Here is an 848,713-nt window from a genome sequence, read left to right as displayed (position 1 = left end):
ATATGGATGGTATAGCCAATACATTACTTGGTCGGGTTATATTTTACTCGGCGCAGAGAGAAGTTAATTAACAATGACTGTCAATCTCTATATGAAACCTAATTTCTGTAAATAAAGCTACACAATTCTACATATTGCCTGTTTTGTGGAAAGCAATAAAAAAATAGTACTTATATTTATTTTAGTCACGCTGGCTCCACATTTTACTTGAGATAGTTGATAGCGCCAGACAAGTTGCCTAAGAATTTGTTACCAATTTTAATAGTTCCTAGATATTAACCAGTGTGTTAATTTTGTGGGCTTAAATGAAGTGGAATAAAAAAATGTTCAGAAGAAGCAGAGCTTTAAGAACTAAATACTGCCGTTTCGTACATATTGTTGGATTATCATATTATTGACAATGAAATACATTATATAACAAAAGAATAACGTACTATAAGTATATATAAGTCGTTACGTAGCCGCCTGTTGTCTGCCTCTACATTTAATCAATTGTTTGTTTTGTCTTTTCTTTTGTATCTTTTTACTGAGGTGTTCCAATAAAGAGTATTCTATCTATACATCTATCTATCTATCTACGCAAGGTTTATTACAAGCGACTTAGTTAAGTATTTATTTGACCTATATATATTTCCCGAACAACGCGGTATCCGTGAAGATTCAGTCTTTATTATTTACTTTTCCATGTTAGGTGTTACTACATGAAAGTCGCAACGGTCGCAACACGGGCGACTTGGATATATACGTCAAAATTATATAAGTTGCATAATGTCTTGATTTATTTTGTGAAATACGGAGGTGTTGCGGAAATGTAATTAAGTCGGATTATATTAAATGAGATATCTAGTAATGTTACTGCTTGTAAAAATTATTCCTTAATGAGCATGTAGGTTATATTTAATATAAATATACTATTTTTTTCTCATATTCCCACGTATTACTTTTCATTTCGTACGAAGTTATATATAATGAAATATCTCGTTAATAAATTTGTAGATTACGGGAAACCATTTCTTTTACTTAATTTAGAGTCCAACTGATCTTCTGTAAATCTGCCTGCAGAGAGTACGAACATCATATTTCAGTGCAGTTATTGAATTACTCATAAAGGTGCCTATATTTCATTTGCAATTTGTCGTTGGCGATATTATTGCTAACTGCTCGCGTACGATACATTCTCCTGAAATAGATAGGCCATACATTTTTTCAGGCTGTAGAGAGCAGCACTAGCATGTATTATAAACCTGAGAGTAACTTATGCATACTATGCCTTAAACAGTTTTTTGACAAGTTTTCACTATGGAAAGCCTGGATGCATCAAGGCGTTTTGGTTACAGATGGTCTAACGCGAAACGCGAAAATCGAAATTTCGTTACCTATCTGCCTCTCTGTCTATCGAATATGCAAGAATGATGGAGGCAGAAACCACAATTTAGATTTTTCCATTTCGCGGTAGGCCCCGTGTGTGTTAGTAACGCCCTCTACGCAGAGTTTTGCGTAATATTCCCTATTTTAAGCCTGTTATTACTGTAACTACTGAAATAATACAATAATACTCTTCGTATGTTTTATTGTTCTTAAATTAATGATTAAGACGTGGAACGCATAATTTCGTCAGGGCGAATAGATGAACTAATGAAGTGTATTGTAGTATCGTAAGTGTCAGGATGTCAGGACGATGATAGCTATTTATAAGTTTTATAACGATATAAATAGCTATCATGGTCCTGACATCCTGACGCTTACTCCAAGTTTTAGTACCTTTTTTGTACTATTTGGTACATGATATCAAAAAAAAATTACCTCGCTAAAAATCGAGAAAATATATTGAAAATAATGTGGTCAGCTATTCTGACGTCAGGTCACAGGGCCAAGTCCAGCGGCGGCATCATGGTTCCATTTTTATCACTTGTCATTATGCCCGTCACTTTCGCACTTACATCCTTGTTAGAACGGGACAGGTATGGTGACAAATGATAAAGAGCCGACCATGTTCTACTTAACAGTTATTTTTTTTACTTTGAGAGCGCACCACCGACATTCTTAGTGGTGTACGCGTATTTCTCTGTAGCTGAATGTTTGTAGATGATTATCTTATATCGATGCTTTAAAATGTTGTGGTATTCCTACAGCCATTTTAAATATCTTCTCTTTTAAACTTAAGTTTTTCATGCATTCCTGAAACGGAACAAGTCTATGATAGGATTGATGGGAGAAAATAATGCAAAAACGCGGCATTAAGCAAAATGATCATTTGTGATTCAGGGTTAATATCTATCGGGTATCACTGAACCCCAACGGATATATTTTTGCAATACAACACAAATGCACACCTCAATAGAAGAAAATAATACTGAAAAACAATAGGCCTGTCTACTCGCTAAGAAGCACTTAGGGCAGCTTGTGATGAGTCAATCTCTAAGTAATCTGCCTAGTTACCTACCTCAAAACGAGACCGCTTTTCCATACAAACGTAGTCCCTATTACGGAAAATATTTTTACAGTACATATGTTGCTACTTTACCGCACTAGTGCGAAAATTAGCATATTACGTTACTGTGTCGAACATTTAAAGAGCCATGTACTGTAAAACGTTGTACGATACATGTGCGAATAAGTAATTCGCAACTCGTGTCGATTTAAAACACTCCCTTCGGCCGTGTTTTAATTTATCGCCACTTGTTTCGAATTTCCTATTTTTCGCGCTTGTATCGTAATGTACTATTACAAAATTGGATGTAGAACGAAGGGAATATCAATATCCAGAGAGGAAAATGGGGACTATATTTGTATGGAGAACCGGTCATCCCCTTTCCTTTTAATAGTTTAATATGCTTCGGCACATGATTATTTGAGACAATATACACGCATTGTATTTCCATTACCTTAAGCAGAGAACACGGTGGCTTCGAAAGAGTCTCGGGTCATGTGGAAATAAAGCTCTTCACATAATGTTGTGTAATTCTCCTTTTTCCGAAAGTGTCCGCGAAACGTCCAAATGCACAATTGCCCAGAGTATGCAGTATTTTCTTCATCAGCTATTATGGCAGCCAGGGCCAATATTTTGATTTTATTATTTATTTCTATATCGACTTGCTTCCCATCGAACCAATTTTTTCAATATGATTGACATTTGTGACATTTGTCATGAACAGTCCGTTGCTTGGACGGCTCGGTGAGCTCGGACAGCCCGGCCCGGCCTGTCTCGCGCTCGGAGACTCAACGATAGTGTCAACGCATAGAGATACTATAATATAGAGATGATGGTCCGGTCGCCCCGGCCCTGGAACGGTCCGGCGACGGTGGCGCTCCTGAAAGTCCGTGTGACGGCTCGCTCCGGTCCGCCCCGGCCCGGTCCTGGCACTGTGTAGCGTGAGTCATCCTTAACTCCGAGTTAGTGGCTAACCCAGGACTGGTACAAGTGGCCCTAAGTCTATTAGTTAATAGTTACCTGATTTCTTTGTGTATACTGGAAATGGTACTGGCAGCACGAGAATAGGAAGATTGGAACTATCGTGGCCACCTGGAAACGATTGCACATAGTCTTTGAAGACGATACTTAAGTATAAAATATTAAATCAATATCGATACTTGTCGATTTTGCACCGGGCCAGAGAAAAATATTGAAAGATTATTGAATTCCAAACAAGTGTTTCTCATCCCTTTAAACCAGTATACACTGTACTTTACCAAGTTTAATCGGTAGCTCAACAGGCAGCACATGTGGTTTGTAGCTGTCCTCGCGATCCGATTTACCTGTAACAGCAAAGTGGTATTAAAATTGTTTATTTGTAATATATATGTGAAAGAAGGCCTGTAGAGGTTGTATTGTTCTAGTGTTGGTTAAGACTCAAGTCCTTTGAGTCTTCTGCTTTAAGACTAAACTCAATTTTTTGACGCTAGGTAGTCATTAAGTTGAAACTTGAGTCCTTATCGAGACCTAAGTCTTTTGTAACGACTTGAGCCCTTTAATGAGAAGCCTTTTAAAAGGCATTGTCTCCTCATTAAATTCATGGGTTATGTACAAAATTACAAATCATTAATCCTGTTTATGTATTTTATATAATTTTACTATGTTATAACTGAAATAAAATTATCTTGATCGATAACTTAGTTGAACATTGGCGTGTTGATTAACATTAACGTACGTGGCGCTTTTACCAGACTACGCCAAAGACTAGTAAATTATTAAAAAGTAGCAATTTTTTTTTGTACGCGTAGATAAAACCTATACAATTTTTGACAAAGTCTTTATACAAAGACTTGAGCCCTTTAAGTTGCACTTACAAAACTCATTAAAGGACTCACGACTCAGGACTTTAAACACTTGGAAGTTTTTCAATCGCAGAGTCGCGTAATAACCACTGGAGTTCTTCAAATTTGACTCGTGTTCTTACCAACTCTAGTCTGGTCCACATTTCTATACCTACTTCTCGCGTCGAACGATGGTCGGCATGACAGTTCCTTCAGAGCCCCTAGTGTAAATTTATTCGATAGCGTAACGTGACGTACTCGTTTGCGTTGTCTCATTTAATATGAGATTTAGAAACAGCGCGCCAAGCGGAACGTTTTGGAAACTCAAAATCCCACACAAAATGAGACTTAACGCAAACGCGTACGTCACGTTAAGCCATCGAATAAATTTACACTAGGGGTACTGGTCTCAACAATTGAAGATATAGGTTTTTACCGTATGTTTATTATTTAGATGTGACCTTTCTAAATAAATTATTTTGCTGAAATAAAAAAAATGTATCTTAATATTTTACGTGTCAGCTACTCAATATAAAATTGGATGTAATATATTCTGTAACACATTTTGTAATATATTCGATAATGAAATCTGATTAAACGCCAATAATAAATGATGTAGTGTCAGTCCTCTTCAGGGCTTCGGCCTTCAAACCACGCTCGTCGATTTGGTGACAATTTACAGTAAGAATAATTTCTGAAGCCCTCCATTTGCTTTCTGTAGTTGCGCTCTACCCACTTTACATCGACATTTAAAAAGTAAATACCTGTAATTATGTCAAAGTATGTGTCTCTCCTGTCCCTGTTTCTAGTTATCACTCTGTCTGTCGGTGTTCCAACGGCTCCTGTGGATAAAGAACATAATCTAAACATAACATCAATACACAAAACACACACATAACATAACCTAATCATAACCTGAGGCCCTACCGCGAATAACGAAAATTGTCGCTATTTGCCACTTTATCGCTCGAACAGGCAAGAGCGATGGAGATACAGATAAAGAAATTTCGATTTTCGATTAACCTTGTATTAACGATACCTAGACATTTTTAGATTTGACAAATGGCAAATAAAAGGTTAATAATGCCAAGGCCAGCGACCGCTACACGCAACGACAACGCACACTATTATATCTAGGAAGATGATTAATTGCATACATTATATTATAATTCTAATTTGCCTTGGTGGCATATGGCATTTTTAGGGTACCACCGTGAAAAAAAAGGTAAATAGGAAACTCTAAATATCTCGGCAACTACTTACGCTATCGATTGGAATAGTTATGAACAAGGCTATGTTTTTAATTAATAATAAATAATAATAATAATAAAATGTTTTTATTTTACCTCACAAAGGATAATTTTACAAAATAAACTTAATTTTTATTTTTACCTTTGTGAGGGACTGGAGTCTGAACTAGGTCTAAACCTGTATTACAAATCTCCAGGCCCTCACCCCGGAAATACTAGTTGAAATAATATAGTTACAGTAAAAAAGTGACTGACAATGGTAATTTATGAGGTACATAAGAGTAAAAAAGAAATAACCGGCCAAGAGCATGTCGGGCCACGCTCAGTGTAGGGTTCCGTAGTTACTCTTCCGTCACAATAAGCTAAACTGGAGCTTAAAGTATAGTAAATTGTTAACCAAGGGATGACACGGTACCTTTCACCCGAGTTAAACAAATAGGCAAATTTGCATAATCAGTACTTAATTAAAGTAAGTCTTTTTACTATGAAGGGAAAACTTTTTGCGATAACTCAAAAACAGCTAAACTGATCATGTCCGCTATAGTTTTCATTTAATGTCTTTCTTAAGCTCTACTTCCACGATTTTTTTCATATTTTTTGGACCTATGGTTCAAAAGTTAGAGGGGGGGAGGACACATTTTTTTTTTCTTTCGGAGCGATTATCTCCGAATATATTCACTTTATCAAAAAATGTTTCTTGAAAACCCCTATTACTTTTGAAAGACCTTTCCAACGATACCCCACACTCTAGGGTTTAAGCGAAAAAAAAATTCACCCCCACTTTACGTGTAGGGGAGGTACCCTAAAAAAAATGAAATTTTTAGATTTTATTGTACGACTTTGTCGGCTTTATTGATTTATATATCCATGCCAAATTTCAGCTTTCTAGCACTAATGACCACGGAGCAAAGCCTCGGACAGACAGACAGACAGACAGACAGACGGACATGGCGAAACTATAAGGGTTCCGTTTTATGCCATTTGGCTACGGAACCCTAAAAATATGAAAATAGGGTAGTGTGCATGCCTAATTTAGTTTTCAAGCCAAAGCAATTCTAAATTCAAGCCAAATTTCAAACTTTAGTTACTAAGGTCAAGTGAGGTATCATATTATGATAGGGCTTAAGTTGCACATTCTAAATTATATTTTTTCCACTCGTCGACTGTAATGGTTGAATTAAGATTTCGTATACCAAACTGTAATTGCGTACTTTTCATGTATGAACTCCCTACTCAACTATAATATTCATAAGCAAACACTGTAGTCAACTATAATGAATTTGATCAATCATATGGCGCCGCGGTCCAATGACAAAGACACCACTGCGCTACTATTTCATGAGTAATATTTATATATTATGCACTCGTCAATGTTTTTTATACTACTGAGATACTTAGTTTGCCTAATTTTCTTTAATTATAAAGGTTTTATAGTAGATAAAATATTATTATAGATCACTCAAAGAAAAAGTATTGTATACAATAGTGATATTATAGTACCGTTGCTGAGTGGCCTAATGAAGGTAAGAGCTCTCTATTATATCACGATTGTATAAAATACTATTTGAAGTGTGCCGTGTGTTTAAAGTTAAATTAAATAGTTGAAAATTTGTCGGGAGCCCTCGGTGCGTGAGTTAAATGAACTCGCACTTGACTGGTTTTTCTATATAGGTACCGCGTGGGCCCTGTAACACGAGAAAATTATGAAAACATATTGTACTCCTCAAACGGTAAAACTTAAAAAAAACCCTACTCATGAATGACCTGACCTACTTATGACCCGACTAAAAGTACAGTGACTACAAAAACTGTGACAAAAACATACCGTCAAGTGGGGTAACTGGTGGGAAAATATTAGACAAAGGAGAAAATTCCCAATTATATGAACATAAGCTGAAGCAGTGTACTTTTTACAATATTTGAATCAGGATTTACCAGTCTAAGGGCCTGTTTCACAATGTCCGAGTATTGGAATAACAAATAAATTAACTGCCAGATAAAACTTACTGTAAAACTTAGCACTTTATCTACCAGTTAAAAGAATTAATCACGAGACGTGACTATCAAGATGGAGCTTGAACTGGAAGTCAGAAAACTATCTAAAGTTGACATCAACATCTAGCCGCGCGAGCTTTTCGAACTACCCTTACTTGGTCTTGTTTATCAACTTGAACGTTTTACATACTAGAGATGTCACTAGGTCGACACTCAGCCCTAACGATAACGTAATTAAAATGTGGAAAAATCGTGAAAGTTTAAATCAGTGTTTAAAATTTGTAAGATTTTAGATTACATACCTATAGCACATAGCGCCAACAAAGCACACGATATCATGGCGCCGTCCACTGTCACTGTCAACTGTGCGCGTGCGTCGGATCAAAGAGTATAATATCATCCGAACTCGCCTACGAAATGTCTTCCAACTCGTCGACCACGTCCCACAGATGCCGCATTGTGAAGCGGTTACAGCCAGAGTCTAAGGACTGGACTTACCTTAAGAATGGTGCTAGTTGGTTGCACTCACGAACGAGAGCCAGTGCAGTTTAACTCATCAACCAATCGCATTGTGGCGTGAGACTGCACGATTGGCTCGAATTCGTGTGCGTGAAACTGCTGTACTGGCCCCAATTCTTATTGCCCGTAAGGCCTGACCTTAGATATATATATCAATGGTTACACCAGACAAACCTTTTCAACCAATTATAACTTTTTACTATCTAATGTTTGAATTTGTAAGATTTTAGACTTACCTATAGCGCATAGAGCCAACACAACACACGCTATCATGGCTCCTTCCACTGTCACTGTTAACAGTGCGTCCGACAGATCAAAGAGTATTATATCGTCCAAACCTGCTTACAACCGGCTATGGTCCTCACAATGTCTTCCAACACGTTGGCCACGTCCTATGGACGCTGCATTACAGTCGACTTTAGGCAAAAGAAGCTTGCCCGGGGGGCAGATATTAGAGATTGCCTCCATCTTTAATAACGTTAACTATATTACTAGTGTCTCTGAACTATATCCCACTGGTTAAAAAGTTAGATTTAAAAACTAAATTGTTTTTTATTTATTGAAGAGTGTTAACGTGTATTAACAATATTAACATAATAAAAAGCATATTAATAAAAGTATAATTTTAAAGTATTTTCATATATTTTTTGAACTAATAGAGGGACAAACATTATTTCGGCCTTTAGAAAGAGTTTTTTTTTTTCAAAAGTATTCACTTTACCCATAAATGTATTTAGAAACATTCAAGATATTTTTAAAGACCCGCCATTTAATGATGTGCAACTCGTTGGTGGTTTCTGATTATTAATTGTGGCCCTCTTAAAAATATATTTCTTACAATTTTGAGTACCTAATCCAGTAGCGGCTTACAAAATACACTCTATTTCAAATTTATATGCCCCATATTCAGCACTCTAAATAGTTTATACCCACCAATTTGGGTATAAACGAGTAAATACGGTTATGTTGAGTAAATATTTGTCGTGAGTATTTACTCACTACCCATCTCTATACATGCTCAGCCTATTAGGCAAGATCTGTGGATACAAACACAATTAAAATTCTAGACGACCTTTTTCCCCAAACAAATCAGCCAGACCAGTGACCTATTCTGTTCTGATCGGGTAATGCATAATTTTCTAAGCGCGAATAGACAAAGTAGGTTCATGGTCGTGACTAAGTTTTAATGTTACGAACTTAATAAGCTTTTTTCTACTCGTCGACTGCAATGGTTGAATTAAAATTTCGTATACCAAACTATATAATTGCTTACTTTTCATGTATGGGCTCCCACTCAACTATAAGATTCATTACGATACGCTGTAGTCAACTGTAAAAACAAAACCGGTCATGTGCGAGTTCGTTTATCTCGCGCACCGAGGGTTCCGTACAAACTTTCAATTTTCTCATGTAACTATATATAACCACAAAAGACTTTTGACCAGAAGTATACTATTAGCATATATGTGTATAGCGCCATCTATGGGCAAATTGGCTAACTAATTTGCGCGATCTATATGTATGTATGTTAGTTTTTCAGGGATAATTCTTTATCATGTGAATCGATTTCAATAATTTTTGTTTTATTTAAAAGGAAGTATCTTTAGTGTAATCTCATATCAATTTCAACTATAATAAACACCCACAAATGGGATGAAATTGCAAATTAAATTTAAAATGTTTTTTGTTATTAAAAAAAAAGTTATCAAGATAGAGGTCTGATTTTATTTTTCCTGTAATCTTTATGATAATTTAAGTAATAAAAATTGTAAAATGTAAAATTTTCATAATTTTTGATTCGTAAACTTCGGGTAATTTTTTCACATTTTCCTTCATTCAGTCAATTTTTTTTCACTATGAAAAAAAAATGTTTTGTAATGTTCAATTTGAGCCCTTTCAAATCATACCCCACTTGACCTAGTAACTAGACTTTGAAATTTTCCCCCTCTTTATATTGGGCATTTTCCATAATTAATATAAATAAAATAAAAAAATTACACTTCCAATATGTCTGGGTTAGCGTTGCTCATTACTATTCCAAATTTCAAATCGATATCTAAGTACTGCTCGAGATATTTAGCGGTGTGACAGACGGACGGACGGACGGACTGTCGCACCATAAAGGAACCCTTTTGTACCTTTTTGGTACGGAACCCTAAAAATGACCAATCACGTGCCGCTGCGTTCCCATAGAAAAGACTAAACGGGCGCGGGGCGTGGGGCGGGAGTCGCGCATTTATGTCTACTGATATAGTGGGATAAAACATTTTATTTCCGTTGACTCCTAGAAGAAGTATTGTATACAATAGTGATATAATCAAGCTTTTCAATCTTGTACCTTACTTAGGCAACTCCGCAAGCTTTGTTGCCCAAACACGGTACTCGACTGAAAAGCTCTCTATTATATCACGATTGTATAAAATATTATAGTAGTTTATATGACTGCTACATAATGAAAGGCATTACAATACAAGTGTGGGTTTATGAAACGAGCTGAATGCGAGTGCCGAATTATGTAGAGTTACATGCACTGCTTTATCTACACACATATTAAAAGCTCTCTATGATATTACGACCGCCATTTATTTATTATTTGCGGCATTAGATCACACACTTCCTATATACTTACTTTACTCTTTGTCATCATCACAGGCCTTTGCGTCTATTGCAGAAGATTTAAGCATTGCTGTTTAGACAACGGGTTTGGTGACTGTGGAGGCCGTTGTCACACACTCAATAAAACGTCATCTCGACTGATACTAGAAATGAGGCCAAATCAAATTCCTTTCCTTTGTTTTTCAGACATGTTCGAAATTTAAAAGTCATTATTAAATCTACGCAATAATAACATGTTCACAGATAATAAACTTGTTGCGGCAAAACAGTTTAGCTTTATGTTGTCCGCTATTTGCGGGTTTTAAACGAATCATAGACGGTTTGTGATGTGTGTACATAAACATTTTAATAGTGCATTTTCTTGATACCAAAGAGAATTTGAAATACAGGCGCATACTCCTATCTTTCGACACATGATTAAAACTTTTAGAACACTGTCTGACTTTGATCCTTATTCTTTCACTAATATGTGTTAAATTTGTTAAATATCAAAAAGTGGCGCATAAAGTAACAAATTTGACACATATCAACGAAATAATAAGGATCTATGTCAAATAGCGTTCTAAAAGTTATAATAATGTGTCGAAAGATGGGAGTAAATTTACTGTGGCTACAAAGTTTACTTTTACAATCCACCTCTATTTCAAATTATCTTTGCTTGATACCGACTCGGAAATTAAATTCAACTTGACAATAATTTATTTACTTGTCTGAAGTCTAAATGGTAAAAAGCGCCGCCATTTCAAATTCATTTATATTTGGTCAGATCGTACTGACACGAGGGCTAATCCGAAAGTTGTTAGTTGCTCCGGCTCTACTCATGCGATTAAAATTTTATTTATACTATTGTGAGGGATTTTTCAGTGCTTATTAAAATGGTGTAAATACATTTTTAGAAAACGCTTATTTTTGTTTTTATTTTATTTTTACTTCGACGCGTCGAAGCCTAACCATCAGTCATGAAAATCAGTAATAGGGTTGTTTCCAATTTTTTGAAACGCTTGTATTACGTTCTATATTAACTAAAAGTTGCCCTAAATTTCAACTTTTATGCTAAAAACGGCATTAAATATGTTAAATTAACAAAATATATTTTGACAGATGCTTTCGCGCCCAAAACGCTCTTTGAAAATTGTGTGACGTCACAGTTTACGGTTTGACACATAACTACATACACACGTAGAAGATACGAACTGTCAACTGACATTTGTCATTTGTTGTTTATCGCCTAACTGTCAACAGTGTCAATCCGAGAGTAGTGACGTCATCAGAATCTTCAATGACGTTTCGAGTTTGGTCACGTGACGTGTGCCAAAAGATATTTTAAATTTAATATTTACAAAAATATGGGCATTACAGGTCCCCTAAAAGTAGTAACATGTTCTTATAATCCAAAAGAATTAATTGGGATACAATTCTGCCCTAAGATTTGTAGATGGAAACAACCCTATTGAGACTCCATATGTGCTGTCATTCTATAGACAGTTTTTGTAAAAAAAAAACATTTTTTTTTAGTTGCTACTAATGACGAATCTCGGCCGTTCTTTTACGTATAAATCGTTTTGATTGAGTAAATATTATTAAGATTTAATAGTTGTCAACAATGAGTCCTTTCATTAAAAGTAAAAAATTCTGATATTTAAAACAATATATATATGCATATAAGAATATTTATAGATTTATACATTGGAAATAGCAGAAAGAAGATAATAATTAGACCCGGGTAAATTTAAGTTCGAATTTCAAAGATTTCAATACGAAATTCAATTAATTGTGCCCAAAATTGCCGTTTTTTCTAAGCAATCCGTAACTCCATACAAAAGAGCTTTCAGTTAAAAATATATAATAAAAAAAACTATACCATTAATTAAAAAAAATTGATGGCCATAAGTAGCATTGAAATATCCCTCACAATAGTATAAATATTATTTTTATCGCATGAGTACAGCCGGAGCAACTAACAACTTTTGGATCAGCCCTCGTATAACCGCCCTCATCTTAAGCCCATTCGGTTCCTTATAATTATTTCATTTGTTTCACTACCGACAGGATATCAAATTGGGAGTTAAGAAAAATACAAAATTAAAGTAATAATTTTAATCATCGTGATGACAATAGCAGTATAACTAATAGATATTAGTTACTGCTCTATATCTTATACGGCATAAATACCTTTAGCTTATCATTATCATCAAATATGGCCGTTTTATCTTATATCATATAAATAATGAAAACAAGCAATGATTGCTTACATTAGTTGATATTGACATTAAACTAATTTTACGGTTTACACTCACGTGTTTGTAGTCACTCGCGCGACATGTTGAGTTCGTGCTGGATGTCGCTACATGTTTTAGATGTCCCAAACCCACCAATATGCCCGCCTCCAATAACAGCGCAAGACCTCCCCCAACTTGTTCTCTCAGCGCGCGCGCAGCGTGCGACGCGGCGCGCGGCAGTACGCGAAACGCGGCCGTCGTGAACGCTGCTCGCACTGTTAGTGCTTGAGAAAGGAGACCTAGGCTCTCCGAAACATGTCGCGCGAGTGACTAAAACACGTGACTGTAAACCGTAAAATTAGTTTATTGTTAGTATATCTCACGACAGTTTAAATTCGCATATTGAGATTATCGCATAGATAACTAAGAAAAAGTTACAAAATATCTTTTCTTCAGTATATATGTCCATTCAAGAATATACAGGCATAACTCGTCACTAAAGTTAGAACGGTAAACACGAAGAATTTCGTACGGTCGAGGAAATTGATTCTTTAGCAATTTGCGGTTCAAGTAAATTTGGTTGTACGTACTTATGCTTAGAGTTGTTCAATGTAAAGTGAACCGTAAACTGCTAAAGAATCAATTTCCTCGACCGTACATTAAGACGCTATTTCCTTTCTCTAGTGCAGGCGCATAATTTTATATTACTGGCAGTGAATGACTTTTATTCTGCACAGTGGCATTGACTGCCTTCATAAGTTAGTTTTAAGAATATTGCTATACCCTTACAGGGTTCATGTGGAACTGTATTAAATAGTTTTAAAGAATTGTACACTAACATGAGTGCAATAAACAATTCTGATTCTGATTCTGCCGGCATTATGGGCGGGACACACGGGGGGGCAGTAATATAATTACGCGCGTGCGATAGAAAGAAGAGCGTGCTTTCTTTATCCAAGAGATCCTTTACAGACAACTCCTCACTTACAGGAAATTATCTAGAGAATATTAACAACGCGATGTAAATCTTTAAACAGCGCCACCTCTTGGTTACTTGAGACACTTAAACCACTAAAGACACTATAAAACATTTATTTAAACAATTAAATAGCCTCCTGCGTCCCATAAACCCTGAAAATGACAAATTCAACATCCATTTTTTAACTGTATGAAACCAAATAAGGTTCCAAATTCAATATTTTTTAAGTTAAAAATGACATTTTTAATACAAGCTTTTAAAGCTGACTAAACTTTTTATCACAGAGTTTCTATGGCCATCTGAGCCATGTCCTGCGACCATCATTAGATCAGCTCGATGGTACTATAATATTGCGTGACGAGCTAAGCCAGACCACCCGTGGGCTCACATATAATTACGTCGGAGGGGTGCTGGGGGCCTACCGCGAAAACCGAAACTCGCCAATTACGGGGATCTTTCTGTTTTACTCTCACTAAGTGACAGAGAAAAATGCCCGCAATTGACGAACTTCGATTTTCGCGGCTCCCTGACCTGCAACGAGTGTTCGCACATTCGCTGCTAAGTCTAAGTAGGTATACTACGTCAGTCACCTTAGAGCGCACCAACGACGCTCTCAGCGGTAGAATGCAGTCGCTGTGGCCAAAAATGAATAGGATACAATGATGAATATAGCATTATTACCCAACTTACATATGCATGCAAATTTTCAGTTTTTTTTGTATACTACGTTGGCAAACAAGCATACGGCCCGCCTGATGGTAAGCACTCTCCGTTGCCTATGTACGCCTGCAACTCCAGAGGTGTTACATGCGCCATGCGCGTTGCCAACCCTAAATCCCCCCCCCCCCCCCCCCCTACACCTCGTTGAGCTCTGGCAACTTTACTCACCGACAGGAACACAACACTATGAGTAGGGTCTAGTGTTATTTGGTTGCTGTTCGGAATCGGAAACCGGTCAAATTTTACTTGTAAGATTTGATTACAGACAACGGGACAGATGAAACTAAATAAAAGCTTGTAAAAACAAAACGAAAGTTTCTGGGATTCAGGAGGAGCAACAAAACAGTGGAAATTTAATTAGATTTGGCATCGAAAACTAAGCTTTGAGACTCGCCGCGGCCGCTCTAAGTTCCGCTCTGTCAATGTTTGGTTCCTCGACCAATGAATAAGACGGCCGCTCCAAAATTGCGCACGAGTCGGGAGCAATGCGGATGTAACCGCCCTCCCCCCACTTGTCGCTCCATGTGTTCTTGATGATGAAGTGGGAGCCGTCTTTGGAGCCCCAGCCGACGGCGAGGACGGCGTGGTTGAGGCGAGGCTTGTTTTCGCCGCTGGAAATTTAACAAATTTTAACAGAAAAAACTAAAACAAGCGCTGAAGACCTGATCCCACGTGTACGTAGTTCTAGAGAGAAACCATTCGTTCTTAAGAGTCACATCCTCGCACATCTCTGGTGAACCCTTCATCACTCACCAGCGCTTGTCCTTCAGCACTCCCGACTTGTAATAGATGAAGCTCTGGGCCTTCGCGTCCACTATGACGACGGACGGCGCGTGATTCTTGATCGCCACCTGAAGAAATTATTAAGTTAATAACCCATTTTAAATTGCGAGCACTGGTTTCGATCACTGGAGTGGAATAATGCTACTGGAAAAGATGTGAACTAGACATAATGGAATAAAAGAAGGTTCGAAAGTCAAAACTGCGAAAATGACTCTGGGTCTTTTGAGGTTAGCAGCACCTTGAGGGCCTCCTCGCTGAAGGCAGTAACGTTGACGTGACCGCTGATGTGCGTGACCGGTGGCACGGTTTTGTCCTTGCACTGCAACACCTGCAACATTATACCGGACATAAGTATTGTGAAAAACACATGGACAATAGGATGAAAATACGGCAAAAGACATACGTCCATAGAGACAGGTGTGAATAAATATTTACTAAGCAAAGCAACCATGGTGGATCTCGGACAATGCCCAAAGCTTAAAAATTGTGGGATATAATTTCAATTTTCACCAGAACTCCGTCAGTACCTTTATTACCCCATCAAAGTATCATGCCTAATCCAATTCCAAGCAAGATTTTACTAAGCATACGTCTACGAACGATACTAAAAAAATATATTACAGGAAAATTGGAAAAATTACCGCTTCCAGCGAGACTCGAACACCGGTCCGATCGCTCTTGATCAACTAAGCTACGGAGGCTTATCTAAGCTTCTTCCTATAGGTTGCCACGCTCTAAGATAGTTCAAGGCAGCATCCATGAAGTGCACCTTTGTAATCGATGGCTAACTCTACTACAGCATTTCCCGAACTATGGATCGAGTGGGCTCCGAAAGTACAAGCAACTCTGAGCGTTACCAATAATGTATGCTCCCTTTTTAAGACGTTCAAGCGTTGGACTCCAAAAATGGCAGTTTTTGTTAGGTGGGTCGGAGCCCAGTCAACTTTAAGTACAACTTCTCTACTAGATTGTACTTTTAGTCAGATGAAGGTAAGGACATATCGAGAGTGAACAATTGGACAGGGACATAGCTTGATAGATGTATACCTTAGCCTGGTAGTTGGTGTACTCGTCCCACGCCGGCAGCCCGCGAGCCTGCACGTAATCATACGCAAAACTGGGCCACGTTCCGTTGCAGCCATTCGTGCCGAACCTGTACCCATCATGGATTATTAGATCTTTCTCGCAAGAAGCTAAATAAAAGGAATTAGTTTTTAACTATTAGGTACGCCAAGTTTCTAACCGCACTTTATCACATGTGCTTATTTAAATGACCTTATCAAACGCTAGTGTTCAAAAGCATGACGCAAATATTTATAGTTTATGAGAATGTCAATTAGACAGCTTTTAGGTTAGCATGCTCCATCCTAGACCACATCGGCACTTACCATCGTGAGATTGTTTGTTTATCCAACACAAAAGTTAAAAATTGCATGGCCCAAACTATATAGGACATAAAGATATGAGAGCGTGGTAAAATTAAATGAAGTTCTTATAAAATACTCTCAGATGGAAATTATGCAGAAACAACAGATGACATTAGATATCTTTATTTAACATTTGCAAACCTTCAAAAAACTTGGATACTTACGGTTTGCCACAGTTGACGAGGCACTGAGACAGCTTTGAATGATTCACGGTAAATCTAGAGGCACTGCAGAGAGCCGAGTGGCACCAGCAGGTTGATCTTCTTGAAAAGCGCGCCCTCCATGGAGCCAGCCACGGCGAAGGCCTAGCATGTCTCCTGGACGGCGGGTGTTGACATCTATACTCCAATACTTACGGTTTGCCGCAGTCGACGAGGCACTGAGGGCTGAGCGGCACCAGCTTGTTGGTCTTTTTGAAAAGCGCGCCCTCCGTGGAGCCCGCTACGGCGAAGGCCCAGCACGATGAGCACGTTGTGTCTTGGACTGTGGAAACGTCACCGTTTGCTTTAGATTTGTTCCCACCAAGCCAACACAAGTCTTTATTAGATAAAATTTTCAAAATCAAACTTTTCACGGTTTTTCCAATATCTGATAATGGCTTTTTAAACTTAGAAACTTGAAATTATCAAGAACATTTTTTCATACGTATAAAATACAAGTCGACCGTTATATAATGCAAGTAGAAATGTAGTACTTAAATGGGTTATTATTGAAAATTTCGCTCAAGATTATTATTAATCTGAGACAATAAACTAACAAATTACTGATGAAGAAATTTTTTGTAATTCAGGTTGCTCTTATTATACGTATTTATGTATGATTACTACACCATAGAGAAATAAGTAAGCATATAATGCTCACTCCCATACATCTAGCGTCAAGTAGCAAATTCATCAGTACCGCTACTTGACACTAGATGTCATGAGTGTCGCGACTGCCGAAAAAAGTATTGTTCAACAATTTACAACAAATATTAGAAGCAGGAGTTGAAAATAGAGTTCCGGTAAATCTGGTTATAATATTAGCTAAAAATTGTTGAGCATTAGACTTTTCGTTCGTCGCGACATCTATTGTCAAGTAGCGATACTGATAAATCCGCTACTTGACGATACGACTACGAGAATAATAAGGGTTTTGAATAAAATTTAAAAGTCGAAAAATAACTGAGGTCTTGGTGGCTCAGATGGCAGAGCGCTGGAGTATCAATCCAGGGGCCGTGAGTTCAAGTATCACCCAAGACAGTAATTTCTCCACTTTTAAATTTATTCTAAGCTTAATAGCATCGCTCGCAGACGTTTCTGCTTGTTAAAAATTAATTTAATAAGCGTTTTGTTAAGAAAACTGATGTATGGCTATGGATGGAGTGAGCACACTATGCTTACTTATTTATCTATGATGTGATGACCCCACACACAACAAAAAGATCACTTACAGCGCACAGGAGAGACGGCTCCAAGTGGACGCCAATCAAACTCATCATCCAGCTTGATATTCTTCACTTCATTCTCCGTGTACGGAAACGGCACAAGTCCAGGCTCACTAGCGCCCACCGGCGGCTCCTGAACTCCGAATAGCTGGTTGATCTCATCGTCAAGCCTGTCTGCCAAGAAGTTGGCAGCCATCTTGAATCCGGAAGCGAGACGGTTGCCTGCCTCGATGAAGCGGGAAGACTTGACGAGGAGGTTCTTGCGGACGGCCTCTTCGGCCGGGTCTAGGTATTTGCGTTTGAATTGATTTTTGAAGCTGTAAATATCAGTTAATTGTGTTAATTTGCGAGTTTCCTGACAACTACCAGATTTTAAACATGACAAAGTTTATATAGGTATTTGAGAATAATATCGTGAGCATTAATTTTTCAGCCTCTCAAACATAGGTAATCCGTTGAGATATATCTAATTCTTATTTAAAACAAAATTGTGAGATATACTTACTTAGTCAATATGGAGTCATATCGAACATCCCTTGTCGGTCCAGCGAACTCTCTGATCGGGTCAAACTTAGCGAGTACCCTCGACACGAGGCCAATAGCCCTCTTCTGAAGGCTGTGCTGCTCGAGCTGAACTGGGTACTCCTCGAAGGCGTCGCATTCCCGGGACGTGTCAGGGAGCACTGCGGAAGTCGGCGCGTCGAGCAAGTTGTAGCGGTGGGTGTAGCTGTCGCTTTTGGCGCCGAGTACGGAGCTGTCCGTCACCACTGAGTATCTGAAGATAGGTAAAGGGTAAGCATTGTCGCATTAAGAAAATAGCCATAACTTACTAATATCACAGTTTAAGGAAGGTTTGGCAAGGGCGTCGCCATGGGGTGGCAGAGAAAAGCAGCTGCCGCCTGGTGACGCCCATGCTTAAAGAAAGTCCAAATATGATGAAATACTCTCGCATATAGTGGTGCATTCGCCAGATCCAACCCAACTGCATACATCACAACACGAATAATGCATGTAATGCGGCCGATCGAACAACATCCAAAGGCATATAATTTTAGTTGCATGTACCTACAGATGCGGAAAGTTTCAAAAGTTTCGAAATTTCTGAGACAACAAAGGAAACTTTCATTTTGAAAATGGAAAATTTCGGTTCTCATACAAAGAAGTGAGAAGTCTTCGAAAAATTTCAATGTGGTAATTTTGGTTACTGTCCGATGGTGACACATCAGTAGTTGCAGGTACAGCACAACCTTAGACAGTTGTACATACATGGACAATCCCTTTATTGACATCTTTGAATGTTCGAATAATTATTAGGATGAGAAGCAAACCAAGAGCACATTTAAAAGCCTCCCGAAACCGACTGACCTGAGCGGCACCGCTTGTCCCCTTTCCCTGATGATGAACATCTCGTGCGTGATGGTGAGAGACTCTCCCTCCGCTGCGCCTCCTTCTCCTGGGCCACCCGTGACTACGCGGCGCCAACGCTCCACTAGCGAGCGACCTTCTGCGGTTGTGTAACCTGAAGGAAATATTACAGGCAAAATGTAAAATAAAAATTGTAATTCACATTGCGCTCTCCTAATGGGAGACTGTAGCGCCCTTAATTACTCGTTTCGTGCGCACCTACATATTGGGCTCCGGTGGACCCTTCATTAAAAAAGAACGCGCTTCACTCGCTTCTCGGCTACTGAAAAAAAAGCACACCCTCCACAGCAAAAATTTGGGCAAAGCAAGGGCAAATGATTGGGACATACTTTGCGCGCTCCTATGTAGGTAAGTGGCCTTCTGACGGAAATATCTTATATTCGTATGTTTCTATATCTTTATATGTATAGACGAGAGTTATCTGGTGATATAATCCAATGAATTGAAATGGAGAGATAATCCATTTTATAGACAGCCTCGGTGATCAAGTGATGTTTTCTATAGGAAAAGAAGTGTCGGAGGCCGCGGCCTGGACCCGGATCATTCTAACGTGAGTCATCCTTTATCCCTTATATACTGGAGAGAACGCTGCCGAGGTGACATTTAGGTATCGTCTCTCGCACGTAGCTTTTCGTTAGTCATATTGAGAGGCCTAATTTTAGCTTACCAACGAACTCAAACTGGTCGAATTCTGGTAGTCCTGGGAAGGCGTTATCGGCGGGGGAGGCCTGCATTAACGGCGACAGCGTGCAGCGGCGAACCTCCTGGCCATCCGTAAGCTCTCGTTGTATCTGGAAAAATTTGATTGGTGAATGAGACTGACGATTACAATTTGCCTCATACGGCCATACATCAATGAATTCCCGGATGGCTTGGCTGATGCTTTTGAAGCGTTTTTCTTCTATTGTTATCCTTGCCATTAAAAAATAATAGTCCAAATCAGTTATAATTATAACTAAGTCATGTAGTTCTAAGATAATGATGATAAAACCATGCCTCAATACCTCAAGGAACTGTATGCGTCCGTCAGCGAGCGGTGCGCGGTAGATGACAGTGCTGCCATCCTCGATCACGGTCTTCGCTGTGTTGGACTCCGAGTGCCATCTATAATACACAAGTTTCTGATTAACTCTAACCTGATTTAAAAAGCATTAGGGGCAGCATCGGGAGCGGCTGTATGATCAGTGAGTATTGCACACTGTTGCGGTTGCGGTATGTTTGTGATGGTATAATTAAATCTGGTCGCAGTTAAACCCACCACAGATGTCCCCATGTAAGCCCGGTTGGAATCAGGACGCTGTGATTACAGACGCTCAGGAGGCGTCAATTAATTACGTAAGGGTTTCGGGGGAAGAGGGGAGTCGAGCCCAAAAGTCAAGTTTAAAAAATCCTCAAAAACCCCTTGCGTAAACAATGTACCCCCATTACATAATACACTTGAATTGTAACCGGGAGTTGCTAATCGCGGATAAATTCTGGTAAATACGAGGAAAATTTGGAACATTTGTTGTACTACTTAAATACCGACCTTATTATAAAGTATAATAAGACTTATTAAATGTGGATATGGTAAGATTACCTCGCTATGTAGGTTCTAATAAAGGACGAATTCTTGCAATTCGGTCCAAGAAAATCTGTAGCGCCAGATTGTTATCAATACGTACTGTATATCATAAGCCTCAGTGTAATCGGAGCTCGGTACAGTAAGATCCACACGCAGATGTAGAGAGCGGTTGAAGTCCGGACGAGGTGGCGACGCAGCTGTGATTGAAGGTGCGCCGTAGGAAGACGAGGATGAGGTGACCGGGAGACGAGCAGGGAGATCCAGGTCGGGGATAACTGCAGGTTCTTCTGGAGCCACTGGTGTTTGGCGGAGGAAGCTTTGGATCATTTGTTCCGAGGTCTCTGTGGGAATATGTAAAGATTACTTAATAAGTAAAGACACAAGAGGATAAGAAGATCTTCATTTTGGATAATAATTTATATACGATCGGTTAATGAATCTTCGTCTGATTGTACTGCTTGAATGTGGCCTAGTGTATATACTCGTATCTTTTAGTAAATTCCTAGACTGCAAGGGTCCTATTCCCTCCCACAAATATCAAGTAAACAGCGATGGTATTATTATACAGGGTCATTTCTGGGTCGTGATCCAGAACCACTTTTTCTGAATCTATAAATGATAAAATTTACATTATCATACGGTAGTATTTCATTGAAAGATAATTAGTTTGATCTTTATAATTTTTCAAGTAAAATTAATCTTATACGAAGTAATCATGGTCACCCTATGACTTTTGACATACGCTGTATGGAAAGCGACAAGACGTCACATTGAGTAGGGTGACCAAACTGTATGCAAACATGTTTTTTTCTACTTGTCATCTGAAAAATAATCATATATATTGGTGATAATAAATATAATAATGGGCAACATCATTAGAATCATATTTGAATTCTGTTTGATGTCTTGTTCTCTGGCTCCACGACCCCGAAATCATCCTGTATAAGGTCGTTAAAGGACTAAACCCTGTTTCTCCTTGTTATTTAAGTTATTTAATGACAGTCATAATCCTATATCCAAGAAGAAATTAAAACCTAAACCTGTGATAATTCTAAAATAATTCAACAGAATACAAACTTACCAAAAATTGGTGATCCATCCGAGAAAGGAACTTCCTCCTCTTCTACTGTCGTCTGTTCGTAGTTCACTGGTTCCTGCACCTGAGACTCATCCACCTTAAAAGTAACCCTATCGTTAGATCCAAGATTGAAATTCAAACTCTCTTTATGAGGAACATTTCCTGGAGTAGGTATAACGACTTTTGCAGAAGCATAAGTCTTCACAGGTTGGTAAGAAGGGCTTTGGGGTTCAACGTCTTGAAGTAGCTCGTTGATCTGAATTGCTTCTTGATGGGCGTTGGTGGTTTCATGTTGCTGACTTTGATGCAGTTGTGTGGCTGCTGGATTACTCTGAACGGCTTCGTGATGTGTGTTGGTGTTTTCAGTTTGTTGATTTGGGATGGTTTCTTGAGATTCTGGGACTGTTTGAGGCTGGGTTTGAGCTTGAGAAAATTGCTGACGGATTTGTACGATTGGTATGTTTGGTAGAGCCTGTGCTGGTTGTGCAGCAGTTGACGCATGATTAGCGCTGCAAGAATCTGTTAAAAACATGTTTTGATCAGAAAGACCGTTTAATAAACCGTAAACCATAGAATAAAGGCGTAAACACACGTTTTTAGGTAGAAAATGACAATTTACAGTGTAAAGTGTAGCCATGCCATCATTAAAGTCAAATTAATCTTATTAATTGAAAATATAACGTTTATAGTGGCACTCCTTAACTTTGTCCTACTCAAGTAGCTGTGTGAAGTTAGCTAAAATTTAATTTGAAAAATGTGGGCGCAAACGTAAGATCACCTATACCAATCAGAATTGATTGTAATAGAGAGGTAGTCTAAAAAACGTGCCCCTTAGTTTGACATCCAAAACAGATGGCTCTGTACTGCCAAACATCAACTTTTGACAATCAGAGTTACCGCAAGATATATGGAGCTGTACAGCGCCATCTTGTTTACCCGTCAATTGTAATTTGCGCCTTTTTCTGCTGACACATGGGTTTGCCAGACTATAGATTCCAGCAATACAATACATAAAACCAAATAGATATGTAAAGTCCAAAATACTACTGGACTGGTTGTACTGGATAATAAATCGAACCTGGATTGTTGGTGTAAATTGGCACAGGAAGCACCAGAATTGGTAGAGTCACTCCCCCATGGCCTCCTGCAAGAAATAGAAATAAATGTAGTCCATGACATCTCACAGAGATTATTTATGAATTTTATGATACACAGACAGGCACAACACTTAGGTTGTGCAGCCTAACTTAGGAAAGGCAGCCTAATTTATCTAGCGGTAATTTTCAAATAGAAATTAACTGAGTTTTTGAGACTAAAATTTGTGTATATTACATATAATATGTCGTATAATTAGCGTCTATTACCGCAAAACTCAGACAGTAGAATGAGATGGTATGGCCAACGTATGCGAAGGGGCGAAAACGACACAGTGATGAAGGCTATGAACATCCCAAGCAACCCCATAGGAAGAGGCAGAAGACCAGCAATCTGGTAGTCCTATGTCGAAAAAGAGCTGAGGACACAAAACTGACCCCATGGACCACCCAGGATAGATTGTCCTGGCGCCGACGTACGAGGAGGCCCGACCCCAGCTGAACTGGGAAATGGGCTGGACAAAGAGAAGAAGAATATGTCCTATAATATTTATTTATTTATTACCTAGTTACTTACTAACATAATAATATAAATCGGGTTCATGCAGTGAAGCCTTCAACCAGTCCCTAGCTCAGAATAATAACTTCTTACTGTGTGGTAATCAGGTGTGGTAATCCATCTAAGGTTCAAGCTAATTTAATAAGAGAACGAGCTTCGAGGCGTTGTCCTGAGCTGGGGGCCTAGCGCGAAAACCGATATTCGCAAATTGCGGGGATCTTTCTCTTTTACTCTCACTAAGACGTAATTAGAGTGACTGCAAAAACTGCCCGCAATTGACGAACTTCGATTTTCGCGGTTGTAGCCCTGGAACGAGGCCAAAACGGTTGCTAAAGACAAAAAGGCGTGGAAGGATCTTGTGGAGGCCCTATGCACCTCCGGGGTGGTCCAGGAACAAGAAAAACTACAATACATTTTTCTACAATAAGTTTCAGTTTCATACTTTCTTCCGGATGGGAATGCAGTTTGAGCCAAGTACCTGCACTAATAATAGAAAAGCATAAGAAAACGTTTACCCAGTTGGATTGGCAGCTGCACTGGCAGGAGAGACGATTTGATTTGGTTGTTCTCGCTTGGTCGTTCTGTAAAACAAAAACACCACATTAACACATTGGCTTTTTAGGGTTCCCTAGTCAACTAGAAATTTTTGCCATGTCCGTCTGTCTGTCCGTCCGCGGCTTTGCTCCGTGATCGTAAGTGCGAGAAAGCAATTTGACATGGATATGTACATAAATCAAGCATGGTGACCGGACGGTAAAATAAACACTACAAAAAAAACAATGTTTTTTTTTTACTTTATCCCAATGGTGTGGGATATAGTTGGACAGGTAACATATATTTTCAGAAATAATCGCTATAAAAGAAAAAAAAGTGTCCCTCCCCCCACGAACTCTTGAACCATGGATCCAAAACAAAAGCTTAATAAATAAATACTTATACTTTAAATGAAAACTATAGCGAACATGATCGGTCCAGTCGTTTTTGAGTTATTGCAAAAATACTTCTCTTCTTCGTAAGAAGCGTATCTACAAAGCGCTGCGAAGGTCTTATGCTTATGTTTATGTTACATAAACATAACTAAATTATGTTTATGCTTATGCTTATGGCCTTATGCTTGTAATGTACATGATACTAATAGCCCCCGTTAAGCCTATTCTGACAAAACGGTAACTACGGAACCTTTCTTTTCTTCTTGATCTCCTTTCTCTTCTTGATATATTTGTATGACTTGTCAAAAGTGCTTATTATTAAGCCTACTTGAATAAATTATTTTTGAAGTTTTTTTTTTTTCGGTTTCGGTAAAAAATCAGTTTCGGTCGGACATAGAATAACACACGGAACCCTAATCTAAAAAGGTCAGCGGAACACTTTGTTTCCGGATAATTTAGAAATTTTCACACCTTTCCCCTTTTATCATTAAGTAAATTTGACTACTTATATTGTTCGTCATTATGATATAACACGTGAGATTTACTTTGTTTATAGTAGAGGTCACCATTAGCATAATAGCCGGTTGTAATAATATTATGTAATAACATTATTTGAATGATGACCTTTAGCAATGTACGGCCGAGTTCACAACGTTCCAAAAACATTTTTGCATTACCCTATTGTCCGTGTCTGAGACGTGTAAAGCCTGACCAGTAATATATGATCACGAGCCATATAGCACATTACATTGGAACTAAATTGTTACTGTAATATACATAATTAAACTATAAAACTTAAAACGTAAATCTAAAAATAAATTGTCCATACTAAACTGAACACCGCCCTCTTGACAATGATCATATATTTCTGGTCGAGTTTTATATATCACACTAAAGGGGCCGGACGATATCGGCCTGTCAGTTATTCGCAAAAGCTGACAATCGCGAATAACTGACAGGCCGATATCTTCCGGCAATCTGATAATCAGTGGGCCCCCTTATCGTAAAAGGTGTTATTACACGTAGGCAATGCGTTCCGAAAATCCTAAATTTCTACCTAGGGCTGTACTGTACCTACGTGCGAAATTAGGCAGAAGTTTTTTTTTATAGCCCTTTTTCCACACAAGTGTGATGTAAAACATTGTGTACCACGGGCTGTACATGAATTACGAACTCGTGTTAATTAAGCCCTCGCCATCGGCTTCGGGCTTGTTCACACTTGTTCGTAAATTCTTGTCTACTGCCCTTAATTCACAATGTGTAATGACCTAATGACTTTTAAAGACGTTTGTGAACTCGAGTATACGTCAGCGATGTTATTTGACCCTACGTAAGCCGTATTGTGAAGACTTAAGGTCTATCGATGATCAATTAAGTGCTCTTAGTATCTTAGATTGATAATTGAGCTGCCATGCATCGTTTTTCGCCTTCACCTAATAATGTGAATGTGAACAAGTATTCTGCGGTAGGTATTCTTATTCACTTTTTTATTATTGATAAGTAGAAGAGAGCAGACGAATCACCTGAGGGTAATTACCGTCTCCCATGAACTCTTGAAGGTTTCAAGATCGCATCGGTCCGGAATTACCGGCTACAGTTCAATCTACAATGTAAGGCCGTAACAAAGGGCGTAAGGGACCGCGCCCTTAGTCCGGTCAGCATATCTCTTTCTCACTGTCACTTATAACTGTATCCTTTAACGGCGTACCTATAGAGCGGACCACGATCAAACAGGCCTCGGACCGGACCAGGAGCGCGGTCCTTTACGCACGTCTGTTACAGCTTTTAGCTGCGCGAGGCAGGATGTGTCTGGAGAAACGCACCAAAAACGCACAGTTGAATTGAAGAACCAACCATCTATAGTGTGTCAAGCCATTTGCGTCAGAAAAAAGCGGCAAATTTAAAAAATGTAGGCTTGAAGTTTCACTTCTCATAAAAAAAAATTTTGCGCCTTTGTCTACTGACAGACTGGTTTGATATGACCGGCTGTGTAAGTAGTGAAGATGGTAATGTTGTCGCAAAGTGAAAGATGGTCTGATATATAATAGTATAAGTGTCAAATAAATGAAACCGATTTTAGATATCTATTACCTGCCTATCATAACGATTGATGGGTTAATTAATTTTGCAATTTACTTGTCAAAAGCAGAGCTCAGTTATTAAAACTCAAATAAACCCAATTTAAAGGTTATATTTTTAACTCATTAATTCATTCATTTCCTTTATAGAACATTGATTACTGCTAACTAATTCATTATAATATAAAATAAACAACACTACATAATAATAAATTACAAACAAAAAGACCTACGTTAAAATTATCAAAGAATGAATAAATTAAACATCAATTCGAATTCGCACTAAATTATGTCCAAAAACTGTTTCCGTAAACGAAACCTTAATCTATTTTGAACGTATTTATAGTCTAGCTATTTCGGTTAATGTCTCACCCATATTATCAATTAACGAACATTTCTAAACTTACCGGTTTTATCACTCATGGATCAAAAGATTAACATATATTTCAATAATATGAAATAATTGGTTATCTACGTGTCTCTGTCTATGTACAATATAAAGTATAAACCAGTTTCGATGTTTAATAGATTATTATTTTCGCCCGACACGTTCTGCTACCTTGTTGCTAAGTGGCACTAAGATACGACATAAACATACCAAATTATGCAGGGAAAGGGAAATCCATGACACCGGCCCCCGTCCGCGCGGGCAGCGCCCGGCCCGATATATGTAAAATTGTAAATAATAATATACCTATTGTTTTTTGTTGTACCTACCTGTGAATAGTAGTGTCCGACCGAAAATTCGGCTTCGGTTTCAGCCAGTGTCGGCCAAAATACAATAGGACAAAAATATTAATGTACTGATGCATGTATACAGAAATTAATTGGTATCTTAGAAAACACAATTTCCTTAATGAGAGTGCCACTGGCCGGTCGACGCAGTCTTAGTATAATAACGGTTTTATGACATTTTTTCATCGATTTTAACATGTCTACAAAAGTTTCTGTTTCGGTTTCGGCCAAAACTACTGCCAAAATTTCGCCAAAAAACATGTTTCGTGCGAACTCTAGTGAACGGGTTCCACCAGGCGTTCTACATGGCATTAATTCTCTCCGAAGGGACTCTACGTGTTGTATCTATTTAATCTATTTTCATACTCAAGCCTATAAAAAGACCTGCGGTGGCAACATGGTTCCATTTTATCACTTGTCACTATACCTACCCGTCACTTTCGCGCTTACATACTTGTTAGAACGTGACAGCCATGGTGACAAATGATAAAGAGCCGACGAGTAATGTTGTGACTGTACCTCCAACGATGCTAAGAAACAGCTCTGTCCCCGAAGGGCCCGAAGCCCTCCGGTGCCTGTTGTTCGTCGTGGACTCTGTCTTGTCTGTCCCGCTCACCGCGCCTGTAATAATAAGGACACAAAATTAACATTTCTACTTATTACGTTTATTTAAAGAAACGTGATAAGTACGCTACGATCCGGAAGGTGAGCCGTTTTATCTCCGTTCAATGAGATCGAAGCAGAAAAAATAATTACATTGCTATACAGATGTAGTGCATAATTATTTTCCATCGTATTTTCACGGAAACACACGAACGCGTCTTGCTATTTCAGTCAGTCTCGGTACAATAAGTACTGGGGTTGACTAGCATGACAAAATACGAACGTTTCCTAAAAAATACGATGGAAAACAATTCGGTATGCCTCACCACTAATATTACCAATAAAAATTGAAAATGTTTTTATATTAATTTTACTATCTGCTTCGGGCTCAAAGGAAATTACACCCAATACATTGGTCATACATCAAAACCTTAAATTTTTATAATTCATGTATTAATAAGAACATTATTGCAATTTAGTTTTTTATTTATTTAAATATACAAACATGTCGCATGTTATATTCCCATTTATTTAAACAATAATATATTTCAAAATACGTGAGTGTAATCCATAGAATTATTTTAAAAATATATTTATTAATTTAACAAACTCTAGGTCTCAGCGCGCACAAGTTCTTTGCAGAAATCGCGAATTATCTGGTTGACCGAAGAGCTGGCGGCTTCCTCGCACAACGTGTCAGCATTTTTTTTTTTCTTTATTGGGGAAAAAACAGATACAGGCCAGTAATATACACGGATAAGATACTAAAATAATAAATTTAGCCTACATCCTAACACAATTCCCACTAGGAGTTCAGACAATAATTTTACGACAGCGTTGTAATCGGAACTTAAAACAGACATCCTTACTTATATTAATATTAAACAATTACAATATTTATCACATCCTACTAGTATGTACATAAACACAAAAATAGGATTATCGAGTTCGGCCTAAATCACAGCAATAAACAATACAAAAGAAATTAAGCTGGACCCGGGCACGTCCTTAAACTACGTCCAAAAGAGAGGTATGGGCATTATGAATGTCATCTCGCTTTGTGTGGTAGGGCACAGCCAGTGGATGTCATTCCAGTTCTAGAGCAGAGCCCAACTGGGGAAGTACCTCCACCTTACAGAAAACAGCAGCCAAATAACACTAGACCCTACTCATAGTGTTGTGTTCCTGCCGGTGAGTAAGGTTGCCAGAGCTCAACGAGGGGGGGGGGGGGGGGCGGGTTTAGGGTCGGCAACGTGCATGTAACTCCTCTGGAGTTGCAGGCGTACATAGGCTACGGAGACTGCTTACCATCAGGCGGGCCGTATGCTTGTTTGCCACCGACGTAGTAACAGGTAATTAAAATTATAATTAACATTATAGTAGCAAGCTCACTTTGCGCTTAAAGTTGGATCGCGTATAATTAAATAGGTATGTCAACCGAGATTAGGTTTTTATTGTAATTATGACAAATTCTACAGCATTGCGATACAACGAGGAATGCTGCTAGCATCTTTGGTACAATGCCTCAAGGGCCTATTTTAGATTTAAGCTACTTATTACCTTAGTTTAGTATTTGTACAGTTACTGTAAACTGTAATACCTCTGTATATACCTGACAAAAAAAATACCTACAGTCATATACATAAGTATAAAAAATAATGATGGCTTATTAATTTATGTTGCGTTGGCGCTTTTTACAAAAAAAAAAGTGTAAACGTCATTAATTCATTATACACAGTTTTAAATACATGTGTGTGTAATTTTAACTAGGTAGGTAACTTGCGTAACATATGTAAATCACCATGTGATTAATATGCAAGATGTATATAATTCCAAGTAGGTAAGTTAATGAGTCAATGAATTATTAATAGCTGTAGTTTATTAAAAATATGACGATTTTTTTCATTAAATCATAATTTAATAGATACACGTGCGAATGTGTCATTTTTACTCGTTCCGAATATTGCCACTCGTGAAGAAACGAAATAACACATGCATTGCAACTTTCTGATTTTCATATTTTCTTTTCTTTTTCATCACACTTGCTCATAGAAGGTGTTCTTACACGTAAGCGATGCGGTCTGTAAATCCTAAATTTCGACCTAGGTCTGTAATGTATACTTCTGAAATTAGGTAGAAACTTTATTTTTTCCCCCTTTTCCGTGATGAAAAACATTACGATCTCGTGTCAATTAAAAGCTCGCCTCCGGCTTCGGGCTTCAATTCACACTCTTTCGTTCTTCTTTCTTGTTATACCGCCTTGAGCCTTAATTCACAATGTACTGCTTACATCAGAAATCCGGCATTTCTGAGCCGATTTGGAAATAGTACATTACGATACAAGTGCGAAAAATGGGAAATTCGCAACGAATGGTGATAAATTAGAACACGACCGAAGGGAGTTTTTTAAAACGACACGAGTTGCGAATACCTTTTCGCACGTGTATTGTACAACGTTTTAAGTACATATGGTCTTTTAAATTATCGACAACCGCACGTACGAGTATATTAGTGCTAGTTAGCGCACTAGGGCGGTAAAGTAGCACAATATGTACTGTAATAGTACATTACCATACAAGTGCGAAAAATAGGAAATTCGAAACGAGTGGCGATAAATTAAAACACGGCCGAAGGGAGTGTTTTAAAACGACACGAGTTGCGAATTACCTATTCGCACATGTATCGTACAACGTTTTACAGTACATATGGCCCTTTAAATGTTCGACACAGTAACGTCATATGCTAATTTTCGCATTAGTGTGGTAAAGTAGCACCATATGTACTGTAAAATATTTTTTGTTCGAAAGTATTTACAGTCCTTTATACATATGTACTATATAGTCACGAGTGCTCCAGTCCCTCAAATGTATTTACAATTTATTTGTCTTAAAAAATTATATGTACTATTTAATACATAAACTCTGGTCTTATAGTCAAAAGCAGCCATTATAATGTAGATGTTGCAACCAGCAGCTTTTAGTATTGCCGTGCTTGTGACCTGTAGCCTCTGGGTAATCAGGCTGGACCGTTATCATCCAGGATTATTGCTACTGTAGGTAAGTACTTTTAAGGGCGCTATCACAAATTGCTATTTGTTTTGGCGAAAACCAGCCAGCAAACACTCTGTATACGTTTTTGTTTTTAGAATTTAATTATTTATTTATACTTTACTGCACATAAAATATTAAGTACTTGGTGGACTAAATGCCTAAAGGCATTCTCTACCAGTCAACCACTGGGTCAAAAATAAACGTTTGTAAGGTGCAGGCTTTGTAATTGAGAATAATTAACCGATATCACTACCTACTAGGTATTTACAAATTAAATACTAATTACAAATTATTAGCTACTCGAGTGTATTTTTGATATAACCACAAACTTATATAAGACTAAGGTTTCAGTGGTATGAAATGATTCTGAAAGAAATTTTTAATTGACTCTTAACCAGAACAGCATAATTATTTTTGAGAATTCTCGAACGGCAACGTATTTCGTACATCGTGAATGATCACTTGTGACACTTGTCATGTTGCGTCATTAATGCGACGTTTTGAGTTAAAACAAAGTACTTAATGATATTTCAGCTATGGGATCTAACAAATATGCAACATTTTCCCACTCCATATGAATTAGTCAAGATTTCATTTATAATGAAGCAGGCGGCGTTTGGCCTTGAAACCTTGGGGCCATGAGGGCGCCAGGTGCGCGTCGGATATTTAAAGATTTGTCGGCGCGCCTCATAGAGACCTCGAGCGACCAGAGGGCTGGCCTCTATTTCGCAATGGGACCGTGCGAAGTGCATGGTGGGGGCAAGCAAAGCGATCCCAGCGCATAAGGTGGTAAAAATTTGAACTAACTGCGGATAGCGTCTTTAACATTTCGTACAATTATATGGCTCGAAATGAAACTTTGATTTACGATTACTCCTGAAATATTCATTTAAATTGTATGGTGTAAGGGACCATTGTAATCTGTGTGAAATGCTTAATATAACTAACGTATTCGTTTTTGAATAAATTTACCGCGAACATACAGACGCGGCGTAGCGGAGACTCTGTTGTATAATATGTCTTGATTACAATAAGAAAAGAATTAAATGTCTTATTTTACTAACGTATTTATTTTGATAATTGTTAATAATGTATCCATGCAAATAGCTTTGCAAATGCCACATTACGTGATCTTTTTCTAGAAGTTAAGAATGGATATAGTAAGTTATCCTTAAAAGATAGACATTTAACATCGTAGACTTTTTTGTAGACCTATGAATGAGAAACAACCCCACCATACATTGTGTTGTTATAGCTCAAACGGATTAGGCAGCGTTTTCGATTAAAGCTCCTAGCCAGCGTGATTTTTTCCGACAACATCGTTATATTTCAAACAATTTACACAAAACCTTAACAAGTTATATATTTAATCCTTCCTCAAGAATCACTCTATTGATAGATGAAAGTCGTATGAAAATCCGTTCAGTAGTTTTTAGTTTTGGAGTAGTTTTATAAGATGTAGTGAATGGACGTTTTCCCCTAGACTTGCGGACACTAGGTTGCGTGACAGTCGTGCACGCTCCCAATACAGCGGGGAAATGCGGCCAGCCTTTTGGACACTGGGCACTTTGCCCGTTGACGGCGATTGAGGCTAATTTTTTTACCTTAAGTTTTATTATGTTTTTTTTTTGTTTATTTAGTAAAAAAAAAAATATTATTTTGCTAATCCGCGAAAAGTTAACGTGCTAGTCAATCAGTGCTAACCCGTTATACTTGCGCATTCTTTTTTGTTTATTTAAGCATTTCAATTAATTAAATCCATCGCGCAAGTGAAATGTAAAAGCCCTCTTAAGTTGTTTAATAGAAACCGTAGGTATCTATTTGCGATAGGTCGAGTCAAAATGAATGACCAGGGCCTATTGAGTACGGGTTTGTTACATCATTTGTTTCTCTCCATTTCTCTTCAATAGAAGTGTTCATTATTTATACTATTTGTTAATTTAATTAATGATGGCTTAGCTCAATCACTGTCTCATTCAAAAGCACTTGACCGCGTGCGTTTAGTTTATGGTTTTCGTAATTGTATTTGACTCAAAGTAATCTACGGTTCAAGCTAATTTGTTTGACAATACTAACGCTATGACATCTCCAATGTAAAGTGAACCCTTAATGGCTCAACAATTTAAGTGCGAGTGGGACAGAAATATAATTATGCGCGTGCAATAGAGATAGGAACAGGGTCGATGTACGAAATTATTAGAGCTTAGCGTCCTTACTTTAGAATTATTTGTTGTATAAAAACGCAACAAAGTCTACTAAGGTCCATTGTGATAACTTGGAAAGCGGGATGATTTTGAAAATGACAAATATTTATAGTTCGTGTCATCCACGATGACGCGCAGATTTGTCAAATCTAACCTTTAATAACGTGACTTTACGCGTCACGGCACGCGTCTTCGTGAATGACACGATAATAAACAAATAAATAAATAATAATTTTGGTTAAAATTGCTTATATAGATATTAACCCCGAGATTAAATAAAAATATTTGGTCAATAGAGCTAGGAAACACGTTATAGTTCTGACATAAAAGGTCTATTTTTGACCGAGCGTTATTTAGCAATGGTCTCCGCCGTTTTCGCTTGAGCAAAAAAGCTTTCGTATGTCCGGATGTCCTCAACAGGTCGTAGGTAAATCTCAACCGATTTTCGTTAAATTTTGTGAACAGATTCAATAATTACCTAAACAATGATATTTTATAACTATAGGAGCATAAAAAACATGAGGAGCATAAAAAATACTTCCATGTATATTTCTATACCTACGAAGAAATCTGTTATTTTTGATTAATTTTCACATTCCATTCATCTGGACATTTTTGGACCCGGGTACGTCCTTAAACTACGTCCAAAAGAGAGGTATGGGCAGTGTGAATGTCATCTCGCTTTGTGTGGTAGGGCACAGCACAGCGGATGTTATTCCAAATCTAGAGCAGAGCCCAACTGGGGCAGTACCTCCAACTTACAGAAAACCGCAGCCAAATAACACTAGACCCTACTCATAGTGTTGTGTTCCTGCCGGTGAGTAAGGTTGCCAGAGCTCAACCTGGGGGTGGGGGGGTTAGGGTGGCAACGCGCATGTAGCTCCACTGGAGTGTCAGGCGTACATAGGCTACGGAGACTGCTTACCATCAGGCGGGCCGTATGCTTGTTTGCCACCGATGTAGTATAAAAAAAAAAAAAACTTTGTTATACTTTCTTGTCTCTTTCTCTATCGGTGAGCGGGAGCTCGTTAGGATGTACACATTTCTCGCTTGCCCATATGCGACTAATAGCAACTTGTACAATTTGTCACAAGGTAAGCGCTTCAATTTTGGAACGCGTATAACATATCTTAAGTTATAATGAATCATTGTAATTTAATAGATTTTTTGACGATTCAGTTTTTGGATATTTTTCAAAATGGCAGATTCATACATTTATTCAGTTTTAAGCTATGCTTGCGAGGTCTACAGCTCACAGACCCACTTGTTATAATTTGTAAGTGGCTCATTTGTTAGGCAATTTAGGTATAATCAATCAATAGGATCAGATTATTTAAATTTCTTCAAATAAAACGTCTAGATTACATAATTAATGCTTACACCACACATTTGTATTATTTAATTCTTATTATAACATCATTTTATTTGAAATTTGACAGATCGCCATAACTCTTGGCAATTTTTATTACGAAACAGGGGCCTTATTCGACATGCACAACTGTCAAATTTCGCGTCCACATCAAATCAACACTTGATTCTATCGCATGTTGATTGTATCAAGTGTTGATTCTATCAACTGTGGATATTATCATTTGGAACAATCAAAACTCATTCATAGAAAAAATAATCAAACTAAAATCAACTTTGTTTATTACTACTATACAGTTTGTAATGGCTCTGAACTCGAAGTGGATCGGTTTGATTTGATTGTCACCTGACTGTGGATTGCTAATGTCAAATTTTGACAAGTGTTGATTTTATTGCTAGACTTTTTTGTCCATGGGCTTGGGCACCATCTTGGATTTTTTGACGTACGACAGGGAATACCCTTCCTTTCATACAATATATGGCATAGAGTAAGGCGTCTTTTTTTTTTTAAACATAACTTTACAAGAATCAGCGACATCTTGTATCCGATAGGATAAGTAATGCGCTATGAATAATGCGGCGGCGAGTAGTGAAACTATACCTGACAATGTCAATCAATTAAAAAGTGACCACACAGTTGATGGTCGATAAAGGCGATTATTAATTGAATTTTAACGACAATAAAGCACTATTGACATGCGATCTTTTTGTTGAACCCACACCTACACGTCGAATAATGCTCGCTCCACATATTCTCCTAGAAACGCTCAAAATTCTAAAAAAAATCAAGCAATTTACTCCGCACCCAGTTGCTTCTAAACCACGTTCACGATCCAAGTTGTAAGTATACCTTAACACATCTTTCAGGCATATGATTTAAAGTCCGTTTTTTAAAAATTACGAGATGGTTCATGAATCCTTTATTATTTTTCCAAAAATTACGCTATTACATTATTTATAAAAAAGATATAATATAACTGTTAGTAACTCGGTCACTTGGTCTATCACCAACTATTTGAATGCTCTTTGTATGTATACGCAACCCCATTGTACAGTCGCCATCACCATTAAGACCTACTATATGGTCTATATTACACGTTTGGCGGGTAGTGAAATTTGTTTAGGTATCCTCCTTGTGACTAGTTAGAACAGTTTGACGGGATGACGAATAGGAACAGATTTGCAGTTTGACCAATAGCTACAAAATTACGATGTGTCCTAATAGAACTAAATCTACTTGTGACGGGTTGAAACAAATAATACTGCTTTTGGCGGTGTGACCGGTTAGAACAAAATTTTGGTGTGATGAGTTGATGCCTAAATCGACCTAAGTACTTATTGTTTATATAAACCTACAAAAAGACGATTCCTATGTACAGGAGATTAAATACATATTATGTTATTCAACTACGAATTAAAAAATATATATTTCTGTTTAGACATTTTTTTAACGTTTTTCTTTAATAAAATAAAACATTAAAGTTTTCTGTGACTATATTTCATTTTCTTGAGTGTAGATTATTAGTTTCAGTTTCCAGTTGGTACCAGGAACTACACCTCTTCAAAAACTTTGCTGGTGGTTCGACATCTGTAAGTTTATATATAAAATATCATAAAAACACTTAAGATAAAAACTTATAAATAAATTCTGGTCGGTCGGTGGTGTGTCCAGAAGGCTGCTGCCCCTCTGGATAACAATGCTGATCCGCCGATTGAAATATAGGCCAGGCCTCTGGTCACCAGAAACCTTTAAAAGGCGTTTTGACATTTCCTCATAGACCCACGCTAGGACCCCAGGGTTTCAACTTCAACCCCAAGCGCCACAAATATGTAGCTAAGGTTTTAAATTCTAGACTATGAACATGAAATATTGTTCGCTAGTTAGGGAATTAGAAAAAAATAGTAATAGGAGACGGCCGTGGTCGTGGTAGGTAGGTACATCATGCGTGGGCCAGGCAAGCCCTGAAATTATGCACCAATTTTACTATAACTTTGTTCACCTATTGACTGTTTCCAAGATAATCGTTTTTAATATGTAGTCCGTATAATCGGGCAGTATAATTTGCCTCATATTTTTAACACAAAATAATTATCGGTACATATATATGTACCTATTTTGCAATATTTTCTTGTTTGCATCATTTAGTTACTTGTTTACTCCGATTGACGTGTTTATCATTTTCGTTACTATGACAGCGCAATACTTTAAATATTGTAACGTGAAGGTTGAGTCCGCTGCCAAAATAACTCACACTAATTTAAGACCCACCTTACAGTTTACATAGCGGCATTGTCCTACGATGCTTTAAATGAATACGGTAAACATTTAAATACTACTACTAGGCGTTTATTGCGCGTACTCAGTCGAAAAAGTTTCAAACCGATTTTGACGAAGAGTGCATGCGTATTGCATATTCGAGCGATAGAGAGGCAAATAAAGACAGGATATAGTTGCCTTTTCTCAATACAAATTTGAATACTCAAGCCGTAGCCATTTTGGTGGTTATACTGCTTTGTATATGAGCGTAAAAATGTGTATGTGTGGATTTTTAGGGATGTGGACGGGTCGATTTTGATCATATTATATATCGATAAGTGCTACACAGCGAAACTTCGATATCTTCACAAGAAATAAACATCACAGATGGATAATAAATATTTTATAATATAATAAGATAACTAATTTCTTGCAGAAAACATGTTTTAGTAGTTATTTATGTATCGTAATTAAAATATCCTGGTCCTTATTTTACTTTTTAGCTTCTCTATGTGCAATCGGTATGTCAGGCTTCTGTCCAGTGTAACACCGAGATACTTTGGGGAATAGTTATGTTGTAAGGCTGTACCCCGGAATCTAACTCTTGAGGGTCTTATGTGCCAGCTTATTGGACAGGTGGAAACAGCAAACTTCGGTCTTAGAAGGATTTCGGCACAGGCGCCAACGGGTGAAAAAGTCGGCGGCAGAGGTCATATAGATATAGCTACATGATAAAAGAAATAGAATCCTCCATTATGCGTGGTCGGACGCCTGTTTTTCTGCCAATGCCTATTCATAAATCTGTTAAGACCTTTTTTCTTGATAACACCTAAAATAATAAGTTTATAATTAATCTCAATGTCTCCAGTTTGCTGTTTATTCAAACAGGAAAATCCAAATTTCTCAGTCATTATACGACCGCTGTCTTATATTATACGCCATTAAAAATTCAACATTAATAACAATTAATTAGGCATATCGTCCAATTTATAGTATGGCACAGGTATTAGTTCTTACAAAGTTGACCTTAATTTACAAATTTATAAGGAGTTGATGTAAAAGTGAATTGGAAGAAGTTGATAAGCAGACGCAACCAGCTAGTCGCCGAAGCTCCGCTTCCCTCGGATGAGCCAATTAAGCCTGCACCTAACAGGCTCTGGCTCATAGGGGGCTTTGAGCTTGCTGTTGCGTCAATTTTCATATTAACAAAAAAAGCTAGTCTAACAACACAATTAATGATTATTTTGCCGCATTTTTCACTATCTCTCCCTGTCTCACTGCCATCTGACCTTCTAACCCAGAGGGGAAAATATACCTTATTGGGCCTACTTCTTCCTCGTGATATTATATTTAACCGAAAAGTAATTGGTAAAAGTTAAATGATATTTTGCACACAAGTTACAAGATGTTCATTGTTAAGAGCCGGGGTTAGGACCCACGACCATTGGTTTTAAAATCAAACTTTATATATAATTTGTATTTTTATAATAAATCAGTTTTCTTTTTGACATTTATTAATTGTCAAGATTTTTTTAAATCCTGGACAATTGTCACATGTACGTTTTTATGATAGATCTACATCGACGCAACTGCATGTCATTGTCATGGTTCTTGCGGTTTATTTTTATAACGCCAAGATCGGAATTTGGCAGCTAACTCCATCTTGCGTCGAGTAGAAGAATCAAAATCGTACAGAAAAAACTACTCTCTGCCTTAGGATCCCCTTTCAAATGTCATAAATCCAAACATGGCAGCCATACCCATCGACAAAAAAGTCTACCGTTGATCTAATTTCATTTGACAGTTAACTAATACGTATTCGACACGCTTATATTTGACAACTAGAATCCTGACTAGAGCTGGGACTGCGTACCAAAAGTACGTCTCTGTTACTCGTACCAAAAGTACGTCTAAAATACCACTTTTACGAGTATGACCCCCAATAGGCAGTTTACGTATTTGCCGGTCTTAGGCGTCTTACAAATAAGGATTATTTATGCAAATATCGACTTATTATATTGGTAGGGGTCGGAAATATTATGACGTTTTGAGTGAAGGCTATGAATCCATTGACATATTTTTATTATATATTATTACACTATTTTTAGATACAACAGACGCCCAGATGACCGTCTGTTAACAATATTTTGTTTTGCTTAAAGTAACGGTAAGAATGGAGGTACGAGGTGATGAAAGTTTCATATTTGTTTTATTTCAGAAATCAAAGTTCGTACTTTTAAATACTCGACAAGCTAAAAGTAGTCTATTACAAAAAACCTGTTCCAAAAACTATTCCGGTACAACGCCCCGCCTCTAGTGTGGATATTGTTCACTGACAGGTGTTGATGATAGCAATTCGACAAGTCACAATATTTCCCACATCAAATGGAAATCAACACGAAACGTCACTTTTAGCATGTCGAATAAGGGCCCTGGTCTCAAGGAAATTTCGAGCAGATGTCTAAATGTAGGTAATAAATATCGCGATCATGTTTTTTTATGTAGTTTTCTTCGAATTTTATAGATATTGGCGGCCAAAAGGCCAAGGTCGTCATCACCCGCGGTGACATAAACTGCCTGTCAACTTGTTATTAATAGCTATGGCGAAGGCCTCTTAAGGGGGTCTTAACAGGGACATTCATTAATTTCATCATCGTTGGATCCAATATTTAGATCAATAGGCAGGTCTCTCAATCAATCAATAAGTCATATTGGTTAAATTCTGAATTCCAGAAAAGTTTTGAGTAGGTGATGCTATTTATTTAAGTAACACTTCTGATAAAGCAAAAGGCCTCAGTATATAATGGCCCATCATGATCCACCAGCCATCGCCATTGTGTACAGGGGGCAATGGTACGCAATGGCGGACGATTGGATTGGCCATCGTAGCGTGCAATCGGGAAGTTGTCGGTTTTAAGGGGATACGGGAGCTGAGATTTAAATATTTTAGGTGAATATATCCGTCTCGCTAACGGAAGCAGCTCATAAAACTAGTGCGATAAGCACATCGCCAAGTTAGGAGAAAAATCCTGCGTAAAATCTCAAAAAACTATGTTTCGTACTCGACTGTTTCCTCTTCCAAAACGTAACTAAATGAAACAAAATTTTGTAATCTAAATGGCAATGATAGATATTATGCGTGTCGGACTGTTTTAATTTTTAGGCAGATTGATGTCAGTTTTGAAAACCATGCTCCTCCTTGCGGCCTAGTAAATTAGGCCGTTTTTGCGAATATATGAAGTGCACTAGCGCCTTAAGAAACAAAAAAAAAACAAAACAATCTGACACAGATATTAATAAAAATTACCTGTGTTGAAAAAATCATTGCTCTAGCTTCAAAAACCACGGAGGAAACAGTCGAGTACGTTTGTATGGAGAAATGACCACTCCTGTTGCTGTCTTAATGGCACACTTCAATGGAATCGTGGCGTAGCGTGGCCTGTGGGTTCACACATTCGCCTATTGTTTAATTTGTAACTGACATTTTGTCTTTTGTTGTAGATTGTCAGCATGCACCACCGTCTTTTGCGCTATTTCTTTTCAATAACTTTGTGGATCACACTTTTTACCTCGTTGTGAGCAAATACAAAAAACGCGGCCGTAATTACTTTCACGTCTGTCGCAAATGTTTAACTAGGCAGCAATGAGCTATGCACACTTGTGTGAACACCTACGTGATGATGGTCTACAGTTGCGCATTGCCAAGCATGGCCCATCACTGGCCACTGTGTACTGGGGCCTTAGAAGCAGAAGGTATACAGAAGATAGTTGCCTTTTACGCGTTACGTCCCCAAAAAAGTATATACAGGCCTTTTTGTGCCCCTTCAGTTGTCAATTTTAAGAATTACTGATAGTATGAAAATATTTTGATACAATTTGTTGTATATCGTGCACAGCTATGCCTCTACATTGGTTTTTTTTTCTTCGAAAAGTTTATTTTACATACGAGTTAAGAGCATTTAAAAATTTGTATGAAAACTGTTTTCGCTCCTAATTAAATAAATACTTAAATAATAAATATTATTGACTAAGTCCCACAGTAAGCTCAATAAGGCTTGTGTTGAGGGTACTTAGACAACGATATATACCTATAATATATAAATATTTTACAAATACTTAAATACATAGAAAACACCCATGACTCAGGAACAAATATCCGTGATCATCACACGAATAAATGCCCTTACTAGGATTTGAACCCGGGACCATTGGCTTCATAGGTAGGGTCACTACCCACTAGGCCAAACCGGTCGTCAAATTCAAATTTTCTCATTTTAATTTTAATTCTAATTTTTAGAATAAATAATCAGAAAATCGAAAAAAGGCAAACGAAGGGACATAGCTATTGTTAATATACATCAAATAATGTAAAAATATTTTCCATAATGTCATTATCCAGAGAGGAAAATGGGGACTATGTTTGTATGGAGAAGCAGCCGTCCCCTTTTCTCTTAAGTATGTTTGTTTGCTGTGCGTAGGACACTACTTACAATTCTTAAAATCGAGAACTGAACACATCATTGATCTAAATATTGCGCAACGATAATTAAGTGTCTCTTAAAAGCCCCTAGAGCCTTCACAAAAGACCTCGCAACAAGTTGACGGGCAAATCAAAGAAGATCGACCGGCACTTCGTCACTAATTCATTGGAACTCTTTTTGTGTGGTTGAGTAACAGACATCAAACTTACAAACTTTCACGTTCGTATACATATTATTACGTATGTAAAGCCCGACCAGAAATATATTATCATTGTCAAGAGCGCGCTGTTATTCTCATGTAGGCTAACCGTTCAGTTTGGTATGAAAAATTTATTTTCAATGAAATTCCGCAATATGGCGCGTGGTGTGTGATCATATATTACTGGTCAGGTCCCAGCGCGCACAAGTTCTGACGTCGTCAGGTTGACGTAACTGGTGACCGAAGAGCTGGCGGCTTCCTCATACAACGTATCAGCATTGCGATACAACGAGGCAAAGCCGCCAGCATCCTTGGTACAATGCCTCAAGGGCCTATTTTAGATTTCAGCTAGTTATAGTAATACCTGGTTGCCAGAGCTCAACGAGGGAGAGGGGGGTTTAGGGTCGGCAACGCGCATGTAAGTCCTCTGGAGTTGCAGGCGTACATAGGCTACGGAGACTGCTTACCATCAGGCGGGCCGTATGCTTGTTTGCCACCGACTTAGTATAAAAAAAACCTCTGTATATATCCGTTATGTATATTGTTATGTAATATATATATGATGTAATATATGTAAATTAAATACCATCTGTGTTGCTTTTTGGCTGCGAAACGTGGAGAGTGACTAAGGGCCTAACGAATAAACTTCAAGGTGCGTAGACAAGATGCCAATCATTCACGCTCCGTGGCGTAGCGTAGTTATCTCTCTCTATCACTCTTCCATATTAGTGCGACAGAGACAGTTGCGTTTCGTTCGCTACGGAGCGTTAACCATTTGCTTCTTGTCTACGCAACTCAGGTGTTCGTCAACAAGTCCACTTCGTCAAGAAACCGCCGGACCGAAGCCTAGCCGTGGCTCCGGGCGCCCTGTACACTGTTAGCGACGGTTCGTAAGTGAGCTACGAGCGGGCGGGTGGTTAAACTGGGGCGAGGCCAGAAGGGTCGCTGAAGATAGGAAGGCGTGGCGCGAGCTTGTGAAGGCCCTTTGCATTTGTACCTCGAGGGTGCCTTTAGGACAACAACAACTACAATAACTGGGAATTTAGGTTTGCATGAATTTTCAAACATTCGTAGGAATCTTTAATTACTATAATGTCTACAAGCAACTTACAGGTGATGGTCAACCATATAATAAAGTTATAATCTCGGTCAGCCTTGACTCTGGCTAATGAGAACTGTCTCATAAAAACTAATTCGGTTAACTTATTACCTTTATTAGTCATCGTTAGGTAAATCCTGGGCCGGCCGGTACATTACCAATCGACTCAATCGAACATCTTTTTAGCTAAATGGAGGATTTCCTTCGAAATATGTGGGCACATAAATATTAATTACCAATTCATATTTTACGAGTAAAATTTTATTAGGTATAACCGGCTCTGACTGCCCTAAAGAAATTACCGATTTGTTTTCCATATTTTAGTTATAAAAAAATAATTATATCGTAACTCAATAGAGTTTATTGACGACCACGACTCGTTCTGATCGGTGTTGATGGCGATGAGGTACTTATTAGCATATTAGTTAGCGGAAATTTTGAAAGAGCTAAATTATCTATTATACATTTAATAGATACAATGGTTAATTAATATGTATGGTCATTTAATGTATGGTTAAATAATTCTTAACTACAAAGTAACAAAATAATCAATAATACAAAAGTTCATATCAAATGTCTTTTTTCCGATTTTTTTTTATTTCTTGATGAAAAAAAAACGCTATACATATGTCTATAAAATTTGTTGTGTTTCCTCGATTCTCCATGGATCCCATCACTAGAACTGAATTTTAATAAAAATTTAAAGTCCCCAAACTGAAAATAGATATCTATTGACTTAAAAAAAGAATTATGGATATTTAAGAAATACAACCGAATTGAGAACCTCCTCCATATGAAATATTTGAAGTAGGTTAAAAACAAATAAATACAGTACTGACGGTACTTACTACCTACATATTAAGGACACAATATTTTAATTAATTATAGACTAAAATGTTGTCATAGTTACCTATTAAAATAATAAAATTAACAAACTCAGCGTCTATTTATTAATACAAGCATAATATGTATAAATAAATACATACAAACATAAGGGAGTCCCTTCGCAGCGCTTTGTACGTCTTTTTTTACTAAGAAAAGAAGATTTTTGCAATAACTCAAAAACGACTGAACCGATCATGTTCGCTATAGTTTTCATTTAAAGTATTTACTAAGCTTTTGTTTCACGATTTTTTTATATTTTTTGGACCCATTTTTGGTTCAAAAGTTAGAGGCATATTTTTATTCTTTCAAACCGTTTTAAAAAAAAAAAATATTGACTTCATCAAAAACTTGTTTAGGAGAGCCTTATTCGGTTTGAAAGACCTATCCAACGATACCCCACACTATTACATACAAAAAACATTTTGTATGGGCCTAAAATTTTTTTTTATAGTTTTATTTTATCGTTCTGATTTATGTATCCATACCAAATTGCAGCTTTCTAGCTCTAACAATCACGGAGCAAAGCCGCGGACAGACGGACATGGCGAAAGCGAAGCTATATACCTATAAGGGTTAGGTGACTACGAAACCCTAAAAAAGGGGGGAGAGGTTGTATTTTTATTTTCTTACTATTCCAATCGAATGAAACCTAGTGAAAACACCCTTTCTAAAATAGTAGTCAGGTTTTTTGTTTTTATAATTAATTTACTTGTTTTATTACTATAAATTATCCTTGAATATCGTGTCACATTTTAAATTAAGAAAACCAATCAAACCATTAAAATTAATTTGATGGCGCAACCATAAAATGACTGGACTAAAGATCAATACGATTATTCACAACCATTTAAATGCAATATTTATTATGAAACAAATTTTATACCGGAAAATTTTAGACACAGAAACTAATAAGAGTAAATGTAATAAAAGTTTAACAACCCTACTGATAAAAGCCCCACTCACGTTGCGACAAATCGCATGCGATTTTAGATAATTGCCGGCTTAGAAGTACATAGTGTATATGCAGCGAATAAATTCAACCAATGAAATACGCATTTGATGTGTCTGTGGAGACCTAGTGATCGGACTAGCTTGTCCATCCCCGATAACATTTTCGTTACTTAGATAGATTGATAGGTCTCAAAATAGTCAAAATCAACCTCCAGAAAACAGAATATCTCGAAATGAATAGGTACAAAAACACCACAGCTGATAGAGAAGACCTGGTAGTCGGAGCAACCACCTACAAAGGTGTGGATCATTTTACGTACCTTGGTTGCACAGTAACCAACCGAAGGGAGGAAGACGCTCGGCAGCGCTCCATCGAGTTTTAGTGTCCAAGCTGATCAGTAGACCAACTAAGATTCGTGTCTACAAGTATGTAATTAGGCCAATTTTGATGTATGGGTTAATAGCTTGGACTTTGACTCAGAAAGAAGAGAGCAAGCTCTTAGTGGCCGAGAGGAAAATCTGGCGGAAGATTCTGGGACTTATCAGAGATGAAGAAGGAACTTGGAGGCGTAGGAAGAATAGAGAGCTGGAGGAGCTGGTTGCGATGCCCAATATAATTGGCGAGATCAAAGCCACACGACTCCGCTGGCTCGGTCACCTAGAGAGGATGGGAGAGGATCGTGCCGTGAGAAGAGCGTATGTGGGGCACCCGGGTGGAAAACGTCTGTCTGGGCGTCCCAGATACCGCTGGAGTGACGGAATCCTAAAAGACTTGCTCGCCCTCGGAATACCCAACTGGCGCGAAGTGGCGCAGGTTAGGGCAGAGTGGCAGAGGCCAAGATCCTGTTTGGGTCACTGAGCCAGTGAAGTAGCAGTAGTAGATAGACTGATACAAACACACAGCTTAAAACACATTTAAACACCTGTGCAGATGTAGGTAATTAATACATACTTACGTTTCAAATTATAAGGTCCAAGAAATATTTTTTGAAATATCACCTCTAAGAGGGTGAAAATGGGGTTGAATTTTTTTTTATTGGGAAAAGGGTAAGCATTTGATGGTAAGTGCCGATACAGTTTAGGATTGTTATCTTCATCATGCTTACCTAAAAGATATACTCTCGATTTAAAAAGATCTAAGTTATAGTGGACTGGGAATAGATTGACAGGAAGTGAATTCCACTCCTTAGAACCTTGCACACACCTTAGACTAATGCCTTTAACTACACATAGGTACCTTATAAATCTATGGCACACACATAACTTCGTCCTAACTAAAGGGCTTATTAGATCCACAGGGTCGCCGGGCACTTGGCCCGGCGTCGAGCCCGACATCGGAAGTGTGGATCTAATAACCGTTTAAAGTTAAATTATAAAGGCTAAGTACATACCGAGCGCGCAGAGCGCGAGTACCCCCGCGAACTTCATCGTCCACAAATCAGTAATCACACACTGAGCGGTCACCGGCGTCTGCGCTTCTGCCTTGACAATCTCCCCACTAGCGGAACTTGCGAAGCTTTTGAACTTGATCGCACATTTGATAGATTACCATATCCAGACACCGCATTAGAGCGATAGTCCGATCCGATATTGGATGTCAGACACGAGTAGGTATAGAAAAGAAACCGTTAATGCAAAAAATGCATTGCCTAGCAGCTGTTTTTCTCCAAAGGACACCTGACATCCGATATCGGATCAGTCAAAGTGAAATGAAAACGCTCTTAGACTCATTAAAAGCGTAGTAGTTTATACTTGGCAACGTAGTAGATTATACTTGGCAACGTAGTAGATTATACTTGTCCACGTAGTAGATTATACTTGGCAACGTAGTAGATTACTTTATACTTTCAGCGATAAAGAAATTGTACTTTCAGGGCTAAAAACTGTCTGAATCTGAACATCATCTTTAATTTTAAATGAAAATTTTGACCCAAAACTTACTAAACTTATCTAAATGTAAAATATTATAGTACACGCTAAGCCGCACGATATCTAAACCACTATTTAAGGTGCTAATAAATTAGCTACCATTATTTTTACAGCTGATAGTACTCGGCTTCTGGAGTATATTTAAGTATGAACCATTATAGGTTTTATGATGTTTTTTTGGAGAAAATTGAAAAATCAAATTTACTACGTAAAAACATACTGTTAATAAGATAATTAAATGAGACCTCATTGAACAGATTCTAGAACAACTTTTACTTAACTCTTAACTTAACTGGCCACTTCAAGTTGATAAATCAAATGACACGTTGATTATGACATTTAAGTCCAATAATTGTTGACATGATAAAAAGCGTTAAACATCTTGTCAGTAAAATGCACGTGAAGATTATTTTTAGATAGATAAATAATTTGTTTATTTTGATCGGAAAATGAAAACAAAAATATCATACGTTAAGTTTTCTTAATTTCTATCTAAAGTTAATTGTTTTCAATGTAAAGTACTATTTCTTAAAATATTGGTAACTAGTTTATGAACTCCTTATATATTTGCTATAGATTAGTACTACATCAAAACATACGCTTAATTGTGGTGGTTGCTATTGTATTTTACGTGGAAAAGATGTACACGGCTAAAATGAACTGTAGATATGAGTATTTGAGCGCGAATAATTTAATACGGGTCTATTTATATGTTCTATCTAACGGTGGGTGATCTGTGATACATTTAGTGGTGTATCACATAATTACATAACACGATTAGGAAGGAGGCGGTCCATAAAATAACATACTATCACAAGAAATGGCGGGATAAGGAGCCTTACCACGACTGCCTTACCAGTGCCAAACTGACATTCGCTAACGTCTGCGTAACTTACTTTCAATACATCTCGCTCGCACTAATATGCAAGTACGAGCGAGATGTATAAAAAGTATGTTTACGCACACGCTAGTGAATATGTCATTGTCACACTGGTGGTAGCCGTTAATATGATGCGCGGCCGAATAACGAAATAACGCCAATAACGGTAATTTTTCTATCAAATTCCATTTCGGGAGAAAACGGTTTTCACTTACTAAATCTTAACAAATCACTTTGATTTTGATGGCGATCGCTTCAGCATCAAATATTCTAATTTTATAAGTTTTGCATTTTTGGATATTGTTTTTGTTTTCAAGTTAAAAAAAAAAGGAAAGCCCAATACACCTTGTTTTTAATTATGTCAATAACATACTAAAAAACTTTTGTTTTCAACTCCGCTACAGTGATCAAAATCTAATTTTGCTCATAATTTTCTCGCAGCGAAGCACGTTTATTCAAGCTGCTAATGTGGACAGTATTTAAATGTTATTTGATCCCACCAGCTAGTTAACGGCGAGCCACTCAATATTTATTGCTAAATTACCAGATTCCAAACAAAGTCATAACGTAGAGAGATTTACATATTTGTCACTTGAAATTTATTCAATAACAAGTGCTTCGAGTTCGAATTGAAGGTCAAGGCCATGGTATTTTAATATTTTGTGATTCTTCACGATTTTTGAAATTGGATGGAATAATATCACATCATAGCCTCGGGCAGTGGTGGGGGGAAACTGCAGCGTTCGGGCGACTCAGCATTGCTCAATTATTAGAGTTGACACAATTTGACGTTCCTTAGCATGCACAACCTTACCCTAAATAGCCGAAAGGGATAGTGCCATTATATACTAATACTACCCTTTGGTGCCATTCATTAGAAAGGGAGACAATCGTTATTTAATTTTGCTTATAAAACGAAACCAAAAAATCCAATACCTACCGAAACTCCGTTCGATATTGATCCTCTTCAATTCTGGTATTGCAATGTCGTAAAAATCGTTCCGATATTTCGGGATTCCGGTATTCACGCTCTACACATAAGTAACCATCAATATGAGTACCTACGTACCAACCAAGCTATTTGCCTAGCTATTATAAAGCTATTATACACCGTGTTATTATTGAAATTCGTTAACTTCGGGGTATCGGTAAGAACGTTGAAGGAAACTAAATGGTTAAAGGGGTAACTGGTTAATAAAAAAATATATATTGTTTTTTAATTACTTTCATTTTTATAAAAAGTGAATGTTGCATATAGCGTTATTGTAACACGGACTAATGTCCGTGTAATGTGTGTGTGTAAATGTAATCATTTAACTCAACCAAACAATTCAAAGCTGTCACATATCAATGTCATTTCGAACATCGATCGTCTGAGATAGTAGGTGTAGGTACTTACGTTTAGTAGCAAATGTATAACTCGTACTTAACACTAATCAATATGTAAACAGGCCCGAAGGCAAGTGTACACGCTCGTAAGGGCCTTATAAGATAAAAGATTGATTATCTCCGAAATGGAGTTCGTTAGAATCCCGGTGTCTTAGAGAAAGTTACTTCATTTAAGCTCAGGGATTCACTCTTTAAATTAACGGCAATAAAAAAACACGGTGTATAAATTGCCATACGATAATTAAATTAAATAATTAAGCTATTTCATAATATTTTTTGATCTTTACGTGTTGGATGTTCTCTCATGTTTTTTTGTTACCATGCCGTCATAATACCTAATACTTAGAGGTAAAGTGGATCTTAAGATTGTACACCCATGACACCATTGACCATTTAAGTAAGTGTTATTGAAATTACTAATAGCAATGTTCTATAACGTAGGTACCTTGTTTAGTTTCGCAATTTTTACCCGATTGATTTATACTAACTAGGTATCCAATAATTCTGCCCGGTGGAGCGCACGTAAAAGCCATTGGAAATATTGTGTTTAATTATGTATCGTACTAACGAGCAATAAAGTCCAAATTCGAACTGGAACTTTACTGGCTCTAACGGCGGTTATGCGTGATCAGGATCGGTGAACGATTTTATTATGAAATAAATCAACGCATCACTTTCTCTCAATTAAACACATATAGCATATGCTCGTTAGTTAAAGTTACCCACAGATCTACAATATATTAGTGGGTGAGAGTCAGAATGGCGGGTGTACCTAAATAAAATTAAATGAAAACCATACCATATTTTTGTACCTAATTTGTACTATTTAGTACCTCCTTTAAAAAAAATTGTACCTCACGGTACTTAAAGTTATCACCAAAAAACAGTACACCCGCCATCCTGACAGTCAGAATGGCGGGTGTACTTTATTACGCTGTTCCCGTGGTTATTGATAAATTCTATAAAAGCCAAATTTTTGTACCTTTTTTGTACCTTCATATTCAATTATAATACGAGACATTTTATTTTTGGTTTCCAAGTTTTACTCATTTTATATTTTGCTTGCTATTACAATTTTGCAGGCGTTATAATTTTTCAAATTATCGATTTCATTTTTAAGAAAAAACGCTAAGGTACAATTATTTTTATTACGCCCGGATTTAGTACCTTTAATGTTTAATCTGTTAAGTTCAAATAACTCAGTAAATCATGTCTTAAAAAAGGCTAGGCGCCAATTCAAAGAAATCTTCCTAAGAAAAATCATTTTTAAGACATGATTTTCTGAGCTATTAGAACTTAACAGATTAAACATTAAAGGTACTAAATCCTGGCGTAATAAAAATTGAGGACTGAGTCCCTTACTACGCTCAAGATTCTAAATTAGATTCACTCGCTACGCTCATGAATCTACCATAGAATCTTTCGCTTGCACGGGACTCAAAATAAGCACTCGAAGAAATATCAAATTTCAGCTTTCTAGCACTAATGATCACGGAGCAAAGCCGCGAACGGACAGACAGGCAGACATGGCGAAACTATAAGGGTTCCTAGTTGACTACGGAAGCCTAAAAACTGCTCATTAAGTCTTCTACCTAAACAGATGACGTGATTGTCACAAAAACTGAACAATTGGTAAAAAGTGGGAACCTTATGAATATCTACCATCATGACGTAAGACAGTGGTCATCAATTTAGGAAAGCCCCGTTAGTCATGAGTAGATCGTTATGAGTCTCACTATCACGGAAGAAGTGATGGTACAGTCGCCATCAAATATATCGGAGCGGCCAAGATGCTCACAAATATCTGAACACGCCTCTATTGTCAAGGCGTTTACGGCCTCTTAGCCAAGTCGGTAGGTAAGGTACATACGAGAAGCAAGAGGTCCCGGGTTCAAATCCCGGTAATGACTTTTTTGTAAGTTTATCATGAATATTTGTCGCCGTGTTGGACGTATTGGATAAGTATTAGTTATTAAAAATAAATTTCGTCTCTTCCCTATTGACATTCTTTTTTTTAACCACTCACTTGCTTCATATTTTTCAGTGACTTCTATTATTATAATAAAATAAGGCCGACCGGTCTGGCTTAGTGGGTAGTGACCCTGCCTACGAAGCCGATGGTCCCAGGTTCAAATCCTGGTAAGGGCATTTATTCGTGTGATGAGCATGGATATTTGTTCCTGAGTCATGGGTGTTTTCTATGTATTTAAGTATTTATAAATATTTATATATTATATATATCGTTGTCTAAGTACCCTCAACACAAGCCTTATTGAGCTTACTGTGGGACTTAGTCAATTTGTGTAATAATGTCCTATAATATTTATTTTATTTATTATTTATTTTATAAGGGTGACAGCTGGTAACCACAGTTACCAAAAGCAAGTGAGTGGTAAACCATTTATATATATTAGTTACTCTTTGCTTTGCTTTCTAATCTTAAGTCATTTTGTGTTGTCCTCGTCTATAAACATTAAGCCACTTTCAGGAGTTCCAGAGCGCGAACAACGAAATTTGAAATCTCGCGGTAAACTCTCTCAGAACATGCGCTCCATTGTCAATAAAATTGCAGGTGACTCTACATGAAAGTAACGAATATGGATAAAAAAGAAGTCAGTTTTATTATTATTTACATAGTTTAATTGTATGCCGAATACATAAAATTATGCCAAATCATACAAAGTTATGTAATTTTTTTTTTTTTACTTCCTAGAATGAAATAAGGAACTTGAAATGTAGCTTGTTCTTTCTATTAACATGATTTAATGTCGCTATTATCTATTGGTTGTCTAAACATCTTTGATTAACATTCAGTATTAAGTTACACTATTGCTTTATTAGGTATCTGCAGGCCTACCGCGAAAACGGTAAAAAAATTGCGGGGATTTTTCTCTTTTACTCTCATTAAGACGTAATTAGAATGACAGAGAAAAATGCCCGCATTTGACGAACTTTAAGTATAAACTTTGGTCCCAGGCCAGTCTTGCACAGGGCCGTAGCCAGAGTTGCATTTAAGATAGGGCAGCCGTAATTACAGGTAGGGCGCAATCCTTACCTATATTATTGAAGTCAATGGTATTTCTTAAGGTTAATCTGATTTTAAGGTACGTCATTGCTCCATAATGCCGCCCCCCCCCCCCCCCGCCCCCGCCCCCCCTAGCTACGGCCCTGGCCTTGCATTAAAGGAAGACTCACAAAGTCGCTTCTCCAGCTTGCTATGGTGTCATAACTATTTGAAAAACACCTTTATAATTCAAGCGATACAGACAGTCCCCTATGCTGGTGCATGGGGACAACAGAAGAGAATTAGGTGCTGGAATTCAGCAGAGTGTCTACATACAGGACACAACATCTCAGATCTCTGGGAGATCTCCCTGGTGTTCTATGCAACATCAAAGGTTTTATAAGATTTCTTGAGTTGGGCTTCTTAGACTAGCCCCACCCCATTAATGCAAAAAAGGCAACAGTCATTGAGTTGCGAAAACCTGCCTGTGCTACAATACAGTACAGTCTAGGTATCAAATATAGACATTGACAAAGTGCCAAAAATATGTACACACTACATGAATGCATGGGAAATAAGGTTGTGTATACATATTTTTGGCACTTTGTGTTGATATTTAATACCTTGACTGTACATGGAACTCATTGACAGAAAAACACAGCCACATTGAGTTTGGGTTCATTGAGCATGATTTGAGGAGAAATTGGTTGAATTCAAAAACAGTAAGTACAGTCAAGAATTAAAGTATGTATCAAAAAATTTTTTTTCACTCATTAAATTTACAGTGCAATTATTATAAATTCTGTTTAAAAGTAGTAATATTTGGTGATATGAGCAATTATACATACTTCTCCTAAGTTACTACAACACTATGAGTATAGAAAAGTTAACTTAATATTAAAACCAATTTTTGTTCTAACTACCAACTAACATATACACACCATATTAAATAAAATACAAAAAGCATTATCGCAAAATATTACTATAAATAAAGTCCTGAATATCACTGAAACGCTACCTGCGGTTATTGTTTCTCTGATGTCCCCGTCCTCTAACATAAGTTTTGTGTCCTCCCATTTTGTTGTCCGATTGAAATGGTTTATTATTGCTGTTGTTGTTAACAGCTGGCGGGGTCGCGCGCTGGGCAGGAGCGGCAGCCGGAGGAGTGGTTGACATGGGGGGTGGGGGCGGGCTAGGTTGTGGCTCGCTCATGTTCACTTGTTCATTAAATAACATACAGAATTCGCCTACTTTCTGTATATCTCCTGATTTACCCGCATATAGAGTTAAAGCGCCTCTCCATAAAGCCGCATAGCCTCTCGTGAGCCGCACGATGTCTCCAGGCATAAGTAGGGCGCCCGGCTCATCCCAGACGGAGAGGTTAACTGCGGCACCCGCGTCCGCTACCCTTAGCGTACGGACTTCTCTGGCTTCTTTGGTTAAAGTCGGCCCACCAACTTCCAGCACTATGAAGACTGCGTTGATGTTTTTCATGCCTGGTTTCAGGTCTTTTATTGCCACATAGTCTGTGCTACCCATTGCGAAAGCTTAGTTATCGTTCTAGCGTTCGTAGATGATGTTGGCGACAAATATAGACGGGCGGCTGCAAATAGTGCAAATATTACCTTTAAGAGGCCTTTTTTTCATAAAAACGAAAGATTTGCATCAAAAATAACAATAACAAAGAACGTTTGAATGAATTTTATTTTTGACAGATAAGTGAGATATGACAAATTACTAATGTCATTTTCTATTTATCCCCATCAGGCTATCAATATTATTGCCAGCGCATTTTACATTCGTATGAATCGTAGAAAGGTGAATGGTTCATATTGACAGTGGCACTTTTTTTTTGGTATGTTTAAGCTATATTTTTTAACGCGGATTAATAAAAAATATACACACAAAATAATGAAATTTTGAATTAAATTTCTTTACCTATAAATAAATATTAAAATAAATAAAGATACGGTATTATAGTCTACCAAACAAAACTTGTCGGTAAGTAAGAACAAATAAAAGTTTACTCATCCCTTTCTTTTGGGTGCTAGTACTAGTGTAAGACAAAGACACTTTACTCTTTGGTACAAACAAAGGTCTTAAACGATATTTCCAAAGCCTAAATGTAGTTTTGACATATTAAAAAAAAATCGAGTGGATAATAACATAACCTCAAAAAAAAAACGGTTTGTGACGGATATTTGAACAAAACCTAGGAGAAATCGCTTTACAGGTATTTAAATCGTGTTGTTTTTCTTAAAAAATATATTTAATATAATTTGTAAATTATGCAATCTATTGAATGCACTACAGCTACATGTCAATCATCAACCTGCGACTGTGCCTGCGTTTTTAAATCATCGATTTCTTTTCTTCAGCTTAGTGCAGTAAGATGTTCAACCAAATGACAGCAGCCGGGGGCAACCCCAACAAAGATCTGGAGGTTGCATCGCCGCCCGACGACACCGTCTCGGCCCTCGAGTTTTCCCCGCCTTCGGTGCCACAAACATTCCTTATCGCCGGTTCATGGGACTGTCGGGTACGTAATATTGGTTAGGCTTGTTGCTTTTGAAATATTCCGTTTTAGTGCTCCCTGCAACACAGTCATTATTTTATGAATGTGGTTTACAATAGCATTTTTAGGAAATTTTTATTCTGAAAAACTTCACTTCACATTGGTGATTATATTGTAATATTTGAATATTTTCAATTGCAAATTCCACTGGTTACAACGTTTACACCAACCTTATACTTAATGCCACTCTGCCAATGTATTATTGCTATCTTTATACCCTTAATCATGCAATTTTTTTGATGAAATTTGCTATAAGAGGGTTCTCGGGGGTGAAAAATCGATCTAGCTAGGTCTTATCTCTGGGAAAACGCACATTTTTAAGTTTTTATATGTTTCCCGAGCAAAGCTCAGTCTCCCAGATATCTATATAGTATAGGTATCTTAATATGTAGAATATAGAACTTACACATATTTCACACAATATTAAGAAATCATAATATAAAAAAAAAACTATTATAACTTAAGTCTAGCTTAAGCCTAGTCAATAAGTCCCCCCGAGTTGTGGCCAGCGCAAAGGTACCCATCACATTAGCCGAATTGCTACGTTTAATGGCAATGGACAACCTTTGCACCATGTAATATAGAATAGGGTAATAAGGTTGGCAGAAGGTGGGTGGACGACATCAAAGCCATAGCAGGAAGCACATGGACGAGAGTTGCCAAGGATAGAGAGGAATGGAGAATATTGGAGAAGGCCTTTTGCCAATAAATGGCACACAGACAGGAATAAAATATGCAAGAAATGTAGAAAAATGAAATTTACTTTACTGTCTGAAATAAAGGATTCTTAATTCTTAATAAGGTTGGCAATCTTGATTCAATTATTAGACACCACACAGAGCGAACATACACGCGAGGCAATTTCACTACACAGGCCGGTTTGTGCGCAAGGAGATTGCCTCGCGCGTCTGCTTGCTCTGTGTGAACCCACCTATTATATAATTATTTGGATCTGTGCCTTATCTTACAAATCTTGCAAATTTTAGTGAATTGAAATAGTAGTGAATTGTTGTATTCCTCTTAGGTAAGATGTTGGGAGGTGGAAGCATCTGGGAAGACTGTGCCCAAAGCTGCGCAGGGCATGGATGGCCCCATTCTGGATGTAGCCTGGCATGATGTAAGTAAACCAGCTAAAAACTTATTTCGGGAGACAGTTTTAGGGTTTTGAAACTTATTTTTAATAATATTTTTAGGGTTCTAGACCATAAAGAAGCCTACTAAGCTTTCGCTATAGGTGTGCCCATTTATATGTTAATATGCGGGTCCGCACAGAGCGAGCGAGCGAGCACGTACGCGCGAGGCAATTTCCTCACGCACTAACCAGCTAGTGTAGACACGTCTACACTGGCCTGTTTGTGCGTGAGGAAATTGCCTCGCGCGTATGCTCGCTCTGTGTGGACCCGGCTAATGGACTGTATCCTATCAACCAAACAGGCACTTTAGGCATGATGGATATGATCAGTTTTGTGAAATCAAAGTTATATATTAATACTATGAATTGGCTAAAATAGTAATAGTGACTTGTTAAGGAACCCTAAAAATCAACCAAATTCTAAGCTAAAATATGTTGTTTTTGCAGGATGGATCAAAAGTGTTCATGGCCTCAACAGACAAAAGTGTCAAATGCTGGGATCTAGCAGCCAATCAGACTATTCAGGTAAGGCTTTATTATTTCATATTTATACCTACATATTGCTTTCTATATCAAAATGTACCTTATGCTGTTGCCATAAGGCATACCCTCCTTTTTTTTACATACGTACATATAATCACGCCTATTTCCCGGAGGGGTAGGCAGAGACCACGGATTTCCACTTGCTACGATCCTGACATACCTCTTTCGCTTCCTTCACTTTCATGACATTCATTTCATTTCATTTTTTTTTATTGGGAAAAATTGCTTTTATGCACATGAGTGCAACACAATTTGATGCTAATTTTAAGCTGTTTTGTTCCTTCACTTTTATGTAAAGCACTGATTTTGATAATATTGTATTTGTAATGTTTTATCCGCAAGTTTCTGAAACATCCACTTATTCATACCATAACAACATGAGCATGACATAGAATTGTTCGCATGCAAAGCAAGAGAGGTAGTCAACAACTTAGCGCTTTTCTACAATAAATAACTGTTTACTTATGGATTGAATGTGTTTTCCGTCCTGAGAATGATTTGATCATGTTTACATCATTGCAGGTAGCAGCCCATGACGCGCCAGTGAAGACGTGCCACTGGATCAAGGCTCCCAACTACACCTGCCTCATGACTGCCTCCTGGGACAAGACCTTGAAGGTATGCTTCACGCCAACATGGCGAGTTCACACGGAGCGAGCAGCCTCGCGAGGAAGTTTCCTCGCGCGGCAAACGCCCGGCCTCGCGAGACCGCGTGCTCGTGTAATTTTTTGCCTCGTGCGAGCCAATTCGCGTCAAAAAAAATTATTCTACTTTTCTTAATCAAAACACGATACTGCTGTTTATGCCCTTAAACTGATTCCCACAATTTTTATTGTACATCTTGTATTGTATTGTTAAGAGGGAAGAATAGCTTTGCGATCCTAGCGAAATAACGGTATTTTTTCTATAAAAATTCAATTTCGGGAGAAAACGTTTTCCATTATTTAAATCTTAACAAATCACTTTGATTTTGATGTCGATCGCTTCAGCATAATATATTCTAGGTTTACAGGTTTCGCTTTAAAAACAAATGACTTGTTAATTTTGAAAAAAAAAGGGAAACCGAGTTTTCCTTTAGGCCGAGGCGGCGCGCGCGTTTTCTTCGCCTGAGCGCACGTCTACACTGGCCGTTTTGTGCGTGAGGAAATTGCCTCGCGCGTATGCTCACTATGTGTGGATCCGCCTAATAATATATTAAAAAATCACGGAAAATGGAAAATATTTAGAAGTCGAAACACATTTTCTCTTTTTGTATGGACAATCACGTGGTATATACTTCCCTCTTAAGAGAAGAAAAAAGCTGGAATAGTAATAATAATTTAGTTTTAACTGTTACCGTTAATTTGTAATTTTTTGTCTGTTTCAGTTCTGGGACACTCGCAGCTCTCAGCCAATAATGAGTATGAATCTATCCGAAAGATGCTACTGTGCCGATGTGGTGAGTGATCTAGAGTACTACACGAATACTTTTTAAATGTATGAATGTCAATTTATGCCTGTAAACTTGATATATGAATGGCGCAATGGGTAATTACATTGGTTTTCATGACACTTGCTCGAAAAAAATCTTATTTCATGCAGGTATACTGAAGGACAAATGCATGTATTGTTCCTGCGGGAGTTATGGATTGTGGAGAAAGCTGTAACTCCTTGGAGAGTTATAGCTTTTTTTAAATTGTGTAACTAATTCATACAAACCAAGTAGGTTTAAATGAGTTTTACTTTTTTTAATTTTTACTAAATGTTCTATCGTGGCTGAATAGCGGATACAATACAATACAATATAGCGGACGAATGTTTGAAATGTCACCATAATTAAGAATGAATTCGCATTTTTTTTTTCTTCGCAAGTGGCAACTGTGATGAAAACTTTAATGCACTCCAGCCTGCGGCTGTCGTACATCTAAAGACCTCGTTTGCAAAATTTCACCTACCCCCTCGTTGCACAATGTAATATTATTAGTTATCTCTAGGACTACCCGATGGCGGTGGTGGGCACGGCGGACCGCGGCATCTGCCTGTACACGCTGGAGGGCAAGCCGGCCGAGTTCAAGCGCGTCGAGTCCCCGCTCAAGCACCAGCATCGCTGCATCGCCATCTTTAAGGTTATATTATTTATTAAAAATGTACTTTTTGCAGAGGTGGATTGTCGAAGAAAATTTTGTAGCCACATTAAATTTACTGTCATCTTTCGACACATGATTAGAATATAATCATGTGTCATAAAACTTTTAGAACACCATTTTACTTTGATCCTTATTCTTTCACTGATATGTGTTAAATTTGTTAAATTTCAAATAGTGGCGGCCATGGCAGATTTGATTTGTTCACTCCATCGCATAGGTGGCCTGTTAAGCGGTGTTTTTCCGTTTGTTCTACCCTGCACCACTAGACGCTCTATGGAGTCGTTGATTGGCCTCGAGACGGAAAAAACTGAGTATGCGGGTCTTTACGAGAGTCGAAAGGCGCTGCTTGATACGGAGTTCTTTAAAGATGGAGACATTAGTCCGAAAGTCGGTCCAGGATATCCCAGCACCACATTTCTAGGGCTTCTATCTTCTCCTCAGTCTTTTGGATAGTCCACGTCTCCGCAGCATATAAGAATATGGGAAAAGCTAGGGCCCATACAAGCTGAACCTTCATGGTGTGTGACATTTCGTTTGTTCCAAATTCTCTTAATAATTAACTACATTTTAAAGGAACAATATCGTGTTTTCCTTTAGGATAAGAAGACCAAGCAGCCAGCAGGGTTCGCACTGGGTTCAGTAGAGGGGAGAGTGGCAATACAATATGTCAACCCGACCAACCCGAAGGATAACTTCACATTCAAGTGTCATCGGTCAGCGGGGACCACGGGGGGATATCAGGTAAATATGTTTACTGGTCTAAATTTTACAAAATGTATATTTAAATTTACTTCATAACACATTAGTAACTGCGACTGTCTAAAACTTCAGGCTATTCCAATTTTATTGTATACACTATAGTTCGTATTTTTAGCATTAGAAAAAAGGTAATCTTGATGTCTTTTTTTTTTTATTAAAAAAAATAGTTTATATTACTTATGAAAGCATAAGAATGTAAATAATCGTATATGATTTATAATTGGTACATATATGTGAATAGTATTTTTTTAACAAAAAGACACTTCAAGATAGCTTACCCTCTTTCTAATAGTAAAAAAAACGAACTATAAAGATGCAACGGATAGTTGTTTGGTATCCAACCGCCGGATATTCGGCTGGTGGAACATTTTCAGTTTAGCAGGTGGGCGTCATGCAGTTTTTGACCTGTTTCGTAGTGGACGTTCGCGTGGACTCATTTCTAGGTTGGAAAGGAGATTATTTCATTACGTAGTAACTGTATTTATATTAAAACAAATAATACGTTGGATGTGTTATGCAAATGTTACTTGTAAAAATAAATAACTTCGATTATGGCCGTGATTGTTTTGTGATCCGGTATCCTGCCGGATAGTACGTTACTATCCGGTTGCCGCCCGGATATTAAAATATGAGCCGGATAGGCCGAATAGTAACCGAATATCCGGTACATCACTATTATACACAAATAAGACCGTCTTATTTCATTATTTTGACCGCCAAAGACATTAATCTTCCTTCAACCTTCGTGCATTCCGACAAGGTTCAAGATTCACCCGACACGATAGGCATGCCGTTCAAAGCTATAAAACTCAATAAATGAATGAATAACCATTTTTCCCCAGGATATCTACGCAGTGAACGACATCGCCTTCCACCCCGTGCACGGCACCCTGGCGACAGTGGGCTCCGATGGCTCCTTTTCCTTCTGGGACAAGGTATGCAAATATCCGTATCAAAGTTTTATGAAGGCGATTGCCACTAACCTTCAAACCACCATTGACATTTTTGAGATGATTTTTTGGGCTCAAACCTTTCGTTCGTGTCATCCGCGATGACTTTCTGAGGTGATCTTTTGGGCTCAAGCCTTATATTTCGTGTCGTGACGATGATGCGCAAAATTTGTCAAATCTAACCTTTAGTAACATGACAATATTAGTCAAGTCTCGCGTCTTCGTGAATGACACGATGTATAAACGGTTAAACAAAAGGCATTTTTTGTTATGTGCACCGAGGTAGCTACCGTATTTGTCATCAAGCCCGTTAAAAAGACAATTTAAACATTCTACTTTTATGGTTCAAATTTGCGACTTGCAATCCGGAGGTCGCGGGTTCAAACCCCGGCTCGAACCAATGAGTTTTTCGGAACTTACGAAATATCATTAGATATTTACCAGTCGCTTTTCGGTGAAAAAAAACATCGTGAGGAAACCGGATTAATCCCAAATAAGGCCTAGTTTCCTTCTGGGTTGGATGGTCATATGGCAGTTTCGTAAAAACTAGTGTCTACGCCAATTCTTGGCATCTAGCCAAGCGGACATCTAGCATGAGTCGTGGCAAAATGCCGGGACAACGCGAGGCGAGGAAGATGATGATATGGTTCAAACGTATGTAAGAGCTTAAATCAGGACATATCTATTAATACTTGACGACCGGTTTGGCCTAGTGGGTAGTGACCCTGCCTACGAAGCTGATGGTCCCGGGTTCAAATCCTGGTAAGGGCATTTATTCGTGTGATGAGCATGGATATTTGTTCCTGAGTCATGGGTGTTTTCTATGTATTTAAGTATTAATAAATATTTATATATTATATATATAGACAACGATACCCTCAACACAAGCCTTATTGAGCTTACTGTGGGACTTAGTCAATTTGTGTAATAATGTCCTATAATATTTATTTATATTTAATAATACTCACAAAAAATATTAATATATTTTGTAGGACGCACGCACGAAGCTAAAGTCATCAGAGTTGCTTGAGCAGCCGCTAACGCGCGCCGCATTCAACCACAACGGACAGATATTCGCCTACGCCGTCGGATACGACTGGTCGAAGGTATGTACTTCAAATAGTAACCCTAAGTGTAAGGCCTGAGTGGACGCTCGAGGCGTGCGGCGTACATATTAAACAAATGCAAACGTATAGGAGCGGCCGCACTGCACGCTGCTCACAGCACGCGAGCGCCCACTCCGGCCTTACATTTATGTCACATACGAAGGAAAAACTGACCAAAACCTCCAGTACCCAGGACTGGAATGGAACCAACCTCCTTTGCATTCGCGGCAGATGCCTGGACCGCTCGGCTACCCAGCCACGGCGGCATGGGTCGAAATTACAATAATTATGAATTTTAATTGTATTCAAAATTGGTGAACCATTTATCGACCACTTGTTGGTATCCGATTGTACTGAAATTTGGGCGTTGGAGGGTCTGCCATCTTGTGGCCTGAATCGCAAACATAAACATGTCCAATGACACTTCACGCCAAAGCAAGTACTGCCATCTACCGTTCTCGTAAGTTTTCTTGTGCATTTTAGGTTCTGCCATCTTGCGGGCTATATTGGAAGCATAAACTTCACATTTACGCCTCGCGTTTTTTGTTCTGCCTCCACAGATTATGCACCCTCCCTATAGGGACCGTGCGCGTTGGAGGGTCTGCCATCTTGTGGCCTGAATCGGAACCATAAACATGTACATGTACATGTCACCCGTTTTCTTGTGCATAGTAAGTGCTGCCATCTTGTGGGCTACATCGGAACAATAAACATCACATTTACGCCTCGCGCCAAAAATCTGACGGCTCCTGTGCTGCCTCCTACAGTTCATGCACGCTCCCTATACTGTCAATGCAATGTTATAATGAGCCTGCCAGATGGGTCTTGCGGGAAAATATATGAATGAATGGTTAGAATTAAGCAGTGTCTGTAGGGTAGCTACAACCCTTCCCTTCGAGTTGGCCGTCGGCGACCGTTACATGATTACGTCACAGGTACAATTACTATCGACAAAAAAATATTTTTATGCTTTATTTTATAATTTTTGTGATTGTATTAAATGTAAATCATAAAAAGTAGTTGCAAAACTGTGGTAGCCAAGTGGATAAGGCGTCAGAGGAGTGGAGCGGGGAAGCGGGCCGGGAGGTAACGGCCAACTTGAAGCGAATGGGTATATTGGCTATACTATTTCATTGATCTTTTTCATGTGTTGCAGGGTCACGAGCATTTCAACCCTGCTAAGAAGAACTTCATCTACCTGCGAGCGTGCTACGAGGAGCTCAAACCTCGCACCAATTGATTTACTTCGCTGCCATCTTTCAACGCGTGAACGACGTCGTGAGACGTCAGCGATGTCATTTGACGTCGGTCGCGTTATATACGACGTTAGATCCGCCCGAATGATTTCGCTTTTAACGCGTGAGCGACGTCAATTGACGTTAGTAGCGTTATGCACGACGTGAGATCTGCAGCGAGATAATTCGTTGCTATCTTTCAACGCGTGAGCTACTACGTAAGATGGGCGTCGTGTAACGTTGACGTCATAATGGACGTTAGCCCCGCAGGAAGTGATTCAATCGCTTTCATCTTTCAACGTATTCTCTTCTCTTCTTGCTTATTTGAGCAATAGAAAGGGAATAAGACGAAACTTCCAGATTTGTAGTTATAACCCAGCGACGTCAGTGACGTCATTAATAACGTTATTGGCGTCGACGTTATGGCGTCCGAATATAGAACATTTTGTGTTGATATGGTTATTATTATGTACCGTAAAACAACAGGATAGGGTGCAAAATTTTAAAGTAAGTCACGGTCGTAAACATGTTTACACATTTTTTACTTTTAAACTTTGTTTGCTAAATCCTACATCCTAATTTAATAGTGTGATTGCAACATTTGAATCGTTGTTATAGTATGTGGGATATAAAAACAAATTTTAACAAAAAGTTGAAAAAATACGTGTGTATTTTTTCAACTTGTATTTTGTCCCTTAGCTGTACCCCGTTTTCTTAAGATTAGAATTGTTCTAACCTCAAAAAGCTTTTCTTAAAAATAGACCATTAGCCGGGTCCACACTAAGCGCGTTTTCCTCGCCCGAGCGCGCCGCCGCGTCCTAGGCACGTCTACACTGGCCGTTTTGTGCGTGAGGAAATTGCCTCGCACGTATGCTCGCGCTCGCTCTGTGTGGAGTGGACCCGCCTATTTATATAGTTGGTGGTTTTTGTATGTATGTTTTGAATGTCAATGTTGAATTATTACGATTCTTTGCTTAGTTTTGTGAAAGCCATAGTTCAGCTAGCTGATTTATAATTGTCTTGGTGTATTTAGTATATTTATGAGGAATAAAATGTGACCGCGGCCGGCAAAACGTCCCACTTTGTCGCTTGCCATAAGGACGAGATTTGCTTGTACTTTAAATGAATAACCTGACAAGCCGTCCTTATGGCAAACGACAAAGTGGGACGTTTTGCCGGCCGCCGTCACAAATATGTGTACTATTTGGTACTATGCACTTTTTTAAGTGTTTAAACGTCTTTATCATTAAGTGACTTACCATATCAAAAAGTACCTTATGGCAACTGCATGAAGTACCTTCTGATGTGGAAAGCCTCTTATACATAAGGACAGCATGTAAAATGTAATTTAAATTGTTACAAACTGTTAATAAACAAGTTAACAAGGATATTGTTTATCATTTTTCTGTTTTTACCTTTTAACTCCCAATTTCCTCAAATTCTGGAATAACTTGCCTCAAGATTTTTTTTTTTAATTTCAACCACTACGTACAAGGCACTTGATTTAATTGTTGGCTTTTGAATAAATTTAATTTTGTATGGTTTGGTCATTATTAAATTAAATATCCGTTTATTTCAGGCCGGGGCCCATAAAGAAAAATGTTAGTTACAATTCCTTAAATTATGTTAGCACCTACTCGTGCTGCTATTATTGCAAAGAAACATTGTGGGTGGGACCACAGCTCTCCAATCCTGGTTTCAGATAGCCAAAACTCATAAAAACTACCAAGTACTATTCTGATATCCTTAACCCTTAGAATGCCACGCCTGCGTGTGCGGCGTATTATCGTGAACCTTTTCGCACTTGTCCCTTGGGCACATATGAATTTGGGGCCCTTTTGGAAAGTGAAGAAAGCAAATTAAACTAATATTTTTCTATTATGATCTTCTGTTTATAATGGGTAATCATAAATACTGATACTGTCTATCCTTCGGACCCCCCTGAGGATAGGGGCCCCGTGTGCCCTTATGGTAGAGACGGTACCAGGGGAGCAAAACTGTTCATTTCGGTCATTCTCGGCTACATTCCGCTCAGCATTGCTTCGAGCAATTATTAGGGCACAACTTGACTTCCCTTTGCGATTCTACACTCCATACCTTTGCGTGTACGACCACAGACAAGATAATGACTTGAATTTCTGTTTGTAGGAAGTTTATTTCCTGTAGGTATGGTAGTACTATTACTTATTCTGTGACAGTACTGGCAATACACGAAGGTTAATATTGGGCTATAGCTTAGCCGTCAGTTGACATCTTTGGTGGTGAAACTGGAAGAGTAAAGAGTAAAAATATGATTGAGAAGGATGATAAGGTACCTGGTGGGGTCTAAATAAAAGCAACAATATAAACTATCAATAACTTTATTCACTAACACAGCATTCAATAATTTAATGATGTCCACCCTTTTCCTCATGGCCATGGTCTCCGTGACCGCCTCCGAGCATCTTTTCCGCACTGGCAGTGATCAGCGCCAGGCCCAGGCCGATGGAGAAGCCACGGAAGAACACTTTTCTCGCGCGACCCCATTTGGTGCCAAAACCAGGGTTATATCGCCAGGCCTCGTTTCTGGAAAGTTTGATAATTCACATTAAATGGAATTGTGGAAAAAGTCATCTATACACAGTAACTGTCGAGTGCACAGCCTTCAATACTAAAATATAAAATGATAATAATAATATTTCTACATGACATTAAAGCTCTCCAAGAGGCCTCTACGTGTTGGATCTATATTCCCGATGACATTAAAGCTCTCCAAGAAGCCTCTACATGTTGGATCTATATTCCCGCAAGCCTATCAAAAGACCGGGATTTATAGGCTGAAATCCAAGGAGATATAATAATAATAATAACGACGCATGCCTCCCAAAGGTCCGGGACCCCATGGTCCCGAGATATGGTAAGACAGACAAATAATAATAATAAAGACGCTTATTCAAAAAGTTTAAACATAGGTACATAATAAAAGTACACAATAATGCTTACAAACTAATTGAAAGGGAAAGTGGCTCAGCTAATGTCTGCGCCAAAAGGCCTCGGGGCACAGCGGCCCTAAGGACTTCCAGCAACGGATGCTGTTATTCTGCCACCACCGTATTTGTACATCTAGCTAAGGACAGCAGAAACATTAACACTATTACATTTAGGACAGGATAGCAAAACCAAACAATATGCAGTGAATACAAAAAAAATACTAATTTAACTATATTTAAATATCTATAGAGCAGGTCATTCAACCAAAAGTGTATGTTACTTTCTTTTGGAGGTTCAGTAAATATGCCTTGCAACACAGTTTGCAAACTGCCACAAATTTCTCGCGATTCAACACTAAGACGCATCTTATCATATTAACTAATGAAGACTTAGGCATAGATGGTCAACAAATGAATATGCTCAACAGATTACTAAAGAAAGTCAACAGCAAAATGTGTACCACTTTCTGATAATGGAATAAATCCAACGAAAATGACACATGTCTTCTCCTGTAGGTGGTGAGAAGGATATTCAACTTTTAGACCTATTTTTATCTTAATGAAGTTCAAAAAACCACCATGGGATTTTAAATGCAACAATATTCAGACCTGATCCAAGGGTCCTTTAGTCCCTTCTGAGCCAAAGCCTTCTCCAGCTCCTCGAGCTGCGGGATCCCCTTCACCTGGAAACACTTGTGGTCAGGGACCACGTAAGGTGCGTGACCATGTCCGCCCATCCTTCCTGAAAATTCGACCAAGAAAAATACATAACTAACCTCTATCTATTATATAATTTTGTATTCTAAATTTTTATGAATAAAATAATAGCTCATGTACGGCCTGATATTTTAAAATAAATACAAATGAAACCTACTTTTTATTGAATAATTATATGGCAGAAAGTGGTCGTAATCGCAGTCGAAAATTAGAAAAATGACAATTGGTTTGACAGCTGTGGCAGTGACAGATATTCGAGGCTAAACTATTTGAGACACAAACGTATACGTCTCATTTCATCAATGCAAAAGTAGACTTTTGTATACAGGGACCTTAAATTATTTCCAGTATGTTGGCTAATTGTCACTTCCGTGTTTGTGTTTTTATCTGCAGCTGCACTTGCAACTATATTCAGTCGCATCGTCGGTTCACGGCCGGTTGTTGTTGCGCGCCGAACGCTGCGGCCCGAGCTTTACGATTGAAAAGCTTTTATTCCTAATTCATGAAGTGCGACAAAATTATAAATTAAAACTGTGTCTACACTAAATCAGCTGACACGGTATCTGTTTATATTTGTGCGCGGACGGTTTCGACTCTTCATAGGGATCAATGAAGTGAACTCCCGTGTGTGTAAACAAGAACAAGAGTGGATATTTATAGAGTGCTTGAGTGTAAGCTGGAGTTTGTAACGTTTCTAGATATGTGTATTAATTAGTGCAATGAAGTACATCGTAGCGGTCCTGGCGGTGGCGGCGGGGGTAGCCGCGGTCCTGCCGGGCAAGCATCCGCGCCCGGGTGAGATGATATTTTTTAATTATTCTCGTCTAAAAGGTTTTACCTTAAATAAAATCAGTAGTATTTTATAACTGAACTGGGAACTTTAGGAATGCGGTGAAAAAATCCTTTTAATATATGTCGCGATGTTGCGGATGCGGACTGCACCACGGGAAATTAAATACCGATGTGCATCCCGGAACTTAAGATGTACTCTTTTTGATACGGGATTAACCTGCATCTTTTTATTGTGATTTCTCAATCGGATCTTTGATTTTAGTACAGCAATATTTTAAGTTGTATATAATTCTTTAGTCAAATTATTGTTTTTTTTTCTTTGTTGTACCTAATGAATTAATTATTAATCAATTATAGCCTTTAGGTACCAAAACGAATACAATAATTTAGCACTGATAATGACTTTATGGTACATTGGAAATAATTTTTTTTATTATACATTTTTGCATATAAAAATAATTATTTAATTATGGGGTCACTGGCTAGACTCCACTTTCTTATTAAGATTGAATGAAGCTATGGTGTCTGTCCATGTCATATTGGTTTTATTTGTTTCTTTCTTTTAAATACCTAAAAGAACAGATTATGGCTTTAGAGATAATTAATTAAATAAATAATAATAATAAATAAATATTATAGGACATTCTTGGTCAGATTGACTAAATCACATGGTAAGCTCAAGAAGGCTTGTGTTATGGGTACTCAGACAATGAATATAAATAAAACCATAGAAAACACCCATGATTCAGGAGCAAATATTTGTTCTCCACACACAAATAAATGCCCTTACCGGAATTTAAACCCAGGACCATCAGCTTCATAGGCTAAACTTCAAAGGATCTTTCCTGATTCTAGTCCCAAGACTAACTAAAGCCCCAGTAAAAAAGGAAGAACTAGAATCCATTGTAGTTTATAAATTGTATATACAGATGTCAATCACAATGATAAAAATATCTGTGATCAATACATCGCGACTGTACCGCGACTGTATCGATGCTGTATCGCGACTGTAGCGATATTGTCTCGTAGTAGCGATGCAGAATCGTGTTTATATGCGGTGTGCAAGAGTATAGGTGTGACCTGCGACAGCATCGCGACTGTATCGCGGTCTTTTAGCAATTGCATTCCTACTGAATCGCTGTGAAAAATTCACCGTGTGCGATCTCCTTGCCATTACAATTAGCCAGGTCGTTTGCTTGTTTGTCACCGCCGTAGAATCTATAAATAATAACTATTTATGGTTTATGGTTTAAGACATTTATTCTCATAAGAATATACATTATTCACATAATATGAGAATTTAAATTTAACTTAATGCTATACAATGACGTGGTGTGTATGTTTTTGCATCCCTCGGAAACACAAGTAAATTCGCATAAATACTTATTTGAATAGGAGTAAGGTTGGTAATCGTAGCGCACCCGCGGCCGTGCGATGCAAAAACTGTACAATATTAACTACTTAAGAGTGGGTAGCGTAACAATATTTAATTTAAAAAATATAAAAAAAAAACTCCCTACGCATTATGGGAAAATCATCAATTTTATGTCGAAAATGTCTTACATCACTTTGGAACAAAGCTGGTAGTCTTTAAAGCTTCAGACTGTTGGATCGATTTTTATCAAATATAGGTAAGAACCACCGCAGGGAAATTCGCTTTCACGTAAAAAAAACACATCGCAATCGGTCCATCCGTTTGAGAACTACGATGCCACGGATAGACAGGCTATTGGTAGGTAATGTGTCGCCTCAAAACTCACCGTGTGCCACTGATAATATCTTTTAAAACTAAAATGGTCGCCAGTCTCCAGAGATAAAACAGCTGACGCTCGTTATCTTAACTAGGCCTATTAAAGTGTTTGCGGCAGATCCATTATGCCTGCTGTACGGTAAATAACATCCTTTTTGTGGCAATGTGGAGATCAGTGACTTAAATTCTAGTTGTTAGACTCATCCGTAATTAAACTGCTCCCCACTACTTACTACCTTCCCCTTAGATGACCGAGCGAAAATATCCGTTTCAGCTTGGGCGAAATTCTTTCGGTGTCCGGAGGTCCTCTAAAGATCGCATTTCTCAACCGTTTCTCGTGAAATTTTATAAGCAGGTTCAATAGTTAAGTAGATATTTTATGTCGATACAGTTTGTCCAAATTTTTTCAAAATAACGGTGCCACGGGGGTTGGCAGGGTCTACAGCTCACAGCCACTAGTCAATAGTTAGATATCTGTAGTAAGCAGTGTTCGACTGAAGGTCGCTGCGCGATGTTGACGTGACAGTAGCGGATCCTGGATTTTGCTTCGGGAGGGCCTTGAACCCAATGCGGGTTGGGTCAGGCAGAGACCCTTTCGTTAAGGGACGCAGATGCTTTGTTAGGCTTGAGCCCCTAAATCCGCTCATGGAACGGGACACGGTGCGCCGCATAGGTGAGATAACGTCGATAGCCCAACACTTGTGGAGATATGACCTTTCATAAATAGAGTTAAGAATCATTAAAAGGTGATAAAGACCTTACTGCGATTAGTGAAGCTGTTGTTTATATTTCAATAATAAATACCTACGCATTACGATAGGGACACATTAACAGAAGTGGTGTGACAATTTACATATTATTCCTCATGACATATTACAACTGATCTGTTTTCGGAGTCCTTTTCGACCTCAACGAGAAAGTTGCCAGAGCTCAACGAGGGGAGGGATGTTAGGGACGGCAACGCGCATGTAACTCCTCTGGATTTGCAGGCGTACATAGGCTACGGAGACTGCTTACCATCAGGCGGGCCGTATGCTTGTGTGCCACCGGTGTAGTATAAAAAAAACCTTAGGGCATGATAAAAATAATTAGTAACTTACGCTCATGATTTTTTTTACAGAGGGTTAAGAGGAATTCCTAGTTGTGATTTTTCCATACAAACGCTCTCGACTGTTTCCTCCCTGGTTTTTTAACCTAGAGCAATGATTTTTTCAAATAAGATCAATATCATCAATATCTGTGCCGCTATGTTTTGCTTTTTTGGATTATTTTATTTTGAAGAAAATTACAGCGCCTCGAAAATCGCAAAAACGGCTTAATTGAATTGGCTGTAAAAAAAGGCACAGTATACAAATATGACATCAAATATCCAAAAAATCAAAACATAGCGGCATAGATTATTTCTTCCTCTTGCAATTTCCAAAATTTCATAATGATTGGTTGTGATTTGGAGGAGGAAACAGTCGAGAGCGAAACCTCGATTTTTGAGTTTTTTGCGTGTGAATTTCGGTCCGAGCTGCAGTTGTCCTTATCGCACGAATTGGAGGCGGAGACAGTTTCTAAATATACGTACACAGAAGGAATAGTGATGGGCATAACATCCTTATTAGGGATTGCAGAACCGGTACTGTTTTAAAGAACCGGGATTTCCCGGTACTTTCGGAACTGGTCTAATTATTTCATTATTTTAAATAAAACGACAGTATTTTGCGATTTGACCACCTTTCGTATTATAATTTAATAATCACATTTTCTTTTACTACGTATAATCACAATAAAGAAGTCAATTTTTTTTAGAAATATAGTATTTTACATTGCTCATACTTGTACGTCACAAGTAAAAGATAACTACATTGATGTTTGCCACTAGATAGCAAATTAAATGAAATTACATTGGCAAGGGGATTTATATACATATAAGTATCGCAGTCGTATTGTATAATCCGCCGTATTACATTACGGCTAGCCGATATCAAAATAAGGGCCATTTTGAAATACGGCGGTTCAACGATTAAGGTATGTTGGGTAAATACCGGATGCGGGTGAAGAACGTAGGACATTCATTTCTCCCTAATTTGGCTTTATTTTTTAATGTTGGCAACATTGTGTAAGACGCCATTTCATTGCGCCTCGACTGCCAGTGTTCCCGCGTCGCTCAGGGAGTCGGGCTTGTGCTACGCGCAATCACAGAGAGCAAGGTAAATTTCGCGAATTCTTTCTTCTATCCGATCTTCGACCTGTAATTTATTTTGCGTATTGTGATGAAACTGTGTTTGTTTTTGTAATTGTGTTAACAGACCTAGCACTGCTGTAGACCGCTATCCGATCTTGACCCTTCCAGGTAAAGATCGGAAAGAAACAATCCGATCTTTACCTATTTCAAAAACAGCAGTGATTGTCAAACTTTAAATTTTCTTCAATTTACGTACTGACCTACTTAATTATCCCATTTATTGTTTTCTTGATCACACTTTCGTACCATTATTTTTATCCAGTACCACTACCAGCGCGACGGTAAATCAAAAGGAAGAGATTTTGGCAGTCTATTTTGTATGTTTGTATATTAATAATAATAATAATAAAATTCTTTATTGCACACTACATAAAAAACAGATACAGAAATTGATAACATATACACATTGGTAGGTAACAACAGTATGTGTATGTACACCTACTTACTGACAATGTAATTTTTTTAATTTCCGCAACCCAAAGGTTGCCTGGAAGAGATCGCTTTTTAGCGATAAGACCGCATGTTGTTTACCTGTGCTTATGTTTCTGTTTTCTTTTATTGAGGTGTGCAATAAAGAGTATTTATATTGTATAGGGATGATGATACATGTTGAATTATTGTATAACAAAATCGAGTAAAATAGATAGCAAATGAGCAATTTTTCGCAATAAAGTACCTACACATACGGATGCATATGTAGATGTGCACGCATACATACATAGCTAGTTTAGGATACAAATTAGAGATAGGGCTTCGAAATTAGTTTCCTTAAAATGCTTCAAGAGGGCTCTTTTTTCCTATCTATTTACTTTACTCTTTACATACGATCCTTACATTTTATAAAAAATTGTATATCAACTATATATATATATATATACATAATTGCAAAATTATACCAACAAAATCACAATTTTACTTATTTTCTATACTTCAAGATGGGCTCTCAGTGAGCTCAACGAGGGTGGGAGGGGGTTAGGGTCGGCAACGCGCATGTAACTCCTCTGGAGTTGCAGGCGTACATAGGCTACGGATACTGCTTACCATCAGGCGGGCCGTATGCTTGTTTGCCACCGACGTAGTATAAAAAAAAACCTTGACCTTTTTAAAGAACTACTTAATCTTTTTTGATTTCTAAGTTTGATTCTTATTTTTTTGGCGACCTTCATTAAAAATGACTGGGCACGATTATTTTTTATTTTGATTTTTGTCCCTCCTACTTAAGTACTTAATATCTTCCATTACATTCCTTTTAATAAACAATACATTTACACTTTCACTAAACCTGTACAGTTCACGAGATCATAAATTGTCAAAACTTCGAAACCTATCTATTATTTTAGTGGTTTTTCTTACTTTATTACTTCGGGTAAACCTTACAATAAGAGGTTTCTTAGCACATTGTTTACTTATCAATTGCCTTATGACATAGGTATCAAAGTTTGAGAGCCACAATTTTACCAATTTTTGTATCAGGGTTAAAATCGGATACAAAAATACGAAAAAAAAAACCTTCGTTGACAATTTTTAAGTTTGTAATTATTGGTGGCCGTAATGTAATTTATATACATTGGAGAAGGGCAGACACCGGACCTACGAATACGAACGAATCTACGGTTATTATTTAACGATTCGCTCCGTACTTCAAGAATCTGTCACGTGTTGAGATCTCGAAAAAACATTTTCTCACGAGTTCTCTCAATTGGTCCCAAAATTGTCCGGCATTAACCCAACATACTTTACCCAGATTGTCATTGCGATACGTTCTTCAATAAGGCGCAAAGTTTAGCCCCATCGTAATACACGTTAAATAGATTGTAGTTTAGCCATATATTATTTATACCTACTTACAAAAACGGATAGGTACAGTCAAGTGTAAAAATATGGGTGTACACATCTTACTCAAAAATATGTCCCATAGCATCTTATTCCAGTGTAATAAGAGCGTAGTACCATATTTATGAGACGATTCTTTCGATACATATTTTTGCACTTGACTGTACGACGACGACCGAAGCAGGGACATCATTCTTTTTTGCAGTTTTTACCTATATGGTAATTAATAGATACAGTATAATATAAAAATGAAAAACAATATTATGTGATAACAACAAAAACAACTTGCATCGGGCAGCGCAGGATAAATTCCGTTCGGCTCGCGGGCGATGTCGACGGAACGGCGCGCAATGAGCGGGCACTGGAGTCTCGCATCTGTGTGCGCACACTCACACATAGATAGCTCCCGCTCCCGCCCACCGCAGCGCGACAGAAACATAGCTTCAAAAATTCGAGATTTGAAAAGTTGCTCAGCTAGGAATTGCTCTTAATAGGCTAGTCCTGAGGGTTTCATACCAACCTATAAACAAATTACTGTCAAAAATATTTTTCATCTCCTGCTCGAAAAAAATCTTATTTCATGCAGGTATACTGAAGGGTGACTGAAGGAGAACGGAATGTATTGTTCACGCGGGAGTAATGAATTGTGAAAAAAACCTATACCTCCCGAAGAAGTTCCTGAACCAAGTAGGTATAAATGAGTATTAAAAATTGTTTTTCAATTTGTTTCAGTTGTGTTACTTATTCATACGAACCAAATAGGTATAAATTAGTTTCACAAAACAATATCAAAACTATAGAGTAAAAAAAATTACAAAAAAAATAAGATTTGTACGTAACCCTCGGTGGGCGAGTCCGACTCGCACATGTCCGGTTTATTTAGAACCCCGGCCCTATTAAGTGCGCAATAAAACCAACACATGTACACATGTGGTAAACCACTTTCTTGGCTGACTGTACAGCGTGCATGCACAGCGCAAGCGATTTAAAAATGTGCGCTGCGATTTATTCATTCATTCATTTATTTTGTTAAACATAGGTTACAAGAAAGATGGTAGGTACATTGATGCCTTTCATTAAAAGTAAGAATTTCTGATATTTAAAAATATAATATATATGCATATAAGATTAATCATTGATTTATACATGGGAAATAGCAGAAGGAAGATAATAATTAGTCCCGGGTAAATTTAAGTTCGATTTTCAAAGATTTCAATACGAAATTCATTTAATTGTGCCCAAAATTGCCGTTTTTTCTAAGCAGTTCGTAACTCTATAGTATAGAGACTGAAAGCTGTTTTGTATAGAGTCTGTACAAAACAGCTTTCAGTTAAAAATATATAATATAAAAAACTATTTGCATTAATTAAAAAAAATTGATGGCCATAAGTAGCATTGAAATATCCCTCACAATAGTATAAATATTTTTTTTATCGCATGAATAGAGCCGGAGCAACTAACAACTTTTGGATCAGCCCTCGTATAATTGGTACATATGTGCCGTGACTTATTTTTCAGAAGTGTTATTCAATAAAAAGACACGTCAGAATCGCTTACCTTCTTTATAATGCTAAAAAGTAGGATGATACACCGTGTTTTTACTTAATTCTATTAGTTTCGGGGTATAGGTAAGTACGTTTAAGGAAACTAAATGACATAGTTAATTTAAAAAAAAAGTTTCTTTTTTTAATTATTTTTATAAAAAGTAATTAAATGTTGCATATAGCGTTGTCGTAACACGGCAATTACATTTAATTCAACGAAACAATTAACCACTGTGACAGATGTCATTTCGAACATCGATCGTCCGAGATAGCACTTACGTTTAGTAGCAAATGTATGAACTCGTACTAAACACTAATCAATATGCCGAAGGCAAGTGTACACGCTCGTAAGGGCCTTATAAGATAAAAATGAATGATTGATTATCTCCGAAATTGAGTAATTAACTCCGAATAAGTTACTTAATTTAAGTAAGTCTTTGAGTAAGTTACTTAATTTAAGCTCAGGAATGCACCCTTGAAATTAACGGAACACACACTTGCACACTTTATAGAACAACAACGGCCCACTTTTCAGAGCATTAGAAATTAAAACCTTTTTACTGCATTGGCCTGTACACATATTCTCTACCTTGTTTGCTACCTCTTTAAAATTGTCGGTATTTCGTGCGAGCCGGCCACTGTGACTTTGAATTAGTAAAGAGTAAATAGCTTGGATATTTATAGGACTTTATCGCAGTAACGTATCAACTCTGCGGTAGGTAGAATTTGTCAGTGTTCAAAGCGACAAGGGAGTAACTACTCAATTAAATATTTGTAATGGCGTGTCCTACGTCCACAGTGTTATACTCCATTTCATTTACCATGGCGGGGTTCCACTTGAAACTGAAAGAGAACCATAATGTTGATCTATTGTTTAACAATTTCTTTATGAGCTCTGCTCTTGAAAGCCAGCGTGTGGTCAAATAACACAAAAGGATCAAGACTGAACAGTTACATGTAAGGCACGATGCCGGAAAACAAGTTTGCCGGGTAAGTATCTCTTGTTGTCACTATTGTTTACGCCTAATGACAGTCTTAAGTGGAATCCCGCCCTGGTAAATGAAATGGGGTATAACTGAATACGCAGAAATAAGTTATTACTAAACAAACATATGTTGTCTTTATTTAAAGATATAACGTAATTCCACCTATCGATGTTTCCAAAAGTGCAATCATGATCGTTGCGAGGGTTTCAAAGCATGACGGCCGAATGAAACAGATTTTTTTACCTCACTAACAAGAAAAAATAATTGAAAACAAAAGAACGATATTAAATATTTATCTTTCAAAATCATCATCATCATTTATTTTAAAATTCAAATCGACCGGCCTACAACAACTCACAATTTGCATTAAACATAGTTTATAGTATGTAATTATTACTCCTTGCCATACGTCCCTTATACGGGACGGGACTGTCACAGTATTTAAGTATGGCGTCCCATATTTTTACCCGTCTCGTTTTTGTCCCGTAAAGCAATACCACTGTAGGATACGGTATTTAAATGGTCTCAATCATCTCTGTTTACCACATTGTTCCTATACTTATGTGACTTTAAGCCTGTGAACGTATATTAGACAAGAATTTGATAACTCGAGATACAAATAAGATAAGAAATTTGAACCTTATGTAATTCTATTTTAAGTTCAAATTTCTTCAATTTTAAATCTTGAGTTATTATTATTAACTTACGCAGTCTCTGTTCCGTACACGGCGGGAAGAAGTTGATAACTTGAGATATAATCAAAATAAATTTTAACCTTTTGTTATTCTGTAAGGCTAAGATGGTCGGCTCTTTATCATTTGGCACCATACCTGTCCCGTTCTAACAAGGATGTAAGTGCGAAAGTGACGTGCATAGTGACAAGTGATAAAAATGGAATGATGCCGCCGCTGTTTTAAGTTCAAATTTTATCAATTTTATACCGGGTGTTTATTTAGTTACCAGCAATCATTTACGGGCGGAATATATAGGTCATACTGAGCAACTTTCACTATGGGAGCAAACCAAAAAACGCGAAAAAAAAATTTACTCTCCCATAGATGTCAAGTTCAGACAGCAAAAATGTAAGAAATGGTTGGTTCCATAGTAAAAGTTGCTCAGTATGATATATATATTCACCCCGTAAATTATTTCAGGCGACTAAATAAACACCGTATACCTCGAGGTATCAAGTATCAACCTCTTCCCGCCGTGCACCGAATTTACGCCGTGCGCCAATGCAGTTGCCTCAGCCGCATAGCAATGCCCAAGCCCAGGCGTTAGTTATGACTATGTCTATTCGTGTTGCAGTGCTGAATACATAAGCACTAGGTACCGGAAAACCTAAGGTCAGCTAAGACAGGTGTTGTGCGGAACATCTAAATTATGCCTATTATAAGTATAGTACGTTCGAATTCGTGAGCTTTTTAGCATTTTGGATTTAGTAGGTATAATTTTCATGGTAAAAAAATGATTAGGCGAAGTTGGGGTCGGGTGGCGAAGATAGGTAATTTTAGATTATTTAGTGTTTTACTAATATACTATTTTTACGCGGCTCTAAGTAGGCACTTTTGCCTACCCTGATATTCAACCAATGAGCGGCTTTTTGCCGGCGGATTCCTGTGACTCTTAATGCCGCTGACTATAAATACAGTACAGGGGGACAGGGACCCATTTCTCGAACGGTATTAGTCTAATATTATTAGTGTGTTGCCAATTGCCATGGTAACCTATACGACTTGACAAGGGCCCATTTCTCGAACGGTATTAGTCTAATATTATTAGTGTGTTGCCAATTGCCATGGTAACCTATACGACTTGACAAGGGCCCATTTCTCGAACGGTATTAGTCTAATATTATTAGTGTGTTGCCAATTGCCATGGTAACCTATACGACTTGACAAGGGCCCATTTCTCGAACGGTATTAGTCTAATATTATTTGTATGTTGCCATGATAACCCATATGACTTGACTGTTCGTGGACTAATAATACTAGTCTAATACCGTTCGAGAAATGGGCCCCTGTTCGTGGACTAATAATATATATTAGTCCAATACCGTTCGAGAAATGGGCCCGAGAGTGAACAAATATAAATATATTTACACGACTTTTTGTCGGCTTATCGCTAGATCTACTAAAGGCCACCTGATCCAATTAAGTGCCTTCTTACAGCGCCAGGACGAGTAACGCTATTATATAACCTTCCAGACGCAAATTGTCCGGGAATTGAGTTTGGCAGCTAGGCACCGTTTTTAGCACACTATATTGCCAATACCCATTGAACGCAGTCTAGATTGTCAATAGTCTTTGCACTTATAAAGCTCATTAGCGAACTTCAAAAAAATAACGTCAATTCGTGGGAAATTAACGTTGCGTCGAGCAGCAGCCATAGAGTTGACTAGACACCGACGTTCGGGAGACGCTTTGGGGATGCCCTTACAGCGCCATTTAGCCAGTAACGTCAATATTTTAGTCACTAGAGCACCGTGTACCATAGGTATAGTTAGGTCTTATGCCGCTAGGCACCGTTCTTCGCCTAACTGTTCAAGCACACTACACCCATTGAACAATTTCTAGGTCTCAAACAACAGTTACCAACACGAGCACGAGCAGTCGTGTGCAGTCGAGCGGTTATAAGGTGTGACTTCCAAAAAACAGGTCGTTACGTTCAAAGAATTTAAGTTCTGTGCTATTTCGTTATACATATATTATCATAGTGTCTGAGTTATGGAGAACCATAAAGGCTCAGTGTCATTAGTCGATAACTCGCTCGATATCAAGCGTGCGAGGACTCCCCGCAGGCGGTAAGGTGGTATGACGACGAGTGAAACACATAATGCCATGCGTTTTGGAAATCTTCCGCACCCCGCATACGAGCCCTATGGACCAATGAAAACAGTTCCCCGAATGCGGGCACTATGGCATGCTTTATGGAAATCTCCCGCACCCCGCACGCGGGCCCTACTCGTATCGATCAAAGAAACTGAGCCATAAGGGTTATGAATTTACCATTTTAACGGGGCTTTTAAAAACAATCAGTTGTCACAACGGGCCAACTTTTGTACCTAACACAATAGACAAAAGCCGATAATTCTGTTACAATGTAAGGCGATTTACAGGCCTCATGAGATATATCGGAGCGGCCGAGGTGCTCATAAATATCTGAACACGCACTCTGACGCCTTGACAATAAAGATATGTTCACATATTTGTGAGCACGTTAGCCGCTCTCATATATCTGATAGCGACTGTATTAATATTAACACCTAGACCTTAGGTCTTAGCTGCATAATGAAATCTAACGACATGCTTTGCATCCACAATCACAAACCACAAACAACCAATTACGGTTCTTATAACGTACATATAAGGTTCATTAGTTATTGTTTGTCTTCATGGTTATATACAATAGATATGAGTTATAAATTAATTCACTGAGGACGTAATTAAGCCTTAGAATCGGAGGCCTATAGGTTATGTATGCTAATCAATTTCAAGGACACTGGACCTATTTTAGCCAGAATAGCCTTACGAACAGTGCTCCTTATAGGTACCGAAGTTGCGTCCACCATAAGGAGACCAGATCTGATTTCCGGTTTTACGGGAAAACTGCATTGAAAATACGGGATTCGAGGTTAAAATACAGGACAGGGCGGTTGTTTTTATTAAAAATCAACATTCACTCATATCTTACAAAAATTTGGCATAATCAATTGAGACTTTAGAAAACAATGTTAAGTGTATAAAAAGACTACAATTTTTATATTGTCTGGAAAGGAAAATGTGGAATAATCAACTAAATGACCTATACAATAATAGTTGCTATTTGTTGTGTTGCCAATTGTTTTTGTTTAAGCTGTAGCTATCTTTTACTGAAGTGTGCCAGTAAAATCGAGAATGAAGGGAGTATTCTATCTATATACCTGTACACAATTTGGTTTTCTTAATGAATATTAAAACAATCATAAATCAACAATTTGTAATTACATATTTGGATTTAAAAAAAAACAACTGCTTAACTTTTGACTTCGACTTTCCCAGTGAAATGCCCTTAAAACAATAATACATATTAATAAACACAGTGTTCATCGCTGTGTGCGAGAAAATAAATATTGTTCGAAAAGGTATTTTTATCATTAAATGCCATTGAATCATTAAATTACGGGGCAATGTACTGTCCCGTATTGGTTTCGTCAAATCAGGGGAAAATGAAAAATTCGTGCCTGAAATACGAGACAACCCGTAAAACACTGGACATCTGGTCACCACCGCACTGAATGCTAATGAAGCAACTATGAAACACAAAAAAAAAATTACAAATAAAAAAAATTGAATGAATCACAGCATTTCATTAACAGTGTTAATGAAATGCTATGATTTTAGTAGTCTATGTATTTAGTTATAGATTATGTCATTCACGACGCGTGAGTTGAGTCGTAATGACATGATATTAAAGATTAGATTTGACAAATCTGCGCGTCATCGTGGATGACACGAACTCTACTAGCTTTTGCCCGCTACTTCGCCTGCGTAGGATTTTTTTTAAACTACGTCGGTGGCAAACAGTTATACGGCCCGCCAGATGGTAAGCAGTCTCCGTACCTATGAACGCCTGCAACTCCAGAGGAGTTACATGCACGTTGCCGACCCTAATACTCCGCACCCTCGTTGAGCTCTGATGATGATGATTGATAAAAACTATCCTAATATCTTTCCTGGAAATACCTAGGGACTCCGTGCACACTAAAAGAGGCAGTTAGCAACCTTAAAACATTGCTAGGCTTCGTGAAGGGGGGTGGTTAGTGCTTATTTAGACGGCACGCGATCTCGCATGCGATTTTAGTTACATTGCGTATTGAGGTTACAACCAATTCGGCCGACCGATCAAACACCGCAATGAAATGCGAATTCTCGCACCGTGTAAATGAGCCCTTAGAATAGCGCTACCTCGTTTCACGCACAATGGTTGTTGACTTGCGGAAAATGCCCAGAAGCACTAACTAACTAACTATCCTTCCTCGAGCCTCAAACCAGCTTTTATCTAAATCGGTTTAGCGGTTTAGTCTGAAGCCGTAACAGACAGACTGCATTATTTTCGGATTTATAATACTAGTCGCTCTGCGAGCTCTAGACCTTGCGATAAGCTTAAAAATTGTAAAAATATACTTACGTCGTCATTATCACAGCGAACTTAGAATATAGATCGTGTCATTCACAAAGACGCGTGCCTAGACTCGAATTGTCATGTTATTAAAGGTTAGATTTGACTAATCTGCGAGTCATCGTGTAAAGTAAGTGGGATAGATCTTTATGCCAATTTCCGCCATTTTGATTTTTTTCCAAAACACGGAAACGGAACAAAACGGAACGACAGAAATATTTTATTTAACTACTGAACCTGTTCACAAAATTTCACGAAAATCGGTCGTGAAATGCGACCTGTACACAGTACAAGAGAACATCCGGACGGACATACGAATCCGTTTTTGCGCAAGCTGAAACGTAGATGGAATTATGTCTTGTGTTCGACCGTACTGCAAAATTATTGAGCCAAATTTAATGTAAATTGGACTAATTGATTCGTTTCTATAATGCGGATGACATCAGGCTAAATTTTTAACCTTAAAATATTGAAAGAGGAAAACCTCTTAAGTAAGGTAGGTTATTTTAGTTAAATACCGTAGTTTAAAGTGATTAGGTAGGTAAAACTTATTCAATGAAAGTGCAACATTGACAAGGTTATATCTCGCAAGATTTTCCAAGATCTCGCAAATCTTCGACTTATTTTTTGGTATACGGGTTATTTTGAAACGAACTACTGAGAAAACACAGCATATCTAGCTTATCGCCAGCAGAAGAGGGTCGTTCTGCCTCTATGCTTGTTGGAACCATTGATACGCTGTCTGCAGTTCTTGCTCTTTTCTATTAATCCAATATTGCGAGATCGCGCATAATTTGATGTGCAAGATTAATCTTACAAAAAATTTGCGAGATCTCGTTATTTTGAGATCTCGGAATACCGAGATTGCGCGCCCAAATTTTTTTCAATCCTTAATGCCATCGTAAAGGTCGATTCATACATAGCAGTCCAGTCAGAAGTCAGAACTCCCTTGACGTGTGTAAGAGCTGTGTAACTTGAGAAGAACGCAGCGGACCGTGCGCCGGCGCAGCGGTTACATGAAATGTGTAACGAATACTTAATCAAATCCAAGCAAGTATCGTAGGTTTATATATACCTTTGTATATCTTTATTGCGAATATTCCACATGGTTTATGGTACTTGCCTTGTTAAAAAAAAATATTTTCATGATCTAACTGAATGACTATGTTATCACTTCTCTCAAGCGGTTGGTAAAGAAGCGCGGTGATATTCTAGTAGAAGGTAGCTGATTTATAGGACTCTAAACTAATTTAGGCATATACTATATATTCCTTTTTTTGGGTTCCGTAGTCAACTAGGAACGCTTATAGTTTCGCCATCTTCGTCTGTCTGTCGGTCCGCAGCTTTGCTCCGTGATCATTAGTGCTAGACTGCTAGAAAGCTGCAATTTGTCATGGATACATATAGCATGGCGACAAAATGGTAAAAAAAACAACAGGTTGCACTCCGGGAGTGCCGGCAGAAGTAAAAAACTTGAATATTAACGTTGTGCATTTTTGATATTTTGGAATGGTTAGGGAATAATTTTGCACGAATTGCTTTAATTATCAGTAATAAAAGTAGGTATCTATCTATCATTGATGTGGTAAAATACAATATTCATTTATTGCGCTATCGTACACAAACATGACAATTTATATTACATTAAAAATGTAACACTTCAGAACTATTACAATTATTTAACATTTGTTTTTCGATCAGGTTACGTGTCCGTCTTACGAATTTTCTGTTGAATCTGTCGGTCACGTGACCTGTCGCGAGTTTAACATTTTTTTCCCATCACAAAAAGTTCACAGCGCGGCTAAAGAAGTTTTCACTTCAAAAATTAAAAAAAATGTTGGATACCTCTCATCCCATACAACATGTTTTTTCTGAATTTCATTTTTCACTTTAGTCCAAATGTGTGGGAAGTGTGGGATATTGTTGGATAGGTCTTTCAAAACGAATACGGATCCTGATTATACATTTTTGACAAGGTGAATACTTTCGGAAATAATCGCTCCGAAATAAATAAATATGAAAAAATCGTAAAACAATTAAGCTTTTAATAGATACTTTCAATGAAAACTATAGCGAATATGATAGGTCCAGCCGTTTTTGAGTTATTGCAAAAAGTCTTCTCTTCTTAGTTAATACATAGCAGATTGACATCATATTGACATTGAACGCCCGCTTTCAATTTGCATACTAAAATCGCATGATCCCGGTACGGCAGCTAAGCGTAAGGCTTGACCAGGGGATGAAAGGCACCCATTTCCGTCGAGGTAGCTTGGCGCTCGAACGCAGTGAGAGTGCTAATAGTCTGAGGCTGAAATGGTGCCTTTACTCTATTTTTCATATCGAATGCGAGGGATTAAAAAAAGACAAGGCAAATTTGCAAAATCAGTCCTAATAGTAATAGACCTAGGGCCATGATTTATCCTTAGGACTTACTTGCAATCGAAGACTTTGCATGAAGATAAATAACCCTTAACGAAAAAACATTTAGATTGCAATATTTATTAAAACACACATATACCTACTCTAGTAATTTTAATATTACTTATTTGTTTTAAAGTAAAAAAAATCAAAAGTATACTTTCAGAGTTATTTAGGTAAAACGTTAAAAGCTAATAGGCAATCGCCATATCTTCCGTCGTAAGCTTCGCGCGGCGCGTCGTATATTTTGTTCCTTTCTAATTTCCTGGCTTTACGCCCCTTAAGAGTAGGGTTCCCAACCGTCCTGCGGGTCGTCTCGTTTTTGGAGCCTTAGAGTATGCGTTCCGCAAAGGACCCGCGCGGGACGCCGATTGTCCCGTTTTCATGCTAGACTTACAAACTCTGAAACGAACGTTCAGTTATAAAGCAAAGACCGCGTGATTATAATTTGAATATACTTGCGACATGAGTAACGCTCGAAAACATCACCGTGTGCTCGCTCGCTCGCTTGGCAGTCTTGGCACTACTCTGCCTAAAAAGTTAATTTTTCATGGGTTCATTACGTCGACGGCCAATATACCTTACCCAGTTAGGCCGGGTGAAGGAGTCCCGCATTTTATAGCCAAGTCCCGCAGTTTGATCGCAAATGTACCGCAAATCTGTGTACTAAGGTTGGCAACTCTACTTATGAGTGTTGCTGTTAGTATTTCCAATGCTGTAGTAGCCAAACATGAGTTACATTGCAAAATTATATATTTATAGATGCACATATGCTGTAGTGTTTCCGCATATGTTATAGTAATCTGGGTTGGCGTTGGCGCCAGTGTTGAGTACCTAGTCTATTTATAAATAGTTGTACAAATACATACCTACATACATTCGAAACAAACGTATTGGTATATATTTACAAGTGACAGTGAGAGTTCTGTAAGCTTCCGTGCTGCGTGTGCGGTTTGGTGTGATTTGCCCTTAAGTACAGTTGAAACCAGATCAAACGTGGTGGAATATGTTCGCAAGAAGATCCGTTACGAGTTGAAAGTCTTCCAGCTCGTACGTAGTGCGCGTGCCGCGGCTGCTGCTGGAAACCAGACCAAAAAGGCCGGAGAGTGTGGTTTTTCGGCGGTTCCGTGGGAATCTGCCGAATACTACACCGGAACTGTGTCGCCGAAATACTTTTTAGTTTTTAAGATTTTTATCATTATATGTAATATAGTTGTAAGTTGTTGTTGTATCTATGGGTCTTAGTCGCCTTAAATTATATTTAATTTAAAAACGGGCGTCTACTTACGTCAAAGAATGACATTGGTGTGGAAGCAAAGCAAGTTTACTAACAGCTGGTTTTGTTACTCATATGTTACCACAGGTAGGGCACAGCACAGCGGATGTCATTCCAAATCTAGAGCAGAGCCCAACTGGGAAAGTACCTCTTACAGAAAACCGCAGCCAAATAACACTAGACCCTACTCATAGTGTTGTGTTCCTGCCGGTGAGTAAAGCTGCCAGAGCTCAACGAGGGAGCGGGATGTTAGGGTCGACAACGCGTAGTCCATAGGCTACGGTAAACGCTTACCACCAGGCGGGCTGTATGCATGTCTGCCACCGACGTAGTATAAAAAAAACCACAGGTAACAACTTTCGTTTGCTTAAGTACTTAACAAACTTGACTACGAACTGCAATTTGCAGCACAATAAACACAAATCATTAAGTGGTAATCCATAATATGAATAATTAAATAGCTATTATTATCGTTTGTAGGCTAATACAGACGTTGTCACCTTAGAACCACTAACCATAACTCTCAATACTACATGATTGGCTTATTACGTTATTACGATCAACATCGAATAGGTCTCGATAGGCATTTAATCAGTGGGCTAACCGGCCTGGCCGCAATCTAGCCTAGGTGTTACGGTACAAGATACTTGCATAACTGTCATTTGATACGCATATACGCGTGAGGTACCTACATATTTCAGGTATATAGGGAGTTCAGGTAGGTTTTGACGACCAGTTTCGCCTATGAAGCCATGGTCCTGGGTTCGAATCTTGGTAAGGGCGTTTATTTGTATTTGTGTGATAAGTACAGATATTTATTCCTGAGTCATGGATGTTTTTGCTATGTATTTAAGTATTTTATGTATTATCTATATCGTTGTCTGAGTACCCATGACAAGCCTTCTTGAGCTTACTGTGAGGCTTAAATAGTCAATATGTGTATGAATGTCATATAATATTTATTTCTTTTATTTATTTATTTGTCAGAGATTGGTTTATGTAAAATAGAAACCGTCCGTGATGCCAATAAGTTCAACTTTTTAACTTCATAAACAAGGAAACTAAAAATAAATGCTTAAGGTGTAATAGTGATATGATATATCTATCAAACACTTGTTAATTGATTGTCCGATGTACAGAAAGATTAGCTGTCAACCTGGCCAAATGTTTAAAAAAATTGCTTGATTGACTCAGAATTTACTATAAAATTTCTTAAACTAGTAACTATTATGACTTGATTTGATATAATTCTATATTGACAGTGGTCAGTAGTGGTGAGCGACCCTAAGTGATGGTTAAAAAAAACAAGAAATGTCACCATAAACAATTCACTGCAGTGCCATCTACATGGAGCTTTGGGCGTTTAAGCTCATTGTGCCGTATATGCAATGGCGGAATTTCTAGTTACAGTGGAGTCTCCAAGGAAGGAATCGTTTTAAGCGAATGCGGAGTAAACAGTTCGTTTATGGCTTCCAGTAAAGACCTTGCACGGTGTCTGCCGAGAGCGCTAGAATAGTGATGTGACTATCGTCAATTTTGGTTGCACCCACGATGTTAGACCACACAACACGTTGTTGTTGTATGTCACCCTACAGAGACGCCTACGCCTTTGTGAGACGTCGCTATTCGCTCCTGTCCTGTGCCTCGCGTTCCGCGTCCCTCCAATCCAGTCTGGCAGCCGACACACATCGGAATGAAGAGAAGTTTTTTGACAAAACATCACGATACAAGCTTTTATCGCTGACTGTACTTTTCATTCAACAGGCAACGCGGATATAATTGTAACAAACCCAAACACAATTAGGTTACGTTGTTTTATCACAGAGCTCCCATGGCCACCTCCTGTACCCATCATCATACCAGCTCGATGGTACCATGATATTGAATAATGGGAAGTGGGTCTAATTTAGCTTGCAAGATTTGATCCGAACAAATATATTACAAACAAACATTGCAAGTTAAATAAAAGCTTGTAAAAAAGTTACTTTGCCTATGGCAATATTTTTCGAGAAAGAATATTGTCAACGGCACGTCACTACTGAGTCGTTGAACCATCGTTCGTGTCGTGGGTGAAATTGTCTGTTTACTATATTCCCGAGGAAATATATGAGTAACATTCATAAAAAACCTGTCATTCCTTGTTTGTGTGACCCATCACTATACTATCATCTAGGACTTTGTTCTAGGTACGTAATGTTACGAATGCAACTTTTTATAAGTGTATGTGGGTTTCATTTGACACCCTTCCTTCCTTTCTTTGTGAGAGGTCTCTTTCGCATCCCTGCTCTGGAGACTGTGTCCATTCGCGCCCCACCGTGTGGGGCGGTCATTCGCCGTCGTTTTGGGGACGACTGTGCGATCTGACGCTTGTTATATGTACAAAACTATAATGATTTAACTAAATGCAGCAGCCGGGGTCGGCTAGTATTCGTGTCTCTCCACATGCGCTTTATCGCGGCCAATTAGAAGTATCTATGTCTCAAAAAGTTTGGCACATACTTAAATTCAAAAACACTCTTCAACCTCCATACCCACAAGATTATGTTTCGGCCGCGCCGTAACTATATTTTCGGTAATGTACGACCGAAGTTTAGATGAATTCGATGACGGTATAAAAATTATATTTCGGCTGAACTAGAACAAGCACCTGTTTCGGCTTCGGTCTGACACTACTATTTTTTACGATACCATATATATATCGGTCACTTGTTCGCTAAGGTTTGTTTTCAGTTCAAATTGCAACCAACTAAAGCTGGTTGAGTATGCTCTTCTAGACCGGTTTGTCAGTTTTTTACTCTTGTTTTTAGCGCTAATAGTATCCAGCATGCGCAGTACTACCTGCTTACTAGTTTTTCTAGAGATACGCGAACTGAACATTTTTGAGACATGTGGTTAGTTGGCTTATAAATTCTAATTGCTTATGGGGATCCACGAGTAAAATCAGACAGAATCTACTTCTTCTGAGATTTGATCCTCAATATTTGGTACGAAAACTATATGTGAAATACGAGTACCTTTACCTACCTCTATGATTGAGACAACATTTTAATGTCTTGTGATAGTTCATTTATCTAGGTTTTACTGCGCCTTGCCGGTAATAAGTTAATAGGTACATGATTCTAAGTTAAATCACATTGGCTGTAGAAGTAATGCTCTAAGATCTTATAAATAATTGGGTACTCAGGTAAATGACTGATATCCTGTCCTTATGTAGCGATAGTGGTCTATTAAAATACCTGTCCTTCGGTTAACTGTTTAGAGAAAATGTTGACCATATAGATACCAAGATATTTCATTATATTTTATCAGTAAAATAGAACAAATAAATAAATATTATAGGACATTTTGTCACAGATCTACCCAGTCCCAGAGTAGGTTCAACAAGAACATACTAAATACATCCATAACACTGGAACATGAATTTGTAATAAACATACAGATGCCTTTAACAGGATTCGAATCCGGGACTTTCTGCCAGGGATCGGAACCGGTTTTTTGGAAAAACTTTGAAATAAACATATATTTCGGTTTATTTTATACTCCAAATATAGAACTACGTTGTGTTTTTAGATAACGACTTCGTATTATTAGATTGCCCAATTAGAAATGAAATAATTAACAAAGAACGAAAAAATACCGTTTTCGTTCCTATACAAAAAATACCGGTTTCCGATCCCTGCTTTCTGCTTTGTAAGCACTAAGCAGGATCACTATCCACTAGCAAAGAGAATTTGAAATAGAGTGGGATTGTCGAAGAAAACTTTGTAGCCACAGTAATTTTACTTAGAACGCCATTTGACATGACACTGATATGTGTTAAATTTGTTAAATATCAAAAAGTGACGTATGGCGTATGTCATAGCTGTGGTTGATAAACAACAAATTGTGTCAACGTATTTTCAATAATTTTAATATCCAGAGAGGAAAATGGGGACACGTTTGTATGAAAAGATGATTCCGCTCTTTTTTCGTCTTAAGATGAAATTAGGTACGGAGATGGTTTGAGGCTCTGGAAAGGACATTGGATAATTTTGATCAATCGTGTTCATTCCACTTAGCGAACTTACGGGCACAAGCTAGTACTAAATCAACAAGAATGCGCCTATTAGTAGTAGCCACGAATGCCACATCTAGTAGCAGTAATCTGTTCTGCGCAAACGCATATGAGTCAACGACTCCCCACTTGAGACAGTCTGTTCTGTTTATCTCCGTAGGGTCATGACATATAGATATCCGCGATGAAATGTGTATTAGGCATTGATAATATTATATTATACAATACAAATACTCTTTATTCCACACCTCAAAAAAGAAAACATTACAATGCCATCATAAACATCATACACACGCAAAAGCTACACTTCCTCACATTTAAAGCCTGACCAGTAAAATATGATCACGCGCCATACTGCGGAATTTCATTGGAACTAAATTTTTCATACTAAACTGAACTGTCACCCTATACATGAGAATAACAGCGCCCTCCTGACAATGATCATATATTTCTGGTCGGGCTTTACATTTGGTGTCAAAAAACCGGGTAAGTGCGAGTCGCACCCGCCCACCGAGGGGTCCGTACTTTTTAGTATTTGTTGTTATAGCGGCTGTAGAAATACATCATCTGTGAAAATTTCAACTGTCTAACTATCACGGTTCATGAGATACAGCCTGGTAACAGACGGACAGCCTGGTAACAGACGGACAGCCTGGTAAAAACAGTGCTGAACATCAGCACGCAGCGATCAAGAGGCAGAGGCAGACGGCCCGCCATTTGGTGGTACAGTGTCGAAAGAGACTAAAAACTCAGAATATCCAATTGTTGACAACCCAGGACAGACCGGCCTGGCGCAAACGCACAAGAAGGCCCGACCCCAAATGAAGTTGGGATTAAGGGCAGGAAGAAGAAGATGTCTATTTTGTGTAAACGTGTTTATGTGCAATAAAGTGACATACATACAAACTAAAGTCAGCAACATTATAGTTCATATACATGACAATAAGATCAAGGGACGCGTCTTCGCGAATGACACCATCTATATCTTTTTAAAAAAGCAGAATACAAAAACAACTTTTAATGTATATCTACACATCTACGAATAACAGCATTAAGAGCCACAACAGTGTAGGTAAATGTACAGTCGAGTTCATAAATATGTATACACTTTTTCACCTTATTGCAATGGATAAAGGTGAAGAAATGTATACATATTTATGAACTCGATGGTAATTAATGAAACCCTTTGCCACTTTAGCCTAATTTGGACCTTATTCTCTAACGCTTAAAACCATACATAATGTGTGTCGGTATGCATGAAAGATAATCCTCGATCTAGGTAAACATCTGACCGTCCGTGCAATTCCAATCGATTGCCGAGAACGGGAGTTGTCAGTCGCCATCAGATATATCTGAGAGGCCAAGTTGGTCAAAAATATCTGAACATGCACTTTAGCGTCTAAACTATACAGGCCCTGTTCAGATATACGAAAATAATAAGCGTTTTAGTAAGAAAACTGATGTATGGAGTGAGCACTCTATGCTTTTGCTTATTTATTTCTCTATGGCTCAAACTATATCCACGACGATCTAAATCGCTTCAGCGGTTTAAGTACGTGAAGAGGTAACAGACAGAGTCACCTTCGCATATATAATTGACCAAGCGTTAGGGAAGGTCTCCGTTTCAGCTTGGACAAAAATGCTTTCGTATGGTCCGGATGTTCTCCTCTGCAGTTCATATTTCTCGACCGATTGTCGTAATATTTCGTGATAGGTTCGATAGTTAGAATGTTTCTATTGTTTCCTTTTTTTTAAAGTTCTAAAATGGCGGAAAATGGCATAAAGGGCTTAAGCGCCAGTAGGGTCTATGGCGCTTAAGACTATTGTGAGTTCGCTGTGATAATGCCTCATAGAAGTAAGTATTGGAACGATTCCTTATCGGACGGTTGGCCCCCATCTGCCAACCGTCCGATAAGGAATCGTTGCAATACTTACTTCTATGAGGCATTATCACAGCGAACTCACAATAGGCTAGGCGAAAAAAAGTGTAAGATATTCCCGACCTTCTTTTGTTAAATTTTTTTCTCGAGAATAAGTAGCCTCATTTCACCTACTTACGTATATTCTATAATGGCGCAGTTGGCAAACAGCCGCTCAGAAACAGGTGGTAGCAGCGGCGATCCGGGTTCGATCCCCGGACGTGTATGCAGGTATTATTTATTGAATTCCAACCGAGTGTTCCACGACAAACGCATTTTTTTAAGATTTTGTATGATTAATGCTTATCGCGAGGTTTTCAGCTCACAGAGCCACTAGTACAAAAACATTAGTAGCGATTGATTTAACCCCTAAAGGCTTTGTATAAATAATCCAACTTTAAGTGGTCCCTCTAGACCTTGACTCGCCGCGTTTGTCCAATGACGTGTATCTCAGGTAGGGTACGTGTGACCTCTAGATAACCGCGTCCGGCGACTGCCCCCACAATAGGGGGAGAGAAAACCGGTTTATAAGCTGTGTCTATAAATACAACATGCTAAAATTATAATATAAGCTAATTTACAATCTTGTATTAAAGATCGGTCACACCGCTGCTCAAATTACGGTGACGCTACAGAATCGCAGTGACGTGCCGTAAGCGTCATAATTTTGTCGCATGCCTCTCCACACCGCTGCTCAAAACAGTGCGGAATCGCAGTGTCGTGTCGTAAACGTCACGAATTTACCGCATGCTCTCCACATGTAGAGACTCCACACCTCAAAAAACGCTGACGCATCGTAGTTTCGCATGAGGCAAGTCACGGCGTATACGATGCGTCAGCGTATTTTGAGCAGCGACGTGGCGGATCCTTTAAAATGAAGGAACAGACGGGAAAATTGCGGCAATCGGACTGCCAACTTAATATTTGGGGTATAAAAACGAGGTATAAGTGGTCCAAACTATGCTTATAACAAGGCATTTGATGATACGTGGTTTTGCTTGCGCATTCTATTGCGGCAGGCGGCAGCGAGGCGACCCTGGCGACAACTGGAACAGATGTCAATAGTAGATAAATAATAGAAATAGAAAGCAAAAAGATAAGCAAGGTTATGTTAGCCCGTCCGCTAGCTGGCGCGGGTGATCTTCGCGGGCGCACGCACGCGGGCGTCATTGAACACCTAGCAACCTTCACCAAGGAGGAGTTTTGGCCGAAGAGTCTCAAGTTCCGGACCGCGGCTGGCTCCCTGACGCTGCGGGGTTGCGAACTGCATCGCGCCATAATTGTCTATTTTTAGGTTTTAGATATATTTTATGTTCGAGTATGCTAGTTCAAAAGGTATCTATGGGCCTCTATAGTTGCCTGAAAATAAAGATTTTCATACATTCATTCATTCATTCATTCATTATAGGTAAAATTCGTCGCACGCATCAGCGCTAGTTCGCGTTGCGCATACTATTTTTGATAACCCGCTCACCCGTTCCGTGCAACCGCGCCAGCTAGCGGAGGCCCTTATTAATCTCATTTATCGAAATTAGAGACCATGTTACTATGGTCTGCGAGACCTTGACTCGCTTTTGCTGATTTGAAGAGATGTATCTCAGGTCGGGTACGGGTGACCTCAAGATAACGGCGTCCGGCGACTGCCCTCACAGCAGGGGGAAGAGAGGCGGTCTTTAACTGGTCAAAACCTTGCTCCAGTCCAGACGCAACAATTTCCCGCCCAATTCATTACATTTTTGCGTTTACACCACCTAATTTGACAATTTAATCAGATTGGGCGGAAAATTGTCCCATCTGGACTGGCCTTATAATGCATTAGCTTGCCGATTCCACGATACAATTGTGTACATGTGGACGCTAGATGCGATTGACGCCAATTTTTACTCTGATCAAATGTCAATTTGTTCATCCCGTCTGGACCAGCCTTTAATCAACAGGTAGTCTGTAGATTACGTCTGTGTATTTTTTTTAAAGCTACATTATTAAATCTGACGTACTGACGGAATAAAAATTATTTATTTGGTATGAAAATAAATTACAAAACCCAACATAATATGGTATATCATTAATCGAAGCTATAGGATTTCTAAAATTTCATTAAGTTCGTGCATTAAGTTATTATTGTTCAAAGATTTTGATGTTAAGTTGCCTGTGTAAAACAGCAGCGATAAAAGCTTGTACCGAAAATTAAATTTTTGATACAAACTTTGGTTACACACCTTATTTTTTGGTGATTGTGTTGCCAATGTGCCATACACAGATATCAACTAAACGAATGAGGATTCCATACACGTGTTTGTCTTGTCCCGGTGATAGTCTTACCCCACCTTACCTTATATTAAAAAGCACTACATCTTAGTGACCGGGTTCACCTTATAAGTTATAATATAAATAATGCATACAGATCTGTTGTTTCAATTCCGTTCACATTCAACGAACCTATTAGGACATGATTGGCTCGGATTTTAAGAGGGGACACGAATGCAACGTCATGCCCGCACATGGACTAGTATTTACAGACTCCGCATCATAAGAGCATTTTCATAATGTCCGATCCGATATCTGTTTTTCTGTATATATTTATTTACCCGTGTGGTGTCGGGTTAAGAATTTCACCACGGCTATTCCTCCCGTGGGTGTCGGTAGAAGTCGACTGTGGGATATGGTTTCAAGTATGTTGCGGGCGATGGGCTGGCAACCTGTCAAACTATACAATATCACAATTTCATAATTTTTTTTAAACATCTTAATTGCTAGAAGTGGCACTGAAACTAGCAGTTTCATGTGCTCTGCCTACCCCTTTTGGGAATACAGGCGTGAGATTAATAGTAAAGTATAACGAATCTTTATTTAAAAAAAATGCAAAAAGGCGCACTTGATGCCATAGGGCATTCTTTACTAGAGAGTATCTAAGTGCCTGTTTTTTAGGGTTCCGTACCCAAAGGGTCTAACGGGACCCTATTACTGAGACTTAAGGGGGCTCCCATACAACAAACATATATTTTTTGCCGTTTTTATAAATAATGGTACGGAACCCGAGTGCGACTCGCACTTGGCCGGTTTTTCCATAGGCACCATGTAAACTTCGATATCGGAGAGGCAATTCAGATAATTTCAGCCATATCGGGATTGTAGGGCCCCCGTCAGCTGTTGGACCGACATTATCGGATATAGGATCCTACATTTGATATCGGATCGGGCAATGTGAAAACGCTCTAATGCGTTTACGAAGACCGTGACAGATCGATAAATATAGGCATAATATATGGTTTAGTACAAATAGGACTAGTGTTTGACCGCGATTTGTCTTGTACGAGTATGTTGCGTCTAGTACGCAAGTGATCTGTGAGCCCGCATGAACTCCTGCACAGATGGTTATAGTTTATGTGAATGTGTTCTTCAAATAAACAGTATGGGTATATTATGGTTTAGTGCGAGTAAATCACGGACGCTAAACACGGAGAATTTCGTACATTGACCGTCCTGTTCCTGTCTCTATTGCACGCGTAATCATATGAGAAATAAAAATCTTTAAACCTAATTATCGAGAACAAAATCCCACTGGGAAAAAAGTAAGTCCCAGTAACCGTTAATAGCTGATTGTGTCACATGGCGGCAAATTGACATATTTACGGCGAGGGCGTACATTGAATCCTAAACGAAGCGCAGGATTTTGAATAGAATCCATCTTGGGCGTAATACAATTGTATAAATTACGCCTAAGATGGAAATAATTTTGATACCATGTGACACATACAGCTTTTCACATCACCTATGAGGAAATTATGATGTTTAGTAAAAAATATATAAAATTAGTGTCCTAGAACAGAAAAGTGTTACTTTGATCACTGCTAGCAGGGAAGAAGCCCTTTTCCGAATAGGCGATGTGAAACATATTTTTAATAACCTCCTCCTTTTGAAATGTTGAAGTCGGTTAATAAAATACTAATCAAAAAACTATGTATAAATATGGACTAGATTGAAATTTTGTAAACTGGCTCGTATAAATATAATTTAGGCCGTCCGCTAGCTTGCGCGGGTGCACGGAGCGGACGCACGTACGCGGGTGCCATTGTAGGTAAACACCGTCGCACGCGTCCGCGCCAGTTATCAACGCTCATACTATTTTTCGTTAACTCGCTCACCCGCTCTGTGCAACCGCGCCAGCTAGCGGACGTCCTTTTCAAAAGAGCTTATTTTTGTATTGTTTTCATAAAGATTTTTGAAAAGACACTCCTCATTTATTTCCGTTATAATTATATAAGGCGACTAAGGCGTTATTTACCAAAATTGAGCGAAGATGCGATTTAGTAAACTTGCAGAAATTTTTAAGTAAAAAAAATTAAACGATATTTTATTGATAAGCCATAATCATATACATTCAGGCATTCAGTGTAACATCCTGAAAAAATCCGCATGTGTCTGACCTTACTGATAAGCAAGGACACAATGTAGGATGCATCTAATCTATCGGTACCTATAACGATATTTTATACATCCATACTAATATTTTATCGTTCTCTGCTCTTCCTCTGCGAGTAACTCCAGCAGGCTTCAAGGAACCCTGCTGGGTGAGGTCTAAACCGCCTAAGAACATGGTTGGGGAGCACAAGAGATGATTTTTTGTAGTTACTCGAGCGTGTCAGATTAAGATATGAGTGATATCTTGCTACCCGTGGAGTAGTTGGTAAGCAGTTAATTATAGCGATCGTATATTGTGGATTTGGTTACTTTGTTCACGTTGATACTATAATTGTCCTAATCTCGCAATTATTTGTACGCTTTTTCTTAATTTGACGGCAGTTGAAAGACTAGACGTGGTTGAAGTAGACTCCACGAGTAGCAAGATATCACTTATAACTTAATCCGACGCGCTCGAGTAAGTCTAGTAACTACAAAAATCATCTCTTGGGCTCGCTTACCAACAGGAGTTGGCAACTGCGGCCACCACTGGTACAAATAGGGCTGGATCGCCTCTCCTGGCTGGATCGCCTGTAACTGTGAGCACCCAGACCTTATACATATACTAGATACCATGTGTTGGCCGAACGTTAATTGCAATTGACCATTAACCGTTACAAATTGAACCGTAAACCGTAACGGACGGTTACAGTTTACGGTTCAATTTGTAATGGTTAATGGTCAATTGCATTAACATTTTGGCCAACACTGCTCGATATACATGTAGACGCTAGTATAAGATATACGTAAGCCGGTGAAATTAAGCTACTTATTTTAGAGAAATATTTTAAATAAGACGGGTCGTGATGGGTTTTCGCGACGAAAAGATCTTACACTCATTTTCGCCTAGCCCCCATCTGCCAACCGTCCGCTAAGGGACTTCGTCCGAACACTGAAAGATTTCCTCTGCGATTAATACATTTTAGCTGTAAATACACAACAATACCGAAAAAACACATTACAAACGTCTGACACGTACCCTTGACCTTTGCATACTTTTGTCGTATTTTCAGAACGTCAGTTGTTTTTAGTCGGAGCTGACCTCGCGGCCTTTCAGTATTATAGCTGGCAATATGGAATTGAATTTCTGAATTCATTTGCAACATTATACCTGTGCAAAATTATTCGTTTATTCATTTTTAATCTTGGCTTAGAATTTTACAATTATTAACATAAAAAAGCTGAAATGGGACTGGGTCGGCCATGTCTGCCTCATGCACCCACAGAGGTGGGCCAAAAAACCACGGTATGGGTGCCGTAAGACGGGTGAGGATCGGGCAGGCGCAGACGGAGATAGCGGGACGACCTAGACGTATATCTCAACGACTGGCCGGTATGCTCAAAACCAAGACGAGTGGAAATCGAGGGGAGGAGGCCTTTGCCCAGCAGTGGGACATCGTATAGGCTTATAATATATCATAAAAAACCTAAGCTAAGACTCGGACCACCTCTCCATTCAGACTACAAAATATTTTGGTAAATCTGCTTTTATTTATTTATTATTTATTTATTTAACCTTTATTGCACAATACAAAAAAGTACAAATGGCGGACTTAATGCCTTAAGGCATTCTCTACCAGTCAACCATTATTTCATTAGTACGTAGCTCCTGCCCATTACTTCGTCTGCGTGGACTGATTATAAAAATGTCTGATTGATTGAATGATTGATAAAAACTATTCTATGTCCTTCCTTGGGCCTCAAACTATCTGCATGCCAAACTTCATCTAAATTGGTTCAGCGGTTTAAACGTGACAGACAACTTACTTTCGCATTTATAAAATTTAGTAGGGATTTAATCAAATTTGTGTCAGTAGGAAAATGCATAAGTGTGGTCAATTTAAAATACTAATTTTATGCTATTTTCGCTATTTTGCTGATGTGTAAACTGACAGAGGTTGATGTATTATGTGCACGAAACGTGATGCAAAATATTTCACGAACAATAAATAAGAATTTAGTTTAGAGCCATGAGAACATGTTATACTCATAAAACATTTATTATTTTATTATTATTTATTATAATGATATAAGAATAAATCAAGATTAAAAATTGTTAACGGTTTTGCAACACTAGACATCGTAAAGTGCTTCCGATTAGTTTCACTGTGGTTACACTATATTCCTAGTATTATTCAACACAAATATTCAATCAAAGACTTCATATTTATTAGTCATAAATAATTCCAGGTATACCAGGCGAGGAGTTAACATTCCCCTCGCTCGGCACCGAGGACGGCCTCATATCCTGCGGGCCGGGCCAGTTCCTCTGCCGCGATGGCTCCCGCTGCGTGCCTGCTGCGTGGCGCTGCGACGCGCGCGACCACTGTCCCGACGGCTCAGACGAGATACACTGCGGTAGGTAGCCCCTGCCACACTGCGAAATATGACTAATATTTGCATAGTTTCGCTGTTCTTAGTGTCAGCTTGGATCATCTTGGATCTGTGCCGGTTCTATACATAGTAATAACATTTCAATGCATGAGGACTAATAACACTTATTTCCTTCCAGAGCACTTAAGCCACTCCGATGCCACAAACTCCACGGACACATCGCCCTGCAGCCAGGGCCAGTTCCGCTGCGCCACCGGGCGCTGCATACCGGCCGCGTGGCGATGCGACGGCGACACGGACTGCGGCCAGCGGGACGACTCCGACGAGGACCCCTTCACGTGTAAGCTTATAGTGTCTCAACTAACAGACGCGTCGCCACTTGGACCCCTTCAGGTGTACTTGTAAACGGGAACGTGGTCCAAAATTACCTGAATAAGCTACTACTGACTGTACTTTAAGTAGGTACCGCCTTGCCGATAAACTTTTCGCCGTAGTGGTGAAGAACTTCTGATACCGTTGTATGAAGGGCATATACCTACTTATTGCCTTCATCTGTTTATTGAGCTGTCGATATTGGAACATGGAATCACTTGAGGGCTTAAGGACTTGTGCAGCATTTACATACTGAAAGTGACTGCAATGCAACTAGGGAAAATCGTACGGTGCACATATACATACGTATATTTAATATCCATACGTGAGTAAGGCCAACCGTTTTGTGCGCAGTTTCAAAGCCCCAATGTATCTGGTCTTTTTTAACCGCCTTCAAAAATAAGGAGGTTCTCAGTTTGACCCGTATGTGTGTATGTATGTATGTTTGTCCGCGATTATCTCGCGTTGAGGTTTTCAGAAAAGTGTTTGTTACATTATTACTTCAATTGTCATATTTATTACAGGTCAGAAGGAGTTCAAATGCCCAAACAACACGGCGAGGTGTGCGACACCCCTGGGCGGGGTATTCGAGTGCGTCCCTATACGGTCGTTCTGCGACTCAATACGCGACTGTCTCGACGGTTCAGACGAGTGGGACATCTGTGACAACTGTGAGTACCCTAGTATCTTAGCAAACTGTGTGCGACACCCCTGGGCGGGGTGTTCGAGTGCGTCCCTATACGGTCGTTCTGCGACTCAATACGCGACTGTCTCGACGGTTCAGACGAGTGGGACATCTGTGACAACTGTGAGTACCCTAGTATCTTAGCAAACTGTGTGCGACACCCCTGGGCGGGGTGTTCGAGTGCGTCCCTATACGGTCGTTCTGCGACTCAATACGCGACTGTCTCGACGGTTCAGACGAGTGGGACATCTGTGACAACTGTGAGTACCCTAGTATCTTAGCAAACTGTGTGCGATACCCCTGGGCGGGGTGTTCGAGTGCGTCCCTATACGGTCCTTCTGCAACCTTCTGCTGCCGTGACGGTTCAGACGAGTGGGACATCTGTGACAACTGTGAGTAAACGAATTAACTGTCTACTGTCTACCCTCCTTTTTGTAGCTATTGTACTATAGGTGACGATATAGATAGGTCGACTCACTGTTATTCTCGCTAATCGAATCCTGCAGATGGTGACCAACATCCCTTTCGGATGATAACTCGCAAAATACTACAGGAAGCTTTTACCTTTTGTAGTACGTAAAAGTGTCAAAGAACAGGCTTTTTGCTTCTGGCCTGAGGGTTGCCACACCGAATACGGCGCTATATGTATCGCGCCTGCACGTTTCCGCCACGGCAGAAGATGTCGTGGAATATGACCGCAAGAAGATTTGTTACGAGCTGAAAGTATTCCAGCTGCGATCGCGGCATTGCGTGCACTTCAACTCGTTTGTGGTGCGCGTGCCGCGGCCGCTGCTGGAAACCATCGCGAGCGCGGACTTCTGGCCGAAGGGTGTGATATTTCGACGGTTTCGTGGGAATTTGCCGAATCCCGCACTGGAACAGGTGGCGCAACCGAAAACTGCGTCGTCAAAATGATTTTTACATTTTAAGATTTTTATTATTGTATGTATGTTAGTTTGTCTGAAAATAAATGATATTTAATTAAATTTTAATTTTTACATTACGACCATTCGAACATTGCGCCAAATAATTTGCAGACGCCTCGATAAACTCCAGACCACCGACCGACCATTTCCTGAATCATTTTTAGTTTGAGAGGAATTCCTCAATTCCCATAATATGTGTTTATTTTTGTACATGAAATCTACTAGCATAATTCCAATACAACTATATTTCTGTTTCAGTCACGAAAGCCCAATGCGGCCCGCTCAAGTGCGCTGAGGGTTGCAGACCCACGCACGAAGGACTGGCCTGCTATTGTCAGGATGGATATCAGCACGTCAATGGGAAATGCGAAGGTATGTTGGTTTTTATCCGCTAACTATTAAGACTAGTAATCTGCTACAAACTAACACACGAGTACAATTTTTGACATTAAACTAAAAATGGATTAATTCACCGCACATCTAGCATTACAATTTTCTATCTTAACGGTACCGGTCCCAAGTTTGAGAATTCACCAGTAACAATGTACTAAACTAATTTCTTTAAGCGGATAGGTCTGCGAGCTATACTACACACGCATTACAGTCACGGACTTTAATTGTGGAGCCATTTAGGGTTTACTTTACATTGCACATTTCATACCGTTAGTATTGACAACCAACTCTGCTTGAACCCTAAATAGCTCAACTATTACATTATATTCGCTATGCATCGCATCGCTCGCTATTGCAGTGCGTCCGGCACATTCGCGGCGGCGGGCGTGCCGGGGTTCAACGCAATTTTACGCACCAGAATTTCAGCATCGATGCGAAGGGTGCTGGGTAGCTCCAAAAGCATCTTGAGCTCACTTGCTGAACTGGTAGATTGCCCGATAATGCGATATTGGGATAAGATGCACGCTCCAGTGCGTGAGATATTAGGTCTTAGGTTTAAGTAAATTATGTCACTAACACTAATTGTAAGTAAATTGTAGTGTTGTATTTGTAAGTGTATTGTACTGACAAATTATGGAAGCAGTGTCCGAAATAAACATTTTTTAATTTAATATTCATAAGTTTGAAGGACAAATTTTGCGTTTTGCAGATTTAGACGAGTGTGAGCAAGAAGCGACGTGTCCACAATGGTGCCGCAACACACCCGGCTCTTATACCTGTCTGTGTGCGCCCGGGTACAAACAGTCTGGAGACTCTTGTGTTGCTGTCAACGGTAAATTACACTGTATAAACATTATAAAGATAAACCCCCTTATTCATAAACGTCTACTAAAGTTGACAAGCCGCTAATAATCGTTTGTCCCTTTCCATCATGCTTATACGTCGGAGAGGAACAAAGGATTATTAGCGGCTTGTCAACTTTAGTAGACGTTTATGAATAAGGGAAAAAGAGTTTATTTTCCAAATATGCATATTACAATGCACTTATGAACGTCAATTAAAGCTACGCCGGCTCTAACCCCACACCTCTGACCGGAGAAGATTTAAATCCCTCCTAAATTGTAGGAGGGTATCCCGATAAAGGACGGGCAAGAAACTCGGCGCGACACATCTTCAAAATGTTTCATGTATAACTGAAATGAATTAAATAAATTAATTAATATGGAAAAAAAACATAACATAACATACAGTAGGTACTTTCTTATAGTAATTTGATGCACTAGATTTCTAATGCAGGACGTTATCATTGCCAAACTTATATACTCACAGAAAACCAGTTTTAGTCAGTCACGTCTAGAAAAATAAGCGGATTTCGCCTTCGGCGTAGCCCGTTGCAGAGCGTACCGTGGCAAAAGGCACGTTGGGAGCAAGACAGCTGAAACAATCTGTATTTTTAAATGAATATCGTATTTTACATACATTTCATTGTTCCATCCTTAAAATTATGTATCGTACAGTCGCCATCAGATATATTGGAGCGGCCAAGGTGCTTACAAATATCTCAACACGCCTCTATTATCAAGGCGCTAGAATGCGTGTTCAGATATTTTTGAGCACCTCGGCCGGTCCGATATATCTGATGGCGACTGTACATACTCGTATGTTCATTCCGCAACAAACGCTTAGTGGGCGAGTAAAATTACACAATTACGTCAGGATAATTTAGAAGTCGAAATATCAAATGTACTAACATGTTTCAGAGCCGCCAGACGAGCCAGCGTCTCTGCTGGTGATCACTCAGAAGGGTATATCTCGGGTGTGGCCCGACGGGCACGCTCCGCCAAATAAAGACAACCTCACGCTATCGGCGCTGCAAGTTAAGGCTATGGATTTCGATTATTCTAATAGGTAATGTACGAATGAAATTAGGTTTTCATCACACTTCTAATGAGATGTATATCGTTTTTTTGAAGTGAAAACTTCTTTAGCGGCGCTGTGCACTTATTGTGATGGGGAAAAAATGTTAAACTCGCGACAGGTCACGTGACCGACAGATTCGTCAGATTGAAAATTCGTAAGACGGACACGTGACCTGATCCAAAAACTGTTACAATGTCATTGAAGCCAGTAGACCGCAATTAAATGAATATTGTATTTTACCACATAAATGATACTCGTAGTACTTTTATACTCATAATTAAAGCAACTCTTGCAAAATTATTCCCTAATCATTCCAAAATATAAAAAAATGCACAACGTTAATATTCAAGTTTTCACTTCTGCCGGCACTCCCGTAGTGCAACCCATTGTTTTTTTTTAGTTATATACTCCCTAAATGCAGTCATTTGTCCAGTTTTAAATATGGAGCCTCCCTTTATTCCATTATAGTTCTAAATTTGATTTGATTTATAAAAGGAACTCGGGACTTAGGAGGTTAAAAATTGCCTATAGAATGAAACTTAGTGGTCTAGAGAGAAAGCTTTAGAGTTTTAGACAAATACAAATACAGCTTCTGAAACCGGTTATCGGTATGCTATGGCTGTCATATAGTATTTCTACTTTAAAAATTCATAATAAAATGTCTATAATCACCCCAAAAAACTTGTTACCAAATCACTTATTTCTCTTATTTCCCAGGTCTTTCTGCTACGTTCACCACAACCTCAGCCGCTCCGGCATAATGTGCGTGTCCGTCGATGACTTCTCGAAGAAATGGCAGCGCGAGCCACCCACTCTGTTCCCTTCTGTTGATTGTAAGTACCACTGGAAACTTTTGAACGCCAAGAACCCCTAAAGGCGTCGTAACTAGTCGTGCCCACAACGCCAAGGACAACTATAGGTGTTATGGCGGACGCTGTCAAAGTAACCTTCACACTTTCGAGTAAGGTTTACATTAGCTTGCTTGCGCCCGGGATTTTGGCGTTTGAATGATGATTGTTTATGACATAAAGCGTTTAAAGGGTTAAAGGGCCCTCCACAGTCGTGCGCGAATCACGGCGCGGAGCCGCGATCGCGAGTGTGGCGTCGATTTCGCAGATTGTTCACGCTTTCGCACCTTGTTTCCCGTTCCGCGTTTTCCCTTGCAAAGCGCGAACTTGCAAGATCCCACATTAATATTACTCATTATTTTGGCTTATCTGTGGCAAGATAAATATTAATTATATTATGATTATATTAAGCGGCTATATTTTAAAGTTTTAACGTAAGGCCCACCAGACTGATTCCTATTTTTAATGTGAACCTTCTTGTATATTAAATTGGGATGAATTTCGTTTGTTTGAGAAAGCAGAACAAATGCAACATCCAAAATAATATTTGTTTATCCTCTAGTGACCATTGAAGTCTCAGATCATAGAAAGTACTAGATGGCTGACGGAGGCGTGGCGCGTGTCGCCGCGACATGGCCACATCGTGGCCATACCGGCTCGCCGTAAGACAGTAGCAAATTAGCTGTCATTGAACAATGTGCGCGTCAATTTAATTGAAATGCCGAATTATAGCCTTATTTTGTGTCGAAATAGTAGTGAATCCAAAAACTATACATTACATACCACATGTGAGTACATTTTTTTTCACGTATTAGTCAATAAAACCACACATTTTAACAAATAAATCCAGTGAAATATGATTTTTCTGAGTCAGACCATGTTGTCATACAAACGCGTGGCAATTTGTCTATGCATCCTACATTGACGCTTTGGCATGGAAAACTATTTGTAGTGTCCTTAGCAACGGCGCAATGCATTAAACCGCTAACAATATTCACAGGGGCATTATTGTTTCTTGGTACGACCGCCAACCGCTCCCTTCATTGACGCCGCGAAGTAGAGTGGTGCTCGTGCATATAATTGATCTTTGAGCGTTATCGATAAAAATGTTTGTATATAGTGTGTATGAAAGTAATTATTTTTCAAGTAAAATTTTACAATTATTTTATATGCACCTAATGTTTAATTTAATACTTATTAATTTGGATTGAAAATCGAATAGGTAAGTCAAAAAATAAACTGATTTAATTAAGTACAATTTATTCATAACATTATAGTTTATACCTATAAGTATATATATACATATATATATATATTTATATATATATATTTTATTCAGGCTCTTAGCAACGTTTCGAATAACTGCACTAGGTATAATCAAATATGTTCATGATTGCAATTTTTTTCAGTTTCCCGAAAAATCCCAGTATTAAAGAAAAATGGATAGATGCTACAGGTAGAGGGCCCTAACTGGTTTACGAGCGAGAAAAGTGTTATTTGTTCGGATCATTTTCAAGAAAAATGTTTCCAGTTACACTTCGCCCCGTTTATATAACGATAGAATATAAATATGTTTAAAATAATAGTATATTGTATACTTAGTCGATCCAAAAGTTCTATCAGAAAGATTTTTACTGATAATTATGATTATTATTATTATTTCTATGTCCCTTACAAATTCTCGGGATCATGGGGTCCCGGGCATTTTGAAGGCGTGCGTGGGGCCGAAGCCAACACGTAGAGGCCCCTTGTAATAAGACAAGTTACTCTAAAAGTAATGTGACACCAACCGACGATTATCCCTGTTCACACTATAGCAGTGCACCCAAGGACAAGCCCCGGTTAGTGTAGGACTATTGTAAGAAAAAGGTACAAAAAGAAACCGGGCTATTGGGTTGGGTTGCTAGTGGACTGGTAACCGAGACTATGGAGGTGACTATTGCACCTGCCCTGATCATATGTTATAAAAACACGAAAAAATGGACAGAGGGTGACTCGCCAACTCACATTATGGGTCCTCGAAAACGGCCGCTCGCACAGAGCGACAAGGGGACAACATTGCGTGAGCGGCTCAGGGTGTGGAGAGGTGTGCGCCGCTTTCTACCCAGTGGCTGTCAGCAGCCACTGTGCCAACTCGCGTCTTATGCATATTTCACTTCCACCCTGCGAGCATATAGCTCTGACACCCCACTCTGGACGGCCGGTAAAGGCAAGCCAGAGGTGAGAGTCCTGCGGCCCCTGCTCAGTGTTCACTCCAGCCAGCCAATCAAGGCAAGCCGGAGAGAGGGGCCTGTCCGACTCTCGGGGGCATGGGACCCAAGGGTTATTATTATTATTATTAAAGCTCTTTATTCCAAACGTTTTACAGCATGATTACTCTTTCCTTATTATTCGTACATATGTTTTAAAAGCTTATTTAATGGTGCATTATACTTACAATATAATTTACTATAACTTGCTTTCGCAGTTCTTCATAACTCTATGTAACATGCTGGAATTGCTTTCAATTGGTGACGAAATATGCTATAATAAACTGAAACTATTTTTTTAATGAAGCGCTCGCGTCTAACGACAATCCCAAAGTAAACAATTTAAACAAACATTACATCAAATAATGACTAAAATTTAAACCAATTTGATTAGTTAAGCATAAACAAGCTTTCGCATCATGGTACATAAATTAAAGGACTATAAATTAAATCTATGGCAATTATTACTTAAAACAAAAATGTCAAAACTCTAAGGTCATGTTCAGAACATGTAAAATATCGATAGCTCTATCGAATTGTCCTCACTCTAGTGCCGCCGCTCTAGACTCCTACACCGCGCGGTTTGGCCAATCACAGCGCGTGAGTTGGTTGTCTGGCCACGCCTTTAACGATGTGGTGGGGGACAGTTGGAGACAGCGAGACTCGTTGTAATTATGCTTCGTTATAAATCTCCTTACTTCTTATATCTATGATTGAAGTAAAATTGGCTGTCAAGTTTCAATCAATGGTACTAGAAAATAAATACTTATTTGTGCAACAAGAGAGGAAAGTTTGTTTTTCTTGCGAGTGTTGATTTTGAGTCCGGAGTAAGCGAAAGATTCTATAATTGAAGCAAGTGATTCTAAGATAGAATCTTGAGCGTAGCGAGGGACTCAAAAACGTGAGATGTAAAATAACTTTGCTCTCGTGTGACACATACAACTTTTCACCTCAGTAGTGAGAACATATTAAAGGTTTAAAAAATTCAACATCAAGTAAAGTTAACCACATTTAATTACATTCACGAATGAAAGGCATGATCATTATGACGAAAGCTTCTAGAAATATTCTTGTATTCATGACCTTCATTAAATTAAAAAGCTACATTGTCTCACTACCTGGAGTGACGAAAGTAGGCTTGTTCGAGCTGCTGAGGTGAAAATGTAATTTGTTTTGTTTTAAAAACGAACGGAATAAAACAAAAGCTAGTCTGTTCCATATAATAATGATTTATGGCGTTATTCACAAATGTGCTAAAAGTCTCAATTAGCTAATTATAGTTTGCCTTCATTTTGACTTATGTATTTGTAAGAAATGGATAAAACATAAATGAAGTAATTGAGGCTCGTAAAGTATTGTATTGTGAATGAGGTGGTTGCATTGGTCAAGTATTGTGTTGTGAATGAGATGGTGGTTGAACTCGGTTGCAGCGGTGAACTTCATGGCGTGGGACTGGGTGTCGGGCGCGTGGTACCTGGTGGAGGGCGCGGCGGGCGCCATGTTCGTGTGCTCGCGCGGCCTGGCGCACTGCCGCCTGCTGCAGGACTCCCTCGCCAAGCTGCGCGGCCTGGCCATCGACCCCACCCCGCCCCGGCAGGACGACAACCAACCCCATGGGTCAGTACCAATATACCTGGTGGAGGGCGCGGCGGGCGCCATGTTCGTGTGCTCGCGCGGCCTGGCGCACTGCCGCCTGCTGCAGGACTCCCTCGCCAAGCTGCGCGGCCTGGCCATCGACCCCACCCCGCCCCGGCAGGACGACAACCAACCCCATGGGTCAGTACCAATATACCTGGTGGAGGGCGCGGCGGGCGCCATGTTCGTGTGCTCGCGCGGCCTGGCGCACTGCCGCCTGCTGCAGGACTCCCTCGCCAAGCTGCGCGGCCTGGCCATCGACCCCACCCCGCCCCGGCAGGACGACAACCAACCCCATGGGTCAGTACCAATATACCTGGTGGAGGGCGCGGCGGGCGCCATGTTCGTGTGCTCGCGCGGCCTGGCGCACTGCCGCCTGCTGCAGGACTCCCTCGCCAAGCTGCGCGGCCTGGCCATCGACCCCACCCCGCCCCGGCAGGACGACAACCAACCCCATGGGTCAGTACCAATATACCTGGTGGAGGGCGCGGCGGGCGCCATGTTCGTGTGCTCGCGCGGCCTGGCGCACTGCCGCCTGCTGCAGGACTCCCTCGCCAAGCTGCGCGGCCTGGCCATCGACCCCACCCCGCCCCGGCAGGACGACAACCAACCCCATGGGTCAGTACCAATATACCTGGTGGAGGGCGCGGCGGGCGCCATGTTCGTGTGCTCGCGCGGCCTGGCGCACTGCCGCCTGCTGCAGGACTCCCTCGCCAAGCTGCGCGGCCTGGCCATCGACCCCACCCCGCCCCGGCAGGACGACAACCAACCCCATGGGTCAGTACCAATATATCTGAGTATTAGGCCCATCTAAGGCTTTTGATTTTGTGATCACATTCATTTAAAAAGAAAATCAATTTAGTAGGATATAATAAATAGTACATTTTAACCTTGTGCCATGATATATTAAGGATAAAACACAGCAAGTAGTTATTAATGGAACCCAATCAACTGAGTCATCTATATATGTGTTGGAGTCCCTCAAGGGTCCGTCCTAGGCCCTTTCCTATTTTTGATGTATGTAAATGATGTAAATGTCGTCTACTGCAAGACTCCTTGGTCAAGCTTCAGGGACTAACTCCGAACCCTACGCAAAATAATCAATCTCACGAGTCGGTATTGTGCCTTAAGTCTTATAGCACATTTTGCAAACGAGGTCTTTAGATGCACGACAGCTGCAGGCTGGCTTTGTCCTTCAGTATACCTGCATGAAATAAGTTCTTTTTCGAGTAAGTGTGATGAAAACACATCATATGTGGGGCTCAGAAAATCATTGTCTAAGGAAAAACTTGAAGGATAGTGTTTTCTTATATTCATATCGTCTAAGTTTTCTGTGACCTATTAAAGACTTTCGATTGCGTGATAATGAGAATTTAAAAAGAAAAGGAATTCCGTAGTCGCATAAGTGGTAATAAATGGTGTCCTTAACCTTGTCTCATCGTACCTTATTTTCTTATTTATTATAAAGCATCCATTCCATTTCCATTGCAGCTTCATATTCTGGTCCGTCTGGGGCGGCTCACCGGCGCGCGTGGTGCGCACAGAGCTGTGGGGCGGGGCGCCCACGGACCTGGCGTCCTCCCGCCTGGTGTACCCCACGGCGCTCACACTGGACCTGACCAATAAGTGGCTATACTGGGTCGACGCTTATATGGACAGCGTGGAGAGAAGCGACTACTACGGAGGGAATAGAGTCACTGTGTTCAGAGGTTACGAGGTTAGTATATAAAAGTCTGTACTGTTAACTGAAAACTCATAAACCTTCCTTATAGAAACAACCGCAAAAGCGTTAAAATTAGAAGGAATCCGAATACTTAATATATAGTTAATATCTGAATCTGACTGAATATCTTTTTTATATAATCGAAAACCAATAAATTTATGTAATTATATGTGCCATTTTTCACCAAAAGGTTACTTATTGTCGGTAGTCAATAAAGCGCTATGTTCATATAAATAGCTTCAATTTGAATTTAACCTTGTCGACGACCGACAATGTTGAAATCGTCCTTTTAGTTGAAATCGTCACATATGTTTTCTGTTACGAATGCGAATCACTACTAAACCTTCATTTGTTTCAGTCTGAACGAGTATCCCTAATTTCTAACTTCGAGGCTTCCCTCTACTTACCTCAATGGAATAACCAGAGCGTGCTGATGACGTCACGCTACGCACGCACACACGCACGCACGCCCACGCACACACAGAAAATCATACCGGTGTCCGCGCGAGTGACAGCTGCGTTGGTGTTCCATAGACAGAGGCAGCCAGTCGGTAAGTGATTATTTGCTTTATTATCTACATGTTAAGGTCCACACTCGTTCCGCCGTGTTAGTGTGCTCGTATTGCATAGAAGAAGCCATCAGATGGTAAAAGTTTACCATTAATTACGTGAGGGGTTTTTGAGGATTTATGGAACTCCCCTCCCCCTGGTGAGATATCGTGAGATTTGAAACAACCGAACCGAACAAACAGAATATTTAATATGTCAATACTAAATAAATTTCACATCTATTCATGGATTTTAATATATGTATACAAGAATTGTGCCAGATTTTGGCATATTTTAGGCTAGACACATGTTTTTCTTTGAATCAATCTGGTTCTCTCAAATAAATAATTTTTTTGCCCGAAAAACTTCCAAAAAGCTTGACTTCCTACCCCCTGAAGCCCTCGCGTAATTAAAGAGAAATCGATCCAATCCGTTGTGTAACAATCAGAGCGTGCTGATGATGTCACAATACGCACGCACACAAGTATACACGCCCACGCATACACACCAGACCAGAATATGGATTGTCAATAAACAGAAAAGCAGATTGTTTTAATTGTTTAATTATTTAAAAGATATCTATTATGTCATATATGTGAATGGAAAAACAAACGTATTTTAATGAAAACTATATTAATCATTGTTACTGTGGCTAAGTCACTGCAATAAAATGCAAAATTATGATGTATACATAATAAGTTTTTGACAAAAATTTCATCTTTGGTACAAGCTGACTGTACTTTTCTTACCACAGGCAACTAATACTCATCGAGACTGCGTTGTGTTGTTTCATCACTGAATTCCTATGGCCAACTCCCGTCTCCATCATCAGATCAGCTCGATGGTACCATAATATTGCATTGTCACCCGACTTACATATGTATACAAATTTTCAGCTCAATCGAAAATCGGGAAGTGGGTCAAATTTAGCTTCCGAGATTTGACCCACACTAACTAGTATTAATGACAGCATGACACGTTTGACCATATTTGCACAAATATCGGGGCTGTAGCTGCTATTCTCTCAGCGCAAACTAAACTAGCACAGCAATCAACCACGATAACAATAACAATCCACAGTATTTCGGGTATTAAGCATCAAATCTCAAATGCCCTCTATTTTTATTTTATCCAAATATTCGCTCTGTCGGTAACAAAAGACTGAGACGTAATGTTGTTTATTTTTATAATGTATAAAAAAATACACTTGTAGAACTGACATAATAAAATAGAAAATGTATTTGCTGTATTGCTACTGTGGTTGTATTGTGAGTTTAGAAAACAAATATTATATTTAGTGATTCGGTCTTAATTTTATGAATGACTATATTAATTATAATACTAAATGTATATGTACATATATTTTAAACTTAGCAAAAACGTATTGCATAACCGTTTTGAGTTTTTTTTTTTTAAGTCTAGTGAACGTATTGCATAGTACCATCGCATTAATGATGGCTGAAAGAGTACCGCGACCGACACATGAGAGTTGAACCATACATTAATTTATTAATTTTGTACGATTTCTATTACCTATTTAATAACTTAGTTATTTAAGTAGTAATCTGAGGGGTAATCCTTTAAAGGATAATCTGAGGGTAATCGTCTTGTTGTTTTAATACAATTAAATGAATATATGAATAGGTATTTACCTAGTTACCGATTATTTACAATCATAAACACTCAATATCTGTGAGAGATGCGAACAAAATTTATTAATAAGTGCAACTCGCCAAAATGAAGAGAAAACCGCTTTCTGATTAACTCAGATGGATGGTACTCTAGTGGTGCTTGACACTGTTCTTGCAAATTGTTCTAGTAATTTGTGATGAAAAAACTCGTCTTCCTCTAATTCAATTGAAGTAAGTGTACTTATTATAATTTAATGATTCAATTGAATTAATTATCCAATATAACTTTAAGAAAGAATCTAATTTTCAAACAGATAATAAGTACTTACTGGCATCGCCTATGAGCGACCATGACAAATACTCATTTATTATCAAGTTTTGTTATATCTTATTCTGAGAAATAAAGATTCTTAAAGCTGATATTATAAATAGGTATATTTTTATATAAGTATTCATTTGGTTGACTCTTTTTTTTTTAATGCGATTTAGTATAGGAGTAAACCAAAGTTGTTCAAGTTTTATCGCCCATAACATTATTGACGTACGTAGCCATATTTTTATAGTTCGATTTATGAATGTTTCTGCACATCATAATCATTTAAAAATCGACACCAAAATGTATGCACTCTCAGGGCACCACTATACATATTAACAAGATATTTTATCAAGATTTAAGTTTAGAGATTGCTTTCAAATTCACTACACGTCTTTTATAACATATAAGAGTTTAAATATTGTACGTCAGAAAGAATATACTTTAAATAATACTGTGACGTGATTTAGGTACACGTAGCAATTCCCACTTTTAGAGACAAGTTATACCTACCCAATGTATTAATATTATATTTATGTGGGTAGTGTAGTATAAAAACAATGTACTATTGTGTTAAATACAACATTTGTGAGTCGCTTGTTGATTTACATTCAACCTATGGGCGGGGATTCATACTTCTTTTTTCATTTAATACCGTACTATGGGTTAGGTGTGGCAGGAGAATTTGGATATATTTTAAGTGTTGGGCCATCTAAAACCAAATAAAAAGAAAGCCTCCCTCGGCTCGTTATTTCCATTTTTAAGGCAATAAATTTCCCACAAAATATATGGGTATTATGAAAAATGCACCAATATGAATGTCTAGGCCCTTTGTTTCGTTGTGCGTTGTGCATTATCCGATCTTTTGGTTCACGACCAATCGCCGCGCCGGGCGAAATCGGTGTTCGAAATACGAACAGACTTTCCTTCGTGTTGGTTCACGACCAACCCCCAGGATGATTTTATATGCCTTTATTTCGTTGTGCGTTATCCGATCTTATACCTTCGTGTTGGTTCACGACCAACCCCCGGGCGAAATCGGTGTTCGAAATACGAACAGACTTTCCTTCGTGTTGGTTCACGACCAACCTCCAGGATGATTTTTTCCATCGTGTTAGTTCTCGACTAACCTCCAGGATGTATGTATGTCCTTCAAGTTGAAGGATTGCACAACGATTTTAAAAACAAATATATGTATATTGCACAACGGATTCAATGAAATCTCACAGCTAACACCATAGTAGGCATAGGCAACGAAGATCGTTGTAAAAAATGTGGTCTTGTGCCGAAGTGTTCGGCAACTAGACCGAGGTGTGGACGCTACCACGCACAAATAAAGAATGAAGAGCGCAGCGGTCGCCGCACGCAGGTAACCAGTAACCGGAAGTGGGCGGAAGTTGTTTTTCACAGTTTTAATCAAAATAGTTACTCTTAAATATGTGCGATGCTATCTGTACAATAGGGAAACTACATGGTTAATATAAAATTATATCTGAAAAATGAAGTGACGAAATATAATACTCATCGAGACTGCGTTGTGTTGTTTCATCACTGAATTCCTATGGCCAACTCCCGTCGCCATCATCAGATCAGCTCGATGGTACCATAATATTGCATTGTCACCCGACTTACATATGTATACAAATTTTCAGCTCAATCGAAAATCGGGAAGTGGGTCAAATTTAGCTTCCGAGATTTGACCCACACTAACTATCAAACTTACAGTCGAGTTCATAAATATGTATACATTTTTTCTCCTTACTGCAATCGATTAGGTGAAGATATGTATACATATTTATGAACTCGATTGTATATACTAACAGGGCAAGTTAAATAAAAACTTGCAAAAAGGAATTATCCGATACTCACAGGAATTAAGTTAATACTAGAAAATACGGCGTCCTAGCCCAGTCAGTAGTGACCCTGCCTATGAAGCAAGAGGTCCCGAGTGTGAATCCCGGTAAGGATATTTATTTGTGTGTTTATGACGAATATCTACTGACTTAGGTATTATAATTTTTAGTGGCCCATGAGGGGAAACTATTCTCGCAGTGCCAAACTTATGATGATGTTTTATTAATGGCGGACCATGTTTTTCTACAATATAACTATGTTAACGAAAAGTTTACACTATTACCTTAATAGATTCGAATTGTACCAAGTTGTTTACGGTGGGCATGGTGGCCAATGAGTGGAAACTATTTATTACGCAATGTTAAAGTAAGGGGAAGACCGTCCGCGAAACCTTGCACAAAGTAAGCGCGTGGGTCGGGTCGTGGTCGACGGACGGTGGCGCTACATGGTGACACGCTGGCGATTTGTAGCAGTGCAGCCAATCCGGCGAGCGACTGCATCTCGCCTAGTCGAGAACCTGGAACAGTCGACATTGTATCCAAAAATGTATTAGGTGCACAAGTCTTAACAAGAAAAAATACTAAACTCCTAAATGTCACTTCCACAATAAATTATTATCCCGAACTTTTTTTTATTAATATCTTTTAAGTTAAGACTGCTTTACAAACTTAAAGCCGAATTTATAGCTTATACTGTGTCCAACGTAGTTAGACTGCGAAGTAAAAAAGTAACTAACTTAATAAAAAAGTAATATTACGTACCTATACAACCTCTTTGTCCTTCTCCAAACGGCAGATATACATATTTTCCCATTTTCGCCTCGTTCTCTGGCAAGAATCTTTCCGGATTAAACTCGTCAGGGTTCTCATGGTACTGTTCATCCATTTGCAAAGCTTGCGCCGGTATAAATATCTCCACACCCGGATCTATAGTCACCCCTGTACCAGGAATCGTGTACCGCTTCGTACAGACACGGTACAGAACCCCACCTGCCGGGAACTTTCTCATTGCCTCTTTAAAAGCCCTAGCCAGCTTAGGCATTCGTGACACAGAATCATAGCAGAGTTTACCGTCATATTTCGATAAAACCTCGTCTATTTCTTCCTGAATCTCTTTTTGAAGATGCGGGTAAAATGCTAGCTCGTGTAAAGTATAACTCATAGCTGAAGACGAAGTTTCAAATCCGGCCGCGAAAAATAAAGCTACATTTGCCACGAATAGCTTAAAATTCATCTCCATCTCGACGTCCATCGGCGAATTGTCAGGATTCACTTTCTCAAGAGATTTCCCACGCATTTTCCCATTCTTTTCCAATTCTAGCAGCAAATCTATGTAGTCATTCCGTCCAGAAGGTTTGTTGTTCCTCTGTTCTAAAATAGCAGACACGAGTTTATTCAGTGTGAGAAGAATTTCTCTATCCGATACGTATATGTACCTACGTAGTTCAGGAAAGAGCTCATACATTGCCTGCTTGAGCCGTTCTGTAGCCGTTTTAGTGAATATCAGTTTTCCTAGCTTCTTAAATATGGAATTCTCTGTGTTCATCGACTTTACATCGACACCGAAACCGCAAGCGCCTATGAAATCTATCGTAAATCGAGCCATGAGATCAACGGCGTTAAAACTACCTTTTTTCTGGGCTACATTTTGCACTACCTTCTGTAGGTCCTCCGCGCACTGTATAATCAAAGGATACATAGCTTTTAACTTGGCTAAAGTGTACGCCGACGATGTATGCTGTCGCAGTAACTTCCAAGTATCACCGTCTCCATGAAACACATTTAACATTAGAGATTCTTGCTCAGGATTCCTTCCTGCCCCTCGGTTATAGAACGACCAGAAATCAGAGCACATAATCATTTTAACAATGTCTGGGTCTTTAATAATAAGTGCAGGCGTTCTACCACGATAGTACCCGATTATTCTCTCTTTTGAATATTTTTTGTATAACTCACAAGTTACTTCTGTAACGCTTTTCAATGTTAATATACAGCGTAAATGATTCCCGAATATCGGTATCGGTGTGTCATGTTTGACCCCCCTTTTTGCCCAATAGTCGTGATTTTTGCTGAAGTATATGTATAGTAAAATAAGAATCAACGGCGCGATCAGTAGAAACATCTTGGTAGAACGAGACTAGCAATAATAAATAAAGTTGACAATGTTTTTCAAGCCTTATCTCATCACGACTGAATTTCAGAGCTCCGTATTCACAAAAAAAAGGAAAAGACATGATAATATCCATCAAAAGTCTGGTCACGAAGTTTTTTTACGAGGGATGGATTTATTTTACTTCGTGATTTTAAGGGCTATAAACGTTATAACTACTTAAGTACTTTTTCTAGAAGTTATGTTTTATATTTGACACGTATTCTGTATCAATGTAGCTATTAATGATTATTTTATGTCAAACAAATAAATATTAAATTTAAAAGACTATACGTTCGATTAAATTTTAATGACTATACTAACATAATTGTATAAGTGTTATAAGTTTCCACTTTATTGCAATGCGATGAAACGCCTAGTACCTGCCAATCTAAGCTACCTGTCATACTTACTCCTATCTAAATGAACCCGTAGAGACGATCTAGATTGCCAGGATTATAAAAGGCGTCAATTACTCCAGATATTTGCCTCATGGTACAGCGCCTTATTTTTTTAATCTTTCTGATTTTTAACTTACTTTTCTCCTTACTTCGTTGGCATGAGGTTATTTTATTTTTCATTTGATTCGTGAATTTCCACGTCTGGCAAGCATAGCTGATCGATCGCAATCGGCGGGTATCAATGACTTTTCTCTTTATTTTTATAGGTATCTGGCTTTTGAAAATTTCCTTTAGGCTCCAATACTTTTTACAAGCTTTTTCTTTTACTTGCAATGTACCTATGTATGTATGTAATCCTGCCAGTTAAATTTGACCCACTTCCCGGTTTCCGATGAAGCTGTAAATTTGCATACCTACATATGTAAGTCGGGTGACAATATTATGGAACCATCGAGCTGATCTGATGATGGAGACAGGAGAGTGAGGAGAGCCTGTCGAAAGAAAAGTACAGTCGGCTATAAAAGCGTATACCAAAAGTTAAATTTTTGCCAAAAACTTATTCCATGTCAATTTCCATGTACGTTTTCGATGATTATTGGCTGCTTTGATGAATTTGTCATATTTTTTGTTTTACTGAAATTAAATTATAGGCCTACTTGGCTACTTGTCTACTTGATTTTTGTAGAGTGTCTATCATAGACTCCAGATTTGCACTGTTTTCTGATAGCAAGACTAGGTCGTCAGCAAACCTCAGGTGGCTGACACGTTTCCCGTTAATGTTCAAGCCAGCTCTTTTCCAGTTTAATTTGCTTCTAACCATTTCCAGCACGGCTATGAATATTTTGGGTGAGATAGGGTCCCCTTGTCTCACTCCTCTTTTTATTAGTATAGGTGGGCTGAAGATACCCTAATATAATAGAGACATGAATTCCGCAGTATCACACCCGTGCACAGTCCACAACGGCGGCTGCACACACATATGTGTGACTGCATGGCGCGGGACGACTCCGCGCGCGCACTGCCTGTGTCGTCACGGGTACAAAGCAGTCCACACTCATCCGCACCAGCCGCCCGTCTGTCACAGTAAGTATAACTTATAAAATACATCTCGGAACTCGTACACGTTGACACACTTTGCACATTTGCTATGGAATATACTTTTTCTCAAACTTGTTATGAAATGATGACATGACTTACGTCAAATTAGGTCCGGAAATACTACATATCAGGTGCGATGAGTGAAGATGATATGTAAAGGAATTTCATACTGCCTTACACACCTAGGACTGTAAAGCAACCTTCTTTTGTTTTTTAACGTCAAATTGTGACACAACGTTTTGGCATTCAACCATCAAATAGTAGTAGTTTCGTAATTTGTTTTTAGCTGTGTAAACCTACTAATAAAACAAATTGACTGCATGTTTTTATTTATTATTGCTTTTTATTGCAAGTTTCAGAAAAGCACTATACAAATCTCGGCGAGAAACGGGGTTGCCGGCCGCGTATCCCTATCCGGCCTCACTACGCTTGGCCGTCTTTTATGCAACCTTTTGTTTCCCGGCCTCTATAGTAATGTACAAATTTTCAGGAGTGGACGTGGACCAGTACCTGCTAGTAGCGCGAGGCTCGCCGCCCATAGTGCAAGCCATAGTGACCCAACACCCGCAATGGGAGGCCGCCGCGCCCGCCGCCGCCGCGAGGCCCACGGCAGCCGACGTGCACCTGGCGACAGAGTACATGTACTTCTCCGATGTGCACAGGTATGTGCCATCAACGAATTAGAATAACTCTAGAGGCCTAACAAAAGCTCAAAAATGACTCCATGTACATTAAGTGTGATTGTAAATAATGAATTATTTATTGTTATGTTAATAATGATGAAATTGATAATTCAATGTATAATATATTATATACCGCATTTTCTGACATTTAGATTTTATTCTAGAAAGTTTCAAGACTAGTATTTTTATACAATTTTGGTGTTTGACGATCCTTTTGTGAAATTCTTATTATTAAGTTTACCATATCTATAATAATTCCATGTTTTTTTTTTTCAATAATAACTGCATCAACAAATTGCTCTGATATCTAGATTAAGACGATATTTGTAAAATTTGACGATTTAAAAGTGCTTGTTCCTAGGCCTATTTGAATAAAGAATATATTGACTTTGACTTCGCGTAGTCAAGGAAGCGTACTTGGGGCGACCAACCGGCCGTCGACCGATCGGGCGCCCCAGGTACCGCTGGTGTGATATCGTGGAGGCGGACCTGCGTCGGCTGAATGCCAATTCATGGCAGGAAACCGCGCTGGATCGGGACAGGTGGCGTTCTCTCGTTTCGGAGGCCAAGATTCTTTTTGGATCGCTGAGCCAAAGCAGTTAGTTAGTTAGTTAGTTGACTTTGACTTTGGTCCCGCAAGCAACTCGACTGTACAGCGCACGCTTGACAACGCCAAATACTGTAACTCCACCCAATACGTTTGTTTTATCTTAGCAACTCAAAACATTTATTCATCAATCACAACTCGGTGTAATATCTGGACCGTTTTTAGAAGCCAAGAATGTACTAAGAGCTTAGTAAGTTAGTACATAGGTATATTCCGTTGCTATGCTAGTTAGCATGGTAGTTAGTGGTCATAGTGCAAGCCATAGTGACTCGGGATCCGCAATGGAAGGCCGCCGAGCCCGCCGCCGCCGCCGCTCGATCTTATACTTAACCTTTTGACCGCCAAAAACGTCATATGACGCGCGCGGTCACAGCCCAATATCAACCTTCATGCGTACCGGGTTCACGATTACGCGCCGCGTACGATAGGCATGGCGTTCAAAAGTTTAACTATATTAAGCACTTAATAAACTTATACTTAACTATACATATATACATATAAATAAGAAGTTGTATGGGAAATATGGTGATATGTGTGTGTCTCTGTGGCTGACATGCTGCTGTCAGATTTAGCTATATTTCAGTTTATTTGATATATATTTATATGTATGTTTATTCACTGTAATTGTGTATGTGAAAGTAGTGTAAGGCTTCATAACGTTTTAGCAACATCTACTTTTTCGATTAACTTCTTTGTTTCAAAGGTTGTCTGGAAGAGATCGCTCTTTAGCGATAAGACCGCCTGTTGTCTGCCTCTACATTGAATCAATTGTTTCTTTTCCTGTATCTTTTTACTGAGGTGTGCCAATAAAGAGTATTATATTCCATTCTATGTATTATTAAAAATTTGCTTAAATAGAATTTAATATTATACTTATTGTTCAAGGGTCTGATGGGCTTATAGCGATTATAAATAAGTTTGTGTATGGAGTCTGTGTATGGAGTCAGCTATAAAGCTTACTTATTTTTCTATGAATTTATCAAGTTTTCCCGATTTATAGATACGAAATAGTCCGGCAGAAGCTAGATGGAACCGGCCGAGAAGTTTTCATAGAGGAGGACGTCGACAACTGCGAGGGACTCGCCGTCGATTGGATGGGTAGGTTGCCATACCTATTATTGTTCAATGCGACAGCAGGTATTACATTAAAGAAAAAGACATTTTATTATTCAAGTAGGCATATTACAATGCGCTTTTGACGTCAAACAAAGCTACACCGACTCTAACCCTACACCTCTGACCCGAGAAGATTGAAATCCCCTCTCAATTGGAGGAGGGTATCCCAATATGGACCGGCAAGAAACTCGGCGGGAGACATCTTTTCAAAACATTACATCTTATAATTAACATGCATAATAATACAATTTAGATAAATATAAAAATCATGCAATTACATACAGTAGCTACTTTTCTTATAGAAATTCGTTTAAAATATACATATCGAATTGTTACAAAATGAAAAGAAAAATAAAGTTAATAAAGAAATGAGAGTATACATTATATAATTCGAATTTAAGAAGATAGTCCGCCGGTAACCGTCTGGGGGATATTACACCGAACATACACACTTTTAGATTTATTTTCATGTTAGATAAAGAATATAAAATACATGACAAAGATCGTGATAAAGTTCGTGACAGTCACAAACATGTACGAACATGTACATGCAACAAAAACAGAAAAAGAGAGCATTAAGTGCGCATCACGAAATGGAACCAACTCAGCATTATGTTCACTTTTTACTCTATAGATCTGCTGTTCATGTGTGGTTTGCATGAGCAGTTCTACGACATCAGTTTTCGAATGCAATCGCTTGATCTATTGATATAATAAACAAAACCAATATAATACTCTGAGGAGTTCCCCCAATTCATGTGTAGACAGGGTAGCAATCTAAGCAGGTATGAACGTGGATATTAAATCTACCTATGCACATTCAGCGGAATTTGAATTTGTAATTACTAGAAAAATATTTTCCATTGCAAATTTATGAACGTAAGTATTATCTGTCTCACAGGCAAAAACTTATATTGGACGGACGACGCTCTGGGCCAAATATCCGTGGCGCGACTATCAGACCCGAAGCAACGTAAGGTGCTCATTCGCGAACCACACTACCACCCCAGGAGCATTGCGTTAGACCCACGAAAAGGGTAAGTATTACAAACCATACATGTAGAAAAAAAGTTAGCTCAAAACCCCTTGGTAGCTTTCAGCTAAAGTCTTTCGTGTAGTATAATAGATCCGAACATTCCTCATTCTTATTTACTACTCGAGAATCAAATCAAAATGAATAATGATGGCCGTAACTACGTTTGGATGGAGAACCGAGCTTTCTACGAACTCTTAACTAAAACCAAGAACATGGAATAAATAAGCGCTTAGTGGCGGTAACGAGCTAACGAGTTATTATATAACTGAAGAATACCGGTCTTCCTCGTTTGCATATATTATATTGAGATCTGAAATAAATATACATTGAGCTTGTACTGTCATATTTTTTTTTTCTTAGCGTAATTCTGGCGTCCCACTGTTGGGCAAAGGGCATATACATATATGTAACATACAACCTTTGTCGACAGTGTAATGTATTGGTCCGTATGGGCCAGCTCGTCAACTCCGAAGGGCAGCATAGAGACTGCCGCCATGGACGGTTCAGCGCGGCGCGTTCTAGTCTCAGACGAGCTCCACTGGCCGAATGGACTGGTTGTTCAGTCGGACGAGCAGATGCTTTATTGGTATGTATAATAACGTCAAAGGCGGACACACCATACATGACACAAAACACTGTCATTTTAAACGTTGCGTCATTGCCAATCGAGTTGCGTTTTTTTAATACTACGTTGGTAGCATACAAGCTAACGGCTCGCCTGTTAGTAAGCAGTCTTCATAGCCTATGGACGCCTGCAACTCCAGAGGTGTTACATGCGCGTTGCCGACCCTAAAACACCGCACCTATGTTGAGCTCTGGCAACCTTACTCACCGGCAGGAAGACAACACTATGAGTAGGGTCTAGTGTTATTTGGCTGCGGTTTTCTGAAAGGTGAAGGTACTTCCCCAGTTGGGCTCTGCTCTAGATCTGGAATGACATCCGCTGTGCTGTGCCCTGTGCTCTCTCTATTCAGTCAACATTCAGTCAATCTGCCGTCGCGGCGTGGCTATTCTGTACGAAATACCTACGATTAATCATTTGTAAGGTACTGCTCCGTATGGGTTAGCTCCATAACCCCGATGGGCAGTATAGAGACAGCCGCCATGGATAGATGCGCGCGGCGCGTAATATTCTCAGAACTCCACTGGCCCAACGGGCTCGTCGATTCAGTCAAATAAGCAGATACTCTTTTACGAGTGCGCCCAAGGAAGGTACATGTAGATCTAAATTTAATGTAAGCAGCGAGTCACATGTATTAGATGTTATAGTGTATATATTTATTTATTTCTGAAGCTATAAATTGGACGCTTGGAACGAGCAACTCTTGACACATTCTTTATATTGAACACCTTCATGTGCACAGTTTACACTAAATAAATTGCTTAGGTACTTACTTGGACGTACCCTATTGCTTATAAGCAGCTGCCTGGTGAAGTATAAACTTAAATCGCTATGAAACAATTCATTTGATTCTCAGGTGTGACACGTTCCTGAACAAGATCGAGAGCCTGGACTTGACCACGAACAAGCGGACGACGATTATCGCAGCCCCGAGCGTCGACTTGCAGAAGCCGTATGGACTGGCGTTGATCGACGGTAAGTGTGGGTAGGCACGTTACAGTGACGTCACTGGCAGTTAGCGAGTCAGTCGGTGTCGAACCATGCACGAGTGCGGTTGTCATGTGATGCGATTGGCGAGTCTGGATGGTTATTGATTACTATACCGTCTGATGTACTAGGGAAACTCAATAGCTACAATTAACAGGTTCACGTTTTCTGCTTTCTTAGGGCTCCGTACCTGAAAAGGGAAAAATAAACCCTTAAAGGATAACTTCTTGGTCCGTGTGTCTGTCTTCTTTATTATTTCAATCATAAACAATTGAACTTCTGAATCAAAGCAATCAAAAGACAAGGTAAGTTGTATCGTATATTTTCAATTTTAATTAGATTATCACAAGGGAATCAAAAATTATAAGGAATTTTCTATCATGAGGAAACATATTTTTACCATACAAATGTTCTCAACATTTTCCTCTGAATTTTGGCCTAAATTAATATTTTTTTTATGAGTTCAATATTGCTATTATCAGTGTCTGTACGTTTTGCTTTTTCTGATATTCCGGTTTTTATAAGAACTAGGTTATTTCAAACAGCGCTAAACGACCAAAAAATGCGCCGTAAACAGACGCTAAGCAACAATAAACACAAAAATCAAAACGGACAGACACAGATCATTTCTTCCTTATTCCGTTGCCAATATTTCGTTATGATTGGTTAAGTTATGGAGGAGGAAAATGTCGAGAACAAAACGTCGATTACTGAGATTTTTACGCAGGGTTCGCCTAAGCTGCAGTTGTCCCTATTGCACTAATTTTAAGAGCCGCCCACGTCAGCGCGACAGAGATATTAACCAAAAATTCTGAAAGCTTAGAAGGCGCTTGGCTGGTTTTTACTCTTAACCTAGAAGTTGGTTTTAAAGGAATTTCACATAGCCTTACACACGTAGGCCTGTAAAGCAACCTTCTTTTGTTTTAAACGTCAAATTGTGACAACGTCTTGGCATTCAACCATCAAAAAACCTATAAGCAATATTTTTGGTTCGTTATGACATTCTGACATTACGATTTTTTTGTTTTTTTTGTGTTAGGTTTAGTTTTTTTTGTGGGCATATTAAAAGGGGAATGAAAATTTGATTATTTTTGCGCTACGCGACGCACGGCTTAGGAGGTAGGTACAGCCCTGGTACATTAGGACATATATGGAGTACATTTCGGCGAGAAATGAGTTTGCCGGCCGCGAATCCCTATGTATCCCGGCCTCTATAGTAATGTACTATTTATTAACAGGTGACATAATATGGAGTGAGCACGGCACCGGTAACATCCGGCGCTTGGGCGCCGACGGGCAGCCGAGCCCCAGCGCCAATGGCACCATTTTGCGGCGCCTGCCGCCGCCGTTATATGACATACGACGCGTCGCTGCTGCAGACAGATTAGGTATGTTATACTTTTTACGCTCATTCATCCATCATCACAATTCTAAAGTTCCTACTACTATCAGATATAAGAACTTCAAATGTTAAACACAAATAGTATTTTGCCTATAAAACAAGGAAAAACTAATACATGCAATCCTGTCCCGTACATACGACGTATCGTTGCTGCTGATCGCTTAGGTAATGTTTAATTTTTTTCACTGACTCATTCATCCATTATTAAAAAATAATGATACTACTAATAGCAGACACAAGAGCTTCAAATTTGACCACTAACCTTATTGAAGACCCGTAACGCAGTATTATGAGACTATCGAGTTGATCTGTTGGTGGAGACCGAACATAGTCATATATACTCTATGAAAAACAATGCAAATTCATAGAGTTTGAAAACTGTTAGTATCGTCTCAATAGGTATTTGGTATCGTAATATTGATATGGTTATATTTACAGAAGAGTACAGTCGGCGCTAATATCATTTTGAAAATAAAGTCTTAATAAAAAAAACTTATTTAAATAATAGTTATAGTCCGTTGTTTTGCATTAGAAAGAAGGTGAGCGATTTAAACGTGTCTTTTTATTGAAAACCACTTTTGAAATATAAGTTACGACAAACATGTAACAATTATAAATCATATGCGATCATTTACATTATTACATTATTTACATTAAGAAGCGTTGTTTTAATGAAAAGGCATGTTTAAAAAAAAAACGAATTATACTACACAAACATGACCTCAATTTAAGTGTCTTGAACGACAGGGCGCAACTCATGCTCGGACAAGAACGGCGGTTGCTCCGAGCTGTGCCTGGCCACGCCCACGGGCCACAGCTGCGCGTGCGCCGCGGGCCGCGCGCCCGTAGCGGCGCGCCCCGCCCACTGCGCGCCGGGCTCCGCCCCCGCCCCGCCCTGCGCCGCGGGCAAGTTCCACTGCGGCCGCGGGTATGTCTCACGCACATGTCTTTCGTTTTTGCAACACGCCTTCACCGGCCCCGAAACCTGGCCCCGCTCGAACGATATCACCAGGCTAGGGGTCGGGGGGTTGGGTAACGATCGGTATCGATGGTCAACACCGGCAGCCACATCGTCCACAAAACGACGAAGATTGACCTCCCCATATCGGTGGGGAGCGACCCGCAACAGCCGAAAGGCGGATAGGGCCACTTATAACTCCCTCCAGGGAGGTATCGAAGGACATCCGTCCATAGTTTCTGAAATGAGCCCGTCAAAATAGTACATTGTAGCCGAGGCTGAAAAGTAGCTCCTGGCTGGCTGAGGATTGGCTTTAAACGAACGACCTTGGGAGTTATACATTTATAGTATTTTTTCTACTCCCGTACTTTTATTTGTCATTTAAAGGGTCGTGCACACATCTTTAAAACCCTACCTTATAGTTGTCAAGACCAGTCTTTAATCTATTCCCCAAAAACGCATTTGTGCATACACGCAGTACCGTTTTGGCACTATTCGATACTTCGTGTAATGACTACTTAAAGAATATTATATGAAATATGACATTGTTGCCAACCTAATTTTAAACGTCATCTCTGACAAATAAGTGAACCATAGACAAGTTTTTTTTATTTCATTCATTAATTTTCCCGCCCGTACCCTCGATTCTCGAATGTGGTTATTGTGGTTGTCGAATAAAAACTTAAGTTTTGTGTTAAAAAACAGTGTCTTTCAAGTTAAAATGGATGACGAAAACTTAGTGTCTACGCCTGAAGACATATCTTTGATGGCCTAAGAAATCACTATAAGGTAGGGTTTTAAAGATGTGTGCACGACCCTTTAAATGGCAAATACAAGTACGGGAGTAGAAAAAAGTAATTTAAAAGATCCCACTTTTGTTTTATCTAAAAAGGAAAAGAAATAAAACATTTTACCGAATATTACATGGAATCATGCAAATCTGAGACAACAAATAACGTTAAATTATATTGTAAGTTATTTGGCATTAAATAAGCTTTCAATCCATATATATGAATAATAAAGGTGTACCTATAGCTTTTTATCAGTCAAAACCTTTTTCACAGAAATTATATGCATCACTTATTTATAACAGGCGCTGTATCGACGAGCTATACGTTTGCGACGGCGACGCCGACTGCCCTGATGGCTCTGACGAGGACAGCTCTCCTACTGGACCATGTGGTAATTACAATACTCGTATTATTTTATAATCATCATTTCAACAGCTGAAAGATGGCCACTTTTGCACATTCTCTATCCCCCCTCTCCACAAAAATCGTTAGTGACTTTGGGTTGGGTTCGGCTGGCTTTTTCGACTTGCGATCGCCACTCGTGAACCTTTCTGCCATAGTAACCATTGGTTTTGCAAACAATGTGATCCAATGACTGCCACTTCAGACCGACAACTCTCAGCCGAAAATGATAAATAAAATGTTATTCTTTAGTTACCGTTATTAAAAATAACGATTACGCGGAAAATTTGGTTGTAATTTGTAATATAGACCTTTTGTTTGTGCACTATGGTACTAATTACAACAAAAAAATTGCAGTAATTAGTACGAGTGTGAACTAAGTTCATCATCATCATAACTTAAGAGCTTTGCTCTTATCGGTGGAGTAACCGCCAATCTCTTATTTCTTGTGGCAGTCTCTTAATTTCCCCGTACGACGCTTTATTTTTTATTTGGCTGAGATAATTCTAAGCCTTCCTTCTCTTGTCTCTTCAATTCTGCCTTCCATGTGTTTAGGAAAAAGTTGTCATGCCGTATCACATGTATTAACATCCTAGCCCCAACATCAGAACCTCTTCATTCGTCTTCCTTCCAGTCCAGCTAATCCTTTCCATCCTCCGCCATCACCAAATTTCGAAAGCTTCCAATCTTTTTTTATCTTTTTGTCTCAGTGTCCATGTTTCATTCCCATGCAACGCAACGCTCCAGATAAACACCTTTGTTTGGGTTTTTTTAAAGATGCGTGCCTTAATTATATCTTTTTTGTTATTGAAGGCTCTTTTAGCCATAGTGATTCTCTGGTTATTACGCTTCCTAAAGATAAAGATAGTTTATTTTCCAAGTAGGCATATTACAATGCGCTTATGAACGTCAAATAAAGCTACACCGGCTCTAACCTGACACCTCTGACCCGAGAAGATTTAAATTCCCCCTCAATTGGAGGAGGATTTAAACAACTAGGTTATCGATAGTATATTATAAAACTACTTTTCACGTGATCTTTTTAATTGTTACAGCAAACAGAACATGCACTGATAGTCAGAACTTCAAATGCGACTCCAACCGTTGCATACCGAAGACCTGGATCTGCGATGGACAAAGAGGTAAAACTGTTATCCTATATAAGATCATTATGAGATGAGATGCTTTCTTGAGTTTCGTGTTACTTAGGCCTTAGTGATAGGGTTCAATTTTGCATAATTTCTGCTAATTACACAACACCCTTTTGCCTTATAAAGGGTTAACATAAAGGATTAGGCTGAAATTGCACTTATCAGTATGATTTACGTAAATAGAAACACATTCATTGAAACGAATAACGCTTGTCCATTCTGACAGTAAATTCGTGTCTAAAACCTTATAGGGCATTCGCTCTATTCTAACGTGAATATCTACTTTCCAAAATGACATAGCAAGCATCAGTACGCACATGTAACTATCCTTAGTCTTATATGTTTTCTGTGACATATGCTTTTTGTTGTCTTATATGTTATATCTTTACATATTTTCATCGTACACAATTTCATTGGTTTAGATTGCCTCGACGGCTCAGACGAGTCCGACACCGCGTGCGCCGAGCACGTCTGCGGCCCCGACCAGTTCCTCTGCGCCTCCTCAAAGCGCTGCATAGCGGCCGCCTGGAGATGCGACGGGGCCCCCGACTGTGGCAATAACGACCGCTCGGACGAGGCCGACTGTAAAGCTACAGGTTTGTCTACTTTAGTCAATCACTCATTCATCGATCATCAAAATTCTAAGTTACTTCTAGCAGATACACAAGCTTCAAATTTTAAACATGATTAGCGTTAAGCCTGAAGAGGCAAGAAAAACTAAAACTTACTGTAATTTTAGCATTTTTTTTTTCTACGTATAGAAACTGCTTAAGTAATTTAGTTCTACACGTTGTATATGTATAACCCCTGAATGTGGTAATAATGATCACTCTGATGAGGCCGAGTGCCGCGCTACAGGTTTTTGTCACTGAATCAATCACCGATCATCAAAATTCTAAGCTACTTCTAGCAGACATACTAGCTTAAAATTTTAAACACAATCAGTGTTTAGCCTTAAGATCCAGAAAAAACTAAAAAATATTGCAGTTCTCGACGTATAAAACTGCGTAAGTTACTTTGTTCTACAAGTTGTATACAGCCGCCTAGCGGCGCTACCGTTGCTATCTGTCAAGTGTTACATATTAATTACAATACATGATAAAATATTCTTGAAACCTTGAACAATAAAATTATAAGTTTTGTTCTTTCTTACAGAAAACGCAGAATGTCACCCACTAATGTTCCGCTGTCCAAACGGCGGGTGCGTTCCATGGGAATACTACTGCGACGGGCGCGCCGACTGCGCGGACGGCGGGGACGAGCAGCGCTGCCGCGGCGTCACCCCTACACGGTGACTGACTTACAACTCTAATGCCAAGCATTAAAGTCGACATTTTAATGTATACACTATCGGTCCACGACATCGACTTTGAGCGTTTCGTTTAAAATTCGAGTGAGCGTGATACAACTTTTAGGTTGTTGCTAAGAGAAAACGAGACGGAGAGTGCGGTAACTACGGACGAAATCAACCAATAAACAAGAATGTGAATGTGACGTCTTTGGTTGGTGACTACATTCAGCCGCTTGAGGAATCGGTGAAGAGTTAGCTTGCTTTGATTTTATTTAGATATGGGCGAATTTCATTGATTCAGCTTTATAACGTACCTTTTTTAACAGGGATGACGAAGTTACGAGCAAGAACAGCGTGTGTGAAGAGCACGAGTTTCAGTGTGCGAACAAAGAGTGTATACGTAAGGTAAACATTTCTCTTCATACTTGTACTTATTTTAACGATCAATCTTCCTTTGAAACATGATTGTCTCAAACAATATTTCAAAGTAACAAATACAATTTAATAAAAGACAACACCTTTGTAAACCCATATTCAGCAAATAAATAAATACAAATACAAAGTTGTACTAACAACCATACTTATAATCGGGCATCGGTGAATAATTGTCATAAGGTTTACTAATAGTTTATTTTTAGTTAACAATGTGGGCGATTGTATCATTCAAAATTAGCTTTATAATCACAATATTCCAAACAGTCTCATCTCCTTCTTCCTCGCGTTGTCCCGGCATTTTGCCACGGCTCATGCGAGCCTGGGGTCCGCTTGATAACTAATCCCAAGATTTGGCGTAGCACTAGTTTTTACGAAAGCGACTGCCATCAGACCTTCCAACCCAGAGGGGTAAACTAGGCCTTGTTGGGATTAGTCCGGTTTCCTCACGATGTTTTCCTTCACCGAAAAGCGACTGGTAAATATCAAATGATATTTCGTACATAAGTTCCGGAAAGCTCATTGGTACGAGCCAGGGTTTGAACCCGCGACCTCCGGATTGTAAGTCGCACGCTCTTACCGCTAGGCCACCAGCGCTTCAAACAGTCTCATCTCTATCTACCATTAAACTTCTTCACGTGTTGATATCCACAGGAATTCCGCTGCGATTACCGGCCGGACTGCCTGGACAGCTCCGACGAAGCCAACTGCGAGCAACACCGAGCCACCACCCGCGCCCCCACCACCCCCGCTCCAGATGAGTGCGTCGCGCCTTCGTTGAAGTGTGATAATGGTTCCCGCTGTGTACCGCTACTGCAGCTGTGTGATGGAAGTTATGATTGTGCTGATGGCTCAGACGAAGCTGATCGATGTGGTAAGTAGACCACTTTACAGTTAAGGATATAATATCCTGGTCGGGGCACCAAAATGTAATAATAATCTATCTAAACTGAAACCAACATTGCGCTACAAGATGTACCCCTACGAGTGTATTGATCCGTCGTTGAAGTTCCCACTGCGTACCGCTACTGCAACGGTGTGATGGAAGTTATGGTGATGATAGTGAAAACACGCCAACGATGGGTGGGTTTATTTTTCACTCCTTGTTTCAGTAGCCGTGATTCTAAACTGGTTTATTATGACACAAAGTTTTAACTAACAGTTACAACTTACAATATCAGGGAATATATTTAGGGTCTCATTGTTGTGTCGGTTGCCACCTACAAGAGCTGAAGATCAGCGTTACAGCTAATGATATCATAACTCCAGATAGGTTAAGGCGTTCCAAACTGTAAGCTCTAACTTTTTACACATTGCACAAGTTGCCTTTAGTCGCGCTTAGGCAAGCGAGAAAAGTGCACGTTGTAGCCTTTTCGAGGTTTGTTGGTTGATTTGCTACAATTGGGTAATTTGAAATTGAACAAATAAAATTGAACTGCGCGACGTACACTTTAAATACGATGCTCAAACCGAAAAGGATATACACTGCAGCCACTAACCTGAGAGCTGATGATGGAAGCTGGAATTTTGGAGTCCACGCGGTCAACGCGAACTGCAGCGGCTTCCTTCACGTTTTTTACACAGTTTTGAAAGTTTTGTATGCCGGCCGGCGGGAATAAGCACTATGGAACACTGAGTATCTCAAATTTGGACATTCCATTAGAATATACGTTAAGAGATATGCGATTTTGATGCGAACACGTTGAGATTTCAAAATGGAGTCATCGAGAAGACTAAACTTCCGTGTGAGTTGTCTCGCTCGCGCACTGGATCTTGCATCTCTTTCTAAGCGGCCGCAGACGCAGACGAACTGTCTGCGCTATCGGATCGGAAAGCATCGTGAATGTACTGATGGCGCGAAAGTTTGAAAATACTTATATTTAAAACGTGAACACACGTACTAACGAGCTCCCGCACACCGAAAAAGAAACAGACAAGCTTATGTTATTGGTATGCGAAAATGAATCAACAAGTATTACATACTTTCTTTCTTTAATATGTGTTTGTTTACAGGTGAGCCCATGTGCGTGGCGGCGGCATGCACACACGAGTGCCACCCCACGCCCAGCGGAGCCGTGTGCGCTTGTCCAGCGACACTACATTTGCAGCGCGACGGCGTTACTTGCTCCGAGCGTCACATCTGCCACGACTGGGGCGTCTGCAGCCAGGTGGGTTTTCGATATAAGGCTATGCTGTCTTTTGCTAAACTACGGATTCTTCCGTGAAGAACTTAGCGTACATTAAAGAAAACGTTCTCTTCACAGACATGCCAGCCGCAGAAGAATCGCCACAAATGCACTTGCTATGAGGGTTACAAGCTAGCTGATGACGGCTTCACGTGTAAAAGCACAGGTATGATCATTTAAAAATAACTTTTAACACAAAAAGAGAACATACGACTTTCAAACCTTCAAGAAAAGAGCGTACTCCCATCATAAAGGCCGGCCACACACTTGTAATTTTAATTTTTTGGTAATCATCGACTTTGCTGTGTAAGAGTGTAATCTTAACTTTGCGCATTTTTGTCATCTTACACAAGAACTATCTAGACTTTTCCAACCCCCTTGTGGGTTAAAGATAAATAAGATACGGTCGACCCCCCCCCCCCCTGCCTTCCTAAATCGCCTTACGTAATAAATGAAAGGCCTCAGACCATCTGATCCCACACAATATAAAATACCTGCATATTTTTCCAGAAAAAGCAACACCCCTCCTCGTATTCAGCAACCGCCATGAAGTCCGCGCAGTGGAACTGCCTTCCTTGACTTCTCGAGCGCTCATCTCATCTCTCAAGAACACAGTGGCTCTTGACTGGAAGCGGACAGGAGACCAGGTCACCTTATACTGGACGGATGTGGTCGATGACCATATATACTCCGGCACAGTGCAGGGGATAGGTGAGACAGCACCACTATGTTTAGCACCATCTCACTCACACAGTGCCTCTGAATGAAGAGACCAGGTCACGCTATACTTGATGTGGTCGATGACCATATATTGCCGGGGATAGGTGAGGCAACCCCTCTCCTATTATTAGTTCTATTAATATCCTTTTAGTACGTAGAAAAGATTGTGGAATAAACTCACTGTCGAGGTTTTCTCGAGGGCCTACTCTATGAGGTTCTTCAAATAGGAGTGTTAAGGTTTCTAAAGGATAAACAATGCGCAGGTCACAGTCCTAGGTCACAACCTATAGACGCTTGTAACCTTAGGAGTTACCGTGGTAACCGCTTACAATCAGGCGATCTATATTCTTGTTGACCACCGACGACGTGATATTCGAAATTATTTCAGATTTTTGTAAATATTAACATTTTGCTATAAGACCGCCTCCTCCACCAAATCCCCTCACCAATCACCTCTATCAAATTGTCTTTTCACCACACCAACTGGCAAAGGCCCTCTTGATTGTTCAAAAACCAATGAGAAAGTTACATTTTATCCACATGTGGGGCAAAGTAATCAGATGCAAATTTTGAGTCGTTTCCTTATGTTAGCTGGTAGAATTGACTTTTAAATGATGACTTTGGATGATAAATATTTAATTACGTTCATTTGGATTTGATTTTGTTTGTTTTTCTTGGTATTTCATAGTTATTATTTTCCTCGCGTTGGCGTGGTGAAAAATGTTGCGTTTCACTCGGAGGCAAAGTTTGTTTAACCCTCGTGCCTTGAAACCCTCGCAACGCTCAAGATTCCACTTCTCGAACCACTCGCGACGCTCGTGGTTCAATTTTGGAATCTTTCGCTTGCTATGTGAGGTGTTCAATAAAGAGTATTGTATTGTATTAAAATAAATTTTCCATCAACAGCTCTGAGCGACATCAAGGTGGTGATCGAGCAAGGCGTGTCAACCGCAGAGGGGTTAGCTGTGGACTGGGTGGCCAACAACCTTTACTGGGTCGAAGGCACACTACGTCAGATTGAGGTACGTGACATTTGTGCCCCTTTTGTACATTATTGGTGCTCATAAAACCGAATTTTGAAGGCTTTAAACGTTACTTCAACATACTTTTGCTCAAGTTTGCTATTTTAGGGCCTATTGCACCAAACAGTCTGTCACAGTTAAAGTTATAGACTTGAATCGACCGAGATATGAACCGTGATTACCTTTTATATTGTTTTCGAGCTCCCGATATTCCGACGCAGTTACATGCATCTTGTTCACGGGTAACTCAATAAAAGTAGCTCAATAAAAGGTAATCACGGTTCATATCCCGGCCGATTTAAGTCTAGTGAAACTAACCGTGAATCAAAACTGTTACCATTAAAGTCCTCGCAAAATTGTATTGTATTGAAAGATTGGAAAGCTTCATAGTTCTCTGTTGAGTGACGTTGATTTATCCCCTAATAAAAAAATATATAATAGGACATCTTACACAAATCGACCTCGTCCCACAGTAAGCTCAATAAGGCTTTGTGTTCTGGGCACTAGTCGACGATATACAAAAATAATATATAGATAAATAATAATATAATATATAGATAAATATTAAATAAATATTATAAATATTATAGGACATTATTACACAAATTGACTAAGTCCCACAGTAAGCTCAATAAGGCTTGTATTGAGGGTACTTAGACAACGATATATATAATATTTATAAATACTTAAATACATAGAAAACACCCATGACTCAGGAACAAATATCCATGCTCATCACACGAATAAATGCCCTTACCAGTATTTGAACCCAGGACCATCGGCTTCATAGGCAGGGTCACTACCCACTAGGCCAGACTGGTCGTCAATAGATAAAGATAAATACTTAAATACATAGAAAAAAACAAATAAAAGCTCTTACGAGGATTGGAACCCCAAAATAGATACTAAAAATAACCTTATTACGCACTGTACGCTCTAAAAAACCATACATGTCATCAGGGGTAAAGGTGCTAATTGCAACTTTGGAGGGCCGCCTACAGAGCCAAAAATTATTAGTCAATCTTTGGGCTTTTCAACTGCATTCAAAATAAGCCCAGAGTTTGGTTTGCTTACCTAACCCCAAAATTTATTTTTACGGAAACAACTGCCATCTTTTACCTTTAACCCTTTTTAGGGTTCCGTAGCCAAATGGCAAAAAACGGAACCCTTATAGATTCGTCATGTCCGTCTGTCTGTCCGATTCTGTCACAGCCACTTTTTTCCGAAACTATAAAAGCTATACTGTTCAAACTTGGTAAGTAGATGTATCCTATGAACCGCATTATGATGTTTACACAAAAATAGAAAAAAAACAACAAATTTTGGGGGTTCCCCATACTTAGAACTGAAACTCAAAAAATCTTTTTTCATCAAACCCATACGTGTGGGGTATCTAGGGATAGGTCGTCAAAAATGATATTTAGGTTTCTAATATCATTTTTTTCTAAACTGAATAGTTTGCGCGAGAGACACTTCCAAAGTGAAAAAATGTGTCCCCCCCCCCGTAACTTCTAAAATAACAGAATGAAAAATCTAAAAAAAATATATCATATACATTACCATGCAAACTTCCAACGAAAATTGGTTTGAACAAGATCTAGTAAGTAGTTTTTTTAATAAGTCATAAAATAAAAAAAAATTTTTTTTTTTCATCAAACCCATACGTGTGGGGTATCTACGGATAGGTCTTCAAAAATGATATTGAGGTTTTTAATATAATTTTTTTCTAAACTGAATAGTTTGCGCGAGAGACACTTCCAAAGTGGTAAAATGTTGAGCGAGATCTAGTAAGTAGATTTTTTTTAATACGTCATAAATGGTACGGAACCCTTCATGCGCGAGTCCGACTCGCACTTGGCCGCTTTTTATGTTATCTTATCTTATGGTTTTCGGGGGCCCTTGCGGATACATTTCGACGCACAGGGACGCAATTGGTGCCACCGTCACGTTTTTATCACCGCACCTCCCGCCAAAGAAACAAAGTTCATCCTCACTTTCTCGACACTTGGCAAACCAAGAACAAGCGGGCATCTCGCTCGTTTTTTCCCAGAACGTGCAAGTTGTGGAATGAGCTACCTTCTGAGGTGTTTCCCTTGCGCTATGACATGGGGTTCTTCAAGAAGCAGGTTTTTAGGGTTCTCAAAGGTTGGCAACGCATAAGTGGCTCCTCCGATGTTGCTTATGTCCATGGGCGGCGATGACTGCTTCCCATCAGGCGGCTCGTCTGCTCGTTTGCAGCCTATTACATAAAAAAAAAGAAAAAAAAAAAAAAAGGATCTTTTGTGTAATTACCCCCTTAGGAAAGATCCGTCAACTACTCAAGAACTTTTTCTACCATCTCCATCTGCCGGATAATGGAGCTCTTGCTTTGAATTCCTTTGGTTCCAGATAGCGTGTTCCAAAGTCCTTCATTCTTTATCTGGCGAGGGCGTGACATTCACACATTAGGTGTTTTACTGTCTCTTCCTCTTCGCCATACATTCGACAATCGATGGTCTCGGAGTGTCCCATCTTGGCCAAAACTCCTTTGACTCCGTAATGGCCAGCCCCTGTTATAATTTGGAGTTGTCTTTTGCTAAGTTTCCATAGCTTTTTTCTCCAACCGGAGTTTACTCCTTGCATAAAGAACTTTGCTTAAGTGCTTCTTATAGTTGATAGACGAAGATGATTGGAGAGTAATTTCTCTACTTACCCTTTTTTTGTGTCGTTTTGTCACTAGGTGGCTCGCCTAGACGGGCGATATCGACGCACTCTAGTGTCGGGTGATATGGAGAGCCCGCGCGCTATTGCACTTGATCCTAAACTTGGTGAGTTCCTTTGCGATATGATATCATGCAGAATCATAATATTATAAAGTATTTTTGTATAAGTATAATTTCAATTCGAGTTTCACTGCTTAGTGCAGAATATCGGATGTCGGAGAGAAAGGAAGCTGCTAGAGAGAGCCCTATGGCATAGTCCTTTTATTTATACATTAACGCTTTCTTTTGAACAGTTTGAAACGAATAAATATAAAAAGGCATTTTACACATTATACTCTTTTCTTGTGTGGTTCTATTTGACATCCGAAACCAAGTCGGACAATATGAAAACAGTCTTCGACGGTTACTACCCTGCAGCAAATTTAGTTGTCTTCCCCAGGTTACCTGTTCTGGAGCGACTGGGAGCAGTCGGCGCCCCGCATCGAGCGATGCAGCATGGCGGGCCGCGGCCGCTCCACGGTGGTGCACGTGGACGAGGTGGCGGACGGCGCGTGGCCCAACGGCATCACGCTGGACCACGTGGCCGCCAGGCTCTACTGGATCGACGCCAAGTATGCCGCCCCGCACCTCCACTCCCCCCTCCCGCACCTCCAACACGATAAGAGAGATTGGGGAACGCACCGTCCAAATTAATAACCCCGAATTTAAGTCATAATGTTTTTTTATTTTTTTATACTACGTCGGTGGCAAACAAGCATACGGCCTGCAGGATGGTAAGCAGTCTCCGTAGCCTATGTATTGTTCGTCCGCATTTTCGTTAGTCACAATTTGGTTTTTCTCAGAAACGCGTAACTTCAGGATTGCCATGAAACTAACCTAACCTGACCTATCTACAGGATGACCTAAGGAAATTCCTGGAAAGTTAACGGTTTCAGAATTATGACTAATTATAATCTGACAATCATTATATTATGACTTTCAATAATTATGTCAAACAAAGGGATCCCAGCTTGTGCACTCCTGTTACTTTACACATTGAGTGCCGGGAACCCGCTCGGCGGGTGCTCTGTTCGTAGTCGCTTTCCTCTACAAAGCGGGAAAACGCGTAGAATCGGCTAGGCGTGTAGCGCTACGAAAACGTTCGCAGTGAATGCGTTAACTTTACTAGTTTCAATAATATTTTTACAGTACATATGGTGCTACTTTCCTATTTTTCGCACTTGTATCCTAATGTACTATTATACTACATATGGGTCTACTTTCCTATTTTTTGCACTTGTATCGTAATGTACTATTAAATAAATAAATAATGAAATATTATAGGACATTATTACACAAATTGACTAAGTCCCACAGTAAGCTCAATAAGGTTTGTGTTGTAAGTACCTAAACAATGATATATATAATATATAATTATAAATACTTAAATACATAGAAAACACCCATGACTCAGAAAGAAATATCCTTGTTCATCACACAAATATATGCTCTTACCAGGATTTGAACCCGGGACCATCAGCTTCATAGGCAGGGTCACTACCCACTAGGCCATACCGGTCGTCAAACTACTACTATTATATATATGCTCTTACCAGGATTTGAACCCGGGACCATCAGCTTCATAGGCAGGGTCACTACCCACTAGGCCAGACCGGTCGTCAAACTACTACTATTATATATATGCTCTTACCAGGATTTGAACCCGGGACCATCAGCTTCATAGGCAGGGTCACTACCCACTAGGCCATACCGGTCGTCAAACTACTACTATTATATATATGCTCTTACCAGGATTTGAACCCGGGACCATCAGCTTCATAGGCAGGGTCACTACCCACTAGGCCAGACCGGTCGTCAAACTACTACTATTATAGTACATATGGTGCTACTTTCCTATTTTTCGCACTTGTATCGTACTATTAGCCGCTCATTAATGTAGATACGAATTAACTATTTTGTTTCAGATCGGACTCCATCCACACAACCCTGTACGACGGAACCGGCTACCAGCTCGTCCTGCGCGGGCACGTGATGCTCTCCCACCCCTTCGCTGTCACTCTGTTCGAGTCACATGTTTATTGGACTGATTGGAGAAGCAACAGGTAATTTTAAACTAGTTAGGGACTGAGGGATTAACAGCCCCCGGTAAGCTCGGCCGGAATTCACCTTCCCATACAAACGGAGTTACGTTCTCATTTTAAAACTACCTGTTGGATTTTAATGAAACTTTGCACATACAATGACATGAGGTATATTAAAGCTGAAATAAGTTTATATTGCGCCACCTTATAAAACAAAAGAAATAGAACAAAAACAAGTTATGTATGTAAATATTAAATTAGCTGTATTTTTTAATTAAGGTATGTGAAGCTACATAAACTTATTACAGCCGGACCATCTTACCGGACACAACCTAAAGCTTATGGCGCCATCGCTCGAAACGATGCTGACATACCTTTGATCTATTAGATGGCGCCACTTTTTGATATTTAACAAATTTAACACATATATAGTAAATTGTATTTGTTGTCTTGGATTTGGATACTCGTATAATTGTAATCAAACTTCACAGGTAAGTTCGTTTGATTATTAAATATATATAAACATATATAATACGGGTAGTTGAAAATATTGTCACAAACAATAGCTGATATTGTATACGTATATACTTCATTATGCGAAATGATTATCCAATTTTTAGATTTGTGTACCCAACTAACCTTTGCTGCATTTCTAAAAATAGCGGTGGTTCCCTGATCCCTATAAGACAGGTTTACCTAGTTTAGGGCTCAGGACACTATTCCTAGGCTTTCTAACAATAGAATGCTCCTAAAAATGTAATACTTTTCTACTGTGTGATAAGCTGCAATTTTGATACCTAAATAAATCATTTTTCATTTTCATTTTTTTTTTCATCAGTTAAAGAATAAGGATCAAAGTCAAATGGCATTCTAAAAGTTTTAATCATGTGTCGAAAGATGGCAGTAAATTTAATGTGGCTGCAAAATTTTCTTTGACAATCCACGTCTATTTCAAATTCTCTTTGATATACCTTATCCTATTGTAAGTACAAAGTATCAGAGCAATCTAGCTAGTCGTTTTAATTTAAAATCAGAGCGTAACCACAAAGTAAATAGCGGCGGCGCGCGCCGGAGCAGAGAGTCCGCTCAGTACAAAGTGCCATTTTCGCCGCACGCACACAGACGTTACATTTACAGGCGTTCTCGGGCACTCTCGGGCAGAGCTTAGTCAGGCTGTGCGCGCGTTGCTTACGTGACGTCCCCGCCGCTACGTAGGTACCTACTGTCATGTACGTCAAAATGCAGTCTCTAAGGAATGTAAACATGATAAGTGGGTCGGGCAAGTTTAGGTATGTATTTTCAAGAACGGCGGGAACGGACCTTCTGTTAATTTTTTATTTTGTGGCGTAACTACGTTTGTATGGAGAACCGAGCTTGCTGGGGACCCTTAAGGTGCACAAATTCACATTGTTATCGTTAAAACGTTCGATTAACTTTATTTAATGAAAGTTTCATAGTTTATTGCTGAGTGACGTTGATCAGTCCGTCAATTGTTGTTTTCCAAGGCAGAAGCAAAAAGGCCCGGTTATAAGCTTACCTTCTTTCAAAATTTAATTATTTTATATGTGTATATTGTAGGACGGCGAGCTCCAGTTAAACACTCAAGACACTTTAACAACTTTTATTCAATTTATAACCTTTGAAAAGTACTGGTACACGGATATCAAATAAACTAAACAAGCACTATCTTAGTAACCGAACACCTGTTCACGTCAACGCATGCTGGCCCTGTGAGAACCCCGCCGACCGACGTTGGCGGACGGTGCCGATAACTCTGGCGCCACTGTGACAGTATGCGTTGGCGAGGACTAGAATCGTAACAACAATTCAACTACTTATTTAATTATTATCAATATTATTATATTACCAAATCTATGATAAACTGTAATAAATAAAACAGTAATGTAACGATTAATTTAGTTAATAAATTATCTATAATTCTAACAATTCGGCCATCCGCAACATGTACACGTCCCGTGTACAAGAATAGTAAATTGAGCCATTGATATAGATCACAAAATTATTACAAATAGGCCGTGGCACTCTACAAAACCGTTGCCTTCACATGGCTAAAATAACTTTTATTGAAATCTTATAATAATATACATAATATTCAAATATTATTATATAAACTTACACATGCGGTACAAGTCGCTTCTACCTCGAAACCGCAACAAACTTACTTAACCACGAAATTAGTGGTACAAGTCGCTACTACCTTGAAACCACCTCAATCATGGCGCAGTTCAAGTCGCTTCTACCTTGAGCCTGCCCCTACTGACTCTATATAAACTTATAAATGCGGTACAAGTCGCTTCTACCTTGAAACCGCAACCAACTTAATTAATCATGAAATTAGTGGTACAAGTCGCTACTACTTTGAAACCACCTCAATCAGGGCGCAGTTCAAGTCGCTTCTATCTTGAGCCTGCCACACATCTTACAACTAATGACAGTTCAAGTCGCTTCTACCTTGAGCCTGCCACATACTTTATAACTAGTGATGGTTCAAGTCGCTTCTACCTTGAGCCCACCGCATATGCTACAACGAATAACAGTCCAAGTCGCTTCTACCTTGAGCCTGTCAGCCTTTTAATAGACAATCTTTATATAATCACCTCTTAATGATATAAATCAACACAAAATAAACTACTGGACAATCACTCACGACACAGCCTCTCCTTCGTCACTACTGCTTGGGGAGGAATCGAAATTCGCTCTGTCAAAACTGAGCCATGCCTTCATTTTATCCACAGAAACTACAGCACAATATTTTCGGTTCGACTTCTTTGTTAAAGGCGTATCTTCCACCTGATACCGATCGTTATCGAAGACCGCAGTGACACGATATGGCCCTTGATACTTAGGTACAAGTTTTCTGCTTTGACCAGTTGACGGAATTTCTCTTTTAATGCTTACTAGATCGCCAATTTTGAATTTTAACGGTATACTAGCTTTTTTGTCATACGCTTGTTTTTGTTTCTGCTGATACTCTTTAATATGTTTGTTAATATTTTCTCTTATTTCGTCAACCGTACTGCTACGATCTACGAGTTCATTATCTAAATAGGCTTTGATCCTACCTTCTGAACTACCTGTTAAAGACGTACCAAACAAAGCTTGTGCTGGAGTTGTACCTATTCCTTTGTTTAAGGTGTTATTTAGACCCCACTGTACGTCAGGTACACTTAAATCCCATTTACGCTCGTCCTGGCCTAGACATTTAGCTGTGAGTGCATCAAGTAATGTCCGGTTATATCTCTCAACCTGTCCGTTTGCTCTTGGTGTAGCCACAGCATTGAGAATATGTTTGGTTCCCAACTCGTCAATGTACGCCTGAAACTTACTACTAGTAAAACACGATCCACGATCTGAAATTATCCGCTTTGGTACACCAAAGATACTAAAATATTCGCGTAAGCGATCTATAACGATTGACGCTTTTGTACTCCTAACAGGTCTTAAAACAATAAATTTTGTGTATGCGTCAATTATGACTAAAATATGTGTGTTCCCCTTTGAGCTCTTCACGAAGGGACCGACATGATCAAGATGGATGGTTCCAAACGGAGTGTCTATTTTTGGAATAGGGTGCAATAATGGTCTTTTCCTCCCAGAAGACTTGGAATAAGCACACTCTAGGCAAGAGTTGACATATTTCTTGATAAACCTTTTCATTTTACCGAACCAATAAGTTTCTTTTACTTTAGCATATGTTTTATCAAACGCAAAATGGCCAATATCATCGTGACACTGTTTAAGTATTTGCCATCTCACTCCCCTTGGTACCACCCATCTCTCACCCTCATCTGTTTTCCTGTACAATTTTTTGTTGCGAACTACGTAATTTTCCATCACCTCTACTACTTCCGCTGATTTCGGGTCTGTTAACATGCTAATCTTACTTTGGATTTCCGAATCAGAACTTTGTACTGTGCTTAACCAGTCAGACTCTCCCGATACAATAGTATTTATTAGCCGTATGGGAACGCCACTGGGTGGTGGATTTCTACTGAGAGCATCGACATACGTCATCGACTTTCCCGGTCGGTACTCAATAGTATAATCAAACTCCTGCATGGAGATCCACCACCTAGCGACCCTCGGAATTAAATCGCGTTTGAGGAAGGTCGCCCTAAGAGAGTTGCAATCCGTGAATATCCTAAATGTGATCCCAATGAGATATACCCGAAATCTTTGTAACGACGCTACAACCGCTAACGTTTCGAGCTCGTAAGATGTCATGTGTTGCTCTTCGGGAGTAGTTTGACGGCTAAAATAAGCTACCGGTTTGAGAATCCCATCGTTATTCCTCTGCATCAATAAGCCTGCAATTCCGATTTTACATGCGTCAGTATGAACTTCAGTGACCGCCTTTGGATCATATAGAGACAAAGTGGGTTTTCTAACTAGTTCATTTTTCAGGGTTGTAAATGCGTGCATCTGGGGTTCGCCCCAAACCCACGGCGCATTTTTCTTAAGTAAAACAGTAAGTGGCTTTGCAATAACTGCAAAGTTTCTCACAAAACGTCGAAAAAAACTACATAAGCCTACAAACTGCCTAACTCCGTGTTGGTCCCGAGGCTGAGGAAAATCTTGAACCGCCTGTACTTTACGAGCACCTGGTTTTATTCCCTCCGAACTTAATTCAAACCCAAGATATTCTACACTTCTACTGAAAAAGCAACATTTAGAAAGTTTAAGCGTTAATCCCGCGTTTTCTAACAATTGTAGAACCAATTCTAATTTAGCAATGCCCTCGTCGATAGTTTTGGACGGTATTATAATATCATCCATATAAGCTGATGCTATTTTACTGGTCTTACCTGATGAGTCATTGTCTCTGTCAACGTGATTGTTAGCCGTACCTAGTACCGAATGAACCATACGCATGAACGTCGACGGCGCATTGACAAGACCGAAAGGCATTCTTTTAAATTCAAATTGCCCATCAGGCGTCACGAAGCTTGTTTTAGGCCTATCGCTTTCTTTCACCCCAATCTGATAATACCCAGATGCCAGGTCAAGAGTAGTATAAAAGTTGAATCCTGACAACTCATCGAGCTGATCATCGATCCTAGGTAGTGGGAAATTTTCTTTTATAGTTTTCCTGTTGAGAGCCCTATAGTCCACACAAAGCCTAATATCACCGGTCTTTTTCTTAACGAGGACTATAGGGCTCGCATAGGGGGATGTCGAAGGCTGAACTATATCACAATCGATGAGCTCTTGCACCATATCTCTTACTTTTTCTCTTTCAACAAATGGTAACCTATACGGACGATATACTACAGGCTCATCATCTTTTAACTGAATTGACATTTCGATTAAATCTGTTTTACCTAATTCCTGTAGATTAAATGCCAAAGTCTTACGATATTTATTAAGTAAGCCTAGTAGCTTAATCGTAGTTTCACTGTCCAGCGTGTTAGGCCCTAAATCTTCTGCCACGATAGCCCGCGTTGGTTGAACTACATTAACACGCATAACCTTATTTATCATACTACCAGGCTGAGCTTCTTCCGCGCGCTTACATCTGGCTAACAACGATCCTTTATCAAGGGTAAATGGCCCAGTCGATATCCCTTTTACTAATGCTACCCCAGTACCTTCAGTCACCGTGAACAGTCCCTGTACTATATAGTGCTCACGCCCGGATTGGTAACGCGTACTACCATCGATGTAAACTTCTCCTGTATACTTGGGTTCTGTTGTAAAATCAACAGCCGTCAACCCGTCGATCCTCGTATCAGATGCGCAAATTAGTTTAACCCTACAATCTAAACAGTCATCTGAACTACTTATTTGCAAACATGTACTATCTTTGTACACCACGATATGTGGTAGCTCGGTAAAGGTTTGCCCAACAAGTAAAGGTTTCTCTAAAAAGTTATCCGGTACTATCAAACATTCCACGTATGCCCTTGCTGCGTCTACTTCTAGTTCTAGTTTACATTTACCTAACGGTCTAACAATACCATCGCCGAATCCTCTCAATGGGGCTAACGAGATATCATTTTCCCATATTAAGGATAAATCCCGTGCAAATGTTACCATAATCATCGTTTCCGCACTACCAAAATCAACAAAACACTCGCAAACCACTTTGTTAACTAACGCTTGCTTAAAGTACTTAGCAGACTTTGGATCAGATATTTCTGTTACACGCATAACTGGTTTTGAGGTTTTGGTAGTGCTTTCAATGTCCTTATTGTTATTGGATCGACAATTGTCAGTGGAGTGACCGAATCGCATGCATTTGCCGCATTTCATAAGAGGTTTAGGACACTGGGATTTATAATGGCCGTCTTGTAGGCAATTAAAGCACTTTATAGACCTATCATTACTAACCGTATTCTTATTACCTAATTCGGATTTTGTCTCAACCCTACCTTTGGGTTTCCGATCAACGTATGAACTATTCTTGGCGCTCTTCAAGAAAGGCAAGAGCTGATCTGGGCTATTGAAACGAGCTGCTTCAGCCCCTAAGCGGACACTACGATCATCTATTCCGAATACTAAACAATCAACGGCCCTCTTGTCAGTGATCCCGCAACGGTTTAACAACATTATTTTATCATAGAAATACTCTTCTAATGAATCATTAAACCTAGCGCGTTTGGCAAGCATTGTCGTAAGTAACTGTCCATAATTATCATCGCTAGGAAATGCTAGTTTTAACTTTTCCTGCCACTCTTGCCAGGAAAACATAACGGTCGAGAGGCCAGCGTACCATTTTTGAGCCAGACCCCTAAGTTTTGGTAACGCAAAGTGCACGGTTTGACGATCATTCCAGTTATATATAATTGCGCACTCGTTCACTTTGTGTATCCACATCGCAATTGTTTGTTCCTTAGAAGCTGGATCAAATTCAGGTACTGTATTCTGATTCGACAATTTTTCATTGGAGCCTTTATCGCCAATGGTACGCAGAACCTCTACCAGTTCTGAAATGATAATATTATTACTGGGAACAGACCGAGCATTCGGAGACTCACGTGCAATTCCGCGCTCACGTTGTCCCCCTTGTGGCGAGGTCGACACAGCTGCAGCCCTGCTGTGAGCCCGCCGTCTCTCGCTACGCTGCCGCTGGCCGCGCGAGCGAGACCTGCTTGGACGACCGCGACCCCGGTGGCTGCTACGACTGCGCGTCCGGCGCCTGCTGTAGCTATCGCTGCGAGACCGGCGTCTGCTAGCGCGCTCCCGTGCGCGCTGACGGCGCTGTCTGCTCCGGCTGCGCGGCCACCGTGTGCTGCCACGCCGACTGCGTGACCGGTAGTCACTGGCTCGGTCGCGTCCCCGACGATTGCCCCTACTACGCGAACGACGACCTCCTCGTCGGTCTGCGCGCCTGGTCCTGCTGCGTGACCGATGCTGACCAGAAGGTGGCGTCGTCAGTACACGCGACCTTCTCTGATCGTCCTCCATTTCCTAGAATATAAATTTCTAGCACAAATCTCTCTTCGAAATTAACATAAAGAAATGAGGGTGGAATGAAAACAGCGACCGTTAAAGATATACCACCATAAAACCGAACGTAAAATAACGATATAAAAGCATAAAACATTTTTTTTTTTTTTTTTTTTTTTTTTTTTTCGGGTCAAGATCAGTGAGGTACTAGCACTGTGGTTACCATATATCGGAATTAATAGAGCTAGTAACTTAAAAATACTTAAACATGCATACGATAAACGCAACCAGTATTAAACGTGAATAAACTATCCTTATTTAACAACCTCGCGTTTTGTTTCGTAATTAAACACAAAAATTCAATTGCTGTATTGTAAATTACTTACCGTTAAAAAAAAAACAATAACGCAGCACGTGAAAAGAGTGAGAATAAAACGGTCCGTTTTTGTAAACTCATACTCATGTATACGGTAAACAATATCCAATATCGTATTCAATTTATGTCTTATATTCACCGTAAGCTTAGCTATATTCTACCTATAAGCTGGTAATGAATATAAGCATAATTAAGCGCGCGTAAACACTAATATTCTGTAGTAGCTTATTCTATTTACGTATTGGCACCACTTAGCACACTTTATTAAATCAAGCAACAATCATGAAATCACGTCAATACTCACGTTTTATTATTTATTCGGAACACTGGTTCGACTCAAGGAGTTGATACTTACAATTCCTTTACATCCCTTACTTCTGAATTTGTAGGACGGCGAGCTCCAGTTAAACACTCAAGACACTTTAACAACTTTTATTCAATTTATAACCTTTGAAAAGTACTGGTACACGGATATCAAATAAACTAAACAAGCACTATCTTAGTAACCGAACACCTGTTCACGTCAACGCATGCTGGCCCTGTGAGAACCCCGCCGACCGACGTTGGCGGACGGTGCCGATAACTCTGGCGCCACTGTGACAGTATGCGTTGGCGAGGACTAGAATCGTAACAACAATTCAACTACTTATTTAATTATTATCAATATTATTATATTACCAAATCTATGATAAACTGTAATAAATAAAACAGTAATGTAACGATTAATTTAGTTAATAAATTATCTATAATTCTAACAATATGGGTTCAAATTAGCGTCCTTTTTCGCTAATATAGTCAGGAACTTTAAGTGTCGAGCCATTTAGGGTTCACTTCACATTGGACTTTTCATACCGTTAGTATTGACCGCCAAATTGGCTTGAACCCTAAATGGATCAGCAATTCAAAGTCTGTGACCATACATAATTGGGTACTTGATACATGTTGAATATTATAACAAAATTTAGTTAAATGGATAGAAAATGAGCCATCCATTATAAAAAAGAGGAATTTTTAAAAAAATTATTGAGATTATAAAAAAATACAAGGCTCCGAAGTCTAAAATAAAATTTTTTTTTGTCTTTCAAAAATAGAAAAGACGTCACATCACCTTATCATTTTGTTAGAGGCGTTTCAATCGTCGAGTTTCAGACTTTAACTCTCATTTCTGACCTTTGTATTGCTTAAATGCCATGAGTCCCATATAGACATTTGATCCTCAGGAAAATCAAGATCGTTTGACATTATTTACAAAAAACTGTCAAGTAGCCAGTCCACATTCGAAAAATAATTACGGTAGGCCTTCTTTGGCTCAGGTACTTTATACCTACTACTATTACAGACAGTTTAGCATGACTTGTCGTGTCGCGCTCAAATTGAATTTGCGCCTGACATACAAAAAGATAAAGATAGTTCATTCATCAAGTAGGCATATTACAATACGCTTATGAACGTCAGATAAAGCTACGCCGGCTCTAACCGTACACCTCTGACCCGAGATTTAAATCCCTCCTAAGTTGTAGGAGGGTATCCCAATATGGAACCGACACGAAACTCGGCGGGACACATATCTTTTCAAAACATTACATCTTATAAAACTACGCAGTCGCACGACAACGCAAGTCATGCTGAGCGGTCTGATACCATACAGTGAAGTCAGATTAACCTTGAGCTAACTAACTATTTTGGCTCAGTGATCCAAAAAGAATCTTGGCCTCCGACACCAGTGCCACCTGTTCCGATCCTGCGCAACTTCCTGCCAGTTACTGACTCGAAGCTGAAGCAGATCCGCCGCCACACTGTCTTCCCAGCGATACCTGGGCCGACCCACCGGACGGCGACCAGTCGGTCGTCCCAAGAACGCCCTCTTGACAGCCCGATCCTCTCCCATTCTGAGTAGGTGACCAAACCAGCGTGTGTCGGTTTTCGTTTCGCCGATGATATTGGGCTCGGCCACTGACTCCTCGATCTCGGCATTTTTCCGGATTCTCCAGGTGCCGTCATCTCTCTGTATAGGTTCCAGGGTCTTGCGAAAAACTTTCCTCTCCGCTACTAGAAGCTGACTGTCTTCTTCCCTTCTTCTTCTTTGACTTTGAGCTAAAATATTTTATTGTTTATACAGTGTGATGCGAGCTAATAAATGGAACGGTAGTGACGTGCAAGTTGTGCAGAGGACCATGATGCAGCCTTTTGATATCAAGGTGAGTCTTATAAAACAATTCTAGATTAGCGGGTGGCGTCGCTGGTGTGGCGTGTACGCGGCAGCACCAACAGTCTCGTAACCACAGTCGCGGACAGGGTAGATGGTGCTTTCTGGCAGTACAGGCCGCGTAGTCAACATGCAAATCGTGAACTCTCCGTAGCGTATCGTAGTCATGTTTCTCTATTTCTGTCGTACTGATGTGGAAGAGTGATAGAGATGACAACGATACGCTACGGAGCGTTAACGATTTGTTGGCTACGCGGCCTGGAGTAGCCTACATACTTATAATAAGTCAATACACATAACATACATATATTATAACATTATCATTGATAGGTTAAGTATAATTAATGAGGTACTAATAAAATAAAATAAATAATTTTCTTCTGTAAATTGTATTTCTGAAAATGAATACCGGTATACTGTAAATAAATACATTACAACAGTTACTAATATAATATGGAAATATGAATATTTTATTGAATTCTTGGGAGCTCTACAAACTTGGTCTTACCGGCTCCAGGTATTTGAATTGTAGAACTTATTGCATGAATTTGATTGCAGTTTCTGTTGATATTTAGCAGGGTTCTGCTAGAAAGTTTTTGCTATCAAATTGAACAGCGAATGATCAGCAATTAATATTTAATTACTAGCTAAGTAGGTAGCGATTTTGATAGCACGGATTGCGCAAGTCTTATTTAAACGTCAAAATTTCATAGATGTTTGACGTTTAAAATTATCCTTGCACAATCTGGGCTATCAAAATAGCTGCTAACTCAACTTGGTCTCATTCTAATTTATTCACACAAGATCTACATTTACTTTTTTTTACGTGTATAAATAGTCGACTGCAACTCGCTTCATAATTGCAAGTTAAATACAAAACTTGAAAATATATTTGATAACATAACTTACAGAGATATTCCACTTTAAACCTAGATCTTTTTGGTATCGTCTCTAAAAAATCTTCTACATCCCCAGGTGATCCACCCTAGCCGCCAACCAGCGCTACCTTCCAACCCCTGCGCTGTCAACAACGGCAACTGCACACACCTGTGTCTCATCGACGGACCGAACCTGCGTGTGTGTGCGTGCCCGCACGTCATGCGATTGGCTAAAGATAATGTCACTTGTGAAGGTAAGCCTCAACATTCTAAGATGAACTTTATGCACTTGCAATAAAGTTCAAAGTTTACGATCAATCGTGAAGCAATGACAACTGCACACACCTGTGTCTCATCGACGGACCGAACACACATGTGTGTGCGTGGCAGCACGTTATGCGATTGGCTAAAGATAATGTTACTTGTGAAGGTAAGCCTCAACGTTCTAAGATGAACTTTATGCACTTGCAATAAAGTTTGAAGTTTACGATCAATCGTGAAGCAATGACAACTGCACACACCTGTGTCTCATCGACGGACCGAACACGCGTGTGTGTGCGTGGCAGCACGTTATGCGATTGGCTAAAGATAATGTCACTTGTGAAGGTAAGCCTCAACACTCTAAGATGAACTTTATGCACTTGCAATAAAGTTCAGAGTTTACGATCAGTCATGAAGCAACTGCACACACCTATGTCTCATTGGCGGACCGAAGACGTTTCTGCTTGATACAACATTAATGTGATATCGCATCGCTACTGGTGAATTTCCAATATGACTAGGAACTCCGGTAGCCGTTTAAGAAGTGTAATGGTCTTACGATAGATGTCTCCAGGGTGCTTCCCTATGAGGTCTATATGATGGAAATATAAAGAGCGTACTCCCATGTTAAATGCCGGCAACTCACTTACAAACCCTCAGGTGTTGTAGGTGTCCATGGGCGGCAGTAATCGCTTACCATCTGGTGATTCGTCTGCTCGTTTGCCTCCTGTATCATAAATAAATAAATAAATATATATATATATATATATATATTTGCTGTGTTGGGGAGGTCTTGGTAGCTCAGATAGCAGAGCACTGGGCTACCGATCCAGTGGCCGTGACTTCAAGTCTCACCCAAGACAGTATTTTTTCTACTTTTAATTTATTTCTAAGCTTATGAGTTTTCCTTCCGCAGTGCACGAGAAAGTGGTGGTGGTCGGCAGGGCGGGCTCCATTCGCGGCTTAGACCTCGACGCGCCCTCCCAACCCGTCATCCCGGCCGTGTGGGGCGCACAACTCGCCGCACCACGCGCTTTAGCAACTTTAACATCACAACGCTTGCTATACTGGAGCGATTCTGAGGTAATGTCAACTTTATGCCCGTAGAATACGGTCTACTTTAGAGTGGATCCTAGGTGCTATTTCGACCAGTGATAACCGCTTTATGGGGCGCGCAACTCGCTGCGCTGCGAGCACTAGCCGCGCTGCAGAGCGATGCTGAGCTAACGTGAACTTTATATCGGTGAGATAAGGTCTACTTTAGAGTGGATCTAGATGCCCTCTCAACTAGTAATACCTGCTGTATAAGGCGCACAATTGGCTGCGCCACGACCACTAGCTGCGTTATTTTATAGCCGTAGAATAAGGTCTACTTTCTTAAAATTTAAGGGACTCACTGGGACTTCATCTTATATTTATTGACCGAGGGAGAGTGAGGGTCTCAGTTTCAGCTTGGGTAAAAATGATTTCGTATGTCTGTCCAGCTGTGATTTTCGTGAAATGTGGTGAGCAGGTTCGACAATATAATAAATATAGATATAGATTTGATTATATATAGTTTGCGAGATAGACTCACAGAGTATTGTTAGGTAAAATTCCTTGAACGTGGAACTCCAGCCGTAACTTTCTTACATTTTAGACGAACGAGATAAAACGCACCCGCCTCACCGGCGGCACAGCTGAAACCGTAGTGGAAGCGGCCGGTGTCGGAGGAGCCCTGGCTTTAGACTGGGCCGCTAAAGTGCTGTACTACGTAGCGCAAGGCCAACTGTGGGCCGCTGGGCCGCTCGGCGAGAGGGCTTCTCCGCTCTGTGCTGTAGTTAATGTCACCGCTATTGCCGTGGATGTACAAAGGTACAGTATACAAAAACAATTGCAATGTTTTTTTAAGGTAAGAAACATTGTGTCCACATAAGCAGCTGCTCCCCGCAAAATAAGACTGTAAGTCATTATATAATAAACATAAGCAAAGTAGAACAGTACCGTCGCTAAATTCACTGCATCTTCCCATCTACGCCTTATCTTGGAACTATCTCCGTTAATCATCTTCCACACCATCGGCCATGGGTTACTTTATTTAACATTTGTACTAGCAGCCAGTGTTGGGGGTGCCCTGGCTTGAGCTTGGCTCGCTAAAGTGCTGTAATACGTAGCGGAAACGCGGATGTACAAAGGGTCAGTGAAAAAAAAAACCCTTCACAAGGAAACGTTAAAATCCACATAAAATAAGACCGTAAGTATTTATGCTATTAAAGTAAGCGAAGTAGACCAATCGTCCCGATGATACTTTAGTAAGCTGCTTTACTCCTCTCTAATCCTTACCTTAGCTATATTTAGGAACTATCTCCGTTATGCGTCTCCCATCATTACTTTGGATACTGTAGACCAAAGCAGCCTGTGTAGGTTGCAGAGGTAACACTAGAGCAAGATAGCTGTGCACTGGGCTACTGTACTGTAAGGCCAACTGTGGGCCGCTGGCTCGCTCGGCGATAGGGCTTCTCCGCTGTGCTGTTGCTAATATCATTGCTATTGTTGTGGATGTACAAAGGTACCGTAGGATAGCCGCTATCATTGCTATTGTTGTGGATGTACAAAGGTACCGTAGGATAGCCGTACACTGGGCTACCGTTCTGTATTACGTACATAGGTATCATCAACGGAACCATTTAATTTTGATCCCCACAAAATAATGCCGATTATTCTACTGTATAATGACTTACGGCTTTATTTTGTGGGGATCAAATGCTTCTGTTGATGATACCTTACAATACAATTATACAGTAGAATAATTACCGACTAGAAGGTAAATAACCGTGTGACTGGTACATTGGTACGCTGCCTTATTTCGCTCGAATACGTAGCAGCCTTTATTCCGAAACTAATTCCGTTATGCGTTTCTCCAACTGACTAGATACCGTGGAGGAAATCAGCCTATGTGTGTGTAGATGTGCAGAGGTAATACTAGAGTAGGATAGCTGTACACTAGGCGATAAATATTTTTCTTCGTTTCTCCGTGTAACTAGGCCTATCGTGTTGGCTTGCGTAATACAGGCGATAAAGTTTGATTAGTTGTTTTAATTTTATCGCTTATAGTTTCAATGCAATTGTGAATGGCCATTTTAGGCACTGAATATAATAACAATAACAATTCCAATCTGGAAGAGATCCCTTAAAGGGATAAGTTCGCCTTTGTACGAATGATGTGTGTTCTTTCCCGTTTTATGTTTCTTTTTGTACAATAAAGTGTTTTACTACTACTACTACTACTACAATCCAATTGTAAGTAAATATTTTCCGTGACAGGGGCAAACTTTACTGGGCTGTGTCGAGCACAGGCGACGGCATCGGCGCGAAGATGGAAGCCGTAGCTAGCGACTGTAGCGAACGACGCATTATAATTGACGCTACGAGGGACCCGTTACTGGCTGGAGTTCATAGTAAGTTTGAAAAATAAACTCACTAACAAGTCTGACTTCGGTAGATGAATAATCTTTCGGAACTACTTTTGTGTCTGAATTAACATTTTAGACATAGTCTACTGAAATGTACGAAGGCATGCTGCTCTCATGCGACTGATCTGAAGTTAGTCCAAATGGATTTATGGACTAACTTCAGACTTCATATTTATGTGGAACAAATAAGGTTTGGAGAAAAATGTTGAAGGTGTACATGCCATATATAGCGAGATATTCAACATAAGGTATTTTTCCATATGTCCTTATCTCACGCGTTTTAGCGCTTTCCTGGTTGCTAAATTTCGATTTGGTCACCTAATCCAACCTACTTGTAAACGTGTTAGCTACAGTCCGGATTCCTCACGATGACTTTCTTCGCCGAAGAACAACTGGTGTTAATCTATTTGTATCTCTCATAACGATTTTCCTCTAATTAAAAATTATGTATTTTGTGGTCCACTACGGTTGACCGCTGTTTTTTACATTCATTAAAGGCAAGTAAAAAAATATTTGTTATAGGTCATAGGTATACAAGTATACATGCAAATATTATTTATTTATTACAAAAGATATAAGAATTACAGTCAACAAAAACCAAGGCGCTTATATACTAGAACAATTATATACATTTAGATATTAACAATACACAAAAATAATACTACTGTCATAACTAAAATTAAATTAAGTAAAATGTCACCATATACATTACATTACAAATTCATGCATTCTTTGTAAGTAATTTTTAAATTAAAATAAAAATGTGCGAAAACTACACACAACTATTATTTAAATAAATTAAAAGTTCGACCAAATCCACCAACACTAATTTGGAAATATATACATTGTGTGTGTTTTTATAATTACTTTTTTTGCACAGGTTTAACGGTGGAGCCAAAGACGGGATGGTTGTACTGGGTCAATCTAGCATCTGCTTCGATTCAGTACATACATGTTAAAACTGGAGAATTCTTTACCGTAAGTTATTGTCTTGTAAATCACATTACTAACCAAATCCTACAACTGATGCAAGACACATAAAAAATAAGTATTCTTTAGACAGGACCTTATGTATTGTTACTGTTATACTTTAGGTACCTGTCTAAAAAATACTCTGAAGAAAGTTGATAGCTTATTCGTACGGTAAGTAAAGAGTGTAGTGTAACTCTCATTATTCAGTATAGAGAAAGAAATAAGTACTAAGGGGCATGAAGTAACAGTGCAAAACATTAAATAAATATTATAGGGACATTCTTACACAAATTGACTAATTGTAAGTCCCACGGTAAGCCCAAGAAGGCTTGTGTTGTGTGTACTCAGTCAACGAAATATTTAATATAAAAATACGGGAATACATAGAAAACATCTATGACTTAGGAACAAGTATCTGTGCTCATCACACAAATTCACGCCCTTATTGTATCCGTAAATATGGTGGTGCTGTACAATGACATACTTAAATTTAGTGGTTCACGTGAGCGTTTTGGCATTCTACAAATCTACGGGGCTGCTAGGCGCTATCTATTTCACCTTTTTAAACGGTTACAAAATTTTGCATTACATATTGTGTCTTTGCATTTCTTCTCAAACGAATTGCCTCTCTGCTGAAACGTGTGCGCGGTAGCAACAACAGCATGCTGAGGACGTTGGCCGAGAGACTCGACTGCCCGCTCACTAAATACTGGGTCGGTGTGGTGATTGGGAGGGATAAGTAGGGCAAAGCCTCTTGGTGAGGTGGTAAGGCATGGATTAGTTCGTAGTTGATTAACATAGATAATACCTGGGCGACCGAGCTTTGCTCGGTTATAACTATTTATTGTAATATGGTGTTGTATAGGTGATAATCTTAACTACATTTTTTTACTAAATTAAACTTGTCTAAAACAATAAAAATTAAAAAATTATATATAAACTTGAACATATAAAAAAAAAAAAACAAAAGTTAGTCACCGGGCAAGATTCGAACCCGTAACACTCGTTTAGCAGTCCGCGTCTTAACCCGCTGGACCAGACGGACATTGGTGGGCAACACGAAATTAGCGACCATATTCTGCGTCAAAAAAAAACGCATGAAAACTCGAAAACACGCGTTTTCCCAAATATAAGACTAATCTAGATACATTGTATACCCCCAAAAACCCCCATGTACCAAATTTCAGCGAAATCGTTAGAGCCGTTTCCGAGATCACAGAAATATATATATAAATATATATACAAGAATTGCTCGTTTAAAGGTATAAGATAAGATAACTATTAAGATTTTTTACTAATATCGCTATGGATTTTTTTTTAATGGTCCGAAATAAACAATTTTTAATTTTTTTTTTAATTTCTTTGTCTAGGTCGCTAAGTAACGTTACAGGTATTCAGCTTCCATTTAATCTAATTTCCTACCAGGTGGAACTAGCAACAGGGGCGCGTCCCTTAGCCCTGGACATCCATTTCGAACGGCTACTGTGGGCCGACGGCGACGGCTTGAAAGCCTGCAAGCTGCCCCGCGACCGAAGTCAGGCTACGCAGAACTGCGTGGATTCCGAGGTCCTTAGAGCTAACACTGGTGAGTTCACGATTTTTTATACTACGCCTATATTCCTGTTAAGACTTGAACAATACTTTAGAAATACAGAACTTTCCCGAAAAGTGGTCACATAAAATCACTCGCTACCTACATAATGCTATTTCGCGTATCAATAACTGATACATGGAAATTATCTCGTTATAGTTCATACTCACCTTCTCGGCTTCTCCTATATTCTAGCTTGGTTTAGATATGTTTTATTTTATTGCGTTTTTCTCTCTTATTTTTCTCTCTGGTTGTCCTGAAAACCAGCGCCTTGGCTAAGGATCGTAGTCATCGGCATATGTTGAGTGGCTGGTGTAAGATTGATTGTACACCAAATAAACTATTTATATTTCTATCTTCATTAATTGGTATTGATACACAGCCAGGACAGCTAACACGATATAGTAAATTTGATTAATAATAGAGGCTAATAGGTGGTCTTATCTCCAAAGAGCAATAGCATACGAGTTAATATGTGCAAAGTATTATTTTACGTACAACCGCAATTGAGAAAATGAATCGTGTCTCATTATATCGAAATTTCCAAAAACAGTGATCCATTGTCACTACTATCGTACAGACGATAGTAGTGACTACATTATTATTATTTACTCCCAACAGAGAACGTCCTATCTCTCCGCGTATACGACGCCGCAACTCAGAACGCCACACGGGGCGCGTGCGCGCTGCGAGCGCCCGCGTCAGCGTGCGCGCACCTGTGCCTGCCCGTGTCCGACGCGCGCAGCCGCTGCGTGTGTGCGGCCGGGTATAGGGCTAACGGGACACAGTGCATTCGTAAGTTCTTTGTAAAAATACTTTTAGAAAATTAATTGGTCACGGCACCAATTGTACGGCCTAGATTTTTCATAGAGTATATGAATCCGCAACTCAGAACGGCACACTCGGCGCATGCGCGCTCCGAACGCCTGCGTCAGCGTGCGCGCACCTATGCTCGCATGTGTCGGAGGCTGTGCTACGGGACACAGTGTATTCGTTATTAGAGAAAATAAATTGAAAATCCTGGCCAAGGCACCAAATTGTAATAAGCCTCCAAAAATTCATTAAGTGTACAAGATGTGTGAAATCTAAGAAACCGTGCCCCCGAATTTGGCAGATGAAAAAGATAGCTCTGTGCTATATGTTTTGTGATAACTGAATTGTCAGCTATCATATATGGAGCAGGAATTTGTCTTTAACACTTTTGTAACTTTTTTTTTATACCACGACGGTGGCAAGCAAGCATACGGCCCGCCTGATGGTAAGCAGTCACCGTAGCCTATGGACGCCTGCAACTCCAGAGGTGTTACATGCGCGTTGCCGACCCTTTAAAAATCTGTACACTCCTTTTTTGAAGAACCTCATACTGTAGACCCTCGGGAAAACCTCGGCAGGTATATGTTTAACACGTGCGTAAATCTGATGCAGTTTTGCAACTTATAGGCCGCATAACATCAGGCTGCACGTCTGTTTGCCACCGTTTTGATATACAAAAATACGATCAATGATTTTTTTTATAACAGCGGAAGACGAAATCTTAGTGTACTCGTTGAGTTGGGAGATCCGCGCGCTGTCGCTGACGACGCCCTCGCGGACCGTTCTGCCGCCCATCGCGCAGCCGGCGCTCTGCACCGCACTCGACTATCGTGCAGGTATCATTTTTAATCCAATCTAAAAATATACGCTGCGAAAACAAGCAAATAAATATAAGAAACTACCACCAATACGAAACTTGACACGCGTTTGTTTTCTCTTCGCGATGGGAGGATGGGTCATTATACATACATTAAATGCATGCAAAAAATTCACGTAAGTATAGCGGGTTCGGATTAATTGATTATTTACTAATTCTAATATCTAATTGATTTTTTTAAAGGCTTATTTCTCGAAAGGGTGTAAGTATACATTCGCTTGTCTACAGTTCTTGTCGGCTTCATTATTCTGTTGTTTATTAAGCTAAACTAAGCTTGAACGGTCCAGATAAAAAAAAAACTCGATTCGGGCCTCTTTAAAGTTCTAAAAATTATTCATAAGAAAAAATATAATAAGATGATGTTAAAGGGTAAAAAATTGCCGTATAATAATTATTATTATATGTATTTGATATGTGAATATTAATTTTTGTAGACGGTGACTGGATATACTGGGCGGACTCGGAAAGCGGCGCAGTGGCGCGCGCTCGACGCGATGGTACCGGACGAGCTGCGTTGGTCTCGCAACCTGAACCACTCGATGCGCAGCCTGTGGACTGGCTCTCTGGTAATACATTATGTAACTCCCTGCCTCGCACAGCTAAACTGTGGAATATTTACTGTCGACCGCGGTATCCCCGGACCGATAAGACCTTTAAGGGGCCCACTGATTACCGGTTCGCCGGACGATAGGGGCCTGTCAGTTATTCACGATTGTCAGCTTTTGCGAGTAACTGACACACTGAACCTTCAAACCTTCGAGAAAAGAGCGTACTCTGTATGTAATAATCCCTACTGATGTACAATCAGTCTGAATAAGCGTATAGAAATATTACTTTTATTTGTGAACTTTACTTGTCCTGGTATGTATGTATGTGGAATGTAAGCGCTGGTGGCCTAGCGGTAAGAGCGTGCGACTTGCAATCCGGAGGTCGCGGGTTCAAACCCTGGCTCGTACCAATGAGTTTTTCGGAACTTACGTACAAAATATCATTTTGATATTTACCAGTCGCTTTTCGGTGAAGGAAAACATCGTGAGGAAACCGGACTAATCCCAACAAGGCCTAGTTTACCCCTCTGAGTTGGAAGGTCAGATGGCAGTCGCTTTCGTAAAAACTAGTGCCAACGCCAAATCTTGGGATTAGTTGTCAAGCGGACCCCAGGCTCCCATGAGCCGTGGCAAAATGCCGGGACAACGCGAGGAAGAAGAAGACTTGTCCTGGAATGTGCCATAACGCTCAAAAAACAAACACATTTTAATTAACCTTATCAAAAACAGAACAATGTGGAATTTTCTCTGGTAACTTGGAATTTTGAACGACAAAATTGAATGTTTTTTTTAGTAGTGGGATAGGAGAAGTTATCGTATTATAAAACCCGATTTATGAAGTTATCAAAAGTATAGATTTCTTAGTTCCTTACTACTTTAATAATTACTTTCTCTATTCAGGCCTTGCAGTAGATTGGGTCGCTGGGAACATCTACTGGTCGGACCCCCGCCGTAACCTGGTTGAAGTCGCTCGAGCAGACGGTGATCATCGCTACGTTCTCATCGATACGGATCCGCTAGCCGTTACAAGTATGTATAGGAGTCTATTTATAGCAAGGCTATTTTGTGTTCGAACAGACATTACTGCAGAAGTTTGGAAAGTAGGGATTGCCGATTAAACAGAAGCATGCCGAGGGCAGCGAATATTAATAATATAAAGCTGGCAATCCAATCCAGTACATATAGCGCTTTTGAGTATGGATATTGAGCATTAGTCTATTTTTTTCTGATCCGATTGAGTTAAGAAGAGAGTCGGAGAATAAAAATTGTTTAGTCAGGCAATTCAATTTTGCCAAAAGAAAACGCCAGAAAATTTGAGGTTTGATCTGTTTGAGGATACAGCAGGAGGTTCCGGGTTCGAATAATGGTTGGGGCATTTATTTGTGCTTTTATCACAGAACTTTTTATTCCTGAGCTATGAATGTTTTCTATGCATTTATTTATATATTGAGATATATTCTATATATATATCGTCACCTAGTACCCACAATAGGTTGATTTATGTAAGATTGTCCCAAACATATTTATTTTATTTTGTTTATACTTGTTCCGCAGCCCTAGCAGTTGACGCTGTTCGCGGTTGGCTCTTTCTATCCGGCGGAGGCTGGATCCAACGCTCGCGGCTCGACGGCTCCCAGCGTGAGCTTCTCTACAATGGCACTGCTGTCGCTGACATTGCTGTGGACTCTGAGGTACCTACATATTACTAGCGTTTGATTATCCCATAACTAACCCAGCTTAGTGGAGGTCACAGTTTCAGTGTGAACATAAATGCTTTCCAGATGTTCTCTACAGGTCGCAGTTCTCAACCGAATTTCGTGAAATTTGGTGAGCAGCTTCGATAATTATATATGTCTGGAATCGTGGGCGTATAATACTAGAGACAGCACATCAGAACCTTCAATAGTGGATGACGAGGGCTTTCAATGAAATACGATGTTCAACTCAGTCTTTGTTGAGAGACTGATTACAAAACATAGCATACGTTACGTTTCTTATCTTAAGCAAGTTAGTGGGGTTGACCCTGGAACCGCCACCGACGTCATCTTCTCCCGTTCTCGTCTGGAGATTGATTGACAGCATACCTTCAATTGTTCTCGATTTCAATTGTTTTGACAGCGCACTATGACACCAGAACTTAACACCCTAGCTTAATCTATTTGTCGAATATGGCGTGATGAAACGCTTCTTAAAGGCATTAGATGGCAAGATTCAGTCCTTCTCCGACATATAGATTTTTTGTCCGATTAGATTTTTGGATTTTTTCAAAATGGTGTTGCGAGGTCTACAGCTCACAGAGCCACTAGTAAAATTACTTTATACAGTTTCTTCAGTTGCTACCCGTCGGCAGGGCGTGCATCTTCATTTATGGAACCTAACTGGGGGCACATTGTACGGTTTCAAGGTAAATCTTGTACCGCGAACGCTTCGGTTGTCAAAAGAACTCCCTATCGAGGTTTTTTTCGAAGAACTGTAGCATATGGTTTGTCAAAGATTAGTACTGGTTTGTTGCAATTGCTTCAGACCAAGTTGCTGTAGTCTTCTATTTGTACGTTTTGCTTCTAGAACGAGATGGTGTACTGGGCGGACACGTTCGACGTCTCCCTCTGGCGCATGCGCTACGACGGTCGCTCCCGCGCCTGCGTGGCGCGCGGCGACCCGCTGCGGCACCCCGCCGCCGTGGCCGTGCACGCAGCCCGACTGTACTGGATAGACACGTGGGTATTATTTCCTCCTGAGACCCAGAAGTAGTTGCTTTGTTTTTGAATGTACGAGTACAACCCTTAGGCTTAGCACGCACTGCCATTAATTTCATGCGGTTTCAGTCTTGCAAGTGCGTGCGCGTATGAAGCATGCCGTACGTTATACTATTTGCGGTTCTGAAACCTCAAGTAATTAAGCGCAGTGGTGAGATGTCGAGAGATGTTTTGACCCCCTCCCCCATCCCTAACTCACGTAAGATCTTTCAAAACTTGAGTGTAAATGCGTTGGATTTATTTAAAATAAATACACTATTCGCATTGTTTTTTTTTTAGAGTACGTTATTGGAGGGTTTTTGTGAAATTTCGCCTGACTAAAGTCTAGAAACATTTTATTTTAATTTGATGTACTTATTTCGCATTTTTTTTACCTATTCTTTTGCCAAAAGAGCAATTGTGTGATATTTACTGAGACCCGTGGGGGAAAAGGTTCCCCTACGTGATATTTGGTGATATTGGCCTTGGCCTCCCTCCCCTAAACACCTCACGTAATTAATGACTCCCGAAGTTATTAGGGAAAAATAAAAAATCGTTTTGTTTGCAGCATGTGGAAACGGGGCTGCATTCTCTCCGCACCGCTAACTAACATCAGCGACTACGAAGTCCTGCTGGAGAACGCCGGAGACAGCCTCAAGGATCTATTCGTAAGATTTATTTAATTTCCAAACATACTAACATGACATTACAGTTGCGATCAATGCGTCATGCAACTATGCTTGCTTGATGCTTCATATATCTATAGGGCCCGTGCGCGTTGGCGGGTTTGCCATCTTGTGGCCTGAATCGCAAACATAAACATGTACATTGATATTTCACGCCAAAGCAAGTGCTGCCATCTACCGTTCTCGTAAGTTTTCTTGTGCATTGTAGGTTCTGCCATCTTGTGGACTACATTGGAAGCATAAACTTCACCTTTACACCTCGCGCAAAAAATCTGACGTCTTTTGTCCTGCCCCCTACAGTTTATGCACGCTCCCTATAATTTCAAATACTGAGTTTATCTTCTCAATAACGGCAACACTGAATATTTATCGGATTTTTATGTATTTGCAATATTGATTTTTTTTTCAAAATGGCAATTAACAGTGTAGAGTTAAACCAAGCTAAGTTGGTAGCGTTCATAGTCCAGGCTGTGCAAGTGTTATTTAAACGTCATAAGTTCATAGGAGTTATAAACATTGTGTAACAGTGTTTGCTATCCTAATCACACGGATTACCGAAGTTAACCTCTCAGCGGAGAACGCCATCGTATGCTTCGTTTTTCTTTATTTATAAATATAAGTTCGTTACCAGACTCAACTAAGTAGAAAAGTTCTCATAGCCTAAATTATGCTTGTTACCCCAATTGTTTGCTGTAAGTCCTACTCCCAACTTTCACCATATTTTTATTTACAGATCTGGTCAAAAGCTTCTCAAACGCTGCCGTCACCGTCATCAGGACTAGCTGTGAACCCTTGCAGCGTCAACAACGGAGGTTGTGCTGAACTTTGTCTATGGGATGGTGCCAGCGTGCATTGCGCTTGTCCACATGGGGATGTCGCTGCCGACGGCAAGAATTGTACTCGTGAGTTCATTCTGTATTTGCCATTTACTATATCTGAAGCAATTTAAAAGTGACAATAACCTCTAGCGTCCCGCAGTCCTGTTACCAGTACTTATTACTTACAATTAAATTTAAAATAAGACAAATTCAATTCTAACCATAGATTCCAATTAGACTGCTAATTTTTCTTCGTATTATGGGCCGCTAGAAGATAAGGACCGACGGCCGTCTAGGCCGACCGAGATTCTCAAACAAATATCCTGATCAAGGCACCAAATTGTAATACACCCTGCCAAAGAAGTGCTATGGAACTGCTACTGTTATTACATTTTCTTAGTCGTGTTCAATCGTAAACATGAGTACACATAACCCTAGTATTCGCAATGGGTTAGTCCTGAAAGACTTTCTCATTAATTACCAAGAAAAGTGTACTGCTTAATTGCTATATTACAGTACTAACTTTAGTTATTTATTTCAGCGTACCAATCGTTCCTGATGTATTCGCGAGTGACAAAAATTGACAGTATCCATTTACAAGACGATAAGGACCTGAACTCTCCATATCTGCCGATTCAAAACAAGTAAGTCGACGATAAAGTGGAGGATTATTTTAAAACTGCTTAATGCAAAGTTATTTTTGTTTGAATTTAAGTTTTTTTCCTTCATATAAACATCAGGTGACAAGCAAAACTCACTAATTACTAAAAAATAATTAAACAAAAATTAACCTTAGTTCAGTAGTAATATGGTTCATTATGGCTATCAACTTGTGGTGGTAATTAGTGAGTTTTGCTTGTCACCTGACAATATGTTATTGAGAGCTATAGTAGAAGTTTTTATGGCACATATACACACGGTTTTAAAACTATATATGAAATGTAATGTTTGTTCTTTTATATAGCAAAGATGTGATACATGTATCTGCACGTTCTTTCTCCAGGGATCTAATTAGGATAGCGATCAGCCTAGCTTACTGGTACGACGAAAAGCGACTGTTCTACTCGGACATTCAACGCGGCGCTATCGGATCCGTCCATTTCAACGGCACGGACCACAGGACCCTTCTTACAAGTAAGTAAAATAAAACACCGTTACAGTCTTGCCCCCTTATTCATAAACGTCTACTAAAGTTGACAAGCCGCTAATAATCGTTTGTCCCTTTGCGACGTATTGGCATGATGGAAAGGGACAAACGATTACTAGCGGCTTGTCAACTTTAGTAGAGGTTTATGAATAAGGGGGTTGGTAATTGCCTAACAACACATATTCAAATTGCACTCAACTGTGAAGGGATTGATGATCTCGTAATTAACATAGGTTATCATTTATCGGCTAGAGTCTATAGAAAACGAACGCTAAAATATAGGTTTAAGATACAATGGAGTGGAAAGACTTTACAGACCTCTGGGCTGTTAAAAATGAAAATGTGAGTTTTTTTTAAAGGTTATTTTAGTCAGGTCAATTTAGTTTTTGGTTTCAATTGTCTTCTAAAAATGTGTTTATGCTATGGTTAACTAAGTAGTGACTGTTTAGTCTTTTACTTATACGGCTTCTAAGTTTTTAATTTCGCTTTGTGATAGTCAATGGAAAGGAATATTTATGTTTATAAATAATTGAAGTGATTTGACGTTTCTGTATTTATATTTTTTCAACAGAAATGGGAGCAGTAGAGGGCATGGTGTTCGAGTCCCGCACCAAAACGCTGTACTGGACGTGCAACAGCGCGGCGGTGCGCCGCGTACACATACCCTCGCTGGACGCCCGCGCGGACAACCAATCGTCTCAAGCCTTAGTGCTTACCGTTATACAACTGGCTCCCGGCGACAGACCAAGAGGGATAGATGTTGATTCCTGCGAATCGTAAGTCTAATTATACAATATTTTAACGTTTTCAGTGTCTATTCGGACAAAAACTCTTTATGTTTTAATGCCTACGGAAAATGTCAAGCGCCAGTCACAGCAACAAGTAGTTAAAACTGTTAAAAGTATGCTACTAAACTCTTATGTGCCGTATGTATGTGTCTTTTCTGGGTTATAAACTACATATTATGCCAAGTATCGTTGAAATTTGTTGGACCACTGTAGCTTGATGGAGCAAACAACAATAATATTTTAACATTTAGCAAACATAAACATTAACATTATTTTTATTTCTTATTCTGTGTCTTTATTCAGGCGTTTATACTGGACGAACTGGAACGACACGAACCCGCGCATCCAGCGCGCCTACAGCAGCGGGCACGAACTCGAGACCATCATCTCGAAAGACATCCTCATGCCCAACGGTCTGGCGATTGAGCATTCTACAAGGATGCTGTACTGGGCTGACGCGCGGTTGGATAAGATAGAACGATCGCTGCTCGATGGATCACATAGACATGTAAGTTGCCAAATAATACAGTAGATGGCGCTGTTCTGTCGGCTACTTCCCGGTATTAAGATTTTTCTACAGCCGCTTATAAGGTAAATTAGGTTTCAGGTTTAGGCTTAGGTTTTTACAAAGAGAAAAGAGAACTGAAATAGAGGTGGATTGTCAAATAGTATTTTGTAGTTGTGACTACATGACAGTAAATTTACTGTGGTAAATTTACTGCCATCTTTAGACACATGATTAAAACTTTTGACTTTGATCCTTATTCTTTCACTGATTTGTGTTAAATTTGTTAAGTATCAAAAAGTGGCGCCATCTAATAGATCAAAGGCCAAAGGTATAACCTTTAGCCGATGCCCGGTAAGATGGCACCAATTTTTGATATTTAACAAATTTAACACTAGTAGTGACTGTTAGTGAGACTATCACCTCGAAAGACATCCGTATAATCTACACTTTTGGTGAAACGCGTGACGGACAGATTCTACTTCTTTTTATATTTCAAGATGTAGAATACATCGTCAGGTGACAAGCAAAACTCACTAATTAAGTAATTACCACCAAATTTCATAGCAATAATGAACCATATTACTACTAAATTAAGGTTGATTTTTGTTTAGTATTTTTTAGTAATTAGTAAGTTTTGCTTGTCACCTGACGACATATTTTAGTATAAGCTTACGCTGAAATAGGTAATAAATTACCTTTGTCGTTTAGTCTTACACTATTTCCTGATTCCATATTAATTCGTGCGTTGCAATATGGGGCAATGCCCCCTACCTTAAAACCCCATTGCCCTACTTTGATAATATAGGTAATGCGCCCTACCCGTAATTACGGCTGCCCTATCTTAGTGAACTCTAGCTACGGCTCTGATGCTACATATTTAATTTATGGCGATGCAGGCATAAGCGTCCAGTTAAGAGTCTTGCTGTTAATATAGCGTCACTTTCTATGGAAATGCTTCTATCTTCCCGGGCAATGAGACACTGTAGCCAAGTTAAGGAAGCTTTTCCTCTGAAGCGGAGATGATACGGGAATCAACCAATAGCATTGGCTGTCTTCTCCGCTCTGATGGATCACAACCGATGGTTGATTCCCGCACATCTTCTCTGATTTCCACTTCAGCGGAAAAGCAGCCTAAGGTCGAAGGCTCCGTACGCACTTGCGGTTAGAACTGGCGCAGCGTACCACTATGCCATACTGTTTAGTTAGTTATTATAATAAGTGCGTATTAGACCGCGTGGACATCAGCTGCTGGTCCGTTGGTGGGTTGAGGAATCGTAGCCACCGAAACACGTAAAAAAAATATCAGCCGGGAGGCGATGACTGACGAAATATGCTCCTGGCCCGCGGTCTATATAGGCCCTAACATTTCTTATCATTTCAGATCGTCGTCCGCTCAGGTGCAGAGCACCCGTTCGACGTAGCGGCCTGCGATGGCTACGTATATTGGTCGGACTGGGTCGGACGCGCGATTTTAAGGGCAGACGCGAGGGGTGGAAACACGCGCGCGCTGCGTAAGGACTTACCGCGTCCTATGGGGCTTGTGTGTGTCACTCCCACGCATCAAACTTGTAAGTATTAAAATATAAGGCCATAGAACCTAAAGTATATGAGTCCGAGACTTACTGCGGCCTATGTGGCTTGTGTGTGTGTCCTACTCATCAGACTTGTGAGTATTCCTTGTTCATTATTACATTACCAACGTGCAATTTGTAAATCTTATTGAAAACGCGTAAGTTTCAACGATGGTCAATTAAAGTGTTGCTGTTAGTATAACTCACGTGCATGATATTTTTCAGTAACTTCTATTATTATAATAAAATAAGGGTGACAGCTGGTAACTACAGTTGCCAAAAGTACATGAGTGGTTAAATAATCCTTCGAGCAACACCGGGAAGGGAGACGGCATTTATACTATTTCCCCTCTGCCGAAGCATAGGTACATTTGTACCTATGGCGGTGCATGTTGTGACTCGTCCGTACACAAAAAGAGATCGAGGTGTGCAAGATTTGTCTTTGACGTGTGTCATTTTCTATGTATTTGTGTCGTCATTACAGATTGGGTTTTGTATTTAGTGAGTGAGAAGTGCGACTGTGTGCACGTTTCCCTTCGCAAAAAATGGCAGAATGATTTGTTCGGTAAGATATCGCTTGGGCTCTTCCCTTCCGACGTGTCGGAAGCCGGTGCTGCTCGAAGATATAATCAGATTGGATGTAGCGCGCGATATTATGCACATGTAGTATATACTGCAGGCGGAGAGGCAGTTACGAGGATAGTAGTGCTTTCTGAAAATCTACTGCCTCGAGACTCCAATTCGCGACTCCGGGATATCAGCCTTTCGCTCTAATAACGACGCTAAGTTCGAAGATTTTCGTACGTTGACCCGCCATTTCGTATCTCTGGCGCACGCGCATAATTCTTTTGCTGTCCCGCTCGCACAGTGGCATTGACCGCTGGCATCGAGGCAGTGGCTTTTCGGATGTTTGTAATTCATACAAGATTTTTGAAGTGAAAACTTCTTTAGCGGCGCTGTGCACTTTTTGTGATGGGGAAAAAAATGTTAAACTCGCGACAGGTCACGTGACCGACAGATTCGTCAGATTGAAAATTCGTAAGACGGACACGTGACCTGATCCAAAAACTGTTACAATGTCATTGAAGCCAGTAGTTACATTTTTAATGTAATATAAATTGTCATGTTTGTGTACGATAGCGCAATAAATGAATATTGTATTGTACCTCATAATAGTACTTTTATACTTATAATTAAAGCAATTCGTGCTAAATGATTCCCTAACCATTCCAAAATATCTAAAATGCACAACGTTAATATTCAAGTTTTCACTTCTGCCGGCTCTCCCAGAGTGCAACCCGTTTCTTTTTTTTATATACAAATAATTGCCATGTTTCCCCCTCTCCCCAGGCTCCCCAGACCCCTGCGCCGCCCTCAACGGCGGCTGCGCGGAACTCTGCACCCTCTCCGCCGAGGGCGTCGTCTGCGCCTGCCGCCCCGGCCGGGAATTGAACCCGGACCGTAGTTCCTGCCGTCCCACCGCTACGCATTGTGACGAAGGACAGTTCGCCTGTGCCGAGGGTCTGTGTATTCCCGAGGAGCTGGTGTGTGATGGCGTCAACAATTGTGGATCGAGAGACGCTAGCGATGAAGACCTTTACTACTGCAGTAAGTGGCTATTTTCCCTAAAAAACCTATATTGTGTACCTTAGACTTAAAATACCCCGTTTAGCATCTTTCAAAAGACACTTAACATTTACAATAACTCAATTTTACTTATATAATCTGTGAGAAACAATGACTAGATTCAGGCGTTACTTTGCGGAAAACCATACTAATTAAAATAAAAAAACATTACTTTGATAATCCGCGAAAAGATAACGTGCTAGTCAATCAGTGCTAACCCGTTACACTTACTTGCGAATTTTTACATGCAATTAATGTTCCAACCCTCCCACCGCAAAAATAAAAAAATAAATAAATTTGGTGGTGAATTTTTTGTTTTGATATCTGTGAGAAACCATTAGCGCGTTGTAGCAACGCAAAGCGACATCTAGCGGTAAACATTGGGACTATTTAGTATTAAATTAAATTAAATTATCATTTATTTCGACCATCTGGGATCATACAACAAACATAATACATTACAAAAAATTAAATAAATAAATAAGTTAATGAATAAAATTTAACAATATTCTATTACATTAAAATTAATATTAGGGTGAGAAAAGTGTTCCTGGGCCGAAGTTCTTGCCGTCCCACCGCTCTATGACGAATGATGAATTTCATAATGAAAGACTGACGGACGCCAAATGTTACGAGACAGAACTTATTTTTCGTTTTTTGGCATTTCATTAAAGGTTTTATAATTTAGGTGACCAAGTCTCCCTTACAACTCAGCGGAATTTTAATCCAGTAACTTCATTTCATACATTAGCGTTTGCATTATACTTAATTATTTGAAAATGATATATAACTTGCCCTACTTTCTAAGAGCAGGAGAAAATATAGCATAGATTTGACTTGGAGAGCCGTCACTTTCCCCCTCTTTTTTGGGGGAAGTCACGGTACGGTCTCGTGGCTACCGGGCCAAATCAGCTTTGTTTGACCTAAGGAACAATCGTGCTAACCGGCATCGCCTGAGACAAAATAAGTGCATATTCACTGCACTTACCTACCCTACTAATTCAAGTTCGAAAAAAATATTAACTTAGAAAGCTTTATCTCGCGAAATTTCTATAGATCTAATCTAGTCTTGTGTGATAGCAAATTTAGTCTACCTTAAAAGCATCCCGAGAAGGTACTATCAAAATCTAGTTCATAGGCGTTACAATCGCCCAAATCCAAACAAAAAAAAATCGTGGTTTTTTCGATTTTCAAAAAAGTTGCGTTCATTGGGCCAACATCATAAACAAGTTAGCAAACATCAGAACTACCGGATTTGACGCAAAGGAACCCCGTACTTTCAGACGACAAAGTTACTGGAGTGTATCCTCAACTATCTTATTTCCAAGAATTTAAAATACTTACACTTCTATGCATCTACATCTTGGAAATGTGTAAGTTTGTCCGTAAATACCCTGAATTTTACACCAAACGGGAAAACGCGGTAAAAAATCGTAACATGCGGTACAAAAATAAATTACAATTGCCATCCTCACGGCTTAAGCTGCACTCGGCTGGACCTCTTGTAATGTCCATAAAAAATTATAATTCATTACCAGAAAGTTTGAAAGACGAAAAATCTGAGACTACCTTTATTAGAAAACTAAAAGAGCTACTGATTTCTAAAAATTATTACTCCTTAAATGATTTTTTAAATGATAAGTTTTAAAAATATAGTTAATGTATATAAAATAATATTAGATTACATAGTGCCTTTCTCCATATTTGCTGCGCCCAACAGGGTACATAATGTGAGAACATAGAATTAAGATTACCACCTGTATTTAACCATTATGTGCAATAAATGTATTGAGTATCTAGATTTTCGTACAACATACACTACGCTCGTTGTTGCAGCATCTCGCGTATGTCCGGCCGACATGACACCGTGCGGTGCCGGCGGGCGTTGCGTGCGTACGTCGTCTCTGTGCGACGGCTTCGACGACTGTGACGATGGATCAGATGAACGCTCCTGCGAGTGCCCCGCCGAACAGTACAGGCAAGTTTCTTTACAAAACTCATTCGTCTTTCTACGAGGGTTGCTACTTATATATCCGGAAACAAAAAAACAAACAAACGTACACGGCTGAAAATGGTTTTATTGTTTTTCAAAGTATTCCCCTTGATGATCTATGCACTTTTGCATTCGTGTAAACCAATTTTTGAAGCACTTCTGCCACTCCGCCTGAGGTACCTCCATAACGTGTTGTTTGAATGCGTCGACAGCATCTTCAGCGGTCGAAAATCGTTGACCGCGTAATTTATTTTTTATATTGGGAAATAAATAAAAATCATTGGGAGCCAAGTCAGGGCTGTACGGCGGATGACCCGTTAATTCCACATTTTGACCTTCCAAAAATAGAGTTGTTTCGCGTGACGTATGACAGCTGGCATTGTCATGATGAAGAATCATTCTTCGTCGCTGGTTAGTTTTACGAATTTGTTCAAATACTTCCGGTAAGCAAATGGTCGTGTACCAATCTGAATTAACTGTTTTACGGTTTTCTAGTGGCACTGTAGCTACATGGCCATTAATACCGAAGAAGCAGGCCACCATTTGTTTCAATGTACTTTTTGCACGAGTAACTTTCGTAGGGTTCGGTTTCATTCTGAAACACCCATACCGTTGATTGTTGCTTCGTTTCGGGATCGTATGCATAGATCCAGGATTCGTCACCTGTATAGATGTTATAAACGGCCTTTGAGTCACCACGGTTATATTTTTTTAACATTTTATTGCACCAATCGACGCGAGCATCTTTTTGCTCCTTAGTTAAGTTGTGCGGTATCCAACGCGAACAAATTTTTTTTACAGCTAAATGATCATGTAATATGCTATTAATGCTAGTCATAGAAATACCCAGAATCGCCTCTATCTCGCGGTACGTAACATGTCGGTCGTCCATTATAAGTTTTCGCACAGCCTCAATATTTTGTGGTACAACGACCGATTTCGGGCGACCTGCCTTAACTTCGTCCGTAAGCATACTACGTCCACGATTGAGCTCACTAAACCAGTGATACACAGTAGTTTTAGATGGAGCTTCATCACCAACAGTTGAAGTTAGTTGATCTATGCACTGTTGTTGCGTTAAACCACGCCGAAAATCATAATAAATCATAGCACGAATATTTTCACGAGTGAGTTCCATTCTTGCAGCGAGATGACATTTAAAACCCGTCAAAAACAAAACACTGGCGTTAATAAGAAAGAAAAAATATACCGGCCAGTACTTAAAAAAGTTCAAATTTTACCATGGAGGTCAAATATACTATTTAAGAAGATTGTAATTCCGGTTTCCGTATATATAAATAGCAGCCCTCGTATAAACGACTCTCTGACCTAGTTTTCAAGTAGCTGGCGCTCCTTGCCAGCGTTAAAAGCAGCGAGCATAACAGCAACTGTACTCAGTCCGTTACAGTATGTATGTGCGCCCGTATTCAAATCTTGCTACAATATGTCGAAGGCGGCAGCATAGTGAAAACAGTCCCTACCATCGATAATTGACCGAGAGTTTATTCTAACAGGTGCGACGACGGCATGTGCGTCCCCGTGTCGTCCCGCTGCGACGGCCTCGTGGACTGCGCAGACGGCTCGGACGAGGCGGGCTGCCCGCGCGCCACGTGCGCCGCGCTGGGCCCGGGCGCGGCGCCGTGCGGCGGCGGCGGCTGCTTCCTGCCCGAGTGGCGCTGCGACGGCGCGAGGGACTGCCCCGACGGCACGGACGAGCAGGGCTGCGGTGAGTGAGACACACTATACGAGTATGGTGGACACGGCTTCGATTGGTTGTACAATTCCATTCTATAAATACCCTAGAAAAATACAACTGAAGTTAATACTTAGCCGTGTTTTTTAAACGCACATGTATTTTACTTTCCTCGTACTCGAAATTAAAAGTAGAGTGTTTAACTCGTTTACCTTTTCTAACTACCTCGACAGGGATTAGTGTTTCATCCCTTGGTTAACAATCTACTATTGTCGTTACAGAAATAGACAGCACAACGCGCAGCTCCATCCACTCTTCAGCCCCATGCGATGTGGACCAATTCACTTGTGGAAGTCCTGAACGAGGCGACATCGAGTGTATACCACTAACGTGGAGGTGCGACGGCGTCGTGGACTGCTCAGACGGCTCTGACGAGACTCTCCACTGTGGTAAGACTGTTTGCTCTGACTTCAGTTCACCTGCGGCCCTGAACGTGGCGACATCGAGTGTATACCACTAACGTGGAGGTGCGACGGCGTCGTGGACTGCTCAGACGGCTCTGACGAGACTCTCCACTGTGGTAAGACTGTTTGCTCTGACTTCAGCTCAACTGCGGCCCTGAATGTGGCGACATCGAGTGTATACCACTAACGTGGAGGTGCGACGGCGTCGTGGACTGCTCAGACGGCTCTGACGAGACTCTCCACTGTGGTAAGACTGTTTGCTCTGACTTCAACTCACCTGCGGCCCTGAATGTGGCGACATCGAGTGTATACCACTAACGTGGAGGTGCGACGGCGTCGTGGACTGCTCAGACGGCTCTGACGAGACTCCACTGTGGTAAGACTGTTTGCTCTGACTTCAGCTCACCTGCGGCCCTGAATGTGGCGACATCGAGTGTATACCACTAACGTGGAGGTGCGACGGCGTCGTGGACTGCTCAGACGGCTCTGACGAGACTCTCCACTGTGGTAAGACTGTTTGCTCTGACTTCAGCTCACCTGAGGCCCTGAACGTGGCGACATCGAGTGTATACCACTAACGTAAAGGTGCGACGGCGTCGTGGACTGCTCAGACGGCTCTGACGAGACTCTCCACTGTGGTAAGACTGTTTGCTCTGACTTCAGTTCACCTGCGGCCCTGAACGTGGCGACATCGAGTGTATACCACTAACGTGGAGGTGCGACGGCGTCGTGGACTGCTCAGACGGCTCTGACGAGACTCTCCACTGTGGTAAGACTGTTTGCTCTGACTTCAGTTCACCTGCGGCCCTGAACGTGGCGACATCGAGTGTATACCACTAACGTGGAGGTGCGACGGCGTCGTGGACTGCTCAGACGGCTCTGACGAGACTCTCCACTGTGGTAAGACTGTTTGCTCTGACTTCAGTTCACCTGCGGCCCTGAACGTGGCGACATCGAGTGTATACCACTAACGTGGAGGTGCGACGGCGTCGTGGACTGCTCAGACGGCTCTGACGAGACTCTCCACTGTGGTAAGACTGTTTGCTCTGACTTCATCTCACCTGCGGCCCTGAATGTGGCGACATCGAGTGTATACCACTAACGTGGAGGTGCGACGGCGTCGTGGACTGCTCAGACGGCTCTGACGAGACTCCACTGTGGTAAGACTGTTTGCTCTGACTTCAGCTCACCTGCGGCCCTGAATGTGGCGACATCGAGTGTATACCACTAACGTGGAGGTGCGACGGCGTCGTGGACTGCTCAGACGGCTCTGACGAGACTCTCCACTGTGGTAAGACTGTTTGCTCTGACTTCAGCTCACCTGAGGCCCTGAACGTGGCGACATCGAGTGTATACCACTAACGTAAAGGTGCGACGGCGTCGTGGACTGCTCAGACGGCTCTGACGAGACTCTCCACTGTGGTAAGACTGTTTGCTCTGACTTCAGTTCACCTGCGGCCCTGAACGTGGCGACATCGAGTGTATACCACTAACGTGGAGGTGCGACGGCGTCGTGGACTGCTCAGACGGCTCTGACGAGACTCTCCACTGTGGTAAGACTGTTTGCTCTGACTTCAGTTCACCTGCGGCCCTGAACGTGGCGACATCGAGTGTATACCACTAACGTGGAGGTGCGACGGCGTCGTGGACTGCTCAGACGGCTCTGACGAGACTCTCCACTGTGGTAAGACTGTTTGCTCTGACTTCAGTTCACCTGCGGCCCTGAACGTGGCGACATCGAGTGTATACCACTAACGTGGAGGTGCGACGGCGTCGTGGACCGCTCAGACGGCTCTGACGAGACTCTCCACTGTGGTAAGACTGTTTGCTCTGACTTCAGTTCACCTGCGGCCCTGAACGTGGCGACATCGAGTGTATACTAACGTGCAGGTGAGACGTCGTCGTCGATTGCTGTAATGGCTCCGATGAGACTCCACTATGGCATGTCGTTAAAAATACAATACATTACCAAATACCATAAAATAATATGGCACAAGTAAAAAAAACAGATCAAAAAAACCGGCTTAATCGTTTAAAATAACGTCATTACCTATATCGTTTTCAGCAATTCCATTGCCTTTTGGTATTTTTCAACAGCAAATGCACAAGTAACTATAAATAATACTTAAATCTCGTAAATAGTAGGTTTGATTATAATATTTAAAGATATCCCTCGGTTTTTTTCGTATTCTATCGTCACAGTAAAAAAAAAAGCGGCCAAGTGCGAGTCGGACTCGCGCATGAAGGGTTCCGTACCATTTATAATAATAATAATAATAACTCAGCCTATATACGTCCCACTGCTGGGCACAGGCCTCCTCTCATGCGCGAGAGGGCTGGGGCTATAGTCCCCACGCTAGCCCAATGCGGATTGGGGACTTCACATACACCTTTGAATTTCTTCGCAGATGTATGCAGGTTTCCTCACGATGTTTTCCTTCACCGAAAAGCTAGTGGTAAATATCAAATGATATTTCGTACATAAGTTCCGAAAAACTCATTGGTACGAGCCAGGATTTGAACCCACGACCTCCGGATTGAAAGTCGGACGTCATATCCACTCGGCCACCACAGCTTCTTACCATTTATGACTAGGGATCGGAAACTCGGGAGCTATTATACCTAAACTTCGGGCTCAGTGCCTACGCCGCGTCGATGTTGACTAGTATGGAGGCGGACTCAATTTAATTTTACTAATAAATTTCCCGGGATTTCCCGGAATACCGAAAATTAGAATAACAGCCATACAAATGTATTAAAGTATTTAAATAGACTATTTTAGTTGTTCCTATGATCAAAATTTTATTTAATTCATGTGTTTTTCATTTAACTGACAGTACAGTATTAGTTGACATCAAACTAAAGTTGTATTGTTACTTTTAGTAAAAATAATGGTACAAAGGTATGTATCTTCGTTAAATCAGTAAATCAAAACCAAATGTACATACCTATGCAAAAGTAAACAGGTAATCAACCTACCGCGGCACACGTGGTATATTTGTATTTCCGTCATTGTTTCATGTTTAGCAGGTAAAAAATGACGGCAAGATCGCAATTGCTTGACATCGGCATCTTTTGCTGTAGGTTACGTTTGTAGATAAGAACTTAGGTAGTTTTTAAGGGTTGGGATACAGATAAGAATGTGGCTAAGTTATCTAGGGAAGTTTATAATTCATTCGTTGCTGTATTTTACATGCATTCGGGTGTCAAATGTGCTCTGTTTTCACGTATGTACAACGGTTACGGAACGGCTATTCAACAACGGTTTATGATTTGCTTTATGGATTGGATTCTGTTACTAGTGATATTACATCGAACAACGACTTGTGCTGTTAATTCCTGGACTTTGTTATTGCACGAGATTTATACTGGAATACCTTTTTATGTGAGGTAAGTTGTAGTCGTGTTATTTTATGTTAATACCATATTAGTATTAGTTTATGACTAACCCGAGAAGCTTCAGATCTCCCTTAGTGTAACTTGCCCGACGCCGACGCATCTAGTGTCATATGTTTGTCATAAAGTTCCTAATAGGATGATTATCTAGTACCTACCCAACAGCAGTCCAAATTTTCCAATATTTGTTATTACAAAAAGTGTGTACCACCAACCTTTGTTAATCCCAGTTCACATCGTAGATAATATAAATAAATAAATAAATAAATGAATATTTTATGACCATCTTACACAAATCGACTTAGTCCGATGGTAAGCACATTAAGGCATGTGTTGTGGGTACTAAACGAGGATACATATAATAGATAAAATATTTTATATATAAATACTTATATACATACATAGAAAACATGCATGGCTCTGGAACAAATACTTGTGATGTGATAAGTACACACTTTAAAAGCTTTGAAAGCTAGTTTTTTGTGTGTATCTAAATATCATGAATAGTTTTAGTAGTGAAATGTGTTATTTTGTCTGTATTTCATGTAAAATGCAAAAAAAAACTTTGATTGATCCTGAGCCGGCTGTGATCCTCAACGGAAAGCCGTGCCACTGAGGCACTGTAGGTAAAATACAGATGGATACGTAAAGAAATTATGCCAACATAAAAGGGGTGTTTTCAATACGTTTATCAAGATATGGGTATCGGCCACAGCCATCACAGGTCTCGTAGTTATTTTTCAATAATAAAAAGTACAGTGAATACAAAAAAATAAATAAAGACAAAATGTCGATAATTTCAAATTCAATATTATTGTAATTTTGATTACGAGAAAAGTCCTTAACCGTGCGGGCAAATATAACAATTATTGTGTCGGTTAGTACTTTGCTGTACGATTTAATTCTCGTAAATATATAAAAATAGATTACTCTTTTTTCAGCTTGCACTTATTGGCGATTGAAATGGCGGATTCTACGCAGAGTGAAGACATCGCTCAATCATGGATACGAGATTACCCAGAAATGTTATACGACACGGCAAGTGGAATAATAACATGTACAAAATGTGAAGTCAGTTTGAAGGCTAAGAAGAGCAATTTTACTCGGCATTTAAACTCAAAGACGCATCGAGGTGTTAAAGTTGAGTCACCGGCTGATTTTTACTATGACCTGACTTATTTTTTAATCATGTGCAACATACCATGGATACAGGTCGAGAATCCAGTGTTTAGAACTTTTTTCGAAAAATATATTTGCAGGTGTCACGATAAAAACTGAACACTTCCAAGCGAGAGCACATTAAGAAAGAATTTGGATAAAGTGTTTGAATCCCAACTACGGCCCATTAAAAATGAAGTCAAAGACCAAAAATTATGGATATCATTAGATGAAACCACGGACTTTTTGGGACGATATGTAATACACTTCTTAGTGAAGCCACTGAATGGACAGTTTTCGGGACCTATTTATATGTTAGCGTGCAAAACCCTGGAAAAAGTGAATGGTCGTTCTGTATACGAGTTTGTGATAGATTGCTTAAGAGATTTGTGGGCTGATCAATTTCATGATAAGTTGCATAATGTTTTAATGCTTAGCTCAGATAGTGTAGCATATATGTTACTTGCTGGAAAAATGTTTAAAAAAACTTTGCCAAACATGAAGCACTTTACTTGTATGGCACATGCCTTGCACAGACTGACCGAAACAATAAGATCAAATTATACTGATGTGGATACCTTAATAAATAATGTTAAAAAAGTCTTTTTAAAAGCCCCCAATAGAGTAAACGTTTTAAAGGAGATGTTTCCTGATTTACCTTTGCCTCCACAGCCGGTAATAACAAGGTGGGGAACCTGGCTGAAAGCAGCATTTTACTATGCTGAGCATTTAGAAAAAATCTCAAGTGTTGTAAATACATTAAACAGCAATGAAGCCGAGTCTATCAGACAAGCTAAGAACGTGCTTAAAAACAGAATATAAAATTAGACTTGCAATATATTTACGACAATTTTGAAATAATACAAATTGCTATTACGAGATTGGAAAAACGGGATTTATCCACAATAGAAGCGTTTGAAATTTTTGACGAAGTAAGATTAGTCATAGAATGGACGATGAACAACAAATTCATTCATAAACTAAACCAGCTTATCAATAGAAATCCAGATTTTGATGTACTCAGAGAAATATGCGAAAAGATGAATCAGGAAAGTGACATTTGTAAATATAAATACGCACCACTCACGTCGGTAGATGTAGAAAGATCCTTTTCCATGTTTAAATGGATACTTATAGAATCTAGAAATAGACTTACTATGGCTAATCTTGAAAAAATTATTATAGTTTACTATAATTCGAAACAAACTTCACATATGTCAAATGCATTGAATGTTACAGATTCCTTAAATCTTGAACCTACCCCTGGCCCTAGTAATTAGGTCGCACTTAAAGTGTTTTTCGTTTCTTTACAACTCCTCTGATACTATCGGGATCAAGCAAATTAAAGTCGTAGCTATTATTTCGTGACCTTAACTTAATGTAAAATTTTGCCTTAATGTAAATGTTAGTGCTTAAGTATGTTAAAAATAGGGCTGGTACCGCGACCATCGTAAATTGTAAATAATTAGCATCTGTCATACTTGTATTCGAATGAATACAGTGTATTCGAATGAATACAGATATTCGAAATTTACGATGTTCGCGGTACTGACCCAGTTCTATTTCAATACTTGTTAATGTCATTAAATGAAAGTTGTTTTTTATTGAATATTTTAAGTAAATAAATGTTATTAAAAAAAATGTTTTTATTTTTCCACCACCCACATAACATAACCGATGTATGGAACTTAGCAACAAAGTTCGAGGTATAAATTTACGTAGTATATGTTAATAAAAACCATTTATTAGCATATACTACGGTTACTTTATGCATTAAGCACATACAAAGTGCCTAAAAACTACCTAATGTTTCCTAAGACGGTTTCCCTGTATCTCCTATACTTTAGGATTTCCATATGCTGGTGGAAACCACTCAAAATACCCCGTATAAAAAAAAAACACGTTAAAAAAAGTTTGTCTTGATATTATGTTATCAATATTATCATCCTAACACAATACCTATAATTAATTAAGCCCTTAAACGGACTACCACGTGTCTTTTTGATACATTCTGTACGTCGTTAAAACGGCTTGTATGTTGACGAAATTCGCTAAAAAAGGCATAACCCAACGACAATTGATACGTATTAACCATTTTCTGATGTTCCATACAATCCCAGGATCCCGGGATTTAAATAATAAAAAATATTATTTTTAAGAAGCCGACTCCGTACTTGCTTAGCTTTTTCCGGAATTTTGCTAGTTGTAGGTATAATAGCTCCCGAGTTTCCGATCCCTGTTTATGACGTATTAAAAAAAATCTACTTACTAGATCTCGTTCAACATTTTACCACTTAGGACACACATTTTACCACTTTGACCTATCCATAGATACCCCACACGTATGGGTTTGATGAAAAAAGATTTTTTGAGTTTCAGTTCTAAGTATGGGGAACCCCCAAAATTTATTGTTTTTTTTCTATTTTTGTGTAAACATCATAATGCGGTTCATAGGATACATCTAGTTACCAAGTTTGAACAGTATAGCTTTTATAGTTTTGGAAAAAAGTGGCTGTGACACAATCGGACAGACAGACGGACATGACGAATCTATAAGGGTTCCGTTTTTTGCCATTTGGCTACGGAACCCTAAAAACAGAAACATTCAGTCACAATTTTATGCAGTTTCTCCAAAGTAGCACTTAGCTTGTGATTCTGAGCAGAAGTTACATATAACTTTTAAATAAATAAAAAATTAAACCATTATGTACCAAAAATTTCTTACATCATTTTGGAAAAGAACGGATACTCTTCAAACTGCTGTTGCATTTATCAAACTCGCTTGCGTGCAAGAGCTACCATGCCACAGAGAGACATTGTTGTCAAACTTATAAAACCCACTCTTTTTTGCGTCGGGGGTTAATCACAAACAATAAGTGTCATTTTTAGGGTTCCGTAGTCAAATGGCAAAAAACGGAACCCTTATGGATTCGTCATGTCCGTCTGTCTGTCCGTTTATGTCACAGTCACTTTTTTCCGAAACTATAAGAACTATATACTGTTCAAACTTGGTAAGTAGATGTATTCTATAAACCGCATTAAGATTTTCACACAAAAATAGAAAAAAAAAAACAATAAATTTGGGGGTCCCGTACTTAGAACTGAAACTCAAAATTTTTTTTCATCAAATCCATACGTGTTAGGTATCTATGGATAAGTCTTCAAAAATGATATTGAGGTTTCTAATATCATTTTTTTCTAAACTGAATAGTTTGCGCGAGAGACACTTCCAAAGTGGTAAAATGTATGCCCCCCTCCCTGTAACTTCTAAAATAACAATAATATTCTAAAAAAATATATGATATACATTACCATGCAAACTTCCACCGAAAATTGGTATGAATGAGATCTAGTAAGTAGTTTTTTTTAATACGTCATAAATGTTACGGAACCCTTCATGGGCGAGTCTGACTCGCACTGGGCCGCTTTTTTAAAAGCTTTTATTTAACTTGCAATGTATGTATGTATGTTTGTTCGGGCGGAATCTTGCAACTCAATTTTGAAGCAGATATCTTCAGCCGTATATCATATTTGGATTTCAGCCCACAAAAACGCAACTAAATGCACATCCGACCAGTTCTCATGCGGTTCGCTATGTTTACCGCTGAGCGCGCGCTGCGATGGCTCCGCGGACTGTCCGCGCGGGGAGGACGAGGAGGACTGCTCGTGCGCGCCTACTGCCTTCCGCTGTGCCAGCGACAAGATCTGCCTGCACGAGGTAGGTCTCTAGTATACCACCCGACGAGTGTGACCATGCCTACAGTCGGGGGACACTGTGAGGGAATTAGCATCGAGAGCAAGAGATATTCTTACTATATCTGTGTTTCTCCCACTATATGCGCCTATCGCCTGTGCCGGCGACAAGATCTGTCTGCACTAGTATAGGACTATACAGCTATAGCAGTATGTCAGTTCTCGGTTATGTTTACCGCCGCTGTTACCGCGCTGGAATGGCTCCGCAGACTGCCCGAGCGGTACTGCTTTATATATGTCGGAGAATGACAGAATTATGCCATCTGTCGCCTTTAAGAGGCTATTCATCACGCCATATTTGACAAATAGAGCAAGCTAGTGTGTTACGTTACACCTGAGTGGCGTGTGACGCAGTTCCGCCAAGGCGTCATAGAGTGCGCTGTTAAAACAATTGAAATCGAGAACAAATGAAGTTATGCTGTCAATCATTCTGCAGACGGAAACGAGAGAAGATGACGTCGGTGGCGGTTCCTGGGTCTAACCCACTGGCTTGCTTAAGATAAGGAGTGTAACGTGTGCTACGATTTGTAACCAATCTTGTCCAGTGAAGACTGTGAGTTGAACATCGTATTTCATTGAAAGCCGTCGTCATCCACTATTGAAGGTTCCGATGTGCTGTCGCTAGTATGATTCCCGACATGTGCACGTTTGTCCCCAGGGCCTGTACTGCGACGGCGACGCGGACTGCTCGGACGGGTCGGACGAGCCGCCGGGCTGCAGCCGGCGCGCCGCCGCGCCCGCGCCGTGCCCGGCGCCGCGCGCGCTGGCCTGCGCGGGGCGCTGCGTGCCGCCCGAGCTGCTGTGCGACGGCCGCGACCACTGCCTGGACGGCGGCGGCGGCGGCGCGGGCAGCGACGAGGACCCCTTCATGTGCTGTGAGTCTTCCGCTTTCTCACGACCGACTTGACCCTTCAACTTTCAGGGATTTCAATTTACTCGCCAAATAACGACCGTGTATTTTTTATTCAAATATTAAAACTTTTTTTATTTGCTGACGTTGTATTAAGTTGGTGTGAAGCGAGGGATTTCGTTACCATTGACCTTTTACGAAAAATTTTCATCGAAACGCAAGTGAAATAAACTGTAAGTAAGCTGTACCCAACGGATGTTGACACGCTTCTACGAAAATGTAGCAAAACATAGAATTAAGTAAAATATTATTATATTTTGAGCATATTTGTACCCCAATTTCAATAACAAAACTTCTGTGAGACACAGACATATTATAGTATTTTATGCAACAGTTGTATAAGAAGGATCAAAAAAGACGAGTGGCGTGAGTTACAATGTGAGCCGGAGCCGAAGGCGTAGGCGAACATTGTAAAGGAATACGCCACGAGAATTTTTTGACCTACTTATACAACGTTGCATACAATATTTTTCTTACGAGTCAACAAAAATAAATCTTAATTTAGGTAAACAAATTACAGCAAAAGTATATAGCCAAGACGCGCGAGCATACTTTGTTCCGCGCCCGGCCCGCCCCGGGCCGCGGCCGGCCGGTCGGCGACACCTCCTCGTAACTCATGAGGCCCTGGTACTTGCTACTTGCTAAATTTATTTTTTGGACAGTTTTTTCTCAATTTTGGCCACCGTAGCCTACGGAGACTAACAAGCAACGCTAAGCGGTCTTCGTAGTCAATGGGTGTTGCTATATTACGGGTGTCACATGCGTGTTTCTGACTTATGAAGTAATTATTTTTACTATGCAACCAAATGAATATTTTGTACGTTGGCAGCAATGCACTTAGTTTAAAACTGTATTCGTTTTGGTTTTGTTAGGTTGGTAGCCATTAATCGCAGTAACGTTATAGCTTATAAAAGTACAAGAGCTTTTATGAGGAATAGACAATATAGACTTTTCTTGAAACCTTTTATGTATGTTCTTATATTCGTGTTAATGAATGCATAAATGACAGATAACAGTAGAGGAGTAGGAAAAATATGTTAAAACAGGTCACTCACATATTTAAAGTCGAAAACGCTCGACATGATTCACTCCGTTTCGAGGAGTGTTGTCAGGAGCTTGCGTTGACGATACTCCTCGGAACGGAGTGAAACATACACACACACCCATAAAGTGTAAGTTTGTAAAAGTATTATAGTTAAAGTTGTTGTGTTTTTTGATATCCTTTTTATAACTGTGACCGATTATTACATGTATAATCGGTTCTTTAAATAAATCCCACTTCGATCATTCGCATTTTTTGTCCCAGCATCCTACTCCCGAGCAACAGCCTCTGATGCAGCGTTAGGGGTCGCTTCGAGCTCCCGCTCCGCCTGCGCGGCGGGCGAGTGGCAGTGCGCGAACCACGCCTGCGTGCCGCGCGCCGCGCTCTGCGACGGACAGGACCACTGTGGGGACTTCAGCGATGAGAGGAGATGCAGTGAGTACAGCCTTAGGGGTCGTTTCGACCTCGTATCTGGGTTTGAGTTTGCTTCAACCCCAGTAGCTCTTTTATGGGTAATTCTGACCTAAAATATACTCGAGAGGTAAAATACCCTTGGCATCAAAAGGCTATTAGGGGTCGATTCGACCTCGTAACTGGGGTTGAGTTCGGTTTTGACCCTATTTGTTCTTGGAGTTACTATCTATTAAGAACAAATTCTCGGGTAGAATACCGTCAGCCTCAAAAGTATCAATCGGGGATCGTTTCGGCTTCCCGCTCCGTGAGTCAACGTGATCACACACTGTGATGGACAGAACCACTGTGAAGACTTAAACGATAAGATGGGATGCAGTGAGTAGCTCTAAGTACAGATTTAGGGGTCGTTTTTTATAGCATCGCGCTCCTGGCGTATTTAGCCAAACGAGTAAAACGAGGAAACGGATATGTCGGAACTTTTGAGGATCATGCCAGGATTAGGGAAAGGTAATTAGGGGTCGTTTCGACCTTTTATTTGGACTCGAGTTTAATTATATCCCTGTTATTGCTTTTTTAAAGTTATTTCGACGTAAACGTACGTGTTGGCTTTAAAAATAGCTATTGGAGATCTTTTCAATCTCATAATCGTTATGGAGGTATTTTCGACCTTAAAGCGATAGACTATCGGCCTCAGATGTTCCTTATCATTGAAACACAATACCTACTCCATGGGGCGACATTACATTAAACGAAATTTTGAGGTTACCTAGAGCCAGTGGACTACAAAAGACTGGTTCTTCGTATGGACTGAATACCAATGCCGTATACACATACTGTCAGTAGAAGTACTAAACGGGCTAGGTATTCTTAAACCGATTAATTTGTTATGTGGGGCGTGAAAGGAGAACTATGTGGTGTTAAGTATACGTTTATTCTGTCTTACATGACAAGTTCATGCCGTCCTATGGTAAGCTGTGCACGAATGATGGGTTTAGCTGTTTTAGAGACACTACAAATTGATAAATTACGGGTTACTCTCGGCTTTGTTCGCTGACTTTCGGCTTTCGGTGATCCCCGATTAAACTCGTTTTCATACGTGAAAGAGATAGCAATAATTACTCGTTCAATCTTGTTTTGATATTTTCAATTTAACCGTTTAAAAGACGAACAAATTTGCCTTAAACTGGTATCTCAATAGAACAGTTTATTAACCGGTAACCGCAAACAGAAACGAAATCCTTTTCGCTCCAGGGTGATAAATCGAAAACGGTTTGATAAAAAAAATGGTTTTCGAGCCCTGCGCTCTTATTCTGTTACAATGTGCTCAGATCATTTTGAATTCCACAACCGCCAAGTTACTTCTGCAACTAATCGTACAACTTATTAACAATAAGTTGTATTCGCAGACATAAACGAGTGCTCGATCCGCAACGGCGGCTGCGCGCAGAACTGCACCGACCTGCCCGTCGGCTACGCGTGCTGGTGCCGCGCCGGCTACCGCCGCGCCGGCCCGCAGTGCCGCGACGTGGACGAGTGCGCGGAGCTGGCGTGCGACCACGGCTGCAGGTACATGTAGACAGCAGAACTGCACCGACCTGCCCGTCGGCTACGCGTGCTGGTGCCGCGCCGGCTACCGCCGCGCCGGCCCGCAGTGCCGCGACGTGGACGAGTGCGCGGAGCTGGCGTGCGACCACGGCTGCAGGTACATGTAGACAGCAGAACTGCACCGACCTGCCCGTCGGCTACGCGTGCTGGTGCCGCGCCGGCTACCGCCGCGCCGGCCCGCAGTGCCGCGACGTGGACGAGTGCGCGGAGCTGGCGTGCGACCACGGCTGCAGGTACATGTAGACAGCAGAACTGCACCGACCTGCCCGTCGGCTACGCGTGCTGGTGCCGCGCCGGCTACCGCCGCGCCGGCCCGCAGTGCCGCGACGTGGACGAGTGCGCGGAGCTGGCGTGCGACCACGGCTGCAGGTACATGTAGACAGCAGAACTGCACCGACCTGCCCGTCGGCTACGCGTGCTGGTGCCGCGCCGGCTACCGCCGCGCCGGCCCGCAGTGCCGCGACGTGGACGAGTGCGCGGAGCTGGCGTGCGACCACGGCTGCAGGTACATGTAGACAGCAGAACTGCACCGACCTGCCCGTCGGCTACGCGTGCTGGTGCCGCGCCGGCTACCGCCGCGCCGGCCCGCAGTGCCGCGACGTGGACGAGTGCGCGGAGCTGGCGTGCGACCACGGCTGCAGGTACATGTAGACAGCAGAACTGCACCGACCTGCCCGTCGGCTACGCGTGCTGGTGCCGCGCCGGCTACCGCCGCGCCGGCCCGCAGTGCCGCGACGTGGACGAGTGCGCGGAGCTGGCGTGCGACCACGGCTGCAGGTACATGTAGACAGCAGAACTGCACCGACCTGCCCGTCGGCTACGCGTGCTGGTGCCGCGCCGGCTACCGCCGCGCCGGCCCGCAGTGCCGCGACGTGGACGAGTGCGCGGAGCTGGCGTGCGACCACGGCTGCAGGTACATGTAGACAGCAGAACTGCACCGACCTGCCCGTCGGCTACGCGTGCTGGTGCCGCGCCGGCTACCGCCGCGCCGGCCCGCAGTGCCGCGACGTGGACGAGTGCGCGGAGCTGGCGTGCGACCACGGCTGCAGGTACATGTAGACAGCAGAACTGCACCGACCTGCCCGTCGGCTACGCGTGCTGGTGCCGCGCCGGCTACCGCCGCGCCGGCCCGCAGTGCCGCGACGTGGACGAGTGCGCGGAGCTGGCGTGCGACCACGGCTGCAGGTACATGTAGACAGCAGAACTGCACCGACCTGCCCGTCGGCTACGCGTGCTGGTGCCGCGCCGGCTACCGCCGCGCCGGCCCGCAGTGCCGCGACGTGGACGAGTGCGCGGAGCTGGCGTGCGACCACGGCTGCAGGTACATGTAGACAGCAGAACTGCACCGACCTGAAGCGCTCTTAATCGGTCTCGGTCCTTTAGTTCAGTAGTCGGTATGTCAGCGGGCCTACCACGAACCACGTTCGACGGGTTGCCTCCCTGTCACACTTACGTACGAATTTACAAGTGCGACAGAGAGGCAACACGTCGAACGTGGTTCGCCCTCAGTACCAAGTAACAAATCGGTCGGGAGCGAATGATCGGAATGAGTCAAGGTCAAGAAATTCGCTCTCTCACGCTCTCGCTCTGTTTATTTGCGAGCGAGAGCAAGATATAACCTAGTCATACTCATTCAGATCTCGAGATTTGCTCCTGAACTAAAGGAACTAAAGGACCTAAAAGAGCGAACTAGTTCGTTTGACCGATTGACCGAGATCGGAGCGCTCTTTTTAAAGACCGAGCGGGCACAACTCTACCGACCTGCCCGTCGGCTTTACTGTTGTTTGTATTCCTGATTATCTTCAAAAAGGGCGTTCTTTACAAGTAAAGGAATAACTATTATAACAATCAACCAGTCACAAATAAAGCCAGGCCTACTTCCACTCCCAAACACACCCTTGTACAATCCCAATCGAAACTTCATTAGCGCCATGTGGAAATCGCCGCACCCGGCACAGTGCCATCTGGCGTGATATTTGGTAAATATGTTTGCATGAAATTACTCTACGAAATGTTGCATTCCGGGAGTGCCGGCAGAAGTGAAAACTTGAATATTAACGTTGTGCATTTTTGATATTTTATAATGGTTAGGGAATAATTTTGCACGAATTGCTTTATTTATCAGTATAAAAGTATCATTTCATTTCTATCATTTATGTGGTAAAATACAATATTAATTTATTGCGATAGCGCAAACATGACAATTTATATTACATTAAATTTGAACACTTCAAAACTATTACAATTATTTAACATTAAAAATGCACAACGTTAATATTCACGTCGCGCCGGCGGTCTACTGGCTACAATGACATTGGAACAGTTTTTCGATCAGGTCACGTGTCCGTCTTACTAATTTTCAATCTGATGAATCTGTCGGTCACGTGACCTGTCGCGAGTTTAACATTTTTCCTCGTCACAAAAAGTGCACAGCGCCGCTAAAGAAGTTTTCACTTCAAAAATAAAAAATGTAACACTTGAAGAATACCGTGTTATTAATTTGACAAACATGAAATCCTCAAAAAATAATTGACTCCTCGTGAATTGAACTCATTTTAATACTGAGGCAGCAATCGCTTTACAAATTAGCTACTAGTAAATTCATAGTTAACAAGGTTTTAATTTGTCAATCCTCTTACCTGATATGGCAAAAAAATATAGACTAATTTGGACGTTTTCATTTATTTAGGAACACGATCGGCAGCTTCCATTGCAAATGCGAGAAGGGCTACAGACTTATGGAAGATGGTCTCAGCTGTGCGTCGATCTCCAGTAAGTATTCAACAATCTATAAACTAAAATAGATCATAACGTAAGAAAGTGTCCAAGGCCTCCAGAGCCCAGAGCTGGAATTGAACCAGAGTCCTCTGTTTTCGCGGCAGATGCTTATAACTGCTCGGCCATCCGGGTCACGGCGGCATGGGTCCAATTTTCTCACGTATATGCAGTTAAAGCGCAAAGACATTTCGTCGGTTAAGAGTGTAAACCTGCTAAATCCATGTGCAAATTTCTCTGTTTACAAAAAAATGTATTTGGCAGGTTTACACTCTTAGCCAACGATTTCTGTAAATTTTACTGTATCAGTTAAATACCTACAAGGAACGAACTTTATTACCGTCTGTTGCTACCTTTATTTATATTATAAATCTTGTTTGAGCTTGTTTTGTTTGCGGTGCAATATTCAATTCAATTCAATATATTTAATTCGAATAATACAATCCATGTTAGTGTTAGTACATAGCACAGCAAAACTTATAAATCTATGTTAGTGACGCCTATAACAACAGACAAAAATAAACACTACTTAAAAGCGGCGCGGTGCGGCGAGCGACGGCGCGTGCGTCCGTACCCAGCGCGCAATAACTCTCTCAATAACATATTTACTTATTTACAAATTAATCTCTTAACTGCCATTTTCAATTCGTCAGCCAAAAATCTACCTTGAAGTTAAATTTAGGATCGAATCTTGATTCACTTTGCTGACCCAATATCAAGTGGGCGAGGGTAAACTCTGTTTCTTTTGCTTCAGACGAACCAGCATCCCTTATCTTCACGAACCGCTACTACATCCGACGAGTCACTCTCGACCCCTCACACACCAGCTCGCTCCTCATCCATGACCTCACCAACGCAGTTGCCCTTGATATGGAGTGGGAGAAACGGTGCCTCTACTGGAGCGACGTTGCCAGACTTGGCAGCTCGATCAAGAGGGCATGTAGCGAGCCGGGGCAGAACTTCTCACGATATCAGGTGAGTTTTGCAGCGACGTTGTCAAACGGCGTTTCCCAGACAGCTAACGTTAGTTTGATCCTATGCTAAGCTTCCAAGGAAACCAATGTCTAGGTATTTACTGTGTAATAGATGAGCACTGGACATCTGTCTATACCCTCAGATCCTAAGAGGCTCACATACCAGTTCGCTCCTCATCCATGATCTCACCAACGCAGTAGCCCTTGATATGGAGTGGGAGAAACGGTGTCTCTACTGGAGCGACGTTGCCAGACTTGGCAGCTTGATTAAATGGGACAAAATTCCTCACGCTATCAGGAGAACCTTGCAGCGATCTTACCAGATTGCGTTTAACAGAAAGACAGTATAGCGAGATAAATACAATGGTTTGGTGAAGTCGCTGGGATCAGAACCAATTTGAACCTGGAGGATGATATCTACGTTATAAGAGAGAGCTAAGCTAAGGAAACAATGGTTTACCTCGTAGACGGAGTCAAGAATTCAGAGAAGAATGTTCAAACCATCCATCACAACACAATTTATCGGTTTCAACCAGAATCTTTAAGCTAAAATCCATAAATTGTTTCAGCTCCTCCACGGCGCAACTCTCCAAAACCCCGACGGCTTAGCCGTCGACTGGGTAGCCGGCAACATCTACTGGTGCGATAAAGGCACTGACACACTGGAAGTGTCGCGTACGGACGGCGCCCACAGACGGGTGCTGCTAAGGACTGGGCTGCAGGAACCGAGAGCGTTGGCACTGCATCCTGCTAGGGGGTAAGTGGAACAGTCAGTTTTCACAATTTTTCGGCTTTTTAGTGGGAGGGAATCAGACATCAAACATTTATTCAGCAAATAGGCCACAGGGACACTTACATGTCAGATTTTTACGAACAATAAAAACAACCAAAAAATAAAATTACAAATATGGAATCAATGAAATATTAGATATTTTGTTAGAGATGTATACTGTCTCTAAATGTCGAATTACACAAAAAAAAACTATTATAAAAAGATAGAAACAACAAATAGTAAAAAATTTAAGAGATGTTATTTTTTATACGACGACGGTGGCAAGCAAGCATACGGCCCGCCTGATCATAAGCAGTTGCCGTAACCTATGGACGCCTGCAACTCCAGAGGTGTTACATGCGCGCTGCCGACCCTTTAAAAGCCTGTACACTCATTTTTTGAAGAACCTCGTACTGTAGACCCTCGGGAAAACCTCGGCAGGTAGCTCATTCCACAACCGGAGCGTGCGCGGGAGGAAGTTCCTCCTAAACCGCACAGTGCGTGACCATTTAGGTTCTAGGGTGTAAGGATGAACACCCTGCCGACGGCGGGCGGTGCGGTGAAAGTATGACGTAAAAGTCTCTAAGTATCAGAGATAAAAAAAAACGATCAATAAATTATCCGTAGGCCCTATTGTTACTTATCACTAAAAAAATGTGTACACATCTAATACATTACTTTTATAACGGAAGAGAATTGTGGTATTTTTGGTTTTTAAGTTCGGCGTGATCATAATTTTCTTAAACGTATTTGTTTTCAACAGCACTATCTACTGGTCCGACTGGGGCACCAACGCGCACATCGGCCGCGCCGGCATGGACGGCTCTAGGCCTTCGATCATCATCAGCGCCGGACTGGGCTGGCCCAATGCCCTGGTCATTGCTCATGCATCGAATGAACTGTACTTTGCTGATGCGAGAGAGGACTATATCGCTGTCGCGGATTTGGATGGGAAGCATGTCAAAGTGCTGTTCTCTAGAGGTTAGTACAGCGCCACCTACTGGTCACCTTCAGTCAATAGTGATGGATTAGGCTTGCCTGGATATTTCGACAAGACAAACTTACCTCGTGTATGTGTACATATTTTTATGAAGATATACAAAAATATTTGTCAAAGTGAAGTTATTAAATCCTTTATTTTCAGATCGCATGCCCTGGTTACGCTTACATCACGTATTTGCCTTGACGGTATGGGAAGGTCGCATTTACTGGAGCGACTGGGAGACCCGGGCGATAGAAAGCTGCCGCCGACGACCCAACCCACACTACAAAGTAAGTCGGTATTCACGGTGTGCGAGCGGGACACCGATATATACTTGCATAGCGTTGTCTCGCGCACACAGGAGCCGCGTGCTGAAGTGTGATAACCGTGTAAGTCAAGGTTTTTCGAGTGTGTGTGTGTACTCATCAACATTTTCTTTACACGAAGTTTACGCGCTACACATGAGGGCATAATTTAATTACAGTTTATTTGTCTCATTGATACAGGGTGGGCAAATAAAAGGTACACACTCTGTTTTTAAGTTTTGACTTAAGTACAAAAAATATTAAATATTTTTTCATAAATATATTATTCAGGGTTGGCAATTATATACGGAAGATAATTTCTGCCAAAGGTACCTCTAGCAGCGAGCATTTTTTTCTCAAATGATTGTGTTGTTCAAGACACGTTGTTTGCTCGATTAATTTCAAGAAACAGTGATTGGCACCAAAATTCTCCAAATGTTGCAGCTCCTGACTTATTTCCGTGGGGCTATCTAAAATTACGTGTCTATGCTAACACGCTGATGAAATTTAAACAGTTAAAACCGATCATCCGACCGAAATTTCGATGATTAGGGCTCACATTTGCCTGCTGTTAGTAGTAGACATATGTCAAACATTATGCTGCACAATCCACATATATTAGCCAACCCTATTATTAAAACAATACTTAATAATCTTTGAACATAATAAAGTAAAATTTAAAAACATAATTGATACTTCTTACATTCGGTTTATTTTATGTTTCTTTCCTTTTGTCTGTTACCTTCCGTGATTATTTCGCACTCGGTGGTCTCATCGGAAGATCAGCGCTGGAAGTCGCCAGCAACATGCTGAGATGAGGCCATTTCGTGACACTTTACTCTCACTATGTTTGTTACGTTACTGTTTGTGTGTTTATGAATAAAACAAATTCTATTCTATTCTAAATATTCCAAATCAAAAACATTATAAGTTATACAACAAATGAGTACTTAAAATAAACGAATTTAATAAAATAACAATAAAATATATTTCAGCCGAACGCAACAGAAGACCCTAGTTCGGGCGGCGCCTACGAATGTAAGACGATCGCGCACACCGTGCACAAGCCGATGGATTTGCGTGTTCACCACCCGGCCAGACAACCAGCCTCGCCAGGTAAAACCATCCTACGCTTATGGTGTCACGATCGAATGTGCTATTATACCTTTCTCATTTCAGTTATTATCTGTTGTTGCGATGTTTCAAGAGATTAACACGTGGGTAGCGGTGGTGGCCGAGTGGATATGGCTTCCGACTTTCAATCCGGAGGTCGCGGGTTCAAATCCTGGCTCGTACCAATGAGTTTTTCGGAACTTATGTACGAAATGTCATTTGATATTTACCATTAGCTTTTCGGTGAAGGAAAACATCGTGAGGAAACCTGCATACATCTGCGAAGAAATTCAAAGGTGTATGTGAAGTCCCCAATCCGCATTGGGCTAGCGTGAGCACTATAGCCCGAGCCCTCTCGCACATAAGAGGAGGCCTGTGCCCAGCAGTGGGACGTATATAGGCTGTATTATTATTTTTATTACACGTCATATATTTTTTATTTTATTTATTAAAGATGTGTTTATCACTCGAGCTTCTGAAGTATGTTGATAATAGTTTTTTTTTAACAGAATTGACGGCGCTGTGCGCAAAACTAAACTGCACCGGTCTCTGCCTCCTCACACCCGCCACGAAGGAGCAGCCGGTCGGCGCGCGCTGCGAGTGCCCCGAACACTTCGTACTGCAGGTACATAACATTGTTGTAATATAAACTGTTTTGTGTCAAGATTCTTATTACTTTGGGGGGGGGAGGGGATTATATTTTGTTTTTTAGCGTACCCAAAGGGTAAAACGGGACCCTATTACTAAGACTCCACTCGCCCGTCCGTCCGTCTGTCACCAGGCTGTACCTCATGAACCGTGATAGCTAGACAGTTGAAATTTTCACAGATTATGTATTTCAGTTGCCGCTATAACAACAAATACTAAAAAGTACGGAACCCTCGGTGGGCGAGTCCGAATCGCACTTGTCCGGTTTTTAAATACTATAAACTAGTGACTATGTGAGTAATAGACCTCGCGATAAGCTTAATAAAAATTAAGTTTAATAACTAAAACCACAGCGAACTCATAAAAGTCTTACGCGCCATAGTCCATAGCCAAGTGTACTCAATTTACCACTTTCAGTGTTTAGCAGTGACACTTTGGATCACTGCAACTCAAACGCATATTGCTTGTGTCAGCGCAACCTAACGTCGATATATAGGCGGGTATTTATAGACGCAAACCAAACTGACGACCGAGGTCATATCACTATCTCTCTCATCCTACCTACGACCACGCGAGTGGGAATGAGAAGTTTTACGACCCCGGTCGTCAATTTGGTTTGCGTCTACTATAGAGTATACGTTCTTCTACGATCTCACTGAAGGTGTGCTCGAGACGATATAACAAGTTCACTCTTGTTATTTACAAGTCTTTCGTCCAATTTACGCTGCTTTTAACATTTTTCAAAAGAATTTTTCTAACTATTGAACATGTGTGTGTCTCATAGTGTTGTGTTCCTGCCGGTGAGTAAGGTTGCCAGAGCTCAACGAGGGGTGGGAGAGGGTTAGGGTCGGCAACGCGCATGTAACTCCTCTGGAGTTGGAGGCGTACATAGGCTACGGATACTGCTTACCATCAGGCGGGCCGTATGCTTGTTTGCCACCGACGTAGTATAAAATGTTTACAAAATTTCACGAATATAGGTTAAGAAATGCGATCTGCAGATCATCTGTTTTATTTCTGTTCTACAGCCTGATGGACGCAGCTGTTCGCCGAACTGCACGAGTGCGCACTTCGTCTGTAACACGACGCTTAAGTGCGTCCCGTTCTGGTGGCGCTGCGACACGCAGGTACGAACGGGACAGGAATATATACCACAGCCCGACTGAAGGACGGCTTACGTTAGCATGCACATACCATTTTCTCGCAGTTAGGATATAAAACAAGTCGCGACCACACATAGTTATGTGTACAGACACACACGCACCGCCATACTAATTTAGTATAGGAAATGACCTATTTCAGTAAGTATGATCAAAGAGAATTTGAAATAAAGGTGAATTGTCAAAGGAAATTTTGTAGCCACAGTAAATTTACTGCCATCTTTCGACACATAATTACAATTTTTAGAATGCCATTTGACTTTGATCCTTATTCTTTTAGCCGATGTCCGGTAAGATGGCGCCACTTTTTGATATTTGGGAGAATCAACTTTTTAGCGTCACTCGTTGCCATGGTTACGAATGTTACGATTAGTTGTCCAGGGGACAAAAGTTCATTGAAATACTGATTTTATAGTACTTAATGTATCAAACTTGCGTTTTTGTGGTCGTTATAACCAATGTCCATAATGGGCCCCCTACTAAGCATGTTAATAGAACGGCATACAACGTCTCTTCAAACAAACTGTGCCACTGTTGTCCCTTGGACAACGGGACAGGATAACAAAACAAAAAAAGTTGATTCACCCATTTAACAAATTTAACACATAGCAGTGAAAGAATAAGGATCAAAGTCAAATGGCGTTCTAAAAATTTTAATCATGTGTCGAAAGATGACAGTAAATTTACAGTGGTTACAAAATTTTCTTTGACAATCCACCTCTATTTCAAATTCTATTTGGTATGACTTTGGAACTGGCCTATTGCTAACTACTGGTCGGTAGTGACCCTGCCTCTGAAGCCGATAGTCTTGGGTTCGAATCCCGGCAAGGACATTTATTTGTGTGATGAGCACAGATATTTGTTCCTGTGTCATGATTGTGTTCTATGTATTTAAGCGTTTTTATGTTATATATATCGTTTTCTGAGTACCCACAAGTCTTCTTGAGCTTACTGTGGATTTTAGTTAATTTGTGAAAAAATATTTATTTACCTATCTTTTAACATACTAGATGGCGCTGTTTTTGAAAACTTTGCATTATACGAGCTCAAATCATTAAAAAAATCTTTTAATCTTAGGATGACTGCGGCGACGGATCCGACGAACCGGAATTCTGCCCATCATTCCGGTGTTCCCCGGGACAATTCCAGTGTGGAAATGGCGGCCGATGTCTCCATCCCGCTCTAATATGCGACGCTACACCGCACTGCACTGATGGGAGCGATGAGAAAGACTGTGACACGGTAACTAGTTTGTCAAACTTGCGCTAGATTGTGAAAAAAAGCTAAAAAGCATGTTTTTTCACCTTTACATTTGCTAATCAAACTCGTCTGCGTTGAATCCAGTGATATATATATATATATATATATATATATATATATATATATTTAATTTATTTAGAACACAAACAGTCACATATACAAATGGATTTGAAGTACAATGTTGAGTACTTAACATACTTAAGAATCATAGACCTGGAGGTTCATTATTAAGTACATAATGTTAACATACATAACAGCATAAAGAAAATGAAATCATGAGCCATACTTAAATTCTATTTACTAGTCTTCAGTATGTGTTTGTGTGTAACTACGGGGGTAAGAATATTGCAATCACCCTCGTGTCCAATACTTCACTTACCCCCCTCGTTGCATATGCCCTATTTTGAAATACTTTTCATGACAAAAAAATTGTCGTTCCAGTTCACCTGCCTGTCATCGCAGTTCAAATGCCAAGGCAACGTGACGGCGGGCATATCGGCGCGCTGCGTGGCGGGCGCGGCGCGCTGCGACGGCACGCGCGACTGCCCCGCCGGCGACGACGAGCTGCACTGCCCGCCGCGCTCCTGCAAGCCCGACCACGTCAGTTGTTGTACAGCTTACTAGTTAATACAGGTTCCGCTAGATGGCGCTGTTGCTTTACAAATAGATACTTCATGTAATACTATTTTGGAGGCGACGGCGAGCTCAACTGCCCGTCGCGCTCGTACAAGGCCGATCACGTGAGTAAGGATGGTATTCCACCTGTACAATTTATTGGTCATGTGAAGGTTGAAAGGTTGTGGAGCCATCGCTCGAACGATGCCACATAATATGAGAGTCGCAACTTCATCGTAGCTTTGTTACATTTAAATAACTGCAGAGGATATATATCAATTTTATTAATCAGATGAGCTGAGACTCTATTGGGACCGTGCGAAGTGCATGGTGGGGGTAAGTAAAGCGATCCCAGCGCATAAGGCGGTAAAAATTTGAACTAACTGCGGATAGCGTCTTTAACATTTCGTACAATTATATGGCTCGAAATGAAACTTTGATTTACGATTACTCCTGAAATATTCATTTAAATTGTATGGTGTAAGGAATCATTGTAATCTGTATGAAATGCTTAATATAACTAAACGTATTTATTTTGATAATTGTTAATAATGTATCTATGTAAATAGCTTTGCAAATGCCACATATTACGTGATATTTTTCTAGAAGTTAAGAATGGATATAGTAAGTTATCCTTAAAAGATAGACATTTAACATCGCGGACTTTTTTGTAGACCTATGAATTAGAAACAACCCCACCATACATTGTGTTGTTATAGCTCAAACGGATTAGGCAGCGTTTTCGATTAAAGCTCCTAGCCAGCGTGATTTTTTCCGACAACATCGTTATATTTCAAACAATTTACACAAAACCTTAACAAGTTATATACTTAAGCCTTCCTCAAGAATCACTCTATTGATAGATGAAAGTCGTATGAAAATCCGTTCAGTAGTTTCTAGTTTTGGAGTACTTTTATAAGATGTAGTGAATTGACGTTTTCCCCTAGACTTGCGGACACTAGGTTGCGTGACAGTCGTGCACGCTCCCAATAATACAGTATATTGTTATTATACAATACGGTTCATCATTTATTTAGTATTTAAAAAAGATGAGTGACAAAAAAAAATTGAAAACCACTAATAGCACTAATATCTCAAAGAAGATAATACTCGTATCGAAGTGTCGTGTATTTCGCGGTAGCTCTCTTATACAATGTTACAAATATCTATTACGTTGAGATAACATCGACAAGAGACATCTATCATGTACATTTAATTTGGTGAATATTAATCAATCACTTAAGACACTTAGTTTTTATTTTATATTCTAATTCTTCTGCATGTAAATAAAATTAACAACGATTACGCCTATTGATAGGTCGTCGTTGTTCAAAAAATAGATATTCTTAACGAAATTTTCGTGATGTACACGAGTCGTTTAGACTACTTAAGGAAACTACGTCGACACATCGTTCGCTTGTTATAGAAAATCACCTCGAGGGTACAGCGCCATCTCTCGACAAATTGGGTAAATTTTGGAAATAGGGCGTGGATTCTGACCACGCTAACTTCACAAACTTGGAAGTTAAAATGCATGAATGTTCGAACTTAATAATCAACTCACGCAATCTGTCGCCTGCGGAAGGGTGCCCATAAGGCTGGCTACATTCCCAATAATCCCAATATCCTTGTTTATGAACAGTTCATGTGCGGCGACGGGTCGTGCGTGCCGGGCGTGTGGGTGTGCGACGCGGACGCGGACTGCGCGGACGGCTCGGACGAGGGCCCGCACTGCGCCACGCGCATGTGCCCCCCGAGGCACTTCCGCTGCGCCTCCGGCAGGTGCATCCCGCGCGACTGGCAGTGCGACGCCGAGGTCAGTTTACTGTAGTACTTTATGTAACTGATACATAATGAGAGGCACTCGTATGATCTTATCAGATTTTATAACGGAACTGGCTTCGCTCGTGTTTTAAGGCCTAATTGTGTACAGTTGCTAAAAGTATATTTTTTCTACGACAGCGCAATAGTATCATTTTAACATTTAATTGATGGCAAAATACACGTCACGTCATGTTTTATTAACAAATAAAAAAAACTGTCCCGTAAGGATTTTGAACGCTAATAGAGCACTTCAGACATTGTATCTTAATGTATACCGTTTCAATACATCTGTTAGTCATTAAACTGGAGTAGAAAAGAAAAGTGCAAGCCAAGCGAAGCGATAAGCTTTAGTTCATGCAGTCCAGTTCGAACACACGGCTGGCTAGGGGCACGTCCCGGTGATATATGCGGGACTGTATTGACGGTGTTGCAGGCGGACTGCCCGCTGCGCGAGGACGAGGCGGAGTGCGGCGCGGGCGCGCGGCCGGGCTGCGAGGCCACGTACTTCCGCTGCGCCGACGGCCGCTGCATCCCGGGCCGCTGGCGCTGCGACTTCGAGGACGACTGCGGCGACTTCAGCGACGAGTTGCACTGCGAGCCCAGGAACTGCTCCGAGACTGAGTTCAGGTAAAACAATGGATGAAAGGGACCGCCATTTTAATGTTTTGAGTTTCTGGGAGGATTGTGTTTTAAGTAGATTTCGATTATGACAGCGATGGGCTAAATTGCGAGCCTAGGAACTTCTCCGAGACTGATTTTAGGTAAAACAATGAACGAAAGCGGCCGCCATTTTAATGGTCTGAGTTTCTGGGCTAATTGTGTTTTAAATAGATTTCGACAATTTATTTATTTATCGTATGGCGTTTACACACTGATTTTTACAATAATGATTACATCAAATTAAAATTTACAGTTTTGCAGATATACACTCGCGTCCTTTGTCAGTTCTTTAAAATCTTCGACAAGTCCGTTGTATCTAGTGATGGGGCAATCAAAAACTATATGATGTATGGTCTGTTCCGGATCTCCACAGTCGCACGCCGCCGACTCGCTCCACCCCCATTTGTGCCAGAGGTGCGCACAGTTGCCCACACCGGTTCTCAGACGGTTAAGTCTGCACCATAATTGGCGGCTTTCTTTAAACCCTTTGGGCCGCTCCTGTGACAATGACAGCGATAGACTAAACTACGAGAACTAAACTTGAAACAATGTAATGTACATAACTTGAAATAAATTAAAAATGTAATGAAAATAAGTTACATTTTAATGGTCTGAGTTTCTGGGCTGATTGTGTTTTAAATAGATTCCGACAATGACAGCGATAGACTAAACTACGAGAACTAAACTTGAAACAATGTAATGTACATAACTTGAAATAAATTAAAAATGTAGTAAAAATAAGTTGCATTTCATGAAATAAATTTTAAAAAGCCGGTGCCACTTTATACTAATAAATACTAACTTATTACTTAGATTTTTTAACTATTTTACTAGGTATCGTTAAATGTTACAGATGCACCAACGGTGAATGCATACGTGGCGCCTTACGTTGCTCCGGGGCGGCGGAATGTGCCGACGGTTCCGACGAGACTGGCTGCGCGCCTCTATGTGCTGCTAGAGCCCGGCCCTGTGGAAGACATAAGGATTGTGTGCTACGGTATGTACAACGCCATCTAGTTTAAAGGGGTAGCAACAGAAAATGCAGACGGCTGTGCGGGCGGGTGCTCGCTCTCGAGATACTCTAACCGTCGTTTTCTACCGACTTAGCCCGGTTAACCTCATCGAACTTTTTTCCAATGCCAGCGAATGGTGGTGCGACGGGTCCGTGGACTGCGCGGACGGGTCGGACGAGGAGTCGTGCGCGGCGCCGGGCGCGGCCTCGTGCGGCGCGCGGCTCGCCTGCGCCGGCGCACAGTGCGCGCCCGCCGCCTGGCGCTGCGACGGCCGCCGGGACTGCGTGGCGGGGGGCGACGAGGACGGCTGCGAGAGACACGCCTGCCAGCCGCCCATGTTCAGGTAAAGCTGTCATGTATGTAGCAGTGAGTGCCAGTAAAACTGGATGGCAGCACTGACGTACGCCGCGTGGCACCACGACGTGAGACGGGACTGCGTGGCGGGGGGAGATGAGAAGGAGTGTGAGCGGCATGCCTGTCAACCACCTATGTTCAGATAAAGCCCTATAGCTGTTATACCTGTACTAGTGAGAGATAGTGGAACTAGATGGCAGCACTAATGTACGCCGCGTAGTGCTACGACGGGAGACGGTACTGCATGGCGGGGGAAATAAGGAGGGGTGTGAGTGGCATGCGTGTCAACCGCTTATGGTCAAGTAAAGCCGTATAGCTCTGATATCTGTAGTAGTGGGTGACAATGGAACTAGATGGCAGCACTAATGTACGCCGCGTGGCGCTACGACGGGCGACGGGACTGTATAGCGGGGGCGATGAGGAGGGATGTGAGCGGCATGCGTGTCAACCGCTTGGGTTCAAGTAAACAAAACCCTTTAACTGTGATATCGTTACTAATAAACCCTAATGAATAACATGTAGAACTAGATGGCAGCACTATAGTGCGACGCGAGAAGGGACTGTGTTCAGGTAATAACGAGGTGAAATTCTACGAATTACTTTTATTTTAAAACCAAATGTGCGTGTTCGTGTACAGCTCAAACATTTAAGCGCATTCTGGCCTTTAATGGATTGCTCTGTACTCTCTTTAATCAACTTTGCTTATTGTTAATCTACTTGTATGCTATTCACAGATGTGGCAACGATTCGTGTCTACCTTCTGCCCTGCTTTGCGACGGCTACGTCGACTGCCCCGACGGTTCAGACGAGAACTCCATGATGTGTACGTACAGTCACGTATGAAAATATCGATACGAAGAATGTGCCAAAAATATGTATACACCACCTTAATATATGGGTAATGTGTATACATATTTTTGGCACTTTTTTGTATATAAACTTTGTATTTGTGATAAAACAACGCAACCTAATTGTGTTTGGAGATTTTAGAATTGTCTCGATGAGTATTAGTTGCCTGTGTGAAAAAAAGTACAGTCAGCGATAAAGGCTTGTACCAAACATGAAATTGTTGCCAAAAACTTATTTATCGCTTATAGTTTATGAAATGAACACCAATACCAAGTTTTTCATAACGCTTGATTATCGTCACAAAACTGACAGTGAGTAACTTTTCAAGAACTGACGCTAATTGGGAACACATTTTCTGAAAACTCTCAAATACAAAATTCGAAAAAATAACCGAAAAGCGTGTGATGTGTAAATGTTTAGTTATAGATATAAATGATTAACAGGCAGCAGACGTTCATCGGAGTCGGTGTGCGAGGCGGACGAGCGCATGTGCGGCGACGGCCGCTGCGTGCCCGCGCGCGCCGACTGCGACACCGGTCGGTATATTATATCATATGGCTTCAATATTCCATTCCACTTCATCAGTAGCAGAGCATCAGCCAGCACACACTCGGACACAGCCTCACCAGCACGCCGCACACGCCAGGTGACCTACTTGTCGCCTTCACCGTGGCTCGAAACCTGGCCCCGCTCAAACGGTACCAGGCTAGGGGTCGTGGGGTTGGGTAACGATCGGTGTCGATGGTCAACACCGGTAGCCACATCGTCCACAAAACGACGAAGATTGACCTCCCTATATCGGTGGGGAGCGACCCGCCACAGCCGAAATTCGGAAGCGGCCACTTATACCTCCCTCTAGGGAGGTATCAAATGACATCCATCCATCCATTACATTCCATTCTTTATTCATTTTCATCAGAGGCAACAGGTGTCATTTCTCCATACACACGTACTAGACTGTTTCTTCCGTGGTTTTTGAAGCTAGAGCAATGATTTTTTTCAACACAGATTATTGTTATAAATAGCTATGTCGGACTGTTTTGCTTATTTTGATATTTTTGTTTTTCAAGGCGCTAGTGCACTTCAAATATTCGCATAAACGGCCTAATTTTCCTAGGCCGCAAAGAGAAGCATGGTATTCAAAACTGACATGAACTAGCCTAAAAAGCAAAACAGTCCAACACAGATAATTTCATTACCATTTATATCTCAAAATTTCGTTACATTTTGTTAAATTTTGGAGGAGGACAGTCGAGTACAAAACATCGTTTTTTTTTAATTTGTATGCAGGTATTTTTGCCTTACCTGGCGTTGTCCTTATCACACTAGTTTTAGGAGCCGCTTCCGTTTGCGAGACGGATATATTCGCCTAAAATATTTAAATTCCAGCTCCTCTATCTTCTTAACTTTGGTGTTTACTGCGTGTATGGGTATTACAGCGTTTTCACCATGAAGGATCCCTGTAGGGCTAAGATGGTCGGCTCTTTACCATTTGTCGCCATGCCTGTCACGTTCTAACAAGTATGTAAGCGCGAAAGTGACGGGCATAGTGATAAAAATGGAACCATGCTGCCCACTGCACAAGAGGTTGAGGAGTGGGAGGAAATTACCGAACGGGTTGGTCTTGTGAAACTTTTAGTAGGAGTAAGAGAGCGCTAATATTGTGTCCTTGTCATAGTCTCACTTTTAATCTCTGTCTACTTCTAAAACTATACTTGGCGCAAAACTAAGTGGCGAGTCAGGTCATAATGCCATCTTTTTCACTCTTGGTTGGTTTTAACAAGGGTAAAGGAGATAGCATTATGATCTCAGTGCCCAGTTAGTTTTGCGGCAAGTATAGAAGTATTGTTATTATTTATAACTCACCTGTTCCTGGTAGGTAACAATAAACCCGACTAAATTACGTAGGTTGTTTTTGGTATGTTGTCAGGATCGTTCAGTGTTTTTAATTTCGTCGCATTGCGTGTGTTCCGTCCCTCACGGGTGCATGTTTCATCTCTGTATTATTTATCTGTGATTTTCACACTGTCCAATCCGATGTCGGGATGTCCAATACGACTACTATACTAAGAAGCAAACAAACGAAATAGAGAATTGCTTTAGATTTTTTTATGTATACATTTATAATTTTCCAAAAGAAAGCGTTAATGCAAATATAAAAAGACTTAATGCCATTTTCAAGCAGTTATTTTTCCGCAAATGTCATCCGACACCCGATATCGGATCGGAAAAAGTAAAATTCTCTTACTTTATACATATTATGTCTTTCATTATAGATTTATAGGGAAATATACATGCCAAGGTCTGGACTGTTTTATTGTATTCATACTCAATAACAGTGTTTCTCAAAACTTCGTGATAAGTAAGAAATTAAATCCTTTTCCAGGCCGCATCAATCTACCAGGTTTTCTCAAAAAAAAAACAAAACAACTCAAGCTAGCTTTGACGATTTATTTCGAGACAAATCAAATTTTCCGAAAATGTAACCTAATTTGAACCTTCAATCGATATGTTAAAGTTGACGTATGTGGCCGATAAATAGTACTATGCCTGGAAAAGGGTTAATACAGTTTCACAAACGGATCCCAAATTAAAAACATATTTCAAAAACCCTTTTTTGAATGTTTATTCAAGAAACTCTTACCATTTTATCATAGTTTATTTCATTCTGAAAAGTTTACTAAATTTGTCGCTAGATGTCACTGTCACTAGCGTAAACTAGCGAACGAAGTATCGACGTAACTGATATTAGAATTTGATTCGAACTTCGTCTCAGTTTGTGTTGTCCATAACACTTATTTGTTTTAGGTAATTTTTGATGTCTTATGCGTCATTGAAGACGTGAAAGACACGTAAATATTAATTTTCATATAACAGCACATAAACATAATGTATTTATATGACTGATAAGGTATAGTTCGTGTCACCCACGATGACGCACAGATTTGTCAAATCTAACCTTTGATTAAATGACAATACAAGTCAAGGCACGGGCATACATATATTATTATACTCCTTGGGCGCGCGTCTTCGTGAATGGCACGATCTGTATACGTCCGACTGCTATAGTCACTGTCCCAGTGTATATCATCTTTAAACTTAAGATTGAGTCGACCGTCCAGTGGCGCCCTCATTGCAGGCATTGTGTTTTCTAATAAACCAATTCATTAAGTTAAACATATTTATATTTATAACTTTTAATTATATTTAATTTTATAATTAGACATTATTTTAGTTTTTAGTTAGCTATATTTTAGTTTTGTGCAAAACTGTGTATATATTTGAAAATAAATGTTGTAAATTTAATATACAATGTTCTGTACGCTCTCAACCAACATCTCGGACGTAGAACGGAACATATATTAATATGAAGCACAACGGATTATTTTTTGTACACAGGCGAAGAGGGCCCGTGCACTTGGCGCTCGTGTTCGCAGGTGTGCATACCGAAGCACGCACACAACCACACTTGCAAGTAAGTACCTCGTTACGAACGGTCACTTTTTATTTATAGGGATATTAGTTGATACCCGTGACTTCGTTCGCGTAAAATTATGTCTTGATTTTGTAATTATAGCCCGACAAATCAATATGTTAGTAGAAAAGGACGCGATATTCTAAATTTGTTTGTGGTTTCGACCATTACATTTTTCAATATTGCTGACTTTTACTGATAAAATTAGCTTGCCATACTTGCTGAAATTAGAGTTCTTACTTTTTTACGAATTAAAGAATAATATTGTACCATGCAAGCATTAACATTATCTTTGAAACGTACGCATTGTATATACAAACTGTTTCTATATAGATGCTTGGAAGGCTACAAACATAGACAATTGCCGGACAACACTTGGACTTGCGAAGCGATTGGTAAGAAAATTATAATGTTGTTATGCGAAGTAAAGTTATTACGATACAAGTGCGAAAAATAGGAAATTCGAAACGAGTGGCGATAAATTAAAACACGACCGAAGGGAGTGTTTTAAATCGACACGAGTTGCGAATTACCTATTCGCACATGTATCGTACAACGTTTTACAGTACATAAATGGCTCTTTAAATGTTCGGCACAGTAACGTAATATACTAATTTTCGCACTAGTGCGATAAAGGAGCACCATATGTACTGTAAATTATATTACATGTCTAGGGCAGTAAAGAAAGAAATGTCTCAGATCACGTATGTCAATCAGTCGACAAACATGTCCTCTGAGGTTATATTTCCTGTCCGAGGTGTGTATACTATTTTTCTACTCGACGGAGCCGGAAAGAGGCAACTTGGTTTAGCGCAGCGGGCCGAAAGTTGACGCTTTCCGGCCGGAAACCTAAAAAATGTTTTTTGAATATTTGTTGCTCGGGTTTAATACCATCTATTATTTGTTTATATATAAATACGAGTATGTAAGTAATTTAGTGTGCAATCACGCTCTATCGCAGGGGTTTCCACGGAAGACCAGCGTCGAGGTCCCCAAAAGGTACCACGACACAAGCTGAGTGGGCACCTTTTTAAAGACGCTTGTAATAATGTAATATAATATGTGTTTTTATTTAAGTTTATTATTAAGCGTTTCTAAATAAAGTTTTCTTCTTCTTCTATTATTTTTCACATTTATTTCAGGTGAGAAAGCACAAGTAATAGTAGCTGTTAATGGGTCACTCCGGGCTTGGGAGCTCACGAAGAGAGAAAAGGACTCGCGGGTGCTATATGTCGCGGGTGACGAAAGGTATGGCATTTTCAATCTTACAAGCTTTGTATGTAACTTGCAATGTATGTAATTAATTTTAGATATAAGCTAGTTATAGCAAGCATGTGTATATAGTATCTATATATTTCCATTATGTATATTATTATTGTAAATAAAGGATAAAAAAAAAAAATTATGAATCTATGTTTGTACGGGTCAAATCTTACAAGTTAAATTTGACCCACTTCTCGGTTTCCGATGAAACTGAAAATTTGCATACGTATGTACGTCGGGTGACAATGCAATATTATGGTACCATCGAGCTGATCTGATGATGGAGACAGGAGGTGGCCATAGGAACGCCATGATAAAACATCGCAACCTAATTGTGTTTCGGGTTTTTAGAATCGTCTCGATGATTATTAGTTGCATGTGGAAAGAAAAGTACAGTCAGCGATAAAAGCTTGTACCAAAAATTTATTTTTTGCCAAAAGACAGAGGTTATGTACCATAATTATTTCTCATTGGAATAGCGATTAGCTACTTTTTCGAATATTTACACAGATTTTCAAGTGTTGAAATTCATGTTTGTTTCAGCGCTGAAATAACATCTATCACAACCGCTCTCGTTGGCAACGCATGGCTTGTATGGTGGTCGGACACTTCAGGAAAACTGTCCACTATAGACGCCACACACGCGCTGCAAGCGGACTCCACCACCGTCGTGCGCCCGCCCGTCAGAGTCATAGTGAGTACATTAATATACAACACAACTGCGCGCTACACGCAGATACGACCACCGTCGTACGCCTACCCGGCAGGGTCATAGTGAGTACATTATTATACAACACAACTGCGCGCTACACGCGGATACGACCACCGTCGTACGCCTACCCGGCAGGGTCATAGTGAGTACATTATTATACAACACAACTGCGCGCTACACGCGGATACGACCACCGTCGTACGCCTACCCGTAGGGGTCATGGTGATTACAATATAACATTAATAACGATTGCCCTCATTGGCAATTCCTGGCTCGTGTGGTGGTCGAACACTTCAGGAAAACTGTCGACCATAGACGATCAAAATCCAAGATCGCCACGACATATACATATTCTTTTTATACCACGACGGTGGCAAACAAGCATACGGCCCGCCTGGTGGTAAGCAGTCACCGCAGCCTATGGACGCCTGCAACTCTAGAGGTGTTACATGCGCGTTGCCGACCCTTTAAAAATATGTACACTCCTTTTTTGAAGGACCCCATACTGTAGACCCTCGGGAAAACCTCGGAAGGGAGCTCATTCCACAGCCGGAGCGTTCGTGGGAGGAAATTCCTCTTGAACCGGACAGTACGCGACCATTTAGGTTCTAGGGTGTGAGGATGAACACCCTGCTGACGGCGAGCGGTGCGGTGATACATTTGCAAATACAATGATATTGATGTGTATGATTTACATATATTAATGATAGGTATACAATACAGTTGACACGGGCCTTACCTCACTTAGGGCTGATTTAGACGGCACGCAAACTCCCATGCGATTTTAGTTACATTGCGGACTATTGAGGTTACAACCAATTCGGCGACCGATCAAATACCGCAATGTAATGAAACTCGCGTGCGAGTTCTCGCACCGTCTAAATGGGCCCTTATTTTATGACCGGGCTGGCCTTGTGGGTAATGATCCTGAATTCGAATCCCGGTAATGACGGATGAGCCCAGATATTCGTTTTTGAGTCATGGGTGTTTTTGTATTTATATATTATATATATCGTTGTCTGAGTACCCACAACACAAGCCTTCTTGAGCTTACTGTACTTACTTAATCAATTTGTGTAAGAATGTCGTTTAATATTTATTATTTTTTATTTAGTCGTTATGTTATGTAGTAATTTCATATTTTCAGGTTCAAGACTCGGCTATAATCAGAGGTGTGACCTTCGACTGGGTGTCTGGACGTCTCTACTATACGGCCGTTACTAAAGGTAAGGCAATTTGTTAATTCACATGTATATAAAGAGTATTTTTCCAAGCGGACATTGAATAATAGCCAATATTCGTTCCAAATATATTTCCAACTTTTATTTATGTAGTCGTTTAAGTCGGTCAGTAAGTTCTGTTACTAGGTTTTCCACAGATTAAATATAAAATAAAGCTTAAAATAAAAAAAAGATTAGCCACAGTTTGATAGCTTATTTTGTAATAATCAAAACATGGTATATTAATATAAAATTCAGATGGAGAATTTATGGGAATCCATGGAAAGCTCCAGATTGCCTGAAGACGTAAACACGCGGCCAATTTATGAAAATTATACTTTACAAAAATATGTTCAATGTAATCTTGCCACTTTGCCAGAAGGTTCAATTGCTTGTTTTATAGAGGCCTATTACCGCAATGCACGATTGTGCAGGAGGCAGGCTTGGAAAACTCGTAGACTATGTATTTAATCAAAGAAACCCACGTAAACTATATATATATATATATATTAAATTAAAGATGAATAATCAAGCTATCGATTTTTGCAAGGCTGATACATCCTTAATATGATTACTAATCATATTTAACTATAATCATTGATTAGAAATAAATTGCTTTTAAAAACGACATGAACAGTGAGCGTACTTTTGACGTGATTTTTACGCCATTTTTCCGAGGGCTATACGGAATTCTGCAAACCCAGAACAACAATGTTTATTAGGTTATATTTTTGGCTTATTACTTATAAATAAGCTTTACAACTGTATACATGAATAATTAAAAATAGCTACCTATTTCCTTTTATTGCTTAAAAACTCTGGTAACAGAACTTAGTAACCAACTAGGTAGTTATCAGTCCAATATTTTTGGTAAATTTACGTATACATAAATGTTTAATTTCCACGTCGCACAAACCACTATTACGGTATATTTAAAATTTTATTATTTAATTTAAAGTTTAATTGCACTAAATATAAAAAATAAATGTACGAATAGCGGACTTGAAGGCTAATAATAATTTAATAATATGCTTTTATTTAACTTGCATTGCAAACTATATTTGACTTTCTTCCCGGTTCCCGATGACGCTGACAATTTACATATATATGTAAGTCGGGCGACAATGCAATATTATGGTACCATAGAGCTGATCTGATGATGGAGACAGGAGGTGGCCATAGGAACTCTGTGATAAAACAACGCAACCTAATTGTGTTTGGGCTTTTCAGAATTGTGTCGATGAGTATTAGTTCCCTGTGGAAAAAGAAGTACAGTCAGGGACAAAATATTGACCAAAAATGAAATTTTTGTCAAAACTTATTATTTGTCTTGATGTTTCGAAAAAGGTCTTGGTCGCAGGCAGACCGGCGAGAAATTGTATTACCTGCGTGGATTTTGGAAACTACCCGCACTCTTAATTATTCGCTGGGGTTGCCTACACCGTTTCAAAAAATACGCTCGTGTTTTTATGTAAATTTAAATCAATAATTATATTCCCTGAAATATTATTTTTTCAAGTACGGTTTTGATAGAGAATCACTGTTTTTTCAAGCCAGCATGGTAGACAATGTTGATGGTTTAAAATTTAATTGTTTTAATGTATATGAATTTTGGAAGGTGGAGACGGCGAAGGGTATTCGAGAGGCAGCTACGGTGCTGTCTACGTGTGCGCTCCGGACGGCCGGCGACGGGTGACCCTCATGCGGCGCAAGAACGCAGAACCTGACGATATCCTCATACATAACGCCACCAGGTTCGTACATTGGTTCGGTTTTGGGTTTTGTCAACCAAGCCACTGCCAGAAATTGCTGCACGCACTTGTTTTTCCGAAAGAACATTGTATTAAGGAACAAGAATTTACGAACAAGCTTTTGGCTACGGGCTTAATTAACATGTGTTTGTAATTCTTGTACCGCCCGTGGCACACAATGTTTTTCATCACACTTGTGAGAAAAAAAACTAATTTGTAAGTGAAATATTTCTTAAATACGGTGACACTTTAAACCTTCGTCCTAAAAATTAAAATTAAAAGACAGGGTAAGAAACACTGATATTCGTAAGAGGACAAATATAATGGATGCAGCGGAAATGGCATGCCGCCTTAAGTGGCGATGGGCCGGACACACAGCGAGAGCAAAAGACGACCGATGGAGCAAAAGGGTTCTGCACTGGTACCCACCAGATGGCGGGCGAGGGCAAGGTCATCCGCTCCGCCGCTGGCGAGACGACATAACCGAGCAGGCAGGAATAGCCTGGGCTCCGCGACAGCCGCCGCAGCCGTGAGGCGGTAGCGGCCCCTCATACCCCCCTGACGGGGGGTATCGACAGATTACTCATACAATAGCCTGGGCCAGTCTGGCCGCCGACAGAAAGCTATGCGTCGTTATTTAAACCTTCGTCCGCCATATTTGTCATTGTTGACAGGTTAGACATCGAAGGCACTGATAAATCCGGCATTCAGCCACGATCGAAAACTGTGTACAAATATTATTTCTACGCCCGTACTTTTATTTGTCATTTAAAGGGTCGTGTAATCTTCCTTCTCTTCTTCTTCTTCGATCTTTAAAACCCTACCTTATAGTTGTCATGGAAAGTCTTTAGTCTAAATGCATTTGTGCATACACGCAGTTTATTTTTGGCACTTTTCGCTACTACGTGTAATGACCACTTAAAACATATTGTATGAATACATTGTTGCCGACTTTATTTTAAATGTCATCTCTGACAAATAAGTGTACCATAGACAAGTTTTTTAATTTAATTAATTCATTTATTGTTACTCACGCTACTCGCCTTTTTTGACCTCTCTTAAAAAACGGTTGCATAAAATACTGTTAAACAGCTATAAAAGTTAATCAAATGAAATATTTATAAACACACACAAACAAAATATAAACGTCAGTATTTTAAAAGTAAAACTCATTTATACCTACTTGGTTCATATGAATCATTGACATAATTAAAGCTTTTTTTTCACACTCCATAACTCCTGCGGGATCAATGTACGCCTTCATCCTGCATGATATAAGATATTCTTCAAGCACGTGTGATGAAAAATGTACACCTAATCTTGTAATTTATAACAGCGTAACAACCAATTTAAACCCACCTAAATTAATTTGACAGGCAAATATTCTGGTCGGACCGCGGCGCCAGCCCGGGCGTCATGGCGGCCGGGCTCGACGGCGCCGCGCCGCGCCGGCTCGTCGGGCGCCGCGTGCGCCGCGTCACGGCCCTGGCGCTGTCCTCCGACAGACTGTACTTCGTGGACGCGTACTACGACACGCTGGAGAGCGTGAAGTTCGACGGCAGCGCTAGGGTTGTGCTGGCGACGTTCGCTAAGCGGCCCGCTGGCGCGCCCGCACTGCATCTCCCTAGCGATATAGGTGAGTTTCTACCTACTAGTCACAGACTATGTGGATACCGCACGTCGAGGGATCACCACACATAGGCGTAATGTTACAAGTAACTTAACTACACTGTGGCAACAGCACTGAGGTGCGTGCAGAAATGCCAAGCCACAGACTAAAAAATACCGCATTTACGAACAGTTCTAGTTGTAGTTTCAAAAGTAAGATGCTACTCTGTGGCAACAGTACTGAGTTGCATGTTAGGCCTACAGACTAAAAAGACACCGCATTCACTAAAAGCCCTAGTTGCAGTTTTAAAAATAATTTGGTTCTCTGTAGCAACAGAAGGCGCCTATCTCAAACACCGAACTTTGTAAATTGCGGGCATATTTCTCGTGTAATCCAATTGAGTCCAAGTCTAGACATTACACAGGCAGAGAAAAGACAACGCATTTACGATGAGCAACTATTCTGTGGCAACAATACGGAGTTGTGAGTTCTAACTTATATAATTTCCGCCCATTTTTTGAGAAAAGCACTTTATTGACGTCAAGAGGATCGCAGGTCGCAGGACTCTTTTCCCTGATGTTAAGGGAAAAGAGTCCTGCGATATTCAGCCGTTTATAGCACTTGTTCTGCACTGCAATCTTTAATTTCCCAGCCCTTATAGTAATGTACTATTGTTTCATATGTATTCAAATGGCTAGGGTTCCTCAAACTTCCATCGAAGCCGCAGTTGTTGTTAGCTTAGAGGGTTACTTTTTAGAGTTCAGTACCAAAACGGTACAAAAGGAACGCTTATGGTGCGACTCTGTTCGTCCGTCCATCTGGGCAAAAATTCAGTCTCATAGTCCCATACATTAGGGCGCAAATTTGTTTGCCGATAGATAACACCTGTACTACACAATTTTACACTAATGTTTACTTTTGTGTTTATAGTTACATGAGAGAATTGAAAGCTTGTACAGAACCCACGGCGCTCGAGTAAAACGAACTAACACTTTTGTCCACAGGCAAGTCAACATACCAGCCGTTCGCAGTGGGCACCGCGTCCTGCTCGCGGCTGGCGGCCTGGGAGGACTGGCTGTGGTGCGGCGGGCGCCGCGGCCTGGCGCGCCTGCCGCGCCGCCCCGCCGCCCCCGCCGCGCCCGCCGCGCCCCGCGCCGCGCTGCCCCTCTCCGCGCTGGCCGTCGTGCACCCGCAACTGTGCAGGGCTGCTGGTAAGTAGAAGCCACAGACTACACGGACACCGCGCGATAAACGCCAGATTAATACACATGGGTTCAGTTTTACAAGTAGCTTTAATACTCTGCGGTAACAGCGAAGCCACAGACTAAAACGACACCGCATTTTCGAAGAGCGATAGTTGCAGTTTTAAAAGTCTTGAAATGCTACTCTGTGGCAATAGCAACATTGCGGCCCCAGACGTCGCCCCCAGGGCTCTGGGTGCCTACCGCGAAAACCAAAATTCGCAAATTGCGGGGATCTTGCTCTTTTACTCTCACTAAGACGTAATTAGAGTAACAGAGACAAATGCCCGCAATTGACGATTTTCACGGTTATATATAGCCCTCCTGCCATTATTATATGTTTTTTTCGTGAATGATCTTTTAAATAGGATTAAATCACAATGTCTCGCATATGCAGATGATATAAAAATCTATAAAGTCATTAATACGGAAAATGATTGCCTTATGCTCCAGGAAGATATTGAGTTGATATCTGATTGGTGCAGCACTAACCTCATGTCTTTGAATATCGATAAATGTCAGTCAATTACGTTCACAAAAAAACCAACTGGATTAATCACGAGTATAATATTAATGGCAAACGATTAGTTAGGGTTTCTTCCATTAGAGATCTAGGAGTATTATTGGATAGTGAACTGTCGTTCCGTTGTCACTATGAGCATATGGTGTCAAAATGTAATCGCATGCTTGGTTTTATCAAGCGAACTGCTAAACCTTTCAAAGGGCCAAATAGCCTAATTGTTCTATACTCCTCATTAGTTCGAACTACGCTCGAATACTGCTCGTCGGTTTGGCAACCAATTTATAAGACACACTCTGATAGATTGGAATCAATTCAGGCAAAGTTTTTACGATATCTTTCCACTAAAACTAAAACACGCCGAACGCTTCCTGAGTATTCAGATAGACTTTTAGCATATAATTTACAATCACTATCGTCCCGACGCGATGTCGTTGATATGGTTACACTTCATAAAATTGTGCAAGGTGGTCTCGACAGTAACCTCATGGATTATGTTTCACTTAGAGCCAACAATAAGAGAACACGGAATCTAGAATTGTTTGCCTTGCCTATGGTTTCTAATAACAATGTATCCAATAATGCGCCTGTCTTTAAAATGTGTCGTGTATATAATAATTTAGATATTGATTTAGATATTTTGAACGTGTCTTTACCTAAGTTCAAAAATGTTTTGCTGTCCCAAAATTGTAAGTAAATATCTTATCGTACTAACAGTTTGTTATATTTTACTATATTCTTTACTGCCTTTAATAACAAGATTTTATAGTGAAAAATTGTATTTAGCTTAATAATTGTTCCGTGGTTGTGTTGTGTACAATTGTAATCGTGGTGTGGGTAGTGTATAAGATACTTATATATGGAATATTTTAAAATGTTGTTGCCTGCATTGTGTTATTGTACCTATCAAAATAAAATAAAATAAAATCTCCACACTAGCTGTGGTGCACCCGCAGCTGTGTGGATCTGGACTAATGACTCATGAGATATGAGATTGGTGAGTTCGGAGCTCCAGACTACACGGAAACCGCACGACGAGTGCAAGATCTACACACATAGGCGCAATTTTATTACTCTGTGGCAACAGTACTGACTTGCAAACTCACTACATTGTATACTTCGGGTAGTACAGACTAAAAAGACATCACATTTACAAAAGTACGTTAGTTGCAGTTTTAAAAGGCGTAAAATGCTACTAAATATGTGGCAAAAATGCCACATACTACAAAGACGCTGGTCGACGACCGTGAGACCATCATACATATAAATGCTACTTTACATGTAATTTTATTACTCTGTGGCAACAGTACTGACTTGCAAACTCACTACATTGTATACTTCGGATAGTACTTGACGCGCCACGACCCGTACCTCTGGATAGTTACATACCCTATGAGTCCACCAATTTGAGTTTTTTTCCAAAAATTAAACCGACCAACAAATACCACATAACTATTGAACCTTCGAACCGATATATCATTGTAAAATAGCGTAATTAAAATATTAGTTTTCTAATTTTCATATTCAAAAATTTGTCAACAGCGGATCCGTGCTTGCTGCCAAACGGTACCGGGGCGTGCCATTCTAGCGCGCTGTGTGTACGAAGTGCAACCGCTGACTTCGCCTGTCTGTGCCCCGACGGACTTACCGCCATTAACACCACTTCTGACCCGGTAAGTTGTCTCGCTCTAATTTGTGCAGTGTCATGAGACAGACAGCTGCTCTCATTTACATTTACGCTATCGTTTTAGTTTTAATAATGAGTGAATATTGTATGAGTTTAAATTAATGTGTTTCTTCTTTGTTTCGTACACAGAAAGACCGCGAATGCATTATAACCCCCGCCGCGACCTCCGCCGAAGACTCCTGCCCTCTTGACTGCGGGCCCGGCTCCTGCGTTGTTTCCCCATCGGGGGCCCCTTACTGCCAATGCGGGCCCCTGTACAGCGGGACAAGATGCCAGCACTACAGGTGTGGGGCACATTGCAATAGGAGGGGGAAGTGTGTGGTGGAGAAGGACGGAAGCACGCTGAAGGTAAGCAAGGACGCAGCATATGTGCAATGAAAGGCTTAAAAATAAGAGAGAATTTTAGACTCATACTAGTTAAAACACCGTATTTACCATTGGCATAATAATTGCATGCTCCATCTTGACTTAAACATTTGTATGCCTAATGGCAAAACATGGTGATACCCTACTATAATTATAAGATCTATGTTTACATGATGTACCCGTGTTTACAAATAAACGTATTAATTGATTGATTGATTGTATTTTGTTAGACACTAGTTTCAAAAGTACCAAGCGCTTATAAATCTCTAAGAGTCTTCCGCACTGTTTCTGTAACTTGCCAAGTTAGCTTGGCCTGACTCTAGGTCTAGGCGCTCACATTTTGCAAATTACCAAACTACATTTCTGACCCACAGTGCCAATGCTTCTCCGGTTACACAGGCGACCGTTGTGAAACCGAAGTGATGGCCGCAGTGTCGCCCTGCGCGACGTGGCAATGCGACAACGGCGGGACATGTCGCGAGACGAGAGGGATAGCACGATGCGTCTGTGCTTCTGGCTATACAGGTAATAGGGTCGCCATGTAAGGCTAGTCCGAAACCGAAGTGATGGCTGCAGTGTCGCCCTGCGCGACGTGGCAATGCGACAACGGCGGGACATGTCGCGAGACGAGAGGGATAGCACGATGCGTCTGTGCTTCTGGCTATACAGGTAATAGGGTCGCCATGTAAGGCTAGTCCGAAACCGAAGTGATGCCCGCAGTGTCGCCGTGCGCGACGTGGCAATGCGACAACGGCGGGACATGTCGCGAGACGAGAGGGATAGCACGATGCGTCTGTGCTTCTGGCTATACAGGTAATAGGGTCGCCATGTAAGGCTAGTCCGAAACCGAAGTGATGCCCGCAGTGTCGCCGTGCGCGACGTGGCAATGCGACAACGGCGGGACATGTCACGAGACGAGAGGGATAGCACGATGCGTCTGTGCTTCTGGCTATACAGGTAATAAGGTCGCCATGTAAGGCTAGTCCGAAACCGAAGTGATGCCCGCAGTGTAGCCGTGCGCGACGTGGCAATGCGACAACGGCGGGACATGTCGCGAGACGAGAGGGATAGCACGATGCGTCTGTGCTTCTGGCTATACAGGTAATAGGGTCGCCATGTAAGGCTAGTCCGAAACCGAAGTGATGCCCGCAGTGTCGCCGTGCGCGACGTGGCAATGCGACAACGGCGGGACATGTCGCGAGACGAGAGGGATAGCACGATGCGTCTGTGCTTCTGGCTATACAGGTAATAGGGTCGCCATGTAAGGCTAGTCCGAAACCGAAGTGATGCCCGCAGTGTCGCCGTGCGCGACGTGGCAATGCGACAACGGCGGGACATGTCGCGATACGAGAGGGATAGCACGATGCGTCTTTGCTTTTGGTTACACAGGTAACAGGGTCGCCATGTAAGGCTAGTCCGAAACTTGAGTATACTGGTACCGCTGCGAAACCGAAGTGATGTCCGCAGTGTCGCCCTGCGCGACGTGGCAATGTCACAACGTCGGTACATGTCGAGAGACAAGAGGAATAGCGCGATGGATGTAAGTACTGACTGTAGACCGCGCGAATCCCCATTGCTACGACGTTTTGGAAAAAAAAACTGAATACTGAATCCACAAAAAATATATATAATTAGCAAACATGCACTCCAAATGATGATGTAAAATATTTTCATTAAGAAAACTGTGCGTTAAATTTTGTTTTAAGGTAAATTTCCATTGTTATATACATATAACAATAAAGTATATGTTTATTTCTTAAATAAATAAAAATAAAATTTTACGAGAATCAATCGTGCCCCTAGTATGTGCCCATACTTCGCCATATGTTTTGTATACATATATTTCAAACGTCAATTTTTGGCAAACAGAATTACCCGATTGTGTATGGAGCTGTAGAGAACGATGTAAATCGATATAGAAGTATATCGGGCTTCTATATATGTAGTGGTTAGGGTGACCTATTTGGTGTTGGAATAATAATCACTTTTATATTTAAGTCCGTATATTTAATAATACTAGTTAACTGTACAATGGTTCAGGCGGGACTGGTGTACCGTTGCTACGTAAAGAAAAGCTATAAAGCTTTTGGCTAGTCAGCTCATATCTCGTTACACGCGCACTTAAATATGAGCTGACATAGCTAAACTGTTCCTATATCGAACTGTCAAATTCAAAGATATAATTTTGTTTATACTAGTCGCTTCCTGAATGTATGTTTGTAACAAATGTTTTGTTGTAGGGACCCACTGCGAGCGCTGCGACGGCGACATGAACGGGGTCTGCGCCCCCGGCAGCGTCTGCGAGCTGACTCCGGCCGGCCCTAAGTGCAGCCCCTATTTGTGCCAGGGGCTCTGCCAGAATCAGGTATGTCTTACAATGTTAAAGGGACCCGCTGGCCCTAAATGCAGCCCCTATTTATGCCAGGGGCTCTGCCAGAATCAGGTATGTCTTACAATGGTAAAGGGACCCACTGCGACATGGGGGTCTGTGCCCCCATGTTTCCGAGCTGACCCCCACCGGCCCTAATCGCAGCCCCTATTTGTGCCTTAGGCTCTGCCAGAATCAGGCACGTCTTACAATGTTAAAGAACCCACTGCGTCATGGGGGCCTGTGCCCTTAAAAGGGACTCGATTCGGGACTTAAAAGTCTCGGAAATTTAAGAGTTGAGTCTCGTAAAAACGAGTTAATTTATTCAAAAGACGCAAAAGAATCGAGTTTCCTACCAATATTAGACTCTGCAGAATCTGTTTTTTTTACTAGGGCACCTGCGTAGTATCGTCCTCCGGGCGCGTCTCCTGCGTGTGCGCTTCCGAGTGGTCCGGCGCGCGCTGCGAGCGGCGCGCGTGCGTGGACGCGGCGTGCGCCACGCACGGCGCGCACGGCGCGCACGGCGCGCACGACACGCACGACACGCACGACACGCACGACACGCACGTCGCGCACGGCGCCAACGACGTGCAGGACAGGCTCAAGTTCGGCGACGACGATCACGACTACAAGCCGCACGGAAGTAAGTGGACTTTGCCTTTTAGATGTAAATGTGGATGACACTTTCTGTTACTTATAGCGCCATTCTAAATATAAGTGCCATTTTTCAAGTCTAGATGACGCTGTTTTGTCGCTGGACGGTTGATATTATTACACAGGACAGCTTCTATCGATAAAGGTACAAGTTGGAACTCGGCGACGTGTCGCGACTGCAGACGACGTGTGTCGACTTCTGCCGCGAAGATATGCCATTTTACTTGTGTGGCTTTTCGTATCGTATGAAAGCACGGAACCCTCGTTTATGCGTAGTCCGATATGGCTATTGGCTGGTTTTCTTTTCTATATACAGATTGCTTATTTAGTTACCTGCAATAGTTTACGGAATATATAGGCCATATTGAGCAACTTTTGCTATTAGACCAACACCGAAATCGCGAAAAAAAAATTACTGTCCCGTACAAAATGTCAAGGTCAGACAGCCAAAATATATGAAACAGCCAATTTTTTTTCGCCATTTCGGGATTGGTCCCATAGTAAAAGTTGCTCTGTGCGACCTATATATTCACCCCGTAAATTATTGCAGGTGACTAAATAAACACCCTGTATAAAACACGTTATTATAAGTGTCTTTCAGCTTCTATATATCACTAAAATGTTATCGCCGTTATCGGCATAAAAATGTATGGGTTGTCTGACCCCAGTCTCTTGTAGCGAGCGAAACACTAAGACAAATACTAGAAAGATGATGATGAGTAAATAAATAGGTACATCTGCTATTGTACACGTTAACTAGTGACGACCGGTTTGGCCTAGTGGGTAGTGACCCTACCTACGAAGCTGATGGTCCCGGGTTCAAATCCTGGTAAGGGCATGTATTCGTGTGATGAGCATGGATATTTGTTCCTGAGTCATGGGTGTTTTCTATATATTTATGTATTATATATATCGTTGTCTAAGTACCCTCAACACAAGCCTTATTGAGCTTACTGTGGGTCTTAGTCAATTTGTGTAATAATGTCCTATAATAAAATAAAAAAACTAGTTTAGGTCCGATCATAAAGGTTTTTTTACGACCTTACCTCGTAAAATACCTATATAATTTTATAGTTTTTCAAAGAAAAACTAAGAAAGAAATAGACAATTTACCTTAACTCCTTGCTTCACTGAAGTTACAAGAACTACTTAAACACTCTTCTAGCTTGTTTATCGTCGGTTGTCAAGGCGATTATTGGGTGATTCTACAAACTCATCGTATTGGCGTATTTGCATACACATGCACATACTCTGCGAAGTACTTGGTCAATAAGGTACTTTAGCAAACATTTTGAGTAGTTATCCTTTTGAACGTCATGCACACGCCAGTATCTCTGGCATGAGCTAACAAATATAAGCCGTACTGGAAACGTTGAAGGTTATTTATAAGCTCCTTGGCGCCACGGGCACGTCTTTTTATGGCGCCTTTAAGGGTTCTTGACGTTCAAAGGGATCAATTGACTACAGTGCACGCTGTTACATGATTTTCATTAATTGATATGTTAGACTTACATCGACCAGGATATAAACCGTGATTACTTTTTATATTAAGTCTAGTGAAACTAATCGTGAATCATTCTAAACTCTTACATGACGTGTTATCTGTTTTAATATTAACTGTTGAATTAATATGTTTTAAAAACTTGAAAACGATAGGAAAAGGTGTTTTTTTTTTGTTAATTATGATTTAGTTATCTCATTATTAGTCCAAACAGTTGTAATTAGAGATGCCACAATAGTAGTTTTTTTTCGAAAACTAGGTTCAAAAATTAGACCCCTCTCTCGGCATATTCATATTCGGCATAACATTCGAACATTTTGAGTCTCATTGATTATGAAAACAGTTCGCCAACGAAGCACAACGTTCGCTAAGATTTAATTTTTGTAGCTCAGAACTAGTGAATGTAGTTAGAGTCATTCAAAGCGAACCCACGATAAAAATAAAATTATTTGTAGGTAATCGACCAATTCTACAAAAAGGCTTTTCGTATTTAACAACTTTGAAAGAATACCTTTCATATATTTTTGTTGTGGAATTTTTCTTTTAGGTAGGTAGTCGGCCGAATAGTAGGCAATATTCAGCCGAATACCGAAAATTCGGCAATTGGGGCGGATACGCCGAATACCGTATAGTTGCCGAATATTCATGGCATCTCTAGTTGTAATCTCAGATAACCTCTACTATAGTCCGTTTTTAGGGTTCCGTAGCCAAATGGCAAAAAACGGAACTGTGAGTCATGTGAGTCATGTCCGTCTGTCTGTCCGATTATGTCACAGCCACTTTTTTCCGAAACTATAAGAGCTATACTGTTCAAACTTGGTAAGTAGATGTATTCTATGAACCGCATTAAGATTTCCACACAAAAATAGAAAAAAAACAATAAATTTTGGGGGTTCCCCATACTTAGAACTGACACTCAAAAAATCTTTTTTCATCAAACCCATACGTGTGGGGTATCTATGGATAGGTCTTCAAAAATGATATATGTTTCTAATATATTTTTTTTCTAAACTGAATAGTTTGCGCGAGAGACACTTCCAAAGTGGTAAAAGGGGGCCCCCTGTAACTTCTAAATTAAGAGAATGATAAACCTAAAAAAAATATATGGTGTACATTACCATGCAAACTTCCACCGAAAATTGGTTTGAACGAGATCTAGTAAGTAGTTTTTTTAATACGTCATAAATGGTACGGAACCCTTCATGGGCGAGTCCGACTCGCACTTTTTTTCTATTAGTATCTATAGAGCTCGTAATTTTATGTTGAACTAAAATCAAAAAAAGTGTGCAACTTTACATAAAATGGTCCAACAATGTTAAGAAGATGATAGACAATAAAAGTATGTAGATGTACCCACTCAAAAACACACGGAACTTATTATGTATGTTCAAGGAAAAGGCCAATTGCGTGAAACAAAAAACCAACGGCTTCGGGGATTCCGACGTCGCGTCACGAGTATCACATTACGGATGACAGGTTTATTGACCTTGCTAGTCAATATGTAGTACAGTCGCTATCAGACAGTGTTGGCCATATCGAACCGTAATGGACGGTTTCAGTTTACAGTCCAGTATGTAATGGTTAATTTTCAATATGTTCAATTCTAATTAACGTTCGGATCAGATATATCGGAGCGGCCAAGACGCTCACAAATATCTGAACACGCCTCTATTGTCAAGGCGTTAGAGTGCGTGTTCAGATATTTTTAATCACCTCGGCTATCTATATCTGACGGGGAATGTACTAGCTTCTAGCTTGGACATCGTCTGCGTAGTAAGACGTGACATGACTCAAGACAAAACAAATCATGTAAGGATTGTAAGTTAAGATGGGGTAAGACTGTAAGACGAACATAGTTTATTTTGCTCGGGGCAGGACAAACAGTATGAGGACTCCATACAAGTGTTTGTCTTGCCCCAGTGATAGTCTTACCTCATCTGAACTTAATTTAAACTTGCTTACCAAATATCTCGAGAATCGGTTGAGAAATGCAATCTGTGGAGGAGAACAGCTGGACATACAAAAGCATTTTTCTGCCCTCCGGACGGAAAGCGTCAACTTTGCTCTGGCTTCGCTAAACGAAGTTGCCGCTTTCGCCTCCGTCGAGCAGAAAAATAGTATGTGCACCACGGGAGGAATCGAACTTTTCTTCCCTTGGTACACAAATAAATATTTTCCTACATATGTAGGTATAATTGGTAATGTAAGAAGCATTTGTACATATATACATACAAAATCGTAGACGTTAACCGAACCGAAATTATAAGTACTAAATACAAGTATGCAATTAATTTAAAAACGCTGTTTCATTCCCATTCAAAATTATCATACGTGCCTTAAGACGAAAGTGAAGGATGCACGCGAAAACTCATTTTCATACAATCCTAGTCCTCATTTTCCTCCCTGGAATTTGCTGTATTTTAAACTAAACTATAGTCGGGCTGTTTGTTTTTTTTTCGGTTTTTTGTGTATTAAAAGAGTTAGAGGCAGACCAAGATAAGTTGGCAGCGGTTTTGATATCCCAGACGGTGCAAATGTCTAGTCAACGTCATAATGTCATAGATGTTTGACGTTTAAAATAACACTTGCACCGTCTGGGCTACCAAAATCGCTGCTATATCTTGGATTGACTCTGGGAGCTTTTAATAAAATGAAACCTTATTTTCGCTCCCAACTCTTACTTATATAATAATTAAAAGATCGAAAAAAATCGAGCGGCCCGACCATTTGCTAGCTTACCATTGCTATGATTAAAATACATCAAATTATGTTAAAATATTTTCCGTAATGTCAATATCCAGGGAGGAAAATGAGGACTACATTTGTATGGAGAACCGATCGATCCCTTTCCCCTTAACCGGCCTGAAATTATACTATCCAATTAATTTTAGTTAGTGTGGGTGGGTCAAATCTTAGAAGCTTAATTTAACCCACTTCCCGATTTCCGATTGAGCTGAATTTTTTTATAGATAAGTACATATGCAAATCGGATGACAATGTAATATTATGATGACATGGAGCTGATCTGATGATGGAGACAGGAGATGGCCATGGGAACTCTGTGATAAAACAACGCAAACTAATCGTGTTTGATGTTGAACAGAATTGTATCGATGAATATTAGTTATAAAATTATAGTCAGCGATAAAACTTTCTACTTGTATTTTCCCATAGTAAAAATTGTCCAGAATGACTTACTTCGCTTCATCGTTTAGCATGACTTGCGTTGTCGTCATGTCAAGCGCGACTTCAAGTATGGAGTCGCGCGCGACAACGCAATCTGGTATAAAAACTCTCTATGATTTGCATAAATCTTAGACTCGGACTAGAACAAAACTTGTCCCTTAAGCAACGTTAGCATCTCAGTAACGTAAAACTGGAACAAACGTTAGGAACCGGTCGCGAAGGTTGCGTTCGCGATGATCTGCCCTTGAACCGCACTGCTACCATCGCATGACTTATGTAACTAGAAGATGTCATTCTAACAATGAACATTTTCAACTATAGCCAGAAGTATGTATATGTGTGTGTGTATTTTATTATGTAAAATTATTAATATGTTCTTCCGTACTGTTGAAATTAAAACTGCTGGGATGAGTCAATATTTGACTTTTTTAATTGACTAAATAGAGGGAGGTTTGTACCCAAAAACATTTTTATAGGGTGTTTATGTATGTATTATTTATTCTAATAACCGATAAGAAAGGGTCCTCAGTACAAAAACGTTACAATTCTAGGATTTGGAGCACATTTAATACCCTAAATGTAACGATACATATTTTTGTGGTAAGTATGTAATATCTTCATGGCTATAATTACGTACGCCTATTTACATTATTTAGACCTCGACACAACTAATTAGATTCAGATTTATTAAGATAAGACTACTAATTAGCACCTGGAATTTAATTAGTCTTTGTTCTATTAATTTAATACAATCTCGTTTATGAACGGTATTTTTCTGTTTAATCGTCAAAACAATTACTTTAGAACATTCAAAATAAATTCTTCGAATGTGAGTATAATTACCGAAATATATCTAACACCGATCTCAAAGGGCGCGGTTCGAGCGAGTTGAAAACGAGGCGAGCGCGCAGCGAGTTCGTCGCGAGTGCGCAACGATTTCGCTCCCATCCCAGTATGTCAGAACGCAGCGAAATCTTTGGGCGCTCGCGGCAAACACGCGCAGGCGCGCTCGCCTCGCTTTCAACTCACTCGCAAATCACCCGCGAATTGGAACCCGGCGACGACACGACTGGTTTCTATGTATTTCTATAAAATACAATTCGAGCTCAGCGACACGAAGTCCGCGACGCGTCGCCGAGCGACGTGTCGCTCGACCGCAGATCAGTATTGTTCTCTCGCTCTCACTCGGAACCAACTACATATGGCGCTACCGTTCTGCAGTCGTGTTACGTCGCGGCTACACGTCGCCGGGTTCCAACTTGTACATTTAACAATGTGTGCTGCAAATTAATGTAAATTACCTTTATTTCTTCAACCAAACTTATATATTTTATGAGGATAAACTAAAATAGATCGATCGACATGACAATAGAGACGCTATATTTATATTTCAACCTTTACCAAGTTGAGCAGGTCCGACATTTCAATCAGGTTTCGCAAGTTCGGGCAAAAATGCCCCGTGCAGATGAGGAAAATAATGCTTGATGATTAAAATATTGGACCGAAGGTTTCCCAGCTGGGAAGTCCGAAGGCTTGCTAATTGGCTTGTAAAACAAACAGTAGCTAGAATGGTAAATATTTTATTCGGTTTAACAAGCAGAAACGTCTGCGAACGATGCTATTAAGCTTAGAGTAAATTTAAAAATGGAAAAATTACTACCTTGGGTAGGACTTGAACTACACCACTACTACTACTAATTTCAGCTGGCAGAGCGCTGGAGTATCTATCCAGAGGCCCCGAGTTCAAGTCCCACCCAAGGCAGTAATTCTTACACTTTTAAATTTGTAAATATTTCGTTCAGTGATGCCAGAGTACTAAAAGCAGCTACCTACCTACTATTGTATTTTTCTTTATACACCGCTCAGCTACCTCACACTATACTCAGCTTACTCACGCTTAGGCCTTGGTCGTTCTCACCTGCTGCCCGCGGCGGGCAGCGGCCCGTCGTCCGCGGCGTCTATATGGTGTGTTAGTAAACGTTTGTAAGTGGTCGATCTCGCTCGCCGCGCGCCGTGTGCAACGTCCACCCGCCGCCCGCGACCGCCGCCCGCTATCCCGCCGTCGTGCGTTTATGTCTTTTGTATACTCGCCATCAGATATATCGGAGCGGCCGAGGTGCTAAAAATATCTGAACACGCACCTTAACGCCTTGAATAATAAAGGCACCAATGTTCATTAATTATTTAGGTTTTATAGTAAAAAAGTATGATATTAGATGATAATCAAGTTTTTCAATCTCGTACCTTACTTAGGCAACCCAGCAAATTTAGATGCCTAAACACGGTACTCGACTGAAAAGTTCTATTCTATCACAATTGTATAAAATACTGATTGAAATATAATGTGTGGGACAATGGGACAAAGTTATTTATTAGTATTTTCATACATATTTTAGGATATATCAGCATTAACACGTGTATTTTCGTACATATTCTACATTTAATCAGCCTTAACACGTGGTTATGTTTTTTTGCGTATAAGGAAATCAAGTACATTACCACCGCATAACCTTGTCGCTGCAAAAAATGCACATCGCAACATCACGGCGGCTTTTAAAAGTCACATCCTATCTCGTATCCAAGGAGACATTAGTCTATACTGTTCAAGCGATATTAGTTCTGATTATAGGAGGCATATAAATCGTAGGTTTCTACAAAATATATATATACTTACGATCTTTTATATACTAGATGCTATAACATTTATATGACACTACAATGGTCAGGAGTCCTTGGAAAACAAATGTCATTCTTACCTAATATGAGGTACTTAGACAAAAATACTTTGTTTACCAGTTTTTAGGATTCCTTAGTCAACTAGTAACCGTCTTATAGTTTCGCATGTCCGTCTGTCTTTCCTTTCCGTCCGTCCGTCCGTGACTTTGCTCAGACATCGTTAGTAGGTAATAGAAAGCTGCAATATATATCAATCACGTCGACAAAGTGGTAGAATCATTTTGTTTTCTTCAAACATGTGGTGTGGGGTGTGGGTGTCGTTGGATATACATATACTCTGGCAAACTCACCTAGGGCACCTAATCATTAGAAAAAAAGCGCTAAATTCAGAAATCAGAAATCATAGCATTTATTCGTGATAAACTATGACATACAAAAGTATAACAACATAACAAAAGAAAGAAACGTAGAATAAATAAATAGTTTACCACGAAATGGTCCCGCCTCAGCATTAATGCTAACTCAAAAGTCAGCACTAATCTTCCTTTGAAATTAAAATTTGAATTGGGATGGACTATGGGAGGACAACACTTCGACATTTTTTAAATTAGCCACTCTGACGTCTTCTCTGACGGCAATGTCGTGCCAAACCATAGTAAACACCCCTATAATAAACGTGGTACTATTTATGAGACGTACGAAATTATCGTAAGTGCCAATCCGATAACGGATGCCGGATGGCCCCCTTTGTAAACAGTTGTTATTCATTTCACTTCCATCAGTTCCATCCGATATATAGGGTCGGGCAATGTGAAAATGGTCTAACCCGTTTTTTCCCACAAAAAACCGCACAGTGACCATAACTAAGTATACTTTAATTGACCGGCGCCATTGATATTAGCGAGATAAATGACACAATATGTAAATCCCTGAGCGGCAGTCCGCGTCTTGACTTTTGCCGCGCGCACGCGCAAACACGAATAAAGAAAAATACGCGCGAAAAATTATTAAATTTTTTTTTGCGCACAGTGGTTACAATCGCATCGGCTAGAGTTTGAGCAAATTTGACAATTAAAAAAAATTACTCGGCCAGTGAAATAAAAGTTTACATTAATTGTTAGTTTAGAACATATCGTGTCCCACTATTAAGTAAAAGTCTGCCTATTTTCTCCACTGAGCTGATTCCAGTGCGGTATTTGGCAATTTCTTTAGGAAGTTCATTTTGCCTAGGCAATAGTGTTAAATGTCTAGCTTGCTTTTTTTAATTTTGCCAAGGTGACGAAGAATATTATATTGACCTTTAATTTTTTTAATGTCTGTATATGTAATAAGCGTGTGATAAATGAGAAACAAGGAAAATACTTCAGTGACTTCCATTGTCTGTCAATAAAATCATGCTGTTTACTTAAAATGTTAATGTGAATAGATTCTGTGATAGTGTGAAATAATCTTCAGTGTCGATTGTGTTATAAAGCATGGGTGGACGGAACAGGAGTCGGCGGGAAAATGGTTAGTATATATGAAAAGGAATGAAAACGGCCACTTTGTATGGAAAATTATTGCAATATTTTATACGAGTAAAATGTTTATTGAACAACTACAGTACTCTGCAATATAATTACTATTCTTTTTTTAATACTACGTCGGTAGCAAACAAGCATACGGCCCGCCTGATGGTAAGCAGTCTCCGTAGCCTATGTACGCCTGCAACTCCAGAGGAGTCACATGGCCATTGCCGACCCCAACACTCCGCATCCTCGCCGAGCTCTGGCAACCTTACTCACCGGCAGGAACACAACACTATGAGTAGGGTCAAGTGTTATTTGGCTGCGGTTTTCTGTAAAGTACCTCCCCCAGTTGGGCTCTGCTCTAGATCTGGAATGATATCCGCTGTGCTGTGCCCTACCACACAGAGCGAGATGACATTCACAATGCCCATACCTCTCTTTTGGACGTAGTTTAATTGACTAATGGTCTATCATTCGGACTCTGATGTATATTTTTGACCGACTGCTTGGGTTGTTTGCTTGCTTGAGCTCTGATGATAGTGTCGCCCACGCCCACGACTATCCATACTGTCGATTTATCTTTTTAAAAAAAGAATTCTAGTATAAACAAACCGATTTTTATTTATTTATGGAATAAACAAACAAATTACAGTCTAGAATTATATTAATAACTTATATCTAATAAAAAAAGCATTGTAGGATTCTTAGTATAAGTAGCTTGTGTCGTATTGTGTTATATTGCACACTACTGTTAATGAACATGTTAGGATGAAAACATAATTATTTCCTTACTCCATCATAATAACAACAATATTGCAGTGGATAGCAAGAATCTCAAGGGAAAGGCCGAAAACTTCGTGTTATTGAGGTTTCGTCTTATAGAGGGCATCGACTTTAGAGAGGTTCTTATAAGTTTTGTTCGTCTTAAAGCGGTTTCGAGTTACAGAGGTAAAATATATGAAAAATTCTTATTAAAGAGGTAGTTAATAGAATAGACGTGAAGGAAATCGTTGATTAATTCGTCTTAATGAGGTTATATATTTCGAGTTATGGAGGTTTTGGGCTTTGAACGGAAGGGAATGGCATATTTCGTGGATTTCGCCCTATCGAGGTTCGTGTTATCGAGGTTTCACTGTATTAATTTCATCATAATAAAACAACAATATTATGTATTACGCAACATTTAGCACCTGCATACATTCTTAAAAGGTCAACAATGTTTTATTATTCATTCAATAATATATAGCAAAATTTGTTGCAATAGACCATAAACTAAATATGTTAATACACAAGCATAATTAAGTACCTCAGTCCAAAGTGTTCTAAGTCCACTTATATGCTTGTGCCGTTATAAGTCGTAAGTATATAGAAATAAGATGCATATTTGTTAAACGAAAACTGACTTGTGGCATAGATGTATTGTGTCACACTTTAACATTTGCCCAGGTTATGGCATTTCGTCGTTATAAAATATAAAACGAATTTGGCTATGAAAAAAAGCTTTTGGTACAAATTTTTTTTATCATTTTTATCCACGCTATTTATGACGTAACGAATTAACGATGTGACTTATATAAATAAAATAGATTTTTAATACGTCTCGAGGGCTTGCGTTGGCCCAGTTTGTATATTATATCGCGTTATACATTAGTTTTTTTTTCAAAGGGGGCAAAGCAAATTGATACCCGAGCAAGCGAAAGATTCCAAAATTGGACCACGAGCGTAGCGACAAACGGGTTAAACAAACTTTGCCTCTGAGTGAAACACAACATTTTTCACCACACCAACGCGAGGAAAATACTATGAAATACCAAAAAAATCAGATCAAATCAAATCCACATGAACGTATCTAATTAAAAAAATTATCATTCACAATCATCATTTAAAAGTGAATTCTACCAGCTAAAATAAGGAAACAACTCAAAATTTGCATCTTATTACCCCACATGTGGATAAAATGCAACTTTCTCACTAGTTATCAACAATCAAGCAAGGGATTTACCAGTTCGTGTGACGAAAAATGATTTGTGCTTTTAAATTCAATTTTTAAAAATCGAACGTCACTATTTGATATATTTTTAATTTGGTCCGTTTGTATTGCTACTATGGTTCTCAAGAAACGATTCATTTGGAACTTTCATATATATACGAGTATGTCGGCAGCCAATCGTAATCGTTAATTCTAATGTAAAGGGCCCCGCGGTCGACTCTGGGAACGAGACAATGATTTTCACGATTCCCGATATGCCTACAAATTTCATGATCTGCCTGTTTATACGATCAGCCGCCGACACAATAATATTTAACCTTACAAACTAATTTTTAATCTACTAACAGTATTTATTTCCGGCGCGTCTTCTCTGTTTTGGAAAGGCCAATAAAACATTAAAATCATGCTAATTAACAAATCCTGCTATTTTGCAACTTAATTAATCATCCTTAATTAACCGAAGCGGTAGCGAAGCGAAGGTCTCTGACTTGGGCAAACTGCTTCCGTACGTCCGGATGTTCTCTACAGGTCGCAATTATCGTGAAGTTTTGTGAGCAGGCAGTTAGAGAATTTTTCTGACGTTTCAGGTTTTGGAACATGTTCAAAATAGTGGAAATTGTCATAAAGGACTTAAGTGCCATTAGTGTTTATGGCACTTAGACCATTGTGATAATGATTTAACAAAGTATTTTTTGTTTTTAAATGTTTTAAGCTTATGAATCTACCCTGCGTTAAGATTCATAAGCTTAAAGAGACACCAGCTAGTAGTAGTTTATGTGACTGCTACAGTATTGGTTTATGAAACGAACGAAATGAATTTCATAAAACGATCACTCCGAGGATCATAATGCCTGATTATGCACAGTTACATACACTGCTTCATCATAACTGCGATAGACGAGAAAGTATTTAATATCATCCTCTCATAATTATTTTTCATTTAATATACAACGACTGCCCCATTTACGGGATAACGTTGTTCAAAAATACGTGAATTTCTTCACGATGTTTTCCTGCTGTGACGTAGCGCTCAAATTACTTACGGAATCTACGACGACACATCGTTCGCGTGTTCTAGGATATCGCGACGGCGGTACAGCGCCATCTCTCGGCAAATTGGGTAAACTGCTAGCTCAATAAAGTCGCGGTTCGCTGACCCCAGTATAGAAAAGTAACGGGTAAAGGGATTAAATATTTATGCATTTAAATCTGTTTTGCGCGTCTTATACTCGTCTATACGAAGTGGGAGAACCTTTAAGAAGTAAAACTAAAAATAATTATTTTATAGCGTTTTTAATACTAGTGATGCAATGCAACGAATAGTACTTTAATGAAAATGAATAATACGAATATTCGTATCAGGATTTCACTAATACGAACTTTATGAAACGTAATTAGTCTATTTAAAGATACAGAGTATATTGTACTGATCTATGTCACTGTAAAAATCTACTTACAGATTTTTTTGAAAGGCGTACACAATCTTAAATTCAATTTGTTTTTATGCCAGCTAACGTTTCCCTAAATCGGTATAAAATGACCACGCGTTATTATTAATACACATTTAATGAGTGATATAATGACAAGTTTATTGTCTCTGCGATGGCGTCTGAATGCCGGCGGTTTCCCGGCTTATATCGTAATGATAAACAAAGCATTATTTAATTCGTCGCTATAATGCACTATAATTAGTAGTTTTTGTGACTACTACATAATGAAAGGCATTAAAATACCAGTGTGGGTATATGAAACTAGCTGAAAACGAGTTTCATAAAGACATCACACGAGTGTTTTAATGCCTAATTATGTATAGTTACATTGCTTTATTTACACAATTGTTATTATAAGCGCTCTATGATATGTTCAGGAACTGCATTGCACGACCGCCATTGCGGCATTTGATCAGTGTTTGCAATTGACATTTCATTTCGAATAAAACATCATCTCTACTGATATTAGAATAGAAGTCAAATCAATGTTCTTTGTTGCTCAGAGATGCTCGATATTTGAATGTCATTATTAAATCGATTTTGACATTATTATTACACATTAATAACATTTTCACAGGTAAGAAATTTGTTCTAACATAATAGTATATCTTTATCCTGGCCTTAATTTGCGGTTTTTGAACGCATCATAGAGGGTTTATGATATGTGTGTAGATAAAAGCATAGTCGCGTTAGACACAAAATGTAACGAAAAACATCCCCTTTAACGGTCAATAGAGTAATTGACTAACCTACTACCACCACACTCCATGTTTACACTATATTGAACAATATATATTTATGACAAGTCTGGCTTAGTCGATAAGTCGGTATAGAGTACCCACAACACAAACCTTCTTGAGTTAAATATATTAATTTGTGTAACAATGTCCTATAATATTTATATATTTATCGACAACGCTTGACCATTGTAAACATTACTAACATGTAATTATTTTATTTTTTCAGAACACCCGAACTCCCCATTCTGCAGTCACGGCGACTGCGAGAATGGCGGCCGCTGCATAGCCACGTCGGCGGGCATGCGCTGCGAGTGCAAAGGGACCTACGGCGGGCCATTCTGTGGGCACTATGTGGGCCATGGGCATGCGTGTACTACTGCAAACTGCAGGCCACCGTCGCTCTGCGTGTGGACTCCTGTCGGTGAGTGATTATGTAGCCACGCCACGTCGGAGGGCATGCGTTGCGAGTCCAAAGGGGCCGTCGGTGGGGCCTTCTTAGGCACTATGTGGGTCACGGACATGCGTGTAACACGGCGAACTGCCGGCCACAGTCGCTCTGCGTGTGGACTCCCGTTGGTGAGTTATTATTGTCTAACTTAAACGGTAAGGTGAACTCTTCTGTGGGCACTACGTGGGCCACGGGCATGCGTGTACAGCTGCAAACTGCCTGCCACCGTCGCTCAGCGTGATCCCTGTCAATGATTGGTTTAATGTTTGGGAGTGTAAAGGATCCTTTAGTGGGCCCAACCGTAGGCACTGTGGGCCACGAGGCATGCGTTTACCGCTGCTACCAGCCGATCGCCGTCACTGCGCGTAGACAACATTATATGACGGTTTGTGGTGTGAATGCATACGCTTCGTAGGTACACTACGAGTATTTTTCGGCACATGTGGGCTAGATAACTATTTTCTCGCTTCACAAAATCAATTTCTTTACCTGATTCATGTTTAATCAGACTATATTCTAAGCCTTAACCTTGTTTTACAGACGACCCAATGCTGCCGGGGCAGGCGTTCTGCGCCTGCATAGAGGGCGCCAGCTGCAGCCCGCCGCCGGAGCGCGTGGCGGAGGCCGCGCCCGGCGCGCGCGCCGCGTGGGCCGGCGCCGGCGCCGCGCTGCTGCTGCTGCTGCTCGCCCTGGGCGCCGCCGCCTACGTGCTGCACAGGAGGAGGCAGTGAGTTACATACTGCGCGAGAGAGGGCGCTAGTGGGACTACGCAATGCTGATCGGGCACTCATATCGACAGAAAGTTACCTAAAATTACTTATTTAGAATTAGATAAGTAGATAACCGAATTGAGACAAAGCGCTTATTAGAGATTTCTAAAATACGGCTGAATAAGAGTTAAATTGACGGTCCAAGAAAACAGTATTTTACTCAATTATATTTTACTCCCTATTCAATAAATACCGAATCTTTTACATATATAAATTATTGATTGAAAGTACCTAAATATATCCTCAGAAATGGGTGCTTTTCATCCCTTGGTTAACAATATATTATCAGTAGTAACATGGAAACATATGGTGTAAATACATAATAATAAATATTGTTTTAGCGGTGCGTTCGTGCACGCCCGCCTAGCTGACAACGTGGAGATCAGCAATCCGATGTATTTGGCGGACGATGAACCCCCTAGAAGAGATTTACTACCGCCACCGAGAGAGGTATAGTACAATATTTTTTTCCACCTTGTAGTAGTGTGTGTGTGTGTGTGTGTGTGTGTGTGTGTGTGTGTGTGTGTGTGTGTGTGTGTGTGTGTGTGTGTGTGTGTGTGTGTGTGTGTGTGTGCGCGTGCGTGCGTGCGTGCGTGCGTGCGTGCGTGCGTGCGTGAGTGAGTGCGTGAGTGCGTGAGTGCGTGAGTGTGTGTGTCTGTGTGTGTGTGTCTGTGTGTGTGTCTGTGTCTGTGTCTGTGTGTGTCTGTGTGTGTGTGTGTGTGTGTGTGTGTGTCTGTGTCTGTCTGTGTCTGTCTGTGTCTGTCTGTGTGTGTCTGTGTGTGTGTGTGTGTGTGTGTCTGTGTGTGTGTGTGTGTGTGTGTGTGTGTGTGTGTGTGTGTGTGTGTGTGTGTGTGCGCGTGCGCGTGCGTGTGTGTGTGTGTGTGTGTGTGTGTGTGTGTGTGTGTTGACGATTTTTTATCCTATGAGACCGTTAGGACCTATAGACCTAACTTTCTTAGCTTTTTAAAAAAAATACTACTTTTATTTTACCTTGTAAAAAAGTGGCTGTGACATAATCGGACAGACAGACGGACATGACGAATCTATAAGGGTTCCGTTTTTTGCCATTTGGCTACGGAACCCTAAAAAGCACCTTGTATTCAGCAATAATGTATCACTTTTACTCAAACACTCGCATTTACTGAGGCTACGTCACAAGTCATCACATGGGACATTTCATTATAATAATGCTAGTTTAGATAATTTTGCATGTATAAGCCTTAACATTTTTTCCTCAGTCACCCGTTGACCACGAACGATGGAAAAGGTTCGACGCGTCGGGATGTATTTTAAATAAATTATACGCGATATAATCCGTTTAAATAATAATAATAATAATTCAGCCTATATACGTCCCACTGCTGGGCACAGGCCTCCTCTCATGTGCGAGAGGGCTCGGGCTATAGTCCCCACGCTAGCCCAATGCGGATTGGGGACTTCACATACACCTTTGAATTTCTTCGCAGATGTATGCAGGTTTCCTCACGATGTTTTCCTTCACCGAAAAGCTAGTGGTAAATATCAAATGAACCGACCGATACCGATACCGATACCGTTTAAATAGTTTTATTTTATGTGAAATAAGTTTTTCGCGTCAGGGCTGTTAATCTAACAAAAGAAAGCTCCAGTTGTTGTAGAAAGCTAATTTAAAATATAACCTCTTTGCAGAACGGCGGCAACCACTTCGCCAACCCCGTGTACGAGAGTATGTACGCGCCGAGCGTGCCCCAACCTGAAGAGCAAAACTTGCTGGCAGATGCATCTGACAGCTCGCCCGCTGAACGGGCCGCGCTTTTATAAGCTAGGGGACAGACTGCCAGACAAATATGTCTGGAGAAAAAGACCGATTTTGAAAAATGTAGGCTCGAATGTAAGATTCCTTATAAAATCAATTTTTTTTATTGACAAATCTCTTATATGAGAAACTTGTAGATCAGAATTTATGTATATGTTTAGCTTACAGTCTACCCATGTTATTTTATTCCTAGGCCACTGTACAACCTCGTCGCTATAAGTACACACATACATCAGTCAATAAGCATTCTGTCGTAGAAGATAAACAAATGTATTCATACAAATAATAGAATAGAATATCATTTATTTAAATATAAGTACACAGTTTATATAATACTTACAGAGAAGGAAAAAAATAAAAATAAGACTTGTATACTGTAACTCCACTGAACAAGGAACATTCAGCATAACGCCAGGTCCTACTGGAGTAGTATCTGACGCTGGTCTTCCTCGAACACCTGTAGGGTACCAGCTACAGTAGAGTTACTATAATAATTATAGCAGTTGACATCAAATTATAATACGACTAGCATGGTCTATATATCGAGTTATTGCGGAAAGCTTCTTTTTGCTAAGAGGTGGTGGTAGAATGTTCCAGCATTGTGTTGCGGTGTACTTAAAACTGCCACGATATGCTGCAGTTTTTGGGATATATGAGAAGAGTAGATAATCTTTGGCGCTGCAAAAACTGGAGGTCACAATCCCGAACAGTAGGCAAGCAAAGTGGAGAGAGCGCCTAGATTCCATGTTCATGGTTAGATAGTGGCCTAGGAATGAAATTGATTGACTGTACCTCAACCAGAAGAGTGGAAGTTACGAGATAATTAAAAAAGTATTCAATGTTCCACCTTACCCCATACCTAGCGTCCGCAGAACGGGACGCGCTCTTGTGAGCGAGCTAGTGAATATATTCTATACTCAATACTTCACCTTTTCCAACATTTTCGACACAAACCAAAGTGAGGTGGGTGTAATATGACCAAATAGACAATTTAGGTAAAAGAATGTAGCATTTTCACCCAGTAAAGTATGCACACATACACTTATAAGCAATCTGACACGGATATGCATAAACAATAAGGTAACAGTAGTGGTACCAGGGTTTCACTTAGATTCTCACTGTCGAAAACTACATTGTCCAAATTAAATTAGTTCCTTGAATAATTTTTAATTGTTTAGTATGTAGTGATCGAATTTTTTTGTGAAACTTAAAGGTATCTGGGGGCCTACCGCGAAAACCGAAATTCGCAAATTGCGGGGATCTTTCTCTTTTACTCTCTCTGAGACGTAATTAGAGTGACAGAGAAAAATCCCCGCAATTGACGAACTTCGATTTTCGCGGTTATAGCCCTGGTATTTTATAATAATTGACCACTATAACATTCATATATATTTTGTTTATTTTGGAGTAACGCACATTTTGTGTGAAAACTATGTCTTTATCGCATAATCGGAAAGAAAATCAATTTTGTAGTGTCAAGGTATTAAATATCGATACGGACAAAGTGACAAAAATATGTACACACTACCTTAATATGTAGGCAATAAGATCGTGTATACATGTTTTTGGCACTTTGTTCGTATCGATATTTAATACCTTGACTGTATGTATAATTATGAAAATCCTGGTTAGTGAGGTATTTAAGTTGATGCATAGACAAAGAAATAATGAGACGCTTAACATAGTGCAAATATCAGTGCCATACGTTTTTGTGGTAACTAGGTTGTCAAACGTTAGCAATTGTGACGTTCTACGGGTAAAGGTACCTTATGTCGCGTGGCGCCGCATTAGTATTGTAGCGTCGTCAATAATAGTGTAACCGGCAACCGGCATAAGGTACCTTTACCCTGCCTATGAAGCTGATGGTCCCGGGTTCTAATCCCGGTAAGGCCATTTATTTGTGTGATGAACACAGATATTTGTTCCTGCATCATGGCTGTTTTCTATGTATATGAGTATGTATTTATCTATATATATACACAGACGTATCGTCGCCTAGTACCCATAGTACAAGCTTTGCTTAGTTTGGGGCTAGGTCGATCTGTGTACGATTGTCCCCAAATATTTATTTATTTAATGTGCTAGGCCGTAAAGCACCATAAACTTTAAGATGTGAAAACTGCAGTTAAAATATTTTGTTTGCGAGTCTTAGTATTTCTCTGTCTATGGTTGATGGATGTGATGTAATTTTAGTTGTACATATCCTCTTGCCTCTTTTTTTAGTACAATTGTAGTTATTAAGATGACTTAGCCCTTAGCCTTAAGACGACATTGGAGGATATTTTTCATACAAACTTAGTCCTCATTTTCCACTCTGGATATTAACATTATTGAAATTTTTTTGAAACAGTTTGTTGCATATCAACCATATAGCCATATAGCTATGCACCACGTTTGTTTTTTTTCGAATTTCCAACCTTTATAAGAGTAAGGAGTGTTTCAAAATTTGTTTGAAATCTGTTTTACTCTCCTATTTTTTACAATAATCTAAAAATCGGAAAAAGTTATACGTAGGGGCATAGCTATGGTTAATATACATCAAATTATGCAAAAATATTTTCCATAATTTCAATGCCTAGAGAGGAAAATGGGGACTACGTTTGTATGGAGAAGCGGCCGTCCCGTTTCCTCTTAACACTATACAATATAACAGCGTTGGGCAGGCATAATGTTAACAATTTATTTTATTAATATTATAAAGCAATATCTAGTTAATTTTGATTTATAATAATGGAAACCGGTTTAACAGTTAAGCAAAATCCGGTTATCATAATAAATAACCGGTTTTAATCCTAAGATATATTTTTAGTAAAAACAAATCTCATTATATTACTTTGTAGGTACTGAATATACTCTGGCATCTAATTTCGCTCAGGCAACTAACGCGTTTAATTTCGTCACTAGGGGCGCTAGTGTAGATGGATATCTTTCAAAATGTCTAATGCATAGTATTTTTGGGAGTTTCAGGCAATTGTGGTAAATCTTTTTTCCGTTTTTGATTATTCATGGTAAACATAACATTCAATAAATGATAGTGGTTTTAAAAACGGCAAATTTAGATGTTAAAATATTTTGTGTATATTAGAACGTATTTTTTTTTTAATAAGGATATCAGAATTTTGTGAGCTTTGTTTCTGGACCACCATCTACAGTGGCGCCATCTGGTGAGCACAAAAATGGAAGCCCTCATTTTAAGTAACATGTGTTAAATTTATTTGAATCTTATCACTAAGGTTAGTTTGATGTTCATATTGATTGATAATACTCAAGATATTGTAATTGACAATGAATTGGTACCATTTTTGTTTACTTTTGATATTATTTTATAAAGGATCTCTTCATAAAGAAAAATAATACATGAATCTTATGAATATTATAAATTAATTTGTTTTTTATACTTTTGTATATTTAACGTCATTTTTCATTTTTTTTATCGGACGGGAAAGATCACGTGTATGGCTACTTTACATGCAATCAATAAGGTAGGTATTTACTATTTTCACTTTTACAGAAATTATATGATTATTTTCTTCTATTCTCTTAAGACATTTGCATATATTAAAATTACAAGGAGTTTTTAAAAATCGAACAAGTATATTTTTAAGTATGTAATATTAACGTTAAGTACATCGTGCCATATCAAATGAATATCACGTTCGTTATACACTTATGCTTTATATACACACATATTTTTGACTAATTTTTTTAATATTCTGTATTTTTAGAGGCCAGTACAATTTTAAAATGCAATATTGTTATTATTAAGTTAATGTACTCATAGACTTATAGAAATTTCCAGATTTTCAAATTTAAGTACGACCAGCTGTTTTGCTAGCCTATCCTGATGACAAAATGTACTAAGCTGTCATTTTATATTTACTTGAGACTTCATTTTATTATTACCTGAATTTTTACTTAGTTTATTTAGCATTAGAAAAAGGGTAAACAATCTAGACTCCTTTATGAAGGTAGTGAAAGGGTTAGGCGATTATTTGTGATAAGTAGCAGCTCACAGGTCTTCACGTAATGCGGCGCGCAACTGAGCTTATTGTATGTATGTTAGTTGTATGTCAGAGTAGATATGACTACAGAGACTTGTAATTAAACGAGTCCCACTGCTACGAGATGTGTAACCTTACAGTCGCCATGAGATATATCGGAGCGGCCGAGGTGCTCATAAATATCTGAGCGCGCACTCTAGCGCCTTCACAATAGAGGCGTGTTCAGATATATGTGAGCACCTTGGCCGCTCCGATATAACTGATGGCGACTGTACACGTGTACAGTCATCATCAAATTAATAATTTCGGCCAAAGTGGCTAAATACGTCGTAACGGACCTTTGTTACTTTAGACAATATCTGGGAGACCGAGCTTTGCTCAGAAAACATATAAAAACTCAAAAATGAGCGTTTTCCCACAGATAAGACCTAGCTAGATCGATTTTTATAAGTATAGCAAGTTTCATCGAAATCGTTAGAGCCGTTTCCGATATCCCCGAAATGTATACAAGAATTGCTCGTTTAAAGGTGTAAGATATGGATGTTCCGATATATTAGACCACTTTGGCCGTCACTGTCTATTTGATGCTATGACTGTAAATCATTTATTGGGAAATCTGTCAGGTTAACTTCATTATTTGTTCTAATAAGAAAACGTATATTAGCTAAAGTGTCCATTTTTAATAGGGCCTAATTTTGTAATTCAACTTTTTTGACAAAACATCTATTATTTATATTTTATGAGTAACACAATATTTATTTTATATTAGTGACATATATTTTTCGCTCAAATATGTTTTTGGTGTTACAATGTTTAAATATTTGTGGCTTTCCACAGAAAAGGGTCCTTATGCACGTGAAGCATAAGGGCCCTTTTTTCAGTAGTTGGTGTGACTGAGCCCCATTAGGTTAGTTATAATAAATACTTTAATTCGACTCGACTTGGCCAAAACTTATATAAATAAATAAGTTATCGTAAGCACTTATTATAGGTTTATGGAAGAAATAAAAGATAATTGACAATGAAATGTTTTATTATTTTACAACCGTCTAAATCTGGTACGCGCAGCGAACCATCATCTTATAGTAAATACATATAATAAAATAGGTACCTTATTTTTTTGGAAAAATACAGAAACTCGCGTAATTAAATTATAATTAAGGTCAAAATTCTTTTCGCTGACTTGTTTCTGACCACTGTCACGCTTCTATTTGTCTTTTAATAATAATTAGAGAAAGTTGAGTGCTATTGCATATCTTTCTAGCTGTTGATTATAATTCTCTTGAGAAAAACTAAATTTAACCCCATACAAAAAGCTACACTCCGTCACATTTTTTGGGGACGAAAAACAAGACAACGGAAAGAATTTTGACCCAATTATTCTATAGAAAACTTGGAATGATACTTATCAAAATAATGGAAAGGATAAGTCCAGATTTAAGTATGTACATATTTGCATTCCAATAAACAGGTCCACACAGAGCGAACATACGCGTGAGGCGATTTCCTCATGCACAAAGGCGTCGGGGGAGAAGGAGGGGAGTCACTTTAAATGGCCTATGGCTAAGGCTCTTGGTCACATCTTGGGTCTTTGAGTTCGAGAAAAAGACAAATTACATCCGTCCGATAGAAACCTTAGGAACCACTATAAACTGTAGAGAGCAGATATACTTTACTCTTTGGAGAGCAGTACAGTAGCGCCCTGTGAAAATTTTTAGTGCAGTTTGCAATACACGCCGCTAGATGGCAGCACCTTCCATGCGCAAGAGGCCGTGTGTGAGTGAACTATAGGATGTTGCGTATTGACAAGTGTCAATGTCAAGTAAGTAAAATGTTGGGCAGATCCTCCATTACGCACAGTCCCTATTAGACCACAGTTAGTAAAAATCGTCAAAATTGACAGGTTTGCTTGTAGAATTCTTGACTTGGTCTTGTGAGAGGTACATCTGTGCGATCTGCTGCGCCGACGTCGCCTGCTCCGGGGTCTTGTCGTCGCGTACGCGGATGAATCTGTGGATGGAGAGTATGAAAAAGTTTTGATTTTATAAACTTAGTAATATGGGTTATACTGGGCTTTCTCTGTCATGACTTTAATTTTTTATCTTTCGCACATGGCCCAAGATAAGGTCTTAGATTTTCAGGTAGGTAATATTTTCTCACAGAGTAGCATTTAACATCTTTTAAAACTGCAACTTGCCACAGAGTAGCATTTTACTGATTTCACATCTTTTTTAAAACTGCAAGATGAGCTCTTCGAAAATGCGTTGTCTTTTTAGTCTGTGGCACGGTTGCCAGAAGCAAAATTAGCAGTAAAATTGCGCCTATGTGTGGTGATCATGATCAATAAGCTTATTGCAATGACATTACCTACCACTGGTTAATTATTTGTATTGTTAGAAGTGTTACCTAGGGAAGCGCAGCGACACGCCCCTCTCGGGGTCGACGAGCCCGGCGGCCGCGCGGTGCGCCGGCGACAGCGACAGGTCGGCGCAGCGCACCTCCCACACGCAGGCCGGCGCGAACCACGCATCCGCTGCGTGAGACGTGTCGTATCTGGAAAATATAACGGGTTCCATTTTGTTCAATTAAATTTAAAACTTAATACGCGATTAAGTCCCGTTTGTGTTAGTTAATAATGATAGCAATCGTTTGATAACCGTCGTAAAAATGTATCAGAATGACAAGTAGCACGAAAAGTCATGTGATCATTTCTATACGTTATTGAAGCTTAGATTGGCGCTTCATATTAAACGATAGTCACTTGGTAGGCCTTCAAGTATGCCTCTTGGCGCCGTACATACAGGTTGCCACAGAGTAGCATTATACATATTTTAAATCTACAACTTGAGCTCTTTCAAAATGCGGTGTATTTTTAGTCTGTGGCACTGCTGCCACAGAGTAGCATTTTACGTCTTTTATAACTGCAACTTGAGCTCTTCGTAAATACGGTGTCTTTTTAGTCTGTGGCACTGCTGCCAAAGTAGCAAAATTAGTAGTAAAATTGCATTATGCGTAGTAATCTCGGGCTTGCGCGATGCACTCTAACTATATGCGCAAAGCACATAGAGTGATAGAGATAAAACACACCTATAATAATTCCTCGGCGCCTCAATAACATGTTCCTCCAGCGTCTTCGTGAGCGTCTGCAGATCCTCGTCCGAGAAGCCAGTTCCGATCTTGCACAGCGCCTGGTACTCCTCGCTGCTGCTGTCGTAGCAGGCCAGCAGGAAGCCTCCGTAGACGCCGCGCCGCTTGCCGCGGCCGTGGTAGCCGCCTATTACGACCACGTCGATTGTATCGCCTACACCTTCTAGGTAGTCTTTCTTTAGCTGGAAACAAAAATACATGAACAATAATTTATAAGATATATTGTCGATTTCCGCGATAGTTATTTGATAAATAAAACCCATTAGGAAGTATCGCGTATGATTAATTTAAAATACAAGTTAAAATACAATTTTATCTGAACTACTAGCGAAATCTTTGCCCTTTAGTTTAACTACCCGTTACTAGAGGGCGTTAGGAGTCGATTTTTTTTCTATCTATTACCCGAATTTTTGTACTTTTTTTCAGTCCAAAATTCCCGTTATATTTTTTTGCGATCGCTTCCCATAGGTTAAGCGCCTCTGTAAACCAGTTTTAGAACGCTAGAGGGCGTTAGTGTTATGTTGTTTTCAGTATTAAATACCGTTCATGGTTTCATGGTGTATGATACCACAAATAAAAGAATAGTAAGACGGGTGGAGTATAGTAAAATATTGCAGCTGCAAATTTGACAACTGACGTAGATATAACGTCTTCAGCTTACGCGGCTAATGTCCTGGAACACGGCTATACCCGTCCCAATTCAACACAGTACTAAATTACCTTTAACCAGTTGTGACTTCTGGCGATGTCATATCTGGCGTGTTCTGTCTGTGTCTGGTCTTCATGAGCCCTTCGCAGCTGCCCTTGGCAGCATCATCCGGGAATTGCTGTACTTCGTCTATGGAGCTAAAGTCTTTCGCCGTTGTCTCTAATCGGTTGTCACAGAGTATCATTTTATATCTTTTAAAACCGCAACTTGAGCTCTTCTACAATACGGTGTCTTTTTAGTCTGTGGCACTTTTGCCACAGAGTAGCATTTTACGTCTTTTTTTTGAAACTGCAACTTCAGCTCTTTCAATAATGCGGTGTCTTTTTAGTCTGTGGCACTTTTACCACAGAGTAGCGTTTTACATCTTCTTAACCTACCTTGAGCCAATTGTGGCTTCTCCTGGCGATGTCATATCTGGCGTGTTCCCCCTCCAGGGTCTTTACCATAAGCCCCTCGCAGCTGCCCTTGACAGCATCATCCAAGAACTGCTGTACTTCGTCCATGGAACTGCAGTCATTGGCCGTTGCGAATTGCCATTCACCTGGGATAAATAAATAAATAATTAAAGTCAACGTTTCTTATAACCTCGTAAGGCCCAAGGTCCTACCTATAGGACTTATTTAGTTCGATGGAATTTAAATCATATTTAATCGGAACAGAATTGCATTTGTTTTGTTTCGTTGAATTTTCACACAAAATAAAATCAACTGTATTCCCATCACTATAGGTCCCAATTTCAGTGGCAAATTTTTGAATTTTCATTTGTATGGCTGGGCTTTAGGAGGATATTACTAAAACTCAACGAATACTTTCTAGAAACACATTACTACTAGCGACATCTAGTAGCGAGTAACTGTATAAAAGTCGGACCAAACTAACTCTGCAGACTTGCGGTCAGAGTATAAATGTCAAAATCCTGAAGTGAAGATACACAGTACTACTAGCGACATCTAGTGATGTATGTTTTTTTACACGAACTTATACGGCGGACTGTATAGGGAGTACATGTACATTTTCATGTTTTTTACTAATTATTATATTATTCAAGTTTGTATTGATTTATGATTTGATGTTAGAATGTGCTCCTCTATAATCTATAATCTTTGCATGTCTGCACACAGACTGAATACACTGGAACTTTTGTACCAATATGATCTGCATGTATATACGTGTATTCTGCGCAAATAAATTCTTTGAATCTTTGAAAGTATTACTGCAATGTTCTGCCGCCAGAGTGCAGCACTAGCACCTTTCGTAAACCATGGAGTAACTTATACATACTGTACAGTCAGCGTCAAATACTTTGTAGCAGTCATCGTGTCCAAATAGTTCGGTACACCATACTAAATATATGGTGTACCGAACTATTTGGCTACTTTAGTTGCTACAAAATATTTGACGCTGACTGTACCTTAAACTGTTTGACACGTTTTTACAGATAATAAAATATGACATTGATGCATCAAGGCGGTTTGTTTACAAAGGGCCTACCGGGAAACGCCAATATCGAAATGTAGTTATCCTCCTCTTCATCGCTCGAATAAGCAAGAGTGATAGAGGATCGATAACGAAATTTCGATTTTATTGTTTTGCGGTAGACCCTCAGATTGTGATGGATTGTGGTAGTGGCGCCCCCTACGCAGAGTTTCGCGTAATATTCCCTATTCTATGATCACAATAAGTATAGTCAAGAGAGAAATCAAATAACTTAATTGCATTTCGTTATAAATAGGACATTAACGACTAAATTTGATAAATACTGGGTTGCAGTGAAGGTCCTTGGGAGAGAGAGTGTGAGAGTCAAACACAAACATTTGAACAGTGATGCAGTTTAGTTTTTACCTTCGACTTCATTGAAATTCTCTCTCAGCAATTTCCTCCTCTCTTCAAGCGGCTCCCTGACCAGAGCGCGCCCGTTTAGATAGAGCAGGTCGAACACGAACACACACACTTGCACTTTGATGTCGGTGGCTGAGGCGTCCTTGCGCTTACGGGTGGATAGGATCTGTGAACATTTATTTCATTTGTTAACCGATCTATTATGTTGGACTCTTAGAGCATCTAACCAACCGGAGACGCTCTCGAACGGCTTGGGCACGACTTTTGCTCCCAGTCTCGTTTCGGCCGTCGACAAACATGACGAAATTTTCTATAAAAAAAGCGGCCAAGTGCGAGTCGGACTCGCCCATGAAGGGTTCCGTACCATTTATGACGTATTGAAAAAAACTACTTACTCGATTTCGTTCAAACCAATTTTCGGTGGAAGTTTGCATGGTAATGTATATATATCATATATTTTTTTTAAGATTTTTCGTTCTGTTATTTTGGAAGTTTATGGGGGGGGGGGGGGGCAAATTTTTTTCACTTTGGAAGTGTCTCTCGCGCAAACTATTCAGTGTAGAAAAAAATGATATTACAAACCTAACTATCATTTTTGAAGACCTATCCATAGATACGAGTAGATACCCCACACGTATGGGTTTGACGAAAACAGATTTTTTGAGTTTCAGTTCTAAGTATGGGGAACCCCCAAAATTTATTCTTTTTTTTTTTCTATTTTTGTGTAAAAATCTTAATGCGGTTCATAGAATACATCTACTTACAAAGTTTGAACAGTATAGCTCTTATAGTTTCGGAAAAAAGTGGCTGTGACATAATCGGACAGACAGACGGACATGACGAATCTATAAGGGTTCCGTTTTTTGCCATTTGGCTACGGAACCCTAAAAATGCGCATAGTAGTAATAAAAAAGGATGGCATATATTTCTTTCAGTGAATTGTATTGATATTTTAACAGAACAAATGTGAATTCGTCGTCATTTCATGGTTTTTAATTATTCATTCGCTCGTTAGTCATTTTGTCGTTTATGCAATGATCAACTTACGAAAACTTTATTTAACCGTGCGTTTGCAAATTTGACACTTAAATTATATCTCATTAAGTTTACTTTTGTATAAAATAATTATCTAGACAAAAAATATAAAGAAGCGTTATTAGCATCTACTAGAACGCATTTCCTAATGCTGACCTCCACGGAGGGTACGTCACATAAACCACATAAAGTATGACCATTGGCCGAGGTTGCCGACAGAGAGGTAAGCTCTTAAAGGCGACTCCGGTTGGCTAAATGCTCTAAGGTTGGACTTGTAAAAAGAGTAAAGCTTGTAAAACGGAGGTTTAAATTTGTCGGGATTTTGTTATAAAAAAGCTATATATTATACAACAATACATGAAAATATAATGAAATGTGTAATTAGGACTGCTAGCACCAACCATAATTAACGTAACTGAGCCACGTCACTCAATAGTGAATTATGAAACTTCCCATACAATAGGTACCGTGCGCGTTGGAGGGTCTGCCATCTTGTGGCCTGAATCGGAACCATAAACATGTATATTTACACGTCACGTGTTTTCTTGTGCATAGTAGGTTCTGCCATCTTGTGGGCTACATCGGAACAATAAACATCACATTTACGCCTCGCGCCATAAATCTGACGGCTCCTGTGCTGCTACAGTTCATGCACGCTCCCTATAAAATATATTGAACATATGTTAACTGTCAAACAACTGATGTTAGGGTGTCACATGGCCCATACGTACTTGGAAGGGTAGTATCTGCTTGTTGACCGTGTCGTAGGCGACGGCCTCGCAGTCTAGCACGCAGCTCGTCACCTCCGCTTTTAGGAGTGAAGGTAGCCGCTGAAGGATATCTGGGTATTTCCTGAAAACAATCAGTTGTTACATTACACCAAGGACTTAAAACTAACATTTAAGTCATAAGACTAAGTAATTTTCTTGTAGTTCGAAATATTAGTATTGAGCTTGACTGAAGTGACACTCGCTATGTATATTTTTCTCCAGAAGATCCTCTGAAAAGTAGGTAGTAGGTCAACAGCTGCTGTATAATATTTTCCATGACAGCAGCTCGTAAAGGCTCTATTTACTTTTCAAAAACTGATGAGAATGTTGAATTTTATGCAGAAGAGTAAATAAATAAATAAATATTATAGGACATTATTACACAAATTGACTAAGACCCACAGTAAGCTCAATAACGCTTGTGTTGAGGGTACTTAGACAACGATATATATAATATATAAATACTTAAATACACAGAAAACACCCATGACTCAGGAACAAATTTCCATGCTCATCACACAAATACATGCCCTTACCAGGATTTGAACCCGGGACCATCAGCTTCGTAGGCAGGGTCACTACCCACTAGGCCAAACCGGTCGTCAAACAAACACAAACAAAACAAAACAACAAAACAAAAAGAGTAACAAAATAAGTTCGCTGTTCGCTGGTAGAATTCACTTTCAAGTAACCTCTTGCGCTAATATTGACACTAGAGGAAGCGAAAGATTAAAGGATTGAACCAAAAGTTGAATCTTGCGCGTTGCGAGGGTTTCAAAGAACGAAGATTAAATGAACTGAGCTCCCGGGTGATTGAAATAACTATTACAAACTATTAACATTTTACTCCATTTGAATATCACTGGAATTATTTAAAGAACAAGCAATATATACTAACGTAGTATTATTCTCCTGGTTCCTACTGAAGATAGATGCTTTACTAAGGTCTGCAACCTCTTTCCCTTCAGTTTCAGTCTTCGGCACGTGTATCTGAGCGCGCTCGCCGTCATATTTGTACTCGCAGGTGAACCTCGTGCCCTCGAATCTGAAAAACAAAAATACTTGATTTTATACTAAAAACTACAGGTCGATTCACAATAGCTGGCACGAATGGAATTAATGAGTGAAGTGAAAATATCCACGTGTGTATCACATTAACCACTCCGTTGGACCCGGGTATGTCCTTCAACTACGTCCAAAGATTAGATTAGATTTATTTATTTCTTAAAGAAAAAGACAACAGTATTTTACACAAAAGGATAAAACAAAGGCTTTCACTAAAAGATCGTCAACTTAACATTAAAACAAAAAATATAAAATTAATAAATAAAGAAATGTCACCACAAAAAAGAAAATGTCAAATGTATACATAGCTAGGGACAACCTAGGTATTGTCGAAATGTCAAAAAGAATAAAAAAAACAAACATATTTACAAAAACACTAAGTTATAAATAACTTTATCTGTAAAATAATTTAAATGAAAAATATAATGAAAATATATTATATGTCAACGATCTTAATTGCTAAAAATATTAATACAATGTCAATTCATATTAAATTAAATTAAATGTCACAGTTTTAAAATAGGTTCATAAATAAATTTAAAAGAAATACATAATAAATTATTTTTCGCTATATTCTTTAACGGAATATAGCGACATTTCTATTAAAAGTTCTTTCAGTTCGTGTGCAAACTTGTCATTCGAGGTTTCATTTCTGAGGCTGGCGGGTAGTCGCTCATATAAGGATGGGCCGCTCACTCGCGGAGACTTATCTAACAATGCGAGCCGCCGCCGCACTGGTAGCAATCTCCCCGTCTGGCGGGTTATTCTGCCGGGCATATTTGCACGTTTAATACTCTCTTTTGGACGTAGTTTAAGACCGTACCCGGGACGGGTCCGGGTTGTTAAGAAGGTAGGTTACTTACTGGTTTAGCATCTCATGGGCCTCTTCAGCGATCGATCAAGAGAGCAAGAGAGAAGTTAGAGTTACTGAGAGAGTGAGACAGATTGCTTACCGATTAAGCACCTCATGGACTCCCTTAGTAGGATGTGCGAGCATAGGTTTGAGCGGAATGCCCGGCGTCAACTTGCAGTGTTGTGGGAGTGCCTTCACCCCGTGCTCTAGTAGTACTGGGATGATCATCTCGTAGTTCGGGCACTCGCAGTAGGTGGTTTTGATTATGAGGGCCTGCTCGTCGACAATAGCCTGTAGAAAATAGTTATTTATGTCCCAGGGGAGGAAGAGTAGGAAATTGCGTGCCGCGTGTAAAATTGTCACCTGAGCCGAAGGCGAGGGTGGCAAACACGCGGGATGGAATGTCCTACGTTTCCTCCCGTGGCGCGCATACTATTTTTCTGCTCGACGGAGGCGGAAAGCGGCAACTTCGTTTAGTGCAGCGGGAGCAAAGCTGACGCTTTCCGCCCGGAGGGCAGAAAAAGTATTTTTTTTTTTCTTTAAATTAATTTTTGATAGAAGCTTTGAATATTAACTTTTCTTTTAACAGTCATCTCCTAGTTATTGACCTAGATAGTTGTAATAAATCCAGAATAAATGTGATTGCGTTGTTTTGTCACCTATGTCTCTGTTCCCATCATCAAATCAGCTCGATTTAATCCTAATTAATGTATATCGAATTTGTGCAGCTGCTTGTATAGCGGTTGTGGCTGGCTGAACATTAATGGACGGGATCGAACCTTGAACTCCGCGGCCGACAGTCCCTGGCTCGCGTCGAGAACATCTGATCCAGGTGGAGTCGCGGCAGCTGCTTGTGCGAGCGCTTGTAGTACTGACTGTTCTGCTAGACCAATTCGCAGCTTCCCCTCTAAAGATCTGTGGAGAGTTTAATTTTTCTTTAAAAATTGGCAAAATTGAAGGGATTAATCCTACATGGCTTTTGGAGTTTTTCTGTCTGTCCCCGCTATACATAATTGAGGCGGGGAGAAATATGGGAATAACTTCTTCCCATTTGTACTCGCCGGGGACAGATGAAAACAGTTATTACCGTATGTTGCCGCGGGTACAGATGTATGTTTGATAAATTGGTACATATATCGAAATGTCATATACTAAGAAAATCGACCTTATTTATTAAGAGATGGGACTTGCGCGATCCCAGGCCGGTAACTGGCGGGAGATGGCACAGGATCGAGACAACTGGCGTGGACTCGTGTCGGAGGCCAAGACTCATTTTGGGTCGCTGCGCCATTAAGTAGTAGTATATGATTATGGCACATCACCTTAGTAAACACAAATGGGGGTAGTTGCGTTCCCATCTGTCCCATCTCCAGGTGCCTGCATCTCAAAGTGGGGAGAGATGAGAACACACCGTATAAAATAAACCCGCGACAATGAACACTGGTTTATTTAACTTTTTACTTGTATTGTGCGCAAATAAAAAACATAATTATAATTACCGTATTAGATATCGGGACTCCGAAAAGCGGCAGGCGACGTATAGCGACTGAATTTTGCCTATTTTCTTATTCACTGATGCTTGTCCTGAAAACAGTAGAAATTAATCTAATTTGAGGTAGGTGTGGTCATGGAATCCAGGTCTCCACTTTTGGGACACACTGGGACTGAGGTAATACAGAGTGATTGGGAGTATACCGATACATAGGGCCCGAGTAATTGTGCACCTAGCCCAAAAAGCTCGAGTCTAACCAGTCATTCCAGCAATTTCTTTAACATCATTGAAAACAGCCCTTGCCTTAAGAGGTGGTGGTATAAACATTGTTCTCTGTGTAGATCTGGCTTGTTCAGCCACCTCTTTTCCAGACTACTTATTTTTAAAAAGTCTATCGTGTTAGGCGGGTCCGCACAGAGAGGAAGATACGCGCCCGTTTTCCTCGGTTGAGCGCTACCTTGGCCGAGCCGTTCGGAGTCGGTTTTTCGGCATGCTTAAAGGCGCCTCAGACGTTTGGCGCGCCACTGTAGGTTGGTGGTGATGTTTGTTCATGGTGCACGTGGATATATTGTTCGTACTTTAGTTAAAAGTTGTCAAAACATGACAACGTTGGAAAAAATAATAATAACGAGTGTCGCAAATTGTCGTGTCCTACTTTTCTTCCTAATTTTCTTTTAAATTGCAAAATAAAAGAAACGCAATCCACTGCAGTCATTACGTGCGGTGCCATTTTGAACAGCTGACTGACAATGAGTGACGCCATCTTGCCGAGAAAATTGGCTCAACTCGGCCAGCTAGCTGAGGCAAACGTGCTGAGGCAAGTTACACGAGCACGCGGCCGCGCGAGACCGGGTGTTTGCCTCGCGAGGCTGCTCGCTCTGTGTGGATCCGCCTACTCACGCACTTACAGACGTGTTAGAACGAGACAGTTGATAAAAGCATGACCATCAAACCAATCAAATCAAAAATCAGAAGTCAGAGTTGGACCTAGCTAAATTTACACAAAGTGTGTCAGTAGACGCTTTTAATGACACTTAGTTCTGTCAAAATCACTACAGAGCTATCTTAGGTGGACTCTACATACAGAGTATTTATTTAGTCACCGGAAATAATTTACGGGCTGATAATATAGGTCATATTGAGCGACTTTTACTATAGGACCGATCCCGAAATAAAAAAATAAAAAATTACTCTCCCATAGAAGGTGTCAAGGTCAGACAGCCAAAATGTATGAAACAGCCAATTTTTTTTTCGCGATTTTGAGATTGGTTCCATAGTAAAAGTTGCTCAGTATGACCCATATATTCATCCTGTATAATGGAAAGGTCCAATCTTACCAGTCATTCCAGCAATTTCTTTAAGAGCATTGAAGACAGCCCTTGTCTTAAGAGGTGGCGGTGTAAACATGGTCCTCTGTGTAGATCTGGCCTGTTCAGCCACGGCGCCCAGGTCTCCACTTTTCTGAGCGGCTGCTTTCATCTGGGCCAGCGTACGGCCGGTGCACTGGCCGATGGCTTTCATTAGGTAGGTTTCTGCTATGCCTGGAATAGAATACGTTAAGTAACGAAAATGTTGAGTTAAGGACATGTTTCACAATGTCCAAGTAAAGTGTTGGATAGCTAAATAACAAATAAATTAACTGCCAGATAAAGAGCTCAATGAGGGGGGGGGGCGGGTTTAGGGTTGGCAACGCGCATGTAACTCCTCTGGATTTGCAGGCGTATACAGGCTACGGAGACTGCTTACCATCAGGCGGGCCGTATGCTTGTTTGCCAACTACGTAGTATAAAAAAAAAAAGATTTTACACACAAACATACATACATGCTAACAGGGCCGGTTAAATAAAAGCTTGTAAAAAGGTAAACGAAACAAAATAGATCAAAGATACTGCATAATAATCTTAGTAAGAAAAAAGCCGTGGAACTGACGGAAGGAGCCATGTTATGCATTACCCACGAGCCATGTTATGCATTACCCACGGGCCATGTTATGCATTACCCACGAGCCACGTTATGCATTACCCACGGGCCATGTTATGCATTATCCACGGGGCATGTTATGCATTACCCACGGGCCATGTTATGCATTACCCACGGGCCATGTTATGCATTACCCACGGGCCATGTTATGCATTACCCACGGGCCATGTTATGCATTACCCACGGGCCATGTTATGCATTACCCACGGGCCATGGTATGCATTACCCACGGGCCATGTTATGCATTACCCACGGGCCATGTTATGCATTACCCACGAGCCATGTTATGCATTACCCACGAGCCATGCTATGCATTACCGTTTTTGATCATGTCCCAAAGACTGAAATCCGAGCAATTTTAAGCTCTTGATGTTAAAAGCTTCTCCGAAACCATTTTCTATGAACATATAGGAGGGTTAAATCGGTAGATTTTAGGCTGCGTTCCCACCAGAGATGTGCTAGTATGCGTAGCGAGGGTATGCGTTTGTTAATAACGAATAGAAACACTTCATTTACCCATCCTCGCTCAGCGCAGCTCTATTCGGCAATTTTCTATTGGTTCTTAACAAACATATTCCTCGTTACGCATCCTGGCGCATCTATCTCTTTAATTTGATCCGTATTAAAAGCGACACTGTGTATGTCATATATGAGGTTTTTCATAATTGACTTACCAAGTTCCAAGCTATGATATGCCGGCGCGATCTGATTCAGACAAAGGTACACACTCGGCAGCAAATCTTCTGGAGTCAACACTATCACGGACCTGAAATAGAAAACCCCCATGAGCGAAAAGTATATTTAAATATATAAACTGGGTCACTTACGGAGGTAATCGATGTTCCTAAATATTTTTGGGTATTTTTTTACAAACCAGAAGCATAAGAATATTATTGTAAGATTTTGATCATCAGTGCTTAGAGGACTCTAATTTAGAGCTATCACTTTGATCAAAAATTTGAAAAGCAAATAATACAACCCTTAATGTCCTGTCCTGTGCAATATTGTCCCCAAGTATTTATTTATTTATATTGTTTTTTTTTTTTTTTTTTTTACAAGAGTTTAAATTGTTAGGGGGTTAATATTTTTTTAGCACATATATTTTAGTCTTTTTATATTGTTAGTGACACATTTAATGTTTCAACTAATGTTAGAAGGTACACACAAACTTATTTACTTATTAAACATATTTTGTTTAACAGATTAGGAACTGAACTCGAAAAAATGATCTGAGTAAACTATACATAACCTTCTTGATCCTTTAACCTTCATAATTTAATTTATTTGTTTGACATTTATTAGTGATCTCATGTGTAATATAAGAATTGCTTCATGACTTTCTTAAATAAGTAGATAATTTTGATAATATGATAATATGTTATGAGTTATGAATAATAAGATATTATATGCTGTGCCCTTGCAGGGTCCATGTGAGACATTGTATATCATATTGTATAACATCTATACTGTACAGTCAGCGTCAGATACTTTGTAGCAACCAAAGTAGCCAAATAGTTCGGTACACCATATATTTAGTATGGTGTACCGAACTATTTGGCTACTTTGACTGCTACAAAGTATTTGACGCTGACTGTACCATGGTTGCAATAAAGAATGATTATGATTATGATTATATCTGTGCCTCTTACCTGAAATAATTACTCAGTATCTCTACAATCTTGAGTCGTGCTGATATAGCTTCTATGGCTTCAAGTGTCTTGGCCAGGGCCAAGTATGGAACTGGTTGCTTTGGCGCCCAACAGGCGTCGTTGATTGGGTGATATTTGGACTTTGTGGGGTCGTATTCTGTTTCTGTAATAGAGAAAGTGGGTATTAAGGGTGGATCTATTTTTTGGGTTGTTATTCTATCCAGAGTAGTGTTGGTTAAGACTCGAGTCTTTTGAGTCCACTGCTTTAAGACTCGACTCAGTTTTGCAGACTCTTATAATAAGATGAAACTCGAGTTCTTTTCAACTTATTAGAGACCCGAGTCTTTTATAGAGACTTGAGTTCTTTTCGGAGAACTTGTGATTTTTTTACAAATAACTGCGAAATGCGTTCTCTTTATGTAAAATTCATGGACGTACATAACATAAATCATACAATAACGCCTATTTCCTTTACTGAAGTTTAGGTAAAACCTATAAAATTGTTGACTGAGTTCGGAGTGTTGTTATTCGGAGACTCGAGTCCTTTTGAGTTGCGCTTAAACTATATCAATAAAGGACTCGACTCGGGACTTAGAAGACTCAGAAGTTTTTTAAGCTCCGAGTCTCGTAAAAATGAGTCGAGTTCTTCAATTTAGACTCAAAACACTTGAGTTCCTACCAACACTAATCCAGAGGGCCTAGTAAAGAGGCAATGGTTGATAGAAAACGCCAATCGCAACTTAACCTCCTAAGGACCACGGGCTATTTAGTTCAATGCAATTTAAACTTTTTACAATTGGGACAAAGTTCCATTTATTTTGTTTCATTTTATTTTAAACCAAAAGAAACTCAATCTTATTCCCAACACTATTTCAAATTCAAACAGCAATTCAAGCTCCACCGTAGATCGCATCATCACTTACCATCAAGTGAAATCGTGGTCAAACGGCTGCCTATCTATACATAAAAAAAAATGTATGGTGGGCCGTAGGTGGTTAAATAATGTATGGAAATAGTGACTTTCCGTAGATTGTTGGTTGGCGTTTGTCGACGTACCATTGTCATATTGACTGGGCTCCCTGGTCACAATAGTGGCACAGCTATTTAGAAGAAATGTTGTATCTGATTAAATACGACTTTTTTTTTCAAATCAAGTATTAATTTTATTTGTGCATCAAGTAAATAATTTTATATAATCAATAGAAATCAGTACACAAAAAACTTAAATAAAACACTATTATTACAAAAAAAAAAAAAACAAGCACCACTATATAAACACAAACTTAAAATTATTTAACTAAAGTAAAGCCCGTCCTGTGACATGCCTTGTCCAAAAGTCCCCATCACACTCGCAGCGTTGCCACGCTGTATGGCGATGGAGACCTGTTGGACAAGCCAAGACCCAGAACGGGATATACGACTTTCATATAAAAAAATTACTAAATTGACTTAATTTTATATTATACACATACATTTAAGTGGTTTTCATTGATATTTGACAAGTTTAGAGTTCCGTTACTTTTACTTTTGCACTAGAGATAAAATTATAAGACAAACAGCTATTGGTTCTTCAGCCTTTTATCTCCATTCCTGTCTGCCAGATTTTGAAAGAAATGAATACTTATTTTCTCTTCGTCTAAAAGACATTTGTTTCAATACTCGATAGCTGTGAAGGAAATCTACATATTTGGATTCGTCTTTGACGTCTCTAAAAACTGGTCAGAGATTTTAATTTTAAACTAACTAACACAAAAGTTATAGTCAGAAAACCAGGTTTTTTGCCTAAAATTGTTCAACTTTGATGCCAAAAATCTCGAAGACGGTGAACTTTTAAGTAAATTTGGAATACTCCGAATAGGTATATTGTTAAAAGCTACAAAAACCTTTAGAACACTAAGGGATTCAGATCGAAGGTCATTGGCGCCAGTGAGCCCCTTATTAGATCCTACGCGTGTAACATTGCTATGCCCTTACTGGGTTCATGTGGAACTACCCAGACTTAGTAATATCTATAATACCATGGTTGCAATAAATAAATATGAAATATCACGTTCTACTAATATCCTTTGTAAATGGCGCATTATGGAAATAGATTATAACTACAACAAAAATAAATGTAATTACCATAAAATAGGACATTTTAAGATTAGCCTAGGGCTCGAGCAACGTATCTATGATTTTCGTTTTTATAAGCTTTTATTTAGTTTCACCTGTCCTGTTGTCTGTCTGTAATCAAATCTTGCAAGTTAAATTTGACCCACTTCCCGGTTTCCGATGAAGATGAAAATTTGCATACCATCGAGCTGATCTAATGATGGAGACAGGAGGTGACCATAGGAACTCCGTGATAAAACAACGCAACCTAATTGTGTTTGGGGTTTATAGAAGTGTCTCGATGAGTATTAGTTGCCTGTGGAAAGAAAAGTACAGTCAGCTATAAAAGCGTGTACCAGAAATGATTTTTTTTGTCTAAAACTTTTTTAATCATTCAATCCAGGCATTGGCCAAAGCATGACGTCAGGATCAGAGGTAAATGCGTATTGCATCACATTGCTCAATAATACTGACGTCATTTTGCGCCATACGATAGTTTTATTCGCGGAGTGATGCATGGACTCGTTAGCTCAGTTGGCAGAGCGCCGAATATTCTCTCGATAAACACTTACCATCGGAGGTCGGAGGTTCGAATCCTTCACGAGTCACACTTTTTTAATGTTGATATATCACTGAATTTTAATTATCCATTTATGTTTAAACATTGTCTAAAAAACACGTCTTTCATAACTCGATTGCTGTGAAGGATCTCACATATACGAAATCTACATATTTGGATTCATCTTTGACGTCTCTAAAAACGGGTCAGAGATTTTAATTTTAAACTAATTAACACAAAAGTTATAGCCAGAAAACCAGGTTTTTTGGGCTAAAATTGTTCAACTTTGATGCCAAATATCTCAAAGACTTAAGTAAATATGGAATACTCCGAATACTATATTGTTGTTAATATGATAAGCTACAAAAACCTTTAGAAAAATAAGGGATTCAGATCAAAGGTCATTGGCGCCAGGGAACCCCAGAGAACCCTTATTAGATCCCATATTATTTTGTTAATCAAAACAAAAATATTACTGCTATTCAATCAGTGCTAACTCGTTATACCTACTTGCATACTTTTGCTTGCAACTAATATTCCACCATCCCACCGCAAAAATAAATACAACAAACCACCATCAAAAGTACAAAACTCGACACGTGTTTCGCCTCTCCACGAGGCATCCTCAGGAGATGCTGGCGATGTTGAAGGTCTGACGCCCGGCAACAGAACGCACGTGCGCAGACCCATATGGTGGAAAAATTTGCTGCCTAGGGATGAGGTCTTGGTGGCTCAGATGGCAGATTGCTGGAGTATCGATCCAGTTTCCGTAAGTTCAAGTCTCACCCAAGACAGTAATTTTTCCACTTTTCAATTTATTCTAAGCTTAATAGCATCGCTCGCAGACGTTTCTGCTTGTTAACAATTCATTCAGTATGGGTAGCACATCGTTACTGGTGAATTTCCAATATGACTTGGAACTCCGGTAGCCGTCTCAGAAGTGTAACGTTCTTACGGTAGATGTCGCTAGGGTCCCTTAGACCCATATGGTGGAAAAATTTGCTGCCTAGGGGTCTTGGTGGCTCAGATGGCAGAGCGCTGGAGTAACGATCCAGGCGCCGTGAGTTCAAGCTTTTTCCATTTTTACTATAATATAAAAATTAGATCAGGATTAGCTGCTGTTATACATACCTGGAACCAGTCCACCTTCTTTTTCCTTCTTAACACTAACTTCCTTCTTGACCTCTTTGGTCTTATTCTCTGAAGTTTTGTCCTTTCCATTCTCTTTAAGAGGAGATTTCTCTTTTTTCATGGACTGACTCTTGGGCGACGGCGATTTCTCTTTATTTATTACCTTTTTAGTAATATTTTCTGAAAAAAGAAGCCATATTCAGAACAGTTTAAAAATAATAGTCATTACGATACAAGTGCGAAAAGTAGGAAATAACCTTTTCGCACGTGTGTTATACATATGGCCCTTTAAATTTTCGACATAAAACGGGAGCAAGAAACAATATAAAAGGTAATCACGGTTCATATCGCGGTCGATTTATGTCTAGTGAAACTAATCGTGAATCATTCAAAACTGTTATACTTACGTGTGTATGTCGAAAATTAATCTTCCTAATATCATCACTAAATTGTCTGTTAGTATATTTAAAAATCATGTAAAACGTAAGCTTATCTCTAAAGCCTATTATAGCACACAAGATTATACGAATGATGAAACACCGTGGGATTACCTAAGTGTGATTAAAAATTATTAATATTTATTGTTATGTTAATAATGAAGAAATTAATAACTCAAAGTATATATTAGGTAATCCGTATATTTTACATTTAGATTTTATTTTAGAAAGTTTCAAGACTAGTATTTTTTATTCAATTTTGGTTTTAGACGATTCTTTTGTGAAATTCTTATCAATAAGTTTGACATATCCATAATAATTAAATATTTTTTAACAACAATAATAACTGCATCAATAAATTACTCTGATATTTAGATCAAAATGATATTTGTAAAACTTGACAATCTAAAAGTGCGCTCGGGTGATGAAAACGCACCCGCCGCCTCGGCCGAGGCACATCTACACAGGCCGGTTTGTGCGTGAGGAAATTGCCTCGCACGTGCGTGAGGAAATTGCCGCCTAATAAAGAATATATTGACTTTGACTATAGGAGTGGGCCCACGCACGCGGGTGCCATTGTAGGTAAATCCGTCGCACGCGTCCGCACCCGTTAGCGTTGCTCATACTACTTTTCGTTAACCCGCTCACCCGCTCCGTGCAACTGCGCCAACAAGCGGGCGCCTTAAGAATAAATTTGGTGCCTGTAAAATAGATGTTTAAAGAAACATACCATTTTTGCCCTCCTTCTTCCCTTTAGCCTTTTTACTCTTCGGTGACTGGTAAGTCTTCACATTCTCCGTTTTCTCTATTTTTATCTCCTTCACTGGGGAGTGCACTGGAGAAGCTTCTCTTGACTTCGCTGATGATTTCTCAGGTGAATTTATGGGTTCAGATTCACTTTCTGAGCTTTCTATTCGCTGTCTTTTGACCTTCTTTTTCTAGAAAAAAAATATTTTTTTAAAGTAATGTTTTTGGGAATATATCTGAAGGTTATCCAAACTGCCCAGGACAGGAATCAAATTTTATAAAATTATTTTCCATGATGTCAACATCTAGAGAGGAAAATGGTGACTGTTTGCATGGAAAAGCAAAATGTTGCTGGGAATTAGGGCTGCCATCTCGAATTTCGCCAAACCCGGACAAAGATTCAAAAAAACCCGGTCATTTGGCGTAAGTCGCATTTTTTCCCCGGACGAGTCCGAAAATAATATTTTTAAAAAACAAGACCTTTAATTTTACATGTAGTTTTAATGTGCTTCCTTACATGACACCTCCCCCGGACGGCCCCCGGACGGCCTCCAAACTAGGACATATCCGGGAAAACCCGGACGGATGGCAGCCCTACTGGGAATATATCTCAAAGTTTTGGGTAACCTTCCCAGGACAGGAATCAAATTTTGTAAAATTATTTTCCATGATGTCAACATACAGAGAGGAAAATGAGGACTGTTTGCATGGAAAAACCGCCGTCCACAATCTTAAGGGCAAGCTCAAAGCTGCCGTTAAAGTATGGTCAAAGGAGCCTAGCCTTTAAATGATGCAGGTTGAATATGGTATGTGACAGCTATTTCAGTTTATCCTCGTAACCACAAACCATACAAAATTTATCTGTTTCTAATTTGAACCTTGTTGTATAGTAAATTGGGATCTATTTCGTTTGTTGGAGATGGAAATGAATCAAAAGAAATGCTTCTTTATTTGGTTTCAGAAATTTCTAGAAAAAAAATCTAATAAGATTACAACGAAAATTTACATTGTAATGCACAGTCAGCTGTAGGGAAAGGTACCCCCCTTCCATAGAAATTTGTATGCAAAGGTGCTAAGCGTATAGTATTACTGGCTGTATTGCGAGCAGACCAGATCTGATTTCCGGTTTTACGGGACACCTGAATTGAAAATATGGGATTCGAGGTTTAAATACGGGACAGGCCGTTTATTAATAAAAATCAACATTCATTTTTTTTACAAAAATTTGGCATAATTATGACTATAAAAAACAATATTAAATATAATAAAACAACAATTTTTATATTACCTGGTAAATTAAATACCTAGGTGTTTTTATAATTAACTGCTATTGAATAATATAATTACAGGACAATGTTCTGTCACGTATTGGTTTCGCCAAATTGCGGGACAATGAAAAATTCGTGCCTGAAATATAATTATAATTTATCTCTGACACTTAGAGACTTTTACATCTCTAAATAATTTTACTATTTATGTTTGTATTTTTTATTATTGTTTTTTACCTACCTACCTATTACAGTTTTTATACCTCTAATAAAGTATCTAATATTTCATTGATTCCATATTTGCAATTGTATTTTGTTATTTTTATGAACGTTACAATGTAAATTTTTAAAGTGCCCCTGTGTCTTATTTGCTGAATAAATGTTTGTTTGTTTATAAATACCGTCACAGACGTTGGTGGACTCTCCTTCTTAGGTGACTGGGACTCCCTGCTGCTGTCCAGCCTCTGCCTTTTCGAGGACCGCTTAGCCTTTCCATTTTGGACTGGCGATGGTTCTTTCATTTCTGCATCTTCAAGAGATGTGTCCTGAAAAATTATGAAAAAAGGTAAAACAGTGTTAAATCCGACTGTTGATAAAAATATTATTGTAAGTTACTCCCAGAACTGGGAAGCTGTCTTGAAATTTATTAAACATTTTAAACAGAGTTGGAATTAGGGCAGGAGGTACCTTATATTATATCTTCAAGTGAAGTGACTCATATAATATCGATCGAACTTCACTTCAAGAAGTTTGTTTGATCATCAATTATTTGTGTGACAAGCACCAAGTCATGGGTGTCTTCTATGTGTTTATGTATTTATAAATATTTATATATACTGTTTTTAAGTTCCCACAACACAAGCCTTATTAAGCTTACTGTGGAACTTAGTCAATTTGTGTAACAATGTACTCAAAAAGAAGTTATGGGGCTTCGAAAATCAGATTTTGGGTAATTTAGGACAGACATTTAAAAAATTGTATCTCCATAACCTACTAGGACCCAGATTCCAAGGATGGAAATGACCTACACGGTCATGTGCCAAACACCCTGTATACTAAAGTATATAAATTTATTGTAAGGCCCTCTATAGGCCATGTTTGTCTGTCTTGAAATGTGGTCATCCAGTTTTTACAAGTTGACACATCTTTTCCTTTGCCCTCCTTTGTGTCTTTTTCCAGTGGGACCAGGCCAGTATGTTGTTTGTAGCGTCCATCTGTTATGTGTGTGTCTTATCTGGCTATGCTACCCTTAATTTTATCCATCACATTGCACCTGCCCAATGCACAACTAAACAATGTGTAAAAGAAAACGATTGCTTAACACTTGACGCTTATCATGTAAAAACATGTTAACTAACCACTTCTCACCTGCACTTGCTACTTCGCACAAATGTAAACGAGCCTTATAGCATAGTAAAAAGGAAGACAGCTTATTATTACTCACATTTTCAGCTTGTTCCTTTTTAATTTCGGCGTCTTTCTTCGGTGTGATTTTAAAGAACGACATAATACTCTTCTGAGCCATAGTTCTTACTTGTAAAGTGTCTATACTAGGAAATAAAAGGCTATTATGCTTTGACCACTGAAGCAATCTAACTGATGGACTAACGAATCTATTAGCACCGGTTGCAACTAATCTACACGGTAAAAATAATTTATTAAAGCAATTCATATATTAACATTGCACTATAGTATTGTAATAAATACATTATTCACTTTATTCACGTAAGAAAACGACAAAATCTGTAAAGAATTCTAGCACTTATACGATTATAACCAAACTTTTGATTGTCAAAATGTAAACAAAATTACAGAAATTCAATACGCTAATTAATGTTCTAATTCGTTCAAATAAGAATGAATTTGCTTTAACCATGTAGTGACATCTAACTAACACAAAACAAAGGGCGCGAAATAGAACACACGCCTCCAAATTTACGCGCGATCATAAGGTGGAGTGTAGACAGTCTGTGTACGTTAAGAAGTATAATAAATATTGAAAGCTATGTACTGACCCTTATTATAATAAATAGCATTTTATACAATCGTGATATAATAGAGAGCTTTTCAGTCGAGTAGTGAGGTACGAGATTGAAAAGCTTGATTATATCACTATTGTCTACAATACTTTTTCTACGAGTCAGCAAAAATAATACTTTAATAAAATCTTATAGGTAAACAAATCAAAAGTATACAGCAATATAATATACGCGAGCTACCGCGATACCTTCATACTCGTACGCGCCCCGACCGCCGGGACCCGTTTTTGTATTTTCCGAACAAACACCTAAAATGAACTCAAAAAAAAAAAAAAAAAGTATATAAAGATAAACATAAAACGCATAGAAATTTCCTCAACCCACTGAAGTTATATGCTGTGCATGCAAGCATTTTATACATCTTGTCGGAACTTAAAAAACAATAATAATATCTCTGGTTTTGCAGGCGTCTATAGGCTACGGTGACTGTTTACCGTCAGGCGGGCCGTATGCTTGTTTGCACCGATGTGGCACACCGACGTGGACATTTTGTATGCTTGCAATATTGTTTCTTTACCATTTTTTTATGGCAATACTTTAACATAGGCTGGCAACATATTTGTACGTTTCCTGTCAAATACAATACATAACTTTTAAACGAATAGTCCTTTAAATTAGGCAAAAGTCACGTTACCTCTATATTTTATAATATATATTATTATTTTATTACATTTATCTAGGGTCAACTATATATTCTGGTTATCTTTTCTGTTATAATGAAATGTTATGATTCCAAAAAGGACTATTTTGGTAAGATGGCGCCCTCTAGTAGTTGAGCTGTCAACCTAACGCGTGTCGTCCATGTTCCGAGTGTGGTGTGACTTATTTTTATTTTGTGTTAATTTTCAATGCCTTGTAATAAATGTGAAATGCAACAGCATGTGTCATCCCATATAGTGGAACCTTGCTCCGGCTGAATGGATCCCGCCGTCGCGTGGTATCAGCCCGAGCAGGAAGGACCCGCGAAGCGCCTGTGGCTTCGTATCTGGGAAACTCAAAGTGAAATAGACAAAATGAATTTGAAAAACTTAGAAAACTCTAATCCAAATGTGAATAAAGCGCAAGACTTTATACCAATAAATGATGTGAATGGTGAAAGTAGAAATAATAATTATTTTAATCCCGCGCGGAGGAAAGTGAACGATAACCGCGCATCGACTTTTAACCTGAACAAAAACCACGATGCTCTCATAGGTGAATACGGTGGGTGTCCGTGGCGGATACCTAATTACAAATATAAGCCCGGGATATTGGGGTGAGTAAACGTTTTTTTTTTGGTTATTCATTGATAGTTAAATAAGTGGTTATGATGTATCTCGGCATGCCGTCGCCTTGCTAGCACGTTGCTTATTATGTCCTCCTGAACTCCTGAAGCTTGAGGTTAACCTGCAGACGTTCATTCATTCATATTTATGTCTTTTGATGACAACCCACAAAGTGTTGCTACATGACCTAGTCTGGATATATCACCAGAAAATTCTACGTGTGACCCAGAAACTACATAAATAAATACATAAACATTGTGTAATTTGTTTATGTGCAGTTTATGATGCCATTATGTTTGTTTATCTAATTTGACTTTAATAGCACAATAAAAGTTCATATTCCCTAATTTTATTACATCATGTACAACTAGGAACCTTCAAATGCTAATCCTTAATTGAGTGGCTTAACTTCAAATTCGGATAAATCCTACTGTCAGATTTTGCGATTATGGTATTAAAATAAGTAATAGGGTAGATATTTCCTAATAGGGTCAAATAGGTTTATTTGAGTTTAAAGTCAAGCGACACATTTAGTGATCTTTATTTATTTATTTAGCCTAGTAATACAAAGGTATTACAAAGAATCCTATTGATGAGCAGAGGCCTCCCCGCATTTTATTCCAATTCCATTTGTCAGTAACCTGTCTGTTCCATGTTAATCCCGCAAAAGCAGTCCTCGGTCATTTCTGTGCCCTTGTAATGTTTCTTGGGTACCAGGAAGTGTTTTTTTTGGTCCATCTGTTGTCACTGTATCTTATTATGTGCCCTGCCCACTCTCATTTGAGCTTTTTGGCGGCTTGGAGTAAATCTCTCATGCGGCTGTTACATCTTAATTAGGGATTCTTCAAGCAAGTTATTCCTTAGTATTATTTTTTCAATTTTTATGCTGATTGATTTTTAATTTCTTAGCTAATTCTTTGTTTAAGGCTCAGTTTGTGCCCCATATGTAGTGATCTTTAGTAATAAGGAAGTAATATGTTTCTCATTAACTTTAATCATCTGCTATTATTGTTTCACCACCTATATTAGTCATTAATCAATTATACAGTGTTGTAGATTCTTTGAGGATAATATTGACTGTCTTTTTAGATTTTTTTCTGTAACAGAATTTTTAGTACCATTGCCCATGTTAACTGTCCATTGTTGTTGTCGTCCTAAAGCACCCCAGAGGTGCAAAGGGCCTTCACAAGCTCACACCACGTCCTATCTTCGGCTCGCCTTCTGGCCTAGCTCCAGCTCAACCCGACCGCTCGTAGCTCTCTTAGGACGGACCGTTGCTAAGAGTGTATAGGATGCCCGGAGCCACGGAGCCAACTGTCCATTGGTGGACCTTATTACAAAAGTTATAAGGTCCACCAATGGACAGGTAAAGAGTATTGCTGTTTGTACTATTGAGCTTCAAAGATGCTTGAACTCATGATTATGTGAAAAGTTATCTGCTAATTTAACACTAATGCCAATTGCCCCATTTCCAATGTTCATTTTGATACACCTAGCGGGTTCTTGGCTGTAAAGGTGTTAATATAAAATGGATATAAGCTCCGTTTTTACTAGCTTTTAGTATGTATGGGACAAATCTTGCAAGTTAAATTTGACCCACTGCCCGGTTTCCGATGCAGCTGAAAATTTGCATACATACGTAAGTCTGGTGACAATGCAATATTATGGTACCATCAAGCTGATCTGATGATGGAGACAGGAGTAAGCCATAGGAACTCTATGATAGAACAACGCAACCTAATTGTGTTTGGGGTTTTTAGAATTGTCTCGATGAGTATTAGTTGCCTGTGAAAAAAAAGTACAGTTAGCGATAAAAGCTTGTACCAAAAATAAAGTTTTGCCTAAAACTTATTATATCTCAGATATTAAGGACGCCTTGTCAGGTTATTCATATAATGATACAAGCAAATCTCGTCCTTATGGCAAGCGACAAAGTGGGACGTGTTGCCGGTTGCGGTCATTATGGTTGCCAAAAATTTAAGTAGCTATCTTGAGGATTTGGTCTAGGGACTCTAGAAATTCAAATCCTCATTTTTTGACTTTCACTCTATAGAAAAAGTCACTAACATTAGGTCTAAAACGCACTTTAAAAATTTGTAAAAAATTATGCATAAAAGCTAAAAATAGATAAATAGATAGAATACTCTTTATTGGCATACAGTAAAAAGATACAAGAAAATAAACAATTGATTGAATGTAGAGGCAGACAACAGGCGGTCTTATCGCTAAAGAGCGATCTCTTCCAGACAACCTTTGGGTAGCGGAAATAGAGAAAGTTAATTGAAAAAGTAGGTGTTGCTAAAACGTTATGAAGCCTACATTCACACACAATTACAGTGAATAAACATACACATATAAGGAATACAAATAGACATACATAAACATATATATAAAATTCAAGCAAGCTCAGCAACCGTGTTTGGAGGTCGCATGATTTGAAGTTGTCCACAAAAATTATGGTTTACAAAGCTATCATCATACCCACTCTGCTTTATGCCTCAGGAACGTGGTGCAGCTATAACTCAGATATGAAAAAACTGGACACCTTCCACCTACGTTGTCTGCGCTCAATTCTACGTATAAAGTGGCAAGACAAGGTACCGAACACGGAAGTTTTACGTCGCGTCGGGATGCCTGGTATTGAAGCACTGATCATGAAGCATCAGCTAAGGTGGTGTGGCCATGTCGTGCGTATGGAGAATGAGAGACTGCCCAAAGCAATTTTCTACTCGGAGCTCTCTTGTGGAAAGCGGAAGCAGGGGGGCCAATACCTGCGACATAAAGACGTTCTCAAACGCCACCTCGGCGCTTGCGGGATACCGACTTACTGCTGGGAGGGCATTGCATTGCAAAGATCGGAATGGCGTTCTAGTGTTCACAAGAAAGTAGCTCAATTTGAGCAGCAGCGTCTGGAAAACCTAGATGCTAAGCGTCTACACATACACCCGCAACTCGACTGGACAACTCCATTGCGCATCGTGTGACCGCATCTTCAAAACAAAGTTTGGTTTTGCGAGCCACATAAGGGCATTTCATAATCCGGATAAGAATTGTTGATGGAGTCGCCATTGCCGGATACGGCAAGGAAGGAGTAGTAGTATAAAATTAACCGAAACATAATATGACAGCAGCATGTCAGCCACAGAGTAAAAATAACTATGTACTATATAAACACTAAGGGAGAGATAAATAATGTTCTATGTTATGTTCTAATATGAAAAGTCCTTCTAAAAATGCGCAATTTTATTTTTGAAAGAACTCTGCCATTACTCTTTTATACTAACAACAAATTAAAATTCAAAAACAAGATATCCGCGGTCCCGAGCATGCACATCCATCTTGCACACGCTTATGCTCAAGGAGAGAGCATGAACCTACGGAGCTTAAAACAAAATGCATCCTTAAGTTCTTTCCTATAAAGTCTATTTTCCTATTTCATTTATCATACACTAGTGTATTTTCTTATATATATATATATATAAAAGCAGATCTTTCAGTGAAAGGCGTCCTTGTTAAGGCCGTTCGCTGACACCGACGTTCAAAAGAATAATGCCTTAAGTGTCTACTGCTTACAATACCGAGCCTTGACGACCAGTCTGGCCTAGTAGGTAGTGACCCTGCCTATGAAGCCGATGGTCCTGGGTTCGAATCCCGGTAAGGGCATTTATTCGTGTGATGACCATGGATATTTGTTCCTGAATCATGGGTGTTTTCTATGTTTTTAAGTATTTATATATTATATTTATCGTTGTCTGAGTACCCACAACACAAGCCTTCTTGAGCAGTCGATTTGTGTAAGAATGTCCAATATAAATAAAAGACTACGGGGAAAAGTGGAGTGTTCCATCCCTAAATTTCGAGTGCTTCCTCCTTCAAAATCTATAAAAAAACCGGGCAAGTGCGAGTTGGTCTTGCGCACGAAGGGTTCCGTACCATTATTTAGCAACAGCAAAAAAATTATGTTTGTTGTATGGGAGCCCCCCTTAAATATTTGTTTTATTCTGTTTTTAGTATTTGTTGTTATAGCGGCAACAGAAATACATCATCTGTGAAAATTTCAACTGTCTAGCTATCACGGTTCATGAGATACAGCCTGGTGACAGATGGACGGACGGACAGCGAAGTCTCAGTAATAGGGTCCCGTTTGACCCTTTGGGTACGGAACCCTAAAAACATGTTGTTCACTCCTAACGAATTTGTCTCACCGGCAACGTCCAGCGAGAAGCAAGTCACGACGATAAGATTTTTATTAAATGGGTGTATTAATTATATTCGTTTACGGCCATGGACTTTAATTGTTGAGTCCTTTACTTTACATTGGACATTTCATACAGTTAGTACCGTTTTGAAGAAGGAAACCGTCAAGAGTCAAAAAGTGCCGATTTTCTTGTCGGTCCCATATTGGGATACCCTCCTACAATTTAGGAGGGATTTAAGTCTTCTCGGGTCAGAGGTGTAGGGTTAGAGCCGGCGTAGCTTTATTTGACGTTCATAAGCGCATTGTAATATGTGGCTTTCCATCACAGATGGGTCCTTATGCTTCAAGGGCAATAAGGTTCTTTCAATCGGAAATTCTAACAGAAATTGTAATAAAACAGTCCTTATTGCACATGAAGCATGAAGACCCTTCGCTGATGGAAAGCCACATATGGCTACTTGAACAATAAACTGTCTTTATCTTTAAAGTTGGCATTTACACTTAAGTTCTTCTGAAATTGATGGAGATATAAATTCCAATATATTATATTGACCGGCATTTGAGTTATGAAGGTAAACCTGATTGTGACTGATAAGCAGGCCCGGTCTGATACTAATTATGTTCATACCAGTGCAATATGTTACTGACAATACAGTCGCCATCAGAAATATCGGAGCGGCCGAGGTGCTCACAAATATCTGAACACACTCTAACACCTTCATTTCATTTAGAGGAACACTATTAAACCAGAGATGTGTTTAAAATATGTAGCTCTTACCTTAATTGTTTAGGTTGGGCGTTGACATGATTTTTCATAGGTACACATACATAGTAGCCTTAATATTAGTTTTTTCTTTTTAAATGTGGCAAAATGTCCCGCTTTGTCGCATGCCATAAAGACGAGATTTGCTTGCATCTTTATACGAATAACCTGTCAACGCGTCCCTATGGCAAGCGACAAAGTGGGACGTCTTGCCGGTTTCGGTCACAAATATTCTTATCACAGCCAATTGGGCCACAATAAAACAACCGGAAATGTGTGATGCAGCACGGTCATGAATCCCTGCGTTGCGCAGGAGATGTGACAGCTGTCATATAGTTCCATACATTACAACTTACAACCATGTGCACCTTTATCTACGGAGGCGCTTTCGAGCAGTAATATGCGTCAAGTATAGGCCTTTATCATTTTATATGGATTTAAACAAGTTTTGTATGCGTCGACAGCGACACCTGTTATGTATTTATAATAAGTGTATATTTATTATATTTATGTGCATGGTAAGACTCGCTAAACAACCTTGGTATTCCCTCTTTGTCTAGTGCAAAACGAAAGAGAAAAACGTGCGCTAGACACAAGTTGTATCCCATTGTCACCTATTTTATGGCTCAGTTTCATTGGTCGATAACTCGGTCGATATAAAACATGCGGGGACTCCGCACAGGCGGTATAACGACTAGTGAAGCTCATAAGTCGATAGTTCGTTCGATATACAGCATGCGGATGACTCCCTGCAGGCTGTAAAGTGGTATAACCCTTTACCAGGCTAAGGGATATATATTTCCCACATGCGGCTCTTCAAACATGTGTTCTATTTTCGAAGAGTAAGACTGACATTCGATTGTCATTTTTGAACTGTCAGCCTGGTAAAGGGATAACGACTAGTGAAACTCATAATGGCATGCATTTTGGAAATCTCACGCACCCCGCATACGGCCATATCGACCAATGAAAACAGTTCACCGAATGCAGCCCTAAGGCATGCTTTATGGAAATCTCCCGCACCCCGCACGCTAGCCTTATCGACCAATGAAACTGAGCCATTAACCTCGACGTCCACGTCATATACTGACAACAACAGACGCCGACTCAAAGAAATTTTAGTCAGAAAATCACTGTATTCTGTAAAAGAATATATGAACATGAAACGAGATTAAAATGTAAATATATATGTATATATTTTTTTCCATATTGCTGTTAATTAGGAATTTTATTTTAATTTGACTTTGCTACATTATTGTTAATTCTGACATTATTTTAACTAGGGTGCCCTAGCTACATATATACATCTTGACCGCTTTATACTCTGCATGTGATAATTTTTTGACATTGTTTATATTTTTGACATGGGTAAGTAATTTTTGACACTGTATTTAGTATGATTATTTGATTGTTGTTTTTGTGTTTTATTATTATTATTTTCTTAATATTTAATTATTTTTTAATGAATTATTATTGTCTTATACATTGAGACATTGTTAAATATCATGTAATTTTCAATGAGAAATAAATTAATCTATCTATCTATCAATAGAGGTTATTAATAGATAGTAAATTGTGCCCACGACACAATGCCTATAGTTCTTCAATCTCGGATTGAACGACACATATAGCTTACTATATTTAACGCCCGACCATTACTGTGGTTGCGTATTTTTAGCACCACTCCAACCATGCCATTATCAACCTGTTTGCGATAGTCTTATAGACTAAAATCAGTCACTAAAGCAATTGCATATTTTTAGCTTACCAACATTTAATACACGCTAATACAAACTTTGTTTCAATAGTAATAAAGACTAATAGATTGAATGAAGGATAGTCGATTAGTCGCATGCGCACGCGAGTTGCGTAACGCACGCACCGTAAACAAACTGTATGATAGCGGTGACCTTGAACTTTCAGGAGTTTCCTGAATGGAGATGAAGACAAAAACAGATTTGCATACTTATTTTAACACCTGTTGGCATTTGGGTTTCTTTTCTGCGCAGTAGGCAGCAGTAGTTTGACTGACTGACGTTTAATTGAGATAAAAACACAGGACGCAAATAAGGGAAAGTTCGAGGACAAGTGCCCTGAATCAGGCCAGGGGGTTTCGTTTCGTCTGCATAAAGTGTTTCGTTTTTTTTTTGGCCAATCCTCTTCGCAGCATCATGTATAAGAAAACAAAGCAATGCGCTGTGAATTAGATTGTTCAAAAACTGAAAAAAACGAAACACTATTTATACCTCTCAAGAGCGGTATAGAGGCAAACAGGCTATCGTAAGAAACGGTTGACGGGTAGTCCCCAGAGGAGCCGAAACATTTGTGATACGAGTATTCGATTCAAAGATCTTAATCGTTCTTGCCGTAATAGAATGATAGGTGGATAGGTCAAGATCGATCGCAACAACGATCGGTGTAGAGATCCTTGCAGTCCTTTGTCATAATTGAAAAATATAAACAATTAAAAAACATGATTATGTTTTGAGAATATCTATCACTTATACGATCTAAGACCTAAGGTGGTTATCACTGCTCCGCAATTCGGAGCGGCGTTCGGTGCTGCGGTTTTTAAAATTTTTTTTTTCTTTCGGAGCGATTATCTCCGAATTTATTCACTTTATCAAAAAATGTTTTTTGAAAACCCCTATTAGTTTTGAAAGACCTTTCCAACAATACCCCACACTCTAGGGTTGAAGCGAAAAAAAAAATTCACCCCCACTTTACGTGTAGGGAGGTACCCTAAAATAGTACATTACGATACAAGTGCGAAAAATAGGAAATTCGAGACGAGTGGCGATAAATTAAAACACGACCGAAGGGAGTGTTTTAAATCGACACGAGTTGCGAATTACCTATTCGCACATGTATCGTACAACGTTTTACAGTACATATGGCCCTTTAAATGTTCGACACAGTAACGTAATATGCTACTTCTCGCACTAGTGCTATAAAGTAGCCCCATATGTACTGTAAAAATATTTTTTTAGATTTTATTATACGACTTTGTCGGCTTTATTGATTTATATATCCATGCCAAATTTCAGCTTTCTAACACTAACGACCACGGAGCAAAGCCTCTGACAGACAGACAGACAGACAGACGGACATGGCGAAACTATAAGGGTCTATAGTTGACTACGGAACCCTAAAAAAGTGTTATATTCGCCTAACCCCATTGGATGTGCAATCAATAGGGTATTTGACTACTAGTCAACTCAGTTTCTTTTTTCGAACTGTCGAAACAATTTGCCACTATGGAATTTATATGAAATACTTGCAAATGACGTCACGGTCAACTTACCTACTCTTTATAGTTCTATGCTATTTATAAAATATAAATTGTGTCTAAAAATAACTTATGTCTACGTTTTTCTTGTCAATGTGCTGGTGCTTTATTTCATGCATGGTGTGAAAGAAATTTATTTTAAAAACAGTCAAAATCCCTATACACCGTGTTTTTTTTGATTTGCTTTAATTTCAAGGGTGCATTCCTGAGCTTAAATTAAGTAACTTTCTCAAATACACCGGTATTCTAATTAACTCCATTTCGGAGATAATCAATATTTTATTTTTATCTTATAAAGCCCTTACGAGTGGGTACACTTACCTTAGGGCCCGTTCACATATTGATTAGTGTTTAGTACGGGTTAATACATTTGCTACTAAACGTAAGTACTATGTCGGACGATCGATGTTCGAAATGACATTGACATGTCACAGTTTTCAATTGTTTGATTGAGATAAATGTAATGCCCGTGCAACAACAACGCTATATGCGACATTTAATTACTTTTTATAGCAAAAAAATGTTTAAAAAAATATAAAAAAAAAATTTCTTTTTTGGAAAATTAACTATGTCATGTAGTTTCCCTAAACGTACTTACCAATACCCCGAAGTTAACGGAATTCAATAAAAACACGGTGTATAGGCTAGTAATGCTTCGGATCTAAGCTGTGTTATGCTAGATACAAAAATAACAGACCGATTATTTGTTCATTCACTATACAGGTTTATTTAGTCACCTGCAATAATTTACGGTTTATATATACTGAATTTTTTTTAAAATGGGACCAACCCCAAAATCGCGAAAAAAAAATTGGCTGTTTCATACATTTTGGCTGCCTCACCTTTACATTTTCTATGGAAGAGTACATTTTTTTTCGCGATTTAAGGGTTGGGTCCATAGTAAAAGTTGCTCAATATGACCTATAAGACAGATTACTTCGATAAATGGAGCACAGGGTTCGAAGTGTCATCTGTGTCTAAGAAATAAAAAAACCGGACAAGTGCGAGTTGGATTCGCCCACCGAGAGTTCCCTACTTTTTAGTATTTGTTGTTATAGCGGAAACAGAAATACATCATCTGTGAAAATTTCAACTGTCTAGCTATCACGGTCCATGAGACACAGCTTGGTGACAGACAGACAGACGGACGGACGGACAGCGGAGTCTTAGTAATAGGGTCCCGGTTTACCCTTTGGGTACGGAACCCTAAAAATGAGGTTTATGCGTAGACATGCGTGTGCACACGAATTATGTGTCAGCTGTCATATTATTGGCGTTGCGTGCTATACAAATTATTAAATTAGGGGCACGCAATTGCAAGGACATTGCTGCATGTTTCTTTATTCAAAACCGACAATATGGTGATTTTTGCTTAAGAACAACGCATTTTGTTCCGTACGGAGCGTTACTGTTGAAAATCTTGAGTATTTATAACTGTTTGGCTGAAATATTATTAGCGTAGAGCTAATTTGTCGTGACTTAATAGTTAGGAGTGTTAGGCCAGGTAACGTTAGTAGTAGTAGGTTAATGTGATATATTAGGTAAGGTCGGGTGGGGTTAGAGAGACATAGTATATTTTGCCTAGAGCAAAGTGAATAGAGTCAGGCTGAGCAAACTTTGCAACGACTTAAATAGAACAAAGTGAGGTGGTGTCATTTCTTGTGGTATCATATTTTCATAGAAATTTGACATTGCTACAATTTGTCATTGCAAATGTCACGCAGAGTTAGCTTGGTCCGACTCTATGAATATATAATATTATAGGGACTCTTACACAAATTGATTAAGTTCCACGGTAAGCCAAGAAGGCTTGTGTTGTGGGTACTCAGGCAACGATATTATAAAATACACAAATAAATGCCCTTACCGGGATTCGAACCCAGGTCCATCGGGTTCATGGGCAGGGTAGTGACCCACTAGGCCAGACCGGCCGCCACAAATATTCCATACAATTGGTCCGGTGTTCCTCTTACAACACCCACCGATACCGATAATTTGAGTACAATTCAATTTAACGAATTACGATTACAAACGATTTTGTGCAACCGACCCTTATTGTTGAGTTCGCAGCACAAAATAGGAAATGTTGATAATATTTATCAAACGTACCCAAGATTCATTTCAGTTAAAAATCATAGTTCATTTTATCAAAATAACATCCTTCCAGTAACCTAGTATAATTAGCAGCCAGAAGGTTTATGACACTGAAGTAATGCGTAGTTTCAAAAGGATAATAGTCTCAGAAAATTATTACATCACATGGTATTGTTTTTTTTTTTATGGAGGATACGAAACGCCTGCCGTTTGACCACGATCACACCTGATGGTAAGTGATGATGCGGTCTACGGTGGAGCACGCTTACCTATGAGATACCTATTTACCCTAGCCTTGAAGAGATTCAGATTGTACTCATACGGAAACACAGACTCGGGCAGGGCATAATACTATATATTCAGGTCTAGTGAAAAACCTTACACATTACTGGTCAAATTGAACCTGTAAAACGATGAAATCGGACTATTCTCACTTACAAACTAGTGTGTTGTGTCTTCCCGTCTTCCTTTTTATTACAGTAACCTAAATGCGTTACCATTATAATGTTTCAGTGGCGTAACTAAGCCTATTTAGGCCCATGGACAATCCAACGAATGGGGCATGTGTTCTCTGCCTCTTGGTCAAATTGGGCCCCCTAAAGGGGCCCACTGATTACCAGTTCGCCGGACGATATCGGCCTGTCAGTTATTCGCACAAGCTGACAATCGGGAATAACTGTCAGGCCGATATCGTCCGGCGAACCGGTCATCAGTGGGCCCCGTTGCAGGCCTCTGGTATTTTGGCCGCTTTACCCCCTATAGTTACCCCACTGTAGGTTTTAAAAAGCTATCAACTAATGCAGTCTACTCTCCACAGGCTACACGAAGAAATCGAGCACTTCTACACATACATGTCGCCAACGGAGACCGAACACCTCGTCCGTTCTACGGTCGTGAACAGGATCCGTGGCGCCATCCTGACGCTCTGGCCGCAGGCCAGGGTTGAAGTGTTCGGTTCCTTCCGTACCGGCCTCTATCTGCCCACGAGCGACATTGATCTGGTGGTTATAGGTGAGTGGGAACATACTGCAGTCCATCCACATCCGCTCTACATCAGACTCTACGATGAACAGGATCCGTGGCGCTATCCTGATGCTAATCTGCAAGCCGGGGTTGAAGTGTTCGGCTATATCCGTATCGGCCTCAAAGTCAAAGTAAATATATTTTTTGTTAATAACAAGCACTTTTAAATTGTTAAGTATTACAAATATCATCTTAATATCAATATCAGAGCAATTTATTGATTCAATTATTATTGTTCTTAAAAAAACATTGAATTATTTTAGATATGTCATACTTAATTATAAGAATTTTACAAAAGGATCGATAAACACTAATATTGTATAAAAAATACTAGTCTAGAAACCTCTAGACATTGCCTACCTCTATCTGCCTACGAGTGACATTGTTCTGGACTTCTGGTGGTTACAGGTAAGTGGAAATAGTTATGTCTTATATGTCCAGAGTTGTGAACATCATCCATGACGATGTTCTGACGCTGAGTTAAAAACAACAAACGCAAACGTATTGGAAACCTGCCCCTCAATATGGCGATAAAGATAAGTAATATAGATTTTAGATAACGTAGAAGATCAAATCTGTATAAACCCGATCAATATTTAATCATAACTAAAGATAACCAAAGAGTAACTGTAAATAGAAACAGTTAAAAGATAAAATGGCGCTAGCGGAATATTATTTGCTACGCCCACGAAATACTATGAATGAAACTGAAGAATTAATGCGATAACCAATTCCCACCTACGTTTGTTATTTCAATTACAAATGGGCTTATAATGGCCTCTCCAGTAAATATATTATGCATTTCGTAAACGACTTTGTGTAAGTAGGTAAAGTTTATATACTTAATGCGAGTGACGCATTATGTTGGCTGTCAGTTAACAAATATGAAAATTGGAGCAAACGTAAGTTCACAATTTATTTACTAGCGCGATGCAATTGAAAGAAAACACATGTATTTATTTAACGTGGCATTATGAACAACAGTAAGCCCCTCAGCATCACACGGAGCGTAAGCGTAAGCGTATCGTAAAAACATTACGAGTACGAGACGCGTAGAGTTCTGAGGGCCTACCGCGAACCACGTTCGACGTGTTACCTCCCTATCACGCTAACGTACGAATTTACAAGTGCGACAGAGAGGCAACACGTGGAACGTGGTTCGCGGTAGGCCTCCTGGGCACCAAGCGTCGCGTAAGTTTAATCGCTTTATAAGTGAAATCTCATTAGTTGAAATCATGTAGTCGCTGGCGTCAGATGTCTTCGGCGGATGTATCTATGATCTTACTTTGTCGTCAGATGATTTTTTTATTGTTTGATCATGTCAGAAGTTTTGTTTTTTACGCGTGTATTACGCTACGCCTGTCGTAATGACACTAATGACGACAGCAATCTCATACGCTACGCTACGACGCTTCGTGTGCGGACTTGTTTACAGTTGTACACCCTCGTAGTGCTCTCGGTCTACGCGCGTATTACAATATGCTTACGCGTCTCTCCGTGTGCTGAGGGCTTTAGTGTACTCAAAATAACTCTGCGATACGTCAAATAGGATCCCTACTCAGCAACAGCATGATACCACGGCAAACCTGGTTTTTCGGTCGGTCATTTCGCACATATAGCGTTGATTGTATAAGATGTGTAAAGTCTGCAACTTTGTTGCTGGTACAGTCACGGACTTTAATTGTTGAGCCATTTAGGGTTTAATTTACACTGGACATTAAATACGGTGAGTATATACAACCAAATTAGCTTGAACCCTAGACAATTAATTCCGCGACTGTACAAGTGATTCGGTCAAGTTATCTTCTAATGTACACTGAAATAAATGTTTGCATAACTGTAACAAACATTTTGGTTACTGTTTACACAAAAATTGGGACTTGCGAACTATGTGTTATATGTTACAAAACCGTGTTTGGCTATCAGTGTTCAGGTATTTATTATACACTACAAAATAAGTTTTGTAAATTTATGCAAAGTTTATTTTCTTATAACCGTAGTTTAGTTATTTAGTAAAGTTACAAAACCAGTTCGGCTATTTTTTTTTTTCAGTGTATGGAGAAGACAAACGAATTAATTTCGTTTTATAGTTAAAGTAGTATGATAGCTTTGGGTTTGGTGCTTTACGCACTATAATAAGGATTATTCTTTCATTTACTTACACTATTCCTAAAATGTATACTTTTCCCAAAAATCACAAAAACTGACAACCGGGACACTTATGCTAAAAGGGGCGGGAGAGGGCGGGTAAGTGTTCAGAAAACATCATACCCAAAAGGTATCATACTGCATTAGTTGACCGAATCAAAGCCCTAGTCTCAGTACACGCGCACGTAACTGACTGACTCATGCGCAGCGGAAGCGTTCTCGTAAACCTCACATGAAGCCCAGCTTTACGTAAATGGCCGGCATTCTTGCATGCCAATGGGGAAATGGAATGTTGGCTGAAGGGAGACTGATAAGAAGAACAACAAATCATTATAGACTTTTTAGCGCTTTCCTAAATCCTCTTTTTAAATGTAAGTATTAATTTTTTTTTAATACCACGACGGTGGCAAACAAGCATACGGCCCGCCTGATGATAAGCAGTCACTGTGGCCTATGGACGCCTGCAACTCCAGAGGTGTTACATGCGCGTTGCCGACCCTTTAGAAATAAGAACCTCATACTGTAGACCCTCGGGAAAACCTCAGCAGGTAGATCATTCCACAGCCGGAGCGTCCGCGGGAGGAGAGCGGTGCGGTGATAGAAAGCGGCCGTGGGCATCATGTCTAACAATTCGTCAGAGCACAGCCCATTGTACAAGATATAAAATGACAATTCGTTCAGTGGGCACCATATAAATATTCCGACCTGAATGTCCTCCTAATAACACACGCTAGCGAATGGACTGGATGACCGCTTTGACTTCAAGTCGGGTCTGCCTGGACCTATACACTGCTTGGCTCTCAAAACTAGGCTTAGGGTCTGTTTCACAATGTGACCACCCCACCACTTATCTGAATTCTAAATATATAGTGCTGTTGGTTTTCCATATGCTATAATCAAATAATTTTGCAGCGGTGGCAGCATGGTTGCATGTTTATCACTTGTCACTATTCCTGTCACTTTCGCACTTACCCACTTGTTAGAACGTGAAAGGCATGAGTGATTGGTGATAAAAATGCGTCCGTGCTACAAGCCGCAGGAATTATTATCTGGCAGTTAGTTTATTCGTTAATTAGCTATCTAATTCTTTACTCAGACTTTGTGGAAACAGGCCCTTAATGTCGCTATATTATAGCAGCATATTTGACCTCTCTCGTATACTAGGTATTATATTTAATGGTCGTCAACAGCGTCGTCACGTTAAAAATAGAAATGTTGTTGACTTACCATACAAAGTGAAGTCAGGAACCTATACTCAGGCCTAAATTCGAAAGAGGACGATCGTCTCTCGCTCTATTTTATAATCATTTCAATGATTTGAGTGATTTTGATGATTTGACGACCGGTCTGGCCTAGTAGGTAGTGACCCTGCCTATGAAGCTGATGGTCCCGGGTTCAAATCCTGGTAAGAGCATATATTTGTGTGATGAACACGTATATTTGTTTCTGAGTCATGGGTGTTTATATGTATTTAAGTATTTGTAATTATAATATATTATATATATCGTTGTCTAGGTACCTACAACACAAGCCTTATTGAGCTTACGGTGGGGCTTAGTCAATTTGTGTAATAATGTCCTATAATATTTATTTATTTATTAAACCTAGATACGTCACTGGTCATACCGCGACTCGTATTAACATTTAAATGACGACATTTAGTCGGAGTTTGCATACGTCACACTATTTTAACATTTAAATGACGAAACCTAGTCAGAGTTTGCGTACGTCACTATTTTGGAGCGTGATCATACCGCGACTGCGTCATATTTTGTTTAACTACTGGCGCTTGGCCAATTATTACTGCTATGACGTAGAAAGAACTGTTATCACTTATCCAAGCCAGTAAAAAAATTATAGATGTTTGGCAATGATAACGTCCTGCATTACCAATCTAGTGCATCAAATTTCTATAAGAAATTACCTACTGTATTTTATTACAAGACTTTTTTTCGTTTATTGATTTAAATTGTATTTTTTTATTTAATGCATGTTATATATTAGATGTAATGTTTTGAAAATACGTGTCCCGCCGAGTTTCTTGCCGGTCCCATATTGGGATACCCTCCTACAATTTAGGAGGAATTTAAATCATTTCGGGTCAGAGGTGTAGGGTTAGAGTCGGTGTAGCTTTATTTGACGATTATAAGCGCATTGTAATATGCCTGCTTGGAAAATAAACTATCTGTATAGTTTTAACAAAACTTACGTACTTTTATTTATTAAACCGGGTCACTTAAGTTTTTTAAGTCGAAGATTGCTCAACATGTTTCGCTCCATCCACTGCGCCTTCGCTCCATCCAAGGAGACTGTGTCGGTCCGCCAACGCGTCTCACTCCTGTTGAAGACTCCTCGTTATGGACCATTGACATATATCATTGAATGAGGCCAGTACAGCGGTGTCACGCACACGAACTCGAGCCAATCGTGCAGTCTAACGCCACAACGTGATTGGTTGATGAGTTCGCATCACGCGCGCGATTGGTTACAACTAGCTGCATCAGACTGCACGATTAGCTCGAATTCGTGAGTGACATCTCTGAACTAAGTAAGGCCCGTCCTTAGATATATGTCAATGTTATGGTCCTATTTAACACGTTAAACGCCAGACCAAAATATTCATTTTTTCTTAAAAAAAAACTTGATGTAAATTCAATTATTACTTTGATATGTATATAGATATATATTTTATTTTGTTATTGGAGGTTTAGTTAAAAAGTTATTAAAAAAAAAACTCGCGGTCACCGATGACCCCCGTGGCGCTGTGAAGTTCATATTTCAAAAACCGTTACCATGACGCCACGCCGGTCCCCCCGCCGGCCACGCCGGTCACTGTGCCGGTCATTATACTGTCACATTCGCACCCGCTAAAATATGCTTATAATATAAAATTTAACTGCTTTGGCATTGTGTGACAATAGCTTGGTTTGGCAATTCCTGCTACTGGTTCAAGAAGATACGCTGTTTTTGTTTATTTTTGTTAATTTTGGGTTTTTATGATGTTTTTTTTGTGGAATGCATGTATCAGGTGTGTGTCTGCATTGGGAAATTTATTTTTTCTTATTTTTTGATAATTGTCGTGTATCTCCAGATAATTGAAATTAATTTCTATTAATTATATAATTATTGCAAATACTTAATTATATAAATTATAGAATTAAAGCTGTGATTTGAAAAAAATGCCTTGTTTTTTCATTTTTTCAACAAATCTACTATGTCACTAACTGCACCCACGTCCCAAGCCACCGTTTTACTAACGAGCGCCATGCCGGTCCCTTGCATACAACGCATTGCTTATAACTGCTACACGCGGCGCAGGATAGCGTCTTAAAAACAGGTTTAACACGAGGTCACCGGTGCCCCCCATGGCGTGTTGCAGTTGACTTCGTGAGGTCGCCGGTGCCCCCCATGGCGTTCAACGTGTTAACAAATATACAGTATACTTACTGTGACGTAGCGCTGATAATCATAAAATGTTTACATATTATGGCTCTGCTAAAAGTACACAACTGTAACGTCAAAATGGGAACATAATGTTTCGCTCTGCTTCGCGTTATTGTTAGGGGACTCCCCTACACACTTCACTCAGCCTGTACGATAAGTGGATCCATACGCGGCTTCGTCTTCTATGTGTGAGCGAGATATCGCTATGCACATATATATGTCCCTCTCGCACACCAGACAATATGCGTACCTGAAGTCTGAATCTAAAGTAAAGAGCACCTAACTTCTTTGTCTTCAGCTTACCGTTTTCCCGGAATAGCGCCAGGGTCCGCTTTCCTACTTGTTCAACAATAAAAGTATTACATATTATATATTTCTAACAGCAGAACGAGTTAATGCAGATATAAAACTTCTATTACAACACCAACTCTATTAGATGATTCACCTAACAGAATAGCTCTAGTGAAGAAAACGTTTTGATAACAGAGTTACGTTTTCCGACCGATGATGTCATGCTACGTCGGCTACGTCATGTTTGTTTTGGGTTTTTACGATACGATTTTATCGACTCATCAGGAAGATACGGTTGGGATTAAATTGTTCCATTTTAGAGTTACGTGACTGTGCTTTTAGGCCCGTTACCACGACTTGCGTTGTCGTGCGCGACAAGTCAAACGCGACTTTAAGTATGGAGACGCGCGCCGCTAACAATTGGGCTGGTTTAAATGCATTTTGGCTGATCAGATGTCGATGATTTCTATGATTTTGGGGATGGTCCCATAGTGAAAGTTGCTCAGTATTTTTTTTTTATTCTTACGTTATAGTTAGATTAGGGTTAGGTTGCGAAGACCGCAGCGGGTCATGGCGGTCAGGATGGCGAGGGCATACCGCTTCGTCTCCCACGAGGCAGCGTGCGTGTTGGCCGGGACTCCGCCTTGGGAGTACCTGTGGGCGGCAGGCTCGGGGACGTCTGCCGCCTACACAAGGGTCCCTGCGCGGGCGATGCATGATCAACGCGCCCACTGAGGTGGAGGGGTGATCTATTCTTCACGAGTCGAGTCTAAGCCCGGACGCTGACGCTGGCGAGGTCGCGGAAGAGTACTTCGGACCTCGCCCTATAGCACGGAGGTGGCAATAGAGGGGTTTTAGTGGGTAAGCCATGGGTCTCATCAGCCTACATGGAAGTCCCACATAACCATCCCAGGCCCGTCCCCGCGCCTGGGTGGTATGCGGAACGCATTTCCCCTCTTATTAGGGTTAGGTTGTCAAAGTCGGAATGTGATTTTTTCTTAGGCTTTACAAACACCTCTTTTACAATCAATAACTTGCACGAAGCAAAATAGGTCACAGGTCACATAGGAAGCGAAACTGTGGTAGCCTCGGACATTCCACTTTTGCAGTAACTCCGATTGACGTAATTTAATTAACGTATACAGAATGTAGTGACAAAAATTGAGAAAGGTATGTTGAGATGGTTTGGACACGTGGAAAGAATGAGTGAAAGAAGGTTTACAAAAAGAGTGTATAAGGGAGAAGTAGAAGAGGGAGCTGGAAGGGGTAGACCTCGGCGGACTTTCTCTGATCAAATCGGGGAAATCCTGAAGAAAGGCCAGGTCAAGAGCACCCTAAACCGACGAGCGTGTATGAGGAATGTCATGAAAGTGAAGGAAGCGAAAGAGGTATGTCAGGATCGTAGCAAGTGGAAATCCGTGGTCTCTGCCTACCCCTTCGGGAAATAGGCGTGATTATATGTATGTATGTATGTGTATGTATACAGAATGTAGTAAACCACGTTTAAACAGCATATAGAGTAAGATAAGGGGTTTTATGTCCACGACGTAAGGACGTGTTGTAGGGGTGGTGATTATAATTATTTTAAAATGGTGATTGCTTTATGCAATAATATGTTACTCTTCAAAGGCCGCAAAAATATGTGACACGCTCTTATGGCTCTACAAATAAGATCATGTCAGATATTTTGCGGCCTTCGTTGTGTAACATATTATTGCAGGTGATCGGTGACGTGGATCTTTGGCTACCAGTACCCCTAGTGTAACTTTGATCGACATCATAACGTGACGAACGCGTTTGCGTTAAGTCTCATTTTGTATAGGATTTTGAGTTTCCAAAACGTCCCGCTTGGCGCGCTCTTTCGAAATCCAATACAAAATGAGACTAAACGCAAACGCGTACGTCACGTTTGGAAATCGAATTTATTTACACTAGGGGTACTGACTATAAAAGTTCGCCGAAACTGAAAACGCGCTTACTATATCAATATGGGTTTAGGAAATATACGTTATTATTAGTCTACATCTCTCTCACCCTAATATCACAAGATCGCTAGAGAAAAAATATTCTTTATTGCACATCTCACTAACTTTTACCTGCAAATGTTTATAATGCAATTAATAAAGAAGAAAACAAGCTTTTAATATTAATTTACTTAACCGCTTCTCCATACAAACGTAGTCCTCATTTCCCTCTCTGGATATTGAGATTATGCAAATTATAGATTTAAATTAACCATAGCTATGCCATGCTATTTTTAATTACTTATTGTAAAAATTTGGAGTGAAACACGGATTTCATACAAATTTTTAAATGCTCTTAACTCTTATAATAATTAAAAATTCGAAAAAAAAAATCAAACGTAGTGGCATAGCTGTGGTTGATATACAACTAATTGTGTCAAAATATTTTCAATAATGTTAATATCCAGAGAGGAAAATGAGGACTACGTTTGTATGAAAAGGCGAATGACGCGCGGGGCCTCCACTTTCATCTTTATGCCCCTTAATAAAGTAGTTTAGGAGTAACTATACTCAAAGTTGAATTAAATTTTTTCCAAGACACCAAACCGAAAAACGTTGGACTAAGATCGGACTTCGGACTAATTCCTAATTCGAACTCTAAAGCAAGGAAAATAAGTTGAATTCGTTAAAAAAATCTGGTCTTTTCCATTAAATTTCAACCTTTTCTCACTTTTTTAAACGTTCGTAACACACGACTGACACAACTGGGCGGTTTCTACAATATGGTAAGAAGGGCGGGACGAAATTGCGTCACACATTGTATTGCTAGTGATGTAAAATAACTGCTATGTTGGTCATCATACGATCATACGGTCTTACCCTCCATCCGACCGGATATACCGTAATAACCGGGTATAATATTATTGGGTCATTACCTATGAAGTTGGCGTTTTTGTTCATAAGTATTAGTCATGTCATAGTTTATTTATTTTAATAGTAACTTCGAAGTATTTTTTAATTTCATTAGTGCGCTACATAACTACGATTTTACATAAAATTATTTGCGACTTTTATTGTTTTATGTATTCAGAACACCGTGCACCGCCCTGAAAACAGCTCTTTTCATGTGCTGCCGGCTCGAGTATTTAAATGACTTATATTTTTCTGACGGGACAGATTTAAAAAAAATATGAGATAGAAAATGTGCCTTAAAAATGTCTCAGATTACTGGCAAAAATTTGTTTGGTTTGACAATGCCATCACAAAAAAATCCGCAAAATTAATTGTATGAAAAATCAAATTTCGTTAAAGTTCTCCATGCAAAACGCCAATTTCATAGGTATATGGTCAACCTAATATATGGATGGTGGAGATGCGGAATAACTTACCGAAATAATTATACTGGTTCTGAATTACTCCTTGTTGAGCGTCCACAGAGCGGCGGCACTTGTATATTGATGTGCTTGAATTATATGGATCTCACTTTCTTTTATATATTTATTTGTAGTGCATGCAATATCGTTATTTGTGGATTTTTTTTCTCTTCAGACATTGAAATGTGTCATGTACATATACTTCTTTTTCCGCCTTGCCGTTTATTTGAAAACCCGACAAGGAGGTCAGAATAGATAATAAAAACCGGCCAAGAGCATGTCGGGCCACGCTCAGTGTAGGGTTCCGTAGTTACTCTTCCGTCACAATAAGCTAAACTGGAGCTTAAAGTATAGTAAATTGTTAACCAAGGGATGAAACGGTACCTTTCACCCGAAGTTAAACAAATAGGCAAATTTACATAATCAGTACTTAATTAAAGTAAGTCTTTTTACTATGAAGGGAAAACTTTTTGCGATAACTCAAAAACAGCTAAACTGATCATGTCCGCTATAGTTTTCATTTAATGTCTTTCTTAAGCTCTACTTCCACGATTTTTTTCATATTTTTTGGACCTATGGTTCAAAAGTTAGAGGGGGGGGGACACATTTTTTTTTTCTTTCGGAGCGATTATCTCCGAATATATTCACTTTATCAAAAAATGTTTATTGAAAACCCCTATTAGTTTTGAAAGACCTTTCCAACGATACTCCACACTCTAGGGTTGAAGCGAAAAAAAAATTTCACCTCCACTTTACGTGTAGGGGAGGTACCCTAAAAAAAATTAAATTTTTATATTTTATTGTACGACTTTGTCGGCTTTATTGATTTATATATCCATGCCAAATTTCAGCTTTCTAGCACTGACGACCACGGAGCAAAGCCTCGGACAGACAGACAGACAGACAGACAGACAGACAGACAGACAGACAGACAGACGGACATGGCGAAACTATAAGGGTTCCGTTTTATGCCATTTGGCTACGGAACCCTAAAAAGGTTATATTTATGCGGCGCAAACAGATGGAGTACCGTAGTTACCGGGTATATCGTATATATTTTTTGATATGATGAAAAAACAATAACCCTCATTTATACATAAGGTTACAAATTGCTGTATGAACAATTTGTACCGTTAGACGTAAAAGTGCATGGCGACTTTATCAATGAATTCATTCTTAATTTCTCGATGCAATTTCGCAGCTCACTTGTACACTCATACATGTCGTGCGAAATGAACTTCTGCCGTAAGCGTAGCTGATTTATGTAAGAAAGTCTTTGAATGTTTGCAAAATCGGCGAATTCTCGTAAACCTTCTATGAAACACTCGAAAACTATATAAACAGGGACACTTTATATACAAAATTACACATTCTTTAGCTGTCGCTTAGTGTGAAGTTTAGTTTCGGAACGAAAATATGCTAAAAATGTAATGTCCCAAAGTCTCGGAGGGTCGTAGCCTGAATACTAAGCGGGGAACTCGTAAATAGGGAAATTCCTGCAAATCGCCGACTGAGCATAATAGCGCTAGCCTGTCCAATACTTGACTATGACGTCATTAGACTAGGGTATCTTATCTAGGGTAACACTCTGGTAAATGGCAGGTTTTTTTTAGTCTCGGTTCTAAACGGTCAAATTAATGTAAATAATTTGAATGGAACCTATTTCAGTCTTGTTTTAATCGACTCAATTTTACGCCCCATATAGTCTTATAGGGGATGGGATTTTGTTAAAATTCTTCTATTTTTATTAACCCCCGACACAAAAAAGGGTGTTATGAGTTTGACCGCTGTGTGTGTGTCTGTCCGTCTGAGGCACCATACCTCTTAAACGGATGTACTGATTTGGATGTTTTTTATTTGAAGCAGGTTTTCTAGCGTTGGTTCTAAAACATGTTTTATCAAAATGTGTTCATCCGTTTCATAAGGTTTGGGATTTTCAAATCGATAATTTACTGTTTGTCAAATTGTATTGTTAATATAATCAATTTGTCTAATCCTCCAAGATCGAGCGCGTAGCGTATTCGCTTCAGCTTGGGCCAAAATACTTTCGTATGTCTGTTCGTCTGACCGGCTGTTCTCATCTTCAGGTAGCATTTATTAATCAATTTTGGTGAAATTTTGTGATCAGGTTAGATAATTTTACTAATTCACTAATTGCTTTCTCATAGAGAAATTACTTGTAAAAAAAACAAACACATGACGACCGGTCTGGCCTAGTGGGTAGTGACCCTGCCTATGAAGCCGATGGTCCCGGGTTCAAATCCTGGTAAGGGCATTTATTCGTGTGATGAGCATGGATATTTGTTCCTGAGTCATGGGTGTTTTCTATGTATTTAAGTATTTATTAATATTTATATATTATATATATCGTTGTCTATGTACCCTCAACACAAGCCTTATTGAGCTTACTGTGGGACTTAGTCAATTTGTGTAATAATGTCCTATAATATTTATTTATTTATTTATTTATATTCATTCATTATCCCAAACTTTATTATGTTTTAGTGTGTATTAATGCAGTTATTAAATAACCTTCATTAAATTTTCTGTGGCATTGACCTGCTTTTGGCATTGATATTTCAAATATTAGAAAGATTTTTCTAGTTTTAGTTTTAAAACATACTTCAGGGTTATACTAACATAGAATATTTTATAAAATAAACTTCCGCATAATATCGCTCCGCAACGTGTTATCTTAAAGATAAGATAAATATATCGTGGTACGATTAACATATTAACCACAAAAGTTGAAATACCTATAGGTCGCTATGACAAAACTGATTTCTTAACACGCCGATTTTCACGTGTTTACGCGTGACACGCACACCTTGACGACTCGAGGGCTGAGCGGTGAATGGCTGCCGAGTATGTGTGTGTGCGAAACAAGTTTGTCATTAAGTTGCAGGTTGCAGTGGTCGGAAACCTCGTCGCCGACGTTGGACTAGTCGCTTTAGTTTAGACCCAGCTCTGTCTATCTGTCAACTACGGAATATTAATCGTATCATCGAATATATGTATTAGGGCAGTGGCAACATAAGTCGGAAAAGTTGATATAAAGATATATTTTAACGAAATTTGTAAAAATAAGTATTTATTCCACTACATGCATTCACATCATATTGCATGATAATGTTGATCTACCTATTTAATTGATTTATCAAAAAATTACGTCATTCGAGGATAACAAATACTTATATGTGATGATTTTCCGCTAATGTTTGTATACGAAGACACCCTAGTCATATCCACCAAACGATTAACGGTTTAAATAACCAATTCATAAATAATATAAACATTCAATAATGTTGGTTGGTTACAAAATTAAATCACTGACAACTCATTCTGCCTCCTAAGTTAACAGTAACTCAAAAACAAATGATCTTGAAATTGGAACTTTCAGGTAAAGAATTTACAGTTCATATTTGCATTCTAATTTCATTAGTGATAACGCTTTTTAGCGGGCAGTATTGACATGACACCATTTTATAGTGTCCGACCAAACCCGGATTTTATGTCGAAACCGACCGTTTTATTCTATTTTCAACCGAAAATATGATTTTTATGCCAAACCTGCCGCAAGCAAAACTTCGGCTGGTCTCGATTTTCTATAAAAACTTGTAAGTACATTTAAAGTATCTAAGCGGGCAAGGTGTTCAAAATTACTGACAGATTCCCGTTATCTCTTAGCAATAAAATTGTGCTCAGAACTATTTGGACTCTTCTGTGTAGAAATGTCCAAAAATTCGGTTCAACTGCGTTTGAATTATTTCAATTTCGGGTTTCATTAAATAATGTGTACCTATTCATAACAGTGATCTTAAGACTAGATTGCACTTCCGACCTCTCGTGAGTCAGCTTATCTCTTGTTCTTAGTAATATATGTAACTATAATGTCTAGTTAATCTTTATAGCGTATGCAAAGATTACAACATAATACATTGTTTTAGAGTAAGACATTTTTCAGCTTGAGAAATTTAATTGGACACTTCTGACAGACAAATCAACGACTAATCATAATTCATTAGTTGAGGTACGCGAAGCCGAACGCCGTTAATTAGTTCTCTAATAGTATTTTAGTACAATCGTGATATAATTAGAGGTTTTCAGTCGAGTATCGTGTATAGGCCATGATGCTTGCAGAGTAGCCTAAGTAAGGTACGAGATTGAAAAGATTAATTATATCTCTATTGTATACAAAACTTTTCTACAAGTCAACTAAAATAATGATTTTTCTATTGTACAACCTAAATAATTAAACAATATCAGGTAAGTATTTATTGAAAAAGAGACTCGTTGATGTCTTGCGTCCTTTGGTTTTGACTGCGGCGTGACGCGATTGGTCAAACTCATTATAGTTCACTAATGTGTTTCGTAATGAAGTCATTATAGTTGAGTCGGGTGTCCATAATGACAAATATGCGTTTATAGTTTGATTTACGAAGTCTTCGCCAAAGTTCGCCAATGGCTTACGAAAAATCAATTTTTAATACATACTTTAAATATGTACTTGTTAATTTTACCTTTGGCACAAGCCTAGATAACTAGTAACTAGGGAATGATTAATTTGTAATATGTGCTGTAATAGTAACGATAACATTATCTGCGCTGTAATCTTTCACTTTCTGTTTATGCTGCATTATCTTTCACAACTGCGTAGTTTTCGTTCACTTTCCCGTGTATTGCGTCTTTCGTAATTACATTCATTAGGCGCTCGATAATCCGGCGCTAGTCAATCCGGCAGTTATAGTCTTAGATGGCACGCTCTATAATCCGGCAGTGTGCCGAACGCCGGATTACAGAGCAGTTGCATTGTTCGGTAGTTCCACGTGTTTATGATTCAAATCTACTAATCCAGCAGTTTCAACAATCCGGCAAGGGGGCAAAATTCGGGTGCCGGATTACCGAGCGCCTACTTTGTTCTCATAATCTGTACAAGGTATTAGCCGGGGTGAACTGAAGTGGACCATAAAATGATGGTATTTCAGAGTGTTTAGTGAAGTTCTTTTTATTGCAAGCTTTTATTTAACTTCACGTGTATGTATGTATATTTGTTGCTTGCTTTGTAAGTATGTCCTGAAATCTTGCAAGTTAAATTTGACCCACTTCTCGGTTTCCGATTAAGCTGAAAATTTGCATACATATGTAAGTCGGGTAACAATGCAATATTATGGTACCATCAAACTGATCTGATGGTGGAGTCAGGAGGTAGCCATAGGAACTCTGTGAAAAACAACGCAACCTAATTGTTTTTTGGGGTTTTCAGAATTGTCTCGATGAGTATTATTTGCCTGTGGAAAAAAAAAGTACAGTTAGCGATAAAAGCTTGTACCAAAAATTATTTTTTTGCCAAAAACTTATTAAAATTCCCATCAACGAGGGGAAAAATTGAGAACTGTCCAAAAAGCGAATACACCTAAAGGTTTTGTTTTTTGTTTCGTGTCATTTAGTGCGTCAAAAACCATGGCATTGTTTAAAAGATTGTCTCCCCTGCTTTATAGTTCACCTCAATATTGCTGTACTTAAATATTCTTCTGTGTCAGGAAGACGACGTCTGGCGTGAGCATTACTCATTTACGGACCAGACATGACATACTCGGTAATTGGGTGACTCGATACCTTGAAATTCGCTCTTGTGAATTAGATCTGGAGTTTACTAACACTGGTACATTTTATACGACTAAGACAAAGCCAAAAGGAGATGTTCTGATTTAATTGAGCTATGTAAATAGTAGTAGTAGTTATGTGATATAAGGCAAAAACTACGTGGAGTGTAATTCAATAGAAATGCCAAAAAATTTAAACAAATATAACGGGTTTTCTTAACATTTGACACATAACATAACCTAAAACCTCTTGGTAGGTTGTTTCCACTGAAATATTAAAAATTAACATATATTTTAACTCACAAACAATGTACAAGGTATTTGGACCTTACTGCATTTGTTAGTTACGCGGTATTGCACTATCCCCGACGATATATTTAAATATATATATATATATATATATTCTAAAATTCCTAAATAACAAAATATAAAAAGATAAAATACAAAAAGTCAGGTTCCACCGAGATTTGAACTCGGATCGCTGGATTCAGAGTCCAGAGTGCTAACCATTACACCATGGAACCGGCTGAGCTAATCGACGAATTTACTCATCACAAACTCTTACTACTTTATGTTACCGATTATAATAATCGCTATAGCGTTGAACGTTTAAAGCAACCTTGTTGGAAGTCGCATGAGAAGTTTCACTTCAAATTGTTGAAAATCATGATTTTCCTTAAGCGGGATAACTTCTAACGAAATAACGGTATCTTTTCTATGAAATTCCATTTCGGGAAAAAACTGTTTCCAATAACTAAATTTTAGCAAATCACTTTGATTTTGATGTCGATCGCTTCAGCATAATATATTCTAGGTTTACTTATAGGTTTCGTTTTTATGATAAAAAAAAATTGCAAGTAAAAAAAAAAAAACGAAAACCTTTAAAAACTTAATTTACAGTACATATGGTGGTACTTTAGCGCACTAGTGCGAAAATTATCATATTACGTTACTGTGCCGAACATTAAAAGGGCCATATGTACTGTAAAACGTTGTACGATACATGTGCGAATACTCCCTTCGGTCGTGTTTTAATTTATCGCCACTCGTTTCGAATTTCCTATTTTTCGCACTTGTATCGTAATGTACTATTTCATTGAGTTAATAAAGTCAAAATCATGGAGAATGGAAAATATTTAGAAAAGGAAAAAAGGTTTTCTCTCTTTGTATGGACGATCACGTGGTATATTTCCCTCTTAAAAGTGCGAGATTACGAAGTTATGAAGTTAAAATGGTTTGTTTACATTATTTGCTTTTTCTATTGTACTCAACTTTACAGTATAGCTATAGTACTACAAGACGGTTCCGTTTTGAACCTTCATGTAAACTCCATAAAGTTTAAATTAGTTTAAAGTCATACTGGCGGAGAGGTTTTCCCCAGGGATCTCTTTGTTATTGGACAATACTTGCGCTATGTGGGAACATATTTCATACTCGTATAAATTGTAATACTAATATTACATTGTTAACTTTGTAATCTTGGTGTTAAACTGTTGACAACCTACTAAAGATGAGCTCAGTCTGTAAAGTTTTGTAAATATCAGGTCCTACGCTCATCTATGTACAATCACCGTTCGGAAATGTCTCTGATCGCGTACGTTTATCCCTTAGTCCACTATTTGTGACGTGTTCAACTTAGAGGTACTATTATAGTACTACTATATTGTCAGTTGTCGATAAGGTTGATTTTAAATTGAAGCTTTATGGAAATAGCGCCTTTGCCTAGAACCTGGGATGGGCTCATTCTACAGTTTGGTAAATATCGAGTTCGTACGCTCATCTACAATCAGAATCACTGTTCGCAAATGTCTCTGCTAGCGTACTATTTATATCGGCGCTCGGCCTCGCACTTCTGTAACGATTCGACAGCTTTGTGTGGCGGCTGGTGTTTGATGGGTCGACGACCTTTGGAAATTTGCAGACTGTTATGTTATCGTATGATATTGACTCTTTCTGACGGCCATCGGCTAGGCTTCCGCTACTTTTTCACGGGTCGAATTTGCAGGCTTACGGTCAGTATCCTGCCTGGCTCAGGGCCGTAGTTAAGTTCACTGGTTTAAAGGGTGCTAGGAGCTAAGGCAGAGGTCGGCAGACTTAAGGACAAGAGCCACCCGGAGTAGAAACCACCACTTTTAGGAAACTCAACGAGCGACATATGATGCCAGTGGTCTAAGTACACTTACAAGCAATGTCCCTATAATATTACCTTTGTATGTTTGTTAGCTTATCACCAAATAAATGATTTATAATTATTTACAAGCCAGGAAAAAAACGTTAATTAGAAAGGAACCATAAAACCTTCAAGAAAAACCGTACACCCATTTCAAAGGCCAGCAACGTACTTAAAAACCCCCTGGTGTTACGAGTGCCCATGGGCGACGGTAGTCGCTTACCATCAGGCGATTTGTCTGCTGGTTTGCCTCCTGTATCATAAGAAAAAACAAAACCATGAATGAAACGCCGCGTGATGAAGCTTGCGGCGCGGGGAGGGGGAGGGCTTAGGCATATCGCGCGAAATGAAAGGTTTTATCATTTTACCTCAATTAGTCTAAAAATATACTTCCGTCTCACCCATGTAGATGTAGTGCAGGGACGCCCGGCCGGAAGCAGGCTCGTTGCGTTCACTCAGCCTAATTCCCTGGAGTTGGAGCTGCAGGTTACTGTCCCGGCGGCATTCCCACACTATTCTCCTCAAATCTTCTCGTTTTCCTGCAGAACAGAAGGACATCTTAACAACAATATCCTTTACTTCGCTCTCTTTTAGTGTATCACTACCGAATGTATTATATCGCGGTGCCGCATACATAGTACATTCTGCTAATAAGTGCAAGCTGGTCTCCTCCTTACCACAGTGTGGACAGGACCCATAATTTTACTTAAGTTCAGCTTGACAGAAATGAAGCTGGTTCGAATTCCTGCAGACTGCAACGAAATCCTCCTTTAAAAAAGTATAACATAAATATGAAGATTTTGATGCTCTTACGTCTAGATGTTTCGATGCTTTTTTTATTTCATAAATTTTTTTGTGTGTCAACATCAAGAAGAGTTAGGAGCATTGAAAACTTGTATGAAAACTGTTTTTCGCTCCTGATTTTTACAATAATAAAAAAATCGAAAAAAGTCAAACGTAGCATACCAATTGTTATTATACATCCAATTATTTAAAATTAATGTTGATGAGCTGGGCCACCACGGACTGTCCTGCCAGAGAAGCGCGGGCCGCATCTCGCGCCACGCCTCCCTGAATGATGTCATCCGGAGGGCGCTTGCCTCTGTTAGCGTGCCGGCCATCCTAGAGCCGAACGGTATCGCACGCGACGACGGCAAGCGTCCCGACGGGATGACACTCATTCCTTGGAGGCTTGGGAGGACGCTTGTGTGGGACGCCACCTGCGTTGATACGCTCGCGCCGTCCCACCTACAGGCGACCTTCGTCAAGGCGGGAGCTGCGGCTACAACGGACAACCGCAGAACAGAACAAATGCCGCAAATATGCTGTCCTCGGTGTGCGCTACATATTTGCGCCGTTTAGCGTAGAAACTGGGACCGTGGGGGCCTAGCGCAAAAATAATATTCAAAGAAATTTCCCAGCGTCTAACAGACACCTCAGGTGACCGAAGGGCTGGCAGCTACCTCGGCCAGAGGATAAGCCTGGCCATCCAAAAAGGTAACGCTGCTAGCCTTCTGGGTACCATAATGCATGAAGGTGACCTGGGGAGCATTTTTTATTTATAAGTTTTGTTTGAGTTCTATTGTATTTTAGTTTTAATTTTAATGATTTGTTTATTTATTATTTAAAAATATTTTCCATAATGTCAATATCCAGAGAGAAAAATGGGCACTACGTTTATATGGAGAAGCGGCCGTCCCCTTTCTTCTTAACTGAACTTACGCGTAACATAATGTCTTACGCATGTTATTACATCGCAACTACGATTAGTTCATAAGTCATTACACTATCATAAAACTTTATTACTCTATAATCAAGCAGACTTGCAATAAATAGACCACTTAATGAACTGACTTGAAAACCTGAATCAGATTGGTCCATTAATCCCGTGCATCAATACATTTATGGAAATATTTATGTATCACCCAGCTGCGAAATTGCATGGTCATTTAAAAAAAATAGTTGAGTTCTATTGCATGTATTTCTAGCTGCAGATTTTTTTATACCACGTCGTTGGCAAACAAGCATACGGCCCGCCTGATGGTAAGCAGTCACCGTAGCCTATGAACGCCAGCAACTCCAGAGGTGTTACATGCGCGTTGCCGACCCTTTAAAAACCTGTACACTCCTTTTGAAGAACCCCATACTGTATACCCTCGGGAGCTCATTCCACAGCCGGAGCGTCCGCGGGAAGAAATTCCTCTTAAACCGCACAGTGCGCGACCATTTAGGCTGTAGATTATAATTATCTTGAGAAAAATTAAATCGTACAAAAAGCTCCACTCCGAAATATTTTTTGGGACATAAAACAAGAATTTTGACTCAATTAATAGTCACTATTATTTTCAAAGAGTTTTATTATTTTCAATAAAAAGACACGTGAATGTTGTTTACTCTTTTTCTAAGGGGTCATCCATTAATTACATCACACGAATTTCTAGTTTTTTTGACCCCTCCCAAGGAGGGGCCTTGTCATGCTTGGTCACATTTGGCAAAACCCCTCCCCCCCTGGTATGACGTCACATTTTTCGAATTAGGTATTATTAATATTTTATCAAAATACTTTTGATGAAAGAAATATAAGTCATTTTATAACACAAAACCGATTAGGAAAGAAAATTAAACGAACATGACGAATAATCGGTCCAAAAACTCGTTATTTAACTCTACAACATCTAAAAATAAAATCGATTACTGGTGATGTTAAAGTGACGTCACAAAGTTTGTGACTCTCCCTCCCCCTTGTCACAACATGTCACATTTTCTTGACCCCCTCCCTCCCCCTAAATGTGTGATGTAATCAATGGATGACCCCTAATGCCAAATAAATTAATAGTTTAAAAAATACTAGAAAAACACGCTTATGAAACAATATTCCACCATAGAATGCTAGTGCCTATCTTCTGGCTTCATCATCAGACCTTGAAACCTAATCGTGGTCAAAGTTCATTACAAGACTTTTCTAACAAATCCAAACACAGCATACGATGTTCCATCATGAAGTTCCAGGTCATATCTTCCGGTTCCATCATCAGATCAGTTCGACAGTACCATATTATTGTATTGTCATCAGAACTACATGGAAGATGGTTAAATTAGTTACCTTAGATTCCATTACATAGTTAGTTACATACAGGTCGACCTAATAAAAGCGTGTTAAAAACGAAGTACACAATCCGATGGCAAAATCGACATTTCCCGTCACCTTTCTTCTATAATACATTTCCGTATCAAATTCTTATAACCGGAAAAAGTAATTTTCCACTCTAGTTACCTGATTCTCATAGCCGGTGCTACGAGGGGACCGCGTTTCTGTCTCTTTCCGAAACATAAATAATGAGGGAGATGGGGTTAACTTAATATTTGTGAGTTTTATTCGATTATATAGTTGCTTATTGAACAATATCATATATTGTATTGTCTATCTGATTAGGTTTATACTTAATGTAATTTTTTACAATCAAGTATTAAGTCCAGCGAATTTATGTATCTTAATATTTGTGACGCACTTGTGACACCATGTAGCTGCAAGTTAGCATTGTTTGCGGCGGCCACTTAAGGTCTGTGCACACCGGATGCGTGTGTGTGGACGAGCACGTGGGCGTTGTAATATACAGATGTTTATAAGAGACGGCACACCGCTAGCTTGTCGTGAGCGTGCACGGCTCTGTACGTCGACGCACAGGCAGCCGGTGTGCTCTAGGCATTGTTGGTCATCGTATGGAAAATGTATCTTATTTCTAGCTCGTTTTTAAAGTATTGGACGTTTTTGCAATGGAATTATGGGCTAGTCAAGGTCTAAATCTAAATCAGAACCATATCAGAATGAACAAGAAAAATGTAGTAGTTTTTAACCCCCATTTTTTTTTGTTTCCAGGTCAATGGGAGAAACTGCCGCTATGGACGCTAGAGCGAGAGCTGGTCACACAGGACATAGCAGAGAAGGAGAGCATCAAGGTCCTCGAGAAGGCCACTGTTCCCATCGTGAAGATGACTGACAAATACTCCGACGTTAAGGTAAGATAAGAAGGACAGGACAGACAAGGACAGCATCCAGGTCATTGGGGGAAACTGCCGCTATGGACGATAGAGCGAGAGCTTGTCACACAGGACATAGCAGAGAAGGAGAGCGTCAATGTCCTCGAGAAGGCCACTGTTCTCCAGAGATGGTGGTACAGGACAGACAAGGACAGCATCCAGGTAATTGGAATAAACTGCCGCTATAGACGCCAGAGCGAGAGTCACCCAGGATAAAGCTGAGAAGGAGAGCGTCAAGGTCCTCGCGAAGGCCACTGTTCCCATCGTGAAGATCACTGACTAGAGTTGTGCGGGTTGTGCCGCGAGGCACTTCATACATTTGCAACACTTACGCATCTTATCAAATATCAAATAGTTTATTCGTGATAAACTAACTAAAATTACATACAAAAGTATAACTATGAAGTTTACCACGAAATGGTGTCGGTTCAGCATAATACTGACCCGAAAGTCAGCGCTGATCTTCCGGCGAGGCCACGATCACAGCTATATGACACGGCCCTGTTATAAGCAGAACGCAGCCTTTGCGACGGCGACCAGCGCCATCTTGTCTGCTGTCTATGGTTAGGTTCACATCTTGTTTATTCGGACTGTTGTCACAATAGAACGTGACCCCTTTCGAAGTTATAACAATAGACCTTAATGAAGATGAAAGTCGAATTTTCGACTTCAGGTCAAACTCAAATTTTCCACCCTAGGGGTATATTTAGGGTATGTTATTTTACATATTTTAAATATTGTTATTAAAATTGTAATACAGTAACAACGTATTTTCTTCATCAGGTGGACATATCGTTTAACATGAGCAGCGGCGTGAAGAGTGCAGAGCTTATCAAGCAGTTTAAGGTCAGTAAGGGCAGAGGTCCATTACAATGTAAACAAAAATCTATTCTACACCATTATGTTAAGGTTCAAAATCAAATGATGAGAATCGATGGCGAGGGGCTAACTTGATAGCGGTTTGTTCGGGCGCCATTTGATTGGATATCATAGTAAAATCAAATCAATGATATTGAATTAAGGCTCAAAATCAAATGATAACAAATGATGGCGGGATATTGACTTGAAGCGGCCTTAGATCTGCATTGAAAGTTATACAAATAACAACTTTATTTTCCTTACAACAAGGTTGGAAATATAACTATGACAAGGAAAACGAGAGCATAGCAGTATGTACGATTTCCACCGACCGGGTCGCGTCAGAGAGCATTTCACATTCGCACGGGCGGCTCCTCGCTGACGCGGTCGGCTCCGGGCGGACTCCATCGACTCCGTCAACTCTGTCATACATTTGTGACCGCGGCCGGCAAAACGTCCCACTTTGCCACTTGCCGTAAGGACGAAATTTGCTTGTATCTTTATATGAATAACCTGTCAAGTCGTCCTTATGGCAAGCGACAAAGTGGAACGTTTAGCCGACCGCGGCCACATTTATGTACAGGCACATTGTGAAATGCGCTCCGCCGCGGCCCGACTCCAGCCGAACAGTGGAAATCGTACAGTAGTGTTCTAGTAGACAAAATCTTAATGTGGGCTGACAAAAAAATACTTAATTAAAAAGAATAAATCGGTAGCATGTGGGTCGTGCCAAATAATGAACTACTGACTTGGTACGCTAGTAAATTTACCGAAAGTAGACTTTTACGCCATAATAACAAGAACCAACTTAAACGCACTTGTTAAATAGGATATTGTTGTTAAGATTGTTCTCTGAATAAAGTCGACGTGTGTAGTGTACAGATGTTTTGTGTTTACATCTGTTCACCTTGAAATGGTTTGTTGTTTGTACAAAATCAATTAATGCATTCATAACATTATATTAGATTTTCACGTGCAAGTAACTTATAATTAATTCGCGTTAAGAATGCAGTAAAATGACTACTGTGCTCCGGCCTAGCGATGCTTGTGACCGTAGACCAATGAAATCGTTCCTAATTAGAAAGTATGCTTTCAACTGGTCACTGTAAACTTACTTAGGTCATAAGTTCTGTCACAAAGGTTTTGACTGATAAAATGTAATACAAAGCTTTAAATAAAAAAGTTTGCCATGATTTAAAAGCTTGTTTTATACTCATCAAAACGTAATATAAATAGTTTACGAATATAAATTTAGATCGTGTCTTTATTTACTAATTGTTTATTAACTCTGGGATTGTCGTTAGACGCGAATACGCGGCTGGATTGTGAAAAATTATACTTTACAAAAGGGAGTAAAAATCAGTGTCACATTAATAAAATAGGTACAGTTGTTTATTTTTCTAAATCTACTTTATTCGAACGTTATTTTATCACTAGCGTTTAGTTCTCCGACGAGTCTGTACTTCAGCTATACCCTTCAAACTTAGGGTAAGTATCAGTGACACGCTAAAAATAGGCATCAAAATCACCTTGGAACAGGTCGTGTATTTTTTGCATTTTTTTTATACCAATTTTCTGAATATTACTTAAAATTATGTAAAACTGAAATTATATTTATTGTAAGTTAAATTATATTGTAAGTAATTCAGCATTAAATAAGCTTTCACCAGCTTTTTTATCAGTCAAAACCTTTTTGACAGAACTTATGACCTGACTAAGGGCCAGTTGCACCAAACTGCCTGTCACCGTTAAAGCATTCGCTATATTTTATTGGGAAGTTTCATAGTAAACTGCCGTGGCGCGCTCGGTGATGTTGATCAAAAGTGGCACCAAGTGGGTTGTGTAATATTACACTCGGCGCTGGCTAGCCAGTTCCTTTGCTTGAACTTGGCTTGACACGCTGCCGCGTGTCTAGATCAGTCTGTCACGAAGTATTTTCTAATTAGGAAAGATTTGGTTGGTTACGGGCGATGCTAGGCCGGCGGACAATGATGATGACTTTACTGCATTCTTAACGCGAACGAACTATGGTATAAAACAACATTATAGGGTCCATATACTTAGTTTATAATTTGTCTTTCCTAAACCTAAAAGATTTTGGTCTACAATTTTTATATCGTCCGTCTAAGCTAATTTTTCAGCAACAAAGTCTTGAAATGTCACTGTAAACGTCATATACTCAGAAAATTGACGTTCATGGTCGCGTTTCCACAAAGGACAGATCCTTTGCTAAGTTGGTACAGAGCTACTGAAGTTATATTCGACAGATTCTGAAGACAAATTCGACAGATTCTAAAAAAAAAAAAAAAAGACAGTAACATAACTAAAGCCCAACCACAAATATATGATAATTGTCAAGAGGGCGCTGTTATTCTCATGTATAGGGTGACAGTTGGTTTTAGTATGAATCATTTAGTTCCAATGAAATTCCGCAATATGGCACGTGATCATATATTACTGGTCAGGCTTTAGTGGTGGTTTTGGCCGATATAAGTTACAACCAGAAATTAAACTTTAGTATTCTTTCTCCAGTAATTTTCCGGAAGAGAAGAGGCATTTTTTTCTGTATGTATTGTGGAAGAATACATATAAAATAAGCGTGCCTATTGCAGTTTCTGAGATTTAATATTTTGAGGGTTACAACGACGGTTAAAAATGAATAATGTTTATGTCGCAGCCATCTGGTTAAGTTAGCCAGCTAATTAGTCGCCTAGAACTATATGTAGAAAATCACTTAACGTTTAACAACTTGGCGTTTTGAAAGTCAGCTCTTTGTCTCAATTTAAATGTAACTTAAAAAGCAAAGAAATGAAGTAACATAAAGTAAATAAGATACAAATGAACAATAAAATACTAACCTTACCGAACATCAAATTCATCAATGTTTAAATTAGCTAAATGACTACACGACGTTTAGCCATATGGTTAAACGTTGCGATCAATGACTTAGCTGGGTGGTCTTCACCAACTAATTAGCGGGCTAATTTAACCAGTGGCTGCGACATTTATATCATACTAATATTCACCTTTCTTTTTCCAGGATAAATACCCAGTCCTAACACGCCTCGTAATGGTTCTCAAGCAGTTCCTCCTCCAACGCGACCTGAACGAGGTCTTCACCGGCGGCATATCTTCCTACTCTCTCATACTCATGTGCATCAGCTTCCTGCAGCTCCATCCTCGCCCTGAAAGACTGAGACAGCAACATAATCTAGGCGTGCTCTTAATAGAGTTCTTCGAACTGTACGGAAGAAAGTTTAACTACGTGAAAACGGCTATAAGAGTGAAGAATGGGGGGTCGTATGTGTCGAAGGATGAGATACAGAAGGATATGAATGATGGGCATAGGCCTTCGTTATTATGTATAGAGGATCCTTTGACGCCGGGGAATGATATCGGGAGGTCGAGTTACGGAGCGATACAGGTTAAACAGGTGAGTCATCACTATATTCCACATTATATTGCAGCGAATTTGACGTTTTTGTTGGTACTTCCTCTCTTATTGTGCTTTCCCAGTCTGTGCAGGGATAGCGTAGTGAATAAACACTTAAAATTCCTTGAAAAAGAAGCATTGTGTGTAGACTTCTTTTTAAATGGAATAAGAATGAAATAGAATAAGTTTTTGAGTGTTAAAAACTTAGTTTTTTTATTTTATTTACCCCACCTGACCCTAGGACTCCATTACCTAATAAGAACTTATTAGGTAATGGAGTTCCAGGAAAGAATAATTACCAATTTTAACTTACACAGACTTGACACAGACATAGAATAAATGAAATAAATTAAAAACCCAACCGATTTTGATGAAATGTGTTTTAAGAACTAAAGCTAAAAAACTTGTTTAAAAATAATAATAATAACAATGACATCTAAATCGGTTTACCCGCGTAAGAGCGGTTAAACTTATAACACCTCTCTTTGCGTTAATTATATAAATTATGTCAAAAAATTGTTCACGTTCATAGCTCGATAAATCTTAGGGCGAGCCGTGAGTGCCTGGACCCGAGGCTGACTCAAATGCGAACGCATCTTAACAAATTAATAAAAAAAAACCGAAGCGGGCAGTTTGTAACCAAATGGGAATATACCCGTTAAGTTATTCGCTGACATATATTATTGAGGCATTTCCATCGGGACATGATTCGCCTTTATTTATGATTATAATGTTGTTTTTTTATTTCAGGCCTTCGACTATGGCTACATAATCCTTCAACAAGCCGTGGCCCCACACAACGTGCTCCTAGCGCGACACAGCGCGCTCGGTCGCATAGTACGCGTCACAGACCACGTGCTGCAATACAGACGATGGGTCCGAGATACTTTCGAGCCGTTCTTCTTTCCCCATCGGGCGCCGCCGGCTGCGGTGTCTAGCGAGCCGTCACCTCCGCCGAGCGATAGCGAACCTGTGAGTGTCTATATTTATACTGATAACCTGACAAACTTTGGTGACGTTTAGTCCAATGCAGGAGCTGGATTCGTATTATGTGAGACAAAAGGAGCGGTTTCCTTTTAAATTGTATTTTTTAGTGTAAATTTAGAAAACGTGGTATGTATTCGTATGTTTGAGAAGGGCTTGATAAGTTGGTGGAGGGGGAAATACAAGCGATGCCAATGCACGACGTGGTAATAATATGAACTTGTGAACGGAGCGAATAGTCTGTTTTTATAACTATGAAGTACTATGCCATACATTTTCTATGCAGGAAACCAAAGAGAATTTCAGAAGAGAAATAGAGGTGGGTTGTCAAAGATAACTTTGTAGCCACAGTAAATTTACTGCCATCTTTCGACACATGATTACATAACATTTTTGTTGTTGTTTTTTTTGTCTGTTTTATGTTAACCTGTTTATGTGCAATAAAGTGACATACATACATATATATACATGATTAAAACTTAAAACGCCATTTGACTTCGATTCTTATTTTTTCACTGATATGTATTAAATATGTTCAATATCAAAAAGTGGCGCCATCTAATAGAACATAGGCCAAAGGCGAGCGATGGCGCTCCATACTACTTCCTAAGGGCAGGACTTTTACGTGGCGCGTGATGAGTAGCGCGCGTTTGCGAATTGCGCCAAGATCGATTTAATTTTTGTATATGAAAGTTATTATTGGCTACTTGACAGTTTTTTGTAAATAATGTCAAACGATCTTGATTTTTCTGAGGATCAAATATCTATATAGGACTCATGGCATTTAAGCAACACAAAAGTCAGAAATTAGAGTTAAAGTCTGACGCTCGCATTCGACGATTGAAACGCCTCTAACAAAATGATATTGTAATGTGACGTCAATAATTGCTATTTTAACCCTGAAATATTGCGTTTATGTATATAGTTGTGGTACAATTTATTTTTTTATAAAATGTATAGAATCGAATGGTACCATTTTCTTTCTCTTCTTTCTTTTTGAGACTTTGGAGCCTAGAATTTTTTTAGTATCTTAATATCTCTTTTTAAATTCCACTTTTTTTTATAATAGATGGCCCATTTTCTATCCATTTAGCAAAATTTAGTTATAATATTGAACATATGTCAAGTACCAATTGTGGTGTCCGCAGGAGTGGTCGGACAGCTCGGCGCGCGCGTCGCCGGCGGGCGCGCGCACGTCGCCGCCGCCGCTGTCCGCGCTGCAGTGCTCCTCGCCCACCCCCAGGCGGGTGTCCGCGCACCAGAGCCTCATCATACATCACATCACCAGCAACTCCGACTTCAACAACATACCCTCAGGTAACACGCGCACGTCGCCGCCGCCGCTGTCCGCGCTGCAGTGCTCCTCGCCCACCCCCAGGCGGGTGTCCGCGCACCAGAGCCTCATCATACATCACATCACCAGCAACTCCGACTTCAACAACATACCCTCAGGTAACACGCGCACGTCGCCGCCGCCGCTGTCCGCGCTGCAGTGCTCCTCGCCCACCCCCAGGCGGGTGTCCGCGCACCAGAGCCTCATCATACATCACATCACCAGCAACTCCGACTTCAACAACATACCCTCAGGTAACACGCGCACGTCGCCGCCGCCGCTGTCCGCGCTGCAGTGCTCCTCGCCCACCCCCAGGCGGGTGTCCGCGCACCAGAGCCTCATCATACATCACATCACCAGCAACTCCGACTTCAACAACATACCCTCAGGTAACACGCGCACGTCGCCGCCGCCGCTGTCCGCGCTGCAGTGCTCCTCGCCCACCCCCAGGCGGGTGTCCGCGCACCAGAGCCTCATCATACATCACATCACCAGCAACTCCGACTTCAACAACATACCCTCAGGTAACACGCGCACGTCGCCGCCGCCGCTGTCCGCGCTGCAGTGCTCCTCGCCCACCCCCAGGCGGGTGTCCGCGCACCAGAGCCTCATCATACATCACATCACCAGCAACTCCGACTTCAACAACATACCCTCAGGTAACACGCGCACGTCGCCGCCGCCGCTGTCCGCGCTGCAGTGCTCCTCGCCCACCCCCAGGCGGGTGTCCGCGCACCAGAGCCTCATCATACATCACATCACCAGCAACTCCGACTTCAACAACATACCCTCAGGTAACACGCGCACGTCGCCGCCGCCGCTGTCCGCGCTGCAGTGCTCCTCGCCCACCCCCAGGCGGGTGTCCGCGCACCAGAGCCTCATCATACATCACATCACCAGCAACTCCGACTTCAACAACATACCCTCAGGTAACACGCGCACGTCGCCGCCGCCGCTGTCCGCGCTGCAGTGCTCCTCGCCCACCCCCAGGCGGGTGTCCGCGCACCAGAGCCTCATCATACATCACATCACCAGCAACTCCGACTTCAACAACATACCCTCAGGTAACACGCGCACGTCGCCGCCGCCGCTGTCCGCGCTGCAGTGCTCCTCGCCCACCCCCAGGCGGGTGTCCGCGCACCAGAGCCTCATCATACATCACATCACCAGCAACTCCGACTTCAACAACATACCCTCAGGTAACACGCGCACGTCGCCGCCGCCGCTGTCCGCGCTGCAGTGCTCCTCGCCCACCCCCAGGCGGGTGTCCGCGCACCAGAGCCTCATCATACATCACATCACCAGCAACTCCGACTTCAACAACATACCCTCAGGTAACACGCGCACGTCGCCGCCGCCGCTGTCCGCGCTGCAGTGCTCCTCGCCCACCCCCAGGCGGGTGTCCGCGCACCAGAGCCTCATCATACATCACATCACCAGCAACTCCGACTTCAACAACATACCCTCAGGTAACACGCGCACGTCGCCGCCGCCGCTGTCCGCGCTGCAGTGCTCCTCGCCCACCCCCAGGCGGGTGTCCGCGCACCAGAGCCTCATCATACATCACATCACCAGCAACTCCGACTTCAACAACATACCCTCAGGTAACACGCGCACGTCGCCGCCGCCGCTGTCCGCGCTGCAGTGCTCCTCGCCCACCCCCAGGCGGGTGTCCGCGCACCAGAGCCTCATCATACATCACATCACCAGCAACTCCGACTTCAACAACATACCCTCAGGTAACACGCGCACGTCGCCGCCGCCGCTGTCCGCGCTGCAGTGCTCCTCGCCCACCCCCAGGCGGGTGTCCGCGCACCAGAGCCTCATCATACATCACATCACCAGCAACTCCGACTTCAACAACATACCCTCAGGTAACACGCGCACGTCGCCGCCGCCGCTGTCCGCGCTGCAGTGCTCCTCGCCCACCCCCAGGCGGGTGTCCGCGCACCAGAGCCTCATCATACATCACATCACCAGCAACTCCGACTTCAACAACATACCCTCAGGTAACACGCGCACGTCGCCGCCGCCGCTGTCCGCGCTGCAGTGCTCCTCGCCCACCCCCAGGCGGGTGTCCGCGCACCAGAGCCTCATCATACATCACATCACCAGCAACTCCGACTTCAACAACATACCCTCAGGTAACACGCGCACGTCGCCGCCGCCGCTGTCCGCGCTGCAGTGCTCCTCGCCCACCCCCAGGCGGGTGTCCGCGCACCAGAGCCTCATCATACATCACATCACCAGCAACTCCGACTTCAACAACATACCCTCAGGTAACACATACCCGATATTAGTAGTAATACATGACTCAGACAGTTGTGGGCAGGGACCGGTCCGGTATCCCCTTATTTATATTTAAAGAGAAGGACTGGGTGTCTAGCGCGTTGACAGCCAGGTGTCATAATTTTTTGAATCAGGAAGGGAATACCCTTTTATTTTAGTGGTATCTCTGAAAGGGAAACCCCATTCTAGAGCTAAGTTAAATGAGCGGGTAAGACATTCAAAGGGAAAGCTTGCTACCCCAAATGGGGTAATTCGATGAACGGCTAACCCATTTAAAGGCTTTTTTCTGGGAAAGGGTGGACGGGTCCCTGGTTGTGCGCCACAACAGTAGCGGGCGCACGCTTCCGCCGCCGCTATCAGCGTCACAATGTTCCTCGTAGGCTTCCAGACAAGTGTCTGCTCATCAGAGTTTGATCATACGCCACATTACCAACAACTTTAACATACCCTCACTTCAGGTAACCGATAGGCTACCTAACATTAGAAAATAAATCTACCAAATAATTTACTCCTTTAACCCCTGGAACGCCGAACCATCAAACTTACATGTACCAGTCAGATGCCTATTGCCGGATTCGTCCCATCCCCCTCAAACGCCGGATAGGCTCGCGTGCGAGTATGTGCACCCGTTGACTGCCGCAACATAAACTGCATTAAAATGCAAGTAATATAAAACTCTATTTGTAAGGGTTTAGATCTCAAAATTGTAAAAAATATGATGGAATAAATTTTGTGACTGATAAGGCACAAGACAGTGTGTACAGATCCGGGACTAGGCATTTGACGGGTACAAAAATTGAAGACCCTCCGGCAATTGACAGGACTGGTACGGATCAGGCACTAGGCGTCCCAAGGGTTAAGATTTATGTTATGATTTAGGATTATAATTAATAATAACAAATTTATGTTCGTTGGTAACTATACATTATTTTTTATATTTATTATATTTTAGAAACATACAGTCGTTTACAAACAGTACTTATACAATATTACTTAAGTTTAGACCTAGATTTTCATTTTTTACATAAAATCAGTCTGTTTTTTTTTTTCTTTAAGATTACAATTTTAAATGTTACCCAAAACTAAACATTTGAGAGCGTAAAGAAAAGAAAACATGCATAATTACAATTAATAATAACAAATTTATGTTCGTTGGTAACTATAAATGTTACTAATAGACTGGAACTCGCACCTAAATAATTATTATATTCTGTTTACCTTTGTCTACCCCATTTAGTCATTATAAACAATTTTTTTACATCTGATTTATTTTTGTTTCTTCCAGGAGTAATGCAACAACGCTACTCTAACGACAGCGCGCCAAAGAACCGCAATCGCTCCTTCTCATCCAAACAACGGCGCTACTCCTCCCCGCCCGCCAACCCGCGCCGCACGGGCGGCGGCGGAGGCGGTGGCGGCGGCGGCGGCGGCGGCGGGGGCGGCGACGGGCGCGGCAGCAAGAAGCGCCGCCAGTTCGCGCCGCAGCCGCAGCGATGATATACGGCCGGCGTGTAGGTGATGCGTGTTCACGGACGTGTTCAAAATATTTAAGTGTCATTGTATGTGTACGGTCTTAAGTGACGAGTATTTGGCGGGGCGTGCAGCGTTGCGTCGAACGTCTAAGCGATTTCGACACTAACGTAGACGTTTACGCTGATCACCCCGTCGAATGTGTACTAAATTTGTACACTGACGTCGGTATTGCGCACCGATCACCTTGATATAAGAGTTTATATATAGATATGCTCTTATATAGGGGTGATTGTATTATAATCCTGTTCGCCCCGCCGGCGATGCGAGCCATAGTTGCAGCGTACACAATCAGCGTGTAGGTTATTAACAGATGAATGGTTGAGATGTGTTTGATATGGACGTATCGAAAAAAATTACAAAGCCTAAAGCTTTTTAATGTCACAGTGTGTGTCAGGACGTTAGAAAAACAAACTAACCTTAGGTCTCTTATACTAACCAGGCACGACTTTACGCGGTAGCAGCAAGCTATAGTCACGAGTGGTACCGCCGTAAGCCGAGTCGTGTCTTTTAATTCACGTAGATTGTCAGTCGCCGCTTGCCGCTCTCGCTACCGCTCGATATCGAGGCCAAGCGAGTCTGTAGCGCCGTGAATCGTTCTAAATTGTTACGTATAAGCGTTCCTGAAAAATATTCATGTTTTTTTTAAGTAACGCAATGCGTCTACAAGGTATAACAAAAATAGTCGGGACCCGTTTAAGGGCATACCTAGTATCGTGTTATAATTAAGAAAAAGTAAAAGAATTTTTTTTGAAGTGAAATATTTTTGGCCTTTGTATAGAAGGTGGCCGACTTAGGCGACGGCCCCATAGAAAAAAATAATTTCCCGTCAATTTTTTTTTCTTCTTATCCCTAATAAGAACATCGATTATGCTATTAAACGTATCCCCACTATTTTTGTTGCACCTTGTACATTAGAGAGGCATTTAAGGTTATACTGTTGAATTCTACCTAGTTCCCGTTTAAATCCAAATTCGACTAAATTCGTAGTGGCTATCATCCACTCAAAGGCGGCTTTTATTTAAATGTACAGTGTATATATTAAAATTTTATCTACATACACAGTTATCGTCAATGGATATCAGTTACGCATCTATTAAGATCGAAATATAAATAAAACAAATCGCAAAAAGTATTGTTGTATAACTACTGAATTGAGAAAAACGGTACTATCTAAAAAATAAGATAGAAATACTGTTTTGTTTTTAACTTTTCAGAAAATCTAACGTATCAGCATACTATTATGTATCGAATTTCATTGCAATAAGAACACTTATGGTTTGGCCACGAAACACGCTCCGAGCGTGGACGATCGACGCTGTCACCGACCGCCATACTTTGTTTAACAGTTTGACCGCCGAAGACGTCAACTGACGCGCGTGGCCAGATGTAAAAGAGAATTTGAAATAGAGGTGGATTGTGAGAAAACTTTATAGCCAATTTACTGCCATCATTCGACACATGATTAAAACATTTAGAACGCCATTTGACTTTGATCCTTATTCTTTCACTGATATGTGTTAAATTTGTTAAATATCAAAAAGTGGCGCCATCTTACCGGGCATCGGCTAAAGGTTGTGGCGCCATCGCTCGAAACGGTGCCTTTGGCCTTTGATCTATTAGATGTCGCCACTTTTAGATATTTAACAATTTCAACACATATTAGTGCAAAAAATAAGGCTCAAAGTCAAATGGCGTTCTGAACGATGACAGTAAATTCGTCGAAAGATGGCAGTAAATTTACTGTGTCTACAGAGTTTTCTATGCCGCACACGATAGGCGTAGCGTTCGAAGTGTTAACCCAAATGTATGGCGGACGGCTCCAGCGTCGAGCACGCACGCTCGGAAAATGCGTTTCGTGGCCCTCGGGCTAGTCCGTTAACCCTTAGATGCATGGAGTAGAAATATTGATACTGAAGTGCCAATGAAACTCTCTTGAAATTAAGACTGTTATGTTATGACGATATACATTCTTAATTAAAAGTGAATTTGGTTGTTTTAATATTAGTATTGATATTTTATGCATCTAAGGGATACTATTTAGAGATTGTATACAGTACAGTACAGAATTGATTATATATTTTATTTTGCGTAGCTGATACTGAACTATTGACGCTTATCATTCGCTGTTGGATAGGCAAGCAATAATTTCATTATTACACACCCTGAACATAGAATTATTGTCAGGAGTTGTGTATATCTAAATTAGTGCAACTTTGCACCGAGCAAAATTAACCGTTGCGACTTTGCCCACTAGCAGACTTGCACATAACAAAAATGAAACTAGTATTGAGGCAAGAAAATCCCTTTTTATATAATATAGGGGGTACTTTGGAAGGCTAAATAGTCAACATTCCACTGTTACACGTTTATCAACTATATGATACACCAACATATAGGTGAACTGTGACGTCACTATATATAAATAAATAGTGAAGTCTTGTCTATTTGACCAAAAACTCCGATTTGACGATTTATTAGTGACAAGCGAGTTTGTGGCAAGAGTTTTATTTTATTTTAATTTATTGTATTAGATGTGTAATCTAAGAAAAATCCTGCCCTCGAATTTGACAGCTGCAGAAGATGACGCTGTAAGGCTGTTTTGTGGTAATTCAATTGTCAAATGTCAACTTTTGACAAACAGAGTAACTGGCTTCGTACGGTGTCACCTAAATTAACTGTCAACTTAAAAGCACGAATTTATCTTAGACTTTACACATCTGACACAATGAATGAATCTTTAATAAATAAGCAATAACATAATAGTAGAAACTTAACATACGCCGTATTTTTATTTCAAGTTTGCGTCACAACTTTGCCCAGTTTTTAATAAATAAATAATGATTATAGGACAATTTTACACAGACCACACAGATACACACAGACACAGACAGATAGTCGCACAGTAAGCTCTGTAAGGCTTGTTTTGTGGTTACTGGTTACTAGACGAAGTTATATACATATATAATATATAGTTATATATAAATACTTATATACATAGAAAACATCAATAACTCAGGAACAAATATTTGTGATAACACACACAAATTAACGCCCCTACCAGAATTCTAACCCGGGACCTTCAGCTTCTTAAGCAGGGTCACTACCGACAAGGCTAGGAGGTCTTAATAATTCGATTATTTTCCTCATATGAGTTAAATTGTTAATCATTCGTGATTTTTATTTGTGTTAAATGAACTATATTCGAAATTAAATGGTTTTTACTAGACAGTTTTTTACATTTATGTAATATTAATAAATTACGATATGCTGAATTTTTACGCTTGTATATATTTGTAGAAAACACGACAGTATTTTATGATGTGCCGTTCTTTAAAAAAAAAGAGGCCTCATTGCAAGGCGCCCAGTAAATTAAGATGATAAAAAACCCTTATTTCTCATTTCTATGATGATAAAATAAAAAACAGTATTTTTCACATAAAATTTTTGCGATCTAAGAATCTGGGCAAAGTTAAGACGAAGTTGCAGTTATACATCGTGACGTTTTTTTCTTATTATACGTATAAAAACTCAGCTCTCCAACACCACTATGAAATAACTTATACGCTTCTATAAAAGTGCGATTTTATATTTAAACAAATTTAATATAACGTTATAGTGCTGTGACTATAGTAATAGTTTAGTATATATGTAGATGTATGCCGTGCTGATTTATAAGGACGTATGTGTATTATTAAAAACGTATGGTATACTTTAAGACAGCGAAATAGCTGAAGTAAAATCAATGAGAGCTAATTTATTTTTTATTTCTGATCTGGAAATATAAATGTGACTGTTTTATGCAAAAGGTACCCTGTCGGTTGTCGATGAAGATGATTGAATGTTATGGCAATGACAGACGATAATTAGATACTTGAAATAGACACATTTACCAGTAACATGAAACAGTTAAAAAAATCGTTTTATACCACCTTTACCTGTAAATAAAAACCAATTCTCATTGATCTAACTTTACGCTAAGGCGGTATCTATACTAGATACGGATCCGCACGCTGCTCTGTAGTGCGAGCGGGACATCGCTATACACGTGTAGTTTTGTCTCACTTGCACACCGGCGAGAGGATCTGCAGTGTAATAACCGCTTAAGCTGGCCATCTGCAAAATAATTATTTGCAATATAAAGGTTTCAAACTCCAATTAAAATATAAAAGCAATATCTAACTAGCCACTAGCCTCTTAGGTGCGAAAGAGACGGATGATCGAAAGTCAGTCACGGACCTAATAACCGTTCGACACGACACATAGTAATAGAGTCAGACCAAGACAAGTTAGTTGCGATTTTGATAGCCCAGACGGTGTACGTGTTATTTTAAACGTCAAACTTTTATGAAATTATGACGATTACTTAACACTTGCACCGCCTGGGCTATCAAAATTGCTGCCAACTTATCTTGGTCTGGCTAGTATAATATTCCGTAAAATATTAATTTTGTGACTTTGCCCATTGAAAAACCATAAACATATACTTGAAGTAAAAGAAAAACACGTTTTATCGATATTTACTTAAGCTCTGATTACAATTCGGATTTGAAGGGTATTTTAGTATTTTATGCGTGGGTTTGTCTGGCATGTGGGCAAAGTGGCATAGTTTCACAATAATAGGTAGTGTTTAAATCTGATAAATGTAATCGAAGGCTGTATCCTGATATTTTAGAGAACTTATATATTTTAATCTTCAGGCTTTTTTAGCAATACTTAAACGAACATTTTAGTCAATTGTGGTTTTTACTTATTAGCAATGAAAACGGGTCAGTTTCTATAGAAACATCCATACGAAGCGACCGGTATTCAATGTGGGTATAATTAATATTAAAACATCTTAAATTTATTAATTATTAAAATGAATGTGCGACGGTTATTTGGTTCAACTGACACTTAAGTATAAGCCCGAAACAAATGTAATGCCTTAAGTAATTCCGCGTTTAAGACGTAAGACGATAACAGTTTGATTGCAAAAGGTTCATGCTCATAGTCTATTCTATTAGGACAAAAGAATCATTGATTAACACTGATTTAAACGTTCACGATTATTACACATTAATAAATTATAGAAATGGGAGTTAAGCGAGTTTTAAATTTACCTTCGACGTTTCGAGGACGGCGTTGTCCCCGTGGTTTCGGAGAAGACTGGCTAAAGTTGACATCAACATCTTCGCGAGTTCGAACTAACTTGGTCTTGTTTATCAACTTGAATGTTTTGCGCACTAGGGATGTTACTCTGTCGACACACAACACTAACGATATTCGATTTTTCGACGTTTCCGCTTACATATACTAATGACTGCATTCCATGTACATGAGATCCCCAAACCCTCGTCCCTATTGAAATTGCAATGTTATTTTTTTAGTTCAATGGCTTCCCTCACTTCTCTGCTGTAGGAAAGCGATCCGTGGAAGATAAATTTAAAACTCAATTGGCGATTAAGTTCCGTTTCTATAATTATTAACGTAAAATCATTGTTTGTCTGAGATGTAGTCTAAGATAAAAATCTTTCCCTCAATTTGACAGCTGAAGATGTTTTTTTGATAACCAGAGTCCCCGCATAATATACGCTCCGTACGGCGTCGTCTGAAGACGAGCGTAATTTTTTTGAGTTGTGACTTTCATTTTTTGCATTCGGTTTTATACACGGTTCATTCTCAATTTATATGACTGCGGTCATACTCAACTCCGTCAAATTTTTCATACATTTAGTATGTTCTGACGGAGTTTAGACGCAGGCGCAAGTTTGGAGAATGACCGACGTCTTTTTGGTTCACACAGCGACGCAATGAGTTATCTGCCGACATACCAGTAGAATGTCAAAATTATTCTCGTCTGGCTTTACCAAAAAGTATGAATTCACCTTAGAATTTATCCTCCCGAGTCCCGGCGTCCTTTTAAAAGGACAATATCAAATCAAAATTTGAACAATGTATTAAAATAAGTTTCCAAATTGGGACATATTTATACAATCAATGAATCGCTGTTTAGTAAAAACTAGTGCCTAATTCTTGCGATTAGTTTCCAAACGTACTCCAGGCTCTCATGAGCACACAATAAGCCGGGACAAACCCTAGGAAGGAAAAAAAATCGCTGTTTAGGATCTTAATAGAAGGTAGCAACATAGCCATGTGATTCTGTCGTTTTTTTTGTAATGCTAGTGGAACAGACTGTACTAAAGAAAAATGATTGTTTGTGTGAGATATTTAAGACAGTGAGTGGGTCGGCTCAGGCTTCCTTAACACATTCACTGCCGGGAATCCACCTGGTGGGCGCTCGTGAACTTTGTTCAGATGCCGGACAACCCGCTGGGCGGGTTGTTTTGTATGCAGCTATAGACCACCGGTTTCTGGGGTAGTGCGCCGTTTTTTGTCTGGCAGTGAATGTGTTACAGGCCTATAGATTATTTAATTCTAAAAAAATGTGAACAAAAAAACACGTGACTCGGTCCTACAGTTGCAATGAGAGATATATGAGCGGCCAAAGTACAAATATTTGAATCAGATATCTTTGAGCACCTTGACCGCACCGATATATCTGATGGCGACTGCACTACTAATAATTAGTACAAAGATCCAAAATGTACCTCATATTGATTTACTGAGTCACGTGGTTTTGCATTGACTTAAAATTACAGCCTGAAGTGAAATGACACTGCCTGTATTGTGACGAGCAAGGGGTTCGATTCCCGTGCGAAATAAAAAAAAAATTGGTTGAAAATAACAAAAAAATGCATTTAGTCAATTAAGACTGCTTCATTCGGTATCATATAAAAATACACTAAAATACAAATTAGTACTTAACGGTAAAGTATCGTGTTGTACTAATCTAGGGTATGATTCATTTGTACTCTAATAAATGTAAAAATCCCCTTTTGCATTTATTTAAATTGTATAATAGCTGTCATAATCAAGCTTAAAATGTACTTTGCAACTTTGCTCATTGTTCTTATAGCTTTGCCCATAATTTTTGTGCAAAAATAAATTCGTCGTACAATACATTTGTCTGACCGAAATTGGACGAAGAGAAAATCTGGGCATAAATATCTTCATTATGCTTTTATCGCCTCTGATTAGGCGATAAAAGCATGTCATCATATCTGACTTTAAAATATGTGGGGTACAGGACTGTATTGTTACGTATGAACATGATTGCATGGGACTTTCCCCACCCATTGCAAGTCAATTTTGTATGCTGTTAGAGTCGATTTGTGTGAAAACCGTAAATTTGTTGAAAAATTTACTCCTATGGGCAATAAATTTAAAAATGTCAAAAGGGGCCTAATCTACAATGTATACTCATTGGCCATGAAGTATTAGAATTAGTTAACTTATTTTATGAATTGTTTTTGTTTTTTAATGTGTAGTAACATTCTATGTCTGTTAATGTGATTTGCCAAAGTTTCTTTAAAAGGAAAGCGGCAGAATATTGTGACGCGAGTATAACGTTCAATTTTAATCAATGAATGAGTAATTTTTTGTATTAAGGTATACCGGGATAAGATCGGACTATTTTTCGGCGAGCTGGAAGGACGTCACAAAAAAAATATCTCTTACTTTTACCTCCAAATGTTTAATGCAAACGATAAAAAAGAAAACTTGCTTTTATTATTAATACCCCTTAATAAAATAGTTTAGGAGTAATTTATACATTCAAAATGGTTTTTTTTTAAAGACACTTAACCGAAAAACCTTGGATTAAGATCGCACTAATTGCTAATTCGAACTCTAAAGCAAGGAGAATTAGTTTCATACGTTGAAAAAATCCTGTCTTTTTCATTAAATATAAACTTTTTCACACTTTTGTTAAACGTTCGTAACACACGGATGACACGACTGGCGGTTACTACCATGTGGCAAGAGGGGCGTATGAAATAGCGTCACACATTGTATTGCTCATACGATCTTACTCTTCATCCGATCTAACCCGAGTATAGCTTATGCAATCAATCACTTATTATACAATTTGTATAAGATGTGTAAAATATAAAACAAATTCTTGCTTCGACAGCTGATGTAGGTACATACTCCATAGATGGTGTTGTACATCCATTATGCGATAACTTGTCAAAAAGTAAACGTTTCACATTACAGTGGCTACAAAACATGGCGCCCTACATCAGCTTCCGGCTGTCAAACTTAGGCGCATAATTTTGTCTTAGAGTTTACACATTTTATACAATTAATAAATCTTTGATTATAGTCAAAGTTTTACTGGTATTTTAGAATACTTTAGTTTGTAGGGCAATTTCGAAAATGGACGCTAGTTTGATAGAATTATGGGTGATTTTCGTAACCACTCGACATTTTTAAGTATTCGTTGCGTTGTTCTGTCGCTTGTAGCAAAGGCAAACATTAGTATAAAACCCGTCTTACGCTATGAAGTCGCGCAAGCGTGTAAACTAGGCATAAAAGCCCTTCCACACTATCCTACAGGATATCATATACAGTGTAAAAGTGTTCCTACCTTTATTTTTTATGAGACACGCGAGCTATACTAGCTCTAATAAATTTAAAGGGTATCAAATGTCTATAAATGCAATAAGTCTACACACACTGTTACCAAGTTGCTAAAATTCAAGTCTCGCTACTTTATTCCACACGTTTTAGAGACTTACGGGCCTGATTTAGTTAAATTATTATTTATCCCTTTCTTACAAACACATAAGTCAAAATGATAGATAAAGACACACGATTCATAGCTAATTCAGGCCAGTAACGCGTTTATGAATAACGCCATCAGTAAGCCGTTATTACATCTACACGGTCGCTGAATAAATAATAGTATTACTGTACAGAAATAACACTTCCTACAAATTTGAAGTTTGACAGCGATTCAGGGACGAATCATGCTGTCCCTTTCTAACTTATGGCACACCCTTTCGGCTATTTAGGGTTGTTAAAATTAATTTTATCTGTGGTTGTGCACGCAAAGAGACGTCAAGTTGTGCCAACCCTAATAATTGCTCGGAGCAATGCCGAGCCGAACGGAGCCGTGAATGGCCGAAGGGATCAGTGTCGCCCCATTAGTAGAGCTGTCGCTTGGCCTCCCACGAAAAAGTGCACGGCGACCGTGAGGATGTAATAAGCGCTATAAGTAGGATAATTAGGTAAATGAAGTAATGACCTGTCCTGGAAAAAAGACTTTCAGGCTCCGATATAAGGTCTGATTTTGCTTGCTTATCTTTATTTCCTGGGCTCTTAGTTATTTGTCCTAAAAATTGACTTGAAGGTCTTATGAGGTAACAATACAACCCATTGCGTTTCTATCCACATGATATCCTGATTTGACTGTATTTTTAAGCCTCAATTTATGTCTGAAATCAGTAGTTTTGCGTTGGTTATAACTAGAATTCTAGTTTGATATCAAAGTATGAGTTGATTTAGATCTAAAATATTAGTTGGCATCATTTTGTTATAGTTTTAATGGAAGTGTTCAAAGATTAGAAAATGTTTAGTAAATAAAAAAATAAAACTAAAAAAAAATATGACTTAAGGTCGTTAAAAATGCAGATAGAAGTTTAAGCACCGGGGGGCCTGACATCAAACCGATATTATAATGATATTGGACATTGGAATCATTCGGGCATCTTCTCACTCGCACTGATACAAATACCAACAAGTTAGAGCGAAATGAACGCGCGACTGACAGCTAACTGATATGATTCCAATCATCATCATATCAGCCCTTTTGCTCCATAGACCTCTCTTCTAGTACGCCACTTGTCCCGGTTCTGAGCTAATCTCATCCAGAAGTGACCCGCGATTTTCCGAATTTCTTCCTCCACGGGCCACATTAGGAGCTTTTTTTTTTTTTTTTTTTTTTTTTTTTTTTTTTTTTTTTTTTTTCAATATGAATAAAAAATATCGGTGTGTTGTCAGGTGCACGTCTGAAATCGCCTGTTATTACTTTTTTATCTCATTTTATTATTGTCACACTTTCGCTATAGTCTTGAACAAAGCATTATTTTATCACAATGCCCCTAACTTTCCACAAAGTACCTATTCAGCGATTATACTGATGGTCATTGGCCCAGTTCTCACCTGGATTGTATTCATAAACTTCCATGTTCCAAACTTATTTGACCCCTAACTTCATACTTAATCTAGGTACCAAGGGATTTTAGTTAAAAAAAGACTTGACAACAATAATTTCCCAATACTTTTTGATCCGTAACTCCATATTAAATATAGGCAGCAATGGTCTGTAAGTTATACTGGTTTTTGTATGGTTTTGGCATAGTTTATAACAGTCATTAAGCATGATAAATGGTCTCGCTAAAACGTTTTGTTGAGCGTAATTTTGGGTACAATGGATGAAAACGATGTCGTCCGGGGAAGCGAGTCATGGTAATCGATAGGCGTTTGTTACGCAGTTATAAAGTCTTAAAAGCCTAGCCACCATACAATCAAAGTTACGCTCGCAATTTGCAAGTTAATTGTATGTATATGTGGGTCAAATCTTGGAAGTTAAATTTGACCCACTTCCCGGTTTCCGATTGAGCTGAAAATTTGCATACATATGTAAGTCGGGTGACAATGCAATACTATGGTACCATCAGGCTGATCCGATAATGGAGACGGGCGGCCATTGGAACTCGGTGATGAAACAACGCAACTGTTGGAGTGGTTAGAATTGTCTCGATGAGTATAAGTTCTGTTGCCAGTGGAAAGAAAAGTACATTCAGCGATAAAAGCTTGTATCAAAAATAAAATTTTTGCAAAAAAAACTTCATGGAAATAAGTCACCACTATTATTGTTGAAAGGGCAAATACATATTCACATAGCATTGCTGTTATATCACATAGTACAAACTGGTTACATACAGATGATTGTGACAATTTATGTAGCTATTCTACAGCGGCGGCGGGGACAGCTAAAAATACGGGACGCGATACTTAAATAGGGTGACCCTAATTATTGAAGGCCAGGGGGTTAGACAATTTAACCAGTCGGAGTCGCGTTTAAGAGCTTACCCCTCTGTCGAAAACCTCGGCCAATGGTCATACTTATTATTATAGACTGACGTGTATCTGACATAGCTATTTGTACGTTTAGTACAAATAGCCATTACATTTGACGAGCCCCGCAAAAATAGGCAGACTGTTTTGTACAGAACATTACAGACAAGGCATCTTCAGTTGGCTAAATGCTCTAAGCCAGTGGGCCTAGCTGTAGCCAAGATGACAATCGTGCATCGACAAATGCCAATAGAACAAAAAATTGGGATTACAAATTATACTCACGGGACTATTTCCGTTCATTTTTTAAGTCTCTGTTATCGACGTATGTCGTCTTGGGTACACCCAATGCATTAGTAAAGTTTACTTTACCCTACATCATTAATGCGTACCATTTACCAATACCGACATTAAATGATAAAATACGCCTTATATCTCGACGGGCCTTGACATTTGATCTAAATGCGCCTGTAAAGCGCATCAGTTATAAAAATGCACTTCCCTTTATACGCGCGTAAGCTTGATACGTGACGCCATTTTCTTTTATGCTTCGTTTTATGTCTTTAATACCGCGATTGCGGGAAATAAGACGATGAACCGACATCTAGGGCTGTAGTATCCAGAAGGATATACTAGTAGTCAGACAAAGACAAGTTAGCAGCGAAGTGGTATAATCGATCTTGCAGCATATGCTATATGGGGTAAAAGATCGCATAAATGATTCAGCTTTTATTAAGCTGGGTCCAGACGGCTGTAATGTAAGATTACGTGTATAGCGTCAACGTGTGGACGGCACTGCGAACGCCTTTGCGTTCGAGCTAAAACCGATAGCCGATGGATTTGGCACGAGCGTTATATGTGATGCAAGAAGTGCCGTCCACACGCAGAATTCCTGTTACATTACACGATGGATTACATAACACGTTACACCCGTCTGGACCCGACTTTAGCCCATGTAATATTTTTTTGTCAATGTCGTAAGCGGCAGGACGTATTCGAAAATTTAGGTGGTTGGAAAAAAATCTGTACCCCTAGTGTAAATTTATTCGATAGCGAAACGTGACGTACGCGTTTGCGTTAAGTAAGTCTCATTTGTATGGGATTTTGAGTTTTCAAAACGTCCCACTTGGCGCGCTGTTTCTAAATCCCATACAAAATGAGATTTAACGCGTACGTCACGTCACGCTATCGAATAAATTTACACTAAGGGTTCTGACTATGCTTTTTGAAAAGCGTGATTAGAAATACCTAGTAATTTTAAAAAATCTGACTTGACTACATATACTTAGTAAGTTACTAGCTGTGTACAAAATGATGGTACATTTTTTTCAATATCAAGATGATGCCATTAAAAAAAAAAAACAAAAAATGATTAAACTAACTTATGATATTATAAAGAGTGCAACTAAAAGTTACTTTATAAATAGATATAAGTTACTTTAGGTATGTTTAATAGTTTTTTTGTATATCTATGTACCGAAAGTGGTTAGACGTTGACTTGTATACACGACGGTGTACATAATACAGCTAGAAAACTGTACATACAACACTGTACATATACTGTAAATACACTTGAGATATATATTTAATAATAATATAAATTTGGTTCAAAGAAAAGTTTTAAAAAATAAATTGAGAAAAAAAATACAAAAAAATAAAATAAATACATACAGTGAGTATGAAGTGGAAAAAGCAATCTTGTCTTTTATTTTGTAACCCCTTCCCTTTCTATCGAACCAAGCAAAGTAAAAAAAAATCTTAGATCTAAACCATACACACTGTGGGCCCGTATGACCTGACAGATTTGATAGGTGTATTAACCGCATTTAGAGACTTGTTTTAAAGATAATGACATTCCTGTGAAATTTTCTTTCTGTAATAACTTAGTGAAAATCGCCTTTTTGGCTACGACGCTGCTACTATGCGACTTTGAGACCTACGAGTATACCTATCGACAGACATTCAAGTTTAAAGGAAACTCGCAAAATTTATCTGAAAATAAAAAAAACATTCGTTGCAAAGTTTTTTTTTCGCCAAAATGTGCCCTTATGACCTCAGGAATGCGTGGTTAACCTTTCGTATAGGCCTGTCAAAAAAATTCCATTTAGCAACCATGACATCTTCATGTTTAAGTTGAATTTGGTTGAATATATATGGAGCAGATCTGCTCCTAAGCATACCAAAGGTTAAAATCTGTCGAGATATATGGGCCCACGGTGTAGGTATATAATCAATGTTCTAGAAGAGCGGAAAGGGCCTAGCCAAGATGCCATTAGTTTGCGACGTAACGATCACTTCCATATATATAAGTGCGACAGAGACATTAAGCGTTTCGTTCGCTACGGCGCAAACGAATGGCATCTTGGTTAGAACCCTTGCGCTATAAGCTCTCATATGTGTAGTCAAAAGTCGTTGGTTCAAACCGAGGTTTATAGATTATAATTATGGTGCTACTTTCCCGCACTAGTGCGGGAATGAGCAGTTTCCCTGCCTGTCGAAATTTTAAATGGCCATGTGTACTGTAAAGCGTTGTACGATACACGTGCGAAATTGCGAATAGGCAAATCGTGTCGATTTAAAATTTATCCCACTCGTTGCTAATATCCTACTTTTCGCACTTGTATCATAAATAACTTGTTTTTGAACCATCCGGCTGTTGTGTATGACTTAAGTAGGTACCTAAAATAAATAAAATACAATAAAATTTACACGGTTAATTTTCGTAACACAATTGAAATGATTAACTTAAGACTATGTATGGCTTATAAAATAAATAAGATTAAAAAAAAGACTAAATTACAAGTCCTTAACCTACGTACATTTTTATTTAAAAGTTGGCCGCCAGATGGAGGACTATTGATTCTTCCCCTGTTTGCAGTTCAAAATTATTTACATTTCCAATAGGTACTTACATATTCTTAGAAAAAACGGACCGACCTATATATATTACGAGAATATTTCTCAAGAGAATACCTGCTTCGAATATTCTCACCTCCGCTCCGCAACGCGCCAGGGGACATACTCAAACGCCCAAGTTCGGTAATCTAAGTACAAACTGCTTGAAAACTTGAAACGGGGGCTTATCTGCTCTATATAGTTGGTTGGGCACGGAATATCTTAATTATGCTTGATCCAGGTATAAAGTGTGTATCGTAGAAAGTTTTGGTAAACTAGAATAGTTGAAAACTTCGAAATTGAACTAAATTGATTAATCTAGTAATAGTACCTGTAGTTGACTCTGTTCACCCAGCTCAAATCACCCGGGTCAATTAAGTAAACTAAATTATAAAAGTACACCCTACAGTGTGGGATATCGTTGGAAAGGTCTTTCAAAACGAATAGGGGTCTTCTACAAACATTATTTGAAAAAGTGAATATGTTCGGAGATAATCGCTCCGAAAGAAAAAAATAATGTGTCCCCCCCTCTAACTTTTGAATCAGGTCAAAAAAATATGAAAAAAATCGTGGAAGTAGAGCTTAAGAAAGACATTAAATGAAAACTATAGCGGACATGATCAGTTTAGCTGTTTTTGAGTTATCGCAAAAAGTTTCACCTTCATAGTAAAAACACGTACTATCCACAGTTCATCCCTTGGTTAACACATTCACTGCCAGACAAAAAACGGCGCACTACCCCAGAAACCGGTGGTCTATAGCTGCGTACAAAACAACCTGCCCAGCGGGTTGTCCGGCATCTGAACAAAGTTCACGAGCGCCCACCAGGTGGGTTCCCGGCAGTGAATGTGTTAATAATCTACTATACTTTAAGCTCCAGTTTAGCTTATTGTGACGGAAGAGTAACTTGATTAGATTAGAGTAATTTGATGTCAACTGCTTCATTTCTGCTTCGTTATTTATTGTCGTTATTATTATAATTTATCTTAGTAATTAGGACCTGGCATTATGCTGAGTGACCTTTTGCAGTGTAGTTACAATGTTAGTTATAAGTCTTATTTTAATGTTCTTGTATAACTGTACTTATACGGAAATAACTGATATTCTATTCTATAAAGATACCTATCAAAAATATATGGTAAAATAACTATAATGCTATATTTGAATCTGGCTGTACGTACGTAGAAGACGTTGTTGTGTTGTAACGAGCACATAAGTTGTCTGTTGCGTGCGTTCAAGCTTCCCTTCACACGTGAAGGGCACAAGAAATACGCCATTTAATGTGTAAATAACACTATATGACAATGAGTCATGTTTGTTTGCGGTCTGGAACTAGTGTTGTTAATAATTTGGAGTTTGTGGGTCGACTAAAGTTTTAATTAGTCATTATCAAACCTCGTTAATCATTATAAATGTTTCAATTAATTGAAAATTAGGGCTATAAAAATTGTCTACCGTAGTACCGAAAAAAAGGCCTCAAGATTGCTAATACAATTTAAAGAGCGAATTTAATTTAATTAAAAATAAATGCTGGCTTTGCCTGTACAGTATATCGCACCCTATGTAAGCGAATAATCTCGTAAAACTGAGTAGAATTTGAGTCAAAAGACGCGAGCTCTTCCCAACTCTACCTTAAGTAGATAAAAATTTCAGAGCTTGTAATGTTTACCACTTTTCCTACTCCTCTACTGTTATCTGTCATTTATGCATTCATTAACACGAATATAAGAACATACATAAAAGATTTCAAGAAAAGTCTATATTGTCTATTCCTCATAAAAGCTCTTGTGCTTTTATAAGCTATAACGTTACTGCGATTAATGGCTACCAACCTAACAAAACCAAAACGAATACAGTTTTAAACTAAGTGCATTGCTGTCAACTTACAAAATATTCATTTGGTTGCATAGTAAAAATAATTACTTCATAAGTCAGAAACACGCATGTGACACCCGTAATATAGCAACACTCATAGACTACGAAGACCGCTTAGCGTTGCTTGTTAGTCTCCGTAGGCTACGGTGGCCAAAATTGAGAAAAAAACTGTCCAAAAAATTAATTTAGCAAGTAGCAAGTACCAGGGCCTCATGAGTTACGAGGAGGTGTCGCCGACCGGCCGGCCGCGGCCCGGGGCGGGCCGGGCGCGTAACAAGGTATGCTCGCGCGTCTTGGCTATATACTTTTGCTGTAATTTGTTTACCTAAATTAAGATTTATTTTTGTTGACTCGTAGGAAAAATATTGTATGCAACGTTGTATAAGTAGGTCAAAAAATTCTCGTGGCGTATTCCTTTACAATGTTCGCCTACGCCTTCAGCTCCGGCTCACATTGTAACTCACGCCACTCGCCTTTTTTGACCCTTCTTATACAACTGTTGCATAAAATACTATAGTTTAGTTACTTTACGTTGAATCCAGGTTGTAATCGCGTTATCTTCTTGAAAGCACAACTTGGTCGGTAGGGTTTGTAAAGAGTTGAACGTAATATAACTTAAGAGGAAATACCAGCGGAACCCCATCTCAGATGTGAGGATTTTAGGTAAATATCTCCGTCGCGCTGACGAGAGCGGCTCCTAAAATTAGTGCAATAAAGACAACTGCAACTTCGCGAAAAATCCTGCGTAAAAAATCATAGAAATCGAGGATTCGTTGTCGACATTTTGCTCCGCCATAACTTAACCAATCGCAACGAAATGAGAAAGAAATTATCTGTGTCTGACGGTTTTGATCAAAGAGCATATAATCACTACGTTGTTTTGATTTTTGCGTTTATTGTTGCCGATTCAGTATGCTAGGTTTATGGCGCTTTTATTTGGCTGTTTTTAGCGCTTTATATTTAAAAAACGAAGTTCTTATAAAAACATGAATATCAAAACAAGCAAAACGTACAGATACAGGTACTGGGAATATTGAACTCATATTCAATCATGGAAGTTTTGCATGTAAAAATTCTACTCGCTCGATTTTCTTTGTATTACAATTTTTTTAGTACGAGACATTGATATACTCTGACACACCCACTTTGTCAGTAGAAATAGGCTTGATATTCAAATTTTTGACGGGAGGTCAACCCTTCGCGCCTACATTTTTTTAGCTAGCGAACGCCCTTATGGTCAATTTACTCAATTAGCTTATGGGTCAAGTATTTGATCAAAAGGATTAAAAAGGACCGACCTTCCATCAATTTGAGAGGAAACCCCTTTTAAGTATCGGCCAATCAATTAAAAGTTTTCCAGAGAATGGGGGTTACCATAGAATGGAATGGAATTGTTGAATACTGAGAAGTTTTAAGTGAATTTTGAAGAAGCTATTAGAAATTTTAGGATTTTAAGGAGTTTTATTTATTGACCAAGCGTCTTCGTTTCAGCTTGGACATAATACATATATAATCATGCCTATTTTCCGAAGGGGCAGGCAGAGACCACGGATTTCCACTTGCTACGGTCCTGGCATACCTCTTTCGCTTACTTCACTTTTATAATCTTCCTCATACACGCTCGTCGGTTTAGGGTGCTCTTGGCCTGGCCTTTCTCCGGGATTTCCCCGATTTGATCAGAGAAAGTCTGCCGAGGTCTACCCCTTCCAGCTCCCTCTTCTACTTCTCCCTTATACACTCTCTTTGTTAGCCTTCTTTCACTCATTCTTTCCGTGTCCCAAACCATATCAACATACCTTTTGATATTTTTGTCATTACATCTTCGTTCAGTCCACACTTTACCCTGTTCCTAATTCTATCTTATAATCTCACACCACACACACTTCTTCTATCGCTTTTTGGGCAAAATGCTTTCGTAAATTATGCGGATATTCTCCTCTGCAGGTTCGAATTTCTCAATCGATTCTTGTGAAATGTTCTGAACAGCTTGCGTAGCCAAAATGCCAATCGTTAACGCTCCGTAGCGAACGAAACGCAACTGTCACTGTCGCACTAATATGGAAGTTTGATAACGAGAGATGACTACGCTACGCTACGGAGCGTCAACGATTGGCATGTTTGATACGCTGGCAGGTTTCAATTTCTCTGTCGTCAAAAATAATTAAGAAGACCTCCAACCAACTGTTTTGTTACCAAAACTCACTCCATACAACTGTTTTGTTACCAAAAATACTATTATTTTCGTAGTCTACATCTAGCGTCAAGTAGCGGAACTCTCAGTACTGCTACTCGACCATAGATGTCGCGGCAAACAAAAAGTCCAATCCTCAAAGATTTTCAGCTAGTATTATAACCAGAGTAAGCGTAGGAGTTAAAAATTGAGTTCCGGTCTACAGCTCACAGAGCCACGAGTAATATATATTATGTGGCCTACAAAAGCTTTAGGTAAGGTTATTAGGTATACTAGTGCTCTTTAGATGTATGCGCAAGACCTAGGGTATTCAGTTTATATCTAGGTATTTAGCTACCCAAGGTTATTTCATTCGTTCTGTAACCGTACCATTCTCCGTTCCGCGTCGAGTAAAAATAAAACGGTCGATTAGTAGGTCGGTAGTACGATTGTTCGCAATTAAACTCTGAACAAATTATACACAAGATTACAGATAGTACTTAGGAATATATATGTCGCAGGGAAATGATGAAAACAGAGATTTTAAAAAAATTCTAAGGGATATGATCAAATCACGCAGGATTGTAAAATGGCGAATCCATATCATCATGTCCCTAGAAAAATTCAGTCATTTGACCAAATCACTGACTCTGTTTAGCAAAAAGACAAAATCGGCCAATAAACGCGACATGATTTTTCATTTCATTAGATTTGTTTAGGAATTTGACAAAATCCCTAATCACGGCAGTAAGTTGACGAAACGAACTCAAAAAGTCAACTAGTTTTATATAAGATGGTGATGTGATTAAATCTCTGAACTGGTTTAGTGAAATGACGACAGCAAGTACCGAATAGGTACAACATTTTACTCCACAGTTTAGCAATTTGATCAAATCTCTGTCTTGATTAAGTGAAATGGTAAAATAATATGTCAAAAGTAGGTACCTATCAAAGTTGTTTATCAAGCCAGCTATTTTAATCAAATCCAAGAATAGGTGGTTGTAAACTGAAACATTATTATTTATTATTAAGACGGCTCGTCTCATTAATTATACCATACTTTCTTACCTTCTGATGGTAAAGTTGACAGTTTTGACGGTAATGAAATTTGATCATTGTTGTATTCGGTACTTGCTTTCATTTCACTAAACCAGTTCAGAGATTTAATCAAATCACCATATACATACCATTTTCTAGTTGAAACTTTATCATTTCCCTGCGACATATATAGTGCATGTCGTGTGAGTGAGAGCGTGCGTAATAGAGATGTTAGCCCTTTGTATAGGATTTATTTCGTTTATAAAATAGTATTTTATACAATCCGTACCCAAAGGGTAAAACGGGACTCTATTACTAAGACTCCGCTGTCCGTCCGTCCGTCTGTCTGTCCGTCTGTCACTAGGCTGTATCTCATGAACCGTGATAGTTAGACAGTTGAAATTTTCACAGATGATGTATTTCTGTTGCAGCTATAACTAAAAATACTAAAAAATAGAATAAAATAAATATTTAAGGGGGCTCCCATACAATAAATGTGATTATTTGCCGTTTTTATAGATAATGGGTACGGAACCCTTCGTGCGCGAGTCCTACTGGCACTTGGCCGGTTAATATGGAGGTAGTCCCTATCCCCGGAAAGCTGAAGGAATGTCGTCTGCAGTGGTACGGACATGTCATGCGCAGATATGACGGGTATGTGATTAAAACAGCGGTGTACCTGCCGGAAAAAGGAAGTAGAGGCCGCCATCGACGTGGTCCACCAGCATGATCATGTTAAAGAAAGAGGAGCCTGGGTACCTAGCCAAGATGCCAATGGTTTGCACCGTAGCGAACGAAACGGTTTTTATATATTTATTTATTAATACAAAGCATATACATTCTAAAAATTATGACAGCGAACAAAGACCCCTAATGCTTAACTGCCGCTGTAATCGCTCTTATTTACTCTTAATATTATCTTATAAATAAGTTTATTGTATACATTTTAAAGCTATAGAGTATTCTATTACACGAAGTCGGCAATCATGTTTCTTATTATAAGGTGTTACGAGTCTAGATTCTGCATATACCCCGCCTTCGTATCTCTGTCTATCACTCTTCTATATTAGTGCGACCAAGACATTAGCGTCTCGTTCGCTACGGAGCGTAACCCATTGGCATCTTGGCTAGGCACCCTGATTCGACAACCCTAGACAGCATGTCATGGCGCAGAAAAATTTGGAGAGCTGACAGTAACTAATGTGGGGATCAGCAAAGAAGAAGAAGACTTCTGAGCGAATCTCGTAGCGCTACGGCGTAGTACGTAATGCGCAGCGCAGCGTGAGAAGAACTCGTACCACGAGTTGACACTTGACGTTTACGTTAGGGAATAGGGTTGCCACCCTTTTATATATATATAGTATGGGTGGCAACCATATGCGTAAACCCGATCGCGGTCCATTTCCTCGCACTGATGGATTAGTGGGATAGAGACCGAATGCGATCGAGTTCACGAAGTCGTAAACGTATATCTTAAATGCCACCTCTTGGTCGCCGTACAAATGGACTGAAGATTTGGTTAACAAGACGAAAGTAGACAACTGCGTGCAAATTGCTTTGTCGTCATACAAACTAGCCTACTCCATTTTTGTTTTAAAATACGTTTCATGGGAAATATATACATACTAAAAAATACTCAAAATATGCGACGATAACCACAAGAAAACAATTACCTACTCTACAAATTGTACGCGATGCTTTAGATTCATTATTTGCCTTGAGAAACGTTTTCTTTAACTGTAATACTAAGAAAAAAACATTTAGAGTACCTACATATGTTAAACTTTCATTAAATGATATTTTCGGTAAGTCTTTCATGTGTCTAGAGACATTGGGATACCAAGGGGCCCACCGATTACCAAGTTCGCCGGACGATAACGGCCTGTCAGTTATCCGGAAAAGCTGACAATCGCGAATAACTGACAGGCCGATATCGTCCGGCGAACTAATTAGTGGGCCCCTTTAAGGCTCATTTAGATGACGCGCGAATTCCCATGCAAGTCTTGTAACATTGCGGAATATTGAGGTTACATCCAATTCAGCCGACCGATCAAATACCGCAATGTATAAGTACAAATTTTCTTGAGCGCGTGCCAATAACTGACAGGCCGATATCGTCCGGCGAACTGGTAATTAGGGGGCCCTTTAAGGCTCATTTAGATGACGCACGAATTCCCATGCGAGTTTTGTAACATTGCGGAATATTGAGGTTACATCCAATTCAGCCGACCAATCAAATACCGCAAAGTACAAATTTTATCAAATCGGTTTTACAAAAGCTATTGTGTCTTAAGCGGGTGCCAAAGCAAAAAAGTCGTTAAAATGGTATTTTATACAATAGTAATATAACAGACAGCTTTTCAGTCGAGTACCGTGTTTTGGCAACGAAGCTTGCTGAGTTGCCAAAGTGAGGTTTAACAGATTTGGATCTGAGGCGTAAAAATCGCTTTATAAGATTATAATAATAATTGAGCCTATATACGTCCCACTGCTGGGCACAGGCCTCCTCTCATGCGCGAGAGGGCTCGGGCTATAGTCCCCACGCTAGCCCAATGCGGATTCGGGACTTCACATATACACCTTTGAATTTCCTCGCAGATGTATGCAGGTTTCCTCACGATGTTTTCCTTCACCGAAAAGCTAGTGATAAATATGAAATGATATTTCGTACATAAGTTCCGAAAAAACTCATTGGTACGAGTCAGGATTTGAACCCGCGACCTCCGGATTGAAAGTCGGACGTCATATCCACTCGGTCACCACCGCTTTATAAGATTAATACATATAAAATGAAACTTGTTCTCGCACCGTCTACATTAGCCCTAAAGCGAATACCAAAACTCAAGTTAGGTATACTGTTGAACTCGCTTAATAAGATTATATTTTCGCGTATTTTATTTATTGCTTATCACTACGATTATGTATAAACTATCTTAACGTATCGCATCGCCTCCAGTATGCTCAAGCCTTAAATAGTTATTTTCCTAATATAAACTGAGATTATGGATCCATCAACTATGCTGATATCTGAAGGCCAGCCTTCCAGATGCATAATGTTGTATGCATTGAAGCTTACTTCAAAGCCCTGTTCATCCAATTAAAAGCACATTTTCTCACATCACCAATGAATTTCACGTGAACAAAGAACATATTTATAAACACCGTTTATTTGACGTTAACGTTATTTTTAATAAAGTTCAAATTCGTTTAGCATATTTACTAAAGCAAACTTGGTAAATGAACGTTTAAATCTAAACTGTTTCACTTCACGTCAAATATTCATTAAAAGCTCAACCTTAATACAACAGTTTAAAGTCGAAAATGCATTGCGCATATCAGTCTGAAGGAGCCATTTTGTTTAGAGCGTTGTGATACGGAGGGTAGTTCGCGCAGGCGCGGTGCGGCGTAAACACCGTATTACGGGCAGTAATCGTACGCCAGGCGCCGCGGGCGGTCGTGTCGCGTTGTGTCGGATCGCGTGTGCCGTGTGGTCAAATACATTGTCAAACTGTGGATTTTTCCTGTGATTCTTAAGGTAAGATACAATTATTTATTCAATTTAGGTTGTCAAAGTGTGTGTACATGGAGATTTGTATGGGTAGAAGTGTAAATAATTAATACTATAGGTTGGTATTATATATTGACGGCATGTATTGGTTAGTTCGTTGAGTCATAAGACAATGTGTTCGGTATGGTTGAGTGAAAATAACTGAAAACCGATTATTTACATAACGTTAAAATAACAAACCGTTGTTTATAGATGTGGATTATGTTTTGAACTTCAATGTAATGTATATTATTTATTACTCATGTATAGATGAATAAAGTCTAGCATTTGAAACCTTTTCACAATAAAAAATAATGCATACCTAAAACGAATCAAGATCTAATATTGAAATTTGGGCAACGTACATAGTGCCCCATAATTCAATTGATGTAGGTATCTATCTGTATTTTCTCCGTCCGCACATCAAAACTTGCCAAGACAAACACAATCTTGATTTGTCAATATAAAGATTCATAATCGAAAGGAATGGGAGACCTTTTGACCGGAGCGGCTTGGTGGTATTGGTATAGCAGGTTGCAAAACATTTACGTTAAGTAGATACGTAGACAATGCTACAATATTTAGAGCCGAGTTTAGTATATCTACATATACTTAGCAGTAGTTTTACATATATAAAGCGGTGGTGGCCTAGTGGATATGACGTCCGACTTTCGATCCGGAGGTTACGGGTTCAAATCCTGGCTCGTACCAATGAGTTTTTTGGAACTTATGTACGGAATATCATATGATATTCACCACTAGCTACTTATTCGCTGAAGGAAAAACATCGTGAGGGAACCTGCGTACATCCGCGAAGCAATTCTAAGGTGTATGTAAAGTCCCAAACCCGCATTGGGCCAGCGTCGGGACTATAGCCCAAACCCTCTCGACCATGAGAACCCAGTGCCCAGCACCAGCCCAGCAGCAGCCTGTGCCCAACAGTGGGACGTATATAGACAGAATTATTATTTACATATAACGTTATTTCAGTCTCGGTATATTGCGGCTGCGGACAGATTTTTTTGGTTTAGGAAAACATATGTACTATTGTACTTGTAGGTGCTTAAACTATGTTTTGTTGTTATTTGACCAGGCAGCTAGGTGACAATAGTTTGTTTATGTGCTGTAACACATTTTACAGTACATATGGTGCTACTTTACCGCACGAGTGCGAAAATTAGCATATTACGTTAGATACAGTGCCGAATATTAAAAGGGCTATATGTACTGTAAAACGTTGTACGATACATGTGCGAATAGATAATTCGCAACTAATGTCGATTAAAAACAATCCCTTCGGTCGTGTTTCAATTTATCGCCACTCGTTTCGAATTTCCTATTTTTCGCACAAAATAAATGCCCTTACCAGGATTTGAACCCGGGACCATCGGCTTCATTGGCAGGGTCACTACCCACTAGGCCAGACCGGTCGTCAAAACATTGACATAAATCTAAGGACGAGCCACGGGCACTAAGGATCACAGACATCAAACGCTTCGCTTTAAAGATGGTGCTAGTTCAGCGGTGTCACTCACGAATTCGAGCCAATCGTGCAGTTTGGCTGTGCTGGCTGCGTAGCCAACGTCACAATCGTAAACACTCCGTAGCGTATCGTAGTCATCTCTCTCTATCTCTCTTCCATATTAGTGCGACTGTGACAGTTGTGTTTCGTTCGCTACGGAGCGTGAGCGATATACAAATTGGCTACGCGGGCTGTGCTCCGACGTTATCGTCGGATTATGCCCCAAGATTAAGGTCTTGTTTTATAATACGCGACATAGTTCTAGGGAGAATTTTCATTTCCCTAGCCATGATTTTCTGCCTGCGTAGCGGATTACTCCGAATTCGCTCAGCTACCGCTTTAATCACTAACGGTGTCCTTGTTTGACGTGGTCGACCGCTCCTTGGTCGGTCGTCGACTAAACCCGTGTCGTTGTATCGCTTGATAGTACGATAGATAAATTTCTTCGTTATATTCAAAGGTTTGAGCAGTTTGAAAATGTCATTGACTTGCTTGTTGCACTTGTATAACGCTATCGACACGATTCTCTTTGATGCCCCACTCCATCTTCAGGGAAACGATACCTGGATCTAAATGAACGTTTTCTGACAGCCAAATGTCTATTTAAGCATAACCAAGAAACAAAAGTACATCAAACGTTACATTATTAAATTTAAAATGATGAAAATGTTGGGACAGAATTTATGGCCAGACTACGTTTCCTATCTGTGCCCGCCCCACGTGACCACCGCCATCAGGAGCTCAACTGAGACCCTTTGGACGAAAGTAAGCTCGGTTAAGAACTGAGCAGATTAATCTGAAGTCTTCGAACAAGGTTTGGACTGTCTTAGTTAAACCGCAGCCAAATAACACTAGACCCTAGTCATAGTGTTGTGTTCCTGCCGGTGAGTAAGGCGGAGTGTGGGTCAGGTCATAATGCTATCTCTTTCACTCTTGGTGGGTCTTCACAAGAATAAAGGTATTAGCATTATGAGATTTATGAACTTCGTCTAAATATATGTATGTATTTATTCCGTCGCTTTGTTTATAGAAGGGGAAGCTTATTTACCTATACCTTCGTATTTTCCTTTTTCTCGGTCGCGAAACCGCAGCTTATTACTTAGTTCAGACGTTCTGATTTAAGGGTTGAAGGTATCGCATTAATATACAATATATTCATATTAAGGTTACGTTACGTCAGTATTGCGTGCTTTGGTCCGTACCTGAAGGCCTACCGCGGACCCCTTTCAACGTATTGCCTCCCTGTCACACTTATGTACGAATTTACAAGTGCGACAGAGAGGCAACACGTCGAACGTGGTTCGCGGTAGGCCCTCTGGAAGGTTACAGAACAGTAAACAGCTAGTGCATTTACACAAGTAACTACTTCAAACTTTAGCCTGATTAGAGACGTGTTTTTTCTACAGAACCTTCTTCTTTTTGAAAGTCAGTGAATAGGCACAGTCTGCAATAATATGTTCCTCTTCAAGGCCACAAAAAATGTAACACGTTCTTATGGCTCTACAAATAAGATCAAGAGAGATGGCAGCGCCATCTCTCTCACTAGGTTGGAATTACCTGAGTTGATCCAACCACACTGTTCTACCTTAGAGATGGCCAAGGGGCGACATAAGCCTTCAGTAAGAAATGCATATACTTGGAAAAAATCGATCTATGCCGCCGTGACCCCGGTGGCCGAGTAGCTTAGGCACTTGCGGCGATAGCAGACGACGCTGGTTGGATTCGAGCCTGGGGCACTAGAAACTTTGTACTTACTGTATTTTTAAATTTCTGGTTTAATTGTTACAGCTCAAAACGACATGTATTAATAATTCTGGTGGGCACAGCGATAAATTTGGCATACAATGTATATTCGGAGCAATTTTCTGACTTACCTGAGGATCTGGTCTGATCTGACTGTTGTCGTTGCGCTAGTGATGGTAACGGTGCAAACACGCGGACTTCTCGTCAACTACAAACTGTAATTCAGGGCAAGTATTGTGGTTAAGCCTTACCTATTAAGGGAAATAGTTTTAAGAATAAATTGACTAACTGGCTTCTAGAAAATAGTTTCTATAGCGTAAGAAAATATCTGGATCGGAACCGACATTTTATTTTCCATTTATATTTTTTTACTGACATTAATAATTGAGTAGGTACCTATTGTTAAATTCAAAATTTTTATCTTATATATCCTTAACATTGTTTTATTCATTTTTAATTTATATTGACACTCGATTTTTATAATTTTGTATCACATATTAATATTATTTTATGCTTTTGTAAATATTGCCTGTTTTTTTACAATATTTGCACGCCTGCATGCAGACTGAATGCACGGATTTCTTTTACTTTGTAACACGTTCTCATAACTGTGCGCGGGGTGCCCCGCGCGCACCCGCCGCGCCGCTAACTCACCCACGACTCGGGCGCTCTCTCTCCTTAAGGTTGACTCACGCTACACAGGGGCAGGGCCGGGCCGGAGCTTCCGGCGCTTCGTTTTCTATGGAAAGCATTACGTCATCACCGGAGCTCTGTAGTGGCCCGGTGCGGGCTCGGACCGGAGACTAGCCGGTCATGCTATAAGCAAAAATCGGACTTCCCGGAGCCTCCGGGCCACCCGGTGACTCAATTCTTCCTTTCGGGTGATATTCCACTAGTCTAAGATCTTTGTCCAATGTGCATTGCGTCTCACTCTCTCATTAAGCAAAATGTCAGACGCAAATACACATTGGACCAAGATGAAAAACCAGAATACCACCTTCGCAATGTGCATGCTCGGATGTGTCGGTATATATTTGCCAAAATAAGAAGGTTACAAAACGTCATAAATTTGTTTGTTAAATATGGATGGTATAGCCAATACATTACTTGGTCGGGTTATATTTTACTCGGCGCAGAGAGAAGTTAATTAACAATGACTGCCAATCTCTATATGAAACCAAATTTCTGTAAATAAAGCTACACAATTCTACATATTGCCGGTTTTGTGGAAAGCAATAAAAAAATAGTACTTATATTTATTTTAGTCACGCTGGCTCCACATTTTACTTGAGATAGTTGATAGCGCCAGACAAGTTGCCTAAGAATTTGTTACCAATTTTAATAGTAAATGAAGTGGAATAAAAAATGTTCAGAAGAAGCAGAGCTTTAAGAACTAAATACTGCCGTTTCGTACATATTGTCGGATTATCATATTATTGACAATGAAATAAATTATATAACAAAAGAATAACGTACTATAAGTATATATAAGTCGTTACGTAGCCGCCTGTTGTCTGCCTCTACATTTAATCAATTGTTTGTTTTTTATTTTCTTTTGTATCTTTTTACTGAGGTGTTCCAATAAAGAGTATTCTATTTATACATCTATCTATCTTATCTATCTACGCAAGGTTTATTACAAGCGACTTAGTTAAGTATTTATTTGACCTATATATATTTCCCGAACAACGCGGTATCCGTGAAGATTCAGTCTTTATTATTTACTTTTCCATGTTAGGTGTTACTACATGAAAGTCGCGACGGTCGCAACACGGGCGACTCGGATATATACGTCAAAATTATATAAGTTGCATAATGTCTTGATTTATTTTGTGAAATACGGAGGTGTTGCGGAAATGTAATCGGATTATATTAAATGAGATATCTAGTAATGTTACTGCTTGTAAAAATTATTCATTAATGAGCATGTAGGTTATAAATTAATATAAATATACTAATTTTTTCTCATATTCCCACGTATTACTTTTCATTTCGTACGAAGTTATATATAATGAAATATCTCGTTAATAAATTTGTAGATTACGGGAAACTATTTCTTTTACTTAATTTAGAGTCCAACTGATCTTCTGTAAATCTGCCTGCAGAGAGTACGAACATCATATTTCAGTGCAGTTATTGAATTACTCATAAAGGTGCCTATATTTCATTTGCAATCTGTCGTTGGCGATATTATTGCTAACTGCTCGCGTACGATGCATTCTCCTGAAATAGATAGGCCATACATTTTTTCAGGCTGTAGAGAGCAGCACTAGCATGTATTATAAACCTGAGAGTAACTTATCTATGCCTTAAACAGTTTTTTGACAAGTTTTCACTATGGCATTGATGCATCAAGGCGTTTTGGTTACAGATGGTCTAACGCGAAACGAAATTTCGTTACCTATCTGCCTCTCTGTCTATCGAATATGCAAGAATGATGGAGGCAGAAACCACAATTTAGATTTTCCATTTCGCGGTAGGCCCCGTGTGCGTTAGTAACGCCCTCTACGCAGAGTTTTGCGTAATATTCCCTATTTTATGCCTATTATTACTGTAACTACTGAAATAATACAATAATACTCTTCGTATGTTTTATTGTTCTTAAGGCGCTCTTATAGACAGATTTTAGGTTTTTGAGGGGGTGAAGCAGACGAAGTGGTAAAGCAGGCAGGCGGGCGCCCCGCACGCCGCGCTCGCAGCAAGCCTACGTCCTTATTCTGACGCCATCCGTATTCTGGTTTGTTAGTTCTGGGATCTTTTCCGGAAATTTATATTGATTATGATTTAAACTTAATGAAATTAAAAATTTGATAATTATATATAATACTAGAGTATACCGCGGCAAATTGAGAACCTAGTAAAATGATACCAAATCGTTTTGTGTCGAAATAATATTACTTACTAATTCAGACAAAAGTTACAACTGTCTGCTTTAAATCATATATAGATACCTATTCAAAACTTAGTTGACCTTAAAAATGCAATAGAAGTCAATTTCGGGCAAGTAGTGAAAAAAGGAAGAATACTAGCAAAGCTAAGTAATTTGTGGAAGTGAACGTAAAAAGGTAGCATGTTTTTGCTGGTATTGAGATAACTGAAAACATAAGCATAAGGTATGCACAAGCATATGTGTAGCTCCAAAAAGTAGATAAATTCTGCTATCTTCTCAAAAAAGAACCAAGACTCTAACTGTAACGACTATTTCTATATTATTTTTAGAATTGACGACAATGAAGACGATTATAAATTTTAAATGCAAAAGTCGAGAAAACTGCTATTACTATTTATTATTTAAAGTTTATAATGGCAAAAATGCACTTATACTACTACTACTACTTCGAAGTTATATAGTAATGAATATAATTGACTGACTTTAATTAATGTCTAGTAAAGAATCAGTCTGTTGTCTGTCTACTCTGTCTGTAATCAAATATTACAAGTATATTTGACCCACTGAGGTTTCAGATGAAGTTGAAAATCTGCATACATATGTAAGTAGGGTGACAATGAAATATTATGGTACCATCGAGCTGATCTGATGCATGAAAGAGGAGGTGGCCATAGGAACTCTGTGTCAAAATATCGCAACCAAATTGCGTTTGAGGTTGTTAGAATTGTCTCAATGAGTATTATTTTCCTTTGGAAAGAAGTACAGTTAAGACCTGTTCCGTAAAGTTAATTAACATACAAAACTTTCCGATGAACAAAATTATTTTATCGTCAACTATGTTATTTATCCCTTCAAGTGGTGGCCCACCACTCACGGGTCGATGCGATAGCCAGAAAGCTGTCGGCCAACAGAGGGTGGTTAGTGAGGTGTTGCCATATTTAGTGGCAAAATTAAAGGCTTTGAAGTATATTTACGCTCTTCTAGCGCCCAAAAGCAAGCTAGACAAGGAAAACATACATACACACGCTTGTTAACGCTTGGTTGCTAAGGACCGTTCATCCGGGATCGAACGCCTAGGTCGAGTTCTGTCTTGATTTTTAAAGAGGTTATTTTGTAAATACACGGTACCCTCGAGGAAACGGAAAGATTTTAACAGTATATTCCGGATCGTATTTAGAGGCAAAAATGTCATATAAACTTTTTTAATTCGCCTAGTTTCAGAGTTAATACCAATTAAAAAAAATATTTTTCGTTGTGTTTTAGTGCATAACGCCTTTTTGATGGCTATGTCGCCAGTCGCCACTTTGGGACCTAGTCTAGACTACCTTCTTGACAGATATCAAAGTCACAAGGTACCATTTGAATAGACTAATTTTTACGAAAAAAAATGTACCAATTTATATTAATCCATAAATTTTCCAAGAACATGAACTTAATATGTTTAAAAACATACAAAAAGTAAAAAAAAAAACATGTGGCGAAATGCATAAACATTACAATAATTTAACAACAACAAGGACAACTTCAGCAGAAGGACATGATGTCACGATCCTCAGCATTGAGGGACCAAGAAGAAGAAGACAATAATTTAATTGTTCTATTCGAATAGCGTATTTAGTGCTTATTCTAACGATATATGCTTCAATATATACTTTTATAAATAGATATGCTTAAATAGTTGAATTTGTAATATTCTCTAAATCCGCGCTGAACACCCGACGGGGCCCCGCCACGTGACTACTTTTTACGTTTTGGCTTCTGCCACTTGAAGGGATATACTATAGGCCTTGACTAGTGATTCATTTCAAAATAAACTTTTTTAATATATAAATATTACACATAAGCACCCTAATGCAAAAATGAAGAAAATATATTTTGCGAAACTTTCGATCGATTTTTCCACTTATATTTTGTATTGGCAGGAAAAATAGTAAAAGCATATCACAAAGACATAACAAGGTCCAAGGTTTTAAAGAAGAAGGTAAAATTGGCTGAGACCTGAAATTGACGGCAGAGTGTCATCGAAATTTATACTTGAAAAAAGAAATATAATGTCACCAGAAATAGCATGGTATAAAAGTATTATACCAAACTTTTACAAAGGACTTTATGTTTAACATTATCAAAAATGGAATTTAGTGACATTCTTGAATTTACAGAATAATTAACCAGTGAAATAAAAATATTAGCGAGAGGTATAAATATATACGAACTTCCGAACCGAGTACTTGCAAAATTTAGAATGGAATTTGAAGGGTAAATATCACTCCTGCTCACCTTACAAAACAAAATAGTTGATAAATGTTGTAAATAAAGTCTTAAGTGTATACCATATGAAAGTTAATAAACCAGAAATATCAAAAAAATTCAACACTTATAACATAAACTATTACAGCCATTTGAGCACTTCCACAAAAACGTGAAATGGTACCTTTCACTAAGCACTATTTAAATCCCACATATTTAAATCCAGTATATCTCCTGCATCCTGTATGTGTTAAAAATGAAGCTGTTCCAATATAATGACTTATATAAATTAAACAAGCGGATTAATTTTATTTGTTTACGTTTAAAAATAGGTATTCAATTTGATTATTACTGTAATAGCCATTTAAAATATTATTTTACCTAAATTGATAATTAAAAGTAGGTACCCCTCACGAATTAAGTACTACTGAATTTTATACTTAGCAGTGTTTTTTAAAATGTACATGTATTTTACCTTCCTTCTATTAAAAATGAAAAGTAGAGTGTTTAACTCGGGTGCAAGGCACCATTTATTTCATCATTTGGTTTATCGTGGCTGTATGCCGGACAGGTGCGTGTGTAAAACTTGTCAAAAAAGATAATATGACGGATGGATGTCTGAAATGTCACCGTATTTAAGAATCAATTAGCTTAAAAATTAGTTTTTTCTTCGTAAGAGTGATGAAAACATTGTGTGTATAACATATTTGTGTATTTATAGTGTGATTATCCATTTTATGTAACGTCCGCTAAACTAGCACAGGTCCGACGCTGACAGTTGTCACGGGCGTACTGGCGTACTGACGGTATTGCCGCGCAGGGTAACGTTTAGTAGACAAAATGTTCAATTCATAATTATGAATAAAAAATTTAACGCATCGATAAACTGACAAGCAAAATGTTAGAGTTACTTAAAAGCTATTGAATGAAGTAAATTTCATATTGATATTCATCATAGTACTTCTAAAATATCGAAATAAATACAGTTTTAAGCATATTTTCAAAGCAAAAATCTATCGAGAAAAAGATGAGCCATCGTGTTTCTGACAAGCATACGGCTAGTTCAAAGACTGAAGTTATACATACTAGAAAATAATCGCTGAAATCCTTGTACAAGCCTGTAAATATCGATTTAAAAATAGCGCATTTTACTATACACCGCGCCTTAAATTAATGATTAAGACGTGGAACGCATAATTTCGTCAGGGGGAAGGGGAAGTCTATGTGCCTCTCTTTCGCACAAAGAAAGATCGCGCAGTGATAGAGAGGCGAATAGATGAACTAATGAAGTGGTTCGCGGTTATAGCCCGTTACTGTATTGTAGTATCGTAAGTGTCAGGATGTCAGGACCATGATAGCTATTTATAACGATATAAATAGCTATCATGGTCCTGACATCCTGACGCTTACTCCCAGTTTTAGTACCTTTTTTGTATTATTTGGTACATGATATCAAAAAAAAATTACCTCGCTAAAAATCGAGAAATATTGAAAATAATGTGGTCAAAAAAGTTACAGTTAGAATAAACTTTGTATGTGCACAGTGGTGCAGCCACTCAATGTGAACCGGGCCTTCAATATAGTTCAACAGTTAATATTTTTGGCTAAAACAGTTATGTATTTTAGAGAAGTGGAAATCTTGAGCGTTTCGGGGGTTTGAAGACACGAGGGTTAAACAATTTTTTCGAACGACTGAAACACAACATTTTTTATAGTACATATGGTACTACTTTACCGCACTAGGGCGTTAATTAATTAGCACTTTACGCGCCTATGTCGAAAATTTAAAGTGCCATATGTACTGTAAAACGTTGTATATGTGCGAATAGATAATTGGCAACTCGTTTCGATTTAAAACACTCCTTTCGATCGTGTTTTAATTTACTGCCACTGGTTGTGAATAATTGAACTCGTTTTGAATTAATGTATAATTACCACACCAACGCCAAAAAATATTTAAACTTCAAAATCATCACAAGTCGTCGTCATCGTTAATTTTACATTCCTAGGTGATAAAATATTTCAAAATTTGAATGATTAAATTACTTTGCATTTCTTGTGAATAAAATGTAAGTAACTTTCCCATCCGTTTTTAAAGAATAACGGCAATACATGCGAAAGACCGACTATGACTGTTAACCACCGAATCCCAGCGCTCAAAATGTATTCCACTGATGTCATGCTTAAAACAATTCAACATTTTGAGAATAATATGGTTAGTTATAATTTTTTACCCCTCTCATTTCTTGAAAATATAAGTAATTATGTTGAAACTCAGTAAGAGTTGCTGGAGAGATGCTATCTAGCAACCCTTACTGGACTTGTACTCCCTAACTATAGAGCTATTTTTTAATAAGTAAAAAGAAATGCAAAAAAGCAGTTACTTCTTTTACAGTCAAATATCCATTAACTTTATAACTTTTTAATATTTTGTGTTCTACGTTGTATCGATATATGTGTACCCGAAGTCGATAAATGAGAACTCTCTATGACAGTTCAAGAATGCCACAATAATTCCGGTCTCTGTTAATAATAGTTTGCCACCTTATTGACATGCATTTTTACATATCAAACAAAAAATAAATATAAAATATTGAATGTGGATACATTCATCCTCCTTAGACGTGGCTGCTACAGTCTTCACGATTTTATTTGCCGTGTGATCATCGCTTTCCAGTTGCAGCTTGGTGCCATCGAGGAATGTCCATAGTATATGAAAAAAGAAAAATGTTTATAATACCATTCATTGTATCACAATATCGACTAAGTACTACTAGAGGGCACCTTTAACCTTATTTTGGCAATGTTAAATATCCTTACAATTGTCTATTAATGATAGTTTTCAGTAAGTAGCTCATAATTGGGTAGTTTCTCCCCTACACCCTAAATTTATCCAACGAAATAAAATGTTCCGTAGGGTATACATGGTGGCCTATTTAGATCGTTCAGTATGGGAAAGTTTGAAACTATAACACATACGAAGATCTGTTCCTAGGAATCATGCCATCGATTTTCTATATATAAAGACGGGCCAATAACACCTGCTTTGTATCTACTATTTTATTTTTGAAGATTCTATACCTATGTTATAATTATCACCTACTAAGTTTTTGAAATTAACAAAACTAAAGCTATTTTAGTCTAACAAGCATATTGTTATACTTTCTCTTTCACATATGTAAACTATTGAATGAAAAACAATAGCCCATAGGTAAGCCCATATAATATACCTAAGCCCTAACTCGTAAAATACTTGTCAAGGAGAAATTATATTATAATCTTCATGAACACGTTTCACCAAATAGCACTGTTTAAATGCAAATATAAAAAGATACTATATGTAAAATATTTGAAGAGTTTCATCCATTATTCCTGGGATCCATTATCAGAAATAGATCTTGACTAAAATGAAGCTTAAAAAATAACTTGCAGAACAATCTCAACGAAGAAGATATCGCCAAACGTGAAATACGCGTAGTTGAGGTGTTCCGTCTGGTCTTCATCAGCAGTTCCACTTAACTAAATGTCACTCACTTTTTTAATGTAAATGCTTGATTTGTTGATACAACAACAAATATATACAGGGTGTTTATTTAGTCACCTGCAAATAATTTACGAGGTGAATAATAGGTCATACATTCCTTTGTACATCTCTACAAATCTTATGATACGAGCTCTGTTCATGGGTTCTGCTCGTTTGCCTCCTATATTTAAAAAAAATACTTCTACTTAACATAACGCCATTCCTTTGTACATCTCTATAAATCTTCTGATACGAGCTCTGTTCATGGGCTCTGATCTTATGCCTCCTATATTTAAAAAAATACTTCTACTTAACATAGCGCCATTTCTATGTACATATCTACAAATCTTAAGATACGACCTCTGTTCATGGGCTCTGCTCGTTTGCCTCCTGTATTTAAAAAAATACTTCTACTTAACATAACGCCATTCCTTTGTACATCTCTACAAATCTTATGATATGAGCTCTGTTCATGGGTTCTGCTCGTTTGCCTCCTATATTAAAAAAAATACTTCTACTTAACATAACGCCATTCTTTTGTACATCTCTATAAATCTTCTGATACGAGCTCTGTTCGTGGGCTCTGCTCGTTTGCCTCCTATATTAAAAAAAAAATTCTACTTAACATAGTGCCATTTCTTTGTACATATCTACTTATCCTATGATACAACCTCTGTTCATGGGCTCTGCTCATTTGCCTCCTATATTTAAAAAAAATACTTCTACTTAACATAGCACCATTTCTATGTACATATCTACAAATCTTATGATACAACCTCTGTTCATGGGCTCTGCTCGTTTGCCTCCTGTATTTAAAAAAATACTTCTACTTAACATAACGCCATTCCTTTGTACATCTCTACAAATCTTATGATATGAGCTCTGTTCATGGGTTCTGCTCGTTTGCCTCCTATATTAAAAAAAATACTTCTACTTAACATAACGCCATTCTTTTGTACATCTCTATAAATCTTCTGATACGAGCTCTGTTCGTGGGCTCTGCTCGTTTGCCTCCTATATTAAAAAAAAAATTCTACTTAACATAGTGCCATTTCTTTGTACATATCTACTTATCCTATGATACAACCTCTGTTCATGGGCTCTGCTCATTTGCCTCCTATATTTAAAAAAATACTTCTACTTAACATAGCGCCATTTCTATGTACATATCTACAAATCTTATGATACGACCTCTGTTCATGGGCTCTGCTCGTTTGCCTCCTGTATTTAAAAAATACTTCTACTTAACATAACGCCATTCCTTTGTACATCTCTACAAATCTTATGATATGAGCTCTGTTCATGGGTTCTGCTCGTTTGCCTCCTATATTTAAAAAAATACTTCTACTTAACATAACGCCATTCCTTTGTACATCTCTATAAATCTTCTGATACGAGCTCTGTTCGTGGGCTCTGCTCGTTTGCCTCCTATATTAAAAAAAAAAATCTACTTAACATAGTGCCATTTCTTTGTACATATCTACTTATCCTATGATACAACCTCTGTTCATGGGCTCTGCTCATTTGCCTCCTATATTAAAAAAAATACTTCTACTTAACATAGCGCCATTTCTATGTACATATCTACAAATCTTATGATACGACCTCTGTTCATGGGCTCTGCTCGTTTGCCTCCTGTATTTAAAAAATTACTTCTACTTAACATAACGCCATTCCTTTGTACATCTCTATAAATCTTCTGATACGAGCTCTGTTCGTGGGCACTGGTCGTTTGCCTCATATATTTAAAAAAAAAATCTACTTAACATAGTGCCATTTCTTTGTACATATCTACTTATCCTATGATACAACCTCTGTTCATGGGCTCTGCTCATTTGCCTCCTATATTTAAAAAAATACTTCTACTTAACATAGCGCCATTTCTATGTACATATCTACAAATCTTATGATACGAACTCTGTTCATGAGTTCTGCTCGTTTAGCTCCTACTTAAAAAAAATCAATTCTACTTAACATAGCGCTGTTTCTTTGTACATATCTACCAATTCTATGATAAGAGTATGACCTCTGTTCATGGGCTCTGCTCGTTTGCCTACTATATAAAAAAAAATCTACTTAACATACCGCTGTTTCTTTGTACATATATATCTACTTATCCTATGATAGGTACGACCTCTGTTCATGGGCTTTCCTCATTTGCCTCCTATATTTAAATAATACCAGACAAATGCGAGCCGGACTCGCCCATCTAGGGTACCGTAGTTTTTAGTATTTGTTGTTATTGCGGCAACAGTAATACATCATCTGTGAAAATATCAACTAACTATCACGGTTTACGAGATACAGCCTGGTGACAGACGGATAGACGTACTGACAGCGGAGTCTTAGTAATAGGCTCCCGTTTTACCCTTTGGGTACTGAACCCTAAAAAGGAACATTTACTTATCATAGCGCTCTTTTTGGATATACTGTATAGTAATATGGAATTTACTGCTCTTCTGACCTATTTCGGTACCTTTTATGTACTTAGTACTTACCTACATACATATTAAGGTTATACAACTATTATTTCTAGAATCAAAAAATCAATACAAACAAACCTACGTAATATACACGTATTTTAAAAACATAATCCTCGAAACTCGAAAGCTCCTCTTTTTGTAAATGCAATGCAAATAAAACGCATTAAACTTAATCATGACGTCACGATCAAGTATCATTTAATTAGGGGCGTTTCGTGCGTAGATAACGATTGTCAGATTTGACTCTCATTTCTAACTTTTGTATTGCTTCAATGTTATGGGTCCCATAAAGACATGTTTCTTTTATAAAAACTTATTATCTAGCCTAGCCTTTTGGCAGTATTTTCTCGAGCTTTACGCAGTTGATTGAGGAAGCTGCCATACAAGACAAAAGCATTTTCAAAGCGACTTTCTCTTAGAACACCCCATCTATCCGTCTATCTATCATAATTTATTTCAGGCAACTAGCGGCCCATAGATAAATACCTTAAGATTAGCATACACATTATAAAAATATATTTTAAAACTAAATACTACAAATCACATTATTTTACTGCGGCATGAAACTATTTATCATAAGACATACCCTTTGAGACTGTCTACCCATTGTTTTTGTATATGACAGCTACACATCCTTTCAGCAATGGCTTTTAGGAACTGCAAACTAATAATCTATGGCCCGCTGATTTTACCAGTGCAATCAGTCAACTTCGGGCAGCTTGTGGCATGCAGTTGGGGAGTAACGATCTCTCGTACCCGAGTGTTCCTAGGGAGTTCTGTCATTCGAAGGAGGGTGGGTGGGACAGGATTATCTGCTTCTGGGTTGCCTTGGCCGGCCGGCCAGGGTGGAGTCGTTAGAGCTATAAGTTCCAAGGGTGGAAGTGCAAGACGCGAGTTGGCACAGTGGCTGTTACAGCCACTGGGTTGAAAGCGGTGCACGCCTCTCGATACCCCTGAGCCGCTCACACCAGTGTTACTCTTGAGCCATCCCAGATGTCGCTCTTTGTGTCGTCTGCCGGAAATAAAATTGTATACCGTTTTATTAGGCAGGCGTCTGGTTTTTTATCCCATAGCTCAGTGTTTAGCCCATCGCTTTCACACAATAACCTAGTTTATTTAGATTCCAACAACTCTCAATAGTCCTTACACCCTGTCGGGCCTGCCTCTGCGTGCGTCCTATGACATGGGCAAGGGCAGCATCAGCTCGGTGTACATCTTACATTTCATGAACGTGTCAAAAGGGCCTCTACGTTAGGTTAGGGCTCGGCGCACGCTTCTCAAAGGTCCGGAATACCATTGTTCCGTGATGGGAAAGACATACAAATTAAAATAATAATAATCGTTAATGCAATGCAGTGCTCTATTTATCAAAGAAAATAAAATTGTTTCACACTCACAAAACATTCATTCTTATTTTTGCTTATTTTTTCATACATTAAGTATCTTTCTGTAAATAAGATCACTATTTTCTCTCTTGTCAGATTTATTTTACTATTTGAATAACATGACAGCGTCAAATGTCGTAAAAAGTATACAAGTAAAAAGGTTTAAGAAAAGAGTCCGCAACATATTATTTATTAGACCTATTAGCAAAGAATATCCTATTAGTACGGTCGCGGAAATTGATTCTTTAGCAACTTGCGGTTCAAGTAAATTTGGCTGTACATACTTATGGTAAGAGCTGTCCATTGTAACGTGACACGTTAACTGCTAAAGAATCAATTTCCTCGACTGTACTTACAAGCTAAGCCTAAAGTGCCATGGCAATTAATGCAAGCTTACGAATAAATACAAAAACCGGACAAGGGCGAGTCGGACTCGCCCAACGTGATTCCGTACTTTTTAGTATTTGGTTTTTTATATACTACGTTGGTGGCAAACAAGCATACGGCCCACCTGATGGTAAGCAGTCTCCATAGCCTATGTACGCCTGCAACTCCAGAGGAATTATATGCGCGTTGCCGAGCCTAACAACCCTCCTTCCCCTCGTTGAGCTCTGGCAACCTTACTCACCGGCAGGAACACAATACTATGTTGTTATAGTGGCAACAGAAATACGTCATCTTTGAAAATTTCAACTGTCTATCACGGTTCATGAGATACAGCCTGGTGACAGACGGACGGACGGACGGACGGACAGACAGCGGAGTCTTAGTAATAGGGTCCCGTTTGGGTACGGAACCCTAAAGATGAAAACTGCTGCCATGTTACTATACATTTAAGAAACACAGGAAATCTGGAATTGACATATTGAAAAAATTATATTGTTATCTTCTTCTGCACGACTTTTTAGTATGAGGAAGCTACTTAGGTACGTAAGGCTACCCCCGATTCATTTGTTATGAGGGGGCCCTCGGCCTTAGAGCACGCATAGCACAAGGGCTACGCCCGACTTTCTCAATATGAGGCCGCCGCTGTAGCCCGACGTCAGAGCGTTCATATCATTTCGGGCTAGCATGACGGGCTACGCAAGACTCCTTTGCCATCTCACTTACTTAAAAAAAAATCTTAAATTTAATACTCTTTTACTTGAATAACCTTTTCACTTTTAGTTACATGTATGGCGTGCCTAAAAATTATATTTTTATACATTTGAACTTCTAAACTAAGTAGTAGCTTACCATCAGGCCGGCCACCAACGTAGTATAAAAAATACCTACTTTCCACTTTTCTCTTTTGGTTATCTTATAGTTTTTGAGTAAAATAGCTGTGACCCACGGACAGACAGATAGACAGACAGATAGACATGACGAAACTGTAAGGGTTTTTGCCATTTTGGCTACGGAACCATAAAATGCACACTGTAAATTTCAACTACCTAACCCACTCGTATTATAGATCAAAAATTCCTTTTTCGCAAGAAGTAAGTAAGCCAGTAAGTAGTTTATTTTTTGTACTTGTTAGACAATTCTATCTTAGTGTACCGAACTTAACAGTTATTTTTTTTACTTTGAGAGCGCACCACCGACATTCTTAGTGGTGTACGCGTATTTCTCTGTAGCTGAATGTTTGTAGATGATTATCTTATATCGATACTTTAAAATGTTGTGGTATTCCTAACAGCCATTTTAAATATCTTCTCTTTTAAACTTAAGTTTTTCATGCATTCCTGAAACGGAACAAGTCTATGATAGGATTGATGGGAGAAAATAATGCAAAAACGCGGCATTAAGCAAAATGATCATTTGTGATTCAGGGTTAATATCTATCGGGTATCACTGAACCCCAACGGATATATTTTTGCAATACAACACAAATGCACACCTCAATAGAAGAAAATAATACTGAAAAACAATAGGCCTGTCTACTCGCTAAGAAGCACTTAGGGCAGCTTGTGATGAGTCAATCTCTAAGTAATCTGCCTAGTTACCTACCTCAAAACGAGACCGCTTTTCCATACAAACGTAGTTCCCATTACGGATAATATTTTTACAGTACATATGTTGCTAGTTTACCGCACTAGTGCGAAAATTAGCATATTACGTTACTGTGTCGAACATTTAAAGAGCCATGTACTGTAAAACGTTGTACGATACATGTGCGAATAAGTAATTCGCAACTCGTGTCGATTTAAAACACTCCCTTCGGTCGTGTTTTAATTTATCGCCACTTGTTTCGAATTTCCTATTTTTCGCACTTGTATCGTAATGTACTATTACAAAATTGGATGTAGAACGAAGGGAATATCAATATCCAGAGAGGAAAATGGGGACTATGTTTGTATGGAGAACCGGTCATCCCTTTTCCTTTTAATGGCTTCGAAAGAGTCTCGGGTCATGTGGAAATAAAGCTCTTCACATAATGTTGTGTAATTCTCCTTTTTCCGAAAGTGTCCGCGAAATGTCCAAATGCACAATTGCCCAGAGTATGCAGTATTCTCTTCATCAGCTATTATGGCAGCCAGGGCCAATATTTTGATTTTATTATTTATTTCTATATCGACTTGCTTCCCATCGAACCAATTTTTTCAATATGATTGACATTTGTGACATTTGTCATGAACAGTCCGTTATTTGGACGGCTCGGTGAGCTCGGACAGCCCGGCCCGGCCTGTCTCGCGCTCGGAGACTCGACGATAGTGTCAACGCATAGAGATACTATAATATAGAGATGATGGCCCGGTCGCCCCGGCCCCGGAACGGTCCGGCGACGGTGGCGCTCCTGAAAGTCCGTGTGACGGCTCGCTCCGGTCCGCCCCGGCCCGGTCCTGGCACTGTGTAGCGTGAGTCATCCTTTAATGTCATGTCCATTGTTGCCCCGCAGATTGACATATTCGCGGATAGTGTTGGTGGTTTTGGTAAAAAGCTATCAGAATTCCTTAGCCAATATTTGGCCACAAAAATTGACTTCAATTTTTAATAATTTAATTATAATGATGATGATTTCTATTTCACTAATTTAATTTATTTAATAATCCTATATTTAATATTTCTGCAAATAATGAACTGTGTTTTAATGTACATAATGTAATTTTACTTGGCGCCATAGCTGATGCCAAGAGAAGCGTCGGTCGGCCTATATTACGGCATAAGGACTGCGCCAAGCGAGACATGCACGCCTTCAACATCCCTGTTCATAAATGGGAGGAGCTTGCCGAGGACAGAGATAAGTGGCGCAAACTGGTGTTCGACGGACGTAAAATCCATGATGAGGCTTGGTTTAAAACACTTGCTAGTAAGCGAGCCAAGCGTCATCAGCCCGACACCTGTTCGCCACGGACACACTACACCTGCCTGGCTTGTGGTCGTGTTTGCCGCTCCCGTATTGGCCTACACAGCCATGAAAAGCGCTGCCACCCTACCTGACACTGTTTGAATAGTCTGTAATAGACTCAAAGGCCAATGAATGTAATTTGTATTGTAAATCCTACTGTAATCTAGTTTGTAAGCGATTTGGTGTACCTGTTAGCTTATAAATGTCTAATAAACAAACAAACAAACTGTGTTCTAAGCAAATAAATTCTTTGAATCTTTGATCGAGGCGTTAGTGTATTTGAGCGTTTCATGGAAAGTGAACATTTTGTACTAATCTATACCATATACATTAGGTATATATACATTACTTAGAATTAATTAGCAAGATTGAGGGTAAGTCAGTCGTAGGGCTTAGGATACGCGATACGGAATCGTTTTCTTTTCGAAAGGGCACGAGCGAATAACTTCAGTTTTTTTCCTAGTTGGTTCATACATTTTTTAGCTAACTCGTTCGCGTCTTTACTGTAGACATCGCCAAGTTAATTGAATTGAATTGAATTGAAATATTTATTTCGAACTTGACGTCCATAGGTTAGGTAACAATGACTTATGTATCTAGAGTTAGTATTACAGTTAATTAGACAAAACAAACAAAATAAAACATTACATGTTAATGTTAACGCAAAAGGATACATGTTTTCAGTACTTAAGACAAATAAACAAAAGGGGATACGGGAGCTGAGATTTAAATACTTTAGGTGAATATATCCGTCTCACTAACGGAAGCGGCTCCTAAAACTAGTGCGATAAGGACAACGCCAGGCCGCGAAAATTCTGCGTGAAAATCCCAAAAAAAGATGTTTTGTACTCGACTGTTTTCGCCTCCAAAACTTAACCAAATTTAACGTAATTTTGATATCAATATGGTAATTAAATTACATATCTGTGTTGGACTGATTTGCTTTTTAGGCTAATTGATGTCAGTTTTGTATTCCATGATTCTCTTTGCGGCATAGTAATTAGGCCGTTTTTGCGAATATTTGTGCACTAGCGCCTTAAGAAACATAATCAAAAAAAGCAAATCAGACACTGATATTATTATTAATAATAATAATATGTGTTGAAAAAATCATTGCTCTAGCTTCAAAAAGTTCAAAAACCACGGAGGAAAAAGTCGAATACGCTTGTATGGAGAAATAACCAAACCTGTTGCCTCTTAACTTTGGTTATATTGTCCACAGAAGTGACCTTTTCCTAAAACGTGTTTGACCCAGATATCGAGGTGGGTGAAATGGGTTTACTTAAAACATATTAGGTATGTATTTTGATAGGTACGCCTTTTTAGGGTTCCGTACCCAAAGGGTCAAACGGGACCCTATTACTGAGACTTCGCTGTCCGTCCGTCCGTTCGTTAGCCAGTTGAAATTTCTACAGATTATGTATTTCTGTTGAAGCTATAACAATAAAATACTAAAAACAGAATAAAATAAATATTTAAAGGGGGCTCCCATACAACAAACATATTTTATATATAAAAAGAAAATAGAAATAATCTCAGTATTAGATGTTACTGGTTTTTATAATTTCTTTATTAATAGATAACAAATCCTGAGAATTCAGTTTATAAATAATTAGTAACAATACCATAAGGTTGTTATGGTGCTCTTATGTTTTTATTCTCATAATTTTTCTTTTCTTTTTTGTGTTTTGTTTTTGCACGCACAAATAGCTCTGTTTTACTATGTAGAAACTACTTAATAAGCATGATGTTAAAATATTTTCATTAAGGAAACTGTAAGTCTAGTTTTAAGAAAAGTTCCTGTGTTATATGTAACTATAAAAGACTGTTTGTTTCTTAAATAATAAATTAAATTTAATATTTTTTTTGCCGTTTTTATAAATAACGGTACAGAACCCTTCGTGCGCGAGTCCGACTCGCACTTGGCCGGTTTTTTTGTATAACATCAAACGACATTCGGTTTAAAGCCCCATTTAGATGCTTCAGGAACTCGCATGAAATATTACAAAGAGTACAATGAATTTACTCGATCGACCAAACACCGCAATGTATCTCAATTGCATGCAAGTCTTCAGTTTCAAATTCAAGATGTTTATTTACATTAATGTTGTGCAGTAGGTGTTAAATAACAAACAATTTCGAAAGGATAACAACCAAAAACTCTAAAACCTCATCTTCTCGCTGTCTCAAACGTATAATTCTGCAATAATTTCTCCAGCTCCTCCCAAGATTTTAGCGCAACTAACCGCTCCAAAATTGCCATTTAAAAAAATTGACGCTCTTTTTCAAGACTCCAACAATAAGACATATTTTCATACTTGAGAAGCAAAAAGATTCAAATCTAAGTACGTTTTTACGGAAAAATCTAATACCCTTGTACCTAATTAGAATGTTAATTGCTTGTAAAGAAATAAGACTTGACTCTTTTTGAGTTTCGAAGGTAGATCCGCAATTCCGCAGTAGGCATAAACTAAAATAAATAGCATAAGGTGGTAAATTTGAATAGATTAAAATATTTTTAAGAGAACAATAGTGAAGTTTTATCTTAATTGCTGCCTTAGCTTTGAATCTCTTATTTAAAAGCTTTTAAACAAATCAGATGGAGCTCGAAGATTTGTACGAATAAGAAACATTGTTCATATCTTATTCAGGAATTGTATTGTTAGAATTCCTTTTTGATTTTAATCTTTGACAATAAGTCCAGTTTGGAGACACTTTCTTCGTTTGGCACTGTAGTTAGAAGTGCTCTGAGGGAAGTGCTTCGAGGAACTGTTCGGATTAATCCCTCCCTCTTCTCTCCGCCATAGCCCTATGCGCCAACATTTCCATCTTCACCACTTAGATGATTGGCAGTCCTCAACTGTGCGTTCCTCCAGAAACTTCCTGCTTCGCACAGCCAAATTGTGGAATGAACTGTCGCCTGCGGTATTCCCGGACCGATACGACCTTCAAACCCTGAAGAAAAGCACGTACTTACTCCCAAGTTTTAGGCATCCAGAAACTTTCTACTTCGCACAGTCAAATTGTGGAATGAACTGTCACCTGCGGTATTCCCGGACCGATACGACCTTCAAACCCTGAAGAAAAGCGCGTACTTCCAAGTTTTAGGCAAAAATTACATTTTTGGTACAAGCATTTATTGTCTACTGTACTTTTCTTTCCACAGGCAACTAATACTTCTCGTCGAGACAATTCTAAAAACCCCAAACACAATTAAGTTACGTTGTTTTATCACAGAGTTCCCATGGCCAATTGGCCACCTTCAGTCTCCATCATCAGATCAGCTGTAAAATTTCAGCTCAATCGGACCCGGGAAGTGAGTCAAAAAACGCAAAACTCTCTTGTGCACGGTTGCTTAGAGAAAATAATAATTTGCGTAGTCCAATAAATTTGTCTTAAGTTAAAAACATCATGATTTTTTAAAGGAGAATAAAAATTATTTAGATTTATCTTTACACATTTTTAAAGCGAATGGTATTGATTTGAGTTAAGATTTTAATTATTCGCCGCAATAAAAAAACGTCTAAGCAAGAGATATAGCACGCTCTTAAAAAACGGTTTTATTTTGAGGAATTCTTCCTCAAACCAAAAATATTACCCAATTCAAAAGAAGAAGCACCAAAAGTTTCCCTTGAGACTTTTAAGTTTGTAGGTAAGAGCGATTAATTCTTGGTTAGATGTTTTCAATATACAGTCAAGAGCTAAAGCTATTTTTAAAAAGACGCACCAAAACTTTGGTTTGAGACTTTTAAGTTTTGATACAAGAACCATTAATTCTTGGTTTGATGTTTTCAACCTACAGTCAAGAGCCAAAGCTATTTCAAAGAAGAAGCACCAAAATGTTCCTTTGAGACTTTAAAGTTTTTAGACAAGAGCGATAAATTCTTGGTTTGATGTTTTCAACCTACAGTCAAGAGCCAAAGCTATTTCAAAGAAGAAGCACCAAAATTTTGCTTTGAGACTTAAGTTTTTAGACAAGACAGATACATTCTTGGTTTGATGTTTTCAACCTACAGTCAAGAGCCAAAGCTATTTCAAAGAAGAAGCACCAAAATGTTGCTTTGAGATTTTTAAGTTTTTACGCAAGAGCGATTAATTCTTGGTGTGATGTTTTCGCGCAAAACCTTTTAATTTCGGTATCGCTAGAAAAAACCTTATTTTAAGAGAACAGTTATTTTCAAATTAACTGGTTTAGAGCAATAAAAACCAGTTTCTTCTTAGTCTCTGTTTACGTGGCACACCACCTAGCCGGCCAGTCGTTTCGTCGCTCATCGAAAAAACCGGTTTTTTAGGTTACAATAAAGTTCTAAAAACGTTTGCGTCCTTATAAAAGTTTGGAGGAAAACCGAATTAGACCGGTATTTACCGGTATTTTATAAACCGGTTCCGAGCCTTGCTTGAGGTTGCCTTGCCCACACTGTTAACTCTGCATCGGTGGACCTTATTACAAAAGGCATAAAGTTCACCGACGGACAGTTAAGAGTGTTGCTGTTTGTACGTGAGATGTACGCCAATCAGCGAATGTAATATTTAAAATCGTAACAATTTCAATTTTGTAGAATCAGAATCGGGCGAGCGGCTGGGTTCTCCAGGGAATTCTCGTAATACGACGTGTCACTAGAGTTGGGTCCTTGTAATAGTAATCCCTGCATTATTTCCATAAACACACTAGTTTTTTTTGTATTGTGTGTTATTTTTAACAGACTTCAAGATTTCAAAAGGAGGAGGTTATCAATTCGGTTGGTATGTTTTTTTTTTGTTTCTTAACACAAAAACTTATACATACATTCTCAAAATAATTCCAGCGAACAAAGCCTCCTAGGGCTTAACTGCCGCTGTAATCGCTCTTACACTCTATAATATTATTAGTAGGTTTATTGTTTACATTTTAAAACCATGGAGTGTTTCATATCACGAAGTCGGCAATCTTTTAATGTTTGTTATTTCATAACTCCGTCATTTCTGAACCGATTTTGAAAATTATTTTTTTGATTTTCCGTTTTTGTCAAAACTCAGTTCTGATGATGGGATCCATGAGGAATCGAGGGAACTCTTCAAATGTGAAGAGCATACATATTGCAGTGATTTTTGTATTTTCATCAACAAATCAAGCATTTACATTTAAAAAGTGACATTTGATGAAGTGGAACTGCTGATGATGATCAGAATGGAACTCTTCAACAACACATAGTAAACGTTGGGCGATTTGTCCTCTTCGCTGTGTTTGTGAAGCAAATTAGATTTTTAAGACAAATTTTTGTCAAGTTCGAGTGCTGACGATGGGGTCCATGAGGAATCGAGGGAACTCCTCAAATGTTAAAGGCATATATATAGTGATCTTAATATTTAGGTACAATCGGGGACATTTGCGGTGAACCAGTTCAGAACAAAATTGCCTTGATATTTAAGATCGAGCTAAACTCCGCCTTTATAGAGATAACCAATTACGATTCATTTAGAATTCTTAATCTTAATAATGAAAAGGGTAAAAGACAAACAATAGGTAGTAAGGGCAGTTTACGGGTACGCTCAATGCTGCTAGCACGTACAGGGAAACTACACACAGAACACTGGCTGAACCAGACTGGATGCAGACAGGCAAAAGAAGCCATGCCTGGCATCAACGGAAAGCTCACAAGGGCGCTCCTGCAACTAGGGAAGGTCCGACTGAGTATGGTAACCAGTGTCATAACAGGTCATGGACTATTTAACAAACATCTTTTCAGAACAGGTGTCACAGACAGTCCCGTGTGCCGAGGATGCATGGAGACAGAAGAAACAGCCTCTCACGTGGTGCTGGAATGCAGCGGAGTGATTCCATACAGGGCTAAACATCTCGGATCTCCGAGAGATCTCCCCGAGGTCCTACTCAACATTAAAGGTTTGATAGGATTCCTCGAGGAGCTGGGCTGGCAGGACTAGCCCACCCCCAACATATCACGCAAAATAGGCGCAAGTCGTCGAGTTGCGGAAAATCGTCCGTATACAATACAATACAAGGGCAGTTTATTAGTTGTTTTTGTTTAAGCTAAACTTCGCCTCCCCATAAAGATACCTAACCAATTAGGATGCATATAGGATTCCTTATCTTAGTTTGCAAATGCCGGCCACTACAAAGACAGTGGACCAAGTTTATATATATATATATATATGTATATATACAACATAATTATGTAATATGTGTAACATTGTAAATAATGTTGTCAATGTCTAAAATTGTTAATAGTTATCCAAAATTGCTTATTAAGGTTCCGAAACTAAAGGGTAAAACGGGACCCTATTACTAAGACTCCGCTGTCCGTCTGTCCGTCTGTCACCAGGCTGTATCTCATGAACCGTGATAGTTAGACAGGTGAAATTTTCACTGATGATGTATTTCTGTCGCCGCTATAACAACAAATACAGAATAAAATAAATATTTAAGGGGGCTCCATACAACAAACGTGAATTTTTTGCCGTTTTTATAGATAATGGTACGGAACCCTTCGTGCGCCATTCCGACTCGCACTTGGCCGGTTTTAGTTGTTATGTTTTTTGAATTATTTTTCTCACTGCATCCACATTTGAGAATTTCTGTTTTGTCCTATGATTGACTGGCAGAGAATGCCTTAAGGCATCAAGTTCGCCATTTGTACAAATTTTTATTGTGCAATAAAGTTTAAATAAATAAATAAATATTGGTACCGTAACATGGGGTGAGTAGGGATCGCGGGGAGGGTTGGGTTATGAATGAGGAGAGAAGGGATGACAGGGGGGTGAGATGGGATTTGAAAGCTACTGCTACCTAAATAATGTATTCCAATTTAAAAAGGAGCTACCTATAGTAATATTCATAATAAAAAAAATTGATCCAACAATGTTCCAAAATCACATTTGTATGAAATTACATCTCACCCCAACTACGAGGGACTACGGGATGAGGTGGGAATTCGTGTTTATCGTTAAAGTTATGAAATGGAACTATCCAAACTCATGAAAAATCGGAAATACAAACGTCCGGAACACTTATTATATACACCATTCAGTTTACATATGTAAAAATAAAATGTTATCGAGGTGTGAACTTCGATTTCGTCCCTACTCACCCCATTTTACGGTAGCAGTTATCTTAAACCGTGTAGTGCAAACTTACGTAATGTAACACGCTTGCAGCTGGCGAGTTGCCAAACTCGGACTGCGCTAAAACTAAAACCGACTAAATGCGGTCGTTATCGAGCTTTTTCTGCTAACGATAACTTTGTTATTACAAGTTTTTATGCTAGTGAACAGTACCCATAGTAAATTTATTCGATAGCGAAACGTGACGTTCGCGTTTTCGTTAAGACTCATTTTGTATGGGAAATTGAGTTTCCAAAACGTCCCGCTTGGCGCGCTGTTTCTAAATCCCATACAAAATGAGATTTAACGCAAACGCGTACGTCACGCTATCGTATAAATTTACACTAGGGGCTCTGAGTGAAGTATATAAAACAACAGTGATTATTCTTCCCGCCCGCTGCTGCGCAGTAATCTAGTACTAAAAGACCTTAATACATATTATCCAATTCACAAGTACATTAAATTACAGTGTCAGAACTTTAATATGACTTATCAAAATCGTAGTCCTGTGTAAGACAATTAAAGACTTCACTTAAAGGTGTCGTAACACTCGTAACTAGGCCATAAAATCCAAAAAAAATAACAAGTTTTTATTATACTTGACATGTTCGTATGTAACTATGTTTTTTTTAAGTCTTACAAACCATTTTTCAACTACTTCCTAATATCCGATTGAGCTGAAAATTTTCATACTAATGTAAGTCGGGTGACAAGGCAATAGTATGGTACCATCGAGCTGATCTGATGAAGACAGGGGGCGGCCATAGGGACTCTGTGATGAAACAATGCAACCTATTTGTGTTTGGGGTTGAACTGTCTCTATGAGTATTAGTTGCCCATGGTAAGAAAAGTACAGTCAGCGGCAAAAGCTTGTACCAATAACCGGCCAAGAGCATGTCGGGCCACGCTCAGTGTAGGGTTCCGTAGTTACTCTTCCGTCACAATAAGCTAAACTGGAGCTTAAAGTATAGTAAATTGTTAACCAAGGGATGAAACGGTACCTTTCACCCGAGTTAAACAAATAGGCAAATTTGCATAATCAGTACCTAATTAAAGTAAGTCTTTTTACTATGAAGGGAAAACTTTTTGCGATAACTCAAAAACAGCTAAACTGATCATGTCCGCTATAGTTTTCATTTAATGTCTTTCTTAAGCTCTACTTCCACGATTTAAAAAAATGAAATGATTACTATAAACTTCAATTGTTAACTTCGTAATAGACTGATATAATGGAAATATGGGGATGAAAATTATAGTAGGTTGTAAGAATGTAACGTGGTGTTCAATATATATATATATATGCAAGGTGCCCGCGAGGATAAAATTAACCACGCATTGCTGAGGTCATGGAAGGAAGGAAAACAGTCATATAAACAATTCAACTGCAATACAAATGATGTAAGTACCGCAAAAAAGGAAAATACAACAGAAAGACCTGGAAATTCATAAATTATAAATTATGTTCGCTGGAATAAATATAGTTAATGCAATTTTTTTGTATCACATAGAAAAATATCTGATGTCTGTACTAATATATTTATTGAGATAACAATATACATAATGGATATATACAGATGATTACTATAACTAGTTTATATCTAAAATAGGCCCTTGAGGCATTGTACCAAGGATGCTGGCGGCATTTCCTCGTTGTATCACAATACTGATACGTTGTGCGAGGAAGCCGCCAGCTCTTCGGTCACCATTTACGTCAACCAGACGTTTCGCGATTTCTCCAAAAAACTTATGTACTAAAAAATATATATATAATGGACACAAACATTCAATATAAATTGCAAATAATGTAAACACACCAATTTACCCATTATTAAATTATAGAGCGGGGCTTAATCCCCTATTAAGTTCTAAATTTCAGGGATCGGAACCGGTTTTTTGCAAAAACATCGAAATAACCATATATGTATTTCGGTTTATTTTATACTCAAAATGTAGGACTCAGTTGTGTTTTTAGATAACGACTTCGTATTATTAGATTGCCCGATTAGGAATGAAATAATTCACAAAGAACGAAAAAATACCGTTTTCGTTCCCATACAAAAAATACCGGTTTCCGATCCCCGCTAAATTTACCTCCGACGTTTTAATACTTCTAATAATGTGTAAAAATAGTTCAAGTTTAAATAAGTATAAAACAAATTACTTTCATTTCTTCGTAATCTCTCCTTTTTTAGGGTTCCGTAGTCAACTAGGAACCCTCATAGTTTCGCCATGTCCGTCTGTGTCTGTCTGTCTGTCTGTCCGAGGCTTTGCTCCGTGGTCGTTAGTGCTAGAAAGCTGAAATTCGGCATGGATATATACATCAATAAAGCCGACAAAGTCGTACAATAAAATCTAAAAATTTAGATTTATTTAAAATCTACACGTAAAGTGGGGGTGAATTTTTTTTTTGCTTCAACCCTACAGTGTGGGGTATCGTTGGAAAGGTCTTTCAAAACTAATAGGGGTCTTCAACAAACATTTTTTGATAAAGTGAATATATTCGGAGATAATCGCTCCGAAAGGAAAAAAAAATGTGTCGCCCCCCCCCCTCTAACTTTTGAACCATAGGTCCAAAAAATATGAAAAAAATCGTAGAAGTAGAGCTTAAGAAAGACATTAAATGAAAACTATAGCGGACATGATCAGTTTAGCTGTTTTTGAGTTATCGCAAAAAGTTTCCCCTTCATAGTATAAAGACTTACTTTAATTAGGTACTGATTATGCAAATTTGCCTATTTGTTTAACTCGCGTGAAAGGTACCGTTTCATCCCTTGGTTAACAATTTACTATACTTTAAGCTCCAGTTTAGCTTATTGTGACGGAAGAGTAACTACGGAACCCTACACTGAGCGTGGCCCGACATGCTCTTGGCCGATTTTTATTTTGGATTATCATGATTTCATCAACGGTTAATAGCCTTAAATCTTTTATTCATATCAATTACTAGTTAAAATATATGTTAATTATTAATATGTATTTCAATGAAAGTAACCACCGTTAAACTTTAGGTTACCCATACGTTAAATGCTAACAAAATCTGTCATATTTATTGAAATTAACGGTCCGATTCGAACTTTAAGATACTTCAAATACCTATTAGGTCTAGATACGATATGGATCGAATATGTTAGTGTTCAATTAAAATTGACGTCTCTTTAAACAAATACGTCAATTTTTACATTGACATATCGGATCCATATCGTATCTAGACCTAATATTTGACGTATCTTAAATTTCTCTCCGGACCGTTACGAGTAGCATTTCCCTTTTCTATTGAACTCTATTTTATATTTTACTTTTTTAAGTATTTTTTTCGAATGTGGTGGTCAATATTCGTGGGTGTACAGTCAAGGTATTAAATATGTATACGCACAAAGTGCCAAACATATGTATACACGACCTTAATTGCCTATATATTAAGGTAGTGTGTACATATTTTTGTCCGTATCCATATTTAATACCTTGAAAGATTTTTTCTGGTCTATACAGAACAACGGAGGTATGTTCTGTATAGACCAGAAAAAATCTTTCTCGAAATAAATACAAAATGATGACTAAAAATTTGGTCAGGATCCTTTATTGATACTTTGACAGATTATGTCAATATACACTAAAACATGCCACTTTGTAACCAATATTCCTATACAAACCCTAAAAAATAAACTATAAACACAACTTTCTATGAAACACGGTCAAATTCTGCGATTTTGCACATACCATATATAAAAAGTCATCAGCGCCTGATGAAGTGAATAGCAAAGTTTTATCAAAACAAAAACAAGAGGTTAAAGATCCTATTATTCATGAAATAGGAGCGAAAATAGCGCAAACAATCTTTAATTTAATGTCCTTAGGACATTTAAATCGTCCATCGTCTGGAAACCAGGATCATAAATTAACCCCCTAAGTAGCAAAAGGAGGGTTAAGAATGGAATTAGTTTCTGGAATTACTGTAAAGTTAAGCCGTTCATAAAGAGATTCGTTTTATTTGTTTAAATTAATTAAAAAATAGGTTTACCACTTGCCTCGGTCTGTAAAGAAGTTTCACAGTGATTTTGTAGTTAGTAGAAATTTGCTGAGTTTTAGGATGAAAAATTAAAAATTCGGCCAAGAGCATGTTCGGCCACGCTCAGTCTAGGGTTCCGTAGTTATCATTTTGTCAGAATAGGTTAAACCGGGGCTATTAGTAAGCTATTACAAGCGAAGGTACTCCTTTCGCAGGGCTTGTCTTTTTCTAAGAAAAACCTTTTTGCTATAACTAAATTAACGGCTGGACCGATAATGTTCGCTATAGTTTTCATTGAGAGTATTTTTTATTTATTTTTGAAGCCAAAGTTCTAAAGTTAGAGGGGGGAGGACATTTTTTTTTCTTTCGGGGCGATTATTTCCGAAAAAAGAAATGTTTTTTGGAGAGCCTTATTCATTTTATATATAAAAAAAATCTATTCAACGATACTCTACAAGTATACACCATTGGATTATAGCGAAAAACATTGAAAAAAAAAATGTATGGGAGCTGCCTTTTTTTAAAAGTTTTTTTACCGTTCTGTCGCAAATTGCAGCTCAGGCATTAATGAAACGATCTCGGAGTAAAGCCGCGGACGGACGGAGAGACGGGCATGGGAAAACTATAAGGGTTGCTAGTTGACTACGGAACCCTAAAAATGTTATAAAAAAGCCTGCCCGAAACTGGCCATACGAGTAATAATTTCGTCCAACCTCCTATAGTTCGTTTTTATGCTTTAAAAAGATGGCAAGCGATCTTGACGAGTCGTTTTGATAAATAAGTCACAGCAAATATGTAACAATTATAAAACATATACGATTATTAACATTCTTTTGCTTTAATAAGTAATATAAACTAATAAAAAAAAATCATTTTTCAATAATTTTCAATAAAAAGACACGTCAAGATTGTTTTTTTTTTCTATTCATCGACTGTAATGGTTGAATTAAGATTTAACGTACTTTTCATGTATGGCCCGCGAATTAACTATAATATTCATTTCGATATGCTGTAGTCAACTATAAAAAACATTGACCAATCACGTGCCGCCGCGCTCCCATATAAAATACATAAATGCGCGATTATTTACTATTATATAAATTAGCTTGATTAAGCTTTTCAATCTGGTACCTTACTTAGGCACTTCAGCAAGCTTCTTTGCCTAAACACGGTACTCGACTGAAAAGCTCTATATTATATCACGATTGTATAAAATACTATTTCTAATTCTAAAAAACTAACTATAAGTAGTTTAGTTTATAGTCATATGATACGGCTTCAGGATATGGCTTCCATTTTGAATCGACACTCTGAAGAACTCTGAAGTAACTTGATTTTTGACGTATACATTTAAGTAACATACTATCGGCCCCATTCGAAGAATGATTAACACATGTTTAAGATCTTGGAAAGATCTTTAAAAGATCGATAACTAAACGACATGTCAAAATTGACGTTTATTTCTATTCCGCTGTGATCCCAATAAGATCTGTTTACGATATTTCTAACGTCAAAGTGACATTGGTTGCCCGCATCGAGCTTCTTCTGTCAATTATACGACATACAAACGATATCTAAATGAAAACTTATCTAAATCATAACTTATCGTTATCGTATCGCATTTTTCGAATCGGGCCGTATATGCAGGCTACTAGTTTTCGTTGCAATTGTAATACAAAGAAATTAAAGCGAGTTTCAGTTTTACATAATAAACTTCTACATACTCCATTTTCTTGGAAAGTACAACAGTATCAAGGGAATCTACGATACTAGAAGGTAAAAAAAAACAAAAAACTAATAAAAAAAAACTGTGTTTGTTAGTGTCTCTTAACGGAATATTTTATTACAAGTTCAAGGGTAAATCATTGTCATAAAAATTATGCAACTTTGACACAGATGCCTCCTACAAGAGCCTCTCCCTTCTGACATCTTCTCTGACCACATTTCCCGTTCATCTTCTTAAAGCCATCAGGGCATTCCGGTACCTCAGGCTTATCCTTCAGATTCACATAGTCCAAATACCAATAGTCATAATCCTCTGTCGTGGTAGTCGTTGGTTTTGGTCTCGGTTTCTTCTTCCTCTGATCCGTTTTACCTTCCTCTTCATAAACTAGTCCATCTTCATTGAAATATATGTTTATGTTTACTGTGTATACGTTTTCGGGATCGCTGCTTCTTAAGTCAGATTTTACTTCTTCTTTCAGCTTTAGATTTGGGGCAACAGTGCTTGTAGGTACTGGCCATCCTATGTTAACAGGAGGCAAGCTTATTACGTGTGGAGTAAAATCTTTAGGTCCATCTTGTGACGACATTGTGCTACTTACAACATTGACTTGCTCAAATATTGCTCTAGGTTCATTTTCTTTAGTATTTTCCTCAGTTATTTCGATTTCTTCAGTTTTATCTGCTTCTTTGACAGGTTCAATTTTCTCTTCGATTTTTCTAGGATGATTTCGTCTAAATGTCCGCGCAGGGGACGCGGTTACGGCCATAAGACATAATGACAAGTATAGAATGCGCATTGTGTTGTTCCAGTACGATTATAATGAGTGGATGGTCCACGGGAGTCTATATATACTGGGAACGGGTAGGATGACCTTAAGATCCAGTTGGCAGCAAAAAATTGCTGGACAAGTTTGAATTATTCATATGTGTTTAACATGGCCATTATTATTTATAGGGTTGTTATGAGAAATAAAGAAAGATGGGCACTTATTGAAGTATAAACAACTTGATGAACTAGGCTGCAAAAATGCAATTTTTAGTGCGATAGACTGGGTTATTTTTAGTTTCTCGCTTACTTGTTTGTATTGAACCGTCAAAAATTTTCATATAAAATAAAATGAGTTTTTCGGAACTTATGCACGAAATATCATTTTATATTTACCAGTTACTTTTCTGTGAAGGAAACCGGTCTAATCCCAATAAGGCCTAGTTTACCGTCTGGGTTGGAATGTTAGATGGCAGTCGCTTTCGTAAAAACTAGTGACTACGCCAATTCTTGGGATTAGTTGCCAAGCGGACCCCAGGCTCCCATGAGCCGTGCAAAACGCCGGGAGAACGCGGGGAAGATGATGATGATAAAATCCGTTCCAAATTTCGTGAATCTAGCTTTAGTTACAATCTGTTTTAATAAAATTACAGTCGATAGGAGCTTAATTATGTCAAAAATAAACAACCGCTCCGGCCGGCCTCCGCCACTTGTTCTTTTTGTATATAACATCAATTTCAGCTCATAAACTAAGAAATATTGATTGTAATAAACCTAATCTACAATATACCGGGTGTTTGTAACAGGAGCAATAAAATAAACTGTAGGCTGTACTCCTCAAACTCACCAATAATTGTTCAGCAACTTTTAAAAATAACTTAATATAAGTGTTTTAATTTTTATTACACATTGAACTTAATTCTAAGACGCAATGTGTTGCGAATTTTGTTAGGTACGTTTAAAGCGTGACAAGCAACGTCAAATACACTGATGTCAGCGTACATTAAAATAATATTAAATTTGAATGAAAAAAATAAAATCTAAATTTCATAATTTTTAAAAGTTGTCAATCAAAAGTTATATCGTTTTAAATAGAAGTACAATATATGGTTTCATTATTTACTCGTGTTACAGGAAACACCCGGTATATGGTTCATTAATAAAAATAAACTATCTTATCTATTATATAGAACTAAAATAAAACTAAGAACGAATATTAAATAAAATTAAAATACGTCTACAAAGTTGGACCCCTTTGGCATGGTGCCGAAGATGTTGGCATGAAATTTCTCTGCGTATACTAGCAGTTTCATATTGATATGACTAGAAGGACCATGTACAGTCACCATCAGATATATCGGAGCGGGCTAGGTGCTCAGAAATATCTGAAATGCACTTTGACGCTCTCAAGCAAAAAAAAAAATGTCATTGTAATAGTCTCCGAATAATCGGTACATCAAAAAAGATTCCGACGAATTGAGAATCTCCTCTTGTTTGAAGTAGGTTAAAAACACCGTAGACGGATTAAGTTTTAAAACTATTTAAACATTCTTGCAAACCTTGACAAAGTTATATTTAAACTGAAACATTGGAACCCTTTCACACTAAATAGATTATTTCAACCCAAAGAAAAGTTTGATGAAAAAACTTTTTAAGTTTGGCAATCACGGACCGTGTACGTGACGGTTTTGGTGACGTGTTATCACGTCCGAAACTTGTTTGAACGTGTTTATTTGTATTTGAAAGCTTTATATTGTATAATGACGGTGGCAGACACATGTACCAATCGACTAGTAGCTTTCTAATGGCTCCTCTATACGATGGCCCAGCGCTGGACCAGCCAATGGCCCAGCGCTGGATCAGATCATGCGATGGTTGAGAGCACGCACAATAGAATGGGCCACCTATAGATGCGTACGCACCATCCCTTGCCCACTACCTTTGATGTGCGGATGAATAACTGACACCGTGGCCATCCCATCGCCATCTTGCCGCGCCATAAACCATCCCACACCCCTACCCTCTCTACACGCTGGCCCATCTTAGTAAGCCAGTATGATGGCCCATCGTGTAGAGGAGCTATAATGTATAAGGAGTATTTTTGGATCATTAATCTATCTTCGCATATTTTATTATTCTCAATGTTTAGAAATAAAGATAAAGTGTAAAAAAATCTCACTATCTCGGGCGAGACTCGTACTTGTGAATTCGGGATACCAGCCCACCCCTATGACCTAGCTACCCTTGCCTTAGCTACCTATAATATTTAATTATATAAGATAATATTTATTAATTTAAAACTTATTCTTATTGATTTTAATTATAGAATTTATACTTAATCACTAGTACGCTCACGTGTGAAAATATCGATACGGACAAAGTGCCTAAAATATGTATACACTACCCTAATATATGGGCCATAAGGTCGTGTATACACATTTTTGGCACTTCGATCGTGTTGATGTTTTAAGACGTGACTGTACATTAATAGATTCAACTTAAAAAAAAGTAAAGGTAAAGTTAAAAACTTTAATATCGAACGGATGTGTAATATCCCGAAGGACCCGGGTACGTCCTTAAACTACGTCCAAAAGAGAGGTATGGGCATTGTGAATGTCATCTGGCTTTGTGTGGTAGGACCTTACAGAAAACCGCAGCCAAATAACACTAGACTCTACTCATAGTGTTGTGTTCCTGCCGGTGAGTTGCCAGAGCTCAACGGGGTGCGGAGTGTTAGGGTCGGCAACGCGCGTGTAACTCCTCTGGAGTTGCAGGCGTACATAGGCCACGGAGACTGCTTACCATCAGGCGGGCCGTATGCTTGTTTGCCACCCACGAAGTATTTAAAAAAAGACTAAACATCTTGGCGACTTCGTGCTCAGTAATGTGACGATCATGCCAAGGCAGCGTAGGGATGAACGTATGGCCAATTGGCCATGCGTTGGGCGGACAGCTGAACCTCAGAAACAAAAACCACATTACAGGCTAGCATACACCGGGTCCAAGATAGAGCGGCTTGGAGAGTACTGGAGAAGAGTATCCACAGTCGTCACGTCCCTCAGCCACGAGGATACGACAAGGAAGAAGAATAATGTGACCCATAGTGGTTTCATTTGTTCCTATGATAAAATCGCTTAGGTACCTTTTGCTTCGAAATTTATTTATTATTTATTTATTTCATCTTTCATGAAGGTTCATATTGCGGACTTAAAGCCTTAATGCATTCTCTACCAGTCAACCTGTGGAGATTTAAAATTGCCGCATAAGTGTAGGTACATACTGAAAATTAGTTACTGAATTGATCGCTAGATGTCGCTTTTTAAAATTCAAACTAGATAACGATGTCTTTTCTTAAAACAATGGAGTCAAACAGTTTCCGTGGTCAAGTCAGTAACCAAAAATGAAGTGAAGTAGTAGTTTACTACTTCACTTCATAACTTAATTACTTACTTTACTTTAGTAACAGTGCTTAGTAATAGTAAAGTGAACCTTAAAGTGCAGTGTTTAAGTACGGATTTACAACAGCCAGGTACGAACACAACCAATTGATTAGACCAGAAAGATTAAGAAGGTGCAGTGTCTTTTAAAGTAAATGAATTTGTACCGAATACTATATATGAATATAAACTATATATATAATATATATAACTTGCATCTGTTTGTCCTTTGTATCTCTTTTCTGTTATTATTTTATTTGTTATTTTCTATAAAACAGATAAAATAATAACTATCAAGGTGGCCTCATAGTTGTTTATTACTTGTTCTGTAATCGTCTGCAAAATAACATCCAACGACAATAGTGAAACAAAACTTTTCAACCATACCACCAATGCATATAAATTAAACCCATCTAAGAAATAAAAGTGCTCTGTGTTCATCATCAATTTAATTTACTTTGAAACCTGTCGTAACATTACTAACTTATTTAACTATTTTAGGTCTTATGTCGTTGAACGAAGGCATATGAATTACCAGTTTATTATGTTGGTCCAACTATACGTAAAAGGAGATCATTTTGATACTGGTTTATGTAATAATAGCCAAGGTATGGCAGTAGGCTTCGTTTCGTCTCATCGTTTAATTGCCAACATTTATTTATAACCACGGTCATTGACTGAGCACTCAATATAATAAGCACAGTATAAGTTATCCGCAGTAATTTGCCTTATTTTAACATCATGATGGCGGCAAACGAACACACCATTCTTCTATCTATCTAGCCGTTGGAATAACGATTCCAAAGTGTCACATGCGCGTTCATTGTTAAAAGAATATGTCGACTTTACTCGAAGTTTAAGAGTAAAAATGCATGTTATTAGCCGTAACGCAGCACGTATTACTTTGGAGATCTGTTATCAGATGCAATGTAAACAGCACAGAATTACAATTACATTATGTACCTTCACCAATATGTACCTACAGTAATATCTCTTAGCAGTTGCGAAAATGGGAGCATTAAAGTAAAGCAAACTTATCTGGTTAGAAAATGTTGAAAGTATGTTAATTTCAAATGAAGCCAGATTCTCATTAAATGCAAAAAATAAACAAATTTGGGTACCGGTGATCTTTTTGAGTGTTCTCAGGCAGCCATTTATTAAGACAATTTAAAATGGAGAATAGATTATTAAGGCAGAGAGATTATATCTCCTAATCAACATTTTAGATTCAAGCTAGTTGAAGTAACATCACTGTATATGTCCATGATGTATACTGTTATTGTAAATAAAATTTGTTCACATCAACATTCGAGTTGCAGATCACTAAAACTCACTTCATTGTCTTTTGTTGAATAGAATTTGTAAAAAGTTTAAGAGTACAGTCTTTAATATAATATACATATATGCAAACAAAATATATAGTTTTCATTCAATATGACATTAACAAAATCTGTTTTGATAAATAAATAAATAATTATTATAGGGACATTCTTACACAAATTGACTATTTAAGTCCCACGGTAAGCCAAGAAGGCTTGTGTTGTGGGTACTCAGACAACTATATATATAATATAAAAATACTTAAATACATAGAAAATATCCATGACTCAGGCACAAATATCCGTGTTCATCACACAAATAAATGCCCTTATCGGGATTCCAACCCAGGACCATTGGCTTCATAGGCATGACTTAATATATTGATAATATTGATATGTTGTATCATGTATGCTTTAGCAAGGTAAGATACTGATATTTACCTGTACTGTGTAAAAGTCAATATAAAAGGCTTACTAGGCAGATGTCTCACATATCGCTACCAAGACCCTGGGTACAGCATCACAATGCGTGGTCTAGTCATATTCACTTGCCTCTTTATATACGCAGTAGCGTCACCTACAAATGTTGAAGAGAAAAAAATTGAAAATGTTAAACCTGAAGAAAACACTAATGAGTCTATAGTTCTGGATATAATTGAAGATAACGAAGAAAATGCAGAAGGAAGAGATATGCTTCAAGCTGTCAAAACGGGGAAGGAAGTACGTAAAACAATACATATACATTCACCAAATACTCCAAATATCAATGTAATGCCAACTAAATATCATATTACTGCTAACATGCCTACACCTCCACCATACGCACAAGGGTTTGGACAAGGAATTCGAGGTGACGGATTAAAGAGCGGAAAATCAGAGTCAAAAAGCAAACCAAAGAATCAAGTGAACATCTATGTTTATTTTCCAAATAATACAGAATCAGAGATGGGTAAAACTACCGCTAATGATAAGATGAAGGAACCGGGTAATGAAGCTGTGATGAAAGAGGCAAAAGAACCCGCCAAACAGATTATAAGAGAAGATAAGAAACCTAATACATCAAGTGACACGTCAGCGCCGAAGACGAGCAAAAAGCCGTCGTATGTAATAGCGTGCCCACCAGGACATGTGAAGATATTAGGTGCTTGCGTTGAATATGATCAAGACTGATAATATGCACATACAGATAGAAAACAAATGTATGATATGGTAAACCAATTGGTCAATAGAAAATGGCAGCAAATTTGAGAAATGTGCCCCAAGTTAGGTACCCACATCACCATTACTGTATAGAGAAGTGGATAAGCACTTATGTTTGGGCACCGACTAACGTGCGAAGTGATGATAATAAATTTGATTTCTTTTCTACTGAAAATTTTGGTTGTTAGACTATACTTTTTGCAGTTTCGTTTTCCTACCAAGAAGTCATTGCGTTTACTTAGTCTATAAGTAATTAACTAGTTATGTAAACTTGAAATAAAATCATCTAAAACAATATGTAGTATTTTATTACAAAACAAACTGGTAAAAATATTGTATTTTTTTGATAATGATGGGTTTTGGCTTGTGAGATTTTTACAAATATAATTTTAAGGTAGATAATTTTGAACTTATTTAAGGAAACAGGCGAAGGTTGACCCTTTCCCCATCCTTATCCCCGAAACGAAAAAAGAAAATGTTCCGTTACTTGTGTAGGCGAATAGGGAATCTAATATTGGACGATGATATTGAAATCCGGTATTTTCCCTCAATACCGGAATTTCCGAATCAATGCCGGTATGAAGATAACAATTTAAAAACCTTTTTAAGGTAAACTCAGTTATATTTGAACACTGGATAAAGCAAGATAATAATATGAGATTCATATTCAGCGGTGGCAGCATGGTTGCATTTTTATCACCTGTCACTATGCCTGTCACTTTCGCACTTACATACTTGTTAGAACGTGACAAACATGGTGACAGGCAATAAAAATGCTACCATGCTTAGTCAGCAGATAAATTTATTTATCATTAGCAAAACACAATTTTCATTAATATAACATTTTAAACTAATACATTATTTTACAAATATGTTCCCATAATAGTTTTAAGAATACACACATATAAGTTATGCAGTACAGAGTGAATATGTATTATTAGGATAGGTTTATTAAGCTAACTATTCTCAAAAACCGCGGTTTTATTCAAATTAAAAACAAAACTAAGAAATTCCATTGCCAGAATTCCGATATTTCAATACTGGTTCTTCTATTCTGGTATTGACATATCGTAAAAATCGGACCGATATTCCGGTATTTCGTGATTCCGATATTCCGGTGTTCACGCCCTAGAGGCAACTGATAGTGGCGGATCGTAAAAAATATTCGTAGGCAAGCCGAAGCACAGTTGGCCTACCTTTTGGCGATTTTGGTACGATATTAATGCTCAATTCTCTAAAAATAAGAAAGCTAACGGATATCGAGTTTTATGGACGCTTGGCCATTTCACTAGGCACATTATTGAGCACTTTTCTACTTAGAAAAAAACAAAAACCAATTACAAATTGCATTGTACGAGCATGTAACAGAATTTTCATGAATATTCCAAATTTTAACTAATTCGGACACTATTATGCAGTCTCAAAATGGTTAGCAAAAGCCGTGCTAGAATAAGCTAGGAGATTCTATCCCCACCGAGTTTTGGCTTGTAGTTTTTAAGGATGGTAACTCAACATTCAGGATTGCTCCCCTTGTCGAAAAGGTCAAATAGAAACGATTAAGATGGTCACGTTCTAAGGCGTCCAGAGGACCATAATGGTGAAGCTTGCCCTAAAACTGCCAAACAAATAAACGTAACTCATCAGGCAGACCACCTAACTGGTGGACGACGGTTGAAAAAGACCTAATAGCTCTTCTATACGATGGACCAGCGCTGGACCAGCGAGATGGCCATGCGATGGCTGTGAGCACGCAATATGGCATGAGCCACGTGTAGATGCGTACGCACCATTGATGGCCCACTACCTTTGATGTGCGGACGAAAAACCGACACCACGGCCATTCCATAGCCATCCCGCCGCCCCATAAGCCATCCAACACCACTAATACCTTCTGTACACGCTGGCCCATCTTAATGGGCCAGTATGATGGCCCATCGTGTAAAGAAGTCATAAAAGAAGGTCATTTGAATAAAGACGTAGAGCAAGACCGTCCTTGATGGAAATTGAGGACAAGGAAGGCCGATCCCAAGTAAATGGGAACAGGTCTATCAGGAAGAAGAAGGTGTACCTCTACATTAGTTAGTTTAAAAATGTCTGACTAGTCGCACTTGCTAGTAGTATAGATATTATGTACATGATGTATATTTCAAATGTACCTATTACCATGTGTGATGAACTGATGAATAAATTATTATCTATCTGTCTTATCTATCATTTGTGATAAATAACGCCAAATTTCAGTTACAGTTACAATAAAGTACTACCATAAACAGTTTTACTCTATCTTCAACTGTTTCGGATTTTTAGGGTTCCGTACCTCAAAAGGAAAAAGACGGAACGCTTATGAGATCACTTTGTTGTCCACCTGTCTGTCTGTGTGTCAAGACCCTTTATTTCCGAAACGCGTGGTGGTATCGAGTTGAAATTACTATCATATACAAGGGAATCAAAATTTATAGGGTAGTTACTTTCTGTTGATCTAAATAGAACTCTGAAATTTGGCAAGTAAGTCTTATACTGTAAGTACAGAGATTTTTTTTAAACTATACATCTTTAATCGGCTTTAAGCGGTGGTGGCCGAGTGGATATGACGTCCGACTTTCAATCCGGAGGTCGTGGGTTCAAATCGGCTCGTACCAATGAGTTTTTCGGAACTTATGTACGAAATGTCATTTGATATTTACCACTAGCTTTTCGGTGAAGGAAAACATCGGGAGGAAACCTGCACACATCTGCGAAGAAATTCAAAGGTGTATGTGAAGTCCCCAATCCGCATTGGGCTAGCGTGGGGACTATAGCCGGAGCCCTCTTGCACATGAGAGGAGGCCTGTGCCCAGCAGTGGGACGTATATAGGCTGAATTATTATTATTATTATTATACATCTTTTAATGAAATCTTAAAAAATAAAGATGTACCTATAAATTTGTACGGAACCTTCGGTGGGCGAGACTGACTCGCACTTGTCTGGCTCTTTTCCACCCACTCCACTTCCACTCCACTTTAAAAAACAACCTAGTAGCCAAGTAGTAAGGTCGTGTGACTTTCAATCCTGAGATCACGGGTTCAAACCCCGGCTCGTACCAATGAATTTTTGTCGTACCAGTCGCTTGCCGATAAAGGAAAATATCCTGACGAAACCGGGATAACCCCAAAAAAATTAGTTACCTCTGGGTTTGAAAGGTCAGACGGCAGTCGCATTATTAAAAACTAGTGCTTACACCAATTCTTGGGATTAGTTGCCAAAGCGACCCCAGGCTCCTATTAGACGTGCCAAAAACCTGGGACAACGCTAGGATGACGATGGTTACATACAAAAACGTAAAAGAAATAAGATCGTGTAAATAAAGTCCACAGTTCTTCACATGTGCGTTGGCCTAATAATAAATAGACGATTTACTATTAAACGCTGTACAAGTTTTTTTTAGAAAATAACAAACAAATGCAATTTCATTAATTCCAAGAGGCAAGAGGACCAGTTTTAGTTTACTCATCGTAATTATGTGAGCGCTCCGGCAAAAAACAGGTTTTATATTGTAACTATGGTCTGTGCATCGCCTATTAAATTCAAGCTCCTGCAGTTTTATTTTTAACCGCTCTTAAACAGGCCTTAAGCCGCGAGCTTTATAAAGGACATACTGGACACGCCTTCCACACTTTAACAGCCTAGCGTGACCTAGCTAGCTAAAGATGAAGCTAATAATACTAACTTGTCTCTTAATTTGCGTAGTTGCAACGCCGGTACGAAATGGGAGAGACGCTGATAAAATTAAAAAGGATAATACTGCCCAAGATGCTAAAGAAATATCGACAACTAAACACGAATTAAAACTCGCTAAGGATCATAATGAAGATGTTAAGATAGATAAATCAATTGAAGGAACAAAAAATTCAGGACTCGAAACAAAAACTACAAATCTCCAGGCTAAAAATGAAGGAGAAACGACACTAATTGAAGTTTCTATGGCAGAGGATAAAGAAGCTGAAGGACGAGAAACTATTCATCTTTATCCACCTAAGCCTTATATTAATTATAAGCCAACTAAGTATCAAGTCACAAATGATGGCCGGCCGGTTGAACCTCTCTTAAAACCGAAGCCAATTTACCCTCCAATACCATACGGCATATGGCCTTTTATACCCCAACAAAACCAAGAAGAAAAATATATCTATGAGTATGATGATGATTATGACCCTATGAATGAAGTGGTCGTGCATATATTCATTCCTAGCAACGACGGCACAAACCAGATGATGGTGAATACGTACACTAACTCTTAAACGAGTTCGTGTATTTATAAATCGACCTTGGTCATTGTACTGTACAGGCTTTATAATAAAAGGCATACAGGACGATTCCCGCACTATATTTAGTACCATCGCTTTGGCAGCTGGTTCGAAAATGAAGCGTCTTCTACTGACTTGTTTTTTAATATGTGTGGTCACGTCATCACCAAAAGGAATAGATTTAAATGTACGCATAGGAGACACGGCAAGTTCTAACACAAACGCAAAAGTCGATTCAAGAATTAAAAATCTGAGTAGTCAAGAAAAAACAACGCAGAATACCGAAACCTTATAAGTGAGTAAAGAGAGTTTGGAAGAGTCACTAAATTCTACAAAGGATTCTATAGACGAGACAATTAAAGCTACAAAAGAAGCCGTTAAGACATCAAAAGAAGTTACAGAAGAAATAGCGAATATAAGACAAGAATTACAGGTTGTAGATAGTAGAAAACATGTGAAAATTCCAGATATAATTGACGGACGAAAAAGCAATATTTATGTTCCAAAAGAGCATAAATCTAAAATTAATTTGCCATCGAAAAATCTTGTTAAAAATCAGAAGATGAAGCCTGTTTTGGATGATAGATCTAACATGGAGCAAGAAAAAAATCAAATAAATGATGGAAAACACAGAGATGATGATCGTACTACTGTCGTTGATGTGTACGTGCGTTTCCCTGCCTCGAAACAGGATAATTTAACAGTCGACATGTCAACAAACCAATCTTATGACTAATTTCAAACTTGTACAATAACAATATACATAATGGATAAATACAGATGATTACTTACTTGTATAAATCATATCAATTAGATTCTAATACCAGTGTACTGCGTTACATAGCTTTCTGACATTTACTATACAAATATAAATTTTATTTACAGTACATGTGGTGCTACTTTCCCGCACGCGTGCGGGAATGAGCATTTTTTGTGCATATGTAGAAACTTTAAAGAGCCATATGTACTGTAAACGTTGCACGATACACGTGCGAATAGGTAATTCGCAACTCGTGTCGATTTAAAACACTCCCTTCGGTGGTGTTATACGTCATTGGTTTCTGTTCTGTTGCAGTAGGGCTAAGATGATCGGATCTTTATCATTTGTCACCATGCCTGTCACATTCTAACAAGTATGTAAGCGCGAAAGTGACGGACATAGTGACAAGTGATAAACATGGAACCATGCTGCCACTGCTGATATCACTTTTGCCAAGATATTTATGTTTTAGTTTTAACTGAACCTACTATTTTACCCTTACCTAGATAAATAATAAAAATGTGAAAAGATCGTATAATAAGTATTTTCATTATAATACATAAGCTATATTTGACGACCGGTCTGGCCTAGTAGGTAGTGACCCTGCCTATGAAGCTGATGGTCCCGGGTTCAAATCCTGGTAAGGGCATTTATTCGTGTGATGAGCATGGATATTTGTTCCTGAGTCATGGGTGTTTTCTATGTATTTAAGTATTTATAAATAGTTACATATTATATATATCGTTGTCTAAGTACCTTCAACACAAGCCTTATTGAGCTTAAATACCCACATAAAGAAGTTAGGGGAAGTTATATATATATAATAATAATGACCAACCATTGCGGTTCAACGTAGCAAGCGTGATAGGCACCTTTGCGTCGGGAGCGATGCGGGGTGGGTTGTTCGACTAGTTTTTATAGGTTAGTTTAGGTTTAGTTATTTATAGTTAAGATCATTGATAGTTTATTTTTATAAATAGGTATAAAGTACCTGGGCGACCGAGCTTTGCTCGGTTATAACTATTTATTGTAATATGGTGGTGTATAGATGACAATCTTAAATAATTTTTTTTACTAAATTAAACTTGTCTAAAACAATAAAAATTAAATATATATATATAAACTTGAACATATAAAAAAAAAAGTTAGTCACCGGGCGAGATTCGAACCCGTAACACTCGTTTAGCAGTCCGCGTCTTAACCCGCTGGACCAGACGGACATTGGCCAACGACACGAAATTAGCGACCATATTCTGCGTCGAAATAAAAACGCATGAAAACTCGAAAACAAGCGTTTTCCCAAACATAAGACTAATTTAGATCGATTGTATACCCCCAAAAACCCCCATATACCAAATTTCAGCGAAATCGTTAGAGCCGTTTTCGAGATCACAGAAATATATATATATATACATACAAGAATTGCTCGTTTAAAGGTATAAGATATATAATGAAATACATGAAACACATCCTTAATACGGAACAAATTTGTGCCAAAACACAATAAATAAATGCCCTTACCAGGATTCGAACCGAGGACCTCAGCTTCGTAGGCAGGGTCACTATCAAATAAGCTAGGAGGCCGGCAGATAATAGTACTATTTTCTATAAAGTATTAATAGTATTAACTAGTTGCCGAAAGTTGTTTTCGTGTTCGATGAATGAGTTCACAAAGTCGGCATTGTAACGATATATATAATTAAGGAATAAACAAGATTGTTAGAATAGTTACACTGTTGTATTAGGCTTAGTATCCTGTAAAAATAGTTAATAAAATAAACAAATAAATATAGTTTTTATATTAAATCAATTCTCCAAGGTATACAAAAATAATTTATAGGAAAAAAAACCAGCTTCAATGAGGAAGATCGGTGAAAGAAAGATTATTGTTGATTTTGGATTTCATACAACGAAATTAAAAAAGACAGCATCCTACGCCTAATTATGTAGAAAAGGAGGTAAAATATATTTTTTTGTCACTGCACCCACCTTGACACATTTTAGATTTGCCCTATGGTTGATTGGTATTCGACTGTATTTAAAATAAATTATTTCACACCATGCATGAAATAAAGCACCAGGTAATTATTAGAAAAACATAGATAGCAGTTATTTTTAAACACAAGTTCTATTTAATAAATAGGATAGAAATATAAAAATGTCATGCACTTCTACAAATGTAAATGCTTGATTTGTTGATGAATATACAAAAATCATTATGTGTAGGTATTTCACATACGAAGAGTTCCCTCGATTCCTCATGGATCCCATCATCAGGACTGAGTTTTGACAAAAACGGGACCAATCTGTATATATATATATATATATATGTATATATAATAATAAAAAAAACTAAATCGGTTCAGAAATGACAAATATTACAAAATAAACATACAAATGAATTGAGAGCCTCATTCTTTTGAAATCTTAAAGTCGGTTAATAAACGACTATATGCTACTTTTGAGACAAAAAAACGACAACAAAAATAATATAATCCCTTTTATCCCTAATCCCTTTTACGTATAAGAGTGTTACACATTGTTGCGTTTTGTTGAGATATTATTGCAGACGACTTCAATATTCGAAAAACATTATCCTCCCTTCGTTTTAGTTTGTTAAGTGTTAAAGCACACGTCAAAAGGTTTTAGAAGCCATATTCACTGTGCACAAATTGATTTATGTCATTTTTAGGGTTCCATAGCCAAATGGCAAAAAACGGAACCCTTATAGATTCGTCATGTCCGTCTGGCTGTCCGTTTATGTCACAGCCACTTTTTTTCCGAAACTATAAGAACTATACTGTTTAAACTTGGTAAGTAGATGTATTCTATAAACCGCATTAAGATTTTTACACAAAAATAGAAAAAAAAAAACAATAAATTTTGGGGGTTCCCCATACTTAGAAATGAATCTAAACATTTTTTTTTCATCAAACTCATACGTGTGGGGTATCTATGGATAGGTCTTCAAAAATGATATTGAGGTTTCTAATATCATTTTTTTCTAAACTGAATAGTTTGCGCGAGAGACACTTCCAAAGTGGTAAAATGTGTGTTCCCCCCCCTGTAACTTCTAAAACAAGAGAATGATAAAACTAAAAAATATACATGATAGGTATACATTACCATGAAAACTTCCGCCGAAAATTAGTTTGAACGAGATCTGGTAAGTAGTTTTTTTTATCCGTCATAAAATTAAAAAAAAAATTTTTTCATCAAACCCATACGTGTGGGGTATCTATGGATAGGTCTTCAAAAATGATATTGAGGTTTCAAATATCATTTTTTTCTAAACTGAATAGTTTGCGCGAGAGACACTTCCAAAGTGGTAAAATGTGTCCCACCCCACCCCTGTAACTTCTAAAAAAACAGAATGATAAAACTAAAAAAATATATGATATACATTACCGAGACAAAGGGTGAAGCATTGGCTGTTAGTTTGGATATGGCGAAGGCCTTCGATCGCGTTTGGCATAAAGCACTTCTTTCGAAGCTACCATCTTATGGGCTTCCCGAGAGATTATGTGCGTATGGGTCAGGAGCTTTCTAGCAGACAGAAGCATAAAGGTCGTAGTTGACGGTAAATGCTCAGACTCCATGTCTGTGAATGCTGGTGTCCCCCAAGGCTGTGTGCTATCACCCACCCTATTCCTTCTTCATATCAATGACATGCTGCAAATCAGCGGCATTCATTGTTATGCTGATGATAGTACGGGTGACGCGTCTTACACCGGCCGCACCAATATCTCTCGGGAAAACGTCATAGAGAGCCGGGACAAACTTGTGTCTGAAATTGAGACTTCCCTAAAAGAAGTCTCTGAATGGGGTCGACTTAACTTAGTCCGTTTCAACCCTACCAAGACACAAGTTTGCGCGTTTACCGCAAAAAAGTTAGAGTTTGTCGTATCACCTCGTTTTGAGAGCACTCCCCTGACTGCCACACCCGGTATCGGAATCCTTGGCGTTGACATCTCGAGTGAAGTCCAGTTCCGCGGCCATCTAGAGGGTAAGGCTAAATTAGCCTCAAAAAAGCTCGGTGTGCTCAATAGATCGAGACAGTATTTCACACCGGCCCAACGCCTACAGCTTTATAAGGCGCAGGTGCGCCCGCACATGGAATACTGTTCTCATCTATGGGCAGGGGCACCCCAGTACCAGCTTCTCCCTCTGGACCGCATCCAACGAAGAGCGACTCGAATTGTCGACTGCCAGTGCATTTCGGATCGGCTTGACTCCTTGGCGTTGCGTAGAGATGTGGCCTCGCTCTGCATTTTCTATCGCATGTACAACGGGGAGTGCTCCGAGGAATTGTTCGGATTAATCCCTGCCGCTTCTTTTCGCCATCGCCCTACGCGACAACATTTCCATCCTCACCACTTAGATGGTTGGCAGTCCTCAACTGTGCGTTTTTCCAGGAACTTTCTGCCTCGCACAGCTAAACTGTGGAATGAACTGTCGCCTGCGGTATTTCCGGACCGATACGACCTTCAAACCTTCAAGAAAAGAGCGTACTCCCATCTTAAAGGCCGGCAACGCACTTACAACCCCTCTGGTGTTGCAGGTGTCCATGGGCGGCGGTAATCGCTTACCATCAGGTGATCCGTCTGCTCGTTTGCCTCCTCTACCATAAAGAAAAAAAAAAAAAAATACCATGCGAACTTCCACCGAAAATTGGTTTGAACGAGATCTAGTAAGGAGTTTTTTTTAATACGTCATAAATGGTACGGAACCCTTCATGGGCGAGTACGACTCGCACTTGGCCGCTTTTTTGTGTTCTACCGGCTTTTCATGTAAATAAATTACATTTCAACAGCACGTTGCAAAAACGGTTAAGGTAATAGTGTCGGAGTTTTGCGCTGTGGTTTCCGCGGATCTTCATATCATGCTGATTGAGTCCTATAACTAGTAGTTCGCCCAGAACTGAGAGCTCGCAGTTCGTCAAAAAGATAGGTCAATTCAATGCACCTACTTAGTCGGCAAAGGATAGAAGACCGCGTACGATTTCTTGTAAGGTCGGTGGAGCCTTTAAAAGTCATCATAGAGATTAAAATAAACTGTATCGGTGGCAGAGACATGTCAAACGCTTCGTTTGACAGACAGATGAAGTGTGCGAAAGGGAAGCCATCACGTATATGAACAAGCCATGAGTGCGAAAGAGGCAGACTACACACATGAGATGAGTGGCGATACGATTTTAAGTCGACACGAGTTGCGCAAATGTATCGTACAACGTTTTACAATACATATATTCGACATAATTACGTAATGTGCTAATTATCGCACTAGTGCGGTAAAGTAGCTCCATATGTACTGTAAAATAAGTAACAATATATATATATATAAACATGTGAATATATTTGACCATTTTGATGCTGACTGTAGCGTCTGTAGCCTCGGTTATCACTATCAGTATTGTTATTTACTATGCGTCTGCTGTAAAAAACAATTTAAGGTACTATAGGCGCTAATAGGGCCTAATAGTAGTAATAATACTCATACCTATAACATTTTTTATAAAAAATCGATAGATTATTAATATATTGTAACATGACATCACTATTTTTGTTCGCACATAGACAATTTACGCACACACTTGCATTTAATTTTTGGTCACACTTTTGAAGTTTGACAGTCGTTCTATATATAGTTTCTATTTTTCTCCGTGAGCTTCTACGGATTTTCGTCTTATCTATTGTTTACAAACCGCAAAGGCGCATGCCACTATGAAAAAATGGTCATGCCGCATAGGTAGCGTTTATTGAATTACTACTCTATTGAGCACGGAATAAAATTCATTATGAACTAATACAGAATTCTAACAGAATAGCTGTCTGATCTCTATTGGTGCGTCTAAGGTAGGCGACTAAACGCTCTCAAACCAGCTTAACTTGTGACACTGCGATCCGAAACAAAGATACGTATTCGAAGACCTCGCTTGCACTGGTAATGCGAGCGCACGGCTAGCTAGCGCCAAGGAAGCAATGTTAGGGCTCCTCTACACGATGGCCCAGCGTAGGCCAGTCCAAGGGACGCAGCTATGCGGTGGAATGAGATAGCAATATCACTTGCTCCCTCTAACGCATAAATGCGTCCCTAGGACTGGCCTACGCTGGGCCATCATGTAGAGGAGCCATTATGTTTCTCGAGGAGCAGGTAAAAAACAGGGCCGGACACGTTTTTTGGAGGCGAGAGTGCAGTCTACTTTAATGTATGTCTTGACTGTCGGCTACGTAGTTTACGCATTATAAAACAGATGGCGGTGGGTTGCTTAAAGAGAATGATCGATTGGAATATCTGGAATTGTATGCTTGGACCTGTCTTTACTTTTGAAATCATTGGTGAATTCTAATTAGCATTTTTAGCGATAGCCGGGATTTCTAATTAAATAAATAAACTATTAAGAACAAAACGATCTATTTATTATAATTTCCACAATTATGATCCTTATCATTAGGTAGATATTAATTTAATCACAATAATTAATAATAATAAATGCTCTTTAAAGTACACAGAATGGACAAAATGGTGATACGAAGTGTGACTTCCTTATACAATCCTTACTCCACGAGGTCACGGTCATGATAATACTATTACTTATTCTATGGTCACGATGCAATAAGTTTTTGGCAAAAATTTCATTTTTGGTACAAGCTTTTATTGCTGACTGTACTTTTCTTTCCACAGGCAATTAATACTCATCGAGCAAATTCTAAAAACCCCAAACACAATTAGGTTGCGTTGTTTTATCACAGAGTTCCTATGTCCACCTCTTGTCTCCATCATCAGATCAGCTCGATGGTACCATAATATTGCATTGTCACCCGACTGACATATGTATGCAAATTTTCAGCTCAATCGGAAACCGGGAAGTGGATCAAATTTAACTTGCAAGATTTGATTACAAACAGACAACGGTCAGGTGAAAATAAATAAAAGCTTCAGAATCAGAATCAGAATCAGATTTTTATTTGCTAAAACATGGTACAAAAGGTCATATATATAAAAAAGGAACTACATGTTTCGTCACAAAGACATGCAAATATTTAAGAATATATACAATACAATACTCTTTACTGCACACCTCACATAGCCTACCTACAAGTTTAGAGCAACGAGCACTTTATTACTTGATTCTGGCATCTTGCAGGCGTTCATCGGTGGAAGTCGGAGTAGTAAGCCAGGAAAGTGGTTTTAAAAATGATCGAAAAACACTGTATCATTGACATAATTTTTCTAAGGACGGGCCATACGTGCGATAAGAATGGGGCCAGTACAGCGGTGTCACGCACACGAATTCGAGCCAATCGTGCAGTCTAACGCTATAACGCGATTGGTTGATCAGTTACCATCACGCGCGCGATTGGTCGCAACTAGTTGCGTTAGACTGCACAATTGCCAATGGGTGCCACGGGCACGAGTTCGAGCCAATCGTGCAATCTAACGCCACAACGTGATTGGTTGATGAGTTAGCATCACGCGCGTGATTGGTCGCAACTAGCTGCGTTAGACTGCGCAATTGCCAATGGGTGTCACCGGTCACGCGCACGAGTTCGAGCCAATCGTGCACTCTAACGCTATAACCCGATTGGTTGATAAGTTAGCATCACGCGCGCGATTGATCGCAACTAGATGCGTTAGACTGCACGATTGGCTCGAATTTGTGAGTGACACCACTTTTTTTTTTATACTACGTCGGTGGCAAACAAGCATACGGCCTGCCTGATGGTAAGCAGTATCCGTAGCCTATGTACGCCTGCAAATCCAGAGGAGTTACATGCGCGTTGCCGACCCTAACCCCCTCCCACCCTCGTTGAGCTCTGGCAACCTTACTCACCGGCAGGAACACAACACTATGAGTAGGGTCTAGTGTTATTTGGCTGCGATTTTCTGTAAGGTGGAGGTACTTCCCCAGTTGGGCTCTGTTCTAGATCTGGAATGACATCCGCTGTGCTGTGCCCTACCACACATAGCCAGATGACATTCACAATGCCCATACCTCTCTTGTGGACGTAGTTTAAGGACATAGCCGGGTCCAAAATACAATAACCACTGAACTAGCACCATTCTTTTGCCCGTTGCCCGTAAGGCCCGTTTTTAGATACATGTCAATGGTATACACAATACATTGTATGTGTCGCGAGGTCTCTGTTGAAGAACTACTAGTTACTCTATTCTGTGGAGACAAAATTATCCGTCCAGTGACTCTGAAGCTGTCAGAGTTAGTTTCCCCATTACTCAAAGTGACAACTTACTAAAAGGGATTTCGTCACTGACTGTTCTTAATGAGTTGTCGGGCAGTTATGTTTCCTAACTCTGAACGTAAGTATACAGGGTGATTCATGAGACGTGAGCTGGACTAAGACTACACAATCAGTAATTGTTAATGAATCGTTCACCATCATATTTAAGTAAAACAATCACGCTTTTTATCTGTTATTTAACTTTTTCTTAAGGACAAATTTGATTATCTACAATCATGGACACCCTACAACAATTAATTAACAAAGATAAAACCTCTTTAACCGTTATGACAGCACTTTGATTATGAAGAAAATAAAATGTCACACTTGAGTGAGATACGATTTTATAAAAGTAACCACACTCCGATGACATTCAATTTGTCACTTATTATGGATAAAACAAATATCGTAAATAAAATAAAACTTTTTTTTGAACAGTAAAAAATAAATTAACGTTAATCTCACATATACTGGTACGAAACAGTTGCTGATAATTTACCGAATATGCAGGCTTGATCCTGCTCACGTCTCCTGAATCATCCTGTATAATTATGTAGTCGGCTATATATACCATAGTTTTAACAGGTGCATTGTTACTAAAAAAATATATACCAAGGGATGAAATGGTGCCTTTCACCAGAGTTGAACACTCTACTTTTCATTTCGAATACGAGGGAAGTAAAATACATGTACATTAAAAACCGGCCAAGTGCGAGTCGGACTCGCGCACGAAGGGTTCCGTACCATTTTCTATAAAAACGGCAAAAAAATCACGTTTGTTGTTTGGGAGCCCCCTTAAATTATTATTTTATTCTGTTTTTTAGTATTTGTTGTTATAGCGGTAACAGAAATACATGATCTGTGAATGGAAATTTTCAATTCACACATGATTAATTTTTCTAAGTATCACGATTCATGTCTAACTATTGTTTGGTTCATGAAATACGTATACGCGTATACGCATAATGTGCAGAAATTTCAACTGGCTAAGTACACTGTTCATGAGATACAGCCTGGTGACAGACGGACAGACAGACAGACGGACAGCGGAGTCTTAGTAATAGGGCCCCGTTTTACTCTTTGGGTACGGAACCCTAAAAACACGGCTAAATATAAACTTCAGTAGAATTTCTTGAGGGTACTTTCAATTAACAATTTAGGTAAAAATATAATTATTTATGGAATGGGGGGGTTAATTATCAGAATGGAAATTATACAACAAATGCATTTACAACCAAAATTTCAATTGCTTATCGTAAAAAAAAGCGGTCAAGTGCGAGTCGGACTCGCCCATGAAGGCTTCCGTACCATTTATGACGTATTAAAAAAAAACTGCTTACTAGATCTCGTTCAAACCAATTTTCGGTGGAAGCTTGCATGGTAATGTACATCATATATTTTGTTTTTAGGTTTATCATTCTCTTATTTTAGAAGTTACAGGGGGGGGGGACACATTTTACCACTTTGGAAGTGTCTCTCGCGCAAACTATTCAGTTTAGAAAAAAATGATTTAGAAACCTCAATATCATTTTTGAAGACCTATCCATAGATACCCCACACGTATGGGTTTGATGAAAAAAGATTTTCAGTTCTAAGTATGGGAAACCCCCAAAATTTATTGTTTATTTTTGTATATTTTTGTGTAAAAATCTTAATGCGGTTCATAGAATACATCTACTTACCAAGTTTGAACAGTTTAGCTCTTATAGTTTCGGAAAAAAGTGGCTGTGACATAAACGGACAGACAGACGGACATGACGAATCTATAAGGGTTCAGTTTTTTGCCATTTGGCTATGGAACCCTAAAAAAGAGAAGTATCGTAAGATGTATTAGATATGTCATTGTCAAAAGTGACGTTTCTTCAAACAAAAACGTCACTTTAAACACTGACATATCCACTACACATTGCATCTTTAGGATTTTTTGACGTATATTAAAATTCGAATCGGGCCGTTTATCTACACGCATAACATGAACTCAGCTATGGAAGGTGGAGGTAAGGAAAGAAATCTCCATATACCAAAAAGTATCATCAAAAAAACTTAAATAGGTGGCGCTAGAATACCTAGAGTACTTCAACAAAAAAATCAAATCATAGACAGCGCACTTCACTCCGTCCATAACGCCTAGGTTCTTAGCTACTCTAGCGCTACTCTGGAAAGATTTGGAACTATTATTTATAGCTGACAGCTGGACACTTTTGCAACAGTTCTATCATAAGAGATTTCTCTCCTCTTAATATATAAATCCACACTCCATAAACTGAGCGTTACCATAACGTGTAAAGCCAGTAGAATAGAGATTTAATTTATGCATGTAGATCGTGTCATTCAGCAAGACGCGTAACTCGTAATGACGTTTATGTTAATAAAGGATAGATTTGACTAATCTGCGCGTCATCTTGAATGACACGTACTTCCGTCCGTCGAACACACGATTTTCCAGTTCGTTAATAAAACATGTAGAGGTCAATTTGCTAATACAAATATTTAGGCACCGTATAATTTTGTAAACAAGAAAGTTGTTGTTATAGGCTTTTATTTACCTTACCCGTGGGTTCAGCCGTTTATTTATTCGTGTGAAATCTTGCAAGCTAAATAAGACCCGCTTCTCATTATTCGATTAACATGAAACTTCATATATAATGTAAATTCACTTTTATCGCTCCCGTCCAGGCTGTGAACTGCGTTCGTCCCGCTCACTCAAACTGTCCATTCCTTCTCACCATACTGGTTTTATGTCTAACTCCTTCGCCGTTGAGGCAATCTGTCCCTGGAATTCCCTCCCTCTTTAGATTCGACAAGCCCCAAGCAAACCTGTTTTTAAGCAACTACTCCGCAAGCATCTTCTGTCAGAAGAATTCAAATAATGTTCTCCATCTTGTATGTATAAGCATGTAGTAATATGTATTAGTTTATCTTTTGTATGTAATATAAGTAATAGTATTTGGTCATATTTTTGTAGGTTTATTTTCATTATGTTTTAAAATATGGTATATTTTCGGTTAAATAATTTATGAATATCTTCTGAACCAACATATATGTCTTTGTTTGACCCAATGGTTGACTGGTAGAGAATGCCTTTTGGCATTAAGTCCGCCATTTGTACATTTTTCTTTGTTTGTGCAATAAAGTTTAAATAAAAAATATCTATATATATAATACACGGTGCCCGCGAGGAAACGGAAAGATTTTAACAGTATATTCCGGATTGTGTGTTTGGGTTTGTTAGAATCGTCTCGGTGAAAATTCGTTGCCTGTTGAAAGAAAAGTATAGTCAGCCATAAAAAATGTTCCAAAAATAACTTTTTTGTCAAAAATATTGTTGTTTTTTGAAATAAACAAATCATAGTCACATGGAACTTGAGCGCCCCGCCGTCATAGAATCTAAGTTAAGCTCTCATTTTAAAACGACTTCATGGAATGACATGAAATTTGACATGTCAGTGGGCAAAAAATTTGTCACAAATTTATTTTTCTTTTACCAATTTTATTTCAAAAATCTAAGCCACGTCGTAATATAATTGTAGTAACAAATATTGTAAAATAATGCATTGTTTTTATTTAATTTATATTGTTTTTAATTCATAATATTTTAAATACCTTTTAAGAAAGAAGTATCCACCACGTGATCGTCAATATACAAAGAGAAAACATTTTTCCACTTCTAAATGTTTTCCATTTTCCATGATTTTTATTATGTTATTGACACAACGAAAAACTAGGTTTATAAATAATAAATAAAAATAAAATAAAAATTATTTATTCTCAGACAATTAATACAGTCCATATTTGTTAGTATCAACTTGCAACCTATGTTATGTTACCTTCCGCACAATAATTTACAGAAATTAAATTAGGTAACTTTAGATTGCTGGTTATCTTGGCCGATTTACCGAACTGCACGTTTGTGAACATGCAATTCGATAAATCGTCCCAAAACACCGGAATCTAACCGCTCGGCCATCATTTTCAGGATCCCGTTGGTGCTCCGCGTATACGGTGTACCACTGATGCATTCTTTTTTCGCATAATAGCATAAAAATCATCTACATGTGCGTCCGCAAACATGCCAGAAGCACTACAGTATTATACGTTTACCTTTATTTTTAAAATATGCAAAACAAGAAAAAAAAAAGCGAAACCTATAAACCTAGAATATATGTGTCGTTCTTAAGAAAAAGGTACCACATTGTCGCTTGCCATAAGGACACTCTGACAGGTTATTCGTATAAAGATACGAGCAAATTTCGTGCTTATGGTAAGCGACAATATGGTAACTTTTCCTTGAGAACATTACATATTACGCTGAAGCGATCGACATATAAATCAAAGTGATTTGTTAAGATTTTGTGGACAACGTTTTCTCCCGAAATGGAATTTCATAGAAAAAGTACCGTTATTTCACTAGGATCGCAAAGCTATTCTTCCATCTTAATCTGTAGGATACAAATTTAGTAATGGCTAATTGGGTACAGTCAGCATCAAAAGTAGCGGATCAAATAACGCTACAAAAGTATCTACCATTCTGCAACAGCTTAACAAAAAGTGATATCTTTGATGTAGAATAACTAAGACTGAAAAATATATATTTTTGAACGCGAATTTTAGAAAATTATCTACATTTGGAAAAGTTATACGGAATATCAGATACTTTTGGCGCGTTGATTGATCCGCTACTTTTGATGCTGACTGTACTTGACACATGTTGAATATTATAACAAAATTTAGTTAAATGGATAGAAAATGCGCCATCCATTATAGAAAAAGGGAAATTATAAAATGATATTGAGATTATAAAAAAAATACAAGGCTCGGAAAATCTCAAAAAAAAAAAAAAAAATTATCTTTAAAAAATAGAAAAGTAAATGGTACTATTCGATTCCTTACATTTTATTTAAAAATAAATTGTATGACAACTATACACATAAACAAAAATGGCAATTTCCTTGATCTTCCATACATTTATGACAGACTTATATGATGTCATTACCTTATCATTTTGTTAGAGGCGTTTCAATCGTCGAGTGCGAGCGTCAGACTTTAACTCTCATTTCTGATCTTTGTGTTGCTTAAATACCATGAGTCCTATATAGACATTTGATCCTCAGGAAAATCATCATCGTTTGACATTATTTACAAAAAACAGTCAAGTAGCCAATTGTTACATTTAGCGCAATCTATGATTTCGATTTGAAAATAATAATACGGCCTTCCAGACGGGAGGGCATGTCTATGCCTGGTTCACAATGTCAAAGTAAAGTATTGGATAGCTAATTAATAATTAAACTTAGCATTTTATCTACCAGCTAAGCTTATTAGATCGTAAAACGCCAGCGATGACTATCGGCCCGATTCGAAGAATGATTAAGACACGTTTAAGATCTTGGAAAGATTTTTAAAAGATCGGTAACTAAATGACATGTCAAAATTGACGTTTATTTCGATTCCGCTGTGATCCTAATAAGATCTATCTACGATATTTCTAACGTCAAAGTGATAGTGGTTGCCCGAATCGAGCTGCTTCTGTCAATCATACGACATACAAACGATATCTAGATGAGTACTTATCGTTATCGTATTTCATTCTTCGAATCGGGCCGTTTATTCGTCAGATAAGTGGTAAGTAGCTTATTCAGGACTTTACTTGGACATTGTGAAACAGGCCCTAAGGAAGGTATTCAACCTGTCCAATGTGTATTTTCATCTCACATTTTGCTTAACGAGAGAGTGAGATGCAAAGTACATTGGACATAGAAATTGGACCATCCTAAGCTAACAAAATAACAATCCCTATGGACTCAGCTAGGCCGATGAAACCTTTGCCAAACACTCTTCAAATATTATCTAATATCCCTAGTGTTTTTCGTGAATCAAAGATTCAACGCCTTTCTTTACTTTAAGGATTTATCTCGCTGACTTATGGATGAATAGAAATCTATTTATGTTGCAAAAACAACTCGGGCCAAAAAGCATCTAATGGCCATGCTCAGTGTAGCCATGGACGAATAAAATAAGACAAACAAATGTCTACAAATTGTAACAATAATAGTATATATTTAGGGACAATCATACACTAATTGACCTAGCCCCAAACCAAGCAAAGCCTGTACTATGGGTGCTGACGACGATATATATACGTATATATTGTAGATAAATACATTCTAATATACTTAGAAAACACTCATGACTCAGAAACATATCTGTGTTTATCACACAAATAAATACCTTTACCGCCAGTACGATGGCCCATCGTGTAGAGGATCCATAACGGCATATTCGATATCGTGTACTAATTTGGAAAAAGTTGACGACCGGTCTGGCCTAGTGGATAGTGACCCTGCCTATGAAGAGTATGAAGCCGATGGTCCCGGGCTCAAATCCTGGTAAGGGCATTTATTTGTGCGATGAACACAGTTATTTTTTTCGAATCACGGGTGTTTTCAAGGTATACTTATAAGTATGTATTATATATATTGCCACCTAGTACTCAAAGTACAAGCTTTGCTTAGTTTGGGGCTAGGTCGATCTGTGTAATATTGTCCTCAAATATTTATTTATTTATTTATAATTAAATAAACGTGGCTGACAGCAGTGTACTTTTTAGCTTTTATTTAACTTGCAATGTAAATATGTCTCTTAACCAGACATAGAAGTTTTTGTGGCACAAACGAGTGTTTTAGAAAATGAAATATCGATAAATCTTATCGATAAGTCAGCCATAGATTAATAATTAAAAGATCTAACTTCTACTTGCTTTAAATTACCGAGAAATTTCAAGATTGCAAATCAATTACAAATCAGTACATAGTTTCATTATTACATATATTTAGTATTTAAAAATAAAAACGTAAACTGTAGTAGTCAGTGCCAAAAAGAATAAATAACTACCAATATATCAAAGAAGATATAGAACGTGTTTTGTATTTCGCGGTAGCTATCTTCTTAATACAATGTTAAAAATATCTATAACGTTAAGGTAACATCGACAATAGACATGTCGATATTTTATTTTGTCAATCACTTTATTTTGACACCAAAACTTCTATGTCTGCTCGTTTGTATTACGGTTGACCCGATCTTGAAACATACATTTGACCCACTTCTCGACTTCCAATGCAGCCGAAAATTAGCATACCTATGTAATTAGGGTGACAATGCAATATTATGGTACCATCGAGCTGATCTGATGATGGAAACAGGAGGTGGCCATGGGAACTGTGTGATAAAACAACGCAAACGAATTGTGTTTGGGGTTGTTAGAATTGTCTCAATGAGTATTAGTTGCCTGTGGAAAGAAAAGTACAGTCAGCGATAAAAGCTTGTACCAAAACATTTGGATTCAGATTCAGATTCCGATTTATTTATTTCTCAATAGCAATACACAATTTTCATTAATACAAACAAAAATATGCACACATAATGAGATCGTCAAAGTAGGTACAATAGGTACACATTTTAAACTAACATTTACATTATTTTACAAATTTGAAACATAAAAATATAAAAAATAATAATAATATATATAATACAATCACATTTACACATACAATTTGAATAATAATTCGTCAATTATCCGTAGTCTATTTATACATTAATAATTAATCATTTAAGTATTCTTTACCGCTATAAAGTGTCCTGTCAAGTAGGAGCTGCTTAACTTTGCGACGGAAAGTGTTGATGTTAGTCTCAGTTTTTATTTCTTTTGGCAGCTTGTTATATATTATTATTATTATTATTGTATTATTGTATTATTAAATTTTTTGACTTTTTGACATTACCTAGGTTGTCCTAGCTGTATTTTTTATTTTTATTTTCTTAATAATTTCGACAAATATTTCTATTTATTTGTTTTTATATTTTTTTTATTTTAATTTGTTTACTGTTTTATTTTATTCCGATTCGTAGTTATTATTATTATTGTTGTTATTATGTTGTGACGATCTTTTTGTGAATGCATTTTATTTTGACATGTAAAATATAATGTACATTTCCAATAAGAAATAAATGAATCTAATCTAATCTAATCTAATCTATAATTTCTGCCCTATTATTTTGGGACACTTTTTTGCGATTTGCAATCTACATTTGCTTTGCCTTAAGTTGTCAGGATATCTAGTCGGTCATTTACTTACGTCACCGATACGTTAAAATTCATTTGGATTATTTCTTACATACATTATAACTTCGAGGATATATGTCGATACAGATGTTAATATTTCTAAGTTTTTAAAGTGTTCTCTGCAGCTATCATTGTATTTTGCATTGGCCAGGATTCTAATAGCTCGTTTTTGCATTTTTAAGATACGTTCAAAGTCAGTTGAGTTTCCCCACAGTATAATACCATAGGACAAGATTGAATGTATGTATGAAAAGTAGGCTTCTTTCAGATGATTATTTGAGATGAGGGGTTTCAATTGTTTGAGGATATATATGCCTTTTGCTAGCTTTCCACATACTGAATTTATATGCAATTTGTCACATCACCTACTCGGAAAAGGGCTTTTTCTTTCCTTCTAGAGGAGATCAAAGTGGCACTTTCCTGTTCTAGAACACCATTTGCAGCATGTGTCACATGATGGCAAAAATGTTTACACATTTTAACATTTGAATCCTTCGCTTCGTTCATTTCGGAATTCAGGTACTCCCATATCGTAAATATGTAACTTTGGTCCCTTGTGACACAACCTACTATCGTAATATAGCGTGTCCGCCCTGTGATACTTAAAATATGCATAATAAAAATGCAGCAAAATATGTATTTTGCTTCGAGCGTTCTTAAGCTTGCTACTATTGCAACTTACAACGTAACTAAGTTTCAGTCTCTGTCTGATTATAAAACATAGTTGTGAAAGCTACGGTTTGAGAGTATAAGCGGAGCGACAAGCGGAGCGTTGAGCGTTTTTATACTCTCTGATCCAATATCAGAACCAAGAAGAGAACAGAAGAAGATAGCGTGACGTGGCGTACGCGTTTGCATTAAAACTAGAGATGTGCCGACTACGGTTTTGGCCGACTAGCCGACTAGCCGACTAGTCGGCAGTCAGGTGGCCGACTAGTCGGCCGACTAGTCGGCGTAGCCGACTATGGTCTTCGCCTAAGTTCGGGCGTAATCGGGAACGTTCGGGTCGCCTGATTCGCTGCCGCACGTGGTTGCGTTTTCATGTTTTGACTAGTTTTGTTTACCTTTCCGATTCACTTGTTGCTCCGGTGTGTTATTATTAGAAAAACATACATAACGAATCGTAATTGTTGTTTAAAAGTTTAAATAAACAAGTAGTGATCTTTATAAACATTATGTCTAAAAGAAAATCACGCGTGTGGACATTTTTTGACGATGTTGAAGATGATTCAAGTAAAGTGAAGTGTAATCAATGCCAAGTACTTATTTCGCGAGGTGGACTGGGTAAATCGGCAAACACTTCGAGTATGGTGGTTTTTTATTTTATTTCCTTATTTTTTTGGAAGATCTAGGCAGCCGACTATTCGGCTCATTTTGCCGACTAGTCGCCGACTAGTCGCCGACTATAAATGTGGCCGGATAGTCGGCTTTCCCGACTAGTCGGCGACTAGTCGGCACATCTCTAATTAAAACTCATTTTGTATGGGACTTAGAAACAGTGCGCCAAACGGGATGTTTTGGAAACTCAAAATCTCATACAAAATGAGACTTAACGCAAACGCGTACGTCACGTCACGATATCGAATTAATTTACACTACAGCGGGTACAGATGTTGGATACGACTGCGAAGAAGCAAAAAGTAAAATAGTGCCTTTTTATATTTCTCATACATTTATTGCTTGTTGTTTAAAAGAAAGCATTCATGCAAAAATAAAAGGGCTTGATGCCGTAGGGCAAGCAGCTGCTTTTCAGACATCCGATATCGGATCGGACACTATAAAAACGGTTACGCACACTATAAACAAGTACCTGTGTTCAAACGCACCATTTTTCATTATATGTTATTGTACACTATCGGAGTTAATTTCTATGCCTATTTATAGGTACGTTGATTAAATAAAATGTGATACTCAGGTAGTAAATAACATTTATTAATTGCCTGAAGTTAATGCTCTAAGGGGGTGAAATCGGAGGAGGAAACGACTACGGAAATAATACTAAGAACACCCTTTTACAACATCATTTATGTCGCGGGCGATATTACGGGTAGTTTAATGATTAGAAACAGAGTTTTGCATGTACAGTTTATTTAGTTATCTTAAATAAATAGCGAGAAAAAAATGAAATGTACAACTTTCAGAGGCCGCAGCAAGCTTGGTTCTCCATACAAACGTAGTTACGCTCAAATTTTAAAACGTCTAGCTAGATTGCCTTGAAATTTTGTACTTATAATAAATATAGATATTCTATTCCTATCATTAGTTTATGTAGCTTCAGATACCATAGTTTAAAAAATACAGCAAATTTAATTTATTTTCTTACAAAATTAGTTCTTTTCAATTTGGTTTGTTTTATAAGCTGGTGCTATATAAACGAATTACAAGCACCGAAATACCTCATGTTATTGTAGATGCAAAGTTTCATTACCATTCAGCACGTAGTTTTAAAATGAGAACGAAACTCTGCTTGTATGGGAAGGTGAAATTCGGCCGTGCGTGCTACGAGCCAAAAGGACAGCGTGGTAAAATATTTATTTAGCTTCATAGCTTCTTTTTCTTTTTGTATTCGAACCTAATGTCCTTCTTCCTCTAAACTCGGATTCCTATTCTTCCGCGTCCGCTTGTACTGTAGCCCACCCCTTATCTATCTGGAATTATAACATAGTTGCTAGTAGTAATAAACCCAAGTTCCGAGAACATTGTCGGATTCCATTTACGAGCATACTCTGTGAAATAATACAGTTTGAGAAGAACTGACACTTTATTGTTAGGTACATAAAACTTAGTTCAGTAAGATTGTTAGGAAAACGTTAATTAGCGCAGCGGATGTCATTCGAGATCTAGAGCAGAGCCCAACTGGGGAAGTACCTCCACCTTACAGAAAACCGCAGCCAAACACTAGACCCTACTCATGGTGTTGTGTTCCTGCCGGTGAGTAAGGTTGCCAGAGCTCAACGAGGGGCGGGACGTAGTATTAAATAAAAAAAAATAGTACAAGTGAATAATAATAATTTATTATCTAATTTACACTTTATTGCACATTAAAAAGGTACACATGATGGACTATATGCCTCGCGGCATTCTCTACCAACCAGCCAGCGCATAATCCTTTGGTGTTGCAGGCGTACATAGCCTACGGAGACTGCTTACCATCAGGCGGGCCATATGCCACCGACGTAGTATAAAAAAATCGCTGCATAACTTTTCTAATATTAATAATTAATCTGACATGTTATTTTTAATATTTTTATCTTATTTTATGTTATTTATTTATTTAAACATTATTGCACAAAAAATAAATATTGAATGTACAAAAGGCGAACTTAATGCCATGAGGCATTCTCTACCAGTCAACCTTAGGGCAAAGCAGAATTGTAGGTGTAATAGTGCGACTTTGCTTCAAATTTTGCATGCTACACTAAGCGTCTGGTTGAACTAAAATATGTTATTGTACACCTTTGTATACCCATATTCAGTAAAAAAATAAAATACAAATAGACCATACGGCCAAACAAAAAAATGTCAAGGTGGGTACAGTATGCAGGCACTACCTTGTTTAGAAAATTAAATAGGCAACGCGTTGTGTTCTACTTTTTATGTTAAATAGATTTTGAGTTACGTAGGGGTCAAAAGTGGATCTAAATGGTGTGTAATACACCCGGCCGCTGCGTCACCAGTTCTCTTCTTTTGTACTTGGCTTGACACGCTGCGCGTGCGCGCGTCTAGATACCTATGTTTAATCATTTTATGGCTCCACTACACTATGGGCCATCGTATTGCTACACTAAGATGGGCCAGCGTGTAGAGAGGGTAGTGGCGTAAATATTATCTTATCTTATATTATTAAATATAAGTAGCTAAGTTGGTATAGGGGTGGGCGGGTATCCTGAAGTCAGAAGTAAGAGTCTCACCCGAGACATTGAGCTTTTTTTTACACTTTATCTTTATTTGTAAACATCGAGAATGATAAAATATGCGAAGATAGATTAATGATTCAAAAATACTCCTTATACCTTATGGCTCCTCTACACGATGGGCCATCATACTGGCCTACTAAGATGGGCTAGTGTGTAGAGAGGGCAGTGGTATCGGATATTACTAGTATGGCGATGGGATGGCCGTGGTCTCGGTTTTTTGTCCGCACATCAAAGGAAGCGGGCCAGCAATGGTGCGTTCGCATCTATACGTGGCACATTCCATAGTGCGTGCTCTCAGCCATCGCATGGTCATCTCGCTAGTCCAGCGCTGGGCCATCGTGTAGAGGAGCCATTACTTCTATCCTACATCCGATATCGAATCGGGCTATGTGAAAACGCTCTTAATGTCCTAGACGTTTTTGTTTTAGATACGGAACCTCAAACTGATCGCTTGATTTATTGTATGACGTATAAGAAGACCTCAGACAACTGAGTCCCTGGTAGCCATTAATGTTTTTTACGAACAATAATACTAACATCATCATGACCGTTATTGGTAGACCTTATTAATTGTTAAATAAGGTTTATATTGCCAGTAGACAACATGGACGATGGTACAAAAAATGCCTTAAACCGCAGAAGCGACATGGTATGGTGGCTGAATTAATTATCTCTAATACTAATTTGAATTATTTTATTGATTCTAAGATATATTTAGAATTCTTAAGTGCTAATTCTATCTAAACGAGTTTATAGGGTTCTGTAGCTAAATGGCAAAAAACGGAACCCTTATGGATTCGTCATGTCTGTTTGTCTGTCCGTCTGTATGTCACAGCCACTTTTTTCCGAAACTATAAGAACTATAATGTTGAAACTTGGTAAGTAGATGTATTCTGTGAACCGCATTAAGATTTTCACACATAAATCGAAAAAAAACGATAAATTTTGGGGGTTCTCCATACTTAGAACTGATACTCAAATTTTTTGTTCATCAAACCCATACGTGAGGGATATCTATGGATAGGTCTTCAAAAATGATATTGAGGTTTCTAATATCATTTTTTTTCTAAACTGAATAGTTTGCGCGAGAGACACATCCAAAGTGGTAAACTGTGTGTCCTCCCCCCCCCCCCCCCTGTAACTTCTAAAATAAGAGAATGATAAAACTAACAAAAAAATATGATGTACTTCCATGCAAACTTCCACCGAAAATTGGTTTGAACGAGATCTAGTAAGTAGTTTTTTTTAATAAGTACGTGATATAATGAAAAAAAAAATTCATCAAACCTATACGGATATTTATGGATTGGTCTTCAAAAATGATATTGAGGTTTCTAATATTTTTTTTTTCTAAACTGAATAGTTTCGCGAGAGACACTTCCAAAGTGGTAAAATTTGTGCCCCCCCCCCCCCTGTAACTTCTAAAATAACAGAATGATAAAACTAAAAAAAAATATATGATATACATTACCAATATTACCATACAAACTTCCACCGAAAATTGATTTAAATGAAAAAAAAATGAAAAAATATTTATTTTCTTATGAAGTAAAGGTTAACAATTTGGCATAAGTGGTTGGAGTTTTCTTTTAGGGGAATGAACCTGTATCAGGATGCCCCGCTCCTCCATAACTTACAGTCTTTTTACTTAGTAGTAGGGAAATATTGCATAAGTACATGAAAGTTTTATGGCTACTTTATTATATATATATGCTATTTGATTCGTGTTCTAGCCTAATTAATATATGAATATATGAGTGAATATACGAATGTATATATAAATGAGATCTAGTAAGTAGTTTTTTTTTTAATACGTCATAAATGGTACGGAACCCTTCATGGGCGAGTCCGACTCGCAATTGGCCGCTTTTTTTGTTATGCTATTTGTATGTTATAGTTTATCACGAATAAATGCGATGATTTCTGAAATGCGGTGAATGCGAGTTTTATTGCTAAAATACGTTTTTGAACAATTACTCAAAACTAGTCTTCACTAAGGCACTTTGCAAAACAAGTGTTTTACGACGACAAGGAAAACTAGTTTTGATTAGTGAAAATGCGTTTTTACTAATAAAAAACCGGCCAAGTGCGAGTCGGACTCGCGCGCGAAAGGATTCCGTACCGTTAAGCAAAATACGGTTAAAAATCACGTTTGTTGTATGGGAGCCCCACTTAAATATTTATTTTATTCTGTTTTTAGTATTTGTTGTTATCGCTGCAACAGAAATACATCATCTGTGATAATTTCAACTGTCTAGCTGTGACGGTTCATAAGATGCAGCCTGGTGATAGACAGACTTAGAGTCTTAGTAATAGGGTCTCGTTTTTACCCTTTAAAGATAGTTTATTATTCAAGTAGGCACTGCGCTTATGAACGTCAAATAAAGCTACACCGGCTCTAACCCTAGATATTATTTAAACCCAAGATTTAAATCCCCCCTAAATTGAAGGTATCCCAATATAGGACCGGCAAGAAACTCGACGGAACACATCTTATTAAAACATTACATCTTATAATTAACAAAACATGCATTAAATAAGAAAAAATAGAATTCACATTACTATAGAATTTGGGTACGGAACCCTAAAACGGGGTTTTACCCTAACATTACCACAATACCATTAAGTTTTTATGTAAAAGCAACAAAACACAAGCCGTCACACTTCGTGAAATAAAACCAACTTATGTATACATTCGCCTAACAGCTGTTGTCAACACTACACCGTAATCACTATCAAGGCGCAGTAGATTCAGAAACCGGATTAAAAAAAATCGTAGCGCTATTTTGGATCTCAATATGGCTAACGAATAGAATCAGGCGTTACTTTGCGGAAATCCATATTAATTAAAACAAAAAATATTACTTTGCTAATCCGCGAAAAGATAACGTGCTAGTCAATCAGTGATAACCCGTTATACTTACTTGCGTATTTTTACATGCAATTAATGTTCCCACCCTCCCACCGCAACATAAATACGCAAATAAATATAACAATCTACCACCGAAAGTACAAAACTCGATATACTATATCTTACTTTACTTTTTGGTTTTGATATGAATCATAAACTTAACACATTTTATAGTTAATTAGGTATTTATATACATATTAGATTAGAAAAAATAGAATTCACATTACTATAGAATTTGGGTACGGAACCCTAAAACGGGGTTTTACCCTAACATTACCACAATACCATTAAGTTTTTATGTAAAAGCAACAAAACACAAGCCGTCACACTTCGTGAAATAAAACCAACTTATGTATACATTCGCCTAACAGCTGTTGTCAACACTACACCGTAATCACTATCAAGGCGCAGTAGATTCAGAAACCGGATTAAAAAAAATCGTAGCGCTATTTTGGATCTCAATATGGCTAACGAATAGAATCAGGCGTTACTTTGCGGAAATCCATATTAATTAAAACAAAAAATATTACTTTGCTAATCCGCGAAAAGATAACGTGCTAGTCAATCAGTGATAACCCGTTATACTTACTTGCGTATTTTTACATGCAATTAATGTTCCCACCCTCCCACCGCAACATAAATACGCAAATAAATATAACAATCTACCACCGAAAGTACAAAACTCGATATACTATATCTTACTTTACTTTTTGGTTTTGATATGAATCATAAACTTAACACATTTTATAGTTAATTAGGTATTTATATACATATTAGATATACACAGGGGTTTTACAGTAACTGTACAAATACTATACTAAATTAGTTTTAGTTTTAGTTTACTTATTAACCATAATGTAACATGATTATTACATGGTAAGTCAGTATTTCACAATATTCTACACTATGAATTTACTATACGAAGTAAATACGATTAATAATATTAAAAATCTATTTACAATTTGCTTCAATTAAAATATTTTGTAATGATAAATATTCAGTAATCGAATAGTAGGCATGGTTTTGAAAAAAAGTCTTGACCGTGTTTTTGAATACATTATAAGGCAAATCTGTGACATTTGTGGGCAGTTTATTAAATAGCTTATATTATTTTTTAAGTAGTTTATTAAATAGTTTATCGTAATTAATTACTATACTTGCCGCAAAACTAACTGGCCACTGAGATCATAATGCTATCTCCTTTAGCCTTGTTAAGACCAACCAAGAGTGATAGAGATGGCATTATGAGTCATATTATGACCTGACTCGCCACTTAGTTATGCGCCAAGTATAGCTTAAATCTAAAATAGGCCCTGCATGCTGGCAGCTTTCCTCGTTGTATCGTAATGCTGTACGTTGTGCAAGGAAGCCGTCAGCTCTTCGGTCACCAGTTACGTCAAGCAGACGCTTCGCGATTTCTGCAAAAAACTTTAACTGGAGTTACCTACAATGGCACCCGCTCCGTGCACCCGCACAAGCTAGCGGACGCCCTTAGACTTGCCGGCGGGGCGACAATCCTCCTTTCGGTCATTCTCGGCTCCGTTCGGCTCAGCATAGCTCCGAGCAAGTATTAGGGTCGGCACAACTTGACGTCCCTTTGCGTGCATGACTTCAAGTTGACAACCCTAAATGCCATACATACCATGCATGGTTCGTCCCTTAATCGCTGTCAAACTTCGGTCTTGTAGGAAGTGTGATTTCTGTACATACTGTAGTACTATTATTTATTCTGTGGTCTTGCCACGCTTAAGAGTGTATAATAGAATCTTTGCTTAATTAAGACTCAAAAACAGCACTTACAGGAAAAAAAACAACTTTGGCCTCTAGTTGCACAAACTAATTTTGGGCACGTCAAATCGTCAATATATAATTTTCCTTATTATTTCCTTAACAAAACTAGTTTGTTGCACATCACATGCAATCTTTTAACACCCTTCTATGTATAAATGTACACCGAGGCAAATGACAATTCTGTCTAAACTCAAAGAGCATATTTTATGAACCCTTACTTATATTGTATTATTATTCTCATCAGGTAAGACTACTGAAGAACTTTTACTATTGAGCCAATACCAAAATCGTCAAAAAAATGTACTTAATACACATATTATAATATTGTAATCATTATAAGACATCTGGGGCCTATTTATCGAACGGTATTAGACTAATAATATTAGTCCACGAACTGTCAAGTTACCATACAAACTTCCACCGAAAATTGATTTAAATGAAAAAAAAATGAAAAAATATTTATTTTCTTATGAAGTAAAGGTTAACAATTTGGCATAAGTGGTTGGAGTTTTCTTTTAGGGGAATGAACCTGTATCAGGATGCCCCGCTCCTCCATAACTTACAGTCTTTTTACTTAGTAGTAGGGAAATATTGCATAAGTACATGAAAGTTTTATGGCTACTTTATTATATATATATGCTATTTGATTCGTGTTCTAGCCTAATTAATATATGAATATATGAGTGAATATACGAATGTATATATAAATGAGATCTAGTAAGTAGTTTTTTTTTTAATACGTCATAAATGGTACGGAACCCTTCATGGGCGAGTCCGACTCGCAATTGGCCGCTTTTTTTGTTATGCTATTTGTATGTTATAGTTTATCACGAATAAATGCGATGATTTCTGAAATGCGGTGAATGCGAGTTTTATTGCTAAAATACGTTTTTGAACAATTACTCAAAACTAGTCTTCACTAAGGCACTTTGCAAAACAAGTGTTTTACGACGACAAGGAAAACTAGTTTTGATTAGTGAAAATGCGTTTTTACTAATAAAAAACCGGCCAAGTGCGAGTCGGACTCGCGCGCGAAAGGATTCCGTACCGTTAAGCAAAATACGGTTAAAAATCACGTTTGTTGTATGGGAGCCCCACTTAAATATTTATTTTATTCTGTTTTTAGTATTTGTTGTTATCGCTGCAACAGAAATACATCATCTGTGATAATTTCAACTGTCTAGCTGTGACGGTTCATAAGATGCAGCCTGGTGATAGACAGACTTAGAGTCTTAGTAATAGGGTCTCGTTTTTACCCTTTAAAGATAGTTTATTATTCAAGTAGGCACTGCGCTTATGAACGTCAAATAAAGCTACACCGGCTCTAACCCTAGATATTATTTAAACCCAAGATTTAAATCCCCCCTAAATTGAAGGTATCCCAATATAGGACCGGCAAGAAACTCGACGGAACACATCTTATTAAAACATTACATCTTATAATTAACAAAACATGCATTAAATAAGAAAAAATAGAATTCACATTACTATAGAATTTGGGTACGGAACCCTAAAACGGGGTTTTACCCTAACATTACCACAATACCATTAAGTTTTTATGTAAAAGCAACAAAACACAAGCCGTCACACTTCGTGAAATAAAACCAACTTATGTATACATTCGCCTAACAGCTGTTGTCAACACTACACCGTAATCACTATCAAGGCGCAGTAGATTCAGAAACCGGATTAAAAAAAATCGTAGCGCTATTTTGGATCTCAATATGGCTAACGAATAGAATCAGGCGTTACTTTGCGGAAATCCATATTAATTAAAACAAAAAATATTACTTTGCTAATCCGCGAAAAGATAACGTGCTAGTCAATCAGTGATAACCCGTTATACTTACTTGCGTATTTTTACATGCAATTAATGTTCCCACCCTCCCACCGCAACATAAATACGCAAATAAATATAACAATCTACCACCGAAAGTACAAAACTCGATATACTATATCTTACTTTACTTTTTGGTTTTGATATGAATCATAAACTTAACACATTTTATAGTTAATTAGGTATTTATATACATATTAGATTAGAAAAAATAGAATTCACATTACTATAGAATTTGGGTACGGAACCCTAAAACGGGGTTTTACCCTAACATTACCACAATACCATTAAGTTTTTATGTAAAAGCAACAAAACACAAGCCGTCACACTTCGTGAAATAAAACCAACTTATGTATACATTCGCCTAACAGCTGTTGTCAACACTACACCGTAATCACTATCAAGGCGCAGTAGATTCAGAAACCGGATTAAAAAAAATCGTAGCGCTATTTTGGATCTCAATATGGCTAACGAATAGAATCAGGCGTTACTTTGCGGAAATCCATATTAATTAAAACAAAAAATATTACTTTGCTAATCCGCGAAAAGATAACGTGCTAGTCAATCAGTGATAACCCGTTATACTTACTTGCGTATTTTTACATGCAATTAATGTTCCCACCCTCCCACCGCAACATAAATACGCAAATAAATATAACAATCTACCACCGAAAGTACAAAACTCGATATACTATATCTTACTTTACTTTTTGGTTTTGATATGAATCATAAACTTAACACATTTTATAGTTAATTAGGTATTTATATACATATTAGATATACACAGGGGTTTTACAGTAACTGTACAAATACTATACTAAATTAGTTTTAGTTTTAGTTTACTTATTAACCATAATGTAACATGATTATTACATGGTAAGTCAGTATTTCACAATATTCTACACTATGAATTTACTATACGAAGTAAATACGATTAATAATATTAAAAATCTATTTACAATTTGCTTCAATTAAAATATTTTGTAATGATAAATATTCAGTAATCGAATAGTAGGCATGGTTTTGAAAAAAAGTCTTGACCGTGTTTTTGAATACATTATAAGGCAAATCTGTGACATTTGTGGGCAGTTTATTAAATAGCTTATATTATTTTTTAAGTAGTTTATTAAATAGTTTATCGTAATTAATTACTATACTTGCCGCAAAACTAACTGGCCACTGAGATCATAATGCTATCTCCTTTAGCCTTGTTAAGACCAACCAAGAGTGATAGAGATGGCATTATGAGTCATATTATGACCTGACTCGCCACTTAGTTATGCGCCAAGTATAGCTTAAATCTAAAATAGGCCCTGCATGCTGGCAGCTTTCCTCGTTGTATCGTAATGCTGTACGTTGTGCAAGGAAGCCGTCAGCTCTTCGGTCACCAGTTACGTCAAGCAGACGCTTCGCGATTTCTGCAAAAAACTTTAACTGGAGTTACCTACAATGGCACCCGCTCCGTGCACCCGCACAAGCTAGCGGACGCCCTTAGACTTGCCGGCGGGGCGACAATCCTCCTTTCGGTCATTCTCGGCTCCGTTCGGCTCAGCATAGCTCCGAGCAAGTATTAGGGTCGGCACAACTTGACGTCCCTTTGCGTGCATGACTTCAAGTTGACAACCCTAAATGCCATACATACCATGCATGGTTCGTCCCTTAATCGCTGTCAAACTTCGGTCTTGTAGGAAGTGTGATTTCTGTACATACTGTAGTACTATTATTTATTCTGTGGTCTTGCCACGCTTAAGAGTGTATAATAGAATCTTTGCTTAATTAAGACTCAAAAACAGCACTTACAGGAAAAAAAACAACTTTGGCCTCTAGTTGCACAAACTAATTTTGGGCACGTCAAATCGTCAATATATAATTTTCCTTATTATTTCCTTAACAAAACTAGTTTGTTGCACATCACATGCAATCTTTTAACACCCTTCTATGTATAAATGTACACCGAGGCAAATGACAATTCTGTCTAAACTCAAAGAGCATATTTTATGAACCCTTACTTATATTGTATTATTATTCTCATCAGGTAAGACTACTGAAGAACTTTTACTATTGAGCCAATACCAAAATCGTCAAAAAAATGTACTTAATACACATATTATAATATTGTAATCATTATAAGACATCTGGGGCCTATTTATCGAACGGTATTAGACTAATAATATTAGTCCACGAACTGTCAAGACGTATTGGTTACCATGGCAACACACTAATATTATTAGACTAAAACTGTTCGGAAAATGGGCCCCTGATCGGCTGAAATGTATGATAGAGTTGGACCAAACTTTGCAATGATAATGTGACTAACTTCAAATTTATGTGAAAATATGTCATTTTTGATAACACAGGGAGTGTTATACACTTAGCTCTCTACCCACTTGTACAGACAATCTTTTTTTGTCAATATTGGAATTGGTCTCTCAATGAATTGGTAAAAGTTGATCAGTCTATAGAATTGGGCATAAAGCGGATAGCAATAAATGTAAACAATAGCAGAGTTAAACACTCTACTTTCCGCTGGCCACTATTTCGCTCAGCGTATAAGTATCGCCATACAGCGGGGAAATACGGCCAGCCTTCTAGGCACCTTGCCCATTGACGGCGATTGGGGCCAAATTTTTTATCTTTAGTTTAAGTTGTTAGTAAGTTTTATTTTATTATGTATGTTTATTTCTTTGTTTTTGGATATTAAAATCTCTCTTTCCGCTTATCGTAAAAATTTAAAAAAATCGTAATTAGAAAAACAGTGCTCTAGAGCAGAAACGTATCATTTTCTGCGCCCTGTTTAGAACAACAACGACCCACAATACAATACAATACAATACAATACAAACACTCTTTATTGCACACCTCAATACAGAAACAGTACAAATAATATATCAAATAAGAAGGTAAAAAACAGCATAAGAAAAGAAAAAGATTTATAAATAAATAAATTATAATAAAAATTAAAGGGACATTCTTGAAAAAATTTTAAGTCCCATGGTAAGCCAAGAAGGCTTGTGTTTTGGGTACTTAGACAACGATATATATATAATACAGATACTTAAAACATAGTAAAGATACATAGAAAACATCCATGGCTCAGGAACAAATATCCAATAGGACCATCGGCTTCATAGGCATTACCTTACGAAGGACGATGGCATCGTAAAGTATTTGAGAGTAAAGTCCGGACTCGTCCTGAGGGTGGTGAAGTTGGAATCTCGACACAATGCGAATTTTAATTCGTTTGTGGTGAGCGTTCCGACTGAAGTCTAGCAACCTTCAACTAGGAGGAGTTTTGGCCGAAGGATGTCAATATTTCGGCGGTTCCGAGGCCGGCTCCCTGACACTGCGAGGTTGCGATGCATCGCAACCATAACGTGATTTGTAGTGTTTTAGTTTTAAAATATACTGTTATAATATGTATGTTAGTTTTTAAGCTATTTATTTATTTATGGGCCTTCTTTCTTTCTTTATAGGCAGGGTCACTACCCACTAGGCCAGACTGGTCGTATTGTAAACCTTCAATAACTAGGTACACGCCATTATTACGGAAGAGTTGGTACAATGATCATCTCAGAGGTCATTCGAGACAATTCAACCATAACAACACGCTCGAAGCGGCACGTTTTTACAAATAATTTAATGGAAATATACTAACAGACGGCCCGATTCGAAGAATGATTAAGACACGTTTAAGATCTTGGAAAGATCTTTAAAAGCTCGATAACTTAACTACATGTCAAAATTGACGCTTATTTCAATTCCGCTGTGATCCCAATAAGATCTATCTACGATATTTCTAACGTCAAAGTAACATTGGTTGCCCGAATCGAGCTGCATTTGTCAATTATACGACATACAAACGATATCTAAATGAGAACATCTCTAAACCAGAACTTATCGTTATCGTATCTCATTCTTCGAATCGGGCCGTATGTCTAGTGCAAAAAAAAGACTGACAGCCCTCATAAAAAGCTGCGACAATCCTCAATGTCAATGGACATTGAATATTATTATTCGGTTATTTACATTTTAGTTTTTTTTATCGGCAAACAAGCATACGGTCCGCCTGATGGTAAGCAGTCTCCGTAGCCTATGTACGCCTGCAACTCTTTGGCTGCGGGTTTCTGTAAGGAGGTAGGTACTTCCCCAGTTGGGCACTGCTCTAGATCGGGAATGACGTCCGCTGTGCTGTGCCCTACCACACAAAGCGAGATGACATTTACAATGCCTATACCTTTCTATAGTTATTTGTGTAAAACTGCCACCGTAGGCTGATTATAAAATCAAAACGTAATACGAGTATGAGAGTTGATTGACCGTACCATCCTTTTCTCGACGCAGTTCAGGCCATTTTCGACCCCCCTAGATCTTCATTGTGGATAATACTAGAAGCCTGAATTTTCAGTAACCAAGCAGGCATTGTATAAACACTGCCCAATTCGAAGAATGTAATAGTTCTGGTTTAGATAAGTTCTCATTGAGATATCCTTTGTATGTCGTATAATTGACAGAAGCATCTGGATTCGGGCAAACAACGACAAACGTAACCTATCTGAGCGAACGTAATAATAGTTATGCTGTTGCTTACTTCTAAGCATTAGTGTATGATATTACCCATGTCAATATTATAAGCACTGAGTTGTTAAAAAGTTTATAATGAGCGCCTATAGCCCACTAAACTGTATTAATTTATTGTTATTACTATCTAGGATGAAAATGTACACTAGATTAAGTAATTACATTGTAGTAAATTATGTTAAATAAAGAACTCATTAAAAAAAATGTCACTTTGACGATAGAAATATCGTAGATAGTAGATCACAGCGGAATCGAAATAAACGTCAATTTTGATATGTCGTTTAGTTCTCGATCTTTTAAAGATCTTTCCAAGATCTTAAACGTGTCTTAATCATTCTTCGCATCTGGCCGACAGTATATTTCAAATTTCATTCAATTTGAACCGGTAGTTTAAGAATTACAACTTGTCAAAGTTTCTTAATTTTGTCACTCACTCACTGACTGACCTATCATCAAAACTCTAAGGCACTCCTAGCAGACTTAGAACCTTCAAATTTAGAATACAATTAGTGTTTGGAGTATAAATCAATATTAAAAATCTTGTAGGTTTTAAATAAACAGAATGACTTGTCTATCAAATGAAAACACTTTTTATCTCACAAGTAATACATATTATGTTAAATTAGATTATTTAGTGCGATTGCCAAGTCAATCTATTTACTTAATAAGTACATAAAATATTTTTAATATTGATATGGTCACTATAAGATGTTGTTGGGTTAGCTAATTACGTAATAACTTAACACAGAAGGTCCCTTAAGTAGGGACTGAATAAATTATGATTTACTTGTGCGAAACCAGTACATAACATAGAAAAAATACAGTAAATGTGTACAAAGGCGAACTTATCCCCTTAAGGGATCTCTTCCAGCTAACCTTTAAGTATGTGAGAGAGATACATACGAAATGGTAGTCAAACTAAGATAATAATTATGCACATGACGTCAAGACTTTAAAGAAGTAGTAGTTTTTTATTTTACAAGTTATGTTTTTGATGCCATACCATTTAACTTCTGAAACTGATTTTCATAAACATTTTCCTCGAAGTGAAGACTTAGGAACCTAATCCAGTTCCCCGCGGGATACTTATTCTCTGACGTCACACAAGCGTTACTTGAATTTTAATTATGTCACGCAAAGTCATTATCGTGATATGTGTGGTACTTGGATGAATATTAAGAGGGTCCGTTTTCATTTCTTTTATGTAAGTAATAGTAAGAAAAAAACTGCATAAAACATTAACAATATGTAATTTCAATAAGCATTCGAATAACGATATATTAATATGCTTATAAGATAAGGTCATGACGAATATGTGTGGCTACATTTGTCACTAAACGCAAGTCGACTGAAGATATCCACCGGTCTGGCCTAGTGGGTAGTGACCCTGCCTATAAAGCCAATGGTCCCGGGTTCGAATCCCGGTAAGGGCATTTAATTGTGTGATAAACACGGGTATTTTCTTCCTGAGTCATGGGTGTTTTCTATGTATACAGGTGTTTATTTAGTCACCTGCAATAATTTACGGGGTGAATATATAGGTCATATTGAACAACTTTTACTATGGGTCAGGGATCGGAACCGGTTTTTTGCAAAAACATCGAAATAACCATATATTTCGGTTTATTTTATACTCTAAATGTGGGACTCAGTTGTGTTTTCAGATAACGACTTCGTATTATTAGATTGCCTAATTAGAAATGAAGTAATTAACAAAGAACGAAAAAATACCGTTTTCGTTCCCATACAAAAAATACCGGTTTCCGATCCCTGCTATGGGTCCTATCTCGAAATTGCGGAAAAAAAATGGCTGTTCATATTGGCTGTCTGAACTTGACATTTTCTATGGGAGTTTTTTTCGTGATTTCGTGGTTGGTCCCATAGTAAAAGTTGCTCAGAATGACCTATATATTATTAAATTGTTGCAGGTGACTAAATAAACATGTTTATGTATGTATTTATTTATTTAAGTATGTATAACGTCGCCTAGTACCAATAGAACAAGCTTTGTTTAGTTTGGAGCTAGGAGGATCTGTGTAGGATTTTGCCCAAAACACAAATTTGACAAATGGACAGTCAAGGAAATCGATTCTTTAGCAGTTTACGGTTACTGCTGTACATTGGACAGCTCTAAGCATAAGTATAGTAAACACCCCTATAATGGAACAGGCCCCGGTAATGGGATGGTATAGGCAAATCCAGTAAAATAAGTATTTACCATCAGTTCTGTTTTTAATCGCTGGCAATATTTTACCATAAATAAGAGCTGCTTAAGTTTGATGTTTCATTGATTTGTCTCTGTTTTAAAATGACTGACTGGAGCAAAAAAACATAGTTTACATTCGTCAATAATACTGAAACCAATAGGAGTATCTTTCATTAAATACATTGAAAACGTAAAGGACGATTAGGATAGAAAATATACAGGTGCCGGTTAAATATCAAAATACTCCAAATTTCCTCTTAAATGTCCCATGACTGGTGCTGTTAACATATGTACAAGCAAATTTACTTGAACCGCAAATTGGTAAAGAATCAATTTTCTCAACCGTCCGCACATGCAATTAACCAGGCCGGCGTGGCCGGGTGGTCTAGTGGTCAGGACGTTAAACGCGTAAGCTGAACACGCAGGTTCGATTACCGCCTCGGCTACCGGTGGACTTGGTCACTTTTTCTTTAAAGTATGATATCTATTTCAATTTGAAATAAATAGTAATCAATGTATAAACAGGCCCTTCACATGGGCAGCCACACTTATTCGTATTCAGCTTACATAGAATACATTTCAATAGTATGTATATTTAGTATCATCTTATTGACTTTTTATCGATTTTCTAGTACAGGTGCATGATTTGATTCATTATTCACGTAAACATAGGAACGACATGGATTAGACATACGCAGAAAAACAAAACTTTACTCATCTGTCACAAAAATATGTTGCCTAATACCCTGACAGGTGAATAGTAGCCGAATTATCACGCGAATATCGCCCTCCATCTTAAGGCAGGTGGGCAAAACAAATCTCTATCTAATCTTCAGGTACACACATTCCCTTAAACCTCGCATAGCCAGTCGGACAGTGGTCCCCACTGAAAGCTGCCCTGTCGTCCAAAGTCACTGGGGACATCGTAGTAGTTTCCTCTATACCCCATACCCATTCGTCTTTATCCATAGTCACGTTTCCTTTGTCCTCGCTACCCAAAGGGATCTCTGTTACTTCGTTTTCTATTACCGTTTTCGGTCTTTGATCTATTTGTCTGAATCCTGAATTTCTGTGGTTGTTTCTATTTGTATTCTGGTTTCTGTTTTGATTTGTATTGTTACTTAGATTATTTAGAAACGAAATTAATCCGTTGTCGCTTTGATTGTTAGGACTTCCATGGTTATTTTGTGTTTCTTTGTTATAATTATCCATTGTCATTTCATCTTGTTGCTTGCGGGCATTTAAAACATTTTGATTGTATTTTTCATCTCTGTTACTATTCATACTGTTGTTTCTATTATTAGTGACATCTCTATTAGAGTATTCATTGTTGATATTAAAACTTTGACGTGGTATGTTCAAATTGCTTTGTTCACGTCTATTTAGATTACCCCGTCTATCAAAAGCCATGTTGATATCCATGCTTCCTGTGTTATCATGAGAGCGGGCTTCGCTATTGTATTTTACATTACCATAGCCATTATCACTTAAACCTCTATTATTTTGCGTATTAAATTGTTCACGCTCGTTAAAATTTACATGAGAGTGACCTGAATTTGCATTGACGTTATAACCTCTGCTATTTCTATCATTAGAAATGAAATCTCTGTTATTTGGTTCAAATTGCCCATAAGGTATACCTTGATTTGGATTTTTGTTGCTATTTCTCTCATTTCTGTCATAAGAAAATGTTTCTCTATTATTAGTTTCATGAAATTGCCTTTGGCTATTTAGATTCTCATGATTATGATCTTCATTCGGATTTGCGCTCAATCTCCTGACATTACTGTCACTATGAAGTTGTTCATGTTGGTTTAAGTTCACATGCCCATTTTGTATATTAAAGTTGACACTTTCATGTCTATTCCTAAGATTAGGTTCTGCAAGTGGATTGACAAATGGCCGTTCAAATCTTTCTTGACATGGCTCATTATTAAAATTTTGTGAAATATCTCTTCCACAAACGGACACTAGCACCATTAAAATGACAAAATACATAGTTAATTCTTAAATCACATAGTTCACATAACTGTCATAATAAGTGTTCTAAACGTTTTAATCATTTGTAGTCTCACTGCTAAACATCAAAACTTTGTTGACAACTTTTATATCCACTTGTAAAACTTAGTTTGAGCTCACTTACATTTTAGTTTCTATAAGTTATTTTATATTTATTAATCACTTAAAAGTCTCTTCATGAACATCTTCACATTACTAAAAGTAGTCTGTACACTTTTTGTTCGTCCGCTTTTTCCCACTGCACGTCTTTAAAACTAGTCGTTGTAAAGTATTGCAATAAAACAACTCACGCGCAGGAGCGCAGACCGGTACTGCGCGCGCATACCATGAGTCCATGATCGCTAATGATGTGCGGTGATTAGAGAACGCAGAACTGACACAACTTTGAATACAGAGTTAACTAGTTCCGATAAATATTTGTTATGTTCGTTGCATGTATGGTTACCTCACTCCCCGTAGTTGATTGTATAGCCAAAATCTAAAGATCGTTTTTGGTTTGGAGTTTACTTTAAATAGTTTATTTATTTGCCACAGCGCACTAAGCATAACACAATTATAAAACTTTTCCTATATACTTAATTATAATTATAAAAGTCTAAAATGAAAATTAAGTATGTTATGTTATGTTATGAGTTATGATTGCGGTAAAATAATTTATCGACGCTGAAGGAAAACCACATTGCGGTTTTTAGTGACGCGTTAATATTTCCGATTCATGAGAATTTTGCATAAATTAATATGCTATTAGTATTTGACAGATAATTTATTCGACAAATCAACTAATACAGTGGTTTTTGGAAGCTCGGGGCTATTTTTAACTCGTATACAGATTAATAATAAGTAAACCGATAGTTTCGTGCGGATATTTTATGAGATAAAAACGTTATCATTTTTTTTCTAGTTATTATTATTACATGGTTTTATTTAACATGCATTTTATGAAGTATAACTACGTTTGTACTTCCCAATTTCCGATGAAGATGAAAATTTGCATACATAGGTAAGTCGGGTGACAATGCGATATTATGGTATCATCGAGCTGATCTGATGATGGAGACAGGAGGTAGACATAAAAAAATCTGTGATAAAACACCGCAACCTAATTTTGTTTGGGGTTTTTAGAATTGTCTCGATGAGTATTGGTTGCCTGTAGAAAGAAAAGTACAGTCAGCGATAAAAGCTTGTGCAAAGATGAAATTTTTGCCAAAAACTTATTTCACATAGCTTGTGTACGCTGACGGCTGAAGTCTCCATACAATTTATAATCTTAAAACACAAAATTGTATTGAGATGACACCTGTCAAATTACCCAATCTAACAAGCTATGCGAAAAACATTGACATAAATGTACTACGTACTAGACACGCCATCGAGAACAACTTGCGTCCGCCATTTTCGGCGTTTGACGTCTGTCACTAAGCTTAAGAATAATAACTAGTCAGAGGCGAAACTGTTATGACAACTCTTCATTTTCTGCCTAAATACGTACTGTAAAGAATCTAGATAAATTTTATTTATTTATTAATTTCATTAAAGTGTAATGATTTTTGTTTCTTTTGTGACACTGCTGATATTAAAAGTTATAAAAATACTCTTAAAACCTTTTGTATTTGACTCTCGTACTCGTAGCAATTTTGATCAAATCGCGCTTATAACATAATATATTCTTTAAATATAATATAAACACTTCAAAAAATTACAAGATAACAATTAATTTATCATTTTTGTGTATATATTCTACAAACAATAAGGTAAATTATCATTAGTACCTCCATGTTACATCTGCGAAATGTAATCTACTTATGCGCCAAAGAAAATGGCGTAGCACCGCGAGTGTTTAAAGGGACGTTTCAAAATAATCTGAATTTTTCACATTGGATTGTTATTATATTGCTTTTATTATGTTTCTAGATATTATTAGAATACATTTTCATAGCGCATAAACGCATTTAAATTTTTTATATTTTTTTTATATTTTCGTTACTTGTGCAATGAAGTGCCGGCACTTCAATGAAGTGTGGAATCATTTGGTTGGAGATGCCGACTCTAGTACTATACCGCAATGGCGAAAAATACTATAAACCACTTACTTATGTTATACAATGAAATAATATTTTGAATATCATTGGGAGCTAAAATAGTCTCTAAGAGTCTCATCGCTTCTAGGTATAAATAAATAATTTGTCTTAGACTACTCATCTTTTACATAGTTAATTAATTAATCTTTACTTACTTATTGATTCCGTTGGCTCAGCGACCCAAAATGAGACTTTTCTCGGTCGCCGGTCGTTTCGTAGGACTTCTGTGCGACCTCTCGCCAATTTTATTGTTGACTGTGTTCACGAGGATCAGCCTCCACCACGTCGCTCCAGTGATACCTGAAGGCCTACCGCGAACCACGTTCGACGTGTTGCCTCTCTGTCGCACTTGTAAATTCGTACGTACGCGTGACAGGGAGGCAACACGTCGAACGTGGTTCGCGGTAGGCCCTCTGGGACGTCCGACAGGACCTCCTCTTGCTAGGCGACCCAGGTACGCTCTGTTCACATTCCGATCTTCGCATTCTCTCAATAATAAGTCTTTACAATAAACCTACGATGTTTTGCCTATGATGGGTCTTGTATTAAATTCTAGACTCTAACTTGTTTGTTTCTTCAATAAATTAAAAAAAAAAATATATATATATATATTAATAATAATTTGATTGTATAGTGGTAGATAACCTCTATGAGTCTAACTGCTTTTAGGCATAAACAATACACAGTAAACAATTATTTTAATGATGTAATCAAATTAATGCGGCCTTGATCGGTGACGCATCGCATTTCATTTGTATCGAATTATACTTCCTTGCTACGCCAATACAGACCTTATCATTATCAGCAACAGCATCTAGTATAAATCCGTGATATATTTTTATAAAATATATCCTATACCTAGGTACCTTTAAACGGGTAATTCTTGGATTTTTATATATTTCGGGATCTCGGAAACTGCTCTAGTGGGGTTTTCGGGGGCGAAAAATCGATCTAGCTAGGTCTTATGTCTGGGAAAACAGAGTTTTTATATGTTTTCCGAGAAAAGCTCGGTCTCCCAGAATTCCTCGATATTAATTATTATAGGACATTCGTAACACAAATTGACTAAGTTCCACAATATGCTCAATAAGGTTTGTGTTGTTGGTATGTACTTAAAAACGCTACATATAAATCATATAATATTTATAAATACTTAAATATATAGAAAACACCTATAAAATAAAATAAATAAAAAATCATTTATTTCGGACGACACAATCCATATTTTGTTAGTTACAAATATACTTAAATTACTATGTTAGTACCTAAACTAAGATGTTGGGAGGTCCAGTGCCTAGTTAATGCACTGTCCCATCTCCCTGCCACGACGGCCAGGAGACTGTGGCGGCTGTCACGCACCCTTCGGAGCGTCGCGGCGCAGCGCTTGCGCATCGTCGCGTGGAAACCGTCCACATGCGCGTCGGCGAACATGCCCGACGCACTGCAGTATCGCGGCAGCCGCAACAGTACCCTGAACGCGTCATTGTACTGTACACGCATGGCATTCATAGAACGCTGCGTGTATCTCGTCCACAGGCTGCAGGCGTACAGCGAAGTAAGTAACCTATGACTCGGGACAAATATCTATGTTCATCACACAAATAAATGCCCTTACCAGGATTTGAACCCAGGACCATCGGCTTCATAGGCAGGGTTACTATTACTACCCACTATACTCTGTATCTTTAGGTATTTAAATTTAATTACTTTTTATAAAAATAACAAAAAAAAAAAGGAAATTAACTATGCCATTTAGTTTCCTTAAACGTACTTACCCATACCCCGCAGTTAACGGAATTCAATAAGAACACGGTGTATAAAGAAATACGTATTGTAAAATAAAATAATGAGCACGTAAAACGATACGTGTCATTAAGATAATGATCGTTGTAATTAAATGAATTAGCTTACAATTAACGTAGGTAATTGGAGAGTTCATTAAACAAATGATTCGTGTTACATTATCCAACGTTGATTTACAAACAAAGAAAGGGCATATCGCGTAATCATCAACAGACAAATTTAGTACTAGATTTTAGTGAAATAACGGTATATTTTGCTTGTCAAAAATTCCGGATAAGTCTTTGTTTGTTTTTAATTATTTTAATCATAAATGTTAGGGGATTCTGGCATAGAAAATCATAGCTCATATCAGTTTCCGTGATTAACGAAAAATAGGCCATGTGCGTCGCCTCACGCCAATTTAAAAGTAGAGATTAATGGTAGCCTCGGTAGAGAGTACCATTTTGTACCATTTGGCGTTGAAACTCTAGGTCCATGGGTTCCCAGCGCGCACAAGTTTTTTGGAGAAATCGCGAAACGTCTGGTTGACGTAACTGGTGACCTGGCGCTTCCTCGCACAACGTATCAGTATTGCGATACAATGAGAAAATGCCGCCAGCATCCTTGGTACAATGCCTCAAGGGCCTATTTTAGATATAAGCTAGTTATAGTAATCATCTGTATATATCCATTATGTATATTGTTATCTCAATAAATATATTATATTTATTAACAAGTTTCGACACATTCGACCCTTCGTACGTTAAAAAACTGGCCAAGTCTGACACATAATACGAGGCGATATATTTATGACAAATTTTGAAAATAGGTGAATTTTGGGCAGCTACAAAGCTTCGAAGTTAAAATAGAAAAATACAGAGTATTTATTTAGTCACCTGCAATAATTTACGGGCTGAATATACGAGTATAAGTCATACTGAGTTTTACTATGGTCACATAATCCCGTTTTTTTTTACTCTCCCATAGAAAATGTCAAGGTCAGACAGCCAAATTGTATGAAACATCCAATTTTTTTTCGGGATTATGGTGTTGGTCTCAAAGTGAAAGTTGCTCAGTATGACCTATATATTCATCCCGTAAATTATTACAGGTGACTAAATAACACCCTGTATATATTTTTGAAGGGCTTTGTTGCATTTGAGGCACAGATAACAAACCCTTTTTATTAAACTTTATTTTTGCAATTAAGTACTTGACAAAGTTATCTTTGTCAAAAGAAAGGACAGGAGGAAAGGAGAAATTATAACCCACGTATACAAGATTTAAACCCTATCACTAGCACTGAAGGTTGTTTTTCTATTGGCAGATGAGGGCGCCGTGACCACGGACGGGCTGCTCAGCGCCCTGGCCCGCCTGCGTCGCACCCCTCACCCCCACCCGTCCCCTAACCCCGCACGTACCGTAAGTATTAAAAAAACTTCAATTTTAATTTCAATAAATAGCCATCCTGTCCTCGTGGTACTAGGACTTCGCCTTCGCGACGGCCGGCTACCTCACTCGAACAGGATGGCTTATGTACTCACTGGAGTTTGTAGTAATGTACCTAAGTATTTTTATTTCCTACTGTGTGTTCTTGTGAAAGAAAAAAGAAAGAAACTATCGTATGAAACGTTGATTCATTTGTGTTGTCATTAGAACCTTTTAATAAAAATAGTCTACCTTGATGCCAAATTTCAAGTTTCTAGGTGGAAGTGGTTAGGTTTTTGATAGGTTTTTAATCTACAAGTCAGTCACTCACAAAAATTGTTTTTAAACGTTAATTTATCAACAACTATTTAAGATACGTTTATGAAATTTTGTATTATAGACAAACTATGGGGTTTAAATATATGTGCCAAATTTCATGTGTGTAGGTTAAATAGGTTTCAAGTTCTGAAGGGGTCAAAAGTAGCTCGAAATGGTTCGTGTAACACGATTGTTGCGTCGCCAGTTCCTTTTTCTTTGAACTTGGCTGGACACGCTACCGCGCGTGTCTAGATGTATACGCATTCGAAACATGTGCTAATTGTGACTTCAATGCGCCAAATAAACTGTTTATTTCAGTTTCAGTTTCTTTATTGGTTAAAAAAATGTTTTACAGGTCACACAGGTACATTTGAAATTATGCTAGTTATACATAATTCTAGATAAAAATGAACAGGTGAAAGTTTACGGTTCCTTAATTTTAAAAATAATTGTGCAATAGATATTACAAATAATTTTAAATGATCTCCTTCATAAAATCATCGACAGAATAACATGCTAGGCCTAGCAGTAAACATTTAAGTTTTTTAGCGAATATTGAGTCGCATTCAGTCAATTTAATGCCATTAGGAATTTTGTTGTATATTTTGGGCCCATTAACACTGAGTGACTTTCGGACCTTCGCGAGTCGTTGAATAGGAGCGACTATTTTAAGCGAATAGCTTTGATATTTATATTAACTCACTATAGTTTAAATGTTACTACTCTCAACTAGCTCATGAAGTTTTCGGAATAAACTCAATTACAACTTATTAAATAAAATAAATCATCAGTACAAATACAAACTGCCTGTGATTGCTCAGGTAAAATGACATTTTCCATTTCCATTCAAATTGTCCAGTAACCTTAATAATTAAAATTCTGATAAATAACCGCTGTTCCAGCCGCACATATGTCGTAAACGGAAGTACACATTTATAAGCCTGAAGCAATGCGGAAATTAAAACGCCTGTATAAAATGTCGCGGCAATATCGCTCTTCTCATTTAACCTCTTGCTATTCAGAGAGCTCCAGGCGTTGTTTTAAAGTGGCAATTTCTGTACTTAAACTACTTAAAGGGGTAAGATAAGGATATATTTTTATTTTATTCCTTTATAGTGAAAAAACGTGCATTTAAAGCTTTCTATATAGATTTTCTCACGCCTGTTTCTATCTCTAATTGCACTCGCATAAGTCTATTGCGGCCCCGCCCCGCTGTCGTTGTGCGAGCTTGACAGCAACAAAATGCGCATGCTATGGAAGGTAGAGGCAAGGAACAAAATCTCCATATACCAAAAAGTGTCCGACATAAAACCAGAAATAGGTGGCGCTACAATGCCTAGAATACTTGAGAAAAAAATATAATCATAGACAGCGCACTTTACTCCGTCAATAACGCCTAGGTTCTTAGCTACTCTAGCGCTACTCTGGAGAGATTTGGAACTATTATTTATAGCTGACAGCTGGACACTTTTGCAACAATTCTGCCTCAGGAGTTTCTGTTCCTTGCGTAGCGCGTGCAATAGAAATGTCAACAGACCGGTGAATGTACGAAAATCTATTTGGAAAGCGTCTCTTCTTTAGTACATGATTAACACAACAGTGAAGTTTTATGTGGAGTAAGTCAATTGCAATAATATTTAGCACAATGAAGCGAGCAAAAAGAACTTTAGGACTCAAAAATATTATTATTTTTATATAAATTCTTATTAAACAGTGTTGAAACCGTATATTTTAATATTATGAATTTCTTCAGAACTTATCAGTTTGACTTAATTCGCCAATAGATGGCATAAGTAGTAGCGATTTTAACACTATTGCCACTCGCTGCGCTCGTGAATCTATTATAGAATCTTTCGCTTGCACGGGACTCAAAACAAGCACTCGAAGAAATATCAAACTTTGCTCTCTCGTTGTACAAATAACTATTAAATATGTGCTATTATTGATCGAAACGTTAGAGAAGGTCTCTGTTTCAACTTGAGCATTTTGCTTTCGTATGTCAGGATATTCTCCTCTACAGGTCGCAATTCTTAACCGATTGTCGTGAAATTTTGTGACCAGATTCCATGATTTTTAGAAATTGTATCATTTCATTTTTTGGAGATATTTCAAAATGCGGAAATTGGGATAAAGGACTTAAGCGCCAACAACATCTATGGTGCTTAAGACCATTGTGAGTTCACGGTGATAACGAATCAACGAACAAAGTATTTTTCACTTTAACATTTTCTAAACTTAACGTAAAGTCTACTCAAAGAGCCACTAGTATAAAATACCTTTCAGTATAAAACACTGTTGTTAGGCTGTTTTTGTCTCCAGTACTCTCAATCGGGAAAAACATGTTTTTCTACCACTCGAGACGTCCTGGGATTGACTTTTGTATGTCCAAGTTAAATAATACTTCGTCTACATTCGGCGCAAATAGTATTAATTCAATTCAATTCAATGATAATGATAATAATGCAATTTTAAGAGGGAACACTACGTGATCGTTCAGACAATAAGAGAAAACGATTTTCCACTATAAACATTTTCCATTGTCCATATTTTTAGGTTTATAGGTTTTCTTTTTATTTAAAATTTGCATAATAATAAATATATAAAAAAGCGAAATCTATACTACTACTAACCTAGCAAATATTATGCTGAAGCGATCGACATCGAATGTATAAAGTTGCTACTGTGCCTCAAAATAAAACTAAATTTGCAAAACGGCATTACGTAGCAGTTTCTGCACACTTATATAACTTTTTTAACGAAAAACTTAAGATACATAGTAAACACTATTATGAGTGTAAAAAGATTATACCGGCTTGGCTTATAACTTATAACACAAACATATGAGAAAACCGAAGAATTACTCACTCAACTAACCTATTCAACATAAAATACACACAGCCTTGCATGCTTTGCAAAATTTTTAATGTAGCTTTAAATAAAATATTAATGTGATGTTTGCGTAACATACCTACTTATTATGTAGCACAATATTGTTAACATTTTTTCAGATAAGGAAGAGCGGTACCTCCTGGCACAGGCTATATTAAAGCTTAAAATGAGGTTCCAATCACTAACTGATTATTGTGAAAGAAAAATAAACATTTAGATTTTGATTTGATTTTATTTGATTGCGTTTGGCGCTCTAGGTCACAATCACAAACATGGATTATTCATTGGGCCAACATCATAGACTGCAAAAAATCAGTACCCCTACAACTTATTGTCTAATTTTATTCTATTAAGTCTCATTTTGGATGGGGTTTTGAGTTTCCAAAACGTCCCGCTTGGCACGCTGTTTCTAAATCCCGTCCATGTCCCGTCACGCTATCAAATAAATTTACGCTAGAGGTTCAGAACTACTGGATTTGATGCAAACGCTAATGTATAAAGTTACTGTATAATATGTTTCAATAAAATAGCGCCGCTGAAACGAGACGTATATATCACAAATCCAATCAAATACACAATTTTGCACGATCCGTAACAGAGACTCGAGTTAACAAAACAGACCCAATTGTAAGGTCTTATGTTCTCCAGAACGGTTTTGTAGACAAGTCGATTCAATTCATAGGCTTGGAAGGGATTTGAGTAAATACTCAATGTAAATACTGGGATTTTGATGATTGAGGTATTTTGAGGTTTATTAGGATTCCCTTTAAGTTATTAAAATGAGTTGTATTGAGCTGGAAGCATTGTTAATTATTAATAATTGAGGAAAGACTTTATTGAAACGGACTGGGAACATTAAAAACGATTTTTTACTTCGAAGAACGTTAATTACTTCGCACGTTTAGGAGAAGGGAGGGGATCAAGAAAATGTGACATGTTGTGACAAGGGGCATAAACTTTGTGACGTCATATTAATCTGACCTGAGAGACGCCACGGTCCGAGCAGTCAGCACCGCTGCTTTCTGGGCATCCACTGTTTAGGGGAACCTCTACACGAGAGAAGAAGAATACATACCCGGTTAAACATGCCCCATGCTCCCCTATACGGATTGAACATCGATACTTAATTTATCTATCTATGTAAGAACTTTTCCTGCCATTAAATATCTCCCTAAAATCTGATTATTATTTTATTTGTGGTCATTGTTTATTTTTAATTACTACCGCTGACCTGGTGTTTACATTTTTTATATTTTTCTTCAGCTAATGCACACACACACACACACTCCGTTGGCTCAGCGACCCAAAATGAGACTTGGCCTCCGACACAAGACAGCGCCACTTTTCTCGGCAAACACAAACACAAACATTTTTATTGGTTAAGTTTCTTACTGAAACCGGGTGAAACAATAAATTTAATTAATTTTAATTGGGTATTTGACACAGAGAATGCAGTCGCACAACTTTGACTCTAAGAATTGTTTCTGCCAGACCTGGTAGCATGAGTTGTGTTTTTAGGGTTCCGTACCCAAAGGGTCAAACGGGACCCTATCTGAGACTCCGCTGTCCGTCCGTCGGTCTGTCTGTCACCAGGTTGTATCTCATGAACTGTGATAGTTAGCCAGTTGAAATTTCCACAAATTATGTATTTCTGTTTGTTGCCGCTATAACAACAAATACTAAAAACAGAATAAAATAAATATTTTTTTCCAATCTCATCCAATCACCGAAGTTAAGCAACGTCGGGCGTGGTCAGTACTTGGATGCGTGCCCGTTTTTATAGATAATGGTACGGAATCCTTCCTGTGATGCCGATTTTTTTTACATACATTTACATACCTACATTTTGCGCGACTTCAAGTATCGACTATGAACTCGCGCTAGATTTGAACGAAACTTAGACTTGCTAGACGGTAAGTTTGGACCCGAGTACGTCCTTAAACTACGTCCAAAAGAGAGGTATGGACACTATGAATATCATCTCCCTTCGTGAGGTAGGGCACAGCACAGCACAGCGGATGTCATTCCAGATCTAGAGCAGAGCCCAACTGGGGAAGTACCTCTACATTACAGAAAACCGGGCATGTAACTCATCTGGAGTTGCAGGCGTACATCGGCTACGGAGACTGCTTACCTTCAGGCGGGCCGTATGCTTATTTGCCACCGACGTATTATTAAAAAAAATATTGACGGCGAGGACTGAGTTTGTTTAGAAGCAAAAGGACTTAATTTACCTATTCTCGTTTCTTCGCTTAGTTAGCACAGCTCTAGTGGACAATATTCTATTGGATCTAAACAAAGACCTTCCTCGCTACGCACCCCTGCACATCTCTCGCATAAAGCCCGAAGCCAGTAATATATGATCACGCGCCATCTTGCGGAATTAACTGAACTTTCACCCTATACATGGGAATATCAGCGCCCTCTTGATAATAATCATATATTTCTGGTCGGGCTTTACATACTTACATTTTTTGTTTCAAGTTTGGATTTCGTGTTTATTTTGACCGCTATCGATTTTTATCAAAATCTGACATAAACTTAAAAAAAATGGCCTAAACAATATGATTCTGTAGCATTTAGAGGTTTAATTAAAACAAAGGTTTAGAGGAAACACTTATTATTTTATTAAATGTTAAAAATGTCTTATAGCGTGTTGTTATAGTTAAGTTGGCCTGACAAATTAATTTTTAAAAATACGTTCGGAAACGTTCTATACTGATAAATTTGTTTCGGATACTTTAACCACAGATATTACAGATTCAAATATGATTCTGATGGATGTCATTGTGCGTACTTTCCCTGCAAGTCGAGGCACTGTTATGAAAATTTTTCATGTATTCGATATCGGAAAACTCATTAAATCAAGGTTTTTACTGTCGGGCCCAAAGTTTGTTTTAGAAGCTTTCCATTAAAGGCAACACAAACTTCATGATTACAGGGTGCATAGCCAAGATGCCAATATCGTTCGCTCCGTAGCGAATGATACGCTAATATGTCTCTGTCGCACTAATATATAAGGCTGATAGAGAGATTACCGTTTCGTTCGCTACGGAGCTAACGATTGGCATCTTGGCTAGGCACCCAGATGAAATTAAGCTCAAAGTATAATCTACTGGATTTTTGAGGCGTGAAACATTTTAAAGGATTATTTTCCCGATCGAGGAAAATTAAGTTACTTTGTGTTTTCTCTAATGAAAATTTCCGATGTAAAAGGAAATATATAAATAACTAAAAACACTTAGAATTGTAGTTCTTGTCAACACAAAAATACGCAAGTAAGTATAACGGGTTAGCACGGATTGACTAGCACGTTATCTTTTCGCCGATTAGCAAAGTCTGATTTTTTGTTTTAATTTACTGTTACCAAGCTTGCTTTAAAGCTGTCAAAAAGTAAACATTCAATATTTTTTTGACAGTTTTGTTGTCGAAGCGGTAGCGATTGTCACCTTGGCTAGTCAAGCTGACATATAATTTTGCCCCCTAAAGTCCGATGACTGATCATATCCGCATTGTAGGTACATTAACCAGCTAGATACTTAAAGCCCTATGAGGAGCTTAGAGCTTGATATTGGCACCAAAACTTGGCACAACATTGCACCTTGGCAAACGACACGGGCCGCGTGCCAAATGCAACTTTAAATTCGGCAATGTTTGATTTTTAACCGACTTTTGCAAAGAGGTTCTATCGCAATGATTCCAAAAAATAACTTTTCTCAAACTTGCTATGAAATGATGACATGACTTACGTCAAATTAGGTCCGGAAATACTATCAGGTGCGATGAGTGAAGATGATATGTAAAGGAATTTCATACTGCCTTACACACCTAGGACTGTAAAGCAAGCTTCTTTCGTTTTTTAACGTCAAATTGTGACACAACGTCTTGGCCTTCAACCATCAACAAATACAGGTACGGTACGGTGATTTGTTGTGCATATTCGTTGCTAAGCAACGGCGACGGCGCATCGCGCAGGCGCGCGGACTTACGCGCGTAGGGCACCGCTGGCAGAGTGGCGAGCCGAGTAGTTCGCCACAAAACAAATTGACTACATTTTTGTTTTAATTGCAAGTTTGAGAAAAGCACTATACAAATCTCGGCGAGAAACGGGGTTGCCGGCCGCGTATCTCTATCCGTCTATATCTATTTGGCCTGCAACCCTACGTTTCCCGGCCTCTATAGTAATGTACTATTACGTACGGTCACAGATCTTAATTGTTGATCTATTTCGTGTTCAAGCTATTTTAGGTGTTAATAATAACGGTATGAAATGTTAATTTTTTTTGTTCACGGAGTGGGCGAATGCGTTAACGCACCGTCCCCTCGGCCACGGGAAGGCCATGATGCGGGGGACGTGTCGAATTCGCCACTCCTGTCCCCTCTCTCCTGGCGAGAGGGGAGGGAGAACTTGACCCTACCCACTAACCCCACTCCGGCGTTTCGCCCTTTTTGCCGTTTGCGAAAGCGCCATGGGATCGAGTACACTTCACCATAGCGCCCCCCGGCAGCCCCGGCTTGGCGCCAGGACACCCGCACAATGGAGGGGGGTCGGAAACGCTTGATGCCCCTCGGCGACGTATGAGGAGGCCAAGTGCGAGTCGGATTCGCCCAGAAGGGTTCCGTACTATTTATGACGTATTAAAAAAAAAGTACTTACTAGGTCTCGTTTAAACCAATTTTCGGTGGAAGTTTGCATGGTAATGCAATTAATTTTTTTCATATATTTTTTTTTCAACATTTTAATCATATATTTTTTTTAGATTTTTCATTCTGTTATTTTAGAAGTTACGGGGGGGGGGGGGGGATACATATTTTACCACTTTGGAAGTGTCTCTCGCGCAAACTATTCGGTTTAGAAAAAAATGATATTAGAAAGCTAAATATCATTTTTGAAGACCTATCCATAGATACCCCACACGTATGGGTTTGATAAAAAAAGATTTTTTAAGTTTCAGTTCTAAGTATGGGGAACTTTTTTTTTTTTCTATTTTTGTGTGAAAATCTTAATGCGGTTCATAGAATACATCTACTTACTAAGTTTGAACAGTATAGCTCTTATAGTTTCGGAAAAAAGTGGCTGTGACATAATCGGGATCTATAAGGGTTCCGTTTTTTGCCATTTGGCTGCGGAACCCTAAAAATAGGCCCTTGAGGTATTGTACAAAATATGCTGGCGGCATTTCCTCGTTGTATAGCAATACTGATACGTTCTGCGAGGAAGCCGCCAGCTCTTCGGTCACCAGTTACTTCAATCAGAGGTTTCGCGATTTTTCCAAAAACCTTGTGTGCGCTGGGACCCCATGGACCTAGAGTTTCAACGCCAAATGGTACAAAATGGTACTCTCTACCGAGGCTCTTATATTTATTACGTTTCAAATAATTTAAGAGTCGTTTAAAATATATATATATATATATATATGTATATATATATATATATAATCGTGGCTGAATGCCTTTAATTAATAATTACTAACCTGTGAAAGAATGACAATAAGGCGACGAATGTCTGAAATGTCACCGTATTTAAAATTTTATTTAGTCTTTTACTAACAAGTGTGATGAAAAACATTATGTGTAACTCCGAGGGTAAGACTATTGTAAACGTAGGTAAGTCTTTAATAGTGTCGGTAGGAACTCGAGTCTTTTGAGTCTGAATTTGAAGAACTCGACTCGTTTTTACGAAACTCGGCGCTTAAAAAACTTCCGAGTCTTTTAAGTCCCGAGGTGAGTCATTTATTGAGTCTTATTGTATTATTTGTGTGCTATACTTACTAACTAACTTATTACTTAAGAGGCTGTCAATACCTAAAGCGCGCACACTGTCTATTTGTATCGGAGTAAATGAGATAGCACTGTCGCATGTTACTGGGCCCGGGTAAGGGAATAATAAGAAAAATATTTAAATAAAAAGAAGTGGATTATTAGTGTAATATTTTACTCAACAGCGGTTTAGATATAAATGTTTTGTAATTGTGATTTTAATTGCAGACCCATAAGTCAAAACAATAAAGACATAGAACCGTTTAATTGTGATTTTAAGACCAATCTTTGCAATTATTTTATATCGAGCCGATTTCGTTCAATCATGTATCGAGTACAACCACGGTCTTTGAAATATAATTAATATGAACATATATTTTTCTTACTTTACTTTACTAAAACAAATAGTCTTTCTTAAAAAACTGTTTAAGTAACATCAATTTCAAGGACATTGGGTGTTGACAGCCCCTTAAAGACAAAGCATTTAGAAATTTTGCAAACAAAAAATAGAGAGTTCTCTGAAAAGGACTCAAGTCCCTACAAAAGACTCGAGACTCTAACAAGTTGAAAGGAATCGAGGTTAGATTTAATATGTGAGTCTGAAAAATTGAGTCGAGTTTTAAAGCAGAGGACTCAAAGGACTCGAGTCTTCACCAACACTAGTCTTTAATGCACTCCAGCCTGGGGCTATCGTGCATCTAAAGACTTCGGTTGAAAAATGTACTAATATGTATGGCGATATCACGGGTTATTTAAAAACAATGCGGAATCCCACTTTTAGAAACCTTGAATGCATAACTGATTTTAGCTATACGCTATCTGGTCGGTCAGTAGGCCAACAGCGCAAGGCCATGGGGGCTGTATCACCCCTCCGTCCAACGAACTAGAATAAACTATAGAAGCCTGGCTAACTCAAAAATTACTCCACGTATATTGTGCCGTGAGCGACTCAACTGTATTGCACGTATGTATATTTAATATATTTCCGCAGCACACATACACACATAAACTTTATGTGGGTCTAGGGGATGGTAGGGTCCAATTGGTGTGGCTGCTTAAAAAATGTTTTGTAAATCAAGAGTGAGAATATAAGTAGTAAAGTTACAACATTTTTTTTGACAGATTTAAAGCGGCTGGTAAAAGTTACCGCCAACGGCAAGGGTCTGGCAATGTTGATTATCAATTTTTAACAATATTTTCTAAAACATACATAATAAACAGCCATGAGAATTTAAGAGAAGTTATATTATATGTTATGTGTGTGTTATGTTGGGCCTGTGCCCAGCAGTGGGACGTATCACTTGTGTTGTAAAAATATAACGAGTTGTTAGTTTATAAACAAACGTAGTAATTAGCGTTAAGGTAGTTTTTTTACGCACCGCTGTGCTCCTGTCCCGCGCCCGCGCCACCAGTGTTGAGTCACCAATCCTACGTTATACCTACTTCATAATTGTAATACCTACATAAAAATTGGCCATGCCGGGACGGTAGGACAGTGCAAAATTATGTACCTTTTTATAAGTATAACGAGCGAGCTCATCGCCAACAAACTGTCTCGCAGTTTGGCGAATATTTTGTTTTGTGGTACACATATTTTATATTTTAATGTTGTAATTAAAAAAAAAAAAAGTATATAGGCTGAATTATTATTATTATTATTATATTATAACTAAATTTTTATAATTTATTGTATTTCTATAAGTGAGAACCTGTAATTGGCTCTGTAATTCTATAGGAAGTTCTAGATATATATAGCGCTGTTGGTTTTCCATATACTAAAATAAAATAAAATAAATAAATAAAATAAGTAATATTTTTACCTATCTTTTAGCAGCTTGTACCGGACAAATGGCCGTCGGGCCAATACAGCAAGTATGCAGACGTTAAAAGTACAAACTTACATGAACATAACTAAGTAAAGCTTAATAAAACTTCTAAAAATGAAAAGAAAAATAGTACCATTCTATTCTTTACATTTTATCAAAAAATAAATTGTAAGCAACTAAGTACAGTCACCTACAATAATATATTACTCTTCGAAGGTGGCACAAATATGTGACACGTTCTTATGGCTCTACAAATAAGATCATATCAGATATTTTTGCGGCCTTCGTTGTGTAACATATTATTGCAGGTGTCTGTACAGTCAAAAGATTTAATTTGTTACCCATTTATTTAATCGTATGGCATATTTTTTAAACAGAATACAGACAGCTATAGATGTAGATTTATGGCAGTCAGCCACTTGATGGCCTGGTCGCTAAGGGTGATCAGGTTTTCAGGAGGTCCATTGGCATAACGCGTTATGGGAACATTTTTGAGAAGGAACTCTACTCGGGATCTCGGTTAATGTCCAGAGAGTAGAGTCACGTTGCATAAACGCCAAACATCAGTTAAATAAAGTTTATACAGGATAATATGAATGGTGTCAGTAACTTTTTTTTGTTATTTTTTTGTATTTTTATAAACATTGAAAACAAAACAAAAAACAAAGATAACAAAGTTTTTATACAGTGTAACGAAAAAGTAAACATTTTTCCGAGCACCAATTTCTTCGGTGTACAGGAAATTGAGGAAGGAATTTATTATGTATGAACCCATGTTATTAATCATGTTTAATGGTGTTTGAATTGACACACAGACCGATAGACAAGCGTTTCATCCACCTGGGACTATTCGTTATATTAAAATGTAATGTTGGAATGATATTCGTGTGAATATATGTCTAAGTGAATTAGTTATATTATTATTGTCTAGTGGAAAAGTTCAAAATGGTGAAAATAGAGATATTGCTCCTAAAATACGTGTGGATTCGGAATAATGTATAGAAAATATATATGAAGCGATTATTAGCAAATAAAAGATAGCAAAAGTTATAAAAAATTACATAATAAAATATGGTATTTCGTTTTGGATATATATATATTATAAACTATTAATAATCGTATATATTTGGGCATTTTCAGAAAAAAAGTGTACCCTGTATTTTTTTTTAAACAACAAATTAAAAGTGTCCTACTTTAAATTGTCAGTTTTGTAATGCAATTGTGTATGGAAAATTAAGGTTAATGAAGGCAAAACGGGTACATTTTTTTCTGAAAATTTCCCGTTCACAAATTAAAACCAAACATTCCCAAAGAAGAGGAACTCTAACTCTATTAATTATAGTTTTAATTTAACGCTGAAAAGAGCCCTCCGCGCGTCATTTTCGCGCGCGGCGTGAAAAAGCGTGTCTCACAAACTGACATTCAAAATTTATATGAAAAACTGGGGACAAAAAATCATAATACTTTTTTAATTCCATTCAGAGCGGGGTTTTGGTCATTCCGTATGAGATTACTATTACTATAATGAAACACACCCTATTTGTCAGTAGATAAAGGCGCGAAATTTAAAAAGTTTATCCTCCTGACCAGACGCAGTTGTTTTGCTGTTGAATTTGGAGCCTTTTGTTAGTAAAATAAAGTTTAGAATAGATTATGGAATATGTACAAAAATTTGTACCGGGGGTCTCGGGAGGTTAATAGATGCCTACACTTTTTAGACTTGCCGCCTTTTTCCTACTGACAAGGTCGCTCTGCCAGACCATAGTACTAATTCCGTGGTACCCCTATAATTTAATCTAACCCAACTTTATCTTAACCCTGATCCCATTCCGATTAAGGGCTCATTAAACGAAGGGTTCCGTCGGTTTGTTAGCGTGGACATAAATTGTTGACGTCACTTGTGGTTAGTTACCTTCTTTTAAAATATGGCCTCCATCAAATCTATGATGATTTTGCCAAATGTCAAGTGTCGTTATTCAGTGGTAACTTTTAAGTGTGCTCGTAGAGCATGACGTTGTTCGGAAGTTGCTTTTAGTACAGAGATAGCTGGACTTTACTAAAAGCCAGGGTGAATTGCCGGGTGTTGATTGAAACATGGTTAAACGCGTTTCAAATTAGTTTTTCATTAGCTGCACACTTTCACGATAGTTCACTGCATAATAAGCTCTCAATATTCTCATAGTGTGTTCCTGTCGGTGAGTAGGGTTGCCAGAGCTCAACGAGGGGGGGCGGGGTTACGGTCGGCAACGCGCATGTAACTCCTCTGGAGTTGCAGGCGTACATAGGCTACGGAGACTGCTTACCATCAGGCGGGCCGTATGCTTGTTTGCCACCGATGTAGTATAAAAAAAAAATTACACTTTAAACGATATTAATGAGCAAAACATAAAAAAATATTTTTGAGACGTCTTCGCCATCTTGAATGTCAACAACAACCCCCGGTTAGTTACCTTTATTGCCAAGGGCTTTATTCGATTAAATGTATTTGAAAGTAGGACAGTTAGAGTCCGTGGAGTATTTCATATAAAAAGGTTTACCAAATACCGCGATAGATGGCGCTGTGCTGAGAGCGGTGATTTCTACATCGTGCTTACGATTTTTTTTTGAGATTGTATATAAAGGCGGGGTCTTGGGTTAGGGATATATGTTAATAGTAAATTACGATACAAGTGCGAAAAATAGGATATGCGAAACGAGTGGCGATAACTTAAAACACGACCGAAGGGAGTAAATCGACACGAGTTGCGAATTACCTATTCGCACATGTGTCGTACAACGTTTTACAGTAAATATGGCCCTTTACATGTTCGACACAGTAACGTAATATGCTAATTTTCGTGTAAGTAAAGTAGCACCATATGTACTGTAATAGTACATTACGATACAAGTGCGAAAAATAGGAAATTAGAAACGAGTGGCGATAAATTAAAACACGACCGAAGGGAGTGTTTTAAATCGACACGAGTTGTGAATTATCCATTCGCACATGTATCGTACGTTTTACAGTACATATGGCCCTTTAGATGTTCGACACAGTAACGTAATATGCTTATTTTCGTGTAAGTAAAGTAGCACCATATGTACTGTAAATAATTATATGGCAGTTATTTGTCAACTTTGAGTTAAGCAGTAGCCATAGTGTTGGCTCTAAAACGTCGGGCAAGGATCCTTATTATATATATATATATATATATATATATATATATATATATATATATATATATATATATATATATATATATAAAATCTAGTTACCCAATAGGGTGCGGGGGTTCGAGAAAACGTATAGCATAATAAGGTCTTTAGTTAAATTAGCCCCCACTGTCCCCTGTCAAAACTTATCCTGTTTGTAACGTTGATTGACTGCTACATCCAGGCCGACCTTATTTCATCTAATTCTCTTTGCCAGATTAATAACCGTGACGTAACACTTTATTGACTGGTCAAATTTTGGTGAGTTCCAAGAAATCATCAATGAAGTTTGATACGTCTAAAACTTACTAATTAGAATGAATTAATCACCACAAGTTCATACCCATATTATTACTTCATTGAGAATTATTTTTGTTTAAATTTTATTGAATAATTAGTGAGTTTTGGTTACCTGACGATATATTCATTATAGTATATTGTGCAACGAGGGGGAGTAAGTGAAAAATTAGAAACGAATTTGCATTATTCTTACCCCCGCAGATACACACAATGTTTTTACATCACACTTGCGAAGAAAAAACTATTAAATTTTAAGCGAAATAATGCTTAAATACGGTGACGTTTCAAACATGCGTCCGCCAAATTATCATTCTTTGACAGGTTAGGCATCGAAGACACAGACCTATCCGGCATTCAGCCACGATTGAAAATTCAGTAAAAATATTTTAAACGGCTATTAAATAATTTATCAAATTAAATATTTTTTAATATTATCAATAAAAATAAGTAATCAGTCAGTATTTATGTGTGTCCTTCAGTATACCTGCATGAAATAAGATCTTTTTCGAGCAAGTGTGATGAAAAATAATGAAATTTAACTGCTTTAGACCCACCCATGACATTAAGCCAAGAATCAGGAACTGTGAGACTCGTCCTGATTATTTTCCAATACCTAAGTAATTAACCTCATTGAAGATGGTGCCACCGCCAGTAATCTCTTGAGTGCAATTGATCTGATTCAATGAGGCTGATAAAAGGTATTTGACTGACAAAAGTGCATTATAATGACTAATTACATAAATGGGTCATGGAACGGGGTATTTATGATTAGTACAAGACAGTGTACGGTGATTTCATCAGTACTTGTAAAGCGATAGTTGGACTTTACAAGTAGCACGTGGACTACCGGCCGTTGACTCCAAAATGGTGGTTAAAAGCGTTTCAAGATTAATTCTCCATTCACTGCTCATTAACACATTAGTTTACTGTATAATAAGCTATCGATATTACACTTTAAATAAAATTAATCAGAAAAAAGTAAATGCTTTTATCACGATGCTAACTATCAAGATGGCACACGAACCGGAAGTCCTATTACACAGTAATTAAATCATAAACGCCCCGTTCCGTTCCACGATCTATTAATGTCATTATAATGCACTTTTCTCAGTATAATACCTTTTATCAGCCTTTAGAGATCTGTACCAATTGAATCAGATCAATTGCACTCAAGAGATTACTGGCGGTGGCACCATCTTCAATGAGGTTAATTACTTAGGTATTGGAAAATAATCAGGACGAGTCTCACAGTTCCTGATTCTTGGGTTATTTTTACAGATATTTAATATCATGGGCGGGTCTAAAAGCAGTTACATTTCATTATTTTTCATCATACTTACTCAAAAAAGATCTTAATTCATTCAGGTATACTGAAGGACATACATAAATACTGATTGATTCCTTATTTTTATTGCTAATGTTAAAAAATATTTAATTTGATAAATTTAATAGCCGTTTAAACTATCTTTACAGAATTTTCAATCGTGGCTGAATGTCGGATAGGTCTGTGTCTTCGATGCCAAACCTGTCAAAGAATGACAATATGGTGGACGCATGTTTGAAACGTCACCGTATTTAAGCATTGTTTCGCTTAAAATTTAGTTTTTTCTTCGCAAGTGTGATGAGAAACATTGTGTGTAATGTAACTCCGGGGGTAAGAATATTGCAAACTCGAGTATTTAATGCACTCCAGCCTGCGGCTGTTGTGTATCTAAATACCTCGTTTTACTTTCATTTACCTCCCGCGTTGCACAATGTAATATTTTTCCTTTTATCCTAAGCTTTTATCCGACGTTTCAGCCAGGTTACACTAGCTGTGGTCACGGCAGACTGACGTCCCTGCAAAATGTCTATGGAGACATTGGTAAAAAATACTAAACTACCCGATATTAGTTTATAGAAATGTTCGGGGTACACAAGTAAATATAATCTTTTTATTTACAATACAAATATACATACAGTAGATGCCCCTATAATGGAACAGGAACCGGTAATGGGACATAAAACCACAAATTTTGTAAAATAAGTAACTAAAACTAGTTTATTTATTTAAACTTTATTGCACAGTAAATATGAACAGATGAGTTATCATTTAAGTATCGTTTGTGTGTCCTATAATTGACAGAAGCAGCGCGGGCAACCAATCACTTTGATGTTAGAAATATCGTAGATAGATCTTATTGGGATCACAGCGGAATCTAAATTATCATCAATATTGACATGTCGTTTAGTTATTGATCTTTTACAGATCTTTCCAAGGTTTTAAACGTGTCTCAATCATTCTTCGAATCGGGCCGTAAGTCCAGTAAATCGATGTTTAAGGCTTTGTATCAGACGGTAATTATTTGTAGCAGGTAAACCCTTGAAGAAAATGAAGTAACCCCATTATGCGGATTAGGATTCTATCAGAAAAGTTGGCTTCATACCCAAGCAACACAAATTGCTACTTTATTGTTCACATTTGGTTGCAGCGTGAACTTCAAGCACCAGTAATTAGTTACTAAGGTTCATGCGTAAATAACACTTAAATCTGTATAATGGCATTATAAGAGCAAAAATATTAACCTTTGTAATGCTATTGGTGTAAAAAGAGTGTTCAACGACACCGTTATAATGGTTAATTCTAAATAGCGTCATAAAAGCATTTAAGAGGAGTACAGCTACACTTTATTCCACTTTGATGCCTGCATTCTAAAAGAGATACTGTGAACCTCTATAAAGTTATTTGCTGAATAGTGGTGAACTTATAGAGTGTTATAAGACATAATGTTCTAATGTGAGCAAGGTAAATCCTCTTATTCAGCTTTTCTTTATTGGATCGTATAAGAGAATTACAGTGAACATCCGTTTACGTAAAGAATAGTATAATGCTTTACGTTCACAATGTGGGTAAAGCTCAGCTCTTGTAACGTTAGTTTGAATATCCGATAGTTCCTAACTTTGATGTCCATTAGAAAAACGTAATCCAAATTGTTGTGTATGGTATAGTGGTATAACATAACTGTTAGAGAAAGACAGGAGGATCTAGCCAAGATCAACACAAAGAGTTATTTATAAGTAAACCTATGTCGTAGAATAAGATTAATTTTAAGTAATACCTACATATGGTAGTACCTATTTGACATGTTATTTTATATTACTAATAAATGATGATTATGATTATACCAATGTTTTGCAGATGAATCAAAACGCTGTCATTTCCATACATTATTTACGATTATCTTAGAGCGTTTTGTTTTCTGCAAACGACTGTCATCTTAGCCAGCCCCTCTGATACCCTGTTTGACCATTTGCTAACTCTAGATGAACCCGGATATTGATTAACTTACTTACTTACTTACACCTCTGGCGCAGCGACCCAAAGTGTGTCTTGGCCTCCAACACGACTGCTCGCCACTGATCCCGGTCCTGTACAGTTTCCCGCCAGTCCTCAACCTGGAGCTCGCGCAGATCCGTGTGCACCACATCCGCCCATCGATACCTAGGTCGACTGCCGGGCGGCGTGCTGTCGGTTTTCCCTCAAACGCTCAGATATTATTAGACGATATTGATTAAAGCTCTAATAATTCAATTATTCCGAACTACTGAGCCATGAAACTGGATAAGACACCTGAGTAATTCTTAGTGTGTTTGTGGATCCGGCTTGAAATGCACCTTGTATAGGAAGTACGGGCGTTCCGGTACACTTCACTTAACTATGTATCTTTAGGTAGTTAAATAAATGTAAACAAGGTGCTTTTACATTTTCGGGTACTTGAAACACTTATCAGTGAACGAACCAAATTAGAAAACTGCCTCAGCAGTCGTCGTGCTGGCAGGTGCCTTCGTAAAAACTGGTGCCTACGCCAATTCTAGGGATTAGTTGCCAAGTGGACCCCAGGCTCCCATGAGCCGTGGCAAAAATGCCGAGATAACGCGAGGACGATGATGACAACAACGAACATAGGTTTAAAATGCACTTTAAAAATTTGTAACATCCGGATCTGAACCCCTAGTGTACATTTATTCAATAGCGTGACGTGACGTACCTACGCGTTTGCGTTAAGTCTCATTTTATATGGGATTTAGAAACAGCGCGCCATGCGGGACGTTTTGGAAACTAAAAATCCCATACAAAATGAGACTTAACGCAAACGTGTACGTCACGTCCCGCTATCGATTAAATTTACACTAGGGGTACAGTTTACGTTAGTTTATGTAGCCTCAGATACCATAAAAAATACAGTGAACGTAAAATAATGTTGTTTTTGCGTGATTTAGTTTGTTTTCTAAGGTGGACCAATATAAACTAATTTCAACCCTATACCCTTGAGAGAATGGACGAAGATCGGAACGTAAAAAGAGCGTACCTGGGTCGCCTAGCAGGAGGACGTCCTATCGGACGCCCTAGGTATCGCTGGAGCGACATGGTGGAGGCGGATCTGCGCGAGCTTCGGGTCGACAATTGGGGAGAGGTCGCACAGGACCGAGAAAAGTGGCGCTGTCTTGTGTCGGAGGCCAAGTATCATTTTGGGTCGCTGAGCCAACGGAGTAAGTAAGTAATATTTAAAAATTTTAATTATACCTAATGAGATAATGCTAAAATTATACTTTAATGAGAACGAAACTCCGTTTGTATGGGAAGGTGAAATTCAGCCGAGCTTGCCGGGGATTCTTAAATATGGCGATCCGATCACGATTTTCCTTATAACTGATGGTCCCACAGGGAAAATTGGGAAAATTGAAAATTCCTCCCTATAAGGAAAACATAGAGATTTAATATACAATCTGTTCTGGTGGCTGATTATCTCAAGATTGCTTCATTGTGTTTGTTTTATTATTCATTTACTTACTGATCAAATTTCAGCCTGTTAAATTTAATTAAAATTGATTTCTTGTTTGTATTTCATTTTTCACGTTTTTGGGGTTCCGTACCTTAAAAGGAAATCATACGGTATGAAATGTTTCGGATCACGTGTAGTGAACAGTCTCTGTGATAATAAATAAATATTTTACACAAATTGACTAAGCCCCACAGTAAGCTCAAGAAGGCCTGTGTTGTAGCGGAGCTCCCTGAGCACGCAGTGGTTAAATAACACAACACTATTTAGGCATATTAGAATATATATTGAAGAACGTATATCTCATTGTAATACAGCGAGGAAATGCTGCCAGTATCTACGGCACCATGCCGCAGGGGGATATTTTTTAGTATTTTATTTTAAATAATAAATAAATAAATATTATAGGACATTATTACACAAATTGACTAAGTCCCACAGTAAGCTCAATAAGGCTTGTGTTGAGGGTACTTAGACAACGATATATATAATATATAAATATTTATAAATACTTAGATACATAGAAAACACCCATGACTCAGGAACAAATATCCATGCTCATCACACGAATAAATGCCCTTACCAGGATTTGAACCCGGGACCATCAGCTTCGTAGGCAGGGTCACTACCCACTAGGCCAAACCGGTCGTCAATTTTAAGTTTAGTATTATTTATTTTTAGATTTAGGTTTTAAGTTTTATAGTTTAATTATGTTTTATTTTCAAATTGAAATAAAGTATTTAACAACAAGATCGAGTGACGTCAAGCAGACAAAAATTAGAACATAGGCGAAAATACAAAATTCAAATAATATTATCATAGACATACATCATCGTAAGCCAGTACAAAACTAGTTCATATATAAATAATAAGTATATACACATTACATTGAAAACCAAATCCAACATGTGTTGTGTTGTGTTGTGTTGATAATATTTCTTATAGTGATCAATTTGATAAGTATCATCAAACGAATTTACTTCACGAAGTCCAAGAATAATCGAACCGAAATCTCAAAAACGTAAGTAATTCTAAACGCTTGTGTTCAACAAGCGATTCGACGCAATAGTGTCTAAAATATGTTAAATTTGAGTCAGAATCTAATGATTTCAATTAGAAATACACCGCTAAATTAGTAATTTGATTTAATTATTCTTCTTACTCGCGTTGTCCCGGCATTTTGTCACGGCTAATGGGAGCCTGAGGTCCGCTTGACAACTAATTCCAAGATTTGGCGTAGGCACTAGTTTTTATGAAAGCGACTGCCATCTGACCTTCCAACCCAGAGTGTAAACTAAGCCTTGTTGGGATTAGTCCTGTTTCCACGCGATGTTTTCCTTCACCGAAAAGCGACTGGTAAATATCAAATGATATTTCGTACATAAGTTCCAAAAAACTCTTTGGTACGAGCCGGGGTTTGAACCCGCGATCGCCGGATGGCAAGTCGCACGCTCTTACCACTAGGCCACCAGCGCTTTGCTTTATAATATTTAATGACGATTTTTTATAGGTCCATGTAATAACGTAAAATTAAATAATATATAAACCTACAAATAAATTAAAACTAGTGTCTCTGTGAGGTGTAGAAAAACTATTAAATCATAGAATCTGGTCACAAAATTTCACGAGAATCGGTTAAGAATTGTAGATAAATGTTGAATGGTAATTACCAGGCCAGTATCATGCCAGATTCATGGAATACAAATTGACTATAAGAAACGAGAGCGAAATCACTAAGTCAATCATTTATCACTAATCACCTAATGATGGTTGATAAACGCAGATTTTATAGAGTGCTTAGATTCAGAGTAAAAGGCAAATTTCTTCAATAGGAAACACTATTTCCTAGAGGCTGGTGGTTTTTCTGGGTCTGCAAAGGTCTGAACATGAAAATAGGATTATTATCATACTTACGAAATTTTAGGACTATTCTAGAGATTTTGAACTGTGTCCTAGTTCAGTATAGCTCGCTATAATGTTTGACTCACTCGAGTAAGACATCGGAGTAGTAAGGCAAGTTTAATGAAGCTAATTAGGGCATCGTTAACTATTTAATGTGTAATTAAGAGAAGGCCTTCGGAAACAGGGAACTTGTGGAAAAAAGTTTTTTTTTATAAAGGACGCTTAGCACAAGGAATGGCGTATATTGACCCGCCTGTTAATATATTTCTGCCACGTAATTTACGTGCTGTCCCACTCCCACCTATCGAAGGTAAAGAAGAGTAGAATTTCCAGGTACCAAAAAGTGTCCGTTAAGAACCTTAAATAGGTGGTGGTTAAGATTAGTTCGCGTAGCTACCGTATGGCGCTAGTTGTAATCTGAGGCGTAATGTACGGCTACGATGATTTTGGCCCGATATCACAATACAACTACCATAGTTATAGTTATTGTAATTATTTTTGACCTATTACTATACTTTATTGCACAATAAAAATATGTACAAATGGCGGACTTTATGCTTTAAGGCATTCTCTACCAGTCATTCTTCTTTTGCATGTTTAACCATTGGTATTTTGTATGTATTATATTATTTTAAATAAATAAATAAATATTATAGGACATTATTACACAAATTGACTAAGTCCCACAGTAAACTCAATAAGGCTTGTGTTGAGAGTACTTAGACAACGATGTATATAAGATATAAATATATTAATTTTGTTGATTATTTTTGTTACCTGTCGTTATTGTTTCACCGGATGGTCTCATCGGAAGATCAGCGCTGGAAGTCGCCAGCAACCAAGCGTCACAAGTATGTCAACCTCGGCAGTAGTTACATATTTGTGGCGTTTGAGGTGAAACTTGAAACCCTGGGGCCGTGGGGGCCCAGCGCGCGCCGCCCCTATATGGAGTTTAGCAAAGCGCCTTATAGAGGCTTTGGGTGAGAAGAGCTGGCCTGTATATCCCTCAGCGGATAAGCATTCCTATCCGGAGGGGCAATGCAGCCAGCCTTCAGGGCACCCTACCAAGCGTTCATGACTTGGGTCAATTTTTTTATTTATAAGTCGTTAATTTTTGTGTTTCATTATGTTTCTATCAATGTTACGTTGTAAACTAGGCGTTATTGAGATTATTCCGGTTTCCTCACGATGTTTTCCCTCACCGAAAAGCGACTGGTAAATATCAAATTATATTTCGTACATAAGTTTCGAAAAACTCATTGGTACCAGCTGGGGTTTGAACCCGCGACCTCCGGATTACAAGTCACACGATCTCACCGCTAGGCCACCAGCGCTTCTGTGTTTCGTTGTAGGGCAAACCTTGGCTATTTGGTGATACATAGTTATTCGGTGATAGTCAGTTTTATTGTCTTGTAGCCAAGTTACCTGGTAATTTTATGACTTGGAACCATATTACACCACATTAGCCACATTCGTGCTATTTCTTAGACATCGTTTTAAGCAATAAAATTATAGAGCAACTTGGCTAAAAGACGATAAAACTGACTATCACTAAATAACCAAGTATCACCGAATAGCCCAGGTTTGCCCTACATTCCATAATAGTACCTATATTGTGATACAAGTGTGCTACGTTGGTCATTACACACGAGGCGATATTGTACGTGCGAGCTGCAAGCGAGCAAGCAATAAGAAAGCCGATGTGTGTAATGACCAATGCACACGTGTTTAACGACGTTTTTCAACAAACTCGCGAGGAAAAAGAAGAAACTTTCATAAAATTGTTAAAACAGTTAGTATGCAGTGTTGCATCTGTCATACTGTCTGCCGCCCCTCGCCCCGCCGACGGCGGCCGACGCCCCCCGCCCGCCAGTACGCGTTGTAAAATCTACTCGACCAATTTAAGAAGGCTCCGTTTCCATACATATTATTAGCAATCAGTTACCTTCTTATGTCACTCAGATTCATTCATTACCTAACAAGTGCTATAATATAATGAATAATAAAACCGGCCAAGAGCATGTCGGGCCACGCTCAGTGTAGGGTTCCGTAGTTACTCTTCCGTCACAATAAGCTAAACTGGAGCTTAAAGTATAGTAAATTGTTAACCAAGAGATGAAACGGTACCTTTCACGCGAGTTAAACAAGTAGGCAAATTTGCATAATCAGTACCTAATTAAAGTAAGTCTTTTTACTATGAAGGGGAAACTTTTTGCGATAACTCAAAAACAGCTAAATGATTCTTTCCGCTATAGTTTTCATTTAATGTCTTTCTTAAGCTCTACTTCCACGATTTTGTTCATATTTTTTGGACCTATGGTTCAAAAGTTAGAGGGGGGGGACACATTTTTTTTTCTTTCGGAGCGATTATCTCCGAATATATTCACTTTATCAAAAAAATGTTTGTTGAATACCCCTATTAGTTTTGAAAGACCTTTCCAACGATACCCCACACTGTAGGGTTGAAGCAAAAAAAAAAATTCACCCCCACTTTACGTGTAGGGGAGGTACCCTCAAAAAAATTAAATTTTTAGATTTTATTGTACGACTTTTTTGGCTTTATTGATTTATATATCCATGCCGAATTTCAGCTTTCTAGCACTAACGACCACGGAGCAAAGCCTCGGACAGACAGACAGACAGACAGACAGACAGACAGACAGATAGACAGACAGACGGACATGGCGAAACTATAAGAGTTCCTAGTTGACTACGGAAGCCTAAAAAGCACGCGTGTTTAATATCGAGGATTGTAAGCCTAAAAGCGGTTCAATAACTTCCACGTTACGGGCAAGTGTGTTAAAAATTCCATTTAAGGTTGCCGTTACTTAAACTGTTTGTAGGGTTCCGTAGCCAAATGGCAAAAAACGGAAACCTTATGGATTCGTCATGTCCGTCTGTCTGTCCGTTTATGCCACAGCCGCTTTTTTCCATTTATTCTGATTCAAAACATTCCTCGAGGCCATTATTACGAGTAAGTAAAATTGATGTATGTTCCCCAATTATTATTCAAAGTTTCTTAATTAGTATCGAATAACTACGTTAAACTTTCATGGTTTCACACATTATCGTAATAAGTCATTTGTCACAACTCACAAGTTTTGATGTTCTAATGTTAAGGTGCAGTAGGTTCAGAAAATGGATTAAAAAGCGATGGTGGCCGACTTGACGTTCGACTTTCAATTCGTAGGTCGCGGGTTAAAACCCCGGCTCGTACCAATGACTATTTCGGAACTTATGTACGAAATATCATTTGATGTTTACCAGTCGCTTTTCGTTGAAGCGCCACCAGCGCTTTGTAAGTTACGTAATTCCTTTTAGAATTACCATCACCACGAACTTCCGGTGATCATCTTGTATTTATAAATATTCATAAATAATTAAAGTCCTCCATAGCTGGTCCGGAAAGTTTGATTGTTTCTACTTAAGACACCGGACATCGGAAATCCGGAACTTATTAATTTAAAAAAAAACGATTCTTTTAGAAAGTTTGCTGTTACTTAAACTGTTTTTAGGGTTCCGTAGCCAAATGGCAAAAAACGGAACCCTTATGGATTCGTCATGTCCGTCTGTCTGTCCGTTTATGTCACAGCCACTTTCCACTTTTTTCCGAAACTATAAGAACTATACTGTTCAAACTTGGTAAGTAGATGTATTCTACATATGAACCGCATTAAGATTTTCACACAAAAATAGAAAAAACAATAAATTTTGGGGGTTCCCCATACTTAGAAGTGAAACTCAAATTTTTTTTTCATCAAACCCATACGTGTGGGTTATCTGTGGATAGGCCTATAAAAATGATATTTAGGTTTCTAATATCATTTTATTCTAAACTGAATAGTTTGCGCAAGAGACACTTCCAAAGTGGTAAAATGTGTCCCCCCCCCTGTAACTTCTAAAATAACAGAATGATAGAACTAAAAAAATATATGATATAGATTACCATGCAAACTTTCACCGAAAATTGGTTTGAACGAGATCTAGTAAGTAGTTTTTTTTTAATACGTTATAAATGGTACGGAACCCTTCATGGGTGAGTCCGACTCGCACTTGGCCGCTTTTTTCATTATTTTTTACGGTACGATCACGTTTGAAAATAAAGATATGGACGACAAGGTGCCAAAAATATATACACCTTAATATATGGGCAATATAGTCGGGTATACATATTTTTGGGATTTTGCTCGTATCGATATTTTCAGACGTGGCTGTACTATACTATAAGTAGTTCTTTTTGTTTTATATTATATATATCGTTGTCTGAGTACCCATAAGACAATCCTTCTCGAGCTTACTGTGAGGCTTAGTCAATTTGTGTAAGAATGTCCTGTAATATTTATTTATTATTATTTATTGATTTATTTTGTAGCAGGTCAGCGGCGGGACCTGCATTTGTCCCTGATAAATTTGACTTATGGATTATGTTATAGGACCAATCCCTAATTAGCGAAAATAAATTGGCTATTTCATATATTGAGGCATATCAAATGCTCATTGTACTGGTCCACTAATATTATTTAGTAAAATTAAGAATTATTAAACATTCTTACACAAATTGACTAAGCCCCACAGTAAGCTCAAGAAGGCTTCTTCTTCTTCTTTCCTCGAGGCTCCCCTAAACAGTGGATGCCCAGAAAGCAGCGGTGCTGACATCCGCAGAGACGTGGCTTGTGCTAGCGAAATGCGAAAACAACAGACTGACCCACGCCATCCGCTGCACGGCCATAACCTGCCACCCGTCCGCCTTAAAAGCCGCAAAAGTCTTACCAGGTGTACCAACCCTCTGGTGGGCGAACACTCCGATGCTCGCTGCTCACTTTGGCGGAGGCGGTGCCCACCACCAGACATATATTATGTGCCAGTGTCGGAGCATTTACCATCTGGCCACAAAGAACCATGGCCCATCTGGAAGGCGATGAACAGGCTCAGGTCTCAGGTTGCCCGTTGAAAACAGAGCATGGTCGAATGGGGACTGCTTCGTGGCCACTCTATCCAATGTGCTTGCGACACTGCACCACATTCCAGTGCGCACGAGCTGGATTGCCCCGCGTGCCCCCACTCGTGCTCTGAATCTGACCAGAGAGATGCCACGGTCTGCAAGAAGGCTTGTGGCATGGGTACTCATGACAACGATATATATAATATATAAATACTTAATTATACAGAAAACATCCATGACTCAGGAACAAATATCTGCTCATCACACAAATAAATGTCCTTACTGGGATTCGAACCCAGGACCATCGGTCACACTAAGAAATTATTAGGCACAAAAATTGGGTCACAAGTTTTTTAAAATTTCTAGTCAGCCTTTTCTATACACCCTAAAGCAATAAAGATAGGTTTTTTATATAGAAGTTTCCATACAAACCGTCCCTTTTTATTTGCCTTTCTCCACTGTCGATGTTGGCCTATCATCGGCACAACTATCCTGCGTCCATTGACCCGGAAAACCGCGTTAGCCGCCCGACCGGACACGGGTTCGAGTCCCGGCAAAGAAACCACTTGAACCTCGTATTTTAATAGAATATTGTAGGGTACACTTTATTCTGAGAGTTTCTCTGACCGATCTAAATAGGTAAAAAACTTATCTAAGGATATAGGAATCGGTACAAAGATTGTAGATGAAGCAAATATCACGATTTGTATTAAATCCAAGCGAGCCGACTTTTAACCACCTACTGTGAAATCCAAACCGATTCAAACACACCGATGCCGCTCCTCCGCCCCGCTACAATTCAACTGTCTCGCTCATACTCATAGATTTTATATCTACGGTCTCGCTCTCTCATTCCCCGCTCCCTAAAATCACAAATCGATTCACATGAATTACATCGATTTTCTGACAGACAAATGATAAAGACTGACAGTCGTCGGACTTCGGACCGCCAACATCTCCTGAGGATGCCTCGTAGAGAGGCGAAACACATGTCGAGTTTAATACTCGTACTTTCGGTGGTGGATTGTTATATTTATTTGCGTATTTAGTTTTGCGGTGGGAGGGTGGGAACATTAATTGCATGTAAAAATACGCAAGTATAACGGGTTAGCACTGATTGACTAGCATGTTATCTTTTCGCGGATTAGCAAAGTAACATTTTGTATTTTAATTGATACTGAAAAGCCATATGTACCAATACCTATACGAGGCCTAGACGTTAGTGAGATGACGATAACTCATTGCTGGTGTACTACTTTATTACCTACATATGACACAAGTTTCACATGATTATCCACCTGGTTTCTTGAGCTTAATAGTCGCCACCAACCCTCCCTTTATAGCGACCCCATTCCTCACACTAAGTTTACCTTAAGTCATTAACATATAACTAAGGACGAGCCTTACGGGTACTAAGAATGGTGCTAGTTCAGTGGTGTCACTCACGAATTCGAGCCAATCGTGCAGTCTAACGCATCTAATTGCGACCAATCGCACGCGCGATGCGAACTCATCAACCAATCGTGTTGTGATGTGAGACTGCGCGACTGGCTCGAATTCGTGTGCGTGACACCGCTGTACTGGCCCCATTCTCATTGCCCGTAAGGCCCGTCCTTAGATATATATGTCAGTGCCTTAAGTTCACATTACCCATCAACGATTTCCTCAGGTCACTGTTCACTCTGAATACTGTTATAAGTACGTTGGTCACAATCTACAAGAGACACCTCATTATTCTAATAACACCATAAGAAAAGTCCTTAAATTGATCCAAAAGCAAATATCACAACCTCCTTTTCCTACTGTCGTTCGGAACTACCCTCTTATCTTCGCCCAAAAAATCACAATAACCTAGAAGCGGTTATTTAACTCAAACATGACTGCTAGCGCCATCTATTCCATGATGTGGGCAACTATTAGCCGGTTCGCGATATTCGCGACAGAGAGGCAGATGTCAAAATTTCAATTTTCGTGTTAGCCCTCTGACCTTCGCATCAAGTTTGAAATCGTAATCATGAACCATTTCACTCGGAATCCTTGTTAAATAAAGTTGGTACGTCAAAACGTCACGCACAATGACCAAATCAAGGTAAATTAATTATTATACGGCTAAATACGCTTGTTTGTGTATACAGACGTAATTGCTTTGCGTAAGTACTTGTATAAATTATGCTTGTATTCAGGTACGGAGAAGTAATACGTAGTGGAAATATATAAGTACCTATCAAAATTTTAAGCCAAAATGGTTTTCTTAAATATTCGTTTTATTTTTAAATCACAGTAACGCTTCATCACACTTGCTCGAAAAAGATCTTATTTTAGTCAAGTATACTGAAGGACAAAAATATGAAATTCAAATGCAAAAAATACAAAAAGTAATATTTGCATACAAATCCGGGGATCGAACCCGGATCGTCACTGTTACTATCTGTTGTTTTTCTAAGCGGCTGTTTGTCAACTGCGCCATACGGATATACGTAAGTAAGCGAAATTATGCCACTTATTTTCGTGTAAAGAATTTAAACAAAAGAGGGCCGTGATGGAAAAATCTTACACTTTTTTCGCCCAGCCCCCATCTGATAAGGAACTCCATAAATAGTGGGGATTCGTTTAAGAACACATTCAGTATGGTGTACTAATTAGAAAAAGTAGAAGATTTTTTTTTGAAGCGTAATATAATATGTTTTGTATGGGGCAGGTCGTCTATGTCGGCCAACCCTCCCTGCAAAGGTCAAAAACATTTCGCGTCAAAAAAAAATCTACTACTTTTTCCTACTGGAACACCATACTGAATAGGCAAACAGATCCCCAATTTATTATTACAACATATATAATTCCAACACATTACAGTACATTTTCACCAGACCCGAATGGCCCGAATATGTTTACCTACTTATAAATATTTCTAAATCGTGAACGTCTGATCCAGACGTACGTAAGTAACATGTTATCTAAAATCCAAGACGTTTGGTATTTGTGCAAGGAAATTACGCAAGATTGGGTTCAAATACGATGTATAAGCATTTCCTCTAGAGACAGTAGCTTGATAAGAACAGTATGTCAACGCTTGGTACAGTCAGACCAAGATAAGTTGGCAGCAATTTTAGTAGCTCAGTCAGCGCAAGTTTTATTTTATACGTCCAACTTCTATGAAATTATGACGTTTACTTAACACTTGCACTGGCTGGACTATCAAAATCGCTGCCAACTTATCTTGGTCTTTCTCTATATTCGCTTCCTGCCTACAATACGGCCGCATCTCAAAATAATAGGGAGCGTGCATGAACTGTAGGAGGCAGCACAGGAGCTGTCAGATTTTTGGCGCGAAGCGTAAATGTGATGTTTATTGTTCTGATGTAGCCCACAAGATGGCAGAACCTACTATGCACAATAAAACACTTGACGTGTAAATGTGATGTTTATTGTTCTGATTCAGACCACAAGATGGCAGACCCTCCAACGCGCACGGTCCCTATAGGGATGATTCTATACATTACATTGAATAAACAATATCAAGCTAATTTTTGCGCTATCGAATATTTTAAAATCAACAAAATCTCATATAAAGATTTGACGCCCACACATGGAAGCATAAACATGGACCAACTAGGCAATTCGTTCAATTTTTTTACATGTATCTTTAGTCCAAACAGAAATGGAAATACTTATGACTTATGAAGACCACATGGTTTTTTTTGGATAAAAGTTAGTGTTCTTGCAGGTGCCCCTTACTGGCCGATTTTTAATCCTTTCAAACCATAATTGACAACTTAGTTTACTGGCTGTATTCTCCATACCGCGCCCCACCCCAACGGGTAAATACAGCCATACCCCCCCCCCCATACCCTGATTACGCCTATTTGAGATTCAACGTATTCAGGTTTTAATGTTATTTAGAGTCGGGATCGAAGTTTGAAGCTCTTAAAACGGATTGTTGAGCTGATTGGGTACGAAATACGAAATAAACTTCAGTTGAAGCATGTTAAAGCCGTTACAGACAGGCGTACTAGACCGCGTCCTTGGTCCGATCAAAATATCTCTTTCTCGCACTTATACATAGAGTGTACCAAGATAAGTTGGCAGCGATTTTGGCAGTCCCGATTATACAAGTGTTATTTTTAACGTCAAACTTCGATGAAATTATGAAGTTTACTTAACACTTGCACAGGCTGGGCTATCAAAATCGCTGCCAACTTATCTTGGTCTGACTGCGTCTTTAACGGACGTACGTCGGATCATCTTACACACGATCGAACAGAGGGCCTACCGCAAACCACGTTCGACGTGTTGCCTCCCTGTCACAGTTACGTACGAATTCACAAGTGTGTCGACACGTCGTCAGGCCTCGGACCGGACTAAGGTCGCGGTCCGATACGTCCGTCTATAACGACTTTTATGGGTGCACATCGCGAAAACGAACGCTTACGTTGGCTTTCGAACTTTCTAAGAATTATCAGCGGTTGTTTTGACATACAGACTGCATAGCTATCCATTTTTTCCTCTTTTGTTTTTAATATTGTGTGTGATTGGGTACAAAAAAAATCACAATAAATAAACTTCCATTTGTTTTTAGTTGAATTTAAAATAATTGAAAGCTCAAAAACATTGCCACACTCTTGATTTTCATATTTCCGGAAATTGGATTTGACGACCGCTGCGTAAATTAATTTATCTTCAGGAAGCAAGTTTATTATTATTTCAATGGCGACGCGATGCACGCAGAAATATTTATTACAGCGAAAAGCCATTGCAAATAAAATTAATTAATTAATATGCATTCATTGCTTAATAATGTCATCATTGTTCCAGTTGTCTACAGTCGGCATTAATAGTAACAGTAGTATAAATAGTTCAGAGCATAAAAATAATATCGAATAATAATTCAGTTCTTTAAAAAAAGGCTTTAGCTATAATAACCATCAAATAATACTCTAATATTCTAAGCTCTCTTACCCACAAAATATACTAAATACCTAAAAAATAAAGTTTAAAATTATAGTAGTCTATTTGTCACGACTGCACTTAAAATTGTATACAAAGACCGGATTGTAGTAGTAAATGATCACCAAATCTTAGCGAGCAATTTAATGCGCTATTTGTACCTAAATAAACCACTATAATTTAGGTTTAAGATTCTTTACTCTCACTAAGAATTTGACAATTCACTTATATGAGAACTTAAAACTACACAAATACATTTATTTTGCATGAAATTAGTGAAAGAACTAAAGACATAGAGGGTATTTAAACATACAGTAAAATAAAATCTGCCAATACATTTAAACAAAACAAGGTACAGGTACATACAACAACAATAATCAGCATGACATGTACTTATGCATATCACCAAACAAAGTATGATGATGTATAATGATTAGGTTAGGTTAGAACTGCAACGCTCACAGAACCGCACTGCTACTAGAAAAGTCAGTTAGGTTAGATTAGAACTGCAATCCTTAGGGTGCCTTTCGACCAGAGATGTGCTATACTCGCCGAAAGGCACCCTTACAGAACTGAACTGTTACCAGAAAAGTGGGTTAGGTTAGGTTAGAACTGTGACCCTCACAGAAACGAATTGCTACTAGAAAAGTCGGTTAGGTAAGGTTAGATTTGCTACCTTTAGAGAACCAAACTGCTATCAAAAATGTGGGTTCGGTTAGGTTAGAACTGCGATCCTCGCAGAACCGGACTGATATCAGAAAAGCCAGTTAGGTTAGGTTAGAACTACGATCCTTACAGAACCGAACTGATATGAGAAAAGTGGATTAGGTTAAGTTAGAACTGCTATTCTTATAGAACCGAACTACTACCAGAAAAGTGCGTTAGGTTAGGTTGAAACTGGTACCCTCACAGAACCAAACTGCTACCAGAAAAGTGGGTTAATTATTTAAGAGACGTATAAAGCTCAGACCTATCACCACTATTTCATATTTAACAAATTGAACACATATCATGATATCAGTGAAAGAATAAGGATCAAAGTCAAATGGCGTTCTAAAAGTTTTAATTATGTGTCGAAAGATGGCAGTAAATTTACGTCATTACAAAGTTTTCTTTGACAATACACTTTTATTTCAAATTCTCTTTGGTATATATAATAATGAGATCGCTGTGGTGGAATTAAATTGTACAATATCTGATCTGGGTGCTTAGCCAACGTGCCAATCGTTAACGCTCCGTCGCGTAGCGTAGTCATCTCTCTCTATCACTCGTCAATATTTGTGCGACAGTGGCAATTTCGTTGCGTTCGCTACGGGGCGTTTACGATTGGCACGTTGGCCACGCACCCAGTAATCACACTTCAAAATGTGACATATATTACGTAACGACTATTTATGCTGGTAAGGCGTACATGGTAGGATCAACTAGATGTGCTACACGCGTGCGCCCATAAGGGACAGAACATAACGCAATGCGCAAAATTAAAAATACGTTTTAATATTCCTGACAACATACCAAAAACAACCTACGTAATTTGGTCGGGTTATTTGTTGCCCACCATAAGCCATACTAAAATTTACGGTGGGATTAAAAAAAATTAAACTGCGACAAGGACAAACAACCTTCCTATCTTCAAACCTTCAAGAAAAGAGCGTACTCCCATCTTAAAGGCCGGCAACGCACTTACAACCCCTCTGGTGTTGCAGGTGTCCATGGGCGGCGGTATTCGCGTACCATCAGGTGATCCGTCTGCTCGTTTGCCTCCTCTACCATAAAAAAAAAACAATCATAGCGCTTTCTCTGCTACCCCTACTGAAAGTTCCATAAGATCATCTCGTTCGGTTATCTGCCGGTTCTAACATTTCATCTCTATACTTATTGTACCTCTATGTGGTAAGGTAAATGGAGGTTTAATCTGTAAGGCATGTGATTGGATACGGTTCTGAGAAGTGCCGCGATAAATTGGTTCCGCGGTAAATAGGTTTGCACTAGGTAATTAAAATACATGCTCTTATACTGTGTCAAGAGAAAATAAAACCTGCACTGATAGGATAATAGTTATTTTTAATACAGTTGCTCAAAAAGTGCTACATTACGTAGCTGTTTAGCGTGCGGAAAGTTGTATTTCGCGAACTAGTACTTTTTACTTTTCCACTTGTTCCAATTCATGACTACTTATTGATGAGTGTTAATGTTAGTTTCCTTTAAAATTCGTAATCAACATAAAAACCTACTATTAATGTAAAAATAATAAATATAAGCATATTTCATATTTTATTACTTACCTCTTCATCAATATAATACGTTTATTATTTAATATTCAATATTGAAAAACCGTTCTTAATAAGTTGTCTGAATGTCCGGAATAGCTGCCGAAACGCCTGTCAAAGCAGAGGCGTTTTTTTTAATGCAAGAATGTTTAAGTTTCCAAAGGCATATTTTTTTCATAATGTTTTCATACAATTTAAATATACGATACACACATAATCGTTAATAACGATACTGAGGTAATAATAGTATAATATTTTATATTTACAATTGTTTCTGTCTTATAGAACATGCATAAAAAAGTACTTGTTGTTTTTCTTATTTTTCCGCAACTGTATTAAAAAACGTCGTTCGATACACGTGCAGAAATGTCATTCTTCAAGTAATGACATACTTTCCGCACTAGCATCGAAATGTACTATTGTTTTACAAGGGGGCAAAGTTGTTGTTTAACCGCTTGTGCTAATATTGATATCCGAGCAAGCGAAAGATTCCAAGAAGTGGAACTTACTCGCACGTCTATATCTATCACAAACTTGATACTCGTTAGTTTCCTTAGAACTTCTTTTTTTTTTATACTACGTCGGTGGCAAACAAGGATACGGCCCGCCTGATGGTAAGCAGTCTCCGTGGCCTATGTACGCCTGAAACTCCAGAGGAGTTACATGTGCGTTGCCGACCCTAAACCCGCCCCCCCTCGTTGAGCTCTGGCAACCTTACTCACCGGCAGGAACACAACACTATGAGTAGGGTCTAGTGTTATTTGTCTGCTGTTTTCTGTAAGGTGGAGGCAGGTGGTGGTGGAGGGGTGGGGAGGTGGTCATAGGCAGATACCGGGTGAATTAAAATATGAGATTGTGGAGGATTAAGGGAGACTTCTTCTAAGAGAAGACTTGGTCCACATAATTATACATTAATATTAAATCAAACACACCAATTCTAACTCTGCTACGTTGTCACTTATTGGAAATTCATTATGGTTTTTAGGGTTCCGTACCCAAAGGGTAAAACGGGACCCTATTACTGAGACCCCGCTGTCTGTCTGTCCGTCTGTCCGTCCGTCTGTCACCAGGCTGTATCTCATGAACCGTGATAGCTAGACAATTGAAATTTTCACAGATGATGTATTTCTGTTGCCGCAATAACAACAAATGTATAATATATGTAATATTGTGTAAGTATGTATTTATTAATAAACATGTCCTGGTTTTCTTATAAATCAATTTCAATGTAAACTGCACATTCTGTTGTATTCTGCTTCGGTTCTGTATTTATGTTCTGTGTTGTTTTGTGTTGTTTTACGTGTCAATGGGTACACTGAAAGTCAGCTTCGCAACACTACTGATGTGCTGCGACACATGCTGAGTGTTATCCTTTTCTGGAACCACCCGCGGCACTGTAACTTCTAATTTACCTAGATTTAAGTCTATTTTAATGTTGTTGTGTATGTGTGTTTCGAATAAAAGCATCCATCATTCATTCATTCATTCATTCAAATACTAAAAAGTACGGAACCATCGGTGGGCGAGTCCGACTCGCACTTGTCCGGTTTTTTATAACTTAGGTGACTGAGTTTCACATAGCATCAAGTCTTCCCAGTCGTCCCTAAAGTTTGCTTATTCAGATGTTAAACTAGACTGTTTGTTTCAGGCGGATGGGCGTCACCAATCTCCAAAAATCCAGTCGCCTCGACCCTCCCCTGAACGCGCCGCAGGTAACCACCTTTTTTGATCATCACCACAAAAGTAACGAAAATCGAATCCCAGCCGCTCTGAAGACCCAATAGACCCAAAGCATTTATTGATAATGCTTAAGCTAAGAGCGTTCTCGTCTCCTAGCCGGAACAAGAGTCGGGGCTCTGGCTCCATGTATTGCCATCCCCCAACGCTTGCTACCAGTCTGCGACTGGGAGTTAAAACTAATTAGCCCCACCGCTGTCGCTGTGGGTCCAATGTTGACGAGCTGGGCCACTACGGTTTGTCCTGCCATAGAAGCGCGGACCGCGCCATGGCTCCCTGAACGTTGTCATCCGGAGGGCGCTTGCCTCCGTTAGCGTGCCGGCCATCCTTAAGCCGAACGGTATAGCGCCACGAAGGCAGCTGCATCAAGGCACCTGGGGATGGCAGTCATTCCGTGGAGGCTGGGGAGGCCGCTGTGTGGGACGCCACCAGCGTTGATACGCTCACGCCGTCCCACCTACAGACGACCTCCGTTAAAGCTAGCTGCAGCTACAATCTTATAACAGAACAAACGGTGTATATAAGCTGTCTTCGGAGAGCGGCGCAAAATTGCGCGTGTGACCCATTTTAATATATTATATCTAGGCTTAGGACTTTTGGTAGCATACCTATACCTTGGTTCTAGAATCCATGGATTCACAAAATTTTATTTTTTCAAAGTTAAAGTAAATATTACCTACATGTATATTAATATGTAAAAATTACGTAAATGCTAGTAAACAGAGTAATCGATTCGGTTAGGAGGATCGTTTTTGAACCATAAATTTTGTTTTTGTTTTTTTTTTTTTCCATCGTAAATAATGTATGTATGTATGTCCCTTTATTGCACATAAACATAAGACAGACAAATTAATGTAGGTATTTGAATAAATATGTTTTGTTAGATACAGTTTTTTCTCAGATCTATATTTAATAAGATATTGGGGTTCTTCAGTATATCTCGGCAAATATTGATCGGAGAATAGAAGTGAACATAACATAACACCCTCATTTAAACACATTCTTTACTATGATAAAACAGGATTTTTTTTTTCATTCAAACCCTCTATCCCATACTTTTTATTTAGTTCACCATCATTAACTTAATTTTGACATATACATATACATGTAATATTTACTTTGACTTTGACTTTGAAAAAATGTTTTGCGACTCCATAGATTCTAGAACCACGGTATGCAACATAAAGTCCTAAGCCTAATTATATCTTATCGACCACCTGGTCAAGTTCGTAGAAAACCTAAGTCTAGAAAAGAAATCTATGGATTACATAATTTATTATCAAGTTTTATTTTCACTGACTTCGATAAAACGCATCAGCTTTAAGTCTTTATTATTATCTGTCTCTAGTAACTGATGTAGGTACTCCGAAATCGCATCGACCTATCCGCTCCATCTCCTATATTTTACAATATTATCCCAAAACCCCGCAAAGGGTTACATAATGGGGGATGTCATAATCCAACACGACTGCGAGGAAACGACAAGGGGTACATGACATACGGACACGTATATTACGTGACGTAATACAAGGTCATTTCATAAACATTTTTAGGCTGATTTTTATTTTGTTTTAGTTTTTTAGGGTTTCGTAGTCTGGCCGTCGACGAAGCGAATAAGGGTCTACAAAAATCATTTTTTGGTAAAGTTAATATTTTCGGAAATAATTATCCCGAAAGAAGAAAAAGGGGGGGGGGCGGGCTCTAACTTTTGAACCGTGAGTTCAAGAAATTTGAAAAAATCCTGAAACAAAAGCTTATGATCGGTCAAATCGTTTTTGAGTTATTGCAAAAAATCTGTTGAAACCTCCATCAACTCCCCGAAATTTTAAAAATCGGTTGACGTTTTCCTGCTACTTTTATAACCTTTTACCTTCCTATAATCTAATCTTATTGAACCAACCAACGGCTCAACATAAACGGCTAAAAGTGGTTAGGGTACACTCCACGATGTAATCATTTAAATGAGTGATATAGCAATATATCACTCATCCTGATATAGCAAGATATCACTCATCCTGATATAGCAAGATATCACTCATCCTGATATAGCAAGATATCACTCATCCTAATCTGACGCGGCCAAGTAACTAAACAACCCCTCTTGGGCTCCCGGACTTTGATGTTTTATTCGAAATGAAATGTCAATTCCAAACAGTCTGATCAAATGTCGCAATATTAGTCGTAACATGCTGTTCCTGAATACATAGAGTTTATAATATGTAGATAAAGCAGTGTATAAATATTATAGGACATTATTACACAAATTGACTAAGTCCCACAGTAAGCTCAATAAGGCTTGTGTTGAGGGTACTTAGACAACGATATATATAATGTATGTAACTGTACATAATTATACTTTTCTTAGCAGTCACATAATAGTATTTTATAAAATCGTGATATAATAGAGAGCTTTTTAGTCAAGTGCCGTGTATAGGCAACGAACCTTGCTGAGTTGCCTAAGTAAGGTACGAGATTGAAAAGCATGATTATATCACTATTGTATACAATATTTTTTTTCTACGAGTTGTCTATAATACTCTTTTTACTATAACACCTAAATACCTAATTAATGATAATTAGGAAGTATCTCAGTAGACCAAAATGTAGCACAAAAGACCTAAACGTGACCCGTAGATTTGAAGTTTTGCCCAGGGACGCTGAAGTCAGAGCTCAACCAATTAGGCTGAAGTAACCATTTGTGACGAACAAGACTGGCACGATTTATCAACGCTGATTTTTTCCTGCCCAAGCTATTTGTGAAATTAAATTAGCCCAGGCAATGATCGGAGTGAACCGGCAAATGAAAGACATGATGGAGTCCAATTTGATTAAAAGTTTTCGCCACTCATTCCTTTACGCTGATTTTCTTTGGTGGTTTTATTTGAACGTTGAAAATAGTCGTGATGTCAGATTCCTACTGTTCATAGATCGAACTAAAGTATGCTTCGTTTTTTTTGCATTAGAGAAAAGGTAAATAATCTGACGTGTCTTTTTATTAAAAAACGCTTTTTGAAAATCAGTAAGTATTACATAAGAAAGAAAAATAATGTAAATTATCGTATATGATTTGGTTACATATTTGCCGTGACTTATTTTTTAAAAGTGTTTTTCGATAAAAAGACACGTCAAAATCGCTTACCCTCTTTCTAATGCAAAACAACGGACTATAACTATTATTTAATAGTACATTGTGCAACGAGGGGGGTAAGTGAAATTTTGGATACGAGGGTGGTAATTCCCGACAGACGCAGGCTGGAGGGAATTAAAGCCCGAGTTTGCAATATTCTTACTCCTTCAATATTCTTCTTTCTTCTTTATATTTTCTTTTCTTTTTTTTATGCTGAAAAACGAATTGTATGTAAGGTAGTTAAAGTCTAATTAGACAATGCATTATCAAACCATCTATTTAAACATGCCACGATTTTCACCCTGCGTAAAAATCGAGATAGAAATCGAGGTTTCCTTCTCGAAGTTTTCCTCCTTCAAAACTTAACCAATTGTAACGAAATTTTGGGAACGGATCTAGAAATAAATTGTATGTCTGACTGTTTTGATATTTGCATTTATCGTTGCTGATTTTGTATGCAAGGCGTCTGTCTACGGCGCATTTTTGGACGTTTTTAGCGCTGTTTGAAATAACCTAGTTCTTATAAAAACTAGAATATCATATTAAAAATATTCATCTAGGGACAAATCCAGAAAGGAATATGTCGAGAACGTTTCTATGGATAAATGACGGCTATTGCGTTTGCTCTTAATAGCGGGTTTGCAAATAGCCTATACTTGGTTCTGATTGGGCATAGCCGATATATTTCGACGGTGAAATGAATATGCAAAAGGCCCCGAATGAGCATTTTAAACATAAGATGTTCATGTTACAGTATGCGAGAGATTTTCAGCTTTGCGTATTGATAATGCTTTAGGAGTAATAAACGAGGGAGGATTGAATAAAATGGATCTCTCGAAAGTATCCTTTTTGTCGATAAAATCAGCATTTTTACTTGCTTGTATAGCGTTTCTTCGTCAGCTGTCCATCACCCAATGCCAGAGCCCAACCAAGGTTTCCTCGAGCTCTAACCTATCCCCTCCATTCACCAGCTCGTCAGTATTGCCAGTATTATAATTCAAGTTTCCCAATCCCATTTAATGCGACTTAAATAACGCTAATAAAATGTTGCCGTGTATAAAACATTAATTCATCTAATATTTTTAGGCAACAAGATTGCAAAATCATGACACTTGTTATTAACTTGCTATGTAACTATGTATGTTTGTACGGGTCAAATCTTGTAAGATAAATTTGACTTTCTGATTTCCGGTATGTAAGTCGGGTGACAATGCAATATTATGGTACCATTGAGCTGATCTGATTATGGAGACAGGAGTACCCACAGAAGTGGCCCATAGATAAATACCTTAAGACTAGCATACATTTTATGAAAATATATTTTAAAACTAAATACATTACAAATCACATTAAGTATTTCACTGCGGCATAAACTATAAATAAATAAATAAATATTATAGGACATTATTACACAAATTGACTAAGTCCCACAGTAAGCTCAATAAGGCTTGTGTTGAGGGTACTTAGACAACGATATACAACGTGTCCCAAAACTCAACGATAAGCCGGCACCAGAGGATGGAGCTGCTTATGATTAGTCGAGAAAAAATAAGGAAAAAAATATATCTCAATTATTTTAGAAATTACAGAAAAAAAATGAAATTCATTGAAAATCGACATCCCTAATGGTATTTTTAACGACCATGTCTACAAATATTCAAATATTACTGTTTTTTATTTTGTTTTTGGAAACTTCAGTAGCCCTGCTATCTAACACAGTTCTTAAAAATACCAAAATACATGTAGTTTTTACACAAAAAATAATCAAAATTCATTTTGTCCCTACAATTTTGAAAGATTGTTTCTTACAGTCCACTTTCAATCATCATGGTGTAAAAAAATAGTATCGACACCACTATGGCAATTATTTTCAAAAGTTGACGCAACTAACCAAGATTCCAAAATGGTATAATACTTTGGGAAACCTAGTCACAACAAAAAACAACGAATTTTTAAACAAGAACCGACATTTTTAAATGTTGATATTAATCACTTTTGAAAAGGGTTGTTGTTGCAAGTTTTAAAATTTCAATGGAAAATGTGGCTATTCAAATCTACGGAGCAATGAAAATCCGCACTTGATGAGAGAAGACAAATCTCAGTATCAATTCAAGGTTAACTTATGGACGGGCATCTTAAATGGAAATGTAATTGGACCCTTTGAGTTACAAGGAAACCTTAATGGTGATGGCTATTTGACCTTTTTACAAAACGACTTGCCTGAATTATTAGAAGACGTGCCTTTACGTGATTTACAAAACATGTGGTTTCAAAATGATGGTTGCCCAGCTCACTATGCCCGTGCAGTGCGAGAATACTTAAACCAAGAGTATCCAGGGCGTTGGATCGGGCGACTTAGTCCTATCTTGTGGCCACCCCGTTCGCCCGACCTGAACCCCCTGGACTTCTTCTACTGGGGCTGTCTTAAAGACAAAATCTACTCAAAACCCATAGCAACATTGGACGAGCTTCGCCAAAAAATCACACAAGCTGCGGATCATATCAATGGTAGAAGATATGCACGACGGATAAAACGATCATTTCTAAGGCGATGTCATGTCTGTATTAATGCCGGTGGCAGGCAATTTGAACATTTACTGTAGTATTAATAATGTAGTAAATGAATTTAAAAAAAAGGAAAAAAAATTGTACCATTTCTTTGCATTTATTCAACATTTTTCAACAACAAAAATCCTTTTTTGGGTACAGTAAAAGTGATTACCGCCAACATTAAATAATGTCGATTCTTGTTTAAAAATTCATTGTTTTTTTTTTGTGACTAGGTTTCCTAAAGTATTATACCATTTTGGAATCTTGGTTAGTTGCGTCAACTTTTGAAAATAATTGCCATAGTGGTGTCGATACTATTTTTTTACACCATGTTGATTGAAAGTGGACTGTAAGAAAAAATCTTTCAAAATTGTAGGGACAAAATGAATTTTGATTATTTTTTGTGTAAAAACTACATGTATTATGGTATTTTTAAGAACTGTGTTAGATAGCAGGGCTACTTAAGTTTCCAAAAACAAAAAAAAACAGTAATATTTGAATATTTGTGACATGGTCGTTAAAAATACCATTAAGGATGTCGATTTTCGATGAATTTCATTTTTTTTCTGTAATTTCTAAAATAATTGAGATATATTTTTTTCCTTATTTTTTCTCGACTAATCATAAGCAGCTCCATCCTCTGGTGCCGGCTTATCGTTGAGTTTTGGGACACGTTGTATATAATATATAAATATTAATAAACGCTTAAATACATAGAAAACACCCATGACTCAGGAACAAATATCCATGCTCATCACACGAACAAATGCCCTTACCAGGATTTGAACCACCATCAGCTTCGTAGGCCGGGTCACTACCCACTAGGCCAAACCGATCGGCAAACTATTTGTCATAAGACACACACCCTTTGAGACTGTCTACAAATTGTGTTTGTATGTGACAGTTAGTGAGACTCAATCACCTCTGCATTGACGCGTACGTATTGCGCATTATGGCGTGAAAACAATGGATGCTTACGAACATAATTATAGTCGTTCGATTTGTAGCTGGTTCCGGGCGGCTAATCCTTTGTCTATTTAATTGTTAAGTAAAACCGCACGTGCCACTACCTGCAAAAAAATGTATACTAAATTGTATAATTCTAATTGGCACCTGAGCGCGGGCTAGTCCAACGCTCAAAAAACCAGTGTAGGTGCGCTCTCCGATAATGTGCCTTGGTTTCGTATCTCGAGGACACATTCTAGACTGGTTCTGTAGCGTTCGACTCGCTGGCACTCAGTAACCGTAGAGGAACCACACGAGAAATCGCAAGTTATTTTTCGATTTGTTCATTTTTCATATTATTGCAATATCCATAGTAGATGTAATTCAATAACCGGTTAAAGTGACAGGACCATTTTTTATGCAGGTAGTAGCACGTGCGGTTTTACTTAACAATAGACAATGGATTAGCCGCTCGGGGCCAGCTACAAATGAACGACTACACCTGAGGCGCTGCATCTGCGGGACAGTCTCATCAGCATTCAGAAAGCATTGTTGTAGAGGACGCGCAGAGTGCCATAGGAACTCTGAGATAAAACTTAATTGTGTTTGGTAATACATTTCACTCGGCGTTACCCTAGGAGTCCGTCTTAATATACCTAATAGGTACCTTTAACAATGAGTAATATTGTTTTCCCATTTGTCCCCAGGTGCCGACGAGAGCATGACAGTGGCACGCGGCGATGGCTCCCCGGAGCGTCTTGGAGGCGCGCTACGCCGGCTTCACTATAAAGCCACCCGGCGGGCGCACTCTGTCGGGCGACACCATACAAACACGCCACCTAAGGTCAGTTCATCCTTTTCTAACTACAGATGAGAGAACAAGATAAGAGCGCCCCGCGTCTTAACGTTAGAAGGTACCTAATATGATGGCCGTGAGATGGCGCTATTAAGCGCGGCGGAAATTCTACATCGCGCTAGCGTTTGTTTCCCATGGATCTTATAAGAACCGGAGCATTTTAAGCGAACTACAGGGATATAGAAGAAAGCACGAAAGGTTACCGTCCTAAGCTACAGATTAGGGATAGGGAACAAAACAAAGCGTTTTGGCGGCACAATATTACGGACGGTTTGTTTGCTCAATAACTTATGAGATGGCGCTGTTACACACGGCGTGATTCCTACATCGCACTAGCGTTTGTTTCCCGTAGATTCTACAAGACCCAAAGATATCAGATCAGGCGGGCAGGAGGATGTATTTCAGACTATACATTTACATACCCTCGTGCCGCCCACTATACAAAATTATTGTATTGTGGTCGTATTTTAGGAGACAAAGGAAATGCTACTTTGTTTGTTTTTATGAAAATTGAAATTCGATTGAAACAGAGGCAGTACGAGGATACCTATAGGTAAATTTTCTTAAAGGCATACCTGACGTCATTTTCATTTTGGAACATCACGTTTTTAACTTGCGGTGGTGGCCGAAAGGATCGGACGTCTATTTTTAATCAGAAGGTCGCGGGTTTTGACCCGGTTTCCGATGAAGCTGAAAATTCGCATACATATGTAAGTCGGGTGACAATGCAATATTAATAGTACCATCGAGCTGATCTGATAATGACGACAGGAGGTGGCCATAGGATGCTTTGCCTGTGGTAAAAAAAGTACAGTGAGCGATAAAAGCTTGTATCAAAAATGATGTTTGCCAAAAAAATATTTCAACTTTTTAACTGGTAGCGTAGCTAGGTGCCAATATTGTAAACATTAAGTGTTGCCAAATCCCTAAAAAATGTAATAAAGTTAATTCTAAGCTAAATTTGCTTAAGTTATTCGTATTAATAGAAACAAACTGTTTTCCAGAAAGTAGATCTTATATAATTGCAATAAGGCTTACAGTAGGTCAGTTGAGAGTCCCCGGAAAGCTCGGCCGAAAGTTACGTTCTCATTTCAAAACTACGTATCAGATTGTAATGAAACTTTTCACATACAATGACATGAGGTATATCTAGTCTTGTAATTAGTTTATATAGCTCCAATTTATAAAACAAACGAAATCGATCAAAAACAAGGTTTATATGAAAAACTAAAATTCGCTGTATTTTTAGGGTTCCGTAGTCAACTAGGAACCCTTATAATTTCGCCATGTCCGTCTGTCTGTCTGTCTGTCTGTCTGTCCGAGGCTTATCTCCGTGGTCGTTAGTGCTAGAAAGCTGAAATTCGGCATGGATATATAAATCAATAAAGCCGACAAAGTCGTACAATAAAATCTAAAAATTTAATTTTTTTGAGGGTACCTCCCCTACACGTAAAGTGGGGGTTAATTTTTTTTTGCTTCAACCCTACAGAATGGGGTATCGTTGGAAAGGTCTTTCAAAACTAATAGGGGTCTTCAACAAACATTTTTTGATAAAGTGAATATATTCGGAGATAATCGCTCCGAAAGAAATAAAAATGTGTCCCCCCCCTCTAACTTTTGAACCATAGGTCCAAAAAATATGAAAAATATCGTGGAAGTAGAGCTTAAGAAAGACATTAAATGAAAACTATAGCGGACATGATCAGTTTAGCTGTTTTTGAGTTATCGCAAAAAGTTTCCCCTTCATAGTAAAAAGACTTACTTTAATTAGGTACTGATTATGCAAATTTGCCTATTTGTTTAACTCGGGTGAAATGTACCGTTTCATCCCTTGGTTAACAATTTAATATGCTTTAAGCTCCAGTTTAGCTTATTGTGACGGAAGAGTAACTACGGAACCTTACACTGAGCGTGGCTCGACATGCTCTTGGCCGGTTTTAATTTAATTATCGTATCTGATTCTGAAGCTACATAAACAGGGCCCGTACATTTCATGCCGCTGACGCAAAAATGACGTAATTTAACATACAGGGAGTTTTTGGACAACACTACAAATTTAAATAACTTACCTATTGACGCGTAGAAAAATAAATACTTGTTACGTAAAATACACTGTTAAAAATCTAAATATCTATTATTTAATAAGCTGATAATCTATTATTTAGTTGAGTGACAATAAGATGAAAGTCAGACGTTTCCGTGCTAATTGTCAAGTAGGTATATCAGTTAATTAAAAGAGGTTGACAAAAATAATTAATCATTACGAAAATACTAATTGGAATCATACTCAATGTAGCGTGACGTCATTTTTACGTCAACGGCATGAAATGTACGGGACCTGTACATGAACTAATAACAGGACTAGTACATGTACAGTATGTAATACATGTACAATAGGATATGTTGGTAAGTACAAAGTATCAGAGTAATCTTTATATATATACGAGTATACATATACTACGTCGGTGGCAAACAAAGCGTACGGCCCGCCTGATGGTAAACAGTCTCCGTAGCCTATGTACGCTTGCAACTCCAGAGGAGTTACATGCCGTTGCCGACCCTGACCCCCCCCTCGTTGAGCTCTGGCAACCTTATCTTATCTAACCTTATCTTAGTCGTTATAAAATGAGAGCGTAACAACGTTTGTATGGAGAACCGAGCTTGCTGGGGACCCTTAACTGTGTTACGATAACCCACTCAATTTCGATTACGTCCAACACTCGGCGGGAATTGACCTAAATCTAACTAGTACTCATTAAGAGGGTTATTCTCATCCTGTGCGGTGAAAATTACTTTGCTTGGGAACCAGTTTTGGGAGATCTCCGAGTACACCCTGTTTTTAGGGTTCCGTACCAAAAAGGTACAAAAGGAACCCTTATGGTGCGACTCTGTGCGTCCATCCGTCCGTTTGTCTGGCTGTCTGTCTGTCACATCGTGAAATATCTCGAGATGCACTGAAGCTATTTATTTGAAAGGAATAGTTATGAACAACGCTAACCCGGACATATTAAAAGTACTGCTTTTTTAACTATGAAAATTCCCAACATAAAGAGGAGGTAAAAATTTCAAAGTCTGGTGACTACTCATGTGGGGTATCATTTGAAAGAGCTCAAATTGTACATGCCAAAACATTTTACCCATTTTATATAGTAAAAAATAAAAAGATTTATGAAGGAAAATGTGAAAAAAGTACCAACTCCCCTCTATAATATTTATCATTAATCAAACGATAATACACTTAATTTCAATTACGTACAACACTCTCGCAGCTTCAACGACCGAAATTGACCTAAAAACGTAGATCAACCTCCGGTAGAAACCAGAGAACCAGTAGAAATAACATGTAACAGATGTGTAAAGTCTAAAATTATATTCAGCCATTCAGCTAATGTAGATGATGTATTTCGTGAGCGTTGCAGATTGATTAGGGATAATTGATCGCTGGCCAGGGGAAGCGTGCATATTGAGACGTATCGTATTGTAAAATAACAACTTTCCGCAAGGCATAAGTTTTGCATTAATTTCGGTATATGCGTGTAGTGTAGGTTAACATTTAGATAATGTAATAAAAAAAATGAAATTCACATTCATCATCTTTTTTTTTAAATAAATATGTATTGTTGACTTATGTTTTTGTTTTTTATTAATGAAATTTTGAATTCGGATATCTGCCGATTTATAGTGTCTTCTAAAATAACACAATGAAAAATCTAAAAAAAATATATGATATACATTACCATGCAAACTTCCACCGAAAATTGGTTTGAACGAAACCTAGTTAGTAGTTTTTTTTTAATACGTCATAAATGGTACGGAACCCTTCATGGGCGAGTCCGACTCGCACTTGGCCGCTTTTTTTTTTATAACACGTCATTGAAGAACCCCATACTGTATACCCTCGGAAAAACATCGGCAGGGAGCTCATTCCACAGCCGGAGCGTCCGTGGAGAAAATTCCTCTTAAACCGCACAGTGCGCGACCATTAGGCTCTAGGAAGTCTAGGGTATGAGGGTGAACACCCTGCCGACGGCGAGCGGTGCGGTGATAGAAAGTGGCCCTTGGCATCATGTGAAACAATTCTTCAGAGCACAGCCCCTTCTACAAGCGGTAGAACACACACAAGGAGGCAAAGTTTCTCCTTAGACTTAAAGGTTCAATGCCGCTTGTGAGTTTGGGATCGTCGACAATTCGTACAGGACGCCCTTGGACTGAACTTATTTATTTTATTAATGTATGATCCATCTAACCTAAGCGATCTGTAGCTAAATCTAACCGGCACTCAACTCATTAACAATATCGACGTGTGTGAGCGATCGGCCCGGAGCTGAAGTTTCTACTTAGTAAATACGAGTAGATGCATCAACTTCAATCAATCATACGTGGCACAGAATATAAGTTACTACTGAAATTTGTGTGTAGTGATAAAGTATACTTTTTTATGTTTATTTACCAAGGGTCTAAGTCGAACAGATAGTTGCCGAGCCAAATATCATGGGTGTCACAAAGGCGCAAAGGCTGTCTAGAGCGAATGGGAGGCGATTGAAAAGAGCGTTTGAAGGAAAACCAACAGCACGCCGCCCAGCCGGTCGACCTGGGTATCAATGGTCGGATGTGTTGGACACGGATCTGCGAGAGCTCTAGGTTGAAGGCTGGCGAGAAACTGCACAGGACCGGGATCAGTGGCGAGCAGTCGTGTTGGAGGCCAAGACACACTTTGGGCCGCTGCGCCAGAGTAGTAAGTAAGTTATTGATCAAGCGAGCACAAAGCGTGAGCAAAGTGTTTCCATGTTAGATTTTAGATTTCTTTATTAATTTTATTTTTCTTTTCCTTTTGTAAGAATTTGATATGTTTTCTGAAAGAGTATTTGTAGGATTTGATATTACATAAGTAAGTATATATTTTTTATCAAATTTCTATAAAGAAAAGTAGCTACTGTATGTAATTGCATGTCCATGTTCATTATAAGATATAATGTTTTGAAAAGATGTGTCCCGCCGACGAGTTTCTTGCCGGTCCTTATTGGGATACTCTTCTCCAATTGAGGGCGGATTGAAATCTTCTCCGGTCAGAGGTGTAGGGTTAGAGCCGGTGTAGCTTTGACGTTCATAAGCGCATTGTAATATGCCTACTTGAATATGGACGTATGGATTAGGTACGGTAAGAAAAAAAAATGGATGTGTAAAAAGCACTATTTCGCAAAAAACAACTTTTCGAACGCTAAGCAGCTACATAAAGTAGCACTTTTTCAACAACTCTATTAAAAAAATGCCGGGTGTTCTCCTGTACATGACGTATTTCTCAAGCTCTTGAATTTTTTTGAGCAAAAACGATAAGTAACTATACATATGCAATTATTTTGTCGATATATTTTTTGGAATAATTTTATTCAAATGTGGTTTCACGTAATCTACAGCTTATAAAACCACTAGTATATACCTATATATTAGTATAAAGTATTTTTATATGAATCCACGTAAAACATTATTTTTCCAATACATTAGTATAAGTAAGTAATTAATAAGTAGTAGTAGTAAACTTTTTATTGTACAAAAATAAATATTAAAAACAATTAGTAAGACGTACAAAGTCAAGCTTAACCATTTGAGAGATCTCTTCTAGTTAACGTTTATGTAGATGAGAGGAGAGAGTGGAAATATATAAAAGTTTTAGCCGCAAGAGTGCCACGTTGTCTAGTAATAAGTTTTTTTTGGGACAATCTTTGATTATTGAGAGGCATGATTTCTGACTATTAAGTGACAATTTTGAATAATAAAACGTAGTAACGAATAATAACGTTCATGTGAATTTGATTGGTAAAGTTTTACCGTTCGTATTTTTCTCGTGTTGGTGTTCTGAAAAAAAATATTTACTACACTTACAATTATTTTTACAGGATACTAAGCCTGTATAAGCCTAACAGTGTAACTATTCTAACAATCTTGTTTATTCTTTAATTATATATATCGTTACGCCTATAACATATATTGTACAATGCCGACTTTGTGAACTCATTCATCGAACACGGAAACAAGTCAATATATTCGGCAATTAAATTGAGGGTGCGCATATATGTTAAATAATAGGGAATCCTCCGTTATAGAGACCAATTCGTACTTAATCGGTTTTTCTTATTCATGTTTCTTTACAATATTCACAGTCAAATTGAAAAATAACACAAATACAAATGTCATAAAATGTGAAGTATAAATTTCTCTTCAAAGCCACCGCTAAATCCATTGGACTGAATAAATAAAAGTTCAATTGCTGAGTAAAAATATGGCTCTTTTGAAATTTGTTTCAATTATTTAATCCAAAATAAGTGACTTGCTTTTAAAAATGAATTATTAACGTAAGGTTTAGATGGTTATTAATTTGATCTCTGATATTTTTCACTGTAGCTATATAGCATATGGTGTTATGTAACATTTGCGCTTACTTGTAAAGCATTCTGTGTACATTTGTTTTGGATCTCTTGCTAGGTTTTAAGCTATAATATGCAATTATATGTTTCTCATGATATCGTACGATATCTGTGTAGTGTACTACATATTGCTCACCCGGTATTGTATTGTCCTAGCCCTAAGTATGCGTTGCATGGTAGGTTCAACGAAATTGTCATCATGACTATTAGTTATGTTTAACATTCATATTTAAAGCTGTTACTAACACTTATATGGGTTATGCCTGAGTTAAATGATTATATAAATTAATTTTAAATAATTGTACCGTAATAAAATAAAGCAGGCCCTAAAAGCTTCATCAATTCTACCAGATAATTAATTTGTCTTCTTTCATCCAAACAGTTTCAATTGTTGCCAAAACTTGTCTGACAAAGGTACGCCATCTTGGAAAGTTTTGCAAACTTTGATACTTTCCAAAACATCATATCTATCCTATCTTAATGTTTTAAATGGCACCTTAAGTATTTCAGCCTAAGGCTGATTTTTAAATGAATCTATGGAAAAACATAGGTCTTTATGAAACGTTTTTCACGCTTCTGAACTTAGCGATTACTAGTTAATTGTGTTTTTAATTACGCTTATAAATATATTAAGAAGGAACGGAAATTTGGGAATTGGAAAAGGATATTTTCAAAGTTTTGGGCTTTGAAATAATTTCAATGAACGTTGGCTTTTGATAGCTAGATTTTGAAGGTTTCTTCAGAGAAAAATAATTATAAAATGTTTTATCTTTTTATAAGATCCTCGGCACCCTTTTTTTTGTCTTACAACTTAAATAACAGCTTTTATATTTAGGTATATATTTGTTACAAGCAGAAAGTTTAAATTAAGTACTTATAGTTGTCATATTTTCAGAATTATTATTATTATTTTATTTTATTTTATTAAAAACTGATCGGCGATTGGCTCTAGTCACACCTGATGGAAAGTGAAGACAGGGCCTAAGATGGAGCTCACCGGTCCAGTAGTAGCCTATTCACTCTTGCTTTAAAGAGACCGAGGTCATATTTATCAGGGAATACAGATGGCGGGGTTTGGGTATTTATCTCACTGCACCCACATTCGAGAATTTCTTTTTTGCCCTATTTTGATTGGTAGAGAATGCCATAAGGCATTAAGTCCGTGCAATAAAGTTTAAATAATTAAATAAAGTTTGTACTTATGCTTTGACATCCCTTATTTTTTAGCCAAAATGGATTGCATGCAATTCCTAAGTCGTCACCTTCCTAACTCATCCACATTCCTATTTTGACTACAGCTCCAGATCGTCTACATTCTTATTTTGACCAAAGTGCCAGCTCGTCAACATTACTGTAGGCTCTATGCACTGCCTTCTATAATTAAGGCAATTTTAGCAATTTTCATTTACTTTTGTATTACTTTTTCCGACTGAGTAGTTTTGTTGGTCTGTCATTTTGACCTCCACCAATGCCAGCAATGTACCTAGACCATATAGGAATTTGGACTAGCTAGCACTGTGGACCACATAGGAATGCGGACAAGATAGGAAAGTGACGATATAGGAATGTTCACGATTCAAAACTGTGGAACATATGACAATAATGACGAGTTAAGATGGTGACGAAACAGGATTCGGAGCGGTCCTCAGCCATCAATACTTAAAGTGACAAAACCATAGTTGTGTAGATAATTTAGACACACAGAAAAACTGTACAATCTATTTCATTATCGATAATGGCATCCCGTGCAGACTTCCCTCATTTCCGGCACTGCCTGTTTCCGGTTCCGGGTTTAATGAGGCGTTCGGGTGTTGTATTTATCTTTTGCAATTTTGCTAAGTGCGTGTAGATTTATTTATTTAATATTTATTGCACGAAAGAAAACACACTTAAAAAATCCTAATCCTACTCCTGTAAGGATTACTAATAGTAATGCTTAATAAATAAATAAAAATTGTGGAAAAGGAATTAATTTATTTTTGGATCGTCCCGCGTTTATATTTTTTATGACATGCCACATTAAATGCGTTGCGACGACGCGACGCCACGTAACGCACCAGTGTGGCCTAAATAGGGGCCTACCGCGAAAACCGAAATTCTCAAATTGCGGGGATCTTTCTCTTTTACTCTCAGACGTGATTAGAGCGACAGGGAAAAATGTCCGCAATTGACGAAATTCGATTTTTTCGGTGATAGCCCTAGCCCTAATGATGACGGTAAAAGTGGTTTAGTAATATGTATACCCGTCAGCCTGTCACCATAATCACCCTGTATGAATCATGGCCAATGTCGCCTTGTTCTGACAAGCGAACCGAATTTCCCTCTCTCCGAAACCGGAGATTAAACAGACTCTTATAAGGAATCCGTGTCGCAGACAACACTGTATAAGAAGGTTCAGTTCACTTTGTGTTTATTCTTAAATAATAAATAAATATTATGTAATAAAATGTGATAATAGATCTGCAACGCCGGGCCGTACTCGGCGACATCACCATCCCCCATGACGAGAATCTCGTGAAAGCCGAGAAGGACAAGTCCAGTAAGTACCTAGACTTGGCTCACGAGATAACCGCCATGTGGGATGTCGATTCGACGATCATTGTCCCGATAGTCGTTTCAGCGAACGGTCTCATAGCGAAGAGTCTCGACCAGCACCTTGAGACACTCTCGCTAAGTGGGTGGATAGTAGTGGCATTGCTGGTCTTGGGAATGATGTGCAGAAGTGTGCGATGTTCAATCATTTCAATATATTTGTATAATGACATTGTTATATACGTGGTGGCTTCCTCTTTGCCAGGTGCCCATCATAGCTCAATGATTTCTGGTATTATTTAAATTAGTTTTTAACCCCTGACGCAAAAATGGTGTTATATGTTTGACGCCAATGTCTGTCTGTGAGTATGCCTGTCTATGGCATTGTAACTCTTTAACGGATGGGCCGATTGTGTTGCGGTTTTTTAGGGTTCCGTACCCAAAGGGTAAAACTGTCTGTCACCAGGCTGTATCTCACGAACCGTGATTTCTGTTGCCGCTATAACAACAAATCCTAAAAATCAGAATAAAATAAATTTTAAACGGGGCTCCCATACAACAAACGTGATTTTTTTGCAGTTTTTATAGATAATGGTACGGAACTCTTCGTGCGCGAGTCGGACTCTCAATTGGCCGGTTTTTTACATGATAGCCAGTTTGCGGCGATTCTTATTGCGTTGGTTATTAGCTATGTTTCATAGAAATCGATCCAGCAGTTTGAAGATTTTTTAATTTAATAGTTGTTAAATCTGGGCACTTTAACGTTGTGTTGTGAGTGAACTTTCTTCCGCTGTTTACTCTGTAAAATCGGAAAAGGCCAAAGTCGTGTAAATAGAAAAAAGCTTCCTCAAAACATGATTAGTCTATGTAATTACTTTTCCATTTCGTTAAACGAGTGATAAAAAATAGAGTAAATATTTGATTTATCATTTAGCAGCCAAGTCAAATAACAATTTATGCTTAATAATCCAGTAACTTTATACATTATACAGTACCGTTTGCGTCAAATCCGGTAGTTCTGATTTTTTGCAGACTTGTTTATGATGTTAGCTTTCTAGCACTAACGATCATGGTGCAAAGCCGTGGACGGATAGACAGACATGTCGAAACTATAAGGGTTTCTAGGTGGCTACGAAACCCTAAAGAACTAATTATGCGTCTTTATCAATAAAAAGTATTAATCTTTTTAAATCTGCTAAAAAAATACCTTTCCTTTATGTGTAAAAAATCACGCCACACGTACTCTTAAAGAAAATTGAGTAGCACAATTTAACTCCGCAAAGTTGTATCTCACTTCATTTTTCAAACAAATTTCAATCTTAATTCAATGTGTTGAAGGCCTACTTTCTAAAGCGCTTTTATTGATATATCATTTTGGTGAATTACGGTTGAGGATGACACCTAAACTCCGCAAAGTCGTATCTTAGTTCATCTATTGAGCTATTTCGAACCTTAACTCTGTTGGATGGTGGATCACGCTACGGTGACCAGGCGTTGACAGCGGTGCGGACAAATTGAGACAAACTTGCTTTTTCTGTTGTCGGACGATCAAAAGGAAATTTATTTTTTGTTGGGACCGAATATTTATAGGTCTGCTTTGGGTCGGATGTCATTTTTACATTCTTATAAATAGGTCTCATTGAGATTCAATATAAATATTGGGAAGAGTAAAGTCATATTTGTACAGGCATAATTTTATGATATTTGTAAACCTGTTTTAATCGTTTTGTTATATTTGGACCCGGGTACGTCCTTAAACTACGTCCAAAAGAAAGGTACATTGTGATTTTCATCTCTCTTTGTGTGGTAGGGCACAGCCAGTGGATGTCATTCCAGATCTAGAGCAGAGCCCAACTGGGAAAGTACCTTCACCTTACAGAAAACAGCAGCCAAATAACAATAGACCCTACTCATAGTGTTGTGTTCCTGCCGGTGAGTGAGGATGCCAGAGCTCAACGAGGGTGCGGAGTGTTAGGGTCGGCAACGCGCATGTAACTCCTCTGAGGTTACAGATGTACATAGGCTACGGCGACTGCTTACCATCAGGCGGCAGGCGGCAGGCTTATTTTTACCTATTTTACCCGACTTTAGGAAGTGTTATAATACTTATATTTTGAGCAGTTTATGTAATATATGTAAGTTGCATTGGCTTCGATCGGGGTAACTTAGAAAACTACTAGCTACTTGGTCATTTTAATAAAGTCCGTAACTCGAAAGTGGTCTTTTTAGTCGTACAGTTTCGAACGTAAACGTCCCAAATTATAATAGACTCCAAAAGATGGTCTTATTATAAAGAAAACTACATCTTATTATCTTAACTATCTTCATATTTCAAAGAAAACAGTAAAACGTATCCCTTATGATAATAGTTACTCATCGTAATTGAAACTTAATGGTAAAACGGCTTCATTTAGGACGAAATCACGTACCAACGTACTGAAATATGGTGGCCAATTACGTTTTCATAATTTAGTATGGTTTTGATATCATTTTAATACGACTTCGAGTCGTGACGCCAGGGGGCCTAGCTAAGATGGGATCCTTATGGTACTGCTATACATGCTGATTACTAGCACGAAAGCATGCCACTATCGAGCAATTGCTACTGTAGTATGTGTGTCGAAAGCTGATAATAAGCATGCTCATTTCGAGTTTTCTGAAAAAGAACGGTCGTGCGATTTTTGGGCATGCTACCTGCAGCGCGGGTGGAAGAGGGCGTGGTTTAGTGCGTGTGAACAGGTTTGCTTATTGAGTATGCTAGATCGTAGTAATGAAAACTATATGTAATAGTTAACAAGTGATGTTACAGTGAAGTACCTATATAATCATGTGCCTGTTGTATGCTGATAAGAAAGAATTGTACCCAAACTGGTATGTACACAAGTCTGAGCTCACTTTTTGTATATAAAAATAATATTAAGTTAGTTACACATATTTCTCGTGTAAATGAAATGTAATTTCTAATTCGAAATAAATGTCTTTAAACCGGTAGTAGTAAAATGTTAAAACTAGCATGCTTGTTGCTAGCAAATGTAAACAGTTCATAAGCATGCTCATATTAAGCATACTGATTGCACTCTTTTAGCATGCTATGTAGAGCATGTGTAACAGTAGCTGTACATCGACTACCGCCATACCAACAGATTTTTTTAAATTTATTTAATCGTATGGTATAATGCTTAAAACAGAACTCGCGCAGCGTGAACCAATAACGCTGATTGGTTCTAACTTAAGGCTGTATTAAAATAAGATGAATATTTTTTTTTTCTTTTACTTTTTCCTAATCAGGACACGATACCGAATATGCCCTTAAACGGACCCCTTTTTTTTGTTACACCTTTTATTTGATAAGGTATTTAAGTATATGTTTGTTACAACCTATAGATGATCAGTTTTTGAATTGTATCATACTCGATCTTGTTTTCTTTTGAGGATCAAATATCTTTATGAAACCCATCGGATTAAAGCAATACAAAATTCAGAAACGACAGTCAAAATGTGCCTATCGTAATGTCTAATGTCACAAAGCCGTCTTGATGTATGGAAAACAAGAAAATGTCTATTATGTCGGTGAAATATTGCGTTTATGTATATAGTCGCTATTTAATTCATCAGTACCAGCTTCTTTTTCATTTTCGGAGTCATTACTTGTATTTCTATTCTTGTATTTTTTGCATATTTTTTAGTGTCAAATTTTCTGTCATGGACTAATTTTCTATCTAACTGGAATTTGTTATAAAATTCAACATGTGTCATTATCCAAATTTGTTTAACAGAATTGGTCTAAGGCATTTGAATTCAGCCCGTTTTCCCGCCATTGATTCTGGCTGACTCACTCGTTTCAAGGAGATTCTTGGGGCCCGTAATTCCGCATCGTAAACAATAAGTTTTGTTAATGTCTCCCAACGGTATTGTTTAAAAAGTTACGAGTTTTGCAGGCCTATTGTGCTTGGTTATTTTATGGTAGGAAGTGATAGAAGCTGTTTATATTTCTGACGAATTTTAGTCAAGTAAACACAGAAAAAGTACTGCCATTTCTCAAAAGTTAAAAACTGGAGCTTAATTTTAATTGTTATACAACGAAACAGCATTGCGATACAGCGAAGACATGCCGCCAGCATCCTTGGTACAATGCCTCAAGGGCCTATTTTAGATTAAAGCTAGTTATGAATAGTAATACCTCTGGTTTGTGTCATCCGCGATGGTGCGCAGATTTCTCAAATCTAACCTTTGATTAACATGACATTACGAGTCAAGGACTCAAGGCACGCATCTTCGAGAATGACACGATCTGTTAGATATATTATATCTATTATGTAAATAAACTTATAGTTTTATCAAATTTTAATTACTGCTTGTAAATTATATATTTCAAAACAGCTCTCTATGTAGCTTTGGCATGTACATGACTAATATTGTCTTATACAATTTTACAATTTTCAAACACAAAAAAAAACAAATTAAGACCAAAATCGGCTGTGAAATATATAAATTAAGTAGGTTGGCCGAATGCAACCGTTGACCCAATCAAAAAGAGCGTTAAGACAAGAAGTCCTGTATAATTTTCATACCTATATAGAGACGGAAGACGTCCGGTCGGAACACCTAGGTACCGATGGATCCACGTGGTCCAGAAAGACCTGTGTGACATTCTAAGCGGCTGAATGGCAGCGGATGGCAAAGGATAGGAACGAATCTAGTGTCGGAGGCCAAGATCCATTTCGGATCATTCAGCCAGTGAAGTAAGTATAAGGTACTATGCTTTGATGCAATTTAGCATATTCCAAAAAAACTACAGAACCTTCACCTCCAGTTAACTCTCAACCTTTCCTAGAGAAGCTTTCTTTATAGCCGTTTTACATAACCGCGCCGTCCCGCGGGTGATGTCGAGCCCCAGAATAGTGCGCCGTAACGGCTCCGAGAGTGCGCGCATACGTAATACAAAGTTAGAGGTAATTTTGAGGAGTATGTTTTAGGCTTTACAGAATTTTCGTTAGTATTTATTCAAATATTAATACATTTTGTGAGTTTTTGTCAATAGGAACAGAAATGTCTAACAATTAGAGATTAGATTAATCCAAATTTTAATAGCTCAGGGGGCGTAGCCAAAATAACAAGTGTACACCGATAAACGCCGAACAAAAAAAATCGGAATGTTACGAAAAGTCATGTGTATACTTCCATACATTATTTTATTACGTGTCTTTCTAATTTAATTATATTTTCTATTTAATTTGATTTTCTGTTATTTACTTACAGTAAGTAAGTACTACTAGATGAAGATGTTACACGAACTACGAAGCAACCACACGAAAATAAGTTTTCTACTGAAAGGGCAACAGCTTAACTACCAGTAGGAAACGGTGTGAATTTTAAAATCTCTGCGTGTGATCAAACGATCGATCCTTATCTTTTTAATTTTTTGTCGAATCTACATATTATCTACACTATACAAAATCTTGTAAAAAAGGCGATAAACAACAGCTATTTCAAACAGAATGACCCTTAAGGCTACTACTTGAAAAACCCTGACCGAAAACCACTAAAGCCAACCCAGACCTAATTTCTTACCTTCCCAACTAAAAAAGGTATATATTTCGTCATATTCTTTTTGCATTTAAGTCTTTTTTCTTCTAAATTATCCACCGACCCTTCGTTGCGATAGGACATGCCCAATTATGGAAAATGTCAAGAGTCTGTTCAGGTGCAAGTTATTAGGGAGCTTTTGATGAAAGGTCAAGCTTGTTTCGAATGCAATTATTTGGCTATAGATATATGGGGAAGGGAGAAGGAAGAGTATATTTAAATTAATTGTAGATGGCGCTCTTCTATACAATAAGAGAGATGCAATGATGATGTTACTGGTGAATTCTCAATACAAATTGCGACTCCGGCGCCGTTAAGTGGAAAGGAGACGGTCGCTTCTCCATACAAACGTACTCCCCATTTTTCTCTCTGGATACTGACATTATTTTTGCATAATTTGATGTATATTAACCATAGCTAAGCCCCTATGTTAAACGTTTTTTTGATTATTGTAAAAATTAGGAGTGAAAAACAAATTTCATACAAATTTTTAAATGCTCATAACTCTTGTAATAATTAAAAGTTCGAAAAAAATCAAATGTCCCCTACATAGTTGTGGTTGATATACAAACAATTGGTTAAAAATATTTTCAATAATGTTATTGATAATGTTCGACTCCATAGCTCGCTAACATCTAACCGTGCGATAAAAACTTCGATTATATATTACAGAGCGAAATGAACGCGAGAATGACAGCTACTTAACTGATATGATTCCAATATGATTCAAATATCGGTTTTATGTCAGGTGCAAGTCTGAATTGGCCTATCATTAATATTGCCTCTACAGCAATCAAAAGTCGTGAATTATTTATAAGCAAATTACACCGACTGTGCCTTAATTTCCATATTGCAAGTTTGATTAGAATGCAAGCATGTTAGCTTTCAGAAGTTTTACAGCAGTCTGAAGTTTCAGCGAGCTTTCCGGATTTCAGAAGTTGGAGCAATAAATTGGTATTATGATGTCAAAGAGTTTTAGAGCGACTATAAGCTGTACACGCTTTCATACAAGTATACAATCATATAAATACATATTATTTACAGTATATATGGTGCTACTTTTGCGCACTAGTGCGGTAATTAGCACTTTCCGTGCCTATATCGAAAGTAAATGGCCATATGTACTTACTGTAAAACGTTGTGCGATACACGTGCGAAAAGGTAATTCGCATCTCGTGCCGATCGATTTAAAACACTCCCTTCGATCGTGTTTCAATTTATCGCCACTTGTTGCGAATTTCCTACTTTCCGTACTTGTATCGTAAGTAACTCTTACTCGATATATTTCCTTTGTATTATCCTACAAATTTAAGGAATGAATACGAGTACCAGACAGATTTATGTTATATTAATGTTCATGGTAGGTATGGTAGGTTTTAGATAACCAATAAGTTTAATGCATAATTTGTATTTTGATTAACATAGATAAGATAATATAGGTATAAGTAAATATTGAAAGCCCATGTTGGGCAAGTTGGGACAATGGTGGGATTGGTACCAGTAATGGGATGGTATAGATAAATCCTAAAATATGCCACGTAAAACAAGTATATTTACCCTCAGTTATTGAACGCTGGCAACATTTTACCACAGTGTTAGTTTGAAAATTATATATATCCCATGACTGGAGCAAAAATAAACATTGTTTTAATTTGTTAATAATGTTGAAACCAATTACATAACCTTTTATTAAATACATAGAAAACATAAAGGAAGAATAGGATATTTAACTTTTAACGCATAAAGCGGTAGAAATTTTACATGTGTCGGTGAAATATTAAAAATACTCCAAACTTTCTGTCCCATAATAGGTGCCGTTAACATAATATAAATAAAAATACACAGTTTTCCAATAAAGTATTTACAGTACATATGGGGCTACTTTATAGCACTAGTGCGAGAAGTAGCATATTACGTTACTGTGTCGAACATTTAAAGGGCCATATGTACTGTAAAACGTTGTACGATACATGTGCGAATAGGTAATTCGCAACTCGTGTCGATTTAAAACACTCCCTTCGGTCGTGTTTTAATTTATCGCCACTCGTTTCGAATTTCCTATTTTTCGCACTTGTATCGTAATGTACTATTCTATTTCAAGCCAAGTATATTATTTCAAAATATCGTTTTTACCTGTTTATTTATTTTCTCTGTTGTCTGAATGTAGATACTTTCTATTCTTTGAATTATTGTTGTTTCCGCTACGCTGTCGATCAACTCAGCCCTTCGACGATATTTTCCCGTTATATCTGATGCTTCCCATCGCATAACAGCCATAACAGCCAATACATAACTCATCCAATTATCTACCGTATTTTCACGTAATATGTTCCAAATTAAAATTGGGTTTTAACTGGCTGTTAAGAAGTTTTGGTGTATTAGCGATGAACTTTAAATAAAAGGGCTTTCGAACCCACTGACCTTTGAAAAGTGAGTAAACCTAGTAACATTTGACAGGTAATGCTTCATAAATTCACTTTAAGACAGTGTTTCGCATTACTTTTGTCTTAAATATAATTTTTACCACTTAAGAGAGAAGAATAGCTTTACGATGCTAGCGAAATAACGGTATTTTTTATAAAATTCTAAAAACGTTTTCCACTAAATCTTAACAAATTACTATGATTTTGATGTCTATTGCTTCAGCATTATATATTCTAGATGTTATAGGTTTCGCTTAAAAAAAAATGTTTTGCAAATTTTGAAAAAAGGAAAACCTATAAACCTACCCGGGTACGTCCTTAAACTACGTACAAAAGAGAGGTATGGGCATTGTGAATGTCATCTCGCTTTGTGTGGTAGGGCACAGCACAGAGGATGTCATTCCAGATCTAGAGCAGAGCCTTACATAAAACCGTATCCAAATAACACTAGACCCTACTCATAGTGTTGTGTTCCTGCCGGTGGATGCTGGGGTCGGCAACGCGCATGTGACTCCTCTGGGGTTGCAGGTGTGCATAGGCTACGGAGACTGCCTACCATCAGGCACGCCGTAGGCTTGCACCGACGTTGTATAAAAAAACATAGTTTTTCATTGTGTCAATAACATACTTTAGGTGGGAAAACGTTTTCTTATGTATAATTGTAAATGTATAATTGTTGGTGCAATAAAGAATGTTTACTAACTTACTTATTTTGTATGGCCGAAAAGCGACTGGTAAATATCAAATGATATTTCGTACATAAGTTCCGTACCAATGAGTTTTTCGGAACTTATATACGAAATATCATTTGATATTTACCAGTCTCTTTTCGGTGAAGGAAAACATCGTGAGGAAACCGGACTAATCCCAAGAAGGCCTAGTTTACCCTCTGGGTTGGAAGGGCAGATGGCAGTCGCTTTCGTAAAAATTAGTGCCTATGCCAAGTCTTGGGATTAGTTGTCAAGCGGACCCCAGGCTCCCATGAGCCGTGGCAAAATGCCGGAACAACGCGAGGAAGAAGAAGACTTATTTTGTATGGACGATGTATACTTCCCTCTTAAATTTAAATCTAGAAATAAGAATTCTACAAAAAAAATCTGCTCAGCTGTGGCATGCTTTGCTGGTAGAAATAAGAGTAGCTAAAACTCTTCCCATTTTCAATAATGCAATTATGCATTATCTGCCTTTAACTTAAGTTACTCTTTTATATACTGTATATATAAACTACTAGCCAGTGTTGGCCGAAACGTTAATGCAATTAAAAATTATTGGTCATTAACCATTATAAATTGAACCGTAAATTGTAACTATCCGTTACGGTTACGGTTCAATTTATAATGGTTAATTGCAATTAACGTTCGGCCAACACTGCTACTAGCTCGGTGAGCTGTAGACCTCGCGTAAACTTAGAATTTAAAAAAAAAAATTATTAGCCTATTTGTGTGTCCCACTGCTGGGCAAAGGCCTCCCCTCTAGCTTTCCAATCCTCCCTGTGCTGAGCAAGGTCCCACCAGTCCAGTAGAAAATTTAAAAGTGAAATATACTTAGTTCGTTGAGTCGTTATCCCAGTGAACTCACAATGGTCTTACGCGCCGCAAACACTATTGTCGCTTAAGACCTTTATGCCATTTTCCGCATTTTGAAAAAATATAAAACGATAAAAAAATCGATTTAATCATAGAATCTGGTTACAAAATTTTACGAGAATCGCTTAAGAATTGCGACCTCTAGAGGAGAATATCCGGACATATGAAAGCGAAATGGCCGAGTTGAAACGAAGACCTTCACTAACGCTTCAGTCAATCTTTCTACAGAGGATAAGTATTATAATGTAATAAAACCGTGCCAAAGTTCGTTATGCCCGTGTCTTGACCCAGTTATAAATACCACCCTGTTCATATTCGTACTATCTTATAAAACGTCTCATCCCATGCAACGTTTCAAGAAAATGGGACCTTGATTACTACAAAATAAAGTTTATATTAGCTTACAAATACCACCCTGTTCTTAGTATCTTTTAAAAAGTCATGTCTCATTCAACGTTTCAAAAATAGGACTTTTTGTTATAAAAAATAAAGTTCATATTAGCATAACGTGGTATGTTATTTTGTTACACGCACTTAAATGAAATATCAAAAAAGCCTTAAATATGGGGTATTAGAATTTGGATTTAAATAAAATCGGCGTAAGGTTAAATTTTGAAGAGCGTGTTGGTTGGTTTAGAAAAAAGCGGCTAAGTTTTAGAAGTTATTGTGATTTTACCTTTTTTAGGGTTCCGTAGTCAACTAGTTAGGGTTCCGTAGTCAACTAGGAACCCTTGTAGTTTCGCCATGTCCGTCTGTCTGTCTGTCTGTCCGAGGCTTTGCTCCGTGGTCGTTAGTGCTAGAAAGCTGAAATTCGGCATGGATATATAAATCAATAAAGCCGACAAAGTCGTACAATAAAAACTAAAAATTTAATTTTTTTGAGGGTATTTTGTTCACAGGTAATAAATAAGAAACTGCTTCAAGGTGTAAATCAGGTATTTCTTAATCATGACTAAAAAAATCATCGTTTGATGCTTTTAATGATAAGCATACTTCTATTTAAAACATTTTGGATTTTTATGGTAACTATTTCTAGTCAATTCATTATAGAAGTGTCCCAAAATTTTCATAAATTTTTCGTTCCTTCCGTTCCGTTACCGTCATACAAAGTCTATGAACTTCGCTAGAAAAGTATCAGTCTCAGCTTTCCGAGACCGGTCCGGACACATGTCTACAAACGTGTTTATGTGTATGATGGGTGTAAATGTAAAACCGTCACCACTGTGTGTAGACTGTCAGAAGTCTGATGACTTATCTCACGTGAATCAGTGTATACCACTTTATTGATCTCTCCTTTGAGTAGGGAACTATGAAAGCCATGATGTTGCCCTAGAGTGTTCAAAGTTTCATTAAAAAAAAGATTAAAATAGTTTATGAAAAATAGTAATGGAGAAGAAATAGAAATCTTTGGACACCTTTTTTCTTCTATTAGGATCGAAAGAGCTACTGATTCTGAATAAAAATAACATTGAATTTTCCAATTAAAAAAAGTGTGATAAAGCAAATTAAAAACTAAAATGTTTAAGTATAAAGGATTTAAACTAGATTATTAAATATTCATGCAGAAATAAAAAACAATACCCCACAAATTAGCCCCGTCAAAAATGTACTAAAGCCCCGAACGTTACCTACCTGGCCCAAACGTTTCAAATATGCCGGCTGCTGCTTGCCTTATGGCAAACGACAAAGTTGGACGTTTTGTTGGACCAGATAAGATCCAGCCCGGGGGTCGCAGCCTCTGTCCCTCAAAAAGTGGAGTATATAGCTTAAATCAACCTTTCACATGTGTGTGGTGGTCTAAGGTTACGGGTTCAAACCTCGATTATGCTGTATTTAGCTGACGAAATCGTTCTCGAAATATGACAAAAATATCGGTCACGATCCTTACCACAGACAGGTCAAATAGCCCATAGCCATGTCACGAAATGTGGAATAGGCGAAATGTGGAAATGTGGAGCCGTACAGATAACAAATGCAAGTATCAGGTTTATCCCGGGGTCAATGAACTCCGATCGATCGCTGTATCTAGGTCGCGCTTTGTCCTGCTAAATAAAGATGAGAACACCCTGTATATGCCTACGGTAATTGAAGATGATAAACGCATACTATAGTACACTGGGCTACGAGGGGGGGGTAAATGTAGTATTGGACACGAGGATGATAGTTTCCGAAGTTACACACAATTATTTTCATCACACTTTAAAGAAAACAACTTAATTTTAAGCAAAATAATGCTTAAATATTTGGGTTGGGCAAAGAGAATTTGAAATAGAGGTGGATTGTGAAAGAAATCTTTGAAAAAAATAATAATTTTGGACCATAATTGAGTAGTTTTACAGCAGTTCCTTTAGAATCTTATTAAGCAGGTTTTACCGCATTAACTTCGCTTGTAAAATAGAATCTTGCAAGTTGCTCTGATGATGGACTCAGATTTCAGAAGATGGATAGTGAAAGCCCTCTAAAACTTTGCTTTTGGCTCATATGAACCGTTTAACGAGTATATTTTTTTAGGGATTTATAAGCTTGATAAAATAAATATGAAAGAAAAACAATCACTGGGTACTTAATTTAATAATGTTTGAGTCACTTAATCGTTAAACACACACATAAATACATAATATTTTTAATCATATACGCACTCAATAGCATACACATGATATTCCGCTGGCCAGCGATCTATTGTTACTAATCAATCAGCAACACTTACAATACTAAAACAACCTCTTGGATGTCTCTCACATATATTTTATTTGAATTTATAATCAGCAGTGATCGGATTTTCCGGTGCAACACCGTGGGATACCAAGTAGAAAACGTAATATGGATATGACCAAAATTCCCGGATTTCGTTTGAAAAAAATTATATCGATATGATAGGTATACTTAGATAGGCAGCTCAAATTACGAATATACTCGTAAACATGCATTGAATATTCTTTAAAGTAAACCTGTATAGTATTTTTAATAGATATCCATAAAAACAAAACTTAAATTTTTAATGAATTTAATGATGAACTATGATTTTTTGTGTTATGTACCCAAATTTTGGATTTAATAGCCAATAAGCTATTTGATACCTAGGTCAGTATTAAAGAGACTTTTACAACCTATCTTTTGTAATTGTTGAAAGTACATATATCGAAATTGCATAATAATAAACGCCCTAGCGGCATCCTAGGTCAGGTATTTTATAATGTGTTTGTATGCATTTTTTATGTTTTGGTATTTTATTATTATATGCATATTATAAAAGGCCTATACCTAAGAGTTAAGATGAATAAAGAAAATACTAACACTTACTATATGCACAATGCACATACACTTATTTTCCGGAAATATTAATTTTACGCGACAAAATGTTACTAAAATTTACTGAATGTAATATAGCCAGTAACTTATTCAACAATATAAGTTGTGGAATCCCGGGGTATATCCATATTAGTATAATGTTTGAGGTCATTCGACCCGTGTTGCACCGGGAAATCCGATCACTGATAATGAGATATGTGCCACTGCACTGGACACCATGTATGTGTATATAAATATATTTGACTGTCATTGACAGCGGTGGGATAAGCAATATGGCTTAAAAATCAGCTTATAAATATTATGGTTTGAATTGGAAGATATCACTCCTCCTCATCGTTTTAGCGTTTTCTCTGTTGCACTCTAAAGGGGCCCACTGATTACCAGTTTGCCGGACGATATCGGCCTGTCAGTTATTCGCAAAAGCTGATATCTGAATCTCGGATAACTGTCAGGCCGATATCGTCTGGCGAACTGGTAATCAGCGGGCCCTTTAAAGGAGCCCGGAGTCAGCTCTAGCTCTCTTATCATTGGCTATTTCAACCAGGAGGACAATATATCCCCAATGGAACTACGGAAAGACTTATCATCTGAACCACCACCACCATCTGAACTGTACTCCCTTAAATACTTCTTTATAGTTGGAAACGTATATTTAGGTATATACTGGCTTCTGATATTATCAAAATGTGTCCAAAGCGGATCAGAAACGTTATGATACTCGAGAAGATTAGGCATCTGTTTTGCGGCCCATAGAGAATCCTTCATGTCTACAATCCCATCATTATGACCCTGGATCACAACGACAGGACAGGTTACTGCTGAAATTTTGTATGCTGGCGGAATAGCGCTCCCATAAAGTTGTGTATTAGCAGTAGGTCCATAATCGAACATCAAAAATTCCGTCTCAGTCATTGCTTGTCCATATCTGGCTGCTAATTTAGTAGAAATACCTGCTGGTGTATGCTCGTATACTATTCTTAAAGTATCAGCAGTTATTGAGCCTGGATTAGGTCCATCCAGAATAGCGTCTAAAGCTCCACAAATTATACCAGCCAATATGTCTTCCTGACAAAGGAAATTTAGGATTCTCTGGATAGGGTAACCTTTAGTTAAAACCTCGTAAATGCCAGCGTCTTGTAGTGGTTCTAAAATTCCATTGACAGCTTGCGTCATAAGTCTGAATGCTAAAGATCTTGTGTTTAAATGTCTAGTAGCAGGCGCTAAGCCTATGAAAAGCTTGGCTTTATTGCAATACCCAGGTCTTTCGGAGCACATGATGAAAAATGTCCCACCTCCTTGAGAAAATCCCATATAATTTAGCTGTTTTGAGCCTGTTTTATATAAGACATAATCTATAAACGCTGGTAAGTCATACATTCCCATTTCATCGGTGGAAAACTGCCAAAATTTTTTATCTGTATCAGGGTTCAATTTTATATGAGCTCTAGAGTAAAATGTTCCTCGAAAACTGCCGAACCAAGTATCGTAACATTCGTCAGGAATCAGGTATCCAAGGTTAGTGTTTGGGTCACCGTCTATAAAACAGTCAGCGCTTTCTAAAAATCCGTGTAAGATCAGCACTGGAGGTTGTCTTATGGGACCACGACATTTCTTTCCCCGTGGAATTCTGAACAGCGTTAGAATGTATCCATCCTCAGTTATAACCTGGTGTGTTTCGACTTTATATCCATGGTTGGCCACTAGTTGGGGGAAGGTTGGTGTGTAGTTGACATCTGGGGGGTAAGGTGGAAGTTTGAATTGTCCATCAGCCAAGTTGCCGAATAAGGCGAAGCAGAGCACGAGGTTTAAGCCATATGGGACCATTCTGCAGTCTGGAAACAAAGCGAAACATGATGAAATTATTAGGAAAGTATAATTTCAGCTTATCTTTATAGAAATACGGTACCGACCAAATAGCTCATTTATGGTCAGTTCTTTGTTTATATCTGATTTTGATGCTACATATTTGTAACCGTAAAACCTCTCTTCTTCTTTAACCATAATACTAAATCATAAAGTATCTGATCTGATCTGTGACTAAATATACCGAGTTTTTGTATTCCAATAAATGTATTATTTTTTCTATACCCTAAAGTGAGGTTATTAAAAAACAAACAAGGTTAAGAGCCCGAGATTAACATTTTTGGTAATCGCGGCTAACGCTTTTTTATTTAAAATATCAAACCCATAAAACTCTCTACAACACCCTTGGATTAAAACGCCGACATAAATTATACAGAATTTATTTAATAAAATAATAATAATAATAATTCAGCCTATATACGTCCCACTGCTGGGCACAGGCCTCCTCTCATGCGCGAGAGGGCTCGGGCTATAGTCCCCACGCTAGCCCAATGCGGATTGGGGACTTCACATACACCTTTGAATTTCTTCGCAGATGTATGCAGGTTTCCTCACGATGTTTTCCTTCACCGAAAAGCTAGTGGTAAATATCAAATGATATTTCGTACATAAGTTCCGAAAATCTCATTGGTACGAGCCAGGATTTGAACCCGCGACCTCCGGATTGAAAGTCGGACGTCATATCCACTCGGCCACCACCGCTTAATTTATTTAAAATAAAAGTAAATTTTCTTTGTACTGAAAAGTTAAATAAGAACAAATACTAGATCATATAGGCTCCAGGAGTATGTAGCTTTTAATATCTTCAGAATACTACCCACATGCCATACTGACATTGCCGCACGAACCATCGTGTATAGAGAGCGCGCATTTTTCATGTTCACTTGTAATAGAACAGCGCTTACACTAATAACGAAGGCATCGGTTTTAAACTCAAAGAGTTAGCCTTTAAGATTGATTTTAGAGCGTTTCTGGATTGAGTTGTAACGTTTTGGTTTTCATAGTTTCAGTTGTCTTTTGTTTTCTAAACGTAGATATTGGCAGTGGGGGTTATGAGTATGTTTTTGTGTGGAAGGAATGAAAGGAAAGTTTTTAAATAAGAATTTTAAGCGTGAAATTAAAATGTTTGAATCTGGCACAACCGAAAATGTCGGCCGAAGTTTTTGCAATCATGCAGATGTTGTATGGAAGTCAAAATTGATTTCTAGAATGAAAAATAAATATGCTTACTATAATACCAGAATTACGACGGAAGTGAACAACCGCGGGAAACCGCCTTTTCCACCTTTTCCACCTTTTCTTACAAACGTAGTCCCCATTATTCTCTCTGATTTATTTTAACAGAATTTGGTGCATATAAACCTTTTAGAATATTTTATAATTCGAAAAAAAAAACAAACGAAGAGCATATATGGCACACCCCCTTCGGTCGCGTTCTAATTTATCGCCACTCGCTGCGAATTTCCTACTTTTCGCACTTGTATCATAATGTATTATTGATCAATGATCGTTTAAATAAACTATCATTAGGTAAGTAAAAAGTATTTATTCTTAATCACATTATAGCACAACTTATCAACACTGTAAATTAAAGAACTACTTATCTGCTAACATAGTGACTGGTCTTGCATCATGCAAGTAAATCAAAAATTAATACATTAGGACGTAAACTAGAATTACAACTAAAGACGGCTTCAACATAGGAAAATATACCTTAATAGTTACTACATAGATCACATGTACGCACAGCACTGGTTTGCAATATTGGTAACAATATATACGCATTAGGCCGGCCCACACGTCCGGAATGTCTCTGAATTCAGATTCTTAATTCAGAAAGCCGGGAATGCCATACAATCATTATGTTCCACACACGTTCTGATTTTTTCAGATTATGAATTTCTCAGATCGATCTGTAAGAATGATACTGACGAGCGTTCTGTACCCCTAGTGTAATTTTTATCGACATCATAACGTGACGAACGCGTTTGCGTTAAGTCTCATTTTGTATAGGATTTTAAGTTTCCAAAACGTCCCGCTTGGCGCGCTCTTTCTAAATCCAATACAAAATGAGACTAAACGCAAACGCGTACGTCACGTTTCAAAATCGAATTTATTTACACTAGGGGTACTGAATTCAGAATGTGAAAATTAAGAATAACAGTTTTAAATGATTTACGTTTAGTTTCATTAGACTTAAATTGACCGGGGGTCTGGGTTGACCGGGGGTGGGACTTTGACACCCACTCGCTATCTCCAGTTACCCGTGAACAAGATGCATGTAACTGCGTCGAAATATCGGGAGCTCAAAAACAATGAAAATGAAAATGAAAAATATTTATTTCGTAACTTATAAGTAAACTTTTTACATCTGTGCCGATGCCTCTTTTTAAGTAATGAATATACTTGTATTAAGCAGGGATCGGAACCGGTTTTTTGGAAAAACTTTGAAATAAACATATAATTCGGTTTATTTTATACTCCAAATATAGGACTCGGTTGTGTTTTAGATAACGACTTCGTATTATTAGATTGCCCAATTAGAAATGAAATAATTAACAAAGAACGAAAAAATACCGTTTTCGTTCCCATACAAAAAATACCGGTTTCCGATCCCTGGTATTAAGAAGCACCGCTCTCACGCAATGGTAGCTTACAACAATATAAATGGTAATCACGGTCCATATACCGGCCAAACATAATATAACTTCTTAATTCGACTGTAATTTTATTATAATCATTCAGTGCTCGTGATACAAAAAGGTGCTTCATTATTGAATCGGCCTTTCAAATCAATCCAACCTGAAAATGAATACAAATCTTCTTGCTAAATTAAATTATGTTCGTTACATTACACAAGCAAAGTTAATAGAAGACTCGCTACGCCATTTGGGACGCCTCGGCAACTTGACTTCCGGTTTCGTGGACCGGAAGTGCCAGGAATTTGACAGTTAACCTGTCGCCTGCACGTAGTTTAATAAAGGCTTTGCGCGATATTAACAATGAGACAGGGATAGCATGAGGATTGTAGGGTGCACATGAGTTTAGTAAAATTGAGAGGTCTCTTTTGTTTCCCATAAAGGTTTAAGTCATAATGTATTGTTTGTCCGCATTTTCGTTAGTCATAACTTGTTTTTTTTAGAAACACGTTCTATTTCTGGATTGCCATAAAACAAACCTACTCGTAACCTAACCTATCTATAGGATAACCTTACGAAAATCCCGAATTATGACTAATGATAATCTGACAATTTTTTTTAGCTTATTTGTGTATCCCAGTGCTGGGCAAAGGCCTCCCCTCTGTTATAATCTGACAAACATTACATTAAGGCTTTTCTATGTCAAACAAAGGGATGCGAAATTTGGGATATACAGGGTGTCTTCCATCATGGATTTTAAATGCAGCGCTCGATTTTACTAGCTACACTGAGCTATATTTATTATGGGACTAACCCCGAAATTGTGAATTATTTTTGGCTTTTTCATACACTTTGGCTGATTAAATGTTTGTTTTCTATGGAAAAGCAAAAAAAAGCAACGTGTTGCACTCCGGGAGTGCCAGCAGAAGTGAAAACTTGAATATTAACGTTGTGCATTTTTGATATTTTGGAATAGTTAGGGAATCATTTTGCACGAATTGCTTTAATTATCATTATGGAAAAATACAATATTCATTTATTGCGCTATCGTACATAAACATGACAAATTATATTTCATTAAAAAATTAACACTTCAGAACGATTACAATTATTTAACATTAAAAAGTTTATCTCTCAGAAAAATCAATTTCCATCCATAATTTCAACGACTCTTACACCAAGGTCACGTGTCCGTCTTACGAATTTTCAATCTGACGAATCTGTCGGTCACGTGATCTGTCACGAGTTCAACATTTTTTTCCCATCACAAAAAGTGCACAGCGCCGCTAAAGAATTTCACTTCAAATAATTCGTTATTTCGGGGTTGGTCATATAGTAAAAGTAGCTGCATTAGTGAGTAGAATCGAGCAGACAAATTGCCTGATGGTAAGCGATTATCGTCGCCAATGCACACCTACAGCACCAGAGGGGTTGCACGTGCGTTCCTGGCATCTAAGATGAGAGTACGCTTATATTATATTTTTATATATCACGCATTTTTTATATCACGTCGGTGGCAAACAGGCATACGGCCCGCCTGATGGTAAGCAGTCACCGTAGCCGTTGCCGACACTTTAAAAACCTGTACACTTCTTTTTTGAAGGACCCCATACTGTAGCCCCTCGGGAAAACCTCGGCAGGAAGCTCATTCCACAGGCGAAGCGTTTGCGGGATGAAATTCCTCTTAAACCGCACAGTACGCGAGCATTTAGGTTCTAGGGTGTGAGGATGAATACCCTGCCGACGGCAATACAATTACAATTATGACTTATTAGATTTGATAATAGACTAATGGTACATCACTATAGAGGCCAGGGAACGAAGGGTTGCAGGCTAAGTAGATATAGAATAGGTATATATATATATATATATATATATATATATATATATATATATATATATATATATATATATATACTTACCTATACAATATGGATACGCGGTACCTCGATTCGCGCCGAGATTTTCATAGTACTTTTCTCAAACTTGCAATGAAATAAATAAATAAATGTAGTTAGTTTGTTTTATTTGCAGGTTTACACAGCTAAAAACAAATTACGAATCTACTACTATTTGATGAGGTTTGATGATTGAATGCCAAGACAATTGAGTTTAAAAACAAAAAATGTTGCTTTACAGGCTTAGGTAGGCTGTATGAAATTCCTTCACATATCGTCTTCACGGATAGTATTTCACGGAAGTAAGTCATGTCAACATTTCATTGCAAGTTTGAGAAAAATACTCGTAATACAATGGATCAAGAAACATACAACTGAATCGGAAAACATTCTAAAAGTTAAGTTCGACGTGCGTCCTTAGGGATTCCCTTTCGGCAACATTTTGCACGAACATAACTTCCGCTCTAACTTTTAACCCCTACACTCCCAGAGGGTAGGAATTTGATAGAGTTATGATTTCTTTGAAGCAGGTTTTATGGCTCAACAATAAGGGAATGTTGCAACAAAAATAGATTAAATCCGGCTCGAAGGACCATTCATGTTAGAGTACTTGCTAACTCTAACATTTACTTGATGAGTATCTTGATAGTAATGTGGAACACGAAAGATGATTTCTTGAGATACACTTGATTTGTGTGCACACTTACCCCCTTATTCATAAAAGTGTACTAAAGTTACGATGCCGCTAATCATCGTTTGTCCCTTTCCGACGTATTGGTATGATGGAAAGGGACAAACTATGATTAGCTGCATAGTAATTTTAGTACACGTTTATGAATAAGGGGGTTATATAATACTGAGCGTGAATAATTAGTGAATGAAAAAGAGGAGTTCTTATTAACTAATTACGACACTTTTATATGAACTAAATGCTGATGGGGCAAATTAACAATATGATGCATGTGCAATTTACTTGTACACTAGTTGATATTTAATCGTCTGCTAAATTATGTACCTATTCCCATATTGACTGCATTTAAACTATTAGGCTGTTTAGGGGAACCTCAACACGAGAAAAGAAGAAGAACTATTAGGCTACTGAGACAAACAAAACTAGTAGACATACCCAATAAGGGCTATTTTTTTATACTACGTCGGAGGCAAACAAGCATACGGCCCGCCTGATGGCAAGGAGTCTCCGCAGCCCATGTATGCCTGCAACTCCAGAGGAGTTACATACAGATTAATTTTCTTATTTAACCCTTATTCACATGAAAAGAACTCCTTTTATTTGAATAAGTATGATATAATCTGTACCTACATCCACAAGCTGTTAAAAAATAAAAATCGGCCCATAGATAAAAAAATACTTAAAATTGAACGGTATAATAACCGCCGCGCGTAAATAAGGCCGATTTTTATTTTTTTATGCTTTTGTTTTGTCTGATATCGACAAAACTAGGAGGATATATTAAAGTTCCCTATTCTGTACAATATAAGTGCATTTGTACTGTATGCTCTACAAATGTATAACATAGATACTTTTTACGAATTTGGGATATCGTATTTATTCCGCCCACGACGAGGAACTCTTCAAACTAACAATTCTTATTAAAATTTGAGGAAAAGACTACAAATAAACAAAAAATTCGCCGCTATATCTATAAAATATTCATTTTCTAAAATTAGCTTACGAACTAATGGCGTTATTTATAAACGCGTTACTGGCCTGAATTAGCTATGATTTTTTTGTCTTTATCTGTCATGTTGACATATGTATTTGTAAGAAAGGGATAAAACATAATTGAACTAAATCAGGCCCGTAAAGTTTTATGAATAAGGGGTTAAATCATTAAACCTTTAAATGTACAAAAATAAATAACCAAAACGAAAACAACTAAACACAAATCATGCGAGATGTTTCTTATTATATACTTACTTACAAATACATTTCAAAGTTGAAGTTTTCCCGCTTTGATATACTCTTAAGAAATTCTCCCTAAATATTACAAACGTGTTGTCACCCGCCTCGAAACAATACTTGTGCTAGGTGCAAATTACGTACGCGAATGAAGAACGAGATTTGACCCACTTTACACCAGCTGGCGCTTTTCAATAACAAACCAACTTAGGTTATATATGAGGTTGGGGTCGGGAGACGTACTTAATGTAAACAATGTAATGTAATTGAACCATTTTCTTGTGACTAGCAGCGGCAGGATGAGTAGTTTCTTTTGGAAAGTAAACAAAGACTTATTTATTCTGAATTAACTAGTGCTTATATATAGTGGTGCTATCGTAATACTACATTCTTAATCTATGGCGACACAATAATCTTAAGGTGCCGTAAATGTAAGTTATTCTCTCACTCTCACGGAGTATGAGGAATTTTCATATTTTTAGCTATTGTGCAAAATTTGAAAGAACACAAAATGATATAATATTATGCATTCATAAATAATATTATACATAAATAAATATACATACATACATAAATACTATCCTATCTATCTGACCTTATCGCATGGCCACCCTACTCTCATATTAAGACCGAGAGACAATAGTTTCGCTACGTGTGCCGTACGAATCCTTTATCTATTACTAACGCTAACCATTCGGTTAACGTTAAACAATTTTAGTAAGACCTCGAGATTCGTAATAACAATTTTAGGTACATAATAGTTTCTGGGAGACCACAACATTGGCTTGTTTGTAAACATTGTTAATTTTACTTTACAGAAATGTTATAATATGAAAAATATACTTTTTTTTTCTCGTCGACTGTAATGGTTGAATTAAGATTTCGTATACCAAACTATAATTGCGTACTTTTCATGTATGGGTTACCAACTCAACCATAAGATTCATTTCGATACACCAAAGCGAATTTGAAATAGAGGCGGATTGTCAAAGAAAACTGTAGCCACAGTAAATTTACTGCAATCTTTCGACAAATGATTAAAAGTTTTAGAACGCCATTTGTCTTTGATCCTTATTCTTTCACTGATATGTGTTAAATTTGTTAAATATCAAAAAGTGGCGCCATCTTACTTGGCACTAAAGGTAATGGCGCCATCGCTCGAAACGATGCTCCCATACCTTTGGCCTTTGATCTATTAGATGGCGCCACTATTTGATATTTAACAAATTTAACACATATCAGTAATAGAATAAGGATCAAAGTCAAATGGAGTTCTAAAAGTTTTAATAATGTGTCGAAAGATGGCAGTAAATTGACTGTTGCTACAAAGTTTTCTTTGACAATACACCTCTATTTCAAATTCCCTTTGGCTATAGTAACACTTCTATTCTAGATCGTTGAGGTAGAACATTAAACTGGTAACCAGAGACAAATAACCGGTGAGCTACTATTATACATAAACAAGCTGATTTCAATAAGGGAGTAATTCTTCGTATTCCAACGGCGCTTACTACGTTTTATTTTAAAGGAACGGAATGTAATTTCAGAGGGCTTACGGTAGATGGCGCTTTGCATGTCGTTATTTTGTTAGTATAATAGCTGTGATAGAATAACGTTGGGGATAAAGTTATTTTCATACTATTTCGTATTTTATTAAATGGCAGCAAAACTCTTTCAAATACAGGTATTAGTTCACATCAAATATAGTTATTATGTTTTTTTTGTGTTTAATAAGTTTGACACTTATTAAGGTCGGTAAAAAAGTAAGTAATGGATTCTTATGAGACTAAATAGAAATAACTGGATTTAGTTCCAATTTCATTGAATTGTCTGACTTGGAAGCGAAATTGGAAGTAGTCAAGACCGAGTGAGGAATGTCGAGATCCGACGTCGCACCAAGGTGCAAGACGTCGGACACGTCATTACCAAATTAAAATGGAGCTGGGCGGGACATGTTGCCAGGCAGAGTGATGGCAGGTGGGCCAAAATGCTAACGGAATGGTGGCCGCTTTCAGACGAAAGGAGAGCCTGGCGTCCGTTGGCTCGTTGGGTGGACGACATTCGGAAGACTGCGGGTCACTTCTGGATGAGATTGGCTCGGGACCGGGATAAGTGGCGTACTAGAAGAGAGGCCTATGCTCAGCAGTGGGCGATAAAAGGCTGATATGATGAAGTCGAATGCTGTGGTGACGCGAAAATGGTGCGTAAAATTAGTCCCTTATATAAACACTCAATTTTAAAGTAAGATACCGAAGATTCTTGCTAAACATGTTAACGCACATGAAGTATCCGATAGTTGGGATGAACAGCCCAATTCGAAATCTTCTAAGAGATCGCTGTGGTACGATACCGATCTGTCAGTGTCAAAAGTGACATTTCTTCAACCAAAAAACGTCACTGTTGAGACTGACAGATGGATATCGTACCGCAGTGACCTCATCATTGATCGAATTGAGCTGGAAGACTATGCGATAAATAAGAGTACCGCAATGTAAAATGCAGTATTAAAAACTTTTTTCAAATAATAACGTCTTATACCAACCTATGTGACATGTACACCGTAATACATCTTATGCGATATCCAGTGATCGGAACTATGGGAGTAAAACTTTAACAAAACTTATCAAGCGGACGTAAAAAGAGTGCTTATAGCCTTTATATTCTTTATTCTATTCTTTATTTATTTCTTATTATTATATTCGAATATTTTTAATATTCGAATATCTATGAATGTAAATATTTTTATGGCTGTAAGTACTATACTATTCCTATCCCTATGTACATGAATATTTTTAGGGCTGTATGCGCTATTTTATGTCCGCTTAACAAGTTTTGTTAAATTTTTACTCCCATAGTTCCGATCACTGGCGATATCCCTTTGACTTGGTTTCATTTCAATGAATCTGGAACACTGTTAAAAGGGTTTGGCCTTTATCAATAATAGTCGAATTCGTGCAAAAGTTTTAAGCCTGGGTTACGTCTGAGAAATTCAATGCTCGCGCCGGGATCCGATCCCCACGACCTCTGGTATTGATCAGTGTTAAATAGTATAGGGTGTCCCTTATTTTGCGATTTTTAAAATCAACAACGATACATTTCATTTCATTTCATTTATTTGCACACATGGACTACATATTAAGTATTTGCACCAATTTATGTGAACATGTACCCTGGAAGGGTGTAGCTATATAAGTACTTAATGCTAAAGACTACAAACTAAAATAAAATAATTTAACAATTAATCGATTTAACTTATTACTATTTACACATATATGCTTTGTATTGCATCACAAGAATGTGTCCGTCTGTCAGTCTATTATACTATTCCAAAAATTCCTGGAAAAATATTTTTTCAGCACGTTCCTGTAACAGTAACCTGTGCCGACTTGCAACTGAAATTCCCATAGAAATTACTATGAAGAAATTTGACCAGACAGTAATTTGATAATAAAACACACACACATCACAAACACAACACACACAAAATAGAAAAGTAAAGAGAGAATTGTATGAAAATCGGCACGGGTTACGGTTAAGGGGCCCACTGATTAACAGTTCGTCGGACGCTATCGGCCTGTCAGTTAGAACAAAAAAGTTGACAGGTCCGAACAACTGAGAGGCCGATACCGTCTGCCGGACTGTTAATGAGTGGGCCCCTTTACAGAAGAAAAGTAGAAACTTATTTAGAGGGTATGCGTTATTAATCTCTGAAAATAGTAAAATAAGGGTCACCCTACTGGTCAATTATACTTACGGGTACAAGTATTGTTACTGAACAACCTACCTCAACGGCTTTCATTTAAGTATTCCATTTGTTTTGTAAAAAGCTATCATACATTAATAACAGACATATACCGTGTACGTTAAATAATTAAAAGTTGTTCAGTATGACCTTCATATCCACCCCTCAGCGTATGGTCAAACATAACAATTTCACCCTGTATTCATGCCATGAAAAAAATTGACACAGGAACTATAATATATTTTGCAAGTGCAGACTCCAACCAAACCCGGTACACCCGGACAATTGGTGTATTTTCAAGCTAATATTAATATAAATGAAAAAAAAAAAATGTTTTTTACTTCTTTACAAAGAGGATGTATGCTTAAGTTTTTTGGCGGTGCTAGAATGGTATAAGAATAAAATATAACCAAATCCAACCAAAGTATATTTTTAATATTGGCTTTGTTGCTCTTCAAATTTAACTTTCAAAGTAATATGACTGGCAAAACGAAATAGGGCATTTTTATAGAAATTTATTTTTAGAGTGGAAGCTCCTTCAAGAATGAAAAAAAAATGTGTTGAAATTTTAGGGATTTTTATACATTTTGGCTGATCAGATGTCGATGTTTTCTATGGAAAAGCAAAAAAAAATTAGCGATTTTGAGTTTGGTGCCATATTAAAATTAGTTCAATTTAGCGAGTAGACCTACTGTATGCGCCCCCTCTGAAGATCTTGAAATTTGACATACCTTTTTTACCTACTTTCTCATCCCCTAAATTGCAATGGGGTTGCCATTTAGTTTGTTAAGTTATCATTATATTCTGCATATCTAGTGCTTTCATAACAAAGTACCATGTCCGAGGCCCGCCATTTTGAAAGTTGAAAAATTTTTTTTTTCGTACAAAAGCGATCACCCTATGGTTATGGGCTATAAAATATATATTGTGATTGCTATGGGTTGTACATAGAATATATGTATAAAATAATAGATATACCGTGTACGAGCAGACAATATCGTAAAGATAATCATGGGGTTGGTCGACACGTCAACCGACGTCCACAGTGACGCATGTTCACTTAGACGGGGCCAAGTGATGAGCGGAAGCGGGATTCAATAATTAATAAATAAACATATGTGCCATTTTCTACTAAAAGAATACTTATTGTCAGTTGTTGTAGCTTTCATATAGCAAAGTGGAACCTTTTGGTTGAAAACATCACATATATTTCACTAACTACTATCCACGACTTCGTCTACATACATATTTATTATATATAACGTTATCTGAGTACCCACAACACAAACCTTCTTGAGTTTACTGTGGGGCTTAGTCAATTTGTGTAAGAACGCCCTATAATATTTATTTATTTACAGATCGCTAAATTGATTTTAGTAATGCAGTTGACATAGGTTGCTATAAGACATTTCTCTCCTTACTCTTGTAGAGTTGTAAATCGTGAACAGGAAAAAAAGGTGTACTCTTTTTCAATTTAATTACCTTAGTTGTGCATGACGGTAACGAAAACAGTCAGAGAAATCAAGGTTTAGTCTTGAATTTTAATTTTAAAACGTTTTTATTAAAAATATTTAAGAAAGCTTGTTTGGTTCAATAAAACATGAACTACAGGAAATAATACGACTGACGACCGTAAGACTGCGTAAGCTTTAATAACCAGCAAAATCTTTTCGTAGCACTTAAATCATTATATCACGTAAAGTTAAACGTGTAATCAATGTTGAACAGTGTTCAATTACTTCATATAAGTTAAGTGTGTATATTTATTCGTTTATTTATTTAAGATTACGTTTGTAATTTTTTAGGTGTAGAAACTGAAGTAAATATCATATACTCAGAAAAAGTGATCAAGGCCTCCAGTGCCGCAGGCTAGAATCAAACCTGCGTCCTCGCCTATCGCGGACGGCGCCTGAGCCATTCGGCCACCGGGGTCACGGCGGCATAGATAATAATAAAATACTTTAATGTGCACAAGAAACATAATTTTCTTTGTAGTGCACTACAAAGAAAAATACATGTTACAAAACAAAGACATGACATAAGTGGGTAACAACAGGCGGACTTAATGTATGGGTGGGTAAAAAGCGATCTCTAGATCAAATTTTTTGTATGTATATGCCTTAATAATATTTTAGATGTATATTTAACGTTTGATACCATGCAAAGGTAAAAAATAACATAATATATTTTGTACATATACAGACGCACTGATTAAACGCCCCTTCCACCCGCTACCGCTGCCCGCGCCCACCCTTACATCGAGCCACAGAAAACGAGTGATAGGTATCAGACCCAGCTGACCGCTCACCGCGCCCGGCCGTTTCGATGCCATTAAAAACAACTCGAATTTAAAACATACTGACGTTTGAAAAAGGAACGGCGTGATGAGTGATATAGGTTCCAACTGTGTACATTACAGAGAATGAGTTTTTTTATTTTTATTGATGTGGTTTTAGATTTGTGGTAAATTAAGTTTATAAAGTTGATTTTCTTAATTAGATCGACCGTTTGTTTAACGAAATAAAAATGTCAGTTGTTTAAAAAATATAATATGTATAATAATAAGTGATGCAAGTCCTAATCGTGTGGTGAATTTTAAGTATTTTTTTAATGAACACGAAATTTGACGTTAGTAAATTACGTTTATAAAGTTTACAGTTGTTTGTTGGTTTTCTTAATTACTGAGATAGTTTGATTAAATGTTTACTGTTAAACAATTAAAGCGAATCTGGAGCAGATTTGAATTCAAACAGAATTTGCTAAGTTTTCAGTTTACTCCGAATTTCGATTTAATTCTGAAAGTAAAATTTCGCAGAAAGTGCCCTTGATTTTTTTTTCAAAAGTGAAAACAGGATCAGCCAATTAATGGACAGAAAAACTTTTTTTCGGTAACTTTTGTAAAAGTTTATCGTGTTAAAAGTTTTGTTCTAAAAGTTGTGGATTACTGGTTTTACGGTTTATGATGGATTTGAAATGGATTCCAATAAAAAGGTCAGTTGTTTATTTTTTTCTCTTTAGTGTGAAGCCACACTGGTGCGTTGCGTTGCGTCGCGTCGCGTTTTTTTGTCGCAGGCGTCCTCGCAGCGTCGACGCTGCGTCATTGTACACATATTTCTAGCCTAGTAGTATTAGCGTGCAACTTTCAATCCGGAGGTCTCGGGTTCATACCACGGCTCGTATAAATGAGATTTTCGGAACTTATGTACGAAATATCATTTAATATCTATTAGTCGCTTTAAGGCGAAGGAAAACATCGTGAGGAAACCGGACTCATCCCAATAAGCCTTTACCCTCTGGGTTGGAAGTTCAGATGGCAGTCGCTTTCGTAACCACTAGCGCCTACGCTAATTCTGGGGATAAGTAGTCAAGCGGACCCCATGTTTGCAAAACGCCGAGACAACGTGAGGAAGAATAATGTTTTTTTTTTTCGTAAAATTACGGATTTGGATCTATCCAGATTAACCTTCTTTCTGGGGCATACAATGCGTTTTTATATGGTGTATAGTCACAGACTTTAAACAAAAAAAATAAAACATTTATTCGGAAGAAATAGACTCAATTTTACTAATTTTTTTTCTTCTGCCAAACTGCAGGACAGTTTGTTGACAGAGGGACTCCCTTAAAACATAGATAGGTAGACTTAGTTAATTGGCTAGTTACTTGTTAGGTACATTTTATTGCTTATGGTGGTAACTACAATTAAATTTTGCTCCCTTTTTTTTTAAATATTATTGTGCTGCAGCGACCCGATGGCAGCTGGAGAATCTGCAAAAATGTCGAAGTCAAACAGATAGTAGCTGAGCCAAATATCATGGGTGTCACAAAGGCGCAAAGGCTGAGGTGGCTCGGTCATCTAGAGCGAATGGGAGCCGATCGGGCGGTGAAAAGAGCATTTGAGGGAAAACCGACAGCACGCCGCCCGGCCGGTCGACCTAGGTATCGATGGGCTGATGTGGTGGACACGGAGATCCGCGCAGATGCGCGAGCTCCAGGTTGAAGACTGGCGAGAAACTGCACAGGACCGGGATCGGTGGCGAGCAGTCGTGTTGGAGGCCAAGACACACTTTGGGTCGCTGCGGCAGAGGAGTAAGTAATATTATTGTGACTGTTGAGCCCTTTAGGGTTCAAGGTAATTTGGTTGTCTATACTAACGGTATGAAATGTCCAGTGTAAAGTAAACCCTATCAACAATTAAAGTCCGTGAATATACCTAACTCATTAATTTTATATGAAGGCAATGAATTTTGAAGGTTTTGTAAAAAATTGAGTTTCCTTAAAAGAACCCAAGTTTCTAGGAAAGATTTGGGGTCTCTAACAAATTAAAAAAAAGCGGTGAGTCTGAGTTTGAATAACACACCGATGACTCAAAGGACTAGAGTCTTAATTAACACTAGTAGTAAGTAAGTAAATATTCTTTATTGCACCAACAATTATACATTTTACATACATGTAAAACTACAAATGAATTTTAAAGGAAAATAGAACCAGGTAACAACAGGCGGTCTTATCGCTAAAGAGCGATCTCTTCCAGACAACCTTTAGGTAGCAGGAAATTTAGAACTCATACAAAAGTCAACAGGTAGTGCAACACAAACACTAGTAGTTGTTGTTGTTGTTGTGTCAGAAGCAAAATAGTTGAAAACGCTTGTCGTAACAGACATGTAAACTTCCTAGAAATACATATCCAAATTTAACAGATCAATATTCGGCCATGATGCTATTGTGTCAAAAGTCAGAATCTAATTAGTGTCATAAATAAAAAAGATAATCAAAAAGGTCGAAGAAGGTTTCATACGATTCTATGAGGATGTATTACCTCGAGAGCTACTAACACATGGAGGTTGCTCCAATGTTGGCCGAACATTAATTGCAAGAGCAACGCCAAGATACAGAGGAACTACCGCGAAACACAGAAACTATCGGGGTTGTTTATCCGCCGGTGTAATAAACTCCTTAGAATGTAGTGGTTATATCCTCTTTGCTTAGAGCTACTAATATCTGTGACCAAAGACATTTCTGTACAGGTGAAAGATTTGACGTGCGGTACGCAGCTGCAGTTGCGGTCCAAACACTAAAAATCACCATGCTACGTGCAGTCGGTCTTGTGATCATTTTACTATGGAATTTGACAATAACACCGACGCATTCAGGCCGCTGCAGTACTGTCGGAGCAGTAGTGCAACTGCGGTCGGAAATACGTTAAAATTACCATATTACGTGCAGTCGGTATTGTCATTGATTTTACTATGGAAATTGACAATAACACCAACGCGTTTAAGCTGCTGCAGTAATGTCGGAGCAGTAGTGCAGGTGCGGTCAGAAATGGACTGTCACCTTAACATCAACGCGTTTAAGCTGCTGCAGTAATGTCGGAGCAGTAGTGCAGCTGCAGTCAGAAATGGACTGTCACCTTTATCTACTTCAAACCGCATAATACCTACCTACCTCCTTCGTACCTACCTACCTACCTATTTGGTTTTTCTATAAATAGTCAAATTATTGTTTCTATTTGGGGTAAACATTAAACATTTATTTCGGTAAAATCAGCACGTTTCACCTTTTTATCGATGGTCGTAAAACGGTACTGGTGTGTCGTAAAAACTGTTTTTTTGGAACGAAGTTCCTTATCGGACGGTTAGCGGATGGGGGCTAGGCGACAAAAAGGGTAAGATTTTTCCGTAAAGAAAAGCCGTCAAGACCACGACCCTTCCTTATTTAAATTCTTAGTCGAGAATAAGTAGCCTAATTTCACCGACTTACGTATATCCTATAGTGGCGTGGTTGGCAAACAGCAGTTTTGTAACAGGGACGATACGGGTTCGAATCCCGGACGTGTATGCAGATCTATATTACTTTTTGTGTTTTTTGGAAACTTGAAGTATATATCTTTGATTATCGCGATTCACACTTGCTTAAAGTGTGAATCGCGAGCTAAGCGTATCAATTTCAGCTTGTATGAAAATGTTTTCTCATGTTTGGTTGTTTTTCCAACATGTGAGTTGCATTTCTGAACAGATGTGTGAAATTTCGTGAGCAGATTCGATAGTCATTATTTTATCGATTAAGTTTATTTTCGTATTTGTTAATCAATAATGTAATACGTTTTCAATGATAATATACTTCGTTCTAATCGAGTATTCCACGACACTGGGTGTTTTTTTTTCTTTATTTAGGGCTGGATGCTGTGTATCGACTTGTCGTAGATATTTATTGGTACCTATATGTTGTTTTCTTTACTTATAAATCTGTGTGTTTTTACCAAAGAGATGATCGGAGTAGGAATTTTCTTGCTTATATTTAATTATGAAATGATTTAGTTTTTATAAAGGTGCATTGAGGTAACTGCGAAAGCAGGATAATTTTGAAAATGGCAAATATTTACTAAACCAGAAGCACTTTCTAGTGTAGCAACAGTAAGCAAGATGCCAACTTTCTTTTATTAAGAGAGAAGTATAGGACGTACTCGTCCGTACAAAAAGAGAAAATGTTTGTCCACTTCTACATATTTTCCATTCTTCATGATTTTTAGTATGATATTGACACAATGAATTGACAAATTTAGTTTATAGGTTTTCTTTTTTTTTCAATTTTTTTCCAAAAAGCGAAACTTAGAATATATTATGCTGAAGCGATCGACATCAAAATCAAAGGGATTAGTTAAGATTTAGTTAGTGAAAAACTTTTTCTCCCGAAAGGGAGTTTCATAGAAAAAGTACCGTTATTTCGTTAGGACCGCAAAGCTATTCTTCCCTCTTAATATTATTCTATATTTTTTTTGTAAAACAAAGAAGTAAATTTACCCAAGTAAAAAAGACAAATCCCAATTGAATATATTTAGTCGGTAAAAATACCACGAGAACAATAAAACCAAGTTTACTTTGGGAAGAATTTGCATGTAATCAACAAAATTGCAAGGCAACAAAGTTGTTGAAACAATGTTGAAACCATACCTCGCATATCTGCGGCTTAGATTATATGCAAATGTGGCAGTTGACATGTCAGTGTCCCATTTCCATTTGTGACTTTGAAAATTATGCGTAGATCAAGAATTCAATGTAAATATTTAGAAATTGCTTGCTATTTATTTATCGTATGGCTTCGTTACATGTCACTGGATATAAAGTGGTAGAGAGTATAAATTATAGTAAGTAACAACTTTAAATTTAAAAAGGTAAGCCACCGCTTCTTCAGCCAGGATATTGAAGTCGTTCACTTAGCCCATGTATTTTGTGAGGGGACATTCCATTACTATATGATCGAGTGTCTGGTCTGGATGCCCACACTCGCAGGCAGGAGAGGAGCTCCAGCCCCATTTATGTCAGTGTTGTGCGCAGTTACCAATTCCGGTTCTAAAGCGGTTAAGGGCTGACCATACACGACGGGGTTCTTTGAAGCCGGTAGGAGGTGTTTGAGGTGTGAGAGGGATAAGAGGGTCTGTTTGGTCCTTGTGGTGCTCCCACTCCGCTTGCCACGCCTCGCTATCGTTATCTCGCTTGCTATCGTTATCAGTATAACTTGAGACGATATTCAATTAATCATTAGGACTGGATCGAGAATTCGATGTAAATATATTCTACAGATGCTACACGCTTGCGCTGTCTGTTGAGGTATCTGGGTTATTCGCGGACGGTCTAGAACGCAAAATGACTAGTGTAATATTTTACCTACATCGGTTATAGTCTACCGCTCTAACGGACTAGAACGCAAAATGCCCTCATATTTTTTCCGTTTTATCTTTATCGCGGGGCTCCTATTCTGTACTGTTTGGCCTTCGGTCATTTGAAGATACCTAACGAACCTAACCTACCTATATAAAATGTTGTGGTCATTTTGCGTTCTAGACCGTTTGCGATGTAGACTAATAGCGATATAGACAAAATATTACAGTAGTCATTTTGCGTTCTAGACCATCCGCGAATGACCGAGGTATCTATTGAAGATACGCAATGCGACTATATGTGCACATGGAGCATACGGACACTTTCTGATAGAAAGCCACATATACATATCGGTTAAACGGATACAATTTGCTTTGACGTTTAAAAAATATTTTTATTCTTGACAGAATAACTTGAGACAAAATCAAATGACAGATATTTATTTATACATGCATTCAGAATAAATCAAAGAGGCTTTCAAATAGATAATAAAGAAACTAACTCTCTTAATTAAAATTGTTTGCTTTCGATATCGGTACAAATTGAGTATAGGTAAAAAACATAAGTAAGTCACCTGTTGTATGTAGTTATGACGTGTTCGAATAGAGATTTGTTTTGTTAGTGTGTGTCTTTTAAACATGTATTATCTATTCGAACACGTCACAACTACATACAACAGGTGACTTACTTAAGTTTTTTACTTATAGACATTTAATTAATCACTAGGACTGGTAAGTTTTTGTCCACGGAAAACCTGGCTATGGACTCATGTCTATACCTCGTATACCCTTGGCAAAATAAAGCAAAATGTTACTATATGTCAAAAATGGTATTATTCCGGAAATAGCCTAATAAATGTACGTTATACTTTATACTAAAATAATTTTTATTTTTAACTTGTTTAGTTTCTGAGATATCTTTCTCGGAAAACGACGTAAGTACGTGGACGTAAAACAATGTCACAGATGCATATGCTTCGTTTTTTACGTCGCTTGCGCGAGCGCTGTGCGCCGTGTGCGCCTCAGGTGTGCGCTGTCGTAAAATCCGTTTCGTCTGTGTTACCGGACGGGAGTGAGACTGTATCGCGCATTAGATCAAAATTGGCATAAAATTGTGCTCAAAATCAAAGCTTTTATGTTCGACAATTTACAGTTTTAAATGTTAATAGGATAATCTTGTGCAAAACAGTTGTATGTGCGCATACGGCTGTTTTGGTATGGCCTACTAATAAACAATTGACATAGACTGTTGAACCGCGATAGGTTGTAAATGAAATTGGCTATTTCTAACTGCATTCACTGTGATTGCACTTCAGTGGAAATGCATTTTGTGCATAGCCCAGTGGCTCAGGCATATGAGTGCATACAAACATGAAAGAGCACTCTGAGGCCGATAGGCATATGCAATTAATTGCATTTCCTGTTTAAGGGAAAAGTAGTTACTATGTAGTAAAGTAAAGTGGGGCAAGGATATTTTATTTTCACTAGAAATAACATTTTTCATTTCTGTATCGGCCCTCACTTCGTTTGGAATCTATAATTAGTTCAGAAATGAGTTGTTTTACGCCCTTGTTATGTAATTTATTATTTCTGCCCTCCCAGCCAGAATGCGTCAACTTTCGGCCCGCTGCGATAAATGAAGTTGCCACTTTCCAGCTCCGTCGAGCAGAAAAATTCTCGCCGACATTTACTTATACGATGTGACCTGAGACATTTCTTATTGCCCTAGTATGTAATATTCTCAGCTTTATCTTCCTTGCGGTGTCTCCGCTTTTTGCTACGGCTCATGATAGCTTGGGGTCCGCTTTGCAACTAATCCGAAGAATTGGTGAAGGTAGTACCTTCACCAATTCTTCGGTTTTTACGAAAGCGACTGAGATGACAGTCCATCTGACTTTCCAACCCAGAGGGTAAACTAGGCATTATTAGGATTAGTCCGGTTTCCTCACGATGTTTTCCTTCACCAAATAGCTACTGGTAAATATCAAATGATATTTTGTACATAAGTTCCGAAAAATTCATTAGTTTGAACCTCACGAGCTGGGGTTTGAACCAGCGATCTCCGGATTGCAAGTCGCACGCTCTTACCGCTAGGCCACCAGCGCTTCTATTTACTTCTAGTATGTACCTATTAAAAAGACAGAACAATTAGATTATCTCGAAAACCATGTAACTTTTACGAGACCTATAAGTGCATTATCTGGACCAGCCTAAGGTCGGTGGTTAGAAGGTTATCTATTAATTACTGTGGGAATCCTGTATAATACTGTATAACTTTAATCATTTAATTTTCATTTCATTTTTATTTTTTTCCAAAAATATTATAAATAAAAAAACACTTTTTCTATATAATATAATAAGAAAAATAACAGTCTAATATGTCATCGTTTCATGAGGTCATCAAATGTTTTACTACACTAAAAGGTGCTGTCCCAGAGCAAAAGTATGAGTTATAATTTAAAAAAAATTGGATATTCATAAAAAAAATAATGCAACGAACTACAAGTAGTACAATACGATACAAGTGCGAACAGTAGGAGATTCGCAACGAGTGGCGATAAATTAAAACACGACCGAAGGGAGTGTTTTAAATCGACACGATTTGCGAATTACCTTTTTCACGTGTATTGTACAATATTTTACAGTGCATATGGCCCTTTAAATTTTCTACATACGCACGTATAGTGCTAGTTACTGCACTAGGGCGGTAAAGTAGCACCTTATGTGCTGTAGAATACTATAAAATATACACTTATAAGGTAACTGAACCTGATATGAAACCAAACAAGAATCTCCAGCGTTTTAGCTGTAAATAAGCGCCATTTACAGCACTCGGTATAAAGCTCAAATAAATGCATTGAACCCTATCCCTATACTGATAAGGTTGAAAATATATCTCCGTCTAGTTGGTTTTGGGACCACCTAGAGAGTTGTTACGTAGAATTTATACGGCAGTGCAAATTTATTTGTCTACAGGCAGCTATTATACTTGTAATGTTAGATTTAGAGTATCTTTGAGATATAATAATTGGTTACAATAAAGTTTAACGACATGACACGACACTTACACCCAAAAAGTATGTAAACAACGTAGTTTTCTGTAATATTTCGTGTTTCTATTATTATTGTCGTATATTGATAACAAAAACAAAGGTATACACGGTGCTACATGAGGTAACCCGAAAGATTTTAACCAGGTACTTCTGTGGCCAAAAGAAGGAAAAAAATTTATATGAGTTTCAGTAAATTTCGCCAAAAAAAAATATTTTTTGTTTTTTCCAATTTTGAACGTATTTGTACATAAAAAGTTAATGTTATGGTAAAAACTAGCACTGAAAATATTTTTTTACGTTTTTTTTTGTAAAAACTAGTTCTTGCAAAGGTTACTTGTCAGTTTTTGACATCTATCAATAAGGATATTTAGACTACGCCCCATAATGGCATCATCGCGATCAAAAAGGCGTTTTGCACTAAGTTACGAAAAGATGTTTTTTTACATTGGTATTAACTCTGAAACTAGGCGAAATCCAGAAAAGTTTATATGACATTTTAGTCTCTAAATGTGATCAGTAATACACTGTCAAAATCTTTCAGTTTCCTCATGTGGCACCGTGTATAATAACATAGAAATAAGACATAAAACAAAAGTAATAGACGTTCTGACATACTACAAAAAATTTAAATAGCGATGGGCTGGTCATGTAACAAGAATGAACGACGGTAACTGGATAAAGATAGTGACAACATGGCCGGGTCCAGCAGGAAAACGTAGGCAAGGAAAACCATCAGAAACGAGGGCAGATGAAATTGTGAACAATGGATGGAAATAAGGCAAAATAAGAGATAAATGGAAGGAGTTGGAGAAGGCCTCTACTCGAGAGAGGTCCTTGATATCTTAATATAATTTATATATTTATTTGTCAATTAAATTTTATTAAGTTAATCATATTAAGTAATAAATTAATGACACAATGTAAACAATAAAATAAATAAATAAATATTATAAGATATTATTACACAAATTGACTAAGCCCCACAGTAAGCTCAAGAAGGCTTGTGTTGTGAGTACTCAGACAACGATATATATAATATATAAATATGTATAAATACTTAAATACATAGAAAACACCCAAGACTCAAGAACAAATATCCGTGCTCATCACACAAACAAACAAACAATTTTAGAATGTATTTGTAAGTAAATTATTAATGATTTAAAATCAATAATGTAAGTGAGATAATCCTTTTTTAGGGTTCCGTAGCCAAATGGCAAAAAACGGAACCCTTATAGATTCGTCATGTCCGTCTGTCTGTCCGATTCTGTCACAGCCACTTTTTTCCGAAACTATAAAAGCTATACTGTTCAAACTTGGTAAGTAGATGTATTCTATGAACCGCATTATGATGTTCACACAAAAATAGAAAAATAACAATAAATTTTGGGGGTTCCCCATACTTAGAACTGAAACTCAAAAAATCTTTTTTCATCAAACTCATACGTGTGGGGTATCTATGGATAGGTCTTTAAAAATGATATTGAGGTTTCTAATATAATTTTTTTCTAAACCGAAAAGTTTGCGCGAGAGACACTTCCAAAGTGGTAAAAAGTGTGTCCCCCCCCCCCGTAACTTCTAAAATAACAGAATGAAAAATCTAAAAAAAATATATGATATACATTGCCATGCAAACTTTCACCGAAAATTGGTTCGAATGAGATCTAGTAAGTAGTTTTTTTTTAATACGTCATAAAAATTTAAAAAAAAAAAATTTTTTCATCAAACCCATACGTGTGGGGTATCTATGGATAGGTCTTCAAAAATGATATTTAGGTTTCTAATATCATTTTTTTCTAAACTGAATAGTTTGCGCGAGAGACACTTCCAAAGTGAAAAAATGTGTGTCCCCCCCCCCCTGTAACTTCTAAAATAACAGAATGAAAAATCTAAAAAAAATATATGATATACATTGCCATGCAAACTTCCACCGAAAATTGGTTCGAATGAGATCTAGTAAGTAGTTTTTTTTTAATACGTCATAAAAATTTAAAAAAAAAATTTTTTTCATCAAACCCATACGTGTGGGGTATCTATGGATAGGTCTTCAAAAATGATATTTAGGTTTCTAATATAATTTTTTTCTACACTGAATAGTTTGCGCGAGAGACACTTCCAAAGTGAAAAAATGTGTGTCCCCCCCCCTGTAACTTCTAAAATAACAGAATGAAAAATCTAAAAAAAATATATGATATACATTACCATGCAAACTTCCACCGAAAATTGGTTTGAACGAGATCTAGTGAATAGTTTTTTTTTAATACGTCAATAAATTAAAAAAAAAATTTTTTCATCAAACCCATACGTGTGGGGTATCTATGGATAGGTCTTCAAAAATGATATTTAGGTTCCTAACATCATTTTTTTCTAAACTGAATAGTTTGCGCGAGAGACAGTTCCAAAGTGGTAAAATGTGTGTCCAAAGTTGTAAAATGTTGAACAAGATCTAGCAAGTAGATTTTTTTTAATACGTCTTAAATGGTACGGAACCCTTCATGCGCGAGTCCGACTCGCACTTGGCCGCTTTTTTTATATTGCAATGATATCAAGGAATGAATGGCTTTTTTATTTTATTTAATATTGGTAACCAAACACTTATATAACGCATATCCCCAAAAATTAAAATTCCCCAAAAAAATAGACTAGAATAATTCCGAAGTGTAAAATTGCCATAGGATCATTTGGGAAATGAAATAATACTGCGATTTGATTATTATGAATTGAAATTTGGCGAAAAGTATTTGGGCCAAACGGAAGTACCCGCTAGGAGGCCTGTGCCCAGCAGTGGGACGTATATTTTATTTATTTATTGTTTATTTATTGTTTACTAAGAAACAAACGGTTGCATACATATACAATTGAACAGAAATATATGGTAATATTAAATTAAACCTACAGTTTCCTTAATTAAAGATACAATAGCTAATTACATTTATAAATACTTTAAACAAACAGATCTGAGTTGTAACTGAGTGTATTTATCCGGGTACAGTCAAGGTCGCAAAATTACTTTATCAGTAGTAATTTAATTATTTAATGCATTCGCTGTACCATAAAGTAATAATAATAATAAAAAAAGTATGCTGCAATCAAACATACAATAATCACATCACAGGGAGAATATTCTAATTATTGTTGTTTGAATGCTTTCTTAACATCATATATCGAGCAATTAAATATATCGACTTCAGACAGTTTTGAATTATTATTAAATAACTTGCAAGCACGCCTAACATAATTATTATGTGCATAATTGGTTCTAGTTTTAGGTATTGCGAACAGCTCCCTTTTGCGACACATACGTTGTCTTCTGCGAGGCACTTTGAACAAAATCTCTTGAAGTAGCGAGGGGACATCTAGATGTGAGTGAATTATTTTGTAAAGAACAACAGCAACGTAACAATCACGTCGATCACTTAGCTTCTGCATAATGTGATGATTTAGGGAATCATCATAATTTACATAGGTATGGCCAGTTGTGAAATCTAGTGATTTAATAATTTTTTTCTGTACCTAGTCTCTCAATTCTATCTGAGTGAATAGCATAAAAAGGTTTCCATACTGCGCACGCAAATTCAAGATGACTTCGAACAAAGCTATTGAAAAGAATTTTGTAGGTCAAAGCATTTCGGAATGGCTTCCCTACGCGTAAAATAAAACCTAGTTGCTTATAGCATTTTTGTAAAATGGTGTCTATGTGTGGTGTGAAAGTCATTCCGGAATCCATAATAACACCTAAATCTCGAATCTGCGACACTCTATGCAGATTTCCATTAGATAATGTATAATTAAAATCAAAATTAATCTTTTTTTTGGAAAAAGTTATTACAAAACACTTATCATAATTAAGAAGAAGCTTATTTTCTTTACAATATCTCTCTACATTGACTAAATCTTCCTGTAATAATTTACAATCTTCTCGATCTTTAATAATTCTGAATAACTTGGTGTCGTCTGCATAGAGTAATATGTTTGAATGCTTTACATATTCCGAAATATCATTGATAAATAAGGTAAATAGCAATGGGCCCAGATGAGATCCTTGAGGTACTCCAGAAGTTATATACTTGATTTGAGATGTAAACCCAGAAAGAACTACAGCCTGGCACCTATTTTCAACATAAGATTTTATCCATCTAAAAAGATTACCGTGTATACCGAGACGCCAAAGCTTGTGTAAGAGTGTGCTATGACAAATCTTATCAAAAGCCTTGGCAAAATCGGTATATACGCGGAATTATTTCGTAGTTTGAGGGCCTCCGCTAGCTGACGCGGATACCTGCCGCGTGCGCACGCTCGCGGGTCCTGAGGGCCTATCGCGAACCACGTTCGACGTGTTGCCTCTCTGTCGCACTTGTAAATTCGTGCGTAAGTGTGATAGGGAGGCAACACGTCGAACGTGGTTCGCGGTAGGCCCTCTGCTCCCAGGCGCAATCCGTCGCACGCGCCCGCGCCAGTTAGCGCTGTTCATACAATTTCTTATGAGACGGGGCGTCCGTTCCGGATAATCCACGTCAGCTAGCGGAGAGATGTTTGTTTTTGTCGATTCAGCTTTTTTTTTAATGGCGAAGAATCAGCTCACACATTCTTTCAATTTCTTTAATCTGACTTGTTTATATAAAAGATATAAGTATAACTTTGGCCATAGTTATGGGCCGTGAATAGCAGCTAACCAACATGTGTACATGTGACGTTTGATGTGGGAACAAAGGGCGTGAATAATCAATTACGGCATTACCCTACATGAAAGCCGCAGGTACGGATCACGCAATTATAGACCTAATACACAAGAAATGCAAATTCTTTCTTTTATCTTGTATTTTGTCCTCAAAAAAATTTGACGGAGTGTAGTTTTTTGTATGAGATGAAATTTATTTTTTTATTTTTCTCATATGAATTATAATCTACAGCTAGAGAGTCATTTAATAGCACTCGATTTATTTATTTATTTGATAGTAGACACAAATACAAGCGTGACATAGTCAGGTCAGAAACAAGGCAACGAAAAGAATTTTGACCCACGTCTTTCATATTTTTTAAAATATTATACCTTAGATTTGTTTATGTGACGTATAGCGGCTAACCGACGTGTATACTCGTACATGTGACGTTTGATGTGGGAACAAAGGGCCTGAATATTAATCAATTTCAGCATTACCATACACGAAAGGAGCAGTGTAAAGTCTCTCAGAAATACCTGTTTTCCGCATTTAAGTACGCAATCACGCAATTATATTGTACTAGGGACCAGCCCGCCTTTGCTCAGGTTACAAAAAACCTTACCGAATACACCTAAACCTTCCTCAAGAATCACACTCTATTGATAGGTGAAAACCGGGTACACAATTTTTTTTTATAAAATAATTTGATATATCGTCATTTTGAATAACGTAATAAAAGGCATCTTTTTCTTTCACTTAAAACATTTTATTACATTATGTTACACATAAGAAAAGCCCCCCTAAAAAGGAAAGGGAATAAATAAATAAATGAATAAGTAAATAAATCCCCCTAAAGGGATCTTATCTTATGATTTTCGGGGGCCCTTGCGGATACACTTTGACCCATAGGGATCTTTTGTGTAGTTGCCCTCTTAGAAAAGATCCGTCAACTACTGAAGAGCTTTTCCTACCATCTCCATGCGCCGGATAATGGAGCTCATGGGTAGCATTTTGAATTCCTTTGGTTCCAGATAGCCTGCTCCAAAGCCAAACTCCTTCATTCTTTGCCTGGCGAGGGCGTGACATTCACACATTAGGTGTATTACTGTCTCTTCCTCTTCGCCATACATTTGACAATCGGTGTTGCCGGGAGTATCCCATGCCATGCCAGCCATGTTTGGTTCCCTGTGAGAGCCCCACTAATGGTTATGCAACCTATAAGGTTACTTACGGATCCGGCTCTGGCAAGTTCATCTGCATTTTCATTGCCTAGGAATCCCTCGTGCCCTGGGATCCATGTCAGTTGCAATTAGTTGTCTTCCAAGCTTGTTCAGAGCTTGGACGCCATTGTATACCAGTCTAAAGTCCACTCTGGACGCCGTGAGCGCTTTGAGTGCAGCCTGACTGTCACTGAGTAGATATTCTTCCCTTGGGTCTGCCTAACTACATATATTCTCATGCACACAGGCAATTATACTCGTAGCGTATGTCTCGGCCTGGAAGAAAGTAGCGTAATTGCCCATGCTTAGGTTACCATGGTTAGGTATTACCTAATCAACGGCATACATAATATTATTCATGGTATGATTCACTTCGTGTAATAGATACACGAATAATATTATAACGAGTAATAATATCTGAAATGACATTATGGCAAGTGTATGATAGTTTTGATTTTAATTATATTATATATTACACACCCGTGAAAACCGTATGAAAATCCGTCCAGTAATTTTAAGTTTATCGCGAACATACAAACAGACAGCCGCAACGGGGGACTTTGTTTTATGAGGTGTAGGTAGGTTTGATGCACAGGAAATGCAAACCTTTACTTATTTTTTCTCAAAAATGCTTAAAAATATTGTTTTTACGTCTGTATTGATAGTCTGTGAATGTTGCAAGCACTTCTGCAAGACCCTCCAGCTATGGATTTTCATTCAACATTGCCGACCTCGGGTTTATGAATGTATAGCGGGTAACCAACGTACATGTGACGTTTGATGTGGGAACAAAGGATGTGAATATTAATCAACTCCGCCATTACCATATAAGAAAAAAGAACAGTGTAAAGTATCTGAACTGAAATAACTATCTATTTTCCACGTTTAGGAGAATTCCACGGGCTGTCCCGTACGGACGCATTTTATTTCCTATGTTGCGACTTTTTTTTGGCGTTTAAAGCAGATGATTATGTATTTTCTTTACAATCGTAATGAATGATATAGCTACGAATGTATCGCGTTGGGGTTAGGTATTAGAGACACGCCAGCAATGAATTTTCGTACAATATTACCAACTCAGGCTGCGTGCGGTCTGCTGACCGAACGCCGCCGTCGATTGATGACGTCCGAATGCTGTTTTTATAAATGGCGGCGGAAAACGTGTCAGTCGCATTTCGTGATGCTACAGCATTCTATGCCGGCCGTTTTAAATAGTCTTTCTGAGTTATTGAGGTAAAAATTTAAAAACCCGCGCTACGGGCATTTCTTCCATCGTCAGTTTTGAGTCTTATAGACCGCGGGCCAGGAGCATAATCCGTCAGTCATCGCCTCCCTGCTGATATTTTGTGAGATGATAGTTTGGATGCTGTTTTAAATATAAGAAAACCGTCAGCCGGTTGGATCGCGGTGGAAAGACGTCTACGGTAAAATGACCATGTAAAAAATACGCGCCTTACCACTTTATGTCCGCAAAGTATGCGTAATGTGTAAATTGCGTAATTCGTTTATGGCGTGTCTGGCGTTTCACCTGATGAAATGCTACATGCAAAGTTTCATGTTTTGTTATTGCTATCATAAAAAGGTATAGCACTTATTTTTTACATGTTCATGCGACTAGTTGCGTTAGCGATTGGTCATGGAAATCTGTTCCTGGCTCGTGGTCTAATACGGGTATATATTGTCCCGTTCTGATTTCCCCAATTAAGACGGCTATAAGCCGAAGTAAACTCCGTCGTAGTATTCTAACCGAATTTGGCGAGACGGTGGTCAGGGCGGATTAAATTGAATTTATCCAAGAAATTGATGTATAATTTAATAATCCTAGGCTGTAGCTCACACAATAAGGACTCGGTTATGGCTTCAGACAGTCAGACCCAGGGGTTTTGGGTGTGGGCATAGTTTCGTGTATTTAAAACTTTACTTGTGGTAAAATAGTTACGAATTATGAATATAATAAGTAGGAAGTTCCAAGTTTCCTTAGAATGTTAATAAGTTTTTGGCGAAACAAAACATTTTTGGTTTTATTGCTGATTGTACTTTTCTTTCCGCAGGTAAATAATACTCATCGATCCAATTCTAAAACCCCAAACACAATTAGGTTGCGTTGTTTTATCACAGAGTTCTTATGGCCACCACCTGTCTCCATCATCAGATCAGCTCGATGTTACATACATAATATTGCATTGTCACCCGACTTTCATATATATGCAAATTTTCAGCTTCATCGGAAACCGGGTCGTGGGTCAAATTTAACTTGTTAATAAATTTAAATCCGTACATTGTAAGTTAATAAAAAACTTGTACAAAATAGTTTCGATTTTCGCAGTTTTTACCGTTTTTTTTGGCTGGTGTAAAATATTGAGCACGCTATGTTTAATCGCGCATCATGTACTTACTAGTGGCATTGAAAAATACTAAATAAAAAAATATTAAGAACATTCTCAAAAAAATCTTTACAATTGGCTATGAAAAATGCGACCTAGAGAACATCATCATTGGCCACACCATCTGTTGTAGATGCTTGTTGCGGCGCTTGTGGGTTTATGGGGCTGGGCATTGCCGTTGGTGGCTATAAAGTCCTATAGCAGCGTGACATTTCTTTCCACATCGATCGCACACAAATCGTGAGTTCGCAGGAGGTGGTAGAGCGCGACGAAGACTTTTCTGCTTAAGGTGCTCCAGCCAGTCATCGTCGTACGCCATTCCGGTCTCATTTGGGCGCGTTTCTCCCACTTAGCGTGCTTAAGTTTGGCTGTATTTTCAGCAGTTGCCCCAGCAGATCTAAGTGAGGCTAAGGGACGGTACACTCAAATTCACATGAACTTGGACTACAAAGTTATGTATCATAATTCATAAAATGCCATTGGTCAAAAGAATAACTGTGAAGCGCTGGTGGCCTAGCGGTAAGAGCGTCCGACTTTCAATCCGGAGAGATATTTACCAGTCACTTTTCGGTAAAGGGAACCATCGCGAGGAAGCCGTTTAGTTTACCCTCTGGGTTGGAAGATCAGATGGCAGTCGCTTTCGTAAAAACTAATGCCTATGCCAATTCTGGGGATTAGTGAAGCGGACCCCAGGCTTCCATGAGCCGTGGCAAAGAGGAAGAAGAAGAAGGTGAAAAATATAACTGCCTATAAATTTGTCATTTTCTACCGCAAAAACAATTTTGCACTCACGCATTTCTCAAGTCTCTAAGAATTAAATTTTCTTTGATATTTTCTTTTGACATTATGCCTTCTTGCGCGATTACTTTGTGGAGTTTCGCATAATTTAACAATTTTTGATGTTGATTTTATATTTAAGAGGTAAGTAGAAGATCGCTTCTCCATATAAACAGGGTCCCCATTTTTCTCTCTATATTTTTAAATAATTTATACACATAATTATTAATTACCTAAGTAGCCTTAAAACGACTGTCTCAGTAGCTTCTAGACATTTCGCTCGCACTAATATGCGGGTACAAGTGAGATGTATAGAAAGTAAGTTACGCACACGCTAGTGAATATGTCAGGGTCTAACTGGTGGTAGCAGTATAGGTATACCCCTTTTATTTTTTTTGAGTTGGTAATTATTATAAAAAACAAATAGCGAGAAAATTTTTGAGCGCTCTTAACTTTAATAAATATAAAAAAAAAAAACAAAAAAAGTCTAACAGAAGGGAATACTCGTAATAATTGTTAGTTTACATAAAGTTGCGTAAAAATATTTTCCATAATGTCAATATTCAGAGAGAGAAATAGGGACTACGTTTGTAAGGAAAAGCGGTAGTCCAATTTCCCCCTAAAAGCCTAAAAGGTAGCTTTATTGAATTTGATATTAAACTTCAGACAGCTTAAGGGTAGAAAATAGAGAAACACCAAAAATATATCGACAGTCTCAATGGAAGGTCAAATATTAATAAGGGGAATGTATTTGATCTGAAATTGAATGTGTGAGAATTTATTTATCCGAAAGAAATTGGTTTTATAAATTAGTTCAAGTAATATACAGGATGATTCAGGAGACGTGAGCAGGGTCAAGCCTGCGCCTTCACCTTTAGCGTGCGTCGGGGGACGCAATATGTAACGAAAAGAGACAGTTTTTTTAAATTTCTCAAAAAATTATAGTGGTAAATTATACAAAATGATGCATAAGAACAGTTTCAGCAAATGTTGTAGATTGCTTAAGTATCAATATTACGTTGAAATTGAGTCGATTTTCAGAGAAATTGATACTTGTTTTGAAGTAATTTCTGGAGAAAATTAATTTCGTCTAACTTTCATTTACTTACACTACTTCAAATTTATAATAACAAAAATGTAGTTTATTAAAGTTGAAGTACAGGATATGTGTAATACAAAATTACCTTTTTTAGCAGTCCAAACTTTACGAAATTTACAAATAAGGTCGACAAAATCACTGCTTTCCGCGCGTTTACCTAAACGTCCATCTGAAAAAAACCAAGTGAGACTAATTAAATGAGTCTGGTTCCAAAAGAAATATTAAAATGAAATAGCAAGACGTGCCAATAGAAACCAGTACTTATTATTTCTAACAGTTATCAAAAGGTGTACAATTTCATCCACTACATCTATCAGTTTGACATTTTTGTGACTAAAATCGATAACGGCCTCTTAATGGTAAATTCTAACTAAATAACGGTTGACTAACACTATCCTGCCTCCGCCACTGGAGGGCTTCGTCACGTTTTCTTTAGTTTATTACATTTATTTTAGTTTGTATCTCCTTTTTAAAAAAACGACAGACTATGTCGAATGTGACGTCTTTCTGTAAGCTTTGAAAATCATCTTTGGGTTTTTTTGATTATTTTATATAAGGAAAAAATGGAAAAAGTTATGCTTTTCTGAATTTCCCTGGATTGCGGAGGTTGCGGGCTCAAGTCCAGCCGGAAGCGTAACTTTTTAATTTTTTTCTTTTAATATTAAATTTGGATTATCGCTCGCAGTCGTATCTGCTTGTTAAAAAAAAAAATGTTTATTTTTCATTTTAAATGATGATTTAGGATTTATAACAATTTACAGTTGGCAAGACATTCTTTGAAACTTTATCTTTTAAGCGTTTCTCAAAAAATATGCCACTTTCATAAATTTTGTATTTTATTATAAAGTTTGTATTTTTTCTACTCAGAATCACGAACTCTTTCGATCCTAATGGGATAGAAAAATGTCCCAGAGTTTTTTCTTATTGTACCATTTCCCCATATACTTTGTATGGCAGTAACAAAAATATCAAAAATGTATGGACATTTTCAGACACTTTTTTTCTCCTATAAGGATGAAAAGAGCTCGCGATCCTGTCTAGAAATAACACAAAAGCAGCAAAAAAGATCACATAATAAGTGGCAAAAAGAAACGCTCTTTAAACTTGAATGACTAGTCAATAAACCTATCAATATTTTATTTCCACCTCACAGATCTGCAATGTACAAGTTTACTTGTGAAATATCAAAAATGCGCCCAAAACCTAAATAATGTGAAGTGTCATTGAAAGTATTGAATTCAGGAATAATATATGACCACCTCCGGTAAGACGTTCCACTTTGTCGCTTGCCATAAGGACGAAATTTGCTTGTATTTTTTATGTTATCGTATACCTTTTCGTATTTTCCTGTCCGCTAACCTACATTTTAGCATATTCAAGTGGTTGCTATGAAGTTTTAGATGTGGTTACGTTTTAAAGTTAGTTGAATCTTTCACAGCCATGAAAATGTTCATGTGGCTTCCTTTTTGGCACACTTTTAAGCGTTCACGTCATTTTAGATTGCCTAAGTAGGATACGAGATTGAAAAGCTTGATTATAACACTACTATATGCAAAACTTTTTCTACGTCTCATCTAAAATAATACTTTTTTTTTACTATAAAATATAAATAATTAATGAAAATTGGTATCTGAGTAAACGAAAATGTAGTACGAAAGACATAAACGCGCGAAGTACAGCCCGCACTTCCCCCGGTTAGTCTTTGATAATTGATAATTTTATTTATAGTAGACTACAGCGAAATAGTATTTTATATAATCGTACGTGATTGAAAAGCTTGATTATATCATTATTGTATACAATACTTTAGGCACTTGAGTTGGGAACCCATACGCAAAAAGTACGCTATTAAAGTTTGGTATACAAAATCTTAATTCAAACATTGCAGTCGACGAGTAGAAAAATACGTTTTTGAATTTGGTTACTGTCTTTTCACACTCATAAAATGTTCATTTTACTTCCCTTTTGGCACACTTTTAAGCATTCGCGTCATTTTAGATCTGTGTTCCACCCTCAGCCGTAGAAAGCCGTAAATTCGACCAAATTAAGTTTTCTGGAGACCGTTAAAAGGGATTTGTTCAAGCCGACCGTTTTATCGCGCTTCAAAGTAATGAAACTTGAGACACTGATACTGATAATAGCGAGGTAAAGTAAAAATAAGATCTGCCTAATAAAATACCTAATCATTTATTTATTTTTTATTTTTAATGGCATACGACCAATGATTTATTATAACTCAAGATATGTTAAGGCGTTCCAAAATTGAAACGCTTACCTTGTGACAAATTGTACAAGTTGCCTTTAGTCGCATCTGGGCAAGCGAGATATGCACATGCTAACGAGCTCCCCGAAAGAGAAAGAGGCAAGCTCATTTTTAGGGTTCCGTAGCCAAATGGCAAAAAACGGAACCCTTATAGATTCGTCATGTCCGTCTGTCTGTCCGTTTATGTCACAGCCACTTTTTTCCGACACTATAAGAACTATACTGTTCAAACTTAGTAAGATGTATTCTATGAACCGCATTAAGATTTTCACACAAAAATAGAAAAAAAAACAATAAATTTTGGGGGTTCCCCATACTTAGAACTAAAACTCAATTTTATTTTTTTCATCAAACCCATACGTGTGGGGTATCTATGGATAGGTCTTTAAAAATGATATTGAGGTTTCTAATATCACTTTTTTCTAAACTGAATAGTTTGCGCGAGAGACACTTCCAAAGTGATAAAATGTGTCCCCCCCGTAACTTCTAAAATAACAGAATGATAAAACTAAAAACAATATAGGATATACATTACCATGCAAACTTCCACCGAAAATTGGTTTGAACGAGATCTAGTAAGTAGTTTTTTTTAATACGTCATAAATGGTACTGAACCCTTCATGGGCGAGTCCGACTCGCACTTGTTTAATATCAAAAATAACAGATTTCTTCGTAGGTATAGAAATAAATATGGAAGTATTTTTTGTCCTCCTTATGTAGTATGAGTATAGCCTATAGATAAGTTATACTTATATTGATTTAAACTAACATGATTTTCGTTCATAGTTTTAAAACGAATTCGGGACTTAATCGCGTAAACTTACGTTTATTACGTATTATTAACGTGACGTTACATTCGTGGTCACAGGCAGACTGGCGAGGAATCGTATCAACATCTTGCTGCGCGGGTTTTGCGAACTACCCGCACTTGATCTTGATTATTCACTTGTACGCTAGGGTTGTCACTTTGCCTACACACAACACTCACGACATCCGATGGTATGTGTTGGAAAGTTTTTTCACCCTTACATTTGCTAATCACTGGATTCCACGAAGACGAACTTCCCTGTCCCTCATTTTGATTGAAATTTCTGTGTGTTCTTATTTCAATGGCTTCATGTACTTTCCTGCTGTAGTAAAGACGTTCCGTAAAGTTATACTTAGTTACATAATATCAGTACGTCCAACATATTTATGTGTTTGTGTGTGTGTGGTTGTGTCCTCTGGAGTTGCAGGTGTACATAGGCTACGGAGACTGCTTACCATCAGGCAGGCCGTATGCTTGTTTGCCACCGACGTAGTATAAAAAAAAAATGCATGTTTTATTTTAGTGAAGTATACCCCATTAGTGCAAGCGTTGGAAACTGCCTACCATTGGCATAAATGGGGCTGGTGTGACTCCCCTCAGTGTGAGTGTGGTCACCCTGAGCAGACGGTAGAACACATTGTTCTGGAATGCCCTCTCACCAAATTCAAGAGACGGATTGAAGACCTCGCGAACCTCAGTGAAAGGGCCGTCGAGAGTGCGTGAGATCTGAAGAGTACAAACCGCAATCTCTATAATAATATTTAATTTAAATCAAGTAACTGTAATGCCATATGATAAATAAATAATTTTGACGAAAGGTAAATTGGATGATCTTTCTGTAAGATGACGAAACCGCCCGCATAGCCAACATGACAATCGTTAACGCTCCGTAGCGAAGCGTAGTCATCTCTCTCTTTCATTCTTCCATATTAATGCGACAGTAACAATTGCGATTCGTTTGCTACAGAGCGTTTGGTATTTTTAATTAATTAAATATAAACTATTTTATTTATTGTTTATAAATAATAAAAAGTAAGGGTAGTGTTAAAAACCATATAAGTAATAAGTTTTAACGTTTTCTAGAACGTTTTATTTTATAAGGAGATTTAACATAAAAATATCTAATCCGAGTCCCGAGTCAGGGCTTATAATTGAATAAAAAAGAAGTTATTTAATTATATCAAATAATTAGATACAAGTATCTTCATTATTACTTCAGAAACAAATAATTTTCTAATTTCCTAATTTTTTTACAAGAGATTATTTAACTTGCAATGTTTGTTTGGTTTCCTTAAGCACTTAGAAAAAATACTAGTTTACTGAACAATCTACGAATTGACCAAAACAAACAACAGCAAATCCTTTAACACACCCATTTTATTGTACAAATAGTTTTCCTGCTATTAACGCTGTCAATAACCCTGGTACCGATTCCGATATCACAATTCGTTACGGTTTTGGTTCTTAGATCGTCAGTCCAAAAAATTCCGCAACTCTGCAGCAGCGAAGGCTCTATATAACGCCCTTGTTAGAAGTATATTAGAAAACGGCTCAATTGTATGTTTTCCACATGAAACTAAATATACCACGGTGATAGAAAAAATACAGAACAAATACTAAGAAATCTGCACTTGGGAGCGTGCACGACTGTCACGCAACCTACGAATAGTGTCCGCAAGTCTAGGGGAAAACGTCAATTCACTACATCTTATAAAACTACTTCAAAACTAAAAACTTCTGAGCGGATTTTCATACGACTTTCATCTATCAATAGAGTGATTCTTGAGAAAGGCTTAAGTATATAACTTGTTAAGGTTTTGTTTAAATTGTTTGAAATATAACGATGGTGTCGGAAAAAATCACGCTGGCTAGGAGCTTAAATCGAAAACGCTGCCTAATGCGTTTGAGCTATAACAACACAATGTATGGTGGGGTTGTTTCTCATTCATAGGTCTACAAAAAAGTCCGCGATGTTAAATGTCTATCTTTTAAGGATAACTTACTATACATATTCGTAACTTCTAATAAAAGATCACGTAATACGTGGCATTTGCAAAGCTATTTACATGGATACATTATTAACAATTATCAAAATAAATGCGTTAGTTATATTAAGCATTTCATACAGCTTAAAATGGTCCGTTACACCATACAATTTAAATGAATATTTCAGGAGTAATCTTAAATCAAAGTTTCATTTCGAGCCATATAATTGTACGAAATGTTAAAGACGCTATCCGCAGTTAGTTCAAATTTTTACCACCTTATGCGCTGGGATCGCTTTACTTACCCCCACCATGCACTTCGCACGGTCCCATGTGGATGTACCGGACACTTTTTGTACTCTGTATGGTTGGGTACACTAAGTTGGAGGTGAGAAAGATAGCACTGGCCACATATGTTTTTAAGGTGTTCATGGGTAAGATACATAACCCCTCGGTGCTGAGCTCACTGGGAGTGGCGGTCCAAGGGCCTCAACGGCGTGAACCGCGCCTGTTCGCGCGTCCGACCAACTTATTGTCAGGGCAAATAATATTAAATGAGTTTTCTACCAAAATAGATTTATTTAACTGCACACTGACTGAATTCACAGAAGTTACACACTGGCAATTATGTTAATTGCCAAATAAATAAGATTTAATTTAAGAGATTCGTAGTGTTTTAATATTTTATACTTATTGTTATTGCCAATGTTTTATTAATATAATATATATCACGTGTTGGACTAAAATAGTCTGTATGCTGATTATATAATAAACAAATAAAAATAACTATTTCTTTTTATGCGATCTGGAAGATTACTCTCGTTCCGTGGTGCATATGAACATAGAGACTATATTACATATAACCATAGAGACTACATCTCTGTTATACTTAATAGTCTGTTATTATAGTAATTATTTATTATAAGGTTATAATAAAATATTATTTAAGTTATGGCTTATTTAGGTATTGGCTGTTGTATGTTTAAATGTTGCTATTTATTTTTAATGTCACTAGTCACTATATGATGTTACTGTAAATGTTGACTCGTAAAAGAGCCCTTGGGACCTACTTGCAAAATAATTTTTAGAATTTACAATTTTAGTATTATAGAATTTTGAATAATAGAATTTTGAATTTAAGAATGAAGAATTTTAGACTTTTGATTTGAAGAATTTTGAAGTTTAGAATATTGAAATGTTGAATTTTGAATTTTTGAATTGTTGAATTTTGAATTTATGAATTTTTAATTTTGCAAACGAAATGAAATTAATGTCGTGTCTGAGATGGGCACCAATCACCAATATGATCGTCAAGGTCGTATCAAAACAAGATCAACAGCATCGGCCCTTGTCATTTGTCGAAATGACGTCCTAAACCTAAACTGTCGCCTAATTAACAAAAGGTCAGCAGTAAACGAAATACCAGCTGTAAACTGTGGTTATTGCTAGGAAACGTGATTTACTCTAAGCCACACATTTGGGTCAACATAATTTTCGTTGTCTTGTTTTTTGTCTCCAAAAAATGTGATGGAGTGTAGCTTTTTGTATGATATGATTTTTTTCCTCATGTAAATTATAATTTATAAAGATAATAGTACATTACTATAGAGGCCGGGAAACGTAGGGTTGCAGGCCAAGTAGATATATACGGATAGATATACGCGGCCGGCAACCCCGTTTCTCGCCGAGATATGTATAGTGCTTTTCTCAAACTTGCAATTAAAACAAAAAATTGTAGTCAATTTGTTTTGTGGCGACCTACTCGGCTCGCCACTCTACCAGCGGTGTACATTCTTACGCGCGTAAGTCCGCGCGCCTGCGCGATGCACCACCGCTGTTGCTTAGCAACGAATATGCACAACAAATCACCGTACCAAGCTAACAAAAGCTAGTTGATGGTTGGATACCAAGATGTTGTGTCACAATTTGACGTTAAAAAACAAGAGAAGGTTGCTTTACAGTCCTAGGTGTGTAAGGCAGTATAAAATTCCTTTACATATCATCTTCATTCATGCCACCTGATATGTAGTATTTCCGGACCTAATTTGACGTAAGTCATGTCATCATTTCATAGCAAGTTTGAGAAAAGATAGTTTATTATTCAAGTAGGCATATTACAATGCGCGTATGAATGTCAAATAAAGCTACACCGGCTTTAATCCTACACCTCTGACCCGAGAAGATTTAAATCCCCCCTCAATTGGAGGATATCCCAATATAGACCAGCAAGAAACTCGGCGGGACACATCTTTTCAAAACTTTACATCTTATAATTAACATGCATTAAATAAGAAAAAATACAATTCAGATTACTATAGAAATCATGCAATTACTTTTCTTCATAGAAATAGCTTAAAAGACATTCAATAGCACTAGACTTTTTTATTTATTTGATTGAAGACACAAATACGCTTGTATGACAGAGTGGTCAGAAAAAAAAGAATTTTGACCTATTTGACCCCAGGAACAACGACGATAGCACAAATCTTGCTACATATCTATGGAAATGAAAATATTTTGTTTTATTGGTGAAAATGAAAATATTTTTTCCTTTTGAAACTTTTTTTTTATGACACAGCAGGCAAACAGTGATTACCGCCGCCCATGGACACCTGCAACACCAGATGATGATGATGAGATGGGTGTATGCTCTTTTCTTGAAGGATTGACTTTACTTGTAATTAACAAAGTAATCAAGATCTTGTAAGTAGATTTTCCAACTTTAAATTATAAACATTAATTTGAAACTTGACAAATGTATATAATAATAGGTTTTGTTTTAGTTAAATTAATGATTGTAATTATACACTTAAATGACATTTTGTAAAATGAGGGTAAGCAAGTAAAATATAACAAAAAAAATGTCAACGTATTTTTTATCCCAAACTCTAACATAATTTGGTACCATCAAACTGATTAGTGATACAATCAGAGGCTATCGATATTGGAACTCTCTTATTAGCTATTAGTAGACTCTTTGATATTGGGCTCATATTTATGATTAATTTCTAAGTCTATTCTTTAGGGGCATTTATTACATTAGACAATAAAGAAATGTGTTATTATAAATATTTTTTTGGTTAAAACTTATTTTATTATCTAAAATGGTTTAATAAACAATGAAGTTATGCATTTAGTCTTTTAAAGAAGCCTTAATAAAAATGTATTATTTGTTTAGATCAGTCATGGTTGTGTAGATTCAACTCTACGTTAAGGCATTATAAAATGGGGTACCTAACACTTAAAAGTAAAAAAAAACCAAATGCATTATAAGTGCTCTACCGCTCTAGCTTTAAATTAGGTAGCAAAGACCGATAAACGAAATGGCAGCTTTTCGTTAGGGACCGTCCATTAATTACGTGACGTGTTTATGGAGGGGAGGAAGGAGGCTAGCTAATTACAACCAAATTTCAGGGGGGAGGGAGAGAGAGAGAGAAAAATTCTCAAGAAACAGCTCATGCAATTAATGGACACCCCTTAAAGCCGGCAAAGAGGTGAGATTTACTTGAGCCACGGAACCAAAAATCATGCTACCTATACTTCTTTGAACAAAAATCGCTGAAATGGTAAATAAATGTACCCATCCAATCTATCTATTTCACACGAGAATGAATCCTAAACGTATTGTCAATTGCTTTTGTGCAAACTATTTTGAGCACATAAGTGGATATCGACATAACCAAGATATTTTTTTTTTAGGTAGGTTTAGTTTTAGTATTTTTATTTTATAAGTAGTCATAGTTTCGTTTTATTTATATATTGTAATATGATATGTTCTTCTCATGGTTTTGTCGACTCGGTTCTGCGTTATGATATTATAATATGGGGCAACTTTATAATAGTCGACTGGAATTTTTAGCTCAAAATCATTTGATTTTGCTTAATGTATACAGCGTTTTGCCAAATTAGGTAGCAAAAGAGCCATAAACTGTTAATGACAGTTGTAAACTGTAATTATGGTTGGCCACCAAGAGTGATTTACACGAAACCACAGATTACATAAGGTCAGAAAGAAATAAACACTACAGACTCTAAACTTTAACAATGATTTTGAAAACCCGAAGATTTTAACAATGAAGTGCTTTAAAGTATGTTTGATATATTTTTGATCACGAACATACGTGATTGGATTCCAGTCACAATCTATGAATTTGGGAATTGGGGTTATTTCGAAATTACATACATAAAAATGTTTCCTCCTCTAATAAATTACAATGGTCTTTTAAAATACACTTTTGTCCCCTACTCGATAATGCATTAAGTATAACAATCAAACGTTAAAAAAGAAATATTAAGATGTCAAATTTCTATGAAAGTATGACGTGCCCTCACTTTTTTATATTTAAATTAGTGCACATTTATCTTAGACGGTCTAATTTCCTTCCTGTGCCCAAAACGTTTTAAACCGTAACTCTTATGAAAACTTGAAAGCATTTATCACCAAATTGCCGCCTTTTGTATCGCACACAACGTTTAACACTGCAAATGGCTTCTGATTCTATTCCCGACAAAGTGGGTGCCGCACAAAGCGGGGCAAAGGGTAGTGTTGTACGGATCTCGGGTTTTTTATTTATTTTTAATTGTTTTCGGGGATAATCCTAAAGAATAATGCATAAAAACAACTATGACAGTCATGCCGCCGACGATAGGTTTAGAATAAAATAAATATTTTTGTTCATAAATACACAAACAGTCAATAGACATACATAAAAGAGAATATAGTGCTCATCTCATGTTGTTGGCGATCTTCCTATGAGACCATCAAGTGAGAAATAATCAACGAAGGTAACAGACAAAAGGAAAGACACATAAAATAAATTACAAAAAGAGATACAACATGACGACATACATAACACTAAGTTAAAATAAAATATCACAGACGAACCGATCGTACGGTCGTACCTGTACCGGTCCGGTCGGGTCATATCGTGGCGCGGCATTAAGCGTGCAAAACTAGCGCCAGCGGTAGCCACACGAATTAAATTCATTGACAGAATTGACAAACATATTAATAAAGTAAATCCAAAGAGTAAATGAAGAATCTCAAATGTTATGTTATTAATCTCAATCCGTCAATTTATATTTATTTAAGTGTTATTTATTTATTTCAAACAATTAATTGCATCTTACAGGTATTGCCAAAGTGGATAAATAATTACTGCTGATTTTTATCCGGTAATTTTTATGATGGATTGACAAGTTTAGGGTTCCGTAGTCAACTCTGTGCGTCCGCGGCTTTGCTAGATCGTTAGTGCTAGAAAGCTGCAATTTGACATAGACAATATAGCCGACAGTCGTAAAATAAAAATTAGAAAAAGATCACCCCTCCCCTACACGTAAAGTGGAAATTTCATTGGATAAGTATTTTTTGATAAAGTGAATATTTTCGGACATATGTAATTGCTCCTGAAAAACTTTTTTAAACGTTTATCTTGAAATCTCAGCGATATTTAAAACGGGATCTGGCCTATTCGCATCACTATTGAAAGAGTAAAAGGGGGGTAAAAAGAGGGTAAAAATGAGTTATCCGCCATTAGTTGCGTCCCACGTTTTATTACATTGCCTGCTTGTACAGACATACATATATAGGTATAGGTACATTACTTCACCTTAAGAGGAAAGTGTACGACCACTTCTCCATACAAACGTAGTCCACATTTTCCTCTCTGGATTTTAATATTATGGAAAATATTTTTACACGATTTGATGTGTATATTAACCATAGCTGAGCATTTCTTTTTTTGCCACTTTTGTGTTACTTCTAGTCAGGATCGCGAGCCCTTTTCATCATTATGGGAGAAAAAAAGTATCCTAGACATTTCCATACATTTTTAAAAACATTCCTTTTTGTTACCGCCGTACAAAGTATACAAAGTATATGGGGAAATGGTAACACAATATGAAAAAACATAGGGACATTTTTTATGTCATTAGGATCGAAAGAGCTCGTGATTCTGAGCAGAAAAATCACAAAATTTATGAAAAATACAGAATTAATGAAAGTGGCATTTTATTAAGAAACACTAAGCTATCCTTGAGGTTTATTCAATTTTTTATTACTTATTATAGAATTAACAAGAAAAAGAATATTTGCCGTAGTCCTAATACTGTAATAATTCAGCCTATATACGTCGCACTGCTGGGCACAGGCCTCCTCTCATGCGCGAGAGGGTTTGGGCTATAGTCCCCACGCTAGCCCAATGCGGGTAGGAGACTTCACATACACCTTTGAATTTCTTCGCAGATGTATGCAGGTTTCTTCACTATGTTTTCGTTCCCCGAAAAGCTAGTGGTAAATATCAAATGATATTCTGTACATAAGTTATATTGAAAGTTGGATGTCAGATGCAAATGGCCACCACAAAAAAAAGACAAATGAAGGGTTATCGCTATCTTATCTTATACCTTTACAAGCAATATTTGTGTATATTATATTTATTTGCCTGGGGTTTTTGGGGGCGAAAAATCGATCTAGCGAGGTCTTATCTCTGGGAAAACACTTATTTTTAAGTTTTTATATGTTTTCCAAGTAAATATTTTTGTATACATTTAAACGAGCAATTCTTGTATATATTATATTTATTTATATATTTCAGGGATCACGAAAACGGCTCTAACGATTTCGATGAAATTTGCCACATGGGAGTTTTCAAGGGCGAAAAATCGATCTAGCTAGGTCATTTCTGAAAAATGCGCACATTTAAATTTTTATGTTTTTCGAGCAAAGTTCGGTCTCCCAGATATTGGGTAAATAAAATAGAATGTAGATATTTTTATCCATTAATATATCGAATATAAGTATCTAAATCAAATTATGTAAAAATATTTTCATAGAGGAAAATGGGGAAACGTCTTCATTTTACTCTTAAATGAAGTAAGCAAATTTTTTAGTCTTTATATAGACTGAGTAAAAGCTTTTTAAAATAAAGTAAAAAAGGAATTTTTAAAAATATTTTGTAACTAGTTTTAACCTTTTCTCTACGTGAAATGCATTTTGCATCTAAAGTGCTTTCAGCGATATTGCGTTTCTAAAGGTACCGTAACTTTGCCCAACATTGCATACCACGCCAAACATTGCCCATCAAACAGTATGGTATCTAAGGTACCAGTATCAAAGAAGGCCAATCTTGATTTTTTTTATGTTTTATATGAACTTGCAGTTTTTTCTTCGAGTATGGTACTAGCGAACATAGACGCATAATTTGAACCAATTCACACTTATAAAACTATGAAAATTTAAAAACCGTTCTTTGGCGCAGATACCTCGTATGTTCATTCTAAGAAATAGGTAAAGGAAATATTTTCGCTTAGATATCATTTAGCACAATTAAAAAACTATCCAAGGTTTTTAAAGTATTTGAAAACGACCCGGAAAGCTTTTGAGGTCCGTAACTTGAATTTAACAAGAGTTTTTTGTCAATATTTACATAAAAAAACCATCCAACCCTTATGTAATGCAAGGAATGTAGAAATTAAATGGGTTACTTAATAATAATAAATCTGTATCTTATCTTTACAAAAAAATATACATAAGTATGAAAAGGTAGAAATATGTAGATAACAACAGGTGGACTTATCGCTAAGCAGCCATCTCTTTCAGACAACCGTGGCGAACGTAGTCAAGCCAACTGGTGGTGCAAAATAAATTATTAAATCACTAATAATTGTATGTGGATTTTGTTTTCAAACTTTTTTGTTTAATACATAATTAATGTATCAATATCATAATAATCCAGATTATAGAAAAATGCGATGAGAAAGATGTATGTATCTACGTAGAGATGATTAGAGTACTTGATCAGTTTTTTTTCTAACCAGGTAAAGTTTGGCATGATAGGCAAAGTTGACCAACTTTATCGAGTAAAATCATTATTTTGTGCAGTCAGCTGCAGATATAACTAACCCCCTTTGTGTTATGTTTTTGACGGGTATCTATTTTATTTTATTTATTATCTCGAATGTCCTAAACCAGAATAGATTTTCGACCGAGCGAAGTGAGGTCTTCCAGTCTACTAACTGTGCACTTATGTTTATAAGTTGTTGTTAGGCAATATATTCAGTAATTTTTGACAGATGATTATGAAATTGAAGAGGAAGGTAAATACAAGTTCAAAGTCACAAAGCTGAAAACAATTACCATAATTTTCCTCTTTCATGTAAAAAGAAAAGATCTTTCTTAATTCACGCACAGAAACATAATAAGCGTGTGTAATTTAATTTTGTCTCGCTTTACCTCGTAAGTTCGTTCCATTCTGATTTGCATATACGTTGTGTCATTCCAATGTCAAACGCGAGTGAGTTGATCTCCATAGCCCGAAGTTTTGGGGGCAAAAACGTACCATTTTTGTATAATACGTCGGTGGCAAGCATACGGCTCGCCTGATGGTAAGCAGTCTCCGTAGCCTGTGTACGCCTGCAACTCTAGAGGAGTTACATGCGCGTTGCCGACCCTAACACTCCGCACCCTCAGCTCTGGCAACCTTACTCACCGGCAGGAACACAACACTATGAGTAGGGTCTAGTGTTATTTGGCTGCGGTTTTCTGTAAGGTGGAAGTACATGCCTAGTTGGGCTCTGCTCTAGATCTGGAATGACATCCGCTGTGCTGTGCCCTACCACACAAAGCGTGATGACATTCACAATGCCCATACCTCTCTTTTGGACGTAGTTTAGGGTCCAACCGGGTAGCACTAGTGAATAAATATAGACTTTATTGTTATCGATATCGATAGCAAGCAATTTGTAAATCATAATAAAAAAGATACAAAGAGTTTCACTTACTACACAATTGCACTGGGAAACGAAGGGTTGCAGGTCAAAGATATAGACGGATACTTATGCGGCCGGCAACCCCGTTTCTCGCTGAGATTTGTATAGTGCTTTTCTCAAATTTGCAATGAGAAAAACTGTAGTCAATATGTTTTATTCGTAGGTTTACACAGCGAACAAATTACGAATCTACTACTTGATGGTTGAATGCCAAGACGTCGTGTCACAATTTGACGTTTAAAAACAATGGAAGGTTGTTTTTCAGGCCTAGGTGTGTATGAAATTCCTTTACTATCTTTACTCATCGCATCGGATACGTAATATTTCCGGACCATATTTCAAGTAACTTATGTCAATTCATTGCAAGTTTGAGAAAAAACATTTTTTGACAGTGACCAGTCAATCTAGATCTGAATATCAGTGAAGTTGATCCAAATCTCAAGCTCACAGTACACTGGCTGGTCAAAAATTCAACTCGCCAGCGTTCTCGCAATAATAATATCAGCATGGTGTTAATAAGATTTACCTAATTCCATCTTAGGACTGATTGTTATGCATGTAGCACTGTCGGGGGGAGATGTCTAACCTTCATGTAATAAACATTTATGTAGCTACAAGTGGGTTGATTTACTTTTTTGTGTTGTTTCTCTGTGTTCAACTAGAATTTCTAATTATATTCGGAAATATTTCTTTCACCACACCAGCTGATAAAGGCTAAGAGAGCCATGGGATTGTTAAAAAACTGATGAGAAGGTTACATTTTTCCCACATGTGGGGCAAAGTAATCAGATGCAAATTTTGAGTTGTTTACTTATGTTAGCTGGTAGAATTTACTTTTAAATGATACATTTTTTATGACGTTAATTTGGATTTGATTTGGTTTATTTTGATGGTATCTCATAGTATTTTCGTACGCTCAGGATTCTACTTCTCGAACACTCGCTACGCTCGTGGTTCAATTTTGGAATGTTTCGTTTGCTATGGTATCAATATTAGCACGAGCGGTTAAACAACAACTTTGCCCCCTTATAAAACAATTAATAATTGTTAATTTAAAAATCATTTTTTGGAGAAATCGTGAAACGTCTGGTTGACGTAACTGGTGTCTGAAGAGCTGGCGGCTTCCTCGCACAACGTATCAGTATTGCGATACAACGAGGAAATGCCGCCAGCATGTTTGGTACAATGCCTCAAGGGCCTATTTTAGATATAAGCTAGTTATAGTAATCATCTGTATTATATCCATTATGTATATTGTTATTGTAAATAATTAAAATCATTTATTATAATGTCAATGTTACTTAAAAAATCATGACTTTTCTTTGGAGGGAATGGTATTTTATTCCATTATCGTTCATAAACTAATTTTATTTTACTGTATATAAAAAAGCGGCTAAGTGCGAGTCGGACTCGCCCATGAAGGGTTCCGTACCATTTATGACGTATTAAAAAAACTACTTACTAGATCTCGTTCAAACCAATTTTCGGTGGAAGTTTGCATGGTAATGTATATATAGCATAACTCAGTATGGCAGGGGTTAAATTAAACATGGAATTATGAAGTTTCTATAAGCCTAAAAGTTAGTTGACGATACTGACTAACACTATCCTTGTCTTATGATATAGCATTGGTATATGTCACAGCAGTACAGAACTAATTTTTAGCACTTAACTTTCCATCAAGAGAGTTTACCCAAAATTGTCCCGCAGCGGGACACCGGCAGACGAGCCAAAGAAACATTGGCTTGTCTGCCGGCCTAGCAGCAGTGGGAGAACGGCATACGTACAGACCTGTAAAAAAGCGGCCAAGTGCGAGTCGGACTCGCCCATGAAGGGTTCCGTACCATTTATGACGTATTAAGAAAAACTACTTACTAGATTTCGTTCAAACCAATTTTCGGTGAAAGTTTGCATGGTAATGTATATCATATATTTTTTTTAGATTTTTCTTTCTGTTATTTTAGAAGTTACAGGGGGGGGGGGGGACACACATTTTACCACTTTGGAAGTGTCTCTCCCGCAAACTATTCAGTTAAGAAAAAAATGATATTAGAAACCTCAATATCATTTTTGAAGACCTATCCATAGAATACCCCACACGTATGGATTTGATGAAAAAAGATTTTTTGAGTTTCAGCTCGAAGTGTGGGGAACCCCCAAAATTTATTGTTTTTTTTTCTATTTTTGTGTAAAAATCTTATTGAGGTTCATAGAATACATCTGCTTACCAAGTTTGAACAGTATAGCTTTTATAGTTTCGGAAAAAAGTGGCTGTTACATAAACGGACAGACAGACGGACATGACGAATCTATAAGGGTTCCGTTTTTTGCCATTTGGCTACGGAACCCTAAAAATGGCGTCTGACACACGCTAGAGTATTATTTCACATATTCCCAATGATATTATGTCAGTAAAATGTACGTGTATCCAATCCAATCAAACCCACTGAAGCATTCGTGCCGTATATTGCTTTGATTTCAAATCTATTATATCCTATTGACGACCGACTGCTGGCGGCACCCTAGGTTATGTTTTTTATTTGTTTGTATATTTTTATATTCTTTTGTACGTGTTTTACATTTAACTTTTATAAATATGCATATTGTGAAAACTCTAATCTAAGATGGAAAATAAAGAGAATAATAAAATAAAATATATATCATTCATATAAATATGCATAATGGTGGGTAAGCCGTAAATAAAAAGTCGGAACAACGCGAGGAAGATGATGAGGATTCATAATATGATGCATGCCCACGCCAATTCTTGGGTTTAGTTTCCAAGCGGACCGCAGGCTCCCATGAACCGTGGAAAAATGCCGGGACAACGTGAGGAAGATAATGATGCATAATTATGGGACACAGTGAGCTTAATAAGAATTGTGTAATTTAAGTAATACATGCATTTACTATCGTAAAGTAGGTACCATTTAGCGAAGTAAACCTGATGAAAACTGATCAGTTCTTTTTAGTGTTCCGTACCAAAAAGTTAAATAAGAACCCTTACGGTGCGTCTCTGACCATCCATCCGTCTTGGTAGGGGAGCCGGATATGCTAAATTTGGAATTACTCGAGCGTCGTCGAGACCTATTGGAATCGTATGGTCAGATGGTGGGAAGAATAAAAGGTAAAATAATGTTTTCTTTTCCAGTGATCAGGGAAGCGTCAGGGAAGAAAATGCGTTTAAATAACTGTCCGATTAAGTGATAGCAAAATTATAGCATTGATATATATTTAAAAAAACCTATTCAGAAAGTACAGTGCTCTAGATCAGAAACGTACCATTTTCTGCAAACCTTTTAGAACAATAACAACCCACTTTCAGAGGATGAGAATTGAAAAGAAATTTAATTGGTAAACTAACTTATTGACTAATCAAATTAATGCAACAATATGTTACTGTTAGTTAAAGGGCTCTATTGAAACAATAATACAATTAACCTTACAGGTAGGTTAATAGAATTTGTTCCCCGCTATGCCCTGATACCTAAAATTTCAAGTTCAAGGTTACTTATACAGGTTGTTTGTTTACTCACATGCAATAATTTACAGGGTGAATAAATAGGTAATACTGAGCAACTTTTACTATGGGACCAACCCCGATATCACGAAAAAAATTGGCCGTTTCATTCATTTTGGCTGTCTGACCTTGACATTTTCTATGGGAGAGTTTTTTTTCGCGATTTCGGGTTTCCTTCCATAGTGAAAGTAGCTCAGTATGACCTATACATATATTCATCCCATAAACTACTGCAAGTGACTAAATAAATATCCTGTATAATGTGTTAATCCTTTAACACTTTTCCAGGCCGCCCCAATCTACAAGGTTTTCCCAAAAAATCCAAATATATTCCAATTAATCCAGCTTTGATGATTCATTTGAAGACAAGTAACATTTCCTGAAAGTGTAATCTAATTTGAACCTTAAATAGGAATGCTAAAGTTGAAATTCTAATGGCGCGTATGTGGTCGATAAATCGTACTATGCCTGGAAAACGGTTAAACGGTGGTTATGTAAAATTTTAATTTTATGAATAAATGAATATGAAATATCATAGGACCTAAGAAGTATATTGAGATAATTTTTGCTCAGAAATCCTCTTTAACTTAGCGTTTTCCCGGCGCCAGGGTCCGCTTTCCTACTGAATCGTCACCACTTTGCCCTGTCTTCGGCAACTATTATGGAAACTTGCTCAGAAATACAATGAAAATATTAACAATACAAAATAGCAACATTTATAGGAATTTCAATACAGTACCGTACCGTAGTGTAAATTTTATCGACATCATAACGTGACGAACGCGTTTGCGTTAAGTCTCATTTTGTGTAGGATTTTGAGTTGCCAAAACGTCCCGCTTGGCGCGCTCTTTCTAAATCCAATACAAAATGAGACTAAACGCAAACGCGTACGTCACGTTTCAAAATCGAATTTATTTACACTAGGGGTACAGATCTGAATAGAATAGTTCAATACAAAACTTCCCAAGAAAATATTCCCTTTTACATTGAATATGACCAAGTCAACCCTTATCAATGCCATCTGATTCCCACTGACATTTGATAACTCAATCTTTTCATATGTCATGACATTTTGACATTGGGTACTTGGGAACTGACAGTCAAAATACATTTGTGGGACCTTCTTTACATTTGACTAGCAAAGTGTCATCTTCCTTTCCAGCGTTTTGCCATCATGGGAGCCTGGTCCGCTTGGCAACTAATCCTAAGAATTAGCGTAGGAACTATTTTTTACGAAAATGACTACCATCTGAACTTCCAACCCAGAGGGTAAACTAGGCCTTATTGGGGTTAAACCGGTTTCCTCACGATGTTTTCCGTCACCGAAAAGCGACTGGTAAATATCGAATGATATTTCGTACATAAGTTCCGAAAAACTCATTGGTGCGAGCCGGGGTTCGAACCCGTGACCTCCGGATTGGAAGTGGCACGCTCTTACCGCTAGGCCACCAGCGCTTCTCAGCAAAGTGTAGGGTTTCAGATCAATCTCGGCGACTGAGACTAAATTTGAAATTTAAATTCATTCAAACAAGTGACAGTATTTTTTTGTTTAACACACTTTGATTGCAGACTACTTTTTCTCATTTGCATGTCTATATTGCTCTGAACCGGTTTGACTAGAACTGTTTTCATTAAATCCGGTATAAATATACGGTTTTCCGAGCGAAACCGAAATTAAAAGGTTTTGTGCCAAGTACATGATAACGGTCAGATGGTAACAGTGAAGCTAAATAAAAGTGCTACTTTTCCGCACTAGTGCGTAAATTAATTAGTGCGCACATTATGCAACTATGTCGAAAATTTAAAGGGTTATATTCATATGTACTGTAAAACGTTGAACGTTGTACGATACTCCCTTTGGTCGTGTTTTAATTTATCGCCACTCGGTACGAATTTCCTATTTTTCGCATTAGTATCGTAAATAACTATTACAGTACATATGGTGCTACTTTTATATTAGCACATTATGTAACTATGTCACAAATTTAAAGGGTCATATGTACTGTAAAACGTTGTACGATACAAGTGCGAAAAATAGGAAATTCGTAACGAGTGGCGATAAATTAAAACACGACCGAAGGGAGTACTTTCGGCTTTTCCCGGCTCCGTTCGGCTCAGCATTGCTCCGAGCAATTATTAGGGTTGGCACAACTTGACGTCCCTTTACGTGCACGACCACAGGCCGCGTAGCCAACGTTACAATCGTTAACGCTCCGTGGCGTAGCGTAGTCATCTCTCTCTATCACTCTTCCATATTAGTGCGACTGTGACAGTTGCGTTTCGTTCGCCACGGAGCGTGAACGATATGCACGTTGGCTACGCGGGCAGATAAGATAATTGACAACCCTAAATGGTCGAAAGGGATAGTGCCATACATTAGAAAGTGACAGCATAATTCGTCCCTGAATCGCTGTCAAACTTCGCTTTTGTAGTAAGTGTCATTTCTGTATTGTAGAGTACTATTATTTATTCTGTGGTCAAAGTAACCTTCACACTTTCGGGTAAGGTTTACATTAGCTCCCTTTTGCGCCCGGGATTTTGGCCTTTGAATGATGTATGTGTTAATGACATAAAGCGTTTAAAGGTTTAAACAGATCCCCACTATTTTTGTTACATTCTGTATAGCGAGGTATCACGATAGCATTTTTCTTTAATTACTCTATGGAACATTAAAGTTTATTTTTTTAATGTTTTAGTCACTCGCGCGGCATGTCACTGGCCCAATATTAGTGAGAGTCAGAATGGCGGGTGTACCTAAATAAAATCAAATGAAAAGCATACCATATTTTTGTACCTAATTTGTACTATTTAGTACCTCGTTTAAAAAAAATTGTACCTCACGGTACGTAAAGTTATGATCAAAAAACAGGTCACCCGCCATCCTGACAGTCAGAATGGCGGGTGTACTTTATTACGCTATGTTCCCGTGGTTATTGATAAATTCTATAAAAGCCAAATTTTTGTACCTTTTTTGTACCTTCATATTCAATTATAATATGACTCATTTTATTTGTGCTTTCCAAGTTTTACTTATTTTATATTTTGCTTGCTATTACAATTTTGCAGGCGTTATAATTTTTCAAGTTATCGATTTAATTTTTAAGAAAAAACGTTAAGGTACAATTATTTTTATTACGCCAGGATTTAGTACCTTTAATGTTTAATCTGTTAAGTTCAAATAACTCAGAAAATCTGAGACTCTGATAGTTGAAATTCGACTCAATCTCACTGTGACAATGTTCAAATATCAGTTCGATAAAAATGGAACATAGAACCTTTTAATATTGAGCTAGTGATGTCTTGGTGAGCCTAGGTCTGCTTTCTCAAGCACTAACATTTCAATATAATTAATAAGTGTTTGGTTTCTAATTTAATAGTAAAACAAAGTTAATTACATTTACTCTCGGGAAAAAATAATTTTCGTAAATTTATTCAGATGATTAATTAACATTGCAATTATGCGTCTTAATGGTTTTCATTCAAACGAGCTTTTGAAGAAATACTTTGGGTTTTTTCTTTAGTTCTTTTCTTAGCTGATTAATGACACGTATTTTTATTTTATTTTTAACCGACTTCAAGATTTCAAAAGGAGGAGGTTATCAATTCGGTTGTATGTTTTTTAAACGATAGTAGTTTTATACTGATAAAGCAATTCGTGCAAAATTATTCCCAAACCATTCCAAAATATCAAAAATGCACAACGTTAATATTCAAGTTTACACTTCTGCCGGCACTCCCGAAGTGCAACCTGTTGTTTTTTTTTTTTAATACTACGTCGGTGGCAAACAAGCATACGGCCCGTCTGATGGTAAGCAGTCTCCGTAGCTTATGGACGCCTGCAACTCCAGAGGAGTTACATGAGCATTGCCGACCCTAACACTCCGCACCGTCGTTGAGCTCTGGCAACCTTACTCACCGGCAGGAACACAACACTATGAGACACAATATGACTTTATTGGACATTTTGTATTATTTTCTATTGAATACATTGCTCTTAGTTTGATGACGATCATTATGATATATATTCCTAATTTTTAAGTTGACATGATTTTACATTTTTTTTTTTTAATATTATAGGACATTATTACACAAATTGACTAAGTCCCACAGTAAGCTCAATAAGGCTTGTGTTGAGGGTACTTAGACAACGATATATATATAATATATAAATATTCATAAATACTTAAATACATAGAAAACACCCATGACTCAGGAACAAATATCCATGCTCATAACACGAATAAATGCCCTTACCAGGATTTGAACCCGGGACCATCGGCTTCATAGGCAGGGTCACTACCCACTAGGCCAGACCGGTCGTCGGTCGGTTGTTTCCTTATTTATTATTTCGCATTCTTTCCATTTTTGACATTGAAATTGTAATATACTGACGATCATAATATAAATTCCAGCATAATTTATACTGCAATTTATTATTCTGAAATAAATCAAATCAAATCAAAGTGTATATTTTAGACCTTTTTATATAAAGAGGAAGAAAAGCATTACAAGTAGATTAGATTCATCGATCGAGGGTGGTTAAATTTTTGTACTCCAGTCAAGAAAAGTTTTGAAAAGTCGTAGATAATTAACATAACAACTCGATGTTTTTCATTTCCAATGTCTGACGGTATTTTTTGCACCCCACCCCGTTGTTCGGTCACCATCTTCCTCGCATTATAGCAAGTAATCCCAAGAATTGGCATAGGCACTAGTTTTTACGTAAGCAACTGCCATCTGACCTTTCAATCCAGAGGGGAACTAGACCTAGGCTTATTAGGATTAGTCCGGTTTCTCCAGAATGTTTTCCTTCACCAAAAATCGACGGGTAAATATTAAATGATATTTCGTACATAAGTTCCGAAAAACTCATTAGTACGAGGCGGGGCTTAAACCCGCGACCTCCGGATTGAAAGTCGCACCTTTTTACCACCAGGCCACCAGCGCTTCTACCACCCCCGTTGATCGGTGTAAGTTAATAGCATCGGTAATCACTCGCGCTCCTCAAACTTTGACGACGATCAATGTAATTGTTTGGAGCCAACAGTTTGACAAATTGTGGATCTTAACTCAAGGAGATAAGGTTTATCGATGGTCAATGTGTTTTAAAATGAAGATGGCACGATAACTTCTTGGAATTATATTAATTGCTAAAGTATTGATTAATATGTATTGAGCGAAAGACGAAGACTCAGGGTTTGAATTTCTGAAGTCCCTAGATAAAGCCTTCAAAATTGCTAATTATTTTTTTAGCAACTGTATCGTGGTCTAATAAAAAAGCGCTACCACATTTAACACATTCACTGCGGGCGACCCATTAGGCGGGTCCTCTGTTCGCAGGCGCTTTTCGCTACATACGGGTTTTCCTGCGTCATCGGATACGTAGTGCGTAGCTCGCGCTGGCACAGAATGTGTTAAAAATTCCGTTTTCTGAGCCTACTGTACCTTAATTATAATTTACAGTACATACGGTGCTACTTTATAGCACTAGTGCGAAAATTAGCATATTACGTTACTGTGTCGAATATTTACACGGTCATATGTACTGTAAAACGCTTCCCTTCGGTCGTGTTTTAATTTATCGCCACTTCGTTTCGAATTTCCTATTTTTCGCACTTGTATCGTAATTTACTATTAGTTACTGACTTCAATACAATAATAACAAGTTTTTCATAAATAAAATATGTTGTTTTTTTTAATGACGTTAAACGGTATTTGAAAGACGTCATACCTATGGTGAGTAGGTACGTTCACGTCTGAAAATATCGATACGGACAAAGTGCCAAAAATATGTATACACCACCCTAATATATGGGCCATAAGGTCATCTATACATATTTATGCCACTTCGATCGTGTCGATGTTTTTAGACGTGACTGAACCCATCAAACGATTTGATGTGTTTTGTAGTGAATAGTTTTAAAATAAGTATATTTCTTTTCTGGCAGCTTTCTCGCACAACGTATTGGCATCGCAATACAGCGGGGAAATGCTGCAATATTAGATATCAAGGTTCCTAACCCTCGTATTTCGGAAGAAAAGGTTAATTACCACTACTTTTAAGGTTAGAATTTTTCTAACCTTAATAAACGGCCGATAATTGCAGTAAAAACACAAGTTTTCTAAAAGACCCATTGTCACCAAATACATTTTTTATATTAACTTCCCATTTTACCTAAGTAATAATAAGACTTAAGGGGGTCCCTAACGCCAATCAATGACCTTCGATCTGAATCCCTTAGTTTTCTAATGTTTTTTGTAACTTATCGTATCAACAGCAACGGCTGTAAGCAATATAGTATACCATATTTACTTCAAAGTTCACGGTCTTCGAGATATTTGGCATCAGAGTTGAACAATTTAAGGCCAAAAAACTGGTTTACTTCCCATAACTTTTGTGTTAATTAGTTTAAAATTAAAGTCTCTGGCCAGTTTTTAAAAACGTCAAAGACGAACCCAAATGTGTAGATTTCGTACATGTAAAATCCTTCACAGCAATCTAGTAACGAAAAAATTGTTTTTTTTAGACATTGTTTAAAAAATATATAAAAAAATAAATATACATTTCTTTCAAAATCCGGCAGACCAGAATGGAGATAAAAGATTGAAGAACCGATAGCCGTTTGTCTTATAATTCTAGCTGTAGTGCAAATGTAGGAGTAACGACTCAAAACTAGTAAAAAATCGATGAAAACCGCGGGGAGCCCCTTAATATAAAATATAAAACATTATTTCAGTGTAGCACCAATCTAATCTCGGACTGATTTCTTGAATAAATGAGATCTAATCCCTCAAATTCATCAATCACGCTCCTTTTTACCTCAATATTGATTGATTATGGATTCTAGCAAAAAGAAGGCAAATCTTTGGAAATCAGGTTAATTTACTTGAATAGGCATTAGAGTTATTGTTTATTTATTTTTATTTTATTATTACACAGCATTACAGTGAAATAATACACTGTGAATACAGGGATGCATGTATTTGCGATCCTAACTAAATAACGGTACTTTTTCCATGAAATTCTATTTCGGGAGAAAACGGTTTCCACTAACTAAATCTTAACAAATTATTTTGTCTTTGATGTCGATCGCTTCAGCATAATATATTCTAGGTTTATAGGTTTCGCTTTAATTTTTTTTTTTTGTATTGCAAATTTTGAAAAACGAGGAAAATCTAAGAACCTAGTTTTTCATTGTGTCAATAACATACTATAAAATTATGGAGAATGGAAAATATTTAGAACTGGAAAAACATTTAAAACAGACAGTATTACTAAGTATAGAGATGAAATGGTAGAGACGGCAGATGACCGAACGAGATGCTCTTATGGAACTTTCAGTGGGAGTAGCAGAAAAAGAGCTATGATTGTTTGTCCTTGTCACAGTTTAATTTTTTTTATTCCCTACAGTAAATTTATGTATGGTGGCCCACAAATAACCCGACCAAATTACGTAGTTTGTTTTTGGTATGTTGTCAGGAATGTTAAAACGTGTTTTTGATTTGTCGCATTGCGTATGTTCTGTCCCTTACTGGCGCACGCGTATAGCATGTCTAGTTGATCCTACCATATATGGTGTAGACGTGTATGTAATCATTCACCTGAACTCTCCTGGCGATACCTATAGGTGAGCCATTTAATTTTCCATACATTTTTCGTTCCTCCTATTCCGTTACCGTCATACAAATTCTATGAAAAATGGTAACAAAAAGTAAAAAAAAATCGACACACATTTTTCCTTCTATCAGGATCGAAAGAGCTCTAAATAGAAATAAATTTAAATAAAATGGACCACATTCCTATTTAGATTTAATTATATTATTAAGAGTCACCGGTAAGCTCAGACGAATTTCCCCTTCCTATTAAAACGGAGTTTAGTTCTCATTTTAAAACTACGTGCAGGATTGTAATGAAACTTTGCACATATAATAACTTAAGGTATATCTAGTCCTAAAATTAGTTTATATAGCTCCAGTTTATAAAACAAACAAAATAGGCCCAAAAATGAAATCTTAAATTCGCTGTATTTTATTAAGTACGGTATCTAAATCCCAAAACGACGAATCGAATGTCAAAAAGAGGTACCCACTTAGGGCGGCACGTATTGCAACCCTATGAGGTACAGAACATTACGGCCCAAAGAAACTGGAATTTCTGGATTCAACGGGCATCAGTAATGAACTTTAAAGGGCTGTCACAATAGATCACTGCCTGGTCGACGTGGCACTCAAAGGCCCACAAACTCCAGTAATAATAGTCTGAATCTACATAAACTAATTACAGGCGTAGATATAACTTATCCCATTGTAAGTACAAAGTTTCAGAGAAATCTAGCTAGTCGTTTTAAAATGATACCGTAACTATAATGCCTCCCATCTTCAGGGCCAGCAACGCACTTGCAACCTCATTTGTTGCTGTCTCATTTTCAATTGGATCATTCAGTGATTAGGTTACCTAATTATTTTAATAAAATAAAGACAGTTGTCAATATGGGCAAAGTTGCCAAGATGGGCAAAGTTGCCATGATGGGCAATGTTGAGCTACTTATACCTAACATTTATTATTTCACACAAAAAAAATCGGTTAAAAATTGAAACTGAAAAGTTTTAGCGAGGAGAACCGAGCTTATATATCTAGTATATAAATAAATGCATTATTCCACTGTACTCACCAGAATATAAAAAAAATCACAGGTAATATTAGTGGGGAGCACTAAAAAATAAACACATGAACCATCAAAACATCATTTCACTTTTCTTAAATTAAACAAAAACAATAATTTCACATTCGATATTATCCTCTGATAGTCTTGATATGAAATAAATAAGAATTGCATATAAGTAATGCATTTCAAGTGAATGACCTTACGTAGATATTAGTATGGACAGGTGTAACTCGTGTAAAACAACATGTTTATTGTTGATATATGTATAATGTACTTGTGGTGTTCACAAACAACATACATATGTAAGTAATACAAATATAGCATATAAAGTAGAGTCAGACCAGGATAAGTTGGCAGCGATTTTTATAGCCCAGACGGTGCAAGGGCTAAGTAAACGTCATAATTTCATAGAAGTTTGACGTTTTATAATATATAAATAATTAATAATTAATTAAAAATTAATTATAATTAATAAATAATTAATTAATTAATGCTGATATGTCTGAATTATTATTAATGAAATGATTTATATATTGTAATTAATGCTGACATGTTTGAATTATTTTAATGAATTTATTTTTATATTTTAATTAGTGTTGACATTATTATAATTATTATTATTATTTTCATATCACATTTTATCATATCAAAGTGTACGTATTGCTCACCCGGTATTGTATAGTCCTAGCCCTAAGTATACGTGTTGCATGGTAGATTATAGGAAATTGTAATAGTCATAGTTTAACATTATTATTTAAGGCTGTTACTAACACTTATATGGGCTATGCCTGAATTAAACGATTATTTAATTTAATTTTAATTTATAATAACCCGTGCACCGTTTAGGTTACCAAAATCACTTCCAACTTATTTTGGTTTGAGTCTATAAAACATAAACAGTAAAAATAAGAACAACAAGTAAAGGCCGAAATATACCAAATGCCTGCGCAAGTCTGTGTAATTTTTGTGGCTTGAAAAAAAAATCCGCAGCTGGATCAAAATGTATACACGAATATCTATACACGGTCTTTGCCGTTTGGCTACCGTCACATGGGCGTAACGTAAAAATGTATTCACTGTTTATTATTTTTCTGTTATTCAATAGTTCTTGTAGTAATAAAACGGCCAAGTCACATATTTTGAGTTTGTGAAGTTAGGGCTTGTAGAGTTAGAAGCTTGGCTCTAGATGAGATCTGATAACTTTTTGACAGTGGCGTGCCTTATGGTTTCGTCTTGGCAACATTTTACTTGTAAATGATTTTGGTGGGATTAATATTTACATAATATTATTTATAAATTTATTGATACAATTTAATAAATGTATTAAAATAATGAATCTTAGGTCAACATTTTTTTCTATTCATGTTTAAACAAAATACCTACGTGAATAACTAAATACGAGTATCTCCTAATGATCATGTTTTAAAATAAAAACTAGGTACAAACTACGTTAAAATCAACAAATGAGAACATGTTAAAATAAATTAATAAATGTCAAATTTACACAATAAATAAATAAATATTATAGGACATTATTACACAAATTGACTAAGTCCTACAGTAAGCTCAATAAGGCTTGTGTTGTGGGGTTTGACAACGATATATAAATGCCCTTACCAGGATTTGAACTCAGGACCATCGGCTTCATAGGCAGGATCACTACCACTAGACCAGACAGGTCGTCAAATTTAATTTACAATTTCAAATGTCGGGGTCATATAATATATATTTAGATAATGGGTTTATCCATATTAACATTGACTACCTCATACTTGTAATTATAGGTATTACTCGTATTCTAATCAATTGTGCCGATTCATTAGAAAACGTTTAAAAACGACAACACCAATTTTAATCATCAATGCATTACGTCAACTGAAAGGAAAACAAACAATTGTGCTTACTTTGGGTTTAATATATTTAAATATACCTATTTAATTGTATGTTTCCAATAGTAAAATTTATGAGTGATAGGGCCTGTTTCACAATGTGCAATTAAAGTTCTGAATAAGCTCTTGCCGCTTATCTGACGAATAAAGTCATCGTTAACGTTTCACAATCTTCAAATAAGCTCACAGTAGATAAAGTAGTCTTGGTAGGTACTCGTATGGCCTGTTTCACAATGTTCAAATAGAGTATTGGATAGCTAAATAACTGCCAGATAAAATTTCCTACAAAACTTAGCACTTTATCTACCAGTTAAGCTTATTTGAAGATTGTGAAACGCCAACGATGACTTTATTCTTCAGATAAGTGGCAAGTAGTTTATTCAAGACTTTACTTGGATATTGTGAAACTACTGCAGTGAACTTGATATTCCGTTAGGCTGCAAGAGATTTAAAAAATATATATATTTTCATATAACGCTCGATAGCTTCGTTTTAATTGACATAGCAACGGTTGACCCGTGTATACTTTTTACGTTTTTTTTTGTTCTGTGAACTCGTATTTTTTGCTGCTGTCCGTGACATTTACATATCCCCTAGGATTATTTATTCTGGTCCCTGGGGCCTAGTAAACCTAGTAAACTAGCCTGTATTAAATAGAGTGTAGTTTCGATACTAAAAGAAGCCACTTTAAATTATGTTAATAGTAGTTTATGTAACTGTTACAATGCTACATAATGAAGGCATTAAAATACGAGTGGCTTTATGAAATGAGCTGAAAGAGAGGGTTTTAATGCCGTATGCACAGTTACGTTAGTTACTCTGTATGATGTGTTCTGGAACCGCATGTTATGACCGCTATTGCATCATTTGATCACACACATTTAATAAAACCGTAAACACCACCCTAGACCCATTACTCATAGTGTTGTGTTCCTGCCGGTGAGTAAGGTTGCTAAAGCTCAACGAGAGTGCGGAGTGTTAGGGTCGGCAACGCGCATGTAATATTTCTGGAGTTACAGGCGTCCATAGGACACGGAGACTGCTTGCCATCGGGCGGGCCGTATGCTTGTTTGCCACAAACGTAGTATAAAAAAAGAATAAGAAGAGTTTTTCTTCTGTTCCGCGTTTGGATAGGCTTAAGTTAAAAAAAAATTAAGGAATATATTTATACTGTGATTTTAATACTTAAATGTTACATTTCTAAATAAATGAATGTGCCAAAAAATTCTACAATCATTTTACTCGACAGCTACTGCTCCTCATAGGGACTATTATTGGATGCGCGAGGTATAAATAGACTGACGCAGGACAGCAGGGCTTAAATATTTAAAAAAAAAAATATTTTCCAGCATTTTCATCTAAATTAGACAAGGGCCTAATAAGAATCCTTAGTAAAAGGAAACAGAGGTAAAACTTAGTAAAAGGAAACAGAGGTAAAACTTTTTGAAGTGAAAACTTCTTTCGCGGCCCTGTGGACTTTTTGTGATGGGGAAAACATGTTAAACTCGCGACAGGGTCACGTTACCGACAGATTCCACAGATTGAAAATTCGTAAGACGGACACGTGACCTGATCGAAAAACTGTTACAATGTCATTGAAGCCAGTAGACCGCCGGCGCGGCGCAGGAGAGGAAGTATGATAAACTTTTTAATGTTAAATAATTGTAATAGTTCTGAAGTGTTAAGTTTTTAATGTAATATAAATTGTCATGTTTGTGTACGATAGCGCAATAAATGAATATTGTATTTTATCACATAAATGATAGTACGTTTATACTAATAATTAAAGCAATTCGTGCAAAATTATTCCCTAACCATTCCAAAAATGCACAACGTTAATATTCAAGTTTTCACTTCTGCCGGCACTCCCGGAGTGCAAACCGTTGTTTTTTTCGCATATCTGAATCTTTGCTTGTCTGCTTGTCCCCAGGTGGTCGTCATGGGCAGCAGCACGACATCAGACAAGACCATCAACACTAGCACCGACTCGGCGGCGACCGCGCTCACGTCCGTCACCGGCACCGACGACTCCATGGACGCGGAGCCCGAGGGCGCCGCCAGCCTCATTGACAGTCCTCCCATACCACCCTTACCGCAGGTAAAATGGAAACATTGGATGTAAAATGGAAACATTGGGTGTAAAATGTAAACATTGGGTGTAAAATGGAAACATTGGGTGTAAAATGGAAACATTGGTTGTAAAATTACACTTGGGTGTAAAAGTACATTAGGTTGTAAAATTTGACTTTCACGTTAAATTAGACGTGTTTTTAAAAATACACTTGAGTGTAAAGTTACGCTATGAGGAAAGCGTGGATGAACTAGTGCGACTATTATGCTTTAATTTCAATGCAATAATTAAACCTGTCAATAGCCACAGTTTCCCTCCTAGGCAAGTTTAAAGATAAATTTTCGGTTGTTTTCAAAATCGAGATAAGTGTATTCTGATGATTCTGAAAGTAAATTCTAATGTGGGAGTTGCGGGCATACATAGGCTACGGAGACTGCTTCCCATCAGGCGGACCGTATCCATGTTTGCCACCGCGTAGTAGGTATAAAAAAATACTTCAATGATCGGCTATATTTACGTTTTGTCTACATAATTGACAAATTGTATATATATATATATATAAGTGTAATATTATTATAATCTCATTTCTTTTAAAAACAAAATTGAATTCGTTGAAATATATATATATATATATATATTTCAACGAATTACCTTTTATATTATTTTTGAGCTCCCTATATTTCGCGGGTAACGGGTAATCACGGTTCATATCATTTAGTCTAGTGAAACTAACCGTGAATCATTCAAAACTGTTATAATAATATTGATATTCGATTATCTAGGGATAAATAAGTTTTAAATTTGGAACTAAAATAATATTGCTTTTGCTTTGACTCTTATGTATCTAAATAGGCCTTTATGTTTTACAACAAATGTCTATAATCTATAAAACTCCATTTGTTGGCTATGTGTAAAAAATGCATCCTCGTCCTTTACGCCATTTTCCGCCATTTTTAAAAACGAAGCGATAGAAAAATTCTATCCAACCATGCAGTGAGTGAATTTATCTAGAATTAGATTATTTAATAATTCGGTTTGTTTCAGGAACCCCCCAGCACAGCCCCTCCCCACTACCACAGAGCACAGGACAGCTCAGAAATAGACTCCCCATCCTACACCAAGCCGCAGTCAGCCACAGACATATTAGACTCCCCACGGCCCGGCCCGGCGCGCTTCGTTTTCGACGTGCCACTACCAGGTACCAAATGAACCTAATAAACTTCGATTTTATTGTGAAAAACTATTATATACTTGCTATACACTCAAGAGAAAAGCATATGGGTTCATTTGGAGGGAAAAATCACGGTAGGGCTTTAGAGCGTTTTCACGTCCAATCCGATCTCAGATATCGGATGATCCTTGGAGAAGAGCAGCTGCCAGAGAGTTCTCTATAACAATAATATCAAATATCAAACATTTATTCAGCAAATAGGCCACAGGGGCACTTTTACATGCCCATTTTTACAAACAATAAAAATTCCAAAAATACAATTACAAATATGGAATCGATGATATAATAAATACTTATTATTATTAGAGATGTATACTGTCTCTAAAATGTCAAATAACACAAAAAAGATAAAAAAATAAAACCAACAAATACTAAAATTCTTTAGAGATGTATGTCTCTAAGTGTCAGAGATAAAATATAAAAAAAAGATATTAAATGATCCTTAGAGATGTAGAGGGTTTCCAAGGCTTGAATTCTTATATAAATAATTAAAAGACAAAAAATTAAATCAGACAAGAACCGAATGAAGTGTCTCACGTTAATGCCACTCAAAAGTAAAGTTACATACTTATAAACATTAACAATGAATAAACAAATATAAAAAGGCGCTATCTAAATTTTTACAAAAATGCCACGAATAGTGCGTTTGGCCGAACCGAATACCGAATATTTGGTCCTCTCACCACCAAAGCACCGAATATTTAGCGACCGAATGTTCAGAACATACAACCGAAGGACATATTGAGTCGCATTAATTATAAAAACTGTTTGCTAACGAAACACATCGTTTGTTAACACTTAATTTTTGTTACTTAGAACTAGTCAATGTAGTTAGAGTCAATCAAATCTTTCATTGATTGATTGATTTATTTATTGGTAAAATCGTTGCTTTACAAGTCAGGTTTACATTAAATATTTACATAAGATTAAAATAACTAACAATATTTACAAATTATAACATTTACAAATAAATCTTATATATATGTATAATTAATCAAGCTTTAAAGATAATACTAGCTTTTACGCATTAGTTATGAACTCCATTAAGAAACTCGTCAACGCTGGAGCATGCCTGTGCGATTAGCAGCGCTTTAAGTGTTTTGGTAAACACAGAGTCACTTTCCGCTGACTCGAATCGAACTCATTACAAAATTAACAATATTTGTACCTAATCGTCAAATTAAAAAAAAAAGGATCGAGGTATTTAACAACTTTGAAAGAATACATTTTGAATATTAAATGTAGTGGTCTGCGATTATTTATATTGTGTAGGTATTTTTCCTTTTTAGGTAGGTGTAATATATGTAATATATAATAACAATAATAACAATATATTCGGCAAAGCGCCCGAAAATGCCGAATACCGAATAGTTGCCAAATATTCGTGGAATCTCTAATTTTTACTACTTTGTGGTCGTGTCCGACATCCGATATCGAATTGAACAAAGTGAAATCGGTATCATATCACTCTCAAATATCACAAAAGTTATAGAGCCGTACAGCTCCCACTTATTCAGCTCTCTAATTTGAACTTACGACAGGTACATTGCGCAACCTTACGCTTGAATATTACAAATTATTAATAAATGTATTAAACGATATATCCAATGAAAGTATGTATACCTAAATGTACTTTTCAGAACCGAAAAAGGAAGAGCGAAAGCCAAGACCAGAGAAAAGAAACAAAACCACAGTCCAAGAAACAGCTCCTTCAACTTCCATACAAATCCCCTACGACTCCAAAATGGAGACGCCAAAAAGCCCAAAAATAAATCAGAGTAAATACGAAACGCATTTCAAATTCGAGCCCGAAAAAAGGAGGTCAAGTGAGAGATTTGAACCAGAGAAAAGAAGGAGTGAGAAATTTGAGCTGGATAAAAGGAGGGGGAGTGAAGCGAGGAAAAAGAAAGACAAGGAGTATTATAAGGATGATGTAGCGAAATTGAGGAGGCAGCTGGAGGGGACGGAGGTCTTTACGGCGGCTAGAAGGAGATCGTCGACGCATCAGCATTCTGTGCCACCACCTTCTTCCAGAAGACAGTCCACAGGTTAGTTTAAAGCTGGACTTTCGAGAAGCGCAACGCTCGCGAACGCTTACATGCCACAGTAGTAAAGGCCCTCTTGATTGTTCAAAAACTAATGAGAAAGTAGCATTTTATCCACATGTGGAGCAAAGTAATAAGATGCAAATTTTGAGTTGTTCCTTATCTTAGCTGGAGGAATCGAGTTCTAATGATAATTTTGATTTTTTTTATTGTGTTCATTTGGATTTGACTTGGTTTGATTTGTTAGGTATTTAGTATTTCCTCACGTTGGTGTGGTGAAATTTTTTGTGTTTCACTCGGAGGCAAAGTTTGTTTAACCCTCGTGCCTTGAAACCCTCGGAACGCTCAAGATTCCACTTCTCAAACCAATCGCTTCGCTCGTAGATCAATTTTGGAATCTCTCACTTGCTCGGGTATCAATAATAAATAGCATGAGCGGTTAAACAACAACTTTGCCCGCTTATAAAACACAAAAATGTTCACCAAACCAATGCATAGAAAATACTATGAATACCAAACAAATCAAATCCAAATATTTCAGGCATGAAGCCCAAATTATATTAGTAAAGGTGCGACCAGACCGCAGCTTAAAAAACGGTCACGATACGGAATCGCAGTGACGCGTCGTATGCGTACCGTTTTTGACGCATGCTCCCCACACCGCTGCTTAAAATACGGTGACGGTACGGAATCGCAATAACGTGCTTCACGCGATTCTTTTTTGTTCGCAAAACAGTTGCGTCTTTTACGTCTCCGGTGTGGTGTCTGCCATAAGATCTCCGTGTAATTTTTTTTGCGATTTTTACGCAGATCAATTTACGGTGCGTCAGCGTATTTTAAGCAGCGGTGTGGGGAGCATGCGTCAAAAACGGTACGCATACGACGCGTCACTGCGATTCCGTATCGTGACCGTTTTTTAAGCTGCGGTCTGGTCGCACCTTTATACAATGTTCTTATGAAACTAAGTATTAGTAGATTATAATTAATTACATGATATTCTTAATCTAACTATATAATTCTGCTTAGTGCTCATACAGCGCTATCCAGCGGGCCAGCATGGGGCAATCTCAGCGCCGGGCCCGGGTGTGTAGATATTTTTGGGACGTTGTTGTGTCCGTTACACACAGATCATTAAAATTTTCCAGTAATAATGAATGTTTGGACGAGGCTCAACACACAGAGCGTTTCTTTTATGTTATATTCTTATGAACCTTTTATAAACCCATAGCGTTTTTAGGAACCTTATTTATATGGAATAAAAGTGCCATTATTAATTAAACTAGGTACTTATTCTCTTATCCCATTCTTTAAATTTGATGACAGTTTCAAGGCCTATTCACTAGTGAAAACTCAAAAACCATTTTTTTTTCCAGCGGCTCAAGTCCACGTAACAGCTAACCCTTTGGACGCCGCCAGCTCTATGCCGCCCGGCCGCACAACCATCGTGGTCCAGCAGCCGTCCCTTTCCCTCGACTACGGCGGTTGCGCCACCATCCTCGTGCGAGATGGAGACGACTGCAGGCGCAAGAGCCGCGTCTGCAGCGACCACATACAGCAACTGCTTGATGTGACGAGTCACTTCACCAATGAGGACGTGGACGAGTTTGACAAGAGGTACTTAAATTAATTAATGTATGATATCGTAGAATGAATGTACTAATTAATGAAACAACCAAATTTCGTCTTAGATATAGTAAACCTATAATGGAACAGGCACCAGTATTGGGATGGTATAGACAAAGTTATTAAATGCTAACAACATTTTACCATAAACAAGAGCCAAAGAGCTGCTTAAGTTTAATTATTCATTGATATTAGTTTGAAAATTAAAGGATGGAACGGGAGAGGACAACCTAGAAAAAGGTGGATGGATTGTGTGAGAGATGACATGAAACGAACGCGAGTGAACCATGAGATGACAGGTGACAGAAAGATATGGAAGAAAAAGACATGCTGCGCCGACCCCAAATGAATGGGATAAGGGCAAGCGAATGATGATGAATGATGATTAGTTTGAAAATTAATGACGCTATACATCCCATGACTGGAGCAAAAACCATACTTTGAATTGGTTAATAATATTGAAACCAATTGCAGTAGCTTACATTAAATACGAGGGCGAATAGAACATTCAACTTTTAAACCATAAAGCGGTAGAAATTTTACAGATGTCGGTGAAATATCAAAAATACTCCAATTTTTCTCTTAAATGTCCCATGATTAGTGCCGTTAACATAAAGTCTGTGTTTCATGTAAAGCACCTTGATATGGTCATTGAGCTCCTCAGTCCTGACGCTAGGTGGCGCTGCGCTGTGGGTGGCGATGACTGGGGGAGCCACGTGTCCTGGCTCGTAGTCCCCCAGCTCTGCTTCAGCACGTAGGATGCTAGCAGGGCGTGGGTTATCAATGTTATCATGGAGCATGAGCAGTGTTGCCAAGCGTACGATAATTATCGTTGTTGCGACTGCAACTTAATATTATATAAAAATCAATGCAGTAGCTAAACGCAGCCGTCGGGCTCGGCTAGCATTCGGAGGCTTTTTAAAAGCACCAATAGGAGCGCTCCACATAATCTGTTTCGCGGCCAATTGGAAGCATTTAAATCTGAACCTTTGTACTGATCAAGTAAAATATTGCAAATCACTCTTGCATCATCCTCCATACTTTCAACACCTATCTTCTACATTGAACCGTTTTGACAAGAACCCTTGTAAACCAGTACCCCTTTGGAAGATTATACTTCACTTCATTATAAATCGAAGTTTTATTTAAGTCGTCGAGGCCCTGACCTGCACGGCGGCTACAATCGTACATGTACGATAATTTGGGCTTCCGTACGATGTACGTTCCAAAGAGCATTCATCGTACGCAAAAGTACGATAATTTCAGCCCTTGGACGATGCCACCCAAAAACATTATTATGTGAAACAAAATATGATACTTTCACTCAGAAATAAGCTACAATTAGCACCTTTTGAGTGATCGGCTGCTTGGTTTAAGTCAAAAGTGTCGAAATTTCCTGAAATCGTTTGGATCTATCAGAGAAACACACAAATATAAAACTAATTATTGCGTAATTTAGACGGAAACTGTGTTTTCTTTGATTATACATTGGACATGTAAGTTTATGTTGCAAGATGAGGGGTAGTGTCTTTTTGGTAGGCATACGATAATTTTTTCATCGGTACGATAATTTTGACACTCAAATACGATAATTCTCTTCCGCTCACCTGGCGACACTGAGCGAGCGCGATATGTAGCGCGTAAAAGGTGTATGGGTATATTCATCATCTTTCATTCCACAATTCCGCCATTCACTCACTCATTAGTTAATCCATTCATTCATTTATACATTCATTCAGTTATCTTACTGATTTAACAGAAAAAAGTGTGGAATGTGAGGCTTATAATGAGTGGACTTTGTTCCTAACCAAATCATTACAATTACCTTTAGGTACGTAACTCTAACTAGCAATTTAACGAACAAAGTCGAATTTAAGACGTTCATTCATACTAATATTATTACATTTTTAATATACATCGAATTCTCACTCTGTTTATTTCGGTTTGAATATATCTAACATGTAATTACTACAGTAACATTTACAGTGGAACCTCTATAACTCGAACCTAGGAATCTGGATCCGGATCCGTGGACCTTCCCATATATTTCAGATCTGTCGTGCAAACCCTACTCGAACTTTTTCTTTTATAAGATGCCCGCAATTTGCGAACTTCGGTGTTTGCGGTAGGCCTTCTGATACAAAGTTCCTTACAAGTTACACTAATTTCCATCGCAAACTCGAATCAACATGTTCCCGTCACTTCAGAGCTTCGCTTCGCAACTCGAAGTATTTAACCTCAAAGTAAACAAATTTATAGAATTTTGCGTATCACCGTAACTCGAAATAATTAGTTTGACATCTACATATTTATATCTCAAAAAACTAGGCGTATTGTTTTATCACCCCTCGAAGTTATTTAAACGTATCGGAAGTTCGGAATTGTTTGTAATAGAAATAGAAACAGTTTATTCGTGGCAAAAATATACAGATAAAAAGAGGAACAAAAAGAAACTTATACATAACATTACAACGTATAACATTACATGACACATAGAGAGATAAACCTTCCAAAAGACGAAAATTTATTAACATGAACTTTTTGGGATAAGCCTTGAGATTCATGTTATCGAGGTTCCACTGCATAATATTCGAATTGAGAATAAAGTATTTCAGCGTCTACTCCTTTATTCGGAATGACGAATACAAACCTAATCTTGAAACTCTTTCAGTGTAAGAAGTGCGTACCTTTGGACAGCCAAGTTTTTATAAGTAGGTATACATACTCCTACCTTCATACTTGGTTTTTATTTTAATGCTCTAGACGACAGTGGATAAAAGAGTTACTTATATAATAAATCATATGACTAGCCACTGTCCAAGACTACGTCTGCGTAGAAATTGTGAAACTGCTCCCTACCCCCTACCCTTTTCTTCTTTATTATTAAATGTAATCAAAATGCACATATGAAAGTAAAAAACTACCACCGGACCGGTTCCAATCCTACACCAATAACCAGTGCAAGAAACACGAAGAGATTTGTTTTTTCAATTTACTCCTAAAAGGATTTTTTATATGCTGTCAATATTCCGTGACATATTATCTTTTGTTCCAATATAGTAAAAAAATAGTTTATTTCAGTAATAACTACGTTTACATTCTAAAAACAAAAAATATATAAAGATTTTGGTTTTCTTAGAACAACCCTCGTTTTTAGGGTTCCGTAGCCAAATGGCAAAAAACGGAGCCCTTATAGATTCATGTCCGTCTGTCTGTCCGATTATGTTACAGCCACTTTTTTCCGAAACTATAAGAACTATACTGTTCAAACTTGGTAAGTAGATGTATTCTATGAACTGCATTAAGATTTTCATACAAAAATAGAAAAAAAAAAAACAGTAAATTTGGGGGTTCCCCATACTTAAAACTGAAACTCAAAAAAATTTTTTTTCATCAAACCCACACGTTTGGGGTATTTATGGATAGGTCTTAAAAAATGATATTGTGGTTTCTAATATCATTTTTTTCTAAACTGAATAGTTTGCGCGAGTTTGTGTCCCCCCAAATGTGTGTGTGTTTGTGTGTACAGGGGGCTGTAACTTCTAAAATAACAGAATGATAAAACTAAAAAAAATATAAGATATACATTATCATGCAAACTTCCACCGAAAATTGGTTTGAACGAGATCTAGTAAATAGTTTTTTTAATACGTCATAAATGGTACGGAACCCTTCATGGGCGAGACCGACTCGCACTTTTTTTATTTTTGTTGTCTTTCTAGTGCAGCGTAAAAAGCTATTTTACTATTAACGAACTGAAGTTTATTGATCAATTAAACTATTCGAAGCGTAGGTAACATTAATATGGACATCTAGGTCACTTGTGCCTGATATACACTTAAACGTAACCAGGCAAAAGTCTTCTAAAATCATAAAATATATTTGATGTGGATCACGGTTGGTTGGCTTTATTGCTTTACTAGCAACCCACCCCGCCTTCGCAAGCGTTACACAAACAAATTATACACTTAAACCTTCCTGGAGAATCACTTTATTGATTGGTGAAAACGGCATGAAAATCGGTTTAGTAGTTTTTGAGTTTATCGTGAACATACACACAGTCGCGGCGGAGGACTTTGTTTTACAAGCTGTAGTGATGTGATATGAAAATTAAAATAATCGAGTGTTTTCTTTTCTTAAAATAAGTTAATATAAAAAGAAATACTATAATAAAACTTAATACATCTAAATTGTCAAATTTAATTAAATACTTGTCCATCCGCCTTACCTTCTGAGCTTTTTGGTTTCGGGAATATATCCATCTTTCATTATCGATTATCTTTGTACACGCGTTACCTAAATCTCCTAGCGACATCTATCGTAAGGGCATTTAATGGCAAAAACATATATTAACATACAGTAACAGTAACCGCTAGCTAGTAATACATTTTTAATGGTTGTATTAAAATTGCGTATACCAAACTATAATTGCATACTTTTCATGTATGGGCTCTGTTCACTCACTGCACTGCACTGCACTTCCTACCTTTTGTAATGAAACACTTCACTTGACAACTTAATACTCATTTATTCCGAAACCAAATTTACCTTATAAGGGGCTGTAGAAAAATCTTAATAGCGTGAAGTAGCCGATAGATCAGCGACATCTACTGCGAAATTGGGCAACTATAAAAACTAAACAGGCTCCCAAATTGACCATAAAATTTCTTTCGATACGCTGTAGTCCACTATAAAAAAATTGACCGAGCAAGTGCCGCCGCGCTCCCATAGAACGGGGGACAGGCGGGCGGGGGCTAGCACGTTTATTTACCGCATTTTTGTCTACTTAGATACTTACCAATTTTCATTACTTATTTAGGTTTTATAGTAAAAAAAAATTTGATGACTCGTAGAAAAAGTATTGTATACAATAGTCATATAATCAAGCTTTTCAATCTCGTACCTCATTTAGGCAACTCAGCAAGCTTCGTTGTCTAAAAACGGTACTCGACTGAAAAGCTCTCTATTATATCACGATTGTATAGAATATTATATTGTATTAAATTATTTTACTCATCACAAATGTCTGCTACTGTCAATGTAATAGCAATTTTTGGATTAAAGAAGCGGAAAGATTAACAGTAATTTTATGCGGATTAATTCATCCGCTTTTACTTGGCGGTAACACTCCCGTGTCCCTTATTCAGAGTGACAGATCTCATAAAAAATGATAAACGAAACAAGGCGCGAGCCGAAAAGATCTTTTCTTATATTATCTTTTTATTATCTTTAAACGCGTTTTCTTTTATCTTTTATCTAAAAAGGGGCAGAAAAGGATTTTTTGAACGTAATAGGGAGCTGAATAAAAAGGGTGGGTTCTTAGAGACACGTTTTTTTTGGTGCATTAAAAATTCGTTATAAAAAGAAATGTTCGTGATAAAGGACGAATCTTAATACAGAACGTTTATCTAATTAAATATAATGTAAATAAGTTATGTATACTGTTAAACTAAATACACCAATCATCATCAAATGAAGGATTTAATACAATAAAACAGACATAACTTGGGAAACTCCACTTGCGGCCGCCATTGATGCGATGCTCATCTGTCAGTCCTTGCCGCGCTACCTATATAGTGATGTGTCCATATCCAATACCGATTGTAGGCTGCACTAGAGAAAGCCCCATCATCGGTCATCCATACATACAAGATGTAACAAAAATAGTGGGAATCCATTTAAGGACATATTGGGTATATTGTCATTAGGAAAAAGTAGAAGAAAAGTTTTTTTTACGCAAAAATATTTTTGTCCTTTGTATGGAGATTTGGCCGACTTGGATAACCTGGCCCATAACCATAAGTCATAAGTCATTTATTTGCGATATATAGGGTATACATAGATGGTTGCAGTTCATAGTTACCTGAGCCAAGCTACCTTGTCATACAGTGACATGCAAATTTCAATTCTTTGCCTAATACTGAACATGCTCTTAAAGTGAACTAAAAAAGCTTGTAAAAATAGTCACTGCCAGTTTTTTCAAGACACGAAATTTAATATTAAAGCTAAATTCAATTTTTAAAGATTCATTGTTGTTAAGACGACGCCTTACCCATCTAGAAGCCTTTAAAAATATGAGTTCAATTTCAAGTTGAACTTTTGACTTTTACAGACTAAATTACTTTAAGGGTTTCGGACTTCTTTCTTATATAAAAACAAGTTTCCCAAAGTAAAAGTTTGAAAGAATAAATAATTAAAAATAAAAATTTCTATACGTGTTTATAAAAACGGTTCAAATTAGGGAATACTTCCGGTAATTAGTTTTTATGGCGAGAACCAGGAATTCCCGGTTCCAGTACTGTATTTGTATAGGAAACCAGAACCGAGAGCACTTCCTAGTTAAAATATGCCCCATAAGCGACCTACAAGAAGGAATGACTAGCTAAACGTCTAAAACAAACCCCTCCATTCTCGATAGATCCAACCAGTAGATCCAAGATCGATCTAGAGAGGATTTTTATTTCGTTAGATCCAACTTCGGGCCGATGGATCTAACGAGAACTTTTTTTAGTAATAGATCCAGTTTAACTGACGAATGGATCTAGTGGGACTTCTTTTTATCGCAAGATCCAATCTTTACTTACGTTATTTTATCAATCAAAAATTCTCTATCTTGTTAATTCTACTTGAATTAAACGATAGATCCAATATAATTGTGGGCGCTGCTGGCTTAGCGTTTCCCCCCGCACGGTTTTCATTATTTTAAAACTTAGCTTTGCGTCTTTTCCTCGGCAAACTTTAACCCCCTTATTTATAAGCGTGTACTAAAGTTACGAAGCCGCTAATAATCGTTTGTCCCTTTCCGACGTATGGAAAGGGACAAACGATTATTAGCGGCTTCGTAACTTTAGTACACGTTTGTGAATAAGGGGGTAAGTGTCTATACCAAAATTAAACAGCTAATAATCTATTATATGAACGGCACCAATCACGGGACATTTAAGAGAAAAATACGGGTATTTTTGATATTTCACCGACATCTGTAAAATTTCTACCGGTTTATGCTATTTAATGAAATCTACTGCAATTGGTTCCAATATTATTAACCAATGAAACCTATTGTTTTTTGCTCCAGTCATGGGATGTATGGCGTCATTAGTTTTCAAACTAACAAATATTAATGAGAAATTAAACTTAAGCAGCTCTTTGACTCTTGTGTATGGTAAAATGTTGTCAGCTTTTAAAAACTGTTAGTAAATACTTGTTTTACAGGATTAGTCCATACCATCCCACTGGTGCCTGTTCCATTATAGGGGTGTTTACTATATTCAAATTCACCTCAAACTTGCAATGAAATGTTGACATGACTTACTTCAATTGATCATAGTAAGCGGTTGGTCAGTATAATAAACGGGTTCCACAGAACTAGCTTTTGCCTGCGACTTCTTGGAATTAGTAATTTTGGTAGCTTAATTTTGTCCAATCTGCGTTTTATTGATTCTCCATCACACCCTTCCTTATTTGAAAGACAACTATAGCGCCTAGGTAAATTGTAAAGGCATCCATTCCGTTTGAGCATATGCTTACATCAATTATGAGGCGACGCATCAATTATCTCTGGAGCTTTGAAAATTTGTATGGAATTTGTTTTATGCCCTTACATTTTATAATAATAAAAAAATTGAATTCAGTCAAACTAGGTGACATAAACAATAATAAAATCATTTATTTATCAATAAATGGTCCGGTCAATGTACATAATAAATTGTGTAGTAACATTTTCCAGAAATGAAAATGGGACCTTAAGATGTACTTAATTACACATGGACAAGACAAGCTAAATTCCAAATAGTAAAATTTCAAAAATATGGAAAAGTCCTTTGCTTGCGGATTTCACTTAACAAAAATATTATACATGAAATTAACGTAAGTTCTCTTCCGCTCCGCTTTTCAGCCTCTTAAGGGATGATTTCTGGGATGAATCTATCCTATGTCCTTCCCCGGGACTTAGAATAGAATAGAATAGAATAGTTTATTGCATATCACATTACAAGCATGGATGGAATGGAACATATAGGTATACATGTGACACCCTGTAAGGGCACAGCAATATAAGAGGGCTACAGTAGGTAATTAAATTACAATTATTTCGCACATCATTAAAATAATATTACACATACATTCACGCATGATCATTTGATTGTATTATAACATTATTTCCTTATATAAACGAAGCACGGTAATATTTTCATTTACTGACTTTATCAAAATATTCATTAAGATTATAAAAACATCCATGAATTAAAAACAGCTTCAGGTGTTTTTTAAATTGACCTACATTGTCCAGATCTTTGATAGAGTTTGGGAGGTGGTTGTAGATTTTCATAGTCATATAATGTGGGCTACTTGTGACAAGTTTTAATTTTGAAAAAGGCACTTTTAGTTGATTTATGTTGCGATTATTTCTTTTGATTTGAGTTGTATCTTTGAATGAATATAAGTTTAAATGTTTCCTAACGAATTTACATGATTCGAATATGTACATAGACGCAACGGTCAGTATTTCATGTTTAATAAAATAAGGTTTACACGACTCCATTTGATCAATGTTTACTAGAATTCTGATGCACTTTTTTTGCAGAATAAATATTTTTTCAATATCGCAGCTATTTCCCCAAAGGACCAGGCCATACGATATTCGCGAATACGCATATGCGTAATATGCCGCAAGGGATGTCTGTAGGTCTGTAACTCGCTTTAGATGCTGAACTGACTTAAACTATCTCTATACCTAACTTTCAACGAAATCCGGGTCCCGTCGACCCCTTACCAGAAAAAAGCCTTTAAATACCTTGGCCGTTTATCGAATTCCCCTAACGATTAGCTTTCCCTTTGAATTGCTTACCCGTTCATTTGACTTAGCTCTAGGAAGGCGTTTCCCTTTTAAAAGTATAGCTAAAAGGGTTTCGTCTTCATAATTCTAAGTTATGACACCTGTGCTGTCAACGCGCTTGGACACGCAGTCCTTCACTTTCCAGCAATCCAGCAATATTTGATTCAATTTTTACGAAGAGTTTAGTAACCAAAGCCTTACGAAATACCTCTTCCAAACCCCTCGAAGGGGATACCGGACCGGTCCCTGGTTTAAACGTGAAGAGTTATCAGACAGACACACAGACACAATTTCGTATTTATAATATTAGTATGGATGTATGTTGTGAACACGTATATGTAGAGTTTAATCCGTTAGGGATGATGGACAATGAATCCAAATTAGGACAAAACAAAAGGTACCTCGTAATTTATGTGGATTATGTTATCATGTTTTACTAGAGTAATCGCCTTAAAAGCAGCTTAGGGGGTGACTTGTATTATTAAACAAATAAAATAAAATATAGACCTGAATATAATAGTCTCATTTTTTATACCTAGGCTTATTTTTAATACCGGAATATGCGTGAATTCGGCAGAATTTATTGTTGACAACAATACCTACGAACAGTAATATAGTATTTTAGTATGTAAGCATATAATAAAGTACAATATTAATAGGTAGGTGTGCACTATGCATATACAGAGTGAAATTTTAACCACCAGCCATACTCAGTGCAATGACTTTATAGGTCATATTGAACAACGATTAATGCCGAAATCGCGAAACAAATTTTGGTTTACATTCCGGCTGATATGATGCCGCTGATTTCTATGGGACACCCTTTGTTTTCGTGAATCCGGCATAATAAAAGTCGTTCAGTATAACCTACAAATTTACTACGCAAAGTATAGCTGATGGTTAAAATTTGACGCTGTATTTTCAATTAAATAAAAAAATACAATTTAAATTAATATGGAAATTAAAAAAAAACATCAAATAACATACAGTAGGTACTTTCTTATAGAAATTTGAAGCACTAGATTGCTAATGCACGACGTTATCATTGCCAAAAATCTCTATCCATGATCTCATTTCGCAAGCATACTTTAAAATAAGCAATTATTGCTTATTTTAAAGTATGCTTGCGAAATAAGTTTTTCCTTAAGGCTTGAGATACACTTGTAAGTTTTACTTACGTAAGTAAGGACAAAGCTATTTGTTAGATTGAGATAGTAATATTCATCTCTCACTCTGTAGTATAGCTGTGTCCCTACTTACGCAAGTAAAACTTACAAGTGTACCTCAGGCCTAACAACAGTTTGAATGTAGAATCTGTAAGCTCGGTGACATGTTGTTGGTATCTTGTTATAGAATTTTATACAATTTCCCAAGAACGATTTTCTTGTTTTAGCCAGTCTGTAAGATGTTACTTTAAGCTTTCCTGTGTTTCTTGTAGCCTTTGGCTTATCAACATTCGTTGGGAAATTGTGTAAGTTTTTCCTTACAAACATTATATATATATATCGGAGCCACATTTGTATGCATAGTCATACATTAGATCAACAAAACCTGTTCGGATCAACAATTGCCAACAGATCAACAATTAACTGATGCCACAACCCGTCTGATCAACATTTGCCGAGTGGAGACATCTTATATTCTGACCGTTTTCGGCCACGGCGACTGCTTCAATTCCTTTGTTGGCGTTCATGCGCTCTCGTGTGGCTGACGTAGCCGATCTTGTTGGCAAAGACCCGTGCGCACATTCGCACAACGGGCATGAGAGAACACCATCTACGTCAGCGGTTCCTAACCTGGGGTTAATTACGCCCATGGGGGTAAAACTGGTATTTCACGGGGGTAATAAGTAATAAGCTTACTTAAAAATAACAAATATTAGACCTATAGGAAAGACTAATGATGATTTTTGGAAGGAGGGGTAAAATCAGGATCCCTAGTTAGTCTTAGAGGTGACAGGACTGAAAGGTCAGGAACCACTGATCTACGTAAGCTAATCATCGCTGGTGATCGGGCTTTCAGCTCATCCCTCTTGTCGTCCAGTTCTGTTCGACGACGGGATACTATAATTCTTGATTTTGACATTACCAGTGGTGTAATGTTCGATAAAAATTGTATTTGCATGCATTGTATAATGTTTTTATCTGCAAATAAATAATGATTGAGACTGCTATACAAAGTGTAACAAACAAAACAGTGGATCCTTTTATGGGCATACCTATTCGGTATTGTGATCTAATTAGGAAAAATAGAAGATTTTTTTTGATTATTCCCTGTAGTTTTGGGATTTTACTTAAAAAGTAAACTTATGTTGATTTTTTACACTTTGTATGATACATTAGTCCACACGTAATGGTTTAATGTAAAAACATATATGTTTATATGTACTAAATTTTAATATTTCCGTAAATTAACGTTTCTAGGAATATTCCCTCCTGAGAATTATTCCCATTAACGGCACATCACTATACTCTGAATAAGAGATTAAAGAGATTAAGAGATTAAGATATTTATTAATAAAATTATAAATAATTTTACATGTCACACAGTAGTGTATACATAAGTATCACAACATATTATTATTACTAGCTGTTATCGTTAGGTACAGTTTTAGCAGATTTGGTCAGTTATAATGGTACTTTTTCATATCTTAGTTTAGTAGTATAATTAGGTACATAGTTTATGATTACATCATTCAGTTGGAGGTATCAGTGGTCCTTAACATAAATTCACTTATTGTGTAGCACGCTAACCCAATTAAAATTTTCTTAAGTTTACTTTCAAATATTGCCTCACTAGTTGAGTTAATGACCTCTTTCGGTAGAGTGTTATAAATCTTTGCACCCATGACAACGAGTGACTTCCGAGTCTTTGCCAGTCGGCAGCGCGGGACCAGCAGGAGGTGCTCGCCACGCGTGTTGCGGCCGTGGTTCTGCCCGCGGGTTGTATATAGCCCGAGATTTGCCTTCACATATTTACAGACTTTTAATATCTAAACGCGGCATAAATTCATAATGGCAGCGTGAGGATCCTGTGTTCCTTAAATAACGACTGCGCTGGATAATCATTGGGCTTGCCCGAAATTATCCTAAGGGCACGCTTTTGTAGTCTAAACAGTCTATTGCATTCGGCTGCAGTGGCCCACAGCTCTACACCTTGAATCAAAATTGAGTGGAAATACCCATAGTATGCCGTTTTAAGATTTTGAGGCGTTAGAGTTGGCGCGAGTCTAGAAAGGGCGAAGCACGCCGATGCTAGTCTGCCGGCTACCGCATCTATATGGGGGGTCCAAGTTAGTCCCGAGTCAATAGTAAAACCGAGATATTTTGCTTGCTCAACCTGTGGGAGTTTTATATTGTTCACATATATTTCTAGCGGACATATACCAATTTTTCGAAGTTGAAAGTGCATAATATTTGTTTTATCTATATTAAGAAGCATACCGTTAGATGAAAACCACTTGGCAATGTTGTGTATTACTTTATGGGCTTTAATTTTTAAGTTGTTGAAATTATCTTCATTTAATATTATGCACGTGTCATCTGCAAACATAATATACTCAGGCTCAGAGCACGCCGTCATAATGTCGTTAACTAGTATTAAAAATAGGTTATTACCCATCATCGATCCTTGGGGTACGGCACAATCTCCTATGGGTTCAAGGTTCGATTTCGCGCCACGAACGACTGTGCTTTGTTGTCGGTTGCTGAGGAATGAGGCGATCGTGTTAAGAAAGTTGCCCTCGAAGCCGTAGCGTGCTAATTTCGAGAGGAGCAATGAGATAATCTTTAGGTATTTAACCTTTTGACCGCCAAAGACGTCATATCACGCGCGCAGCTACAGCCCAATATCAACCTTCATGCGTACCGATAAGGTTCATGATTACGCGCCGCGTGCGATAGGCGTGGCGTTAATCAAAAGGCTAAATAAAAGTAAACAAACAATATGTAAATTTTCTGGTAGTTCTAACATTTATTGGTTAACCAACCAAATACAAAACCGCCTGGATCTGTGACTGAACGACCTGACTTTAACCTACATATTTGATCATGTAAAATTTTCATCTACCCTCAACTTGCTTTACTTAGGAGCCTTTTTTTTTATAGTTGTACCCTATCCGTCATTAACCATTAGTGTTTATTATAAATAGGTAATAATTTACCAGATATTTTCCGCGCTGGATCGGGACAGGTGGCGTTCTCTCGTTTCGGAGGCCAAGATTCTTTTTGGATAGCTGAGCCAAAGCAGTTAGTTAGATATTTTCAGTTTCATTAATAATGTTGTAAATCCGTAAATAATGAATTGTATCTCACAGAATAATACCAAGGAAGTTATTTCAAGCTTCCCCGTGGCTCAATAGCCCTAATGATAATGGCTAAAGAAACAATGGTTTAGTAGATTAATAATAATAATAATTAAGGGATGAAATGCACTCATTTCTGCTGAGGTAGGCTGAAATGACACCTTTGATTCGAGATAAACACTACTTTTCATTTCGAATACGAGGGAAGTAAAATACATGTTTTTTTTTTAACATGGCCTAAGTGAGTATTTATTCTTTATTTCACCAACAATTATACATTTGACATATATGTAAAACTACAAATATTTTTTAAAGGAAAATAGAACCAGGTAACAACAGGCTGTTTTATCGCTAAAAAGCGATCTCTTCGAAATAACCTTTAGGTAGGAGGAAATGTAGAACTCATACAGAAGTATGATTTTTATAGCATTTCTTGAGGGTACTTTCAATTAAGCATGTAGGTAAAAGTATATATGAATGGGGAATTAAATATCAGAATGGAATTGTACAACAAATCCATTTAAAACCAATTTTCAATTGCCTATCGTAAAAAAAACGTACTTGGAAAGTAAAAACCTCTAGTGCAGAAACATTATCACTTTTTGCACACTTTTTAGAACAACAATAACTCTCTTTCAGCATGAAAAATGAAAAATAATATCAAACGACTTGTGGTTGCTACACCAAAGGCCAAAAGTATGAAAACAAGCTTGTTTTCTTAATATCTCATGTTTCCGTCTTTGTTTCATAATTGTATCCTAAAATTTACATCAAGCAACCACCGAAGGTTAAAAATACTCGCTAAATATCAAAACATCCTAAAATATTGTCAAAAACATCAAAAAAAAAAATTAGGAAAAAGTAACATAATTACTCTTTTAATTGCTTTGAAAGATGTTGAACTGGAAAATATCATAGCCACAACTTGAGTAATTTAAGTAATTTACTTTTAAAATGTTCTACTATATTATATTAACCATTTTGTTTCTAATGAGTAGTAACATCGCTTAAAAATTACACTTTTCTATTAAAATATAAGCTTATTTCTATACTTTTGGCCAGAAGTGTAAGTTTCCTGACTTACATCCCGTGATAAATGTAAACCCCAATTGACCATCAGAATCTGTCAGCTTATTCAGACCCACGATGTATAATCCGCACTCCGAGATGCCCTCGTAAATTATACAGATTAGGTTATTATGTGGCAACACGGTGTATTACCCTGTGCTTACAGTAGATGGATTACAGGGTGGGACAAATAAATTACTTGCAATGTTATGGGGAGGGAAGGAAATGATTTTGAATATTTTATGGGAGATAGCAGTGTGGCCAGGTGTGTTCAAGAGAATTATCGTATTTGAGTGTCCAAATTGTCGTACCATTGAAAATATTATCGTACGTCTATCAAACAGACAGTACCCCAAAAATTGCTTGCAACATAAGCTTACATTTCCAATATATAATCAAAGAAAACACAATTTTCGTCTGAATTGCGCTAAAATAAGTTTTATATCTGTGTATTTTTGTGTCAGATCCGAACGGTTTACAGAAAATTTCGAACATTTTGACTTACACCACGGAACCGAGTACCTAAAAGGTGCTAATTTTAGCATATTTCTGAGGTAAAGTGTCATATTTTGTTTCAAATACCAGACTTTTTGGGTGGCATCGTCCAAGAGCTGATATTATCGTACTATTGCGTACGATAATGCTCTTTGGAACGTACATCGATCCGGAGTCCAAATTATCGTACATGTACGATAATTATCGTACGCCTGGCAACACTGCAAGATACCTAGGCGTTGGTTGTAGACAAAACATGGTACGGCTTGCAGGCGGTAAATTCTTTGCAGAATATAGTAGTTTTTAAAAATCGAGGGACGAGTGCCTCTATATATAAACGTAGTCCCCATTATCCTCTCTGGATTTTAACATTACAGAAAATAGATTAAGCAATTTGGTGTATATTCATCATAGCAACGTCGCGTCCCTTTGATTGTATTTTTTTACATTTTTGAATAATGGGGTATTTCTCCTACTAGTCAAATCAGTTTCTTTTTACAAGCTTTTTTAGGGTTCCGTAGCCAAATGGCAAAAAACGGAACCCTTATAGATTCGTCATGTCCGTCTGTCTGTCCGTTTATGTCACAGCCACTTTTTTCCGAAATTATAAGAGCTATACTGTTCAGACTTGGTAAGTAGATGTATTCTATGAACCGCATTAAGATTTTTACAAAAAAAATGGAAAAAAACAATAAATTTTGGGGGTTCCCCATACTTAAAACTGAAACTCAAAAAATCTTTTTTCATCAAACCCATACGTGTGGGGTATCTATGGATAGGTCTTCAAAAATGATATTTAGGTTTCTAATATCTTTTTTTTCTAAACTGAATAGTTTGCGCGAGAGATACTTCCAAAGTGGTAAAATGTGTGCTACTTCTAAAATAACAGATTGAAAAAAAAAAAAAAGATATACATTACCATGCAAACTTCCACCGAAAATTGGTTTGAACGAGATCTAGTAAGTAGTTTTTTTTAATACGTCTTAAATGGTACGGAACCCTTCATGGGCGAGTCCGGGTCGCATTTGGCAGCTTTTTTTTATTTACCTTGCCATGTAGCTATGTATGTTTATACGGGTCAAATCTTGCAAGACAAAGACGCGGTCGCCGGTTTCCGATGAAGCTGAAAATTTGCATACATATGTAAGTCGGGTGACAACGCAATATTAGGGTACCATCGAGCTGATCTGATGATGGAGACAAGAGGTAGCTATAGGAAAACAATGCTACCTAATTATGTTTGGTTTTGTTAGAATTGTCTCGATGTGGATTAGTTGTCTGTTGGAAGGAAAGGACAGTCTTAAATGTTAAAATCTTGTATCAGAAATGAAATTTTTACGAAAAAAATATTACATTCTATACAAATCCAGATTAAATATTAATTGTCGATTATCACCCCCAACTAAGAGACATATCCACCCTGTATCCATTAATTTTGAAGCCTTATTACACCCTTTGATCATGAAACGCTGTATTAATGTCGTATCCACTCAAATTCCCACAAAGCCTTCGAAAGAGCCGTTAATTGAGATCTAAATTGCTTCCAAATTTGAATAAATAATTGTCTGTCTTACACATTTCATAATTTATTGTTTTCCTAAATAGAGCTCTATTGTGTTCAATGGAAGGTGGTGTTTACGATGCAAGAATTAAAACAGATGCGATGTTTAGAAAGTTAATGGTGTAAAATTTGCTTATGAAGGAGGTCGCGTTAAACGTTGTCGCAGTATAAGTAATATCAAAGAGTAGTATTAGTAGTAAACTATTTAGTCCTTTAGTTCTTCTGTCCCAAGTGACGATGGCTCCTGGAGGATCCGAAAAAAATGCCGAAATCGAGAAGTTGGTAGCTGAGCCCAATATCATCGGCGTAACTAAATCCCATAGACTTCGCTGGCTCGGTCACCCACTCAGAATGGGGGAGGATCGGGCAGTCAAGGAAGCGTACTTGGGGCGGCCAACCGGCCGTCGCGTCGACCGATCGGGCGCCCCAGGTATCGCTGGCGTGATGTCGTGGAGGCGGACCTGCGTCGGCTGAATGCCAATTCATGGCAGGAAACCGCGCTGGATCGGGACAGGTGGCGTTCTCTAGTTTCGGATGCCAAGATTATTTTTGGATCGCTGAGCCAAAGCAGTTAGTTAGTAGAAAAATGTTACTTTAATTTGCTTTCTGTACTTTTCAAAAGGGCCCCAAATTGTTATGTGCCCAAGGGCCCCAGCATAGTTTAAGACAGCCTTGCCTGTACTGGATACATTACTTATACTGTGTGCAATGTCTCAAACGAAGTACATAATCACGGCCTAATATCTAAAACCGCGCGTAAAAGCCGGCGGTAAAGTAGCGAGCGACAAAATGTGATAAAGTGCGACAAAATCAAGTAGTTATGTTAAATTATATCGTTTTTTACGTAACGACTCGAAACGGCTTTCTTTACTCTTTTTGGTGTGGAAAATTGCATTTTGATGCTTTATAAGTTGATGCAGTTTTTTTAATTATTTATTAAGAAACAAATGGTCATTTACAATATGCGGCATTATTCAATATTGCATTTTAAAGTTAGACCTACGGTTTCCTTAATTAAATATAAGAGTGCTAGATTTCATAGACTGTTTTTTGTTTTGGTTTGCTACAGAAAATCTGAGTTTAATATATATATAATTATTAAACACTTATAATAAATTCTAAGCTTACTTATATTTATATACCTGGTTGTCTGGAAGAGATCGCTTCTTAGCGATAAGACCGCCTGTTGTTACCTAACTTTTACGTGTTTTTTCATTTCCTGTCTATTTTTAAATGTATGGTGCACAATAAAGAATATTTACTTACTTACTTACTTATACCTGCAGAGTTAGGCTAGGTTAGGCTAGGTATATATATTATACTACGTCGGTGGCAAACAAGCATACGGCCCGTCTGATGGCAAGCAGTTTCTGTAGCCTATGTACGCCTGCAACTTTAAAGGAGTTACATGCACGTTGCCAACCCTAACACTCTGTTGTTGAGCTCTGGCAATCTTACTCACCGGCAGGAACTCAACATTATGAGTAGGGTCTAGTGTTATTTGGCTAGGCTGTTTAAGGTGAAGGTAATTCCCCAGTTGGGCTCTGCTCTAGATCTGGAATGACATCCGCTGTGCTGTGCCCTACCACCCAAAGCCAGATGACAATCACAATGCCCATACCTCTCTTATGGACGTAGTTTAAGGACGTACCCTGGTTCGCCGTCCGATATTCCAATTAATCCGTGTTTGATGATTCACTTGAGGACAAGTCACATTTCCGAAAAGTGTAATCTAATTTGAACCTTAGATCCGAATGCTAAAGTTGAAATTCTATTGGCGCGCATGTGGTCGATAAATCGTACTATACCTGGAAAAGGTAACAGAATTAATTTGGATTTGTAATGTTTTAAGTACAAGCTTCTATCTGCGATTTAATCTACGTGGAATAATGATTAATAAAAACCATTCTATGTCCTTCCCCGAGCCTTAAACTATTTCCATACAAAATTTCATCTAAATCGGTTCAGCGGTTATATCGTGAAGGGGTGACAGACAGGCAGAGTTACGTAGCGTCTTACGTAAGTGAACTGTTGGTGGATAATTAAAAGTCACTTTTTATCGATGAAAACTGTGTATTTTCACTAAAAAACGGATATTAATTACAGAGCGATGTTAACTGTGGAGTTGTTGAGAAAGAAGAGAGTGAGTGAGTCGACGAATGGATACAGGAATAAAATCATTCGGTCATATACATGGTTGCGTTCAGAAGCATAATTCCGGGTTTCGGCACCATTTATGTTGGTGGATAATTAAAAGTCACTTTTTATCGATGAAAACTGTGTATTTTCACTAAAAAACGGATATTAATTACAGAGCGATGTTAACTGTGGAGTTGTTGAGAAAGAAGAGAGTGAGTGAGTCGACGAATGGATACAGGAATAAAATCATTCGGTCATATACATGGTTGCGTTCAGAAACATAATCCCGGGTTTCGGCACTATTATAATTTGGAGCCAAATAAAACTGTAAATTAATTAATTACGGTTTATTCAGGGTTATAACACGCGTTCTTTACATGACCTCTTTGGTGACAGAACTCTTTTTGTGTTGCCACTGTAAAATACTGTGACAGGTTATTACAGGCACCATTTATGTTGGTGGATAATTAAAAGTCACTTTTTATCGATGAAAACTGTGTATTTTCACTAAAAAACGGATATTAATTACAGAGCGATGTTAACCGTGGAGTTGTTGAGAAAGTAAAGAGTGAGTGAGTCGACGAATGGATACAGGAATAAAATCATTCGGTCATATACATGGTTGCGTTCAGAAACAGTACAACTCGCGAATGCAAAGCGACGCGGCGACCCACGGCATTCGCGTTCGTAACGAGATCGTCCACGTAGTACACTTCTATAGGTATCAAAGGATCGATTCACCCGCGCCGCGCCGCGTTCGTAAGTTATTCACTTACGTGAGACACTGCGTTACTGTCGCATTTATTAAATACGTAGGGATTGGTAGGGATTATCCTCGCGGTGACAAATTTGTGTTTCACTATGCAGCAAGGCGCAAAGCGTTCCGTGCCATGAACCGTCGCAATGTTCTAAATTCCACTTTCGATTTTTTGTATACTTTCGCTTGCTAGGGTCTCAATATTAATACGACGGGTAAACACAAACTTTGCTCCCTTTAAACAAACCGTAGAACAAACTTAGAACCGTTTACTTATTTCATTATTAATTACTCAACTACGGCAAAACCAAGAATATTAAGAGGGAAGTAAAGGACGTGGCCGTACATACAAAAAAAAGAAAACGTTTCTTCTAAATAATCTCCATTCTCCATGATTTTTACTATGTTATTGACACAATGAAAAACTAGGTTTATAAGTTTTCCTTTTTTAGGGTTCCGTAGCCAAATGGCAAAAAACGGAACCCTTATAGATTCGTCATGTCCGTCTGTCTGTCCGATTCTGTCACAGCCACTTTTTTCCGAAACTATAAAAGCTATACTAATCAAACTTGGTAAGTAGATGTATTCTATGAACCGCATTATGATGTTTACACAAAAAAAAAAAAAAAAACAATAAATTTTGGGGGTTCCCCATACTTAGAACTGAAACTCAAAAAAAATCTTTTTTCATCAAACCCATACGTGTGGGGTATCTATGGATAGGTCTTTAAAAATGATATTGAGGTTTCTAATATCATTTTTTAGGGTTCCGTAGCCAAATGGCAAAAAACGGAACCCTTATAGATTCGTCATGTCCGTCTGTCTGTCCGATTCTGTCACAGCCACTTTTTTCCGAAACTATAAGAGCTGTACTGTTCAAACTTGGTAAGTAGATGTATTCTATGAACCGCATTAGGATGTTTACACAAAAATAGAAAAAAAAACAATAAATTTTGGGGGTTCCCCATACTTAGAACTGAAACTCAAAAAATCTTTTTTCATCAAACCCATACGTGTGGGGTATCTATGGATAGGTCTTCAAAAATGATATTGAGGTTTCTAATATCATTTTTTTCTAAAATGAATAGTTTGCGCGAGAGACACTTCCAAAGTGGTAAAATGTGTGTCCCCCCCCCCCCCCCGTAACTTCTAAAATAACAGAATGAAAAATCTAAAAAAAATATATGATATACATTGCCATGTAAACTTCCACCGAAAATTGGTTTGAACGAGATCTAGTTAGTAGTTTTTTTTTAATACGTCATGAAATAAAAAAAAAATATTTTTTTCATCATACCCATACGTGTGGGGTATCTATGGATAGGTCTTCAAAAATGATATTAATGTTTCTAATATCATTTTTTTCTAAACTGAATAGTTTGCGCGAGAGAACCTTCCAAAGTGAAAAAAAGTGTGTCCCCCCCCTGTAACTTCTAAAATAACAGAATGAAAAATCTAAAAAAAATATATGATATACATTACCATGCAAACTTCCACCGAAAATTGTTTTGAACGAGATCTAGTGAGTAGTTTTTTTTTTAATACGTCATAAAATTTAAAAAAAAATTTTTTCATCAAACATATACGTGTAATGTATCTATGGATAGGTCTTCAAAAATGATAGTTAGGTTCCTAATATCATTTTTTTCTAAACTGAATAGTTTGCGTGAGAGACACTTCCAAAGTGGTAAAATGTGTGTCCAAAGTGGTAAAATGTTGAACAAGATCTAGTAAGAAGATTTTTTTTTAATACGTCTTAAATTGTACGGAACCCTTCATGCGCGAGTCCGACTCGCACTTGGCCGCTTTTTTCTAAACTGAATAGTTTGCGCGAGAGACACTTCCAAATTGGTAAAATGTGTGTCCCCCCCCCCCCCATGTAACTTCTAAAATAACAGAATGAAAAATCTAAAAAAAATATATGATATACATTACCAAGCAAACTTCCACCGAAAATTGGTTTGAACCAGATCTAGTAATTAGTTTTTTTTAATACGTCATAAATGGTACGGAACCCTTCATGGGCGAGTCCGACTCGCACTTGGCCGCTTTTTTTATTTGCCATCTTTTATATATATATATATATATTTTAAAGCAAAACCTATAAATCTAGGATATATTATGCTGAAACGACCGACATCAAAACCAAAGGGGTTTGTTAAGATTTAGTTAGTGAAAACCGTTTTCTCTCGAAATGGATTTTCATATAAAAAGTACCGTTACTTCGTTAGGATCGCAAAGCTGTTCCTCCCTTTTTAATTCAATGGTTTACTTGGTCTTGTGATGACAAAATTACTTAAATTCAGAAAGATCAGCGCTGACTTTTGAGTTAGCATTAATGCTGAGGCGGGACCATTTCGTGGTAAACTATTTATTTATTCTATGTTTCTTTCTTTTGTTATGTTGTTATACTTTTGTATGTCATAGTTTATCACGAATAAATGCAATGAAAAATGCAATGCAATGAAATCAACGCTGGAAGTCGCCAGCAACATGTTGAAATTATCGTGCCTCTTTCTCTTTTTTATGTTTTGCTCTTTTGTGTAATTTTCTATTTTGTTTGTGATTGTGAACAAATTATGTATATAACAAGCTTTTTGTTTACTTGCCCTGTATGTATGTATGTTATTTTGTTAGTGTCAAATCATGGAAAAAAAATTTGACCCAATTTAAAATGAAGCTGAAAATTTGTATACATACCTATGTAAGTCGTCGGGTGACAATGCAATATTACGGTACCATCGCGCTGATCTGATGATGGAGACAGAAGGTCAAGGCCATAGGAACTCTGTGATAAAACAACGCAACCTAATTGTGTTCGGGGTTTTTTACAAATGTCTCCATGAGTATTAGTTGCCCGTGTAAGAAAAGTAAAAAGCTTGTACCAAAAATTAAATTTAAGCACTCACCATCACTTACCATCAGGTGAGATCGTGGTCAAACGCCTGCCTATCCTCCATAAAAAAGGCCCAAAACTTATTCTGTTGTATTCTATATCGATATGTTTTCTGCGGTATATTACGAGGGCGTTTCCTCGCTGTACCGCCAGGCTGATATGTTGCAAAAAGTACGCGCTAGCCAGTGCCGGATTAAGACATTTTGGTGCCCTAAGCATTACTAGACCATGGTGCCCCCTCATCAAGATTACATTGAATTTTCTTGGTACCTAAATTGAGTGACGTTTATTGCCGCATTACTGCTGAGAATAGAATTTTCAATCCGTCAGACCATTTTATCACGGAAATTGACAGTACTGTAGCAGTAATGTTCCAACAGTAGGTAAGGTCAAGTGTAAGCAATTCGATTTTTTCGATTTCGAGATTTTTTCGAATTTGGACCTAAAAATACGTGTAATCCGAGTTTGCTTCATTCCAGGTGTGCATAAATGTTTCCTCTTTTTCAGTTTTTTGCTTATAAAACGAAAACGGTACGGCCGACGGAAAATTTGTTCTAATTACGAGTATTATTAAAATTGATATCTGAGGATCCGAAATGTAATTTAACTATGTTCTTGCAATAAAATAAATTGATTGATTGATTGATTTAAGGTACCTTAATATGTATTCGTAGTAAATTGTAAAAAAAGTCGACATTTTTTATTTTTGGTAAAATCATGTTAATAATCCGAAAACGCTTCCTTACCAGTTTCTGATCCACCAAGTGCTATTGTAATTGACAGTGGGTTCCTTCTACATCGAGTGGTTTGGCAATCCAAGGGACAAAATTATCTCCTAAGGATCCCAAAATGTATGCACACCTCCTGGGATAGAGCAAACTCGGATTACACGCATTTAGGACCAAATAAATGTATTAAAACAATTTCCAGCTTGCTGGGAATTAATTCCTCAAAACGCTATTTTTGGATCTAATTTGATTGGCCTAAATCGTGAAAGTTTAAATCAGTATTTTTAAAGGCAAAGTCTAAGGCTGAACGCACGGAGCGTTCGATCGGCGCTTACGGATGCGGCCAAAGGTCGAGCTGGAAGAAAGCAAGGCTTGAATTTGACTAATGGCGAGGTATGAATAGCTGGACGTCCGGAGCGTCCGATCGCGGCGCGTTATCAATGTTATCATATAATACAACCAATGGCGAGGTGTGAGCGGCAGCCCAGCTGCGAGAGAGGACAGCATGGATTTGGATCCATGGCCAAGCGAAAGTGAGGCAGTTTGCATAAAGTAGAAGGCCTGGCGTCGCATAAGACCTAACGCCGAACTGCAAAAGAGTGGCTTGAAATCGAACCTATGTAATCACGGTCCTCCTACTGCTCGGCCTTTGGCTTAACTCGAAAGCGCAACTTGAAAAGATGCTTTTGTTTTTCGGCCTTCGCGGGGCCCTTTATAACACTTAGAAAATTAGGTCGCAGGATCGTGGCTCTGCAGCAACTCGGCCTGGCCGACACATCTGGTGTGCAAGAGAGCAAAATACGCTACAAAATCGGTAATCTACGTCGAGAAAATCGGCTGGCCACAAGCCCGACGGTAAGATTTTTTGGCCATGAGCTTTGATGGCCTCCGGGTAAGGTCGGAGATGTGCTTACGTGTCCTCACTCTCTTCCGACCTTTCGTTATTAGATGGGTACTTTTCTTCTTCTTTGTCAGGGGCTATGTTAGGCTCTACAGCCCAAATATCACTGCGACCATTCCTGATCTATTGTGATCGCCACCTACTACAACTCCCGATCCAAACCTGCAACTTCAAACAACTGCAGGATCTTCTTGATCTCGAGAGACCCTAACTCCTCCCGACGCAATGTGTGTCCGCCCAGGATTGAGTCACGAGTGCGCATTAGGCAAGGTCACGTTTCCCCATAGTGAGCATGTGCTTATTTAGGCCGCAGTGCCCAGTAAGCACCCTTACTAAGTTGCGCAGTTGGTTCCTAGACAGCGCTAAGGCGTTCGAAGCCGCCTTTTTGCTGAAGTCCTTGATAAGCGCCTTGGAATGATTCAAGCCTGTAGTTTCTCTCCAGAGTTGAATGGTTTTGTAGTGACAGTAGGTCTTTAGGGTGAGCCGCGTTAGGCTTTTGGGAATACCACAAAAAGGCTCAGGACTGAAGGTCTTCCCCTTAGCCCCTGCTCGCGCGAGTTCGTCGGCCTTTTCGTTTCCCGCGATACCCGCATGCCCCGGGACCCAACGTAGAACAACCTTGTTCCTGGCTCCAAGGTTGTTCAGTAGCTGCCTGCAGTTCTCGACCAGCCTTGATGTAGTAACATCAGAGGTTAGGGCCAAGAGTGCCGCCTGGCTATCCGAATGGATATAGCTTGTATTTTTGCCGTAGTTGCATTGCAGGTTGATCGACGCACATTCTAGAATGGCGTATACCTCTGCCAGGAATATAGAGCAATAACGTCCTAGGTTTAAGCTAATGCCCTTCCTAGGCGCTTCGCCATATACTTCAGATCCGGACTTGGAGCCATCAGTGTACCACCTCAGGCTTCCTTCTTTCCACTTAATTTGACCGTTTAACCAGTCCTCCCTTTTGGGGAGTTCCACTGAGTAGAATTTGTGTGGACAAAATTTGGGTGCCATCGTGTCGGACGGCATCCCAAGAACAGGAATATCGTGTACTGATTCCCTTAACAGTCTCAGAGTTTGCGATAACCAGTTACCTCTCCTCGCGCCCGCTATTCTAAGCATACTAGATTTCGCCTCCAATTCCAAATGCAGGTGAAGGGGCGGCAGATTTAGTATGGTCTCTAGGGCTGCCGTCGGGGAGGATGACATGGCTCCAGTGACGATAACACAGGCAGTCCTTTGCAGACTGCTAAGCTTCGCCACAGATGGGTACTTGCACACGTATCAAAAGGTTTCGTGTACCTAAGTACTACACGACAACTGCGATGCTGATGTAGCCTGCGCTTTTTTTTACTACGATTTTGGTGCCCCCCTACACGTGGTGCCCTAAGCAAGTGCTTATTTTGCTTAATGGTTAATCCGGCACTGGCGCTAGCCCAGGGCCTTGGTGAAGTCAAGCCATACGAACAGAGCCCTCACAAAGGCCTTCATGTCGGCTGACCGAGGATCCAGTGTCTCTGCTGCGAACGACGCAAACAATAGTTCTTAAGTAAGGACGTGTATTTGCGACGCTTGGGACCCTGGGCCTGGTCAGCGTTGGACAGGTCGGCTGGATATGGGGCTGTGCAAATGTGCGTCCCATACCAGGGCCCTACCTAGTTTCCATTGCACCGATGTAGAAAATTCCCATTTTTATTAGCAGACTTCACGTGAAACATACTTCTAATATCTGATTATCCTACGCAATATGCTTAAAAGTAAATTACACTTCAAAAATTCTCACTAAATAAAGGTAAGTTATATGAAATAACTTATTTATTTTGTTTCTTAATCTATATAATTTATCTTCAGGTACGGCAGCCCACACCATGCCCGGTCGCAGTCGGTCAAGGCAGCGAGATCGCGGACGGGCGAGCGTCAACTACTGGGTCTGCCCCAGCAAAGGGCAAGAGTGGCGTCTATGCCCAATACTGGAGTCGAGGAGGAATATTACAGACTGAGGCATTTTAGTATAACGGGTGAGTATTGTAATCGTTACTGGGTCTAAGAGAGACAACTATAGGGATTGCCCCAGCAAAGGGCCAGATTGGCGTCAATGTCCAATATTAACTACGAGTAAGAGGAATGGGGTATTACAAACTGAGGCATTTTAGCATTACTGTTGAGTAAACTGACAATAACTGGGTCTGAAGTGGTAGTAAAATTATAAGTATATGCTAGCTTACAATATGTCAGATAAATTTTTTATAGCAGTTATTGTTACAGGTAAAGGCGTGGTGAATCGGGGGGACTCTCTCCGGTCGAGAAGATCGCGGTCCAACACATCCGTGGCTTCCAGTGCGTCGAGCACAGAGGCCGTCAACAGGGCGTCTGCGCCTTGTTCCTTAGCTTCTTCAAGGTGATACTTACTTACTTCATTGGTTCAGTGACCCAAAAAGGATATTGGCCTTTGTCACAAGAGAACGCCATTTTGCCCTATTCTCATTGCGTGGAGCAAAAAACATAGTTTTAACTGGTTAATAATATTGAAACCAATTGAAGTAGCTTTCATTCAATACATAGAAAACATAAAGGATGAATTGGACATTCAACTTTTAAAGCATAAAGCGGTAGAAGTTTTACAGATGTCGGTGAAATATCAAAAATATTCCAAATGTTTTCTTAAATGTCCCATGATTGGTGCCGTTAACATAGCAGAATTTTGAGATCTGATTTTCTGGACCTCTCTTCAGTGTCGCCAACTGGTGAGCATAAAAACGGTAGCCCTCATTGTTAATGTTGTTATTTGTTTCAGAGATTCTTCTGCGGGTCTCAGCTCGTACCGGGTGCTGGTGCTGGGAGCTCCTGGCGTTGGTAAATCAAGCCTAGTCGGTCAATTTATGACGTCAGAGTATCTCCACGCGTACGACACTAGTATAGGTATGAATTTATGAGTAATTATTAAATTAACACTACGGATAGAGGTCATTTTAGCACCAGTGCTAGATCTATTAATCCTACTATTTATGGAGAACAAAGACTAAGCGTCCAAAAAGGTCTGTATCATTTCTTCAGGACACTGGTTCTGGCGTCAGACTGAGACTGCTTGCCATCAAGCGGGCTGTGTGCTTGTTTGCCACCAACGTAGTATTAAAAAAGTACAGTCTGCGATAAAAACTTGCATCAAAAAATATTTTTGTGTCAAAAAACTTAGGATAATTTTCTTGTTAAGATGCTCGTCACTGACCCAGTACATGTCAGCTTTGAAAGTTATTTTTGATACTGTAAGGTGTCATTTATTGTGCATTAATTATGCATGTCGAGCACAAGGATGTTTGAGCCATTTTATTGACCGAGCTTTAGCGAAGGTCTTCGTTTCAGATTGGGTAAAAATGCTTTCTGTAAAAAAAGCTACTGCAATTGCTTTCAATATTATACAAATTAAAACTATGTTTTTTCCCCAGTCATGGGACGTATGGCGCCATTAATTTTCAAACTAACAGATACTCGTATCAATGAAAAATTAAACTTAAGCAGCTCTTTGGCTCTTGTTAATAGTAAAATGGTGCCAGCGATTAAAACCTGATGGTAAATATTTGTTTCACAGGTTTTGTCTATACTATCCCATTACGGGTGCCAGTCCCATCATACGGGCGTTTACTATTAACTTTTAATAAAATATCCCGTTTACGTTACACACTGGTAAAAGTCGAAGTTTGTTGTTGTTGTTGAATTTTAGATATCAAAAAAGAAAGTTTCACCCATTGCATTCAAACCACCACACAAAGATCTAAAGACGTCAACTTTTATATAAATCGTCCTCGACAACCAAGCTGTTCGTATTTCCGCCTGAGAGATTCCATTTGCACGTCGCCGAGAATACGTTGCGAATATATCAATTGAATCTGAGATGAAATGAACTGACTTGACGGAGCTTTGTAGACCGCGGGCCAGGAGCATATTTCGTCAGTCATCGCCTCCCGGCTGATACTTTGCCAGATGATAGTTTAGATGCTGTTTTAACTTTAAAAAAACGGTCAGCCGGTTGTATTGCGTTGGAAAGACCGTCAGCTGCAAAACGAACATGTAAAAAATACGCGCCTTACCACTTTATGTCCGCAAAGTATAGGTAATGTTTAAACTGGCGTTTCACCTGATGAAATTCTACATGCAAAGTTTCATGTTTTTTTTCAGAGGCACATATACATATCAATTTTAACTCGCCAAACTGCTTATGCGGTTTGTTGGCGAGACAGCGTAAGTAAGTAAGTAAGTAAGTAAGTAAATATTCTTTATTGCACCAACAATTATACATTTTACATACATGTAAAACTACAAATGAATTTTAAAGGAAAATAGAACCAGGTAACAACAGGCGGTCTTATCGCTAAAAAGCGATCTCTTCCAGACAACCTTTAGGTAGCAGGAAATTTCGAACTCATACAAAAGTCAACAGGTAGTGCAAGGAGCTAAATATGGAGACTATTAAATACAAACACACATACTACTTATATAAGTATTAAAACAATACCTAATATACTAATAAATATACAATATAATATAATACAATATATATATATATATATATATATATTTATACTTACACATATACAATATATAAATGGCAACTTAAGGTAGAGATAGAAAGTATAGTTTCAGCTGATTTTTGAAAATGGGGAGAGATTTAGCTAATCTTAATTCTACTGGCAGAGCATTCCATAACCGAACAGCCCGGAAGGTAAAAGAGCTATTATAAAATTTTGAAGTAGATAAGGGAGGAGCAAGAATATGAGTCTGAGAACATCTGATAGAAGAGAGATACTCGAAACGCTCTTTGAGATAAGGTGGTGTAGCGGGGTTAAAGAGAATGCCATAAAGGAGGGCAAGAACATGAGAGTCACGGCGAAGACGAATAGGAAGCCACTTGAGCTGAGAACGAAACTGAGACACATGGTCATATTTGCGCAAGCCAAATATAAACCTTATACAGAGATTCTGGAGGCGCTCAAGCTTATTCAGCTGATCCTGCGTAAGGTCAAGCGTAAACAGCGTAATTTTTTCCATTTTTTTAATTTTTTACATTTTTATGCACCTAAAAAGGTACCGTACTTAACCCCTTACCGCATATGCAACCTATATATATGGCTGATATAATCTTCTAGTCTATTGACAGCTATTTAAGTTCAAATTTAAAACTATATTTTTTTATGACACGTTACGGTTGATTAAGTTAAGTTGCTATCATTTGTTATTGCTATCACAAAAAAGCGCTTATTTTTTACATGTTCATGCGACCAGCTGACGTTCTTACCACCGCGGTATAACCGGCTGACGATTTTTTTAATTAACAATAGGTTCTGAACTATCATCTGACAAAATATCAAACGGGAGGGATGACAATTTTTTTACGTAGTTCGGTGGCTGCCATTCCTCAACCCACCAACAGAGCGGCAGCTGACGTCCACGAGGGTTCACCATACACAGCCGTTAACCACTATACGAGTTATCGCCTGGGCGGCGATTGATCATGGAAATCTGCTCCTGGCTCGTGGTCTACAACGTTTCAGCATTGCGATACAACGAGGAAATGCCTCTAGCTCTTCGGTCACCAGTTACGTTACGTCAACCAGACGCGCTTATGCGCGCTGGGAGTAATAGACCGCTACCAACTCAATTTTTTTAAATTTTATTTGCAAAAGTTACTAACTGACACGTGACGTGCCCGCAAAATACAAATGGTGTATGCATTACGGAAGGTGGAGATAAGGAACGAAATCTCCATGTACCAAAAAGTGTCATCAAAAAACTTTAAATAGGTGGCGCTACAATACCTAGAGTACTTGAACAAAAAAATCAAATCATAGACAGCGCAATTCACTCCGTCAATAACGCCTAGGTTCTTAGCTACTCTAGCGCTACTCTGGAGAGATTTGGAACTATTATTTATAGCTGACAGCTGGACACTTTTGCAACAGTTCTACCATAAGAGATGCCACTCCTCTTAATTCCACACTCCATAGTATACATATAATAATATATGATTTTGCCAGATATTATTCTCTTATAGCTATAGCTTTATTTCATTTTGTCGATGCGTAAAAAAAGACAAAAGCTTGTGGATTCAGAATATATCGCATTAAGCCGAACGCAACATTACGCGGAATAAAGATCGGCATCAATAATCCTATTTTAGCAGCCGGGTATTAAATTAGGCAAAGGATTGTATATAATGTACATTTTGTGCATTATAGGATGGTTTTAACACATTTCTATATTTTGTGAGGTTGATTGATATACAGTGCGTAAATCCAATACGGGCGATAAGTTAAACCATATACCTATAGAATTTATCCGCCTTTAGTCATTACTTTAAGAAGTTTAAAAAAAAACTTAAAATTAAAAAAGTACCAAATAAATTAAGTGTATCTTTTTTAATTAAAAAAGTTACACTTAATTAAATTTTTGTAAATTTACTGCCAACATTACGAGACAACATGACATGACATCACGAGATAGGTACGAGCTTTTTATAGTAACTGTCAACGCTCGTTCGGTATCTCGTAACCTATATAACTCGGTATAATGAACTGTATAAATTGGCTTTTTGCACTTTTTATGCTGTGAATTTGATAAAATATCGTTACGAAAATTTCGCTAGGAATATCATAATTACCTGTGTAATGAGTATTTTCCTGGGTTTTTCTGAAACACTACAACCCGGCACACAACATGACACCATCTTCACTAAATTACTTAATATATATTTTTCTTTTTGTTTATCTTATATTTTTCACGTCAAAAAATACGGCAATATGGTCTTGGCCGACTCGGCCGACTTCGAACTCAAAAATGGTTATGTTTTCTCATATGTAGTCTGTCTCTTTCGCACTCATGGCATGTTCGTATGCGTGATGGCTTCCCTTTCGCACGCTTCATCTGTCTGTCAAGCGAAGCGTTTGACATGTCTCTGGATACTACTGATATCCCTTGACATAAAGAAATGGACGCCCAATGTAATGTAAGCGTAGCCTGTCCGCTTTTCTAAGATCAATCAGGATTGGGTTAATTGGCTTAGGCTTAAAAAGTATGCTGGTGGGGTTGCGGATGATTGACACCACGTGCCCGTGACCCCACCCCAAAGGCAGAGAGATGAACACCCTAGGTTTTTTAGTGAGTAGAAACCTCACATATCCTCAGCGTTTCCTCTGGCGCTGGGGAATCTTTCGAAGATTTTTCCTGGGAAAAAAAAAAAGGCTTAAAAAGTAAGTCATGGGTATCTCGAGCTATGATATAAACCCCACCCTCCGTGCACATCGCTTACGATTTAGTGGAAATCTTATAAATAGAAACATAATGTTAGCCTTTTGAACTCCAAGAACACCTAAAGTCATCGGTACTAGTTGTGCCTACAGCGCCAAGGATAACTTTAGGTGTAATGGCGGACGCTGTCAAAGAAATCTTGACACTTTCAAGTAAGGTTTACTTTAGCTCGCATACGCCCGTTACCTTGGTGTGTAAAGTGTCGTTTTTGTGTATGACGTAAAGCGTTCAAAGGGTGATAACGGGTTCTTTTTAAAATAATGTTATGTACAACAACAGCAACAACGCTTAGGTGACATCCCTGGTAATTCAGGAGTCCATAAGCTACAGTGACCGCTTACCAGATAGACCGTAACCGTATGCGTGATTGCCACCGACGTGGTATTAAAACCGACAGCGACAGCCGTTAATTTGTAGCAACAAAATGAATTATTAAATACCATGAAGATAAGATAAGATTCATTTATTGTCATAACTGTGTACAATGAGATCGCGTGTTAAAATTATAAAATTAAGTCCTACAGTTTGCCCATTTCGGGCGTTCCTTAAGTATTATAAGTATAATAAATTAAAACTAATTCATTCAAAATAAGAACATAACAATTGTAACTATCTATGTACCTACAAAAAATATTCATTTAAAAGTTACGACGAATTCACATTAGTTCTGTTATAATATCAATAGAACCAACTGTCATGTTTGACAGATGTTGTCGACGGTCGAAACTAGGTCAAAACGAGACTGATAGCAAAAGTAATTCTCAAGCAGTTCGAGCATTACTTTCGAGGGGCCATATTTTTCGATTGATCGTGAATCCGGTTAATTATACCATATCAATTGTATTTTCCCATTTTTATCATACTTATTAATTACAAGCTTTTGTTTAACTGGCCCTGTTAGTACGTACCTACATATGTTAGTTGCTTTGTTAATTTGGGTCAAATCTTAGAAGCTAAATTTGACCCACTCCCAGATTTCCGATTGAACTGAAAATTTGCATACATATGTAAGTCGGATGACAATGCAATATTATGGTACCATCGAGCTGATCTGATGATGGAGACAGGGAGGCGGCCATACGAATTATGTGATGAAACAACACAACCTAATTGTGTTTTGGGTTTTTAGAATTATCTCGATGAGTATTAAGTAGATGCCTGTTGGTAAAACATAAGTCAAGGATAAAAGCTTGTACGAAAAAAAATATTTTTGACAAAAACTTATATTAAATAACTGTTGTCCACAGATGACGAATCCGGCGAGCGGTCAGTCTGCGTGCTGCTAGCTGGTGAGGAGTCTGAGATCACCTTTATGGACGCGCCCGCCGATCAGCTAGTGGTAAGTTTCCTCTATCCGCAAACCAAACTGAGAACCACGGTCACCTCTCCCGCTCACTCTTACCATGATAAATCCGAATATCCCAATTAATCCAGTAGGTCTAGCCCAAGTAGCACGGAACTGCTGTATAGTAGCTGAATTATTGTCCCCAATAGACCCCTAAGCTGTATAAACCCGCTGAATAAGGGGCGCTGTAAGTGCTTATATAACTCTATTTTGGGCACAAATTAATCAGCTGTCAGCTGAATAATTGGAAATACTGCACTATATAAGCATTATATCAGCATTACTAAAGGTAACAGTCACCCTAAGAGCTGAACATTGACTGATTAGTGGATCACGTGTTACCTATTTACAGCGCAATGATTGATTAATAGAGTCTCTGTTACCCTTTCTTCAGCACAAAGTACTTAAAAAGATTGATTTAATGCTTCTAAGCAGTTGAGAATGCATAATTGGGACGATTGTGAATATGTATTGCTCCACTCCTTTATTATTTTCTGATATTGTTTAGCGTGAACTATTTCGTGACATATGGTGTTTATGGAGGAGGTACAATAAACGTTAGTTTCGGTGTACAACATTATTATTTTTTCCATTTAATTTGTGTGAATTTCGAATGGGAAAGAAAGTTTATTGTCAAATACTATATGAATATAGATCAAATTTTACACGCGCCCTCAAAATATCACTGTTTACTTAAAAAAATTAGTATTAAATACGTAGATAATATAAACAAAAAATACTTTTTTATTTATAAACTCGTATAATTTAACGATAAGCATAAAACCATTAGATTTCCTATACAAATCCGATGTCGTTTTCGTTGACTTAATTAGAATAAATTAATAATATCATATCATTGAAATCTAAAAAATGGCCGAAAACCTATGTGTACTGTATTAACCACGATAAAATTGTATAAGCTGCTTTAGTGTTAACTCGAGGTACATTGACCAGTAATGGGCTGTCTAAGTGTCCACACGTGGTACGTAAGTCAGCAAAGAGCTGACACGACGAGATCTTGTGTCAAACAAATCAGTCACAGATTCGTGTATAGCATAATTGTGGGCCACATTGTACGCAAATAGTGGCACAGTTAGCAATGAACTACTAAACTCTCCGTATGAGTTTTAGGGATCCGAATAACTAATATATAATTGTGAGGCGATAAAAATGTAGTCTGTAAGATCTTATTAAACTACATTAGCAGATTAATAGCCCACGCTAGTACAAGTATTCAGCTCCAATTGGGTTCACGTGCCACATGTGATCTAATAACCAGCAGTTTGCTGTAATTCAGAATTATATGAATTCACCCAAAGCGATCATGTAGGCTTTATAAGTGCTACTATAAGATTGCGTGGAATAAGCTGATTAACACTACTAAAGTTCCACTACATGCAGCAAGACGCATTATATCATTGTTAATTGATGTCACTGAATAACTGATTGCAATATAGTAGTTCACATGTTCTTTCTTAAAATGCAAGCGTTTAAGGGTACACTTGTGGCGTCCTATTCAGAATATAGCTTAGTTAAAGCCCACAAAAATGCGCCATTACAGCTTACAGTTCCTCGTTTCAGCTCTCAGTTCCATTAATTGCTAAAAGCTGTATAATATAGAACTGTTTTCCTATATTAATGCTTGCAGCATTACAGTGCTGCCGTGGTGATGCATAATATCGTTATTATACAGACGAGAGCTTAATTTTCAGCTATTGCAGTTGGGATGTCATATTATAACTCTATATAAATGCTAAAGTTACCGACGTGAACATGTTGTGACACCTTATAATGCAGTTTTGTGCTACTTGGGAGGATGGCCGGCTCTTTATCACGTGTCACCATACCTGTCACGTTCTAACAAGTACGTAAGCGAAAGTGACGGGAATAGTGACAAGTGATAAAAACGGAGCCATGCTGTCACCGCTGCTTTCATGATTAATTTAAAGACAAGTCACATTTCCCGAAATAAAATTATAAAAAGTCACATTTCCCATAATATAATTTGAGCCTTAAATACGAAGTCTAAAGTTGAGATTCTATTGGCGCGTATGTGGTCGATAAATCGTAGGTAACTATGTCTGGAAAAGGGTTAGTTGTACATTATACATTTTTTTTAGATTCCGGATTTTTTTACATTATTTGCATAAATTCATGAGCTCTTTCGATCCCATTAGGAGAAATAAACAACCCGGAAATTTTCATACATTTTTCGTTCCTTCTATTCCGTCACACTGCTTATAATTCGTTTTTTAGCATTAAAAAAAGGTAAACATTCTTGACATGTCTTTTTATAGAAAAACGTTTTTTAAAAACCATTAACTATAACTTATGAAGACAAAAAAAATATTAATGATCGTATATAATTTATAATTGTTACATATTTGCCGTTAATTTTTTTTTCCAATAAAAAAACACGTCAAAATCGTATACCTGTTTTCTAATGCTAAAAAACCGGCCAAGAGCATGTCGGGCCACGCTCAGTGTAGGGTTCCGTAGTTACTCTTCCGTCACAATAAGCTAAACTGGAGCTTAAAGTATAGTAAATTGTTAACCAAGGGATGAAACGGTACCTTTCACCCGAGTTAAAGAAATAGGCAAATTTGCATAATCAGTACCTAATTAAAGTAAGTCTTTTTACTATGAAGGGAAAACTTTTTGCGATAACTCAAAAACAGCTAAACTGATCATGTCCCCTATAGTTTTTATTTAATTTCTTTCTTAAGCTCTACTTCCACGATTTTTTTCATATTTTTTGGACCTATGGTTCAAAAGTTAGAGGGGGGGGGACACATTTTGTTTTTCTTTCGGAGCGATTATCTCCGAATATATTCACTTTATCAAAAAATGTTTCTTGAAAACCCCTATTAGTTTTGAAAGACCTTTCCAACGATACCCCACACTGTAGGGCTGAAGCAGAAAAAAAATTTCACCCCCACTTTACGTGTAGGGGAGGTACCCTCAAAAAAATTAAATTTTTAGATTTTATTGTACGACTTTGTTGGCTTTATTGATTTATATATCCATGTCAAATTTCAGCTTTCTAGCACTAACGACCACGGAGCAAAGCCTCGGACAGACAGACAGACAGACAGACAGACAGACGGACATGGCGAAACTATAAGGGTTCCGTTTTATGCCATTTGGCTACGGAACCCTAAAAACGGACTATAACTCTATGAAAAATCGTAACGGAATGGAAATAAATCTTGGGACAGTTTTTTTTTCTATTAGAATCGAAAGATCTCGTTATTTTGAGTAGAAATATCAAAAAAATACAACGAAAAAAAGAGTGTTGTACAGTCAGCATCAAAAGTAGCGGATCAAATAACGCTTCATAAGTATCTACCATTCTGTAACAGCTTAACAAAAAGTGATGTCTTTAATATAGAACAACAAAGACTGTAAAAGATATACTTTGGAACGCGAATTCTAGAAATTTATCTATATTTGGAAAAGTTATCCCGAATATCAGATACTTTTGGCGCGTTGTTTCATCCGCTACTTTTGATGCTGACTGTACAGCTTTAAATAAAGTGCACCAAGTACAAAAAGTTACAGGCAGCTTCTAAGTTAGTACCTACAAAGATATATTGATTGTCTAAGATGTATAAAATCTGAGACAATTTCGTGCTTCGAATTTGACAAGTAAAACGAGATGGCTCCATACATTTTTCGGTAACTCTGATTGTCAAAAATTGACGTTTGACAATTCACTGACCGCAAAACATATGGCGCAGTACAGCGCCATCTGTTTTGGGTGTCAAACTAAGCGGCACATTTTTTTCTTACAGTTTACTTCTCTATTACAATAAATTCTCTTTGCTACCTATAATTTGTTCTAGAAGTATCTTGTAAAAAATATTCAGATTTACCATCTAAATCTTTTCAAACTTCGCTCAAATCCATCACTCCATTGTCGCGTCGTAACACGACTTTGAGATCAAAAAAAAAAATACAACTAACTAAACCTCCCAACTTCCAAATAAAATTAATCTCTATCCTAATACATGTTAAGGTCGCTTTTGTAACTGTGCAATCAACAAAATACCTACGACTTTTGTAAAGTGACCAGGCAATCGCGTCAGCATTTTTCAAGTGTCCCTTTGGTCGACATAATTTTCCAGTACATTTTGTTCACTTCAAAAGGTCTTATGTTTATAATAAATTCAAGGCGCTTACGTCTTTTTATGTACAGTTTTTTACGCTATTTGTAAAAGGACCGCGATGAAATTATTTTTGGTAAAATTGTGGCGGTGTTTCTGTGTAATTTTAATAAGAAAATATTTCCTTACAGTGCCTATTTGAATGTTTTGAAGGGATTTTTTGCATATTATTCATTTTCTCTCTGTACCATTTTATTCCGCAACGTTTTCATCTAATAATTATTTTCATATTTAAATACAGTAACAAAAATAGTGGGAATACGTTGGAGGCAAGGCTCAGAAACCGGTTAAATTCCCAAACCGTTATCATGTACTTGGCGCAAAACCTTTTAATTTCGGTTTCGCTCGAAAAAACCGTTCTTTTTATACCGGTTTTTATGGGAACAGTTCTTGTCAAATTAAACAGTTTAAAACAATAATAACCGGTTTCTTCCTATGTCGGTGTCTATGTTTACGTGGCACACCACCAGGCCGACCGGCCGTTGTATCGCTCGTCGAAAAACCGGTTTTTTTAGGGTCTGTTAAGGAAATCTGTCGCTGGGGTTAACAAATAACACAATGTAATATAGAACACTTAGGTTTATTCACTAATAAGCCAATTACACTTCACATCAATTATCACATTTAACACACGGTCATGACTTAAGCGCGGCGGTCTAGCAACTAATTCCGCAACTAGCCTAGAGAAAGATGGCGTCGCACTCTCCTGATTGGCCCATTTTCGAAAAGTGTCCTTGAGGTGCGTCCTTTCTTCGGCGGGGTCGCCGGCGCGCGCGCTCTAATGCGAGGAATGAAAACGTTGTTATAGTTCTTATAAAAGTTCGAAGGAAAACCGTAATAAACCGGTATTTCAAAAACCGGTTCTGAAGGTTGAAGGGCGTATTCGGTATCGTGTTTTAATTAGGAAAAACTAGAATATAAAAATGTTGACGAGAAAAAAAAAATGGTCGTCCAAGCCAACTCTCCATTTTCCAAACATTTATCGCGTACAAAATTTTTTCTTACATGATTTCTTACCGAATATGCCCTTAAACGGATCGCACTATTTTTGTTACACTTGTATAGGTATATGCCAAGTTTAGTCGTAATTTAGTCGTATTCACTGTGCTCCTGACGCCAGCACATGATTGTGATTTGTTTGCATGGAGATGGGCCGCGTACTTCGAGCAACACCGGCTTCCGACTCGTCGGAAGGGAGGAGCCCAAGCGATATCTTACCGAACAAATACAAATACGTTTTTCACGTCAGCAGCTCGAACAAGGGTAATTTGCTGCTTAAAAACAGTGAGCAAAATCGCATTTTGCTCACCGAGTAAGACAAAATAACATTCAAGTGACCTTTACATTCGAATGTCATTTCAACGTGCGGGGCCTAATACAAGCTCGAAATATTTGGATTCTATTGTCTTTATCCCTTTCACGTCATTAGCAAAAAGAAAGAGACAAAAACGTGCATACGTAATTCAACGGTATATTGACGTTTTATAATAACCCCCGAAATAAATCAGACCGCATCGTTCCAAAACACCCTACGAGTCTTCATTCGTAATAATTAATTAATGAAATAAAAGTTTAAAATATAGTAAAAACACCATATTTTACGTATTTTATTATACAATCAAAACAATGAACTTATACAAATTTACGCAATTGTTACGCAGTAAATAATTCTACTTAACTACTTTTAACGATCTCTACTATAGTTGACAAATAGTAGTATCCGCAATTCGGACCGGATCTTACAAAGTTTTTTTTTTACAAAAAAAAAGTTTTCGATTGAACTGTCAATTGATGTTCGTTAATTCATTATTTTCGTATTATTTTATTGAAATTTCTTTCGTTTTGTTTTATTGGGGTAATTAAAGTTAATTGTTAGACGAAATGTATTTGTGTAATAAATAGATGAGAATATACAAAGATTGTTAGAATACCTTCAGAAAACATAAGTGAAATAGTGATCCGTCCGTCTGGATTACATTTTTTCAGGTTATATTTTTTGATGGCTGACTGACGTGAAAAATTTTGTGTACTACACGTGATCAAAGTTATTTACATCTCGTGCGCTTTTGAGTCCCTTACTACGCTCAAGATTCTAAATTAGATTCACTCGCTACGCTCGTGAATCTATTATACAATCTTTCTCTTGCCCGGGACTCAAAACAAGCACTCGAAGAAATATCAAACTTTGCTCTCTTGTTGTACAAATAACTATTTTCATTACTTTTTACAGCAGTTCATAGGTACAAATATGTATTAGGTAGGTAAGTTAAGTAGTCCATCTTAGGTACAAGGCGTAGGTAAGTATTTATCTCAACAATGTGCAACAATTTTATTGTGTAAGTAATGAAAAAGGTGCGGGTACAGCTTGCTGGATTTAAACCCGCGCTTGGTCAGCTAATCGAAGAGGCATCAGTATCATGTAGCGAATTGTACAATTGACATAAAAAAAGCGGCCAAGTGCGAGTCGGACTCGCGCATGAAGGGTTCCGTACAATTTAAGACGTATTAAAAAAAAATCTTCTTACTAGATCTTGTTCAACATTTTACCACTTTGGACACACATTTTACCACTTTGGAAGTGTCTCTCGCGCAAACTATTCAGTTTAGAAAAAAATGATATTAGGAACCTAACTATCATTTTTGAAGACCTATCCATACATACCTTACACGTATATGTTTGATGAAAAAAAAATTTTTTAAATTTTATGACGTATTAAAAAAAAACTACTCACTAGATCTCGTTCAAAACAATTTTCGGTGGAAGTTTGCATGGTAATGTATATCATATATTTTTTTTAGATTTTTCATTCTGTTATTTTAGAAGTTACAGGGGGGGGGACACACTTTTTTTCACTTTGGAAGGTTCTCTCGCGCAAACTATTCAGTTTAGAAAAAAATGATATTAGAAACATTAATATCATTTTTGAAGACCTATCCATAGATACCCCACACGTATGGGTATGATGAAAAATTTTTTTTTTTTTTAATTTCATGACGTATTAAAAAAAAACTACTTACTAGATCTCGTTCAAACCAATTTTCGGTGGAAGTTTACATGGCAATGTATATCATATATTTTTTTCAGATTTTTCATTCTGTTATTTTAGAAGTTACGGGGGGGGGGGACACACTTTTTTTCACTTTGGAAGGTTCTCTCGCGCAAACTATTCAGTTTAGAAAAAAATGATATTAGAAACATTAATATCATTTTTGAAGACCTATCCATAGATACCCCACACGTATGGGTATGATGAAAAATTTTTTTTTTTTTAATTTCATGACGTATTAAAAAAAAACTACTTACTAGATCTCGTTCAAACCAATTTTCGGTGGAAGTTTACATGGCAATGTATATCATATATTTTTTTTAGATTTTTCATTCTGTTATTTTAGAAGTTACGGGGGGGGGACACACATTTTACCACTTTGGAAATGTCTCTCGCGCAAACTATTCATTTTAGAAAAAAATGATATTAGAAACCTCAATATCATTTTTGAAGACCTATCCATAGATACCCCACACGTATGGGTTTGATGAAAAAAGATTTTTTGAGTTTCAGTTCTAAGTATGGGGAACCCCCAAAATTTATTGTTTTTTTTCTATTTTTGTGTAAACATCCTAATGCGGTTCATAGAATACATCTACTTACCAAGTTTGAACAGTACAGCTCTTATAGTTTCGGAAAAAAGTGGCTGTGACAGAATCGGACAGACAGACGGACATGACGAATCTATAAGGGTTCCGTTTTTTGCCATTTGGCTACGGAACCCTAAAAATGAGAACATTTAGTAGGTAACAAGAGTTTTTACGGGATAATTAACACTGGAATAGAATAATAAATAACATGTATTGTCAACAAATCATTCTGCCATTTTCTGCGGGGGTAACGTGCACACAGTCACACTTCTCACTCACTACATACGAAATCCAACCTGTAAAGACGACACAAATACGTAGAAAATGACAAACGTCAGAGACAAGTGTTGCAAACCTCGATCTTCTTTTGTGTACGGACGAGTCACAACATGCACCGCCATAGGTACAGTTGTACCTATGCTTCGGCAGAGGGGAAATAGTATGAATGCCGTCTCCCTTCCCGGTGTTGCTCGAAGGCCGCGTACTGTGAGTGTCTGAAGTATTGTGAGACGATGGATGATATGCCTTCCACAGTCGGTGTATACTATGTGTGATGTGTTATTTCTGTTCTTCCTGTGTATTTTATATCTTGTACCTACTGTTGTGTTATGTTTTTCTTGATATGAAATATTTTGTTAGCTTAAGTTTCTCGGCGTATTGGTATTTTATGCTGCAATTCCGTGTAACCATTAAATAGGGCATTTCCATTTAAAGTTATACCTATATTAGATTTGGATTTTCCACTCAGAATCGCAAACTTTTTCGATGCTAGTACATATTTTATTGGAAAATTGCACGAAGCGACACATAGTCTCCCGTCATTTTCTCGCCTCTAGCTTTGATAGTATTCGAAAAATTCAGTGTTGCTATTTGCAAAAATTTTTGGCCCACCCTGTATAACAGAAAAGTGATGCAAAAAAGAGATTGACAGTGCGAGCGTTATGGTTTCGTCTTGGCAACATTTTACATAAAAATGTTTTTAGTGGGATTGAAATTTCATGTGTTTGTAGAATTATAAATACTTACAAACTTAATATAACTTACAGACGGACGGCTGCGCCCACGGCTACTGCGTAGTCTATTCTACGGCCGATCGGAGTAGCTTCACCGAAGCCGAACGAAGGCTGCAAGGACTATGGGCCGCTGGACATACCACGCGACGAGCCGTCATACTGGTGGGGAACAAGGCTGATTTGGCGCGGTCGAGAGCTGTTAACACGGATGGTATGTATTTATATCCCGTGTCTGATAGTACAAGCCGATCAAAGTGCAGTAGCTTCGCTAATGCCGAAGGAAGGCTGCAAGGGTGGACCAGCGGGTACCGAACCCGCACTTTCTGCGTTTCTGATCCTCCCCTCCATTATGAGGGTGCCCTGGTGATAAGCCGGGGCTGCCGGAGGGCGCCGTGGTGGAATGTCATCGATCCCAATTTCCCAGTGCGCCCTCACGAACGGCAAAAAGGGTTAAACGCCGGAGTGGGTTTAGTGAGTACGGCCAAATTCCCCCCCCCCCCCCCCCCTCTCTTGCCAGGAGAGGGGAAGGAGCGGCAAGTTCTACACAGCATGCGTAAATGCATTCCCACTCCGTCAAAAAAAAAAGACTACGGGTGACCATAAAATGTAGGTAGATATTTCAGAAAAGGCTTCTGAAATGCTGTTTTTAGGGTTCCGTAGCCAAATGGCAAAAAACGGAACCCTTATAGATTCGTCATGTCCGTCTGTCTGTCCGATTCTGTCACAGCCACTTTTTTCCGAAACTATAAAAGCTATACTGTTCAAACTTGGTAAGTAGATGTATTCTATGAACCGCATTATGATGTTCACACAAAAATAGAAAAAAAACAATAAATTTTGGGGGTTCCCCATACTTTGAACTGAAACTCAAAAAATCTTTTTTCATCAAACTCATACGTGTGGGGTATCTATGGATAGGTCTTTAAAAATGATATTGAGGTTTCTAATATCATTTTTTTCTAAACTGAAAAGTTTGCGCGAGAGACACTTCCAAAGTGGTAAAAAGTGTGTCCCCCCCCCCCGTAACTTCTAAAATAACAGAATGAAAAATCTAAAAAAAATATATGATATACATTGCCATGCAAACTTCCACCGAAAATTGGTTCGAACGAGATCTAGTAAGTAGTTTTTTTTTAATACGTCATAAAAATTTAAAAAAAAAATTTTTTTTCATCAAACCCATACGTGTGGGGTATCTATGGATAGGTCTTCAAAAATGATATTTAGGTTTCTAATATCATTTTTTTCTAAACTGAATAGTTTGCGCGAGAGACACTTCCAAAGTGAAAAAATGTGTGTCCCCCCCCCTGTAACTTCTAAAATAACAGAATGAAAAATCTAAAAAAAATATATAATATACATTGCCATGCAAACTTCCACCGAAAATTGGTTCGAACGAGATCTAGTAAGTAGTTTTTTTTTAATGCGTCATAAAAATTTAAAAAAAAAAATTTTTTCATCAAACCCATACGTGTGGGGTATCTATGGATAGGTCTTCAAAAATGATATTTAGGTTTCTAATATCATTTTTTTCTAAACTGAATAGTTTGCGCGAGAGACACTTCCAAAGTGAAAAAATGTGTGTCCCCCCCCCCTGTAACTTCTAAAATAACAGAATGAAAAATCTAAAAAAAATATATGATATACATTACCATGCAAACTTCCACCGAAAATTGGTTTGAACGAGATCTAGTGAATAGTTTTTTTTTTAATACGTCAATAAATTAAAAAAAAATTTTTTTCATCAAACCCATACGTGTGGGGTATCTATGGATAGGTCTTCAAAAATTATATTTAGGTTCCTAACATCATTTTTTTCTAAACTGAATAGTTTGCGCGAGAGGCAGTTCCAAAGTGGTAAAATGTGTGTCCAAAGTGGTAAAATGTTGAACAAGATCTAGCAAGTAGATTTTTTTTTAATACGTCTTAAATGGTACGGAACCCTTCATGCGCGAGTCCGACTCGCACTTGGCCGCTTTTTATTTTTAGGGTTCCGTACCTCAAAAGGAAAAACCAGAACCCATAGGATCATAGGATCACTTTGAAGTCCGTCCGTCTGTTTATCAAGATCCTTTATCTTGAGAATGCGTGGGGATATCAAGTTGGAATTACCTAAAAATTAAAAACATTAACTCAGGTTTACAATCCATTGAATCTGTATAAAAATCATGCTTCTAAGATAACGTGAAAAACGGACATTTATGCGCCAAAAAACGTATATTTCGATACTCTCAAGGGAATCAAAACTTTCCGTTGACCTAGAGCTATGAAAGGCAAGTAATATTGTCTTACGACACAAGTACAGGGAAGAATCTCAAGACTATAAATTTGTACAAAAAAAAGTTACATTTGTATGGAGCCCTCGAAGGACGAGTCCGACTCGCACTTATCCGGTTTTTAGGGTTCCGTAGCCAAATGGCAAAAAACGGAACCCTTATAGATTCGTCATGTCCGTCTGTCTGTCCGATTCTGTCACAGCCACTTTATTCCGTAACTATAAGAGCTATACTGTTCAAACTTAGTAAGTGGATGTATTCTATGAACCGCATTAAGATGTTCACACAAAAAAAGAAAAAAAAAAAATTTTTGGGGGTTCCCCATACTTAGAACTGAAACTCAAAAAATCTTTTTTCATCAAACCCATACGTGTGGGGTATCTATGGATAGGTCTTCAAAAATGATATTGAGATTTCTAATATTTTTTTTTTCTAAAATGAACAGTTTGCGCGAGAGACACTTCCAAAGTGGTAAAATGTGTGCCCCCCCCCCCCCCCGTAACTTCTAAAATAACAGAATGAAAAATCTAAAAAAAATATATGATATACATTACCATGCAAACTTCCACCGAAAATTGGTTTCAACGAGATTTAGTGAGTAGTTTTTTTTTAATACGTCATAAAATAAAATAATTTTTTTTTTCATCAAACCCATACGTGTGGGGTATCTATGGATAGGTCTTCAAAAATGATATTTAGATTCCTAATATCATTTTTTTTCTAAACTGAATAGTTTGCGCGAGAGACACTTCTAAAGTGAAAACATGTGTGTCCCCCCCCCCTGTAACTTCTAAAATAACAGAATGAAAAATCTAAAAAAAATATATGATATACATTACCATGCAAACTTCCACCGAAAATTAGTTTGAACGAGATCTAGTGAGTAGTTTTTTTTAATAAGTCATAAAATTAAAAAAAAAAATTTTTTCATCAAACCCATACCGTGTGGGATATCTATGGATAGGTCTTCAAAAATGATATTTAGGTTCCTAATATCATTTTTTTCTAAACTGAATAGTTTTTCCAAAGTGGTAAAATGTGTGTCCAAAGTGGTAAAATGTTGAACAAGATCTAGCAAGTAGATTTTTTTTAATACGTCTCAAATGGTACGGAACCCTTCATGCGCGAGTCCGACTCGCACTTGGCCGCTTTTTTTTATATTGTAAGGATTATTCAAACATTAAAAAAAAACTTTAGGCATAACATCTAGTAATCCCAGAATAGACGAAAATGCTAAATAAGTTAATTCAGAAGGGTGTCAACACAAATTCAGCCGACATTTTGTTTGACGTAAAAATGCAAATGGCGGACTAAAATAAATCCCATTAGGATTTTTCTGTCGCGATATAAAAATAGAAATAAGCCTTATTTACCGTTGTATTTACGATTGTGAAATAGTACATTACGATACAAGTGCGAAAAATAGGAAATTCGAAACGAGTGGCGATAAATTAAAACACGACCGAAGGGAGTGTTTTAAATCGACACGAGTTGCGAATTACCTATTCGCACATGTATCGTACAACGTTTTACAGTACATATGGCCCTTTAAATGTTCGACACAGTAACGTAATATGCTACTTCTCGCACTAGTGCTATAAAGTAGCCCCATATGTACTGTAATAGTATTTTATGCAATCGTGATATAATAGAGAGCTTTTCAGTCGAGTACCATGTTTAGGCAACGAAGCTTGCTGAGTTGCCTAAGTAAGGTACTAGATTGAAAAGCTTGATTGAGTATATCACTATTATATACAATACTTTTTCTACTAGTCATCCAAAATAAATTTTTTTTTACTGTAAAACCTAAATATTTCATGAAAATTGGTAAGTATCTCAGTAGACAAAAATGTAGTACAAAAGACATAAACGCGCGAGGTTCCCTGCCCGCCCATCCACCGTTTAGTATTTTCTATGGGAGCGCGGCGGAACGTGATTGATCAATTGTATAAAAAAATGCTAATTTGTAACCGGTAAAGTCGAGTTTGCCGTCCATTTTTGAGAAAAAATCTATTCTATTGCCTCACTAAATAGTAAGTAGCTCGCATTCCTTACTGGAAAGGCAAGTAGGTCATATAAAACGATAGTCATTAGTAACAAAGGAAAAGCTATTCAATAAAACTGATACGTATCTCTTGGTCATTTTGATCCCGACCGTAATGAAACTTGATTAAAACCTTCATTTCTATCTATTCACAGTGACACAAATAGGTTTTTATCATTTCACTCTTAAATCCACAAAACCATAACTAACGATTTAATGTTGTACGATTTTGAAACTTATCCAACAGTAATAAAGCTCATATTTCTTCTTCATTATTATTGAGATTGTTCTTTTTGAATTATGACTCGAGTTGATATGCCCTTGTGTACCTAAAGATTGCTTAGCAAGCGGAAAAAAAAAGGAAAATATCTGGAAAAATATTTGTATGTATGTTTTGTGTGGCCATTTCATTGGTATGCCTAATACCAAAGAAAATTTGAAATATAGGTGTATTGTCAAAGAAAACTTTGTAGCCACGTAAATTTACTGCCATCTTTCGACACATGATTAAAACTTTTAGAACATCATTTGACTTTGATTCTTATTATTTCACTGATATGTGTTCAATTTGTAAAACATCATAAAGTGGCGCCATTTAATATATCAAAGATATAGTAGCATCGCCGGTAAGATGGCGCCACTTTTTGATATTTAACAAATTGAACACATATCAGTTAAAGAATAAGAATCAAGGTCAAATGGCGTTCTAAAAGTTTAATTATAAGTCGAAAGATGGCCGTTAATTTACGTCGCTACAAAGTTTTTTTGACAATACACCTCTATTTCAAATTATCTTAGCTAATACCTACTCATTCAAATTCAATACCTCACCTTGGTAAATGCCCTTACCAGGATTCGAATCCTAGACCGCCTTCTTCGTAGGCAGTGTTACTACAAACTAGGCTACCCTCTGGCCACGTGGTCCTACTGCCTTTGTCCTATGGACACACTCCTCTTCGCTTCGCTCGTCGTCACACATGTCTAGCTCTGTCGAATGACACTCTTCCGTGATTGTAAACAAATGAAATACAGTGGGGAATTCAGTTTAGTGGACGACTAGACACTTCGGTCTTTATATTAAGTACGCCTAGAAAAGTTACCTACTACGCAGTATGCAGGTCACTTTACTCATGTCTAGAACGCGTGATCCAATTAGTGGTCTAAGAAAACGCCAGTTTCTATAATCCGATTAGTCAATCAAACCAACAGGAAATCAAAAGTTCACGTGATCGGATTAGTGGGACCCGTGGTCTAAGAGAATGATAGTTTCACTAGTTCGATTAATTAATCGGACCAATCGAAAAAAAGGACAAAGGCAGGAGGACCTGGTGGCCAGAGAGCTAGCTTAGGAGGCCTTTATTGACTATAGACTGACAGAATTTATAAGTTCAAATATCCTATACGAGTACGAGTACGATTATTCACTCTAACTTCAATCCATAGACGGTTATAGTGTTAACTAAAGGTTGTCTGGAAGAGATCGCTTTTTAGCTATAAGACCGATTGTTACCTGGTTCTATTTTCCTTTAAAATTCATTTGTAGTTTTACATGTATGTAAAATGTATAATTGTTGGTGCAATAAAGAATATTTACTTACTTACTTACTTTTTCTACAATATTCCCAATGCCTGCTGCGACCGGTTCATTGGTGTCTATTTTTGCGTCTATGAACGGGTTCCAGTAGGCGTTCTACATGACATTAAAGCTCTCCAAGGGCCTCTACGTTTTGAATCTATATCTCCACGCAAGCCTATCAAAATACCGGGATTTATAGGCCCGTGAAATCCAAAAAGATGATAATTAACATAATAATTATAATAAGGGCCGGATCGTATTAAAATTACATTTTAAGAGGGAAGGATAGCTTTGCGATCCACACCGAACGTAGGTACGTACATTAAAAAAAATACAAAGTTTTTATAAAAAAAACGTGTAAAATGTGGTTAAAACTTGCTCGAACTAAGCAGTTTGTTTTATAAAGACTATATTTTTTTTTAAATAAAAAAATCTATAATATATTATGCTGAAGCGCTCGACATCAAAATCAAAGTGATTTGTTAAGATTTACTTAGTATAACATAGTGGAAATCGTTTTCTCCCGAAATGGAAATTTCACCAAAAATCTTAAGATCGCAAAGCTGTTTTTCCCTCTTAAGTAAAATCGTGTCTAAAATTAAAGCGGCAGTTTCCTAACCTTAAACTGAACAAGACAATTTATTAAATCTCCCTTTGACATCTTTGAAAACACAGGCTAATAAAATTTAGAATAGCCTTACAAATTTTACTGTTACAAAGTTACTTAGGATCTTTTAAATGGGTTATTTTCTTTGTTGAAAGCCATTTTCAGATTTAATAAAATTACACTTTATAATATAATTGGCTAGGTTTGTCAATTTTCATTAAGTTCGCTAGTTTAAGGAAAGATCAATAGCTATGTTGGAAAACGTTTTACTTGTGTTAATTTGAGGTTGTTTAAAATTTAGGTTAATATTCGTAGAGGGTAGAGCAAAATCTACTATGACAAGCGCTATTATTAAATTAATTTTAAAATGTTGATTGCCTTGTTTAGAATATAGAATGTTTTATATAATATATACGAAAAGGATCCACTTAATCACAACTTTTGGTTTAAATTAAACAAGGCAATTTTTTATTGTTAACAAAATCTATGTGGGATTTACATCAACATATGTATTTTAATATCAAGCAAGGCTCACTGTAGATTTCCCCCCTTTTTTGGTAATAACTGTTGTATTTTATTATGTGGGAATAAACGCTTCAAATACATTTTTCTAGACATCATGCCGAATCCAATGAGGTATGACACGTATTTTTAGAAGTATTATCTCTATTTTTACTTTTACCACTTTGAACTTGTGGACTACATTACAATATTTACAATGTACATTATATCAAATAGAATTTGAAATAGAGGTGGCTCTGGATTGTCAAAGAAAATTTTGCAGCCACAGTAAATTTACTGCCATCTTTCGACACATGATTAAAACTTTTAGAACTCCATTTGACTTTGATTCTTTCACTGATATGTGTTAAATTTGTCAAATATCAAAAGTGGCGTCATCTTACCGGGCATCGGCTAAAGGTTGTGGCGCCATCGCCCGAAACGATGCCACCATACCTTTGGCCGTTGATCTATTAGATGGCGCCACTTTTTGATATGTAACAAATTTAACACATATCAGTAAAAAAGTAAGGATTAATGACAAATGGCGTTCTAAAAGTTTTAATCATGTGTCGATAGATGGCAGTAAATTTACTGTGGCTACAAAGTTTTCTTTTACACTCCACCTCTATTTCAAGTTCTCTTTGATATTATGTATTTGATGCAATCTAATTCTATCATTTCATGAACCAACTAAAATAGCATTTTCATTGCATTTCTTTTGTTTCATTGATTTTTCAAACAAATTAAATTCATTCCGATTTACTTATAGGTTAGGTTTAATATAAAATATGAACTTTTTGTATGTTGGACCTTACAATTAAGAACAAATTCACAACATGTTTAGCTCAACACATTGCTGTTGAGTTTCCATCAGGGGCTTACCCCAACAAGCAAAAAAGTCTCAGATTGCGCACTTTATAAGAGTGGTGAGCTTATAGCGCTCTTATTATTGTTTTGGAACATATCATCGCTCTTATATGAGTCTTAGACAAGCTAGGACGGACTTTAGTAAGGTCAGTCTTATTACCTAGTCTTATATGTGTATATAAGAGCATTTTATAATACTATTATAAGCCTCTTGCTCCTACAATAACATTTACGAAGTCTCATTGAACTTGAGAGTACCTGGTCTTATATCCCCATTACCTTTTCACCTATACGTAATGTCCCAACAAGAAATCAGGCGACACACTTAGCGCCTATTTTATAACCTTTAGCAACCTTTAGAGATAGAATGGCTCTACAATAGCTGCATAGTCTTAGCCTACAGGCTGAGGTGTCATAAAAGTGCTTAAGAGATTCAGCTATAATTTTAAGACTTACAGTAGCCGTTTTGGTCACCATAATGCATGTTAAGCTCAAAGTGAATTGTATAACCTTAGCATCTATATGAGTCATTCAGTCAGTGCAGTCAGTAGCTGCAATTTACACTTAAGGTTCTAAACAGGCGATAAAAAGTATAGCTCTTTACAAAGGTTGAATACAGTTGAATAGAGCATTTATTAGTCGCTATCATAGATCATGTAGTCACAGACAAACGTTATCCAGTATGTACCGTACTAACTTACAAGCTAAGCCTATAGCGCCATGTTAAGAGCCCGGTAACGATTTTAGAGCAAAAATGTAAAATTGATAGATTTAGTCGTTGAAATTGTACACCTTTTGTTACATAATATCTAAATACCAAGTATTGATTTATATTAGCACGTTTTTTCATCCTGCCTTTTAATAATGAGGTCGCAAGCGTGCGTCCCCGGTAATATGTGACGAGAAGGGACAGTTTTTAAAAAATCATCAAAAAAATATGGTAGTAAATTATACAAAATGATGTATGAGAACAGTTTCAGCAAATGTTGTAAATTGTTTAAGTATCAAAATTACGTTGAAATTAAGTAGATTTTCAGAGAAATTGTCATTTGTTTTGAAGTTATTTCTGGAGAAAATTGATTTCGTCTAACTTCCATTTACACTCCTTCAAATTTATAATAGCAAAAATGTAGTTTATTAAAGTTAAAGTACAGGATATGTGTGATAAAAAATTACCATTTTTATCAGTCCAAACTTTACGAAATTTGCTGCACTGCTTTACGCGCGTTTACCTAAACGTCCATCAGAAAAATAATCAAAAAATTGATTTATTAAAATGAAAGATAAAAAGACGTGCTAATAGAAACCAGTACTTGTTATTTCTAATAGTTAACAAAAGGTGTACAATTTCATGCGCTAAATCTATCATTTTGACATTTTTGCGACTAAAATCGATAACGGCCTCTTAAGATAATAACTTGAAATCTAACAATTCTAAACAACCGAAACGGATATGGCCATACATTAGAAAGGGACAGCATGATTTATCCCTGAATCGCTGTCAAACTTCGGTTTTGTAGGAAGTTTCTTTTCTGTACGGCAGTACTGAACCATGGCCTATATTGCATCGTTAATCACTGGCGAACGACATAAATCCAGCCATTCATTAACTCGGATTAATAGTTCCGAATTGATCGTTCCGGCAATGTCTGATGTCCGTTGAAATGGACATTTAGTGGATTTTCTTGTATAGGCGTAATATTGATTAAGTGTATCTAATATATCAATGTATTTGTCGACACATTGCCAAGCGGACCCCAGTCGGAACATGTATACGAAATAACATTTGGTATTAACCTTTTGTGACGAAAACCATCGTGAGAAAAAAAAATTCCTATGCTTGTGCCTGCAGCAATTTTTGGGTTTAAAATGAAAGTATTAAACGTTCCACGGCCTTGTACTAATTACCTACAAATAAATTAAAATTTCGGATTTCACGGGCCTATAAATCCCAGCCTTTTGATAGGCTTGTGAGTTGCGTGTATAGATCCGACACATAGAAGGCTACAAGCCCGTTGGAGAGCTAATGTCAAATTAAAATTAAAATCATTATTAAACGATTTTGTTTGTTGCCTCCCTGTCATACTTACGTACGAATTTACAAGTGCGACAGAGAGGTAACACGTCGAACGTGGTTCGCGATAGAGGGCCTATCGCGAACCACGTTCGACGTGTACAGCCAGAAATGTACAGCCAAGTGACGATGATGAAAATTACATTTTCAAAACTTTTGTCTTTTGTTACCATTGTGTTAGCCGCCTGTACTTACTTTCAACATATATTAGTAGTTTATGTTACTGCTACTTAATAAAAGGCATTAAAATACACGAGTGTGGGCTTAGGAAACGAACGAAGTGAGTTTCTTAAAAAGATCACACGAGGTTTTAATGCCTAATTATCTTATACCTTTAAACGAGCAATTCTTGTATATATATATTTCCGGGATCTCGGAAACGGCTCTAACGATTTTGCTGAAATTTGGTATATGGGGGTTTTTGGGGGTAAACAATCGATCTAGATTAGTCTTATGTTTGGGAAAACGCGTGTTTTCGAGTTTTCATGCGTTTTTCTTTCGACGCAGAATATGGTCGCTAATTTCGTGTTGCCGGCCACTGTCCGTCTGGTCCAGCGGGTTAAGACGCGGACTGCTAAACGAGTGTTACGGGTTCGAATCTCGCCTGGTGACTAACTTTTGTTTTTTTTTTATATGTTCAATTTTATATATAATTTTTTAATTTTTATTGTTTTAGACAAGTTTAATTTAGTAAAAGAATGTAGTTAAGATTATCACCTATACACCACCATATTACAATAAATAGTTAGTTATAACCGAGCAAAGCTCGGTCGCCCAGGTACTGTATAGTTATTGCAGGTAGTTCGCAATCACATTTTTAGCACAGGCATTATAAGAGAGGTATGGGCATTGTAAATATCATCTGGCTTTGTGTGGGAGGGCACAGCACAGCGGATGTCATTCCAGATCTAGAGCAGAACCCAACTGGGGAAGTACCTCCACCTTACAGAAAATCGCAGCCAAATAACACTAGACCCTACTCATAGTGTTGTGTTCCTGCCGGTGAGTAAGGTTGCCAGAGCTCAACGAGGGGCGGGAGGGTGTTAGGGTCGGCAACGCGCATGTAACTCCTCTGGAGTTGCAGGCGTACATAGGCTACGGATACTGCTTACCATCAGGCAGGCCGTATGCTTGTTTGCCACCGACGTAGTATAAAAAAAACACACACAATTAAAATATTTCATACGACATGTGCTAATTATTTGTCTCAGTGTAAACAAAAATATATCATAATTATGATATCAATTTTCAAATTCAAAATGGCGGACATGTTTTATAACTTATTTTAAGAAATTATGAGTAGTTTAAGACTTTAAAAAGCAAGAAATTGTTTCTTGCTTCTGTTTGTATATGTATCCTGTAGTATTTGATGTTTTCATTATTTTTGAAAGTCCTCAGGGTGCCGATTACGAAAATGACATCCATTATGGAACCCAAGATGGCGGACATTCATTTTTCTTAAAAATCGGTATGGGTGTCATCTCCGAGGTTCTTCGAGGTTCCGATTACGAAAATGACGTCCATTTTGCAATCCAAGATGGCGAACATTATTTTTTCTTAAAAATCGATATGGGTGTCATCTCCGAGGTTCCTCGGGGATCCGATTACGAAAATGACGTTCATTTTGAAATCCAAGATGGCGGAAATTATTTTTTCTTAAAAGTCGATATGGGTGTCATATCCGAGGTTCCTCGGGATTCCGATTACGAAAATGACGTCTATTTTGAAATCCAAGATGGCGGACATTAATTTTTCTTAAAAATCGATATGGGTGTCATCTCCGAGGTTCCTCGGGGTTCCAATTACAAAAATGACGTCAATTTTGGCGGTTCTTGTTGGTGCAGATTTCAAAAATAGAGACCATTTTAGAATTAAAGGTGGTTGATATCACGGCTACACACATCGACACCCATTTCAAAAAGTAGCGTCCGCCATATTTATTTTCTAAATAGATGCCATTTTTGAAATCCACACCCCTAAAAACCCAGAAAACAACACCCATGACGACTTTTTCAAAAAAGTGACGTCCGCCATCTTTATTTCCAAAATGGACGTCATTTGTAAAATTAGTACACATACATCATACAACATGAAAACTAAAAACATTTCCATCCTCTTTTGGGCAGTTGTGTAAGTCTGTGATAACCCTTGGTAGGTACGGAGACCTTGAGCGGTGTCGGCATTTACGCAAACATCCAAGGCGTCGGCCCACTGTTACTTTTTACACTGTGCTTTTAGTGTGTAAACGAAAACGTCACATGATATATCAAAAGAAAAGTTATTTTATCTTATACCTTTAAACGAGCAATTCTTGTATATATATATATATTTCTGTGATCTCGGAAACGCCTCTAACGATTTCGCTGAAATTTGGTATATAGGGGTTTTTGGGGGTATACAATCTATCTAGATTAGTCTTATGTTTGGGAAAACGCGTGTTTTCGAGTTTTCATGCGTTTTTCTTTCGACGCAGAATATGGTCACTAATTTCGTGTTGCCGGCCACTGTCCGTCTGGTCCAGCGGGTTAAGACGCGGACTGCTAAACGAGTGTTACGGGTTCGAATCTCGCCCGGTGACTAACTTTTGTTTTTTTTTATATGTTCAAGTTTATATATTTTTTTTTAATTTTTATTGTTTTACACAAGTTTAATTTAGTAAAAAAAATTACCTATGTAATAAGAGAAATCGACAATAGATGGCGTTCCTCTGTGACAAGTGCTATAAGGTTAAAATCGATTGTAAATAATAATAATTGTCAGTTCACACTTTACTTTTTAAGTTTATGTAGATTATCACCACCATATTACAATAAATAGTTATAACCGAGCAAAGCTCGGTCGCCCAGATACTATATTACTAACTGTACTAGGTTGCCTTTTTAACAAGTTGGTCCAGTCCATGGTTGCCTACATTTTATATAAAAATCGGTTAATCTAGGCGACCTTTAACTGGACCAACTTTTTTAATACGGCAACTTTCAAATAAGCTTTCATTTGATATATTATACGATGAAATAACAAACAAAAAAACTATCCGTACGCAATCTTACAAGGCAACGTACTTGAAATGTATCACTGTGAATTTTGTCTTACATTTATTTCTTATCAGAAATATATAACATGAGGGTGCATATACCTTATAACGTATCTCTATATAACTATCGGTTATCAATATTAGCATTAGCGGTTAACAACAACATTCCCCTTAAAACAAATAACTATCGCGAGGAAAATACCAAGTCCAAACATCTGAAAAAAATCGGGAAAGAAAAGCTGCAACTGGCTTTTAAAATGGTACAAGGAAGGGTGGTCATCTGTATGAGAATGTGTTTTTTTTGTCTCTATTTGACCCAATGGTTGACTGGTAGAGAATGCCTTTTGGCATTAAGACCGCCATTTGTGTTTTTTTTTGTTTGTGCAATAAAGTTTAAATAAATAAATAATATTCATGTAACGCGATAACGAATTCTACGTGAACGAAACCGCGGGCAATACCTAACAACAAAATAACAATTTTCTATTGCTATTAATTTAAAACACGCTTTAGGAATTTTTTTGATGGACCGTAGACGCAGTCAAGGACACCCCGCTCCCCACTACCGTTGTTCGCTGCCTCCTGCCACAGCGCGCGGCGCGCGCAAACTTGCCGCGCGTTTGAAACGTAACGTATTTATATAAGCAAGGAATGCATACATATCAGTAATGACTGTCGCCGTGATTTTATATTTCTAAATTTTTGTTTAGTAACTGAGATCATTGTTGATGATCGATTATTATTAACTCTACAAACTTTAATTCAATATTAGCTATACTGCTTAACCTGAAATCAATATCTAGACAAGCACATTGTCTACATGTCTAACTTTTTACTAGAATACTAAGTTGATCCATAATATCGTAATTTTGCAATATCAGCAACTCTAATTCTATATTTACAAAATAACTCGTGTTTTTACGTTTACCAGAAAGCAGCTGTTCCAGATTTCTAAAAACTGAAAATTGTACATAAATTGAAGTGTTATTCGATATGCTAAAGTTTTCTGTAACTTTAATTCTATATTTACTTAGTTATTAGCAAAAATTAAAATATTTAAATATAACCGAAAGCTCAACCTTAAAATTTCTAACTTTTTAACAAAGTATTATTTAACATACTCCCAATGACATATCAAAAAAGAAAAAACTTTAATATTATCGAAACCCATTTTTGTTCAACCGCTGGTCTAAGACTCCACACTCGCGATCGCTTCGCGCCGCGATATGGCGGCTACTTGGTTATATTGGGTGCGAACTTGATCAACCAAAAATCAATTTAACAGTTCCCAGTTTGAATCAGTGCCTTGCCGCAAACGAAATCCGATCAGCTGACGCTTCGGCGCCATCTTGCCACGAACAAAACTGCTAAATCGCCGTGAAGTTGGGCGAGTGTGAAGTCTACGTCAACGTCGCGGTATGTTCGCTCCGCGAAGTCGCACGGCGATTCACGCGCATAGTCTGGAGGGGGCTTAACAATCCAGTTACGGGGCATGACATACTGCGTCCGATTTGCACGACGCTCACAAATTTGAGCGAGAAAACGCTATGCGCGTATTGTAGCGACAACCCGCTCGCACGTCGGAGCGGGCGTGCGAATCGGACACAGTGTGCCATGGCACAGCCGCAGTGTAATGTAACACAAAAGTTATGGAGGCGTACAGTGCCGTCTACGTCAGCTAAATTAGTGGCTACTGTTTTTTTTACTACTGTGTGTTTTTTTTGTCTACGTCTTATATAAATTATGTAAGGTTAGGTGAAATACGAAAAACGATGGGGGTAACAGAAAAAAATGGAGAAAAAATAAACAGAGATACTTAAAGATATAAAAAATTAAATTAAATCATAATACTAAAAATAAAACTTTCCTCATACGGTTTCTTTTGCCCCGAGTAAAATAAACTATTTTTTTCATACCCCAACCTGATGGTATGATACCTTAAATTAATGTTTAATATAAGGCCTGTTATTCAATTTAAAATTATACTATAGTAAGTAAAGACGCCCAATAGAGAGTACTTTCTCCAGGCGGGTGTTGTGCCTTGGGACCGAAGTCTACTGAAAGTTGGTCAAGTGTTGTATTTATAGTAACTGACAATTGAAACTCCGTCAACGCGATGTAGAACGTGCTAACGCCATCTATTAGAATATTGTGGCACGACGTTGAACAGAGGAGACGCCACAATATCTTTATTCTGGCTAACAAATTCCTTCTCTATTTTCCAGAGGGCAAATCGCTAGCGACATCTTACGAGTGCAAGTTCATCGAGACATCCGTCGGCATTAACCACAACGTGGACGAGCTGCTAGTGGGCTTGCTGACGCAGATACGGTTGAAGCAGCAACACGCTGAGCGAGTCAGGTATACTATCTTATATTTATAAGAGCTAGTTTATCGTGACTTCCGTTTGCATCAACCACAACGTGGGTAATCTGCTAGTGAGCTTGCTGATGCAAATACGGTTGAAGCAGCAACACGTTGAGCGAGTCAGGTATATTATCTTATCTTTACGAGTGCAAGTTCATTCAGACATCCGCCGGCACGGCATCAACCACAACGTGAATGAGCTTTTAGTGGGCTCCCTGACGCAGATACGGTTGAAGCAGCAACACGCTGAGCGAGTCAGGTATATTATCTTATCTTTACGAGAGCAAGTTCATCGAGGCATCCGTCGGCATCAACCACAACGTGGACGTGCTGCTAGTGGGCTTGCTGACGCAGATACGGTTGAAGCAGCAACACGCTGAGCGAGTCAGGTATATTATCGTAATTTCACGTGCACAAGTTCATTTGACATCCGTTGGCATCAACCACAACGTCGACGAGCTGCTAGTGGGCTTGCTGACGCAGATACGGTTGAAGCAACAACACGCTGAGCGAGTCAGGTATATTATCTTAATTTCACGTGTACAAGTTCATTCAGACATCCGTTGGCATCAACCACAACGTCGACGAGCTGCTAGTGGGCTTGCTGACGGAGATACGGTTGAAGCAGCAACACACTGAGTGAGTCAGGTGTATTCTCTTCATCATTCTCTCATCTCTTTCGTGGACTATTACCTAATGATGACCTTTAGTAGGATACTTTCATGAGCTGCCCTCTGTTTAAAAGTTTTAAAACCATAAGCCTTTCTGATAAAGTTACTCTACTTGGTATCTTCCCTTTGGCAACTACACTCGTCTTTGCTTAAAATAGTCCTTTCAGCAGTCTTATTTTGATGACCCACAGATGCATGAACCAGTTATTGCTTTCATAATTAAAACCTTAATCTGATTTATTTTCGAGTGACATACGAGTGAATTTTGGGACAATAATCGAGATATGCCGAATCACAACACTTAGATAATCGCATAGTATTTTATTATTTTCTATCACTGTACCCATTAAATCACACTTAATCGAAACCTATTTTCATCAATATTTTAGAAAACGCAGCAACTCGCGCAAGAATCGCGGGCGGGCGCGCTCTCCTCAAAACGAAATAACGGCGCCCGCGCCGCCGCAGTCCGTGTCCGCTGCAAGTACGCCGAGGAAACGCACACGGCTGTCGGCTAGCGTTAAGGTAAGCCACATGTTAAGCAAAAGAGTTGGAGTTTTGTATTAAATATAAAACGTTAGAAGTGGAATTCTACACTTTTAATCGACAAAAAACACGAAAGCAGTATGCTTAAAAGTCTTTGCTTACGGTGGCTTCGTTGATCGGGTCGCCACTTTCCCGAATGAAGGGAGGCGATGGCTGAGATGCGCGTCATACTTGTGAACGGGTGCTGTTTGTGGAGACCCGTTTGTTTAAAAGTTGTTTAGTGGCATTACCGTGAGACACTTTGTGTTAGAGCTGCCACCTTGCGGCCTTAATCGAAAACTTGAACTTGACATTGACACTTCAAGCCTAAAAGCATATGCTGCCTGCAGCCTCTACACTTCTTGCAGGATTCCATGCGCATTATAAGGCATGTCATCTTTTGGTTCAATTAAAAACTTACCTAATTTGTAAGGTTATATACCCTTCTAACCAATGGACGCAGGTGCCCCCGTAGTTCATGCTTGCCATACTTAAAGATTCTTTCCACTAGCGTTTCCATTCAAACAAAAGTCACATTGTCACCACGTTCAAATGATTTATGTTGAATTTATTAAAGTGTTGTTTACAATAATATGTGTAACGTTTTAGATGAAGTTCTAGAACTTTGACTTATTTTGAAGAGTTTTGACTGATTTATACAAGGTGCCCGTGAGCATAGCATTCCTGGTAAAATTTAGAAACTAAAATGTCATATAAAATTTGCTGGATTGATTTAGCCTAGTTTCTAGAGGTCTAGTCTGGACATACCTATTGATTGAGACAGAAAAATTAATTATGTACAGGAGTGTTCAAAAAAAGGGGGAAAAAAAATGTTTTTTTGTCGAATTCCACAAAAAGTCATATATTTTTTTTTCTGTTGCCATCAGGAATGCACCGTTAAAATCTCTCGCAATGCTCATGGGCACCTTGTATAAGTTCCATATTATAATATATATTTACTAATACCGAAAAGACAACTCCAATGGTTAAATGAATATTCAAGGATTCTCTTATTTTCAAATACATTGACAAATTCAAGATTTACACGTAGAAGACTTTTGACATGCTTCTAAGAATTTAAACTGGTGCTCAAGTCGTGCAAAAGTGTAACAACATTGTTCAAAAGTTGGTCAAAACCTTTATATATTCAAGTATTCAACCATCAATTTCAGGTGCGAGGCCTCCTAGGCCGCGTGTGGGCCCGGGACTCGAAGTCCAAGTCCTGCGAGAACCTGCACGTCCTCTAGCACTCGGCCGCCGACCCCATCGCCTGCTTCCCGTTCTTCGACTGCGCCACTAGCTACGCTTAGAATATTTCACTCAGATCCAATTTGGTTTGGGTAATGAACTACTTGCTACGCTTACATTTCTACTACAGTCAGATGCAGCACATTTGGCTTGACTGCGCTAGCTACGCTTAGACTCCTAAGTCGCGATGTCATTTTAAAAGGACAATCAATTCGAAATTTGAACTACTTATATTGGAGTAGAAGGTTCCGAATTCAAAACTGCAAAAATGACTCTAGGACTTATGACGGAACTTTTATTACAGCTCGCATACAGGCATTTTAATTTGACTGAGTCACTAAATACGACTTCTTTTAAGAAGTCTTTCCTCAGCTCTTAGATGCAGTACAGCGTTTTGACTGGACCACTATAATTTTGTCAGTAAAGTGGTTTGACTGATAAAGATGTATTGAGCCACTAGCTTTGTATCCGAAGAAACACTTAAATATTCGTATAATTTTAACATTTCGTTCAAAGAGTCTGTCTCATTGTAATCCTCAAACTATATTTGCATTTTTCTAATATGATATGACTGAATAGTAAATTAAAACTACTCCAAATTGCTTCCCAATTGTAAGTCAAGAGTACAGAGTGAGCCAAAATTACGTTGACAAATAATTCTCAGGATTATTTTTCCTATTTACGCATTTTTTTACAAAATTTGCTTGAAAATTAAAATTATAATCTTTTAACTACAACAAAACGTATTCTTTAAAATATTTTCTAGTCTAGTAGTCTGATATATAAGACATACAATATCCAGCTCATTTCGCCGCAGTCTGACAAAAAAGAGAAAACTTCGTATAACTTCGTACCGGCGGCGACATGACCACGCTCGATGAAAAATTATAAGCGGTTAAAAGGTTAAAAAAATGTCAACGTTTTTTTGGGCAAGCCGTTTAAAATTGACCGAAAAAAATGGTGTCCAAAATATTCGTAAGTCAATAGTTTGATGTTGTCAAAGTGGCATTTTTAAAATCAATATTATGGTTTATTTACAACCGCCGTACGGGTGTTAATATTAATGTAAACAATAGAGATTTATTTAACCAATATAAAAAATTATTTTAATAGATTTACCATCAAATATAACTAAGGATTTCATCATTTATTTAAGGATTTGTTGTATTGATATTCTGGTATACTTAAAATTAGTATCACTCCAAAGGAAAAAACACCATAGTCCATATAAAAATGCCTTTAAACAGGACATGAATCAATGTGCCTAAAAAGGACACAATTAGATAATCAGTCAATTAATGATTTCTTTATTCGCCATGCATTGTAATTAAAAGAGAACATAGAAAATAATTGCTTTATAAAACAAATGCTGCCGCTAAACTAACAAACTAGCTTTTAACATAATGTCCAGAACGGGAATAGAGGGTCGGCGACATAATCATATTTTATAACGGAGAGGAGTTAGGTAATTATATAAATTATTTCGATGAGATTAAAAGCATGAACGATGAAGATTGAAGATTTCCAAATTTTGTACATACAACTTTTTTGGATTTATCTTAAAAATTAACTAAACATTGTAGATTAATTCGACGTAAATTATTCCGATGCGTCATGCATGTACAAGGAGCATTTTATTTAAGCATTTTTATGTTATTTATACTTAGAACCACGAACTCTTCATATCCTAATAGAAGAAAAACATGTCCCAGGATAGACTTTGTATGACGATAACGGAATGAAATAAATGGAAATTTTTTGAGACTTGTTCTCCTATTAGGATCGAAAGAGCTCGAGACTCTGAGTAGAAATAACATAAATAATCCGAAATCTAAATAACCGGCCAAGAGCATGTCGGGCCACGCTCAGTGTAGGGTTCCGTAGTGACTTAGGCGTCACAATAAGCTAAACTGGAGCTTAAAGTATAGTAAATTGTTAACCAAGGGATGAAACGGTACCTTTCGCCCGAGTTAAACAAATAGGCAAATTTGCATAATCAGTACCTAATTAAAGTAAGTCTTTTTACTATGAAAGGAAAACTTTTTGCGATAACTCAAAAACAGCTAAACTGAGCATGTCCGCTATAGTTTTCATTTAATGTCTTTCTTAAGCTCTACTTCCACGATTTTTTTCATATTTTTTGGACCTATGGTTCAAAAGTTAGAGGGGGGGGGACACAATTTTTTTTTCTTTCGGAGTGATTATCTCCGAATATATTCACTTTATCAAAAAATGTTTCTTGAAAACCCCTATTAGTTTTGAAAGACCTTTCCAACGATACCCCACACTCTAGGGTTGAAGCGAAAAAAAAATTTCACCCCCACTTTACGTGTAGGGGAGGTACCCTATAAAAAATTAAATTTTTAGATTTTATTGTACGACTTTGTCGGCTTTATTGATTTATATATCCATGCCAAATTTCAGCTTTCTAGCACTAACGACCACGGAGCAAAGCCTCGGACAGACAGACAGACAGACAGACAGACAGACAGACAGACAGACAGACAGACAGACAGACGGACATGGCGAAACTATAAGGGTTCCGTTTTATGCCATTTGGCTACGGAACCCTAAAAAGGGACAGTGTAAAGTCAAAGAATATAATTTCAGTACCATTTCGTACTGTCACAGTGACAGTCAATATGAAAGTCGCTAGCGACCACACACTGGCTCTGTGAAACGAAATGTTATTGAAATAAAATTCCTTACCGAACTTTAAATACCTACATAAAAGGCCCACAAATCCTAGAACAGTAAGACGATCTAGAACGATTATAGTAGGTTTCTTATTTTATTATTGGGAAGATCTGTGATTTTAAGCAAGATAGAACAAAAAAATGAGATTAAAAAAGTTTTGTGTACAAAAATTGAAAGCGAAATGCGTATGATATTGACAGCTTTGAATCGAAAATATAAGAACTGAAAAATTCACAATTTTTCCAATCTAATGTATGTATATCAAATCATGGTATTACTAAAGTAGGAAGCGAAATATACAAAAGTACTGCTTGGAAGTATTAGTAGAAAGTTAGGAAGTGAGAAAAATATATGTGATCCCATTGTGTCTCCTAAACATTTATATTATATTCCAAACCAAATATATTATTGTAGATGATGTAAAAATTTACGATTAGTATAGGTTATAATTTATTGCTATATTTGTTGTATTGTTTGCTGTTCGTCTATTTTGTATATTAACTTTAAGATACCGGTGTATATTTATGGAGTCAGACGTTAAAGTGAAAGATATTCTAGTCTTTTATACAGGATCAAAAAGTGTGAATCAAATCGGTCAGGTGTATAAACGGTTTGAAAAAAACTAAAAATTCTTTTCAGAATGAACTTTTACATCCTGACGAATTTTATTCATATTATCTGAGATTCTGTATTATCCTATGTTAAGAATAACCCTTAAATTTTATTTAACTACTAATACTATATATCTTTATTTTTACTAATTAAAGATGACATGATATTAATCGAAGCAATATTAATCTCTTGTTGTCTACATTTCCGTGATTTTCTTGTATTTTTTTTTATTTTTTCAAAAAGTGGCATTGTTTATTATTGTTTTTTTAAAGTTTGTTAAATAAAAACTTATACATATACTCAAAAGGACCTTCCAGATAAACTCTAAAGTAATCTTCACTTTAGTTTAGTTTTGGGTTAAATACAAAAAATTGGGTCCACTGCTTCGACATTTGAGCAAAACGAATTAGGTAGGGGCTTTATTTCAGTAATGTACTTACTAGAAAAAGTAGGTTTTAAAATAGTCACACAGTACCTTTTTTGTATGGGAATAGACAATTACTTTACATAAATGCGAAAAAAAATAGATGGTTTTGACTATACTATTATTTGAAATTGATTTTAATATTGTGTGACAGCAGTGGCAGCATGGTTCCATTTTTATCGCTTGTCACTATGCCCGTCACTTTCGCACTTACATACTTGTTAGAACGTGACAGGCATGGTGACAAATGATAAAGAGCCGACCATCATAGCCCTACAGGTCTAATGAAGGATGATTAGGAGTTGAATGAATTGCAATTGACATTCAGAACTCCGTAAGCGCGATGTAGGTAATATATGGTTCTTTACACTAATTCATTCAAGTAGCTCTAATAACGCCATCTGTTAGATCTTGTGTAGCACGACGTTGAGAGTGACAAAGGAGACGCCACACATCTATTCCTAAACAAAAATAGGTACTTTAAGAGGGTAAACATCAAGGTTGGTAGCTGCATTGATCAAAACCAATATTTACATATGGAGTTGTACTTATAGCTGTTGGCATAGATTAGTCAAAGGGTAGATTATTTTACGCGGCATTGCTTTGAAAGATGGATTTTGGATTTGGTGAAAACGAGTCCATCCAATTTTTTTTTTGTGTAGATTTGTACGTGTACCCGCATTTTGTTTTTAGATTTAAGCCCTAGACCTGTAAGTATTATTTAAAAAAGAAAATTGTTTCAATTTGAGTGCCTGATATTTAAAGAGATATATTGTAATTTTTTGATCCCTCCGTGGTACCCATGCCTTATTTTATTAGTGTTTTATTATTTCGGTAGCTGCGTTACGAGTAGGAATTAGTATATACATTAGAGAATTAATAATTATCAGAATTACTAGTAAATCGTAAGGTTTAGGTGTATTTTTTCATATATTTGATGTCAAATAGTAATATAACAGTATTAGTCGCGGCAGTTTGATTCAGGGTTCGGTATAGTAAGTAAATGAATAGATGTAGTTGGGTATTTCGTAAAATGGCTGATTGAGCTCTTTGCATACCGCACGTCGTCTTTTTCTTCCTTATAAGGTTCGAAAGAGAGGCATGCTTATGCCAAGTTTGCAAATGTAATGTTAGCTATGATGGGTCAAACTGTGCGCTACTTAAAAAGTAGTTTTTGAGAAGCTATTTGGCTTCTGGATATTTCGAATGTCGCAAAACATTATTTATTTAAATCATTACTTGAGGTAACCAATCATTGTAGGTATATGTAGATGATAGTTAAAATTACCGAATGCTTACTATCACTTGAAAATCCTTTAAAACATCTCTAAATTTTTGACTTGTTTGGGTTTATTCCAACCCGTCGTAAACTTTAAAATTGCGAAATTATTTTAACATGGTAAAATTTGTGAAACTTCTCACATTTTTATTGGAATCGATATTTCCATTTTCAAAATGAAAGTTTCCGTTGTTTCATGTGACATTCCGGAGAATTTTTCGAGCTTTTTGGAAACCTTTCGCAACTTGCATTTATACAAGTGTCCAGCATTTTTGTCTGTTCCATTACATCACGTTTATAAATAGTTTAAACTTTATTTGTATGTGTGTGACGTAGTGGAAACAAAAATTTCTACAAAACGTGGGACATTTATCATCAGGATTATAAATGGAAGAGAAACCCGGTCATGTCAAAATTTCTGAGAAACAGACGTACAGCTTTTTAATGGTAATGAACATTTATTTCTATCAAATTAACGTTTTGCCACATTGGAAATATCACGTGTGAACCCCAGGGTCCAAACAAAACACCAATCTCACTTCACCCTTGGACCTTCCTGTACCATCCTCTCAGCAGTAGATCATCAGTAGTCAAGCCTAGCGTAGAGGTTCCGATCTAAAACTAGTCGCAAAAATTACTAATAATAAAAAAACTCAATTAAGTAACACGTAAAATGTTCCTTCGAACTAGTGTTGGTACATCTAGAGTCATTTGAATCTAAAATTGAAGAACTCGACTCGTTTTAAACCTTTTAACGGGCCTTTTTTATTAACCTTTTGAATGCCAGACGGCGAAGGAATATGGCGTGCCCCGAACGCCACGAACTCGCGATTATTTAAGCGAAATTGAGCTTTAAGAACTCCCTTGTAAGTCCCTATTGCATTGGCGAAGCTGTAGCCGTCATTGGCGTCCTTGGCAAGACTTTCCTATTACTGTGGCGGTCAAAAGGTCAATTCTTCAAATTAAAAGGAAACTTCCGAGTTGAGTCGTTTGTTGAGTATTTTTTAAGCTCAACTCATAAGAACTTGAGACTCGGAATAAAGACTTCTTCAACACTTTTATAGGTTTTATTTAATAACCGTAAAGAAAAAGGCTTTATTGTATGTTTTGTGTATCTAAGTAATGATTATTATGTGAAGACAACGCGTCTGAAAATGCCTCGTCTCTACAAAAAAACTCAGTTTTCGACTTAATTAGGACTCTAAAAACTAAATCGAGGACTCAAAGGACTTGAGTCAACCAACATTACTACGAGCATGTCGTTTTACCAACATTATTTACTACGAGCATGTCGTTTTACCAACATTATTTACTACGAGCATGTCGTTTTACCAACATTACTACGAGCATGTCGTTTTAGAAGATTTTTCGAAAATAATTAAAACTTTATTTTCACTTTTGCTATGGGACCAAATCACAAAAAATTGGCTGTAAAATTTTAGGTAGTTTATAAATTGAATATTTAGTGCTCCGTACAAAATTTTGTTCACAGAATACTTATGGGATTATTTCAGTCTTGCAAATCAGTTAGATGTGTTTTTCTCAGAGACCGTTGGACGTAGATAGTAGTAGCTTTAATTTGGAACAGTCAAAAAAAAAGCTTTTATTTCAGGCAATCAGTACTCATAGCAAATACCATTACTAACATCGTAAATAAGCGCTTATTTTTTGTGGTTGGTCCCATAGTTTTTTGACATCACAGAGTAAGGTGTCAAACAAACATTATGTGTATACATCGAAATCTAATATAAATATATATATTTAAGCTTTTTTTAAATCAATAACTTGCTTGAAAATAGACTCCTGTATTGTGAAAATCAAGCCAAGTTCGGTTGAAAACGAGTTTGTATTATTTAATTTTATTAACGCTGCAACGGATCGGAACCTTAGCTTTTTTTAAAGATGGACGTTACAAATCCAGGGAATTGACAATAAGGGTATCATCAGCACCGCGATAGATCCATCAAGACATTTCGTATTGAAGCTAGATTTCTTTCATTAGTTCATATGAACCCGAACAGACATTGGAATGATGAGATGCTCCTTAATCTACTGCTGTTTTTAGATTTCAATTATGAACTTCACCAAAATTAGTACCTGTTGCTGTACCATGAGTTGACAGTCGACGTTTACGTTAACTAAAAATTAATAGGGTAAAATCGATCGCAGTCCATCTCGCTCGCACTAATGTATCAGTAGGAAATGCGAATAAATTCACGCAGTTGCTCGTTGTATCCGTATAGATTGATATATATTACAAAGTTTTATGTGTCGAACTAATTATTAAGATACAATAGGTAAAAAAAACGTTCCAACGAATAAGTAAACTTTTTTAAAATGACAGATAAATAATAAATGACACGTTTCCTTTAAAACTTTTATGTCGGTCAGTAGGTATGTCTAAACCAAGTCACATAGTAGCAGCGTCGCAGCCAAAAGGTTGTAATAACTTACAACTTAGTACTAAACAAATTTTCACAAGAATCTTTAAAACAAGACCAATTTCAGAAAACTTTGTATGACATTTTAGTCTCTAGGTAAATGCGGTCAACAATACACCTTTTAATCTGTTCGGTTTTACCAGCCCACCGTGTATAATATAGAATAAGTGCTTCAAATAAAATAACATTGTAAGGTTTTTTAATTCCAATGAATAAAACATTTTACATCTACCATGATGTCTATAAAAATGACATCTAGTCTTATTACAACTGCCTTAGCAGTCTCAAACTGACATAAGATTGGCTAACGTCTGCGTAACTTACTTTCTATACATCTCGCTCACATACATCATCATCATCATGCCAGTACGCAGTACGCAGAAGTGTATTTAATATTTGGCGCCCTGGGCCAGTGGGCTTGGGTCGCCCCATATAATGCGCACAAGTGCATTTTTTTGGCGTCTTCTGGAAAAGTGGGGCCTGTGCCACCCTTGCAGCCTGCCGCCCCGGCCCATGGCCCCCTTGGCCCTAGGGTAAATACACCCCTGCCAGTACGAGCAAGACGCATGGAAATTGAAGTTATGCTCACGCTAGCGAATATGTAAGTGTCAAGGTCGTGTTAGCTGAAATCGAGCCTCCGAATATAGACTCCATCAACAAATTTAAAGGTTTTATTTAATGACCGCAAAGAAAATATTTGTGATTGTATATTCATGATTACGATTCCAAAATGTCTGTTTAAATGCCATCTTGTAGTTTTGGTACTTTTGGGTACTAAACTTTGGTAAATCTCAGAATTGAGTCGTTCCTTCTCCTTTGGCTTATACCTTCCATAAGTCTATAATACTCGTACTTATTACAAATGAAACCATCTCTCTCTAACAATATGGGTCAGAATAGTATGGCTGTAATGCGATTATTATAGGTTTTCTGCTTTTTAAAAGTGTTCACGCGTCGCTTGAGTACGGGACTTGGCCTTCTTTTTAAAGGCCTCGTGTTGGTACCGAGACGATGAAAAGTAGCTTTTATGGGTGTGATTTTTTTTGTATGGAACTGATATCTATAGGATGGTTATTTCAATACCCTGTGTTATTACAATTAAAAACAAACTTACGCAAATTCAATTATTTTATAATAAAATATTAAGTTGGTATAACAACTGTACTGTATTCGATATATTGTAGCGCTAAAGTCATGTTAAAATACACCCAAGGCTTAAAGTATGGACACTACGTTGTTTTCTTTAATATCTCATGTTTCTGTCTTTATTGTATATTTGCAACATCATAAAATATTGTCAAAAAGTATTAAAAAAATATTTCAAAGTAATTTACTTTTAAAATGTTCTGCTTTTATTTATACCATGTTGTTTTTAAATTATGAATGAGTACCTAGTATAAACTACATTGCTTAAAAAATCCCACTTTTCTTTTGAAATATAAGCTTGTTTCCATACTTTTGTCTACTCCCATTTAAGTATATTTTTCATTTTCAAAAATAATAATATACAAATGTTTTATATGCTAATATAACACTTCAACGGGCCGGATTAATAAAAAAGCCTCAATCGATGACGTTTTAGGAAAGTATTTTTTTTCCTTTTAATAGTACGGTCATATCTGAAAATATATATACGAAAAAAGTGCCAAAAATATGTATACACGACTTTATTGCCCATATATTAAGGTAGTGTATACTTATTTTTGGCATATTTTTCGTATCGATATTTTTAATCGTGACTGTACCACCTTATAGTGCCCCATAAAGGGATAAAAAAGTCCTATCGTAAATCAGAAAAGTAAAAAAATAGGTACGTATTGAAGGAATTTCTACTAAAATATTTTCTATCGCGAAGTCCATACAAACAAGGTCCTACCCATAAAAGAAACTTACCCATGCCTAGTATTAACCCCATTGGACCATATTAAGCAATATATCCCAGTATATAAGCCCACTAAATGGTAAACAGTAGGCGTAGCTTACTTTAGAATTTTATATCGTCGTAATATAAACAAATATAGCTATACACTATTAATTTTATTTCAAGAACAAAGTAAAAAAAATGATAAATTTTCTTCACAGAGTTGAAAGATAGACAGAGATCCTAGCAAAACTGTGAAAACCTAACAAGCCAATTATTATATGTATTCATTGAGTTTAAGAGTGATACGAACCTCGCCGCCACAAGTTACACACTCTCTCTTTTATAACAACATTTTGAAATTAATAAATATTGACTAAATCCCACAGTAAGCTCAATACACACAACACCCACACACAACACTGAGACAACGATATAAATGTATTTAATATATAAATAATTATTTTTAAAAATAGGGACATTCTTACACAAATTGACTAAGTCTCACGGTAAGCCCACCGCACGGTAGGCTTGTGTTGTGGGTACTCAGACAACGATATATGTAACATACAATTACATAAATACATAGAAAATGACCAAGACTCAAGAACAAATATCCGTGCTCATCACACGAATAAATGCCCTTACAAGGATTTGAATCCGCAACCATCGGCTTCATAGGCAGGGTCACTACCCACAAGGCCAGACCGGTCGTCAAATACATATTTATACGAGTAAATACATAGAAAACACCCAAGACTCAAGAACAAATATCCGTGCTCATCACACGAATAAATGCCCTTACAAGGATTTGAACCCGCAACCATCGGCTTCATAGGCAGGGTCACCCACAAGGCCAGACCGGTCGTCAAATACATATTTATAAATACATAGAAAACGCCCAAGAATCAAGAACAAATATCCGTGCTCATCACACGAATAAATGCTCTTACCAGGATTTGAACCCGGGACCATCGGCTTCATAGGCAGGGTCACTAGGACAGGTCGTCAAACATGTAATTAACACTCAAATAACATATATCTACATGTATGTGTGATACAATTCGTTGTTAAAATAGTATTACAAATAAATTAAAAGCGAGTAGAAATTTTGCATTCAAATGACTACTAACACCTGTATGGAAGCGGCTTTTTCGCGGTGGGTTCGTGTGCCTCTTAAGCTCGACATGCACACATGCATGCTCTAGTGAATTAGTGTGCGCTCGAAATCGGCTTAGCATGAAGTCACAGTTTTATCTTAGCGACTATTATTTATATGTCTATCAAATCTGTGCTTGTCTTAAAGTAATTAAAGGAAAAAAAGTAAATAAAGGAATTTCCAATTTCAATAGCAACAAATGTCATATGTAGTTGTAAGAAATAAGCATTTTTTTTTTTGTTAATAGTGTTTAGCCTATATTTGTTCAGATATATCAGTGTGTCCATGTGAATAAGATTTGATGTTGAATGTTTTTTCATATTTTTAATCGAATGTTATTTTTGTGTTCATAAAGTATGTACATATTTGTTCCCGATATATAAAAAAATACTAACAAGTATAGAATCTATAGAAATGCCGATGCTAAATAAATTCAAGTTATATAAACTATTTAAGCTATTGCTTTAATATTAAACAAGCTATTTCCATTTAAACATTCATTAAGATTTAGATTATAAAATATTTCAAAGTAGATTGTGCCATATTCATATTATCTCCGAAAAATCATTCGTAATTGAATAAAATATACATTTATATATTTTTATCCGAGGAAATAAGCCATTTGGTAAAAAAGTTCAATTGACGAATAACTTTTTTTTTCGCTTAAACACAATTATTTACAACAACAATATTATTTGATCCAGTTTTTTTATATACTTAAAAAAAAACTAATTCGTCGGCTGAGAATATGTTTGTGCCATATCCATTTTTGAGCAATATCGTTTTTTAATGATTCCTAAAATAACAAAAATATCCTATAATTGAAACTAAATCGGTTTTTAAAAAACATTTATTTTTCAAAAATTGTGTGCCATATCCGCATTTTGTAGGATAATTTACACTCTGTTGACAGCAAATCACAAAAATGGTTACATATCCAAAACTTTGTGCCATCATTGTACGTTTAACATCTACTCATCAAAATGACAATAATAATATTGCTTTTAATCACCATTATATTCAGAATATTTGTATAGTAAACAAACGTGGCTAAATGATGAATAAGTTGAATATTTCCTGAATATATTCTTTTTTTCCTTCTGTTCGCTCTCAAGTGCAAACCAATGTAAGTTGCGTGTGGCACAAAAGTATTTTCACCCAACGAATATCATATACAGGGCCCTTACTTTTCATGCCGTTGACAGAAAAATGACGTCAGGCTACATAGAGTATGATTCCAATTAATATTTTCGTAATAATTAATCATTTATATCTCTATAGGTAAGTTATACATATACTTGACAATCAGTACAGAAACGTCTAACTGACTTTCATCTTATTGTCACTCAAATAAATAATAGGCTATTAATTTATTAAATAATACATGTTTTTGATTTTTAACAGCGTAACAAGCTTTTATTCTCGCAACAAGTATTTATTTTGATACCCGTCAATAAGTAAATTATCTAAATCTGTAGTATTGTAAAAAACTACCTGTATGTTAAACTACGTCATTTTTGCGTCAACGGCATGAAAAGTACGGGCCCTGAATTCATATAAAATAATCGACTTTATTCAAATACTTAAAAATGTTTTATAAAATATCCAGACATTTTACAAAGTGGCATGTTTTCTCAATTTAGCATCATTTATGTAAAATGTAGATGTTTTAAACATTCATAACGAATCGTTAGTAATCGTTAAATGAAAATAATAAAATATATCTACAATGGACTGTATTGTCGTAATATCGTTTTTATTAACTGATATAACCACATATCTAATTAATACTATACACAATTTTTCTGAAAATTTTTGCGCACAAATGAAAATATCACAGAATCCGCGTAGACGCTCAATTTTTTTGAGCAAATTATGTTTTATTTTTTATTTTTCTTTGATAGATTTTTAACATGTTTAAAAGTAACATTTTATCTGTTGTTAAATGTGACATTTCGAAATATATTCTGATGTTTCTTATATAAAAATAAAAAATGCATTAAAAAATCTTCTTTTATTTACATTTAAATATTCCTAAATGTTAATCTATGTTATATTTCTTAAAAAGTATCAATAAAGTTATTATAATTGTGTAGTACTTACAACTTTTTCAATCCGAGCGTTTCTTTTGTTGCCACTGTTTTATATGAACTTTTTTGCCTCTTTTGGGCTATTTCTAGTCAGAATCAAGAGCCGTTTTCATTCTTATATGAGAAAAAAGTGTCCCAAAATACATTACAAGTATTGTAAGTTTCTATTTGGCCCAATGGTTGACTGGTACAGAATGCCTAAAGGCATTAAGTCCGCCATTTGTACTTTTTTGTATTGTGCAATAAATTTAAAAAAAAAATAATTAAATTATTCAAACTTTCACTTTTGTTACCGTCATACAAAGTATATGGGGAATTGGTAACACAATAGGAAAAAACTCTGGGACATGTTTTTATTCCATTGGGATCGAACTAGAAGAGCTCGTGATTCTGAGTAGAACAAAAAAAAATTTATGAAAAAATACAAAATTAATTAAAATGTCTTTTTTTTTTAAGAAACGCTCATCCAGATAATCCTTAGATAACTTATTGAAATGTTCACTTTAAACTGCTTTTATTAACTACAAAGTACTTAAGTACTACACCATACATTTTTTATTCAAGATAAGGCCGTACTTCATAATTAAAAAACACAGATTATAGGCAGTCATTAACAGTGAAAATTCAATTCGATGGCTTATTTAAAAAAACCATTGGGAAGTACGGTGACCATAAGAACAGAACAGTCGTCGGACAAAATGCAACAGGTAAGACTATACATTAGTTAATAAGTTACGACTAAAATTAAAAGTAATATCATAATGTCATTAGGAGGGAAGTTACCACGCGCTCGTTCATATAAAAAGAGAAATATTTTTTCCATTTCAAAAGTTACAAGTTACTGACACAATGAAAAACGTCTATTAAAAATAAAATTAAATAAAAAACTAGGTTCATAGGTTTTCTTTTTTTTTGTAAAATTTTTTTTTGTTTAAAAAAAACGAATCCTATAAATCTAGAATATATTGTGCTGAAGCGATCGACATCAGAATCACAGTGATTTGTTAAGATTTAGTTAGTGGAAACCGTTTTCTCCCGAAATGGAATTTCATAGAAACGTTCCGTTATTTCGTAAGGATCGCAAATATATTCTTCCCTCTTAAGAGTAGATTCTAACTCAATATTTTTCTTCCATATTGAAAGATATATATGGAATAAGGAATTTGCATGAGTTATGGGCTTCTATTTTTTTTAATCATCAAAAACGAACACATTATAAGCATTATACACAGATTTGTAATATATAGTTCACGTTTGTATAGGAAAATTTCAGAAGAAGCGGCACCCCCTTATTTTGTTACCCTTATTACGTTGATAAAATACGCCAAGTTTTTAAACGATCTCAACTACAACGGGGTGGATGCTCAATCACTTTGAAATTTGTATTTGTATGAAATCCAAAAAAATTTTTTTTTAGATTGTTTTTAAAGTGAAGTGGTTTTGACATATGAACAATTTTTTTTTATACTACGCGTTGCCGGCCCTAACCCCCTCCCACCCCTCGTTAACTCACCGGCAGGAGCACAACACTATGAGTAGGGTCTAGTGTTATTTGGCTGCGGTTTTTTGTAAGGTGGTAACATATTATTTATGTTATTAAATAAATTGTTATTTCTATTCAAATATTTAAAAAAAACTATTTAAAAAATTAGAAATAAAAATGTTTTTCTGCCTTAATACTAATAAATCACATGTTAAAATAGTGTGATAAGCAGATACTGAAATATATATATATATATTTTTTTTTATTTATTTAATACAAGATTTAAAAAATCTAAGTAGATGTGGACCTCCTTGTAGTTGAGATAAAGTTACAAAACTTGATGTTTTTTTTTTTAATTTATTTAGATGTATTTTATAACAACATAACCCCTTGTGTGCTTATGTGCCCTGCCGGAAAATAATGCGATGGTTTTTTGAACTACCCTAATGTGTAAGTTGCAAAAAAATTCTCAAAAATTGTAAAAGTTCTAGGAAATTTCGGAAAAAATTCACACGATTCCCATGATGTTCAATGCGGAACGCATGCCGCCGTGACCCGGGTGGACGAGGGGCGAATGCAGAGGACCCTGATTCGATTCCAACACTGGCCTTCATCACTTTTTCTTTCGTTTTTATAACCCAATGTCTGATGAGGAGTTCCTAGAAGGTCTCATTGTCAAACCATTGCCACATCTTCGGCTTGGTGTAGTCCAGCTCATACTCCTCGCATTTCTGACCCGTTAACCTGGAAAAGAAAATATACATATTAATTTCAAGGGTGCATTCCTGAGCTTACATTAAGTAATTTTCTCAAAGACACCGGTATTCTAATTAACTTCATTTCGGAGATAATCAATAATTTATTTTTCTCTTATAAGGCCACTACGAGCGTGTACACTTGCTTTAGGGCCTGTTTGCATATTGATTAGTGTTTAGTACGAGTTTATTAATTTTCTACTAAACGTAAGGACTATCTCCGACGATAAGTATTAGAAATAACATTGATATGACACAGTTTTCAAATTGTTTGGTTGAATTAAATGTAATGCTCATAGTGTTGTGTTCCTGCCGGTGAGTAAGGTTGCCAGAGCTCAACGAGGATGCGGAGGAGGGTTGGCTACGCGAATGTACCTCTACTGGAGTTTCAGGCGTACATAGGCTACGGAGAATGCTTACCATCAGGCGGGCCGTATGCTTGTATGCCACGGACGAAGTATAAAAAAAATGTCCGTGTTGCAACAACGCCATATGCAACGTTTAATTACTTCCTATAAAAAATATATAAGAAAAAACATGTTTTTAAAATGAACTATACTATTCCTTTAACGTACTACCCATTCCTCGGAGTTAACGGTATTAAAAACTCGGTGTATAATTGTAAATGAGTGAGAAAATTGCTTATGGGTTGTTAAGGATGACTAACGTTAGAACGGCCCGGGTCCGAGCCGAGGCATTCGACACTTCGTTTCCTATAGAGAGGATCACGTGATCATCGGTCACCTGTCATAGGAAACGAAGTGTCTGTTTCCTCAGCCTGGCCGTTCTAGCGTGCGTTCTTTACTCCGTGGATACAGTGTTCCAGAATCATTCGGGACCGGAGTTTTTTTGCTGGCTCTGCAGATTGACGTAGTATAATCAAAATTCTAAAAGTAAGCCCCTGATAAATATTTATGGATTTTGAGAAAGAAATTTGACAATTTCCGATGGGTACAGTCACGTCTGAAAATATCGATACGAAAAATATCCCAAAAATATGTATACACTACCTTAATATATGGGCAGTAAAGTCGTGTATACATAATTTTGACACTTTTTGCGTGTCGATATTTTCAGACGTGACCGTACTGAAACCGTCAAAAATTAAATGCTTACTTCCTTTGGTCGTAGATTTATTAAGGGGCAATAATTAATCATTCAGGGGATCTGCAGAACTAGCAAAGCATGTCCGGTTTTATTCAATCGTGGAACCCTGTGGGGGGGAGGTTCAAATAATAGACATACCGGACTAATTCCAATAAAGCCAACACTAGAGGCCAATTCTTGGGATTAATTGCCAAGCGGATGACAAGCTCCCACGTGATGAACCGTAAATCAGAGATGCATAGATAAACTGGATGATTTTGGGGTCGCGACCCCGAATGTCAAAAATGGGTTAAGATGGTCATAATAACAAATTTCCCCATGAAACTAACCACAAAATCGCGAAAATATCTTATGCAACGAGGGGGGTAAGTGAAATTTTGGATACGAGGGTGGTAATTAAAGACCCGAGTTTGCAATATTCTTACCCTCGGAGTTTCACACAACGTTTTTCATCACACTAGCGAAGAATAAAATAAATTTTAAACGTAACGATTCTTAATACGGTGGTATATCAAACATTCGTCCGCCATTTTGTAATTTATTGACAGGCTACGGATTAAACGGCTGTTAAATTAATCAAAATAAATGATTATAAACATTAAAAAAAATTATAAACGTCAGTATTTTAAAAGTAAATCTCATTTATGCTACTTGGTTTGTATGAATAAGTGACATAATTTTAAAAGCTTTCTTTTTCCTCAATCCATAACTCCCGCGGGAACAATATAGGCTTTTGTCCTTCTGTACACCCGCATGAAATAAGATCTTTTACAGTACATATGGTGCTACTTTACCGCACTAGGGCGATAATTGGCACATTACGTAACTGTGTCGAAAAAGGGCCATATGTATTGTAAAATGTATGTATGTATGTTGTTGTCGATATATGTGCTAATAAGCAATTCGCAACTCATGTTTATTTAAAACACTCCCTTCGGTCGTGTTTTAACTTATACCTACTCGTTGCGAATTTCCTATTTTTCGCCCTTGTATCGTAATGTACTATTTCGAGCAAGTGTGTTGAAAATGTATTCCCTTGAGGCCCCGAGGCCGAAGTAATCGAAATATATCGGCCCAGGAATATATTTTCTTCACGATTTTCATATCCGTCCCATCGGAAACCTTTTTCAATATGACCGTCTCTATACATTTTTGACATTGGGTCACGGCCCCGAAATCACCCAGTATATCGGAACTCTGGCAATAAATTATGCCCCCTAAAATCCGATGTCTGTTGAGAACATTTACCTGGTTCTCCTAATACACCGCACGATGGGATGTGCCTTCCTAAAGCACTGTGGTCCCAGCACGTTGAAATACGTGAGGCCGATCTGAGTAGATATCAAAGAGTTGGTTTTCTTGAGGCACTCGCGGAATTTTGCATCGCAGCTACAATGTGATCTGTAATGAGGAGAAAAATATATTTAATAGTACAATTTATTTACAATAACAAGATGATTACTATAACTAGCTTATATTTAAAATAGGCCCTTGAGGCATTGTACCAAGGATGCTAGCGGCATTTCCTCGTTGTATCGCAATACTGATACGTTGTGGGAGGAAGCCGCCAGCTCTTCGGTCACCAGTTACGTCAACCAGACGTTTCGCGATTTCTCCAAAAAACTTGTCCGCGCTGGGACCCCATGAACCTAGAGTTTCATCGCCAAATGGTACAAAATGGTACTCTCTACCGAGGCTCTTATATTTATTACGTTTCAAAATTTCGGCGCTTTCCGCCGCTGCGCCCGCTTTTATATTAGTCCGTTGGAGGTGGGACGGTGCCAGTGTGTCTACGCAGGTAGCATCCCACACTAACATCCGTCCCAAGCTCCAAGGAACCAAGGACACCCCATCAGGCCTCTTGTCATCATCCCTGATAATGCCAGTCGGCTCAATAAGAGCAGGCACATTGATGGTGGCAAAGAGATCGACGGATTATGTCATTAAGCGAGGCATGTCCCTATTTTCATAATATAAAAATGATTGGGCTGGACGAAGACTTTGTTTAGGGTTTATTCCATAATCTCCATATGCGTCTAAGGAGTACACGAGTAGGCCCGGAACAGATTTGTCTGGATAGAGGTTGTTCGCGTTTCATAGCATACGCCTCTGATTGATGGCCTGGATCGTACCAGCACGTGCTTGCTCAAAAAAGCAAGCCCGATGAGCCTCTCTGTCCGTCGCTCTCTTGTGTGAACAAGGCCTCTGCGTTCTTGCAGCAGAACTGCTGGCTGATGTAGCCGTTTAACGATAACGCTAATTTCCATATGCGTCTAAGCATGTAAATAGAAAATGAGTTTTGGTAAATGTTTGATATAAGTTTTTATCGCTGAGTTTTTTCTTTCAACAGGCAACTAATATTTATCCAGAAAATCCTTTTAAACCCCAATCAAAATTAGGTTCCGTGTTATCATAGAATTCCTATAGCCACCTCCTGTGAACACCACCTTTGACCGCTGGCCCTTACTTTACCTTTCCTAACACGGAAGCATACGTAATATTAATGACCATTCAAAGTGGTCAGCACAACAAGCTAATAATTTTATGTCACAGTATGCACCTACGAAGGCATGAGATATAATCAATAGTGTGACAATTATATAATGACCCGGTGCGTTATATAACTCGGTACGCTGACCGCAGAGAATTTCCATACCGAGACGAGTACTGCAACTTGAACTTGAGACCCTTAACAAATGAGTACAGTAAGCTACAGAGTTAAGTGACACCCTGCAAACAAATTTATATGCAGGGGGGTCACATAACTCTGCAGCTACCTAATAAACAGAGACCGGAATTTCCGAGTTTACCCAAATGATATATGTATTACACACAAAATTTTACACATTTAAATTTGGACGATCTGTCAGACCTAAGACTTTTAGTGGGTAGTGACCCTGCCTATCAAGCCGATGCCGATGGTCCCGGGTTCAAATCCTGATAAGGGCATTTATTCGTGTGATAAGCATGGATATTTGTTCCTGAGTCATGGGTGTTTTCTATGTATTTAAGTATTTATAATTATTTATATATTATATATATCGTTGTCTAAGTACCCTCAACACAAGCCTTATTGAGCTTACTGTGGCACTACAATTCCCAATTTCAAAAAACAAAAAAAATTCAAATTATAGTCAATTCTTCAATTGAATTGATTGAAATGACTACAATTTGTGTAATAATGTCATGTTTGTGTAATGTATTAAACTTACATTGAAATAAATTAGATGGTCGGTTAGGGTGTCCTTTATTTTGCGATTTTAAAAATTAACAACACACCTCCTCTAAATATAATGATATTAATGATACTACCTCAAAACACCCTAAAATAAAATTTAGGACATTCCTGTAACAGGAACCCGTGCAGACTTGCATTTAAAATTCCCACACAAATCACTATGTATGTATGTGTGTGTACTTTTGTTGTTTTTTTCTTTGTTTTTAGGTTTTATGCTAAAAAACGTTAGAACGTTAGTATTTTTTTTATGTTTGACGATGTTTTTGTGATATTCCTAAGAATATCACAAAAACATCGAATACATTAAATTCGATTCGTATACTAATTCAATATTATTATAGAATAATATTAACACCAATAAATTGTTCTAATTAGGTTAAGATAATTAATTATATATGTACATAAGTGCTTGTTGCTACATGAAAAAGTATATTTTAACTTTGATGAACTTTGGTCAGAGAGTAAGTTGAGTACTTCGGAACTATTTTATTTTTGTGGAAATTTTTGAGAATGAATGAAGAATATACGTGGTTGATGCGAAAAAAAAATGTTGGTCATTTTCATATATTATATGGGAGAATGCATGAAAGCCGGTAGGGGTTGCAATTAATAGGAATGACCTAAAATTTATTTTCAGAGTGTTTTGGGGTAAAATTTACTGATTAATGTATGAAGGGGTATGTGCTATAAATTTTTGGGAATCGTAAAATAAGGGAACAGCCTACTGACAGTTGGTTTGTCTTGACGTTTAAAATAACAATTACACACTCTGTGCTTACAAACACGGTGTAGAGTTAGCTCAGCCCTACTCTATATAAATGGATATTAGACTGTAAAAGAAGTAAATTAAACGAGATATAAAAAATATGATATCTATTTTCTTTTATAGGGACTGCAATGGAACACTTGTTAGCACTAAAATAGACTTTGAACATAAATTAAAAGAAAAAAAACACTTAACTGAACTGATTAAATGTGAAATTGTTAACTCTATACCATTAACTTTACCATTCACCTCTAACTCAACTCATCATTTCATTTAACTCTATCATTATTTTCATATCTTTATTTTAAATTTTGATCTATTCAAAAGTTACCTGGAAGACATCGCTCCTTTGCTTTAAGAGCGCCTGTTGTTTACCTCTACTTATTTTCTTTATTCTATCCAAACATATGACAATTCAAAATTGCCACGAAAATTCCTGTCTCTGGAGCGGTATAGGTTTTCTATGAGGGCAGCCCGACCTAAGATATGATCAATAGTGTAACAGTTGCGTAACGATCCGGTGTGTTATATAACTGCGCTGACAGCCGAGTAAGTACTCAATTAATGCGCGAGCGCATAGACAGGAGTGGCATTCCAAGTTTAAAAATGTTATATCAATTTGATATTTTACTCGCATCGAACATCACTCGTACTAAAGTGTTGTTGCAACTAGAATGAACTAACTAAAATAAAAAAATCGGCCAAGAGCTTGCCGGGCCATGCTCAGTGTAGGGTTCCATAGTTACCATTCTGTCAAAATAGCCTAAATGGGGGCTATTATTAAGTATCATAATTATACATTACAAGTACAAGGGAGTACCTTCGCAGCGCTTTGTACGTCTTTTAATTTGCAAAGACTCAAAAACGACTGGACCGATCATATTCGCTATAATTTTCATTGAAAGTATTTATTAAGGATTTTTTTACATTCGGAGTTTATATCTAAAACTACTCACTTTATCAAAATAGTATAGAATAAGAACCTATCCAAAGATACATCACACTATTAGGTTAAAGCAAAAAATAAAATTAAGAGAAACATTTTGGATGAGAGGTAGCCAAAAATAAAATAAAAAAATTGTTTTTATTATACCCTCCGGTGGCAATGCTTGATATGGGTATCCATGCCAAGTTACAGCTTTCTAAGCGGAGCAAAGCCTCGGACAGACAAACATACAGCCATGGCGAAACTATAAGGGTTCCTAGTTGAATACGGAACCCTAAAAAAGAATTGCAATGTGAAATTTGATATTGAATTAACACACTCGCAGGGCAGGTAACTCGCATTATTTTTTAGATATAGTTACCGAAGAGAGAGCAATATATATCAAGTCAAGTAGAGATTTTTAAAGTTCTAATGCCACATTAATACCTGTCTTGATAAGGAGAAGTTTCTGACTTATCCATGCTCAGCGGTTGGAATGACGCCTGCGCAGTGCACGCGCCGGTGAAAGCACCCCGCGGCTACTTGAGTTGAGACGAATCTACCTAATACCTCTCACGTCCAATGATGGTCCCTAATGTCCCTATGTACTACGTCGGTGGCAAACAAGCATACGGCCCGCCCGATGGTAAGCAGTCTCCGTAGCCTATGTACACCTGCAATCCCAGAGGAGTTACATGCGCGTTGCCGACCCTAACACTCCACACCCTCGTTGAGCTCTGGCAACCTTACTCACCGGCAGGAACACAACACTATGAGCAGGGTCTAGTGTTATTTGGTTGCGGATATATCGATATCCTGATCGCACACCGGAGCGACGTGTAGATTTGCCGCATTCTATGTGAAAACTACCCGATGCTACGGGCACGTTTTTTATAGTAACAAACCTAGCCTAGTCTTTACTTAATAATCTTATAGATTTTGCTACATCCATAAACGTATCCATTAAAATCCATCCAGTAGTTAAGGAGAGTTGAAAGAATAATCTGGTCTATGCGGATATACATATATAAGCGAAAATTAATGGCATAAATAATTAATGGCTTATTTTGGCCTTAACCCTACTTAAAAGGAAATTATTATTATAAAATGAAAGACAATTGTGTCCAGGTTACGACTTTAATCTTAAACATCCCCGTAGCCTAAATTATTATGAAATCCACTTCTTAATCAGTTCCTTCACGTATTTTCGATTTTCTGCCATTTCTTTTGGTTCATCTTCCGTAACCATCAGGACCCCACATTGGGAGGTTCCGTTTACCATTGTAGCTGGAGCATCAGGTCCTAAATCTTTAAGGACTCCGAGAGTGTGCCAAGGATCCATATCTCCATGTGTGAAGACTACTTTAGTTACATTTGGTGTCAAACCTCCGTATTTTTTATTTGTCTTCGCTATTCCTTCGTCCATCTTCTTTTCAACATCCCCTTTAATAAAATCTTTGCACATCTTGAGCACAAACTCCAATGGATTCCAATGGACAAATGGTTGTTTCTCTGACGATGTAGTTTCTTGGTAACCAAATTCTGTGCAAACTTGATGTATCCACGCAGCATATTCTAATTTTGTAAAATCTTGTGAACTAAAGTCCACATTATTACAACCATCGCTCATATGAGACATAGTCTGATGTAAGTTATGTAGCGACAATTTTTCGTTAGAACTGAAGTATTTATCGCAAACAACTTTAACAATATGCGGCGATGTGTATGCTGCAGTGCCTTTAAGAAGTCTGTAAACGAGCTGATAAAAGAAAAACTGTTGATTTTCTAACACCGTCATATCATTGTCTGGGCAAATATTCCATTCTGCTTTTAGATTTTCAATTCCACTTGAGCTCTTTAATTGTTTTTCACATTTCGTAAATGTCGTTTCCATATTTTTCAAACAGGTTTCAGGTCCATATTTACCGAACGTATAACGAACGACTTCTAGGTATTCATGAAAGTCTTTTTTGGCTAAGACTGGAGCGCTACTAGCGATAGCTGCATCTACTAAGTCAGGATATAACTCCCTCATCCATGTTGCAAGGTTTCCTGCGTACCATCCACCGATCAACACCACCTTCGATGATTTGAATTTAGAATTCGATTTCAGCATTTTTATTAAACTTACAAGATCTGCAAGCGCTTGCTCAGTGTTTAAAAACTTATAATATTCAACCACGTCACTATTTTTAATATCGGGCAAACTTTTTCCATAATATCTGTGTTCCAGGGCAAACAACGCTCCATTAGTTTCTTTTGCTAATTGAGCCATCAAAAACATGTCCACGTTCGCTATGATACCTTCCGCCATCGGCATTGGACCACCAATGAATACGTAGATAGGTCCATTCGGTTTCCATAGCTGAAGATTTTCAAAGTATCTTGCTTTGAAACTCCTTTTTTCATTTGAATCAAAGTGATCCAATGGTTGGTTAAGCCATTTCTCATCTATTGGACTCAAATCCTGCTGAGTAAACTGCAAACTCAGCAGATGGTTGAAATTACTTGTAAATGCTGTAGTAGAAACTATTAACAAAGATATCACGCATAAATAATGCATGATTACGAGAATGGTTACAGTCAGTGTAATAATGTGACTTACTGCTATAATCCATTTAAAAATAATACTATTACACGTGTCACTTATAAATTCCAAAAGTAATAAATCAAGTAGACTGATAGTGCCTATACTTACAAAGTCGCGTTATACTAATATTCAGCACCATCTATTGAACAGATGTTGAGTTATTTTGACAAGTGTCGAACAAAATGGATGGAACTGAGACCTGCTTCGTTAGTGAGGCCAACGTATATTCCTATTTTTCCTCGTCAGGCACAGATGGGAATAAACGCTGCATTTAAATCATTCCCATTTGTCCCCACTATATGTATGGTGGCGGTCACATCAATGGGAATACATCAACGCCATCTGGCAACAAAATGAATATTGGTTAAACACGATAGTGTAGAGATATTGACGACCGGTCTGGCCTAGTGGGTCCTGCCTGTGAAGCCGATGGTCCCGGTTTTGATTCCGGGCATTTATTTGTGTGATGAACACAGATATTTGTTCCTGAGTCATGGGTGTTCACTATGTATATAAGAATGAATTTATCTATATACGTAGTATATCGTCTCCTAGTACCAATAGTACACGCTTTGCTTAGTTTGGGGCTAGGTTGATCTGTGTAAGATTGTCCCCAAATATTTATTATTATTGTTATTTATTGTAAGTCTTCTTGTTTTATTCATCCATGATGCGAACAAATGAGGAATGTCGCTAAAGTTGATGAGACAAACATGATAAAATTTCTAGGATTGTATGTAGACGATAAGCTGACATGGAAATATCAAATTGACTCTATATGTAAGAAATTAAACCAATATTCCTATGCATTATTTAATTTAAGAAAAAGAGTGAATCCATCTGCAGTGCTTACCGCTTACCATGCTTTTGTAACATCGACTTTAAGGTATGGATTAATATTTTGGGGTAACTCTACAGACCCGGAACTGGCTTTTCTCGCTCAAAAAAAGTGTGTAAGATCTTTGTGTGGTATTAGCATCGAAGAATCCTGTAAGCCTTATTTTCAAAATCTTAAGATCTTGACACTACCTAGTTTATATATTTATAAAATGTGTGTTTTTGTGAAATGTAACTCTCATCTATTCTTAAGCTTTAAAAGTTCAAGATTACGGGGTAAAATATTACATTCCGTTGTACCAAAGACAATGTTATTCCAAAAAAATGTGGTTGGAATGGCCCCAAGAATATTTAATAAAATACCTCAAAACATTCAAGTATTACAGCTTAACAAGTTTAAAAATGCCTTAAAACTATTGTTAGTTCAAAAGAGTTACTACTCTATAAAAGAATTTTTAGATGATAATGACTTGTAAATATGTACATACATTTATATTCCGACATGCATGCTCTCAAAATTTGTATGCCGTAAGGCCCCACATAGTGAAACTGACTAATCTGTAACATCCTATGTACACCTATGTTGGACAAATAAATAATTTTGTATTTTGTATTTGTATTTGTATTTGCTAAGAATTCTTTTGATAACTAGATAATGAAGTCTAAATAATGTAGAATTTATGTATTTACGACTGACACGTGTTCTGATTACAAAGAAAGATCGAGATCCTGCTCTCCGCATAAAGGCTATTGAAATATAGAATTTAAAAAAGGAGTCTGGTGAAAATTGGCTGAAGGAAAAAAATGTTTAATGGGGCGAATGAAATGGAGTGATGGTTGAAAAAAGTGTATGAAGGAAACCTAGCTTTCACGCCGAAAAATGTAACGGCTCGACTATTGGAGCAGTTTTAGAATTTAAAAATTATCCTCCTGACAAAGTGTTTCAAAATTTACTAGGTTATATTAAACTTTGTCAAATTAACATAGAGTCAATACTTAGTTGTGGCTTATTCCCTACGTGAAGGAACGCAGGTCGTCGGTAGGATAGATAATACTTAAACATTTTGGTGATAAGAATAAAGCAAAAGAGTCCCAAGTATTGATGACATTCCTAGTTTTATATTAGTAATTAATATTGGTATTTTATTTGGTATTTTTAAACACGTGTAACTATGTATATATAAACGGAGCTTTACTAGTATTTATCATTATTTGAAAGTTTTTTCTGCTAATAACGGAAGATATTAATCAATCATGCACTATTTGTGCATGATCACTTTGCTGATTGCTTCTGCAACGGCATTTACAAATAATTTAAATCGTCTTTTGCTAGACTTTGATCTGTCTCAGACGGATTTGAGTGAAGTCGATGAGAAATGGATTGAACAACCGCTTGATCACTTTGATTCAAAGGAAAAAAGAACATTCAAAATGAGGTACTTTGAAAATCTACAGTTCTGGCAGCCGAATGCACCAATCATCGTATTCATTGGAGGTGAATCGGAACAAGATCCGAGGTGGGTATCAAACCATGACATATTTTTGACAGTTAAAATGGCGAAAGAAACGCATGGTGCTCTGTTTGCTACAGAACATAGATATTACGGTAAGAGTAAGCCAGATATTTCACAAGATAATACAATTGAATACTATAAGTTTCTGAGCTCCCATCAAGCGCTGGAAGATTTGGCAAGTTTAATAAAAATGCTGAAATCGAACTCTAAGTACAAGTCATCGAAGGTGGTGGTGGTGGGCGGATCATATTCGGGAAGTCTAGCGGCTTGGATGAGGGAACTGCATCCTGAGCTGGTGGACGCAGCCCTCTCCAGCAGTGCTCCTGTCCTTGCCAAAAAAGACTTCCAAGAATACCTAGACACTGTGCGTTACACATTTGGTAAATACGGGTCTGATGGCTGCCTGGATAAAATCAAAAATTACTTTAAAGTAGATGAAGATTTATTAAAAACTCCAGAAGGAAGAGAAGAACTGAAGAAAAAATATAATATATGCCCAGAAGTCGATATGGCGGTATTAGAAAATCAACAATTTTTCTTTTATTGGTTTGAGTACACTAATTTGAAGCTAATTTCACAATATGGTTTGCCTCAAAATGTTAAGGCCTGGTGCGGACAAAAGAGACAATACCAGCTTGAAATTAAGCCTATTTGGCAGGGTGGCTGTAATAATCTTGACTTTAAATCTTATGATTGGACTAAACAAAACTTCGCTGAGTGGATATATCAAACTTGCACAGAATTCGGCTATGAGCAAACTACATCGTCAGAGAAACAACCTTTTGTACACTGGAATCCACTAGAGTTCTTGCTAAAGTTCTGTAAAGGTTTTGTTAATGGAGATATTGAAAAGACAATAGACGAAGGGGTAGCTAGGACAAACAAAAGATACGGAGGGTTGACGCCAAATGTAACCAAGGTAGTATTCACTCATGGTGACATGGATCCTTGGCACCCTCTTGGAGTGCTTCAAGACTTAGGACCTGATGCTCCGGTAATAATGACAAACGGTACATCACATTGCGGGGTGCTGGGTGTTAAACGTGGTGAACCAGAAGAAATGAAAAAAGATCGAAAACACGTGACAGAGCTTATCATCAAATGGATTTCCCAATAACCTGAGATTTTCATTAAAGTCGTCGTAACTATGCATCGATAACTGTTTTATTTTAGGACACCGCTTGAACTTTATACACGGAGCTCTAATTATTGAATCCCCGCTCTCAGTCTATACTGATTGAATGAAATAAATTATTATTATTATCATTGTTGTTGATTTAACACGAAATAAATACTCTAGATATTGAAATACTACATGTTATGGATTCTTAGTCCCAAAGGACTGACGATCCCCAGAATGAGAAGCTCTTCAAAACTAACCATTTCCTAAACAACTGAAAAAAAAAAATACAACAAAATAACAATTTGCTTATTAATTTAAAAAAGCCTGTAGATCACAACTTGTTGTATCGAATTTTAAAACCCTAATTTGGATTTGATTAAATATTTTTCAAATTGCATAAAATATATTCACGAACTTACTTTTTTTCTTGTTTATAGCAGCATAAATTAACTTTGAGCTTTGAGTTACATTTTTAAATACACCTGTATTTGTATTTAAATAAGGGTTCCGTTTTTTGCCATTTGGCTACGGAACCCTAAAAAGACGTAATTTAAAAGATACGAGCATGTACAGACAAAAACAGCCAATAAACAGAACATTGCATTGCAGAAATAGAACACATAAAGGTACGTCCAGCAAAACTGTTAACTTAACACCCCTGCATACGAATATGTATGCAAGGGTGTCAAGCTAATACTTTACAAACTGTACATTAAAACATTTCAAACACTAATATTCAAAAAAATGAGAAAAGAAAGAAAGAAAAAAATAGAAATGAGAAAGAGAGGTAAAGAGGTGATGAGTAATGGAAATCTTAAACCAGTTCGTTGATAGCCATTTACCATTGCTCGCCAATACAGGCTATATCAACTCCAGATATGACACTATGAAAAATAATAAATACCTAGTAAATTTTACACATTTTAACCCTACAAGGCTATAGGTACACGTGGTCACAACGCGAATAACCACGTAGGTATACAGCCTCCTGACAACAGGGCCTCAAAATTTGCTAAGCTAAATTAAAGTCTAAACTTAATTCAGGCATATGTTACATGTAGGACACAAGTCGTCAGGGTGTATAGATCGTTCTTAAAGTTATTTGTAAGTTTTTGATAAGAATAAAGTTAAGGTGTCCCAAGTATTGTTGATATTCCTAGATTTATATTTGTAATTAGGTAATAATGGTATTTTATTTTGGAATTTGTAAACACGTGTAAGTTTTCATATATATACGGAGCTTAACAGTATTTGTCATTATTTAACCGACTTCAATTTCATAAAAGGAGGGTTTTGTATTCGGTTGTGGGTATTTTTTTTATGTACGTTCACCTATTACTCCGACACTCGTAGTCCGATTTGTGTATTTATTTTTTTTGTTTGATAGGAGTTACCTCCAAGTTGGTCCCATTTTAATTTGGTTCTGACCTGATGGTGGGATCCATGAGGAATTGAGGGAACTCCTCATTTATTAAAGGCACGTGTATGGTGATTTGGTTTTTTCTTAAGCAACTCAAGCATTTTCTCTCAAAAATAATCAATTTGATGTAGTGGATCTGATCATGATTGTTTTTATGACAATGATGATGATTTTTTTTTAATCTGGTGTGTTCAACGATTACTCTGACACCCGTGGTCCGATTTGATTAATTCTGTTTTTTTTAATGAGTTAACTCCAAGGTAGTCCCATAATATTTTTTGGTCTGATCTGATGATGGAATTTACGAGGAATTGAGGGAATTCCTTAATTTCTAAAGGCACATTGATTTGACTGTATTCTCTAGCAACTCAAGCATTTCCTCTCGAAAACTACCAATTTGATGTACTGCAACTGTAGCCTTACCACGAGTTGACTCTACATATTAGCATAAATTACTGTAACATATTAACTGACGTGTTCGTAACTTACTTTCTATACACCTAGCTCGCACTAATAGGATGCCAGTATGAGCGAGATGCATAGAAAGTAAGTTACGCTATCGAATATGTCAGTGTCAAACTCGTGGTAAGGCTACTTACTGATTATGAATACCACGGGCGATACTGAGCGAACTTCCCTCTTATAATTGGGTGTATTATGATTTTTCATGTAAGAGGTGAGGGGTAGGTGTGAGAGGTGAAGGTAGACGGTGGTGGTGAAGGTAGACGAGGGTCTGAGGTTGAGGGTTGAGGGGTTGGGGCTTGACGAGTCAGGGTTTGAGAGGTTAGGGGGTTAAGGGGGCGGTGAGTTTATGGGTCTGGGATTGAGGGTGTGGGAGTTGAGGCATTGGGGGATAGGAGTTGAGCGATCGGGGGTTGAAAGTTAAGGGATTGGGGGTTAGGATTAGGAGTTAAAGCGTCTGGGGTTGAGGGGTCGGGGACTTACGGTTGATGGTTTGGTGGTTCAGGGTCGAGGGGTTCAGTGATCAGGGGTTCAAAATTTAACGAGATTATTAAGTTAAATGTGATTGTTCTTTCACTCATGCATCACGTGTCACTACACACATGAGCTCTTAACCATGCCTTAAAACTAATAATTGAAAAATAAACTTTTTGCAAAAAAAAGTACACCGAAAACACATCAGTTGGTAACGCATATACTTAAAAAAAGGATAATTTATTTCATTCTTTTTGAAGTCGGTTTACTTTTTTTGTAAAAAGTTTTTATTTAAAGTTTTTTCTGCTAATAACGGAAGATCATTCATCAAACCAATTCTGCATTACTTTTGTATGATCACTTTGATGATTGTTTCTGCAACGGCATTTACATAGTTATTTGTGTCCCAAGGGAGGAAAAGTAGGAAATTGCGTGCCGAGTGTAAAAAATTTACCCGAGCCGAAGGCGAGGGTGGCAAGCACGCGGGATGCACGCATACTATTTTTCTGCTCGACGGAGGCTTTCCAACTTCGTTTAGCGCAGCGGGAGCAAAGTTGACGCTTTCCGCCCAAAGGGCAGAAAAATAATTTAAACCATATTTTGCTAGATTTAGACCTGCCCCAGACAGACTTGAGTAAAGTAGATGAGAAATGGATCGAACAACCGCTTGATCACTTTGATTCAAAAGAAAAAATGACCATGATGGTGAGTCAGTTGTCGGACGTCAGACCGTCAACATCTCTTGAGGATGCCTCGTAGAGAGGCGAAACACGTGTCGAGTATTGTACTTTTGGTTGGTGTTTGTTTGTTTGTTTGGTGTTGTATTTGCGTATTTCTTTTTCATGCATCGGCCTCCACAGTCACCAAACCCGTTGTCGAAATAGCAATGCTTAAATCGTCTGCAATATACGCAAAGGCCTGTGATGATTTATTTTTGCGGCAGGAGGGTGGGAACATTAATTGCATGTAAAAAATACACAAGTAAGTATAACGGGTTGCTTCTGATTGACTAACACGTTATCTTTTTGCGGATTAGCAAAGTAACATTTTTATTTTTATTAGTATGGATTTCGTTGAAATAATTAAACGAATAATTTGAATTCGGAGCATTGATTCCTTGTTTAAGGAAAGTAACCCATAAAAAATATTAATATTTAAAAATACATTTTATTATACATAGCCGGAGACTGGTATTATATATTAGAGGAAAAGATTTACATATAACAATAAAATATGAACTAACTAAATTAAATAATAATACCTATTACAAAATTAAAATTATTAAAGTTAAACCTAGAAACAAACTACAAAAACATACTTACCTACAAAAACAAATTATAAAGAGAATACCCCTTCTAACAAATCGGTCTGTGGCATGGAACCCATAACACTGGCGGCATTACCTCTCTGTATCGCAAGAGAGGTACGCGCCAGCCCTGGTGTCGACCAACCGCGCCGACGGTACCCCCATGAATGTTTTCATGTCGGCTGACCAGGGGCCCAAAGTCTTAACCACGAGCGCCGCAAACTCATAGTCGTTGAGTATCTACGCGTATTTGCGGCGCTTGAGTATTTGAGCCTGGTCAGCCACGACGCTGGCCTGAATGCGGGTCCCCTGAATGTGGGACTGCGCAAAGGAATCGATATACATAAAATAAATTAATAAAAATCAACATTTATTTTTGTCAATAATTTATGATGTGTGTACGATACCTAATAATCACTGAATGTATTATTTATTATTGTACTTTAAATCTTTTTACCATTCTAATAATTATTTATATCTATAATTAAAAAATAATTCAGCCTATATACGTCCCACTGCTGGGCACAGGCCTCCTCTCAGACGCGAAATGGCTCGGGCTATAGTCCCCACGCTGGCCCAATGCGGATTGGGGACTTCACATACACCTTTGAATTTCTTCGCAGATTTCCTCACGATGTTTTCCTTCACCGAAAAGCTAGTGGTAAATATCAAATGACATTTCGTACATAAGTTCCGAAAAACTCATTGGTACGAGCCAGGATTTGAACCCGCGACCTCCGGATTGAAAGTCAGACGTCATATCCACTCGGCTACCACCGCTTGTTGTTTATATCTATTAAATTATAATTATTTCCAATCGACATAGATTGATTTATTCTAAATACCAAGCTTAAATATATTTTATATACAGTAATTTTAAGTAGTTTAGATATTAAAATAGTCATAATCATTTCATAATTTTTCAATTTAATGTTTCATGGCAGTTGTACGTATATATAAGTACAGTCAGCAAAAGCCCCTAGGCCCGGCAAACAATTATTAGAAGGCCCGATTTGTTAGAAGGGGTATTCTCTTTATAATTTGTTTAGGTCCTAGGCCAGACCAGTCATCATAACGTGCAAAAAACATTTTGAAAATAAGTATACAAATGAAAAATTATCCACAGAAGGAATGAGTTTTGAAAATCTCAAACCAGAAACCAGTCTGTTAGTATCCACTTACCATTGCCTGCCAATACAGACTGACTACTCCAAATATGATAGAATGAGAAATAATACATACCTAGTATACCTACACATTTTTGGGCCTACGATAATATAAGTAGGTACACGTGGTGATAACACGAATAACCACGTTGGTGTAAAGCTTCCTGACAACAGGGTCTCAAAATGTGCTAAGCTAAATTAAACTTTGTGAAACCGACAAAGAGTTGAAACGTAATTGCGGCCTATGTGCTTCGTGTACGACACTGGGCGTAAGGAGGAATGATAATTCTTAAAATTCTTAGCGATAAGAATAAAATTAAAGAGTCCCAAGTATTGCTGACATTTCTAGTTTTATATTCGCAATTAATATTTGTATTTTTTATGGAATTCGTGAACACGTGTAACTTGAAATATATAGACAGCTTTAGCAGTATTTGTCATTATTTTATTGTTTTTTTCTGATACTAACGGATATTAAGCGATCATGCATTACTTGTGTATGATCACTTTGCTGATTTCTTCAGCAACGGCATTTACAAATAATTTAAACCACCTGTTGCTAAATTTAGACCTACCTCAGACGAATATGACTTCAGCCGATGAGAAATGGATTGAACAACCGCTAGATCACTTCGATCCAAAAGAAAAAAGAACACTCAAAATGAGGTACTTCGAGAATCTACAATTCTGGCAGCCGAATGCACCAATCATCGTGTTCATTGGCGGCGAAGGGAAAGTAGATCCGATGTGGATAGGAGACTATGACGTCTTTTTGACAGTTAAAATGGCGAAAGAAACGCATGGTGCTCTGTTTGCAACAGAACATAGATATTACGGTAAGAGTTTGCCAGATATTCCGAAAGATAATACAATTGAATACTATAAGTTTCTGAGCTCCCATCAAGCGCTGGAAGATTTGGCAAGTTTAATTAAAATGCTGAAATCGAACTCTAAGTACAAGTCATCAAAGGTGGTGGTGGTGGGTGGATCGTATGCGGGAAATCTTGCGGTTTGGATGAAGAAACTGTATCCTGAGCTGGTGGACGCAGCCCTCTCCAGCAGTGCTCCTGTCCTAGCCAAAAAAGACTTTAAAGAATACTTTGACACTGTTCGTTACACGTTCGGTAAATATGGGAATTATGGCTGCCTGGATAAAATAAAAAAGAACTTTAAAGTTGATGAAGATTTATTGAAAACTCCAGAAGGAAGAGAAGAACTGAAGAAAAAATATAATATATGCCCAGAAGTGGATATGGCGGTATTAGAAAATCAACAATTGTTCTTTTCGTGGTTTGAGTACTTAGATTTGAAGGTAAATTCGCAATATGGTTTGCCTTATATTGTTAAGGGCTGGTGCAGACAAAAGAGACATAAACAGCGTGAAGTCAAACCTATTTGGCGGAATGGTTGTAATGACGTTGACTTTAAACATTATGATTGGACTCAAGGACCGTACGCTGCATGGATATATCAAACTTGCACAGAATTCGGCTATGAGCAAACTACATCGTCAGAGAAACAACCTTTTGTACACTGGAATCCACTAGAGTTTTTGCTAAAGTCCTGTAAAGGTTTTGTTAAAGGAGATATTGAAAAGACAATAGACGAAGGGGTAGCCAGGACAAACAAAAGATACGGAGGGTTGACGCCAAATGTAACCAAGGTAGTGTTCACTCATGGTGATATGGATCCTTGGCACACTCTTGGAGTGCTTCAAGACTTGGGGCCTGACGCGCCGGTCATAATGACTAACGGGACCTCACATTGCGGGGTCCTGGTAATGTTGCCTGGTGAACCAGTAGAAATGAAAAAAAATCGAAAACACGTGATAGAGCTTATCATGAAATGGATTTCCCAATAATCTGAGATTCTCATTAAAGTTGTAACTGCGCATTGATAATGGTCTTTTATTTTGCTATTTTTCCTGTTTTTTTAGGAGATCGCACTATGTTTCAAATTGAATCTTCGCTTTCAGTTAATATTTCATAAACCGTAATAGGCAGAAATGAAAGAATGTGTTTTTCTATTGTCTAATTAATAAAAAGTAAATGCTAGTACTTACTTTACATAAATATTATAGAATATACTACCTTAGATAGCTTTCACAATACACATTGAACTTAAATTTATATTTATTAGTTACAAAAAGTTAACCAATATTTAAACTAACGTAAATTTGACATCTTTAGGTAGTTTTCATACAACCTATACCAAGTTACCCCCACTACTACTAATATTGTATCGTATTGGTACTATACTTAAATAGCAAAATCGAATTAAGACAAACTTCGAAATCTCTAGAATAGTTCTGAAATTTGGTACCTAGGTTCCGTTTTCATGAGCACACCATATGACATTTGGAACCTGGAGGAACCGCCGCCATCTTGGAAAATGTGTGCCATTTTGGAGTACTTCACGTTTTTTTCTGAATCTACGTTTTCTATAAGAATAGAATGGAAGACAATATTGGACTGGACCCGGGTATGTCCTTAAACTGCGTCCACAAGAGAGGTATGGGCATTGTGAATGTCATCTCGCTCTGTGTGGTAGGGCACAGCACAGCGGATGTCATTCCAGATCTAGAGCAGAGCCCAACTGGGGAAGTACCTTCACCTTACAGAAAATCGCAGCCAAATAACACTAGACCCTACTCATAGTGTTGTGTTCCTGCCGGTAAGTAAGGTTGCCAGAGCTCAACGAGGGTGGGAGGGGGTTAAGGTCGGCTACGCGCATGTAACCTCTCTGGAGTTGCAGCCGTACATAGGCTACGGATACTGCTTACCATCAGGCAGGCCGTATGCTTGTTTGTCACCGACGTAGTATAAAAAAAAATTAAAGCTTATTGAATTCGACACAAAAACGTCCTACATAACTTTGTGATCCAGATGCGGGGGGGGGGGACCGTGGATTGATGCAAATATCGTCGGTTGAAAAACCAAACATCGTGAGTCGTGATTGTGAGGGAAAAGTTCTCAAAAAAAGACTACCCTATCATACCATCTTTTTGGTTTTTTTTTCTTGTATATATACAAGAAAAAAAAAACAAAAATACACACATACACATACATGTATACAGAATTTTTAGAACGAGGCTTGAATTAAGGCCTTTTTCAGTCTTGTCCGTTAAAGGGATAGTTTCTTGATAAAAGATGCCTTTGTTCAGATATTTGTGAACACGTCGGCCGCTCCGATAAATCTGATGGCACCATTCCGATCTCTATAACTGTAGCTAGTTAGCAACTAGTCATTATATAACCTTACGGAATTACGGATGTTATCCAACGGTTCCGTCCGGATTTCCACCATAATTGTCTCTGTTACACGGACAGAGGCAATTACGTATGGGATTTCCTTGACGGAGTCAAATAAGTACATTGTTGTTTGAGGTTTAAGTTAAGTATTATGTCTTTTTTGTAATCCTACTCAATTAGATAGATAGATCAAAAACTTTATTTCAAAATATTCTTCTTCTTCTTTAAGTGCCTTCTCCATCCCGGAGGTTGGCGACCTTATGTCTATATGCCATTCTATCTGAAGTCATGCGAATTAGTTTCTCTGTACTGCCCACGTCCAACCAGTCTCTTATATTCCTTGTCCATGATATTCTCCTTCTCCCACGTCCTCGTTTCCCTTCAATAATTAGTTTTAATAAGTCATATTTTGAGTTTCTATATATATGTCCGAAATATGTAGCTTTCCTTTCTTTAATAGTTAATAAACGTATAATAAATATAAAACTTAGGTCTACTATACTAAACAAACTAATTACTAACTAGGTTGTTCACTCACTACACTGCACTGCACTTCCTACCTTTTGTAATGAAACACTTCACTTGACAACTTAATACTCATTTATTCAGAAGCCAAAACCTTATAAGGGGCTGTAGAAAAATCTTAATAGCGTGAAGTAGCCGATAGAACAGCGACATCTACTGTGAAATTGGGCAACTATAAAAACTAAACATACTACATTTAACAAGGTACTAGGATTTTTTCTGTCACGACTGTGTAGTAATTATATATTTTTATAAATTTTACGACATTGGCAAACAACAAAAAAAATTGGTTTGTTGTATGAGCATAACTGTACCACTACAATACAATACAAATTTAATAATCGTTATTGCACACCAATAAGAATTAAACTATGGTCAACATGCGGTCTTATCGCCAAAGAACGGTCTCTTCCAGACAACCTTTTTTCTTCAAGACAAGAAAAAAAACATTCTTCACATTTGTAACTACTTGCATAATTTACTTACGACGAAACAAATTCACCTGAAAACTACTTTTTGTACTTTTATCTCTCCTACTCTAGTATTATTTGCCGCGTCCTTTTGCTATTATGGCGCCATCTATTTAACGCCTTTTTCGGACACTTTTTCGTACAGGTACATAGAGTGTTCTCCTTACCTCTACCCTCCATACGTTTGCCGATTAGAATCCATTCCATGCTCGACTTATTACTACTATAAATAAATAAATATTATAGGATTTTTTTACACACATTGACTAAGTCCCACGGGAAGCTCAAGAAGGCTTTTGTTGTGGGTACTCAGACAACGATATATATAATATACAAATACTTAAATACATAGAAACAACCATGACTCAGGAATAAATATCTGTGCTCATCACAGAATAAATGCCCTTACCGGGATTCGAACCCAAAACCATCGGCTTCAAGAGTAGGGTAAATACCGACTAAATCAGACCGGTCATCAAACACAACAAAACTATAGTAAACACCCCTATAATGGAACAGGCACCAGTAATGGGAATGGGATGGTATAGATAAATTCTGTAAAACAAGTATTTACCATCAGTTTTTAATCGCTGGTAACATTTTACCATGAACAAGAGCCAAAGAGCTGCTAAGGTTTAATTTTTCATTGATATTTGTTAGTTTGCAAATTCATGGCGCCATACATCCCATGACTGGAGCAAAAAACCATAGTTTTAATTGGTTAATAATATTGAAACAAATTGCAGTAGCTTTCATTCAATAGAAAACATAAAAGACGAATTGGACACTCAACTTTTACAGGTGTCGGTGAAATATCAAAAATACTCCAAATTTTCTCTTAAATGTCCCATGATTGGTGCCGTTAAAATATACAACTATATTAACAAATGTTCAACATATAATCGATCATTAGGTAGCAAGCATCCGACTGCGCCGTCCGCGGTTGCCACATGCGTTTAACCATACAATTATCATACGCGTTCATCCAATGCCTTGTTAGCAACATCTTTGCTAACTTTGCATACATGAATGATTTTATGTTTATGCACGCGTAATAAAAACATTTATAATCTAATGATAACCAGAAAGATTGTCGCCTAAGAAGTACCTTGGGACTGTATAATAAGAAAAATGTAAAGATAAAAACTTATGAACGTCAAATAAAGCTACACCGGCTCTAACCGTACAGCTCTGACCCGAGAAGATTTTCGAGTGAGGAAATCGAGCGCTCGAAATTAAAAAATCGGCCCCCATGTCTTCTTCTTCTCTTCTTCCTCGCGGCACGGCATTTTTGCCACCGGGAGCCTGGGGTCCGCTTGGCAATCAATCCCAAGAATTGGCGTAGGCACTAGTTTTGGCCTTCCAACCCCTGGGTAAACTAGGCCTTATCGGAATTCGTCCGGTTTCGTCACGATGTTTTCCTTCACCGAAACGCGACTTTTCGTACTTTAGTTCCGAAAAACTCATTAGTACGAGCTGGGGTTTGAACCCGCGACCTCCATGCAATTCGCACGCTCTTACCGCTAGGCCACCAGCGCTCCCTAAACGTACTTACTAAACTTATTTTATTTTTTAATAAACTGTACAAATATACAGTTAAAGTATACTCCATAAGTCCAAATGCAATACTTGTCTTTCTTAACATTTCAACGCAATGCATCATTGCATTCGTTGCAACCACTGCAACGTATACTCTAACGTTACATTCGAAACAGCTATTGATGTAGCATACCACAGATATGTATCTAAATAGACATCGAATTGCAAATACTTGATAACTCCATGTCGTATGCATCATTGCACATTGTATGCAACATGGCTCGGAATATTACCACAGACATCTCTAACTAGACGTGCATACAATACATCGGTTTGCATCCGTAGTATAAAATATTGCTTATGACTGGCGTCGCAGGCTAACTACATGTTCACGACATCACGGGTTATTTTAAACGTCAAATCTCTATGAAATAATATAAGATAAGGTAAGATTTTTATTTGTAAGTCATGTACGTAAGATGTTATTACAGTTATACAGTAAGCTTCCATGACACCCTGTCAGGGCACACAAATTGTCTTATATCTAGCTTAATACTAAATTACAGGCTATGCATGCTATTATGTGTAGTATTTGAATTAATGTAGGTATAATTAAAAATGAGTCAAAGCAAAAGTTAAATTGAATGGCAATGTTTGGTTAATGGCAAGTTTTGATAGTGACCTTCTCTTATAATGCGACTAGGTTTCATCATTTAGAAACTCCTCCACTGAGTAGTAGCATTTGTGTATGAGAAAAGTTTTTAATTTTTTGTGAAACTGTTTTTCATTTGGTTCCAATTTGATCACATCGGGTATTTTGTTTACGACTCGGATACATACGAAATGGGGCCCGTTTCTATACATGGCTAATTTAGCGTTTAGTATTTTTAGTTTGTTTCTATACTGGCTCCTAGTTTTGTATGTATCTAGTTTAGCTTCAAATAGATCGGGGTTTTTCCTAGCAAAGATAACGGCCTCCATTATGTATATTGCTGGAAGTGTAAGTAGCTCATATTGCCTGAAAAAGGGACGGCAACTATTTGGGATCCGTATATTTGCCAAAATTCGTATACATTTCTTTTGCAGGACAAAAAGGTCGTGTGCATCAGTGCTGGCTCCCCATAAGACCACACCATATCGGAGACTGGAATATATGTACGCGTAGTAGACGGATAGTGCAGATTCAAAATCCGCATTTAACTTTATCACGTTAAGTGCATAGATAAACTTTGTTAGTTTTGTCTATGATAATAATGGCGTTTAGTTTACATTTGCACCGTCTGGGCGTAGTCTGGGCTATCAAATCGCTGCCAACTTATCTTGGTCTGACTCTACAGCGTTATTTTAGTTGTTCTGATATAATAATACACCAACACGCACCACACTTTTACATAATCCATACTACAACACTTATTATTATTTTCAAACAGTTCAATGTAGAAAAGTGGGTGTTGATAGTATGGAGGACGATGAAAGAGTGATTTGCAATATATGATCAGTACAAAAAAGGTAGTTTAAATTTAGATGCTTCTAATTGGCCGCGATACAGAATATGTGGAGCGCTCCTATTGGTGCTTTTAAAAAGCCTCCGAATACTAGCCGAGCCCGACGGCTGCGTTTAGCTACTGCATTGATTTTTATATAATAATAAGTTGCATTCGCAACAGAGCGTATTACTGAGCCAGAACCCTTTTGTTGCAGCAAAACGCACACAGTACACATTACCTTTTATTGATGCTTTTTGTTCTTTATTTGATTTTTATTTTGGTGTTGCTATTGTTTGTATTATTTTTTTGTTTAGTTGTGTGTATTGCGGCAAGCGAATAAATGGTTTATCTATCTATCTATCTAACTTGTCTAGGTATGATTAATTTTTTTCGAAAGGGTTCGCCCTTCAAATGCATTATTATAGCAGTCAAAACAAACATTGCAATATACGCTTACAAATTGACGACAGAAACGTGATTAGTTGCCAAATACTTGCGTTATATTTGCTAAATGCAATCACTGGCATTTATGAGTAGATGTTTCGTTGTAGAGCCTCAAAAGTGGTACTTGACACTCATTTACGTACACTTATGTCACGTACTAGGCGATAAAATAGTACAGTCAGCATCAAAACTAGCGGATGAAACAACGCGCCAAAAGTATCTGATATTACGGATAACTTTAAAAAAAATAGATAAATTTCTAAAATTCGCGTTTAAAAGTATATATTTCATAGTACCAGTTGTTTTATATTAAAGACATGACTTTTTATTAATCTGTTACAGAATGGTAGATACTTATGAAACGTTATTTGATCCGCTACTTTTGATGCTGACTGTACATTGTGCAACGAGGAGGGTAAGTAAAATTTTGCAAACGAAGTCTTTAGTATTAAATTCTCGAGATTGCAATATTCTTACCCCCGGAGTTACACACAATGTTTTTCTAAGTTACTTACTAAGAAAAAACTAAATTTTAAGCGAAACATTTTTTTAATTCGCTGACTTTTCATACATTCGTCCGCCATTATGTCATTCTTTGACAAGTTAGGCATCGAAGACACAGACCTATCTGACATTCAGCCACGATTTAAATTAATGTAATAATATTTTAAACGGCTATTAAATTAATCAAATTAAATATTTTTTAACATAAACTTTAGTATTTTGTAAGTAAAACTCATTTATTATTTCTTAACTTCGTTCCAACCGAGTGTTCCACGATACTCACGCATTTTTTAAATTTTAATGCTATAATTTGTAGGTATATCATTCCACAAATTATTACGCATTGTGTACCGATAGTATACAATAAGATAAATAAATATTATAGGACATTACTACACAAATTGCCTAAAGGCCAACACACATACCCACGATACGACGTCGTCTCACGTTGCGGCGTCGTGCAACATTACGGCGTTGTATCGCGGGGCCAACACACATACCCACGATACGACGTCGTCTCACGTTGCGGCGTCGTCCAACGTTACGGCGTTGTATCGCGGGGCCAACACACATACACATACCCACATACAATGTATGTGTGTTGGCCCTAAGTCCCACTGTAAGCTCAATAAGTCTTGTTTTGTAGGTAGGTATAATGTTTTATTATTACTGTCGGCTTTTTGTATGTTATAAATTACCTACATAACACGCTATACACCTTTGTATGTTAAGCTCATTAACGGTTAACCTTTTCTTTGTGTATTATAATACCAAGTGTGAATGAAATCAAATGCGTGACCCCAAAGCAGACAATGGGACATTTTTTTGGCTCTACTTTGCCTATTGCACCGGTAGGCTAGTAAAAACTTGATTATTGCGCCGGTTCCGAAGGCTCCGAAAAACGAGATTTGGTGCAATTTCAATGAGACCGCGCGTTTAGGGAGTGAACTTAGTGTCAAGCGGAGAGATGAGCGGATAAAATTTATAGGAGTTTAACTTAAGAAAAATTAACGTAAAAACATGTTGTGAGGAGCTCAAAATAGTAGCTGAGAAAATAATGATATGGTGATTATACGAATGACTACGTCCTTAAAATAATAATGAACTTAAAAATGGCGCATGGGAGAGCATCTGTCTATTTAACTTATTTTTTTACTATCCGACAATACAATAAAGAAGCTTAAAGCGTTTATGTATAGAATCTCCTTTTAGAGAGGACTGTTTAAAATGTACCTTATGTCACCTAAGATAATAAAAACTAATCGATTAGTAAGTAGTACAGTCAGCATCAAAACTAGCGGATCAAATTACGCGTCAAAATTGTCCAAATATTGTCTAACAGTTTAAGTAAAGAGTATTCCTATATGTAGAACAATTCGACTGAAACAATGTGTATAAATGCGAACTGTAGAGATATTCTGATTTAGAAACATATTCCAGGCTGGGCAGGAGGGCACTATTGATGTTGGTTGTGCCTTAATCTTCAAATCTTGCTTTTTAGGGATAAAGATTAAAGACTAGTTATAAATATAGCCAAATGTAGCATTTAATCTGCTACACGCTTCCGCTACCAGTTCCGCTAAACGCTCCCACTAAATCCGCTCCCTAATGACACGTTCACACGATTGTAGTGCGACAATGGAATCATTTGTGCACAAATAATAGAAATAGTTTGTAAACTTGCGACAAAACGATAAGGTCGTGACCCGCACCGTATTGCACTAAGAACTATAATTTATTCAATGGGTTTCGACAACTTTTCTTCTTATCGATATACAGTATGTCTCCCACCATGGGGCTTTAAAAGCAGAACTCGATTCTAGAAAGAAATCGCAATCCCAATCCCGAAAACACGAAAAAATTTTGGCTTTTCCATAGAAAACACCGACATCTGATCATCCAAAATCAATAAAGTCAATAAAGCATCCAGATTGAATATTCTAGTGATTCTGAGTTGAAAGAACCCAAAAACACCATAATCTATAATCGAATTTAAACTGTCGTGAGACTAATTCTACGGATTCCACTTGCGCGACATGTTTCGGAGAGCCTAAGTCTCCTTTCTCAAGCACTAACAGTGACAGCACGTGAGTGGAATCCGTAGAATTGGTTTAAGGATCTATAATCGGTGATAATCAGGTCTTCACTATTTATTTTATAAAAAGTTCATTAAGTTAGGCTAGGTTAGGTTTTAGTTAGGTTATCCCAAGAATTTTTTTATGGAACAGCGCCATCTAACGTACGATTCGTAAATTAAACAAGCTGTGTCAGCTTCCGCAATAACTAGTTCCTACGTAATTACCTTGACATTAGGTGCGCGGGTCATACATAATTATAGGTACATTGAATACTCACAAGCTTAAAGGCAGATTCACAGTGAATTCGGATTCGCAGTGTAAAGTGTTCTTTCAGCATAAAGGGGCCCCCTGATTACCAGTTCGCTGGTGGATACCGGCCTGACAGTTATTCGCAAAAGCGGACATCGCGAATAACTGACAGGCGAATATCGTCCGGCGAACTGGTCATCAGTGGGCCCCTTTTGTTAGTGTTATGTTGGTAAAGTGCAAACAACGTCTTGAAATTTTAGAGGTTCTAGAAAAACAAGCAATTTTGGTAAAATGACCAGAGGGTTTAAAATTGAGTCGAGCCCTATAGATAAGGGTAAGTGTCATGGGTCAATTCCGAAAAACGGCGACCGCCATTGGATTAAATACCATCGGATTAATTTCAGTGAACTTACCTGGTGAAGAGTCCAGTATTGGTGAGCCCGTACTTGGTGTCCCCTGACAGTATGTAGATCTTGCAAGCGTCATGTTCGCGGCAGCAGGTGTCGGTGTAGAAGAAGAGGCCAAGGTCGCTGGAGCGGGCTTGGGCTGAGTGGCCGTCGCCACACCAAAGAGTTCCTTTTGAAGATAGTTGGGTTTAGTCTCAATCAAGGTATGCTCCTAATCAATCAGAACCCATAAGTGTTTATGCTCCAAGTCTTAATCATCTTTGAGAAAAGTAGCCCCCGTATAGTATAAGTAGACTTGTACTATTTTTATGAGACGACGCGATTGTGAAGTATTCACTTATTTTATAGAGTTAAACCATGACAAATCTGCAACGATTCTGATAGCACACGCAGTGCAACTGTTAGGTATTTGCGTCATAATTTCATAGAAGTTTGACGACTTAAATAAAACGTGCACTGCGTATGCTATCAAAATCGTTGTAAACTTCTTGGTCTGACTCTCTAAGTTTTTACTCTTTCCTTCCAAGAGAAAATCTTGTTTTTCTTTTTACTGTAAGTATTTTAATTTATTAAAACAGCTTACATATAATTACAACTCCTTCCCTTTTTAGGGTTCCGTAGTCAACTAGGAACCCTTATAGTTTCGCCATGTCCGTCTGTCTGTCTGTCTGTCTGTCTGTCTGTCCGAGGCTTTGCTCCGTGGTCGTTAGTGCTAGAAAGCTGAAATTTGGCATGGATATATAAATCAATAAAGCCGACAAAGTCGTACAATAAAATCTAAAAATTTAATTTTTTTTAGTGTACCTCCCCTACACGTAAAGTGGGGGTGAAATTTTTTCTCGCTTCAACCCTAGAGTGTGGGGTATCGTTGTAAAGGTCTTTCAAAACTAATAGGGGTTTTCAAGAAACATTTTTTGATAAAGTGAATATATTCGGAGATAATCGCTCCGAAAGAAAAAAAAAATGTGTCCCCCCCTCTAACTTTTGAACCATAGGTCCAAAAAATATGAAAAAAATCGTGGAAGTAGAGCTTAAGAAAGACTGTAAATGAAAACTATAGCGGACATGATCAGTTTAGCTGTTTTTGAGTTATCGCAAAAAGTTTTCCCTTCATAGTAAAAAGACTTACTTTAATTAGGTACTGATTATGCAAATTTGCCTTTTTGTTTAACTCGGGTGAAAGGTACCGTTTCATCCCTTGGTTACCAATTTACTATACTTTAAGCTCCAGTTTAGCTTATTGTGACGGAAGAGTAACTACGGAACCCTACACTGAGCGTGGCCCGACATGCTCTTGGCCGGTTATTTAACATACTTTCTGTCTTATTTTTATCTATTATATTTATTTACCCATTACATTAGATACGCTACAAACTGCAATGTTAATGTTGCTGGTTCTAATGGGACTAAGGTGCTCCATCAAAGCTCTCTTTTACCATCAAACTTACCATAAACGGCGACAGGTCATTTTTTTCATTGTAATATACAATTTATAGTTTGTTACGCTCTTTTAACGTCAAAATTACCTGGGTAAATAGCCTGCACTCTATCCTTGAAAGCGTCAACGACCGAATTTGCAACATTAGCAACACTGGACACCCCTGAAGCCAGACTGCCTACGAAGCCTCTGTCATTGTCCAACGAGCCGATGTCACGGGCGCCCGCCATGAGCTGACTCAGCGGACGGCTCAGACCGGAGGAGATGGACTTAAGGATGCCACGGCCGAATTGACCTGAGAAAGGGAAATTGAAGGTAATAAAGATGATTTTATCATTAAGCTAAAAAGAAAATCCACCGATAAAGAGCCCGGCGCTCAAAATTATGATGATGATGAAAGAATATTTTAGATACATACTATAAAGAATGTAAATGTTTATAATTAAAATACTGATTATAAAAGGTCGCAAAAACACATCAAACCAGCGAGTGAATCTTAGTAACCGAGATTTTTATTATGAAAATCGCGCAGTGGCACTGCAATCATTTACTGCATTTAGCATTGACATTGTTTTACTCGAAGCTGCACTTATCAGCTCAAAGTGGTATTTTTTGTCACTGAAATCGTTAATTACTTCTTCTGGTCCATAAAGTGACAATCGGAAGACTTAGGCATAGATTGTAAATTCTAAATTCAAAACTTGATGTTCTACATGGAAAATGGCTATTATTATATATACATTAAACCTTTCCGAAAAATCCTTATAAAAATAAATTGTTTTTTTACCTAATCCACCATTCTCCTCTCGGCTCCGCAACCTTTCTGCTTCCAACGCTTCATTTTGCTTCTGAATTCGCTTAAACAAGTCATAAATCCCTTTAGGCACCACTCTTTCAGCCACACTACCCACTACACTTTCCACCACACTCCCAGCGAATCCAAACAGAACTGACACCACATCTTTGTTTGGAGGTTTTGTTGGTATAACATCTTTACTGTCATAATAATCTTCTGGAACCTCGTCACTGTCTAAATCTACTGTTGTAAATTCTAAACCATCATCTGTAGCTGTAATTTCAAAAGATCTGTTAACTATATGTATTTGTTTGCTTGAATTGGTGTTTAAAATTTCTATCGTAGTGTTTTCTGTTACAGGTTTAGAAGTAGTCAATATTTCTGACTTTTCGACCGGTTTGGTTTTATTAATTACTTGATTTTTTTCTTTTTCTTCTAGTGAATAAGTTTGGTTAGCTTTTACTTTTTCTACAGGATTAACTGTGGTTTCATGTACATCTATTATTTTTAATGATGTCTTATTGCTTTTGATATTTTCTTCTGGATTATCTGTAGTATAATAATCAGTTGTACTTTCAGGTGATTGAGTTGAAGGTAGCGTAACAGGCTGTTGAACCTCAACAATTGGAGTTACTTTCTCTGTTGTAGACAGAGGGATCACAGTCAAATCAGGCTCTATAGTACTTTCTACTATGCTTACTAAATAATTCTCCGTTGTTGTTACTAATTCTAAAGGTATTACATCTAGTTCTGAAGCTGTTGTTTTAGCTGAAGCTTCTGTCGTTTCTTTAATAGTTATAGTTTTATTCTTATTTATATTAATATAATCATTATTTACAATAGTGTATCTATTAGATTCTTTATTATAATCGTCATGCCAAGGCACTGTGCCATATTTTCTGTCTTTATCAATGTATTGGCTATCGAAATCGATTATATTATTATCGAAATCTATTTCGGTGGTGATCGGTTTGTCAGTAAAGTCGATGTTTTTAGCTATAACTACTGTGGAGTAGAGCAATATGGCACCAATAAGATAGATCATCTTTCGGCGTACACGGTGGTACATCTTCGGAATCCCATCTATAACAAAACAAACATGGTCATTGTAAGAATATGAATATGACATAAATAAATAAATAATAAATATTATACGACATTATTACACAAATTGACTAAGTCCCACAGTAAGCTCAATAAGGCCTGTGTTGAGGGTACTTAGACAACGATATATATAATACATAAATATTTATAAATACTTAAATACATAGAAAACACCCATGACTCAGGAACAAATATCCATGCTCATCACACGAATAAATGCCCTTACCAGGATTTGAACCCGGGACCATCAGCTTCGTAGGCAGGGTCACTACCCACTAGGCCAAACCGGACGTCAATGATACAATATCTTGAAGTAGGCATTCAAATAGTTCAAATAATGATTCCAAAATTGAATTGAAAATTGAATAAAGTGGAGTGGAATTAAACTGGAGTGGAAGTGTTGCAAAGGTTTCAAGGCACAAAGGCTTGTCAAACAAACTTTGCTACTGAGTGAAACGCTGAAATGCGAGGTAAATAATAACTGTAAAAAATACAAATTACAATGTATACTTAGTTACATCATATTTTATTCGCAATCCAAATGTTTTCATATTAACAGCGTTTCTTGTGAAGGAAATCGGTCTAGTATCTGTATATAAAATGCATGTGTCCTGACTGACTGAGCCATTCACCAACGCAGAGCCGAAATTACAAAACAGAGGATGTTTGTGGTACAAGTTTAAATTTAAGCTAGGAAGTTAAAAGGTATTTTATCTAATTAAAGAAAAAAAAATCAGCGTTTTTGAAAATTCATCCTCCAAGGGGGTGAAAAGGGGCTGAACGTTTGTATCGAAATGAAACGTTTTTTTGAGTCGGGAACATGAAACTTTGGAACAAGGCATGTTTTTAGAATACAAGAAAAGTACCTACTTAAATTAAGCATTTTTGAAATTTCATATCTGAAGGGAGTTAAAATGGGGATAAAAATATTTTTTGAACGAGATACTTTAAAATTTGTAAAAATGTATTAATTATATTTGAAATACAAGAAAAAGAATTTCTGCGGTTTGGAAAATTCTTCTTCTAAGGGAGTTGAGATGGCTAATATTGAGATCAAGTTGTTCTTTCAGTTATGAGCTTGAAAGTTAGGCATGGGACGTTACAATATAAATAATTATAATAACCAACATACAAATCCACGCGTACGAAGGCGCTGGCAACAGTGAGTTACTTAATAGGTATATGGCACAAAAGGTCACTCAATTTCAAGATAAGTATCATACATATATGTAAAATTTGTAAAAGTAGAACGCAAAAATCACCGAAGCGACAAGGAATTGCAGTAAATATGCCTCAATGTGTTAAGAGTCATACAAGCTGCCAAAAAGCCGGTGGGGACATACAATACGATCGAAGTTACGCTCTTATTTTGAAACGGCATGCTTAAATACATAAAGGGCTGGCATCGGATCGACCAAGGTGGAGACAACTTCATCAAGCTGCACCGACAAGAGCCCTGCTCTTAAATTAAAATAAAATAAAATAAATAAATAAAAATGTTATTTATTCAGGTATCAAATTAAAATAACAAATAAAAAATTAATATTAATAAATAATAATAATTTAAATTACAATAACGCAACAATACAATAAAATAAAATATACAATTAAAATTAAGGCTAATTATATTGGTGCAGCGGGGAAACCTTGCTCATACAGTAGCAGGTTGTATACACTACTTTAACAACACTGTTCGCCGTTTCGCTCACTCTCCCGACAAACGACCAGTGCCTTTTACGCATTATAGCGTAATTAAAGAAGAAGATGCTTAAATAATATGAAAAAAAGCGAAACAAAAAAAATTGAGCGAGTAGAAGTTTTGTAAACAAAACTTTTACTCGCTCTTAACTCCTTTGCATAAATAACAATTTCTAGCAACGAAAACTAGTACCAGACACAGGTGCATTTCATTTAAGATAAGGAGGTACGAAAAACTTAAGTAATCTATATGTATATACGTTTTTATTCACTAATTTATTATCCAAGGAACTTATCATAACGTGCGATGTAATCTCGCTATCGGTGGTCCCCGCACTAGGCAAGCCTGTATCGCAGAGGCCAATATTCGGTGTGGTACAGACAGATAAGGGAATGTTGGTTGACACAAGAGTTAAGTGAAAATACTAGTCTTTTGGAAAATATGTAGACGAAAACAAAAATTATAATACAAATAAAAAGCTGTGAAATGCTAAATATGTTATTTGAGAATGTTTTTAAAAAATGATAGTGTAACTTCAAGCGTTTGGCGGCGAGGTTCAGATGTCTCTTAACATGTCCAAGATAACTATTGTTTTTTCGGCAGTTTTTGTAGCATACGTAGTTACATGTATAACGTAGTCGCTTAGAACCTTTTTCGTGTGTTTTATGTAACCGTTGTAAGTTACGTTGAATCTCCGGTTAGCGGATTGCAGTGGGTTATGTTCTGTTATGTGTTTGAGTTACCAAGCGAGGTTAGTACTGTCTAACCACTAAGTGTAAAACATGGATGGCATAGAAATAAAAAGTGTGAAGCTTGTATAATGTTTACGTCTAGTTTAATAATATATCATACAACTAGGGCATAAAGTAACCCATTTCGATCCGAGTTTAAGCGAGCACTGTTATAGGCCGAGGCTAAAATGGGCCCTTCAAACTAGGAGTTATATACTATACTTTTCACTTCGATTGATTCAGAAAAATCCAATCTTTTAGGTCATATAATCATATATATTTTTAATTATAATATCAAAATATACATAATGGATATATACAGAGGATTACTATAACTAGCTTAAATCTAAAATAGGCCCTTTAGGCATTGTCCCAAGGATGCTAACGGCATTTCCTCGTTGTACCGCAATACTGATACGTTGTGCGAGGAAGCCGCCAGCTCTTCGGTCACCAGTTACGTCAACCAGACACTTCGCGGTTTTTGCAAAAAACTTGTGCGCGCTGGGACCCCACGAACCTAAAGTTTCAAGTTCCTAAGTACCTAATTATAAAGCAAATAAAAACTTTTCAAGTGTGAGCTTGAACGCACTCTAAAACAAGTAACCGTCAAAAATATATGACTCACACTTTTATTGCAGACTGCACTTTCTCTTTTTTGTATGTCTATCAAGTACTTCTCGAGACCTTTCAAATGAGCCTAAACTCAATGTGTTTAAGTTTTCCCATCATAGAGTTCCTTTGGCTACCTTCCGACTGCATCATCAGATCAGCTCCATTTTAGTATACTATTGCATTGTCATCGGAAATACAGAAGTATACCAAATTTCAGCTCAAACAGACACCAGGAAGTGGTACAAATTAAAGTTACAAGATTTGAAGCACTAAATAAATAATAATAAAAGTGTGTAAAAAAGTGTGTAATAAAAGTGTGTAAAAAGTGTGTAATAATGAATATATACCGCCATACAATCAAAGTTCGACTCTCATTTTAAAACGAAATTTTGAAATAACAATTAAACATAAACATTCAAATAACATGTATGGTAAGTACTAGTTATCTTTGCTCTGAAAATGTGTCGGCGGCCCGACGAAATTTGTTAATTTTGTGGTACATGTTGCCCGACTCCGAAATAATACATACAAAAAATAAAACAAACAAAGATGGGGCGATCACTAGCATTTGAGAAAATTATCGATATGTATTTGATTTTATCGATATAGAAACTCCCTACCCGTCATGATTTTTTTCCCCCAAAAACCGATGTTTGATTATGCAGGTATGCTACAATCAAAACGTAATCAATTTATTAACTTCTCACCTCACATAACCTCTTTACAAGTACAAACCATAAAAAGATGCAAATTGCAAAGGTAAGTATTATGTAACAGCTCTTAACCTCAAAACAGCAATAACAAACGAATGGGATAGTAGTTTGCTTGAGAAACTGAGAGCTTACCAGTATACCATTCATATCATATCGCTATAGTCAGCAGGTAGGGCTAAAATGGTCGGCTCTTTATCATTTGTCACCATGCCTGTCACGTTCTAACAACTATGTAAGTGCAAAAGTGAGTGAGTAAGTGAGTAGTTGAGTTAGCATCATAATCAGGAGTGCAGGAATCAAGGTGTAATATTTTATACCACAACGGTGGCATACAAGCATACGGCCCGCCTGATGGCAAGTAGTCACCGTAGCCTATGGACGCCTGCAAATCCAGAGATGTTACATGCGTGTTGTCTACTCTTTAAAATCTGTACACTCCTTTTTTGAAGAACCATAATGGCTGTAGACCCTCGGGAAAACTTCGCTCATTCCACAGTCAGAGCTTCCGCGGGAGGAAGTTCCTCTTAAACCGCACAGTGCGCGACCATTTAGGCTCTAGGGTATGAGGATGAACAACCTGCCGACGGCGAGCGGTGCGGTGATAGAAAGTAGCCATGGGCATCATGTCAAACAATTCTTCAGAGCACAGCCCATTGTATAACATTTAGTCGACCTAAATCATAGATTTCTGATTTGTATCTCTTCGAATTGGAACTATTAACGACGTCGTTATCTATTTTGGTAATTTTTTTATAATATCATAATAACTTGGAGCGATCACTAGTATATAGGAAAAGCATCGATAATTGAGTTTATGCCTTTTAATTTTGCCCCCTGAAATCCGATGTCTGATACTATTATCAGACATCGGCTTTCAGCATATACGCATTCTCATCTATCAAACATGTCATTATGGTAACTTCACATTAGGTTCCATAGCATTATGTCATTCTAATGACGGTATTGACCTCTGCTCACGAGTGTAGCGTAGATCATAGCGATCATTATAGTCATTATAGTGATCTATACTTTTTTGTCACGCGACAGTACAGCGTGTGAGTTGAATGTAATGCTCTCTTTTTAACCGAGTCCAAAATAAGTTCGGCTTGGTTTTAATAAATAATATCTACACAACTCATGACAGTATTGATTGGTGAGCTGGTTATTCATGGCATCTTCTTCATTTCTGTAGTAGCCGTTACACGATTGCTTAACTTTTAAAGCAGAGAAAATCGTATCAAAGATGCCTCCAAAATACACGTCTTATTTTCAATAATGATATACATAATGGATATATACAGACAGTTTTCCTTTCCACTTTACCTTTGATGTAAAAAATTTGGAGCATGTCTATGTTAGGTATACTCATTTTGAACTAAAAACCATTATTCTCAATACGTTTTATTGCTATAATTCGAGAGTGAGTTTACCATTGATCAACTGGGGGCCGATTTTTGAATTTCGACCACTCGATTTCGTGTATTTTGTTCAATAAAATCTCCACTATTAGGCATTTAAATTCTCCTAATGGAATTGAAAACGAGTGGTCAATACCACTCGATTCCCAATTTTTATCGCTCGTATTAAAAAAAATAGCATTTCTCCGTTTTCCACAGATTTTCGAGTGACGAAATCGAGCGCTCGAAACTCAAAAATCGGTCCCCTGGCTAGTTTTTGCTATCTGGGCAGAATTGTCGACCAGCAGGGCTACATTGGTCGGCTGTTTATCATTTGTCACCATGCCTGTCACGTTCTAACAAGTATGTAAGCGCGAAAGTGACGGACATAGTGACAAGTGATAAAAATGCCATGCCGCCAGAGCGGAGGAACGGAAGCCGTCATTGAAACTCAGATAAAAAAGCCCGAGCCGCATTCAGCCAGCTTAATTGATGACTCACATTAGACCGGGCCGGGCACGGGCCTAGGCGTACGACACGTAATTCTCCATGACGGCTAATCGGTGATCACGTGGTACTTTCCATAGAAAACGGAGCGCTGGATGCTCCGGCCCGGTATAGCGTGAGTCATCCTTTAAACCGGTGTGGAACTCCTCTACCCTGACTAGAAGAACTAAAGTGAGGATCTTCAATTTAAATGTAACGGCCGTAATATCAAAGCTCCAAGTGTTTGTGAACACTGTTGTAAACGTATCACTGATGAAAAGGGTTAATTGCACAATAGATTAGAAAGGGCTATTTGAATAGGTAATTATTTATAAGTGCCCTGCGAGTACAATATATTGTCGAAATCGCCTATCAAATATGTTGCAATGCAACTAGGCATGTTTATTGGTTTGGAACATAAAGTATTATTTTAAAAGTATTGAGGATTCAATTAATACTAAAATGTCTAAACTTAAGAGAAAAGTATACCACGTGACCGTCTGAATATTTCCCATTCTGCATGATTTTTAGCATGTTGTAATGAAAAACTAGGTAACAACGTTATTTTTTTTTTTTCAAAATTAGCAAAATAAAATAATGTTTAAAGCGGAACCTATTAACCGAGAATATATGAAGCGATCGACATCAAAAATCAAACTGTCTCAAAGTAAACCTTTAGGGTCTCACGGCACTAGTTCAAATGACCTCCAAGAAAATTTAATCATTATTAAATTGAACACAGTTGCTTTTGTTGTTTCGTTCGATTATAATACGAAATATATTCAATTATATACCTATTCTATTGACAATGATTCAAATTTGACTGCCATTTTTTATTGTATTACACAGTTCTGTTACTTGTGATAAACAACGCACAGCCTTAACATTGAGAGGAACACCTTGAAATATTAATAAACACTGTGTCATAGGTTCGAGTAACCCGATAGATTTTAACCACGCAAGCATAAGGAAGAATGTTTCATGACTTTTGGTCAAATTAGGAAAAAAATACGTCGATTTTCGATTCGCCGACAACGATTCGCAGACGGATTTTTTGGCCGAGTAAGGATTGGCAGAATGTCATTACGCATAATAGTCGTTTGTACGAGCAGTCAACTCAATACTCAGAACATTGATACGCATTTTTACTTTACATTTATTCTATCGTTTCGTTTTTTGGAAAACTTCAAAATGGCGGAAATTGGCATGAAAGACTTAAGTGCCTCATGGCACTTAAGATTGTAAGTACGCGGTGCCTTCACAATCTCAGAAGACCTCGTCCCTGCCTTTATGGAAAGGGGAAGATCCCTGAACTGTGGGGTGGGCAACGTCTACCTGAAGTTCAGGGGTCCAGGAGGCAAATACGTGGACCAGCCTCCCACCCTGCAGGGCTCCACCCTAAGGGTAACGGGTGCACAGGTCCCTAGCCAACAGGCCGAGGGCACCCCCAAGCAGAGCAAGTCTGCCTCTGGGGAGAAAGCTGCCCCCCCGTCGTTATCCAAGCCGACGATACCTGAACTCTCGGAGGATGAACTCCTTGGCACTGGTGAGGGACCAGCCGGGACATCATCCGAGTGCGAGGACTTGTCGGCCTGGATAGAGTCGGGGCTGGCCGACATGTTGAAGGAGGGAGGGGAGATGCAGGATGGCCCCCCTACCACCGACAACATGGACACAGATTAGTGTCCTACAAGCAAACCTCCAGCACAGCGTGGCCGCTACGGCCCAACTGAGACGCTGTCTGGTAGGTCTGCCAACAGCCGTTGCCCTCCTACAAGAACCTTGGACGGGCAGCGGACATATACGCGGGCTCTCTGACACGAAAGGTAAGCTCTATTACTCCACGGTACATGCCGTCCCTAGGGCATGCATCCTAACCACTAACAATATTATTGCACAACCGCTCACTGAATTCTGTTCCAGAGATCTGTGTGCGATTAAACTACAAGTTCCACTGCCAACAGGATGTCGCGACCTAGTCCTCGCCTCGGCGTACATGCCCGGAGAGGACGAGCCGCCGCCTGCTGAAGTACAACGACTGGTCAGCCACTGCGAGAGAGCAGGTCTCGCGATTATCATCGGAGCCAACTCCAACGCACACCACCAGCTGTGGGGAATGGAGACCAGTAATAACAGAGGTAAGACACTTGTTGAATATCTTGTGACTACAAATCTAAACATTCTAAATGTGGGCGCTGAACCAACATTTGTAAACAAACGATGCAAAACGATTATTGACCTGACTCTGGCTTCGGAGGAGGTCAGCGAACTAGTTATGGGATGGCACGTCTCTCAGGAGGCCTCCTGTTCAGACCATAGATGGATTCGCTTCAATCTACTAGCATCTAGTGACACACCAATCGCCCGTAGGAATCCCAGGAAAACTGATCGAGCCGCTTTTAGGAAGATCCTAGGCGAAAGCCTCGATCTGCTTCCTCCGAGGGATGACCTTCGGGAACCAACTCAAATAGAACAGCAGGTAAACATCTTAACTGATGCCCTCGTAGACAGCTACCACAAGGCGTGCCCCTTAAACCCACCGGCAAGGACTGCCATAACGGGTCACCAGGGGTGGGGCCCAGAACTGGAGAGACTCCGGCGGAAAACCAGGAGACTCTTCAACAGGGCCATGAACACAATGGCCGAAGTGGACTGGGACAACTACTATGAAGCCAAGGCCAGGTACAAAAAAAGACTGCGGTACTGGAGATCCTTATCGTGGAGGAACTTCTGCAGCAGCATCGAAACATTAGACCAGGCCAACCGGGTAAGGAAAACTCTAGCGCACAAGCCCACATCACAACTGGGCTCACTGCGGAAGCCCGATGGCACATACACATCTTCCCCTGCAGAGACTCAACGCCTTCTCCTGGTAACCCACTTTCCGGGATGCGTAAGCCTCGCTGATGTAAATCAGCAGGACGAGGAATACAGCACAACAGACAACAACTGGCAAATGGCGCATAGAATCGTCACCGCTGAGAAACTCAGGTGGGCCATACACAGCTTCCATCCCTTCAAGGCGGCTGGTCCGGATGGGATCTTCCCTGCTCTCCTACAGTGGAGTCTAGGACTCATCCAGGAAACTCTAACCGATATCATGGTAGCCTGCCTAGCCTGGGGGTACGTGCCCAGGAGATGGAGGGATGTCAACGTGATTTTCATACCAAAACCAGGTAAGAATGACTACACGGCTGCTAAATCCTTCAGGCCCATCAGTCTCACATCATTCCTGCTGAAAACTCTGGAAAAACTGTGCGACAGGGATCTGAGGGATCGAACGCTAAAGAACATACCGATGCACAACAACCAGCACGCGTACAGCTCAGGTAAATCCACAGAGTCAGCCCTACACATGGTTGTAAGCCGCATTGAGAGAGCCATCCACGACAAAGAACTGTGCCTCGGCACTTTCATTGACATCGAGGGCGCTTTTGACAAGACCTACTTTACCAGTATAGGGAATGCCTTGGAAAGCCATGGCGCGGAACCCGGACTAACAAAGTGGATCATGAACATGTTAAACAAGAGGATTATAAGGTATGCAGGTCAACCGCAGGCCGTAGCAGCGGTGAGAGGATGTCCTCAAGGGGGAGTCCTGTCGCCTCTGCTGTGGAACCTAGTAGCTAACAACCTTATAACCAAACTGAACGAGGAACACTTCTACACAATAGGCTACGCTGACGATCTGGCAATATTGATATCAGGTAAATTTGCCAGTACAGTATGCGACCTCACCCAGTCAGCTCTCCGGATCGTAGAACGCTGGTGCAGAGAATTTGACCTATCAGTTAACCCCACCAAAACAGAAATGGTAATGTTCACCAATAAAAGGGCGCTTGGCAACTTTACCAGACCAACACTTTTCCAAACCGAGCTGCAGCTGACCGATGAAGTTAAGTACTTAGGACTAACTCTCGACAGTAAACTCAATTGGAACAATCATATCAACAAACGTATAGACAAGGCGGGAGTTGTCTTTTGGCAGTGCAGAAGGATGATTGGTAAGAGGTGGGGACTGAACCCGAAAATCACCCTTTGGCTCTATAAGACGATAATCCGCCCCCTACTCTGTTACGGTGCCCTGGTTTGGTGGCCAAGAACAAACATAGGCAACGTACGAGACAAGCTACAAAGACTCCAAAGGCTCGCATGCGCGGCCACCACTGGCTGCACGAGGTCCACTCCAACTGCAGCCATGGAGGTCATGTTAAACCTTCCACCGCTGCATCTACACATACAGCAAGAGGCCAGTCTCTCAGCGGTAAGGTTGCGAACCCTTAATATATGGTCTAACAGCATAGGAGCTCTCCACACAACATGCCTGGAAAAGGTATATGACGAATTTCCAGTGCTTAGGTCGGGCACGGATCGGATTCACAAACAAGCTATCTTTGACAAAAGGTACAAAATACAGTTATATGAGGACGACAACCACGAAGGACTCAATCTCCGGGAGCTGAGAATCTTCACTGATGGGTCCAAAACAGACAGCGGGTCGGGCTCCGGAACCTTCTCAGAAGACCTGAACATGTCAATCACCACACCGCTAGGAGCCCATAACTCGGTATTCCAAGCTGAGTGCATGGGCATCTTAAACGCGGCGGCTGCCATCATTGCAAGGAAGGTAGTAGGATCCTCCATCCGCATACTCTCCGACAGTAGAGCAGTCTTAATGGCTCTAAATAGCCATATAATTACATCCAAACTTATACACGAATGCCACGAACGACTAATGGAGGTATGTCATAATAATAATAAGATCACTTTACAATGGATCAAGGGACACAGTGGATCCCGGGGTAACGATGCTGCGGACGAGCTTGCCAGGCAAGGATCGGGTGCGGGGGCGATTGGTCCGGAACCGATTCTTCCGATACCGTTTAGCAAGGTACGCTCAATGCTGCTGGCACGTACAGGGAAACTACACACAGAACACTGGCTGAATCAGACTGGATGCAGACAGGCAAAAGAAGCCATGCCTGGCATCAACGGAAAGCTCACAAGGGCGCTCCTTCAACTAGGGAAGGTCCGACTGAGTATGGTAACCAGTGTCATAACAGGTCATGGACTATTTAACAAACATCTTTTCATAACAGGTGTCACAGACAGTCCCTTATGCCGAGGATGCATGGAGACAGAAGAAACAGCCTCTCACGTGGTGCTGGAATGCAGCGGAGTGGCCCCATACAGGGCAAAACATCTCGGATCCCCGAGAGACCTCCCTGAGGTCCTACTCAACATCAAAGGTTTGATAGGATTCCTCGAGGAGTTGGGCTGGCAAGAGTAGCCAACCCTCCACCCCCCCTTGTCACGCAAAATAGGCGCCAGTCGTCGAGTTGCGGAAAATCGCCCGAACTACAATACAATACAATACAAAGTACGCGGTGATAGTGACTCAAAGAAGTACCTATGTATTTATTGTGTTTACATGTTTTCAAAAGTCAAAAGCATTTATTTGTCCAACATATATACTCGTACATCAGTAAAGGTCCATCTCCAGAAGGGCATCTCCAGATTTAATGTATTTTTAACCATAGAGACTGTACATCTCTATTGTATTGTAGTAATTATTTATTTTAAGATTATTATAATGTAATGTTTACCCAGGTATTGGCTGTTGTTTTTATAAATGCTGTTATATATTTTTCCTGTCACTATATGATGTTACTATAATGTTGTACCGACTTGTAAAAGAGCCCTTGAGGCCTACTTGCAGAATAAATTTTTGAATTTTGAATTTTCCATTGCATCATCATTGTATCACTATGTTGTGCCGTAAGGCGTACAATTTTTCATTACACAATTCAATTTTTCTGTGCACAGTTACCATTAATAATCATCTAACAAAAATTCACTTACACTATAATATGCTTTGTCAAAATTTTTTAAATAATTTACGAAGGTTTAAGAGGGAAGCAAACCACGTGATCGCCCATACAAGAAGAGAAAACATATTTTCACTTCTAAATATATTCCATTCTCCATGATTTTTTATTATGTTATTGACACAATGAAAAACTAGGTTATTAGGTTTTCCTTTTTCTCAGACACTGCAAAACAAAAAAAAAAGAACATTTATTCAAAGAAAAAGCGAAATCTCTAAACCTAGAATATATTATGTTGAAGCGATCGACATCAAAATCAAAGTGATTTGTTAAGATTTAGTTAGTGGATAACGTTTTCTCCCTAAATTGAATTTCATAGAAAAAGTACCGTTATTTCGTGGAAAAAGTACCGTTATTTCGTAGAAAAAGTACCGTTATTTCGTAGAAAAAGTAAGTAAGTAAGTAAGTAAATATTCTTTATTGCACCAACAATTATACATTTTACATACATGTAAAACTACAAATGAATTTTAAAGGAAAATAGAACCAGGTAACAACAGGCGGTCTTATCGCTAAAAAGCGATCTCTTCCAGACAACCTTTAGGTAGCAGGAACCGGTACCTTTAGGTAGCAGGAACCGGTACCTTTAGGTACCGTTATTTCGTAGAAAAAGTACCGTTATTTCGTAGAAAAAGTAGCGTTATTTCGCTTGGATCGCAAATCTACTCTTCCCTTTTAAGCTTATCAATCATATTGCGTGTTCTACAGTTCACAGAGCCACTCATTTAGTATGTTTTAGAATTGTGACGTTTTTTTGCAAAAGTTAATAAAAAAACAGTGAAGTGACAAGTGTTAGTTATGTGTTAAAGTTTAGTATTATAGTATTCACCACAAGGTCTCTTTTGTCCAACTATTTAAAAGAAAAGTTGTTTTGACTTGATACCATGTTGAAACGTGATCTTGACATTTGCATATATGTCCTTATTATATATAGTTTTGTCTTATTTTGAGCGCACGCTAGCCTGTTTGTGTATAAATATAAGTTGCAGCTAGGATGCAAAATAAATGATTAAATTTGCATTGGCTATGTGCACGAATTTCGCGCCGCTTTAAACCTATATGCGACATTACAGAATTCTTCCCATAGGTTGATGGTGACAGGTGTCATTTCCATATAATTTACAGCCTTAAATCGCATAATTTGTATTGAGATGACACGTGTTAACGCACCAACTTTAAGATACGTCAGAAATTTCCTTCTTCATATTCTAAAATATGGCTTTCATCAAAATCTATGATCATTTTGCCAATGTCAAGTTTTGTTGTAAGTTTTAAGTGTGCTCGTAGAGCATGACGTTGTTCGGAAATTGCTTTTAGTAAAGAGATAGCTGGACTTTACTAAAAGCCACGATGGATTGCCGGGTGTAGATTAAAACATGGTTAAACGCGTTTCAAGATTAGTTTTTGACTAGCTGCACACTTCCACGATAGTTCACTGCATAATTTGCTATATGTACTTTTTATATACTTTATGCTATATGTACTATAAACAACATTAATGAGCAAAACACAAAAAAATATTCTCGAGACGTCTTCGCCATCTGGAATCTCAACGATAACCCCCTAAAAATTTGCTAGAGATACGACATGGATTGGATATGTCAGTGTCAAAAGTGACGTTTTTGTTTGAAGAAACGACACTTTTGAAACTGACATATCTAATCCATATCGTATATTTAGCAAATATTTGACGTATCTTAAAGTTCGAATCGGGCGAACTAGGTATGTTAAAAATACTACAGTAATTTAAAAGTTGACATGTCGTAAATAGCAAGCAAATGTGTACTCAAAAAGCTGTATAACCACGGTTAAAAATATGTGACCGCCAATATATCGGACAACAACACAACACAACAACAACAACACTACAATACACAAACAACAACACAATATTTCTATATAGCAACAGTTATTTGACTCCATGTTGTAACGCGACCTTGACATTTACTTTAACGTATCATCTCTAGCCAAACTAATAACTGTTTACATCCAAACTAATAACTGTTTACATTTGCGCAAACTGTGTGGAGAAGTGTCGCACCGGGCAAGCGAGCCCCTAACATTTAAGATATACATATCTAAAACCAAAGCCTGAGTTTCTCATGCTTGGCATGGATACATAAATCATGCATGGCAACAGAACGGTAAAATAAAAAGTACCTAAAAAAATCTTTTTAGGATACCTCCCATAATTTTTTTTTTTTTTTGCTAGTGTGGATAGGTCTTTGAAAACGAATAAGGGTCTCCAACCTCCTCCAAAACCATTTTCTTTCAAAGTTATTATTTTTCGAAAACGCTCCGAAAGAAAAAAAATTGTCCGCCTCTAACTTTTGAACCTAAAAAAATATGAACTAAATCTGACACAAAGGCTTAGTAAATACTTTCAATGAAAACTTTAGCGAACAAGATCAGTCCAGCAGTGTTTGAGTTATTTCAAAAAATCTTATCTTCTCAGTAAAAAGACGTACAAAGCGCTGCGAAGGTATTCCCTTATGCTTGTAATGTACATGATACTTACTAATTAATAGGCTCCATTTGGCCTGTTCTGACAGAATGGTACCTAACTACGAAACTACACTAAGCATAGCCCGAAATGCTCTTGCCAGATGTTTGTTTTTGTATGTCAGAATCCATACTGTTTGAGTCAAAATTGAATTTAAGCAGCAGACAGTAAGAAGCTTTGTGACCGAGTGAGCGCGAAGCGTCTCCTTCTGAATTTGGACTAAAATGCTTTTATACCTACTTATTATGAAGCTATTTTCCTCTAAAGCTCGCATTTTTATACCGGTGCTAGCTTGAAAAATGTGACCTGTAATTTTAGAAGCTTGTCTTTTATTTTTTCCAAGATGGCGGAGCCATGACGTTCGCGAGGTCTACAGCACACAGAGACACTAGTGTATTTTTTCCAGTACACATTTTTTTAACGTGACTACACAGTTTGATCGATATAGTGACCAGCGACTGTTTTTTTTTATGACAAGATTGGTGTCGCACGTCACCACCAGAAACAAAAAGAAAAATAAAGAAAGAAGAAAGTAAGAATAGAGAAGCGAACTTAATGTTTAGTAAAACAATGACGCTATTTACAGATTGTATTAATAAATAGTAGTCAACTCCTGCAGAGCCTGTTCCTTTCCCAGTGGGGGCCGCGGGTTTTTCTTTCCCAGTGGGGGCGACGGGTTTTTCTTTCCCAGTGGGGGCGGCGGGTTTTTCTTTCCCAGTGGGGTCGGCGGGTTTTTCTTTCCCAGTGGGGGCGGCGGGTTTTTCTTTCCCAGTGGGGGCGGCGGGTTTCCAGTACACGCAGTCGCTGAGGCCGAAATCGGCTATAAAGTTATCATCATCAGTTAGTTTATATTTAGATACACTTAGTAACAGTTCTTTGACTCCATATCCATGTTTCCTTGACATTTGCATTAACCTATTATGTCTAGACAATAATTGTTTACGTTTACGCAATTAAAGAAGTTATGGTTTTCAAACCAATGTCAATTGCGAGAAAAGTAGGTAGGCGTGTGCGGTTATGTATCTAAATGTAATTGTAGATAGATAGATTGAATACTCTTTATTGGCACACCTCAGTAAAAATATACAAGAAAAATAAACAATTGATTAAATTTAGAGGCAGACAACAGGCGGTCTTATCGCTAAAAAGCGATCTCTTCCAGACAACCTTTGGGTAGCGGTAATAGAGAAGTTAATCGAAAAAGTAGGTGTTGCTAAACCGTTATGAAGCCTACATTCACACACACAATAGATACACACACAGTAGATTTATAGTATATATTATTATATATATGGATATATAAGTATTATGTATATGTATTTATAAAAGTTTGCTGATGCACTTAATGCATCGTGTTTAGTCCAGTTGCTAGGGTTAGCTACTTCTTTTTAATCTTGCCGTCAAAGGTTATGGCTCCTCTACACGATGGCCCAGCGTAGGCCAGTCCAAGGGAAGCATTTATGCGTTAGAGGGAGCAGGTGATATTGCTATCTCATTCCACCGCATAGCTGCGTCCCTTAGACTGGCCTACGCTGGGCCATCGTGTAGAGGAGCCCTTAACCAACCAACTCAAACCTCACGACTTTTTCGTGATTTTTTCTTGACATCAAAGGCTAGCTAGAAGGGATCCCTTAAAGGGATAAGTTCTCCTGTACATATTCACTGTATTTTTCCTGTGTTATGTACTTGTTTAGTGCAATAAAGTATTTTACTACTTTTTTTTTTAAGAGGGGAAATGCGTTTCGCATACCACCCAGACGCGGGGACGGGCCTGTGATGGTAATGTGGGACTCCCGTATAGACTGATGAGACCCATGGTTTACCCACTAAAACCCCTCTGTTGCCGCCTCAGTGCTATAGGGCGAGGGTCCCAGGAACGCCGAAGTACTCTTCCGCAACCTCGCCAGAAAGTATTTTACTTACTACTACAAGTCGTCTGAAGTTCGCAACTCGCGCGGGGCAAGGGTGGAGACTATCCCACAAACTTTAATCTATGGCCGGTTTTGAGACGAAATAATAGATTGACCATGCGAGCATCGAGTGCAAGCGAAGGATCACCGTATCAGATTAGGCAAAAATGCTTTCGTTTCAGCCACGGGCCGGACCACGAGGGTTCGCGAAGTCTACAACTCACAGACTGTTATAGTATGAACTAGCGACGCGCTTCGCTTCGCACGGTTTACAAAAAACCTTAACAAATTATACACCTAACCCTTCCTTAAGAGTCATGAAAATCCGTTCAGTAGTTTTTCAGTTTATCGCGAACATACAGACAGGCAGATGCGGCGGGGAACTTTGATTTATAAGATATTGTGTGATGAGATTGATGACGATATAGGATACCCCAGCATTTGATGCATGATGTTTTTAAATAAAAGGGTGTAAGTGTAACCAAGGCCCGAGGTGATTATTAATCATTAACGCTTACCAAAAGGTAAACAATGTATGAAAATGACCATCTCCTTTTCCGTTTGTTCCTGCCATTACTTTTCGATTAGCGTTTTCGATGAATGTCATCTTTTTACGCGACCAGTTCTTTGACTCTATGTCGTAATGCAACCTTGACATTTGCATTAAAGCTATCATCTCTAGTGAAACTAGTGATGTGCCGTAGAATATTCTCGCTCTCGATAATTCCTTCTCCTGGTAATAGGGTTGTTTCCAATTTTTTGAAACGCTTGTATTACGTTCTATATTAACTAAAAGTTGCCCTAAAATTCAACTTTTATACTAAAAACGGCTTTAAATATGTTAAATTAACAAAATATTTTTTGACAGATGCTTTCCCGCCCAAAACGCTCTTTGAAAATCTTGTGACGTCACAGTTTACGGTTTGACACATAACTACATACACACTTAGAAGATACGAACTGTCAACTGATATTTGTCATTTTGTTGTTTATCGAACTGTCAACAGTGTCAATCCGAGAGTTGTGACGTTATCAGAATCTTCAATGACGTTTCGAGTTTGGTCACGTGACGTGAGCCAAAAGATATTTTAAATTCAATATATATACAAAAATATGGTCATTACGGGTCCCCTAAAAGTAGCTTAACATGTTCTTATAATCCAAAAGAATTTATTGGGATACAATTCTGCCCTAAGATTTGTAGATGGAAACAACCCTATTCTCAATGGTTCTCGAGAAATTTCTCTTGGACGGAAATTCCCGAGAAAGTACATATAATTACAACAATATAACATTTGATATTTTTTTAATTACTTAATAAATCACTTAAATCACGTTGTATGAAGAAATTTCTTAGAGAAATTATGCCTTTAAGGTATTTGGAAGAATTCAAATGTATTGCAAATAGATATAAATTAATAATATAAACAAATAAAATATACAAAAAACAAATAATCTAAAATTTTGCACATTTAAATTATACTTTCTCGGAAATTTCCTTTCAAGTGAAATTTCTCGAGAAGCTTCTCGCGATATTCTTTTGTTTCCGAAACTTCGCGAGCACTGCCCATCACTAAGCCAAACCAATGATTGTTTACATTTGCGAAATCGACCGGTTTTTAGGATAAGTAAATAAGTTTAACCTTCACGTCGCCCGCGAATGGAATATTTCTTTTTAAAATTAATGTTGACATTTCATAATGGAGGAATTATTTTACTATCACTTTCCTATATGTATACTTTCCAACCTTTACAGTTTCGTGGTATGGCAACGATTATTTGAATTCAGAAATGGGCGACATTTTGTGCTGAAGGAATAAAGATCTGCAGGCGATTCATTCTGAAAATGGCAAGCATCAACAATAGTCGATATTTTTGTTATTAGTTTGACGAAAAAAATAAATATTAATAACTATAGGTACATTATCAGAAATCTACCTCGAGCGTTTACATTCCCCACCTCAGATAGACCCTATCTCTTTACAATACGTACAGTCACGTCTGAAAATATCGATACGAAAAATATGCCAAAAATATGTATACACGACTTTATGGCCCATATATTAGGGTAGTGTATACATATTTCTGACACCTTGTATCGATATTTTCAGACTTGACCGTACCATTAGATTCCTTACATTTTATTAAAAATATTGTAAAGCAACTATGTATATACATAAACTCAATATTCCACCTACAAAATCGCTTTTCCTAATTTTCCATACATCGAAACGGCTTCTAAGCAATATGGACGTGACATCGTGACGTCACGATGTATTGTTATTTTTTTAGGAACGTTTCGTCGGTAAAGTGCGCTTGTCAGACTTTGACTATAATTTCTGACCTTTGTATTGCTTTAACGCAATGGATCCCGTATAGACATTTGATTCTCTAAATAAACCTGATTGATTCATATCATTATATAATAATAAAAAAATCAACTAGCCTATTGTTTTTTAAATGCGGTACTTAAGGTACTACCCCTTTCCCATGCTGCTACACGAAAATGGTTTTATGAGATCTTTTCTCACTTTTAAATCAACGACGATTGGCATTGACAGATTTTGAAAAAAAATACAATCAACGACTAAATCATCATTATCATCAATTTTGAAAAATAATAAATAATAATAATAATGCAGCCTATATACGTCCCACTGGGCACAGGGCTCCTCTCATGTGCGAGAGGGCTCGGGCTATAGTCAAAAACTTTAACTTTAACTTTAGTGTAGTAAAAACTTTTTTTTTTTCTTAAATATACACATTTATCAGCTTATCTCATTCATATAGAGATATTATTACTATTACACTGGTGTTAGTATTACCGAAATATATAGCCAGTGTAATACTAAAGTAATCTAACCTAGATCTAATGCAGTTTTGGTAAGGTCAACAAGACAATAATATTTCTTAAACACTTATTAATATAGCAATCTCATCGCGATGTCACAATGATCTTGTAGGTAACCGAAATAAAATATTTTTTTAATCGACAAAAAAGGAAGTCAATTGTGGCTTTCCATCACAGAAGAGCAATAAGGTTCTTTCAATCGGAAATTCCAACAGAAATTCTAATAAAAAGGTGCATGAAGCATAAGGACAAAGGACCATTCTCTGATGGAAAGCCACAATTACTTTCTGTTAGGGCGGCAGCTACGGCAGAGACGGCCGAAAATGCAAAGGTGGGAAAGTACAGTGGGCTTGATGCCGAGCAAAGTTTTGTTCCGTTCGGCGTCGAGACCCTGGGTCCGTGGGGCCCTGGCGGTTTGAGTCTTTTCGGAGACCTGTTGAAGAGACTTAGGGACGCAACTGGGGATCGGAGAGCTGGCAGGAGGCGGACGAAAATGCAAAGGTGGAGAAGTACAGTGGTCTCGGTACCAAGTATAGCTTTGTTCCGTTCGGCGACGACCCTGGGTCCATGGGGCCCTGGCGCTTTAAGTCTTTTCTGAGACCTGTTGAAGAGACTGAGGGACGCAACTGGGGATCGGAGAGCTGGCAGTTACCTCGCTCAACAGTCACTATCAAGTGCCAATTATCATATTGGTGAAATAGGCGCTTAGTTGAATAATTATGCGGGCAACGTCGCGTGCTGCGTTAGTATTGTTATCATTATAATTGACCATTTTACTGAAGTTACTTACCTATATACATATATTTGCATTTACTTTAAGGGGGCTGCATTCGTAATGATTTTCGATATCTCGTGACATAGCAAGGTAACTTAGATATGTCACCAATCAAATCTTGTATCAGCGTATCCACTCAGTACAGTAGATGTCATGTACAGGTACTGTCAATAGTAGACTGTTAACCAAGGGATAAAAGGCACAGATAACAATATGGAGTTTATTAATTAAACGGGCCAATTCTAGTTTTAGTTATTTAAGTTGACTGATATGACTTTTTTTTTTTTATACTACGTCGGAGGCAAACAAGCATACGGCCCGCCTGATGGTAAGCAGTCTCCGTAGCCTATGTACGCGTTGCCGACCCTAAACCCGCCCCCCTCTCGTTGAGCTCTGGCAACCTTACTCACCGGCAGGAACACAACACTATGAGTAGGGTCTAGTGTTATTTGACTTCGGTTTTCTGTAAGGTGGAGGTACTTCCCCAGTTGGGCTCTGCTCTAGATCTGGAATGACATCCACTGGCTGTGACACTGAGAGATCAGTATTGTGAGGGTTTGAAACCTTCACAGTCTTTTGGTAGGTAACTGGCACGTAACTGGCAACGATTATGTATTTGAATTCGGAACTATCGCCCTGCTAGATGAATAAATATCTGCAGGCGGCATTCCGTTGGTGGCAGTCATTAATAAGGTGGCAGTTATAAGGTAGGTAATGATAATAAGGACCATAGTGCGCATACCTCAAATAGCTTCTTGCAGGAGTCATTTTGTTGATCTCAATATCCTTACTGTTCCGTCACTAATATTACTATATACGCTCGTACTCTTGACAGACTTAATTAAGCATCTAAATAAATATGAGAGCTCATCGGACAGTGAGAAAAGAATGGCTACCAGACGTAAGGATATAAAAGGCGACATTATCCCTAGGCTCAACGTTATGAAATATGCAGCAGACTATTAGGCTGTGTTCATGTTCCAACAATGTGCCTACTGAATACAAAGTCTATTAAAAATAGTAAAATCTTCAGTACAAGACTCAAACGGTATCTCTTGCAGAAATGTTATTACTTACTCCATAGCAGATTTTATATTGGATGACTGACTATTTATATATTATTTCTTGTTTTGACATGCTTAATTTCTGCTTATTGATTGTTAGTATATTTTTTGTTTGACTTGTGTATTGTATTTGACTTGCAATGGAATGGTAATTTTGAAATCTTAGACTATACTTTTATTATAGTTAGTAAGGTGTACTGTATAATATGGCTACATCAGTCACTTGCGAGCACACCAGAGACAGCATCGGAGTTGATAGCAGTCGCCGTGGCCGAATCGGCCGTGGAGTTATTATATATATAATAAATAAATAATAATAGTTCATATTTGTAATCTAGCTGAATGATAAAACAATTATAAAGCCAGAAAACTACAACTAATATTTATCTTCCACCACAATTAGGCGTCACCTGTACGGTCAACCAATTTGAATCCTAGGCCACTATAGAACCATGTCATAATGACTACTACGACAGTGCTTATTGAGTGATGCTTGTCATGTATAGACTAGTTAAAGCGACAAGGTTCTACAGTGGCCTAGGATTCAAATTGGTTGACTGTACATGGTGGAGGTGCGGGGTAACGATACCCTTACCCTTTCGCAGTATCATATCGGTATCATATTGGAAACAGATCTAATAACTAAAACTAGAATTGGCCTGTTAATTTAAAATTACGCTGACCGTTTCACGAATTATTATGAAGAATTTTAGTAATAACAATTATTGTAACAATTTTATTGAAAAAGTAGCCGAAAAACCCTCGCGTGATTTGTGTACAAGCCCTAACAAGCAATGCTAAGCGTAGTCTATGGATGTTGCTATATTAACTAACCATTACAGTGTTTACAGTCGAGTTGAAAAATACAATACATACTTAAACTTTTAATTTCTAACCTTTTATTTTTCAAGACTGACTTAATTGTTAGTCAGTTTTTTTAATTCAAAGTATTGCTGTGTTCACTGGCTACAAGATAAATAAAAAGTAATCATCCTAACGCATGAACTTTTTTTTTAATTGGCATTTTTAGGTCGCAAGGTGGCGTTTTTCCGGAAAAAACTTAAAACTCGTATAACTCGAAAACCATTAATTTTGGACCCCTAGTTGATAGGGCTAAAAACATTGTAAATGAGCTCTAGAATAACCCCTTTCAAGGAATAGGTCGATTTACCAGTCGCCCTGTATAGTGAATATATATAGATCATCAACTTTTACTATGGGACTAACCCAGAACTCGCGAAAAAAAATTGACAGCTTTATACATTTTGGCTGTCAGATCTTGACATTTTCTATGGGAGAGACAATTTTTTTTTTCGCGATTTCGAGGTTGGTCCTATAGTAATAGTTGCTCAGTATGCCCTATATATTCAGCCCGTAAATTATTGCAGGTGACTAAATATCACCCTGTATATTTGTTGAGTCGGGATTCCATATTGAAAAAGTATAAATTTCAGTTTGGCATACGAAGCCTGGCCTTAACTCAATCATTACAGTCGACGTGTCGATAAATATATTTCTTCAATTACTTATTAAATTAAGCCAAACCAAAAGGAACTGACATAGGGACCATCATTTGACGCGAGAGGTACTTATCTATAGGTATGTACCCAGTAAGGGCGTCAGCTGGCATGGTTACACGGAGCGGATGAACGGGGTAGCGAAAAATATTATGAATATGAGAACGTAGGAGGAGCGCTAATTGGCGCGGACGAGTGCGACAGATTTCACCTACAATAGTCCAAGATCCCAGAGCCGCCAGACCTTACTTATTTTCTTATGAATATAATGTATGGGATAATATAGAGGAGCTTATCAATTCGGTTGAATGTTTTTTTTTAACAATATTTTCTAAAACTTACATAAAAATCTGCCATGAGAATTTAAGAAAAGTTAGTAATATTTTTACCTAACTTTAGCACCTCGTTCCGGACAAATAGCCGGCCTACAAACACTATATTATCCCATACATTTTATTCATGACAAAATAAGTAAGGTCTGGCGGCTCTGGGATCTTACTCTACAACGGCACCCGCGTGCGTGCGCCCGCCCCGCGCATCCGCACCAGCTAGCGGATGCCCTAAAATTGTGTTTCCTTAGTACGTGTACATATCTAAAGTTCACATTATAGTAGAAACTTTCCATAGTAACAGTTTACTCTCATCGGCTTGCGTAACCGGTCACGGTCGGGTTATGCAAGTGTAATTGCATAAAACCATAAAACAAGCTTGTTATTTTTATCATATCTTATGAGTTTTGATGTTTTCTTGTGGCATAATTTTTATGACAATGATTTACCCTTGAACTTGTAATAAAATATTCCGTTAAGGCACTAACAAACGCAGTTTTTTTTATTAGTTTTTTGATTTTTTTTTACCTTCTAGTATTGTAGATTCCCTTGATACTGTTTGTACTTACCAAGGAAATAGAGTATGTAGAAGTTTAGTATGTAAAACTTAAACTCCCTTTAATTTCTTTGTATTACAATTTCTTGCAACGGAAACTAGTAGCCTGCATATTATACGGCCCGATTCGAAAAATGCGATACGATAACGATAAGTTCTGGTTTAGATAAGTTCTCATTTAGATATCGTTTGTATGTCGTATAATTGACAGAAGAAGCTCGATTCGGGCAACCAATGTCACTTTGACGTTAGAAATATCGTAGATAGATCTTATTGGGATCACAGCGGAATATAAATAAACGTCAATTTTGACATGTCGTTTACTTATCGATCTTTGTCTTTTTTTAATATTTGATGTCCAATCCGAACGCTGAGTTAGTTAATACGGACCTTGAATTATCCGAACTTATTTCAAGTGTTTGAAATTTGAACGTAAATTTGCACTTCCAACTTTATTATACTAAACAATACAAACACAATAATGGTAATATAGTAGAGAGCTTTTCAGTCATATACCGTGTTTAGGCAACGAAGCTCGCCGAGTTGGAAGGATTAATTACTAATCTAGCTATTTTAGGTTTAATTACTAATCTAGCTTATTATGAGAACCCATAACGGTCCTGTGAAATGATGGCCAGATTTTAGCCAGCTGCCACTACTCAAAAAAGTTTTGGCATGGTATGCTAATAATCAGGCCAAATACATGCCCCGTGAGATGAATACTTCGAATTGTCCCCAATTTCAATCTATCAAAAATTAAATAAGACTAGTCAAATTGTCCAGGGTATCAATTCATTGCGATCTACAAGAAATCAACACGCCAAAAATGTCGACAAAAGTGTTGTGCAGAAAATGATGGGGGTCCATTAAGAAAACAGTTCGTAATTATTTACATAACAGAGACTTTTTTTTAATTTATATATATTTGAAAGCTAAATACATTACTATTTAAAATTCACCATTCATAACTTTCTTATTTTATTAACTTAAAAAAATAAAGTGCGTACCAATTCTATATGAACTATGCTTTAGTATGGTGTTTTTGTTTTAACATCTACTAAATACATTTGTTTTTCCTCTCAATATGATCTGTATCGCCTAATAAAGCAGGCATTTGCGTCCACTCCTTTGTCAACGGTGTGTGAATAAAATGGTATTTTGTAGAATTGATTCTGGACCGATTTAAATTAAGGATTGTTTAATTTGGTATGAAAATTGCTTTGAGTCCCAAGGAAGGACACTTTTGCAAATTATATTTTTTATAAAAAAAAGAACTGTAAATATGATTTATAGTCGAATAATATAAACCATATGAATAGCTAGACAATATGAGCAATACAGAGAAATACAATACAATACAAAGTGTCCCAAATTAATATGTATGTGAATAATATATAAACGAATTATAATATAATATATACTAACAACCAAACCAACCAATAATTAACGGCTCTGTCCGTTCGATAGCCAATAATTCAGCTCCGTAATGTGAAACCTGCCGCATTGTTGCTAAATCCGACTGCGCAACTGTATCGGCAAAGATTCAATTACTTGCAGACCGGACATTTACATAATAACTTATTACAGTTAATGTAGTTAAAGTAGGAAGCGTGAATATTAGAAAGGATCTCATCTTAGAGTTTATCTTGGTTGTCTATTGAGCGTCTGCTTCACGAATCTACTTTTATGTAGATACAACATAATATAATAAACGACGGAAAATTGTGCTTATTTTTTAGTGTTTTGGTGTCTTTTTTTGTATTTATATGTTATATTTATGTACATGTTTGTTTTAGATTATTTTTGTTTTAAAGTAAACATTTACATAATTATGTAAATAAACTGTTTGTTATATGTATAGTAAAAAGTTATAATCAGAATAAAATTGGATTTTAGAGGAAAAATTTAAAGACAAATATCGATAAACTCTATTAAATCTTATTATTAATGCTTCTCTCATAAATATACTAGTGATCTCTCCAAGTTTTGTTTGTAAAAATGTAATCTTACTGATAGTTGTTTTGTTTCATGTTAATCTGAAACAAAATAACAACAATTCCCTTCTTTTTTAATGGGTTTAAAACTTCACTCATCATCATTTTTTTTTTAACCAAGCGGACTTGCCTTCTGGAATCCAATGTTTGCTTATTATGTACGTCAAATGAAATGGCAAAAATATATAATGATTATTTTGTTGTACACTAGGCTTCAAGCGACAAATAACTAATTATTACTTATTTCAAACGACAAATAACTAATTCTTACTTACTTCAAGCGACAAATAACTAAAACTTACTTACTTCAAGCGACAAATAACTAATTCTTACTAATTTCAAGCGACAAATAACTAGTTCTTACTTACTTCAAGCGATAAATAACTAATTCTTTCTTTCTTCAAGCGACAAATAACTAATTCTTACTAATTTCAAGCTACAAATAACTAGTTCTTACTTACTTCAAGCGATAAATAGCAGCGTTTTACCTTACAATAAAACGCTTATTAAGCGAAATACCTTATTTGAAGCCTATTTAATATTTGAGAGTGCGATGCTGTTTGACAGATGACGTAGCGGTTCACTATAGGCTGACACCTACCCCCTTTGTACTTGTATTTCAAGTTTTAACCCCCTCCACCAGGCGCCCGTGGCCCGCGGCCGCGGAGCTCTTCATTGGGTCTCAAAATATAAATAAAACGAAGTTGCAATATACCACATTCGAAAAAGGATTGCATTTGATATTATTTATTATTTCGTTTTCAATATGAAGAGACATACCAGTTGACTTGTATGTATAGACTATAGATGTTGCTTATTGCAACCTGCATGGTAGGAGAAAACGCAGTGAGTTAAAAATACCCTCGGGCATTATATAAGTGATTTGGTTTATTGCAACTGAGTGTTGTAGCCACAGGCGAATTTAAAAATATAGGCTTCAAATAAGGTATTTCGCTTAATAAGCGTTTTATTGTAAGGTAAAACGCTGCTATTAAGCTTCTGTACCGTTATTTGAAGCCTATTTAATATTTGAGACGTGTCTGTGATCGCCTGGTGGTCAGAAAACGCCAATGTGATTAATTTATACTGATATGTGAAAATGGTGGAGACAACAAGTACAAGTGTACTTAACAATCCGGGTACATGGATGAATGTGAAAAGGCTTAAAGTGTGCAGTGAAATATTTTACTTTACAATGTTATTTATAGATAGGACCTATAAATATAGAAAACAGTATGTTTATTAAAATAAATTATGAAAACATAATTATACTTTTTATTTTATCCATCCAACAATAACATTGCGATCATTATATGTGTTTCAATACTTTCAATTGATTTCAAGGTCCACATTCTAACAAACTGACTCATATTTGACCTTATATTACCTTGCCAAAAAGAAAATAAACTTGATTATTGACACTTTAAAGTGTCTTTTACCCAGATATGGTTACCAAATATTGGTATTTACTTATGAGGCAGGATTAACTTATAGGCTCACAAAAACGATTTTTATATACATTTTTCAGAGCTTCGCTTGTTTGTTTTCCAAAAATCCTACAGTCTTAAGGGCAAAGTAAATCATATGAAAAGTGCACTTATCACAACATGCAATATTGTCTATTATATTGTAGAAGTAATCAAGCTCTCAGACAATTAATTCATGGATTAACCTAAGCTGTCCTTATTTTCCCGCTTTTGAACATTCTTGAATAACAAATAGACAGTAAGTGATATAGTAGGTTAATTTGGTAGCGCTATTAACAGCTTTATGTTACTCATCCCAAAGAGTTCAACCCGTTACCACTCTCACCGTTGTAGTTGTGTACAGTGCATAGCCATTCAGAATGTAAATAAGCTCGTAGAATATCCAATTTTCAATCATAATACACAACAAGTCCCCAATCCGCATTGGGCTAGCGTGGGGACTATAGCCCGAGCCCTCTCGCACATGAGAGGAGGCCTGTGCCCAGCAGTGGGACGTATATAGGCTGAATTATATTATATTATATAATACACAACAAATCCTATTTGCTGTAACCATTTTAATTTTTCTTTGATATTCGCTACGATGGTAGTCTTACCCCAGAGAGTATTCTAAAATATTTTTGGGCCTAAGCCCATACTTTAACCAGCCTATAATGTGGTTTTATTTTATTACATGTACAATAATTAGGGCCAGTATGGTAAGAACATGACCTTTATCAATTCAATGCCTGCAATACAGCAAAAATAATACTAGGATTTTTCCTCTTGGAGGTATCATTATTACGAGTATCATGTTGAAATTATGTACCATCATGCAAGATGTATAGGTATATTTAAGGCTTTCACCTGAATATACTTACTTGGCCTTTAGTTTCATGCATATTAAAAACATAAAGTGACTGATTAAAATCTTAAACAAGATCTGTATTATTGGCACTAAAAGCTCGTCAATTTCAGTTAGTGAGCTACAATTTAATCTTGAAAACTCTGCCAGGAGAGTGCCCTCCCGCTTGGTTCTTTGTATCGTCTGGTATTTCACATATTACAATGTCTGCGTTCCTGATAAGCCAAGGTTAGGCCTGTGCGTAGATGATAGATTTACGTTCGCTAAAGTGTTTTAATAAATTACAATTCGCATAATTTAACACATATAAGTAATAGCCATTCTAACTGGTAGTCCCAGCTTTGTCCACAAATATACTCGTACCTTATTTCAGGATTACCTACTTGTACTACCTGGTGCAAGCTCAAGGAAGCGCGAGATGTATGGACATAACTATTTATCTTACCAAGGATATGTTATTGACTGACGGGTTAGATAGTAAGGTCAAAGACCTTCGTTAAAATAATCAGTATTTAATCATTTGGCATTAAGTAGCCTTCCTATTTTTATGTTTTTGAAGAAAAACTAATGTTACATTACTTTAAACGAGATTTGAGAACTATATATACTTAAGTAGGTAATTCAACCTGTGGCATGCCCATGCCCAATGGCGCAGACTTGTCTAGCATTTACATTGTATCAACGGTGATATAAAGCAATTCTAATGTTATCTCAGTGAACTCACTGATTCTCACATATATATTTTGTAACATACAGTATACAATACAGAAACTTTGTCTTGTACATTATTGTTGCCAAAAACTGAATACTTATGGGAATAATTTCATAGGACACCAATTAATGAACATTGGTATAGAAATAACCTTCGAGGTTGCTTGCCTTTTTTACTACGTCGATGGCAAACAAGCATACGGCCCGCCTGATGGTAAGCAGTCTCCGTAGCCTATGTACGCCTGCTTAATTCCACCCGGGAAATTTGTAATGTTTTATATTGAATATCATAACCACGCAGTCTTTTAAAGTAGATTCGAACCAATAGGTAAATGTATGTATCTCAACTCAACCCTTAAGGGTTTGTATCCGTTATCCAAAAAAGCACTTTTGGTTATTAACAAGAAGTCGTCCCGACATCTAGGACATATATTTTAACGAGATTAATAACCGAAATGGCTTTCTTTCATTTGGACTGCGATGATGAGTTGCATTGAGCTATGATTATATACCAGTTGTGGGTCATAGACATTTTATTAAGTCCTTCACGTCTTTCCTGTAGACAACGCAACGTTAACGGAGTTCAAGCCACGCTATGGCTGCTGCAATCTTGTTATGCTGCTACGGGCGGGATACATTTTTCCCAACCTTTGTTGTGTTTGACCCAAATGGGGTTAAATGATGAATGGCCAAGAACCTTGAACCAGTCCAGGGTAATATATTTATATCTTTAAACCATTAGAACTATGTAGCGGCGGGGCGGCCGGTTGATTAAGGCAATTCAAAACAAATTTAAAATTTTTAATTCAACGATCAGTATCATGAACTCTAGATTATCAAGATTATTAGCATGACTGAATGGGCCACGTATGAAGTATGAACCACTTATGGTGATTTTTAATATTACTCACCGGAAAGCCAGTTAACACATTCAGTGCCAGCGTGAGCTACGCGTTACGAGCGAAGTTGATAACGCGAGAAAACAGTATGTCTCGCAAAGCGCCTACTAAAAAGGAATACGCCTAGCGGGTCGCTGGCAGTGAGTGTGTCAAGGCTTATTTTATCTTTTTAGGGTTTTATGGTCTTCCTGGGCCAGTCTCATGTTTAGTGGGGTGTGTTTTCGCAGCCAAACGATAGTAAAAATTATTTCTCGAATGCCTTGCGTAGGATTTTTATGTGCAAATAAATGATTATGAATTATTATTGTGAATTAGGCGGAGATTTACATGGGAGTTGAAATCTTGGCTTATAGAAATAGATACATGTTAAGTAGGTACTTGTATCATAATTGCTTTGTAGTACCAATATTTGATTAATGATACCTTGAACCAATTGATACCCGCTTGCGCAGCAGGCAAATGGATGTTGCACGCCTTGCGCAGGCATGTTGTATGATCTTAATATACTTTTATCTAATAACAGTATCAAAACCATGTCTGACTTTTAGCCCCAGTGTCTAATCATTTTCACACGCCTTGCGCAGGCGGGAAAGGTCTTGGCGTTTGGAACCATGTTCATTGTATTAAGTATACTGGTCTTACAGTAGCCATTTTGCTTCATCTGCTAGCGTAGCAGGATAATGAAAATCGCACACCTTGCGCAGGCGGCAGGTCTTCAGCTGGCTAAATAGTAATATTCACTCGCCTTACGCAGGCGGGAAATATTAGGTACGTTATGTATGTATGCTTAACAGCACATATTTATATTTTAATAAACCTTCTGCTAAGTAGCAGGATAGTTATTGTAGTAGGCCATGGCGGATATCCATAATAGGTACCGGTAGTATAGGTACAATAAGTTACGCAATGGTAGTAAATTTCTCCACACCTTGCGCAGGTGGGAAAGGTTACAGTATGCTAATTTAACATAATGCAATATTGTTCAACTCTGCTTACGCAGCAGGATATGTGTTATGCCTTGTGCAGGCAGCGGCGGTCTGTAACCACCCGACCTCCCAGTCTCAATTACGTTCTTAAGTCATGAAAAGATACTTCGAACCTCCTTTTCTCACAAGGGTTATAGTTATAGCAAAGGGGTAAATAGTGCCCCTCCTGTATGCAGTTATACATGTCAAAAGTAAAATTTTATACGTATATAAATATAATAAAACTCCTTAAACGAAATTCAAAATAACACAACTGAATGGGGATATGTCAGTTTTACATCCAAGAGTTTCACTTTTAAATCCCTTGCTTTAACTAGAAGGCACTTTTAGCAGTTGCACTATTTATTATTACGTACAAATACCTTAATTGAAAATAAAATTCACAAAGATATTGACGGTACTGTGCATCCAAAATTGGTATTATTAAGAAAAAACTTTCCAAAGGATATAAACAAAAAGATCGAAAAGGAGGTTTTCGATGTAGGTTTGTTAGTTACCTTTCGTCCCTCAGAGCGGAAATAGAAGGTCGACTTTAAGGCGGATAGGACCCTAATTTGGTAGCCAGCATGATACTAGAGTAACTTTACTGTTTAATGGTACCCATGGCAATACCAAACATGGTATTTCTTTAATGGCCTCTTATTCTAGCTTAATTTAGGCGTTTTAGCCCCAGCTCTCAAGCATTCTAAAATTGGGGGTACTTCCAAATCCAGCCTTTATTGTGATATTTCGATTTAAATGCAAACTAAAATAATTTGTATCACAGCAGCACAGTACCAGAAAATCCGGAAATGCACGGAAAATATCAGGTCATATATATCTTACGATCATTATTATTGTAATTACCCTAAGGTTACTTAATGCAAAATCACAAGTTGATTAGCATAAACTACGACGTCACAGAGCGCGTCTTTTTAGTTATTCCTAAGTTAGGCAGTTCTATACTGTAATAGGAACCGCTATAACCTCCCTTTCGGAGGACAATAAAACTGTGGCCTATAAACTGCCATTCACATTTACACTTTTTCAAGGACCTGCTCCGTGCTTAAAATGATTCGATTCGCTGTAAACAAAATAAAATAAGAATCGCTTACTTACGCGACAGCTTCGCTGCGCTCGCGATGTGAATCGATGAGGTGTCAGCTTTGCTAAACACATTGACGAACACAAGCTGTCCATCAAATCATTGAAGTAATATTAACAATCGAACGGAAAAACCGTTAACAATACTTTTAATTAGTACTTACAAAAAATTCTAAGAATCTAAGGATTTCTAAGAATTTTTTGCAGTGAACCGAACGTTCCGACAAACAGAACGCCAATGAAGAGCTCCGCGGCCGCGGGCCACGGGCGCCTGGTGGAGGGGGTTAAAACTTGAAATACAAGTACAAAGGGGGTAGGTGTCAGCCTATAGTGAACCGCTACGTCATCTGTCAAACAGCATCGCACTCTCAAATATTAAATAGGCTTCAAATAACGGTACAGAAGCTTAATAACTAATTCTTACTTACTTCAAGCGACAAATAACTAATTCATACAAAGGACCATGGGCAACTTTGTATGGAGCCTGGACCCAACGCCAACAGAAATGAGAGTAAGGTCATTAGATAGGTATTTCTATGCACTTCATTTTGTTCTATGGGCACCAAGCGGAATTCCATTGCAGAACTGAGATATTGGTATTTTAGCCAAAATGTTGTCACCCTTATTACCTAGGCAATAGAGTCCAAGTAAGTAAATTAATTACTGCAGGGTAGATGTTCGCGCACCGCCGGGCGAGCACACTGAATGATTTGCCGCGCTGGCCCGGCGGTGGACTATATTGCCTAGGTAATAAGGGTGACGACATTTTGACTAAAATACCAATATCTCAGTTCTGCAATGGAATTCCGCTTGGTGCCCATAGAACGAAATGAAGTACATAGAAATACCTATGTAATGACCTTACTCTCAACTCTGTTGGTATTGGGGCCATTTTGACGCATAGTCCTTTCAAGCGACAAATAACTAGTTCTTACTTACTTCAAGCGATAAATAACTAATTCTTACTTACTTCAAGCGACAAATAACTAATTTTTACTTACTTCAAGCTATAAATAACTAATTCTTACTTACTTCAAGCGACAAATGACTAATTATTACTTGCTTCAAGCGATAAATAACTAATTCTTACTTACTTCAAGCCACAAATTACTAATTCTTACTTACTTCAATCGATAAATAACTAATTTTTACTTACTTCAAGCGACAAATAACTAATTCTTACAGACAACAGACAAGGATTACACGGGAGAGTTTAAAACAATGGTCGATGTTATCTCTAAAGAGCTATCTCTTTTAACAGATCAAGCTTTGCCTTAAGGTTGACTGGTAGAGAATGCCTTTTGGAATCAAAACATCCAGTGCCTCTTTTGTGCAATAAAGTTTAAATAAACAAATCAAGCGAAGCTTGACATATGATATATCCGCTGTTCTTGTGCTGTACGAACTTGTACGTGTAATTAAGTAGTTTTTTTATTGTTATACAACTATATCTATATGTAGTTATATTATAATTCTATAAGTGAGAACCTGTAATTGGCTTTGTAATTTCTGTGTATCTGTATAGCACTGTTGACTTTCCATGTACTAAAATAACATGTATAAAAATAAATAAGTAAAGTATGATGTCGCGCGAATCCCAGCTTGACGAAGTAACGACTTTTAGGCAGTAGAGATAAGAAAACAGTAAAATTATTCATTAGGTGGTAAACTATATGTAATTCAGTGCCCCTTTTATTCGGCCTTAGGTAAGGTAAACAGAAGGTAATTTCATTTTATTATTTGTCGAATTCCTATAAAAAAGAAACAGTCATCTGGAGATTCGCGTTCGCTTTTGTTTTCTTTTACCGATGTTGTTTCATCGATTTTACGTTTTTCTTTCAAAACTTCAACTTAAGTACCTATTCGCTTCAGTTTATATAAGTATTCCTTTCTTCGGTTTACGTAACTACCGATAATTAATTTCTAAGTAATTAATTAAGTGTTCCAGTTCATAAATTATTTGTTATAAATTATTGCTATTTTTATGCAATGTTAGCGCTGAAAACATTTTACAAAGTAAACATTATGCTTAAATAACCTCAACCTTACCAACCTGAAAACTCCAACAACACACTAACACCCACTTCACAGACACATCAAAACATTTTCCATTCACTCACACGAAAAAAGTAAAATTAAAAAGTAAATTTAAAAAGTTGGTTGCGTTCCGTAACGCGCGCGCTTGCCGCCAAAACGCGGTGGAGTGTCAAAGAGAACGAGCGTAAGGTCGTACCAAATGCCCCACCATTTACCGGTTAAATGCAATTATTTGGTGTAATCGCAACTATACCGTGTTATTAAATTAAATTAAATTAAAATTCGTTTATTTCGAGTAACATAATAACTCATACATATTAATATCATAGTTATTTTATTTTTATAAATGGGAAACTATTTATGAATACGTATTGCTTTTTAAATGTCAAGTTTGTTTTCGAACGTCAATTATGTACATACGTACTTACTAAATTCATGGCCTTACAAGATGTGGTGATCTCAATATTTCCACTTATCGTTAATTTGAGTAAAAATGCAGGATTTTTCAAGATAGATATATTTAGACCCATACTACGCGATCTAGATAATTATAGTTCACCATTGACCTTATGAGATTTACCCCGAAATTGCGAAAATAATAGTACTGTTTAATACGTTTTGTCTGAATAAATCGGATTATCTTTCATGGTTTCAGGTTGGATTTAAAACCAAAAATACTTAAGGGATTATTATTGCAAAATATTTTACAGTACATATGGGGCTACTTTATAGCACTAGTGCGAGAAGTAGCATATTACGTTACTGTGTCGAACATTTAAAGGGCCATATGTACTGTAAAACGTTGTACGATACATGTGCGAATAGGTAATTCGCAACTCGTGTCGATTTAAAACACTCCCTTCGGTCGTGTTTTAATTTATCGCCACTCGTTTCGAATTTCCTATTTTTCGCACTTGTATCGTAATGTACTATTTCATATTTAGGTTAGTAAGAGGGATAAACAAAAAAGATAATGAATGAATGTAATCGCTCACACAAATATTGATCATAATCATACCCTGCGTGTGGAAGTCAAAATTTAAACGCATTTTTTTTTCAAATTGTTTCTAGACAGGGCCTTATTAAATGTGTGACTTGTTAAAGGTCATAACATTTGAATTCATTTTATTTAACCGTATAATAGTTATGAACGGCTCCAAGGTGAGTGTGTTATTTTATTATACTTATCTCGTTGCTTTTAATGTATAACGAAGAAGTAGCTTCCGCATTGAGTATTTCTACAAATATAGGTACATTGCTTCCGCGTTTTTTTTAATAAAATGCACTAATTACAGTAAAAGTACAACACTAGCCAGCGCATTGAAGGTCTAAAAATAGGTATAATTTAATAAATTTTAAAATGGTTCAAGAATGCTGTTCGACGCCATGTTTTGTCATAAATGAATCGTCATCTTTTGACAACCAAAGTTGCTGCATAATGTATACGGAACCGTACAACGCCATTTGTCAAATTCTAAGCACGAATTCGTCAGATATGTTATATGCTACAACCAATGAACTTTGTTTTTGTACTCTAAGGATAAAATGGAACTATGCACACTGATTTCAAAGAATAACAAGTGCTTTTCCGAGCAGATGCGGTGAAACGGATTTATATTCCATAGACCATAGATTCTTACATTGCTCAACTTATCTGCCCAATCTTGACAGCCATGGTGAGCGGTCCTTATCTCGTATCGCCAAGGCCACAGGGCCTTTAAGTTATGGTGAGAGGTCCTTTAATTACGGTAAATTGTAATAGCCTTGGGCCCTTTTTCCAAATATTGCGATTGAATTTTAGATTAGACTTAAATATGTTTAGGCTGGTGAAGTCAAAAGAATTTAGGAAGCTCGACTATAACAACCTTTAGTTCCGTACCCCTAGTGTACATTTATTAGATGACGTAATTTGACGTGTTTGCGTTAAGTCTAATTTTGTATGGGATTTTGAGTTTCCAAAACGTTCCGCTTGGCGCGCTGTTTCTAAATCCCATACTAAATGAGACCTAACGCAAACGTGTACGTTACGTCACGAAATCAAATAAATTTACACTAGGGTCTCTGTTCACATATACTTTATTCATGTAGGCCAAGCAACAACACTTATGAAAAGTAAGTATTACACCTAATTATCAGAGTAATTTATTGATGTTAATATTAAATAGATAATATTGATGTTAGATCAAATGTAATACTAAGAAATTCACAAAAAGATCGTCAAATTTAAAAAAAATATATAAAAAAATACGATCATAGCATATTTTTAGTATAAAATCTAAATGTAAAAAAAAATCAAAAAAAAGAAGTACATAAATATAATATCCATTTCATCATTATTAACCAAATAGAATAAATCTGAATCATTTCGAATCACAAATAATCCCACGTAGTTTTATCATTCATGCAGTCTTGTGTGGTAAGTATAATAAGCTTTAGAAATAAGTTTACGCTTTACATAATTCTTAAATTTATTAATTGTTAATTCAGAAATATGGTTTGTCTTACACAATTACCCATTGATTTTTTAATTTTATGGATCCTAGTGAAGGGAACTGCGTGCTTATGTTTATTTCTAGTATTAATATTCTTTTTTTTGCCTATTGACCATATTTTGATGTAAATACAGTAGGTATATAGAATATTCTCGTTATGGAAGGTACAGGTAAGGAACACAATCTCTTATGGGAGAATTGTTGCTAAAGTGTCCAGCTGGCAGCTGTCAATAATAGTTCGCAATCTCTCCGGTGGCGCTAGGGTACCACAAGGACATGACATGAACTAAGACGTTATGGACGGAGTGAAGTGCCCTGTCAGTGATTTTTGTTAGTGTTTATTTGCCCAAAATTTGTTCGCAATGTATTGTGGCGCCACCTATTTAAGGTTTTTGAATGGACACTTTTTATACACATAGATTAAACGTATCAAATAAATTGACAATGACTTTATTTGCGTCATTACTGCAACAATAACGCTGTGGCAGTAACTCATTGGTACGAGCCGGGGTTTGAACCCGCGACCTCCGGATTGCAAGTCGCACGCTCTTACCGCTAAGCCACCACCAGCGCTTCAGGGCTACGGTTTTTTACTTTATAAGACCAAGTAATACTTTGCGGCTAAAATGATAGATACAACGTAGACAACTTACGAAAGATATCCTTTACCTGCACTAATTGCTAAGACCTCGGTAGTCACGTTACAGTCACAGGGGTCCTTCACAATAATTGTATTACGAGGGGCAAACTGAACGTTTTTAGAATAGAAAATAAAAGTTTTTGGCAAAATTTTCATTTTTGGTACACGCTTTTATGGCTGACTGTGCTTTTCTTTCCACAAGTAACTAATACTCATCGAGACAATTCTAAAAACACCAAACACAATTAGGTTACGTTGTTTTATCACAGAGTTCCTATGGCCACCTCCTGTCTCCATCATCAGATCAGCTCGATGGTACCATAATATTGCATTGTCACCCGACTTACACTGAGTATGAGTATGTATGCAAATTTTCAGCTTCATCGGAAACCGAGAAGTGGGTCAAATTTAACTTGCAAGATTTGATTACAAACAGACAACGGTCAGGTGAAATTAAATAAAAGCTTGTAAAAACTGTAATAAGTAGGCGGCCAATCTTTATTGTAATGCATTCAACTCTTTCTTACCACGTGTAAAAATTAAACAATAAACTAATTTGACAGTTTAAACTCACGTGTTATTAGTCACTCGCGGACGTGTTTCGGAGAACCTAGGGCTCCTTTCGCAAACACTAACAGTGCGAACAGCGTTCACGACGGCCGTGCTTCGCATACTGCTAGAAAAACCCGTGAGTGTAGACCGTAAAATTACGTCCTTAAACTACGCCCAAAAGATAGGTATGGGCATTGTCAATCGCATCGCGCTTTATGTGGTAGGGCACAGCACAGCGGATGTCATTCCAGATCTAGAGCAGAGCCTAACTGGGGAAGTACCTCCACCTTACAGAAAACCGCAGCCAAATAACACTAAACCCTACTCACAGTGTACATGTTATATTTTCATAATTAGTATGCCTATTCTTGCTATAATGATATCTAAGTAGCCCATCCTTAAAACTTTCAGTGTTACCCATGTAAGTTGTAACTGTAACCTCGATCCTAGATCTAGCGACAGCGCAGCGAACCGGCACATCTGGAGATTGTTTAATATCTGTATCTACACGACGTACATACATGCATACATTATTTTATTAAATTAGATCAGTATTTTCAGCTATTCTATTCAACCAAAATAATATAACAAAAGCTATATCTTATTATATTCACATTTAAGTATACCACGTTACTTACTTATTAAATATTATATTACGTATCTGACGTTTCGCATCAAGGTCAATGAGACGGGCGTCTTCAAAGTTCCTTACGCTCACCTTAACACGAGAACGCCATTCTGGCCGCTGAAAATATATACTGCTCCCTGCTCCCTGCATAGGTACTCCTCCCAGTTTCCAAGTGATATACCGCAGGCAGTTACGTGGCGCTTAAGCACGTCCGTAAATCCCGAAACCCTCCTAAAATTATACTTACAATAGTTCTGGTCAACTATACTGCCCCACCTGCGAGAGTTTTTAAAAGTAAGTTCGGCTTTGCAAGCCATATCAGGGCTCACGCTCGTAATTAGCCAAGGTCGCCATTGCCGATTACGGCATGGATGGCTATATAATATATATATTATATTATTACTTCCTTATTTATCTTTTTTTCTCTAAGGCTAGGATTATAAAAAACCTAACCTAGGGTGCCGCCAGCTGCGGAGTAGGGACCAAGCTGCCGGTGGTCAGGGCCGCAGAGAGAAGAACCGCCGGACTATCCGCGCTGTGTCCAAGATCACCGCCTTCTGCATCTGACCCTTGATCGAACCACCTTATATTACTACTTACTTATATTATTATTACTCACTTATATTCGGTTGTCAACAAAGTGTATGTGCCGTTAAAATATTATGATAATTCGTCCTTAATGAACAGCTATCATGTCTCTCTTACGTTATGATTTACTGATTAAAGTGTTTTTCAATAAAAAGACACGTCAAAACCGTTTACCTTTTTTCTAATGCAAAAAATGGACTATAGATTATAGACGTTCTGCTGATTATACCTAAATAACATTCATCTAAATTCAGGGCATATTATTTCATACAAAATAAACTCTGTCACAACCAGTGGCGGATTAACCGAACAGCAGAAAAAGCATATGCTAAGGGCCCCGCGCCTAGGGGGGCCCCGCGCCCCGACCCTGATCATGCGATTTCGGCACGCGGAACCGGCCAAGTTCAAGTAGAACTCGCACTCCGCGGATCCTGTACTACCACATTTTATTTACAGTGTATTTTTTTTCGTAAGTCAGTAACAATATTGATCAATTATTATTATTTTATTATCGTGTTTATTTTTCTTTATGACCATACCAAATTTAAAGAATTTTTAGGCTTACGCAAAGACCAAGAGCAGAGTTTAGCAGAAAACCGAAGGTGCAGTGTCTCAAAACTTTTGTGCATAGCTAAGCTGCAGAAAACAGAGCTCGGAAACGAACAAAAGAAGATACTTTTTAAGGAAATGAGTAAAAGGCTCATAGACTCTACCGGTGACCAGAGAGCTGGCAGCTTTCTCTCGCAGCGCATAAGTATTGCCATTCAGCGAGGGAATGCTGCCAGCATCTTTGGCACAATGCCGCGGGGGCCTTATTTAGATATATTTTAATTTAGATTAGTTTTTACCATTTTGTTTTATTATGTGCTGTATGTTTCCCAATAAATGTAATTAGTATATGAATACATATGTATATACATTTACATTCTTCTAATGAAGATACTGTAATTAAAAACATATTAGTGAAAAGCAATGAAGGATGATTTATTTATTAATTATTATTTCAAATAACAAATTGCACCTTACAGCTAATGCCTAATTATGATCAGCTTTGAGCCCGTAGTAGGCCAAAGGAGACGCTCCTCTACAGCTGGCCGGGCGCCCAAAATATGCAGAGTTGCTGCAAAGCCGTGATACATATAATCTAATTGTCAAAATGTTATAAAAAGAAAACAGCGGGGCCCCTATGCAGGGCTTTGCATTCGCATATGCCGGATGTAAAGCCCTACATAGGGCCCGATACCCAAAGCATCCCAGCAAGTCGCACTTTCGAGCAAGAACTAAGGCCGAGCAGCAGGCGAGCCGAGATCACATTGGTCCAATTCCAAACTCTGTTCTCCTACAATTCAGCCTTTGCATGGTGGCGCGCCGCGATAGAACGCTCCGGGCCTCTGCCCTTATACAGAGCTCGGCCTACGGCCTCGTTCACACTATAGCATTGGTTTCATTCTAGGCTCTGCTTTCCTGTAGCTTGGCCTTAAGCTTCGCACGGGAACGCTACAAAATCGGGTGGTGGTTTTTTGGCTCACTTAGCCATTAGTTCCCACTTCTTAGGTCCGACTCACTTTTCACCTATTTTTACAAGCTTTTGTTAAACTTAATAATATTGATGTTGTTAAACAGTATCTCTACATGCTTTTATTTAACTTGCAATCCTCGTAAGTTGTTTTCAAAATCTGCAAACCATCTGCAAACTAGTTTTTTGACCATTTGTCAAAATTTGGCAAAATCGATCTGATCTGATGATGAAAACCGAAGGTAAGGAGGAAACCTATATAGAAGAAAGGAACTGTGATAAAATAACACAACTTCATTAAGATTAGGCTATTTTAAAATGGCTAAATAAAAAAATCGGAATTCCTTAAAATAAATAAATAAGGAAAATACTTCGGATTTTAAATGACGGGCGCGTCTTCGTGGATGACACGAACTACAGACACAAAAAAAAAACATTTCTTGTGTAGGGGCTCCGTTAATGTTTCTTTTTATTTTATATTTATTATTGTTAGCATTCAGTCAAAATAGGCCAAACGGAGGCTATTTGTAAGTATCATTTACATTACATTACAAGCATAAGGGAGTAACCTTTTCAGCGCTTTCTTTGTACGTCTATTTAGTAAGAAGAGAAGATTTTTTGCAATAACCCACAAGCGACTAAACCGATCATTTTCGCTTTAGTTCTCATTGAAAGTATTTATTAAGCTTTTGTTTCACGATTTTTTTTTATATTTTTTTGGCCCATGGTTCACATTTTTTTTTCTTTCGGAGCGATTATTTCCGAAAATAATAACTAAAAAAAAGGGTTTTTGGAGACCGTTATTCGTTTTGAAAGACCTTATCCATCCATACGCCACACTATCATCAAAGCAAAAAAATCAAAGTAAAAACATTTTGTATGGGAGGTATCCTAATTTTTTTTGTAGTTTTTATTTTACCCGTTCTGTCGCAATGCATGATTTATGTATCCATGCCAAATTACAGCTATCTAGCACTAAAAATAACGGGGCAAACCCTCCGACAGACGGACATGGCGAAACTACTTATATAAAAGTTTCTAGGTGACTACGAAACCCTAAAAAATACACTGCATAACATGTTAAAAACTAATCGAGAACGACTCGAAAAAAATTAAGACATCGTAAAAACTTTGTGATGGTACTGAATCCTCGGGGTGCGAGTCCGACTCGCACTTAATCTTTTTTTTTTCAAACCAGGGGGCCCCGCGAACTATTGTGCTAAGGGCCCCGCGCCTTCTTAATCCGCCCCTGGTCACAACACAACCCTATTTGTATAAACATAATACATATAATTTACGCGTTCGTGACACAGTTACAATGCTTTTGGAGCTAATGAGCAGTATCATGGCCGTCGGGTGCGAAAACACGAATTGCGTACGACAATGCTGCCCAGTGCTTAAAAGTTGTCATTACGGTCACTTTTGCCAGTTTAACCTTAAACATTTTTATGTTTAATTGAGTTTGAATCCAAAGTTCCAGACTATATATATACATACAGGGTGTATGTCTAGTCAAGTCTGTGTGGAGTGAAGGACGAATGAATGTGGAGGGAAGGAACGTGAGAGGAAAACCTAGGAAAAGGTGGATGGATTGTGTGAGAGATGACATGAAACAAACGCGAGTGAATGATGAGATGACGGGTGACAGAAAGATATGGAAGAAAAAGACATGCTGCGCCGATCCCAAATGAATGAGATAAGGGCAAGCGAATGATGATGAAGGTAATTTTATCTAGTCAAATCACGAAAACAATTAGCTGTTTCATACATTTTGGCTGATCATATGTCGATGTTTTCTATTGGGAGAGCCAAAAGTTTTAGGATTTCGGGGTTAGTCCCATAGCAAAAGTTACGTAGAAAAGGTTACTCTTAAACTTAGTCAGTAAAAGTTACCTTAGGCACCCGAGTTCCCAAAAACATAAATAAATTTGTTCCTGATTTTTCTAATGGTTATGATTTTACGCTCAAACTGATAAGACGCGCTAGTAGCCTAGCGGTAAGAGCGTGCGACTTGCAATCCGGAGATCGCGGGTTCAAAGACTTCAAAGCCGTCTCGTGCCAATGAGTTTTCCAGAACTTATGTACAAAATATCATTTGATATTTACCAGTCGCTTTTCGGTGAAGGAAAACACCGTGTGGAAACCGAACTAATCCCAATAAGGCCTAGTTTGCTATGGGTTGGAAGGTCAGATGGAAAACGCTTTCGTAAAAACTATAGTGCCTACGTCAATTCTTGGGATTCGTTGCCAAGCGGACCCCAGACTCCCATGAGCCGTGGCAAAAATGACATGACAATGCGAGGAAGTAGGGCTTAAGCTGACAACAGTTTGTAATATTATAGCGCCACGTAAGTAAATGAAAGTAGCTTAATGTCATAAAATTAAAAAACTTTAATAAAAAAAACTTCCGTGAGACACTATAGTACATTGTGCAACGAGGGGGGTAAGTGAAATCTTGGATACGAGGGTGGTGGAATTAAAGACCCGAGTTCGCAATATTCTTACCCCCGGAGTTACATACAATGTTTTTCATCACACCTGCGAAGAAAAAACTAAATTTTAAGCGAAATAATTCTTAAATACGGTGACATATCAAACATTCGTCCGCCATTTTGTAATTTCTTGGCAGGTGAGGCATCGAAGGCACAGACCTATTCGGCATTCAGCCACGATTAAAAATTAAGTAAAAATATTTTAATGGGCTGTTAAATTAATCAAATAAAATAATTTAAGCATAAACAAAAATATTAAATTATAAACGTTAAAAGTAAAACTCATTTATGCTACTTGGTTTGTATGAATAAGTGACATAATTAAAAAAAAAAGCTATAACTCCCTAGGTTATAGCTTTTTTTTTCACAATCCATAACATCCCGGGGGAACAAAATAGGCCTTTGTCCTTCAGCACACCTGCATGAAATAAGATCTTTTCCGAGCAAGTGTGATGAAAACATTATAGTTAGTGTGGACGAATCTTTAGCGAATTACGAGGTGTGTGTTGTGTGCATCATTTGAAAATAATGCCTAAAACAAGTGTAGTTTCTCGCCTCCATTACTGCCGCCGTCGCCCACGCCGAGCAATTGGTCGCGGAGGGCTGCAGCCCGCAGTCTGCGTCGGTCCGCAAACGCATGCTCCTTTTGACGCTCCTCATTAAGGAGCGAAATGTGTCGAGGAATTTTCGACTTAAAAAATAATGAGTGACCAATATTAATATTTAATAAGTATTAGATATACAATGACGCGGCATTCTCGAGAAATACACGCCCGCATTTGTTACTCTTTCTTCTTTTTTACTCTTTCTATTTCCGTTTACGAGTTTATTCGCCAAAAATAATATATTAAATAAGATAAACAGACCAAATGACTCTCAGTTTCACTATCATCTATCAAAAAGAGGCTTGTTAACTAGCATTTAAAGTTTAAATCCGTCCCCTACAAATCAAAATGTCGTAACTTACGCGATATGATTAGTAAAATCCGTCATTTTGTCGATAGTTTAGTTGTATGGATTTGTAATTATGCGGTTGGGGAAAATGAGCTTTATTAGAAGGTTGTAAGGTACTTATTTGAAGGTTCTAAGACAGTGTCGCAATCGTTCCGGCTGGCTGCGCGGGCGACGCTATCGCCTTCCGTTTTCGTAGGGTTGGCAAATGATGAAAAGTCTTTACTAAAATTCAAATAAAACAATAAAAAATGTTTTTCTTTTTCATAACTTATAAATGACATGGCAAATGACTTAAATAAGATTTGAAATAAATCTTTTTTTTTTGAGTTTCATAAAACGTTAAAAATTTCAAAGTGGTGATAAAACTAGGCATATTAAGTATGACAAAATAAAGAAGCCGTATCTTCTAGCTATAGGTAGATTTTCAATTTCTTCCTTACAAATATGAACCGACTACCGAAATACTAAAATGAAGAGTTACGATTTGCTTCTGGGTTAATTTAATATGTGCGGTGTCGTTAATGAGGAAGTCTAAATTTTTTAAACTTTTTTTATCAGTAGATACATGACATCTGAAGTACAGTCAAAAGATTCAATTTGTGACCCATTTCGTACCTTGCCACGGTGACAATAGTATGAGGTCTCTAGCGAGTTTCATGTTGTTTGTCACTGTGACGAGGTACTCGTACGAAATGGGTCAGAAATTAAATCTTTTGACAGAACATATAACCTCAGGTATCGTGAACTGTTAGGTTTTTACTGTTATCTCATAAATAACTATAATTTATTTTTTTACGAGCTACTTACTGCTGTTTGCTGGCATTAAACATAGCTAGCGAAGCACAGTTAGGTAACATATGGATTAGATATTTCACTAAATGAAAATGTAATTATCGAGTCACCTAACTACGGGAGGTAATATTTATTAATTATCTAAAGAAAAGAAAAAACTTTTGGCGTTGAAACCATGGGGTCCCAGCGCGCACAAGTTTTTTTACAGAAATCGCGAAGCGTCTGGTTGACGTAACTGGTGACTGAAGAGATGGTGACTTCCTCGCACAACGCATCAGTATTGCGATACAGCGAGGAAATGCCGCCAACTTCCTTGGTACAATGCCTCAAGGGCCTATTTTAGACTTAAGCTAGTTATAGTAATCCTCTGTATATATCGATTATGTATATTGTTTTTGTAAATAAAATGTTAATATTCTGAAAATAGGAATAAAAATTATAAACTTTCTGCCAACCCTATTGGTAGAATTTAAAAATTGACCATAGTTTACCAACCATACTTTAGGGAGAATTAAAAAATAAATAATTAATTATAAGCGCTGGTGGCCTAGCGGTAAGAGCGTGCGACTTGCAATCCGGAGGTCGCGGGTTCAAACCCCGGCTCGTACCAATGAGTTTTTCGGAACTTATGTACGAAATATCATTTGATATTTACCAGTCGCTTTTCGGTGAAGGAAAACATCGTGAGGAAACCGGACTAATCCCAACAAGGCCTAGTTTATCCTCTGGGTTGGAAGGTCTGATGGCAGTCGCTTTCGTAAAACCTAGTGCCTACGCCAAATCTTGGGATTAGTTGTCAAGCGGACCCCAGGCTCCCATGAGCCGTGGCAAATGCCGGGACAACGCGAGGAAGAAGAAGACTTTAGGAAGAATTAAAAAATATATGATAATGTAAATTGCACATTTTTAAGGTAAAAAAAAACACATAAACAGTTTATAATTTAATATCTACATAATAGATACCTATACGAATAAAAATACGAGTGTATACAGTGTAAAATTAAATTGCTATCATTCTGCGTAAACAATCATACACATAGTTACATATCTATATATGGTCATAAGGAGTTAATATAAAATAAACTGATTATTTAATAACAAGGAGAAACGAGATTATAAACAAGTTAAAAATTAGGAGCTTCTACTAATATAACTATGAAATCTTAAGATGTCCATCTAAATTCATTTTTTTATGGAGAATGAAGTTACAGTATTTTTTTTCCATATTTTTTTTTACATACTTTCATTTGAATACACATTATAATAGTATTTTATACAATCGTGTTATAATAGAGAGCTTTTCAGTCGAGTACCGTGTTTGGCAACGAAGTTTGCTGAGATTTATAAAATTACTCAATAAGTTAGGCTATTTTCAGTATAGCTAATAGTGTGATTCGACAGATATAGCGAAAACTTACTAATAGGGTTCAGTACCCCTAGTGTAAATATTTTCGACAGCGAAACGTGACGTACGCGTTTGCGTTAAGTGTCATTTTATATGAGATTTTTGACTTTCCAAAACGTCCCGCTTGGCGCGCTGTTTAAAAACCCATACAAAATGAGACTTAACGCAAACGCGTACGTCACGTTTCGCTATCGACTAAATTTACACTAGGGGTACTGATAGTCACTCTTCGGTTACGGGACCTTAAGTAACTATTCTGACTATTATTTCAGTTTCGAATGACAATATTGACAATGCCTTGTTTTGTATACTATACACGGCCCTATTCGAAGAATGATTAAGACACGTTTAAGATCTTGGAAAGATCTTTAAAAGATCGATAACTAAACGACATGTCAAAATTGACGTTTATTTCGATTCCGCTGTGATCCCAGTACGATCCATCTACGATATTTCTAACGTCAAAGTGACATTCGTTGTCCGAATCAAACTGCTTCTGTCAATTATACGACATGCAAACGATATCTAAATGAGAACTTATCTAAACCAGAACTTATCATTATTGTATCTCATTCTTCGATTCGGGCCGATAGTTTGTAAATACAATACGGTCAATAAATCAAACCAGACAGAATTTACCCGTGTAGTTGTTTGAAGTCACACTTAGTTACGACCCCGTAATTATTTTTTGAAAAATTACCGAGCAGCAATGTACTGTCATCATTACGAGACATGACACATGACATAACGGGATACGAGCTTTTTATAGTAACTATCAAAGTATCAACAAGCGTTGAGAGTTGCTATAAAAAACTCGTATCTCGTAACGTGTGTTGCTTTACATTGCGGGCAGATTTTTTTGTATGGTTAATATTTTCATTGTATTTCTAAGCAGAAGATATCTCAATATGCTTCTTAAGTCCTATGCTACCCACTGTTTGAAGGTTTTCCCGTCAGGTTGTTTATTTGTAGTGACAAAGGACGCGATACTTATTTGAATGACTTCGTTCCAAAATAAAAGACAGCCATTGTTTTTGAATAACGTCATTCTCATGTATAAATATTAATTGTCGTGTAAACTTTTCAACACGCAACAATATGAATATTTATTATTTCCTATTTTAAATTACGTAATAACTAAACCGCTAAAACTAAAATAACAATTCTGATATTTGTCCAGTGCATATAAAAATCATTAAAAGATAGTTTCTAAATTGGATGATATTTATCAAAAATACGTCAATCCCATTGACATATATCTAAAGACGGGCCTTACAGGCACTAAGAATGGTGCTAGTTCAACGGTGTCACTAATTTCACAGACAATCGTCGTGCAAAGAAACTAGTTGCGTCCAATCGCGCGCGTGATGTGAACTCATCAACCAATCGCGTTGTGGCGATAGACCACACGATTGGCTCGAATTCGTGTGCGTGACACCGCTGTACTTACCCCATTCTTACTGCCCGCAAGACCTTTCCATGTCAATAGTCAATCCACATTTATTTTGCAATATTTGCAATAAGATGTCAACCCAAAAACATGAAGAAAAAGTTGACATTTTATTGCAAAACGAATGTGTATGGTACATTTTTATTAAACATTCCTTTGTTGCTAGTGCCAAATTTCTAAATAATTTATAAATCGGTAATACAAATTAATAATTGGGTCATACAATGATTTAGTGTTCATATTTGTCTTTTCTGTATCCGAAAGTTGAGGAGGGGCGTAAAACCAGCAAATTTGGAGACAATTGAAATGGACAGCGCGCTACTAGCAAGATTCAACGGAACTTTTGTCTCAAATATTCTGAAAATATACTTCTATTTAAAATTTTGCTCGTCAGATCCTCCAGGCAATATCATTAATTATTTTATATTAAAATTCTACTGTAAAATTATATCATTAAACAAGTTTTTTTTTTCTATCAAGCCAACAAGGTTTCGGGTAGAGTCTGGCCTTGGTTAAAAATAAAACGTGTAAAAATTCATTATAAAATTAAAATGTTTTTATAAAATTTGTCTCCTCGTAAGAATGTTATTGATGAAAATCATAATTTTCGTAGGAATATACCCCTAAAAACTTGTGGGCGATGGACGTCGCAAATATAAATTAGGACCCAGCCCAGCTGCCTTAACTTTCGGGTAACATAGAAGAGACGTTTATAACGCTGTCTGTGTATTATGGAAGGTGGAGGTAAGGAATACAATCTCCACAGGCAGAAGTGTTGCAAGTGTCCAGCTGTCAGCTATAAATAATTCCAAATCTTTTCAGAGTAGCGCTAGAGTAGCTAAGAACGTAGGCGTTACTGACGGTGTGAAGTGCGCTGTCTATGATTAGTTTTTTTTTTTAATATTCTTGGTATTGTAGCGCCACCTATTTAAGGTTTTACCACAAACACTTTTCGGTACATGGAGATTGTATTCCTTACCGTGTATGACTCAATTATGTGCCATATTTTTTTAAACCAACAAGCAATTCTGAATTAAGTAAAATAACTAGGAAAAACCTCATTATGCATGGTATTTAAATGCGTTACGTCTCTTGAATAACTTTCATCATCCATCTGAAAAGGATCATCCTCTGTAGAAGTAACAATGTGTTTCCGTAGCAACGCTTCTTCAACTATGACTTTCTTTCTAATTTTCTCTTCGTCTTCTTCTTTCGTGATGGTACTGACATCGCTTTTATTATCAACTTTTGTTTTCTTTCGTGGACGTTTATTTTTTTTGCGCTTTGGCTTAAGATTCTTTGACGACGGAGCTTTGCCTTTTATTTGTTTTTCGTATTCTTCATTCAGTCTGTCAAATTGAGTCATAATTGGTTTTTCTGTTTCTGTAGTGTTAATATTTTCTTTTTTATCATCCGTGTTTAAAAAAGTCCTATTTGTCAAGTTAGATGTTTCTTCTTCCGCGTTATTGGCTGATTCGTTAGTTTTTATTTCTGAGCTTTTGTGAATTGTTGGTTTTGCTTCTTCTTTTTCAGAATCAGTATCATCAATGTTTTCATAAGTAGGAATCGTAGCCATATAAACTTTTGGAACTTCATCCCCGTTAAAAACCATATCTTCAACGTCAACATATTTTGTAGTTGTTGATGTTGTTATGCCTACGGATGTAGACTTCTGAGATACATCTGAACTCATTTTTCTATATCCATTAGGCTCTTCGTTATTTGGCTTCACTATTTGTGTGCTATTAAAATATTGTTTTTCAAAACTCAAACTATCTTTAAAATCTTCCTTTGAACTTTTATTTTTTGAATTATCATCTTCGGATTCACTGCTTGTTTTAGTTTTGGATTTAACCTTAGGAAATGTGGGCATTATAGACGTTTGTTTTAGATTTTTTTTCTTAATCGGCCTTATGTCTGGGGCTCGTCTAATTGCATCTATCAGCAAGTCTATTCCGTCTGCTACTGTAAATAAAATTATAAAAGTATTATTATCAATTAGGTACCTATTTATACTACGGTAGTACTATTAGTTATACTGTGCTTATACATTTGCTTGAGGATTGACTAATTGTTCTTCGATCCAAATTAAAAATAGATATCAAAGATTTTAAGAAACTGCAAAGACTAATGTTATCTACCAATAGCGGTTTTTTATTATTTAAAGCGATACACACCTGGAGGAGAATCTACTGGATTATTGTGTTTCAACAAATACTCCATCAGTGTCAGCAGATAGTCCACAGCATCATCATGGTCCATAAGATCTCTCTTTTTTCTTCCCTTTGCGCCCATCTTTAGGGCTAGAATCTTTAACTTCTCCAAATTGTAATTGATTTTATTCATATACTTGTCAACAGACTTTTTGTATCTTGTATCTCGCTGATAATTTACGCTTTTATCATAAAGTAACGCATTCTGCTCATTTTGTTTTTCCAGATCAGATATTGCTTGATACATGTTCCGCATGAATGAGCTTTGTAGCACATTAAATTTCAGGAAAAGATTTTTTATTTTATGTAATGGTTCACTTACTTTATGTCTAGTAACTTTCTTGATTAAAATTTTGCGTTTTCTTAAATTATTGTATTTTATCCTCTCTGAATGGATTATTTCTAAAATTTCATTTAGAATAAATGCAAACTTTCCAATTGAATGTATAAATATTTTTGTATTATTTTTAATAAAATTCATCTGTGTCATCTCAGTTTCTGTTAATGAGCTTTTATACGTATCTGTTAATACTGCATTTAATTTCTTTACATAACTCTTAAATTCCACCTCGTCGTTTATATGTTTGTCAGTGCTATTCGTTTCGTCATCAATTAATTGCAAAATACCTTTGATAGATCTTATAACGTTCAAAGCTTTTTTAGTTTCAGATATGAGTTCAGTAATTTTATTATTCAATACTTCCATTTTATTAGTGCTGATTTTGCAAGGCCCAAAAGTATCACATATCGATTCCATGACAGCAATGTTGTTGAGACGTGATTTATTATTTTTTGTTGACAATAATTGACTATATAATTTTTTCAAATATTTGATAGCAATCATACGATTTTGTTTTGAATTATTTATTGTTTTATTATGAGAAATACTTTGCAACATTTTTTCAAAATCGGCGGTGCTAGATTTGAATGTTCTACTTGTTGAGGTATTAGGCCTAGCGGTGTACATATTTACATTTGTTTTATTAGTATTTTTCCATTTCTCTAATGTATATTTATTAAGATCCTTTATAATTTTGTCTATATCTGTAATATAGCCTTTTTTAATAATGTTTTCTCCCGTATTCGTGTTGTTATTTATTTTATTATCTGTATTGTTTATTTCTGGATTCTCTTCTATAACAGTATTAGTTGTCGTTTCCAAATTTACATAATTTATTATGAATTCTTTGTCAGTAGAAAGATTTTTATCGGGAGAATAATCGATTGGTATGGTTGGTGGAGTGGTCGTTTCAAAAGTATGATTATTTTCTAAATCCAACTGATTATCTTGAGTAGACATTTCGTTGATAGTATAATTATTTAAATCTACGGATTGCAAATCGTAGTTGATTTGCTGAGTTGTTGTTTCAATTTCTAAATTCGTGTAATTAGGCGTGCCCATAGCTGTAACATTTTCGGTGTCCAAATCATGGTAATCGTTGGTAATTATATCTACATACTTTAGCGTTGATTCGTAAACAACAGCACTGCTTGTTGTTTCATCGTCATATTTTTTTGTAATAATATTATCAACAGTGTATTTATAGTTGTTTAGGTCCGATGTCATTTTTTCGTTTATTCCAAGCACACTCGTCAATGTCTCTATTTGGTCGCTGTTTACTACAGAGATTTTCACTGAAATAAACCATTCATAATGTATAAAAAATGCATTAATTTTAAGCGGTCACTGGACGCTTAGTTAATCTGTAGGATAACCTCTATGATGTGACGTACTTTTAAATAATATAGAAATAAGACTACTTACCCGTGTCTTTTTCCATAGTTGTTGAATTAGTAGGGACATCTGTAATTGGCAGAACATTTCTTTTATTCCTTCTTTTTCTTGGAATTAGAATAACTGTTGCTTTCTTTCTGTGACTACCTATATCATGCTTTTTATCATCATTTTGTATCTTTTTTATGCGTTTTCTTTCATCCGGAGACATCAATTCATTCTGGTTAGAATAAAAACTGTTAGTGTTAGAAGTGGTTTTCAAGTGGTCTCGCTCTATTTTTCTTGCCCTCATTTTTGTATTCCAGTCATTGTGCTCTTTGATGTTCATTGGTTTTCTACCTCGAGCATTATATTTTAATTCAAAATGCCTTTTTTGTTTATTGTTAAGTATCTTCTCTAGTTTAATTTCACGTTTAACAGCGTGGGAATCACGTCGCGTCCTCGTAGCGGCTTCATATTGCTGGTACAGTATTTGTGCCAGTTTTTGAGAGTCATTTTTATACTTTAGCAAATCTGGAGAGTCTATTGGAGATATAGTTGATATGTATTTCTTAATAACTAAAACTCCAGGACCATGTTTCATGTTGTCTTTGCGCATAAACTTCTTTAGTGTCTTTACAGCAATTTTTGGTTGTTGGGGTTTTTTTGTTGTTGTGCTAGTCGTACTTGTTTTAGTTTTAGGTATTTTCTTAGATACTTTTTTATCTTTCTTACCAGGCGTAGAAGTACTATTATTATTCTTCTTATGTTTAACAGATCTTTTATCGTTTTTCTTTTCCGGAATAGTGTTCACTGAGGTATCCTTTTTTTCATCAGTTTCTGCAGTATCAATTTCATTTATTTCTATTTTCTTATTTTTTCTAGTTTTTGGTCGTGGAGTTTCTGAAATTATGTTATTTAATATTTGAAAATATTAAATGTATTGAAAATTAAAAGGTTATTATACTTCAAGATTTTATTTTGATAGTTCATAAGCATGAAATTTGATGTCTCCAAAAAGACTATTAACATTACATAAGCAACCCAGATGTAGATTCAACTTATTTCTTCCGTGAGTCTTAGGATTTCAATTGAAATAATAGTGGTAATCATTTTTTATATATACCCTCCTGAGTCCCAGAGGCCCTTTTAAAGGTTTTATTCCAAAACGTAACTTTAACTTTGATTAAATAAGTCGAGGTTCCAAATAAAAAAATGAAACTAATGATTCTGGGACTTAGGAGGATACCTATACAAATTCCAACTTACTGTCTTCGCAGAAGCTCATCACATGGCATTGCCACTCGCCATTGTTCCCACAATCACAAACCAAACATCCTGTGCACCAGTCCTCTGAAATAAATAGTTTAAAAGTACCAACAACTGATCAATGGAGAGGCTTTGAAGACCAAGCATCATAAGATAAAAAATAGTTATTTGCGTCCCAAGGGAGGAAAAGTAGGAAATTGCGTGCCGCGTGTAAAATTGGTAAACACGCGGGATGGAATATCCTACGTTTCTTCCCGTGGTGCGCATACTATTTTTCTGCTCGACTAAGGCGGAAAGAGGCAAATTCGTTTAGCGCAGTGGGAGCAAGGTTGACGCTTTCCACCCGGTGGGCAGAAAAAATCCCAAAAAATAAGTTAATACCGCAACAAATAAGCAAAAAAAATCAATACAAAGGAACCGTGCGAATACATTGGAGTGAAAGGAGCGGGAAAACACAATGACTAGGCATTTTCAGATAAAAGTGAACTATTTACTTTTTTTGAAAAACCATCAACTCTTTTTTTTTTTTACTCAGAATTGCGAGTGCTCTCGATTTAAGAACAAAAAAAAGTATTCGAGAAATATTGATAAGGACTGTCAGAAAACTGTCAAAAGTATGAAAAACTAGGGAAACTTTTTTTCTTTGTTTTAAGAGTTGACGACCGGTGTGATGAGCACAGATATTTGTTCCTGAGTCATGGGTGATTTCTATGTATTTAAGTATTTATAAATATTTATATATTATATATATCGTTGTCTAAGTACCCACAACACAAGCCTTATTGAGCTTACTGAGGGACTTTAGTCAATTTGTGTAATAATGTCCTTTAATATATTTTTTTATATAAAAAAACAACATTTTTGAAATGAAGTAAAAGGTACACACTTTTCTGAAAACCCTCGACTACGAGTTGTTTTATGTGGTCTTTTCCAGAGGTCTATGAGTTGAGAAACCTGCAAGTTACCTTAAAATAACATTTTAAGTTCTTAAACCGCTGAAAATAACATTTTTTGTGCTTCTGGCTGCATTGAACAGAGAAATAGTCATACATGAAAGAAGAATTTTGGACCCGGGTACGTCCTTAAACTACGTCCACAAGAGAGGTATGGGCATTGTGAATGTCATCTTGCTTTGTGTGGTAGGGCACAGCACAGCGGATGTCATTCCAGATCTAGAGCAGAGCCCAACTGGGGAAGTACTTCCACCTTACAGAAAACCGCAGCCAAATAACACTAGACCCTACTCATAGTGTTGTGTTCCGGTGAGTAATGTTGCCAGAGCTCAACGAGGGGGGGAGGGGTGTTAGGGTCGGCAACGCGCATGTAACTCCTATGGAGTTGCAGGCGTACATAGGCTACGGAAACTGCTTACCATCAGGCGGGCCGTATGCTTGTTTGCCACCGACGTAGTATAAAAAAAAAGAAGAGATCGACACAGATCACATGGAATTGTCGGCCGAGGTATTTACTTTACTATATTATATACCCTATGTATTCGTCATAGTACCACAGAATAAATAATTACCGTACAGAAATGACACTTCCTACAAAACCGAAGTTTAACAGTGATTCAGGGACGAATCATGCTATCCCTTTCTAATGTATGGCACTATACCTTTCGGCTATTTAAGGTTGTCAAAATTGAAGTTATTATCTTATCTGTGGACGTGCACGTATAGAGACGTCAGGTTGTGCCAACCCTAATAACTGCTCGGAGCAATGCTGAGCCGAACGGAGCCGGGAAAAGTCGAAAGAAGGAGTGTCGCCTGTCGCCCCACTGATAGTACCTAGATTGTGTCAGAAAGTCACAAGGGATCAAAATTACATTTACTACGAGGGCGTACATTGAATTCTGAACAAAGCGAAGGTTTCTACAATTGAATCCCGAGCATAGCGAGAGATTCTAAAATAAAATCCTGAGCGTAGTGATTCAAGTGTCAACGCCTTAGGTGGAAATGATTTTGCTACGATGTGACACATACTGCTTTTCACATGACGACATGTGCCAAAATATTATTTAAGCTAAAAAAAAATATGCAAAAAAAGAAATAATATCATGTCCTTTGATTTGAGAAAATTGTCACTTTGATCCCTCCTAACAAGGAAGAAAAAGCCCTTTTTCGAATGGATGAAGTGAAAATATAACTATTTCTCTTGCAGTTGGCTCAGCTTTTCCAAAGTTTCCCAACCCCTAGTCTATGCAAGTAAGCGAGGTCGGAAACGGTTTTTAAATAGCGGTAAATACCGGTTTATTTCGGTTTTTCTCTGAACTTTCATAAGAATCCGAACGTTTTAAGAACTTTATTGTAACCTAAAGAAACCGGTGTATTCGACGAGCGACAAGACGGCCGGCCGGCCGGGTGGTGTGCCGCGTGAACAAAGACATAGATATAGGGAGAAATCGGCTTTTATTGTTCTAATTAATCTGACAAGAACTTTATGGAAATGTTCTCCTAAAAACCGGCAGGAAAATAACGGTTTTACGAACGAAACCGAAATTAAAAGGTTTTGCGCTAAGTTCAGTCAGCATCAAAAGGGATGAAACAACGCGCCAAAAGTATCTGATATTCCGGATAACTTTTCCAAATATAGATAAATTTCTAAAATTCGCGCCCAAAAGTCTATCTTTTACAGTCTTAATTGTTCTGTATTAAAGATATCACTTTTCGTTAAGCTGTTACGGAATGGTAGATACTTATGAAACGTTATTTGATCCGCTACTTTTGATGCTGACTGTACATGATAGCGGGAATTCGAAATTTAACCGGTTTCCGAGCATTGCACGTATGCAGTATGATCTGTGGTCAACAATAAGACGTACTTGGTGGACATCCTATGCTCTTGCTTGATTTTGGCTGGCAATCTTCTTCGTTCGCTTGCGCCATACTCTTCAACATTACTGAAAAACAAACCAATAATTTCAGTCAAGCCTGACAATCGAATCTTCGATTGTAGACGGTTAACTTGCATAACTAGAGTCTCGAGAATTTATGGCCCAGCAACGCGATGGCGACAGTGCAAGTTGTAAGTAAACGTCATAATTGAATAGAAGTTTGACATTTAAAATAACCTTTGCACTGTCTGGGTTGTCAAAATCGCTGCCAACTTATCTTAGTTATGACGCTAGTGACTCTGCGAGCTGTAAACATTGCGAACCCCACTCGGACTTTAGGAAAAAAATATTTGACAAATGAATTCTGGGCGGGTCACGTCTGTAGCATGCATCCGGATAGGTAGGCTAGTATAGCCACCAAGTGGATGCCGTAAGTTAAGCGCGGATGTGGCAGGCCCAGACGGAGATGGCGGGATGATGAGCACAACAACGGGAGCTGTGGAGATCACGGGGACCTCTCTACTAAAAAAAACGACAAATAAATTCTCGAGAATTGAGAAATGCAACCTGTAGAGAGAGGCTTACGGAAGCGTTTTTGCCCAAACGGATACCTTTGCTTTTGCTCGGTCAGATATAATAAGTAGGTACCTGATAAAAAGTACAGGTGTACGATAATAATTAATGCATGGTTTGATTTCAATGCTTTTTCGTTTAAGTCTTTTTACCAGACTACGTCAGAAGACTGGTCGTTGGATTCGTCAGAATTGTAGTAGTGACATATGTAGCTATATGAATTTTGGAAAATAGCGCCCGCATATCAAATAAAACTTTTTAACAAAAAATAAAACCGACTTCAAATATTACCAAAAGCGCCATACATGTACCTAAATCATTTGAAGATTTCCCTCGATTTCTCCAAGATCCCATCATCAGACCCCGACTTGGTGCCAACGGGACCATCTCGGGGTTATACCCGTTCGATTAAAAAAAAAATTTGAAAATCGGTTCACGATTCTCGGAGATATCGAGTAACATATTCCTCCTTTTTAAAAGTCGGTTAATAATTTTTTTTTCCATACCAATATGGGTTTCAAATGAAATCTAGTGAAAAGATCATTTCAGAAAAGTATGTATCATATCAAACACCGTTAAATCCATTATTTTTAAGCAGCCGGGTTTTTGTTTTAATAATTACAGCATTTTTTACTTTTTAAATTAGTTGCTCGATTGATCGAATACAGTTTTCATACTGTAGGTAAGTACCAGATTTAACGATTGATCGATTTTCGATATTTTGGACACTTAATAGATTTGGAAGAACTTACCATCTTTCTTAGCGTCTTCGAAGAAGAGCTCCATTAAGCCCCTCCGGGATCTTCTGTAAAATCAATGCATTTTAAACAAAGATATTTATATGAAACTGCAGACAAAAATCTTAAGAGAAAAATGGGCAACTCATTCTCCATTTTTCTTTCTCGATATTTATACTTAAACGGTGTTTATCATAGGGCCTAAGAAGTATATTGAGATAAATTTATACAAAAATCAAAATACAATGAAAAATTATAAATTAAGTAATTTTTTGTATTTATACAATGAAAATATTAACCACACAAAATAATTCGGCCCGCAATGTAAACCAACACGCCCGTTGGCAGTTACTATAAAATGCTCGTATCTCGTAATGTCATGTCTAGGGTTTGCAAATTTTGCAATCTGGATCCGAAATGTAATACTCATAAATAATATATTCCTTATTGTGCACCACATAATAAAATGGAATACATGTATGAAATTATCCGAATCTGGATCTGGATCCATGGAGCTTACCATACATTTCAGATCCGTCGTGCAAACTCTAATCATGTCATGTTGTCTCATCATGTTTGCTGTTAATTTTTTTTAATTAGTTACGGTCTCCTAATTAAGTGTAACTTAAAAAAAACCTTCTTAATTAATTATTACACGGATAAATTATATATCTGGTTCAATTTATCGCCCGTATTGGATTTACACACGGTATTATGGACAGTAATTTGTTGTAATATTAACTAAGCCCCTAAACTCGATTAACTTTTTTAGATTTCGAAAGTAAGTCCACACTAAACTCGTTGTGGACGCAGCGCAGTCCCTGATGCAGTAACAGTGATAGCAGGTTTCAGGGTAGTTGTGGTCCTTCTAACCATACTAGTATTTATTCTATTTTTACCTGCGTTTATTCTTTTCTGCCATTTCCCCAAGGTTTTGTTTCTCATCAGTCCAGTCCCTAACTGTCTACACTTGACTCGTTGTAGTCGCCGCGCTCGCTGTCCCTGATGGCAGCCTGGCCATCACTATTGCAGTAGCAGAGGTAGCATGTTCCAGGGTATTTGTGGTCCTTCTAACCGTACTAGTATTTATTCTATTTTTATTCTTATTTGCGTTTATTCTTTTCTGCCATTTCCTCAAGTTGTACTTACACATTAGTCCAGTCCCTAAGATCTGTCCTGTCTACTTATACTTAACTCGTTGTGGTCACAGCAATCGCTGTCCCTGATGGTACAGACAGCCTAGTCATCATTATTGCAGCAGCAGACGTAGCATGTTCCAGAGTAGTTGTGGTCCTTCTAACCGTACTAGTAGTTATTCTTTTCTTACCTGCGTTTATTATTTTCTGTCCTTTCCCCAAGGTTGTGTTTCTCATCAGTCCAGTCCCTAAGATCCGTCCTGTCTATACTTGACTCGTAGTGATCACAGCGCTCGCTGTCCCTGATGGTACAGACAGCCTGGCTATCATTATTGCAGTAGCAGAGACAGCATGTTCCAGGGTAGTTGTGGTCCTTCTAACCGTACTGGTATTTATGCCTACCTGCGTTTATTCATTTCTGTCATTTCCCCAAGTTGTACTTACACATTAGTCCAGTCCCTAAGATCCGTCCTGTCTACACTTGACTCGTTGTGATCACAGCGCTCGCTGTCCCTGGTGGTACAGACAGCCTGGCCATCATTATTTCAGTAGCAGAGACAGCATGTTCCAGGGTAGTTGTGGTCCTTCTAACCGTACTAGTTGTTATTCTTTTCTTACCTGCGTTTATTATTTTCTGTCCTTTCCCCAAGGTTTTGTTTCTCATCAGTCCAGTCCCTAAGATCCGTCCTGTCTATACTTGACTCGTTGTGATCACAGCGCTCGCTGTCCCTGATGGTACAGACAGCCTGGCTATCATTATTGCAGTAGCAGAGACAGCATGTTCCAGGGTAGTTGTGGTCCTTCTAACCGTACTGGTATTTATGCCTACCTGCGTTTATTCATTTCTGTCATTTCCCCAAGTTGTACTTACACATTAGTCCAGTCCCTAAGATCCGTCCTGTCTACACTTGACTCGTTGTGATCACAGCGCTCGCTGTCCCTGGTGGTACAGACAGCCTGGCCATCATTATTTCAGTAGCAGAGACAGCATGTTCCAGGGTAGTTGTGGTCCTTCTAACCGTACTAGTAGTTATTCTTTTCTTACCTGCGTTTATTCTTTTCTGTCCTTTCCCCAAGGTTTTGTTTCTCATCAGTCCAGTCCCTAAGATCCGTCCTGTCTATACTTGACTCGTTGTGATCACAGCGCTCGCTGTCCCTGATGGTACAGACAGCCTGGCCATCATTATTGCAGTAACAGAGGTAGCAGGTTCCAGGGTAGTTGTCAAGGTCTTGGCGCTCGAAGAAGTAGCCGATGCTGGGGCAGTGGTCTATTGGCTTTTGGAGAGTTTTCGGGGGCTCTGAAAAAGTAAATTATCTAAATTTCATATTTGTTTTAAAATTGTCGCAGTACCACCAGAAGTGGTCGCCTTATAGCGATAAGACCGCCTGTTGTTTACCTTCACTTAAATTGGAGCATAACACGAAATTTTTTATTTCAAGAAACGTCACTTTTGGCACAGATATCTAATCCATATCGTATCTTTAGCAAATGTTTGAAGTATCTTGAATTTCGAATCGAGCCGTAAGATTGTCAGCTTGACTGGACCCCCAGATCACAAAGCTATTCCCATGTTTAACCTTTGTTCTTTATTAATAAATGGAAAAACAGAAATAAAATACCAACATATCAAAGACAACGCGTGAAATAATAAACACAAACAGAGGAACATTCCGATCGAATTGCTCAAACAATGGAGTAAGTCAACATTATGCAGGAAATGAAAAATTCAAAACAAACCATATTACGCGTGGAAAACTCATAATATTTTTGCATTACACAAGTGGTCGAATTGAGGCGAGATTGCTCCGACACCTGTGACAGGAACTCTTTGTTACCCGAGACTTGACTTTTTTTATGCGATTTGTATCTAAAATACATTATAGATTTTACAAAGTTAGCATCATTATTTAGTGAAAGTCCATAGATTTGGTCTTTAGGGTAAAAAAGTTAGAAACAATTGCTAATAATTTTTTGTCATAAAATTCAGTTTTGGTACAAGCTTTTATCGCAGATTGTACTTTTCTTTCCACGTGCAACTAATACTCATCGAGACAATTCTAAAAACACCAAGCACAATTAGGTTGCGTTGTTCCATCACAGAGTTCCTATGGCCAACCCCTATCTCCATCATCAGATCAGCTCGAGGGTACCATAATATTACACCGACTTACTTCAGCTCAATCGAAAATCAGGAAGTGGCTCAAATTTAGTTTCCAAGATTAGTCGTTTGTTTTACAAGGGGGCAAAGGGGTAGTTTAACTTCTCGTGGTAATATTGATACCCGAGTAGGCGAAAGTTTCTAAAATTGAACCATGAGCGTAGCGATTGGTTCGAAAAATGAAATCTTGAGCGTTGCGAGGGTTTCAAGGCACGAGGGTTAAACAAATTTTGCCACCGAGAAACACAATTTTTTCCCCCTTATAAAAGAAACTATTTCTTTATAATCACTGTGCCAAGTTGCATTTGGTCCTCTAGAGTACAAAGTAATTTGATGCAAATATTGGGTTAATTCTTCGTCAAGAGATGACCGTCCATTAAAAAAGAGAATACCTACGTTTTTCCTTTTCTAAATATTTCCATTCTCCATGATTTTTTAATATGTTATTGACATAATGAAAAACTAGGTTTATAGGTTTTCCTTTTTTTCTAAATTTGCAAAACAATTTTTTTTTAAAGCGAAATCTATAAACCTAGAATATGTCATGCTGAAGCCGTCAACATCAAAATGAAAATGATTTGTTAAGATTCAGTTAGTGAAAATCGTTTTCTCCCGAAATGGAATTTCATATAAAAATACCGTTATTTCGTTAGATTCGAAAAGCTTTTCTTCGTTCTCTATTCGTTCGTTCTATCTTTTATCTATTTTTCAATTTGTTCACTCTATATTATTTTATGTCTTTTTCCTTCTTGTCTGTTACCTTTCGTGATTTTTCTCACTTGATGGTCTCATCGGAAGATCAGCGCTGGAAGCCATCAGCAACATGCTGAGATGAGGCCATTTCGTGGCACTTTATACTTCCTTTGTTTTTGTTATATCATGTAATTTAATGTGTCTTGTTTGTGTCTACGATGAAAAATATTCTATTCTATTCTATTCTCAAATATTTCAGTGTATTACAGCGACATCGATCCATTTATGCACTCTCCCGATGCATTAAAAAAGTGTACGAAATCCAAACTTCTTCACAAAAACGCTGTTGTATTTTTTCTTACTTTTTAGGGTTCCGTAGCCAAATGGCAAAAAACGGAACCCTTATAGATTCGTCATGTCCGTCTGTCTGTCCGATTATGTCACAGTCACTTTTTCCGAAACTATAAGAGCTATACTGTTCAAACTTGGTAAGTAGATGTATTCTATGAACCGCATTAAGATTTTTACACAAAAATAGAAAAAAAAAACAAAAATTTTTGGGGGTTCCCCATACTTAGAACTGAAACTCAAAAAATCTTTTTTCATCAAACCCAAGGTCTTTCAAAATGATGTTGAGGTTTCTGATATCATTTCTTTTTAACTGATTTTTATATATTTTTGTAAGTTATATCTATCTTTTTATGTATGTAAACTGTATGTGTTCTGAATAATAAATAAAAAATGTGTTCCCCACGAAACGCGAAGGCTCTCGATGATGGTACATTTTTGGTATTAGGGCGAGCCTCTTTTCTTGGCCTGCGAAAAGGAAGCCGAAATCCTCGCCGTCGGGTCAAAAGGTTTTTTGTTTAATAATATAGGTAGCTAACGAGCACACGAGTCGCCTTGTGGTAAGCGATTACCGTCGCCGATAGACACCCGCAATACCAGAGAGTTTGTAAGTTCACTGCCGGCTTTAAGTTTGCAGTACGCTCTTTTCTTGTAGGTTTGAAGGTCGGATCGGTAAGTAAATACCGAGACGACAGTTTATTCCACAACTTAGCTGTGCTTAGCTTAGTTTCTGGAGAAACGCACAGTTGAGGACTGGCAACCATCTAAGTGGTGAAGATGGAAATGTTGTCGCGTAGGGCGATGGCGGAAAGAAGCGGCAGGGGTGCAAACTCCATACCCGAAGAAGAAGAAGATTATTCTTCATACCCTTCGAAATTAACCGGACCAATACGACCTTCAAACATTCAAGAAAAGAACGTTCTCCCATTCTACTCATAAAGGTCGGTATCGCACTTACTATTCTTCTGGTGTTGCAGATGGTCATGGGCGATGGATATTGCTTACCAGCAGGCGATTCCTCTAGCTGCCCGTTTGTCATCTATACCATAAAAAATAACGAGCCCCTTTTTTGACTCTAAAAGGAAGCGGGAAAGCCGAAATCCTAGTCAAAACTTGGGAGACTCCAGTCAATAAAATTGTCAGTCTTCCAGATTAAGAAGATCCTCCTTCAAATGGCTGACTGGCCTCCTGCCTACAAAGTAGGTCCCGGGTTCAAATCCTGATAAGGCCCTTTTGTTTGCGTCTTCGTCACAAATTTGTTCCTGAGTTATGGATGTTTTCTATGTATTTAAGTACCTTCTTCCTCGCGTTGTCCCAGCATATTGCCATGGCTCATGGGAGCCTGGGGTCCGCTTTACAACTAATCCCAAGATTTGGCGTAGGCACTAGTTTTTACGAAAGCGACTGCCATCTGACCTTCTAACCCAGAGGGTAAACTAAGCGTGGTTGGGATTAGTCCGGTTTCCACACGATGTTTTCCTTCACCGAAAAGCGACTGGTAAATATCAAATGATATTTCGTACATAAGTTCCGAAAAACTCATTGGTACGAGCCGGGGTTTGAACCCGCGACCTCCGGATTGTCGCACACTCTTACCGCTAGGCCACCAGCGCTTCTACTATGTATTCTTGTATTCTTTCTATGTATTTAAGTACCTAACTGTATGTATATGTTATATATATATCGTCGTCTGTAGGGCTAAGATGGTCAGCTCTTTATCATTTGTCACCATGCCTGTCACGTTCTAACAAGTATGTAAGCGCGAAATTGACGGGCATAGTGACTAGTGATAAAAATGGAACCATGCTGCCACCGCTGGTACCCACAAGACAAGCCTATACCACTTCACTCACCTTACCTACTTAATTCAGACCTAACTGGCATCCTAAACGATCCAAAAAAACATTCCAAGTTATTGCAATTAGACTCGTACCAAATACGGGATCAAACAGATTTTAGAAAAAGCTCACTAATGTGGACAATACAATCCAAGTTAACGACTCTGGTACAAAGATATCCCGCTTTTCTTATTGGAGTCTCAAGTACTGAAATAATGTATCCTGCCTGTAAATGTGAGCTTTAGGTTCCCTTAACTTCATGATGTCTACAAGAAAGACGCGAACGAGTTTGCTAAAAAATGTGTATGAACCGTTTACATCTTTAGGATTTAGGATTCTGAAATAAATAAGATGTATGAAGCGCTTTATTGAGCAGTAGGGCTAGGTCGATATGCGTTAAGATTATCCCATATAAAATTAAAAAAAACTAACCTGCATTGGCGGAGCCGAGCAGCAATAGTAGCGGGAGCATCGTCGGCGCGAGACTGCGCGCGAGGGAGCTGCGCACGCGCATGTTAGTAAACATGCACAGGGCCCGATGCGTTCAGGAGCGGATTTGGAGAGATACTGATGATTGCTATAGTGAGACCGAAGAATATAATACTCAGGAGAGTGAGACAAACTGTTTGAACATAAACGTATCAGATAAAGGGCTCTATACATTATACAATTTTGCTTGCGATTGCGCTACGCCCCCAACTTCGTTCCAAATTTGATATGTTTGAAAGTTTTATCTTTACAACGTTTGCAACCAGTTAGCTAGAATAAATATCTAGATTAAATTTTCAAATAAAAGTAACATTTTATATCTAGATGTTTAACAAAAATATTGTCGTCGGTTGAGAATCGCTTGAAACTAAACGTTGAAACCAGAGCCAGAGCTTTGCGTTTCAAAGAGGTTCTCAATTCGGTTCGCGCATGTGGCTTCTCTGGAGTTGCAGGCGTACATAGGTTACGGAGACTGCTTACCATCAGGCGGGCCGTATGCTTGTTTGCCACCGACGTAGCATAAAAAAAAATAGTTTGAATGTTTTTTTTAATGTTTGTTACCTCAGACCTCCGTCGTTTCTGGACCAATTACGAATTTTTTTTTTTGTTTAAAAGTATACACTCTCAGTCCTTTCAGACTGCTCCCATATTTTGTATTTTCGTCAACAATTCAAACATTTGCATTTAAGAAAGTGCCGTTTAATGAAGTGGAACTGCCCTACAGTTTCAAATGTCCTCGACGACACGAATTTCATGTGTTGCAATTTGTGTTTTCCGTTAAGTTTGTTAAGCAAGGAAGGTTTAAGCAACATTCTGTCAAGTTCCCGTTATGATGATGTTTCATGGGAAATTGAGGAAACTTACTATTAAGCATTCATCATCATCGTTACTTCAGCCGAAAAACGTCCACAGCTGGACAAAGGCCAGCCCCATGGATCTCCTCAACGAAATGAAGAGATCCGCAGAGGAACCAAAGTTGTCGACATAGCTTAGAGAATTGCCAGACTTAAGTGGCAGTGGGCGGGCCACATTGGGCCCATCTGGGCAGAAAGGTTCTCAACTGGCGGCCACGTACCGGAAGACGCAGCGTGGGAAGGCTCCAGACTAGATGAATCGACGATCAGGATAAAGTCGCGGGAAACTGTTGGTTGAGGGCAGCCAATGACCGTTCGTTATGGGGATTAAGCATTAATATAGCGATTATTGTATTTTCATTTTCATTAAACAGTGCTACTTTGTGAAATGAAACTGTTGACGAAGACCACAATGTAGCAATGTGCCAAAGAGAATTTTTCAAAGTTGCAACGTTCCCATGAAATCTTCTCGGTATTTTTTTTTGCACGTTTATTGCCAAAATTTCTTACTTTCGATTTATATGACACTGATAAATATTTATTTACAATAACAATATACATAATGGATATATACAGATGATTACTATAACTAGCTTAGAGAGCTCATATAGAACCAACGACATGGGAGAGTCTAGCTGGTGACCGTCCACAGTGGAGGCATATGGTGCAGACGCAGGTGCGTGAATTCGAAGCCAGGCGACGCACAGAACTTGACGATAAGCGTGACGAGCTAAAGGCCAGACCACATATGGCCATAACATATAATTACGTCGGAGAGGTGCTGACCTGCAGCGAGTGTGGCCGCACATTCGCTGCTAAGATTGGCTACGTCAGTCACCTGAGAGCGCACCAGCGACACTCTCAGCGGTAGAAAGTAGTTGCTGTGGCCGAAAACGGCTAGGAGACGATGATGATGATGATGATGATAACTAGCTTATATCTAAAATAGGCCCTTGAAATAGACGAATTTGAGAGACGATATTGTTAAATGAAACAGTCATCCACAGGAACCTTGAGTAATAATCCCTTATCTGAAAGGGAACTTTCTAAGAGGAAACTTGGATAAGAATTTACTCATGAAAGTTTCCAGAAATTTTGAAAATTTGGAGAACGGTCAGCAACTTCCACATTGCTACTACAATGCAACACCTCATCGACAAGGATTTTACCGGATCCCTTTGTTTGGCATAATTATTGAAAGTCATAATGTAATGATAGTCATATTATCATTAGTCATAACTCTGAAACCGTTAACTTTTCAGAAATATCCTTAGGTTATCCTATAGGTTAGGTTAGGTTTGTTTCATGGCAACCTGAAAAGGTACGGATTTCTGAGAAAATGCAAATTATGGCTAACGAAAATGCGGACAAACAATGCATTATGACTAGACGTAGAGATTTTCCTAGCACGAACAAGGCAACGCAACAGACTTCCTTCCGATATTTAGTTTATCGATATATTGTATTATCGATTTCTTATAACTGTCATAATGTCTTAAACAAATGTGGCATGTTTGGAAATAAATGAACAAGAATTACGAAACTATCAATTTATTATTACTTTACCTACATACCTCATATTTAAATGAAAATCTATGACACACAAATATACCAAGATTGCCCTCCAAATAGATATCGCACAATAAAACCACCATCCAGGTCCTTTTACATGATTCTAGAAGAAATCTATCATTTTTTTAACATATTTTCGGACGTCAAAGTGCTTTGAGTCTTTGAAAAAATCCACTTTTATTGACTAAAAGATTTTTCAACTTCCACTGCTGTAATGGGAGCATACCGGATGTCATACGAATAAATAAATAAATAAGCGGGAATATGAACAATGATTAAGGTGAAGGGTTACTTATCGATAACAGGATTGTCGATGTTTTTTATTTTATCAAGCACTAACAACATAACGTTCGTGCTAGGAAAATCTCTAGGTATAATTATGACTTAAAACTTCATGGGAGAAAATAGAGACCGGTATTTCACAGCAAGTCACCAGTCCAAGTCCGTGCCACCAATAACAGAGTTTCGCGTTACATTACAGTCGCCAATGTTGACGTAGACATGTTGGTTGCGCTGGCGCTGGCGTTGCTCAGCGCTGTGTCCGGTGAGTTTGACATTTAAGACATTCACAAACATCATTAGTTATTTGTTTAACAGGGTTGTTTACCTCTGCTAATATTGAGACAAGTGAACTAAACTAATTTCCCTACTAAATAAAACCTACCTACTACCTACCTATATCATTGCATTACACATCTAATCCAAATCAAACCTATTAAATAATCGTCGGTGAAAATTATCACTGTAAAATGAGGTGAGTAGGGATTACGAGGGCAGTTGGGTTATGAATGGGGTGAGGAGGGATGACAGAGGGGTGAGTTGGTTTTTACAGGGTACTGCTACGTAAATTATATATCCCAAAGTGTCGATCCAACAATTTTCAAAACTCACCTTAATAGGAAATCCCTCCTCACCCCTACTACGGGATAAGCTGGGATTTCCTACTATTTCGTATTTATCTTAAAAGTTATGAAATGAAACTACACAAATATCATTAAAAAAAAAACTTAAATTCAAACGACCGGAATATTTATTATGTATAACAATCAGTTTGCCACATGTAAAAATAAACTTTTATCAAAGTTTGAATTTCAGTTTTATCCCTACTCACCCCATTTTACGGTACTTACAAAAAAAGCCTACCAGCTTAAATGTGAAGAATAGGAAACAACTCAAATGCATTACATGTCATTGATTTCTAAGAATAAAGAGTCTTTCCAAAAAGGCGTGGTCGTTTTAAATATACAGAGGTAACAAAAACAGTGCGAAAGTATCGTGTTCTTATTAGGAAAAAAAAGAAGACAATATTTTTTGACGCGAAACATTTTTGCCCTTTGTATGGAGGGTTGGTCAAACATTGTCTGGCACGGCATATAAACAGAGGTCGCAGTTCTCCTTAGGAATTACACATGACAGCTTGCTGTCCGGTTGAGAAATTGTGTTTTTATAGCCAAAAAAATAGGTACTTACCAGTTATTTGACATTGTAGGCAAGCAAGGTAGGTTGTAGTAGGTAGTGCAGTAAAACAAGATATTTTGCAGAACACGTATAATTTATCCCTATTTATCAAAAAAATCAAGTTTGTATCACAACCTATATAAAATTTAATTTTTACAAAGTTCACAAAAATCACTATTTTGATCGTTTAAACTAAATGTCTGCCTTCCGCATGGGGGGGGGGGGGGGGGGGTAAAGCGAAAGCTAAAAAAAAACGCGTTTCGCTACAGTAGACAATGTGGAATCTTGAATTTAAGTCTCGCTACAGCCACGCTATAAGTACCAACCTGTTGCTTTCAGCTTTCGACCCATCGCTGTCGTTTCACTACGTGAAGTACCCTCGAGTTTTTCGTCGGAATGAGGTTGCTTGCCAAGTCTGCTATGGGGAGTTTGACTGTCTTAGCATGGACCGGTGCGGCTACAGTGCAGCAGTTACTGACGTCTTGGAAGAAGTAGATGGAATGGTATCTATCTCTGTCTAATGATATTTTACTATAAAAAGTATCCACGGATCTGCTATGAGTTTGAGTGCCTTAGCATGGAACGGTGTGGCTACAACGCAGCAGGTATTACTTACGTCTTGGAAGAGGAAGATGGAATGGTATCTCTTGCTTTGTCTTTGTTTTTAAACACAGATTTTTGATATAGGTACCGTAATTCGTCTACCGTGTAAACTAGAGGATGACTCACTCAAGAGTCAGACCAAGCTAATTCGGCAGCGATTTTGATAGCCCAGCCTGTGAAAGTGTTAAGAAAACGGCATAATTTCATAGAAGTTTGACGTTTAAAATAACACTTGTACTCTTTGGGCTATCAAAACTCTGCCAACTTATCTTGGTCTGACTCTAAATACCTATATAATTAATCATCTTCTTCTTCTTCTTCTTCCTCGCGTTGTCCCGGCATATTGCCACAGCTCATGGGAGCCTGGGATCCGCTTGACAACTAATCCCAAGATTTGGCGTAGGCACTAGTTTTTACGAAAGCGACTGCCATCTGACCTTCCAACCCAGAGGGTAAACTAGGCCTGGTTGGGATTAGTCCGGTTTCCTCACGGTGTTTTCCTTCACCGAAAAGCGACTGGTAAATATCGAATGATATTTCGTACATAAGTTCCGAAAAACTCATTGGTACGAGCCGGGTTTGAACCCGCGACCTCTGGATTGCAAGTCGCACACTCTTACCGCGCTTCACCTATATAATTAATCTCAAAATTAAATTGACTTTTTTACAGAAAATCGTGAACGATGGATTGAAAACAAAAATGGATTCAATGATGTATGATTTGTTGTTGGAAGGTAATTAAAAAAATCTATAACCATTTAAACACATTTCTTTACATTCTTATTTACTTTTTGTTCAAACCAAACTTTATTTACAGATTCGTTAAAAGAATACAATAAGTGTATTCCTCTCATCTCATCGTATACAACTTGCAATAAAGGTAATCCAATTTTACGAGTAAAATACTTATAAAGTAAGTATTTTACTAGTTTGAGTAATAAACAAAAAATCTGGGATAAGTATTATTCTTTTTTCATCACAGTTCCTCGAAAAAGATCTTATTTCATGTAGGTGTGCTGAAGGACAAAGGCCCATTTTGTTCCCGCGGGATTAATGGATTGTGGAAAAAAGCTGTAGCTCCCTAGGGAGTTATAGCTTTTTTTTTATTATGTCACTTATCCATACAAACCAAGTAGCATAAATGAGTTTTACTTTTAAAATACTAACGTTTATAATTTAATATTTTTGTTTCTGTTTAAAATTATTTAATTTGATTAATTTAACAGCCGTTTAAAATATGTTTACACAGTTTTCAATCGTGGCTGAATGCCGAATAGATCTGTGCCTTCGATGCCCCACCTTCCAATAAATTACAAAATGGCGGACGAATGTTTGATATGTCACCGTATTTAAGAATTATTTCGCTTAAAATTTAGTTTTTTCTTCGTAAGTCTGATGAAAAACATTGCGTGTAACTCCGGGGGTAAGAATATTGCAAACTCGGGTCTTTAATTCCCTCGAGCCTGCGTCTGTCGGGAATTACCACCCTCGTATCCAAAATTTCACTTACCCCCCTCGTTGCACAATGTATTATTAAACACGGCGGGCACTAACTTAAGCTGAAATAGATATAAAGACCATAACCAGGACCTCTAAGTAGTGCCCAGCAAGGCTCGGAAAATTGGTTAAATTTCCAAACCGTTATCATGTAGACATGTACTTTGCGCAAAACCTTTTAATTTCGGTTTAGTTCGTAAAATCGTTACTCTTAAACCGGTTTTTAAGAGAACATTTCCATAAAGTTCTTGTCAGAATAACCGGTTTAGAACAATAAAAACCGGTTTCTTCATAAGTTGATGTATGACGCGGCACACCACCCGGCCGTACGGCCGTCTCGTCGCTCGTCGATGCCTGTTTATTCAGGTTACAATAAAGTTCTTAAAACGTTCGCGTTCTTATGAAAGTTCGGAGTAAAACCAAAATAAACCGGTATTTACCGCTATTTTTAAAACCGGTTCCGAGCTTTGGTGCCCAGTGCTACCGCGATGTAGAAGACGCATGTTCGACCCCAGCCCTAGGCACTAAAGGCTTTAGTGACTTTTTCTTTCATATATGACTTATCTCAGATTATAATTTAGAATAGAATAGAACAGAACTTGATAAACAAACTTTGCTGCCGAGAAAAATTCAAAAATGTTCACCACTTGGAGTTAGTTGCTATAAAAATTCTAGTTGTAAAATTACAAAGCTAGTCCAAATTAATGCTATTAATATGTAACATTCAAAAAAAGGTAATTTTCATTTAAAAATACCATCCTATGTAGGTAACGTGAGGGTTGCAATGAGCCAAAGAGAATTTTCAAAAATTGCAAAGTGCCCATGAATTGTTCTTGGTATTTTCTTCTTCGCGTTTATTGCCAAATCTTAGTTAAGATTTCTATCATACTTGAAAAATACGCCGTGAGTGACGTAAATATTAAATACACAACAGTTTGTTAACAGTAGGTACATAAAAAAACATTGAGTAATATTCCTTAAACTGAACGAAAATTTCATAAGTGGAAACTTACATTTTCTCATGAAAGTTTCCAGAAATTTCAATAATTTTCTGCAACTTGCTTTACAACTTATAATAATAATAAAACTTGCAAATTACTACGTAAGGAAACAACTAGAATTTGCATGCGATCTACATGATACAATGCAACTTTGCCCTTTGATTTCCAAGAATAGTTCTAGAACCTTTCGGAGCGGGTGTGGTGAAAAATTATTCGATTTGTTCCCTAGTAATGAATGTTACTCAAACTACTAACAAACCCTCCACAGTATGTGATGAAATGCTTTTAATCTAGATGTGTAATTCTATTTATTGACAATAACAATATACATAATGGATATATACAGATGAATACTATAACTAGCTTATATCTAAAATAGGCCCTTGAGGCATTGTACCAAGGATGCTGGCGGCATTTCCTCGTTGTATCGCAATACTGATACGTTGTGCGAGGAAGCCGCCAGCTCTTCGGTCACCAGTTACGTCAACCAGACGTTTCGCGATTTCTCCAAAAAACTTGTGCGCGCTGGGACCCCATGGACCTAGAGTTTCAACGCCAAAAGGTACAAAATGGTACTCTCTACCGAGGCTCTTATATTTATTACGTTTCAAATTAATTAATCTAGATTAATTTTTTACCTTTCAGAGAATATTTGCCTAGGCTGCAAATCGTGTGACTGTGACGAATCAGGACACTGGAACTGTAGTGAAACCTCGAAGTGCAGCAACTTACATTTGGACATCGACCATCGAATAATCACATCGGTTGTTGAGAGCTTAAACGATGTTAAACGTAAAGTATTCCCTAAAATCACATACTTATTAATAAAGTTGAAAGATGCAAGGTCCTTAAAATAAAACTTTTTTGCACTCTTTACAATACTCTGGCCCTTGAATTTTAAGGAACCTTATTATGCATGTTGCATAAAATACTAATTATATCATAGTTTCATAATTATTTGACGTTTATAATGGTAGCGCTTTCACACTGCTTGCCTACTGGGTGCAGAATTACTTTTGTTCGACTCTTCTAAGCTAGTGGTCCTGAGTTCAAATCCCTGTAACAGCTATTATATTTTTGACAAAGGTTTCTTTTTATCTACTATAGTTCTTGATAATACTGAATTTTTAGCATCAAGATACAAGAGATCTTATGAAGGCTCAGAAGAATCGTCGACACGTAGCATGTTCGATGACCTCATAGATTGGATGGGCGTCTCCAAACCAAATGATGTTAAAGTCATTAACGGTATTACTCCAAGGTCTACAACTATTGGTAAAGTATGCTTACTATTTTATGATGAATTTTACACTAAGCATATCTTGAAAGTAAGCCAAAATATCAGATTAGTTCTGTCAAAGAGTAAGCATAATTAGCAAAAGTTACCCTAGATCTTAGTCCTGGTTTCATTCAAACAATGCTAAATAGCTTATTAAGAATATCTTTAATCTTCCTGCATAATTTGTCATAAGTATCCATTTTTATTTCAGTGACAGCTACAGCTTCAACCAAAAATCATACAACTGATGACATGAATACCTTAGTGTTTGATGATATACTAAGTAATGACAATTTAGAAGACTTTATAAAGTATTCGGGAAACGATATGAATTATGGCAGAAAATACGAAAACAATGATTCGAATCAGTTTTTAAAAATGCTTAGGAATATTGAAGAAGGCAGAGATGATAAATCGCCAGTAGATAACCCTCGCCTAAATATAAAATTACTTAAAGATCTAAAAAAATATATCAGAGAAAAGTCTTATGTCAATGGTAAGGAAACAAAAATATTAGTTTCTAAATCTCTATTTTAATATTAAAAATACTTCATTTGGTTGACTTTTATTATGTTTATCATTAAAACAATTGCTAATGTATATTTTCATAACAAATTACTTTATTTTCGTTTTAGAACCTTCAAATGATCAACCGAATAGTATTAATGCTATTTTAACCGATATTGATGATATTGATCCCGACAAACAGCCATCTGATATTAATTCTGTCGCTGTAGTATTAAAAAGAAATGTAAGAGACGTTAATGAGACTTCAATAGGAAATCGAACAAAAACAATAGAAAACCAAAAAACAAAAACAAGAAACGCGACACCAAGTTTTGACATCAGGAAAATAAACGTAACGTATTCAGAAAAGGAAATACAACACATTATAGATGTTGTAACCGTATTAATTGGTAATGAACGAAAAGAGATTAATCATTTAAATTACGTGAGAGAGAATCTCCTAAAATTACTCAAGAAATATCAAACGAATTCAAGCGTTCCTGATATCATACACAAGCAAAATTCTGACGACAATGCTAATAAAAATGGAAACTGGAGAGTTGATATGCTAAATTTCTATATGAGTAATTTGAAAAGGGATGTGAAAGATACATTAAGAGATATTTACGCAATTATAAAACTTAAAAAACTAGGGGTAAATTCTGTTGCAGAAAGGGTCTCAAATCTTAAGCCTTTATTATTTGCGTTAACATCTTATTATATGAAAAACTTTAGAGATTATCGACAAACTGAACATGCAAAAAATTATAGCAATATAGATAACAGATTTATAATAAATAATACACCATCGATAGATATTTCTTCAATACACAAAATGTATGATTCTGAACCAAAACCTCAACGAAGAGTATTCCAGCCAAGTACTAGTAATGTTTACCAAATAAAGCTTATAAAGCGAGCACTCACAAGAATGCTGGTAATGATAGATAACGACAGGCTATCCACAAATGCTTTAAGTCCTCTATCATCTAAAATTAAGGATATTTTGAAGAGACTTGTCAATAAGCAATACGTAAAAGGTTTTGCTGATACTCATCCATCAATAAGAGATCCAAATTTTAATTTAACCAAATTGTTAACATCCCTTGTAGAAGAATGGCAAAACATGTCAGTTGACATGCATACACTCAATCCATCAGATCACCTATATCACATGAAATTATTGCATTTATCTCTTTCGCAAGGAATAGACAAAATAAAAGATGCTTTAGTTTGTATCCAATTTGGGTATAGTCGACGAATGAGCTTTATTGAAGAGTACGTTGGCAAGAATTTAATTGCAGACATTTCGAAGTATTTAACCAGCATCGATCAACGTATACAAAATTTCGCTATTAATACAATCGTAACAAAAGCATTAGTACCTAAGCGAAGAGATGAGCAAACAGGATCCCTATGGCATCATATCAAAAACGCATTTTCAAATTCAAAACACGATTTTCTAAAATATGTTCAAGGTAAAATGAAGCCAAAGTCATATATAGTAAATGATAAAGTGAGAAAAAGGGCTGAAGAAGTGAATAAGCAAAAATTCTTAGAAGTCATGAAAAAATGGCAACACAATTTTGATGCCTATCGTGTCAGAAATAAGAGATCTATAAAGCAGTACACAAAACGATTAAAGAACATTATACCAAAGTACTTAAGAGGTATTAAAGCAAATAAGGCCTTAAATGCTAAATTTAATGAGAATAAACGAATACAGGTGCGAAACAAAGGTACGTAGTAAAAGCATAGAAAGAAGGAATAATATTCAAACAGTTTTTCAACGCTTGGCTATCGATTCTTTTCTAAGTATTTTCTTGTTAATCCTGAACGACGTTTTTACTGAATACCCCTAAATCGTAAAAAAAAGATTTGGCGGTTTCATACATGTTGGTTTCGAGGTTGATCAAATAGCAAAAATGGTCAGTTACCTACTTAAAAAATGGCATGTATTCTCTCAGCGTCCACCACAAGCTATTATCTTGTAAATCGTGCGAGACAGTTAATTTCTCGACAGTAGGTATTAAAATTAGAAGCGGTGATGGCCGAGTGGATATGACGTCCGACGTCGTGGGTTCAAATCCTGGCTCGTACCAATGAGTTTTTCGGAACTTATGTACGAAATATCATTTGATATTTACCACTAGCTTTTCGGTGAAGGAAAACATCGTGAGGAAACCTGCATACATCTGTGAAGAAATTCAAAGGTGTATGTGAAGTCCCCAATCCGCATTGGGCTAGCGTGGGGACTATAGCCCGAGCCCTCTCGCGCATGAGAGGAGGCCTGTGCCCAGCAGTGGGACGTATATAGGCTGAATTATTATTTTTATTATTATAGGTATTAAAAAAGAATTATAGTTTTTCTCGCGTGCGAAACTTCTTCAACGCGTCCAGTTACAAAAGGATCCTGCTTTGCAGGTCCAGTCATCTATCAGACAACAACACACCGACAATATCGTAAATATTACACACTGCCACCTGCTAAACACCATGGCAGTGGCATGCATATTCAACGCCACCCCACAGGTACCACGCGTCCCCATCTAAAAGTAAGGACAACTAATCGTCCTGGTACGACCCGAAAAGGGCAGAAGAAAGTTGGTAAAACTTTTATCCAACAACATCCTACTCTGCGACCTCAGAAAGGTACCTATATTAAAAATTCTGCTCTATGTCAGGTCAGACTGTGGACCAAATGGAGGCTGTGAGTCAACATATGCACCCACATCAGTTGCTTCCACTTTTAGATCAGTTGCTCGGAGTAAAAAATACTTCAGGATGGCTATATCAGCAAGCCAAATTGCCAACCGAGGTCATATTACTATCTTGTCCACTCTTATTGTGACCACGCAAGTGTGAGTGTGATGGTTTACGACCCCAGTTCTCGGTTTAGGGATTATAAATATATGCAAGCATTGGTATACTTACTAACTTATCAAATATCGATAGGCAATATTTTTAACATATCTCTCAAATTTTCTTTCAGGAAACCCCAAAAAAGGCGTTAGAACTCAACACGTTTAACACTGACCTAGACTTGAACAATTGAAGCCAATCCCTTCCAACGAATAAATGAAATATGAATAATATGAAATATGACATTATGGCCAAGACACAAATTGAAATTCGCTAACCCGAATTCACTTAATATACATACATCGGAAGAAAAATAAAGTGCAATATTATGAGTATGTTTTTTTATTACATCCATTTCATCTAAAAATGTACAAAAATATAAATTAATTTAACTATAAGGCTACAATACAAAATTATTTTTTAATGTTTTAAGCGGTTTGTACATTTGCCCAAGCTGATTCTAATGTTTTGAGAAACAGGTCTTCTGTAGCCCATTGCTTATTCGATGGATCCTCTAGACGAAGAGGTCGTTTGCTAACTGATATACGACTCCTCATGACTGGTTTCGATACTGAAAACAAAATAATACTCAGTATAAAGTATAAGTCTTATTTAGTAGGTCTGAGATCATTGAAACTGCAATATCGCACGGCTTTTTCTTCGAACTTGGCAGGACACACTGCGTGTATTTCGAATATTGGCTCTCATTATTCTTCCAAAACGAATGAGAAAGTTGCATGTTATCCACAAGAATAGCAACGTAATATGATGAATAGGTATATTGAGTTGTTTCCTTATGTTGGCTGTATGAATTAGGGATATTACGCAAAACTCTGCGTAGAGGGCGCCACTGCCACATTCTGAGGGCTTACCACGAAACAAGTAAATCTAAATTTCGTTATCTGCCTCTCTATCACTCTTGCATATTCCAGCGATAAAGAGGGCAGATACCGAAAAATCCGAAATCGCTTTGATGCATCAATGTCATAGTAAAAACTGTTTGTCAAAAAACTGTTTAAGGCATAGTTTGTATAAGTTACTCTATGGTTTATGTGATGTGATTCTCCCTATTGGCGTTTAAGTGATGATTTTGAATGATAAATGCTGTATTTTCCTCGTGTAGGTGTGGTCAAAATGTTGTTTCACTCGGGAGCAAAGTTCGCTTAACCTTCGTGCCTTGAAACCCTCGCTACCACAAGATTTCACTTTTCGAACCACTCGCTATACTTGTGGTTCAATTTTAAATGTTTCGCCTGCTCAAGTATCAATATTAGCACGAGGGCTAAAACAACAACTGTGCCCCATTGTAAAACAAATAACTATTCTTTTTAAACTATATATTTCTGCATGGTAAGTCTTCATTAATCATACAAGTATGATATGCAACTTAAATTCAATACTTAATACTAAAAAGTTTTACTGATTGGTTAGGTCTTGGGTATCCTTTCATTGTTCAAATTGACGTAAATTATGATTGATATATTTACCTGGTGCACTCTTTTCTCGTTGACTGGTTTCAATTAAAATTTTGTAGAGTTCCCGAGCTAATCTCTCACTTCCTCTTTCTAAATTTGATAGGATTCTTTGAGCTATGTTATATCCCATATCTTCAGTAGCCTTTTCAGATTCCTTCATTTTCATATATTGCTTAACTCTATTTGTAATCAGTTGAGTAATTGTAAGTTCGCTGTTTAATTTAAAGCTATCATTAATATCAGACATTTTATTAGTTTTTGAAGCTTGTTTGTTGTTAGGCAGAACATTGAATCTTTTTTGCTTGGGCTTATCGAGATCTCTTACGACTTTTGTGTTTAAATCCAAATTTGTGGTTGCAGTATCAACAAATTCAAAAAGGTCGTCTAGATCTTTTTCCGGTAACTTCTTTTCACGATTCAATACAAGCAACTTTCCTATTATGGCCGCATAATTAATAGTCTCCATTGATAAAGTCTTTAAAAACAATAACTTATCAGCTGCTGGTATATCTTTACTTAGCGCTACAGATTTATACGTGTTAGAGCTATTTGATTCCACATTATCTATCATTTTCTTCACTACTTCATACGATTGAGGTTTGACAATTTTGAAAAATCTTCTGCTTGATTGAGGATTTTGATCTAAATTTTTAACTACACGCTCCCAAACTACGACTGATTTAGGCCTTGGACCAGTATTCATACTCCTGCGACTTTGAGGCATTTCTCTAATATCTTTTTTAACTGCTTCTAAAACACTTTTAATTTTATTTAATAATGCACTCTGTGTATAATACTTAGTTCCTTTAAGTTGATTTTTTTCTTGGTTTATAATTTTTAAAATACAAGGCAATGCATCAGTGATATTAAAATCTCCTGATTTTATATTTTTTCCTTTTTCGTTTTGTAATTCAATTAGGTCATTGACTATGGCCTTTAGGTGAAGTTTAAGTTTATCATTTAAACTTAACGTATTATTGTTCTCGATATCCGTACTTGTGTTATTTTCTGACGTTCTTCGACTCTCCAGATATTTTACCGTCGTTGGGGTTGGTTGAGTTGAAGTTTTTTGTAGTTTTGGGTCAACAATGTTCATAAGATCGGAGTAAGATTTTATTTTAAAAAACTCAGATAAATTAAGTAATATGTCGCTTTGCTTATTTCGAATTGACTTATCTTCCTGCTGATTTGACAATGGACATGGGTTTGACTGTAGTCTATTTATATAATCCATAATTAGTTTATCTGCAGCTGTAAGTTTCATTCCATCTACATTAATATTAAATGTTTTCTTAACATCTTCTTCCAAATTATGAGCGTTCCTTAAGATATTTTGATTTCTTATTTTATTTTTCATCCTTTTATTATTTGGCATAAGTAAATTGGTAATTTTTTCCAAAATATTACCAAACAGGTTAAGTGAACTACTATCATTTTTATCTGTACGTAAATACGGTGTTTCAGTAGAGAGAGTTGATATATCTTTTGGATGCTTTATGCTTTGAAGATTTGTTTGTACGACTTCGTATTTTTTTATCAAATCAAGAACTTCAATTAATTTTGACAAAGCATTATCTGCACTTTTAAGATTCTTGCTCAGCTTTTTTTCTTCTTTTTTGACTTCTTGTATTTTGTCATCGCCTACAATATCTTTTTTCATTTCATCTACAGTTTCACACAGTGAAAAATGTTTATTATCTTTATTCTTATGAACTGCTTCTGATAAATGTTCCAAAGCATCTTTTAAGAATACTTCCTGTCTATAAGTCAACGGTTCTTTAAATAAATCAAGCAAATCGGCAATTTTCTGATTTTTCATATTATCTGTTTCTATTGAATCATCAGTTGAATCTCTCTCCAAATTCCATAGCTTATTCAATAGATTACCGGCAATGTACGCCATTGCTGTTAGAGTATCTTTTTCAGGGGTGAACGTAATATTAGACGCTACCGGTGCTTTTGGATCACCTATAGTTTCTTCTCCTTTTTTCAATTCGTTTACTACAATTTTAGATAGTTCTTTATCTTTAACGTTTTGGGTATAATTCACAATATTGTGCATTTTCTCGTTGGCCAGAGCAACGTCTTGGTCAGCATTATGAGACGTTTCAATTTTGTTATCTGTAATGTGATTATTGTATATTGTTGGATGGTTATACTCTATATGAAGGGGATCACTGGTTGAATTAACAAACAGACCGGATCTTCGGCTGGCTTTCACGGCAGGATCGACTTTTCTCACACCAAGGGTTCCAGTTATGTTGGAGTTCTTCAATGTATCTATAAGAACAAAAAGAAAACGATTACACAAGTTTACATATTTATAATTTATTATTATAGTAAAAACCAGATGATTAACTTTATCATAGTTACCTTCATTTATTTCGTCAATTGTGTGATGGAATTGAATAGGTCTGTCTGTTTCATTAAGTTCTTTCAACGAGCGTTTTCCACGCATTATCTCTTGTAACTCCTTCATTGCGTTCTCGGGGTCAAAGTCTATAAGGAAATAATACAACTTATGAATAATCATTCATAGACATAAAAACAAATAGAAAAAACCATTTTTCTGAAACATGATCTATTCAGTGTAATTCAAATGTAGAATTCTCATCTCCAGTTTTTATTGATTACATTGTCCTTACTCTAAATTGCAAAAAGTGATACGTGTAATAAGCAGAGATCGGACAAATTTGCGTCATTGCTCGCAAGAATGTGGACATGACTCCAAAATTAATCAAATATGTAATCATTTAATTAATTTCTTACTTGACTTAAATTTTAATTCCTAGTCAATAAATACAAAAGTTGTGGGCGATAACCTCAAAATTGGGATAAACTAAACAAAGAACAGAAAATATATAAACTCTGAATTATACTGGAATAATAATATTCCTATAAAACTACTTAAGTTTGCCCCATTAACATCAGTGGAGTGCGAGCGGAGTTTTTCAGCACTTAAGTATATTTTTGATGTAAAAAGAAATAGACTGACTGCAGAAAATTTGGAAAAAATACTGATAATTTTCTTTAATAAATCTATACTTTAACAAACTTTTGTATTTATTGACTAGGAATTAAAATTTAAGTCAAGTAAGAAATTAATTAAATGATTACATATTTGATTACTTTTGGAGTCATGTCCACATTATTGCGAGCAATGACGCAAATTTGTCCGATCTCTGGTAATAAGTAATAATGACCATTGTGTCCGAGTTTTTATTGCTCCGACATCCGAATATGATTTCCTTTTAAATAATATCTACTTACCCGTTGATTAAAAACATCTGTTAAAGAACTGGAAAGAGACTAAGTAGTATTTAAACAAGAGTAGATACATTTATTTCATAATTTAAGTGAAAAGAAACAACAAGAGATTTTATCTAATAATACTCCTACTTGAAAGAACAAATATCATAAGAAATATTATAACGAAATTAAATGCGCACCTGAGGCTCCTTTGTATGGAAGATAGAGGCAAGGAACAGAAACTCCTTAGGCAGAATTGTTGCAAAAGTGTCCAGCTGTCAGCTATAAATAATAGTTCCAAATCTCTCCAGAGTGGCGCTAGAGTAGCTAAAAACCTAGGCGTTATTTGAAGGAGTGAAGTGCGCTGTCTATGATTAGATTTTTTTCTCAAGTATTCTAGGTATTGTAGCGCCACCTATTTATGGTTTTTTGTCGGACAATTTTTGGTATATGGAGATTTTGTTCCTTGTCTCTACCTTCCATACTATATCCTTTATTATATATTAGCGTGTACATCTTTTAGTTCCCGCAGGATTGTGTCAGCTAACTTATGTCTAAAAAGATCTGTGTAAGCCGAAGGTGTCATGTCACAAGTGATAAGTTAAAAGATGTTAGTATTTGTGTTACATATGTTACACTTATCGATTTTATTTAATTTTATTTATTTTGATTCACGAGGTTACACTGATCATTCATTTATGAGGAACATGGGAGTTTATTTTTGAACGCGAGCTTAATATAGTATTTTATGCATCAGTTGTATAAGAAGGGTCAAAAAAGGCGAGTGGCGTGAGTTACAATGTGAGCCGGAGCCGAAGGCGTAGGCGAACATTGTAAAGGAATACGCCACGAGAATTTTTTGACCTACTTATACAACGTTGCATACAATATTTTTCCTACGAGTCAACAAAAATAAATCTTAATTTAGGTAAACAAATTACAGCAAAAGTATATAGCCAAGACGCGCGAGCATACCTTGTTCCGCGCCCGGCCCGCCCCGGGCCGCGGCCGGCCGGTCGGCGACACCTCCTCGTAACTTATGAGGTCCTGGTACTTGCTACTTGCTAAATTAATTTTTTGGACAGTTTTTTCTCAATTTTGGCCACCGTAGCCTACGGAGACTAACAAGCAACGCTAAGCGGTCTTCATAGTCTATGGGTGTTGCTATATTACGGGTGTCACATGCGTGTTTCTGACTTATGAAGTAATTATTTTTACTATGCAACCAAATGAATATTTTGTAAGTTGGCATCAATGGACTTAGTTTAAAACCGTATTCGTTTTGGTTTTGTTAGGTTGGTAGCCATTAATCGCAGTAACGTTATAGCGTATAACAGCACAAGAGCTTTTATGAGGAATAGACAATATAGACTTTTCTTGAAATCTTTTATGTATGTTCTTATATTCGTGTTAATGAATGCATAAATGACAGATAACAGTAGAGGAGTAGGAAAAAATTATAATGTAGCTGGTAACTTTATACTCGTAGTTTAAATTTCGATGATCAATGTTACCCGACGAATCAAAGTAAGTTTACAGGTAGGTAAATCAGTGCAATAAATGTGACATTTAAAGCGTAAGCAAAACTGTGCCGTATATTAAAAAAAACAACAATTAAAAAAAGGTAGGGTGTAAAAAATTGCGGGGAGCCGTTTAAGAGCATATTCGGTATCGTGGTATAATTATGAATAAGTAGAAGTTTTTTTTTTGACGCCAAAAAAAAAGTTTGTTTCTACGGGTCATCTCGTCAAAGTCGGCCAACCCTCCATACAAAGATCAAAAATATTACTCGTCAAAAAAAATTTCCTTCTACTTTTTCCTAATAATATCGAAAATGCCCTAAAAGAGATCCCCGGTATTTTTGTTACACCTTGTATAGATGACGCTGTACGGGTCCAGAACATTATGCGGTAGCTAGGTAATCAAAGTTTTTTTCTATGAGGTTTGGCGTCCAGGCCATAATATCCCAAAAAAAAACATTTGACACAATTCTAGGGATTGACATGGCACTATCTGTCGACTGGTTTGGCCTAGTGGGTAGTGACCCTGCCTGCGAAGCCGATGGTCCCGGGTTCAAAAAGGGCATTTAATCGTGGGATGAGCATGGATATTTGTTCCTGAGTCATGGCTGTTTTCTATGTATTTAAGTATTTATAAATATGTATATATTATATATATCGTTGTCTAAGTACCCTCAACACAAGCCTTATTGAGCTTAATGTGGGACTTAGTCAATTTGTGTAATAATGACCTATATTATTTATTTATTTATTTTATCTGTTAAATATTATCTTGTACTAAATATATGTGTCCAATACTCGTAGTCCTAATATACGATTCCCACCTGGCAGGAGTCGGGTCGCGCCGGAGCGCATTTCACAATGTCCTATACATTATGACAGACACGATGGAGTCCGTCCGGAGCCGTCCGCGTCCGCGAGGAGTCGACCGGCCTGCGGCCGTACGAATAAGAAATGCGCTCCGACTCGCTTTTTAATTTAACACACGCAAAATGCCATATAAGGACAAACAAATATCTGAAATATTAAATCTCAAATGATATTTACATACTGAGAGTTACTAAAAGAGAGAAAAATAAAGTGCAATGTGCATTTATTAAAAATGTGCAACACACGGTGTTTTTATTGAAGAACAGCGATGAGATAACCTGCAAAAGAATTGAATGAATTTTATTGATAGGTACCCTATATCCGGAAGAAATGCTAGTCTCGATTTGTGTCTATTTAGGTATCCAAGCCTCCGCTTGAACCACCTATGAGACAACACCCTTGTTACTCAGCCCTAATTGAGTGAATCTCTCATCTAGCAGCGCCAACTCTTTACAATCCTGCACCAACCTGTTTCTGTTCAGCCGAAAGGTTGAATGGTAGAGAATGCCTCAAGGGGTTAAGTCCGCAATTGTACTATTTTTTTGTAAATTTGTGCAATAAAGTTTAAATAAATAAAGACGTGGGCATTATATTTTCATGCAACATTTTTTTATGTTATGTCTACCCAAAATCATGAGTTCTTTCGATTTTAATAGGAACGAAAAACGTGCCCCAAGATTTTAATTTCCATTTTGTTACCATTTTTCGTAGTATTTGTATGACGGTAACGCAATGGAAGGAACGAAGAATTAATAGAAATTTTGGGACACTTCTCCTGTTACAATCGAAAGAGCTTGAAATATATGTAGAAATCTAAAAAAGAGTGTAGTGTAAGATTAAGCAAGAAATAGAAAAAATACTTCGATAATCATAAGCAAGCGTGTGGTTTCAACCTAAAACTGGTGATTCTGTCGCTCTCTGCCTCTTTTCTGGTAGGGGTGCAAGATGTGTCGGGCGTTTCTTTGATCTGTCGTCTCTCTCTTGATGCGCCAATTCTGCAATCAAATGCCATACAAATAATCTCTTTATCCCTTAAATATATTGACAATTTATTATGTGTAATCAACAAGTAAAAATGGGGACAGAGGCGGCGCTAGGCGTGGACAACGTGGGCCACCGCCTACGGCCTCGCGGTTCTTGGGGTAAAATAATATTCGTTATGCCTTGCGCCACCAGAGGGCCTCGCTAAATGTACCTTGCCCACACCAAATTTTGGTCGTGCACTGCCACTGAATGGGGATAGATTCATAATAGTTGTCTGTCAAAGTAATAAAACATGTAAAAAGGGTTAAAAATTGAAAACAAATTACAATTTAGGATAATATTGTCTTCGGCTACCGCGATAGTGCTCATGAAAATAAATTATGGAAACGGATTATACCGCGTATAATGACTTTATTTAACTTAGGGTATAAAACGTCGGGATGTTTTATAAATTAATTTTACACTATATATTACGTTTCCGTAGTTTTTACTTCATAAATTTTTGGACTGAAGCTAATTTCACGGTTTAACTCACGTATCGTCACAAATGTTGGGTGATAACGACAGCACCAGAGGGCCTACCGCGAACCACGTTCGACGTGTTGCCTCCCTGTTACATTTTTGTACGAATTTACAAGTGGGACAGAGACTACAGAGGCAACACGTCGTACGTGATTCGCGGTAAACCCTCATACCACTCAACCGGTTATCTCATCGTGCGGTTATTTTTCATCATCATCATCATTTATTCATTGCCAACCATGGCATTAAAAGGTGTTATAACATTATAAAGTTCAACATGGACCCTGCTGAGGCCAGACCTGCTAGTTTTGGAATACTTATTTAGATCTTGACAGATCGATTTTTCTACTTAATTAACTCAATTTTTTTTTTTTTAAACTTTATTGCACAATATAACAAATAAAGTACAAATGGCGAACTTAATGCCTAAAGGCATTCTCTACCAGTCAACCATCAGGCTAAACAGAAACAGTAGTACGTGCAGGCATTAAACAAAAAAAAACAGAATAAGTAACTTAAAACAAGCTAAATAGCGATAAATTTTGTAGTAATCGTTATACTCATACTCTATAGTTGCTTTCAAACAATACCTTTTGCTCATTTGATAGTTTAGGATGTTATATTCGCATAGACTTACCTTGTAAGATAGTCCCAACAACATTATCTTCGGTACCATCTTCAAAAATTTCCAACTCACTATCTTCAGTGCACGTATTTTTCTTCTTATAACACACCCACTCGCCTTCCGAGCTACAACGGCATTGATTGCAACCACGGCATGTAGTGTCTGCAATCCAGTCATTTCTCGATTTTATATATCATCAATATAATCATCATCTTTAGCATCACCATCTATGTTATCATCATCATTTCAACCAACCGAATCATCATGATCTTCATCATCAATACCATCAACCTATATACTACTATAAGGTGTAGGTCCATTATCATATGACAGGCTTGGCTACGTCACTTCCCTACCCTCATACCTCATATACTTCTCTTCGCATATGTATTCAGATTTCCTCACTATATTTTTCCTCACAGCAAAAAAAGTATTGAATCTTTACATAGTGTATATTTGTTTATTTGGTCCCGTTAGCCGAAAACGGATATATAATGACAACTTAAATATAAGTTAGGTTATTTTAAACTTTTAAATCCATGGTTCAAAAAGTGACCCAGGAGATGGTTAACATGGTAACGGGTGACCAAAAAAAAGGTGAACCCTATATTTTACAACAAAAAATGGCTTACATTCACTGCAGTCGGAATATTCAGAGACATATGGAATACAAGAAGGCCGTCTTTGTCCTTTTTGAGCTGAAAATTTCCAAAAATATACAGAAACACATGCAATATAATATAATACAAATCTATTGCACAACCTCAAAATAATATTTACAGAGATCTACACATAATACAAAAAGACAAAGTTAACAACAGGCGGTGTTATCGCCAAAGAGTGATATCTTCCAGACAACCTTTAGGTGATGGATAAATGTAATGACCAACTTAGCACACTTGTATCATAATGTACTGTTATGTATTTAGCAAAGCCCGTTTGTCTATGGAAATTTGACGTCTATGGTGGCACTACCACACTTTGTCAGGTCGGTGTAAAGACGGCTTAGACGGACTGATATTCAAATAGTCATAGTCCTTATAAAACGTATTCTTAGCAAGTATATTTTTGAGGTCGTCTGGAAGGTACTCATTTTCTTATTAATTATTAAGCGTCTGGTTGACGTCACTGGTGACCGAAGAACTGGCGGCTTCCTCGCACAACGTATCAATATTGCGATATATCAATAAAATGCCGCCAGCCATTTTTAATTTAAGCCAGTTATTAATAGTAATACCTCTGTATATATCTATTATGTAAATAAAGTATGCCTTTACTGGCAAGTAGTTTTGTTAACCAATTGTTATAATTGTACATATACACGGTGTTTCACGAGGAACCCGAAAGATTTGAACCGCGTATTCCTGATCATATTTAAAGACTAAAATGTCATATAAACTTATTTGGAATTCGCCTAGTTTCAGAGTTGATTGAAAAAAAAATGTTTTCATAGTTACTATTAAGTAAGTATGAAAATATATTTCATTAAAAAGGCGTTTAGCATTAGCTAAATCCTTTTTGATGGCAATTTTGCTACTATGGGACGTAGTGTTAATATCCTCATTGATAGATGTACAAAAGTGACGAGCAACGCTTTGCAAAAAAAATTTTTTGCGAAATGACCTAAACTCATATATCATTCTTTTGGCCTCAGAAGTGCGTGGTTAAAAAATTTCAAGTTCCTCGTGACCGTGAATAATCTTGCCATATTTATATCCAGATGCAGATTACTATAGCAACATAATCCATTAATAATAAACAGTGATCGGAACTATGGGAGTAAAACTTTAACAAAACTTATCAAGCGGACGTATAAAGAGTGCTTATAGTCTTAAAAATATTCGAATATCTATGAATGTAAATATTTTTATGGCTGTAAGTACTATACTATTCCTATCCCTATGGACATTGGACATGAATATTTTTAGGGCTGTATGCACTATTTTATGTCCGCTTAACAAGTTTTGTTAAAGTTTTACTCCCATAGTTCCGATCACTGATAATAAATAAGCTTATTGTTCAATAAATAATACAGATAAGATACTAGAAAAGATAACAGCTAAATTATTTCAACGCCATAACATTCCATTGAAATTACAATTTAGTACCTATTTAAATTGGACAAGATATTTAGATATTAATTTCGAATAATTATACAGAAACTATTACGGTTAGATCATGCTGACATGCCGTTGAATGATTTACTCGTATCTGTTATATGTTTTATTTTATATTTTTGCAAGAACATGTCACACGGTAAGAGAAAGTAACCAGAAATGCGTATTCAATCGTATTATATATATTTTTGTTGCATAAAAATTGACACGTTCTGACAAAAATTGTATTGATAACACTTAAATCTAATTTATAAATCTTGACATAACTCGAACACACGTGTAAGTGCAGTGTTATTAGGTGCAGAAATGTGCAATAATTTGCAGAAAAGTGCAATGTGGTCATGATAAATGCATCGTGGTTTAAAGAAGGTAATTAAAAATAATCAAATTTTAAATACATTTTTATTATTCAAACACGATATAAAAGTAGAAAACATTTAGAAAATTACACATGTAGGTAAAATCCAAATTAATAATCATAATGATAACAGTTCAAATCACTCATCACTGAACCATGAAACTGATTATTCTTCAATTCTGCGAGTTAATTATCAATAATCATGCACTGCATTTCCTTTTACGCTTTATTTTTATTTATATTCTTACTTCCTTTTTTCTTTTAGCTTTTTTCATTATACTTCCATTTTTACTAATTTTTATTTTAAGTTTTTGTCTCAATTTGTCTTGTCTTTTATGTCTGCTAAAGTGCTGTTGTATGTGATGTATTATTTAAAAGCGAAAAATACACTGACATGGCCTGATGGACTTCTTCACTTGTTTTTAGATAATGTAGCCCAAATATTTTACTTTCTATGGCAGATTCATAATCGTAAATGGAGCATCGTTACTCGTTATTTATTTCTGTATATAAACTGTTCTTTTGTAATTTAAGTCAAAACATTTTATATTTTGTCTTCACTTGTCTCAAAGGGAATTCGTAATTTTATAGTGCTTGCTGTTTGTACTTGTTTATTTTCTTCTTTATCCTTTTTTTCACTTCTTAATTTCCTTTCATATTCCAGTCTTCATTGATTATTAATTTTGACTTCTCCATGAATCGTCCTATTTCTTCACTTATCGTTGTTAACAATGAAATCGTCGTAATCTCCTCTAATATTGGCACCTTTTTCCATGAGGTCCTCCTTCGGCAGCCTTCTTCTCAGCAACCGGAGCTTCTGCCGGACTCCATTGTGGATGTTGCGGCGGTGGCCGTCGGAATGGCCGCAGCACAACGAATCGCCTCCTGCAAGACCAATCTCTTTTACAAATCTGACAAAATGTTTCTAAGTAAGGGATGTTGATAAAATAGGAGATAATGCTTATATCTGGGACAAATTTTAAAAATACATTGTAAGAAGAATTAGAAATTGGTCAAAACAGTATAAATGAACAAGGACAATTTTAGAAAATATAATGTAATTTTTCTTTAAATGTTCAAGATTGGTAGCAAAGGGCGATTCATTGTGGTGCAAAAAGCACACTACACTATATACACTACGAAGCACATCAAATATCACTTTAAAATTAATATAAAATGCATGTTCCAGTTATTTCATCGCATTTAATAATTGCGTTATACATTACTATTTAAAACGCGAAGTCAAAACGATCCGTAATGAAAACGAAGTAAAATTAAAATGAAGAACCAGACAAAACCAAAGAACCCAAAGCACCAAATTTAAACCAATCATACCGATATCAATCATATCAATTAACCCCCAATCCATAGTCCTCCTCAATCTAAACGACAGCGTCCTAAAATACGAAGGTCTGTCCTGCTGAAATAACTTCGCATAATATTCCCTCATGGCGCCTCTTTGCCTTATTGTTCTATAATGCTCGCAAAACCAGGGATCTCTAGGAATACAGTGGACTAGTCTGGCGCTAGCAGAACAGACGCAAAAGAAACAGATGTCGTGGTCTGTATAGTCCAGGAGGGAATTAACATCGTCAGGAACGTCTATGTCGGTATCGTTAGCTGATATGCTGTTGGAGTAGTATGAAAAACCGCGTCGGCATTTCGCTTTTGATTCGTAGGGGATTTCATCGTTGTGCCAGAGTAGATCTGTGACAATGACAATAAAACTTTCACTCTGATGTTTTTGGAATCAAAAAAGGAATTGAAACAAGACGCTGTTTATGTTTAGCCAAAAGTCAGAGCAAACAACAATATACATATTTTGCTCCCGGGGAATACCTATTAGTGAATAAAAAAAATACACTTAGGGTGTCATATACTGCAACCACGCGGAGTAAACAGTTAATATCCAGAGGTTGAATCAACTTTTCTTAGCAAATGACCTAATTTGACTAAAAGTGATAAAAAAGGAGGGGCCAAAGCTATCCCACACTTTTGTATGAAAATAAGGCCTTGTCCACTGAGTCATCCAAATTTTTGAATAAAAATTTGACGTATTTTAGGCCGCCGAATCTGGCATATATATTAAGGATTTTATTTCATTTTGACCAAGTTAAAACTGTAAAAAGTTTAACTAATAATGATTAAGGTCAATTCTTCCAAAAGACAAAAAAAGTTGATTCATCCAAAAAAATCTGAAAATGTCTAAAATCAAAGGGGCTTAGTAATGATCTCTAAAAGCGTCCAAGCGGCAACTTAGACATTATTTGATAAAAAAAATGAAATATCTATATTATCTATTTACAGATATTAATTCATCACTCCAATAAATTAAAATGTCGTATACAACATTAATAAAACTAATTATTGATTTAATAATCTTTAAAATTTAGATCACGTTACTTGTCCCACCATCCCCACAGCACTTTCCAAAGTGCACCGTAAAAACTACAAAATACATTTCTGCACCTAATCGCACTGCACTGTCATCTCTCCTTACCACCATATCTCCTTATCATATTTGACAGCTCCCTCTCATGACTGAACGGCATATTACTGCCCAGTTCTTCGGATAATCTTGCCAGCACTAGACACTCGTTTAGATTTCTGGCCGGCCTTCCTGAACAGTACTCATCCTTCCCTTCGATCGAGCAGGTGCATATTTTGCAGTCTTCTTTCGTCTTGTCTTCTTGCCAATTCATGTGGGTTCTTCTATAATCATCATCGTCATCGACTTTTTGATTCACTTGTTTCCTTTCCATACGCACCACGGTGCGGCCAGGAACGCATTTTAGACCTCTCTGTTTTGCTACGTCTGGCTTCATTGGTTCGAAATCTAGGCCTATAAGTTTTTTTAATAAGTATACATTTGTGATATTTTCAGGAAAAAGTATCTTGCCGGTTTTATATCTTTATTGTAGAAGCGACATATTGGCGACAATAAGTTACCTTTTAGTCGAAAATGACACATTTAATGCAACATTTCGCCGCAAATTAATTTTATATAGTCCATAATAATGTCTCAAACTAATTCTGTTATTGAATAAGTATTAAGTTTCTTTTTTTTTACTTACCCCTATTTGTGTTTATAGCTAAAAGAAGATTCAATTAATTTAATGTTATTTTGTATTGTGTGTAGTTTATAAAAATATGTATTTTAAAGAATAACTCAACTTACGTGGTTCGTGTTCACGTTTGTTTTGCTCTATGTCGTTACCTAATAGAGGATTTTTAAATTCAGTTAATTTATTATTCATAAAATCAATATGTTTGCTTCATGCAAAGGTTTTTAACTTACCCCAATTTTGAGCTAAAATAAATTTAGGTTAATTCAATATTTTTATATTATTTTATTTTGTTTTAATTTATTTATGGTTCTAAACTTACTGTTAATTTCTTGTTCAATTTCCTCATTACTAGCAGATAGCGCGGGATCCATATCTAGTTGACAATCATTGAAATTAATTCATATAGGTAAATTATTTTAAAACAAAATCGTTTAAAGACAAAGTTTTTTCAACTTACCTTCATTTATGTCTTCGGCTATAATAAATCAAATTATGTCGATATTAGTGTTACATTACGTTTTGTGTTTTTTTTTTTTCAATTAATCTGAACTTACTTTTTTCAATATCCTGTTCATTTTCCTCGTCATGATCTCCCAGATTCGTATCTAGTTAACGATAATTAACATTTATTAATTCTTTAATAATTATAAATAATAATTCAGTTAATCCAAAGTTTTTTAACTTACTCCTATCTTCAACAGCGAAAAGGTGGATTTTTTTATAAAATTTTAATCGAACATTTTCACTCGCGCCACATTTTTCGGAGGGCCTGGGGTCTCCATTTTCAAGTGCCGTGCCTAATTTAGCTTTATTTGATGTGAATAATTTATTGTTTAATTTTTTTATCTTTCTAAACTTACGTTTTTCACTTTCCAGTTCATTTTCTTCGTCATCATCAAGACGTTTCAGTTCCATACCTAAATAGTTGATCGTTAAAATTAATTCAGATAAATAATATTAAAAAAAACAAAGCGGTGATTTTTTTAGTTTTTCATTTAATAAAAAAAAATAGTTGTAATTAACTGTTTTATTATTAATTTTATATTAAAAAAAACCTATCACTATCTACTGATGACTATTTGTATAAACAAAAAGTTAGACCAAAAAATTAGAATATGTGACGAACTTCTGAATCAGGTACCTAATATAAACATATACATTATTTTTTTAGCTATTCAATATAAACAATATTATAATAATACAAACTTACTATTGTCTGGATCCAGACCTAAAAAGACACTTACAATTAATTCTATATTTATTTATTGCAGTATATGTCCATAATTTTTCAGTCTCAGTTTGGGGAGCCTACAGTTTAATTTAAAGTTTACCAAGAGGCCACAATGTTATGTTGCTTTGCCAAAATGTTATACCACTAAAGTAGTAGTAGTCATTGGAAGTTTTAAAATCTATCTATAAAGTGATGCTAACAACCCTAATAAATTTTAAATTTCCTTTACTACAACTTTAAGACCTTCACTTTTTAGGGTTCCGTACCTCGAAAGGAAAAAACGGAACCCTTATAGGATCACTTTGTTGTCCGTCCGTCCGTCTGTCTGTCTGTCAAGACCCTTTTTCTCAGGAACGCGTGGAGGTATCAAGCTGGAATTTATATCAAATACTCAAGTTTACTGTCCCTTGGAGCTGTGAAAAAAAACTTCTAAGCCAACGCAATCAAAAGATACATCCGTTTATGCCGCTCGCAAAATTTTCGACAGTCGCATGGGAATCAAAACCTACAGGTTACTTCCCGTGAATCTTGAAAGGTACGAAGCAAATCCTCATAGCACAGATAAAGGAAAAATTGCGAAAACCGTAAATTTTTAGTTACATCATATAATAATATATACCTACAGGTTTGTACAGCGCCCTCGGTACGCGAGTCCGACTTGCACTTTGTCTGTTTTTATTTATCTTATTATTTGCCGTAAACTTTGGTCACAAAATTATATTTTGCACGTCGGTGGGTATAGTTTTAGGTACACCTAGTTCTTCTGTTATGGAGGCTTTTGGCTATCGCCATTAGACGCCTGCTACTCCATTGTGTCAAATAGTTGTTGCCGATCCTTCCTCCTCCAAAATATGAACCTACACTCCTTTTTCAAAGAACTGTAGACCCTGGAAAAACTGTGCTGGAGCGATCAAATCCTCTTGAATTCCAGTGTTCCTATGTATGCTATTCGTGCTGCTGTTTAATTTCATTTAGGGAATGTGTTTCATCGTAACCTATTTCCAGTCAACTCAGTTACACTAGCTTTTGCCCGCGACTTCGCCCGATCAGAAGTTGTTTAAAATATTCATTTTCAATCTAATTAATTTTCACCCGCTTCAGGGGTGAAGTTTTTCTTAGTGAAGCTGTACAACATTTAGAGAATTAGTTCATTTGTTTCAATTTTTAATGCCATACCTTCAAAACTTTAGGCTGTGCGTTGCCATTCCATTTAGACATCTATTTGTGAAGATAAATCTGCTATTCTGTGCCCCTTTTTGTCAGCCGGAATAAGTAACACGAGAGATCCGTAAGCAGAACATCTGTAGACTGACGCCCGTGACTTATCCATTTGTCATTATGTCCGAAATCAATTCAATAACTATGGACAGCATTAATTATCTTGGCTAAATATTTACAAGCTTCAATCTAGACATTTTTTAAGACAGCGATTAAATTTTAATGTTCTTGAAATCATCATCACTGGATTTTAAAAATTCAATAGAATGATGTAGAATACAATCAGTCAGTATTAGAATGACTACGCAGTCATCTGGGTTTAGTGAGTGCACAGCAACCACAGTACCAATAAATACATAGGTTCAAGCCCTTTTCTGTATACTGTTTAAAGCAAAGGTTTTCTAAGGAAAACTGTGTTAACGTAGGGATGTCATCTCCTTGAGATCTTAAAACAAATCCTTTGGTGTTTTCATTGTCTACCGACCCTGGTTATTAGTTATCTCAGTCTATATTGTCGATGTCTTATAACCGCGTAGCTATTACCCGACTAGGTCGAGCTAATAGAATGAATCTTCGAGAGAGACAAATGACCTTTGATCGCCTTTCGTGTCATGCGTTCTTCATTGTTAGAACAACTGCAGTGACCAATCTTATTCTGTCTGGAGACCTTTAACCACTGTCCTAAATATTTTAGGATAGGGGAAAGAATATAAATTTATTATGCTCTAAATTTGTGAATCCATTCTTTCATTCATAGACAAACTCTCATACGAAACTTTAAAATATAAGTATCATATAGATCTCCACTATGGATCGAACTTCGAAAGGACACAGTTTTCGATTATCTCGTTAAAGCTCCTGTAACACGTTTTTTTTTTTCATAATTTTGGCCCATGGTGTAGTTGAAACTGCCGCCAAGCCTAAATAGGACTAGGCTGCATATATCTGCCTAATGACCTGTGGGCCTAGAAAACCTAGTCGAAGATTTCTATACTTTGCAGATGTTTACATAATTTTATAACTTACCAGCTTCAACGTGGATGAAGACCAGAGCGACAACGACGACAAGGCAGAGGAGCTTGTGCTGCATGGTGGCGAGTGATGTGTCCAATGATGGAATTATGCAGTTTTATAGCATTTCACGCGTGAGTGGCAGCGCTGATGCTTTTGTTTCGGACGGTGGACGGATTTGGGGTGCGCGTGCGCGAATAATTAGCATTACAAACTGATAGCATTACACCATACAGGAACACATGGCACACCTTTCATTCTTGCCTTCTCTTAAAAGACAAATTGTCTCTACAAAAGGCTCAATTAATGACTAGACTAGACTAGTAGAATATCACCCGAAAGGAAGAATTGAGTCACCGGGTGGCCCGGAGGCTCCGGGAAGTCCGATTTTTGCTCATAGCATGACCGGCTAGTCTCCGGTCCGAGCCCGCACCGGGCCACTACAGAGCTCCGGTGATGACGTAATGCTTTCCATAGAAAACGAAGCGCCGGAAGCTCCGGCCCGGCCCTGCCCCTGTGTAGCGTGAGTCAACCTTAATGGCATAATCTTCCAGTCATACTTTTAGTGTTAATATTTGTGTTAACACATATGTTTGTATTAGAAATGGGAATTTTCATGTTATTTCTACTCAAAATCACGATCTTTCCACCATTACAAAGAAAAATGTCTACAATTTTTTGGTCCTTTTGATGGTTACGTTTTCAATGCAACCTTCTAAGACCGTAACAAAACTGACAAACAAAAAATAAATGAAAATCTTGTGACACTTTTTTGTATTAGAATCGAAAGAGCTCGAATTTCCGAGTGGCGGTCATAATATAAAAATAATCCAAAATCTAAAATGCAACTTTAAATAGAAATGTCCCCTCAACTTTTGGGTCTGAGAGAGTAATCAAACCTTTTTGCTTACAAGGGACTTAATTGTTAGGGTTTACGGTGGATGGACGAATATGCGATTAGTTCCAATTGTGTCATTTTAAAGTTATACAAAGTGAATCCTGATATACATAAAGAGTAAGCAACGTTCTTTTACTCCACTGGAGTTGCAAGCGTCCACAGGTTTCGACCATTTGAGCGCTTAAGGGGCCCATTGATTACCAGTTCGCTGGACGATATCGGCCTCTCAGTTATTCGCGATTGTCAGTCAGGTAATCAGTAGGCCCCTTTACGATCTCATAGGCAAGCTTGTTTGCCATTTAGATATATATTTTATCATCTCTAAGTCCGTGCCTGCCCTGACTGAATGAAGCCAACCACACAATGTAATCGGGCAATAAGAGAATTAAGCGTTATCGGCACCTGCTAGAGATGCATGCAATTTCGCAATCACGCATTCCGAATTGACAGTGCGATAGCGACAAGACAGCTGTGGAGGATGGTTATGCCCTGATCATATGTACTGAGTACAGTGGCGAGACAGCAAATTGGTACTCGGCCGAGAGAGTAGGGTGTGGTAGGGTGGGTAAGCATTTTGCTTTTCCGGACGAGTCAGTTCACTTTCGAGAGATTCGTCAGTTTTTTCCCAGTAGTTACCACTGGTAAAAGGTGGGATTTTTTTCCCAGTATTTACAACCAAAATTTGGTTATGTTTCAATATTAATAAAAACACTCAGTATAAATATAGCGATTTAATGAATAATTAATTTAAAGTATTATTAATTATAACTTAATTAGTTATTATCTAATAACTAATAAGTCGATTACTGTTTTAGTAAACTGCCTTAAAAGTGATAAAAAATCGGTCTTTAACTCATTTGTTTGTTCGTTCGTATAATTTTAACGTTATTTATTTAAAGGGACTTTATTGTCGGTGGCGCTTACGGCATTATCAACGATGCTCCTATATCAATACAACGCTGTGTTACGCAATATGGCGTAAGCGCCCTTGACAAAATACATAGGTAACGTCACAAAAAAAATTTTTATGCAAGTTATACATTTTTTGGATATGATTAAAATTTTATGCAATAATAATAGGCTTTTCATTTGTTCACAATCATATTACTTTTCCTGGATGCATTGTATGTGTATATTTTTGTAATATTTTTGTAGCGTTCATATATCTACCTCTTTCTTTCAATAAACAGGGTGTTTATTTAATCACCTGCAAATTTACGGAATGAATATATGCCTTACTGAGCAAATTTTACTATGGGACCAACACCGAAATCCTGAAAAAAAATTGTTCTCCCATATCAATTTTCAAGGTCAGACCGCTAAAATGTATGATGTAACAAGCCATTTTTTGCGATTTTAGTAAATCCTATACTTAGTAAAAGTTACGCAGTATGACCTATAGGTACACCCCATAAATTATTGCAGGTGACTAAATAAATACCCTGTAAAGGCCATCTTATTTCTTCTCAAAAGATACACGTTTAGTCTTCTTACGTATTAGGTGTAACTCGTAAATCATGAGGTAGAACATTTCACCACTCACACTGTCAATAATAAAGTGACGTATTCTTCCAATTACTGCAGCACTGTTGTATTTATTTAAGAATGTGACAAAATTTGCCTGGTATTTAGGTAAATGCCCTAAGTACGTGTACGTGTACTAACAAAGAAAGGTACCCAACTGTCCGGTTCCGATTTGATTTATATTTATAGACACATATTTTTTTTTAGCTGCCCAAACTCAACCTATTGGGAGAAATTGTCCTCCAAAGTACTAAACAATGACTAAATCTTCTAACTCCTGTAGAAAGTTATGCTCAAGCAACTTGCTAGTTAATGGCTGGTTTGAGTATATGTTTGAAAGCAGGAAAAAATAATGAGCACGTGTTTTGTTATATCGGCTGAAACTCATTTTTTCCTAAAAAAAATCGTCATTCAAAGTTTTATAATATCTTATCGCTAAAGATACACATAAAGACGGATGTTCTATAACATATTTAAATATAAATCAAATCGGAACCGGACAGTTGGGTACCTTTCCTTGTAAGTACGTAAGTACCAAGTGACTTACAGTGCTGTTTTAAAGAACTAAACTAGTAGTCATCTTTGACTTGTATATACATTCAATATGCCAAGTAAACTATGATGATTTTTATTGTTTTGGATGATTAAAAAAGTACAGGGAATTATTCCCGGAAACTATGGGAAATTTCCAAGGAACAATTGGAAATTTCCCGGGAATTTAGAGAATTTTCGTCAGTAGATGAGTTTCAATGTTTAATGCCATTGTAAAAAGATTTAGAGCCTAGGTTTTGACGGAATGTCTAATAATACAAGATCTATACATACTGAAATTTCAAAATTCCCCTAGTTTCCCTTCCCATGGGAAAATTCCCGGGAACGTTTCCAGGAAATTTCTCACCTAAGGAACTTTTCCGGGAACGACACATCACTATTTGCAAATGCTACATACTCGTATTACATGATCTTTTCCTAGAAGTTAAGAATGGGTAGGTATATTAAGTTATCCTTAAAATGTAGACATTTAACATCGCGGACTTTTTTTGTAGACCTATGAATGAGAAACATCCCCACCATACATTGTGTTGTTAGAGCTCAAACGGATTAGGCAGGGTTTTCGATTAAAGCTCCTAGCCAGCGTGATTTTTTCCGACAACATCGTTATATTTCAACCAATTTACACAAAACCTTAACAAGTTATATACCTAAGCCTTCCTCAAGAATCAGTCTATTGATAGATGAAAGTCGTATGAAAATCCGTTTAGTAGTTTTTAGTTTTGGAGTAGTTTTATAAGATGTAGTGAATTGACGTTTCCCTTAGACTTGCGCACACTAGGTTGCGTGCAGTCGTGCACATAGCAAACTTTAAAGTAAGTACGTATGCTAAAAATCAAAATACAAGTTATTTTTAAAAGTCGCTGAACAAATTTTGGTTAATTTGAGGAGTACAGCCTACGGTTTAATTTTTGCTCCTGTTACAGGCCAGACCCGGTATATGTTAGTATTCATTATATTTCAAAGACCGTGCCCGTACTCGATACATGATTGAACGAAATCGGCTCGATAGAAAATAATTGCAAATATTTGTCTTAAAATCACCATTGAACGGTTTTATGTCTTTATTTTTTGTCTTATGGGTCTGCAATTAAAGTCACAATTTCAAAACATTTATACCTAAACCGCTAAGCAATAATATACACAAATAATTCACACTTATTTGTATTTGGGCGGGTCACGTCATTCACGTCTGCCGCATGCACCCGGATAGGTGGGCTAGTATAGCCAGCAAGTGGGTTCCGCAAGTTAAGCGCGGAGTAATTCACAGTAAAAGTCCGCTTTTTACTGTAAGATTTTTTCTTTTGTGCAATCAAGATGAAACAAATAAATAAACTAAGGAAAATATTTATTTTGGAAATGGAAAATCTCGATTCCCATTCATAATATGAGAAAGGACCACGGGCAACTTTGTATGCAGCCTGGTTCAAAAACCAATAGAAATATTAAGTATTTCTATGTGCTTCATTTCGTTCAATGGGCACCTAGAGGAATTCCATTGCAGAACTGAGATTTTGGTATTTTAGTCAAACCCTTATTACCCAAGCAATAGAGTCCAGTAAGTAAATTAATTGCTGCAGGGTAGATGTTCGCGTACCGCAGGGCGCAATCTTCTTTTGTATATCAGAAATAATAGACACTTCTTCAAAAGTATATATTTATTTTTTATAAATTTGATCGTAACGTACAAATTGTATATATAAGTTTAACAAGAGATCAGATAACGATCTTAATTTACCAGTACAAAAAAAAACCTTAATATAAAAAAAAAATTACATTACAATAGGCACTTTATACTTCTTTTAAGTATACACTGATATTTAGAATTATACATAATTCTATGAATAGTGAAGTTCACCAAAAATATTTTTTTATCTTTTAAATAGAAAGAGTACAAAGTGGAATAATGAAAAATTAAATTCATAAAAAAATTAAGAAACATACCCTCGTAAGGTACTATGTACACTCCGTCAAAATCTAATTAAGTACTTAGAACCTTTCATAAACCAAAATCAAGAAGCATTTTTGCTTCATTCAAATTTCTCGAACAAATATCATTTTACTACAAGGTTCAAATGATTTATTATTGTAAAACCAAAACACCCGACTGCTTAAAAAACAGATCTGAAAAGGGTAAAATGTCAGTTATATATTTTTTTAATGGTTTTTTGAGTAGCTTTCATTTGATATCAGTTTTGTAATGATAACCCCCTTTTCTCATTTCAGTGCTCCATTAAAAAAAATATAGCCTAAGATGTTATATTACGACGAATTCAACGACGTCACATATATCTAATACCGTTCAGCTGTTTGGACTGTAAGGCGTGCGGAGCGTGCCAAATAAATGGATATACATACATACGCCCGAAAAACATTACCCTCCTTTTGACGCAGTCGGGTAAAAACAGGAAAATTTTATATTGTGTACCTTACGTTATTGCCGCAATCGGAAAGATTGCCACTTTCTGAGGTAGTTGTACGAGTAATAAGTTCTAAATTCCTACTCATTCTCCAATGGCTTTTACGGCTGTTATGCATAGTGAGGTAAACGACTGTTTACTCTATATGATTGTAAATATCATTACACGCCTTATAATGCACAGTACCCTTTGCCTTTCGACTTAAGGCTCAACACAATCGCCACGGAATTTCAAACGAAAATTCCTGGCAAATGAAATAAGATATAAGAAAAATATAACATCGTTACAAAAAAAAAACATCACATCAAAAAATAAGTAAGTTCGTGTAATATTGAGGGAAGAATAGCTTTGCGCTCCTAATCCAACGTACGTATAGGTAAAAAACTTAAGTAAGTCACCTGTTGTATGTAGTTGTGACGTGTTCGAATAAACATTTGTTTTGTTTGTGTGTGTCTTTTAAACATGTATTGTCTATGTCTATGTATGTCTTAAGTAAGTCACCTGTTGTCACCAACAGGTGACTTATTTAAGTTTTTTACCTATAAATTTTTGATGAAATTTCCATTTCGGAAGAAAACGTTTCCACTAACTGAATCTTAACAAATCACTTTGATTTTGATGCCGATCGGTTCAGCATAATATATTCTAGGTTTATAGGTTTCGCTTTTAACAAAAATTACAGAGTTTTTATTACGTTCGGTTAGAATCGCACAGTTATTCTTCCCTCTTAACATTATTGAAAATATTTGACACAATTTGTTGTATATCAATCGCAGCTATGCCCCTATGTTTGTTTTTTTCCTAATTTAATTATTATAAGAGTAGGAGCATTTAAGTCTGCATGAAATCTGTGTTTCGCAGTTAATTTGTACATTAATACAAATAAACGAAAAAAGTCAAACGTAAGAACATAGCTATGGTTAATATATAATAATCAAATTATGTGAAATTAGTTTCCATAATGTCAATATCCAGAGAGGGAAATGAGGGCTACGTTTATGAGGGAAGGGGGAGGGGGTTATGAGGGAGGGAGGTTTATGAGGGAGAGGGAGGGGTTATTAGGGAGGGGGAGGGGGTTATGAGGGAGGGGGAGGGGGTTATGAGGGTATGGAAAAGCGGCCGTCCCCTTTCCTCTTAATGCCCGTTACCCAGGTTCGTATCCTGGTCATGGCACCACGAATATATTATGATTCGATAAGATATGATGATTTAAGCATCGTTTATTGCAACATTTCTTGAGGGTACTTCCAATTAACAATTTAGGTTAAAATATCGTTATTTATGGAAGGGGGTTTAATTATCAGAATAGAAATTGTACAACAAATCCATTTAAAACCAAACCAAATGGAACCATGCCGCCACTGCTGGCGTATTTTGATCATATCGTCTATCCTCATGTCAACAAGAAATTTGTGCATAATAGAAACAAATAAATATTCTTGATCAGCAGAATTTCTCGTCAAACAGACTTAGAGAGAGAGAGATAGCGTCAATTTACACACTTTACGTATTCAAATTCTTAAAGTAGTATACATAGATATAAGTATAAAAAATAGCTTAGTGCCGTATAATAGTTTTTTGTTTTTGATTTCTGTTCTTGATTTACCTACTGCTAATATTTATGACTATTCACCTAAATGCTCAATCGAAAAAACAAATATTTTGTTAGCAGAAATTCTGCTTAAAATAAAATCTAGTAATCACGCCGGCATTCCATTTTTTTCATCCTTGCTTTTGATTTCAAAAATTGATTCAACAGTGTCCATATTTTTTCAGTTTACATTGATTAATAAAGAATAACAAATATATGTAAACATTTTTAAAAACACTAATAAAATAAAAATGTTGAAGAGGTGTAAACAAGATTAGTAAGATTACTAATACAATAACAATTCAAAATAACTTTAAAACTTACTCTCTCCTAAACTCTGATTCTTCGGCCAAACACTCTCCATCTCTTCTCTATGATTTTTGTATGGACAAGGGATCCAAGGTTTGTATGGGCTCAGTCTTCGGGCTTGTATGAGAATAGCCCTAAGGCTTAAAAAAAATCTAATTCAAAAATAACTCTCTAGTGAAATTTCCCCTAAACTTTAAATCTGCGACCAAATACTTTCCATCTCTTCCGCAGTAAGACTGTGTATGAAAGCGTATATTTTGTACGGACAAGTGAATATCCAAGGCATGTATGGGCTCAGTCTTCGGTCATGTATGAGAAGAGCCCTATGGCTTTAAAAGATTACTAATATAACAACAACTCACTAGTGAAATAATTACAAAATTTACTTTCCCCTAAACTTTGAATCTTTGACCAAATACTTTCCATCTCTTCCGGACTTAGACTATGTATGGAAGCGTATTTTTTGTACGGACAAGTGAATATCCAAGGCTTGTATGGGCTCAGTCTTCGGTCATGTATGAGAAGAGCCCTATGGCTTTAAAAGATTACTAATATAACAACAACTCACTAGTGAAATAATTACAAAATTTACTTTCCCCTAAACTTTGAATCTTTGACCAAATACTTTCCATCTCTTCCGGACTTAGACTATGTATGGAAGCGTAGTTTTTGTATGGACAAGTGGATATCCAAGGCTTGTATGGGCTCAGTCTTCGGTCATGTATGAGAAGAGCCCTTTGGCTTAAAAAGATTACTAATATAACAACAACTCACTAGTGAAATAATTACAAAATTTACTTTCCCCTAAACTTTGAATCTTTGACCAAATACTTTCCATCTCTTCCGGACTTAGACTATGTATGGAAGCGTAGTTTTTGTATGGACAAGTGAATATCCAAGGCTTGTATGGGCTCAGTCTTCGGTCGTGGGTGAGGGGAAGCTCTAGGGCTCTCTTGGCAACGAGGTACGTGAAGTATACGTCTTCCATGTTGATAAGAGGGATGTGGAGGGAGGCGGTGAAGATTTCTTTCAGGTTTTTACCTGGAATATAAGAAAAAAAGTTTTTTTCCAAGCTTTTATGTAATTTGCAAGCTATATTAGACCAACTTCCCACTATTCGATTGAGCTGTAACTTCACATACATATGTAAGTCAGGTGACAATGCAATATTTTGGTACCATCGAGCTGATCTGATGATGGACGCAGGTAGTGGCCTTAGGAACTCTGTGATAAAACAACGCAACCTTATGTTTGGGTTTGTTAGAATTAACTCGATAGGTATGAAACCTGTTGTATAGTACAGTCAGCGATAAAAATGACTTTTTTTTTTAAATGTAATGTAATCATGTAGTACTCCGGTAATTTGTTAAAATCAGCCTTAGATGTTACTCAGGACATGAAGTCCATTGACTCTTCGATAATCGAAACCAAACCTTCCCAATAATTTCGATACAACTATTTCCGCTTACATACAAACCCGAATATATAGACAGCTGAAGTCAGAGTTTTAAAAGTAAAGGTTATAATATGAGAAAGTTGTATCTCACACACCGGTTCAATTGAGAGTCAAAGTGAGGCTTTGGTATTCAGCTTGGATCTAGCAAAGACGTTCGATTGGGTCTGACATCGGGATCTTCTATAAATTACAAACTTAGTCGTTACATCACACCATGTCTTTTCTGCCGGAAGAGTTGTCTTGTCTACCGGACACATACGACCCATAATAGACATAAGCTTTTCCGAAAACATGAACATAACTCTGGCGTTCCACAAGGGTCCCCCAACGTTATTTACCATATATAATTTTCCTAGGATAGAGATTAAAGAAACTTACCATTAATAATATATCCTGTCCCGGACAGGTATTCTGGGATTAGATCTTCGTTGTAAAGCCACCGGGGCAGGTACCATTTGGTATACTCGTCTCTGTGCGGTATGCTGTTCTCTTTCTTGTACCCTGGAATAGAAAGAGATAGCCATTACACACACCATTCGTTCGTGTTTAATTATCTCATAATCAATAAAAAGCTGTTGATTACATTCGGGTGACAACTGCAGCAGCAATTTGTCTGCCATTAATAATGATATTATAAAATTATAGATAGGTTATCCTCATACATAAAGAGCACAAAAAATACTTCCATACATAAATATTAATAACCTCCGAAAGAATCTGTTTTTTAGGGTTCCGTATCCAAAGGGTAAAAACGGGACCCTTTTACTAAGACTCCACTGTCTGTCTGTCACCAGGCTGTATCTCATGATCAATATACATATACTATACAGGACGCAAAACGACAAAAATGCAAATAAGCAAATTTTATTAATTATTTGCCTCGACCGAAAGGCATCGATATAATTCGATTGCCATAGCAATTTTGTAAAATAATGATTGGGTTTAAAATAATAATAGACCCTGATAAAATATCAAAGTAGGCAATAATAGTTGGCCATATTATCGATAGCATACCTAATCAATTTATCCATCAGGCCGGCCGTATAATTTAGAAGTACCATCATGAAGCTAGAACTCAGGTTAAATGCTATTCATATTATGGTTTGTTTTTTCATAAGATAAATTGTGAATACATAGTTAGTCCTATCTATAATATATTATCGAAGAGTTCAATGAGCAGTGATATTTCGATATGTTTTTCAATTTCATACATCAGTTACATCATCAATCATAACTTATCTAGAGGTGTATAAATCTCACTCAAAGATCTCAGGATAAATTAGTTTTTTTTTTTTTACACGACAAGGGCCATGACGGGGACTTTGTTTTACATTCCTTCAATTATTCACTTATTCAATTTTTCATTAATTCAGTCAATCGTTCGTTAATTAGATTCGTTCAATAATTCTCATTTTTTTGTAATTTCTCCCAGGATTCTGTCTTAAATACTGACCTTATTTCAATGTTGTCATCTTCCTAAGGTTTACCGTATGAAATATCACATAAATCCTTACCAAACAACGCGGCATCCTTATTATCCGCCAACACCGTGTCCAATGTCCTCGGGTTGAGCAGCACATCATCGTCAGTCTTGAACACGAACTCTGCCCGCGGACAGCGGTCGAGCGCCCACTGCAGCATGAGCCCCACCTTCAGCGTCAGGTTCTGGTAGTGGTCTTGAAACTCATGGACTATGAGATCGCTGTGCTGTTTCGCTTCGATGTAGGCGTCTGCCTGGAACGAACCGGATGATGGGTAATCCATGTATGGTGGGAAGCTTTACGCTACGATACTCGTAACGATTCAAGTTTGGGATCGAAAATAAATATGCAGGTTCCGTAATTGTAAGAAGCGCGAAATGCATGATAATAAAATTACTCTCGCCCGCGTAACAAGAATTTTATGGTGAGTATTATTTTGACAATGATAGTTTCTAAGACCGATCGCTTGTCCCAGGTATAGCTCTGGATAAATGCTTTGCAGTTAAATACAAGCTTCAAACTTATAATTATTTTTAGCGGGAGATTGCGCAGATGATAGACAACAGGCTTAAACGAAGTCTGCGTCGGAAGCCAAGACTCGTTCGATTCGAGTATTCAGAATTCAAATTTTCTATGGGAAGACAACTCTTCGCGCCTACATTTTATAAATAGCATATTTTGCAAGAGCTATTTAGTGGTGAGTGCCGAGTGTTTTATAATATCAAACGACAGCATTATCGTGATCTGCATTAAGACAGTTTTCTATATGAGTACTCTTAGAATACAAAATACTCACCAATCGATCATCGTCCTGGCTAAGACCAAGGAAGAAATACGTCTCCTGGTGCTTCCCCCAGGTATTTCTGATGACGTCACGATGACGAAAGTGGGAAGGGGTGCTAGTCACTAGGATGAGGACTGGAACCTTCTTCTGGCAGACTGATGATGGTTCTATGAGAAGGTTTCTGGAAAAAGAGAATTTTAAACTAATATATTTGTGTAAAACCATTCCGTTCCTTAGATAGGTACTAACTGAAAATGCGCAGCAACCGTAAAAGGTAGAAAATTAAAAACATGCATTCTTTCAATGTTTTACAGCTCCATCAAGCCAGGTTTTTTTTCAATTCAAACCCAAAGGGAATAAAAACGGGATTGAACGTTTTAAACGACTTCTACGTTTGTAAATTTCTATATTTGTAAAGATAATGTTTCACTAGTTAATGCTTGGAGGTATGTAATACAAACAAGGTCTAACGCTTTTTCGAAAACAACATGGTGCATTCCTTAAAACAAAAAAAAAAGTGTGAAATGAGTATTATTTAGACGGTCTGAAAACCAGCGCCGCGCCGGGCATCTCGGCCCAGCACACGCTGAGACTGGAACCCTTTGCCCAATATTTTTGCGTTATTCATATGTATAAATTATTAAAATTCTTTTTCTCCTTCTTTATTATGTAATGTTTTATTTTTGTTTTATAGTGAACCTGTAATATGTGGCAATAAAAAAAATCTTATTCTTAAATCTTATTCTTGTTTTTGCTTTCTTTTCCGAGCAAATCTCTACATGATAATCATGTTCGCCATCCGACAATTGGCTCGTTATTTAGTGTAGGTAACTATTCCTACCTATTTGTATATATTTGTATATTTTCTTTATTGCTCATAAGGAAAAAATCCATGCAGATACACAGTATAAAATTGAAATGAACAATTACTGGTGTCGCTAAGGGTACTAATCTAAGGTACTTACATGTTGTCTAAGTAATGAACTAAACTCCTATTAGCCCGGAAATGGTGAAGAATCTGGTCTGGCGGTGGTGGCGGGATCAGCGCTTGGCCCACTACATGGCTGAGCTGCCAGGACGCGTAGAAGATGGGAAGTGTGACCATCAGGAAGAGAAAACCTTTGCGGCTTCCTGAAACGTGTTTCATCATATCATAATGTTGCCCTGGATTTTATATATTTCGGAGAATGGCTGAATTCTGCCATCTATCGCTAAGAGGCAAACTCTAGGGTGTTACATACACTTGAGTGGCGTTTGACGCAGTGCCGCCAAGGCGTCATAGAGTGCGCTGCCAAAAGTATTCAAATCCAGAACAATTTAAGTTATGCTGTCAATCAATCTTCAGACGAAAACGAACGGGAAAGATGACGTTAGTGGCGGTTCCCAGGTCAAACCCACTGGCTTGCTTAAGATAAGAAATGTAACGTGTGCTATGATTTGTAATCAGTATTGTCCAGTAAAGACTGTGAGTTGAACATCGTATTTCATTGAAAGCCCTCGTCATCCACTATTGAAGGTTCTGATGTGCTGATAGATTCACGATTCGATATTATAGGTAAAAATATTCATGATCTGCCCGCGACTTACTCTGCATAGAATTAGTAATTCTGTAGTTCATTTCACCCCCTTTTACCCCTGAAGAAATGATTTCAGTGATATAACTATATAACTATCTAACCCTACCTAAGGATTCATACTGCCTTCTTACCGATTTTATCTAAATAAGTTCAGGGGTATAAGCGTGAACCAGTAACTTACAAACTGAGTTACTTTCGCTTTTAAAATATTCGAAGGAATTGCTACTCCTATGACTCCTAACTGGTTCTTATAATGTTTACCCAGGTATATTGTCTGTTGTACACTCCAATAAATGACCATACTCGAAACGGGAGTGTTATACTAACATAACACGCTCTTTTACGTACTGACTTTACGCCCTCTGCATATACCTAGAACATTTGCGACATCCTTCGACGAGTTTAAGTAGAAATGATAACCGCATAATTTATAAGCTTTCTTCTGCAAGGTGTCTTGCGAATTTTTCACATTGATCGAAAGCCGTGATTCCTTATCCACAGTCAACCCGTAATGCCCGCAGCTCGCCAGGATCAGCGGATTAGTGAGTTGAATTTCGATGTATATATGTATTTATAAATGTTGTTATGTATTTTTAGTGTCACCATATGATGTCACTTTTAATGTTGTATTGACTTGCGAAAGAGCCCTTGTGGCCTACTTGAAGAATACATTTTTGAATTTTGAAATTCAACATGCGTGTTACGTGCCGATTTATAAATCAGTACCACTTATATACCACGTCGTTATTGCAGTTGATTTCGCTAGGTTTCACTTAAGTATTGTTGGCATTTAAAGCCGTACCATAGAAAGTGCTTACTTTGCTAAAAATTGTTATTTAATTTAAATATCTTTTTTTTTTCATTTAAAACCACATTTTTCATTGCTTATCAAAAAAAAACGTACTTAGGAAGTAGAGTGCTATATAGTCCGTTTTTTTAGCCGTTTTATTTCCGTCCGTTTTATTTCAATATTAAAATTAATATACACGGTAAACTGTGGTTTTTAAACTTCCGTTAATCGGGACATACCCTGGCAGGCTCAGTAGATTTAAGGAAATTAAATGGTGTAAACATTTTAGTGAATTTGTATTTTTTTTTTAATAATTAAATGCTGGATATACTTGTATGTGACAAAAACTCGACTGACTGAAGCAAAAAATAAAGTTTTATTATATTCTATTCTATCGAATATCGCGGAAACGCGCTCCGCTTTCATAGTTTGTTGTTGGCCGACATGTCATGGCGCAAAATATGAGCATGGTTCTCTGTGCCAGTTCCATACTTATATGTAGTAAAAATAGTTCAATGTTAGTATGAGCTAGGGTAGGGTTCTCCACATCATTTTGGTTGATATGACCGCCTAGCATGACTTGCGTTCTCGTGCGCGACCCTTTTATATTAAAACACTTTCACCCACATATTCACCCCGCAAAATATGTCTAAGTGTTGAAAAAATGCCCTATATGACCACCAAAACCGCGGGTCAAGTCAAACCTTATAGAGGTTAGATGTAGATAAGTCACCGTCACCCACCACCCACCACCCTGAACTCGTTTGTACGAAATCGCACGCAACTCTCAAACCAATGTTTTTTTATCCGCGGTAAACAAGTATACATCCATGATAGTACGCGGTAATGGTAGCCTATTGACGCTTGCATTGCAACTCAAGAGGTGTTACATACGCTCAGATTCTTTAAAAACTACACTCCTTTCTTGAAGAGCGAAATTAGCCTCTTGAAAAAACCTCGGCAAGGAGCTAATTCCAAAAATAGCCGAAGAATGGAAGGATGTGCACTACACACCACACTCACCACCACTACACCACACTCATATAGAATTAAACCCGCTTAAGAAGATTAGGAACCACGTCGAAAAAGCGTCTCAAGCATGAAAGCGTTTTAACCGTGAAAAAAATGGAAAACAAGCTAAATAAAATAAATATTTCGGGGCAATCTTACACAGATCGACTTAACCCCAAATTAAGCAAAGCTTGTATGGGACCTAGGGGACGATACATATACGTATATAGATAAATACATACTTATATGTATAGAAAACACCTATGACTCGGGAAACCTGTGCTCATCACACAAATAAATGCCCTTACCGGGATGCGAACCCGGGACCATCGACTTCATAGCAGGGTCAATGTCATAAAATACGTATTTTTAAATATTATGTATTTTTGGTTTTAAGTCTAGTTACTAGGTCAAGTGGGCTATCATTTGAAAGAACTTAATCGTATACTAAAATACATTTTTTTATTTTTGTTACAGTGATAAAAACTTGATTAAAGAAGTAAATCGTAAAAAAAATACCATGTCCGCCTTTCCTTAATCTCCGAAGTTTACCAAACAAAAAATATGACGTTAATAACATTCTTTTTCTCTCAACGGTACGGTTGAGTCATTTCTAAGTCTGTCAGGTTATCAGCCACATGGTGTATATACATACATAGTGCAATGTACACTATAAAGTTGTTAGACGGCGCCGGCCTGCCGAAATATTACCCTTGCTCTGCGAGCGTGACGTCATGGCACCGAAATTCACGTATCTGTCATTTCAAAGTTTGTCACGGAACCTGTTACTTTTGTTGCTAATCAAAATTGACCGAGCAAGACAGTTTATCAGAGGACACTAGAGAAATTCGAAAGAGAGAATCAAACTAGAGGACTAGATGTCACTCGCTCTAGTTACAGTTTTGTCTTAAATTGACATATTGACTTATTTTAATGTTAGTATATTGACTAATGACGTCAAACAGATGGATGCGACCCTCCAGTTTGACTTCTCTTTCTACCACACTTTTTTGTCGACGTAATCAGTCCGGATTCTATACTAGGTCCGTGTGATTATCAGACTCACAGTGTATAATACAAAGTGTAATGTTTACAGATAGTTTACAGTTAGGAGACAGTCTGCCGAATATAAAAGATAACATAAAAATAAACATTTATATTTATATTTTAGTTATTAGTTATTTTACTTTTACAATGTCATTTCAAAGTCTGTCGCTCCGTCTCATTGATGTCGGAATGTCGGTTCATATCTTGAGACATTGAGCGTGCCAGACGCGTGCCGTGTTTGATAGCCCAGACGGTGCACGGGTTATTTTTAAACGTCAAACTTCTATGAAATTATGACGTTCATATCTATCGTTTGTTTCGTGTGTTTGTTGTTGTGTTTGTTTGTTTTGTCTTTTATCGTTTTGACAACCGGTTTGGCCTAGTGGGTACTGGGTAGTGACCCTGCCTACGAAGCTGATGGTCCCGGGTTCAAATCCTGGTATGGGCATTCGTGTGATGAGCATGGATATTTGTTGTGTTTTCTATGTATTTAAGTATTTATAAATATTTATAATATATTATATCGTAGCCTAGGTACCCTCAACACAAGCCTTATTGAGCTTACTGTAGGACTTAGTCAATTTATGTAATAATGCCCTATAGTTTTTTTTTTAACTTTATTGCACGATATAAAATTGTACAAATGGCGGACTTAATGCCTCAGGCATTCTCAACCACTCAACCATTGGGTCAAACAAAAACTTGCAGTTAGTGCAGGATTGTACACAATGAGAGGGAATGTGAAACACAAATCAAGTTATTCTCAACAATATAACAATATTAATAGCAATATATACCTATATACATACATATATACAAATAAATATATATTATGCATAATATTTTATTAGCTTTTGCAGTCGAAACTCTAGGACCCTGCTGCCCAAGCGCTCATTCATGAATTAGGCAACTTTCAAAAAAATATATTGATCCAAAGGGGGATTGCAGCTAGCCTTATGGGAACCCTTCCGCAGGGATCGGACCTGGGTGATCTAGCTTAATATAAACATATTGGGCTAGGTCACCCATGTTGTTTTTTTTTAGGTATTAATTTTAGTTTTGAAGGTAAGTCTTAAAAAAAAGTAACGTGTGACCCTGGCCCTATAAGGGTGCCCATAAGGCTGGCTGATTCCTAGGCCAAAGCATAGGCATCGTCATTCAACGAGGGAACGTAGCCGTATGGGCACCCTTCCGCGGACTGTTCATAGGCGGGGTTTTTTTATAAATATTTTTATTTATGTTAATTATTTCATTAGATTTAATTTAGTTGTTAAATTGAATAAAATAGTTTTCAAATATTGTAAGTAATATAAAATATAGGTAACAATAAGTAGGTGTTCATCTGTACGTTATCGCAATGCCGTAATGCATGGCCACTAAATGTTGCTTTTAATATGTATATTTTAATAAATAGTTTAGTTTGTTATTATTTAAGTGTGTTTTTGATTTTAATAAATCTATTCAAAGTTCGAATCGGACTGATAGTATGTGTAAAGTTAGGCGCCAGACTGCCAAATATTGCCCTTGCTTAGCGAGCGTGACGTCATGGAATCGAAATTGACGAAAGTGGGTCGGGTATGCCAATGCGGGGTCGGCAAAAGCGGTACAATGGGGTTAACACGTGTTGGGTTTTATGGTATAATCATAGAAGAATAGTACTACCGTACAGAAAACTTCCTACAAAACCGAACTTTGACAGCGATTCAGGGTCGAATCATGCTGTCTCTTTCTAATATATGGCACCATCCCTTTGACTATTTAGGGTTGTCAAAATTCAAGTTATCGTTGTGCATGCAAAGGGACGTCATGTTGTGCCAACCCTAATAACTGCTTGGAGCAATGCTGAGCCGAACGGACCCGAGAATGCCCGAAAGAATTAGTTTCGCCGCCCTGGTATAATCTAGTTTTTTCTATTCGTCTACTGTACTGGTTGAATTAAGATTTCGTATACCAAATTATAATTGCGTACTTTTCATGTATGGACTCCCACCTCAACTATAATATTCATCTCGATACGCTGTAGTTTACTATAAAAAAAATGACCATTCACATGCCGCTGCACTCCCATAGGAAATACTAAACGGGCATGGGGCGGGCCTAAATAGTCGCGCGTTTATGTCTTTTGGACTACATTTTGTCTACCAATTTTTATTAATTATTTAGGTTTTATAGAAAAAAAGTATTATTTTACATCACTAAACTAGAAAAAGGATTAATACAATAGTGATATAATTAATATAATCAAGCTTTTCAATATCGTACCTTACTTAGGCAACTCAGCAAGCTTCGTTGCCTAAACACGGTCCGCGACTGCAATGCTCTCTATTGTAACACGATTGTATAAAATACTGTAATGGAGAGAAAATAATCAGTCATAATTGTTATAATATTTTCCAGTAGAGTCTGTCTAAGCTAACTTTGCATCGAGCTGAATAGAACAAAATAAACACCCTAAAAACTACAATTTAGCGTTAGCTTCATCCTATGGCGTAGCCAGCCAGTGAACTAGTAAAATGTGAGCTCCAGCTAGCTAGGGGGCAGCTGCCCCCTGGCTCCTGCCTGCCTACTCCCATAGCTTCCTCATAGTTCCTGTTATTAATTGTTCCATTCCCTTTCCTCATAGTTATTTTTATCCTCAGTTGGTATCTCTTAATGTTGAATTCTAGCATAAACGGAAACATTGAAAATTAATTTAAATATCATTTAATTAACGTGGAATATGTATATATTTAGAATGACATAAGTAATTTACGATTACTTACACTAGTCTCCATTGTCTTCACTTGTGACTTACAGGCCCATTCGGATTTTAATAACAGGTTGTGAATTAAACCTGGATGAGATATTGATCTGATCTTATTCATAACTTGTTCGGCTTCGTTTACAGTCTTCTGTCTTTTTGCCAATGTTTTATTGACCGAATTTCACTTAGCAACCAACTTTTCGAAGTACTTTGGAAACCAGGTAGAATTATTGTTAAATAGATTATTATTATTATGACATAACATTTGGAATACATTTCTTTCGCCATATCATTCATTTGGCAAAAAAATATTAATACGATAACGTCTATATAGTCATCTGACAGAGGTAATATACTTGCGACGACGAGCGAAGCGAGGAGGAACGTATTAGGTAAGCTGCCCACTGATCACCAGTTTGCCGGACGATGTCGGCCTTCAGTTATTCGAAAAAACAAAAGAAACAGGATCTTATATATCCCACTGTTGTTAAAAGTTATATGACATCTTTTTCTGTTCATGGCTATGACATTCAAGGTCAATATTTCGTGCCTCAGCAACATTAATTGGACGGGATATCCAACTTGAGTTATACAGGGTGCCCAGTAGTTAATGGATAACCTTCTAACCACCGACAGGTCACCTTAGGCTGGTCCAAATAATGCACTTATAGGACTTTCAACTATAATAAACACCCGCAAACGGGATTAAATTAAATTACAAAAAGTTTTTTGTTAATTAAAAAATAGTTATCAAGATAGAGGTCTGATTTTATTTTTCTTGTAATCTTTATGATTATGTTATTATTAAATTAAAAAAATCATAATTTTTCATTCTTAAACTTCAGAGATAAGGGGGGAATGGTTTTTTTATTCACATTTTCCTTTTATTTTTCACTTTCATAAGTCTTTTTTTTTCACTATGAAAATAAAATAAAAAATTGTTTTGTAATGTTCAATTTGAGCTCTTTCAAATCATACCCCACTTGACCTAGTAACTAGACTCGGAAATTTTGCCCCCTCTTTATATTGGGAATTTTTCATAATTAATACAAATAAAAAAATTACACTTCCAATATGTTTGGGTTAGCGTTATTCATTACTATTCCAAATTTCAAATCAATAGCTTAAGTACTTCTCGAGATATTTAGTAAAGTGACAGACAGACGGACGGACGGACAGAGTCGCACCATATAGGGTTCCTTTTGTACCTTTTTGGTACGGAACCCTAAAAACAGAAATGTTTGATTATGTCGATGACCAAAAAAACTTTTACTAGACCTGTAAGTGCATTATCTGGACCAGCCTAAGATGCCCTGTCGGTGGTTAGAATGTTATCCATTAATTACTGGGCACCCTGTATGTCCTAATACACAGATACATTTAATGTTCGTCGGTACCTAGTACCTACTTATATCATTTCATTAGCGTAATGGTTACGCGCCCAATGGAGGCCGATGACGCGCCTTTTAACGGGCAAATATTTATCTAATCAAGTTTTTTCCATGTGTTTACGTTTACACCAATCCATTTAGGAAATTTGTAAAAGTCTGAGGTCGTAGCCAAATATAAACATTTCAAAAGTAAAGATATTAGGCCCGTTCATATATCTAGAGCCGAGCGAACATGCGCACCAAGGAAATGTGACACGAACGCCATTTGCGACCCAATTTTCTGGCCCACTTAATAGTGTCCGTAAGGCCCCGTCTTTAAGAAGTAATATAATATCAAAATCCTTGTAGACTGGTCTTGGTCTGACTCTAAGGGTCTGACGCATTACCCACGATACGACGTCGTATCGTGGATATGTGTGTTGGTCCCGCCATATGACGTCGTAAAGTTGCACGACGCTGCAACGTGAGACGACGTGCAACGTTACAGCGTCGTGGGTACGACGTCGTATCCACGATACGCGAGTCGTGGGTATGTGTGTTGGCCCTAACTCCTTAATTCATGGGCCAAAATGTATATATAAAACACCAATCAAAACCACTAATGTATGGAAATTATCACGTGATTTTTAATTCGCACCTGTCATCGCGCTACTTTTTTTTTTACCGAGCCATAGCGAAGGTCTCCGTTTCAGCTTGCTTTCGTATGTCCGGATGTTGTCCTCTACAGGTTGCAATTCTCAATCGATTCTTCTGAAATTTTGGGACCAGGTCGGTTACAATTTTTTTTTTTTAATAGTGAAGTCATACATTTTATTTAGTTTTAAGATATCGCGAGGTCTACAGCTCACAGATCCACTGTTTTTGATTAGCGATGACAATGTTGGCTACAGCACAGGACAGATAGTCCGCTTTTACATATTTGGTTAGAGCGTCGTAAAGACCTATTGGATTCGTAAGATCGGATGATAGGAAGAAGAAATGGTTATATTTACTGTTACATTTCCAGCGCACAGAGAAGTGTCTACAGATTTTAAAAAATTAAAAAAAAACATCACATGGAATTATTCGAGCGCGTCAGATATTGGTAATTTCAGTCGCACATTATGTGTTTGATAACAAACGTATGTTAATATGCTGGTTAACATTTGTGGGAGTGATTATACGGAAGGGTAAACAATTAGAAAAAAAAATACTCGTGTGCGTCAGATATTCAAAGAGGGTGCTTTTTATGTGACAGCAAACAAGCAGACGTGCCACCGGATGGAAAGCACTCACCGTCACCCTTGGACATAAGCAACACCGGAGAAGCCACTTAAAGAGTTGCCGACCCTTGAGAACCGTAAATACCCGCTTCTAGAAGAACCCCATGAAACTCATTCCACATTCTGCACGTTCTGGGAAGAAACGAGCAGATGCCCGCTTATTCTTGGGTAGGAAGTGGTAATAAGCTTTGCACCTTTACCGGGAGATGCGGTGATAAAAGCGAGACGATTGCACCAATTCAAAAAGTAATTCGGAGCATTCCCCATTGTACAGACGGTAGAACATGCAAAGAGACCCAACGTCTCTCCGAAAGCTAAGAGAGTCTAAGCCGTCAGTAAGTTCGCGATCACCAACAATACAAACTGCCCGCCGTTTGATGGAGTCAAGAGGGAGGAGCTGGTAATGTAGAGCGCCTGACTAGAGATGAGAACAGTACTCCATATAAGGTCGAACATACGCTTTATATAAAGTCGGTAACCCGGTGTGAAGTACTCTTTGGGTCTGTTAAGCACCCCAAGCTTGTTCGGATGTTAAATGGGCCCTCCAAATATGCTCCCATTCCAAGGAATTTTTGCAACTTTGTGACCTTGCCACTCGCTTACGGATCCCTGAAATCGTCGGATTATTGAAACACTTTTTAACAAGTAATTAAACCACTATATCTTAATCTGACGCACTCGAGTATTACTGACGATCGATTTTTTGTACTATTTTGACGGGCTGACATGGACGTGCGGTTCTGTGTTGAGGACTCATACATGGTGGAGTTACTCAACAGGATGAAAGGTTAATCTTACGCCCTTATGTTAATCTGACGCGCTCGAGTAACTCCAAAAAACCTCTTGGGCTCCCCTACCATTACGCATTATCTCGAGCGTGTGCGCGGAACAATACGATTACAAATAAACTCAGAGGTCGGATTATAGGGGGCAAAATTTAATGACAGGTAGGGAATTCCTATATCGATGAATTCAACTATCGACACTTTTCTCATATAGTATTATTCATCATACAGCGTGGGTACGGTGACAGATGTCATATCAACACAATTTTGGGCTAAAGGTTATAAACTAGTATGGTTTTTTTTTAGTGAAAATATCATTTTCTTAAAAATATAAAAGTCCCAGTGTTCGGTATGGTAATGCCCAAAAGTTGACACCCTGCTGTCACGTATTTTGCTAATAAGTTTCAAGATCACATACAATGGGACAGTGATTAACCCTCGCGACTTTACCTAAGTATCTTTTTTATATAGGATATCCACATAGAAATTGACTAAGCCCCACACCCACAGTAAGCTCTAGAATGCTTGTACGTACATAAATACAAGAAAACACCCATGACTCAGAAGCAAAATCTGTGCTCATCACACAAAAAAAATACCCTTACCGGGATTCGAACCCACGACCATCGACTTCATGGGCAGGGTCACTACTCACTACCATCAAGGCCAGACCGGTCGTCAAAATTATTATAGGAAAACAAATGCATTGCGATAATACTTAACCTAAAATCAAGCATGCTTTGTATTTTGGCACCCACCTATAAATTTGCATATCCTTCTTCGTCGCATACTAATAAAAAATATCTGTCGTTCAGAAAAACAGCTTGTAAACATCACTTTTTCTAAAATTTCCGTCACCACTTCACTTGTATGTTATTTCAGTTATTTGACTCATATGTAAACATATTTTGCACTTTATTCACGACACTATAACCAGAATAACAACACATTTACATGTGTCTGTTTTTAGTTTTATTTTCACTCACTGGAGTTTCACATTTGGAGCACTTAAAAATAATCTAGACGATGTTAAATGAAACGAATAGATTCATATCAGAAACTTTAAATAAGTAAAACAACTTGGTCACTTTCGTACCTATAGTTGTTTATTTTTCTATATTCGAGCACACTTCGAAAGAAACGTTTTCCTCGTGCGAAGCAATCTTGTAGACTAACAAACTTTATAAATAAACTTCTACTGACGACCCCACATGTTCTACCCTTCTCTTTCTTTTCAGTAAAAACCGAAAGAGAGCGGAAGTGTAGCACAACTAAAGTCACAAAGTCACGCCCAATTTTTTCATGGCCGAATGAGTCTGCGGACGCGCGCGCTTTGTTATTTTTTAATTGTTTTTTTTTACGAACCTGGCGCTAGACGTGGCGTGGGTTGCACATACGGCCGCTTCCAGCGAAATCCGAATGATCACTAAATAAATACCTTGGACAAAGTAAGATAGTCCGCCAGCTTATCTGTTCGAACTTATCAATATTGATAATGTGATACGCACGAAATATAATTAAAAGGCTAGATATCGTCTACCAAAGATAGATATAGTTTTAGTAGACATTTTTGGTAGATCATATTTTAAGCAAACATAAAACTTTACTTCTCTAATGGTGTCAAGTGTCAACGACTAATGCTACAAATTAATTTAGATACCTGTGCCGATGCAATATTTACGAATGCCTAATTTTAGACCATTAGATGAATGTGGCAAGAAGCTACATATTACCTACATGTATGTAAGTAACTACGAATTTTAGTAACTCTTGATTTGAAATTTATTTTTCACCCCATACCCTCGGAAACCAACGACCAAAGTTTTTAAGCGACAATTTTGAATGTTTGCATTAATTTGGATTAAAAAGACCTAAAGTAAAATTCAAAATTCACCAACTCGAACGAGACTCGAACGAGACTCGAATGAGACTCGAACTCAAACTGGAATACCAGTTCGCTGCCCTCATACCTGAACTGCCGAGATTTAATCGTCCTGTCCTAAGACGTACGTATTAATATAGGGCCGAATATCATTCGACATGTTTGAATTTGAATCCGTAACCACAAACGTAACGTTAATCAATACGAATAACTGCAAACATATTCTGACGTAAAGTGAGTCAGTATTTACCTATTGCACTTATCTATGGGTCATATAAGTCATATTACCTATAATATTATACGTAATGCCAATTGCGCTATTTAGTGTAGGAAATGAAGCAAGTTGTTGTATGGAGACCCACGCATTAATTTCTCAGTCGATGAAATTTTGCTTCGTTATTGTATAGTATGAGCCGAAACTAACATATAAATATCCAAAAAAAAAAAAAAGGTATTTATACGTAAAAATATAAATCTGTTTATATGTTTAACCGAGTAATTCCTCAGTCCAGAATTATTTTACCAAATAAGTTATTTGTATCAGTATGTAATACTAGAAAAAAAATTAAAATTTTGTCATCCGTAAGATTTTTTTTTAATGATAATTCCTTTTGTTGACGCTCATTTTCATTGGAAAATTGCTGTCATTTTTTTCTTCTTATATGATCTTAGAATATAATTTGGTGTAGTGGGTAAGAAAATCCAAAAAAAATACATACCCAAATTTATGTATTTTAGAACTATTAAAAACTGAGAGTGGAAAATTTCTCAGCCTGTATTCTTTTTAAATATATACTAAGTAGACACGTATACACTTAAATCCAAAATATCCAAAAGAAATATCATCCAGAACACCGAAATTTTTGAAGCGAAGATAAATCCATCCCGCGGTTACGCAATAATGTACCGTCTTCCTTTAGTAGTTAAGTGCAGATTAGCGTCCTTGTGCTACTAGTACGACACGAGCGCGTGACCCGCAGCCCGCACTTAAGAAGGGAGTTGTCGTTGTCACTGGTGTGTAAGTCTAAAGGGCTCCTCTACACGATGGCCCAGCGTAGGCCAGTCCAAGGGACGCAGCTATGCGGTGAAATGAGATAGCAATATCACTTGCTCCCTCTAACGCATAAATGCGTCCCTAGGACTGGCCTACGCTGGGCCATCATGTAGAGGAGCCATTACACTACATTTAGTGTTTTTTGCGTTTTCTTTGTACCGAATAATATATACTTACGCAGTTTTACATAACTATGATTAGAATAATATAACGCTCAAGACGTTAATAACAACCGACGTCAAAAACAACTAGGTACTAGAATTTTTGCCACGTAATAAAGATTACCTACTTATCGTATGCTTATCGTTAATAAATTGCGATATCTTAAAACTTAACCGTCGAGATTTTTAAAACTACTGAACTAGTTTTGATGAAACTTGCACTATAAGCTGAAATATGCTTCAAGATACATCGTCAACCTATTGCAGTCCACTGCTGGACATAGGCCTCACCCAAGGTGCGCCACAAAGCACGATTTCCCGTTTTCTGCACCCAGTCCCTGCCAGCTACCTTCTTTAGACGCCCACATGGACTGACATTTATTAATATTATGCAACTCCAACAATTTTACATATAGCCCATCAAACGAAGACAAAAACAGCCCAATGGCGGAAATAATTAGTGTATAAGCAAATTTTGGTAAAATTGTAGTTGAAGGTGCCTTACACAACCTACTGAAGGTACTGATGGATGGTGGTGGCGCTAACGGGTAGTTTAGTTTTTTTTAAATAACTCGTAAACGGTGGCCCATAGCAAACAATATTCTTTAACGCAAATAATCTATATAAAATTGCCTAATCGAAATATTCAGTACATTTCGCTAGGATCAACATGTAAAAAATATTAAAGCAAGAAAGTTAATTAAAATCAATGGAATGGTCCATTTTACTATATTTTCGTGAATCGTAGTTTTTTTTTACAAAAAAGGTTCAGTACACTTTTTGAAAGTATCAATATTTAAAAAGATATTAAAAAGGGAAAGTTAATTAAAATCAATTCTAAGGTTCCTTTTCTTTCGTTTTTCGTAAATAATTTGTAAAGTATGATCCATAGCAAAAAAATAAATATTTATGTATGATAAATATTTACAATAAAATTTTCTACAAGAAAGATATATGAAACTTTTCGCTAGGATCAACGTTTAAAAAGATACTAAAGTGGGAATATTAATACTAATCAATTTTATAGTCGCTTCTTAGTTTTTCGTAAATAACTCGTAATAAACTTGCCGATGAAGGAGAATCTTGCAGTTCCTCCTGTTAAATTGCGTTTAGCATATTAATTGTATGCATTATAATAACCATAAACTAAGTTTTTATGGTGCAATACCGAAACGTCGCCTATGGCTGATTGTCTTTTTGTCTGTGGCCACTTCCTTCTGTCTTGTCTGCCTTTTGTGCTCGTCATGTATTTCTAAATGTAAATTTATTTCAATATACCAAAAGTCATGAGTGATTAATTGTATTATTTAAAAGCTCCGCTATCCCGCGCCGTTCTCGGTTCCCGGCTCCTGTCATCGTTGTACGTATCCTGCAAATCTTCATTCCACTCGATCTACGTGACCTCCAACACCTCCATCGTTCACAGAGTTTTTGGCAGCCATAAGGAAACTTAAGAACGCAAAGACACCAGGCGCGGATGGTTTGCCTTCAGAAGTATACAAGTACAGTGGACCTAATATTTCGAATAGGCTTTTTGCCCTAATATTAGAGGTATGGAAGACTGAGACTGTACCGCAATATTGGAGGGATGCCTCTTTATGCAAACTTTATAAAGGTAAAGGAGATATAGCTGATTGTAGTTCTTATAGGGGGATATCTCTTCTCTTCTTGGTAAGGATTGGTAAGGATTCTAGGTCAACTCTTTGCGATATGGGATTAAGGACCTCGTTGAAGTGTTCTGCCCAACGAGCAAGCACCTCGCCATGGTCAGTGAGGCGACAGTCTCCGCTACGTGAGCAGATAGGTGCAGTTTTTCTAATTTTTGGACCAAAAACCGCCTGAATGCCCTCAAAAAACCTACCTATTTGGTTAGAATCCGCAAGATGAAGTAGAACTGCAGTTCTACAGCTTTATTGTACCACCAGCGGTCCTTGAGTTCACGTACCCTCGTTGCCCTCGTCTTGAATTGCGAGTCTATTAATTTCCGGTTGGCACTTCGATGACGAAGAGCGCGTCGGTGTTCTTCAGCAAGTTTTTGGATTTAAAGCCGATAATACTACATATGTAATATTTTGTGACATTTGTCACACCTGTCGCCATGGTGAAACAGGGGCCAGAGGGCCTACGGCGAAAATCGAAGTTCGTCAATTGCGGGATTTTTCTCTGTCACTCTCATTACGTCTTAGTGAGAGTAAAAGAGAAAAATCCCCGCAATTGGCGAATTTCGGTTTTCGCGGTAGGCCCCCAGGTATATGCATACAATTTTAATAATCCTAATAAAAACAATGACATAATGTAAATAAAAACAAATGAGATTAAAATAGAAATACTAAGCTAAACTAAAATAGATTGGTAGGTATGTCAAAGCCATGTCATAAACAGATAATGAAAAATTAAAAATTACAATTTGAAATTTAAATAGTCCTTAACAGTATAAAAGCAATTGTCTTAAAAACGATTTACTACTTTTCTGAACGTACCCTTCGCGCTATCTGTCAAATGGAAACTGTCAGTGTCATTTCTCTGTACGATACGATTTTAGCCATATCTATAATAATAGTGCTGTAAGCGCGAAAACTCGTCTTGTTGTATTTCTTTGAGTTCGTTGGAGTATTCTTGCACACCGGTTGCCGTGATGGACGCGATGCATGCGTGTCGCTGCTGCCTGCGGTGTGCTGCGGACAAGGACCTGACGTCGCCGTACACACATCTCGGCAAAACGGAGATATATGCCGACATGATCATAGAGAGCTTCAATATACATGTAAGTTTAACAATCTAGTTACCTATAGTAATATGTCCAAACCAAAACCCAAACCAAAAATTGTGGAAATTTAAACTTAGATGTTTTAAACACTTATTTTAAACTATAATTGATTTTGTTACCTTAATTCGCGATAAACCCGGTTTTAAATATGTTTTAAAATGTGATCAAACGCGAAAGTTTTAAATGTTAGATGTTGTTTGAAAAACTTAACTTGCAGCTGGTACTAGGCAGTTTAGGCTCGTGCGGCATCTGCTCGGTGTGTGTGGCCCGCCTGCGAGACGCGAGCGACTTCAAGCTGCAAGTCCAGTGCAGCCAGGCAGAGCTGCAGATGTGGCTGCAGAGAGCGAGCGTCAAAGGTAGGGAAGCATCAACCGTCAAACAAATTTTGAATATTAGTCATTCTGATTAAGTGCTATAGATATGTCCAAAGAATGTCTGTGACAATGTTATAATCACACTGTTAGTCTTCAATACTAGATGGTTGCATCATACACACTCCAGTTAGGGGTTGGCTGCCCAATAGCCTGCCAGATGGAGCTGTTATTTGGCTCAATAAAAATCACTGTTTGAACATAACAAACAAGAATATGATGTGATTTGTGTTGTATTTGTTCTAGAGGAAGAACCCACAGTTCAGCCAGAACTGCCAGATGGAGATGGAAACAGTGAGAAGCCTGTCTTGTGTGAGTACCTGCTTCTCTACAATGGATAATGTAATAAACTCACTGGACTTAGATTCAGAGCTTTGAATAACATGCACTTAGCGCATTGTAATATGCCTATTTGAATAAACTATCTTTATCTTTAAGTTTGAAGAGCTTTTATTTATACTACTTTGGTGGCAAACAATCATACGGCCCGCCAGATGTTAAGCAGTCACTGTAGCCTATAGACGCCTGCAACTCTAGGTGTTACATATGAGTTGCTGACCCTAACACTTCGCACCCTCGTTGAGCTCTGGCAAGCTTGCTCACTGGAACACAACACTATGTAACATTTTTGTAAAGGGTAAACTAGCCTGTTGCTTATTCTTTCTTCTTTGATTCAGGTGAAGAGCCCCTGGTCAAGCAAGAGACGCTGGACGGAGATGGAGCACCTGATGAGATGTTGTGTGAGACTTAGTTTTAAATTCGATAGCAGCCGGCCAAGATTACATTTAAATTATCTGTATAAAAATAACAATATTGGAATTTTCTAAAATTGAGAATTACAATAATTAAAGCCAAAAGTATAATAAAGAAAGTTTAATAAAATGTTTATTATTAATGTGTATATAAGGATTGTCAGGACAATAAATATTCTGAATGAACAATTAATTATTTGAAGACAACCAGTGCACCTGCACTAAGTTTAAGTCTTCATATGTAACTGAATCAAAAAACATTCTTTGACATAACAATTTATTACTAACATAGTTTCTTAAGGATTTACCCATTGTTACTAACATATTTAATTTTAATTTTTATCTTAATTTATATTGTATTTTAATGTATGGAATTTATTTTCTGAATTAAAATTATTGAATATTGAATAACTAGTTAAACTGTTTACTTGATTCCTGTTACTGCCCAGAACATGGGGCTTAATATAGTGTTGGTCGCTTTAGGTGATATCCACATGGCGGATGGTGATGGGGAGAGCGTCGAGGACGACCCGCTGTTGGGTGAGTAACTTGTCTTATTCAAGAATGTAATTCATGTACACTTGCGTCCTGTGGACCAGATATACGCAGAAATCACACGGTGTATGTCAGGATCGTAGCAAGTGGAAATCCGTGGTCTCTGCCTACCCCTTCGGGAAATAGGCGTGATTATATGTATGTATGTATCACACGGTGCTTTCCGGGTCCAATATAACAATGCCTTCTGGGTGCTGATGGGGCTGAAGAAATATTGTAGTGTATCGGGAATGTGTGCGGAAGCTCGAACGGATTGTTTTTATACAATAATCCGTAAACGAGTCGCCTCCCTGATGCACAGGATATGGAACAGCACCAACAGCATCCTGAAAACCATTGCCAAGATGTGGGACAATCCTATCTTATTTTTCTGGGTGAGAAAACACACACAGTCGAGTTTTATCACCCGGAAAATATTATTATAGGATTATTTGTTTTCATTAATTAAAAATTTTAAATTTATTCATGTTCATCATTGTTTACTAACCATTTTTCTACATGTGTAACTACTACCAAAAATATGGATATGAAATAGTCTGAAATAAAAAAAATCATTCAAAGTAAAATTAATATAAAATAGCCTTTTAAAGTTTACAAATACACTGGAATATTATAGTTAGCATTCCAGTCCAGTGACTGGAATGATGGTCGACTTTTGATTCCAGCTCGCCCAATCCAGCGCCACTGGATTATTGTATTATGTGATTAAACGTTAAATAGTGATCTCATATTGTTTTTTTATTTTTTGGCAAAAGTCTCCATAAATTCACTGGATGATGAGAAATACTGAAATTAATAAATAAATTAAAATATTTTTATTTCAGAACCTTCAAAATTCCATAATACATTGTTAGTACCATCATTATACCTAGGGGTTAGTAAGTTAATTAAAATTAAATCCAAACATAATATAAATAATTGGCAATATTGACATTTTAATGTAAACGATTCAGTTCAGTGCTGGATTCGACCACTGGATTGGAATGCGACTGGAATAGATTTGAACGGAGCATTAGGCGCGACCCGGAGAGAGGTTGCGAGGTCTCCGAGACACAAACCCACGAATAGTATATTTGTTTCAGATGAAAACCTTCTAATCAAGCCGGAGATGGTGAACGAAGATAAGCGAAGCGATGAAATGTTGCGTAAGTACCAAACTGAACTACGTGTATATGGAGAACCGGGCTTGCTGCGGACTCTTAACGTGTTTTTTTTTTCTTATTAATTTGTTAATTTGTGTGTTCAGATGGCAGCGCCGGCCGCGCCAGGGAACAACCCGCGACGGCTTGTTCCGTGGTGTTTGAGCGCCTCCGCGACAACACGACTTTTCACAGTGGAGACAAACCATACGGCTGCGATCACTGTGGAAAAGGTTTCAGAAACAAGTCTATTTTAAAGACACACATACAATACACGCATTTGTCAACCGGGCTAAAGAAATTTTGTTGTAATTTTTGTAGTTCTACATTCCTAACTAAATCGCTTGTATTAGAGCACGAAAAACGCGAACATCGCGTTACAAAATTAATGTTTCCGTTTAAAAGTGTTTTCTACAAATACCAAGCGATACACACTGGAGAGAAGCCTTTTCATCAATGTATTTACTGTGATTACAAAACTCGTTATAAATCCGGCATCCTAAACCACGTAAGAACTCACACCGGAGAAAAGCCTTTCAAATGTAGTCATTGTGATTACAAATGCAGTCGATCATCAATCTTACTAACACACCAGAAGATACATACCAAGGCCAAGCCATTTAAGTGTAGAGAGTGCGACTACATGTGCAGGCAGAAAGGATCCTTGATAAAGCACCAGAGAATACACACTGGAGAGAAGCCATACACATGTAGTCATTGTGATTTCAAGTTCAGTGATAGCTCAAGCTTACGACAACATTTAATGACACATACTGGCGAGAAGCCTTATCAATGTAGCTACTGTGATTACAAATTTAGTCGTAAATCAAATTTAAAAAGACACCAAGTGGTACACACTGAGGCAAAGCCATACAAATGTAGCAATTGCGAATACAAGACCAATCGGCAAGGAGATTTACGAGATCACCAAAGAGTACACACCGGAGATAAGCCGTACACATGTAGTAATTGCGACTACAAATGCAGTAGACGGGCAAGTTTACGAAGACATAAAAAGACACATGCTAACGGCCCTACACACAAAATCACATGTACTGGCGAGAAGACATTTACATGTAGCTACTGTGATTATAAATGTTCTCATAAATCTAAATTACAAAAACACCTGATGATACATACTGGGAAAAAGCCATTTGAATGTAGCAATTGCGATTACCAGACCAATCGCAAAGCAGACTTACGAGTTCACCAAAGAATACACACTGGAGAGAAGCCGTATGCATGTAGTCATTGTGACTTTAAGTGCAGGCAAAGCTCAAGTTTACGAAGACATAAAATGACACATACTAAGAAGTAAAAGAAGTACGCGATAGCCGTTTTATTTGACATGAGCAAGGCATACCTACGACAGAGTGTCACACCAAATTCTTTTAAATATACTACATCAATTAGGAGTTCGTGGCCAAGCTCATGATTGGTTTTCATCATATTTGAAAAATCGTAAGCAAACTGTAGAAGTTGAGTAACACGATTTCGAAAAGAATATGACCAGTGTTGTTAGTTCTAGTAACCAAATAACAAATAATTCTATACCACAAGGTACCGTGTTAGGATGTATCTTATTTTTGTTATACATAAATGACTTACCTAATGTTTTGTATCATAAGTGCATCCTCTACGCAGACGACATAACTACCGTAATTAAGTGTAGCAATAGGGAAGATTTAGAGATACAGTTACAACTATTTTTTGACCAGATAACAAATTGGCTTAGTGATCATAATCTTATGCTAAACGTTTCTAAGACAAAGTTGATCCAGATTATACCTCGTCCAAAAAAAAAGCCTTAAACATTGAGTATGTCTACGGTTAGCTCATGCTCTCTATTAGGAGTTGAGATCGACTCTGGACAAAACTGGAACGCCCCATAGAAAAAGTATCGGGAAAACTGGCTAGGTTTACATTTGCACTTTGTGAATTAAAAAAAATTACTAATATACATACCGCCACTATTGCATACTATGCTTATGCTCATTCATTGTTAAGCTATGGTGTCATATTATGGGGCAACAGCGCGCATGTTGATAGCGCATTTATTTATTTATTATTATTATTTATAAATGCACAGGCAGCTTATAGCTGATATGTGCACATCAATGTCCTGCACTTGTGTTTTGTCCATTAATAAAATGTTTGTCGAGTCTATTTTTAAAAGAATTCACTGAGGGTGCACTGATTACGGATTCGGGCAAACTGTTCCACACTTTCACTACGCGGTTAGACAGGAAGTGTCGTCTTGGGTTGCTACTACTCTGCGTCCGTGTCAGCTTCAGAGAATGTCCTCTCAGTCTGTCACACATATTCCGAGTGAAAATATCACTCAATGCGGGTACGTTGTATTTAAACTCCAAAAAAGATGCATAAGTCTCCTTCCTCGCGTTGTCCCGGCATTTTGCCACCGCTCATGGGAGCCTGGGGTCCGCTTGACAACTAATCCCAAGATTTGGCGTAGGCACTAGTTTTTACGAAAGCGACTGCCATCTGACCTTCCAACCCAGAGGGTAAACTAGGCCTTGTTGGGATTAGTCCGGTTTCTTCGCGATGTTTTCCTTCACCGAAAAGCGACTGGTAAATATCGAATGATGCATAAGTATTTTAATAAATATTAGTAGTATGGAAAGTTGTGGACCACATTTTATTCGTTTGAAAATTTAAACTTTAGCTTCAATTTATATTTTTGAACTTTGTAAATTGGTAAGGAATAATCAACAGCTATTTAGGCAAGCAAAAGACAATTGTAGTTTGTCTCAAAACCTGAGAAATAGAGATAGGATAGTAAGCTCGTTCACTAGATTACAAATTGATAGTGCAGGCACACATCATATGTGTGTAAACATTTACAATAAGCTACCAGAACATATAAAAAAAAATAGAAACAGACACTTTGTTTTTAAAAAAGCTTAAAGATTTCCTTATTACGAATTGTTTTTATGATATTAATGAATACTATTACTTTAATGAGTCTATATAATTTTAAGAGCCTATACATATGTAAACTTTCAGCATGACAGATGTTGTAGATATTGCATGCTACTCTTTTATTTTTAAGTACATAATAATGCAATGCCCTAACAGGGTTTGTAGTAAATGTACTGTTATCTAGTTATAAGACCTATTGTATACCCACAAAATCAATCAATAAATGATTGAATGAATGAATACGGGCGGCCTTACGTAATACACACTAGCCAGAAACCGTTTATTTGTAGCCACTGTAACTTCGTAAGTCGATATAAATGGGGCTTCACAAAATCACTTGAAAACAAAGCGTTCCGGTGAAAACCCCCAGTGTAAGCTAATAGTTACCGATAGAGCATTATCCGCTAGTTACCCAAAAATGATTTTATTAAATTTATATTTATTAAATTATATATAAATTAAATTAAATTTTAACAAGCAAAAACGTCTGCGAACAATGCTATTAAGTTGAGAATAAATTTAAAAGTTAAAAATTACTGTCCTGGGTGAGACTTGAAATTGATCCAGAGGCCGTGAGTTCAAGTCTCACCCATAGACAGTAATTTTTCCACTTTTAAATTTATTCTAAGTGATTTTATATTCGACATTCAATTAAAGTTTTAATTTTGTATCCATAATATTTTATTTGGTACCCTTTCCTTACCGTCTCTGTACTGGAGCCGCGAACATGCGACACGTCGTAACGTAACGCCCAGGGTCTTCATCATAGATATAAAAAGGAACGCCGTTGTGAACATCGTTAGCGGTTTAATTTTTTTTTTCCATGCTAAACCGTCAATGTAGAATGCATATTTAAATTGCCACGCGTTTGTTTGACAAAAATGTCGAAAATCATATGCCACTGGATTTATTTGAAAAAAAAATGTACTCACATGTGGTATGTAACTCCATGATCCTTGTAGTTTTTGGATGCACTCCTATTTCGACACGAAACAACGCTACAATTCGGAATTTTTAGAAAATGGACTCATTGATTGACGGCTAAATTGCGACTGTCGACGGCGGACAGAGTATGGCCATGTTGCGGCGACACGCGCCACGCCACCGTCAGATATCTTGTACTTTCAATGGGGTCTTCACACTTTTTGACCCGAGGGCCAGAGCTAGGCTTCTGCTCTCCCGCTTTCTGTTCTCGGCCGGGTTGAGAGGGTGTTTACTCGCTCGCTTCTTTACCGTGGACCAGATTGATATTGTGCTCCATATTATCTCTTACCAACAAATGTCTCGTTATGAAAAATACCGGTAAAATATTGAAATCACATTTTATCTGTGATACGGTAATAGATAAAAAAAAGTATTAAAACATATACCACGTCGGTGCCAAACAAGCATACTTACGACTCGCCTGATGGTAAGGAGTCACCGTAGCCTATGCACGCCTGTAAATCCAGAAGTGTTACATGCGCGTGCCGACCCTTTAAAAACCTGTACACTCCTTTTTACAAGAACCTCATATTACTGAAGACTCGAGAAAACCTCGGCATGGAGCTCATTCCATAGATATATATTAGCGATTTTGGTATTTTCATCAAAACAGTCAAGCATTTGCAAGTCGGTGCCGGTTAATTTAATATATTGAAGCTTAGTTGATCGTGACCATCAGGCGGGCCGTATGCTTGATTGCCACCGTTGTGGTATAAAAAAAAATGTTTTTTTATTATTTTATTTTCTACCGTAAGTGAACTATAGGTATTTAATTGTTCATACGCCTAAAAAAACGGCTCATTGACATTGTATTCAACAATTTTAATACGTCTATAAAAATTTCGGTTTCGTTCGAAACTCGAGCCAAAACTGAACCGTCGGTTTCGGCAAGAAAACATGTTTCGGTCGGACACTAGCCTTATAACGGCATGACCAATTTGACGATATGAGTTAAGTTTTTTTTTTCGTAACAATCGCTTCCGCTACCAAGGGCACTTTGCTAATGTCAAGTGTTATTTAGAAATTGTCTATTTTAATATCATAAACGTGTTTCACAAGCTTGCCCATAATATGTATACTGCAACAGACCCAACTTGTTAGTAGAAAATCGCGCGAAATTCTTCGGACCCGGGTACGTCCTTAAACTACGTCCAAAAGAGAGGTATGGGCATTGTGAATGTCATCTCGCTTTGTGTGGTAGGGCACAGCACAGCGGATGTTATTCCAGATCTAGAGCAGAGCCCAACTGGGGAAGTACCTCCACCTTACAGGAAACCGCAGCCAAATAACACTAGACCCTACTCATAGTGTTGTGTTCCTGCCGGTGAGTAAGGTTGCCAGAGGTCAACGAGGGGGAGGGGGGTTCAGGGTCGGCAACGCGCATGTAACTCCCCTGGAGTTGCAGGCGTACATAGGCTACGGAAACTGCTTACCATCAGGCGGGCCGTATGCTTGTTTGCCGCCGACGTGGTATAAAAAAAATGGAAAGTCAAATCTTCGCGCATACGGCGCATACATTTTTAAAATAAAATTATAAACATATATAATTAATAATGATGGCATCGAATACTTCATTCTTATTCAACAGGGTTACAATAGCGTTCATAAGTCCATAGGTTTCTATATTAATAACCATAACATTCACCATGTATTTTAACAATATTGAATAGCATGCGGGCGCTCCGTTCAACGGTTAAAAAAGTTAACCTTTTAATTTAACTTTGTGGTATGGCTAAGTACAAAAATGTCATGCCCTCGGCAGACAAAGAATGAAGGACTTTGGAGCAGGCTATCTGGAACCAAAGGAATTCAAAATGCTACCCATGAGTTCCATCATCCGGCATATGGAGATGGTCGGAAAAGCTCTTGAGTAGCTGACGGATCTTTCCTAAGGGAGTAATTACACAAAAGATCCCTAAGGTTCGGTTTTGACGACCGGTCTGGCCTAGTGGGTAGTGACCCTGCCTATGAAGCCGATGGTCCCGGGTTCAAATCCTGGTAACGGCATTTATTCGTGTGATGAGCATGGATATTTGTTCCTGAGTCATGGGTGTTTTCTATGTATTTAAGTATTTATAAATATTTATATATTATATATATCGTTGTCTAAGTACCCTCAACACAAGCCTTGTTGAGCTTACTGTGGGACTTAGTCAATTTGTGTAATAATGTCCTATAATATTTATTTATTTATGTGTCTCAAGGGCCCCCGATCATATGATAAGTACATTTCAGAAAACTGAATGGCATAGTTAATTTATTATTTTTGTAAAAAGTAATTAATAGCGTTGTTGTAACACGGGCATCATATTTAAATCCACCAAACAATTGAAAACTATGACATATCAAAGACATTTCGAATATCGATCGTCCGAGATAGTACTTGCGTTTAGTACCAAAAGTATAAACTCATACGAAACACTAATCAATATGTAAACAGACCCTAAAGCAAGTGTACATGCTCGTAGAGGCCTTATCAGATCCAAATAAATATTTAATTATGTTTATCCCCAAAATGGAATTGATTAGAATACCAATCGGTATTTGTGAAAGTATCTTTGAGAAAGTTACTTACCTAATTGAAGCTCAGGAATGCACCCTTGAAATTAACGGACTTAAAAAAAGCGGCCAAGTGCGAGTCGGACTCGCCCATGAAGGGATCCGTGCCATTTATGACGTATTAAAAAAACTACTTACTAGATCTCGTTCAAACCAATTTTCGGTGGAAGTTTGCATGGTGATGTACATCATATATATTTTAGTTTTATCATTCTCTTATTTTAGAAGTTACAGGGAGGGTGGGGATACATTTTACCACATTGGAATTGTCTCTGGCGAAAACTATTCAATTTAGAAAAAAATGATATTAGGAACCTCAATAAAATCCCACACGTACAACCCTGAAATCGCGAAAAAAAAGTCAGCTGGTCCTTAAGGTCAAACAACAATTCCACCCTGTAGTGTGATTCCGTTGCCATGCAAAAAATAATACTTAGTAGTTTTTGTACTCGTCGATTGTAGGTAATGGTTGAATTGCGATTTCGTATACCAAACTATAATTGCGTACTTTTCATGTATGGGCATACAACTCAACTATAATATCCATATCGATACGCTCTAGTTAACTATAAAACAATTACACCAATCACGTGCCGCCGCGCTCCCTTAGAAAAATCTAAACGGTCTTTTGTACTTCATTTTTGTCTACTGATATACTTACCAATTTTCATTAATTATTTAGGTTTTATAATTAAAAAAAAAACATTTTGGATGACTCGTAGAAAAAGTATTGTATACAATAGTGATATAATCAAGCTTTTCAATCACGTACCTTGCTTAGGCAACTCAGTAAGCTTCGTTGCCTAAACACGGTACTCGGCTGAAAAGCTCTATTAATATATCACGATTGTATAAAATACTTTTATGTTACTGCTACCATAACGAAAGGCATTAAAATATGTGTGTGTCGCACGGTTTTCTATAATACCTATTATACGGTTTTCTATATAGAATATATATTCTAGATAGGGAAAAGGTGTTTGCCCTATATAAACGGCATTTGGCGGGCGTGGCGTTGTTGCACGTGTTTGCACGCCATGTTTTGATAACGGACAGCTGACGCGTAGGTTCACGGTGTATGTCCGAAGGTAAACATTGTTATTGCTGTCTGGGGAATGGAGTAAGTTTACCCTGAGTTTACCATATTCAGCTGTAAGTTGAGGCTGGTAACTTATTATTATTATAGGACATTATTATTCCCTTTATTTATTTTTGGTCTTAGGCTAGGTCATTTATAATATGAATATAAAAGTAAAATATAAAAACACTTACAAAATATATATAAACACATTATAAAAAACCTAACCTAGGGTGCCGCCAGCAGCGGGGCAGGGCCCAAGCTGCCGGTGGTCAGGGCCGCAGAGAGAGGAACCGGCGGACTATCCGCGCCGTGTCCAAGATCACCGCCTTCTGCATCTGACCCTTGATCCAACCACCTAGCGAGAGTCTCTCAAGGTGTTGGTCTAGACTCTTCGCTATGAGACCATTCGCTGAAACGACTATCGGGACAATGATCGTCGAATCAACATCCCACATGGCGGTTATCTCGTGAGCCAAGTCTAGGTACTTACTGGACTTGTCCTTCTCGGCTTTCACGAGATTCTCATCATGGGGGATGGTGATGTCGACGAGCACGGCCCGGCGTTGCGATCGATCTATTATCACGATGTCAGGCTTATTGGCTACAATAGTCCTGTCAGTGATAATAAGTAGATCGATCCCAATAGAGCGTGACACGACCATTTTCGAGAACTGGCGCAGGTGAGTACTTGTACTTGCCAAAAGAAGGAAAAGAATATATATTAGTATAAAAATTTCGCCAATTATTTTTTCAACAAATGTTTGAATGTGTTTGTACTATTATTATGTACATAAAAGCTTAATGGTAAAACTGGCACTAAAATAGTACATTACGATACAAGTGCGAAAAATAGGAAATTCGAAACGAGTGGCGATAAATTAAAACACGACCGAAGGGAGTGTTTTAAATCGACACGAGTTGCGAATTACCTATTCGCACATGTATCGTACAACGTTTTACAGTACATATGGCCCTTTAAATGTTCGACACAGTAACGTTATATGCTACTTCTCGCACTAGTGCTATAAAGTAGCCCCATATGTACTGTAAATGAATTTTTACGATTTTTTTTGTTAAACCTAGTTTTTGCAAAGGTTATTGACAATTTTTGACATCTATCAATAAGGATATTTAGATTCACCTCATAATGCCATCAACGCCATCAAAAAGTAGTTTTTGCTCTAAGTTACAATAAAGAGTTTTTTTTTTTTTTATTATTCATAACAATATACATTGTGTCGAATGTGTACAGTACACCTTACTCACTATAATAAAAACATAGTCTAAGATTTTAAAATTACCATTCCATTGCAAGTCAAATACAATACACAAGTCAAACACAAAATATACACACAATTATTAAGTAAAAATTAAACATGTCAAAACAAGGAATAATATTTTTCCTACTCCTCTACTGTTATCTGTCATTTATGCATTCATTAACACGAATATAAGAACATACATAAACGATTTCAAGAAAAGTCTATATTGTCTATTCCTCATAAAAGCTCTTGTGCTTTTATAAGCTATAATGTTACTGCGATTAATGGCTACCAACCTAACAAAACCAAAACGAATACAATTTTAAACTAAGTGCATTGATGCCAACTTACAAAATATTCATTTGGTTGCATAGTAAAAATAATTACTTCATAAGTCAGAAACACGCATGTGACACCCGTAATATAGCAACACCCATAGACTACGAAGACCGCTTAGCGTTGCTTGTTAGTCTCCGTAGGCTACGGTGGCCAAAATTGAGAAAAAACTGTCCAAAAAATTAATTTAGCAAGTAGCAAGTACCAGGGCCTCATGAGTTACGAGGAGGTGTCGCTGACCGGCCGGCCGCGGCCCGGGGCGGGCTGGGCGCGTAACAAGGTATGCTCGCGCGTCTTGGCTATATACTTTTGCTGTAATTTGTTTACGTAAATTAAGATTTATTTCATTTATTTTTGTTGACTCGTAGGAAAAATATTGTATGCAACGTTGTATAAGTAGGTCAAAAAATTCTCGTGGCGTATTCCTTTACAATGTTCGCCTACGCCTTCGGCTCCGGCTCACATTGTAACTCACGCCACTCGCCTTTTTTGACCCTTCTTATACAACTGTTGCATAAAATACTATAATAGTCAGCTATCCAATATAAAATCTGCTATGGAGTAATAACATTTCTGCAAGAGGTACTGTTTGAGTCCTGTACTGAAGATTTTACTATTTGTAATAGACTTGTATTCAGTAGGCAGATTGTTGAACATGAACACAGCCTGATAGTCTGCTGCATGTTTCATAACGTTGAGCCTAGGGATAATGTTGCCTTTTACATCCTTACGTCTGGTAGCCATTCTTTTCTCACTGTCCGATGAGCTCTCATATTTATTTAGATGTTTGATTAAGTCTATCAAGAGTACGAGCGTATATACTTAGTGACGGAACAGTAAGGATATTGAGATCAACAAAATGACTCCTGCAAGAAGCTATTTGAGGTATGCGCACTATGGTCCTTATAGCTCTTTTCTGAAGTACGAAGGCAGCTTCTGTGTTATACTGATAGCTGTTTCCCCAAAGTTTGATGCTAAATCGCAATTTCGACTCCACTAGTGCATGGTAAACAGCTTTAAGTCGATTTTTGTCAATAAAATCGCGCAGACTTCGCAGGGCATAGCAGGCTGAACACAAGGAATTGTTTAATGTCTGGAGTTCTTGTTTCCAATTTAGTAATGAGTCGATATAGACTCCCAAAAACTTCACAACCTCTGTCTGTACAATTTTGCTGCCATTTAAAGTGATACTTAAAGTGTCAGATTTCCTTGATGTAGCGGAAAACAAAATAACATTGGTTTTATGCGTGTTTAATTTTAAATTATTAGCCGTGAACCATTTATTACAAGCCACTAATGCCCCATTTGCTGTATCATTCAACTCAAACATGCTTTCCGCCGAAACTACAACATTAGTATCGTCAGCAAACATTACTAGTTTTGTTTGCGGCACTGTATTCTGTACGAAAGGGATCAAGTCATTTACAAACACAAGAAAAAATAAAGGACCCAGTATTGAGCCCTGCGGGACTCCGCGTCTGATCATCATTGTTTTTGACCTGGCCGCCCTTACAGTGACACCCACAATTGAACTTAGTTCAATAAATTGTGTCCTGTTCGCTAAATAAGACTCAAATATTTTGAACATACTGCCTTTAATTCCGTAGTGCTCCAACTTTCGTAACAAAATATTGTGGTCCACAGTATCGAAAGCAGAGCTAAGATCCAGAAAAATTCCAGCTACTTTGAGTTTGTCATTTAATTGTGTCACAATGTCATGAATCAAGGTGCTTATAGCCTCATTAGTTCCAATACTTTTTTGATACCCAAATTGCCTTTTATTTAGGATATCATGCATGCCCAGATGGCGCAGCAATCTTGACTTTAACAGCTTTTCAAAAAATTTTGAGACAGTAGGTAAAAGAGATATAGGCCTATAGTTATTTGGATCACTCCTACAACCTTTTTTATAGATAGGCAGAATTTTGGCAGTTTTTAAATGATCCGGAAACAGGCCTGACTCAAGACAGTTATTAAAGAACTGTGCAAGAGGTTCCGATAAAAGATCTATATTTTCCTTTATAATAGTTATGGGTATTTCGTTATGACCCGCCGATAACTTGGGTTTCATATTAATAACCAATTTTGATATCTCTTGTGGTGTCACTCTATCAAAAACCATTTCAGTATTTACCCTCTCCGTGTTATCTTCGAGCATTTTCAGAGCAAGGGTAATATCACTTGTAACTGACTATTGGTATTAACTCTGAAACTAGGCGAAATCCAGAAAAGTTTACATGACATTTTAGTCTCTAAATGTGATCAGGAATACAATGTTAAAATCTTTTGGTTTCCTCATGTTGTTACACCGTGTATAGATTAACGGCAAAATTTATTAATATTGTCACACGGCCGTAATTACTCAAACAAAAGCTTCAGGCGTTTTGTGCGAATATGTAAATATCTGAAAAATTAATTTCGAGAACATCAATTCTGGCATTACTCAAGAAAAATAGGAAAACACTTATCAACCTTTATTCAACAACAAAACAATTCAACGATATCTTTGGTTTTTACAAAAAACAGCGCAAACAGAAACAGCGCCATCTAAACAACCAAACAGAAACTAATCGAGCTCTTACTAAATTAAAACTTAATCTTATCTATTGCTACTTATTTTTATTTAATTTAAATTAACTATACTAGTAATACATATATCTATGTCTATTATTAATTAATATAAAAATGCTTGTGGTTCACGTATTAACTAGTAGCGCCATCTAGCGTTAATCGTCCGAAGGCTGTTTGACCCAGAAGCCCCATGGTGCGTAGCCGTCATGCTTTGTTGGTCCTCTGTAAACCTTTATTTGTACTCGTGCTACGTCATCTGTTGGAAAATAAATGAAATTACTAAGTAATTCTACTGTTAATTAACAGGAAACGAAATTGAAGCGCGTTAACAAAGCGGAACTGCCCGGAAATAGACTCCAATGGGGATAAATTGGGGTAACCGGAAAGGGAACCGGGGTTACTAGTCAAATGCGTTAACTATTTGACTTTTCTATCGCGCAAAAAAAACAACTATAATAACAGCATCATTTAGTGAGTTGAAACTCATCTAAAAACAAGACAACACTTTGGATGTAAAATAAAATACAGCATTGGATATCCCTAGGGCGCTACAATACCACATATTTGACCAGTTTTCATCTTGAATAATAGCTTGGACAATAGCGCCACCTTTCGCCCTACTTTGTGTTTACTACAATAATTTTTATTTTACCTTTTTTCTCGTCAGCTTGGCTATGGTCTTCATCATCTTCAAACTCCTGTGGTCTTGCAGCGGAGAGGATGACCAGGGACAGCAGTAATAAGATACATAAGCGTTTCTGCAATAACATGAAATAGCTTAGACTTAAAACTCTGCTACTGGCCGCTAGATGGCGTAACAACATTGATTATTAGTCTAAGTTTTAGTTCATGTCTTCATGTCATCCACAATGACGCGTAGATTTGTCAAATCTAACCTTTAATTACATGATATTACGAGACACGCGTCCTCGTGTACGACACATTCTATAAATCTGCATGGCATGCATAGGTAATGCATATGATAATGTGTGGCGATGTTATCATTAATGACAAATTTTCTATATCAGTAAATACGGAAGGTGGAGATAAGGAATGGAATCTCCATATACCAAAAAGTATCATCAAAAAACCTTAAATAGTTGGCGCTACAATACCTAAAATACTTGAAAACGCTTCAATAACGCTTAGGTTCTTAGCTACTCTAGCGCTACTCTGGAGAGATTTGGAACTATTATTTATAGCTGACCACTTTTGCATAAGTTCTGCCTATGGAGATTGCGTTCCTTAATCAGTAAATTTATGTGGCTACAAAGTTTTCATTGACAATACACCTCTATTTCAAATTTTTTGATAAACTATAATAGCTTTCTATTAACATTAAAATTACGTTTATGACTAGCAATATAAATATATTAGCTCAAAATTATTGAGCATTAGACTTTTCGATCGTCGCGACATCTTTTGTCGAGTAGCACTACTGATACTGATAAATCCGTTACTTGACGATAGATGTCGACTACGAAAATAATAAGCGTATTGGTATGGAGTGAGCACACTATGCTTACTTATTTTTCTATGGTTTTTTTGAAGTGTGAGCAAAATTAGCTTAGACGGATACTAACCACTGCACTGTAACCTAACCAAATTTTTAGTCATTTTGTATTTTTTTCGGGAACGAGTTTTTCTCCTCTATTCTCCTAAGTGCCAGAAATTTTTGTGTTTTTTATTTTTGTACAGTAAAATCTCTTGACCCCCCACATATGAAACGAGGGTGGAGTGTTAGAGGTTCGGCAATACGCATGTAACTCCTCCGGAGTTGAACCGTACGTAGGTTACGGAGACTGCATACCATCAGGCGGGCCGTATGCTTGTTTGCCACCGATGTAGTAATAAAAAAAAGGTTAAGCCTACACGTCCACTTTCAATCCTACAAAAGCACGCGGTTATGTATAAGGGCCTGTTTCAGAATGTCCAAGTATTGGATAGCTAATCAACGAATAAATTAACTGCCAGATAAAACTTCCCGTAAATCTTTGCACTGTACCAGTTAAGCTTATTTGAAGATTGTGAAACAAACCAACGAACGGATTTTAAATTACTAAACTGATTCTGATTAAATTTGGCATGTTAAATGCTGAAGCTAGTATCATTATGAGCACAAAAAGTACAACTTTAACTGCTCTGCTAAGCTAATAAAAGGTATTTTAAATGAAAATTTACTGTACAAACATGTACAGTTGCCATCAGATATGAGACCGGCAAAGGTATCCAAAAATATCTGATCATGCCTCTAGCACCTTGACAATAGAGCCGTGTTCAGATATTTGTGAGCAGCTTGGCTGCTCAATAATATCTGATGGTTTAGTCATACCTTGAAATCTTAACAGTACGCATTTTATTCAATACATTAAAACAATGTAAGTTTACAGTATAATATATCTAAACTCTATACTCTATAGCTCTAGCTTTTCGGTGAAGGAAAACATCGTGAGGAAACCTGCATACATCTGCGAAGAAATTCAAAGGTGTATGTGAAGTCCCCAATCCGCATTGGGCTAGCGTGGGGACTATAGCCCGAGCCCTCTCGCACATGAGAGGAGGCCTGTGCCCAGCAGTGGGACGTATATAGGCTGAATTATTATTTTATTATTATATCTAAACTAACTTATTAAAACACATAAAATACAAAAAAATATAATATATAACTAAAGTAAAGTAAACATATCTAAATACATATATTTACAAATAAAAAATGGGGGCTAGCTTGTCGCCCGATGGTAGGGTGCCCAGAAGGCTGGTGGCATTACCGCTTTATGATAATCTTAATCTGTAAGCTAATTTTTTTGCAATTTTTGAGTTCATTTGTTTTTGAGATTTAACTTAGAAGGGCAGTATTAGACATCACAATCATCCTACAAATCAAAGAGCATGATATGCAAACTTTACCCTCAATATACACAAACATACATAAAATATAACTATGATGAAATGATTAGTGAAATAAAATAAAACAAGGCACTTCACTTAACCTAATTTATTTAATGATAATAATTTTAAAAGTAGTCCAATAGCCACAATCTTAAATATGTATCGACTTAATTAATGTTACAAATACCAATATACACCAGTGGCAGACTGTCCATAGTACTCAACTTCCACCAGCATGCCTAATTTTCAGCTAGACATTAGCCGGGCCCACACAGAGCGAGCATACGCGTGAGGCGATTTCCTCACGCACAAACCGGCCAGTGTAGATATGCCTCGTCCAAGGCGGCGCATGCGTTTTCCTCGCCAGAGCGCGCCGCCTCGGCCGAGGCATGTCTACACTGGCCCGTTTGTGCATGTGGAAATTATGCGCGTATGCTCACTCTGTGTGGACCCGGCTAATGAGTGTTTTTGGCTCATGAAGTAGAGCCAAATCACTTGAGTACTTTGACGCACCACCACTAATACACAGTAAAATGTCTACACTTTACTGGTTTCCGAGACCTTATCTGACTCATTCCCACTGTCCGTAGACACAGCCACTGCCGGGCTTTTTCTTCCCTCTTCTTCCTCATCTTCACTTAACGATGAACAGTCTGACAACTCCGCGTCGATCCATAGTTTCTTCTTTTGGCCTTAGTTTTTTCTTCTACAAGCTTTCTTTTCTGGCCAGTCTCATTAGAAGACCCAGCCACTTGCCAGCCAGCATCTAAAGCCGCGCTTACACGCTCCGGCAACTCCTGCCGCTCGCGCTCGTAACTAGGATGCAAATTCACGTCAATCTTAGGCTCAGCTATGAGTCGTTCTAGTTTCTTTTGCTTTCGCTCGGCCGCCTCTCGTTCCCTCTCTTCCTGCCCTTCCAGCCACTTCCTAAGGCGTTTTTCTTCGTTAATATCTCTCAAACGACGCCCTGATAGATCACGGCAAGCTTCACGATTTGTGGTTTTCTCAATTTGGGCCCCGATGGCACGTAACATTGACCCAAAACCACCTTTACCTCCAACGAGCTTTGTGAAAACTCTGACCACATTATCAATGTTTTCTAACGTGGAATCACTTGAAACAGCTTTGCCATTGATGGTCACGAATAGATCTTCATTAGAAATACCGTATTTATGAGAAATATGGCACCTCAATGACGCCACATCGTGGACATTATTGATATCCGTTACGACGGTGTCCTCGAAGTAAATGTGGCACGGCATATTGATGAAACAATTATTTAATGGCCACTTTTAAATAAACTTGGTGGTGTTTAGAAAATATGTCCAAAATGAAATGAGAATCAAAAGACCACAACGTAGCTGTTGTGCAAACACAGAATGAAATGTTGTCATTTTGACATAGAATAGAATTGATTGAATGAAAAATGGAGTTGAATGAATGAATGACAATTATGACACTTCTTTTTTAAACAGTATTGCCAGATCCAGATATAGCAAAATAACTAAAAAATAACGATAACGGTGACGTTGTACTTTGTGCGTCATTGAATATCAAAAGCACTAATACGAAACACTAAACCACTGATAACTGAAACTATTCAACACACTTAATAACATAACCGAATCCCAATAATTATAAGCATTATCTACAAAATACTCACTTCCATATTCATTGTGGAGCTAGCGGCTATCTCAAAATATCTACGACGAAATCTTTATTGTTACTGAACTCTACAATGATTGGGAGGTCTTAAATAGACAACCGGTTTTGTTAAATAATAAGAACCCTGCTCTCTTTTTTCACGCTTCAATGAACACCTAATAGCCGGAAGAAAGTGAAAGCACAAAGTAATTGTGCAAAAAGAAAGGCCAGAACAAATCTATCTTGAATGTAATCGAAACTATGCTTAATTAGGTAATCGATATGATTACTCGGCAGTGAATACATTTAAAATTAAGTCTTGGATATAAAATGCTTTTTATGTAATCCAAATTGCGTAACGCGTTATTTAATTAAATAACAATAACGTTGAAACTGCTTTACCATGAAGTCCAAAAAATAACATAGATGGCGCCAAAGATTTGTTACGTTGATTGACGCCATTACAGTCTCCTGTCAAATGAGCAATTTGATTGGAGCTTTTTCAAATTAACAGGAAGTCGCCTTTTATAACAGAAAATTGGAGACACCTGATTTTGTGGCTCGTGCTATTATGGCTCAAAATATCAACCCACACTACGCTTCATCGTCAAATCCGGCTAAACAGAACGAGGATACGATAAAACTGAAGGACAATCATGCAGTAAGCAAACGGTGAGTTTTGGAAACAAAGCGTTCGATTTTCTGCTTTCCCCAAGGCTTTGGTCACGAACGAGTGCTTTTCTGTGTTTCAGACTGCAGAAAGAGTTGATGGAGCTGATGCGCTGCGCGGACAAGGGAATATCCGCGTTCCCAGAAAGCGAGAACCTGTTTAAATGGATCGGAACGATTAACGGACCCTTGGATACCGTTTACGCGGGACACAAGTACAAGTTGTCGCTGGAGTTCCCTAATTCGTACCCATACGCTCCTCCCGTGGTGAAGTTCGTGACGCCGTGCTTCCACCCGAACGTGGATACTTGTGGATTAATATGTTTAGACATTTTAAAAGACAAGTGGACGGCACTGTATGACGTTCGCACGATATTACTGTCTATCCAGAGCTTGTTAGCGGAGCCTAACACGCAGAGTCCTTTGAATCAGCAAGCATCCTTCCTCTGGCCCAATCAGTCCGCGTATAAGAAACATTTAGACGATTTCTATAGTAAAAACAAAGACTCTTAGTTTAATTAATATTCACGGTTTGATTTGCGTTGTATTTTGTGTTGTGAATGTTTGTGCGTTTACCGAATGGAGTTGACGGGAGCTTTTTGTTTTAAGTTTTTCTGTTTGTGATTATTTTCTATAAGTAGTTAACAAAAAGCTTGTATAAGTTATCTGATCGGGGCTGTTCTCTATAGCATTCCTTATGTTTTTGTTTTCATCAACTTATTCTTTTAATTTTTGAGCTGTTATCAAAATCTTTATCTGTCGCAAGTAACTTTCTTCAAATAGTAATTATCGTTAACTAATGATTTTCTCATACTTGTCTAATTGTGTAGCTGACATTATTTATTTTTGTTAATCAGCCCGTCTCTTCAATCCTTGTTTTATTCGGATGTATGGATTAATGTATATTGAAAGATCATTGTCAAATATAATTCTTTAGTGCAATTCACTATTTGACTTTTCTTTATTCCTAGCCATAGTAAGTGTTATAAGGTGTCCAAACACACAAATCCAAAAAAATCATAAGGTGTGTCACATGGTAGCGAAATGATTTCCATCTTGGGCATCACAAACTTCAATCCCTCATTACACTCAAGATTCTATTTTAGAATCCCTCGCTAGTCATGGAATTCTGTTATAGAATCCTGAGTTTAGTGAGGGATTCAATGTACACCCTTGCTGTAAATATGTCATTTTGCTCCCTTGTAACACTACTATTAGAGTCAGACCAAGCTAAGTTGGCAGTGATTTTGATAGCCCAGATGTTGCAAGTGTTAATTGAGTAAACATCATTATTTCATAGAAGTTTGGTATTTTAAATAGGTAACATTTGCACTGGCTGGGCTGAGCTTGGTCTGATATTAGAGTTGTTCATACCGTTTGAACATTTTAATCTGATACCTATTCTTAAAAAAAAAAAATTTTTATTGGTATCTTTGTTTACTCACAGAATCAGGTCACACACCCTTTCGTTTCATGCAATTAGTGGCGCTACCTATTGAGTTATTTTAAATTACTACAGTGAATGATTTTGCTCTGTGGAAATACCATTTTAAAACTTAATCCAAATTACACTGTGGGAAATCTTTAGTAACAGCAATTTAATACAGTTGATTTTGGTTGACTTCCCAGTTTAATATGACCACCATGTCAGACATGCAACCAGCTAACAAAAGTTAAAAATAATAGTAGGTATAAAGAAATTAGTTTTGCATGTAAAAGTTCTATTTTACCGATTTTATTAACGAAAACTAGTACCAGACAGATAAATGAATTAATAAATAAATATTATAGTATGGGACTTCCTTATGCCTCCTCTACACGATGGGCCATCATACTGGCCCACTAAGATGGGCTAGCGTGTGGAGAAGGTAGTGGTGTCGGATGGCGATGGGATGGCCACGGAGTCGGTTTTTCGTCCGCACATCAAAGGCACCTAATGGGCCAGCGATCGTGAGTACGCATCTACACGTGGCCTATTCTATAGTGCGTGCTCTCAACCATCGCATGACCATCTTGCTGGGCCATCGTGTAGAGGAGCCATAACCATCACATGGCCATTTCGCTGGGCCATCGTGTAGAGGAGCCATTACACGGATTGACTAAGGCCCTCAGCACGATATACGGAGCGTAAGCGTATCGTAATAACATTATGAGTACGAGACGCGTAGAGTTCTGAGCACCAAGCGTCGCGTAAGTGTAATGTTTTATAAGTGAAATCTCATCAGTTGAAATGTAGTCGCTGGCGTCAGATGTGTCAACGATCCTACTTTCTCGTCAGATGAAGATTTTTTGATTGTTTCATAGTGTCAGAAGTTTTGTTTTATACGCGTGTACTTATTACGCTACGCCTGTCGTAATGACGACAGAAATTTCATACGCTACGCTACGACGAGGCTATGTGTGCTGAACTTGTGACTTGTTTGAAGTTGTACTGTACACGCTCGTAGTGCTCTCGTTCGACGCGCGTATTACTATACACTTACGCGTCTCTTACGCTTGGACTGGATGTCGATCTCGATACCTCCCTCGCGGGAGGTATGAGTGGCCGCTTCCGCCTTTCGGCTGCGGCGACTGTCGCGGGTCGCTCCCCACCGGAGGTCTATTGGCCGTCATTTGGGGGACGGTGTGGGCCAGCTCTTCGCTACCGATCGTTACCCAATCCCACGACCCCTAGCGTGGTGATACCATTTGAGCGGGGTCAGGTTTTGGGGCGCAGTGAAGGCGACCGGTAGCTTAGCTGGCGTGTGGGGCGTGCTGGTGAGGCTGTGTCCGAATGTGTGTTGTGCTTGCTGATGCTCTGCTACTGGTGTATGAGGGATCGGGGCAAGTCCCGAGCCCACCTCTCCGGTGGTCTGGTGTTGTCATGCGGCGCGATGTCCCGAAGATGGTCGTGGCCGGCGTTGTCCGCGCGGTCGAACGTGGACCGCGCGAGACGCTCGACGAACTCCTCCAGGCCGCGCCACTTCAGTGTCTCGGTGAGGGCTGCGTTGCTGACGTACCGCGGGCACTTAAGGATGGTCCGTAGCGTGAGGGTCTCCTGGCGCCTCATCTTCTCTTACGCTTACGCGCCGTGTGCTGAGGGCTTCAGAGTAGGTATTTGATTTGAGGCAAGCTGAAAATTTGCCTGATACTTCTCCTATCATACTCTAACTGAGCACTGCAGGTCTGGGTGCGAGGAAGCGGGGCTAGATCAATCCTTATATAATTTTAAAAACTTTTTAGGGCCCAATATTTTTTGTTGATGCAATCTCTAATGTCTCCAAATTAATATGAAATATCTAGTCTTTTTATAGTCATAAAAAAATAAGCCAGTCCATTTACTCGGGTCTAACTTTGCCAGACGCGTGCAAACTAATCGTTCAAAGTACATTACTCCACAATGTCTACCAGGGGCCTATTTCTCGATTGGTATTAGTCTAATATTATTAGTGTGTTGCCATGGTAACCCATACAATGTGACAGTTCGTGGACTAATAATATTAGTCTAATACCGTTCGAGAAATGGGCCCCAGCTTTCCATTAGCCGCGCGGCGTCAGCTGACGGTTTTTTGCGGTCAAAGGGTAAATCTATGGATTTGGCTCACATACCTACTTACTATCTGATTATAAATCAGCTTTGTAGCACAAAAATCTAGATCTAGTTATGCAATACCTACTTTAAATGACCTGCTTAACTGTATGGTCAACATGCAGTTCTACACTCGTGTTTGCATTTTTGATTATAACTTGATAAGCATTTAATGGAGTATTTTGGTCAGGGCATTTACAACAAAAGTATCAATTATAATTATTCACTTTTAGGCATTGACATATAATTACTCACTTATAAGGACGGGCCTTACGGGTAATAAGAATGGGGCCAGTACAGCGGTGTCACGCACACGAATTCGAGCCAATCGTGCAGTCTAACGCCACAACGCGATTGGTTGATAGTCGCAACTAGTTGCGTCCGCAGTTGATCCGTAAGTGACACAGCTGAATTAGCACCATTGCCATATACGTCATAGGTCAATGCATTTAAGAGGTTTACTCAGACCAAGCTAACTTAGCACCGATTTGATAGCACATAGACTATGCAAGTGTAAAATTTAAACGTCATTATTTTATAGAAGTTTGAGCCATCAAAATCGCTATCGAGTTAGCTTGATGTAACTAGTTAATTTCTTTCATTTAACTATAGTGGAGTATTAAAATTAAAACAAGAGTATTAATCAATTTCATATATTTTCATTTTTATGTCACTTAATATAAATATAAATAAATGAACAAATCGCAACAAATACAGCTATTTACAAACAACATATTTACAGGTTTAAGAATATTAGTGTTAATTTTTCCATACAAACGTTCTCGACATTTTCCTCTCTGGATTTTGGTTATATGTTTTGATTATAATATCTGTCTTTATTTTTTCTTAGTCTGAATTTTTTTTTTTTTCGTTTTTTATAAGGCTATTATAAACAGCGCTAAAATGGCCAAATAAATGCGCCGTAAACAGACGCCTAGCATACAAAATCGGCAACAATAAAAAACAAAACGGTCAGAGGTCAATTTATTTCTTATTCTGTTTCCAAAATTTCGTGACAATTGGTTAAGTTTTGGAGGAGGAAAATGTCGAGAACTAAACCTCAATTTCTAAATTTTTCACGCAGGATTTTTCGCTTAAGCTGCAGTTGTCCTTATCGCACTAATTTTAGGACACGCCCCCGTCAGCGGGACGGAGATATTTACCTAAAATTCTCAAGTCAGCGAATGGGCTCAGTTGGTATTTCCTCATAAGATGTTCCATATTCGAACACAGACAAAATACTCAAACAATTACAGAAAGTCTTTTTATAAGATGTGCAAAGTTCAAGACAAATTGCTTCAAATTGACAGTAAAATATGTGATAGGTACTTAAGACTTCTAAGCGCCACTTGCACCATCCCACTAACCCGGGGATAACCGGTTAAACCGTTAACCCAGTGTCAAATTGTACTGGTAACAATGTAAGTCCAGGTTTAACCGGTTAACCTCGGGTTAGTGGAATCAGTGGAATGGTACAAGTGCGCCTTAGACTCCTAAGCGCCAGTGTTGTTATCAAGATTTGCCTAAACATTCGGCCCACTGATCACCAGTTCGTCGGATGATATCGGCCTGTCAGTTACTCGCTAAAGCTGAAGAGGCTCACTAATTACGAGTAAGCCGGATGATATCGTCCTGTCAGTGACAATCGCGAATAACTCCTTCTTCCTCGCGTTGTCCCGGCATTTTGCCACGGCTCAAGAGAACCTGGGGTCCGCTTGAAAACTAATCCCAAGATTTGGCGTAGACACTAGTTTTTACGAAAGCGATTGCCATCTCACCTCCCAACCCAGAGGGTGAACTAGGCCTTGATGGGATTAGTCCGGTTTCCTCACGATGTTTTCCTTCACCGAAAAGCGACTGGTAAATATCAAATGATATTTCGTACATAAGTTCCGAAAAACTCATTGGTACGAGCCGGGGTTTGAACCTGCGACCTCCAGATTGCAAGTCGCACGCTCTTACCGCTAGGCCACCAGCGCTTCCTAACTTGAATAACTGACAGGCCGCTATCGTCCGGCGAATTGGTAATATGTGTGCCCCTTGTGTTTTATAGGCCAACTTATAACTTTCCACACAATGGAAAAAAATCCTTAATTTTGTTACTAATGACAAGGTTTAACTTTACGGTAGGTATCTCTATTCAATGTTTTGGTAATTTGTGACAATTTGACAATAAATAAAGACAAATGAAACATTTTAGAATATCTTCACACTCATTGGCACACTTATACATTTCCCACGTCCCAGAATAATTTCCACCTTCGAGCAACACCGGCTTTCGACATGTCGGAAGGGAGCCCAAGCGATATCTTACCGTGCAAATCGTTCTACGATTTCTTGCGGAGGGAAACGTGCACACAGTCGCACTTCTCACTCACTACATACAAAATCCAATCTGTAATGACGACACAAATGTTCAAGTCATCCACGATGACGCGCAGATTTGTAAAATATAACCTTTTATGACATGAGACAATGAAAATGATTTATTTCATAAATTTTGAGTACACATATGACAACAAGGTTGGGTCTTCCTAGTAGGTAAGAAATGCCTGTCTCAGAAAGTCCTCCATAATAGCACGACACAAGGCACTCGTCTTCGTGTATGATACGATGTACACAAAGAAAATGACAATACATAGACCGAATCCCTTTGTTTGGCATAATTATTGAAAGTCATAATGTAATGATAATAATAAGAGCCTCGGTAGAGAGTACCATTTTGTACCTTTTGGCGTTGAAACTCTAGGTCCATGGGGTCCCAGCGCGCACAAGTTTTTTGGAGAAATCGCGAAACGTCTGGTTGACGTAACTGGTGACCGAAGAGCTGGCGGCTTCCTCGCACAACGTATCAGTATTGCGATACAACGAGGAAATGCCGCGAGCATCCTTGGTACAATGCCTCAAGGGCCTATTTTAGATATAAGCTAGTTATAGTAATCATCTGTATATATCCATTATGTATATTGTTATTGTCAATAAATAACATGAGCTGAAAAAAAAAATGATAGTCATATTGTCATTAGTCATAACTCTGAAACCATTACATTTTCAGGAATTTCCTTAGGTTATTCTATAGATAGGTTAGGTTAAGTTTCTCTTGCACACTTGCACACTTGTTTTTGTGTACGGACGAGTCACAACACACCGCGCTATGCCCATTTGGGCATGTGCTTCGGCAGAGGAGAAGTAGTGCGAATGAAGACTCCCTTCCCGGTGTTGCTTGAAGATTTCACTAAAGTAAGAGTGCTAAGCACGAATAATTTCTTACATTGAACCGCCATTTCTCATCTCTAATTATATTGCTGCCCGCTCGCATAGTGGCATTGACCGCCTGCATTTTGGGCGAGAAAGCAATACCTATACCAAAGAGAATTTGAAATAGAGGTGGATTGTCAAAGAAAACTTTGTAGCCACGTCAACTTACTGCCATCTTTCGACACATGATTAAAACTTTTCGAACGCCATTTGACTTTAATCCTTATTCTTTCACTAATATGTGTTAAATTTGTTAAATATCAAAAAGAGGCGCCATCTTACCGGGCACAACCCAAAGGTTATGGCGCCATCGCTCGAAACGATGCTGCCATGCCTTTGATCTATTAGATGGCGCAACTCTTTGATATATAACAAATTTAACCCATATCAGTGAAAGAATAAGGATGAAAGTCAAATGGCTTTGTAAAAGTTTTAATCATGTGTCGAAAGATAGCAGTAAATTTACTGTGGCTACAAAGTCTTCTTTGATAATCCACCTCTATTTCAAATTCTCTTTACCTATACTTATGTCGCTGTCGGGTCAATGTGCGAAATTATTCGTGCTTAGATTTCTTACTTTAGCATAGAATATGATAATACAGAAAGAATTTACACCATTTATTTTAACAATTAAGTATCACTGGTTAAAAATATGGCGAAACTAAAACCATTTCTCTATTTTCACCATACTCAGAATTTTGATATTTTTCACAACATATTGATGAAAATGAATACGACAATAACACATACGACTTAAAACTATACAAATATTTAGGCGATATATATATAAAAATAGTTAAATAATGTATTATTTACAAAATTTAAATGCATTTTTTGGGTCTTGCCGCCAAACATTACCCTTACTTTCTCTGTATGTTTAGATATTTAAATAAAAGTAAACAAACAATTTGTACATTTTCGGGTAGTTATAACATTTAGTGGTTAACCAACCAAATACAAAACCGCCTGGTGATCCAGGCGGTTTTGTATCAAATAATGTAGGTTAAAGTCAGAACTTTAACCTAGATTATTTGATCATGTAATGTTTTCATCTACCCTCAACTGGCTTAAGGAGCCATTTGAGGGTAGTTTTTTTTTACTTTTATTTAAAGACCTAAAGATACAGAGTAATTCTGTTATAAAAACTGACCAACCCGACTTTGACATTAAAAAAGTGTGGAGTGTCATAACAACGTTGTAGATGTAGAAATTCGACGTTTATAACGACACTTCCCACTTTGGCATTGCAAAGTCCCTGCAGATTTGGTTTGGTCTAACTTACAGGAAACTTCGGATTTTAATGGTACATTTTTGGCGGCCAATACATTTTATTAGTCATCATATCAATTAAAAACATGATAGCTTAACTAAAGACTAGAATAACGTGCGATCATTTTTACACAATAATTTTGCAGAAATAAGTTTTTAATTAAAATAGTTGACATCAAAAGTGAAATGAAAGGTATCTTTCCCAACACGACTGCTTTTAAAAAACTTTTTTTGCAGTCGGGTTCGAGATGACACCTTAATAAAATACCTACAGGGCTAAAAATAAATATTTTTTTACAATATAAATTAATACTTAAATAGGAATGATTTTGATTGGGCTAAGAACTCAAGTGTTAAATCTATTTACATAAATTAGTCTGGTCAACAAGGTCTGGGTACCTACAATAATTCCCTCGTCAATTAATACAGTTAAAATAGAGCATATACATTTAAATATATGATTAATTACTTATTACATTATAAAATTTCGCGTTTTAAACACTATTCAAAACCAGGTGTAACGCGAATTTATTTTGCTACCTTTATTTCCGACGTTTCGACGCAGGTTTCACTGGTCGTGGTCGCGGATAACTGATGTCCCAGCAAAATCAAAATGTCAAAACAGAGATTTGTGTAACTACCCGACGAAAAGTCTATGAAAAAGTGTTACTTACACATGTGTTAATTACAAAAAAAAAGGCAACAAAATAAATTAGCACTAGACCTGTGGCCTATTTCTCGGACGGTATTAGTCTAATATTATTAGTGTGTTGCCATGGTAACCCATACGACTTGACAGTTCGTGGACTAATAATATTAGTCTAATACCGTTCGAGAAATGGGCCTCCGGTTTTAAATATGTTTTAAAATGTATTTGCATAATTTAAAATGTGTACACTATATTGTAATTCAAAAGAGAGAAATTAATGAAATATTACATACAAAAAAATTGATGGTTAGTGTATATGTATTTCAAAGTTAACTACGTAATATAAGGCAATATTGAACCTTGGATTTTTCAGTGCCTAAACTTTAAAAACAAATTTGTGTGCATACTTTTTACATTAGTTATGTTTAGATGAATATTTTGATGAATTTAAGTAATTTAAATATTAACTTGCACAACACAAACCACAACTTTTTGTCAAAGATTTATTTTGAGTCAAGCTTTTACCGCGATTTGGACAGGCAACTAATACTCATTGAGATAATTCTAACAAACCAAAACACAATTATGTTGCGTTGCTTCATCACAGAGTTCCCATGGCCGCCTCCTGCGTCCATCATCAGATCAGCTTGATGGTACCATAATATTGCATTGTCACCCGACTTACATATACAAGGTGGCCAAAAAATATGTGCATTACCGTTGCCAGGGAGGTTTTGGGATTATACTGAGCAACTTTTACTATTAGACCAACCCCGAAATCGCGAATTTTTTTTTTACCCTCCCATAGTAAATGGACCAGCTATGTATGAAACAGCCAGAATTTTTTTTCGAGATTTCGGGGTTGGTCCCATAGTAAAAGTTGCTCAGTGTAAGCCCAAAACCTCCCTGGCAATGGGATTGCACATAATTTTTGGCCACTGTGTATATGGGAAGTTTCAGCTCAATCCAATAATGGGAAGTGGGTCTAATTTAACTTGAAAGATTTTCCCGAACAAACATTGTAATTTAAATAAAATCTTGTAATTAGCATAAATAACGTAAAAAGCACACCATAAATTTCCCAACAAAATTAAAACAAGCACTAACTCTTAATAATAATCAATAATACCACCAAAATGATAATCATTACCGCTAAAACTAATATACAATGCATTTTCCTATTCTTCCTCTGATACCTCTCCGCCTTTTGCAACTGCTTATAACCCTCCTGCACTTGAACTTGTGTTACTTCAATATTATAATCAATTCTATCTAATATAGTACCTTGTTCATGAACCATATGACCTAAATCTTTGAAAATTTCATTCAAATCAACTATAGAACGCACAATTTTATTAACCTCCTGTTCTCTCTCCGCTACCATCCTAGTATTTTCTTCCTGCATAAGCAATAACTGCTTCTGATTAAGCGCAGGTTTTTCAAAATCATTTTGCTGTTCATAATCATCTATAAAATTATTTTTCTGCGTACCTGATGTGCTGGGTAGTGAAAACAGTAAGTCTGTTTGGTTGTTTGTGAGATCTGGTAATAAGTTGTCGTCTTCTAGACTTAGTTCTTCAAAGTTGGGTAAGTCGAAATATGCGTTTGACCGTTCTTCTCTGGAAGTTAAGGATTTTAGGTAGTTGGACTGGGCTGTTCGGAAAGTTACGCTGAGTTCTTGGAGTGTGGTTACTAGCGCTAATACTACGTTGGTTGCTAGTTTTTGCTCCGTTTTGTTACCTGAAAAGCAATAGGAATAATTTCATTCGATAAGTCCTTTCAGTTCAAGCTCGAAACTTGCTCAAAAAAGATCTTATTTCATGCAGGTATACTGAAGGACAAAGGCATGTATTGTTCCCGAGGGAGTTATAGCTTTTTCTTTAATTGTGTCACTAATTCATACGAACCAAGTATGTATTATAATACTGACAATTATAATTTATTTTTATAGTTTATGTAAAAAAATATTATACATTTAATAGCTATTTAAAATATTTTTACAGAATTTTCTGTCTGTCTTCCCTCCTTCCTAACCTGTCAAAGAATGCCAATATGGCGGACGAATGTTTGAAATGTCACCGTATTTAAGAATTATTTCGCTTAAAATTTAGTTTTTTCTTCGCAAGTGTGGTGAAAAACATTGTGTGTAACTCCGGAGGTAAGAATATTGCAAACTCTAGTCTTTAATGCATCTAAAGACCTCGTTTGCAAAATTTCACTTACCCCCCTCGTTGCACAATGTAGTATATACATTGAGCCTTGATAGCCGTAAAATGCATGTAGGCATGTGTGAAGTGTCGACCGATCTCCGTGGTGAGTCTGCCGTCTATCGATCTGTCTGTCTGACGCTGTAGCTCGCATCTGAAAGTCAATAGAATGTACATACCATGTCTGACTTGAACCTTGATAGCCGTAAGATGCGTGTAGGCGTGTGTGAAGTGTCGACCGATCTTCGTGGTGAGTCTACCGTCTATCTGTCTGTCTGTCTGACACTGTAGCTCGCTACTTAGAGGCAACAGAATGTACATACCATGTCTGACTTGGGCCTTGATAGCCGTAAGATGGGTGTAGGCGTGTGTGAAGTGTCGACCGATCTCCGTGGTGAGTCTACTGTCTATCTGTCTGTCTGTCTGACACTGTAGTTCGCTACTGGCAGGCAACAGAATGTACATATCATGTCTGACTTGAGCCTTGATAGCCGTAAGATGCGTGTAGGCGTGTGTGAAGTGTCGACCGATCTCCGTGGTGAGTCTGCCGTCTGTCTGACACTGTAGCTCGCATCTGACAGTCAATAGAATGTACATACCATGTCTGACTTGGGCCTTGATAGCCGTAAGATGCGTGTAGTCGTGTGTGAAGTGTCGACCGATCTCCGTGGTGAATCTACCGTCTATCTGTCTGTCTATCTGATACTGTAGCTCGCTACTGACAGGCAACAGAATGTACATACCATGTCTGACTTGAGCCTTGATAGCCGTAAGATGCGTGTAGGCGTGTGTGAAGTGTCGACCGATCTCCGTGGTGAGTCTGCCGTCTTGTCTGTCTGACACTGTAGCCCGCATCTAACAGTCAATAGAATGTACATACCATGTCTGACTTGAGCCTTGATAGCCGTAAGATGCGTGTAGGCGTGTGTGAAGTGTCGATCGATCTCCGTGGTGAGTTTACCGTCTATCTGTCTGTCTGTCTGACACTGTAGCTCGCTACTGACAGGCAACAGAATGTACATACCATGTCTGACTTGAGCCTTGATAGCCGTAAGATGCGTGTAGGCGTGTGTGAAGTGTCGACCGATCTCCGTGGTGAGTCTGCCGATATGTTCTTGTTCTCCCGTGTCATCTAATGCTGGTCGTCGGATCTGGCGCGAGTGGCAGGATTGGAGCTCGGATAGTTTTGTTCTTAGCCTGGAAAATAACAGCAGATTGTTTTTTTTACATTGATTAGGCTAATGAATAGAATCAGGCGTTACTTTGCGGAAATCGATACTAATTAAAACAAAAACGACGTTATAGCTGTCGGACGTCAGACCGTCAACATCTCCTGAGGATGCCTAGTAGAGGCGAAACACGTGTCGAGTTTTGTACTTTTGGTGGTGAGTTGTTATATTTATTTTTGCGGTGGGAGGGTGGGAGCATTAAGTGCATGTAAAAATACGCAAGTAAATAACGGGTTGGCACTGATTGGCTAGCACGTTATCTTTTCAGTGTTTCGTTGTGGCACCCACTATGTGGTTAATTTAGCCCACCTCTGTGGGTACATATGTCGTACATGGCCCACTTTAGACTGGCGGTTTTGATCCCAATGGTGACGAAGCTTGTTCAGTTCGTAACAAGATGGGGCGCAACATGCTTGGAGTGAAAAGTATTGACCGGATCCGAAACACTTTTGCCCCTATTGGAAATAAAACACTTGTAGGCCTAGTAAATTAAGACAAAACTTTTAGACAACTTTTGAATCTACAAAAGGCTACGGACTTTTAGGCTGTGTCCTTTCCATATGTGTAGCAAATCATGTTTTTTTTTTAAACTGATAAATTACAGACCTAGTGATAATATAATGGGCCTCCTCTAAGGCATCTGTCCAGGGTGGTGGTGCAGTCTCAGACCGTATCTCCAGCCCCGCCTCCATGTCGTTGGAATTGCTCCGCATAAGTCTGACCCGTTCTGATTCATTCTGTAAATCATATTATACATTTAAGTTTATTACTCATTTCTACTTCCTAATGTGGCGAACATATTATGTCAGGCAGGAAGGTCTTTTCTGCAACAAATAATTCTTCACCACACTTCAACTGGGGGAAACTGTAGCATTTGGGGATTCTCGGCTCCATTCGGCTCAGCATTGCTATGTGCAATTATTCTTGAATTTTGACAACCCTAAATAGCTGAAACGGATAGAGCCATACATTAGAAAGGGACAGCATAATTCGTCCCTGAATCACTGTCAAACTTCAGTTTTGTAGGAAGTGTCATTTCTGTATGGTAGTACTATTATTTATTCTGTGACCACACATAGAAGGAATGATAACATATGGTAGTTTTACAGTTCTAATTTTAATTTATTTCCTATTCTTATCTTTTCTGCTGTAATTTGCTCTCCTGTCTATTTTTTGTGGTGATGGTCAATTAAGCATCCATACAATGATGTTTTGGGTTTTTTCACAGTTCTACCATTTAAGAAAATATTTTGCCTCAAATTGGTATATGTATTCAAATAATAGTCTCAGCATGCTAAGATATTTATTTCGTTTAGAACCATTGAATTTTGAAACTACGATTGGGTGGTTTTCTCAACTTTTCTGGAACAGTTTTTACTCATTGTTGTAAAAACTCAAGTATAAGAACTGCTAGCTTTTATAATGGAATAGAGTGGAACCAGTAATAGACAAATAACTCTGTTAAGAAAAGATGATGCAAGCTGCAACAATAACATATAGTTAGGTATAGCTCAGCACCTGAGCACTTAGCTCACTGTTTAAGTCATTGTAGCAAACATTAGAGCAAAGTCCTACTTACTTTATCACCCTCATAAACATTCTAACAGTACTTAGACCGTGTATTTCACCGAGTTATGGTAAACAGAGCTTACTTTATCTACATTTTAATCAATAAAATATGTACCTGTTCTGAAAACAACTGTCGACTGTGGATAGCATTGTTGCGCATTAGCACAAAGACTTCGGTGAGACTTCGCGACACCATTTTAATAGTAATGTACCAGTATATTTGCTAATAATTATGAATTATTATTTTATTGCACTTTGGGTCTGACACAGATCGGTGCTGACATTTCGGTGAATGAATGGATTTTATTTGACAGTGGGCAGTTGTATTTTAATTTTGTACGTCAAGTTTGTCGAACTTAATTTAGCTAATACAATCATGTTATTTTAGATTTATTAGGATTTTATGAGAGCCTTAGTGAGTTTATATTTGTCACTCATATTATTTCTACTAAATACAACTAAAAATAAGACTATATGTGGCAGCAATTTAAATCATATTTACTATTTGGACCAACATGGGAACAATGTATGGAAAAATAGATCTGCATATTGTCACTAACCAATGGTGTGTGTTTACGAAGTTTGCTGTAGTTATTAACTTTCTTCTGAAGAATTTACAAAAAGTAGAGGCTAAACAATAAATATATTTTAGTAATATTACTTGAGTATACAAGATACTATATTCGAATTACTACAATATTTGGTTTGATTAAGCTATCATTAGAAAAACTAAAAATATTGCTGCACCTAATTACAAAAAAAAACGCTAAGCGCTCGATTGACAGATATAATTATTGGTTAGAATAGTCAATAGAATTGTTTATTCGAGAAGAAGATTGATTTTAAGAAGAATTTTACTGTAAAAAAATACTCGTATTCCTTTAAAGTCATTACAGCATATGTTTAATTAACGAACAGCCATAACTTTATTTCAAAATGAGTATGCCATCGCACGACCCCGGCCCAGAGCAGTTCCACCAATTTCCATCCAATAGAATCATCGTAATACACCCTGGATCCCTCTACGTCCGCATCGGGCGAGCCTCCGACCTCCTTCCAGTGAAACAACTCCACTGCATCGCGAGAAAACGTCGATCCGGAGGCAAAATCTATCGCGATCCTTTTGTACCGCCAAGCGTGCCGAAAACGAAAGAACTGATTGAAGAACTAGAAGAATGCCGTCTACAAATATCACATACGTTGCAGTCTTGCATGCAGTCCAACGGGGCGCGGCGGTACGCTACACCTCCACAGCAAATAGCGGCTTTTAATCGCAGATCTCTACCAGAAACTGTCAGTGATGGAGAACCTTGGGCCCAAGTCGAATGTGACATTGTTGTCGGTGATCTCGTCTTAGATATAGACCCAGATTTACCCTTCAACATACATTTCCCATACAGAAGAGGTGATTTTAACATACACTCTGAAGTTGGAGGCTCAATATCCTCAGTTCTCAATGATTTATACATAATCTGGAGTTCCATAATTGAACATAAACTAGGGATACCTTTAATAGAACTCATAAAGTACCGATGTGTGCTTTTAATACCTGATTTGTATTCTAGGAGCCATTTGAAATATTTAATGTCTCTTCTGTTGAAAGATTTAGGATTCGGTCACTGCTTTTTGGTACAAGAAAGTGTTGGAGCAACATTTGGGGCTGGAATCGGATCAGCATGTGTAGTCGACATTGGTGACCAGAAAACTGCCATATCCTGTGTTGAAGATGGTATCTCTCATAAATCGACAAGATTACGGATGGATTATGGGGCTGGCGATGTATGCCAAGCTTTATCTTGGATGTTTCATAAAAGTGCATTCCCTTATAAGAATTGGAACGAAAATATACCAAGAGATGTTGTTTTAATGAGGAATTTGTATGAGAACTTCTGTCATGTGAACTTAGATGTGTGTGGTCCATTAGAAAAATCATTCCTAGTTGATCATCCAGGAGATATTGTCAATAAATACACATTACAAGTTGGAGATGAATGCATCATATCTCCTCTATCAATGTTCTACACAGACCTGCTAAAAATAACAGGCTTGAAAGCAACTAAATTACAGAACCGACAACCTAGTGACCCAGAAGATCCGTTTGACGCAGAATTTTTAAGGGAAACTGGTAGAAAACGGGAAACAGCCGATCCAAGTGCGAATGAGAGTCAGCAGTTCGAAGCTGTAAATGAGAGTCAGCTAGCAACAAACCCAGATGAAGATATTGTGGTTGACACTTTAGAAGTAGGTCCCGGAGACGCTGTCTTAGCTCCCGGTCAAGTTTTAGCTCTAGACGCAGCTATATTGCAAAGTATAGACCGAGCGAGCAGCGAGGAATTGAAGCGTAAAATGTACAGCAGTATTCTGATTGTTGGTGGAGGCGTTAAAGTCCATGGATTGTCCACGTGGTTACAAAATAGACTAGCGTTACAAATACCTTACGCTTACAAGACTGAGCAGCTAGAAATTGTGACATCACCGAAAGATATAGATCCTGCTAGTACAGTATGGAAAGGTGCTGCTGTAATGTCCTGTTTGGAATCAGCTATGGAACTATGGATTAATCAGACAGAGTGGAATAAGTTTGGTTTAAGGATACTGAGGGAACGAGCACCGTTTATATGGTAGCCTTAGCAAAAAATACTTTAAGAATTATCTGTTGTTTTCTTTTGTCACTATCAGTGTGGTATTAAGAATTATTTATTTAAAAGAAAAAACCTTATTAACATTTAATAGATATCCTACGGCTCCACACTAGGCTATGCCTGTCACGTGACAGCCATATTCAGTTAAAAAAAAAGTGCACCTATTCAGTGTAATTGTAATGAAACATTGTTTTAAAAAGTACAAAAATAATTTATTACAAAAAACACTGTTTTGGCGATATTCATTATGATATTAAATACAACTTACAAACACTACTAGTATTATGTGTTCGCCATAAAAAGCAATATTCATTAATATTGGTATAGTATAACACCTTTTACATTATTAAAGGTTTAGACAAAATTAAAACTCCATCTAGTGAGTGGTTTCAACTCTAACTAAGAATCATCTCAAGTCTCAACAGACAACATTAGATAATACCATTTTTATTTTACTTAATTCATATGTTCAAAAGCACAGCTCACAATTATCACTACATGTGTATAAAAAACACGATCAAAAATTCTCCAGTCAATAGCGCTTAAGGGCGTCCGCTAGCTGGCGCAGTTGCACGGAGCGGGTTAAAGAAAAATTGTATTAGGAACGCTAACTGGCGCGGACGCGTACGACAGATTTTACCTACAACGGCATCCGCGTGCGTACGCCCCAGGGACTGCATAACCGAATAAATTTTTATTTCGCTACCGAAAAATAACGGTACCGTTATTTTTTCGGGTACCTCAACCGCTTTCATACAGGTACCCTATCAGCTAAGGCGTCGTTGCCAAGTCGCCCGCGCCTTCCGCCAACTTAGTTCCTATTGGATGAAGCTGTCTATGTAAGTGTAGGCCCGGAAGTCCTATTGATTTTATTTAATACTATCAGTTTGGCTATAATAAATAACGGTTAAGGTATATACCGGATAAAATATAGGTACCGTAATTTTAAAACGGTTGCGATACCTTTCTATCGCAGCCGCGCGGCGTTACCGGTATCGTAATTGTATACCGCTACCATACCGTCATACCGTAACCGAAATCAGTCACTGGTGCGCCCGCGCAGTGCAGTCGCGCCAGTTAGCGGACGCCCTAAAGTGGCCACAAGTGCTCAGTCTAGTCTAGTCTTACGTCTAGTTAGAAGTAAGTGGCACTACTACTCAAGTCTCCTCTCCTTTGCAGTAGTTTGGCGATGTATTGCATATTGGCACACTATGTTAGATTAGAACAGTGTTTTAAAATTAGGTGTACTTATTTAATATTTTATTATGTTATGTACTATTTTAATATACCTACCTACTCAAATAACAAAAAAAACTGCGTATTTTCATATAACCTTAAATGGCAGTAGAATGGTCATTTATCATTCATATTCGGTAGCTTAGAAATAATTACAATATAGAGTATATATTACCTTAACATACAAGATTGAAAAGATTACTAATAATTTATTTAAAAAAATATTGCCAAATGCATTGAGATTCATCGATTTACAAAAAATTGAGCATTACAATAATTTGTTGACATTTTTTAACGTCATTCTTACATAAGTAACTACAGCTGATAATTATGTTTACAAAGAATAAGATCACATAAGGTACTTGATATGGGCAATTTGCTATGAAACAATAAGGTAATAAGAAAGAGAATCATACTATAGAGGCTAGTAAATTAAGAAGTAACAAACCCCATATTCTTCACTATTTGCATGTCTTGGTCATATAAAGACTAAGAAAAAAAACCTGTCCTTCCCTTTCCCTCATGAAAACATTTTTTAGGCCGCTGGCCAGGACCTTATTTCGTCAGTCATCGCTTCCCGGCGGATGCTTTATCAGATTATGGTTTAGATGCTGTTTAAAACCGGCAGCCGGTTGTATCGCGGTGGAAAGACCGTCAGCTGTAAAATGAACATAAAAAAATACTCGCCTTATTAAAGTACGGCGTTTCACCTTATCAACAATCAACATGCAACAATGCATGATTTGTTAAACTATTGCTATCATAAAAGGGTAAAGCGCTTATTTTTTACATGTTCATGCGACTAGCTGACGTTTTTACCACAGGCTAAGATTTTTAAATCTGACCTATCATCTGAAAAAGTATCAAACGGGAGGCGATGACATATTTTTTTTACGTCTTTCGGTGGCTGCAATTCCTCAACCCACCAACGGAGCGGCAGCTGATGTCCACGAGGGTTCATCATACATAGCCGTTAACCACTATACTAGTTTTCGCACTATTACGATTACGAAATCTATTCCTGGCTCGCCGTCTATTAAATCCGAGCGACTTCTTTGGTAGTCATAAGAAACTTGTTCGCAATGCCGGATTTAGAGGTCTGGAGGCCTCGGGCAATAAAGGAGTGGAGGCCCCCTGGCCTCAAATTTTTTCCAAATAAAATGGTAAATTTTGTGGAGGCCCGGGGCAGTAGCCCCGGTTGCCCTCCCCTAAATCCGGCCCTGCTTGTTCGGCCCACAAAGCGGCATTACTATTATAATTCTCAAGTAGGTACAAAGAAAAAAATACTTTTAGCTTTGTTTTGTTACGTGTGACATGGCCACAGTCTCCTGAGTCACTTTATAAAGCCGGGTTTCTTTAATTCATAATGGAAATATCTACTAAGCATGTCAGTAAAACGAGGTTAAATATTTCTTCTAAGAATCGACGACCGGTTTGGCCTAGTGGGTAGTGACCCTGCCTATGAAGCTGATGGTCCCGGGTTCAAATCCTGGTAAGGGCAATTTATTCGTGTGATGAGCATGGATATTTGTTCCTGAGTCATGGGTGTTTTCTATGTATTTAAGTATTTATAAATATTTATATATTATATATATCGTTGTCTAAGTACCCTCAACACAAGCCTTATTGAGCTTACTGTGGGACTTAGTCAATTTGTGTAATAATGTCCTATAATATTTATTTATTTATTATTATTATATGAAACCACGCTACTTTTGTCCCCTGGCTGACGATACACAATAGTTGATCCGCCCATTTATATTCAAAGTATCGTGTAAAGTTGTTAGCGATCGTGCCATTCACGAAGACGTTGCCTTAACTCGGATTGTCATGTATTAAAGATTAGATTTGACAAATCTGCGCGTCATCTTGCATGACACGAACTATTGATGCCCATCAAATGTGTTCTTTTGTTCAAAAAGTATGGTACATTATTCAATTTATAAATAAACAATTAAAATATCTTATACCTTTAAACGAGCAATTCTTGTATATATATATATATATAAATATATTTCTGTGATCTCGAAAACGGCTCTAACGATTTCGCTGAAATTTGGTATATGGGGGTTTCTGGGGGTATACAATCGATTCAAATTAGTCTTATGTTTGGGAAAACGCGTGTTTTCGAGTTTTCATGCGTTTTTCTATCGACACAGAATATGGTCGTTAATTTCGTGTTGCCGGCCACTGTCCGTCTGGCCCAGCGGGTTAAGACGCGGTTTGCTAGAAACGAGTGATACGGGTTCGAATCTCGCCCGGTGACTAACTTTTGTTTTTTTATATAAATGTTCAAGTTTATATATATATTTTTTTAATTTTTATTGTTTTAGACAAGTTTAATTTAGTAAAAAAATGTAGTTAAGATTATCACCTATACACCACCATATTACAATAAATAGTAATAACCGAGCAACGCTCGGTCGCCCAGGTACTTTATAGTTAACAGGAAAACCATATTAATTAATTAATGTCCGTATTTATAGCAAACAGGAAAGACAAATTGGAGGTGTATGACCTAAAAACATTTAAACAAATATTTTTAGCATTCAGACGATTCCCATTTGTCCCCCACGTGACCGCCGCCATGCATGATGCACCTAATCCAATATGTGCCCGGTGGGGACAAATAAGAATACACCATTCAGACATACACAAATTGGTTACAATGCACACGTGAAACATTTTGCTAAACATTTATTATTTATGACCTTATTGTGACAAACATAAAGTTTATATTGCAAGATCGTAACAAAGAACGTCTTGTTTTAAATATTGACTTTATTGTATTTGTATGAAGGTAGTAAATCCAATGTAGGTATAAGGGGTCATCCATTAATTCCGTCACATGTTTAGGGAGAGGGAGGGAGGAGTAAGCAGCTTTGTGACGTCACTTAACTTCACTTGTAGACAAAAAATGTTTTGACTTTCTGTTTTCCAAGTACAGTTAAATAACTAGTTTTTGCAACGATATATAGTTTTTATACGTGAAATTTTAATTCCTAATCAGTTTTGTGTCATAAAATTTCTAGATTGCTATTATTAAAAAATATATATTAAAATAATAATACTTCATTCGAATTGCTTATTTTGATAATAACAAGATTTCCAAATCTTTGACGTCACACCAGGGGAAGGGTGTTGCCAAATATTACTAGGTATGACAAGGAGAAGGGGTCAAAAATTCGTGTGATGTAATTAATGGATGACCCTTAAATACCTTCCTACGATCACAAATTTAAAGTACCTACTTACCTAATTATGATGTGTACAAAGATATTTAACATAGTTGCACCTACATAAGAACACATTAAGTACATGATATGATATAGAACGATTTGAAACTTAAATATTACTTCGAGACGAGCTCATAAGAAAAAATATCATGTAGACCTCATACAAATAGAAACACTACTATACATATAAATTATAGGGACCTGCCGCGATAGCAGAGGACGCTGGTTTGATTCCAACCTGGAGCACTGGATGGCTTGGTCACTTTTTCTTAGTATATGACATTTATTTCAGTGTACAATTCATATAGTAGTGTATCTACTTGAAATAAAAACAAATTAAAACATTTCTGAAAAATAATTTAATTTGTTTTAATACTTCTAATAGAAATATTGCTATAAACTGAAATAGATATCATACACCGAAAAAACTGACAAATTGTATTTCATAAAATAATTCGACTAGTTCCCTAGTTGGAGAAATAATATTGTGAAATTAAACATCATAGATATACATATTGTTTCAATATACAGTGTGTAAATTCAATACGGGCAGAATATTTAAACGGTATCCAGCATAGGACCAGATGTCCTTCTGTTCTGCAGGAAAACGAGAAGATTTGAGGAGAATAGTGTGGGAATGCCGCCGGGACAGTAACCTGCAGCTCAAACTCCAGGGAATTGGGCTGAATGACCGCGACAAGTGATCGACAGCCCGCCTGCTTCCGGCCGGGCGTCCCTACACTACATATACATCGCTAGCATACCTAAGAAGTGTAATGAGATAAATTATGCTTAGAAATACAGTAAGAATATTTACCATACAAAATAATTCCGCACGCAATGTAAAGAAACACACAAGTTACAATCTTTTAAAAAGCTCGTATCTCGTAAGTCATGTCATGTGTCTTAATGTTTGCAGTACATGGCTGCTCGGTAAATTTTCAAAAAAGAATTACGGGGTCATAATTAAGTGTAACTTAAAAAAAACTATTAGTGATTACACGGATAAATTATATATCTGGTTTAATGTATTGCCCGTATTGGATTTACACACTGTATACATACATAAAATTGTTCATATTTAAAACCCGTTTCTTCATAAGCCCCGACAGATATAACAGTATAAAAAATGCTCAAAAAGTATTGTTTATCGACAACATAGGCATTCGTCTCTTTCTATCGAGCCCATAAATATGAGAAAGACAAAACTAGTAAACGTAATACAATGAGAAAATAAAAACTACAGTTGAATCAACTAATGAAAGCTTAACAATACCATTGCGCATTCAGGTAAGAACCAAAATTCAAGAGATCCATAATGAACCGTATCAATACCATAGTAAGGTTAATTTTAGTTTAACTAGTTGCTCTGTGAGCTGTAGACCTCGCGTTAAACTTAGAAAATGTAAAAGTGAAAAATACTTAGTTCGTTGATTCGTTATCACAGTGAACTTATGATTGATGGTGTTAAGTGCCATAGACGCTATTGGCGCTTAAGTCCTTTATGCCATATTCAGCATTAAAAAAAACAACGGGTTGCACTCCTGGAGTGCCGGCAGAAGTGAAAACTTGAATATTAACGTTGTGCATTTTTGATATTTTGGATTATCAGTATAAAAGTACTATCATTTATGTGGTAAAATACAATATTCATTTATTGCGCTATCGTATACAAACATGACAATTTATATTACATTAAAAATTTAACACTTCAGAACTATTATAATTATTTAACATTAAAAATGCACAACGTTAATATTCAAGTCGCGCCGGCGGTCTACACGTGTCCGTCTTACGAATTTACAATCTCTCGAATCTGTCTGTCACGTGACCTGTCGCGAGTTTAACATGTTTCCCCCATCACAAAAAGTGCATCTCAAAAATCCCATAACTGGATCGGCCAAAAAACTATTTAATCATAGAATCTGGACACAAAATTTCACGAGATTCGGTTAAGAATTGTGACCTGTAGAGGAGAACATTCGCCAACACTTCGGTCGCTTATTTTTTTTTGCAATTAAGCAGTAAGTTTTGGTTGTCACCTGATGATTTCAACTCTTTCATTTGAAAATGGTTTGGTAATATTTGTACTGAATTAATTATTACTTTAAAATATTAGATGCTAACTAATTTCAGACAACTCTTCATGAACTTTAAAAGTCACATTAATGTCTTTACTCTCCCTTCTTAATTTAGGATGGAAGAAAGAATAATACACCATCATCAAAATTAAACCTACTACATATGGCACTACGGTAAGAATTAACGCAGGTACAAATATCACCGAATCTCTCATACTATCAGACGCGTATAAAAACCAAAGTATACCACACACAATATTTTGTAAAAAACATACAGTATAATAAACAGCATATCTATATCTTGTCTTACCTTCGATCGGTAGAATGTAAGTGAAAAGATACACAGCGCCTAAAGCTAGTGAAAATGACAGTTCGGCCATTTTGTTGTGTGAGCAAAATGGCGACCGGTCGAAGAGTTGCAGCCACGTGGCCATGATTAGGATGTGGATGGCGCAGGCGAGGATCGTCCAGTAGGGGAAGAGGTACGCGATCATTGATATCGACATGACTCTGCTCACTGAAACAAGAAATAGCACATTTTGATGCAAGCGTACAAGGTAGGTATGTCAGTATGCACGGAATCGGGGTTTAAAAAACAGAGTCTACATCTATGTAGAATCAGGCTAAGCTATCTCTGCAACGTGTTTGATTGCACAGAGTGTGCAAGTGTTAATTTAGATGTCATAATTGCATAGAAGTTGTAAGTTTACGATAACACTTTCACACTATGTTATCAAACACGGTGCAGATTTAGCTCGACTCCAATAGGTCTATAGGTAGATGTAGTAGATTCAGGAGCAGGTATACCAAAAACTTGTTAACGTTCTACCAACCTCTCAGCTGCTTCGTTCCGTTGCGGTGTAAGTAAAACCATACAACCGCGATGACTGTATTAAACTTACGCGTGAGAACATGGCATGATGCCATGTTATTGATGTTATGTTGTGGGTTAAATAGAAAAACATAGATCGTATTGAAGAGACGCCAGAGCGTCTGCAGTATGGAGCCGCTCCCACTCCCACGTTATTCTCATCTTTTTAGTAAAAAATCTAGACATACACCAGCAACGACTGTTCTACCAACCTCTCAGCCGCTCCGTTCTGTTGCGGGCTGCGGGGTAACTAAAATCATACAACCGCAACGACTGCAAAACTTACCCGTGACGAGGAAATGCCAGAGCATCTGGAGTATGGAGCCGGTCCAACTCACTTTCTTCTCCTCATTGGTAAAAAGCAAAAACATACACCAGCGAAGACTGTTCTATCAACCTCTCAGCCCCTCCGTTCTTTTGTGGTGTAATTTACAACCATACACCGGCAATCATTGGAAAACTTACGTGTAACGAGGAAATGCCAGAGCGTCTGCAGTACGGAGCCCGTCCAGCTCATGTTCTCCTTGTCTTGCTGGGCGAAGCGCACGGCGCGCTGGTACGCGGCCAGGCACCAGCCCATGCCGATGATGGATGAGCAGATTGACAGGATTTGGTGTACTGAAAGCAAAGTTCATGTCCTTTAGACGTTAATATTAATATTAGGCACCTAACTCTGCACTGACTTCTAGAGCATTTCCTTAGTTTCATTTAAATAATAAGTTATTATTATTACACTACATCAATCTTTCGCTCATTTACGTAAGTGTTTTCTATCATTTCGATCAAACGTAAGAAAGATTATACCAGACCGCAACGCCATGAGAACGGAAGACTCACAAAGTCTCCAGCAACTCGGTAAGGTTCGATTTAGGATGGCAACCAGCGTGATGTACCATTCAACAAACATCTTTTTAATCCAGGTGATACAGACCTGACAAGCTACGTGGTGCTGAAATGCAGCGATGTGGCTTGATACATGGCAAAAAAGCTTGGATCTCCAGATATCTCCCCAAGGTCCTACTGACCATAAGGTTTGATAGGGTCCTTGAGGAATTGGGCTAGTTGGACTAGGGTACCCCCCACCCCCGCCACGCAAAATAGGCGCCAGTCGTCGAGTTCCGGAAACATGCCCGTGATACAATACAAGCGGTGAGAAAGACAAGAACCATTCCTTACCTCTGAACCGGTTGAGCACCCGAACATCCTCAGTAACGCCGCGTCGGCATCTTCTTTCAACGTTTTTACCAAGTATACAATATACTCGTATTTACTATATTTCCATGACCAAGGCGAAATTATTAGCGTGTTGAAGACGCTAAATTGGATATAGATCAAGTCATATTTATCTTTTTTTAATATTAACTTTAAGTTGTGGTTTACATATCAAATACTAAAATTACAGTTAGACTAGCCAACAGGGGCGGCGGCTCCATACAACTCGATTCCCACCGGCTTGCCTAAAATTTATTGCTACATAAACCAAACTTATAAATCATCATTAAAATTAAAAATATTATATCCATAATGAAAACACTACATAATACATTACCTTGGAATTGTTAACACGATTTACTAAAGCTTCACTATTGACTAAATTTCAACTAATCATAGCGAGCGCGCAAAGAGAAGCTCAGCTTGACTATTCATTCATGCGCCACTACACAGATACGAAAACTCACGCACACGCTCATAAATTTTGCTATAGAGAGTACGCGCGAATGAGCTTCAAAGCAACTCGGTCTTGTATCGAGTTATTCATTTGAATAAAAACCTTAAACGTAAGAGTATAAGGTTTATATTGGAAAAATGCACGCACATATTCATAAAGTCCGCGAGTACTGAGGGGCCTACCGCGTACACCGCAGTACGCAAGTTGCGGGCAACTTTCTCTTTTACTCCAATAGCGTAATTAGGGTGACAGAGAAAGATGCTCGCTATTTGCGAACTTCGTGGTACGTGGTAGGCCCTCTGTACACGGCCGCGATAACTTCAGTTATATTACCATGCTGCTTCATTTGAATTTAAACCTTAAATACAAACAGGTAAGATTTATATTAGAGTGTAATGTTTCACAATTTTGAATCGGGTGCGTTTGCCGCGCGTATGCTTAATATTGCCATACAAAAACATTGAATTGAATAAATGGGTAAAATTTTATGGTATTTTACTATTATTAATACCAATTTTAGTAAAAACCTTTTAAAAAAAGGTAAATTTTAATACAAAATCCAAGTATCTTATGTAGTCTCATCTCAAGTTTAATTATTTGATAACGAACGTTTCTTCAAAGAAAGTACTGTTTGTAGGTTTGTAGTAATAGGTTTTAGAATTCGTGGGTGAAAATGGAATTATGTTATGATAACACTCGCGTCGCGGTTGATACCAAGGCTTGTTGTTATTATTAGAGTTTTAAATGTTTTTATGTGATTTTATTTAGTTTTGTGCACAAATTTATATATAAAGTTACTAAGCCCGTGAAATTTTGTATGTTTTGGTGTATAATAGTATGGCAAAGGTGGTTATTCACTAACTGCAAAAGGTTGCGCCCAAGGATACACCTAGCGCACGCTTCACTCTTATCATGAAAAAAAGTACATAATGATAAATTAGGTTTTTTTTTTGTTCCGAGTTGCCTAGCCAGAATTTTCACGCGCCGCTACTGCTAGCCAATGAGTTTTAAAACCCACAGATTAACAAAGGTCCCAACTATCAAGAGCCCAAAAAAGTCGATGATCAAGGCGAAATTAGACACACTCAAGGAAAGCAAGCCCAGATGATTAGATATGCTCAAGAAACTCCTTACCTCTGAACTGGTTGGCCATAGCGAACAGCAAACTTGTCTGCAGCACCTGCTGCGGTGCAGCTTCTAGAAAGCACTCGAAGATCCTAAGTAGGGCTGCATCGGCATCCTCTTTTAACATCAGCTTGTAGTAGTGACGCTGGGAGGCGTGGTCGCGTTTCCTCTCGGCTTTGCGGGACTTTATGGCGTAGCTGAAGTAAACAAATTAATAAATATTTGATTCAAAAATATTTAGCATTTTATTTCATGATTAGCTGGGTGGATCAACTTTTTTGTGTTGTTATTCAGGGTTGTTGTCCAAGGGACAATATTGGTACAGTTTGTTAGATAAAATGTTGTATGACATTCTACTAACATGCTTAGTAGATAACCGACTATGGAAATAGACGGGTCCACACAGACCGAGCTGCTTCGCGCGGTAATTCCTCGCGAAGTTGCTCGTTCTGTGTGGACCCGTCTAATGGCTTAGAACTACCATAAAAAAATCATATTTAGTACATTCAAAAAAGCCTATTAAATGAAGGTTTTAGGTGTTATTTTCTCCTGGACAACTAACCGTAACCATTGCAAGGAGTGACACTAAAAATTTGATTAATTAAATTAGCAAGCTAGACGAAGCAAATAATACTTACACTAAAGCATCAATGAATCTTAGTATGGGCGCCATCTGTAACACCAAAATGAAGATCCGCAGCCAATGACGCTTTGTAACCTCGTTGCTGATGGAGTCTTGTTGCTTGTCTTGCGCATACCTGATTATAAACCAAGAAGTTGACAATTAAATTAATTTTACGTTTTAAAACGTGTTTTTACAGTCGTTAATTTAGTTTATTAGTAGTTTCCCCTGTCCCGTTTCCTATATGAAATCAAACCGGGCACGCTAAAATTATACCCACTTCCCATTAGTTCTGTAAGTTGGGTGATGTGACAGTGAAATATGATGGTACTATTGAGCTTATCTGATGATGGAGACTAGAGGTGGCTATTGGAACTTTGTGATAAACAATGCAACAACATTTTTGACTTGACAGTTTCTTGTAATTAATCTTTCTTGTATCACATTCGTGGCAGCCTTGGAATTCGTGACGTAGCGGATAAGCTGCAGGAAAGTCGCCTCCGATGGTATGGCCATATAAGCCGCAGACCAGTAGACTACGTCGGAAATAGATGCCTCAACCTCACTGTCCAAGGCCCTAGATCACGCGGCCGCGGTAGGCCTAAGAAGCGCTGGCTGGAGGTCGTGAGAGCGGACATGGTGGAGAGCAATCTCACATCTGAGGATGCCGAAGATCGGGCAAAGTGGAGAAGATTAAGTAGGAGAGCGGACCCTGGCGCTAGGCCGGGAAAACGCTAGGTTGAAGAAGAGTTTCTTGTAATTAATGTGAATCGATCCTGATCTTCCTGAGGATCAAATGTCTATATAGGACTCATGGCAATTAAGTAACACAAAGGTCAGAAATGAGAGTTAAAGTCTGACGCTCGCACTCGACGATTGAAACGCCTCTAACAAAATTATATTGTAATGTGACGTCACATTACATTAGTCTGTCCTAAATGTACGGAAGATCAAGAAAATTGCTATTTTGATCCTGAAATATTGCGTTTATGTATTTGTGGTACAATTTATTGTTCAATAAAATTTAAGGAATCGAATGGTACCATTTTCTTTTTTCTTTAATATGAGGACGAAATAAATGGCTATTTTATTTTATAAAAATAAAATTATTGTCAAAAAACTTATTAGTATATAACTCGAAGCACCCCAACTGGTTATCTCATCGCGCGCCGAACGAGCTATGGGACGAGCGATGGTACAGACAGGCAATGTGAGATGATTGAAAATGTAGACCTGGGCTTTCCGAAACATTTCGCGCGAGTGTTTAAAATATGTAAGTTAAACCATAAAATTAGTTTAATGTTAGTGTGACTATGATAGTCTTAATTAGAAATGACAAGTTATCAATATTAGTGATATCAGTCATATCAGATAGGTAGGTATTTAGAGCAAGTGTAATACAAGTTGGATTAAAATTTTTATCACTGTAGATTAAGTATGTAATTAAAAATATGATTTTTAATATCAGCTTTTATCACATGTGCTACAGTGATGGATGATAACTGGCAACTATCTAACTACACTACCAACTGCCATTTAATAAATAAAAATATTTTTTAAATCAACTGTATTTTTCTTTCAACAGACATCTTCTACTTATCTGGGAGACCGAAAACATATAAAAACTCAATGCGCATTTTCCCACAGACATGACATGACCTAGCTAGATCGATTTTTCGCCCACGAAAAGCCCCATATAGCAAATTTCATCGAAATTATTAGTCTTTTTCGAAATACTATATATTATTATAATTGCTCGTTTAAAGGTATAAGATACAAGCCTGATCTGAAAGGTGTTACAATGTTTTATACATCACTAAGTTTCTAGGGCAATCTTCAGATCTACTTGATGTCGTTATAATATTACATTGTTACTGGTCTTTATAAGTATACCAAATTACAACTCAATCAGATACTAACATGTTAGTTATCAGTAGAAGACGAATGTGCTAGTAAAAACATATTTAAATCAAAAATTTAGAAGTTGTTAATAGGTAGAACGCATGACTGAATAAATAAATAGGTAAATATACTACAACAACTTATACTGTGTTAATATGCTATAATTATGTATTAACCTTAGTATTATAAGTTAATCATATAATTTAGATTAAGGAAATACTAACGTTGAAAATGAGTGCCTCATTTCGCCGTTTAACGTAAGTTTGGCGAACCTAACATAAGTTTAAAATGTACCATACTATTTATGAAAAAAAAATTAAAAAAAAAGAAAAACTGTTTTGTAGCAAACTTACATCCCACCTATATAGTTAGATATAAAAACTACAAGTTAAATAAAAGCTTGTAATTAAGATTATAAGATAGCAAGCAACTAAGCAAATAAACCAGTTTAATAATATCAACCAAAGTATGTCTTTGGTTGATATTCAATAAATCAATTGCCATATTATTGTCACTGCTACTATACACTAAACAATTTTAGATAATTACTCAAGCCACAAAAAAAACTGTGACGCACAAGGAAACAATCTCTGTTTTGGCAAATTAGTTATAGAAACTTAATATAAATGTTATGTCATTATTGGCTTTTTTTTGATAGCATGTTGGTGGCAAACAAGCATACGGCCCGCCTGATGATAAGCAGTCTCCATAGCTTATGTACACCTGCAACTCTAGAGGAGTCACATGCATGTTGCTAACCCTAACACTCCGTACCCTCGTTGAGCTAAGATAACTATCAAAGGTTGCCCGCCTGGCGAGAAGAGTTGAATATTATGCTCTAGACATATAGATAAACCAACTAAGTTGAGGCAGTATGGTCTATGGTCTAAGCCAGGACTCATGTTTTATTTAAAAAATGCACAAAGCATTTTCCTAGGTCAGGGATCGCCAAACCGTGGCTCTGTGGAGATACGATTGTGGGTCTTCAAGGGACCATAAAACACACATCTACAGTACAGTTCTTAGACCATTGAAAACAACATTTGCGGCTCTTTCAGATTCCTAAAACTGGTGATCTCAACTGCAATTGGCTCTACTTAAAAGTTTGCGGACCCCTGTACTAGGTGTAAATGGCCTTAGACATAATATTCGAACAGATCTTGAAAACTAGCGAATGTGTAATAAGCTCATCATCCAATTGGCCAACAGGAGGCCTGTGCTGCGCAGTGAAATACAAGATAACAAAGTATACTTACATGCGTATTGATACTGCGGTATTTATGAACGCTGGTAAAAGTATGAAAGCAAGCGTCCATCCGAATTCCATCATGTGGCCGGCCAAGGAATACTGTATTGCCACATTGATATCTACTCCCAAGTCTACGAAGTGGCCAACAATCGCCACAACGTACATAATAATATCGAGATTGGTTATAGTAATGTTATCGGGCATTCGGTCCGTTTCGTCGTAAGAATTCCCATTTTGAAAAATTTCACGCATTGCTTTAGGCATTTTGAAAGCATGTACGTATCGGATATGAAAAGTTTTAAATAGGAATTAAAGCTTTTGCTAAGAAATATCAAGTACGAGCGCGCGTTTTGTAGATATCAACACAAACAACAAAATGAGACATGAATTTGACGTAAAACTGAACGAATGAAAAGAGCGAATGAATAGTGATGTCTGAGATTTTGCTTTAGCAATGAACAGCATGGACGAAAATATTATTACGAATTTAAAATTGGGACCACACCATCAAACTTTTGTAAAAAAAACAATCTGACAACTGAGAGCCTACCGCGAGCCACGTTCGACATGTTGCCTCCCTGTCAGGCTTACGTACGAATTTACAAGTGCAACAGAGAGGCAACACGTTGAACGTGGTTCGCGGTAGGCCCTCTGTAACCTGAGGGCCAACCGCGAATACAAAACTCGAATTGTTGTTTTGCATATTCGAGCGATTGAGAGTTGAGACGCAACGCAGATTTTGATTTTCTTATTCCGCGGTAGGCTCGCTATATATTCATACTTTACCGCTTCACACATCTACTGTACTTAGAATCCTAAATCGTAATATATCTCATAATCTATATAAATCCTAAGTTGTAATAAAATAAGACTCTGACTGCACTATACTAGGAAAAACTGCTAAACTACTTAGGTATTAAGAACCCATAAAGGATTGAAGGGCTTAATAGATCCACACGGTCGGTCAGTCGCCGCGCCGAGCGTTTAGAGTAGAGCATTTCGTTTCGAGTCCGACGTCAGAGGGCCTACTGCGAACCCCGTTCGACGTGTTGCGTCCCTGTCACACTTACGTATGAATCTACAAGTGCGATAGAGAGGCAACACGTCGAACGTGATTCGCGGTAGGCCCTCAGTATTGTCGTGGTATTGTCAAACCCTACTGTTTTCAATATGCATCTAAGAAATAACTTGTTTTTTTAATGATAAATCGTTTATATTCGTGTTTTTTTTCTTCTAGAGTTAGTGTCATAAAATGTCTAATATAGCTATTATTATAAAATTCGTGTAACGTAATTAATGGATGACCCCTTTAGACACACGTTCCATATGTATAACTAAAAATTAATACCTATTTTATAATTTATTTAAAGTGACATCACGAAGTATGTGATTTTTTCTCCCCTTGTCGCAAAATGTCACATTTTTTACACCCTAAACGTATGACGTAATTAATGTATGATCACTATGATCCCACTGCTGCTATCCCATGGTTACTAACTTACTACTTATAGTAAGTATTAATTAAGTTCGGTTAAATTTAAATCATTTTCAATAGGAATCTAGTTGCGTTTTGCCTTGTTTATAAATTATAAGAATTTAAACATAGAAAAAGCGTAAGTTGAAAATAGCTGGAAAATTTTGGATTCGCTCTTAAAGGTATGTCTGCTCTTTAGCGATAAGACCGCCTGTTGTCTGCCTCTATCACAAATCAATTGTTTTTCTTTAAGCTATATCTTTTACTGAGGTGTGCCAATAAAGAGTATTCTATCTATCTATATATGTCTGGGCATATGCAATAGGCAGATTTTAGACACATGTATCCTACCTAACTTTAATGGCGTCATGTTTGAATTTTATTAGACTGCGCAATTGTTACTACCGGCAACTTGCGTAGTTATACTCGTTATATAATCACACACGACATAAATACTACAATCGGAAGTTATTGCCATGCGTAGGATGAAACTAATCAAAAAAGCTATAAAGTTACGATTTTAAGTATCCACATGTACACATCTACTTAATTATTTTACTACTCATCGTATATACTGAGTTACTGATTCCCGAAACCTAGTAATTGTTTAAACATTGGCACCATTTTGACATATTAATAAATCTAGTTCACGATTTCTCTTTGTAACTTAAGAAAAGTACATTTAAGTTACGTTATAATTTGTATAAGTTTTTTTATTAATAATTGAATTATGTGGAGGAGAATGTGTTACATCGCACTGGTTTTAAGTTTATACGTATATAAAGTGAGTATTTTAATGATAAATACCTATATTTTCATCATGTTCCGGGAAGATTTTTTTTATTACTAATAATCCTTCGCCTGGGGGCCGTTCATTTATTACGTCGCACATTTATCGGAAAAACGGACCCCCCGTAAAGTCTAAAGTCAAATAAATTGCGATATATGATATCAAGCGATTTTGGATGGTTTTATTTTTAATATCTTTGACTTTTGCTGCCGCATGTATGCATACATAGACACAGCGTCAAACAGAAACCAAGACTTTAATACAATGTTTCAGAGTTCTCAACTATCGTACAGCGAAATCGATAAAAAATATTATCTCGTATCAGAAGCCCACAACTTGTCCAAAATGATATTCAACCGAGGCAGAAATAGTTATAACGAACTCAAACAAAAATCCTTAGAGACGATTGACACATTTCTAGATTTGGTGAAGATTATGAACGACATTATGGGACGAGAGCTGCGGGGCGCTATTGTAAAGTTTTATAAAATAAAATATTTTCATGATTTTACGAATTATATGATATCAATGGAGGAGGTGAGCATAATATATTTAACCATTAGGCGAAGGCTAGAAGTAAATTTAAATACTGTGATTTACAGACTTTTCTCTAATGTCGTGATATTTATTGATCGTCTAGTCCATCCGCTTAGTATTTGTCACTTCTCTTCGATGTCATTATAAGCCGATTCTACTGCATTTATCACGGAAATCTAGAATTCTGGATTTCGGATCGCAGTTTGTGTAAAAATTGACATTCGTCAACATACTAGACTACACAGCGTTATGTCAGTATACGCATCGCGATAGCAATGAAGACTGACGTCTGAACTTGATGAATGTGTAATATTGTAGCCTAGTTAAGTGAACAGAATGTATCTGAACCATCAGTATTTAAGCATATTGATGGATCACAGTATTTATTGTACGTCTAACCTTCGCCTTAGTATATATTAAACCTACCTGACTGTACATGTTAAATATTTTCTTCTTCACACGTTAGTTATACAGGCTGATTCTCACTAAGTTTTTTTTTTTTTTTTTTTTTTTCACATTTTACTTTTTAAGTTTATGTAGATTATCACCTATACACCACCATATTACAATAAATAGTTATAACCGAGCAAAGCTCGGTCGCCCAGGTACTATAATACATAAATATTAATAAATACACGTGGGCAAATAAGAAGTATATATATAATATATATAAATATAAAAATAATAATAATAAAGAAGTATACATTGTTTTTAAATTTTAACTATATTAACCTCAAAGATTAGTGCCACGGTTTATTTTCTTTTTTTCTTCATATTTTTTTAGAAGAGGTTTTAGCTTCTTTATTTGGATGTAGGGTGACCATTGTTGTACAGAAGTAAACCAAACCAAGTTGAATATCAACAAAAAGTTAAAAAACAGGATAAAGGTCTCGTGGTTTTACTGGAATATGGTGGTGAACAATTACCATTTACTGAGTGTGTATGGTTAGTCCTGCTTACGTATCATAAGTCAACCTGTATTTAGCACTTGTGTGGAAAATATTTATTTTCAGATAGTAAACATTACAGAACACTGTCTAATAGAGCCGCTGGAAAAGCTGACAGACCTAAGAGACCAGTTTCACGATGTCATCAAAAACTTTGAGGATGTCAGGAATTTTGACTCTGTAAATAAATGCAATGATCAGTTGCCTGATGAGGTCGCTACGGCACATTGTATTCTTCACCAAGCTGTGTTGTAAGTATTATTTAGATATGATGAACGTATTTAGTAGCCAAAATGTCCATTCCATAGCTGTAAAAATTTCACAAAATTGTATCGCTTAGCTTAGGTACTTACAGACCCTTTCAATAACCCTCGAAAAAATCGCTAAAATGTATGCTTAAATAATGGACCCAATTTAAAATTATATAATAATAAATAAATAAAAAAAGCGCTGGTGGCCTAGCGGTAAGAGCGTGCGACTTGCAATCCGGAGGTCGCGGGTTCAAACCCCGGTTCGTACCAATTTTTCGGAACGGAGTTTTCGGAACTTACGTACGAAATACCATTTGATATTTACCAGTCGCTTTAGTTTACCCTCTGGGTTGGAAGGTCTTGGGATTAGTTGTCAAGCGGACCCCAGGCTCCCATGAGCCATGGCAATATGCCGGGACAACGCGAGGAAGAAGAATAAATAAATAAACTTAATGCGTCTTTAAGAGTATACCTAAAAGCTCCGATCTATACTCTACATGGAAATTCGTAGTTAGACCTAGATAACTCTGCAACAATTTTGACAGCACAGATTGTGCAATCGTTATTTACACATAATTTCATAGAAGTTTGACGTTAAAATAACACTTGCACAGCCTGGGCTATCAAAATCCCTGCAGACTTATCATATTCTAACGCTATATCCAAATCCAAATAAATACAAATATTCCAGATTCAACGAAGTAATGCAACAGAGCCTGGGCACCATAGTGACCGTGAAGACCAGACAACACGCTCAAGACATGAACGAGTCGATTTACAATGTACAAACATGCCTAAACAACTTCGTACCGAAGTTTTTTGAGCAACTACTAGTCGACGTTTATACGGACGAATGCGAGTATTTAAAGGCGAGTTAATAACCGTTGTAGCTACCTGTATTCAATGAGACAAATACCAAATATTAAATAAATAAATAAATACTCGTATAATAAAATAGGGTATCCCTCGCAGCATTGTACCGTATGCCTATGCTGGCAGTATTTTCTCGCTGTATTGCAATGCATTAAGTGTAGAAGCTGGCAGTTCCACTGGTATCGTCGTCAACCAACTTCTTCTTCGGGCGCTGGGATCCCTCGGACCGAGGATCTTGACCCCTAAAGTTTTATTATGCATCTGCAGGTGGTGAACGCATCAATCACAGACTTGATGAAGGACAAGGCCAACGTGACTCACTTCCCGAGCAAGTGGAAACCGTTAACGGATCTGCTTAAAACAAAGTAAGTTCTGCATTCAGAATTCATAGGTAAGTACAACCTTCTGAACATACGGGATTGACGTACTAATGGAATTGCCGTCATGCCGTCGTTTATGGCGAGTCTAGGAGACCTGTGAAGTCGCCCTTCATTGTTAAAGTGTCAAAATCACATTGGGTATTTATTCTGTTAGAGCTACAATATGACTTAACGAAATCTATTCGAGAATAACACATGCACGCCAAAAAATTAATAATATATCAGGGATTGCAACCGGTTTTTTGCAAAAACTTCCAAATAACCATATATTTCGGTTTATTTTATACTCCAAATGTAAGACTCAGTTGTGTTTTTTTTAGATAACTACTTCGTATGGTTAGATTGTCCAATTAGAAGTGAAATAAATTGACAAAGAATGAAAAAATACCGGTTTCCGATCCCTGTTATTATATATTTTGGCATATTTTTTATAAAATTTAGAAAAATAACACGAAAATCGACTAGAAATAAAAAAATAGCATTTATCTGTAGGTATAGCGAATGAAAAAAATTCTAACAATTTACATTTAGGTACAGATTAAGTTGAAGTGACGTCACAGTTTCTGGCTCCCCCTTCCCCACATTTTGACCCCCACCCAACCCCAAACGTTGACGTAATAAATGGGCGGCCCCTTGCTTATGACGAGCTTTTATGCACGTCTCATAAATAACTTAAATGATCGTAAATGTGTTGTTTTTTTGCTTTTCAGACTAAAATCACCGAGCCATGTGTTAAACCAGCCAATTTTCGCAACGATATTCGCCATCGTCAATAATACTAGTTACGATGCAACGAGAAGACTTTTACACTAGAGGGCGCCTGTAGTTTCTTAGGGAAATACTTATTGTGTAAAGAGCAAAGTTGGTTTTTGCAGCGTGTGTTAATATTTGAGTCCCGAGCAAGCGAATGATTCTATAATAGAATCGCGACCGTAGCGATAAAAGTGTATGATTTCAGATTTAATTAAGTTTATTAACTATTTATTTTTATATGTAAATTGTAGGTGTAATAACTTAATTTAAAACAGAATAAATCTTTTGTATACATGACTTGTTTTTACTTGAGAATACAAAGAATCCGGCCAAGAACATGTTGGGCCATATATACCGAATACCGAAGTCCAATAGAAAAAGCAAATAATGTAAACTTTTGTTGGCATTTGACATCTAACCTAAAAAAATATGGAGGTTGATTTCACTGTAATATCACGTAATATTATTAACTAATATATATTTTACCAAAAAAATATACAAATAAAATATTTAAATATATAAATTGTTGATAAGATCATGATTGTTGTCAAACAGTGCGAGATTACGAAGTATTGAAGGTATATTGGTTTGTTTACATTATTTGCAATTTTTTTTGCCATAAGGTGAGATTGTGGTCAAATGCTTACCTTTTCCTGATAAAAAAAAATGTCTATTGGACTCCACTTTACATACGAATATAATTGTCTGTATGGGAGGGGAAATATCCAAAACAGACAATAAAATTGAAGCTAAATAAAAAAAAAAACTATCAGGTTTACAAATTTTAATTTAAAATCATTTAAGTATCTTATAAACACATAGTATTGTCGATATAGTATAAGGTATTTGAATACATAACTGAAGTATTTATTTAATATAAATTCATAAATTACTAAACGATATGATAAAATGCTTAATAATTGTCTTAGGGCATATACGTTTAAATTAAAACATAAAATAACGTAAGGACAACCGCTAGCTGGTGCGGTTGCGCGGAGCGGGTGAGCGGGTTAACGAGAAATAGTATGAGCGTTGCCAACGGGCGCGGACGGGTTAATCCTGGTAACATTCGCTTTGTTTACATATGTGTTTGCAATAGTGCGTAACCTTAGTTTAGTATTATGTCAATGCCTGTGAGTTCCTATAATTGGCTTCCTGTATCTACTATATTTTCTATGTTAATGTCACAGCTGTTGAATCTCCGTATAAATAAATAAAAAACAGCCAAGTACCATTACTACCATTATTTACAAACACGACAATAAAATTATGTCTGTTGTATGGGAGCCCCCCTTAAATATTTATTTTATTCTATGTTATAGCGGCAACAGAAATACATAGTCTGTAGAAATTTCAACTGGCTGGCTAACAATCACGGTTCATGAGATACAGCCTGGTGACAGATGGACGGACGGACAGCGAAGCAGTAATAGGGTCCCGTTTGACCCGTTGGGTATGGAACCCTAAATACCAGTAGTTACCGCAAACTCGGTTTAGAGTTGGTGGTAACTACTGGGAATTTTTACTAACCACCTAACCAAGTTGGAGGTAACTAGAGGGAATTTTTTCCCAGTAGTTACTACTGGTAAAAGGTGGGAAAAAAAATCCCAGTAGTTACCACTGGTAACAACTTGGTGGTAACTAGTGGGAATAACCCGCGCGGACGCGTGCGACGGATTTCACCTACAATGGCACCCGCGTGCGTGTGCCCGCTCCGTGCACCCGCATTAGCAAGCGGACGCCCTACAGGGGCACTCAATAAACTTTTGCATAATCCCAAAAAATTAAAATTACATTTATTATATTATAATTTAACGTTCGAATTAATTTGCAGTAATGAAAACAACTTAATAATTTAACAATCTCAATAAAAAACTAACACACTATTTTTCAGTTTGAAACATTTTTCTTGTTGATTTTTTTTTTACTTTTACCTGTGTCATTTTACCACAATAGAAGGTTTATACGATTTTAAGTCTTTGTATGTTGGTTTTCTACTGAGTCAATTTTGATGAATCTGTGAGATGTCAGTTGGTGTGTCATTGGGTGACATGGGCTACATTTTTAACTAGTTAGACCAAGCGAAATCTGCAGCGATTGATAAAAAGCAGTTTTTGAAAATTAGTATATGGCAAAAACTCAGAAAAAACAATGAATAGCCTTAAAAGGAAGCGCTGATGGTCTATCGGTAAGAGCGTGCGACTTGCAATTCGGAGGACGCGGGTTCAAACCCCGGCTCGTACCAATGAGTTTTTCGGAACTTATGTACGAAATATCATTTGATATTTACCAGTCGCTTTTTGGTGAAGGAAAACATGGTGAGGAAACCTGACTAATCCCATTAAGGCCTAGCCTTTACCCTCTGGACTGGAAGGTCACAAGGCAGTCACTTTCGTAAAAACTAGTGCCTACGCCAATTCTTGGGATTAGTTGCCAAGGGGACCCCAGGCTCCCATGAGGCAAAAATGCCTGGAGAACGAGGAAGAAGAACCTGCCATCAACATGTCTTTGTAACAGTTAAGAAATATTGCCATATTTATTTAAAGTGGTTGTCAAATTATTGCGTTGCAGATTTAGCTTGGTCTATATCTAACGTTCATGTTATAAATTCTATTTGTGTGGTATTCCAAACACAGTAATTAAAAAAAAAATGATTGAGATTATGTGATTAGTGTCCATTCCGTACAAGAGTGTATAATAATTATAAGTAATAGATATAGTGAAGCTACTTGAGTATGAGATACACAACACTTTTGAGCTCCGTGAGATATCTGGAACAAAAAATAATCATATGTTTAAGTATTGTTTAACGGCTTCCTCGCCTAAATAAGTTTTTGGCAAAAATTTAATTTTTGGTACAAGCTATTATCGCTGACTGTACTTTTCTTACCAAAGGCAACTAATACTCATCCAGACACTTCTAAAAATCCCAAACACAATTAGGTTGCGTTGTTTTATCACGGAGTTCCCATGGTCACCTCCTGTCTCCATCATCAGATCATCTCGATGGTACCATAATATTGCATTGTCACCCGACTTACATATGTATGCACATTTTCATCTTCATCGAAAATCGGGAAGTGGGTCAAATTTAACTTGCGAGATTTGATTAAATGGTTACAGACCGACAGACAACGGGACAAGGTGAAACTAAATAAAAGCTTGTAAAAAGTAACTGGGATCAAGATTGTTTAGGTCAAGTTCAAAACCGGGTGGTAATTATTTTATTACCTAAATAACCTTTAGCGATAACATTCATCAGTGCAAATAATATCTTTAACTGTAACCAAAGAGAATTTGAAATAGAGGTGGATAGAGGTGGAAATCGAAAAACTCGCGCGGCTAGATGTTGATGTCAACTTTAGCCAGTCTTCTCCGAGACCACGGGGACAACGCCGTCCTCGAAACGTCCGAGGTAAATTTAAAACTTAATACGCGATTAAGTCCCGTTTGTGTTACTTAGTTAATAGAGGTGGATTGTTAAAGAAAACTTTGTAGTCACAGTAAATTGAAATTGACAACCATCTTTCGAAACACGATTAATACTTTAGAACGCCATTTGACTTTGATCCTTATTATTTCACTGACATGTGTTAAATTTGTTAAATATCAAAAAGTGGCGCCATCTATTAGAGCATAGGCCAAAGGTTATGGCGCCATCGCTCGAAAAGATGCCGCCATACTTTTGGCCTATGCTCTGTGCATGGACACTTACCCCCTTATTCATAAACGTCTACTAAAGTTAACAAGCCTGCTAATAATCGTTTGTCCCTTTCCGACGTATTGGTATGATGGAAAGGGACAAACGATTATTAGTGGCTTGTTAACTTTAGTAAACGTTTATGAATAAGGGGGTTAATGAATGGAACTCATTTTAATCATACATCAGTTTTCTTACCCAACGTACATTAGACTAGCGTCAAGTAGAGGATTTATCAGTACTGCTTCTTGACACTAGATGTCACGAATGTAGCGACTGCCGAAAATTGCTCAACAATTTACAAATCGACATATCTGACAGCTTGTCCAGCTTGGAACTTTTTTTTTTATACCACGACGGTGGCAAGCAAGCATACGGCCCGCCTGATGGTAAGCAGTCACCGTAGCCTATGGACGCCTGCAACTCCAGAGGTGTTACATGCGCGTTGCCGACCCTTTAAAAATCTGTACACTCCTTTTTTGAAGAACCTCATACTGTAGACCCCTCGGGAAAACCTCGGCAGGTAGAAACCTGTGTTGAAAGAGCTTACATTGTTTCAGTCCTTGTGCAGAAACTTGTTGAAGGCCTGGTAGGAGGTCTCCAGGTCGAAGATGAGCTGTCTCCCCTGCGCCTCGGAAAGCTCGTCTGAAGCAGACATCTCTGACAGCTTGTCCAGCCATTCCTGGACCTGCACAGATATTTACTACATTATATATCATTTGAGCAACTTTTACTATGGGACCAATCCTCAAATCGCGCGTTCTGTTTTTTTTTATTTGGATCTAATTTGGCTCGTTTGATTACTCTTCATTCTGTGCGGAAAACATATGAAATCACAACCTGTACCAAACAAAATGTATGTATGTATGTTTGTAACATAGTGGTAGATTTTTTAGGGCACATGGTGAAATTGGGCTTATATTGTACAGAATAGGGAAAAAAAATATTCAACAACCAATATAAAAATATTCAATTTAAATGACCGGTCTGGCCTAGTGGGTAGAGACCCTGTCTATAAAGCCAATGGTCCTGGGTTCGAATCCCAGTAAGGGCATTAATTTGTGTGATGAACACAGATATTTGTTCCTGAGTCATGGATGTTTTCTATGTATTTAAGCATTTGTATAGTTTATTATATACATATATCATTGTCTGAGTACCCACAACACAAGCCTTCTGGCTTACTAATACTAACTTGTGTAGGAATGTGCCTATAATATTTATTTTAATTTAACAAAAAAATAAAAACCAGCCCACAAAACCCTATTATAAGGGAAAAAACGGCGTTACGTTGACTGACCTTCAGTTTCCCCTCAAAGTCCTCGGGCAGCATCATGAGACGGTCCATGGTATCCCTCAGGTCCCGGAGCTCCGGCTGGATCATGTCCATGGCACGGAACTCCAGACGGAGCTTGTCCATCAGGGTAATAAATAGCTGGAAACATACAACAATTCATTAAAAAAGAGTTCAACAATATATTGTCCACAGATGGGATTATGCCAATTGAATACGAAATTAAATTCATTAAAAATAAATCATTTGTTTCAGAAGACAGGTTCCATAATATGGTTAGTAACTCTCAAGAACTATGTAAGACTATATTTTTTAAAGAAAGAAAGCAAAAAAAAAAAGCGCATAAAATTCATTAAATTAAAAAAAAACTTTCAAACAACTCAAAAATTAAGTATGCCACCAGAACACAATAATTCCCTACAGATTTAACCATATTGCTCTGTTCAGTTTGTGGTCGCCAGTCAAGAACTTTTGTTCTCTGAGCAATGTGCCCTGCTTACTATGACCTAAATTTCACAATTTTGTGAGCTTGACAATTTTAAAACCCAGAACACTAAAGGTTATAAATTTGTTTGATTAGTTCCTGATTCGCCAGATTCTTGTTTAACCGGATTTTTGTTTAGTCAGGTAAGGAGTATTACTGCAATGTTCTGCCGCCAGAGAGCAGCACTAGCACATATTCTAAACCATTAAGTAAGTCATACATACTATGCCTTATACAGTTTTTTTTAGAAGTTTTCATTGTGACATTGATGCAGTAAGGCCGCTTGTTTACAGAGGCCTACCGCGAAAGTCAAAATTTCGTTATCTGCCTCTTTATCGCTCGAATATGAAAGAGTAGAGAGGTGATAGCGATATTTCAATTTTCGTGTTTCGCGGTAGGCCGTCAGTGCTAGAGGCGCCATGTAACGTACTCCTGTATCGCCGCTGGATTCCTGTTTTGCTGGATTTTCTTTAGTAAATCCGATGAAACAGGAATCCCGCAAACGGGAACTATTCCTTTGATGAGATACTCACAGAAACAATTTCAGCAATGTATTTGTTGGTGTTGCCCTTGTCATCCTTGATCAGGTTGGGCTTGTTCTCTCTTATCCGCTCCAGCGCAGCAGGGCAGTCTAACTGGAAATGATAACAATGCATGTGAGTAAGTTAGTTACCCTGTATTACTTCTAAAATATTGTCCTTATAAATCATATTTATTTAATTATACATATTGCATCTTCTGTTCTGTAACAATCAACTGGGCTGCATTGACAACATCTAAGGACGGGCCTTATGGGCAATAAGAATGGGGCTAGTACAGCATGGCACACAAATTCGAGTCAATCGTCTAATGCCACAATGCGATTGATTGATGAGCTCGCATCACGCGTGCGATTGGTCGTAACTAGTAGCGTTAGAGTTCACGAATTCGTGAGTGATTAGTTACACATAATGCATCTTCTGTAAGTAATCAACTGGGCTTACGGGCAACAAGAATGGGGCCAGTACAGTGGTGTCACGCACACAAATAAAGAATGGTGCTATTCTTAGTGCCTGTAGGGCCTATCCTTAGATATATGTCAATGGTCTGCTGGTATTTAAGCAGTTGAAGGTTGAAGGTAAACAATGATTGGGAAAAATGATTTGTTGTAGATTGAATAGGAACATAGTAATTATTCCTCTACAACCTTTGTCCTACCATAAAGTGATCACATAAATAGATATGGTTACTGATAATGCGCAACCCAATTTTCAATTAAAAATAAATACATATTTGAGGACAATCCTACACAGATTGACCTAAACTAAGCAAAACTTGGACTATGGGTACTAAGCGAGGATATACATATGTATATAGATAAATACATACTTATATGCATAGAAAACACCCATGACTGACAAATATGTGTTTATCACACAAATAAATGCCCATCAGCTTCATAGGCAGGGTACCCACTTGGCCAGATCCATCATCAACCCTTCAATCCTTTTCTTATTGCAACAAATACTGAACATTGCAAAGGAAATAAACTAAAAAGGTCTATGAAATACTTACCCTAAACTTTGTAATGAAGGCCTCAATATTAGGGAACTCCGTGCCCTGCACCTGCTTGAACGCGACCTTGTACTGCACAAGCAGGCGGCTGCACGCCGCAGTATACTCTTGAGCACGAACCAAGTCCCTCATATACGCTTTCTCGAGATGCTGAAGTGTACTAACTACAGCATATAATTCTGCCATGTTATCGTGCCTGAAAATTGTTTAAAAAGGCATAGATCACTCTATAAATGCCTAAAAATTCTTAACAAGGATTATAAAGCTAGTAAATGAGCTGATAATTGAAAATTTAAAGCTATAAGCAAATATTGACTATGATTCGTTAGTTTCATAATTACGTGGTTTCCAGGTAAAACACTTACTTTTCACGCTCTCTGGCATTGCGGTAGAGCTTAACTTCTTCGTATAACTCAGGTCTTGTGTCTGTAAAAGTGGTAAAATGCTGATAATTGGGAAAAACAAAGGATAAAAATTAGATAACAAAGAAAAGTACAAACCTTGCATTGTAAACGTATTTCAGTGATGATAAAATTTAAGGCTAGCTTGGGAAGGTGTTAATTGAGCGGAACACGCACTAAATTTTAAGGAGAATAAATAGAAAACTAATATTTATTTTACTAAGAGGATGACAAATCCTTTCGCCCTTTAATCGAGTTTTGACGTAAAATTGAACGAATGAAAAGATTGGTGACTGATGAATAGTGATGTTCTTAAATTTTGCTGTTGCAATAAATTTATTTGCAGCCCAAAAACGCGTCGTGCGAAACGTTCGTGTGTTCAGTCCTTAGTGTGTACTTAATCTTATATTAATCGTGTCATTCACGACGACGCCTTGCCTTAACTCGTAATGACATGTAACTAAAGGTTAGATTTGACAAATCTGCGCGTCTTCGTGGATGACACGAACAATACCTAGAGCTTGAATATATTGAACTTGCATATATAGATTATATATATATTTCGGGGATATCGGAAACGGAAATAACGATTTTGATGAATTTGCTGCATGGCCTTTTCGGGGGCAAAAAATCGATCTAGCTAGGTCTTATCTCTGGGAAAATAGTGGTACAAAAAGATGGAAAAGTTCTCCAAAATTTCATAATATATAAATTTTCCATTTTATGAAAATGATTTCCACATAGAAAATTTCTGAAATGTGCAGATTTCACAACTTTACATTTTTTCCAGCGGAACAACTATGGTAGGTCCAGATAGGATAACGAGAAAAGGGGAGATTTATAAATTACGTCACCCGAATTTCAAGATTTTTTGACCCCTTCCCCTCCTTGTCATATTTGGCAAGCATTTATGACTCCTCTCCCCCTTGTCACAACATGTCACATTTAGTTAACCCTTCCTCCCCCCTAAATGTATGACGTAATGGATGACCCCAAAGCAGATAGGGTAGGAAATCGGAATACTTGATAACTACAATACTTAAGTAACAGAATTGTACTAAATAATTAAATATACGCTATGTAGGCAAAAAGAGATAAGTAGGCTGGAATTCCGTGGCCCACCACGGGAATAAATATGCCAAATAAACAACATATTCATAGATATAGCTAAAACAAGGTCGCGGGTGGTGGGGCGGAAGGAACAGATGAGGCCCTGTTTCACCCAAGATCGGCGACACGATATGTGCCCTTGCCTATTAGAATATTGTTTATAAAACTCTACGCTATTAAATATCGTCTAACTGATGATTGTGCTTCATTTTCGTATATACCGTACCGTAAATCTACTTGACTAGAATTCAATGATTAGTATAATAGTCCACAAGTTCAATAATTCATTATCAAAACATTTTTTTTGTTTCGTCTTGGTTAAATACAAATATTTTTCCTCTGCATATAACCACTAGATAGTCAAGTGTTGGGCTATGTAACTGGGTATTTATGATGGATTTAAATAATTCACTTAAACGTGTTAAATAATTTACTTAAATTTTCGGTAAAGTTTTGAAGCAGAAGTGAACAACCGGCACTGAAAATGGTAAGTCGATTTTTTTTATAATAAGTGTTTGTTTCCATTCACACAAATAACAGAATATAATGTTATCTATACCCAGCAACACGTAGATATCACATTACGGTCAAGGATTTTCAATAAGTAATTAAAATTCGTTACAGTTGTGTAGTGGAGCCGTTTAGTGTTCAGTGATACCATATACTATGTATGTGCAATGTACGATAAACCCAAAATGAGCAAACCGTTTAATTATTTGTGTTACAAAGTAGTTTTTTAACTCCTCTTGCAAATAAAGAAACCGAGCAAGCGAAATATTTCTAAATTGAACCACAAGTATAGCGAGTTGTTCTAAAAGTGGAATTTTGAGCGTTGCGAGGGTTGAAAAACCAGGGTGATACAAATATTGCTCCCGAATGAAACGGAGTTTTTCACCACATCAACGAAAGGTCAATACTAACTACATATAAGTGAGTCTTTATTCTTCAATGTAGGCATATTAAAATGCACTTATGAATGTCAAAAACTAGGTACCAGAGGTTCTAACCCTACACCACATATAGCCCCGAGAAGATACCGGCGCAAGAAAATTGGCGGGACACATTTTGAACGAAACGCAACTGTCACAGTCGCACTTATACGGAAGAGTGATAGAGAGAGATAGCTACGATACGCTACGGAGCGTGAACGATTTTAACGTTGGCTACGGGCTTACCGCGAACCACGTTCGACGTGTTGCATCCCTGTCACACTTACGTACGAATTTACAAGTGCGACAGAGAGGCAAAACGTCGACAGAAATCCTTTCATCCCTTGGTTCACAATCTACTATTGGTTTTCAATTGGCATTAACTCGGAAACTAGGCGAATTCCACAAAAGTTTATAAGACATTTTAGCCTTTAAATATGATCAGGAATACACTATTAAAATGTTTCGGGTTCCTCGTGAAACACCGTATAAAAGCGATTTATTTCTGTGCAGGCATTTGCATTCAATAAGAAACAGACGATACTAGATTTGGATGAAAAATATTGGAGGGTGATTCTGGATTATATGCCAGTCCAAGACTTAATACGCACGGAACGGACCAGCAAGGCTTGGCAGAGGAAGATACTCTCATACTTGTCAAGTGAGTAGGTAAACTTTAGACTTCGACCACGCAGTTTGTACTGACTTGGCACTCTCGGCAATAAAAAAAAAAGAATGAATGAATAAAATGATGAATGAATGGTCGCCTTGGCGGGCGACCGATCTTTAGCTTTTTCCAAATTTTTTTGCTTTTGAAAAATTTTGGTCCCCCATTATATATTGCCGATAAAATGTCCTACCACTAAAACAAACTTTATAAAGTATGTAGTACGTAGTACCTACATTAAATTTGTCATAGAATTAGAGGTTTTCCCGAGGGGCTACAGTATGGGGTTCTTCAAAAAAGGAGTGTACAGGTTTTTAAAGGGTCGGCAACGCGCATGTAATGCCTCTGGTGTTGCAGGCGTCCATAGGCTACGGTGACTGCTTACCATCAGGCGGGCCGTATGCTTGTTTGCCACCGTCGTGGTATAAAAAAAAAAAATAGATGTGTTTGTTGTGTAAGCTGCATTCTACTCTACACTATGCGTTGGCGTGGCGTAGCGTGAACCAATCTAGCCGTGCACGAAACCACATCTGTGCGGCCCTTTTTGTTTAATGTGTATTCCCAAAGTAATGAAAAGGTTGGCTTTGGGGGCCCCCTTAAGTGCGAGGCCGTGGGCGAGGGCCCCATTCGCCACTGCGTTAAAGGGTTGAATGCTTGTTCCTTTCAGGTGCCCGAATCACTATAGGTCCCGATAAACCAGAAAATCCGAATGATCGTCACAACTTTGTCTATCTAAGTGAAGAAGAAGATTTTCCATCGGTCAAGCTTTGGTCTCGTAAACTTGGCCATGCAGTGTTTTCCTTCAATAAATACTCTGGAGGTGTAGACGACTGCATGTCGCTACATACCATGTTTCCTAATCTGGAGGAACTTGAGGCAAGTATGATAAGGCCCAAGTCCCATCATAGAGGCATTTACCATGTAGTAGGTACATTATTGTCGAGACTCGGAAGTAGCTACTTCCTGACTGAGGATTCGTTTTAAACGGACCACTTTGGGAGTCCGTTTAATAGAACCCGAAATCCGAAGCCAACAAGGCACCATTCATTTATTACGTAAGACGATTTTTGCCAGTTTTTGACCCCATCCCCTACATAAGAAAAAATAAGAATAGGCTGACCCCGCATCCCTGCTTAATATTTGTCACGTAAGAATGAAAAGCAATTTTTATTTTTTGTTAATAATAATTAATAAATTTTGGTTAAAACTTTAAGTTTTTTTTATTATAAATTTTTACAAGAGATTTTGATCAGTGCAGGGACGTTTATTTAATTTATTGGCACCCTGGCCCAGTGGGCCTGGGCCGCCCTATATTATAAGCACAAATACATTTTATATCGGCGTCTTCTGGAAACGTGGGGCCTACGCTGCCCTTCGCAGCCTGCCTCCCCGAGCCATGGCCCCCTTGGCCCTAGGGTAAATACGCCCCTCAGAGCCTCAAAACCCACCTGATATAAGTGCATTTGCCACTGGAAGACTCCCTCCCCCCCTTGTAAGGAAAAATAAGACATGATTGAACCCCCCCCCCCCCCCCCCTAAATCGTCTTACGAAATAAATGACTAGCCTAATAATTATGTTTTAAAACTATTTTTTTTTCAAACGCCTCACATCATTTTGAATGTGTTGATTCTCTTCAAATCGCTGGATCGGTTTTTTTATCAAACATATTAGCTAAGAGGAATAGCAATTAAATCACGTAAAAAAATCGCATAGAAATCAGTCCATCCGTTTTGAGAGCTACGATGTCAAAGACAGACTTTGGCGTCAAACGTATTATTTCCCCGATTTGACTGTTTTTGGTCTTCGTTTCGTGAGCTTATAGCTCCTACCATCTATGCATCATGATAAAACAACGCAACCTAATTATGTTTGGTATTTATAGAATTGTCTAGATGAGTATTAGTTGCCTGTGTAAAGAAAAGTACAGTCAGCGATAAATGCTTTTACCAAAAATGATATTTTTGCCAAAAAATTATTTATTTAACTTGCAATGTACAATTTTATTGTACATATCTATGTAAAATTGTACCTATGTTTGTACGTTTCAAACAAAGAGTAAAGTATGTGACAAATCTCCAATGAAGCTGTGAATTTGCATAGGTACATATGTAAGTCGGGTGACAATGCATTATTACGGTACCATCGAGCTGATCTGATGATGGAGACAGGCGGTGGTCATAGGAACTTTATGATAAAACAACGCTACCCAGTAGTGTTTGGGTTTGTTAGAATTGTCTCGATGAGTACTATTAGTAGCTTGTTGAAAGAAAAGTACAGTCAGCGAAAAAAGTTTGTATCAAAAATGTGGCATTATCTATGAAAAGGGACCTTATTGTCGATGGCGCTTACGGCGCACTGCGTTGTATTTGTATCAGAGCATCGTTTATAACGCCGGAAGCGCCATCGACAATAAGGTCCCTTTTCATAGATAACGTCACAAATGAAATTTTTGGCAAAGAAAATATAAGGACATACAGTGAAATTGGGAGAATCAACTTTTTAGCGTCACTCGTTGCCATGGTTACGATTAGTTGTCCAGGGGACAAAAGTTCATTTAAATACTGATTTTATGGTACTTAAATGTATTGAACTTGCGTTTTTGTGGTCGTTATAACCAATGTCCATAATGGGCCCCCTACTAAGCATGTTAATAGAACGGCATACAACGTCCCTTCAAACAAACTGTGCCACTGTTGTCCCTTGGACAACGGGACAGGATAACAAAACAAAAAAAGTTGATTCACCCAATTGTGCTTTTATTGTCCAGTAGGTACTTACAATTGGGATCTGACGAAAAAAAAAATACATCAAAAATTCAAAATATAGTTCGTAAAATAAATTTCGAAAACGATTTCTGGCGAGATTTTAGTATAAATTTGAAGAAAAGCTACAAAATTAATAAACTACTTAATCACTTGTTATTATTGTTTTTTTTTCAGCTTTTACATGTTAAGCTACATAAAGGGAAGTTTCCAAGCAATGCAGAAGAATACTTCCCTAATCTAAAACGGCTTAGTTTTGTGTCATGTGAGGTAAGTAACTAAATAGGTAAGATAAGGTTTTTCTACTCGTTGATTGTAATCTTCGAGCAACACAGGGAAGGGAGACGGCATTCATACTCGTACTATTTCCCCTCTGCCAAAGTACTGGCACAACTGTGCATATGGCGGTGCATGTTGTGACTCGTCCGTACACAAAAAGAGATCGAGGTGTGCAAGATTTGTCTTTGACGTGTGTCATTTTCTATGTATTTGTGTCGTCATTACAGATTGGATTTTGTATGTAGTGAGTCAGAAGTGCGACTGTGTGCACGTTTCCCCCTGCAAAAAATGGCAGAAAAATTTGTACGGCAAGATATCGCTTAGGCTCCTCCCTTCCGACGTGTCGGAAGCCGGTGTTGCTCGAAGATTGTAATGGTTGAATTAAGATTTCGTATACAAAACTATAATGGCGTATTTTTAAGCACAACGAATTTTAACCTGGTATTTTGCTGCGTAATGATACTGAGCAAAATTCTATTTTGCTGTGATTGTGAAGCCTGCGACAAAATTACCTGACAAAGTGGCCTGTGATAGCGGGGGTGACATTGACAGTGGCAAGGTGGCAGTGATAGCGGAGGGTGGGAGTGGGGGGACTTTTGATTTTTATGTAATTAAAATTTTATTATACTTTATTTTATGTTAATTGTTTCATATTGAATATTTTCCTTTATTAAAATTTGTATGAGCCGCAACCATGAGAGTCACAAGACCACAGTTTTTTTGCGCTAAAGTTTGAAGTCCCTAGAAGCAAATCCTAACTTTGCCTTGCACAAATAACTACTATTAAAGCCAGAATAACCACTACCCAACGCGCGATGGAACGGAGCATGCTAAAGCTAAGGAAAATACATAAAGTCAGAAGTGAACGCATAAGAAAAAAAACGAAATTAACAGATGCACTAAAATATGCGCTTAAAATAAAATGGCGATGGGCCGGCCACGTAGCGAGATACACGGATAAAAGATGGACAAAAGAAGTGACTCTATGGAAAGGCCCCGACGTAAAAAGAAAATCAGGACGACCACGAAAGCGATGGAGCGACGACATAGTAGCCACGGCCGGTCAAAGATGGCTAAATAAGGCAAAGGACAGAGACGAATGGAACAAATTGGAGGAGGCCTTTACCCAATAAAGTGGGGTTCCTATCAACTTTTAGTTTGAAAGAAAAAAAAATAAAAAAACATTAAATTAAGTTGAAATATACTAACCATAATAAGTTTAATTAATAGTATGTATGTACCTAAGTGATACCAAGTGTGTAAGTAGTTGATAAGAAAATAAAGAGGCTTTTTATTATTATTTATTTATAACAGGGTGACACAGACGAAGTAATCAGCAAATTCATAACCAACAGTAACCTGGAGTATTTGAAAATATTTTTCAACCAGCATATGACTGGCCAATGTTTGGTTAACATCAAATGTACCAATTTAAAGTCCCTCGTGCTTAGAAGTTGTCGTCGCTTGCAATTGGCGACGCTGGAGTCTATTGCAGACCGTCTTGGTGGGTTGAAGAAATTTGTGCTGGCCAGAACGCGCAGGTAAAATTTTCTAAATTTAATTTTGTATTTAGCAGAAACGTTTACAAACAATGCTAACTACACATTACTAATGCTTAGTGTAAGGCCTGAGTGGACGCTCGTTCGAGTTCGGCGTGCAGCGGGGCGGGGTATGCGGCGTGCATGCAATAGGTCAGTGCGTGCATGTTAAACAAATGCAAACGTATAGGAGCGGCCTTAGTGCACGCTGCTCACAGCACTTGTGAGCCCGACGCCACGCTGCACGCCCCGCCGAACGCTCCGCTTCGAGCGTCCACTCAGGCCTTACGCTTAGAAATATACGAAAAGTGGATGAAAACAGTAAAATCACTGTCTCGGGCGAGAATAGAACTTGTGGTTCCAAGGTAGCCCACCGCTCTAACAAATGAGTTACCGAGACTTGTGTGCTTTATAGGGGCGTCTAGCGACATTTATCGTAAGAGTACTGGCAGACCGGAGTCGAGTTCTATAGTCTGTTAAGCCATTACCATCAGTAGAAAGCGGCAAATTGGTAAAATGTAGGCGCGAAGAGTTGTAATTCCATACAAAATTTGAATTTCGGTCCCTTTTCTACAGACAAAGTTGTTTGACAGACTATAATACCCAATATGCTGTTTTCCGTTTAATGTGAACAAAGATTCTAAAACATTTTAGGATTTTCCTCTTTTTTTTTTATACTACGTCGGTGGCAAACAATCATACGGCCCGCCTGATGGTAAGCAGTCTCCGTGACCTATGTACGCCTGCAACTCCAGAGAGTTACATGCGCGTTGCCGACCCTAACTACCCCATCCTTGAGCTCTGGCAACCTTACTAACCGATAGGAACACAACACTATGAGTAGGGTCTAGTGTTATTTGGCTGCGGTTTTCTGTAAGGTGGAGGTACCTTAGTACTTCCCCAGTTGGGCTCTGCTCTAGATCTGGAATGACATGCGCTGTGCTGTGCCCTACCACACAGTGTGATGATATTTGTCACACCAATTTTTTAAGAAGTTTTCGTAGCTCAGTTGGTTAAGAGCGATTGGACCAGCTTTCCGAAAGGTGGCAAATTCGAGTCTTGCCGGATTTGTAGACCCTTTATACGTTATATTTATTTAATCTTTATTGTTCTAAATAAAAACTTATCGTATGTACAAAAAGCGGACTTATTAATGCCATATTAAGTAAGTAAGTAAATATTCTTTATTGCACCAACAATTATACATTTTACATACATGTAAAACTACAAATGAATTAAGCTAAATATATTGTCTATCAGTCAACCTGCAGAGGTTGACTGGACAGAGCAGCTGTCCACCCTTATACCTTTAAGTGTATGTTGTCTGTCTTATGTCTTTGCAGCCGAATACGCGATAGAATTCCCCTACTACTGGCCAAGATGCCCAATTTAGAGTATCTTACCATTCGAGTAACTACTCCAGCCAATGAAACCGACGAAAAAAATGTCAGTAATGTTTTCTACGGGGCCGTGTCTCGTCTGCTGGACTTGAAACACTTGAATTCGAACTTTCTTGCCTGGGACGAGCATGTGGAACGAGTGACGCGGCGCTGCGAAGATTTGGAAACCTTGAAATTGTTTTGTGAGGGTGAGTATCGTTGTACGATCTGACCTCGCAAAAGACTCAGTTTCATTGGTCGATAATTTAGTCGATAGACACTTAGACAGCATGCGGGAACTCCCGCAGGCGGTATAACGACTACTGAAACTCAAAATAGCATGCGTTTTAGAAAGCTCCCGTACCCCACAAGCGGGCCCTATCGACCAGTAAAAAGTTCCCTGAATGCGGGCCCTTTGGCATGCTTTATGGAAATCTGCCGTGGCGTGCGGGCCTTATCGACCAATGAAACTGAGCCTTTAATTTTCATGTCGAGATACGTCAAGTATGGCGTTTCCATGGGACCAACGAACAATCGTTGATTTTCGCTAAACAGCCCAGGCCGCCAGGCAGCACCAACGAAGCCTGGAGAAGCTCCGTTTGCCTTCCTTGGCTCTGTGTGTATAGAGAGCTGCAAAATTACATGACAACATTATCAACGAATTCATTCATCTGGGTGTGTGGGTACATATGGACAGACTTTCAGATGTGTGCAAACCTTCGCACAATTTACGAATATGATTGGTCCGGGACTTTAAGTATTATTTTACGTTGCAGATGTCACGGGGCGCGGCCTGGAGGCAATATGCAGAAACATTGGTACACGGCTGAAAAACCTTCAGCTGTTACATAGTAGTGTCACTAATGAAGATGTCGTCAACTGCATTAGAAGCTGTCCCAATCTAACGGTACTGGTTTATCTTTATTCCTTTGGTTATCTACTCTAGGATTTTACAATATTTTTAAACTACATCTAGGTACAATATACAAAAACAATAAAACTCTTTACAGTGGCTAAGGGTGGGCGGTGACTTGGAGTCCGTGTTGAGACCTGCGGTAGAGGCGCGAGAAGATATGTACCCGGACGCCCCAGAAAATTCTCTCGTACTCATCACCGAAGGCTGCTCGACGGACTTAGGCGATGAAGAATATGACGGCGAATTTGATGTGAGTCAATTTGTGCAATTTTGAATCTCGCCTTGCAACAAATCTTTTCTTGGCTAAAACATTTTTTTTCCGCGAGTGTGATGAATAACATTGTATCCAATACGGGCTATTAAGTGTAAACTCAAGCGATAATATAGTAAACACCCCTATAATGGAACAGGCACCAGTAATGGGATGGTATTAGACAAATCGAGTAATTAATAGAATCAGGCGTTACTTTGCGGAAATCCATGCTAATTAAAGCAAGAAATATTACTTTGCTAATCCGCGAGAAAATAACGTGTTAGTCAAACAGTGCTAACCTGTTATACTTACTTGCGTATTTTTACATGCAATTAATATTCCCACCCTCCCACCGCAAAATAAATATAACAACCCACCACCAAAAGTACAAAACTCGACACGTGTTTCGCCTCTCTACGAGGCATCCTCAGAAACACACAGCTCAGTCAGTTGTCGGGTGTCAGACCGTCAACATCTCCAGCATCTCCTGAGGATGCCTCGTAGAGAGGCGAAACACGTGTCGAGTTTTGTACTTTTGGTGGTGGGTTGTTATATTTATTTGCGTATTTATTTTTGCGGTGGGAGGGTGGGAATATTAATTGCATGTAAAAATACGCAAGTAAGTATAACGGGTTAGCACTGTTTGACTAACACGTTATTTTCTCGCGGATTAGCAAAGTAATATTTCTTGCTTTAAATCGAGTAAATCAAGTATTTACCATCAGTTTTTAATGGCTGGCAACATTTTACCATAAACAAGATCCAAAGAGCTGCTTAAGTTTAATGTTTCATAGATATTTATTAGTTTGAAAATGAATGGCGCGATACATGCCATGACTGGAGCATAAAACCATAGTTTTAATTAGTTAATAACATTGAAACCAATTGTAGTTGCTTTCATACATACAAAACATAAAGGACGAATTGGACATTCAACTTTTAAAGCAAAAAGCGGTAGAAATTTTACAGATATCGGTGAAATATCAAAAATACTCCAAATATGTCCCATGATTGGTGCCGTTGACATAGCAGTTTGTCCTTTAGATTCTTACGTAGATAATACAGCCGGAAGGGGTCGGCCTAATCTTATTTTTTGGTGTGGGAGGGGGTAAAAAACTGGCAAAAATCGTCTTACGTAATAAATGAACGGTGCCTTGTTGGCTTCGGATTTCGGGTTCTATTAAACGGACTCCCAAAGTGGTCCGTTTAAAACGAATCCTCAGTCAGCAAGTAGCTACTTCCGAGTCTCGACAATAATGTACCTACTACATGGTAAATGCCCCTATGATGGGACTGGCACCTGTAATGGGATGGTTTATAGTATATACAAATCCTGTAAAACATCCTGTATTACCATCAGTTTTTAAACGCTAGCTACATTTTACCATAAAGAAGGGCCAAAGAGCTGCTAAAGTATTTTTTTTTTATTTGTTAGCTGGAAGATTAATGGCGCCATACATCCCACGACTGGAGCAAAAAAAAAAAACATAGTTTTAATTTGTTAATAACATTAAAACCAATTGCAGTAGCTTTCATTAAATACAATGAAAACATAAAGGACGAATAGGACATTCAACTTTTAACGCATAAAGCGGTAGAAATTTTACAGGTGTCGGTGAAATATTAAAAATACTCCAAATTTTCTCTTAAATGTTCCATGATTGGTGCCATTATCTATGAAAAGGGACCTTATTGTCGATGGCGCTTACGCCGCACTGCGTAGCCCGGCGTTGTTTACAATATGGGAGCATCGTTGATAATGGCGTAAGCGCCACCGACAATAAGGTCCCTTTTCATAGATAACGTCACATATTAAGTACCTACTTTACGTGTCGTTGCAGGATCTGTTCAGCAGTAGCATCGACATCCGTTCCGACGACGACAGTGCTATCGATAGTGAAGGCGCATTGGATTATCTTTAATAAACGAAAAGCAAAAATAATTCTGAAGAAAATGTTGTAAGATGTTACTCGTATAGATCCTGTCATCCATGATGACGTGCAGATTTTTCAAATGTAACCTTTAATAACATCATAATACAAATCAAGGCACGCGTCTTCGGGAATGACTCGATTTATATTTGAGTCGCTCAACTTCGAACTCGGGAAAATCCATCTGTGATGTTATGCGATTTTGGTATTAAGAAAGGTAATATATAGGGTAGATATTTGCTGAGAGGATCGAATGGATTTACCGGAGTTTGAAGGTAAGCGACACTGAGGTATTCATGAAATGAGATGACGGACAGTATGTTGTGGTTATTGATGAAATAAAACATTGTAAACGGATTATATCACGTATAATTATTTAGATACAAATAATATCAATTATAGTTTCATCATTCCTTAGGGTCTTTTGGTGCAGATATTAACTATATTAATTACATTACAGATATCCCTTTAATTCATTAATTTAATTCACGTATAATTAAATAAATATACATCCCGACCGTTACTTATACAACTGGTGGAAAGTTACATTTCGACAATAATAGTCCGGCTAACCAATTTTGTCAGTAAAAAAGGCGCAAGTATAAAATTTGTGTCAAAACTCTACAATTTTTTCTCTTCCTAAAATTAAATTGTATATATTATTTTTATATATGTTTTTCCTTAGCACTAACAATTTTCAAACTTGCCGCCTTTTTCTATTGAGAAGATTGATGTGTAGGACTATAATAAGTAAGTACATTATTTATTTAATCAAAATTATTTTATTAATGCTTATAAAATAATGACAAATTCATATCCGCAACGCAGGCTTCGGCAGTAGGAGGGTACAACCATAAATCAGCAACAGGCGTCGTCATTGCACACAAACAATAAAGCTATCCGCAACAGGCTTCGTCATTTTAGACTATAATTATGACGTTATCTATGAAAAGGGACCTTATTGTCGGTGGCGCTAACGCCATTATCAACGATGCTCCCATATTATAAACAACGCCGGGCTACGCAGTGCGGCGTAAGCGCCATCGACAATAAGGTCCCTTTTCATAGATAATGTCACATTAGTGTTCTAACTTTTTCCTTTAACCCTTTTAGTCTGTACGGTCGAGGAAATTGCTTCTTTAGCAATTTGCGGTTCAAGTCAATTTGATTGTGTCAATGAAAAGTGAACCGTAAACTGCCAAAGAATCAATTTCCTCAACCGTGCAACGTCCAGGTTTTACATATGCATTCTGAACCGGTTAATATGAATCTTCAACCCCATCGCTGTCGTAATTGTTGGCCACTTTAAAATCGAGGACATCCTGCGTAAGAAGAATAACGATTTTAGACAAAGTAGGTAGGTATATTAAAGAAATTAGTGTACAATAAATATAAATAGAGGCAGAAAGAAATCCTCAGTCCTCGCAGACCAACTAAAGGCGAGTGTCGAGGCACATTTGCCTTCGCGCTGCCTCGAGTTATTACTAATTTGCCACTTATCAAACGTTCCTCATAATTGTAGTCCCAATCTTGAATAGTGTCGCAGTCCTCGCGGACTAGGTGGAGGCGAGTGTCAAGGCACATTTGCTTTAACGCATCCGCGTCAAATTATCACTAATTTGCCTTTTATACCTCACGTACCTTAAAACCGACAGTGACCCAATTCTCAGTCGCAGTCCTCGCAGACTAGCAGGAGGCGAGTGTCGAGGCACATTTTGCCTTCACGCTGCCTCGAGTTATCACTAAATTGCCTCTTATACCTCACGTACCTCAGAACCGTTAGTGTCCCAATCTTCAGCGTCACACTCCTCGCAGCCCAGTTGAAGGCGCTTGTCAGGGCACATTTGTGTTCGGGCCACCACCTAGATTTATCACTAATTTGCCTCTTATACCTCACGTACCGCAAATTCGTTAGTGTCCCAATCTTCAGAACCGCAATCCTCGCAGACTAGCTGGAGGCGAGTGTCGAGGCACATTTGCGTTCGCGCTGCCTCGAGTTATCACTAATTTGCCTCTTATACCTCACGTACCGCAAATTCGTTAGTGTCCCAATCTTCAGAGCCGCAGTCCTCGCAGACAAGTTGAAGGCGCTTGTCAGGGCAGATTTGCCTTCGCGCCTCCCCTACTCGGGTTATTACTAATTTCAAGTCCCCGCTAACACTTAGCCGCTGTAAACACACATTAAATACCATTAAAACGGGTCACTCACGTTTTTTACCATTTTTCCAGGCACCATATGCGCGCCAATGGAATTTCAACTTTAGCATTCTGACTTAAGTAAAATGTGACTTGTCTTCAAATGATTTTTTGGGAAAAACTTGTATCTACATTGGTGCGGCCTGGAGAGGAGTAGACATGCGCGATGGGTTGGATCGGAAACATGTTTGAAGAGTTTTCGACTTAAAAAAGCGGCCAAGTACGAGTCGGACTCGCCCATGAAGGGTTCCGTACCATTTATGACGTATTAAAAAAAACTCACTAGATCTCGTTCAGACCAATTTTCGGTGGAAGTTTGCATAATAATGTACATCATATATTTTTTTTTGTTTTATCATTCTCTTATTATAGAAGTTACAGGGGGAAAGGGCACACATTTTTCCACTTCGGAAGTGTCTCTCGCGCAAACTATTCCGTTTAGAAAAAAAATTATATTAGAAACCTCAATATGAATTTTTTTTTTAGTGTCAGTTCTAAGTATGGGGAACCCCCAGAATGTATTGTTTTTTTTTTTCTATTTTTGTGTGAGAATCTTAATGCGGTTTACGGAATAAATCTATTTACCAAGTTTCAACAGTATAGTTCTTATAGTTTCGGAAAAAAGTTGCTGTGACATACGGACGGACAGACAGACAGACATGACGAATCCATAAGGGTTCCGTTTTTCGCCATTTGGCTACGGAACCCTAAAAACGTGAGTGGTATCTTTAATGTGTTTCACAAAAGTTTTGTTATTAAGACGAAAGGGGCGCGAAATTTCATATAAACGTAGTCCTCATTTTCCTCTCTGTATATTAACATTATTGACAATATTTGTATGGAGAATCGGCCGTCCTTTTTCCTCTTAAATCTAAATGTATCAAAGTATCGCCTGGGGCCCATTTCTCGAACGGTATTAGTCTAAAAATACCTATCGTCTAAAAATATTATTAGTGTGTTGCCATGGTAACCCATACGACTTGACAGTTCATGGACTAATATTATTAGTCTAATAGCGTTCGAGAAATGGGCCCCTGTTTTCGTACCGTGAGGTTAGGGCAGGCGTATATGCACTCCTCGTAATCATCGGCAGTCAGGTGGCTTTGGAAAAGGTAGAGGCATTTCAGGCGTTCACCAATATTACGATACACCGCCTGTAGACTGTCGCCCGTCACACCTACGTCACAAAATATAGTTAAGTTTTTCTACTCGTAGACTGTAATGGTTGAATTAAGATTTCGTATACCAAACTATAATTGCGTACATTGCGCCGGCGTCGCCCTAATACAACGCGACTACGCGAATATCGCAACTTCGCGCGAATTTTACTCGTGCGAACGCGGGATTAAAGATATTGAATTCTAGAATTAGGACACCTATTCGAGTTCAATATGTTTGAACTTGCGATATTCGCTTAGTCGCGTTGTATTAGGACGACGCCTAAGCCTTCGTTTGATCGGAAAACGGAATTTTACCTAATTACGCATATTGAGCTTCAGGTCGGATCCGAACCGCCGTCTTATATCCGCGGCCAATGCCACCGATATAAATAACAAGTTTCATTATATGATTGTTTGTTTTGTATACGATTTTGATTCATTTGGGCAAGTTACAAAGCGGGATAATTTTAAAATTGCAGAATTCTAAAAAACCAGAATTATTTCATACTTTAGCAACACTTACGCAGCGGCTTACGTAAGGGACCAACTCGCGAACTCGAAGCGAAGAGGCGCGGCGGCCCACGGCATTCACGTTCGCACCGAGATCGCCCACGTAGGACACTTCCATAGGATAAGTATCAAAAGATTGATTCACCCGCGCCGCGCCGCTTCGCGATCGCGAGTTGTTCGCTTACGTAAGCCGCTGCGTTCCGCTCCTGCAACGCTTACCAAGGCTTGCTTAGGTACTGTTGCTACAACTGAAAGTGCGTCTAGTTTAGTAGATATCACCCATTTTCAAAATTACCTCGCTATGGCAGCTCACCATTGCACCTTATGATAGATACTCACCATTGCAGACTAATTTCAATGTTTCCAACTCCTTACAACCCTGTGTCACTTGTTCTAAATATCCCTCCCAGACCACAAAGTTAGAACTGAGGTGCTTCAAGTGGGCGAGGCGAGACACAACCTCATAAAAGGCGATGCTATCAAGTTCCTGCTCGTCAAGATGAGCGCCATCAGTTATTTGAATGGTAAGATACTCTAATTTGGGCATCTTGTTCAGTAGCAGATAAATTTGATCGTGCATTCTCCTGCGAATAGTAATTAGTACTTTTCTCTTCACAGACAACTAAACTCCACCCAAATACAATTATAGTTTGCGTTGTTTTATCACAGAGTTCCCATGGCCACCTTTCTCCATCATCAGATCAGCTCCATCTTGTCATCCGATTTACGGAAATCGTTAAGTGCGTTAAATTTAGCTTCCAAGACCCACACTAACATTTGACCTACACAAACGGGCAAGTTAAATAATTAATATAACTGTACAGGCCGCTTAGCTAACGTTACAATTGTTAACGCTCCGTAGCGTAGCGTAGTCATCTCTCTCTATCCCTCTTCCATATTAGTGCGACTGTGACAGTTGCGTTTCGTTCGCCACGGAGAGTGAACGATATGCATGTTGGCTACGCGGGTAGGTCCAGTACACGCGAGGCTTTTGGCATGACCATCCATCACCTAATACTGGTACTTTCTTGGATCCGACCTTCCTAAGACTGGCGACAGGTTTGCGACTCGGGGTTTCGGTATGTACACACATATGCTCTTGTGGCATGGACGTGGATCGACTGGGACACCATGGATTATCTTGCTAAAAAAGTGCAGGTCGTATTACAAGACATGCGTCGCTTAATGACATAATCCGTCGGTCTCTTGCCACCATCAATGTGCCTGCTCTTCTTGAGCCGACTGGCATTATCAAGGATGATGGCAAGAGGCCTGATCGGGTGTCCTTGGTTCCTTGGAGTTTGGGACGGATGTAACACACACTGGCACCGTCCCAACTCCAACGGACTAATGTAAAAGCGAGCGCAGCGGCGGAAAGCGCCGAAATTTTGAAAAGTAATAAATATAAGAGCCTCGGTAGAGAGTACCATTTTGTACCATTTGGCGTTGAAACTACGTCTATGGGGTCCCAGCGCGCACAAGTTTTTTGCAGAAATCGCGAAGCGTCTGAATGACGTAACTGGTGACCGAAAAGCTGGGGGCTTCGTCGCACAACGTATCAGTATTGCGATACGACGAGGAAATGCCGCCAGCATCCTTGGTACAATGCCTCAAGGGCCTATTTTAGATTTAAGCTAGTTATCCTTTAATAATTAGTTTAGGTACTTTGCTACCTGCGTGATCTTGCTAGCACGAACTTAGTCAGCCCTCCAAGACGATCAGCGATGGACATCAAGGGCTCAAACCCCAAATACTTGCAGTTCCTAAAGACGAGCGACTTCAATTTGGTTGATTTGATACTGTTCAAGCATCGGCCCGTCATGAGATTGTTGATTAAGATTTCCAGTTCCTCTAGGTTCCTGCTCGTTATGAAAGAGCTGAGGCAATCGTCTGTTGCACTCTGTAAAAATGTGTAAATTGGAGGGTAGTTTCCAGAGTTTTCAGTATATACCTAAGACCAATGATATACCGAGTATACCGACACCGGTCGTCAAGTATACATAACAAATAAGTAGTTATGTGTAATTGACGACCGGTCTAGCCTAGTGGGTACTGACCTCAGATCATATCTTATATCTATGGTAGTAACCCTGCCTATGAAGCCGATGGTCCTGGATTCGAATCTCGGTAAGGGCAATTATTTGTGTGATGAGCACAGATATTTTTTATTTTTATTAGAAGAGTTCTTGAGTCATGGATGTTTTCTATGTATTTAAGTACCTAAAGTACCGATTTGAATATTATACACATATATCGTTGTCTGAGTACCCACAACACAAGCCTTCTTGAGCTTACCGTGGGACTTAGTCAATTTGTGTAAAAATATTCTTATAATATTTATTTATCTATGTTATGGTAGATTTTGTCAATTTTGTTGAACTTTTTCTAGAGACGGTAATGGTATGTTAAACTTACTTTTTGACCAAGCAAAGCAAAGTCACCCTTTTAGCTTGGCTCTCTCACGCAACCGGCAAGGGCTAACCCTGAACGCGCAAGTGGCTCAATATTGTATAAGAACTTACGTCACATGATTCAAAACAAATCCGTTGCAGTTCAGGGAAGTATTCTTCTGTATTTGGAGACCTCTGTTCTTGTAACATCGACACATTTGTAAGCTGCAAAAAATATTTAGCTACAATAAATACTCTTCTTCTTTCTTGTCGTATCCTCAAGGCTGAGGGACGTGACGACTCTACTGTGGACACTCTTCACCAGTGCTCTCCAAGCCGCTCTATCTAGGGCCCGGTGAATGCTAGCCTGAAATGTGTTTTTTGTCTCTGACGTTATTCTGTCCGCCCAACGCATGGCCATACGTCCATCCCTACGCTTCCTTGGCATGCGGCCAGTCATTATGACAAAAGTTTTGAATACTGAAAAGTATAGGCAACAATATCTTTTCAGTCCAGAAATAACATTTTTTCTAAACTTCGACATACATATACCTTATGGCAGGCCAGAAACGAGATGGAGAGATGACCTGAGGGTCTACCGCGAACTACGTTCGACGTGGTGCCTCTCTATCGCACTTGTGAATTCGAACGTAAGTGTGACAGGGAGGCAACACGTCAAACGTGGTTCGCGGTAGACCCTCTGGACTCATTCTGTGGCGACTGACGGGAGCACAAAGCCGTGACGAGTGGCGGAAGACAGCAGGCCTTTGCCCAGCAGTGGAACACAATGTAGGCTATATAAAAAAATGGATCTCTGCCTTTTCGCCGAAAATTGTATTGCCGAATTTCACTTGCCAACCAACTTTACATAATCCAACCTAACCTAACCCAACGCAATTTTCATTTCCCAACTATGGGGTTGGGAAGTTAAATTCGCAATTTTCGCAAAAAAGGCAGTACACCAAAAAATACATATACCTTAAGGACCTCTAAATTAGAGCAGTTATTTCTGAGGACCATACACTCCTCGGTATCTCCGCAGTATTTCTCGAAGGCCACAACTGTATGTCCCAGTTTTTTAGACCAGAGCTCAAAGGATGAGAAATCTGCATCTTTTGTTATGACCACAAAATTATGATCATTTTTGTTTTTGTTCCACCACTTGCCTATGCTGATTCGGACAGCTGTAAAGAACACCAAATAAAAATTTGTATTTGTACAATACTTTTCACCACACCAATTGGTAAAGGCCCTCTTGATTGTTCAAAAATGAAAGAGAAAGTTGCGTTTTATCCACATGTGGCGCAAAGTAATCAGATGCAAATTTTGAGTTGTTTCCTTATTGACAAAAGAATGAACTGCTGGTAGAATTTACTTTTAAATAATGATTTTGAATGATACATTTTTAACACATTCATTTGGATTAGATTCGACTTCTTTTTTGTGGTATTTCATAGTTAGTAGTTTCCTCGCACTGGTGTGGTGAAAATTTTTGTTTCACTCAGAGGCAAAGTTTGTTTAACCCTCGTGCCTTGAAAGCCTCACAACACTCAAGATTTAGTCTAGAGTCCTTCGCTTGCTCGGGTATCAATATTAGCATGAGTGGTTACACAACAATTTTGCCCCCTTGTTAAACAAATAACTATTGTAACATTGGGCAGCAAAAAAAAAAATCTATGTGTCATCATGACGCCTGAAGAAACAAAATGGACCCTGTGTTTGCCTCTGAGACCCCTGTGATAAGTGCCCAGGCCGTTATGATAACAGGCAATAACAGCATATCTTATTCCCTACAAATGTATTTCTTATCTAGATAGGAGTAGGCTGAAGTACAGTGCACTGCCTTCCACTTCCACAACTCTCAAATTCCATGTATCATGTCATAATAAACTGTCGTTGGGTACTATTGACCGCCCCTAGCGTAGCTGGTAAAGCAGGATATGCCAGTTCGAATCCTGGTAAAGGCATTTATTTGTGTGTTTTTCGCACAATGACATATATCAAAGGACGGGCCTTACGGGACATAAGAATGGGGCCAGTACAGCGTGTCAACGAATTCGAGCCAATTGTGCAGTGTAACGCCACAACGCGATTGGTTGATGAGCTCGCATCACGCGCGCGATGGTCGCAACTAGTTGCGTTTGACTGCACGATTGGCTCGAATTCGTGAGTGACACCATTGAACTAGCACCATCACAAGCCTTATTGAGCTTACTGTGGAACGGGTGATCTGTGGAAAATTGTCCTATAACATTTATTTATTTATTATTTACTGGATAAGTACAGGAGCATCGTCCTCTGCCACTCCCGGCTGGTTCGTTCCGTGCATATCATGTCTCGGACGGGCACATAGTTCAGCACTGCTCGCCAGCAGTCATCATTGAGGTAGTCCAGTATTGTCCGTTCATTATTGGGTTCTTCTAATGCCTGCACAGAAACAGTTTTTTGGAATACACAAGTTCAGACCCTT

At 37.8% G+C, this 848,713-nt stretch overlaps 28 protein-coding genes, 3 long non-coding RNA genes and 2 other non-coding genes across 47 annotated transcripts; 14 read left to right on the top strand and 19 right to left on the bottom strand.

The window, feature by feature from the left end:
* Window positions 1-12,716: 12,716 nt before the first annotated feature.
* LOC133530035 (uncharacterized) lies at window positions 12,717-46,330 on the bottom strand. Of its 2 annotated transcripts, XM_061867844.1 has the most exons (16): window positions 46,139-46,330; window positions 28,170-28,271; window positions 24,424-24,489; window positions 23,334-23,399; window positions 22,259-22,774; window positions 21,278-21,518; window positions 20,618-20,717; window positions 20,281-20,404; window positions 19,554-19,707; window positions 18,694-18,963; window positions 18,195-18,505; window positions 17,119-17,245; window positions 16,383-16,488; window positions 15,574-15,663; window positions 15,306-15,403; window positions 12,717-15,163 (listed from the first exon to the last, which is right to left on the bottom strand). In XM_061867844.1, exons 1-16 carry the CDS (start codon window positions 46,173-46,175, stop codon window positions 14,929-14,931), a joined length of 2,643 nt encoding a protein of 880 aa, XP_061723828.1. In that variant the 5' UTR covers window positions 46,176-46,330; the 3' UTR covers window positions 12,717-14,928. The 2 variants fall into 2 exon arrangements, with proteins under 2 accessions (XP_061723828.1, XP_061723827.1); XM_061867843.1 differs by having other exon boundaries at window positions 20,281-20,717.
* On the bottom strand, window positions 35,781-38,928 carry LOC133530193 (uncharacterized). The gene is made up of 2 exons (XR_009801269.1): window positions 36,876-38,928; window positions 35,781-36,463 (listed from the first exon to the last, which is right to left on the bottom strand). It is a non-coding gene; the product is annotated as an uncharacterized LOC133530193 (long non-coding RNA).
* Window positions 46,331-52,270: 5,940 nt separating the features above from the next.
* Window positions 52,271-53,723, bottom strand: LOC133529952 (SOSS complex subunit B homolog). The gene has a single exon (XM_061867738.1). The coding sequence runs from the start codon at window positions 53,486-53,488 to the stop codon at window positions 52,964-52,966; it is 525 nt and encodes a 174-aa protein (XP_061723722.1). The 5' UTR covers window positions 53,489-53,723; the 3' UTR covers window positions 52,271-52,963.
* A 311-nt stretch (window positions 53,724-54,034) lies between these two features.
* LOC133529951 (protein Rae1) lies at window positions 54,035-63,763 on the top strand. Its single transcript, XM_061867737.1, has 11 exons — window positions 54,035-54,182; window positions 54,328-54,488; window positions 55,549-55,641; window positions 56,104-56,181; window positions 56,722-56,817; window positions 57,566-57,637; window positions 58,173-58,304; window positions 58,923-59,066; window positions 59,927-60,019; window positions 61,027-61,140; window positions 62,297-63,763. The coding sequence occupies exons 2-11, from the start codon at window positions 54,342-54,344 to the stop codon at window positions 62,378-62,380; spliced, it is 1,053 nt and encodes a 350-aa protein (XP_061723721.1). The 5' UTR covers window positions 54,035-54,182; window positions 54,328-54,341; the 3' UTR covers window positions 62,381-63,763.
* Window positions 63,764-64,719: 956 nt separating this feature from the next.
* On the bottom strand, window positions 64,720-262,049 carry LOC133529953 (NADH dehydrogenase [ubiquinone] 1 beta subcomplex subunit 3). Of its 2 annotated transcripts, none has more exons than XM_061867740.1 (3): window positions 262,044-262,049; window positions 65,954-66,086; window positions 64,720-64,940 (listed from the first exon to the last, which is right to left on the bottom strand). In XM_061867740.1, exons 2-3 carry the CDS (start codon window positions 66,079-66,081, stop codon window positions 64,763-64,765), a joined length of 306 nt encoding a protein of 101 aa, XP_061723724.1. In that variant the 5' UTR covers window positions 66,082-66,086; window positions 262,044-262,049; the 3' UTR covers window positions 64,720-64,762. The 2 variants fall into 2 exon arrangements, with proteins under 2 accessions (XP_061723724.1, XP_061723723.1); XM_061867739.1 differs by lacking the exon at window positions 262,044-262,049 and adding an exon at window positions 66,219-66,328.
* On the top strand, window positions 66,489-234,748 carry LOC133530406 (low-density lipoprotein receptor-related protein 1). The gene is made up of 94 exons (XM_061868314.1): window positions 66,489-66,856; window positions 96,678-96,845; window positions 97,000-97,161; window positions 97,718-97,864; window positions 99,063-99,176; window positions 99,907-100,029; window positions 100,958-101,105; window positions 101,835-101,950; window positions 105,645-106,626; window positions 107,341-107,566; window positions 107,931-108,123; window positions 115,405-115,551; window positions 116,057-116,228; window positions 117,857-117,954; window positions 118,874-119,009; window positions 119,439-119,594; window positions 120,487-120,605; window positions 121,856-122,005; window positions 122,767-122,947; window positions 124,071-124,159; window positions 125,226-125,312; window positions 125,744-125,917; window positions 126,477-126,612; window positions 126,939-127,017; window positions 127,699-127,918; window positions 129,058-129,212; window positions 129,309-129,396; window positions 129,741-129,941; window positions 130,857-130,972; window positions 133,692-133,779; window positions 134,114-134,285; window positions 135,639-135,776; window positions 145,661-145,739; window positions 146,723-146,879; window positions 147,803-147,969; window positions 148,526-148,740; window positions 150,190-150,323; window positions 151,219-151,316; window positions 152,736-152,895; window positions 153,523-153,696; window positions 154,422-154,550; window positions 155,026-155,157; window positions 156,040-156,168; window positions 156,694-156,830; window positions 157,705-157,856; window positions 158,443-158,542; window positions 159,294-159,462; window positions 159,920-160,022; window positions 160,382-160,512; window positions 161,097-161,301; window positions 161,617-161,821; window positions 163,203-163,389; window positions 164,743-165,000; window positions 166,855-166,996; window positions 168,526-168,737; window positions 168,986-169,153; window positions 177,265-177,440; window positions 178,134-178,350; window positions 179,692-179,862; window positions 181,248-181,407; window positions 184,136-184,218; window positions 184,976-185,196; window positions 185,765-185,952; window positions 186,731-186,948; window positions 187,112-187,239; window positions 188,250-188,370; window positions 188,877-188,992; window positions 190,044-190,142; window positions 191,253-191,417; window positions 191,877-192,035; window positions 193,693-193,866; window positions 194,308-194,501; window positions 195,388-195,531; window positions 195,678-195,890; window positions 196,489-196,724; window positions 197,194-197,286; window positions 200,150-200,225; window positions 200,559-200,620; window positions 201,368-201,473; window positions 202,032-202,182; window positions 203,348-203,426; window positions 205,039-205,174; window positions 206,548-206,807; window positions 207,785-207,991; window positions 210,084-210,214; window positions 210,358-210,576; window positions 210,969-211,127; window positions 211,722-211,839; window positions 212,835-212,959; window positions 213,356-213,605; window positions 226,934-227,128; window positions 227,696-227,882; window positions 228,267-228,375; window positions 229,594-234,748. The coding sequence occupies exons 1-94, from the start codon at window positions 66,781-66,783 to the stop codon at window positions 229,723-229,725; spliced, it is 15,078 nt and encodes a 5,025-aa protein (XP_061724298.1). The 5' UTR covers window positions 66,489-66,780; the 3' UTR covers window positions 229,726-234,748.
* LOC133529949 (cytochrome P450 6B5-like) lies at window positions 111,587-114,336 on the bottom strand. The gene is made up of 2 exons (XM_061867734.1): window positions 112,681-114,336; window positions 111,587-112,436 (listed from the first exon to the last, which is right to left on the bottom strand). Exons 1-2 carry the CDS (start codon window positions 114,038-114,040, stop codon window positions 112,264-112,266), a joined length of 1,533 nt encoding a protein of 510 aa, XP_061723718.1. The 5' UTR covers window positions 114,041-114,336; the 3' UTR covers window positions 111,587-112,263.
* On the top strand, window positions 147,677-147,749 carry Trnag-acc (transfer RNA glycine (anticodon ACC)). The gene has a single exon. It is a non-coding gene; the product is annotated as a tRNA-Gly (tRNA).
* On the bottom strand, window positions 234,737-256,310 carry LOC133529946 (DNA ligase 1). Its single transcript, XM_061867731.1, has 17 exons — window positions 255,941-256,310; window positions 254,898-255,041; window positions 253,212-253,419; window positions 252,045-252,224; window positions 248,261-248,423; window positions 247,286-247,377; window positions 245,969-246,172; window positions 244,639-244,723; window positions 243,919-244,054; window positions 243,240-243,430; window positions 242,120-242,266; window positions 241,183-241,303; window positions 239,420-239,582; window positions 237,955-238,118; window positions 236,809-237,050; window positions 236,128-236,274; window positions 234,737-235,731 (listed from the first exon to the last, which is right to left on the bottom strand). Exons 1-17 carry the CDS (start codon window positions 256,166-256,168, stop codon window positions 235,599-235,601), a joined length of 2,748 nt encoding a protein of 915 aa, XP_061723715.1. The 5' UTR covers window positions 256,169-256,310; the 3' UTR covers window positions 234,737-235,598.
* On the top strand, window positions 257,309-301,568 carry LOC133529945 (mucin-2-like). The gene is made up of 8 exons (XM_061867728.1): window positions 257,309-257,790; window positions 268,962-269,155; window positions 290,038-290,177; window positions 290,982-291,044; window positions 294,097-294,489; window positions 295,240-295,461; window positions 296,622-299,085; window positions 300,381-301,568. Exons 1-8 carry the CDS (start codon window positions 257,453-257,455, stop codon window positions 300,590-300,592), a joined length of 4,026 nt encoding a protein of 1,341 aa, XP_061723712.1. The 5' UTR covers window positions 257,309-257,452; the 3' UTR covers window positions 300,593-301,568.
* Window positions 284,443-284,514, bottom strand: Trnaq-cug (transfer RNA glutamine (anticodon CUG)). Its single transcript has one exon. It is a non-coding gene; the product is annotated as a tRNA-Gln (tRNA).
* Window positions 301,569-322,715: 21,147 nt separating the features above from the next.
* Window positions 322,716-599,109, top strand: LOC133529948 (uncharacterized). Of its 2 annotated transcripts, XM_061867733.1 has the most exons (16): window positions 322,716-323,103; window positions 407,641-407,735; window positions 442,550-442,613; window positions 449,968-450,104; window positions 534,719-534,886; window positions 535,904-536,057; window positions 537,731-538,138; window positions 539,509-539,749; window positions 565,279-565,445; window positions 565,693-565,825; window positions 566,222-566,346; window positions 571,974-572,065; window positions 580,921-581,098; window positions 596,095-596,230; window positions 597,297-597,432; window positions 598,605-599,109. In XM_061867733.1, exons 4-16 carry the CDS (start codon window positions 449,982-449,984, stop codon window positions 598,677-598,679), a joined length of 2,136 nt encoding a protein of 711 aa, XP_061723717.1. In that variant the 5' UTR covers window positions 322,716-323,103; window positions 407,641-407,735; window positions 442,550-442,613; window positions 449,968-449,981; the 3' UTR covers window positions 598,680-599,109. The 2 variants fall into 2 exon arrangements, with proteins under 2 accessions (XP_061723717.1, XP_061723716.1); XM_061867732.1 differs by lacking the exons at window positions 322,716-323,103; window positions 407,641-407,735; window positions 442,550-442,613; ... (1 more) ...; window positions 597,297-597,432; window positions 598,605-599,109 and adding an exon at window positions 485,762-487,028 and having other exon boundaries at window positions 596,095-596,405.
* Window positions 399,462-402,868, bottom strand: LOC133529967 (GATA zinc finger domain-containing protein 14-like). Its single transcript, XM_061867759.1, has one exon. It carries the CDS (start codon window positions 402,430-402,432, stop codon window positions 401,260-401,262), a length of 1,173 nt encoding a protein of 390 aa, XP_061723743.1. The 5' UTR covers window positions 402,433-402,868; the 3' UTR covers window positions 399,462-401,259.
* Window positions 471,218-531,263, bottom strand: LOC133529950 (gastric triacylglycerol lipase-like). The gene is made up of 2 exons (XM_061867736.1): window positions 530,906-531,263; window positions 471,218-473,806 (listed from the first exon to the last, which is right to left on the bottom strand). Exon 2 carries the CDS (start codon window positions 473,796-473,798, stop codon window positions 472,506-472,508), a length of 1,293 nt encoding a protein of 430 aa, XP_061723720.1. The 5' UTR covers window positions 473,799-473,806; window positions 530,906-531,263; the 3' UTR covers window positions 471,218-472,505.
* A 13,889-nt stretch (window positions 599,110-612,998) lies between the features above and the next one.
* LOC133530125 (uncharacterized) lies at window positions 612,999-677,955 on the bottom strand. The gene is made up of 6 exons (XM_061867968.1): window positions 677,790-677,955; window positions 643,589-644,680; window positions 642,890-643,096; window positions 641,370-641,532; window positions 615,837-615,989; window positions 612,999-613,470 (listed from the first exon to the last, which is right to left on the bottom strand). The coding sequence occupies exons 2-6, from the start codon at window positions 644,664-644,666 to the stop codon at window positions 613,386-613,388; spliced, it is 1,686 nt and encodes a 561-aa protein (XP_061723952.1). The 5' UTR covers window positions 644,667-644,680; window positions 677,790-677,955; the 3' UTR covers window positions 612,999-613,385.
* Window positions 624,150-625,610, top strand: LOC133530138 (putative serine protease K12H4.7). Its single transcript, XM_061867988.1, has one exon. It carries the CDS (start codon window positions 624,199-624,201, stop codon window positions 625,573-625,575), a length of 1,377 nt encoding a protein of 458 aa, XP_061723972.1. The 5' UTR covers window positions 624,150-624,198; the 3' UTR covers window positions 625,576-625,610.
* Window positions 630,846-632,309, top strand: LOC133530221 (putative serine protease K12H4.7). The gene has a single exon (XM_061868089.1). The coding sequence runs from the start codon at window positions 630,894-630,896 to the stop codon at window positions 632,268-632,270; it is 1,377 nt and encodes a 458-aa protein (XP_061724073.1). The 5' UTR covers window positions 630,846-630,893; the 3' UTR covers window positions 632,271-632,309.
* Window positions 677,956-689,355: 11,400 nt separating the features above from the next.
* On the bottom strand, window positions 689,356-707,760 carry LOC133529960 (reticulocyte-binding protein 3-like). Of its 3 annotated transcripts, none has more exons than XM_061867748.1 (8): window positions 707,228-707,760; window positions 702,803-703,055; window positions 700,637-700,689; window positions 699,300-699,377; window positions 696,479-696,562; window positions 695,261-696,112; window positions 693,460-695,130; window positions 689,356-693,247 (listed from the first exon to the last, which is right to left on the bottom strand). In XM_061867748.1, exons 1-8 carry the CDS (start codon window positions 707,319-707,321, stop codon window positions 692,316-692,318), a joined length of 4,017 nt encoding a protein of 1,338 aa, XP_061723732.1. In that variant the 5' UTR covers window positions 707,322-707,760; the 3' UTR covers window positions 689,356-692,315. The 3 variants fall into 3 exon arrangements, with proteins under 3 accessions (XP_061723732.1, XP_061723733.1, XP_061723734.1); XM_061867749.1 differs by having other exon boundaries at window positions 689,356-693,244; XM_061867750.1 differs by lacking the exon at window positions 707,228-707,760 and having other exon boundaries at window positions 701,521-703,654.
* Window positions 707,761-709,082: 1,322 nt separating this feature from the next.
* On the top strand, window positions 709,083-719,124 carry LOC133530230 (uncharacterized). 3 transcript variants are annotated; one of them, XM_061868097.1, is made up of 10 exons: window positions 709,083-710,254; window positions 711,508-711,671; window positions 712,442-712,505; window positions 712,589-712,651; window positions 714,915-715,061; window positions 715,401-715,544; window positions 715,760-716,044; window positions 716,184-717,794; window positions 718,480-718,707; window positions 719,048-719,124. In XM_061868097.1, exons 1-10 carry the CDS (start codon window positions 710,212-710,214, stop codon window positions 719,083-719,085), a joined length of 2,787 nt encoding a protein of 928 aa, XP_061724081.1. In that variant the 5' UTR covers window positions 709,083-710,211; the 3' UTR covers window positions 719,086-719,124. The 3 variants fall into 3 exon arrangements, with proteins under 3 accessions (XP_061724081.1, XP_061724080.1, XP_061724082.1); XM_061868096.1 differs by lacking the exon at window positions 709,083-710,254 and having other exon boundaries at window positions 711,406-711,671; XM_061868098.1 differs by lacking the exons at window positions 709,083-710,254; window positions 718,480-718,707 and having other exon boundaries at window positions 711,406-711,671.
* A 119-nt stretch (window positions 719,125-719,243) lies between these two features.
* LOC133529961 (uncharacterized) lies at window positions 719,244-737,456 on the bottom strand. Of its 4 annotated transcripts, XM_061867753.1 has the most exons (16): window positions 737,181-737,441; window positions 734,916-734,933; window positions 734,566-734,622; window positions 734,260-734,310; window positions 734,163-734,180; window positions 734,025-734,078; window positions 733,936-733,947; window positions 733,816-733,854; window positions 733,712-733,729; window positions 733,138-733,479; window positions 728,795-728,860; window positions 728,175-728,324; window positions 726,925-727,026; window positions 722,766-722,891; window positions 722,592-722,672; window positions 719,244-722,513 (listed from the first exon to the last, which is right to left on the bottom strand). In XM_061867753.1, the coding sequence occupies exons 1-16, from the start codon at window positions 737,242-737,244 to the stop codon at window positions 720,364-720,366; spliced, it is 3,348 nt and encodes a 1,115-aa protein (XP_061723737.1). In that variant the 5' UTR covers window positions 737,245-737,441; the 3' UTR covers window positions 719,244-720,363. The 4 variants fall into 4 exon arrangements, with proteins under 4 accessions (XP_061723737.1, XP_061723735.1, XP_061723736.1 ...); XM_061867751.1 differs by having other exon boundaries at window positions 719,244-722,672; window positions 737,181-737,442; XM_061867752.1 differs by lacking the exon at window positions 734,916-734,933 and having other exon boundaries at window positions 719,244-722,672; window positions 737,181-737,449.
* A 6,223-nt stretch (window positions 737,457-743,679) lies between these two features.
* LOC133530016 (beta-1,3-galactosyltransferase 5-like) lies at window positions 743,680-760,139 on the bottom strand. Of its 3 annotated transcripts, none has more exons than XM_061867817.1 (6): window positions 759,545-760,139; window positions 749,146-749,311; window positions 748,193-748,361; window positions 747,430-747,649; window positions 746,294-746,416; window positions 743,680-745,500 (listed from the first exon to the last, which is right to left on the bottom strand). In XM_061867817.1, the coding sequence occupies exons 1-6, from the start codon at window positions 759,618-759,620 to the stop codon at window positions 745,214-745,216; spliced, it is 1,041 nt and encodes a 346-aa protein (XP_061723801.1). In that variant the 5' UTR covers window positions 759,621-760,139; the 3' UTR covers window positions 743,680-745,213. The 3 variants fall into 3 exon arrangements, with proteins under 3 accessions (XP_061723801.1, XP_061723803.1, XP_061723802.1); XM_061867819.1 differs by lacking the exon at window positions 759,545-760,139 and adding an exon at window positions 750,106-750,502; XM_061867818.1 differs by lacking the exon at window positions 759,545-760,139 and adding an exon at window positions 750,130-750,502.
* A 4,258-nt stretch (window positions 760,140-764,397) lies between these two features.
* LOC133530225 (zinc finger protein ZFP2-like) lies at window positions 764,398-769,493 on the top strand. The gene is made up of 7 exons (XM_061868093.1): window positions 764,398-764,647; window positions 764,868-765,006; window positions 765,268-765,333; window positions 765,699-765,761; window positions 766,257-766,313; window positions 767,411-767,473; window positions 767,575-769,493. Exons 1-7 carry the CDS (start codon window positions 764,519-764,521, stop codon window positions 768,783-768,785), a joined length of 1,728 nt encoding a protein of 575 aa, XP_061724077.1. The 5' UTR covers window positions 764,398-764,518; the 3' UTR covers window positions 768,786-769,493.
* Window positions 769,494-779,088: 9,595 nt separating this feature from the next.
* LOC133529987 (uncharacterized) lies at window positions 779,089-784,127 on the bottom strand. Its single transcript, XR_009801249.1, has 3 exons — window positions 783,753-784,127; window positions 779,853-779,958; window positions 779,089-779,456 (listed from the first exon to the last, which is right to left on the bottom strand). It is a non-coding gene; the product is annotated as an uncharacterized LOC133529987 (long non-coding RNA).
* Window positions 782,181-783,690, bottom strand: LOC133529984 (splicing regulator SDE2). The gene is given in 2 exon segments (XM_061867775.1): window positions 782,181-782,772; window positions 782,775-783,690. Coding segments are annotated over 2 exon segments (723 nt in total). The 5' UTR covers window positions 783,352-783,690; the 3' UTR covers window positions 782,181-782,626.
* A 34-nt stretch (window positions 784,128-784,161) lies between the features above and the next one.
* LOC133529986 (ubiquitin-conjugating enzyme E2 C) lies at window positions 784,162-785,349 on the top strand. The gene is made up of 2 exons (XM_061867776.1): window positions 784,162-784,405; window positions 784,486-785,349. The coding sequence occupies exons 1-2, from the start codon at window positions 784,305-784,307 to the stop codon at window positions 784,913-784,915; spliced, it is 531 nt and encodes a 176-aa protein (XP_061723760.1). The 5' UTR covers window positions 784,162-784,304; the 3' UTR covers window positions 784,916-785,349.
* A 3,732-nt stretch (window positions 785,350-789,081) lies between these two features.
* On the bottom strand, window positions 789,082-798,815 carry LOC133530371 (syntaxin-16). Its single transcript, XM_061868282.1, has 4 exons — window positions 798,267-798,815; window positions 797,189-797,319; window positions 796,378-796,550; window positions 789,082-794,886 (listed from the first exon to the last, which is right to left on the bottom strand). Exons 1-4 carry the CDS (start codon window positions 798,345-798,347, stop codon window positions 794,249-794,251), a joined length of 1,023 nt encoding a protein of 340 aa, XP_061724266.1. The 5' UTR covers window positions 798,348-798,815; the 3' UTR covers window positions 789,082-794,248.
* On the top strand, window positions 798,774-800,803 carry LOC133530369 (actin-related protein 8). Its single transcript, XM_061868280.1, has one exon. It carries the CDS (start codon window positions 799,088-799,090, stop codon window positions 800,774-800,776), a length of 1,689 nt encoding a protein of 562 aa, XP_061724264.1. The 5' UTR covers window positions 798,774-799,087; the 3' UTR covers window positions 800,777-800,803.
* A 2,650-nt stretch (window positions 800,804-803,453) lies between these two features.
* On the bottom strand, window positions 803,454-815,469 carry LOC133530370 (XK-related protein 6). Its single transcript, XM_061868281.1, has 5 exons — window positions 814,792-815,469; window positions 811,650-811,769; window positions 811,021-811,208; window positions 808,683-808,835; window positions 803,454-807,863 (listed from the first exon to the last, which is right to left on the bottom strand). The coding sequence occupies exons 1-5, from the start codon at window positions 815,046-815,048 to the stop codon at window positions 807,388-807,390; spliced, it is 1,194 nt and encodes a 397-aa protein (XP_061724265.1). The 5' UTR covers window positions 815,049-815,469; the 3' UTR covers window positions 803,454-807,387.
* A 565-nt stretch (window positions 815,470-816,034) lies between these two features.
* Window positions 816,035-821,084, top strand: LOC133529970 (uncharacterized). 2 transcript variants are annotated; one of them, XM_061867764.1, is made up of 6 exons: window positions 816,035-817,042; window positions 817,322-817,585; window positions 818,599-818,783; window positions 819,475-819,652; window positions 819,924-820,021; window positions 820,747-821,084. In XM_061867764.1, exons 1-6 carry the CDS (start codon window positions 816,989-816,991, stop codon window positions 820,847-820,849), a joined length of 882 nt encoding a protein of 293 aa, XP_061723748.1. In that variant the 5' UTR covers window positions 816,035-816,988; the 3' UTR covers window positions 820,850-821,084. The 2 variants fall into 2 exon arrangements, with proteins under 2 accessions (XP_061723748.1, XP_061723747.1); XM_061867763.1 differs by having other exon boundaries at window positions 816,035-817,585.
* Window positions 821,085-821,558: 474 nt separating this feature from the next.
* On the bottom strand, window positions 821,559-828,512 carry LOC133529971 (vacuolar protein sorting-associated protein 28 homolog). Its single transcript, XM_061867765.1, has 7 exons — window positions 828,322-828,512; window positions 828,187-828,247; window positions 827,822-828,017; window positions 826,801-826,902; window positions 825,790-825,924; window positions 825,040-825,177; window positions 821,559-823,560 (listed from the first exon to the last, which is right to left on the bottom strand). The coding sequence occupies exons 1-6, from the start codon at window positions 828,326-828,328 to the stop codon at window positions 825,046-825,048; spliced, it is 633 nt and encodes a 210-aa protein (XP_061723749.1). The 5' UTR covers window positions 828,329-828,512; the 3' UTR covers window positions 821,559-823,560; window positions 825,040-825,045.
* A 508-nt stretch (window positions 828,513-829,020) lies between these two features.
* On the top strand, window positions 829,021-832,397 carry LOC133529957 (uncharacterized). Its single transcript, XR_009801243.1, has 3 exons — window positions 829,021-829,819; window positions 830,775-830,922; window positions 831,596-832,397. It is a non-coding gene; the product is annotated as an uncharacterized LOC133529957 (long non-coding RNA).
* A 1,290-nt stretch (window positions 832,398-833,687) lies between these two features.
* LOC133529955 (uncharacterized) lies at window positions 833,688-840,347 on the top strand. The gene is made up of 6 exons (XM_061867743.1): window positions 833,688-833,961; window positions 835,285-835,511; window positions 836,852-837,096; window positions 837,664-837,794; window positions 837,898-838,053; window positions 839,898-840,347. The coding sequence occupies exons 2-6, from the start codon at window positions 835,363-835,365 to the stop codon at window positions 839,976-839,978; spliced, it is 762 nt and encodes a 253-aa protein (XP_061723727.1). The 5' UTR covers window positions 833,688-833,961; window positions 835,285-835,362; the 3' UTR covers window positions 839,979-840,347.
* On the bottom strand, window positions 840,340-848,670 carry LOC133529954 (uncharacterized; the record flags this gene model as incomplete). Of its 2 annotated transcripts, none has more annotated exon segments than XM_061867741.1 (8): window positions 840,340-841,309; window positions 842,018-842,155; window positions 843,230-843,360; window positions 844,193-844,437; window positions 845,527-845,753; window positions 846,376-846,468; window positions 847,222-847,427; window positions 848,517-848,670. In XM_061867741.1, coding segments are annotated over 8 exon segments (1,257 nt in total), but the record flags the coding sequence as incomplete, so codon positions are not given.
* Window positions 848,671-848,713: the final 43 nt, after the last annotated feature.

Source organism: Cydia pomonella, chromosome 22 (assembly GCF_033807575.1).
Source record: "Cydia pomonella isolate Wapato2018A chromosome 22, ilCydPomo1, whole genome shotgun sequence".
Taxonomy (NCBI): domain Eukaryota; kingdom Metazoa; phylum Arthropoda; class Insecta; order Lepidoptera; family Tortricidae; genus Cydia; species Cydia pomonella.
Note: the sequence above shows the minus strand (reverse complement) of the source record. Positions and strands in the feature narration are given on the sequence as shown.

Excerpts from the sequence above, each read along its gene's own strand:
- LOC133529950 (XM_061867736.1), bottom strand. The coding sequence starts at position 473,798 with ATGGTCCCATATGGCTTAAACCTCGTGCTCTGCTTCGCCTTATTCGGC.
- LOC133529945 (XM_061867728.1), top strand. The coding sequence starts at position 257,453 with ATGGATCCCGCCGTCGCGTGGTATCAGCCCGAGCAGGAAGGACCCGCG. Across the intron at positions 257,791-268,961 it reads TATAAGCCCGGGATATTGGG|GCTACACGAAGAAATCGAGC; the intron begins GTGAGTAAACGT and ends TACTCTCCACAG. Across the intron at positions 269,156-290,037 it reads CATTGATCTGGTGGTTATAG|GTCAATGGGAGAAACTGCCG; the intron begins GTGAGTGGGAAC and ends TTTTGTTTCCAG.
- LOC133529986 (XM_061867776.1), top strand. The coding sequence starts at position 784,305 with ATGGCTCAAAATATCAACCCACACTACGCTTCATCGTCAAATCCGGCT. Across the intron at positions 784,406-784,485 it reads AATCATGCAGTAAGCAAACG|ACTGCAGAAAGAGTTGATGG; the intron begins GTGAGTTTTGGA and ends TCTGTGTTTCAG.
- LOC133529960 (XM_061867748.1), bottom strand. The coding sequence starts at position 707,321 with ATGTTTACTAACATGCGCGTGCGCAGCTCCCTCGCGCGCAGTCTCGCG. Across the intron at positions 699,378-700,636 it reads CGAAGACGCTAAGAAAGATG|TAATGTTGAAGAGTATGGCG; the intron begins GTAAGTTCTTCC and ends TTTGTTTTTCAG. Across the intron at positions 693,248-693,459 it reads TCCAGTAGATTCTCCTCCAG|TAGCAGACGGAATAGACTTG; the intron begins GTGTGTATCGCT and ends TTTTATTTACAG.
- LOC133529946 (XM_061867731.1), bottom strand. The coding sequence starts at position 256,168 with ATGAATTGCTTTAATAAATTATTTTTACCGTGTAGATTAGTTGCAACC. Across the intron at positions 241,304-242,119 it reads AACCAGGAGAATAATACTAC|GAAATACCCAGATATCCTTC; the intron begins GTTAGTATATAT and ends GATTGTTTTCAG. Across the intron at positions 237,051-237,954 it reads GAAGCCACAATTGGCTCAAG|CTAAAGAAAGACTACCTAGA; the intron begins GTAGGTTAAGAA and ends TTTTGTTTCCAG.
- LOC133530371 (XM_061868282.1), bottom strand. The coding sequence starts at position 798,347 with ATGGTGTCGCGAAGTCTCACCGAAGTCTTTGTGCTAATGCGCAACAAT. Across the intron at positions 797,320-798,266 it reads GACAGTTGTTTTCAGAACAG|AATGAATCAGAACGGGTCAG; the intron begins GTACATATTTTA and ends TATGATTTACAG. Across the intron at positions 794,887-796,377 it reads CAAGGCTCAAGTCAGACATG|GTAACAAAACGGAGCAAAAA; the intron begins GTATGTACATTC and ends ATTGCTTTTCAG.
- LOC133530370 (XM_061868281.1), bottom strand. The coding sequence starts at position 815,048 with ATGCCTAAAGCAATGCGTGAAATTTTTCAAAATGGGAATTCTTACGAC. Across the intron at positions 808,836-811,020 it reads TATGGCCAACCAGTTCAGAG|TACACCAAATCCTGTCAATC; the intron begins GTAAGGAGTTTC and ends CTTTGCTTTCAG. Across the intron at positions 807,864-808,682 it reads CTGGCATTTCCTCGTTACAC|TGAGCAGAGTCATGTCGATA; the intron begins GTAAGTTTTCCA and ends TTCTTGTTTCAG.
- LOC133530125 (XM_061867968.1), bottom strand. The coding sequence starts at position 644,666 with ATGTACCACCGTGTACGCCGAAAGATGATCTATCTTATTGGTGCCATA. Across the intron at positions 641,533-642,889 it reads AGTGCAGGCTATTTACCCAG|GAACTCTTTGGTGTGGCGAC; the intron begins GTAATTTTGACG and ends TATCTTCAAAAG. Across the intron at positions 613,471-615,836 it reads CGGTGTATTAGGAGAACCAG|GTTAACGGGTCAGAAATGCG; the intron begins GTAAATGTTCTC and ends TTTCTTTTCCAG.
- LOC133529949 (XM_061867734.1), bottom strand. The coding sequence starts at position 114,040 with ATGTTTCTACTGATCGCGCCGTTGATTCTTATTTTACTATACATATAC. Across the intron at positions 112,437-112,680 it reads AGGACAAAGAGGTTGTATAG|GTTCTCGACTAGGCGAGATG; the intron begins GTACGTAATATT and ends CGACTGTTCCAG.
- LOC133529961 (XM_061867751.1), bottom strand. The coding sequence starts at position 737,244 with ATGCAGCACAAGCTCCTCTGCCTTGTCGTCGTTGTCGCTCTGGTCTTC. Across the intron at positions 728,861-733,137 it reads TATGATAAGGAGATATGGTG|CTCAAAAAGGACAAAGACGG; the intron begins GTAAGGAGAGAT and ends GGAAATTTTCAG. Across the intron at positions 727,027-728,174 it reads TGTTGGGACTATCTTACAAG|AATTGGCGCATCAAGAGAGA; the intron begins GTAAGTCTATGC and ends ATTTGATTGCAG.
- LOC133530230 (XM_061868096.1), top strand. The coding sequence starts at position 711,444 with ATGTGGAATCTTGAATTTAAGTCTCGCTACAGCCACGCTATAAGTACC. Across the intron at positions 715,545-715,759 it reads TCCAAGGTCTACAACTATTG|TGACAGCTACAGCTTCAACC; the intron begins GTAAAGTATGCT and ends TTTTTATTTCAG. Across the intron at positions 717,795-718,479 it reads AATACAGGTGCGAAACAAAG|GTCCAGTCATCTATCAGACA; the intron begins GTACGTAGTAAA and ends CCTGCTTTGCAG.
- LOC133530225 (XM_061868093.1), top strand. The coding sequence starts at position 764,519 with ATGGACGCGATGCATGCGTGTCGCTGCTGCCTGCGGTGTGCTGCGGAC. Across the intron at positions 764,648-764,867 it reads TAGAGAGCTTCAATATACAT|CTGGTACTAGGCAGTTTAGG; the intron begins GTAAGTTTAACA and ends CTTAACTTGCAG. Across the intron at positions 766,314-767,410 it reads CGAGGACGACCCGCTGTTGG|ATGAAAACCTTCTAATCAAG; the intron begins GTGAGTAACTTG and ends TATTTGTTTCAG.
- LOC133530406 (XM_061868314.1), top strand. The coding sequence starts at position 66,781 with ATGAAGTACATCGTAGCGGTCCTGGCGGTGGCGGCGGGGGTAGCCGCG. Across the intron at positions 106,627-107,340 it reads GACGACAACCAACCCCATGG|CTTCATATTCTGGTCCGTCT; the intron begins GTCAGTACCAAT and ends TTTCCATTGCAG. Across the intron at positions 122,948-124,070 it reads AAGTTCCACTGCGGCCGCGG|GCGCTGTATCGACGAGCTAT; the intron begins GTATGTCTCACG and ends TATTTATAACAG.
- LOC133529970 (XM_061867763.1), top strand. The coding sequence starts at position 817,262 with ATGTATGCATACATAGACACAGCGTCAAACAGAAACCAAGACTTTAAT. Across the intron at positions 817,586-818,598 it reads ATATGATATCAATGGAGGAG|ATAGTAAACATTACAGAACA; the intron begins GTGAGCATAATA and ends ATTTATTTTCAG. Across the intron at positions 820,022-820,746 it reads ACGGATCTGCTTAAAACAAA|ACTAAAATCACCGAGCCATG; the intron begins GTAAGTTCTGCA and ends TTTGCTTTTCAG.
- LOC133530221 (XM_061868089.1), top strand. The coding sequence starts at position 630,894 with ATGCATTACTTGTGTATGATCACTTTGCTGATTTCTTCAGCAACGGCA.
- LOC133529951 (XM_061867737.1), top strand. The coding sequence starts at position 54,342 with ATGTTCAACCAAATGACAGCAGCCGGGGGCAACCCCAACAAAGATCTG. Across the intron at positions 55,642-56,103 it reads TGGATGTAGCCTGGCATGAT|GATGGATCAAAAGTGTTCAT; the intron begins GTAAGTAAACCA and ends TTGTTTTTGCAG. Across the intron at positions 58,305-58,922 it reads GCTGCATCGCCATCTTTAAG|GATAAGAAGACCAAGCAGCC; the intron begins GTTATATTATTT and ends GTTTTCCTTTAG.
- LOC133530035 (XM_061867843.1), bottom strand. The coding sequence starts at position 46,175 with ATGAAGTTCGCGGGGGTACTCGCGCTCTGCGCGCTCG. Across the intron at positions 18,506-18,693 it reads TATGACTCCATATTGACTAA|CTTCAAAAATCAATTCAAAC; the intron begins GTAAGTATATCT and ends TGATATTTACAG. Across the intron at positions 15,664-16,382 it reads ACACCAACTACCAGGCTAAG|GTGTTGCAGTGCAAGGACAA; the intron begins GTATACATCTAT and ends ATAATGTTGCAG.
- LOC133530369 (XM_061868280.1), top strand. The coding sequence starts at position 799,088 with ATGAGTATGCCATCGCACGACCCCGGCCCAGAGCAGTTCCACCAATTT.
- LOC133529948 (XM_061867733.1), top strand. The coding sequence starts at position 449,982 with ATGACAGTGGCACGCGGCGATGGCTCCCCGGAGCGTCTTGGAGGCGCG. Across the intron at positions 450,105-534,718 it reads ATACAAACACGCCACCTAAG|GTGGTCGTCATGGGCAGCAG; the intron begins GTCAGTTCATCC and ends GCTTGTCCCCAG. Across the intron at positions 565,446-565,692 it reads GAGGCATTTTAGTATAACGG|GTAAAGGCGTGGTGAATCGG; the intron begins GTGAGTATTGTA and ends TTATTGTTACAG.
- LOC133529955 (XM_061867743.1), top strand. The coding sequence starts at position 835,363 with ATGACTGGCCAATGTTTGGTTAACATCAAATGTACCAATTTAAAGTCC. Across the intron at positions 835,512-836,851 it reads GTGCTGGCCAGAACGCGCAG|CCGAATACGCGATAGAATTC; the intron begins GTAAAATTTTCT and ends ATGTCTTTGCAG. Across the intron at positions 837,795-837,897 it reads GAAGCTGTCCCAATCTAACG|TGGCTAAGGGTGGGCGGTGA; the intron begins GTACTGGTTTAT and ends AACTCTTTACAG.
- LOC133529967 (XM_061867759.1), bottom strand. The coding sequence starts at position 402,432 with ATGTATTTTGTCATTTTAATGGTGCTAGTGTCCGTTTGTGGAAGAGAT.
- LOC133529971 (XM_061867765.1), bottom strand. Across the intron at positions 828,018-828,186 it reads AATGCCAGAGAGCGTGAAAA|GCACGATAACATGGCAGAAT; the intron begins GTAAGTGTTTTA and ends AACAATTTTCAG. Across the intron at positions 826,903-827,821 it reads CCTTCATTACAAAGTTTAGG|TTAGACTGCCCTGCTGCGCT; the intron begins GTAAGTATTTCA and ends TATCATTTCCAG.
- LOC133530138 (XM_061867988.1), top strand. The coding sequence starts at position 624,199 with ATGCACTATTTGTGCATGATCACTTTGCTGATTGCTTCTGCAACGGCA.
- LOC133529953 (XM_061867740.1), bottom strand. The coding sequence starts at position 66,081 with ATGGGCGGACATGGTCACGCACCTTACGTGGTCCCTGACCACAAGTGT. Across the intron at positions 64,941-65,953 it reads CTAAAGGACCCTTGGATCAG|AAACGAGGCCTGGCGATATA; the intron begins GTCTGAATATTG and ends CAAACTTTCCAG.
- LOC133530016 (XM_061867817.1), bottom strand. The coding sequence starts at position 759,620 with ATGTTTACAAGCTGTTTTTCTGAACGACAGATATTTTTTATTAGTATG. Across the intron at positions 747,650-748,192 it reads GCCAGGACGATGATCGATTG|GCAGACGCCTACATCGAAGC; the intron begins GTGAGTATTTTG and ends GGTTCGTTCCAG. Across the intron at positions 745,501-746,293 it reads GACAGGATATATTATTAATG|GTAAAAACCTGAAAGAAATC; the intron begins GTAAGTTTCTTT and ends CTTATATTCCAG.
- LOC133529952 (XM_061867738.1), bottom strand. The coding sequence starts at position 53,488 with ATGGGTAGCACAGACTATGTGGCAATAAAAGACCTGAAACCAGGCATG.